This window comes from Neopsephotus bourkii, unplaced genomic scaffold, assembly GCF_033783945.1.
Source record: "Neopsephotus bourkii isolate Nb327-2 ecotype Australia unplaced genomic scaffold, CSIRO-AGI_Nbou_v1 NB_1663, whole genome shotgun sequence".
In the NCBI taxonomy this organism is placed as follows: Eukaryota; Metazoa; Chordata; class Aves; order Psittaciformes; family Psittacidae; genus Neopsephotus; species Neopsephotus bourkii.
Genome location: NW_026902137.1, coordinates 1669939 through 2677341, shown reverse-complemented (window position 1 = coordinate 2677341; position 1007403 = coordinate 1669939). Strand labels below are relative to the sequence as shown.

The 1007403-nt window shown below is 40.0% G+C and overlaps 7 protein-coding genes and 2 long non-coding RNA genes across 16 annotated transcripts; 7 read left to right on the top strand and 2 right to left on the bottom strand.

The window, feature by feature from the left end:
• The first annotated feature begins 248709 nt into the window (after nucleotides 1–248709).
• Nucleotides 248710–270175, top strand: LOC133224188 (uncharacterized). Its single transcript, XR_009728787.1, has 3 exons — nucleotides 248710–248755; nucleotides 267678–267756; nucleotides 268717–270175. It is a non-coding gene; the product is annotated as an uncharacterized LOC133224188 (long non-coding RNA).
• Nucleotides 270176–411510: 141335 nt separating this feature from the next.
• On the top strand, nucleotides 411511–866419 carry LOC133224180 (cadherin-4). Of its 5 annotated transcripts, none has more exons than XM_061375491.1 (16): nucleotides 411511–411699; nucleotides 413761–413872; nucleotides 688236–688459; nucleotides 703570–703746; nucleotides 765018–765173; nucleotides 772640–772784; nucleotides 786373–786545; nucleotides 821136–821273; nucleotides 841217–841402; nucleotides 846486–846739; nucleotides 850179–850321; nucleotides 853656–853889; nucleotides 854957–855190; nucleotides 859242–859381; nucleotides 861200–861364; nucleotides 863551–866419. In XM_061375491.1, exons 1-16 carry the CDS (start codon nucleotides 411628–411630, stop codon nucleotides 863755–863757), a joined length of 2760 nt encoding a protein of 919 aa, XP_061231475.1. In that variant the 5' UTR covers nucleotides 411511–411627; the 3' UTR covers nucleotides 863758–866419. The 5 variants fall into 5 exon arrangements, with proteins under 5 accessions (XP_061231475.1, XP_061231474.1, XP_061231478.1 ...); XM_061375490.1 differs by lacking the exon at nucleotides 411511–411699 and adding an exon at nucleotides 412524–412643; XM_061375494.1 differs by lacking the exons at nucleotides 411511–411699; nucleotides 413761–413872 and adding an exon at nucleotides 570906–570923.
• A 13038-nt stretch (nucleotides 866420–879457) lies between these two features.
• On the top strand, nucleotides 879458–884635 carry LOC133224165 (CMP-N-acetylneuraminate-beta-galactosamide-alpha-2,3-sialyltransferase 2-like). 3 transcript variants are annotated; one of them, XM_061375455.1, is made up of 7 exons: nucleotides 879458–879589; nucleotides 881198–881463; nucleotides 881730–881920; nucleotides 882120–882299; nucleotides 882563–882608; nucleotides 882779–882898; nucleotides 883008–884635. In XM_061375455.1, the coding sequence occupies exons 2-7, from the start codon at nucleotides 881209–881211 to the stop codon at nucleotides 883173–883175; spliced, it is 960 nt and encodes a 319-aa protein (XP_061231439.1). In that variant the 5' UTR covers nucleotides 879458–879589; nucleotides 881198–881208; the 3' UTR covers nucleotides 883176–884635. The 3 variants fall into 3 exon arrangements, with proteins under 3 accessions (XP_061231439.1, XP_061231441.1, XP_061231440.1); XM_061375457.1 differs by having other exon boundaries at nucleotides 879479–879589; nucleotides 881092–881463; XM_061375456.1 differs by lacking the exon at nucleotides 879458–879589 and having other exon boundaries at nucleotides 879805–881463.
• A 99-nt stretch (nucleotides 884636–884734) lies between these two features.
• On the bottom strand, nucleotides 884735–900143 carry ERGIC3 (ERGIC and golgi 3). 2 transcript variants are annotated; one of them, XM_061375453.1, is made up of 14 exons: nucleotides 900006–900143; nucleotides 899828–899898; nucleotides 899242–899329; nucleotides 898408–898527; nucleotides 897546–897639; nucleotides 896595–896760; nucleotides 895851–895908; nucleotides 892957–892971; nucleotides 890141–890172; nucleotides 889435–889531; nucleotides 888069–888133; nucleotides 887073–887209; nucleotides 886118–886173; nucleotides 884735–885518 (listed from the first exon to the last, which is right to left on the bottom strand). In XM_061375453.1, the coding sequence occupies exons 1-14, from the start codon at nucleotides 900091–900093 to the stop codon at nucleotides 885439–885441; spliced, it is 1167 nt and encodes a 388-aa protein (XP_061231437.1). In that variant the 5' UTR covers nucleotides 900094–900143; the 3' UTR covers nucleotides 884735–885438. The 2 variants fall into 2 exon arrangements, with proteins under 2 accessions (XP_061231437.1, XP_061231438.1); XM_061375454.1 differs by lacking the exon at nucleotides 892957–892971.
• A 1740-nt stretch (nucleotides 900144–901883) lies between these two features.
• On the bottom strand, nucleotides 901884–903702 carry LOC133224125 (uncharacterized). Its single transcript, XR_009728770.1, has 3 exons — nucleotides 903270–903702; nucleotides 902779–902892; nucleotides 901884–902608 (listed from the first exon to the last, which is right to left on the bottom strand). It is a non-coding gene; the product is annotated as an uncharacterized LOC133224125 (long non-coding RNA).
• Nucleotides 903703–910369: 6667 nt separating this feature from the next.
• GDF5 (growth differentiation factor 5) lies at nucleotides 910370–915117 on the top strand. The gene is made up of 2 exons (XM_061375413.1): nucleotides 910370–911902; nucleotides 913468–915117. Exons 1-2 carry the CDS (start codon nucleotides 911269–911271, stop codon nucleotides 914334–914336), a joined length of 1503 nt encoding a protein of 500 aa, XP_061231397.1. The 5' UTR covers nucleotides 910370–911268; the 3' UTR covers nucleotides 914337–915117.
• Nucleotides 915118–930645: 15528 nt separating this feature from the next.
• Nucleotides 930646–969308, top strand: LOC133224184 (ubiquinol-cytochrome-c reductase complex assembly factor 1). Its single transcript, XM_061375503.1, has 10 exons — nucleotides 930646–930729; nucleotides 933635–933739; nucleotides 935464–935568; nucleotides 936988–937095; nucleotides 940341–940413; nucleotides 944411–944468; nucleotides 948308–948416; nucleotides 964734–964811; nucleotides 966190–966303; nucleotides 968962–969308. The coding sequence occupies exons 1-10, from the start codon at nucleotides 930652–930654 to the stop codon at nucleotides 969094–969096; spliced, it is 963 nt and encodes a 320-aa protein (XP_061231487.1). The 5' UTR covers nucleotides 930646–930651; the 3' UTR covers nucleotides 969097–969308.
• Nucleotides 969309–976665: 7357 nt separating this feature from the next.
• FAM83C (family with sequence similarity 83 member C) lies at nucleotides 976666–999840 on the top strand. The gene is made up of 4 exons (XM_061375354.1): nucleotides 976666–978519; nucleotides 985195–985362; nucleotides 988791–988915; nucleotides 998876–999840. The coding sequence occupies exons 1-4, from the start codon at nucleotides 977902–977904 to the stop codon at nucleotides 999816–999818; spliced, it is 1854 nt and encodes a 617-aa protein (XP_061231338.1). The 5' UTR covers nucleotides 976666–977901; the 3' UTR covers nucleotides 999819–999840.
• A 1629-nt stretch (nucleotides 999841–1001469) lies between these two features.
• On the top strand, nucleotides 1001470–1006885 carry EIF6 (eukaryotic translation initiation factor 6). Its single transcript, XM_061375504.1, has 6 exons — nucleotides 1001470–1001607; nucleotides 1001675–1001760; nucleotides 1002766–1002941; nucleotides 1004503–1004679; nucleotides 1005278–1005459; nucleotides 1006674–1006885. The coding sequence occupies exons 1-6, from the start codon at nucleotides 1001501–1001503 to the stop codon at nucleotides 1006681–1006683; spliced, it is 738 nt and encodes a 245-aa protein (XP_061231488.1). The 5' UTR covers nucleotides 1001470–1001500; the 3' UTR covers nucleotides 1006684–1006885.
• The last annotated feature ends 518 nt before the right edge of the window (nucleotides 1006886–1007403 follow it).

The window sequence follows — 1007403 nt, the reverse complement described above, 5'->3', positions numbered from 1 at the left end:
TATATAGAGCTCTACTTACAAACAGAACTCTGCTTTAGGTTTCCTTCATTTTGTATTGATAGACATTATCTTTAGAAGCACTTCTGAATATAGCAGAAAAGTTTATTCCATCAAATACATTCAGCTTGGAGTTAAAGTACTTCCACAGGACAGTATTTGTGTGGCTATTTATATTTATACTGTGATGTGAGATATTTAAAGAATGGTTTATTTTTTTTTCTAGATAATTTAAAGGTTTAATGTTCTGCAGTACTATACAGAACAAATATGCTCAGGTTGCATTTTAAATAAATAGCCAAATTCTATGTCAGTTATATTAGTATAAATTACCCGGTTAAAAAGATACAAGAAGCAGAATTTTACTCCAATATGTACAAACTGTTTTCCTTAGTAAAGTTGAACTGTACTTTTAACGTGTAAGTTGAAATTTAAAACAACATTGTTTCTCTGTTGACATGGTTCTTTTTCTCCATTACTTGCATTTCTGCAGTGAAATAATGTGATCAGTTAATGTTCTATCTCCCTGGCACCCCCTGAGACGTTGTAGGTTTCAGTTATTTACAGTGGTTCTGAAGTTTCTGCACAATGTCTCCAGGTCCTTGCTCTGTTACCAGTACGGGTATCAAGCTTCTGCAGTGACTGAGAATTTATGCACCCAAGGGGGTTATCGCTGTGTGAGCAATGCCTACAATTCTTGGAAGAGGGGCTTCACATCTTCCTCAAGTGGAAGAGCCTTGCAAGGGAAACTCAAGTCAATCCATGCTGCTGGTTCAGTATTGATCAAGAGGTGGCCCCTTGTTAAAGCTGATAAGGTGGACCATGTTTTTCTTCCCAAATGAGAGATTTACTGGTACAAATTCATGGGTGATAGTGCTTCTCACAGAGGTGAAAAGGCTCAGCAGTGTTCGTTCTGAGAAGTCTGAGTTCAGAGCAGATGGGCTGCCACAAGCAGGGAGCTCATCTCCCATGGATGCCCCTCTCTCAGGATGCTGTGGCCATAGCTCTCAGCCATGCCCCGAGTGCTGCCATGCCCCTGGTGACCCTCAGAAGAGGGGTGTGATACTGCACGGGGTGGTTGCACTTACTTAATTGGACTAAACTGCCTTGTTTGACTCCAGACTGCTCAATTCTGCTGTAATCCCACTACTGCTTGTGTGCTTTCTGTTTCATTTATTGTTGAGGTAACTTTTATCTTGTATTCGCTGTTTAAAGGATCTTGTTAGAAGTTTGAGAATGTTTTGACAGTTTATTCAGTCAGTATGTGATACCTTTTTTTGGAGTTGATATAGCTGAAACTGCTACAGTATGAAATTTCCCTTAATGTACTATTTTTTGCCTTATTTTAAAGGTATTGAGCCTTTGTTGCTCCCATTGGCATTAATGGGTTTTCTTCTGAAAAATAAACAGAATGCTCTGTCTAGAAAGACGAACTCAACTGAGAACTTGCAGCCCAGCTTTTGATATTGGTGATCATGTGTTCTTATTTCTTTCAACTTTTTGTGGGTATTTTTGCCAGTAATTTTGTTGGAAAGTGATCTTGTCATTCAAAGTTACTCTATATTTACTATATTAAAAATGCAGTACTATTTGTTACTTGTATTTTTTTCATCACCCACAAGATGGCATCTCTGAATTTTTCTTTTAGAAAATCTCTGCCTTACGTTGTAGGATAGAGCTTGTGGCTCAGCACCTCTCAGCTATATTGCTGCTGATGGCCAAGCTGGGCAATTTAAACTGTGTGATTATTTCTTCTCCATGTGGCAGCCACTTCTGTAATGGCTGTGTTAAGGCATCATAATAGATGAAAATAACAGGAAAAACTTACTTTTTCATATTTATACCTTCTCTTTTAAATGCACTAATCAATGAGTTTCACATTCTGTATTGTAATCTCCAGGACACTTAGAACATGATCCAAAGAACAAGACGTGCTTGCAGAGAGCCACATATCCATGCTGCCAGTATACGTGGATAAGTATGTTTAACTTAATTTCACACACAGTGTGTTCATATACTCAGATGAGACTAATTGAGGAAAATTAATGGAGAGAGGAAAAAAAAAAGGCATTTCCTGTTGCTGAAAATCCCTTTGCTTTCCTATTCTTGTAATCCTAATATCAAGCATTAAAAACCCTTCTGTGAGTTTATTGCACATGTATTTTACGATCAGAATATTCTGGCTTCCCACAGGGACGAGGGCTCTGGCTGCATGGAGGACACCGTTGGTCTCCCTAAGGTGCCTCTGGGAATGGTGGCTCCTTTGTCCCGCAGTAGTAGGCTCAGGTCTCCTGGAAGCAGGTTTCCAGGGCCTCTCACTAGGGATACCAGGGCGTTCATGCCTAATGTATCACACTGGTTCATAGTGTTGACCGTGCTAATTTAATGAGCCCCCACAGTAACTCAGTCTATTTCCATGAGTATTTATGTGGGTTTCATGGTCCTGAACTGGGTTGTTCCAGGGATAGATAGAATTTAATACAACGCTGTCAAAAATATCAATATGCTTCCGTGAAGCCAAATTTCCCCTAGACAACGTATCAGTATTTTCTAGTTAGCCACAGTTCTCACAATGACCTTTTTTGTTTGGGTTTCTTTCCACAAGATTCCTACTGGCAACAGATTTTCTCATTAAAGTGAAAACTGCAGTTTAAGACAAGGCCTCCAGAAGGGTTTTGAGCTCTATTCTCTACAGAATGTCTGTGTTTATTGTAAAGAATGCCTGGAGGAAATTTTGGTCCACATCAGTAGGTGACTGCCGTGTGTCCTGTTCATAAGTACATCGTGACCACTAGGAAACTCTCAACCTCTGTGTTACAGCAGGCAACGAAAATGTAAACTAGCATGTAGGAACCCAATTCCACAATCCTTAAGACAATAGGAGCTAGGATTACCTGTATGAGTAGACATTATAAAGTTCTGTTGTCATGTTTGGTGCAATTAATGAAAAGAAATGCAACAAATTTAGAGGAAGAAACGTATTTAACTACTGGAAATTATAAAGAATGCCTACAGTTGGTAACTCCATGTATACTGAGAGTATGTACTCAGAAAAAGAAACAGTCCCTGAATCGAATAAGCTGGAATGTAACTGGAGAGGGCAGCATAAGATAAATTGATGTAACAGAAAGATAATTGGATTTACTTGTATCTGAAAGAAATGCTAGTAGGTAACTTTATGCTGGTCAAACCTGAGGTACTGTGTCTGGCTTCTGGAGTGAACTGTACACTAATGAGACATTCTGAGTAAGACACCTTCATTACATCATCCGAACAGTGGACAAAATACTGGGTCAGGTAAGAAATGAATGTTGAATCCCTCCTTTGTCAAGCTGGCTTTTAAGAATAGGAAAGAAGAGTTGCAAAACTAGGAAGCTGTTAAGACTTAAACTACTCTCTCAGACCACATCAAAGAAGCGTTACAATTGTCAGCCAAGAGTGTGACATGCCTGGAAGGTCCACTTTACTCTGCAGAGATGATGAAGTGATTTTGGCATATTCTGAGCAGACTTAAACGTAAGTTCTGATATTAAGGATCCTTTATTTAGTATGCAACAGAAAAAAACAGGTCTACTAGGCTAGAAATTCCGAAGTTCTGTATGGAAATAAGACAGCTGCGCCAGTGAAACGCTCCTTTCTCCAGTGGTCTCTTTAAATCCAAGATTAATAATAGTACAGCGCTGTGTGGATCAGACTTGATAATCAGATCTTTAATTTCTATAGGGCACTGAAAGAGAAAGTGGACTTCTACTCTTAGTGTGACTGTAACCACATAAAGACTGGGGATGTCTGCACCATCCTTGCCTTCTAGCATAAAACCAGTCATTTATTTAGTGCTTGCAAGCTTGTGCTGGCATCTGGTGGCAGTTCGTATTATCACACTATTTAGATTATTATAAATAATAATCTAAAATATTATTATAAATAGATTTAGATTTATTATAAATAGATTTAGATTATTATAAATAATAATCTAAAAGCTAAGAAATTGTTGATAGAGGACAAGATATGGTTATTCCTTTCATTCAAATAAATTTGAACTTGAATAATTTTGCATTCTCTAAATTTGTTACAAGTGACCATGATGAGAAAATTCTCCTGTTTCCTCAAGCACCATTCATAAAACAGATGAAGTGGTAAAGGATGGCACCAGATTTCCCCATATGGAAACCACAGATCTGTTACTTTTAAATTCTGTGGTCTGTACATGTCTGAATGTGTGCAGTTGACCTATGCTCAGTTATAGCATGATTGCTATCGGGGTTACAGGACGTGAACGAGGAAAGAATAGCTCAGAAGAGTATTCAGCCATTAGGTAAGTTATACATGCAATACAAGATGGAATTAGTCACAAATCTTACTTCCATTACAATTCTGTGCTAAAAAAAGAATGCTTTGCCTAAGGCAAGCACTAAGCCTGGTATCTAAGGTACTGGTTTTCTGTTTCAGAATTTACCTAATAAATTACACTTTTGCTCAGATATTATTAACTAGTAATTCAAGGCTGGAAACTTAAACCAAGTGTGATAAAAGAAGTTGGCTGAGTGGCAGGCAGAGAACTTTTCCTAAATGCCAGCAACAAGATCTGTTACACAACAAATCACTACTCTGATAAACTGTCCTTAACTCCTAATTCCAGATGGAAGGCTTCAAGTCAGGCCAGGGATGTAGCAGCACTGCTAATAACCATTTTATTGCAGACTATAACCATATTTTGTGAGGTTCGAACTGTGCCATGTCCTGCTATTCCTTCTGAAAATTAGGGAAGATTAAAAATAAAAGTATTTTATGTGCTTATTTTTTTGTCTAAGCTTGCATCGGGCCTATAGCACACCACACTTATAAACACCAAAACAGTTTATATGACCAGACCCACAGCTGCTAAGGCCAGAGAAAGCTGTCTTTCTCTTGCTCAGGGGAAAAAAAACACAACTGTTTTAAGGAAAAGCTATTGTAGAGCAAATGAGGATGTTCATTGGAGGTTCCTACAATCATCTACAATGTGCCCATACAGATAGCAGCAGTCATTATCTCAGTGTTCAAGAAAACCTATACACACTGAGCTAATACAGCTTCCCAGCATCACTGCAAGGTTCAGACTGTGGGAGCTCCTGGGTTGACCAGTCACACACGGAGCTTGCAGCAAAAGAATGGCACTTAGCAGTTGTGCTCTGTGTATATCTTACCTCTCACAACATTGTTATGTTGACCTTTGCAGCAGCTTTTTACAGCGTTTCTTCTGGCCATACATGAAGAGTACACACTCTGCTATGGTCATATCAAACCAGTACAAAATCTGTAATATATACAGTCTCAGAGCAGACAGTGATGGAAGTAACAAACCCTTCATTTTACAGATATGGGACTGATTGCACAGACATCGTAAGTCAGCTCCCATCATCAAAAAGAGGCTTGCAGAATGGATCTAGATTTTCAGAATCCCCTTTTGGCATTGCAATAATTATATTCATATTTCCTGTCAAGACCTGTCATTTATGCAATTACCTGGACAAAAAATATTCCTCCTTTTTCTCACTAAGCATTTGCAGTCGCAAATCTGGTGATGTGGCACTTGAACTCCTGTTAATGATCACATTTTTCATTGATCTTTTAGCTAACTATGGTAGCTGTGTATACCATGGAAGTGCATAATGATGTGTTCAGTTCATTTAAATGATTGCTCTAATATTTTATGTGCCTTTTAATAGATATGAGTACTTTTATGTAGGAATGACAAAGCATGCTATAAACACCTAAAAACCCACTCAAGCTGTTGAAATGCCAAAACATGGACAGTTAATCTGCCATGCATCTACTGGGAGTGTCTGGACAACAGCAAAACTCAGCAGAAGACCCAGAAAGTCTAGTGTTGTAGGTATGCATCTCCATATGACACTTCTTTCACCATCTGGGCATAAGCTCTGAGTTGACAGTTCTTCTCAAATGGGACTGAAGGAAACCTAAACTAGTTTCTTAATCTCCCATTGTCTTAAAAACTAGAAACATCTGCTTGAGGCACCAGTAACTTTTAAGTGGAGTTTGGCAGAATGGAGGCTCAGGCTGATGAGGTACACCTCCACTACTAAATTGCTACAGTCACAAAGGTTTCTTTAAAGGCTTTCATGGGACACAATGATTGCTAAGTAGTGAAAATGAGGTGTAAATCAGCATTTCTCACATCATACATTTGCATCTATCACACTTTTAAATACACTGTTGCAGGGAACTAGTCAGTAAAGGGCTCTTTACGCATCTACGTGTCTGCATGCATCAGGAGACAGACAAAAGTGCCTGGTGGCAGCATGTTTACTTGTGCTGTACAGCACACTGGATTTTATGATGATACCCCGTTCAGACTTTTGAGTCTCAAACCGCTGTTAACCCTGTCCCCAGTGAGGGCGCCAGTGAACCACCCACTGAGGGAGCTTTCGAACGTTCACATGAAGGTTGATGTGAGGTCTCTGCCTTACACATACCCCTTCTCGACCGGTGCTTTGCAGCAAACCTAGGCTGACGGACAGGACATTTGGTCAAGGCGACTTGCCACATCTCTTCCCAAGGCCCCTCTAACTGGTGCAGACTACCTGTGCATGCCCCACAGACCACCCGTGAACAGCCATGGCTCAGGAGACAGTACCAGCACTGGTGTCAGAGGAGTGCTCTCTACACAAACAGACATGTATGTTATTTGTATCCTCAGCTTATGCTTTGCTCATGCATGACAGAGGGAGAGTGTAAAGCCCCTGGTTTTTTTCAAGGTCTGCTTTAAACTGAGTACCTCCATGGCTTGCTCTTTTGTAAATGATGATGATAGGCTATAGTCTTTCAATTACCTGTTCACAGTGAGAGGTCTAATCATGATGCCTGTGAATCCCCATTACTGCTGGCCCCTGCTGTGCCCAAGTCAGTGGGAGACCCAGCAGCACAAATGTTTATCTCCACACAATCTTCATCTCTGTCTTTGTTTTGCTTCATTTATAAAAATCTTACTTAAAAGTAAATGACACAAAATCAGTAAAGGGGGTATTAATCACACTGGAACCAAACTTCTGACACTGAGGTTTAAAGGAAACAAGAGATACTTATCATAGGGTAGTCTTACAGAGAGTGGATGTCAGCACGTTAGCAATAAAATCTGTCTCAGACAGAAAGCATTTTCCCTGTGTGCTCTCTCCTCTACTCTGCCTGTGCAATGGCAGATCCCCCGGGATCTTTGGGCTGCCACAGAAGGAGTATAAATTTTAATTAAATCTTTCTGTGCCAGTTTGGGGTCATTTTCTCCCTTCTGGAAGATCCATTTGTCTTGATAAGGGTATTACAAGAAGTCATTTAAAGGACAAATAAATGACAAGAGATTTTATAAGTGAAGGGTAAACCACGTGCTGAGTGGGCTATAATTAGTTCCTTCTATGAATGCCTTGGGTGTTCTTGTATTTCACAATCCTAATAATTAAATGCTTAGTAACAGAGTGTTGGATTAGGGTTTTAAAAAATCCCACAGCCCAAGCTGGAGACTTTCCTTAAGGTTTTTGGAGAGCAAGCAGGGAACAGGTATTGTAGCATTTGTGGTAGTTGCAAGTTTTGTAACTCAGAAGCTGCTATCACCTTCAAAGAAACTGAAAGTGAGCTTTTTCTGTCTTAGCTTGTGCAGATGCTGAAGACTAAGTTCACATCTATGCCATTCCAATGTGGCTTTCCATTTTAGCCCATAATTGCACCTGTATGGGAAAGCTGGTGACTGGGGAAAAGTGAGCGAAGACACATGGAAAGCCCAGGCAAGCAGATGCTGTAGCATGGCTTCCTTGGGCTGTTCTTATTTTTCACACTGCTGTTATTTCACACATTTCAAAAGTGATGGGAAGTATTCAGAATGGAAAGATCCACTGTCCTCTGCTCACCCTGCTGGTGAGACATAGAGCATTGGCCTAGATCTAGCAGGATACTTTCTGATGTCGAGAATAGCATAATTTACAATGTCTTCTATAATGACTTAATTGTATCCTGAGTGCACATTTCTTAGGGACCATTACATTTCTCAAAAACAGAAGGCATTTGAAAACCGTGAATATTTAATATTTTAGATGTCTGCTTTGTTTTGCTTAATGCTTATGCTAGGAGTCCACTATTTCCAGTTACCCTGTGAGGTGTGAACTGAAACTCAAACTCACGAAATGTGCTTTATTCTGAAGGATAAACTTTCACATTCCTTCTGCTCTGCCTGTGTCTGCTCTCTCCTGCTGAGGATGCTGCAGTAACCCCTAGTTTGCAAGATAACCATTCTGTACTCTAGCAAATAAAGCAAGCAGATGCTACAGAAGACAGTGGAGGCACTTCAGCCCTTTTCCCTGTCCCCTAGACAGATGTAATTACCCAATGTGAGATTTAGCAAGAAGGATTAAACGAGTAAATAGAACAGCAAAGATCTCCAGAAAGCTCATACAACATCATCTGCTATTTGCAGGCTCTTCTACCACTGGCATCAGAACAGTAGGAGTGTCAAACAGCACAGTTATCTCCAGCAACATATTATGCAACATGATTAACATCTGTTCCTTCTTTCTGGTTATTCCCAAGAGATGAAAACCCAGTCTTTTGATGAGAAAATGGGGCTCTCATTAGTAAGATATCTGTATAAAAATTTACTCTTTTATAAAACAAAACTTCAATAAATATCTCAGTATTGTTGAGACCACATTTACAAAGAGCTTTTTTGTACAATCTACTGATTATTCGTAGTAGCTGAATATGATACATGGTTAATAATTCAGTAGGCTTTGGGTTCTAAATTCTATAAAATAAGAAAATTACTTCAGGGATTCAATTAGCAAATTATTTCAAGGCACTGATAATTATTAATGCTTCTTGATAGAGGCTTTTGCTGCATCAAGACAGTTCTGTAATTATCCAGAAGATGGCATAAGTAGGCCAGTTATCGGTCTTCCAGTACGGCGAAGTAAAACTACGGGAGGTTTATTAACACCCTATTAAAAAACAAATAGAAAAATCTGTATTTCAGTATGGTCAGTGGAGAGGAGTTTTATTTCTTAAGACATAACCCTTTCCTCATCAGCATCGTGCAAGGAAAGTACCACTTGATATCTGTATAACTGCACTGAGAAGAAAGAATGTGAGGAGGCTAATATGAAAATCTTGAGCAGATGTCTATGATTTCTTTTTCTTTTTCCATTAGGCTATTTAGAAATCTTTCTATTTGTCCACTGCTTCCTCCCATGAAGAGGCAGCAACAATGGCTGCTAAGACAGATATCTCTGTATTTTTGCATCTGTATCGTACTCTGTGTAGCTCATTTCAATGCTTGCTTTTCCAATGGGTTTTATTCAAATAATTTCTAAAAGTACAGGGCACATGGGAGAATCCATTCACACCAGCAAATGAACACTTCTGAGCACAAACTGGGGGTTTATGTTTGCAACTGGTCTTCAATATCTAACTTTCCATATGAGCAATTTACATATTCTGATATATATTTTAAATATTCAAACCTATAAGTCCCATAAACAGAAGAGATGCTCTGCTCACTGTGGTAATTGATACTTCAAAGATGGAAAAAATTAGGGGAGATCAGTTTCTTTCTTTTAATTCAGTGTTATTAAATGACTTAATCATGGCTCAGGGAGACATCTGATAGTGTCAAAGTGCAGCTCTTGACAATATAAGTGTACTTGGGATGGGTATGACATTTGCTAACTTGAAATCTGCTGTCTGTCACACTAAGGTTATTGCCCAGAAGTGAAACCATGGAGAAATGCAATTAAACAAGCAACACTTCTTGGACCTTTGGTCAAATCTTCATTATTCAGATGCTGAAAGTGACCTTGATAGACTCTGAGTTCACATCTTTTTTCCTAGGCATTTGCAAAGTGACACAGATGTCATAGTTGAAGCCTCCCCTTATGAAAGGCCAAGAGCTGAGTTAGTAGAGTTGTTACAAATGAGCCCTGAGATGCAACAGCTCAGTTATGTAGGGAGACTTGTAAACAGCAGGCAAGGCAAGCGTCACATTCCTAAGTTCTGAATTCATTCCAAGGAAATGATAAGGGTAAAATGTCCAGGATTAGAAGAGATGAGCATATTAATACAAAAGAGAAGAAAAAATACTAAACTTACTTTTTTCTTTCGGAACTGTAGAGCATCACTTCACCATCTTTCCTGATCTCCACCAAAAGTAACCAGAAATCTCACATTTTTTAAAAAATATCCATGTTTTTTTTTTTTTTTCAAATATTTAGTTTAAGAACATCAGCTATGGCCAGGACTATCATAAAACCACAAAAACACAGGCCAGTTCAGCTTGTCGTATTGCCAAGAACACTGCTTAGGTTAATGCAAATACCAACAACCTATTTAACTGAGTTGTATTTAGAAGAGGTATGGAGAAGAAGAGGATATGATTGTGGAAGCTCTACCAAGTCTTCCAAATAACATGTTATAGATTTTTATATGAAAAACAGTAATTACAAATGCATCAGAAGGCACTAGCACTCACAGTTGTTCCTAGCAGAAAGTCAACATAAAGAAATGGCTTTTAGTTTAGAAATTTGAGTGTATTCTGGATCCTGAAAAGCTGCTGACACCAGCTGTAACCGATGAAAATCCAAGAGAACCTGTCATCTCCATGTTACAGTACTGACAGCATAAAAAGTATTTTCATTTAGAAATTCATTTGAAAGCAGTAGTGACAAGCGAATTCCTAATTCCATCTACAGTGGAATGAATTTCTCACTCCAGTGCTTGATCCTTCTTTCTGTTATGTTAGGGAAAATCAAGAATGATTCTAGTAAAGCCAGTGTGATCAAATGGAGCAAATTGAGAGGATAGGGCCCCATATAGTTCTTGGTCAGAGTATCCATGTCAGTGACCAGGACATTCTACTTACAGATGCTAGCATTACACAGGAGGAACCATATCTCTTGTTGGAGAGAAGACATTTTGGAAAGTATATAGTCAAGAGGAGTCAAACTTATGGAAACTGGAAAAGGAAGCTAAAAAACTTTCCTTGTGATGCCAGAAGTTGGGAAAGCCTGGACTGCAGAATCTGGGCAACTTCTTATTCAGATACTCTTAAAAGTCGTAGTTTAAAACAGTACCTCTTCAGGTCCAAACTGGAATGAACAAGAATAAAGAATTCTGGAGTGACTGAACACGTAAAGGTTTAATATTGTTTGTTAGCAGAGCACTGTACTGGGAAGGGTACAATGCAAACCTAGATGTAACTGCACTAGAGAGGTGCTCTGTTCCCAGAGCAATTCCATACATGAATGAGTACTCAAACTGCAAAATCCCTCTCCAGACACAGCAGTGTCTTTTTGCGAGCAAACCAGGGCCTCATGTGGAACAGACAGTTCATGTTTGCATCTCATAACTGGAGCATGCATCCATCATAGGAGCTGGGAAGCACTGCCAAGGCCAGTAATTAGGACATAAGTTTTTTTTGCTTGAACATCCAGGTGGCTTACTCCAAAACAGAGTCAGAGAGCAAGCTACCACTATGGCAGGATGGATAATGGGGAAGTTCTGGCTCAAGTCTGAGCTGAAAACCTAAGCTAATACTGCTGTGTACCCTTAGTCCTGGTACTCAAAAGAAAGTACCCTCAGCATGAGAGAAAAACCAGGAAGTTAGGTGTGTCAATGAGTTGACTGCTGATCAGCAACTCTGAAAATCATGAGATTCCTCTGTGACTCTGGGTAGGTTATTTGCAGCCAGATTTTAACAAACTATATCAGCACCGACGTCCACTGGACTTAATGAAAATTAGAAGTCATAAGTCTGTCTGCTACTTCTCTCCATCTGTGAAATGGGGATAGTCCTTCCTGTCTTAAATAAATACTTCCAGAGATCATGAAGTGCTTTGACAGGACCATAATAGCAAATGTGTAAGTATCCTAAACAGAAATATGATTTTTTCCCTTAAGTGATGATACGCTGATGTGCTGAACAAATATTGTCTTTAGCTTTTTCACAATATTCAGGTTTATGAGCCAAATGAAAGCCAGGCATGGATGATATTTTTAATGTGCTGAATAAATATTCATCAGGACATACATTTTTTAAGCTAAAAATCCAATATTGTTTAGAGTCTGTGCTTTCATGTAGAGGAGCTAGTTAGATCAGGAATAAGGAGGAAAACACACTGCTATGATGTTGCTGGATATTTGGTAACAATACCATTACCAGGGTGAAAAAAACATGTGCTTGACTTGAATTGAGTGTGGGGGAGTTCAACACCTCTGAAAAATTGAGATTTATTTCAGTATTTTGTTGAATATCAATGGTTAACTTCAGGCATTCAAACAGTTCATGTAAGATACTTGGCAAACATCACAGTGATACGTTGACAGAAACAGGCAAACCCCAGACACGTCTACTGATTTAAAATCCCAAGATCTTTCAATGTAGGTGGTTTTAACATGGCAAAGAGACATCATTATAGGAAATCTTGTCTAACACTCAAAACGTAGACTACATTCTTCCTGGATTACTGCAGGAGGTGGAAGGTGTGTTTGAAAAGGAGTTAGTTTTCTCTGTTTTAACAGAAGGCAATCCCTATATCGGCAAGTGGCAATTCAGAACAAATGGAACAGCAAAGTTCCCAGTTTTCCTTTTTGGCTCTCATTTGGTTCATGGAAAATTTTTAGAACCATATTCTGGGAATTAAGTATATAGAACTTAAATTTGTGTACCTGGAAAGTCCTCAGAAAATGTACTTCCAGGTTTTGATTTCAGTTTATCAGGAAGACTTATGTAAAGCCAATAGCAGTAGTGTTTCTTCCCCCATGACTATTCAGTTTATGCTAGTGCAAACATTCCATCATCATATGCCTCTAAAAATGAAAAATAGGTCAAGAAATTGCAAGGTGAATGAGTTAATATATAAACCATTATCACATTCAAGTGCTATACAACTGAATATCTTCTATTTAATTATGAGGCGGTAGAGGCAGTACAGTGTGCTGACATTAATCACTACAATACTGAAATTCTGCTACTATGCTGTGGGTTTTTTAAGAGGTAACTCTTTTAAGATGTAAATTAACTTTGTCTTAGAATTTCCTTCCTCACACCTTCAGTCAAGCAGTAATCACTGTTTATAGGCATCGTGTCAAAAGGATATGTTGAGTTTCTAGAGCAACTCAGAGACCTTATTAAGTATTCCCATAATAGTTACCACTACCCTTATTTTGGCCCTGTTTTAAAGGCGTGCAGTTTCCTTGCTGTCTCTTTGCACTTTCCAACAGACATTTTAATAGTCAAGGAATGTTATGCAATGACAGCTATAGAACTTAATATCCTTTATCTAACACAAAGAACTGCAGAACAGGTATTTGTCCCTGCTGTGGGCCGGCCCAACTATCAGAACAGCAGAATGTACCTCTAAGCTCTGTTTGCCCCTTTCTCCAGGTCACACACCAAGTTTAGCTCTGCAGCAGAGGGAGAATCGCTTTTGTGCACATATAGATATTTATCAGAATTTATTCTCACAAAATCTACCTACAAAGACCACAGGACAAACTGGATCTTCACCCAACACTCCAGACTCATCTCCATCACGACTAACTCTTGGTTTTGTGTTCTAACAATTTAGATTCTTAGACCTGGACAGAGATGATGGAGTGGGGTGTTTTCTGGAACCAGACCAATTCCTGAGGAAAGGGAGCTGGGAAAAAAGTTTGTGAGGCTTGGATCAGACCCAGGTTAGAGATGCTGAGGAAGTAATTCTGGGCTGGGATGAAGGTCTGCTGGATAATTGTGGTCAGGGAGTAGACAAGAGGGAAAAGTTGGAGAAGGCAATGACATCTTTTAAGTAGGAGCTTGTTACTTTAAATTTATAGTAAAGCCAGCATTCCCACATACACAAAGCTGAATTTTCCATTGAGGTAAACTGTGCCAATTATCCTGATTTTGGCCACAAAATAGTCTCTGAAAGACAGACTAAATTATTCTTATGGCTAGAAAACAAATACTCTGTTGTTGTAAAGGTAATAATTTTGTGCTTTCTGACTGAAAGACTATTGTCAGTAAGTTACAGTTTTAACTCATTATAGAGCCTAAGGGAGTCAGACACTGAAATGCCATTGAATTTCATAAACAGCTGAGTGCTTCCATCCTTTAGGCTCCTCTTGTAAATCCTTCATTAAATTACAAATCTGGCCTATAAACACAAAAATCTATTAGATTGAAAGAAAGGTTTGCAATAAAGTATGGATCCATCCTAAATCCTTTGTTCATGAGATGCTGATCAATATGTATTAAACATACATAGCACTGTTGTGTTGGCTCACCACTTGTAAAATCTTTTGACCTTGAACTGTTTTCATTGCTTAATTTCTTTTTTTTCATTTTTTATTGCCAATTATCTGAACCAAAACTCTCTAAAATAAAAAAAGCCCATTATTAATTCTATGGTCATTGGCTCAGACTCTAAGCAAGATACATAAACCAATTTCTTTTTGCTTACAAATCCTTCTTGTAGAACAGTTGCAAAGTTTTCTGTGTAGTCATTTGAAGTACATTTTCAGCTTCTAATCTCCCGCTGGAGTGAAATTCAAAGGACAATGGGCTGCCTAGGATTCCTTTCTTGAATTTGTTTTGATTTTAGTCAAACTTCAGCATTTCTGCCTTTTGATTGGAATCACTTTGTCCTGACCTCATCGGAGAAGCCATGCCTATCTCCTTTTGGCATGGAGATACCATTTTGCCATGAAAAAATGGACTGCATGCAAAACACTATGAATTTGTATAACCTCTTTGGTAGCAGTTTGTCAAGAAACCCTCTCAGTATTCTGTGGCAACAGAGCTTTTGCTAATGATAGCTCTGTCTGGTATATTACAATATCTTAAATACATTATTAAATCCAGCTTCTCCTAACCGTATTCTTCTAGTATTTGTCTTCACACAGTCACTTAAGGGCTTGTTGAACCCCCACAAAGCACATTTTCTGAGAATTACCCACGAAGTTTCTCTCGGTAAGGAATTTTTGACAGATGCCTTATCATCTCTTGTTCTTGCTTGGGTTCACGGAGATGGTTATCAGAAACATAACTATGTTTTATTAAATATCAACACTGTCAACTGCTTCAGTACTCTTACTTTCTGACATTAACCAAGGTTTGACCAGAGCATAACTATGGAGACTTCAGCAAAAAAATCCACCCCAGTGCCTTGGTAGTGGGAAGTGTCATGGTCACAGCTTTTTGATCCCTTGAGGCTCTCCTCCTCCTGTTATTAAAACACTTGCATAGCCATGTTGGATCACTGATGGAAGAACCATTACTTGCCAAATTTCCATACACTCGAATGGAGATTTCAGTCTATTTTCTATCTATTCTATGAGATGATTTACATACTGTAGATCAGAATTAAGACATTGGCTCTGATGAAGAAGTACTTTTTTGTATTACTGCACGGTATTCTCTTTGTTCAGATGTATTCACGTTACGAGTTCCTGGAGTTCCAAGGCAGTGAGTGTACAGTAGGTGGCACTCACTGTCTAGAAGAGATAGACAGGATCAGCACCTCTTTAATTAGAAAAGAGAAGGCAGCTTATCTTCTCACTTGCAAAATTAACAGCTCAGAATAGGTAATCACTAACTGTGGATCAATTTAATTAGTGTCCTGTCAACATCTGCCGCCACCCTTTTGATCTATATCCATATGCATATACCTGACGCATCTCTCTTACGGTTTACAAACTGGGCATTAAGAAAAATCGGATTATCTGACAGAAGCCCTGACTGTGCTTGGAATAGGGGTCATCATTCATGTTAAACTTATTAAACACATATATATGCTATCGATGTTGTATTATCGCCCAGACATTAAAGTCATTCTCTGTTATGTCTCCCCTGTCTGAGATACTTGCAATAAATGTAGACAACACTAGAACATAAAAGGATAAAAGCCCCTAGTTCAATATAAAGTGGGTGCTGTTAAGCAATCATTATTTAACAACACACTGTTGGAAACCTGTAGACAACATTTAGCAGCACATAAGTCACTTCCCAGTTTGAGCTGCTTTTGATTTAAGATACAACTGCTTCTGTATCTCAGTGATCTTTGCCTGACAACTCATAGAACTGTTGGCAAAACATGTTAGAGACCAGTAATGAACTCCATTTGCTCACCCTTAACTTGACTTTCAGGAACCTAATGGAAAAATGAAACTGTATTATGTTTTATAGATTTTGTATTTTATTTGCCAGATTAACTGATAAGCCTGGTATGAAAATGAGTGCATGCAGTTGTTCTGTAAAAAGTTGTGACAAAAACTGGTTTTATAAATGTTGCATACAGGGTTAGTCAGAATGGGAGTTGATAGTGATATTGAAAAGGTAGTATCACTAAAGATTAAATCAGTAGGCATAGTTTGATTTGAGAGCAATGTACATGAAGATAATATGATCCCTCACACCTGGAATGATTTAATGAATATTTGGATTTTCAGAAGGATTCAATCACTTTTGTCTCAAACTTAGTTAGAGCTGAATTCTATCCACTCTAGCTGTGTTTAAGAATGCCACTAGAGCAACTGGACATGCTGATGAGAATGTTTTTCATGCACTGCAAATACAAAGCCTGGTAACAGTGCAACAAGCATTCTTTAAAATCCATACTAAAACCAGGAAACAATTACTTGCCATATTATTTGTCCACAGAACTTAATCCAACTTTCATCTACTGAGGAGTAAACTAGCAGTGCAAAATGAGTTCTCAACAAACTCTTAAGGAATTTACCCTTGGGCTTCTGGGTACTCATGTGCAACCTATGACAGCTGAAGAAGAAGGAATATGGGTTCCCTAAGCTCTGTCTTCTCCTAAAGAAAGGCTTCTGTAGTATTGGAAGACCCATTCCTCTCATTATTTACTATGTGGTTTTTGAAAGGGAAAGGTGCACCAAAGGTACAGTATGGAAGATGGGATGAGATGAAGGAGCTGCAACCTGGCTACCATACAGCACATACATCTTCTCCACAGGCATTTGGGAGCATCTTTTTCTGACTGAAAGAAGCACCCAGCTGAATTGTTAGGCGGGAGAGCAATCTCCTCTGGAGAATATCCAAGTTCTGATGTTTTATACAAACCTGATTATACTGTCTGACATTATTGATGTTGACAGCAACTGTAAAGTGAATTTGGAGAGATGAAGTGTACAGAGGTATTGTCTATAATTTTTAATAATCCTCTTTTTAGATTCTGAAGAAAAGGAACATGATTGTTGTGGATGCATTACTGGAATCTGCCTGTCAAAATAATGAAATTGATAAAGCTTTTATTGGGTATGTATATCATAGAAATGTTAGCATCATATATGTCCCTTGAGCCAAATGTTTTACCACAGCAATAAGTGGAGAAACATCAACAGGAATAGAGTATATAACAATGCTTAAAAATCCCACATATGTTGACACTGATATAAAAGTAACCAGGTGAATGAGCCACATTCCACCAAATAATTCTTAACACTTTCTATTAGCAATGAACATTTTTTTTCTTCATTTCAGTACTATTCTAATAGGAAATTATTAAGAAGTCTGGAATACAAATAAGTCTTTTATGTCAGGTGCAGCATTACAGAACCCATTTCCTCCCCTTAGCAAACTTGCTCATGTGAGATATTATATATCATACAGCTCTTCAGCCTGAGGCTGAAATTTTCCATGAATGAATGGCCAAAGACAAATATAAGATGAAATCTAATCAAATAATTTCAAAGTACTGTAGTCATAAAAGTATGTAACAGGCATCATAATGCAGGTTTGTGTGAGTTAAAGTGGAGGTCAATAAGGCCATGTTGCTACAAAAAAATAATAAACAAAAAATCCTGGTAACGATTTGTTTCCAGCAAGCACTAATGTTTCAGGTCAAGTATATTACTTCTGGATCTGGAATTCATACTTTGGGAAAGCTGTTTATAAAATGCAGAGAAGCCAGCGGAGAGGGACAAAAATGGCAGTAGATGTGAACAAAACACCTGGACTGGTTTGCTGAAGCAAAGAGAAGACTGAAGGATATGTTGCTGCTGAACTGCTCTTCCTGTCTATGGAGACTAGAACAAGAAGTGTGTCATTTCACTTTCAGTAAGGGAAAACGGAAAGGGTCAGTTTTCAGACTGCTCAAGGAAACAGTGGAATCATCATCTTCGAATAATTTAAAGCACATCGGTAAGAACTGTCAAAATGTACCTGATTATCAGAAGAGAAGGATGGACTAGATAACAGGTACCCGAACTGCCAGTTGCCTGCAGTTTGCAAGGCTTAAAGGAAATCTGGAATCCCAGAGCAAAAATGACTTTTTCACGTCCTTTAGTGCAAAGATATTTTTCATTAATAGTGGACACAGATCAAATAGATGCTAGAAATCAGAAATTGTTGCTAGGACAGGGAACTGACAAGGGCATTCTTTTTTTTTTTTCATTAACTTCTTGAATGAATTTTTGTGAGCAGTGACTCAACTATTTTCTGAGGTTTTAGTGTGGACACACATAAACCAGATCGTGTATCTGCAGGAAATTTGCATGCCTGAAGACAAAAGATTTAATACCAGTGTTACACAGCATGCAGTGTATGACACCGCCACCCTACCTGCAGAATTTATGTTCCAGTTAAGGAGTCTATGATCAGGAAATTCTAAACCATGTAGGAAGAAATGAATGTGTCAGCCCTTAAATATCGGGTTAGTGACTCAAAGTCAGCCTTGGAGAGGGAGGAGACACTTTTTTCTTATCAGACACTCCTACGAAAACAAAATCAAAAGTTTGTGCTGCAGCTGTAAATGGACAAGTTAAACAGTGCAGTAGGGCTGGGGAAACACAGGAATGGAGACGTAACATCTCCTTCATGGCATATCATGTAGCCCAGAGGCAGCTTGGAAGAAGAATGGTGTGAAACCCTTCATAGTGTTTGCGGGTGGGTTTTATTACAGAGTAATTTATTTTTCTTTCCTTCAAAAAAATGATTAATTTCTGTCTCTTAAATGTACAACATCTGTTGCTCCTCTTGTTTCATGACATGATGGCAAAGATCTGGGCCTGCGGTCTCTGTGGGCCAGGCTGGCACTGTGATGACTCCTGGTACACATACCTCCTCTTCCTGCTGAACCTGAAGAGCTGGGAAAATCAGTGCAATGCAATTGTGCTTGGCTGGCTTTGGCTACCAAGGACAAGAGGATGCACAGGCAAATTCTGAAGCTTTCCATTCAATTAGTGAACATCCCTGCCGCTGGCAACAGGAATGAACTACAGCTAGTACCAAAGAAATGCCTAAAATACTTGAAACAGTTATTCTGCCTCAGCCTCACTTCAGCTGCTGGCAACCATTAGACTGTTTGTCTCTTCTTTGTTGAACTGGCATTGCTGGGAGCAACACCAGTGGCATGACAATGATTGACAGGAGATGCTGCATTGGGAGGCACAAATTGGGTGAAATAGGAGCAGCTGACCACAGCTCACAGGGCATTCTTCAGAAAAAGTGAAGGGACTTGTAAAGTGAGCTGGACTCACCGCCCTTGGGAAAAGGGCAAGGCATGAAGGCTGAACAAGAGAGGACGAAAACGCCTATGTGAATTTGTTAAAAGCTTGTATGATCAAGTCAGCTCTTTGCCATGGCAGGAAATGACGTGACTGACTATTCTGTTTGGATTAAAAAATGAGAATTACTGTGGTGCCTAAAAGTATGAGAGACTTATTTGCATGCCCTGTCATCTGGAACGTGTTACCTTCCTTCCCATCCTGGGTGCTGTCACATTTTTTAACCTATGGCTCAGTTCTTTCTACCTTTTGATGGACCACTTATTTCATTATATATCCCTCCATGGACTACATTTTCTCTTCCTCTTGGGAAAACGCTATTCAGACCCCTCTGGCAATTAGAACAGCTTATTAAAAGCAGCCAAGAAAACACCTCTTAAAATCCAGTTGTTTCAATTAAAAAAGTGGACTCTCCATTGCCATGACAAATATGAATGCACAGAAACAAACTAAAATGATGCCTTCATCAAGTACAAGGCTTTGAGAACATCTGTACCCCCTCATTTCGAACACAAATCTAAATGCTAGGCTTGGTCCCTGTTATTCTTTCTCAGTCATTGCAGAAACGTGAGCAGGCAGTTCACCCTCAGTGTGGGAAGAGAGATGTATGACACAGCAAAAACACTGCTGTTCTCCAGTACTCAAACCCGATTTTCCTTCTGTGAGGACAAGCTTTCCTTCCACAGTACCACCATCATTTCTTTATTCACTTCAGATGGTAAATGTTTTTGCAGCACATAGTGCATCTTTGTATCTGCTAACAAGGTAGCAGGACAGATGGCACACCTAAAGCATACCGTGAGACATATGCTTTTATGCAAGTACTTAAAGATTTCCAGTACACAGGAATGTATATTTAGTTTTATTAGTGAGAACTTTGTATGAACGATGGTCAGCTGGTGATCTGGCACAGCAGCTGTAACAATTCACGAGACAAAATTTCTAAGGTGCACATTGATAACTAATTTTTTAAGGCTTAAATTGAAACCAGCAACGCTGCTCAGTGACAGGAGGTTGATGAGATATTTGTGGTCTCATGTTAATATTCAGAGCCCTGTGGTATGACTTGAAGAATGAAAGAATTCTGTAGATAACTGGTGTACAGACAATGAAAGATGATATTTAGCCTTGCCAGATTTCAAATACCTCTTGGTAGCTGAAAAACACGAATGGCAGAAATGCTGTAAAATGGATTTGTGGCTGAGGACGAGATAGAAAGAGAAGGGGGAAAAAATGATAAAACAAAACAAAACCACAACAGGCTTTTGGTTGAGGAAAAGATCAAAGGTAAAGGCAGTGCTATTGCTTTTGGAAATCTCTTCAGGAGCAGGATTTCATGCAGACACCTGCTGGGTGCCGTCTGCTGCTCTCTGCGTTTCTGTGGTCTCTGCCAAGGAGACTTTTGGGGAATGCTTACAGAAATGTGCAACTTGTTGATATAACATACCACAAAGTGAAAAGTTTTGTTGCTTTATTTACATCAGCCTTTTCTTTGCCTGGATCATGTTTTCCTATGGATTCACAGCACCTCTGGCATATTGGAGTCTGAGCACTAGCAGAACCTCGGGGTGTTGCTGCAGCACAAGTAATGACCAACGACAGGTTTTCTTCATTGATTCTTAAAACAAAACTAATGCCTTTCAAAATATCCTCAATGATCTCTAGACTCTTAATGGTTTACAAGTGGGAGATACTACAAACACCAGCTAGAGCTGCTGGGTTTTCACATAGCATGAATCTAGGCTGGTTTTAGGTACCTCTCTTCCAAGCAGAAAGCAGAAGCTTCTGCAGAAAATGTTAAGAACTTCTGACATCATGTGAAATATTTGACCTGGATTGTGTGTAATCAAAGTGGCAAAATTAATTTGTCTTAGATTTTCCATATGCCTAGTTTATCCTATTACTAAAACACCCAATTTCAAACTACAAATGGTTAATAAGAAATAACATATTTATAAACAAGTTCTTTATCAGTGTCTTGATTGTGATTATTATGCAGTATTTTAAAGACAATGTGAGATCTGGGAGCCATAAATTTTTTCAGCTCCTGCATGAAATGGAGACCCTGTGCAACAGGGATGCAATGCATGAATACAAAAACTCTTTTAAATTATAAAACAAAAGCTGGCCAAGCAACCAAGCCTCCTTTTCATCTTCTTGTCAGTCCAGCTCAAGATGTAAATACCCTGAGTGAGTAATACATCCTCAGAGTGACAGCACTGGGCCATCACTCACTTGTAAAAGCCACACAAACTGTAGCTCTGATGGGCTGTAAGAGGAGAATGAAGCACTGCAGTTCTGCTGAAGGGACTGCAGCAAAATGTCGTCTGAAGTACAGAGGAATGGATCGTCAAAGCAGTGTAGGAGTTTTGAGTTTTCATGCAGAATGGCAGCAGAAGTCGTGAGAGAGATTCAAATGCTCCAAAAGGACACGAGATGCTACTGGTCTCTTTGGCTGCTAGGCTGAGTAACAGGAGGACTACACTACTGCAAAATGGTATACAGGGTGGAAAAAAAGGCCTTAAATATGAATGGCCTTTAGTGGAATGTATTAAGGTTCAGGAGAAGAAGTTAAATTTATTTTCTTTTTTTAATACAACTCATTGTAAAATTGCACTGAAAGACCCAATGAACCTATTCATAGCTATAGAACCTATCTGATCACAGAACAGAACATTGAGCACCTGCCTGTCACTGAAGGAACCTCTCAGAGCAGTGATGGAAGTTTCTTTAAGCTGGCTTCTGTTGAAGGATGCATCTCACCACAACTGAAATATCACGGTCCGCTGTGTAGTTTATGCTAGCCCTTTCAAAGCAGCAGAATACTCATAATATCAGGAAAGATTGCCCATTAATGACTTAGATGAGCACAAGTTAGTCAGGGGCTAAAGGATCTTCAAAACAGATCAGAGCTGAGATTGGTCTTCTGCAGGATCTGGCTGCAGTTGCTCAACTACAAACAGCGATCAGGTTCAGATTAACCAGCTGATGCAGACATCAGAGATTGAAAGGTATTTGCAGCTAGACAGACTTCTTGTATCAGTTTTGGCATCTTAGACATTTTGCTATTTTTTTCCTCTATGAAAAGAGCATTATAGCTCTTCCAACAATCACAGAGCATTATCTAAACCACCACCTACAAACCTGCTAGGCCTCTGACATTCCTTTGCACAGAACCAGCATGGCCCTTATGTCTCTTACAGTTTTAGGCTCCTTTCTGCTTCACTGAATGCTCTCACCATGCTCCTTTGCTAGCCTTGTGCTCCCATTTATCTTGCAGAGTTCGGACTTCTTACCAGAGCAGACAGCAGAACAGCTGCCTCTACAGAAATCAGATTGATGCACATGATTACATGGACTGTTAACTTTGGTTTAAAAAAAATATTTAGCTGCCAATACTCAGACACCTTCACAAACCACTTGGTGATGACACTTCTGTTCACCTTGGAAAGGACACGAAAGGAAGAACACAGTGTGACATTCCTAATAGATTGCCTAGACTTTGCTGCAGCGCTCATGCTGTATGACGAATGTCATGTCCAAGAAACACAATATTTCTAAGAAACGGAAAAGATTTACTAAGGAAATAGTCTGTATGTCTGTATTATTAAAAATATTCCACCACAAAACACAAAAATTTTAAAGAAGGTGGCAAATCAGCTAGTCTGCAGTGCAACACAGCTTATGATTCAATTTTTCCACGCTTTGTACAATAGTTTTAAAAGGACAATTTTGGCAACTAGTAGGAAACAGTACATTATTATTTTATTAGGATCTGTCAGTGCACACTTGTGTAATTGGACAACAACTCTCAGAAAATTCAGCAGAGAAAAGAGCCTAGCGGAAAGCAGAAAACTATGCATTTGCACTGGGGAAAACATCCAGAAGTCTCCAAATCTGATGAATTACTCTTAATCAAATAGCATCCACTGGAAATTCTACCTGGCTTTGGTAGCGTTTCCTGACAGAACACATATCTGACAGCTTCCCTATGCTCTCAGACCTCCTGCCTAGTGTTAGGGGATTTCTGTGGGCTTCATTACTATTGCCTATCACACGTGGTACAAATTCCACAGGGAAAAAAAATAGTGAGCTTTAAAAAATGAACTTCAGCTTCTCAGTTTTTGACATAGGGACCATAGGCTCAAGATTCTGGAACTCTGAAGACTAACATTCTTTTCTTTTGGTGAAAGCTGATACCCCCCCATTGACTCACAGGATGAGGGAGAAACACCCTCCCCCCCCCAAAAAAGAGATGAGTCTCAGTCATAGTGAGTGTTGATAACCCTGGCTATTCTTTTGAAGTGGAAGAATAATTACTCACATGGAACTAATTTTGCATACATAAATAAATACATGTAAGTGAATAGATATTCTGTCAGCTAACAGAGGGGAACACATCAATGACAACCTCATAAACTTTGTTCTAGTAAGTGACTTAACAGAAGCTCAGAGATATTGCAGCATAAAGTGGGAGCTTCTGCAAAGAATAGCTTCTACAACGCTGGAGTCAAACATCCTAAAAAGATGGAATTGATGCTTTCCAATCCTGTTTTTTAGCACTATCTTATTTCAAACTTGTAAGAAACAGTTCTATTTATGGAAACTTACTGATCTTCTAAAAACAGGATGCATTCATTCTCTAGCTCAGATAAAACGTGCCCTGTTGGAAGATAAACGTCTAGGATCTAAGAGAAAACAAACAATTGTTTTGCTGTTTGAAAACACTGTTTCTTTGTCACAGAGAGATTGAGCTCTGTGGATCTTTTTAATCCCCATGAGGAATTTTGCAAATATTTGCAAGATGTCAAAAATAATTAGACAAAAGCAGTTTCCCCATCGCTGGTATAAATAGTACGTACATTGCAGAGATCAAAGGAATTCAGTTTCTCTCTTGCAAATCTAAAAAAAGTTTCTTTGAGGAAAAAATAGGAATCAATAGTGAAGAAAAAAGAATGCAATACATTCGTCTATTAGAGTAACTGATTCTATTAAAACTGTGTCAGAAATAGGTCTGGATTAAAGGCAGTTGATCTCATATATGAACATTATAAAATGCTGAGCTCCTGAGGTGTTATTGTGTGCAGTGAGGATTGCTGATTCTTAGCAAATACCTAGAATCACTCAAGATTTGTCCACTGATTCATTTGTTCAGGGTTAATATCAGGTGATAGTCTTTGAAATGATGCTTGCTGCTGTGAAATATTTCAACACAAACAGAAATGATTAAAATTGCACTTCTTTCAAAAAAATATTTCTGTTATGGTTACAAACAGTATCTACCCGAAATGAAACTGAAAAAGGGGAACCTATCTACTGTGTCTGTCAGCTGACTCTGTACCTTTGGCAGCACTCTGTGTCTAGCCTCATGCTTGTGCTGTACAGCCAGTCAGATCCCCTCTGCTTGTGTGGGTGCACTGCATACCCTCACATGATATGACTCCATTTTAACCAAACAGCATCCCAGTGTTTATCATTGCTCAACTGGATACATACCAGTAAAAAAGACAAAAAAAAGTCCAAGGCTAGGTACAGTATCTAAAGTCCCTTTTATACTCTTGCTTTTACTCCTTCAGCTCACTATCTCCTCCCTGGTCTGTCAGTTTGACAAAACATGGTTTCTCCCCACCAAGACATGGCTGTTGCAAAACCTGGCAGTACATCTGCAGTCCTCTTTTAATAAATCAAGAAACTGAGACCACACAAAGAAATGATTAAAAAATACATGCTTCACACAAACAAATACAAAGATAATTAATATGAGAAGGGAAAAAAAATAACATACTATCTGCCTCTGTTAGGGCATAGTGCTTACTTACATGTGTTGTATTCAGGGCACATATTCAGGAAAAACATTTCTTTCTTTCCCTGATCCATGTTCATATTTGCGGAAATCAAACGGAAGTAGTCCTCTGCTTAAAGTTAAGCTGGGTACATATCTAAAGTCCTCAAACTTTCTAGTCCTCAAACTAGAAAGAATAAGCAGCTCTTCCTACAATATATTCAAGTTCTCAGCCAGGCACCTCTTGTGTAACAACATTCACCATCAAAAAAATCTTGTTATAAAATATTGAATTGCAATGTATTTCTAGCAACACTGCTACTAATACTATGATGTTCATGGTCAGCATCATTGGGTATTTTCTTTGTCTCCCATGTATAGACAATCTATCAGTTTTTAATGGAACATAATCTCTCATGTTCGGAGCACTTAGATGATGTAGGGTGGCATTTAATTTCTAAGTATTCTTACAAAATATAGAAGCTTCCAAGTGCCTACAGCACAGTATGCTAATTCAGATACTACCCATTTAAGCAACGTTAATCATACACACATCTCTCAACTCATCTTCACTACAGGGGTGGAGATATGTCAAATCTGTCAGCATAGTAATTTATTACTACATCTGTTCTACTTATTTTCTATTAACTCACCTATCACAGCAACCTTATCAAGACAGAACAGAATCAAAATATCCATGACTTCACTTTTTCTTGTCAATAGCAAGTGAAAGACCCTTCAAAAGCTGTAGTTATTTGAGTAACATGGGTCTAATGTTTCTGCTTTTAAAGTACAAGAAAAGATAGCAGAAGTGAAGGGCAGAAGAGCAATAGCAAACAAAATTTGCATAAAACTCTAAAGCTTTAATAAAAGATGACAAGAAAGACACTTCATTTTATAGAAGAAATAACAAGGTGGTCTGTTGGCGGAGCTACATGACAAACTAGTACATTCTCAAGGCTCTAACTCTTCTAGATGTTCTCTTACCTGAAACCTTCAAATACATTTTATTGCACTTTGATCATCATGCTTGCATGCACAACTGGGATATAAGGCTGTGTTTTAACCCAAGCTAGAAAATACCCAATTTATAGAATAAATCATAGAATGGATTGGTTGGATGGGACCTTAAAGCTCATCCAGTTCCAACCCATCTGCCATGGGCAGAGATACCTTCCACTAGACCAGGTTGCTCCAAGATCCATCCAGCCTGGAGCTGAACACTGCAGGGACAGCTGCACAGCTGTCCCTGCAGTGTTCAGAACAGTGTTCAGAACACAGGCAGCCACAGCTTCTCTGGGCAACTTAATAATCCCTCATTCACAATGAAGAGATGGGCAAAAGTGGATGAGTAAAAATTGCTGTAAGTATTCCAAAGCTCTGCAAACAAGTGCTCACAGCCTGACAAACCCAATTGCAAATGATTCTTCAGTACAAACTCTACCAGTCCAACCCAAAGCCCAGTTAGCTCTTCATTCTGTTTCTCACAGTGAACAAGAACAGGCAACTGAGGAAGAGGGTAAGAACAAGGCAAGACAAAGCTGCTCCCCCAGTGCATTATCTCCACTTCCAACAAGTGATACTGTTAACTTTTATTCCTCTGTTGCAATCTGCTGAAATTGGACAGCAGATGTATATGTTACTAGGGGTCATCAATTCATATTACACAGATACAATGTACTTGCATGAGCTGCATTTCCTTAGGAATTCCTCACTGAACATGCAACTTTAGTTAATGAGAAGAAATAATCACTTCTTTGTGCTTGCTCTGTAAGAAGGGGAGAAAAAAGGGATGTTTAGGCAGAAATGGTTACAAAGGATCTGCCCAGATCTGCTGTAATCATATAGGTCAAGTTCTACCTTTAATTCAAAGAAATGTCAGCTTGACATAACAGTATCTTAAGAACACATCGGCATTAAACAAAAGCTGGCATACTTGGCAACTCCATGCAACTACTTAGCAACATTTACAAACATTTACGGAAAAGTCTCACTAGGTGCACGTATGCTCATTTCAAGTCTATTTATTTATCCAAGCCAGGTTATGCCTCATGCTGCTCTACTGAATATGAGCTTGGCTCAGGCACGACAGAGAAGTAGCACAATAACAGTAATAAGCATGAAGCTCACTACTGCCCTTAGCTCTGGCATCTTAATTTATCTCTACTTGGTGAATTTTTAAATAGTCTTGTAGACACCCTGGCACACAATTAAAGCTATAGTAGTTGGTATTCCCGTCTCCATTTTCCTCTTGTTTTTCACTACTACTTCCTTTCTCCTCACATCCTACTCCCATTTAAGTGAAATCCCTTTTACATTTATGAATGACACTTAAATTTGGACAGAAGATGCAGCCCTGCACTTACAAAGTCACAGTCTACCTCCTGTGGCATAAATACGGAAGTTTGAAGCGCAGGTCAGCAGCTAGCAGGTAGCTGCTACTATCCAGAAGAACAGGGAGAATATTGTGATTGCGTCATAACTTGCCATAGCTTTTCTTTCTCCTGAGGAAAAGGTGAACTCTCAGTTCTTCAGCTCATAAAGACTCCTGCTGTGTTCTACCCTTTGGACACAAAGCAGGATCAGAGAAGGTTTATTTACAGCTGGCCTCGCAGTAATGGTGAGGAAAAACTTCTGGAATTTCTTTCCTCTGTAATTTTCTTTAAACAATTATGAATTTGTTTTATTTGAAACATTATATTTAAAAATGACATTAAAATTGTTGATTCCGAAGCCTTGCTTACCCATTTTCTCAGCGGAAAGTGAACAAGGTCAAGTGACATTTCCACTTCTGACCAAAAAAAAGTAAAATATTTCTGCAAAATACATTTTTGTTACAAGCAGCATTTTTTTTTCCTGAAATAAATTGACCAACTCTGTTTATGCTTCTTGTATTAATGAGAAATGTTTCTAGGTGTTCATCCTGCTGGCACTATTTTGCATATTAGGCAGAGACAGCCTGAGACTTGTGTCTCGCAGTGGAAGATCTAGATCCCTTATTCCTTTTGCTTATTCACAGTACCCCAGGCCTATAATGATGAATCACTTCTTAAAACAATCCAGTTGAAAACTATGCACATTTTCCCACTATAGTTTCTGTGCAGTCAGGCATGGCTGTACAGAGCCATATGGCAGGACATTTGTCGTGGTTTAACCCAGCAGGCAGCTAAACACCAAACAACACTTTCCTCACTCCCTGCCACAGTGGGGTGGAGGAAAGACAGTTTAATAGGATAGAAAGGGAAGGGATAATAATAATAATGATAAAAGAATTAGACTAAAGAATTAGAATATACAAAGTAAGTGATGCACAATGCAGTTGCTCACCACCCACTGATCGATGCCTACCTAGTTTCCAAGCAGTGGCCCCAGCCATATTTCCCCCTACTTTATATACTGGACATGACACTCTATGGTCTGCAATATCCTTTTGGACGGTTGGAGTCAGCTATCCCGACTGTGACTCCTGCCAGCTTCTTATGCCCACCAGCCTCCTCGCTGTTAGGGCACTATGAGCAGCTGAAGAGCTGACCAGCAACAGTTAAAACATCAGTGTGTGATCAGCATTATTCTCATCCTAAATCCAAATCACAGCACTATACCAGCTACTGGAAAGAAAACTAACTCTGCCCCAGCTGAAACCAGGACAACATCTGAAAAAAATAAGTTGCTGTTTTTAAACTTTTGCAGTACATTTCTTTTAATTAAAACAATGAGAACATGAGTAGATGAACAGATGCTTTATCAAGCACTTACCAACTACCTGTAGCCTGGGTAGATATCAGCAAAAACCACTAGAGGTTTAGCAAGTGCTTTCTGGAGTCACTTTAAATTCATAAGTAACAGCTTGCTTTTTTTTTTTCCTTTTCTCTGCTTCACTGATTTCTAATCACTTGTCACCAAATTGTGTGTCTTTATTTTTTTCTGAATAGCTGAACTCCCTACTTCAACCAAAATATTTACAGGTACTTGTGTGAGAATTCAGGGCAACAGCATCACCTCATCTACTCTGAGTACTGGTGATGCGCAGCTGCATTCCTGGGAGCATATAAGATAAAAAGAGGTGCAGTTTCACCACAAAGAAAACTGCTTGCTATTCATACAGATCAGTCTCAAATGACTTTCCTGTCTAAATGAATTTGCTATTGCTGGGCTTTTTACATAGGTGTCCTGTCTAGAATTTACCTCCAATGGTAAGTTAAATGACATGATAACTCAGTTCTAGCTCCTTATTTGGTTCCCCTCAAAACACATGCCTAAGCCTAAGTGTTTTCAACTTGCATTTGTTTACCTAAGACAGGTTATGAACAAAAGGCTCATTCAGAGCAACAGGTCTCGAGGAACCAAGCAGACTAGACTTGGCCTTGCTGCATTTGAATGCAGCTCATCTTCAGTACCTTTTACACAAATCTCATTTGAGGAAGAACAGGCACACTGCATCATGCAAACAGACTAGAAAAATAAAAGAGCACAGCAGAACTAACATCCTTACCTATCCCTAACATATCTAAATAGAATTAGAATCTGTGAGCTTTATATTCCACAATATTTTATTGTACATTATCATTGTTTTATAAATTCAAAGACAAAAATTTTTAAAAGTGGCTACATGTTAGTACGTTTTTTCACTGATGTTTTATTTCTTGAGCTTGCCCTGCTCTGTATGGTTATGACAGTCCTGAATCCTGTATTTTTCACTGACACTGCAGAGAATTTCCAGCCAAGACTTGTAAATCCTGACTTCATGAGGGAAGTTTGTGCTCTGTCAAAGTAGCAGTCTCTAGCCTTTAAAAGATTCTGTTTCCATAGTGACATTTCTGATGTACTCTGTAAAACCTTTTAAAGGTGTTCTTTGGCTACTTGGGTAAGCAAAGAGAAAACTGGAAGTGTGTCATGGTCACAATCTGTTCTGAGTGGGGATATTCAGCTCTGCTGAATTATCTGTGATATAATTTTAGAGCTTTAATCAGAACTCCTAAAGGGGTGGCTATGTAAATATTATGCAGCGTCAAAACTAATCACAGAATCAGATATGAACTCACACCATGGTGTTTGATCCTCCACGGCACACTGCCCTTGCAGTATGATTTCACAGACTATAAATGATCTTTGGTGTGAAAACAAGCTCCCTGGATTCTTTCCAGTCCTCCCTTACATATTACACTTGCTGTAGGACAACTGTAATTTAGCCAAGTCTCCATAGACTTTAAATGTCTTCAGAAACCATCTTGATTTTTGATAATGAAAGAAAAAAAGAAACCCAACAACCTGAAATTGCTTAACCATCTACTGATTGCAGCATTTGGAGCTTGGTTTAGTTCTCACCCTTTATTCAGTCAATATCTTAGCTACGGCAAACACAAGATATAATTGTGCTGTGTTAGAATTGCTGGCACAGGACTTGTCTCTGAGCAATGGTCTCTAGCAGCATGTGATTAACTCATAACAGCTGTAAAGTTAACCTGTCACCATGGTACATTTAAACTGTACATCAAGGCAAAGTGGGATGGTACAGAACTCGTCTGCATGAGAACACGGTGCAATCAAGTTTGCACTATAATTAATACAGTTCATTTAATTGTTAGGCCTTATCACTAAAATTTCTAATAGGGACATCAGTGACACAAATCAGCTATGCTATCTGCAATATCTTCTACCTACAAGTATCATTCACTGTAGAGTTAATTCATTAATTAAACCTCACATGAACGTCAATGAGAGTAGGGAAATGTGTTCAAGACCATTACTGAAACCAGGGGAGCTTAAATGGTTGACATGATTATCTGAGATCTTTGTGGCAGAAGTGAGAGCAGAAGCCAAAAACCATGGCTCCCAGTTCAGGTTAGCACTCCAATGAGCAAAGACCATTTTATTCTAAATAGAGCATTCAGTTTTAAGAACCATCAGTATAACACTGCTGAATATCATCTAAGAGATGAAATACCAAATCAGGTACATCTGTTAGCACTGTAGTTTAGTCCTGAGGTTGAAGGATCATTGTGTTAAGTAAGCCTTGCAGGTCTTCAGGGAAACAGAGGTCTTCCCATTTCCACCACAGATCATGGGAAAATATTCTAAATAACTCCATGGCTCTGCAGCAGTAATCCAAATTTTACCACAGTTTACATAAACAATATCCTCTGAATACTTCTAATGCTAGGTAAAGTCTCACAAGGAACTAATACACAGAAGTTTATATTAAAAAATCACCAGCTTCCTAATTTGATTGTTTTAAAGGAACATTTAGTGATATCTCTATTTGCTGTTCTCCCATGAATAGTTACCATATGTCGGAGTTAATAGAAACATTGCATCATCTTTTATGAGTACATCAACTTATCTGCAATTAACTTTAGATTGTCTAATAAAATTCTGTGACATTGTAGCCTACAATTTATTTTCCAGTGAAAGGCTCCTCTGAATGTTATTGCCTCAAGAATTCTTGTAATGAGTAAAGATAAACCATTTTATTTCAGGCTGGACAGACGAACATGTCAGCAGAAAACAAAACAGGTAATAAATGAATACACAGTCAGTGAGGGAACTGAGACAGGAAACTCTCTGAAGTTCAGCCAAAACTGCATGATCTAAGAAACTCCAGAAGAGTTTAACAATAAAGAAAATAAATTGATGGAGTTAGCAGTTTTAGCTGTGTGTTCCTTCCAGTCTCTGTAGAAGTGCTTACTGTATATGAGAGAGAAAGACGATGAAGGGCAAAGAATCTGGTGAAGAAAGATTCAGATTCTCCTGGCAATTTAATTGTGCCCACACATTTAGTTGCAAGAAATGACAGACTGAGACACTTAATTTAGAGCTCAATCTGAATTCCTATGCATTTGGAAGTTTGTTGTTACCCAGTTTTTTCTTGGAAAGCCTCACCACATCCTACCAGGTCCAACCTACTTTGAATTCGAGATTCAGTGAGGACTGTAATATTTTTTGGTTCCTCCCCAACTCAGTAAAAAGTATGCACATAGCATTTTATTTCCCCAAACAGAACACTGATTGGGTATGGATATATTCAGTGTTCCAGTCAGACCTTGGCCTTGCTGAAAGCATTCCCAAAATCACTAACTAATGCTTGTGCAGACAAAACTGTATTTCTGGATATGGATATGGCACGACTCCTAATTTCCCTAAGGATATTTAGACTCTGAAAGCACAGACTGTTCTAACAGACCATTCCTCAGCACTGTTCACTGTCCAATTTAAAATTCTCCCTTTTGCTGTAAAATTCACATTAGTCTGCCTTTTCCTGAATGTTACACATTATTTATTTAATTTTAAACCCTTGTCTTCAAAAAGAAAAGGATAAGAGAGGAGGAAAATGGAGTTCTGGAAAGGTTGATAGACAAGGATGGATTGCAGCCAAAACCTAACTGAAGAAAATCTGTCAATTCTCCATTTAAAACTAAAAGCAACTTTCCAGCTGAGGATTCATCTTCAAACAGGAGCCTAGTTCTTTAATGAAAAAGAGAGCAAAACACACTTTAAAGAACAGTCCTGAGAGACTTTTCAAACACTTTGAATTTGTCACACCAACCTGGATTAACAAATGTCATGGATGAACCTTTTGTTACAAGACAGAACATGTGCAAACTCCTCCATGATTTGGGGTTTTTGAAAATCACCTCTGCCACTGTTTATGAAGCAAGTTCATACATAGAATATCTTCCTGATCCTCAGCCAGTAGCACTTTTATTTTTACTTTAAACACCAATGTCTAACTTGGAGGCAAGAGAAAGAAAGGACAAAGGCTCAGTGTTGCTGTGATGAATTCATGTAGCTCTCAAAGTGAAAACAAAATCTCAACATTACGCTGAAAGTCTGCATGTAAAAAAACCCCTAAAACAGATACACGTGTGAACCTTCTGACCACGTCATTGCATGGCCATTACTACTTTGGTTCTAGAAATTGAAAAGAGATGATCCAGACAAAAATGGCTGGCATTAACTTTCCAAATCCCCTCTTTGTGCTTTGCCAGAGCATGACATGAAGAAAACTTCACTGGAAACTGCTCACTGATACCTTCATGTGTCTTCAAGAATGAAATTATCACCAAAATTTTGAGGAAAGTTACATCCCAAGCAGTCTTTAAATGGAAAGTAAATGTAATCTTAAAATAACTATTACTTGAATGAAATGATGTATTATTATGTATCCTTGTAGGTAATTTAATATATTTACTTTAATAAGGCATAATAGGTTTCTGAATCAGATATGTGCTTTAATAATATTTGTTAACAAAAATGTTTACAAAGTGTAGCTATTTAGAGGGAAGATAACAAAAATGTTTAAAAAGTGCAGCTATTTAGAGGGAAGATATATTAGCCATAAAATTAATAGACAGTCCCTTTCCTTTGCTTTATTCAATACAAAATGACAAAGAGAATCTACGTTTAGTTCTTTATTGAAATACTCTATTATTCAACTTAGAATAATGTATCCAAATGATTTTTATACAACAATGAGCTGCATAAGCTTAGCACTAATATTTAAAAGTGATGGATGTAAACAACCTGTCCATATTTCATCCTCTTGCAATATTTATTCAGCAGAAAAAGATGCAGGGTGGGAAGTGAACTTTACAAAGTAATTACTTTTGATCTTGACAAAATCTATTCAAAGGCCTTCAGGTAAATATCGGCTTGATGGGTGCACTGTGGTTCGCAACAGTGATGTGCCGTGCTTAATGGAACTGTGATGTATGTTGAAACTAACAGCTGGTCCAGGCAACTACAGAAAATATTTAGAAAAAACAACATGAGCCACTCATAAGCTATCCACTGGCAAAGCTGTGGGAGCTGCTTTCTATTTGCCTTCATTTCTGTGAAAGTAAAGAGAATGACTTAAAGCAACAGAGAAAAAAAAACACAATCCAAACCCCAGCAATTCTGCTTCTAAATGCAACTTATAATAGATGAAGAATATATGAACTAAAAAGACAATCAATTATCATAGAATCATAGAATAGTTAAGGTTGGAAAGGACCTTAAGATCATCAAGTTCCAACCCCCCCGCCACGGGCAGGGACACCTTGCTCTAGGTTCCACAATAAAGCAGTTACTACATCTAACACATGCCTGTATCTATCCCCATTGTTTTCAAAAGGACTATTTATATGCCTGTATATGACATATGTTCAAATGTTTTGAAAGATGACTTAAGAAGTCCTCTAAAGTTACAGATACAATCATTTTATAAACAGTAAAGACACATTATTGGTTTTCACATCTACTGAGCCCTTTCCCAATACAGAAAAATAAATGCTGTTGATGTTCAGAATATGATCAGGTCTCAGCCTTTTGGGGCTGAGAAAAGTCCTTTTGACCACTAGTCCTATTAATATTTCCATTGACTTCCATGGCTGTCTGCTTATGTGAGTATCTGATCTTGTATTAGGAAGAGTTTGCAAAACTTGTCAGCTAGATACGGCTATTAGAAAACCATTAATTTTATACAATAGCTTCAGAATAACTTGATTTTTGCAAAGATAAATGATAAATCTACATCAGAGTAACAGTTTTCTTCCTCAAAATAGCTATCTTCATTTTACAAGAGAAACCAAAATAGGATAAATATTACTTTTTCATAAACTCACAAAGCATATTCCTTTTCATCTGCTGGTCCCTAGGCACACTGGTACTGGAATGCCGCACTAGCATTCTTGGAGTAGAATATCTGGATTGCTGTAGTTATGGCTAGTGGACTGAAACCCCAGGTTGTGTGGTTCCATTGCAGCTGTGGCTCAGCATTCACTGTGCACTTAGAGAAGATCTTGCCACCAAAGGAGAGTAAAATTGATCTGTCTACCTGAGGCTCATGAGAAAAAGACAAGTGTGCTGTAGGAAGCAGAGTCTGATGATTTTCAGATAGGAATGGGACTGTCCAATTTTTGAAGCAGGTGCTAAAAAGCAGACCTTGCTGCAGGTACTGTTCCAGAAAGACTGACAAAAAAACCAGGACAATCTAGCAGTTCTCTGCTCCTGACATGTAGAAGGTGCTGCTTCCCCTCCCCTGGCTCCCAGCCACACAATCAGGCTCATGTTGACCTGGCTATGGTCCTTCAGTGACCTTTAACAAGTTAACCCACTTTGCTTAACCACCAGAAAATTATACTACTGTTTTTTTTCCTTTTGGATTGGTTTTCTGGATTAACTCAAGTGAACATGGTTGACTCACCAAAGTGTTAGATGGGCATCTAAGCCAATATAAAGGTAGCACTGCTAAAGTCTGTGATTAGGAACAAAAACTATGATTAGTGAGGTTTGTGCTTTTCTTGTGAGTGAGCTGTGGGAGTTCGGTCCTTGCTGTGAAGTCACACCTTCAGTGCCATCACCAGTACAGACTTATTAGTACCTCCATTAGAAAGGTATTACCTTGGAAATTATGAGCTGCCATATCCATCCAACAAACATACAATGACATTGCTACTGGATACTCCCAGTTTGAAATCACGTGTAACACTGCTGAATGCTATCAAATAGTACAACAATCCACATGAAGTTGGCTGCATTCTACATTTATTTATATAAAAGCCTGAAAAGCACATCTGGATCAGAATGCAAGGCATTCTGTAAATGTGACTGATTACAAATTGAGGCTGTTGAGTCTGAATAAAATTTACCGTGAACAACAGACTTTACATCTCTCTCACACATGCAAGCACATATACATGCAAAGAAAACTGAACATAATGGAGCATTCTAAGGGGAATAATTACTGTCAAATAGGACCACAAGAAATTGAAAGCTGCATATTACAGTAAGCAACACTGGAGAAGCTAGTAGGAAATGTTTTATATGCATATTTTCCTTATTATAGTTTAAGCACACAAAAAAAGTAAATTTTGTTGCAGCAGTATACTTTGTACGGTAGCTGTTTTACTACTGTAATGATTTTATCTTCTCATTTCTTCATAGATAAACAGCAATAAAGAAAAACTGGTCAATAAAACATTACTCCTTCATTTTTTTGCATATGTTGCCTACTCTAGGCTACATTTTCAGTGTTCCTAAATAAAAATCTTCTGATTTAATGATCTCTGTTATTTGTTGTTATATGAGGAAACAAGAGCTGAGAATTCAAGAATGAAGAGTCTTCCAGATGGAGCTTGCACATTAACATTTAATATTTATGACACGGAAAGGCCACCATACAAAAATTTATACCAGCTGAATGAAAAATAAATCCAGAAATTAGGAGTAGCTGATGCTCAGTTCCTGCTGCGGATGTTGGAGTCTGGGAAGTGAAAAGGAAAATTTGGGCTTCAAGGGAACAGAAAAGAGATTTACACCTCGGGTAAGAATGTTGATGAAAATGTTGTTTAACAACCTGCGCTGCGCCGCGCCGGGGTAAGGACCTTTTAATGAACTAGAACATTATCACACTGGCTGCTGTACAACTGTAGAAAAAACACCCATGTCCACTAGAATAGTGGATCTAAACAGTGGATAAAATAAATAGAAACAGACAAATGACAAAGTTCAAGGAAACAGTAAAACTGCTGTTCAATAGGAAAAGTAGAAGCCTATGCTTATTAGCTATCTGCATGTTATCTCGTATTTTGAATTCTTATTATATCTACAGGTGAGATAACAAGCATTTTACTGTGATTGTACTGAGTTCCAAGCAAGGCAGACTTGTCCTGGGCCAATGCTTTATGACTTGCAAGAGATGACAGGTGGGAGTATAGACCTCAAATGCCGTATCACAGAGATACACTCATACAGAACTGAGACCTGGAGTGGATGCCTGTGGAGAAAAGGCATGGCCTTTGGAAAGAATGGCCAAAAAATCCTGAAGGCATTTCAGACTTATTTATTCTAAAATCTTATTGTTTCAAAGCACAATATATTATCAATGAATTCTACTAAAAACACAAACCCAAAGTTATTAGAAGAATCTCACTTAGGGTTACTGAGGAAATGGAAGTAGGTTAAAAAGTAATGATACCCAAAGAGTGCTCTGTGGTGGTACAAATGCAACCTGGGAGAGGATCCTGTGGCAGAAGTCCCTGAAAGCCTTTTTTTGCCTTTGTCTCTCTCTTTCCTCCACTCTCACTTGACATTTACTTTTCTTAGGCAGCCATGTGAATGCTATAACATTTACTTCGAGCTAGCTGGAAAAAAAAAAAGAATGGCAGTTTACAGGATTACACTCTGCTCTAAATTTTCTGTTTCTATTTCCATTTCCTCCAGTTTATTTGCTTTTCTATCTCACATATAATTCCAGTTTGCCCAAGTTAAGCCTTATAAAAGAAGAAAAAGTGGTGGTTTTATATACAACTTCTAAGAAGTTCTTTCCTTTGTGCAAGGGACCTGAAATAAGCCAACAAGTACAATGATTCGTCTCAGCCGTTTCTCTGTACAAAAGAGAAAGGTGAAAGTGAGCGGGGAAGCGAGGAAGAACATCAGAAAATAGCAGTGTTTTGTCTAGGAAAATCTTTAAGTAATACTCAGAGTTAATGAAAAGCAACGATATGCAATATTCATGTAAGTGATCACTGTGACTTACTACCTGGACAAGTGAAAATTCCCCTTTAACACCACAGATGAGTCCTCAGGAAAGCTTTATCTGCTATGTAAAACAGCAGACTGCAAATAACCCTAAAAAGGAATTTTAGAGTGGATATAGACATATCTGTAATGAAACAATTGCTGATCTTGTGGTTTGTTTTGCTCTTACAGCTTGAGAAGTCTTCTCTCCCTGCCAAAATAAATAAGTATTGGTAAGATTTTTCATCTTCTCTGTATCAAACTCGCAAATATTGAGCACTGTGCATGAAACTTCCCACCTTCGTGCTTTCTGCCCACGGCAGAAACAGAGAGGCACAGTGCCTGCAAAGCACTGCAGGTGAAGCAGTGACAAGCCCTGCAGGACACACTGCGCAGAGAGGTGCGAGAATGAATGTCACAGCATGAAAAGAGCCTTTCCGTAGTGATAAGAGCATTCTGGCTTCACATGTTTTTGGGATGCTGTTAAAAGGTGAAAAACACTGTGGTGATGTTTCCCAGCATGCAGTAAATATGCATATTATCAAGGGCATACAATCATGCAGATGACATATAATAACTTTGGATAGGAATCATCTAGGCACACAATAGCAAACCTCTGTGATGTTTGGGAAGAATGCTGGGGATCCACTTTTGATCTAGACGGAGAAGGAGTGTCACAGAAGTTATAGGGATCGCAAGAGAGCCAGCAGTGGGAGGTATGAAGACTGGGAGGGAGAGACGGAGTGAGAGAAGAAGGCAGATGGAAACACTGAACTGTAAAATCACATAATAAGATTGATATTAATTCATAATTCCAAAAATATGTCAATATCCTTAGGTAAACACTACAAGACAATAATCAGGAAGTCATTCTCAGCTGTCATTTTTATGACTCAGATCAAACCAGGCCAGGTTGATAATCTGGCTTTCTCTGCTGGCTCACAAGTTTGCCTTTTTCCATTTAGTATTCTCTTAAACCTTGTGCTAAAAAGGAGGGACATATATGTTTCGCCTTTAAGCTAGATTCTGAACTCCTCAAACAAGAAGGTAGAGTTTTCCCTACAGAGTCACTTTTTCAGAAGGGTAACACTTTGAAGGATAAAAAGGTTTTCTCTCTACTGGGGACATAAGAGCTTGCGGTTAGAAGCCACAATGTGTATGTGATCAATCAAAGCATCCCATGCTGGCCCCCAAACCAATGCTACCTTAACCTCCCTCTGGTGGACTTTCTGTCTTGAGTGCTGCTTTGTTCCAGTACCATCAAAATGAGAATATGGCCTCGTGGACATGTAATCCCCTGAAAGAGGTGGTTACAGTTATTGCCATTTTCACAATCTACACCAAAGACCACAAATTTCTGATCATTTTTCTGTCTCTTTTAAGAGACAGATCAAATTTTTTGTCAAGAAGCAAATGCAGTAAGTGAAGATACCCTGCTAATGCCATCCTTTCTGCTATTTAGGCACCCTTAGAAAACAACTTGCCATTGCGTTGGGTTACCTGGGATGACTGTACAGGATTTGGGGAAAATCAATCACATCTGAACCTATTTAATACCCCTTCTCCTAGTTTGTACCTAGGATAATGAGCTGAGTAAACTCTATTCAGAATTGGCTTCAAAATTATATAGCAAATCAGTCCATAATGTAATTGCAGTCCTCTTTTCCACTCCAATGTTGCTGTGACATCTCCAGTTTACAATGAAGTGTGTATAGGTCTGCGCACACAAAGAACATTACTTCTGGCAACTACAATAGCCTCATGGCTGGAATGTTAGAGCACACTGTTAGCTCAGGTCCAGGATCAATACAGAAGCATTAGTAAGTTAATACAGATAACAAACTGCTATGATGTCCAAATATAAAGCAACCTCATTTTAAGGTAACTGACACTTTTCAAAAGATGAAAATAATAACCAATTACAGAAGATAATAGTAAAACATTAAGCTGCAGTGCTGCTCCTCTGTGCAGCTCACTCTAAATCTATAGGTTATCTCACAGGTCACCTCCTCTCATTTACCTGCCTAGACCCACACTTCACCATTTCAACACTCTGTTGACATGGTGCTTATCACCTTTTTTGCCCACTTGTCAGTAACTTGGCACATGGTCAGCTCTGGAGTCAGAGTGTAGACACTGAAAATCTGAACCCAAGTAGTGTTAAACAAACACTCATGGGTGGAAATAAAACTTTTTTATTTCAATATTCAAAAAAAGTTTTACTGAGGGTCAATCCAGGCAGAATCTCTTGTTCCCTCTGTTTGGCAGCTGAACCAAAGAAAAAAATTAATTATTCACAGAGCCCTAAGAGCCTTGCTTAGCCCCCAGGGAACAGTGCTCCACTAATGATTTTTTTCAGTTATTTTGGTTTTATAGCAAAAAGGCTGCATCTGAGTTGAGCCAAGAGCATTTTGTAAGGTTTGTGTGTCAGCATTACACTGCTTTTATTTTCTCTGCTCCGAAGTAAGATTGTTTGAAGCCTAATACTGTGATCATTTATTTACACATAGCCCAGAAGGAGGCAGTTCTGGTTGTTTAATATGCAATACAGATTTCTGCAAGTGATTGTCTGTGGGTTGCGTTTTCCACATTAGACATATGCTCTAAGTTTATTGTGCAGAAAAGGATGTTGTTTTCACCATGACTTTATAATTTTGTAATGAACTAATTTTCATCTTAACCTACTCATGGGTGATCTATTGGTAGTGAACATAACTGTCAGGCCCTTCTGGGTTTTCCTGGAGCTATCACTTTACAAGTACTAAGACTTGTTTTCTTGCAAGCCCTGCTAGCAGAAGAATGAATATTGGAAGAGGAATAATTCACATGCTACTTCCTAAGGAAAAAAAAACAAAACCTTTTTAAGAAACAGAATAATTTGAAGATAAGAAACTGTAATGAAACACTTTCAAAGGGTATATGGCCAATATTTCATCCTCTATATACTGAAACTAAAGGAGATGTCTTGGTTAATTTTACATGCAGAACTGAACCCCAAAGCTGCTAGTTTGGATAAGTAACACAGGCCATGAGATTCTCCTGCCACTGACAAATCCTACCATTGTACAAACTACTGAATACAATTAAGTTTAGATGCAGAAGATACTCCATTGATAACACAGAAGAACTCTTTGCAAGGACACATTCACCTATATTTAATGTTTGGATTAATTAAGAGAAACAAAATCAGTGAAATCTTCAATAGTTCATTAGCTGCTAAGTCACTATTATGCAGCAGCACGATTTCTAATGGATTTCATGGTTGAGGAATTTTGGGATTTCTCTTCTTCTTTTCTGCAAATGCAAAAATCAAGTTTCTAGCCCTGGTGAGAGTCACAGTTCAAGAGGAAGAGCAGAGGGATAGGTTACCAGGCAAGAAATAAAAAGCTGAGTTCAGAACATTACCTCTTTGCCTGCACACTGTTCTGGGCAGGAGAAAACCATGGGTGATACATGGATTATGTATCTCTGAGAATGCACACCCATCTCTCCCCCCCAGTTTGCAAGGATAACAAAAATAATCTGCAGCAAAGCGAGAATTCAAACTATGTTACCTTCTTTGCTCTCTATATGTCAACTCTAGAAAACAAGAATTTGGCTAGTAACTTAAGAGTCTAATTTGAGCGTAGCTGAAAAAATGGCTTTACACTTTTGTACTGCATACAGGCTAGTGACATAATGCAGGTTTTATTGCTGTATCATTGGTAAGATGTTCTAATTTATCTTGAATCTTTTATTCAGTGTACTTGTCTTGTGGTATTTCCAAATGCAAAAATTGTCATAGCTGATGTTGGCTAAATGCAAATTATATGCAAGCTGTTAAAACAGAGCCTTAAGGCACGCATCAGGCTGTTGAGGTTTGTACATGTTTCGTTTGGTTTGAAAGAAGGGAGCAATTATGTATGGGATTGATTCAATTTATATACTACACTTAATACAACTGATATTTTATCAGCTATTTCAAGAGAGCATCTCACTAGTGAAAAAAATGTGAATTCTAATTCCAACTCTTTCCTGCTTTCAATAGAGTCCTGAGTAAATCCTTTGAAGATTATTGTAAACTCTTTTTTTTTTGGTGGAGTTCAGCAGCCTTATGCAAACTGACATGCAGATAATGTGTCTAAATATCCTCTTACCATTGAGTTCACTGAGAGAGACTGGAATACTATACATTAAAATTATAACCTTTGCATGCCATGAGGATTATGGTTTAAGCCAGGAATAAGTCAACTCCTTGCCAGCCATAACCAACTACTGTGCTTCCTGGAACTGCAATGCTGGACGAATCCAAAACACAGTGTCACCAGGGATCTAACAAGAAGAGAAGATCAAGGTCACAAAACAGAAATCAAGTATTTGGGCCATATTTTAAAATCTGCAAGCATTTTTGGAAAATGTTATAATTCTGAGGTGAAGATTTAGGTTAGTTTATAATCATTCTGATGTTATGAAAGGCCATCTCTTGAGTAATCTTTTGCTAGTTCTGGTACACATTTATTATTTAGCTTCTGTTTAACCTTTTAAATTCCATTTCATTTTCATTAAAAATAATGTTTTCTTTAATTTATAACCCAGTCATATCATCCCCTCCATCTCTTTCCCACTCATGTCACGTCAGACAATTATTCTGACATATATCTGTCGAGGATCTGGTTCATTATCTCCTGAAGAACATCTTTTTCTCAAATGTCAAAACAAAAGTTAGTATGCTCAGCTGTTCTGCAGAAATTTGCAAACTAATGGACCTTTCATTCTAGAAATAAAGGCCTGTAATTGACTATTGTAATGTAGTTGGGAGGATGTGGAAGATGGATGAATGAAAGTATCTTTTACCAACAAAAAGTAATGTTGAAACAACGTGGGGGAAGTGTATAATTAGTTTCTGTTTTCATCAGACAAGATACTTTGCTTCCAGAAGGTCTGAATTAAAATAATTTGGGTATGTAACATTTTCAGAAGAAATTTTTAATGCTCACCTACAGCACAAGTGTGGTGAAAGAGGGTTTCCCCAACACATATCAAAAGTACAACAACTGGATGTATTTTTGCCAGACTTTTCTTTATCTAAAATACTTCCATTTTCTTGTAAGAGTAAATTATTTTAAATTATATTCAAGTGCATTCTTTTATGGCTTTCAGGAACAGCATCTTTCTAATTTCCTGCTCTGCTAAGCCTTTGTCATGGGATCTCCTGCCCATGAAATGAATCATGTTGTATGCTGCTACCAGCGGGCTTGATGTATCATAGCAACAACCACTAATGTGGAAAATTCAAACAGAAAAAAGACACTTGACAAACACTGAGGTGATATTCTAGAGACCTCATACGAAGTTCTTCAACTGTTTAAGTTACCGGGAGCTTCTCCTCAGTGCGGAACAAGGATGTGAGCGAAAGAGGCTTCCCATAGTTGGAGAGCAGGCTGTCTGTTGAATCCTGTATATGCATGCACTGAATATCTCAATGTTCAAAGTAATTTTGGGGAACAGATAGCTAGTTAAAATTGTCTGTCCTTTTCACTGTTCTGAAACTGCCCAAGCTCTATGAAGTTCAGTTTTTAAGTTTTAAAAACTTAATCCATGTTTTTCTCTTACTGTTTTGCATGTTTTTGTACTTCATTCTGAAATAAATTTGAGCACAGGCGTGCTGACGTACAGACAAAAGGAGGAGTTTTCTAAGTTGCTTCTTATCTGTGAGGCTGAAAAAAATTCCTTTAAAATTAAAATGACATTTCTCCTGCATATTTCAGAACCTCTACCTGCCTCCCCCCCAACCCCCCCCCCAAATCCCCCAAAACTAAAACCCACCACTAGCACACAAATTACTTAACTAGTGGTAGGAAACTGGCAGAGGCAGAAATGGCAATCTTGTCTCCTGTAGTGCAAAATTCCAACCACCAAACCTAATTCGTATCTATTTGTTTTTCTCACTAATTCTGTAGACTTTATATTTCTGATAACTTTGCAGTGATTCAGAATCCATCCACCCATAAGAATGGTAGAAATGATGGGAATTTGTGACTGATGCTATCAACTAAGACAGCAAATGCAGAGAGAAAAACAGCCTTTCTTTCAAAATTCTTGCAACCATGTCCCGTGTCATAAATGCTTCCATGCCCGATTCACAGCAGCCCAGCAATAACTAGTCAGACTATGGACCACTGCTGCAAAATCCAAGAGAACGTAATGAGAGACCCTTCACACCAGTGCACCATCTGTTCTTTCTGTGCAAGGCTATAAAATTGCTTTTTTATTTACATTAAAAAAAAACAAAATCCAGCAAGGATCCAAATGATGGTGATTTGTGTCTATTAAGAGCTGATGTATCATCAAGGGGATTTTCAACACAGCTAGAATACAGATGTTCAAAATGCACTCTAGAAGAAGAGAGCCCTATATGGGTCAAGAACATACTACACAGAGCAGAAAGAGTCATTAATACATTTGGCTTGTATTTCATTACAACATTCTGGTTAAATAAGCTTGCTTATGCTTCATTCCTTTTTAATTTAGTGGGGCTTCTTTCCCCATCTTACAAATGCCTTTCAGAGGATCTACTAGAGGTCAAGACTGTCAAGTGGCCTAAGGTATAATATGGGTATACTGGGACTCCTGTATTCCTTGAACTATTTTATCTGATTTTCACTCTAAGATTTCAAGTCCTAAAAATGCCCTGAATACTAATGAAAAGAGATGCAGTTCTATTTTTTGGCTTAAGAATTCTTCATCAAAGAGCCAAATGAGTTGGTCCCTTATCCTGTAGCAAATTAATTTCTCATGCTACCAATATTTTGATAAAGCAGAACAAATGTAGAATTTGACTGTTTAAATCTGAAGTCTCAGGAACATTGTGGTAAACTGAAAGTGAACATAATTTGTTCGTCAACACCTAATGTTTTGAAATAATTTATCATATAAACATTTCCTGGGAAACAAAAGCAACTTATGTGCAGGCAACTTATAAAATGTTGCTTGTTTATCTAATAAACTACCCTGGGGCCAACAAGTACATTAGCATTGCATAAACTTTCTGACTTATTCATCATCACTATTTATTATTAAAACTTTATCTGTTTCAACTTAGTGAATAGCTGCCTTGGGATACGCTGCTCAGAGCAGAAGCAACAAAATAAAGTTTATGTAATTTGCATAATACTGTACAACGGATATTAGCTTAGAACAATATGAATCCCCTGGATCATTTGCACAGCCCCTTTGGTGTTTAATGTTGGTAAATATTTAAATAACAGCAAGCCTATATAATTATGGAGATCCCTCTTCCTAATCTGCACAGATTGTACAAAATGTTGTAAATCATGTCTGTTACACAGCTATAGCTAGACTAAGAATAGACAGATGACTGAGATATGTTTGTTACCTTTTCTGAGAATTTTATGACCCCTCATTCAACAAGATGTTGGCTTACAAGCAGAACAGACACACAACAGAGCACTGTATAGTATGTACACCACATATGACTTCAGAGGGATGATTACAGCAGGCGTTAAAAGATGAGGAGCATTTTTTCATTGTTCTGGTTTTTCATTACTACAAATTGTATGTAAATCAGTACTATTCAGGTGTATGAAAACTGTACATTTCCTCTGTATTCATTTTGTACTGTTGTAAAAAGTGCTAGATAGAATGGGATAGGATGAGTTGTTTTTTTTTTCACAGAATTGGGTTCTTTCTTGGAAGTGAATGTCCCTTGGTCCAGCCACTGCGAATGTTCCAGGAAAAATAATACACCAATACATCCACCAAATACTTATAAAGACCCCTATACCCAGAGAAGGTAGGAAATTCATTTAGCTATGGTCCAGTTTATGGTTTCACACAGATTGCCAGACAGGCAAACTTGACACTTCAGTGGGCCTCCAGGCAAGGAGAAAGGGCAGACTGGGCAGAGCTCACTGCCTGAATCCCTCTGCCTAGTCACAGACCCTGTTATTTCATTAGCTCCTAACCTGTAATCTTATGTGACTTCATTACCCTGAACAGCTCCACTGATGTCAACTGACAGGAAAAATAAAATTCTCATGGCAATTAAGCATGCATGTAAGTATTTGGAGAGCTGTCCAAGGAACATTTTGCTGTCAATAACACATACAAATGTTTTCTTCAGATACAACTTGACTGCTCATGCTCTTGTATGCATCACTAATCATCGTGATGAATATGAAAATACAGTATGTAACCAAGTGACAAATGAGCACTTAGAGTGGAGTAAAAGGTGGAGGAAAAATAAGGGGACAGATGTGCAGAAACATTTTAAATGAATAGACAAAGTATCACAATAGACACAGGAATGTCAGCTTAGAAAGATACTAGACTGTAGGCAGAGATCAACCATGAGACTACCAAAGACAGACATGAGTCAGCATCATAAAAAGACATAAATGAGTGGTGAAATCTGGAAAGAATCCTTCAGACAGAGGAAATCAGCACTGTCCTTCTCTAACGCCCGTAAGCCCCCCAAGTTCTCTATGTCCACAATAAACCATAGGGCCTGTATTAAGGTTTGGCTAAAGGTATAAGACAGAATGTGTCTGGGTAGTCTCACACTGTTGCACAGAGTTGTGGTCAGCATATCAGAAACCAGAAAATCTGTACAACAAAATAATACCAAATTCAAAGGAGAATCAGGGGGAAGGAATAAAAGTTGAGAACCCTCATTGGATTCTACCAGTGTTATTCAGAAAGGGAAGAAGGCTGCACCTCCTTCAGATCAGGCAGAAGAAAAAAGATTAAATATTGTGTTCTTCTGCCTTTTCTTTCATTTATGGCATTTTAAAACAAGAGGTGAGTCTGTGAAGGGCATCACTTGGTGGTGAGATAGGGAAGAACTAGATGGAACATGAGTGATGGCACAGAGATGAATTAACTTTATGATCCAATATCCTGACGTGGGCATTGACCAGGAGCAAATTGTATTTCTTTTGTATTGAATGGCAAAGAAATAAATTAAAAAGTAAGGAGAAGGGACTGTGACCCCAAGGCTCCACATAAAAGATAGTAAATGAAGACTAAAGTGGTCTTCTTTGGTCCCACTTTATGGGAGAAAATAGAAGGCTTTTTCTCTGACGGGAATGATAACAAAAGGAAGAAGAAGAAATGGAGGATTTGATGAGAAAACAATATGATTTAGTTTTCTGAGGGCTGGAGAAAGTTAGATGAAGCAGAACCAAACCCTTCTTTTCTTATTTCCAAGAAAAGAAAGGCTCCAAGAATAAGCCACAGTCCTTGCAGAGTGCTCTGTTTAACTGGGAAATGACTATGGGGCCTGATGAGCTGAGACGATCAAGATCCTTTCTTTTTTAAAATAAAAAGTGTTTAAAAAGAAGGCAGGCAGGCTATGGTAGCATTTGCTTTTAAATAGGAAGGCTTTTGGCTCTCAAATTTTCCAGGTTTTGTGGGAAAGCTCAACATACCATGTATTATATAGAAAATTTATTTAACTTTTTGGAATATTTACTCCTCAAACAAATTAGCAGAGTTTTCTGTAAACAGGAAAAGCAGCAAATGTTGCTTTGGCAAGATTTGAAAGGAAAATGGTAGTGATCCAGAAGCATCTTTTTGTATACATGAAGACTATGGCAAGATGTTGCATACAACACTTCTTGTTCACTGTCTCTTAAAGACATTTTGCAGCTTAAGAGAATGTATGAAATAGTTGTTTGGCCTCATCTTCTGACTCCTGTTCTATTGACTTACTGTATCCTCTTTCTATACAATAACCGAGGCAACACTAATTTCATTAACCTTCCTCTCATGAACTTCCTTGAAATAAAACCAACAGTATTATGCCCTGTAAGGAATACATACTATTCATGGATGTAGATTAGAGCAGGTAAAAGAAGAGGAATTCCAGAAGAGGAGTTCATTTGGCACAACATTCTTTCTGCAAATCTACCAGGAGCAACTTCTTCACACAGAGAGACAAAAGAAATTACCTTCCTCAAATATAATTTGCTCAAAGTTCGTTTCTTCCCAAATACATTAAATAGAGGTTAAACATATTATTTACCTTCTCTTGGGGAAAAGCTCCTAAATGCAAATTCTTCTTATTTTAGCATGCACATAACATTTGCATTTTCAAGTGAGTGAGTCTTTTTAATGTGCAATGCAGGTGATACTTCGCACAGGACGAACAGATGAAGGATAACCATCCTTCATTCTTGTAGCATCCACAGCAAATGTGCTCTTTAGTACCATGATAATTGAATTTAAAGAGAGTGTCCACCTAGAACCAGAAATCTGCACTATTTCTAAACGAAGCGTATTGTGGGACATTTCAAGAGTGTACTTGAGAACATAAATGGATAATTAGCAACAGAATGTTATAAATCTGCGTCAGAAGTTCTGAAATAAAGCGCACACTGTAGAAAACAGAAAATGTGAACCTAACAGAGAATTAGTGCAGATATTTCTATCCACAGAATGCTAAAGAAATGTAGAATTATAAGGTGTTTTTTTTTCTGTAATAAATTTTGTTTCATATATTAATTTCCAAATTGCATGTTTTTTGCAATACTCTTAATTATCCTAACTGAATTTTATTTTGGAAAATTCAATTTATTTTTGATGACAGTTTATCAAATACCAAGGAACATTAAAAATATACTAGAAGAAAATGAACTAAAAGATTTCAAACAGAATTGATCAAGTGCTTTGGTGTTGTAATGCAAACATTTTGATTTGCTAATTAAACAAACAAAAATGCTGGTGTGGGAAATTCGAAGAAACCATTGAAGAATAAAGCTGGGATGTGAAGGATGTGTAATAATGTCAGTCCAACAATATTGGCAGTGGTTTAGCTGTATCTGATTGTGAAAAAATAAGCCTGGGCTTCTGGTTCACTGTCATCCATGGCTGCATTCTGAAACACTTGGAAGGATTTGCACCGAAAGCTGCAGGTCTGTTCTTACTGATTGAAAACACCCAGGGAATCCAAAGGGCTTACAAGACTAAGAGGTCTGGGAAGCTAAGCTCAGATGAAACTTCGAACACTTTCATCAGACTTCAGAACAAGTGGAGAAAAAAAAAAAACCCAAACACATGAGCCTTTTTTTTTGGAATCATCTTACTTTCTGTAAAAGTCTCAGGGTGAATTCCCATGCATCCCCTGTCGTCTTTTACTGAACTTGACATACCCTTTAATGAAGGGGATACGGACTCTGTCCTAGAGATGGCACTGTTGCATTTCTGTGGTTACTGGTAGTTTGGTAACGGAAAAGTCCTAACCTGGGAGGGGAAGAGGGGAGGGAGGAAGAGAAAATTCAGCACGCATCAACGGTCATGTTACAGGAGTTTTACTGTTGTTTCTATGGATCAAAATCCCCTCACCTTTTTCCCTGTCACACTCAGATAACTTTACTGGTCTATCTAGACTAAGAAAAGAGGAAATTATTATATTTGATTTGATAAAAAATTACAGTATTTTGCTCTTTGAAAAACGAATTTCTTGAAGTAAGTACCTTAACTTTTATTTTTATATCAAAAAAGTAACTTTAAAAAGATTGATTTAAATACCAAAACTCTAGTAACATTTGTTCTTAGATATTACATTTTATTTTTATGCATGTGTGGGAGTGGGCATGTAGCTATCAGATTCTGGGAGCAGTACTGACTGAGCACAGTAAACACGAGACAATGCAGAACACCAGGAGCTACGCTTCTCACCTTGGTGGTGTCATTGTGTGGCTGACAGAACAAGCAATGCAGCATCAAAACTTAAAACTCTTAAATCCCAAACTTAAGTTTACATTCTTGTTCTGTGAGCTGCCCAGTTTTCCAAGGTGGGAAACCCTCCTTTCAGAAGTAGGTACCTACTTAGCTGGCTGCAAAGCAAAGTCCTCTCTCTGAAAGAGGTGATATCAGAGTATTCCCATAAAAACGTCCCAGCTCACACTCTGAAGTGTTTCATAGGTAGGAATAGGCTGAATGGTAAATTAGGCTAAGGAAACATGCCAGAGTTAGAAACTAGTAGCTAATAGAAACAGTGGGAGAAGTCCCCAATTCCAAGCTGTTTTCTCAGAAAGAGGAAGGATCAAAACCAGAACTCTGCCTCTTGGCTTGCATGAATAAATGTGACACAGCAGAAAATCAAAGCAGATTATGTGAGACCTTGTTTTTGCCTGCTTGCCTGAAAAGCAACATCTGACCTTGTGGCTTGTCTATTAGTTACTTTGATAAAACGGAGTTCAATTGCCAGGTAGAAGAGATGTACTGTGAGCATGAATTGATCAGCTCAACTGTCTCAACTCAGTCAAGGTATCTGCACAGGTATAGTTATTTCAGTAAGTTTCTTTAAATAAAATGTACCATTGTAGGCTTATATTTAAAAAGGAATTCAGTCATGAGGTGACCTTGTACAACCAAGTCAAGCATCTGAATCAGTTAAGAGTATTTAAATCCTTGGAGGACACACTTTTTCTGGCTCACATTTGCTTACTTTTTTGCTAAATATGATTTAATGGGGCACGTACAGACTGATAGCAGCTCTCTGTCACAACTCTGTGTACAAAAATGAAATACTCGATTAACTGCTCTGCAGGACCAGATCCTCAGTTATATACTATTTAAAAGAAATAGCTCCCGTGGAGCAAAGAGATTAATTCAAAGATTTATCAAATTAAAGTTATGAAAAATTTATTTACAAAATTACTATGCTAGAATCATACATTTTTGGATTGTAGATTTTTTAACATATACCTAACACATTATACCCATACAGTGTTTTAAAGAGTGATGGCTTTGTCAATCAAGCAATAGGGGGTTTTGCCAAAAGAACTTAGAAAAACGACTTCATAAAAGACTTACAATTTTTTTTAATATGACAATAGGGTACTGTCATTAAAGCCAAAATGTATCATGGAGTAGGCAAGTATAGAAAAGCAATCTGTGTTGTCTGACAGACAGAAATCTGTGTCCTTTATCTTGTGCTCATGTTGGAAAGCAGCTGCGTTGCTGTATCAAATGTGGACTCTGAAGCCTCTGAAACAGATTGTTGGGCTCTAAAATGTAACCCTAACATTATTAAATATGTTCTGAATATCAAGAAGATACACTGCTATTATAACAAAGTTTGTAATAATATGTTTGCAAGATCTTGAACAGTGTGTCCTCTCAGAAGTACATAGAAGAGCATGGTCCTGTATGAACAGCAATTCTACATGCCATGAAAAGTGGTGCCTACATACTCTCCTTGTAGGTGGAAGAGGGAACATATGCAAACATATATTACGAAGTTCTGTGCTCTTTCCTTCCTATGTATCAGATCAACGAGTGCAATGCTTGCATTTCAGGAGAGCTTGTAGCTGAAATTTCATATTGAATTGTGTAAGACACTGCAGCTGAAAAGACACTGTCTTTAAAGAAAAAGCAGATGAATAGCTTCAAGGCACTCTGTCCCCTCTAACCTGTATGTCCCCTATTCCCCTTAATGCTGTAGGCTATTTTGTCCATAACAGATAAATGCAACCAACTTGTTAGTTCGAGGAAGCAAGCCCAATTCAATATAGCACCTGTAAACAGTTATGCATTTCTATAGCAACTAATGTTTGCTGGTGTGACCAAAGAATTCCCTCTATTATAAAAAACCTGAACAGTAGGAGGGAAATACATTACTGAAGAAATAGCCAGTTCCAGGTAGAAAGGTCAAAATTGCTCCTGGGTTCTCAACGCTGGGTGCACATGTTTTGGCTGCTTCTGCAATCCACTTAAGAGCTCACACTGCATTTTTTTTATACCACCACAGGCTGCTACTTCAAGAACATAATTTTTCATAGTCCTACAAAGAATGACATTAGAGTAAAATCCAATAGCCATAGCCATGTGTTTTTTCTCCACTTCTTAATGTTTCAGGGATTTTTGAAAGTGGTAAATCCAAAACCTTCATTATAATGGGATAAGGCAATCTGTGATTGTCCCTCCTTGCTTTGTTTGGACACAGTACAAACCATCCTAGTTTAGTAGCACAGGTTACAAATTATGAGCCCCAGTACATTAGCTGTTACCAATAAGGTTTCCATGGAGTTTAACACAGTGCATAGTAAAGTCCACAGAGAATACCAGGGGTGTTTGGGGGAAGAAGTGCAGTAGAAAAATAATAGGGGAGGTTTTCTATTTGAGTTCAGAATTGGTACAAGTCCGGTAAGAAAATCATGATGCCGTAACAGGTTACTCAGTATCTTCTTGCCTCATCTGTAGCCAAGAAAATATTGCAAAGAACAGGTCCTGCCAGTTCACACTAATGAACTGTATTGCTGCTTCTTGTAGGTTAGGAAACAGCAATTCCGTTATTCATAATTATGCCTTACCTATTTCCCGTTCCTGCTTTACTTGGAAATAGTTTTAATTAATCTGGTTTCCTTCTTGCACTGTATCTTTTAGCAGAATTGCTAGGCAGAGTAAAAATCACATTACAAGTCTCTCTCTAGAGACTGCTTATTTAGAAGGTACTGCATATAATGGATGTGAATAATTTTGAGCACTTTTTGTATTCAGGATTCAGGTGAAAACGGTATTTGTTAGGAAAAAGAAAAACAGACTAAAGTGTCTGCATTGTCACAATCTGGCAAAGAACTGTTGATAAATTAGCTGGGCAGCACTCATCAGGATAGGCTGACCCTTGCAGATTTGGTCACAGCTTGTGTCATTCAGTCCCAGCGATCTTGGAAAATGGAGGCAGAGGTCAGGACTGGTGCTGTACATTTGAACTGACAGTAGATCCATTGCTGAACTAATGGTGGTTTGTCATAGCATGCAGTATGCTGTTAAAAACACTATTTTGTGCAAGACCCTGGGAAGTCTTACCTCATTTCAATAGGACTATGAATATACCTATGCCTTGCAGAAGATCCTGGAGTAGGTACAAAAGTAGCACAGTTAAGTCAGCATGGTGTCGCTAGCAGGCTAATCTGTTTTATCAAAGATGCCATCAAGCACCATGATTTTGATATTTGAGCTAGTTTGGAGAACTGTAAGAAAGAAATGCTATGCACAGCATAGACAAATACTACACTTCACAGTTCCGAGTAATTTTGGAGCTAGGAATCCAGAGAATATGAGCCTTTGCTTTGGTTTTCATGTCATGAACTAGTTCAGCAACCTAAATAGTGTTGACTATTTAGTTCTGCCACACTACAGTGGCATAACACCCCTACAGTCATGCTGAACCCTCAGTGAAAGCAGGTAAAATGTGGACTAGGAATTTCTATGGTAACTAACTATAGAATAGGAATGTAAATCCAATGTACTTCATGCACCCAACTCTCTTTGTATCTAAAAACTGGTAATAAAGACAAAATTCTCCATGTGGCCAATGGTGCACAAAGTATTCTTGGTGAGCTAAGGTGAATATTGGACAACAGACTGGAAATAGTTTATAGTGGGCTGTGTCATAAACACAATTTGCAAGTGTTTCAGTATCAAATACTTTGGCCCAAATTTTCAACAGTGCTCAACTCTTTAAAAATCCAGTGATACCGAGTATACTTTGCTAAAATTGGTATTGTTACCAATTTGGTTTATCATATTTCCTTCTCTAATAAATTAGGTTTCAAATCTAGAAACCTGAAATGATTCCAATCTAAGATCAAGATTCCCTAACTTTATGATAAGAAACCACATTACAAATAGGGAACAGACAGAAAAAACCCAAACCAAATCCTTCAGTGATACAATATAGTAGTCATATTCTTACAAGGTATTTCTACAAAGAACTACTTTGTCCCTTATAAATTGCCATGAAGATTCATCATGCTCTCCTGAAATGCCCCTGTAAGAAAATGCAGTTGTACGAGTTGTCCGGTATAAGATACTGCTACAAATAAATCTGACACGCAAAGAGCTACAGCAAAATGGATTGCATCTGATAGAAAGTCAGCCTGGTCTGTAATTTGAGGCCTTTTATGGCTGAGAAGAACAAAAGAACAATTTTTTGTGAAAGAGTAAGATAGCTCACACAGCCAGTACTTAGGTACAGCTACTTTAAAACACCCCCAGGTATTCAGTATTTTCTTAACTGCCTGGTCACAAAGTAAGTTCAGTGAAACCTAGATACTGAGATCTAAAGCTTAAGAGCAAATCTGATAGGTCTCGGTCTTAGTCTGTGTATCCTGACCTCTATTTGACAGAATGCTCTAGAGATACCAGAGCACCCCATTTCATCATGCAAAGTGATACCTAGGGGCTTATTTGTAATACCTTCCCACGAATTTTAACAAGTACTTTAAAATATTTATTAAAGTGATAAATGATCTCTGACACTTGGATATTTTTTGTTTTAGAAAGATGAAAAAAAAGTGATATATGTATATACCACTATATATTATATTATATTATATTAATTGTATTTATATCCCTTTTTTCTGGTAAAAAAGAAGACTACTGGTTGATTGGTTTCTTCAATGAAATATGCCAAACCAGAAGAGATGTTGCTATACTGGACTGAGCACATCCACTCTGAAGTGTCCAATCAGTTTAGTATGACTGCTGTAAAACCACATCTCGCCTTCTTCTGGGATAAGCTTCCTGTATGCCCCAGGAATCTTCACATTTATCTTGTGATATTAAAATAGATCGCAAACCCCTATTAAAGCATATCAACTTTAAAGAATAATCTTAAAGATACTTTTTAGGCTGAATATGGTAATTGCTTCATTTTCTGTCTCTTTATTTTGCAGGCACAATGGGGAAATCTCTTCTGGTTTGGAGCTATTGCCCTGTTCATATGAGTAGCAAAATGCTGAGCTGCATTTCACAAATGATCAATGCTTCCTGAACTGCTCCTGTTCAAGGAGCCAGGCAACAATGCCCTGTGAAACTCTGGCTCCTCATGACATTTCCAGTGCTGGTTACAGCTGGGCAGAAAGGAGCAATGTTGTGACTTCAAGGCTTTCATTTGTAGTTAAGAGAGACAACACAGAAATTAAAAAAGAGAAAATTAAGAGGCAGCATGAAACAGTAAAGAAAGCTCCAGCCTTAGCTTCATGAGAGCTTAAATTTGCTGTGGGCTCAGCTATTACTGGCCTTCACACATGACTGAAGAAAGCTGCCCTCTATTTCTTTTGACTATTTAGTCCTACAGTCTGTGATCCTGATGTGTTTCTCATTATACCTTGACCTTAGCACAGCAAGGCAATAATCTTGGATTAATGATACAACACTATAAATAAATAATATTTAAATATTGACTCTAATTAATGAATTTAAATTAACTAATTTGGGCTCAAAAGTCCATTCCACTATTAGAGAAATGAGCAAATATTCAAACTGGTGATTTTCAAAGCAGTCTTAAGTAAAAGTTCAAGGTCTAGCACCAAGGAAAATAGTGCATATTAAAATGTCTTACAACACATTAGATAACAGATGTTGCACATAGTCATTTAAGTGAAGAAAATTTATTCAAAAAATAAGTAATATTTTAATATTTTATAACTGATATATATTATTCCAAAAATTAAGTAATAGTCAGGCTGTTGGAATATATTAGATCTTTATGCGAAACTTCTTACATCATGACTGTGCATTTGTTCCTGTGATGACAGGAAATTATTGAAATATGTTAGATCAATATAAAATGTTTAAAGAGAGATCAAGGAAATTCAAACCAGCACCATTCTTAAAAAAAAAGAACCCCGGAAAACCACGTATCCTCACAGAAGATTAAGCATCTAAAAATATAGTATATAAAACCAGTATAAGTTCTTGGCATAAGTTTAGAGATTTGAGTTTACTTAATTCAAGCTAGATCATACTTTAAATATTCTTTCATTGTGTTCTAGCAGCCAAAAATTAATTCAGTGTGTGCACATCTGCAAGACTATTTATTCAACAAGAAGAAGCAGAGAAATAATTCAGATGAGAGTGTGTTTTACTGGTTATTTGTATGTACAGCAAAACTGTGTACGAAATGAACAAGCATTTCTGCTTTTGGGAAAACAGAGGTTCAGATTTCTAGTTTCTGAAATTAAATCCACATACACAATAATCTGGCCTTTTCTGGCTTTGCTTCATAAGCAGAAGATCATCCAGTTCCAACTCCCCTGCCATAGGCAGGGGTGCCTCAAACTAGGCCCTATTGCCCAAGGCTCTGTCCAGCCTGGCCTTGAACACTGCCAGGGATGGAGCAGCCCCAGATTCTCTGGGCACCCTGTGCCAGTGCTTCACCACCCTCGCAGTTAAGAACTTCTTCCTTATATCTAACCTGATATATGAAGAATATACAAGATGAAAGGAATGTCTTCATGATAAAATTCTCATTTCTCTGGCAATAAATAGGAGATACTTGGTGTTTGAACAGTATTATGCTGTGCGCTCAAGATAAACATCTGGAAGCAGGTAAGGAGAAATACTTCAAAATAACATGAAGAACATCTGGGAAAGCATTCCTGAAAGATGTTACATATAAATATTATAGTACAGTACTCCTCAGAAGCATGTTCTGCTTTTATCTAAGAAATTACGTCTATGAATGCCTTTTTCTGTCTTTTTAAATTATTATTAATAATTTCTGTTTGCTGGATTCCATAGGCATACCACACATGTGCCAATATTAGGGTTAACTTTTTGTCTTTGGTTCTTATGCAACAGGTTTTCCATTTACAAGGTTAAATTTCCCTCTGTACAACAGAGCAGGAATATAAAAATCTCTGGAAACATTATGATTGCACTGAACTCTGACAGCTGCTCTTGCTAACTTCGCTGCTTACCAGTGCTGAAGCTTTCTACTGAGCAGAGAATTAACATTTGCTGTCACAAGCTGATTCCAGAAGTGACAGTAAGTTGCAACTGAAAAATGTTGGCACAATTTCTCTGTATCCTTTTCACTGAAGACAGTTTATGGAATTCACTGACTATGTGCAAGGGAGGCAGTGTTCAGTAATTAATGGCATATTTAAAGTCTGTGGCCCACATTTGCATTTGTTTCTAGAGAAGATGACAGCATCTAGGTAAAAACTAAGCAGAAATTCACACGGAATTCTTCTGTCTCAGTTATCTCTAAGCTTGCTGTAACCGAATGAAGAATGTATTTGCCCCACTGGATTACTGAATTCCTAGAAATTAAAAAGTTTTCTGACTTTTGTGCTATCCTATTTATTTTTTTCCCCTTTAATCAATTTTCAATTCAGAAAAAGAATCTAAAAAAGATTAGAACCTCAACTTCAACTTCCAGAGGTTGGCATGAGGCGGAGAAGTGGATAGCTCATCCTCTGCCACTTTCACTTCCTATTTTGAAATCTGCTGGTGGTGAATAAATACTATTAGTTCCCTGTGAAACTGTCAGGTTTTCAGCAGTCAATAAAGCCTTCACTTCTTTCCATGTGAATAACTGATACAGAATGAGAAGTGAAGAAGTGACTTAAGTGATCAATGCCTAGAAGTAAGAGCCAAATTTGAAGAGTGACATGTTTGTCTTATTGTGCTTGGCTCATTGAAGCAGCACGATTGGATCTCTAGGTAACATTAATAACTAAGTGACGAGAGCCATCTGTTCATCTGCCTATAGGAAATGGATCAGTAGTTTTGAGCCCAGCTATAACTGCTCAAAATAGCTACACAAAGCTTCTATTAAAGAAATGAGGCAGTTGTAACCCCAAAAGGCTTCATGACTGTCAGAAATGCACAGGTATCTTATACCAGTTATTCAGCCAACTTGGACCACACTGCAAGAAACATCAGTGAAAAACCTGACTAAGACTAAATCACATCTCCTCTGCCAGTGCAGCATTTCTCTTTGCTGCAGTTATTTTAAGAATATGGAGAAACATCCTAATCATTCACATGGAAAGAAGAGGGAAGTCCAGCTTCATCTGTTTGCTCTCAGAAGACATGGTAAAGCTGTCATTTCAAATCATATTTTAGCTAAGTGTGTGGGAGTATGTGTGAGACAGGGGAAAGATAAGAGAACTTAGGTAAGACAAAGACAAGCTTTTCTTATGCAAAACCTATTCTTTTGTTGTTCCTACTAGTTCTGCCTCCTTCCTTCTGAAGCTTCCACTTCCTTTCACTTGATAACACTTCTTACAGCCTCAGGTAATGCACTCTGGCAAAACGCTATGCCAACCGAGATCTAAACTTTAAGACACACAGAACACATCAGTAATTTCACACAGGGAAAACATACTCAACAGGCATCCTTCAACAATAAGTAGCATTAAGTAACAGCTTCAGAAACCTTCCTGGTACTAGGAAATAAAAACCTAACCCTAACTGACAATTCATTCCTCATAACATGGCAAGATTGATTGCCGTAGCCTATGAAATCATACTCACAGTGATATTATTTAAAGGCTCTGTGTAATTCATGGACCACCCTGTCATGCATTGTGCATGTGATATTTTGGACTCACTGCAGAGTTTTAGACATAAAATTACATTGTATGATGCAGTGCAAATGTAAAAAAGTGCATTGCTTGGGACTACATGATCCAGTGAGAAAATATAAATGGGGAATTACTGGATTTTATTTTTTTGCAAAGTTTTTAATTTTATTGCAAAGTTATTTGTCTTCGTTATTACTTTCTGAATCCTTTTGTGTTTATTGGTCGCTACAGCAGATAAAGCAACTCTTACCTATGCTTTAAGATGAGGGTTATGAAGGCAGAAGTAGTCACTGAATACCAAAAAAAGAGATTAACATGTGGTCCAAGCTGGTGTTTATTCTCCTAATGCCTGAAATTGATTTCTTCATGTGGATGTACATATATGCTTATGCATATGCACATGCACACTATCTCACACATAAATATCCATTCAGTCTGACAAAACAGATCCAGAATTACACTGAACATCAATACTGATGTATTATTTTAAGAGATAAAGATGTGACAACTACCTGATTTTAAACAAAAGAAAAGAAAAAAATTATACACACATACAGATGCCCTGGCTCTCCATAGATTTCTTACACATAGGGAGAGCTTCTCGTTCTGTAAAACACAGAGCAGGCTTTCAGTTTTTATCATTATAATGGAAGCCTGTCTTAGGACTTCAGTCAAGGTGCTTCCCATGTACAGTTCAGTCTATCCAGCTAATTTCATGTTCATGTATATAGTTAGAGCACTGATCATCAAAAATTGCAAGAATGGGCTTTTATTTGCATTCTGAATGTGACCACTGAGTCATGACTCTACTTGTAAATCAGTCCTGTCATGGCACTACATGACCAAGTGTAGTAGATTTTAACTTTGGCCTGTGCCAATTTTAGTTTCAGACCATTTAAACTTCTGAACTGTCTTTTCATAAGACTGTGACAAATTACATGCAATAAGTTTGAAGAGCGCAATTCCTGAGACAAATAACACAAAGTTTGCAGTAAGAAAACAATGAGGCATCAGCAGACTGCACTATGCTCCCATAAAACATCTTTGCATCACTAATTCCTTATTTCTCTTTTATAAAGGTTCCCAGTATGTGATCCATCCCTCTGGAAGAAGACAGAAAAGTAAAGGACATTCACATTTAAATATCATAATCTCCAACTGGATTTCACTATTGCTATGTGTAAAGGGAATTAGAGACATACAAAGGAGGCTTCAGCATGATATAAATCTCCAAAGTCTTGCCCTTTGCTCCAGCTACTTCCCTGGTCGAAGCTGAGCAGACTATAACTAATGCTGGTCTAAAAGCATCTTCAACAAATATGAGAAAATGAATTAAAAACAGGACACAGATTCCCATGTGATGTAGACAGCTGAGCTCTTTGCATTTTTTCTTATTCTTTCTAGTCTGAAAGGATTACAATAATGCTAATTTTTGTGAATGCTCATCATGGCAAGATGAGAAGGAAGCATATACCACAGTGGTTTATGTGGCTATAACAGAACTTTCTGCAGCTCATAAAAACAACCTAAAGATCCCGTGAACAGCACAGTTGTTCGTATACAGGAAACCAGCAGAAACCCTAAAATACATAGGGAACCAGATTTACTAGGAAGTGGTAAATATCCTGGGCAGCGCAGGATCTGGTAAGCACATAAAACATGAATAAAATGAAACAAGAAATCACAGCTCTATGTTTTAAACATGATACTTGCAAAACTGTGCATGCTTACAGTTTAACAAATCAGAAACTTCCAGCTGGCAACTTTACTCTGTATTAACCTTTGCTCAATATATTGCTCTTAATTGTGTAATATGACAATAATGTTAATTAAGTGATCATGTAATTTATCTCACATAGGTATTTTTAAGGATCTACATACTAGCATGGAAGTGCAATTGCATTCCTGATAGGGATATCTTGGAAATAAATCTAAAAGCAGTATTAAATCCTTACGGAGGAATACCTCTGCTGTAGGGAGAAGAAACCTGAGATGCTCAGAAATATGAAGTTCGGGGTTTTTTTCCAGTAAAAAGCTCCAATATGCTGATTCAGAGTGGTTAATGAACAACTAAACAGATTCAGCTTGTAATTGGGGAATATATATTTGGTGTGAGAGGGTATTTTGAAGCTAAAGTGTAGAGGAGAGAACTTTTGCTTTGAAGAAAGTAACATCATGTACTGCTTAGGAAAAAAAAAAAACAAAAGAAAAAGGTTTTTCTAGCTTTTCTCCTTCCTCTCATATTCCTGTGCATGTCAAGTTGTGTGCAAGCCTACATGTATCAGCTATAATAAAATCCAGCTCTCAGAAATGACATCAAGTTATTTAAGCATGCCTAGAAAGAAGATACAGGAATGACAAATACTGCTTTTAACAAGGTAACATATTCATATTGGCCATTAGTTGGTGCAAGTAATTCATATTTTTATTAAAAAAGACATATTTACATCTGCATTTCCATTGTCTCAAATTCAAGTGGCATATAAAAAGACAGAGAAATGCCTATGCTTGGTTAAGACACATAGTTTGCTCAGCTCTTTAACCAAGTATTAAACCAGAATTTCTTACAGTTCATTGCCATACTACTTTTTGCTCAAAAACTCATCTCAGAAGTTTTACTCCCCCATATATCTGCTGGAAAAAATGCATTAGTTTAATAAAAGGAAACTACTTGAACCTTTTGTAAAGTTAAACCCATTTTCCAAAGGTTAATATTTAACATGGAATAAGTACTGAACAAACTAAGATTTTACCCCAGCCACTGTTAGCCACGTGTTTAAACTTCACCTTTTCTGCATGAAGGGATGATTCTGAGTGACTGGACCGCAGGTATTCACTAGTTATTTAAGCAAATTCTATCTTTACTGAGCAAAGAACTGAAACACACACATGAAGTCATTTTAACAGCAGACTGTTCACAGTGGTGAATTGCTGAATTGGAGCTTTTCCCACTTATCCCAAACTACACCTTTATGCTCAGGCTGATACAATTTTTATTTGAACTGAAAGAAAATACATCTCCAGAACATCTTAACTGTTTATTTTGTTACAGCAAACTATGCTTCAGTGTCCACAGGAAACAAAAGCTGGACTCTACATGGAATTTCCAATACTGTAAATATTCATTGCTATGTAAGATTAATTTCTTTTCTTTGCCCGTGCACACAGAGCCTTCAAAGTACATTCAAGCACCATGTAGCTAAAGAAATTAATTTCTCCTTACTCTTCCTCTTTAGACTTGGATTTATTCCCCCCCCGCCCCAAAATGACAATTTTAATTGGACTATCTCAGCATGGATTTTTTTCTCTATCACTGCAGCCATGCAAGTGGTTGCCTTGTGAAAAATTGTCCTACATTAATCCAACCTGAGTTTGTGCTGACTTCTTTTGTATCACGAGCTAGACTGGCATCTTAACCTGAAGAGACATGTCCTCTAAATGTGTTCTTGCTGTTGATTGTATTAAACACTACCCTGTACCAAGAACTCAGTAACATGCTCCCAAATCCCATCGAGCTCAGACAGCCACACTCATAAACTTTGATAGCTTTATGAAAGAGCCTTAACTTTTCATTATCTATCTACATCATCTGTCTTCATAAAAAGGAAACTCTTTATCTGTAATTCCTGTATTTTACAAAATGTTTTTTGGGTCCATACTAACTTGTAATGCTATTTTAAAGTAAGCAGTATTTGGAAAACACAACTAAAATATTTATGTTAAAAAATGTCTCTTTGCAGCATTAGAGAGTTTCTGAAGTTTGTGATTGCCCGTAACTGAAGGATCAAGAAATTGGGCTGTAATCTGTATCCCTGGAGTTCACAGCCCTGTCTGTGGCTCTGCCCCTGATGTAGCAGCTGACCAGTAAACAATTTCATTTCTCTAGAACTGTACTTTCTCATTTCTGAAATCCCATGCCAGCAAAAAGCCCTAATTAAAGCTTCAGGGAAACTACCTGCACATCTCACACTAGACAGCCTGTGACTCACGTTTGAGATGTTATGATTTTGTGCAATGAAAAGCAATGGTTGCTCTAATTATGCTCTAATTGGTTCATTATTGACTGCAAAGGAAAGTGCATATGTCTGTGCATGTGCTCCTCTGACAGGTACAGGAAACACAAAAAGAGAAGAATAGAAGCACAATATTTTCAGATATTCCCAGGCATACTAACCAATATATCATTCTAATAAATTTCAGTTTTGAGATGAATATAAAAGCTGAACACATTCTATAGAACAGCTCCAGACAAACTGTCAGAAATAAAAAGATCTTGAATTCATAGTGCTTAATATATGATCACATCTCCAAGTACAGTAACTCAGAAGTGGGAGGGTACTAAGGGAATGTTAAATGTAGAGCATTATATATTACTATAATTTCTTTGTTTCCCCAAGAAAAAGAATGTTTTTCCTCACACAGCCTTAATTTAGCTGGCCTGTCAAGGCCTGCTTTCTGCAGCATCATGATGAAAAGACACTGATGGGGGCCAGCAGAGGCAGTTTCAACTATTACTGTATAAATGCTAATGAATCTCCTCTAATAAATGACCTCAGCAAGCTCCCTCATCTAGACCCTCTATTATAACATCATAAATCATCTGTTTGTTTGCTTGTGCTGAATCTCAGAACATTTTGGGATCTGCTGAAGTCACTGTAAGGACTCACACTGATTGCACATGGTGCTGTAGCAGTCCTTAATGACCAGATCCTGCTATGAATCCATGCTTGTAAGCTGGATCTGCATTAAGCTCCACGGACTCTACATGAGCTCAGCAGTTTGTGCAGAGCCTAAGCACTGATAGTGGATCTATGGTGAAATGGAGATGTGAGTTCAGCTTGGACTGTGCATATCCACTCTAGCTAACACACTTACAGGTCACCCCTAGGCCTGGAGCAGGAGCCAGATGTTGGGAGGCAACAAAATTCCCATGATGCTGCTACCTGTTTGTGTCAAAACACCTAGAAGCAAGGCAAACCCAAACAGCTTTAGGCATAATCCATATGGGAGTGTGCTATAGTGGCAACCACTGTCACTGTGTGGGGACTAAGACTAAGCATCATCAGTGAATGCCATCAGCAATCTTTCCATTTCCACAGAAACCAATAATCCAGCTCTCCATGGGTCTCTGTCGCATTTTCCGTGTTACTCCTATTAGGTGAAAATCCATGTCTCAACCTGCCACATGATAAGCATGTTAGGGCCTTAGCTCCTCTGAGGTTCTTAATCCAATTTTGCCTATGCTGCTGAGAAAACCTGAGCCTGCTTGGTGCGGTTTGCAGTTCTAATACACTGAAAACTCTGCCTTTGTCTTCAGTTGTCATTACATAAATGTATTATCAGATTATGCTACAATCACACCTTTCTTTTTCAGAGGAGACACATCTCGATGTTTTTCCTGTCATATTACAGGAGACATTTTGACCACCCTAATTAAGCAGCTCCTTTATAGTAGTCACACACTGCTACAGTGCAAAGCAGTTTTAAGCTCTTCTACAAATAAAACAGTTTATCATAATTAACTGCACGATGGGATAGAGCTCCCTAAAGACAACTATAAATATTGCTTCCCTGCTACTGACAGGCTGGCAATGAGGATTTGCCACTAGGCAAATGAAACATCTATTTTTTACTACCTCAAGTAGCGAAGTGGGCTAACCAGAGTAGTAATTGCAATGATCGTACTCTTCACCTATTGATTCAATTGTGCAGAGAAATATGCAGTGACATCACTTGAGAGTGGTCTCTGCTGAGCGGGATCAGTGGTGATGCAGGAAGGACTGGAATGTTAATAACTTGCAGTGAAAACAGCCTATTTATGCCTCATCAATCACCATCTCCACAGATACCAGAAATGTGCTAAAAGAATTTCCATTGAAAGGCCAGGTTTAATTAACTCTCGCTCTCACTCAACACAGTAAAAAAACGTGCCTGATTAAAACTGCTCTAAATGTGCTTTCTTATGCCTGCAAAATGGTTTGATTTAGCAGTGTGCACGTCTCAGGTGGCTCACGCAGACCGGTGTTTCTCAGCTGAGAGAGCCACAAGAAGGAATCAGAAGGGTCAGAAAGCTTTGAAAATTTTACTGTAATCTAAATCAAAGGAAATCATGTTCATCCACTCCCTTTACATCTTTATACTTCAAGGTCAAGTATTTTCTGTAAACTTTTTCCGACGCACATAGAAAAAAAGATGCAGGATTATTCTTGCCACAGAACCACTTTAGGTCTCCCATGGTAAATGTAAAGAGTGCAATGAAAAATGCAAGGAGGAAAATGGACAGACCATGAGATCAGGGGTGTTCCATCAATGTGTAGCATAACAGCTATTTTCAGCGCAAACGATTTCAAACTAGATCTCTCTGACTGTTGACACCTTCCTTTTCAGATGAAACTCTAAACTCCTACAGGATCTGGATGCAATGAGTACCTCTGAAAACAAGGTCCAGCGTGCTCAGACCTAGAGTGAACTGCATTAAAAGGTAACTTTGAAAGAATAAGAAATTTTGTGATGCAGAATAGTAAACTGAGACAATCAGGAAAATGGACTGACAGACAGTGAAAGAGGCAGGAGACTGATCCTGGTCACAAACCATAGTGATGTTTTACCTCCAAGAAGGAAAGCACTAAAAACCAAATAAAATCTTAAGAATAGGAAAGCCATCGGCTCAACATAAATCATGTGTTCACTGATTCAGATCCTTTTCTTATTTTCATGCCACAACCCTTAATCCCTGGTGTCAAGAATCTCATCTAATTCTTTCATTTACATCCTGATGCTTCTTGAATATATTCTCTGATGTTGTTACGCAGGGGTGCAGGCTCATTACTTGCTACATGAACCTGCTCTATATAGTTTGTATTTGACTCCTGATTTTGTAAGCCTTCAGATTAAGCCCTCTTATTGTTAGGCTCTTTTGGATCACCTTTATCAAGACTTTTATTTCTTCCTTGAGTTATTACTTTATTAAATTTATATCTTTAATAAAGACTTCTTTCCTCATGACAATAAACTTATCATGAATAAACTTTTCTCACAACTTTTGCAATTTTCCAAGCCCATATTTTCTTGCTGAAATCTGACAGATTTCTACGTCAGATGCGTTATTTCTTTAGTGTACAAAGGAAACTAAAAATTCTAAACTGAAAGTATGAGTTGTGGGTGAAAATGTTACCTTTAGCATATTGTGCTCTAGGATTTATGCATGATATCTGGCCTGTTACTGGAATGCCTGCGCTAGATTAGGGACAACTACATCTATGACAATGTGATTCCAATTGTCATTGATTATAACACTTGCATAAGCAAAAGCCAGCTCCTCGGTTATGATTTGCTTATGTATGCTTACCGCAGAGTCCTTGTAACAGACTCTAGTATTTGTGCTGACAATGGCTTCATTTAGGTTGTGATAGAATAGAGCAAAGCAACATCCTGAAATCTTCCTTACCTCCCCTACTAAATAATGAATTAGGGCTTTGTTTTGATTTATTCCTACTCTTTAGCAGCATCTAGTCACACAATACAGCTTGGCTGCTGTGTTGGGAAGGGGGGGGTGTTCCTGATCAACCCAGGGGAGCAGGCAAAGACATCTTTCTTTAAATTGCAAGCTTTCGTTCTTCAGAGCATAAAATCCATCTAAGGTCATAGAAGCAACACTTGCAGTGCTTGAGACTCCATTATCTTTTGGCTAGTTTCCCATCAGACTTGCAAGTTAACCTCTCAAGTATAAGCTAATTGGAAATCGCCCATGAAATCATCCAGACTAGTACCTCACATCTCTGTATTACTCCTTCAAGTACTCTTGAGAGTGTGTTGTCCAGACCTAGACTTAGTGTCTTTAATTAGATCTGTGCCAAAGTATCTGTGTTCAATGGAGATGCTTAGCAGACAGCACTCTCTCCATTCCACTTCTATTTTAATGGATGTCCACAGTGATAGTCTGGATACACATTACAGAACAGCTGATCTACTGAAGCACTGCTGGGTTTGATTTGTGTCCCTGTTGTGCTGCACCACGTTACAACACTTAAAAATCCCTGTTATGCTGGGCCACACAGAGAGTTGATGTGATATAATATGGCATGACACTGTATAAGCAAATTAATAGCTTAATAACATGACACCTGGTGTCCACAATTACAGTGGCCACTGCTCATAAGTTTGGCTCCTGGAAAAGGCAGGGATAATGAATTATTCATCAACTGCTCTGATCATCAGATAATTCAGAACTCACACCTCCTTTGGCCTTCAATGAGCCTTTTCACTGTTATTTATAATCAACCTTTTGCTTTGTAAAATAGATGCTAAGTAATTGATAAATATCTCTGTCATTTCCTGAATAAACTGAAGATACCGAAAAATAATACCTACTAACATATTTGCAATGTATTCATTTTTTCATGTTTGAACTAAGCTACAAGAAAGAAAAAGGAGTGAGTATCACTAAACAAGAAACCATGAGGCCCTGATCAGTGTAAAAGTAATGCCTTGACAAAGCAAAATACTGATTTGTTGACATCAGTATTTCTTATATGTCAGTAATGGTATTATTGCATTCTAAATATTAATAAAAATTGCAGTGGCTCTTAGTCACAAATGGGATGAAATGTTAATGCCATCTGCTTTAAATTTCTGTAGCTATTACTTGGTTGTTTAAACTAACATACAAGATTGAGATAAGACTGCTACCTGCTAGACACCCAGTTCCCACAGTGATTTCTCAGGACCAGTTTTGCTATGCATATTAGACCAAAATACACTAATAAAAAAAAAAAAAACTGAGTCAAGGAGTACTGCATGGGGAGTCTCCTAAAAGGTAGAGACAATTTTATTCCAGCTCACTGTAGCTGTTTCTATGCTAATCTTTGATGCTATTGTGCCTCCTACTGTATATCGTAAGCACATGTACAGCTCAATGGAGATCTTGGGTAACAACAGGGATTGAAACACTACCTGCTGTGCTGAAAACATGTCTTTGCCTTTTGCAAATCATATTCCTTTTGCCCTTAGTCTACACAGAATACATATAAGCCAGCTACAGTGCATTAAAAATGCAGTTTTCCAGCTTTCTTTCCCTCTTTAAATTCCAAATTTAAGCAGCTATTTAAGTCCTACTGTTTTCAAAGTCACTGACCACCTAGAGCCTCCTTTATTTTCCTGTGAATATGTAATTCTTTGACATTGTTTTTGACTGAAGAGTCAAATTTTTAGCACTCGAGTTTCTAAATAATTGTCCAATTCTACTGGTTATGACCTGTCCTCAGTCTAATTTGCAATATAAACCTTCATTCAAAGTCCATGGAAGCATAAGATAATATTTTCATTGAGTTCTGCAAGCTCTGGATTAAGGTTATTGTGTAACATGATTTAAGTCATTTAACAATTCATAAGTTTCAGCCCATAAGAACTTTGATCAATGCAGGTCTGACTATAAGAAGTTCAGAGCAATTCTTCCTTGCTTCAAAATCAATAGGTGGTACAGCAGCTCTCAATCTCTGTTAATTTGATCCACAAGCAAGAGCTTAAGAATTTGACCCTATAGGCAGAACTTTTCCTACATAATCAATATGCAAGACAACAGCCATATCCAAGATAGCTCTGCTGCCCTAAACCTGCTTAAAAATTGTATCGGTGTCTGTGCTGTAGGTAACCTCAGGGTTTGTGGAATTTCAGGAAAACAGGTGGAATTATTAAGTGTAAGAAATGGTTTTCAGAAATGATACAATGGAGGCTTACATAAATAGGAACTTTCTGCAGTAGTGACCTACAAATTACTGTATAATCATATCTTCCTAAAGACAATACCACTCATTACTGTATGTCTGTGGCTTGTTTATTCTGGTACCAGAATCAATAATGTCTTATCAAGCCTCATAGAAAAAGGAAGGAATTTCCAGGACCCATAGCTGAGCTCCTTTCAGGGTGACAGCACTTGTTCTTTGATATGGCAGAGTAATAAGGTTCTCTACATTGATGCAAATGCATTCCTAAAGGTCACCTTAAGTTTAAAGAAAGCATCATGAGGAAAATCTGATTTCTCAGTGCTGATTCAATAGCACAATGTGTTAGCACTTTCACAATGTGCTAGCACTTTTTGGGAGACTTTGCCACTGGCACTTGCTATTTTTATCTACCCACCAGGCAGCTCAGCAAACCCAAGAAACAATTTAACTTTGTTCGTTCTTCTCCCTTGTGTATATAATAATATAGGAAGAAGAAATAAGGGTAAAACATAAAATGATCATTAAAAATGTATGAGAAGAGTAAGGATAGAAGAATTATGGGTAAATGGACTGTATCCTCATTGGCACATGACATGTTTTTTTTTTACTTTGCTGTAGGTTAAACAGAATATTAACTATTTGCTCTGATTAAAGTGCATTATGTTGTTGCACTGGAGGAACAACAGAGGAATAAATTCTGAATAGGAGATCAATACTGTGGCTGCTGCTTCTCCCTTGCTCCAGGGGAAAGGGAATTCTGTATCTTTTGTTCTGCAACCTACCTTCATTCTGTGCTAACTCAGCTGTTACCTGGCACATTAGGGGGAGCTATGACTCTCCACTTAACTGCCTGCCTGCTCTTTACTTGCCCATGAAATAGTACAAACAGGAGTAGAGCATGGTGTTTGGGATCTTTTTCCACGTATGCAAGTGTTTGGTAGTTTACTGAGCTGATCTTGAAAAGATCACCATGGTTTGCCACTGACTTCTATATTATTTTACAGAAAATTACTATTCTAATTCTAATATTACCACTGAAGTTTTTAGCTAGAAAAGTACATAGGTACAAAGCATGCAACTTCAACTGCACAACAGTTCTGCTGTCATCTATATGATTACCAGTGTCTTTTAATTGGTTTGTTGCATTACATGCTAAGGTTATAATCACCAATCAAAAAAGGGATTTGAAATAGCCATCCCAGACTACACTACTCAATCCTTCTGGAACTGGACATCCACATCAAGCCTTAGTATGCAATATTTTGTTCAAGTTCACATCTGAGCTCATTTAATGACTGTTTTCTCATATAGATAAGCAGAATTCACAAAGGAATTGAGGCAATGCTCTAATAGAATTAGGATATATGGAACTTAACAGCCTTTACATACCGTTATGGGAAAGAGGAAATTAAGGTTGCCTTTAATATGATACCATTGAAAATTCAAGTACCTACATCTATCTTAGCATAGGAAACTTGACAAAATTTAGAAAGATCAATTTGCATCTCGAGTATCTCTTTGAAAGGCATGGTCACCAAATGGCAATTATTTTGCTTTCTTTGCTTGTTTGCTGTGGGACTCTTGAGTACAGCTACTACCGTTCCCCTAATCTGATGTATAGCAGTTCAGACACAAACTCTAAGCCAGGGAACATTTCTAGTTCAATCTGTGCTACAACCCCATGAACATATTTAACACTTACCCAGCATTTAGTTCTACAAAGTGAACTTGCCAATGCTGTTTCAGTGGTGTTCAGACAGCACCAATATTACAAAGTAAAATTATAGTTCATGGAATACACCAGTAGCTTCTGAAGCCATTCACAAGAGCACTGAAACAATAGAGCATCGCCATAGAGAGCAACCACAAAAAAAACCCAAACAACCACATTTAAGGCTTCTGAACTGTAGAGCTGTAATTCCAGAATTATACTGAAACAACGGATGGTTTGACAAACATTTTCCAGAAGTGGAGTTAGCTGACAAAGCACATTTCTTCCCTCTCTCCTCCCCACTACTTTACTGTCTTCTGATCAGCGTGAAAATAGCTAATAGCAATACTCCACAGGAGAGCCCCTAAACAATACACCACATGCCAACACATGTATAAGATGTGTTCATGAATAAAACTGCCACAAGCCTCCTTTTCTGAAAGTGAAGTAAGGGTCCACCTTCCTGTACTTCAGACCACACAGTATTAGGGCACCCCAAAGCATTCCAAACAGTACATGGCCACCAGTACACACAGACTGCAAAAATGTTCTGTGTGGAGGAGCTTATGCCCAAGCAGAGATCTCAGGAAAAGTTTCCAGGCTTGCAGCAGTAGGATACAGACCATTTCTGCTTTAGGTAGTAACCAGATGGCAGCAGCAGTTTGTCTCAGAAATAAATGACCAGAAATGCTCAGTGCTAAGCCTCTCCATGGAGTATTCTACAAAGAGGAAAGCACCCCACTCTTTACACATTTGTTATACTTCTTTTTCAAGGAACAACAAGAAGGCACATAGGAGGGAAGAATAGATGTTGCTTAGCAATGAGATGCTCATAGCATGGTTGATTTTTAATAGCTTTTGCTAAACATACACATACAGAACACCTCAAGTACAATGGAAAAGTAAAATTGTGTTCCTAAGAATGGAATTAGGCCAAAAATGCCATTTCTTTCCATATCAGTATCCAACAAAGTAAATACCCAGGGAAAAAGTGTAAGAAAAGCAGCAAGTATGAAAAAGGGTCATTTCCATGGTATTCTCTCCTACTTGTGACAGCAATTTCAGGATTTGCTGAGCCACGAAGTACATTCATACCATTACTGTATCCTCATGCAAGTATCCTCCATTAATTCGTAGTGCAGTTATAGTAAGTGCTATAGATGATGCTTCCTTTCTTTGTGTTAAAAATGCTTTCTGGTGATCTTGTCCCCTGGCTCCTTCATTATTGCTTATTCACCTTTTCCTAACTGGTAGTCCAGATACTGTCCTCTGACAAACTCTTTCATCTGAATCCCTCTGGGGCTCAGGATTTGGGAATAACCACACACTGGGCATGCAGAGAGGAAGGAGGTATGCCAGAGAATCTCCAGGGCAGATGCTTGGCTGCGATCTCCAGCTGCAAGACTGCTGTGCTGCAGCAACACTGGTAAATGGGAATTCCAAAGCTAAGATCCATCCCCCAGATCTCCCAGAAGAATAACATGCAAAGATTTCCTGTCCAGCTCTTCAGTTGCAAGTATATATTTAAATACTTAAGAAATACATAGATGTGACCCCTAGAATTTGCTAAAAGACTGGAAGATCCTACCAGAAGATCCTGTCAGTTGCAAAGTATTTAGGAATGTCAGGTTTGGCAACCTGACAAAAGCATCTATATACCTGAAAAATTTTCTCTTTTCTATAAAATTAAACAAAGTACTTATTTTTTACTTAAATGCATGAAAAATTAATTTATATTGAAAGATTAGTGAAGATTTGGTTCTAGGTTGCAAACTTATTTTCTGAAACAAGGTGGGGTTTTTTTTGTTTTGATTTTTTTAAATCTTAAAGTCAATAGAACTTACAAAAATCGAAGTTCCTTATTTGTAATATGTTCCATAATATTCTTTTCTGCTAAGATTCACTAATATTCACGCTGATGAAAGAAAATCTTATCTACTTTTTCTGCCTAATTAAAATGTGCAGAATGCACAAAAAATGAAGAAATAATCAAGCATATTTTTCTAGTTCTTTTTTGCTGGAATAACATTTTGAGAAGAGGTCCTTCTTGTTTTTATGCTATTAATAATTCTCCATTTTCAAAATCATCAATGTCTGCACAATTATAAGACTGTAATTTCAATTACTGGAGTATGAACAAGTGGGATGAAAGCATGAGTTATGAGGGAGAAACACTGCTTTTTCTTCAACATTTCACTATTAAACCACGAAACTAACAATCTGTGAGCAGTAAATGGACTTATTTCTAAACAGAACATTGGGTAAAATTAGATTACACAGGCAAGTAATTTCTGAAGGTAAGCAGATTTGAAGTACTATCAGATGGGTGGTCAAGTTGCACAGCTGGTGTTCTTATCAGAGATTCTAAGCACTAGCAAAGAAGAGATGCTCCAGTGAACACAGTATTTTGGCTTCAGTATTTTGGCTACTACTCTACTGTGATTTTCAGCACATCTTTTGGGCTCTACAATGGAAAGATGGGAGGTGAAATCCTTTCTTAGATTAGCAAAAGGCACTGTTAGAAGTTAAGTCTTATTGAAAATAGCCTTCTAGACACTTAAACATCTTTTCTGCAAACAACAAATAGTTGCCACCATCTAAAACACAATTGTACACCAGCCGTTGTAGCTGGCTTGCCATGCAAGTTGAGGATTTTCCAAAAGCTTGAAGTAGGAAACACAAAGGGCCTGTGCAGAGATTAAAGATGACGAAAGTGTCTGCCTAATGGGAGAAAGAGGAGAAAAGCAAAAGAAACAGTTAAAACAAAACACACCGCTCAGATCCACCTTGGTTGGAGTTATTTATGGACAGAGAGTGGGACTATGAGAAACTGACTCTAAGTCAGTCCTGAACTGCTGTGGGAAAATGGGTTTTCACTGCATTTTGGAAGGACAAAGCACAGCATCTGTGAGACTCCTGTTCCACTGCTCTCTTTCTCTCAGTCGACAGAAAATGTTTTGTCTGAGGTCTGCTAAGGAAGAGAATCACAGATCTCCGGAACTGTAGGAGCCCAGGACAATATAAGAAGTGATAAAAATATTTTATTTTCTTTGTGTAACCCAATTTAGTTTCATAAAGATCTAAAATACAGCCAAGCTACAGCACACGGTTTGCCAGTACTGGTTTACCTGCATTTGCTGCTGCAGCTTCTGAAAAAGAGACGTTTTATTTTGGAGTGCAATGAGCTATACACTCTCATAATCAAGCTCTTTCAAAGGCAAACATCTTCAGTGGGCAATTTATGAACAGTAATTTGAACAGCAGCTACATCTCAGACTTATATTCTCTAACTACTACAGATCTTAAGCAAAAACCCCACCAACCTAAAAGGTAATGACAATCACTCCGGGCTGTAAGAGTCTGCCATCAGCAACTAGAAATATTTACTGGAACACATGTGATTTATAGTATCAAATCTTAAAGACTGAGCTATACTGGAGTAGCTCAAGTATTCCAGGAATGGGAAAAGATTTGACTGTTTCTGGAACTGCTACTTTTGACACCAGAGGAGTACTAATTTCAACAGAAAAATGCTCTGAATATGATTTTTCAAAACAGGTAAGTCACCAGGACAACTATATTTCAGTCAAGCACAAAATGACAACATACAGTGCACAGAAACTGATGACACCAATCATCTCACAGCTTATTTTACTGAAGAAAGCATGACAAAACACATCGGCCATGAAGTGGTAATGCAAAAAACTTTTAACAGGTCTTTCAAAGACCTCTGAGACAAGTTTCCCAGCATAGCAGTTAGATTGATTATGGCATCAGTACTCATAACCTGCTCAAAAAAGAGGATCTCTCTTCTTACAAATAGGGCAAAAAGGTAAAAAAATATATTGGGTAGTTTCTATAGATATATGTCATGGTTTAATCCCAGCTGGCAGCAAAGTACCACACAGCCACTTGCTCACTCATTTCCCCTGCACATACATTACAAGAAATATTGTCTTGCACCCAAAGGACAGTATGCATCTGGTATTTGACACTGAATTAAGTGGATGATATTCCTGGTTTTGAAGGTGTGTATTGTCATCTATTCCCAGTATGGTTAAAAAAAATCTAGTTCTAAATAGCCTGAGTGATTTTAGCACCAGCTTCCATTTCTACAATATCAAGAACCCAATAAGAAAAGTTATGAGGGGGAAACTACTGTGAATTTGTTTTAAGAGGAAACATCACTATTTTTAATCCCTCGTCCTAACAACAAAACTTTGCATGTATTAAAATGAAAACTGCAGCTTTGCAAAACTGAGCTTACAACTTCCAGCCTTCTAAATTCTGCTTCTTCTTGCGCAGTGTTGTCATATAGGAGACAGATAATTAAGCCATAGAAATCACTGCATTTCCACCTCCCATCCCCTTTTGGTTAAAAATGTAAGAAAAACATAGCAAATGAGATTTTGTCTCAAGTGTTTTCCCCCTGCTATTAAAGATGCTTCTCTAAAAGGAGCACTTGCTGGCTTTTTGCTATTAATAATCCTCTATTTGTGACATCAGCCCATCCTCACAGCAACACACAGTGTTTCAGCTACTGGCTTAGATCCTCTGGCTGGTTTTAATAAGAAGATGGACTAAAATCATGGAAAGCTGCATCCCTCTTATACGTGAGGTTGGAAATTTGGCTAGTCTGGGTTTTTCATGAGTAGGTTAGTGTTTCTTTAGTAAGAGGAGTGTTCACCTATTTAATGGAGCAAATCTACATAAAAGTTTATTGATATAGTAGCCATTTGCACTCACATGAGTAGAGATTAGTTGGATCAGCCCTATCATTTGCTAGCTCATGCTAAATATAGTCTGGTAGTAGCAATGGGGAGAGGATTGATGTGCCTAAGTGGAAATTCAGAGAGCCTGTCATGTGCAAACCTATTACGTTCTGGACAAACCTATCTCTCAGACAAAAAAGAAAAAGGAGGAATAAAAAAGAACAAACCCCTGTGTGATATTTAGACTATTTTCATGATGCCACTGTTAAAATCTCTGAAATACTGTGTTCAGGAGTTCTCATTAACATGGATTTTAATGGAAGATATTTGTCTGAGCAGCTAAGTCATTTACGCTTACATAAGGCTGCCATTTACAACAAGAAGTATAATGGCAACTTTGAGCTTTTTAATTAAAAATTAATTAGGAGATTTAAGAACAAACTCATTGGGGGTTACTGTACAATAACATGTTTACAAAATTAGGTCTGGGCTTTTTGTTAAGTGTTTCAATCAATTCTGTGTCTATTAAATATAATTACGTATGACGCTTCCTCAAAATTATAATGTAGCATTTAAAGAGCAGCTGGGAAAAGTCTATAATTTTAACTCCAGAACTAGGGTAACCATTAAAATGCAAATAGGTGGAAACAGCAGTTTGTTGATGAAGAGAACCCTCAGCATAAACATTTTATCCATTAATCTTGTGATTACAAAGATTCCTTCTGTTTTATTACTACTTATTACTTTTGCCAGTTAGGTTTCCTAGAAGATGTCAGATCCTCTCACAAATAATTCACTGTTCAGAATAGAAGCCTGTTCTTACTACACGTGATACCACAGATATAAACATTCACCTCTGTACATATACATATACTAAGAACATATTATATGGAAATGTCTGTAGTGAATTGAACAGGAAAAAATTTTTTTTTCAATTTTCATAATAGATTTACCACTTTGAAAAAGAATCCAGGTATTCCACTTCTACAGTAGCTTAAACAAGTAGCTTAAATGGATCAGACTTCAGTCTTCTGCCCTGATTTAGGAAGGTATTCAACCATTTGCTTAATTTTATTTTAAACAAGGAAAAGAAAGAACGAGCTCTGGTTTCAGAGATGTATTTCTGGCCTGGGGATTTATTTATGCTAAATTTATTTATTCCAAAGCTTTAAATGGAGTTATTCTGATTTGTCACTGCTTCTGTGGGAAGTGAATATTATCCACTGCATTCTTGGATGGAACTACATGTATGAGCAAGTAAGTAAAGTATACTTGTTTGAAATAACTTATTTCACAAATTTAGGTAAATTGAGTTTAACGTCAGTTTATCCAACAGAACTAAATTAGCATAGAAGCTTGAGTAAGTTTACAATTTTGAATGCCAACATTGTATTGCTATCTACAGAGAGAGATTTTTCTCAAAGGTGAAGTGTAGGAGTTGTGCATAGGTAAACAACAAGCCTGGCCATATGGCAACACAGTTGAAGGTACAAGCAGAAAGCAGGAAGTAACTTAAACATGCCACTTCTGTGAATGATACCAATGCAAGTGAAGTATCATTCGCTGTCATACTAGTGTGGGCAAGCAGAGCTTGGCCCACACTGTGGCTTCAAAGCTTTCCCTCCCAGGATACAGCAGGAGAATACGTTATTCTGTGGTTCTAGTCAGCCAGTTCCTACATTGGGATTCCACTGCCAGGCACAGAAACATACAACCAGTCCCCCCATACATACACCCCCTTGCCATTTGATAACAGAGGAACATATACTTAGTGTTGAGAGTGTCTGCCAAGGCTGTTTGGTCTCTGTTTTCATTGTCAGCATCACAGTCTTTTCCACCATTCAGCCCATTTCTGGGAATTCTTCTCCTAAAGCCAAGACAAAGTATTCTACCTTCATTGTTACCTAAAAGAAAACAAAACCCCCTATTCCTACAGTTGATAAAAAAAAAAAGGCCCTAAACAGTCTACTGAAAATCAGATGATATCATAACTTCAGATCGCTTAAGGCTGCCTGTAGCATATATCACACAGTGTCTTAAAGCAGTGGATTAATAGGCTACTCTCTTCATCCACATATGCTCTGCTTCAAGTTAATGAATTAATCCTAACAGTAACCTTTCTGCTTTCTTTTTATGTAACTATTTCGTGTAACTACTTGGGGTTTTTTAATGTAAATATTAGACATGGTTTGACAACTACTCCATCCCACTGCCATACCTTGGCAGGCTGTTCATTCTTTGAGAGGTTGTTTCCTTGAAGGCATTGCTTAGATTTCTGATGTGTACAAGCTAAGTGAGGGCTTTGCAGTGAACAAAGAACTTAATTACTCAACTAAACCACAAAAGGATTCATATCTCGTCTGATAAGTTTGCGACCCAGCCAAACAATTCATTAACAGACAGATGTTTCTATTAGAGGTTTCTGGGGGACCATGAATCATTATTACGCTTATAATGACAATGCTTGGCTTAAGGCAACCAGCCTTAAAACTTTAGGAGTTCTAGATTCAGAAATATTTCACCCAAAAGGAAGAAAACAGATTTTGCTGATAGAAATCTAAATTTAGACTGACACTATGGCAGACAAACTTGTTCAGGGAGAAAATAGAACCATAAAAAATAATTATTAATTTCACTGAAGTCAGTTGGAGTTTTTCCAGATTTGGCAGCATGAAAACAGAAGAATAATATTCTGGGATTGATTCCTCCACCCCTTTTTGCCCCTAAAACCATGAAATTTCCTGAAATCCATGATTTCAAAGTGAAGATCAAGAGGCAGCATGATGGACTGGGTATTCAGTGGATGAATACCCAACGTACTAGAAGGGCTTTTAATCTATAAAGAGAAATTCTCACAAGCAGAAGTTGGCTGCTGAATTTAAGGAGAAAACACGGGACTGTGGAGGTCAGGGGAGATACCTGAGGACCGGAAGAAAGCAAGAAGGATGAGGAGGATCTAAGTAACTACAGACCAGTCAGTCTCACCTCAAGGACAAGAGCACAAACTGAAATGCACAGAATTCCGTTGTTAAACTGTGAGCTTAGTCAAACATCAGAATAGTTGCTTAGAGAGGTTATGAAGTCCCCACCCTTGGAAATATTCAACTCCTGGATGCACACAGTCCTGAACAGTCTGCTCTTGTTGACCTTGCTTTGAGCAGGGTGGTTGGACTAGGTGCATTCTAAAGAGAGATAAAAATCGAGATGTGAGGTATTCTGTCCCTGTCTTTTAGACTTCCTTATTTATGAGCTCTGTTACATACTTATGAAGAGATGACTTTATCCTCTCTGAATTTAGCACGAGATAGTTCCATATAATCAGCATTTTCAATAAAGTAACAATACTGAATAACATAGTGTTGTCCAAGTATGAGCCTCTGCTTGTCTTCAGCTGAAGAATCAAATTACTTCAACAGATTCATTGAACTTTAAATGGGGCAGAAATAACAGAACCACTTAAAAAAAAATGTTCTTTAAAACAGAGCACTTTTTTCATTCTTCCTTCAGTTTAAACTCTTATTGCAGACACTTGGAGAACAGAAATAAAATGAGAATCTTTACTCAAGCCAAGAAAAATCCTCTAAAAAAGGTAAAGAAAACCCAACCAATTTTATTGATGGAGAATGGAGTCAAAGAGATTCAAAGCCATACTTGGAACCTCAAAGGATAACAGAACTGGAACACAAAATTGAGTTTTTGGAAGAGTCTTGGTCCAGTGCCTTTCCAGAAGTGACTCGAGAGTCGAGGTTGAATCTACTGCAAAGAATGCGATAAAACTAAGGTGATAAGTGCCAATTGGCAGAAGAAGTGGAGTGTGGGCTCCTAGCAAGTAGCATTTTAAACATTCTCCTTACTTTAAAATTCTGTGGAGTTTGTTTATCAGGCTTGGGACACTTTAAGTAACACAAGATTTGCAGGAAATATCTTTGCTGCAAAATAAATTCTTTGTCTGGCAATACTGAAGCTATAAACTCCTTTAAAGGTATGAAGAAACCTACACCATAATTTCTACTGGCAGTGAGATTGTACATTACTAAAAAATATCTGTTCCTATTTTTGGTAACAACTGTATTTTTTTGTTGTTATTTTAAAAGCAAAGCCATTGTCTCCTTAACATTCAAGGAAAACAAAAACTAATAAGAAAAATAAAGATAAAATTTTATTTTTTAAATTTTCATTCATTTAAAAGCAAATATTTTTACATTTGCCATTTTTACCAATTTCATTATTGGTATAAAAGGCTTGCCTAAATTTTTTGAAAGTTGGTAAAGAAAACAAATATGAAAATCTGGAATTGCCCGTGTATGAAAATGATTTCTTTTTCTTCTAGCTTGTTTCCATGCCACAGCGTTGATTTTCATCTGGCTGTCACTTCCCTGTATACTGACCTTCACATTAGGATTCTTAGTTATGCCTTTAAAATAGCTGTAAGATGACATTAGTGTGAATAGTTTAAAAAACTTGATCAAGATGCAAAATAAGGTAGGTGAGAAGAATAAAGGAAGAGGCTATGTATAGGCCCTGTGCTGTGTGAAGCAAGGGGTTTTTAATTGCAGTTTCACCAGGGGATGGAGCTTGTTGTTAAACATTCCATTTTCAGTGCAGTATCTTTAAACCAAGGCTGCACTTCTCAAGGGTACTGAGTGACTTTGCCATATAGTCAACTTAATTTGTCACACTTAAATAGCTACCATAATTAATAGTTTAATTATAATTTGTAGAACCAGGGAACAACAAGGAAAAATGCAAAGTTTAATGGTTTTGCTACCAAAAGGTGATGAGCTTTGGTAAGTATTCAGCTGATACAACCTGTCATGGGAAAGTACTCTTCTAGAACAAATCACTGCACACAAAATATTCTATACTCTTCTTTGCTGCAATCCTGATAGTATGTGAGAGTAAGTGAAATAAATCACAAGACATCACTAATGAGGGTAAAGACTGATAATGCAACATTTACTAAACTAAATCAGACTGCAGTGGTTAAGTGGCAGACAGTAGTTTGCGCTCCTAAATAACCACAAGTGCTATCACACCCTGGGCATGAAACAGATGTGGTCTCCAAGTCTAATTAGACTTATATCAAACTGAGATTCTCTCAGACAATCCAAAAACACATGCACCTACCCAGATTTGGAAATTCTAAAACAGAAGGTGTACAATATATATGAAATACTAAAAAAAAAAAAAAAAAAAAAAAAAGAAAAAAAGCAAAAAAAGCTCCACAAAATAAAATAAACCTTGTATCTTATTTCCCATAAGAGTTTCTGGGTCCCACCATATATTAGCACTGTAGCATCTCTAATAAACTGTTTGGAGTCAAGTTGTGAGAAAGATCTTGTACGCCTTGCATTTACGTTTTGGGGGCACAGAAAGAGAGAATAAATATTAGTCAGCCTCGTTAATCTTCCGAAGAAAGTGTCAGTCCCAATGAAACTTAAGACTGCCACCTAATTTTCAGGAAAGAAACTATGCAAGAAAAGTCGTGTTCTTATCTTTTTCTTTTCAACAGTCTTCCATAATTAAGAAGAGTTATATCCTCTTATCAAAAGCTCAGTTTTCAGAAGTAGAAGATGGATCCACAGAAATGTTTGCAGCAGCCAAAAGCTATTCATTTACTGTTATTCACAGAAGTCAAAGGCATGCTTTTATTTAATATTGTGAAGATAAAGCTGGTTGAGAGAAAGTTATTCTTCACCTTGAATTACCACAAAACTTTAGTGAGGGGGAAAAAGAAAAAAAAAAAAAAAAAGCCTACCTAGAACAATTTTTTATCATTTGTTGAAAAAAAACCCTAAAACAACCAAACCCAAAGTTTTGCTATAAAAGTCTACAGCAAGTTTCCCTCTCCCCCTGCAAATAATTTTGGTTTAAAATGTATACTTTATTTGGTGAGGAAACACTTTCTGCAAAATATAGTTATTCCATATTCTAGAATTTCCACAGGAGCAATGGAGGTGAAGCAGCCTTCAGTATGACCTAGCTTTATACGGAGCCAAGCAGTTGCAGTCTTTTGAAATGAATATAAATAGCAGCAGAAGGCATTGACCACCTTTGAATAGCAGACTTACAGAAAAATTGATATACCTGCTGAGTTGTCAACACCCATCCCATTTACCTATTTGATTCCCCAAACATGACTTCGAGGTATGTCACCATTAACAGTTTTAACAACAAGGCTATTGATGCAACGTGACCTAAGTACTAAAAATGCATTCTACTTGAACATTATTTGATAGACATTTTACTTCATACAGTTCTGCTATGCACAAAAACATTGTGGGGTTAGAGGAAGATAGGACTGAAGATTGAAGCTTCATACGCACAATTCATATTTTTGTGAGTGCTTAGTAAATGGTGGTGCCACTGATGTCAATATGAGGTCAGAGCACTCGAGGCTTGTAGAACTGAACTGCCAAAACACCATCCAGCAAAGTGTATTTCCTTGAGGTTCAGATCTGAAGTGTTCAGAATTTGTTATTGGTTCTATTCCTCTGCTAAATTCCCATTGGAAGCATTTATAAGAATACAGCAGAAAACCCAACCAACAAAGCTTTAAAACCTTAATAAGCAACGAGGTCTCAAGCTACATTCACACCATAATAGCAGTGCAGTTACCAAGTCATTCCATTTAGCAAATACACTGCTCAGTTCTTTCCCCTGCCATTTTGAGACTGTCATCTCCTAGTTCCCATTTCTGCATACAGTAGGTGAAAAATTTCAGGATGCTGTGTGAATTTCTGCCTTATGTACTTCAAAGTAGCAGAATTAATATCTGCCTCTAGATACTGACACATTGCTGACCTGCTAATATAGCCTTTTAAACACTATCTTAGTAAGAATGACTAGGACAGGTAGTTTCAAGACAGACATACCTGGTGCTGAATGTATCTGTATTGCAGCAAAACAATGAAGGATGAAGTTGGTCACCCAAAGTTCAAAGCAAGCATCCTGTGATTTAAGCTTAAAGGACTTGCTGAGTACAGATGTCAGGAATGATTTATGCTTCATCTGGATTCAATTTCTCAACTCCTGCAAAGAAGAACAATAAGGATGTATGCTAGTTATAAAAATATGAGTTATACAAAACCATCTAATTCTATTATTTAGACCCATTGAGATTGTTAACAAGTAACTGCAAGGGAATGGCATATCTTGTAACAAATGGTAGTCCTTGGTATGAAATTTGCAATAAAAAGGATTATGATGAAGCCATACGCTGCAACCCAGTAAACTATTCAAAATCATGGTAAGTTATTAGGAGGAAGAACCACACAGGGCAGGCACATTTACTTGTTGCACTTTGTCTCTGCTAGATGATGTAACATAGTTTAATCAGTGTTCTTAATATATGCTTGTACCCTCTGTTAAACAAACAATTTTAATAAGATTGGAGTTTTATCTCTTGGAATCATTCCAATATTCCACTTTCAAACCTGATGCAGCGTGTCTGGAAAAACTAGTTTTTAGGAGGCAAAATATTGCTTATGCTGATTTTTTTTTTTTATTTCCCCCCATAATAAAAAAGATACATACAGCACTGAAATGCACAATTTATGGGAGCACATAAAAAGAAAACATTTTCCTAGGAAGTCACTGCACTTTAATTTAGTGATGGAGGACTAGATCAAGGAATATATTTTAAAGCCATATTTCTTTTTCTCAAGATTTACACATTATTTTCTGCCTGGAAGCAGCTATGGTCAGTGCAAAGCTGTTTTTTAGCATACTACACAGAGCTGGAGAGAATTCACATGACTGCTTATATTGTAATCAGGATAACTTTATGTAGTGAACTTGACTTATGGATGCAGAGTTTCCGTAATGTTCAGTGGTTAGAAGTCACCTATTAAGACTTCTTTTCAGAAATATTAGACTGATGGCATTTAACAGAACTAAAGAAGACTTAAAAGAGTCTGGATGAACCTTCTTTATACCCTCCCACTGGGCAGCTGCAGAGAGCAATAAAATCTAATTCTCCCTATTTTATGATTTTTATTTAATACTTTTTTAGAGCCACTCCATATATATGTATGAGATGAATACATGCATAATATGTAACCGTTTAGGAGTCTCATTAGAGACTGGAATAAAGATGTAAACAGATCTGAAACCTCAAACTTGGGCTGCAACTAACTTCTGAAACTCTGTAGAAACACTTCTGGAAACTAAAATCAGTGAAGAGAAAAACAGGAACTTCACTCAGGAACAGTAAACAGACAAAAGCTTTCAATGACTATTCAGAGACTGATTCTACAATCAGTGTGCTAGGTGTGCACAGAGCATTTACTCCAGCAAATGGCTGTAAGAATGCCATGAAGTATGAGCCGTCAGGAAAATGTGATTATGCCTTGAAGATTTTGATTTGTTCTCAAAAATACCAGGCAAGGTACAGTAGCTTCCAAGTCCAGGTTATCTTTCCTAAAGCTTCACTATTTGATTCATTGCCTTTTCTTTGCCACTACATTAACAGAGAAATAATTATATTTTCAGCATGCCCAAAGTGACATGCAGTGCCATCTGCTTTAGTGAGGTCAGATGTTATGTCAACAGAACCAAATTAAGATGCGATGTGGAGTGGCTTACACACCTAGTCAAACTTGCTTAGATGAGTCTTGATTTTTGATTAAACCTATAAAAATGAGGTGAGGGATTAATGGAAGGAAATAATTCGGATGAAGCACAGGTATCATATTAGTGAAATCTGTAGGGGGGTTTAAAACTCCTTCTGCTGTTTGAGCCCTGCAAATATTTTTTTTATATGACTCAGGCTGGAGATGAGCATGCAAGGACCTCATGTAAACAGAATTCTCATGATTTCAAAGAATCAAGAATTCCAGATCTGTAGTAATACAGAAGTTTTGACAGGTGCTAATCTTAACTGTTTTCCTGAGCTGAGGATAGAACTTTGATGAAAACTGTAATGAATTAAGGTGGCTAGAGTAATTTGCAAGAAATAGGAAAATAAGAACCACTTTCATGATTTCCTGGTGCTTGATGGCTTTTATTAATTTCATATCACTTTTCTGCCAAGACGTAGGCTGATACAAATTAAAGCAGTCTCATAACTATGCTAAAATGTGCTCAGTTGTAGAAAGCCACAGAAGGTTTATAGGAGGGAGATATTCCAACCAAATGGCTCTTTCAGCACACTCTCCACTTAGACTGTTCTTATGCAGAGAGTTAAGAAAGATACTCGGGTGGGCTGTAACACCAAATCTCAGGGGATTCAGAGAAGCATATGCTGTTTTATAGCTCTCATGCTTATTATTGTCCAAGATAAATGAAGAATGCAGAAGTTTCTCTTTCCACCTCTTCTCTGCAAGCACATTCCTGTCAATTGTCAGGCCAGCTACTTCTCTGAATTTTCCAAATAGATGTTTTACTGCATCAAAGGACATCATGGCTCAGCTTGCTCCGATGTACCCTTGGAATGCCGCTTCACACATTCTTGGCACAATACATTTTGTGAGCTCAGTGTATAGTATAAATAAGCTATTAAATAGATCATCCCCAGGACATACTACAACACCTTCCAAGTAGCCATTAGGGTATATTGCATCAATCTGCCCTGTGGAGACATTTATAAAAGGCTCTTTCACAGGGTATAATGTAATGGCTCCTTCAGGGAGTGTAAAAGTGAATAAGATTAGTCACAGTATGGAGTCTTAATAGTATGAAAAGGTGATATATATTAATACATTATGATGAATTGCCATGGAGGAAAAGCAGAGAATATCTAAACACAATTTAGTTTATGTTGTATTTTGGTAAAATGATTCCACAAGCATTAATAAAGTCACCCATTTCCTTACAGTGGACTAAATCCGGGGGTTTGGGGTTGAATTTGTGTGTTTGGTGCCTTTTTGAATGATTTTTTTTTTAATAATTTTTTAAAGCACTATCATTTTCCTCTTTTTTTTTTTTGTCCCAGTCAGAGATTAACTAAGAAACCTAGGGGAAAAAAACCCATCATTTGTTATGTCAACCACTATTAGACTGGTTTATTCAAAGCAACTGAGTCAGGAATCACACTGAAAGTACAAAGGAAAACCATCACTTGTTTGCTGGAAAATCTTCTGGCAGTGGTCTACTTGGAATTGAAGGATTAAGGAGGGGGAGAACTGCAGTTATCGGTCTAGTAATTTCAAATTAGAGTTCTTGCATGCAATTTGCAGAGAAAAATGTTTATTTTAGCTTAAAACTTGTTGTCACTGGGATGGAAACTTTTCCTAGGGAGATTTATGCATGAAATTCAAATATCATGAAAAATTTCCTTTCACAGTTTATGCAAGCCATGTACAGAAACCTACATTTTCAGGTGTTAACTTATTCACAGATATTTTTAGCTTTTTATTGGATGTAGGGGAATGTTTTCAAAGCTGCAAGCAAGGTTTGTTATAAAATCCACCCAAAAAGTATCAGTTCGTACTTTTGGGGGGTTGATGCAATAGCAACATAAGTTTGAAATACTGCACAGAATTTCCAAAACCCAGGAAGGTTGTACTTCTCTGTATGTGACAGAGAATCTACCCTTGAAGATGCAGTAAGGGAGGCAGGGGGAGAAGAAACTTTCTATATAGTATATGAGGTTAAAACAAGTTGCTAGATGCTACCTAAAAATACTACAGACATAAGACAGATGGCAAAGGTGAAGCATCTTCCCTTTCCTTCTCAGACCCATCCTGTAACACTAAAATTCACAGTACACATTTTCATGAAGCTGAGAGATCCTACACATACTGCTAAAATAAAAGCCCTAAAAGAAGAAATGGGGATTCTCAGCAGGCAGAGTAGGTTTTGCTTGAGTAGGTTTCCTTTTAGGGTACTCCTTACTCAAGCTCACATCTGGAAAGTACATCTGTTCAGAACAGGTCTTATATAGGGGTTTCCTTAAGGAGGGAGCCTAGCTTGACAGAACTAGTTTCTCTATACTTACTTCCCCGTCTATAAAAGTGCAGAAAAATGACAAGATGGAATGTGAAGTAACTGCAAAACATTAACAGACATTGTCCTTTCTTATACATCAGAGGAAGTACATACAGCATTTCCAAGAGACATCAGTACAGTGTGTTTTAGAAAAAAAAAATATCCAGGGACAGAATTTGTAACCTCCCTACTGAGGCCATTGCTCATCTATCCTTACCATTGAAGTTTTTCTGAATGTCTGTTCCTTGCTACAATTTAAGCCCATTATTTCTTGCCATTTCCATCATGCCTGTGGAAAGCGGTTTATTTCTCTCATTTTTGCAACATGTAAAGGCTAAACGCATCACTTTTCAGATTAAATAATCCCCAAAACCTTTCAATCTTTCCTGTACATTTTTGGTCATTCTTGTTCCTCTCTGGCCATAGGGGAGCATACAGACTTTTTTCCTTTCTGAAAACAGAGACCTAGAATGCAGTTGATAAGGGTGAAAAATGCATTTCTCCATAGCAAAATGAGAGCCCTCTCCATCAGAAACACAAAGGTAGAGTATGCTCCATGGAAACCAGCAGGTTCTGCTGATCCACATCTCCTCGTAACCCACACGCTGTATTTCAACCTCCCCACCCTTTTGCTTCCTTGGACATGAACTGCTGCCCTAGCATTTTAGACCTGACCCCCAGCCTGCTTCTGAAGGCTCCCCCTCTGCTTCATCTTTCTGCTGTGAAGCTCCTACATGGCAGAGGTGTGCCATCAGAATATAAAGCATACTTTATACTCCTCTACAGAAATCTAGGCTGTGCCTCCATCTGATATAAAACCCCAAATGAGTTGCAACAGAACCAGCAGAACCCAGTTCATATCCCTGTTCTAGTTTCCCTGCTTTGCTGGAGTGTGCAAATGCGCACAAAACGAACACACTGACTGGTCAGCTAGCCTGCTCCTGTTAATTGCTAGAGCAACTTCTGTCTATACAGTTTTTCTTACAGAAGCAGCAAAACAGCAAAAAGCAACCTTCATGTACATGTACCTGTAAATGGCTTCACGCTAATGGTTTCTAATGACTGAGTTCCAGGTGGCAAGTTAGCAATTAGGAAAAAGGACTACAGGCAAAATAGTCTTCCTCTAGCTAAACATTAATTCCTATTAAATGAAGCATTTATGTGGGACAAAGTCACATGAACTTAGAAACCAGTTTAGCTGCTGTGCCATACAAAAAAATGGAAAACCAAATAATACCCCATTATTTTTCTCTCAGTAATAAAACCAGTCAGATAGCCTTTACATTTCCTATAGCTACAATTAAGTTGATGGTAGTCAGGGTGAGAGATATCTCTTCCTATATTGCTACAAATTAAACAAAAATCACTTACAGAAAATTGTGAGCAGAGCCCTGGAGAGCTAAAAAGCAGCTTAGCACATTTGAGAAAGTAATTTTCTGCAAGAATATTGCATAGGATAATAAAACAGCAGATAAGAACCCCATTTTAGTGCATATCTTTTGCCTCTGCTGTGTTGTTACCTCAGGATTATGGTAGTGTTTTGGGAAGATAGGAGACAAAAAAGTAACCCCAAAGAAGATGTGCATCCTCATTACTCAGACATTGTGAGGAGGGATGACATAAAAATGCCTCTACACAATGAATGAGATACTCAGTGAAACCCTTCTTGCAGGTGTTGTCAGGTTCAATTACCTGGAGGCTCCAGCTGGAAAAATTAAAGAACTCTGGCATGAACCCCCACCCAGGAAACCTGAGAAAACCAAATCACCTCCCCCAGGTGCCCTTGACAAGTAACACTGGTGAAAGCTCTGGCTCTACTGATTGAAAACAAGGTGTGCTGTATTGAGAACAAAAGAAGTTTCAGATAAACTACAGATAAAAATTAGGAGTTTCCCCTAGGTAAGACCCCAGGTCCCCACAGTTGTGCCCACAATTCTTACTTCCCTCCTTTTCTTACACTCTAGGGTAAATAACGAATTAACACTTAGTCCTTCTCTTGTCACACCTTCTCATGCAGCTTGTCTGCCAATACTTCCTGAACTCATCACATGTCTAGGTTAGAGACAACATGCCAGCTAGATGTTACCTGCTCTGACGAAACTGTGTTGCCTGAGTAAGGCCAGTGATCATATAGGTCTAGGCCAGCTCTGTAAATCAGGCCTGAAATACAGGCAAATCCATATCTCACCTTTAAGACATAGGCTGCTTATGAGAGAGGAGGAAACCTTGATCTGTTTCTGCTTACAGCTGTAGAGTTTAGTGCTTGATTCCAATTATTGAAAGCAAAGGCTTCAATTGTTTCAGGTGTGTAGAATCAGACTCATAACTTCTCTACTCAAGAGACACTGGCTCCAAGAATCAGGTACACACATAAGGACATTTAGAACAGGATTGGGAGAAAAGACATGATGTTTGTCTCAAAGCCATAATATAGAAAAGGATTAAGAAAGACAAGCTTCCCCTCTTCTTTCTCCATCTGACCTTTTATTTCTGCGATCTCTGCTGTGCCACATACTGATGCAGGTGATGCAGAAGTGACATGAGCCTCAGCTGTACTGGAACATTGTTTGCCTCTGTGCAGAACATTTCTTCCTCACTCTTCAATCCTTTTCTTTTTCCTTTTCCATCTCAAGGAATCAAAGCATCAGTTTTGCATAGCAGGACTGGTGAATAAGTCCTTTGAGCTTGGAGAGTGCTTAGTGTCTCGGGACAATACTATTTTGTTCTTCAAGAGGTACCCTCTTACTATGCATTTCCATAATGGCAATGGGCAAATTGGCAGCAGTAAAGGCTTACTAGCAGAATGCTTCTCACCTGAAAAGCGTACAAGGATAAATCTCACAAAAAACATCTGCTTTTTATTCTGATGGTTTGAGTCTTGATTCAGTTGTTGTAGTTAGTAAATGGTATAAATTTTAGTGAAATACAGTGTAGAGATAAAGCATATGTATCCCAAATTCTATAGACAAGTGGGACTGTTTAAGTTCCTGTCTAGAGTACTGTATCTTTAAGTTGTTTTTCTTCTTTTCAGCCTTCTTGTTGCTGTGTCCTTGCATCTTACAAGATGATACATAAACCACACTAAAGTTTCCACGTTTGGGCTTGGAAACTAGTTTTTGCCTGTTGCTAGTTTATAAAATCTGTGTAAATCTTGAGTATCTAAACAGTGCCTCTGAAATATAAATCTCAAAGTACTGACAAATAACATAACTGTCCCCAAGTTTCACAGAACTGAGTAGCTATACCTTCTGAAACATCTAACATACCTCACTGTGCATGCTTTTACAACTGCAATACAAAATGCTAAGGGAGGGATATGACAATAAGAAGGGCAAATACGTTTTAGCAACAGTGAAGGTTCAAAAGAGAAACTGTCTCACACTGGTACCAAATAAAGTAATTTTACTGAAAGTAGTTTGATTTTTAAAGCAAACCCATCAATTCAATGAAAATCTAAGCTTCTATTAAATGGTATTCCTAGTTCTTGTTGCTAAGAAAGGCTTAAAAATAGGATAATAAAACCAGAATAATCATAAAGCAAATGAACGGTATGCAGACAAAAGAGAACATATATATTAATTTAAAGTAAAGCTCAGGATCTAAGGGAAATCTGGCTGGGATCATTAGCGCATTCTAGCCATGCTGTGACTGCATGTAACCGTAGTGTCTGCAAAGGAAACTACAAAAGTGTATGTGAAGCAAAGCTCCAATATGGCAAGAAATAATCTTGCTGGAATTGGCACGGATTTACAACTGTATAGCACAGGGGCCTGGAAACTGAGCAAATCTTCACTATCGCAGTAATCAAAAAAATGAACAATGAGCTAGGCTACTAGTTTCCTAGTCTGAAACACCAATACTGGAGACTTTATGCAAGTGCCATAAAGCTCCTGCACAGAGGGGCAGGAAAGTCATGCTTTGACTAAATCATGCACAATATTTAAGGGGTGAATAAAAATTTGGACCTGAACAAGAACTCAGGGTTTCATTTTAAGTAATGAAAATAATTCTAATTGAATGAGCAGTAAGGTAGTATAAATAAAGGGTTATGTTACAGATGGATTACTTTTCAGAAAAAGCCTAAATATAATTTCCCATGCATTAGTATACATCTGTTTTAATTTTTGTTAAATTAAATACATGCTAAATTCAACTGACTTGATCTCCTGTTTGCTTTGAGAACTGCTTGACTGATAAGAAGAATAGTCACTTTTTGCATGTCTTCTGTTTTTTTCATGGGAGTAATTTATTATGTCAGGTTACATTGTAACACATCTATTGTGTGATTCTGTGCAACAGATTGTAACTTAATAATGTAAGTCAGGAAATTCAAGATATATGTAAGGTCTTTTGTGATTTAGCAATGTCTTATCTGTCAAGCTATGGGATATCTGAGCTGAAATAGAATGACAGGGAAAAGAAGACTGTAGGACAAAGATATGGTTTCCATAATGCTCATCTAGTAGATACTATCCTGCAGATTGCTCAGGTGAAGTCATTAGTGTTCCCAGGAGTGTAGGTTAAGTCTGCCAAAAACAACAGAAAACCTGTGTTGTTCCTGTTGCTGCCCACATCTGACAGACAGCATGAGGGACTGTGTCTGGAACCAAGGTATAAAGATGTAGGATGCTGGATTGTGGCATTTGCACCATTGCCTTTAGCAGGGAACAGAAAAGATATCTGACCAGCCATTTCTTCCCCTTTTCTACCAATACTACTTAGGTATCCAATTCCTTCAATAGAGCACTGAATGATGTTCCTTGTAGAACAGGAGTAATAGGAATTTGATGTCCTTCTATATCCATGCAGTAGGAGGTCCACAGTCTGCCCAGAGGAAGCAGAAACCTTTCCAGAACTGGTATTTTGTTCTGTGACTGAGATGGAAACTAATAATCCACAGTCCTCTTTCTGCCTGAAATACTGGCAAGCTGTCCTAACAGAGAAACGGTAGACAGGGCAGATGTATCAGCCAAGCTATTTATTTTCATTTATAGCTCAGAAATAGAACAGTAATAAACAACGTGCCAGCCTTAATAGAAGAAGTGTCTGAACTTCTGCTTTCTACAGCTTCACCTCCAGGCTATGTCAGTACTGCTAGCTGCCTATATAGAGAGATGTTGCCAAAGGTACATGAGGTTTTCTTGTTGGGTCAGCATCCTCCTAATGTAGAGGTCTGGCTCAATTTTATCACCTGGCTCAGAATAGAAGAATAGATGAAAGGAAGGAAGGTGGTGGATAAACTGACTGATGGATCAGCATAACTATAAAAAAAAACCCCTTAAAACTATGCTTTAAGATGCTGAGAGGGAAAATATATCATAAACTATTTCTTCTGTTGTTAATACAGAACTTCAGGATTATACACTAGAAATTTACCAATTAAGCCCATAGTTTATCACTGAATGAATGCCGCTTGTTGATTTAGCAAATTGTAGGTAGTCAAAACTATGAATGACACACTTGCTCTTCCAATCCTGACCAGGCACTGGAAGTAATATACTTATTGCAAATGAGACTCAGAAGTTCATGTGGGAATCTATTATGGAAGGTCAAATGATTGCTGAAGAAATGTTTTCTAACTGATCCAATGAGTATCTGTAGAATACCTATTTAAGGAAAGCTGCATCACTAACACCAGAGATAAATCTTAAGTGAAAGATGTGTTTATAGTTACGAAACTAATGATACAGTTCTAAACAAAAGGCTTTCAAGAAAACTACATGAGAGGACCTTCTAAGAAGAGGAAATTTGTATTGTATTCCCTGGTGGACTTTTAAAAATCAGACCTGACAACTACAGATTAACTGAACTAATAGTACAGATGAATGCTGCCTATTAAAATCCTCATCATTATGTGTCAATTGATAGATACCAAAAGGAAGGATACATACACTGAACCAAAAGGAAGGATACATGCACTGAACAACTTTCCAATACTATGTGCGCTTGATTTCACGTTTCCTAAACTTCCTTATGCTACATTGGTCTCACAGCATTATACAGATGACAAAATTTCTGTGTCTTTCATGATTTAGAGACATTTTTCCTAGCAGGCACTAATTCTTTATTTATTAAAAATGATATTTTCTTTGTGTGACATATCATTATAGTTAAATCAGTCAGCTCTAGCACATGTACCAGTCTTAATGGAAAACGTGGTTATTATGCATGAGAAAATACTTTCAGAATATGATTTCATGATACCCTAAATAGCATTTTACTTACAATTTGAGAAACAGTTATTTTTGGTAGAAATTCAAATTAAGATTAGTGACCAGCATTGTCAATAAAATAAATGAATAGTTGGGGAATATCTAGATCTATCAGTGGAGTGCATGCTGTACTGAAACAGTATTATGTCCTTGCAGGTATAGAATTTTAAATCAAAGTAACATTATTATCAGTGTCTAGCTTCATGCACTTTGCTTCACAGACACTATTATGCATTGAGCAGCAATTAGTGAGTCACCAGGGATACCTTACTAGACTCTTCAGGTCAGAAAAGCTAATTAACCTTCCTCCTGTATTCTGAACAGACTAACAATAATCAGTGCCAACTCTAATCCTGCTTTTTTTAAAAACAAAAAAAAAAAAACACCCAAACCAACACAACACTTTTAAAATATTGGTGGCACATTAAGAAAAATGTAAAGAAGCTCTCCTGGTAAAAACAGAAAATCCACTAAAGAGGTCAAAGGGCTGAAACCGTGACCCTGGTTCATTTGTTTATACCAGTGATTCTTTGTTTAATAGATCTTTTACAAAGCTCTATGAAGGCAATTTAATTAACTATCCATTTACACTACAGATAACAGCAGAAACACAGTGCTGAATGACATGTGAAGACGACTGTATTTGCTTTGACACAGTGTGCAAATGCAATGACATTTACAATAGCTGCCCTTGGAAAGAAGCAGCATCTAACCACCCCTGCTGGTAACACAAAGGGATGAAGGAATTGCATTCTGCCAGTATGCAGGATGTTATGACAGGTCAGGCAGGATGATGCCACTGGAAATGATGTAACTCCACACAGTGCTGTCATTCTGTATCTGCTAGCTTAAAGGAGATAGTATTTTGGAGGGATTTACCAATAGGTCACCTGAATTTGCCACTGTCCCCAAACAAGTGGCCAGAATGTGACTTCTAAACTGACAGGAACTACTGGTTACGTTTATTGGAGTCAAGTGGAACATACATCCTTTTTGAGTAGTTAAATTCTATGTTTAATACCTCATGTAAAGAAATACAGTGCAAAAGTATATGCTTGCACAGAAGCACCTACTCCAGAGAAGCAAACCTACAGCCTGAGCCTTCTTCCATACAATGCCTGTATGAAAGTCTTCATGGCCTCTTCCCCAGAACTTCTTACTGAAAATGATGACACACATATATTTTCTTCTATAGCTGCTGTTCAAGCCACTTTGTAGATCTTTCATTTAACTTATGACCATAATATACAATGGTCTTCCTGATGCAAGCGGAAAACCTCCCAGCATTTCAAAAGCAATGCTGTGCCACCATGAAAAAAGACTAGCAAATGAATCTCATTCTGACCATAATTTCAGTTTTTCAAATACCATGTATTTTACTTATCTTTAAAAAACAGAGACACAAGTCAAAGCAAACCTGGCAAAACTTGTCTTGGCAAGTAACTTTCTAACAATGGGCTACTGGATGAATCTGTGAATGACAGAAAGGAGTTGCAATTTTTCTCTGTTTCCCAAAACGTGAAACAGGATAGGAAACCATTACATGTCACTGCAATTTCATTAACCAGATCACAGCCATGGGGTGGATTTACAAGGGTAAAGTACATAGCACATCCCTTGAGCAGGTCAGAGGATATCGTCAACAGTTTGACAGAAAAAGGAAGGAAGAAGTAGTGTACATGTGGGTAATAGGTTAGAACAGGTTTTCTGCTGCATTTAAATACACGTAAAAAGTGTTCAGATCACAGGGAAATGTGCCAGGTGAACTTCAGTAAGAGAATCAATTTAATGTTTCCAGTGTTCCCAGTTTTGTTATGCATCAAATAGTGTCTCAGGACTTGAATTATATTAGAACAGCCTGGCATATCTGTAAGACTAATATTTCAAACTCCTGTGTGATAAATTAAAACAATTCCACTCATCATAACACAAACAACTAGCTGTTCAGAAGCCTTTGAAAAAGTACTTTAAAGATAAAATATCTGCTTGTTGTTTCTGTGTCCTTTAAAATAATACTGTAACTTCTTCACAGCTTCAGTGGTAGAAAAACATTTCATGTAAAATGTGTTTTTCTCTGACATTTCAATGCCTTGCAAAGTGGTTTATTATAGATCTTGTGGACATTTGGATATTTAATGAAATGTCAGAAACATATTCTCTGTCCTCATATGAATGAATATGAAGAGTTTGTTTATTCATAGTCTATTTGTTATTCTTTTTCTGTTTCTCACACAAAATTATCTGTTGGAGAGTAAGTCATCAGAGACACTTAAAATTTTTAGGGGTCAGAAATCTAATTAACCTCAGCAACTGTGCTTAAAATGCTGAATAATATTAGACAAGTTCTTACAGGAATCTACCGAACCATTCAGATTTAGAGGCACACTTGCAGCTGGTTTTTCAACTGACCTTTAATTTAATTTTTAAAACATCCATGGAAGGCATGATGTAATAAGCTGAGAATACAGGAAATAGGCTAGCATTAATTTCAGTTCCTAGCCAACACCACAGACCTCAGTGAGAATTTGGTATACTTCCAGGAATAGCTCTGTTATTCTGCTGTGGGCCAATGCTGTAAGCCCTGCTAAGAGCAGAGTGTGATACACCTGAGAGCTCTCAATAAGCTGCCGTAAAATGAGGTATTTGCTGGGTTTTGTATTTAATGAACGAATGAAGAGAGAAGAAGCAATGAACTCTAGAAAACTGAAGAGAAAATTAATAATCATAGTATCACAGACTGGTGTAGGTTGGAAAGGACCTTAAGATCATCCAGTTCCAGCCCCCTGCCATGGGCAGGAATGCCTCACCCTCAACCATGTCACCTAAGGCTCTGTTCAACCTGGCCTTGAACACTGCAAGAGATGGAGAATTTGCCACTCTTTTGGCAGCCTGTTCCAGTGCCTCACCAACCTCACAGTAAAGAACTTCTTATGGAAGGATTTAATTTTATCTAGGTTAGGTAGATATGAAATAAATTTTCTGTTTTCTCTTTAACTGTGAAAATTTTGACCAATCTGGATAAATCCTAAATTCTGTTGCACTGCACAATGTACAGTGGGAAAGCATTCCTTTTATTTTCTGTTTTCATCATAACTGATCGCTCTGTAATGATGACATGGGAGAATATCTATATTTTTTACTTAGCAGCATAAAAAGTGGCCTCTGGTTATTGCTGCCTGGTACCAGCCTGTAGGGAAGAACATCTCAGACCCGATAAGCTGACAAACATTAAATATTGATCAAAGTGGACTGTAAGAGACCATGTGATTGTAAATTTCCCAGTAGAATAGTGAAAGAATGTTTCTTAGAATTTAAGGGGAAAATGTGCAGACAGAAAACTGAGCAAAGTAGATAAATGCTTTTGATTCAGGAGAAAGGGATAATACTACTGATGACTGCTTGGCTTTTCTAAATACCTGACATTAGATTGAGATAACACATGCTCATGCATTAAAATGAATTATATTCCATGTTAACATAGCTCATGGCTTGGGCTCAGAAATGTGTATGAACCCCAGTGTACTCAGGCAAAATGCTCAGATATTTGCTGAACTGTTATGTGGCCACTTAAGGACATCTGGTGTAACGACCAGTCCAGATCACACATGGCACTAACTTCAAAGACAATCAATTCTTGACAGTTTATCTAAGGGACCTTTTCTGTTTTACAGATCTTTTGCCTCATTATATGGTGTGAAGCAGAATCAACCCTAAGGAGAGGAAATAGATATGCTTCCAGGCTGAAAGGCTATTCTGATGAAACTGTCCATGGGTAAAGGTTTACACAATTTACACCAAGTAGGATAACAATGCCAACAGGTATCCCTGGCATTGCAAAACAGAGATGATCACTGTCTGATCAAACAGATCACTGATCACTGATCAAACAGAAGAAAACTATTACAAATAATATATAAAAATTGTGTCAGATATCCTGAAAAGAAAGAGCACAGTTTTCCTACTAACACCCAAAGCCAAGAGGTCCTTCAGATAGTCTGTTTTCTATATTCTTGAAACTCCTACTGAAAATGATTCCACATTAATCCTTCCTTTTTCGTGTCTGTAATGAATCAAAATTCATTCTAATTTATGCAGCTACACCCAGAAAAAGCTGGGAATACTTCCCAAAGTCTCCTGGGAATACTTGACTAGTTTTTGTATTATTTTCACCATCATGTTCAGTAAAATTTACGGCACAGCAGAAGACTTAATTCTATTGAACATCAAAATCTTGTATATGGTATACGATAATCTGCATTGTAGTTTAAGAGAAGATGATCCTTTGCTATTTGTTTGTGTATGGGTTTTTTTGTTCTCAATGGTGCAGTAATTGTCTTAGATTGATGATTTTTAGGACTTGCTATTTTTATTATGAAAGTACTGAACAAAACCCAACAGAGCTAGACATACAGTTAGGTATAATTTCATTAATTCTTTTTCTATAGCAGCAGATGAAACTGTGAAAAGTAAAATTCTAACCGAGCATCTAATTGACGAGGCACTGGAATGTGTATTTCTGAGGACATTCAGCTGCAAAAGATAGGAATATATTGCCTAAACTCTGTTCAGATGTATGCTTTGAGCTTGCTTTATCTTTTCAGGGGTAGTTAAACCTAGGATGTTGCAGGCATGTTGGACCTATGATCCGAGTATAGCTGAGGATCAAAGGTTCAATCAAAAGAAGCTTTCTGTAAATTTTCCTTCAAGTCTTCCACCATCACAAGCTACATTTGTTACAGTTTTGCACCTACTATCAGTGTGGACATCACACTGATACCATTACATTGCCTCTCCCTGCAGACAATTTCAGATAATAATGTTCATTATTGAATAATTAGCAAAAGCTTTTAATTGGATGTTACTAAGGAATCCTGTTCACTGTTCCCTGCTAATTCCAGGTATGGAAAAAAATGTCCATAGTTTTATGAAATAAGGAAAATAGAAGTAAATAATATTGGTATGAGTGTTTAAAATAATCAAACCTAATGCACACATTTATGTCATTTTGTCTGTTTGGAAAGCAGTAGCTGATCTTTGCCACTGTATGAGTGCCTAAGTTGCTCTGGTAACAGGATGCTCAGGCAACAAGATTCCACTCAAGGCAAAAGTTTAACAGGGAAATTTTACCGGTGATATTTATAGCTAAAATTCTGAGCACACACTTAAATTTAAGCATCTAAGTAGTGACCATCGATTTTAGCTCTCTCTTCTCACAACACTGGTCATTTACCTTGCCTACAACAGAATAAAAACTGCCCATAAGAAAAATTTATTCCTCTGATTTCAGCAGAGTTACTCATCTGCTCACGTTAAATGCCTAGTTAGGGAAGAACATTGCTGGTGGAATTCTTTAATGGATTAGTGTTAGGGACCATTTTATTTTACATTTTAATTACTAAGTCAACACAAAATCTTGGGACAATGCTTGTGATATTTGGTGTTGAAACCTGATTGGGAGACATCATCAATGTAAAGGAAAAGTGGAATATCCTACAGGACAATCTGGATGACATTCAGAAATGGAGTAATGGAAACAGGATGAAATGTAACAGCACAACCATTCACTTAGGGATGAATAACAAGAATTTCTGGTACTTGTCTGTATTACCTGATAACAGAGTGACTAAGAACCATCAATATGGCTGTGGCAAATTCATTTCAGTGGCAAATGTTAGATCAAGACATATCAGGAAAAAAATCCCTGTAGGAGTATGAACATTGGACTTATTATGAGGAAGATATTAATCATAGTGATTAAGTCTGCCAGAACCTGGTATTTTGCCCATTCTCTTTTAAATGATTTTTGTTATTTTTCATTGAAAAAGGCATTTATTAATACCTTTTGTTTGACATGGACAGATATTTATACAATCATTAGACCAGAATAAAGCAACAAAAAAGCTAGCAAATAAGTTTCACACATGGGTCTCACCAAGACTAATGGGAAAAACTAAAATGAATTCTAGTTAACATTGCCCACTCTCGGGTTGTCAAGCCCACTGACAACTGAAAGGGCATCGTAGCAGTCTTCCCTTATAACATATAAGCTGTATCCAAGCTTAGTTTGAGGAATACAGGTTGATACATGTCAAGTTAAACATTAAATACCTTCACCAGAAGAAGCAATCATGATACTAATGCATGGCTGAGCCTTCAGTTCTTTATTTCAATCTCTTTATCAGAGCACATATGCACCCCCTGCATACACAACATTCCACACTTCCACTAGGAAATGCATTTTGAGGACACAAATTTCGAGGCAGATTTCATCACTGTAGGAAAAATGATACTGGAATTGATCCAATTTGGCCAGAAAAAACTGTATTACCACATGTTGTTTCCCAGTGACATAGTGCTGTGTACATGAAGGAAAATTATTGTGTACTAAGGAAATTATTACACTTCTGCAAATGAAAATTGCCTCCAATAACTGCTTTTTCCAGCCATGGACTTTGAATTCTTGACTATTTAGTCTCTTATTAATACAGAACAACGACGAAGATAGAGATCAAGTTACAAGCTTGTTCATACATGTTGAAACATTCCAAGGTAATGATAGAATCCTCCTGATGAGGATTCATTTTCAGTTTTGATTCAGAGTGTTTATTTTTTTAACCACTATTATCTGAGTGATGAACTAAGTAAAAAGCAACCTTAAGTAGCTGAAATCTGCATACTTTAAGGTATGGTCTGGGAAAATAAGGCTGCAATCAAAATAATGGTGGGAAACATAAAGTTTAATGATACAGATTATGGCCTTGGGTGATACGGTTTAGAGCGAGGTGTCCCTGCCCATGGCAGGGGGATTGGAACTTGATGATCTTAAGGTCCTTTCCAACCCTAACCATTCTATGATTCTATGGGCTAGACTCTTGGACTAAGATTTCACTGCGTATGAACGCATGTAGTGCTTCATGAAAGAAAGGCCAGTAGATGGCACTCATCAGTACGCAGCATGCTCCAGTTCTGTCTTATCACTAAACCCTGCTATTGGTGTTCATGACCAATGCTTTTCTTTATTAATTTCTTAGCATTAGTGTTAACGAAACCTTTAATTTTTAGGTTCATTATATATACACAGAAAACAAGCAGTCAGAAAGAACACTGCTCTATATAATGGCATTACAGTTCATATCAGAAAAAGCTAGGACTACAAAAAAATTATCTGTACAGTCGTTTTTACTATGCTCTCTCATTTTGAAAAATCTACTCATGACATTCTAACCTTGTGGCCTAACAAGGTAATGGGCTATAACACAACCTGGATTACCAAAGTCTTTGGATTTGTTTCAGTGACTCAGCTTTCTACAAGAGACATTTTTATCCTCTTTTTGAACGCCATATTTTTCAAATTATTTTTATATATACATAACATTAACAACATAGCAAAAGTTGCCTTTGATCACTAAATTGCATTACATACTCATTCCTGTGTATTAAGCAACAAGATTCAAGATTAGATCATGGCTAGGGCTAGACAATTTTTTTTGTTTCTAACCATGCAAATTAGTTAGAGTTAAGAAGAGAAATACAGGTAACTGGAGTCCGTGCTGTAGAAACCTACATGCCACTTCAATAACATTGGTACTGTATTCAGTGAAGAGACGTTGCAGAAAGTGGACCCCCAAGGTTATATGGTTATGGGTACTACTGCACTGGAAGGTGAGTAATGATGCAATGAAAAAAACAGATCATGTAGAAGACCAAATTAAATGTAGTCTTTGGGGGGAAAAAAACCCAAACCCAAACCCAAAAGCCACACACCCCAAAACCCAAAACTAACCAACCAAAAAACCCGCAAACCCCAACCAAACAAAAAACCCAACCAACCAAAAACCCCTCAAACCCCCAAAGGAAGCAAACCAAAACCAAACAAACCCCACCCCAGCAGAAAAACCCCACCACAGAATTTAAAGATAAATGTTGAAGAAAAGTTAAAGAGAGTTCATTGATAGATAAGTTGAGAATGCCTACATGCAAAGTTGAAGAAAGATGTAAAGCTTACATATTGTTCTCCTAAAGGCTGCTTGGAATGATAGCTAAATACTTTTTCCTAGTGATACCTATTAAAATGTTTTACCCCTTAAAAAACAAAGGACGAATATAATTTTGCTTTCTTTCCACACACAGGAGTGGTACACAATAGCCAAAAGAAAGTCACAACATGCTCTGAATTTTATTGAGGAGGATCTGGATTTTCAAAAGCTGGATTCAGTGTTCTGTGTGTAATGTGATACTCTGCTTCCTGGGGCTTAATCTTGTCCCAGAGTTGCAAAGGTTATAGCAACACTAAGATCATAGTGTAGATTCCTGGCAAAATTCAGTAGATCTAGCTTTACTGAGGTCAGCAAGAGAACAGCAATTTGTGCAGTAAATAAATACATATCCAAGATGTGGAATATATATTTTTGCTGAAGTTCATATCACCATCATCACTGAAGAAGAACAAACATGAACCTTTCTTATTTCTACAGGAAAACACGCACTGCCCCGCTGCAGGGTTGTGCCTATACTGCCAAAGCTAAGAGACTCTGACTCAGATTAGTGAACAAAAGCCATTTTCATGAGTGACTGAAGCATCCCATCCAGTAACTGCTGGTTTCACATTGAATACAGACATATAAACCATGCAGAACACAGCTGAAATGGAGGTTTAAGTTCTTAACAAAATCACAGACATTACGTGTTAAGTAGGCATTCCAATTTGGAGGTATCAGTTATAACTTTTGCTTTCATGTTAATTTCATTTTGAGATATCTTTGTTCATTTCAGTGATCAATCCACGAACTGAACTGTCCTCCCAGCACAGAAGGGAATCTAAAGGACAGGGTAGCAGAAATGTAAGACATTTGTGACTATGCTGATGCAGTCACTAGCTAAGCACCATGTCAGACTGAGAAGCAGCAGGTATGGGAATTACAATAGTAACGCAAGCCATCTTCCTGAGGGGACAGCTCCACCCACCTAATCATATTTGCTTGACTGCCTCCAAAAGAACTGTATTCTGCACAGGGCTGTGTGTTTCAATTTCATTTGTCCTTCAATAGGTAACATACCTTAGCTCTCAGAATTTTTGGGATTGTGCTGTCAGGTGAACTATATTAAAAAAAGTCTGACAATTGTACTTTCCTTAGTCGAATTCTTGCATAAAAGTCAAAGCAATTTTACACACTTTTGTTCTGCTATGGTTTCATTCCTGCAGGTTATAGTCAGGTAAAATAGGTGGATACTCCCCCCTCATTAACAAATGAGTAAAGGCACTAGAATGACTTTTATTCCACAACTGAATAAAGCAATTGATCTGACAGAAATCAGGTAATTTAATCACTGGAAATGCACTGCATGCAATGCATGCACATAGGGTATAAAGAAGAGAGCACAATCAGTAAATCATTGTACTCAATAAACAACAAAAAATCTTAATTGTCCAGTTAGTCCTGATGGGACTATAAAAGGAAGCTGCAAACAGTGTTTGATTCCTCCAGAGTGCTTTCAGTGCACCATAATTTCTTTGAGAACTGTTTAAATGGTAAATTGCTGAGATATATTTTCTTGTTTGTAATGTCATGTAGGATGTGTAAAAGGTGGCAGCTAGCCATGATGTTGAAAGAATTGCAAATTTCAATGCAAAATTTTGAGAGAAGTAACCCAGATACCCAAACCCAGTGTGTGATTTGGCTGCCACACATCAAAATATCACATCTTTTCCTAATATCAATTCACTTCATCCATTATTTTTTTCCTTCTGGAGATTTTACTTTGCCCTATGCTGTTTTGCAAAAATATTCAGAAGGGCAAGAATGTCATCTCTTTTCTCTTTAGTTCTTAATGTAAGTTTCAAGATCATCAGTATTACATTGAGGTAGCATGTTTCCTGGTCTTGAATTAGGACCTCCCTTTGGTACAGTGTGCAGGCACTACAGGAAGGACTGTTTTTACCCCAAATCACAGCAGCATGATTTAAATTTCAAAAAAGCTCTTTTTCTATGATTTTATGAACTTTAGCATTGCTTAGTCTCTGAAGAACAATCATCTCAGGGTGTCTACAGTGGGGAAATTACAGCAAAAAATCAGCTACTGTTTTGGAAGAATGTTTGCATAGACAGGCTATAGTGAGGTGCAGAATATAACAGAACAGGTGTGACAGAGAGAAATACCTTTGCATCTTAGAGACCAGAATTGCTAGTCTTTGTATACATATTGGAATAAATGTGAGTGAATGTCTTATGTACTCCATCCTAGTCATTTTAACTCAGAGAAATTGACTGGAAAATCAACTTGTGTAGTAAATTGGGTTAGCAGATAATAGCAATGCAGATTTTAAACATGTTTCATCATTCTGAACATGTCTAGATTACAGCAACCAGGGTTTCACTCTAATTATAAATCTGCATCTTTATTGTGGATCTTTATTGGTTGTGCATTGTATTGTGGATCCTGCATTCGGAATTTAATTGTCCTGTGAACCCTGTCCGAGGGAGTTAACGTGCAAATCTGTTCTTTCCTCTCTTCCTGCTTATTGCTGATAGTGCTAATGTGGGTTACAGCTCTACCTTCCGTACAGTTTAGGAGGTATTGTAGGAACATTCAGATAGCATCAGACCTAGCAAGGCAAAACACTAACTATTCCTATTAACTGAGACTATATATTCAAGTCTTGGAACACAAAATTAGGCACCTATGCTGATATCCACTGGGTATTGTTGGCACAGTTTAACCTCAATGGGCCCTGGGAGAGCTCTGCGCTTTTAAAACCCAAGTCAAGCTTCCTATATATACATTAGGCCTCTAAATCTCAGAACAAAGCAGTCCCACCCCATTAGAAACTGAGGTCTGCTAACAATCACCTAGATGCTGATCGCTAAATAAATAGTTAGGGTTTTGCCTCTCCTGTTGATAGACTCTACAGATCAACCTCTTCCATTGACACCAAGAGAAAATCAAGCAGTCACTTACACGTGAGCAGTGAGACGTTTACTAAAATTCTCTTCATAACTGTTTTAGTGGGACCAATCAGTAACAAGTACATATAAAAACTTCTATACAATTTTTTTAAAAGCAAGATATTAACAACGCTGAGCAGCAGCTGAATCGTTAGCAATTTACTCAACTTTAATAAGTGGCTGTTGTTTTTCTTTTTATTAATACAAAATTTAATCCTAGACACATGTGTTACTAGCAAGTCATGGACTAAGTTTTAATAGGCAGGTTTTAAGCCCCTGGAAGCTGCAATTTATAATAGAAATGCAGACTAACTGACATGAATAAAGCCATATAATAGAAAAGAACTATTACTGAACGACATTTTTTTATGACTAGCTCCTTATTTCAGCAACTTTTTCTTTCAAGTATCCCTTCTATAGTGGAATAATTTCATATTCAGCAGTAATCTTCATGAATTCACTTGGTATTCATGTAGATGTCACATGTATTTCCACTGATTTTCCACTGCTGTTTAGGATTAGTTAATGGGCACTTAAAATAGAGTGTTACCCCTGTGGGAATAAAATAACTTCAATCTTGGTGCACGTTTCCAAGTTGAAGTATAAATGATGACATTATATTGAGCACAGCTCAGTCAGTTGTTGGCTTTTCAAATAATATGCCAACAGCCTCTTTAAAAAAAATAGGGGCAGAGCAAGTGAAAAGATAGCCTTTTAACTGGGACAAAAACCCACTTATGAATAAAATAGTTGCTTAGTCTGTAAGTATACAGGGACAGATGCTGCTGTATATCAGTCTGGCTGCACTGTGATCAATGAGGCTATGTTAATTTACAACTATTTGTGAGGATATGTTTTGTTCAGTTTCAGATTGGGATGGCTAGTCTACAAGCAATTATCTTTTATAGTGGGTTCAGTCATTTTACTTGTTTTCTACCTTTCTTATTAGTGTGTATTGCAGTGGCAGCAAATATACTTTACAGCCAAGGAAAATGCAATCACTCATGATTCATTGATTAGCTATTATAATTTGAATTCAAGTATGATGAAGAATTCTTTTCAGGCAACTCAAAATAACTAAGAAGCATAAATTTATCTCCTACCACATTTTTTAATAAATAATATGTGACCAATAATTGCTAGTTTGTCACCAGCTTTTTGCTCTTCTATTGAATGGTACAGCAGAAAATTTATACAAGAAATGAAGCAATTCTAATATTCCTTTCATAAAAGATTTTAAGGCTAGTTGCTTTAAGCACTGCAGATGCAGTCTTTAAATAGGTCATCATTAAACACCAGAACGTTCCAACAGTTTTGTAAAGTGCTATTTGAGACATCAGTCTGAATTCTGAAATAGCCTTTTAGTTTACAGTTCAAATTCCCTGACGAGTCCAGCACTAATGCAGGCTTATACAAGGAGAAGTATGCTGTAACGATAGATATCCTAGGCACTGTGGCTATACGTGTTCTTGCGTGCTGTGGGCTCAGTGCAGGCGGGTGTCTTGCCAGGCCAGAGGAAGGCAGACACTGCACAGGGTATATGGAAGATGCACAGCTTTGTTTCCAGGGGCAGTGGCTTTTCAGAGCAGGCAGGCACAGACAGGTAGATTTCTGATTTGGCTTTTCAACATGTACTGCAAGCCAGCTCCTCCCTTAGGTTCCTATGTCTTTGAACAGAGGCATGTGTACTGTAAACTGAACGTATCTACTTTAGGTCTCTGTGACTTCCCACACTGCCAATCTTTGCTTATAAGGACCTGCCTCAGAACTGCCTTAGATGCTCATTAGCATAACAGGGACTATGGTAGTGCTCCAGCAAAAGGGATCACCTCTTACTCAATTCCTATTCTGAGTACAAGGAAAGCAATGAAACTACTACTAAAGTACCCCAAATTGCCCATGGCCTGAAAAAGTATCACCATGTCTCCACTACACTCTGACTACCTTCCCTTTGGCTAGATTCTGCTTTTAGTTTCCACATTAAGAGCCACTGCTGACGTGAATAAGGCGAACAGGAGGTAATACAAGGATTTATTAATATTTTGTGCTGAATTTCAAACAATCCTAAGGAGTCTGGATGCTAGATGCCCATTAAAATCAATAGGAATTGGCATCCACCAAGTCTCTGTGGTTTTGATATCTCAGCTCTAACATTCTGTTTGTTTGTTAGCTTGTTTGAAGTTCGTGTACCCTGGGCTGCATACTGCTGCAAGATCTAACATTGTCTTCACTGAGATGTAATAACTGCTTCTGTATTTGCACTGATCTTTTCTTTTCCATCACACTGCATACCTTGGGTCAATTCTACCCCAAGAGTTCATTTCAGACCACAAGTCTTTTAAACGGACTCTTTTTTCTCTTAATAGAGCAGCCTAAGGGAAGTCATTGTCCCAGCATTTTGTTACTAGAACCCTGTCATCAGTTTACACGTTTGATAGATGAAGTTATGGAGAACTATAAGATTATTCATATTCGCACCCCTGAGAGATACAAATTATGAATTGAGACAGGAAACTTCAAAAGCTCTCCCAAGAGGCAAAATCACTTATTTTTGCTGCTGATTATAAAGAAGATTGGCTGGCAGATGTTAATATTGGCAGTTACTCTCTGACAAATTTTCTCTAGGTACAGCTAATCAATTTTTTCTGCATGGAATGAGAAATGGTGCTTGAATATTCAGATGTCTAGACATGTAAATACATTACCTTTATAAATAGATTTAAATGATTAATATCTATGAAAAAATAAACATGAAAAATGGATAAACTAGTAGTGCTGGATAAAGATTCATGGACAATTTAGATGATGGATATCAAAATTTGACTATACATTAGGAAGATGAAATGACCTGTGCAGTTAGCATATATGTATTTATAGACAACAGAGGTCTTTCTAAAAATACTCTCTTAAAATCTTTCTAGCCCTAAAGACAGGTTAAGGGCCATTATTTGAAACACTCCTGTTCAAAGGTCTCAAACAGGCAGAAGTATTACCTATGCAATAAGAATAATGCAACTTGACCCATTAAAAGTGTAGAAATAGATTCTTTCTCTGAAGAGGGTCCTGCAAATACTTTACTAATTCAACATACCCAAACGGGATGCTCTGAGGGCTAATGTTTTGGAGAGTGACAGAAGTGATCCTGTAATTGCAACATGATTATTTCATTCATAAATGCTCTTACTTCATGGCAATTGAGTACAATTCTCTGAAGGAAAAAAGATGAAATTTTCTTCTCCCTAGTGATTAGCTGTATCATCAGAATGACCATTCTCTGATGTGTTATTAACTGGTTTGATCTGCCCATGGGAGAAGCTTCTAACACTATCATGCATCCCCAACCAAGCTACCCTGATAGTTTTACACACCAAATCTCATCTGATTCCCATAGGTGACTCTGACAATCCCTGGCGGACTGCTACAGAGCAATTGTATTATCTCCAGGTAACACAGAAGATACTACCTGCTTTACCAGCATATCTGCTCACTTAGCTATGGTAATATGATTAACCTTATTATTTCTGAATCAGTCCACTGTGGCAAATGATGAGGCACCATATGGCTTTCTGAGAATGAAAGCAACATGTCTGTGTGGTGCAAGAAATTTTTCTGGATGGGTGGGTGAATTATGTATTATGATTCATAGTTAAATACCCACCTAAAAGAAAATTCTTTCTATGGAGACTATTTAGACTGTTTTATATTTTATAAAAGGCAATGGATCAAAGAATTCTGAAGCAGCAATGCGTACTTAATGACCTATTCCTAGGAGTAAATTATGGTAGAAATTGTCAGGGTATTAAACTTAGTAGAGCAGAGCTGAAGGAACAGGGATGGAAATCGTCAAAATACAGTTCATTCTTTCACAGTGACACAATAGTAAAATAAAGGAACCTCTGACAATATGATTTATTGAAGAAACTAAACAAAATATGTTGGAGCTGCTGTGTACCAAAGTTATTTAGCTGTTCTATTACTTTTAATGAATAGCCGAGATCAGTGAATATGTTCAGCAAGATAAGGCTCAGTGCATTTCTGATAAGGAGAAAAAGGTAAAAAAAAGAAACCCTGCATCAATTTTTCATTCGGAGTTTTATTTATTGGGGGTTTATATATATAAAATCTCAAACAAGCAACAAAATGAAACATCCTGTTCTCTCTCTGGTCCTTTTATCCATTTAGAACCAAGGTCTGTCTGGAAAAATATATTTGTGTGATAATGTTTCAGGAAAAGGTCAGATAAAAATGAGAGTTTCAGAAATTCACAGGTGTTTGTGATATGTTTTGCTGTCCACAAATGAGACATAAGGCTAAGACAAATCACGGCCTTTACTTGAAGCAAGTGGTTAATAAAGGCATTTTACAGCTGTTTTACCTGAGCAATAACCTATGGGTTAATCAATAAAGGATTATCATTTTTATTAGGGCTAAGCCTTCAGGGACTGATCAGCCCAAGTAAGTGCTCTTGCTGTCCTCAAACTGTGCTGTATAAAAAGACCACGATGGCATTCATGATCTGGCTTATTTTGCCAATTTAAACTCTTGTAGCTTCCCCACTGTATGAGGACGAGGACATGACCTGCCTCTTTCCCAAAGAGGGCAGGACTATATACATTTTTTTGTATGGACCTACTTGAAAGTTGAACATCCATTTCCTTATACTGTATTTCCTTCTTTTCCTGCATCCCAGGGAATTACTTGTTGCAGATGCTAGGCATAGTACTAGAAATGAAGCATTCTCATTGCTCTTAGATGCACAGCTGCATAGGATGTTCCAAGAGCTGACTCCAAAATTATTAACAATGAGGTTTTTAGTGACAGCTGAAAAAATACATCTGTTAGAACTCATTTGGGCCTCCTAAAAATATATGTGTTTATAAACATAGTACACTAATAACAGTTTTAAAACTGCTACGAGATAGTGAATAGCACATTGATGATAAATGATAAATTTAATAAACTATGACATACTATTAATTTGATGACTAAAATCAGCAATGATCACAATTTTAGTCATATATAATGGCTCTCTTTTCAGACTGAAACCACACAGTTCTTCAGCTACTGTACACTTATATAATGAAATATGGTCTTTGTACAATGTAGAAGTGACGGTTTTAGTAAAAGCAACAGGAATGACAGCACTGTCAAGCTCCTTACACAGAATCATAGCAGATGCAAGTTACAAGGAAGAGTTAGAGGAGGGCACTGTAGAAACTTCATATACTTTCACAGAAATCACATTCCAGGCATACAAGGAACTAAAAAGATGCTTGTGGGAAATTCTACTAAAAACCCCTTCAAGCTGACATTGTTGGTGAAACAGAGGGAGAATATGATGACAGCATGTAAGATCTGAATAGACTTTATTAATAATCCATTAAAGAGCTTCATAAATATATAAATAGCTATGCAAGACCTAGATTAATATAGTCCTTCCTCCAAAGAGATCATTCAAGTACCTCAATTCTTCTCTCAAATGCAGTAAATGGCAAAGCTCTTATGACTTCATGACCAGATACATAAAAGACAAAGCCTGATACTGTGTTTTAGAAGAGGGAAAAAAAACCCAAACCCAAACCAACAACCAAGGCAAAAAAAGAACCCTTGAGAGCCAGAACACTCCAAAAAATACCTGCAACAGGAAAAAAAGAGCATGAGGTAGGCTTTCTGAGTCACATCGTCTGCATGAAGACAGATCCGAAGGATAATCTGAAAGACAGTTCAAGAAGTTACACAGTTTAGAAAATCCAAGCTCTGTGGTGCCTGTAAAGTTCAGTGTTAAAATCTTCTTTTCTGTCACTGAGACCTGAGGTCAGATGTTGACCAGCCTGATACATACTGTGTACTTAATAGCAGTCCTCCTCCTTTAGGACTCCAACCAACATGAAGGAGTCACTGTTACTATTACAGAATGAATGACCTATAACTTTATAATTAATCTTAACTCTGCATTAAGAATTGACTCTGTCAGTTCTTTAGTTAAATGGCAGATCGGAGTATTTTGTCTCCTTAGGAAAAAAGAGACTGGTAAAACCAGTGAGGAAGAAACACTGTGTAACGTGAAAGATGTGTAATGGAGAGCAATTAGCTGTAGTAAAGTCCTTGAAACTCTTCAATGCAGGAACTTGAAGGGTTCTACATTCTTTAGTGACTTAAAGTTCAATGCCTGTCCACGGAAGCCAGTGGTTTTAGAGATGACAATGTTAGGAAGCTCAGCATCAAGATACTTGTCTGAGCCTGTTCTGCTTAAGTGCACCTCTGTGACACTGAACATGGGACTCCACTATCAGTAAAGAGACTCCCTAGCTTGGGGCCAGCTAGGAAGCAGAGAGAGAACTCAGTGAACAAGAGAACATGCAGTTTCTTGTCTTGTCATCTTCCTTTTAGAAAGGCTGACTTGACTCAAACTATTTTGTGGTTTATTTTGTTTCTTTAAGGAGATGGATTATTTCAGGTGCTCTGCAATAGCTGTGGCAGTGCTTATTGAATGCAAAATATACAGAATATATCAGTTGGAGGTGCTTATTACTGGGACACTATTTGCTTAACTAGTTCATGAGGTCTCCTTAACATGGCCCAAGTGCAACATAGAGATGCAGTGCAGCTGGCAATGTCATACAGCACTCATTTAGTGTCAGTAATACATCCCTCCTCTGCAATCAGATCTGTAACAAGCGGTAGTGTGTTTGGGAGAATTTGGGGTATGTTTGCAATTTACCAGAGTATGCCCATTGCTCTGATGCTGTGATTCTTCAACTTTTTGAACCTGCTATGTCCTTTCAGTTCACGTCTTTGTACAACTGCCTGAACTGCTGCCACCAATTAATGACAGCTAATAGGTCCCCGACTACTGAGAACACTTGATGCCAGTAATTACAGCCTGTTCACACACCTCTGCCTTGTAGGAGCAGAGCTGCTGAGGACTCTGCTGAGTAACATTTTATGACCCCTTTTAGAGACTTGGGAAGGCTGTGATTGAGTATTTGAGAAAACATTGATCTGGAATTTATAAAAAGGTATTTAGGAGTGTGTAAAAGTTTTGTGTCCATTTATACTCCTACTCCTGCATAGTATGTGGTCTGCATCACATCTTAGTTTTATATTTATGAAAAGGTTTGGCATATCTAACCTATGCCTCTTTTTCCTCTTTTCTTTTCTGAGTGCATCAAAAATAAGCAGTAGTGTCAAATTACATCATGTCCTGTCAATGAAAAGGGAGAGGAGAGAAAACTCTAATTTACATTTTTTCACTGCTTTAAAGCCAGATCATGAACCTTCTGGTACTACTTTGTGGTTAGCAGAAAGTTTTCTTCCTACGCTGTATTTAGTTCTCTCATGATGGGATGATGCTTAAGGAAGGGAGTAGATTATAGTTTTAGTAGCCATCCTTCCCAAAATGGTAAGCAGTCTTGGAGTAGTAAGCAGCACTGAACGGGTTACTGGCAGAGCTTATTTCTCCTGCTATGGCAATCAGATATCACATAATAGTTGAGATTGGAAGAGATCTCTGGAAGTCACTTTGTCCCACTCCGCCTGCTCAAGCAAGGCCACCTAGACCCAGTTTCCCAAGATTGTGTCCACGTGGGTTTTGAATATTTCCAGGGATGGAGACGTTCACAGCCTCCCTGGGCAACCTCTTCCAGTGGTCAGTCACTTTCACAGTAACAAATTATTTCAGGATGTTAAAACAAAACCACCTGTGTTTCAGTTTGTGCCCACTGCCTCTGGTCCTATCACTGGGCACCACTCTGTCCCTGCTTTCAAGTATTTAGGTGCATTAATAAGATCCCAAAACAATGATAGACATAGTTTTCTGTAGCTTCCTCTCTATAAACAAAGGTGAGTCCAATGAAGAGACGTCAGGACATACTGTCATTACCCACTGCTGCTTTTCTCCCCTTTTCCCTGCTGTCACTTATCCTCTTCTGAACTACAAAGAAGTGCTCTCCACATATATCCTCTGAATAGTACGCACTGCTTTCATTCTCAGTTGCACCATTATTATATCAATATTTTAATAACGTTGTACAGATCATAAAATATTGCCTCTGTTTTCCCTTTCTCTGGAGATATGAACTTGCTGGGCATCAGGAAAATACTACCAATATACATTTCATTAACAGAGGTACAGGCAGGGTAATGAAAGCAGTAGGTATCTCATTTCCAATTACCCAAACATGTTCTGCCACAAAGGGCTTTACTTCCCCACAGCAGACAGAGAGATTGGGAGTCCTGAGGCTTTTGACAAACTTTCATTGCATGCTCTTTTTCCTTCCTTGTAATTACATGCTCCAGCAGCCACAATTGCAGTGACTGTGAAGGGAAGCAGTTTCCTTCAGCGTTATATTATCCTGCCTCTGGGTTCTAATGAGAAGAAGCAAAAGAACAAAACACCTTCTCTCTTACAATACATCTCTGGTGTCCACCTCCATGTTGCTCATAAACTCTGGTGTCCAACAGTACAACTGTTCACAGAGAAAACAAATTCTTTCTCACCCTGTGCACAGGGAATTTTTTAAACCCTGGATGCAATATCTTCAGGAGACTACGGGCACTAGTTAAAACTCAGAAAGTACTCTTTGTAGAACGAGAAAGACTACAAAAGTCACTTTCAGTTAACCAGAAGAACTAACAAGTGACTCAAAGGTATTCACTATAAAAAAAGTGATCTACACTGAGGATACATTTCTTACTGCCTCAGTGCACATAATTCATCTTCATGATTTGCAAATATGGAACTCTGGGTAATTCAAAGTACAGACTGCGCTGATTTAAACAATTTTGGCAGATTTATGAATTGTATAGATGTAAATTTTGGAAACTGGTTCATAGGTGAAAAGGCTTTTAGGAAGTCAGGATGTTCTTGGAGAGGTCTAGTGAAATAGATTAAAATTGGAAATAATTTTCCAGCAAGGCTGCATGAAAAGTTGCCTCAGGGTGAGCAGGCTGAGCATACCTCTCCAGCAGTCTGTCAGGAGGGATAAGCTATCTTCTTTACATGGCCCTATTTTTAACAAAGAGAGAACTCTATTAAGAAATCAGTAACAAGTAAATTGACACTTGGTCGTTTCTGCTTTGCACTCATGGTAACAATGATCAAAACTTCCTGTAGTTTGAATTATACAAGCTCTTTAAATCAACTGTTTATGCAGAAGCTCTCTTGTTTCAGTGGGATTGCTCTTGGGACTGGGTACCATTCAGGAAGCAGTTGGTACGATCTACCAAAGCAAAAAATGCACCTCTTTTACTCCAGAAAAACAACCTCACAGGGCTGTCTGATAAAGATGTACACAATTAAAAAATTCTAATTCCGTCCAGGGGAGGGCAGAGGAATACACATATACATCAGAGGTATGAATAAACATACACAACATCAACAAGGAAAAGACTGAGAATCCAGCCTGGAGTCTCCCCTGAAACTCAGTTCCCACAACAGCTATCACAGGCCAGACAAGAACAATGTTCACAAGACACAGCAATGTTCACAGTGTACACAGCTGTTGTACACTGTTTAAGCATTTGATGTGTTAAGCTCCCAGAAGTATATTTCTGGAACAAGGAAGAAAAAAAAAAAAACACTCAAAACCACCTTCTGGATTTATTAACATATTTCTGCTTCTTAAAAAAAGCTCAATGAGTGCCCCCAAATCTCCACCAATGTGGTATAATGAAGCATGAAATGGTGTTCATGTGTTCAGAGATGAAATCTATCTCATGAAAAGCTTTTGATGGACATGAATTAGCTGTTTAAGCTAAAAAGGATCAGCCTTCAGAATTAGTTTGTACAAGTTGATTGCTCAGTAGGTTTGCCATTAAGTGCCTATTTTTAAATTCCCTGAGGATCTGTGTCACCACAGAGCAAGAATAAAATGCTTCATTATTAATTTCTTTCCTTCAAATAACAGAAAAAAGTAGTCAAATAGTTTGTTTTGTTCTCTAAAAGACTACTAATAAATAGGAAACACATATTTTCAAATCACCAGAAGCTGAGCTTTCCCTGGCAAATTCCTGTTTTGCATTTGGATGTTATTTCTAAATCATATATACCAAAGTGAGATTATCAACCTGTCTGTCCTTCACTCGTTTACATACCACTTCTGTTCCTGAATAGATGCAACAGAAATCATTAGCACTTTAAGTGTTAGGATTTTTACCTCACATAACACATTTATCCATATCCTTGTTTTTTCTAACATACTTCTACACATGATGCCTATACTGGGGAAACTGTTTCTTTACTACTACTATTAATAATAACCTTCCTATGATATTTATAAATACCTGTGCTATTATAAATATGATGTAAAAAAATACTCCCTGAACATGTCAGTTTACAGCTTGTCTGTTTTAAACTGTCTCCACCATTCTCTAAAACTGTGGGTAAAACTGGTTGATGCTGTGCAGCAGCGAGAGGCAGGCAGCCACAACAGAGCTGCAGGAAAAGGCTCTTTCATTTGCAGGAGCTAAATTAACTTTTCGTGGGGCCATGTAACTTGACTGTGACATCTTCTTAATCCCTAGATATAGTTTACCTGTGACTGCTGCTTAATATCAGAACCAGAACCACCTTATTGTTGCTTTGTGTGCTCACTGCACAGGTTGCTATCCAGGACCTGCTAGGAGCTTGTAAATAGGCTGTATGGTATTCTGATGTTCTGTTCCATATTCATAGCAGTGCTTTCTACACTGAGACAGTGTAACTAGCTGTTACTCACTGTAAGAAGATATTTTTTAGCTCTAAATCACTCAGAATAAATGAGCACTATCATCTATGGGGAAGTGACTTGTGGACAGAGCTGCACAGGGGCTCAGCTGCTGCAGAGGGAAGACTGTAGAAAAGTTCTACCTATAGCAAGGGAAGATGGCAGACAGTGTTTTTCACAGGGACATTTATTTTCAGTGCCTCAGCAGGCTAGTACTATCTACTGCTCTGTTCAGGTTAGCAACTGAAATCACCTTTCTATTCAATTTATTTGAGCCAAAAAATACCAAAGTCTGTTTTACAATGCATTTTCTTTTACTTTAACAAGCCTTTTGATGAATATTTTGCAATGAATTTCAACCATAAAATAAAACCTAAAGGAGTGCTACTTTCACATCATTTAGCTCACAGAGAAGGTGCTATGCAAATATTTTACACAGCTCTCCTCCCAGTCTTCAGTAATAGATTTTCATGAACACAACTTGCAGGGTTTTTCCTATGGAATCTGTGAGAAGAGACACTGGAGATGAATCACAAGTATCTTCCTGGGATATCAAAATGTGGGTATTTTTCTGAAACACATTCAATAAATTTTGTGAAGAACAAGAGCTTGACTCGCTAAATGCAAATGAAAGTGAGTCGCAAGTTGTCTCTCATCTCTCATCTAACAGTCACTTATTTCAATGATGCACAAATGTGTATTTCCCACTATACAAAATTATGGATTGACAGAAAAGCTTAATAAAACAGCCTACTCTATTAAGATGTCTAGGTAGTGTCATCTGTAATAAAGCTGTTGATTTGATTTCCCCTTTTTGGAAAAGATTTTATGATAACAAAATGGCAGCCAAACTTGAGACATTTAGATCCTTAGAATAAACAGATCCCATACCTTCTTGGTTGGAATCAAATTCATCCACTCAATGATTCCTAATATAAAGTAGCTAGAGAATCAATTCTATAAATATACTTCAAAATATCTTCCCAGTTTATTTCCATATATCAAAGCCTATGCCCTACTTCAAGGGGAGATATTTTCAGAGAGAAGTCTACTTAGCGTTTATATAATTACTTAGTTTTTGGGCACAAATTCTTCCTAGGGAAGGAAGTAGCTCAGGCCATTCTGTTTTAGCAGCAGGTTTCCTTACACTGTCTCCAAATTAGGTTGTCACTGAAGGTCATTATGTTCTGCAACAGGACCAATGTTCTACCCATTCCTCATTCATACAGACCAGGGGTTGATGGTCTTTAAGTAAAATGAAATATGTTCACAACAGGAACACAATGTAGGCTACATAGGTCAAGCTGCAATGAGATTTCTTTTCAGTACAAAATTGGGTAAGATTGAAACATTTTGTTTTATTTTGCTTGAAAAATAAAACATTAGCACTTTCAAATAGGGAAGTCTTCTATGTGTACATTTGGTATTTCAGTCTAGTAGGAACAGAAAATCCTTGAGTTCATGCACTGCAATATAATCTTGCCTACAGTAAAACCTTCATTAGGACAGTCTTGGTCCATAGAAGATACAGAAATACAGCTTCTCAGTCAGGATGTTTGCCACAGGATTAACCATTACATGGTGAGAGATGTTTGACAGAGGATCATCAAGAATCTTTAATTTCTACACAGCATTTCATCCACAGGGTTGATTGTGATGTCTTACTTTGTTTTAGAAAGAAAATCCCCCTCTGAAATATTGCTTGCTGCTGGAGCACATGTCATCTTGTCAATGTATTCATCACCATTATCATATTCTACTAAAAGATTGGCAAATTTGTTCAGCTGTGTAAGATAGATATTATGGCATTTGACAGATGATTTCAGTACTGAAATGGATTTTTTGGGTGTGCTGTATACTTTGGCACTCCATTATGCAGCACAAGAGTGAATTTTCTCATTGTTATCAGACAAACAAGCCTTAAGAACTGCGAGTCTTCAGGGAAGAATTATTCCTAAAGCCTGAAAATGGATTTTCTGAACACTGTGGTTTCAGTTCTAATTCCCTTATTATAATATGGCTTTGGTCACTAATTGTTCATATTCCTATTCCAATTGGCTGGAAATAGGTTTAAGATTATGTGTTCCCCTCTTAACTCTCTAGAGAAGATGCTGTTTAGGGAGGATGTCTCCTAGCTCATCAACTCATTTCCATAATGGGATTATGGTGCCTAATGCAGCTAATGAGGAGAAAGAAGCAAGGAGAACAGCAAAACGGTAGAGAAAAGCTTCTAGAGGATTAGTGCTCACAAAGAAATATCATTTCACTATTTCTCCTGTTTGAAACCTGAGAAAGAAACCCAGCCTCCTATTAACTAAAATAGTTTTTATGATTAAAATCTCACATAGCAGCTACATAGCCTTCTCAGAGCCTCAGCATCTGCAGATTATGGTTCATACAGTGGCTGGGGTGACAGCTTTCAAAAACCAGAATTCAATCTTAGTCCTATTTCAGATTTCCTAGACCTGTTACCTCCTCTGTACTGGGTTTAACACTGCTTCCCTACCTCCCTAGGGATTTATGATGGTAAATACATTAAAAATTAAGTGGTGCACAGCACTGTGATGAACTGCACCGACAAAAGATGACATAAAGATAGAAAATATCCAAGCAATCCTGTGGGGTAAACTGACTTGATGGTTACTGTAGATTTGCTATTCGCTACTTGTGCAAAAACTGGAATATATGACTGTAGGAATGACTGTCAGAATGACTGTCAGTTTCAGAAACTTGAAATTTGGCATTCATAAACTTTTCATGGCACCACAATAACTGCTGGAGTACAGGGAGGCAACTCTCCTCTCTGTGTTTTGGCTTTTGTTGAGGCAAATGGAAATAGTCTCATTTGAGGTTGGAAGATAAAGACTGGAGTCACCAAGAGCATTACATTGACAGCTTTGGGGTAAATTTTAAATATGTGGAAGAAAGGCCCATAGATCTGATGCCTCTCTCTGAGCCATCTCTTCACAAAAACTGTATCTTTTGACAATAAAGTCACGAATACAAACCTCATGAATATTTACTGAGAAGTAGCCTTTTTCAGAAGCAGGATGTAAGGTGGGCAGCAGCATTAACATCTTCATTTTGACATGTTCTATGACAGAAGAAGGAAGTTATACAGATAGCAGATGTTCAACCTGTTAGTACCTTACATTTTCCAGTGCAGGGTGCTCTAGCTCAAGTGATTCTTCAATTAGTTTCAAGACAGAGTGCTCTGCTTTGTTTGGTGTTTTCAGTGTTCCAGTAATTAACGATTGTGGCAGAACATTTGTCTTAATTGCACAATGAAAGCCCCTCACAATAGTATTTGTTCTATAAAAGCGCCATAAAACAAATCTACTTGGCTTGTGCAAAAGCATCCTCCAATAAAAAATTGATGAAAAAAAATGTAAAAAGCCCATGTTTTTACTAGGAAGCTTCTGTGTGTAAACAACTGACCTTTTCAAAGATGACAAAGAAAAACCAATCATAACAAAAAGTGGGTAGTAGGTGAGAATGTGAATCATAATTGGGATTTGTTTAAAAATGCTTTATGGGATGTCCCCAAATCACAGTTTTGTACTCATGAAAGTAGAAATGAAGGCAACAATGAAAAAAGACCCAACCCTACAATACGTAGATGTAGAAAATAAGAAAACCAATCCCAAAATATATTTCAAAAATGGTTACAATAAATTTCAAAAATTACCTTAGACATATCTGGAACTCAGGAATGGTGCCAGTAATTTTTAGCTGCTTTAAGGAATGATGCATATCACAGAAACACTCACTGAGGCTCCAACGAATGTGCAGAGACTGTCTAGTCCAATATCTCTCATCAAAGACAGAATACATTGAGCAAGTTACTCAGGACTATATCCAGTTTGGTTGCAAATACATCCCAGCACGGCCACTCTACAACCTCTTTGGGAAACCTGTTTAACTGTTTGACCAACTGTATTAAAACAAATTATTTTTTGTTTTTTAATAGTTGACTGAAATTTTGCCTGTTTCAGGTTTTGTCCATGTGCCTTGTCCTTTGGGCATCACTGAGAAAAGTCTGGCTCCATGTCCTTTTCTATTTTTGCTTGCCCACCTAGTCCTTTCGAAAGAGTCTATATATATCCATCATAGCCTTCTGGTTATCTGAGCTATCCTATCACATAAAACTTTTTGACCCCGCTTTGAATATAGCACAGCCTTCCTGAGCTAATCTTGAAATTGCAGCTTCCTTTATTTTTCCCTTTAAAATTACAAGTTCTTTTTACATATCTCCTGAGTTGATTGCATCTAATTTTTCACGAAAGATCTATTGGCCTAGCTTTCTCTAACCTTTCCTTCTACTCAAAGATAGGAACATTAAGAGAGACAGCTGGAAGCATAGATAAATCTCGGAAAATTTCTGTTAAGAAAAAAGTATTTGGTGGAAAGAAAGGTGGTAATCTTAGAAATTACCTCCTTTTATTCTGAGATGCTAAGCTGCCAGGATAAATCAGCAGAACTGCTCTGCACTTTTGTGCGATACTCCTGAGGAAGACATCCTTTTACAAGTTTCAGAACTTAAATGACTGCACATTTCCCACCTTCCAAATCATCACTACAACTTCCATCTGTAAACTAGGGAGAAGAACAATACTGAAGAGGAAAGATTCACTTAATTCTTTATAGCAACTGGAATTTAAGAAATTGTCTTGAGCACACACACTCTTACACTTCCCCTCAGTTGTGATGTTATACTCATAGTTGGTTCCATTAATTAATTGCAGTGGCAACAGCAACAACGTGCAATATTGGTTATTTTGTTTGTAATATCAACTTTTAAAATAAAATATTAAATACCCAAAATGCATTTTAAAACCCTTCTTACTAGCGTGATGAAACTCATCAGCACTGAGAGGAAAAGCCACTATAACTGGACATTAACCAAACTTCTATATTCTTTCCTCTTAACGACCACTCCTTGCATGACTAAATTTCTCATTTAAGACAGTGGAAATAAACAAGTGGAATTGCCAGCTGAAAACTGGACTACATGCAGCCAAGGCCCTGTACCTGTTTCCGAGGGAGTCAGTGCCAAACAAGAAAAGACAGAAAATACCTGAAATGTATAATTATGGAAACACCTGGCTCTGTAAAATGTTTGTATTTGAACCTTCATTGAGATTTTCTTTACAGTGCGAAATAAGTGAGAATCCATTTCCACATATTACACATACTCCTGTTCATTTTCCTAGGATATATGGAACTGAAACTTAAAATCTTATTTACAAAAGGCAAGAGATTCTCTCTACTTAATTCCAGATTTTCCAATGGAACTTCACAGTCGATCAAAGGGCCTTTTCTATGGGTTGGGTACATAACCATGGCTTTTTGCACTAGAAACTCAACATCAGGTGTTAACATTATAGTAACAGAATACAAAGACTTCGTCTCATTAAGCAATTCAGGTTCACTAGTCCAGTGGTTCAGTTAGCATGACTTGCAATGTTGAAGAAAGAGAATCACTGACAGCTTAAATACTATTGTCCAAACGTAATAAAAATGTATTTATTGATTACGAAATTTTAGGAAGGAATTGACACTGTGCTGATCATTCTAGAAAGCTGAACTTGGTAACATACAACCAGTAACTAGATTGTGATGATATTTTTCTTCTAAGAAGTCAGATATTCTTACATTGGATTTAATGGAAAATTCCCTTTGAAATAGAGGTTGAAGTAATCAGACCTTGCTGGCAAAGATGTTCCCAGCTGAAAAGCAAGGAAGATCTGAATTTTTCATTTTGTAATCTACAAGCCTACAGTGAAAATTCTGTTGTCTAATTTCTCATATATATTTGCTTTTGGGGGTTGTTGTTTATATTATATATTGTGGCATCTGTGTAAAAAATATTTTCATGGTTCATTTTTGCACCCAAATTGTACATGGAATTTTCATCTACTTTTACATTTTGTTTACCTTTACACACTAACATATATTTTCTTCCTGAGCTGTTTTAAGAGATTTATATATGCATTATAAATACATTTATAAACCACATAAAATAGCTACCTAATATGCTCAAGTTGGAGTATCTTATTTGCCAAATTAGCAACTATTACCATAAACTTACAAAGTTGTCAGATGTTAAGAATCCCATAGGTAACTTTGAAAATACAACTGATACACAAGGAAACAATGCTAATAAAAAATACAGAAGTCAAGACCAATGTGTTAATGCTGTATATTAACTCTGGTATGCAGTTCTAACAGTTCTAAGTGGCTTATTACTTTACTAATAAAGAGAATGTAATCTTCCCTATCCCATGTTGAATGCCTGTGGTTATTTTGTTCTTAAATTCCACATCCAAGTGACCTCTAATCTCTTTTGCAAACTACTGATTCTTTTTAGTTAGATCTCTTAATAGATCAACTTTGTAGTAATTTCATTATAAACACAGTGAAAAGTGTGATGTTTCAACCGATAGAATTGGGCGAGATTGAGGATTTCCAAAAGCTACCCTTAGGGTGAAGTTTCAGAGTTGCAGAATTAAAGTGTATATCATGCTATGGAATGGTATATGATTTTGCAACACTCATTTGAGAAGGAAAATCAAAAGATGGAAAGACACCTGAAGAGCCCGTGCAGAAAAGACAGACATGGTTCTTTTAAGAGATGTGAGCTATCTGAATACGCACAGCAGGTCTACTTGAGCACTCATCCAAACCAGTACAAACATAATATCACTCAATGGAAAAGTTACCTTAAAGAACAAACAGTGATCAATCTAAGGGGAGCATTTACTTATGAATAACAGAGAAACATGAAGAAAATAGGGTTCCCTTTGATACCATTCTGAATGCAGACAAAAAAAAGGTTAAATTTTTCTAAATTATTCATTCAGAAATACTGACTCATTCAAAAGCACTGGGGTATTTGCATGTTAGGACCTTTTGCTTATTTCTGTTGACTTGTTCTGAGCTTATGTACTGTCATTTTTTAACACAGGCCCCAGCCCAGCAGTCTGATCTGTAGTGCAGAGCCACTGTGCTTCCCTTGATCTTGGTGACTCCTTCATCAAGAAAAATGCTACAGCTGAAAAGATAAAATAAAACAAGATGCAAGTATGGCCTTCGTGTTTTCACATGAAAGAATTTCTTTAGATGCAGGGAAAACAGTTATCCATTAGGTAGCTGCAAGGACTGTAACCTAAACTGCATTTGAAATATTTTCCATGATGCTGTTGCTCACGATTAGATGTGATTTCAAAACAATTAACATAATTTGTACTTAGATCTATAGTAAAATCGTACCTGATTATGATAATACCTAACTATAGGTTATCAAGTGTCAGGAATCATGATTAAAACGTTTAACACACAAAATCGGAGGCACAAAACAGACTTCAGCTGTGATACACCTATTTATCAAGTCAATTTTCCACTTTTAAAAAGCACTATACGTTACATACTAAGATTGTATACAGAGGGTAGAGATGGAATGAACAAGCTGTATTTGGAGCACGAATTATATATGTGGGTAATTTATTCAGAGTCTTTCACTCCTATAATTTTAGCTGAAAGCCTCAGAAAGCTTCTGCCAAAGTTTCTTCTGTTGGCTTAAAGGAGTTACCTAAAAATATTCACTTGGTGGGGAAGAGGTACATTTGCAGTTGTTATACACCCATGCATGCAGCTTCCAGCACACTGAAAAAATGTAGCTCTGAATTGTTGATTACTGACTGTACAATACACAGATAGAACTCAACTGAGGTGCCATCAAAATTCATGAAACCACTGCATTAAATTAGGTGCATTTAAGATCAGACTGACATTCTATTTAAAACCCAGCTGAAATTCTCAGGGCAAACAGCCACAATTTTGCATTTCTTAAAATACTTTTGAAAAATTTAAATGTTGACCTGCTTCCTATGATTTTATATTTATGGCTGGTTATAGCAATATGCTAATAACTACTTTTTCTCTTTCTTTTGGATACTAAATTATTTCTATTAAATAGTCCAAACTAACAGATTATTCCTGCATTAACTATCCAAGCCTCAGTTCTTTTGAATGTCATTAAAACAACATAATTAACAAATCCAATAGCCAAAACCTACTGAATACCAAAATTGTACTTAATGTTTATTAACCCTATGATATTCTGAATGCATGTTCTTCCAGCCACTAAGTACACACTCACAAAATTCACAAAGGTTAATTCATACACGTGGAGATTAACTGGTTACAAAAAAAAAATAAATAACTATAGCTATAGGTAAGATTATTTTTGCCTGGAACACACAGGTACTTGGTTTCGGGAGCTTTCTAGCCTAGTGTTAACTAGGACACAGAACACTAAGCAAAAGCTGGGGACCCTGAAGGACTAAAATGGAGGAGATAACAGTTAATAACCCCCATACTGATTAGAAAAGAAGTGTATAGCCTGTATTAGGAAAAGTCCAGATAACAGTAGCATCAGAGATGTTGGAAAGCCAGTAACAAAGTTGAAAATGGCCAAGAAATTGAAAGGATGCTAGATACTGGCAACATAGCAACATCTTGCCAACATCTTGCCAACATCTACATTAAAAACACAAATTTCATAGCAAATCCTTCTTAACTTCCTTACAGCAAGATGTATCCCAGAGTGTCATGGTCTATAAATCACAAGAAGATGAAGTTTGCAATCATGTTGATACATTCGTGACTTGCAGTGAAATGGGAAATTGTATCAGATACTGCCATGTTACTGGTTTTTTCCTCTACATAATGAGGTACTATAATTTGTCTCTTAAATAAACTTACTCTTATCAAGTGAGCACATCTGTGTTGGCTTGCAGTCAGCTGCTGGCCATTTAATAGTTCTTTCAATCTATAGTTCTGTTCTTCACAAACTAATCCCCAGTACGATGATATTCCAGGAGCAATCCTATTCAGTGAGTGTGAGAGTCAACTTGTGCTCTCCTCATGAACCCTACTTTGAGCATTTGTTGGCCTTAGTGATCCATATGGTGCTGTAAAGTCGTAGGCAGTGGGATTAAAATACCCTGTTTTTACCAATAACTTTACTAAAAAGCTGATTTCCAAGGAAGACAGGTGAAGAAAATAGGTAAATGATTTAAAAAGCATTTATCACATTGTCTAGAAACAACAGCTATCGCAAAAACAGTTTTGGGTCACATAACTGTAGTTAAAATTTGTTTGTGCACCTGACAGACCTCAAATCTAGCTGCAAGAAACAACCTATTTCAGTGTTCAGAAATCACAAGAACAGCACAGTTTAGCAATAAAGGCAGCTCTTCTGCCTTTCTGTTTCGAAACTCACACGTAGTCACAGCTTTAGCCAAACTTCAGACCAAGATCTGTTCACACATTAAGTCTTGCATTACTTTAAAGGCATAAGTCACAGTTCTGAAGGACAGAGAAGTATCAGCAACTGAAGCCTTTCAAGTATTAGGAGAAAAATATCCCCACAACATCTGTCTATTCCAAATCAAAATGCATACTATGTGGTGGAAACTAACACCTGCCCACAATACATACCCAGACATTTGTTCCATTTTGTAACATTATCATCTAAACCCTATGTCTTTGCAAGGAAATTCTGCAAAATTTCTATCATTGCTTCCATACCACTATATTTATAACATAAATGTAAATACTGCTATATATTAGCAGCCTGGAAGGATCACAATCTGCTGCTAACAATGATAATACCTGCATCAGTATCAGTGGGGCAGGCTTTCACACAAAAATCAAAAATGTTCAGTGTTAGATTAGAAGTCTACACTCTTCCATAATAAGTGGAGAAACAGAGGCACATACAGGGCAGTAGTTAGACCTCCAACAAATTCAGTACTTCAGCTGAAATGAAGCATTGGATAACAGTCTAGGGTTATGTAAACCTTTCAATGGGATGTCAGAAAGCAAATGAAGTCTGGCTGATTTCTGAAGATTCAAATTAAAGTAGGCTAGATTGATTTAAATATCTTGGCATGACGGCTCTTCTGAAATATCAATTTACTGAAAGTTGACAGAGGACAGGAATAAAACACAATTTTGTAGCTATTTTAGCTGTTGTAAGCATGTCCTGAAGTACAGTTTTGCTGAAAAGAATCTGTTTTAATATTTATAGAGATGTGTATTCAGCACTGTAATCCCTTCCTAGACCATCAACAAATTTTTCATACTTACAAGCCTTGCAGCTTTTTCATGGCTTATTTTCACTTTTTTTCCCTGTGACAGAAGGAGTTAATCATAGCTCTAATGGCTCTTTGGCAACTGCCGTTTAAAAAAAAACATATGCATTTGAAAAATCATTTGTCTGTCCAGTTTAGAGTTAAAAAGAAAAAAAAAAAAAGTAAAAAGCTATTGTCCCCTAAAGTGTTTAGGAACTGAAAAAGAAAAATAGGGAAAAAGGGACAAAGCTGTTGCTTACAAAAAATGCCTAGCAATTAGTGCATTCTCTATAGAAGTAACCTGTGTTAGTACAGTGAGAGCAAAGTAGACTCAACGGGAACAGCCTGGCACTGAGATCTCAACGCAGCATTGCAATTGCCTCTGTCTAAACACAAGCAACTATCTTGACTTTTTAGTGCTTCAGCTTCCTGATCTGTAAAATGGGAGTGATATTTTCTGTAAAAAACACCCCTGAGATTTGCTGATGAAAATCTCTGTGTAAAGGGCAAACATTAGTGACTTTGCTTGTGTTTAATGTTGATTTGTTTGGATGGCACAAAATATCAATGCCCATGTTTATGTGCTCCCACTTGATCTCCTTGCAAAATCACAGTAACTGTGTATCTAGACTTCTTCACTATCCACTAACATTAATACCGGCAACAGTCCTTGAATAAAACTTTTTTTTTCAAGTCTGTTTCTAAATAATTCTATTCAAATGAATGTGAGCTAATATATTGCATTTGATTAATAGGGTTTATTGAAGCCTTTACACTAACATGCCACATGAGGGAAGTGCAGGTACTCCAGACTTCTCCCTTGGAAAATAAGCACCCAATTTTATCTAGTTAATGGATTATGAATGACATGTAATTATTTTCCCTCTGAAAATCATGTTAATTTTCAAGAGAAAAGGCACAGCAATAGAATTAGCTATTGAAATGTGATAATGTAACACTGTTTATTGGTAAAACACAACAAGATCTCCTAATCTCCTGTAAATCATTCCTATCAATCCAATCAAAGGTGACACTGTTATATTAAATGAGAATGTGCCCTGTCCTCCAGGCACAATGAGCACAGACGAGCATTTAAATTTTTGTGTTAGCAACTTGAATCCAAGCAGTTCACAAATGAATCATGCTTTTGGATGAGGATTTTAACTTGAGGTGGACATCAGAATGTGGTCTGGACCTCCTGCTGAAAGACTGAAAGACGCAGGAGGTATCAGTTAAGCACACTGAAAACGTATCTATAGCAAATGAAATCCTGAGTCCTTATTAATTATTAATTCCTCTGGTATAGCAGAGTAGACAGCTGATGTTAAATGTTCTAAAGATAAGTTTCTGCTGACATTTCTTCTAAACATCCCCAAATCAACATGCAATTCTTTACCGAGCTGTATACGGTCCTTGATAAACCAAATCATCATGTCACGCATTCACTGGTGCCCATTTTCAAAAAGCCCACTGCTGCAAACTATCTTAAGATGATAGATTAAAGGCAGGTCTGGCCATTTCTGTTACATTATTTTAATTATCTTCTAATATTATGATCTTTAGTTCTTAAATTTTATACCATAGACTGGAAACATAATCAGACTTGATATGCTGCATTTATTGACAAAACAAGTACCTCAGGTTGTTCTGCTGAAAATGGTTATTGAACAGGTAATTTTTACCGTATAACGGTATAGGTGCAATCAAATGAAATAACAATGATCCAGTTTCTAGTTGAGTCCTGCTGCAAGCAATGACTGGGGATACATTGATTACCATGGTATAATGCATGTTTTCTAATTTTCTCTGTCCAATATTCATTGACTTAAAAAAAAAAACCCAAACTCTATTTATTTGTACTAATCGATCTTCATTATTTGATTTAAACTTTTCAGTACCATTGTTTTGTATTAATTGATTACATTTCAGTGTTAAAGTTCAAGTTTGTGGATCCACCTTTCCATACAAGGAGCAGAACTCTTGACAGAAGCAAACTTATGAATGAAACCAAATTACGTGGACTTCACACATTTGTGGCCTATCAGTTTTTTTCAGTGCTCTCCAAAAACCCACTAAACTTCAACTTTTATAAGGAGCATGTTTTACAGCCTACCTCATTGCAAATCTAGATGTAAAGAGGTACAGTATTGTCTTACAGAGTTTTCACCCAGAAAGACTGAAACTATACATGACCTGAGCTGTGAACTTTCACATTCATTTCCCTTGGAATCAACTTTCTAATACTACCTCTTAGTGTCAATTACAAAGCAAACTGGCAGGCTTTGCAAAGACTATGAAATGGGAAGGGAGCTCAACTCTGGTGGTGTTAAAACTAGAAAGCTTATGGAAGAATGACTGCTCAAATTTGGAAAACACTCCAGAAAAAGCATTAAACAGCTGCTTCTCACCAACAATTACAGAAGAGAGGAACTGGAAAATTTGCTTCACTGATGACCAGGATGCTGGTATAAAGCAGCCTTGCACTACTGCTTAAGCCATAGCCTTAGTTCTCTTAGACACTTTTCTTCTGCTTTCATTTTTCCTACTCTGCTCTTTCTACATTTTCTTTTATTTTTTAAGTAAAAATATTTTTTTCATTGCTGAACTAGGACCCTGTTTTTAAGTTCTGGAAGAAATCCACCTACTACTTTATGGAAAGAATCAATTTCACCACCTGAAGTTACATTGCAATTGACATTATATTGAAATAAAGTTGCATTTCTTAAAGTCAAAGAGAGAGATACCAAATTCTAGACTTTAATCTGGAAACATGGAACAGAGAAATGGAATAAAAGGAAAGGAAGGTAGAAAGATGAAAGTAAAATATGCAGGAAAAGAGAAGAGAAGAGTAAATTTGGTAGAGGGAGAATAAACAGATTCTCTGTCTACTCTCCTTTCAAAATCATCCATGCCATAAGCTGATTCTACATGTTATCATTGCCTTTCATATCTCTCTCCTTCCTTCTTTCAACACTGCAAATCCACACACAATAAGGAATAACAATAACAATCTGAGTGTAAAACACAGTATATTTCTGCAGGATGCTCAAATTTCTTGTGTATGAGCACAATGAACTGTTCAGCCCCTCACCAGAAGCTGATTATGATAGAAAGGTTTTAAAGTTCTATCTTCAGTTTCCCTTATTCACTGCCATCATGATGCTATGGAAATCTCCACTAATCTTCATTTAGTGTTTTGGATAATGCACTGAAGATAAATTTTGGAAACTATTCCTTACAAATGATCACATGCAGTAACATTTCACAACAGCACAGTTAGAAAACTAATTTCCTGTGAAGTACAGTACGTTTTCTTTATTAATAATGGTGCTCCAAGTTGTATATATTACAATTCTTAGGTCATAATTCAGAATAGCATTCTGTTTCTTTATTTTTAGATTTCAATAAACTTGCCATTATTGAAGAGTATTCATGAATTTTGCTGAAATTCAATTACTATAGCAATTGGTTCTTACACAGTGTCCTGACTGAGCCACTGGTAAAAATATGAGGATTATATACCCTCACCTCATTTCACAGGCAATAATGAAAGAGGATGAGATTAAGTTCCTTCTATCTAGGTCTTTATTTAAAAAAATAACTAGGGATTTTGAAGATTTTCTTTCCAGTCATAGTTGTTTCTCTGCTTTCAGGACAATGAAAACAAAATTACTGAATGTTTAACTAGGGAAAAAAATCTCAAAGGCAATTTCTTCCTATACGAATTTTAAATGTTTATTTTAAGCACACCAATTGAAATTAGAACGAGATGGTTCCACATGTGATCATCTGCTTTTCAGAAGTAGGAAACATCTTTCAAAAAACCCCTATTGCTCTATGTGAAAACCTTAAAGGTAACTTCCTCCAGCCTTCCCTTCCCTGTTACTATAAGGTCCAACTGCACAAGGTAGGCAGGATGAGCATCAGCACTATGCAATGGGATTCACTTCCCCATGCCTTTGGAAAGGAGCAGTTTATGCCTCTGGCTAGCATACAGGGAAGCTGCTCTATGACTGCAGGCAACTTCAATAGCTCCTTTGTGTTCCCTGAGCTTCTTGGGCCTACCCTAGAGGTTGGAATAACATTATTCAGGGCTTGGAAAGTATTTTTACCTACTAGATAATCTATGTCAGAAAATGCTTGCATTTTTTACCATTTACTTCTTTGGTAGGCATAATAAAAATCCTTACTATTGTCCTACATTTTTAAAGAGCTTGCAGAAAATGTGTTTGAGGTATTACAGGTTATCTGAAAATATAGAAGACAATCATGTAGATATGTTCAGGTTAGAAAGCTGTCCTGGGTTCAGCTGTAGCAGTCATTTTTCTCCTTCTTAGTATCACAGTATCACAGTAGGTTAGAGATAGGAAGGGACCTCAAAAGATCATCTAGTCCAATCCCCCTGCCGGAGCAGGAACACCTAGATAAGGTTACACAGGAACGTGTCCAGGCGGGTCTTGAATGTCTCCAAAGAAGGAGATTCCACAACCTCCCTGGGCAGCCTGTTCCAGTGTTCCGTCACCCTCACTGAGAAGAAGTTTCTTCTCAGGTTTAAGTGGAACCTCTTGTGCTCCAATTTGTATCCATTACCCCTTGTCCTTTCATTGTTTGCCACTGAGAAGAGCCTGGCTCCATCCTCGTGACACTCCCCCTTTATATATTTATATACACTAATAAGGTCACCCCTCAATCTCCTCTTCTCCAAACTGTAGAGACCCAGCTCCCTCAGTCTTTCCTCATAAGGGAGATGCTCCACTCCCTTAATCATCTTAGTTGCCCTGCGCTGGACTCTCTCCAGCAGGTCCCTGTCCTTTTTAAACTGAGGGCCCCAGAACTGGACACAATATTCCAGATGAGGTCTCACCAGGGCAGAGTAGAGGGGAAGGAGGACCTCTCTCGACCTACTAACCACCCCCCTTCTAATACACCCCAGGATGCCATTGGCCTTCTTGGCCACAAGGGCACAGTGTCGGCTCATGGTCACCCTGTCGTCCACCAGGACCCCCAGGTCCCTCTCCCCTACACTGCTCTCTAACAGGTCGTTCCCCAGCCTATACTGGAACCTGGGGTTGTTCCTGCCCAGTAGGAACAGGTAGTAGCTGGTGCAGTGCTGTGTTATTTACTTTAGTCTGAGAACAAAGCTGATAACACCAATGCTTTTAGTTGTTGCTAAGTAATGTTTACCCTGATCAGGACTTTTCAGACTCATGCTCTGCCAGTGAGGAGGGCAAGGGAAGTCAGGAGGAAGCAGAGACAGGACACCTGACCCAAACTAACCAAAGGAGTATTCCATACCACAGCATGTCATGCCCAGTATAGCAAGTGGGGGAGTTACCCAGAAAGCGAATCACTGCTCGAGTTGGGCTGGGTATCGGTCAGCAGGGGATGAGCAATTGTATTGTGCATCAGTTGTGTTTATTGTTTTCTTTTCCCCTTTTATTTTTCTATTCTCTCTCCTTGTTATTTCCCTTATCGTTATTATCATTGGTGATAGCTGTAGTGGTTTGTGTTATAATTCATTACTGAACTGTTCTTATCTCAATGTGGGAGTTACATTCTTTCAATTCTCCTCCCAATCACTTTGGTTCATTAGTGTGTGCTAAATTAGGGTGAACTCTGAACCTTGGAAGTGAAAGTTAGTAGTGCCCTATGTAACACTTAAACTGTAAGCAGTAGGGGCCTGAAGATACCAGTGTTAGAAGAGGGCACCATCTGAGTTTACCGCTTAGTTTTTATTACTTATCCTCTTGATAACTCTTCCCCTATTTTTTTTAAAGCAGATGCATGTAAACACAAGTACATTAGTTCATTCTAGGAAGGATGATTTCAAAGAAAATTGCTACTCAGTATATACAAAAATATGCCCTAAGAGCTTTAGGAACAAGGTAACATGATAAATTCTTTATAGTTTATTACTGGGTACAGAAAATTCAGGCCATTTTAAGGTAACCCTATAAAGAACACAAGCTAAATTTGCTGAATATTATGACCCATTTTGGCAAGGAAGAGTGACAGTTTCAGCTTTTTATCAGTGGACACCCTTGAGAAAATCCTAAACCAAAAATCTTCTGGGGAATCTTACACTGAAGCTCATGTTTACTTACATACATACTAAATAAAGTCAAAAAACCACTCTAACATCACAAAGCAAGTGACAGAAGATTGCCTGTTCTGAGATATTGAAATAAATATTATTTTTTTCTTATTTTTGACATTAGATTTCATTTTTCAGTACATGCAGGTCACAGGAGGACTGTATTAATCTGGCTGCCTCTGAATGATAACTTTACTATTAAGAGTCACAGGAAACGATCCCTTTTTTTTTTTAAATCTTATTTATTATTAGTATACTCTGTAATATTTTGTCAGAACAACTTAAAAAATATAGGAGATACTATATGGTACCAAAACTCTAAGGGAAGTTCATCTTTAACAACACATATATGTGAAACATCATTTTCTGTTTTATTAAATAATGTCTATTAACTTAGATTTATTTTACTTTAAATGGTAAAGAATGTCTGACCTTTCAAAGCCTTTCATTTGCTGCAGTTTAAGAGAACATTATAAATGCCATAAGACACTGCAGAATGGGAAACACAAAGGATTCAAAGAAATTAAACTTTTATATGAATACAAAAGACAACTTGAGCTGGCATATGTACACACTCCTTGCTATTGTATTAGTTTTCTATCAAAAAGCTGACATTCAGGACATTCAAGAAATATGACTGCCCTTTCAGTCTTAAATTTGGATTTATTTCCTTCCCATGTGATGTTTATTTGACCTTGTATTAATGTCAGACAGCAAAATCATGTTGTGATGAAAATGAAATATTATTTGACTTTTTATTCACATATACAACACAAATGTCATTAGAAGAGAATGATATTCTAGATTTGCCGATATCCTACAGATATTCTGAATATTCCAAGCTATTTGGGAATTAAAGTTTCACACCCATGACAGTTCAAAGTGGATGTTTAGGTCTTTAAATGCCAATAAACTATAATCAAATAACAAACTTCCTTGAAAGATCTCCAAATGTTTTAAAAGAACAGGATGCGCTATTAAACCATTCCATAAAGGACACCGGGAAAAATCTCACAGATATATACGTAGGGGTTAAAGTGTGGCCCACTCTGTAGGCTTTACTTGAAATTGCTGGAGATTTTTCATCCATTTTTAGAATTCCAGCTTCACTTTTTCCATGCTCTAAGTGCTCTGCTGTTCTACAGCCAGGTTTTTGACATCCTACTATCCAGGGGGATGTGTTTCAATAAAAACATTTATTACAATCGTTGCTTTGACTCAGAAGACTTAGTCATTGTGTTTCATTTATCATTGCTTAATAAAGTCATTTATGATGCTTGATAAAACATTCCATTGGCATTTTTCTCTATATTAATGTAGTCATCCCAAATACATGTACTGAAGTTTCTGTTAATGCCACTATGTTGTCACAAAACTGATATCCACCAGCATGAAGTTCAGACAAAATAAATAAAAACCCCAATTTTTCCAATTACCATAGAAAAATAATCCACGGGCTATTTTCAGTATTGAGTTTACCAATTTCATCACTTAGGGAAATGAAATGCCATTCCCATATTCTGCTGGTATAGGAACTTGATGGCTGGAGGAAAATAAACCTGTTTGGAATTCATAATTTCTCTATGAATAGCAACATATTCATCTTTCTCTGCATTTATCCTGAACTTTGTACAGTTTCAAATGCAAGGCGTGACACTTTAAATTCTCGCTGCTGCATCACCTGGCTTGGCAACTGTTTCTTCATTTCCATCTCAGTTTGCCAGGTATTTAAGCTGAGCAAATGATAATAACCTCAACAGAATGTGTTTGAGATGGATAGCGCAGGAGGTATTAATTGGAGTTTCTTAATTTGGTATTATTTAAAGGATAATATGCAAATGTAAGCTGACATAAATTGCACGTTTTGTACAGGAACTACTGGAAAGATGTATTTCAAAACATGTTATTTCTTACACTCTGCAGTGCATCCAGTGCTCAGATGGTATTCTGTGAGCCATTCCTTCCTTACCAGAAGTAACAATTCCAATAATTCATTAAATTATAATTTTTATATTTTTGTAATTGTAATTAATAATTGTGATTGTAGTTTGTAATTATATAAAATTTTACTTTTATATAATTTTTGTATTATAATGTTTATAATTTATAAAAATTATAAACATAATACAAACTAAAGAAAAAAACCTTAGTAGAAAAAAACCTTGTAGTGTCACAGTTTGCATAAAAATTAAGAGCGAATGACATCAGCAATTTTTTCTGTTGCTGAAAACTCTAGGTCTACTTTAATCACTTGATACTCCGCTATGAACCACATCAGGGGCTTTGCTAAAGAAATGCAGTGCTTGACATTCTGTGCTCTGCTGATCATTCACAGTTCCTCACAGCATGCATATTATTTATAGGCGAGCATGAATACAACATATCAGTAAATTCCTGCATGACATCTGACAACCCAGCGCAGCAGAGGAGATACCTGTCAGCTAGCTCGTGCGTAGTGCATAGCTCTCAATATTGTGTGTGGCATAGCTTCTTAAAGTTTCTCTGCAACTCATTGCTTATTCCAACATGATGTTAATTGACACACATTTCAGAGGCTCAGATTTTTGAAGTTAAATAGGCTACTTCTGGTCTTTTGTCTTTGCAACAAAACAAACACTGTAATGTACAAAAAACAAGAATAAAAGGCCACAAGAGCCACAGAACTATGACCTGCTTTTGCCTATACGTTTGAGAAAACCAGCAGATCCATTCTGTCCATTTGTTTTAGCTAAGTTCCACTTTCTCAATGCTCCTGAGAAAGGTTATAAAAATTGTCCACCTACATCAAATCTCTGAAGGCAGTCACGGCTGGACAGCTACTGAGCTTCACATATATTAACAAACACCCTCTGCAATTTTGCACAGTAGTCTGTTAACACAGCTGGTTTGTTATATGTTGATTAGGTAATTCCATGATGGACAAATAAGGACTGAAGAAAAACCTGCTCTTCAGACTAAGTTTTCTGGTCCAGCTTTATTTGCAGAGAAAAGAAAAAAAAGAGTATCAGTCTGTTCCTGGTCTTATCATCTCTGTTAACTCTTGAACACATGTGCTGTCTTGTGCACAAGTCTAACAGAGAGACTGGGTTGTATTTTATTCGCATTTCTCCTTGTTCAAAACTGTGGTGCACAACTGGAAATTCTCAGGAATGTTGCAGGGAAGTGATAAACCCTTGGGTTTACACTGCAGTCCTGAGAAGTGTGAGTGCTGGTCTCTTCATCTTCAGGCATACTAATTTACAGTTAATTATTCACTCATTAATTTTGAATAGAGAGAATAAAGAAAGGTAATTAAAAAAAATCGCTGAAGAAGAAATTAAGAGACAGAGATGTTAACAGAGTGCTGAGCTACAGCAAACTAATATATCCTGAGCAACTGCCTGATCTACCAGTATATAGTTAATATTCCATTGTTCATTTTCTTTCTACAATGAATGACACCATTTATGACAATTTCTCTAGCCAGCCTTTAAAAATTTCCTTTTACTAAATAATTCAATAACTCCATCCTCACTGATTTTTTCTTCTCGCACTCTTAGTTAAAACACCACTGAAGGGTGCACCAGTGCTCCCACAATGGCAGGAGACCTTCCAAGCTGCTTCAGAAAATATCTAGTTATAGAACAGACCCACATGGAAACATGAGCTACACATCTTTAGTATGGCTATCTAATATCATGCTGACAAATTTCAGCTAAAGTGTACCCAAGATGACAAATTCTTCAGGCTTTGCCAAAAGGATGGATCAAATAAAAAGTGTTTTGGAAAAAATAGGCAAAGGAGCCTGAGACTGCAAATATATTTTTCTTATTGTTCACTGCCTTTTCCACTGAAGGACAGGAAAAGTTCAAAAAGAAATGTATATTAGTGAAGTAACAGATAAATTATTAAAACGGGTTTCTCTGAAAGAAGGGAACTTTTACCCTTAAGAGCTTCAGGATCAATTAGAATGGCTTGAGGACCTTAAAACAGTGATATCAATGTAATTATAAACATGAAAAGAAAGCCCTTTACTTACAGAGTTACTTACAGAGTTAATAACCTTGAATAATTAAGTGCATGGTAGTACAATATTTATTTAAGAAACAGGACAATGATCATGTAATAAGAGAAGTAGTGTGATATACCAAGAACTAACTTATATGATACTATAATTGACCACAGCATTCTAGCTTAGTTCTTAAAACTGGAGTCAAATAAGATACTGCCTCCAAGTGAATAGGATGTGCTGATGGAAGCAATATAATGGCTGGGGGCATCCTTGACTTCACTGTTTGAGAGAGCAGAGCCAAAGGTACTGTACAGAGAGAAACTAGAAAGAGCAAATGGAAAAAAGCACACGACATTAAGGTTCTAGAAGGGGTAATTCTTGCGCAAAACAGGGCTTTTATGGCATAACTGAGTTGATCTATCCAAGCTAATCTTTGGTTGGCACTTCTGCCATATTAGAAATGGCATATCACCTTATGAGCAGGAACTATGCCGTGGTAACAGATGGGAACAGTACAGCCAGCCACAAGCCTATGGCTGAGCATCAACTGTGCTTGTTGAAGACAAGATCCCCAGCCAGCAATGTCAAATTCTGCAGTTCAGGATGTGTCTGTGATGGAGGAATAATAGCCTCTAGCCACAAACCTAGCTAAGTTTAACTCTAGTGAGTCAGTTTAAATCATGCAGAGGTATTACTAATGAAGGGACTGCCTGTAACTCTCATGCAGAAAACTTCCGCATATGAGTGAAGAAATGCACTGCATGGAGCAAAAACAAATAGGAATTTTCTTGCTTTTGGAAAAAGCAGTAAGAATTTCAATAGGACAGAAACATAAAAAACAAACAAACAAACAAACAAAACACCCAAATTATTCCTTCCTCTTTGCCCCCTCCCCAGTAACCCAAACAAGAAAAATAGATGAAGGGACACAGAAATGGGACATATCCTTCTAGACTGACAGAATAAGGAAACCAAGGGAAAAAAAGACCAAATATAAAAAGCACTGAGCCTTCTATACTCATTGCAGATAGTACACTCTCTGTTTTTCTGCAGGAAGTGTTAGGAATAGTTTTAAAGAAGAAACTGAGGCACAGTGAGCTGTAGTCACTAAGGTCAACCAGAAAATACTTGTAGGTTTGGACAGAAAACCTGTTCCTTTGAACTCCAAGGGAATGCAGACTACCACACTGTGTCCTCCCATCTCTTTAATGGATAAAAATATGGATCTTAGGATCAGCAGTAATTAAGACATACAGAGAGCTTTTGTGGGAGCAAATTTTACTACACCATCTTACAGGAAAGCAGCTAGGAAGCATAGTTTACCTCCAGTGTATCCCCATGAAAGATACTGCTGCTAGTTTTGCGTATAAACTTGAGAATGTGATATCTTTACAGAATTAGAGCCTTAGTTTGCATGTGTTATCCTCCAAAATGCCAGTGGGAATCATGCACTCCTTGACAAAGTGATGACTAATTCCTACTCTACTTAGGCAACACATTTCAAGATAACCTTATTGGACAACCTGACAACATGTTTGTGTCATAAAATGCAAAATCAAGTTTAGGCAAAACTCCGATTCATTTTTAACCAAAACCTGCAGCAACCTTTCAGCTTTCCATCAAGAGTTATTTTGAACAAAAGAACCTCTTCCCTCCCCAAAAAACATAATAAGAAAATATTTTTATTCCATATCTTTAAATATCAGTTTTAATTCACCATTCACAAAACATTTTTTGATGTCATTTATATTACTTATATTTTAAAGTAATAACTTAGGAAACCCATCTTTCATTTGATCTGGAAATGAATTTGAGTTTTTCACATTGGGTTCAGAACAAAAAAATACAATTATTTTGCCCAGAAACTTGAAACAGACTTTCTACAAAAAGTATGAGAAAAAGATAGAAAGGGAGTGAAAAATATCTGACCACTAGAAAAGTCATGAAAAATTTAAACAGCTGCATGCTTTAAAAAGCTCATCACTTTACAAAATTGTAAAGCTCATCACTTTACAAAACACCTATGAAGGAATACCTAACAGAACAAATAGGTATATTTTAAAAAGCAGTAGTGGTGCTCATAATGATATCCCCGGCATTAACCCTTCAAATACAAGATTATCTATTCCTTAACCATCTATTTTTCCAAGCTTGACAGTTTAGAGGTAAAATGTTATCTCTGGGAAACAAGCACACACACAAAAATCCCCACTAAAAAAAAAAGCCAACTCTCACAAATAAGTGTACTTGACACCAGGGGGCATTAGATGACCCACGAAAGAGTCTATTCCTCATGTAATCCACCTCACGAGTCACTGAGCTTGCCTTTTGTGTATGTTTCTACATAAAAACATAGCTGAAGCTGAATCCAAACTGGACAAAGGCTATGGGTTAGACAGAAGGTAGGACTTTGAAAAGTTTCTAGCCACAAGGAAGAGTTTTCTGACTGATGGAACAATTCAACTCACAGCTAATATGGGCTCTTGGATTTCTGAAGCATCCTAAGTTTTCATTCCTTATATCCATGCATAATCAGTAACTGGTGTGGAGTACTCCAAGAATGGAAACAAAACTATATCTGAACTGCTGAGAACTGTGCATTTCCAGGGGTGTTTGAAAAGCTGTACCAATTGAAAGCATATTTAATTTACCCTTTCCTGGCAGATCATCCTGAAAACGGTTTAAAGAAAGATAATGCATTCACAAGACAGAAGTTCTCACCATTGTTTGATAAGGAGACACCATCTTACTCTGTCTGGTATGAAATTTGTCAAGTGACAGCACTGCAGTGTAAGTGGTAATGAAACCATCTGTCCTTCAGAAACACAGATCTCAGGTTTACCAAACCCTGAAGGTAAAAGCAAATGCAGAACTTCCCTAACTCAAACATTCTGCTTTATCTCTTTTCATTCTATTTACAGAAACATAGCTAATCTAGCGAAACCCAAATGGCTTCCAACTATATAACTTTGGTTCATCTTTATCCCTATTCTGCTCAATTCCCTTGACTGTTTCAGTTCAGTACTACTCCACTTACCATTTTAAAAATGGTGCAGCAAAGCAGTCAGAGCCAAAAGTTTTAGTTAAAATTCTGTGCTGATCCAGCTTTAAAAGCCCATGTTTTAACTATCAAGGCATAGATTACAACAAAGTACTCCATACCCCTATTCACCTTCCTGTTCCCTAAATTATCTTCAGTAGCCTACAATCAGTCAAAAGCATAACTGCAACTCACACTGACATACCCAAATGAGCTTCCAGCTAGCTTTGATTTGCCCATGTGGGATGCAGTCACACATTTGGACAGCTAATCTTTATGCCTGGGAAGGAAAGTGTTAAATCTGAAATTCTGTTGGCATAAAAGGGATATTGAGATGAAAGAATAATCAATCTTTCATAAATAATATACATGGGTGGGTACATTATATATTCAAAGCTACAGTCAAATGGTTGGGGAGAATGATAATTTATTCTGATGAATTTCTTCAGAATGAATCCTGAAACAGATCAAACAAAAAAGTTATAAAATAGGAATTACAGGTAATGAAGGGCTCCCTGTTGCACAGGAGATTCGCTAGCTCTTATACATAATTAAAATATATGAGGTCAGGAGTAAGCTTAAAGGTGATTATGTCAGGAATCATTTTGCTATTCTTTTATTAAACAACACTAGACCTATATTTATTTTACCAATACATATATACACACAATATGAAATGTCTGGGATTGAAACACATATTTTAAATTACTATGTTTTGATTAAACACAGAAGCAGCAGAGTACTTCAATATTTGTTCCCTGTATCTGTAGCAGACTTGTTATAGGTATCTTAATTATCTGCCTTATTGCCATTTATTCCAGGAAGCAGCATTTTGTAATCTTTTGGGCAATGTTGTGACAGATACAACCAATTTCTGTCCCCACCCCAACCCCCAAAAGATTTTAGCCATTGTAACTTGTTCTGCTGGAACCTGATTAGACAACAGTTGCTTGGCTGAGCAGCACTCAACACTTAAAGCATCTAATCTATCTAACTTTTGCTATAAGCACTCTTATTATTTCACTACCCATTTATCATAGAATGGTTTGGGTCAGCAAGTACGTTAAGATCATCTAGTTCCAACCCCCCTGCCATGGACAGGGATGCCTCATACTTGACCATGTCACCCAAGGCTCTGCCCAGCCTGGCCTTGAACACCACCAGGGATGGAGCATTTATGATGTCTTTGGGCAGCCTGTTCCAGTGCCTCACCACCCTCACAGGGAAGAGCTTCTTCCTTATATCTAACCTGAACTTCCCCTGTTTAAGTTTGAACCCATCACCCCTTGTCCTATCACTGCAGCCCCTGATGAAGAGTCCCCAGCATCCTTGCAGGCTACCTTCGGATACTGGAAGGCTGCTCTGAGATCATACAGCTTCTCTTCTCAAGGCTGAACAGCATACTCAGTGTGCTACGTGCCTGTACCACAAAGACTATATAAACCAATATACATATATTTACATTTATACATATAATATTGCATGTACAGTTCTGGCCTACAGGCATGCTCACGGGCTCATGAATATGTGCATATTACTTGACAAAATGAAAACAGGAACACTTGTTTATTTTTATAATACCTCTTGTAGTAAACAGCTGAAGTTTGACAGGGAAATCAGACATAGATGGGTAACTGGACAACTACTGCTAACATGTAAGTTTAGTTTCCTCCTAAAAGCAAAAAGAGAATACAAAAAAATACAGGTAACATTGAAATAAACGTATATATATCTATCTGGGGAATTCCCCTTTTGTGGAAGGTCTTGAAAAAGTTCTTCAAAAAACAGAATTAGGAAAGAAGCCAGGAAGGCTGGATAATGGGAGGTGGACAACAGAGAAAGAGGGGAACCTGAAGTAACATCCTGTTATGAATAGCAACTGTCAGGCAAAAGCAGAGTTACTGTGTGAAAGTTCCACAGACACAGGCATAAAGCCTGACAATCCTTATCCTGTGGAAAATGTTCAGATGTGTTTGAGAGAACAGTACTGTGATGATTTGTTCCATTCAGTTTCTCAGAGAAAACAAAAGGAAGGAAAAAGTTTCTAATATGCCTCCCCTTATGGCTTTCAACTTAGATTACAGTCTCTTCAAAGACTAGCTCACACTCAGTTTTTCAAATAGTTTTAAAGAAAATATATAAACTGAATTTTCAGGATTTGTGCGCTTCTGTTTGACAGGCTGTCAGAAAATTAACACAGCAAATTCAAGAAAGGTTTTGTCTTTGTTTTCTGTTTCTTCTTTCCTTGGCATTCACTCAGAAAAGCATAAACAATTCTGTTTGTACCGGCCACATAAGGGTATTTTTTCTGGGGGAGAAAAAAGCAACTTCCAGGAGATAAGTAACTCTTGGATCCATTTCCAGCATGGGGAAAAAAAAAAAGTGATTTGAGAAAGAGCATCTGTGAGCTACTAACTGCCTTTTCCAGGTTCACCTTTGCATTGAATTACATTTCATTTGGAAACATATTTAAATGCAAGTTAGGGGAAGGACCTGTCTCTATTTCAGATCTCTGGGTCATGCTCTTCTTAGAGTCAACTATTTCTGCCTGAACAAAGAGAAGAAAAAGGAACACAAGGCTGCTGCACCTTTGGAGGTCTTTAAATTATTCCTGAAGTTTTGGGGGTTTCTTGAGTTTTGATAGGAACGTATTGACTTCCAGCACAGTGCTGAGTGTCAGCATGAGTTCAGAGAACAAACCAGGAGCAAGTGAAGGACACATATAATAATTGAGCAAAAGTATAAGGTAATGAATGTAAGGAAATGACAGGTAAATTAGACCAGTTATTCATGACTACAACTCTACAGTATTAGACATATTTTTATATTAAAAATATATGGCAGGGGGGTTGGAACTAAATGATCTTAAGGTCCTTTCCAACCCTAACTATTCTATTATTCTATGATTCTAAATTACAAGGAAGCTGCAAGTTTTTGACTGTGTTTAAACATTTGAGGAACTTGCATTTTCCTTGTTTTTTCAATATAGACAAAACCCTGTAGATCTAATTAAAATGGGAAAATTAATTTATTGTGGAATTAATTTATTTGTGGGAAAAATAGTTTACTTTTACTTCACAACTGAAAATCAACAAAAAGGTTCAAAGAAAATTCTGATTTGCAATAGAACTGGTTTATATATCACGTTTTTGAATCCTGATAAACTACATTTCTTGAAAGCAAGTTCCATCTTAACATGCATCCTCTCGTGCCCTATCAGAGGGCAGATTTAACAGATCATAAACTGCCCCATTGTAAATAAAAATCCAAAATATTTGCTAATACTTCTATTTTGCTTACATTCATGGATTCACATTCCAACCTTTGAAATACAAAGATAAAAAAGTGATCTTCAGCTTTTTTTTTTTTGAATGTCTGTATTTAAGAATTGTCAGTGAACAATATAGTATCTCATTGCTTTTGTTATTAATACTCTCATTAGGGAAAGAGGCATTTTGAAAAGCCATCAGAAATTCTGGGTCTGATTTTAACACTTTTATGACATATCCATAATGGGACCACTTGCACTATAAGAGTATTTCATGGTTCAAGTTAAAAACTGAACAGAACATAGCATATTTCATGGGGTAAATAATAACACTAGGGAAAGAAACCCACACTCTTCCATATCAGATGTTGGTTAGTAAAGATGTCATTGCAATCTCAGTCCATGTCCTGTTACACAGCCTGCAAAACACTAGAGCTACAGGGATTTCATAGTACAAATCCAAATGCCATGGTGGCAGATAAATAGCAATATAGAATGAGGAGAACAACTACAGAAAGTATGTTTTTGACATATACTTTAAGTAGAAATGTTTCAGAAGATTTTCATGAGCTGCTCTTTAAAGGTCACATTATATCGCTGCTATTTTCTCATCAGTTAATCAGGTACTGTTTCTTTTTTCTTTTTTTTGAGGTCGCCAAATCCTAGTAATTGAGTCCCAGGGTTTTTATGTTATTAGCCAAACCAGAGAATGATTGTTTCTTTTTTGAAATCACAGCGCACTAAGTAGCAGAAGTAGCTACTGTGCTAACCTAACTGTGCTTATGAGCTCTCATACTGAAAATTCCTAAGCATGTAATTCACATATTTGAGTAAAATTGTGCTTCATGCAAGACATTCAAACCCTTACTAATGCAAGCAAATGCAACAAGACTTTACATGGAAGGTGTCTGGGAGACAACTCAAAGCACCTCCTAAATGCTCCTGAGGGTCTCTAAAAAGAGATCTCTCTCAGAATGAAAAGGAGTAAACACTGCTAAAACTGAAAACTGCTGTATTTTGGTGCTTTTCAGGCATGATTTTGCACAGGAGCAAGATCTCCAAAGCCACCAGTCTTGACATCCTTTGTACCCTTGTAAAGTGATATCCACTCTAAGTCACTAAGTCTGCTTACTTGCTTCTTTCTGAACCAAAACTCACTACCCCTAAGCTTAGAAGCTAAAGAACAAAAAAAAAGAGCAAAAATCCACAGCAAACACCTGTGCCAGGCTGGCTGCTGGCACCTAAATACAGCAAACAGGTAGAACATCCCCACGCATGGTCCTGTCTCAAGCACAATCTCTGAGCGCTCAGTGCCTGTTCCCTGGGCTGTGCCAGGCAGACAGCATGTTGAATGCAAAGGGCAATGAAAGTATTCGTTTGCACATGCTTTTTCTTCATCTATTGCATTCTAGCAAGCCAGTGATTCTCAAGCAGGCTGCATCTGCAAGCAACATGAATGTTTTCCTTGTGAGTACTAGAAGTGAAGCACACATGATTTCAAAGGCAGCTTTTCTGCTGCTTCCTATGTAGAGCAAGAATTCTGACCCCTCTCCTCCCCCCCACCTTTATTCTTACATCTCTTGAAACTGAGAGGAAAACCACTCAATACAGGCTTTCAGAAACTGACAGTCTGAAGCAGGATTTGGAGAACTATAAAAAACAAAAAACAAAACACAACACCCCCCCCCCCCAAAGAGCCAAAGGTAAGTTTGCTCGTCATTTACCATAAATCCCTTTAGGTTTGAAAATCCAAGAGGCCCCTCATGCTGCAGCGATTCTTCTTGCACCACAATTCACTTTGACAAGTTTTGTCTTTCAGACATAGGACTACTGGCACCAAACACCTCTGTTTTTTCAGGATTCATTTCAGAATTTACTACCATGGTTTTACATATTATTTCTGATTTTCTCACTTTTATATTCCAAATTGATTTTTATTAAATTCTAGCATGCTAGGGATTTTTGCATGAGTTCCACATCTTCTTTCTAAATAGTCTCCAGAGATGGAAAAAGATATTTTACACTGCCCTTGCTTCCTCTTACAAGCTGTTCCAGTTCTTGTGTCTTTCAGGTTTGTAAGAATTTTAGGGCCCAATCCAGTTTTCAATAACACATCTGACCCCTGGATTCCAATAACAAGTGTGGCCAGTGTCACTCTATGATGCAGCCATTATTTCTGGCTATCACAGTGTTACTCCCAATTTATTCCTAATTTACATCACAAAAGAATCAAATTCCACAAGCTTGAAAGTCAGTTAAAAAAGACAGTTTATTTTGTAATTAAATAGCTAGGTCCTGATATCAGGTTAGAGTAGAACACTCATATTCTGGGACTTCCTTAGCTCTGCTGCTACTTTTCCCCATTGACTTCTACCATGTCTCCAAACACTTACCAAATTATTTTCACTCACCAACTATCAGGTAAAACTACAGCAGTTCATAAAAAGTACAGCAATGAAAGACTTCACATATTTTCCTTCCCCTAGGCTCACTTACAAAGGCACTGGAATGGTCCCAAAACGCTACAAGCTTTCAAACTCCAGACTGTCATACTTCCAATGGATGCTTGGCTGTAAATGCTACCCAAGAGGAATTTAAAGATGATGTTGCATCACTGACAGTTATAATAACCGTTTTAATTAAAGAAATACATCTTTGAAGTAAATTGATGACATTGGAGAATAAATTAAACACATGAACTCTTGCAAGCATGAAAGGGTACATTAAAAAGTAGGGATTAAATTAGGGTTTTTTTTAATTTTCAGAACATCTGTTCAATGCTAAATTCATGCACCTTTGCTAAAGCTTTTTAAAATTCTCAAGTCCTTAGTGATGTCTTTATCAGTTCTTAGTTTATACTCTTGCTGGTCTTAGGGGCAAAGGAACAATAGTGATAACCCGGTTTGATGTTCAGAATCAGGAAGAAATGCTTCTATTCTACAAGGTGAGTGCAAGTGCTCAGATATTTACAGAATCCAAGAATTCAAGAAATCTGATGTCTATGTACAAAATAGCTGAGAAGGGGTTCAGTATTCATTAAATGAAAATACTCATTTTCTGAATAGTATTTTCCTGCTAACATTTAAGAATTATTCGGAAGAACTAATACAGGTTTTTCAATAGAATGGTGATGCAATGTGCCTCAGTGAAGTAATACAGACTAATTTCTTCAGAAATATTTACAAGATGGCTTCTCTTAGAGCTCCTGTCCTACAGTTTTTGAAGTTACTGAAATGTAAAAGCTTTGTTTCTCCATTTTCTAGCCCTTGTTTTTAAGGGATATGGGTATAAGCAATATTCCATGTACAAGAGTGTGAAGCCAGGAAATCTTTACTGGCACAGAGTTCACAGAGAGAGCTTTTCCCTAGAAAAAGATTCTGGCACTCAAAGGTGTTCAAGTATTACTCTGAAACTCAATACAGACTAGTCTGTAAGTCTGATATATCTTTATCAGTTGGCAACACTACTATAGCTGGGGTGCTTGTTACAATCACGACAAAGAGGTATTAAACTCAAGCCATGTTTCCTTCTGTGGGTTCAATCTAAAGCTTTCATAATTTTTTTCACCTCCTTAAATCCACCAAAGTATTGAACAGAGATCTAAGCTCCAATGCACTGCCCCTTATAAACTCCTTACTATCATTTGCTCAGTTTTATATTTAATTAAGTTCCTCTCAACATAATCTGTGCACACTTAGACGCATAAAACTGTTTAAAAGTAGCATTTACAAAATTTTATGGCAATTCTTAGCAGGCTAATGAATTCAGCCATCTTTGGGCAGGAAGCACTGCCAGCCACAAAGTTTTTATGTGACAATCTTTGCTGCTTCAAGATAACTAGAAGGCATTTTTTTAGCTAAATGATTCTGTGGTGCTCTCATTGATGATGTATAACTCCATTTACAGTTGTAATCTGGGTAACAAAATGAATAATCCATCATTGTAATATGAATAGTAAATTAGCCCAGATAAAAGTGTTGAACATCCAATCAGAATCATTAAGTAACCAGAAGACTAAGATTGGTGAGGACACATTGGAGGCAATTATAACTAATGAATACATTAACTTCAGACTTGAGAACAGCATGGCTGATATTCTAGTCCATCAAAATAAAATTAGATTGGGGGTGAGCAGACACAATATGGAGCAGTCTCTGAAAATAAACAGTTATCCATGAATATAATAATTTTGAAGAGAAAGCTTCCTAGCAGTGACATGCACTGCATCACAGAAGACCTGGTGGATTCACTAAAAGTGCTGTGTAAATAACAGAAGACAAGTGCTAAAGAATATGCTGCAGCAAGCAAACCCATCAGTATCACAAGGAATGGGGGAGAATAAAAGACAAAATAAGTTATAAGCACATATCTATATAATCCCAAAGTTGTTAATTTGTTGCTGCGAAGATCACAGGCTATGTAATTATGCTAATTGCATTAGTTAACATACAATGTAATAATATAGTAGCATCCTGATTGAAAAGTCTTAGCAGAGCCAAACCGGTTGCCCAAACCCAAAATATTTAAATGCTTCTGTCTGCACACCTAAATAGAAGAAGATCACTGAGCTCATTAAAACAATTAATTCCTCTCAAGCACAAACCTTTCACATGTACATTATTGCTTTGTTGGCCTACAAAAAGTGCTTCATATTATATCAATATATCAATATCACCAAGTCTGCTACTACAGTCTAGAGTCCACCAGTGTAACTACTTACTTTCCATGGGAAAATAAAATCATTTTTAAGTTTGTCAATGTAGCTCTTCTACTTATTCTAAGAAGTTGTGAAATCTCTGCCTACCAGAGTGGGTAATGTTTTTTGCATCCGTGACACTGCAATATTCATTGACAAACTGAAGTAAGCTCCAAATTTGGCACAATGGTTGTGCCACGTTTCCCTAGCAGACCTCCCTTCCTCTGACTATTCTGCAGGCTGCCTAGTGTTGAAAAAGTTACCCAAGCATTGCATTAAATAATTCAACCTTCCATCCAACTAAATGTCTGGCCCTTTCCACACAAGTGCAGGCAACAGTTTGTTTACATAAAAATTACCAGATTAGGATTTGAAGTAATTTTAAAACAATAATATTCAGTTTTCCATCATTTAAGAAACGAGATGCTGTTTACTTGTATATTATTCTATAAAACTATAAAACATATCTCAAAGATTGAGCAAACCCAGGGCGAGAATTAAAGCATAAGCTTCCACTTAGAAGAGACATAGTGTATCTTCATACTTACATCTTAACTATGAATTAATTTAGCTCCATGAAGTTACATTTGTGGTAGGTGCCAAAAATTAGACATTAAAACATGACTAATTTTGAATGCCCAAGGCATTCACTGTTAATACTGGAGTCATTATTTTCACAACAAAAGTAGATGCCCAGCAGTATGAAAGCTGGAAATTTAACCACTGACTACTGCAAATATTGGCTGAGGTCACCAAAGCTGTGTTATGCATTAGTGGTAGATCATTTCCAGTCTCTAGTTCTTTCAGAATAAAAGAAACCAACACTCAAACATCAGTTTTTTGAAAGTTTTAGAATTTGGCAGCTCCCAATCATGAGTCTACTCATGCAGGCAAATCTCCTAAAATCTAGCTCATATATTGCACCTAAATAAAATGGGAAGATTTTCAAAAACATTTGCCATCTGATGCTTTACATTTTCCTATGGACAGCCATTAACTAGGAAGTATTCAGTCACAAAGTGCTGTGCCCTACAGCAGTATTGGGTTTTTTTCCAAGACTTATTGTTTCTGCATTCTAAATGAGCTTTACATAAGAACCAAGCTAGAACTACCTTAATTAAAAATAACAGTGAAAGATGGATTTTACTTAGCTGAAATAACGTGACAATGTCTTTCTTGTAACTGGTTACCTGTCAGCTTTTAATGGGCTGGTAGTTACTCATCTTATCCTTAGGCAAACAGTACTAATAAAGTTTTAAAAAACATTGTAACTGTGGAGCTATTATTTTTGTTGTTGGCCTAATACACAAGTAATTATGTCATAAAACTGGAAAAAACACTCAACTTGATACATTAGCTTATTCTGGTTTTGACAATATGATTAAAATAGCTATGAATCTTTCTCCCCCAACAATTTACTCCAAAATAAAAGTGCTGAGTATTGCTATTTATAATCTGAGATTTCTGTGAACAAAAATGAACAGTTTATAATATGTGAGGTGGTAAAAATTTCTAGAACAAGACAGAGGGAAAAGGCATTACTAATTTGAAGATGATTACAACGTAGCTGGGGACTTTCAGGCTTCAGATCTCCCATAGAAACAGACATCAAAATCCTTAGAAGTTGACAAGTCTCCAATCTCCTAACACTTGAATCTTTTGATTTTTCATTTTAATATTTTATAGATGAACTCCCAAACCAAAAAAAAAAAGAAAACAGAGCCTTAGCAGATAGAATCAGACAGAGATGTAAACAAAACTGGTTACATCAGCTGGACATTGGTTAATGTTTTGCTTCTGTGAGGCAATTAAAATACATGTTCTGGTCCCTTCTACCTTGTTATTAAGACTCTACATTTTGACTTTCAGTTTTAGCAATTACAAAAACCCGTTAGGTTCCATAGCCTTTTCTTCCACAGCAAACTGGAAAACTGATGCAAAGCACTTTTCACTTTGGCCCGTCAATGCAAATACAATGTTAGTTTTTAGATATACAATCTGTATACAGATGTACAATCTGTACAACTGTCACAAAAGTCTTGACTTGCAAATGTTATAGATGCAATATGGCAGTCACTGACAGGGACTGAATACCAGACACTAAGCTTTCATTTTTATAGTCAGTTTTCATCGTTATAATGCTTTAAAACTGGTGACACATTGGTTTGGGTTTTTGGTTGTTTTTTTATGCTCAAGCTATTACAGTAATGTTTTTTTTACGCCTAGCCTACACACATTTCCATTGATTTTGGATAAGCCTCTTCTTCCTCTCATTACTGATTAATAACTTAAAATTCCTTAGTTTTGGTAGGTTATTCTTATAGTATTTTTAGCTTTCCTAAAGTATGATGAACTCAGTACGACAAACCCAGTACTAAAGTGCAGCTACTTGAGCCTTTTATTTTCAAATATCTCCCCATCCAAAATGAGAAAAATCAAATATATTTTATAGCAGAGATCATATCAAATTAAGAAACCCACATTATCTCAGAAAAGGGTAAGAAAGATGGCTGAGCCCATCCGTCACTCATGAACAACTGTCTTATAGCTACTAAGGAATACATTTTCTTTTCAGAACCAGAATTATTTCTGATGTGTAAGAAGGAAGCCTTACATCATGAAGCAAGCAGAATAGCATGACTCTCCTAACATTTCCAATGCTCTGAGCCATCTTTCTTATGCTAACATCTCATTTAGAGAAAGGCACTCTCCTTCCATTGTCTGCCTTCACAGTAGCTGACATTCTACCCTTTAAATGCCATTATTTCAAGTATACCATACATTCACTGCTTACTGTAGGAAAGAGTCATTCAGGTGAAGGTCTTAGCATACCAAGGTGTGTTTGTATTTTTTACACAGTGACGAGTACAGCAGATTGCTGTAGCGAAAGAAAATATAGCCACTTCAGTTCCACACTTGTATAAGCTCTACTGATGTTTGACAAACTGTTCAAGGCTGAGTTTGACTGTTAGAGTGAAGGACATAATAGATTGGAGCTATCCATAGACACATTATTACAGCATTGAATTTGTGAAAAAAAAAAAAAACACACCAAAAAACAAACAAAAAAAAAAAAAACCCTAAAAATTAGAAAAACACCCTTTTTCTTGTGAAGTGAAAACGAGAAGAAGCAAGCAATGAATTTATGTCTTTAAAATATAAGGTATCAGGCACCTTATTTTCAGCAGTGATTAAGCCATTGACATCAGACTTACAGAGGGAGAGTAAATGCAATGAAAAAAACAAATGCTTATCTAAATTCTCATTAAGGAGACATTTCTTCTATTTAAAATAATAAACTATTTTTTATTTTTCTTCCTGCAAATTATATAAACACTAAAATACCATTGGATTAGCTCTGCTGAGTTGTAACTGCTCATTTCCTTACATACTTACTTTGAAAACAGATGAAACATCTATGTGGTTAATACATACCACTAAGCACAACAGAGCCATATTAAAGATCAAGGTGAGTCCAACGGATACTACTATTTCCTGATATAACTCCTAAATTCAGCAACAAGTTTGGTCCCACTATGGCTGTTAAAAAAAAAAAAAAAAGAAAAATATATATATAAACTTTCCCACCTGCCACCATTGGCTGAACTAGATGCTTTCTCTGAACAGAAACCTAACTGATGCACTGGAATATGTGAGAAATGCTTCATTTAGCCTTGTGTGCCTTCCACAGGTCTCTGTGGAAAGAGTTAATCACTAGTGTTTTCCTAGTCTGTAGTCCTAGGACTAGCAGTTCTTTGTATTTTCCTAATAGTGCTCATTAGCTTCACATGTAGATTCAACACTTGCCAGTAGTGGGTCTACTAAACCTATTCTATATGGAAAAAGGCATCGCATCACCTTAATTTAAGGACAAGCAACTTATTTTTTATTCCTTTCAGTGCGACAGTGGTGATATTTTCAGACTCAAGATTGATATTCTTACAAAAAAAAAAAAATCAGTTATCTAGTACACCACACAAATCTGCCCTGGGGAATTACAGACCATCATTATCCTTTGCATAAGTAACAGGCCAAAGCTTTTCACTATGTAGAAAAGACAGTAGCACCACTTAACATTTATCTTCAAACCATTGCAGGAAAAGTTACTATTTATCATTTCAGATTTCTTGTAACCTCAGGATAATGTAAACATGGAAGGTTTTGCAGCTGGAATTTACTTATCTCTTCCCACTGTAAAGAAAAACATTTGATGGCAATCTTATGGAGAGTTTAAGAAAACCTGAGATAATTTGCTTTTAAAATCCCAAATCTTAACAGTTTTAACTACTTTAAACTCATACCTATCCCTTTCATATATGTAATTGTGATGAGGTTTTCCTACACTTTCTTCTGTAGAATATATATTTTGATTCAAGTTTATTACTTCTTCAAAAGCACATACAACTTTACAGTTTCACTTCCCATGTAGTTCTACAAACAAATAATGTTAGGGCTTCTCAAAGGCTCCTCTCACACATGAACTAGGCATAGAAAACCTTCACAAAAGACACACGCAACTGAAGCTGCTTGCAAAGATCTGTGTGAAAAATATTTACTTCAGCATCCTTGAGATCCGTGATTACACACTTCAGGACAAGACAAGAAACCAAATCCTTTTGAAGTCAATTACAAGACTTTCATAGGTTTTAATGAAATAGAGTTCATCTAGCCTTAAGTACCATGTCCACAGTGTTTTGGACTACTGAATCAGGAACACTTAGGTTGAAGCTGCACTGATGTCAATGACAGCTCTTAATTTTTCACAGTTTGAAATGATGCATTTTCAATTGCAAGGGATTCATTCAGACAAATCACTGCATGAACTGCATAGCCCTATTCATGAATCATTTTAAGATTTCCATTTAAAATATTGCCACTTGCTGAACATCATGTAGATGTTCTACATAGAAGGGTAATTTAAAGTACACTTGATTGTTGCTGTAGAAAAGAAAATGAAAATATCTAAATAGAAATAGCTCTGTGTCTACATTTTATTTCAATCAGCCAGAAACAAACTAGAGAAAACCATATTTGTCTTTTCTATACTCCTAATCAAAAAAACTGCCTTCATTTGTGGCCTCTACTTAACCTTTTGTATTACTGCAATTTGCTGAAAATCAGAAACATCGAAACACAAAATTGAGCTTATATGTTCTTGCTTATCTCAAAGGAAATGCAACATGCAGCATCAGACATTTCATAGTAGTAATATTTTTCTTCTTTCTTTTTAGATTTTTGCCCTTCTGTAATTATACAACATTAATTTATCCTCAAACAAAAAGCCAGATGGTTGCAGGCTCTGCTTTCAATCTGATATTCTGCTAAAAGCATTAAGTGCAGCACTAGCTATTAATGGGTTTCTTCCTCCCATTAACCCTGATACAGGTATCCCTCCCAGAAGAAATTGTCAGCATCCAGTTTTGAATTATATTTTCTAAGATGACATGAACCATTAGGCTCAGGGTGTAGACTCATGCTCAAATAAACACTAAAGACACATACAGATATCTGGTGGGGTTTTTTACTGTTGTGATTTGTTGGGTTTGTTGTTGTTTGGCTTGATTTGTGTTTATTTGGGGGGCAGAGGGTTATGCTTTTGTTTTGGTGTATTTGTTTTGTTACAAGCCAGTTCCTGAACAGGTAAAAGGCTACTTCTGTGAACTGGTTATCTTCTTACTATACAATCTCTAGTGGTGTGGAGGGTTCAGTCAGAACCTTTTGGATTTGGAATGACTCTCTACTGCTATGTTTTGTGACCTACATTTGTGTATGCATCTCACCACTAGGATTTGAAGTGCATTTCATTGTCTCTTCTGCTGAAATTTTTTCTTACTTTATAACAACCTGAGGTTTTAGTCTGGGACAGACCTACAGGATACTTATACGAGACACAGATTCAAATCCTGTCTGAATCTATGCCTTGAACTCAGATTTCTCATACACATTTCATAAAAGTTCTTTCTCCATATAGCCACAAAATTTTATAGACCCTTTTCTTTGCCCTAAAAATGGGGCACAAGATTTCACACAATGAAGGAAAAGATGATTTCTGCTGAAACATACCAGTGCTCTTCTCAGCACTTCTGCTTCCCATAACAACAGTCCATATATTACTATATTGCCTGCTACCAAGATTACTCCAGGCATGTTAAGGGAGCTCATATGAATATGTTATTGAGACCTCACCATACAATTCTGCAGGGAAACTATACAGTTGCTATAATTTCAATTAATTTTTATGTAAGCTCCATTTTATAGAAAAGATTGCCTTGACACTGAATTAGTGTATAGTATTTTAAATCTATACAATGTAAGTAAACCCAAGAGTGACTGACATATGCACAGGAAGTCTGCTGTCATTAGTACTAAACTGGCTAGCAACTAAACATTACCACTGTCATGGTTTAACCCCAACCAAGACAGCTTGTGCACTTACTCCCAGTGAGTGGTGCCACGCTGGAAGCAATCGAGGCCCACGTTAGTCCGCCCCCCCTCCTTCCCCAGGGGCTGCCCCCCCCCCCCCCCCCCTTCCCCACTCCCGGAGGGATGGGGAGGAGAATCGAAGGAATGCAACTCCCACGGGCTGAGATAAGAACAGTCTAGCAACTAAGGTACAGTACAAATCACCACCAACGACAACAATGATAAGAGAAAATAGCAAGGGAAAGGAGTACAATACCACGCGCCAAACCACCAGTCTGACCCGGCCAACCCCCTGTCCTTCCAGGTACCTCCCAGTTCCCCCCTAGGCATGACGTGCTGTGGTATGGGATACCTCTTTGGTCAGTTTGGCTGAGGTGTCCTGTCTCTGCTTCCTCCCGGCTTCCCCTCCTCCCTGGCAGAGCATGAGACTCACAAAGTCCTTGGCCAAACCAAAACATCATTTTTATCAGCTTTGTTCCCAGCCCAAAAGTCAAAACACAGCACTGCACCAGCTACCAAGAAGGAGAAAAAATGACTGCTGCTGCTAAACCCAGGACAACTGCTAACTGTAATTTTAGTGATCTTGAAATTCCTGACTAAACTGTTATCAAAATCCGAAGAGAATAGATTTATATATACTCACTTAGGGGACAACTTCAGCAATCTGCCTGAGTGACTAAATGAATCTGAAATTCTTGTAAAAATCCAAATATAATATATCAATCGAGACTTACTGCCTAAAAATACTGACCTTGTTCAGACCTGCTTATTTAACAATGCTTGTTATGTTAACTAGGATTATGTTGTTCCTACAAATACATGAGGACACTCATCAAAAGATTAAAGAGATGCCTGGGGCCAAGCCTATATACCAGTTTATATATACCAGAATATCAACTGACCAAGCAGGCATGGCATGAAGGTAGCTGAAAAATATCACATAAGAACTAGACTTCTCTACCAAACCTGAACAAGAACTTCAGTTTACTTTTGTCCTGGGTTCAGCAGTAGCAGTCATTTTTCTCCTTCTTAGTAGCTGGTGCAGTGCTGTGTTTTTGACTTTCAGCCTGGGAACAGCGATGATAACACTGATGGTTTTCGTTGGTGATTGGTAATGTTTACTCTGACCAAGGACTTTCTGAGTTTCATCCTATGCCAGGGAGGAGAGGAAGCCAGGAGGAAGCAGAAACAGGACACCTGACCCAAACTAGACAAAGAGATATTCCATACCACAGCGTGTCATGCCCAGTATATGAACTGGGGGCAGTTCCCCAGAAGGGCTAGATCACTGCTTGGGTCAGGCTGGGTATCTGTTGGTGAGTGGTGAGTGGTTGTATTCTCTTCCCTTGTTATTTCCCTTATCATTATTATTATTGGTGGTAGCAGCAGTGGTTTGTGTTATACCTTAGCTACTGGGCTGTTCTTATCTTAACCCGTGGGAGTTACATTTTTTTGATTCTCCTCCCCATCCGTCTGGGAGCAAGATGGGGAAGAAGGGGTTGGGGGGTGAGCGAGCGGCTGCGTGGTTCTGAGTTACTAGCTGGGCTTAAACCACAACAACTTCTAGATCTCTTTTCTGCACATATTAAAAAACAGATTTGTGTTTAGAAAGTGGCATTTCCACCACCCACTTTCTAGAGCTTTCTTATTTGACTATTAAAAATTAAAGAAATTAAACAATCACATTTAATCCTACCTACTGATCTATTTCTGAAAGATGTGAGGCACAACTTTGTTAATGGCAGTTTTTTAATGATACTGCAAGAAGTTGTTTCTGCTGTACTGGCATGTACAAAAACAAAGGAATGCAGCAGCAATAATAGAAATCTAAAGAAACACTTAAATTGTGGCGAATCAAGAGCAGACTAGTGCTTCTATTCCCTTTGGATACATTTGTAATATTTAATCTAATCATCATTCAGCAGTAGATACAATTCCAGTCTACATCAAAGCAACAGAAATACTGCTTTGATGGTTTAATATTAGCTGGCAGTGTAATGACAGGTGGCCACAACCACAAGATAATTTGAAACAAGCCTCAGTGTTGAAGACACTCTGAATTCTGTGAAGCATGTTTCTTTGAATGAAGTGAGAAATTCAATTGAGACCAGACTACAGTAATTTTGAGTATAGGTGCTTGATACACCTTCCCTATCGACACTGGTGTAGCCGCTGCTTCAGTGAGGATATTAAACAGCAACAAAAATATTGCTGCTTGTTTAGCATTCATTTCCTGTTAATTTAAGAGGATGAATAAAAACTGTCCTTGTAAGAATTCTACAAGACATCATAAAATTGCATTAACCTTAAACATGGGATCTTGAGAAACTGGACTAGGATAAACATCATGTCATAGGCTGCAATGGTGTGGCCTTCACTGCCATGCCCTCACTACTGGACACATTGAATTTTCCTTACTGGATAAGAAAAATCACCAACATCCTCTTGAATGAGAGAAAAAAAGGAAATACTTTTTCTGCAGTTAAATTTTCTAAGTGATCTGCTTTGGAAATTTTTCAGCAAAGTCTGTTACCATAACTGTAAGTTTGCCAAAACAGGAAAAGATTAATTACATGCACTAGAAGCTAAAATTAAAAGGTGCAACAAAAATTGTTCATCTACCTCAAAGTTTCACAGTAGATGAGGCTTTCAAAATATTATGGGTTTGTTATGTAAAGAAATACCCCCTTTTTAATGCAGCTATACACTTTAGAAATAGTACACACTGTTTCTGAGCTTAATTGCAATTAAGATGAGAATCATTCCGTAGTAAAAGCATTACTGAAATATTCAGAAAGCCAAAATTTAGCAGTCTGCTATGAAAAAGAGGCTCTGAAGTCATGAGAGGTCCTTCATGTTTCTTTGCCTCAGCTCTGTAATACGGATATAAGCCTTCTCTGAACCTCGGGTTGCACAACAGCAGCAGCCACAACAGAATGAGCATGTACAGGAGGTTAGGGGCAATGAAAAAAGGCGTAATTTTACAGGGCTATTTCATCTATCCACCTTTACTGTGCAATCCAGCAGGCTACACAAAAATCTCTCCTGAATATGGCTGGAACAGAGAGGTGGGTGAAGGCAGGTTCCCCTGCAATCCAGCCCTTCTCATTTTATTTGTACAAGGCCAGAGTTTCACATTATTTTCCACAACCTGTCTGTAAAACCTTAGTGCAACATTAAGAGCAGCATTTTTATTGGGAAGAGATATTCCCCCATTGCTTATAGTAGCAAAATATATTTACTCTTCAAAATATTATTTGTGTGGTATTAAAACATAACTGCTTTGAAATTCAGTAGGTTTCTCCAGGGAAATAGTGTAAAAACATAATGGATTAACAGGCCCTTTCATGAAGGAATAAATCAGAGCTACTCATTATCAAAATTCTGTGAGCATTCATGTAGCAGAAAAAGAAATTGCCAAGATTAATTGATAGAAACAAAACTTGCTCTTAAAAAAATCCTATAAACTGAAGTGAACCCATTTCCTACATATGTTTTATCCGAACAACATGGTCATATTTGTAGAAATAAGTCTTAAAGAATATATGATCTTGGAGGGTTATGCTACTTACTGGGTGTAATAATCAACTCTGAATGATATTTAAGAAAAAATAACTGCCTAGCAACACATTAATAATTTCTACAGCAGAAAATGTAGAGAGTATTTAAATTGGAATAAAGATTAAACTTCAGTTAAATGAGTTGTCTCTAAAGTTTTTAGAACAAGTAATGAGTGAAGATTCTCTGCCTTTCTGAAGTTCTTCCTTTTGTGCAAATCATGACAGACCACTTAAAAAATGAAGGATCTTCAGATTTTTACTGTATACCACACTTGATAAAGCCCTCCTCTTAATCAGATACTTTGCATTGTAATAATTAAGTTTTGCCAGGGAGGCCAGAAAGAGCACTAGGTATTTTTCCTTTAGTTTGATTTTGAAGCTGTGTGGTTTAACATTTAGAGAAAAAAAAAAAAAAAGAAGTATGAGCTGGTTAATATAATTACATACACCAGAAACAGTTCAAAGCATTCTACTTTAAAACATACTGGTTTGAAACATACATTATCCTTTGCAATGCTGCAAAACACAAATCTACCTTGTAGCATTTTAAATGAGTTTATTGCACTGTGCTCATATAATACTAAGAAGGGTAATAATGGAATCTAAATTTGTTTAAAACTAAAATCCCAATAAATTATGAAGTGCCACAACAGAGTGTGCTTTGGCGTTGTTACGCTGTGAATTACATTGCTTTCAAGCTCAGGAGTTTGTGACTAATTAAGAGAGCTTTAGAAATGTAGAAAGGCCAATAACATTGCACAGGATGTTGAGGGATCACTTTTGGGTTTTTCTGCATAGTTTCAAATTGTGGGCAATTAATGATCTTTCTTTTCCAAGGAGATTTACAGATCACTTGGAAATGCTATTATACAGCTGCTGTTTTAGAGAAAGCCTGCACCTCTCTAACCCACAGCTGGAAGGCTGGACAATACTTTGGTTAACCCTCAACTAGAAATCCTTCCCACGGGCTCCTAATAGCTATTTTTCATTTTAGTTCTGACAAATTGGAGGACAGTAATAAACTGACTTATCCAGATAATGAAAAAGTAGAACGCCAATCTTATGTGAACCATAGTTAAGTAGGTACCACACTTGGGAAAGTTTTAAATTTGCAACAAGTTGTACTGTATAGAGTCTTCAGGTGGAGAGTGTACTATAGATCTACATAATGTTTTAGAGTGTCTCCCTCACTCACTACAAACACTTACTGTATTTGCTCATCAGCAAAGGAAACAAGGAAGTACTTGCCAGGAGAATTTCTAGCAGCACTGCTTTCTCCCAAATGACAAATGCCCCTATGTCGGTAACTTAATGGGGCTAGGCTGTCCCACCACACACAGGCATGTGGAACAGTGTTCTGACATTTTTGTTATACTACGGCACACGGAAACAGACTTTGATAATCATTTATAATCCAGTCCCACTAATGCACAAGTGATACCATCCTTACATAGCTGGTCATCCCAACATACAAAGTTACCATGAAATTAGAATGAAAGCTCTGCACACAAACCAACAAGTTTGCAATTCCAGCCATCTAAAGAAATTCATCACATGCAACAGATCTTGAAGCACATCGTAATTTTTCATTCTGTTTTATGTTGCTTATGCTAAGCTTAAAAGACTGCCATCATAGACCTTCAGAAACCTCTGGCTTCAGTTAAATTCTGTAGTACAGCATGAAGGTTCAAGCCACATTTTTGTGCCTTTTAAACTGCTTTACTGAAGAACATTTACAACTGAAGGTGAACCACAGGGGTTCTAAAAAGAATTGGAAAACTTTAATTGTTACTTAAAATGACCAATTAAAATAAAGCAGTTTCCTAAAGCTTCTCTCTTCTACTATACTGATATAATTAACTATAACCCTGTCATGTGCCTTAATTTTCAACCTGGGAACCATAACCCAGATCCCAAGCCATTATCATCTTAGAGAGCTTGTAACAGGGAACTTGTTCTTAAGTGAAGCCATATATTTAATTCCTTACATACAAGTCAGGAAATTATGATGTAAAATGTACATCCCCATGTTACTGGCAGGTACTCAATACAAATCTTACACTCCACAGAAAAGCCCCTCAAAACAAAACCTAAGAAACTTGAACATTAGTTGTATATTCTTCACTTAATTTTTATGAGCACTTACCAAGTTACCCTTTGTTTTGATTTCCTTCTTGAAGTCTAATTATTCCATATGTCCTTTCACATTTTGTCTGATTTGCAATTGTATTTCTCATTATCATTTTGTGAGGATGTGCTACTATTTCCTCTCGTTTCATTCTCTTTTATGTTTCACTTGTACAAAATTAATTACATTGTACCTTCAAGCATAATTTTAACAGTGTCTCCATTGCAGTGTCTGCCTTTAATTAATGCTCTTCTAATGTAGGTTTTAGAGCCAAATGGTGCAATATTCTGAGCATCAAAGAAACAAAAGATCTAACAAAGCTGAAATGACAGAACCAGACAATATATTCTCATTTGAAAAATATTACTTCAAATTTATTTTAGGTATCAGAACCAAAGAAGATAGTTTCTACTTTTTCCTCATTCATCACCACACTTTTTGGTAAGGCTCACTCTAATCTGGGAATATATCTGTAAATTATGAAATGAGATTAGTTTCTCAATTGCCTACCTATTTATTCCAACTCCTAATCCACATTTCTCTGGTATGATTTTATTTTTTGTTTTAAAGACCCAGCAATTCATGGACCTCCCCCAGCAAACACAATATTCACCCACAAAAAAACTGAGGCAAATAACACTTGAGTTCTCTCATCTGTCTATTCAAGGGGGCAATAGGAAAGTAATTTTCCATGGATTGGCCCATTTACACGTTTTAAAATGCACAGTGATCTCTAACCATTGATCTAATACATATTCAGCCAGGAACTTAAGCCTGCCACAGACACTGAGGTATATAGCTGTAGTTATATAGGACTTCAGATATTTTAAACTCATTGAGATACTTGGGCTTCAGGGACATCAAAGCAAAGCCTCGGGTGTTTCTGTTAGGCAGAAAATAGTTTTTACTGAGGTCAGGAATTTTTTTTATCACATTAAGTTTCCAAAATTCATTTTCATGTTCAATTATGAACAAAATTAATCTTTTACAACTTTATGAACAGTAAAAACCAATCTGTCAGCTGTACACAGCTGTTTACTTAGGTGAACTCAGGTAAGCATCAAAATCTAAACTGCATTTTCAGCTCAATGTTTAGACAAAAGATGTCGGTAGGATTGGTTAAAAACAGGGATCTTTCACAGTTGCAAAACCTTTTGAGCAACAGTGTTCGTATATATGATATTGACTTTGTTATTCACAAAGGTGGTACATGGTTTTCAATAAGACCACTTTTTGGGTTTTAATAAACAGAATATCTATGAAAGAGATCATTATAGGTAATTAAAACATTAGGGATTTAGTTTTGCTGGATGGAGGCACTCAGTTTTAAAACAAAAGTATGCATTTCAATTTTTGTTTCATGATTTGCATTTGTGATTGAAAGGGTTCAAATTAGAATTATTTTCACTGAAAAAGGAGGGGGATGGTTGTCTGATAATTATTGTAATGGAATATATTTTTAATGGGGACAAAGCCTGTCCTGGGATTCACATGAACAGCTATCACAAACTTTGATCAGCACTGTATCCACACATCAAAAGACATAACTCATTCTAAAACACTTTCATTGTTTGATAAGCACTAGTCAGTTGAAATGAAGTTTGCACACTGCAGTCACCTGCCTACATTGATCTGAATTATGCAGAAGTCACTTGAAATACATGTTTCTGGATTTCCATTTGTTTTATGTTATGAAGAAAAGCAAGCTCTGAAGCACTGTATGTAGAAAAGAATCAAATGAGATTTGTAATACAGTATGAGGTAAAGGCAACAAAACTAGGTGGGTCATATTTAGAGCCTAGCAAACTCAACAATGTCCCTTTAAGATGAAGGAATAATACAGCTAGTCAAAGTTCTACTTTTCATGGTCTTCTAATGTCAAGAGAACAGTATTTCAAAGCATGACATTACACAGGCTCAGCCTTTTCATGAACACAAAACCTTTGATTTCAGAAACAAATGAAAGGAAAAATGTGACTCTCTGAAACAAAGCACTCCATACATGTATATTTTTAGTGCCATGTGTTCAGATTAAAGGGCCATATGCCCTCACATTACTTAATACAGGAAAAAAAAAAAGGCATTCCGAAATCACCTTTGAAATTTCAGTTCTTAGACAGTAAATCTGAAACCGGCCAGTAGGCAGGGGCAAGAACCACATTTTGATACATTAAATACCTTAAAACACCTTTTGTATCCCAATTTTTATTTCATCCTTGAATCTTTTTCTTTGAAGTTTTAACAATGTAACTTTTTTTTTCTCCTGCAGCTTCCTTCTAAACCCAAAAGAGGAACTTGCCATACAGTCAAAAAGATGATAGCTACTTTTCATAAGCCAAAAGAAGAAAATTTTCAGAAAAAAAAATCAATTCAATTTAAATACCTTGCATACATTGTACATGTGAATTATACCCACTTCCCTCTGACCTCCACTAATACTTGTTCTTCTAACAAAGGCAATAGTTATAATAGCATTATGTCATTGTAACTACAGAATATATTCTTTTTGCCTCAATATCATAGCAATGAGCACTTTCATGCAAACATATTTTGTGCTCTAAATTTCATTGTTTATGGGACAAGCAGTAATAAATTAAACATCCCACAGAATAATATTCTTCAGGTAGTATTACATTCCAGCTTCAGAGCGTCCACAGAACTTGTCAAAGTGAAGATAAGGCTAAAAGCCTCGCGATACATTATCAGTACCCTCTGCTACAATCTGACAAAGTAGCCAGGTCCTCTCGACATCTGTAGTCATAGTGTAGTAAGCACTATAACGCTGCAGAATAGATCAAAGACAGTAGAGCACCTGGTTCCAGTACATTCTCACTGGTTTAAGATCATAGATTCATGTGTCATTATTGGAAGAACAAAGTGTCATTTCAGAGGCATTCCTGTGTCAGATCGTCATGAAGGAGGCACAGATAAGTAGATACTTAAATAGATATTTCAATATTTCAATATTTAGAAAGTATTAAATTCATATCAGTTTTTAGATTGGAAGGCAAATATGCGGAATTCCTATACCATGAATACAGAGCATGGGAGAGATTTTAAGCAACAAAGAAAACAGAAATATAGGTAAGATCTTGCTTGGAAATTATTAAAACATTGGTGGAGGGCATTTTGGGGTAATTATGCTATTTAATTTCAATTTATTTTAACTTAGAGTAAAAATCTTTTACCAGTTGTAGCATCCCCTTTGGCAAGTGCTCAGAACTAAACATACACTATATGTAATTTGCATTGATACCTTAGGTTTAGTTCCCACATGGACAAGCTTGGACTACCAAAATTTTCTTCATATGGCTGTTCAGACATATGGACACATTTAAATTTAGGAGCTGTATACTTAAATGGCAAGACCTGGATCTTAATATTTAATGTATTTTATACAATCAAACATCGACCCACATTCTCCAACACCGGTGGGTTTTTTGTTTGGGTTTTTTTTTTTTTTTTAGCAAAGGTTTCAGTTAAATATAATCTGAGGTAAATTTGCTCTAAACCAAGCATTAAATGATCTAGATTGAGTGGCCTGGCTCTTTGAAGATTTTGTTAGATAGGATCATTTGGCAAGGTATTTATCTTTTTTCTGATTAGGCTAACAGATACTGCTTCCACTTCAAACAGGACTTCATCTTCCACAACAAAATATCTTCCTGCTTTCTCTTCTCCATGGTGCTAACCTTTATGACTCCTTCAGTACCTGTTTCCCTGTGTCTAAAAGATTATTTTGTTTGCTTAGGCTAATTGCACTAGTCAGCTTAACTTTCTAGGTCTCGCCTCAAGCAGGGCAATACTATTAACTGTTTTTCAAGACCAACTATTTTTCAAGTATTGCTGGTATTTAAACTTCAACTATTTCAAGTACTGTTGACGTTCAAGCTTCAAAGTTCTTCCTGTGCTACAAAAATTCACAGCTCTCAAACTCTGCAGTGCCCATAAGAGACCAGATGTTCTTGATCTGAGCTTGATAGAACCTGTAGCATGTCATTGGACAAAACATCCAGTTGTCATCCAGCATAAAATAAGGGGCTTAAGGTTCCAAAGCACAGTAATTCTGGCAAGTATTCTGATTCAGTCCTTGTGATTAAAAATGTCACAGTACTCTTCACAACAAAACTAAATACATAGTGATTTATCAGTAGTGTGGAATACGAATTTGTCACCTTTAGTGCTACTAATTTAAACGACTTAAACTCCTGAAAAGCCCTTGTGTCTAGCTTAAAGTACATGTTTGCAACTTAAGCCTTTAGTGAATTATTTAAATTTGGCGAATGTTCACTTATTCCAAAGCAGAGAAGGAAATTCAAAGTCTATGAGCTGTGTTAATCATGTATGGATAAGCTACTTACGTTTGCCAAAACACTAATGATTCATGTATTGATTGATGATTGATGAAACACTAATGATTGATGTGTTGCATTAATCTTATTTCTACCTGTAGAAGAGGCTGAATTGATACTTCACTGGTTCTCAGTTTCTCAAACTGAGAATGAATTTTGTGCCACCACTAATAATGTAGCACTATAGGCAATCTATGCCCTCCTCACTGAAGCCATGTTCTTCATATAGGCGTCTAATACCAGATTCTTATTTTCAGCATAGAAGAACTTCCTAACGTACCAAAACTACTATAGATATGAAACAAAATTGCCAAAACATTTCCAGAGAGAAATTAAACCTTTATTTAATCACAGACTTCTGTGTGAATTTAATTGGCAGACACCTATATCCCAGACAGGTCCAAACTAAGAAAAATCAGGTAGAGACCTTATAGCTTCATTTTGAGGTTGTTTTCTTTTTTTAAAAAAAAAAACAACACAACATTTTTACCTGTATTATAACCTATAGCTGTAGCTTTAATTTTGTGTCTGTTTCTAAAGTGTTTTGTCTGTTGCAGAAACACTTCAATTTTACTGCTCATTTCCTTTAGTCAAGCATGCTACGAAAAGATCTTCTTAGCCATACCAGTAGCGGTGTGAACTCTTCCCTGCACCAACTCTTTGAACAACTCCAGACTACACTGGATTGTCTCAGACTTGCTTAACTATTGTAGCTAAAATACAACCACAGAAAGAAGCTCTCTGTCATTTCATGTTGCAGCCGCAATGCAGTGCAAGTGGCTTTGTTCATACTGAGTAGTGACATTATGTCAGTAAATAAAAGCCAGAGGATATAGATAGCTCAGGTCATGTTGAAACACAGAGAAAGAAAAGCTAGGACAGTCACTACTTAAGCATACCTGTATGCGTACCTGTCTACACTATCTACTCTTACTTCCATTTCAATCTGTGGAATAGGCTACCAAACAAAAAGTTGAAGAACTTCATAGATATATCACTGCAAAACAACAAAGCTTCAAAATAACTGCATTAGCAAACTCAATAGAACTGAACAACTTCGGCACAACCCAAAATGCTGTGGAAGGTTTATTGAGTCTGTCTTGCTGCAGTGAACAACAATTGTGCCCGTGCTCTGTGTCCACTAAAAGGGCATCTTCAAAAAAAACCCTCAGCACTAATTACTTTTGCATAGTTCAGAAAACTTACAGCACTGGGGAGTTAATACCTAACTTTCTCACATTTAGTACATACACATAAGCTCTGCTACGCTTTCATCTTTTCCTTTACATGATAGGGGCTGATATTCTACCTCACAATTTCTAAAAGAAAAATTAAAGGAATTTAAAAGCACCACAAAAACATGAATTTTTTTTTCTTTCACTAAAAGCTCAACTGAGATAAAACATCTCTTTGGCTCAAAATGGAGCTGATCGATTGTTCAACAGTTGGAATTCATGCAGTCTTATTTAATGATGTGCTCTAATGGCAGCTTTTTTATGCTTCATTTCCCAATGGCAATATATGATGACCCAGAGGAAAAGCCATGTAATGTACAATATCATGGATTGATGCTAAGATTTAAAGGAAAGAAAGTAGTGCCAAAATGTTAACACTTCTAAGGAATCAGACTGATGGATGGGTGGTCTGTGCAAACTAACCCCTAGTGCATACAGCACACATTCTTCTGTAGCGGCACAAACACTTGCAGTTGAAAGCAAATTAATTTCAGACACTGGGGGCTTGCTCTTCAAGACTGATACTGAGCAGTTTTAGAGGAACGTCTGTTCACATGTGATCATCTTTACACATCAGTAAAATGCTGTTTCCACATTTGGGTGTTCATCTGAAATATTCTTACTTGCTAACTACTACAAAGATTGCAATGCAAGCAAAATATCGAAGACCAGTTCATTAGAAAAAAGACAAGCTTCTGATACTTCTGGAGGATTTCCAGGAGTCAGCTGAATTAACCAACATTACATAAAATAAAGAATGTTTCTCTTAAACTCAAGACGTACGAACTCTCAAAATAAGAAGGATAAAGATACATGTATTTCCAAATAAAGATTGTTTACTTTCCAAACCTATATATAAAATCAAAACCCAAACTTTTGATGCTGATATCTTAAGCTAAAAAAAAAAAAAAAAAAAACAAGACCAAAAATGATCTAAGGTATAATTCTTTTAAGTGGTGCAATATATATACTCAGAAATACTAGTTAGCTTACTACACAGATACAGTAAGACTTGCTCATATTGCAGCAGGTTTACATATTGAGAACTACCAAAGAACTTTAAGTTTTATTACAATGGCCAATAGCAGTATCACATGAATGATCTTCATTTTTTCTTGTATCTTGCACTGTTATTCAATTACCATTCCTCTTTGAAATGGTATGCACCAACCATTCTTGCATCTTACATGATGCTTTGGTCTCTTGATAGAAGCCAAACATTTACTGCTGTTTGCTTATAAGGGCACAGTTATTTTAACTATGCAAAATAGCTTTCTGCCATTAGTGAAGTGCCCTCACTTTCCTCTGCAGCAGTACAAAAGGTATTACAGCCTTTTTAGCATTTGCTTTTCCTTCAGGCTTTCTCCTTTTTGCCCCTGCCAGCTGAAGAACATAGTATGCATTTTCATATCCTTGAATAAAGTAAAACTGCAACTTCCTAAATACACGTGTAATGTATTTAGTAATGAAAGATGGACACCTTCCTGAGTCCCTATGTCATAAATGCAAACATTATATGCACTGACTTTAATGCACATCAATATATTCATATAAATGAATAGCCCCCACAAGGAATGAGTTTGCACCATGAAAGTGCAAAATTAATTATTAATTATCCCCTTGATAAGTCAACTATACCGCATAACTGAAGTCTCACGTCTCGACTAAAAGAGGGTATTTTTTTACTTTTTTTCTTTTTAAGTTGACTTCTAATTGGCTATTAAGAGAAAGATACAAATCTCCTTTGTCAGTCTTAGATTTATATAACATGCTCCCATTCTAAATCCCTCTAAAGGTATCCTCACTCAAAGTCACAGTACATTTAACTAACAGTTTCGTTCCAGCCTAAGATCTAAAGGAACTAACATATTTATTAAAGCATTTTGATCCTTCAGAGACAGATTAATAAGAAGCTTGTGACAGTTCAGCATGATAAAATGAGTCAATAAACAGAAATGTGTGCTGACGTTAGATATACTGATCCACAAATAATACAATACATTTGGTTTGTCACAAAGAAAAATCACTTGAAAAAGCCATTGCCATGATTAAATACTTTCTGCTATCTCACAACTTCTATATTCTATAGTTTTCCTTAGAAATTCCCTTGACAAATAACCCAGCAAGTTTTTTATACATAAAGAAATCACAGCTTTGTATGATATCAATATGGAATAATGAGTCATCAAAGTGAAGCATGAAAAGGGTTTAAATATTGTATGGATTTTTTTTGTTGTTAAAAATAGAGCACTAGATGCCAGAAGTGCTCGATGTTCATTCACATGAGCAGATGTTCAGGCTTGCCTGACTAGCTGTCATTTACCTATGAATTATATTTGTATTATGCATTTGTTTTTCAGTAACAATTCAAAAATTCAACTTATTTAATGTGGTTGTCAGTAACAATAGAGGCTCTAGATTCAGACTTCAAATACCCTTTCCTGTTCAACATCTGTCTCTATTAGAATTAGAGCCTAAAAGTCTAAGTATCAATTTAGTTCTCTAATAATCTGCATAAGCAATAGTTTATCATGCTCTGCTATGATAGCAGCCAGAAGTGACCTTGCAACACAGCTCACTGATTTCTTTATCAGTATAGGCATTACCTTAGCTATCTGTACACTTTATAGTGAAAACCAAAATATGTGCATGCATAGGTCATTAGAGTCATTATGCCTAATTTTTATATATAGGACAAATGCAAGAACCAGAAAAACAAAGATTTTAGACTAAAGGGTCAGACAGTGGTGAATGTTGTCCTCTTTTTGTGAAGAAAAATTCCTTTTCCTCTCTCCCTGTTCTCATATATGTCTTGTATGTATCTTCTATATACACATACACACTTCACACATTTCTGCTACTAAACATTGAATAATGGAGTCAATTGTCTTCTTATTCTCACTGTTTATACACCAGTGCTGCCAAATGACTTTCCTGATGTCCATTATGATTTATGATGCGAGAGAACACTAAAGCAAAGTTACACTAATAAATGTGAATGGCTCCATTAGCATCAATACATATTCTAGTTTATACTACTAAAGAAGCCATACTGGTATAATTAGAAATATTTCAGAGTATTGCCTAATGAAGATAAAAGTCACTGTGAAAACTAGCAGCGATGAAATGTTTACAGTATTTATCCTGAGGTTCCAACTACTGTACATAAAACTTAATGTAGTGTACTGCATTATACACTAATGCTTAAAATAATGTCTGCTGAGATTCTGGTTATAATGTTCCTGATCTAAACGTTAAAAACCATTTTTTCCTCCAGCCATTACTTCCTACTTAGACCAAAGTCTCTCTCTTCAGCCAATTCATGAGACTGTTGGGAATTTATAGATAAGAGGAACTGGAATGCACCCTGCAAGTGGATGCTTCACACTAGATTCATGCTTGCTTACTCTAGCATGGATATAACACTACCAGTTAATCATGCTACACTGAAATACTTACGTAACAAAAAGATACACCATAAACAGAAGCATCGGCAAATTAAGGAGTAAAAGCATAAATACTCAAGGTAATTAAAATCCCATTAAAAAAATCAGTTTTGTTCATTAATCAGTGTTTTTGAACTCTGAAGCAAATACCAAATTCACAGTCTAGAACTTCACCTTTTTTGCCCATCAGAGTGTTTGAGAGAGCAGATAACCTAGAAGGTGCTGACCTGATGTTGGCATACAAATGAAGCTGCCTTTCTTAACTGACTAAAGGTGTCACAAACCAGAGCCTTTTGATTCAGAAAGCTCATCACTGTAGTCTCATTCTAGGTGAGGGTAAGAAAAGGCTGAGTACTGTTCAGACCTGACAAAGAATGTGTATTCCACACACACGTATTACCAGCTCTTATAAACACCTTTGCTACTTAAGTTTCAGTTTAGATGCATATCAACATATTCTTAGGAAAATGTGCAGCTTGAAAATATAAAACTCACACATTTTCAACAGAAAAGTTGTAGTATCAAATAATTTTTTTCTTCAGTTACAACCTGACGACAGTAGTTTACAAAGTTTAAACTTTAGAAAATTTTTTATCCAATCATTCCATAACAAGAATCATAGAATCATAGAATAGTTAGGTCTGGAAAGGACCTTAAGATCATCAAGTTCCAACCCCCCTGCCATGGGCAGGGACACCTTGATCTAAACCATATCACCCAAGGCCTCATCCAACCTGGCCTTGAACAGTTAGCATAAAAAAAAAAAAAGTCAATAGCAATTAAGTGACTTCTACCTTTCAGAAGGTGGCAAAAATTTAACTTGTGGAATTTCTTGAAACCTCCATAACCTGGGAATGGGTATAATTTGCTGTCTACATTCCCTCCTCTTGCAGTAGTCAGGCAATGAGTTTCTTCATTTATAGATGTCCTATTAGACATCCTGTTTAGAAAGGAAAAGCTGCAAACCATGGAAACTCTGAAGTGTCTTTTTGCGTAACAGAAACTAGATCCTGTTCCTACATAAGCTTTCTTCAAATCCTTAATTCCAATAACTAGAAATACTTGGATGTATTTTATTGTTTTCTCATAATGACATAGAAAGTTAGAGATTTTAAGTTGAGATGGTGTCTCATACTTTAAAGACAACGTTAGAAAAATGCAAAATTGTTACCTTAGGAAATTAGGAAAACAGAACACCAGTACTAATAGTATGATAATTTATGATAATGTATTTCTTTACTTATACTATTCCCTTCTCTATAATATCGCAGCAGTGCACAGTGCTAATTAATACACAGTTCCAACATCCATGTTTAGCAGAGAGCCTGGCTCCCCGTACATATACATTTAGGAAACAGACAGATAAAAGGGTCTCACCAAAGTCAACTGCAGCTAATGCAAAAAGTCCTACTAGTCCCATTGGCAATTTCTCAGCTGTGCTGTACTCATAATTAAAAGCAGATGGGTGCTGAAAAGCTAGCCCTGGTAACTACCACATAACCCAGGGTCACATAATGAGTCTGAAAATCGAACTCAAATCTACTCAATTTCTACCCCAGGATTTAATCACAAAACTACTATTCTTAATTTAAAATCAAGGAGGTTTGAAGGAAATATTAGTAAGGTGCTAATTTTTCACCTCAGGGGAATATATCATTACTCAGCTGACCATCTTTTATTGTTTTATCACACCAAATAAGAACCCAAAGTTCACTGCTATTGTGTTAATTAAGGATTTTTTACTCGTACCTCTAAGCAATGCACTAACCTTTAAATGATATCCAACTGTAGCCTGAACAGAAATAAAACTAAAGTACAATTAGGTTCACAGGTCTGCATATATTGTAGCTTTCTAACTGTAACCTTTCCACCCTGTTCTGTAATTAGTGAACCAGCTCATGCATTCTCCAGACACAGGTACTTGTGGAGAGCTCAAAGCTTCTCCACAGCTCTGGAACAACCATCCCAAGGAAGTAAAGCAATTCTGAACCAGAGGAACAGCAATACTACATACAGCAGCTATCTACCTGTACCCTCTTTGTGGTACTTTTTCCCCCTCACTCTTCCTTATCAGACCACAGCTTTTAAGAAAACAAACACAGGCCTTTTTACCTTTCAAATTTCTTACACAGGCCAATTTTCTTATATTTCTTTTTATTTCATGCTCCATACTCAGTAGACTAAATCAGATAAGCATTCCTTCTGAACACAAAGCAACTTCTCTCACACCTCAGCTCCTTTAGAAGTGAACTGAAACAAGGATCAATACCTCCTCAAAAGAAAATGTGAGAGTCAGACTTACCTGAAAAAAGTTAGAAATCACACATAGGACTGGACATTCAACCACCATCTACATTGTTTCTCTGGCAGTCTAAAACTAGGGTTTTTAGGTCCAAATCCAAACTCCTTTATTTTTCCAGACTCTGGAGCCTGTAGCCAGGCATTCCCAAACCAGTTCTCGCAGTGCAGAAGGTCACCAGAAGCCAAAGACCTGATCTCTCAAGGGCTCTGGCTGCCTTCCTCTCCCCACAGCAGCGTGCATCCAAGCCGCACCCGCCCTGAGACGGCACACCTCACCCAGCACAGGGCGGCCATGTGCCAGCTAGGAGCCGAAAACTTAGGGACTGCTAGGATTAAGTACAGTCGCCTGGATCCAGGGTTACTGCCACTCACAGGCAGAACTGAAAGCTGAACCATCAAGACACAGCCAGGAGACCGTGGCTCTACAAGGACTGGCTTACTTGAGGTAACCTACAATGAGAAGAAAACCCTACCAGCCCAGAAACACAGCCAGAGGAAGCACCTTAGCTTTATTATCTCCTCACAGCTCATTAAGTAGTGGGTAAACAACATCAGCCGGTCTGACAAAGAAAGCAATGGAGCTTTCCCTCAAACTGGAGCTTGTTGGTGCTTAGTCACCACACCTGAGGGAATGCAGTTAGCCTGTCCTCACCACCGGAAACAACACTTCTCTCTTTCCAGTTGAGTGAAGGCTGCTACTATTTTTACTACTAAACACTATCAGTAATCTCGACTCTTGCTAAAGCTTGTTGGGGTGTGACCTCCTGCCTTTTTATGTCCTGTTTAATCCCCAATCACTGCGCTATAAATCCTGGAAGGGGAGGCAAGCCTAATTTTTGCCTAGAAAGCAGTCAGCTAAGGTAAGCCTGAGTGGGTCTTCTTTCAGGGGATAGGGAGGTTGATGGCCAGTTGCAATTTTAGTCCATGTTCTGCAAAAACTTTTATTGGAAAAAATAAAAGTAAACCTATAGGTGTATTTAGTAGTACTATGCTGTGCTAAAGGCAGCACAGACAAATAAGTTTGCAGCAGCTAGCAGCAGAGTGGATGCTGCCCTTGCAATTATTTTCCTGTGATGGGAAACGTATGAGAGAGTTTTAGCTGGAGTGTTTTTTGTTTGTTTGTTGTTGTTCTGAGGGACAAGGGCATGTTAAATTCCTCCAGGACAGAATGAAAACTCAGAGGTGATTTTAGGGGTGCACATGTAAATACCTTTGCTAGGCTGCAAAATTTGTGTGAGCAAATGGACTGTCACTAGAGCAAAACCGTGGTTTGTCGCCTTTTATATGTCACTGGCATGAGATAATCATGCAATTGAGATGGTTTCGCTGGCCATGTAGCGTTAGTTCTGTGCTCATTCTCATAGTGCTTCTCGGTAATACTTGGCTTGTTACGCACTGCACCAAGTTGTGACACTTGCATAAAATGTACATTTGTGATCAGAAGTGCAGGGCTTACACATAATTGCTTTCTGAAACCTAGCAATTAAAAAGATCTCCAACAAACAATTCTGAGAATACGTCAAGAATGTATTCTCTGGTTTTTGTTTTGTTCAGAATAAACCTTTTCACATAGGGATTTTAGAGTACACTTGAGCCATACTTTCATACTGTTCTCCATAACCCAAGAGCTAGCAATATGAGGATTTTTAAATTGAAGTTGGGATTCTGAAATAATCTTAAGAGCTGAAAATGGGGGCTGTAAGAGAAATAATCATCACCAATCTAAATCTCATGAATATGATAACACTGAAGAGGGGTAAGCCAGTGATTTCTATGTGTATGGGGTAAAAGAAGAAAGTGCAAGATGAAAATAAAAATATAACTTTCTAGTTATTCTTTTTTTAAACTTACTGATTAGCTAAAAAGCAGAACTAGGAAGAGATAGTATAAAGGAAGAATTGAAGCACATGTTTTTATTTTGGGACTTTTATGATTATCAGAATGGGTGAGAAGTGGGTTGTTGTAATCAAAAGATAGCTGGCTGCAGCAGACTATCTGGCTGCTTGCTACTGTAGTGTGTCTGCTGACACTTATTGTTACCACTTTTGATATGTGCTTGTATCTCTGAGAAAACAACTTCCTTAAATAGCCCTTTCTTTGCTGTCTCCAACTGCAAATACAGTATAATAGAAATCAGATCAAAGTGTATCATGTTGTTGATATGCCTGTAACATTAACAAAGGAATAAAAATTCTACCAAGAACTAGGAGAAAGTTGTTAAAAACGCATGTGCTGTTACTTGTTTTGGTTTTGTTTTGTTGGGTTTTTGGTAAACGAAGATGTTTACTGAATGGGTGGCTTTATGCAAGCTGTTCTTTCAAACCTGTCAATATGCTGTTTGGATTTATGGTAACAACTGGAAAAGCAGAAGCACGCATTCCCCAAGTGCAGGCAAAGCAGATCTCTAGCAGGCTGCTTTATTCTGTGTGGCATCTACAGTGAAGATTTTATCATCAATCAGAGCTGGTTGAAATAAGCTCTGGATAAATGAGAAAACTTTTAAAATATTAATACAGCCATCATTGCATAAGCCTTTGATTTTACAAAACTGGCTCTTGATAATACTGCTTTCTGAGGAAACCACTACAGATCCAGGCCAGTTATCATAACCGAAGATAATAATTATTATATGGCTGAAAGTACTGCCCAAATAGCACTTAGACAAGACAATTTTATTGATTTTTTTTTTTTTTTTTAGAAATCATCCACTTTTGTCCATCTGTGAACTAACAGCAGTTGTGCAAAATGTGAGGTCGTTTTGAAATATTGAAGGTTTTTTAAATAATCAAAACCCAGATGTTTCATTCTATGTGCTTCCAGATCAGCTATTGGAAAATAACTTGAATCTTGATAGGGTGTCCTGGGGCAGATTCCTGCCAAGGTTGAGGGCAGTAAATGAGAACTGTCTGAGCAGCCTGGAGACAGGTCTTCCAAAACAGTTTGCTGCTTTTTGTTTGATTTTCTCTAATTGCCTAAACAAATTATGAGGTTGTTGGCTCACATGAATATAAAACTGGAATATTAAGGGGCATCAGATATTTTTTGTGTGAATTTTAATCATTTAATGCTTTCAAGATACTCTAAGAGGCTTTGGTATTTCTATTGCAGTATTTTAAAAACTGAATTATTTTACTTATACTAACCATGTAACTGTGTATAGGAGTGATATATTGAGGCAAACACTGAAGCATAACATGATTTGAATTTTACTTGGCACAGTAGACATCTTTTTTGAGCTCAGTGTTTTTGTTATTAATTTGATAATTTTCCATACTTGAACAATGTGATTTGCTATAAGTCAAAATAAGACTAAATTTTCTTGGTATGGGAATAAAAAGTAAATAATACTTCAGGTGGTGGCTGTAGTGCTACACTAATGGCACTAGTTGATTTTGTGTTATTTCACTGTTAAAAGCGGATTGAAGAAGAAAAGTCTTGATGTTTTGCCAAGGCAACTTCATTTCTCCTGCCTTTTACACCTTTTCAGAGTGATTTCTAGTAAGAGAACTACACCACACAAGATGTTTCACACTTAGGAACTAGCATACATCATAATAGTCTTTGCCTGTGTAAACTTGCATCTGATAAATGCAAATAACCCTCCTTTTCAAACACTAACACGATCCAAAAGTCAATTTAGTGATCTGATGAGGTACTGACAAATTCGCATCCTAACCTAACTGACATTTGTCACATTGAAGTAGAAACAATTATTAATAATTTTCCTTTCATTAGGAGCACTACAATGAAATGTCAACAACTTTAAAAGTGTAGCAGAAGTGTACAAATTAATTTTGATTTTCTGAAGTGTAATTATTTTTGTAAGTGCCACACTATGTAATCACTTTGGGCGCTATTACTTGTGCAATCAATAATACTTAAATGTACTTGGCTGTTTTCAAACATTGTTTCCTAAGGTCACCCCTTACTGTTATGGATGTTTTAGTGGAAAAATATAAGGAATCATTTTCCAACTGGTCAAAGATGTTGGGAAATTTTAAAGATTCATTTATGCATATTTCTGTTTTTCATTTGTTCACCAAAATGGGGCGTTTGATATACATACAGTTCTGAGATTAAGAAAGGCTGTGATGATTTACGTGGCAAGTCCATTTTTGTGCACTGGATGGCAGCATGAGCTCTTTCTCATTCCTATGCACCTCCTGGGCCTCATCCTACTTTGCAAGCAACCTGAGTGCAAACTTACTTATATTCCCTTGAGTCGGACAGTCAGGCCAGATTTGGCCTCACATAATCCAGATGAATGGCTGATAATCATCTAGAGAAGTACATCGTTCCCACAAGCTTAGTCAGTTCTCAAATGCCAGCATTTGCAATAATTCACAAGCTTGTAATGCTTGAATAAAGAAAGACCACAAGAAGATATATCTTGATAGAAAGTTACTTTTCTACTTTGTGGCTTAAGACCAATGCAGTTTTAGCTGACGTTCTGATAGGTACACACACCCATGATTGCCAGTTCAGAACATTAATAGCAGCTACCCATACAGACAGTATTCAGGTTGGTTTCTGGCCCTTAAATGATCCATTTTATAATGTAGCTTGAATGGCTCCTGGAGTCTTTTGCTGTAACCCAGCTTTCAACCCTAATTTAACTTCATCTGAAGAATTATATCAATCACCTATCTGTACTGGAAGATACCACTTAGAAGCAGAGCTGGTGTAAACAGACCTAGGGATGGAAGAATGTACTTAAACTTTTTAAATTGCAGATCTCCCTATTAAAATAGAAAAAACAATCAAAATATGAATTTCCTCTCTGATTATGAAAATATTCATTAATATTAAGGAGGAAAAGGAGGAAAACTGACTTTATGGCATGAGGAAAACAAAGCCAAAAAATGTACAAAGTCACAGTCAACAGTAACATACCTTGACATTTGTTGCTAAATGTCATTAATAATAGTAGTTTAGCCATTTATAGTAACAATTCAAGAATGCAGGCTAACTTCTTTAGAGACTGAATATGCTAAAATCCAGAATAACATTAACATAAAAGAAACAGTACACACTTACTTAGTGTTTCTAGTTTTCTTTCAGAAGATATCTGCATTTGTAATCTGTATTGAAGAAAAGCTCCCTCAGTACATTGTGGGCAAGTTTTTATGCTCTTTAGAAGTGTAGTTTTAACATACATTGTAGGGGGAATGTAGTTAGAAATTGAGGAACTGCATGTGAGAATGTACCTACTTAGTAACTGTGCTTGAAAATTCCTGTTTGAATAATTCGCTCTGGCTAACTTTGTGTTTGTTCTATCCATCTATCCATCTATCCATCTATCCACCTATCCATCCATCCATATCCCTGCCTCAGATTTCAGTATCCTGAAATTTTGCTTGATTCTTGGGACAAATGAAACATTAAATTCTTTGCAAATACTCTACAATCCACAATTTCTAGGCAATTATACTGAAACTGTGTAACTGGACTAGCTGCCAGGAAGCCATGTGAGTTTTGTTCTGCTTGAAACAGAGCTACTCTGCAAGAATGCCTGAATTTTGATAACACAGCAGATTATTTGTTACTTATTTTGTTGCAATTCTCAACTAATTGCAAAGTACATACATTAGTCTGCTTACACCTCTATTTGACGTCATTACCAAAGAAAGCTGCTGATGCTAATAGACAAGTATGTTTAAGGTCTCAGTATCAGCATATTACACTGTTGGTATTCAGGTTCTGTGTATATTACTGTCATTCAAGTTATCAGTACTATATACCAGTGACTCAGATGTAAAAGAAATATCAAATTGAAAATCCCTACCAGACTTGACCAACTACACTCCACAGTCTTTGTTCATCATCAGTTCCATTGGAGCCTCTGACATACACAGCAGTGCTTTCCATGCCTGTTCTTGCTTCTCTGGAAGAAAATCTCCTGTGAGATAAACAGGCATAGGCTCAGCTGTTCTGGAACATACATGCAGCTATAAGCTCTTTTGTTTCTCTTCCAGTTAAGAGGCAAACACAGAATTTGCTTTAAGTAGACAATTTTTATTAAATAAAAACAAACCCCCCAGAACTAAACATCTTGCTGTTTTGAAATTGCTGGGTAATAATTGCATTCAGTTGTGTGCATCTTTAGTTGAGTTACTGTAAATGTGTTGGAAATACTGAAGTAGATAAAAATCTTGTGTTATTTCCATTTTGCCAGAAAGACTGTTCTAATGAATTACAGCTTAATTTTCACAGCTCATCAGGTCTGGTTAGCTATAATGAATGTACAGGATTGTGAGTAATTATCTCAGCTTAACTAGGTGGCGTCTGGAAGTTGCACTATAATTTCGATTGGATTTTTCATTTTCTTTGGATTTTGGTTTTTATTGCATGAGCCAAAGCACTCAAGATTAAAGAAAAAGGGTGATGTGCTCCTTCTTCTAGGAAGCAACAATATAATTGTCTCTTCTTGCATGGATTTCATCTGTTTGTTTACTTGCTGACAAGTGACTGTGTGAACCAAAATGTTTCATGTACTGAAATGTAGTTTCAGGATAATAGCACTAATTAGTGAGTAAAATCAGAAACAGTTAACATTGTTCTGTCTACAATTCACCAGACCACTCTGGAGAAGATGTCTGAACCACAGCCTGTAGATTAAACATAAACATTTTGTGACCTGCTAGAATACATCCTAAATCCTGTGAAATACCGATAGGATTGGGGGGGGGGCCCCCCCCCCCGAATATTGTATTTCAAAGGTAGGATCACTAAGTCAAAATTGGAAAAGAAGAAAAAAGATAAGCAGACCTTGTCAGCTGCAATTACGTCTTCCAGTCACTGAAATGTAATATAATTCAATGTCTGTGTTAGCATTCAGCATCGTTAATTCATGGGTGAGTAATTTAGTTGATTCTCTATGAGAAATTGAATTTGATGTGACTCAGCAGGAAAATCAGTGTATTCTATAACTGAATGGAAAATAGCTGAGTTATTATTTGCAGTGGGCTTGATGTAACAAGCCCTTATTGCATGTGTCATGTAATAGCAGTTTGACAAGTATTACTTTTATTTCAGATAATGAAGCACAATAAAATGTACTTCTTTGCTTTAGGAGCGGCATCATAGTACCTTGCTTGTCTTACACTGGACTAGCATGCATCTTGCTCACAGCAGAAAATGTCTTCTACATGGTATGACTGCAACACTTTACAACAGGCAGCTCATTTCTGATGCAAGCATCCTTCTGAGAAAAAGGTGAGGTGCAGCTTTGTCTCATCCAAGTACAAGACAAAGAAACCAGGCTTCCAACAGAATAGGCTTTTGGGGCACTTAATGAATAAATAAGGGTCTATAGTCAACATCAAAGCTTAAATATGAGGACTTTTGAAAAAGATTTTATTTTACCATTCTAGACCTTTTTTTAAATTTATTTATTTTTATTTTTTGTGGGTTTTTTGTCAGGCCAAAGATAGCTCCTCTAAAATCAATGGTATCAGATAATACTTAAATTCCTTTATCTAGGATCTCTTTTAGAATAAGTCCACAGAAGGTCTCTGAGCCTCCGGTGGTTTGGAAGTGATGTGGCTGCAAGAGTGTTTTACATATGTATGTCTCTTCATGAGCAGGTGTTAAAATCCCAAATTTAATCCAAAACAATTTCCTACTCAGGTCACCCTATCAGAAGATAGCTTGCTGGCCTTTGTAGAAGCAATTCTATGGTTGGAGCAACCACTGCTTTTGAATTACAATGCTTAGAAATGTGTGAGAACTTGCACAAACTTAGGAAGGCAATGGCTGAGAAAGCAATGGAAAGGATTGTATGAGTTCAAAGTCTGGATGTACATATGCTTTTAAGCTGATGTCTTTTTCCTCTTTAACTACATTTGTAGGATTGTGGACATATGTATTAAGGAAAGTCATGTTTATCTAAGTAGACTTGTCCATTTAACCCTAACCATTCCATGATTTATGATTTGTCTTTTCAAAGGATTTTGTACTCCAAATGAAGCTTTCATAGGCTGGCTAGTTAGGCAGTTCTCTAAACAAAACAAACTTGTAGTACATTCCCATAAATTTAGTTTTTTCCCTAATATCCAAGTGTGTGTTACTGATTGGAATGCCAGTCTGTCCCCTGTGAAATGCATGATTGTAAACCCTAGTGAAAAATATACTTAACTCCAGGGCAAATATCATAGCAAACAGATAATGTGTGACAGCTCTGCGGCTTTCGCAAAGGTGTGCAAGTAGCAGATGATTATCAATAACATTACAAGAATTCTTTTGAATGTACAGATGTCTGCCTTTTTAATTTGTCAAATGCTTTAAAAAGGATGCTAAAACCTGATTCAGACATAAAAGCAGCTGCATTCTTTTGAACAGGGATTAGAAAGCAAATAATTAATCATACGTACCTGGGGATTTATGTAAGCAGCTGCTTAAATAAGAATCATAAACCTAAAAATGCAATCTCTCCACCTACTTTGCATTCTCTTACATAAAAAAAAAAAAAAAAGGTGTGGATTTGTTTTGTAGATAGTACTTGACATCAAAAGAAAAATGCTAAAATATTCTCCTGGTGCCTCATAAAAATAAAAATATTCTTAACAAACATGCTACACTGTTTTTAACTAGGTGGTAAAAGCTTTACAAATGCTGGGGCTTGTAAAGCTGTAGTGCTGATTAGATAATAAGACTGGGAGTAACTAAACCTTCTACAGCAGTGAGGTTTATTTTCCATTCAGCAGCAAGCTGGAAATTTGCATGAGTGTCACAAAGAAAAGATTTGCTGGTTTGAACAGGGTTCAATGTATGGGAAGTGTAGGAAACAGACTGGTTTTGACTTCAAGCCAGGTGAAACCAAGTTGATTTCACAGTTATGTTTTCAAATCTGCACATCAAACCAAAATCAAAAGGTCTGGATGTGAGGGAAGTGAAAGAGAAAAACAATTTTTTGCATGAACAGCTCCCGGATGAGATCACAAGGAGTCACATACCTTTAGTGTTCAGTGGCAGTTCCTACCACATACTGGAAGAATGGTCTATACTTTTTGTTCAGCTGAGTGAGTTTCTAGAAGTTCATGGCTTGAAGCAAATTCCATGGGATAACAGTGGTTTTATGAATAAGGATATGTCGTTCTGCCAAGATTTCTAGGATTTGAGGGACCAGTGCTTTACATACCAGTTTATTGAACTCAGACTGAGGTCCCAGAGCTATAATAAGTTTAAGATTACAGCAATAATGCTACCTGTAGTAATACATTTGAGCATGAGTGTTCAAACTCCTGAAAAGAAAAACTCACTTTTGTTGAAAGTTTAGCTCATTGAATGCCTGTTACTTCTCCTGTCACATACATGTTTCATAAAGCTTTTACTTTCTTTGTACTTCTCTGCCAGTTAAACAATGGAGACATAAGCAGGAAGATGGGGTGCCTTGCCATCTACTCTGAGGGCTCCCAGCACATTCATGCTCTTCTGTGCTCTTTCTTCTGTCAGCAACTTAAAATTATTATTTGCCTTTCGTGAGCAACATTATAATCTTGTTGCTACCTTGTCACTTTTTCATGTATTGCAGCCTTGCTTATTTTTTGTGCTGAGCTTGTTTTCATAGGTTCCTTTTTCAGCATCTCTGCTGATGAAATTGAACACATGGGTTTTTACATTCAACAGCTAGAAGAAGAGAGCTGATCCCAGCCTCCAGAGAATTCCCTCAGTGCCCCCTACATTGAAAGTCTTTAAATGTTTCTCTCCTTTGAACGTCTCATGCTGCTGACAGTAATGCTTTTGTAATGTCTGTAGCTGACTTGTTCTAAGAACTGACAGTGCCCCTAGAATACTTGAATACTTTTAAAAGGAGAACTTTTTGGATAAATTCTTCCACTGTTTTGTTCCCCCCCCCCCCTCTTGCAACTTCTGAATATTTTCCTTGAATAGCTGATTGCAAAGAATGTTACTTTATAAACTTTTAATCCTGTACCTTGATAAAATAGCCTCTTTCAGGTAAACAGGCCTGTATAGGGTAGACACTCTGCAATGTCTACTTTAGTAAGTAGACATTAGTGCTTTAACTAAAATTTAAAAATGGGCTATGACAGGTCTTTTTAATGCCTCTATGTGAATCTCAGCTTACAAAATCAATGGAGTTAAAGTGCCACAGGATTCTGTCCTGTGGATCCACACAAATTTTAAGGTGACTTGTAATCTTCTCTTTCTCCTCTAAAGTTGTGAATTTTCATGTCATCTCATCAGATGCTAAGCAAGTGAAGGGTTCATCCTACCATCAGAGATGAAAGATTCAGTGGAAAGATTTGCATTGAAACCTTTGTAGTGATTGCTTGTGACTCACTGCAGCTCACTGAGCCACTTCTTAAACTTCACAATTGTAAAACTATTTTTAAGCTTGTCACTTGGAAACAAGTCTACATGAGAAGGAAAAGGGAGCATTTTCTACAGCAGTCTGGTATATAACAGCTATTGAGAGGAGCAGAATGCTGCAACTGCTGTGAAAGACTCCAGTAAGTAACTGTTTTCCAGCAGTCATTAAGTCTTGCATCTCAAGAGCTGCCATATAAAGTAGTAACTACCACTACTGCTCTGAACTTCGTTGATGAACAGCAGTTTGCCTTGCAGCCATTTAAGCTTTTACACACACTGGTGCATGTACCTGTGCTGCTCTGATCTATATTGTTTTCTCAACCTGGAAAATCCATTAGGAATTGTAGCACTTCGCAATCAAGCATATGAAGAGCAAATAAATGGGGCACATGTTGATTCTGTCAGTACTAGAGGGTATTCATAAACCAACTGCGTACTGAAAGGATGAAAAAGAATATTTGAGAATTGAATACTGCACTGAAACGTAAATTCTGGTATTTTATAGAGGAGCTAACAGGTGGTGCTTTTAATCCAACTCAAATTAACCCATGTTCAATAATTTATGTACTCAAATTGACTCTAACAAATGCTGCTTAATTATGCATTCTTGGAAAGATGCTTTATGTTGGGCCTCAAATTGGAATTTGGCTTCAACTATAGTTATCTTTCTGCAGCAGTTTTAGTACATAATGAAGTAAGGAATTCAGCATATAAAGAATATCTGAAGTAACTTTGAGTCCAGCTGTAGCTGTCTACATAGTGACAACAGTGTAATTGTCACATTTCCCAACAATGGAAATTAAACCCCCTATCTTTATAAAAAAGCTGTTCATGCCAAAGAATGTTCTCACAAAAAGGAAATAAAAATAGAGGCATTCATTAAATCTGTAGCTTGTCTCAGGAAAAAATGAATACAGGAGTCAGTCTGTCTTTGAAGTAGAAAAAAGAAGGGCAAATACACAGGCCATCAGTAATCTTTAATACCTTTCGTCTGTCTCATTCTGAAGTGAAAACAACCAAAACAGTTGAAAGAAAGGTTCACCCAATTCATGTTAATGACTATCTCTTTCCTTCCCCTGATTAGTACTTGGAATACTTTTTCCTATTGATGTGCTATACGCTTTTGTTTGTGCATATCTTGTTATTCTGTTCTGAAGCAAAAGTGTTCCTGCAGGATGATCAAATATAACTTTGCTGTGCAGTTTGAAGGAACTTTGAAACTTATTTTCTGCTCAGACTGTTGTTATAAAGAACTATTTCTATACTTCACAATTAGAAAAATGCTAGATGGTGTATTTTTCTTACACCAGGATCTGAAATAATACTGCAGGAGTGAATTAGCGTTAGTTCTCATCTTGCTTGGAAAAAAAATAATCACTGATGTGAGACATCATTGAGATTCTTCACATGAATAATGAAAAATTAAGGAGTTTAATATTTGCAAGGCTGATCAGTAGCGCAGAGTTAGGGCCCCAGTCCCTGCAGCCTGTGCTGAAAATCCCAGTCTCTACTCAGGAGTTTTGGAGCAGTTCAGACTTGTGAATGTTCTATCTCTCACGTTGAAGTGGGCTTCTGCTGAAAGCAGAAATTTGAGCTTGAGGAGCAAGCAAGGTTTCCTCTGAGAGAATTTCAGCCGAGTCATCCTTGGAACCAGCTGAATGCTCATATCACTGCCACCGCAGCTCTGGGACTCAGGAAAAGGCATTGCTTTCTCTTGAGCAGCCACTGTTGTCTCCTGAAGTATGTAACCTCTGGTGCTCAAGTATACAGAATTTTGGGGTTTCAGTTCTTAAAGTGGGGAAGCTGTCTGCCATTTAAACGAGCTTGTTAGACACATCTTGCTTTACAAGAAAGTTCTTCAGTGCGAGAACCTGAAGGACGTTTGGGAAACTGAGGACAAGAATGAACTGAAACCTAAGAGTTCCAACTTCCTCCTGATACTTAGCATATATGAGATTTGTATTCTGATTTAAATATTGAAACACAGTGAAACGTTACTGTTTTAAAGAAGCACTCACTGAAGACCTCTCATGAAAGGTCATGAATTGTTAGCTTGAAGAAGAGCACCAAAACAGAAGCCTGGATTTGCTTGTCATATCTTCTTACATTTTCTTAGCATATTTCTATACAGAATGGTAGGCAAAACCTTCCTTCTGTTAAGGCATGTTGGTAGGCAATGAAAAAATAAGATCCGGGGTGATATTTAGGGGATGTGGTAAGTAGATAACTAGATTGTGAAAAAGTAGGGAATGCAGATCACAAATCTGTAGGAACCCATGCTTCCTCATATTTGCAGCTCTTGCATTTTTATATGCTTATTTATGAATATAAAATAATGATGTCGTGGTTTAAACCCAGACAGACAGCTTGTTACCCACTCCCCCCCCTTCTTGCCCTCCCCCTACTCCTGGGGGAGCGGAGAGGAGAATCAAAAAGAAATGCAACTCCCATGGGTTGAGATAAGAACAGTTTAGTAACTAAGGTATAACACAAATCACTACTGCTACCACCAATAATAGTAATGATAAAGGAAATAACAAGGGAAGAGAATATAACACCCCATCATCAGCCAACCGATAACTCGCCCCCCCAGCCCGACCAAGCACCGACCGATACCTCCTCCAACCCTGCAGTCCCTTCTAGCCCCTTCCGGGCCACTCCCAGTTATCTCCTGGGCATGACGTGCTGTGGTATGGAATACCTCTTTGGTCAGTTTGGGTCAGGTGTCCTGTCTCTGCTTCCTCCCGGCTTCCCCTCCTCCCTGGCAGAGCATGAAGCCCACAAAGTCCTTGCCCAAACCAAAACATCATTGTTTTTCAGCTCTGTTCCCAGCTGAAAGTCAAAACACAGCACTGCACCAGCTACCAAGAAAGAGAAAAATGACTGCTACTGCTGAACCCAGGACAATGAAGAATATATACATGAAGAAAACTGAAGTGACAATTTAGTTTACTGTCATAGGAAAACTGAGGTAGAAGGGAGTATAGAAAGCAGTCACAGTGTGTGTGCATCAGTCTGCAGCCTTCCAGTACCTAAAGGGGTAACAAGAAAGCTGGAGAGGGACTTTTTACAGGGACATGTTGACATAGGAAAAGGGGGGATGGCTTTAAACTGACAGAGGAGAGACTGAGATTAGATAGGAAGAAAAAATTCTTCTCTGTGAGGGTGGTGGGACACTAGCATGGGTTGCCCAGAGAAGCTGTGGCAGTGTTCAAGGCCAGGTTGGATGTGACTTGAAGCAACCTGGTCGTGGAAGGTGTCCCTACCTATGGCAGGGGGTTGAAACTGGATGAGCTTTAAGATGCCTTCCAACACAAAACCTTTCTATGATTCTTCTAGTAACTGTGTAAAAAAGAGTACTTAAGGAAAACAAACCTTTCTGGGAAATGAGACTGACCACAGCTTTCTCCTGTTGTTCCTGTGAACAGCTAATAGTAAATACTACCCAAACCACCTTGGCTCCGTAATATGCTATAGTTTACAGTGCAGAAGTTTGGTTTTTAGAGCTCATTAATTGTTCAGTACATGCTGTTAATTACCAGCCAGTATGAGTCACTGAAGTCATAACCTGACTCCTAAATGAGTTTTCCAAAAATCTGTTCTGTTCATTGGAGGTCAAAATGATAGCTGCTGAGAAGGAATATCAATTCTGCATATCATTCTATAAGGGCATAATTATAACTAAATAAAAAAACCCCAACCATCCTCTCTCCCTCTGCTCTAGATATTTTAAATGTGGAATTGAAAACTCTCAAGTAACTGCTGTTTCTTAACAAGATGTCATAACAGCCGGAGAAGAAATGAAGAAACCCTGCAAAATCAGGATGTTTCTCAGTATCTTGTGCATCTGTGAATAGAGATATAATGGTCTAAGCATATGCTTTGAAAAGCTTAAAAATTTATGACCAAACTTTTTTCTAAGTACATTATCTATTATAGCAGATAGGTATGGACAAACTTCATCTTTGGAAGGGAGCAATAGAAGGAATTGGTATCCACATTTAGATGCTCTATGAAGATGTATTCTTGCATCTTCATAATTCTAAGAAAACCAACTTTTCTTTGAATTTGCAATGCTTGAATGCTTAGGAAAAGCCAGCAGTAATTCCTGAGTACTTTTTGCTGCTGGATATCTGGCAAAAATCACACATTCTTTGAAACTAATAGTCTAGAAAAAATTATACTGAAATGGTGTCATCATTTTTACAAATAACAGATGCTATGAGGAGTTAAGGTATGCTCATATTCAATTTGGCCATGAGTATAAAGTTGAAACCTATTTAGAACATTTAAAATTAGAACATTTTTCTGTGTATACCATAAGGTCACATAAATTTGAGTAAAGCTGCTGGTAAAATCAAATTATGAGCTAGAAATGTAATATAAACATAGTCTGATACTAAATCATATACCTCATATATACCATAATTTTTTGAAAGTTCTATTTGTGAGCTTTCAATAAGAAATAGAATATAGTGGAACTTTTAGGAGCAGTTTTATTTTATCACTTGCAATATATATTTAGCATAAACATGTGAGCTGTCTTTGGAAAAGGTATTGACTTAGACAGGTTTAAACTTTTACTTCTGAGCCTTTCTTCCAAGGCTGTTCTCTTTAATATGTGTATATACTTATTGCTTCTCAGATACAATATCCACGTTGCATCTATTTCTCAAGCTCTGGAATTACACGGTCCTTAGTAAAAGAATGGAAGCATATCATGTCTCATCAGTCAGAAAAAAATGCATGCAGAAATAGTACTTCTGTCATTTAGACCTCCACTGGACAGCCTCATTGAGGACAGATTTAAAACAATTCTGTGAATTTTGGGGGGGGTGGGGGGTGGGGGAGCGTCAAAACCAGCATGCAAATAACCAAAACTGACTTTTGAGGTAAAAGGCATGTCATTTTCAGGTACTTAATTCTCATGTGATGTGAAGTGCCACACTTCTGAAGTTAAATAATAAAAGCAAAAAATAACCCAGAAATTTTTCCTTTGGATTGCAATTATTTAATTTTTAATTGACTAAGGGGCAGGTTTGTACCAAAGGGAGGTTTTTTAAACATTTATGGACAACTACTGGCTAATTTCTATATATCTGGTGGTTTTGCTGCTGATATGAAATGAAAGGCAAAACAGACATATGTAGACATTTCATAACATCTGAAATTTAGAAGACATTGCTACTACATAACAAGATGTCTAGAAAATCACTGCTTGTAGCTATTGTTAAGCTTTCATACATCTTGAGTCCCAATGGAATCATCGAATCCCAGTCTGGAAGGGATCTAGTACAACCTTTCTAGGCAAAGTATGACTTAGACTACATGTCCCAGCTCCCTCTCCAGCTGAATCTTAATGTCCAGTGTTGGGGAGTCCACAACTTCCCTGGGAAGATTATTCCAGTGGCTGATGATTCTCATTGTGAATAACTAATAGTTTGGTTACATTTTTTTAGATTTGTATTTTGATCTGAGACTAAAAGATATGAGACTCTTGCTCTGGTTCTCTTGCACTTTAAAACATTTACATATTAGGCGTTCAGGACTGTGAGCTTTCTCCTTTAAAACATAGAGAAAATATTGGCCAAAAAAAAACCCCTGTACTTCATTTTAGAGTAACTGAAGATGTACTTTCTTTTGAAGTTTTTAATCTTAATTTCTGAACAGGTTTACAGTAACTGTAAAATGTTTCTTGTATTATATGTTCATGTGTCCTACTCTGAAATGCATCAGAATAACTTGAAAGTCATTGGTTGACTTCAAGCAGGCTTTTAAATAATGCCCACAGTTTGTATCCTAGCTCTTCTCAATTTTGAATTTTAATCTTTAACTGCTGTGATGGGCTGAATGTGCAGTTCTGAGATTTCAGAGATTCTTCACCAGGCACTTCTTTTGGATATTTTAAACTATTTTGATCCTCCAGTACCAAGGGATCAGAATCTTTCAAATTTGAGCTGTGTTCTTTGGGAGAAGAAAAACTCATACAGTGGGAGAAGAACTAGGTGTTTTGAAATCCTGGCTCTGTCTCTAAAGAAGAAAGAGTTGAGAGGGCTATGGAACGTGATTGTTAACCTTAATGAAGTAACTGAGTACTGTTAAGGAGACAACAAAATTCTGTATGTTCTTAACCAGGTACAATCCATTATTTCAGGTCAATTGCTCCTAACCAATACCTGATTTATATATTTTTTTCTCAGTGTTATTTATAAGTTCTTATTCTTACTGTTGTCTTTAGTAACTGTTTGACCATATAGAAAATAATGGTAGGTTTAGCAAAATACAAGTTCCAGGAAATTTATTTACATAACTAGATCTTGCTCACTTAAATTTTATGGCCCTTTGTACTTAGATTAAGCGGCTTAGTCAAATCTATCTCCTACCTTCAGAAAATTAAAACGCATGTTTAATAATTATTTATGTTTCTCTTTCTAAAGATGAGTTCCTTGAAAAAAATGTGTGTTGCATTTTAATGGTCATCCGATAGCCATGGTGCTGATCATCCAGACTTTATTTGTTAAGAATAAGCTGAAAAAATCCTGAGTGTTTCTTGGGAAGTATGGTGAGTGGCACTGATTCTGCACTGCTGCAATAGATTTGCCAGAACTGTAGCGAATCCTGCAAACACATGGGGTGCTCAGCCCAATAAACTTGTGCAGTCGGTAATGGCAGCCTTGAACTGACACAGATGTTTCAAAAGTCAAGAATTCCCTGTGAAACTGCCATATGGTAACATCAAGGTTTTAGAAATACATGGTTTCTCCAATCTGTTTTTAAGCATTTTATTGCTTTCAGAGGGCTGCAGGAAAAATAGTAAGAGAGTGTGAGACCTGATGTTAATTTCCTTCCAAGGTGGCAAACAAAAACCACCGACTTACGCAGTACACCAACATACACAAGGTGACAAGTATTTGTATGCTTTGTAATTTGTATGTGTATTTTAACACTGATGAGGTTTGCCCATATCTTCTTTACCTGTGGTGAGTTGTAGGACAATATTTTACTCTTCTACCACAATTCGCTTCAAATTTATCCTGAGTTTCTGTTGAAGATTATAAATGTCCAGCTCAAATTTCAGAAAACCCTTTTCAGCTGAATTCTTGCACTGAGGAAAGTATCTCTATATTTTGCTTCAGGTTTTTTTTTAGCCATCTATTATTATAGCTCTTTTACAAAAGATGCTCCAAGGCCATCTTTAACCTCTTTCTTCTTTCACACTCTAGCTCCTGCACAGCAGGTAAGGGCTTTTTAAATGCATTCCAGTATCTGTGGAAAAGTAATTCCTCACAAGGCTTTATGCATTCCAGTTCTGTTCACATAAATGGCTTCCGGTATTTTCGTACATTTCAGTATCAACAGTTACTGGTTTATGATGCTTTTTTGAAAGTGAGCTGGGAATATTTGACTGGATTGGTCACTTACGTTGCATGTTGTGGTTTTATTCCAATTAGAACTAGGATGACTGTGAAATTTCCACAGAAAAGCAGCTCCATGTTTACAGTTTGAATGCTTTCTAGCCCATCCAAAACTATTCCTCCTATATCTGTTCACTGGAGTTGTTCTGAGAAATGATCACTGGAGGTGGGAGAGCAAATGAAACAAATGTTTAAAGTTCTACAAGTATTTTGTTATCCATTCCAGTCTAGCTGTGTAGCAGCACAAAGTACCTGTTCTGTACCACAAAGCAAACAGCATTTCTCAGAGGAAAATGAAACTAAGGAATTTGGTATAAGAGATCTGTTTAATGAGTTACTAAGTATAGACATACATGCTTACTACTATAGGCTCCTACCTCTTATCTTGCAATAACTGGTGGTGGTGTTCCTAAAGGTTTATGTTCAGGAGTCATTAAATGACTATGAATCATACCCCTGTTTCCAAGGAAATATCTGGCTGTGATGGCTGCAGAGGAAAATATGAATCTACGCATACCCTGAAGTTAAAGTAACAACCAAACAGACCCTTAAAAAGCAGGTGAAGAAAGATTAAAAGCACAAACTTTGAATTTTGATAGTTTTAAAAATATAAAATGGCTTTTCCGTTCTAACTGTTTTCTGAGCATGGAGTTTATTAATACTGCTTGTATTTGTATGCTGACAACCATAGTGGTTTTGAACTCTTTGAAAATGAGTGATCTGAATTCCTATGGGATGCTGCTCTATTCCCACTACTAGCATGGGATCTTGTGTTGGGAGGTATTATAGATTGGGCATTGAAAAGGATTAAAGGGCTTAGAATTCTTGGTGTTCATATAATCTGAGTAAATGCAGTTGCTCTATATTTATTGCACATCTTCCTTTCTTTAATTTTAAAACACATTTTCCAGCAGTAAATATGCTGTCCTTCAGAGGCATTATTCTATCTTTTGTCAGCATCTTGTTTGTTGTGTACTTGAAAAATTTCTTTAAAACTCGGTCCTTTTTATTCTTTTTGCCTTATTGTGTTTAAAATTCCCGTGAACCTCAGCCTGTCTCTTGTCTGTTCCTCAAGGACTGTTATTTTCGTACCTTCAGCTTTTCCTGTTTTTCCTTCACCTTTGCATCATCACTTTCCTAAAGTGCTTGCTCTGGGCAAGCATATAGTTTGGGAACGCACATAACTCTTGAGAGTATGTTGTGTAGAAATACTTTCCTGGGACTAACACAATTCAAACCAGCATGATAAACATTGAAAGAGCACTGTCTTCACATAATGCCTAACGAAAAAAGGTGAAAGTGAAGGCTAAAATGAACAATATCCCCCCAACCGTCTCCTGTAACCTACATGAAGAGATTGGAGATTGAGTACGGGTGCACTGTGATGAACTGAGTCATTCCAGTGGTATTTAGCTTTAGAGATTGTCATCTAAAGGTCATTGACTGACTGGACAAGAGGAAACAGCTTTTCTGGGAACATCTGAAATAGTTTGAAAAATCAGATGTACTTCTGGGAGCAGAGACCCTGGTTCAGGTCATCTTAGAGGATTTTTATATTTTTAAAGGCATCCTTTGTCTGCTTTGTAAATAATCAGTGTCTAATTTGGGGGATACAGGAAGGATGTGGAGTGTGCATGGCTCTTTGAAGACTTTCCTTCAGTATTAGGATCCCAAACTGCTAGTGTTTACTTTGACTGCTCCCTGGGTTTTTCAAAACTGTATTATATGAATGCACCTAGGCTGTAAATTTGACTCTTCATTTTGCTCCCAGGCCCTAGTCTAGTGCTAACTTACTTCTAGACTTTCCAATCAACTAATTCTTTCTCAGTTGAACCTAGGCATGGCATAGTGGATAAGAAGCCTCCCAAACTGGTAAACTGCAAGCATTCTGAACTGAAACCCATGCAAAAAATAGCATGTCTCAAGGCCTCAGGAGCAACATCTGGGTTTGAGAGAGCACCTAGCCAAATCCCATGTGATATGAATGTGGCCAGGCTATCCAGAATGTACTAGCCCTGGCCTAGACATTTGTGAGATTATGTATGCAGATTCATAGGTCAGTTTGTCCCCATAGAAAAACCAAAGGACTGAAGTTATTGCTGAGAATATAAAGGATGCTGATTTGCTGCACGCTAGCAAAACAATACAAATTGGACACAAAGAAGTCTATGAAATGCCACATGCTGAACAAATAGCCACAATCCGTATTTTATGATGTGTTTAAATTGAAAGATTAATTTAGGTTTACATTAAGTTGCTTTAATGTGAAAATAAAATAAGCCTTTATCGCTGTTTTACAGGCTACAATGCTATATTGGGTTTTGTATAGCTAGATCAGTAGAGTATGTATAGAGAAAAATAAAATATGGTCTTTAGATCTGTACGTGCAGAAATGAGGGCTGGACACCCCGTGATTTGCTTCATAAAAGACAGCTATTTTCAGACCTCAGCTCAGAGCACTAGTACTTGTGGAAACCTTAAAGAAGAAGGAAACTGATTAATGGCAGGGCAGTTCTGAAGCCTGTGGCCTTAAATGACAATTTGGGTAGTACTGTTCATATAGTAGTGACCAATGCATTGCAAAGAGATGAATTTGAGCTGCATATTATCTTATGAAGAGGATAAGATATAACTTATACATAATCCAGGTGATGTTACAGTTCCTTTTTTTCCCCGAAGTAAATAAAAGCAGAAACCCAAATGAAACCAAATGTACTTCCCAGTGGATGACAAATAAACTGGAAGCTGGAATTAATATTGTAGACAGTTTAGGATTTCATGGTAGAATAATTTCAGTTTGTGGAGGGATGTGTGTATATGTAAGACACATACCTGTTTATTTTCTAAAAAACCAAAATCACCTCAGTTTAGTAACATTGGCAGCATCTTAGAATGTGAAAGTAATTGTTTAACAATTCAGAAAATCCCCAATTGTACATAACAGAGGTGATTTTAGTAATATGGGAATTGAATTTCATGTTTGTGTGTGTCTACATTTTTTGAAACTAGCACTTCAAGTAAATAAATTTCATAGTCTAAATAAACTTTGAAGTGCGTGTTTGTTAATTATACAATTAAACAATGCTAATACTCTGTAATGGAAGGTAAATGAAACACTGCCCTAGGTAAAAAATTTCCTAGTTTTTTTTTACTGTAAACATGATTTTGGGGAGTATTGCCCCCTAAAATTAGGTTTTGTTAGGTTTTATTGACTCATCAGGCACTCCAGAGTGGAGATTTAATCCTGCAAAATATGGCTCTATAGTATTGCTGTTGCTGTAAATTAACATATATTAAAAGAGGTCTTCTGTTTTCTGTAGCTGAAGATTTCTGATGCTTTGTGATTATGCATATTTTAATAACCAGGCTGGGTTGGTGGCCACCTTTGGGTGAAGCTTAAGTGTCAGGAGTCATTCAAGTGTCAGCAGAAGTCTTTATCTTGGCTGCTTATGTTAGTTCTGCTATATTGACAAAAAAGGTGATGGCCTGGGGTAGAGGAACGTGTGATATTTGTCTCCTTGTCTAAGAGTGCTTCATAAAGAGGATATTCTTTGCTTACTCTAGCTCTGTCTTATGGAAATCTAGCCAACCGTTACTGATATTCCTGTCACTTAAAGTTTCAAAAGTCCAAAAATGTAGGTTACATTATCTTATTCTGAAAACGCATTGCATTTCGCATGAATGAATTTGATTAATTCAGTGTAAATGTTAACAATGGCCAAACCCAAACTCTGCTATTTAAAGATTTGTCAGAGAAATCCACTAGCAGATTTGGAAGGAGGAGGCTGAACAAACAGTGTCTGTGGTGTATTTTAACGCAACTGAAAACTACTGATGATTTGCATTATGGTTTTCTAAAGTAATTTTAACAAACTTCTAAATACATCAGGTTGTTCTAATGATCAGCATTGCAAATGTGTGTGAAATCTTTTGAAATCTAATAATGTTAAAATATGCTAAGAATGTAGTGTACTATAGAAAACTATATCTGAAGATCTGTTCTATCATGATAGAGCAGACCACAAGTCAATCAGAGCTTTTAGAACCTTCCAACAAACAAATATTTTCTGATGGGCACCTTTTAATGCAATTATGCAACAAGGAAGTGCATGTGGTAGTAAATAGAAGTGAATAGAAAATACTAGACTTCATTCTTCCTGTATGAGCATTCAGGCATAAAGACAAATGTTACATGCAATACTCAGGTTAGCCAGACTTTTAGCAATATGTTCAGGTTTTGAATCGTCTGGAAGGTAGATTTGGGAAAAACTGGTTTTTACACTATGAACATCTGAAGTGTCTGAAGAACAGCTTTGAAGCTGATGAGATTGTAGCTAGCACAGGGTTATTCATATGGTGAGGACTCCTTAAAAAAAGATAATCAATAAAATAGCTCCTTCCTGTAACCTAAAGGAAAATGAAAAGATGAGCGTGATTCTGTGATGCTGCTTTAAAGAATGTCACCCTCCAGCACTTACTGCATTTTATTAGGTCTGATGAAGTGGTCAGAATTGAAAGAACATAAATATAGTTTTTTAATCTAAGGTTTACATACATAATTTTGAATTAGTATGATACTGAGGTTTGAACAATTTTAGGTTAGAAATGTTACTATACTGCCTCATGGGATTTGAAAATTATGTTAAAAATAAACCCCACTGAATTCTGTGAAAGGGCAGTAAACCTGATAAAACCATAATAAACCCCAGCCCTCTTCAGTGTTTTGTCTGTCACACTTAAGAAAACTATGGATACAAGATCCAAATTCAGTAGTAGGTTTGAAAAGAAGCAGCTCTACATCTCCACTCCCTAACCATGTGGAAAGATGCCCAAGTCTGGGTTGTTACCAGGGGGCCAGAAGCTGTAACTTAGCCTACCTTATACACTTACATCTGTAGTTTCGTTAGATGTATCTGTGAGTAGCTTTGTCCTGTTATTAGCTTCCCAATAGCTACTTGTTCCTGTTTTGCTTTGTGTTATTAAAAAAATATTCTACATACATTCAGGATACTGTTTTCAAATGTGACTTGTAAAAAATGTAGGAACACATTCAGATCCTAGAAGTTGAATATTTTATATGAACTGTCTCTGGACATCTTTTTAATAGGATGGCACAGTGCTAGCAAAAAGATGCTAGTCCCTCATGCATTGCAGTCTTTGAGGATGACAAGCATATCTTTAGTGTATTCCCAGCTCTCTTAAAGGATTGTTGCATCATGAAGGATATTTTTTCACTGAAACAATAGCGAATGACTTTCAGCACTGAAATGAAGAGAGATGCTTCTAAAGTAGATCTGCTCAAAGGCAAAAAAGCCCAAAGCAATTTCCCTGCTCATAGAGAGTTCTGTTAGCATTTTGCATTCTTTAGAACATACAAAAGCTAAATTGCCATCAAAGATAATTGATGGCATCACAGGAGTGTTGAAGGCCAAAAGATGGTTGAAAAATTTGACAGGCTTTTTGTTAGTACCTTTAAGTTTACAGTGTTTGAAAGGAAAGCAGACATTGTCATCCTGCACAAGGAACATGTTCTTCATTGGAGTGTGGTAGCGGTGAAATCAGGTTTATATTCACCAGGAGAGATGAGATATATGTGTGCGTGTGTGTATATGCTTGATAATTGGGGCTGTAACTACAAAGTTGGCAAATTTGAGACTGGAAAAAAAAATGTAAAAAGAAAAAAAAGGCATAAAGGCTTAGCCTAACAACTAAAAACAAACCTAAAACTCTACCTTGTGTGTTCGTAGCACTGCTGCATGCACAAGCCATACAGCCTGAGAATTATTACCGGTTTACTGCCTTCACATGCGAACAGCTTTTTGCGATCATTATCATCCAAGCTTGTAGGATGCAGCCAGCTGTCCAATAAAAACAGGATAAGAAAACCCACACCTTTCACTAGATAATTTCACTGTATGCTTTAAATACTCTGTAGGAGAAAGGTTCAATGTACAGAGGCTTTGGACAGCTGGTGGCTTATCTGAAACTTTTCTAAAGAGTTGGTAAGAGCGCAGAATGGGAGTGTAAAAATATGTGAATATTCCAAGGAGTGTACTTTGCAATGGAATTTAACAGAAAATTGTTCAATTATGGACCTATATTTGTATGGCATGAGTTTTCTGTGTATCAGTTTTCCTCTATTCAGAAATAGTGGAATAGCTAAACCAGCCAAATCCTCAACTTACAAAAGTGAGTGTTCCTTCTTAAATTCTACAGTGAATAAAGTGAATTCCAAATTTCATGTGAAGTTGTTACTTATTCATTTTGATTCTTTTTTTATTATTGAATATTATACTCTTATTCAGCAAACATTTTTGTTCCTAAGCTATTCTGTTGTGCATAACATCTGAAGTATTTCAGTATAGCATATAAAAGTTTTCTGAATAGTGGTATTCTAAATGTTCTCATGCTACAGTGCATCATGCTGAGTGCTCTCTTCAGATAAAGGTTAGAGACCTAAGATTTCTATACACTGTTATTCAGCAGAAACTTCTCAGGGCATGAAAAAGTTTTTGCTAACTTTTCTTTACTCCTGTGGAGATGCAGAGAGCTGAAACAGCCTTGAAATACAGACTTTTCCATTCTCTTTCTCAAATGCGCAGCTCAGTTTACATGCATTGGAACACCTTGAACTGTTTTCAGTTTGTTGAAATGGACATACCATTATTCTAAAGCCCCAGTTGTAAAAAGTGTGATTCAATAAATTGCCTTTACTGAAAACTTGTTTGCTCTTCTCCTGATGTTTAAGCCATGTAGTAATTTTGTCTGGAGAGCAAGAACTGATGACAAGCTGATCACAAGGGTATGAAAACTGGGGGCTCGATGTGAACATTCAGGACAGTTTGAAAACTATTTACTATTAAAATGCCGTTTTCAGAATGGCATAATTCCAAAGCTTAAGATTGAGATACAAAAGTGATGATTACATCATGCATGACAGGCTATAACAGAAACCCCTACAAGTTCACTAGACCACTGAGCTCTGTTTGGCAATACAATCTTGATTTAAATACTGGTTAAAGTACTGAAACCAGTGGGTTGAACACTAACAGATATTTAAGCCCAGTCAAGCATGTTTTTTGCCAGTTCTAGAAGTCTGCTTATTGTGTTAATTTCCATCTCTAAATACAGGGAGATGCTCTACAGTTAAGTGAATTTTATCTGCATTATGTGCCTCAGTGAGCTGGGTGGTTCTATGTTAGAAAACAAAAGAAGTGAAGATGGTGGGTGTGAACTTTATTTCAGATGACTCCCTGTAAAGACTTCCATCTGTCTGTTAGAGCTGTCAGCCTGTTTTTTTTTTTCTGACAGTTGACTACATGAGTTTCCTTTGTTTCAGGCAGATCCGGAATCTCTTCCCAGCTCACAAAGTACCAACAAACTATAAAAATAGATAGATTTGCATGGTTTTGTTGTGCTAGAACATTGTCCAGAGCTGAACAGAGAAAGTTTCTCCTGCAGGAGAAGTGATAGTCTGCTCATATCAAGAATGAACAAGTAGCATTGCAGGCTGTTCTGCAAATGAATATATGATGTCAAAGATGGAATATAATCTTAGGTACTTCCTTTCTGAATCCCTCCATATTCTGAGGTAGGATTGTTCTTTGGAAACATTTTTGTTTCCAATCTTTGCAGAGCTCTGCCTTCATTGGCTTGATCTAACTATTGTCTGAAATCAGATGGGAGCTAACTTCATAGCAGTTGGGCACATGAAGTATCTGGGTGCTGAACCTAATAGATGCTGAGATATGAACACAGGTTGAGCTGAGTACTGTGCTAATGTGAATTCCATAGCTTCTGGGTCAGAGCTGACTCCTATCCAGGCAGCGTTAGTCATGCCCAAAGGCATGTATGCAGAATACACCTTGAAGACATCCTAAAAGATATTAGGGCAAGCAAAGTACTTATTCCCTTTATTTGTTTTCTGGACCAAATAAATCATTTGCATGGATTTGCCTGTTTATACTGATTGATAAAAATTTACTTGACCAACCAATATCATATAGATTGGGGTACCAAAAATTAAAGAGCTTGTACCTTTCATCACATGGTAGAGATGTAGTTTTGCATTACCCTGCGTAGATAAATAGAATGAACATGAATGAACATTTGCTTTATATTGAAAGATGAAGCTTCTTGGTTTATTTACAAAATAGTATATCTGCAAAATATTAAGAGCTTCAAGGATCCAGTTAGGTCAATGAAATGTCAGTTTGTGTTTCATGAAGTAGTCACAGAAAGGAAGGTAAAAGTTATGTTTAGCAAGGCTGAATTGGTAAAGTCTTGCAGAGTCACAGCTTCAAAACTGGGTGATGTAGATCTCATTAACATCAGCAACTTAAAGCCGTTCGTGATGATGAATAAAATTGATGCGAACTTCAGACCAACAGGAGATCCTAGCCTTTTTCCTAAATGAACTATGAAGAGATGTTATACCATGTAAGGTGGATTTCCCATGTATGCAACACTGTCTTAAACAAGTATTTTACAGCAGGGAGATCTTATCCAACACCGGTGAAGATTTCCCTGGTGGAATGGCTGATAAAGTGAAAGCCATTGCACTTGCTCACTGTTTCCAGTGTGCTGAAAGTCTTTACTGCACATAGGCATTGATTTTTTTTTCTATTTTTTTTTAAAGAAAGAAATCAATAACTGTCAGCTGCTAAAAACTTCAGATATTTGCTGAAGAACTGAATAGTTTGTGTTGGTGGAGATACTGCTCAGAGCTCAAAATTACCTGGCTAAATAACATCTAGTAAAGTATTTATTGATAGCTGACAGGTCAGTGTGAAAAGTTGTTTTGTCTGATTAATATAAACAAGACTAACCCATAATGACTTTTTCTTTTGTCACTCCTTTGAATGACAAGTTATTTTCACTTACAATTTGAGGAATAATTCCTTAACCCTGCTGACCTCTACAGGCATTCTTCTACATAAGGAATATTCCGCAGTGCTCCCCATTTTCTTCCATTCCCCACACCCAAATATGGTCTGTCATGTTATCAGCATTGCTGAGAAAATACAGCAATTGTTCTCAGCTACGCTCTACACATTTCTGAATGGAAAGGCAAATAATACAGTGCAGGAAAGTACTAAAACCTACCTGTTATCACCTGCCTCTGTTAGAACAGAGTATCTGGAGTACTAAAGGGTATGATTGTAAAACAAATCAGTCATGGTGATATAGGCAGAATGAAACAGAGTAAAATAAATCAATAACATGGTTCAGCCACAAGGGCTGTCATTTGGGTTTTGGATGCGTTGAAGGAATCTTTAAAATAAAACCCAAAACAAAAACTCTAACCCACCAACTACTGCTGCTTGAAGAGCTGCCTCTTCCCCTGCCATACAGTGGCAGCTGCATTCAGGAGGTTAAAACTCAAAGAGTTTTGAGAGGCAGATCTGAGTAGCATTTTCCATACTAATGGCTGGCAGCAACATTCTACATAGCCTGAAAATCCAGTCATAAGCTGAAAGATTCCTTATCAGTGGTCACTTTGGAGAGAGGAACTTTGTTTGTTTACTTGATTCCTGTGACTTTGGGTTGACTTTGTGCAGGACTGTAAACCTTGTCTGCACAAAGAAAACACCGGATTTCCAAAATCAAAAGCTTCTTATTGTCCTTCTTGTTTCTGAAACTTTAGGTATAGCACTTAATACTTCCAAGTGGTTTTCTTGGTTTGTTTTTATTTTATTTTATTTTTTTTAACAACTAGGAGTACATCAATTAGGAAAAAAAAAAAAAAAGAAAAGGCAGAAAATTTACATAGTAGCCTCATTTCTTTATCTGTTACTGTAGGAAGGATAATGAATACCTTGGAGGGAGGGGAGGCAAATTAAATATTCTGGCAGCAGGAGGTGGCAGGGTTGTAATCTTTGGTATGTATTTTTTTACATATTTTACACTTTACAGCTTGTCAGTGCCAGTAAAAATTTGCAGTGTATGCTGTAGGAGACAAAAATTATGGCATTAATATGTTTAAGATACTGAATTTACATAGTTACCCAATTTGTGTGCCTAAGGCATCATGCTAACTGCAAACAACACAGCAGTTACATGGAAGTTTGCTTATGTAGTTGCATATCTATTTATATTTAAAAGTGAAGTGTGTTTTTCAGAATGTTTAATGCAGGTTAATTGCTTACTGCATGTGAAAACGGGCTTCAAGTCAAAGGAAATAAATGACCAGAGAAGCAGAGGGAAAGGATTCTAAAGAAAGGCAGCAGAAGCAAGACATCTGTCCCTGTTCTGAAAAGCTGTGTGGGGTTATCAGCACCGAAGTAAGAACAGAAGTTAGGAGCTCATTACATCTGAATGGGTAATGTGGAGTCATTGGGGTTGGAAGCAATGCATAAAAGTGGTCTCCCATGACCTGTCATTGATTCTGATCTCTAGAAAACAAATTTGGGAAAAAGGAATTAAGTGGGGTTTTTTTTTGAGGCAAGAAGTAATTAGTAGAGGAAAATAAAATACAGCTTTAAATCAAAGGAAGAGGAAAAGAGAAATTGTAGCAATTTTCTAGGAGTGATGGGCATATTTATAAATACAAAGGTGGGAGTGGTGGAGACAGATTAAACTAAAGATCGTCCTTCAACAAAACATGTTTTTGCAGTATTTTACTCCTTCATAAAGAAAGAAGAAATACCATTTTTTTCCCAAACGTTTAAGCCTTTGTCTTGTGCCACTGTTCATGGAATAAACCACCCCATTAAACAACTCCCTCAGCCTTTCCTTATAAGGGAGATATTCCACTCCATCATCTTTGTGGCTCTGCGCTGGACTCTTTCAAGCAATTCCCTGTCCTTCTTGAACTGAGGCGCCCAGAACTGGACACAATATTCCAGATGCAGCCTCACCAAGGCAGAGTAGAGGGGAGGATAACCCCTCTTGATCTACTAACCACACTCTTTCTAATACACCCTAGGATGCCATTGGCCTTCTTGGCTACAAAGGCACATTGCTGGGTCATGGTCATCCTCCTATCCACCAGGACCACTAAAAACAACAAAACTAAGCTCTGTTTCAGTTTATACCATTTAAAACTCCACCTAGAATGACCACTCTGTTTAGAAACCTTGAGTTATTAAAATCCCAGGATTTTTGACCCATAATATTGTGTGTTAAAAGATTTCTCCAAGGACAGTAAAATATAGTGTATAATTTGGCTGATATTTCATAGTCCTTGTTGTGAAGCATCTGTTACTGGTCCATTTAAAACAACATCTAGGAGTGAATGTGAAAATTAGTCTACCTTGTTAGGATGTTGCTCTGAAATTCAAAGTAGTTGTCTACTATTTTGTGTTATGGAGATCTATTCTTTGCCTAAGTACAAGACTGACCTCTTTGCATTATGACATCCTTTTCTCAATTGTCTAAAGCCTGGGCAAGTCATCCCACTTTGCCTTGAAGCTGCAATGTATTGCAGCCTGTTTACAAACATGTCAGGTATAACTGGTGTAAATCCCAGAACATTTTTCCCTACTTAACTGGTTAAAGGCAAGTTGCACTAGAGATACAGAAACTTCATTCTAAATGGCAAAAATATTCTATTTGATTTCCAGCACAATGCAAAAAGCAATGCCTGTGCATTTTGAACAGAAAATGGGACTTGACAATGCAATTTATATGTATATATATATCTCAAAAATACTTCATCAGTAGGTATGATTTCAGAATCAACTGATTTTAATGGGACATGTTTTGTTGTTTTTTTTTTTTAATATAGTTGCTATAGTTGAGTAGATATATCAGGTCTAATGGAGACCAGAGTGCAACAGATCCTACTAGCAGTAAGATGTGGCTTTCATCGATACTCAAAAAATCATAAAAATGAAACTTTATAATAAGAACTTTTAAAGTTAGATGGAAATGATGATGTTTTTAATACTGAATTTAATTCCTCTTGAAAGTGGGAAACATTATATTGAATACTGTACAAGGACGGTACTTCTGAAAAGTATTCAAATATCTTCCTGGCTAAACCTTTCTGGTTGGCCAGGTTGGACGGGACTTTGAGCAACCTGGTTTGGTGGAAGATGTCCCTGCCCGTTGCAGGGGGTTGGAACTAGATGAACTTTAAGGTCACTTTCAACCCTAACCTTTCTAGGATTCTTGTAGTAACAATGTAAAAGGAGTATTTAAAGCAACCCTTCCTGGAAATTTCCTTTAAAATATACTAAAAATCTTCGGAAAAGGAAGGTAAAAAGCAACATTGAATTTAAAAGACTAATAATTTATAATTCCAGTTCACAGAACAGAATAGCAAACAAGTAATCAATTGGCAATTTCCCTCAGCAGTTGTTTATTTTGTGTTATCTAAGATAGGGCTGCATACATTTACTTGTTTTTTCAAGACAGGCAAAATCAAATATTTTTGTTGTTTCCCTCTGTTGCTGAATCTTAATCATTCAGGCTTAACTTTTATTTGATCAGGCCTTTGTTACATTCTAAATTCAATTTCAAACATAATTTTGATTTTTTTTTTCATTTCAACAATAATATTACTCAGGTGTTTTTATTTCAAGTGAAGTCCTCTCACTTCATCTCTTCACTGTGAGTCTTTGACCTACCATGAGAACTCTCCATGGTCATGACAGCAGCGAGGTTGTTTTTTGTCTTCCTGCACAAAATGAATCTTAAAAGTCATCAGCCATTTTTCAACAGAACCTCAGCTTTTATTCATAAATAACCAAGTTAACAAAATACAAAGCTTAAACTGAAACACAGAAGGTGCAATTATTCTAAGAGTCCTTTTCCTTTCTGCCTGCCTTTCATATTTCTTTCATATAAGCCTATCAGGTGCTTGAGTCAGAGTTGTGAACTCAGCAGGAAATGGAGACCAAAATATAAAATAAGTGATTGGAAGCAAGTTACTGGACATGAAAGTTCATTTGGACATTTGCAGGAACATAAATTTCAAACAGATAACAGCTGGTGTTTCAATAAATCTTTGAACTCCTGCTTAAAGATAACAGTTACAGTTAAAACCAATGTTGCTCTTGACTAGTAGAATTACACACTACTCCATACTGCCTCATGAGTGCACACAGTGGGTGCAATAAGCTGCTTGTAAAACTTTACTAGGGCTTTTTATTCAGGTATCTGTTAGGGCCTGTGGTGTTTTACTGTTCTTTAAATTGTCAATATTTATCTTCTCAAGCTTGGTCTGCATAGCAGGGAAATGAGCTAATGTTCATAATAGACCAGAGTTGTGGTTAGGGCTTTTAATAAGTGCAAAAAAAATAATGGCTTTCACCCTGAAGTAAACCTATCCAGCAGGGCACTCTAAAGAAGCCATTGATGGGTCTGTTAAACTCTTATCCCTATTTTGCTTGGAATAGACTGCTACTTTCACAAGGGTGCTCCCTCTCAAGCAGCAGAATTAATTTAGTTCTAATGAGCAGCAGATGAAAAGCTACATATATCATTGACTGTCTCAAGCCATCCAATTCTCACCCCAACTCTGCACATGTTAACATGTGGATAATGACATTTTCTCTGGGTTCATGTCTTTCATTATCAAGATTAACCTTCATTTTATTCTTCATTCTAATATTGTATCTTCAATGATAAGTCTTCTTCAGGGATCTGGTGTAATTTCCTTAACCCTCAATTTAGTAAATGCTGCTTATTCATGCCCTCTTACTCTATTCATTTCTTTTAAGGGTATCTATTCTTACCTAGAATTACCAAGGAAACTGCCACCTTTGGCTTAAGAGACATCCCCAGAGCTTGGAAGAGCACTGTTACTAGATGGAAGAGTGAAAATTATATTTTAATTCCCTTCATCAATTACATTAATTTATGTGAACTCTTTTGCTTAATGCATCCTTTAAATTAGAAAATTTAAATAGAACTGGTTTTCATTACTAATTTCCTAATAAGTAAGTGTATACTGACCTCTTTTAAAAAATGATTAAAGGTTGGAAGTGGAGTCCCTGGATCCCCAGATCTTGTAACAAAGCTCAAGAATACATCCCACCCTGTATCAATTATTATTTTAGTTATTTTACCATGAAATACAGGTCCAGTGCTGCTTCTCTTCTCACTTTATAGGCAGGACAATGATAGCACTTAACAAGAGAATAAGAAGTAATTATCTGGGAATTCCTTCTCCGTTTGCTATATAAAGGAACATTGCTGCTTCCTGAACCCCAGCTGGAAAAATCAACAAAGAATCATTAGTTAATGCCATTTAAAATCCAGATGATAAATCAAATATATTAAATATGATTAATTAAAAATCGTAGGTGAGTAGAAATAGAGTGTATAAACTATTATAATGTTATTAAGTTTTTCAGACATTTCATCTTCCTTATTAACATAGTTGTTTAAAATGTGGTAACATGGTGAGACCAGTCAGGTGTCAGGCCCTCATTTCACTGAACTCTGTCCTTGTGTTTAAGGAACAAAGAGATTATAATGTAATGAACAGTGAAAGATGACTAATGGACACAAAGACCCAGGGGAAAGCAAAGAAGGTTAAAGAGATCAAGGTATTGTAGGAACTTGATGGCAAGTTGTTCATTGGAGCATGTTTGTAGTATTTTGTAAAGGGGAAATCTTTCTTCTCATGGCTTGATTGTAAATCATAATCTTTTATGCAAAGCAAAAGCAGAAACCAGTGTATTTAGGAATATTACCACTTAATTCCTTTCTTCTAATCCAGGCCCTGGCTATGTCCTTGGGTTTATTGCTTCATCTGTCTTATACAATTCTCATGCTGTTTCTAGAGAACACTCTGGCAAAGCTTAGGGAACATCATTTGAAAATAGTATCAGAAGTGACTTTTAAATTACTTTCTTTATGAAGAGTATAGAAAGATGTTTTAACACCCCCTTGAACCCAGTTTTCTCTTTTTTTCACTCATTTTTCTTGGTTCTGTTAAACTCTCTTGGTTTTACTAAACTAAAATTTATTTGGTCTTTAGCAAATCTCGATGCTCCAAATGTTTTGTGGAGGGGGGAAATGCATTTACATCTTTGTAATAACATTAAAAGAAGCAAGAGAAGGCTGCGTGGAGACCTCATAGCAGCCTTCTAGTATCTGAAGGGGCCTATAAGGATGCTGGAGAGGGACTCTTTATTAGGGACTGTAGCAACAGGACAAGGGGGACTGGGATCAAACTTAAACAGGGGAAGTTTAGGTTAGTTATAAAGAAGTTCTTTATTGTGAGAGTGGTGCTTCACTGGAATGGGTTGCCCAAGGATGTCGTGAATGTTCCATCCTTGGCAGTGTTCAAGGCCCAGTTGGACAGAGTCTTGAGTGACATGGTTTAGTGCGAGGTGTCCCTGCCCATGGCAGGGGGGTTGGAACTGGATGATGTTACGATCCTAAGAGAAGTGACAAACCTCCCATTAGGTGTTATATTTAATACCTATCACTTCTGCAACTGCACTTAGCTATTAATTTTTCTATTGTACTTTTGCCAGTCCTCCACTGGAGTGAGATCATCTACACCTGCACCCACAGAGGGAGCATAATGAAGTTATAGACATTCTCTTTTCAATTAAATAAGGAGTAACAGGTGTGTTATACAGATGGAACTTGGATTTTGTTACCTATAAGCATAAGAACTGTCTTAAGTTTAAGACAAGATTATTTTTCACAGCCTGATCTAAGCTACATCCCACTTGAATGAATCATGGAACTACTTACTAGCGTTGAGAAATGGCAGGAGTGACAAGTAATTGTAGCAATTTATTTTCTTTGCCTGATAATGCAGTAGCTAAGGACTAGGTGAAAATACTGTAGCCCTCCAGGAACAAAAAATAAAACTTAAGTATGTGGTTAGAGAAGGTCTTAGGCAGTTACATTTTGCCATTCACTTTCTTTCATTGCTCATGAGGCACCTTGCTCCTAAAATGTTTCCTTTTCCATTGGCTTTGTAGTGTTAAACTGTACAAGTGGGGGGGGGGGCAAAGATGAGGTTCAGAGTACCAAACAAAGGGGATTACTTGCATATATGTCTTTAATACTAGCCCTGAGAGGATTAAAAATGAAACTGCTTCTGCACAGCTATTGTGAACTACATTAATTTAAAAACAAAGCTTTCTTTAATCACAAGTAAAAGCCTTGTGTTAAGGTTTACTTGAAAATGACATTCTAATAGTACGGTGGATACTAAAATCCTGATAGGACCTTAGTTCCAGATTTATTCAGTGGGCTGTCACTAACCTGTAGCTCCATGTGGAATTTATGATGTAACAAAGTTTTCACAAAAGATCTTAAAGTTGATTCTCTGGTTCAAAACATACAGAAAAGGGAGTGGAGAAACATCGTCCCCCACCTCTCCAACCTCTCTTTTATATATATATATATATGTATATATATATATCTGTGGATGGTACCTTAGGGAGTTTACAGTTTAAAGCCCAGGATTCTTCTTTCTGCTGATCAGATTGTCCATGAGCTCTCTCTTGGTTTGTTTCCTATCAGAAATATTCTAGAAACTGTCTGGGTTAGTCTATAAAAATAAATTCTCCAAGAACTCAGCTTTAAAGTTTGTAGCTCTGTGTCTTCTACTGTGCCACCGAAGTACTATTAACAGCATCAGAACCTTCACAGCTGCATTTGTTCCTCTCAGACACCAGGAGAAAGTGCCCTGAAGCTTTATATTAGATACTCTGTACTGTAGAACCTGGAAGGGAAAGACACAGTGTGATCTGATGGAAGATGGATCAGAACACATGAGAAGAATATACTGTCAATATGTATTAGGGATGAAGAAACCAGATTATTTTGTCTAATTTTATCTCCATCAAATGATTTTTTTATTTAATGAGAAGCAAGAGCCTGAAATACATATTTACAGCTACAACCCCATTAACTTCCCTAGGAACAAGCTTAAACCTTAATCTTGAATAAATGGAATTAAAGCACCTGGGTCATGCTCATCAGCTTAGAAAGGCCATCAATCAAATGCTTGAGTTTGGTTTCAGCAAAATAATCACCTGGTACTTGAATTTCCTGAAACGTGGCAAGTGAAATCTGACAGAAATTAAACTGTGATCTGGTAAAGAATTGTGTTAAATACTTTACTGATTGTAACAGCTGAGCTTCTTGTAAAGTCCTTCAGTTCACAGATGTCCCATTTAAGTTAAGTGGTGAGTGCTTCTCATCTCTGGGGCTGTTTGCTCTGATTCCATCAGGTGGGTTGGGAGGCTGCTGTGGGTACTCAGTACTTGGCTGGCAGCCTTGTGGCAGCAGTTGAGTGAGCCTATGTCTTGATGCAAGCAGATCGCAAATTCTTTAAGGTAATGAAGCTATCCACTTTTGTAGGGTTTTTCTAAATCCTATAATGCTAGTAGGACTAAGCAATTACGTGTACTGTTGTCTTAGAAACCTTTTTTTCCCCCTTACAAATTTGTCTGTCATTCAAAGATACTAGCAATGACCTCCACTTTCTGTGTGTATATTAGAAGATCTTACTGTTTTATGTCTGCCCCTCAGCTTTCCCAGCATTCAGGTTAACCTATTAAATAGTCTTCTGAATATAACAAATATTTGCCGTATCAGTATCTCAACTTGGTATTCCTTATATCAGATATCCTCAAAAGCAATATCCCATCCTTTCGGATCACAATTCTCCCCTTATACTTCCATTTCCTTTATTGGTGCTATCTTCAGGATCTTTTTTTTGCACCTCCTGCTTAAATTTTTCCTATTTTTTTATCAGATGCTTTTTGTTCCACCAAGAAGGGGATTTTTTTTTTAAATTTTATGATTTGATGGGTTTTATTTGTACTTCTCATGCTGTCTTAATTTTAAAGATGACGATTAATTCAAGAATGAGGACTTTTACTGGGTCTATATTATTCCATGGCATTTCTGATTTAATCTATAGTTTATAGTAATTTCAGAGAACAGAGTCTTTGTTTTGCTTTAGTGCTGCCTTCTAGAATTTTGTGTGCAAATTTTTCAAAATAAAGGATATTTCTCTAAAACTCTTAGGAATAAGAAGTTTACTCTGATTTTCATGGGGGGGGGGGGTGTTGGTGTTTGGGGTTTGCAAAATCAAGTAAGGGTAAAGTCAGCAAGAACATCCTGAATAATGAATGTAATATCTATTTTTCAAGGGCATAGACAGGATATTTTTCTTTACTGAAGGCAGACAAAAAACTTGCTATCTGAGCCAGTGGGTGGAGGTCAGAACAACATCTGCTTTATCCAAGAGCCTTTTACAGCTTGCTGCTGTTCAGTGAATCAATTGAGCATGTAATAAGAGGAGCTCCAATATAGACAAGATGCATAGAACATATTGATTAGAGCCTGAGTAAATCTGGCCATGGAGCATGTGCAGAGGCTGACTGTACCTTGGGCAATTTAATGCCTGTGGAACATGTATTAGCAGCAGCTTTCCTAACATGTATAGGTATTAAGACCAGGTTGTAAAGTCTCGAGTTAACAAATGATGTTGTTTATCTCAGATTATTGTAAATCTGCTGGTGTAGAACATCTGTATTTCCCTAACTAGTTGAATATGTAATTCTTGCAGTCTTATTAGATACTTCTATTTTACAGCATGTCAGATATGGGGAAATGTTCATTCTCTGGTATGTTAAATAATGTGAATTGCAGTAGAACTTGGATTTATCATGGCAAAAGTAATTCATAAATGCTCTTTTTTGCACCCAAACTGAATATGTGTACAGTATATAATTTATTTTTGTTTCTGTACTTGTTCTCTGTCTAGGTGTTTTTGGAAGGAATGATGAATTGCAAGTTATGGAAAATATTTTGGGTGGCTGGCATTAAACTGACCAGAGTGCTCAGAGATTCTGATCATAATTAACTGCCTCATAGTTTTGCATTGCTATTTGAGCATTACAAGCCTTTGTAGAGAAAATTACTTCTTTAAAGAAAATAAACAAATTTGGTAATCCATGTTTTTTTTTTCTGTAAAATCTTTATTTTATTTCTTTAATAATTTATTTTAGAAACCCTTTTACTTTTTGAGGCCAGTTACGGCACCTTTTCCCTATACTGAAATACCCTGTGTGTTTGTACAGAACTGACTAGCTAAACGTATCTCATTTGGCATCAATATGGAGTACATGTGTCAAATTGTATTATAAGCAATAGTTAACAATAACAAAATCAGTATTTGAGCTAGTTGAAAAAAACCTCACTTGATTCTTTCAGTGAAGTTTTGTCTTTGACCCTGTTTCTGCACAACTTTTCATTTTAAATTCCTTTGTGGTTACAATAGTGCTGCTAGGTAAACCTTACAGCTGAATTTAGTAAAAAATGTGACAGAGCTGCAGGCCAGCCTGTTTTAAGGCAACTGGATGCATTTGATTTGCTATTTTAGAAGTTCAACTCTAGCTGGCAGTATCTCTACAGTCTTAGATATTAATCTGGGTTTTACTGGTTAAGTCTTGTAAGTGTCCCTTTGAGAAAATCACACAACTAGTATGGGGTTTAGTGTGCTCCCCCTTGATATTAGTACTCCTTCTAAGTCCCAGGCAAGAAGTTAGAACCAACTTGGCTTATTTTATTGCATTGTATATTCTGTTGAAACTACAGGGGCTTGGGGTGGACTGGAGGAAGGCATGTTACTACCTTAAGGTTGCACTAAGAAAAGTGAGATGTAAATTTTAAATCTGATTACATGCACAGCTAGCTTCAGAAGTTATTTATCTCCCAAAATTGTTTCTCTTTTGCAGCTTCAGAAAACCAGTTTTAGCAAGGATCCTATTAATTTTAGTTACAGAAGTGTAAGGAAAGGTGCACACAGACTAAAGTTATTAAAATATAACTATATATGAGTGCATGGTGCAGAAGCGCTGGCAAATAGAACATGAAAATTTCTGATTTTTTTTTTTTTTAAGTAACTTTTTGCAAAATTGCCTAGGAAACAAACCTTGTAAACTGAAGCACTTAGGGAACCAATATCAAGTAGCTAACACTTCAGAACTGGCTGGGTCTGGCAGAAATGTCTGGATCTTGAAAGAGATTTCCTAGTGTGACTTTAACAAATACTAAAATATCAGAAACTTTGAATGAATGCTGATTATTTTTCCAGAATATTGCTTTTGGCATAAATCCTCTAAAATATTTTGAACCTGTACCTTGTGCTGCTGTTTTTTAAAACAGATTTTTATGTTACCTTTTTCTGAGGGGTCTGCCTTGTACCCTATATTAACTTATCCAGCTTAAGGGGCACAGATGTTATAGGTACAATTTTAAAGCCTCATGTAGTCTTTGCAAGGCAGCACAGAGAAGCCTTTTCTTGTTACTGTCAGTGGAGCCAGAAAAAGAGAAGTCAGTCTGAGGTTTTTTCTTCTCGGGGGAAGAAACCAGCTTCCACACCATGCACTGGATGCTCTTCAGCTTCCTGCTGCCAACATGGCAAAGCATGTTAGCTTTGACTGTAAAGATTAATTTATGGGAAATTAATTATGAAGCAGTTGTTCTGGGCAAGCAGTGTCTAATTCAAAGCCCACTTAATTAGTAGCAGGTTTTCTTTCATCTTTGAACCTGATGACTACAGATGGAAATGGGAGAAGGTAAATGCACCACTGATCCCCTCCTGTGTTCCTCTGGAGAGATAAATGAAAGCAACTGATAGAGGCAGTGCACAGTGCACCTAATTTGTACAATGAGTTTGTGCAGAGCATGGCCAGTCTAGAATTTTTAGTCAATACCAGTTGCAGGTCTCTTGGGATCATCTCTGCAGCACCATGACTTAAGGTAAAGCTGCCTCATCACAGCCTCCTAGGTGCCAGTTCTGGAATGATTTTTTGATCTTGTAATTTTCTTTGTGACTGCAACAGGTTCGTGTTACTTAGAATTAAACGATCAGTTGCCAAATGCATGTATCTCTAGCTAAACCCAAACAGTGTAGAACTGAAAAATTAATTTTCCCTAATGACCACAATAAATGCTGTATGTTTTTCTATTGAGGTATCTATAAATTAGAAGTTGCATAATACTCTTCTTTTCCTGAACACACACTTGTATGAATATCTTTCTCAGAATTACTTGCTCTCTACCATGAGAAGTGCTTTTTTTTGCTAAAAGGAAACAAGATTAAGTTTTAAATATTGAAATTTTTACCAAATTTTAAATATTGAAACATGATTTAATTAGCCTATTTTAGCGGCTGTTATAATGGAATGATTTTTTTTCCTCTGTATCAGTGCTTAATTTGGGTAAAGGGTTTTGAATGAAATCGGAAATCAGTACCAGATATTTTATTGGAAATCAAAGAAAGCTTCACCAGTGTCTAGTATGTATTGTAGGCTTTTATTCTGAATGACTATTTAGGTTCTTTTAAGACTGACCCTGACTGTAGATACCTAATTCCATGAAAAAAGTTTTACCCATACAAAAAGCAAGGAGACAAAGCATGAGAGGAACTAGTTCCTCTCTCTGGTGCAGCAGAGGTGAAGCAAGGGCTCAATCCAGGGTCTCTCACAAATTCGATCTGTTCAAAGGCTATCGCTGCTGCATATTTCAGGTCTTTGAGTGCACCATAGCATTTATCTCTGCAATTGCAGTGTTACTCATTATCCCCTCTTTGATGTATGATTTCTGCATAATCTCAAGTTTGAGAACAGTCATTGCTGTCAGTAATTGTTCTATAAGGGCCACTTCAAGCTGGATAGAAATGGGATTTCTGCATTCTGAAATTACTCTAGGTTTGTGTTTCTGGATGTTTCATATCTGATGTCATTATCTCAGTGCCATACTGTGATATTTTCCCATCTTGTCCCTTTTATTGCCCCTCCTTCTCAGGTTAAAAAAGCCCAAGGTTCTGGCTTTCTTTGTGTACCATTTTTTTTTTTATTTGTATTAATTTAAGCAAGTTGAAGTTGGAATGTCACATACATGCTAGAAATTTATATGTTTAATACAGCAGTTGCAAACGGAAAATCTCAGGGCACTAGAACATAACCAGGTGTGATGTATACTTCACATCTATATCTAAGTAGAAAAACAAAAATTTAAGCTATAGCATATAATCAAGTTGTCAGGCTGTTGCCTTCTACTTCACATTTTTAGGATATGATGCAAATGAGCTTTTAAAATTGATTTGAATTTGTCAACACTGTTAATGAAAATGTTAATGCCTTGTTAGCTGTCGACTAATGATAGTGGAGGGTTTCATTCCTTACTTAATGGAGGTACTGAATGTAAGAACTCATGATTTATGGCCTGCAAATAAAATAACAGAGTAAGCTTTTCTGATCAGAGAACTCTCCGAGCTTACCTCATAACTGTGCTATACTGCAAAGGTGTGATATTGATGAATAGTTTTATGACTCATTTGGTAAGATCTATGGAGGCAGTTACTTCATAAGGTGGCATTTTATCACAGTTGCTTTTGACCTGCTGCAGTTGACTCATTGATTGGAGCTAGTCAGGGGAAGCAAAAGCCAGACACTTAGTGAATACTAGTGGAAGTGATGGTATTTGTGTCTTTCTTATTTTTTCTAAAGACTATTTCTGATGCTGTGCCAATGACTGCTTTATGTATGCCTAATTATTCTGTTATTAGATGAGGTTTTGTCATTCTGTTTGGAGTGGCAGAGTCAGTTTATTATTAGCAGATGCTGTTTTTCCTTCATTTTGGTTGTGGTTTTTTTTTTTTCTCCTTTTTTTTTTCTCCTCCAGGCCTGCTTTAGCAGTGCCTTCTGGATTTTTGATTGAAGAAATTGAACTTTGAATCTGTACGCATTCATGCATCATTTACTTAGTTTGCAGAACTCTGCTTGCTCAATTCAAATTCAGAGTTGAGAGGTAGACAGATTTGTATGAGGACTTCTTTCACAAATAACACAGGTTTTAAATGCTGTTCTGTGAATGTAATTTGTGACTATTGCAAGATAAGCAATTTATACTACATGTTCTGTTTGCTTTCAGAACTGCACCATACAAACTAATACTGAAGCATTTTTTGACTTTCATACACTGAGGAATTCTTTTGTTCAGTGTTTGACTTTGTTTTTAACAGTCAGTGATTGATAGTTAATATCATGTATGTGTGTGTAGCTAAGACCCACTTCTCAGCTCTGCATAGGTCCTAAGTCTATTTTTGCCTCTGAGTTGGAAGATGACTTTTTCGTTTTGACATGAGGCTTTGGAATTGAGAGTTTGGTGTGTATAGTGTTTTGAGGTTTTGTTTGGTTTGGTGGTGCTTTGGGTTTGTTTGATTTATTTTTTAAATGGATATCACTGTTCTAGGCTGTCTCTGGGGTATTACAGACACAATAGAGTGTAGTCACACCAAGTTCATTGCTATTAGGGTTTTGAAAAAGAAGCTGTCTGTTTTCAAGGACTGAATGAAAATTTGCTGGATGTTTCTTATTTCTTGATTCCTGAAAATGTGCCCATGGCTTGCAAATGTCTGAACTAAATCTGAAGCTTGTTTCTCAGTTCTTAAAACTACTATTTGGCATAAGGGAGACCTGACTCCAGAAGTTCCTTCTGTGTGGACATGTCCCAGTAGACTGGCATTCCCTTCAGGAGTGGTGTTTGTCAGGAGAAATAAGTATAGATATCCAATGTGTATGGCCAGAACTTTTCACTGGAATCTTTATACAAAAACAAGACCTTTCCTATTTGCACTCAGAAATAACAGTTTTAAAGATGTATTAGTAAAAAGCTGAATTCTTTTCTTCACTTATCTTTCCTTTAAGCTCCTGAGGTACTGGAGCTGTGAAATAAACAAAGCAAAGAACATACCTGTTCATAGTAAATTGATACAGAAAACATTTGATAAAAGAACTGATTTGTCCTTTTCCCTGCTGGGTTTAGATTTCAGTTAACAAAAAGCTGTGCTGAAGTAACTGGTCATGTATCAAAGAGTTTCGATCTAATAGGTCTTTGAACAGCTAGAGTAAACATATGGGAATAGAGGTTGAAAGCAGAGATGTTCTGTAACAAGAGCTGCCTTTTAAATCTTGGTCAGTGTCGTGAAATACCTGTTGATAAGCAAAAACTTGCTGTAGCTGATGACTTTATTAAGCAGAGTCTTTACCACACACTTTATATTATTATGTTAAATTATCTTGAAATACATTTCTAAATAGTCATGGATTCCTAAATAGGCAATATAAAGCCCTGAATATTTTGGTTAAAACTGTGTTTTACTAATAGTCCAGACTGGGTACACAAGAGTCCCTGCGTACAGGGTTTTTTATTGTTTGCTATTGTCTGTTCGGGTTCTCAGTGGGATCTGGAAGCAGCAAAACTGTCACTGAATTCACTAGAAGGATAAAGCTCTTACCATTTGAACATTGTGTTAAATTATGCAGTTATTTTGCATTTGCATTGGTTTTCCTGTGAATATAAGTTTTATTTTGTAGGGTTTTTTTCTAGGTCCTTTTTGCTGTTATGTCTAAGACAGTATTTCTGTGAGTAGTCCAATTTGTAGCTTGTAGAAACTTAAGTTTAGTTTTGGTCTGGAGAATTTATTAACTGCTGAGTATTTACTTCCCTTTCACTTTTGTCAGTGGCATTGTGTGTGTCCACTATACTTTGAAAAGTGGTTGTTACATGATTTTTATGCAGTTTGTCACAAAAATAGTTAGTTATGGTGTGGGATGCAAAATAATTGAATGAGATAAATGATAATGAAAAAAAGGAAGTTACTATTATAGTTATTCTAAAAAATAATAAAATAATTAAGGACAAAGCCTGAAATATTTGAATGCTCTAGAATATCAGCCTCAAATTCTTACTGTTTGAGATTTAAAAAAATTTAAGGCTTCTGAGGGCAGAGTTTTACCAGTGGAGTTTATCATTAAGACAGAAGTTTTGGTTGTGAGCTCACAGATAAGGTTTAACCAGCCTGTCCCAGCACAACACACGAAAACAAAGATAGCAAATACCTAAAAGCAAACTTTTTATAGGTTTTTTTTTTCTGATTTTTTTACTTGGTATTAGATTAGCAGATTTCATAACCCCAGTGAACCCATAATTGCCGCTGGTTATTGGATTGCTTTAGAGAAAATTAGGACAGCTAAGCTTGTGCGTATTTTACTCTGTATTACTCAAGGTAAAGTCTACTAGGATTGAAAAGACTTGTTTTTATGAGGAAATGTTATGGCTGCTTAATGCTTAGAGGAGAGTTTTACTGAACATGAGCTTCTGAAGAGAGGGTAAGTGAATTCATGAAGAAAACTAAAAGCAGCAGATTAGTGTAACAGCAAATCGTATTTCTTAAAGGGAAAAGCACATTCCTAGTATTGCCTCAAATACCTTCTCTGTACTTTGTTTTATTATGAAACCATTTTCTTAGTACTGTGGCCAAATCTTTTTCATTATTCTTTTAAGAATTCAGTTTAACCTGACCACAGTTTTAACATAATATTTTGATCAAGGACATAAACACTTTATTAAATTAAATGCCTTAGCATTTTATCCAATTGCAGCAGTTACCTGTTCTTGCTTGTCTGATGAGACTTGTTTAAAAGAACTGATGCTACAGGTAACCTAAGACTGCAGAGTTATTTGTGACTTCTTGTCTTCTGCACATTCTGGTCTCAAACATGGTTTGAGTCAGACCTAGTGCTGGCTTGAAGAATGCTGTTCAGATTCTCAGCTACCTCTAAAAACTGATTCTGGATCAGGTAGGTGTTTGTTTGGTTTTGGTTTTTATGTGGACAAAATATATTTTAAAACAATACCATATTTAGAAAAGTTTGTCATTGTCTGCTCATGCTATATTGGCTAGTAACTGATTTTTATGCAACAGAATGGAACAAGCTCTGTATTTGCCTTCAGGTGTTATATGTGACAGAATGGTTAGAATAATGGGTAAGTCCTTCCCTGAATGCTTCTATGGTTACTGCTGGAAAAGCAGGGGAGGAGTGGAGCTGTGTTCCAGCTAATGCTGAATATACATGCAGTAGGGTAGGGGAAGGGAAAGGGGCAGTGGGAAGAAGGGGTTTGAGCTGCACTGTCCCTAGATCATAAAATCATAGAATAGTTAGTGTTGGAAAGAACCTTAAGATCATCTAGTTGCAACCTCCTGTCACGGGCAGGGATGCCTCACACTAGACCATGTCACCTAAGGCTCTGTCCAACCTGGCCTTGAATACTGCCAGGGATGTGGCACCCACACCTTCTCTGGACAACCCATTCTAGTGCCTCAGCACTCTCACAGGGAAGAAGTTCTTCCTTATATTTAACCTGAACTTCCCCTGCTTAAGTCTGAACCCATTCCCCCTTGTCCTATCACTACAGTCATTGCTGGAGTCCCTCTCCTGCATCCTTGTAGGCCCCCTTCAGATATTGGAAGACTGCTATAGAAGACTGACCTCTACTGCAGTGATTCTCAACTATTTTAAAGCTGCCCTGATGTCTCTTATTTTCTGTAATGGTGGCTTTCTGGCTACTTTCGTGTTTTTGGCTTCTCACATCTTTGCTCCTATTTGCCTCTGTTTCCCAGGCTCAGTTACTCTGCGTAGTTGTAAGCCTAGGAAAGTTGAAAAGAGAAAGAGAGGCAGATGAAATTTGCTTTAGATGCATGATACACCACCCCTTGTTTGAGAGAGCCACTGTCTGAGTATGAAAATAATCTCAAGAGAGGGCAGCTGAGCCATTTGTAAGAAGAACCTAATTTTGATGCAATCCAAGTGATAATTGGACTACTCAGGAACAGCAAAGCACCAGGTGTTTGACAGTGTTCCTGCTGAATCACTGAAAGCAGAAGGGGCTAAGGAAGGCAAAGACTTCACAAATTAGTTGTTAGTTTAGAAGAGAGATGTACTGGGGCGGGGGGGATAACCCAAACTAAGGAACGAAGGCAGGCAGATGTATACTGAAATACTTTTCTGTTACCTTGCCAAGTACTTCCCTTATAAAGGCCTGTATTTGTAAAACATACTTTTATTATTATTATTTATAGGAGATAAAGTCAAGGATTCCAACATCCTAGATTTATGTGAGACAAAGGCTTTCAGTTAATCTAGACAGGATGGAGACTGAATACACACTTTTCCCTTAAATTCTAATAAAAGACTTAATGTAGAGATGCTAAAGCCTACCCATGAAGAAAGAACAAAGTATTTAATTAAATAAAAAGAGAAAACAACCAAACACCACACACAGAGCTCTGAAGTACAGTTATAGCTTTTATTTCATAGGTTTTCTTAACTAAAAGTATAAAGTTACAGTTTGTCATCTACAGGTAGCAGATTTTTCTGGTTAGAGGAGAATTTCTTTACATCTGTGAGTGTTAGTTATTCCAGGTCCAAATCATTAATGGCAGGTGGGCTCAACTTCATTATTTGGGGGTATCTGCAGCGCACATTAACTATTTCAGTGAGAAGAACAAAACCCAGCTATTAGATATTGTTCTTTCCCATTTGAAAACATGACTTTTACCTCTTTAGTAACTTAAGAACATGTTGTCAGCCACTCACAGGACACTGCTAAACAGTAAGATGTCTAGCAGTTGATATGACAGTTGTTACCATACAAAATCAATTATTCTGGTTGTTGAAGCAAAATCATTCAAGTTATGATAGTGGCAGACTGTGAAAAGAATTTTATTTGTCATTTACTGGAAAGCAGAATTGCAGTTAGGGTTTTGCAGTACTATTTGGAATCACAGGATGAGCAAAAGCAGAGTTTGGGGGAATAGTGGAATGTGCTGGAGACTCTCTCCTTATTAGATCTTAGGAGTGCAGTTAGATGGACATGGTCAGATGTGAAGATCAGTGGACTGCTGTTGTTTAGTTGTAGCTGAGCATCTGGACCTCTATGTAAGGCCATTGCATTACCAAGTTTTGCAGCAATGGAACAAAGTCCATGCCTGTTCCAGCAGAGTGTACCGCAGAGAGTTTAACTTTGGGGTGTTTCTCCAAGTTGGGAAACACAAGATTCTGCATTACAGAAGAATCTGCATTTCTTAGAGTCATAAAATCATTTAATTTGGAAAAGGCCTTTCTGTTATCGTTTGCCAAATGTTAACTGAGCACTGCCCAGTCCAACACTAAACCATGTCACCAGGTGCCACATATACACATCTTCTAAATGCCTTCAGGGATGGTAACTCCACTGCTTGCCTGGACAGCCTGTTCCAGCACCTTAATGTTTGCCTTGTAGTGAGGGCTCCAAAACTGAAGACAGTATTCTTCCTTCCTCTCCTCTGCTTGACTGACTGGTATATTATGCATTAAAAATATACACATACACAGCTAATATTTTGAAAATAGGCTTTTATGAAATCAAAGACTCTGTCAGCTGGTATCTTCTAAGTACAGCATGTTCTGAGCTGCCTGTGTTGGGTATCATCAGATTTAAAATGTATGGCAAGTAAATAGGAATATAAAACTGATGAACCAGAAAATAAAAAAGGTCACATGCTGTATTTTGTTAGTCAGCACAGCAGTAAAGTACCAAAGGATGTTGAGATGTTGTCTCCTGATATAAAAATGCATCAGTCATAATGATATCACAGGAAGGCAGAGAGAAGGTTAGTCCTCTGCACTGTATTTATATTTCACTTTTGACTTGACAACATGAGATTATTTCAATTTTGGTAGGGGAACAGTATTAAGATCTCTTCCTTTCTTCAGAGATTTGAACACTTAACCTATTCTCACTATGCACCAGTTGCTCAAAAATACACTGCGCCTAAAGTAATGTGGCTCACCAGATCTGACACATTGAATGCGTAGATTTGAATGCAAAGGCTTGATCAGGTGGCATAGTACAAATCTCAACCAATTTTTGTGAAGTCTTTAAAACACTTTTATATTCCTTGGTTTATTATTATTATTATTATCATTTTTCTTTTCAAATCTTGGCCTTGACTGTGGTTGGTGTTGGCGTGTAGATAAAAGTATAAAGGTTTCACTTGGCCTGCTCAAAGATTTAATTGGCAGTTTAGGTAGGTGATCCATTACAAACACATTTATGTTTCACCCCTGAAATTCTATCTGCACAAGCCGATTGCTTTCTCTAGTAGCCATACAAAGGCATCTTTTTATTCTGCTACTTAGGGGGAAATTTAAGCCTGTGCAATTGTACTTCTGACCATTTAAAACAATGAAATTGTGGTGCCAATAAATTAACTGGTGCTGAACTCACAGAATCCTGGACTGTCCTTGTACCCTGAGATCAAGGACAGTGGGAGGAGAGTAAACAGCATCAGATGTCAGGACAGCAACTTTAGAGTGCCCATGGATATATGATGCACTCTTAGTGTAGGTGAATATCTATGAAGTCACTGTGATGGATGGATGGCTAAATACAGTCTACCTGATATCATATGTAGACATAGTGACTTGAAGCAGAAGAAGTTTTCTGTCATAAAGTACAGTTTCTAGCCAAAAAATGTATTTAAATGTTTGTAAGTGGGTGTTAAGAATTCTTCTGGCCTTAAACACTGTCAAGTTATTGCTGTGTGCAAACATCCTTAGTAGAGGCAATGTTTGCTTTAAAATAAAGCCTCCCACTCTGTCTTGTGAGCAGTCCAAGACTCTCTTATGCAGTAAGAGTGGTGATCTGAGGAATCAATGTATAGTGATGTTTTGAATGGTTGGTATTGAAAATTGTGTTGATGCAAAGCCTGTAATTATTTTCTGATTGGATCATCTCAGTGGTGCTATCCTGATACCATAGATTAGTAATCAGAAGAATCCATACCCTTCACATGTCCAGTAAATATTACATTTTTTACAGGCTTTGAGATTGTACGCTTAAAAAGGAAGTGTATTTGGGAGGGTGTGGGGGGGGAGGCTCTAAATGTCTCTCCTTGATTAAGTAGAAGAGCAAGAGCAAGAGCAAAGACAATTCTGCACTAGGAAAATCTTAATCTTTTTCTAGGAATAAAGGGTATTTCATATTTGTTCAGGAATGGTACTGTAGGTTTGGGGAAGGTTTTGAAAAGGCTACTGGAATCTAACCTAAGCTGTGTTAAACCCTGCTTGCCATTCATTCCAATAGCAACTTGTCCACACCTCTTAGCCACTCATTCTCTGCTTAGCCATGGTGCTGGGTTGGAACTAGATGATTTTTAAGGTCCAGCCCCAATACCCTCTTAAGCTATCCAGGAAATGACTAAGATTTCCATACTGCACATTCTTGTGTGTTTTCCTGAAATTGGGCCAAATTTGGTCCTCTTTACTGTTCTCCCTTCTTTCATGTTCCCAGTCACCCACTTACACCTACATTTCTTGTTTAGGAGAGCTTCCTAGGTCTCTTAAATGTCTTCTGATACCATATTCTTCTCTGAAAGAACTTTGATGAAGAGAGTTGTTACTAGAAGAATAGCACCAGCTGGGACTGGTGTTTGTTTCCTTCAAATAATATTTAACAGGAATTTAAATCACCAGGTGGATAAGTGCAGAGATTATGGCATTTTGCCCAATTGCAGGAATAGCTTTAGGTTTAGATCCAAAATTTATTCTGGCATCATTCCTAATTCATTTACCAGCTGGTCAGCCAAACCCTTGATTGCTATTTTTGCAGGTGCCAACTTCATCCCTGCTGCTGGTATCTCTATTTATTTACCTATTTAAAGGTTCAGTTGCTTTAAGCGTTTTCCTCTTGGGATGTGTTACTCATTTTGCAAGAGTGGTTACTTACGATTATAGAGAGCAACAGAGCCTGATACAAAGCCTATGGAAACCTTAGGAAGGATTGTGTTATTTCAAAATAGCAGTTGGATCAGGCCCAGAGAGTGATCAGGTGAAGGTTTTGCTCTAAATATAGATCTCATATGATTCTTCTGATCTTCTTGGTTAGACTAATGCGAGTTTCTCGGGAAAGCTTTCAGGGCTGGGTTTTTTATCTGACTTGCTTTTGCTGCCTTCTTTTAAAAGAAGAGTTAAAAATAAACCCAAATGATTTTATCAACTTTATTCAAACTTTAACGATTTTATACAGTGAAACTGCAGAGTATCTGAAGCTGCTTATATTTGAAATGCAAACCCTTGCAATTTGTAAACTGTCAAACTTAATACAAGATCTTAGTGTTAATAGGATTTTATTGACTTCTACCATCAGCAGAGGAAGAGGTTGATAAAGTGCCACAAAGGAAATGAAGATACAATACTCATTTTACTTGCATCTCCAGAGCTCTGTAAATTTGATTGCTGAATTTATGATAATCCAGCTCTTCTGGGGAAGTGGGGAGGAGAGGATTGCTGGAAGTGACTCTGCAGAGCTGGAAAAATCAGACTTTGTGGAGAAATGAAGTATTGGTGTCCACTTACTGTGAGAGCACACAAGAATGCACTGTTAGCTATTTCATATGGGTTTGTTGCTACGCTGCCAGTTTTCCTTTCTTTTGCTCCCATAGTCAGCTTCATCTGCACATCCATTGTTGAGTGTTGTTGATATAATTAGTGCAGTAGAATGAACAAGTACAAGACTAAGAATGTTAAGAAAGTGAACTTCATGACTTTTCTTTTTTGCATGTTCACTAAAGGCAAAACCAAATATTCATAGGCTCAGAGACGTGTGGCTCTTGGGATGTGGGGATAGCTTGTAAACTGAGTTAAGTACAACATCAAGGTCCTTGGAGATTAGGAAGAAAAATGAGGTGGCTGCTACTTACCATAACACCAATCAATTCTGTTTTCCAGAGAAAAACATGATCCCTTGCATCTTCAAACAAGGTGGTGTGTATTTAAAGTGACTGTTACAAGTCTTTAGTGTTTTAACTGTTCTATAAATGTGAATTTAGATAAAATAGGTAGTTCTAATGGCTTTGAGAAAATAAAAACACCACATCTCTAATGGTTACCAGCTACTGACACAGTCTTATCCTGGGATCACTGAAGTCTTCAAAACAACAGTAAGAAGCAAAAGAAACAATCACCCAGTTTCAGCTGCTACAGCGTTTCCCTTTTTCTTCCCTGTCTTGAATGTTTTCATTCCTTATTTGCAACCCTTGAAACCTAATTGGTGGTATTTTCAAAATCTACTTTCTTCACATCTGTGATGAATTTCTTATGGAGAAAAATCTGAAAATGCTGAATTTCTCCAGCTGAAATGGTTTTTTAATAGTAATTTGTTTACTACTTTTTGTCAGTCTTTTGGACTAATTTCTAGATCATTTAGGTATCAGATTATAAAATTATAGAAGCAAAATTATCTCAGGTTAAAGGCAATCCTTACTCAATGTTCTCTGTTCTTGTGAGATAGTGTGAAAAAATTATCCTCATCGTTTGTTGTGGATAGAACTGCATTAAAAATCTGCTCTTTCACTGGAAATCAAAACCAAAAGTTTCAGAAAAAATCTGAAACGTTCTGGTGGTACAACACTGTAAAGGTGTAAATGGAAGTTGTAGTTTGGGCTGTTGAAGTAAGTGTTGAAGTATTGTCAGATGCCTGTGACTGTGCATCCCTTTACAGGATATGTTCCGTACCCTGGGAAGAATGAAGTTGGGATATCATTGATCGGAAAAAGAATGTGAGACGTTTGAAATTAACTCTGTTCTGATGGTAGTCAGCTGTATTTACAGGAATTCTTGTTTTCATAGGAAGTCCAGAAAATTGTATAATCTCTGCTGGTAACAGTAGCGTTTAATGATCCACTTTTATATAGAGATGCAAGGCTTTTTGTTTCCTGTAATTTTGTCCATAGTTCTCTCAAAGTCTCTGGCTCTTAAAATTTAATGTAAATGCAGAACCATAAGCTCTCCTTTCAAATAAAGCATCCAGATGCAGAGTTTGTGAAGGAACTGTACTCTTCTGAGGTTCTTGGAGGTATGTTTACGAAGGGACTGAATAGAAAGGTGGGGGTGGCTGGCATTTGCTTTGCTTATGTCTTCAGATTTATTCTTCCCCTAGATGTGCATCTCAGAATCTCACTGATAGTTCAGCTCTCAAGTTTGCAGGAAGTGTAGCATGATCCTCAACAATATGTGGATATATTGAGGTGTTATTACAGATGTGTATTCTTCTCCCCAGTGTGATCTAAAAGCCAGAGTGGATTTGCTGTACCAGTTTTGTTTTGTGGGATAGGTTTACTTAACAAGGCTGAGAAATTAAAAAGGCAGCAGAGCAGGCACTTGACTAACCTGACTTCCGCAAGTTCTTACAGTAATTTCCCATATTTATGAAATTTCCACAAGTGATCTCCAGTATTAGTGAAGGAAAATGTATGTTACAGAATTAGTGAAGCCCCAAAAGCTTTTTACACTTATTCCCATTTGGAAAAAAACCTAAATCTTTTAATGCTTATATCAAGTTATGGCAGCAAAACTGCAAGACTTGAAGAACTAAACTACAATGACCTCTTCCCTGCTTATTCATCTTGTTTAAATACAAAATACAAGTGGCCTAGGCAGGAACTCCAGCATTTCTTGACTTTTTTTTTTTTTTTCCACCTGTCACATATGCATTTTGTGACAGTTTTGCCACTTGAACTAAAATTACTGTTTGTAAATATTGGTACAAAAACCCTCTCATACTCTTCTAGAGCAGATGAAAATTTCTAAGCGGTATCATGGCATGAAGGACTTAGATCTGCTCATACAAAATATTCCTTCAGACCCCTGAGAGGAAGGAGTGAGCTCAGCACTAAACAGAAATGCATTTTCATAACAATGAACCAAATACAGGAGATGCTGAGGGATGAACTTGAAGATTATCTCCATCATTCTAACTATAAAGGTCTCCAAATGGAGCTTTTTAGGTCTACACAAGGAACTCTACATGTTGCTGTCTTCTTGCTGTTCAAATGATATAAAACTCACATGGTAATAGAAGTGAGTATCTTAGTTTTGAAGAACTTTGTGCAAATGGTTTTAACTACTTTTGGGTCAAACACATAGGTCACCAATGAAAATATTTGCATAGAACTGAACTATGTTGACAGCAGTAACTTAGAGCATAGCTTCAAAAAGAGAAATTAGCAAAACAACTTCTGAATATGTGTTTTTTGGCAAAAGGAAAATTTCATTCAGCAACTACCCCACACTACAAGAAAAAAATATCAAGTCATTACTTTTTAAACATTGAGACATTAGAGTGTTAACTCAACGGAGCATCTAGTAACCAGTAAATGGAGTGCTTTCATCTTCATTGATCTTTTCTTGACAAACATCAGTTTCATCTCTCCAGCTAATGTTTACTGTTTGATAAAAATGGAATTAGTCATATAATGTGGAAGACTGATAGACTAGATTTATTAACATTGAAGATCATGTTATTGCTTATCTCTTTAGAAGCTAAAGACCACTATCATGCTCTCCTGTACTTGCTGGACTCTGACAAAGACAAACAGTCCTTTTGTCAACATTGATACAGAATATGGAAGTGTGAATGGCTGGGACTTAACGGATGACGGACTGCATTTAAGAGATACTCTTGAAGAACAATGGTATAAATAACTCACCTACATCTAATCAATAACTTGCTTGCTGTGTATGAATGTGAATTCCATGGGACATAAGAGGTACATCTTTCTGAACTTATTGTAGTCCTAGTGCCCTGGCTAATATGGTGTTTATATTTCTGTTACATTGTGTTTTAAATGTCTTTGAACATTATGATCTAGAGGAGGGATTAGTGGATTGCTTTTGAAAGCCCTTTTCCCATTCATCTCAATTTTTAAAACAATTGAATATTGTGATGTTTTAAAATAACAGAATTCTTAACAAAGGCTACATTTTGTAATTTGACAATACATCTTACTTTGAAGCCAACCAGTCCTTCAACCCACACATGCCTTAACATGATGCATTGTATGTTAGATTTATTCAGGGCAGTATTTATCTTGTTATAAGCATGGTTCATAACCCTGAACTTGTCTCTGAGATTTGTTTTGAGAGATATGACAATATCTGCAGGTGATACACTGTCAGATCAAACAAAAGCATGGTAATGTTTCTGTAGGCATTTAAACAATATGAACAATGACTGTTTAATGGTTATTGTGGAGAGTGCATGGTGCTGTAGCACTGCTGTCAGTTGAACAGTAAGTGACTTCTCTGTCTGACTGCAAAGGTTAAAGTTCTTCTATTTTTGTTGTGTACAGTGTTTATAGGTCCTAAACAGAACAATCTTAAGTGATAAAATCCAAATTATCTGAGGGATTTTTATGATCTCCTTTCTCCAAAGTACAATCCATAAGAATTTCACATTTTATAACTGCATTTATAATTAAAATATATATCATAAGCTTACAAGGTGCATCAGTGTTTATCTTGAAATATACTGTGGAGTATTGTGGGAAGCTGAGAGACTTGGTAATGAATCAGTAGTTTTCCTCATATTGTTTTTTCCAAAACTGTATACAGGAAAAACTGCTGGCATCTTCTCCAGATTTTGCAAACACCGAGTTAATGTTTTTGATACTAGAAGTCATAGATTGATACTGTGCATTTTCACAGATATTCAGCGTATGTTCTTATTTATCAGTAATTTTTGATACACAGTTAGGGGTTGAAAGCCTTTGTGCTCTGCTGTGTACAGACCCATAAGAAAAGCAGTATGAATTGGGAAAAAACTTTGCTATCAAATATGAAGTAAATTAAATTCTTGAAAGGCAAGATTTGCTAGCCACCTATTGGGAAGTGTGGGCTGTGAACTTTGTGAAACAATGACCTGTGCCAGGAGGGACTACTCCAGTCCTTGTTGTTTGAGTTTTGCTAAACTCTATTGTCACGGACATTTGTCTCAACTTAAAGAACATCTGAGAGGGAAGGCTGTGATATTTTTATGTCAGACGCCAAGCCTAGAGCGAGTATCTGCCAAGTTACTCAAGTGCACATGTATCCAGTGACTCCCACTTCTGTCACTTCCATGCAGAAAAGGCAAGAAATCTAGTAATGCTTAAGTTGTGTTATATTTGGGTTAGTGTTTCAATTTGTTTCATTTTCCTGAGCAAGATTTTAAAACAGAATATACATATCTATATGTATATAGATATGCATACATTGACATTTCTCTTTTTAAATAACCAATATATTGCTCTAAAATTGAAAAATAGAATGAATCACTGTTTGGAACACACAGCTTGAATGTGATGTAATCTGTGGGTGACTGGGTTTCCTTTATGCATTCCACAGTGTTTCCATCTGAAATTGCTTGTCTGAGAAGGGAGTGCTTCTGTGTCTGTTTAATCTGTTGCCAGTAAAGATTTTGAAAGTGTTGCAATAATGTCTGCTTATGTCTTTGCTCTGTTCAGGTAGTCCTGTAGTCTACATAACCAGCTTAGGAAATTTCATTACAAATAATACTTCCTATGTGTAAAGTACTTACTGATTTGTAACACCAAATTACTTGTTATTCTTGTACTCAGCAGAGCAATTGATAGGTCATACTTAGTCACTGCTGTAACATTGAGTACTGATGTGTTCGATAGGCCTTGTGGTTCATTTTTTGTTTTCTGGTTATTGGATGTAAAGCTGGTAGCAGTGGAATTTTAGCTAGAGACAGGGTGTTATAGACTAACCTCCTTCTCTTGTCCCCCATTCTCCCTTGGGAAAATCATGGTATTGCCAAAGTCCCAGTATTTGTTTCCTTGACTTCAAGAAGCAAAGCTGCTAAAGTAGTTTGGAGTAAGTAGTTCAATGTGAGCTGCTAAATATTTGAGTGCTTGCTTGTTAGACAGAACTCATCCAAACGAAGGTCTAAGTACATCAAGTAAATGCAATAAAAGACTGTTATGGAAAAGACATTTTCTTGGTGTTTTAGATTCCCATCTTACATTCTTCCTTTTCTGATAAAAACAACTCAGCAATTGTTTCCCGATCTATTCATTGTCATCTCTGTGCAATCCCCTAAAATAAGCTCAGGTATATTTTTTAAATAACCTTTTTTTTTCTTTCTTTATTTTTTTTTTCTCCCATTGCATTCTGGTTGAAGTTCAGAGCTGAACTTTGTACTAAAATTGTAGTTTCATTGAATCAATAAGCTTCTGTCTGCTTTTCATCTCCAGTTCTAAAGGAAGCTTGTTTGCACTGTTTGGTTTACTTTGAATGTTAAATATCAAATCAGCTTGACATACAAGGTAAATGTGGGTGACACCTGCATGTTTCTCAAAATGAGTTTTGCATTGTTTTCTTCAAGTGGAGACACATATATGAATTATTTTAGGATCATTGTTCTTTATATATATTTGCACTTTTTTCCTGGTTCAAATCTGAGAGAATGGATTACAAAGGCTACAAAAGAAATCAGAAAGTTTAAAAAAGACGCAGTGAATTATGTCTTGGGATGTGTTTCACAAAGCATGAGCTCATTTTCACGAACACATGTATATAACAAATTTCTTCTGATTATTTATTAACGTTTGATTAAAATGATAAAATTTCCTTAGTGTTTCAATTGAATGAGAACACCGCTATTTTTGGCTGGCTTTTAGATACAGTCCATATGCATGCATCTATACATCCACCTAATTGTTCTGAATTTTCTTAATATACTCTGCAATTACAAGCTTTTGCCAAGTCTGTTAGAACTATTTGGCTCGCAGCTTGTTCACGAACTTCACTATTGGCCAGGTTGCTTTCAGAACATGAGCTTTGAAGACTAAGTCATATGACTCTTTGTTTTGGGCTTTTTTTTCCTGTGTTTTTAAGTTTCAATTGCACATGACAGAACAAAACACAGCACAACATACTGTGTAACATTCAGGACACAATGTCTTCTAATAGCAACTCCTAGAAAAATGTTCATCAAGGTTATTTTTTGCAAGCATGGGAAGCATTTTCCTTTAATATGAAATATTGTTGTTCTAATGTTCAGAAATAAGGATTAAACAGAGTCCTAAGTGGTATTAAATCAAATACAGGAGTTCCATGATAATAGAAACAAATGCTGTACTGTTTCACCAGTTATAATTGGATGGGCCCTTTCAGGTCATGCTGTTAGCATGAAAAAACTTTTCCCAAGATGTTCAGGAGACTGACATTCACTGCCTTATTTCCACTGAGGTGCCTGATTTTTGGCAATATAAAAATTAAATCAGGTAATTTAGGAGTATAATCCTTAGAACTCATGGAGCAAATCCTCTGTGTCCTAGTGGAACAAATTATGCTGCCTGATTAGGATATCACTTTCTGCTCATTGAGGATAGATGAAAAATAAATGGTTCACATAGATAGGGGAGTATCCCTCAAGGCAAGGAAGAGAACCCAGCTCTGCAGTCAGATACCCATATGTAGCTGTTTCCTTAGCTGTCTATTGGTAGCAAGGTTAGAGTTACTGCTGAAGAGGGGCCTTTCTCATCTCTCTGGTATTCCATTTGATGCATATTTTAGAAACTCATGTAATTTACAGTACTGAAGATAGCTTTCTGGCTCTCTTCATCTCTCCCCAAAATGGTACACAGCACCAGCCCTGCTTTAGGCATTTCCCTGCCCTCCATAATCTTCAGTAGATGTTCCAATCCCAGCTTGTTCTGTCTCATATAGTAATGTTATTTATTGGATTATTTATTGTAGCATCCTAGCACTAAATTTCCTATCCATACCATACCTTGCAAAATAATATATGAACTCTATGCATGTGTTTTTCTTTCCATTTCTCCTATTTGTTCTGTGTTAGATAGGTATATGTCACTTTGGCTTATCGCTATACTTAAAAAATGTAAGAGAAACAAAGGAACACTATTACATCTGTGTTTTTCTTTTACTTTTTAATTATATATCCTTCCAGATTTGTTGTTCTTGTTCTAACACCTTCACTCTCTGTTTTAGCCAGATCCTGATTCACCATTCTCTTTGTCCATTTCTTACAGTGACTCCCTAAATAATCTTTTTCTATCCTTATCTCCTAATCTCTTTCTTCATCCTTTCACTGAATTGAGATTTCCTTCCTTGCCTTTAGTGTGAAGAGGGTCTAGCCTTAGCTTGGCTTGTTGCAGGCATGCTCTTGGGAACTAGAATACTAGACCAGCAAAACTTGGGTTTGGCAAGTCAGTCAGCAGATCTGATGGAATGCACACAGAGAAGGGGTCTGTTGAGTGAGCAGTTGCCATGCTGACTATTACTTTTCAGAAATGTCTGATAAGCGTTTTAAAGAGTAGATAAATCAACCAGCGTGAATTTACAGAACATATTTCCAGCTAATTTCATAAGATCTGGTCTTAAACTGACTGTGTGTAGGAAACCTGATTTCACATCAGTAAAACCCAATGCCAAATGTCACTATTGGGAATCTTTACCAGACCATTTCATGCTCACTAAGTTTACCAATGTAATATTAAGGGAGGAAGGCAACACCTAATGTAATGGACTAAACGTCTACTATGATCCCTGTGCTCAATAGGGGAAAGTACTGAAGAGGAATCTGAAAAACAGTAATAATTTTAACCCCTAATTTTGCTCTGATGTATGTAACATTGAGAACTTTGACCATCTCTAATTAGCAGGTGAACGTATTCAGTCAAATAGTGACATCAATTTTCCATAGAAGAGAGAAGAATTCTTACTGTTTGGAACAGTACATTGATACAGAAAAGCGTGTTTACATGAAAATTACTTGATATGGAAAATATTCTGTCTGAAAATATTGGAAAAGAAGGTGAGTTCCTGACTGTAATTGATGGAGTTCATTAGTATTTCATGGATATTAAGTAACCTAGACCTTGGATATATTTTTGGATCTCCTTTTTTGCTCTGCGTTTTATCATACCTGCTTTGGACAGCAGCAGATGCAGTCCAGAAGCCAATGCCATTGCTTATGGCAGCAGAGAATTTGGCTGTCAACTGTGATTATAATTAGTGCTAGTATACTGCTTAAACATTAAAATTATGTGAGAATATCTTATTGCACAATTTTGGATTGCACCAAAGAAAATGTTTACTTTTTCCCTCAAATTTGGCAGACTTTTTAGTTAGAAATAATCTTGTCAAAGAGAAGACAGCACACTGAGTCCTTTTACACAATTTACCTAGAAATACAACTGTAAAATGGTGAGTGGTACAATAAAGATCCTATTTAATATACCTGGTTCTTGATATACCTCTGCAGAAAGTGGAGATAAGAAAGCTTGTACAGGCTCCCAAACTAGAAAATGTCTTGGATGTGTTGCATCTATTTAAATAATGCTCCGCAGTCTCAGGGGCTTCCCATGAGTGAATAAGTCTCTTTCACAAGGTTGGAGCCTCAAAGCATGCTATGAAAACTGAGAGATTATCTCAAGCTTTTTGTAGTGCATCAATCCCATTTGAATGAAAGCAGAAGCATTTTCAACAGTAATTAACCAAGGAATTCTCACTCCTTCAGTGCTTTTGAAAAAACTACCGCAAGAAATGTACAAGGGAACTGGGCAATCTTGGTGGTTCAGAAGTGAGCAGCAGGTGACCTGAATGCACGATGCACAATTTCTTCCCCTGTAGTAAACAACCCAATCAATTTCCAGGAAATGTTGAATTTGAACATGGGATTTTAATGAGAGTCATTTATACCTACAAGAAAACTGTGGGACTCAACATGTCTGTCCATCTTTGATTATGTATTTTTGCATGTACAATACTTGTAGCCTACTAGTAGTTTGAACACTGAACTAGTAGTCAAGGAAGCTGAAGCTGATTTCTTTTGACTCCTTACTAAGATGTCACCAAGAGGTGATTTACTAGGCTGTCAGTTCTGTAACTTTTGGCAGGCATTTGAAAATCTCCTACAAGGCTCTGATTTAATTTAGTAATAATGAGGTCACATCAAATTAGAAAGCTGAGTATTTTGGACAATGCAGCCCAAACACTTCTGGTCCCACAGTTGACTTCACCTGGACAGTGTTGCTTCATGAAATTAGGAACACACTGTTGTTGAAATAACTTTAGGATGGATGGGTTATTGGGCTTGACTTTTATTCCAAAAGAGCAGGAAAATTGCAAGCTATTTTGCTGAATTTTTTTATCTCCTCTTCCTTCTGGAAAATCTGATTAAAACTCTTTCTAACCATTCCTCCCTAGAGGTCTCATTTACTACTAAGAAATTTTAACATTACTTTTTGAACTGCAAAAAAAATTAGCAAAACAAGCAACATTTTAACTATTACCTGCATATATTTAACATCCACAAGAATCCTTTTTTTTTTTTTTATTAGGAAGGTCAAAATAATTGAAAATATATTGGTTTTAAATTATGTATGGACTGTTGAAGTGCAGTACAGTCAGGGAAAAATCTTTTTGTAAACCAGCTGCAGCTGAAATAGGCCTCCTGTATTACACCATTTATCACATGCAATTTTGAACAGTACATCTGACCCATACCTTGTTGCACACAAAAAGGCTTTCGTTCAATTGCAGTAGATCCTCTGTATTTGGAGATAGGTTTCTGGATATCCAAAATCCAGCCACAAAAGGAACTAACAGCATTCGTGTGAGCAGCAAAGTGGAGAGGGCAATTTTGGCTGCTAACATCTCCAAACAGAACAGTCGCATTAAGTGAGCGGCTCCCAGTGGTAGATGTGCAGGGTGAGCAGCTGGGGGTGTTCTTCCCAACCCTATTACTCATGTGCATGCACAATTCATTTTAAATTTCTTCATGTGTTAGACATGTAATGCAATCCAGATCAGTGAAATTGATCCTGATGAGATTATACCCTATATATATATATGAGACTATACCCTTATACTAGATTTTGCTAGCACCATAAAATTTGGTGTGTGTCTTTGCATGGTGGGCTGTTATCATATAATCTTCAGTATGTCTCTTAAATGTATTCTGTTTCAAGAGTTGAAGTGTGTAGATTAAGAGGCTGTAAGGTTTAAATTTGTGGTGCAATTTGTTGGGACTTGGAGGACATATCGCTGTGTTCTGGCACAGGGACCAGTGGAAGGTTACATGGTTCATGTCGGTGTCTTTGTGGCCTTGCTTGTAGCTGCCATATTTTGCTAACTGCCAGGACGATGATGCATCTGTCACAGCAGATGGAATGACATAAGTGTTTTTACAGAGAAACTTAAGCTTTTGTACTGGGTTTGAACTCTGTTTTGCTGGGGGGTGGAGAAGATGAGAAGGAGAAACAGCAAAAGAAATACTCTAGTGTGTGGAACACTGACCAGGGCTGTAAGCACCTGCCATCAAAGTTTATTCCATCATATCCATAGCAGAAATTAACGTAGGTCTTCTGCTTCGGAAACGTGTGCTAACATTTTCAGGGATGGGTTCTGGCTCTGTCTTTCAGGTTCTGTCTCAATGAATGCTTAAGTGAAGTGAAGAAGCTGCAAGTATTTGGTTTGTCTTTTCCCTCAAAGTTCTTTTTGGAATATATTCATGTAAATAATGCATTTTGTTATCTCTTTGCTCATAGAGGTACATACAGTTTGAAATATTTTTGGCTGATGCAGTGTTATTTTAAGGAGGCAATATAGTCATCATTGCATATCTGTAACTACTTCGATTTGATAAAAGGTTATTTCTTACTTAAAAAAATTGCTAGTCATAAATCTCTTCTCTCTCTTTCAGTTGGAATGGGAAAATGGAATGATGTTCCTACTTTTCATGCAACCAGGATTTCATAGCATAGACCTTGGGAACGTTGCAGTTGAGACAGCTTTCCTTCTGTTTTGCCAGCTAAGTTGGGCACTGCTGTTACTATGATTTAAACTGAACAGCTTCTGTTTCTGATGAAGAGAACTCTTCAGGCAGGCTAATGCACAGATAAAGTCAAGACAAAGTGACAGAGACAGCTTGCTCCTGAGGAAAGTTAAATATTTTTTTCTGGCTAATTTATGTGACACCTAAAGGAAAGCTGTAGCATGAAGCATTCTGTAACATTAGGTCTTCCTGCAACTACCACTAATAGAAAGGGACAGTGACTTGTACACTGTCTGATGCAATTTATTATTTTATTCTGCACTATGCAGATAGAAATATGTTTTTCCTCTGTGTTTTGTTTTCCTGTTTCATTGGAACAGCAACGTAGGAGAACTGTCCCAGTGGCATCTTTAAATTAGCTATTTTTTTGTCTTTTTAATGAGAAGTATCAGTAGCCAAGCTTGTGAGCATGTATTGAAAAAATTAGTCTCAATTCATACTTAGAAGGGAAATTTTCATGTGCTTTATCAACTTTACCAGTTACGCTGTCTGTACACGTGTTGACTTCTTGCTGAGCAGAGCTGGCATTACTTGGATTCAGAGCAGACACTGTCTGTGCTTTTGCTGCCCCCGAAAAAGGTACAAGGGTAACTCGAACCAAGAGGAGTGGTAGGGAGGAAAGAGAGGTTAAAATACTCCTGGTCCTTCCCAAGGGATATGGTCACTTAAAATACTAGTAAGCACCCTACTCCTATGTGGCCAGTCAACTTTATTTTTCCATTAATAAGGACTGTGTTCCATGAGGAGCTCCCTTTTAGAAATAATTTGGCTGCTAGTATGCTGTGAATAAATGGAAGGCTTGTAGAGCCACTGCAAAGCTGCCCTGGAGATTTGGCTACTGCCTGACATAATGGGAACACAGCTGAGTGACAGGAGACCTCAAATATGGTTTCAGCCTCTGAGTATAGCTGTTAAATTCATCAGCAAGAGGAGGTTTAGGCAGTATGGGCAGGCCCCGTGCTGTTGGGGAAAGGAACTGCTCTATTCTGCTCCCTCTTTCCCTCCCCTTTTGGTGAGACTTCAGCAGGAATGTGGAAGAGAAAAGCCATCAAACTTGTCCGAAATAGCACTTACGCTGATAGCCCTTAGTGCTCCCATTTTACTCCTAAAACGCTGCCTGCATTCATTGAAATCTGAAAATCAGAACTTGCTTCTTAACTAATTGCCCTAAAATGTCTTTAAGGGTTGTTGAATTGGGAGAAAATACCTTCCAACAACTAGGTAATGGCTGCATTTTGTACATATTTTTCACATTTAAATAGAGTGAATTGTGATACTGTGCTGTATATTTAGGTACAGAATGCTTATTACTGACAAGAAGCTTGTGGAAGGAGATTTTATGCTTTAATGTATTTCTGGAAGTGGGATAGCAGAACGATTTTTCATTTGTATTGCTTTAAGGTAGCAAAATAAGCAATTGAACTTTTTCTTACTCGATTACTCTGATCATCTGTAATTGCGCGTGTGTTGGCATTCTCTCAGTGCGCTTTTGCTGAACTTGAGAGTAAGAACTGGAACTTGAGAGTAAGAACTGGAACTTGAGAGTAAGAACTGGAACTTGAGAGTAAGAACTGGAACTTGAGAGTAAGAACTGGAACTTGAGAGTAAGAACTGGAACTTGAGAGTAAGAACTGGAACTTGAGAGTAAGAACTGGAACTTGAGAGTAAGAACTGGAACTTGCTAGGAGCCAGACCCTATGACAAAGCTCTCCCAAAATGATTTTCCTCAAGAGCAACCACTGAAACCTGCATTTATTCATCTAAATGCAGATTTTAACAATATCAGCCTGGTTTTAATAATGTTGTAATTGAAGACAAAATACAGGAGCTGTTGACAATGAGATTCTAGGAGCTGTGTGCAAATACAGCATTGGTTTGTGGGATTAATACCTATTAAAGCATTTAACTGCCCTTCTGGTGTTTGAGCTCACATAGATTTTTATAGCCCACTCACTAAACCAACTGTTTGTATAGCTTATGCAGGTACATACTCCTAACCACAAAGGTGCTCAGCTGGAGATATTTGAGGCAAACAAGTTTTGTTTTGCATCCCAAATGTCTAGCAGATCAATCAGCCACCTCATGTTATTTTAGTTGCTGAAAAAACCTTCAAGGAGGGAGCAGACCCTGAACAACTGAATTATTCAACCCAATTGATAAGAGCATATTTGACTATGCACACGTATGTGCCCTTGCAGCCACATGACTAGGAGAGCACAAGAAGAATGTCACAGGCTTTTGTATAGTTTTGCAATTTATAACCATGTAAAAATGTGCCTCAGACTTCCATGTGCTAACTGAAATAAGATAACCAACCTTTCAAGCTGTGAAGGTCAATTTATTAGCATTGGTGAGCTGCTTGCACTTGCACCAGCCTGGTGCAAAATGCCACCACTCTCTGCTTGTTATGTTCTGACTGATGTAAAATGTTTACAGGACCTCCTGAGTTGTGTCCTGTCCTGAGGGCAGGAGAGCCATGGTGGGGCTTTAGCTGGGGAACATGATGGAAGTAAATAGACGGAACAGGATGCTTGTGATGAAGCACAAAACTGTTCCATGTGATTCTCCACTAATATAAATCACCTGGTTTTTGCTTATATTTTCTTTTGGTAGGCTTGGGGTTTTTTTTGGTGCTTTTTCTTGGTGATGGGTTGGTTTTTGTTTTTGTCTTTTTGGTTTTAGTAAAGTAAATCTGTTCTTGTGTAAATCTGTTTCTTATGCTCTGGCAAATTGGGGAATCCAATCTTGGAGTCCAAATGCCTCATTCATTTAGATACTGGCCATTATGTTGTTAAGTCTCATTTTTAGAAAAGTTGTCTATTACTGACATCTTATTTTGACAGAAAAAAAACCTTTTTTACAAGCTTTTGCAGTCAAAACATTTCAGGTTCTGGCTTTGCTCTTTATTTCTCCAGCATTCCCTCACACAAATCATGTTAGGACAGCAAACACAGGGATGTGATTTATACCTTTATTTTTTTATGTTCTCTTAAATTAAATCTAAGCTGATGACAAGGGGCAAACGTCTTCTTTAGAGAATCTGAATTAGGGTCATTTCCATTACAGGACCCGAAATGAAAATTGAATTCATATCACAAGACACAATCATGTTCAGAGGCCTTTCTGAACCTGGTATTGTGAGTGAGTAGGAAGCAGTACTTAAGTGGCTTGAAAGTAATTTTTAAGGTGGGAGGTTTTTTTTGAGGTGCGGGGTTTGTTTCCATCTCTCCTGTTCCCTTTCAGTTTCAACATTAGTCTCAACCTTCCCCAACACTCAGACCGGTTTGGGGTTGCATTTCAGGGGGTTGTTTGCTGCTTTGTTTCCAAATCCATCCAAGGAGAGAAATTAAGGGGTTGAAACTGTGCAGATGTTAGAAAAGCATTCAAATGAAATGTTCCCATCTAAGACTTTCAAGCTGGAAGTTGGAAGAGCTCAGCAGAAAGGAGGTATTTGGCTCAGATTATTACCTGTCATTGACTGAATTGTTAAATAAAGGCTGTTATAGAATATTCGTAATAGAAACCTGTATGAGGAAATTGGTGAAAACACCATTTGCTATACTTATTTGTTACCAAATGCAGACATTCCCCCTTGGGTACCTCAGCTGGAGAAAAGGAAACATGTAAAATTGTTTGGGGAATCCATATAGTAATTTATCTGAATGTATCACCACTGTTGCTTTTAGAAACTCTTTTCCCAGATGGCATGCTCGGCCCAGGAATCACTCGGATCTATCAGGGGATTTTCCCTGGGTACAGCCAGAAACATTTTGCTTTGTTGTTGTTCACAGAAGAACAAGGAATGGAAAATTAGACTAGAACAAGCCAAAGCGCATTCCCTCCTTAGCTTAGAGACTATGATAGAGTAAAAAGATTGCTGTGGACTGTCAAGACCCCATTCGGAATTTATAGATCTGGCAAAACAGGAAGAAGCACAAACACAGACAGATATTTTCCTTTCTTTCTCCCCTGTATGTTGTCAGTAGTGTTTTGGGCTTTTTGTTCTTTAAAATGTTTATTTCCCAAGACTAACTCCTCATTTTCGTGGCATTTTCTGTTTAGTGAAGATTCTGCTTTCAGAGACTAGAAATAGCAGCTTGCTTTTTCCCCTCTAAAACAGGAACAGCAAAGGCCAGGACTAATGCTATATTCACTGCACTGGGTTTGCACTTAGCAAGGCAGGGGTGTGCTGTAGAACGTCTAAATGTTGCATTTGCCAGCAGATGGGAGCATGTGTGGGGGGAAAAAGTGTTTACAGCTCCAGTGGTTTTTAATGCTCCGGTTCCTGAAGTCACAGAATTGTGTGGGAAGTTAGATTCTAATTACTAAATAATAGTATATTGGTGACAGAGGAATGCTTGAAGTATGTAGTGGCACTTCATCTTTTCTGTAATCCCAACTCTTTAAAATGGTCCCTTCCTTTTATCCCGGCTGTTATTCTTTTCTGTTTGGTTGTCTTGATTTTGTTTTAATTCTTGTTCTCTTTCTTTGCTTTTTAAGCAGACCTTATTGGTTTTGTTTATCCTGGCTTAGCATTCCTAGAAGAGTAAATTTCACTCTCACCAAAGTCCTCTCAAGATACTGTGACAAAGCACTGCAGTTTGCATTTGAAGGTGGAGCTCTGGGGACTGCAGTGGGAATAGGACAAGCTAGAAATGAGCTTATTGAATGCATATTTCTGTCATTTTTATACTTGTGAAGCAACAACCAGGGCTATAGTTTTATTGCTGCAATTTTAAAACTGAAATTGTGGGTATTCACATTTCCATGAATGGTTGAGTTCTTCCAGAAACACTACTTCCCTGTTCAATCGGGAGCTGCACTGTGCAGTTATAACAGACAGATGTGAATGCAGTATCTCACAGAAGCATCAACTTTAGCAAATCCACTCTAATTCCACAGAGAAAAGAATCCTGTAACTTGTTACCTTTGCACTGCTGAATACTGTTACAGTATACATAACAGGTGATGTAAAAAGATAGTAAAAAGATAGTAAGCACATGAATGAATAAGTAATATCTGTCTAACCATCTCCGGCTTGAAGGATGATTTGGAAATGTCTTGTTTTGTTGTTCTGGGGGTTTTGTTCTAATTATTCACTTTTATTTTGTCTTAAGGAAAATTTCCAAGAGTAGATTCTTGGCCCAGTTGATGTCTGTGAGAATTGGGCTCAGGTGCAGAAGGGTGTTTTTGGAAATCACTTCCTTCAGCAGGATATTTATATCTTTTATGCAAGGATGAAGAAGTGAAGAAATTAAACTAATTCATAAGAGAAGTTTTTATACTTTTTTTGAACCTTCAAAGGCAATTGTATTTGGCTCCTATCAGGTTTTGGAGGCAAATTAACTCATCCCTAAAGAGATACAGATAGGAGGATTGTTGAGTTATAGTAAAAATTTAGTTGAAAATGGTCTTACTACTGCTGCTCTGAAGTATAAATATTCAATTAAAGGAAAAATAATAATACTTTTATTAAACAAAAGAGCACCAGGAAAGGATATTGCTGAAGCCCAAGGACAAGTATAATTCTTGTACCAACAGTAATGCACACTATATTATGGATTATATTCTTTTCAATGTACATGCATTAACATTAATAGGCAAGCAGAAAATGGTAGATCCATTTGCACTGCTGCCCAGTATCAGCCCCAAAATTCATTACATTCACACACTCTGACTCTTCTGATTCCTTCTGAAATAAATCCAAATGCTCATCACCAAAGAATGTCATGGAATGAATTATTTTCCATTTCTAGAATGTCCACAAAAAGATCAAAATTATTTCATTTGGTAGTATAATTTACTCAACTGTTTGCAGCTTATTTTGTTCTAATTCTGTTGATTATTTGCTGCAAAGTCAGTGTTGCAAATGCTGTTTGGTAAAGATTGATCATGTAATATTGTTCTTCTCTCCATTTCCTTATCCAGTACAAGTAAGAGGAATGATTTTATGATTTGACGCACTTCTCTCAGTGAGGCATCTGGCCAAAGTGGGGTTTTTTTAGGGGGAATCACCTCTCTGCAGCCAGAACAAGGGAAGTTCCATCTGTTCAAAACCCCTCTAAGGTTATGATTGTGAACCTCTGCAATTTGGTGACCTTCATAGTTAAAAGTAAAAAATATCTTAATGTGCTGTTTCCTTCATGTGAAAAATCCAGTTTTTATTAATGTTGATAAATTCGCAGGTCACTCACTGATGTTTTCACAAAAAGATGGATTGTAAGATTTCACTGCTGCGCTGGAGCAGCAGGCTGTTCCATGTGAAGTTAGCCCCGTTTCTCTGAATGTGAGATTGAAAGTTGTTTCCAACAAAGCTCTTAAAGTCTGTTGAGCCTCTTTGCTGGCCCAGATCTGGCTTGAAACTAAACTTCTTCCTAATTATGAAGAAAGAATAGAGTTTTTGTACTTAACTACTTGCAAAAAATGCTAAGAGGTTAATAGGTAGGAGACTGTAATCATGAAGTAAAATTTTGACTTGACTGAAGCATGAGTTAACTCGAGAATTAACTAAAGAAATAATAATTATTATATAGCATAACATTGTTTAAAATGTAAGAGATAATGAATAAAAATATTTGGCTTGAGAAAATACCGCACATTAGCTTTGCTAATAATTTGGGTCATTGTTACATTCTCTTCGGTAGAGCTGAAGTGTATTACCCCAGGTCTTTGTTTAGACTGCACAGCACAGATGGAGAGGGGTGGACAGGAAGGTGTTCTGAGGAAGGAAAGCCAAGGCTGGATGGCCTTTGTGCAGGCAGATTATCCTTACAGAATGCACCTCTGCAGGGGATTGTCCAAAATGGATCGGAAGGATTCAGGTGAGATGCAGGCAGAATTGAGTCTGACACTTTAGATCTGTTAGCGCTTTGCTGCCAAGGCTGCCACAGGGATATCGAGATTACTTCAGTATATCAAGCTTTTGCTACAAATCCTCATCTTACAGGTATTAATTATGTGGGACAGTCTGGCGAAGGCAGAAACTTTGTTAGCATTGAAATGACTGCAGAGTTGAAAGGGTTAATCCACATTGTTTCCACCTCCAGGAATGCTTCACATGCGTACATCTCCGTCAGGACAGCAATTCAGATGTTAGAATTGTTTGATAAAGCACTCAGACCAAAGGAATCTATTCCATACAAACCGTAGCTTAGAAAGAAATGTTTCCATGGGTTCTGTCAGCTTGGCTTTGCCTTTTTGTCTCCTAGGACTCATGATGGTGCTGCCTTCATGTGGGGAGCATTTGTTTAAAATGTACAGGTTTAGGAAAGAACAGGTCAATGTGCAGAGATTGTAAAGTGTTTTCATTACTAGAATAAGAATTTTTGAAGTTGCTTCTGGGATACAATATGTATTTATGTTTTTGACAAGCTAAGAAATTATTTGCAGTGAATTGGTAAAAGCCAGATAACCCGTGCTGTATTTTTTCTTGTAAATGCCATGTTATAATACTTGAGGGGGAGATGTATCTTTATGCATAAATTCTCTGCTCAATTACAGCTTTTAAGTATGAGATGCTATCTTAACCATGCTGAATGTTTCCTTTTAAGCACTATGGTAAGAATACAAAACCCAATGTTAATCAAGTTTTCCAAACATTTCTGTGGTGCTGTTATAGAGAAAGCGGAAAAAGGAAGTGAATGTTGTTATTTTAAACACAGATAGAACATGCCTTAGAGGTTTGTATTATGTCTTTCTGTTGTCATAAGAATTAAGAACAAAAGTGAAGCTTGATTTGGGTTGTTCTCAGGGGAGTAAGCCCCCATGCTTTGAAAATTCAAAAACTAGCTTAGAAACACCATATGCTGCATACATAGATGTAATATGGAAGGGTAGTGTAACGTACTGTCCCAATATGGGATGAGTTTGTGGTCACATGCCTATACCTATAGGAGACTTAAAATGCCGGTGTGATTAATGGGTAGAGATCCGTAGAACTGTTGCTGAAATAACCCCTGAATTCACTGGGTATTTCCTCTCCAAAGGTCTCTCCAAATAAGCTTCCCAGTCAGCCTAGAAACAGATGCAGAGGGTTTTTTTTTTCTGGTTTTCTTTTTTCTTCTCTCCACGTGGTATCCAGATAGAGAGCATCAATGAATTGCTTTTCTGTTCTAGACTTTTTTGGCTCTTCCGAAGATTGTTGGAGCCATTTCGATTTTTCTCTCACACTGTTCTCCACTCATCGATTCATGTTATCCTGCAATCTATGGAAGTTATTTGGCACTGATCCCTGCATTAAACTGCCATCTACATCAAAAAGTTAAAAATACTGAGAAATTTCTGTCTCACTCAGAATGTGGCTGACTCACGTCCATACACAGATCACCTTATACCAGAGACGCTTGACATAATTTTTTCAGGTGTAGAATGCAAAATTTCATTCAAAGAAAATCTTTATCTGCCTCTGCTCTCAGTAATGACTTCTTTCTTTCAATGCAGGGAAGTCAGCAGTGTCATGCAATTTATGGAAATACAGTTGCTTGGTATTTGTTTATTTCAGTTCTTGCCAAGCCTGTGGCAGTAGCACAAAACTAATTAGTTGACATTCTTGATCAGACAAGAGGCAAAGTTCAGTCCATTTATATCTAGTATAATATTTTGAAGAGCTTTTAAAAACCATAATTATTTCTTTGTGAAGTTAAAAATAAATAGTGCCTCCTGTGAGTAGCATAGGCCAAGATACAAATGTTTTGAAGCAGAAATGTTTGCTAGTGAAAGGAATGCTCAGCTTTAATATAATACCAGAATAGTTTACTTCTGTTTTCCTACAGAGCTGAGACAGGTACCCCCAGTTCAGAACTGAAAGATACTCTGGTACAATAGACTATTTTGCCCCCTCACTGAACTGAAACCAAACTCCTTGTATCTTCATTCCTTGTTCCATCAGCTTAATCTTGGTGGATATGTGACCATTTTATTTAACATGCCTGGAAGAAATACTGTGAGGACTACTGATTAGAATAGAGTGCAAGTAAGTCATGGAAGAGAATGTCAGTCAGTTGGAGCACAGGTCATCAAAAATTCCAACTTTAGTCCTTTAAAATTAAGTCAGGAAGAGGCAAGAATGTACCCTAGGTGATCTTCATGTACTTTATTGTAATAACTAGTTCTTAGCCTTGCAGTATCATTTAGCTTATTAGTATAATTCGAATTGAAACAGGACTGCACTAGGTTATTAATACAAAAATGTACAGGAGAATCCAATTTTTTGCAGAACTCAGAGCTGCAATAGAGCAGAATTTGAAAAACTCTACTTGCATGTGTGAGCAATATGATAATTCTAAATCATATTAAGTAATAGAGCTGCCATCACCCAGTGGTATGTAATAACAGCAGTGAGAAATGGGAAGGCATGTTGTGTGTCTCTTCCTAGTTGTCAATGACTATAGCAAATTCCTCAGTTCCTTAATTGCTGAAACAAATGTTGCACCAGGCTTTCCACATATGCATAACTTTTATCTGGTCTCTGTATAATGAAAGCTGCATTGAATCTGTTCCAGTTACAGTATTCTATTTCTTAGTCTGTTCAGAAGAACAAAAATGTACCAAATCTCCTATTCAGTAGAATTTCTTTAAAGATATGAAAATGTGTTTTTCTCTTGCACTATTTCACAATGCTCTGGGGGACATCTCAAGTCCAAAGAACAAAAAGGCCAATTTGATGAGTGACTTTGAGGATACTTCTTGAGCTTCAAACAATAGTTTCTGTCCTTAAAATGAAACAAATTAAACAGCATCCTTTGGAAAAAAACTATGTAGGTATTCTCTAAGTTGAAGAGAAAGCCACATAGCCTGTTACTTCTGCATTGCAAGGTGAAGAAAATCTTAGTAATAAGACTGATGGTGGAATGGAGGAGAGTTCCATGTTCCTCTTGCCACAAAACTACTTGAGACTGTTCCTCTGGTGTTTATCACAGAGTAAACCTCATCCTGCAGTTATGAAAATGCAGAATGCATGCCAAAAATGTTGGTAATCCTCTGCTATTGTCAGTGTTGTTGGATGAGTCAGTGTCTGAAACACCCATAAAAAGAATTGCTGGTAAATGAATGCAGGACTTAAGAGGCACTTCCCAGTTTTTGAGCATATAAACCACAATTTTAATCCACTGGTATTTTAAAGCTTTTCATTTATTCATATTCAAACATCAGATAAGGATTCCTTTCCCAAAATCACATGAAATTGCTCTTTTGAGCAGTTATAGGAATTTGTGTGTACCACTGTGGGTTTTCTCATGGTGCCAGATGCTGATGGAGAAGCAAATCGGGAAGGAGAATATGAGATCTTTAATGGGGCAGTTTCTTGTGTCAGTTAGGAATAGTGCAGTAGAGGCGCAATACCACCAGGTCAGGGTTGCACTTGCACAATATCTTATTTATTACTGCAATTGGCAGCTGGAAAACTGGCAACATGCAGGTCTCACTTTAGGGAAAAAACACTACAGCTGAAAGGGAGATTTTTCAGGCTACTTCTATCAGGATGCTCACATCTTCTGCTTTATAATTTTCCGTAGGAATGTGGAAGGCAGTGTGGGGATTGGCACATTACAGATGCACTTTAAAACTTTACAGGTTTGAAGTCAGTGGGTGTCTTTCTACAGTTTGGGATCCATCTGTTACTATATCAAAAAATTAGGGAAAGAACTTACTGGTATGATTTTGGTTTATAAGAAAAGGTGTTGAGGTTGAAACATTGTAACAGCGGATATGAAAATATTTGCAACAAAAGCAAATAATAAAAGTTTATCTTTTGGGCTACTTAATGTTGGGGAATAGAAAAATGCTAAAAACCGAGTCTTTGAAGATAATACATCAGATGTTCTTACAGTGAGAGACTGGACTGGAAAGACATATAAAGAGGAAGTGGGAAGGCAGAAGTTAATTCCATGTGTTTTTTTACATAAATAACAGATTTCTTTGTTTAAAATACCCACTGGTGAACAAGGGAGAGCTCCAGAACTGGAGATGGTATAAAAAAAAAATAAAAAAATCCAAAAGCAGCAAGTGGAAAAGATGTAAATATTCTATAAAATTTTGTGTTTTTTTCAAAGTTTCTATCTCTTTCTTAGCAAAAATGTGTAATTTTTAAGTGATACAAGCCTCAGGCAACAAATATTTGGTGTCAACAAATTATGCAGGTTTTATACATAATTTTTTTATTTTTCTGCCATTCAATACAAATCTTTTGTGTTACTATGGCAACCTTGATACAATCTGAAATGTATACAGTATTAGATACAAAGGGGCAAATCAGACCTGGTATCTCTCAGGGCATGAAAGTGCTTTCTTATGCATCAAGATTATTCCAAAGCAAAGGGACTGACCAGTGAAATAAAGTCAACCCATCAGCCTTTTTGTCACCTTCTTCACAGCTATATGTGGATTGTGGTGAGGCAAAAAATCACATGCACCTAGGTTTAACATTTTTGTGTCCTCAGTGTAAGGGCCAGCCGTATCTTAGTCATGTGTTAGAGATGAGAGCACCCTTAAAGCCATGAAGTTACTCTGTCTTCAGACCTGTATAGACATTGCATGCCACTATATGTAGGCTGTGTTCCTCCATGGCTAGTCAAAAATGTAAAACTAGTAAGTGACTTGTCCAAATCTGCCTTAGTCAGTGGCAAGCCCAAGACAGGGATTTCCTGGCATCCTGTCTCATTCTTAACCAACTAATCAGTCCCTTTCATTATATCCCAGGTTTTTAATGACTGTGAATCTATTTATCACATCTAAATAAGAATGCTTTCTGTTGCAAAGCATGAATAAGGGAAGAGCAAGGTTTAGTACTGACCGTGTGCCTTCCCTGTAACACAGAACGATCCATGTTAAAATTTTGCTATTAGGAAAGGAAACATCATAAGCTCCTTTCGTTCTTATTATCTGATTTTACTTTCTTTAAATGTGTTTTGTTAAGCAAGCAAAACATAAAAACTTCCCATACTGTGATTGATGACCTTTCTCGTAGACTCTGTGAACAGGAACAACAGAAGAATATGGGAGCAATTAAAGGTTTCTGCACAGGCTGTACACATCAAAATGACTGGGACAGGCATTCAACTGGATCATTGCCCCTTATACCTTAACTACTGTCAAACCAACTCTAACAGCACCCATGAAGACTATTTTAGGCACATCAGCAAAATGCCACAGTGAACTTTGAGCAGCAATTAAAAGTATAAAATATATTGGCCTTGCAGTAGCTTAAGTTGAGCTCCTCAGTAACATCTGTCCAGACACTAATGTCTTACCATTTACTATTTTGCTTGCCTTACAGATATTAGCTGTGAAGATAACATTCAAATTTTTTCACACAAGCCCCAGACTTTTTAATCTGTAAAAGTTAAACTAACCATAATGACAGAGCATTTGTGTGGACACTCCCTTTGAAATGCTAGTTAATAATGCAAGTAATTCAATGGAATGGAAAGAAATTTAGGCCAGATGGCAATGAAATGAATGTCAGTCGCATATTAATATCTGCCATTCTGGAATTGTTTTAACATCTTTTTTAGGAATGCAAGATTGGAAGATACCTTCTTGGCCATTGAGACTTGCTCTTTGTTGTGATGGCACTGTCATCTACAGCCTCTTTCCTGTACTTACCATACTGTTCTGATGCAGTGAAGTTCTTGTCCTCATTGCTTCCATTAGAGGGCTATTCTAAAAAACGTTGGCTTTAACAATTAGAATCTTTTTAATAGAACCCTAGAATAGCTGACTGGGAGGAACCTCTGGAGGTTATCTGCTTGAGACCCCACTTGGAGCAGGGCCAGCATGGAACAGGCTGCTCAGGGCCCTGTCCATCAAGTTTTAATATCTCCAGGGATGAATATTCGTTCAATTGAAATCTGAAAACGTAAGTGCGAAAACTGTGCTCTAGCTTGAATAGGTCATCTTGTTGTCCAGAGCTTGTACCTTCATTTAATTTTTAAAATAAAACCATGTTACTTCTCAGATTTCATTTTTGTAAGGGGAGGATTCCTTCTTTCCAACTCGTCTCTATATTTGTTTTCATTTTTTCAGTCACTGACAACCAGCTCACTTCCAGATAATACCTGAAGAGCTTTAAAGTTAACTTCTTTGTATTTTGTGTTCTTGTGTCTTGTCTCTGACCTTATGGTGACATCTCGTACATCACTGGTAATTCATGAATTCAGCCCAGTTACAGTTTGGGTAGTTCTGCCATGAACAATGCAGAACTTTGATTTTTCTCATTCTGAATGTAGTCTCTGGACAAATGCTTCTGTGATGTCCTGAGGATGCAAGGTGAATCAGTGATATTTTTCCAGGTAGCAACCCCTGCAGCTACTCCAGTATAAAGCAGTATATAACACCTTAAGCCAAAAAGTTTTAGTTGTTTTCTTGTTTGTGGATTGAGGTGTGGTTTGTTTTCGTAAAAAAAGATATTTATTTGGACTGACAAGGTAAGAAACTTTCCAGGATCTTCTCGTATTCTTTGGTGCTGACATATTCTGTAAACTGAGATTTGAAGATAATTTTTTCAAGGGGATGGAGTATTTCAGCCTTAAAAGGAATCAGTGATATATATTATGCATAAAAGGTTTTAAAAAAAAGTTAAATATCATCAAATGGATACTGGTAATGTATTTTAAAATCAGTTTGTTTTTTCTTGTCTTATTTTTGTCCCCCTATGACATTCCTACTTTCCTTTTAAATTTTATGGTTTCTCCTATAACTACAAAAATTAATTCACTATATTTGAGTGGTTTCTAAAGCAGGCAAAATGACCAATGCCCATTTAATGGAGAGAAACATGAATGTCAGTTTATTTGTGCTCTTTAAATCCTCTTCATCTCAAGCTAAAATCTAATTGCAATTTGTGGAAGAATGTTCTCTGAGTGTAGACAGAAGCCTGAAGTGGCTGGAAAGAAAAATAAACTCTGGGCTATAGAAAGCACAGTCTAGAAACATCTTTGCTAGCTAAGTTAGTAGCGAATTGAGGCAATCATGAGTGTCCTTGTTTTTCCAGCCACATAAAAGCCACAATAAGGACAAAGGACAGTTTTTCTTGAGGGAATGGTAAATGCAGAATTTGAATCAATGCTCACTGATGTCAAGGGGCAGAGAAGTGAGATGCAAATAGAACTGGCTGTTGACTGGGTGACAGTACTGCTGCTGTCATTATGCATGTGATAACTATACCATGATACTAGCAACATTGCACATTTCTGTGCAGTCCATACTGTTTTCAACTTAAGTTTTTGTGATAGACCTGTTCTTTCTCTAAAGGGCTTTTTTTTTGGCTGTCGATGCAGGTACCTCTCAGTAAATGTCTAGGTTGCATGTGAAACATTTTTATCTGCTAAATGAGGGAGCTTTCTTTCCAAGAGATAGCCTGTTTCTTTGCTGAATGCATACAATATAAATCAAAGTGTGTGCCATTATTAATAAACAAGGCATTGGGTAGGCTTTGTCTGGAAGTCTTGTTGAAAGTAGCAATTACTATCCAGTAACTTGAAAAATGCATAATTGCCTTTGGGATATTGAAGCATGGAATAATTAGAGTTCAAGTTTGAGAAAACAGCATTGTAACTCCAGAGAAGTACGATTTGCCACAACTGACTAATTTCTAGGCTTATTTTTTTTCCCTGATTTATCCATGAATATTGCACAATTGTTTCAGAATACAAATGAGTTATCAATTGTTTTCTGTAGAGAGATTTCAAAACCATGCTAATGCCAGTTATCTAAAATCAATGGTGGTTGACTCTGCCCTTCAGTTTTCTGATATTGCTATTTAGGATTTTAAGATTATTGTGGGCAAACTAGTCAGTAAATGAATTGACTGCTATTGAAAAGAAATCTTGTGTGGCAATGCTAAGTTCAGATGCAGCATCCATTGTCTTACTAGAATTGAGCATCTCTCTATTCTGTCAAGCTTTAATCTTTGCACAGAAAGTGTAATTGGGCTATAGCTAGTTACAAACAGGAAAGTTTATCTCTCTGGCCGCTTAGTCTGGCTACTACTAGGGAAGACTGGAGCAAATGAGCTTTTGTGATTATGAAACTTTCAGTGCCTGCTTGTATGCTTCCTTTTTCAATAGAGAAAGGGAGAGCTGGTCTTAGTTTTGCCCTTAGTTCTGTTTCCTTCCATCTCCAGGTCTATTTGCTGTAGGGTCAGTTGTTTACAGCTGTGGAAAGTATGGGAAGAAGAGTCTCTTTTTTTTTCCATACTGTTTTTCAATCACATCTGTATATTTATCTGTATATGCAAAACATATATTTACTAGGAAATGTGTGGACTGAAGATAAGGGTTTCTAAAGGTGTCATTAAAGCAATCTGCAAAAGCTACAGTGAGAACTTCTACGCAGGCCCTTCAGTATTATCTGTTTCATAATCTAAGTCCATCTTAATCTGTCACAACTTTAAGAGTAAATCTGTTATCTTGCCTGGAAAACAGATAATAGAGTTATAGGACAAGAGAGGATTTAACACTTAACAATAGTGATAAGAGGGGAAACAGCATCTGAGTGCAGAAGAAAATTGTTTTCTGTCAGAGTATTAAGCTGAAAGTGCATTATGGTCTTGAAGTTTAACAGAAATCTTTAATTAAGGACATCACTGGCACTATAATCTTTCAGTTTGATAGCTTCAGACTGACTTGTACAATATGTTGCACTTTTTTTTTTTAGTTTGCAGATTTTCAAACTGAAAATCTTTCAGCAACGTGTACTTGCTCTTCAAATCTCATCTTGTCTCACAAGTATGAATGTTACAATTAGCAATTCAGACTCTTTATATGTTAGGAACTGTGCATAAAAATTAATTCAAGCAAAATGTAATTTATAAGAATAATAACATACTTTCAAAATGTTTCGTGTGTTAATCATGGTGAAGGTAGTTGCTATAGTACCACTGCTGGATTTTATTGTAAATAAAGTAATTCAGTGGTACATGTTCTCTTCAGACTGTTACTGTTTGTTTAGAAGAAGTGAAGGATGCCAGTAGGAAACAGTGAGATAACCTTCTGTTTTTGGTTGAGAGAACTCTATGCTTAGTAACATTTTGATACAAAAGCAATAGAGCAGTGTTTATTTTCAGGAAAAGGTTCTGAACTTTGCTATTTGTCAATGGATATTTCTAGAATTTACGTACATATAAGAAGCAAAAAGAGTAAAGCATATGTACCAAATTTTCTACCAAAATAAATATTAGACCCAGTGCAAATAATTCACCTAAGTTATTAACTGTGTGGTAAATAAACGCATTGAAGTTTGCTTACTGCTGTTTACTCAAGACATTTTGCTGGCATGAGGCTAGATGTACCACCGAGACTTCCAATTAAATGTCACTGAGGAGCCTGTGAAAAGGTTTGACTCCAAAACCACACACAGGAGTGGTTGGGCAGTTCCACTGGGAAATGTGGTTGCAACATGATTACAAATTTCCAAAACCAAATTCTTGATGTATTAAAAAGGGTTCAGAATAGTTTGTACATATCGGTCTTGAAGGATGTGTTAAGGCCTTTGAAGCACCTTTATAGCAACAAACACACCCTCCTTACTAAACAGGTACATCCATAGGTGAAAACTTTACTCACTGAGTTGCTTGAGATGAGAATAACATTCATGATGTAGCTGCCATGCCCTAGATTCTTATAATCCAGAGGGATTCTACTTCAGTTAGGTTTTGCTCTTTTTCTGTTCGCCCATCTCCATCCTTCTGTGTTAATTGCCTTCATTCTGTTTTCCTGCTGGACGTTGCATTGATATATCTGCTTTCACGCTTTGGACCATCACTTAATTCAGCCTGTCATTTACATTACTACTGAGTGAAGTTGAACCTTTTATTCAATGTCTACTATCAGCTCTTTCTTATAGTTGAATTGTTAATGTCACTGTCAATAAACTAGATTCAGAGTTATTTGTCGGTGTATTAAAGGAATTTTTACATGACTGAAGAAACTCCAATTAATTTCGTACCAATCTCTGACCTGGCACACACTGAAACTTGCCATCAAATTGAGCCGAAACACTTTGACCTGGCTCTTCATACTCCTGGAAGAACTCGGAAGCAGATGGGAGCTGACATAAGAGGATAGGTGGGGAGTCTCCCTATGGAGAGGAAGGGTTGAAGAAGTGTGCAAAACCAGCTTTCAGCCAGTGGATGAGACAGAGCTTCTGGCAGGATATAGCATCCAGCATAAGTATAGGTGTGTTAGTTTTTAGCGCAAGCCCAGCTAGGTAGAAGATTTTTCTCCATCCAGTGTGTTACCTTCTGCACATGCTGGGTTTTTTTTTTTTTGTACTTTTTATATAAATGTTGATAAAATTTACAGATTTGAAATGGAGGCAAAAGGTGAAGTTGACCTTATTTCCAGGTTAATAAAGCTGTCTACCGGAGGTTTTGGTCCAGACTCTTGAAATGTTAAAATTCACCTTATTTGTTAATGAGTAGCATCACAGCCTTTGTTTTCTTTCCCATTGTGTGTAGTGTTCATTAGAGCAAAGTAGGAGAAAGCAATAAAAACACAAGTGGCCTTTTTGGCACCTGGGTTACATGTGAAAAAGAACTGCTAAATCATTTCAACTCCAAGTGTTAATTACTTTGCTGCACATTAGCACATTAAATGTGTAGCAAAAATATGTTTCTTTTTATCTGCTGTGTGTGTATGATGTAGTTTGCCAAGTGTTTCTTGTTGAATTATGTGAGTTTTCTTTTTGTAGTCAAATTTTATTTAATCTTATGTACCAGGTGTCTCCAGTGGAAATGTGTGTCTTGAACTGAGCCCTTAATGCTTACTTAATTTCAATATGTGAAGAAGAGCTTTCACAAAATCCAACTGGAACAATTCTTTAGGGTCAGGTGAAGTCTTTTAATTCATAGGAAAAGTATCTCTTGGTGTGGAAATTCCTGAAAGCCATTTTAGAAGGATTCAGGGGCAATTCTGCTTCATACTGAAGTGGGAACTTAGAACTGATTGTCAGATTGAAGTTCGTGTGACTGCAGCATCTCATTATATGTATGTGTGTGTGTATATATATATATATATATATATATATATAAAATTCCTAACAGTGATCCTATATAAGGTCCTGTCTTGTATCTTAGTTATTGTCTAGCATTTGTAGAGACTTAATTTTCCTTCTGGATAAAATCAAAGCTGGATATTTCATTCCTGTAATAATGCAATTCACATCTGTATGAAATATCTCTTAAGGCTCATGTGACATAAGAGGCAATCGCAGAAAAAAGAAAATGGATAGATGACATAAGAGGCAATTGCAGATAAAAGAAAATGGATAGACTGTAAAATGGCTTCTAGAAGAAAAGTAATTTTCTGAGATTCATAAATTGCTCTCTAATTCACAAATAATGCAGTATGCATTTAGGTTGCTTTAAAGAGTAATTACTGAATACAGAGTTCAGAATTCATAATAAAGCAAAAGCATATCTGGAATTGTTGAGTAAAGATGAGCTATAAAAATAGATACTTCTAATATTTAACTACTTTTGTTCATAAATCACTTGCTAATAAATGAAAAACAAGCGGGGCATCAGAAGAAAAATTGCTTTTTTAAGGAAAATAACTTTCAAAACCACTTTTGTCCATCATAAATTCTTCTGCAAATAGTGGACACAAAGTCTGTTTTATATATTGAAAAAAAAACCCTCTAACTGCCTTTCCTTCTTTCGTCTGTTGTCAATTAGAAACAAGAATCAACAAAACTGAATAGATTGAAGATAGACTGTTAGTCCAATCTTGATATAACTTAATATTGAAACCTTCATTAGATTCCTTAAATATGAAGGCACCTGCAGAACTGTTAACAGACGTATTGCAACAAGGTTAAGATGGAACAAGGGCTCTTGGAAAGCTAGTGTGTTATAAGATCCAGCTAGTACAGCTCTTCAGAAGTGAGATTATGTGTTTACCAAAACCCTGTCATTGTTGTGGTTTAAGCCCAGCTGGTAACTAAGAACCATGAAGCTGTTCACTCACTTCCCCCTTTTGTTCCACTCTGGGTGGGATGGAAGTGTGTAAACACCATGGGTTGAGATAAGAACAGTCCAGGAGAGCATAATATAAAACTATGACTAATACTAATAATGATAAAGGAAATAACAAGGTGAGATATATAAAGCTAAAAAGGGAAAGGAGAGAAAACCAAACCAATAAACACAAGTGATACAGAATATAGTTGCTCTACACCCACTGACTAATGCCCGACCTTAGCAGTGGTCTGGCTCCTCCGGGTGACTGCCTCCAGTTTATGTACTGGGCATGACGTACTGTGGTATGGAATACCTCTTTGGTTAGTTTCGGTCTGATGTCCTGTCTCTGCTGCATCCTGGCTTCTTGTGCCCCTCCTCACTAGCAGAACATGAGACTGAAAAGTCCCTGATCAGAGTAAGTGCTACTCAGCAACAGCTAAAACATCAGTGTGTTATCAGTATTTTTCTCAGATAAAGCTGAAACACAGCACTGCACCAGCTACTAGGAAGGAGAAAAATAACTTCTACAGCTGAACCCAGGACAGTCATGAAAATTGTTTTATTTAGGCAGAAAGCACATGGAAACTCAGTCTCAAGTGTTTGAAGAGAACTTCTAAACTAAGCTTTGATCATTGATTTTACTGGCATCGAGGTTAATACAAGCTTCACTGAAAGCTGAAGCACCTGTGCTTTCATCCACAAAATACAGCACAGAAGAGGAAACGGTGCTAGTGTTAAGCATCACTGGAAAATGCAGAGGAGCAGAAACATTGTTCAGACGTAAAATGCTAAGGCAAAATATTTACATTTTATCAAAACCAGGTTTTAAAATTAAGCTGTTCTGATAATTAAATATTTAGCTACCCACAAGAATATTTTGACTACTCAAAGTTGCTTAGTTGTCAGTAATTATTTACTAACCTTATCCTTCAGGGTTGATAGACATATTTGTGTCCTAGTGTCCAAAACACTCTGCCTCTACCAGAGCAATCTACTTCCAGATATAGCTAAGACAAAATGCCTTTGAAAAGTCTCAGAGAGATAGGATGTTTCGCTGGGACATGGGGAGCATGAAAAGATCAAGTATTCTCTGCTGTATTTTGATGAATCAGCTCATTTAGCAGCTGATGATTCTTGGTACAATTGGGTTTTTTCATGCTAACCTACTGATGGTCTCAATGGTGGTCTTATTCCAATGAGGACTAGAGGACTGAGCCCCTATCAACAGCCTCTATTACTGTTGACTCTCAGTTTGCTTAATCTACACAGGTGTTATCAAAGCATATTTTCCCAATTTTTTATTTTCAGTATCCTTGATAGGACCTTCTGTGTCTGATGTAAGAATGCGTATGTTTTTGTCACTGGGAGGCAGGAATTTTTGAAACTCAGTCTTGTTATTACTGCTCCAACAGCTTTTGCGATGGTCAGTATTGCATGGGTGGAGTAACACAGCCATTTTCCAGACCCCATCAAGTGTACAAGGACACACGGAGTGGAAATAATAGCAGTGACCATCTGTGTTCTTTGTTGTTGTCGGTGTAGAGTCAGTGAACCTGTTCACTCTTGTGAGCCTGATATGCATCATGGCAACAGAATAATGATTATAAGCAAGGCAAGTCAAACAATATCAATGATGTATAGAAATGAAAGGAATTCTCTGTTTCTGAACCCCAAAGATAACCTTTAAATAGCTGTTGGTAGCTGTATTTTCAGGACTCTAAATTCTTCATGTTTCCCTGTCTATTCTGTCTCTAGGGATGAAGCCAGGAGAAGAACTCTATCTATGGAAGCTCAGTGCAGGCAGTATTAGCAAAGTTCTAGAGAGGTAAGTGGCTTTGAATTCCTTATTAAACTTGCTAGATTGTAGTGAGACTAAAGCTTAATGTTAAGGCCACAACGACAGGGTTAGGAAAAGTAGAGGCTATTTGTCAGAACAACTGCAGTATTCAACAAAGTATGCTTAAAAATATGTAAGCATAAGTCTGGCTTTCTTTTGGCTGCTTCCTATATTTCAGAAAAATTTAGGTTAGAAACCAACTCTGTAGCTTCTGATCCTGAATGAATCATGGTATTCAGGAAGTTACAGACGGGTGAATTGAGAGTTGGCATCTTTTGAATTCTGTAAGTCTTGATTTCTGGTTGACAGTAGCATCTCAAGTCCATGTTAAAGCTAGAGTAACATTTAGGATTAGGAGCAGTAGAACTAACAGACTGGATGACTGCTAGAAGAGAGAATGTTTGGAAAGCAAAGTAACATCTAGCACCAGGAATTTTAAATTTCTTGATCTTAGGTTTTGGGTTATGATAGGGCCTTAAATTGGTAATACACAGAGTCAGGAATAGCAAGAACAACATAAAGTGAATGTTTACAATATTTGTCGTATTCCAAAGAGGTTAACTGAGGATTGGTAATGGATGGTTTCCAATTGCTTATTCTTATGAGTTAGTTGTAGTAGACTCTTATAACTTCATTGGAGTTTCTGAGTATCTTTGAAAGTTCTCAGTTGGAAAACAAATGTATACAGTGTTGATAGTTATCAGGTACAAATTCAACTGGCTGAAGCCTTTTTCTCTTTAGACAATTGCTGATTTTTAAGCTTGTATTTGTTACAAAGGGACACTTCGAGTTATGAGCTCTTTCCTGTATGAATTGTTTGTTTTCTAAACCAGTAACAAAGTTGCATATCCAGAGGTTGCCATTTCTTGTATGCTCTTAGAGCCAAATTTTATGTCAAAAGTTTTATATATTGACTTTCAGTCTTATTTGTAGATTCCCAGTAGCATCCTCTAGCCATTTTCATTGGTTTCACTTAGAACCTTCCTCAAAGGCATGGCTTTTTGCAGGACATATTTTCAAGATAGAGTTTCTAAGAAGTAGTAGTAGACAGTATAAAATTCAAATCAACTGACTGCTGACTATATGGCCATATAGTAAAGAACTGTTCAGAGTTTATGTGAATCTTGTGGTGTTGTCAATCGGATTATTATTTATCGTGATGCCACCTGAATCCTATGATGTTGAGGTACCCCCACATCACAGATTGTTCTTATTTATTGACTGTTTAATTGGCACATCTTAGATTATGTTATACAGATGTGACAACTTGAAATGTTTTGTACAAGAACGGATGCCCTGCTGCACAAAAACATGGTACAGTTTTTCCATTTAAGGAGACATTTAAGAGCTTAAATGGTGTTATTCTGTTAGGTTTTCCTTTTCCAAAGGAAGTGGCACCCGTGGATGTCTCCAAATGTTTCTGAAATACAATATGAGTATGTGTTTTCCTGTCAAAATACCAAATATTGGAAAACAACCGTGACAATTTCTGCTTCCTAGTAACTGGAATAATAATTGGATGTGAAATTTCCTTAAGATATACAGAGCTGGTTTTAACGGAAAAAGCTTATTCGCAAATAAACTGTTTACAGTATGTAATGAAATGAATAATATAATTCTTGTGGAAGATGGACTTTTTAGCTGCCTCTTTCACAGAAGGTAAAGAGAAACATTAAAAATACATTTGCCACTGATAGGTTGAATTCATTTTAGCTGGCATAAATAGGACAGATGAGCTATTCAAATGTCTGATGAGCACTATATTATGAAATATTTATCACCTTCTCACGGTCATTGCATGAGAGGCCAATAATTTGTTTTCTCTCAGCACTGGTATTTTGTGGCGCTTATAATAAATTATACATTGCAAGCTTACATCCTTCACCCTTTTTCTGTTTACCTATCTAGTCTGAGATCTCATTCATCAAAATGTAGCTGCCTCTGGGACAAAAGTGAAGCTACAAATTCATGTATTCTAGAAAATCATGGAATTTATAAAGCATAATGATACTGGGGGCAAAATGGATAGAGAGTATCACACCAAACAGCTGACCTTTAAAGGGAGGAAATAGAAAGAGCAGAATATTTAGAGAAGTATAAATATATGTATAGGCAGATGTTCACCGTGGTCATGCTGTCTGCTGATTTTGATTTAGGATAACACCTCTGGACAATCAAAGCTGTTCAGATTTTTGCTTATTACCAAGCTTAAGCCAATGTCATGGATTTAGTTCATATTATGACCCCTGAATTCCCTAAAGTGTTCTATTTATTTGCTTTGCATTGGTGCAGAGGATTTAATGAAGGAAATATTAGGATGAAATGAAAAATAGCATTCCCAAATGATAGTTTTTAGCATTAAAGACCCTATATCTAAATATTGTAAAGACAAGAAGTTGTGTTTCAAAAACTAAACACTTGGATCTGGGATTGTTTTAAAATATTAAGAGAATTGTCACTCTTTAAATCTCAAACATCATTCTTTTTCAATGTGGGGGAGAAATAATCCTCTTATTTGTATTGCCAAATTTTAATCAGGGTCCCCTGGTTTTCATTCTCAAGAATTCCTGCTTAGGACATTAAAACAGAGCTGTGCTCCTGCACAAGAAACGGTTGCACTGTCCTGTGTTAGAAAGTGAGTGTTTCGGCTTTGTTGCTGCTTCCAACGAGAAATCATTCGACCTCAGTGCAGAGATAAGACCACCCCTTGCCTTTGTCAGCTTTATCAACACTCTGATTTAATTTCCTGAACAAGTTCATTATTCACTGCTCAAAAAGTCTTTAGAGATTTGTCATTTCTGCAAAGTGCGTAAGCCTGTAAATCAATTTCTCATAACAAAATCATTCAAAATGATCACTCTACAGGATTTTTAAATGACCTTCTACTTGGATAATATAGGGAAAATAAACCTAGAATCTTTCTCAATCAATCCAATTGAAATATTGTATACATTTTGACCATAGAGTCCCCTGGTAAGGTACAGTTTTGGAGTTTGTGCTGCCCAGAGATGTGTGAAATTTATTAATTTTTTTTAAATGAGAAACTTAAGCATCTTGATTCTTGTGTGTATGGAACATAGCATTTCACCTTAACAGTGGAAGGATCAAGATTGTAGGTCTTTGAAAGCTGCATTTGTATTTTAGAAATCCCAGACCTTTTAAAGGTACAGTAGACTTGATTTGCTGATTCCATATTTTAACACTTTAACAGGGCCAAATTTTAGTTCCATAATTTCAAGTGCTCTTAAGGGGGCTGAAGCACCTGCCATATGAAGATAGGCTAAGAAAGTTGGGGCTGTTCAGCCTGGAGAAGAGAAGGCTGTGTGGAGACCTCATAGCAGCCTTCCAGTATCTGAACAGAACCTATAAGGATGCTGGAGAAGGGTCTCTACTGACAGGACAATGGGTAAGGTTTTAAACTTCAACAGGGGAAGTTCAGATTAGATATAAGGAAGAAGCTCTTTACTGTGAGGGTGCTGAGGCACTGAACAGGTTGCCCAAAGAAGTGGTAAATGCTCCATCCCTGGCAGTGTTCAAGGCCAGGTTGGACAGAGCCTTGGGTGACAGTCTAGTGTGAGGTGTTCCTGCCCATGGCAGAGGGGGTTAGAGCTGGATGATCTTAAGGTCCTTTCCAACCCTAACTGTTCTATGATTTTGAGCATGTGCTGATAAATCAGTGTGTGTTAGGTCTGGCAGCAGCAGTGTAGCTCTGTCTTGCTCTTGTGACATCCATAGAAATTCCAGGTACCACATAGTCTCTATAGCTCTAGTGTAGTCACAAGCTGACAATTAGATGCCCAGATGATACCTGTTAAGTCAGAGAACCTTGAAATATTAACTATGTAGTTAAAGTAAACAGAGATCATTGGTATCTGGAATTTGATTTTAAGAAGGTGTGTTTATACGGATATTAAAAACAATTTGCTTGATGCAGGATTTTCCCATTTCCAGGGGAAGAAGGCTTTCAGGTTTGCCGTACCTGATCTACTGGTGTTGTCTTCAACTTACCATTTGTCCATTATAACCCTGTGGTCCCACTGGTATAATTTGCCATTGTATAGATTTTTATTATTCTTTTCTTGGAATCATTCCCAGCATTTCCACTGAACAAAGGTTTGGTTCCTTTCGTGAAAATTATGCTGGAAACATATTATGCCAAGAAATATTCCTTCTGACTGTACAGAAAGATTTTCTTAATGCTAATTCCAGAGTGTAGTGACAGTTGCATTAAGATTTTTAGAAGTAAGTCTATTCTTAAGAAGAGAGCAAAGGAAAAAAATGACAAAAGTAAAAGTTGTTAGTCCTGCTTTGGTAAAAGCTGTTAGTCCTGCATCGGGATCCCTGCATACTGAGTACTGTGTAAACACAGGGAAAGCATGTGTGTGCATTGAATATTTTATCAGTACATAATTTAGAATCGATTTAATAACTTTCAAAGAGTTAGTGAGATCATTTATTGCAAACAAATTATCCAGTAAACCAGTCTTTTCCCTTTAATTGCTTTTGTTTGCATATACACATGCAGATAAATACATATAGACATAACTGCTAAATGTGTTTGCTATTTCTGTAGGCAAATTATGCTATCAGCTGTTTTTAGAAGTGCTCTATTTGCAGTTGATGGTGTAAGGATAGGATTAGATACAAAAGAGGAGCTCCACTGTCACTGACTTTCAACACTGAGTTGCCCTTTGTGCTCTCAAAAGCTTTCCCTTTCTCTGTTCTAGTGTTGTTTCTATAGTCCATTACTTCTGCCTGAATTACAATTTGGGTTGTTTTTTTGTTTGGAGCTTTTTTTTTTGGTTGTGTTTTTGCTTGTGATTTGCTTGGTTTTGTCAGGTGAATAATAAATTATGAGTAATGGGTAATCACTTCTTCGTAAGGAAAATTTATGGAGTTAATGGTGAAAACTTTTGGACTTCATGAGGAAACCTGAGGTAATGTTGGCCTCATCTAAAATAGCAGGACTATTTGGTACAAGAATGTGCTCATGGACAACTTTAGCAATCATGCAATGCCATTTTATTATTTCTGTTGTTATAATTGGAATAATATTTTGATTAATGTTATGATAGTAATCTGTATAAATGAAAATAATTTAATCATACTCTAGAAGAACAGTTATGTTCTCATACTTCAGTCTTTCCACACTGCACAAGGATGACATGAAAAGGCATACTTTTAGTCTTATAGCCATTTTTTCCTCATTATAGATAAGATAGCTTAGTCGCATAAAACAGTTTTCAGCTTTGTCATAGGAATGACATCAAAAGTTATAATAATGCTTCCAAGAAACAAATGTGAACTAAAGCATCCTCTCAACCAATTTAAAAACTTGACAAAAGGAAGAGAATACAAGTTGACAAATAAAGCCAGATGTTTGTGTATCAAAAGGTACCAATATACAACAAGGGTATTTACACCTTCAGTTATTCTAGGAGTAAGCGTGGAAAGATCGTTAAATTATTTTCAGTAAAATGTTTTGTTAAAAATCAAGGCCAATAATTTATAAGACTTCTTTTAAACTTGTGAGCAACATGTTTAGATAAAAAATACCCTAGTTTCTCAATCAAATTTTGACTTCAAGTTCTTTATTTCACAATTGTCCACTCTCTTCTTGGTCTTACATGCTACTTTAAATATATATTTCACTATAAAATTATACAGTCACTTTCTGACTCTCTTTTTAGGAGTTGATTTGCTGGGAGAGGGAGGGCTATAGGGGAATTCCAATCTGGGGTTCGAATTATTCTATGCAGCTGATGGCTTGATTTGAGTGACAACTAGCTTGCTATCTCCACTATAAAGCATATCTTCAGGATTATGCGGTCTTGACAGACTCCAGTGAGGAACTGCCACAATGCTCACTACTTCACAGGCACCTACCTAGGCTGGTCCTTAAATTTGTATTCATAACATAGTCACTCTGTCTGAAGGGTTAACCACTACTTAATACAGCCTAGTATGCTTTCCCTTTTTACTCAGGTTACAGTGATGAAAGAGCCTTAGAGTTTGTTGTCTTTTTGGTCTGATAAAACAGTTGGAAGGGGCATGGCTACTTGAACTTTCTTATTAATCTAAGATGAAATACCAAACTGGCTGAATTTGTATGTAAGGCCATATAAACTGAACTATATATCTTACGTACAAACCCCTGTTTTACCTAATTCTTGTTACCGAACTATGGACTCTCTGATATCCAGCAAATATTTATGCTTGTTTCTGCTGGTATAGAAGTTCCAAGATCTGTTTGTTCTGCAAATCCATAGGCCTTGTGGGGCTGGTGGTAAAGTTGTTAACTCAGCAGATGTGAGATTATACAGAATACTGCTCCATAGCAGAGATATTAGAGGACATGATGATGCTTTGATCAATAAAGACTGAATGTGGACGTGAGCAAAGAATCCTAAAGGACAGACTGTTTTAAAAGTGTATTTCTAATTTTGCATATTTCATATATGAGTAGGAAGGCCCTTTTGATAATGGAATTGATTGTCATTGTGTGGATAGTGCTTACTCCTACTTTAAGGAGAAGGTACTGCAACAGTGAAGCAGAGCAAAAGATGCTCTTCTACAACACAATGTAGGCTGTCTGTTAGTGAATTCAGTCTTTCATTTTGTTAATATAAATGTTTAAATACCAACCCCTACCCCGCCACCTTAAGTGATCATAAACCTCAAAAAAGAGCAACAGAAAGCCAAAATACTCAAGAGAAAGCCAAACATCTTCTTTTCAGAAGTACGTATGAGAGAGTATAATAAAATGAGTTCTGTGAGATGCTACCTATATGCTAGCTTAACATTTTTATACAAAAAGTGGTTTTAATTGAAAACTCTTCCTGATTTCCTTGAAAGGACTATAGTTATAGTAGAATTAATATTAAATTGTTCTAGTTATAATCGATTACTCCTGTTCTGAAGCTTAAAATTTGCCAGATTGTTTTTTGTCTATTTTATTTAATGTCCTTTACTAACAGGTGTATGTGATGGATGCTAAGGTTTAGCTTGGGATGAACCTATCTAACCAGTCATTTCCAAGAACAGTTAATTATTATCATGTTGTTTGTATTGAAAACATATTAAAACTCAAATAGTTCAAAAGCATAAGCAGGCACAAAGCAAAGCCTGTTGTGGTACTGTTTACCAATAGATTTATAATTACAAAATAAATTAAGCATGAAATGGAACACTTTTCATTTTCTGCCTTAATAGTATGAAATATTTGATGTTTCTTTACAGATTAGTCTGGAAAAGCTTTGAAAGTGAATAATTCTGAAGGTTGTCATGGTATTTTAGCAGAATCCAAACATATCGCCTTTAAAACACCCATGTCCTTTTTCCTACAGATAATCTGAATGCCCAAGGAAAGGAGAGAGGCTATTCCAGAACTCAGTCTTCCAATCACAGTAATTATAATACACAAAATAATTTCATGAGGAATACATAATGCCAGTGTTTCTCTCTCATAAATGCCTTTATTTAAAGCTGTAATACAAAACTATGGAATACCTTAAACAGTGTATGAGTTACACACTGTTTGAATTTGAAGGCTATGTCTAAATGCCTCTAGTCCCATGTATCTACAGTTCTAATAAAGAAATTCAGATTGTTCTCAGTTCCTCCCCCTGTCTTTACATAAACAATGCTGTCTGTGAAGAATATATCAGGAAATTATTGTTTCATTCATTAGTGCTCCTAAATGAAATTTGTTAGTATGTATGAGAAATATCAACTTTTAGGACCTAGATATTCCCTTGAAAAGCAGTAACTGTTTTCCTTTTTTGTCTTTTATACCTTTGCATTTGAAGAGGAGATTTAATAAACATCCTTTCCAAAGCTTATCCTTGGCAGCTGATCCTTGGGAATTGGTTTGTAGAATAGTTTTAAAAACCCCACAACGGTTGTTTGAGCCTTCTGTTGAGGGGACCATATAGCCTTTCTAGTCTCTCAGGGCATAGAACACCTTCTGGAAGCTGCCTCTTCAGGTATAGCAAACCATTTTCTTGTGTTCATGCCTATTGTCTGTGTTGTTCATCCCCACGAAGAGCAGATTATCTTCATGGACCACTTATGCAGTGTAAGTGACTGCTGTATACATGCGACAGTAACCAGTATCAATAGCTGATTGCAGTCAGAAGCCTCCTGGAGGCCAAATCCTTGTCTTCCTAAATGGAGGAGGATCTCTGCACTCTGTGTTCTGCACATGGCTGTTATAGCAGGAGGGTCATTTATGTAATTAATGTCTGAGCTGATATCAAGGAATCGACTGCAGGGAAGGTGGTGATCTCAGTGGAAGTTTTGCATTTGTAAATAGCTTACCTATATGCTGTAAAGAACTTCTTTCTCCTTAGTTTTAGACAAACCAAGCACATATGTTTCGCACTGGAGAAGTCTGGCTGTTTTCCCTGTTTCTGACATCTCCTGATTTTTCATTTTTCAACATGCATTCCAAATTCAGGAAAATTATGAATATTCAAGAATTAATCCCCTGCTAAACAGTAAGATTTTAAGAGCCTAAAATGCAGTTGTTTTGTTTGGTTGTTTGGTTTGGATTTTTTTCCCAAGAGAGCCGTATTTGCAGTAAGTGTCCCCAGACTCCTTACAAAGGAATCTTTTCTCAAATTTAGGCTATACTACCTGAGGATCTTGTTCAGCCTTTACACAGTCTGTGCTCTGGTAAACACTTTGTTTTTTCAGTGGTGTTTTCGCCTGTGTAGGAGTCTATACATTTGCGCTCAGAACTGGTGGAAATTTTAAAATGCGGGGTTTGGAGCAGTGGCCGGTGACAGCATGTCCTGGGTTCAGCAGTAGCAGTCATTTTTTCTCCTTCTTGGTAGCTGGTGCAGTGCTGTGTTTTGACTTTCGGGCTGGGAACAAAGCTGATAAAAATGATGTTTTGGTTTGGCCAAGGACTTTGTGAGTCTCATGCTCTGCCAGGGAGGAGGGAAGCCGGGAGGAAGCAGAGACAGGACACCTGACCCAAACTGACCAAAGAGGTATTCCATACCACAGCACGTCATGCCCAGGGGGGAACTGGGAGGTACCTGGAAGGACAGGGGGTCGGCAGGGTCAGACTGGTGGTTCGGTGCGTGGTATTGTACTCCTTTCCCTTGCTATTTTCTCTTATCATTGTTGTCGTTGGTGGTAGCGGTGGTGATTCGTATTGTACATTAGTTGCTAGACTGTTCTTATCTCAGCCCCTGGGAGTTGCATTCCTTCAATTCTCCTCCCCATCCCTCTGGCAGCGGGGAAGGGGGGGGCAGCCCCTGGGGAAGGGGGGGGACTAACGTGGGCCTCGATTGCTTCCAGCCTGGCACCACTCACTGGGAGTAGGTGCACAAGCTGTCTTGGTTGGGGTTAAACCACGACACAGCAGCATTCATGAGCTCAGTGTAAAGTCTTTGTGATTTCTTCTGTGCTGCTCTTGTGCTTGACAAAGGCTCCTTGTAAACAATTAGAAAGATGCATTCCTCTCCTCTGTGTGCCTTCAATCTCTCCTTTGCTACAGGAAACTCAACAATAGCAAGGCTTGCTGCAGTGTGGTCTTCTGCCCTTGCTAATGCTGGGGTTTTGTTTCCTTGGACTCTAGCGTTCATCTCTATCTATCTTTTTTTTTTAGTTTTGTACTTTGATTGCAAGATCCTTGGCCTGAGAGTCAATTTGTTCTGTGTTTGCACAGCACCTGACACCATGGGGACCAGATCCATTATGGCATTGTCATAGTTTAGATAGTAAAGCCAGTTGGTAGCTATTGTAAGAACTTTGTCTTTGTTTTATTTCTTGGAGTCTTTAGGATTTACGTGTCTCATTATCAGGGTTAAGTTGGCCTAGTCAGTCTTTGGAGCTTAGTAACTTTTTGTTTTGTTGAAAGTAGATTTCCTGTGAGGATTCATTCCTGTACTCTGTCTACCACAGTGATAGAACAGAAGGCTGTAAATCAGGCTGATTTGAGTGTAAATTATTCAGAGTTTTTCTCTTCATTGTATAAGATTCCCAGCAGAATATGACTACTCCATGAGCTACTCCTGATTGTTTCTTGAGTTCCAAAACTATATGTGATTTCTTTACAAACCAAATTAAAAAGAATATATTTGATTTGGTCCTTGCTCTCAAGAAAGGAAGGTGCATTGAATGATTAGCATGCAGTGGGAACCTTATTGTTGAGCTGATGAATTCAAAAGATTTTGAACCATAACTTATAATACATACAGTTAGATGGTTCTCTATCATTGTAATCTTTTTAGTGGGTTCAGTACAGTAGAACTTTACATGTGAGTCGTGCTGGCTTCGTAATTGAAATACTGACTTTATTAAGAAGATTTGCCTGAATAAAGGTTACTCATACATAAAAGTCTGTAGAATCTGTCTTGGTTTTTCTGGAGGTGAGGCTTGACTGGGGGAGAAATAAGGGCCTGGTGCTTTGTTTACTTCTAATTATCTGAAGTGAGGCTGCCTGTAATTAGTGGATAGACAGACAAGAATTAGCTTAATAGTCATTGCTTCCTAGGTAGGAAAGTGTTTGTGTTGCTTTCTTCTCATGTACTTTAGAAACTAAATACATTAGCTCAATGATTTGACTGGATGATTTCAAGAAGATCATAAAATAAACAAAAAGCATTTGCTAAACAAGAATGGAATTTGCTGGAATATTCTGGATTCAAAGGTATAAAAATTTCAAGTTATATTTTAAAATACTTTTTTCATAAAGAAAAAAAGCATTTCATAATATTTTAGAATTTCCGTATTTAAAAAAAAAACAACATTAATCCTATATAGCTTATTCCAGTTTGTCCTTCAGACAGTTAGATTTGAAATTGGATGCTCAGAGATAATTCAGGAATACAATTGAAAATGAATGTAGCAAAGTTTTCCATAATAACTGTGAATTTCCTTTGCGGGATTTTTGATTACTGAATCTCAAACATCTGTACGCCAAGCTGCTACGTGTGAGTTAGAGTAAGCAACTTCATGCTAACAGTTTTAATGAACAAGATCTGAACAATATGGAATCTGGCAACAAGACATTCTGAAAATTAGATTTATCTGTAGTGGTATATTCTCCTTCTGTAGTAACTCAGGGACTTTTTCAACATCTAAAATTCAAGAATGAAACCACAAGTGTGCGTGAGCTGAAAACCAGCAATTTAGGTATTATTGTTAGCGGTGTGCAAAATCTCTACAAGGGCTGTTGCTAATGCCTTGAATTAAAGGTGATTTCATAACTTCAACCCAAAGGATAATAGAGATGATTTTGTCTGCTCATTTTGTGCTGAACCTAGGCTTTTATTTTGTGAAGTTGACTGTGTCTAAGCAGTCTCAATGCCTTTCATAGGAGTTGGACTGTCTACAGTCAAATCCTAACAAAAGTAAATCCTCTGTCACCAGACTAGATTTTGTTTGACACTTTAGGCAAGCATAGATTTGTATATCCCATGGTCTGAGTCAGTAGTTTTCAACTAGTTTAGGTATAAATGTGTCTTAGGCAAACTCTGTTTCCCCAGAAATACTGACTTTTTATCTGCAAAGGGAAAGGGTTAAAATCACAAAAAAATGCAATGAGGTAGTGAGAAGGTTTCTTGTGCTCTTTTCCTTCTGTGTATTCTGCTCAAGTGCCTGCAGTTGTGGTGAGCAGCACTGAATATGTCCATCCTCAGACATGTCTCTAGGAAAAGAGTAAATCTGAGGTGTAAAGATCTATACTTCCTGTGCAAAAAAAAAAGTGATTGTTAAAAGAAGTATTTCAGCACATGGCAGAAATCTAGCTGGAAGCTGCAGTGACAAAAAATATAATTCCAGATGGGAGAGGCAGGAAAAAGGACCATCAGACCTCACTTGCTTGAAAAGTATAAACAAGGTTTATTGGCCAAGGTGGTCTGCAGTGTTACGTCTGATATGAAGTTATTTTTTACTAGGGCAGCCTTTCATTCATTGTCCTGCTGCCACAGCCTTCCCTTTCTCCCATTCCTCTTTTCACTGCTGCGCTCTACATTCAGTTCTCTCTTTCCCTCTTTCCTTTCCAGCTTCAGCACTACTGAAAGGTTCTTCTCCCTCAATATTCTTACTCCCCACAACCTTGTATGTGTATTTAATATTAATTCAACTGAAAGATTTAAAACATTTAATTTTACACATAGTTAGCTCCGTAACTTATTTTGGAGGCTCCTCTTTTCCTCCTTTTCCTTACTAAATAGCTTTTGTTAAGCACATTTATTATAGCTTTTCTTTGACTGGACATTCAACAAATTAGTCTAAATGAAAATAGGTAGGCTGAAAGGATGGGTGGGATTGTAGTTAAGGTATTGAAGTAGGATTCAGGAAATGAATTTCAGTTCCCAGCCTTGCCACTCACTCTGTGTGTGTGCATGTGTCCTTGAATGTAGTAATTTAATCACTTTCTGCCTTCTTATTCACGAGGCAGAATTAATTGTAGTGTTGTTTTCCCATTTACTAGCTCCTTTCTCTATTTTTTTCCTATAAATATTTAGATTGGAAAAAATGTGCAGCATTTAACACAGTACATTCATGATAGTGGATTATGGTTCAAGTAAAGGAAATTAATCAAAACAATTTTAGTCTATACACCTTAGTATATAGAGTAAATTTTAGTATGTATATTTGCACATTGTCTAGCAAAATGGGTTCTAGTCTTGAGATATATTCCTAATAAAAATAGAAACTAATAACTGTGATAGCTGATAACTGGTTTGGTCACATGGCTTTCTGTGGCATATTGCAGTGGCATTTTTAGAGCTCCGTATGATACATTGAAAGAAACCATGCTGTAGGAAAGAAAAAGATAATTTCTTCTGGTAACTTGGTAAACCATTGCAAGTTAATGCTGAAGGTGTTGTGGTATATGTGATCTGACACAGTGTGGAACCTCAATGCACTTATCTGTTTTGCCTTAGGTGGAATCTCAGTGTTCAGGAAATAAACAGAAGATCGAGTTGATAGACTAAGTAACTAGTCCACTAAGGAAATACGAATTGTGCAGTCCATTGGTAACTTAAACAATTAGGAAAAGGTCAAAGTAGAAACTGTACTTGGGAATGCAGTCCCTGGACTTAGAGGTGATGGGGATTGTTGATTCTGTTGCTGCCTCCATGTCTGCCCCCTCCATGGGAAACTTGCTCTGAATGTGTTTTTTGTTGCTCACTTACCAAATAATGCTGGATGGGAGCAGCCTAGCTGTCTTTGGAACAAGTTATCTAGTTGCTTGGGTAGTAGTTTCTTGGGATCTTGAAGGAGTTAAGGCTTTCTCAGTACCTTAATACAAGGTTTCTAAGCAGATTGGAGTGGCAATTCATTTTCTGCTACTCAGAAATACTCAGAAAAGTATTACACTTTGAGTGTTGAGTGATAACAAGAGATGATGCAAGACAGAAACAAGCAGAGATTAGGGATGCTCTTGCCAACTTCTTTATATGAAGAAAGATTGGATTGTGTTAGCTCTGAGAGGTCCCTGATTCAAAGTGACTTACTGTGACCCAAACATGTTGCTGAAATCTGTTTCAGTCTGATGCAGATTTGTCTGGCCTCCATGATAGTAGGCACCGTCTCTGTTGGAATTGCAAAGGCAATTCCATTCAGATGTCATATAAATTGTATTACCGCTCTTTGATTTTAGGATTTAATATAAGATCTGTCCAAACCTATGCATGTACTTACAATTCCTGTTTCCAATAGGAAACTCCAAGTCATCTTCTAGCAACTAGATTGGGACTATCTGCCAGACGATGGGAGGAACAGGAAAGTACTCTGTTTGAAAAATGGAACCTAAATTTCTCATTTAAAAAACTAAGCAACAACATGGAAGTAAAATAATCATACTGAAAAGTATACAACTAAACACTTGATTGAGTCAGATGCAAATGTTTTCAATAAACATTTATACCTCTAAATTATTTATTTCTTATTTTAGTACAGATGTATGCTTTTGGGGATAGGGTGTTGAGCTAAATCATTTTAAATGTGATTCCAAGAGGGTAACTGAATGTTTCCTTAATGAATACATGCATGGTGCTATTGCTATGATTATAAGCATGGTGTGACAAGAATTTAAGTTACTTCTCCTCCCCAGACTTATGTCTTCAATTTATTTTCCATTATGTTGAAGGCACCTGTTTTTTCCTGTTGAGAACGTAAAAGTGTTCACTGAAATCATAAGAGGAACTACAGGAATATGTGAAAAGTAGTCACCTCTTATGATTTTAATAATTCTGTAGCATTTATTAGATTCTTTGTTGAATCACTTTATGATATTGATGGCATAATTTAAAGTGACAGGAATAAAGGAACGTGATTTTTAATGTCATGACATGAGTTGTCACAAAAAAGGAAGATTGAGCTTAATTCAGCCAAATGGCTTACTAAGAAGTCCTGGTACTTAAAAAACTGAGGTTTACCTTTTGCTGAGATCAGATAGCTCAAGCTTTGATTTTTCTTTTAGATGAGACAAACTGACTGAATAGAAGATGAAAATATTGTTTTAATTTTGATCTTCATATTACGTTGTAGCACATAAATACCAGTTTTTAAGAGGGAACATGTAAAAAATGGTAGCTTGCAGCAGAAGAGTGCTAGGTGCAGATGTTTGCCTGTCATGTTCTATTTTGAGTTAAATATCTGCTAAAAAAGAGTTACATTCTCTTTTTAACTAAAAAAATAGTGGGAATTTATTTCCATATCTTCTTTTTTAATTGTTGCACATAAAGTCAGCAAAACAGGTTTGGAAGAAAACATTTATATTTTTCCAGAAGAGATCATATGGAAGCATTACTTGTTTTCAAAATAAGCGTGCATTGATTCAACTTTAAAATGTTGTCCCACTTTACCTTCTATTTTTTTGGCTCAGTTTAATACAGACTGCTTCAGTACTATGTCTATATGTAATACAGATAACAACAGGGAAAGTTATCAGCTAACCATGACACCCCTCTTTTGTCTCTTCTGTTACCGAATATTGGCCTGGGAGGGTATAATCTGTGTCCTAGTCTGGGCGAGTCAAACCTGAGGATTTTCGTTTGCTTTCTAGATCTAGAAAGCACTGTGTTCTGTGGTGAAATAAACCACTAAATCAGAGTAGGGAACCACTAAATCAGTTGTTGTATCTCCTTTGTTCAATTATTTGTTTTTTTTCATGTTATTGACACTTCTGGTTTTAGCGAAGTATCAAGGATTTTTGGAATTATTTGGTCAGCAGGATTTTTATTGCAGTCTAGGAGTCCAGTTTTTATTATCAGGCTATCTCGACTGAAGTAGAATGAGAACTGCATGTTCGCTAATGTCAGTAAAAGGCACAAACATGATATTAGGGGTGGTACACACCATGTGGGCACTATGGCCACATGCATACTGTTCACCTGACATTTAAAGAGAATTTATTAACCAGCATTTTCCCCAGCCCAGTTTTATAATAAATGGAGTTCATTTCTATTTGACAAACTCTGAACAGACCTAGAATGTTAGTAGTGTATCAAACTAACAAATCCAATAGCAGAGTGACTGTTTATGAAAGCAGTAGTTATTCTAGTACAGTTACTGGCAAAAAAAACATATACACGGGGGACATCCCTTATCTGGAATGAAAGAATGTGAAACAGGCCAAAGTTTAATTTTCTGTGGAAACTCATTTAGAAAACAGCAGTATCTATTTTACCATACACTGTTCCCTAAAGAACAGTAACACAGGGAATACAGAGCAGCCATCTAAGTAGAACTCTTTTTACTAATTACTAGTTTTCTTTTAATGGAAAAATCCATTAAGAATGAAATGTAAAATATCTTCATGGATGCACGGTTACCAAAAGAAAGTACTGTTTAAAAATAAAATACCCTGTGTGCTTAAACCGAGGAAAAGTGATTGTTTGGGGATTTTAACAGCATATGTAATTCATACATTGCAGGGTATGAACAATAATTTTTTCCAATAGATAAAATACTAAATAATGGTATTATAAATTAAAATGGGGAAAGTAACTACTATGTAAAAATAATAATTAGAAATACATTTAAAAATTGAAAAAAATAGCTTGAGGCAGGGAGAAGTGTTTCTAAATGACTATGTAAAGTTTCTGGATCACAAAGAGTCTGAACTCGTTTGGAAAGTATTTTTGCTGTGACTCTGTCTATATGACTATCATGGTTTCAAAAGGCACTGTTGGCTGAAAATAGCAAATTCTAAATTGCTGATTTTGTTTCAGAAGTTTGTTACCTGCCATAGAAAATCACTTGTCACACAGGGTTACAGGTCTTGATATTGTCTCAGAGTCAATTCATGCACCAGTAGAATTACACCACAGCCCCTGATTTTAAAATGATCCATCATTTTCTTAAGCAGACTATTGTTTTTAGAGGAGTTTATCCTATCAGATGGGGATTTTTTTTCTAATTATACCAGTACATTGATGAGAAGTAAATTACCGTCTAAGATACTGGCTGGTGTGTGTGATACTGGACTATGGCTGGATGTTCTTCGGATTTCTATATCATCTTTTTAAGAGCAGTGTCAAGAGCTAATGACTGTGATTTGATCCCACATTATCAGAGCTCTTGTTATTGAAAGGATTCATCATGCATAGAAATTATTTGTGCTTCAGCTAGAGGCCATATTCTATGCTCTCAGTATTCGGCATGGAACATGCTGTCTTCATTTCTACTCACCCATGAAACAAATGACAGAAGGGAAGGGACAAATGCAGCCTATTTGTCATTTTCCCTCTGTGCCTCCTCTCCACCCAGATCAATAGAAGAATGGAAGGAGCGATGAACACTCCTACTAAATGTAAAACTAAAGTAAAACAGAAAAGCATGAAGTGACCTTTTCGGTTTTCTGCTTTTCAAAAAGGCACACACACACAAAAAGAGAGAAAAACAAAACAAAGCCGCAGACCCAAAGCCCAGGAATAATAAGCTCCAAGTGGCTTAACATCACCCTGCTTTCCAGGACCACTGTATTTGGTAGAGCATATTATTAACAAGGGAATTGTTGCTTCCTGACAGTTGAAGAAATCCTGGTAAAGTTCTAATAACCACTTTCTGTTTGAGGAGTGAAGTTTCCCATGAGAGAACAACTTCCATTGCTATGTCCCTCACTATTCCCACTGCTAAAGGGAAGTTTCACCTGGTGAAGACAGTGAGCAAGAGCATTTCTTCTGTAGGAGCAGGATAAATAGGTCATGCCACAAAAAAGCATCAGCACCCCCCAGGCATAGGTCCTTAACAGCTAAAGGATCCAATATGTGACTGTAAGGTTGGTATTGATTGAAGCTGCCTTAAGCACCATCAGTAACCTAGAGTCTGCCTCTGGAACTCTGTACTATAGGTTGCGTTAGATACAATATAGTTTTTGTGTTTTCTGTGGAGCTTAGGAATTGTAAGAAATGAAATGTTAATATTTGTTTCCTTCAGAGGAGCTTAAAAAGGTGGTTTGATACAACTTCAAGACCAAATTCATCAGGAAATATTGTACTCAGTTTATATATATGAACATTTGTACCTTACTTTATTTTTAGCAGTGTGGTATAAGCTCGGAGTCAGCCTGAAACTAAGAAGATGTATATTTAAATGGAGCAAAGTTCATTTTTAAGTAAGTTGAGATGTTGGCAAAGCTGTGCTACACTGAATGAAATGCAGTTTGAGTCAATAAATTGCTAAAGAATTGCCAGGTTTTAAGTGTAGATGCAAAGTCCTATTGCCTTATCAAGTCACCCTCTAATTTACGACAGCCCTGCATACACCCATGGTGCTGCTATTGTAATGTTTGCTGCTAGAAGCAAAAAAAAAAAAGAGCCCTTGGACCTTTGAAAGTGCAGTCATTCTTTTCCTTCTTTAAATTAACCTGCAATGGGGTATTAGAGACTACATGGTTTACATTAATCCAGTAACAGAACATATTCTATTCCTGTGTAAGAATAGTTTTAAGTATAGTTAGTTGCCTCTGGTAATAACTGGTGATTTTTAGAGTTTTCACTGAGTATCAAGAGAGTTTCTATCTTCGTTCAGTTGACAGGTGGGCTTATATTTTAATTGAATCCAGTCATTCATGACTCAAAAATAAATGCCTTTGTGATAAAGAAAGACTGATCAGAAAGCAGGAGGTTTAGTCCACTGTGTGTGTCATGGATAAGGAAAACTTACTTTTTTTTTTTTTTTGTGCCATTTTTCCTATAATCTAATAACTTCCATTCATTGAATTCTGATTTCTTTTTCCCCTAAGCAAGTACATATTTGAACTTATTACTCTTGCTTATTTTTTATTATTATTACTTCTTGCTTTCAGTAATTGCACTTAACTGCCAAAGCAAGCCCTTGCTCACATGAATATTCAGTTCTATCCAACTAAATCTTGTTACCATGTTATCACCATTAATTTTTTCCCTTAGAAATGTTTAGGTTAATGTTTTCCCTTTGCTCTGGAAGCCATACTTCTCTGGAGAGCTCCCTATTACATTGCCATACATTAAACATCCTCTGGACCCTGCAACTTCCGACATGAGCCTCAAAATAATACCCAGGAGATCCTTAATAACAGATTCTGCTGAAAGGAAGTGTTTTTGAACATTGCCATTTGGTACCCATTGTAGACTATGGGTATTGTTAGGGTTGTCCTCTATATGCAGGAGTGAAACTCATTATGATTTCTCAGATATGACAGTGCAGTAAGAAATGAGAGACTTTGAGGTGTTGCTGCTGTTGTGCTCATGTTTTGCGTGCTTTGTACCTAAGAACTGTAGTAAAAAAAAAAAAAAAATCTGGTCTTTTCTCCTTAAATCTTGCTTTCTCAGGAGAAGAAAAAGACCACAGATGCTTGTGGGAGAGCTTGAATAACCCAGGAGACACTATTTCTTAAGATGCAGTACAGCAGTGTTGATATTCAGCTGTCTAATTCAAGCTGTCCTTGTTTTTGTAGATCCATTACTGGATATTTTAAGGAGGACTGTAAAGGGAAAGAAGTGCCTTTCCAGCTGTTTACTGATCATCCTGATTAGGTGAGCAGCATGGGAATGAACAATGGGTCTTTTGAAACTTTACTGTTGGAGTCCTGAAGGTTTGCTTCATTAGCACTGTACTCATGGTGTCAGCCAAGGCTTCTCACTCCAGCCTACTTTTTCACGGAAAATCATGTCTCTTTTTTTTTCATTCTAATGAAAAATCACTTTATGTACATATACCCAAGTATTTTTATGATATTTAGATTGTTACGAGAGCCTCCTGCTATTCAGGTACTGGGATTCCTTCCCTGCTGCTTTATTCCCTTCACTTCCATTTCTTTTTCTGTTTTCCGTTCTGTACATTTGCAAGAATTGAAGAATGGCTGAAATGCATGATCCATCATCTCAGTGGAGAGAAAAGAAAATAAAAAGGAAATCTGGATATTATTCACTTTATGTATATACTCTCTTAAAAAGCATAGGGACATAGAAAAAAAAATATCTGAAATTTGGAGACTTCCTACCCCCCCCCCCAAACTCTATCTTTTCAGCTAAGTTTATTTCCTTTATTATGTGTAGAGCTGAACTTCAGGAGAAAAGAATTATTTCTAAGTTGGCACCCATGATATCTTCAGCTTTGTTGAACAGAATTACTTGCTTGCCCCATTAAGCAAAGCCCCATGGAGTTTGCATTTATTCAGTCACTTGTTAAATAGGGACATATTTTGCTGGAGGGGCTTGAGAGTTTCCTTTTCTAGAAGAGCAAAAAGGACATTATCATCAGTAGGTTCTTTTTGCACCTTGTGAAAAATGAAACATGCTGCACAGTAGGGAAGGAAAGGGACTGATGTTTAAAGGATAATTTCTATTTATGGAGATATTTTTCACAAGACATTTCTGTAAGCATTAGCACACAAGCTCATCCTGGGTACAGTCTAGCAACATTTCAGGGATGTAAAAGCACAGGGCCAGAAATATTGTCAGATATTTGTTAAAACATACCTATTTCTATTACAGGTCCTTGTCTTCTCATGATAATTGCGATCAGAAATTGAAGATGAGTGGATGCTTCAGTATTGTCCTTCTGTTCACAAAGATTTAGTCAGAGGCTGTCTGCCAATCTGATAAGACAATGAGATGCAGAAGTGTGAGGGAGGAAGAAAAAAGAAAGCAGAAGCTGAAACACCACAGGACCCCTCAAAGGCAACAAAACAGAAGTTAACCCACCGTCTCCCTTCTGATCTGTCCTTCTGTTCTCGTACAGCTCTCCAGAACAAGGGTGCCTCACACTGTGTATTTGTATAGCACTGGGGTACAGTGGGGCTTCAATTTCTGGTAGGAATTTTAGGTGCTCTTATGTAAATGATAGCAAATAATGTATTATTTAATATTGATATTTTCTATTATATCTTACCGCCAAATTCCAGGACATTTGAGAATAATGTCATGAGGTTTCTCACTGTAAAAAAGAAACACAAAACACAGGGTAAGTTAGAGAGCAGAACCCAGCTACTATTTAAACTTTTGGTCTGGGCACCTTCTAGAAAGGCAGACTGTATGGAACTATTTCCATGCTACAGGATTATGGCTGAGAACATGCCATAAATCATGATGTTGCAGATGTGAGTCTGGTAGGTAGTAAAGTTAGCCAAATGAAAGTCCACCTCCTCCTCATGTAAAGCAGCGTCCTTTTGGAAGTCATTAAAAGGTTTGTGATTTACAGTCAGTTTATATAACATTTATTGGGTCTTTCAAATAGAATTATAATAGTGATGCTTGGAACAGATTGACTTGCATGGGACCACAAGTCTTACACTGCCACAAGCTGTTGTTCACCTCTGTGTTATAATTCTTTGGAGACAGTTTACTTAAAGTTCTTGAAGCCAACTGTCATGAGTCTGAGCCCTAGAAGCGAGAGGAATGCAAATCCTAGCACATGAAACTGTGAAAATAAGGTCACTGTAGGTTTACTAACAGCCACAATCTATGAGATGTCCCAGACTTTTCAGAACCATATGTACTGATTATTTTTATATATGGAATTTCTTCCAAGATCTACCTGGGGCCAGATTCACTTTGCACCTACCATTTTTAGGTAATATGAAGGACAGCTACAAGAAAGATGTACATGTAAATTAAACACCTGTTATTTAAACTGAAGGCTGAGTACCTTGAGACAGTGTTGCAAGTACTCTCTGTATTACAAATACTGGTTCATTCTGTAGTACCTAATTTGAGAGTATGCCCATGTTGTAGTGAGAGGTGTGATGCCTCACAAGCAGGGATACCTGCCTAGCTTTTATCTAGCAACTGTGGAGTTGCTGTGACAGCCTGGATTTCAGAGTGGACTGTTCAAGGGTGACAGTGATGCATCCTGTACAGAAACTGAAAGAACAAGCCATCAGTGAAGTCTATACTGTTGCAGCTTCATTGATTTCTGGTACTCTAGGTATACTGAAGATAATTCAGGTATGAACTATCTGTGTGGCACTCTGCTTTTACAGGAGCGCACTATATACTAAATAGAATGGTAGCTTGTCATATGGAAATAATGGTTATTATTCAGCATATCTCTTCTATGAAGATATTCAAGGCAGTGTCTCTACCCTTATGAGCTATTCATCTAATTCTTTCCTGAGGCTGTGAGTCATGGCACATCAGATTTCGGTTTAAAATTCAGAACCAACTGTGCTAATATCATATAGTGTCTTTCTGGCAAACACTGCAAATTCTCAGAACACACATCTGCAATTCTAAACATGCTAGAGACTTGGGTTACAAAGTTTAGTTTAGAAGCAAGCTGCCAATATACACAAAAAAGTTACTGCATCACAAAAACTATCAGCCAGTTACTGAGATGATTGCTGCCTGAATATAAGCTAAAAGCCCTGATGCTTACAGGTCCATCTGCCTTTTCAGGTAACTGTTTTTTTGCTTATGTTCCAACAACTCTTTCAAAATAAGCCTTTTCCCGCACCCTGTGATCTCACCAGGGCATCACAAAGACTTTGCATTGCATATTCTACTATATATAGTCTCTATGGTAAAAAAATAATCCTCATGGATTTAAATGTTCTGCTCCAGAGCTGCTCAGAGGAAAGACATAGCGAAGGTTTCCTGTTGAAAATTGCACGTATTCAGCACACATAAGGTACATCCAAATAGGAGGGAGAAGGTGTTTGTGTCCTGCTGCTGGATGGCAAGATCACAATAAGCATGTGGATATGGAAGAGATGTAGCAGGTTTCTGAACCTCTGCCCCTGAAGTACTTGGGGAGGTAACTGTTTAGCGTCTCCATTACCTGGGCTGTTGCACTTTGTGGAAACAATTAATATTCATCAAAGGATGTGAAGGTGGGATCAATAATATTTGAGGGAAACCACTGAAAGTTTAGACAACTTGGCAAACGTTCACCATGTTTGGCACTATTGTGAAAACAATTCAAAGTGTTAAAACAATTCCGAATCAGGACCCTAATAATCGGGAATTCAAATAAACCCATGATGCCATATTCTGAAAGGTAGCTTCTTCCTGAACTGAATATAATGTCAAGTCCATGACCTGCTGCTGGAAACATTTAACAGTTTGGCTGATGCAGTAACCCTCGGCCTCCAGTGACCTATTGCTTCCTTATATCTGAAGCAGGGTAGAGTTATTTAAGATGTAATATTGTCAAGCTTATGTATGTATGCTTGCACATTATGTGTATGATGTGTTTAAGTTAGTGCTTTTTCCATGTTCCAATTTAAAGGACTGCTTTTTTCAAGTTCTAATTTTATTGATGCAAAGCAAGATACACACGGTAAGTCATAACAGGATAACCATATGCCACTCAATCATTTGATTTACATTAAGGAAACAGCATCAGGGTTTTCTGAAAGCTGTCATTTTGAAATGCCTAAGCTAACAGCTAAGGCATTCTTATCACGTAGTGAAGTTCCTGAGGCTGGAGTATTTCATCAATGACACTTCAACTGAGGAATTTTTAAAATATGCTGATTTGTTTGAAGGGGAAAAAAAATGGTTTAAAAATATCTGCAAAGAAAGGTTTGAAGAAATGTCAAAATTGGTATTTTGGCTTTTCTGAACACAGAAGTTTAGGTACATTTCCTGAGAATGTACTGGGGGCAGGTAATGGGGAGGGGTGTTTAGAGGAAAAAAAAAGTACACAATTATAGATGTTACACTAGTGTACATGTCCAAAATGGGGTTAGTTTTGGACAGGGGTCAAGGTCTACTGATGCATCTCTTCTGTTTCATATCCAAACCAGCAGCATAAGTGGAATGGATGCAATCATTTTGTAGCTCCATTCCAATGTGACTGCCTTTATTGCCACTTCTGGCTTTGAGATGCAATGAGTATTTTTTTTAGCCAGTGAAACATCAGCTACTTAGCTGCTGCCTTCCGAGCAATGGTGGCGAGTTACTTCCTATCCAACTAATACGGAAAAGAAAGTATCCCACTCTTACCTCCAATGAATACAATCAGGTAGCAAATATCTGAGTTGTTTATACTGAATTCTCTTAAACCTTTCATATCACACAAATCCTGATTTCCCTCCTGGATTTCTCTCTGTCATCCCTGGCTTCCTTATCCTCGGTCTGGGTAACACCGGGCTACAGAGCATTGTAGGAAGGGATTTCAGTTAACAAAATCAAGGTATGTAGGATGTGCTTCTGCTCTTTTCCTAGTCCTTAAAGACCGTAAGTGTTGGTTTGGCCCATTATTCAATGTTACAACAAGACTTAGGTTTGTTGTTGCAGTTTTTGCTAATGAAGTTCTGCCCCTAGGCCCCTCAAGCAGCGTATTTTGCTTATGGTTGAGTGTACAGGGGTTGGAATCCTTTAGCCAGAGGAAAGTCTTTCAGAAACAATGCTGTAGGGGATGTAGAAATATTGGTGAGTCAGTTAACTATATAATAAGATAGGAATAAGCATAATAACCTTTTTTATATGGAACACTCACCTGGGAATCAGGAGACCTAAATTTAAATCCCAGGTCTGTGTCTGCACCCTTATGTAATGTTATGTAGTCACTTAAATTTTGTGTGTCTTAGTTCTGCATCAATAAAATGGAGGTAATGTGCAATTACAAGGAGGTTTAAAATAGATAAAGATGGAGAGACAGTCAGAAACCACGGGAGAAGGGTCCTGTACATGGCGCACAAACAGACATATATATTATCATTATGGATTTTTCCCTCACAGCCCAGCAAGGTGGCTCTTTACATGTATAATCCTCATGGTAAAAATCATCCTAGTGAATTAGATGTTTGTGTGCTGTACTGAGAAATGTTCCTTATGCAAGAAATCTCTACCTAAATAAGAATGCTCTGGAGACACTTAAAGTACAAATAAAAAATGGTGATGTCAACTACTGTGTGTCTTTTAAGCAAGAGAAATGTTACTTTTTTCACATTGCCTCAGTCTTTCTCCTGATTTAACTGCCAAAAAGTCCTCTGATCACAACAGTGCTCTTGTATAGCTTGACCTGCTGTACCGATCCTAAGTACTGCAATATATTTTAAGGTGGAATGAGATGTGAGCATTTTAAATTAGGTTATGTACCTTAAGGTGGCAGTTGCTGCTCCCAGGCACAATTAGAGTAATGAAATGAAAGCTGATTTAATGGTTACAATAAAAGAAAGAAAATAGCAAGGTCTGGCCAGACCAGTTTTTATTCAAGTTTCTATTAGGAAAGAATGGAGCTCATAAAAGTAATACCAGGCTGGAAATCATAATGTTATATCATGGTAAAGACTGGGTATGTTTTTGCTGAGAATTTTGTAAAAATAAATTGTTTTTTATATTTATAATCAGCACCAGAAATATATTTCAGAGTGTGTTCTCACATAGTGAAGCTGGCTAACATTTATCTGAGCTGTATTTGGTCAATTTAGCAGTAACAGTATATAGACATACACACTTGAAAATATTTTGATGGACTATTTGCCTATCCTGTCATCTTTGATCTGTGGCAAGAGGGATTTACTTTTCTTTCTTAATACACATGCCCCACATAGCTTGTGGTATTTTGGTGCCTTTTCCACGTTGCCCTTGATGCTCCCTGTAGCCCTCAACAAACCAAAAACATTCTCTTCTTTAGAGCTCTCCTGTCAGGAGTTAGGCTGCCAGTGTGCTGAGACCACTGACTAAATCGCTGACCAAAGCTGTGTCATGGTTTCCTTGAACTGTCCCTGGACTTGTCTGTTGTTTGACATCTTCAGTTATAAACCTTTTGGTCAAGGACTCTGATTTATTTTCTTTGCACAGTGTGTTAGGGCCATAGACTGCAAGTTAGAAAACTGGGTGGTTTTTTTTCTCACAGTAGTGCAAATAATAAATGTCTGAGGCAGGACAAAGCCATGCAGAACAATACTTTCAAATCAGTGTTTATGACCATAAGTAAAACTCCATAAATAAATTAGCTTTAACTCAAGAAATGGGTTCTTGTATGTACTAGAATGCATCTTGCACCCTGCGTGCGCTCAAAAAATATAACCATGTCACTTCATGCCCAGATACTGCCTCTACTGAACCATGCAGTTTGAAATCTAAATGGGCACTTGAACTTTAGTCCTGATTTCGTTCAAGTCAAACAGCATAATTCCAAATGCTTTTTGATAATTATTTTTATTACCACGCTATTTTTTCTCTGATCAAAGAATGAATTTTGCCAGTGGTCCACTGGGACAATAATTAAAAAGAAACCAAATGGATTTGTAATTATTTTATTCCTGGTTAATAGAATTTCTCTAGCCCTAATAGTTATGTAACTTGCAGTTACTGTGATCTCAACTCTATTGAGTTTAATGTCTCTTTGAGTTTTGGACCAGGTCCTCAGCAGAGTTTTGTCTGGTTTTGGCAATTAAGACATGATCTGAGTTAATTTGTGTCTCCAGGAGGCATGGTTTGGAACTGATCCTTATCTGTCTGCTTTCAAGTTTCTTCCTGAACTTTGAACAACCGGTATTGAAAATGCAAGTCATGATAGCGTATTAAATATTAAAACCAGTTTAAGATTTAATCCCAATTTATAGTGCAGCTTTGTCTAATTTACTGCATATTACACAATTTCCTTTACAGATAACTTTTAGTATGCTATATAAATAATAAATCAACCTCTCATGATTCTCAATTGTTCCAATATGGTTTTATATTAAACTTACATTTGCCATCATTTAAATGTTGCTAGACCAATTTATTTTTTTTATTTTTTTTTCTCTTTTACCTATTCAGCCCACATGTTAGTTCTTTTATAAGGTTCTTTTTTGTTGCAGGTTCTAGCTAGAAAATTATAGGCATTTAAAGTTCTCTGTTGTTGTATCTTTACAGCAAAATAGAAACAACCTTAGCATGTATTAATGACAAAGCAAAAACATAGGTTCAGTAGGTTACAGTTCATCCCTAATCAGTGACAGTATCTCTGGTGTCATGTTCTGTACTCCATCTATACAATCAACTGACAGCCTGAGATCCTCATCTTGTTAATACTTCTGCAGGTGTTTGTGTTTAGTATTAAGCATCTGCAGCTAGCAAGGTTACTTTGCCTTAGTTTCAAGACTTCAGGGTTTTATAACTGCTCAGCTTTCAGTTGAAAGTTAAACATGTTTAACTAATTCACTTAGGCACTTAAAAATCTGATGTAGTAGCTATGACCTGTGAAATATTACCAGCAATGTCTTTTTCCCTGATCTCTGTTCTTTGCCCTTCATGACGTGAAATGATCTTCTGAGGTACCTGCCCTTTCGTCCCACAGCTGGAAGGTGGGCTCACTGTTGGTAAGCATGAGTAGGAGAGCAAAGAGGAAGGTTGAGAAATATAGGGAATACCACTCCTATCCTCCCCCTCAAAAAAAAAAAAAAGGTAGGGGGGAGTGGAAACATAAGCATTAAAGAAGCATTATCAGGTTCTATGATGCGGATGCAATCGATAGGGCTGAGCGCAGGTGAGAATGGCTCTATCTGTTTGCCCTCTTCCTCCTTCTCATTCTCTCTGAAATTTTTTTCCTGTTCACCAAGAAGAGTCACGTCTGCTGTGAGTGATGTATGGTGGGTTAAATTGCAGCCTCAGGCCAACTCTGTCTTTGGTGTTTTTTCATCATACATGAAGACTGTTGATATTTATTTCATATTGTATATGACAAGTGAGGCTTTTCTAATGTTTTCACTGTAACCATTAATGGCAAGATTTCATTAGGTGGGTACTGCCAAATGCTTTTTTTCTAAAGACATGAAGGAATCTGGTTTAAAGGCTTTTTTACAAAGGGTAAGGAAAAGATTTGTTTTTTGTTGGTTTTTTTCCCCCAAACTCCTATGGGTTAATAGATGAGCAAATCAGGAATCATTTAACTCATAATTTCCACACGATGTGAACAAAATGGTAAATAGGGAAATAAGCACAATAAAGACAGAGTTTGGGTTTTAAGAATGTTTGATTGAGGATAAAGACATTGTCTTTAGGGCAAAAGAAAAAAAATTAAAACTTGCTTTTCTTCCAAATCAATTTAAAAAAATCTGAAAGCAGTAGTGGTAGTGTATTAGTGTAAAGGGGTTACAGCGTACGGGTAACCTAGAGACCAAAACTTGAGACATAAAGGAAGTTGACAAGAAATAATGATGTGTTTAAGGCTCAACATCTCAATATTTTCGGTTTTATTCCCTTCCACTGACATTATATACATAATTTTTTAATTTAAAGCACTCCTGCAACCTTACTTTAAATTTGGAGGAGGGAAGATCTTTAGTATTGAATACCAACTATTCTGATAAACTCCTGCCTTAGAAAATGACTATCTATAAACTTTTACTCTGATCTGCAGGAATTCGTAAGTAGAATCTACATGAGGAATGTGACCTGCTCATAGTATCGAGGCCTTGTGCCTTACTTCTGCAGTGTTTCTGCCTGACATCCAAATGGAATTAGGATTCAGAATCATGAGGTTTAGCAATCTTCTCCATTGAACAAAAGCCATGTAGTCAGGGAAAGCACCTGCTTCTCACCTTAAAGTAAGGACAGTATTTAATTAATGGAAGAATCTGCACTTCTGAGATGTGTTGTGGGGATTGTAAAGGGCTTAATGATTCAGAAAACCTGGCCTAAATCATGTCTATTTGTTTAAAAGAATAAAAATAGGAAATCTTAGTCTTTCATACCTCATCATCACCTAGGAAATGTGACAAGCTTGTTTTCTGTGTGCAGGAACATGGTGGAGCTCAAAGCATTCCAAAGGTCCTACTTTTGCCTATTTTGTCCTAGAACCGTGAAATTGTTGCAGAACAATTTTCTCTTTTGTGAGAAAGAGGTTCAGATGAGACTGCCATTGATTTTGGCTGTCTGACCATCATGAGGTGAGCCCACATTCAAAATCAGTTCAAGGTGAAAAGCTCTTTAGAGGTGAAAAAGCAAGTGGCAAGAGTTGAGATAGTTTTAGACAGTGCCGGGTGCTGAGGAATGGTCCAAGAAAGCTGTATTAGCAGCGGGCTTTGGCACACTAAACCAGAGCAGAAATCACAGGTCAAGAAACTGGAGGGAGGGCAATATAAAAGCTGTGTTCTAGAGGGCAGTAGCAAGAAAGATAGAGATAATTCATACCTCCAAAGATAAAAGAAATGAGGGGCCACAGAATTAGGAGGATTGAAGTCGTACTAATGAAACTATCTTTTGTGTTTGCTAAAATTTACATAGTAAGGTGTCTGCCTCCTATGGGGAGCTATGGATTGAAACACTTTAAAAACCAAAAAAGGCATGTGGTTGTCACTGAGGTCCTTCTCTCCTGTTATCTGGATTATAACAAAAGTGCTTAGTTCTAGGGTGGGACCTGTGAAGAAGAAAAGTTGTCTTATTCCAAAAATGTCATGGAGAGCTTGGGAGGAAAAATAAGCAGGCAGCATTCTCTTACAGTGGCTTTTGGAGGTGCTGTTGTACCCAGTGCCTAGGAGAGGTCTGGTTTAGGCCATTTATCATTTACAGCACGGAGTGCATCATGGGCACACTGAGAGCAACCACAGAGGGATGATACATGAGCTATAACTTCTTCTGTAAGCCTTCACTTTGAGCTCTTGTTTTATCACTGTTCATTTTATATTCTATTAAAATGGGAAAGGAGTCTTTTCTTGCTCTTCTCCATTACTCTGAGCATAGCTTGTACATAAAAGAGAACCGAGTACTTTCAGGTACTTTGCCATCCTTTTCCATCATGCCCTGTTCTCTGCTGAACTGCCAAAGGGAATGGGGAGCAGTGGCACTTCACCCTACCTGATACCATTTGGTAGAAGGAAGGTGTAGGAGAGGGATAGTGAGGAAGAGGGTCAAGAAACCTGGTGTTTTAGAGGAAGCTCTCAAGGCAGAGCCAACAGTAGGGGAAGAAATAAATTTCCTGATTTGGAGATGGGGGAGGCAGGGGTCTGTCATCTTTGATGGCTGTCTTCATTTCAAAACACATTCCTGAAGCTTATAAGCAAATGACTAGTGCATTTGACTGTTGGTTTACAGTAACTGGAAGACTAATGTGTCTGCAACAGTTTGTGGCACTTTTAATTTTCTCTCTTTCAGAAGAGTCAATGTATAAAACCCAATGAGAATATTACAGACAAAAAAGAAGAGATTTTAATCAATTCTACTGACTGGAAAAAAAAAAAAAGTTGATAGGTTTCGTGCTGGAAAGTTGATTATTTAACCAGTAAATACAGCTTAGTGAATTTAAGGGTTTTAGACCTAAAGAAGTTTATTCAAGCAAGCACTGAGTTATCAGCATTGCTTCCAGTACAATTCCAAAACAGAGCCCCATAGCAACTACTGTGAAGAAAAATAATTCTATCCCAGCCAAAATCAGCACAAGCAATTGATGGGTAGCTGGAGCAGCTTTTTCTATGTATTAGGCAATGCAGTAGTAAAAAGATCACCCATACTGTTTTCAGTGCTGATTATGATCTTGTCAAAGAAAGTAATTTTAACTAGTCTTTGCTGTGGTTTGGCTTTTCAATAGTTAAATACAGTTCTGATGTTTCAAGAAGAAGCCTAGCCTTCTAAGTAATATCTGCAATTAATGCCAACAGAAGATACAAAAGGGTGTAAGAATGCCCTTGGGAACTAGTGGCTGTGTTTAACAAGGAGCTGTAACTACAACCTTTGTTAGATGTCTTTTAGTAGGATATAAAGTTCACTCTCCTGCTAGTGCTTCAGAGAGTCATAATGTCATTACAGAAGGCACCAAGTGGCTGGCAGTGCCAGCTTTAAGAGAAGTATAAAACCAAGGCCCTGACCGCCTCTGGTCATTATAATTCTGATGGAAGCTTGTTTTTGTTGGAGAAGCAGTTATGAGCTTGTGTGCTGGCAGATTTCCAGCGTGGGTCAGTTACATTCAGCAAAAGTTTCCCTGTGTAGAAAAGTCAGTAATTGCTTTATAATGTGAGCAGTTGCTCTGTTGTGGAGGTGACCGTTGCTTCTGTGATGAGTGAAGTTTTGCAGTAACTGATGTTATATAAGTCAGTTTTAGATGGAATGAATAAAATGTATCATCTCTCTGTATAACTCTACTTTTCAATTATGGACTCTGTAATCACCCTATAGCTTCTGGTTATTATGAATAAAACAGCAAGGCCAAACTAGTTCCTGGGAAGTAGGAAGTGTTGCTCCCATTTATGGTCTAGATTTTGGTCTTGCCATTTTAAGTTTATGAATATTCTTCCTCCTTTTTAATAGTATTTCTATAACTATTACCCTTAAAAGTGAAAAGATTTTTATAGCTGAATTAATAGCAATTTTGGGGACAGCTCTCTTCCAGGAGCGTATCCTCCCCTTACAAAGATGTTTCTCTGTATCATAGAGTTCTATCTTTATTTTGTAAATCTAAATATTTTCTAAATATGTATTTTCTAAATCATTGGCTAGTATTACACAGAGTTTATTTATCTTTCTTTTAAAATATCTGTGGAATTGTGGTTTTTGTGAGTATTTCATGCTCAGTTGTTCAGGCTGCCTTTCCAATTGATCTGCAAATTGATCAATAACTTTGATGCACTAGAGTAGGAGCCAACTGCAGCAAAATCACAGAGCTAAATTCTGCTTTTGTATCAGCATAAACTGGGTGAGTGCTGATCATGCTTATTTGAAGTCAGCTTAGTTTGGCAATTCTTAATAGCAGGGTGCAGGATGAGTGGCCAGATTTTATAATAAATGCAGGCTTGGACTATGCATTCTTCAAAAGATAGCACTTTTGGTCTCTGGAGAGGGTTTTTTGAAGGAATATTTTCTTTCTGTCTTGAATCAGGGATATTTTAGGGTTAGATACAAAGCTAGCTGTAGAAGCGCTACATTGGCGTTTGTATTTGCATATATAGCCCCCTCTGCAATGTAAAAAGAATCAAGATTCAGTGTGTAACAAAAGAAATTAAACTTATTTGTCATAAAAATTTGATCTTGTCTGGGAGCTCACTAAATGTCTCTATAATGTGTATAGCAACATCAGATGATCTGCATAATCAGAGGCTTGAATGTCTGCAGATTTTGTTGCAGTGTCAGCTTAATACTTGGATCTGTATTTTTTGGAATCTAGAAATCTAGATCTCCAGATTTCTGTTACTAGGTGTTGGCTTTTCTTTCATACTTGCTTAGCCTAGGCCTGCTGTTTAATTCCTACAAAAAATTTGCTTGCTAAGTGGCATTCTAGCATCAGCTGGCAAGGCTGACCTGTTCTCTGTGGATTACCAGCCTCAGAGTTACCAATGCGTTTGTGGGACTTACCCAGCAACATCACTGAATCTCTGCAGTAACCATAGGAGGTATTCAAGCCACAGGAAAGCTAGCATGAACACACTTGTAAAAGCTTTCAAGCAGCAACCCACAGTGTGATTGCCTCTGATCATTCTGAAAGAAACTTTGTTCAAGATTTTTCAAAGGCTGAACATTGATCGAATATATTATTTGTGATGCAGAGCAAGTGTTTACATCATGATGCCCAGAGGAAATCTGAACTGCAGTTAGATTTCCTTTAATGTCTTTGCTATATTTTCAGCCTTAAAAATACATATGGGCATAGACTTTTTTATATGGGTAAGCTGTGGTCTCATTTAAAACCTGTTGGTTTACACTGGCTTTGTTTGTATCCCTTTATAAGTAAATTAAGCATTAAAAATTGGGAATAGTATTGTAGTATTCCGGGATAATTCCAGTCATGCAGAAAACCAGTGGACACAAATATTATATAAGAGCAGTGTTATGGTTTCCCATCAGCTTTATGCAAATTATTGTTTCTTATATGTTATAGTGGATGTACTAATCAAGCCCACTCTTTCAGTTTCCTATCTTCCTTCTCTCGTGTCTCTTGCTCAATGACTATAATTAAGGTGTTCTGCCTGAAAGGAAATGAATAGAGCTGAATAATAGCCAACAAAGCATTTATAATGTGTCCCAGACTTTTGAACCACATACATTTTTGGAGATGCTTGCACCTAGCATTTTGGTTTTTATTAATGCTCTTATTTAAGCTGTTTATTATATTAGCTATAACTGTACAAATGACCTATAACGTACATTATACACTGACCATTAAATACAAAAATATTTGCCTTTAAAACAAAAACAACACTGGGAAAATTATTTATGATAGAAAAGTTTTTCAGTTGTGATAGGGAAATAACACAATCTAACAAATGAGAGCTGCTTCCAGAAAAATTCCAGTTAGAAGGTTTTGTTGGGTTTTTTTAAGCAATGAAATACAGTTCTAAAAAGCATGGTATCATACATGTTTATTGGTTGCAATTAAAAGTGATGACCCAGATGACTTGATGATGCAGCTTCCAAAGTATCTAGAGATGCCACAGATTCTTCACTATGTTGCAAAGAGGAAGCATGTGCAAATTAAATTGAGGTATCAAAATGCTGTGGGAATAATTCTTGACTGTGGATATGGAGCATGGATAACCAAAATGGTCCCTCTTAGCTGTAACCCTACATCTGGTATTTTGTAGCTATTTCTACAGCTGGTAGCCTGTTTATCCAAATGGCGTAACTTAATACAGCCTTAAGGGTGCTCTCATGTGCAACAGCTATATTTGGGATAGTCAGAGTTTAGCAGTATGCCAGAGGATTCCTTGGAAGGTCCTTCTGAGCTGTAGACCAAGAGGCATTTGGCATAGACCTGATGTGGTTGACTCCCAGCTGCTCAGATTTCCTGATCAGACACTGGAACAGGTTGCCCAGAGAGGTCATGGAGCCTCCAAGCTTGGATATACTCAGACTCTGATTAGACATAATCCTGAACATCCTACCCTAGTTCCTCTGTTTGAGTAGGGAGTGGGATTAGATCATCTCCAAAAACGTCTTTCAACTTCAGCCACTGTGTGTGTGATTCTTTCTGATACTCATCTGTTTTTCTGCCTGTTAACAGTAAACAAGGCTTGGTTGGTTTGTTTATTTTAAATGCAAGGTCATGGTTCAGGATTCTGCCCATCTGGAGGTGGAACATCATATATAAAGATTCTTCTGTAGGTTTTTCGTTGTGCCAATACTATCCGGAGACTGGGTTTTGGAAGTAGACTCTGCCTCTATGCAAATGTACGTTCAAATATGCCCTTTGTTTTAAGATTCTTCAGGTAGGGATAATGTTAAGGGTTTCTTGTTAACTTATAGGCACATTTGCTACTCATGGAGGCAATAATGAAGTGTAGCTCCTGGTAGCTATTGTCTGAGGCAGGATATATGCAGAAAATGCTGGGCCAGCAAGGTACAGGGCTGGAAACCAGGTTTGTTTTTCTTACTCTGCCTTCAAGAATTCTCTAGAGATTTCTCTTGAAACGTTTCTGGTTTTATATTGAGCTAATAATTTGTAGAGCATTGCTTCACAGTGAGCAAGAGGACAAAAAGCAAAGCAAAATTGTTGTACATTAATCTTATGTTTTCAACTTTACACATTTTTCTTATCAAGCATTCACACTTTGCTTCAAGTGAAGAACAGTATGATGAATTCAGTTTTGTTTTGTTTCTGTATAACATAGCAGTTACCCTGCAGTGAGAATCAGTATCTCTGGATAACTTGTTAGCTGTAAGTGCATTCATTTGAATTTTACCATCGATCTGTTCTACCCTCTGACTCAATCTTGTAGTGCTTAATTTCGAACATACTGCTTATACTCCAAAGAATGTTGGTTTTGTTCCCGCTGCCCACCTTAATCCTTTTCTGATGAATAAGTTCAGAGCAAAACACTGCTTGTATGGATCAATATTCTAAGTAGTAATTTTGCAAGCAGACAAAATGGTATGTTTCTGAAGGGTAAACTGATGAAACGTTAGTTAGCAGAGATGGAATAGAATCCCTTTTACTGTGAATTTGAGGACATGTGCCAATATACCTGTATTGCTTGAATAAAATATGGATCATTGTGAATAGATAAAAGCCTGAAGTATTTTAAACAGTCTTGTCTTATTGTGCAGCTAGACATGGAATTGAGGTCCTTAACTCTATCCAAATATTAAAATTATTCATGTCTTGCCATACTTTTCTTCAAAATAGTCTCTCAGCTATAGTTCAAAGCCTGCACAGAGGCAGTGCAGACACTGTCCCAGGCACCCCAACACTGGGAGAGGATGCGACCAACTTACAGTGTACGTGCACACAAGGGAAGGTGTTTGAGATGCAGTGGTGAGTGCAGCCCTCGACTGCACAGCCTCACCGTCTTAGTTTGTGGTGGAGCTCTCCAGACCAGTCTGTCTTGTTGCTGTGAGAGTAGATTCACCTATGATAACTCAGCAGCTTGGCACAGGAAGGTACCTGTAATACTTCACAGTCAGTAAGTATTCAGCCTGATGCTGTGCTAAAAGAAGACCTGCTTCCCTCTACAAGATGTGCCTATTTGTCTGTGCAGGAGATGGGAGAGATTGATGGTGAGGTCATCTTCACCTCCTCACTATCAGCCAGCTGCTGGGACAGGAGCAGGTCCCAAGACTGACAGAGAATGTGCAATTCTCTTCTCCCTAGGGAAAATTCCCTTTTCACTGCACTTCACGAATAGTAATTCCATGTGCCAAGGAGGCTGAGGGGTAATGTTGTCAGCTGTATGATGTTAAGACTCTGCTATGGTGAAATACTCAATGACTAGTTTGTAGTGGTTACAGAAATGCCTCATGTGAACCTCCAGTAGTTTTGCATGAATGTTTTGCATGATGGATGTCAGGGTCATTTGCAGGTTCTGGTGTCATCGGGCACCTTTAAGATGACATCCCTGTGCTTGCTTGAGGTGGGGGAAGCAGCCAAGGTCTTCTCAGGTTTTCTTCCTGACAGCATGAACTTTCTTTATCTCACCCATGTATGACATGCATAGGATTTGGAGCAAAGAATCTGTTTTGAGGAAGCTGCATGGGTGAACTGTTAGCCCTAAAATCAAACCAATTATCTAGCCAGCTGGGATAAAATGTGGCTCATGTTTGACCTAACTTCATTTTAGACAATATGCTAATTCTCCTCTATAGCTGGCAGTCACACTTGTCTGTGTGCTAGCGTTTAATAGAGTTGTGGCCTTTGTGCTGTGAGCTCTCCTTAGATTGAGTGCCGGCATTTATAGGATTCCCTTGGGCAATTGGATACAGTCACAGGGTAGAACACTTACTATTTGACTTAATCAAAGGAGCTTGCAGAAAACCTTTGCTTTTCTTTTGTTGTGTAAGTAGAATTTGAAAATCCAACAGTGCTCAGGCTACTTCTCAAAGAGAAAAATAAGGAAAAAAAGAAAAAGTGGTCTGACCTCTCATTATTCTGCAACACTTCGTTCTTTTGCAGGGCACAGGTTCTGTTGTTTTTCTCTTCTCATGCTTAGAGGCAAAACTGAGATGTGGAGGGGGCCTGAGAGCTGTTCTGAAACTGAGTCATAAATGCAAATGAATAAGAACACAGTTAATCTTAGTGAGAAACAAATGTAAATATTGTGCAAAGAGATCTGTGGCATTGGAGTGTATACATCAGGCTATCAAGGCATCATGTAGTTGTTTCATTTATTCCAACTTCTTTTCATCCTGCAAACAGCTGTCCCTTTATTTTTAAAAGCTATTTTAGTGTGGCAAGGGTGTTTTTAGATTAATCTGCTACAATACTCCTTTTGTCTCCTTGTCACACTTCCAGCTTTAAAATATTAATCCAAGCTAACAAAGAGAATTTTTGATGTATTCTAAAATCCTGAATGCAATGTATAATTTAAAAATAAAAACACTTTATTAGGTTATGTTCATATTCAGATTCAGAGATGTTTGGCTTGGGTTAAGCTCCTACTTGGAGATATTTTTGCAGAAATAAATATTTATTGGGCATTAATAGTATCCCTAAATGCAGCTGCTTTCTACAGTGTGTTAAGTGCAGCTCCTATGCCTAGTCTATAGAGGTGCTGAATCTTTGCATTCCCATACTAATAGTTTAAACTCTTACCCCAGTCAATAGAGGTTCATATTCTAAGCTGAAGATTTCACAGTCAATTCCCATCCTGATGGAATTCCTCAGGTTATGTTCTCCTCCCTACCCAGGGTCTACATAACTTAAACACTCTTCAGACCCAAATTCAGAAACTTTAGTACCAACAATATTTGTATAAAGATGCCAAGTGGATAGAAAAACACTGATTAGTGATTATTATTTTTTATGTTTGTATTTTATTTTTATATTAGTGAATATTTCATTAACTGAAAGTCACTGAGTCCTACTAAGGCTATTCATTACTCTGGTTAAATGTTAGAAAGGGGTGGAATAATTTCTGAATCTCAAAGTTTTAGAAACTTCGTATATATATGTGTGTGTGTGTATATATACTTATAAAAAAGGATATGAGGAAGAAGTTCTTTACTGTGTGGGTGGTGAGGCACTGGCACAGAATGCCCAAAGAAGCGGTAAACGCTCCATCCCTGGCAGTGTTCAAGGACAGGTTGAACAGAGCCTTGGGCAATATGGTTTAGTATGAGGCGTCCCTGCCTATGCAGGGGGGTTTGAACTAGATGATCTTAAGGTCCTTTCTGACCCCAAAAATTCCACGATTTTATGATTCAGGATATCCCAGTTCTGGTAAGCAAGTGTTATGTACTTATGTGGTTTCATAAGGCGTGTTATAAATAAATAAATAATTAAAAAAAACATATAATATGCATCAAAATTTAGGGTTTTTTTTAGGTATACAAAAAAGCTTTTCTACTATTTGTCAATTCATCTCTTGGTATTTAAAGAATAGTATTTTACAGTCAAAGGATTTCAGAAACAATTTGTGCTGCCATTTTCATGTTTTCAAAATGACAGCAATAAAAAACTTAAGGAAAGAAGTACTATAGAATTTCTCTGTGTTACCAGTCTTGACTCCACTGGTCTGGTATTTTTGGGGAGGAAAAGAAACAAAAAGGAAACTGTGTGCTGGGATTAGCTATTTGTAGCATTTACCATTGTAATTGTTCTTCAAATGGCTAATGTAGGGTAGGTCACAGGAGACTTGTTACAGGGGATGGTTTCCAGTGGTAGAGCTGCATTCTGTGATTAGTAGAGGAACTCTTACAGGATTTGCAGAATAATCCAAATCCTAGCCATGGGGTAAAGCTAGCCAGTATGAGCTTTTCTTGCCTGCACTGCTAGGAACTGGATTTCCAGTTACAGTAGTGCAATGTGATGATGGCTGGGGTCGCTTCTTTAGGTTGTAGTGTGAACAAGCTCCTCTTCCCACACTTCTGTGTGTTTTTTGTGTCTTCTGCTCTACATATGGTCTATTAAGCCTGTTGCTTTGGGGCTAATAAGGAACCAAAACACATTGTCTAGAAAAGTAAACCGGAAAGACACGGAAAGAAATGTGACAAAATAAAACTCCATGGTGGAGATCTGATTTCTCACTTGAGATACTAGACTGATAACTCTGTGAGATTAGTGTTTTGTTGAACTGTATTCATTCTGGAAGTTGGGGACCATAACACAGTCAGAAGATACAGTTATGGTATAAATGACTTTTCTGCTTATGTACAAACACACAGTTGAAAGAGTTTTAATTCTACTGTGGCCAAAGCGGCTCAAGAAAACATCATTCCAGTTTTCAGCATTTATATCTGATATAGTTTGTGCCAGACTGTCTCTGCCTCAAAGGTTCCTCTGACTTATTTGGCCTTTAAGCCGGAATGGTTTGTATCAGGCAATGTTTGATCTCTCTTGTTTTCCATTGCTGTAATATTCGTCATGGAAAGCCTATCTGAGCTATCTACATTTTTCTTACAGAACAATAATCAGGAGCTGCAGGAACAGACAGACTCAATGCCCTTCTGGTCCCTGTAAAGGTATTATGATAGAGGCCAGCTAACTGGATTAGGTTTTGTACTTTTCTGGCCCTGATGAATATAGCTCAGAAGAATCCACTGCAGTTCACACTCAGTTAAAAACACTCTCATGTTCACACTTGGTATCCCAACTTCTGTGAGGCTGATTAAATTAGAATCTTGACTCTGTTTGAATAACTGCTTGGCTACTTTGCCATGGCTTCATGCTACCTGGCTGCTGTCAGTTTGGGGAAGTTTGGGGAACTAGCCAGCTCATCCCAAGCTGAGTGAGAATGAGCTGAACTGAGTTGTCAGTTTGCAGAGCCTCTGTTACTGCTTTCTGTGTGATGTTTGTATCCTTCCCTCAGAAGGTGCTTGCCTTTGAACTGAAATGTTTTGAATAGGCTGGAGATAGCACGTGCATTTAAGCCACTTCTCCCAACAAAAATTTCTGTGCAACTGTAGTGGACAGAGATGTGAAGTGATGTGGAAGGAGGAGCAGGAGGTGAGCACTCTGTAAAGCATCACCTAAAGCAGGCCTTTCCAGCTCATTGGAGCTCTATTTGCTGCATGCTCAAGAGAGTACTGGAACAACAGAAAGCTCTGCTTGAGTGTGTAGGAAAGAAAAAGACAGCTGTTGTGCTATCTTCAAATAAATGAAACCTGATTGCTAGGTTGGTTGTCCTTCTCCAGTTATTAGAATGACCATCTGGGAAGTCAGTAACAATTAGTCATTGTTTGGCCAAATTGTGCCAGGAATCAGCTGCCTAAAAGGACTTGCAAATAAGCTGGGGCCTGGAACTGATTTCCAGGTCAGAGTGTGCATCTCTGAACAGGAGTGAATAATTTTATCCTCTAAGATGAGAATATGTAAAGAATCATAGCTTTTAATTATGAGCCCTGACCCTTCCTCCTGTAATTTATTTTCCTTTGCTATTTTTGCTTGTCAAAATAACCATTCTCATCCTATACCCTCTTGTAAAGCCAAAGGCCCCAACTTCTACTGGACTCAAGTGTGTTGCTGCTACATGGTAGAGGGGGGGCAGAACGGTGTTATTGTCCTGTAGACTTCTTGTTTTATACATTTCTCTTACACACCAGTACACGTCAGGGTTTGGAACCAGTAACCAGAGAAGCTGGAAGAGCAGCAATGAGGAAAATATGACCTATCTGGCTACATGGACCTACTGCTTTTAGATCTTTCCCTGCTTTGCAAGGAAAGACAGTTGCATTTGCAAGAATAAATTAATTTGTAGGTATGAGTAGTGTATTAGGATAAGAATTCCAGGGCCTCTTCCCCAGCAGACATGACTGTTCTGACTTCCTGCAGGAAGGGAGTTTGGTGGGTCTACACACAGTATACTGATTATCTCCTAACAAACACACCAACTCTGCTTGTGAACTGCAAATCTGCTCACTGGCTACCGAACACCAGTGCATTCTACACGGGTTCAGAATGTCAAAGGCTTTTGTGCTCATGTCTGATAAAACTGTTTGCTTTCTAATGAAGTAAATTATTGAAATCATTCCTTACAGTTGCTGTGCATCAATCTGCAGCGCTGTGACCTGTGTTGCTTGCTCTAGATGTTGAAGTCAAAAAACAAAAGGGAAATGTATATAGACATGGCCTATTTTTTTTAATCCTTTTAATAGTATTGATTTTTATTTTATTTCATTTCTGTTTGGACTTAAAATGAGTTTACATTGATTTTGCTTGTTATCTTGTTTCAATTGCCCTTTTTTTGTCGATACGATTTTGGTTGCTTACACTTGTATGTGTACACAAAGGTGTGTGTCTATTTTCAGTTCTGTTACAGTTCTTTCCTCCTTTCTTTTCTTGTATCACTGTGTTGTATGTTATGTCCATTTTATCTTCACTTTAATCTCTCCCCTGTGCCCTGTAAATTATAAGCTTTTGGTAATATCTTGTTGCAAGTAGTTACCTGGTTTGATGGGTTTTTTTCCCCTTTCCCCATACTAGGAAACTTAATAGAGAAAAGTTTGTTAGAAGTTTTTCATTCTAGACTGTAATCACAATTCACACTATACTGTAGTTACTAAGCACAGTATTCTATACCTTCACTGAAACACTATAAATTATTCAGTTTTAAACTTAGAGGTCAGCATTAAAATTGGGGTTAGGTAAATGAGTAGTAAATTTATTTAGATAAAACTTCAAAATGTGCCACCTAGATAAATTTCTCAATATCTACGTTAGTATGAACATTTAGCATGTTCACTAGTAAAGGTTTGAGAACCTCCATGCAAGTACCAGCTGATGACTTCAAAGTAGGAGAATGCAGTGATCAGGTGTACTTTCAGTGCCTGTTTGAATACAATCAAGTGTATGAGGGGAAAGTAAGAAATACAATTCAGATATGAAGAGTATAAAGAAAGTGAGGTGACTGAAGTGTTCACGGCAAAACATTTTTAATCTATACAGCAGGTTTCAAGGTTAGTCAAGTGTGCCAGTTCATTTATTCCAAGGTGCCTATTGCTTAGATTTTAATAGTGATTGTGCACTATGATAGATTATTGTTAATATGAAATGTTTTAGATAAAATGAATAGTTAATGGTATCACTTTTTAAGTGCTGTTGAACGCAGTCCTGAAAAATGGAATTAAACAATTTGAACCTCATAAATCTTTTCTGAGTAGGCTTAGTGGCAACTGGGAAAACAAGAGTAGAAATTGAAATGTTTGTTGGCACCCCCTAAAACCCAAGTACTGCACTATTACAGCCTTATTAGTTAAACCCAGAAATGTGAAGTTGAGCCTCATTTTCATCTGTAGAAAAAGGGTAAGGTTGAGTGATATTCACAGATACATGCTTTAGTACAAAGAGAATACATGGACTGTGGACAGGCATCATTTCATTGTTGGTAACTCATCACATTTACTCTCCCTTTGTGTTACAAGTAGAAGTTGTGTATTGCCAAAATCAGCACACTGAGGGTTAGTAAAGACAGTTCTTAGATGTTATTGCAGTTCCGTTCTCCCACAGTACTTTATTTTCCAGAAAAAGCAGTATGAGGAACTGTAAAAGTAACACATAATATATCAAAATAGCTGATCCTTCAAAAGCAGTCTCTCTGGTATCTCAACTGGTCTAGTGACTTCAAGAAAGTACATTTAATTTCCAGTTCAGTTTTTAAAAATCCTCTTTTTTTTTTTTTCCTTCCCATGGGAGATGGAATATTCTTATAGTGCCTTAAACCCCTTAGGAAATGCCATTTCCTCCTGTAAATGAGACTCTGCATTACATACCTGTCACAACCTCATCTCCTCCATATCCCGTGAGCCTCTCAATACTGCATTGTCACAAAGGAACTGGCCTGGGATCTTGGTTCCTGGCTGGCAAAAGCTCTGAGGTCTTTTAGGTGCAGAGACACCAAACAAGTGGAGGACAGAAGGGGAAGAAGTGTGAGGGAATGACCAGTAAGAGAAGGGATCTCCCAGAGAGAAAGGCATTGCCATAGTTTTGTGTTCAGTTTCCTTGCAGATACATATTCTGGTCATACCAAGCAGTGTTTAAAAAGATGGTGATTTTTTGTGCAAGAGTGCTCTGATGAACCCCAACACCCTGCAGCAGCTGGTTGCTGTCCCTTTCCTCACCTTCTGCCTCCCTGATGGAGGAGGAAGTGATGAGCAAAAGGTGGCTCTGTGGGATCTGGCTGTAGGGAGAGGAGGTGAAACATGTGAGCAGCAGAGAATGCAGCCCTTCAAGTTTGGTATCAGGATATTGTCTCAGCAGTTCACAACTTGGGCAACTTATTTTGCTGCTGTCCCAGTACAGTGCCTAATTTTTCTTGGAAAAGAAATGATTGAGGGAGTGAAACTCCTGAAGATATGTTGGGGTTTTTTTGTCTGTTAAAATGCTGGTTTTAAGCAAATTTAGCTATGCAAAAGCTTATTTAAACCACTGACAATATTCTGTGTTATAAAGTGTGATAATTATTTCAAAACCAAACCCCAGCATCGGAGGTGGTTCACTTCTTAGTGAAAGGTGTTACATGATGTGTGCTGTGTCATTGCAAGTACCTACAAAAGGCTCCTTTATCTTTCCTCTGGCTCAGCAATCCCCTTGGGTTGCAGAATAACAGCAATCAAGTCACCTGTCTGTGGCAGTCCTCTCTTTGTTGGCTTTCTGAAATTCTTTTAGTGTATGAACCATTCAGTGGTACTTGATGCCATCAGAAGTCTGGTTTAGGAGTGTGTCAAAGTAAATAATTGCGTTGAAGCATCGAAGCTGCTGCCGGTTTCCTCTTAAAACCTGCATGCTGGCCACATCTGCTCCTCCTGGATGAGCACAGGAATCGTAATGAAGAAGTGCAGTGGGAGGCAGAGCGCTGCCTCTTGGTGGCACAGCAAAATAGGAGTCTGCTTTTCAAGTTCAGATTCAGCTCTGGCTATTAATGTGCTCACAGGCCAAGATGTATAAATGGCACAGAGCAAACTGCTGGCAACAGGGTTCTTTTTTTAAAACAACCTTTCTAATATTTAGTCATGCTGAAATGAGTAAGTTTTGAAAAGCATTGAACTTATGGTCTTTCGACCAAGTTAAAAAAAATCCGGAAAAATGGCCAGCTTGCTCTCCTGGCCACTAATTCAGCTGCCAGAACAGAAAGCAGTGGGTGTTAAACAATTTGAAAGCCTAGCCCAGACTTTTGAAGAGTAATTTAATGTCAAGGTGGTTCTTAGGAGCAGATTTTTCTTGGACAACTTAGATGTCTCTGTGAATCAAATTTTAGTGATTTAAGAAGAAGGAGCTCTCCGATGCAGTGTTCCTGTAAGAATAATAAAAACATGCCATTTTGGGGACAAAATGGCAAGGAAAACTATGTTAGTTTGGGTTAGTTGTTTTGTTTGGTTTTTTTTAGTCCCTATTATTCCTGTCTTTTATTTGCCAGCATGTTCCTGATGTTTCTTTCTTTGGTCTTGTCTCTTTTTTGTGATGTCCCTGGGGCAAAGAAAATAAGGTGCACAGCACCTAAAATCATACTGTGAAATAGAAGTTAGCCTCATTTGTCTGTGAACCTTTTCCCCTTAAATTTAACTCAGGGGATCCAGAGAAGTAGCTTTTGTAAAAACAAGCTGCATGAACATTTTCCATGAGAGAAGATGCAGTGCCATATTGCAGTTTAGCCTGACCCTCTTGGCTTGAGATCTCCATTCTCCCTAAATGCTTCTTTTTGCCATCCATCTTCAAAGAGCCAAGGGAAACCTTGTCTCGTTTGAATTCAGTGGCAAAACCCCTATTGCCTCATATAACATCAAGATTTCACCCTAGGAACATTTCAGCTGTTAGAGTTTGAAGCAGCTGTAGACAGAGAGATGCAGCTTCCTGAAATTACAGAACAAGAAGCCATCCAGCAATTAGTCTGAGCTGGAAAGATTCTTACAGCTTCTTCTTATGTTTATCTAAAAATTATACCATGCCTGCTGTAAGGTTCAATTCTTTTGCATTTGTGATATTGCTTTGCATGAAGTGGTTCTCAGGTACCATGGCAACCATGTTTTCTAATCTGATTTTAAATTTTTATTCTGCAATGCATTAAATATTGGTACATTTTCTAGTTTTTGATTTACAGGTGGGAGTAAAGTTAGGGATCGCAATTTAAAAGACATATGATGCTTTAGAATTCACTGCTTGCTTTTTTAGATGATATATGGAAAATGGTTTCTTATCTGTTATGAAAAGTAAGTGTTGATTGGTTAATTACAGATCTGTAGATTATGGGTGGCATTTGAGGTCCTAATAGCAAGTAGCATTTCTAAATGCAATGTAGGACATTTTCCACTGAGCCCATGTAGATACTAGAAAATACAATTGCTTCCTGTATATCCACAGGTAGAGTACCTATCTGTAAATATCTGGCAAATTCTAACTCTTACCGAACACACTTAGTGTCTTAGCAGTGTGCAGGTAACTGTATTGTGTTAAGAATGATTCTGAAAGATCTATTAAAATTCATAAAAATTGCTCTTTTTCCAAGAAAGCTAAAGATAACACTTAGGTTTTAACCTTATATTGTATCATACTCCTAATATAATCTCTAAATCATTAGGTTTCCAGAAATGTTCTATGAAAAAATCCCATTGTGCTTAAATGATTGTACATGTGAAAGGTGTCGTGGTCAGTAGGAAGCCTTTATTATCAATTGAATTAAGTTGCATGGAGCACATTCTGCAATTCAGATATGCAAGAATGTCTCTGAAAGATGTCAAGCACAATTCATCTCAACATTTGACCTGATGCCTATTACACCTATCTGCAAAGGAATCACACTCTGCGCTACTATACAAACTTTGAATTTTGCTTTACTTGAGTTTTATAATTGGAAAAATTGTGGGTTTAGGTGGAGGGAGGACACAAAGAAACCCTTTGCATGAGAAGAAATAAAAGAACAGAAATAATACATCCATTAACTTTTAACTAGGTATGCATGACTTGCTGTTTTGACCGAAGAGCCCTCCTGTGAACCTTATTTTTATCTCTGCATTATGCCTGATACCTTAATAAAAGTAGAGTGAGTATCACAAAGAGATAGAGGAAAGTAAGCTTCCTGTTTCGAAAATCAGTGAGCAAGAAACCTGGTGTAGGAAGAGAAATCAGAGCAAACTACACTGTTGAAATTCCAAATAGCCTTTGTGTGTGAGGTATGTAGCAACTCCATTAATAAGGGAATGATTTGAGGTGGTATTTGATCTCAGTCGTATCTGGAGAGCATTTGATGGATGTAAGAAAGTAGGGGTGCATGTGTGAATTGGCAGTGATCACTTGTGTTTCTACTGGATTAAATTTTCATTGGCTTCATGCATACAAAGGCAGTTGGCGGATGACAGATGTGTGTGATTTGCACTAGTGTGTAGATGACATGGAGAAGTAATAAAATCCCTAGCAGTCTCTGGTCTGTATATAGTTACTATATGGTATATATAAACATTTTTGCCATAAGCTGTATCTCTTTTTTTCTTTTTCCTTTTTTTTTTGGCTTTTGATGGTAGTGGATTTTATTTCTCAGAAGTACATTTGCCTAAGCTATTATGTTCATCAAAGTTATTTGTTTCAGCTTTTTAGCTGGCACGTTGTATTGTGCAGTCACTTTGGATTCTGTCACTCCTGGTGAATTGTATCATGCTGTAAAGCAAGACTGATGCAACCTGACATCACATGCCACAATGTGATTTTTCAGCTAAAATTCTGAGCTAATTTGTTTTTCTCAAAGCTGTAAATTCCTAAACTTCAGACTTTTGGTGAAGAGGGAAGCAACTTTGAATAAATTGCATCCATTAGAAGTCAGTATTACTAAGGGAGAAAACAAAGCTGGGTTTTTGTCACTGGTTTCCTTAGTCTGAAACTGTCTTCTGAATTTCACATTAGTTACTTCAACTTCATGTTAGTTACACATCTGCAAGCCCAGGAGTAAATAAGCTGAAACTAATGGTTTATGACTGTTAAAGGAGGGCAACTGATATGAAATGCAAGTCCAAAGAACGAAGCAGTAAAATCCACATTTTGCAAGCAAGAATTACTGCAATTCAATTTTGCAGAAATCTTATTTAAAGTAAACAGAAGCTTAAGTTGTTCAGAGAATGCGGAGAAAGTAGGTGCATACTGATTTTCTTTGTATTTAAATAGCTCTTAACATGAATATCAGAAAAAGTGGATGTCTATTTCTAAATTCTGAAATACTGTAGCAAATTGAAATTACTTGTCAAGCTAAATTGTCATCCATTCTAAAAATTTACCATGAATATTACTGAAAATCTTAGTTCAAAGAGCAGTGACAGTAAAAGACTGGGTGCACTTATCAGAGGTTTTTATTTATAACTGTTGCATCAACTTAATACTTACATGTTTGTCCAAAAATTAGATTATACAGCAACAGAAAATCATGGAATAGAATATGGTGGTATTTTGGGGGTAAAAAAAAATTGAGCTAATTGATATACAATCAGCTAAAGAGCTAGGTCCCAAGTAGGGCATTGTGGGATAACAGAGCTCCCATTAAAGTAACAAGAAATTAGAAAAGTTCTGCGCCTATTTGCATTAAGTTATATTTTTGGTTAGTGTTAAAAAAGGATTAATGACTTCGGCTTTCTATTTTATTCTTTTTCATACTGCTATAACTGGGCAAAGTTGCCTCTGAAATCATGACATTTTAGATGATTGAATAAATAAATTCAAATCATTTTCCACATTATCTAATTTGTGTTGGATATAGAAACAGATGTGTTTCCTCTTAGTCATGGCAGCTTTCCTCCACATTAATATATGGGATCCACAGTGCTTAGTTTTCTGGAATCTTTCTCTGTGTGTGAGAGAAACTTCTGTAAAACTTTGAAACCTGAAACAATAACAAAGCATTATCAAGTACTAGGAGGCAAGTAATTTTAATACCAGCCAAATGTAAGCATTGCGATTATTGAGTGCTGGTAGATGTAAATAGCATCAACATTCTTCAGTATTTCCCATTCTGCTGGAGAAGGATTAAACTCCATAGCAGGATGTGCTTTAAAAGTTACTTTCATGGATTTTAATCAAATGAACTAGGTTATCACATTAGAAATGGGCTGACACAAGTTTACAGGGGACAAACGTATAGTGTCTCCTACGTGTTCCCTTGGCAGTGACTTCTGGAGATGCCATGAGCAAAGGGAGAAGTAAGGAAAAGGAAATTCTCTGAAGATGATTTGTTAGCTGGTTTGCACATTTGTTCTAGGATTGCTCTTTTTTTTATTTCATATGGCTCCAAAATAAGCATTATTATGCATCAAATGTGTTTGGTTTAATGATTATAAAAGTACAGGAAGTTTAGAATGCCTGCCATCTAAAATTCTCCAGACGGTATGAATTTAGGGGGTTACAGTGTAGATGTAGCTTTCCTTTAAAAAAACCCAAACAAAACAGGAAAACCCCACCTTTGCCTGTATACAGACTTTTGTATATGTGAAATAATCACATTTGATACTGCTACACATTACACTTTAGATTTAATTATCAAAAATGTTGATGTTGGTCTATAAAAACCACTGGTATATATAAGCAACCTAATAACGAAGAATTGAATTGTGGTAGAAAAGTCGGGGTGTAAGGGATTTCTTAGGGAAAGTCCTTGATTTTAGTGAATTTTATAGTGCTTGTTGGAGTATATGTATTTATAGGTCATTATAGAGACATCACATTTTTCATTAATATATTAATGTTTAAAATGTTTGCAGTCATAATAAGTATTATGAGTTTACACATATAAAAGACTGGGGGTGAAGCCTTTAAAAGAACAGATATTTCATTTTGTGGTAAAGGATCCTTTTTCTTGTATCTTTCTCTGCCTCTCACCCATTAACAGTTTCTGCTGTAACCATGTGTTTTTCTTATATGCAAAATTTTGATTATGTACTATGGTTTATGTTCTTCTGAAGTCAGATTAAAAAACTATGCTCAATCTTAAAACACAGTGCTTAAGATACTCCACAAGTGTGAGTATACTGAAGGGAAAAATTCAAGTTATTTGAATGTTAACAGTTTTATTCTCCTTCTGAAGATGTCATAATGCCATAATACCAATTAACAACTGAATGTGGAATTTGCTTTATGGCTTATGTAGAAAGGATCTGCTTGCAGTTTGATATAGGATTATTAGCTGGGGCTATATCAGCCCTCATTTTGTTTTGCTTCAGCAGCTCCACAGTTTAGTCTCTGGTATGTCAGCAAATATGACAGCTTTCCCAAATATGCTAGGTTTAAGATAAGATACCTGGTTTCAGATCTGTTAATAGTCGGGTGTTGGAATTTGAAATAGTTAAATTTCTAGTAAAGCAGATCATGTTTTTTTTGAAACTATTTGCATTTACTCCAAAACGACAGATTTCCTGCAAAGATATTCTTGCCTCAGAAAAAAATCCCCACAATTCAGTTTATTAGAGTCCCACTTTACAAGCAAAGGTTTGTTTTTTTTGCTTTGTATTTCCACTCGGAAGTTCTATCACTAAAATTGCTACTTCAAATATACCCTCTGAGAAATCAATAACAAATCAAGCAAGATTCAGTGAGATTTGTTGATGTAACCAAGTGAAGCTGCCAAAATCTCCATGAATAAGTTGTTGGCTATCAGGATGGCAGCAGAGATCTATCTAGCTGTAGTGGTATTCAGGCTAACTTGAGACCTCCACCTATATAATTTGGTAATATGAATGCTACCTCAGTAGCTAGTTCCCTGGGATCTGTATCTACACATCTTTAATGAGATTCAGGTCAACCATGTGAAGTACCACATAACAATATTTTCATCTTGTGCTATATATAGCTTGGTATTTTGTGGAATTATTTCATGCTTGGATTGGGTGATATGGATCAGATGAAAAAAAGATCCACTTTCTACTGGATCATCCTCATGGATTTGGTGGCCTGCACTGAAATGAATTGCTAGAAGTTGGGGAAGTAATAAGTGCAAGAAAATCATGGTGGCATAATTCAGAATATTTGCTCACTGAGTTCATATCCGCAGTAGAGAAACCAAAAATGAAACTGGCAGAAAAAAAAGATGTTTTTTGTAGTCAATTCAGAGCAATGAACTAATCTGCCAGTCTATGGCAGAGTCTCTAAGATCAATGAAGTACTTCAGCAGCAGTTGGGTGGGAGAAGGCTTATCTTGGCATGTTACTGCTATGCCTGTCCGCTGTGACTGGTGAATTTTGTAGGCAGTAGTTAGTTAGTGCTGTAGTTCATTTAATAGAGGTTTACTATTCTTGTAACTTTGTAGCTGTCAGTTGTCAGTGTAAATCTGCATATTTTCTTAATGTGAGGAAATATGTGCATTTATCTTATTGAGATTTCAGTCTTCAGTATCTCAATGTACTTGTTCAGATAAAGGATAAATGCAAGAATGAACACTTTCCTGTAATGAGGTAACCTATACCCTAAACATACCAAAATATCTGAGAGATAACTAGTATGTATTTTTCAAAAATTGTTCTTTTCAGAACTTGAAATAATATCAGTTCTGATAAATGGAACATGATAACTCATCTTTGCATTTAGCTAATATGTTTGTTGATCTCCTGTGAAAATAGCCAATACTCCACAGAGGGCAAGTGCTTTGAAGTGCACTATCTCTGTGATCCTTTCACTAACATCACAAATCATCTCAGAAATGCAAACACCCCTAAGAAGATAAAACTCTTAACTGGGGCACAGTCATAGTACATGACTGTTAGCTTTGTATGAGTGAAGTCTGTCTGACAGCATCACCTGATTCAGCCTCATCAAGTGTCAGACCTCTTCAGGCATGAAAAAAAAGATGCATTTAGAGTCTTCTGAACATAAATACCTTTTTTTTTTTCCTACAGTGTTCACTCACACCAAATAGAAGATCTTATGATAGCTTTTATGCTTTAAAATGTTTGACATCACAGACAAAATATAAAGTTTGTGGATGAAGTACAACACCTGCATACTATAGTTTGGGTTCACTTCCTGCAATAGTATTTCTTTGCTGTCTCCAGCAAATTACTTGGTCTTTCTGCATATACATGTTTTTAATACAGATGGTGTGTATTAAAAAGAAGTAAACTTTCCAATATCCTTATATTCCATTTTTTCCATTAATGTCTGGTTAAATAAGAAATTCTATGTGAAACATGGAATGTAAAAGGATTATTAATTTAATGTGTGGCTACCTAACTATCTGATTCACTTGTATTTCCCAGTATATTGGTGCATGAGAACTTCCAATTTCTTATTGATCACTGAAAGGCATTTATTCTTTTCCTTATCATTTTGGTACCAGTGCCAGAATGAAGAGTACACTCTTTTACCCTCTGTGTATCTCAAAAAAACCCTGCAAAACCTCAACATGTCAAGGTGCAGGAGCATGAGTTTAAGTGCCTCAGCATGATGCTTTGCAAATTTTCAGTACTCACAGATGAAGAATGCATGGTAATTAGTAAGTCTCTTTTGAAAATCCTCTTAATTCTGCATAAAATGTAAATAAAGTACATGCAGCATTCTTAAAAGACAATACAACTGAAGACACAGGTGAGGGAAGGATGAGAAAAACATACGTAATCTACTAATACCTAGATTAAATCTGAAAGGCATCTCTCCCTGTATCTAGCTGCTGATGTGCACCTCATTAGAGAGTCTGTCTTCCTGCATCCCTGTACATATCAGAGCAAAGCCACTGTCAATGGTCCAGTCAGACTTAATGTCTTCTCCCTCCAATGTATGCAGGAGATAACTTGCCACTCCCCTACGTAAGAGAAACAATTTCTCACGTATTTGAGGACCGCATGACATTTTGTTAGATCAAAGTGTTCTCACATACTTAAGTGGTGAAGCAAGGCTTCAACTGGAGGGAAGTTTCTCCTTTGTTTCCCTTGGTGATTCAGTGAGCGTGTTTCAGCATTAGGTGTCTTTATTCATGGAGTTGTATATTTATATTTAAATTACATCCATGTAATTTTACATTACAATTATTTATAGATCTGTCTGTGTATGAGCAAGATGGTGATTGTTCACTTTAAAATTACATTGGGCTGGGGTGAATATAGAGATTCCAAGCTTCCTAAGGTCTAATAATAATATATATCAGCTCTTAAAAATCTGAACAGATGAAAACTGGAAATGATCATTACTCTTTACAAAAGTGCAATGAAATGGTGTTGTCTTTGAGCCTTTGTGTTTTTTATACCCTGCCAAGGTTAAAAGGAAAAAGAAGCTCCAAAATACACTGGGAATATCAAACCATAGAAAAGAAATAGTCATCCTTTTTATTTTTTTTTTCTGAGTCGGGACAGATTGACTGTTTAATAATAATCTTTATTTTCTTAGAAAAAGTGTTCAGGAACTATGGAAACTATTTCTCATAATCTTGTTTTTCTTTTCCCTTTGCTTGGTTTTATTAGCAGGCTTCTAATTTCTTAACTGGAAAATGGTCAACATTTCTTAACGTAATATTTGAAACAAGCATATAATCTTATTTTTAGAAATGGGCTTAATCATTATTTTTTCTTTGGAAGACTAATTAGAAAGGGGTTTATAGAAGAGTTTATGCTGACCATGTGCCTGTGATAGTCAAAGTCTGAATACGGTTTATATTCTCCCCATTGCATTCATGGCAATGCTGTGGTATCCTTACACTTGTTCTTTCAGGTATCGGGATACCAGGGAAAGCTATCCTGATCTCTCCCTGTTACCACTCTTTTGAGGGAGGTTGCTACCCTGTCCTGAGGACTACTGGAAGTTACACATTTTCCTTTGCCCCCTTGAATCAAAGCTATAAAGTGAGTCTTGTTGGGTAGCAGCCCTTAGAGTTGTGTTGTGATACTTAGTTTTGCCAGTTATCAGGGTATTCATGTTAGCACGAAAGATGATAATTCTGTGTGGGCATCCCCAGCTGACTGCAAGAACACTTTTGACTGAAAACTGAAACACAACCTAAATCATCACAGATCCGTTTTTTACTGTTATGTCTCAGACACTTCATGATCTGTTGATACATGAATGTGCTTTCTTGCATTTCTCTCTTCAGAGAGACATACTCTTCCTTATCTCACTGCCACTGTGCAGCTGGTTTAATTTTTCTACAGGCTTAATGTCCTATTTTGTCCTTTTTATTGCATTTCAGTAGACTCTTACCCTGACTCAGTGACTTCAGGAGAGTTAGCAAAAGTTTTCTATCTTTAATAAATGGCACAACTTAGGTGTCATTGCCTCAGCTCCAAAGTGTGTGACTATAGAAGGTGGGGTTGTAAATGTCAGATTAAAACCAAAGACAAGTCAGTTGCAATTGAACTATATTACAATAAGAGGGCAGTCTGTGTGCTCTTTCTAGAATGGAGAATGCCTGTATTTCTGAAACTGCTTTTTAAATCTAATTTGCCTCCTTTCTGGAATTAAAAAAGTTAAGGCCAGTGCCACAATATTGCTTATAACAAACCTCTGCACCAAGCTTCCATTATATCTACTTTAGAATAAGCCATCTCTAGCCTTCTGGAATTGCACCTCCTCATCAATGGTTACAGATATTTAAGGAACACATTTGCTGGCTAAGGTAGTTTCATTGAATTTGCCTACCCTTGGAACTGAGGAAGTGGATTCAGCGCTTGCATAGCTAGCAACCTACCACATACTCATAATCAGGTCATTTTCCATTCAGATGTTAATATTTGAACCAGCAATTCGTGTGCAGATGGAGTTTTAATTTGTACCCCCAAAATAAAGGCTATCATTTGAAAATGTGCATTTTAAATGCAAGCAGTTATTCTTTACCATATCTCATCTATCACTGGTCATATACAGGGAAAAGGAGATAAAAAAATGGGAAGGGCGCTGAAAATTTTTAGATCATTTCTGAATACTGCAGCAAACAGGTTTAGGTGAAGAATATAAAAACCTGTAATTCTGCAGAGTATTAATATGGGTAGATGCTGTTCATACTCAAATTCTGGGTGAAGTTTGAGTGTTTTCTTACAAAATGATCTTTTTTTGGCTTCTAGAATTGTGTATTCTGGACTATATAATTAGTCCATCTTGGTAGCTGCTTTGTTCAGCTTTTGGGAACTTATCCAGCACTGATTTAGACATCTGTGTGATTTGATACAGTGAATATTTCCAGTGGAGCCAAAGGGAAATACTAGCGTTTTATAAAATAAAGCACATGCACAGACCTTTGCAAGTTTGTGATTGTAGTCCCTGAGATGATTTCCAGCTTCAGCTGGATCTTTGTTTTCAGTCTAGTGTATTTCTATATTGTATCTCCCAAATTATTTGCGATGAATGTATTAGGCGTGTTATTTGTGTTATAAACAACTGCTGGCTGTTCTCTATCATTGCATTTGTAATATAATAGCAGTTATTCCTGGGCTCCTTATAAACATCAGGAATCATGTGCTATCACATCAGAAAGGTGAGAGATTGTCAGAGGTTTTGCACTGTCATCTTAACCCTGCCGCAGATAATGGCTGTGGAACTGTACTCATTTCCACAGCTGAATCTGCAGTTATAGTGTACCCCTGGAGAGCTTCAGCATCTGGGTTTGAAATGGACACTACTACAGAATGGTAATAACCTTGTGTGGGGTCACACAATCACACGTACTTTTATATCTGTGTGCACGCAAGCTTCATTAGTTTGTGTGAAGCTTCACAGAAACTTGTATTGATAAACTTGATAAAGAAAGGGTGGTTGTTTGTTTAGTTTATGCTGCACTAATTGCATTTAATGATTCCTTTACTGGGAGAAAGATTTTGCCACCTTCTTGGAAATTACTTGTATTTAAAACATGGAGACCTGAAGGTACCAGTAGCACCTTTCAAACATAATGAGAGCAGCAGGGTTATAGTTACAGCTGGAAAATGCATAAAAGCTGTTTGAATTCTCTGGGACTATTATGTTTCCATGAATAACAGTTGAAGGCCTGTGTTTCTCAAACATTAAAACCCAGAGGACCTGCTATACTTTAAAAAGTATATTGCAGAAAGGGTCAAAGAGCTGCAGGTGATGTTAGCGTGCTGGCACTGTACTTTCTATTTGTAAGCTGAAATTCAAATGTCTGTTTATTGCTTGAATTTTCTCCCATGATTTTAACTTGTTTGTGGGATTTATTAGAATAAATAAATAAAAAAGGCTTTGCAGATTGATTTTCTTAGAAGATGTCATTGGGCTCCAGACAAGTGATACTGGCAAAATTTGCTTTTTCTCTGTGGTTTTACAGTTCTGTAGAAAATCATTACTTGCTGTTTTTTGCTTAAAATACAGACTGAAGCCATACCAACCAGGCACGGGATTTCTTTCCACCTCTTCTGGGATAAGCAGTAATGTGTTTATTGTCTGGGCTGCATTAGGAACCAGATTCTCTGTTACACCAAGTGTCCTAAAATTCTGTTGACACCAAAGAGTTTAGATCTCCCTGCACCTTCCTGTATCCAACCCTGGATTTTTAAGACTCTTTGGAGACCCCAGTATATCCCTCTGTTTGATGACTGCTCCTAATAACTTGCTAAAAACTTGTAGCAGATACTGAGTGAAAGCACTAGAGACAGAAAAAGGATGCTTAAAATCCACCTGTCTTACAGGAAGCGTACCCTTTCAGTTGTGAGATAAATGGCAGTTGCACAAAAGCTGCAGCTTAATGAGAATCCATCAGGTAGACCTGCTTACTAATGTACAGCTCAAGCCTTTCAAGGAGAAAGGTGGGAATAGACTGAGTAACAACCATGGCATAAGCCTGTGCCTGGTAGAAGATAAAAAAGAAAGCCTGAGTGTAAGCTTTCTTAGACTCCACAAGTAAGAAGGCCAACATGCTGGCAGGAAAAATACAACTTGTTATACTGATTTTGTTCACAAAGGCCATTCAGTTAATTTAACACTGCAAAAAAGTTGTAGCAGGAAGAAAAACAACCACAGAACACTATGAGAGTTCTTATTTTGTTGAGGCAAAAGCATTAAGGTTGGATCCTAGTCTTGCTATTAAAAATAGGCCAATGCGGTGTATCTGTTTGATATTATCCATGTACTTCAAAAGAATTAAATGTTATTTTTTTAACAGGAAAATAATGTAGCAGAAAAAAAAGACAATTTAGTGACAGTAGCAAAAGACTTAAGGTCACCAGTTGATAGGTAAATTTCTGCTTTGAATCAGCCTTTGTGAAAATGTTTAACACTGGTATGTGGAAAGTTCCTCAATGAAGGCTTTTACTGCATGGTTCCTCCATCTACTAAGTGATAATCATGAGATGCACAATATTGGAAGGTTATAATTGAAAATGTCTTTGGATCATCACTGGTGACAAAATTTGTTTGGGAGTTATCAGATTAATCTAATAATGCATATAAGGAAAGCATGGAACTGCTTTAGAGACAATGCTGTGATTACCTCTCTTCTCTTCCTTTCCCTACAAAAAAAAAAAAAAAAAAAACCAACAAAAAAAGAAGATAAATATAAATGTATTCTGAGTTTGTTTCATGGTAGATTAGGAAATAAGTCACCATGCATGCTAAACATTTAAGAATGAGACTCAAATTTCTGAAACAGAGGAGGCAAAATGCTGTATGTTAGCAGATATTTAAAACATCGCATTGCTTGAAACAAGATTAATGCATAAACAAGTATGTTTCTTAAGGTTATTAAGCATCTTACTACATTTCCCCTCTGGTATTCTTGGGGTATGATTTATGAGAATCAGTCGTAATTTGGGCTGTGTCCACTGTTGGTATTTTCAAGCTGAGACATCTCAAGAAACTAATTTTCAAAAGATCGGTCCATGTGTGATCACTATGGGTTTGTCCTCAGCTGTTTTTCTGTTCTACTTTTATCTTTCTAGAGAATCCGTTCAAAACATATTCATTCCTATGTCAGAGCAGATCTGTTGAGAAGTTTATTGCCTGATCCTGCCTGTGGGAACTCTTTCTTTTGCCCCTCCTCACTGTCTTGCTCCCTCTTCTAATTTTACTGTTTTTTCTGTCTCACATTCACTAAAAAAAAAATAAAACATTTCTGAAATGTCACAAACCAGGCCTCAGAGCTATATAGTAGTCTGGAATTTACCTCAAAATAACAGACTGGAACACAAAGCCTTCATAAGCATACGAATTCCAGTGCAAAACTTTTTGGCTTTATGTATAGTTGAAATCCAGTCAAAGATGGTATTCAGCATGGATATTTCCTCACAGGTTTAAGTAACAGATGGTTTGTTTCCCTTTGTTTTATTCTTGTTCTTCTTAATGCCTTGAATTATCAGCTGTAAGTTGCCTACTTTGCTGTAATCTCTTCCAGTTTATAGTTAGGTCACCCAGCTGTACCTCTGCATTCCCGAAGTCTGTACATTTGAATGTTCCTTATTAGCTAGGATTTGTTTAGGGTTTTTTAATTAAAAATTAGTTATTTCTATCTTTTCTGAGAACCAAGGACCTCAGTAGAGCACTATTCTGAAATGTCTACAGAAGCCCTATAACCATTTGTGTCCTCAGATCATATCCTTCAGTCAGCATGAGCTTTTCCAGCAGTTTTTCCCAGGATATACGTTTGGCTATCTAGCACTGTTTGATGATGATAGGGCAAAAAGACACGCCAATTGGTCAGATTCAGGAAGGATTTTATCTTAGGTTTCATGCATGTCTGTGATCCCTGTTAGGCAATCACCTGGATCTTACAAATGTCAGCTATTTAGGGGTCCAGCTGTCCTATCATAATTCTCCTGGCTGCTGTTCCATTGCTGAAAATTAATACAGCACAAAAGGCAACTGTGGGTATTGTTCAGTGGGTATCAACAACCTTTTCTAGCTAATCCTTCTTCTGAGCTGAGCCATAAAAACTCAATCTCCAGTTTGACCTTTTCTTTTGCAAGAATACAGTAGGCTAAATTGTACTGTTTTGTCCCTGTCCAGTACAGTGCTGGTACCTTTTGTCAAAGGGCGCCCACAAAAATGTTCCCCTTTAGCTTGTAATAAATCCTCTGTCCCTAGGATGCATGTATTTGCAGACAAGGCAGCAGGAGAGGAAAGACTTTAGTATATCTATCCTGTCCTTTCCATTCACCTTTAAACAGAAATTTTCCCTGATGTTAAGATGCAGCCCTGGAGACAAAAAAATCTATAAATGTGCTTGGAGAGAGGGATTTGTGCGTGTTTTTGAAAAGTATGCAGAAAGAAACTTAATAGTGTTGACCTAAAACTGCTCCCTCTAAGACTAGGATTTTTATTGTTGAATTCAGTAGGTATTGATTTAAATTGAAGCCAAATCTGGCTTAGAATTTCATTTCATCGTGTAGATTTAGCTGGACTATTGACTGTGAGAGCTGTGTTGTGGATGCTTTGTCTCTCCAGAATACATGCTTCAAGTGACTTACATTCCAAAGACAAACAAAAAGTATTTAATAAAAGCCCTGGTGTTATCTGTAAAAACTAGTGGGTTTCCCCTTATGCAGCTATCATTCCAGCAGAGCTAAAGACAGCTAAAAGCTGCCCAGAGTGCCAGAGTCATTCACATACAGGGTTGTACTCTCTGGGGTACAACAGCGTTTGTCCCATGCACAACACAGAGCACGCTTCAAAAGACAAGAGTGGATCAGTGTGGCCACTTTCGCCTGGAGGATCTTCAGAGTCAATTTTACTCAGCAGTGTAGATGGTCCGAGAAAATGTGCCTCCTATTTGAGTTCTGATTGATGGCAGGAAGATTCGAGGACTATTTGCTGGCCACTTTTTCAGGAGCACACAGAGATTTAAAGCCTTCCTTGACACTTCTATTTTGAAATATCATTGTCCTCAGAGTGGGGTGGGTTTTTTTGGTTTCTTCTTTCATAGATTCACATCACAGAACAAAGAATAGAACCCATGTCTGTTGAACCATAGAATAAAATTTATATCCATTTGAGGAGCTAATATAACAAGGTCATGAGAGTCCCATGAGATATCTGGAGTGTATCCTTCAATCACACTGAAATTAATAGATGACTTTTGAACAACTTGGACAAAGTGACTGGGCTTGATAGAGTCAGAGACATGACTTGAGGGATGGGGAAATTCGCAGTTAGTATGAGTAAGCTTTTCTAGCCAAGGAGGAAAGATGACAGTTGAAAGATTTGTCTTTATGAGCATGTCATATCATCTCAATAAAAATGCTGGTGTCTCAGTTGGGTGAGATGAAAAGATCAAAATAATTCAACTAATGCCCTTCCTCTGTGTCCTGGGTAAGGTGTAGCAGTTATTTTTCTTAGTAGCTGGTGCAGTACTCTATTTTGGCTTTAGTCTGAGAATAATGCTGATAACACACCAATGTGAACCTAAGATTGTAATGTTTATTCGTAAGTAGTCACATTTGCCACTGATGCTTTAATATAAAATCAAGACAAGCATTCCTGTCCAGTAGAACTTACAGTGCAAATTAATTATATTTTTCCATAACAGATGAAGGGAATCATAGTGGAAAGGTTAGCACAGTATAGAGAAATGGAGGTCTGATATGCAGGCAGATGTCCTGGATGCTAGAGAGCAGAAAAGTTATTGATGGGAGTGATGAAAGAATGCCCAGTTTTAGAATATTATCAGACTGGAATGAATCAGATAAAATTTCTTATGAAACATCTGTGTATTTAACTGAATTTCTTAGATATGGCATTTTTGGAAGGGACCAAGGTTCCCTCTCAGATTGCGAAGGAGCGTATTAAGGAGCCATCACTTTATTTGAAAAGATACACACTAGAAATACCAAAATATTGGAGAAATATTGCTTCTTGAGCTAATTTTGCAGCCTGCTTAACTGTACTCTGCCTTAGCATAGTCCTGTATGAAGTGCAGCTCTGCTTCCAAATATGTCTTGCTTCTGTCCTGCTTCTCTGTAGATAGTGGAAACACTTCTCTAAGCAAGAGACATTGATGGAGCTAATCCTGCTTTTCTCCTGAACTGAAATGTGTGGTTAAGGTGTAAAGACTATTGCATGAAGATTAAATAATCAATTTTGCATATGAATTGTGTTGTACCATTTTTGCAATGGTTGCGCTAATCTTTTTCATATTTATATGGAATACATTTGTTTTGGCTTTAATCTGCATTTTCTGTGGACTTTGGCTTGTTTAATATTTAAACATCTGAAGAAGAAATAGTCCATTCAAACTATTTGATAATTTAAGCAGTTTGGGCCTGAAAAATAAACTGAAGCTAGCGAGCATTTTTCAGCTTTTTCATACCGACTATTTCATCTCAAATCTTAATTACAGAAGACCTCATCACAGAACACCCTTAGAGTAAGTCAATTAATTTTATACAGTAGCCTAAAAACTATGCAGCATATTGAATGAGGGTGTTTGCTACTGCTAAAAACTTGCACATAAATCTGCCATCTCGGCCTTGATAAATCTAAGGCCTCCAGTATTTCCATTGTCTTACAATGCCACAAGTAAATGACTTGTCACTCAATAAGGAAGCAAATTTACAGAATAAAAAAAATAAAATTTAATTATCTCAATATACTTGTACTTCAAGTAACAATTTTTACAAAGATCTGTACTTCTCTGGTGCAATAACTACATCAGTTGAACAGGAATTTGTCACTGAATGAATAAGAAGAATAGAGATGATACCTGAAATCTTAAGGAAAACTCTTGAAAGTTATAGGGTGGTAATAATGCAAGTGGAGAAGTGTTTCCGATATGAAAATTAGGGGACTGAAAAACAACAGCCAAATTAACTTTATGCTATGATGATAATCCAGGAAAGTTCAGCTTGGGGTCTTGACACAAATTTAACAGCTTTGACCCCTTCTAATTAAAATGTCATGTCACGTAACTGGGGCTGACAATAGAGTATGTCTGGTTTGAACTCTCTGAGCTCTGGCCCCTTCTCACGCTGAATGCTCTGAGTGGATTCCACCTTATTGTTCAGAAAATATCTCTGAACTATATATACTGTGTAACCCTTCTTGTGGCTCGTTTGTAGGAGGGAGCAAGGGAATCTACAAAGACAAGCTCCAAGCCCTCTAAATATTGCAGAGCTGTTCCTTCATAAGAAGCTAGAGATTTTTGCAGAACCTAGAGATTTTTGGGGTAGGTGGGAGCAGATGGTGGATCAATGTTCAAAATGAACCATTGAGTGTGGAATGAGACCATGAAAGTTGTTCAGCATTGCTGCTGACTCAGTCACAGCCGAAAATTATACCCCCTTGCCCCCAGTATCTTTGTCTAGTCACTACTATGAATCATTTGTCTTCTGGCTTTGTGATAACTGTGGTAGCAAATACTGTTGATATGGAAGAAGCTAATTTCACCCATATCTGTGCGTGCAGATATTTTTTACTGTTTCTATAATAAACACAACTATATGTCTACACACTCTCATATATGCATATTTTAATTAATTCCTGCTCCTGAGTTTAATTACTATCTGCTATTCTATCTGCAGATAGCAGCTTATAATGCGGAGATAAATTGATACTTTGTCAGGGTATTCAAACGTCCTTAGGAAATTGTAAATCAATTGGCACACAATGTGAGTTTTATGACTCAGCCATTCCTACCAGATTATGAAGTGAACGTTATGTATACCTCTCTCTAGCCTTGAGTATTTTAATGATTAATTGAGAATATTTTCTGAGTGATTTGTTACATTAAAAAGCACTAAAATTACTTATGCCAATAAGTATATTATAGTTAAAATCTATGTATTATTTAAGCAGTTTGGTTACTGCTAGTGTGATTTATAAATGCAATATAAAAATGCTCAGATTTTTCACTGGTTATATTATTACTCTCTTGATAAAAATTTCTTGCTTTTCTTCCATCTCAAGGGAACTTAATTTAAATATGAAGAATGGAAAAAAGCCCACTTCTAGAAATGTCTTTAAGGCAGCAAAACCTTAGACTGAATGTTGGAGTTAGTAAAAAAGAATGAAATGGTAACAAACTGTCTTATAACTGATGTGTGATAAAATGTTTTACATGTTTGATGCAGCATTTATGTTTTGAAGGTTGAATGCGTATCTCAGTAAAATATATATATGAAGATGGTAGTAGTTGATAATTAGTAAAAAAGGTATAATTTGGTAAACCTGAGGGAGAAAGAGTCTCAAAGTTATTTGCAGTATTTTCCAGTCACAGATTCCAGTAATGATGAATTGAAAGTTCAAATACATGACGATGGGAAAGTAGAATTATGATGGTTTTAAACAACCAAAGATTTGAGGATACTTTATAGTAGGGAAATTGTTCAAACCCATTGTTGTAAAGGAAAGGGAGGCATTAGGTTAACTTACTTATGTACTATCTTACTGGAAATAGTGCACCTAAAATTCAGGCTAGTGCATGTCCTCGTTTCTTTTGATCTTTAGCATCTCAATTTCCACATATTTTACATAGTAAATTGAATTACTGAGATTATCAGTAGGTCAACTTGAGATACATCTTTCCCAAGAGGTAAAAATGTTTTGCTGAAAGCAGACTTATATGGTTATTTTGCTGTTCCTTAAATCTGGCATGCCATACGAAAAAAAGAACAGTCTGATTGGTGCTCCCATGTGTGGATGTACTAAAGCAAATGTCAATAGTACTTTAAAGAAAGCGCAAGAAAATACCCAATGGGTTAATTATAAAAGTTCTATAGCAGGATTCAAATAAGGCTCAATGTGTCATGGAGAAATAGTTTTTATTTATCCAAAGCCATAAGTGGGATTCAAATCTTGATTGTGAGATTCAACTAAGTTTTCAGGCTGCAAAGAAATGACATATTGTGAATAATTTAGGAAGGTCATTGACTGTTCTGACCGTTACCTTGAATTTCCTCTGCAGTCCTGCTGTCTGATACACTGGCTTTAGTTTGCAAACATTATTGGCACTTTGGCAGCCTAAGATTCCTTCTTTCCTCCTTCTCCCTTTCCAAGATGTCTTATGCTTTTGTGAAGGTTTGGCACATGTCCACTGTCCAACAATCACAGATGTTACCCATGTATTTCCACTGCTGGGTAATAAAATAGCTCAGTACAATAACCTGGGTGTTTATAAAGGTTTAGCAGCTCCTGCAGAGGTTGTATTGTCCATTGGTCAGAGCTGGAAATGTGATATCCTGCCCCTCCTTTATTTTGCCTTCATTTCCTTATTTCCAAAAGACATAGAATTTGTTAGGCAAATGCTTGATAAATGAAAATTAGTAATCATTATTAATAAGCCTTCTGTATATGCAAATTCTAAAATGACAGCATATCTTCTAATATAATTAACTAGTGTTATTTATGCTAACGTGGAGAAGGTTGTGTCAGCCCTCTTATCCAGTAAACATCTTTGTGGAGCTTAAACCCCAGGAAACAGATGAATTTATGGTGAAGCTCTGGATCTATATAGTTAGATAATGACTGAATATTTCTTTAAATGTTTAAAAGATGTTTCTATTTTTCATTAGAAGAGGTTAAAAGAATATTTTGCTTAATAATTTATCAAGATGATCTTTCTCTAACAGAAAAATATCTGTGCCTATTAAAAATAAACTTTTTGACCATTATTTTTTAGCAGCTATTAGTATATTGCAAAAGGCTGAAGTAGTAAATGATTGTTACACTGGAAGTCATACAGTTATTTTATATACAGAGAAAATATTCTGTAACCTATTCACAGTTTTTCCTTAAACATTTATCCTCACTGAATGCAAAATCCAAACATCAGTCTCTTGCTGTTGCTTCATTCCAGCAGCCTCAGGATCTGTAACCTCTCTCTGCATTTTCCAATTGTAAATCATGTCATTTAATCTTGAATAACTGAACAGTGAAGTCAGTGTTCTTCATCAGCATACCAGAGACCTTGTGATGATGATGATTTGTGCAGCATCGGTTTCAGATGAGCTATTGAGGATCCCTAGTGAGATCCCGTCAGGGGGAATTACTCTTATTGAAGAGCCTAATTCAATACCTACTCCACTCACCTAAGATTTGTCTGTTCGAAAAAGTGAAAATGTGCTCTGGTGGTCCAGAAGCATGAGGTTTCCCAGCAGAGGGTCAGGTTCCTGTCCTCCCATCTTTAATTACACAGTTGTCTTAGGAAAACTGTACCATAAAATGTGCTGAATTACTTGAGGTTTGCCTTCAGGAGTTACTGGAATATCTGACAAAAAGCATCTCTCATTTCTCTCAGCATGTGTGTTACCCTCCTTTGATACAGTTATGCCAGGATCAAGCAGGGCATTTTGGAAGCAGGAGAAACTCTGGGAGTCACAGATAATGTGCAGGGATGGGAGGCTCCATCCTGAGGGAAGTGGAGGAAGAGGAGGTTTGGCATAAGTCAGCACTGCTCAAGGAAGTTCCAGCACCAATATTCATGGTGGTGGATGGAGAAGCTTTCTAAAGACTGGATGGGACCAAGCACAGTTTTCTGAACCCAGGTCTTGAACTGAGTTTCTCTACAAGGATAGATCTGATGAAGAGATTACTGGTTATGAATTCCTTTTATCTCACTTCTGGTTTTCTTTTTAATTTTCTCTATTTAAGAAGTCTAATCATCACAGTTTGCATTCTAAAAACAAGCAGGCTTTAGTTTGCTAGCAATAAGGAAACAATCTAGATGGATCCAGCTGAAAGCTCTGGCTGACTCTGGGAAGTAGCAGTGGCAGCATTGCTTTGGGAGCTGTAGCCAAAACCTTTGTGATTTGGATAATCAGGAAGAACCATGCTCAGTTTTTAAAAAACGTTTTCTGCTGATGTAATTTTCATTCAAAAATAATTATTTTGTTTGGCTTCAAACATTCCGTGGGCCAGTACGGATTTCTTTTATGGCTCTTGGCAAAGGGTAAAGAATCTAAGTTTGTGGACAGAGAAGAAGGAAATACATTTTTAAGTGAATTTATTTCTTGCTAAAATGAATCTACCCAGTTCTTGTCACTTACATGGAATTCACTCCCTCGCCTTTTCTTTTCACAGAAAGATACCTCTTACAGCCTTTATAAAAATACACAGATCGGTGCTATTTTCAGAACAGTTAATTTTTTTCAGCTGATGTGCCACTCTGAAAGATGCCATCTTGGATGTGATTAAGCAAAGGAGACAAACATGCTACAGTACATTAAGCTTGAGCCAGTCTTTGGGGATTTGTTGAGTGACAGTGAAAAAAAATTCAGCAAATCGCGTTGGGATTTGGGATGCTGGTAATTCTACATGTTGCTTTGGGTTGTTTTCATCAGTTGTTTTGTGCACTTGTGTTCCTTTTTGTTTTTGAAGCTTGTTATATTTATAAAGTAATGTAGCAAACAGGCTGTATTAGTGCCTGATTAGTGCAAATAAATAACCATATGTTTGTGATGAGTCCTCTGGCTACTTGCCATGTCCAAATTATAGTGAACAACCAGTGCTATGCAAGCTACCGCATGGTCCCTGCTCTAAATGCCTCAGATTAGTTTGATCCCTTAGTGTATGGCTTTTGATAAATAGAGTATGGGAAATAAAACATACAGTAATGGTAAATTTTTCTTGATTTAATTATTGACTTCACATCCCTCAGTATTAATGTGGTTCAGGAGAATTCCTGGTTTGACTTTTGTTTTAAGTTGCTAGACATTTTTCCATTCATTTCAAACAGTAAAAATATTGACTATAATGTTAAATGTAAACATTTAAAGTTAGGTAAAGTTAAATGTTAGTAAAGTTAAATGTTAGTGGGAGTAGCCATCAGAAGAGAGAGGGATGGGGTGGGGAGAAACCAATAAATGATTGCCATTTTTGCTCTTAAATCCATCAAAGCTTTGTAAGTGACCATAAAATTAATAGACAATAAAAAGAAGAAACCTTGGTCCAGTGTAATTTCATTATGCTCAAGATTTGCTATGGGTGTATTTTCCTAGTTAATCCAAATCTCATAAGAAGTAGTCTGTTTTAGTGATGGAGGAATAATGTTGTCTTTAATTGGAAGCCAAATTGAATTTCAGAGCTTTAATTTTTGGTTAGACATGGGGATAGGAATCATCCCATAACAGTTCAACAAGTTCAGTAGCTGAAAACAGAGTAAGCCAACTTGTAAACTGTGTATATGCAATTATAACTTAGTTTCTGGTTGGTAAAACAACCTGAAATCAAATAGATCTGTGGTTTATCACTGTGGAAGAAAATAGCCAGACCATGAATGCACACAAAGAAGCATAGATCTGGTTTTGAGGATTCCAAGTTCAAAAACATATACAGATGACTCCATGGCATCAGCAACAAGATTTTATGCGGATGCTACCTGAATTGTTGGTAGTTCAATTTTCTTCTTGATGAAGGAAGTCTAGGCTTTAAATGTGCAAACCCTCATATCTGTCATAACCCTTCAAGTACAATGGACTGTAAATATGAAAATTTAGAAAAAAAAATGTACATCCCCTGCATTTACAGTATTTCCAGGCATATACAATTTGTTTCATCCTATCTTCTAACGTCATTAATGCATAAAGCTTAGAAACAGCTGTAACAGCAGCAGGTTCTGCTGTATTCACCTTGAACTTCTTTTAGTCTGATTCTCATACCTAATTTACACAAGCAGTGTTATTGTCAGCACCTATTTATGCCTGTGATCTTCAGCTTAGGTATGCCTGTGACAGAGTAAATGATAGCTTCCATTTGCATATTTTGCCAAACTTTGTGAAGGAAAGAAAAACTCTGTTATACAAATGGACAAAAACGTGCAACCTATTATGTTGCTAAGGCCATGTGTTGGCAGATCTAAGAACCAAATCCAGATCTTCAGAGCACTCTTTTTTCACCAAGTGGCCATCTTTTCTTTCCGATAACATTCTGCAAACATGGACTATTTTGAGCATCTAGATCTGGCAGCACTTTACATCCTCTGCATTTTAGATTGTTCTACCCTTAGTACTTATCAGCTACGTGTCTTAGCTCCCTAAATCGTCATTCCCGAGGGTGTGTTACATTAGCTGCCTCAGGCGGTAATTGCACAAATTATGATACCATGATGTCTCAGGGCAACAGGCAATAGCTGTAATCAGTGTGTAATACAATACTGATGCTTTCTTTCTGTTGAGTGAGGATCAGTCTTCAGAGTGAATAGGATAGAGTTTTCTGTCTAGATTTCGTGGATCGCATTTACCTAATCTCAAGTGAGAGGCAACAGTTACACCTGTGTTTCAAACCCACAGCTTCAGTCCCTATAAATAACTGGTGGAAAGTCAGCAGTCCAAATTTTCCTGTTTTTCTTTGAAACTGTTTGTTTGGTGAAGCAGCTTTAATATTTTTAGCTGAATTACAGATGAAATCTGCTATAGAAGAGTAGCAGGTTTTTGTGTGCTCTTCTGATTAATACCCAAGATGCTGTTCTGCTAGCAAGTGTTACTCCTTTCTTCCTTCTTTGAAAGACCTGGAAGAGAGCATTGTGTGTCTCTGTTCTCTCTCCACACTGGACGCTATCCTAATTTATATCTCTGCTGATGCCAGTTCTGTGCTGAGTCTCAAGGACACAGCATATTGAACCAAGCATTTTGTTGTACATGCTGGCTTCAGTGCTGTGAGTAGGAATGTTTGATTTGCAGTGGAAAATAATTTAAGACAGGTCATTCAAAATGCATGGTTGTACAAATTCTAGTAATTCTGCAGCCCCTACAAACCCAGATGCAGGTATTTTGCTGCTGGCTGGTTTACTGAGATCCCTCAGATTTTTCACATCCTGCAAAACAAATAGTTTCTCAGCTCAAGCACATGATTCTCTAGAAGCAGGTTATCAGTTCAACTCTGCTAAAAACCAGTAGGAGATGTCTCCATGCTTTGGTGATGTTGAAGAAGCCTGAGTTAGAAGATTTCTGTCCAGAAAATCTTCGCAAGATGGCATGATTAATTTTTAGGTTGTTCTACAAATAATTTCTTGTATGTGGGCTTTCTTTGGCATGATGCTTTAAAAAACGTCCAGTACAATGGTGTTTATGGATGTATATCACCCCTTGAAATACTGTGCCTGAAACACTGGTGGGGTTAAACCTTTAGTAATTGCAGGTTTCAACATGGCTGTAACTGTTTCCTGAGCATGGAAAATTATATAAAAACGAGACCTCTAGAATGATGCCTGGCTTCGTTCCACTGTTATTAAGTGAAGGTTCATTTCTACAGGAATGGTTTGTTCAATTTTACTCCATATTAGAGAAGATCAATGAAATAATATGATATTTGACTAAAAGTGACATCTGGAGTTGTACAGTAATGTTTGCTTTTCTTAACAAACTGACTTTTGCAAAAAGACTTTGATCCTTTTACACAGACTTTGAGGAGTCCGTGCCTCTGAGGTACTTCAAAGTATAGCCTGGTGACATTATGGTTTAATAAATATATAGCTTTCCTCTTTCACTTCCACTGACAAAACGCTCTTTTCATATTTCCTTTACCAAACTTTTAGTATGCCTTTCAGCACTGAACTGGCCTGTAGCTGCTCCTGTAACAGGAAAATTTGTTCTCTTAATTCTAGCCACACTGTCTCGCAGGCATCAATTCATCACTTAAATTTGTCCTAAGTGCATTAAATAGAACACTGAAATTGTTCTTGTCAAATAATCTTTAAGAAGTATAGTATGACTCTGCTACATCCTTGGATTCTGCTCTAACATTCTATACTGTCAAAATAAAGAAGACATTACCCTCCTCCCCAGTAAAAATTCTTTAAACCATTAAATTACATTATCATTTATACATATTTTTATCTGCTATATTTGCATGGCTATAGTTATGGATCTGTCAGTATTTTCACTATAAACCCCTATTTCCAGGGATTTAGGCAGTAACTCTGCCTTAATAATTTGCTCCAGGCTAAAGCTTAAAATGCAAAGTCTCAGGCTGAGAATAGTACTTTTTTTTTTTCTCCATTTTGAAAAGCAAATCATTTTGCCTGGTCTTCAGTATGGGAACTGCAGTTGTGCCTGCAGGGAAGAGCTCCTGGGAGGGGGCCGAGGGTGTTCTCCCAGGCAGAGGATGAGCCTGCTTGGCTGTACTCTAAACAGCAGGGATGGTTCAAGAGAAATCTTTCCTAACCCTTATCAAAAATAAAGGGGTGTCTATGCAACAGTTCAAAGATTGACTGCATCTTATACAGATGAATGCCAACTAGATTTAAATTAGGTAGTAGCAGCAGCTCTGGCAATGCACAACTCAGCACAGGGGTTTTGGGTGTTGGGTTTTTTTAAAGCAGTGTTCCCAGATTGCTTTTGCTGCAACTGCTAAACCTTGGCTGTGCTTTGGTATTGAAGTGGAAGCTACCCCCATCGCTTGCCAGCTGCCATGGTAACAGAGTCTTGCCCTAGTATTGGAAAATCAGTGCTATCACCCCAAAATTATGACAGTGCCTTTGAAATGATGAGCTTTGGGGTCTCTCTTTAAAGATTTTGGGGGCTGGCTTTATTTGGCACCAGCTTTTAGGCCTTTCAGTCATTTCAGGCTTATTTTGAAAACATGCTTTCAATCTTTTTGATGTGTAAGAAGCTGGTTTTATTTATTGTTGTAATTAATAAATGAACTCTGGACTAATCAGGTGGTTCTAGAGCTGTGTGTTAACAAAAATGCAGGACAAAAAGGTATTGCAGGGCTTGAAAAGAAATTGTAAGTTGTAAATTGGCGGAGATTATTTCAGTGCTTTCTGACACTTTACACATACTTGCTGTTTAATTTCTCTCCATCTCCTTCACCACATTTTCCTCTCTTACAAAGTGCCATAGACACAAGAGCCTGAATTTCAGTTCATCACCAAAGAAATCAAATGGAGGGGGGGATAAATTGATCATAAAAAGAGAAAGCAGCCATTATTTGCCTGATAATTTCTGGTAATCAGCAATAATGAGAACAGAAATAGGGAAAGTTCTTGCTAATTACATCATTTTTTTGTATGCAAAATGTTAATGTTTTCATGAGAGGCAGCAACCATTCAGGGGAAGAAAAGGATGCATTTCCTTAGAATATTTGCTGCAGGTGGCTGTTGTTTAAAGAGGTTTCTTTCTTTGTATAGCTCATGTTAATGAATTAAAATGAGCTGCTGTGATATCTAACTGATCCGGAATTGCAAAGATTTTTGGAAAAAAAGACAATTTGCTGTGAAGTTTAAAAAATGGGAGCAAAGGTAATGAAACAACTGTGAGAAATAAGGAAATAAGATTAGAATTGACCTTGCTGCTATGAAGATTCCTCTCATCCCTTGTGGAGTGGGAGGGGAAAAATCAAAGATGTTAACCTTATTCTCTTTTTTCCCTTGCCTGCAGAAGGCCTCTTGGCACATACATCACTTCTAATCTTATTTCTCTTTCCTGTATATATTGCATTAACCTCAGTTTGTGTTTGGCTTGTTTTCTGCCTTTAAAAAATGATGTGTGGGGAGCTGTACCTTCCATTTGGCAGTCTCCAGTGATTTGGATCTTAATTTTCACCAACAAATAATTTGCTTGGAGGGCAGGTCAAGTGGCCTCCTGGCTAACATAAAATTGGTTTTGAAAATGCACCATATGCATCTGTTGACAAAAAAGCGTCTTGTTGGTACCTGCCTAAGCAGCAGGGAAGTCAGGCATCAGACTTCTCCAGATACAAAGATGGTACCTGTGGCCGCTGGTATGAATTTGTTTCCAGGTTAGCTTGAGCTCTAGCACCATACATTGTGTCTTGCCGTGTTTTATGACTCCTTGGAGCATAAAAGCATTGTTTTAGAGAGATACATTCCAGTTTTAGAACTGTGCTGTGGCTGGCGAAGACTTTGCATTTTGCAAGTAGGTGCAACAGCAGTTGTTTGGGAAGTGGCTCATTGTGCAGGCCTTTTAGAAACATTTGTCTTGTCTCTGTAGTCACTGCTGCTGTTGAATAATCTACTGGTTATCCAGGGTTTTGTTGGTAATTCTGTCTAAAGATTAAGTCCTGAGGAACTAAAGAACCCAAACTAGGATTCTGTGGTTCTATTTTCTGGGAGACATCAAAACTCTCTTTAGTTAAAGGTGGCAGTGTACATACCTGCTTACATCTTTTTGTGGTTTAGCCAGTCCTTTTCTTTAAAAGCTATGTGAGAAAAATGTGGTCTTCTCCTGCAAAGCCTTCACAGAGAGGTAAAGCACTTGTTTTGTAGTAGAGATACAGTAACATCTGCAGATGTCTTAAAGGGCAGGATGGGTAGCTTATTTGCAATTTTTCAAGAAGGGCAAAATGCATTATGAATTAAATTCAGTAGCTGTAAATTTCTGCGTTCATGTGCATGCATGCTTACACAGTGGCTTCATTAGCCAGCCATCAAAGAAAGATGTGACTCATGCTCTGGTAGTGTTTAGCTGCATTGCAGATACACATATTAAATATGGCTTAATTTATATTTAATTGGCAATTAGGAAGGGAAGTTTTAAAGTAGCTGATTTCCACTTTTTTTACCTTCTATGCAATACTGGACTGTAGTGATGGTTATTGTAAAGTAGATTGAAGTAGCAGAACAGGAAATGCATAGAGAAAGAACTTTGACTTTATCAAACAACCTATTTCTTCTCCCCTCCATCACACGCACACATACTCTTTAAAAAATATCAGAAAAATACACATATATTGTTTACTACCATAAAAGTAAAGACTGAAGTTTGATCATAAAATGCACTTCTGTATCAAGAAACCTGGCAGGAGAAATCAATAAAAAAGAATTGCTTGTCTTTTTTTTTTTTTTCCAAAATAATACTCAGAGAAAATATGATAACACATCTTGAAGGCAGGTCAGGAAGGGCAAGTTTAACTGAAGAAAGGCATTGCATGAACAAAGTGTGTGACTAATCCATATATTCCTTTATTGTCTGGGCACTCTCTTCCCTTCTCTGTTGGAGCAAATTCAAGCAAAATACCTTTTAAAACTTTGTTAAATGTTAAAGACTTCTCTGCATCCAATTCTTCTTGAATTAGCAAGATTTCAGTGGCATGCAAAAATGTGGCAAGTTTAAGAAAGTGTATTTCTACTGTCTCATGCTTGAACTCCTATCCATGCACTAGGTAAGATTTACTCTAATGTTCAGAGCCTCATATGTCAGTGATGATAGCATATGATGTGCTGTTCCACTGGTACTGGCTATGGATGTTCAAGAAGAGGAGAGGTCACTGAATTTCAGTGATTCTTGTCATTATTCATAGGAGTACAGGTAAAGTGGTTGGTGCTGTTGTCTCTTACAACCATATTACATCAGTGCTTTACCAACCAGCTGGTGCATTGTCAGTTCTACACTGTATCCCCTGGGTTCTCACCTCCAGGGCTGCCAGCTTGCTAGTATCAGTTTGAAGACAGTCATTACAGATGAATCCAAGCCAGCTATCTGAACATCCTGTGCAGGCAATTAGAGGCAATGATGTATGCTGTTAATGAATGTCCTCTATTGGAACATGGTAGCTTCTGATAACAGTGAGTCAGCTGTAGCTTGGTTTGCAAGTGTTCATAGAAAGGATAGTTTTGACTGCTGTGGGAGAAATGACTGCAAATGACAAAATACCCAAAGGTAGACTTGCATTAAATTTTGTTCAACGGTAGATTTAGGTTTTGTTAAGACCAACTGTATGCAAGAGATATTTTTCTTCTTTTGTAGTTGCATATTTTTGGCATTTATGTGACACAAGAATGCAAACTGGGATAGAGCATGCAAACATGGCTGAGTTCCGCTTTTGCTATGCTCACCAAATTCATCACCACTTTCTTTCTGCTGGCTTCACAACCATTTCTTGAGAAACAATTGCTTCCTCCTTTGGAAACAGGTATATTAGTAGAAGCTCCAGGCTCTATGCAGTGTATGATGTTGGAAGTTTAATTTAGACTTGGAGAAATGAAAAACTGTGAAAGAAAATTTGTGGGGTTTTTATATATTGCAAGGCACTAAACTATATTAACTTTATGCGATGACTTTTGCTCAGTCTACAGATTCATTCTGTGGAATTGGCAACACTGAAGCTATATGAAGTTATAAAAAGGCATAAAATATTCTTTATAATAAATGTGGTCACCTTATCACATCAAATTTCCCAGGAAAATGATTAACTATTTGTGTTCTTTAGCATTTTTTTATTTTAACAGACTAGGACTCTGTTCCTCTAGGTGCTAACTCCTTTTAATAACTATGCAGCTATTTTGCATATACCATAAATATACTAAACCCATGGTGGTTTGGCTTTTTTTTTTTCTTTTCAGGGCAATATGCCTTTGGCATTCTGTAACTCTTGTCCCTCAACGATATATTATGATTCTCATCTAGACAACTAGGAGCTAGGATATAGAGAAAGGAAAGGTCAACCACAATGTGTGTGACTGCCCCTTAAAGCCAAAGTATTATCCCCTGAATGCTGGGGCAGCACGCTGACTACAAGACCATTTTTCCCCCAGTGTATAGCAGTAGGCAGATTTCTAATGGCTTCTGGGCAATAGAGTCAAGAATACAAAGGTAATGAAGACTTTCTGTAATGGTGGTAAACAGATATTTATTTTACTTTTAAATTTTGGTGAGGATTAAGCACTATAAGAACCATGGAAGCCTGCAGAGATTTAATTACTCAGCACTGGAAAAAGCGTAGTTTTGCTGAATAGAGTCTTTCATGATTTAGTATGTTTTTGATACGCCCTTGGAACACCACTCACAGAAAACAACTAGACAAAAACAAAACTACAAAGTTTTAATACACCTGCAGTGAGTTTTAATGAAATTCCATAAAAGCATTGTGAACATGTCCTAAAATTAGCTAAAATATTCTGTATGTGATCCTGATATTTTAATTAAAACGACACTGAAAGGAGTCTGTTTGGGATTTTATAAGACTACTGAAAAGTAACTGCAGACACAAATTCTTAAAGGAATGAGAAAAACACGGAGAGAATTGCTTGTCAATATGTTAGCAAAAATGTGTGATTTTAACACATTTCTGTAGTCTGCATTAGCTGTTTTGAATGAGGTAGGTTCAGCTCTGCATTGCATTTGTGACTCTTTTCCCAAGTATTATTCAGTCTGTTGTGCCACTTCACAGAACAGGCCATCGGGATTGGTTATTAACTCCTTAACGATTAATCTCTCTGTTAGCTAAGAGAACAGAAACAGAAATATAATAAAAGCACAACACACTTTTGAACTGAATAATAGGCTTAAGATTTATTTGGCTCTTGATTGTCAGTTTCATATTTTTAAAGGTTGATTTCAGCTGTTCCTTGGAATTTGAATTTCATCACGTATCATTGTATGATCAGTTGATGAAATCATTGAGGAAAAAAATTAATGAACCAGCCTTTCAGAATTGTGCGTCTGCAAATCTGAAAAGCTTAAAGTGCAGTTCTAAGCAGCAAAACAATAGCTAAACGGAAAGGGAGGGCCCTTCTTGAAAGAAAATTAAATGACATTATAGATACCATTATTTTTTAAGAAATAATCTTTTATACTGAAAAGGAAGTCTTGTCAGAGGTATAGGACATGCTACTTATGACAAAAGATTGGAAGGCAATTTAACATTTCCCCAAAGGGCATATACCAGTATGTTCCAGACCTCTGAAAACTGGGGTTACACTGTGGGGCGTTTAATTATAGAGCAAAGTTTTATCAAACTAAAAGGAATAGAAAGTGCCAGACTAAGTATAAAGCTGCAAAGAAAGTTCAGTGTTTTAATTCCCAAAGAGAAGTCTTTTTTTTTTTTTTTTTTTTTATTTTATTTTTTTTTTCTCAAGACCAGCTGCAGGACCACTGATAAGAAGTACAGGGGAAAGGCAGTCTTTAGGCTACTTGCTCCATTACCTCTGGATGAAGATGCCCTCGATTGTGGATGGGTGTTATATCCACCTCTATCTGAACATAAGGAAACTGCTTTTCAGAATTATTTTAGACTGTATAATGACTGAACATGCATTTTCAAAGGAGGGTTTTTTTCCCCTGTTCTGCTAGCAAGTAGTTACAAAGAAGTAATGTCTTTGAAGGAGGACTGATATTTTACCTCTATAACAAAGTGTAGGAACACCTATCTCAAAAACCTCTTCCAACTTCTCCAACCACAAAACTCACCTACAGCATATAAAAATGCTACAAGTCATTGTCCACAGCCTGTAAGTGGATATTGCCTTATCTCTGCAATTCACCATGGCTACACTACCAGAAACCATGCCAGGATTCCTTGCTAGGGTGAGCAAGGCAATCAGCACAGATGGAACCTGTGCCCCAGTGCCCTCTGGTGTGAGACACCACCTTGTCATGAGGTAGTGTTTTTTACACACTGGCCCTTGCCACATTCAACACGTTATACGTTTCAACATCATTTACTTGTTCTTGCTTCCCTTCTAGTGGTCATTAAATGCAAGCAAGAACAAGGTCATGATATAATAAAGAGGATTTGTGCTTTAACTGAACTTTCATCTCTGTGCTCAGACCATTTTCTTTCTGGTCAGCAATTAATTCATGATTAAGCCATCTGACTGGAGAAACATCCAGAAACCAGATTTTTCATAAACTTGGTACCAAGGTTCTACAGATGAAACCAGACCTAAAGTTTCTTTATGTTACTGTTATTATGCATGTTAATAAACCCAGAACACCTATGTGTGTTGATTTTTAAGGTTTTATTCACCTTGAGATGTGTGTTCTTTGGGGTCAAAAGAGATAATGTCTCTCATTCAAGAGTTGTCGCCTGCTGAAACTCTGCTCTTCTCTTTGAATAGCCTTCCACAGATTCAGCTTTGCACCCTTGAGAGCCACATGGGTGAAAGCCACAGATGATAACATCAGGTGGAGTCCATCATGCATGCCTTGATGTCATTACTCTGGAGGGAGTGGTGGTGTCTTTTCAGAGTGACATGGCAGCCTGCCGAGAGCCATCCAGATTTACCTTAAATGAACCTGCACACTGAGGATGTTTAAAAATAAATGTGTATCAGCTTCCTCATCTCTCCAAAAAGCAAATATCCCTAAGGGACATCCAGTGGCTTTTTTGGTTTTTCTCCTCTTGTTCCCTTTCCATTCCATGTGCAGGGTTTTATTTTCTGCCTGTCCTACCGTCTCTTAACACTTTTCTCATTTCTAATTTGCTTGTCCCTTTCTCCCCATTCCCTCCTCCCTACTCAGCTAACTCCTGGCATCCTCCTTTCCCTCGGGTTGCTGCTGCTGAGTCCTTGCTAACATGCTCATAGACCCCCTCCATCCCTCTGCTACAAACTTGAAGATGAAGGAAGTGACAGTCAGAGCAGACAGCTGGAGTTTGTCTAACATGACAGTTTTCCCCTGTGCCAAAGATTAGTACTGCCGCTATAGTAGTGCAGCCACATATAAAATACAGCCATAGTGTTTTCTTGAAATATGCCCTATATAAATTCCAGTCCTTGGGTAAGAGAAAAGTTGACTGTGTTTGATATCATCTTTTTTTCATGAAAGTACACAATCTATATATATACTTTTTATATCTACGCTTCCTTCTAGCCTTCACAGTCTAAGCAGCAGTTTATAAGCTCAAAGAGAATTACACATATTCATCTTTTAAAACCTGGTTGATACTCTATGTTAATTGAGAAAGGATGACAGGAATACCTGTATCACTATTTAGCACAACCAGACAGTAGCTATCAGTGTTTAATCAGTAAAATGAGCTAAATTTCATAGAATCAGAATCATTTAGGTTGGGAAAAATCTTGAAATTCGTCAATTCCGACGTTAAATTTATCTTTACAGGAAAAATGTTTCATTTATCACTCTCTAAAAGCGCTGAGTGAGCCACAGTATTAAAAAGTCAAGATAACCTGGATTTTATTTGTCACTGACTTATTTTGGGAATCTTATTTAACCCTTAGGTTGCTTAGTTTGCACATACGCAAAGGGTTTAATAGCTTATTTCTCACTCAAGTTGGAAATATTAACAGTTGGCTGCTGCATGGAGACTACCAAATAAAAAATACCATAGAGATATAATTGCAACTGACTGGTTTCCAAAAAAAAAAAAGATAGCTATATGTATAATAATATCCAGTTCCACTAGATCATTTTATAAATACAAGGCATATAAACGCTCCCGTTTAAAACAACTAGTTTTCTTTGCCTTTCACAAAGGAGAATTTGGAATTCCTAAATATGAATACAGGCGAAACTACATTTTTTCATTCCTAAATATGAAAAAAACTTCAACACTTTCTATTGCAGCACCTACTATTGCCCACTGCTTACAGCAGTCTAGCCTATGTTTGCCAGTATTATGTTATTTGGTACGACTTCTCATGTTCCAGTTCCAGGAAGCAAGATTTGGTTATACCCTCAATGACTATAATATAAAGCAGCACATTAGTGGTTTTATTTTACTTCTTTTGCAGAATTCAATCACATGATCAAACTGCAATCTGCCCCCGTTAACAGGGGTTGAAAATCTGGACCTAAATCTCAAAGCCACATAATAGGTGGAAGTTTTCACTTGAGATCATAAAAGTTTTTCACAATTATTTTGGGCAAATATGTGGTTTTCCAGTATCAATCTGAAATTTCCTGGGTCTGTCATGGCTGATCTAAATTGATAACTAAAATACTAAATCTTCATTGCCATAGAAGGTTTTCTTGTTTCCCAAATGATAAGAATGTTATGACATGTATTGATATACCAAGGTGGTTCTAGTCACCGAAATATGGATCTCACCATTTATTTTTTGTTCTTTTGCTAATATTGTATTTATTGAGAACATGTCAGAACAATTGGAACAGAACCTTGAGATGTTGATAAACTGATAAACTGCATATATTTGAAGTGGTAGTTGATCAATGTATATTAACTAAGGTTATTTGGACAGGGAAATGTAATACTTTCTACATCTCCTCATGGAAATAAATTTAATAGTCTATCTCACCTCCCATGTGTTGCTCAGTAATCGCCTTCAGATTCCCCCCCTCCCCCCCAATTAATTACAGCCTTTTAGATGATGAACGCAGTCCCTGTCATGGGGACATGCAGTCAGAGTACTGCTTAGATAAATTCTTCTTTGAAAAATGCAGCCTTACATGCAGATTATTTCTAAGCAGATTTTTTCCCCTATGTCACACTCATTTTGATGTGTATTTGGAGAATCTAGAATTTATTCCAAGCTAGTTTACAAGTACATTAAATGAGAGGAAGAAAGCACCAGAAGGAAGATTTCATCCAGTGTGTCTGTGTAAGCTCACAGCTATTCAGGATTATTCCCTTGTTTTTGTCAGATTTTTATGGTCTTCATTGTGGTTTAAGGAGGAAAGTGTGCAGGATTTCTTCTGTGTTATTTTCTCTTTTGTATGTGTGTGCTTCCTTCCTCATTGTTCATTTACAATGCTTGTTTAGTGAACACACAACAGTGGCAACGTTCAGTAGCAATGAAAGACGTTAATTGTCGTCATGCAAGACAACAACAAACATAAACCATTCTATGTGAATTATGTTACAGCAGAGAATATAACTGAAGAATAATGAGGAAGCAAACAGAAAATACGTGCTGGAGGGGAAAACTGGAGACAGGCCAGATTGCAGATTTCTGTAGTACCTCTTTCCTGAAGCCTTTTACCAGCCATGCTACAAATATATCCAAGAGCTGGAATTAACTGCTTAAGAAGGTCACGTTAATGGGGATAATTTTAAAGCATCAGAAGCTATGCTGTTTATATTTCAACACCAGTAAAAGAGGTATCATTTGGAGGGATACTGCAGTATATCCACGAAAGTAAATCTTCATGCAGACATCTCCTGACAGGCATGAATATATGGTATGCATAAATAAATAAATACTGTGTAACAGTATTCTTATGGAAATTACCATATTGCAGAGAATACTTTTTTAAAAAAATATTCAAGATATCAAAAGCACATAGAATCATAGAATAGTTAGGGTTGGAAAGGACCTTAACATCATCCAGTTCCAACCCCCCTGCCATGGGCAGGGACACCTCGCACTAAACCATGTCACCCAAGGCCTCGTCACCCACTGTTCTGCTTAGTTTCTTCTTGGATATTTAGGGACACACTTAAAGATTTAATTCTGTCAGGGAGCCAAAGTCCTGGTATCAAAGTGACTGAGTTCATCTATCGGGTTTTGACCATCAAAGGTAATTTTTCACTTTATTATCAAGTTACAAGCCTGAATTTAATTTAGACTTCTTGTGTGATCAAGTTTATTCAGTGTGGGCTTCAGTTAATGAATGGACCAGGATTATGGAATTGATTCACATAGAAATTAGATTTGATCAAACCTAAATTATTATTTCAAGTTGAAAAACATTTTCTTCAACCTTGCATTCTCACAGAGCAGCTCCTAACTGATTAGCTTTTATTGTTATATAAATGATAACATAATAAATGTGGGCAGGTAGGGAGGAACCTGCTGATTGTTTCAAACATTGCAGAATGGATGGTGGGTTTGAATCAGAAGAACTCTCCTTTAAAAACTATGAAGACCTTATGATGAATTCCACTATCATTTCCAACTTTATTTGAAAAGTAATAATGTTTGATTTTCTGTTTCATATTAAAAATGTAATCTGGTTTTCCATTTAAATATAGAATTAAACTTGGTCCCCCCTCTTCATATTTGGGGGAGGGGTTTGGTTTTATTTTGGTATGGTCAGATTAATTTATTTATTAAAGTTCCATTATAGTACTTTTTTCAATAAATTGCATTGAGTTTTGCTCCTGCTAACAGTTTAATGATAAAATACTCCTCTTCCCTTGCCTTCTCTTTCTCCCTGTTAAATGCCTTTTATTTAAAGAACTCACGAACAATTTCATTTATTTGAGAGCTATGAGAACAAAGTTTAATTCTCAGCTGTACTATGTGATCCCTTTATGACACTGAACAAGTTACTCAGGTTCTCTGTGTACTGCTCTCTATCTAAAAAAAGCAGATAATAGCACTTTCTTAACTGGCAAATCTTAACAATGAAGGTATTAAAGGTTATGTGTACTTGTGTTGAGGTATAGCCAGAACTTTTAAATAGATACAATTTCTGAGGTAGGTTGAGAGCCATTTCCTTCCTTTTATCTTATTGCTAACCTCTGAAAGTTTTTTTCTTGTTCCCTTTCAAATATGTGTGTTTTCAGAATCTGCTGCAAGTGTCACAGCTGATCACAGGTATCAGAGACCCAATTATGAAATTGTCTGCTTTTTAGATACTTCAGAAGTAAGATTCCAGGGTCACTTTTTAGCTATTTAGTCTCCAACTGAGGGAAGTCTGTGCAGATGGCATTTTGTTGGAATTCAGTAACCTGATACTTTGATTCTCTTTCAGTAACTCTTTTGATACCTCTTTTGAAGATAGAGAGGAGATGCTAAGTTCATTAGTATTTACCTTCCTACAAACCTCTCTTGCAATGACTTTCCTTTGGTTCTTAAGGTAGGTAATTTTTTTTGCCTTTTGAGCTACATTCAGGTCATCTGGCTTGCTAGTAATTTGAATACCAATGAAGTGGGTCTGTCTCACAGGTAGAGCTTGACAGGCTGCTCTAAGTCCTTCCACATGGTTGTTGGCCTGTTATGTTATTTCCCCTAGTAATGGTGTAAGAGCTGGTAACAACCTGCATGCCTAAAAATAGAAGAAGTGAACAGGCCTTAGAATCTGTAGCTGATATTTTATCATTGTGGCTTCCTCTACCATCACATGGGGCAATGCAATAGATTAAAATAACTAAGAGCCATTTTTATGCAAAGAAGTATAAAATGTCATTCAGTATTACAGTATCCATTTCTGCTGTGGACAGCCCTAACGCTTCCTACGGCAGCTTTCCTAGCACAGCTAATTCCAAAGACTGTCAGAAATAAAACTCTCGCAGGTGACCAAATTTATCTAGTAGGGAGACACAAATTTATTAAATGGGGAGAGATGTGGCTCTCCATGTGTATTCATGTGTTCAGTTCTAAGCTGAGCGTGTGGCGTCTGATCTTTTGTTCCTTACAACACCTACTTCAGCTTTCACCCCAAGTCAGCTAGTGAGTAAAAGGATAAAATCTGCCTTGCCATCTTATACTTTCTTCATAGCCATGGGCTAGTTTTTGTTGTTACGAGCAGTATTCATGCATATAATGAATAGACGGTAGATTTGATGAGCTGGAGCCTTCTGTTTCGTTTGGTGTTTCAGTGAGTTGTTCTACTGCAAGCAAAATGTTTCCTTGTTTTGACAGAACGTGTGTTGCTACCACCGATTTAACATGCCTCTCCCCAAAAATATATCATGTGATAGAATTACTTCATGGAAAGCCAAGCAGCAGTGTTTAACAAGCTAAAAGGTATGGAACTGTGCTGTAATTCATTGACCAGTTTGCCTGAGCTGTGTTGTTGTTAATCTCTGGATAAAACCCAATGAGTGCTTCTCATCAGCTTTATCATTGTGATAATGATCAGATAGGAGAACTAGAGGTGTAAAACTAAATAGCTGTATTACAGACCTCAACTTAAATCAGATAGAAGGACTGGTTTAGTTGTTAAAATATCTCACATCCTGATTCCCCTTTATTCTTCCTGTAATGCCATGAGAGCATTTCAGGCTGCTTAGGTCACCGCCATCACTCTGGTCAGATGGGAAGCACACTTGCTGATGTCTCCAGTACAGTCTCTGAAGCAGAGGATGTAGCCAGTGACATGGAAAGGAAGAGTTGGATTTTAGCTGCTGTGGTGGAACGGGTTTTTCAAACACTTTTATACACTTCTCAGGCATTGGAAAGGCTTCACCGAGCTCTTGATAGGCTGAGTTTATAGGTGCTTGCTAGTTGCAAAGGCTTTGTACTTTCTTTAAACTGCCTTTTTTTTCATCTTGGAAATGCATTGATATCTCTGGTAACTGTCAGACATTTTAGTTTTAGTGTAGTGATCATGGGAGGGGGAGAACTAAAAGTGTGCAACGTGTATTTTATCATGAGAAATAATTAGTGGGTAAGAGAGTTGGGCTGTCATAATTTTTTATGCCTGTGTTGAAGCAAAATGAATTGCTAGAGAATGAAGAAAAAATAATATATAGAGGGCCTTGTAGTTTGTGTATTTTCGGTACCTTTGCCTCAGATAGTTTCACTAGGCCCAAGTGCCTCACTTCATCTTTTCTCCTCTCATTTCAATTGTTTTGGAAGTGCCAAGAGCATCTTGTTTGATTTAATAAATGTTTTGTCAATCACAGGCAGATTGTTTGCACAGTTCCAGTTCACTTAGGTATGTGTTTATGAAGTATAAGTCTGATAGTTATGATTTTTCTTCATATTCTCTTGTGTTTTGTATTTTTGTAGAGCAAAAAGAAACATTATATTGTGATAGAGCTGGGGTGGTGGCTGACTCACTTCCCTTTTCATCTCCTGAGCTGCAATTTTCTGGTGTTTCAGTTTTGTTCAAGTTTGGCAAAGATAGTGTGGTTATGCACTTCACACTTTGTACTCCTGAGGTAATATTATGGATCCTGGCTCTGCCAGGAATTTGGATTCAGCACTACCCTGGCCTGAATATTTGGGGTGTCAGAATTGTTTGAAGGGTGGCAGGATGGTCATTTCATCTCATAAAAGTCTATGTGAAAACTAATGGCATAAAACAGAGGACAGAGGCAAGTAGTGCTTCATTAAGGGTGGACAAATTTGCTTTCAAAAGACTAACTGCTCTCCAGAGGGATAAAACAGCAAGTTGCTGAGCAGTGTGGCTAGAATCCAGAAAGCATTTAATTGTGTACTTAGTTTTAAATATTCAAACACTGCTTTAGTTTTACAGGGAAAATCATGTGTGTAAAGTAAAACAGATTAAATTCATCACAGAATTAAGCTGTAAAGCTTGCTCTATTTCACTGATTTTTGCCCCATGGCTTCCAAGTCATGCTTCCATGGAGTGACGCTGTATTTTATAGCACGCATCTTCACAGCTGTGTACAACCCTCAGTTTCAGATGGCTCTTGTAGAGGAGGCTTCAGGACAGTTACATAAAGCATCCCCAGAATTAAGTTTACAAACACTAATATAGTAATAGAATACTGTTTTCTCTGACAACAAATCAGTTCTCTGTCCTTCTCAGGGTAGCAGGTTTCAACTTCTCATTGCAGGGAACACGGGCAGCAGGAGAAAGATTTTGTTGTAAGTGAATATATGCGTTAGCAGTTAGCTAGTATATGATGGCTAGGAAAATGCACAGAAAAGTTTTGGATAGTTTTAAAACAGAAAGGTTTTAAGATGAGTTCAGGAAAATGTTTCTGAAAGACCTTAAGGCCAGATCCTAATTAGCGAATGACAAAAATTGCTTGGAAAATATGACTAGTACTGTAAGAATCTTGCCACAGTCAAAGACTACCATCAGCAAAGATGCTTAATTATCCACTGAACTCCCTTGTGGAGTCATATGATAAGTATAAAGGGCATTGAAATGGGAAGTATCCTGAAAGCCTTTGGCCTGAAAAGCAGGAGCAGTGAAAGATGGTTTAACAATGAAAACAGTTTGAAACAAGTTGCGTCTTTTCAGTAACTTCTTTTTTAAGCACTTAATAAATAACAAAAATTATAATGAAAAAATATGAGGGCCAGAGTCTCTTCTCTTCTCTTTTACATGAACTTAATTATGTTTCACTGTTCCATCCCTGATTTTCATTAATGCTAGCAAGGCTGAAATCAAGGTTTACTGTTTCTTAAGCTGCCCAGTACAGATCCATGTGATTCTTTCAAAACAACAGCAGCAAAGAAATCTATGGGTGACATAATACAGCCCCTGAACTTTGACCTCAATCAAGGCAATCTATAAAGAAACAGTAATGTCATAACTCTTTCAAAGCTTGCAACACTGGAAAATAAAACTGCTATCAGAAACCTATTCACAGAACATTGAGAAATCTCTACAGTACTGTGCCATATGTTGTGTATACTAAAGAGAAAAACTGATTTTTACTTGTACCTGCAGCTCTCACCAATTATAGCAAGAGTTGTTGGCTCCCTGTGTGTTGTCATTGACACAGACGGATAAAAACAGATACAGAGCGTAAGAATATTATAACTCTGAGCTGTCATGCTGCACCATAGACATGGCTTGAATTCTCTTATTCCTTTTTAGCTTGGAAAGTTCTCTGAGAAAGAGCCTTACTGATTAGGGTCTGTGTAAACTAGAGCTTCAAGCCTTTGTGTTGGGTTCAGGCTTGAAGGCACAGCAGAAAGAAGTTAAGTGATCCCTTGGGGCTACAAGATACTTAGCACAGGTCATAAGCTATCCCTGCAGATGCATACCCTGTTCATTATGGGGAAATGGATCAAGCAATTTTGTTTCATTGAGATGACCAATTAGTGACAATGGTTCTGGTGTGCCCACCATGAAGAGGTCTTGCTTGTGCTGGAGTTGCACTGGTTGAAGTACCAAAACAATATCTTTGTCCCTACTCCTCCACAATCCCCATATCCCACATTGGCATACATGAAGCCAGCCTGACGAAGAACAAACGCTTGGCCTGAGTGCTGCCAGGTCGCAGCCAGCAGAGCCAGAGTTGTTAAGTGCTGGTATGCACATTCAGAGCACTCCCTCGCTGAGAAGTGATAGCACACGCTCCTCACCAGTGGGGTATCGCTGTGCATGTTTGTGTCAGCAGTGATGGCAGCAGGCTCCAGCTGGAAAGTCCTCATGTCAATCATGGGCAAATTCAATGCTGTTGCTTGGTTACAGTTTGTATTCCCAGCTGCATTGGAAAGTGCTCTGAAAGAAGGATAGCTTCAGCCTGACGAGAATTACAGGAGAGGCAGGACACAGGTTCCTTTTTAGAAACCAAATACACAAATAGTCCTTCCTTTGCAGTTGGCATTGTGATTTAAATGGGCTTCTTGCAGTATAAGAGCTGAGTTGTAACAGAAATGAGCTGCTGAGGTTTTGTGTCAACAGCAATCCCCTCCACCTCCAAACTGGGAGCTAGCTTTAAATAAAAATAAAACAACAAAACCAACCTTCTGGAAGCAGCTAAGGAATAGGTTTAGATTTGAGTGACCCGTGGCTCTTCTAGCAGCAGGTTTTAGTCAATCCAGCTGCTGTCGTGTATTTCTAAAAGTTCTGTGAATGAGAACCTTGTGACTTGGATCTTATTTGTCCCCTTTTTTTTGATAGGTTTTCACATGGTAATTATCTTAAGCAAACAGCTCAGGAAAGCAAAACAGAATTCACATCAGTACTTGCAGTGCCAAAAAATCACATTCCTGATAGATTAACCTACAAAAATGAGTGATTTTGAAATTACAAGAATTATCACCATGTACCCCAAGCCATAGGAGATTTTTCTAATTTTACAGCCAGCTTTAAGGTTTTTGTTAGTTTCAGCCTCTCTTACGTTTTCTATTAATCACAATTGAAAAATGATGTTTAATGGCCTTTTTGAATCTTGTTAATGAAGTCTTTAAACTGTGTTAATAACCATCCTAAATAGAAATGAAATTATTACCTTAAATTTGCAAACACAATGATCCTGATAGGTATGAAGGCAGGTAATATTACATGCATGTGGTACAAGTCTTTGTTACTAAGAAAAGTTGTACCTTTGAATCGCAGGCTGTGGGAGATGAAGGGTGTAATGCTTTGAGAAGCAATTTTCCAAAGCACATGCTTTCAGTTTAAAAACATTAAGTGCTATCTGGAGTCAGTGATCAGAAGAGCATGAAAGAGTCTGTGCGGGTGAAATGCTTGCAAAAAGTAGGCAAGATTGTGGTGAGTGATTGCTCCACTCAGAAGTCCTAAAGTTTCTGTTCCATGCAAATGTGCAGGTCAGTCCACAGATCTAGAAAGCAGACATAGAAACAGCACATGCAGTATAAACTAAGAAATGGCAATCAGAGAGATACTGTGCTTTGAGGGTGAGCTCAGATAACACCCAAAACCTTTTGCCACCCTTGTAAAGATAATGTGAGTACTGTTGTAGTATTAGTAAAATTGTAGCTATCTAAAGCAATTAGCTCATAAACAAAATGGAAATTATATGCCAGTGTTTCAATTTAAAAATCCATTCTTGGAGATCAGAACTCGTTCTTAATGATTTAGAAAACAGGACTAAAACCACCCAAAATTCATGATGCATGTAATTTGCCATGCATACTTTGACAGGCTCCCACTAATTGCTACATGTTCTCTGCAGAACAAATACCAGCTTTAGTGGTGCTGAAGATGTTCGAATGCTTCTGTTTGGAAGGGACCTTCTAGGTGTCATTCATAAATTGCTGCTCAGCCGCTAGGAACTGGCTCGGGGTGATACTGCTGGGTTCTCTCTGCTTCCATTAGCTTCAGCTGAAGTAGAGGTGATTCAGACTGTACTAGATCAGGCTTTTTTGTGTGCAGTGCAGGAGGGCTGCTTCTCACTGAGAGTCCACCTATGTTTCTTCTCCAGGCAAATGTCACATCCGTGGAGGAAAACTTCATTTCCTACGCATATTTACATATACCGGCTATACTTGAAGTTACAAACCCAAAGTAATCTCTATAATGGGACGCACCTACATGTTTTATTTCTTTATTTATACTGCACTAGGCAAAACAGAAAAATCAGTGCTTCCCATGAGACATTTTTAACATAATCAAGGACGCTGGGATCTTTATCAAATTAGCTTAGACATTCTGCCAATTCCTCTCCCCTCCACGTAGTTTTGAGTGATTATAACACATCTATGCCATTGGCAGCTGTCTCATTATCTTTAAATGGCAGTCCCTGGACTTATTTACTGAAATAGTTAGGTTAAAAATGATTTTTGAGGCTTAACTGTTCCTTGGTTGAAACTAATGTTTATCAGTGCTCTTTGCATTTGAGCTGACCAAGGGAAGATTGCAAGAGGCAGTAACTGTGCTGATCCTGCCCAATGCGGCATAATTGCAGGGTCAGACTTAACATGTTTTATATCAGTTTGTTCATAAAGCTGAAAATGCTTTTAGGAGTCCACAGTAGTGCTTCAGTGTGGCCGTTGACCTGCCAACCAGTAGAGATGAAAAGGCCATCCCAGCCCATACGCTTCAAGAGCACTTAACAAAAAATCCCTTTTTTCTATGTGCATGCATGTGTGGATATTTTCATGCACTGAAAAATCAGTTTCCATGAAGAGTACTCAGAAAATACTGTATGTAATAAAGTTTCAAGCATTAAAACATACATAGAGACACCAACCTTCCAATGATCTGAGTTCTCTGAAGTTCTCTCTTTCATTCTGTCCACCGACAATGCCATAATGTTATTAGATAAAAAGAAAAAGGGGGGGTGAGGGGTGGTGGGTTACCCAAGGGCATTTAATGATGAATTCTAAAATACATTTCTTCCCTGCCCTCCCCCCCCTATCAGACAATTGTTTAATAAAAAGATCTGTGGGCAGATGAAACACGTTAGAAAGGAAGAGATCTGCTGAAGTCTGTTACCCGTCTTTTTTATGAAAAGACTGAAATCCAAACTAGCCATATGATTTGTCAGAGATCATGGAAGCAGAAATTTGCAGGGGCAGAAAAAGCAGTCTTTGTAATGAAAAATTAACTTTCTTTGGAGTTTTTGAACTGCAGATGTGGGGAAGGTGGCAGTACAACATGAGAAAGTGGGCTTGCAAGTGTATTCTAAAGGAATGGCAAAGGTAGAGCTTTCTTACGTCTTCTGTGATACACACATGTATAGGTATGTATTTGCTTATGGCAATATATAGATATGCAGATATAAATTCATGTTGCTTGTGCACATATTCTCATTACTAGCAAGTTTTGCTTTTGCAGCACAGTCCATGATTCCTATTCGTAGGAGTTTTACTTTCCATGCCTACGTGTTTCAATAAGCTGAGCCTCTGGGAGTGATGCTGTTGACCTCTCCTCTGAGAACTATGCAAACTGTTGTACTTAGGTTTCTTGGTGGTTAAGTAAAACCAGACAGGACTACTGGGCATTAGCAATAATGTATCTGGGAAAGAAGGTCCAGTTGCTGTGCCAGAATCTGATTTAGACAATGTCTTTTGTGGTGAAGACTGCAGACTTGTAGATCTCTTCAGTGAGCATGGAGAATGCTCTGTGTGTTGCTCTGTTGTAGTTTCTGTGATGGTGTCTATCAGTGCAAGTAAGCTGGGAAGTCAAGGATTTGGGCCTCTCTGAATTGTTTACTTTAGAAAAATCATTTAGTTATTGATTATCAGTGATGTTCATATATTGATTATTAATTATTAATAGATCAGGTATTGCTTTGACACAGTTTTTTCTTTCTGACAAATAAGCAGTATCCTTTTCCACACTCATTGCTAATGTCTCTATGTAGCAAAACAACAAGCTTGCGTTTTCCTGTGGTGCACAATATTTCAGCTGTACATCTTTCTATCTAGAATCACTTTCTCTGTTTTAGAGAAGTAATTATTATTTGAGGTTGCCAGAAATAACCACAAAGCGAACAGTATCTACCCCTTCCATTAGATTGAAAGTTACTGCAGTCACTTTATCCTGAATTATTGAGATAAGATGTCACAAGTAGCAAATGCAACAAAACCTCATTTGCTTTAGGGCTATTAACACATTTTGGAGATAATTATATAATTTTTCACATATTCCTGGTGATTTACTTCAGTTGCACAATCACCAATTTGAACTTCAGCAATGGAATATTATAGTGATTTCTGCTTGTTTTCCTTGTTTCTATAGTAATAATGGTAATTATTAATAAACAAAGCACTTTGTTCTGATAAATCACGTTAGGAGAGCCTCTGAAATAAAAAGCAGTTCTAAAAGAGTACAGTCACTCTACGCATTACCCAATTCAGTGTCTAAATGGTACCATATCCTCTAGTTTGTTAGCAGACAGAGTTATAACAGCCCTCATCTCCCTTTAGAACCAGCGCCATCAGTGGAGCTACACTGGTTTGCATCACTTAAAAATATCACTAGCATGTTTTAAATGCATTGGAAAAATTACTTGACCTATATAATTCTATGTGCTTTCAGTGTGTATTCATATTAGAGGTCTATTATTCAAAGTCTCGGGGTACTAGAGCTCCAGGTAAAACCCATTTAGTGGAAATAGAGAATTAAAAGCGGACATGATTTTTTTCAGTGTTTGTTTTATTTAACATCATTTGTTCTCCATATTCCTGTTACTGAGAAAGTAGAAACCTGCTAGTTAACTGTCTCTAAAAGTCAGTAAAATTTATTAGAAGCCGGTGACTGTGTAAGTTAGGTATTGGCACACATCTTGCTTATGAGCTAGATTAGGTGCTAGATTGGCTCAACGGTGTGGTCAAAGCTACAGCTTCTTCAGCTATCTTGAGCTGGCTCTTAATCTCCATCAGGTTACTCATTTTGGTGACCAGACTGCTTTATCCACTTGTCCAACAGATCTAAACAAGGACTTCATTTCCTTCTCAACTATATCCCACAGCGTAGCCTCTGATCTTTTACTGTCAGCTTTAGCTCTGCTGTTTTGTGTTGTCATGGCTGCTCACTAGAATAGCTGTGTTTTTCTTGCTGTCTTTCCTGGAGGACAACCATATTGTGGGAGGTCTGCAGGACTGCTTCTTTAAGTCCATAGAAATTAGGGGTTAAAACTCAAGAGGCACAGTTATGCTCTGGAGTCAAGTCCATAACATAACTGATAAATTTCCTGGGGTACCAGTGTAAATTGGTGCCTGAATTCAGTGTTTAATTTGCATGGTTTATTGGACTAAACAAGGTCCTGCAAACGCAGGAGGCAGATTTAGCTGCATCAGTAACAGAATTGTGTATTGTTTTGATTACAGAATCATTTATAGTTGCTTGTACAACACCAAGGACACTGATACTAAATTACAAAGTTTGTTAATAAGGCTGGTAAGCAGGAAAGCTTTTTCCCTAGAAACTCTTGTAGGTTTAAGTGAATTCATTGGTATAAAGCTTCTCTGCCAAATTCTCAGCTGTAGAATCTAATTCTGCTGAAGAGAATGAATCTGTGCCAGTTTACAGTGTCTTGAGTGCCCACGAGTCCGTTTCCAGATTCATGGTTTGACTATAATTGTATTTTAACAAGTAAGACAGAATAAGGAAGGATGTGTTATGTGGCATTTTCTTCTACTTCATTAACATGATCCCAGAATAATGGAAATAGGGGGAAAAAATCTCACTTAGGCAGCTTCCAAAATTGCAGTTCTGCAAAAAGAAGGGAAGTGAATATTTTAAAACATTGGTAAATTGTCAGGCAAAGTAGCATACATGGAAGAAGAAATGCAAATGGGCATATCTGCACATCTTCACCAATTAATCTGTGTTTGTGGGCAATATTCATGCATAACTGCTTTGGTAATATGTGCAAAGGCTTCTGCTAGCATAGTCAGTTGTGTGGTCTGGCAAAAATCGTGTGGGGTTTGGGTAAGTTTTGCTTTGCATTATGCTCACTTGACTGTACTTAACTGTGCACATATCAGAAACCTTTCTCTTCTATCTAATAGAAAAATGACTTTGAAAGATACATAGTCATCTTTCTTGGATTTATATGAAGATGAAGATAATGTCAAGCAGTTTGGTATATTCACTTATGAATAATTCATCCAGCTGCACAGACTTATTTTTTATTATTATTATTAATTATGTGTGTATAGCTGGAAAAGACAGGAAGGCTGTAACCACTGCCTCATGAGAGATGCTTAAAGTTAAGGATTTGGTTAGACCAAGATGTGTGATATGAGAAAAGGAAGATAGACAGTGATAAATAGATCAGAGGACACAAAGGCTTTAATAATGTTGATGGGGAGAAATATCATTTGTTTGAGATGATAGCCTTGGGAGCACAGGCTACTACTAACTCCTTTGCTTTCTGTGAGCTAAAGATATTCAGAGCAGGCACCTGGGCACAACCGGCTTTCATATGCAAAACAATCTTGGTATGGATATTGGATCTGAGTTACACAAGCATGTTAGGAAAAAGGGTAAGAAATGGTGTCCAGTTTAGATGAGACACCCAGAAAAATGTGCATGGGTCCAGAAGCTGCCCTATATGAAAACCTGGGCTGCAGCATTCTTGATATCATGTTATTTTATATTCTGAAAAAAAACCCAGATGTTTAGAAGCAGAAAGCAAAGATGCAAAGAGAAGCTTCACAGCAATAAGCTACTCTGACAATATTTCGCCTTTATATTCCCCATGTAGTTCAGAGGTGTCACAAAAACCTGATCAAAACTACATCAAATGTAATGTTTGTAATTTATTTCTAGTTCAGCTCAAAGAAAATCTTTACATTTCATGACAGAATTGAGTAAAGCCTTAATAACAATTAATCTCCACAGAGATAGTTATAATACCTGTTTGCTGGGTTTAGACTTTAAGGAAAATGTAAGGAAATAAGCTGAACTTAGTGCTGGTGAAAAGTTATTAACATGGAATTCTTCACTGTGTGTTAAAAAGGTAATATAGGAGTTGCCCTTGGGAATCTTAATTTAGGGTGTTTTTTTATTATAATGTGTAAGAAAAATTGAAAACCTTTGCAAATGGAACTAAAACTCAACAAAATATTTCAATATGGTTTTGTCACTTTTCACCTACCTTTAATACTACCCTAGGCATGAGAAGGCCCGTGTTCCCTAGGTACGATACTGTTACCATAGTACTAATTGTATGGAATAACGTGGATCCTGCTTCAACCTCACTTGAGTGCATACTGGTGATCTAGAGAGCATGAAAGATACAGCCAGATAGCACAGGCTGCTGCTCAGGAAAGGCTCTTATGGTTGGTCACTTGTGACCACAAGTTAGACTTAAACATTGAAAAGTTAATTCACTCACTGACTTTCTTCCGCTTCAGTTCAGTGAGACTGGCAACCACTTATTCAGTTACTCCAACACTCGCAAGTGTAGTGACACCAGCACAATTTACACATGACCCACTTCTGTGCTGCATTGTTCTCTCCTCTGCAAGGACACATGACTCTGCTTTGGACAGAGGGAGCTCTCCTTCTACATACAGATGGGAAAAATATCTGTGCCTGGGTTAAATAAGTTTTTAGACAAGTGAATTTGAGTTGTTATTGACTAGACCCTATACTATGGTTTTCAGGCTTATAGAAAAAAATATTTAATGCTGTCTATCCCAGTCATTATAAGGACGGGCTAAAATCAATTGTAGTTCTCTAGGTTCTGTATTTAAATATCATTGTGCATTCCAAATTCAGTAACTCTGTGCTCTGAAGAGGTTGTAGCTTTTCTTTACCACCACCCTTTCTTTTTAGTCATATTTGTGAAATCAAGATTTAGCACACAGTGTCCAAAAAATGTCTTTGATTTTCGCTTTTTATAAGGAACATTTAATATTTAGCCTTGTGACAGAAAATGTTCCGACTACTAAATGTGTGAAAGCTTACAAGTTGCCTCAATCTATCAATAGGAAAAATAATAGTTTTGTTTCTCAGCAATCTAGGTGTTGCAACCATCTCCAGATTCATTAAAGCATACTGTGGAAATAATTTTCCAGCGGGAGATATAATGAATGAGCCAGGCATTTTCACAACATGTGGGAAGCTATAAATTTTTAGAGAGCTTTTATTATTATTTCTATGCTGTAAGTCATATTTTGCTGTATGTCATAAAGGTCTGAAGAGTTAGAATGCTTTGTAATTACTCAGAAAAAAAATTGACTCATTACACCTTAAATCCAGACAACAAAAGAAATGCAGTGTTTGTGCAGGATGTTTACTAGTTGTGCTTATTCCAACGGGCCTTGGCCAAGGGCAAACAGGTTTAAAACTGGAGCTGTGTAAAACATCCTTTGCTGTTTGAGTGCACACAAACAATAACAGGATTCATCTGAAAGTGATGGCTGACGGGATTCAAGGTGAAAATGTCCTTAGTAAGGATGTATTTTACATAATAAGAGATCCATCTTTTGTTCTGTTATAAACTCTGAAGTTTTTTCTCTGGATACATGGTCAGAAATATTTACATATATGTGGAGTAGAACACTGAATATAAAGTGTATCCTCCTAAAAAGTTATAAAGCATTAATTTCAGTACTGTTCCATAATTAATTTTCTAGCCAATAAAATACCATAGAGTTACTCCTGTGCAAAATATACAGAATAAGAAGGGTTTGTGAGGATAGTCATGAGGAACTGCAGCCTCCTTGGTCACCACTGGTTGGTATGGTGTATACCACTGGGTTGTGTGATACAGGTCTTGGTCCAACCTTGATGAAGTAAGTATGAAATAGAGAGGAACGTACCTCATAGCAGTAACAGAAGATAGCCATCATAAAGTGCAACAGATGTTAATTCAGTGCTACTGGTGAAAGGCTCTGAGGTTGGGTAGTCCCTTTAATTGCCCCCTCCTGCTGACTGTGGCCACATGAAACTCTCTTCTGTCTTCTTGTATTGTGGGGTAGGTTCCTGCATCTGCTTGGGTGTGTTCTGGATCCCTTTTGGTTCTAGATCGTTACATGTAAACCAGAGAAGGTTTAGTGTTCTTCATTGAGATTAATCTATTCAGTGCACTAAATTTAAGAGCTGTACTATCAAAAAGTCTGCTTGCAGTTGTTGTGTGGGTGAGGAAGAGCAGTACATGCAGATAATAGGCAGAGCTGTGGCATTTCTGAGGATGTACTAGTTTGAGACTGAATGGGATAGCAGACACGTTGTACTTCTCCTAAATGTCATTTTCCTTGGAACACATTTGTATGAATTACGTGTACTGCTTTTGTGCAGCCTCTAAGGTGTTTGTTTAAATCTGCACGAATGTCTGAATGTGTTGACTTTTGTTTTCAAGGTGCTGTTATCTTTTTTGGAAGCTTTAGTCTTGCTGAGAAGTATTACTTTAAAAATCAAAATGAAATTTCAGAGCCAGAGTGAAACCTTCCTTATAAGCATGTTTGGAAAACAGGAGGCAAATCAGTTGTTTGTTAAAGGTGGTCCATTACATCTTGTTCATAACCCCTTATAATTCCCCACCTCCACTAAACATAATTTTTAAGCTCTCATTTCTTAAAAAAAAGACGTGAAATAATTATAACAATATCATCAAACACATCACAGAAATTTTAAGTCCAGCTGAAGAAGAGTGTGGGATGCTGCCATGCTTTACATGTCAGGGTAACTGTTGTAAACACCTAATGAGCTGATCTGCTCTTCAGTTTTTTTCAGGGTTTGAGAACAGCAGGAAGCTTCTTCTCTTTGAGAAATTACAGCTTTAAGGCCTTGGAGTGTAGCAAAATGGAAATGAGCCCATCTTTAAACACTTTGTTAATGTATGTTGGTACAAATGAGCCACAGAGCACCTTATTCCACCTTCACGTCTGAAGCTTGAAAAGTTATTTCCCCTACTTTACAACCAAAAGAAAGAAAGATCTTTGTGCTGCAATGTGTAATTTCTGCCAGTCAAGGATGAGACAGTCTGATCAGCCAAGATGTTTCCCCAGATGTCTGGATTTTGCTTCATCTGCTGAAGAATAAAGCAGTGGTGGCATAGGAAGAAGCAGCAAGGATATTTAAAGCACATTTTTAAAAAATATTGTAGTGAAAAATCCTTACCTAAAACTGTTCTATCTCCTTATCTGATGAAAAAATCATGTCATGCCATTGAAGTACAGTTGTTCCCGGGAATGAGGGAGAGTTGCAGGATCAGCAAGTTTGCATGGTAGGTCCTAGAATGCTGTAGGATATTGCTATCCTCATCCAGCATTTCTCATTCTATATTTCAAATGAACTCTTTCTGTCACTTTAGTAATTTCTTTTTTCCTTTGGAAACTGCCGCATTCTTAAAATTGCGAGGTTAGAATGATGGGTTTGTCTAATGGCCCTGCTGAGGATTTTTTTGGCAATAATAATGTAGCTGCGCACATCTGTATAGCTGTCTACTTATGGCACGAAAAGCTATCATTATATGTGATGGAACATCAAACAACTATTTCATTAATGGTCCTATTATGAGAAAGTACAGTGACATTAGAATACCAGCATCTCGTTACTATAGATACCTGGTTTCTCTGTAACACTCATGTTTTTATAAACTTACATATATCTCTGTGTTTTATATATAAGTATGTAGAAATGTATATGTATATACATTTCTCTCTCCTTCAAGAAGGAAGATCTTCCTTTTTCAATTGTTTAGAATACTTTGGTAGGCAACATTATTCAAAGGACACTAGAAAAGCTGTATTTGAATGCCTTGAATGAAATGAGAGAGTTGTAATTGCAAATGCTCAAGAAAATAATTTTGTTATTCACCTTATCTAACAGCCAACAAATTCACAAAAGACTTTCTGACTGGTCTGGTCTGTCGTACACATTTGCACTATAATGTGCACGTTGAGAGCAGGGGTTTGAGGGTGATCGGGTTTGGGTGCGATTGCTTTAGCTGAGGCACAGAAAATTGTTTGAAATGTGCTGGAAAATAAAAGCTGTGAGTAATTACCATTCTTTTCCTTAGTTGTGCTCAGATAATATGTATTCAAAGCATTTCACAAGCGGTAATTGGCTCTCACAATCTGTATTAGCTACAGAAACACGGGAATAATACTTTCCTGACCATGTGGCAAAAAAAAAGTGACAGGAGCTACATAATTTGCCTGAAGGGGGGGAAGTGGGGTGTCACACGGTAAATGACTGGTGAGATGAGGTTTTTAGCCCTGCTTATGTGCTTTAATCACTGGACCTTCTGCCTCAGCGAAGACAAGACTACTGATGGGTTCAGACATGCATTACTACAACACTAGTTTGGATTTTTCTTGTGGGTTGATTGGTTTGTTGGTTTATGAATATTTTGAAGATGCCATTATCTTTAAAGATAAAAGCACATTGCCAAGTACCAGCATGATACACATTGATATAAAGAAATGCTGGCTTCAGTAAGTCAGTTGGATCGGACTTTATTCCTTAGCTTTGTAACAGCTCAATTGGCATAAAAGAGGAGGATTTGTCATCCATCTAGTGAGAAAGATGTATAGTCCAATTTGTCTTTGATTTCATATGTATTTACTGGAATCCTGAGTCTTTGAAGCTTATTTGCTTTGTATTTTTAATTCTGTGTTTTCCAAAACTTGTTACAAAAGTGATGCATCAACTCCTAAGATGAAATACAGGCATTTTGCACAGCTGATGTCTGAACCAAGCAGGGATTTAAGTTCCTCTGACCTTGAAGTCATTTTGTTTTTGCGCTGTCAGTTGAAGTATAGTCTGTGAGACACTGAGCATCTCTGGCAACCTCTCTCCACTTCACTAGAGGTAGTGCTTGGCAGGATTAGCCCTCTCACTGAATTCTTCTTGTGAAAAATTCTGTCACTGTCTGAACGCACAAATGTAAAATCTCAGAAAACTTCTACTTTTTCTACACTTCAGCCATGGAAAGGAAGCAACAGCAGAAGCTCTGTGGACATTATCAAAGCAGCTCATTTCCTTTTGAGCACAGCATGGTTGTGATGAGTTGCGTAGTATTTTTGTGATGAAAGCAAAAATGTTTTAGTAGTACAACTGTTACTAAGTTCCTTGGGGAGTATTGCTGCATAGTAGTGCAGGACACAATTGCAAGTCTGTTTTTGATTCAAGTGGGTATGGGACAGAAGAGAGAGAAAATCGTGGCATATCCTTAAATTCAAACCTTTATTCTTACTACTTAAAATTTGTGGCTTTAATGCAACCATGTCATCTCACTCTGATTTAAAACCATTTCCTTTCGGAAGAAATACAAGACATCAAAAATTATAAGTAACTGCTATTCTTCATAGCCTATACTTTATCCCAAAGTAAGACAAGAAAAGGGCTGTGTGTCAAATATTCTATCATACATTTACAAAAAGTGTAACTAATTTGTTTATGATTAATTATGCCTTCATGTTCTGTGTCACTGCTGAAATTTGGAGACCTGGAAAATGAGAGACAGAGCATCACTTTAGTTAAATTTTGGATGCTAAGATTAAAGTCAAGGGGTTTTCTTACTGAGGTTTTCTTCTACTCCCTTCTAAATGCTACCATTTCACACAAAACTGGGTTCTCCTTGGATTAATATATTTTAAAATTAAGTTGATTTATAACCAATTTTCTCCTCATTTAAACAGCGACCTGCAAGTGTGTCTCCAGGGATCAAGCAGGATTAGAGAAATTATGTGTTGTTTGAGTTGTTCACTGAAGCAGAATCACTCACAAACATGTGCATATGGTGCTTGGCGCTCTAGGGATCAACTTAATGCATTTACCTTGTTGTATAGTTTTCTTCTCATCTTGAACTTGTGTGTTGTCCTGACTAGGAATTAAGAACCCCAGCAAGACATTACTAAGTTGATGGCTACAGGAATAATATATTCCTTCTTATTCTCTTATTCAAGTCACAGCACTGAAAGCACATAACATGCTAATGCTGAATGCATCTGTTTGTATCCCCTGGTCAGCTGCTTAAGGACAGTTGGCAATTTCCCACCTCAGAATCAGAGGAAACTGGGCAGCAAAAATATCCTCCCTAAAGCTTTGAATTAATGGGATTGTTTTCCCTTACAGTCAGTGTTTAAGTGTAGGCTAAATATGGAAACCATGGCCATACGTCATCTGAGAATGAGACAAAAAGAAGAAATGAAAACCCGACTTTGCTCTCTAGCAGAAGAATTGATGGGACATTATTTCCTATAGTTTGGTCCCTTGTAGTAGACTTAAGTAATTTCTGTCTATCTAGTATTTTAAGTCTGTTGATTACCATTGGGCAAACCCATGTGTAAATGTAACATCTGTCATTTGCTCTGCAGAAGCTTCCTGTGCAGATGCACTTACCTTTAGCAACATCTTGCTCTGTGGTACATTACCCACAAGCCAGATCTTAGATTTGTTGGGAAATCATAGCAGTGATATTACAAGATTTAAAAAACATGTCAATATGATTTCTCAAATGATCTAATCAGTTTTAGTGCTATTGCTGTTTCTGCTGCTAGATAATTCCCCAGTCATCACTTGTTCAATATGTTTCTCCATGCCACCTTTAAGAAGGGGTTGCCTTGATGCAGTTGGGTTTGCATAATTGCTGCATGTATTCTGAACACATTGGATGGCTTGCTGTGTATAATCACAGTGGGAAGTTCACTTGCTGCTTGGCTACCTGAAGTGATAATGCATGCCCAAAAAAATGAGCTTAATGAAAATGTTTAGGATATCAAACTCAACATCAGAGATGCTTAGAAAAGCACATACCCATGGAGTAAGGGCAGCATAATGCACTAAGCTGTTATAGAAAAGGTCAAGGTTTAGAATTTCTCTCCTAAGTTTTCTAAAGAACAAATTAAAAATAACTAGAAAAAAAAGTCATAAGATATCAGCTCTATTTTTTTTGCTTATTCCAAAGCTGTAAAAAGCTTGTTTTAAATATTGAATGTTGTCTAATTAATATAATGAAAAGGTTTAAAACATTGCTGAGTACACTTATTTAATACTAAGTATGAATTATCAGAACCTACTGCAGAATGATTATTTCCCCTCTATTTTGAATACTTCCACTGTAATCACAGGACAGAATATCTCATTTCGCAAAATTCCCTGAAGACACAGGGTGAGATCTCTCAGACAATTCCCTAGGCTTATTTCCCTGTTTGAAAACTAAAATAAGTAGGCATAGAAATATCAGGTCTGTGGACCATGTGGAAACATTTCATTCCAAGGTGCGTGGTGGGTTTATGCATTAGCAGGTTACATTTAGTAATAATACACACAAAATCTGTCTGTGAAGCAAATTGAGTTTTATTATTTCACAGCTGATTGTGAATGGTTGCATGGAGCCATTGATGAGACAAGTTGAGAAGTTAAGGTGTCCATAGATCTCAAACTGCTATGCAGAGCAACAGTGAGACTTGATTCCCAGCTCTGTGCTACCCATAAGGATCTGATGGCTCTGCCAAGCCTGGATCAAGATGCTGTATGAACCCTCTTCAGGTTAAAATAAGGAGATTTACAGTCTCCACCAAAAAAGCTAACACAGACATGCTCTGCCATGGATGACTTACTGCAGTCAAGTGACTCACCAGTGCCTTCTGCTGTTTCTAATGTGCTTTGCTAATTATTTCAAGATGCAAGAAGATAAGAGGAAATAGGGAATGACACACTTTGTAGTTGGACTGAATTTCTGAATGAAGCTAGGAAAGGAGATAAGAGCCAGAGTTAAATGAGAGGAAAATTTGAAAATTAGAACTGGCTGCATAGGGTTAAGTTTCGCATCAAAGCTGAAGATTGAAACCTGAATGAGGAAACTCATTAGGCTTTGAATAGGTCATGTCCTGCTCTCTGCAGAAAGAACAGTAATATTCCCTGATGCTCCTGTGGAAGAATGGGAATGGAAAGAAATGCATAGACAATGAAATAATAGGAAGAAAGCAGACATTGTAATGTTTCTAAATTTCGGAAGCTACTGTTACTCAGGACAAGAGCCAGGGAAGAGGAGAAAAGGACTCAAAACCCAAGAAATTTGAAGGTTTTATTTCAGGCCTCAAACTGTGATTTCACAATTTTTTTTATAGCCAAATTTTAAATGGTTGGTTTCTAAGATCTGGTGCATCTCATGCATTTCGCTCTTACCAGTGTGTTGTATTGCAGATGTGCAGGCAAAATGCATGCACACCCAAAGAAACATACGCTGAAGAGACAGGGACTTCTGAAGGAAATGCCAGAAGATTGAGCTGGGCCAACATCAAGGCACGTGGCAGCAGGAGACAGAACTCCCTGAAGGGGTGAGCTCCACACTGGCTTTTGATGCATCTTCACAGAGACAGAGCTAAAGCTCTGGTCAGGGTGGGCACAGTTTGGGGTTCCTGAGTCATGGCCCTGTTCTCCAAGCTCATCCAACCCTGTTTGGCATAAAATAGAAAACATTTCTTTAGAGATTCCCAGGAGCAGGCAGGTAGGTATGTAGTAGTGCTCTTAGCTCCACATCCCTGTTTGCTGCATCATCATCATCATCATCATCATCATCATCATCATCATGGCTTGACTTCGCGAACGAAGATTTGGGAAGGGCATTTACCCACGCTTACTACAAGCGCGCTGATGACTAAGAAGGCCAATGTGGGATAGGCAAATCCGGCTACAAAAAGCACAGCAGAAGGTCTCCTTGGGTGGAACAGGTGGGACACGATTCTTCCTGCGTAGTCTTTTCTCCTCGAGACTAGTTCTTCGTGAACTCTCAAAGGAGTCAGCGGCATTATGTATGGTGTGCCTCCAAGTCTCCCGATTGGAGGCCAAGGTGGACCACTGATGGTAGTCAATATGGCCAAGGCTAAGGTACTGTTTCAGGGAGTCCTTGTATCTCTTCTTTGGGGCACCTCTCTTGCAGCTACCGGTGGCAAGTTCACCGTAAAACACGATCTTGGGGAGGCGGTGATCCTTCATCCTAGAGACGTGCCCTGCCCAGCGCAGTTGCAGTTTCACCAATGTGGCCTCGATGCTGGTGACCCCTGCCTGTTCGAGGACAGTGACATTAGACACATAGTCAGTCCAATGGTTGTTTAGAATTGTACGAAGGCAGCGCTGATGAAAGCGTTCCAGGAGTCGCAGGTGATGACGATAGATGACCCATGATTCAGACCCATATAAAAGAGTAGACAATACAATGGCTCTGTAGACACTGATCTTTGTACTTTTCTTCAGGTGTTTATTACACCAGACTCTTTTATGGAGTTTTCCAAAGGCACTATATGCCTTTGCTATTCTGTTGTCTATCTCTCTGTCGATCGTGGCATCCGAGGAAATGATGCTTCCCAGATAGCTGAACTGCTGAACTGTCTTAAGCTCTGACTCGCCGATGGTAATATGGGGATGGCGATAATCTTCTTGGGGTGCAGGCTGGTAGAGGACTACTGTCTTATTCAAGCTGACTTCCAGCCCAAAAACCTCAGCCGCCTCCGCAAAGCAAGATGTTAAACGCTGCAGAGCTGCTTCTGTGTGGGCAACAAGGGCGGCATCATCAGCAAAGAGCAGTTCACGGACAAGATGGTTTAGGGTCTTAGTGTGGGCCTTCAGTTGCCTTAGATTGAATAGGCTACCATCGGTACGATATCGAATATAAATGCCGTCTTGTTCGTCGAGGTCTGCTGTAGCCCTTTGGAGCATCATGCTGAAGAAGATTGTGAATAAGGTCGGTGCGAGAACGCAACCTTGTTTCACACCATTGGTTATTGGGAAAGGCTCAGAGAGTGCATCACCATACCTGACTTGGCCTTGCTGATCCTCATGTAACAGAATAATCATTTTCAGGAACTTGGGGGGACAACCTAATCGTTCTAAGATCAGCCACAAGCCTTTCCTGCTCACAGTGTCAAAAGCTTTGGTGAGGTCAACGAAAGTTACGTATAACCCCTTATTCTGTTCTCTACACTTTTCTTGCAATTGTCTGAGAACAAATACCATGTCTGTGGTACTTCTATTAGCCCTGAAACCACACTGACTTTCAGGTAGAAGTTCTTCTGCGATGGCAGGTACTAGTCTGTTCAATAGTATTCTTGCAAGAATTTTACCAGCAATGGAGAGCAGAGTTATACCACGGTAGTTTGAGCAGTCTGACTTGACACCTTCTTTCTTATACAGAGTGACGATGATTGCGTCACGAAAGTCTGACAGTATTTTGCCTTGTTCCCAACAGCACACAACTAGCTCATGAAATTTAGCGTGGAGTGCTTGGCCTCCATGCTTCCATATTTCAGGTGGGACTCCGTCAACCCCAGCTGCCTTGCCAGTTTTTACCTGCTGTATGGCCTTAAGAGTCTCTCCCATGGTAGGGGCTAAATCCAATTCGTTTTTCAACGGATGTTGCAGAATGTGCTGGATTCCTTCGCCTTGAACTACACGATTAGCACTAAAGAGGGTTTGAAAATGTTCAGACCAGCGATTCAGGATGGAGATTTTATCTGTAAGAAGCGTTTGGCCATCTGCACCAAGTAAGGGGCTTTGAACCTGGAATGTGGGTCCATACACTGCCTTCAGAGCCTCATAGAATCCTCTGTGGTCACCCAAATCTGCACATAGTTGAGTCTTTTCTGCTAGGTTGACCCACCACTTGTTCTGGATGTCTCTAAGTTTCTGTTGGAGTTTGCTACATGCAAGACGAAAGGCTGCTTTTCTTACATGGCAGAGTGGCTGAGCGAGGTGTGCTTGATGAGCAGATCTCTTTTTTGTCAGCAATTCCTGGACCTCCTGGTTGCTATCGTCAAACCAGTCTTTGTTTTTCTTTGAGGAGAACCCAATGGATTCTACGGAGGACTGAAGGATGCTGTTTTTGATATGTTGCCAAAGCGCTTCAGGAGAAGAATCTGTAAGTTGGTCTTCAAGCCTAGTTTGAAGGTTAGCCTGAAAGCTGTCCCTCACTGCAGCTATTTGAAGATTATCAACATTGAGCCTCTTCCTTGGAATGCCGCCCCTCTTAGGTTTGGGCTTGAAGTGGAAATTAAGTTTGCAACGCACAAGGCGGTGGTCTGTTTGGCATTCTGCACTAGGCATCACTCTTGTCTGGCAGACATCACGAATATTTCTCTGGCGCACTGAAACATAATCAATAAGGTGCCAATGTTTAGATCGTGGATGCATCCAGGTTGTCTTCCAGCTGTCTTTCTGCTGGAAGATAGTGTTGGTGATGGTAAGCTGTTGCTCTGCACAGAACTCTAGTAAGAGACGACCGTTATCATTGCAGTTGCCAACACCGTGCTTGCCTAGTACTCCTTTCCAGGCTTCAAAGTTCTTTCCTACTTGGGCGTTGAAGTCACCAAGGATTATGATCTTATCTTCTATAGGAACTTTCTGAGTGAGGTGACGCAGGTCGGAGTAGAATTTTTCTTTTTCTGCAGGGTCAGCTTGCAGAGTTGGAGCATATATGCTGAAAAGAACAACGTGTTGCTTATTGTGCAGTGGAAGACGTAAGGAGATAATACGGTCGGAATGACCTATCAGCAAATTTTCAAGTTTGGAGGCTATGGAGTTCTTAATCATGAAGCCGACTCCAGAAAGATGACTTTCAGTTTTGGGTTTGCCTGACCAGTAGAGTGTATAGCCAGCACCATGTTCTTTGAGGCTACCTTCCTCATGAAGGCGAACTTCACTGAGTGCAGCGATATCGATGTTAAGACGTGACAATTCATGGGCAATTAGCGCAGAACGGCGCTCAGGACGCCCACTGTTCACTGTATCAAGCATGGTTCTGATGTTCCAACATGCGAGTGTCAATCTGGACACACCTTTGGAGGCAGGTGTATGCCTTTGTCTCTTTGTTTTTAATTGACCGCAATAGAAGATGCCCGTTGGCCGCGGCTAGACAACCAGGTGGAGGGGGAGATGAGCTTTGGTTAGGCCACCTTTTCTAGGCCTCTCTCCATATGGAGCAAGCAGTGCTGTCCTTGAAAAAGGCTGCTTGGTCATTCAGGATGCTGCCGAACAAGACTGTCATCTCCTGGGTCAGACTTGAGCGACCAATGTCCTGAACCGCCTGCATGCAGGGTTGGGTCTGCGACTTCCAGTGCACCTTATCACCTGCCGTTTCGTCCCTCACCTGTCGCTGCAGAGCTTTGCAAGTGTGGGTAAACCCTTCGGGCCTGCGCAGTGGATTTATTTTAGGTGAGGCACAGCGTGCGCAGAACTGGCCTCACCCTTTACACCTGAGGTTTATCTGCCAGGGCCTAGCAAGCTTGGACGGTGACAGCAAAGTCCTCAGGTCGTAGGTTTAATTAGAGTATCCTTCTCTTAGATGGATGGCCTTACAGGGCTACACGAGCTCCATCTGCCCGGGTTTGAAGTTGGAGTTGTCCTTCTCCTAGGATGGTTGCCTGAAGGCTAGTGAGCCCATCCTGCCCATGGACACACTTTGTCTGACCCTTCATTTGAGAGCTGACTGGCATGGGAGACCCTACCGGAAGCATAAGCCACCACCAGCATAACTCCCAACTTCACAAGGGCACGCAAGCTCTTTCCCCACGACAAGGGGGTGTCTGTGAAAGAGCTGCATACAAAGAATTGTAAAGGAAATGGTTACATGTGCTCTTTATATTTTCTTTAATTAAAGTCAAGTTATACTATTTAAAAAAAAAAGATTGTTAAAGGACATAACATCAGTGTTTTCTTGTCAATCCTATGGTTTGCAGTGCATTCTTGAGGGGGCAGAAGAAGTTAAAGCCAGTAAAAAGTGAGCTAGTTTGCACCAGATGGGAACTCAGTTCTAAGAAATGAGGTTTAAAATGCTATTACTTCTGTAAGTTTCAGTGGAGCTTGGAGTCTGCTCATTTTTATTCCTTATCTTAACCACTGCAAAAAGGGGAGAATTAAGGGGAACACTCCCAACCTGAAATGCTTCCATTTTTCATTCAGTATCGTGGTCTGCATTTGTCTGATGACAGATGTTAGTTTCACTGTAGTTCAATCCTTTTTTTTTTCCCTGTACAGATGTGATTTACTAGATCATAAATCAGTCACCACTTTTGGAACTTCAACTAACAGATGTCTTCTTTACAGATTTCAATATAAACACTGTTAACCCACAGATTCCTTTTGACAAAATGCCAGTTGCATATAGGAATGCCAGTTGGCATGAATGTAACTTGAACATTTGACATATTAATAGATTTTTTTCTGAGTGAAATTGATTTATTTTTTATAGAGAAGGCATGGCTGCTTTAGTTCTCCATTAGAGCCCCAGCTTGCAATATCTGTTTGCTTGCAGTGATGTCATTAACTAGAAAACAGATGCACTCATGAGCATCAGAAATCAATCATAGCTGTTGGCACTTTAATAAACAGCTGCCTTCTTAAATGGTTTGGAATAAACACTGATCATCACCAGCTCTCTTTGAAGGAAGAGCAGTAGGTTATAAAACTGCTGATTAGAGGAGGGGAAAACCTTGAAATTATAAACTCAGTGGTTGAAAACCTCTGATTGAGTTATTTTAGACTGTCAAAAGATTTACAGTAGAAAATACTTGCAAGATACTAGCTGCACTGTGGAATATCTGTCATATGGCCACTGAAATGGTGCCTGATATATTCACATGAACTTTCTTCTTCAGAAATGGATTTTATACAGGGGAGTCAATTGTGCTAATAAGTCATTTCTCCAACTTGAGCACAGCAGAATCTTATTGCTTCGTTGAGCAGTGCAGAAGAAATTTGTTTAAAGATACCAAATTCCTTCCCTTGCTCTCAAATGCAAACCAAGAGAAAATGCGTTAAACTTCCTCTTTTCAGGAGGTGCTTCTACATTCAGGGCCTTTTTCTGACCTGGGCCAAAGGATTTAGCTTTGAGATAGCAGCTGCAGTTCACAAAAACTGCTTGGAAAGAGGAGACCAAATACCAAACAGTGGCCCAGTGAAATAGCACATCACATTTCTCATACGGTACTCAGATTAGCTTCAACTCTACCTTGCTAAGTAGCTTATCAACAGAAGAGATGTAAGAATAATGCTACAGCAAATGCTTCATATGGCTTAGTGACAAAAAAAAGGAGAGATATGTTACAATATATACTGCTGTGGCTGGTAATCTGCTTGTTCTGGCTTCTGCTGCTGATGGTTGTGCTAGGTAAAACCTGCCCCGTCTATAGCTTCTGGGAATTTTATGTATACTGTATTGTTCAATCGGGTCATAATCTGAACCTTTCACAGTGTCAGCGAACCATGCTTGGTGTAACTCCTGGTATTGTTGAAGGAAGTTGCTTGTATGTCTTTGTCATGGTACTGTGAAAATGTCTGCAAAACAGATTACAGCTTAAAAAAGGAGCTTGTCTGCAACCCAGGTTGTAAACTGTGTGAGGCATAGACACAGGTTTGTCATGGCCCTTTTGTGCAGTGCTTTGCACTTTGGGGTTGTGATCTATGGCTACAGCTTTTGGGAAGTAATACAGATGAGGATAAAGATAAAATGCCATTCATGAAAGTCTTACTGTATCCTTCAGAGATGTTACTTATCTCACTCAGAGCACCCATATGTAGTGGGTGCATGCTTCACTTTATTATGAAAAATACCAACTCCAGTGCAGTTACAAACACTATTTGAAATCATATTCTTCCGTTCCAGGCTGCCATATTATTTATATTAGGTCCAGTTTCCAAATGGCTTGCAGAGGTCTATTGAAAAAATATTCAGTGGAATCAATGTCAGAACCTGTCCTTTTCCCCTGGGGCCATATTCTCTCTCTGCTTCCTGTCCCTGAGAATTTCACTGTCTCTTTCTTCATTCTGTCACTCAGGCTCTGCTACAGGGACTTTTTCTCTCAGATCTAATGTTTCATACTGCTGTAGTCCATGACAGCCAGGAAAGGGAGAGACTGAAAGTCCTTAGCATCTTGCTGCATTGAGCAGAGCCAGTGCAGAATGAGTTACCAGAGATTTTAGGTACAAACCTTAACAAGTTTTTTATTGGTCATGTGCAAACTGAGATTTTAGGGAATGGCATTTGGCAGAATATGAGCAGATTTGGAAAATATATTACTGCTTTTTTTCTGGAGTGCTAATAACTTATTCAACCAGTATCCAGGAAAACAAAACCCAAAAAATTAGAACAAACCAAACCAGATATTAAGGCCTATTAATCTAACGTGAAGAAGGAATATTCCAGAAAAGCTCTCCTCTCACTCCCCACTTCTTACATTTAGTGTAATAAAGGAGCATTATTTCTGGCAGTAAGACTTGTCTAACTACAGTGCTAGTGGTGATGTTCTTCTTCTGGGAGGATATTTACACTTTGATTTCTGCATAGGAAGACCCCTGGGACCTATAACTGCTTGACCGAGTGCACAAATCTCATAGTTATGTATATGCACACTGTGATGTTTTTTGCCTGTAGTTAAATTTGTGGACAACATCCAGCAAACATGAACAAACCAGGGAGAACTTTTCCTATTGCAAACTTTTCCCACAGCGAGAGTAATGCCTCACTGCCTTACTCTGGGAATTTCTGGCAAAGCTTACTAATGTCCAAGACAGCAGCTGACATGCGGTGGATGACAAATAAATGCTTTGCCTCTTTACCAAATACTTAACTATTTTAAATCCCACTCCACCTTCCTTACAAAAATGTCATGTGAATGCTTTGTTTTTCAAGTTTTGCCTCTGTAAGTGTTTAATGGCTGGCTATCTGTTCTGGTGGGTATTGTCATCATGGCTGAGTGGTGTACGCCTCATTTACTCTCCAAGAACTTTTCAATATATCTTAGAAATCCACTTAAGATCATGGTACATAGTTTCTAGGTTTCATTAGCTGCAATACAAAAGAAGCTTATGCTCCTTTTTTGTTGCTGCTCGGACCTTTATATTCACTAAAAGAAACTCTCCAGGAAATGAGCAGTGTAGGGAGCTTACATTGAATTCCGTTATTAACTTGGCTGTGTGGTGTCATAAAAGATATAATTCACTGCTGCTTCAGATGAAAAATAATTTCAAAGGGAAGTTCCTCTTGCTGACTTCTTTGGGTCTGCTCGTGGAAATCGGGACTCTGAATTTCACCTAGCTCAGAAGAACAGAAAATAAATGACCTAGCTTTTACCTTGGCCTTGCACCCGGATTATCAGAATAATAAGCTTGCTTTACTGGTTGTGACTATAGATGTAATTTCTCCATAATTTAATTTTTTCATTGTTAAACTGAATGACATACTTAGAGAATTGTATCTCTATGGTATATTTTTAATAGCTCTAGATTTATGTTGTCTTTTATGACATGACTCTCTAAACTTGAAGGTGTCCACAAGGTAGTTCTTAAATTCAGGATGAGGTGCAGACATACCTGTATACTGAAGCATTCATGGGAGGCAGAATGTATTTTATGCTTGGTGTTGCTTTTGTGTCACCAACCTGGTTTTAAACCTATCAACTTGCAAGGAAGAGCATGTTTCCAAAAACCGTTCCTTATCCCTAGTCCTAGAACTAGGACTTTTTTTTTTTAGAACCCATATTAATATCCCAGTGTTAACATAGGAATAATTAACTGTCATTTTGGTCTGAATAAGGCAGTATTCTTCCCTAGATTTCATGCACAATGGGGTTAAGACTGTGATGTGGAAGACTGAGGAAAAAATCTCCTTTTAATGTAGTGAATTTCAGAAGAGTTTGATTTCACAGAAACTTCTATGCATGAGTAGTCCAGTGCACTCTGTCAAGTGAGAAGTGAAATTCCAGTACTTCATTGGCACTTGCACTTGAAATTGCCACTATGCCCTTTGCCACTGCTCACATGCAGCCTTGGATATTAAGGAGCTTCAAGAGAAAAAGCAAAGTAAGATAGAGAAGGATTGGCATAATACAGTAGCTTCTCTTTCACCCACTGCCCGCTATTCCATAACCTCCCTCCATGCCTTTGAAAATGTTTTTACTAAAGATTGGCCTGAAACCTAACATCTTTTTAACCTTGGAAAGTCCATTCAGATTTCATTACTTTAGCCTGTGTAATAAACTAGGATGAATCCTTGTGCTTGAAGAAGCTTTGGATCTGAACTCTCACTTTGGGTCTCAGTTCTCCTTTCTTTTTAATTTATTTATTTATTTATAATTTGATTGGTAAGCAGGGAAAGCACAGAATATAACAACCTGTAGTAGATGATTGCCCCACATTTAACTCTGGTACATGTGAGTGTGAAATTTTCATTCATGACTGAAACAGGAAAGCTTATCTTTCTATCCTAATCAGACCCAGAAGTAGGCGTTCTTCTTTATTAAGTCTCCCTTCTAACACTGAACCTATAGTAATTCCTGATGGGTATATAACAGAATCTGGGGATTTGCAAAAGATTTAATTACCCATTACAACCTAAAGTTATTTCTCATCTTTTCTAACATGTTATATTACCTGCATCACTCCTGGTTTTTAAGCCATCAACTTGAGGCAGAGAAGTGGTTGAAGAAGCATGTATGAATTAAAAATCAGTTCTGTTGTTACACAAAGTGCAGCACTTTAATCAGACTGTATAGACTGCTGCAAGATGCTGCATAGCTAATTCATAGTGGGAAGCTGATGGGTGTCAAGTAGCAGTACATCATGGGTACCTCTTTCATTGACTCACCAGCTGTGCATGAAATTTTACTTTTGTTTAGTGAAAATTTATCTTACCAGAATCATTTTGTTATGATACACACATCAGTAGGTAAATGTTCTGCATGGCTAATTAATTTCTCTAAGGAGCATGTATTGCATGGTATGTAAATGACAGGGAGACCATACTGCATTTTTCACACCCTTTTCTTTGAAATGAAAGAGCTTGAGGTTGTTTTTCAAATCAGATTTTCATAACATTGGTTTAAAATGTGCACAATAACTATATTTCCTTGTTAGTCTTGATTTTTACCTCCAGCCTTTTGCTTCTCACTGGATGTGCATGTGCATAAAAGAGGGTGAGTACCTGTTATGTGTGTTCATCACTTAGAAGGCCAGCAACTTGCTGCTCTCTTTACAAACTGAGTGTCGTTGTGATCCACATTAAGAAGGAAGCATATTGCATGTGACTGAAAAGAGAATCTCAAAAATCAGGCCAAGAGCTTCACATTGTGAATATTACAATTTCACAAGCCAAATCCAGGTCCAAATGGTCAATAAGAACAGAAATATAAGTACTCATCTACAGCGTTCTACATCATCTATTCTAACAGCAGGCATAACATTTTAGATGAATTACTAAAAAGCCTAGGTAGTTCTTATGGACTGTGTTGACCTGGATGAAAGCAGCCAAACTCCCTGATTCATGATCGTGACTGAGAACAGTTTGATGTGCTGTAACTTACGAAGAAAAATAAGGCTAATGATAATTAAGCTGCCATCCTTCTAAATCAATGAGAAATCATCAGAGCTGTGTCTTTTCTCATTCTTCCCACAGGAGAAAGTGGCATACTTGATATCAAAAGAGCACTTTAAACTTAGCAGGGTGGCTTTGTTCACTCTTTGCTCTTTTTCACAATCCTATCCCTCCAAAAGGAGCAGTGTTGTGGGGTTGTTTTACACCCATTTCTTTTTCTTTTTTACTACCCTTCTCTCTAACTTTGACTTTTCTGGCACTCCAGTGCATGTGATCCCGTCCCAGCACTCTCCGATGTGCAAACTGTGGACAGCGAGGCATCCGCCATCAAAGCAAACAGGTTCCCTCACTTCACACTATGATACTGTGTTTTCTGGCTACAAAGCTCCCCTTAGTCTGGTAGACAGGAGCACACATCCTGCACTCCGTGACTCGTCTTCAAAGTCATGTCTGTTGTTCCAAGAGCCTTTTAAGATGGTTCCTCAAAATATTTTTTTTTTTTAAACCTTGATACCTAATGATCATGAGGTGATTGTACACAGCAAATATACTTATAAAAGTACAATCTGGAGAAAGAGAGAAGGCTGGGTTTGTGTCCTTTGTACTTAGGCCCAAATCCTGGCCCAGGAAAGGGATTTTGGTGGGGAAACTGACTATTTCCCAGCAACTCAGATCATCTGAAGCAGCTACTCCTCTTTAAAATATACAGTTCTGGGCTTAATTATACCTTATTTTAGCCTCCTCTTCACCTTTTGGCATTGATGTAAAGTGGGAGGCAGAATTTACTACTGTTAGAGCTTATTATTAACATCACTGCTTTTTCTCACAAAGGATAACGATGCAAATTATGTGATGAGATTCTCCTGTGATGTAAACTAGTATAAGATTAGTGAAGTCAGTAAAGGTGTGACAATTTGCACCTGCAGAAGGACTACTACCTTAGTCCATTTATGGTTGCAAGTTAATGAGCTTCAGAATCATAAACATAACGGCATCTGTAATGTGAGCATCAGTGACAACCATCCACAGCCAAGTGATGCAGACCCTGGTATAGAAGACATGCAGTCTTGTTAGGGACTTATCTCTTTGGTATAACTGAAACTTTCACTGCCAGCCCTGAAATTTGGTAAATTTAATTACACTTGGGGCTTGGGGGTTGCTTCCCCCCCCGAATATTTCAGCTTATACTGAAATTTTGAATAGTGGAGTTTTTTGGCTGGTAACTAACCTAACTGAGCAGTGCTGCAGCATTACAGAGTTCATTTTCATAAATGAATTTTTTGTTTGAAAACAGTGGCTTGAAATATACACCGACTGGGAAAACATTGCTCAACCTTATTAATTGCAAGCCTGTCTTTGGCAGACATTCACATGGCTTAGGTTCATTTTAAGAAATCTTGGTCTGCACTGGCAACTTACTGTGATTTTACACAGTTCTGAGCAGAATAACTTGGGGTGTTTTATTTCTCCTCCTCTCTCCCCCAGATAATGCAATTTCCATAGATCCCTCATGGATTTAGGCACCCAGTTTGCCCAGCCTCAGTTCAAAGTTCTTTCCAGGTGGAATATTCTAAACAAGTGAAATCAATACTGGCAATTCTTAGACACCTGCAGCTCATTTTCTCCTAGGAACTGCTCGCCACAATAGCACAGAGAATGTAATTACATGTAACTTTTTTCTATTATTTTTCTATTAAGGGATTTCTTAATGAAAAAAAAATCCCACTTTTTTTAATAACGAATGAACAGAGAGATGTCTAAGCATCAAGAGGGTTCTAATTAGAAATGCTACCTGTAAGTACATCTAAACAGTCGGTAGCAGCCATGGAACACTTCTAATTATAATCATCATTTTGTTTTTCTCTCAGGTAGCTTAGCTTATTAATTACTTTTAAAAAATCAAGTCTAGCATTCAATACTACTGTGCAATATAAAATTCAAATTAGACTGATACCACTACCAAAATATTATGAGCTGATTTATATTAGTGGTATTCCAGACACACCAATATCGATAAGCTATTGTCTATAAGTAAATCGGATGTTATAGTCCAAATCTTTCAGTTCCCCAAGTTTATCTGTGCATACCAAGTTTGTATTTGTCTTTTGCAGATACATGTCTCAATTGCCCTGTCTGGATTTCCATATCTATGTATCAACTGCATGAAAAGCCTTTTAGTATATGTGTGTGTCACTGTAAATATACAGAGGTTGAGTAACCATGTTTCTCACTGAGTGCACAACAGTGATTCTTCATGCACCAGTCTGTCTGACCCTGATGATTTACAGATTCAAGGAGTGTAGGACTGTTGGCTATAGGCTGTTTCAGGATATGTGAATAGAAAACAGCCTTGACAAACAAATCAGCTGTCAGAAAGCAGTCTGACCTTTGAGAGAGTATGTGGAACAAAAATCAAAGTAATGAGAGCAAATGAAGAGGCTGTGAAAGTTCATTTTCTGAAAGAGGATGCTTTCTCTAATTTCCTCTTTACTGCGCAAACCCAGTAAAGATGGAAGAACTGAGAAGTATGGTTGTCTTAAGGAATGGCCAGCTCATCATCAGCTGGGACATGGTCCTTGAGTAGGCAGGGGCTGAAGCAGAAGGAGCATCTCAGTATCTTCCTGTTGCCAATAGAATCCATTGTAAATGAGGATTATTATTTCTAGTTGGCAAGAGGAGCAAAATATTCTACGACCTTGGATTAGTCCCTGCATTTTGCTGTGTATTGGTAGTATACCTTCTCTGCTGAAAAGGGAGCTCTGACATGACCATATTCATTTTTCTGATGGTAGTGAGAAAGTGTCTGCTCTGGGATGCTTGATTGAGTCCATGCAAGTAGCTTGAAGTTCATTTTTTTTCTGTATTTGATCTGTACAGAACAAAATACTTTCATGTATGTGAGCTTTCCATGCCACACTTAGGAGAAATTGTGCACTAGGGTATCAATAACGCTAAAGTGCTGTTCATGGTAGGAAGCACAGTACAGCACTATCAGACTTTGCTTTTCAAAACTGTGATGGGATGTTTGTTAAAGTCAGTCAATAGCGAAAGCAACTTCAGGTCAGGAATAAGATTGGCACTGAATTTAATTCAATTTTAGTGATATGGAGGGGGTGAATGGCGTGTTTTGCAATTGTTCCATGAAGCTTTATATTAAGTATGTATATTTCTGGATTTTCACCTGTTTTACAATTCTGTTTGCAGAGGGAGTCTGCAGCAGGACACATTTTGTCAGGGCAGTGATCTCAGGACATGACAAGCAGTAAAGGATTCTTCTCCTTCCTAGAAATTATATCCTTACGTGGACATTCTCTCATGGGGATGAACTTGAATTCCAAAATTGTGTTGGCTGAAGGAAGTCTCAGTTCAGCCTGCTAACAATAAGGCCCCTACATATTAGTTTTACTTTGCTCCTTTATCTCCCATTGACTTAAATGAGGTCGCAATAGAAAACTGCTCTGTATAAGACCTTGACAAAACCACTGCTTTGAGAAAGATGCAAGCTGCTTACAAATATGTGCTGAAAAATGGGACTGAACAAAGCTTTCCACCACTTTGCTCACTATTATCTCCATCCTAGTCACCACACTCATGGAGGAGCCTTACAGCCCCTTTGCATCTGGTTGTTTTGGGTGGTTTGATACGTGTTGGGAATGTGACGTGAGGCTGTCCTTTCTTGGTGGTATCACAGAGAACCATTATTGAGGATTTGATGTGTGAGAGAGCAGAGATGTTAAGGAGCCAAACCTCCCTTCCAAGGGTAACTATGTGCCGTGTCTTTTTGCTGTGCTATCTTGAGTCCAGTCTTCATGTAAATGTGTTATCTGGATGTCTGTTCAATGAGCCCATTATCTGTACAGAAAGCATCTTTGCTTTCAAGTTAAATATTTTCAGAAAGCAGTGCTCCTTCTGGCGCTTTACTCTTGTTCATTTAGTTCCATGAAGAAAACTAACCCTGAAAAGTCACTCTCCTTCAAGTGAGTGCATTGGAATAATTCTGTACTAGTTTTTCTTACAGGGGGAAGGAATGCAGCACCTTCACCCCAGCTTTAGCTCTGCCATCTTTCTCCAGCTTTGTAAATGTTTATCTATCTACTTGTTTGTTCAACAACATCTTATTTTCACACTGTAAACAAAGACCTGTGTTTTACAGTGTTAATTTGCCAGTGTACAGTGTTGGCAACATTGCAGTAATATGTGGTGGTAATTGTTAAAAGGTATATTGAGCAGCAAATCTATATTAAGCTTAGTAAGAATGATGCAGCAATAACAACATCCATTGACTCACTGGCTAGATGCAGGTCAGAATTGCTTGACTTGGAGTCCTCCGACTCTGCAAGCCTCAGTAAATCATATACAGGTGATATGCTGCGTAGATTTGAAGTGTCTAAAAGGAGAATTTGTCTCTTTGGAATTTCTGTTCTGATTTATATGCAATGGGAGAACTGGACAAATCTGTTCTCGTAAGTACAAAAAATCAAAGTACCATTTGGTTAGGTTCACACAAACAAATTCTTCAGAAATGCCTGTATTTAGTAAGTTTAGCTTATTGTTCTGCAATTTATGTCTAAAACGAAGTCATTGTGGTAACAGACCTCTCAGAAGTAAACCCATGGTTTACTTGTTAATGACAAATTCAGCTGGCATCTACATTTATTGAAAACCCAGCAGAATTTATGTGGCGGATGGAGTGCTAGCTCTTGAATAAACCAGGATAAAAATTACGAGTAAGGCTGAATCTTACAGAGAAATGAGGACTCTTACTTGGAGTAAGAATGTTCTAAGCTTTCTGTTTTCAAGTGCTTGAAATAAGTATCCTATTACAGAGGGGAAATTATTATTGTAAACTTCCTCCAATACAGGGTATATAATAGGTATGTCATGGAGGAGATAAACTCTGTATAGTTTTATTTTTTAGTTCTGGTTGTGTGTTGCTATCTTGTGGAAGGGAGGGTGGAAAGGGTTGTTTCTCAAATCCCTTAGTCTTTAAAAACGTCAGAATGTGTTACAGTGCTGTATAGTATGTACAACTTTTTCTCTCTGATCCAGAAATGATTGCATTGTGAAATGCTAAAAGCTTCAGAATAACCAGAGGTATTTTAAGAAATATGAAGAAGTACTGAAATATGTTATGCCTTAGAGGATTTTTATATTGGGGTTTATTTGCAACAATGAGGTTGATAAATTCTGTCATTCATTTGCAAGTGATGTACCTAGTAAGTAGCTGGATTGCACCTGAAGAAGTGAAACATTGCTCACTTTCTCCTCTTCTGCTCAGGACTGTGCATCACATAGTAGTGGTTAAAAAGCCAGCTGCTAAAGTTGGCATTTTCTGCCAGCAAGAAGCAGCTTCTCTGCACTAGTGTCTGGTGTGTTTACACATCGCTGCCTTCTACTGCAAGGCATCAGAGCATCACAGCTGTTTCAGAACTGCTGCCAAAATCTAAGGGGTCTTTTTCAAGTGTTTAGATGTCTGTAGTTTTAGTAATTAGAAGAACCAAGATCTATATGTGGTTTTACAGCCACACAAAGTTCAGCAGTTCAGAGTTCATCAAGATATGAAATATCTTTTCATGTTAATAAAAGTTTTGTGATAAATGCTAGTGTGTTAAGGTTTTTACCTCAAAATATCTTGACAACTCAGAAGTCTGAAAGACTATGGGGTTTCATTATAAATATTAATTTGGTTATCTGCCACTGGGACTTAGCACAGACCCAGCATATGTCATTCTTCATGGGTTTTACGTTCAGCAAGAATATGTGCTGTCAGAAGACATTTATACAGTGCATACTGTGTTCTGGTAATGGCCACCTCACTTTAATAGTATATGAGTTGTGCTTGACAAAAACTGCAGGATTGACTTGACTTTGAATTGTCATTTCCCCTCAATTGCTCAAACCCTCCCACCCCACCCCCAAAATATACTTAAATGATTAAAATGACTGCCTAGACACAGCTGTTAATAAAATATTAATGAAATCAGATTAAATCAGACCTGTTATAGTTTAAACATTAATATTCCCTTATTGAAACTCTGGTACAAAGTTGTGGGTTTCAGATGTCCTCCAGGGAGGGGTTATGGTAGAACTGAAACCTACACATTGATGGAAACCAACCTATGAAAGGATGTGTAAGATCTGTTAAGGTTTATCTGTAGTTTGCTCTGCACTGATGTCTTCATGCAGGAAGCAGTTTATAAATGGTAAAGACTCCAAACATCAGGGGATATTCTGAACGAGAAAGTTCAATCATTGTATTAACTGTTGGTTATGTGTGGTTTGTAACTCAAGCTTGTCTAGCAGGACTTCATCAGATATTTGGGACATTAGCCATGAACGAGGACATGCATCTGAATTATTAGCACTGCTCATGGTACACATAACATCTCTGCAGTCCTCCTGCTCCGTCATTTCTACCACTTGCTCTTTTCTGTCCCTGGACAGGGAAATTTGCATAAAGTTGTTTTCCTGTTACTGTACTGACATTTTTGCTTTTCTAGCTTAAAACTGAGCTCAAACTGTGACTATAATTTCTGACCTGCCTGAAGGGAACATTGCTGCCTGCATGTACCTGTGACATCACTCGGCATTTTAGGCACGTGGCAGCAGATCCAGAACTGCCCTGAGAATGTGTCTCCATCATTGCCTCTGCTTTCTCTCCAGGTGGGAAGACACATGGGAAGTAACACCACTGGGGTATCTATGGATTACCTTTGGGGATTTTTGTGGGATGGTCTTAGCACCTTTACAGACTGCTACTACTGAATCACAGCCTTCTGCAATTTGCATTTCAACTCCTTAAAATGCACTAAACTCTCACTGGAGTTTCAGTTACTAACCTTCAATTATTTGTATGTTGGTAACTTGTCCCCTTTTTGTTACTGCTTTTCCATACGGCACATATCCATTTCATTCAACGTGACTGCCTAGGATAAGCAATGTGTCCACTTCATCATTTTTATTGCTCTCTTCAGTAGTGTGTCTAGCTTATCAATGTACCTTCCATAGAGGAAAGCCCTAAAATATATATATACATCAACCTTGAGCTGAGTTTGTGTAACTGGGAATTAATCACCTCCATGGTCTAATTCACTCCTTTCAGGTGCTGAATACCTTCTTATAGTTACTAATGCTCTCAGTTTCTACCAAGTGAGTAAAAAGTTCACAACTCACAAAATTTAGTTTTCTGTGTCTAGAATTAAAATATCTTGTACTTTCTGCATGGAAGGATTGTGCTTTTCACTCATTTTCAATCTTTCTGTTAGTGTCCTCCTATTACAGTGCTTCCCTTCCCTCTGATTTTTTTATCTGACTGACATTCTTTATTTCATTTTTGTTTGTAGAATTTTGTTTTCTCTCGCCCCCCCCCCCCCCCCCCAGTACATGGAAAAAAGCCTGAGTAATATAGAAATTGCCCTTGATTTCTGCCCATCATTTAAAAATGTATTTACTGTAAGTTTACTATCTATTGTAAGAGTGGCAGTTTCCAGAGCCTACCCAGTTATTCTCTGTAGATAAACCCTAATTTGACTGGGACAATAGTGAATAAGATATCATATCATGAATATAGTTATTGCCTTCATCAGCTGTGTTATCTAACAAAGCAGACAGAAACATGTCAGACAACTTTACGTACTAAGGACTCAGAAAGATAAGTAGAGTGTGATTCACCATCACCCAATGACAAAGGTCAGATTAGCAAAAACCCTTAATCTCCTTCTGCAAGACATCAGCAAAAAACCAGTGTGACCAGAGAAGGAGTTTGTGTGTTACTTACCTACATTATGTGTATTTATTGCTGTAATGCTCTTATGGGTGTTCTCCTATTTCATGAAAGAGATGTACTCTGTCTTCCAAACTTACAGCAGTAATTCAATATAGATCTAATTCTTTTAAAGAAAGAAGAGGCTTAAAATTCTGTCCCATAGATCCACATGAAAAAAATGTGCATGTGTCCTGGGTTCAGCAGTAGCAGTCATTTTTCTCTTTCTTGGTAGCTGGTGCAGTGCTGTGTTTTGACTTTCAGCTGGGAACAGAGCTGAAAAACAATGATGTTTTGGTTTGGCCAAGGACTTTGTGCGCCTCATGCTCTGCCAGGGAGGAGGGGAAGCCGGGAGGAAGCAGAGACAGGACACCTGACCCAAACTGACCAAAGAGGTATTCCATACCACAGCACGTCATGCCCAGGAGGTAACTGGGAGAGGGACCCGGAAGGGGGCTAGAGTGGACTGCAGGGTCGGAGGAGGTATCGGTCGGTGCTTGGTCGGGCTGGGGGGGCGAGTTATCGGTCGCCTGGTGATGGGGTGTTGTATTCTCTTCCCTTGTTATTTCCTTTATCATTACTATTGTTGGTGGCAGCAGTTATTTGTGTTATACCTTAGTTACTAAACTGTTCTTATCTCAACCCATGGGAGTTGCATTTCTTTTTGATTCTCCTCTCCGTCCCTCCAGGAGTAAGGGGAGGGCAAGAAGAGGGGGGGAGTGGGTAAAAAGCTCTCTGGCATTGGTTAAACCACGACAGCATGTTGCATATGTATAGTACAAAGCACTCCTTCACCTATGCAAGATGTGCACATACTGAGTAGATGCACGGTGAGGCTGAATGACAGTAACTCCAGCTTTCATGTTCAGGAATACACAACTGGCAACCAAAATTCCACACATACCATTTCTACAACTTGCATTTCCCCCACCAAAAAGAATTTGTTGCAGTGACCCAGAAATCAAAGGAGAGGAGAAAAGGAGGCATGGCATCAAGTGAACAAAAGAGCTTTGAAAAAAGCTTAGAGCTGTAGTACTTTTGTTAGAGCATTGCATCAATATATTATTTCATCTAAGGTACCACCATGATCTATAATATCACAACAACAACATAGAGTGATGAGTCTGGTAATCTTTGCCACTGACTTTCATCGTGAAGTTCTGGCTGCCTGGAAAAGCTGAGGCTCACTGAATTGATTAATTTATTTGTAGGAAGGTTATGGTTGGATTTCTTTAATCTTTTCTAACTTCTAGTTTGTAGAAGAAATATTAGTTCAGGTTCTAATCCGATCATGAGGATACTCCTTTTAGGTTGGACCCTTATTAGGCTTAATGTCACTGAATAAGACCATTGGGAAACGAAGTAATATGCCGTAAATTGCCTCTGCTTCTTTGACAATACATGTTGTATTTGTCTGTGCTTAAACACAGTTCTGAAACATTACTTTATCTGTGAGACATGGGAATATTATCAGGGAATGATTCACAGCATTAGATATTGCCATCCTCTTGCAAAACATCATCTCTGTTACACTGTTTTGTTCTGTTTTTTTTCATTTGTCCCATTACTGTGACTTGTGAGCAGAGTTCCAGAGGCAATGTATTGCATACAGGAGTTGTTATAGAACATTAAGTCCATCTCATAATTAAATGCTCTATCTATTTTCTTGTAAACAATAAGGCCATAAAAGAGGTAATAGAAAAAAATTATGTCCCAAGCATAATGACTTATACAAAATATGGCCAAAAGAACACAGTATTATAGCATGCTGGAAGTGCCAAGTCCTTTGGCTTTGTCCTTAACCCAGTGGAGTAAAGTCAGTATCATCCATGGGCTTTTGAACACAACAGATCATCTCTTCATGGGTTTTGAGCATCACTTGGCAAGGATTCCCCAGCTAATGAAAGAAAAAATGCATTTCTCCAGATACAAAAATACTTTAAAAAGGGAGTTTTGTAATCAATTTAAAAGCTAGACCTGAATTAGTATTAGATTTTCCTTATGTTTAATTAAGTCTAATTAAACAATGCAGATATCTTCCTGTCACCTGTGGTGTGATTATGTTAAATATTTAATGCTTGTGAAGGATTAGGCTGCACATCTAATCTATATCTAGCAATCTGTTCTCTCTCTGGAGTATTTTTTATTTAGTTCTACTTTTGTATAATGAGTTGCATTTCAAAGGAAATTGTTAAATACTTTGGTGGGAAGGGGGACATGTCATGCTGCACTGTTTGGAGAGGGGAATATTGCTAACTAGGCTTGCAATGTGTAGGCTGTAGTGCACTGCCAAGAAGATGTAGCAGGGATAGTATACTCTGCCTTTCTGCAAAGAGAAGGAAGCATCAAACCTTTCTGTTTCTTTTAGGAGCTTCACTATACCTTTCTTCCACAGCAGAGCCAAATGATTCAGGACTTTGAAAATCAGAACACAGGGTTCACATTGAAAATATCCCTTGCAGCAGGCACACATTTCAAGGTTGCACACTTCTTAGACTTGCTTTCCCAAGGGGCTGTCAACTGTCTAATAGAAATATATATTTGTACACCTCTCCCCTTTGGAGTCCCCTCCTCCTTCTTAATCTTTGCACTGCTTCTGAAACACAAGAATGCATTTATAGGTATATGGTCACCTCTCAGAAGAACCCCTTTAAATGTGAGGCCAAGATGTTTTTCTGGGAGCAACTGCTGTAAAAGTTGGGCGTGTGCATCTAGTCCTAATAACCATCTTCTGTAACTAAAACAATGGAAAAAATATATACTCAGCTATTCGATCAAAATGGGTTAAATATATCCTTATTCATGCTATAATAAGCACATAAAATACTTCTCTGGCAGATTATTTGCATTACCCATTATTTGCATCTAAGGACAAAAGACAAATTCACATAATTATTTTTCAATTGGTTGGGTCTGTGTCTGTGTAATCATTTTTTCACAGTGTATGAAGCCCTTTCTCAATAGACCATAACAGTAATAGCTATTTCTTATTTACAACTCCAGGAGAAGGTCCAGCAACCAGATGTTATTATGCAGAGTGAACTTTTCAAAATTAAATTAGCAGAGCTAATGTGGTGGCCCATAGTAAACTAATTAGTTGTTAGACTGTTGGCAGAGATAGGATCAACTCTTTAAGACCTCCTCACAAACTTCCTTAAAACTACAAGCAAAGGTTTTCTACTGCATTTTGGTTAAGCATGAAAATCTACATCCTCTTTAGTCAAAATGAGAAGGTAATGTTATATGAAGCAGCTAAGGGGCAGAGAAAATAGCCTCCCAAAACATGCTGATCAAAAGCAAAGCTCAGTCAGATGGATAAGAGGTTTTCGTTACGAACATTTAAGTAGCTTGAACATTGGTAACTTTATGATCTCTAGATAAGCCCACGTGCTTTTATCTACGAAAACATTTAACATTCAAGGGGGCTTTAGGAAATGGAGCTCAGTGGGGTAACCCGAATCATACAATAATGCTCAAACAGATGAACACACCCACTGATGTGGTGCTGGGGGGGAGCTATGACTTGAATAATGTCTTCCTGGCACCTATTGGGAGGCTGATCATGTATATTCAACAGCATAACTGGCTTTTCAGAAGTAACTTTGCACTTATGTAAAATTAATAGGGTATTCATTATGAAATCCATGCAGCGTCTTATTAAAAGTGCTCTGTCATTGAAAGAAGGTGGAGGCTTTTTAAACTGGGGTTTTGTTGCCCTCTAGTGAAGGAGGTCAGCATTATGCATCTGAAATTATTTTGATCACTGCATAATTAATGTGTTCTGAATTGGTACAAAAGTGCAGCCAAATTGCATCCTGTTCCCACTTGAATTAGTTAACCTGTGGATTCTGTTTCTTACAGTGTGTTGCTTCCTTGCCGGAGCTTTTTTTTCTTATTCTTGCAATAAGAATGCATGATTGTGTGGGTATCATGATAAGGCAAGGAAGCCAGAGACAAGGAATAAATCAAGTAAATGGATCTGCAGCACGGTAGCTTTAATACATTGGTATATACTTAATATGTCTCCTGAAAAGAATGTCTAATTATACTGTCATGGCACAAAATGCATTTTCAATAGTGATAAATTATGCCATCATTTACTTTCTGAGAACATGCTGAGATTTATGAAAGATTACTACAAAATTATCATGCCGGGATAAAAAAAACTGAATGCAGTTATCATTGGGATCAGAAAAGAAAGAAGGGGGGGGGGAGGGGGAAGCCCAACACCCTTCAGTATCAAGAAGGCTAGTAGAATTTATAAAATGTTCTGCAGCATGAAAATATGCCACTGTGCAATGAAATTCTGCTTTATATTGTGCTCTTTTTCTGACTTTGTAGCTCACTAGAGTATATTTTGGGGGCTTACATGAGGAGGTTGTTCCCATCCTGTGTATAGTTGGAAGCCGCAAAGCTTAATTCTTCAGTGACTAGAACTGACATTTTTGCTTATCTGGTATAAAACCAGTGGGACGTGGTATCAGGTCCTAGAACAGGACATTCTAACATATGAATGAACTTAGTGGCCTTTACAGAAACCAGCTGCCAGCTCAACATGAACTGATCAAGAGTGCACATCTAGGGGCCTCTGTTACCGTGTATTCTTTACCTTTGACTCGAAATCTGTATTCTAAAAGTTTTCCATTTTTTTAATCTTTATTGCTCACTTATTTTTTAAAGAAAATGCATTCTGCACTCCCACCAGTGCATGTGGAATCACCCCTACCTGCAGGGTCAGCAAGTGGGTGATCAAGATCCTCATCTCCATCAGCTCCTTCATTTTCAGAGAGAGCAACTCTTCCATACAGCGGGTGCTCTTCCTCATGCTTTTTTCTACACCACCTACAATCCAAAAATAAGGAAATTCTTTTCTTCCTTCCATACATTCTTCTACCACTTCCTTTCTGAGCTCATGTTTCCCTCACCCAAACGTGTCTATTATGGACTTGATTCTGAACCTTTTTTTTTTTTTTTGAGATTTTTCTTCTGTTTGTTCTAATGGGATTGGGAACAAGATCTGTATTTCCCTGGTAAAGGCAGCACAGTCCTGTATATGGTTAGAGAATACAGAGTTGAAACAACAGCTATTAAGGATGAAGGTAGCCCACAATGCTATGGGACTGGCTAACCTGGAGAGGTCAATTAGGTGTTCAGATAAGGTTCAGAGAACAACCACCAAGTCCTTTATTGACTACTCTGGGAGAAAACCACAACTTAGAACCAAAAAGATACCTAAAACGTTATGGTCTTTGCTGCAGTCTGTGAAAAACAGAGAGCAGTTAAAGATGAATATTCTTCAAAATAGAAGATAGGAGATAAAGTTAAGGGGAAAAGTATTGCTTTCCAGGGAACTGAGGTATATACAAAAAAGGGCATCGTTTTTGAATTTTCCACGTAGACCAAGCTTTGCTGTCAGCCTGCTAAAAGCAGCGTGGACTCCCCAGGCTACTCCCAGTTTCCTGTGCAAGGTAATGGTGATCTGCCTGGAACCTGTCATGAGAATTTTCCTTGAGCAGATAATTCAGGGTAATGTCAAGACATCTATAAAAACATCCTATCAGATTTTTTGAGAGTGCGTGAAAGGGATCCTAGTTTTAATGTAGATTATTGTGATTTTTAGTTAGTGAGTGCTTAGACTGCTCCTGACAGACTGGATGGGGATGGTATAGTTGGGAGAAATGGGGCATATTCAGAACAACTCAAATATACTTAGTACTACACAGCACTGCCCAAGCAATCTCACTGAATTAAAAAAGCCTTCCCAATAAAAGAGGATATCACTGAGTATAATGATATTAGGTAGCATAAGTAATCCATTTACAAACCTAAATACTTAAACAAAATACAACTAGAGCTCCTAAGTGTATGAGATGCTTGTTAAATGTCCCAAAGCTAATGCAAGCAGCAAGGCAACCTGTCTTTCAGTATTTTCATTGTCTGCTGCTGTATGAGAGATTTCCAGCAAATCCTCTGTGGTCCCATTCTAATTTCCCACCTATTGGCTGTTTTTATTTGCTCAGCTATTCCCTGGAACAGCATTTTCAGTGCTGTCACATGATAACAGGAGTTACAGAATATTTGGTATACAGTTCATAGCCAATAATGTCACTATCTCTCTTTGTTCTGCAGCATATGTGATCTAAAACCAGCAATGTGAAATAAAAATGCATGTATTATTGGCTGAGATGTTAGAACATGGGAACAGATTCTGATCTTCGCTGTGCTGCTGTAGGTGTGAGGTGACAGTGTTGACTTTGGTGCAATTCAGTGACATTTTGTTAAGCATAACTGAGTTTAGTTCAGGCACATTTTATCAGCTTGCCTTGATTTATGCAGCATATTCTCATAACCTGTAGCACCTAGCACTGAATTGCCTTTCAACATTTTAGCTCTATTTAACTGCTACATTTCCTTACAAATGTGATTGGCAGTTGTTCTCATTAGTCTAAGTTAGCAAACACAAATCAATCGCTTGTCCCAAGCAAACTCTTGTTTAGGAAGTTTTCCCCTGTAGTTATTAGCAAGTACTTTTGCCCATAATAAAATTAACAGCTTTAGTGTATTTTATGAAGGTATTTACATTCATCTTCTTCATGCTTTACACTTGTTCCCTAACTATATTTTTTACATGGTGAAACTTTGGTAAGTATTGCTGGCTTCTTGTCTAAGGCTACACCCTCTCTGGAAAATGCTCTAAGTAAGGGAGGATGCCATTGGAAAGTCCTAGTTGCTGTTTGTGACATTTTATTTTATGCTTATGCTTAAATTAAAAATAAATAAAAAAAAAGATATTGCAAGTATTCCAGTGAAGGTTGAAAGTTTCCTAAATATGTGGCAACTACTTCAAGGGATTTTTGCTGTCAAGAAAATGGCAGGAAGAACAGATCCACAATGATATTTCTTTCTTTCCTTTCTCTGTTTATTAAATACAGAGGAGATAATTGCTTTGGTTTGTTCAAAGCTGGCACTAGATAATCAAGTTTTCTTTTCATTAGACATGTAGACCACTGACATACTTGCTCAGCTTCTCCACTTTCATCAGATATAGTCTCAGCTGCTTTTGAATGTTTAAAATGAAGCCTCCTTTTAGTCCCAGTAAACACATTCAGTATTTTTGTAATTGAAGGCCATGAATAAAATTTTGTCTTGGTGGAAAGAAGTATTTTAAGAGCTGGGTATTTTGCCCCTCTATTCATTAATGAAAGTACAAGTGGACTGAATTTCGGAGCCCAAGATCCATGGGGACAGGAGAAGTGATCTGATTCACTGGCCACTGTGGGAAACTGTATGTCATGAGATGAGAGTATATCTATGACTACAAAATGAGGTAAGATCTAAAAATCTATGGGGCTTTTTAACATTTCTGGACAATCCTAGCTTTAAAAGATAAAGTGATCCTGAATGCTTCTGCATTTGCTAATCTTCACTTTCAGCTTCTTCAAAAATTAATATTTATTTTCTTTATATTAATGAATCATATTTATAAAATTGAATGCAATTTATGCAGAACAAATATTAGCTGTAGCACAAAATGACCTACTGAGCTCAAAGTCTGCAAGAAAAAAGGAAAACAGCTGTGATAATAAGATCTGGCTCCACTTACAACACATGTGCAACATGAATCACTAGAAAGATTGCTTGCTTCTATTACTAAATGGACTCAAAAGAGAACATTGCCAACCATATATACATGTGCGTTTGCAAATGGCTTTCAATACAATGAATAATTAAGAAAGTTGTATCTCACTGTGTTGTTTCCACCACCCATGTAGCACTTATTTTCAACCATAGCTCAAAAATATCATCTCATCATCAATGACCTACAATTTATTCTCCATCTTTGGCTGGTGGGAATAATGGAGTAAGAATTTGGGGTTGCTTAATCTATTCAGACATTATGGTCCCGATTAATGTTGTGTATTCTTATCATGCACCTATAGAGCCTGTTGAAATCTTGTCATTGTAATCCTGGAGTAAACAGATCTAATCTGATGTTTCAGAGTAAAATTTAGTTTTGATTCATTGCCTAGGAAGCTGCATGGAGAAATTGTAAAAGTTGATGTGAAATGGTTTTAAACAGATGAAGACTCAAGATTAACTACACAGAGATGAAAAGTGTTTAATTTCAACTATAGCTATGGATTTGATAGAAAGAACAACATTTGTTTTTTCCTAGGTCAGTAGGATTGTTCTGGTCTGAGCCAGTGCAACTTGGAAGCAAAATTTTGCCTAAAAATGAATTATCTTGGCTGAAAATAGACAATATTCAGATTTTCACACCCCAGCCCTATCAAGAACGTTTTATCTGGGAGACAGTGGGCAAGATTATCATTGTTAAAAAAGAGTAACAGTCGAGGACTTCACTTATTTAAGAATGGATACAAATTTGAGGGGGGGAATTGGTTACTTTTTGTACAGTAATATTTAAACATTTTCTCAGGAGGTTCTGATACTTAGTTAGATTCTTTAGAAGCTGTAGTACACAAATGAAGAAAATGGATGTTTGTCATCTCTTTAAATCTCTAATGCTTCCTTCATTAAACTCCATGCAAAATCTGGACTGTTGATTCATGTAGAAGTCCTTACATTTTTGCAGTCCTTTTTTCTATTTTATTAGTGATTCTGGGGATATTTTATACCTTGTGTGCAATTTTTCTTATTAAAAATACAGAAGTAAACATTGTTCTTCACTGGTTTGGAGTAAATCCAAAATTAATGCTGTCATAGAGCTTCCTTCATTTTTGTAATGCTATATATCAGTGTTCTGAGCCATTAGTCCCTGCATAACATAAAATTTAACTTCTAGACAACCAAAATATCTCAGTGAAATGTTTTTCCATTTTTTTCTCATTAATCAAAACAACACATTTCACAGAAACACAAGATCTGATCGCTCTCTTTGTGAAAAATTGAAAATGGATTGTTACAAAATGTAAATCTCTGGAACCTGAATGACATGTTTCAACTACCCACAAATCAGATTCTTGTTCCCAATAAACTTATTTTCTGGTTTTGTTTTGTTTAATTATAAAAACCTAAAGCTTGTCAAAATCTCAGATTGACACACACACAACAGAAAATCAGATTGCTGCCCACTTCTGTTAGTTTCTATAATAGTCTTCAACTACAAGAAGGAAAAATGAGGCATTAGGAACAAAACTGTTTTGATGACAAGATGCATCGGAACTTCTTATTTTCTGACAAATAAGAATATCTTTACTTTTTCCTTTGCTGCTTTCCAGTTTTCTGACAGTTATTTCTCTGCCTTCTCCAGCACCAACAGAAATGAAAATATAAACCTTGATTTAAAAACAGCAAATACTTTTCTGTGGCTACGTCATGCACACACATGCTGGGCATATTTTTTCTATGGTGTCAATTAAGAAACGCATGTATCAAGGCTTAGGTTTTTATCTGATCATGGCTTGATGGATATTTATAATAAGAAGGTGAGCATTTTTCAGAAGCACTTTTTTCTCCCTCATAGTAGCAGGTTGTCGAGTTTCTTACTTGACAGCTAAGGGTGGCACTCACTCCAACAGGATCATCAAAACCAACTTTGACAGAACAGACTTCAAAAATAATGTGCGTCTGTTTTTACTCTGTCAGTGTAAATGCATATCCTCCAGTACTGGTTTCCATTTGTTTTATCTGGAATGTCTAAGACTAATGAATAAATCATAGTCCTGTATACATGCATGTATGCATATGTATGTGTGTATATGTATAATTCATGCCATAAATATCCATTTTGGTCTGGCACATATATAAAAGTGGAGGTGCACTATGCAGACACTGGTCTTTGCTTGACCTAGATGATTAATCAAGATTCAGATGCAGCAGATTATTTCACTTAGCAAGAAAAATAGATGAATGCAGGTTATGTTGATGCGTTCTTTTTGGTTTACCCACAAAGAACTTGCCGTGTTCATGGTCACCACTGGAAAGTTCTTTTGCTTATCACTCCTGGCTGTTTCCAGGCATTAATTGGCCCCAAATTGCTCATTAAGATTTCTTAATCTGCCAGTTCTTTTGAGCTGTATGTGATGTTTCCTTCTGCCTTTTCTCTTTGGTTCTCTTGTCACATAAATCTTCATAAACAAGAGTCATTGCTTTTCCTTCCATGTGTCTTTGTTTAGAAGAGTAGCACTAGCCAGGGTCTTGATTTTATTTCAAGTTTCCGGCTCCATACAGGGGCACATATTGTTGACATATTCCCTTTTATTTATAAAATACATTTGAAGAACAAAACAAGACATATTTTGCTTGGAGCTCCATTTATTGGGCAGATTTTACACCACCTTACTTCAGTAATATTTAACCTGCTTATGACTGAACATAAAATTGATAACTTCAGCATATGATTTAGCTTCTCTAGCTGCAATATCCTCATATGGCCTTCAGCCTTCCCTCTCTCTTCTATCTTTCTTCTCTCCACAGGTCTTTGTTTTATAAATCACTGTTCAAATCCCATTGTTAATTTGCAAACTATAACTTACATAGTGCTGCAATACTTCAGTATTGAAGCAACTGGAGAAAATCTGCAATATTGTTTGGAAATCGGCCCACAGAATTATGGGGTGTAAAGTCTGGTTTTCTGTGTCATTTCCAGAAAAAGAAGATGATTTAGATCTCATTAATGTATAACTAGTACCCAACAAGTACTATCTTCATTGGACAAGAAGAAAGGGATGGAAAACGGTCCTCGAGAGAAAGGTCTCTAACTAGAGCTGTTGGCATCAGCATGAGTTGCTATTGGGTTCTAGTAGATATGATACACTACTAGGGGACAGTTATCCCAGAATATACCAATGTCGGTATGCTAGGGTTCCCAATACACTAATTACTCTATTTAACACAAAGAGATTTGTGAAATAGTATTGGAGAGTAAAATCAAGCTGTGTAAACTCTAGGCTGTAGTATTCCTACAAATGCTGAGTCCTGGATAAAGTGCTCTCCACATGAGAATAAATGACAAATTACTTTCCTATTTTCTTCTTTCTTCATTATATTTGAAATGCAGGATGTCTGTCAAACATTTTCAGTCTGCTTGTTCTCCCCTAAACATAGCTAATTTATGACAATCAGAAAGGGCCAAGTCTAACATGACTTTAGTGTATTCTAGGACACTTTTGCTTTTCAAATTAAATCTGACTATTTCCAGGGGTTGTACACTGCTGGTGACTGCATTATGGGAGATTTTTTGCTTAAATGCACTCAAGTACATTTCAAGGGAGGACAGAGGAAATGCATTTATTGAAGATGGCTTTTATATTTCTGCTCAGGAACCAAAGAAGAACTTGAATTTTCAGGAGGGTTGAATAGCTGCTGAGTTTTTGACAACTGGGCTATACCTGGTCAAGCAGGTCTCTACAGAAACATGTCCCGTCTGCCAGGTTCTGACTGGAAGCTGATTCTTTTAAACAAGAAGCCAGTTGTGGTTGCTAGGAATTTTGTCTGAATCCTGGGAATTCAAGGTTTTTTCTCCCATGCCTGCAGAGGCACAGTAGATCACTGTAGAGTCTGCATACCCTGCAGCCATAGCATGTGAACTTCTGGTCAGTTCACCTGCATTGAGCTACATACTGCCACCTCCAAGCTGCCCCAGGTCTCTAAGGTAGAAGTTCATGTACCTTTACATTAGTCAGCGATTGCATAAATCTGACTTATGTTTAGGCTGCCTGTGGTTTGCAAAATAATGCATGGAAAGTTCTGTAGATGGACATGAAGACAAATTGCTTTCAGATGATTCCTAACCTCACATTTTCCTAAAGATACTTTGTGTTGTTACCGACTACTAATGTCACTGTCTGGCCTTCTTCAATGATATTTGCTATTAGTCAGTGCTGTTAAGCCTCACTATGTCTTTGTAACTTTGTTGGCCCTGGCTGGCTATAAATATCACTGTTGTATATTGCCACTGAAAGCTGTGTAAATCATTCTCCAGGTCAGTCAGTTGTGAGAGCTGTTTGCTCTGAAATCCAGCACTCACCGTGGCTTTCAAAGGGCATGTGCAAGTTAAAGCAGGGTAAATAGAAAAGATCTGCACCATGACGAGCCGTGAGCTTCTGTGGTGAATTGCTCTATGAAGAAAAGGATCCCCTGCTGGATCCAGATTTCACAACAGTCATCTGATGTTTTCCTATATACTGTGACTTTTAGACCATGTTCCTAGAGATGTTTCCGCCTCAGGCAATTGCCATATTGTCCCTCTAACACAGGGATCGAAGGAAGGCATGCTCAAGTCCAAAGTGATTTCATTACCACCACACCTAGCCTCTATCTGAGTCAGAAGTATGATTAATTCAAATTATGTCATTGATTAACAAGGTGTGTGTTTATATGAAAGATATTAGATTGAAAATACAGACGGGGCTTAATTTGTGATTTGAAGATCTGAGTTCATCCAGCTCAACAGGAAGGATGTTCCACCCAGTGTGGGGTGTGGAAGGGTGGTTAATATGGGAGCAGTCACTGTAGAATAGGGCAGTGGCTTTGTTTGCTGTTTGGACTGCTGATAGAGGCACTTAGAGGTTCTAAAGGAACATTTGCATTTCCCAGTCAGCTGTGGGCAAACAGTGGTTGGGTCAGGAAAAGGCAAAACTCATTTCTATTGGCATTGGGGGGGGGGGGGGGTAAGAAACAAGAGGAAGAGATCAATACTCACGTAACACTAAACCCTCCCTCTGCTTTCTTTTGCACAAACCACCCCAGTTTCAAGTATCAGCGTGTGAATGTAGTGCGAGCTAAGTGCTGTGCACTGGCTCTGCGCCTGCTGTGTAGTGTGAGCAACTCCACTGTCAGCCTGTGTCCAAGATGTCCACTGGAGAGCTGGCAGGGACTGCCGAGCGTGCAGTGAATTCATCCCAGGCTACACGTGCTTAGACAAGCTGCCCAGAGGTTACTGGTAGCATTTCAGAGATGAGACTGGGTTTCAGTCTGTTTTTTCTGTTTGCTTGGATTTTTGCATTTGAGGGAGGAAAAGTAAGTTTACGTTAGGGTCACAGACTGGGTGAGTTTAGAGTTGTTTGACAAATCTAATATATTGCTTGCAAAGTTTGTGAAACACCAAACTGCAAGAGACTGGAGTATCTGCAGTAACAAAAGCAAAACAAGACAGACTGAGCGACTAGGGTGTTAAATAAAGTCACAACAAACCTGTCACAGGTTTTCTGATAAGCTTTGGAAGAACACCTGACAAGTCAGATTAATAGCAGCAATTATTGTTGGATTAAATTAGTGCTTTGAATGCAAAGGCACTATTACTTTGCCTTGCTGTCTTGCTAAGAAACAATGTTTTGGTCACTGTATCCTACTTTGTGAAAGCTGCTGAGCAATTTTATTTTCATATTAATTTATGATGGTCCTTTTCTATGGGGAGATGATTTTATTTTGACAAAGTACAGTAGCACTCAAGAGCTAATATTTAATATATACAGAAGGTCATGAATTCATATCCATGCTGGGGCAAATATTAGAGTATATATGCCAAAGATGAATGGCAGTTGTGTTATGCTACACTGCTAAGGAAGACAGTAAATCATAAGAAGTTACTTCTCACCTTGCTGAAGTTCTAAAATGGATATAACATTTCTTTATATTGAAAGATCCAATTAGGAATGGGGAAGGCCAGGTCATACAGAGCAGGGCTTCCCAAAGGTTGAAATTACCTCTCCAGGGTAATTGAGACCTTTTGGGACATGGAGAACAAAGTGAAAATCAGTAAATACCTGGATGTCCATCACCGTTTCTCTGCACTGTCATCATGAACTTTCCTCTTGGCATCTGATTAAGAAAAATGAGAGATTGCATTGGCACCCCTGTTAATGCAGGGGTTTGTGCTGCTCTTGTTCCAGCTCCAGCCCATGGTGCAGAACCGCTGAGGCAGTCCATGGGAAATGCTGTGAAATTACTCCTGGGGAGTACGTCAGGGTTTGTGGGATCTTTTTTCCCTTTGTTTTTCCTTTGTTCCTATGTTCTTCTCTGTTACCTCATATTGCTGTAAGATCTTAGGCAGCAGCACTTCCAAGGAGGCTGCCCAGCACGTTTCAGTAAGTGTGAAGGGGAATATTTGGGTATGGTGTGGCTTGGCCTCTTTGCTTCCCAGTCTAGGAAAAAGCAACCTTTGCTGTCAGTTGCTTCTAAATGAAACTGCTTTGCTCCAGGGGAACTCAGCACTCCCTGAAGTCCTGAGAACTGGCAAATAGCAAAGCTATATTTATTATATTTGGAAAAACTGGAGTGGGCTTAAGTGTAAAGGCCAATTAAGTGTACAGAGGAGAGAGGAACAAAATGTTCGGGACAAACAAGCTGGAGAAACTGTCACACGTGAAAAGGAAGTGATGGACAGGTTTTTATTAGGAGGTGAGTTTTTGGATGGGGTTGGCTGGCTCTCCAGCCAAAGTCTTCAATTTTTATCTTTTGACCAATAAACGTATCACACAATGACCTTAAACAGGTATTTAAAGAAACACAGTGATTTTATATGCTTTCCTTCTTTCTTTTTTTACTGACTCCTTCCTTCATTTGGAGTTCTTTATGTCTTTGCCACCTTCTCTTTTCTGTCTGCTCTTTTTCACCATATCTTTTGGATATTTCATGCATAAAAGCAGCTAGAGGGTTAAGGAGACCTTGATCCTGCAAGGTTACCTTTTCTATGAATACTGATAGAGTGATCACTCCTTGCACCTTACTTCCACTGCCTGGAAGAGGGGGATACAAATATTTAACCCATTCTTATTAAACATGTTTAAGTCTTCTGCTGGGAAAAGCATTACATCATAGACCTGCCCTGTCTTAATGTTGTTAAGGAAGTTAGGGAAGCATTTTACCATTACTTGCTTTTGAGGGACATCAGACATTTAACGTTAGCGTAAGAGAATTACGTGGCTTTGTGATAAGAATATTTCAGATTAGACAAACCATCTAGCATACATGGACTAATGACTAGTTGGCACACCTCCATTTTGCCACCACTTTGGCCAAGTTGAGGAAAACACCCTGAAGCTTGTTCTAGCTATGTATGATTGTATTAATTTCTTTTGGTTTATGTCATAAACTTGATTTTTTTTGTTTCATTTTTTATTTAGTTTGCAGAGTATTCACTTGTATTTAAAATGTGTGGACTGTTCAATCCCTCTCACACCTTTAGCACCAATCCTCCTTTTAGAACATTCAAAATACTGTAGTGACCTTAACACAAAATGGTTTCCACAGGCTTGGAGAACAACATCCAAGCTCTCATTTGCATATTACCATCTTTATTTGCTGAAACAAGTGGGAATTAAAGGAAGCTACCTCTACAGGCAGTCTGTGTCCCCAGCTGCAATGCACCTCTTCATGGATAGTTTATAAGCAAATTCTTCAGTATCGTTTTAGGGCTTTTATCCTGCATTGGGATCCATGCTTGATAATGTATGAAAAAATAACAGACTCCCTGATAATATATCTATCTTTAGCAAATTATTTAAATTCATTTTGTTGTGGTATAGAATAACATAGAGGTGTAGAGAATACTAACCAGTGAGGAGGATTGGTCTCTGGGAGAGTCAGTTTGCCTTTTATGTTTGGTGCAAGTATGTATCATTCAGGAGTGAAATGCGTAGTAGTTACAACATTAACTGATTGGAGAGTTAATAACTTTGATGCAGAGAAATTAACAAAAGAAAATAGATGGCATTTCTAATAGCAGTTAAGGGGCATAATTGTTCTATCTAACAACTGATTGAATAATATGTCAAGCAATATCAACATCAAAAAGAAGGTAAATGGCAAACAAGTAAATGAAACAATAATAGCTTTTAAGGTTGTAATATTTGATTGGGAAATAAACGAGCCTGGCATTATGTAAGGACTTGTCTACATGGAGAAATTCATCAATGTAACTACATTTGTATAATTATACCTTTCAAAGCACATAAGCCGAACAAAGAAAATATAGTCAGTGCAGAGTAAGATTCTCCACATGGGGAGTTATACGGCTCTAACTTCAGTGTCATATCATACTGGTACAGTTGTGGCAGTAAATTTGCACATGAAGACAAGCCCTAAATCATTTGAGGGTCCGCTGCCACATGCCTGTTCAACTCCCCTTGCAGCAGGCCATGGCATTTTGCTCTGCACAGCAACGTATTGATGCTCCGAAGGATGCAAAGCCACATGGTGAAACATGTTGCTGTTCAGGCTGTAACATATAACGCAGTAAAGTGGTAAATACCTTTTAAATGCATTCAGTTGAAACACCCCCCACACCACCACATTTTACTATGGCATATTTTACAATTGTGATAATATATTTTTTAACACTTTCACCTGCCTGCTGGTGAAAGGAAAAAAAATAAGGGTCTGTTGTTCCCTACACCTGAATTAACTGGATAAATAATATCTTGGTGACATTTGAATAAAAAGTTAGCTCAAAGCTTTGTGTTTGCAAAGAATCAGTAATTTCCACGACTCAAGTTTTGATAAGCCAAATTTGAAACCCAGTTGACTGAGAAGGAAACATTCATTTCCCATCCAAGGGTTTGAGGTGATTTGATGTGCAGCAGTGAGTCAAGAGAAATAGCCAGCCTCGTGTTCACCTGCCTGGTTCTCAGCTTCTGAGAAAACCACTGACACACACTACAGCAACAACAAATGCAAACAGGTCCACTTTCCAGCTATACATCTGTGTGTTTCTCTATGTTCTGGACCTCTTGGAGAAATTGTGTTAACAGTTTTCACTGAGTACCCAGGAATGCCTCTAGAAAGTCTGCATCCAGCATGCCCCTGGAAGCAGTTTCCGTGGATGCTGGCAGGCAGCTGTACGTATAAGCCTGCATTTTGTTTTTGCATCTGCATATATTACAGCCTCAACTTAAAGGAGCCTGAAGACAGTATGGTGTGTAGAATATTTTATCATTTTAACATGTTTATCTACTCTGTGGCCTTTTTAAAAATCACAGTAAATGTATAAAGATTATAGGTGTTCATGTACGCTGTACTTTACAAGAAGAAAATCAATTTTTCATTCCTCTGTGGCAGCTTGCAATACAACTGGAATATTACCTGAACCAAGTAAACAGAATTATCTTCTAACCTGAATAAGAAAAATGTAGCAGAAAGTCTTTACCTCTCTATTTTCAACTTTTATTATCTAAGTTTTATTGTGATTTAAAAGAAAGAAGTGAGGGAAAGATGAGCCAAATGCAGAATTGCTATGAGAGAAGCTCTAAAATGAGCACCATGAAGGCCTGTGAAAGGTTCAGAATGGAAATTATTTTCAGTTTAAATTACTTTTGCAGGACTAGAATGTGGCACTCAGGAAGCTTCTGTGTAAAGTCCATTCTTTCTTCTTCTACCTTTTTCCCTTTGTTAGTTTGCATGTATATGAATTGTCTGTGGCCCAGGCTGGAAAATACCTGTCTTACAACTTCACCCCAATGTGTTTGTTCCTAGAGTATCTGAGCATTTGACATATTAAGGATTTATCTTTTATAAAAACTCTTAAATTATTATATTATTATTATCCTTATATTACAGATATAAATTCTTCAAGGTCACATTAAAAGAAGTGGGAATCAGATGTTTGTCACAGGCCATTCTTTTCCTTGTATGCTTATAATAAATGTCTATTTATGGATTGATAGATACCTATTTGTAGATATATATTAGCTCTTGTTTTAAATAGTCAACAGTATATAATGCCCCCTACTTCCTACACCTACGTGCTTCTTAAAGGTGTTGCATCTTGACTTGGTGCGTTGTTTCAAATGTCAGCCACATCTTACTGACAGCTACAAAGAGAAGCATAACTCTCCTTGTGACATGTCAATACGTTCTGGTGTTCAGAAGTAAGAATTCAGATTCTTTTTCTATTAGATATACTGTAAATACTGTATCAGAATTAATGGAACAGTTAATGTCAGTGTAATGGAACAACGTATGTCAGTGGAGTGTTTTACTCCAGAGATTTTCTATATTATGTCCATAACTCACATTTCTGAGGAATATTCATCTCCTGCAATAACACAACTGGTCAATTATCCAGTGCTGCATATGGAAACAAATAAAAATGCATTCCTGCTGTGATCAGATGACTTGAACCATTACAGTTTCTCTCTTCTGAATGTATAAGTAGAAATGTCTTTACTGTCTTCAAAATTTATATTATATAGTCTTTTGTACCTTATTCTCCCTTATAATATCCAATTATAGAACTTGACTTTATGAGCTTTTTCCTGCCTTAGTGAAGTCCAAGGACTAATTTATTCCTAACGAGAAAAAATGTGGGTTTAATTTTTCAGGATATATTACAGGAAAAAAAAAAAAAGAGATGACATACTGAATCTATACATACAATTAAACAGCAGTTCATGTTGCTTTCTGTGTGGAGTGGTACATGGCATTTTACAAACAGGATAAGCGATTGTCATGCGTAGTGACCATCAGCTACCCTGGAAACTGCTCTGTGCTCTTACATTACAGACTTAGAAGTAACTGATGTCTGGTTTATTTATCCAAAATTGCACCCTTTAACACTTCTTTTGTCTTTTAACTTCCAGATTTGACTTTAAGAATGTTAGAACAACATTATTTTCCTATATTTCTAGATTATGTTTTCACCTCCTAGAGCTTTTATTGTTTCATCTTTTTCTTGGATATAGGTCTGGATTGAGGTGAAGATGATAATAGTTGTGAAAAAATGAAATTACTTTAAAGAAGCTCAGGTTATTTCTCTTTTGAAATAGTCCAGATAATTTACTTTATTCTAAACTCTTTAATATGTTTCTCGAATCAGCAGAAGTTTATTGTGTGAACTTGTTAGTTGCCAGTGATCTTTCCTGGAAAATGGATAGCATCTGGTTTTGGTGAGACTGATCTTGTCATGTTTTTTAAAGATGCCATCTGCTTTCCACTGCTCCAAAGGGGACTGTGGTGTCCAGCGGGATTTTTATCATATGCTTGCTTCATTTTCTGAACATCTGAATATTTTAGAGGGCAACTAAAGGCATAATTCTTTCTCCTAAACAGTATACTTCTTTATTCATTAAAATCACCTGGAAGTATTGTTCAGCAAATGGAGGTTAAAGGTATAAATTCTTAATTTCTGTATGTAATAACAGATATTTAGTGTCTACCCATCAAAAGCAATTTTTGGTACAGTCATTGTAAATATATTAAATTAGGCAAACAGAGGACCCATTTTCTGAAAATGGGAGCTTTGTATTTAGTCTCCTAAAAATTGCTCACCAAAATGCTCTCAGAAATGCCTTTTAATATCACCAATCACATCTACATTTTAAAAAGAACAAACAAAATCTAGCTTTATTCAACTGTGAATTCTATTGACCTGATTGAGCAACTTCTGTTCCTGTGAAAATCCGTTACTTGCATGCTAATTACAATGAAACCCTTTCGTTAGGATCACAACAGGGTATGGGTGAGGATTCTACTGACGTTTTATTTCCTTTCAGTCTAACTAACATCATTTCAGACACAAGCAGTAAAGCACATGCTCAAGTTTAAGCATGAGCTTTAGTATTTTGTTGAATTAGAAATTTGGCAGCTAGAGGGAATACTAATGTGAGTGAAATCACATAGGCGCTTATGGCTAGAAAGAGCTGAACCATAGAAATAATAGAACAGTAAAATATACTGATTTCCCTCATCTGAGGTCACATTCTGTGTTTCAGAACCAAAACAAGAGGACTGTTTCCAATAGCAAAAAAAATATTAATTTCCACACTGCGTAGAGGCCTTTGCTGTGATTACTGCTTTAATGCAGTATTTTATTGTGGAAGATCTGAGGCAGTGGCTGAAGTACCTGAGTGGACTGTTAGCAGGGCTATTTCCTTAACAAGGCTCGTAAAATTACTAGACCTTTCTCATGTCATATTTCTTTGTTTTTCTCTACGTTCAACATGTGACAGATGTCATTCCCAGACTGATTTTTTTGGTGCATGTGAAAGATGCACACCATGAGGGACAGCCAAGCAAATGCAGTAACAAATGCAACTTTATTAATGAGTAGCAGCATCTGGTGTTCAAAGGCATCGGGCTGCACTCCCCATGGATAATCATAGGAAATGCCACCCCAGCTCATGCTGAAGAACTTTTATGAAAACAAGTAACTCACATACCTGCCTATTTTTAGGAAGCTCACCTATACTACATCATATGTAAGTATATTCACAGTATATTCAATGTTTTAACTTCTTCATCCATATGCGCCTCCCATGTCTTTGTAGATTTCCACATTTTATGCATGTAGATGCACACTCTTGTACAGAAGGTGTTAAATATGGTTACCTTCATGCTTTGTTAAAAAGCCAGTATTTTGCTGCATACCTTAGCGTACAAGATATTGTGTAATACTTAATTCTTTTCTTGTTGAAGAGAATGGAGTTATATCAGGACACTTGGTTCAAGCTTAACTGCAATACAGTGTATTTCAAGCTTTATTTCAGCCATTATGAATAAAGGGCATTATTCTTATTAAGGTTTGACTTTATCACATAATGCCAATAAATGTTGTTTGGGCCTTATTTTTTACTACAGGTGTTAAGCAGGTGATTAAGAAGTTAAGCAAGATATATACCTGTTTAGTGACATTCTGTCAACAAGTGCTACAGAACATAGAGATCCTGGCAAAATACAGTTCCTTTTAACTTTTCAGGTCATGCCACTCCTGTCTGTCAGACAAACACAATAGGAATTACTCAATTTAACACCATTTCAGTTCTAATTGAATTCCATTTGCTAAATCCTGAATAAATACATTACAACTGCTGCTTTGGTCAAACAGAGAGAAATAGCCATCTTTTAATGACTCCCCTGTGGATTTAATGCCTATTCTATCTGTTAGAATAATGAGTCCTACATCACTGGAATATATTTAAAGGATAATAGTTACTTAAACATGCCAAGACTTTATGGAGCAGATAAGTATTTTTAATTTGCATTTATGAAATCAAAAGGAGGGCTAGAATAACTAGTTACCAATTTGTCTGTTTTCTAAAATAACTTGGTATTAGAGAAAAGCTACAGGATTAGGAAAGGGTTTTATGTTTGCTTTTAATATCAACCTTACGAGGGGAGCAAGGACCCTATCAAGGATGAGGATACATGTCACTAAGTACAGATAACTACCATTCAAACACACACACTGCTTATCACTCCTGATGGTCTACTGGGAAAGTACATCACCTACGTGATTCACTTTTGTGGGCAGCAGATATATGGAAAAGCTTAAATGAATAACTGCTCTCAGGAGGATCATAGATTCAAAGATATTTGGTCCCTTAGAGGGACCTGAATTTAGGTGAGATGAATCCCCCTTAAGACCATGAATGAGAAGTTCAGTTGTTGAAATTAGGAGGCTCTGTGGAAAGAACCTAAATGCCTTATGACATATAAGCTGAAGGGAAAGGAGGGAGTGAAATTATCTCACTTGAAAGAAGAAAAAACAAAACAAAAAATTGGAATCTTCCATTTGCTTCAGACCAGTTGAAATTTCAATTTGAAATATTACCAGGTTTTTTCTTTCTTTTCGTAAGTTATCTGTCTTTGCTGCTGCTGCTGCTGTTGCTCACAGACCAGTGGTTAGGCATTCTGGAGACTGTGCTTCCCAAAAGCCTGCTCTGAACAAAGCAGAAGACTTGAACCCACATGTCACTGTATGGAGATAAATGCCATTGTTGTTGGGACATAGTAGGTTTGTGAATGGTCACCTAAGTCCCACTTTTTTCCTTGTTTTTTAATCAGCCCAAGTTATTTGACAAATCTGACTCCAAATGCTGAATAACTTCAGTTCTAATTGACTTTTTTTGAGTAAGCTATTCATAGCCTCCCACTCGCTCTGCCTCCAAAATTCCATCTTTAGTGCAGATCTTGTGCAACAATGTAGATCATGAGAAAGGGAGAATCTGATATAAATCATGTACTTTGCAGAACTTCTTTCAAATGCAATGTTGAGCATAGTGGTCTCAAAATAATGGTTGTAAAAACATACAAATGCTAGTTTATTTTTAAAGGCTGTGTTCCAGTTAAATACACTGAAGCTTGAGTTAGAGGTTGCAGGTTGAAGATTCATAGAGGACTTGAATGACTCTCAGTACAGAAATGTAGTTCATCTCTTTGAATGAACGTGGTCTAATCTGTGGTTTAAGTACCACACACAAGAAATGCCAGTTCGTGCTGTGCAGCAGGGTTTCTGTGTGAGCCCTGCTCCCGTAACCTCTCCCACCCAATTAGCCAACGATGATAGATATTTGGGTCTTGGTAGCAACATTTTTATGAGGAAGCTCTTTGCCCTTTCTGCTGAGGTAGAGACGAACTCTCAACAATGAAGAGTTCAAAGGCTCATGTTATGTTTTGTCTCAGAAAGTTGCCTCAAACATAAAATAAGTAGAATGAACACTGAAATTGAGTGTTCCTTTATTAACCAGGAGAGAAGAGCTACCTCTCCTGCTGCCTCCAGGCATGTTTCTTTTTCTTCTTCACCACTTCCTCTTTTCTCTATATCGTCTTCCAAACATTCAAAAATTCCTTTGATTTTTATTTTACCCTGAAGAATTTTTAATGTTTTACTGAAGTTCTGAATGCAGATCACTAAGAGACTATAATTCACATAGAAATTAGTTAATAGGAAGCTATGGCAAAAGTATCATGTACCACAAAATAGATTTTATGTCTTTAAGATTGTTTGATCTGTTGTGATTCATTCTGTTTTGGAGTTTCTGGTCAGTCCTTTCAAGATAAAAGTTTAAAGGTGTGCAGGTGGCAGAGTGGCTCCTGCTTCCTTTTCCTGTGGACAGTTTGCTCACAAGTCCTTCTCCACTACCAAAGGAGAGTTGTTTTAAAATATAGTCACAATAGCGTTACAGGAAGTTGTATTCTTTATACCCTAGCTTTCAGTAAATATGCACCCTGTGGAGCATTGTCACTAAGGTAACCCACTATGGATGATGAAAACATACTGAGTTCAGGATTTTTAACAAGTAAAGGAATTCAGCAAGTTTGAGTTGGATGAAAGGATGATGTATTGAGCCACTGATGACTGCCAAGACACCAGAATGCTTATTCATTACTCTAACTTTTGCTGACTTTACGATCTCTGGGGACTGTCTGCATGCTTCCCACCTACAACCTTGGCCTTCTTAGTATGTTTGTAGCCCCTTCTCTCTGACCTGATTCAGAGGCCCATGACTGCTCTCAAGACTGTACCAGAAATGGTACACTAAATATCCCCATTTAGGATGGTGTCATTCAGGAATTCACAGGGGTCACCTTACTTATTGCCATCCTTAAGATGATACTTCTTGCCTTCAGGTTTAATATTAACTGAGATGATGACACTAAGTGATTCTCTCTCCCCCCAGCCTTATCCCCCCGTCCCCTTTAGTTATTTTGATATACTTACGAATCACCTTACCAAATATGACAAATAACCTACTCCAAGATAAAGGATCAAAACCTACAAGCTCTGTGTTTGTTGCATTTCCACACCTGATGGTGTTTCCACACCCGATGGTATTTCCACTGTGTTCCATAAGGGAATAAAAGAAAAAAACATGCAGTGATTTTGCTTCTTCAAGAGTTCAACACTGAATGAGGTATCCAGGATCATCTGGCCACACCACTGGACTTTTTGAATATTATGTCTGAATGATGACAATGTATTTTTGAAGAACTGTCAAGAGATAGTATATGGGCAAGTGGTCAGAGAACCCCCTTTAATGTTGTCTAGTTTTGTTTCTTGTATTCCTAGACTTTAAAAATCAGTAAGAATTATTTCCAGGTGTGGCTAATTGTGATGATAGGTTGTTTTATTCCTTTTCTTTACCCTTTTTTTTTCTTTATCCTTCTCTCATCTTCAGTTTTCCTTTTCCCTTTCCCTTTCCTTCTCTCTTTTCCTTTTTCTTTTCTTTCTCTTTTTTTTTCCTCTTCTTTTTCTGTTTTCTTTTGTCCTCTCTGCTTTTCTTTTCTCTTCTCTTTTCTTTTCTTTTCCCAGGGTGACCTTAAACTAATCTAATCTACGTAGATAAAAAAACCCCATCTTCTACCTAATGAAAAGATAAACCTGCACAGATTTGAGGTGTATGATACACTGTTATGTGCTTACAAACCAAAATGTATTGGCAGCAGCCCAGAAGTGTCTTAGAAGATACACAGAAATAAGATAGACAGGTAGAAACAATTATTGATCAAGACCTTTTGTACTATGAGCTAAAGCTAATAACATTTTATATCAAAATCAAGTGTGGATCCTTGGGGTGAGAGATGTATTCTGAATATGTTTACTCATACTTTGCTATGTGCAGACTTGTAGGGAAGCAGTTCAAACTCAGTAGCATGGGAACAGAGACATGGAAGATCACAAGAACTTTGGAAACATAAGTGCTAATCAGTCATTATTTGTTCAAGTTAATGTGGCTACATGTTGCCAAACACAACTAGATTGGATTTATTCCTTTTTGGTTTTAGTTACAATTCCTTTGTACACAGAACAACCATTTCAGGTAAGAGCAGCCAGACCACTATATTTGCAATATACATTTTAATTAGCTGTTTAATTTGCAAGAACAAATGCAGTGTGTACTCACAGTGTAAAATGAAGAGCCTCAGTTAAGTATGGGCTAGGAAAACTATGTGTAAAGCTAGTATTTTGCAGAACAAAGCTGTGTTTCAGTTGTTTACACAATTATAGCTGCCATATTTGCAAATCTGGAGAGTTGCAGGTATAAGTCTACTTAGACACTGTGTATTTTGTTACCCATTTTGTGTATGCAGTCAGAATAAGTGAACGTGAAAGATTAGGAGTATGAGTATCTGGCTGACTTGAAAAACCACATCCAGTCTTATGCTACTGGTGGGCAGAGGAAGCTTGAGATTTTATTCTGGATTTGGTCATTAGTTAATGGGACAAATATTCTGTCTCTTCTGCTGTCAGGCATGACAGAAGAGGCAGAAACTGTCCTTAGGTCCTTAGTGATTATCTCAAATGGGGTACAAACACTTACAAGTATGGACCCAGGCTAGCCAGCATGCCAGCTTTCCTTCCCATGGCTTGTAGTGGTGAAGACCATCAGTGTTAAGAACAGGAAGATCAGACAAGAACAGAAAGGAGGGCATGGGGGACACTGTGATGCTGGTAGTGGTGAAGACCATCAGTGTTAAGAACAGGAAGATCAGACAAGAACAGAAAGGAGGGCATGGGGGACACTGTGATGCTCGTACTAAAATACAGCATTAGCTTGTGGCTAGACAACAAGGACACGAACTGGAGAGATTCCAAAGTTTCCCTCTTTTTGCTGAGTGCAGCATAATCTTGATGTAGAAGAAAATCTAGTTCACTGAAGATACCGTACTGCAAGACTGGTCTAAAGAAAGGTTTTCCCTGAATATTTTGGGTCTAGTCTCTGCCAACTAAAATAACTTCTCTCCAGACTGAGACAACTGTGAAGAAGGGGAAAAAGCCCCAAATATTCTGGCTACATTTATACATTGCCACTTTGGACCAAGCTAGCAATACTCCTGGTTTAGGTGTTAGGAATTGTCTGTAACTCTGAACTTACATATTCATGGTGGGAGGTTTGAAAACAAATTCCAAAGTTGCCATCAGTCACTCACTGCTTGAAGGTATCTTTGTGCTTTTGCAGGTGTCATCTCTCTAGCTTCAAATTAACGACAGTGTATCTCTTGGTTTGACCAACTGTAGTCATGTTGTTCCTGTGCAGAAAGGTACACGACTCTGTTTCTTTAATATGTAATTACAGCTGGGATGGGTTTCTTTTCAACCAGAATTATTTTCTTCTTTCCATTTCCTACCCTGCAAAAACATGTTGTATAATATTTTGTTTCTTTTCTTCTTGCAAGCTTTGCTGATTATACTGCAAGTACAGGCGTTACTCTTTTCTTTCTGTTCCATTTGAAAAAGAGTGCTTAAAGATGGTATTACCTTTAGGAAAGATATCTGACAGAAGAAATTTCTATTCTCCCAACAGCACTCAAGGCTAAGTTTGTTTTGATTGAACGATCTTCAGATTTTTTTCCCCTTATATAATATAAAAGAATAGCTTTCCTTCGAAGGAAAAATGATGTCTGAAGTCTCTCTCATACTTTGGAGGTTCCCTCAGACACTGTAGAGAATATTTCTTGTTTCAGAACACAAAAGGAAATGAAGACGTTCTCGGTTTCCCAGGTGTCTGATCTGCATAACTGAAAACTCTGAGACAAATGGCCATTGGTAAAGAATGCAAAAGTATCTAAGTAAAATAGGATTCAACTCTTGTAGCAAATTGCAAGAAAGTGGATTACTAAGACATATACATTTGAAAAATGTGCTTTTTCTTTTTTCCTCTGTAATCCTCCTCAGAATTGGTGAAGGCACCAGCCGTCATTTCCTAAAAGGCATTTTAGAAATAGACTAACATCAGGTATTACATGAGCTTCAAAAGACCAAAAAACTGCCATGAATCTCCCCAGGTAGGGCAGCTTTCAGTCTTCCAAAAGGTTCCAAAACACTGTGGTGAACTATAGTTAACATTCATGTTGACATAACCTCATTTTTTATATTAGAGATGCAGCTTTCAGGTTTTGGAATTTTGAAGCATCTTCCTGGCATTTCAGCTCTCCTGCATCATTTCTGAGCCTGAATTCTTCCCCACCTCATCAGACAAGAGAAATCAGATACAGCACCTTTCATCACCCTGAGCTGCTCCCACAGTTATTGACTGAGGCATTTGGCAGTCTGATTCTAGATCATTACTGTAAGAACATATCTTCCTTCATTTACAGGTGGGAATGTACATCTACTCTCCCAGTGTTCTGGGCTGAACAAAGTCCTCTGGGCTAAGCAAGACCAGAAAGTACAAAAGTAGCAGACAGACTCCAGAAGGAAGCCCTCTTCTGCTTTGCAATTGCCAAAGAAGGATTTACTGCTGTTACTACAGTTTGATGAGGCAGAGCTAATTGCAGTAGGGATCCTACTACGACATCTTGCAGGAACAGAGGTGATAAACTCCATATGAGAAGATGGCTTCTTGTAGGAGATCTTAGGAGTAGCATGTTCAGGTTCTCATATATGGTTTTACCAAGTTAATGGGCACTGCTGCCTTTTATGTAGGTAAGTAAAGTGAAATTCTCAGACTTCAGCTTCTTTTTCCACTATAAAGTTTTTACAGAGACAATCTGACTTATGACCTTGGATATTAAAAAAAGATTACATGCATACATACTTGCTTAATTTGCATGTGTCTCTGAACATTTGAGCTTACATACACTGAAGATGCATAGCGCCTCTTCTCCTGAGCATCTTTGTAATATGGGATGCTGACATTGCCTAGCCATAAGATTCTAGTAAGCATTTGTCATGAAGTTGTGGCAATTACTGAAATGACTGTGCATTTGTTCTATCGATTGTTGACCCACCAAAATAAAATTACATTTGGCTTCAGAGAGTGCATTTACTGTACCTGAATATCACTTTGCTCTCTGCTGAGACTTATCAGCAAAAAAATGCCGTTAGTGCGCTGTTAATGTTTTTCTTCTTAGTCTAAAAACATCTCATTAGAGAGACAAAAAAAAAAAATCACATTGAGATACAGATATGTAAATGCCATTTCACATTTGTATCTTTGGAGTTTTATTTCTAAGAGTTAAGATACATACAGACACCACTGAAGTAACAAGAGGACTGGTCTTTTTAGCATAGTCCTGGCGTGTCCACAAGCCAGAAAGGCACAGAAGGAAAAGGGATTGGCAGTAGCTGCAGATGGGCTAAAAGGATGTGTGGAAATTTGGATGGAGTAGTCTCTAGAATGTTGGACTGAAGTCACTGACTCTGTCTTATCTGTGTCATTGCTGACTAGTAATGTAGCGCTGACAATTTATACGGCTGGGAAACTTGAGGGGCATAATTTTGTTCAAGATAATAATCATTGGTGCCTTCATTTTTTCTGTGTTATCTGTAGTTAGTCCTGCAGGCACCTATTTCTTGAAAGCAGATCTGAATCTTCAGCATTAATAATTGTATGTATGCAGTGAGGTTCTCTGCTGAAAATCTGGCTCTGTGTTCCTAAATTGGTAGCACAAAGGAAGCACCATTTAACTTGAGTTGTGACTTAAGAAGCCACTTTAGGAACACAAAAGGCAAGAAATCAAGGGAAAAAATTGTGTTTCTGTTGTCATTGACTTCAGAGCTCTTTTTGCCCATGAAGTAAATGCTGATTACTGCTGATTACTAATGCTGATTATTTAGTGGGAGGTGTCCCTGCCCATAGCAGGGGGTTTGGAACTAGATGATCTCAAGGTCCTTTCCAACCCTAACTATTCTATGTAGAGAAGTTGTAAATATTCCTCATACAGAGAAGATCCCATGGGTTGGTAAATGCAGACTGCCTTGTACCAGTCGTTATAAAAGGAAATTGTATACAGAGTCAATAAGCTTGGCAAATGTGCTGATATCTTGAATGCTTGTAATACAGTAGAATTTTTAAAATGTGACAATTCTGAATCCAATAGAATTCAGGAGTTAGTCATAACCCCCCACACACACACATTGTTATCGCCTGATACACAGCACCAGTGATCACAAAATGCTGTACATGAACATAGGAAGCATTCACATTTGAGTCAGTTTGAAACAGAGGGTTTGATTCTTCTTTATCTTGTGACTATTTAATACCAGTCCAACCATCTTAGAATGAGGAGGAAAGCTCAAATTCCTCTTTGCATATCCTCTCTGGCATAATGCTGAATGCTTCCTTGATTATTTACAGATGGCTATAGTATAACCATTTCATCATATTGTGAGAGATGCACATAGCTTGTCATATAGAACTGTAGACACTTAGCAGCTTCAAATCATTTTCTCTTGTGGTTAATATAATGATTCCTGTTGATTTCAATGAGCACTGGGCAGGGCCACTAGCACAGTTTTTCCCCATATGTGTTCAAATGAATGTTTATTGCCAATATTTTCAGGTTTATTGTAGCTTCCTTCTGCCTCAGGCAAGGAAAAACAACAGGACACAATGACAGCACATTATTGGAAGTAGCATGATAAATTCTAAATAGATATAATTAGCATGTGACCCAAAAGAGACCTGCATATAATTAATACTGAAATATGGTGCATGCATTATATAGGAAAACATATTGTGTATTCAGAGCGGATCGTTTGGAGAATGGAGGTTGTCTCTAAGTGGCTTGTCATTTTTCCATTTTAATCGGAATTGAAATTTCTGCACTTGAAGAAATAGAGAACAATCATTAAAAACACTTGGACTTTAGAAATGACACCACCTGCTTCCTTTCCCTCTTTTTTTTGTTGTGACAGTGGGCAAAAATCCTTAAATCTACAACTGGGGAAATGTGCACTAATGGGGAAACAGACCTCTGAGGAGCTAGCAGATTGACAGGCTGTTCAGGAGCATGAGGCTTTTCAGCAAATAACTTTCACATACCTAGTAGTTTTTGGTAGATTATGTCATATCTAGAAGTCCATATTTATTTGAACCAAACAAAGTGAATGAATAACACATAACATAATGAGCATCCATGAAAAAGGGAAGAAACATCTCTGATATGAGGTGAAGATGAAGAGGGGTAAAGCCACCAGTGAGCTGTGAATGTGTTGCCTTCTGAGTGACATTCAGTTCAGATCACACAGCAGCTCATTATGCAGTCTGTTTATACCAGAGGGAAACAAATATAAAAGTTAGTCCTTTATATTTAACATTGAATGCAAAGACTTAAAGGGAACTGAAAGACTTCATTATGGAATGTGATATCACCCTTTTTGTTTTGCCGGGTCTTATTTTGAGTAAACTGGGTAATTTTAGTGAGGTTTTAAAAGACTTTATATCAAATATTTAATTAACATTTATTCTGTAACTTTGGAAGCTGAAGCTGTGGGTCCAGAGTATATTTTTTTATCAGAGTGAATAAATATAAACCAGATGTTAAGCAGAGGCAATAAATTTCTTAATTGTAACTCTAGATATGCCCTTCTCACCAAAACACATTTATTTTTCTCTGTAGCTTTAATTTTCAGCTCTGTAACTGACAGAGTCCACTGTGAAGCTGTATTTTTGGTTTTATTAGTTCTTCCAATTACATTTTTGCACCAAGATAAATGCAAGCTCATAGTCACATTTCCCAGTAGTACTCTTCACAAACAGACTATGTCGTGGCTTAGAAGTTGCAAATTCAATATTTTGGATTTTGTGGCAATCCTGTCTGCTGAGGTTGTTATGACAGAAGGTATCTGGCATTTTTGTTCTTAAAATCTCATATGTGTGATTGTATAATAGACTACAGGATGGCTGGTGTCTGCAGGCAGACTATCTTGCTTTGTGACCTTGCTAGAAAACTTCATTAGTTAAATGAAGTTTGATTTGAAGCAGAGCTGAATAAAAGCTCTTTAAGATAAACCCAGATTGCAGTGGGAAGTGCTGTCAGTCAGCCACAGTCTAGCACTTTTCTGTGAGTTAGTGCTTGGAAGTGATGTGTCTCTGGGTTTTGAACCATTGCCCAACATAAAATGGAGCTTTCAAAATGTGAGTTCATTAAAGATAGCATAACAATGTTCACAGAAGTGGCATAATTGGACCTAATAGTTTGTTTCACCGTGTTTCATGTGTTCTAAATGTTTGCATCAATTAATAATTATTCTGCATTATTTCTTTTTTCTTTGCTAAATAGTTGTTTAATATTACGGTTGAAAACTGAAACTCTTCCCTTATCTGTGATTTCCAAGCAATTAGTTCTGGGCAATGGGTTGCCCATGAAAACTCCTGACATGTCTCATGGCCAGAAGAAATAAAAGGATGAAGCAAACTGAAGTTATTATAGAACAAATTATAGACTTCTGCACAATATTGCTCAGTATTGTCGCCTCTTGGCAAACAAAGCTTTGGATGGCTATTCTAGAAAAAAGCCAAACTGCCTCATGTTTGCTTTATTTACATTAAGTGCTTTTAGAATGAATCTGGTTCAGATTTAGGAGACTGCAGAAGAGGTTAAAGAGAGATCTAAGAGGAAAGAAAAAAAGAGAGAAAAATGTTCATTGTGCTGATCATAATGATATTTGAATTTATCTTGAAATGTGTATTAATTGAGTATTCAAGCTGCTTGAATCTCCACATGTTCATGCTTTTCATTATATGAAAATTATATGACAAAGTGCAAAATTTTTTATAATTGCTGCAGAATGTCTTATTAGCTTTATTTCCAGCACTGTCCCGTTACATTATTCAGTGCTAGTAGCAAACTGTTCGTCTTTGGTAGACAATGCACAACATGAATCTTCAGCCCTCTGTGAAGACAGGCCTGTTAATACATGAAGGGAAATGTTTCCTAGACCAGAGTATCATCCACAGCAGAATTGCTGAGCAGTTTTTCATGCTGCTTTGATAAGCAATTAAGCAAAGACAATTACAAGTTAATCCAATCGTATTGAGATCAATAGAACCACTAAACTGGACTACTGAGTTGCATGACTGGAGAAGACTACTCCTGAAGACCATCAAACTTCTAGCAATACTATGCTCTTAATTCCAAAAACTGTGTGGCTGCTGCAAATCACTTACAAAATATACTGTTAAACTAAAGGCACAGCGGCCTCTAGTTTCCCTGAGTTCTCAAGCCATTTAAATAGTCCACTCACTTTTCTTTTGCTGTTAAATTGTAAGCTCCAAATAAGGATCTCTGTCAGTCATACTGCAAGTGTTTTTATTTTACCCTTTTCAAACAGTGAATACCATTTTTAAGCTGTTATGAGGTACTAGTTGTATAGAAAATAATGCTTCTGATGGTAAAATTGCCAGTCACACATAGTAATACCTTCATTGACTGTCAGACCTTTCATGCTGCAGAAAAGTAGGTCATTTGAACTGGTTATTAAAGAATCTATTAAAAAATAAGCATTTAGTGTTTGTTTCCACAAAATAAAAAATAGGAATGGCTGCATCATTTATCTGTGGGAAGTGAATAATGTCCTTACCCTTTCTAGCCGATTAATAAACTGTGATCCCTAGAACAGTAATTTCAGGATCATGCCATTATTTGCTAATTCTTCATTTCTTCATTTCCTAAGAAAATATTAAAATTGTAGTTGGCCACAGCAGGACAGGCCCATGCATCACTGGAGCAACCAGTAATTGATGATGCATTTGGAACTCTATATTAACATTTCAGACTGTAATGAAGTTTCCTATTGAACAAGGTCAGGCCTGATTGTATGATTAAATAATTTGAAATTGTTATTAGAAGTTTGCATTTCTCCAGCTTTTCAGCATGACTGTTTTACTTTGGGGCACTCCATTAATCAAACCCACACAAGCTTTGCTGGGTCATGTTTGTTCCATCACCTATTTATGTAGCCGTAAGTCATCAGGTTAAACAAGCTGCAGAGGGGTTATAAAGTTTTTGCAAGTTGGTGTTTTTTGCTTTCCCTTCAAACCTGGAAATCTGATATATATCAGTTGCTGTGGCCAGGTCTTTTTCATGCTTGGGCCATCACACTGTGAAAGCGAATGACTTAGACCTCAATCAGGTATGTGTATCTTTTGAATAGTTATTCTTCTGTTATACTTCCAATTAATCATCCCTTTTTACCAAGTTTTCAAGGTACAAAGCTGTGTGCCTGGTGTACATTGGTAGCTCCAGTCCTCGTTGATCCTCTTTATGGCACATCCAGTGCTTCAGAATGGTGGATCTATCCTAATGGCACCTTGCAGCGCTGCAACCCCTGTTTGTGCATGGAGAGAAGAAAACTACTGAGCTGAGAGGATGGATCTGAGATTTCTCTGGGCTTCTGAAACAGAGTGACTGGTTAAACTCAGGTCTCCTAAATCTCTTGCTTGAACCTAATCAGTATTTGGGAAGAAAGTGTAGGAATATTTTGCATGTTAATGAAGTGCTGTTTGTACTGGATGACACAAATATGGGGTTGGAGCACATGTTTTCTTTTCCTGTGATTGAGACATTAGTCTCTACAGCCCCTTAAACATAAACTGGGGTACAATATATTAATACTTCATGTATTTTTAATTGAATAAGATCATCATGGAGTTTGCTGCTTGCAAACCCTCACTAATATCCACATTTCTCCTGTAGAAATCTGAAACTGAATCTCTCCTGCAAAATTACACTAAGCCATCTTTCATCCTGCTACTTAGCAAGGACCTTTGGTCCTTGTTTCTCGCCTCTTTTCCTCAGCTACAGCACTTGTCAGTTTGTATTATGCATACTTGTAAGTAACAGAAAATGAAAAAAGGTATTATCCAGGTAGAAGGGCATGGAAGTTTTACAAAGTGAGCTTTGAATAATACCTAATGATAATTAAAGTGTTAGATATATTGTGCATGTGTATAAATGTATATATGCATTATTTTATATATATATATATAAAGTATTTATTGCATAAATATATATATAATATTGTTATCATTTCCTTTTCCAGTAACAGCTAAGCTCCAATACTGGAATATATAACAGAAGTTTTACTGTTGATCTCAACAACGTTGGATCATGCCAAGAGGCTAAAATAAAGATCAACTGGCATGTGTGTTTTGCTCCCTGAATTTACTTTCTTTTGCCTTGGTGGTAGAGCTAGCCATCCTCTTTGGGAAGCCCAAGCATCTAATGAGCAGAGATACTTAAGTGAACACTATTGTTCAAGTCAGTCCTGAAGCTGAGAAGAAGGATGGGAAGGCTGCATGCAAAAAATAGAGCAGCTCTGATTTTTCCCAGAAAGCTTGTCAAAGAAAAAAAGATGTTCAGAGCTGGTATTTTTGCACTACATATTCAACATTCACAACAAACTCAGAATGCCAAAAAACATGGATTTTAATTGGAATGAAATGAAATGTGGAGCTTTGCATGCTGAATGGCTGGTTCTGTGCCCTGTTCTCCCTTCTTTTGTAAAGGAAATGAAGGTTAACCTGAGCAATCAGATAGGGATTCCTTTTGTGTAATTGGATTTTTGATGGCTTTAATCCACCTCCCAATGGTTTATTACATAAAAGCATGTCAGGGAGCAGAAAGGGAATGTCTGGAGGGTTCAGCAATACAGAGCCAGCAGAATGGTTCCAGGTGCCGTGAAGAGGAGCAGGCTTCCAGCTCTTGTAACTGTCATTGCAGACCAAATACTCTGTCCCCAGGTCCCAAGGAAAATACCAGTGCTGTGACACACCAGTCGCAGCTAAGGTGCATTTGCTGTAGTTCTGGATCTACAAGTTTTGTTCTGCTTTTAACACTGAACTGTGAAATAATAAATGTGCATTTGCAGACTTTTATCTGTGGGCCTTGCCAGAGATATGTCATCTGATTGTGCATGTAGGTAGCATTTAACATAATCTGCCCTGGCACATTCATAAGATAAGACAAAAATAATATTTTATCACCATGCAGCAACAGCCTCTTATCAAACTCCAAAGTCTTAATTAGGGATTTCTCTCCAGGTCCCCACTTGTCTGATGACCATATAAATATCTCAATTAGATAATTAACATAGTCTATACTGCATGATAGTATAAAGCAATTTAAAGCAGCGAGCTCAACAGAAACATTTCCGTTTTATATTGGTAGGAATTCAGCTAAATATGGGAATCTACAAGTTCCTCTTCTGATATTGATCCTATTTTTTAACTTCTTAGAATGCTATTGTCTCCATTCTTTATACACTCTTGAGAGATGACAGGATATTGGGTTGTTTATGATGCTTGGCCTGAATGTTATTTTATATTTTATTTCAAGTTTTAATTGATTTTTGGTCTGTAGTGTGCAGATCAATATGCATACAAGATGTACACATTCTAGAGTGGGAAGACCTACCTAGTGCTTCATTTATATTCCAAATCTATTATCCCTATTTTTCTTAGCTAGAAGCTTCTTGCAGATTTAAACAGGAGCTTTCAAGTTCTTATCCATTTCTACCACTCTAGGAATTCTGCCTAATATTTAATCAAGTCTTTAGTGAATGAGACTAACACTGAGAGGTAATATCTTAGTCTGTAAGTCATACAAAGCCATTGAGTTTTCAGAATTTTCCCTTGATTGTTCTTTAAATATAAGGTGTTGTATTTGTGTTTTTTTTTTTCCCAAGTAATGACCAAATATAAAATGGCCCATTCACAGTCTGAGGCACTTGTGTGAGGAGATTCATACTTGAACCTCCTTGCAGATCCAGTCTGGAACAAGGTGGATCAGCCATGTGGAAAAGAATCTTACATTAATTTCCCAGTAAAAGACAGCTGGATAGATGGGGGTATTGTTTTGGAGCATCTCCATGTTTCCTCTTGGGTAGTGGCAGCAGTCTGACCCAGGCTGTGCATAGCCAGGACAAAGCTCTAGAGGCATACACTGAACATTGCCACCCTTTGAACTTAGCATACTCAGAGATGTTGATGTCAGAAACCAGAGTTAATTATATGTAGCAAGATCCGAGGCCAAATTTACAGGTAATCTAATATAAAGAAAATTAATACCAGAAAGCCAATAAAAATTGAAAACTCATCTGAAGAACTGAGGTTGCTGCCTACTGAGTTTGTCGTACCTGCTTAGAGATACAACGGTAAGACTTCATCAGCTTAGAAAGTCTTCTTGTGGTTGGAGTTACCCTGGTCAAAAAGCCTACTAAAGAAAAAGAAGGAAGTAGAGGAACAGTAGGAAAAGCACAGAGACAAGCAAGCTGGCCTGATGGCACAACGCAGTGCTGGCCTCGGGAATATGAATTCTAACACTTGGAAAATACAGTAATGGCCTGCATCACAAAAATGGCATTACTGATGAAACATATTGGTTAAATCTTGGGAAACCTGAAGCTGACTGCAGAGGGGCCGATGATCTGCTCTATGTTTATGATGGTGAAGTCATTGATAAACAAAAACTTGCCAGAGGAATTTTGGACTGCTATGAATTTATTTGTAAATGTGTAACAGGCTGCCTAAAAATGTAAGTGAAACATTTCAAAAATTCTGAAATAATATTTTAAGTAATTCAGAAATTTGACTCAGAAAATGATTTTTGAGTTTTCATGGCTTCCTTGTTTGGGGTAGCTTATTATTTTAATATGTCAAAAGCTTAGTATGGATGGAGAATAATTTCTACGATCACCTAACATTTATGTGTTCTATTGTTGCTTTATGCAGATTCCTGATTGCCAGTGCTTTTGGTGGTGCATGAGAGAGAAGGAAGTTTCAGAGGAATCACTCTGGTTTTGGATCTGGGGCTGACCCTGTTTGTGACACTTAAATTTTGCATTTCTGCTGCGCTCTCCAGAGCTCACTTTGGACAGCTACTGTTTCTTATTATGTGTTTGCATCTAGCTATTGTTTGGGGCTCAGAACTTATGCTACAATGCACATAAAGTTACTTTGGGTGTTGCATTTTCTCTAAAATTGAAAAGGGTTCCTTCTGTTAAGAATTTACTTGCTTTTTTCACCTGCTATACTCCTTTCTATCAGATTTTCTGGTATAAAACTGATTTACCTATGATACTTCTTTCTCTCCTGAGAAATTCACATCTGTCTCTAGCATCTGTCTCTAGCTTCATTCAAAAACAGTGGTGGGGAGAACATTAATTTTATGGATATATTTGTATCATTGAGTCTCCGTCAATAAATCATTTCTGATTTTCAAGAACCTGCAGCCTCTACCTACAACAACTTTCAGAAGCAGAGCTAATGCAGAGCAGCTAAAAATAATCATGTGGAACAAAAATGAAAAAATACAGGGAAGTCAATGTTGTGAGTTAAACACTGACATATTTTTACCAGAAAAGGACCAAAGAATCAGCAAAGCATCAGCTTGTTTCAGCAAAATTTATAGTAGTAATCAGTTCCTGTACAGCTTTGATACCCTTTCAGCTTTTGACTCTTGATTTAAATCACTTCTCTGGGAATATTGTGAATAAAGCAGCACCCTGCACGCAAGTACAGTTCACAAAAGGCACTAATCCTCTCCCCAGAAGTTCCACCTCTTTTTTTGTAAAGGCATTTTGCTCAGCACAGCAACTCACATAGGCAGATATTCACTGGGTTTCAGTGTGAGGTAATGTGTTAAGGTCCTTAGATTGGATAAATAATGCTGACTCCTAGATTGTGTCTGGGCCTGGCTGTAGACACACCATCTAGATGGGTGTCCAAAGTACTGAATTCATTCCATGATGAGCTGAGAAATGCACCAACAGACCAGATAGGAACCTGAAATGTGATTTATATTTATATTCATATTCACTGCTCTATCCCTTCTTCTCATTCTTTGTTTTCTAGGACAGACAAGTGGCAGAACAAAGGAATAAGCTTCTTCAGAGACTGTGGTTAAACAAATTCCTCCTCCTTCAATAAAACAGGAGAAAAGCTTTGTGATTCCTGAACTCGGTGTCTCCATTCCTGGGACAGTGCAGTTGTGTCCTCTAATCCCTCCCCAGGATGTATTGCTGCAGCCTCAACTGAGAGGCAACATGTACAGTTGCTTGGGGCAAGAACTCGCATGGGTGTCAAAATGTCAAAACAGTTCCTCTGCTGCCTGCATTTACACTTCTCCTGGGACTGAGGAGAGCAGAAGTTGCAAGCTTGCATTCTCCTTCCAAATTTCCATCCTATTTTTAAATTGCATCTTTTTGGAGGGTGGGAGGGAGTAAATCAAGATGTAGATATATACTCCAGAAAGAACATGTTCTACTTTTTTTTTTTTTTTTGTCAGTTGATATAAAATAAGACATTTCTTTTAAAAACAAGATCACTATTTCTGGAATAATCGCAAGTATTTATTTAAACCAAGGCTTTTTTTCCTTCATTGTCATTTGGTAAGTATTTCAGGTTCTAACACCCAGAAACTTGGAGAAAACAATGCTAGTTAATTAAAAAGGAACAAAAGTAAGCTAGACAAAGCTTTTAAAAAATTAGAATTGTTTTCTGTAACCCTCCACTTCAGATCCTGTATGCCGGGGCTCAATCTTTGGATTTCTTTAATCATTTGGATTGGCCTGTTCTTCTTTCTGATTTATCCAGTGGTGCAGAAGGATTACATCAGCATAATGGACACTTGTTAAGTGTCTACATCAGTATAATCAGCTTGACAGTGTTCTGATTTATTCCTTCTTGAAAAGTGTGGCATCATAAAGATGCTGTACTGTATATAGCACCACTTAGTGGCAGAAGGCTATTTCAAATTCCCCCTTCTGAAATCTAATCTGAGGAACTTCATTCCAAGTGAGACCAAACCAATACATCCCTTTTCCCTCCTCCCTGACTTTGCACATTCAGAGTCCCCCAGTGCTTCTACGAGTCTGTCTCTCCAGCACAATAGCACTCTGGCTCTGAGCAGAACAATCGCAGCATATCCCTTCTCTGTCCCTTTTCTCCACTCCGCTCATGCGTGTTCCTCGTTTAGCTGTGCCCACGGAGATGGACAAGTATCTTTTGCCTGTGTTAGTGGCTGACCTCAAGTAGTGTGTTGTGTGTAAATCAAAAGGTGCTACCCTAATTGCTGTTACACTTGGTTATCACACAATGAACAGAAAACAAAATAGGAAAAAATCACAAAGCAGGCTGAAGGTGAATCCCTGCTTTCAGTAGCCAGGGCATTACCAAAACGACTCAGGTATTTTTCTTTGCACAACACTAATGTCAGAGATGTTCATCATGTAATAGTGAAAGTAGTGGAAGTAGTTAATTGTAGTGAATTTTACCGGTGTTAGCAGAAGTTTCTAACTTTGGGGATATAAAGAGAACTACTCTGTTTAGGGATAAAGGAACATATAATAACATCAGTGCTTGGAAAAATGAAAACAGATGGATACTTCCTTCCTCACCAAAACTCACTGAATCTTCCAAAGGGATATTGTGCTGTCATACTACAGCCCCTGCCTGCATGGGAAGAAAGGGTGCTTCATCAAGAAACATAAAGTAAAATCTGCTGTTTATAACACATACTGGACAAGCAACAGCAGGCTGCAAACTTCAGGTTTAATTTTAATGACACTATCTCATGTGCCATTGCAGTAATTTTACTTTTTCTGAGTGTTTCTTTACAGTACTTCTAGAAATGGCTCTTTTCAAGCCATAGATTAGCACATTATGGCTATAACTGAATGGGAAAACAGTAATGGTAGAGACGGTAAATTCCATTCTTATTGTAAAGTTCCTCACAAGCATTTGCTGTTTCTTTCCAATGCCCTATCAGCTGTATTCTGATCGTGTGCTCTGCATCAGTTATTCCAACACAGTACTGCGAACCAAATTTTCCAATCAGTTGTGTCCAAAATGCATATGCAATCTCACATCTGAGTTGTGTGTACAATTACTGAGATTCCATGCGTGCATTGGGTAATTTCTCACATAAATGCACTTAATTAGTCATCTGTGCATGAGCTTTCCTATTTGCATACATACTTAGGGCAATTTTGCATGCAAATTAAGCACTTTATATATATATATGTAAAAGTTTGACTCTCATCATGTTTACTAAACAGAAGCTTATGTTAGATATGGAAGAAAATAATTAAGTTGTCTGACAGCATACAATACAATGTGGTAGCTTGCATATGGGTTATTATAGTGTCCACATCCTGCTGAGGTTTTCACAGAAAGGTTATTAGATTTGTCTCTCATAAAATACTTGAGGATCAGCTGTGTAAATGACCAATATGTTGAAATATCCAGGTAGGTGAAGTGGAGGTTATGCAATTCTGCCCATAACTTGCACCAGATAGAATTTGTATTTGTTGTTGAAACCTTATAATAAAAATGTCCTATCTCAACCCTGTGCTTCTTCTGAGGCTACAATAAAACCTACTAGGTGATTTTGACATTTCGTATTGATGGATTAGGACAATCATTGTACAGTCATGTACAATATGCTTTATTAAACCACAAGTCTGCCTGTAACTCATAATGGAAGATGGTGTATGAATATCTCCCTTAGTATTTCTCTGTGAGAGAGATCAAAACCACACATTATCCATTGTCTGTAAGAGTTACTTTTTTAGCTGGGGGTTACCCAGTCTTGTATGTAACAATATTTTTAGTGCCTACACACATGTCCTAGACACAGTTAGAGACAGCTTGACTTAAGAGCATCTGTGTGGTTTGGACCAGACTAGATGATGTGAGACCACGGGATCTATTGGTCAGAGTTAACAGGATAACTACAGATAATCTTGTTAGATGAATGCATGAACTTGAAAAATAAATCTTTGGAGTTCAGTTATTTCTAGACACCTCCAAAAGGCAGCAGTTACTCTGTACACAGAACGCTTGGGGCTTGCGCAAGAACCCCACCAACACCAAAAAATAGCACATATCAGTTGAACAATAGAGTCAGGTCACAACTACCAGTGGCAGTTAGCAAAACTTTTTACCTTGTGACTCTTTCTCTTTCTCTCTGTTTATGTGTGTGTGGAGGACTTTGGGTTTTATTATTTTTAGCCTGCAATCACTCTGTATTATTCAGCTTACCATGTATACAACATTCCTAAATAGTTCCCTGTCTTTTATCTCTAGGCTTTATTTCACTTAGGCATGTAATATTAGTAGTAAAACTCCTCCACACCATATTATTATCCTTATTTATAGCTAAATCATAGTTATTCAGATATTCAGATAAATTTCATATACATCTGTAACTTGGCTGAAGTTTCATGGAGACGAACACTAAATTTCTCACTACCTTTTTAAACTGGAAATGTACCGAATTTCTTCAAGTGCGTGATATTTTGTCATACAGTAATCTCTTACAAAAGCCCGTCTCTTCCTCTCTCTCCAAGTTTTCTTTTCTCATCTTTTCAGCTCTCCTATTCAAATCCATAAGCTGTCAAATCTGTCACTTGTAAAGTGTTTTGTCTTCCAGGTGGGTTTTGACCAGAGATGCTGACAGCTCCAGAAAATGACTTCATACTAAATAGGTAACTGGGGCTTTCTCTGAGGAGTTCTGCCTCAGCATTTAGCATGCACACACACACCTTTAGAGTATCTGCTGTGGTGCTAAAACCGTTGGATATATGCAGGAGGAAAGAATATTTGGGAAGCATACAAAAAAGCTGGATGCCACAAAAGGCAGAGAGAGCTCAGAATAAAACTTCTATTTATGCTTTACCAATCTGTGCAGAAGAAAACATGTACTTGTTTTTTTTCTGATGAAGAAAAAAAAGAACATGTATCATCAGTAATATAAGAAAGCCAGATCAGGACCTCACATTTTTGATAGATAGAAGAGTGATCATTTACTAATATTTCTGCTTGTACCAGTGTAACTTATTTTGAAATGTGGGCTGGAATAAGTTATATTAATATGAATATTTTAGTGTCGGTAGAGACCATGTTCACCAAAAGGGGAAAGGCAGGCAATGGTGAAGTGATGAGGAGACATTAAAACCAGCAAAAGTTTCAAGTCTGAAAAATCCCCATTTTCCTTTGGCAGTCCCTATAAAAGCCTGTTAATTATGTTGGTGTGCATTTGGAGTGTTCTGATGTGTGATGAGTGGTACGGGAGATCACAGGGACAGGACTTGTCAGAAAAACCTCCTCAGCTCCTGAGGAGGGTGCTTGGAGAGGGTGGGGAGGAAATCACTTGGTTTATATCACTTCAATAAGGTTCTTCTCAGATTGCTGTTACAGCGTAAAGCCTAGTGTGAATGCTACCATTTTTAGATGATGACTACTTTAGGTAACTCTGTTTCTGAGGTGATGACACAATCATGCTTAAACACACGCTTGTATGAAGAGTGCCTTAAAATCAGTGAGTTTGTGGAGGCTTTGGGGAAACTGGGAATGTGTGGCCTTCCTCTCACTTGTAAGAGGGCACGATGGCTGTTAAATATTGGTTTTGCTAAACCTGGTGGGGTTTCATTGTTCCCGTGATCTGAAGCATTGCGTCACAGAGTGGCCTGGGAAGCTGGCTGCCTGCTGTGTCTGGCATCTCTTGGAGTATATTCTCATGGTGACTTTTTGTCTGAGGCACCCACATTTACCCATCAACCAGAGAGGTCATATTCTGAAGCTGTTACAAGGGGAATATTGACATAAATAGGCACATAAAATAGGTATCTTCTGAGAACAAACCTAATTCTGCTTTAGTGTTTTTTTTTAATACCAACTGCAGTCCGCTGCAATGACACAGACCTATGAAACCTCTCAGTCAACATTTGCCTTTTTTCTCCATTTTTGCAGGAATAGAATATTTTAATAATAAAAAAGTAGAAAATCTTACTGTTTTGCACAGTTCAATTTTGTTTTACAATATTTTAATAAGACTTACATTAATATAAGGTGTGTTATATCACCTAAGGTGAGAGACAAAGAATTGGGATTTTAAAATTGATTTTAATATAGCCATTGCTGGCATGCTGCCATAAATGCTTGCATAGTTCAGGGAGGACACCACAGTGTGTCTCATAATTGGAGGTCAGACTACACTAAATTTTGCCTCCCTTGGTCAGTGTAATTAACTGAGCATGAAGGTTTTGTATAGGGCCTCTGAAGCTGTATTTTCCTCATTGCCATTCACATTACGGACTCAGAAAGAGAATCAATAGGATCCACAATGTACTTGATCAGTAGATAGTGTAAAAGAGAGAAAGTTCAAATTCCTTGGCACTGCAGAAAGCAGGCACTGTCTGACAGGACTGAAAATGTGACTTCAAAAATCCTGTTTAACCAGGAAGGTAGATGTATCATTCTCACCATTCCCGCACACAGGTAGCACATGCAGGGTAGTACAGAATCAGCTTAGATTAAAGCATATTCTGTTCCCATTCAGTGCCACTTTTTCCTGTGGATTTGTTCTTCAAGTCACTTTCTCCTCTGCAACTCATCATTTTGTCTTTAGATTTTGTACTGGAGCCAGGTCATAGGTAATCCAGAATTTTGAGCTGTGCCCAACCATTTGTGTAGTTGCAGAAATTTGCTGCTGCTTAAAAAAATTACATAAATGTACCAAAGTCTGGCTCTTACTGTTATTATTTTCCCTCTATGGTTGTGACCTTCCTACACACGAGCATCCTTTGTTTCCTCTGTTGGTTTCTGCCTGGGTCTGGTAGATGCTTAAGTCTTTCCCTGATCATTAATTTATCTTAAACTTTGATTTATCTTCCACTTTGGTTCCATCTTGTCCCATCTTCCCTACACATCATAAAAAGATCCCAAGCATGAATGAAATCTGAAAGCATTTCTCATTCATTTCAGTTCTGAACTACTGACATAAATGTATTATTTGCCATTATCTATCACTCCAGAACCATCATTTGTCTGGATCTGTCCTTTGTTACTACTTTTGATGCAAATCAAAACTAGTAATAATGACTCTTGAAATCACCAACCAGCTTGCGATCTCCTATTTAAGAAGCAAGAACTATCAGGTCATACAGAAGAAACCTGAAATGTGTTCTGCGCACTGTATTAATTTAATTTCTCCTTACTTATCCGAGATTTCAGTAAAACAACTTTTTATCCTTAGCATCTAGGCCATAACTATTTACTTGAGTTCAGAGACACATTTAGTTATCAGAGGATTAAACAGGTTAAGCCAGTGGGCATATTTCCCAAATAAGGAATTCAGATATCAGCCCTAAGCTAGGAAGGCAAAGCCTCTTGAGACTTTGTTTTCTCACCTCCTGTCCATTTAATTTGTTATTCCCATGCTTTCACATATTTGATGGCTGCTTGACAATTCTATTGTATGTTGTACTGTCCCTCAGTGATTACACCTCCCTCTCTCTCATTTCCTATCTGCGGTCACACAGCTCACATCTGATACTCATCTCCACCACTAAGGGTTCTATTGTCCCCTTGATATGTACGCACAACTCCCACTGCTGTCAACAGGAATTACATGTGTGCCTCAAGGAGAGAAAAATCCCCTGTGTACTCTACGCTCCTCATTATCTTGGCACAGTCAGTTCTGTAGATGTCTTGTCTATGAGCCTTTTATTCTCTTGAGTGTTGTGCAGTATAGCAAGTTGGCTCTTAGGATCAGCAGTTTTGCTCTTGAGGTGTTTAGCAAGTTGATTTACTGTGCATGTGTATGCTCTTCAATGTCTTCATCCAGCCAAATCCACATCTTGCAGCATTCATATGTTAGACAGTAGAGCTTCCTATTTTCTTTTTATGCAGGAATACCAATTCATAGTCTCCCAGCAGACTCAAGGCAAAGCGAGAGTCTGAAGCTAATCCTCCCAAATAACATATGTTCAGGCCCAGCCCAGACCTGTATGCTTAAATGCAACGGTTTGTGAAAAATTCAATAGGTACAAAAATGTAAATGGCATATTTTCATTTTTCTTAAAGATCCAAAGGAAGATATTTTATAAGCACTTCATGTCAAGTGCTTCCAAACAAGGAAGTAGTTGAAATAGTAGCTGATCAGTTAGCAGAACTTTAATTCCTTCCAAAATTAATCGGAGTGTCAAGAGTTGAAGGAAAATAGTAGGGTGAAAGCAAGCACATATGTAAAACACTGATTTCCACTGTGTCAACATTGGATCTGTGCTCTCTTCTGGTCCTTCTGGAAACACGTCAGTTTGTAAAAGTACCCGGTGTTATTAGAAATGTATCTGGGAAGCGTACTCACAGATACCGCAGCTTAGAAAAGAGGGATGGCAAACTAATTTGGGGAAAAAATCAATTTCCCATCAGATTAGAAATCAACTGTAAACATGTTGAAGAATTCTGGTGTTTTTTTTTTTCACTACTGCTCTGCCTTTTCTTCACAATCTGTTGTGGTGTCAGACTTATTTTGACAATACTTGTAGAACTTGTCATATTAGCAAAGTCATCAAACAGAGCCAGCACACGCACAGAAACAGCTGTAGTTCAGCAAGAGTCAAAAGAAATAGCCATAGGTATTCACAAGGAAACAGCCACACTGTACTTTCACAAATCCAAAATATCCCCAGAAGTCTCCAGAGTACTTGTAGTTTCATTTAAATAGCAACAACTGCAGCTGCCCTTCAACCTGGCACGATTTACTCCAAACTTTGAAATTTAGGATGAAAATAAAAGGAACAAATTTAGATTTTATATATACAGATAAGGATTTATTTTTGCTATGATGGTGTCACTTGATTATTTCTGCCTTTGTGAAAGTGCTTCACAAGAAAGGGTATATACTAAATTCAGTGCAATGATGGGATTTATTTAACGTTATGTAACAAACTCAGAAATACTTGTTTAAAAACAGAATAAACCCCATAATCCAGTAAGACTGTAAATTGGTGGAGTAGGAACAATCTTTTCATTATCCGTGTCTACAGAGCTTAACACAATGAGGTCTCAGTTCTTCGCTAACATCTCTAGGTGTTAGCACAATGCTATTAAATCTACTCAATAGCAAAAGATGCCGTCAGTGGATTTATGTGTCTCATTCCTTTGGAAATGTGTGAATATAACAGAATAGTTTAATGGCCAGATTTTTCAGCTGCAATGTCTGATTTTGCACGTACATCAGATAGAATGCATCTATTTATGCAAATTGCTGTTGGATTTATATGCACAAAATATACATGCCTGAGAACTCCTATTTGTGGCATTGAGCTGCATTCAGAAAGGAAAAAAAATCATGTTTGGATGCCAGGGCCACGCTGTAGGAAAATAGCAGGAGCCATACTTAGCACTCAGAACCACTGCTTTCCATTTTCAGTTGTCTGTGAAAATGAAACTGACTTTAAGTTTCACTTTCCAGCCCTGTTTTGATCTGCCTTTATCTTTACACCAGAAAACCTCTAGTTTAGTGCAATTAGCTTTATCTGCTACTCATGTGAACACGGACTAGGCCTGACATGCCTGTTTTCCTCTAAATAAAGAAGGCCCAGGCACACACACTGGCTCATGTACACAGCTGAGGACCTAGTTCAGGCACTACCCATTTTTCTACCTGATCCCAAAACTGACATTCATCCAAATCATTCTCTTCTCAGGACACCACCTGCTGTACCATCCACTGCTTCTGCCCAGGGTTTAGCTAACCCATGGGCACAGTTAGCCCCCAGAACGGTCTGGGGAACAGTTCTTCCCTGCCAACCCCCAAGTCCTTGTGGCATCCTAGGGGTTTTCCCAGGACCATGTTTTCCCAGGTACCCCATGGCTGCCCTGCCAGGCCTCACCCTCCCAACAAGGTGATGATACCCAGAGAAGGTCTCTGCAGGCCGGGGTGATGAGGGTGTGATTCACTCTGGTGTCATTTTTTTCCTCTCTCCAGATATCTTGGTTTTTCTACTAAAATAGATTATTTTTGCTCCCCAGCACATTATTTTTTCCCCTGTAGATGTGGTGTTCCCCACATGCCACATTCCCCTCAGCCCAGGCTACCCTCTTCTCACTGGACATGTCCATCATCTGCCATAGATGTCTCTCCTGTGAACATGCCAGCTTTTCCTCACTGCATACACTTGTTTCCCACCCGGACACGTTACATTTGTCACTCATGGGTACATCTTTCCCTGGATATATTAGTTTTCCCCGGATACATTACTTTCTCCTCAGTGGATACACCTCTCACACGGATATTCTGTTTCGTTCCCCTGACTATTTCACTCTGCTGCCTGCACAGGTACCTCCGCTGTGTGCGCATTCCCTTCCCTGCCGCCCCGCGCTCTCATGTGCGCGCCGAGGGAGACACCGCCATCCGCGCCCCGCCATCCTCTCCGCACCGGCCGCGGCGGGGCGGTGCCTGTCGCTTTAAGGCGGCGCGTGCCCGCGCGGGCGGTGGGCGGGGCGTGGCGGCGGCGCGCGGCGGGCGCTTCACCTGCAGCCCAGAGCGGGCAGCGAGCGGCGGCGGGAGCGGGGCGGCAGCGACTCCAGGGCCCCGGCTCTGCGCAGCGCAGCGCGGCTCAGCCGCACCGCCACAGCCCGCGGGGGCTGGGCCGGCTGGGGCCGCCGCTGCCGGGGCCATGAGGACCGGCTCGTGGGTGCTGCTGGTGCTGCTCGCACTGCTCCTTCCCGTTTGGGGCTCGGTGGCAGCGGTAAGTGGGGCTGCACCGCGGGGATGGGGTATGGGGGGGAAGCAGCGCTCAGCGGCTCCGTGCCCAGCGGAGCTTCCGCTGCCTCTCCGCGCCCTCCGCCTATACCCGCTGCAACTTCGGGGTCCGTGCGGCCGGAGTGCGGGAGCGTGAGAGTGGGTGAGCGGGAGCGGTGCGCCCGCAGCTTCCCGCCGCCCTCGCCGCTTCTCCCTTGTTTTTATCTTCTTTGCGGTTCTAAAGCACTGTTTTTTAGCGCCGTCGGTCGCGTTGCATCTGGTGCCTCCGCCGCGCCGGTAGAAACTTGCCCTCCACGGTGCGCGGCTCCAGGTAAACTTCGCGGTAGCGGTGCGTCCCGGTGCCGCCGCTCCCGCGGAGCCTCCGCGCCCCAGCTCCGCCGCGCAGCGATGCCCGATCGCTGCCAGTTGCTCCTCCGCTGCCGCCGCACCGGCAACTTTTGACTTTATGAGCCCGTAAACACCGAGCGGGCCTGATCCGCGCTGGCGGCAGCGGTCTGAAAAGTTTGGGGTTTTCAGGGTGTCCCCCCAGAAATTAAGGGGTCTCCGCGGAACATCAGCAGGTGACGGAAAGCGTGGCTGTAGCGGTACTGGGTGAGGGGGGCTGCTGCCGTGTTCGATGCTGGGCTGGCAGCGGGAACAAGAGCAGCTTATTTTCGTCCCTGAATCCCCCTGTGTCAAGTTGAATCCGTGGTGTCCCGAGTGCAAGCCCTCGGGAGGCTGAAACAGCCCCGGTGCTCTCTCAACTAGCGAGCACCGTTTAAGTAATCGGGCGATTTCAGATCCAGAGCTTGTTACCTTCAGTCAGACCTTTTGAAATATTTCTCAATGGCAACATCTTGCCAGCGACGGTTAGAGTCCACAGAGCCGCCGCTTCCCTGCGCTTCCCATGCAGTAGCTGGCATCCGTCTCCCGAGCGTGATTTCTAGCAGAGTACGTTGGCTTGCTTTCTGCTTACTAAGCTGTTCCGAAAGGACCCTCCGCTCCTCTTCCCTTCTGCCTCTCTCCCTAATGCAGCATCGTCTGTGTCCAGGAATGTTTCGGGGACCCCGGCGGAGCCGTTCTTTTCTCCCCGGGAAGGCAGGAGCACGCCTGGAGTTGCACTTTCTTGGGGAAGTGACTCTCCCGTTCCCCTGGCTTCGGCTCCGGGGACTGGAGGAGTCGGAGGTGCAGCCTGCATCTCTAAGCGATGCTCTGGCTGAGCCCTGCCGGCAGCCCGGGAGTGTTAGAAATCCTTGCCACCGGCACTTGCTTGTGCATAAGGCACCTGGCACTTCTTGGGCATAAATCATTGCCTTATATGCCTTCAGTGAGTTGGGGGTCTGCATCCTTCCTTGTAGGGGAATGAGTGCCTTGTCCCAAGGAGCCTGGAATGCCATGACAGGACTAACCTCTCTGTGTGGCAGGAGCTGGTTCCCTGCTACGCAGTCCAAAGTTACAGCAGATTGTTTAGCTGGGTGCTTCCCCTGGGTGCTGGCAGGTTGTGTGTGGGGCTGTGCCATTCAGTAACGATGTTGTACTTTTCATTGGGCATCCCCTCCCCAGTGCTGGGCAGGCGCAGAGCCTGGAGGGTCGCAGAGTCAGCAGCTGGCAGAAGGGGAAGGAAAGGGGCTTTAGGTGGTCATAAGTTCCTGAGGCCACTGGGAGCTGGGATTTTATTCCTCCCGTGGTTTGCCCAGATTCTTAATAGCAAAACTCAGTGATTTGGACGTTGCAACATCAGGCTTTTTGCGTGGCTTCTGTATGAGTGCTAGCCTTGATGAATTGCTGCTCTTTGTTTCATCCCCTCTTCTGACAGTGCCCAGTATCCCAGCCTTCCTACAAACAATGCTCTCTTGTAGTCAGGCAACTATGTGCTGGCCCGTTTTATTTTTGCAGTTACAGTATGGATCTGCTCCAAGAGATAGGCCCTTCAGCACAAGCAGTTTCTACTTGTACACTACTTTACTGTTCAGGTTTGCCTGTGCCTAAACACCTAGTCATCAGGTGCAAAATGTTTTCCCAAATGACAGAAGTCATGGTGTGCGTCTTCCTCATTTTGTTTTTGCAGGCACACAATGGGGATCTTACAGTTAGACCCACATGCAAGCCTGGCTTTTCAGAAGAAGACTACACAGCATTCGTCTCCCAAAGCATCATGGAAGGGCAGAAGTTACTCAGAGGTAAGTGGAATAAAAAGCTTAATAGGTTCTGCAATAACTGTATTTTCAGGAGGTGAAAGGAGGTTTAAAGATGCTGGTTTTGATGGTGAAATTGTCTGCAGAATTATGTTTGTAGGAGGATGAAACACTAAGTGGTTTACCTCAGTGCGGTTTTGAATACAGATGGATCGTTCGAAGTCTGTGTGCTGTCTGCTTCAGGTAGACTGTTTGCCTATGAGAGGTCATCATTTCACTTCTAAGTCTCCCACTCCCACCCTGTCTGAAGGAACTCTACTTTTGATATTTTAGAAAGTATTTTATGTATGAAATTCAAAGATCCTTAAATTATCTCTGCTTTGAAATGCATGATAAAGCAGACGTTGTTGTTGGAGATGTGGTAAACAAGCCTACAGACATTCTGTTCACAAATGTGGCATTCATTTTCATTACTGCCCCACTGACAACATGAAAACACAGGCAAAAAGAAGCTACCAATTAGCTTTATAGTAATTGTGGGATTATAACCACTTCTGTGATTGTAAACTCTTAAGACATCTTCATAATCCAAGTAGCAATAGATTATCCTGTGTATTGATGTCTCTCCCTTTCAAGTTAAAAATAATTAAACTTTATATTTGCATCATATGGAAAATCGTTGTTTTACTCCAAGGCAATTTGTGAAGATCAAAATCCTTCCCCCAGCCAAAGCACCCCTCTCGAGTTAAATCACTAACCATTGGTGGATGCCACAGCAGTTCGCTTGGTGTATTGTTGAAGCTGAGGAGCACATCAGGACTTGATGGTCTACACAAGGGTTTATAACCCTTTGCTACTTTCTTCTGAGTACATTCACTCACATGCATATGTCTCTGCCAGAAAGCTGGGATTTCTGTCTTCCTCCAGAGCAAACACCTGCTCAGTCACTTAGATTTTTCTTGAAAGAAAGAAAGATTTGACAGTGTTCTTTCTGGCTTCAACAGAATCCAGGACTGGACATTTTTTCTCCACATGAGTTGGCAGTCAGTTTTGCTTCTGAGCCCAGTTGTCTTAGTTTTGCTGTTCAGGAATTCTCTTGACTGGCCTGGCATCAATTAGTAAACATTGGGGAGTTTCTATTTAAAGATAACCAAACAGGGATTTTAAATAGACAAGACCAAGAATATAGCAACACTTGAAGAGAACCAAGCACCACTTGTTTACATGTTTAGTATCAGTTTTTTTCCAAACTTATACACTGTAAGGCTATATAGGTCAGTCTGTAAACAGTAAATTTCATAGTGAATTTCATGCTTTTTAGCTTTGGAAGTTGTTTGATAGACATTGTCCTCCAAATACTGTAGGAAGTCTTGTCATTAATGTGTTTGCTCAGAGGAGTATTTTTTGCAGTCTAGTGCTTGACAAACTGTGCTGCGTGTTTATGTAGGTGGACAATAGGGATGGAGCAGAAGGTCTGTTCAGGGGAGTTAGCTGGCAGTGACTTCGAAGACAGCACAGTGGCTGTCATTTCATTTCAGTTTTAACTGATAATTTTTTAAATATGAAATTATATTTAGATAGGCTGTCAAGTTGATTTGAATGAAAATATATTTCTATTTAATTTTATGCTTTAGGGGCCAGCTGTAGTTTTACATTAGTCATGCCAAACCTGCCTCTGATTTAGGGCTGCACTGGCCCTCGGGATATTGTGTATGCATGCGCCACTTGTGAGATTCATGTCCTGATAACGCTGTCACGAGTTATGCCATTTGTAAGCTTTTTGTCAACTGGAGAAGGGGGGGGACGGGGGGGACAGGACGAATGCTGTTTTTGATAATAAACACCTTTTAATCTAGAGTTAAATACATGCTGTGGTGTATCATAGGAAAAAAAGATATGTAATTAATTTGTACAGTAATGGAGGATAAAATTCTTCATGCTTGTGTTCTTTATATATACTCTAGCATGTATAATTGGTAGTTTTCCAGTTGAGGTTTAATTTTACTTCCTCACACTTGATGTGTCTGAAGCATAAAATGTTTATCTCTTTCTTCCATCTGGGTGAAGTATTGTACAATAGTTCAGACCAAAAATGGGTTCAGATTGCTTAGTATATCATATTTGATAGATTGACATATGTACTGTTTCACACCATCTTACCACGCAAAGCTCTGCTGCCAGCTACCACCATCTTACTCATCAGCATTCAGTAATTCATTTTCAGGCCAAATGGGACTGTTTGCCTAAAAAAAAGTAGGAATTCACCTGTTGGTGCTTTCATGGAACTGGGGAGGATAAAGTATGTGTGTGTGTGTGTGTGCATAGTTCAGATGGCTCTCAGGAGATCCCAGTGATGCTGTGTAGTCCTCACTTGGTCTTCAGCATGACTGCTTAAAGGTTTGTTCATCGGAAATTGGGTGGTATGTGAACCTTGGCATAGTGATCTTCAGCCAGCATTGGGAAGTTTAGATGTTACATGGTTCGGGGATAAGCTGTGTGGCAATAAACCTAGCGTTTCCCTTTTAAGCTTTGTATCCAGTTCTCAAGCGTATTCAAGGTTATGAATGTATCAAAATGAAAGTGCTTGTAGTATTCTAGGTTTGAATCAAGTTAAACAGATAATGACTACTTATAATTGACTCATTCCAATGGAAATAGCTTAGCTTTAATTTGACAACAAAAGCTTTTACAGAGTCATTGTTTTATTATAAGTATGCCATAAGCTATTAACTACTACTTTGTGGTTCATCTTATTTGCCTGAGTCAGCTCTCTAACATCCTCAAAACACAGATTCTACCAGGAGCTATTTGTTACACAGTAATTAACTTGTTTATGATAAATGGATGGGAGAAATGTCACGGCATTTTGTTTTATGTATAAATGAAAAGCATCTGCATTCTAAAAATTTCATGTTAATTAGACTTAAAATAGTTTTCTCCAGTAGTGCCACAAATACCACATATTACCCATTGCTGCCAACACTATAGCGTTCTGATGGGGTATTAACTGAGTTGATTTGTGGAGCCAGTGCCCACTTTCGAATTTGGTCTTTGTTTTTGTTTGCAGGATAATAAACTTAGTCTTGATCACTGATGCATACTGATGGTTAAAATGGGATTGTTAACTGTTTTCTTCAGCCTGAGGAAAAATCTCAAAGCCTGCAGTATGTTGGAGGACACTTATGGCATGGGTATCTTTCTCTTTGCTAATCATTAATGTTAACATTGGTCCTGAGGGGTGGGAAGCAATGACATGCAGTACTGCACTGAAGGCAGTTCAGCAGTGCCTCAGGGGATCTGATCCCTGAGTATTAGCTCAGGTGTATGGGAATGATGTTGAGTATTGGCCTCTTGGGGAAGGAGATAAATACGGAATAGGGTGCTGAAAGTGACATGTAATATTGTATAAGAGCAGCTGACATGCTTGATCCTGGCTTTATGCCCTTTTCATTTTTTTGTGAGGTTTTTGAAGATTGTAACTTAAAAAAGCAAACAAAACACCATTTTTCAAAATTAGAAATTCCAGTTTTATTGCTGTGCTGTGCGACCGTGGCAACTGGTAGTGGGTGGAATGACATCATGGTGTTAAACATGTTCTTTTCCCAGCATTGTACCATCCCGGTTGTAGCAGGTCACCTCTCAAAAATACAGCTATACAAAACAAATTGGATCTTCCCCTGTGATCAGCAGACAACGTAAGCAGTTGGGATGTACAGCCCCTTCTTTGTTTTAATGTGCATCTCTTCATCTGCAGTGATTCATGTTTCTGCTGCCCATCCTAAATAGTGCCTGTATGTAGCAGGAGAACTTCACTTGTGTGGGCAGTTACGTTTGGGTAGAAGCATGTGGAAGCAGAGCTTATTTTCATAGGGGAAGATGAATAAACGGTGCCAGCATGTTCTGCTTTAAGCAAGTGTATGAAACCAGAGGTAGCCAAGCTTCATGCAAATGCATAAAAATGTAGTTGCTTCATAGTAAAATTTTTACTAGCGTTGGTTTTGGTTTAAAAAAACGTGTGTGTATATATATATATATATATATATATATATAAAACCTCATGGAGATATCTGGGGTTTCATTCATAAGAATTCAGTGTGGAGGTCATCTCTTACAAGTTTATTAGAGGTAGGATGTTCCTGATGGTGAGAGCTTTTTATTCTTCCCACCTGAGGTTTCAAAGCCTTCATCTTTTTCAGCCCTCATCATCTCCAATAGGAGGGCTGCAAATGCTGTTTCGAAAATATAGAACATATAGATAAAAAAAAAACCCACACCAAACCCCAGATTCCCAGTTCTTCGTGGGGTGGTGTAGAAGCAAACAGTAAATAAAAATGCCAAAAGGGTAAGGGGAGAACATGACCAGGCTCTTGTGAACTAGGTTTGAGTCTGGTTGCTAGTAACTCATGTAATAGTAAATGTAGGGTTATACTCTGCCTCCTTTTGCAGGTAGATGCACTGCATTCTTGTGGTTAAGATAATCTAGGAAACTGAATGTGGAGTGTTGGAGTGAAATGTACAAACAGCCTCCACTTGAAAAAAATAGTACAGCTCCAAAATACTATTGCATCCGTGAAAACTGGCCTCTGAAAGCATGAGACAAAAGCTTTCAGGAGGAATGCCAATAGCTTTGCAAAGCGTGCAGGGGGAAACGGCATGTCTCTGCTGTGACAAACCTGGCAATCAAGTGTGTATCTGAAGTGTTGAGTGGCCCCCATATGTGAAGTGGTTGATGGGGATGCTCTGCCTGTTTCTACATCTGGCTTTCCGCTTCTCCTGGATTTAGAGTTCAAAAAAGGCATAGGTACCCAGCTGCTGCTAACTTTGTTTCAGAGATTGGTGCAGGTCAAGGTCTACCTCTGAAGCATGCTCAGGGGGATGCTCCATCCTGGTGGCATCCTGTGTGCGGCAGTAGGGAGTGCAGGGTATCTGCAGTGCTGCCTGTGCAACTGGTCATGCCTCTGTTGTCTGAGTGACCCTTGGGGTGTTATACAGATGATTTTTCAGAAGCAAAGACAGTGAGGGATGTTGGGGTTTGTTCTGGTGTTTGGTGGGCCTTTTGAGCACCTCTTGAGTGTTGCATGGTCCTCATAGCAGTACAGAAGTTCTGCTGCAGCCTGCTGAAATATCCCGTGCCTTCTCTGAGCTGCTCCAAGTTTAAAAGGCAGAGAGACTTTTCTGTTCATGCTTTCATTATTTTCTGGTCTGTGATTCTGCATGAAAAGCAGTAACTGAAGTTATCATACACATAATTAGCTTCACAGTTCCCTAATAAAGTCTGAAAGTAGGCAGAACTCCACTGGGAACCCAGAACTCTTTCCGTAACCTTTCTTCATTCCTTTCTTAGAGGAAAAGAGTCAGACAGACGTCAGCTTTCTGTGTTAAACTTGTACATGCTCCAGTGAAGTTGCCTCTCAGAAAACACATCTCGCATTCCACAGGACAACTTCTTTTAAAAGCAGTTTCTCTTGATGGGCACACTGTAAATCAAAACCCTAATTTCAATCGAGAGTTCCAGGGGAGACCCCAGAAGGAGCTCATGCAGATTGCGGCACTGCTGATGCATATTTATTTTTTAATGTTATTCTTCAGATCTAACTTCTGACACAAAAACGATGTTTAAGATGACATTTTTATCTAAATAAAAGTGCAGTTAATGAGACTGGAGTAGTCAATAATGCTCTATAGAGTTAATCCCCTTACACTGTTTAATAACTGTATATATTGCTTTCTAGATCAGAGCTTTGAACCAAATTCCTCAAGCCCCAGTAAAATTACGCTTTTCTGCATTCTGGGAGCTAACTGATTTTTATCTGAATAAATCTGCTTCTCCAACAACAGTCTTGAAGTTTCTCTCTTTTTTCAGGGATTTGTCAAAGAATTGTGCTGCTTCAGATTAGGCACTCCAAATAAATAGGTATTAAGGAAGAAAATGAAATAACAATTTCTAATTTATTAATTTCTTTATGGTTAGGCTTTTAGGAAATAAGCCATGTAAGGAATGGTAGCAATTTGTTGTTTATTGTGAAATACCTGTTATTTTGAACTCCAGACCAATGTTAGGTCTGCGAGGTTACAAAATGTCAATTTTAAAGTCACTTCTTCCTTCCGAAACTGTCTGTTGCTGACAGAGCTCCTAAGCTCTGATTTCGCAGAGCAGATGCTGAAAGCATTCTGGACATTATGGGTTTTTTTGCATGTGGCAATTGAAACTTATTTATTCTAGCAGTGAAATATTTTCTTGCTCTATTTTCATTTACCTAATGCCAGTTCTCATTGTCTGATTTCATTGATACTTATGTGCAAGCCTCCTTCTGCCTTAGTTTCTACCCTGGAAATGAGCATGAAGCTTTTCTAGAGGTCACTTATTTCATTGCAGACTAAAGCTGGTGAATACTTGGTTCACCATGTGCATAGCATATAATATTTTAGTAATATAGATAATACTTAAGTTTTATTTGAAGGGCAAGAAGAGATTAAAACTACAGAGGATAGGATTTCGTTGGAAATCTGCTTCTTAATATTTTTTTTTGTATAATGAATTTGAGTAACACAGGGAAAGAAGTGTCTTCCTGTTTGATTTGAGGTCACTGGTGTATTCAGAGTTAGTGCCATTCCTGTATAAAACTTAATTTTATTTTTAAGCAAATGGAAATATTAAGAACTAAGACCAGAGAGTGGTGTTTGAAAATAAAGACCAGTATTTGCTTTGGGAAACTCTAGTTTTGAATGGTTTGACAAGAGCCAGACTCTTCAGTGGTGCGCAGAGAAAGGGAAAAATGAAATGGGCATAAACTGAAATGCAGGACATTGCACTTAAATGTGAGAAGACGTGTTCAGTGTGAGGGTTGTCAGACACTGGAGGAGGTTGCCCAGAGATGCTGTGGAGTTTCCATCCTTGGTGATGCTCAGAACCCAACAGGGCACAGTCCTGAGCATGCTCTGACTGACCCTGTGCTGAGTAGGGACTTGGATGAGATGATCTGCAGAGGCACTGTCCAGCCCCTGCTGCGCTCTGATTCTGTGAAAAGCTTTACAGGTGAATGTATGAAAAGGCAAAGGGATGAACTGAGCTTTTCTGCAAATACAGATCAAATAGCTTTAAATAAAAACATTGCAGTGGCCAGCAAAAAAACCCAGAAATAATGATCCTTACAGGGAAATTGTATTTCTTTAACTTCTTGGAAGCATAACCTCCAAAGAGAGAATAATTGAAACACCAGGGACCAGCGTTCTGCTGTTTGCTTCCATTAATGTCCAGACTTAACTTGGGCATAGTTTGTCTCCTGGCATATGGAAGTGTTACACTTTAAATTCAAAAAGCTCTTGGTTTCCTCTTTATTTTCAATAGAATAAAAGGAGAACATATGGACTTTCTGTTTTCCCAAAATATTTGTCATTAGAACTGGCTACTTCGTTTCATTCAGCAGAATTTCCCCTGGAGAGTTTTCTGTAATACAAAAAAAGAGTTGAGTTGAACAAGATTTTATTTATTTATTTTTTTTTGCCACAGGCTTCCTGTTGTTTTTTTTTCTTGCTTTTATTCGTTGTCCCTAATTTATTTATTAATTTTGAATTGCAGTTGCACAGAGGGAGAGAAGTGGCAAATGTTCTGGCATATGGGCTGCTCTGTCATTGCAAGCAGCGGCATAGCTGCTCTTACTGCCCCATGCCTCATGACCCCAGGCTTCGGCATCCCTCTTTGCCAGCCTGTTCAGATTCCTGCCTTCTGCTCCCTTCCAATATGAAATTGTAATTATTTTGTGCTTTGCCCTCGCTACTTTCCTGCCACTGTTCCTCAGCACTTGCCAGCATTTTTTAATAGAGAGCCAGTGGCAGTAATTCAGCACTCGGCTACTTATACTGTGCAATAGCTTCTGCTCGGAGGGGTCACATAAACTACAACCTATTAACATTAGCATGGTAATAGCAGCCACTATGTGGAACACACAGTGGGGATGTTGGAAGCTCCTCCAAGGGCCTTGGAGATATGTATGGGCCACCCATGAAGGAGAAAAGAAAAAATAAATGGCCTTTCCGCTTTGAAATGATCCAGTCTGTGCGTTTCCTTGATACCCAGAAGCACTCCAATCATTAAGGCTATTACCATGCCTATTATAAATCACGGTTTTGTAGCAGTTCATAGGTTAGTCACAAAAATTACTTTCAGTCTAAAATCTTGTTACATGGAGCTTGTCTAGTATAATTCCAATCCTTATTAAACAGAATTGTCTTTAAAATAATTATGAATATAGCAATTATACAAAGATAAATAGTGTTTCAAAAATTGTTCTGTGCAAAGCTATATATGAGCTTGCTCTGTCAATTCATGTCTAAAGAATCGTCAGAGGCAGGTCAGTGAAACAAACATTTGTTACTTCACCATGTATCAGGAAAAGCATATTGGGTTTATTGGCATATGAAATAAAAGCATCAAGAAACAAGCTTGTGAAGATGTTACAATCAGAAAGGTTGCACTTGAAAAACTGCAAATCGAGATTAGTTTACAACGTAAAATTTAATAACCTGTTTGCTCCTGATACAATCAGTGGTGATTAATAGGTAACTGTTTATATCAACCCTGAGTGTTTGATCAGTCTGCTCCTTAGGTGCTTCTGGCCATAGATTCTTCTTTCTTTTTTTTTTTTTTTTTTTCCCCTGAAGTCTTGCTGATATCCCTGAGAGCTCTTTGTGGAATTATCTGGACCACCCCCTACAGTCTGTTTACTGGTTCTTTGTGAACTCATATTAAAATGGGGCTGGAGGAAGTCAAGGATGCCTCCTCAAGGCACGAGCAGCTCCTTTGTATCAGGCTTTTTCCCAGTTGTGGTTCTGAAGATTCAGTTGTAGGGACCACAGCTAATATATTATGTTGTTTCCCTGTCCTTCCTTCATGTTTAAGCTGAAGAGCTCCTGATGTAATCTAAACCTGCTGCTATTTGTGTTATTTGTCATAGACACAGAGAGCAGTTGTTGCCTTTTCTTTATTTTTTTTTTTGGTGTGTGTCTGTAGGCTGAACTGCTCATCTGTTCCCTTTCATGTGTTGTGCCTGGGCTCCCTTCTTTGAGCCCTTACGTTTGCTACTAGCTTGATGCCCCAAGTTGATGCGACTATACCAGCCAAGTCTCGCAGCGCTGAACAGACAAGGATTACTTTGCCTGTTTCGCAGGCAGTACTTCAGTTGATTTATCTAATGTGATGTCTGCTTTTTTTTTCCCCTTCTTAACAGTATGACACTGTTGACTCATGTTCAGCTTGGGATCCAGTATAACCTCCCACTGAGGAACTGCCAGCTACCCAGTCATTTTCCATATGTGGAGTTGGGTAATCCTGCTGAATCAGGTTACCTTGCTCCTCTTCTATTGAGTTACATATATAATATACATGTGAATTTAAATATATATGTAAAAATACATATTTTATCAGCCTGATCTGACTTACTAAGATTGTTTTGAATTAAAATCTTGACTTCCAACAGAGTTTCAGTTGCATCCTGCTTTTGTATCATTTGCAGATGTAAGAAGCATATGCTACATTCCTGTATCTGTTCTGTTAGTAAAAGCATTGAACAAAACCAGTTCAGAACAGACTGTCACAGAGCCCCTATGACAGAGCCTTCTGTTTTGACCATGAACCATTAAAACTTATTCTCTGGATAAAGTTATTGAAGTAACTAAAATTTAAATAGTGGTTTGTAATCTGAGCCTTCTGTATCTTGATGCTGTGGATCTGCGATATGTAGGAACACAAATCCAGACGTCTCCAGTTGTCAGTAATTTTCTTGGCTTTTAGGGGAGTTACATATATTGGGATCCTTGAATTTTCACCATCTGGAAACATTCCAGATTAAAAACTTAAGATAGGTTTGTGCTGTTGCTGTTGAAGTGGAAGGACTGCTTCTGTTCTCTGACCAGCGTTGGATGCGCTGAATTTGGAGGGGGATTTAAATGCCCAACTCATCTCCTGGCCAGCACCAGAGGTCTGTTTCCAGGCTACAGGACTTGCTTCTCAGGCTGGCCTCCCCCAGGACTCGAGTGAGGTCTGCTCAGTAAAAGACATTTTTATTGAAGGAGCTGTTACTAATCCCAACATGAGCTGAAAGAACAGGATTAATTTAAGGCTAAGTAGCAGATGGCAGAGTTGTACCTGTATGTGAAGTGTGGACTCTTTGGTGTAGTCTGTTTTCACTGCACTCATTGTTGGGGATTTTGACCTTTGCTGTATCCCATTTCCCATCCTGTGATCTGTCTAATCTTGTAGTGTGTTGAGAGCAAATTGTTCACTCTATGCAATACACTTAGGTCTTGCACTGCCTGTTTTTATCATATCTGTGTTATTCATAAAGCTTTTTAGATGGCCTAGCTCACACTTAAATATTTTACTGTTTAGTATCTCTGTTCAATTTTCCTGATCACGCTGGCATGTTTTTGCTAACTGAAGACATCCAGATGCAAGCTGATCCCTATGTTAGAGGAAGAGACTCCCTCTGCTGATAAGACCTGATTCTGGAGCATCTCAGTTCAGGCAGTGGAAGAGAGCAGGGCTGGTGGAATTCCAGTATTTTCCCCTCAGTGAAAGTGCTTCTCTGGAAAATAAGAAAAAGTCATCCTTTCAGGACCTGTATTCCTTGCTACATGTCTTTCAGAAGCCTAATTATTGCTGGCTGGTTGCTTAGCTCCCCTGAGAACAGAAGATTTACACAATTACACATGAAAGGCAACTGTTTTGCTCATCTCCAGAAACTTTAAATGTTTTTATTTTGTGCCTGAATTATTTGGGTGAATTATATTTTCATTTATTTATCTTTTCATGGGCTTTTGAACACCTTTCAGTTGACTCAATGCCCTCTTTTACCTTTGATCCTCTGAGGAGGATAAGGAAATGTGGGCAAACAGCATTTAAAAAAGAAAAGAAAGAGATTTTTATGTTGCTTGGGTTTTTCTTTTCCTGGGAGAGAAGGGACTGGTTGAGGATGAAGAAAAATGTGTGTCTGGTTGCTTGGACAAAGGAAAAACTATAGGTCATGGTAAGATTTGGTATGATAAAATCTTCAAGAGTGGCAGCTATCAAAAATATTTGGATTGCAGCCAAAGATTTCCCTATACTGTGTTCAGGCTACAAGAAGAGACCCTCAGACCCTCACCAGGAGAAGCTCAGTGATCTCTAGGTCACTAAACTCGTGATGCTTGTTCAAGTAGCTGAATAGAAAATTGGTTAGTCCTGTGCAAAGTTTACTGAAAGACATTTTCTGACTCTTTTGTTTTTGCCTAGAGTTTGGGATAAAAAATTCCTCACCAAAAGTGTTGTCAAACACTGGAACAGGCTGCCCAGGGAAATGGTGGAGCCCTCATCTCTGGAGGTGTTTAAAAGACGTGCAGATGTGGTGCTCAGGGACGGTGGTGCACTTGGCAGTGCTGGGTTAATGATTTCAGTCTTAAAGGTCTTTTCCAACCTAAACAATACTATGATTTTGTGAAATCCATGTGGAAGGGTTGTGTGGCACAGTGGTCAGTTAAGAAATACTGGGAGACATCTTGTATTAGACATAAAATGGAGGTTTAATCCCATGTTGATCACTGAATACCTGTTGCATGAGGTGTTCCTTCTTTGCAGGAATTTCCGAGAGTTATGAGTTAACTGTGGAGTTTTGCCAAAGCTCAGAGCAAGATGATGCACTTTACTGGAGTGAATTTTCCTAGTATTTTCAATAAAACAAAGTTTTATTTTCCCTTTCTGCTGTGAATTGAAGTATAATGTTTGCTGTATCCTGTTAAATAGCAGCAGAACTTAGCAATAGTGGCACAGCTGGTTTTACTTTTAGAATAATATAGCAGGTTTCATTGCCTGGGAAGACGTGATGATGAAGCAAAGTTCTGTTAATGCAGCAGTAGTATCCTTTGGCAATGCGACTGTAAGACAGAGAGTTTCATGTCTGTGGAGTGGGGCTCCTTCTAGAAAAAATCCAGATAATTGAAATAGGGGTGGGTGGGAACAAGAGATGAACATGGGAGAGTGGAATGCTGAGTGCCTGCAGGGTCGTGTACTCCACAAAACTGGCCGGGCCACGGTTCATGTTGGGTTTGGACAACTCCAGAAGTGGTGTGTATTGTGGAGACCTAAAGAGGAGACAGCATTTCTGCAACAGCTTATTAATATAGAAGTGATTTTTCAACCTTTCATCTGTATTGGGGTCCCTTGTGAACAGTCTGTCATTGCAATATATCTGTCCTCCCCTCCATTTGGAAATATTTGTAGGGAATTGCACACTGAGAAGCCTACTGGTCTTGGGAGAGCTGTCCTGAAAAAGAAGAAAGGGGTGGGGGGGGAAAGGCGAAAAGCTCAAGGTTATATACCAAAATCAGTAACATATGCTCAGAAGAAGATAATACCTGGTGAATGTTAATTAAGTACTTTCCCAGCTAATAAATAGCTTAGCAGGTATAAAATTTAATACTCCTAAAATTGCAGAAGCCTTTGAAGAACACTTAAATTGGACTCGCTGGAAGCAGGAGATTTAATACTGACCTGTTTGGAGGTGATTACTGAAAAAAATATGATGGAATGACGCTACTTGAGTACAGAGTCTTTTGGGCTTCAGCTTTTCTTTTTCTTTAGGTAGCTTGTGAAACAGTTTATTTTTAAGTTCTTGTGAAACACATTAGTCAAATTGCACTAGTAGCCAGTGTCTTATTTATAAGGCTAATTCTAAGTGTTTCTGAAGGCTCAGCTGGCTTGGGAGTGGGTTACTCCACCACAGGAATAGCATGAGTATCAAATCCATGTAGTTTTTCACATAGCTATGCCTGCAGGTTCTGCTTACTTTCAGTCTTAAAAACATGTATCTGTTGCCCATTTAAGGACCTCAAGCACTAGACTAATTTTCAATTTCTTGCTTCTATAAGGAAGAAGCTCTTTACTGTGAGGGTGATGAGGCACTGGCACAGATTGCCCAAAGAAATGGTAAATGCTCCATCCCTGGCAATGTTCAAGGCCAGGCTGATTTGGAAATCAGAGCAATCCACTCTTTGCCCCACTTGGTTTCCTTCCTGTTGAGCAGTGCCCCCTGTTTTTTTCCAGATTTGTGGTTTTTCCTAATCCCAGTGGCAGCCGTTTTTTTTGGCACTTACAGTTAGGAGGAAAAAAAAAAAAGTTAAGTAATACATGGCATTTGTTTTGGCCCTAGTCATGACTCATAAATAGGAGCAACATCTGTGCTGATAGCTTTTCATGATATATAACCAGATCGAGTGAACAAAGTTTTCATTTATTGCTCTTTTTTTGCCATTGTTATATTTATGGAGCTCCAGTGTTGAGTGAAATTATATGCTTATGTATATTACTCATGTATAGATGAGGATTTATATACATCTTGTGAATTTTAATTTAGCCACCATATCTTTTTAAACTAAAAATGGCTTGTTGCCTTTCCCTGAGCCTTACAAAACTTTTTCAAGATCCTTCTCCAATCTCACTCTGTTGAAGACTCTTGCTGCTGCCAAGTCTACACCAGTCTTTTAACTAACAATAAAAAGAGGAGTGAAACTTCCAGTGGCTGTAAATCCTTATAATCCTGAAATGATGTAAATCAGTGCAACTCCTGAAGTCACTGGGACTATTCTGACTTACATCTACTGAAAATCTGGCACATAATATTCCTGCTGGTCTTTTATTTTGCCCAGTAGTTGCTCTACATGGAGTTGGCACTGCAGACAAAGTGCTCTCTTACTAGCTATCAGAGGGTGGCACGGCTTCCAGCACTGCTGATTCAGCACAGCAAAGGCCATTTTCCTGATTTCTTTGTGCACTAGATTAAATTACTCTGCAGGCTGGACCTGAGCCACAGGCCATAGTTTTACAGCCTTATAACATGGTATCCTAGCCCATGGCATCTGAGAGAGTGTGGCTGTGCATGAAGCTCTTCTGCTTTGCTATAAAGGATTTTTAGATTTGGCGATCTGTCTCTTTATAAGCTAATGCCAGCAGCACTGAAAATATTTTGATTGTCTAGTTGAGACATAATAAAATGGGATTCTGTTAATTGCAGGAAGGGATATCACGGGGATCAGGGTAGTATGAAAACTCCACTGTGTGTGTTTGTCATGGCAACGTTTCTTTAGATTTGCCTTACGGAATTGCAGGATAACAAATAATGAATGTAAGTTTTTAATGAATATAACACAACAGTAGCACCAGGGAGACGTCCTGTCTGAGTTCTGGGGGTTGTGCCATGAGAGCTGTGTGAGTGACTTACCAAAATGCTGGGAAATCCATTTCATTTTGTGTCTCAGTGTATGGACATTTCTTGTCTAGTCTGAGTGGGTTTGGAATTGAACCAAGGGGGTGAAGCAGTGGGATGCACTTTGTGGTGAGCTTTGTCTTGCTCACATCCTACAGAGCTGAGAAGTGGGATGTCTGTGACTACTATAATAGGCACATGGGTAAAGGCAAAAACATGTTTTCTGTTCACTGACATCTACTGGCTTTGTGTATTAAAAAAGCATAGCTCTTCAGTTGGGCTTCACTATTGCAGCTCATAGCTTTCTTTGGACATGTGCAGTTGATGTTCTGATTTACCCTTTCCCCTCCTATGCTCATGAATGGAGACAGTGACACTGTTAATGAGGGGAGAAAAGGTCAAATAGATCGAAGAGTAAAAGCCATCTTCATGCTTCCAGCATGAAGAACGATCCTGTGTAAACCAGGGGTTCCAGTGAAGTTAAGACCATGCTTAAAGTGTAAGGGCTTTTATTATATCAGGAGAGGCAGCCCATACATGTGGTTATCGTTGAGTCGCCTTATTGCTTTTCAGCTTTATCTCACTGGTTTAAAAATAAGTAGATAAATAAATGAGTGCCACCAGCCAAAACCTCCTGGTTTTAATACAAAGAAGGATGTATTTTTACAATTAAAAAGTATTATGGAATCAGAACATTTTTCTGACAGTAATTCCCAGAGTGTGATGCGAAGGTGAAGTTGATGTTGCTAGTTTCAATGCCAACACGGAAATTGGCAAATCAGGGAAGTTCTTTCAGAGCAGTTTATTCTAGTTTGAGCCCTAGTTCAGTCTCCTGGTAGCAGGTAGTGCTGCCAAGCAGAGGGTTTATCTATTGATTTCTGAATGTATTGTGCTGTTAATCTAAAACTTAATTCCCCAGTGGAATTTCTATTCAGAAAGCTCTAGCCAAGCTTAAGAAAGTTATTTGATTTGGGAAGTTTGAAAGAAAAATAAAAGAAGGATTGATGCCATTGGATATTCATGATCTCAGTCTTCTAGTAAAACAGACAGGCATCTGTGATGGTTTGGTTCATTATTTGGGAGCAAAGCAGAACATGGAGATAACTTAAGTTTTACTGGCTGAGAATTTGCAATTATGAAACTGCTCAGAAGAAAGTTATGAGAAGAATTTTGGTGCTACAACAAAATATAAAAACTTTTCATAAATTTATTGCTTTAATTCCTGGCTATTTGGCCTTTTCTGCATTTTTTTAAACGGTAAAATTTAGTGCTAGAAATGAATGAATGTAGTTTCCCAATAAGAGAAATGTGGCAAGGGAATTGCAATATATATACTGAGGGACTTTGGCCCTCAGATGTTTCCAACATCCTTCAAATACTAAAGGAAACTAAACCTTTTAAAAGAGCTACAGCAGGAGAGTAGGTGGTGCTTTATGGACATTCTACTTATTAAAATGGTCATTACTTTTTCTAAGAACTTAATACAGGAATAAACAATATGTATTACAACAAAAAATGCCAAAAGGCACTTTTTTGCTTTTGAGTGGACTGTTATTTTTTCAGCTGTTGTCTGTAGTGCAGGAGTTAAGGAAGGAAGAGGATGAGATTCAACTGGTAGTGAAATGAAAAAAAAGACCCCTGAGATTTTTTTGCCTTTTCAAGACTACAGTCCTGACTTGCGAAAGTCAGTTGCCTTTAACTTCACAGTGCCCATGACTGATCCAATAATAGGTTTATACTGTTTCATTAGGATGTTGTCCAATTAAATCAAGGAAAGTGGACTTGTGTCTAAGAAGAGATTCCTTGTCAATGTTCCTTGTCTTGGGAGCGCTGTAGTTTGTTAGCGATTATGGTTATTACTTCCTTGGGTTTAGAGGTATGCTTGTTGCTCTTACTTATGCAAAAAATGCAGCTCTCTGGAGGTATGTAATTAACCTGAGGCATTATTTTATTGCATACCCATGTGGGAAGCTGGAAATTAGAACTGTGCATGAAGAATTATCTGGGTATGGGGCAAAATGTTATAACAACTATTCAGTTAGTCTTCGTCAGCAGCATTTAGTTTCTTCAGTCCTTGTGGTGAGTAACCTAGCAAAATTTATTGGTGAATAGTTAATTTACTGAGATAGGCTTTTTTCCTTGAGTAGGCAGAAATTACATCTTATTCAATGTCTCAGATTTACTTTAAATGAAAGGCCAAATCCAGATTTGACTTCCTTGTCTTCCCAAACTCCAGTTTAAGCACTGGGTGAATAGGACGTGTAGGATTTGGCAGAGTGAAATGTTTGGAGTAATGTAATTTACTGGACCTGGGGTAAAGGCCTACTTGCCTTTAAGACTGTGCTAAAGATCCAAGTTTTTGAACCAGATAGGAAACAAGTGGGTTTTTTTTCTACTTTTTTTTCTTTTTAATCCCCCATGTAGAAATAAATGCTTCAGAATATCTGAAACATCCACCAGTATCACTTCACTGCTGAGAATTGGGTAGCTGTGTAAAATTATATTGACCTGAGGGGATCAAAATATAGAAGTGGCCGTGCGCTTAACTGTGCAGGAATCAAACTGTTTTACTGATAACATTTTATTGATTCATCCTCTCTCGGTGTTACAAGTAGCCTGAAGCTTTGCAAAATGAGCTGGCAATGTTTTTGTGTTGTGGACGTTGCAGCATTGCAGCACTTCATAGGTATTGAAATTTTATATGTAGGCTGAGAGCTCACGTAATTATTGTGATTTGTAATGACTGCGACTGCAGATGGGGCTTCCCAGAGGTTTCATTTCAAGCCAGATAACTAGTAATTCCTCTTTTCTGTTTAACAATCTGTTGTCCGTCCTTTTCTCTGCAGCTGTTGAGGTTTCTTTCTGAAAAGCTGAAATATATCTCTGCCTTAATGAAGATGCGTAAAATGATTGAAATTGCCTTTACAAGGCAGCACTCTTCTACAGTAGCAATGAAAACGTGTCTTGCTGTTCACAAGGGATACTTTGTCCTTTTCATAAAGGAACCATGTTTTTTTTTAATGATATTATAAAAATAATAATAAAAAAAATCCTTTTTATGATAAAAGCTGTGAGAAAATTAATGGCTTAAAAAAACACAATGGCAGATTGTGAGTTTAACCTGCATGTGTTGACTAATTAAATTCTTTTGAAGGAGCTAATTTCATGTATTTTATTTAATTAAGGCTTACTTAAGATTTTAATGATGTGGGTCTTTTCTCTCCAGTAGAATGCCATATTGACTCATGACATATTTTTACACAGGCTTCATTCTGTCATGAACAACAGTAGTTGCAAATAGGAGCACTTGATAAAGTATCATTAAATTAGCTTATTGTAGTTGCAGATTTTTATTATGCTACTTCACTGGGATATGAATTGATTGCATTGTGCTTGCTGTTTTTTAAAGGTGCAGCATTGTTATTGATTATGCTACTTTATCTCAAGTGTTTCATCAGCCTGCTGGCAGGCTCATTCCCTCTACAATTTTAGAAAGTACTAGCCTTTGTATTTTCTTTCTGTGTATTTCATCTGTGTGCATGTCTTTTTTCCTATTGTAAAGACACGGACAGATACCGTGTTTCGTGTTTGCACCATGCCCTTTTGCACAGCTGCTCTCCTCCATCCTGGGGCTTTGGTTGCTAACATAGGAAGATGAAATGGTTGGGGTCCCTCTCAGGAGTGCTGTTGAATGGTCTGTTGTCCTGGGCTGATTTCCAAGGAATCGGATTTACCAATGCTGAGGGAAAGATCAGTTCTGCTCAAATTTTATGGCATATGCTTTGGAACAGGGGTGTGATTGTTTGTGAGGCAATGTGTGTCACAAATGAAGTTGGAAAAAGAAGAGCCTACATCTTGGGTAGTTCAAGCTTTCATATATTTTTCCATGTTAACTTGAATAGTGGATTTCTTCTATAAATCTTAGAATATGCAGACCTACTTCAATACTAAGTGTATTGGAAACGGATTGCTGTCAAGGCTTGTCCATCTAATTAAATTCCCTTATTAGCACTGAAGCTGCAGTCTTCCAGAGAAGACATTAGATGAATAATCTTTCCAATTTATCTAGGTTAAAAATAGGTGGCCTTTCATCAAATGCTAAGCTGAAAGTCCAACAACAACATATGTAAGTGTTGCTCTAGTCTCCCTTTTTGTGTGATCTGTGGTAATTCAATATATTCCCTAAATATAAATTGGTATTCCAGCTGTCTATGAAATATTTTCAGACTTCAATTATCACAAGTGTTTGGTGCTGTGAGGGCTCCGTCACCTTAAGCTTCAGGCTGACGGCATTCCAGCAGTGATGTCTTTTGTACGTTAATAAAGTTTACCACGATTCACTTGGACAGGTGCTCAGCCAGTGTAAGGAACTTCTTGTCATAAAGTCCCACTGATCCACAGGGGTTGTTTGTGTTCTGTCTTAGTGATTGTTGTCCCCTTAACAGAAAAGGGAATAACAAGAGTTTGATGGGAGAACCAAAATACTCAAATTTGAGTGAGAGCACTGATGTATTTTCTAACAGGTGAGGGACTTGCCATTGGAAGGAGCCACCAAGTGAAATGAAATATGCTTTGACCCTTGAGCTTCGCAGATGAGGTTTGAGTGACTGCCAGCAGATGTACTTTAGCCACGTGTAGTCAATTGACCCCATGAAATGTGTGTTGCAGGTGAGAACATCCAGGGGTACTTCAGGCCTTTGACTCCAGGAGCACTAGGGGCATTTCTTGTGGGAGGTGAGGGATGTTGCAGGTGTGAATACCTTGTTTTCTTGTATAAAGGCAAGAGAAAACTGTCCTTATGGCAGAAAAAAAGGTCTGCACTAGTTCAGGGTTGGTAATGAAGAGTATCATCATAATACTGAGCAGGAGATGTTTAAAAATTGCCAGAAGTCTCAAGAAACAAGATATTTATGCTAATTAGACTATTTGCTTGTCATCTTTATTCACTACTTTAAACAACAAAAAACCCTCAAGTGAAATCAAAGCCTGGTAGAACATGTTTCTTCAATCTCCTTGATCAAAGCTTATGGAAGGAGGGGAATGCTGCTTGTAACTATTTCCGCAAGTAGAGATTCAAGATACATTCTCTATTGTAGCATGAGGACTTTTATGTAGCCTAGGTGGTGGAAAAGTGCTGATTAACATCTTTCAGGTATTAGGTAGACATCCTGCTCCTTTTCAGGTATACGTGTGATCACTTAGTATTTTCTTGGGGTTTGTTGTTTTTGTTTTTTTTTTAGGATGTGACAGAAATGAATGGTTTCACATAATTAAAAACCTCACATGTGTCTTGTTTATATTCTTACACATTGATTAATACTGGTTCAGAGTGTCCTGGTCCTCTTCTGTAATTACCTCTTAATTTTCTCTTTGAGAAATCTCTGAGATGGAGATTACAATCTTCCTGACCTGAGTTTATAAAGCATCCAGCATAGTGGGGTCCTGGCTGTGTGTGGTTCTCCTAGCTTACCTCCTGTAGGCAATAATTAATAAAACAAATAGGAGATGCCTTTGGGTAGCTGTTCAATCTCCTGCTCAGATACTGTTTTAGAGCAGGCTGGTAAATCTGCCCAGATTTGGTTTTTATTATTTTTATTTGTATTATTTATTTATATTTTTGGTGGTGATTGTCTTTAAGGTCATCTTTTTCTTTTTTTTTTTTTCCAGAAAGGGACGTGAAGGAGAAGACAGGCAGTTGCTAGATTTGAATAATTGAGAAAGGGGGCTCTTCAGTGTTGATCATCTGTGGATGGGAGAAAGTAATGGAAGAGAAATGGACCCAGGGAGGAGACAGTAATCATATGCATGGACCCTTAGATAGGGATAGACTACCTGAGTGACATTGCAGAATTAGGCTTGTCTGATGCTGTAGCACTGAAAGTTTTGTGTCTTATTGTGCAGTCTGGAAGGAGGACTAGAAAATGCCAAAGAAAACGGAAAGAAGCCTGCCATAATTGTGACACAAGATAATCAGGAAATAATATAGTACAGTGCAGGAGCTCATGTGCTGTCAGCCACTGATGTACATCTTACTCCATTCTCAGCTTAATAACTTGCACTGAAAATCTTTAGTCAGAAATCAGCTGATTTCTTTGTTTCTTTCCATTCTGCTCCTTCTAGATAAGGGAATGAAAGGATTACTCCATAGTTGTGTAATTCAAATGTCAATGATCTGGCTCGTTACAGAAACCAGCACAGCCTACGGGGAAGAACAAAGCATCAGCATGATACCCCATCTGATCACCTACCCAGGCATGCTCTTAAACTCAGGAACCCCACCAGCCTGAAGGATTGAATTCCTCACCTGTGCTTCTGTAGCTGACTTGTTTTGAATTCTCAAGTCACAGATTGTGTGTCGTTTCTGCACAGGTCACTTTGACAGATTTTTTTCCTTTAGTCCCTTTCTCTTGCTGTGTCCGTTGTCATGTTTATTTCTAGATAAACAGGTGAAGTCATTCGGAAGAAAAGTGGGCCCAGTAAGTAAGTAAGGTCCTAAGTAAGAATGTATTTACTAGTCCAGAAAGAATAAAGAGGAAGTTTCGAAGTTGGATGCTCTGAGTGGTACTGGGCTGACCAAAACTTCATTTTTTTAGCCCTGTCTGTTGAAACTTTTCTCCAGTGAAACTTTAGTTAAATGTCTTTAAATTCACTTCTACTCAAAGGCATGCCTAAAAGCATGAGAGAGACCAAGAAGGGATGAAGGGGGAAAACAGGAGAACTCAGTGAAGGGTCTACTGGGTTTCAGTAATATTTTAATTTATAATGTTAATTTTTTCAGCAGTTGACGTGCTGTGAACTTAAGGGAAGCTCTTACAGACTGAACATTCACTCTTCTGGGAGAAGAAGTTACTTGTTTTGTGCATGCCTGTTTCACTGCCATATATGGGTCCTGCTGAACTGGGAGGCCAAGGGCAGTGGCTAAAGGTCTGATTTAAGGATGAGAGTTACAAGATGGCACTTCTGCAGAGTAAGGTTCTAAAAACAAACACATCAGTGTCTAAAGCTTTTTAACAGCACCCTGAGAGGTTTGGTTCAGAAAATGTTTTAAAACTGTAAAATAAAAACGACAAACAAAAAAAGGGAAAAAGGATGTGTTTGGCTGCTTGCATGCAAGTAGCCCTGAATAGCTGATGGCTTCATTTTTACTTATTTATGGGCAGATTATAGAGGTGCATCTGTTCCTCCTCTGTGTACAGTCAGGCATCTCAAGCTTTTAAGATATTTTCTGACATTCTTTGAAGATTTAAAGCCAGGTGGAGGATCAGTTAGAATTCCAGATATCCTCAACTTTCAAAATAATGCTCCTGCCTGAAAATTCTTCTTGCTTTTGCTCCTAACTTTGATGAGGCACATCCTAAACATTGTAATAACTGAGGCAGGAAAAAGGGAAAAAATCCAACCCAACAAGTCACAAGAAGAAAATCTTTTCACATGTTTACAGTAAAGCCAAAATATTTGTGCTGTGTTTATTTAACTTAGATGCTACTTATTGGTTTATTCCAGTAATGTCATTTTTGTAAGATGACACATCCCTGAGCATTTAAGTCAGATCCCAGAACAGAAAACACTTAGCTGGTCTCAAGCTTTTATTATTATTATAAGTTGCTTATACTGCTGTCAGTAAAGAGGGCAAATAGCCGCAGATAAAGCTCTTTACCTGCCGTTAATTGTGAGAGTAAGTACCTGCCTTTAAATTGCAAACAGTCTGATTTACATGTGCAATCAGGCAGCTAGGTATCCTGTAGCTAGCCTTTCTACATCTTAATTGTGTCTGTAGGATGGTGTCTGCAGAATGGGAAGCTTTGCTTTAAAGATCACACCCCTAGAAGTGAAGAACAGGTAAGCTGTCTCGATGGGGGGTTTTGTTTCCTTTTTTTTCCTCTGAATTCAGTCACTCAATCAAGTAAATATACACATACCCTTTCAAAGTATGGCCTGAGGAATCTGACACTGGCCATCAGTTAGTGGATTTTGCTTAGTAATTGCTTCATCTATTCAATACTATTGAAAATACCCTTGAGCAGAATATAGCTGCAGGGAACAACACTCTAAAGCAGCAACCTAATTAATGAATCTCATTGCCACTTAGACGAGCATTATACACTTGGCCTTGTTGTCAGTATAGATCTGTTCCTACCACGTTACATATTTGTCCAGAAAACCGGTGTGATTATTAGAAAACTGAATAAAGTGGGTTTGGGAGGCTGGTGTGTCCAGGAGTGCAGCGGACTGTACTTGCAGTATGCAGTTGCATTCCTGACATTATATGTGTCACCAACATCTCATGGCTTTGTGGAACAGTAAATGAATTCTCTTCACTTTTATCTCAGTAGCCGTGGCCAAAATTATCCACTGCATTTAAATCAAGTGAAAAGAGAATAATCATAGTTGGAGTCTGAAAGTAGGTAAATTGTTTTCACATAATAAATGGGCGAGCAAAACAGAAGTAGTTTTTTTTTTTTTCTTTTTCTATTTAATATTTAAAAATCCACAAGCTTTTGTGTGTATCCAGTGAGCACCTGTGTTTTGTAATCTGGATGGTGGGATGGAGTGTTTGTCTCCAGTTGAATAAATCAGACAGTGATACCTGCTGGGGAGCACATTTATCCTTTGGAATTAGCCACAACACCTTTCGGTGCTGATCAGTCATTTTTAAGTCAGTGAGCATCTGGGTTGGTCATTAGGCAGCAGGGAAATCAAGTAGGGCTAGTGGCAGTGTGTTAGGCAGAGAGGATTGAAATGCATGAATTTTACTGATTTATTGTCCTGTACATCCAGCATCCGTACAGGCAGGTCTTAAAGCTGTGTGAGAACTCAGTGGAAGTTCTTTTCTGCTCTTGCATGTCTCCTGAATCAAGAATGAATCCTCATGTAAACAGAGATGACAATTTTCTGAGGTTCAGAATTCCAAACTTTGGTAAAGCAGCAAGCTAATTAGTAAAGCATAAATTGTTGGCATTATTATGTGGAGTGGTGCTGACGATCCATTATTTTATTTAGTGTATTTGTCTTAAAGTGATTATGTTACTAATTACAAGGCTCACTACTCTGTTTAACAGGAGTCCAAATAATTTGTTTGCAGTTCCCACCCTGCATATTTTCACGCAATAAGACAAATATTTTGTGGAGTGATTGATCTTGTGCATTCCTTTTTGAATGTTTAGGAAAACGGAAAGTTTAATTTTTGTTCTAAAGTAAATATTTCCAATTTTGCCACTCTTGGTCTGACAGAACCTTGGTAAAGTTTGAAGAAACTTGAGGATAAGGCCACAGGAGGGATAACTGACTCTCGGGGTTGGAACCAGTTATGTTCCAAATAAAGTCCATAACAAAATGCCTTTTTGCTTTTGCATAATTTATTTTGTTTTTTAAAGAAATAGATCTAAGTTCTCAATCCTGGATAATCTTCAAGCAAGAGAAACACTCCAGCCTTGGAAGCGATTTGGGAGCTTAGTTCTTTGCTCTCACAGGAGTAATTTGAAGGACAAAAGTCTTAGCAGGCTTTTCAATGAATGCTCAGTTTATGGCTCTTTGGAATCAACAGCAGGCATTTAAAAACCTACATGAACGTGGGACATCGAAAGAATGTGTTATTTAATGTTAGGAAAAAAGTTGTCAAGCTCTTATAAACAACTCAGCAAACTGAGGCTAAACTACCTGTCACTCTGATAACTAGAGCTGTACTTCAGAAAATGAGAAGTTAACATTGTGAAGTTAACTCCTTGTTTTATAGGGAATGTGGGGAAGGGGAGTTGTGCCTGTACATCTACTTGTAAGTTTGCTGAAGTTTAGGTAGCAAAAACGCATGCTTTGAAAAACTACCTAGCAAAAAAAAATGCACAATCTCAAACTTCGATAATAGTTTCTGAAAATAGCTGGGCTGCCAGAATGTCAGTATTTGAAATAAGAAGATTGCTAAGGGGAAATGGCAAGTAATAAGGGGCCTAAAGACACATGAAAAGCCTGCAGCTTCATTTTAGTTTGAGGGAGAGAAAATTGCTTAGCACTACTTACAGCATCTTTCATTCAAAGATCTCAAAGCTTGCTGAACCAAACATAATTCTTTGAAGAGAGGTGTAGACTAATGATCACTTTACTCATCACTGAAATGCAGCCGTCTCTGTTCTGGAGCATACTGACTACCTGGCAGCAGGCATCAATGCTACCTTGTAGTTCAGTGCATGAGGTAAAGAGCTAAAAAGCAGCTGGGAAGAGGCTGGGGCAATAGAATGCGCTGAGATGCCATCAGTTAAGTCATGACACTACCATGCTTTTAATTTATGAAAAAATAGTAATAAAAGATCAAGGAGTGCAGATGAGGTTATTTCCTCTCTCCTGACATTCATGTTTATTATTATGCCAAATGTTTCCTTTATTAGGAAGAAAATGGGGCAGCCAAGATTCTTAATATTAAAAGGCTTTAGTGGAACTGTTAAAATTCCATCCTGTTTAAAACTTTGATGCCAGTTGGCTGTATTATCTCTATAATTTTCTTCTTCAGTGCATATAGAACTGCATTAGTTGGTCACTTACCAACAGGCTTGAAAGACCACTACCGTTTAGCTGGAAAAATAACTGGAATTTTTTATGAGGGAGGAAAAACGGATTGAAGTGTTTTTTGCTTTTTGATGATGATAGTAGTAGTCTTTATCTCCCACCCCCACTTTTCCCCTGAAGACAGGAGCTCCCAATTTGATTTTCAGTAGTGTGAATACAAAAACTTCATCCTCAACTGAGATGCATAAATATAACCCCTTTTACTATGCAAGTAATAATTGAACTTGTAATTCTCTTAAGAGCTGTTAAATGCATGAACAAGTCATGAGAGAGCATTTGTCATGGTTATTTCAAATACGGACCTTGCTTCAGAGTTCATAATCTGCAGAAGGGACCTTTGTGTGCAGAGCTCTTCACAGCAGTGGGGTTTGGTGGAGGGGGAAGAACTGATGAACACCATTAACCTGAATACTTTCTCCGAGTCTTGGAAAGTCCTTGCAAGCAAAATATTATTTGATCAGTGCTGATAATACATTGCAGGCATTTAAGCAGCATGTTTATGCTGAGCTTTCTGAACCAGAAGGAGAAATTTAACTTCCTAATGAACCTCCTGGAGAGCCAACCCCGGCGCTGGGTCTAACACTGTTTTTTTATCTGATACCAGACTGCTCTAAATAGGTCCACAAGCAGCTCCGACAGTTTGTGCTATTTAATAAATCTAATCTGTAAAACAGGTCACGTAGAAAACCTAAAAACTTTTCTTCTAATTACAGTAAGATTTTATTGAATGCACATTATACATATAGATCATCATACTTATTAAAAAAAGACTATTAAGATTTAACAGTTCAAGATTTTTACAGGCAATGGGAACAGTGGAAGCCTAATGCTTTCGGAGAATCATATCTGCATTAGCAAGATAAAGGACAATTTAGGAAGATTACAAAAGCAATGATTTAGAGTACAACATAAAAATCTGCTGAGAACTAATTCGCAATGCCAGCTGCTGCTAAGCTTCTTAATCTTTATCTAGTTCAATTAAAATCTGAATGTTTGGGATTTCATTAACAACTGGGGACTTGGAAATTACATGCACTTTTACACTGTATTCAACTGCTTATGCACATTATTGGAAGTTGCCCGAAATGTCTTCAGGTAGACTTGAGATATAATTAAAACTTAAGTACTTAAAGGATAATGCAGAGGTAAAAGAGGATTATTTTAATTTTTCTGTCAGATCCAATTGACAAAAATATAAAAAGGAAAATTTTCACAAGTCGGAATGAGTTGCAAACCAGTAAGAATTTTAATGCAAGTGATATTTATGGATGATTGTGCAATCAGACGTGCAGATCAAACAGCTTCACTGGAGGGGGGGAGTGAATTGGGTTTTGTAATTGTGCCCTGCACTGGTTGTATTTTCTTTGTGGAAAAACCACTTCACATCTATCGTTCACTTCTGTACTGATGTAACCATGCTGCTATCAATTAATTATGCATTTCAAAGAATCTGCAAGTAGGCCTTTCTAAAATTAACCTAAGCAAAGTGATGAACAAGCTTTTAATTACTTAATACTGTGTATAAAAAATAGTTTCTTTCCATTAATTCCTCAAGAATAATTCTTCTAAAAGTTTTTCAGAAATAGAAAAGCACTTTCTTTTCCCTTCTTTATTGTTTTTCTTCTAGTTCTTATGAAACATTTCACCATCATTGGCTGCTGAATTAAAAACCAAAATAAAATGTGTCAGAGTTCAGCCTTATGTTTTGAGGCTGTTATTGAAAAGGTTGAAGATTTGCTCATTTGATGGTGTGCAAGAACACTGACTTTTTCTTTTCTATCTGATGGAATTGTTATGCTGGCTGTATATTTAGAGTGAGCAGGAGTGCTGGGAAAGTCCCATTGAGCAGGGTTACATGGGGCTGGGGCCTGCACAGTGGAATCTGCTAGTTAAGCTCTGGGTCAAATTCTGAGCTGGTTTAAATTTTCAATGTTTCAAACTGGAATAGGTTTCTTTCTCTTTAATTATTCAGTTCTAACGATCTTAGGTGCCACTACAGGATGTGGAGGTAAGGCTATTTTGGGCACCAATGAGGGTACTCAAGGTGGTGATGTTTCTTTTGGAAATGTTGAAAAGGTGTAGTACTGTGGGATAATTGGTACAAGACTTAGAGACAGACCGGCTGTGTTTAAATGGTGTGTTTTGATCAGGTTAGCTTTAAAAATTATACAGTGATAAAATGAAATTGCTCAGTAGTGAAATTTCTTAACATGCTTCCTTTTGTCATAGGGAATTAAGGTGCTATTCTTAGCCAAAGAAAACAGTGAGGTTTTGTCTGCCTGGCTACTTGATCTTTGTTTTTCTTTTCCCCTTATTTAAAAACATCGTGTTAGCAAAGCCAACCAGTGCTACCCAGTGTGTAGGGTTACTGCCAGATAGAATTTTCAAAACCAAAATACCATGTATTTTTTTCCCTGCTCCCTACCTCCATCATGATTTTTTGTGTGTGCCTGGGTTGCTCCAGGCAAGTGGAGAATGCAAGAAAAAAATGTGAATTTTGACTTCAGTGTACTTTGGCCAAGAGGATAGCTAATGCATAATAAAGGGAAACCTATTTACAGAAATAAGTATATGATGGTTTTCTTCCTCCTGCATGTTTGGATTTTGGTTTTTGACTAGTGATGTCTTATATATTATTTAATAAGATCAATTGTAATTTCAGAATTAAAAGTAGGCCTTTTGCATTCCCATTTAAAAACTGAAGTAAAAGTGTCTAGATTGCAAGAGTTAGTCTTGAAAAATCAATTACATTATTGTACGTATAGTACAATTACAATTGTACAAGATGTACAATTGCATATTGTATGTAGCCTATCCAGCGCTATCTTACACTGCAAAGGGAATCTCACAAATGATTTTCCATACTGGATTGCTAGGAGTAGAGCTACGGGAGGCAGGGGAGAGCAGAGTAACCAAGCAGTGATGCCTGAAGGTGCTATCAGTGCATACAGGAGATTTTTAGTTCTGATAAACCATTCCTGCTGCTCAGCCCTGCTCCCACTTAGAGCAGTCGTTGGGAGCAGGATGGAGCCGTCATTTTGTGTGGAGCTGATCCTAGGACTTCAATAAATTGAAATCTAGCTATAACTTTCCTCATGTGTGGATGCTAAACCCAGTGAGGTGTATAGTATTTCAGCTTCAGAGATACTAATTTTCCATGCTGTGTGCTGGGATAGGTGTCCTCAAAAGATCAGAAAATCTGCTCTTTCCTCTGCCTGTAGAATACACTGAGTATTTGGAGGTATTTCTGTAGGGTTTTATTCTCAGATCTTAAAATGGATCAGCCATTTTGTAGGTAGCCCAGAATGACAACTGGGACATAGGCGTTTGCTTCTTGGATTTAGATCTTTTCAGAAACGTGGGGGCTGTTACCAAAGATTAAAATAAGCTTCCTTCTTTTTTCTTGCAAAGTGAAAACTGAAATAAATAAAATGAAGAATATTGATATTTCACAAATGGAAACAGTAAATGTGTCGCTAGGGAGATGAGTGGGAGTTGAGAGCAAAGATAACTACAGATATGATAAGTATCTGTACGTTTGGCTTCAGATATGAAAATCTGTGCCACAGATTATCCTTCAGGAGTAATAAATACACATTATCTGTAATTATTCTTGAACTTCATAAACCTTACTTTAATAACATACTTTGCATCATTATTTTTCTGAGATCTTTTATTTTTATGGCACTGTCAGGCTTTTTAATTTTAATTCCAAGAAAATTGCTCCAGCTGTTATGGGTATTGTTTTAGCTTCCATTTCTGTCATGCTCTTGAAAGCTGATGAACTGTCCCCCTCTGTTCTCTTCCTTTGGAGAGGTCTGGTAGCAGGTTGCAGTGTTCTTGTGTCTGGGCTACCCCTAGATGATTGGTTTTAAATGATTTTTTTTCTTTTTAACGAAGATCACAGGTAATGAATTTGCAAATTCTATGATGCTACAGCTGGAACCCATTTTCTTTTGGGTATATCCCCTTTAGCAGAGTGAAAGTTGTGGAGAGCTGACTTAGTACACCTTGTTTCTCCTTGTGGTGATGTGGTGACAGTCACAATTTGACTTCACAAAGAAACTGAAACCTTCTTTGAGTTAATAGAAGAGCCCATCAGACCTGGTGGTGAATAAGGGTGTGCTCCCAAGAGCTGTATTAGTGTTGCATTAAGCTTGATTTGGATCTCACCTGTGTGAATATAAAAGAGAAGTAGTGTTCCTGAACAAGAGTGGAATTCCATGTCTGGATAAAATGGGGCTGCCTCAGGTAGGAGAGGAAATCTGGAAATAAAAAAACCTCATTGGGCTTGAGTGAGTAGAAGAAGTACTTTTATATGTGAATGTGGGAGACTTGTCTTGGTATAAATCTCATGCAAGAGTTTGCCTGTAAATTTGGCAATGTAAGCAATATTTAATATTTTTAACTTGAATCTTACAAATATTTTTGATTTTAAAATGCGATGTTAAACAGGCAAAATATTAGTGTTAAAATAAAAACATTAGTGTTAAATAAAATGTGTTTATCAATCGACACAGTAGAGTGGCATGCATGTTACCAGCATTCCCATGGTTGAGCTAGGATCAGCATGGATATTAAAACTATTATTGGGTTTTTTCTGCTGTTGTAAGTATGATCACATTTCATGATGTCCTGAGGTCTTAAAAAAATAAGAACCAGTAGTAAGCAGAATTTCAAGTGCAGCTTTTCTGAAGAACAGAAATGAAATATAGATCAGTGCAGTCCTGCACACCTGATGACACGTTAACTATGTTATAAAGCTGAAGTTGAATTTTAGACCAGTTAATCTGAGTACGCAGTTTTATTTCCTAATGGCAATTAAGTATTCAAACTTCTCCCATTTCCATCGGTGTAGTCCCTTCCCAGCTCCTAATAATGTGAGGTACACAACTGTGGGCAGCAGGCCGCATCTGCTCAAGTAAAACTGGCCATGTGAGGGACTCTCAAGGGAACCAGGAACATGAATTTTAGTGGAAACATCAATTATTTCACTTGTTCAGGAAAAAGTCAGTTTTCAGGTTCATGTATGTCACCATGCTGCCCTTTTCTAAACATTGTTTAAAAAAATATATTAAAAAATGTAAATTTTAGGATGAAAAGTAAATCCAAGCCTGTTAAAGCCCATTCTCTATCCTCTTTTTCTCTTTAACAAAATGAAACTTGAATGATTCTGAATAACTTCTGATCAGTTCCTTGAATGGAATATTTATTTTTTTCTTCATGCAGTTTTAATTTCAAATTTTGCATTTACTAATGACATATCTTTACTATATCTGAAGATTGCCATCTGCTGGTATATAAGAGCTTTGGGGTCTGCTGTTGTTCGTAAATTTGAAATTGAATTGAATTGAAGTTGTTATTTTCTCACTTGATTTTTCTGGTGGCATTATGCTTCATAGGACAGGGAAAATAGTAGGGAAATAAGGAAGTAGGGAAAACATTAACAGTATTTACTTTATCATACCAAGCACTGTGCAATTTCTGCTTAATTAAAAGCCCATGCTAACAAGATACTGATGCTTCCGACTTGAATGAGCTTTCCAGTCCTCCAAATGAAGCCATGTTCATATATCTATTCTATAAGAACAGAAGAACACATTATTAAAAGGTTAAGATGCACATTTTCTCTAAGCATTTGAAGTGATCCTGATATGTAATGGCTAGGTAGTTAGGATAGAATTTAATAGTGTAAATTGCAAAAGCATGGGAGATGCCTCTCCCTCCTCAAGTAAATTTATAGTTAACACTAAAATTCGTTAGGTTTCTAGACTCTAATTCCTCCCAGCACAAGGATCACTGGAGGAACATAGTTTCTCCCCACCAGATGAGAAGGGGCTAATGTAACCTGCACCAAGCATTGAGCAGGCAAGGAGCAGTTAATCTTCTCTAAGCTTCAATATTGATATGTACCTGGAACCTCCACCATCTCAGAAATTTGGGGCAGCTGTGGGATGTGAAGGTGGCTGCTCTGCACTGATTGCAGGTTTTTAAGGAGGCCAGTGGGTGCTAGGAATCTATGCTTGCTGTGAAGAGCTGAGGAGCTAGTCTGCACATTTGGCCGGGGTTGTGGCTTTCAGGCAGGCAAGAACATCCATAAGACAGTCAAAACTGTGGTGTTTTTGTTTTTTACCTAGTTGTTATTTCTTAATGATGTGGTGCTGAGCTTGCTGTGTCTTCTGTATCTTACTTTTCGGTGTCAGTTTCCTGTCAGGAAGTACTCGAGTGCCTAGCATGGGGCTTTGTTTTCTTTCCCAGGGACCTAGTACCTAAAGCTTTAGCTTTAACTTACCCTGTCCTGCTGTGTGTGATCTATGTGGTGTATCACAGCGATGTTAACTAAGCTTTTGAAGTCATTTGCAAAGGGTTATGCTGTTCTCTTGGTCAAGAAAGAGTATTTTCAGCTGTGGCTGGTCTATTCTTGCTTGAAGCTGTGCTTACCACATAGGCACTAGTACCAAGCAGGTGATACTGTGAATGTGAACATACTGTTGTTTCTTCCACTGTTATGAAGCATGCAAAAAGTGGCATTGCTCTGGTAAAGTGGCTTGTATCTTAGGGGTAAGGCATAGGTAATGTGATGAACTAGTTGTTGCTGTACTATAACTATTCAAGCTTTTATTGAATTGGAAGCTAAGTATTTATGTAAAATTTCTGTTGACTTCCTGAGATGTCAACTAAAGCATGTTTGCACATATGTTATTGTTGTTGAGTTTCTATCCGCTATTCTGATTTTATTTAGGAGTTTGCTGTGTTTTGTGTATTAGCAGCTGTCTTGTCTGAATATCACAGAATCACAAGGGTTGGAAGGGACCTCAAAAGATCATCTAGTCCAACCCCCCTGCAAGAGCAGGGTAACCTAGAGTACATCACACAGGAACTTGTCCAGGCGGGCCTTGAATATCTCCAACGTAGGAGACCCTACAACCCCCATGGGCAACCTGTTCCAGTGCTCTGTCATTCTCACGGTAAAGAAGTTTTTCCTGAATGTTCGCATGGAACCTCCTATGCTCCAGTTTACACCCATTGCCCCTTGTCCTATCATTGGACATAACTGAAAAAAGCCTAGCTCCATCATCCTGACACTCACCCTTTACATATTTGTAAACATTGATGAGGTCACCCCTCAGTCTCCTCCAAGCTAAAGAGACCCAGCTCCCTCAGCCTCTGCTCATAAGGGAGATGTTTCACTCCCTTCATCATCTTTGTGGCTCTGTGCTGGACTCTTTCAAGCAATTCCCTGTCCTTCTTGAACTGAGGGGCCCAGAACTGGACACAATATTTCAGATATCCAATGTTTCTCTTAGATGTGAGAGCTCTTGTCTGCAGAAAAGAGTGAAAATAATGGTAACACAACACAATGCGTGTTTTCATGAAAAGGTGTGTTCTAAGGTTCTTTTGTATGAACTCTTCATAAAGTGTATTTATTTGAGATATTCAGCTGTTGGCACTGTGCTTTGATTTTTGGCTAACTACAGAGTTGTCAGTTACACTGTATGTGTTTACTGTTAATTATAAGTAGTCTTGTTGGCATTTTAAGGCAAGCAGGCTTTCCACCATTTGCTCACATAAGCCAGGTTTGTACTTTGCTGGTGCATAACTGTTTTGAATGTAGAAGAGTGGGGAGATTTATCAAGAGGCCATAAGGTATGAGCTTACAACCTGGAGCTAATATGACTGTAAAGATAGTTAGATACATAGAATAAAAAAAGAAAATCATCCCATCTTGGGTAGATTGAGGGCATTTTTGCTATGCACCAGCTTGTGCAAACACCAGATTTATGTGCTCGTGCTCCAGACTGGAGTTTTCAGGGCACAAGGGCAGTGTGAGCCAAGCCATCCAACCAGGTGCATGTTGTTTCTTTTCCCTACTAGAGAGAACATTTATGTCAGGTTGTTTCTTTTATCCCTCATTAGATAAATATTGACTTTTTCAGTTCTTTAAGGAGTGGCACCCTCTGGGACAGTACTGATTCCCACCTTCTGTAAGCATCTCTACAAAGTAAATACATGTTTACAATAAAAAAATGGAGTACCCCATTAATGTGGTGATTGATTGACATGAAAAAGCAGTTCTGTGATGGATGAGACAAATGGCTCACGATAGCTCTGAGGAAATGCAGTCTAAACTATCCTCATTATTACAGATTTTTCAGTGGTTCTTTTTTATTATAAGCAGTCAATTTACTTCCAATTATAATGTGAGCTGTAGTAAATCTTGCTGTGGTGGTTAATCAGAGATCAACAGGCATAAATCACAATAGACAAGACTTGGCTATTAAGAGATGGACCATTCATTAACAAAAGCAATTGCATCATTCTGGTCTCCTCCATGGCATGCAGAAGTCTCATTTCCTTTAAGATGTCACAGTACTCGTGTTGGCCTGTAATAGGTTTCAGTATCTTTAGATGTGGAGTGAAAATTCCCCTGCCTACATGAATCAGAGAAAGTAGCTTGAAGTTTCTCAGCTGCTGTGTCATGGTTTAAGTGCAATCAGTAACCCACACAGCCCATTTGCTCACTCTCCCTCCTTTCCCCCCCCTCCCTGAGAGACAGGGAGGAGAATTGAAAGAATGTAACTCCCACAGGTTGAGATAAGAACAGCCCAGTAACTAAGGTATAACACAAATCACTACTGCTATCACCAGTAATAATAATGATAAGGGAAATAACAAGGGAAGAGAATATGATACCACCTGTCAATACCCAGCCTGGCTGAGCAGTGAACTAGCCCTTCCGGGTAACTTTCAGTTGCATCGTGGGCATGACGTGCTGTGGTATGGAATACCTCTTTGGCTAGTTTGGGTCAGGTGTCCTGTCTCTGCTTCCTCACAGCTTCCCCTCCTCCCTGGAAGAACATGAGACTCAGAAAGTCCTTGGTTAGACCAAACATTTGAGCAGTAACTAAAAACATCGGTGTTATCAGTGCTGTTCCCAGGCTGAAAGTCAAAAACAGAGCTGCACCAGCTACTAAGAAGGAGATAAAAATGACTGCTACTGCTGAACCCAGGACATGCTGATTTGCCAAAAAATCCTTTCAAAATGCATATCACAAATTATTCAGGCATCCACCTGTGCATAAGTATATTAAAAGGCAGTGAGATGAGAGCCTTAAATTGTGAGAGATTTTACCTTTTTTTCTGTGTAGTGGTAATATCTGACCCTTGGAGTGGCCTGAGCCCAGATTTAACAAAAACTTCATGCAGATGATTTCAAACTTGTGAATTGCTGTTGCTCTTTTTAATTTAATTAATGTTTTTTTAATTTTTTTTTTTCTTCTAATGGTTGGGGTGATTTTGCATGCAATCAGCCCTGTTGTACTCCTGTCTGCTGGGTAGTTCTAAATAGTGGTGACAAAACACAGTTTTTACTTAAAGTGAGACTGAATAAATCTTTGGTGGGTGTATAAATAAATCTTTGGTGACTGAATAAATCTTTGATGGGTAGGAGGAAGGAAAGAGGAAAGAGAACTCATCAGCTCCTCAGCTTCTTTTTGCAAGTATTCCCTTTTGATTGAATATGCTGCATCTTTTGAAGAAATAAATCACTGTGTTTGCTAAGGGTAGAGCAGGTTGCTGTTGGCAATGATGATTAACTTGGTAGTCATGTCATTGATGGATTCCAATATTCGTTAGTAAATAAGCTTGTTAACAAATGAAACATGAGACTATAACTTCAGTATTTCCCTGATCTGTTCACCGGTGTGTGAAAAGGGATTGATGAAATGCCTATTCCAATCCATGAGAGTCTGTAGTTCTGGTGGACTTTGGAAGAGAATTAAAACTGTTTACAGCTTTTTGGTTGTGTTTACTTACAGGAAAGTGTGCTTAAAGCTAATTGTATGGTTTTCAAACCCTTCAGTTAGCTGAGTGATGACCATGCTTATAAACATGACCTTAGTTACAAACAAAAGAGGTGGGGAAGCGGGAGCTGCTTGTTCTCAAATGCTCTGGCTCTCTTGCTAAGACTTGAAAGAGCAGAAGCACTTCTCTCAAATGTAAGTTTTCTTGCTGTGTTTTGTTGCCTCAATAGCTCCTTATCTGTGAACCCGTGAAAAATGAGTCTGTGTCATGGATCATCTACCATTTGTGTTTTGATTTGCATTCCAGAATATGGCTTATATCTGATATAATGGGTTCCTCCTTTATTGTGGCATCTATCCTTGGCTACACACAATTACCTCCTTGCAGGCTCTTACTGTGTGGGGATCTGATGCTTGCCCTGAGCACCCCCTTTTTGTGGGTCTATAAATTACATGTGTGACCTCAGGAGGTTTTCGTGCAATTCTTCCATATGTGGCAGAAATAATAAATCTTCCATGTCTCACTGTGGCGTTTTGTGGATAAATTCATACATGGCTCTGTGGGGCAACCATCAAATAACCTGCTTGCTGGTGTTGCTGCTGGTAAATAAGCCTGGAAATGTCCATCTGTGGGTTTAATTCTATTTGGCATTTCTGTGTGTGAATGTCTGCTTGGTGAAAGCATTCAGAAGACTGCTCTTATGTATCTTCACCTGAACATCGTGGCTTAAACAAAGGAAACAAAAGTTCAAATGACTCCTTTTAAAATTTAGAACTGTATTGTATCTTTGTAGCAGGTTATCCAGCCTTGTTCCTTTTACTGGGGAGATAGAAAAGTTGATTAACTACAGTATTGATGAACCTTCCATCCCTGAATGTAGCATGTACCTACAAATGAGCATCCCAGGATGTGATTGGATAAGTCTATATTTATGCAATATATTGTTTTTATTTGAAAATAACTTGACCTCAGTGGCTGTGGTCCCCTTCGGTCTCTGTTGTTATCTGGAGTACATAATAATGAGAACATCATTTCAATCAGTGCAATCAGACAAAGAGATTCTGTTGCAAACTCAGGGATGATTGTGTCCCAGATGGGAACAGCGAATTTAATTACTGACAATGGAATGAGTACAGGATGTTTCTGCATGCACAGTTCTGGACAATGCACTGCTTTGAACCCCTTGCAACTTGATTTTTTGCAATGTTGTGCTGGGAAGAGTTAGTGGATGGTAATCCCCTAAACTGAGGATGAGTGTGTGTTACAGAAAAGCTGGTGAAATGCTAACGAATTCGTTGAGTGAAGTCTGCAAAATAGCTAAACATCTAAAGAGCAAATATCAAGCACTGATATTTATGTAGAGATAGTACAGAGGACAGAAAAACTGTTTGTCTTGGAGAGGCCCTGTGCTTCCAGTAAAGCATTTTTTTTTTTAATAGGGAGAGCTTTATTTTAGGCGGCTGCCTTACCCTGAGAACATTCCTCTGTGGTGGTGCTGCAGTTATTCCTCTGTAGGAAGAGGGCAAAGGTGTGTAAATTGGGAGTTGCTGAACAAATATTGCAGATAACAAAATAAACCAGAAGTTGATGACAAGCTCTAATTCTTCTTGGACTTGCTGAACAGCTGCCTGTTGCCATCCCAGTGTGCTAGAGGTAATGACCTGGATGCTTTCTAATAAAACAGTGAAGAGCTGACTTTATCATCCTTAAAGCAGATTACCTTTGAAAAAAAATATGCTTTACAAATACCAAGGGGTGCTCTTCAGATAGGCATGCCTTCTGTTATAAAGTCTTGAATATTTTTCTGCCATTAAGTGGGAGAGTTTTCCCAATCCAGTGTGGTATACGGGAGCAGTTCACATGGAGAAAGCAGGGCATTTTCTGTTTAGATCTGTCTACAAGACCTGTGTCATGAGATGGGTTTCTTTTAAGTTGTCTTAAAGAAGGTCTAGTAAATTAAGATTTTTGATTTGTTTTTTTTTGGGTTTTTCTTTTGGCGGGGGGAAGGGAAATCACCTTTTGCATCACGTTTCTCTACATAAAATAATCTTGGGTAAAGATGTTGTGGTAGGTCTAGCAGTGCCTTGCATGTTTGCATCTCAGGCTCTATGTGATGGCAAGATGACAGCAATAACACGGTGTGACCAGGGCTGTGGTTTTACAGGAGGGAAATATAGGTATTTCCCCATCAGTCAGAATACCCAGTGTCCAGACACATCTTGGGTTGCTGTCTTGTGGCTCAGCCCCATGATAGTGTGGATTCTGGTATGCAAACAGCTCTGTTCCCAGTACTTCTGTTCATCTGTTTATGTTAATACTGGGTAACAACGAAAACACTAGGCTTGGCCCCAGTATACTACCGTGGGCTTCCTGCTGACTTGTTTATGCCTTCTCATCCCACAGGTTTGTCTGTTGTCATAGTTCCCATTTTCTTTCCCTTTTTGAAAGCAGGACAGGAGGTCTCTATGGAGACAGGCATCAGTTCCACTCTGTGCACTAAACTGTAGGGGTTGCTGTAAGAGCAGAGCTGCAAACACATTCTGTCCTCTGTGGAAGCCAAAAACGCTGCCACGCTGACATCTCCAATCCCCAGTGTCTCTGGGAATTAACATTTCAAGGTAGCAACAGCTTTGCTGTAACAACACTGCGTGCTATTACCTTCATTGGATCAGTAATGTGGTAACAGGAACATCATCCCTGCACAGTACAACTTCAGCTTCCAGGGTTTTTTCATGAACTGCATAAAAGACACCAAACTGTGCCAATTTGTCTTTGGAAGTAGGACACATGAATTTCATCAGAAATGAAAGTTGATCATAGGTCCCAGTAAATCGTTGTGACATGGGCAAAAACCTTTTTAGAGCTGGTATTGTCACAGAGAAGGAAGTTCAAGAGTTGTCTTAGCTGGTGTGTGCATGTAGGTACTCAAACTTGTACCCAGAGGAGCTGTGTTGCTGAGCAGTGTTGTGTAAAAGATGTGACTTGAGTCTCCAAAACCCTCTGAGCAGCAAATGGCTGGAGGCAGGGAGGTATCCATCTCACCTGCTGTCTTTGGGGTTGAACGTTGTTGTTGTCATCAGCTGCATGATGGAGATGACGGGAAATGCTGTCAGGTTTGCCTCAAACAACTTTCATTTGTGTAATGACGAGGAATGTGTTATGAGTGTAATTTTCAGAAGTGTCCAAGCAACTCGGGAACCAAAATCCATCAACAGTGCAATCACTGAAGTTCAAGTTCCTATATCACTGTCTACTTAGAGTGGTACTCTATCATAGCTCTGGTTTGTGCCTAGCTGCATCTGAAATTGAACCAAGGACATGGAGAAGGGTGTGTGCATATGTATATGTATTTCTGCCCAGCTACCTTTTGTGTGTGCTTATCTGTAATCAGACAGCTGTATAGGATGAGCCTTTGCTTGCAAAGCAGATAAAAAAGGAAATCATAACTGAACCTGCTCTGAGAATTGAAGGGTTGAAATGGGTAGGATGAGTAGAATCTGAAAACTCCACCAGATGAGGAATGAGAGTTATGTGATGCTGTGTTTCATTTTTCTCTCCTGGAGGGGACAGTGCTGGTCTTGCATGAGGTTTATTTCAGGGTCCTGCATGGTTTGGTGGTCCTGACATGATGCTGAAAGAAGTATCATCCCTTGTTAGTTTATAGCATATGCTGTGAATAATAATTGCACTTCATAGCAAATTTCCTGGATAACACACGTAATTAGCTAAGTGTAATTTCAGTAGGACATTGACTAAGTGTGTTTAAAGGAGTGTTTATCTGTGATTGAAAGGTGACATGGTATTTTGTTCAGTGTTGTGATCCCAATTAAAAAAATATTGTAGGATCTGGTGTCACATGAAGCACACACAGCTTGTAAATGCAGATCAGCAGTTTGCCTGAAGGATAGCATCTGAATGTTGTCTGTCTGGACCGGTGGTCCTCATTCTGCCACTAGTACCACACAGCCATGTAGTGTCATGCCACATCTAGAGACAGAGCAGAGAGATTGCCGAATCAGCATTGGTTATGAAATAAAGGTCAAGTTCTGCTGTCTGATAAGTGTGCTTTCTGTTAACATCCTTGTATGCCATTATATTAATTCAGATAAAGCCATCAATTATTATATTGGTGGGGGTTGGTGTAATGGTTCCAAGCTGGCACATAGTTTACTAGAGGGAGTAGTCCCTTGGGCTGCTGGCAAGAGAGAAAATACCCCTTTTAGTACTGTAATTTCTTTTGTGCATTTGCCAGTTGGGTTCTGTCGGCTCCTTAGGGACAGGTGGTTGGGTCTGCCTCAGTTTAGGAGTTTTATCAGGTTAATGTGAGGTCTCTGGGAGCTCAGCTTCTTGGAATATTTTCACAACTAAGGACAATTAGGAGAATTAAAACCACCTTTATGTTATAATCTAACTTAGGTCTTCAAGGCTTTTTTAACCAGTACAGAGAGGGGGGGGATTTTCCAGAGGCATTTGTTTTATCTCAAGATAGGTGTTCAGTGTAGGACATCCTCTGGGACTGCCTATTGGAAGGGCTCATTGGCTGTGTCCACTGTGAATGGGTTTTATTGTATTTCTCTATACAGGATATCACTGTTCCTTCACCACTGATGAAATGTTACTCAGAACATAATGATTGCTTAAGGCAGTGACTTTGGCCTGCATATGGTATTGAAGAAGTGTCAGAAGACTGTACTTACCATGGGTGGAAAAAATGAATAATAAGACTTCTGATTTACTGACATACTTCCATTTCGTAGTAATTTATAGATATGAGCAAAAGTAGGAGCTGTAGATAGGAGGAAATAAGAATAGGCACCAAATCAAATAACAAAATTTTGAAAAGGTCAAATTAATATATTTTTACAGCTATCTTTCACACACTGCACGAGGCATTAAAATTCTGATTATAAGTTCTCGTGAGAACGGATAGTAATGAGAACAGGAACCAGCACAGTATAAATCCACTCTCCTGGTAATAATTTAACTAGAACAGTAACTGGTACAAATGTAATTCATTAATTCATTTTTATGAGAATTTAAAGATGAAATCTGGTTGTTATCATGTGGTCTTTGTATGCCACATCTAGGGCATTTTTTTGTAGTTACAGAGTCGGAAGAATTGAGACTAAGATACATTGGTAGATATAAACTTCTTTGGAGTCTACCTTATCACAATTGCTGCCTTCTATAAATTTCTTTCACTTTAGATTGTGTTGAAAGAGTATTTAAAAAGTAGTTTTGATTTGTGTCTATTTAGGACAGATGGCTAACTTAACTAGTCTGATCTCAGTTTCTTATTGGACCCCATCCAGTGGTCTTTGCTAGTCTGATATCTGAATGCAGCATTTCCCCAAACCTTCAGGTGCAATAACAAAGTAATTAAGACTGGTTTAAATTATAAATGTCCATTAAAATGTGTGAAGTTTTGGTAAAGACATTTGTGGAGCTTTCGTTATTTTGCATTTTCAGTCGCACTGACAGTGAAGACCGACACTGGTATCAGAATCATTGAATGGCTTGGGTTGGAAAGCATTTTAGGATTATCCAGTTCCAACTCTCTGCCATGGGCAGGGATGCCTCACACTAGACCATGTTAGCCCACGGCTCTGTCCAGTGTGGGCTTGAACACTGCCAGGGATGGGGCATTCTCAACTTCCTTGGGCAACCCATTCCAGCACCTCACCATCCTCACAGTAAAGAACTTCTTCCTTATATCCAACCTGAACTTCCCCTGTTTAAGTCTGAGCCTGTTACCCTTTGTCCTATTGCCACAGTCTCTGATGAAGAGTCCTTCTCCAGCATTGTTGTAGGTCCCCTTCAGATACTGGAAGGCTGCTATGAGGTCTCCACGCAGCTTCTCTTCTCCAGGCTGAACGGCCCCAACTTCCTCAGCCCATCTTCATGTGGGAGCCCCCTTATCCTCATGCCCTCCTCTGGACTTGCTCCAACAGTTCCATGTCCTTCTTATGTTGAGGATACCTGAACTGCGCACAGTGCTACAAGTGAGGTCTCACGAGAGCAGAGTAGAGGGGCAACTCGCTGGTGGCTTATGTTTAGTTTCTCTTCAGCCAACACGCCCAAGTCCTTCTCCGCAGGGCTGCTCTGAATCTCTTCTCTGCCCAACCTGTAGTTGTGCCTGGGATTGCCCTGACCCAGGTGTAAGAGTACTGCTTGTTCTTAATAAATGCTTGTGGCTGGGGAAAACCCTGGAACAATTTAAAAAAAGAATCTATATTTTAGTCTGTAGTGATTAGATATGGGTGAAGCTTGGCTCTGCTGCAGTCAGCAACAGAACTCCTTACTAATTGTAGCTGGATTGTTATTTATGCTAAAATAGATAGGTAGAAGAGATGACATTATAAGATCCATGTTAATTTTATCTCTCCGCTGCGCCTTCCCCCAGAAGTACCAAACATGTTTCCCTGTCCGCAGTTCATACTCTAGCCATTCTGCCTGTGTTGGGTATGCTGCCTCCTGTGCATCTGCTGCTACTTCACTATTAATGGGCTTTTGTGGCTTCTTCACCATGGGATGTGTGGCTTAATCTTAATGAAGATGTCCACATGAGCTCCCATCTGAAGAGCTGCCACTAGAGAGTTTCCCTTTAACACCTAACTTGTGTGTACCAGCTGATGGGTGCTTCCAGTGTCTTCATTAATATTAATCAATGTTTAGAGGCATTAATGATGATTGTAATCATGGGCTTAACAGAAGATTGTTTGGGTAGTAGAAAAGACCAGTGTACATTGCTGGTAGGGTGTTTTCTACAAGAATTGCTTTAAAAATTGATTTACTGGAGAATAATAGATGTAGTTTTAATTATTAAACTGTAGACACTAATAGATTTTTCTTGTAAACAACAGTGTGTTTTCATGAAATGTTGCTTTATTGTGCCCTTTGGAAATGTAGGTTCTTCACATTGTCTAGCCATATATTTACTGTTAATCTCATCAGTGAAAAGTCCATTTAGACCACAGACTTTAATGAATTTTATATCTAAACTCTCTTTTTTCCTTCCTGTTCTTTATCACAGTCTCCTTATTAAACTGCAGGTTTTCTATTTTAAAGATCTTTCTAAGTACCAGATTGCTGAGTTCCTAAAAAAAAATATAAATAAATAAAAAAATCAGAAAGGAAGCCTTGCAATAAGCAAAACCATGATCCTAACATGTCCTGTATGGTGGTATTAGAATTCTGAGTAGAAGCAATAGATTATTTCCTATAAGCCCTGAACTAATGGAACAGTAGCTGTAAATTCCACACAAATCTGTTGTATTTAGGAGATGCTTTGTGGAGTCTCAAAATGATGTATAGACTGGTTAAAATGAGGGAATAAATGTATTTATATAGAATAATAATTTTAAGCACAAACCTGTCCCTGTAGCTGTGTCCCAGCAGTGTACACTGCAGAAAGGCAGAGTAACTTGTGGTCTTGCTTGGGTCTCAGGTCAGTATTTTGGAGGAAATGTGGCAGAGAAAGAAGTTTATAGACCTGTGTGAACACAACTGAAGCTTCTGCTCTAGGCAGTCTGGGAAAATGCGGTGTGACAATATGATGTGTGGACTAAAATACTCTTAATTTATGCTGCTAGAAAGTGGAGGGGAGAGGGAGTATCTGTGGTTCCAACTATACACCTATTTATTAAGAGAAATGAATATAAAAGCAGCCTGCTGATGGACTTTAGATCAGCACACCGACTGCACACCTGCAGGGTTTTCTGGTGAGCAGCAGTAATTCAGTGTACATGTGGGTCTTTGATTTGCCTTGAAGAAACAACAGTAGCCCTTTTATCAAGCCTGATCCATGATCTATGTGCAGCTTTCCTGAGGATGATGTGTTTTGCCTTGGATTTTTGCTTCTACAGAGTAGTGCGAGTCTACAAGATGGTGGTATTTTTAATTTAGGTTTTACAGCCCAAAACTGGTTTAACTGCATGGGCATTACAGTATATCATGGTGCTTCCTAATGCTGTTCCCTTTCTACTATCAACATAACTCCATTGAAATTCAGCTTTTTAGATGGAAAAAGTGAGAAATGGCTTAGAATGGTTGTTTTTTGGCTTATTGAGACTCTGAGAATCCTTAGCTCCAAATACTAGGAAGGTCACTTAGTTCTTCTGAACTGGAGGTGGGTCAGATGTTGCAGATAGAGAAACTGCTGACAGTGGAACAGAGTGAACTGCCCAGTAAAATCTCTTGTTGTTGTTCTGCTATTTTAATTGCTATATGATCTTTAGACTATTTCTTGTGCCTCAGAAGAGGGATGCAAGTTTTATTTCTGTCAGACGCAGAAAAGAGATAGGAGACGCTTGAGTTTTCACTCAAGAGTTCAAAAGATCTTACAAGGCAGTGAGAATTTTTGCCATGGCAAATCTCCCATAGGTTTCAACAGGATAAACAAATAATCTGTATTTTAATATGATGACTGAGATTGTTGTTGAGTGAAACTAGAAAGGTGAAGTATGTTGACAAGTCATGGGTCTGTATTGTTCAGCCTGAATGTAACCTGAAAAGTCAGCAATGACAAGTACAACTTCTGAGAATTTGAATATATGACAGCATTTGAGAGGTAATGAAGCCAATTAGTTAATTGGCAACTTAGATGCTTGGGTTTATATACTGAATAAGAACCAGTAGGTCAATTGTAATGTAAAAATGCACGTTTTATTTTAGCTTTCTGGTTTTAGGATTAAGCCATATATTCAGCATAACAAGAAAAGAGCAATAACCTTTTGATTTGATGATATACACCTTTTATGTAAACCCATGAAAAGTGATTACTGGTATCTTGAGGAAACTGCACCTTAGGGAGATTACTAGGCAAGGCGAACAGCTGGAACCCATAATCTCCTGAAAGTCTGATTGTCTGTGGATCACCATGTCTACCCCAGGGAGCTGTAAGTGGTATTTTAATTCTTCTAAACAATAAATTCTTTGAAAATTTTGACTTTAAAATTGTTAGTAACCATGAAATTTGACCATGTGTGAAGCCGGATCTTTAAACAGAAAATCTTAGTTTAGGACTCTGTGGAACTTGTCTCATATTTACATACAAAAACATCTCTTACTTTCTTGACATCTAAGATTAATTATTCCATCAGTTTAACTGAAGTTTAATTTAACTGGAGGAATACATATATCTAATCTATTTGACAGTTGGTGGGGGTTTTTTCCAAGGTAATTTAAAAGAAATTTAACTGCATTTTTCACTGAAATAGGTCTAGCTTTGTGGGTATGTGCATTGATTTAATTAGATAAGCTTTAAGAAAAAAAAAGGGACAACTTCAGTGAAGATAGAGCTGTATTTTTCTCTTTTAGGGTACAGTTCTCTTGAGAAATGTTCCTGTCTCTCCACTGACATGGTAGTTTTGCCCTCGTCGTTACTGCTGTGCGTTAGTGTTTGAAAGGCTGCAGGCTGTGTGGCTTTCCTACCGGGTCTAGTCCATGCGTGTTCGCTTAAATGATGAAGCATGATCTATGCCTTAAAAGAGATGTTAGATAGCTCTTAGAATCCTACCTCAATCATCCTTTTCGTATTTTAGCTTCTTACTATTAAGGTAAGATATCCAGACCACTTTTAGCACATCCGGTGATCTGAAATAATACATCTTTTGAAAAGGATACAAAGCCTTAGTGCCCAAAGCTCTATCCTGTGATTGTTCCTAGCGATGCAGGAGGGTGTTGCTTATGTTGAGGGAGTGTTTCTCTTGGAGCTAATCAGGGTATCAAGCTCCTAGAGAGGTGACACAGTATAATGAAACTAAAATCATTATTTTCATCCAAGCATCCTGCTCCCTGTTGGCTTGGAAGCCCTGATGTCGTGTTGTGCAGTGCTGACTCCAGAAGTGTTTCAGAGAGGGTTTGTCATCTATTTGGATACCTGCTAGAGATGTCTGGATGATGTGTTTGTGTCTGTCAGCTCTTTCAGAGCACTGATATTTTTCCCAGCAGTTTGTATCACTTTCTGGCAAAATTCTAGTGCCTTTTGCTTGGTCTGGATCTCAGGTGGAACCATCTGGGGGGTACCTGGAGAAAAAGGTGTTTGAGCTTCTATTGTTAAAATGCCACTTTGAGAGCCTTGCAGGAGGGCATTCCATTATCTCTGCAGCTAGAGGTGCTACTGAAATCTGCAAAGCCAGCTGTTGGACTTAACAATATAATTTTCACCTGAAACTTTTTGTTCTAGCAGGTGATAATGATTAGGAATTGGATATTAAAAATCTGCTTTTTTCCCCAGGATGAGGTTTTAGCCAGGCATCAACATGGGCAGAATGACTGTAGCTCAGTGGTGCTTTCTCTCATTTAAATGCCCTGTTGCAAGGACCTGCATTATTCTTGAAATGTCATAATAAAACTTGTCAAACAGTTTCTGTCCCTCAAAGTCAGATTCCAGGTGATCTAAGTGTACAATTTGCATGTTAATTTAAATGTGTGAACTGGTTTGGGGTCACACCCACTGGTTTGGTGAAAGCTTTGAGAAAAGTTTTCAGACAATGAAGATGAGTGATTAACAGGCATTGTGGAAGGTAAGCATCCACACCTTCTTGTCAATCTTGGAAATTCCTTAGGAAGCCTCAGTACCAGGAGGGTGGTTAAGTCTTTGAGCATTTACATTATCAGCAGTAGAACTGTCATATCATAGAGTAGTTTGGGTTGGAAAGTACCCCAGGATCATCCAGTTCCACCCCCTGCCATGGGCAGGGACACCTCACACTAAACCATGTCACCCAAGGCTCTGTCCAACCGGGCCTTGAACACCGCCAGGGATGGAGCATTCACAGCCTCCGTGGGCAACCCATTCCAGTGCCTCACCACCCTCACAGTAAATAACTTGTATCTAAGCTAAATTTCCCCTGTTTAAGTTTGAACCCATTACTCCATGTTCTATCACTACAGTCCCTGATGAAGAGTCCCTCTCCAGCATCATTGTAGGTCCCCTTTCGATACTTCAAGGCTGCAATGAGGTCTCCATGCAATATCCTTTAAGGTAAGTATGTGTCTAAGCCCATTCTTCAGGAATAGCTCTTGGAGCTCTGTTGGAGGGCAGGGCAGACCAGCATTTCCAAGTAACCATCATGTTTATACGATCGGTAAGCTTAGGCTAGTCCATGTCGGAATTTAGTTGTTGAAAATGCGATTTTGTTGTGTGGGACTCAACTTTTTTCTGGCTGGTGGAATTATCAGTTACTTCAGAAAATGTTGAGCTTTCTTTGTATTTAAATTTTCTCTGATTACGTATCCCTGAGTAGAGGCAACAGTTGAGATTCATCACGTGTCTTTCTGTAAGTCTGTCTTGTATTAATTATGCCTAACCATACTGAGAAATTAAAATGGATTTGCAGGTGAGGATAAAGGGTATCACTTGTGTACCATTGTGTATCATTGTGTACCAGAATGCTTTTTCTTCTTAAACAGTTTATTTCCATCCTGTATTGGTGGGGATGGATTGTTTGGCCTGATTGTTCTTTATTACCTCTCATTTCTCTAGTTTTATCATAGCTCGATATTAAAAATCATAATGGGCAGAAACTTCACATGCCAGCTGCTAGACTGCATGTAAATTCTACTTTGGGACCAATACTTTTAGCTCATCTTAAATTTTATTACTGATTTTTTAAAAAATTCTTCATTATTCTTGTTTTTAAGTATTTCTCATTTCTTTTCCAAATTAATGTGCTGTGTGATGCTCCAGTGAGTCGTTACAGGATATTGGAGGTATTCTGAGGTAGGGAAGGACAGACATGTAACCTCAAAGGGAGGGATGGGTGGTAGTGATGGTTTAATGACAGTAACACGCGCAGAATTTTAATAGGTTTCCTCCAGGTTTAGTATCTCAAGCAACAATAATTCATATAGCATTGTGTTGAAATAGTGCCTCAGAGCCTCATTGCTGGGCACAAAACAAACCCCTAGAAAGATGTATATTCTCTGGACTAAAGAAGCATTAATCGAGCCTTTCAGATGTCACATGGAGACCAACAGATGGAAGACAGAAGAAAAGGAGCTGAAGCTGGAATGAGTGAATTGGTGTTGATAGGTTTTAATTTTTAAATATTGATAGATAATTGCTACACTAACTTTACAGGAGCATTCAGTCCTCCTTTTTGGTGATACCTGAGAAACTAGATTTGCAAGCTTGGCTTCTTTGATATTTTGATGCCAAGAGTCATGAGAGAACACTTAAAAGAATGGAATTGTCATGAGTTCCAGCTTTACGAACGTTCCAGTTCCTTTCATGCTGTGTCTTTCTTTGGAAGGTCTGTAAAATTAAAGGTGGGGGGATAAAAATGTCTCAGAGGAGCACTGAGCATCTGCACTCCTTTCACAAGGATCTCCAATACTACTGAGACCTGAGATTATAGAATAACTGAAGTTGTATGGGACCTCGAAGATAATGTCACAGCACCCCTGCTCAGCGATACAGGCAGTGGCTAAACTAAAACCGTGTCACAGGTTTGGCATGGTTGTGTTATAGAGCTTCTTAAGGATAAAGCGAGCAGGGTCTGCTCTCCTGTTCTTCCATGCACACCATTTCTGTGTTGCTTCTAGGTTGCCTGCATAGTTCAGATCTGTTGATGCACACAACAGTATGGATTGCAGATGTAGATTGTATGCATCTTTTATGTACACCCTTTCTAAAGCTGAGTAGGATAATGATGATAAATGTCTGTGCTGTTGTGAAAAGTGCCTGAAGTTTTATTTAAGTGTGGGAAGCTGGATGTTTTCTGTTTCATCCAAGAGTGTAAAATCTGGATAGGAGAAGGAGGGTCAGATTATGTCTCAGCTGGGGTAATAATATGAGTTCAGTTGTGGCTGAGTTGCAGTAGGATACCAATTTTCCAGTGTGTAATACTGTCCTTTCGTCATGCTTTGTAAAGATGTCCTTTTTGCTTAGTACTGACAGCATACCGATGTGCCTGTCTCCAAGTTTATCTGAATTCTGCCACAGCTCTCTAGAGCCTCTCGGTGCTGAATTATCCAAAGGCTTTGGGTAGACTCAGCACCAGTGTTTTTACAGGTGGTGGGTGTGCTTAGAGGGGTTGTACCCCTGCTCCAGGCACAGCAATGCCTGTGCATGGCAAGCTCTGCAGCCAAGGTGGCATGGCTCACATAAGTTATTGATGCTCTTTCTGCTTGCATTGGCCATCCCAATCTGAGTCATGACATTGCTTTCCCTTCAGCAGAGGTGCTTGAGGTGGTTTTGGAAGAAGTACTGATCTAATTCAGTCTCGCTCACTTGCTTAGTTCATGCAGTGAGATTTTAGTCTTGGCTAAAAGAAATACTAGGTTACGAAGATTGATAAAAAGAGGCATACGTTGTCAGTGCCCTACTTGGAAAAACTAGGGAATTAGTGTTAATATACATGTGTGTGCATGTGTGTATGTATGTATATACACACATATACATATGTGTATGTATATATTTAGTATCTACAGCCTTATTTAAGGAAAAACATTTATGGGATTTACCTGCAGAAATTGTCCTAGAGCAGAGTTTCTTGCGAAATGTTAAAGAAATACCAGCTGTGAGCAGCTTTGTATTTCTCCAGTCAGGATCACAGCAGTGATTTGCCTTAAAAACTAATGTTTGAATTCTTTATGACTGTGTTTGGGGAAGAGTAATCCTGGTCAGGCTGCTTCAGGCTTCTCCTCGTAGTTTCCTCTTTGCTTTACTGATGGAAAGGCAGTGAAGATGATTGCTGTGCATAAGAAGCTCCATGCTTCCATATTCTTTAAACAAAAATTCATGCCCTTATGCTAAATGGATCTGCATCAGCAGCTTTCTTGGTTAAATAACCAATAGGATGTTTTATGTTTTTATTTAGAGATGGGAATGAAGGAATTTTGGAATCAGGTTAGTAAACACTTGTGGTCTGGCAATTAGGAAATTGATTTGGGACTTAATTCAGTATAACATAGTCCATCTTTTGCCAGGACTGTAAATATCTCCTTACTGCTTAAATCTACAATATCGTTAACAGGAAGCCTGGTCATTTGTAAGAAATCAACAGTACATGTGGTAGACTCATCTGTTTGTCTTGCTGTCTTTTTTTGTAATGTTCATTTGGAGCTACAGTAACTTGTTGCAGATAAAAAAGAGCAAATGATAATGGGCTTGAAGCTGAGAGCTCTTAGCTTTTAACAGTCAAGCCCTGGAAGTGGAGGATTTGGAGATAAAGAGACTTTACTTGTGTGTTAGAGATCCTTTGTTCTGTGCCTGGCTGGTTTTTGTGTTTGGCTTGATTTTCCTACAGCAGTAGATGTCAGGTTGCTTGCAAAGTGAAGATACTTAATTCTAGGGTCTCCAGCTCATAAAACGTTTTTGCAAATGCAAAGCAGTACTCACTGGAGGCCCTTTGGCACCCATGGCTTGTCAGGATTTTGGATTAGTGCCAGTCCTTCATTTCAGTCTGAAAAATTGTTTTAGCTTTCAGAGAGCATGCTGATAGTGAGAACAGTCCATACTGCTTAAACTGCTTGTACCAGGCACCCTGGGCGTCCTGAATTCCCAGAACCTGTGTGCTTCACTTGAGGTTTGCAGCATAACTTTCCAGTGATTTCATGAGAAAAGGAATAAAACTGAATTACAATAAGAATTGAAATATGTATACCAAAAAGATCATATCTGTTGATTATGTACAGTAGATTTCCATCAGATTTGAATGTAGGCAAAGCTTATTGCTGGAGGCAAGCAGAATCTCAATCAATTACAAAATGAACTTTTAAACCCTTGTCTTTTGAAACCTATGGTAAGCAACAGAGGAAGAAGTATGAATTATATGAAAATGCAAGCACAATCTTTATTGTTTTGGGGCAGGACTGACATTTGTAGTACCTTCTTAGGCCTTTAAGGAGAATCAGTCTTGCTAGGGAAGGAAGGGCAGCCTCAAGCTCCTGGTGAAGTCAGCTTTGCTTGACCGAGGGAAGGGTCGCTCTTGGTCAAGCAGCAGTAAATGAAGTGATGGCTCCCTGTTCCTGTGAAGCCTCTCCACCCATCCTGACGGCACTGTGGGCAGCATTAAAACAGATATATGTTACAGCCTTAAAGACTGGCACCAGTGCCCTCCATGTGCTAGATGTGAGGAAGAATTGTTTTTACAAAAGAGTGCTGAGGTGCTGGCACAGGGCTCCCAGAGAAGCTGTGGCTACCCCATTCCTGGCAGTGTTCAAGGCCAGGTTGGACACAGGAACTTGGAGCAACCTGCTCTAGGGGAAGATGTCCCTATGACCTTTAAAGGTCCCTTCCAACCCAAACCATTTTATGATTCTGTGGTCTGCAGAAAGCACATCCTAACTCCCTAAATGCAAATATAGAGATACATGTATTTGGAGAGGAGTTAAGAGTAAGGGTTTTTTTATAACATTTGACACTTCTTTTCCTCACATGTAACAAAGACGAGGAACAACACAGGATGTGGACTCCCATGATCTGTCTGTGTGCTGCCTAAATATAAATATCTGTGACAAATCGCACAAGGATGCTTTAATGGCAGTTGTCAGAGACATTTAAAATGGATTGGACCTTTTAAGTTTTTCCTTCTAATAATGAATATTTAGTGAGACTTTAAAGCTGTTAGCTATTAATTATAGAACCTAAAAATACAGTTATGTTCAGTCAACTAGGTATTGGCACTTCATTGTATGCAAAGGTATGTTCTCTGTCTAGCTTTTGTGACATAGCTTGCTACTTTACATTTTCTTTATAGATACAAGAAGTAGGTTTTTAATGATGACAGCTGGTGATGAAGCAGACATGCCCTTGGAAGTTGTAAGCAGACTGAGAATATTAACACTTAACGAGTTAAAGGGATAGATTAATAGATAAATGTCCTGATACTCCAATAATGTATGATAAAATTAGATTACCATAAATTTAGTTTTGTTGTAGACATCAATATTGTTCTGAGGCTAGAAAATCAAGTGTGGAAACAGAGGGTTAGTGTTTGCATTAATAAAAATGCAGACCATTGTACTGTGCTAGTGTTGTTGCCGCTTTCTGCAGATAAGAAATCGCCTTTCTCTTTAAATTTGTTTATACTACCAAGGGTTACTTTTGCAGATTGGAAATAAATAGGGTTATATTTTTACAGCTAAAATAAATATTTCTGCTGTTGAAATAAATGACTTATTCCAACAATAGAAAGCTGATTATACTATTGATAAAGAGGCTGTCAGTCAAATAATTCTCATTTATGTATTCAGAAATCTTAACTAATAGTGCAATGAAAAAAGCTCTAGTGGCTTTATTAAATTTTTGCTTTTCAGGGTAGTTTTTTTTTCTTTGTAGTGAGAAATCATCTTCTGTTTGCAGCTTGTGGTCATTTCTCTAAGAAAAGTGTTAGAGTAGATTGAGGAGGCTTAGAGTCTTTGTTTTGGTTACTCTCTTTTGTTGGTAGTTTGGTTTGGTTTTTTCATCACCAAAGTTAGTCAGGTAGAGGGGATCTGTTTTGGGGGGCCTAGTTCCAATCTTTGTGGGTCTATTTCTTTGGGAGAAATCACATCTTCAGAAGACAGCTTGGCAGTACCCTTGTGCTCCAGTGAGACCTGGCCTGGTTACCAATCTTAGTAACCTGCCTGCAGACTCCACAGACCATCCAACTTGGTTCACTTGGCCTCCCGACACTGCTAGATAGCAGACATTGTTCTTGCTCTTCTCCTTCTGGCTGAAGGATTTCTCTCCTCTGGCGTTAGCCATCAGAAGTTAGACGCATAGGTGGTGTTAGTTTGATGAGCGTCCTCTTTGGTCAGCTGGGAGAGGGAGAAATGTCCTCAACATTGCCTGTCCTCTCCTGGTAGGGAAATCTAAACGCTTTTCTTGTTCACATGTGTCTTTGGTCATGGAGACTGTTTTAGGTAGGCTGTGCTAACCTAGGTTAAATGAGATGAGTCTCAAGACTTGCACGAAGTCACATGGGAAATGTCTGGTACACCAGTGTCCTGCACTTTATGTATCACTGTCTGATTTCCCAGCCAGTGGACCTTTGCTTTGCCATTGTCTGAGACAGGAGTATGACCACTGAGCAGCCCTGCCCCCAAATCTTTCCTGAAGGGCGGCATCAAAAATATTCAAGTTCTCCCTTTGTCTTTCCTGCTTTCTTCCTGGAAATTTCCTCATGCTCCAGATTTCTCATGGACACCCTTCCAAGCCTTTTAACCCAGCAGCCTTGCAAGTCCTGTGCAAAGTAGTGACGACATGGGGAGTGGGAAGGTGAACTAGACTGAGTTACTTTCCAGATATAAGGCCAAGTTTTCTGGATGTTGATGGGAATGGCACTGGAGCCTTTCCCAGCTCTTCAGCAGAGCACACTGTTAACCTCATGAGAGCTATCACAGCTCCAGGGAGGGCAGTGGGTGAGATTTAAAGCTTGTGTTGTATAGATTTGATTGCTTTTCCCAGCTAGCTTTTACTGTAAGAAGTGTGAGAAAGTAAGAGCAGAGAAATATAGAGGAGAAATTTGATAGGGAAGAGGATAAAGAGCTCAAGAATGAATTCCGAGTCCACCTGTGTGTGTGTACATGCATTTATTTCTAATAAAGCACTGACATTCCTCAAAGTACTCTGATTTGATAGCTCTGAGTGCCCTAATGATAATTATATTTACACTAAATGTGGAGCAGCATCAATACTGATATACAAATAATTTAAATCTGCCAGCCAGCTGTCTTAGCTAATCAAACGGAGATTGCCCCCTGTCTCAGGCAGTAAACACAGAAGAATTCATCTTCTTTAAGCAAGATCTTAAAGAAGGTGAATGTGGTGGCCATTCCATTAAAGGTGTCCTTCTAGAAAAGAGGATGTGAAGAGGAGCAAGCAGGCTTTGTCTGCAGCCTGAAGAAAGCTGTGCTGACTTGCACCAGCCTTGGGTTCCGGAGCATCGCTGTGTAACTGAGCACAAATGCTTTAAAATATATAAATTTTTATAGTGACTCAATTTTTTCAGCTCTTAAACAGGAACACCTCCAGTTCCATCCCATCAAAATTTACTTGCTATTGTTGTTGGAAGGAAAACCAGTTTTAACCTTGAGGTGCTGAAACAGCAAATCAGATACTGTGTTCAGGTAAGGATCTGTGACCTGTAACAGGTGTGGGGGGCTGCAGCAGTGACCTGCTTTTACTTCACAGCATAGAGTAGAGGGAACCTTGCTGAGTGCTAATTAATTGTTGCTTTCATGCAAAATAATTTTTACCTTCAAATAGCCTTGAAAAGAGTTCTCCCAGTTTTTTCACCTGGGAAAAGTAGGTGTTCAGTTACAGCCCAATAAAATGGGATCTAATTCTGAGGACTGAGCTCTAAAATTATGGATTTTGAACTCAAATAGCTTTTCTACTATTTAAGAAGCCATACTTATCATAAAATCATAGAATAGTTAGGGTTGGAAAGGACCTTAAGATCATCCAGTTCCAACCCCCCTGCCATGGGCAGGGACACCTCACACTAAACCATGTCACCCAAGGCTCTGTCCAGCCTGGCCTTGAGCACTGCCAGGGATGGAGCATTCACAGCTTCCCTGGGCAACCCATTCCAGTGCCTCACCACCCTTACAGTAAAGAATTTCTTCCTTATATCCAACCTGAATTTCCCTTAAGTCTGAACCTGTTACCCTTTGTCCTATTGCCGCAGTCTCTGATGAAGAGTCCTTCTTCAGCATTGTTGTAGGCCCCCTTCAGATCCTGGAAGCTGCTTTGAGCTCTCCACACAGCTTCTCTCCTCCAGGCTGAACAGCCCCAGCTTTCTCAGCCTGTCTTCATACCTAATTTAAAAATGATCCTGCCTGTTTCAGTGCATTATTGTGCCACCCTGCACACATGATGTTTGGGCAAGCTCATCTATAGTTGTGAAGGTGCCCAAGCACATGCTATATAGCCCTGGTAACACAATTCCACCGTGAGTATGGGATGCCCCACTTGTCTCAAAGCATGTGCTATAGGTAGTTATGTGGGAATACCTCCCCTGGCATTTGTTCATCTCATGGCACAGTGCACTTCATCCTGAGAAACCGAGGCAGTTTTGTACAAAAGCAACCACCTGCTCCAAATACATAAATGAGACTCTTTGATACATAGTGTAAAATACAGAGGAGCACTGGGGAGATTTCCAAGGAGTGTTTATTATGGTGACAGGTAGAACTGAATGAATAAAAGCCTCAGTTGGCTCTCGGTGCTGGAAGGTCCTCTTTTGTGATTACAGTCACGATGATAAAGCAATTAAAAGCTAGTGCACATATATTTTCCATGTCTGTGAGGCTTCTGGAATAATTATATAATTAAAAAAAGCCATTAAAGAACAATAATGTTATTAGTGCATCAATTGGAAGAAATATGCAACTTGGATGCTAAGTGTAAAAAACAACATAAGTCCAAAATATGCTGCAGTGTTCAGGACAGGACATGTGCGACCGGGTGGTGCTGCCAAGCTCTCTGCAGATTCCTAACGAGTAACAATTCCCTAATTGTGCATGGTACCTTGAGATGTGTTGCATAAATTAGAATAGAAAAGCATCAAAGTGCAGCTTTTGTGCTGTGTGTTTACAAGATCATTAATTTTTAGGACTATGTTAACGTGTGAGCCCTTCTCAGCGTAGATCCAGTCCAGTCTCTTGAAACAAGTTTGGGTCCTGTGAGCAAAAAAATGTCTCCCAGTACATCATCCAGACCATTCAGCCAGGCCATTCAGCTCTGGCACTGCTGGCACACAGAGGGGGATCGAGAGTTTTTCTTCCTGGACCAGTCAAGTATCTTTCACAGTAGAGCTTGAAGATCAGTTCATAGGAAAGCAAGTAGGGAGTTTTGAGTAAGGATTTAATTTCTGTTGTCAATACTGAGCATGATGTGCGCTAGCGTCAGCTATTCTGGCTGAACCATAGCCAGTTGGAGGTACACTGATTGATTCGGAGTTGTCTAACCTTGAAGCAATGAAGACCTTGATGCATAGAGTTCGCTAACTCCATCCTGAAAACATAGGGGAAGCTAGTGAGTCAAGTGAATGTGAAATAAAGTTGATGAATTCATGGATATTAGGGTCAAAAGGGTCAACTAGATTTCATTTGACTTTTCTGAGTACCTTTGTAGCACATCAGGGAACATGTCAGCTGTTTATTCCTCTATAAAGTCTAATAACTATTTAATGCATAAAGGTGTTACAGTAATGCCTGTGTCTGTCACTGATTGAAATACTCAGTTATGTTCCCACAAATATTTTTTGAGTGGAGCAATTTATTCTCTTTTACTTAACCTTATCCTGGAAAAACAGGCAGAAGAAAGGAAAACTGTCAGCAAATAAATGCTCAAATAAAAATGAAGTTGTTATTTAAATTAAATGTAAATAGGTAAATAGAGTGTTTTCCCATATCTAGTTTTCCATTAACAAAAGGGTAGCTGAAATCTGTTTGTGTAAAATATTTTGGTTTGTGAAGGTTGTATTTTGAGAGAGAAATTTAAATTATAACTGTACTGAGCTTAATAGAGTCAACCCCCGGGATATGGGTTAAAAAAAAGGTTATGATTTCCATGATTTTCAGAGAAAATTTATTTTCCATAGGAGCTCTCTTTTTCATACCCACACCTGGGTAGGAAAAGGTTTGAACTTGGATCCGTTGCTTTTCATTCATATACTGGTTTCTTTGGTTTGCCTTTGGTAGATCCATTCAATATCAGCTCCTTTAGAGATTTGTACCTTTTAAGTCTTTGTAACCGATTTATCTGAGAAGAGATGGCAAACAGCAACGTGTTACATCTTTACATTTAAATGGATTTGTATTCATTGTAAATAATGTAAAATACTGTTGGAAACAAACACTGATGTATCCCAGGTATGGAGCTAGAAACAGAGACATGTTCTGTGCCTGTTAATGTATGTGTAAGACACTCTGAGGCACCAAAATACTTGCATCTCCAACTAGCTAAATCCTTTCTGCTGTGAATCCTTTTAGTGTAGTTAAATGTAACCTCCATGTTTGGCACAGTCCATCAAAAAACACAAGACACCTGAAGTGATGATCCCTGTTTCCTGGCTGGCCTTGCTTCTTTTAGTAAAACCACCTGCAAGATTAAGCCTTGCAAAGATGTGAGGATACATTCCCAGAGTGCAAAGCCTATTTTATTCCAAATGCTATGTGGATATGTGTTTCTGTTTCTAGACCTTGTACATTCAGTCACTGGCGCAATCCCATCTTGCATCTACCAAGATGTGCTGTGTCAATGAATGACATAAAGGCTGCTTTAGTCCTGTCGGTCCATGGTCTAGCTCATCATTTTTGAGTACTTCAAGGTTTAGGTTAAGGTGGCAGACATAGGAGTCCTAATTCCATTTAATCATATAGATAGAAGAGTTCTTGTTAAATAACTTACATCATATTCCCTCCTTCTGGATAATTAATTTGCTCTGAAGGACAAGCAGTGTTGATGAAAGCATTGTAGAGGTAGAAGCATTTGAATAACAGCTGAAACTAGTAATTTAATAGATCTGCAAAGTATCAAATATATGTAAAGATCTATGAGAAGGAAACATGTTCAAAAAGTCCCTTTTCTGCTTTGATTCTTGAGACCATGGGTTGATGGTGGCCTGGGTCACTGCTTGCTCAATATCACCGTGCTTTTGTATGAGAGGAGGGCACACTGGATTGTGATGGCTGATAAATGAATCTGAACAGATGCACAGGAGGTCAGGCAGCAACTCCCAGCCTTAAATTCCAAATCACCTCTGGAAACTTAATAGTACCCTGCCTGAAAGGGGCAAAACACTTAGAAAGGAGGTCAGGTATGCACTTAAGCTGAAACATAATAGTTTTGCTTGTAATCTTTTTGAAGTGAGTTTAAAAATCTATTACAAGAAAAGGCAACAGATTACAGCTGTAGGTTTGTTGTATGTTTTGTTTTCGTGACTCAAAGTACCTTTTTAGAAGCACTTATTTTAAGAAGAAACAAACTGACATCTAACTGAGTGTATGTTTATTTCTTTGAAATTTATTTAGATGTCCAAGAGTAACATGAATAAAACCACGGTGCAGAAAGACCACATAGAGGTAGGACGATCTGCAGTTAATCAGGCTCAGCAGCACAGACCGTTTGGTCTGGGGGGGGAAGCAGCACTGAGCTGACTTTGCTTGGTTGATCACTGTATTGCCCTACCTTCTGCTGCATGTGGTTTGCCACTGATGATGGAGAGATGATGGAGATTGTGGTGTCCCAAATGCAGCAAATTTATTGTCTAAGGGTAAGTGTTACAGATGGGTTAGAGAAGCTCCAGCCCAGCCTCTGTGGGAGGACAATAAGCCATGTGTGGGTTGGGAGTAGGGGTGTATTCTCTAGCTTGGGTTTATAACAAGCAAGGCAACACCATCTTTATTTAGACAGTGCTTACTCTCACATGTAATGAGCCTTTTAATTAGGTTTTCACAATGTGACAAAAAGTCTCTCATCAAAATATTTATAGTTCGTTTTTGATTTCAGTCTTCATCACATGTATAAAACAAAATTTGTCATCTGAGGTTGCATCTGGCAGGTTGGTAAGTGTTAGCGCGTGAATCGAGTGTGACTATTTTGGGATTGGGAAGTTAGATGTAGTATCGATGTGTCCAAGGAAGGATGTGACTAAAGCAAGGATGGAGAATTTAGGCTGTGGTTTTTTTTTTTCTTAAGTCTTTACTCATGGCAACAAATTTAATCACAGCTTATCCAGCTGTTTTCCCAGAGTTTTATTAGAGTTGATAGATATGGGTGTCCATGGGAACCCACCACCCTGGTAATTCATAGATGACAGTTGTGGAAATTAGACATTTGAGATGGGCTCAGGTCTTAAGGCAATGAGAGCACAGGTACACAAAGTTTCTTCCATATTATTATCCTTGCAGTGCTCTGGCGACAGGGAAAATGTGGAAGCCATAGCTGTTTATGATTTGAAGTCTTGCTTGTTTTAATCTGGTGGTGACAGTCAGCAGAGGGAAGGGGCAAAGAAGTCTGCTATACACCTAAGCTTGGAGCAGCACACTGGGACCTGTTCTTGGGCTCCCCAGCTCCTGGGGTCCCACTTGAGCAACTGGACCCATACTAAGTAGCTGAAAAAAAACCTGTAAAACAGAAGCCTCTGAGAGTTCTGCTTTTGGGGAAGACCTGATTCACAGCTTCTTCCCTTTGGAATTCTCCCAGAGCCGTTTCACATCATGCAGTGGAGCAGTCGAAACTGCATAATTTGTTTTAGTTTTGATGGAGATGTTTGCCAGTGTTTCTGCTTTTAAATTTTTCTATCTTTATTTGTAAACCCTCACAGAAAGACTTTCTTTTTTTTTTTTTTCCCACTGCAACTCTTTTAAGAGGATTTGTTTGATCTGTTGTCTTATCTAAGATTATGGATAATTACTCAATAAAGAACTTTTTTCTGAGGCCTTTTCTCTCTCCACCCCCACTGCCTCCTCCCCCCCCCCCCTTAACTATCATCTCACGGGGTGAAATTTCTTCCTCTTTTGATTTTGCTCCATCACAACCGAGCTTTCATCAAGATATGTCTTGGAATCTGAAGGGAGCAGTTAGTGTATAATGAAGCCTTTAGATTTTTTTCCTTTCCTTTTTTATGCTAGTGATGGAGCATATGGGAAAGAAAATAGCATTAAATCTCCTTCTCCAAAAGGAAAAGCACTAAGGATCTGGCCACTGCAGGAGAGGTTTGAGCTGCATGCTTCATTTACTACTTTGTGTAGACATAACAAAGAATTTACTTTAGTCCCCTTGGTGCTTGCACAACCTAATGTGCTGTAGGCACAGAGAAAGCAATGAGCCCAGTGTTACCGTACAGCAGCAAGATGGGAATTAAGGTGGTTTAAAGACAAACGTTTCCTTAATAATCTCATTGTATAGACCCAGTTCCTTTCCGGTTTAGGTTTCCTTTTTCTGAAAAAGGGGCTTTTGTGCCATGTGCCATTAGCTTGATTTGAACAAAGCATAAAATGGGGCCCAGAGCAGAAATTTCACTTAATAATTCAGAAATTTAAAGAAAAAAATAAAGGGGGGGGGGGGGGGGGGGGAAACCCAAAAAGAGCAACAAAAAAGTCATGCACAGGAGATCTTTCAGGAGTATTTCTTTTAACAAGAAAAAGGAGAGGGGGAAATGTCAGAGAGCTGAAGTCGGATTTCACTTGGAATTAGTGAACTAGTTCTGTTAAGGAAGGACAAATACTGGAATGTTGCTTAGTCCAAACTAAATTTTGGATTTGAGACTGTACACTTTTCATACATGATTAGCTTCTTGGCAAAGTCTTAAACATTTAAAAGCCCCCAAAGGGGGTTTCCCCTATATCAGACTGGGGGAAAACCTTTAAGATTCGAATCTAAACCTGAAGTTAATGCCTCAGAATACTGAAATGCACAGTGTGGCTCGTGGCCATTTGTGTGGCACTGTGGTGGTGTGTCACAGAATGCAGTGCTGTCCCTAAAGTACTGGGACTAGATGAGAAGGCTGATTGAAAGGCAGAGGGTTCTGTGTGCATGCATCTTGTTATATTGACAAGCAGAATAATATTGAAAAGCACTGGAGCATTCAATTGAGTTTGCGGAAAAATATCTGGGTCTGTACAGTTGGACTGTCTGCAATTTAGGCCTTTGTGCTTGCAAATGAAGTGGGCACATCTATTCTTCAGGTTGTTTTTATGTTGGGTGGTTTGTTTTGGCATTAGAAATGCCAAGTAAACAACTTGCTGCTGTGCCACCCCTGCCCCAAGAACCAAACCAGCTGGTGTGGTTTTTATGAGGTGTCTATTCAGACTCGGAAAACAGCAAGCAGAGAAAAATGGATTTGTCTATATCCCGTTGAGAAGAAAGAATGGTGGAAATAGGGGAAATTTAATTAAAAAGAAAAGGTCAAGTGATTCAGCTCTCCTCCTGCCATGTTGCCCAGGCTGAAGTATTTTGGGTTAAGGTGTGTCTTGGGGGGAGGAAATTTGTTCCATTCACATATTGAACATAATAATAGAATTATTTTAGAACTTCTGTTCATTGTCTAGTCTAGAAATATTCTGTAAAATAGTAATCTAAGTCTTATTTTGTGTTCTGGCAGTTCTGAGTAGGCAGTGTTGCATCAAGAGCTTTCCAGCCTGTTTTAAGCAAACAAAGCTCGAGTGCCCCTTGACTCTCTCCTCTCTTATTGACTTCCTAGTAATTTTTCAGCCTGCTGCCCAATTTCACTATCCAGTCCAGATTTTGCTGCCAAGAAGTACAAGAGTCAAAGATAATAAAGTTCCTGCAAGGATTATAGGTGTGCATATGAGGAAAAAATCTTCTACTGGAGGGAGAAATCTGTGATGTACGTTATACCTGATTTGACACCAGAGCATTTAGGCAGCAGGCAAAACCTTATAAATGCTTCAACTGCGGGGAAGCTCTTCTCTAAGCTTATGGTTAACCATGGGGAAGCCAGGCTTTGTTAGTGCTGGTATCTCTGGATCTACTTGTTTCATTAGTGGTGAGGAAAATATGCTGCTAAGTGGATTGCCTGGGCTTTCATAGATGTGGTCCCCAGGCCCCCTGTGTGCCTTGTTCTCCGGTTGCATGAACAAAGTGCCTTATTTTTTTTGTCTTCAGCAAAGATGAAAGCATTTCCTTGACTTGAGAAAATGTGTTTTTTTTTTAACAGCTCTTAAAAATAATGTCTTGGCACTTCATATGTAGGTTCTGCAATGCAAAATATGGAAACGGTGAAGTTCAGTTTGGTCTTGGCACAGCAATGCTGGGATTTTTACTGTCAGCTGAACCTTCTCCCAGGGCTGCCCTCTAATCCTGTAATGACAATGCACTTAATTTATATGAAGTTTTGTCTCTGAAGTTTTCACACAGTTTAATCACCTAAATAGATGTCTTCTTGTGATGGGATATTGAGGTAGACTTTTGGTCTCGCTCAGTCCTTTCTTGTGATATTAGCGCTTAGTTAATTGTCATTGTATTTCAGTACAAAAATAAAGGTGATGAATGATATGAACAGAAAAAGCAGAGAGGTGTTTTGGTACTTAAATTGTAAAGGAGTTTTTCTGTAATAGGATAATGATTGCTGTCAGCTGACAATCAGTTCATTAGTCAGAGCACTTTGTCATTCCTGTCAGCCTGCCTTCCTTCAAATTTTCCCATTTCCTTACAATATATTAGGAGAAAGTCCTGTTTACTGAGGTCTCCAGCATTCCCTGAGGTCCTGGAGCTAATCCCAAAAGGAGTCCCAGCAGCAAATATTGAAAGTTGTGGATTTTTCCCATTTGAATGAAACAACAAGTTTGAGCATAAAGATTTGCAAACCTAAATATTTCTTAAATGTGTGTTTATAGAGTAGGACATAGTGAATAGAGGATCATGCATCATGAGAGTACCTTTATGGTAATGATGGGGGGAGAGGAGTTAGCAGATCTTGGGGCAGGATGGCTGGCAAATGCAGGCCAGTTGGCATGCAGTCTGTCCCTAATGCTGAACTTCCCCTGATCAGACATTCTGAAGCACATGTTGAGACTACTGAATGAAAAAATCTGCTTCAGATTTGAACTTAACCAAATTAAAGAGAGTGAAAATTTAAAGTTGGCTTCTGAGAGAAGATTGCCTCTTTAATTGTACCCGTTTTGGCAAGTAAAATCCGTGTTTGCCTGTTTAGCCTAGTTTGAGAGATCCTTTCACTCCCTTATGTGAAAATGAAATTACATCCCAAAAGTTCTGTGGACCATTGTATTGCAGTTTCCAAATTAGATGCTGAAATTGCTAACTCCATTTTGCATTTGGTAACCGATGGCTTTTTCTTGGCTAGATTGTAATTTAAATCTTCACATGTTCAGTCTTTGTGACCCTTTGCAATGGGAAGGTCCAGTGTCAGAGGCCTGGTTACTTGAAGTATTTGCAAAAATGTTTTATGAATTTCAAGCCTTGCACTTCATGAAGCTTCCTGAGGTCATCTTTGCCTCTGAGAATTTCTCACTTGTGACCACTGGAATCTTTTTCCTGTGCTGTAATTTCATTATTAGCTTGTGGTTTAGCTCTGCTAGAAGATAAAGAGTTGGGCTCTGAAGGCATCAAGACTGAGCATCAGATGTGACAAGCCACACCAGTAACCTGCCCAAACTCTATAAAGGCAGCATAATTTGCTTATTGTATTCTTGAAGAAAAACAAAGATATGATTATTTTTTCACCAAATGATAACTTGCATCTGACATAACAGCTTCTTCTGATTTGACTGTAAAATGTGTGGCCAAAGACAATACAGTCTGCGAGCCATTAAAGCAACAGCTTTCTTGTCTTGAAAACTGCTTAATAAAATGATTATGGAAAGGAAAGGCACTTTGTGTACTCCACCTGAATTCTGATGACACCCTGCAGTTTCTGTTGTGACGGCAGTGGTGGCAGCCGACGCAGACGCTGTTCCGCGTGATTGTTAGCGGCAGGAAGCTGGTATTTTCATTTATCTGCATGCCACAAACGTTCCACACCTGCACAAGCTTGTTCAGTAACTGAAAATTAGTTAAAGCCAGCTGTTGGGGTGAGGAAAGGCACTTCGTCAGGCTTCTGTTATTTTTGTTGTGTTATGGTGGGAGCTTTCTTCAGGGGTCTGAGGCAGCTGCTGGGAAGATACGTCAAACCCAAAAGATGTTCAGCGTGAATGCTTAGGAGATGGGGGTGGTTTTCAAGGAAGGGAAAATATGCTGCCTTTGTGGAGTTCTGTGCTCTGTATTTAAATACAGGTATCTTGATTACCTGTGCTTAGCCGTGGGAGTTACAATGGCACAGGTACTGCTGATTTGAAGTAAGATTTCCATTTATATTTGATGAGGGCACAAGGGATTTCTGTTACCCGAGAAAGTGGCCAAAGTGTTCTACCAGGTATCCGTGACCCGGGAGCTGTGCAGGTGACCTGGGTAAGCCAGCCCACTTCCAACACAACTGCTCTTTGTTTTCTTTTGCTCCCTATGGGAATTTGGCTGCTTAGGTCTAAGAAGAGAAGTGTTTCATTTGGATCAAAGTGAGCTAAAGGGAAGGATCTTCATGTGGTTTCTGTTAGGAGGGGGATCTGCAGATGTGTGTTTAGAGGGTTGCAGTTGCATTTGAGTGTAGAGGGATTGGGAACCCCTTTTCCCTGGGAAGCACAGTGCTTTCCTCCTCACTGTGTTTCTAGGGGTAAAAAAGGATTTCCATGGGCTTTCTTCAGGGATTTCCAAATTCCTTCCTGGATTTGCACAGGCCATGTCCATGATTTTGGTGGTTTGGTTTTTTTTTTTTTTTTTGTGTGGTGGGTTTTGTTTGGTTTTTTTCCCCTCCCATTTTCTTTTTTCCCCTACCTCTCCTTTCAGCTTTGTCTGGCTCTGGCACAGCAGGGCAATAAATCCTTCCATCTCTTGTTGGTAGTGGGATTGCTGATGTGTGTTGCCATTTTGAGTCTGGTGAGCACAACCAAGTGTGGCTCTTCGGGCTACTTTGTATGAAGAGTAGGAAGACGGTGTGGATTATCATGGCATTCCTTATTGACCTGACTTTGCTATCAGCAGATTGCTGCTTCACAGATAGTGCAGTTGGGCCCCTGACTAATCAACATTGTTTTTTGATGACCATTATTTTTTTTCCTCACATTTCAAGTGTGGTTGGAGGTTGAAGCAACTTCTATTGAATGGTGAAAGCAAGGCTACAGATAAGCTCCAGAACTGTTGATTGCATTGATTTTGAACCTTTTAATACTGGTTTACCACAAATACAATGAAAGTTTTCCTTTTTACTTAACATTAAGTCCTTTAATTAGAGGACAAAATTTATTTACATGTAACTTACTGCACAACAGGCTGTGCTGGAGTTAGTACTGTATTAAACTTGTAACTGTTTCATTAACCGTATTAACAGTCCCATAATCAGGGCATGGAAGTTTGATGCCTGTCTTAATATCATTGGGTTTCAGCTTTGTTTACAGCTGTATTGGCATTGCTGGAATAAACCACATTGCTGTTTGAGCAGGTATTCTTACTTCATAGTATGCAGACCTTTTAATTGCCTCATTGCTGAAAATTACTTTCTATTGAATTTTGGGAAGTGATAGCTGCTGAAGCGTATAATCGGATTGGGATGTGTTCTGCAAACATGAGTCCAAGGCCCCTGTTGTGGCAGCTGCTGTACCACCTTTGTGTTTTGCCATGTGTTGTAGAGATAGAGACAGAGGGAGTAGTGAGGAGAGAATATGATGTTTGACTGGGTCAGCAAGCTTTGCTTCTGCATTTGATGAATAATTAGGTGACGTTAATGCTATTGTAATAGCTGAGATGACTCTTCTGCTGTGAGTTCTGCCTTTGAATGAAGGTAAACACCTATTTATCCTGCAGCAGCATTGAACTCTGTTTTTATCTCCCCCAAAATTACTTCTTGGAATGAAATTTCTAGTGCTGAGTCATACTCCCTGAGGTTTTTTTTCATATACGAATTTGGACATTAAATTGTATTTGGCTTATTGGAGCATGCTGTGTAGACTTTAAAAGTAAATCCTCCCTCCCCACCTGCTGTTGGTCAGCAAGTGCTTTCCAGTTGAATCGGACTGTCAGCTGTTGTTTTCTGTTAAGCCTGGAAACTGGACTTTGCCAGGGTTCCTGATAGTACTCAAGTCTGGATTTACTTGGGTTTCTGCCCTCTCATAAGGAATGTAGGATGCTGGGGTACTTTGGTTCAGTCTCCTTGCACGGTAACAGAAGTGTTGGCTCCTTTCTGGATGTTTTGGCATCCTGAGAGTTCAAGCTCTGCCCTTGCAGAATCCTCTGGGCTACAAACCTCTTGAATTTGGTTGATGGCTGGTAGCAAGGCTGTTACAGCACCGTCACTGTGCAGCATAATGACATCCAATAAAACTGAAAGTTCCTGCAGAAATAGCCCATGATAAAAATAATTGTGTTAATCCTTTATAGGAAATAGCTTACAAAGGGATGTAAATAATTGTCCAGAAATACCTTATGAATCTGAGAGAATCAGGAGAATAAGCAATGGTAACTGGAAATGCACACTGATAACTTTTTTTCAGGCCACTTTGAATAGGTGCCATATGATAAAACTTGCTGGATTTTGAACTTGATAAAATACCAAGTTTTCTGGGACACTGTAGGGAATATACACTCAGTTAATCTTTATTTAGTTCCTTTTTTTTTCTCTTTGGCATTGAATATGCAGGAGTTCTGGGAGTTGGTGTTCAAAGAATCAGTTTTTCCTCATGGATTTCATGCAGGCTGACTGTGGATGTTGGCTGATGCCACTGTCACCATTTCCCACATGGTGTCCTGGCTGAGCACTTTCCTGGGTCACTTCCCTCTGATTCTGGTGCTTGTGGGGAGCAAGCAGAAGAGATTAGCAATTCACGTGCACTATTGAGAACAGCTTAGCAGGAAATCCCACTGTAGTATACTTATTGGGGCTGGGAAGGAAAAATGTGCCTTTCTCTTGCTTTCAACCAGAAGTCCAGTCTGTTTTCTCAGTCATCGCATCAGGATTTGGGCCTTTGGGAAGAGCAAGAAAAATCTGCTATCACTTGCTCACCCCAGCTGACCAAGGGGATATTCCAAGCCATATGACATCATGCTCAGCACATAAAGCTAGGGGAAGAAGGAGGAAAGGACATTTGGGGTGATGGTATCTATCTTCCCAACTCACCATTAGGTGTGATGGAGCCCAGCTTTCCTGGAGTTGGCTGAACACCTGCCTTCTTCCCATGGGAAGTGGTGAATGAATTCCTTGTTTTGCTTTGCTTGCATGTTTGGCTTTTGCTTCACCTATTAAACTGCCTTTTCCTTCACCCATGATTTTTCTCATTTTTCCTCCCATTTGCTGTCCCATCCCACTGTAGGGCACCAAGACTGTGGCTGTGTGGGGTTCAGCTGCTGGCCAGGGTTAAAGCACAAGGTGCTGTTAAGATTGTTAATTTATTTCCTTCGTTGATGCTTTTCCAACCTCTACCAGTTGTAAAAGTTCAGTTTAATACTAGATGCAGGAAAATAACCTCCAAAAAATGCTTTTACTATCTCTGGAGGAAATGGGGGCTTTATTTTATATATAAACATTGCATAAATGTGTGCATTGCCACTGCAAGTACCACCTGTAGTTAAATGGCTGCTGTTTCTGCAGAGAATCAGAAAAGCTCTATTTTCCAATTACAAATGGGAAAATCCACAGGGTGATATTGGATTAATTGACAGGCAGCCATGCATGAGTAATCCTGCACTTCCAAATGTAAATAACAAGTGCGTTGGAACTGTTAGAATAAAGATTTTTATATTTATTGAAATTAATCCAAAATTCAGAGCTGTATCTGTACACAGCAAAGAAGTGAGTGATCATTAAACAAAATCCACAGCCTTGTCTATGCTGCACAGAACTTGTGTACCAGCCTTTAAAAAAAAAAAATCATTGTTAGAGTAATTGCTTTTCTTTCTGCTTTAGCATATAATGGCTCCAACATCGCAGTTTCAAATGGAAAGAAAAATGTGCTATAAGTGACTTTACTTAAGTAATTACATGGTTAGGCGCGTAATTTAAATGAAATGGCTTGATTTGTTAATAAGCTATTTAAATTAATAGGGGGGGGACAAAGGTACTCCAGCAGTTCATCTTACACCCCTGCAGTTGAGCATGGTATATTACACATTCCTGCTGTTTAACAAAGAGTACAGTGTTTCATGTGGCAGTGGAATTTTGGGGAGTAATGTGCCACCAACAAAAACCCAAGAAGAAACATTAAACCCCCGGTAAGATGTATGTCTCTTCCTCACAGGCCATGGTAGGTGAATTTGTTGTGAACTCATACAGACTAATTCGATGTTGTCCTAGAAAGATGTACACTTGAATATTTAACAAAAGCAACAACGCAAGTGAATAGATGACACTGAAAGTATTACTTTTGCATAATTTATGTTCAGTAGTGCTGATACCAGGCTTCACTTCATCACTCACTTGCACAGAGTGCTAGATGTTTCAAATCTCATTAAGCTATTTATTCATTGTAATGAATGATTTTAATGTACTGTATTAAGGTTATGCCACACTGCACTGTTCAAAAATCTGTCTTACTGTACTTATTTTAATGTTTGCAGCCAAATTAATACCTTCATTATTGCCTCAATGGTTGAGTGGACACTATTCATACATTAATTATTGTTGTCTTTGCTTTATCCGACTCCTTTGCTTAAGTTTATAGTGCCATATTCCCTGATAGAGATGTAATAATCTTGCCATCTCCATTTTTGCATGCAAAGCCTAACGTTAGAGGCTGGTAATCGTGTTACTTGGTTGTCCTTAGATCCACAAAATGTGTGGTATTTCCCTGCATGCTGTCAGAGATACATCAGATTTTAAGGTAATAGGTATATACCCTGCAGCCCCTGCCAACTTCCCTTCCAAAATCCTTTGTACTTTTTTTCTGTGCCCGGCAAAGACAGGCAGTAATACTCCATTGCACCAACAACAAGCAACTTTAAGTTCCTCTATAATAAATCTGATTGGATTTGCCTATTAATTGAATTTTTAAAACATACTAATTGCCAAGTGCCGATATTATAGGTGACTGATGTGGGTTTCAGACCTTACTGTTAACATAGCAAAGGGCAGATGTCAGCTGTTACAATTGTACTTGCAAATTATATATGTTCACTTAATATGGTTTAATAAATAGTGTCTTTTGAAATTATTTTCTTTTCCCTGGAGTTTTTTGATTCCTGGTTCTTTATTATCCACTCAGTGCTTGTGGATAGAAAGGGGGGAAGAAATTTAAAAGCTGCATTTTACTGAAAAATGATTGTGGAAAGTTTAGTATTTAACTTCAGATAATGAAAGACTGATTCTGGTCCTAAGACACTGAATGATTTTGATGGCAAAGACTTCTTAAGAAGTCCAGCAAAATCAGGAAACAAAAACCAAAGCAGCAGCTTGGATGGTAGCTAATTTGACTGCCCAAAATGCTCATTACCCAAAATCCTGGTTTCTCTCATGGTATTTACAATTAGTAGTGGTAGCTTTTAGCCTTAAATGAATGCTTCATATAATACCTGTGTATTATAACAATATAAGATTAATGAAGGTTTTTCTTCAGAAGTTTTATTTCCCATTACTGGAAAGCAGAACAGCCTTTCAGTGTGAGCGGAGAAGGTGTGATGTGTTATTCAATAGCTGTACAAGAAGTAAACATTTCTTTTGTTTGAAGGCCAAAATCTCCAGTGGTTTCCAGCACCCTTATTTAAGTGCTTTATATTTAATTTTATTTTTAGCTGTCAATGCTGAGAAATGCTACAACACTCGTTGTGCTTTGTAAGGGGGAGTTGAGAGGGTTTCAAGTAGGGACAGATCTATGAGAAGTGGGACTTGAGGCTCCTGGATGTTGCTAAGCTTGAGCATAGGGGCCTTCAAGGCACCAACACTGTCAAATGCAATATTTCTGAGGGCCACGATGGAGGATCTCAAACTGACCAAATGTCTTCCTGTGCCTATGCTCAGTCATTGATGCAGTTAGTGTTTGAGCAGGCAGACTCTGTCAATGGCTCGTCTTCAGCACCTATTTCCAAGGTCGTAATCTGACATTCAGATATAGGTACTTTGCTTTCGTATAAAGTAACTGGAGGGAGTTACAGGACAGAGTAAAAAGAGAGATATAATTTGTTTAGAATTACAACTGCTATAAATTACCAGAAAGCATTCCTGAAGAGTACAAGGAAAACCTTAAAAGTTCACAGGCTCCTTAGCTTAAGTTTAAATTCTTAAGAGTATATGAGAGTGTAGGTGGTGCTTAACACTGTTGGCTTGAAATCAGGTCCATCTTCCATCTCTGTGGGTGGAACCTCCTGTTCTGGTCAAGGAGGCCCTTGCAAGTCCCTCCAACTAGGAAAGGATGGTGGAATTTCTGTCCCTAAAAGTATGTCAAAAGTTGGGGCCAGAGATGTAGATGGGCTGAGGTCAGTGTTTTCTAATATGGTGGTACCTATGTGTCTAAAAGATAAAATACAATTAAACACTTTCTGCCCCCAGATTTCTACTGGCTTGTGAGCACTGTGCTGCTTAAAGGCATTACTGAAGTTCTCAGACTCCTGACAGGTTACAGGATTGGGCTCTGTGGGAGTTTACCCTGTGCACAGCAGTGGCATGCTGCTGAGCAAGCTGAAAGAATTCCTAGTGATCCCAAGGTTTTCTCCTAGTTGACAGAATGTCAGTGAGCCAGGGAAGAAATTTAAAGGGGTTATCTTCTCAAGATATTAAGCTCTTCCCAGCTGACAGCTTTGTTGCAAAGGTCAGCTAGGAGGAACAAGAAAGAGGCCCTGTGATCCAAAGATGGACTGACAGATATGATTTCTTTTCCCTTTACTGAATAATAATGTCAGTGGTTGTGTCCCATTACTCCTACGAGACTGGAAACTTCCATCTGAAATTGGAAGAAATGGAATTTACTTGGTAAAGACATAGATTTTTTTTTTTTTAATTGTTTTGTTGTTATTCACAACTGCTCTTTAAGGTAGCTCAAGTGCAAGCCAGCATGGGGGTTTGGCCTGAGTAATGAAATCTAAATTAGCTCAGGATATGGCATGGAAGCAATGTGAATGGAAGCACTGAACTTAATTGTTTTCTCCAGTGATGAATCTGCTGGGTTGCCAACCTCACAGTCCACAAACAAAGGGGTTTGTTTAGCTCAACTCAGGAGATGCAAAGTGCTACAGGTGTTATCTGTTTGATTCACTCTGTGTTTGAAGGGAAATCACAAGTACAGTTTTCCTGTGTAAATTTTCTCCCTAGTTGCATGGTTGTAATAACAGTGGGTTCCTTTTTTTTAATGTCGTTTTCTATCTAACTCGTTTCACTTTGGTCTGTTGCTACATACACAGCAGAAAGGTCATCTTGCCTATTGTGCTCTACTTTTGGTGGCACTGACTCCATTTTGACAAAGCTATATCACCAGCTACAATCAGCAGCTTTCTAATGTAATTAAAGAGAAGAAAATCCTTAGGAAAACTGCACTGAATGTGCGCAATTATTTCAGTAGTGTTATGCTCAGTGACGATAATTGGCAAGTTGGAAATAGCATTTTTTTCAGCTATATGTGAAATGTCTAGTACAGTATGGCTATTACAGCAAATACATTAAGTATTAAAGCTTTCATATCAACAGCTCTGTCTGCTGAGTAATGGCATCAGGAAAGAGGGAATAGGCTGGGTCAGAGACTGTTGGCCCTATGGCTTAGGGGAAACCTCCCAGTTTCTCTTTTCCAGTCCTGAGATCACTTCATAAAACCTGGAAAGCAATTCGACACATCAGAAGATAACATATGAATTAGGTATATGTAAGACCCATATTTATTTATTTTAAACTTCATTTGTCCCTATTTCCTAGTGCTCTGAGCAGCAAGGGCTGCAGAACCTGACTAATACTGAACATGAATGAGGCTTATGGGTTATGTCTGGTGGCGATAATTCATCTGGTGACTGGAGCAGCTGAGCTGAAGACAAACTCATGCTATAGAGAATGCTTGTAAGAGAATAATTGATTAAAAATGCTATTAAATACGGTGCGTCGCTGTTCTTGAAAGACCCTATATAGACATTGGAATTGTTGATCTAGTGGAAATAACAGAGAAATGTTAATTAGAAGAATGGATCTTGTAATAAATTCTGAGACCAAGGAACTATGGATACGTGAAAAACTCTTGACTTTTTGTACTTCTTCCTTCCCTAAGAACTTTTTGCTAACTGTGTACATATATGAGATCCCAGCCTTTGAGAACTCTGTACTCTCTTTATCTGGAGGAAACCCCAAGTATTTTTGTGCAATTTTAATTGATTTTATCTAGCTATTACACCCCAAGCACTGATCCCCATTTCCTTGACACCAGTGATCTAATTGAAACACGAGTGCAGAAGAAGGACAAGACTAATCCATTGCTGTGCTTAAGTAATTAAATGATCTCATCTGTACCTTTCTTTCCCTGAGCAGGACAAGCCCAGCCTGTACAGCTTTGATGGCTCCAAATTGTTTCCTCATACATCTACCCCTAAAAATGAAGTGGTGAAGGAGAGAGAGCTGATGGCTGTGAGGACCTCTGTAGTAGGTCCTGAAGTGGGTAAAAGTTGGGAAGCTCACATGCAGCTGGGTTTCTGAAAGAGCTGTTGTTGGGACACGCATAGTGCAGACTGGAAAGACTAGGAGGTGAAGACACCTCACATTTTGACACCCTCACATGCAGCTTTGATCAGCATCATTTAAAAAGCTGTTGGCAAAACCTGTTTTAAAGCCCTTCAGAATGACTCCTGCTGAAGCTTTCCCTGGTGGTGAGGAGTTCTACCTCCTCTTGCCAAAGCAGGTATGGATCAGGGGATTGCCAAATGAATGGGCTCTCCTGATCTAAGAGATCGTCCAGGAGACTGGTTGAGTATTGAGCTAGGTTCATGTTGGTGAACATTTTACATTTATCTGGTTTTATATCTAAAAAGCTAATTGCAGTTGTGTTACCTCATAGAACAGTAAACATCCCAAAAGAGCTGTAGTGATGTTAGCTGTACCTTGGCCAGTCTTGGCAGTTTGCAAGCGAAGTGTTTCTGATGGAGCAGCCCATGCAAACAGACAAGAACCACCGTCATTTAAAGAGGGAGAAGGTGCAGAGAAGGTTTATTGAAGGGAAAATTGAAAGTCTTAAGTGCTTTGCTTTGGTACCTGCAGAACATACTAAATCTGACAAGAGCAGCTGATGAAGGTGTGGGTGCGTGGCCCCTCAGGCTTGTTGACAGAGCACTGCTGGAAATAACAACAGTTTTTTGGTGGTGACTGATGAGGCACAGCACTTCTGTCACTCCCTGTAGTGGGCCAGAATGACAACCTCCTGTATCCCATAGACTAAGGAGAAATTTAGGAAGCAGTGAAATGAGTTCTCTGTAACCCTGAGTGCTTTTCATAAATGCTTTCAGTACCGATGTTGCGGATGGCTTGAGAGATGCCATGCATCGCCTTTCCAGTGCAGGGCAGTGTATTTATGTAGTTAAGTCTCATTCAGATATTCTGTATGAGAAAAATTCATGTTGGCTTTAAACTTTTTTCCCTTCATTTTTTTGGGGGGTGAGCCTAGTAAGTTGGACTATAGTGGAAGGTGAAATATGATGTTTCTTACAGACACAGAGCTAAAGCAAGCAGAATGTTATTTGGTACCCATCGAGTTAGATACTCCTCATGAGAAGGATCCTCGCATAACTCTCATAGTACATCTGTGCTGCTGTTTGAAGCTATTAGGGATGTTTTACTAAGGCATGCTTCTGGGAATGGAAAGAAATGTGGCATGAAAGAGGTTAAATCAATATACAGATTTTCAGAAATGTATTTCAAAGAGAATTGCAGCAGTTGATTTTCTCCATTTTTCAGGGAGGTAATGAAAAATAAATGGGAAGACTACTTAGTACTTCATGTCTGATAACTCGGGGAGCATATATACAAAAATGTAGTCAATTCTGATAGCATTTAAGGAACTGTGTATTTATGAAGGCAACGTGGATGGTGTCCTTGGATGTGCTGCCTAAAACAGGGTGTGTGTGTGACAGCGTGGTAACCTGTATATATAGAGTTCTGTTTCTATGATATTCTCATGCCACTCACCAAAACCCCCTCATGCTTTGAGGCTGTTCTCTCTGATATGCCATCTTGATCCCAGGAGATGGTGTAGACAGAGGTGGGTGCTGTTCGTAAACAACTGCAGGTGGATACTCTTTATAGTGCTAACTAAAAATGCTGTTAAAGTAGAGGTAATTGACAGCCCAATTTCGTAATACGGTTTATTGCCTCCTACCTTTTGACTACTTGACTTTGCAATTTTTGCATTCTCTTGATGCATTTGTTCTGGATGAATGCTAACAGAAATAATTAGACTTATAGGTCTTATTTGTGAGTGATAGTACTGTGAGAGTGGCTCTGCCTGTATAAATGGTGTCAGAAAGGGATGTGGGCCCACTGAAGACAGTGACAAATTCCTGTTGATTGCACTGTAACAGTGATTTTGCCCAGCTGCTGGAGGCTTCAGTCCATCCAAAGCCATGAAATAATTGAGTGTATTCAGTGTACATGTGCCAGGATCTTGCAGAAATGTGGAACCAGTTCAGCTGCTTGATTATTTTTTTAGTGCATTCAAAATATGAATGCTATGTATTTTTGAATGTAACTTTAGTGTTCCTGTAGATGCTGCACCTATTTGTTTATTCTAGCTATGTTATTTTATATGCATAATGCATTAATACACAGTAATTAGATAGGTCTTCACTTTGAGGTCCGTCACAAATTCTTTAGTGATGTGAAAATTCAATTCATTAAGTAATTTCCTGAAATCTTAACCTCCATAGTGACTAAAAGAAACCTTGCTGAGAGCTGGAATGTTTTATAGATAGCGCTATTTATCCAAAGTTCTATTATTAGCCTAGAAAGAAGGGCTTACCATGTATTTTTATTAAAAATGACAATGTAGTTAACATCTTTAATGAAAGCTAACCATTGTGGTATGAATTTAGAAACCCTGACACCTTATTTTATAGAAATGAAGTCCCCTAGTATATTAAAATTAACATTTTTAAATAACAAAAAGTGATATAGTCTGCTGGAGTAGGGCTAAATTTATCTTATGATTGTACTTGTCATGGCCTTGAGTATTTATTGAGTAGTTTTAAAAGTTCATTAAACTCAAGAGATTAAATATTGCCCTGAGCAGTGCTCCATAAAAGAAAAAATATAGTGCTATTACTTGGTAAAATGTTGTGCTATGTTGTTAATTTAAGTCTCCTGAGTTCTCATCTTCTGATTCAAAAAGACATTTCCTCATGCTGTTGAATTTGACATTTTCAAAGGATCTTGGATGTGGTTGTCCTATGCTGCTGTTCTGCCTGAGTAAAAGAGCCATGAGTGGAGTTCTCTGCTGCAGCACCTCTTGGTAGAGCTCACCGTGAGGTACCATTGGCAGTGTCAGCCACCAAAGGATTGCTGCTACCTTTAGTCCTTTATCCAAGAATACACCTTTGAGACCTTCAGACAGCATTGTATTTCAGATTCTCAAACTGAAGATGTGTGGGGCACCTGTGTAATGTGGTTTTAAATAACGTAGGTAGTGTTGCATGTGGTCACAGGGCAATCTAGTAAGAGCATCTTGTGGCAAAATCGATGTGCCTCCTATGATGGCTTTCAAATAGATTTCAGTGGAGTCATAAACTGAATAATTTTTAAACAATTTAACATCTCTTGCAAGAGAGAACTCTTAGCAGAAATTTTGTTATACTTCCTGTAACTTATGTGAAGTGACTCATTTTTTAACATATACCATTGGATACCTAGGTGGCTTTATGGGTAGTCTAGAAATCAGCCTTACAACTGAGATTTGCTTATTTACTGGTGTGTGTTTGCTGTGGCAGGTGCTTCGTGTTTTCTGTGCTCTTGAATTTTCAGCACTGCTTTCTCCTTATGCAGGTGGCTGAGGGCTTTCTGTAATTATTATTTTTAAACCTCAAGATCTGTGTGTGTAGAAGTGAGCTAGGTAGATGTTTTTCCAATTATGTATGTTTGTATAACAGGCATGCCTGGGGACCTACCGTTTACACATTACACACACGTCAGTCAGGGAGTGTGTGTAAATCAAGGATTGATTTGAAAATGAAACTCGCTGGCCCTGTAGCAAAATCTAAGTTTACAGTGACAAAATTGTAACAGGGAATTAGAGAGAACCTCTCCTAAAATCAAATCAAGCTCTTGTTTTGCAGCGAAGAATTAGATTGCAGTTTGTTTCATCACAAAACTCACTAGACCAGTGAATTAAACGATCACTTGTCTTGCAAAAATAGTTGCCTTTGGACTGTTTTAAAGTGGCCGTTCTTTGCCCACATTTTCCCTTTTGTTACCAAATCAAAGTTTTGCTTTAGCATCAGTAGCAGCTGCTGCTGTTAAATTTGTAGTCTCAGATTTGTTAACTTAATTTACTGCTGGGCTTAATTATGACATTTAACCTATTACTGATCTGTCTAATAATGGTATGTATCTTGGGACAACCTGACTGCATCAGAGCAAGTCCTGAGTGAGTTTCCTTATGCAGGAGTTACAAAGTATACTGGAGTTGTATAACTGAGACTTTTGGTCAGACACTGCACATCTCTTCACTATTATTGCTTCAATCTAAAAGGATTCCTTATCCTAATGAGCTATTCTCTTAGGCTGTGGTAAACTTCTGTGACCATGTTTCAGCAGTAAAGTAAGAGCTATGAAGTCCTGTAAAAACTGAAAATACATTGGAAGTACAGTGATGTGTTTCCACTAAAGATTTTCTTCTGTATGTTTGCTGTACAGTAACGCTTCCTATGGGCCTAAGTTTGATTTTGTTGAACTGAAGATCCTTGATGGAAGTAAACTTTTGTTATACATTTGAGTGCAAATCTCACACCTAAGAGGCATGTTAAATTTGAGTTTAGTATTGTTGATATGTAAACAGCCACACAGTATCGTTTATGTATACCCAAGGCTGATGGGAGAGAGACCAGGACTTCTGGAAATGCTGGTGTGATTTTGGAAGGTGTGTTCCTTGTGTTGCGTTTGTAGTGGTGCAGGTAAAGCTGGATACTGAACTTCTTAGGGGTGTTTACAGGGGAAAGCTGCACACCTGACTTCAGTGAGGGTAGAATCAAGTCAGTGATGTGGTGACCATGGGCCTCTGTTGGCATTTGCATTTAAGTCTATATGCCCTTCTTAGCAGACACTGGTCAAGCCTGTGTGGCTGTTTTCTCGTGGTTCAGATGGATTTCTTTGTCTTGCTCCCTTACACAGCTCCTGTGAGAGTGCCCTGAAATCTTTTTCTGTTTTTGAGGAATGTTTCTGAGGTAGAAAGGCCATTTCTTGTTACTGCTTTTGTTGTTTCTTAGTTTTGTTTGTAGGGCAGTAAAGCTGCTTCTCACATCCTTTTTATTGGTCTTGGTCACGGATGGCTGTGATGGATGGGACGGAATGGACAGGAGAAGAGGATGTGGGGTTTGGAGAGGGGCATTGCATTGCTATAGCTAGAGTGTCTGTCTTCTTGGGGTCATCTTAAAAACAAACCAACCCCCTCAAAACACAAACGCATTAAAAAAATCCCGAAACAACAAATCACAAGATCCCCAAAACAAAACAAATAAAGAAACACAAATAAATAAACAAACCCAAACACCAAATTTAAGTCGTTAGGCCTAAACACTGACCTTCACCCATGTGCTGGTTTAGACCTGATGATTTTAAAGGAAATTTGACCAGAATCTAGTTTATCATGTAATTAGGATGCTGAAGGAACTTGATCTGTGCACTCAGTGTAATGCTCCGTAGCATCGCAGAAGCCACACGGAATTAGATTTACAGCCCTTTCTGTTTGCCAAAACAGTGATTGAAATTTTCTTTAGAATCATGAGCTTTGCCACTGTGCAGGACAGAAAAAATAACATACAGTTCATCTTTTGCCATTATAGCCATTTAATGCCTCCTTCTCTGATCAAAACATATTTAGTAATTAAAGGAGTTATGTGGAATATTCCATTTATCAGCCAATTGCTTTTTTCTTGTTACTAATGCATTTGTTTGAACCATAAACATGTTTTTCAGTTGTGGGGAGATGTATCTCCTGTATGTACAAATAAACATGAGCTTTAGCCTTTAGCAAGCTATTTCAAAAGGGAGATATATACATGTTAAACTTACTGAGTTTTGCAGAAAAATGACAAAACAAAATTGGATGATGTTGCATCGCCATTAATATGCAAGGAGTGTGTATGTGAGAGATGTAGCTCTTCCATGGCCAGCTAATAAAAGATGATGCTTGACCATTTGAGTTTTGACTTTCTGTGCAGCTCACAGGCCTTAAATGGCTCTCAGAGAATCTGGGAGATGTGCAAGAAGTATGCAACTTGTTGAAAGTGAAGCATTTCGCAGATGCTTGCTGCTGTTGCTGAAGCTTTAACCTTAGTGAAAGCATATTTAGAGGCTTATCCAGCTTCCCAGCAGAGTATCCAGGATGTTCTCTCTTATGCTCGCATCTGTAAGGCAATGGGACTGTTGGTGCTACAAGAGTGCTTATCGATATCAACAGGGAGTGTTAGCTGTTGATCATGACTGTCTTGTATCCCATGGGTGTGCTGCCAGTCGTTAACACTGTATTTTGTACAACTCTGGATAACAAATTGCTGCTTTTTTAGATTTTGACTATGTGTTGGTCAGCATTTGAGTATGCTGTGCCAGAATCAAGGTCAGTCATATCTGACAATCACTTTCAGTGTGCAGTGCAGTTTTATGTTGTAGCAGCGTTTGTCCTTGGAAATGGTTAAGAGAGAATTTAAACTTTGAAGCACAGGGGAACTGAGGCTTTTATCAAGGTAGAAGAGTTGTTTGTGTTTCGCTGCTGGCTTTTATTAGCTTATACTACAGCCAGGTGGCTTTATAGAAATGGTCAAAAATCAGTTATATTCAGTGATAAATTTTGTTGTGGTGAAATGCAAGTTTGGAATGGTAGTTACGATTTGATGGTGTGCTCATTGCAAAATACTGAGGTGTGTGTTTCAACCTGACAAGGTATAAGATTGGAACCCTATTGAAACAACTAGTTTACGCTGTTGTTCTGTGATTTACATGACTTTTCAGGTGATAATTTATTTTCACAAGTAACTCCTCATAAGGTGTGGTGAGTTCTGAAACACCAATCTCTGTACGGGTTTAAATCTTCAACTTCTCATCTGGTTTTGATGCGTTAAGCAAATTATTTTTGCTAGCATTTTTAATTAATCAAGTTCATGTCAATTCAAGCATTAAGGAGCTGTGGTTGCACCATGTCATGGTTTAAGCCCAGCCGGCAACAAGAATCACGCAGCCTCTCGCTTACTCCACCCCCTTTCTCCCCCTGCTCCTGGAGGGTTGGGGAGGAGAATCGAAAGAATGTAACTCCCAGGGGTTGAGATAAGAACAGCCCAGTAACTAAGGTATAACACAGATCACTACTGCTACCACCAATAATAATAATGATAAGGGAAATAACAAGGGAAGAGAATACAACCGCTCAACAACAGCTGATCGATACCCAGCCCGACACAAGCAATGATCTAGTCCTTCCGGGTAGCTGCCCCCAGTTTCTATACTGGACATGTGATGTATGGAATACCCCTTTGGCTAGTTTGGGTCAGGTATCCTGTCTCTGCTTCCTCCCGGCTTCCCTTCCTCCCTGACAGATCATGAGACTCAGAAAGTCCTTGGTCAGAGTAAACATTACTGAGCAAGAACTAAAACCATTGGTGTTATCAGACTGAGAGTCAAAAACACAGCATTGCACCAGCTACTAAGAAGGAGAAAAATGATTGCTGCTGCTGAACCCAGGACACAGTACTGGCAGTTTTAAGTTCAGATAGACAGAGCTCCAGTATTTGAAGCTGAAAGACTGGTTTAAAATTGGATACAAGACTATAGGTTCACACATCTATAATATTAGTTTTTTCAGGCTCTGATTTGTTTTCCTCTAATGTTTTTTTTTTGCCTCAAATATGTTAACATGGACAAATGTGATTTAATCAGCTCTCATATTAATGTAATAAATAAGTCCCGTTACCAGGAAGTGACTTTTCATAAAGTTTTCAGATTATTTCCCCCCATTGTACAGCACTTCTCTTAAGTCATGCTTACATGACCTTGGCTATTGGTTTTGCTTTTTAAGTAAAATCTGAAAACTACAGTAGGTAACCTTTCAAAAATATGAAGATCTTCATGCATTGTTTCAATAATTTCTTGAAATATGTAAATGACAACTGTGGTAGATTAAAATGATAAGTATATATACTAGTATCACTTACTATTGACCATAAAGCTTATGGAGTTGTGACAAATACCAAGCTGTTTAAAATTGTCAGCCTGAAAATGCAAAAATACTTGCTGGTTTCCCTTTTTCCTGTTACCATTCATTTGACTCAATTTACTGTGTAGAAGTAAGAAAATTCCATTTTACTTTGAAAAGTGAGTTTTGTTTTCCTTCCCTTCCTCCCCCCCAACAATAACATTGCAGTTGCTGAGCATCCTTAACAATGCCATCTTTGAAGATGAAGGTAATTCACTTAATTTTCACAGTCAGCACGCTCTGTCACAATGGTGGGTTGCTGTCACATTTCAACATCAGAAAAATGCTGCTTAGCATTTCAGAAATGACCAGTGACATTAAAACTCTGTATAGCACCTGGCATGGAGGTAATTCTTTGAAACTTAATTGTAATTATGATAGTTGTGAAAAAGCTACATGATGATTCTTGATGATGATTGCACAGGGAAATGGTAATGCTGTCAGGTGTGGGATGACTTGAAGGATTTGCTGGTTTATGTTTTTCCTCCAGATTTGTAGTTTCACTGTTAACGTATAATATCTCTAGTGCCTCATGTGTATATAGTACATTTGAGAGAGCTACACATGTAGTCAGACTGAAATGTTTCAGAACATAGTGTGTAATGTATTGTGGATGCATGAGTTTTTTTTTTTGAGTAGGGAACTTGTGTATTGGGCTTATGAGTTGAAGTCAATAGACCCAGTTCAGCTCAAGTGTGTGCATAGCTCTCTGCATTGATATATACATATTTATCATAGAATCCCAGACTGGTTGGAGTTGGAAGGGATCTTAAGGATCGTATAGTTCCAACCCCCTGCCGACGGCAGGCACACCTTCCAGGAGACCAGGTTGCTCAAAGCTCCATTTGACCTGGCCTCTAGGTGTGTATATATATGGTATTAAGGGAATGGTTACCTTAGGGAAGGACATGGTATCTTGAATTTTATTATAAAATCATTTTACTGGAGAGAAGTCTTCGAAGCCCAAGTACGTTGACTGAGCAGTTAGGCTGATGAAGCAACCCTGGTGTAAACTCAATGGACCAGAGTAGAAGCAGTTGTGTTTGGAAAACTGGTTGAAAGAAGGGAGTTTTGTGAGGCATTTGGAGGGTAAAAAGCACCAAGCATCAGGGATGGCTTTCCCTGAAATGCTGCCTGCTCTGAAGCAGGCATCAAATGAAGACATACAGCAAGCTCTGGGGGAGCAACATACCCTGAACACACAGCGTGTGGGAGAGGGGAGGGAGGTAAAGAGCATGCTGTGGGAAGGATGGGCCAGATTGGAGAATCCAAAACTTGCTATGGGTGAAGCTCACGTGTAGCCGATGTGGGAAGCAGCAGGTGGATGGATGCACAAAGAGATAAGAGGTGCAAGAGGGTTGCTGAAGGCAGGGAGGGATGTGGGCTTGAGGAATTGCTCCTTGGCATTGCCTGTGGGTAAGATGAACCACCTGTATAAACACTTTACACCATCCAGGCCCACACTTTATTTATTTTTTCTTTTAAAGGATGTGTTCTAGCAACATTATGTAGGAAGAAGCAGCATGAGCTGGCAGCACCGTTTCCACTGCAAAGCTGTTAAACAAATAAGTGTTACAGAAGTAAACCTGTGAGAAATGGAACATCTTTGTACTTTACTGAGCCAATTAAAAAAAAAAATCAGGGAACCCTTCCTACATGTATTAGAAATCTGTTTTAAAATCTGTTAAGTGGATATTTTCAGTTGAAGGAAGTTATGTTGCTGTAATGTTTTCTCATTCGTTTCATCTCAAATATGTGAAACCTGCTGTTTCCTAAATAAGTAAAAGCAGATGGAGCAGCCTCGGTGATAGGTTTTGCTGAACACTTCAGCTCTGTTAGTTCAATTCTCACTTACTTAATGCTATTACATTGAGATCTACTTGAAGGTCGCAGTGTGGAATGTTTCACAAATATAACATTGACTGGAAAAGTCAGTGAAATACATAAAAATAGCATTTATCTAATCTGGTTTATTCTCTTCAGTATCTTTTACGCCAAAGGATTAATTTGTCCAAATCATAACATACTACATCAGAGTTGTGCCAACCTCAAAATAAAAAACAAACAAACAAACTAAAACTCATGAGTCAGTCTCCAGATGTTTGTGAGATTGGCTGGGAGGGAGTTCTGTTTTCAAGTTCTTTATTTGTTCCTTGGTTTCGAGAACTTCAGATATACAGTAATTTAATGTTTTAAAGCTTTTGTAGTGCACATCACAAAGGTCTAAAGGTCTAAAGGAAGACTTTGTCAGTAACCTCATTTTCAGGACCTAGAAGTAAAAATAAATGTTGCAGGGCTTGTGATGTCACTGGTAAGCGATTCTCGTAACCATGAAGTGAATTCTGTGTGATTTTGGTTTTGACAGCTTTCAAAGTGAGGTTGGGTAATCATTTATTGGCATGTCAAGGTTAAGCAGTACATTTCTAGTCATGCACATTATGATTTGTACAAATTAAGGTTTTGACCTTTGGATTTTCTTTGCCTTCAGAGAGGGATTGCCAATAAAAGTGTTGAAAAGAGTGTTGTAGAGGAAATAGGTAAGAAGGGAAGGTTTCCAAATAGAATTCAGTCTGGAACTCGTGTTCATCAATCTTTGTAAGCATATCAAATCCATTTGCTGTAATCCTGGCTATGCATTCCCATTGCTTCCAGTAGGTAAGGATTTTATTCTGGGGTGCTGCTAGAGTATTTTGAGCTTTGATAGAAATAGCAAGTACTGCCTAATATTCATGATATGGTGAATGAAATTAACGTGTAGGGTAAAGAATTTTCTTTAGTATGTCTTCTTTTCAGGTACAGAAATGAAATTAATCCTGAATTTGTGTGCTGAGAAAATCTCCTTTGAGTTACATAAATTTCTTCACATTATTAACAACATTGAACATGAGTAGTAAAAATATCAACCCTAAAATTTGTCTTCCTCATGGAATTTGTTTTGCCATCTGGTAGTCGTGAATGAGAGAGAAACTTTTCATTCCTGCTGAGAGAACTGTGAAGGCTCCCCCCATCCTCCTTTCCACATTTTGATTAAATCCAGTATTTTCCATGAAAATAAAATAGCAAATGGTCAAGATGGGACCTGGCTTCCATTAGCAGGACATGACTTTATCTCCAGATGCAGGAGAGCAGCAGGAGTGGAGGGCGTGATGCTGTTCTTGGTCGTGTTTGTTGTAAGAGCTCCATCTCATTTCTGTACACAATGCCCATGGAACTAATATATTTAAGAATAGTGGAGCAACTTGCATTTTCTTAATGAGACTCATGATAGTCAGCGTTGCTGGTCTTTTGGAAATGTTAGTGTAATAGAAGCTTTCTGTGATGTGTATTGCATCTTCTTGTCTGCCTTAAAGGCTCTCTGGCAGATGGACTACAAGGAAAATAGTTTAAATGGGGACATGGGTTCAAAATAACTAGCCATTTAATTGCTCTCTTTCAAAATCATCATGTATCCTGAAGGTTTTACCACTAGTTAATGTTGCATTTACAGTTCTTAAGTTGTTCATTACAGAAACACATTCAAGAGCCTTTTCTGAAGGGAACTGGCTTGAGCATTCCCAAGATACTGTAAGCTGCGAGGCACAACTTTTTGGTTGGTTTGAAGCAAGGCACTAAGTGGTTTGCAAAGAATTTTAATTGATTCCAGTTGCAGTTAGTTTTCAGCTTGCCAGTGTTGAGGTGAAGCTTGTTTAGCATGGGGCAAAATATCTCTGTAATTTTTATCCTGACATACAGGATTTTTATCCTCTGTTGGTGTAAATTAGCCTGAAGCCACTGACTGCAGTGGAACTGTGGCGATTTATGCCACTTGACCTCCTCTTTTTGCTGCCTTACACACAGAACACAAAGGGATTACTGACTATTGAGTGCCTGCAGAATCAGGCCCTTCAAAACAAATTAGTCACATCTCTGTCCAAGCAAATTGCAATAAAACAAGAAATAGGAGCAGTGCTTTTAGAATAATTTTGAACATAAATTTTTTTACTGTGGTTCTTTTCAAAGGAACTAAAATGTGGTCTCTTACAGATAAATATAAATGAGCAGACCATGAATTTGGATGAAATCATACCTTTTTAAAGATGCAAATTGAAAATTAAGCCTCAAAACAATAGAATCCTCCTGGGCCTTTCAGGAAGGATTGTATATTGCTCATCAGACTCTGCTGCCAGGTTGCAGATTTTCTTTTGCAGTGAATTCCATGGGAGGGCTGCTTGGGCTCGTTTTTATGATGAAAAGAGAAAGAGCTATCGAACATTATGTGTACCATTTCTCACAATCTGGATCATCTTTTTTAGGAAGGATATTCTTTTATGGAGAGTGTTAGATTTCCAATGGTTTGCCTGGGCCTCTGCATTAAAACGAGTACTTTTGTGTGAATGCTCATACTGGTAAGGGAGAATCTCCTCTTTTGGGCCCACAACTATGGCAGATCATTTTTTCCCATGCCATTTTAAAGCAGTTTTCTTTCCATTTTTCTCTTATCTCCCTTCTTATTTTCTTTCTCATTTTCTTCCAAGGCAGATTTTTCCCAGCTACTCTGTGATGTCTTCTGACCACAGTCATTCAACTTGGAATTATGTCTCCAGACTGAAAATATAGAAGGGGAAGAATCTGTTGAGGAATTATTCCAAAGTATAGCCATAATGAAAGATGTTAAAATTAAACAGTTTACCCAACTGGTAAACTGCAAATGCAAGAAGGACTGGTTAAAACATGTGAGAAATTTCCTCTTTACTAAGTTATGGCCTTCCAAGTTAGGAGGAAAATGCTGCAGTCTGGTTCACTCTGATGGGGACAGAGTAGGGCTTTTAAGAGGTATTTTGCAGTGCTGTCATCCTGTTTCTGCTATTGAATGCTGCTTTTTATGGGATATGAATACTGGAGAAATATGGGAAGGATGATAACAGTTGGTTTACAAACATAATTCCTAAGGGTAAGCTGGAAATGTCTCACAAGTTTAATGTTTTCAGTGATTGGTCTTTACAGCATATTGCTGTTAAAACAAGGTGTGTAGAAACAGCATATTTTGGGTTTGTATAGTATAAAAAGAAATCAAGGTTATTAGTACAAAGCAGCTGCTGATCACAGGAAAAGAAGTTTCAAGAGAAAAGTATAATTCTAATTATGGAGGAAATATTTCTGTTACTTCTACTGCTGTATTCAGAAAATTCTCCTGCTTGTGGATAGTTCCAGTTGATGCAGATTAGGGTGAACATGCAGTTTTACTGGACAGCTCTGGAACAAAGTCAATAGTTAATAATGCAGAGACTTGTTGTGGCAGAAAAGCATTCAGGACATCTCTAATTCAGCTGTTATAGATGTTGTTCATTGGTATTTTGACAGACTGAGCCTCTTATTTCTAGCTTCAGTTTAGGCACTGGTTATAGTAATTCTTGTTGTGTAGCTACAATATTAATAAGCCCATGACTGTAAGTACAGCAGTAAGCTGACACAGAGGAAATAGGGGAAGAAATGGTTTGTGAGTGTGACTTTGCATATGTTTTCAGTTCACTAGGAATTTATTTTAACTTGCAAATTTCCAAGCGAGTGGTGTTACTCACTGAGAAGGAGACTGGACCCTGCATTATAAATCAGCTTTTTCTTCAACAGTTGCATGCTTCAGACCGTCTTCAAAACATGTTTTGAGCTTTTTTGCTTTCTTCCTTTCCCCTGTAACTCACTTTTCACTTCACTGCCAACCCCAGCCTGTGTTTGCATCTGTGCTGTATCTGAGTGGAAGGAAAGCTCATTTGTGTGAAACTGTGCTGTAGCCTTTTGTGTTAGCCCTGCTTGTGAGAATGAGGTCAGAGGGTTGATTGACTCGTGGGTGTACCCAGTCAGTCACAGCAAGTTCCCTTGGCCTAGCGAGGCTGAGATGAATGAAAGCAGGGTCCAGTCATACTTCAGGTGGATTCATTTCCACAAGACTGTTTAGTTGCTTAAATATTCCAGTTTAAATTTTCAGTGCAGATAATACACTGTGATTAGAATTTAATTTCAAAGACATACTAGAGAGCGTACCTTGGCATGCCTCCTGTATAGAAAGTTTAATTCATATTGTTGGGAAAGTGAAGCACTAGGTAAATGAGATGTGGGTAATAACTTGTAGATTGCCAGAGAAGTGTATACCTAGGCATTTTAAAAGTAATGGTAATGTTCCACCAGCTCCTGAGACATATATCAAAGATACATAGATTTTAAGGCCAGAAGGCACCGTTAGATCATCAATTCTGACAGCCTGCATAACAAGCTAAAAACTTTTCCAGTAATAGCATCAAACATACACAAAAATATAAAAGAAAACAATTTTGATTAAACGGCAAGAAATGTGTGCATTGAAGGTATTGCCATTTCTCCAGGCTTCAGTTTGCAGAAGTTTTGTTTGCTTGGCGTGATACAAATTGGATCTGCTGCCTGGCTCATCCAGCGATACCTGAATTTTGATTCCTTGTTTCATCATTTATAGCCTTTAGGTGGATTAGATATTTTTATATATGAAAAAGTTGTTTCACATGCAGTTGATTGAATCCTGAAGGGGAGAAGCATGAACCAAGCAGCTGAATCAATCTAACATTGCCAGGTCTGCAGACTTCTGAACTTTGCCTGGTTCACTGTGTGGTTTCTGCTAAGCATCACAAAGCACCCAAAGCTTTTTGCAAGTAACAACAATTAAAAAATAATCCTAAATAAGAAGCTCATCACATTTTGAGTATCAGTGGTCTGCTTGGTTTTGAAGCCAGTTCCATTATTTCTTGCAGTTTAGATTCAGTTTGAGCTCTTTGTATGAATTATAACTTGTGCCAACCTTGCCATTTTTGCCTGTTGCCACACCCTGAGTGATTTGATTTGATTTTGTTTGTTACTGAATTATGCCTTTATACAGACTCTGGGAATGGTATGCATATGGATCACTTAAAATAGATCTGTATATAGAAAATATAGATTGCCAAGTAGGCAAAACATAAAGATGTCTGTGTACTCATAATTTCTTAGTGTTGCTGTGCACCACACTTGCACAGGATTAAGAGCTGTGTATCTTCCCTGCAAAACATACGTTCTGACAGGAAAACCACCTGCATTAATTTCATTTTCAGCTGTCACTGCAATGTATCTTCACTGCCTGTCAGGGTTCATATAAATGGCTGATCTTGCATCTGAAGATAACACATTGTACTGGGAGGAAATATACTGTATGAACTTGATGCTGTAAATAGTGTTATTTAGCTTCTCTGAACTCCATCTGCTCAGCTATTCTCAGTGAAGGTATCTAAGGCTACTTGAGTACTCACATGGCTTTAACCATAGTTAAAAGGTGAGTTTAATACCTGACAGCTGTCAGGTAGAAGGCATATCAAATTTCCAATTTCACACAGGGCATTTTACAAAGTGCTTTATGTTGCTAGTAGTGGTATGATGATGGTTGTGATGAGTTGGTGTAATGATAAAATCGTTCAGTGATGTGTTTGTCAACTGTGTCAAAGTAATAGAAATGACTCGAGCATCATCTCTTGCAGTTTATGCTTTGAAGGAGCTGAACTATTCCATAAACATGCTTGAATTTCAAATTATTGTATCTGAGAAACATAATTTTCTTTTGCAAAACCTTTAGTAGTTAGTTTCTGTGGTTTAATATAGGTACCGTTTCCATTACTCTGTCCCGTTTGGTCGGTAGCATGCAGTCTCCTTCCTCCTTCCTCTCTCCTGCCAGCTTTGTTTCTGTATGTTTGACATAATTGTTCAGGCAAGATATACTGCAGATGGGTTGTAGAAAGCTCACATTAGAATAAAGTGAACAAAGATACTCATTAAAATCACTTACTGATGCGGATGTGGTGATTCACTTGAAAATGCTCATCGTTTCTTGGTTAAGTGATCGTGGTGAAGTTTTCCTCAGCAATATTTAATAGTCCATTAAAGACTTTGAAATATGGCTTTTCTGAGAAACTGTAGATGGAAATATGCTCTTGCTCTTTGTGCTGATTGATGCCAACTTGACCAGCGTCCACAGCTGAAAAAAGTTACAGCAGCAATTGGGAGATGTGTTTCTGCCAACCACATTTTTAACTATGGTGGGACAGGGGTTATTCACAGATGATCTAAATTTACTAGAGGCCACTTAAATTCTGACCAGGGCTTGTTTACACTTCTCTTCATAAGGAGACTTTAAGGGCTTGTTTCCGTAATCACCAAAGCTTACCTGTGTGAGGACATGGAAGCAGCCATTGACATCTTCATTGCAAGGTTGGACCTTGGAGAAATTCAAGGTGATGTGGTTCTGACTGGGTCTGGTTTGGTTTTGATGCTGGTTAGAGGAGTACTGTTTTATGAGAGTTTTTTAAACAAGTAATTTAATGCAGTAAGTCCTGATTGCCTTCATTTCAAATGGATTTTATGCATTAATGGCTTCTATTATATATGAAATTTGTTGGACTTTCTCCTTTTCTTGGTAGCATCATGGTCTTTATTTTGGATTGGTGTCCTCTGTCTGCACCTGCCTTCTCACATCATTTCTCATTCTCTTCTTTGTAGCTCTGAATGGAAGCTAGCAAACATCTCCAGATTTTAAAACAAAACAAAATTAAACAAAAAAAAAAATCCCACCCAGACATACATTAGTAGTTGCTTATTTTTGAAATTTGGAAGAGGTTTCCTATCCTATTCCTGATGAATCTGGAGCAGCACTTGAGAATTACAACAAGGGTTGTAACAATCCCACCAGAGAGAAGATATCATAAAAGAAGGAAACAGTCATTTTATTACAAACGGCAGGTGGTTAACTTAGAGTAGCAAGCAATGCCAAATGTCTGAGTTTGCAGTAAGTACAAGGGTTGGAAAACATCTTATCATGGGGTAGCAGAGGTAGAATCAAAGATGCAGGTAACAACGATGATAAATATTCAGGGCAGATGCAGCTCTTGCTGAGACATAGATCACAATCAAAGAGGTAGATATAAATCTTTTCTGTTTACTTAAATTCCCTGCTAGGCCAGCAGTTTCTCTCCCATTCAGGAGTGCTAGTGACATGTTTCATGGTCCTGTTTTTTTCTTATTTCTCACTAACAGACTAATGTTCAAAGCTTTATTAAGGTATCAGATACCCTCTTCTAGTTTCCTTGCTGGCACCTCTCTGCTTCCTGGTGGTGGGGTCAGTTGGATTCACAATGCTGATAGCTTTGCAGCCCTGTGTGTTATGCTCTCTGTGCATAAATGTGGACAACTCGGAGTCCTGTGTCAGATCATCTCAGTAATCATTCTGTTCCTTTGAATGTGCTGCCTGGAGCTGCTGACACCCTCCTGAAAGGTTCTGGCTGCTCAGGAAGTTAAAACATGGTTTAAAATGGACACAGTGCAGTCCTGGGTGGGAGGGCTGGCATACATGCATATGCTTTGATAATTGATTTAATCAGAAAATTAGGTGTGTGTTAAGCATAATTAGTTCAGGATATTTATATTTTATTTTATTTTTTAAAGAAAAAGAAGAACACAAAGCCTATTTTAAGCAGCAATAACAGCTGTGCCTTCCGAAGTTTGAGAATGAATTCTAACACACCCTGAGGCATATTAAAAAAGGTCCATGTTCTTCATGGATGGGGTCATTGGAGAAGCATGGGAACAAGCTGTCAGTTACGGCATACAAGGTGCTGTTTGCTCCTGTTCATTTTCAGTGGCTGAATGCTGCTGCTTCATGTTTTCTCTGACAGTGCCTTTGTCATGCTGCCTCTCAGAGGTGGAGGGCACACAAACCATCTTAGTACTTCAGACCCATTCAAAGACTCCTGTCTCATTGCTGTTGCCATCATTTCGCAAAGGTTATACTTCAGGCATCTTGGATCCCTGCTGTGTGACTGTGAGAGGGGATGGGTTGAGGAGAACCATCTGTGCTGTGGCAATGGTGGTGTCTTCTCTTAGTCCCAACATCTTCTGAATGGATCTACAGGAGATTTATGCATTTTTGTTGCTCTAGATAATCTGTGCAAGTGACCAAATGCATCACGGGAGCTGCAGATGCTGTAACAGCTCTTGTGGTGATAAGCTTGACAGAGTCCTCGTGAGGGCTCTGAAGGTCAGACATGGGTGGAGGTTTTGGTCATGGCCAATCATGAGTTGGTGGGGATTATGGCTTTTGTCATATCTCATCACTAAGTGAAAGCTGTAATTGCTGGGTGAGATTTGTTCTCTGCTTGGGTACACAGATGACACTGCAGTTGTGTTTGGCTCACCCTGGGATTCATTATTTTTATGTGAAGTTTTATACCTGCATTTGAGCAGACCATGTTGCTTGTATGCTTGAGAGAAATTACTTTAACTTTGCTTTGTTTCCATCTTAGCATCAGTTCCAGCCTTCAGTTGCATGTTGGAAATTCAGATGCTACATAATTTTGCCAGTTATAAAGATCTCAGCTGATCAGGAAGGCAAGAGCTTCATTTATAGTCTCAAAGTGTTAGCACACTTTGGGAGTAAGTATGAAATCAGAGGATAGCTTTCTGGCACTGTCAGGGTAATCTGGTTGGTACTGCTACTCATCTTCTCGGGTCAGTATGCTGAAGAGATGCAACTGGTGAGAAGAGGAAAAAAAAAGCAGTTACTTGCAGCTGTGACCAGGTATGCAGCATCCTGTCTGTAAGGATGCTCTGGCTTAGTTCAGGGTAGGTGAGGAGCTGCCTTCCCTCCTTTGCGAACGAAGCACAGGCATGCAGAAAGTGGGGAAAGGGTGTTACATCTGTGAAATTAAACTGTTCCAAGTATCTATAATGTAATGCATGAATTGGTTTAAATGGAGTAACAGGAGAAAGATAAGAGTTTTGACAGCATTGCTGTAGTATGAGGCAAGGTTTTGAGCATCTGAAAACCAGACTCTTCTGCCTATTGTCAGTCTAGAGTTCCAGGTAGCCTTGTAGGGGAAAAAAGGGGGGGAGGAAGCAAAAATAAAAGCCCAGTATGTAAAGATGTAATGTTATAAACAGGCTTCTTACACAGATGGTGGCTTGCTCTTAGTGTATGCATGGCTTTCATCTCCTCTTAGAGGCATCTCCAGTTAATGTTGATATAAAACTGCCTGTTAATTGGAGTGCATGGAGATAATGGTAGGAATAATCTCTAAGTAAACTCTTAAAAGCTCTGGAAAAAGGGTATTTAAAAAAAAAAAAATCTCTCCCCAAAACCTGAGTTTGCACTCTGCTTTGAAGATAGACTCATCAGTGTGCAAAGCAGACTTCTGCCTCCAGGCCATTTATAGTGCCGAAGCTTGTGAAGCTAAAACAGTTTGATGTGTAATTGCAGGAGGAAATGGAAAACCTGCTGAGCATGGCAGGATATAGTGCCTTATCACCCTTTATGTGCATCCAGTGCTTGCTGAAATTGCCAGCGGATCCGCAACATCGACAGAACGGTGACATTTTTCATGGGCCGCCGTGTTCTGAATCAACACTGCAACAGTGCGATTAGAGTAGGTAAAGTAGGGGGAACAATCAAAGAGTTGCATGTGACAGATCAGGTTTTAGTCATTCGGTACTCCTTATTGCCTGCTGTCTTGTGTGATATGCAAAACAGCTTCTCCAGACGCATTACACCTTCACATTACCTGAAAATTGAATTTTATTTGGTGGCTTGCATATAATTTATAGCACTCTTCGAATGCACTTCAGTTCTCATTTAGTAAAAGTGTGTTCTTTATTTCCTACTGGCAGGGAAACAGAGAAATAAAACTGAATATTCAGCACCACTTACAGTATATAAGAATCCAGGCTATTGAAGTTTAAAGCTGCTTGGGTACGTTATTGACAAGAACTGTCTATTCTGGAGTTAAGCACACGATGTATTTGATTCCCAGAGGTGGTATCTCTCCATAGTAATTAATCAGGGAAAATGCACTGACTCTGAATAGCAGTACTTGAAGTCATAGGCCAATATTAGCACTCAAAATGTAAATGGAAATTGAACGTACCGTGTGAGGAAAAATAGGGGTCCAGGAACCTGGGATCCAGCCTTGCAGGGCAGGGAGGAGAAAGTTTTGTTTTTGTTTTTTTTTTTTTAATTATTCAAATAGAGTACTCCTCCCACTGAGCATTCCACGGTGGGGAAGAATGTGCTGTAAAATAATTTTCTGCTTGTATTTTTTTCTGTGTAGTATCTGCTGTTGGAATCTACACTCGGACCAACACACGCCCATCTGTACACCCTAAAACATGTAATGCTTATAACGCAATATCCCTGCATCAACAAGCTACTTAAGTATGGAAGAAATGGCAGTGAAAATTCTTTTGGAATATAAAATAAATATTTATAACTAAGAGTTAGGTTTTACATTTATTGCTCTTCCACTTTAAAGCACAATGCAATGGGCTGCAAAAGATCCTGGGAAGTTTAATCAGGGAGCAGAATCTTAACTGAGTATCGGGATCCATGGAAAAGCTGGCCAAAAGGCAAAAGAAGTTGTTGGAAACAAAGGTGGATAGCAAACTGTGCTAGAGAAGTAGCAAAATTTGTGACTGGCACAAAGGCAAATCATGGATGAAAAAAATAAATAGCCCTGCATCTCTTCTGCACCAACCATCTCTGTGCACCACCATTGTAACATCTTTTGTATGGAGGTACAGGTTTCCAGTTCATGGTGATGGGTGACACAGCTCATGTTGATTTATGCAGCCCTCAGAGAACATCGAAGACAAAGATGCATCAAATATTTTCTCATGTCTTTAGGTCCAATTTAAATTGCTTCATGACAAATATAGCAATATTGATGTTACTGTGTTTTGCAACCAATGGTCACAGCAGAGATATCCCTCGTTTGCAGCGCTGTCTCGTCCAAATTTTGACTAAGGGAACCTGTGTTTTATCTGATGCTTTCTCAGTTCTCTTGCAGCTATTTTTCTTTTAATCATGTGGGTTTCTTCTTACAGTTCTCGTTTTTGTAAGTTGAATCTACAGAACTGTTGTTTGGTTTTGTGCATGTTGTTTTTATGTGTTCTGAGCATGATTTATGTAGCAGGTCATTTGCTGCAACCAACCATTTATTTCAGTCTTGTCCTTACAGTCTGATCTTTCAAATAAACTCAATTTAGTTTTATTTTTCAAGAAAAGTTCATCTTATCTAATAAGCTTTCAAATTTGATAGTTTGAGAAAAAGGAAACTGCTTAAATGCTGTTTTCTGGCAAAACTTGTGCTGTGTAGGACAACTACTAACACCAGTGTGAATTTCCAAATCTGATTGCAGATGTTATTATCAGCTGTGAAGTTCATGTTGCTTGTGGGGGATTTAAATATACAAATGTATGTTTTAAACTGAAGCAAACCCCCAAACCCAGCAAAACAATATTGAAAAGCATGGAGTGGAATTCATTCCCACTTCTGTGATTTTATTTTATTGCAAGGGTCAGTTGCAAAGGTGTATCTTGGAGATGATTTCTACTGGCCATACCTACTTATAGATTGGCCTTATCTACTTCTAAACATTTATCTTGTAGTACGGAAAGAAATAGTTAAATGTAGCATGTTCTGGGCTCACCCTGGATTTTGAATTTTCCTTCACTTGTTTTCTGTATCTTTCTGGTCCCTACTAGGGCTGTCCTCCTTCAGAAAAACGCAACTTTCAGTAGAGAGCAATCTTGCCAGTGTAAGCTGAGAATCTTAGCTGAGGGCTTGAAGGGTGAGGAATTGCCAGACCTCTTAAAGATTGTGAATCGTAGGAGAGGAATCCTGCTTCCAGTGAGGCATTCAATTATTTTTTCTTTCCTCTTAAAGGATGCAGATGAAGCAGCTTTCCTTTCATCTGATAGACTCAAAGGCTTCTAATTTTTGGCAACACTTTCTACTGATACTTATTTAGCAAAACTACTGCTCCAGCAGTACCAGATAATGTTCTTTGCATTCTTAATCTGAGCTATTGAGCAGTTTGCTGGATTGATGTGTTTTTTGACTTGTAACTCTTTAAAAAAGTCCTCTATAAGCATGTATTGCTGTGCATAGCAAAGGCTGTATGCTTTGTGAAGGAAAGCAGGGTAACCTGAACAACAGCTGTTCCAGAATTCTCTTCTGGGATATATACCATCATAAATCAAAAATAAAAGAACTGATAATATAGCATATATTAATATCATGTTTTAATAGCACTCTCAATCAGGTCTGTACGTACCAAGATATCTGCAAATGCAGGAGTTAGACCTTTCACCTCTCAAACAATACCAGCTAAAAAACTTCTTGCAAAAAGTCTTCAATGTAAGACTTATATATACAGCAATAACAGAGCGAGACACTACAGGTGATGTGTTTTTAATGTCTTTGAGCCATAATGTGTGACTGTCTTTCCCTTGTAATTATTTTTTAGGTCTTTACACCATAGTTGTAACCTTAAGTGAGCTTTTCTTAGCAAATGAATAACAGAGCTCTTTAGGTGTAGACTTTCTTTCTCATTACTCTGGGATGTTTTACTACAAAACCCTTTTCTGGTGAATTGATTTGATAAATATGGTGGTGGATTTTTTTATCTTATCATGAGAACAAATGCAGTTACTAGGTAGGCTTGAATGGCATCAACAGAGATCTCATCTTCGCAGGGTAGAGTTGATTTTTGTGGCTTTGTGGAAACATAACCTTTGCTTTGGTGGGATAACAAGACTCAGAGTTTTTTCCCATTTCCAGCTGTGAGTGACTCCTTGCACTTTATCTTGATAAAACAGTTTGTGAACAAAAAATATTGAAATAGAAGTTAATGTTAAGAGAGGAAAAACAGCAGCAACACCCTCCTGAACATGCTCAAATCTTGATTACAGTGCTGTGAAAAGTTGGTAAATTATTAATGAATTTCAGTCTTCACTGAAGAGCAAGCAGCTTTCCTCATGCCTATTTAAGGCTCAGATCTAGCACTTTTAATAAATGCACTTTAGCAGCTCTCAATTTCTTAAATAACACACTTTAAATTATGCGTTTAATTAGAAATACTGATTTTTTTTACATTTATAGTTGCATTTTTTGTCATCTCTTTGCTATATATGTGAAGTAAACAATAGTAAACCACAATCAGTCCATCAGAAGCGATGAGAATATATGTCCCCTGTGCTGATGGTATGGAGTTTCCTTTACAACAGAGAGTCATGCTTTCTCCTAAATTTTAGTTTTATAGACTAGGTTTTGTTCTCCTTGAAAGTACATTCTAAATCAATAAGATACATTTTACAGTAAAAGGAAAACGTGTAAAGTACTCTTTGCAACATTTCAAGTGTTTAATAAAATATAGAAGTCTTCCAAAATGGCATGCTTGGAGTAAGAGTCACTTGGCTTTCCAGTGATGCTGTCTTCTGATTACTGCATATCATCTCCTATGCAAAATTTATTGCAGATCTGGGTATCTTTATTTCAGTAGCATCCTGAGAATGTTTGTAAGAGTGAGCAGTAAGCAAAGGCCATACTTGCCTGAGGATTGATTGATATATGTAGAAAACCAGATATAAAATCAGTTGCTGCAAAAATATTCTGGGTGAAATCATAACTCATTGGAGTGAGTGGGAATTTTGCTGTTGAGCTCAAATGAACTGGTGATGCTTTTATTGTTCATGAGCATAGTAGAATCCTCAGATGCTCATACAATGGAAGTATATTGGCCAAAGGGCTCTTCCAAGATCATGCAACACTGCAGACTCCATCTTTAGAAAGAAGCCTTGATCATGTAGCGGACTGTAAGGGAGGGATGTTTCTGCTTTTGTAATTACCTTCTTCTACACAGAAAAGACGAGAAAAATTGTTAGCAGGCTTTGAAGGAGCTTGGGGCTCCTCAGGGATCCCTTTTGGCATTATGGGTGATCAGCATGTTTGACCTTGGTACTGGTTTTAAGGATCTTATCCAAGGTTTGTGGTTACCCCACCAGGAAGGAATCCTTCTCAGGCAGAGCTGCTGACCTTAGCGGCATTCACTCAGACTGCAGTGTTTGGTACCTGGTGGTGAGCTCTCTGCTTTGAAGACATGCACTGATTAATGAGTCTCATGCAGATGTTTCTTGCTCATATATGTACCTCCTCTTCCATGTGGTTAACAGCTCTGTCCCTCATACTTGATTACAATCTCCAAGGCTATACAAGGTCTGACTCTGGTTCTTATTTAGCTGAATAAGAAATAAAATAGATTTTCCTGTTCTTACTGTATTTGAAATATGATGTGCATGCCCTCAATAGGAGAAGAAATAAAATCAGGCACTAGAAAGATTAAAACAGCTAAATGAAGTCAAAATCCCAAATCACAGGAAAATACTTTGGTATTTCTTACTTTGCTGTAATGGATTTATTTTAATTATCAATAAATCTGTCACATCAAAAAGTGTTTATTTAAAGGAAATATTTACAGCAGTGTTTTCTTTTAGGAATCATATAATCCAAAATGAAAAGAAAAATCTCTTTTAGCTGTGTGGTTAGAGGCAGTTTAGCAACATTAGAATGTTATATTTAGTTTCAGCCAGGTGATGCATTGCCTTGCTGTCTGGAGGCTCAATCTTTCTCTGAATGCTTGACCTTTTTCTAATAAACATCTGCTCTATAAAAAGCCTGTGTTGTTCTGTTTTCTTTTGCATTATCATAAAAGGATGCAAGTGGAGGAGATGAGGAAGCAGGACCTGGAAGCATTTGGAGCCACAACTCTTCCAGTGACATTAATGACATTGGGAAGCAATTAAACTATCTCCCATGTTACTTTTTCAGTCTTTCTTATGGGGCAGTGTGGTCTATGAGGATATGCCTCCAGGTGGGTGCCTATCCTGTGCATGTTGACTTCTGTCTGGTAGTTAGGTGGAGGACACTCTGGACATCCACATGCTTTTATTTTGTGATGGGGACTTGGAGTTTCTGTTTTAATGCAAATAATTGCTATTTTACTACAGCTTCATTATATCTTTCTCAAAAGAGAAAGAGAGAAAGTGCAGAATCCCTTAATCTGAAGCACATTCCTACTGGTGTGGTTCTGAAGCCACTAGCTTCAGTGGGAGGATGATCTTACCTCCAGAGTGGGGAGACCATGGAGGAATGCTGCATTGTGCGTGAAGTACTTCACTGGAAAGGGAACCCCTTTTCCTGGAGCTGTTTGGTGAAAAAGAAAGTTCTTTTCATAAAGTTTTCAGGCATCATCTTCTAGGGGAAGAGAGAAGTTACTTTCTGTGGAAAAACCCTAAACTTTGAGAAGCTTTTAATGATTCTTGAGTGAAGCCTTGTATTTCAATAAAACCCACTTGTCTAGCTGTAGTTGAATATTATTTTCTTATGCGCACCTGACTTCATGGTGAATACAGACGCGTTCCTGTGCCTTCCCTGTTGCCTCAGAAGGCTGTATGTGTCCTGAGATTACCTTTACAATGGAAAACAAGAGATCAGCATCAGTGGAAGAAGCTGGGTGTTTGTACATACGTGCACAGATGCTGTGTCGGTGGCAGGACACAGCATACTTAGAGTTTTGCTGTGTAGCAACACAAAGTAACTGCATATGGAAAGCAAGTTAAAGACACTGCATGTCTCTCATTAGCTTTATTTCCAAAGATGCTTCGTTAATTGGAATAATCTTCAGATGATAGCCAAGCTCTGTCTCTGATGATCTCTTGGAAGCATTGGTGCAGTTTTAAGGGTAGGACAAGGGATAATGGATTAAAACTTAAACACAGGAAGCTTAGATTGGATATAAGGAGGAAGTTCTTTCCTGTAGGGGTGGTGAGGCACTGGAATGGGTTGTCCAGGGAAGTGTGAATGCTCCATCCCTGGTGGTGCTCAAGGCCAGGTTGGATAGAGACTTGGGTGAGATGGTTTAGTGTGAGGTGTCCCTGCCCATGGCAAGGGTGTAGGAACTGAATGATGTTAAGGTCCTTTCCAACCCTAACTATTCTATGATTCTATGATCATCAGGTGTAATGTGCTGCTTGGTGCTTGGACCTGCACAACTGTTACTGAACACTGGTTCAGAAGTGACAGGCTTCAGAAGTACTGGTTGCGAAGAAGCTTCAAGGAGCCATTGTTCTTTCAAGTTAAAACATTTAAACATTTAAATCCTAAAGCTAGGACTGCAGGCTCACTTTAATTATACCTTTAGTCTTTTGGAAATACTTTCCTGCTGATGATCACACAGCTGTCACATATACATTACCTTTAGTCAGAATACATGACAGTGCTTTCCTATTAGCTGTCATTGTTTTACAAGGAAAACTGAACACTACTAGAGCAGACATTAATTTCAAAAGATGACACTGCTGGCAAAGTTATTAAAATAAAAATATCTGAAGACTCAAGTTCATTTGATTCATAGGAAAAATCTGCTCTAACGTCTCCTGGTAGTTGAGGTGACTGGCTTTTTTTGATTGTCTTAGGGAAGTGCCTGCAGTCCTGTCTGTCTGATCCGTCTCCATCAGGCTGAAAAACAATACATGAAGTAGTTGTTGATGTGTTATTCCTCCTTTGCAAATCATATTTGTCAGCAAGATAAATAATATTACTGCTCTATTACCTGTAGTACCAGTTGTGAAATCTCAAATATCTCAGCTATCTTTACTTGATTCTCTGCCATTAGTTACCAAACTCAAGGTTAAATATGAAATACTGAAGAAATCCTCAAAAACATTAACTGGATTGGTTAAAATGTATGGAAGGACTGTGTTTCCAGCATTGGGCTCCTAGCTGAGGAATAATTATCAATAATGGTAGGAAAATAATGAGTTACATCATAGAAAACTCATGATGCTTTACTCCCCCTTTTAGGTCACTGGTATGCATCAAAAAGCTGAAGGGCAAGTCCAGATCTTCCTAGCTTTACTTTTCCCCTCCCTTTCTGCCTTCCCTATTCCTCTGCAGTGCAGTGACTCTCACCATAGGGGTGTCTGTGCTGTCCTTCCCTGCCTGGTCTTGAGCATGCAGACCTGCACCCTGCTTTTGTTGTCACAGGTGTTGAGGCGGCTCTGAAATCCTCTGTCTATGCCAGTGCAGCTGAGTCCCATGGGTAGATGAGTGTGCTTTGTGTTGTGGGTTAAAATAGTGGTTCTGAAAATGGATTCCTTTGGGAGAATTCCTGGTAGGATGGTTTTGGTTTAGTGTCTAACTTGTTCACTGGCTTCTAAGCTGCAGCAACAGAGTTGACTTTTAAGACTGAAACACCTACTTGTTGTTACAGGTAACTGTGATTCCAGTTATATCGACTACTTTGGATGCTTTTTGAATTTTTTCCCTGGGAGAGACTGCAGGAGGCAGTGCTGTGTTCTGGCGTAGCAGTGGTGTTATTTGTTTTTCAAAGATATTCTCTTATTTCTTATGAGAGATAACACCAAATAGAAAATCAAGAGTCTTACACACAAAGGCAAGATGGAGTTATTTGCCATTTACTGTCCAGCTAGGTACAGTTCCTTATGTGTGCCTCTTTCATGTCTCATCACCTAAAATATATAATGTAATTTTATTTTTCATTTTTATTTGCTACATTGGCTTGGAAATAAATGCATGCAGTGTGTTTTCTGAGAGCTCCAGAAGTATTTCAAAAAGGGCAAAGTAAATTGATTTAATCACAGATATTGTTAAAGGCTCTTTTTTAATGGAATGTGCTGTGATTGCTGCTACTAACAGCAGATTTTTGTTGAAGTTGTTATTCAAAGAGAATATGCACGTCCTGAAAATGTACTGCAGAATAAAACATAATAAACCCAACAACAAACAAGTCATAGGAGGAAAAGCTTTTCTGTATGAAAATAGTTTGTGTAAGACCACTGGAGCATCTGAAACGGTTTTCCTGCCCCTGTCTGACAAGTTTATTAGGAAACAAACTTTCAGAGTCCTAGTAGTTTACTTTAAGTGCAGTGGAGAGAGAAGAGAATGACTTTTCCTAAAAGCCAGTAAGTTCAACTAGAAATGTCCAGGTACCTGATATTTTGCTGTGAACGTGATACATGGAGTCACTGTCACTAATAGCTTATTAAGACTGGAAAAGTTGGGGCTGGGAGTTGTGGGTGGTGATGGATTACTTTATGACAGTGCTGTGTTTATGGCTTACAATCCTGTGTGAGTAAAAGGTGTTAATGTTGGCAGTGCTCTTCAGGGAGTTTCCACACAAAAGCAGACTTGTGCCAAGAAGGAGAAAGAGTGGATTTAGCAGAGGTTGTGTTTGATGACAACAGGTAAATGCTATCACACTGGAAGAAAAGGAAATAATTAAATCTTTTAATATTCTATTGTACAAGTTTCCAATTTAGCTTCATTAAGGCAACAATGTGAAAAGACAAGATAGCGTGGGCTGAGGTGGTTTTTCTGGGATGCCACAGGAAGAAGAATGTATACACAAATTTGAGGGATCCTTTTCTTAAAAGTTAACACTGGGTGGTTTGTGGGCACAAAGTCAAAGTGAGTCAGGAAAGACGTTTGGAGGATAGCCAGTGTTTAAACATTTTTAGCCAACTGCCTGAAGTGAAGGTGCAGCACAGGTGGCTAACAGAAACCCATGGTCTAATCCCTGCTGGAGACTAGCCTTTATTCAGCATAGACAATCAAGGGGGTGATTTGAGCATGAAATGATGGAGTAGCAGTTAATAAATAGAGTGGATACTGTAGATTCATACACTGTAAGTGTTTCTGCGGATCCTTATTCTCAGTTCAAGTAGATTCTGATCTCTTTTCAGATCTTTGTATACAAATAAAAATGTTTAAAGAATGGTGCTCTTGGAGGGATAGCATATGTGGCTGTGAGCAGCTTCTGATGATGTTTAAATGCTAGCGTGAACTTGAGGAGCATTCTGAACTGTAGGAGTCGTTTATAAGGGCTCTTCATTGGTAGAATCATTATTCTTTTCATGGTCTTCAATTAAAAAAAACAAACAAACCAAACACCTACATTGTAAAATTAAGGAATTTTCTATTCAAGTGAAGGTATGGAAATCAGTGGTTATTTCTCTGCGCTTAATTTTCGTAACTGCTGAGATGGGGGCATTAGCAGGTGTTACAGGGCAGAGCAAGTACAGTGCATTTTCATTTTATGTTCTTACAAAGCACGTGTATCAAAATTGACATCCGCTTCTTGCATACAGATGCGTTTTTCTGGTGGAAACACTTGCATACAAAAATGAAGACTTCTGTCAAGGTGCATACTCTGAATTGTCTAATAGCCATAAACCTGCAAGCACTGGACCTTGTCCGGGCAGTGCTGGTGCAAATTTTAATATGGTGATTTTCATCTGACTTTTGTTTTGGTTTTGTTTTCCTGCTGTGATGCTAGTTCTTGTGTTAGTACACTGAAATCTGTCTTGGATGTTCAGGTTCTGTCTTCTGTATTACATAAATGTCCATATATGTGCAAATGTCCATCAAATTCTGAGTCTGTATTAAGCAAGGAAATTAAGATAATGTAAATGAAACTTTGAGAATTAACCATGTCAATTTATAATAAATGACTAAATGCCACAAAGAAATCAAGTACAGTCTATTTAGCAAAAACCTATATTGAGTGTATTAAAATATGCAGTGCAATTAAAATACCACTTTAACATGAGAGAACAATAGTGATTTATATCTTATACATCTAGGGCAAGATTCTGACTTGGGTAGTAATCCAGGAAGCTCACTCAGATACCTAACCTTCCACTGAAATAGTTCTCATGTTTTGATCTGATAGGGATACTTTGATGTAAAAGAGGGTGGAATGATAGATTCGTGTTCTGGTGTTTTCATGTTATGTATTGGTGCAATTCCTGGATGCCCATGTAATGCATCAGGTTGTTACAATCTGACTACACGCAGATGCAGATGAGGAAGAATCTTCCTTAATGTAGCTGAGTTGAAGCATCTCACTTCTGAATTATGATCCCTCTGGCATTCCAGAATTGAAGACTTCTGCTCTGGCTGCTAGTTTTGCTGAGTCGTGCAATGGCTTTGTGATGTACACGAGTGGTTGTGAGGGACTGAGGTAGATCTTTTGACCTAAGGCAAATAGAATTTAATCTCTGGTCCTTGGAGATCTCCTTTATAGTTTGAGTGGCTTCTGTGTTCCCAGTCACTGTGCTTAATGATTGTTGGAAAATTGGCTTACCTTATTAATGTGTGCCAAGTGACTTGGATGTAGTATGTCTGCAAATACCCAGGGGTGGTTTTCTCTGATGTATAAAGCGGGTCTTTCACAGCCTGGAAAAGAAAAGGGAAAAAAAAGTACTTTGCTTCACCTATTCCTGTCTTTTCAAAATTTCTTGACATTAATTATGGTAGCTGCTTTTGCAACTGTTGATGAAGTCCTGACTGACTAAGGGTTCAGCTTTTTGCACTGACAGTGATCATGTTAACTTGAATAGGTAAAATAGCGGTATAGAAAGTTAGTACTGGTACCAGTTTTGAAGTCATTTGATGCTTGCATTTGAACTTCCTTATTGCAATGTAGCCTGGGGATGCAGATCCAATTGTTTTTGCAGCAAATTTTAGTGAGTGGGTCCACAGGAGAGAGATTATGTGCTTGGAGAATATGTTCCTTTTCAATTGGGATGGAATAATAGGAACTTTTTATGTGCATCTATAATTTTGCAGAGCCTCCAAGCTTAGGGTAGTTAAACTTGTAATACACAGTGAGTTGTTGCTTTTATGTGCATGTATTGAGCTAAAATCTGATCACCAAAATATGAGACTAATTGCTTTCAGTTGCCAATAAAATGGCTGGGAAGACATTGTATGACTGATCATTGTGTTTTAATGCAGAACGCCTTCCTTCAAATTGTGTAGAGGGTCAGTTCTCTGTTATCCCACTGGAGACTCTGAAAACGCCTTAAATGAGTTTACTGAAGGCAGAGTTTATAGGTTGGTAACCGTGATGAATTCTGCACTAAACAATTAGTCAGTGCCACCATTCACTGTTCTGTCTTCATCCAAGACTCTCTTATATCTTTCCAGAGGTTAACAACATCTCAGATAATTTCTTTTGTCCCCAACAAGGTGTGAGCCACGGGAGCTGTCTTCATGGGAAACAGGGCATTTTTATTCAAATAATCATGCAGCCTTACTCTACATGAAAGCAAAGGCTTATGCAAGGCTGGGATTTCTTTGGTAATGACTGCTACATAATAGAGCCACCTGGTGATTTGTGTGTTGCATTACTCGGTAGGAAACTTGAGCTCAGAAGCTACTTTAGGGCTCCGTCTGACAGGGACCACACTGGGCAGGTATGTTCGGCTCATTTGCTTTGTCTCTGAGTGAGGTCATGCTGACCAAGCAGCTCTTTGATTTTTTCTCACCTGCTGGCAGATGTAAGCAGCAGCAAGGAAGAAGCATTCCCCAAGAAACTGTTTGCAGTAGGTGCATACTGAAAGCTGGCAAATTATGGAAATGAACAGCCAGAGCAATAGCAGGATGTGTATTTTCCATGTATTGCCTGGCAGGAAGGTTATTACATCTAATACTGTTTATTAAACTGCTGTATGGGTTCTGTTGTCTATCTGTTGTATTTCTTCATACAGTGAAAGGGTACAGTAATGAACACAGCTGCCTATGAATAAATGCATTCAAATTGTATTATCTGGTTCTCATTAGAGGCTGGATTTTGGTACTTGCTGATCTGCGTGCATTTCTTTCCAGAGTTCATATCTCTAAATATGAGACTTAATTATTCTGCTTATCTTATGTCATCAGTCAGATGCTCACTCTTCATGTAGAAGGCATCACAATCACTATGCCTTATGCTGAGAACATTCTGCAGAGAGCACAGTGGACATAAAAAGAACAAGAGCAACTTTACCAATTTATACCAGCTAGAATCAGACTTGAAAAGCAAACCTGAGAGGAGAGTGGCTTTTTAGTATTGTGAACATGCTCTTAGGACCAAACTAGCTTTGCTTTGTTAAAACCCCACACCTTTCTGCTAGTACACCTGGTCAAATTATGCTAAATATGCAAAGTTGTGTAAACATAGTAAGAATATTTTTGCACTCTTTTTGATAAGTGAATCTTTTTCTTCTTCTTTCCTTCTTTGATGTCTTGAAAATCTTGAAAGAGGAAAAGTCTCTTGGGCACTATGGGACTATGTCTCTTTGGGAGTTTGGGAACAGGATACCAAAGTGCTTGCTTCCTGCAAGGGGATGAGGTGAGTTTAGGTCCTGTACTTATTCACATGTCCTGTGCCAGCCTGGACAAATAGCTTGGTCTCATGATCATCCAGTAAATGGAAGGTAACTTTTGTTTTTACAAGAGGGTACCTAGCAATAAAATGAGAAGTATTTGTAAGCATTCAGCTATTAGTCATGGGACCTGTGGATGCTCTTAGAATAAACACCTGTGGTGCTTCCCAAAGTTGTGCTTTCTGATCTCTATGGGAATAATCCCCAGAGAAGTGAAACCATCAGGGTTTACCCAACTTGCAGGAACTTTTAAATAGAGTATTTTCCAGCATTCCTTTATGCCATAACCAGGGGATAAAATAGAGCATGCGAAATTCACCACAGCTGAATTAACTGGAAAGGAGGTTGTTATATTTAACTATGCATTTTTCTGTAATTAAATGGGTTTCATAGAGAGAATGTTCCTTCTCAAGAAGAAAATCTCTTAATTGGCAGTTATGTGGGGTTAATAAACTACTTGCAGTAGAGAAGGAAAAGTAGTGTGTGTATGTGTGTGTGTATACAAGAAACCCCAAACCTATACTGAGTGCCAGAACTCAGCAAATCCATTATTGAAAAGAGCTTTAACCAAAAACTGATGAGATCAGACTGGTTGTGAGAGCAGGCACTTCCCAACAGGAATGCTTGGAAAGAGGGGGGATGCTGCAGATGAGAATAGTTGACTGCGAAATGCACACTGAAGGGGAGCCAGTCATATTAAGGAGGACATAAATGCCAAAATCTTAAATAAATAAAAGGCAAGGGGTGTGGATTGGGAAGGAGATGGTCGACCTGATTATTTTCTTTTTTTTTTTTTAAAGTGCTACTGTGGGGAAATTGGAACAATCTCAGTTTGTGTTATTTCTGCATTTGTGAGGTTGTTCACTTAACCTGTGCGGTGACCTGGAATACTCAATGCCACCGAGACAGGAAGAGTAACTGAGAGACCTGTGATTTCAAGGAGGAATTTTATTGAACAGCAGCAGATTTACTTTCCACTTCAATAGTAAGCGATAAGAGAGGAATTATTCAACATGCTTTCTTATTCTGGCCCAGGGAGGTGATGTAAGTTTTGAGGGCACAGAACACAGTACCTTATATCATGAAAGTAGAATCTATTTCAAAATTAACATAAGTGCTGTGTTTCGTATACCTGTTTGTTTCTCTAGCGTTCCTCTGAAGTTTTTAAGTCATGGTAATGCCTTTTGATGAGACATTTGGACAGGAGAAAAATGCTGAAGTGATCAAGAGGTGAAATGTGAAATTTACTTAGAAATTTCAGAGGGCAATGGTTTTGGCAGTAAACATAAACACTGGTTATGATGTGTCAGTCTGTATCAGACCCTGCTCTTCCTATCTTTCCATAGGCAGATGCTGCTTTTTTCACTTTATGGATTTGTTAAGGGTTTTGATCTGCCTTTCTGGAACCCTCAGGCTTCCCATTCACCTGACCAAAAAAATGCATGTCAGACTGAGTTCACCTTTTCCTGTTAGATTAGATACTCCTGGGTGGTCAGCTGGAAGCTTTTTTTCCCCCCTCCTTTTTTGGGGGGTTGTGGGGCAGGTGGGAAGGAGGGGCCAGAGGCTGAATAGACTTGATGCTTGGAATTTGACTTCATAGCTGGTAAGCACCAAGGAAAGAAGTAGAACAGACTGTTACAACAAGATGACCCATTTGACAAAATAAAAAGGCTGATTTGAACAAAACGTACAAACCTAAAACTGCTGCTTATGCACCGGGTAGTCTCCACTGGATATTCTGTGTCCGTATGACTGATAGTTTATGTTCTGTCTAGCTCTGTGCATGCAGGAGAGAGTTTGGATCAAATTTTAAAATTCAAATCAGCTTTCTGCAATTCAGCATTGAATTCATACATACAGTGCTTCTGATTGTGAGCTCAGAGATGCAGCATGATGAAAACCTTTTCTTATAGAACAGTGAAGTGGTTAATAGACCTTTAGAAAGACACTCAGATATCGCTGTGATTTAGCCAATTTGCTGGTTAAAAGGAGGAAATCAGGTTTGGCAGATCTGTTCTAGGTTGTGTGCTGACATCACTGGTGAAATTTGTGAGGGTACACTTTAGATTGTTTTAATGAACTCTTGGCTCAAATTCCTACTTGGTTCATCAGGCTCCAGTCTGCATTCTGCATGCATGCACGTAGCTTCTGTAGGAGGGATGACATCAGTTACACCAGATACACACCTTCTGATTGTCAGGAGTTGTTAGCCTGTGTTTGAAGATGTGTGAGCAGCCTTAATATATGTCAGTATTTTCTAAAAGGATGTTTTCAGATTTTCAGAAAGAGAAAATCCTAAAGGTTGATAGTTTTTGTCTTTTGGCTGTTAAGTAGGTTGAACCTTTTTCTGTTCCTACAGTGTTCTCGTACCAGTACTAATAAGACATTTTATCTGGTATTGCTAGGTACATCTTTCTTATGTATAGAACCCCCTGAATGCTGTCTTGCCTGGGGCATCTTTTCCTTTGCATGCAAACTCGGAGATTGGCAATAGTATATGTTAAACATGCGTCTTATCTGTCGATCTACCCACCCTTCTTTCCAGTTTCTGAAACGCTAAAGATACACATTCTTTGTTAACTCAAAAATGCATAACATTTTGAATATGTGTGTCGATATATATATATATGAAAATATATCAGGATATTCATATCCTCAGCATAGAAGTGAACTGTTTTATAAGACATAGATATTTTGTTTCGAAGCTCTGTGAGTCCTGAGTACTGCTTTACCAACTTCATCTGTAGAAGAATTAGCTGACCTAGGAAAAACAAGTGCCAGGGTTTGGGTATAGGGAGTCAAATTTGAGCCTTATAGAGCAAAGCAGAACAATATAGTCACAGGCTGTGATTCAGTGCATGCCAGTTTGTAAATACCTCTGAGAAACCACATTTATATGAGTTTAACAATACTTTAAAAATGTCTTATTATATTTAGTTCTGTAGTGCATAATGCTTCCAAAGGTTAATTGGTTTGTGTAATACTAGAAGCTGTAGTGTTTGATTTATCTACTACTCTAAGTTAGCACAAGAGCTGCAAGACGTTCATAGCAACCTTGTGAACAACCTGATGGCTAATTTGAATGCCTCAACCATCAAAAGTAGTACAGAATAACTGGGTTGAATCAGGAATCTCTCTATAGCGGAACTGTATAGTGAAACTAAACTAGGCTGAGTAGTTTAACAATGAAAATTTTCATCCAACAGAGTTCTTACCAAACAAGTTTTATTAAAAAACAAAGTCCTCAACTTCAGAAACTTGGGAACGCAGCAGAGAAGAATGATACTTTCATCCAGGTCATGCATTTTTACATTTTTTTCTCTATTTAATGTGCTGAAGCCTGGAGATGTAGAATTTGATGCATGTATCGGGCAAGTCTTTGGAGTTATTGTAGGTCTTCAAAACACAAGGGGTTTGGTTTCAGTGTTAGGTTTTTCTTCTTTAACACTCCTTTACATCTAAAGGCTGGAATGCAAATCCCCACTGAAAGCCAAGAGAAACTTTGATCATAGGTACTGAATGTTGGCAGGGGTATTTGCTGTGGGCGTTCTCTTGCTGAGCATGGAAATGAATGCCCAAGAAGAATATTCAGGGGACAGGCTTTTTTCAATCTTACTTAAATGGGAAAATCCAGCATACTAGCCTCCACTTAATACCTGAAGTTAAAAGTTAATGTATATGTATGGAATACACTGGGGTGCTCTCCTATCCACTTACTAATACAGCCGAGAACAGAGTGCTGGCAGGAACCTCTGCTGGATTGAGGATCTTCCTAAATTGGGGCAAAAGGTCTCCTTTTTCTTCAAAAGGCATTCTCAGCTTCTCATTACTCATTGCGCTACTTTAGGTTAGGGCAGTGCTTTTGACCTGCTTCCTTTCACCATAATGCTTAAAGCTCACACTACAACACAACTTTATGATGCAGCAATAGCTGGTTGACTTGCTCCCAGTTTAAAACCTGACTCTTCTTGGCCAATTCCAGTGGGATTTCTGAGCTAGGACAACATTGGGAATAGGCCTGTGGGCAGTTCAGTGGTAGGTGAATTTTTACAAAAGGCTTTGTAAATAGTGTATATGTCTGGATTCTTTTTTCCCAAATGTAAATTGCAAGAAGTCTTGGGTTTGCCCATGTATTATAAAGGAATAGGTGATTTTCACTGAGTTACGTGTACTTCTCTACCAACAGAAGCATTATTCAAAGATGAATGAAGGTATGAAGCCAAAGACAGTAAGTACAGCATGCAATACTCATTCAGGTATGAGACAGGATGAGAACAAAGCTAAAGGTTTCCAGCGCTGGCCAGGCATGAATGCTGCTATCAAAGTGTCCAGGTATGACTGCCTTTGAGCTAACACTGGTGCAGATCTGGTGGAACTGACAGCCATTTAATAGGAAGCAGTCTTGTTTGATTCTGCATAGCTATTTTTTTTCTTAAAGTAATTTAGAAAAGAATTATGTGAGTAACAAGTATGCACTTAACAGGGGTTAACACGACCTCAAAGACATGGGTCGGTGCTTCTATCTACAAGCTCAAAAGAAACTTGAACTGACACTGTGCATGTGAGTAACATATAAAAATTCCTAATATAACCCAAGAATTAAAAATTGCTGTTTTTTAGGCCTTGGTCTATTTTGGAGTTGTTTGTTTGTTTGTTTGCTTGCTCTAAAGAATCAAGAAGGGCCATGAGCACTGAACTGATATTCTGCTCTGAATGGGGCATCTATTCCTAGTATCTTCTAGGCAGAAAGTCACCTGCTGCAGTTGATGCAATACACATGCCTAGTTCTACACTCTCTGCAAATCTATACTTAAAGGTACCTTTAGGCAGCACTTTTTATAGTGAAAAGGACTTAACTGGGCAAAATGTGCTAATCTTGCCTGAACCAGGGGAATGACTTTATTATTTCCACCATTCTCATGCCATCATTATGATCTAGTGTTTTCCCTTCACAGATGAGAACAGTAGCCTTGCCTCTGACCTCCATTAATGTGTATCATAAAAGCTGCCTCTATAATACGCTTCTCAGGAAGACCACATTCCCTTGCAGCCTGTTCTTTGAATGGTCATTCAGGGGAATGTTATAGGTTCCCATGAAACTTACCAAATGGATGTGATAACCCCACTGTCAAAGGCAGGCTGCATGAGCCATTATGGAGCATATATTGAACAGTCTTTTTGTTATTATATAAATTCTTTAAGATAATATTAATAAGAAAATAGTTGGATGAAGTCAAACACTGCTGGGCCCTGTTGTAATAGGCAAAACATGCTGGTGTCTGGGAAAAAGGAAGCTTTGATTGTAAGAGGTAAAGGATCGAGATGTTCAAATGTCCTGAGTATCTTGCGGTGTAGGTACTGGTCCATCCCCAAGTACGCTAAAGAAGGAAATCAGAACAGAAATGCTGTTTGCATGGAGCAACATCTCTTCATAACTGCACGTATTTAAAGTGATTTACACAGCTTGTTTCTACTTCCAACTGCATGATTTTGTAGCTGTTTGCATATACTTTAATATTGCGGAACTTTATGGAGCAGTGAAACAAGTAGCAAGTAGGTACTGAGCAGCACCTGATGGGATATGCAGATAAGGGGTCCAGGCTGTACAGACATTCAAAAATAAGAATCTGAATTTTCCCATCAGCTGTGAGTAAATTGATGGAAGTGTGGCCAAGCTGCTTTGTGTGCTGTGTAGAAGATTTCCTATTGTCGCTCTTTTAGTATTTTTCACCAATGTGATGTCAATTAATCCTAGCTATATATAGCCTTTAGAAATCACTTTATAAGCTGTCCCTGAGTTTCTCCTGGGTTTTGTAATATGAGAAATACAGTCTGTCTTTCAGAGAAATGTTATGAAACAACTTTTAATTTTATTTTTTTAATACAACAGTTAAAAATGTATAAAACACTTCTGTGTTACTTTGGCGTGATTTATTTTGTGAGAACAGAAAATGCAATATGAGTAATGAATCAGGGATTGTATTGACCAGACTGTCACTGTGATGACCTATTAAAATCTACGATGTTTTATCATTCTCCTAAATTGGATTCAAAATCTATACATGGCTAAGGATATGGTTACTAAGTGTTGTGCAAGTAATACTCATATACATGAACAGCAGATGTGTTGGAGTTCACAGAACTGTGGAGTAGTTGAGGCTGGAAGTCACCTAAAACACCCCTGTGTTATCAGCACTGTTTTCAGCACAAATCCTGACTGGAGCTCAATACTATCTACTGTGAAGAAAAATGAACTCTATCTCAGCCAAAACCAGCACAGTGCCCATCACCCCCTGTCACTGGGCAGCCTCGGCTGGCGGACAGTCTTGATGCAGCTTGCAATGCTGAGAATCCACGGGAATTCTGAGAACAGCACTGGCATCTTTTAGCTGTACTTTGCTGGTTCCACTTCCTTAATCCATTATTTCCTCCACACAGTTCTAGTCATAGACTAGTTACATTTAATGGCCTGGGCTGTCAATATTGAGTATCCAAACACTAGTAACTTTTTCACTAAGCTCTGCATTTCTTGGAGAAGATTTTCTATTGTGGCAGAAGTGCCGGGCATGGAAAATCCTGCTTTGGTAAGTCAGAATGAAGTTACTGTGGAGTAAATCTCATTTAATGCTTTGAAACGTAAGAGCACATTCCTATTTTGATACATACAGACAATAAATCTGGTCTTATGAAGCTGTTATCTGTCTAAGAATAGCGAAGTATAAAGAGAAAGAAAATTAATTCATACTGCATATATATTTAAGTGGTAGCCCTTTCTGATATCCAGGATCTTTTTTCCTTTACAGTGTAATGACTTCTCACAATTTAACAATAATGATTTATTATTCCACAAGGCCAGTAATATTTCTCATAGCTCATGAAGTACTGATTTGTTATGTTCGTTTTTCCTTTCATATGCTTGCTTTACACTTTGACCCAGAAAATGTGGGGCAAGAGCACTGTCCCCTTTGGTATCTTGAATGCACTGGCACATTTTTTAGTTGTTATTGTTAATGTAAGCAGCACCTTCTGCTTAGCTATGCCCTAATGTTTGTTATTCATCTGAATATGAAATTTCTTCTTTATTAAAGCTCTTGATAGCTCTTGTCTTGGTTGTGTCCAAGCTCACTAACAAGCATGGTGGACTGCATGGCATGTGTTGGCCCAGAACACAGGAGAGCTCAAACCTGGTATTAGGGTCAAGTGCTGAGCTTGATTTTGGCACCATATGGAATTTGCATTGGGCTTGTGATAGCCTTCAGCTAAGGCAGTATTTTCATCCTTGAAACCAAGAATCAAGCTAGCTGCTGATTTTTCAAAAGGACTTGAAAAACTTACTTGTCCCATGTTTAAATGGCCATTATCGGAGTGAGTTGACTGCCTTACTTGGTATTTAAAAGTCCTGCAAAAAAAGGTGTTAGGTAGTTTAAAGTTACAAACACTTGCATGCTGATATTTTAGAATCGTAAATTCATAGAATAGTTTGGATTGGAAGGGACCCTAAAGATCATCTAGTTCCAACTCCCTGCCTGTTTTGATATTCTGCTTGCTGAGATCTTTGTAGGTCTTTTCTCTTGGGCTCTGCTTTATATAGTTAATGCAGAAAGAACACAAAAGAAAAGATTTCACAAAATTAACATCTCATATTAACAGTAGGGTAGGGATGTGTTGTCCTCCATGGCATCATCTGCTGCTGACAGTCAAGCAGTTCTAATTACTTTAATGACTCCCATAGGTTCCCTCTGTAACTGCTGGATGATGCCTGAGGACAGTCTTCATAGGTGGGAGAATAAAGCCGGGGAGCAACCAGAGAATGAACTGCTCTTTTTGCAGGCAAAAAAATGTTTTACTGAAGGTCTGTGGAGTTATTAGGACAGACACTTTCTGCATGGAGACCTCACAGTAGCTTTCCAATATTTAAAGGGAGCTTACAAGGATGCCAGAGGGGGACTCTTCACTGGGGACTGTAATCATAGGACAAGGGGTAATAGGTTTAAATTTAAACAGGGGAAGTTCAGGTTGGATATAAGGCAGAAGTTCTTCACTTTAAGGGTGGTGAGGCACTGGAACAGGTTGCCAAGAGAAGTGATAAATGCCCCATCCCTGGCAGTGTTCAAGGCCAGGCTGGACAGAGGCTTGGGTGGCATGGTCTAGTGTGAGGTGTCTCTGCCCATTGCAGGGGGGTTGGAACTAGATGATCTTAAGGTCCTTTCCAACCCAAACCATTCTATGATTCTAGGGAATGCTTCTATCTCCAAATTACTTTGGATCTCAGAATCTCTGCTGTTTTCTGTTCATTTTTTATGTGTATATATATATATAAATATATATTTTAATTTCTCAGAGTATTTTTTTTGGTGGAGTTAGGCTGTAAATTTGCCTGTCTAACTATATGAAACATCTGTGTAGTTACTAGTTTTAATTTTTCATCCCATATTTATGTGGTGAACTTCAAACACCTGAGATTATTTGATCATTCTATTTGGTGGGGGGAAGATTGGCAGGTTTTCTTGGAATCGCAAGTACTGAGTTTTGACTTTCTCCTTTTTTGTAATCTTTTGCAGTGCTCACTTTCTTGAGATGCACTTCCATAATGGAATTGTACATTATTATTGGTGCTCTTAGATACAAAAGAAATTCGATACCTTCAGGGCTATAAATATCATTGATTCACTCCAAACAGAAAAAGATACTGCAATATTCTTTAGATTATTAAGACTTTTCAATTTACTCTCTGGTGGGGAAGAGTTATGAATTTGGTAATCATCATGCCCTAGGTAACTTAGGTTAAGCAATCAAAACCTCTCTTTAAAGCATAATTATGATTGTTTGCAACATCTAATGCCGCCTTTTTTATTTTTCAAATATTATTTTTTAATGCCCTGAGCACTTTCTGTTTTCTGTTTCAAAGAACTGCTCCTGTAGCCTTTACAATAGAGGAAAGTCTTAGTAGCTGCACAGCAGAATGCGTTTCTCACCTGCAGAGCTTTCATGGAATTATTGAGCACTTCAAGACGTTGTAGTAGGTATCCAACCTTGCAGTAAATGTATGGATTTCTTTTTCCCTCCTGATTGACTAGTATGAGAAAAAAATCTCAGTCTTGTCCATATGGATTTCAGTTTCTTCACCAGCTTGTTTTAAGTGCTAGGTTGAATCTTACACAATTGTTGTTTTAATAAGTGATAAAAAAGCATGTGAGGCAGAAATCTAACAAAAGTCATGTGGGTGTTTATACATCAGTCAATAATATATTTGGAGATACAATAAGGGAAGAGTTTTATCTGTGCGTGCACATAAATTCTGTGTAAAATCTAAGTTGTCAATATTAAAAGAGTTTCATTTTTAAATTCACCTACACTTCTACAAGTTGTAATGGAAATGGGTGGCCTGAAGAATGTTCAGAGTCAAGAGCTGCACTGGTGACATGCTGGTACCTTTGAAGTCAGTGGTAAGATTCTTTTTGAATCTCATGGGGACAAAAGCGCAGATATGAAGAAGCCTGGTCAGTTTGTGACTCCAGGTGTGCTGCTGTCCACCACTCTTGTATCCAAGTCAGGTAAACCACTAAAGTCCTGCTGTATTTTATTAAATTTCTTAAACTGATGCTCGTGAAGGCTGAGCAGCAGAGAGCTCTCTAGCTAGAATTGGTGGGGTCGACTGCTTTCCATCACATCTGCTGTATGACCAGCAATGCCCTTAAAATTAAATAATCTTCCATGAGAAGAAACTGAAAAACAACAGTTGTGAGATGTGCGCTATAAAACCACCAGCCTTGTTTGCTTTAAGAAGTTCCAGAAAGCTTTTCTGTAATGAGTGTGAAGCACAAGTTAAAGCACAATAAATGGTGTGTGGATGTTGACAGGAGAGAAACAGCTTAAAAGTTAAAATCCAGGAGGAGGATGACTCTGCTCTCATGGGAGCATTCGTACTGGGGTTTAATGTACTGCGACTCCTGCACATTGACTGCACACCATTAGGTGATTTCCTTCAACTTTCATGAATGTCCTTAAGTTGATGTGTCTTTAGTCCTGCTCTTGTTGCTGCCTGCAGACGTACAGCCATGTCTATTCATGGACGGACCTTACTCTACAGGCAATGCACCATGTCCCCCTTACATGTCAGTCATTTAATCAACCTTTCAAATCGTCTCTTCAGCCCCAGTTAGAAAGGGCAAAGTCCTGTGGCCTGTTTTAATTTTTAAAATGAGAAAATGATGTTCATCACTGACACTTCTTTTCCTGTAGCATGATGTGCCTCAGAGCCCTTTTATGTGCTGGACATGATGCACATGGTGATGCCTTTACTACATTAACACACACTTTTCAGCAGCACTGTTCCTAGTTTAGGCTGATTAGGTTAGAAGAAGATCATCCAGAATGTGGTGATGACGATTCAGTGTTTATGGATTTTATCCACTGTGGGCTAAATACATTCTCTGCAGGATATCTGGGGTTTGAGAGGGACAGTGAAAATGTTCTGCTTTATTTTCAGTGGATTTAGTAATGCTTGGTAGAAACAGTATCTTTAGTTTTCTTGGTACAGGCATTTATAGCAGAATATTCTGTGCTATAAAGGCATTTGATTGCCTGTCTGATGTGCTTACTGTACATCAAAATCTGCTCTTAATTGCGAGTATGAAATTGTGACTGCACAAAGGATCAATTTTTGATTTCCTAAGGTATTTAATGTGTTACAAATAGGAAAATAAGCCTGCAGTCAAGAATTTTATTTCCTATTTTAAAGTAGTTGTCAAAGTTATGAAAATATTTATGCAGGAACTGGTGCTTCAGTTGTGTGAGTATATAGAAAATTGCCGAACCTGTGGACTTTAATGGTAGAGAATGAAGGTTTCCCCCCTGTGCCCCAGGAGATCTACCAGCTTTAGACACATTTTTCAATTAACCCAATAGAAAGCATGAGACATTAACACCATCTCAAAACAAGCATCTAATTCAGGTGTCTATTGGAAACCCAAGTTCTTTAGATAGTCTATTAAGTTTCCAGAGGACTCCTACTTGTCATTCAGGGGCTGCAATAGTTAAGTGTGAGCTTGGTCTCCACCTCTAAACTCACATCCTGTAGGAAGGTGTGAATAGTCCTATGTGTGATTAAAGCTACCTTTTCAAGCTTTGTATCCACGTGGAAACATAAATTAATGTTAGCATTTTAGCTGATGGTTGCTGTTGCCAAACCCAGTTGCAGATAAAATAAATGTTGTTCTAGAGCACGATAGCGAAATCTGAAAACCGTATTTCATATGTGACAGTCTGTTTTATTAAACTGAGGACTACATTATAATGGGATTTTGCAGGAAATTTGCAAGTGGTACACTAAGAATTAATTTGCTGCTAGGTTTGGGGACAGAGCAATTTCATAATTATTAATAAACATTAAGGGGAAAAAATTGATTAGTAAGTGCTTTATGATCTAATTTTGAAGGAGGGTGAAATCCTTTACTCTTTTTAGTTGTACTGTTTCTGTTGATAGGAATCTGTGGATGATTATCAGCCAGCATAGAGCTAGAACAGGATAGAATTGGTTTGACCTGGAGCAGCAGGAGTCAACTGCAGAGTGAACTGTCAGAAGGTACTAGAAAGTGCTCAGCAACATTTCTGACTATCCAGAAAAGAAAGTGTATATATTTATACAGTTAAAACTACAGAAATAAACAAACACTTTAGACACAATCTAATTATCCGGTTGGAATTTCTCCAGGATGCTAGGTGTTGAGAGCCCTTGAGTTAAAGGTATCCACAGGGAATTAATAGCAGAGCGTGGGAAGTTCAAGTCTGCATGGCCAGTGTGGGGTGCTGGGCAGCACTGACAGCACCCACTGCAACGAACTTTAGCTTTATCCCTGGCCTCCATCAGGGTACCCTGAAATAGCGTGAAACATAATTAAAATAATCTTGAATTACTATTATTTTAAGTGTTGCTAATGGCACCATTTGAGACAATGAGATGGAATAGTATCTAATTTTTCTGATTAATATTGCCCTTTTAATTCCTCTTGTATCCAAGCCTGTTCCTACATAAAATAACTCTTGAGGAGGATGGTGCTGCAATACAAGGTGTCACAGCTTTGGATGCTTCATACTCAGATCTTTAAGGAGGAAGGATTCTTTCTTTAAATTTTCTTTTTGAGCTTCTCTGTGGGGGCAATCTCTGCAGTAGAAAGTCCTGTTTTTAAGAAATAATAGTAGATACTTACAGTAATACTACCGTGTTTGTAAATGTTTTTTTCACAGGCTGGTTCTTTGCAGTTATAACTGTCTCCCAAAGAGCAGCTCAATTATAGAGTATAAACTGGCAAGATTAATTTTTAATGTGATAACTCTGGCAAGGGTTTTACTCTTTAGCAGTGAAGTGAGCACCTGTGGACTCAGGGGATGTCACAGCAACACAGTTTTAAAATGCGGTTCTTCCCCTCCTCCCTGAAAAACAAGGGGAATGAGTTTAATTCTAAGAATCAGAGGTTTGGGGGGATTTTGTGTTTAATGATTTTGAGGCATGTTCTTTTTTTCCCCTCTCATGCTGTTTGGTTTGGCTCACATGCACAAGTGTGCTTCTTGGGTCTACTGAATTAGAGCATTGATAGCAATCCCAGATGCTTGCAGGTGAGTTTATGTGGTGTGGTCACCAAACATAATTCTGACTTCTCTGAATAGTGGTGTGGTTTCCAAATGAATTGGCGTATCCTTCCCAAGTGGTTTTACTTCACAGCTGATGACGACTTGAAGTTTCAGATGCAAAACCTAATTGCATTTTTTTTCGGTTTAGCAAATGAGACACACGCTGCCTTCCTTCCTGCTCCAGCCCTGTTTTGTGCCCTGTGGCTTGGTCATCAGTGCGAACATTGAGTTGCTTACCTTGATCTTCTTGATGCCATGTTTCTATCTGATACTGGTTGGACTAGGAAGAACCCTGAATGCATTCCTATGTATATGCCTCATAATAAAAGCACATATGCTCCAGGAACCAAGGTTCAGAAAGTCCCAGTGAGGCACTAGTAAACCTAGATGTTGCAATCCCAATCAACCCAGGCTCTTACCACTTTAAACACAAAGGTGTGTGGCTTGGGTATATGCTGCAGAGCTTAACTTGGCATTAATATCTGATAGATGTGAACAAAGTGTGTAGTATTGTCTATAGTATTGTCAAAACCAGGCTTCTATATATCTATGCATGTAATGAAGCTACGTGGTATACAGCAGAGACTCTATGATGGCTGTCTAGGCAGGATGATCTTTATCCATAGGGATAAATTCCTTTTTACCAATTATAAAGAAAAGAGATAAACACTGTGTTTTGCTTTAACAATTCCTAAGAGTAATGTCATTCTTTTGGTTGGTTGCTCAACTGTTAAAGTGATACTGGGGATATTGAACAAGACTGAAGGAAGTGCTAACAGAGGGTTAGCCAGGTGAGCTTAATAACTGAGCATTTCATATTTGGGTGGGAATGGGAATTCACAGCTCTTTAGATTTAGATTTTATTGAGAGATTAATCTGTGTCAGTGCTTATATCCTGCAAGATTTCCTGTCATCACAGAGACCAGTTCTTAGCAGACCTGGTTCTGGGAGCTGTGCCTGGTCATTCAGCCATCTGGGTGGCTGTGGTTTCCCTTAATGTTAGGAAATGCTCTTTCTCTCTGCCAGAGATAGGAAGAGCCGAATGCCATCCATTTTGTCATGCCTCAGGCACAGGGTGTTTCTGGGTGTGCTGCAAAGCATGGATGTGATTAACAAGGAGACACCATGGGGATGGTGTCAGGGATAGCTTGAGATCCTCGCTGTGGTCCTTAGGGAGCTGAATTCTGCAGACCATGCAGTTACTCCAAAACAGAGAATGGTTGTTTGGTGGCCTAAGGGAGCAACTCCTTTCCACTATTTATCTGCCTCTTTCATTTACTAACAAGCTGCTGCAATACTGCACTTTACTGCTTTACACTCATAAGAGAAGGAAACTAGTGCATGCATCCAGTGTCTGCCCTACAAGCCTGTCCTTCATGAAGGGGATCCATCATTCAGTTTCCCTCTGTCTGATTAAAACAGCCCAACGCTGCTGGGGTTGGAAGGGGAAAAAAAGCGAGCCTTGTCTTTTTCTCCTCTTAAAAAAAAAACCCTGTTAAATACTTAAATGCAGGCTATATTTTTTTTCATCTCTCTGAGAAATGCCTGAGGGCAAGGTTACAGTAATTGTATGTTATGTTGCCCTGCTATACAAAGTCCCATTATAATTTGGCTCGGTTTTGTAGCATTTATCTCAGGAGGATCAGTTGGAGTAGCTATTGCAAAATGTCAGCGTGGGATTACAAAGGGATCTGCTATGTGTGCACATTTGTTGGGAGGATGTCTTCAAGGTGTAGTGGTAAAGATTGCTGTGGGTTTTTTGACTGACAGGCAGAGGTTTTTTTCACTTTTTGCTCCCATTTTTAATAGACATTGAAAAATTAATAATTCTTTAGGCAAAAAGGTTTTTTGTTTTTTTTTTTTTTTTAGGTTAGGTAGAAAATTGTGGTCTTTTAACTGTCGCATATTATTTTCTGGAGGAGCACACAGTGCACGGCACTGATACCAAATGATGCTGCACCTCTTTCCTCATTGCTCTTATCCCTATTTTTCTTTGTACCTGCTAATTCTGGTCCACCTGACCTATTTCTGACCAGAAGTCTTTATCCGATTCAGGGACAAGTTAGTCAGGCTTTATGTGTAAAATGTCAGTTCTTACAATGTAGTGAAATGATCCTGAGCTCATTTGTTATGTTCCTCAGAAGATGAAAGTGCATCATGGCTCAAATGGGGCCCTTTTTTTAGACTTTACCCTGTCTTGGTGTATAGGTTTTCCTTTGGGGACTGCAGATCTTTCATGACAGGCACAAATCCCAAGTACTTTGTTTCTTAATGCTTGCTAAGCCTTTACCATTACAGAATGGGAATTTAAGGAGTTGGAATTGGTTTAAGATATATTTGTTTTCCCTTAAGTCACTGCAGGTGTGGAGAATGGGTTAGCTTATGCTTTGTTCCCTGCCAGGAGCATATTTTCAATACAATCCACACATCTCTGTATGTCATCATTTCAGTTGTGCTCCACAACCCTTGAGACATGGGAGCAGAATCACAGACTGGTTTGGGTTGGAAGGGCCCTTAAAGCTCATCCAGTTCCAACCTCTACCACGGGCAGGGACACCTTCTAGTAGAGCAGGTTGCTCCAAGCCCCTGTGTCCAGCCTGGCCTTGAGCACTGTCAGGGATGGGGCAGCCACAGCTTCTCTGGGCACCAAGTGCTAGTGCCTCACCACCTTTATAGTAAAGAATTTCCTTTTAATAGATAACCTAAATCTCCCCTCTGTCAATTTAAAGCCATTCCCCCTTGTCGTATCACTACACACCTTTGTAAGAAGTCGATCATTCCCTGTGACCCTGACCGCATTTGTCGCCATCAATTCATTTCATTTCAGAGAATGATTCCCTGTTGTCCTAGAATGAGGTGCCTGAAAGTTTTGCTTTCCCCTGGTGCTTCTATCACCTATTTCAGATGCCAGAACATCTTTATAGTTGCATCACATACTGTTCTGTACTTCTCATCTGAGCTGGGCCCTTTAATGGAAGGACAGCTTGAAAAATGTGGGGTACAAACGCTGGTTTTAGATGTTATTCCAACTGGTGGGAGTTGCTCTTCTTATATTCTTCTCTCCTGCCCTATTTTATCCCAGCAGCTGGAAGCAGTCAAACTTTCTTAACATGCATCATCCAAGTCATTGCAGTTGTTAAAAAAGAGATTGTGTGTCTCAAGGTGTACAGGCAGCAGTGTTGCCTAGAAGCTCCCTTTTAGCAAAAATAAGAAATTCTGTGAATATGGGATGCATAAAAAATTGAAAATGCAACTAGCATATTTCATATTGTACATACATCAAGGAGTAACCTAAGCCTTTGCTGGGGGATTGTTTTTATCCTACACAGCTGATGTGCTGTGTGTGCCCGGAGTCCAAACGCTTTCCTATCCCTGCCTGTTAAACTTCACTCTGCTGCTTTAGTAATCAACCCCAAACTGCCTGCTCCTGTCGTCCCATGGGTAATCTTGCACACAAATCCTTATGCAAGTTTTCAGTCTGACAAGCTTGAGTTTCAAAGAGGTGTTCAGCACCATTTGTATTGCTGTTGGACTGTAAATTCTGCTCAGATGTTTATCGCTGGAGTTTTCAGACCAAGTCCACTCTGTTCCACACAACTTATTTTCCTGCTGGGGCTTGTCTCAATCTAACTTCATGCGTAGCAGCTTCTCTGCTGGACAAGGATGTGTTTGCTTTTTTTGCTTATGAGTCTGTGGTCAAGCTCTGTTGGAGAAGAAAGAGCTGAGTCCTCTTTATAAAACTGGGAAGATCAGGCAAAATATCAAGAACAGGTTTTTTTCTCTACAAAACACACCTGCTTGCACTTGCTTTTGACACTGCTACGTTTTGACCATTACTTTGGTGTCTTGTCTCACTTCTAACAGCCTTAGTGACGTTTGCAGAAAGTTAAGTCTGATGACCATATTGGCCATCATTTGGTGGATGGGTTGAAGCCATTCAGAGAAAAGACCGAGTCTGCACTTTCATTGTAAGAGAGTGTTGTGTGGTTTGGCTTTATGCGTTAGGGAGGCACAGATGTTGGAGCACAACAGCAATGCCAGGAGAGGGGTCCAGAAAAAATTGACCTGGTGATCCAGAGGGAACCAAAGGGCTGGGCAAAGGAGGTTGTGGCTGGTGTGGAAGAAGTGAAGGTGGGCTGGGGATAAAACAAGCATGGAGCAAGAAGGGCTGGACTGTTGAGGAGATAAGCCTAGGGCCAATTTCTGAGCGAAGTACAAGGGAGGAGACAACTACAAAAGTCAACTGAAATGTGAAAATGAATTAAACAATGGAACTGGTCTTTGGATTTACAATTTTTTAGCTGATTCCAGTCTCTGTTTTCTCTAACTACACATTTCGTAGCTCTACAGAGTTCTAGGTTGCTCTTGAGGGACCTGCGGGCTGCTCCTAATGAGTTACGGGCCTGCTAGATCTCCTGATTTGTTTAATTTGATTTTCTTTTATAAGGTGAATTTCCTTTGGCTTTGTACAGTGGGTGGAATGTATTTTCTTTTTCACCGTGCACAGAGCATTATTTTATAAACTCCAAGAGGACTGGAGTATGGATTATCGAAGCTCTGCATAAGTCTTGCATTTGAATTCTTGTGACTTCTTCACAAATGTATCGTTTTTCGTTTCCACCTTTACGGGTGTTGTTTTCTGTATGAAATGCAGAATAACCAGCTGCTAAGTGAGTTTCAAATGGAGCTTTTAATTTTCTTCTGAGGAAATAGCATGAGCTGTGGTGGCAATAGATCATCTGTATAGAAGGTAAATGTATTTTTTATGAGTGTGGCGTTTTGATGGTAAGTGCCAAAATGATGTAAAAATAAATATACATATTGCAGACAATTAGTTCTGAGACTCTTTTTTTAATTGGGATTTTTTTGTTTGTTTTTTTTTATTGTATTAAGCTCTTAACTTCTTTGTGGGGAGAGATGAAGAGATGTTTGCTGTGTTGTTGTCTACTGGAGTTTCACCCAGATGACAAACTACATGTCAAAGTTCACAGGATTTACAATGAGGGTGGATATAGAGCACACAAAATCAGAGCCCATTGCTGAAAGCAAATCTTCCCAACTGCCTTCAGCATCAAGGTGGATTGTATTGGGTGTCCAAGAACGGTTGTAGCCAGCATGAGAGCAGGTTTTGCAAGTATTTATTTCACTGATCCGGCTGTAAACCCAACCTGTCACTTCAACCTCTTCCTAAGCCCAGTCAGTCATCCCCAGTGTGCTCTGCAGTCCTTTTTTTGGTGTTTTTTCTGGTTTTTTTTCTTTTGTTTTCACTGAAGGATACAGTGGTTGTGGATCCTGAATCATTTGTAGTGTGGCATGAAAACCAGTAAATGCGTAGCTGGGTCTAGATGCAGCTGTACAGGCTGTGGTCCCTGGCGCTAAATAGAGAACCATCACGTTAAAAGAATAAAGGCTGAAATACACTTGTAACAACCTCTGCAAAATTTTAAACATTGCTTGGATGCAAAACTGAAGCAAAGCTTCTCTAGGTGATGCCGTTTCACGCAAGTGTCCCTCTCTGATTTGTTCTTTGTAATGTTTTTATTTGCCAAATAATGAGAAATATTATTGCCTAGGTTGAAAATTAAATTTCTGATAGGATGTACTGGGGTAATAAAAGGAAAGAGAATGTAAGGATTCTTCCATGATAATTAAAAATTATAAACTCATTACTTAAACTTGCTTTCTGAATTACAAAGAGAATTAAAGTGCTTGTTTCAGAGCAGAATCCTTGTAGCATTCCTTCATTAAAATTCTGTATTGTCAAAATGGATAAAAATGCATATGCAATGACTAATTTTGTTCAAGCCTTGCCTGTGCTTTGGGCCTTATCTCTCTTCACAACAAAGCTCACCTTGAAGGGACTGAAGTAATGATATATATTTGCTGAGCTGGAAAAAGAAAGAAGAATCTACTTTTTTGCAATCTCTGTTCTTTCCCCTCAAGATACTGAGAAGGAAAAGACCTGTGGGGTACTAAAGCTCTCATGTACCATAAAGTGGTATTATAATGAAAAGTATTACTTTTTATGGCATCTCTACAGTATTGGGAAAAGGCATTTTTCTATAAATGTTAATCTTTAATCTTTATAAATTGCACTCTGTGAGACTGGAAGGTCTGTAAAGCATTTGTCCCAAAGGCTTAGAAGGATAAAAATAGTATTGCAGACTTTCTCTTTTTCCTTTCTTTTTCCTTTAACTTAGAAATATTAGCCTGTTTGGAAGAGAAAATGCATGGGAGTGATGTAAGCCATTTGAATTCCCTTCCAGGTAGCCTGTAAGCTGATGTTCAACTTTCGTGTCTGCTTAAGTCCAGTTTTGTCACTGGGACTTAAATCTGTGCTAAAATTCTGTCTGGAATAGGAGGATTAATGAATGCAAGCCACAAATGCTGAGCTGCTCTCCCAGATTTCTACCAGCTCTGATTACAAAATACTGCAGGCATTTGAAACAAATTCAGCAGTAAATTAAAACTGTTTTATTTATTTTCTGCCTATGAGATTCTTCCCTATTCTTCATACCAGTGGATGTCATGTTTTCTGCTTTACCTCATTACGCTCAGCCTTTGCTCTGGGAGGGGGAGCTGGTGTTTTACAATGACTGAGTTGGGTTACACCCTGAATTTGAGCCTTAATACTTAGGTTTTACTTTGATATCAGCTTGCCTAGTGTTGTATGCATTTGTAAAAGTCTGGACTTGGAGCTTGCCTTACCAGCTGGTGTACAAGAAGTTGATTAAACCTAAATTGGGAGTATTAACAAATCCCTGCTGAAAGTTGTGATAAGCATCAGCAATTTCCAGTTTTGTTGAACTTTTTAAACTTACTTAGTCATTCTGAAAAATGTGCTTTAATGGTGTATTAATGCTTGCTATCTGTTTATCAATGAAACCTTCCTGCAATGAAGTATTTATGATATGTAATTTTAATCTATAATGAAATTCTGTCTGCCACGATCTCATAATTTGAAAAGCAAAACTTTCCCAGAAGTTTTAGCTCTGCCTCATGTGTCCTGTATTGTACTTTTTTCTTTTTCTTGTTTTTCTCTAGGTAAGTGTCTTCATTCTGAAACTGCAGGAAAGTTCTGTGAATGCTGGGAAGTTGGATGCCTGGTGAACAAGTGCAGCTCCTGTGTCCTTAATTTTTGGTAAAATCTGTCAAAAAAGATCTTCAGTGCTTTCTAAGTTTATAAGAACGTTTTTATCTCCATGTAATTTTGTGTGTCATCAATGGGTGTCGGTGGGCTCCAGAAGGAGGAAGTAAACTCATGTGCAAAATAGGATTTTAATTTATATTGAGGTTTGAAGCTGACTATAGGTGAAGGCTTTATGGAGTAAAACCAAGAATCAACTCCAGCAGGAAGTCCAGTGCTGAACCGTGTGGGGTTTTACCTGTTGCGATGGTGGTGTTGACTTCAAGTCACAGTAATTGTTAAATTGTGTGTGAGTGTGCGGGCAGGCTGAAACAATCCGGTGCTTGTTCATCTCATTGGATCCTTGATGATGCCACAAAAGTATTACTGGGTTAATACCTATAATTTTAACCTTCACAGTGTTTTGAGCCATGGGGGGAGGCTTCAGGGCTGTTGTGCTATTTCTCTTTTACACAGTTGGTTTGCAAAGCACTGTATTTAGGTGTTGGTAGCAGCAGAGATCAGTGTTTGAACAGTGCACTAGAGGAGCACATCTTGTATCCTGTAAAATTCAACCTTTCCAAAAAGCTGGCAGTTGGTGGTTTAGCAAGGGCAGGGGAAAGGTATCCAGGTGTAGTGTTCTTTGACTTATTTATTTATTTTTTTTAAGTGGGAATTGCTCCAGATCTGGGAATTCTTCTCTTTCTCCTGAGATGAAGGTTTCTACTTGCATCCAGGTCTCAAAAGCTTAAAGTCCTGGTGCTCTGGTTTCACTTCTGAACCCAAGTATCTGATGTTTCAGAGCAAATCTGGTTGCACTTTGTTAGTTTCTGACTTGAGTGGATGAACTGCATCTTGCTTCAACATTGAAATAACGGGGTGGGGGTAAAAGGGTTTTGTTTTGTTTTTTCATGTAAGGTTAAGAGGTAAATGCACTGTTCAGTGCAGATGTAAATTGTAATTGTGGCTTTACGATGTATGTATTAGACTAATGACCTGAATTGATACTACAAATATAATTACATTGATTCTTTACTGATGGCTATAAACAGTGACATTTCCCTTGATCTTTGAATAGAGCTAGTTACAAAACACATGCTCCACTTTTATATTCATACACTGCATTCTCATCACTTTTGTCTCTTACTCCCCAAGGGCTTGATTTAGAAGAAGTGTCTGATTTAATGGAAAAAATGATGAAACAACACAGACAGCAGTTCAGAGCGTTTCTAATGCAAAAGAAGGTGTTTCTTTTTGATTACATTCCTCAGATTTCATTGCTTATGTTTTAACATTTTGCTTAAGAAAAATATGAAGCCAGGCTACTTTTTAAATTATTTTGAAGCATGTATCTGCTTTCACTGATCTCAGAAATGAGTATTACTGAAGTAAGTGCTACTGCGCTGATCTGATTTAACAAATCATGATCCAAACTTCCCATCAGGTTACCGGACTGGAAAGAGCTTTTATTTGAATGGGCAGAAATTAGACACGGGAACCTCAGATGCTGCAGTTTTTACTAGTGGCAAATATATATGTCATAAAAATAAGAACTAAACATTAGGAAAATTGGTTGGTATTACTGTGTGTAATGTAGTCTCGTGGCTTCATTTCACAAATTCTGCAGAAGCACCTCCAAGTGCTGCCTGATGTTCTTCCAGGTAGATACTGAGAAAAAATGCTCACAAATAAGCGTTTAAAAATGTGTAGGTTTGTTCAAAAATAACACTCCTTTAAATTTACTTTCTTTGTCTTCTCTTATTCCTTAGTCTGCGCTGCCGAGCTGCGGTTGTATCTCTGGAAATGGTTCCCAATTTCTCTCTCACATCCTCAGACTCATCATCCTGAGGATATTGTGAAATGAGACCAAAGTAATTGTAACTGAGATTGCTAAATACCCTGTCAGTGCTAAGATTATAAGTGTGATTGTTCTGGCAGTATGCTGTGATCAAGTCACCATGTTGTTTACCCTTACTTAGAGAGGCGTTTTTTTGGAATCTTATTTTAGTAAGCTACAAAAGGAACGATCATAATGTCTTGTTTAAGGAGACAAATGCTTCTGACTGCTTAAACACAGAACAGCTTTGTGTATGGCTCTTGAAGCACTCGTCAAGGCGGTTTTCAATCTCACAAGAAAAATGCCAGTAATAACATAATATTAAAATCCTTTTAACATCTCCTCTGTGCAGGAGTTGCCCATGTGACCTTTAAGAGGCACAGCCGATGAAGCTGGTGTTTTTGTGTAATCTGGTTTATGCGTAAAGAAGCAAAAAATAATGAAAGTGTTTTCCAAAAAAAATCTGGAATATCATTTGCCAGCGTCTCTCGTTAGAAGATTGCAGAGTAAGCCAGACCTGTCTTGATTGCAATAACTGTCTTTCAGATAATACAGCATTACATTAGCACTTTACAGTTGTTTTATAAGTAGCTTTGCTATGGTTTTGATTCCTAGCAGAAGCCAAGCAAAAGTGGCTTAAACTTCTGACCATAACAAAGGAATTCTTCCCAGTCTTTCTTTGTTTCAGCTGCTGCTTTTAGAGTGTTAGGTAGTTGTGAGGCAGATGTCTTGATCCTGTGTCAGGGAAAAGGGAGCCAGGGAAGACATCTGGAAAGATGGACATCTCTGGTTTTAGCAGGCTGGGTGCAGTGAGCTGAGATGTTTACTAGCATTTGTCCTCCTGTGTATTAGTCCAGAGGAGCACTGTGTGCTCTCCAGGCACAAATACACTCTGAAATGTTTCATGGCTGTTTACTTGGGACACACGTCCAGTGATACTCACTATTCCTGTGATTTTGTAACTGGCTGAGGAGCGCTTTGGCATTTCTGCAGTTTTGAGTGTACTGGCAGAACTGTTCAAAGCAGTGATTGCTTGGACATTTGGGAATGTTACACATTTGTGTTCCTTGACTCTGCTTGCTTTTGTTTCAGATGCTCCTGCTGGTAATGGTGCTTATGATTTCAGGCATTACCAGGGCTTGGCTCGATGTGGTTTGACTGCGTAGATTCTGTAACCTCCCCCACCCTGCATTGTGTGAACACTGCATGTTTCTCACTGGTCCACGTACAGCACGTTATGGCCCCTAGAAACAGACCTGTGTCTCTTCAGATCATGCTCAAGTGGCCCATTTTTGTAGTTCCGGAGATGCTCCATTCAAGTGTTGCATGTGCACCATGAGGGCAGGCTGGAGTGATACAGAAGGTCTTGTAACTACATTTCTGGTTTAAATGTAGCATAAGTCGGCCACAGCACAACACTGCTCAGTCCAGGCTAAAGAGACAAGTGTAGTAAGATTCATGTGGTAGGATGAAAAAAATCTGTGTAGGTGGGCCCACTGCGTGTTGATGTGTGTTGGTTTGGGGTGTAGGGCTTGAGGTAGACAAACTGCTGTTACATGAGTAAACACAGCACTTTCGTCCTCAAAGACCTTGCAGGCACCATCTTGCTTTAGTCTTTACCCTGTCTGATACCTGTTCTCCTGGTTTTGCTTGGTTATTATAGAATCATAGAATAGTTAGGGTTGGAAAGGACCTTACGATCATCCAGTTCCAACCCCCCTGCCATGGACAGGGACACCTCACACTAAACCAGATCACCCAAGGCACTGTCCAACCTGGCCTTGAACACCACCAGGGATGGAGCATACACAGCTTCCCTGGGCAACCCATTCCAGTGCCTCACCACCCTTACAGTAAAGAACTTCTTCCTTATATCCAATCTAAACTTCCCCTGTTTAAGTTTTAACCCATTACGCCTTGTCCATTATACCACGTTAGCTGAAGAGAGATAGGCATATTTCAGTATAAAGGCCTTAAATCAGGGGGAAATGCACAGTCTCCTTTCTGTTTCAGGTGTAACACTGGCTTGTCTTGCTTTGATTGCATTATAGAAAATACTGCTGTTGCTTTAAATACCTGGGGCAATTATCACTGGGGGTTTAATATTGCTTATGATATTAGTGTGATTAGTGCAGTGATATATTCCATAATCTCTGGGCTCTTTCTTTGAAATGCATTTCCATTTTAAAAGTATAATAATATGACCATACTAAAAGGAAAATTTTGAAGTTTAAAAGTCACAGATGCTAAATATCTCTAATGGCACATATAACACTATGCTGTCACAGTGCAAAATGTGCTTTAAACATGCATCTCTCCCTAATTGAATAGAAGCTGTTGTTTTCCATATTGTGTAAAAATACTACCCTTATGCATGTGTCAGTTCAAAGGAGCTTTCATAGAGGTAGTTATTTGAATTAGCTGATCAGAAAGCACTAGGAGTGTACCTGGATGTTTAAAGCATCTGTATAAATCATGTGTCAAATACATTTTTCAGTCACACCAGTATGTGTGATGTTGGGCAATTGATTAATTTGGTGGAAATATTCAGCCCTTTCAGCATTCACAAAATACTTTTCCTCAGTGAATTACACACAGGAATACCTGCGTTAAAGGATGCTAGGAAGGCTGTTAAGAGTGCACAGACCTTAAGAAATCCTCAAATTAAGATTGTTTGTGCAACCTTTATTTGCATCTTGTGGTCATCTGTGTTACAATAAGGCCTTTATATGGTCTAATGCTATTTTTGCACAGCATCCTAGCCTCATTCAGTCTGCAGAAAGTAGGATGCTTTGTAAATGAGTGGCTATTCAATATTTTGCTTTCATTAATCAATGAATGCCTTATGCTTTATTTTTTTTATGCCTATGCCTTATTTCTGATCATAATTCAAACTATGTTCTGAAGAGAGAATTATTAATTTCCTTTTGAGCTCCTCTGTAGTGCTCATCCTTTTAGTGTTTGACTGATTCTTAAGCACTTGGGAGTTTCTTTTCTTGAATTAAAACTCCTTGTGAGGTAAGGGAGTTCAAGTTATGCCTCACATTGTAGGACTGAATTGGCCAACAAGATTAAGGTCAAACCTACCCGTTAATTTCAGGTGTCCAATCTAAGATGACTTGGACCTGTTTTTTTCAGCATACTTAGCAATGTACAGTGCTTTACACAACTAAATTGCAGCTCCCACTGAGTCCATTTGCAGCTGTGAATATTTAGTTCCTGCACTTAAGATAATGAAATCATAGACAGCAGTGGAAAGATTGTGTTCCTTCATACAAGCAAACACTGATGAAGGTGAGGAAGGACTCCACTGGCAGGGGCTTCTTAGTTAGGCATTTCCTGGAGACCACTTGATTGGACTCTGCAGTCTTTAGCCACCAGCTCCCTCCCCATTTCATCCTCTCCACCTCTCCCCCATGTACCTGTGAACATCCTTTCCCTTCTCTAGCCTCTGCTCTGTCACAATCTTGTCCTCCCCACATCTGACACCTCTTTAGTCTTTCTTTGCCTGATTTCTTGCCTTGCCTTGACCCATTCTATCTTTCATGTCAGCCATTCTTGTTTTCCCCTGGAGACCTGACCTGCTATCTATGTAATACCGAACAGCTATATACAGAGAAGCTTTTTGCTGATTGTGTGGGAACTGAGATTCCAGTTTTCACAGTACTAGAAAAAGGTTCTATCTCATGTTCAAAGCCCACTGTGTTAAACCCCGAGTCATTACTCAAAACTATGCCGATACTACATCTTTTAAATAAAGATCGCCAGACTGTTTTAGTGCATACAGACATTTTATCCATGTTTATTGATCTCGAAACCAGATGACCTGTTTCAGTTGGAGCTTTCAACCTGGGACAGGCAGTTGGAAAGAATATCCTGGTGAGCCAGCTAATACTTTGGTTAAAAACAGTTGCGAAATAGGATTTTACAAAAGAAAGACTTAGTAGTAGTCAAGTTGAAATGCATCTGAAAGATACCACATGCATGAGACATGAAGTAAAGCTTTGGATCATAGGAGCGTTTTTTTTAATGATTTATATTGCACAAAACCCCCACTCTGATAACCTAATGTGAGATAATGATGACAGCAGATACTCAGTACACAGTAGTTGAGACGAAAATTGAATATAATCATTGTCTTTTCTTTCTTATGTGTGATAAGGGCTATGATGTTTGCTGTCAGAATGACAATACTGATTGGGTTTCGTGAGAGTTTCACCTGATGGAGTGTTGTGTCTAACTCAAAACACAGCCCAGCATAAAATGCCAGTTTCTATTTCCCATCCTAATGGAAAACATACTTGCTTTCTCGATCCTATCTTGCTTTTATTCAACAAATGAGACAGTCACATCTTAATAGATTAGAATTGATCATATGTGGTTCATACACCACTGTTAGCCCTTGTGGCATCATTATTTTGTCATGTTCTGCATTGTGTGATGCATTGTTCCTAGTTTTTCAGGAACACCTGTAGCATTCGTTATTCTTCTATGATTGGCAATTCAACACCACTAAGAATGTGAAAGGTAAGCGAGGTGGGAAGCCATTATAAAAGGTAGTTTTGTTAATTGGCGATTGCTGCAGTGGGAATGGTTATCTTTGTTTTGCCACAGAAAAACTGTACATTTTTATTCTGTAAATGGGTTGATACAAGTGAAGCAGAGTGATAAAGTTCTGGACTGGAATTCTTTTTGCCTACCTACTGTATATATATAAAAATAAACTAATATGCACATGTATGTATAGTGTATAGATATAAAAATAAAAGAACAAAAGACCCTCTCACTGAGTCTCTCTGGGGTTTTAAGTCTTGAGATACATCGCTGTAGTGAATGGAAAATCTTTTTCCATTCACTTCATTTTTTTCCCTGTTCACTTCAACTGGGTTCTAGGCAGGGGCTTGTGAAGCGGTTTCATAAATTAGAGATAAAATGAGGACGTGCAGTATTTCCATGTTCTCAGAATATCTTCTGTGACTGTAGCTATTCCATGCTACTTGGGGACCTGTTCCAGTTTTAACGGTTTCCAGAAGTACCATGGGCAGAGAAGGTATTAGAAAGAATTACACACTTTTGCAAAGATTGACAAAATAAAGCTGATGGGATTTTCTCTTTCCTTGAAGACTGGGTTAAGTAATAATACCTCTGTGTGGTGTTCGGAGCTAACATTAATTTTAATCAAGCAGGGATAAGTACTTTTCCCTTTCTGCTTGGGATGCGATAGAGCTGAGAAGCAGTGTCAGAAAGACATTGTTCTTGAATTCAGGGAAGAGGCTGTGCAGGTCCCTACAGGCTGTTGTGGGGGCGGTGGGGTGGGGTGGGTGGGTGTTGCACTGCAGCCTTAGTGTACTGAGCAGAGATTGTGGGGATGGAAAGGGGTGCATTAAAATCGCTTCTGGTGGTGTTTCTAGGAGAGGAGGAGGAGAGGTGGGGAATCTCATAAATACAAACCCCATCTTGTCCATCCAGGGCAGTGCTGGAGCCTCTGGTAGTCAGGTGCTGAGAAAACTATTTCTCAGTATGTATGTTTAACAAGACTTCCTTGGGTTTCTGGTCTGTAGAGCAAGAGGAGACAGAGTAGTGGTTACTGTAAAAGTTCTGTATTTCTCTCTCAAAGTGAGCTGTAAGGTCTGAAGAAGAAAGGAATCTTATTTTCAATTCCATGATTTTCCATTATGATCACTGCATAAAGTTAAATGCCAAATGCACTGGTACAGCAGCAGCAACTGAACATTTAATTCATGTAAACTGGGAAAGTATATTAATTCTTACATTAACTTTCAAATATTGCCCTTTAAATTCTTATTAAGGGATGAATGGATTTATAAATATTTTAAAAGCACAAGAAACACACATGGGAAGATGCTGGAGAATGGTGGTCTCCTAGTGAAGCATCAAGTTGGATTCAAAACTTAAACTTTACTTAAAGGTCTTATTGTGCAAGTATGCCAAAGTCCTGTGAATGCTTTCTTATTAGCCCTATGAAGTGGGTGAATTCACCCATGGTGATGAATTTCCACTTGAAATGAAATTCAAGCAACTTCTGAATAGCAGCTCATATACTTCATCTCCTCTGTACTCACTGGGTTAATTGAGGTGGATCTCACCTGGTAAAAAAGGTCTTCAGAGGAACCATGTGCCGATGTTCTTAATAGTGTTCACAGAGACAAAATCTATCACCTTAAGGACATTGATACTACAATAAATTGGAAAGAACTATTTCCACATCTCTCATGTATATTGTATATAATGAGTCTGGGATGTCTCCACGCTGCTGATATGCAGCCTGCAGCAAAGTAGATACAGCTCGTTTCATCTTGATTTCAGACTGCAGCAGTTGACTTCTGGGGCTCAGAAGCTTAGCAGCAAACCAAATAATGCCCTTCACAGGCACTGACTTTTCTGGGGTTCATCGGCAGTCCAGAGCTGGATGATCGCAAGCTGTTTTCATGACTCAGAGGTTTGCAAGGGTGCTTGGCTCTGTTGAACTGTTCAACAGTAGTTGAATCAGTTCCTTGGACTTCCAGATAAAATTAAAGTCTGACTTTAGTGCTCCTGCATCAGTGTGGTTTCTGCTCAGAAAGTATTTCAGAGAGTGAATTCTGACCATTCCCCAGTGTGACTGCAGGTGACATTTTGTCCTCTCATTTTCTCCATGTGTCTTCCAGAATCTCCTACCACCCTACTGTGGTTGCCGTGGTAGTGTTTGCCTTCGTGCAGAGGCACTGCATGAGGAATCCCTTGGTGGGATTGGTTTTGGTTCACTGAATGTCAGAATTAAGACTGTAAAAATTAGGGTGAGTCAGTTCAATTGATCGAGCTTTATCCAAGCTATACAAGTCCAATTGCTGTAATAGGCTTCATTCTGAACAGAGCAGAGAGGAATGAGAGGTTTCATAACAGGGTTCACTAAAATGTACATTACTACTGTATTACTTACATTATGACCCAGTTCTGCTATTGTGAGCCTTATGAAAGATAAAATAGGCCATCAGATGGAGATAAATCAATGGAAGTAAAATTGAATGTGTTCATAATCATTTTAAGATTTTTATATGAGGAGAAAATTAATTAAATAGACAAAAGTAATTTTCAAAAGAGCCCTTTAATACTAATTTTCAGATAAAAGGGTAAATGGAGGAATATATTATGAAGCTTGTAAGTGCAGCCTAAAATTGCTTGTTAGTAGTTGCTTGTATGAGCAGCAGAACAACAGCAAAAGGTCAGGGCAGTTCTGGGACCTGTGTTCTTGGCTTTGCTCACTGTTTGGCCCCAAACTACATTACTTCTCTGTGCCCTGCTTAACCCAGGTGGGCAGGAAAAATGCTTACCCTTGCAGCTGCTCTGAAGCTCGGTTGGTTGATGTTACAGAATCTTAAAATGATAGAATCATAGAGCTATTGGGTTGGAAGAGACCTTAAAGCTCATCCAGTTCCAACCACCTGCCAAAGGCAGGGACACTTTCCACTAAACCAGCTTGCTTCAAGCCCCATCCAACCTGGGCTTGACAGGCTTTGTCCTGACAGTGCTGTGTTGATTACAAGTACAAATTTATCATGAAAGGGGAGAATACTACAGGACAAAAATCTGTTTGGTGGCTATTCTCAAAATTGCACCATATGCATTACCATCCTTGTATTGCTTTGTGTGCTTCTCCCCTGTGTGAGCATGTCAGGAGAGCAGCGAGCATTCACTAACCTACCGGCGCATGGCCCTGAGAGCATTTTTGTGCAGGATATTCTCACCTTGAAGTAATGAATGGTTTGGCCTGCATGAAAACGCTGGCAGAGGTTTTTAAAGCAGCAGGTGGCAAATTCTTCAAGCAAAACCCCGAAGAGCATCACCCTCTCTCCGTGGGCCACGTCAAAAAGCACATCTGTAATACAGACCCTGTTCTCCATGCTCTTGTGATGGGATTGTGCTGTCTCACATTGTTTCTTACTATGTTAAACCATTTATTATGTCACTAAGTAAAGAGGTGGCATAAATATATTTCACCCCTTACTTTATAAGTCCCTTTGCTTACATAAAGTTAATGATTCTGTACAGTCAGAAGCAAAATTTCGGCCTCTGTTTCACTTCAGGGGATGCAGCAGTGGTCACACACAAATGCTACACAGTGAGGTTTGACATGCAGTGATAGTGTAGAACAGTGCAGGGAGATGGCAATGATTTCTTCTTTATGCTGCCAGCCTTTCCCTCTGTTTGCTCCTCTCTTACTGCTTCCACTCTACCCACACACATCATTTCACAAAAAAATTCTCATGAATAAAAAGACTTCCATTGAAGTCAGTGTGGTTTTGCAGGTAAATCTTCAGGCAAAGTCTTGCCATCAGACTCTATATTGCAGTAACAAAGCAAAGCATTGGAAACATGATGATTCATAACAATAGAACATCATTATCTCGATGTGCAATAATACCTGTATATTCTAGTTCTTTCTCAGCTTCAAGGTGTTTTTTTGAAATTGAAGTCCTGATCAGTTCACTCACATTGCAATTTTTGTGTCAGCCAGAATCCCCCAAACTTAAACAAATGTACCACGTACCAATGCATAGGGATTGCTGTTATTTCTGCCTTCCTAGTCCATTTGTCTACCAGTGCCAATTGTTGGTTGCATTTTCTTGAGCTTTAGATATTTGTCATGCAGGTATAATTGAGCTGCGTGCTTCAGGTAGAGATGTCACGAGCACTGAAATTTCATGGACACATCTGCAGTGATTCAGCTGCTTCAGAGCCAAGTAAGACTGCCTGGCTGCTACACATCACTGATTTTCATATTGCTGCTACCAGTAAAAAAAAATGAAAACTCCACCATCATTCACAATTACAAATAAATGGACTATAATTGCATTTAACCTTCCCACACCCCTCCCCTCTTGAAAGGAAAGCAAGCAGGGGGCCTTTTCTCTTTCTTTTTTCCTACTAAGCAGTTAGGAATGGATATATGCTATTTGCAAGTTTGCAGATTGTGCTTCACTTAGGAGATGTGAAGTGTGCTGCAATGGAAGCTCACCATCCAACATGGCAGCGGGTTATGGGGTTCTGAAGATCATGTAAGAACAACAGGTGGAAAAAATTCTGTAGTCCAGAGAAGATGGGGTTTGGAGCATGATGTGAACTTGTATGGGCAACAGCATTGTTGCTGTTATTTTGCATGACATTTGCATACAGACCTTGTTTTGTCCTTGTTTATTGTCTGTTTTATATATATAGTTTTCTTGTTACAAAAGAAAAAAGTGATGTAATTCCACGGTTAAATGTAGCAATGCTGACAATTTTCCATATACTGTTCATGAAGTCATTTGAACATTTGTATGTTAAAGTATCTGATGTGCCAAAGGACTGTTTGTCCTCAGCTTGTTATCTTGAACATCTTTCCTTGGAAAATTAAACAGTCCTACTACTGTGATTAAGGATAAATAGATAATCTCCATAATTCTCCATGATTTGATGATATAAAATAGAGTATGTTGTACACATAACTAGAAGCATGAAATAGTGGATTTCCTGATTATTTAAAATGGTGCTGCTTTCTGGTGGGAGGAAAGCTAAAGTGAATAGTGTTAAGAAACAGCTTTACAAGTATTCATTTAAAATTTAGATGAATTCACCTTGGCCATGATTGTATCACTTTGCTCTTTGCTTTCTGCATGCATTTGGGCAGTCAGCTTTTACTGCTAAAATTCAAAACCAAGCTGCATTTGTCACAGTATGAAATCAGCTGCAGAGGCTGTAGAAGAAGAGAGAAAGCATAACTAATTGAATTTTAGGCATTTTACAGAATGGAGGTGGGGACAGGAAGCAGGGGGCATTGATGCTCAGGCACTGCCCCTGTAGTAAACACTGGGGGAAGTCAGTGGGTGCCTGTGTAGGCACTTGCTATAGGAGCTGGTATTAAGGTACAACTGATGGTGACTCTTAAGAGTAGGAGATGCTAAAAGTTCGGAAGCTTCTACATTCGGGAGTTGGTTGTCTGCACTCCATAGGTTTTTCAGAGTCCCAGGTCTGCAGCTTTTGAGTGGTTGTCCCTGTCTTATCCTTGAAGACTATGCTTGTGCTGTGGCACAGAGTGGAAAACATCTCTTCCAGGGAGTGGGAGAAAAGTGTTTCCTGCACAGTGCTAACAAGAATATGATGCATTCAGCTGTGTGTATTGTGTGTGTGTGTAAATAAGATTGAAATAATAATAACTTTGTAGAATGATAAGAAAAACACCCTTTCATGCAAGCAGCTAAATTTGCAGTGCCTGCTGTTTAGACATTAAGCTGTTTGTCCCCAGTTAGCATTGACATAATATGTGATCTTACTGTTTTCTACATCTTTATGACTTTTTCTAATAAAAGAATTCTGCTATTGTGCTGGCTATGATGAAAGATGTCAAACTGTTCATAGAGTCTAAACAAAAGGCTTCTTACATGGCTTTGTGTTTTCATTATATACATGTTATTGCAGTGCAACTTCTGCTGTGGCAACATGGGACTTTGCCAAAACAAAATCTTTCCATTATTTAGAAACTGTAGCTCTGGATTCCGGTCATGGAGAAGAGCAGGAAAGAGTATTTAGTTTTCCCAAGAAGGGCTGGTTGAAAAGTTGATTCATGCAGAAAGAAAGTAATATGCTTCATATTTGAAAGGTGTAAGGGAAAGCGCTGCTCTGTCACTTGCTGCTGCAATCACTGAATTTTAATTTCCTTTTTTTAATATCATACCCAGGTGTGTCTATCTTGCAATGAAATGGTTAGCATAAATCTGCCATGTGCATTGGTATTTCTTTTTTATTAGCTTTTATTTAATTGGGTAAAAGGTAATCTGTTTTTATTAATTGAATTGCTCTCCCTCCTCCCTCTGTCAGGGGTAAAGCTTCCCTTGGAATTTGTCTTGGAGGGCAGAAAATAAGCAAACAAAACTCAGAAAACACTGGTATGCCTGAAAGCTGAGAGCTTTCTGTGTCTTTCCACTGTTTTCCTTGCTGCTGTCCTTAGTAGCTGCTTTAATTGACTCTGGGAGACTGCTGCCTCTGTAATCTGCTTCAGCACTCCCTTTCTCTCCAGTAAAAAAAACAGGTAACCCCTAACCTCCTGTGTGTTTAGTCTCCAGAATATGAACATTGCTTTGAGTATTGAGTGACTCTTGAAGAGCCACCATCTGGAAGGATGTTCTGGCCATTCCTCATGGATTGTGGCCACACGAGCTCTCGTGGGTTGTACTCAGGTGCCTCTGAGTGTGTTATGTCTGGATATATCCCTGAGCCTCGCTAAATACACTGAACAGGAACTGATGCCTGTTCAAAATTGCTGCTGATAAACTTTAGAAGAATTTGTAGTACCAGCTATATTCATAAGGAACTAGCTTTGGGATGATAATCTTCAAGTTTGCCCATTGCCTGCACTAAGCTATTATAAACCATTCAGGAGTGACTGCTACCGCTGATGGAATTTTCAGGGTAGCCAACACTTCTGAGAGGGAGTGAAGAAGATTTGAATTCTAGCAATGGTTTATTGCCTTCTGTAGAGGGAAGTAAATATTGATACAGAATGCTTATTTACTGATCAGGGGTAGTGTTAGCAAAATTAAAGTGTGTACTTTTCATTTTACAGAAGAAATAGAAGCAATTGATAGAGTTCAGAGTGATGTATGAGACAGTGTAATTCAACCCTTCATGGGGTTTTTTATTTTCTTTTCTTCTCCTCTTGATAGGTGTGACTGGGCAGTGATATGTAATAAATCTCCCTAAAATCTGTTGATTCTCAATACCTAAAGGGGACCAACAAGAAATCTGGAGAGGCACATTTTACAACTGCATATAGTGACAGCACGAGAGGGGATGGCTTTAAACTGACAGAGGGGAGATTTAGATTAGCTATTAAGAGTATTGTAAGAATAATAAGGCCCTGGCACAGAGAAGCTGTGCCTGCCCCATCCCTGTCAGTGTTCAAGGCCATATTGGACGGGGCTTGGAGCAACCTGCGCTAGTGGAAGGTGTCCCTGCCCATGCCACAGGGGTGGAACTGGATGAGCTTTAAGGTCCCTTCCAACCCCAAACCATTCTAGGATTCTGACTCTATGATGTTTAACAAATGCCAAGTGCTGTGTCAGGGGAGAGTCCTCTTCTGCAGCATCATGTTGATAATGTTTCTCTAATGTATGGACCCCTAAAGGGACGTGGTTGTGGTAATCCTCCTTCACTTGGGCAGCATCACCTCTTCAGTGGGCTTTAAGGGCCACTGACCTGACCAAAATGCCCTTCTGCCTTGGATTACATGTAGATATGGCCTTTTCCCTAAGCCAGGGTCACAGATAATATTGGGCAGAACCGGGAGCAGAGCCTGGATCCTCCTGCTCGCCGCAGTGTTCCCCTGCCCAGGCAGTGAGGTTTCACATTGGTTTTTGGGAGCGCTTCAGTGTTAGCAGGGGGTGCTGCACATATATGGCAGGCTGAGGAACAGACACCCTGCAGCACAGGGAAAAAAATAAAGAGAAGGAATTAGTGTAACTTTACTACTACCCTGCTAGTAATTGCTGCTGGATCAATGCCTTGTATTAGCAGGACTCTGCTACGAGGGGAGTTTCAGCAGCATTGCAGTGTAGGCGCTTCCACTGGGGATTAGCACAGTCATAAATGTAGGAGAGCTTAAAAAAGGAGTAGCAGGGGAAAAGTCTTCTATATCTGTTAATTATAAACCACAGATTGTACTCGCAGAAACAGTGTGGGGAATGAATAGCTGCTATTGTCCTATTTCCAGCAGCACTTCAGACTATGAAAACTGATTTTATTTTAAAAGACTATTTTATTTTCAGTATTACTTCACTCAGCTTGATCTGGGGAAGGTTCACCTTCTAGAAATCAGGTGTAAAACAATGCTTCTGACTCAGTGCTCTTAGTGGTAATAGTGTTATTTCTATGGTGATAGCCAGTAATTAAGATCAGGGTTTTATTGTGCTGAGTACAGAGAAAACACATGCAAAACCAGACTGATAACCTCAAATTTCTTGCATTCTTAAGAGCTGAACAGTGCAATTGTCCATTTAAAGACTACTATCAGGGGTTGCTCAGACTTTTACTTTCTCCATGTAACAACAAGAATATAAATAAGTAGAAGTCAATACCTATGGATGGGGGTGGAAGGAACACCAGTGAAGATGATGCTTGCACTAAAAAGCTTTTAATTCTGTTTAAAATAACACAGCACTCTTTCCCTTCCCCTCTGCCTTTCACCAGCAAACTTCTGTTTCCAGTCAGAATTTCAAAGACACTTCCTTTTCCAACAACCCAGCCTCCAAAACTGGGCTGGCAATTAATTGTATTTGTACATTTTGAGGCTTAAAAGCTGATATTAAGCATCTGCTCTGTTACTATTTAGCTACCAAAACAGCTACATTGTAGTGCTGAACACTTTATTAGTGTTTGCTCCGAGTACGTGAAGAGGAGGTTTGATAGCCTAGAAATTTTAAATGCTAATTTGTCATCACAGACTGTTTACCTATTTATTATTATTATTGATGTTTTAAGAGTATTTTATGTAGGCATAAAAGAGAGAGATTTATCACACATGCTCCTGCTTGGCCCTAGCCCATAGTCACTCTAGTAGTTGAATATCAAGAGCTGGGTGATTCACTAATTGAGATATTGACAGAATTTTGTGCAACATTTTTCAGTTACACCTTTGACATGGTTTTAAATAGTGTAGCCTTTCCAAATTTCCTAAAAATAAGTTTCTACCAAATCATCCACCTGGATGACTCGTTTTCTGCAAAATTGAAATCACTTACATGCTTATGTTGGTGACTAACTGCAAAATTATCAAATGATGTGTCTTAATCCAATTACATTCTTACTAGAGTGAAACTTGCCTAACATTTCACATGCATTCAGCCAGGGCTATTGGTTTCTGGCACGAATTTTATGTTAGAAGCTCAACAGCATTTAAAGGCTTGTCAAGTTATGTGTTAATGCTTTTTTGAGGTCTCAAAGACAACCCCAACTAAAAACACGGTGTGATTGACTTAATATGTACAGTAAAGGAAATAGCAGTACCAACGTATTACAAAATTATTGTAATACAACTCCTGTGATATCTGTGTGAAAATACTTGGAAGGGATGTGTGGCTCGAGAGAGAAAATTCATAGTAGTGGCAAGATTTAGTAGGTTTAAATAAAGTTTTATAATAGAGGAATGTAAGAGTGAAGCACTGTGTTTTACAGCCTTGTTTAAGAGATGTGCAGCTGTACAGGGTGTATGAACATTAAAAATTGTAGGATGCTCTGTAAGGGCTTCTGGTTATACATCTGTGTGATCAAAAACCCTTTCCAGAAATGTAAAATCTAATTATGTCACATTACTTTTTAAGCAGCTCAGTGTATGCACATGCTATGCCCTTATTTTCAGTTAAGGATTCTTGATGTCTTCCACTGTAAGACTTTTTCAGTTGCCTGTAGCTTTGACAAGTGAAAAGAAATGATTCACGTATTTTGCATGGTGTGTGCCTGTGTGTCCCAGGTAGTTTTGGAAAGCTTCAGTCATGGTGGTCTAGACATGTCAACAGCAAGCTTTGGTGCAAAGCCATCCTGATTTTCCAATCTTGTGTGATGTATGGGCAGTTTTTAAGGTCTAACATAACTCTGGTGTGGGAACTTGACATTTGGCACAAGCTTGGAGGCTGCAAAGGGTGGTTTATTTCTTACAGAAGTTGTAACCAGATTTTCTTGGTCTTTGAAAAAAGATTTGCATGAACATGATCAGTAGAGCTGGGTTAAACCATGGATTTACTTATAAACACCAGATGGCAGAGGTCTTGCTTTTCTTGGATTTTGCTGTTATTTCTTTGGTGTCGACACAAGTGCATGTGTAGCTGTGGTATTGAAAAATAACCCAGCAAAAACCCCCAAACCCAGACCATGTTAGTTTTGAACTGAGTCCTTAGACCTCACTGATGGGAAGGGAAGGAATGAGGGACTACAGGAGCAAGAGAGAGGAGACAGAGCCTGCCCTTCCGGTAAAAGCCAAAATTTAGATAAAAAGGATAGCTCACCCCTCCTGCCCTCTGCTGCATGGGCTGCATCGAGAGGACACCATCCTTTCTCCATCATCTGTGTGATGAGATAGCTCTAGGGAGCTCCCCCTTGAGGGCAGCCATAAACTCTATAAATATCAAAACATAGTGGATACTCTGCAGAGGATTCCTTAGCACAAATACATATCTGCTCCAGATTCTTCTGTATGTGCCCTTTACATTATGAGCTTGAAATATCTGAAAGAATTATAATGAAGAAGAGCTAATTATAAAGCAGGTAATAAAATAGCTTATTCAGGTGATGCTGTTTTATTACCATCTCATTATGATTAAATAATTCCTATTAAGCTCTGGATCAAAGAGAAATATCTCACACGAGAGTTTACAGAGTAGTTTAATGGAGTCTATTTATTGTATAATCCCAGGGCGAGTATTGGCTTTTATACTGTCATATTAACCTATTGTGACAGTTCTATGCAGTGCTCCTTTATGAACACTGGAGAGTATAAAGGGGGAATTTTCTCCTTCCTTCCTTTCTTTCTTTTTTTTTTTTACATTGCTGTCCAACAGGCTGCAGAAGGGTTACTTTGCTGGAATATTTTGATCCTGAGCTTCTCTGGCTTTAAACTAACCAAACTGACATGAGGCTGTCCTAAGGCTCAGATTAAGAAAAAGCTCTGGGTAGCTTTTCGTGTTGTTTGTGCTGGTATTTGGAAGGATATGAGGCACAGCTTCTGTCCGTATAGGAGAGAAGGAGCATTGACTTTACAAATAAAATCCCTGCAGGTGTGCATGATGAGCTCTTGGCACTTTAATTTTATTTGGAGGGTTAGTGGGGTTTTTGGTGCGGGTTGGCTTTTGTTTGTTTTTTTTTGGGGGGGGGTTATGTGTGTGTGTGTTATTTTGTTGGTTTTTTTTAAGTGGTGTGTTTTGGGGCTGGTGGCTGCTAAGAAAAAGCCATAAACAAAAGTAACAAGTTAGAATCCTAAACAGAGAAATCACTGCAAAGGTATAACCCAGATTAAGCAGAAACAGGATCTTTCCCAGGTACATTTACACCCTGATGTGCCACATGCCAGGGATCCATTTCCTCTGCCAGGGGCATTATTTATTTGACAGTTTGATAACTTAAGGTGAAGAGTGTCCGTGCAGTGCCACAGCCAGTGTCATCCTGGGGTGATGCTGATGGCTGCTGTGGTTCACCCCCTGCAATCAAGTAACTTGAGTGTACTTAAGGGATTCAGGAAGATTTCAGCTCACTTTCACAGTCATGGAGCAGCAAGTTGACCTTCAGGATTCTCTTGTGATAAATGGTGTTTTAACCTTGCAGTTCTTGGAACAACATGACTGTAAGAAAATGGCCTTTATCTCATTTAAGGTATTAAATTCTGTAGTAAATGTCTTAACTTAGTGTTAGAAAAAGGGAGCCTGAAAAGAGTGATATAGAAATGTATAAGATAATAGGCAGTTTACAAAGAACCCAGGAGTTGGGTGTGTTGTGTTTCACTTGAATTCACTGAAATGGTTTTGAGTGGAGCTGACTCATGATGTTTGACTACTTCAGGCTGAAATGCTGGCCCGGAACCAATATCATGTGATGGATATGAACCATCTTCAAATGAAGGAGATCTATTGAAATACTTGGCGCAAGCATTTTGCAGTCATCTTGATTATTGTAAATGTTTGTACACATTTTTAATGCAGAATTTCAAATGTGTGTGCAGTTTGCTCTGTTTGGTTCATAAGCTGAGAAACAAATATGTTTTAATGGAAAAAAAACTTTTAATGTATTTGCTCTGTAGATGAATTTGTTTGGGAATAGATCTTGCCTTAATGTTTATACTTCCTGTTTCTGAAGATCTGGTTTCTCTTATTCCTGAGGGAGGAAAGGAATTATTCACTCATTTCCTTTCTTTTTTTTTAATTTAAGATTGCAGCAAGGAGATTGTTTAACTGCACTCAATTTATTCAGAGTACAAATTACTGTCTTTCATCCTGTGTATGACAGTTACAGCTTACTGCTTTGGAGTAACCCAAACCTGGTAGCAAAAATAGCTAGGCAAAGGTTTGCAGGTGTAACCCTTGTTGCAGTGCTGTTCTCTTCATACTATATGTGCCAGCCATGTTTGTGCGCACGGTGGCTTGACCTGCATGTGCACCTCCTTTGATGAGGTTGCACTAATTAGGGACAGGGCTCTGTGAGCTATGGGGAAGTACAGCATGCCACAAGGAGATCCTGGTTTGAGCAGAAGTCCTATGTTGCTGTTGGATGGGCTTCTTCAGAGCAGAGCCAGCTGGAATACAGTACTGTGGTTCACGGTTAATCTTATAAACAGGGCACAAAATTAAAAATGAAGCCAGGCAGAGTTTCCACACTGAAATGTTTCCAAGCTGTGATTGTACAACTCACATTTGAAGCACTGCATTATAACTGCAGCTACACAGTGAAGGCTACTGAAGGTCTACAGGCTCCATCTTCAAGACCAACCCTAGCTCCTCCTGTTAGAAGGAATGCATCACTTTGACTCAGGGTTTAATTATGGAGTGATACAGGTTTGGTGTGAGTATGTTCAAGTCACACGTCGTTTCCTTGAGATCTTGTCATGGCGCAAGCCTCTTGGAAGGCGTGTAGATAAGGGGAAAAAAAAAAGACCTTTTCTTCTGTGTTTCCACGTCCTTGTTTTGGTGCAATACTTGCTGGAGGGTTGTTTGGGAAGTGTTTGGCATTCAAGAAAAGGTTTGGAACATGGTGATTAATTAATTGTCCTATTTTGGATGAAGCTTTGCTTCATTCAAGAATTCTCATCATTCTTACCTGGAGCAAGTGTGTTTGCCCCGGACACTGTGTGAGAAGGAAGCTTTTCTCTTTCAATGAAAAGAGAGACTGGGATCACTGAATATTGCAGGTTCTGCTTTTTGTACCCAAAGGTGGAAGTTGTTCAGTCAGTGCTGAGGGCCCCAAAATATAAGTGCCTTTGTAAATTCATCCCTTCACCTTTCTTTGTTGCAGCTTCAGAGCCATGAAAGCATAATTGCACTTCTTTACCTCCCAAGGGTGTTGAGGGAATGTTTCTCAATGCTGCAGAGCAGTACTGTGAGGAGTGAACATTAGGGTGACCAGTGGGAGTGGGATACCTGGCACCATGGAGGACGGAGCCTGTAGAGAGCTAAACCACAAACTGCTGGGAGAAAGGATGAAGGTGAAACTCCTGCCAAATGAGATGAGGAGGACCAGAGAGTCCCCATGACTTGGCAGGGGCTGAGGTTAATACTTGCTGAATAGAGCTGGAAATTGGACGTGGTAACTTACTTCCCCTAGCATCACTCAGGGAAGCACTTTTTTTTTAAAGGAGGATTTAGATAAAATTGCTTATTAGTAAAGTGAGGATTATCCAGGATTTTAAAGTTTGTTCTTATCTCTAGTGTTATTCAAGTGTGCAAACTCGAGGATGTTTCAGTCCTTCATCATGGATCTTCAGCTGTAAAAAGCCACAGACAGTCTTACTGGACTGAAACCTGTCTGTAGCTTGAGGGCTTTTACAGCTCTGGAAGATTCATGATAGACCAGGAAGAAAAAGGGCGACAGAGTTTGTAAAGAAAAGTGTAAAATTGTAAGCCACAGCATCTTTCTTTGATTCTCTTTTCTTTTTCCTTTTTTCTTTTTCTTTTCTTTTCTTTTCTTTTCTTTTCTTTTCTTTTCTTTTCTTTTCTTTTCTTTTCTTTTCTTTTCTTTTCTTTTCTTTTCTTTTCTTTCTACTCTTCTTTCTCCTCTTTCTCTTCTCTTCTCTTCTCTTCTCTTCTCTTCTCTTCTCTTCTCTTCTCTTCTCTCTTCTCTCTTCTCTCTTCTCTCTTCTCTCTTCTCTCTTCTCTCTTCTCTCTTCTCTCTTCTCTCTTCTCTCTTCTCTCTTCTCTCTTCTCTCTTCTCTCTTCTCTCTTCTCTCTTCTCTCTTTTCTCTCAGCATGAAATGGATTATTGCTATTTCAAAGTGCATGATAGAAATAGGCTTTTTTATAATTTGAACATTTTCATCTCCCTTGAAGTGTCTTCTTCCCACACCCTCTTTTGCCATCATCTGTCACTGTGTGTACTTGACATCAAAAAGACCTGCACTGAAAAGTCTTGCTGCTGCTGCTGTTTTGCCTTACAGTTGCTTGGAGCTTTGCCCCACACTGAAATAAAGGTTGGGATGAAGTGGATGGGCCCTTGTTTCCCTCCTGAGTGATTTCATGGTTGCTTGTATCATGTGGCAGCACTTCAGAGGTGTGAGTCCATCAGGCAGTTTCTAGTGCCCATCTGTAGAGGTGTTAGTCTTGGACGTGGCTATAAGTCACCTGTGATGGAACTTAGAATGGGGTCCAGTAAATGGTGCAGCAGTCTTTGCTATTGGGTTTATGGGCCAGTGCTGCATTTGTGTTGTGCGCCTAGCAAATTCAGCTGGTGATCCCTTTCTGCCTACAAATTTGGCTGCATGAATAATCCATTTTCCAAGTAAAACCAAAAGCAGAAATATGTATCTGTTTGGATTGATATGCTTTGAAAGATTATTTTTCTACCACTCCATCTCTCTTTCTCTTCATTTGAAACCATGGAATCTTAGAATGGTTTGGATTGGAAGAGACCATCCAGTTCCAACCCTTGGCACCACCCTTACAACAAAAGGGGAGAGGGACAAAAATGAAGCTTCCTCAGACAAAGCTTCCATCTGCTCTTGTACAGGATAGTGCATTTCAGGCAGTTATGGGAGAAGCCGTGAAACATTGAACTCAAGAGGCAGAGCTATGGAAGCATGTTGTGCTAAAATGATCTCTTTATTCTCACCTGCGAGTCGAATTCAAGATATGCAAGCTGCCACCTCACCTTCTTCCTGTAAGACATGAGCTCAACTCTCTCATGTCCTTGAAGATCATCCTGATTTCCACATCACTGAGGATTTGTTAGGAGGAGGTGGTGCTCGCAGCTCCTCCTGCTGCCACTGTTCTGCTTAGATCAAATAATCACATACTCGCTGGAGAGGCTCTGGTGCCTGGGTGTGCCAGCTGCTGGGTGTGTTTCATTTGGGCACACATTTTGATGGGTTGAGCCTCTTCCTGGACCTGTTCCACTCTACCCTGAATACTGAGATGTGAATTCAGCTATGTTTAAGGGGCAGAGTTCCCATTTGCTCAAATGTTTTCACTTGTACCAGTGACATATTCGGGCTCATATCCCCTGTCTGGTGGGAGAGTGCAGGAGTTAACAGTTCTCTGTAAAATGATGTGATGTGCAGAGTGATGCTATTTTAGCCTTGGCAGCAAAGCAAGCTGGAAAGTTAGGAAAGGAAATCCTAGGAAAAGGGAAAATGGGAGTGTGGTCTAAGGCTGTAGCTCTTACTGCTACATCTGCTGTCGCAGTAAAAGCTGTTATTGCTACTCACTGCCCGTCTTTCTCCTAGGGGAAGAGTGTGTTGTATGACTGTCCTGTAATGCATCCTCCTTGCGGAAAACCTCTTTCTCACTCCCACCCACTTACCTCACACTTCTGCTTCTTGTCTCTCCCTCTTTCCTTAAGAACAACATAGTTGGTGGCAAAACCATTTCTGTCTTGCCTGTGTTGTTAGTGCCCTTCCACACACGGGTAATTTCTGCTTCATTCTATTCCATTTTTGAGTAGGCATCTTGCAGGGTAGGAAAGAAATCTCCATTTTTCAAGGTAGAAAAATAAGGGCGAATTTCTTTCTTTCATATGGCATAACCCAACAAGTGAATATTACACTGCCACTGTCAGCTGTTCAGATAGCTCTGCTCCATACATGACACTTTTAAAAGGAGAATTTTTTAGAAGGATGTTTTGAATTCTCTTTCTGTGCTTCGAAAAGACAGAGCAAGGTTTTCAAAACCTCAGCATAGACTTAGCTTGATTTAAATCCAGTGTGTTTCAGATAAAAAATACACAAAGGAGTGGAGGTTGTTGGTTTTCTGTTTGTTTGTGGTGGTTTTAATTATTGTTTTATTTTGTGTTTCAGCATTATCATCCTGTTTCTACTTCCAGCTGGTAATGCTGATTTAATTTTTTTGTTAGGAAAAGTTTATATTTCATATTACATGCAAGTGTATTTGCACTGTGCTAATGTAATGTCTCTCTGTGGATTAGAAACATTATTTAGATTGTTATTCAAGGAAATGGTAGGTAGTGGGAATGAGCATCCTGTCATCTCTTATGGCTGAATGAGCAGCGCATCCCCAAAGAAAACTACAGCAAGAATAAAGATAAAAGTATAAGCTGAATAGGAGACAAAATACAGTAAAAAATGGAAAAGGGATTAGGCTGCTGATGTCAGTGACAAAACAGCCTCAGCGAAGGTGAGAAATGAGTTTATGGCTTTGTGAACATAATCTAGGTCTGTAGAGGCAACTACGTCGGATTGAGATTAGCTTTTTTTTTAGTATTACTACTTCTACTACTTGTACTACTATTAAATCTTGCATTTTACTCTCAAATTCACTCCCTTTCCCATGTGCTTGTTCATGAGGAAAGAGTATCTATAAAATGCCGTGTTCTCTGAAGATGACCTCCAGTATTTTATTATATTAATGAAGCTCGTATGTGAACTGTGTATTTATTTCTTTCTGGCACACCTTCCTGTGTCCTGGAAACTGATCAGGATCTTGAAATAGTAATATTGTTTCGCTTGCTTCAAATCTGAATTCTTCAGCTCTCTGCAGCAGTAATGATGTTACATGCTCATGTGCCTAAATTTGACAGTGTAAGGCTACAATTCCTCAAAGCTTAAGCTTATACTTAACTTTAATCATGTACTTGGCCCCACTTCTATACAGCTAAGCATTTTGACATGTGCTTTTGTTCCATTAATACTGATGAGGTTTAGGCATATGCCTCAAAATACTTCTAATGCCTGGAAGTTCAGCTATCAATGAAATAGTGATTTAAGGCAAAAGCAGTGCCTTTAAGGCAAAGAGGGCACAAACAAGTAGGAAACCCCATGGGTCCTTATATACTTATCATTGCAAAGATTGAAATTAATTCATTTGTCTTTCTACTTTTAATTGGCATCTTAGATGCTTTATAAATTGGGAGCATGTTGTAATTCAGCAGGGGAAGTGCTGACCATCAGCAGGCACTTGGATTATGAGCAGATGTTACCGTGCTGATAGGAGAGTTTGCCTTTTAGTCTGGCTTCTTAGCACTGGAAATTAGGGTCCCCTTTCGAGGCAGCACTAGCCAACAAAATGCAAGTGCTACGAAGTGAAGGTCACCAGCACACACAGCAGTGTCCAGCAGCATAACTTCGCTGATCATTCAAAATATGAAACAATAAATAAAACGTTCTCTTGGCAAGGGTGGTCCCATGTCTTTTGTATTCCTAGGAGGTAGCAGTTGCTATGGCAACTCCTCATTTACTTGCTTTTTTCCCTTCTCTCCCCCCCCCCCCCATTGATAATTATATTAAGCAGCATGTAAAGGCTGCTAGCTGGTGCAGGGCTCTGCTGCTGTCCTGGAGCTGCAGTAAACTCTATACCCTTCATTCTGAAAACACTTCCTGTGTTTGTGTGCTGTCCTCTCATCACTATGAACTGCCTGGTCCTGTAGTCCAAAGCACTACTGAACTGTACAGTGATCCTGTGTATGTGATTGTATTTATGTAGCGCTTCCCAGAGGCAGCCACAGCACATGCTTGTTTCTTTTGTGTGCTTGGTCCAAGACTAAGAGCGTTGCTGTTGGAGGTGGACCTTCTATACCCCTGCTAGCTGATCACTGTCTGTGGGGCTGGTGGATCTTGCACAGCCCTGCTGGGAATTGATTCTGGGAGGAGAATCTGAGGTTCTAATAGGAGTCTAAGAAAGGTGGAGCTCAGCTGGAAAATTTGTAAGCTGAGCGTACATTTCTACATCACGAGATTTGTTAAGGCTATGCCTCAGCATTGTAGCTTAGTACCTGCTCCCTCTAGGGACTTCCCATTTGAATACATTAAAGAAAACAGGCAAACCAGCCAAAATCCTCTGCTCCTGCTCTGGTCCAGAAAGTAAGCCTTCTGACTTAAGGATGTTGCATTTGTTCAGCAGCATGTCTCAGTACTGCTTATGAATGCTGGACTGTAAGTAGAAGTGTAGGTCTATAAGAGAAGAGCGTGTCTTTGACTGCAACTTCTAGGAGGCTGCATGTCATAGAGCTGACATCTTTTCAGTGTATCATTTACGTGATACATTTACATTTGATGATCATTTACATTGGTCTGTCTATTTGGAGTTTTTTTCAAGTAGGGCCATACCCTAGATTTTACAGTGCAAGTGATGTGCAGTGTTCTGCAGCCAGGGCTCTCCGTCACATCTCCTATTCATAAACTGAGGTTGGTCCCATTCTTGGGGTCCTGCCTCTGTGCTCAGGGGGAGGAAGTTCAGGCAAGAACCTGCCCAGTGCTGGAGTCCATGGAAGGAGTCTCTTCTCCATGAGATGCCATTAGTGAATCGTCCGACAGGACCCAAACTCCTTCCCAGTTTTGGGGGTGGACTGGTGGCAGGGGCTTTACTTCTCGTTTGGAAGGTGTTTGCTCTTGGTAAATATTCTACAAGTTGATATAATCTGAGCTGTACAGTTGATTCTCCCTCATCTATGGGTGCAAGTACCGATTGCCACAGTATGATGGGTGTAAAATAATTTTATATATTCTCCATTTCACGGCCAAGTCAGCAACCTTAATTGCTTTGGCAGTATTCCAGTAACACTGGAATTGAATGGCATCAGTGTTATCAAACTGACTTCCAGTTGCATGTAGCTGTAGTCAGACAAACAGGATATTCACTTTAAAGCTTTTTGCTCATCTCGTGAAAGCCATTTTGTCACTGTGCATCACCTGCCATGAGTAACTTCTCTTTCAAAAAGAAAGTATAAGTGCAGTGTACAAAGGGGGATTTGACCATTTTATTTGCATCAAATATCTTCTTAATTGTATATACCCAAATACCTTTATAGTTTAAAAAGTAGTTTCAGACTGAAAGCCGTCAAGGGAGATAAAAAAACCGGCTTGCGAATTTTTACCTGCTCATCAGAGTCTGCAAATTATTAGAGAACTATTTATAATCTGCTTGGGGTTTTATTTAGTATCAAGTTGACTGATATAAAAATGGGTATTTCTGATTGTAAAGTTTCTCACAGCAAGTTTTAACAGGCAAAGATGATGCTAATTTCATCAGTGTCAGGTTCTTCCGTTACTTTCACAGCCGTGATACATTACCCTTATGACAGTGGAAACACAGCACTATTCTCTTTAATTTTAGTGATAAAAATAAATTGTAAAACGTTTGATTTGTTGTTGGTAAGAAAAATAGCTCAGATATTTCAGTGAATGGCCTACTTACAGCTATATGGTAGAATAATGCTAGGCTGAAATAATTCTAAAACACTCTGTCATTACAAGTAATCTTGGAAGTGTAAATTGGCCTTTTGTAATGTTTATTTCAGCTGAACTACAGAAATGGTACTTTCTTTTACCCTAATCCTGTTACATTAGAGGCACAAACATAAACTCATTTGTCGTAGCATGCAGTGCTAATTTTTTACAACTGCTTGAATTATGCTAAGCGATCCCGTGCAGTCTGAGGAACACCAGCAGAGGTTTTGACCTTGCTTCTTTTTGCAATCAGCAAAGTTGAAATTAAAATATCAAGAGAAACAATTTCTGTAGCAAAATCGTAAAAGTTAATAGAGTTGAATCTACTTTTGCATTCATGTTCCTGTTGAGTCAGTTCTAGCCGTGTTGTATTTCTGAAGCATATAAAAAAAAAGGAAGCCACTTTTTTGATATCTTTGATGTAACAGATAAAACAGAAAAGCTTTAAATTGAATTTCCTAAGTGAATATTTAATTTGCATTTAATGCAGCAGATACTGTATGTTAATCAAATTGAAGATTACTATTAAAAATATTTGTTAAGGATGAATTCTCTTTGCGACAGTTGTTGCTAGATGTATTTAGAAGTGCCATATAGTACAAGCAGGGGACAAATTCTGTGCTAGTTTCTCCCCCAGCCAGCTTTGTTTGACTTAGTAGCAGCATGGTTGAATTTTGCTTTGGTTGACATTGTTTCACAGTTTCTATTAAATGACATGGGTGGGTTGCTTACAGGCTGATACTTCTCAAAACGGGCATGGGCGTGAGCAGTTTGTCTAGGCAATGAAAGTGCTTCTTTCTCTATAGTCATGCCCCTTTACTCTGCTCTTGTGAGACCTCACTTGGAGTATTGTGTGCAGTTCTGGTGTCCTCAACATAGAAAGGACATGGAAATGTTGGAACAAGTCCAGAGGAGGGCCACGAGGATGATCAGGGGACTGGAGCACCTCCCATATGAAGACAGGCTGAGAAAGTTGGGGCTGTTCAGCCTGGAGAAGAGAAGGCTGCGTGGAGACCTCATAGCAGCCTTCCAGTATCTGAAGGAGGCCTATAGGGATGCTGGGGAGGGACTCTTCATTAGGGACTGTAGTGATAGAGCAAGGGGTAATGGGTTCAAACTTAAACAGGGGAAGTTTAGATTGGATATAAGGAGGAAATTCTTTCCTGTTAGGGTGGTGAGGCACTGGAATGGGTTGCCCAGGGAGGTTGAGAATGCTCCATTCCTGGCAGTGTTCAAGGCCAGGTTGGACGAGGCCTTGGGTGATATGGTTTAGAGTGAGGTGTCCCTGCCAATGGCAGGGGGGCTGGAACTTGATGATCTTAAGGTCCTTTCCAACCCTAACTATTCTGTGATTCTATATGGGGAATTTAGGTGCACTGAGCTGGTTGGGTATTAGGCTGAATACCTGCCTGTCTGCCTGACCCACATGTGGGAATCTTCAGGGCTGCAAATCACTGAGCAGTGCAATCAGCCCATGGTGGAACTCACCCCTTCAAATACTTCCATATGTGGGATGATTTATTTGTTTTTACAGTGTTAGTTCTGCCAATGAAGCACAGGGAATGGCTATTTGATACTCTTCTCCATCCCATAGTCTAGTGTGTGACCAGATGCAAAACACGTGCAGTGTTGTCAGCATTGAGTAGTAAAGGAGAATAAATTTTAGATTATAGATAACAATCTCTCTTTGTCTCGTGCCATTGAGGTGAAATAATACTGGGCTAAAACATGCCAAGCTGCCAATGATAGTTGCAACAGAATATTCAAAGGAAAATATTTTAAGAAGAATGGGTAATCTGATAATATGTATTTTTAAGGATATATGCAGAAAAGGAAATTGTACTTGTCACCATTTGGATCAATACTTTAAAGAAATCATAATAAATGCTACTTATTGCTACTTAGTAGAGCATAATTAGTATTAAGTAAACCAATATTAAAATGTATGCTATGCTTTAAATTGTTTGGCTGTATTAGCATTTAAATACCCTATTGTGTATTTGCTATTTCTTCCCTTCTTATAAAACTGTATTCTCCAGAGTTCAAAATGATTAATTTCCTTTAGAATACGTACAATGCAAGGATTTAACAATTCCTTGTATTTAATAATTGCTCGGTAGCCAGGCTTATTATTTAGCATAAGCACTTGGGTACAGAGTCATCCAATATTAGGTCAATCATGTTAATAGCAGGATCTGCATAGCACTTCCCTTCTCCTGGCCCGTGGCTGCAGCACGCCTGGCTGGGGAGGATGAGAGCAGCTTCCACTGCGCAAGCATGGTATGAATTTATTTCACATGTCATCCTTCATTTTCTGCCTACGAGAACAATTGACAGCTGGATCAGGGGCTTGACATGTCTTCAGAGAGTTTCGCCCTCCTTGACATTTGCAGACAATTGCACAGCTCTGTCGGACAAACAAAACCTTTTTTTTCTTTTTTTTTCTTTTCCCTAGCAAACTGACTTCCCCTTCTCTTGCTCTTGCTTACAAGCAGTTATTCTCTCCCGTGCACAAGGAGCATCAACCACCAACATTCATTTTTACTCAGGCTCCAGCTTTAGCCCTTGCAGTGTGATGAAGGGGTGTCCCAGATTCAGCTTAAACCATGACAAGGGGGTTCCCTCCACCATGATAATTAATCAAAGTATTTATGGAAAGTCCTGTATAACTCTTGGAAATTATATTCCCTCTTTGTTTCCCCCTCATATAATCTAACCTTTTTTTTCCTCCTGCAACTATGAATAAGTTATTAAATACGTGGCAGCTGAGCTGGTAGTGATTTACATCCTGCTTGCAGGGCTAGCCATGAATATGATAAGTGTGCTTGTCTGAAAGATGGAGCTAAAAAGGAAAATTCTCCAAAAAAAAAAGGTGGTGAGGCAACTTTTCTTTTAGCAGAGGGTGTTGAGAAGACCTGGTAATAAAAATGAATGTTGAGTTTGGTGGCTCGAGGGCAGTATATTGTAGCTACAGGCTGTTTTAGCAAGCAGCTTTGTCATCTCCATATCATTTTCCCCGAGGTGAAGATGGAGCGGTTGGAGCTGCCCTGGCTGCTGAGACCTGGCACCTCTTGGTACTACACAGGTCTGAGTGTCCTCTCTGCCTCAGAGCAGGGACTGCCTTTATCCATGTTGTAGCTCTGTGCAATGAGAAAGAGCTTTTAAACTCATTTGACAGGAAGGAAACTGTGGCCTTGTTGTGGTTTCAGCTGGGATAGATTTAATTGTCTTTTTAGTAGCTGGTACAGTACTGTGTTTTGGATTTAGGATGAGAATAATGTTGATGATGCAGAGATGTTTTAGTTGTTGCTGAGCAATGCTTACACAGAGTCAAAGACTCTTCTACTCCTCACACCACTCACCAGCAAGGCAGCTGGGGGTGCACAAGGAGCTGAGAGGGGACACAGCTGGAACAGCAAACCCCAGCTGACCCAAGGGATATTCCAGCCCATATGGTGGCATGCTGAACAAAAAGCATGGGGAGGATTGGCCAAGGGGTGACCCAGTGCTTGGAGACAATCAGTGCATGGTGAGCAATTGCATTGTGCATCACTTGCTTTGTATATTCTTCTATTATTATTACTATTACTTTCCATTCCTTTTCCATTTTATTAAACTGTCTTCTGTCAACTGATTCTCTTCCCTATCCCACTGAGGGGGAATGAGCAAATGGCTGGGTGGTGTTCACTGCCTGCCAGGTTAAACCGTAATGGGCCTGTTAAGGGATCAGCATGAAAAACCTGAAATATCACAGACTGGTTTGTGTTGGAAGGGACCTTAAAGCTCATCCAGTTCCAACCCCTGCCATGGGCAGGGACCCCTTCCACTAGAGCAGTTTGCTCCAAGCCCCTGTGTCCAGCCTGGCCTTGAACACTGCCAGGGATGGGGCAGCCACAGCTTCTCTGGACACCCTGTGCCAGTGCCTCACTACCTTTACAGGGAATATGGCTCCACTGTCACAGTTCTTGGACCACAAGGCCAGTTTAGTACATCTTCTATGGCTCAGTTCGTCAGCTTCTGGGGGAGAAAAAAATCCTGTGTTGGTTCCATTGTAAAAGCTTCCCTGCACTCACGTCCTTTATGGAAGTTCTCCTCAGTTGCACCTCTCCTCAAGGTGCCTCCTGAGGTGGCAGTATCCGCTGTCAGCACTGACCTCAAGGTTCCTGCTTTGGCAGGCGGCTCTGTTATTGCTGTGAGGCAAGAATGGGAAAGGGGTCCTTTGGCTTGAAATAGAGGCAGATATATCAGTGGAGGCATGCAGGGGTGTTCTGGCAGGAGGCAGAGGGTCAGCTGTGCCCCTTCCCAAATGCCTGCTGAAGAGTGGGAGCCAGGCCTGCCATCTGAGCTAGAACACTGGGATTTTGTTTTGACAAACCTGCCAGTGGACATGGAGAAGAAATTAACCATAACAGCCTCTGTTTGCTGTGTAGGCTTTGCTCTGGTTGAAGTTTGAAGAGGGAAATATTTCCTCATCCCTGCTGTTTCTAGGGGCAGGAAGAGTTGTTTTCCCACCTAAATAAAAGTGTGATTCAGGTTTTTAGCTAAACACAATTAGTAATATTTTTTAGGAGCAGCTTTAGAGCTCAGCATTTTTAAAAATACACTAAATCCAACTTTTCTTTGATGCAGACACATGAGCACTTAAAAAGACAATTAGGGATGGGATTTTAAAAGAAGACATGAGCTTAATAAAGCTACAAATTTATTAAGGTATCCAAGCAATTTTTTAAAGGATGGCAGGTGTGAGTTAGGGTGCTTCTGCTTCATGATGACACAGGTGAGCCTCTTCTTGTGCACTGGGCAATTCATTTGTGCCCTGGAATTCTTTGCCTCTTCTGAGGTGAGAGGCAGAAGACACCGCAAGGGAAATCACTGCTCCCCTTCTCAGAGTTTTTTTTCTTTGACCTGTTATCTCCACAGGCCTCCAGGCATAAGTGATTTTATATTAATGTTCCCCTGAACGACTGAATAATGAAGTTGTGAGTCTGCACCTTTTAAGGCGATATCATTCCTGTGCAGCTGTCTGGAAAACGGGACTTCTGCCTCACCCCCATGGGATTGTCGGGGACCACTCAGACCTGTGGTATCCTGAAGATGCTGCCCAGAAGGGACATCAGAGAGTCAGGGTCTCAAAACACCCTGGTAAACAGCAATGTTATTGAGGGTTGTAAATGAGTGTGAAAATGTTTTGCTCATGTTTCCTGAGAGGTTTTCTTCCTCACCTGCAACTTGATCAAATCTCCTGCCCTGCTTTAGGGTATTCGCTGCTGTTATGGATCTCTGTGGCAGGTATATGAGACTCCCTGCTCCGATAAGCCTCTGAGTTTGACTCTCTGGACTGAACTTGTAGCTAAAAGCCACCCATGGCCTTGCAGTACTGTTTTATTTTTAATAAATATAGGATTTCTAGCCCCTGTCAGTCTGTGCTGCTCAGAGATGGATAGCCTTGAACAAGAATGCTGTTTGCTGTGGGTGTAGTATTGATAGGTGCTTAAAGAAGCACTGTGCATCCTTCTTTATCAAGAGGATTGCATCTCTGATAAGGGAAGGAACAATAGGAGTTGGCTTGATATTTGATTTGAATGAGAGAGATTTCTTAGATCCCTCAGTCTAGGGAGGAGATGAGAGATAAGCCTTACAGAATTGCATATGGTTTCTGAAATACCCAACAACCCTCCCTGTAGGCTCCTCAGCCCTATATCTTGTGTGGATAAAATTACCATCATCTGTCTGCACTCCTTCTGCTTTCAGAAAACATGTCACCAAGGTGAAGATTTAAATCAGGCTTTTAAATTCTAGTGGTAGTGGTAAAAATACATTTCACTACATCACATTAATTGGTGAATTACAATTAATTTCCTGTAGAAGCACATATTATGTTCTCAGTAATACCACATGACACACCGTAATCAGTATTGTTACGGTGAATTCTGAATTAATTATTAATGTCTTGCTGCTTATTTTAATGCCTCTGCTTGGGTCATTTGCATCTCTGGCAGGAAACTGATGTTACAGCCCATGCCATTGTGCATTTACTTTTGCTGTGATCACAACTGTTAGCTGAGGATTTGTTTAAATAGAATCCGACATTGTCCTTTATGGAAGAACAGGTTTTCCACAGCCCATGGCCCTTTATACCCTGTTGAGCATGCCAGTGGATGCCTACTTGTGGTGAAGGACTCTCCTAAACACAGTGAGACCGCCAGAATACTGTGTGCTTCCCCGGTTCACCGCTGACCTGGGGTTTGTGTGAGCTGTTGGGTGTGATGCGGAAGGGTGGTGACCCCTTTTGACTGTGTGCAGTGTACAGTGCCCTTATTGAACTGTTCATAAAACAGGTTTACTTGTTTTTGCAATGAATAGTAAGGGGAGGAGAACAAAATAGCTAGAAAACACAAAGAAAGCTAGAAGTAGGTGAGTAGTGGCTTTGATAATCCACCCTGATTTACAGCAGCTGAAGATCATACCCAGTCTCTTGTAGGCAGTGGATAAAGATGGAGGCAAGAAATTATTATCATCCAAAAGAAATACTCACAGTTTTTGTGGTTTAACAGGACACGTGCATATTTTCTGTATATCAGGTAGTTGATATGAGGGTTGCTTTACCCGTCTTTCCTTCTTGAAATGTTTTCTTCATTCAAATTGGGTTCCTCTTCCTCTCCACCTTATTTACCCTAACAAGTGAAATACTAACAAAGTATTCCTTATTATAACATAAAGTTGTTTTTCACTCCCCTTTTTTCTTATGTATTTTCTGCGCATGGTGTTCTGGTTAAATACAAGAAGTGAGAGAAAGCTTAACAAATGCAGTGGCTTCCTTCAAAGTGACCTGGATTGTGGGAGCCTTTAAAGTGGAAAATATACAGAGTATTCACTCAAGTATATAACAACTTAGGAAATATTTTAAAGACCATAAGGCTTGGTACCATATAAATAAAAATACTGGGGGGATCATGTTCACCAAGCAAGCTGATACTTGTAATAATGAATAAATACAAATACGAAGTTGAGGTGGTAGAGTGGTTAAGATTTGTGTATAACTTACAAATGGAGCTGGCTTTTTGAAGGAAGAGGAGGTCATATTGTATCAGTTTAATAGCAAGGAAGGTACAAGGTTTATTCAAGAATGTTATGTCCAAGTGAGTCTTGAGGAATACTAAATCAGGCTGAGCTCCGATAAGCTAACTTTAAATGTGAGAAGTTTAATTATGTGTGATATGGCTTTGATTCTAACTGTTAGAACAACATAGCATTTGAATAAGGAAAGAAAATACATGCCTTATGAAACAACAGGTAGGATCATTTCATAAATTAGCCATTGATTTTATGACATACACGCTATAAACTTATGATGTTAATCATTGTTAAGCATAATGAATAAAGGCAGTGGTCTCTAGCACATGCTTAGGGAGCACTAGAAGTTGGTTCTTCCTGATAAATGCTTTCTGTGATCAATAGAAGACCATGTGCGCTTTCTTCAAATACTTTGTATTGATGATGATCCTTTGTAATAAACCACTGTAAAATCCCAGTATCTGAGTTCATTTGTAACTGCTAATTCTGGTAGCTTTTCAAAGATATTTTGAAGGTAGTAAATGGATAAAAGTATAAATAGATAAAATATAAATTGGATATAAATAGGTAAAAATATGTATTGGACTATTAAGGACACATTACTAAAAAAAAGGCAGAAAATACCCTGTTGTTAAGTAATCAAAAATCTATTTTGATATCAAGATAGAAATCCATCTTTGTGCCAGAATTCTCAAACTAGTAATAGCTTTTGTATTTTGCTGCTGCTGCACCAACCCAATTTATTGATACAGAATCAGGTGCAACTCCTGCACAGAGTTAGTCCCCATTGTTCTTCAACTCGGGGTCTAGAGACTCAAAGTTCTCATACCTTTCTGACCTTTGGTAGCAGCATCAGCATATGAGGCAAACCCAGTATATTTTAATTATGTATGCTTCAGCATGGCAATGTTCTCACCTCTCCTGTGGTCTGACATGACATGAAGCAGTGCTATGTTGTGTGACACGCCCATGAACTGTTAAACCTGAGCAGGATCTCAAATTATAGGCAGGAATTAGTATGAGGATTTTTATAAATCTTTTAAGCATATCTGTATGTATGAGAAATTAGGAATATAATGTTGATCCAGAATACATGGATGTTTCAAAAGAAATATACCTCAGCCTTCATAGTTTACCACATTGACAGAATTTCAGCCACAACAACTAGTTTGGGCTTGAGGTGAATTCATGTTCACATATTTTAAGGGCAAAACCAAGCAAGCAATCCAGACCAAGCTCCCAAACACAGCCTTTTCCAGCCAATTTCTGTCTTTTCCCAATCTCAGGTGAGCTACAGAGACTTGTTGACATTTGAATCTCCACCTTCTGATTAGCAGGCTTTGCTCTCCAGCCCATCTTGCGAGCAGGAAGAGATGTCTGTGGTGAGGCCAAATTCCTGGAGAAAGGCTTGTTCTGAGGCAAAGCCAATGTGCATGGGAGACAGAGGAATGCTGTGGAACCACTGAACTCTGAACCTTTCAGCTTGGGCTTCCAAGAGGTGACACTGCTATAGCTATTAATCCATGGCTTTAAGATTACTGCTTGTAATAGGGAAACCAGTTCCATGTTCTCAACAGATGGCAAATGTTTTCATCTCCTTTTTTTGTTAAGTAGGTTTTATCTGTAACAGGTTTTTTTATATTATTTCTACCAAGTTTTCTTGGATGCAAATACTGTGTTTTTATTTCGCTGTGGTTCTCACTTGGCTATAAAATTCATCTTAAATAATGTGGGTTATGCTTGTTTTAATTTTCCACTATAATTTTAACACTGGCAGCTTAAAGTATATTTATGATGCAATCCAGTGTTGGAAAACGAGCTGTAATATACATTATACTCAGTTTCCTACAATGTAAAAGTATCTTTGCAGTTATATTCTAAGCAATAACTGTCCTTAGGGGCTAAAAAAACAAGCAGTTTACTTTGCTTCTTAAAGTTAATCATCACAATTCAAATGTAAACTTAAAAAGCATTAACTGCTACGATAAAATGTAAGGAGTATTTTGTGGTTTAAAACCACAAAAGATAATACAAAACATTTTATTGCAACGGGAACTTTGTATTACCTTTTGGAGAAATGTGCTGTAATAATTGATGATCACGCTCTTGTGTTGGCCACGTATAAAGTGGCAGAATATAGGCTTAGATGCAGTGAACTGCACGATTCTGTCTGAGTAGCCAACCTAGGAGGAAACTGCTGAATTCCTAATTCTCATCCAAGTGACTTGCTACTTTTTGTGCTCTTTGTCCTATGTCTTATCTCCAATCTATTGAGAACACAAATTTCACTGTTATGTTTTGGGGTTTCTTTTATTTATTTATGTCAGCTTAATTTGAAAGTAGAAAGAAAAAAAAACAAACAGAGATTTCACTTACCTTCATGTTTGCAACCCATGTATGAATTTCTAGAGCCACTAGTAGAAATCAGCTGGCCAAACGCCCATACAGCACTTACAGTGTTAGGCAGCCTCCTCTGACTTGTTTCCTGCATGATTCATGCCTCTTTCCTTGGTATAAATAATTTGAATTCTCCTTCTTTCTGAGAGAGGTTGTGTCTTCAGAATGGACTCAATCTTTAAGTGGGGAAATACCAGTATTAAGAGAAATTGCTTTTAGAGGGGGTCCAGTAAGTTATGTGTCACAAAATACTTTATTCTGGGAAAGTTCTGCACAGATCAAGTGTGACAAGAGTAAAATGGGATCTGCAGGTTGGCTAAAATATATTTAAAATAGTGTATGAGACAAGGAAGGAAATAATCTTTCTCATTAAATGTTCCCAGCAAGTAGGGTGGCATTGTTAGTGTGGTAAAAGGGATATTTCCCATTATTAAGTATATTCATATGACATGAAATGTCTGAGGCTAAAAGCAATTTATATGTAACTTAAGGAATAATCAATATTGATTTGGAATGAAGAATGCTATAATCTTGTTTTTGAAAGATTCATACAACCTGCAATTGTATGCAAACTTGATTCTATTACACCTTCCCTGCAGCAACAGACTATAAAGATTGATTATACATTAAAAGCAATATTTGAGTGTAAAAAAATACATCACACAGGTTTTCAGCTATCTCTTCTCTAGCTGTTTTTGCTTTCTCCTCTTGATGTGCAAGAATGAATGTTTCCAAGAGGGGCCACAAGCATGTTCAGACTCTGGTAGTGTAATAATACCTAACACTTAGATAGCAGTTTATACAATTGCAGCACTATACAACTGAATGAATTCATTTTCAAAACACCTTTGAAAGAAGGACTCCTTTGAATATTGCATATGAAAAGGGATTAATGAACAATCATATTTGTAACTTATTTTCCAGGAATACTTGTTCAAACAGGTTCCTGCTTACAAGGTGGCTCATGAATAACAGAAACATTTGTAAACACTCAAGCAAAATACACTGTATGCTCAAGCGGTTGCATCAGTAGAATTTGATTGCTTTGAAATCTCTTTCAGAGATTAGGGAACAAAAGCAAATCCTACTTCAAAAGGTTACCAATACATAGTTCAAGGTGTAAATGGTATATACTCTAAGTAGTAATTCTGGCAAGTAGCATATATTGGCAGCTTTGGCTGGTATTTGGTAGTGCGTGGACATATCTACTTTATATGCTGTAGCTTGTGCTTTATAATTTCCGCTGTTGTTTACTGCACTAAAAAACCTGCCCCCAACACACAAATAATGCTGTGATTTTGCTTGAAAACTTACCTTCAGAATATGAAAGAGAAACGTAACAGCTGTTTTCATTTCTGCAGCAAACTAGAGGTAACAGTTCTGGGAGAGGCGTACTCTGTATCTTGCTGTTTCATGGGTTCTTCTTCAGCAGCCTGACAGTGGAACTGAGCCATCATCGGTGCTTCTTGCCGTGCCAGTGCTGTGTAAAACAGCAAGAAAATGCAGCACAGTAACATTCTGGAAAGCTGCAGAGTCTGGTAAGAGTAGCTGTTGTCCACTCTGGTTGAAGTAAGTGTTGATGGTTGTTTCAGGAAGTTTTCTGGATGTGTAGGCAAGCACTGTTTGAGGCTTCTCCTGCAAAGAAAAGTCCCTGCTTACGGCTGTCTGTTAGAAGAAACAAAGAAAAATGATTCCTTTAATGTTCTGCAAACTTCAAGAAAGAAGCACAGCACTACTCCAATTAGCACACCATATAGGGCTTTCATCTCCATTTTGGTGCACATACCTTCTTTTACTACCTCAATGTATTTGTCCATAAAGGATTTTGATTTATCTTTTGGAGTTTTTTTCAATCACTTCCCAATTTTCCGTACATCTGGAACTTGGTAGGAGTTCCTGTCCAATAGGTGTGAGTAGACCTAAAGTCATAAATCCATCTAGCCATCTCCCATGCTTGATCCATTAATTATAGGAAAAGTCATCATTAGGGGCTCATGTGTTAAACAGTTCGTTTGAATGTGTGTAGTAGGGTTGCTTCTTGTGCAGAGCTTGTGTACATATTTATCTGTGGGGAAACCTACACAGAAATGTGGCAGCTTTACTCCACAGCAATCCTCTGGCTGGAGCTGGATTTTTGGTGGTTTGTTGTTGTTGCTGTGGTAGTGCAAGTTTCTGGGTAATTATTGGATAAAACATGACATTAGCTATTGCCATGGAGTGTGACAGCTGCTTTGGGACACCTATACAAACAGTGGGTGGAAACAGACTTGGTGTGCAGGAGGCATTGCCCATGTGTTGAGGAGGATGAGGGTTATTTAATAACTGACGCAAAAAGAAGTCAAAGCCCAAAGTAAATATGGAAGGTTTCCAGTATCTCCAAGATTGCAAGGAAGAAGAAATTTGTTAGAAAGCCTAAATTGAGAATGTGCTCAGGAGTTGTGCTTTTCTCAAGGCTTCAAACCATGTGTGTGCTTCTCCTGCTATTGCAACATGTTGTCTATTAAATCCCATTAATAGTTTTCCAAAGAAATCCTGCTGACCAGTTGTTGTAATTGTACTGTAACAATTACTTGAAGCTACAGTACCAAATACTTAAAGACACATTGAGTCCTAAGTGTAGTTAAGAAGCTGTTTGTCAACGAATGCTCTGTTTTCCTAGTTTAGGACTCAAAGCAGTGAGTTTTATCATGGTCAATATATTCTGGTGATATCGTAGGGTATAATATTAAAATATAGTTTGTCTATGATGTATAATTTTTTTTTCTAGTTTTCTGAACATTCCTGAATTTTTTTCCTTAGTGGAGATGATGAAGGGTATCCATGCTGAAGTGACTAAGTGGGCTAGGTTTAGAATCTGAGCCTCAGAGATCTATTAGCCACACAGAAACAATGCTGTAATCAGAGGAGCAATTTTGCCATCATGGTAATTCCAAACAGATTTCAAGATGCAACCACAAAATAGTTCTCAAGACAGGTTAGATGGTTTTTATTGGTTTTTTTCAAATGTGCTTCTGTCACGTGAGGATACATTCCTGATTTTCCTTTTTTAGAATTCTCAAGCTTTCATTTTTCATTGTGTTAAATTCCTGAAGAGTTTTGTCTTTTAAATTCAGTGTATTGGCTTGGAAATAAATGCATGAGTGTCAAAATAATCAATGAAATAATATTGAAGAATAATAGGAATAAGGCTAACGTTACTATAAACGGGAAGCAGTGAAACCTTGATCATTCCAATTCTACATCTGTAAATTCACAGTGAGGCAGTATGTACATTAACACTTACGTGCATGTAAGTGTTTGCAGGGTTGAGATCTGACTTAATATGGTCACACAAGTGCATAATTAAATGCATATAGAAATTAAAACACATATGAGAAAGTAGACTAAAATGGAATTGAGTAAACAAGACTTAAAAGTGTTCCCAAACTAATGCTATTGTATAATGCTTTACTGAAAACTGTTAGGAACCTATTTTTGTATATGTAATACTGTATCTAAGCAACATGTACCCATTCTTTATAGGATATTGTAATCAGAGGGAATAAGATTGTTTTATTTGAAAGTCTGAAATAGCTTGATACATTATCCTTTCTTTTTCAACTCCCTGAAACAAGGTGACTGCAAACAGTTCCTTGTTATTATGGCGTAGGTGGTTTTGAAGACATTAAGTCAGGAGTTGAGACCATAGTTCTCATTCTGAGACTTTCCACATTACCTTCAGCTAATTACTTCCATCTACTTTTTAATTCTTCTTTTCCTCTGCTGTACAGACCCAGGGTTGGAAGGCATGGCTTCCAATGGTTTGTTTATTTGGTATGTGCTGTATGCATGGCTCTAGTCCTTAGAGTACTTCTTGCTGTATTGTACTAGTATAAAAAATAGTGTTTGAAATTACTGTTGTACTAGAATAAATCTTATCTTTGTTCCTTCATCGCATTTAGCAGCAAAAAGTGGGTTTGGCTTAGGATAGAAGTGTTTCCTTCTATGGCAGCAAAACCCTACTGAAATTGGGAAAACCTCAGGTCAAAAGCAATACAGACATGTTGCTTAGAAAGACTTGGTCCTCATGTTTTAGTAAAAATATGTACTATTCAGAGAGTTCAGACCTGTGATGATACAGGGATCATGTCTTGTTTGTGTGCGTGTAAAATCCGTGATAGTTGGGTCAGTGCAAAAACTCACCTTCAAACCACATCAGGAGAAAGAAAAAAAGACAGTGCCATGCACAGCAGTAGCCCCAATACCCTGCTTCTGAAATGCCTGTGTTTCTACAAGCCCACCAGCTTTTTGACAGTTTAATCTTGCCATTCTCTTTTCTTTGTTTCTTTTTTGTAGTTGTTGTTGAAACAGCAATAAACCTATGGAAAGTGATGGCTGTTGTTGTGCTGCTCTGAGGTTTGAAAAATGTGAGTTGGCTTAAATGCAGTTGTGGGGACTCCATTCTTGCAGAGCTGGGATGGTCTCGGTTTTAGTAATTCTCTTCCACCACCTCTGTGTGCCCTCCATTTTCTTCACGAGTCTATACTGAGTGACCCAAAGCCAAAAGTGATATTGTAGCACCAGTCAGTGAATTCTCAGGGACATAAATTTTGCATCAGGCAAGCTCTGGCTACACTATAGAGAGGTACCGTGCACGGTAACCTTCTATGCGAGTCACCCGTCTACAGTGGTCAGCAAACTGCTGTCCCAGGAGTGACTGTAAGGCAGCCTTTGGATGAGTTTGTTTGGCAGCCTGCTGACCTCAGGCTCCAGTACTCATCTCTGATCAGTAACCATCTGCTCAATGCAACCCAAACGCCTAAGCACTTTTCTAACTGTCAGGGATGACCTGGAGAAACTCATGGGGGAAATAAAACTATAAGCCACTGATTGGAATACTGATAGCAATCATTTAGTGTGGTGCTGCAGGAAACCAAATTATGCCTGCACTCCCTGCCTCACTGCCCAGCAATATTGTCAATTTGAAGTTAAATCTTCTTGATCAATCTGGGCTCAATTTTGCCACCTTTTATTGTATTGAATTGTGCTTCCTAATAGGAATAGTCTCATGTAATCCAGTGGAATGCATCACTCTATCAGAAAGTGAAGTTAAAGGATGTGATGTTTTACAAGCAGTTTGTGTGTTTTCATTACTTGGACTAGGCTCTGATCTGTGTTTTTATGCAAGTCTGGAGTCATTCTTCAGAGTGAAAGGTATTGTGGTATTTTCACTGTGGTACAAACATGCAAAGAAGTTGGGTCATTGGAAATCTATATGGAGAGATTTGGTTTGACTTGTCAAACTCTTCAGTTTGCCATGGAAGCAAAGCACAGAGTTACTCATCTTCAGGCAGGAAACACACTTTTTGGTTGTGGCATGCTTAAACCTGTAGAAGTCAAACACCTATGATAGGAATCTTTTGTCAGTCAGCATCAGCTAGTCTACAAAAGTTCCTCAACATCTGTTCAGTCATTACCATATTAAATCTGAAGTACTACTAATGCCTGCATCTCAAAAGAAAGACCTGTATTTTAGATGCCCTAATTGAGCCTTAAATGTTGTTTCATTAGCTAGGTCACAGGACACATAGAGAAATAAAGTTGTTTGTGAAAACTCAGAGCCAAATACTGCAGTCCTCTCTTGGTGTTTGCTCTGGGAAAACTGGGTGGCTCCTGCTGCATATGAAGTCAGCAACAAAGTGGTTGGCCTCATGTGGGAAGGGTTGGTGATAATCTCTTGACACCCATAATGCAGTATCATGGTGATGCCAGCCAGAACAAGAACCAACACATCATGGTTTTCTGTACCTATAGGTAGAGATAGGTCTTCCTGTCCCTCTTTCTGATGGCCTGTTTGGGTTGTTCTGCCAGTGCTCTGCACTGTCTGCAGAAGTCAGGTAGCATATGTGACAGGCTTAATAAGATATTAAAAGGCTTAAAAATAAAAGCAATATGACAGATTTGCATGCAGGAGCTTCTTTTGCTCGGAGTGCCATGTCTGGGAATTTTCCTCCCAGTGAGCGAAGGCTGTGCAGGAGTAGACTTTAATATTGGTGATGTGAAAGATACCGAAGTGTATTCCTAGGCTGAATGTGTTGGCAAGTAGTGATCAAGAGCTCTGTAGCCTATCTTGAATCAAAGCACTCTGTTTCTTACAGATGAGTCTTGCGTAGGAGTGCATTTCTGTCCATGTTCAGTTTTTGGAAAATTCAGATGGATTCGTCATGCTAAAAAGGTCACAGGAGGGAATTGACATGCTGGAAAGAAGGTTTAAAAATAAAGTTTATAGATATAACGGAATTTCTTTTCTGGTGCCTTATTTTAGGCATGGATCTTTGACATGAAGTTGGCTTATGGGTTTATAGAGATTTACTTATAACCATATCATTTTACTGTGTCATCTTATTTTCTTGTATTGATGCACTGATTACTGATCACATGGGGAATAGTTTCTCTTTCCTACTAAAGAGTCTCCTTGCAACTTGAGCAATCACTCGTACCTTGACATTTATTCCAAGATGCACTTAATGCCTATTTTTGTGCATACATGTGGGTCCTCTTTAGTCTGACTAGTCCTATTAATACTGAAAAGGGCATGAACACCTTGTTCAAATGGAGTGTGTCAGAAGTAAGGCTGAAGGATGGCCTGTGTTTTTTCTGGATATTTGGTGATGACTAAAAATTTACTGTAAACTGCTTGGCAAGCGAGTGAATGTGTGAGAAGGTGCATTAGACAGAATCAAAATGAAGAGGACAGATGCAGTGAGCAGAAGCAGGGAGACTTTTGTGAGGGAGGTCAGGCACTGAGCTCAGTTCTAAAGGGAATATGTGGTGGGATTAGCAACAACTGAATTGGACCTGGCAGGCGTTTTCATGCAGGACCGCTCAGTTTCTCCATTCTGGTGCTGTCTGGTGGCCCCACTCCATGATTCAGCTCCTGAGTGGGACTGACTGAGCCAGCTCCCTTAGCAAGCCTCAGGTAACCTGAGCTGAGGCTGTGCTCAGATCCTGCCTGGGCTTGTGGCCAGGGGTGTTTGGATGTCAGTCGGCAGTGCTTCAGAAGGGCAGATGGAGCACAAGTCTCATGCCTTTGTGTTTCCATTGCCGCTTGTAGCACACAGTCAGAGCATGGTGTACCTGGCTCCAGTTTCCCACGTGCAGAGGGGCAGTCCACTCATATCTCGTTGGGGCTTTGCCTGGAGACACGACCTGGCTCTGCTCCCAGCTCTGTCTGGCTTTCTCTGGTGCGCATCAGCCAAGGACTTGGCAGAGGGTGATGCCAAGTCAGCACCCTTACTGCTGGGATTGGAAGATGCTGACCCGCATATTGTGTTGCAGCAGTGCCTTCCTCCCTGCCCTGCTCTGAGGTCACTGTGCCTGGCTTGAGTTCCATAGTGCTTGGACTTGACACTGAGCAGTGAGTCTCTGCAGCCACAAACTGAGCAGCTGGAACTTAATCACTCCAGCTATCCTTGATTAAGCCTCTGAATAGCCCTATCCGCTAGCCAAGCTACTGTTAGCCCAGTCCTACAGATGATGAAACTGAGACACAAGGAGGTTAAGTAACTTGCCCAAGGCTGTGCAGTGAGTAGTGACAGATCCAGGATTGGAGCCTGTGAGTTCTTGGCTCGCAGTGGCTCCCGCGGTTTGCTGGACCATGCTGCCCAGCAGCTCGCTCTGGTCATGCATGCTGCTTGCATCAGAGCTCTCCCAGCCAGAAAATCTTGTCTCCCATCTCCAGGGGAAAGTCTGTCATCCTCTCAGCACAATCAAATCATTGAAGGTTTGGTTGCTTTTGGCTTCTTTTTCATTTATTGATTTTCTTTTAAGTGTTACATCAGCCCCTCAGATGATTCCCCTGATCCTCCCAGGGTCACCTAGCTGATCATACTTTATAATCTATGCATTACCTGAAGAGTCAGTGGGTGTGGAATATCTGTCATTGTTCACACAGTGTTCGAAAGCCTGCTCTGCATCATGCCCTTAATGTGAAATCACAGGCCAGCAGAAGAGCAGCTCTTTTTAAGTACTTTATGCTTGTATAAGATATATATATATATATAAGCTCAGTAAACAGGTGCTTTGCAAATGGTGCGTGGTGCATCAGTATCATCATAGGAGATACTGACACAAATATTGGTCTTATACAAGAAGCTGCTATTTTTCAAAGATACTTTGTGCTGAAAAGGTCACCTCTTCCTGTTACAGGCAGTCGCGTTTTTCACCAGTTAAATTCCTGACTCACTCCAGAGATGTTCTTCCTTTGCCATTCCAGAGGAGGCTCCATCAGCTTCCTAATGCTTTCCCCAACCTCATCATACCACATCTCTCTACAGCACAAGACCCCAGAGTGTAGTATCTTCTGCTTTGCGTGGACACACTGGTGGTTCCCCCAGCCAGCTCCACACCCTGTCTCACTACACAGTTGATGAGGATGCCAAGGGAACCTGTGCCATCTGCGGTGTGCAGCTTCTACAGTGCCACTCCGCCCGTGTTTTCTGCAAGGTCTCAGCTAGTGAAATTCTGTAACTCAGCTAGATTAGGGTCTGCCCCACACTTGTATCGGATGCCTGGGGCAGTGCAGTTTGAGGATGTTGAGGTGCACCCCTCAAACACTGGCATGCGAGAGGCACCATTTGTCCCTCAGATTTCACATTGGGAAGCTGCTTGTTCATGTGATAATCTCCTAAGGGCTAAAAAAAAAAGGATAATAAAATTGGCTGTGTGATTGTAATGCCATGGGTGGATGACAGAGAGCAGAACACAGCTCCTGGCTCCAGGCTTTCACTGGAAACTCTGTGTTGGATTGTTTAAATATTTTTTCTCTTTCATGCTGCATGTTGCGCATCTCCACACTTCCAGCTTCCTGCCACTATGGCAATATGAAATGTCAAAAGAGAAAGATTATTCCTGCAGTGTCTCTACCCCAACTGGAAGCAGTCAGTGCCAGAAGTGTTAAGGCAAATGCCTGTTGTGACTAGGCTGCCAGCTTTGTTTTGCTGGCCCGAAAGGTCCAGGTAGGTTGAGTAAGCTTTGGATGAGAACCCATGCTTCTGGCGCTTATCTGAACTGAACAGCCAAACTGTTCGAGATCTGCCCATTGCTTCTTGAGACCAGATGCAAACCCATATTGTGCTTTCAGCAACGGAGGGAAAACTGGCATGCTTGTTTATGAATACTTAACAGCTATGGGGATATTAATTACTATTATTTAGCAGTATTCTACTATTAGAACACAACTTTAAAATAATTATTTCTGATTATTTTCATCTACTTCATTCTGTATTCACTTGATCAGGGCTAAGTAAATAATTCAAATATTTTCCTTTGAGAAATTCTTTAATAAAGACTTAGATCACAAAATCCTTAGAGTTCATTCTATATCTGAAATTCTTTGTAGAAGTCTTTCATGCATCATTGTGGGGTTTTGCTTTCTTCTAGGACTGTAATTATCACCAAATCTTGTGCTGTTGGATTTCTGTATTATCCTGTGCTTTGGTTTCCTTTTCTGTGCTTGACTGTTACACGATTAGCCAGCACAGTATAAACTGAAACTTAGAATTGAATACACAGTTGGAAATTATTTACAAGCTCAAAATCTGTTGCTGTCTTATTCCTCAATGTTAGTTACAAAACTGGAATGATTGAGTGTTTCCAGGAAGTGATAAAAGCTTTGTAAATATCGTTGAGCTGAACCTGAATCTTGGCTTTCAAATCCAAGAAACCTATTTCCCCTCCATCTCTAATTCTACTGAAGTCCAGATTTACAGAGGCCTTGAGTTTATCTGTAAATCTGATTGGATTTACCCTGCTGTTGTTTCTTGTGATAGCAATCCACAAATATATTTTTGTGCCAGCAATATGTGGATACCCATCACTTGGTTGATGGGGAGCACGACAACAGTTCAGAGCACAGAGGGGGAAGGAGAAGGTGAGAGATGGGGAGAATTCCACCCTTCAGGAGGTGGAAGTGCAGGTCCGTTTCCTGCTTTCAATCTATGGAAGTTCCTTTGCTGTATAATCTCAGTGTGTAATAACACAGCCATGACAAGGGGACCAATCATATTTTCTATCTTAAAAATAAATACATAAACAAATAAAAATCCCTGTCTAAAAGCTTGAGATGGAAGGAAATAGAATATTGAAGAGAATTAAATTCAAGCCTCCAGTATGCTTCAGGCATTTTAGAACAAAGAATTGCTTTGTTCTGGGTGGGACTTAGGGAAGCAGTGGCCATCATTTGTCCTTGTCAACACTTGGACTGAAGTTTAGAGGGTCTGAAAGTGTTTCGAGAAGGAAAGTGGTACCATTGCTGGTTTGGCAGAGCAATAAAAGGAATACTCAAATGCACCAATTAAAGGTGTGAATAGCATTTTTATAGCTCCATTCTCATGCAGAATTTAAGAAACAAATGCATCTGGTATTGTAAGCCTGCTTTGGTCTGAAATTATTCACTCTGATTTATATTCTTTAATTAAAGGCTTTTAAGATTTAATTATATTGGGAAAATATCATTGGTGCTTAGGTCAGTTTATGGCACAGGAAATGGTCTTATTTTTATTTTCTAAGCTGCGATTGCAAAACAGAGCTTCAGAATCTCCCTGAGTGGGCAAACTTCCCAAAACATTAGGTGTGCACAATTGTGCATGCGCTTCCACAGCTTGCACAGCAACCCAGTTACTGCACTTACCTGCTTTGCATGCATAATGACATTAATTACTTGGGCAAGCTAGCTGTGCATTATGCATATTTTTACAATCATTGGTTGTACTGTACGCTTGTAAATATAACTAAGGTTTTTCTAACTGTACTATATAATGTAATGAGAAAATTATCTGTGGGGTGGTAAAGTGGTGCCTTCTATATTGCCAGGAAGGATTTCCAGCATGCAGCAGTTCTAGCTGTGAACATATCTGATTAAATTACATGAATTTAGAATGAAAGTTGAATCAGTAAAAAGTGTTTTCATCATCTTACTGAAGGCCAGAATTTTCAAGCTGGGTGTTCAGCATTCTGGACCAGTTTTTCAGTTCATCATAGTCTCCCCAAATAATATAAATGAAAGACTGCATAAAATTGATACATGCTTAACAATTAAAAGTCCAACTGATGACACGCAGATTATACAGTACATATTTAGCTTCCAGAAGATAGATTTATTCTGCAAGTCCACTTAGCTTTTTATCTTAGATTCTTGGATATAAGCCTACCTTTCCAGAACTCTCAACACAAAACTATCTCACAGGTTGTCTCTATCTGCCTGCCAAAAACTGTTGAAGCAGAAAGGGGAAAAGATGAAGACTGCAAAGAATCCACACTTCTGTCACTCAGATATACCAGAGTGACTATATTTTCTCTTCCTGGCACTGTTATTTTTCATACCTTTGGTACCAGTGTTCCTTGCTGGTCTCCAGTTTTTGTCTTGATTAAGTATGTGGTTTGGATATTGGTGCAGGACTTTTTCATCTGTTAGATGATGTCACAATTTCCGGGCACTGCATATATTGCCTTCCTAGGTAGCACTTAGCAATGTTTGGATTCCCATCTGTTACCTCAATTTGGCACATTGTGCCTGCACTTTAAACTCTAAAATGTTATGACACTGTTTCCTATGTCTCTGGGTGCCAGGTGGATTGGAGCCATTCCTCGAAGGATGTGTATGTGTGGTGCAAAGGAGTAAATGATTTGGAATAGGCATTTGTCCTTGCTGTGAAGGACTGAGAGTGTCATTGTTCAATACCCAGCACAACCCAAGCCAGCTACTTCCCAGAGTAATACTTTGTCTTCATGTTAATTATTTACTGAGAAGATGACAGCTACTTGGACACTGTGATTGTGTTTATTCCAGTAAACTGAACATGTCTCTTAGCAGAGGTACTTTCCCATTACTGCATCTTAGGGGAAGTACACGGCCATGTTAAACAGGTAAACTACCCACAGTTTATCTGCTTGTTTGATACTCTGTTCCCCAGCTGGCTTGTTGTATATGTCAATTCTCCATGTAAAGGTAGTGAGAATGACATCCCTCTTTGTCTTTGCATCCTGTCTGTTAGCTCATTACTTACCTGGCAAAGCTTTGAAACAGTTCTCCTCTCTGTCTCTCAAGCCATCTTTGCCATCTCCCTTTCTGTATGTGTCTTCTGAGCTTTTTAAAACATACAAGCTATCATTCTCCTTTTCTCTTCACCCTTTATCCCCGGTTTAGGTGGAGGGTCGTGCCAGATCATGTGCCAAAGTCCCTTCCAACCTAAATTATTCAATAGTGGTCTTTGCTTGTGCTCTTCCTGCCTCCCAATATGGGTACCTAGTGGGCAACTTAGCAGCTTGTATGAAACCATAATGCTGGAGGGGTGAATTCAAAAGCACATATTTTAATTGTTTTACACAAAAATTATGAAATTCCCTCAAAATAACTTCACTAACAGGGATCTAAATACTCAGTTCTGTCTGTATTCCCTCGGAATGTAACTCCCTGATGTGTTGGTATACATGAGAATTGGGTTAAAAGAGCTTGAAAATGGAGGAAATTATAAACTGGTTCGTAGACAGTGCAAATATTACAGTACTAACCCGTGTCCAACACATTATTTTTAGTGTAAGACATTTTGCATCACTTTGCATTGAGATCTGATGTGACAGTGTTAGTAAACTTAAGAAAAAGAAAAAACCATTTTTGGGGGAAAATACTGCTTGAAATCCTGTGGTCTAAAAGCCAAGGTTAGGGACTGGGAGAGTGGCACCTGCAGGGGCTGGCATTTCCCATATGATCCCTATAAAAAGATACTAGGTAGCAAGATGGTACATCTAACCAAACCCCTCAAAATCATCTTAAAATTTAGCAGTCACCGCCTGAGGAGCCCAAGGGATTTAAGCACAAAGAACAGTAGAATAAAACAGAATCCTATTAATGGAAAGGGCAGCAGGGTTGGCAAAACAGAGCGTTGTTATGTTTGCCCTAGTCTTTCACGCATCTCCTGATGGCAGGCTGGTGACTGCAACCTGAAGGGCCTGGCAATTAAAAAACCAGGCCTATCTGCACCAAGCAGGGAGAAACAGCAAGAAACAGAACAAGACACATGCTATCAGGCATCACGGTGTAATAGCAAATACGCTGGCATTGTATGCTACTGCAGTGCCAGGTCCTGGTCCAGAGACAGGAGGCATATACTTAGAAATTAATCTCTTATCTTTGCTTTGTTGCAGTGCATGAATTTCATAAAAGGCAGGTTCTAGTGATGATCTTTTCACGTGTTTTGTCTGAATTTTCTTACTTTTAAATACCATTGGTGAATAAGCTGCTGAACAGACCTTGATACTGACAATAAGGTTAAGTATTTACGGGACAGATTCAGGGGCAGGCCAAGAAGGCAGAGCCTGTTACAGACCACTCAACCAGGATGAAGAAGCAGATGAAATGCTATATAAGCAGCTGGGAGAAGTGTAACAATTGCTAGCTTTGTTCTCACTGAGGGACTTCAACTTACCAGATATCCACTGGAAAGAATATCAGGGAAGAGGAAACAGTCTAGGAGCGTGTGGAAGAGAACTTTCTGATGCATCTGGGGAGTGACCCAGCTAGAGATGGCACTCCCTGGACCCGCTGTTTGTTAACAGAGAAGGACTGGTGGGTGATGTGACGGTTGGAGGTTGTCTTGTGCAAAGCTATCACAAAATAATAGAATTTCTGATTCTCAGAGAAATCAACAGAACCACTGCCTTGGTCTTCTGGAGGGCAGACTTTGGCCTGTTTAGTAGCCTCGTTAATGAGTTCCTTGAGAGACAGTCCTGAATGGCAGAGGAATCCAGGAAGACTGGACACTCTGCAAGAAGGAAATCTTCATGTCACAGAAGCAGACCATACCCATGTGCCCAAAGATGACAGGCCTGGCTGAACAGAGAGCTTTGGCTGGAACTCAGGGGAAGAAGAGTTTATGACCTGTGAAGGAAGGGACAGGCAACTCAGGAGGACTGCGAGGGTGCCGCAAGGTAATGCGGGGAGAAAGTCAGAAGAGCCAAAGCCCAACGAGAGCTTAATCCCTACTGCTGTAAAAGACAACACGGAATGTTTCTATATAAACACAGTTGTAACAGAAGTAGGGCCAAGGAGAACCTCCATTCTTCACTGGATGCAGGGGAAACATTGTGAGAAAGGATGAGAAAAAGCCTGAAGTACTTAATGCCTTCTTTGCTTCATTCTTTCATAGTAAGACCAGTTGTTCTCAGACTACCCAGCCCCCTGAGCTGGAAGACATGGATGGGAAGCAGAATAAGGACACCCCCCCCCCAATAATCCAAGGGGAAATGTTCACTGGCCTGCTACACCACTGAGACACAAGCCTGAGGGGCTGGATGGGATCCACCCAGGGGTAACTAGGGAGCTGGTGGAAGTGCTCACTAAGCCACTTTCCATCCTTTATCAGTGGTCCTGGCTAACGGGGGAGGTCCCAGTTAACTGGAGGTTAGCAAATGTGGTGCCCATCTACAAGACGGGCCAGAAGGATGATTGAGGAAACTGCAGACCTGTCAGTCTGACCTTTCAGGTATTTGCTTGGAGTCTAAATGATTACTTCCTGCATTCCAGATCATAAGTGAAATACAGCATTGAGAAATTGAAATGATTTGGTTTTCGGCATTTGGTGGGTTTCATTTTTCTAGGATTTGCACTGCACATCTTCACTCTGCAGAGGGAGCAGAGCTCTCTCCCAGCAGTAGCTGTCACCAAAACCAGGGAATAAATGCTTGATTGAATTGAAAAACTTACAATTCAGACAACAATTGAATTGTTGTCATCCTGTCTTGTTTTATCTAAATGGTAATTACTTTCTTCAAGTAACTTTGTGAGTAGGAAACGCTATATGTTTCTAAAACAGATCTATGAAATGGGCATGCACACGATACTGAAAAAAACCTGTTACAGTTTACAAGAAGCAATCTTTCCCTAAACAGTTACAAAGGAGAATGGGCTTCGGTGCTGAGAAAGTCCATGTTATTAGCTAGAGAAGAGGCCAGTTTATCCACTGGTTTGGCATCTCTTACTTTGCCCATGAAATACCAATTGCTGTTCTCCTAAATTGTTTTGAGTGTTTTTCATGATCAGCTTTTTAAGTCAAAGAAATGTGTTAAGCATAGTCATCTAAAGCTAATTCCTGCTGTTTCAGAGAAGAACTTTCCCATTTATTCTTGACTGGTTAGTTGTTTTCTTTAGCCTGACCAGGCATGTGCTTCTTGCTGTATGTGAAGAAAAGGTTTCCAACAAGAAGACACAAAGAGATTTGAAGCTGGCCAAAAATGTGACGAGCTTGAAATATGACTTGCTTGTCCCTTAGCTGATTTCTTGGGGGGAAAAGCACTATTCTCTGAATGATAAAACTGCAGTTTGAAAAATTAATCAGAGGATATGATATTTTGGGGTTACCTGACTGAATATATGGAGGACAAAGTTTTGAAATTCAGCATCCACTGAAAATCAGTATTTTTTTTTTAAATTAGGCTTCTGAAGATACAGAATTAGTAACTACGAGCTAGCCCGAGATTTTTGTTTTTCTGGTGGTATTCTTTTCTGTGTAACTGCTTTTGACTTCCCCATGACCTGCTCTTGTAGGTACAGCTCTTGCCTAGAAGCAGGTCAGGTTCTTTCTCAGGTATGTGCTGTACATTTAGAAACACTGAGCAAAATTTAACCCTACTGTAAATTCCTAAAAGTGAAATTGCCCCATATGAGCTGAGTGAGGTTTAGAATGTGTCTTAGTGAGACAAACAAATGCCAAGAAGAGAATGAGATGCAAGACCAGGAAGTGTGCTTGTGCCTAGGTTTCCAAGGATGTGCATGGCCTACTTCTAAATGTGTTGCAACCCGTGGCTTATTCCAAGAGGTTTTTTTTTCTTGTGGATTGCTTTTCTGTAACACATAGGCAAATAAATTGTCAAATGCCCAGAGAAGTGCTGTGCATGCAGTCACATAATTAGTTTAAGAGCACTCATTAAAGCAAGTCAGTGAGTTCCTTAGGAACCATGGGCCTAATCCTCAGAATCCAGAGCTGCTGTAGCATCCTGTCGTAGCTACCCTGCATCTGGGAGAGGAACCGCCTGAAAAAATGGTGTCTGAGCTTTCGTAAAGGTTGTAGCCAATAAAAAGCATCACTTAAAAGTAAAAGGGTTGTCTAAAGTGATAGAATGTCTTAGGGACTGCAAGTGGTTCCAAGCCCTCTCTCTCTTACTTAGATCATGTTAAATTCACTTTCTACCTTTAAGTAAGTAGAAACTGAGTTTTAATTGTGGCTGCCTACGGGTCAGCTGCAGCTGGGGGTATTGATTGATTGGGTCCTCCAGAGCAAGCTGAAATAAACACAGGACAGTCAGCAGGAGTAAATTCAGGCCAATTAGTTCCCAGGGCTATCGGCAATGCTATGGGAAATCCATTTTTTTATCAGTAAGACTGCAGCTTGCATCAGCAGTCTCCATTCCTCATAAGCAGATCATTGACTTATAAATTCTTCTGGTATCTTTGGGATGTTTTTATCCTCTAGCCTATTGCATGTACTAAATTCGAGGGGACATATCACTAGCTGTAGCAGTGGCAAGGCTAATATTTTCTTTTGGAATATTGTGTTATATGTCAGCTGAAACAGCAAATGCATTTTTACGGTGTGTTTTGCTGTCACAGAATTGCACATAAGAAAGAGAACATGTTCCTACTAGCAGCCTGTGTTTCTCCTGTTTTAATGGGGTAAATAATCAAGGTTTCTGAAGCTGGGCTGAAAATCATGTTACGTATTGCAATTCATTTAGAAAGCAATAAAGCTTAGTAAATCAAGGCAATTGATTAAGCATCTATCCTAAATTATAACAGAACAGATCTTCATGTGGTGTCACTGGTAATGTGTTTTTAGGATTGAGTATGCACTGTTGTGTCCTTCAATTTAATTACGTACTGGTGCATAAGGAATATGTCTGGGGCTCACTGCTGAAAATTGTCCTTAACAAATATGGGGCACGAGTCCAACTAATTGCTGGGATTGGTATCGGCCAGAACTGACTGTTGAACTTCTGGCACGTTATCCCATGCCATTCATTGCATGCTTAATGTCCTGTCTCTGCTGGGAAGCTGGCCCTGTTCTGCAGGTATTCTGCGGCAGTCAGTCATGCCAAGTATATGAGGTAACTCGCCACCACTTAGAGTGCCTATCTGAAGACCATAATGATTTCAGTAAAAGTTTCACTGGCCATATAACCCTTCTGATCTTCACTCAAAATGTTTTTGTTTATTCAGTACTTTAGGTATTCTTGATCTCTTCAAAAATGCTTGTTTGCATTGTCTGTCTGAAAGTTTTGTCAAGAAGAAAATCAGCTAGAAAGGGAGCAAAGGAAGTATGGATTGATGGTTACCCTTGTAAAGCATGAGAAATCTGTGGGATTTAATGGCATAGGAAAATCAAAGCCTCCTTGGTCTAGAGAACTTTTAGGGCAGAGTAAATAATGGAGTGAAAACCATTTTAGCACATCCATGCATTTTGTAATACGTGCAGAGAAACTAGGTGCATGGCATGTGCGCTCCAATATATCAGCATTCACATGCTGTTATGTATTTTTGAGTTACTGCTGCATAAATGGTTAATATCTAAGTGATGAGAGGTGTATTTAATGTTTGGTCAGAGAAGGTGCTTAATGAATGTGCATTTGTGTTTTCTAGGGAAGCTGAGACTTGGGGGCCAGCACAATGATGTGACTTTGGGCAAGAGTCTTGTAACAGCTGCTCAAATTATAGGAAAAGATCTGATCCCTTTCCTCATCTGCCTGTTCAAGTGCATAGGCTTTTATTTGTTCTGACAGCTCCATCATTTATTATCTATGTCATATTTTTTTTTTTTTTTTACCATAAAATGGTGCTATTTCCCCATGATCAGCCAAGTGTTTTGTTAGGACTGTCTTTCATCAAATACATGTACACTGTCAAACACAGTGGGCCTGATCCAAGCTGGAATACAATCATTTTGCTGCAAACAATAAGATACACAGTAAGATTTATCCTTTTAATGAAAAGAAATCAACATTTTAAGAGAAGTAAATGCACCTTCTTGCATCATCAAGGGACATTTATATTCCAAACAGTGATAGGTGGGTATTTGAAGTAAAAAGGTATTTTATCCTTACTGTCAGTCACTGTCAGTTGGAGGTAGGTGACATTTCCTGTAGGTTGGATTAAAGCAAGGACTAGCAGAAAGGGGTTGAGGTTTTCTTCCAGAGTGTATAGGTTAGACATGTTTGCATTCACAAATCCTTTAAACAAGGTGCTTCTTGCTCCGGTGTTTTCAAGATGTTCTGTAGTGTAATGATTTGCCTTAGGTTACTCCAATTACAGTTTCAATGCAACAAAGTGATAGCAGTAAGTGCTAGTTATTCTGTGTCCCTGGTGGGGTTCCACAGGATACCTGACGTGTTTGTTGCCAGGGTATTTGGTTTTGAATGAACTGTGAAGGTTCACCCCTTCCCTATTACCTTTTATCCCATCATGATGAATCTAGAGCTTCAGATCATATGGAAGAACCCTGGGAGTTAAATTCAAGTAGAGAGGATGTTTTAAGTATGCAGCTGTTCTGGAACTAATTTATGCTTTAATACTTAGCTCTTATCACAAATGGTCATGTGAAAACAGTGAATAAGATGTTAACAAGAGACTTTGTCGTGTTTCCCAGATCTGGTGATATCAAGTCAGGCATTTTAATTTGGGTGGGTTTCCTTTGTGATACAAATGTAAGGCAGAGGAGGAAGGGCAGATTTTTGTTCACTGCCTGGGAAAAATGTTTTTCTTGGAAGAGTGTTGATGTGGGAGCAGCATTCATCTTAGGTCCTGCTTAAGTGCTGTTTTGGGTCAAGTAGTGCGTAGGGCTGTGTCAGCTCTGTAAGCACAGGTAGATATTTTATCTCAATGCTTTTAAAAAGTGGCTGGTTGACATTTGGCTCTGGAGATACGTTCTTATTTATCCAGATGTCCTGGATATTTTAATGGCCAGGGTGGCTCCCCTGTGGTGTCTGTGCTGCTGAATAACTACAGATACAAGAACCTAATTGCTGTATTTTCTCTGGCATAACCCACACCTTGGATAACCTATTTAACAGTGCTGGTGCTTGTAGGTTCTCAGGTAACCAGATCAAATGAGAGACAGAGGAACTACTACAGGAAATGGCAAGCAGTGTGTGATGAGGAAGTAGAAGGCTATTGGAAGCAAGGAGGCTCTGTGATAAAGTCCCTGTTGTCACCTATCCTGCTGCTGGGTCGCAGTGGGGATGTGGTGTCAGCAGGGCAGATAACCCAGGGTATATGCATGAACACATGGTGCTTTTTGTGCCTCTTGTTTTCTTAGCCTTTTTATTAAGATTGAATAATACTTAAGTGCTTCTGCTAGGCATTGTCACTATTTTTTCTTAGCTAAGTTTAAGTGAAAGTACAGTACATAAAAGCTTCAGATCACTAAAGTAATCTCCATGCAAGTATAGCTTAGCTGTGCTTCCCATCACAGTGTCTCTGAAATGGAAGCATAATGCTTATTTTCCGTGCACTCGTCTGCTTCCCTCATAGGCACACCCCTTGCATTTTAGTCATCCCAAGTCCAACAATGCCAACGTGTATTTTTTTGTGAAATAAAATGGCTAATTAGATCACAAAAACTTTCAGAATGTAAGAAATAAAACTGCAAAACAAGCAGCTGTGCAGCTGAGGTTCATCCAGCCCCTTCTGCCCAAGTTGTGTTTTGATCAACATGATGACAGGCAGCTCATGGAGGTCACCCACTCTAGGATCCAGCCTCAGTGACATTCTTGAGGAACTGCCTTCTCTAAGCAAATTGAGCATTTAACTTTGTTGGGCAGTTCCCAGCTGTAGGAGTTTTTCTGTAGCACCTTCTTGTAGCCATCAGTACGAATTCACCTCTCTGTACTAAGCCAAATAATGTCCCATTAGGAAACTGTATAACAGTCACGTGTCTCTGAAGGAACATACCACGCAAAAGGAGAATTTGGAGCTTATTTCTCCTTAAAATGGGAGGGAAAAATGCTGCCACCTCTCCTTGTGCAAGTTTCCCGTTGAGAACTGATTTGCAAGGAAGAGAATGAATGTCTTCCGTTGACTGAGGAAGGGAAGTCTGTATCCCTTACTGCTATATTCTGATTAAATAATTCTGTATTAAATAACTCTTTGCCTAACAAACAGTGAGTTTTCATCATTATTCCTGCATTCACACTAATGCTGAATAGTGCCTTGACCTCCAAAAATGTCTGTATAATCCAAAGCCAAAGGGGATAAAGCCCATACGAGGAAGATTTCTCCATGCTGCCTGTTGGCATTGAAAGAACTATGGACCACAGTCAGTGTTACATGCTCTGTTGGCCCAGACCATTGAGCCGGGAGGGATTTCTCATGAATAGGTGTGCTGGCAAGAAAGCTTAGAGCTAAGCAGCTCCCATATTCAACTGGCCTAGGATTAGACACAGACGTGCAGCAGCATGGTGCTTGGCTGGCCTCAAGCGTCAGTGGGAGCGTCTTTGCACAACCCCACCACCACAAATACATGGGAAGTTTCTTAAAATGGTCTCAGCATATGCTGTCTGAGCCCAGCATTTCTGTCTTCCTTTCCAGATGTTTATGTCCTTTGCTGGAAAATGATTTCTGTTCTTAGAGTTTGCACCGTTAGTATTTGCATTTGTTTTAAAGCTATAAAAAAAACAAGTAGGAAAGGAATATTAACACACACAAGCAGTTACTTTACTGAGAGGGATAAAATAACTTGAAAGATCCAATTATTAGTCTCAGGATTTGACTTAATCTTTTAAAACAACTTGGCTTCTGAAATTGAGTGGATAGCAGCAATAATTAGAGAATTCTTAGATTCACAGTGCAATCAACAAGTCATTTGTGCAGACTTCCTTACCATTTTGAAAGGTTTTAGAAGAACAGAAAAGTATGTGTTTAAGGAGATACATGTATAATATTATGTATTTGTGATTAATGTTTGTTGATCTCCAGACTTCATAGAAAAAAAACAAGTTTCTCTGATCTGTTTCTTCTTTTGAGGCTGCATACTTTTGTTTCTGACGTAGAATATCCCCCTGTGTTTTGCAGCTGTTATTTTTTATGGTGTATTTATTTCTATTCACTGATGATGCGGTACTCTGAGACTTATGCATGTGAACTGTTCCTGAAAGCACTCTGTGCTCAGAAGTCCTACTGAAATCAATGTGAGAATAAAGAACAAATACTTGCCAATTTGAGCTCTGGGTGCTTACAGATACAGCTGTAGTGCAGAGAAGATTATAAAAGCTCAAACATAGCTGCTTTGGTAGTTCTACAGAAATATGCCATACTGTGGGGATAAAATCTAAATCTCAGCGTAACTGTCTCAGGTAGGTAATTAATATTATCATCATCGTATTGCAGATGGCAAAAAAAATGGCACCAGAGGAGCTTTAGTTTTCCCAAGGCAAAAAGGCACATTCAGAGCCGATGCTGAAATTCAGGTTGGCTTGATCTCTGCTCTTCTTTGCTGAGCTCTCTAGAGCCAGTGCCGGAGCAGATGCTGTACTTAATTTTCATGTTCTCTTTCACTTGAGTGAGGAGCGCAGTTGCTTCTCATCTTTCTACCTTGTTAGTGAGAAGTGAGAGATATTTCCACTGGGCAGTGCAATTTGTTCGAAATCTGAACTGCCATTTTTCTCTTCCTTGACTTCACAAGCAACCTGTGTGTCCTTCTGCTCTTTTAAAAGGGGTTTGGCCTGAAGTGCATGGAAATTTTAGACATGGGGGGAGAAAAACTTCAGTTTGACTCATTATCACAGGTACTTTGGAGATATGAAGTTTTCTTCAGAAATTACAACCTTTCCTGAGCCTTTCATTTAAAGTAAAATGAGAGGAACGTGCAGTGTTAGTGTAATACTCGTCATCCTGGCTACCCTACTGGCCACAGGTATGTGAGCATCCTGGGGCTGTGGCAAGGTCTTTGCAATTCATGATGGTTTGTCCTGGGAGCATCTGTAGTCTATGGGAATAGTGGCATCAATGCTCCTGGCACTGCTGGTTGTTCTGCTGGTGTCTGCCCCAGGCCAGTGGAGCCTGCAGGACTGGTTGTCTGTGCTGATAGACGCACGCTGTTGAAATAAATACAAAGCCTAGATAGTCTGATCATAAAACAGAAAATTGCTGTCCCAGTAAGAGCATGGTCCTTCCCCATTCTTGCTGTCTGGAGGGGTGCTGCTGTTGGAACAGCAGGTAAGAAAAAACTAGAGGCAAATATTAAACTCATGTTGGAAAAATAAGGGCAAGAGGCAGAAGTTGATTTTCCATAGATTTCACGCTGAGACAGTCTCGAACAGAATGTATTTCTCAGTATGTTAGGACTAATAAGTGCATTTAGTTATTTATACAGAAGAACTGAGAGTGGTTCACAAAGAAGAATAAACATTAAATTACCATAATTCTTCCTTCTTTCTTTACAATAAAATGCGTAAAGGAGCTCTAAGAGCCTAGGATAAAAAGAAAAACAAAACACAAAACAACAACTAGAAATTTTTTAGCTCAAATGAGAGCAGGGAATTTTTTTCCTAAGCAAAGCTTTCAGAGAAAATGGTATTTAATATTTAAGCCTTGAAAAGCAAATGCATTCCTTTGTCATGGTCAATTCAGCATACAAATAATACTCAGCTTTTGCTGTGAAAATGTCCACTCTAAGTTACGTTAGGGTTTTTGGTTAGGGGTACAGTGTCATAAGGCCACAGTTTAACTGTAGTTTTGTCTAAGGCAAGGGACTGCCGTGCTGGAATTTATCTTCAGCCTGAGAGATGGTTGTTTCATATAGTCAGTATTCCAACATTTATTTCAATCTTAGCCTTCATTTCTGTTATTGACCCAGGGAAAGGGTATCTGCAGGCACTGAGCACTTTTGCTTGTCCAGTGACATACTTGTTCATGTATCCAGATCAATAGAAAGGCTCTCCTGAATGTTAAAGACAGCAGGCTGGAACTTTAGGTTCTATTCCACGATAGAAGAGGGCAAGGAATAGAGATTATTGGTGATGGATTGGAGAGCTCCCTAATGAGCACTTTTGTGGAAGGGATGCTTTGAAGCCAGAAGTAGAATAGTACAGTCCACATCAACTTATGCAACCTGTACTGTTCAAGAGAACACAAATGGACCTACTTTGAAAGGTAGCCAAGATTTTCTTTTCTGTTTTTGAATAATCCCTTGGTGTGTTGGAGGAAAGGAAACAAGCGAGTAATTTGTTTTAATTCAGTGAATGTTGCACAGGAAGAGCAGGCTGTGATCTGATTCTCCTTAAAGAAATATGCAGAAATATCCACCACTGCCCTCATTAAGCATTAGTACAACCATTAAGCAATATTTTGAGTTGAGGGTGGGAGAATATATGTATGAATGCAGTTAAATAAGTATGATGCGCTATCATTATTTTTTGTTGTTTGTACAGCTCCTTTCACAGTGGGGATATGAGTTGGCCTCATTAGTGGTGTTGCGATAGAAATAATAAGTCATGCTAATCAAAGAGTTTTAAAGTAGAAGCAATGAAGAAACAACAAACTTGCAGAATGCTGATTTATTCTTTGTTTTCATTATATTTTTAAATGCACAATAAGCTGAAGGTATTTGAGTCTTTTATCATAAAGCATTGTCAAGACAACCAGGGTAATGTGTATCATCTCTGATGACTGCTTTTAATTGTGGAGTCGGGGGGAGAAATCAAGAACACCCTCTCCTTCAGGAGAACGGGCAGTAGTACTAGCAGAATAGTTAAAAATATTTTAAATTGATTTTTTTCACTGTTTAGGAGACATTAGATAGGCTTCTTCAGCACTGTGCAGGCTTCAAGAGAACGAGAATAACAGGAACTCATTTAAATTCCAAATGCATCCCTGTCTGTGTAACCAGCTTGTTGTTGTACTCTGCAGAATTGTTCGATGTGGATTAATACTGTTGACTAAATTTACAGAGTGCAGGGGGGAAAGACTGAACTTTGCTTTGGGGTCTGGATTTCCTCTGTTTCCTGAAAGGAGGGCAATAGATGCAGCTTATTTGTGCATAGAAGGAAAAACTAAAAAAATAAATAAATTAAAAACCACTGCCTATTTGCTAAGGGCAGAGAGGGCACAGTTTTGCTACTGCCACATTTAGCTACTGGAGGAGCAAGTGCTTGGGAAAAACCACATGGTGCTCAAAGCTTGCTCTTCCTATTAGAAAAAAAATAAATCTGTCCATGCTCAGCAGTCAAGATGGAACATTAATTAATGCAATGCCTAAATCACTAGGAACAAAACTGAAATTAATCCCTTAAATATGCTATTTTTATTCCAAGTCTCTCTTCCCAACTTGCATTTATGTGTTTCTCTGTCTGATAAAAGTGGAGCAAATGTATAAATGTTGGCAGCATGAAGACCTCCTCATAATCCTCTGTCTCTCAGGGGACAGGAAAGCAGTGAGCCTCAGTTTCTTTTCAAATGAGCTTCAGAAAGAGTTTTTTCACAAGAGCTCCACTGCTGGTGATGGAGTGTTTGCCGCATGCAACAGTTACAGCTGAGCTTTGCGTATTAGTTGGGAAACTTCTGCAGACTTGGCCAGTCAGATGATGTGGTGAGCCAGAACGGTGCAGCATTACCAGCAAAGTGATGGACACAGCTGATCCTAGAGTAAATAGACTACAAAGACTAGGTGGGACTTTATGAACCCTGGCTATATCTGCTAATTATTTTAATTTCTTATTGCTCACTGGCTCCAGATCAATTAAGAGGAGGTGATGGTAATTACTGTCTGGGATGGAGACTATATAATTCCTTCTGGGTTGCAAGGAAAGGGGAAATAGTGAAACTGAAGGCACCCCGAAGGAAAAGCTTTTCTGCAGTGTCTAATTAGTCTGCGGAGCTCACTGACACAAAGTATCATTGGGAAGTTTCCAAAACCTATTTGGCTGGGGCAGTGGCAACAGGGAAGATTAGCAAAGAGTTCTAAGCAGGTGAATTGTTGAAGCCTGGTTTTCTGCTGGGTCATCTCTTGGAGCTGCCTGCTCCAGAGCCCATACTGCGAGAGCAGCTCTGGATGTGGCTGAGTCTTCCTGAGGACCCTGTCCTGGGGGATTGCTGGGAATATGGTAGGAGCTGAACTCACATTGCGGCTTTCCCCAGTGGAGTTACTAATGCAGTTTCTCCCCAGCTGCCTGTTATTTTCCTTTTCTGAAACTTCTGGAAAATGAAGTTCTACAGATCCCTGTCTTTCTGGTAAATTGAGCTGAAATGGGATAAAAGTGTCTGAAGTTACTTGAAGGGGAGTGAGCAAGGGTGGTACACTGACATAGAGATTCTTAAATAGTGTTTCCTAGAGAGATGAGGCTACAGCACCAAATAGTCATAGCTCGAGGGAAAGACATGATTTCCTGCTCTGGTAAATCTGTGAATTGTACTTGGTGGTCAGCAGACAGTTGCTGGATTACTCTATGACTGCCAACCACTGACTAGTTTGAACCTAGATCTGAATTAGATGTTTTGAAAGAATGCCACAGACATGATAACAAGAGATATTACTGTAGTGCCGTGATCCTGTATGACAGTTTCTATTGCCTATTAATAATATTCCTGGTAAATAAAAAATTGAAAAGGGTAAGAGAAATAGAGGGAGAACCCATGAAGCAATGATGTTTACACAAGCCATAATAACAGTGCCCTGATGCACTCTTTCCACCCGAAAAGCCTTTCATAAAACAGAAATCCCCAAATACAATTTTAGTCCTCAACTTGTTTTATTTTTTGGAGTGCAAGGCTCTTCCCATCTTTACAGTTCTCCTGTTGCAATATTACTTTCATGACTGTTAACTCCAGCTCTCATGCTTTGTGATCTGCCGGTAGGAGTGAGAAGTAATTTGTTTTGAAAAGAAAAGCAATGTAAATGTGTCATCTCTAGGTTGTCTCAGAGCTGATCTGTAGTGTGGAAGCCATGAGAACTTGAGAATTGCCTTGCGTTTTGGTGCTTCCCATGTCAAATCTGATTCTTGCTCATTCTCTCCTCAACTTAATTGTTTCAACAACTTTTTCTCCTCCTGTAGTAGAGTGCAAGCTTTGCCCATCAGTTCCACAGCCACTTCCAGTTTGCTGCAGATGTAGTTCTGGTTACACAAGCATCTGGGAAAGCTCTGCGACTGCACAATTCTTCTTCTAGCACCTTTGCTCTAAGGGCCATTTCAACACTAGGTTATCTTTTGACTTGCTGATGGACCAGATCTCTATGAATGTGGGAATAGTCTCTACAGATCAGTGGCTAAGGTTGCCCTGTTTGTTTTCATTCTGGGTGACAGCAGTCATTCCTCAATGATTGTGTGCCACTGCTTCCTAAGCTTGCTATTCAGCAACCTTTTTTTTCCTGCACTTTTTTTGCTTCTAACTAAAAACTTTCTCTGTCATCTTTCTTGCCAAAATGAAGTTCTGTCTTGTTGCATTTACATGTTTAATGCCATGAAGGAAAGACAGACTTTCAGCTTCTGCACTGCCTTGGAAGGAAAGGAGACCAGCCTAATGGTCATTTAATGAGCTCTTCCCAGCAGATGGTAATATGCCTAGAAATAACGTGGCAGAAACACAGTTTTAATGAATAAAGGATGTGGAACAGGTTTTATTATAATTTTCAATTTGCTTTTGAGTTGAGCAAGCTGCATGAATATCCAAAGACATTTCTCTCCATTTGTCAACAGATGAATGCCCTCTGAATTGTTAAGGGCAACATTTTGTGAGCAGAGAGATGTTAGCCCCAGGCGTCTTGTCTAAATTGCAATTTGGGTAATTGTTTCACCTGCCTAAATTCCCCCTGTAGTTTATGTTGGATGCAGAGCTCTTCTCTGCTTCTGCCCTGCACTGCTGTACAGTCGTACTGTCTGCTATTAAACAGCTGCTGCCCATAAGTAGCTGAAACATTTTGGGATCCTCTGGGATGAATAGCACTGTAGAAATATAAAGTGATACCATTATCATGTTTGAAGTAAGATTTAATATAAACAAACGATTGTTTCGGTAGATGGTGCTCAGCTGAGTTATAGCAGCTCAGAGGCTCTGGGGAAGCAGTGGAATACTAGCAATCCTTCCCACATATTACTGTGTATATGAGTTTTCAAAGAGGGGAGTAAGGAGAGAAAGCTTTTTCACCCTTCCAGCTGATGAAGGGAATAATGCCTCCGAGGTACTGGAACCAGTGAGCCAGATGCTGCTACCAAAAGCAGAGCATACAGAGGTGGTCTCAGGCTAGTACATATCCATCTCCAGCTCACCAACAGGAGGCGAGTTGTAAAGACGTATATTTTTTCTATCTCTGGAGAGAGGTTCATTACTGCCTTCTCTGTTTTCAATGTGATAGAAAAGCATGCTATAAAGGGAGCGTATCAGGTTACGTTTTCTGTATAGCAAGTTACCTGGTGCATTTTTCAGTTTGTGGTGTAAGTGGTGGGAAGGAACTATTCCCGGGGTCCTCTCGTAGGTCAGTTTTCATAGGTGCTATTGAGTCATTGCACAGCTCTGCTGCAGTAACAACCTAGCAAGTTGGCTTCCAGACACCAGCTTCTCTTATTTCTTGAAATATGTCTGCACACACAAGTTCAAAATGTCACTTACTTTTCACTAATGAGGGGAAAGTGTGTTGTAATCTATGGGCAGGAATTTGCTTAATGCGTACAGCCAGTCATGCTGGACAACACCCAAGCTTTACTAATTAAACATTCTTTTCAATAAATATCCATTTTACTCACAGCATACTTGGTTTAATACAGTAGGTGCCATTAAAAACGTTCCATTTAGTGACAGAATCCTTAATGTTTTTAATGGTATTTTTGATAATTCCCCATTCCAAGCATTAGTGAGGATGCATATTCCATCAGTAATGGCAAAGAGAAAGTTATTGCAGCTTTGAGCTGCACATTGAATAAATAAGTCATTTCTAGGTATTACAGGAAAAAGAGAAAGCACTAAATATATAGCCAGGACAGTGGAGATGGAGGTAGCTATTTTGCCATGGCACAGCCACATATGCCCCCTGCCCCAGAGATGTGACCTGCTGGAGTCAAACCTCCTGCACCTTCTGTCCGAGGATCAGATGTAGCATGCTCCTAGAGATCCTGGCTGTAACTGTGACTGTGGATTCATTACCAAAAGGATTTGAGAGGATCCCGTGCAAGAATGTAGCCTATTCAACTTCACTAAAATATTTTTATTGAATAAATGCAGTATTTAAAAGATTACCCTCTGTGTTTCCGATGGAAACCTCTACTTCAAACAGCTCCTTTTTTTGTTGCTTACAGGAACACCAGGAGAATCGCTAGATTTACCATCTCATTATCGCCTTCGTGGGGATGCTTCTTTTCTATTAGTGTTTTTATGTTGCTTGGCTGAAAAATGAGAAATAAGTATATAGAGGCCCCTGAACAAAAGAAACCATGAGATGGATTCTCAGCTCAAGTCTGGTATTTAGCTGTGATTGTAATCAGTGGAGCTGTGTTGATTGACATCACCAGAGAATCTGGGCAGGACTCTGGGTGGCTGCTGTGGCTTATCATCAACTCTGGAAAGCTTCTATTTCTGAATGTCTCTGATTTGTAGTATTAAATGCTCTGCAAGGTGCACACCACTTCCTGATGTGTCATCTTTTGAGTCACTAAGAAACCGCTCTAATAATGCCGAGTTATCTCATCATAACAGAAGTAAGTTCAGAGCAAAACATTACAGGTTTAGTGTCCTAAAGCACCCCTTTCTACATGAAACTTGTGTTATGCAGTCCATGCCCCATTTATCACAGGGGAGTGCTTAAATTCCTTAGTATCAGCCTCCAAATGAGGTGACAAAGTCAGAAGCCTGTTCTCTCCAGGCATCCTGTGTAGTTGGTGCAGACAAAGATGCTGCTTCTGTGGATGACTCACCAACTTTCAGGTGAGCCTGTCTTTTTCCTTTATAGAGGAGCACAGCCAGATGTCTGCAGTGGATGGAGTCACTCCTGGGGTGCATTACAGTGTCTTCTTTTCTTGTCTCTTATCCAGCACGGCTTCTGCTGGTGCTGATGCTTTTAAGAATCCTTAATGTTTAATCCAGTGGTGTTCTATCGTGATTTGTCACTGGGAGGTCACAGCTTTGTTCATCTAATTGTTTTCTGCTGATAATTACTACTTATATTTTATGCTTGTTGTTTTATGCAACCACAAAGGGATAGAGTCCTACGATGCTAAGCAAAATGCAAACCATAATAAGAAAATGGTGCCTACATGAAAAATTTGTAGCCATAGTATGAGGTATGATCCATCGTTGTGTAACAGACAGGAGGAGTAGGTGACCTTATGGTGATGATTACATATGATGGGCAGGATTCAGCCTCCAACTCTCGATTCTGAAACCAGAGCAAAAGTTTACACCCATTATAAGGATGTGTGGACAGCAGTGAGCACTGAAACAATGCCATTTCAACTGAAAATGGGACATTAGGTGTTAGTTTGATGTCTCAGGGAGGTAAAAACTTTGCTGTGAAAAATGAAAAAGAAAGGTTGATTAGAGTTCATTTTTAAGCTGATTTCTTTTTTTGATCAGTCAGTAAAAGAAGGGTGTGTATGTCAGATTTATCTGCAAAGGAAGGCTCACAGTATGCTTCTACACTATTTATTGTTCATACAGAAAAATGGAACTTAGTGATTGTAGTGAAATAGCAAATTAAAGGTGAAATTTGTGAGGTATCTTTAAAAACACAAGAAAGATTAAGAATGCTTATTAACCTGTTTGTCACAGATTTGCAGAAAACGTAAGCCTGCCTGCAGTTTGCCATCTCACCCAAACACCACGTTTAATTCCCTCACCCAAACACCACGTTTAATTCCTGCTTCAGGAAGTGCCATTTATTTATAAACCAAGAACAGGTTGGCAGGGTGTTCCTTGCTTTGGAAGTGTTGGGGGTAAATATATGAAGTATTCTGAATCGAATCAACATTTTATAGGAGTTACAACTGTCATTTTTGTAGTGAACAAAGAACCAGGAGAATGAGGGGGAAATGCCAGTTAATTAGTAGTTGAAATCACCAGAAACATCTTGCAGACTCAAGGCAGTACAGTGATTTGTGAAGGCTTACAGCTGCAAATATTCTGGTGTGTATATGTTTGTGTATATATATATATCTGTAGATAGCTTCCTTTTTCAAATAATGCCGCCTTCTCCTCCTCTTTTCATCACTTCAAAACATCATAAAATACATCCAAAACTTGTCCTCATTCAAGGTTAGTCCCATTACTTACTTGAGATGGGGCTGTGATTCTCCACCATTGCTCTTTTATGTTGGCAGTACCTCACCAGTCCTTCCAGCTTTATTTGCCTCCTATGTGATGGAGCTCATTTTCTCTGCACTCTGATGCACCCCATGCTGCAGGAAATACCAGTCATGTGACAGTCGCCAGGTCTTTTATCTTCAGTGTGATACGAATAAAATGGAGGGAGAAATAGGAAAGCTTTTCAAACAGAAAAAGCAGCCACTGACTTATTGTCTTTTGAGGGTGTGAGTGGGGCCTTCCTGAGGATTTCTGTGGGCTTCGGGAAATCCAGCACTGCCTTTAATCTGGCTGTTTGATTACAGTTACCAAGGCAAGCCTTTTAACTCCACTTTCCTGCAAACAGGACTTTTCTTGGCCTTTCACTACAGCGTTTGTTTCAGCAGTGTCTTTCCGTTGCCTACTATCAGAACAGATCGTTTTAAAGAGCTGGAAACCTCATTCTCAAGTTAAAAGGGAATTTCAGATGGTTTTACTGGTGCTAAAATTTGGCAGAGTTTCATGGGCCAGGATAACAAAAGGAATTGATGTCTGTAGTCAATAGGTCGTCTGCCTATTTCTCCCTGTTGGACAACGAAACCGTCACAGACAAAGTGGCTCTGGTGAGCTTCAGCATAACATCATGCTCTCAGGCCTGTGTGATAGAGAATATAAAACATAGTTGAGACAGAAGTACTGTACTGGTCTCAGCGTGATGTGTCAGTGTGACAGAGATCCCGTTTCAGTGCTCTTCAGAGCTTTTTGCTCTAATACCACCTTTAAGCAAAGAGATTCCCCATTATTTTTTGCCTCCTCACAAGGCTCGGCTGACCTCCAACTTGCCGCTAACAAGGCTGCTGTTTCTCTCAAGGGGCTCAGCCTACCTTGACTGTTCTGGCTGGAATAATTCTTCAGTCTCTTTCCCAAACCCTGTTTGCTTTGAATTGTCCCCCGTAGCTCAGGGGAAGTTTAGATTGGATATAAGGAGGAAATTGTTTCCTGTTAGGGTGGTGAGGCACTGGAATGGGTTCCCCAGGGAGGTTGTGAATGCTCCATCTCTGATGGTGTTCAAGGCCAGGTTGGACGAGGCCTTGGGTAATATGGTTTAGAGCGAGGTGTCCCTGCCCATGGCGGGGGGGGCTGGAACTTGATGATCTTAAGGTCCTTTCCAACCCTAACTGTTCTGTGATTCTATGATTTGATCCAGCAGCATCAGGGCAAGTGTTTTAGGTGAGGAATGTGTTGGTGAATACCGTGTATAACTGCCTAAAGATGCTTAAATAGATGTTTGCCTTCTGGCTGCCTCAGGTTTTTTATGATATCTCAAGAGGTTATGAAATGCTCCTAAGTTGATATTGGGAAATTTTGTGAAACAGGGAATGTTGAGAGGAAGCTGCTGTGAGATGGTGGGTAGAAAACATTCCGTGCTCAACAAAAATAGCCTGTTTTCTGTGATTCTGTCCATAACAAGAACACTGGAAACATGTATTCTCATTTGTCCTTGCTGTACAGCTTGATGTGGTGGTTAAATATAAGGAATAGGCATGTCCTGCGCAGTAATAGTTTGCATAATTAATTTTGCTACTTACGGCTCTGAGCATAATTTCAAGAGGAATAGAGGTAGGCCCCATATAGCAGTTTTTGAGATAGGAATCAAGTGTTTTATCCAGTGCTTCATATTGACAAAGGGTTGGGCTTTGCTCTGCCATCGCAAAGCTTGAGCATGAGTGCGTGGCAACTTGCCCTTGATGTACCTGGAAAGTGAAGTGGAGACACAGGTCAGGGCTGTTTGCCCATCTTACCTGGCTTATTAATTTGCCAGCTCAAAGAACCACCATGAGATGGCAGCTGTCAAAGGTACAAGCTAATGTGTAGAAATTGAAACCAGTGGGAATATTGCAGTTAGTTTAAGTAGGAGAAGCAATTTTCTTGTTGTTGGATTAAATATAGAAGCAGTGCAGTGTTTTCATGTTATTTTATTTATTGACAACTTCTTAAAAAGCCCACTTTGAATTTTAATGGTCATTTTAGAGCTATTAGGTCATCAAGTAGTTAATGGTTTAAAGACTTTTAAAAACTGTTTAGAGGTTTTTAGACTAAATATTGCAGTATGTGAGTTAACAAGTTCCCTTGCTTTAAAAATGTAGCATTTCCAATTCATTTTTGACGTGCTTGGGGCTACTCCAAGTCTTGATACTGAGAAGGAACCAACTACAATATTAGGCTTTAATATTTTATGATGAGAGTCAAGCTGTTTAGAAGGTATGTAGGAAAAGTGGATTACATTTTGTCACAGTGCAGGTTTTCACTCAGGGTTAGGCACAGGACTATAACAGGGCAGGTTTAGCTCCTCCCCACCAGAAAAAATATAATGTGGCTGTCAAAAATGAAAGAATTTATTGCCAGTGTTGAATAAATTGGATTGAAGACTGTTCCCAGGATAACAAGCTGATTTTTGGTTCTGATCCAGCAAAATGCCACTTTCTGGCCTGCCCTGCTTGTTCCTAGTCCTGCTAACGTGTAAACCTGGAGTGGGGTGAAGGCTGAACTCATGCACCAGGGAGAAGCTCTTTGATGGGTGGTAAATCCTTGCAGCAGGTGATTTGGCTGTCATGGCTGTTTTGTGCAGAGCAAATGCAACTTGACCATAGAGTATGCTTATTCACAGTCATTGAAACATGCCAATAAGGTTGTGATTTGTCCAGTATTAATTGCTTTAAGGGTGCTAGATGCACTCTTCAAGCTGGATCCCAGAAATGTCAATTCAGTTTATCATACACATGGTTTTAAGTAATTTCTGTATGTTTTCTTCAGGCTATCCCAGAGCCTTATATTCATTCCTCCCCAAACAAATTAATCCTTTCAATATTTACCTATATATACTAATTACGCATAGTTCTTTTTTTAACCTTAGTGTTTCTTATGATTTGGTTTCTCTTTAATTGTTTCTTAGATGAATTTTTAGCTGGATTTTAATATCTTCATGAAATAGAAGAATGATGGCTTAATATTTTTTCCCCTTTCTAATAAAAGGTGACCATTCAAAACTGAACTGCCTTAGCAACTGCACAACTGTTATTACACAGAGTGTGAATTACAGCAAAAGGACTGTAAAACACAGTAGAATTTCAAGCTTTGATAATAAGGATTCATCTCAGATCTCCGAGATTATAAAGGTGTTAAATGACTTTCTTTCTGTGCCTTTCTAATATTTCAGATTTCGTAGTAACATCGCTGTCGAGATCTATTTGACATTCTGTAACACTTTCTCAAACAACAGACTGTCTCTTCTCCTGACAGAGAGCATGCTTTGAATGAAAGTTCATTAGTCTATTGAAACATCTCAGTTAATTGCTAAGCTAGTACCCAGAATTGTCAAGTTCATATTTCCATCTGTGCCTCATGCATAGCAATAAAGAATTTTTTTTTGGACAGGTTAATTTGCCTAAAATACTATGTAGTCAATCAGAGTAACAAAGTTGTTGATGGGAGCATCTGTCAAACTGGAGCTTTCATCCGAGCTGTCCCTCTTTGCTAGACGAACATCTCTGGCTTCCATGAGTTGGCAGAAATACAGCAAACAATAACAGCAGCTGCACTAGAATAATGTTATTCCGATGCTAAACACCAAACAGCTGGGTGTTGCATTGGTAAGAATGGTTTATAGCTCAGCTTCTTATGAAAATAAAATCCAGTCATTCAGATATAGCATTGTTTTAATATTTAATTTGGATTGTTTATATTATTTGCATTTTGTTAATTTTGCATTTCATATAATTTGCTTGAAAATAGCACTTTCTTGGAGATTGTTATGTACATGGGCGTGCATAAAGATTCCCAGTACATGGTGCTTTTCTTTAAAAAACAAAACAAAACCAAATTAAATGTCTGTGTTAAAAGCAAATTAGATGTATAAACTGAAATTATTGAAATGAGTTAGGAACTTGCATTGAGATTTCCAAGGCATGCACTACATGGCCCACAGTGTGCCTTTAATTTTCTGACAGTCAGAAAGATCATTTAACAATTATGTTCCAATCTTCTACTGCATTTCTCTCATTATTGGTAGTGCATAACAGTGACTACGTCCACTGTTAAATACATGGAACACATCGATGTTAATGGAGAGAAAAATACAGTAACTCGCTTTCCTACAAATGTCATTTTTCATGCTCTAGGAGACGAGCTCAAAACTCAAGTAATTCCAGTCAGATCAGTGGATTTAGCCCAGATTTGCTTAAGTGTGAAGAAAGGTAAAATCTGACCAGTGACATCCAGAGGTGCAGAGCATAAAAGAAATGAGATTAGAGTCACAGTATCCAAAAATAAGTTTTTGTCTGTACCTTTTCACTAGTTCTGAGAGAACAGAGGTTCCTTGAAAGGTTTCTTTGCAGATGCCTCTTTTATTGTCGATGACTATAAATATGTGTGCGAACTGTGTGACTGATGAAGGTACTTTGGTGCGTGAGTGCTTGTTTATGGGCACACCTGCATTCTGTCACAAAATTTAGGATCTTGGAGAACTGAATTATGACTGAAGTGATAAAATTTCTAAATTCAGTACTGATGATTTGACTTTATGTGCAGCACGCCACTGTCGTCTGTGCAGTAAGAGTTTTTAAGTGGAGTTAGGTCTTTGTAGGTACTTGTCCATTTTTAGTAAGCACATGGAATATTCTCTGCAGATGAAAAATGGTAGATCTAATAAAATTTATAATGTGTCTTAAAAGCGTACATGCCTTTCGGGTACAGGTAAACAAAGTAGGAATCAGTTGCCTTCATTTAAGGCAGAAGAAATTTCACTTAAATAGGACCAATCTTTCACCCAATATCTAAATAGATTTTTATATCATAGAACCACTTTGGAAGGATACAGGAGACTATGAGGTCTTTGTTGCAGGGCGGTACAGTGCCAGCACATTAAGGCCAAATTACTGCAATGGTAAATATGTGGAGTGTGCGATTAGAGGCAAGACAGCGTTTGTAGAGGAGGGAAGGCTGATTTCTTTTCTGGGTTGGGTTTTTCTTTTTTCTCTCTGAAAATAAAAGTTACTATTTGCAATTGCTCTCCTGCTCCTCCCCGCCATACTGAGGCAGCAGCTCCCTTCTGCAGCTGCACAGCCAAGCTCCCTATCCCATGTCTGTCTATTTTAGCAGCACGATAGGATGACAGCCAGCTGGCGTGCAGGTTGGAGAGCGCTATTTGACAGAGAAGGGTTGTCACACAGTACCAGATAATGGATACCGAAGCTTTCCACAGGATTTATGTAACTTTTGAGGACACTTTTATAAGTAAAAGTCTCAAATGTGGGGGGGTTTCTGTTGTTGAAAAGCACCAGCTACCTGTGCTGGGTATTCACCAGGCATGTGAGAGAGTAGCAGGGAAGGGCCGTGAGTCTGTATGTCCTATCCCTCACACCTAAGCATGGACTATTAGACTGTTGAAAGCACGATGTGTTTTTTTAATGCAAGTATGTGAAATGTTTGAGGCTCACCCCAAGGCAGAAAGAAAAAAAATCACAATTCTCTGCGTGGAGAGTTTCCTGAGCATTTGTGGGTTTTAATCTCTGTGACACAGTGCAGGGCTTGACACTGCAAATTAACAATACTTATCCAACTAAGATGTTGCAGAATGTTTATTTGCAAAGCACTTTTAACATCCTCTTCTAAAAGATGGTGGAAGTGTACCCAGCATTAATACTATTTTGGTCCTTCCTTGAAAAAGCATAATTCCTCCTCCTGAATACATTTACTTCTCAATCATGGCTGGGTTCCCTGGCAACTTCCTCAGTGAAGTCAAACATATGTGTGTTAGAGAGAGAGTCTGCTGAAGGGGAGAGTGTTACAAAGCTCTTCCATGGGATACAGAGTCCCTTGTCATTGCCTCATCCTGATGTTTGGCAGTGGGTGGAAGCAAAGAGAGGACAAGGTGGGTGAAGATAAATTAGTGGAACATTTGATTGCATTCCCCCCATCCACACTGTTCTGTTTCTCTCTAGGCCTTTTAGGTGAGGAGAGGCAGCACTTGGCAAGGGGAGATTTGAGCAGTAAGTAAAGTCCATCAATTTTGGATGAACATCCAAAGCCTATCAGCTGCTCTGTATTCTGTCAGGCTGTGGCAGAGACCTTGCCTTGTCTTATTAATGTCATATCAATATGTCTTATTAATAATGATAGAACCACTCGATACCATCCAAAAAGAATATAATAAGATCAGCTCTGATAAGGGGTCAGGGCACAGAGAATTTTTTTCTGAATACAGACACCCATGCAAATGTAGAGATAGGTTTATCTCTCTCCTTTTTTTCTTCTTCAGAGTTTGTGTCCTTAGCAAAGTCAAAAGAGGTTGTGCAGGAAGCCTCTCCTATTTTCATTGACCTGAAACTGTGACTTTTGCCCTTGGAATTGATCTGAGTATCTGTGAATCCACAGATGTTTTCAGGCAGGTAGTCAATGTGTATAGTTCTGAAAGTTTGCCCTCATTTGCCCCAATTAGTGTATCTTGTCATTGGAATCAATCTTGTTCTGAGAACCATGTCCTTATTGAAAATCTTGCCAATAAAACCGCGGCTTCATTATCTGGCAGATTGGTTGGGTTTGGGGTGTTGGTGGTAGTGTTGTGCTTGGGGGATTTTGTTGTTATTTTTATTTCTTCAAATTTACAGCTTCAGAGTAGAGCTTTGTAGGTGCAGTGGGTTTCTGCAAAGCTTTGCAGAGGTCACTCTAGTGCCTGGCTAGAAATCTGGATGCTAGGTATCAGGACGTGCCCCAGCTAAAAAGTAAGCAATGCTGAAGTAAATTTGTAGCCAGAGAATTCATCCCAGCAGTGTTTTCTGCTCACTGTATCACCCATCTTCATAAATCCAGAGTTGGAAGTGGTTACTTTCAGTGTACTGTGTGAAAAAGGGTGGCTTCAGATTGTACCTTTTTTTTTTTCTTGCTTAGCTCATTGGAAGTTGCTGGTTTAGATGAAGGATGAACTTCTGTGTAACTTGCATAAGTTGAGTCCAGTCATGATTACTTATTTAAAAATAGAATAACTGACCAGCTGTTAATGGCCAACTTTTGAAAGGAAGGCTTGATCCTGTGTTAACTTTACATTCCTGGAGGACAATTTGTCATGAAACCAACATAATGTGTTGCTAATGATTACTTTATTGAGCCCATCAGCTCCCTGGGAACCATTAAGCTGGAGGACCATCTGCTGCTATTAGTCCATGCTTGCTAGTCCTGTGGTTTGACCTGTGGGTTATGTGCAGGGGGTTTGGGCAGGCGTGGGCTTGTGCTGTTTGCCCTAGTAAACTCTCAGCCACAACTGCTGAAGCAACACTAAAGATCATCAAGTCAGACCAGTTCTGAATTTGCAGGAATCCAGAAACAGCCATTTATGGAGGCTTAGTGGGATTGTTAAGTCTATGATCAGCACCAGCAGCTAAAGAATGCTGAAGAATGCAATTTCCCAGACAACAGGAATAACAGGAGATTTATTAGAAGTTGCTGCAGTATCCTCACTGAACCAGCCATGCTGTCTTAATTATCTCCTTTTAGCAGATGAACTGCAGCATAGTCTGGATGTGCAGAGCCCTTGGTGCCTCACAGGACATGCAGAGGTTAACACAGCCTGAGGCCCCAAGGGACTGGTAGGGCACTGAGTGACTTTCAACAGATCAGAAGCTGTAGGGTTTTACCCAGTGACTCTCCTGCTCCCGTAATGTCTATGCAGTTAAAATGCTCCTTCCAGACAGGCAGCTAGTCATGATTTGAAAGCAGTGAGATGTGGAGCATGCCCCTCCTTTTGACCCTTTGTTCCATCTCGTAAGTGCCTTTGCTGTAAAGAAAGTTGAACCCTACAGCTTATTTTCTGCCTTTACTCTGTGGCCATTAATTCTTGCTATTTCATTGGTGGGTGGAGTTCCTCTGTATTTTTGCCTTTTGGTTGTACAGAAACCTTGAAGTGTTTTTGTTCCAAGCCCAAAGATCTCACAAATACATATCAGAAAGCTTGCCTGCTTTTATTCTGCATGTCAGTTGGTCTAATGAAACACATTACCTCTTCCTATAATTCATGACAACCTAACCTAAAAACCATTAGGGCTGTGAGAACACACTACCATGTAGAGTTCTTATGTTGTGTCTTACACCTTCACTGTTCTGGGTATGCGTATAGTTTGGCTTCACTTATTTCTGCCTGTGAGCTCATGTACTTTGTGGCATTATAGATTATGTCATATAAGAACGACAGCTTTATTGGCTTTCATTGTCCACTGTGGAAGCATTGAAGATTTGATTCTAAATTAATCTTTATTGTGTTTTTAAATTTCTTCGTATTCCTTGACGTAACCCGCTATCTGTCAGACTTAGCTTTGCTGGCTACAATCAATTTATTATTCATAAATTCTCTGTTTTGACAGCAGTAGACTGGATTCAATTACTGCCAAAAGGCCCAGTCATACTAGGCTGCAGTGTTAGAAAATGAATTGCTCACCGATGTGATCTGTCTTAGTGAACGTTAAGTGATGCTTTGATAATTATATAGACATACGTATGCTGGAAAAGGGAAAAAAATACAAAAGCTTTGGGAACTTTTTTTGCTAGCCCCTGTGGAAAGCAGCAGAGAACAGTGGAGGAAGATAAATTGACAGATTGTTATTAGCTGAGGCATCGTGTAAAGTCAGCAAAGGCCCTATTGCTCCAGCCCCGCTGTGTGTGCTGCTGGAGGGTGGACCGCAGCAGAAGACTGAAGACTGCAGCAATACATGGAGCAGCAGACAAAATTAACACCATCATTTAGTTTTATTTGTTACAGTTTTAAGTGAGCTGGAAGATAAAAATGTTTAAAATAAGCCCTCCGAGAGAGACTGTGCTGGAGAATCCCAGAATCTTCATATTTCCAAATGACAGCACCATACCTCCTCTATTACTTTCATGGAGAAAAAGGAAGAAGGGAAGACCAGTCCAGGTTATTTTTCAGGCTGACAGGTGAGGGGATTAACTGTAGGAGTTTTGAAGGCTGCGCAGGGTGTCTGTCAGAAGACAGCAAGTTTTGCTGAGAGCATCAGTTTTCCACACATGGGCACGCACGTATCCTGTACACTGAGGCAGTGGCTGAAAGCTGGCTTCCTTCTTCAGACTACATTTCCCTTCCAGGATAAAAACACTTTCTTACTGAAATAAGACCCTGCAGACACTGTGGGTAAAAAAATCTATTTTGCCCTAAGGTTTTCATTGTGTTCTTTTGTGAGAATGGATTTTTGTCATTGCTGCTTTCCCTGTTCAGAGCTGCCTGTGGGATTAAAGCAGATACACGAGGAGGACAGAGGAAATCTCCTTGCTCTGTCACATGGTCAGGCTTTTTTCTAGAGCAAGAAAGCTCTCAGCACCGTGCTGTCTTTTCACCGTGTGAAAATACATGGGTTCAGAACCTGAAACGTGCCCAGTGGTAATAAAAAAGGATGGAGGGATCCTTAGGGGAAGCCAAGTTCCAGTTCTGAGCGGGAGTTGGGGGATTTTAGAAGAGCCCTTTTACAAATGGTGGGATCTGTTGTGGGAGAAGCTCTCTTGGAAGTGCAGTTATTCCTGAGTGTTAAAAACAGTGACAGGAATTAGAACTCCAGGGAGCTGAATTCTTTTGAAGGTCAAGTCCTAAGTCTTTCAGATAACAATTTCATGTAATACCTTGAGGAAAAAAAACTGAGTTTTCATTACAGCCAGCTAATTCACCTCACCAACTTACAGCAGTTGGCTCAGAAAATGATACTAACTGTGCTCAGCTCTTGTAATAGTATTTTTCATGAGTAGATGTGAGGCAATGAGGCATTTCAGGAAGTCAATATCATTGCAGTTATTTTATGCTCAGAGAAACTGAGGCAGAAAGGTCATTCAGTAACCCACTGGTAGAACTGTGGATACAGCCCAGCCCTGCACCCTTTGAGCTCTTTTAACTGTTCACTCCTTGTAATTGTGAGAGAGATTCTTTTAAGAAGTGTTTTTATCTTCCGTGAATGGCAGCAAAATCAAAGCAAGAGAGTCCAGTGACAATTCTTCTCTTCCGTGCTGTCTCTCACATGCATTCCTTTTCATTTCTATTTCACTGTTTTGCTTTTCTTCAGCAGTGATTAAGGAAAACATTCAAAGAAATGAGGAAAAGGTGAAGGAGAGAAAATGAAAAATCCCTGCATGAGCAAAGGAATTCTAGTGCAGGAATTGGAGGGAAATATATTGATGCTGTAGCTAATAAATGTATTATTTTTGTCAGGATATGAATCTGAAGGGGGGGGGGGTGTTCGGTTTTGATGCCTGTTCTCAGAGCAGTGGCTAACCTATTTAATTCAGAATAGGACATTACAGTGTATCCACAACCTTCTGAACTTCCTGTAGCAGTTACTGATATAGGTATAATAATGGATTTCACACCACCACATATACTTCCTTCTGTATTTACTTCTGCTTGCTCATGTGGACATGCATAAGCATAACTAAGTTAACGTCATCTTTAATTTCTCTGTTGTTGTGGTTTAAGCCCACTTAGAAACCACGCAGCAGCTCGCTCACTTCCCACCCTTCCTCCCCTGGCTCCTGGAGGGATTGGGAGGAGAACTGAAAGAATGTAACTGCCACAGGATGAGATAAGAACAGCCCAGTAACTAAGGTATAACAAACCACTGCTGCTACCACCAATAACAATGATAAGGGAAATAACAAGCGAAGAGAATACAACCGCTCACCACCCGCCGACCGATACCCAGCCCAACCCAAATAGTGATCTAGCCCTTCTGGGTAACTGCCCTCAGTTTATATAGTGGGCATGACATGCTGTGGTATGGAATACCTCTTTGGTCAGTTTGGGTCAGGTGTCCTGTCTCTGCTTCCTCACAGCTTCCCCTCCTCCCTTGAAGAGCATGAGACTCAGAAAGTCCTTGGTGAGACTAAACATTACTGAGCAACAACTAAAACCATCGGTGTTATCAGCGCTGTTCCCAGGCTGAAAGTCAAAAACACAGCACTGCACCAGCTGCTAAGAAGGAGAAAAATGACTGCTACTGCTGAACCCAGGACATCTGTGTTTTAAGTGGTCATTTTTTACCTGTTCACCTATTGCAGCTGCATTTTCCTCCCCACCTGTGATCAGCCCCTCTCTAGGACTTTCCTCTGGCATCCCCATTGATGGTATTATAGCTCCTTGCAACATCGCTGGGGCATGTTGCGTGACCATGAGCAGCTTTTTGGTTGGGCTTTTATGCCTTCCTGGAATCAGTGAAGGGTTTTTTATGATACCTTTCTGTTACCTGTGATACAGCTTGCCAAATTATTAAATGTCCAATCAGCTGGTTTTATTCAGTAATGTATTCTGCCCACTGGGGGGGGGGGGTGGCAAAAAATATACTATTTAATTAATATCAATTGCCAGCTCTTCTTAGAATTGTGTCATAAAATTCTGCTACAGCTACCTTACCTTGAGGCAAAAAACAGATGTCTTCCATACAAATGTTTCTTATAATGGAAGAGGAAATGGTGGAAAGTGGTGAAGGAGAAAAGCAGAAACAAATCACCCTGCTACATATTTCCTTTATTAACTACCATTCTGTAAGGTAGCAGTGGGTGTTTAAACACCCATTGTTCTCCTTGTTACTGATTAACATTAGTCTCTAATACAGCTGGAATTGAATTAATTGCCACTAGACTGACTTTTTTCCCCATTCCTAACCTAGCTTGACTCCAGTATAAATAGGATGTTTCAGTACTTCATTTTTTAGTTACCTGGTCTAATATACATTTCAAATTTTCCACGCATAGTTTGGTCTCTACCTGCATCCCTTCCTTTTAAAGTGATTATCCTCTTATTTCAAACGATGAGTTCTCCAAATAATAAAATGGTTCTAGGAGAAACTAAAGTAGAATGTGAGTGGAATTGAAAACAGAAAATAACTTCCTTCTCGAGTCATACCATCATTTGTAAAACTCAAGAAAAGGAAGGGCCAGGCATACTATTGGGGCTGTAGGGGAAAAAACCGTGTCTGCTTGGCTAGAAAAAATGGCATTTACAGTGGACCAAATGGGGGTGAAATATACTAAATAATCATGCTGAGACAATGCGACATAGGCAATAGAACTTCTTTCCCCAGAAATGGTCTGGAAATATATTAGTAGACTACTTTTTGCTCCTTTTCCTTACTTTTCTTCCCTTTCTTATTTCTTTCTGTCTCCATCAAAGTGAAATCTTCCACTAGAGAAGAGGAAAATCTAAAGAATATCTTCTTCTGATTTTGTTCAGGAAAAAAAAAAAGACATGGGCTTATTGACTATTTCTTAAAATAGTGGACATACAGAAACTACGTTTGAACACATGGGAGAACCCATCCTAACAATAAGCTCATGACAGCTCTGACCAGGCTCTTACTCCTGGTTGGTGGTTAAAAGAAACAGTGGTTTGAGATTTCTGCTATGAGGACAGTGTGCATTTCATAGCAGGAATGTGTGCTACATGTGTGTATTTCATAGCAGGAATGTCAAAAGGCATGACTTTGGTGGTTAGTTGTCTGCTTCACCAGTCCTTAGAAGCCTCAGCTCAACATACCCATCACAACAGAAAAGAATAATAGCTGAGGAGAAGCTGTTGTTGCTCTAGGAGGGGGTCAGGTGTCAGAGAATCTGGAGAACAGTACGGATTGAGGGCACAGTGAGCACTGAGGGGCTGCAGATGAGCTTTGGATGCTCAGTAATGATACTGATTTTTCAGTACCCTGGCTCCCTAGGTACCTCTGCGATCACTGGTGGCTTTTCCTGAATGACCTGCGTGCTTGAGCATCGCAGACAGTGAACATGTCTTCTTCCTTTTGCTGAAACAATACATTGCTTCCTGAGACTGGGAAGAAAGCAGCAACCCAAAGCTTAGCTCTGTAAGGGTTGAATATTCCAGAAGGATCTTTACATTGCACTAGATACATCTTCAGTATCCCAGTAGGAGAACCACTTTTGCAAGCTCAACTTTTCCCTCTCACATTGTCCAGCTAACTGAAATGCTACTGCAGCTTCCCCTTCCTTTTGTATATTCAGTTGTAATCCAAATTTCATGCTGTCTTTGGTCATCCACTTTACTACCTACCAAAGCAGTTTGTCAGACTTTATGATAAGGAAATCATCATCAGTGCAACATCTGCACTCCCCTCTTTCCCCCTCTCCCCATCGATGACACCATCAAGTCTGGCTCCGCTGATAGTGAAGAAAAAAAAAAAAAAAGGAGAAACCAGCAAGAATGGATATTGCTGTCAAAAAAAACAAAAAACAACCAACAAAAAACATATATATATATGTACATACAGCACGCACCCAAGTAAAAATATTGGAGTCTGTGAGATTTGGACACTGTTTGTGGGGTTCATCAAAAGCAATGAACTAAATATGCTAGAACAATAATGATTTATTATCTGCCTACCTGACCCCTAGCTAACATAATCAATACATTTATGACCCAGACTCTGTAGAGTCTCTAAATTATGTGTTCTGTGGCATCCTACTCTAGCAGTAGCAAAGGCAATTACTCAACAGGCTGTTGATAATACCCACTGGTAATTTAACATCTTATGTCTCATTGAATTAATTGATTTCCTTTATTGGCTGTTTGTATAATTTGTGGTGTTTCATTATTTTTTCTCTCTCTCTGTTAGTGAATACTTCATGCCTTTCCAGTGTGCTATAATTAAAAAAAAAAAAAAAAAAGTTTATTGAAGTGTTCAGGTCCTGGAGGGCAAGGAATGGGATATTATTTTATAACATATCATGATGAATTTATAAATAATAATCCTAATTGTGTCTCACGCATGAAGTAGCCGTTGAGATCAGAGCAAACGCAAGTACTCTGGCTTCCACCTTAGCGATGCTGCAGATTGAGAACTGCAAAATATCTGCATGTCAAAGGGGTGCTGTGCCTCCCATGCAATGGAGAAGTGCCCATCTATAGCATTTTTCTCTATGAGGTGGTTAGTGGGACTTTGCCAGCTAAAGAGATGGTGGAGCATGTGCACCAGGCTGTATCTGCTAATTGCTGTGAACTTGTTTGCAGATTGTTGCCAACCTGCCATGGGTAAGGAGCAGTTCTTGCCAATTGTTGTTTGCTAACTCTACCTCATTCCCTTCATCAGCTACACCTCCACCCCCAAAGCTCCTCCTCGCCAGGCTTTTTATGTAGATTTCATTTGAGAAAATGATGTTTTCAGAATGCATCTTTCTAATTGTGTTCAAAACCACACAAACCTGCTTTGTGTGGTTTTTCATCTTCAAAGAAATTTGTAGCACTAGCTGATAAATATTATGCTACAGTTAATATATCAAAGCATAATGTGGTCTGAAACAGAATTGCTAGGTCATCCATCTGTGTCACATGAAAAGAACTGTTTTCCTGGTTTAGCTTGCTATTTGCCTCTTTACCAAACTAAAGGAAATAACTAGTGCATCTTCAAAGAGATGTTAGATTGTTTCTCCTTATTTTCTTCTCCTCATAAGGATTTGGAATAGTTTTAAAGCATCAGAAACCTGTTGTATTTGGAGAAGGTTTCATAAGCTGACCATAATCTTTACTCTGTTGACAGCTGTTAGGTCAGTTGTTTTACCAAAGCTAATGTCAATCCCTTTGGAAGCAAGTGGCTTTCTGGAAAAAATGATGGTATGTTATCAGGTTGACCACATTAAGGGGAGGTGCTGGATGAAGAGGCCTCTGTTTCACATGAACTCAGTCTTGTCCCTTTAGACATTTGCTGAACATTGCTAAAAGAATATTACCTTATATATGAAAATTAGGAAATGGCAAGGTCACAAAATAATCAGAGGGAGCAGTGCATCTGAAAGACCAGCATTTCTGATTCATGCTTTTGCAGCCCATTAGATGTCTGACTCTAATCAGACACATGAGAAAACTCTAAAGGCACCTGGTGATTAAAGCCACCTTTTCAAAGATAGGCTCAAAAAAGAAAATACACACAGCAATTAGCTTAGTAAATTGGCTTGCTTCCTGAAACATATTAATTCTTTCTTAATTATTTAAAGTGACTTCTTTTTAGTTTATAAAGATAAAGATTTTTGGTGATCTTACACTCTGTGTCCTCAGACTCTGAATGAAGGGCAGATTTAAAGCCATGAAACCCGTGATGACATGTGAACAACTGCCAGATACGGCTCTGTACAGCTTTTAGAAATGGAGATAATCTAGTGCCCTCACCCACTATGTCAGCCTGGTGGAGTTTACAGTGACCCATACTCATATCTCTATTTAAATCCATAATCTGATATTCTTGAAATATGGTCCAGGAGTTTTGAAAAAAAAAAAAAAAACAACAAACCCACTAGCTGCCATTTTTAGTTATTATACTTAAGGAATTTCAGCTATCATAGTCTTCTATTGAACTATCATGATTGTTAAGGATCATTACAAGCAATTCCATAATCCATCTTGAAGCCTTTAGTTTGAAGGATAAATATATAAACATGGAGGTTTGGGTACAGACACAGCAAATACGAGAAGGGAGAGTTTGAAAACAGAGGGAGATAGAGTTTGAACTGTTTTGAACTGAATAGAGTTTTGGAAGGCAGATAGAGTTTGAACTGTTTCTCTTTCTTCTAAAACCTCAGCTCTCAGCAAATCATCTTTTGGTCTGATAATTCCCAAAAATCTGAAGGGCAAATAGTTCTTGGCCCTTCAGAAAGCACAATCACAGCTGGTGAAGGACTTGCCATTAGAACAGGTACTACCTTATCACAAGCTAAGTGATTTGTGTCTGTGGTAACAGATAACAAAATGGATTTGGTAGCCAGGAATCTTGTCTTGGACTCATTCCAGTTATTGTCTTACATATGTTTCTTTTTGTCCTGGGTTCAGCTGTAACAGTCATTTTTATCCTCTTAGTAGCAGGTGCAGTGCTGTGTTTTTGACTTTAGCCTGAGAACAATGCTGATAACACCGATGTTTTTAGTTATTGCTAAGTAATGCTTACTCTGATCAAGGACTTTTCAGTCTCATGCTCTGCCAATGAGGAGGGGCACAGACAGCTGGGAGGAAGCAGAGGCAGGACACCTGACCCAAACTAACCAAAAGGGGTATTCCATACCACAGCACATCATGCCCAGTATAGAAACTGGGGGGAGTTACCTGGAAGGCTCAGACTGCTGCTTGGGTCAGACTGAGTATCGGTTAGCAGGTGGTGAGCAATTGTATTGTGCATCACTTGTGTTTATTGTATTCTTTTTCTTTTCCCCTTTTAGTTTTATGTTCTTTCCCCTTGTTATTTCCCGTATCATTGATATTAGCGGTGGCAGCAGCAGTGGTTTGTGTTATACCTTAGTTACTGGACTGTTCTTATCTAAACTGCTGGGATTTACATTCTTTCTAGTCTCCTCCCCATCCCTCTGGGAGAGGCTGGGAAGAAGGAGGGAGAGTGAGCAAGTGGCCACATTGTTCTGAGTTACTGGCTGGGCTTAAACCACGACACTCTTCTATCTGATGAAAAGTGTTGTATTCGTTTTTATTTCCTTATTATGCCAAGGATTAAACTTTGAGAGCGGTGGCTGGTTGCATTCACCAGGAATTCTTTAACTATAAAATTATGTTCATGAAAATGGATCAATTAAAGTCAAGGGGACTACTTACATGAGTAAATGCTAATTAACAAAACTGAGGCTCTAATGAAGAGGACATGATAACATTGCAGATTGATCCTGAATATTAAACATACTTTGCTCAGCAGCAGTAGAGGTGTTTACTCTACAGTATACCAGCACTTTATTGAATTTCTGGTTGTAAATAAATGCTTTGGGTTGGCTTTCTAATTGGTAAATGTTCTGTACTTTTAGACTCAAGTGCTATCTTGAGAAGTTAGAATGCATATGTGCTCAACGTGCTCTTAAGGCAGTGCTGGTATGTAGCTTGGTGATTGCTGATACTGTCTAACTATATCAACCTGTGATGTTGCCGTTACAGGTAGGTGGCTTTTCTGCAATAAAAGTTTAAGATATTTCTTGCCCAAAATATAAAATAAAAAAGCGCCTAATCATATAAAGATGGGACATCCATTATCACGTGGGAGAGAGTCTTTAGAACAGCTTGGTAGCTGGATTTTCACATTAATTTCTTTTCCTATTCATGGAAATTTTACTTTCATCACCAAGTGAACTTGGTGCTGATTAATTAAATATGAACTATTGATTAATGTGTGAAGAACAGTGAAAGCTGTGGCTACAGGACTGGTCTATTTTCAGAGACTTTTCTGTATTTTAACTAATGTCGTCTAAAATATTTCATAGTTCAGGTCTGAATTAGCAGAAATAAACAACCCCTTTAAGGGAGATGTGAGGTGGTCCCAGCAATGTCTTTGCAACAGGGCTGTGTACAAATAAGAGCTTAAATGGGGATGGAGCCTGACTGCCCTGTGGTACAATACCCTGGCTGTGATTCCCATCCTGACTTAGAGATGGACAAAGTGTTGCAGTACGGCTTTCCTCAGCTCAATAGGCAGGGATTTCCTGCTGGCACTAAGAAAAGCTGGGTATTCAGGGAATAACACCTTTGACCTGAGCAGGAGTTGGATACGTTACATCTTTGGCCTAGCATCCTCTCTTAGGTTTGTTGGGGCAGAATTGAGATAGATGAAGGTAGGATTGGCAGCAGAAACAAGAAGCGCTCAGGAGGGGAGATGAACACTAATATGTCTCTGTCACCAGCTGGTGAGTGTCTCCTCTGGTCTTACTCCTTTGCAGTCCTCTGATCCTCTTCCATCCTTTACATTTCATTTCCATGTTTTTTCTCAAATGTGGGTAGGGGTGGTACACCTAGCAGGTCTTTGTTGACTGAACCTTCTTTCTGTATGCTGCTGACACCACCTGAATCTGGGCTTGTCCTTCTGACCTAAAGCTTAGTTGAAAAGGCAAGCATGAAACCGGGTGATCGAAGTGTCTGGGCATGCCCCTGGCATAGAATTCTTTGACATGCATCTAGTGGGAGAGAGTAGAAATGTTAGATGAGTAGAAATATTAGATGCAAGCCCATTTCAAGATGCTCAAACCAGTAAACATACAATTCCATTGATGTTTGATGAAGGTCACCACAAAAAGGCTTTTCCTAAGGAAGGTCTTTAAAATTGAAGTGACGGACAGATGTCAAGATGATTTGCTAAGTGTGAGATGAAAAATTGATAGCAAAGAAATTATTTAAATCATGTATGGGATGTGATTTTTCCCAACCACGTAGAATCCTGTCTTTTATAGATGTGTTGGAGTGTTATCAATCATCTGTGGCATACGTTATTTGTGCATAACTGCATGGCTTTCACCCAATATTCAGTAATAAAGGTTCTGCACATGTTTATCATGTCATTTGATCCCAGCCTCATCTGTCATTAAGACATAATATATTAAATGTAACAAGTTTCCGCTGTCCATGTAGTTATAACTTACTAGTATCTCCATTATAATCTCTAATTGCCCTAATACCAAACCACAGAAAGCTGAACTTCTCTCTCCAAGATAATCCTATTCCAGCACTCTCAGGGAACGACAGCTTTCGATCAAAAAGGAAATATCTAGATTTGAGAAGGGATTTCCAAGGTAATAAATGCACTATGATGTTTTGTTGGTTTGCGTGGTACAGTGCCTTTGATGCATGGCCTGTCATGTAGCTTCCTATATTCAGTCTTTCAGATCTTCATAAACCTGATGGGTAATTCCGGGGATGTGATGAATAGTGGAACATTGGCTGGTTAGCTTGCAGGGCTCTGCAGTGCTAATTAGGATCTCAGACGTGTCTTAGTGACCTTCAGTCTGCTTGTATGTGTTGTGTGGGGTCAGGATAGACAGGTTGTACTCTGACATACTAAATATCAGTTCATTAAAACAAAATGGCATTGGAAGAACTTGGGGGATTTAAAAAAAGGATTTGTAAGTTGTGGTACTGAATGAACTAAGGATAGGGGGTCTAAGCCATGATCTACTGAAGTCAAGAATATCTGGACATTTTAATTATGCTTAAAGAAAGAAAAATTCAGTCGTTAATCACTGCAGACAGTGGTAGAGGTGCCTGTTTTTCTGATGATGTTGTGTTTCACAGTAAAGCACCTATCACTTTTGTTCAAGGAAATCTCAGTAGTAGCAGAACTTACGTACTTTAGATTGTATATAAGGAAGAAGTTCTTTACTGTAAGGGTGGTGAGGCACTGAAATGGGTTGCCCAGGGAAGCTGTGAATGCTCCATCCCTGGCAGTGTTCAAGGCCAGGTTGGAGAGAGCCTTGGGTGAGATAGTTTAGTGTGAGGTGTCCCTGCCCATGGCAGGAGGATTGGAACTAGATGACCTTAAGGTCCTTTCCAACCCTGACTGTTCTATGATTCTATGAATTTACAGCATTTTGGGGAATTAAAATACAAACTTTTTTCACTTTCTGGGAAAGCACTGTCTAACAAGTATCCTTTTCCATTTTCCATTATTTTTGCAATAGCATTTATAAAAAAAGTAAATTAAGATATTTAAACACAACACACTGAAAACATTTGTTCATGACTGCTGGCTGGATTCCAATTTGTGTAATTAAATCTTGCAGTCTGTTACCTAAATACTTCCCACAGTTTCTACCCAGTGCAGTCTCTTTCCTTAGTTTCTAGCCTCAACTAGTTTTACTATTGCTTTGCACTGCAGTACAGCTGCCACATTGCATCACAAGGATGGCTGCATTTCTTTGGGAAAAAAAGTGACTTTCATATATAAATAATTGTTAAAGTGCTTTGGAAACCTCCCTGGGGTGAAGAGCACTGCTGAAAAATAATAAGCCTTACAAATACATTATTAATATTGATCTCATTGGCCGTGTTCAAACCAAGGGACAGGGAGGTTAGTCTTACAGTCTGTGTCACACCCTGGGACTCAGTAAAGTTGGGGGTGAGACCAAGCTCTGTCCAAACCTCCTCTATGGGATTGGGTATCCCTTTGTGCTCTTTGGACTTCTTTGCTCTGTGGCTTATTCAGTATGTATTTTCAGGCTTTTCAGAACAAGGGCTTTTTGTGAGTGGGGGTGGTAGATTTTCTATTTCTGCTGTTGAGGTGGAAACCATGAAGAAAGGCTGGAAGGAGCAACCACAAAGTCCTGATACGTGGATTCCAGTTTACACTACCCCTTTTTGTCACTACCCTTTACAAATGAAGTTAGATATACTGCATAGTTTCTAATTTAGAAAAAGTTCTTACTGTTGCACAAAGGATCACCCAGCAGAGTAGTTTGTTCTGTGTTGATTTTCTGTTCCAGAATGTAGGCATTTAAGCTCTGTCCACCACCAGCTTTTTTATCCTTCTTCACCCCTTACCTGGTCCCTTGCAACCTTGGAAAGCAAGTTGCAATGCATGGGAATGTGCAGAAAATAGTGCTAATTCCCATACAGTAGAGCAGTTACTTACAGCTGTCCTTTAGTTTGAGTGAAGTCCTTCACTTTATGCTCAGATTAACCACTGTTCCAAATGGATTTGATGTTATCTCTCTTTTATTGATGTGAATTATTTATAGCAGAACTGTTGAATCATCAAAATGTGATGCCTGAGACTATTATTTATGCGAAGATATTAATCCCATGTTCCTATTAAGATTTATCCCTCTGTTCTTTCTGGATTCCTGAATTAAATTTAGTTATTCCATCTTCCTGTTTTGCAATTTAAGTGCTGCTGGGTTTGCATAGTACAAGTATTATATTGTGGGTGACTGTGCTGAGGTCAACCACAAAATCTGTCTTTCCTGCTTTTACCAGAAGGTGTGGATTTGAATTTGTAACAGAACCAAAAGTAGCTCATGGTTAGTGCCAGGGTTAAAGATAAACCTCCCCTATACGTGGTGTATTTCTGCATGTGTGGACGCAATATTTGGATTGATCCAGATAGAGACATTCACATTCACTGCTCCCCAAAGGGTGAGAGAGCCCAACTGGTAACACAAGTGCCCTGCAGTTTTGCTGCTTACCAGGATGCTTATTCCTGAACCCTCTATTTGTGGCTCTTTTCTCTTCCAGTCCTCCTGCAGGATAAAGCCTCAGGAGGTAGATGGAGGTGGCAGGTTTTCCTCTCCATCTCACACTTCCATGTTTATTTTATGAGTAGCTTCTTGGAACAAGTGTTTCCTTTCTTCCTTCTGTTTTTCTTTTGCTCGGCAAGGAAAAATATGCCTTTGGGTCTCGTGTGCAGAAATCCATGTGCAGCCTAGAGGTAGCGTCCACAGCCTACACTGTATCAGCTGAGGGGAAGGGTACTTGGAGATGTGCCTGGGGCAGAAACATGGGCTGAGCATGTTTCAGGAAATCCCAGCAGGATGTTTGATGAATGAGTGTAGGCCTTATGGGACCATGGCAAAGGCAAGTGCCAAAATGGTTCTCTCGGGTAGCCTGGAGGATCTTGCAACTCCAGGGTAAAATGTGGGTGCTTTTATTTTCCTGCATTGTCTTCCCATTATCAGAGGCCAGCAGGAGTGAGGACATGGGTCTGTGATGTCTCTCCCTCACTTTGGGAAGGAAGAGTAATAAAACACAAGCAGTCCCTGTGCTGATCCCCTCACATCTGCACTATCCTCCTGCCTTTGTCCAGCTCCATCTAAGTCACAGTGTTCCTGCAGTCAGAGGGTCTGCAGGTTGTGGCACTGCATTTCATTTTGTGCAGCTACAGTTGTTTGCCACAAGCACTTTTGCAGATGATTTTAGGACCTTTGGTAATAATTATTGTTTTCTTCCAGGCATTTCTGCATCTTTGTATTCCAGTCAAAACCCCCATCTCTTGCGCTCTTGGGAAAGATGCTCTGGGAGAGAGATTCCCCCTGGCTTTATTAGACTCAGATTTATACAGTGCCTCTGTCTTGAATAATTCAAGACAGGACCCAAACCAGGGCTGTGGATAATAGCCACCCATAAATGTAGGGCAACCGAGGTGTACAAGTTTGCAGCCATGGTTCTAGTTCATCTCTGGCCTTTATCTACATATCTGATAAAAATAAAACCCCCAAACATTTGGATTTAAACACAAAACAACTCTCAAGAATCCTTCCTCTGGATTCCACAAGTATTCACATACAAGGATGTGGAAAACCTTTTGGCTTTAGGTACCTTCAGGTGGTTTCTCGGGAAGCACACATCCAAAACAGGAGTAGGGCCTTTTGTTTCTGAGTGCTGTCTAACCTCTGATGTATGATTGCCTTTCATTTGTTCTGAGAACAGAACTTAAATCGTCTCCCTCCAGGGTGGCAGGGTTAAACAGCTTCTGATACCACATGATGGGATATAACAATACTGCCAGCCAATAAAGTGCAGCCCACTTTAAATCATTCCTAATGATTTAAAGAAGGAAGAATGTCACCCAGAAGAACCATTTCTGCATTTCAAAAGATATGTTATGATATTTTCCTGTGAATGATGTGCTGGATGCAAGCCCTTGATCTTCAAATCATTGTTGTCTTTTCAGTGATAAATGGCAAAGTTCTGCTATGTTTGAGTGTAAGCACAAGTATTCCTGTGTGGTGCTTGGCATTGCTGGAGTGATGATGGATTCCCTGCACTCCCAGAAAACACGTAACTCTTCATTTAAATAATTATGCAGAATATGCAGGTAGTCCTATCTATTCTTCTTTAAGACATTGACCATTTGAAGCGTGGTGCAGCACTGTTAGATTAGCATTACTGTTGCCAGTGGGGCTTCCTTCATTTACAGTCATGGCAGTTAGATTTGGGTTTTTATTTGCCTTTTTTTCTTTGATTCAGATCCAGGATGCAGCTTGTTTGCATTGTCATATGCAAATAAAAATAATATTTAAAACATATAGTACTTTACATATCCAAAACACTGTGGAAACATTTGCAGTCGTTCTCACAACACCCTGGTGAAGTAGGTAAATATTGTACTTATTACTTTAATGCAGTTTTGCGTGGGAGATAACATATTGCAGCATTGCCAATGCAAAACAAGCATTAGACCTCCAAAACCGGGAGTGATGTGAAGGGACTTGACACATTCAATGTTATTTGTATCTTAGTTTTAGAGCTTTCAGAAATTACTTTTTTAAGTTTTCTTGACAGTGAGGACTGCTGAAAACCCCTTTGCTTTTAATGAGCCATGAAATGATGTCACATGTTTCCTGAGGCTGGAGCCCCTCATAAAGCCAGCAATATTTCACAAGACTTCCAGGCAGAGACTATATCTTGTGCCACTGAAGTTGATACAGATATTGTCATTGAATTCAGTAGGATTTGTATAACTCCTGGGTAGAGTTGACAAAATTTCAGGGGCTTGTCATGATAAAAATACCAGGTTTCATGGTTTGCCGTAGATGGATAAAAGAATTCCATTTAAACTATGTGTGGAGATTACAATTCCTGGACAAAATGAGAAGAACAAGTGGTATCATTCTGCCTGACTCAGTGGTATTTGTGGGACTTTGGCTGGCCCCAGGCAATTACCTGTGTGTAACTAGGTGTTTGGGAGCAGTGAGTGAGGAGGCTGCAGCCATACCTCCAGTGGTCCATTATGTTTCTGTTGCTGACAAACCTGTTGCTGTAAACTTCTATTCAGGCGGAGAGGACAAATAGTGTTAGAATTAATGTGCTGATTGAGTGGGAATTAACCTTACAGATGTGCAATACACAGTATGATGTGCCCTATGAAAGGGCATCTGGTGGCTGGAGAGGTGGCTCTTGAGCTCTCTGCAACTGCTTGTCAGCCTGAGCTGCTCTGTGCCAGGTTTCCTCATTTTTACTGAAGGAAGGATAACCTCATCGTAGGAAATTACACTGAGTTTCCTAGCAAAAGTTGAGGAATTTGACAGTGCTACCCTTGCATTCATCTAACTGGATTTCCATTTCTACAAGGAAAGAATAAATGAAGTAACAGTCGATCCATTTGTGCACTGTTGTCAGGGAGTGACCACAGAAGGAAGCAAGACATCCTGTAATCCATGGCCCGTAGGGACCCTTTATTAAAAAGAAAGATATTTATCCATGATGTTACCCTCCTGTATTTATAGGGATTTGAATGCATATATCTAGTTATTGGTACTAATGAGCTTAACAGAGTCTTGAAGTGTTTTCTAAATCAAGTAGACAGAGCTCACCCTGGCTGTCCTTGCAGCTTTTTTCTTCCTTTTTAAAATAGATGATTATATTTCTGTCTCGAAAGTATTTACGTGATCTCCAATACTGAGTACTGATCTTCACTACATCTCCTGGAATATAGATGGCACAGGGAGGAAATGACTGATTGGAGGAGTGGGGAATTGAGACCTACTCTGATATCCTGAAATATCTAAGCAAGGATCCATCCTACTGCAGTTATTACTGTCTTGTAACATTCATGTGGCTTTATTCAGAGGCAGATGGGCCTTCCCTCCTGTGCAACACTCTAAAAGTAATTTAAGCTTATGAAACAAAACCAATATTCCACAATTATTAAGAGTTTATCGTTTGCTTTTTGTAATTCCACTCATCACAGAGAAGGATTTCAGCAGCTATGCAAAATTGCGGCGATTCGAATGATGCCACGCTCATATTATCAGTTTTAGCAGACTTAATCTTTTGCTTCTCTAATACTTATCTGATGCTGTAAACGTGAAGTGCGCCTTTCTACAGATTTTGTTCATCACTAGGATAAGTAAATGCAAAAAAGAATTGTCTTACGGTGCAAGGTCTTTCAGCTCCATCTACAGCAGAGAATGTAATTATGTTCATATCCTTGATCAGGGGACCTCTCCCATTGCTGCAGTCCATGTAACATTGGGATTTAGCATTTAAAACTATAAGTAACTGATATATTAGACAAAGGAAATCATGCAGTAACTGGATTGCCATTCTACTTTTAGCTCAGCATGCTTGTTGAATAAGGGCCAAACTTACTCGTTTCCTGGCGTTTCCTTTATTGTAGCCTGAGGAGCAGTGAATATCTGTGTGCAGTTGGAGGTTTCTAGCATTTCACTTCACTGAATTCTCTGTTCCCTGTTGGTTCGTACAGACTGTCAACCATTTGTATTTCTGGGTTGGAACTAATCAGACCCATCTGGTCTTGCTGACAGTGTGAGCCAGGAGAATAGCTCTGCATCATGATACAAGATCCTGGAACTTGGGACACGGAGAAATTTACTGCCTCGCCTAGTCCTGTTTTTTAATAAATAATAAACCAAATAGTGCACAGTGCAGCTCATTTTCTCCTTTGCTGGGTTTTTTTTAATCAAAGAAGGTAATTATCTGTCAGCACACAAATATATAAATGCTAAGCAATCTGTAGATTAAAACATTTCCTTCTTGCTTAACCTGTAAGTGGTTCTTTGCATTCGTACGGGATGGAGAATTTTGTGCTGGAATGAGTCTGTCAGCCAAAGAATAAATTAGAAACCAGGCAAAGCATAATGATTGTCTTTTCAGTGCTTCTTAACATCAGCTCGTAAATGAAGGCTAGTAGTGTAAGAGCTCCTGTCGTCCCACCTCTGTTGGAAGGAGCACCCAGGCAGCTCCTATGTTAGCCAGAGAATGCCAAATCAAAGGCAGTGTGAGGCACTAATGCTTCATATTGTATGAAACGTGCATACCTGTGAGTATTTGAATTCTGTGTTAATTGTACAGTAGGGAGGAAAATCAAAGTTTGTATTGATTTTGGGACTGGGGGAGGGATTGGGGAGGATTATCTGAATAATTGTATTATTCACCTTTCTGCTGGAAAATTAAAGTGGATAGTGCAAAGAGCACTACTGAGAGAGATAAATGAGCTGCTTCATTCCAGAATGAACCCTCGCCTCAGAGAAGTGTTGATATTGAGTGCCTAAATTCCTTATGTACTTAGTAGAGTTTTCTGCATAAAATATCCTTTAAATTCAAGAATGACTTCCATCAGCCCTGTAATGATAACAGAGGATGATTGTGCTCCCATTTTACTTCAGTGGGTGTACACATATACTCCTATTGTATAAGATTAATAAATCACAAAGGGTGTGTTTTGTGATTATTTAGGATGGATTCCACTTCAGCAGCTCCAAACCTTGCAACCTTGTTCAGAGCAGCAAAATAAAGCTGTATGATCAAGAGAGGCATTGCTGTGCTTTGACTGAACATGCTGAACAAGAAAGAAATCTGTAATTGAACTTTTACCAGGACCTTTGCCAATGCAGTATTAAAGGTACATAATTTTATATAGTCAGTTATATGCCTTCTCACATATCGTGAGGCAGAAATGCTGTGCTAGAGGACATAGAGGCTGTGCTAGAGGACTTAGACTCTGTACCTAAAAACATGGAAGCCAAAACATGGCTTTGCAGGATCTAGAGGTGCATTTGTGCCCCTACTCCATCATGGCCTTGCAGTGCAGTTTGAGGCAGTTTTGGCATTGGTGGATTTGGTTCGGTGATGTTAGTGCTTTTTACTAATAAGCTGGAAAAAGAGAAAGTTAAAAAGTCCAAAATCTGAGTCACCAGCAGACAGAAAAACTAACCTGACAGCAGAGGGGAAGGAAAAGACAAGGGAGGAGGGAAGGAAACTGAACAAAAACCTCAAGGTATCATGATAATCTGCCATGGAAATAAGAAACAAGAGCACCAGTGGCAGCTATAAAAGTACCTTACAAGGAATTTCTTCAACCCCCAAATCTGTTATGAAATGTGAAGAATATTTCTTCGTGCTGTAGGAAGGGGTGAAAAGAAGGTGTTATATGGGTAAACAACAGCACTGGTGGAAACAGGGTGCTGAAGGAAGAGCTAAGGCTTTTGCAAAAGCTTTTTGGCAAGAATGCAGCTCTGAAAATTTCCTGTGGTTAGCATATCCCATTTTCCTCATCCCAGAGAGGAAAAGGTCCTGGGGCTAAGCCCTCAAACTACTTCTAAACATCTTGCAAGGTTTTCACTTTGTTTTCTGAGTCCTGTCTCAAATAAGCTTCTACTCGAGTCAATAGAAATTTGCTTTAGTCCTAACACTATAAAAACTGAGTAAGCACTTTGAGATTTGCCCCATTGATTTTGCCAAGTTTTGGTTGAGTGAGAACTTAATAAAGATTTTGGATTGTGAAGATAAAGAACTGACTTTTGACACCTCGAGTCAATTTCTCGCCCATCATTTTACAGATTACCTCCCACTGAGTTCAGCAGGAGCATGTCAGTGCAAGGGCTGAGTCAGGATCCAGTTCCCGGTCCAGTGCCAAGAGTCGATGTCTGCTTCTTTTAATCTGCCCATTGAGTGAGGATTTCAAAACTTCAGGGAAGAAACAACCACTGTTTCTGTGACGAGTTCAATCATGTCCAGTTCTGGGCCCCTCAGTTCAAGAAGGACAGGGACCTGCTGGAGAGAGTCCAGCGCAGGGCAACTAAGATGATTAAGGGAGTGGAGCATCTCCCTTATGAGGAAAGACTGAGGGAGCTGGGTCTCTATAGTTTGGAGAAGAGGAGATTGAGGGGTGACTTTATTAGTGTATATAAATATATAAAGGGGGAGTGTCACGAGGATGGAGCCAGACTCTTCTCAGTGGCAAACAATGATAGGACAAGGGGCAATGGGTACAAACTGGAACACAAGAGGTTCCACTTAAACTTGAGAAGAAACTTCTTCTCAGTGAGGGTGACAGAACACTGGAACAGCCTGCCCAGGGAGGTTGTGGAGTCTCCTTCTCTGGAGACATTCAAAACCCGCCTGGACACGTTCCTGTGTAACCTTATCTAGGTGTTCCTGCTCTGGCAGGGGGATTGGACTAGGTGATCTTCTGAGGTCCCTTCCAATCTCTAGCATACTGTGATACTGTGATAGGGCAGGGGTTGTTCTGGCTCCAGGCCACGGAAAGTTAAAAGGAGTCAAAGCAGAAGAAGGGATGGGGAGGGCATTTGGTCCCTGGAGGAGAAAGGGTATTGTATGGCCTTGGATCAACCCATGTGTATCAGCAGAGGAGAGTGGCAAAGTAGTTGCTGTAGTTAGAGGTGTGTGCTTAGATTAAATCCCGGCGTGGTTTTATCTGTGTTGATGATGACCAGAAGGTAACAGGAAGGTGAGTTGAGTGCCTTGCCATGGCGAGGGGTGTTCACCACACTGATTTGCATCATCAGCTGCAAAAATGGATCCACGTTTGGAGACCAGTGGTCTGAGAACGTTTAATTTCTCTATAGCCCAAGCTAAGGATTGCAACCTTGAAGGGATTCAGGAGCTCAGTGGGGTTTTTTTCTGTATTATTGGAGGTTATCTGTCTGAGTGGGGTCCCTGCGGTGGGTTACATACTATCTGTGGGGCATTTGTGGCTCTCCTGCTTCAAAGGTGTCACTTTCCCCAGCAATGCATCGCTCTCCATATCTCTGTATAGCACAATATAGACCCTTCAAAACTCCCAGGCAACTTCCTCCAAACCAGAGGAGCAGCAAGGAAGCAGTCACTCATGCTGTAACTATCTCTCCTTCATTCAATGGCAGAAATCAGACTGTTTTCATATGGCTTCCAGAGTTGCTGTCATTATTATTCTTACTTTTCTATTATTTTCTTTCATACCTTTTTAAAATCACTTATACCTACCCATTTGAGCACATTCTTGATGTACCCAGGATATTTGCTGGAAGACACCCATCTCAGTTTGGCAGGACATTATGCAGCATTTTTAGAGGTTCTCATACATAGAAAATACATTTGGGAAGTGTGGAAGATCTTTAATTTTGATGGGGGGTGCATTTCTTTGTAAAGCTTCTGGTAAAGACTAATAAATGAACAAGAGTTTGTTTAGAAACATGAATTTTGTTTCTTGAGTTATATAAGCATGACACAGTCTCTTAAACATTTTAAATCAATTTTCTTTGCACTCTTAGAATTCAAAAACCACAAAATGGATTCCTTTCAAGTTTCCTGTATGCTAGCGTTCAGCCCAGAGGGATTTTGTGTGTGTGTGTGTGTGTGGTTTAAAATAGGGTTTTATAATGAAAAGCCTAGCAGATCCTTTACTATACTGTCACTAGGTACAATAATATACAGTATGAGATTAACTTGGATGTTAATAAAGCATCTTGAACAGAATAAAGGGAGCATTTAAAATGTATTAGTTGAAATCTCTGTTAATTTGGTTTGACCCAATGTTAAAAGAGGTGTTATGTGAATAAACAACAGCACTGATGGAAACAGGGGCTGAAGGAAGAACTTTCCATGGTTCACTCAGGTAACAAGCTCTGATATAGGGAAGTTTGGCTTTTCAAATGGTTAAATATTTCACTGCTCTGTTCCTTACAAAAGTTGATTCCTTTTGAAGATGTAGCTCCTCTGTCAGCTTCTCGGAATAATAAAAATGTGCTGCGGTTCTTGATGTAACATATCCCTTCTTCCCAGTTTCCTCCTTTAAAAGAAAAAAGTTTGCTCAACTTTGGCTTTCCCTTGTTTCCACCTGCATATGTGTGTGGTTGCTGCTGTTGTGCACGTTGGATTACTGAAGGATTTAAAATTGTTCATGATTAGAAAGTTTATATATGTGTGTTATATGCATTCTAGTTGCATGCATTGGCACACATGTATGAATGTATAAATCTACCTCGATGTAGATGTTTGTTGATGTACCTTTGTATTATATGTCTAATGTATCTAGCACTGGCCGTTGGCAAGCATAAGATGCAATTCACAGCAGGACCTTCGATCTGATCCAGCGTATTAAATCTTACGGGACATAAAGCTTGATAGGCTTTGTGAGAGCCCTGATTACTTAGGTGAGAAAGATGGCCAGAGCTGGATTAGTAAAGAGTATAAACCTTCATTCTTTTGGAGCAAGCTCTAATTAAGGAAGTAATGAACAACATCTTTGTGCTGATAATATCTTCTGTAGCTCACTGCTGGGAGGTTGTTAGATGGGCTCTGCAACTGGGGAGGAGGTTCTAGACCATTGGGCTCATCTCAAATGGCATTTTCTATCTTACAGCTCACATGAGGCACTCAGATATAAACTGCATTAACATTACTACGGAACAACTTCATACAGAGTTCTTTCAGCTTTATCAAAACCAGAATCTAGTCCATACTTGGTGGAACAGGAGTGCATGTGTGAAATACTGTACACCATAACCTTTGTGTTGCAGATATGTTACAGCCATTGGGCACTGAAGTGATTAAATGTGCACTGAATTGATCTTTATTCTTTTATGGTTGCTGTAAAACGCAGAGCCCTTTTTCCATGTTTCAGTTAGGATAGTTGTATAGCATGGATGTCTGATCTCTGTTGCATATCCACATTGACTTTGAAAGTGGAAGCTATAACATTATGTAATCTTGTCTTGAAGGCAAATATTAGTTAATTTAGCCAGATATAATCTACCCCTAGATGTCTGCCCTACTCACCACTGAAGCAGTGCCTTTAAAAGGCTTCTTAAAGTAAGCACAAATTTTAAATTGCATGTTTAGCTCACAGTGAAATAACTAGTCTTTAACTTGAGTGTTGGTTTCCCTGTGCCATGCACTGCTGATTTACTGAACCTGGACAAAGTAATTCCCATCAGCATTGATTGAGAATGTCCAGTTTTTGCCTTTCAATTAATTATGAAACAATCTGTTGTCAGCATTCCCAGCAGATAGTGAGACTTTGCCATTCAGAGCTAATGTGGATGAATGTGGATGTACTTAGACACCAGGAAGAAAGGTTGTAATGAAATTCAGGCTGAACTGAACTGGAGAAAAAGGGCAGAGAAGAGGGAAAAAAAGAACGATCACATTTTGATTCTGGATAAATAAGAGAGGGGCTGATGAATCATCCAATTTGAGCAAGCAGCATGGCTGCTGGGCTCGGAGGGACTCGGCATGAGGAGTGAATAGCTCAACATCTCTGTGAGCAAAGTCCATCTGAGCCCCATAAATGAGCTGGGCTGGGGGAAGGGGAGTAGCGGAAGGGGAGAGCTAAGAGCTGCTTTCCTGAGCTGTCACCAGGATGCTGGCACATTCGCACCTTCATCAGCTTCCAGGTGCTCATCTGTGATAAGGACATAGCAGCAGCAGCAAAAGCTTCCAAACCAGATAATGTTCACTTAGCTCCATCATCATCATATCTCTTACGTTAATGTTTGTTTCTAACTGCTCCTCCCTCAGAGTGCATCAAAAGGTGTTGTAGGAATGCAGATCAGTGAAAAGATCCTTTGGTGTTGATTGCTGATGTGCTGAAATGTGTAAGACCCAGTAAGGTGCTGTGTTTGATGCAGGCAGTATGTGTGCGTGTATGTTCCTCCCTGTCTGTCGTTAGGCAGACGTGTGGACACGTTTAGCACTCATCCAGCTGTCTAAAGGGATTCAGTTCCCCAAGGACACCAGCAGGTGCCTGGTGGGATTTGCAAAATGCCAAAACCAGGTGGCTCCCTAAACCTGGTGAAGTGAGTTTGATTGAGTACATAATTCACTCATTATAAGGCACTGAGCTGAGTCTTTGGGGCAGCAAAATGCCCTTTGAAAATCTGACCCCCCAAAATAATCTAAAATATGACTTAATTGCACATAGGAAATGGCTAAGATTTAGCCCTAGAGACATTCAAGGCCAGGCTGGTTATGGTTCTGGGCAGCCTGATCTAGTTCAAGATGTTGCTGCTCATTGCAGGGGGTTGGACTTTGATGACCTTTGAAGGTCCCTTCCAACCTAAACCATTCTATGAGTCAGTGTTTCTATGTGCACTGCATGATGCACATATTGCACAAGTTTGCTTTGTGGTATTTTTCCCCTTAGTAACTTTAGAAGTCATTTTCCTTGTGTATTTTTAATGCCACAGGGCTTGTGCCAGCTAAGAAATTAGCAGAAAGCCATGCAGTCCATCCATCATTGTTGGGGGTTTTGTTGGGTTCTTTTCTTCTCACATTGTATATTGAATCCCATAATTAAGACTAATCTTTTAAATGCCTTTGTGGAAGAGGAGCACAGCAGGCACAGAATGGACTTTTTATTAAAATTAAGAAAAGAAATAAAATTTGTACATAACATATAATTGCTGAACATAGGCTTAATAATTAAAATTACTTCTGTAAGCCTGTTCTTATGGGTATTGAGTAAATAAAATTGCAATTTGCTGGTAGATCAATATTTCTATTCACAACAAAAATCTGTAATTTAGGAGAAACAGTTCTTCCATCATAGGCTGTGAAGTTCAGTGGGTTATGTCCAGCATGTTAACGGCAACAAAAATAATGAAGAATCACCAGCAGTTGTCGAGAACGGTATATTTATAGTTATATTTGGGCAGAAGAAACTGCCAAGTAGAGGATACTATTCAAATACTAAGGTGTATTAGCAGTGTTACTGTTTGTAGAGGACAGTTTTGGGGACTTAGATACAACTTTTATTTTAAGCACTTGCTTATCTGCTGTCCTGGCTCTAACTAGCAACCTGTGCTGAATGAATTGGAGCACGTGCCAGTGTTTTTTATAACCATGAAATGATGCTATTTAGAGCTATCAAGGGAATGGTGCTATAAATAAGCATTAATTTGGGTTTTTCTAGCCTCCCCAGTTTAGCATTTAATAGCCCAGTTTTAATAACCAATAAAACTGCTTTGGCTTTTTATTGATACTGATCACTCCAGATTGTGTTTTAATATTATGGAAGAATTTAAAAAAATATTTTTATCTCTCTTTTGTCTGTAGCTTTACTTTAAAATCAAGTCCAGATATTAATCTCCTTAAGAAGACATGAATTTTAAGAGAGAGATTGGGTGATTTCTCTCTTGGGTGGTACAAGTTGATTATCCTGCTGATTGCCATTTCTTCCTGTTAAATGGTTTTAGTGACTACCTAGGAGCGGGAATGTCCCAGATGTAGCTTCTTAGCAGATGATGAATGCCTTTTATAACATGCCCTTCGTAGGGGCTTAGACAGTCTGGAAGGATTCACAGTAATACCTCAAGATTACTCTGAGTACACGTACACAATAGCATACCAGCTTATGTTTATTCATCTTTCATGAAGCATGTGTAGCCAAGAAGAGCAAGGTTGGTTTATAATTCACTGGGGTCATTTAACATCAAACATGTCTGAGACCTTTGAGTGCATGATGTCAAGGCCGTGCTGCTACTATGAGCAAACATTATATTGTTAACTGGCACAGTCTGCTGGCATGTGTCATTTTCCCTTTTTCCCCTTGACTTGTGTTTTTTTCCTTTTTATTTTTAATTCCCTCTGAATCTTCCAAGATTATACAAGTTTACAATGAGCTTTATTTTAGTATGCAAAAGCTAATATCAACAGCAGGGCAACTTGATAAAGAACGATTGTGCTAAGCAATCACAGAATCACGGAAAGATTTGGGTTGGAAAGGATACTGAAATTCATCCAGCTCCAACCCCCTGCCATAACCCCCATGCCCAGCTTCTTTAGGCAACCTGTGCCAGTGCCTCACCACCCTCACAGGGAAGAGCTTCTACCTAAAATCTCGATCTCCCCTCTGTCAGGTTAAAGCCATTCCCCCTTGTCCTATCCCAGCATGTCCTTGTAAAAAGTCTGTTTCCGTCTTTCTTGTTGGCTCCTTTAGGCACTGTAAGGCTGCTATAAATTCTCTTTTTGCTCAGTGACATGGCTTTGGAAAATGCAGGGATCTGCAGGATGCCCAGGGTAACTTTTGACACTGGGGGTTACATTCAGAAAAGCTTGGTCAGACCTTTATGATATGATCAAGTCCTGTTGCCAGCTTGGTTCTGGACTTAAGGGCTGGCACAGATGTCTTCTATAGGGATGAGCCTGCCCATGTTTCACAGTTTCCCTGAAAGGATGAGGAGGAGGAGAAGAAAGAAAGAATATGGCCAATAATTGCGGTTACATTAACTAGATTACTAAAATTAAGCACATTGTTAATATCGCATCTGGATTGGGCCATTGGCACTGTGCTTTGCAGTTCAAACTTCAAGAATGATACTGGAGCTCTGTGGAGACCCTAAGGGCTAATTGTTGCTGTCTGGTTAAAGATTAGGAAAAGATCCAGTTGTGAGGCTATCTCACCATGTTTCTCTACCATGTTTACAGTAGGGTGCCCTTGGTTTTGCTGGGATAAGGCCCCAAAGTTAGTGAAGTTACAATTACCACTTTACATCTCTTAATGATTAAATGTGTGAAATGGAACTTCACCAGAGGAAGATAAAAGAGTGTGTCTCTATCTTCCTGCGGTGAATGTCTGCCATGGCATTTATGTGTTCTGCAGTATTGCCTGGGAAGCTTTCCCTTTCTTCTGTATGCTTGATATTTTCTCTTTTCTTCAAAAAACCTCCAGCAATAGGCAAGCAAATGACGAAGGCTTCTCAGCCCTGATCCCCTTCCCCTACCAACACACTGAAAGACTTTAATGAAAATAACTTTTGGCAGCTGTGTTTGAGTGACCAATGTGGAATGGGATGTGACATCGGAGCATAAACAAAATGCATAAATGTATGCAGGATGCAATACTACAGCTGGAATAAAAGATTCAGATGCCTCTTTTGGTTTTTGACACATTGCATTATAAGGTCACAAACCCGGCTGGATATGCAACCTGAGGAATGAAAATGTCTCAGTTGATGTAAACTGGTTTTATCCCCCTCAGTATTTCAAGATAAATAGCATTAACTTGAAGAAAGCCAATTTTTTGGTTTTACATTCAGCCTCCCTGCTTCCTGTAGAGCATTTTAAATCTTAGGGGCCTGAGCCAGCCACAAATTAGGGAATAATGGTGGTATCAGCAAGGTTGTTTCATGGTGTTGATCTCTTAAAATTAGAAGAACTCTTGGTGAGGCACCAGGAGCTTGCTTTTTTTTTTTTTTTTTTTCTTCTTCCTTGCCAGCTTTTCATTGTATTCATTTTAGAATTCTTCAATGAGAACGGGCATGGTAAGATCAAAATCAGTGCTGTGAAAAAAGCGAGCTTTTACAATTCAGTCCTTTTTTTCTCTTGTACCAGGTAAGAAAAGATATCCTTGCAATTTTCACCTCAAATGAAATGTCAGATCTAATATTTCATATAAATCTCTATGTCTTTGTTAAGGTCTCATTATCTCGTGAACATGTGGACCAAGTCCAAAAGAATTATATCTTTAATATTTGTCTATCAGTCTTATGTCCTTTCTGCTTCTAACAGAGTTGAGACAGGGAGGGTTTGTTAGTGCAGGGGTTACTTCATTAGTTTGATTCGACATGTCTTGGATTCACAGTGCTTTCAAGAGACATCATGAAATAAATTCAGAATGTGTTATGAGGATGCCCACAGAGCAAATAACATGGGCAAATTACCTCACAGCTAAAGGGAAAATAAAAATCACATATCTGTTACAGACAATATGACAAAATAGAGCAGAATGCAGGGAGGGAAATCTCCTGTAAATACTGCAGATTCATATTCATGTGTTTTACATTAAGGCAGTGGAACCCATATAAAACTGCACTCATTAAAATAAAACGGTTCTAAGAAAACAAGTAGCTAAGTGCTGTGGAAGCAAACGGAAGCCTGAAAAGCAATGTTCCCTCAAAGAATAATCTTCTTGTATAACTTAGAGTGGGTTTTAATTATTTGCACCACTCCAGCAAGCAGAGCAGTGATGAAGCGGGTAATATATGGCACTGTTTAAGGTTTAAGTGTTACGCATGTGGCAGCAACAGTGTTTTAAGTGAGAGAGGGCACCTTTGTCAATCTTACTATGTGTAGTTAATTTGGAAATTCTCCCATATGTAGGTAGCTGTTTTGAAAAGGTATCCATCTGGATTAGTGTGATAAGCAGTGAGTTATTGATTGGAGGAAGCAGCTCCCAAAATCAGTTGTTTTTAATAATATACATCTGTTGCTTTTAATGTGTATGTGTGCATGTGTGTGTATTTCGAAAGGAATTTGTGGAATTGTTGTTTCTGGAAGGGTGGATGTAGGTTTCCGTAGCGTAGAGAAACTGACAGTGAGCTTGACGTTTGAGAAATGCTATCCTGTAATGGTAAGACTGTAATATTTTATTACAGGTCTGACAAATTGGAAGTGTAATGAGGTTTATAAAGATGTTACTGTTGACTTCAACAGCAGCAAGATTGGGTCTTCAGAAGATTATGTGGGAATAATCTCTATGGATAGCTCATTTACAAACATAAGTAGATCATTTAGACTCATGGGACATGTTTATTATTCACATATATGTGATTAATATTCAAGCATAAGGGAATTTATTCCTCTTAGTTGTTTGCTTTATAGGAACTGACCTTCTTCTCCCATCTGAAAGCCCCCTTCCCACATGTCCTGGCAGAAGTTACACCTGCAGTACAGTAGGATACAGAGGCTTCATTTGACAAAGGGAAGGTTTTTTTGACAGGAGGCAACTTGTCCATTTAGACATATTAGATACGTTATTTCCTGCCTAAACAGATGCATTTGAGGAGTTTGGAATGCAAGTTAGATATGGACCTTATTAATTATATATGAGTAAACATACAGTTCTAGCTGAAATTGTGTTCCCATTCCTTTCATTTATTTTGTGATTAAAAAAACTCCAAACCAAAGTCAGAAATAATTATCTAGAGCAAGGTTGCCTCTTCCTATTGCAAACACTAAGCATTCATGTATTAGAAAGCATGTATTTAAATATTCAGTTAAAACTAGGCATCATTGTACTGTAAATAATGTTAAAATTGACAGCAAATGAATAGTGTTTAACTACATGCAAATTATGAAGCATGGCTTTCGGGGCAAAAATTGCATTTGGGGCCTCACTTTGGAAAGCAGTGTTTTTAGATATATCTTCTAAATGATGGAATCTCTGGAGAAAGAACATCAGGCACCCCAACTGCTGGTGTTTTTAAAAAGCTCTCCAAAGACTTCGTTCCTTAGAATTCAAATGTTAAAATACTGCACTCATTAGTATAGGGATTAGTTATGTGTATGCTACCATGTATACATATTCTGTAATTAGGGGGTTTATTTGATCTTTTATGTATTTGATGAAAGTAGTATGAGGAAAAGAGTCATCTCAAAAAATATTCCAGTTCTGCTGTGATTGCTCCTCTGATAGTGCTCACAGGGATTTTCCGAACCTCCTGTTAGAGCTGAGGCAGCAGTGGCCCTTGGTGAGATCTTGCAGGCATGCCGAGCTACTTCTGCAAGTGTGTGCGATGGGGCTGGCAACAATATTCTCCTCAGTTCCCAGTGGGGCTCTTGTTTCTTCCTCTTTCTCACCAGGGAGAAAGGAAGAACCAGTTATTCCTTTGCAGCAGAACCCCTAGCATATATCTGATGGGGCGGGTGCCACCCACCAGGGGATAGAATGTCTCCCATTTGCTTTTGTAGACGGACTATTCCTGGGAGAAAATTTGCTGAAATGACTTAGGGTTTTGCTGTCAACACTAGGAAGGGCTTTTCCACTGAATGCAAGAGACTGTTCTGCATTTTTACTTCTGTCTTCCATGCTTTGAGTTTTGATAACATCCTTCTGATTAGGCTGCCATTCTGCTTTTTCCTTCTTTATATAAGGACGGAAACAGAAAGTCAGTGTTGATCTAGGCTCAAAATGTTTACCTGTGCCTCGACCCTGCCTCCACCTGTTCTGAAAACAGATTATTTGCAAACCCTCACTTTGTAGGTGCAAGAAAAAAAAACCCAAGAAATCTGCTCACATTCTGAAGTCCTTTAAATAACCTCACACCTACATGCCCCAGAATTCTCTCCTGGGTTCGTATGACACGTACTTTCTGCTGCTGTTTATGCCTATTTTGGGATCCCTGCGTGTGCAAACATGGGTGAGGGTATGTGCATGCTGATGCTGAAAAGTAGGAATCCATCCCTTCTTCGGAGTAAACTTTGTCGTTCCAGTATATTCTGTGGTTTTATATTCTGTGCAATTGGGAGATGAGTTTATCTTTTGTCCTATTTCACGGCAATGTCCCATTGACATAAGTGGTATCAAACTGTGGCCCTTGATTTAGGTCATCCGCATTTCCACTAGTTGTATGTGGGAAGAATGTGCCTTCCTGTATAATAATCACAGATTCTCTGTGCAGGTGTTACATTGTCATTCTTGCAGGCATATCTTTTGTTCTGTAATACACACTGGAAGGGGGGGATATAATTTAATGTGAATTACCTACAAATTGTATACAGTGCCAGCAAGTAGCTCTTTGCAGTACCTAGTATGAGTTTCCTCTCATTGACAAACTGAACAATGGGTCTTCTCTGAAATTTCAGAATAAGGTATTAAATCCGATGCAGTAGAATACAGGTAAATTGTGAGGTGGCGAAATATATTAGACAATTTCTCTATCTTCCTCCCTCCCTGCACATTTATATATATATATGCATATGCTTCTGATGTTAATTGAACATAATCAATAAATTGACACCTGAGTATCACTTAAAATTTTGGTACAAGTGCCCTTAAATGGAGAAGACCCATCTGCAACATTACTGAGTTGCTGTTTGTCTTATGCCAGGCATAATGTGCAAGGCCTTGGCAAAAGGATTGTTTGCCCATGAATATACAGCAGCTGAATTCTCAGTATACATGACAATGCATGCATGAAAGGATTTAAAGCTGTTAAAACTGAAACAATAGTTACCTAAAAAGAGGCAGGTTATTCTTCCATTAAAGCATGCAGTGAACTTGTAAATTTTGGAAAGCCGGTGAAAGAATGGACTTTAATATAATCAGATTTGTCATCCTGTCCCTACTGCGGTATAAAGGAATTACTGGAGCTGAAAGTGTTCTTGTCATAGGTACACACCGGCTGCGAAATGGCTTTCAGTGCTCCTGCTTCCCCCCCAGGCTGCCTCCTGTAAGTGGCTGATGTGCTTGTAGCTGCAGCTTGATCTTGACTTGATCTTGGATAGAGTTGAAAGCAAGAGCTGTGTCTGCTGTCCTGGTAGTAGAACATGGTTTTGGGACTTGTGAGCACAAGAAAGGGGTTGGAGCAACCTGGTCTAGTGGAAGGTGTCCCTGCGCATAGCAGGGGCTTGGAACTAGGTGAGCTTTAAGATCCTTTCCAGCCCAAACTATTCAAGGACACAGCTAAATTGCTGTTCATGCTTTTTCTGCTGCACAAATGGGCAAGAGGTTAATGCTGGTCCCCTGGGATCTCTGTTATGTGTGTTATGTGAAGTCATACATAATGCACAGACATGGCACTGGAAAGTCAAGAGTTTGAAGGGTTGATTCTGAAGACCAGGCACTGTGTGACCAGTGGGCATGTTGAAGAAACCCTTTTGGATAGGCTAAAATCAGTGTCGCAGAACATGGGTTCACAAGCCATGGCCCTGGCTAGGGCAAGAGTGCAGTTCAAAACTCAGCTCTTGCAGGTGAGTTAAATCTGCTGCTGCCCCTGCATTTAGTGCTGCTGCCTTGGGTCAGCACTTCCATGCATCCAGATGTTTGCTATCTGGAGACTACCAAAAAGTTGCTGAGGGGGGAGAGAACAAAATGGAGATTTTCGAATCATTACCTGTCAAATCTGAAATGAATTTCATGGACCATGGAAAAGCCTTTAGGGCTTTTTCTGAATTTCCAAGGCTAGCTGAAAACAATGACAGTGTTAAGAACTCAAAAAAGGTCACAATCATATTTTATATTAGCAAGTGTTAGGTAGCATAAATGCAGTGGTTGGAGCCAGCTTTCCCCATAAATAATATATACAAACAGAAAACTGGGGGAGACAAGAGGTCTGTGTTATGCCTGCTAACATGCAGCAGTATCATTTTAATGGAAAAAAATACATACAGAAAGCACAGAAAATGCTGAATACTTTTTCAGGCTGCTCTTGAGAAACCCAGTGTCTTTATACAAAGACGGGAATGACAGCTCAGAGTACATTAAAGTGAATAGAGTTCCCAAGTCATTCAGCAGTGGCAGAAATTCACTTAATCTCAGTTTGATACGAGGCAATTTTTTTTTCTTCCCACCAGGGTGATTGTCTGGGTCTGTACGTGTGCTCTTGCTCTCTCTGCTTCCCTCCCCTGCTTGGGTGGGGTGTTTGTGTGTGCACACACATCACTTCTGACATTTGGGATCCTAAGAAACATTACCATTGATTTCATTTGCACTATTCAAAGCTACAAATTTAAAATAGCTTTCAAAAATAATACAAATAGACTGTTATAAAGAGCTTGTATTTATCATTCCCCAAACGACAAAAAAAAAAAGAAAGAGGATGAAGACAGTCTCATCTCCTTAATTTTATTTTATTAAGTCCCTGATAGAATCATAGAATGATTTGAGTTAGAACAGACTTCTAAAGCTCCTCTAGTTCCAAGCCCCTGCCATGGGCAGGGACACCTTCTACTAGACCAGATTGCTCCAAGCCCTGTCTAACCTAGCCTTGAACACAAATTGCTGATAAAAGTAGCTGATAGAAGCATAGCATGGATAATACATGCTTAGTGGTTGAAGTAGGAGCTCAAAATGATTGTGAAGCCTGCCAGTTAGGATGAGCCCTAAAAATCTTTTCCTTCTAGCTATAGGACCTGGAAAGCTACTGAAAAGAATGGACATTGTAGCTTCATAATTTTTTCAACCCCACTAAGAGATGTGGAACCTCATGAGATGCCATTGCAGGCAGACATGATAATGCCTTTAAAATTCTGCTTATTCTTGAATGTAAAATCTTCGGCTGTCCTATCTGCATTTGCAGAAAGCCAGCTGGAATAAATTCAACCCTGTTACCATAAAAATATGTAGGCACAGCTTCTCTCCAATAGTTTTCTTGCCCCACTTCTCTAAATCAAACCTTGGTGATCCATAAAATTGGAGAGAGGCAAAAACTGAATTTAGGAGTTAGCTGTAGAACAAGGGAGCTTGTGGCTGATGTTTTAAACGGCTTTGGGTAGCAATCTGACCTCTGTAATTGCGCCTGCACCAGGTTGTCCACTCTGGTGTATATATTTTGGGTATCCAGGTGTGGTTTTGCCTGCTGGACCCATACAGGCAAATAGCAGTTACAGATACTGAAGCAGGTGCAAGTACAAAACATGCAATGATTAATTTGTAGGATGCCCCTATAATTTCATGCACATTAAGCCAGTTATGCAAAGCAGTTTCAGTACAGCCTTTACATTTGGAAGCACAGATTTTGCAAATTCGAGTCACTCGGTGAAAATAAAGCTCATAGCTGTTTGTGCAGATTAGCATTTGAATATCAACCTACCCAGTTTGGGGGGCAGAAAGGGAAATATCCCATATGGTTAGTCACAAAAGTAATTCTGGGTGGCTATTTTTAAAACCCCAGTGTCAGTAAGTTATTTTTGAAACAAAGTATTTCTATTTTAGTGGGTAACTAAACTGCACTTATGTTCTGTTGAACAATATTCAGTATCCTGCAGAATTCATTTGCCAACTACTTTTAAACATCAGCAATTCCGTAAGCCATTCCAACATCAGAGGAATTTGAAAGAGGGCTCCATGCAGAAACAATCTGATCCAGCAACATCAGTGTTATGGTTGGGGGGGGGAGGGGAGGAGGATTGCTCCCAGGTGGAAATAAGACCATTATGTTCTCAAATTGTCATTTATAATTTTTTTTTTTTTTTTTTTTGCCAAGATGCAGAAGAGCTGTTCCAGTTTTTACTGAAGGAATAAGAATTTTCACAAAACTCCTGTAGACCTACAAACTGTTCATAAATTTATTGACAGTTGGCAGCCCTGCTGTGTGTGCTGTACTGTTACATATCTGCATTCTTCACATCTGCTTTGTCGGGGTATGAGACAGAGAGTCAAAAGTAGCTTAAGGAGGCTTAGCAGTGTCTGCAAATAAAATGGGGGAAAAGCTTTATTTTTCCCTTCCTCCAAGATTTTCCTTTTTTTTTTTTTTTTTTAACGTGAAAGGATTTTAATGAAATTCTTGAGTCTTAAGAACAGCAAGTGCAAAACAAAGAGCTATAGCTCCTGTGTTTCCTGTGATTAATTCCCTCAGACATGAAGTGAAGGAGTGGAATAGAGCATCTTCCAAATGCTGAAAGCAAAGTCTTCATTACCAGGAATATCATTCTCCTGCTACTGCTTTTACTGTTGATTGAAATAGGTAATATCAGTGCTAGGATCCTTCTGTTAACAGGGGATATCTCGATTATAGTAGTATTCTGGCAGGTTTTTGTCATCTTCCATAAAAAGGCTACCAGTCACGTAGAGCAGGAAAGCTCAGAATATCAATGTATTTCCAAATCTTTCATTTTACAAGAAAAACAGGCTGCTTTGATTCTCTGCGAAGTTATCTTGCACAGAGCCAAGCCCAGGGCTGCTCCTGCAGTTGCTGGGCTGTGATGCATTGCACTGTGGATTCTGCTGACCACACTGTATAAATCGCACCCCTCCTGCCCAGTCTTGCAAAGTCAAATTTAACTGGTAAAATTGAAGTACAGTGTCTGGGGCTTAGTGAAGCAAGGCAAATCCTTTCTATAAGCTATAGAGGTGACCTTTTAAACCACCTCCCACACCAAGCCTCCTACTTTTATTTTTGACACTAAATATAAACCATAGGAAGGGCTAGCAAGAGGGCTGTAATACTTGTGCTCTGCTTGTGGCTTTTACAAGAATTTTAAGCAAAACTAGGCATCTCTCCTGTTTGTGGTTTGACACAGTTAGAGGGACTTTGGTGCCATGACAAATGACAGTATTAACTCAACACCCTAATTCAGGTGAACAGAGCCATTGGCCAGATTTGATCCTTCCATAGGCAATGGGTAAGCACAGTGACAGAGCTGCTGAATCAGATGGTAGTTTAAACATCTACTTCATTTTAATTGAGCCTAAGAAGTATTTTTAGGGAATGTTTAAAGTACAAAGAAAAACTTTGTTTAAAAATAGATTTTTGACAATGCAAAATAGGTTAGTGCTTCCTTTGAGGCAAACAAACAACCTACTTAAGAATTAAAAATTTCCAAGCAAATGATTTGGAAATCCTTCCTTCTTGAAGGATGATCAAAGTAAAGTCTTGACAGGTAGCATTTATCACAGGTAGTACCTTCTGCTCAGTAAGTACTTGACGAAGCAAAAAGGAAAATGAAAATGGTGGTTCATAGTTACATGAGTACCTATTGTACTTCGAGCATAAAAAGACTTCCTTTAGGAAGAGCTTCAGTTTGTACAGAAGCTGCAACTCTGCTTTGAAACTATGGCTTTGTCATTGCATAACTGGATTTCTGTTTAGAAGAAACAGAAATGGAGAAGAGGTGTTGAATTGCTCTTTCAGCGTACCCTGCAGAACAAGATTGGTTGGCCACTCTTATGCATTTATCAGGATGCTGGTCCTTTGAAATGTTCCACATGGTGGGACTGCAGCCTTGCTTCTGCAACATCATCCCATAATCTTATGCAAAGTACTTGAGTGCTTAATTTTCAGCCTGGAAATGGACCAAGTGAAGTGAATAAGGATTAGTTAGGGTCTGAGGAGAAAAATTCCAAAGGCGTAGAGGACAGTGAGGGCATCTAATTATTTTCAAAGCCATAGGAAGTCAAGCACCGAGTACACACATTTGGAGGTTGTAAATCTTTCCATAAAGCAAAAATCAGGCATTGGAGTGTTGGCCTGCATTAAGAGAAAGCAGTCTCTCTATGAAGAATTTCTCCTCTGTCTTAATATTCAGCCTTAATTTCTCTTCCTCAATTTAATTCTTCCTCTCCTGGGTGTAGCAGCTGACACACTTCTAACTCAATATTCACTTTATTCTTTCTTACTTTTCTTGAGGTCAGGCTTTGAAACCAGTATTCTGTGCTGTAGGCAGTGAAATTATTTTCTTTTCCTCTGACCCCCCCCAAGAAAACCAACCAACCAAACAAAAAAACCACAATGATTTTTAACAGAAAAAAATTGTTTCCTTCTTCTTTAACGTGATTTAGATGTCAGGACATTCCTTGTTCACAGAATAATGCTTCTTCATTTTAATTGCTTAGAAGCAGAAAATTTGACAGTGAACATGGAGATAACGTGGTAGCTGAGGTCCTGTTGAGAATGCAAAGAAGGGGCCTAGGTTGTGCTTTTAAATAGTTCAGAATTGTCATCGTGCTTAGAACTTTAAACAACTTTTCAAGAAGACTTACGGTGCAGTCGCAACAGATTTCAGATCTTGCTCATAATGTAGTCAGTCTAATACTTCTTGAGTGGGTAGAAGGTGTACAGTTAATTACCCCCCACATGAAAAGCGTGTGTTTTCAAGAACAGCCATGTCAAAATTTAGTGAGCATTGTAAGTGGTTATGAAATGTACCTGCAGCATGTGGAACGCATCCAAATAAAACCTATTTCAGCTTTTCAGATCCACAATTCTAGATTTATGGGCATCCTTTCCTGGGCATGAAGGACAGGATCTCAGAGTAAGGAATGCTGATTCTCTTTTCCTGCTGAGGAGTGGTCCTTCTTTGTGTTTTACTGAGCAGATGATTTTTAAAATAGATGGACTAAATGGGGGAAAGGTTTATTAAGCATCTAACCAGTCACAGCCCCACCCCAAATACAGGGAGAATATACAACCTAAGGGAGCTCCAGCCTAATGGATCCAACTTAATTTATTTAAAGACATTTTTAGTTGCTTTTCCATCCTTCACAGCAAAATGCCCTCAGTCAGCAGTATTCCCTTCAGTGTAAGTACAGAGCTGCCTGCTGCTGGGATCCCATGGGAACCTACGATGCAGAAGGCACACATTTCTTGGGTACCTATGCCTACAGCTGATGTCAAGCCTTTAAAATATTTAGGAAGGTACAAGTTCAGATTGTGAATAGGAGCATTACCCATGCAATGCTTTTAGTAGTTTTTGTTGGAGGTTGCAAGACTTTGCAGGGAAGGCATTCAGGCTGTTGTCTGCACTCAAATACCCCAGCTTGCACTTGCAGTAAAATGAAGCCTTTGTGACAGCTTTTTTCTTTTGCAGATGTAGACAATACAAGCCACCTGATTGTCAGCAGTGGTGAGCAATCACAGCTTCCATTCATCTTTTTGAGAACCTCAATGGTTGCTGCTGTTGGAAATAAGGCCACTTGTGCTGGGGTGCCTAAATTTCTGAAAGTGAGGTTGAAATTGTATTGCCTTGAAATTACAGTGATTTGCCTTCTTGAAGATGACTGAGCCAATGTAAGACACTCATTGACTGTGGAGTGTTGAGCTGTTCCTGGAAGGCTTTGCAGGTGACTTTAGGGGATTCAGCAGTCTTCAGGAGATGGCACTGCTTTTCTCTGCATTAGAGGTGTGCTTCATGTTTGTATTTGATGTTGATGTACTGGTCAAATCTTGACTATTTTCTTTGAGCAAATGAAATGCCATCCTTGCTGTGTCCCTCTTGATCAAAACGAGTACGAAAGGAAGAGTTAATGCATTTCTAGTGTTCTCCCAGCAGGAGAACAGGTTCCTTGCTCTAGCACATTTGTGGAGTTGCTCCAGTTCATGCTGTTTGCAGACAACCTAGCTTCTTTCTTATGTTCTGTGCATACTGATGTTACAAAATGTGTTTCCATTGGTGACAGATACCAATAGCCAATCTTGTTTCAGTGATGCTGGCTTCTACAAATACAGTGGGATGTCACTCAGCTGTGGAGGTATATGGCTTTTACATTTAGTGCTGTATTATTTAAGAATGAATACATGCAAACCAGACATAATCTGTCATGGAGATGAACTCAGTTCTTAGTGACAGATATCTACAGACTTTTGGCTTTTTGAAGGCTTGAGACTTGTAGATTTCTTTTACGAGTATTTAATCTTCAGCCTATCATGAACTAGGAACCCTTCAGGGGACAAAGGACATTCCTTCATATTTGCTGGTAAGTACAGATCAGACACTTCCCTCAGTACTTGGAAACCCTTCTTTATCTGGTTCCTCATAGGAAAAGTTCCATTCTTAAGGTTTTCTTCAACAAGAGTCCTTACTAAAGCCACGTTTTACAACTGCATGTTGTAGCCTTCTTTGAGTCATTTGAAGGGCTGAGTGTTACACAAATGCTGCAGGGAAGTTCTGGATCAGGTTATGGCCATATATATATGTATATGTGCGTGTGTGTGTTTTTAAAAAGATGCTATCCCTGTTTATGACATAAATCATGTGTCATGTGTCTTTAAATCAAGTCCATAGACTAATCTTGGCTAAAACCATGTATGGAAGCAAAGCCCCAGGTCAGAAACCATTCTGCTGACAGGGCCTTGAGCAACCTGGTCTAGTGGAAGGTGTTCCTGCCTATGGCAGGGGGTTGGAACCGGGTGATCTTAAGGTCCCTTTCAACCGAAACCAGTCTGTAATTCTGTAAGGTTGTGTTTTTTGCAACAAGGTGCTTGCATGGGGGCACAGATTCAAATGGCTTCAGGCTTTTCAGCTCCTGATTCCTGGTTGCTGGGTCTGCAGAGACACCTCGCTAATTGGAAACATGAGGTGCAAGAACTCAAGTGGAATTTAGACTGTCTAAATCCAGGCTCAAGTGCTTTCATTTTGCATTTTTTTCAGATATGTAGTGGAAAAGTAAATTGATGGTAACGTGTGAAATAGCACAATTGCTTTTTAATTACTTGTCTAAATGGGAAACGATTATGGGAGTGTATGCAGGAGCCTGAACAAATGTTTAAATAGCAACTGACAAACAATTTTGGTTTTGTCCAGTATTTTTTCCAGAACATTCAGTCTGCTTTGAGAGACAACTGCAGTGAGAAATGAAGATCTTTAAACGTCTTGCTGTAGCATATAGGAGGGATTTTCAGTGCCTGGAATCTGTGTTAGGCACTGAGCAGATGATTCAGACAATTTTCCAAATGAAAGATAGTGAGAGGCACTTGAAATTACCTAATGCTGTGCCGTTTGCCTGTTGAGATCTCTGCCTTGGTACACATTTTCTCCTCAGGCTGTAAAAGGTTGGATGTTGTCTCTCTTTTGTACTTCACAATACGAGACTCTGCATTCAGTAAGACAAAAACGCCTACATATTTCAGATACATGTCATCTATTGTGACCTTTAGCAGTCTGAATGCACCTAATTACCTAGTTCTAGTTTGCCATGTTTGCCTTGCTTCTCTTCTTCCAGGGCCCTCTTTCCCTCAACTTTTAGAATCCCATGCAAGTAACCTGTATGGAAGTTAGCTTAATAACATTATTGAGATAGAGAATCCCCACTGAAAGCAAGTGCTGATATGTACAAACATGTGTAAATAAGCTGAATGTTGTGTTTGAGAAACAACCATAATGCAAAAATACCCTTCTTTTTAAGGCTATCAAAGGGCTCGACTTCAGGTTTGCTGGGAGTAAAGACAATTTCCACTTGCTTAAGCAGGTTGTGTATCAAGGCATAGACTTCTTGGTGCTTTTTTATATACTCACTAGACCAACAACACAAAGTGACTGAAGAAAGTCTAAAAAAGAAAGTATTAGAGCAGAGGGAAATGAAATGCCGCTAAAGAAAATTGATTTTGTTTCATCAAATACTTTTTGAAGTTATGAAGTTGCGGTATTTATCTTAGAAGTACTTATTTTCTGCATGGATTTCGGAGCTATAAAAATATACATTCTTCTTTGTCAACGTTTTTTCCTAAAAGAGCTCAGTTTAGATAGCTGGACATGCACTAATCCCTTTTTATTCTACAAAAAGGAAACACAATTATTGGAGTTCTTATGAATTCAAACAATTTGTTTAAATGTATTTTATGCCGAATCTGCATACTGAGCTGGGAAGCTGTTTGGATGTTTCATACGGACTTCAGAAGCCCAAGCATTCGAGTGGTACAAAGGACAAGAAGTATGAAAAAATCACACATAATTTCTAGGTTTGGTATAAGCCTATAGATTTTTACTTTGATATTGCTTTGTGTTTGGGTGGTAGCCTGAAAAGGCTTATAAATTCAGCCTGTCCCTGAGCTATCTGTCTGTCCTGTCATGCTGACCTTTGCCATATGCTGTAGCAAAGAGTTCATTGCCACAAGATGTCACTGACACTAAGAGTTTAGTGAGGATCTTCAACAGGAAATATGGCGTTTAAATGGCTGAGAAGCTTTCACAGTTTCAAAGCATCATACTTGATAAATAAGAGACAATGCTTGGACCTGAGCTGATCCTGGGGTCAGGATAAATTGCTCAATTTTCCCACCCCCTGGTTTTCCTCTGACCAGGTAGGGTGCAGCATGCTGGGAGAGATGGCTTTCAGGTTTGATCCTGTGCAGTGACTCCTCTAACATCCTATTTCCAGTTTGTTTTAGTCAGCAACTGGTGTTTGCCAGATCCTCAGCCTGTCAGATGGAAGTGACAATAATTATTTGTTTCCCAGGGATGGTGAAATGCTTAATTGCCTTAAATTGTAGTCTTGAGATAAAAATACTTGGAAGCAAAGCATCATTGGGACACTCTATTGCTGTTAAACCAGCAGCTTTCCCCACCATTAATATATCCACCACAATCTGTAAAGAAGTTAATATGAAAGAGAACTGAATTCATAATGGCAAGCATTCTAAATAGTGGGTCTGTACTATGTTCCCTGCGAGCTTTGTGGTTAGTCATATCAAAAGACAAGACAGTAGCTGGTCTAGCTGTGGTGTGGCAGAGTTTAGAGAGGGATAAATACCCAAGCCTCTGTGCTGAATATCCACACTGCCTCTGGTGTCCAGACTAGAGCTGGAGTGGAGACGTTTTCAAGATTTCTCTGTCTCACAACCACAGGAATACATGGATTGTAGATGGGATCACCCCTCAACCCCAGATCTCCTAACATTTGCTAAGGAGAGCATCAATATCCTTAGGGTGGGAGGCTGAGAGAAGTCATTCACCTGGTGCCATGGATCAAATCAGTGGCAGAGCTGGAAAAGGTGGTCCTTGCTCAGTGTCAAGTGTGTCAGGTCCAGCTGCCTTTGTGTGTGCTGACTGACTTTGGCATGGGGAGGCTGCAAATAATGATTAACTTCAGGAGAGGTTTTTTTGTCTCCTCCAAGATACTGATTTTTCCTTATGGAAACTGTCCTTTGTCAGTAGGTGTGTACCGAGCTGGAAATTGCCATACACATTTTCTAATATATATACAGATTTATTAATGTGGATATACTGCCTTTCAGTATTCTCACTGAATTGAGGGCAGACTGAGCCTCAGGCAGGAGCACAGTAAGAATGGAAATATCTGTTCTGGAAGAAATTTTGAGATTTCACCCTCAAAAAAGGAATGAAAATTTCTCATGTGACTTTGTGCTTAGAAAAATTACAACTGGAAATATTTCAATATGGCTCTGGCAAGATTTTGTTTCAATGAATCCATGGCAACTTTATCACAGGGCATTTATACTTCAGGGTCTTTTCTGAATTTTTCAAGCCGGCTTTACCTACTGTGGTAGTGTGAGTACTTCTTCAGGGAAATAATGGAACTGAATCTCCTATGTAACATACTGTGATGGTAGCCACTGGAAGGTTAATAGGAAACTGCACAGCAGTTCCAGCACTTCCAGCAAGTTATAACTTTTTGATTGAAATTTGTAATGTGTCAGAAGAGAGCCTTCTCTGAGAGTTAAATTTTGCAGAGGAAACTCTAGCGCTTCTAAGCATGTCCACTAAGCAAAAGAGCAGTGAATCAAAAACATAACACAGTATCAAGTACAGCTTTGTGAAACATTCCCCAGCATCCCGAGGTCTGTCTGACATCCTTGCCTGTGGGGCTCTCCATTTCGAAGGCACTGCCAGGAGTCTCCTGTGGTCTTTACAGAGAAGAGTTTACCTCTAGAAGTAAACCTTTGATATGCTGTGTTTATCCGGATGGGTAGCGGGTCAGGGCAAGATGTGCAAAATCACATTCGAGATGAAGCCAGGTCTCCCTGTGATTGCCAGCTGGCCCTCTGTTGAGAAATGTCCCTAATTCCCATAATAGTGTGCCTATTTCATGGTACTTTAAAGTGAGAGCTCTCAAGTGGCTGGCCACATAAGCAGCTTTCACATAAACACTTCAGTTCTGCTTCACCGAAAATGGCTTAGGTGCTGATACATGAAGCTACACGCTTTGACATGCCAGAGAGAGCTGTTTAGTTTGTGTGTTACAATTGAATGGTCTCAGGCAAGACTCACAAGGTACACATGTACCATATAGGTTCCTTTCTAATAGTACTCCTCAATGATCTCCTGTTTTGTCCTCTAAGGGTAAGATCTGCTTTTGTTGCCCCCCCTCCCTATTTACCCTACTGTTTGGGTGGAACAAGAGCTAGACTCATAGAATCATAGAATCACAGCATGGCTTGGGTTGGAAAGGACATTAAGATCATCCAGTTCCAACCCCCTGCCATGGTCAGGGACACCTCACATTAGACCATATCACTCAAAGGCTCCGTCCAACTTGGCCTTTAGCACTGCCAGGGGTGGAGCATTTACCACTTGTTTGGACAACCTGTTCCAGGGCCTCACCACCCTCACAGTAAAGAGGGTGGTGAATATAATATTTTTCCTCATATCTGACCTGAACTTTCCCTGTTTTAGTTTGAACACATTACCCCTCGTCCTGTCAGTACAGTCCCTGGTGAAGAGTCCTTCTCCAGCATCTTTGTAGGCCCCCTTCAGATGCTGGAAGCTGCTATGAGATCTCTACACAGCTTCTCTTCTTCAGGCTGAACAGCCCCAACTTTCTCAGCTTGTCTTCATAAGGGATGTGCTCCAGCCCCTGATCATCCTCATGGTACTCTTCTGGACTTGCTCCATGTCCTTATGTTGAGGACACCCCACACGATGTCTGCACACAGTACTCCAAGTGGGGTCTCGAGAGCAGAATAGAAGGGCAGGATCACCATGGGCATGAGCATTATCTGCTGAGCACATTCATTTAAGCTCTGCTTTGTGATAAGGTATGTGTGCAAATGTGGAGGTAGAAATCCCTGCACAGCTGTGCATCCATAGGCTGTGCTCATTTAGGGCGGCTCTTTGTGCGAATGGCAGTTAGATGCACAGAACAGTTGTTCTGGCACGCACACACTGAGTGTATGCGAGCATCTGCCATTGTGTTTGTACATCAGTCAAATTCTTGTTTGGATGCTTGATCTTTATAAGGTGGAGTATTTGAACACTTAATATGGAGCTCTAAAGCTTACAGAGGTTTTACTTGCAAGACATTTTGTACACTGTTCTTTCTACCTTCTCTAGGACTAAGTCAAGCCTTATTTGTTCAAAACTCCAATTCCAGACATCTATGGACTTAATAAGTCAGAGGGATGTGTATAGAGAGGTCTCATTCTTCGCTTCCCATGTACCATACATGGGTTGGTCTGAGCCTCTTGTATCCTGGGCATGGCAGAAAATGTAAGTATTGTCATTTAGGTGATAATTAGACATTGACTTATCAAGTGCTTTCAATCACTTAAAGTGTTCTTTCTAACTGGTGTGGTCTTGTCTGGTTGGTATCCCTGCAATGCCGTTCTTCTTTCCTCGTGATCCCAGCCAGCTGTAAGTATGGCAAAGCTCTATCCTGAAGAGCTTCGCTGAGCAGGTGGTTGTATTCAGACTTATGTGCCTTCTTTTTCAAGCTAGTGGTGAGCAATAGACTCAGGGTCCCTATGGCTCATTTCCAGATTCCTGGCAGTAGAATTCCCAGGGGAGGCTTGTTTCTGGCATGCATGCCTCCCCTTTGACTAATGCACATTTGACACTGTTAGCCCACTGATTATTCTTGTCCTGGGACCTGAAAATTGTGAAGGGAAGATAGGAATGAAGACAGGGTGGTTTTCAGCAAAGACTTGGAGATCATTTTTCTCCTGGTACAGCCACAGCACAGCTACAAAGCTTGAGCTGTCAGTCAGCTTGCACAGTGGGACAGGACATATTTGTTGGAGAACCTGCTGTCCATGGTTTATTCCCTGTATCTTCCACGTGCTGTAGGGCACAGCTCATAGACACTGCCAGAACTTCTCCTCTGCCAGATTTTTCCAAAGCAGATGGGTTGTGAAGAGTGTATATGTTAAGATATTGGCAGTGGGTAGTTAACACTAAGCTGTTAGAATTTGTGGCTGAATGTTATTACTGAGAGAGGTCCCCTAGTAAAGTGTATGTGGTTTAGGATTTTACATGCATATGAAATCATGGTGCAGATATTTTTACATGTTAATAAATGTGGACAGTCAGATTGTTTTACCATGGGAAAGAAAGGCATGGACATTAGTGAGAGTGGGATGCTGAGCCTGTGCTTCTGTTTCACAAGCAGGAATGGAGTCTGAGGAACATTTTTGGGTAAGTTTGATTCATTCATGCTTGCATGTTAATGAATCAAAGAACATCTTTCTACATCTCTCCTGCATGACCTCAGGTAGACATAGAGTTGGTGCATCCACTTTCCTACCAGCTTGATTTGAAATTAGGAGGGTTTGAGGCTTCAGCAGGCTCTATTATTGTAGCAGATCATTGCAGGCTCTTGTCACCATCTAGTGCGGTGCTTGGTAAGTGGTCAGGATTTAACCAGCATATCTACATAGTGCAGGAATATTTGCAGACTGCAAAGATCAATAAAGCTAAAATGGCATTCAAGTATTTTATTATGGGTACCGCTTACAGTATACATCTTGAAAGAGGGTGGTTGGGCTCTTCAAGATTTTTTCTTCTTTGGCTTTTTATTCCTCATAGAATTACACCAGAAGACCCCATCCAGAGCATGGGTTTGACTTTATTATGAAATGTGGTATTTCAGCTATTAGTGGAGTATTTAGTATGTTCTGCTATGAAGCAAAGTTTTCTTATATGAATGCCGATAGAAGCATACAATAGTTTTACAGTAATAACAGATTGGAGGATCATTACTAGAAGTGATTGATCGTCCCTTGTCAAAATGAATTTCATGTCATGCACTTTCTGCCAGGGAGTTTTAGGTGTTTGTGAGGGGTAAAAAATATTATTCTGTTTCATTTTATTATTTTCTTGTTGCTGTTGGCAAATGCCTAACCTGCTGTCTGTTTCTGCTGTATTAGGTTGCAGAGGGAGAAAAATAAATAGTGAATCTTAAGAAAAAAACCCAATCTTTTATTAATAGGGAAGGGATTAAAAGCAAGCAAAAATCCATATTTTCATTAAGTGTTTCATGAAGTGTCCTTCTTTTGTAGAAACATTATTAAAATACTTGTCAGAGACCCAGGTTCTTGCAGACTGAGCTATTCCTGCTAAATACCAAAGTATTTGAGCATGAGGAGAAGAGCAGTTGTAAAAATCACCCACTGAGTTTGTTTCTTGAGGCAACTGGGGCTTTTGCCTTGCAGCATCACTCATGCCACCACGGTGGCTGTGCCAGCTGGTGAGGAAGGAGATTTTCTGTAAGGAAAACCAGCATACCTAAAGCAAACAAACAGAGCTGAACTAACTTCACAGACAGCTTTTTGAAGACTTCTTTTGTTGGCTGGGAAATACAGTGGGAACATCCATTCCATGCTGGAGCTGAGCGCATTCACTAAAGTATTTTACCACCCAACTTCTCAGTACTTTAAAGGCAAGATTAATGAGCACTTTATCCAGCGCATATGAGCTGCCTATCAAGAATATTTTCAACAGTGCACCAGTGATACACTGCAGATAGTGCTGACAGAAGCTAAAGTGAAATGTCATACTTTCAGATCTGACGCTGTGTGCAGTTGGAAGAGGGCCTGTACTGCCTTCAGAGACTGACAGCTAAATCCTTCATTCTTTCAGCTTCCAGCATATGGCATGAAGTAGGGTGTGAAAGAAAAATTTCTTTGGATAGGTGCAGAAAATATGTGCAACATTTTTACTGGTTGGCTGCATAAAAAAGATCAAAACAGACGTGTTTTCCGAGAGAAGGAATTTAAGGCTTTGAAACTTGAACATCCAGATTGCCCGTGTTAATGATGGATACCTGCTTGGAGGAATTAATAGAATTCTCCATAAGTCTAGCAATGATGCTTGAGAGGAAATGGGTCAGTGGGGCCACCAGAGTTCCCTGTCTGCCCTCAGTTGCCTTGTGGTATAGTTGTTGCTAAAATAGAGTTGGAGAGCTCCAAATATGACTCATCTTCTCTTTACATAAGCAGGAGGTGTCCATGATGCCATGCTGGTCTCTCTGTGTAAGCATAACACTATATGGCTATGTGTATGTATAGCATATACTCCTCAATTATTTCAGGATGGGACAGACTATGAAGCAAAACAGTCACTTTTAATCATTTATTACCCTGATAGAACCCTGTCAAAACTTTGATATGTGCTTAGTAGTATGTTGCTTAAAAGATTTCATCTTTGCAGCTGAAGCCAAATGCTTCACATAGGTGGGTGTTTTAGCCAGACAGAAGATAAAATATCAAGCTTGATTAACGCAAAGTAAACAGATGTTCTCTGATGCCAATATTGCTAAAAACGATATTCATAACTGTATATATTAGAATCAGTGAAATTTATTCTCTCAGGAGATCTGAGCTATCATGTGTTTACAGGCAAAGTAACCAGGCAGACAAGGAAACCAGTACAGTATGTGATAACATAGAGAACATGAAAATGTGGAATTCGGGAATGAAAAAAAAAAAGCACTTTTATATTGTCCTTCTATAAGAATTAAGAAAAAAAAGAAAACGTACTCATCAAATATGTCCCCTTTTTCAAGCCTCCAGCCTTATCCATCTCTCCCTGCCCATCTGCAGTCTGTTCTCATAATTTTGTATTCAGTAGGACAGGACTGACTCTTAGTTCTGCCTTTGCACTGTCCCCCAGATAACAGTTCCCTTGCCCTGTGGTATGGGATGTGATAATGGTACGAAAGATTTTGCTTGTTTCTGGTATGCAATTTTAGTAAAAATTCTCTGACACACATTTTCAAGTATTTATTTAAATTGCCTCAAATGTTACCCAGAACAAGTTCAATATGTAACATTTCCTTTTCACCTGCAAGTTGGTAACAGAAGCACCCAGTGGGAATATTCCCAATGAAACATGCAAATATAAGAGGTCTCATTTTGGTGAGTGTGGAAATCAGATGCGTCTTGGAAGTAGGACTGCTATTTAAAATGTCATATTCTGAAAGCATGGCTAGAAGATTTCACAGAATATTGGAAAGTGATTATATTTATACCTTTGCCACAAAAACACTGTTCTGTGCTGTTGCATATTCTTATTACAATACAAGATAACAGTGATGTATTTGAATTTTAATGTGAAATGTGGGCATCTAGGGCACACGTTGACCTTCTCCGTATTTTATGTTAACTGCCTGCCCATTCCACACTTCCACAAAGGTTATTCAGGCTGCAAACAGATGCACATGGCCCAGGCAAACAAGAGAATACTGATAAGCTCAGCGCAGGGCATCCTATTGCCATGCTTCAGAAAATGTGTAGAATACCTGAAGTCTTACATCTTCATGCAGTAATACATATTGCAGTGCAAACAGATCTAGGCCCCCAAGTTATATAGTTGTGCCATGGATAGCAATAAGAATGGGAACAGGCATAAAGTTAACTTGCTTTCATTACAGCTCTGAGATTTATTTGGCTTTTCTCCTGGACTCCTACCTTTCCAGCAATGGAAGAAGTTTGAATGCTGAATATTCCAACAAACTGTTTGCATTTTAAAACCATCTTCAGATTTATTAAGGTGGCATCTCTGCAGGATGAAACCTACTTTAGAGGCTAATAATAATAGCAATAATTTATATAAAGAGCTGCTTTCTAACACAGGCAATTCTACAGCATTCCATAAATGTGTTTCACCTTGGTCTTGTAGCACTGCTTGTACAAGAAGATAGACCATCTATCAATAGAGACGCTGCTTTAAATTGCCAGCTTTAGGGACAAATATGTGTTTTTTTCTCTCCTCCCCTCTGCAAAAGTAGCTCTTCCCGGGGGCCAGGATATATACAGATCATAGACTGTGCTTTAGGCAAGCATCCATTTTCCCAGTAGAGAGAGGATTGACCAAGAAATGCAGCTTCTGTAGGGATTTCTGGAGCCCTGGCCCTGTGGGAACTCTACTCCCGGAGAGAGGCAGGGAATGGAGGTGGTGCAATTTACTGCAATGTAAATTGGGAATAATGCCAGTGAAATCCACGAATGTGCTACTATTTAAGATAAGACTGAAATTAGGTTCAAATGCATTTATAGGTATGTACCCTATTAGCTTTAATAACCCCAAGGAGCAGACACCTTTGAGTGTATTCTTTTTGTTTCTCCTTTTTTGGTTACAAACCACCTAATTTATGTATAGGTGATTCATATTATTTCTCTACTTAGCACTTTATGAGCAAATGAAACTGCCTGCAAAGTTGCCAGTTAGCTCCAGCCGAGCTTGGAAGCCAGCGTGCCAGAGCCAGCTGTAATTCCACATTGGCAGCCACCACCACAGGGGGCTAACCCAGCACCAGCTTTCAGTCCCTGCTGATCCTGGCTGGCTTTCTCACTGAGTAAATCAAGTAGGAAAATATTCTATCCCAGTATCATTTTTTTGCAAACTGATCCTTATGCTAATGTTTAGTTTAACAATTCAGGGATGCAGAGGAAGAGGCAAGTATCAATCCGGTGTAGATTCAATGAAAGTACTTTAGTGACAGTGGAAGAGAGACCTGACTGTAAAGCTTTCTTTTCCATCCTTACTGGCACTGGAGGGGACTGGAGCTCTCCGAGAGACATGCCACAATGACAAACTGCCCTTTCATAGAATCATAGCATGGTTTGGGTTAGAAGGGACCTTAAAGCTCACCCAGTTCCAGCCCCTGCTATGGGCAGGGACACCTTCCACTAGACCAGGTTGCTCCAAGCCTCTGTGACCAACCTGGCCTTGAACACTGCCAGGGAAGGGGCAGCCACAGCTTCTCTGGGCACCCTGTGCCAGTGCCTCAGCACCCTCACAGGGAAGTATTTACTTCTCTGTTCCTCCAAGTATCTTAATATTAAGAGCTTTAGGGAGGATGGATGCGGAGCCCTGATGGAAACCAAGGAAGATGTAAAAGCACCATAAGTACAGTATGGTGCAGTTCACTGAGTTTTGCAGTTTGTGCATTTGCCAGTGTGCAGCAGTGAGAAGTTAGTGGCACATACTGCTTTTATTCTTAAAAAAAAATAATAATTAATCTTTTCAGTGTTAAAGGAACTACAGAAACAACAAAAAGACCATGAAGGAGGTTGGTGAGCAGTTCTGAGAAAAGCCCAGGAAGTGACTACTGCTGGCCATAGTCTTCATAGTACTCTAGGCATTAATTACATGATTGCCTTGTACTTCTTGTTTTCCTTTTGAGGGACTGGGTCACGGTCTATCTGCATGCACAGATACTGTGATTTGGATACCAGTTCTGCCATCTATAGTTCCAGTTCCATGCAAAGCATCATTAGAACATGAAGATTTCTTAGAAGGACACCCAGAGTCTCAGAAAATGGAATAATATATGGACCACAGGATTAAGTTACTTTACCAAGTATTCAAGCATCCTTTGTCATGCCTCTCAATAGGTTGGGACTAATATTACACCTCTAAACAAGTAATGCAGGGAAGTATTACTGCAGTCTAACTACAGAATTAGTTTTGCCTATTAAGCAGGTTGCTTACAAAATATCTCCATGTTACAGAATTTAGTAGATGCCCCAATTTGCCAGTTACTCAAGCTGAGCTCATGGGGTATAGGTTAACATTACTGCTTCTGTTCTTCAGTTTGCTAGGTTTCAAGATGCTCCAAGCAATTTGGCTTCCTGAAAACTGGAGAGACCAAAATGCTTCTCTAAAAGAGATTCAGCTGATGTGCTTGCAAGGTTGTAACCCTGCCTAGAAAGCAGGAAAAGCAGCTTTTTATTCACTTTTCTCACTTAGCTGTAACTTTAAGAACTAGTGTAACAAATAATTAAAGCTAAAATTTTCAAAAGATGCTAAGCCAATTAGACTCAAAATACAATAGAAAGTCAAGGTAAGTTAGGCTTCTAATTCCCTTAGGGTCTAATTTCCAACAAAGTCCAAGAGATTGTATTAAGCCTATTAATGCAATATGAAATTATAAGTGTTTTATAAAAAGTCATCTTGTGTAGCTATCAGTTTACTTCAACTTGGCAATGCTGATTCTTTTCAATAAGGGGAAAAGACAAGCAAAGGAAAGTAGTAGAAAGGGTCTGGCAGTTAAATCTGTTTGGCAATAGAGAGGACGTTTAGTCATAGTCCTTTGGAAGTGATCATATGAATGTAGTTTATTATGGCCTTAATGGCTAAAAGTAATTTGTAGTTTTTCATAGTCTTGGGTTGCTCTGAGATCTGGAGAACCTCTCAACCTGCTTTACATGGCTCTGGGACCTCTTTGTTGTTCTGTCATGGAGTGGGGGCAAAGATCTTGTCCTTGACACCATACAGTTGTGGTCTTTTGAATCCCAATGCCAGCAAGCACCAAGTGGATTGTAAAATTTAAGGCACTTCTCTGGAGTTTTGGAGTCTCAGAAACAAGATGCATGGCATAATGGAGTAACATGTTGTTAGGTGTCAGCTGATCTTTGATCACTGTTTATTTCTATCTCCTTACCTCATGGCATAAGCAGAGCAATTTGGACGAGCTGAGACCATGGTTCTTGACCCATGTCACACACATTGTGAGGGACAGCCAGGCAGCATGTCCAAGGTGGCTGTGTTGGATCTAGTATTGGGTGATCTGCCCATGTGCTGCAGCTCTCATGTGCCCTGAGCATTGCCCGCATGGAGGTCTGCTGCTGCATGTGCTGATGTGCTCCAGAACCCACAGGCTTTAGGGAGTGTATCTGCGTTTCATGTGTGTGTCAGTCACCAAAGAGCTTAGCTAAGGTGTTTAGTTTGTTAATCTGATGAAAGCCTTACTGAAAGCCAAAGTACTTAACCCCATCATACGAAGATGATGCCCATTGGTTTAGTCCAGTGCACTTGGAGAAAAAGGATGTTTAATACAGTATTCTTAAGTGTTTCTAAAATATGTCCTTTTTTTTTTCTTGTAACCACAGAAATATGAAACCCTCCATATTTTCTCATAGCATGGAGAGCCGCATTCGAATGTAATCACTCTTATGTCAGAGCTTTAATTATATGATTTACACTTCTAAAATTAAACATGGAAGTACCAATAATAATAAAAAGTGATCTGGGTAACTCTAAAATTACTTGTGCTGGCAAACAGATTAGTGTATTCTTTGTTCAAGTTTGGGAAATGTTTGCCATAGAACAGTTAAGGCTGAAGAATGTCATCTGTAATTTTGTTCCTAAAGTTGGGGGTGTGCCTGTATTTAAATATCCTGTGATTTTAGTCTCAAAATGGTATGTAATTGTGCATGTGCTAAGAGTGCTAATGTTTTTATTCCAACATACTGATACAGACATGGATTGCATATGAGAGTTAGTCTTGCATCGTTTTAGCTCTGAATATAGAATCATCATGTGTTTCTAAGGGAAAAATGCTGACAACTTGAATTCCTTTCTGGTAGGAAAGCACAAACGCAGTGGAGCACTGGGTATGATCCGCACTGCAATATTCCTGTGGTCTCCTTGTCATTTAGGCAACTTGTGTGTGGTAATATGAGAAACTGAATTTGTGTATGTGATGCATATGGGAAACTGAATTTGCTTTCCAAAATCTTCTTTAAAACTCCTCCTCCAAATAGGGGATTGGGGATCTGGGGAAAATTGATGACAATTTCCAAAGATCCTGTGACTGCAGATGACCTGTTTTGGTTCTGCAGATATCAGGGAGCCTTTGCAGGGACAGTCTAGCTAAATCCAGAAGGGCTTCATGCAAACTGTTCTCTTCACCCAGGTGAAGTTGCAGGATGAAGAGTTTTTGTTTGTATTTCTCTGTAATGAGAGAAGTAAAGATGAGAATTTAATGAAGCTGGATATAAATTGCATGAGAGGTGTGGACATCACAATCCCTGAGTTTGCTGGCAAAACAGCTTTATCAAGTGCTTATGACTGTTTTCTGGTTTTGAATTTTACTTTTAACTTGGTAAGCATTCAGATTTTGCAGTTAATTATTCCAGTGTACATGAAACTCTTGCACTGAGTGGATTTTTGCTGTTGAAATTAAACAGGGAAACAAAACAACTGTTGGTAATTAGACATATTTCATGTATCTGTGTATGCATCTTGAAACAACAAAAACTGTCTATGTTTGCACTGGAGCCTCGGATTTGATAGCATTCAGTAAATCTAATTACAGGCTGCAGGAGATTGCAAAAGTCCCTGAATGTTTACGTACAGTTTTACCATTTTTCCTCAAAGTACTTTGATGGATTTTGCAATTAATCTTCAGATTCATTTGATTGAAATTTAGAATTCTTGGGTTGCATCTGTCAGTTGTTGTGTGGAGCAGGTTTAGCCTACAGCAGTTACTACTGTGTGGCCTTTGCATACATACGGTTTTTCTTACGTACCAATAATATTTCACGTATAAGTTTCAAATGAGAATGGAATCAAAGAAATGGAGCTTTCTTAAGTCCTAGAAGGTTTTGAGTACTGCAGGCATTGTTGAGGTGCTGAAGATAACACGAGAACAAAGAAATCCAATTAAAATAACATTTCTTTTCAACATCCTTTCTTACCTTTTTCCTGTGAAATACACAATCCAGTTAATTTCCTACTTCAGCAGCAGCATCCAGAAAATCTGAGGCACTTTGGTGCCTGAGCCCTCGAAGTCTTGTGGCTTCTCCTCTGCTGGTCTGGAGATCCAGAACGCAAGTCAATAGAGGAGCTGGACTTCTCTCTGTCTGGATTTCTTAAACATATGGCATCTCTTTTTTTGGTACAGTTTGGCCAAAAAAAAGTTCTCCAGCAACTTGTTTTTTAAGAACCTTATTAAATCTGGATGCTTGTACTTTACCTGCTCATTTCACATCAGGACTTGCAGCATTCTCCCACATGAATACTTGAAACCCTGTTAAACAGCACGGCTGGGATTTCATTGCCTGATATTCCTGCTTGCAACCAGAAGAGCACAGTTGCTGCTTAGCACCCTGGCAGTGCCAGTCTGCTCATTTCTTCCTAAATTGCAGCACATCCCACGGGCCCATGCTGCTGCTCAGAGCTGGAGGGCTCTTTGCTTGAGTCGGGTACCACTGAGCCCCAGGGGCAGCTCTTCTTCCAGACTCTGCCTTCCCACACATATGATTTTCTTGTTCCAGTTTGTTCCTGGTCCTGTCACCATCTCTTTACTGAATTGTTCACAAAAGCCTTGCCCTGTTGGCTCCTGGCAGATAAAGCTTTTTTCCCTTCTCCTTTGCCTGACTTCAGCTGCGTCCCCCAGTGCCCAGGGGAGCAGGGAACAGTCAAGGGGGTCATGGCATGCTCTGATAGCAAACTTCTGATGATCACATCACCACCACAGCTGCCCGACAGACTGGCACAGCGGGTGAACCAGATTTGTTCCTGAGGATTACCTTTGCTTCTTGCACAGGTAATTCCTGGAGTGACCTTCTGCATTTGAACACATTGTAGAAAGGCACTCGCAAGGTGATCCCAGCAGTGTCTTTATGAATCTTAGCAGTACATGACAGACAGCAGTTAGCAGAAACAGCAAGCAGCTAGTGGCCTTTGAGACACTGCAAAAGGGATACTTTGACACGTTATCAGTCAGTGAGGGGAAGTCGCTTGGGAGTTGCTTTTGTATCACTGCAGGGGAGTACAAGGAGCTGCTGAATAAAAAGTGGATTTAATCAGACTTACTTGGTGAGATCCTTTCACCTCACCCTTCTGATTGTATCTTCGAAGTGAGGAGCTAGTTAATTTTGAAGATAAAAACAGAGAATCTCCTTACTGAGATTTAAATTAGGTTAATGACTAGTGATATGGCTAAAGGGTGTAATTTACAAAACACAAATCCCTTATGAAAAAGTGTGTGTGTGGTGTTCAGTATCACACATGGAAATCCCTTAAGTTTGATTTGACTCATTTAAAGCCAAAAATCAAACAGAAAATTCTTAATAGCATTTCCAGAACTGAAAAACATGCCACTTGAGTCTATATTTTCCTCTTTGAAAGGGGATTCTGCCTTTGAGCAGGTGGAACTCCTGCCTGGATGTTTTCTCCTTCCTTTCCTCCCCAGGTTAATACCCGGATTGTGAGAAGGGCTCAGCCTGTTTCCGAAGAAGGCTGGGGTCAGAGGCTCAGATGTCCCCTTCTCATAGCTGAAACCTTATTTTTAAGGATGGAGCCTTCTTTGAATCATCTAATGAAGTTACCAGGTTTACTGCAAGGTTTGAGTCACTGGGGGCTGGCCATCAGTCTGCATGTGTTGTAATGGGAATGGAGCATCTCTGATATGATGCCCTTAGTTATTTTTTACCTGTGTTTCAGCAGAAACTGCTGAGATGCTGGTCTCTCTTGGCAGTCTGGCCTCGTGTGTTTGCACTGGGCTTTTACAGTATTGCTTGGTACCAGAAGATACTGAAAGAAGTGATGCAAATATAGATCCCTCGTTATGATAGCAATATCCAGCTTAAACCATAATGCAGGATAATAGTATTCAGCCAAGCTCATCTTCATGCAGTTGGTACACCCCAAAATAATAATATATTCCAAAACATTAGGAAAGAGAGGAGCAGCAAAGGAGTGATATGCTGAATCACCAGGCTCAGCACTTTTTTCTCTTCTGTGTGCCAGTCACCCAATTGCATGTTTCCTCAGCTCTCTTGCCTCCTGTCCATGCCCTCCAAATCACACTTTTGTTGAGTAAATGGGAATGAAGTGCGTGGAAGTGAGGGAAAGAAGATGGGGGACTTTGAGCTGTATGTGGTAATACAGTGAGTAGGGTTTTGCTTGACTACTGGTGGAGTGGCAACATCAGCTGCTCTTGTGTTCAGCAGTGAGGGCAGAAAAGAGATCACAGAAAAAGGAAAGCGCGGGAACACCCAGAGCATGTTTCCTTAAACCTTCCGTGCCTCTGCTCATCCCAAATAAACTTGTCACCTTTAATCTGCACAAGCAGAGGTGAGCTGTCACACAGAAGGGTAGAAAAGGGAGTACGGTGCAGAAACATTTGAGGTACCATTGAATTAAAAGGAGAATTTCTTAAGTTTGCCCATGTGAAGGGAAACAAAACTTTAAACATTTTTGGGGGGAGGGTAGTATGTGAATTGCTCATCTCTTTGGCACTTAAAACAATGTAGAAACTAAATCATGTTTCTGTGCTCTCGTGGCCAGCTGCAGTGACTGCCTGCTCAGACTTGCAGGAGAGCATCGCTCAGATGGGTTCTGATGGGCAGCACAGTGCTGAAATGAACATCAGTTTCCCATTAGAACCAAATGCTTCCTGGTGTCTCTACAAGCTGTGGTGTATGTGAAATAAAAACCTCTGACATTTATGAGGTTCTTTACAGTATAGGAGCAAACATTTACTCTTAGTGTCTTAATTTCATATGGCCATTTTACTTGCTGGGTGCATTCAGTGACATCCTTAAAGAACAGGAGAGACATTAAAGCACTACACTGAATTGCTGGTAATTTGTATAACAGAACTCATTCTTTTCTTATCATTTACCATTTTATGAACATGACATTGTGAACAGATTTGACTTCAAAGTGCACTTAGGAAATAGCAGTGCATGCAGGCTTTTCCAAGTCATCTCAGAGTGAAGTTAGGCTACTTCCTATCCAGTGAAAGTCTGGAATAAAACATTTTAAAATAAAATAATTAGGAGATGCTGCAGCTTAAATGAGCACAGCAGTAATAATAAAGGTGGGTACTCTCAAACATTTAACACAGTGGGCTGTACATTTGCACCATGCAAATGCAATCAGAGGAAGGAATATAGAAAGTATTTCAGGAATAGAAATGAAAATGAGTCCGTTGAAAGAAACAAGGTTTATAGAAGAAATGATAGCAAGTCATTAGACTGACAGGAAAGACTGACTAACCTCACCTGTGTCCCTAAGAAAGTTAGGAAATGGATGAGGAAGAGTTGTTGTTGTAAGCTGGGCCTCCCCTGTTCACACTTGTAATCTTAACCATCTGTAATAGATAAATCACTGAATGTTTTCTAAAGACAGTAGGTGAGCCAGTATAAGAGTAGCTCAAATCAGAAACTACAAATGAAAATGACCAGAAGTGCAGGATGGATTTTAAATCAGTGCAACCACTAAATTGTGTCGGGAGTGGGGACTACTCAATTAAAAAATGCTTTCAGTGTCTGCTGCCTGTTCCCTTGTTCAGTTTTCCTGGTTTCAAGTCAAATGTGAATAGAGATAAGCCTTTGCTGGTATTAAAACATGTAACAGACAAGTGAGTAAGGACTGTGTATCTTTATATTTGCAGCTACGGGAGTTCGTGCTAGGATTGCAAGGTGATTACAGGATATGTTACCAATTTTAATCTTCTCCAGGTAGCAGGCTGCTTGGGACATGACAGTTGTGGTCAGGATCTTGCACTGTACACCTGGGGTCTTTGTGTTCACTCCCCATTTTTTTTGGAGGCTGAGGAATATGAGTTCTGCACTTTCAGTGTGTTTGAATGTCTTCAGGGGATGTTATACAGAAATCCTGTCCTGGATGATGATCGTTCTTACTGTTTTCCCTCTAAGGCACTTAGATACTAGCTGTTCCTCATCAGATGCTAAGGGCGTCCCTTCCCTTCCTGCCAGAAGACCCCAGGCATGCAGCACTGCATGTGCAAGAACAGAATACAGCTAACCACTAAACTTGGATTGAAAAGATCTGGAAAGTCTTATCCTGTCATCAAACCATGTAACATTTCAGGGTGCAGTTCCTACTGCCGTTATGTGTAGATGAGCTGTGAGACTTGATCATGCACCAACGCTTGTTAGTGGAAATGAGAACTGGATAAAATTGATGTTTCAGCCTGGTATGTTCCTATGTGCTTTAAAATCTTCAGAATTAATCAGTGAATTGTCAGAGAGCTTCAGACTTGCTATTTTTTTAATAGCATTTTTTATTACTTACTAATTATAAGGTAGAAACGTGTGAGGCACCTCTAGTATTATAGTTCCCTAAGTCAATTGGAGCAGAAGGTCACAATAAATTGCAAAGTTATTAAGTGTGTAGTTTGCTGGAGACATAATGCTTATCATTATAAAGCATGGGAATACAGATACTCTGGTTTTTTTAATGTCCACAGATGGCACAAGCTAATTATTCTCATTTGTATAGCACCTTACACCTCTGTAGGTTTTTTTTCAGAATGTTGAAAAACAGATGATCACGTCTGTTTTTGTAGCTGTGTGAGAGTTTTTCATTAACAAGATCAGGCAGGACCATCTGTGTGTTCTAGTAAAAAGTTTACCACCAACAGTGAATTCAAAACTTTCAAACAATGGATGAATTCATAATTTGTCATGTGTAGATACAGTGCGTTGGCTAACAGCCCATGCAGCTTAGTCACAAGTCCCTGAATGCATTTCTTATGTCTTGCAAGGAAAAAATGCCGATCACATTCTGCATTGGATTATTGACCGAGCAAGGTGTTTAGGTTTGTGCCTTTTATGTAGGTACATGTGTTCACCTGGACCACCTGCAGGTACCTCATTCAGTATTGTCAGGGGAGAGGAATGACCCTAAAGGATGCTTGGCTTCAGAGAAGCAGCTTTCTCTCCCTCTGTCTGTGGAGATGTAGGAGGTAGCCAGGAAGCTACAAAGGGAATCTGCAAAGCTAGTTTTACATCATAGCTTATGTGATTTCTCCTCTCCTGCATTGAACCCAGCAGAAGGACAGGCAGCTCCAGGTAAACCTTGCTGAAAAAATGCTGCACAGTGTAACTTCAACCTAAAGCAAAATCTGACTGGGACATGGTAATGTTGAATACAGCTGATGATGGAATCAAAGTGTATGGGAGTTAATTGTCTGCTCACTGTGATTCTTCAAGAGTGTTGTCCCTGTCCTTTCACACTTCCTATGCAGTTTCACACTGCCCCAGCATTTTCACACTCACCAGCTGCCTCTCCCACTTCCCTTTGCTTGGGTTCAGCACAAAGAAGCAAAGTGCTTGGCGGCAGGCAACCTTATAACTGCTTCATGCAGTCCCTTGTGCAGTACAGATCCATTCTGTGCCACTATAACTGTCCCCAAAGTGTGGCAAATGCCCCACAAAGCAAGCAGCCAGTGAGGCAAGCCCCTTGCATCCCCAGTCCAGAGTTATTCTGCAAAAGGGATGGGTCATAGTGTGGACAGCCAGCTGGGTAGATAGTGCTCAGCATGGGAAGTTGTTTGGAATAGACAATAAACAGGGAAAACAGACGGAGGCAGAGATGTCTATGTATTTTAATTGTATTTCATCACTTGTAATTTCAGTGTGTTGGGCACAGCCTGGAGTGTTGGATGGGTGCTTGACAAATACTTAGGAAATCAGTGATTTGTAACCCTGATCATACCAACTTTTCCAGTGTAATCTCTGGCTTGTGCGTCTCCCTTGTGAAGTTGTCAGCAGTTGCTCAGAGGCTGTATGGCTTGTTAGCTATAGATGTGTATGGCTTGTTAGAGGTAGAAATGTATCTTGTCTTTCCAAGGGAAGCATTAATAATTCCACGTTGCAAATTAAGGAGTTCATTTAAGTCTCTCCCAGCATTCCCATGAAAAATTGTGGCTTATACGCATGCATCCTCAGCCAGTCTTGTTTTCACTAGAACACACCAGTTTGAGAGAAGATTTCATTTCAGAGTGTGGCTCTTTAATGCGAAGATACCTTTCTGTCCTGCATAATTAGTATACTTTGGAGTCAGCTCAGGTGGGGTTGTCAATAGCTCAGTGCTTGGGCTGCTCTCAGGTTTAGTTTTATTGAGAAACTTAAAACTTACCCCACTCTAAAATGGGTAGTTTCCAACATCCCAGTAGCCAGTGGGAAAACAAGGGTCCAATGCTGCTTGGAGTGTTTCATGGTTTGGCAACTGTCAGCTGGGTTTTCTTGGATGAACCATGTAACTTTTCTCCTTCTGAGGTCCCTGGTTTTGAAGAGGGTGAATGGTGATGGTTTTGTACCACAAAGAAGCTTTTTTGGATTTTATTTAATGACTGGCATGTTTTGATATCCAGGGATGAAGTCTTACTTGAATTATTGTTTTGTGAGATTATTTGGTTTAGAATGGCGTGTGAAGAATTTCTTCACATATATTTCATCTTCTCTTGGTGTCCTTCATCTTCCTTGTTCCTATGTCCCAATGTAATTATAAAATGTTCCCTTAGAGAATAAAAATTGTAAGCAGACTCTTTTAAGCCTTGCTTAAAATTTGGAGAAGAGGGGGCTCCTTTTGTCACTTCTTTTGTTACTTTATTTGTACCGTAATGGTATTTGGCAGCTGCAGTTGTCAACACCATTGTAGTAAGAGCTGTACAAAATACATACAAAAAAACTTGATCCTTGCCCTTGTGGGTTTGCCATTCCAGTGTAAGATGGGACACGTTTGATGAATTAGGACGGACAGATGGGGTGAGTCCTCAGAAACAGAGACCGCAGTTTCTGCACAAGAGGCAGCCATCCAGCACGCCAGCTGCCTAGCCACTATCAGGACTTCTTTTATCTGCTCTGACAAAGGAGGATGTTTGAAGGAGGAAAATGTGAAGGTACCATTGCTGCTGGCTCACCAGGAGCTCTTCCAAAATGATAGAGCATCAAGGGAGAAATGAAAAAGCTACTTGGTTGAGAAAAAGAGGAGCAAATGCCAAGGCTGCGGTGGCATAGGAGAGGGGAGAAGCATTTGAGGGGTCAGACACTGACCTGCTACTTTGTGTGATGGAGAAAGGGGACCCGGGGATGGGCAACGAAACGAAGCAGCATGGTGGAAGGGACAGCCAGGAGATGTGATCCTTACTGGGGGCTTGGAGCTGGGCTTGAACAGATTGAGATTGCATTTATGAAAATGAGAGGGGCAAGGGAAGCGGGGGGTGAAGCTCTACAAGCAGTGTTAATGAATGTATTTTTATTATTACAGTCCTATTTTTGTTGTAAATATAGCTGGTTGTAATCCATTTTGCTAATCCAACACCCAACCCACACCCCAATGGTGGAATGATTCATTTCTTGGCTGGCAGATAGTTTTGTTATAAGAAGATAACCTTCTAAAAATAATAACTAGAACAGTTAGGTAAAATATTCTCCAGCCATGGAGTTCATTTTCAGATTCTGCCATATTTGCAAAAAAAAAGTTAAACCTTCAGGGTATAATAATTTCTCCTACGATTCAGGGATTTCACATCCATATACAAAATGTTCTTTGCTGCATGCTTTTGTTACTTACCCTCTGTGTATGTGGTTTTAATGATAGGCATGCTTCCAACTAGTACCCAGCTTCCTGCTTTCTCATTAAAAGCAAGGGCTAAAGACAGATCAAATGTTATGGTGAGAAGATGTGTCACAGGTAGGAAAGAAATCCAGAGAAAACCTATCCTGGTTTGATACTTACTCTTTCTGTTACAACCTGAAAGGTGTTATTAACTAAAGCATCATTCCTGTAGTTATCCAAAGGTATAATTGAGAATAATTTTGCAGACTGTGTTCTTTTGTATTTAAAATTAATCAAATAGAAGGTATTTATTCATGCCTTTACCCTCACTAAAAGAAAGACCTCTGGTTACTTTTAACCAAGGTTCCCAGCCTTAATAGTTATGCTATAAGATGATCAATAGCCTGGTAATGAGCGAACTCTCTTCACCATAGGAGGTGAGAATATTGCTATGGGTGTGCTCACTTTAACTCAGTACTGTGGGATGATAAACTACCTTTTAATAGAATATTAACATTAATCTAAACAAGATGAGTGGAGCAAAGCATTGTACCAATAAGCTTGCTCAATTAAAACAGATGGTCTTCCATGCTGCATTCCATTATGTTAATAAACCCTCCCTTGCATACCCACACACTTGTATGTGCTCGCGTGAGCTCTTCTCTTCTGGTTACAAGCACTGTGATACATATAAATCTGCTTAGCTTTGTGCTGTAGTGCTTATTTTGTCATCTTTTACTCTGAGAGCTCTTCAGAATTTCATATTTTTCAAATTATTTCTGAATGATTAACACAAGATCTTTACATTTTCTTCTAATTACGCGTCTGTCATTAATCTTCACTATTTCTTTTGCCCCAGGCATATTAGAGAAGGTGGAGAGTGATACGATTCAGCAATTAGAATCGGCTGTAAGCATGATTAAGGCTGTCTAGAATCAGGGGAGAAGAAAAAATCCAGGACTGCAGCAACACTGATGTGTAGTGTTAGGCAAAATTAATGATCAAACCTTGCATCCTAGCATCTTAATGTTGTCTCAGGCAAAATGGCTTTACATTTGGAAGTAAAGCACAGTCACAATCTAATCACTATTTTTTTCCCCCAGACAAGCTTTTACTGTTCATTACTAGAAGAAACAGTTTTGTTTCTTCAATAATGATTTTTTTTTTTCCAGGGCTGAAACACTGCAAGAGTCACGTGTATTAGGAGGCTCTAAGCTTTATAGAATTTTTTTTTTATTCCTTGCTTTAAAGAAACATCTTAAGGAGCAATTCATCTCTAATGCAATCCTTTCAGCTCAAATCAGCTAAATTAAAAGGTGGCGTAAACAGACATGAATTCACCTCATGTCCCCACACCCTGCCTTGCTGCTAAAATGGAAGAGAATAAGTCAGTATTCTATCCATCTAGAGCTAAGTAGAATAAATCACTAAATAATGTTTAGCTTAAGTTTGAAGGCTCAGAGCTTCCAGGATGTAGCAATAGAATAACAGTTTCTGCTTTCTCTTTCATTTATCCCTAGCATACTCTTTGCAGACTTGATCAACTTTTGGTCATCATTCGCCATTCAAAAAGTGTCAGAAAACTGCCTAAATTCACAACTAATGGAGATAAACCCTGCTCAGGAGGCTGCAGTGTAGCTGCCTACCAGCCCTTTGGATGCTGGTTATTTAGAGCAGCCTTAGCCTGCTATGTGTTGGTTTGGTTTTCTCTGTTCCCTTGTAGACTAGGTAGAGTTTCAAAAGATAAAGTGATGGTGTTTGTTTGCCAAGCTGACTTCCTCAGTATCATTGAGTGCAGCTGAGGACCTTTATCCTTCAGTCTTCCCTTTAGATATAAAAGTGAAAACCATACAATGGCACATAATGCTAAATGGAACCAAGATTTTCAAGACTGGCACAACCAAGCTTTGGGGCAAGAGGTTACAGAGGGCACAAGCACTTTCTGTGGCTCTTCGGTGGGATGTTGAGTAATAGGTGAATAAAGTTCATTAATCCCTTAGTTGTTTTCCTGCTTTCTTTGAAATATTTGGCACTGCTTTATTTTAAGCTCCCTTTTAAATCAAAATGCCCCAAGTGCTTTTCCTGTACCCAGAAACAGAAAGGTGACTATGGAAAGGAAACAGTCACTGAAAGAATGGCCATGTGTCTGCTCTGTGTTTCAGGTATGAATAATTTTTGGGGAAATACTCTCTTGAAAGCCAATCTGCCTGGTAGATTTCAATTTGGATTTGGGAAACAAGATTATAGGGTGAACAGAGGTTACTAAGTATGGATGGTGACTGGAAACTGATTGATGGATATGTACACCACTGCTCAGTCCACTGTGACTTAAATGTAAATGAAGTTTAATGTAAAATTATGTGTGATTGACAATTCATTAACTATGGTATAAAGCCAGCTAATATGCTGATAAGAGTGTTGGCTTTTCATTTCTCAGGTTCCATGGCTAGCTTTTCCATAAACTAGAGGCTGAGGTGTAGTTTCTAACTCAGAAATACCAGCTTTGCACTAAAGAAAAATGAGCAGTAAATCACAGGAGAAAGGAGGAGGTGTTTTAGGAGTGAAAGGCTGTTTCAGAGGATAAGCTTTCTACCCTTAAAGCTCATAGAGTTTGCAAGATAAGGGTTAGCTCATGAAGAAATATCTATTTGGTTCCTAGTAATAGGGAATGCAGAGGCTTGGTGTGAGTCGTCAATCATTGTCAAAAACAAGCAGTGCCACACAAGGACAAGAGCTGTGTGAAGTGAGCTGCAGAGCAGCATCTCACTGATTTCCCTAGCACCAACAGAGCATAGCTGAACGGGATATTGGTCCTTTGCTGCTTAAGCAGCCAGAAATAACAGGGTAGGGAACTAACATATAATATCAGTGCTCCACAGGGGCGTTCTGTAGCACAAATACCCAAGGAGAAGGGCTGTGGAAACATATGACAGTGGTTTTAAGCAAGATAGTCTGTATTTTTCTTTAAGAAACTACTGGTTGGGGGATCTTCTTCAGATGGTGGCATTGTTTTCTGCTACCTTCTCATTTTATAGCGTCAAACCCTTTGGTGCTGAAGGAAATAAGCAGCTGTCAGGCCAAGCATGCTGCAGATAGGTGTCACGAAGGTATCCTGGCTGCCTTCACGTGCCTAGCCTTGAACACAAAAATAATCAAGGCCACATATTCCAGTAGTGAAATACAGGATATTTTTAAAATCCCAGGACCCTGATATTTCATACAGACAAGATAAAGTTGTCCATATATCATGGAGCATGAATCCTCACTGAAGGGCTCATTGAAGTTTATATCCACTTTTGAACAATTTTCAGTAATAAATTCAGATGACAGAGTGTGGACTTTTGCTAGTATTTACATGCAAGAAAAAGAAAATACTTGGTTGGTTATTTTGGCAGCCACATTCCAAACAGTGATATGTCCTTAGCACCAGACTACTTATCAGAAACTTTTGGGGATTAGAGTAATCAAAGGAACAACTGGGTAAGCAGTAAGACCTCTCTTCAGACAAATTGAGGGGAGTGACTGGTGAAATTTAAAAGGCATTTTATTTTTACAGAGCAGAAATGGTTTCATATTGAAGCTGTAAAGGATTCCTCATGGTTAGTTCCGCTTTTCTTTCCTGGTTTTTCTTGTTGCTTCTTCTGTTTGCCCAGTGGACTGAGTTGTTCATATTTCTTGTAAAGGCCAGAATGCCATTAAAACTGTATCAGTTATGGACTGAATGATAGTTTTCTTGTTTCTTATTTCAACTTTTTCCAAGTTTTTTATTAAAAAAAAAAAAAAAAAGAAAAAAGTAGAAGATGGTTAATTTTAGTAGACATTTGGGGGAATGTTTTGGTTGATTGATTCAGGTGTAGTCCCTGGTAATAGATATGAAATTCCTGGTTGTTGTACTTCATATTGTCACTGCAGGCATAGAACAGGAGGGAAATTTAGGACGGGCAAAATTCTTCATATATCCTGTGCCAAAATCCAACATATAATCTGTTGCTGGGTCAATTCACTCCAGATATTGTAGACACTAAGGGCAAAAAAGAAGCAAAATTTCCCTTGTAGGCTAAGCCAATAGTATGAGCCATCCCTATGCATAAATATTTTATTGGTTTAATGAAGTCTGTTCATGCAAGCAGATTTTATAGAATATCCTGCTTTTCCTATAAAGGGAGTCTGATTTTTTTGTTGTTTTGTTATTGGATGGTTGCTGGGGCTTTTTTTTGTCTTATCAGATAGTGGAAAAGTAATGTGATTAATGAACAACTTGAATTATTTGGTAAAAACTGAGATAAACAAGTGCCCATTCTTCCTCTCTTTGCATATTAGCTTAAATTGAGACTTGATGAATAATTAAATGGTAAGAATTAAAACTTGTGATCATAGCACTGCAGTATAAATCAATGCGTACAAGTTCTGTGAAAAGATTTATTTTAGGAGTTGGAATAAACCTGAAGGTGGAATTTCATCATGTTACTAAGGAAGTGTTTACACTGAGCTAGACATTACTGACAGCAGTAGCTGACAGTCCTTACTGAGTCCTGGTCTTGGAAGAAACTGCAAATGTGTGTTTAAAAGTTTTGAGATGGTGCTACCCCTGTTAGTAACACTGAGCCAACTCGGCATCCTCCTATGGTCAGTGCCAACTGCTCCCCTCATATCTGTAAGGAGAGGATGAGTCTCCAGCCAAGGTGTCTTCATCACTCTGTGGTACCTATTCGTAAGTTGGGATTGATATATCTGGAGGCTGTTTTACACAGTGTGTAGTTTGTAAAAGAAATGGAAATCAAGGTTTGGTAGGGCTTTCTTTGCTGCCATTCATCACGCTCATTTAACCTTTAAAATACATGAGCCAGTCGATGTTTCTTTTTCAACCGATCAATATATAAATAAACAAATAATTAAATGACAACCTCATAGCTGACTTTTATGTCTTCAAATGGCCTGACTTTCTGATGTCAGCTTGAAACTCTCACAATTGAGCTGATGTGAAAGGAGAGCAGACAGCATGATGATGGGCAGTACTGAGAAAACCTGGGATATGTTATATTTTAATCATGTTTCCTCTAGGAATCACTTCAGAATGACAAGTAGTGAATGTCAGTGTGGATTTGGAAGAAGAGAAGGTATTTGTTTACATGCAAAACTTTTTAATTACAAAATAGTTATAGAGACAAGGAATATCTTACATTCATATTACTCCAGCCAGAGGGTTTATTGGTAAGCAGAGGAGGGTTCAGCACACAAGTCTTGCTGTGTGCTGACATTGGGGTGAGGGAATATCAGCTATCAGCTTGTTCTGCTTTCCAATTTCAGCAATTCAGACATCTGTAGCAACTTCTGTTTTCCATCATACTCCCAGAAATTCTGTGTCGTGAGTAGGACAGGATTTCTACATAAGTGCTTGGATCTAAGCTGCCCAGTCAGTGCACTGGGCTTAGGGAGAGAGCTGCTGCTCCTTGTGGAGGGTGTTTGTGTGGGACCACTAAACATTTTCAGAAGACTCAATCATTTATAGAAACATTATGACATTTCCAGAATGGAGTTTAGTCTTTTTGTAAGATGGGAAAAAGGTTGGTTGGGTTTGCCACGTCCTTGTTTTTTACAGAATTAGCTTCGATGGATGAAGTGGTGGCAGAGAGTTTTGAGGTTTGCAAGTGGTATTTGTTTATTGCATTGTATGTTATTTTATGGTGGTAACTGTTCAACCATACAGATTAAAGTCACTTCTAAGTCAACTTTTAAAGATCAAGAGCTTCATCAGAAAAAAATGTAGGCAAGAAACATCTCAGTATGAAAGATTCCAACTATTGCATTCCTGATTGTGTTTGTCTTACCCAGGGGACAAAGAGTGTTTCATTCTTCAGCCACAGCCTAGATCCGTTAAGTCTGCTGAGGACATGCCACCTCAGAGAGGTTCTTTAGGATATCAACACCTGACCATTGAAACTGGCTCAGCATGCCCCAGACAGCCCCCAGAGACAGGCAGAACGGTACAGTAATGATTGAGTTTTATTTGTAACCAGACTGGTTAACATGAGGCTTGCTTGCTAATCAGTGGTTTCAGTACTGCTTTTTCTTCCTAAAAATTCAGCAGACAGATTTCCTTAATAAAGGCCATATGCGTATTTTTAAGTATATTTTTGTACTATTTTTAGAGAGGGCTTTTGGTCTGCAGTTAGTAGCATAGAAAAACATCTACATGGGTAAAACAAATACAAATGTAATGGTTACAAGATCTATTCATAATTAAAATCGAAGGGGAAAGAAGACATGCAATAAATCAGAGCTGGTATGAACCAGATATTGTATATTTTGGCCAGTGGTAGAACTCCATGTGGCTCTTGATCAGGCTGATGCTTTGTGGACAATAAAATACACTTTTCTAACAGCATCTGCTTGCCTGCATGTCTTGTGCCAGAGCTCACACACCTCTGTCATTTGCCGCTGCTCAGCTTAAAGGTGGCTTCCTTTTAGCCTTCTGCAGTTGGGTAGTTTATGCAGCTTGGGAGTTTCAAAAAGCTTTAAAATGGAGGAAGAAAGGATTTGTTTTCTGTGAGTGACTGCAGAGGTAGTGGGATGCTGCTGAGAAGTATCACATCCTGCTTCAAAGGGATGTGCCATTGTTGCAAGCGTTTCTTAAAAACAGTTCTGTTTTAAAAGCAAAGTAAAAAAAGAACACGTGGTATATCAAGGCTGATGCTATCTGCGCTCAGGAGCAATTTGATCATAACCCTCTTTGTATCTGTCTCTTCCTCTGCCTGAAGTTCCTTGCCTTAAAATGAATTTGTTCCTGAGACTACTCACTGGGGTAATCTAAACTGGTCTTCGCTATCAGCGACACGTGTATAATGACATTTTACTGCTTGTCTTATCCAGCATGTCTGAGGAATCCTACTGCTAATTGTTGTCTTATCAGCTGCCCACGCAGCCCTGGGGGAAGATGTGGATCCGGGGCTCATACAGTGAGCGTGGGAGACGTATCCCTCCCGTGGGAGCTTCTGCTTCCCAGTCCCCTCTCAATATGTGTGGGGAAACAGAGGCCAAGGTGGGCTCTGAGTGACCAACAGCTCTGCACACAGGATGCTATCGATAGGTGGTAAATTGTAAATTATACTGCAGCAAGTCAGTGTTTTCCTTTTGGATTCTGGGTTTTGTGTGCTTTTGGAAAGCATTTGGCAGCCACAGCAAGTATGTTTACAAAAAGAGCAGAACTGGTAAAGTTCAGGTTCGTGTTTGGATTCAGCCCCAGCAAACTGAAGCTGAAGCTGTGCCAGACGTTTGAAGCTGCCAGACGACAGTTCATCTCAAACAGAAAGCTGAAGAGGGGGAAAGAAATTTGTCAAATGTATTCCATGTGGAATTTCAGGCAATTTAATTTGATTCACTACACTCTGAAATGTCTTGGACTTCCCTATTGTTTCTTTGCTTTAACACTAAATTTGATACCTTCTGGGATCGTCGGTGCTTTGTGCTGCATTTGTCACGTTCTCTAATTTACTAGCTTTAGTCTCTCTCCCTGTTTTAATTGACGGTGCTGAGCCCTGCCAAAAGCACTATGTTAAATTTAAGGTTGCTAGTTGAATCCTGAGTTAATTCTTCAGGCAAGGAGAGTGCTGCCTTTCTGTTGGAGACCACTGTAGTAAGGGGCAGAGGGGGATGAGCATGAAAGAGGACAGGGAATATTACAGTAAGCTTCATTCCTGTGTGTGTTGGAAGCATCAGCAGCTGTGCCATGGCTGCAGGGATGCAGTTGTCAGGACATGGCCCATTCAAGAATGGCTGCAGGGGCAAGTAGCTTCATTTTTATTCAGTGATGACCAACATCAGAGAGCAAGGAGATGGGTTTTATTGTGGGTTTGCTTTTCCAGTTAATTTCCTGCTCTGTGGCTGAATTTCATGTGAGTTCAGTGGACACTGGGGCCCAGCCCTGGGGCAGGATGCTATGACTCTACAACAATGCAGCTCTGCCATCTCTCAACTTGCCTAGTATTTGTTACCCACTCAAGTACAGCTTGGGCATTGAGGCCACTTTTTCTTCTGCTCCCTCTGACCAAGTGCCAGAAACAGAACCCAGAGCCTTCATCTGGAAATAAAATTCTCTGGATTTGTCTAAATATCAGAGCAATTGTGGCCACCAGGTACCAAGCTGGTTTATTCTACCTGATTTTAATTTCTCTCGAAGCTTCAAGACTTGTGAGGTTCTAGCTGAAGGTAAGGGCTGCAGCTGCTTTTTGTGCAGGCAGATGAGCAGAGGTGCACAGAAGCTTCAAGTTAAATATAGCTACGCTGCCTTGATTCCTATAGGTAACAGAATTTTCCATTTCTAATGTTCTTGCTTGAAACACCTTTCTATTTACTGCACTGTGATTTCACTTTCTGGACCAATGCACGTTAGCTCCTGAGCCAGGCTAAGGAGGACGAGAACAGTCAAGCCCAAAGTTGTCAGTGTTTACACGCAAGTCAAGTCCATGAAGAGTTCCGTGCCTTTACTGGTGTGTCTTGATTTTTTTTCCCCATGACATGTGCAGTCTCTGTTTCAAGGTGTTGAGAGTTTGTTTGTTTTGAAGAGTGTGAGGAGAGAGGAGCCTGAGGCTATCTGACACTGCTGCGGTTGGAGCATCTCTTTCAACTTCTTTTCCTAGGCTGAAAATGGCCTGTGCTCACTTCCCCCCCCCTACAATTTTCCTGCAGCTCCCCGTGTCTTTCAAATGCAGTTCTGGCAAGTTGAAAAGAGATCTGTCACAGAGAGGAAGAAGCCCCAGGGCTGGCAGGTCACCACTGGTGGGGCAGTGGAGCTAGCAGAGTGGCTATGGTTGTGCAGGAGCTGTGTGTGCTTGCCCGCTTCCCACCTCTGCTCTGGATGTTCCCAGTACCTACAGGGCCAGGCTCTCTGCTCTGCCCAGGAGTGCTGGGGAGAAGGTGCTTGATACAGCACACCCAGGGTTTCCCTCAAATACAGCCCCAGCCTCCCGATAGCTTCTCCCAGGGATGCTCCAGCCAACAGATAAGATGGGAGCAGCTGTTGTAATCTAGAGATTGCCCTGCAATTACATAAACTCCTCCCTTTATCCCATTAAGCTACCCTACAATCTTCAGTTTCTCCTCAAGAAATACATAGCAGTGTTTAAAATCTTCTCCAGTGTGGGTAGGTTGGCAAACATGAGAGTGTTGTGGAAATCATTAGTGCTAAGGCTAAAACTTCCAAAAGAAGTGCCCTGGGATTTATTTAATATGTGCTGTAGCAATAATAATTAATACACATCCTACTGCAGGTAACTGCCACAGCTTGCACTTTCCTCTGAAGCTGAGAAACTCATTGATTAATCTATGGGGTCAATCAGTCCATCTTGTTTAGAGAGTTAATCATAGAAAGCCTGTGCATCAGACCAAGAGCGAAACAGGTTTATTTACTGCTGCTTAATCAGAGAACCCAAACTCTCCTGTAGAGTGGTGAGAGGTTTGTTGCTACTTACCCTTTAATTGCAAAATGATCTCATTAGTGCCATGGTGAATGTCAGTACTGTCCTACAGATGCATGGAATTTAAAGAACAAAGGACAAAAATGGTTGCCTGTGAAATCTGAGCATTGGCCAGAAAGTGTGGTGCAATTGGTATCTGAAAGATTGCCCAAACCAAGCTTCTCTTTATTAGCCTTTTAATCAAAAGCTAAGTTAAAACATGAGGTCCACATCCCAGTAGCTTTTGGTTAACCTTACTGTTAAGAACAGAGAAGGACTGTCATAGTGAAACTATTGTGAAAGGATTTTTATCCAAGGATAAAGATGTCTATTGAAAACAAGAATGGAAGCCAACAGCATAATTACCGTGCCATTCACTGAAGAAGAGGGTAGTCCTCTGGGTTATCCCAGCTCAGAGTGCTTCATTGCAGGGGACTTCAGATCGTATTCTTGTCCTTCTTACTGGCCTCTGGCATCAGTCCCTGGCTCATTGTAGTTAATTTCTTAAATGTCTCAGTAGGGTAGAGGGATCCCAAATGGGCAACGAAACCACGATTAAAGCACTTGTTACCAATGAAGATGCTGGAAACCCAGAGGTGAGGTTGCAGACCCATGGAAAAGCCCTTAGGATAAAAATGTGGAAAACAGTGAAAAAGACCTCAAACATGGGGTGCTAATAGATGCAAGTTCATGCTCCTGTGCTGAAGAAAATGCTTGAATGTGAGTTCCACATCATGCAAATCCAATTCAGACTCACTGCCCTTTCAAATCTGGGTCGTATCTTTGTCATAGGAAGCTTCTGGCTTGGGATTTAGAAAATTGGGAATGAAAGGACTACTCTTATCCCAGTGCTAAATACCAGGAAGAGAACAGAGGAGAATATTCCCTTTACTAATACTTGTTTCTAATCAGATAAAAATAAGTGACAGTGTAGGAAGAAGCCCTCTTATAACTGCCAGAACATGTCGATTTATCAAATTTTTCCACTGTTGCTCTTTTTTGAGCTAGCCTCAGAGCTGACAGTGTATGTTTTACGGTGCAGCAAGGTAGATTGATTGATCCTAAATAGAAAAGCCTTTGGGGTCTCAAGCTGATGTTTTAGCTTTGGAAAAAAAACAAGCAAAGCATGTTAATGTGGAGAAAGGAGCCTGGTTTAATTGGACCAACTCCTGGCTTGCTGAAAATTAATGGCTGGCTGGCTGTTGCCAGAGTGATTCATCTTTTCTATCATGTTCTACAGTCCTTCTCTCCAGGGGTCTGTACTCCCCTCCAATTCCAATACCAAAAGTGAAATACACTTCCTTATTTTTACTTACTTAAAAACATGTATTTTAGTTGGATTGCCTTCCAGTAAATGAAAAATAGCACTGGTGGGAATATGAAGGAGGCAAGGCAGTGTCTGAGAATTGGGTTTTGTTTACTGTAGGGCTGGGTTTTGTTTCGTTTGAATGGGATTTTGATCTTTTTTTAATGTACTCTTAACTCCTCATTGTTACTGGCTGACTGTACAGATGACAGAATGACTTTCTAAAGGATCCTGATTTCACTGTGTTGAACTGTATTGTTCCTTTTCTTTTCATCTGGCCACAGAAACAGAAACCCTGTGTAAGCAAGAGCTGTTACAAGTGAATATAAAGCTGGAGAAGATGTTGAAAGCATTTAGGTGACTCTGGAAATGAAAAGATGAATTTTCCACGTAGCTTTATCAAGTCCACAAAATATTTTATTTATTTTGAATAAGTGCCTTGTGCATGACAAGGCTTGCCATTTTCCCCATGAAACCTATTGGAAGCAGTCCTGGCTTTGTGAAAGCAAAAGAGCCGATGAATGAACATGAGGCAGTTAGGAGTTCAGTAGTGTGTGCTCAAACCCTACATGGGTAATCTGATCATGGAGGGGGATGAGCCTTAGAATTTAAAGTGGGGAAATCCAAAATGTATTTTTAAATGTAAAATACTTTTATATGCCCTTTGACGTCTACTTTAATTCCCACTGGAGATGGATTGCTGCTCGTTTTGCTGATTCAGAGCAATCTCCAGTTGACTAGCACATGGAGTCCTTCTTAACAAGCATATATTAGGTTACGAATGCCTTGAATGTTGTGTTATTGCATATTCTATATAGGAGGATTCACTGTAACTCCAGATTACAAGAAGATAAAGAAAGATTTTGTTTAACATGGTTACGTATGGTAACTTGTCATGGTAATTTATTATTATTCCAGTAAGACAAATATTAGCAGTCATAGCTCAGAGATCATAAATAACGCACTGGGAAATTTGATGTAATTTTTCACATTGACCTGGGATATGGAAAATTGGGAAAATTGCAGCAGATTTCTGTACCATTGATTGCAAGAAAATAACATTAAGAACATGCTGAACCATGCTAACTATTTTCAGCAGATGACAGACTGGGGTGCAGTTCATTAATTCTCCTAATTCATTCATTCTTTTGGGGTTTTACTCCGAGAACACTTAACGGATAATCAATGCTTTGTGAAGCTGAGGGTGTAGGCATGCCTGCTTTCATGCGCATCCATATACCAACCCAAGTACATCCATTCATGTCCAACACTTTTTTGTATCAAAGCATTTTCTTAAACTGTATACTCTTAAACTTGATCACTAGGGATGTGTTTATTAGACCCTGAAGGAGCCGCTTGAATTGCTATTTTTTGCCTTTTAGCAGTAGAGTTTGGTTCTCCCTTGGTGTTATAAATAATAAATAAAGACACCGGGAGTTTATTAGTGTAATATTTTTTTTATGGGGACATGCTTGAAAATGTAAACTGTAAAATTAGTAACAGGAGGATGAAAATTGTGCGTTGTTTCTACCAGGTTTTACAGGCATCATCTTTACCTATTCATGTGGGGTTTGGTGGGTTTTTTTTTGTTGCACAGCAAGAGAAGGGCTCTGAGTGTTTTATTACCTGCAAGAAACAAATCTGGTTGTGTATTGTACCACATTGTGGGATTTACTGTAAGGAGGGATGGGACAGAAATGGGATTTTGGACTTATATGTAGCATAGTGTGTATGGCTCAAGTCAGTTTTTGTTTCCACTAAACACTGGCAGAGCAACATTTCTGGACTCTTTCAGAGTGGTCAGTAGCCTGTAGTAGCTGGATACATTCATCCTTTTAGCACAAGTGAAAATCTTTCAGCATTGGCCTTTTGTAGACAAGATATTTTAGTCACAGAACTCCACCATGTGTTAACATTTGCTCGTAGGACTCCCATTTTACAGAATGATTGCAATAATAAGTTGTGTTAATCTTTTAACCCAGTGCTAATTTGGAAATGCACCAGCAGTTTGTAGGGATAAGAATCTGCCTCTATTTGCTTTTTGAAGTGCCTGTAACAGTCTATTTTCCCCATTTAATATTTTTTTTCTTGTTAACTTGCGTGTGGGTGGTGGAGACAGCATCACCTGGCAGTTTAAATAAGAAACAGGGAGGCTGAATTTCAGGATTCAGATCCCAGATTTGCTGGGGATTTCCAGTGTGGCCATGGGGAATTCACTCACTGCAGGTCATTCCCACTAGTGTGAAACAGTTTTCTCATGGAATCGCAGAGGAATTTCATGAACATAAAGAAAGATGCTTGATAATGTGTCTATGTATAATTTTGTACTGCATACTTACTTAATGAAGCTTCCCAATGAGGCAAGCTCTTCCTGGTTCACATTATCACTTAATGGAGGAATTGGTTTGAGACAATCCAATGCAGTCGCAGGGTGCCCGGGTACACATACCTTCCCTTGGCTATCTGAGTGGTTTCATGCCTCTGCTTAGGCAACAGGTTCTTATCCACTAAGGAGCTGGGGTTTTTTATTTCTGATGTGGTGCATGCAGGAGAATGCTGGCCAGGACTGCCACCCCCCTGCAGAAGCCAGTGAAGATGGATGAGTGCAGGCATAAGGAGCGTCGGGGCAGAAGTGCCAGGGCAGGAATACAAGTGATTTGCTAAAGGTCACACAAAAGGGATATTTCCATACATGCTCAGGACTCTGCAGGTTACCCAAACATCTGAAATTTCCAGAGCTTGCAGTTAAGCTGTCCTCATCCTGACAGCGTTCGCAGAAGTGGTGCAAGGGGTGGATTTGGCAGCTTAGGTTTATCACAGCCGCGCCAGAGTGAAGGGAGCTGTTCAAGAGACACAACTTGAAAAGCAGATAGGATCCCGCTGTAAATAGTGGTGAATGTTTGCTGCTTTGAAGTTCATTGGGAAAGAAACATCTTTGCAGCTTTAATCCCCAAAACCACAGTGAAAAACTGAGTCCTGAAGGGACCCGTATCCTGAACCGAGGGATGATGTCCCGCCAGGAGGTATATCCTAATAAATAAGTATTATCCCTCCTGCTTTTCTGGCCCTGTGCAGCTTGCCAGAGGGAGCACTTTTTAATGGACTAGGAGAAGTTAAAGAAGAATCCAGAAGGGTAAAGCTTAAAGCGAATTCTGTGGTTTATACCATTTATAGTCCTATTAAATTCAATATATTTCTCAGACATTTGGGGGGCAAGGAAGTTCAGTGTATTCACACGTCTTTCAAGATCCTTGCTTGATCATTTGACTCTGTCCAGCTGGCTTAACAAGCTAAATAATAAAAGGGAACAATGCAAAACTTGTTGGATTTTTTTCCACCCTGTGTCTTTTTTGAAGAATGAAGAAAAATACCATTTTTTCCCCTCAGATGCCCAGCAGTTTGCTGCAGACTCCTGCAGCTTTTCCGCCCATCACTCAATACCTGTTTCAACATATCATTTTGTCTTACTTCCTGCTTTCATAGCGAAGCAATTAAAAATGATGAGGGTAAAGGGTTAAACCTATAAGCCTGCTAATGAGGGTGCCTTCTTGGTTTTCTTTTCATCAGGCATTTGATGCTGTTTCCAGCATAAGCTTTCGATAAGCATCACTGAACATTTTTCCAGCACATATTAAAAAAAAAGTGGGGTTTTTACCATCCTGCAGAAATGATAGATGTGTGGCTCCACTGTTTATCTGAAACCCTAATTACTGATGCTGCAGCTTTTGAATGTTAAATTCATGCAGTGTTCTTTAGACTTCAGGCTGGTCAAAGATGGATTTGTGTCCACAGAGAGTTCTAAGTCTAGTAAACAGAGCCAATATTTGTTTGCTTATTTATTAAATTATTTTAAAGTCAGGAGTTGTATCAGCTGCAAATTACGCAGACTTGGAGCTTTCCAAAGGAGAAAAAGGAAAAGGGAAAGTTTTCTGCCACTCAATGAAATTTTAATTTCTGTTTCCATGAGAGCAAAGAGTAGAGGTAAGAGGTGGAATTTGAAAGTACAGAGATCTCTTTTCCTTGAGCTATGTTATTTATTATAGAACAATAGCTTGATCTTTTTTTTTTCCCCAAACCTGTACTCATATCTTTGGAAAAATATCACGTATATATATTTATTATGTACATATATGTGATGTGTGTGTGTACATATAGACATATATATACAGCAGTGCATCTCAGTAGTTACACAACATCCCAAGGACTCATTTTCAGAGTGCAGCAAGGAGGATGATCAGCGACTGGTTTCCTAATGAGAGTCCTTGCAGGCATGTGATGAGTGTGAACAGTTCACCTATACTGTGTTGCAGATTGTGTTTTCTATGCTGTGTATAAACAGTGCCTACCGCACCAGCTCCACCTGACAGCCGTGAGCATGGTGATCCTTAAACTTCAGCCCTGATGAGTTTCTGGATCATTTCCCCTGTGTGGTTGACATCTTTTGCAAAGCCACTCTGGTGACCCATGCCCTGTTGCTGCTGTTCAGGAAGGAAATGCTATGGACTCCCTGTGTCCTTGAAGCTTTTTTGTGCCTGCAGCTCCTAAGGACTCTTCAAAGAGGAGCTGGCTGTGTTAATTCATTGCTGAGCATCCTTCCACCTGTGCTACCTGCGCAGAGCAGTGTGCAGCAGAGACGGTGCTTGTTTAAAAACTCAGACAATTCCTCTCAGGATTTTCTCTGTCTCCAGTCAAGTTTGTTTTAAACTAATGGAAGTAATTAGCGAGTCACAGAGGGACTTTGTCTGAGAGGTAGCCATTTTTAGATAATGGAGCATAAAAGTCGACACAGTGACATATGACACCATAGCAGCATATTGGAGCCACGTGCTGTGTCTTAAGCAGATGTTTAAGTACTTTGAATACTGGAATCGCTACATACACGTATAGGAAGGGATTTATTCTTTTTTTTTTTTTCCCTCTCAGACTACTAGTACACTGTAGGGCTTTCTTTTAATCTCGGTAAAATCAAAGTAAGCTCTGAATTGTTTTTAATGTGCAATCATTATCACGCCTTTCTCTCCAGATATCTCTTTGTATATGATCTTTGGATACTTCTGGAGATATAAATGGAACTTGCTTTTTACATTGCCATTACACAGCAGAGGAGTGCAATAACACACCATACAATGTTCTTTCTGACATCTCTGGCAGTGTTCAAGGCTGGGTTGGATGGGGACTTGGACAACATGGTCTAGAGTGAGGCATCCCTGCCCATGGCAGGGAGGTGGAACTGGATGATCTTAAGATCCCTTCCACCCCAAACCTTTCTGTGATTCTATGGTGTGGAGCTGAAAATAAATAATGTATTAGCAGCAAAGCACTTGATGTGCTCACAAACATTTATTGTAGCTGTGAATGCAGGGGAGACTCGCAGAAGTTCCTGAGAGATGAAGATCTCGCAGTAGGTGGTGTCTGGGGGCATGGGGTTTCTCCGTTAGGAGCACCAGCTGCCCCGTGGGTTTCTGAGACAATCCTGGTTTCTCTGGGTGTGCAGCATTGGTTCTTGTAGGTGCCACCAAACCATGTGTGTGTTTAACCTCATTCAGTGCTTTCATGAATCTTTATTTTTTGGGCTAGCCTAAAAACTGTGTCCTCAATGTTAAAGCAAGCAGGGCCTGGCTTGGGTCTGAGAACTGGCTTGGGATTGCCCACGTGGTTGGATTGATGGTGGCACCACAGAGTTTCGGAGTTAGCATTGACCATGCATTGTCCTCAGCAACCCACTGGCAAGTGAAAGCTCATTTGGGGAAATAAGAAATTTTGGCTGTCAGGTGATGAGCTTGTGCTGGTTGACCTCAAGGCCAGAGCCTTGGCTGGTAGTCCTCAGCACCAGCTGGATTTGGGTGGGATGGCTCACATGCAGCATAGCACCTGGCACCTTGAGAATGGCCTGAGCCCTAAATAAATATGTAGCATAGAAAGCCTTATTAAGATGTATGCTTATGATATGATCATAGTTATTGAGAGGTGCAGTTTAGTGAAGGGAATGGATTTTCCCTTCCTCCACTGCAGCATGCACCTCATTTCTCCATATTGTGATGGCACTGGAAGATATAGCAGGAGGACTGGTGGAGCAGTTTTCTGGCTGCTTTTTCCTTTTGCCTGTGCCATCCCTTCGGTATTTTTACTCAAATCCAGATTATTCCCTGATTGGGCTCAAAGCAGCGCTGCAGAAGCAGTCAGCTGTGGTATGGGAAAGGGGGACGGTTGGGGTTAAGCTGCCTCAGGAGCGACACTCTCCTGGATTGCCACTGCATCCCTTCTCCTCCCACCACAGCCAGTGTAGGTAGGATTCATCTGACTTAGTTTGTCTTGTGCAAAAATTAAGCATCAGCCCTGGGCCAGCAGGTTTTCCTTGTCTTGGAGCAGGCTCTGAGGCATCACTGCTGAGCACTCAGAAGCCACAGCATGAGAGAGCCCCAGTAGCAATCCAAGCTGGAAAGCTATATATCCATTCTCACTCACTTGAGATGTTTTTACGGGTACAATATGTTTTCCTTCACCACATGTGTGTTCCACCCCGTGGATTAGTCCAATGGCAGAAAGTGTTTTGTTTCCTGTGTGATTAGCTGCAGGTTCCATTTCCATCAGATTTGTCAATTCTGTCATATAATAGCGTTTTTCAGCCTAATGTATGTGACATGTTTCATAATGCCAATAAAAACAGTTTTCAAACCAGGCTGTGAAAGAATTTGACCAAAAAATCACCAAAAATACCATCAACTGGGGAGCTTTGATCTGAGAACTGAAGGCTTTTAAATGACACGTTGTGGTTTGTGAAGCAAAGTTTATGGTTCCTCTTTGCCGTAGCTGTAACATGGGGAGGGGTTGCCTAAGATGGGATTGTATCTGTGGCCGGGGTGGGGGGGACGGGACACACTGGTTCCAGCAGCAGGTGTATTCTGCAAAACAATTTAATTTTTTTCTTTATTTAATTTTCCTTTTGGTTTTATATTTCTGATAATGGAATTGTTATGGGCTTTTGAATTTCAGTTAAGAATGTGCAAATAGGCTATCTGGTAAGTAGGTTATTGAAGGGTTAGGGAAATGGAGAACATTCCGTGCAAAAAAATACCCACAGTGTGGGTAATAGACTTCAGTCGAATTTAAAAGATAATGGCAGCAAGGGAGAAATCCACTTGTAGAAATGGGGAACAGCTGTGTTTGAGACCTAATGAAACTGTATCAAATACTTTAAAAATGGCTTACAACTTCTTCCCTGGGGAACGGAGATAAAGCACAAGAGCGCTTCTGAAAGGTCGAAGAAACAGTTAAATCATTTCCTTGATGGTTATTAGAGATATAGAAGACATCAGTGAAAATTAAATGTCTGAAACTTGTATTTGATTGCTTTCCTTATCACGCCAATCTCACACGTTTCTTCCATCTCTTACTCTCTGTTCTAGTAAAATTTAATAACTGTGCCGGTAACAAGGGAGTTCGGTATGAAACCAACAGCCTGGACTTCAAGGTGAGGGCAGATGGGACCGTGTATGCTGCCCACCAGGTGCAAATGCCCTTGAAGCAGCGGATCCTGATGGTGACCGCATGGGATCCACAGACCCTGGGCAGATGGGATGCGATTGTCAGGCTTCTGGTGGCAGAGAAGTCGCAGCACAATGGACACAAGGTAAGAAGCTTTCAAAGCTTTCTTTCACTTTTCCTTTGCCTGTGTTCCTCAAACCTTTAGAAGTTATATGAGGCGTTGGATTGTGCTCCCTGGCCTGTGCTTGCCAAAGAAGTATCCAGGTCAAAGATACCATGAGCATAAAATTTCTTCCAAATGACCCTTGAATCTCTCTGACAGATATTATTTAAAGTCACCAGTGAGAAAAGTGGTTTTTAAGTTCATACTTTAGTATTTTTAAGTGACTGCTTGGCTCTCTTATGTACTACAGGTTGTATACCTTGTGTTTGCATCTCATTCTTTTGGCTTGAAATAAAACCTGCAAAAGAAGGGCACCTGCCTCTCTCCGGTGTCAAAGTCAGCCATCTTCTTGATGGTTAAGATTTCTTTTGTGACAGCTCATTCCTGGAGTCACACAGAGGCTCCTGCTGCTGTGCTGAGCATCTCCCTGGTTTTTGCCATCGTTGCTTTCTCTCTGCGAGCCATCTGCATGGCCCTGCAGCTCCGGGGGGGGCTTCCAGAGGGGAGGTTTGGGGTTGTTCTGTTCCAGTGTAGCAAGGACAGGAAGCATTGCTGCTGCCTGATAAGGGACATATGCTCAACGTGGAGCACGGGCCAGCCGGGCAGTGAAGCAGAACATGGCACCGCAGTGCCAAACATTCCCTCCATTCAGTGCCAGCATCTTCCCTTTCCCACAGCTGATGAGTGAAAAGCCAGGACCCTTCAGTATTTCAGACACAGGGCTACAGGTGCTCTCTTTTGTTCTTAGTTTCATATATGTAGCTGAAGAGCAGGAAAGATCTGCCCCTGCCTGGCAATCTGAGAGCAGTATTGCTTCAGTTAAGCACAGTGGTGGGCTGCATGTGCCATTGTAAATGGGAAGTGCTCCAGGAAGACACATTTCTTCTGGTTTGCTCCTTGAGTAGCTATCTCTGTCCCACCTCTTCCATATCATCTTAGGCAGCAGCAGTTCACCTTTTCATTTTCTCCTCCTTCCTTTTCAGTGTTAGTCTGGGCTGAAGATTCTGTACTACACTGAGTAAATGCAGTTATATTGTCTGGTGCTTACTCAGAAAAAAAGACCCTTTCTGTGATGGTTGGGCAGTTACATTTAAGCAGGATTTGGCAGGAAATTGATTTGGAAGAGCCTGATTTATTGCTGGATCTTGAAGACCTTGAAAGCAACAATGAAGGTGTGTGTCCTGGCTAACAGCCATGGCTAGTTCAGGGACAGGCAAGGTCACTTGGCCATGACTGTAGTTGGGATTAATAAGCCACAGTGAGTGTCAAAACAGCAAGACTCGATTCTCCTTTCTGCTTTTCTGCAGTGCTTGGGCAGAGAGGGCAGGGCAAGAAAGGATGGGGAAAGAGGGAGAGACTTTCTGTGCTGTATTATCAGAATGCGGCCATGTGTGTCTGTGCCATTTGAAGGACTTTTGCCACGTGTGAGAAAAGAAGGAAAAGACTTAGAGAAACTTAAATGTACCAGTAGCTCAGTGGGCTGACCTCTGAGGTTTTGAATAGCTTAGAGTCATATAAACACACTTCTGCTGCTCTTCAGTAAGGCTCTGGCTTTTGCAAGATATAATTAAGCCCTGTATGTTAACTGAATTTATCATTTGCTAACCAAAGAAATACTGCTTTCTTCTAAAAGTAATTAAATATTGCAGGAACAAAGTAAGATCTCTTATCTGCCCCTTTAAATTCCTCCTCAGCGTAGGAAAAAGAAAACTGAATAATCACACAGTTCTGTTTCAGTAAAATATTTGGTTGGAAATTGATCTAATGTTAACGTAAGCTGAACTCTTCTTCTGTTGAAAATAGGAAGAACTAAGATTTTAAAATACATATCCTTCCTTTCTAAAAGCCTTATTAGTGTATAGTTTCAGGCTGGAAAAATATGGAAAACAAGACTAATGACAAGGTCATAAGCAGTCATAGTTTTGGGTCCCTATGGCAGGCATGTGGCTTGTATTTTATTTAAATGCTTCTGCTTTCCATAGGCAAAATAATCCTTTGTTTACTAAAGAAATAAATATGGTTATGAGATGACTTTAAAAAATTATAGTGTTTATGCTAAAAACAAAGCATCAAAACCTAACAGTATCCAGTTCAGAATGTTTCAGACCATGACCCTTATATAGTCATGGCTTTTACTAGAAATGGATTTCACATTTAGTTTTGTATAATGTAATATGATTCAATACATAGTTTTTTAAAAGACATTTTAGAGTGTTGTGTTATATTCAGGATGTGTAGACAACGAATACAGGAGAGAAGGGAGGAGGTAATGTGGGAGAGGGAGAGAGACCATCTCTCTGTTTTGGCACATATCTCCATTTCCATTTCACTTTGTAAATTTGTGACTGATTTTGTGAAAATGCCCAACAGTTCCCAGCCGTTAAAAATAATTGGCATGAAATTTGCCTTAGTGCACCTGCTGATCCCTGTCAGCACAAGCAAGTCCTTTGCCTTGCTCACCATCCTCTGTTCCTGTAGGCTTCTCCATGACTGATGGCCCTCAGGTAGAGCATCACCACTGTGTGCTACCCCTCTAAATCCCCTCTAAAAGGATAAATCGGAATCTAGTTCATTATTATCCATGGATTAAAGCTTCATGAGAAAATTATTAGCTCTCCTGGAATAGCAATTATTAGACATTTGTTTATTATGAAGGTTAATACAGAATAAATGTTATAGAAGTCAACATTGTTGGGATACTGGCTGAGGTCCTGGGGGACCAGAGGTGAGGTCCCTGCTCTGCTGCAAATTCCTGGTGCATTCTGGGGGGATCAAACCCAGTTTCCTGTAGCCTGCCTGCAAAGTGGAGTCAGTAGTCTATTTCCCAGGAGGGCACAGAGGACAAATCCCTCAATACACGAGCCTCTGGATTTGTGGTCCTTTATCACCGCATTGTGTAAGACTGGAAATGTCCATAATTGGCTGGGAGAGTTTTGGTGGTGGCCAGCATGCTTTCAGGGTGGCAGATGAGTTCAGGGTGGTTCCTGTGGGGATAATCATCATTGCTGTCATTGCAAAATCAGAGGGTTTGGTGTCAATACCTGCACATGAGCTCCCACAACTGTGCTGTTACTCCCATGCAAGCTGACATTTTAATGGTGAGTGACCCAGTAGGACAACAGCTTCCTGTCCTTCATAGTGTTGGCCTTATAAATGTGCTAACTGCTAAAGGTGACCGCATAACCTGGGCAGACCTGCACATTTTCAGTGGTAAACTCTGTAATGAAAGAAGTCTAACTACTATGTTAAAGTTTCATGCTAGTAGGAGGAAATGATAGCAAAGTAAGTAAATATTCTTTGAATGTATTTTATGATACATGAAGCATACAGTTTTCCCTCCTCCCCAGCAAGCACTTGAACATAAACTTTTTTTTCTGGTTAATACAAGTGATGTTAGTAACTCTGGGAACTTTTTTTGTTCAGTCTTGCAGGAAACCTGATAGCAATTCAATTAGAAAATGCAAATGAGGTCACATATTTCCCACAGGAGTGCTGAATTACCCCAGAGGAAACTGAGTGATATTCTGGCATAACAATAAATACTTAAGATAAAGTTTCTTGTACTGTTCTTCTCTGGCTGCCTGTTGTTGCTATTGAAAGTATCAGTTGGACCTGTGGGTATAATTTGGAAAGAAGATGAGAAAGAAAAGAAAAAAGTTTTTTTTTTATGAAATAACATAAAGCCCCTGTAGCTTGTGTCAGCATTTATGAAAGATAATCTTGAGTGGGATAATGTTCCAGACAAAAATAAAGTAAAGCCATGCTTTACTTATCTGGAATTAGCAGTGCAATGTCTTCTTTTCAAAGAGTGCTTGCTGTTATTTTGAACAACTGGATACTGATTCAACCAAAAGTCTAAAAATGAAGATTATGTTTGTGAACAGTGACATTGAGGAAGGTTTTGGTCTTCAGAATGTCCTCTGCCTCTTAGTTGGAGAAACTCAAGTCTTCCTAAGTACTTGGATAGGTATATATACCCATTTGTGCTACAGTCTGAGCTCCTCCACATCACTCCTCACTAACAAATGTCCTCCACTCCCTGGGTTGACTCTTCCCATCTGGCCCACTCTTTCGTATCAATCGTTTCTTTATTCTTCAGTGCTTGTATGTGTCTAAGTGGGTTAAGGCATATCTGACAAATTTTCTTATTTATTTATCTATTTTCTGTAGTTCCCGTCTTGTGAGTTAAAACCAGGATCATAGCAATACAGCATAGAAAGGAATTCACGGCAGAAGAGCTTGGAGATGCAGGGTATATTCAGCACATGTAGGATGTAACTCATCTGCTTCCAGTGACTTATTTTAGAAAAAAAAACACATTCTTTTCTTTGAATCGTGTTTATGTCAACTGAAGTTTCTCATTGTCTTAGTTTCTGAAATCCTGAGCATTGAAGTATGTAAATTCTTGCAATGTTAAATCACTGGGAATTGTGCAATTAACATCTTGCAAATATGTGGGTATGCAGTTACTGTTTAAAACACTCACAGCTACTGTCAGAAATCAATCCTTGCTTAAGCTCAGCTTGTATTTTATTACATCTCATTTTATTTTGGGCTTCTTTCATAACCCAGGTATGAGTCCACAGCCATACAATATGAATGTGAAAAAGCTGATTCTTACAGCCAGAGTTGGTTTTTTTTTAAATTTAAAGCCTTTAAATAATCATCTCTGACATTTTACCTGGCTGAGATTTTAAATTCCAGTACAGCCTTTTATTGCTGATCACAAATACAAAGGTCTCTGGGCAAGGAAAGGCTTATTCAGCACTGATCTTGTTTATGACCTCAGTTATTGTGCTGGCTAGGATGCTCTCTCCACACAAGGCCTGGGAGCAATGAAGATGTAGCCTTCCATTGATGGAAGAAAATGACAGCTGAAGTGAGAGCTGTGCTTCCAGGGCTCTTGGTCCTCCTGATGCTCTCAGGTGGGTGCACCTAGAAGAAATACGAAAAAGAGCCACTGTGTTTGTTCCCTTTCCTTCATTCCCCTGCATTGGGATGAGATATTACGTATGTTATCAGGGGGATGGAGTTCACCCCATCAACCTTTGTTATCCCTGGAGAGGAGCTGAAGAATTGAGACTGTATTTGTCATCCTGACTTTTTTTGCCCATATTTATACACATGAGTACTGGGTCATTATTCTGGGGCTGGCCTGTTTGACTACCTCTGCGGGGGATCCAAGGCAGTAGCTAAGCCCAGTAAAACAGGAGCTGGCATCAGTTTTATTTCTGTGTCCTCATCTGTGAAACAAGGCCTGAACTGATCACAGTTAGTGAGAGTAGATACAGAGCTTTCTGTTTCCTTTAGGTAGCTTGTGAGACATTGTTTTGGGGTTTAACAAATCAGATCAGTGGAAAAGATCAGAAAGCTGATGACTAATAAATTAATATCATATAATTACCAGTGAGACTGCTGATGTTAATTGTGGGAGTCTAATGAAGATGTTTCAGGTGAACTTGTCTGACCTCATGCTTAAGTGAATTTGAGCATCTAGCATTTAATCATCACATGAGATGAAAGTGATGTTTGTGAAAACACATGAAATACTTGGCCTGATTTTCAGGTGTGTTGATTCACATTGCCTTGCAATGAAGCCAAGATAAGATCTGACATACAGGTGCTCACTGCCTTGGAAAATCAGCCCACTATAGGAAGTTTCCAAGCACTGCACTTGCTGCATTTAGTTCTTTAATAGTCAGCATCTTACCAAGGGTCAGGCTCAAAGCTGTACTAGAAAGATCATCTGTAAGTGAAATTCACTCCGGATCTGTCTTCCTTCACACAAAAGGAAGTCCTGAGGATTGAACTGCCAATGTGGAAATATGCTTTTTTTCTGATAAAACAAAACCGTTGGACTGCTGCGTACTGCCTGCCTGTGATGTGTGCCTTGCCCTTGTGAGATCAAAGCCTTTGACCTCTGGTTTCACGTTCTTTGTTGTTAACTCCTGAAGTCTGACTGCCACTTCCAAAAAATATTTTGGACTGAATTTCCTAGAGAAACCTCACTTACTGTGGTTATCCACTGACAGTTGTGTCTAAACATGAGTTTGAGTGAAGACAAAAATTGCTTCATGCAGGCACATCCATTAAAATAAACCTTTTTATTAGGGGCTGTGAGTGTCCACCTATCTTTTTCTGTAGCCCAGCAAGCTGATACAGCTTCGTAGTTAGAAGCCCGGGGTGAAGAAGGGCTTTGGTTCCTCTCAGCTTCTGAAGGCCATGTCCTTGCTTGCTGGGCGTGGTTTGAATGAAGAGGGCCAGGCAGAGGTGGATGGCCTCAGCTGTCTGTCATTGCCACCAGTGAAGAGCAGGTATTTCAAACACTGTCTCCATCCAGTGACACATTTAAACACACGCTTAAATGTCATCATGCAAATGGAGATAAATTGAATGTGTTCACATGTTCAAGTTTAAGCATTTGCTTAGGTGCACTCTGGAATTGGGGAATTAAAAGAAGAACAGCCTTTTCTCAAGAGCCTCTTGAAATAACCAAAGGATAACTTGAAAGGGCAAACTCGCACACAAGCACTGGGGAGAGAAGTACTAGAATGAATTACTTTGCTTTGTGCTAAAGTAGCAATGGTGCTTGTGATCTCTTAAATCTCTTATGATCTTTTTCCTTGCAAACATTATGAAGAGAGGGAATATTTTTACATTTGATTCATTATGATTATTTTAATTCATCTATCTTCTGAACCTCATGGCTTTAGAAAAATAAAATGAGATTAGAATTTTTCACAGGCTTGTTAACGGGTGGATTTGCTCCCACTCCTTTCCGTGATGAAGAACAGTTGTAGTAGCAGAGTTCTAGAAGCAAAAGAAATGTGTTTTGGAACAATTTTTTGCATCACTTCTAAGAAGTTTTATCTAGGAGGAAGAACTCAGCTGGCTAGCCCAGATACTGCACACATTTCTCTCAAAAAGATACATGAAGTATGAGAGAAGTAATATCAAGCTGTGGTAGTGTACAGTACTGTACAGTATATGACAAGATCTATTACCTTTATTGCTGTCCTATAGATATTGGAAAAGGTAATAACTATGTAGTATTCTGTAATTTAATAGCCATGCTCTTGAGAAGTACTTGTAGTTCTGAAGCCATTGTGTTTCTTCTTCCAATTATGAGAATGACATTAACTTGATGATAGAAGTGTCTTCTTGTAAACACTAGAAGGTAGAGTACAACAGTAATTTAGATGTTTCTTAAACAATCCTACCTAAGAAGCACTGTGAGATTAGATCTTACAAAGGGAATGTGAAAAGGTCAAGTTGATGTTCGGAGCTATACAAGCAAACAGATTCATCAGAACTTTTCGTGTTGGGATAAAATGTTCAAGCCTTAAAATGAGAAAGTGCATCGAGAGCTGTGCTTTGCGGATGGTGTCATCTTCTCCTGTTCATTGAAGGCTCTTGTGATAATTAGAGCCTGACAATGACAAGAAAGGTATAACAGGTGCTTGAAACCTGTGGGAACCATGAAAGATTCCACCAAAGGCCAATGGATTTCTTATGTACCTGCTTTGGTATGTGATTCTTCTACAGAATGGAAGAGGGAGAGCATCATTTGAAATCTTGAAAGCGCTGTGTGGTCCAGCAGAGACCTCTGATCATTACTGCAGCATGCATACCACAGAATGAGTTTCAACACAGCTCTGCCTCTCCATCCCAGCCGAAACTTCCCTTGCCTTAGAGGCGTCTTTCACATTTAATGTCTGCTCAGTAATGAATGTGAGCGTGCTGGTCTGCTAGTAATAAAGCAAAGCGTATTGAGGTGTGCTTGTGCCTTAGCAGATTTCAACTTAAAACAGTGATAATTCACCAAACGTTTAAGCAAAAAGAAGGTGTGGGTGAGTTCAGGTGATTTCTGAATTTCAGTTAAATTGTACTGGGAAATCAGTTTCTTCTGTCCCAGTGGGTCTCATGGTCAGCAGCCACCTGAAAAGCCATGTTCTAGCTCAAGGGGCAAGTTGCAGTCATGGCTTATTTGGGCCATGAACCTTGTTAGTTTTTCTGATCTAAGTGAATAAATTATATTTGGGGTTTTTTTAATAATAGTTTTCTATGGCAACTTTAGCAGACATCTCTTTAATCTGTAGTCCAGTCTTTAGTTACAGTTGCCCACTAAGGGTCTTGCTGCATCTTTTGCAAAGAAAGGATGTTCTTCTGCCTGAGCTACAAGCCAGAGTGTTGTGTTCTCCCTATTTAAAAATCGCCTGGTTTTACTCGTTATTCTTCTTCAGCTTTTTCCTTGCTTTGCATCCTTATATCACGAAGGAACATTTTTATTCCTCAGTCACACTGATCACATTGTATTAGTTGTATCAGATAGAATTGTCCAAAGCCTGCAAAGCCAGCCAGGTACCCAACAACCTCAGATTTGCATGCCTGCCTCATTTTTCAGCTCTCGAGGAAGAGAGCACATAAAGGCAGTTGCTCGGCTTTGACACAGACTCCTTGGGAGCAACAGGCCCTTGGCATGGCTGATGCATGTGTGTGCATTTTACGTGGCTTATTCTCCTCCTCTGGGGGCAGTAACTCTGTGAGATTTTAGGCAAACTTTTTCTTCCCTGTCAGCTAATGTGTTCTGGAAGCTCATGCACTTGCCAAATCTGACAATTTTTCTTACTAATTGACTCTAATGTGAACTGCTCTATGCAGCCCCACTGCTAGCTGATAAAAAAAAAGTAATGAATTTTTGCTTAACTAGCTGATTTAATTAAAATGTTTTATACTGTACTTGTATGGTTTCTATAAATGGAGAGGTAATTTTGTTTAATGAGTTCTTAACCAAACATACCATTCCTGGCTGTACACAGCTAGATTTGATAAAGGTCACAAACAATGAGATTCCACTGTTTGCTTTTGTAAGTCGTGATGATCAAACAGCTTGTTTTGGCACCTGAAATATTCTGTCAGGATTGGTTCCCTCTCTTCTGTTTATACGAGAAATTATTAGTATAGTTTTAGAAGCAGTGGGGTCTCTTCTTTGTATCTGAACACTGTTCATTATCTTTAAAGTGGAAATCTACTGCCAGAAACACGTCTCATTGTCGATTAGCGGCTTCTCTGCAAACACATTAATTTAATGCCCCTGCTGAAGATCAGTGCACATTGGAACATCTTGCTGCTAAAACACTAGTTTTCAGAGCACTTTGACACAAATCACTCATGAACAGCAATTTGTGCCATGATGGTAATGGGACATGACATGAAGCTATCTTTGATTAAATTTACCACAGCTTACAACTATTAGTAAATAGAGCTAATACAGCTAGTCATAACAGATTTCTAGAAGGTGGATAAGGAGAAAAACAGATTATGGATTCCTTACCTGTGCAGTTCCTAAAGAATACCTTCACATAGAACGGCTGTAATAAATGAAAGTCTAAAACAAAAAGTCTGATCTTAAAACTACTTGCTTCCTGTCTACAACTTTGTCAAACTCAGCAATGACCTAAATAAAAAAGAATCAATTACCCTAACGTAAATACATTTGCTGTTTGTTCTCCAACCCTTTTATTCTACTGTTCAAGAACACAAAATGAAATATCTCTCTCTGCTAAAAGATCAAAAACAGGGAAAATAGTGCATTTTGGGAAAAAAAGGGTTCATTCGTCCTCCACTGCCATCCCTGATATCAGCAAAATGTTGTCCCCTTAGAACAGAATTCATGCAAATGTTTATTTTGCAGCGTTATGTTCCTTTTGTTAAAGAACTAAGCTATATTTTCATTGTCTTATTTTCTGTTTGGTAAATACCATTTTCTCCTGTCTTTTCCACAGCTACCATGGAAACAAGCAAAAATGTTTCAGATTAAATATTTTTAAATAGATTTTTTTTCCTTTGTAGAAAATGGTACCGGTTTTCAAAATGGGTATTGATATAGGTGATGAAGGGAAGATTGTTTGAGCAACGGGATAAAGGTGGCTTTGTATCCCCTTGTATCAATGAAAATAGATTAAAAACAAGTTTTCTCAGTTAAACCTTAGGTGTGACACTAGAAACAAAGCAAGCCAAGTATTATTTCTTTTCTGAAAAATGTCTAGTGGGAGGTGTTAAAGAGACTATGAAAATAATAAGATGGGCTTATAAATAAGACACTTGTTAAATTGTAAATAATTTTGATACTTTGGAAATAAAAGCCTTATTACCTCTCCTCTGGTTGCAAGTGCTTTTTACCCCAAGTGCAAGTATAATATATTTTAGTGCTAAATCTAGACCATTTTGTTTTGCAGGTTGAGCCCTATAAAATTAATAATCTCTAACAAACGTACCCTAAGATGCACTGTTATTTATATGCAGAGAATGGTGGTTTATTTACCCAAACATTAGAGTGATCCAAAATGTTCAGCTAAGCAGGAACACAAAGTATGATATTATATTATGTAAATGGGTTTGTGATACGCTCTGCTGGATAATAACTTCCAGATGTCTCTGTAGCCAGAGGCTGACGGATATCAAAGGCAGGTTGGCTGGGAAGGGAGACATGCCAGCTGGCGAGACTGGCTACTGCTAAGTGTAGCGGAAGGTGAAAGCTGGTATTTCTCCACACTCACTGGTTTTATTTGTGGACTAGTGAAAATTCAGTGACTTGCATGAGCAGGATAGGGCTTGAGGGGCTATAGAGGTCCCGGGTGTCCTGTTCTTTCAGTGAATTATTTTTTGACCTCTTCTGTGAGTAAGGATTGAGTTTGGTCCAAGTCTCCCAACAAATGAAAGGCTGGCAAGCCATGGACTAACACTGGCTAGCTGGATAGTTACTCTGACTTACCTTTTATCGCAAGTGCTAAATGCAGACAAGGAATCTTCCTGAGGTCTCAGTGCCATGGCATAAATACAGTTAGTTGGAGAACCATACAACCTCACCAGTTTGGAGTAAGAACCCTCAATCTGTTTGACAGTCCCTAAGGGTTTAGCTACGTACCCCCTTCCAAATGCAGCAGGTTGCATTCACTGTCATTAAATGCAATGCTGGACTGAAAAGGAACTGGAAATTACTCCTGTAAGATGCTATTGAAGTTACTGATATGGACTTTGGGAAAGCCCTACATCTTCTATGGAGCAACCTTTAAAAGTAGAATCTTTGCATAATCCTTACAGATGAGACTATGCCTCCTTCAACCTCGCATTGCTATCTGAAAGCTTGACCTGTCATCTCAGTGAAAGGTTTCTGGTTGACTTTAGTATGGTTTTTAATTGACTCTAACTGATATTCCCAGAAACCCTAAAAGAATGGCAGGGCAATTGTAGGGTAGATTCTACCCCACTGTACTGCTGTTAATCCTCAGCTCATCAGTCTTCATCAAACTTGAGGAGGATGGTTTCTGAGAGGCTTTCCTTGTCCTACAGCTGCCTGATATTGCACAGATATTGTAGTTTCACTTTTCAGAGAAAGGAGCATTTTGTTAGTAGAAGATCCAATGACCACATTATAATTTGCCCATATTGGCATCGTGCAGACATAAATTGCAGTTACGGGATTACAAGCCCATTGGAGGGGACACTGGACAAGGCAAGTTTCCAGAATGAAGGCTTTAAATAATACAGCTAGCATGTTAAGCCATAAAAAAATTCTGCCCTAATATGAATACTAAGGTATCAGATTATACTGAATCCAAATTTTCATAACAAATTTACATCCCAGCATGGTGTTTTCTCCTGTTGTTTCAATTCATCACATGCTTTGTAATCACTTTTTCTCCTTGAACTTGAAGGTTTTTATCTGTTCCTGTTTTCTTTTCTGGCTTATCAACGTCCTAAACTAATAGACAGGCATAATTACTGAATTACCTGATATTTCATATCCCCATTTAATTGTCTGTGAATTGCCAAACACCATACTCACATGTTCCATGTTTGGTGTTTGGTCCTTTTGCAGTGAATTACAAATGTCACTGTAATTTTCAGAATGGAGAGTGGGTTTAATGTATTTATTATCTCCATTATTAATAATGAAGTGTAATTTAACACACTGGGCATGTGATTCATAGACTAGGTTCTCTTTTGCTGCAAATGTCCATCATCCTTTGACCATATGTAAGAGGTGATGGCACCTCAGAAGAGCAATTGGATAGAAACCGCCCTAAAGCAGTAGCACTAGAGGTGCTTGATTTGATTGTGAGAAGAACTTTGGACAGATTGTGTTCCGATGACACTACAAAAGGTAGAGGAATATTTAATCTTTTGAAAATGTCTCTTTGATTCTGGAAAGCATATGGCCAGTAAGGCCATGAAAGAAGGAGCAGTTGTTCTCTCAGTGAAAACTGTTATTCAGCAAAAACAGAACTGGAAGTTGTATTTTGTAATTAATTTAATTTGGTGTCGCATTCTGCTTTTGAGTTGAACTTGAGATCCTTGCAAAGTCAGAAGTACAGGAGTGTTTTCTCGGGCTCACGGTCAGTCATTGCTGTTATTCCAGAGATGTTCTTGGATGTTTCAGTCAGAGATCTGAATCGTGCTGGCATTTATACTCACCAGACTTTGTTACTGCATTTGTCTCACAGCTTTTAAACAGCAGAAAACATGTACAGCGTATTTAAACAACAGCAGAGAAATTAAGGTCATGAGAATGCATTGTCAACAAATGAAGATAAAAAAGAGCTGTTGTTTCAAAGAAAAAATTGTTGTTGCAAGACGCTTTTGAAATTCTACATACCAAATTCAGAGTCATGTTGATGATTTATTCTAATGTAGGAAAACATCATCAAGAGTGACAAGCAAGCTAGTCACTGTCTAGTCACCTGCCAGCAAGTATTTCAGAAAGACTAAAAAGGCTGGTACTGCCTTGCTGAGCTGACACTAATTATTTCAGTATACATGGAGCTTTGGGATTTGTGTTAATTCTCAAGTCTGTCTTTAGTTCAGACTCATTCCACTGTGTAAACTCAGCAGAGCACAAATTATTTGACCATCCTTTCATAATCTGTCCCCACGCTCACTTCCCAATTATACAAACTGATCCAAATACCTGCTCCCAAAGGATCCCCATTTGGGAATCACAAGCCAATTAAAAAAAAAAAAAAGGGGGGTGGGGGGGAGAGAGCCACTTTTTTGTGTCGCTCATGTCTGGTATTCCTATTCCATGTTGACGTTCATTTCTGGGTCTCTTCTTTAGATAACATTGTTTTCATCAGTGTTCAGAAAAGATATCTTTCTGGTGATAGAACCCTTTTTAGATGAAAACTGTATCGGATATAGCATATTGCATCCCGTAGGAAGGCTGAAGTCAACAGTGCCTACCAGCATCATGATGCTGTTTCCTTGTTCATTATACATTTAAGTTAGCATGTTTTAGGAAAAACATCTAAATATTGAATACTGGTGTACTGATCCTGCAGGGGCTTAGTGACAATGGCTGTTGAAGGTGTTTATACGGCAAATCACAAAACAGAAATCAACTTGCTGGTGAGAGTGCGAGAGGGTTTGAAAAACATGCTTCTGTGTGTGACTGAAAAAGACCGTTGTTGTGTGTTCTGTGTAAATTCAGTACTGGACCTGGCTCGCCTTTAAGGTCTGCAGGAAAAAAAAATAGCTGCATTTTTGCACAAATGCTTCCAGCAATTGCAGCCAGTGGATGTCTGCCCTCCACAGCTAACAAGGATCGGAGTCATGATCAAGCTGTGAGAATGGCCTCCTGACTGTGATGCCTATCTCTCAGCATCCAGAAGGTCCATGCAGCTTTGAGGCCCTCACTCAGTTTCATATAGTGTTTAATTTTCATATACTGTATAGTTTTGAGGTAACTGCCTACATCATTGCACTTCCAGTTCAAGAACTGAAATGCACTAATGGATGGATTTGCATCAAACCATAAACAGCAGTGATTCCCACTGAAATCAGTGTGCACAGATAACTGCTTGCAAGTGTGTGTAGGGTGTTTGAGTTTCTACATTTGAAGTAAGAGAAAAATTGATTGTTGTTTAAAATTACAGGAGCCTCAGAAAATACTTTGATGTTTTTTCCTACGGTGTTCTGGTTTTCTGGGGACATTGGCTTTTGGGTTGTTGGGGGGGGCAAGAAAAAAGCTGAAAGTTGTAAATTTCAGAGAATAGTTATTCCCACTGGATCTTGCCTCAAATTAAGAGAATGTGACTTGCACTCTTTCTGATTTATGAAAGTTTAAACATTTTCTGGTGGGAGTGCAGGTCACCATATGGCAAAAATAAAGCTTGTCTTTGTTAGTTATCTTTTCTGCAGACTTAACAGAAGTAATGCCTGGAATCCTAGAAGCCACAGAATATTTAAGTTTTAAGACTGGTTAACCTCTGAAGAGCCTCTGCAAATCCACAGTTCATTGATTCATCATTTTGTAAGGCTGAAGTCTTCTAATAAGGAAGCAGACTCCTTCAATCCAAACCCTGGCCCCACAACAAACGTTTTAATGTGCAACAATGGAATATTCCATGGGCAGAATCTGTAGTTTAAAAAAAACTTAGCGCAGAGGGACTCAAAGGTGCCCCAACTAATGTAAGTTGTTACTGAATGAGACATGTTACTTTCCAGCTTGTGTGGGAAGATGTGTAATTGGGATTTGCGTTCAAAACCCAGCTTTTACAAGATGATTTGTCATGAAGCACTAAGTTACATTGATTCACCTTTGCAGCCATAGAGCTGACTTTCTGGTTGTGGTTCGGCAGGATATATCTGCAGAACCACAAACAGGGTTACTATGTCCCTCCTAATGCCAAGTTGCTGAGTAGCTCTGTACTATGAAACTGGACCCATGACATAGGCTGTAAAGGAATTCTCTTTCTTTGCATTCTGGTAGGCTTCATTTATTAGAAATTTGGAAACCTCTTTAGTCCAGTGTGTTGCTGAATCTCCCTGAGGCTCGTGTAATGAAGACAATATATTCTGGGAGGCATCTTGATTTGAGGGTGACAGCTCCATATATTTGTGAAAATGAAGTGGCAGCAGAGTTGCCGGTAGAGCATGTTTTGTCTTTGTGATGCAGAAATACATCATGTTTATAACAATAACTTTCACAGTTACATGTGACCATTTGTAAGCAGGAAAGCGCCACTGTTGGGAACGGGGTCTTAAGGAGCGAGAAAGACACTAACTGGCCTTGCTGTCTTGTTTCCAAACAGCCAAAAGGAAGGAAGACCATGCCTGGAGAACCAGCGCAGCAGCAAAGCGACACTCTGCTCCCCTGGCGCCAGCATCAGAGCTCAAATGGCCTGCGGCGGCAGAAGCGAGACTGGGTCATCCCACCCATCAATGTGCCGGAGAACTCCAGGGGACCCTTCCCGCAGCAGCTGGTTCGGGTAAGCTGAAAGCAGAAACAGACATAATGGTAGTGGTAATCTTGCAGTGGGTCTAGTGATGTAGTAGGTGCAGTGCAAGCTCCAAGTCCATGCCATGGGAGGTCTGGCTCGAAGCGCAGTCTCTCTGCTGTTCATCCCTCGTGCAGGAAAAGTTGGCTTTTGCAGACTGCTGAAACGCTTCTTTTCCAAAGCAGTGTGTCCCAGTTTTCCCTCCCGCAGCTGAACAGCAGCCTAATCGCCTCCTTCCAGCCAGTCCCTCAAGAGACGCTGGCATTGCTGCCAAGATGGCACTTTGCCCACGCTCTCATCCAAAAAACGGCTGCAGGTGGAAAGCTGGGTTTGGTGGCACCCAGCGAGGAGGGGGTGCTGTATTCCATCCCTTCCATCTCAGAGCCGGGGTACAGATATGTGGCGGGGCTGGAGGAGGTTGGCTGCCTGCCGCTGCTGCAGATGGATCCCTCATTCTCTGTATGTTACTAGTTTCTTTCTTTAAAAGCATGATCTCCAAGATCAAGTTTACCCATGTGGTTTTCTGTAATGATTATTGGATGACAGGAAAAGAAGAAGGGAAAAGGGGCCGCTGACAGACACTTTTGGTTGATACATTATTGCTGTTGAAAAGTGTTAGCAAAATACAAATACACGCTGCTATTCCTCTTGTGAGTGCTGGTTTCAGGTTTTGGAGCAGTAGAAAGATTAGTTATCCCTGGCAGACTTTTTCAGCTTCCCTTGGAAGAAAATGGCAAGTTATAAAATTGCAGAACTTATTTTGAGCAACAGTAGTGTGCCATTGGCATCCCTTCTCAGGAGTTCACCTAGTCATCTTGAAACAGTGCCTGGATTCAGATGAGTTGTCCTCATTACCTGCTTCACACTGATTATCTGATACTCTTCTGCACAACCTATGTGTGGGAGGAAGAAAGGAGCTTTCTGAGTCCTTTGGAAGTTCAGGTGAAGCTTGCAGTTACTCATGCAATGACTGAAATTGGCTGTTCCCAATTCACCAGGTTCTGGGCAAACCAGTTGTTGGCATCATTTCTTTGTGCAATTAGGGAATTAGGACGAGGAATAAAAAGGTAGCAGGTAGTAAATGTTTTTATGCCTGTCCTGAAAAACCAGGGAGGGAAGCCAAGGAGTCTTTGTGTGGTCAGCAGAGCTGGCTATGGAGTGACCCATTAGTGTGTTGTCCTGTGAAGTTGAAGAAATATCTGAAGAAAAGACTAACCCTATGTGTCAAAAATATCTTACTAAATCAGATTAATAATTTAGATTAATTCCTGAATTCCTGTGAAAAATAAGCAGAGCACTTGTAAATGAACCCATGCCCTCTCCCACTCTCTGCTGATTTCTTTTGAGCTTTGACTATGCAGTGAGAGGACAACTTGGCAGAAGCTTACCATGACCGATTTGTTGATTTATAAGGACTGAAATCTCTGTGACACTTTTTTCCCCTGCAGCCTGGAGATGAAACAGAAGGACTCAAGAATACAAAAATCCAGTATTAATGAAGGTGACAAATAATAAATTTTATATAGGTACAGAAGAATTTATATTCATCACTTAAACTACAAGTAACCTTGGAAAGATAACCTAGCTGACAGAAGCACAGAGCTCCCACACTTTCAGTGATTGATTCCATTGCAGTTTTTAAATACAGATGCTAAAGGAAACACTAAAAATTAAGTAAAATATGGGGTGCTAAAGAAAGAAATTACTTACAAAGGGCTGCTTTCCTCTTCACCTGACATACAGCAGGGAAGATCCTACAAAGAGGGCAACTTCATTAAGCGTGAGACCCCTGATGTTTCAGGCTTGGCTTGAGTTTCTGCTCATCTGCAGCATCTGGTCCATGTGCTGGCCCCTGAATGTGAAGCTTGATCCTAGCAGGAGTTACAGCTTCCCCTGTTAGACTTTTCTCTTTAATTATCCAGAATAGGATAAATCAACGTCTTCAAAGACGAGCACTGTCTGACTATTTCCATCCACATAATCTTCAGATTGCCCTGCAGCATTCTGCTGTCTCCTAGGTCTAGGTAACAGTTTTGATCTGATTTCCCATGCTTTTGCTCACTGGGTGCTGAGTATTTTTGCGTCCATCTGCTCACAAACTGGAGCTAGAAGTGCACAAGTGAAGTTACAGTTCAGATCCATTTGTACAGAATGAAGTCTGTCAGTTTCCTCTGCTACTTTATATAAAGCATTCAAACCCAGTGCTAGTTCCTGGACACAGAGCTTTTCTTTGTCCAGCGAGCCATGCTTTAGCTTACATTTTATAGGTGTAGCTAATGGAAACCAGTCCCTCCATTATGTTATCTTTGGTTCTGGTTAACCCCAAGGGCAGGGAGGGATGGCATGAAAAATCTGAATGCTGAAAACCCCAGAGCCCTACCAGAAGTACATTTTCTTAGTACCACTTGCTGTTTGCTTTTTTATAGGTTAGACTACTTTGAAATGCATAGGCAAATCTTTCACTTTCCCTCCTACTCCTGCTTCCTATTGTGAAGGTAAAAATTCCATTTTATGGAATTTGATTAGTTACTTGTCAGTATTTTTAGCAAAGCTGTACCTGAGTGAAGTTTAAATCACAGCAAAGGTGAATGCAGCTTGATGGCAGCTGCATACCTCAAAAGCTGAACCTGTCTGGTTCAGCTAGGATCAACTGTAATTCTCTGCTGATTAAACCATTTCATTCTGATAAAGTACATTAAATGAAAAAGTGTTTAGAAAGAAAAAGAAAAAAGGAAGATGTCAAAACATTATCCCTGCCAAAAAAAAAAATCCTCTGTTAATTACAGGTTTTTTTCTTTCAAAGGAACATCCATGTCTGTTCATATGCATCAACCCTCACTAACTAGGAAATGTATTTTGGTAAGATAATATGTAAAAAATGATAATAGGAATTTCTGATTAGTTTTGGCTGTTGAAATTTTTTTTATTCGTCAAAGAGTTTAAATAAACATCTGACGTGTATAAGCTAAAAATAATTTTTATTGGTATGAAAATGTTTTGCAAATATTCTTTTGTCTTTGAGCTGAGAAAACAGTTATCAAATTTTATTGATATATGCTTACTTATTTTGTAAACATTTATGAAAATCTCGGGTTTAATTTCATTGTGCTTCACTTCTACCTTTGTATTAGGAATAATATTTTACATGCTGTGAAATATTTTACTGTAGTGAGGATAATTTCATTACTAATTGTCAGCTAGTCTCATTATTACAACTATGAGGTCCATAAAAATTCCCATTAAAAATACAAAACCAATATGAAATCCCCCTCCTCCTCCAAGCAAATGACTCACGCAGGCACACTTATCAACTAAGATAATATATTAAATAGTTGTGCCCTTGCTGAGTACCTTCTATTTTCTGACTCATCCATTTTAGCTACACGTGTAGCTAATTCTTAATTATCTATCTTCTAATTATCTGTTAGATAATCTTGTATTTAATCTTCTTTTGCACGTCAGAAAGTATCTGCATGAAAAGCATTAGTTTAAAAGACCACCGGTCTTGTGCAGGACCCATCTATGGTTGGATAACTGTATATGAACCACTGCAACTGTATTCACCTTTACGAATGCTCCAAACTTCCAACTTTATCTCCAGGACTTTTCCACAGCTCTTACGAATTGCATGTATCTGACTCGATCCGCATAGACCCTAATTTTTCTATCTTGCTTTTATTAAACTTTAAACTGAAAAATGTGATATTTGCTCATTAGACCTCTTATGATAAACAGCTTGTTCATTATCATTACACCAGCAGTGAAAATCCACTGAGGGTGACCAAGACAGGATCTCAGTGCTCTTACAAACGGCCTTGATTGCATGCTACAGGCACAGCATGCTCTCTCATATCCAAGCACTGGTAATCTCAGGCACAAGAATGCTAGAAGTTATCTAATGTGTATAACAGGGAATAAGAAGAAAGGATGCATTTTATGTAAATTTAATCAGAAAGACCTGAAGTGGTTTGGAAAGTTGGTAGAATATAATATACCTGAAGACTCTTGCATTTCTTCTTAGCAGAGGTGTTGATTCGTTGGGTTTCATACTGCACGATGCATGTTGATGGAGCAGCCAGATCTTAGTGCACTAGAAAGCCCTACGATGTACTCCTGGGTGAGTTTAGCACATGTAAAGCTCTATAGTGAAATTGGGTACTTAATATGGAAAAGGTTGATAAGGCACTCTAAACCTCCACAGCCTATTTGTGTGCTGTAGGACCCAGATCCTTCCTTCCTGGCACAGGAAGTAAAAGTAGTGAAACAGTTCTCCAAAAGACTAAAATCCCAGAGTTACACTGAGCTGTGAAATCCCCACTGACTTGGACCATCAGCCCTCAATATTGCTATCTCAGCTCATCAGGGCTATTTCAGCATGTGCCTTTGCACTGTTTTACATAGTTTTCTTGTAGGAAATCCCTCATGCCTCCTTGATCAACCACATTGCTTACTGCTGTGAAATTGGCAGTTCAGAATCCTTTCACTCCCAGCTGCAAGACAGATGGCATCTGTCTGTGGTGAGAGAAGCTTGAGAAAAGGCCTTGTAAATGCTTCCCAGAGGACATCAAACCTTACTTTTCCTGAGAGACATGGACAGGCTTGATTACAAATAGGCATAGATCTTCCTTGTTCTTCCTAGATCTTGCTAGTTCTGGCTCTCAGTAGGTCTTGTCTTTGGTACCCCTGTGAGCATCACAAGCTGAAATTGAGAAATTAGGTGATTTGGTCATTATTGTGACAGACAGGGACAGGAAAGAGCAAGCCAAGAGATTGGAGAGGAAACAGGACAGCATGCAAGTTGTGTTGCTCTGTAGAGACACAGCCTTTCTTTGAAAGCTGGGTAAAGGGTGTAAATTATAGCAGCTCTTGGCTCTTGATTGTGTTTTCACGCCACAAACCAACCTGACACCAAAGAAAGATTAGCAGGAAAATGATTCATTAAGCATTTGTGTTGCCATGGTCTTGGCTCTGGTATTCTGGTATATCTGTCCTCTGTGTGTGTGTTACCAAACAAGGGCTTGGCACATTTGGAATGAATGAAGAAAAGGAAATACAACACATGGCTACTTTCTTGACACATCCATTGAAATTTCTTATAAACGCATAGTTTAAAGCAGGTTCCTAAACATATACCACACTATATATATTCCTCGAACAACATTCATTCCCCCTGGTGTGTGAAGATGTCATTCTTTATCTCCAGCATTTCACAGAAATAGAAGTCTAGATCCTGAAGTAAAGTCTCGTCTCTGCCAAAGTTGGTGGGGCTACACCAGTGAATACCATTTGGAAATCTAGGTCAAAGAAAGCAGATGCCCAGTGCTTTATGGGCTTTACAGGCATGCACACATCCAGCATTATGGATTGAAAAGTGCAGCTACAGCATAAATGCTCCATTTAAAATTCTCTTACAACAGCATTTGAGCCTATACTGTAATTATACATATTGTATTTCCTTGTATTCAGATCCATGGGGAATTTATATTGTCCTTGCTAAAGCCAGAGGGACTGAAGGAAAGCAGTCATTTAATGATTCAGCTGTCTTGGGCTCTATGATTTAATCAATCATATGAAAGAAATTTTTAGATTCTTTGTGTTTAGAGTTCTCTTGTCTGAGCAGAAAATGTTCCCTTTTTGAATTGCTTTAATAGCTGTATTTATGCAGCTGAAAGTTCCTTAAGAAATGAAAGTAAAATCAAATTGCTGAGAATGCCTAGATAATTTATCGGAGAATATTCAATTAGAATATATTAATATTTTAGATTTCCATCATTAATTTAATATTCAGAGATTTAATTTAGTCGTTGAATTGCTGTAGTGCCATGCGTGGGTAGGTTGTTAGGCTGAGTGCTTAAAACACCTGCCACAAATGGGTGAATCTCACTTTGATTCCCAAGAGCACAAATGCCTTTCTACTGACATAAGTCTTGCAGCAAAAAACTCAGACACTAAATCTTGCCTGTGCTCTGCATTTTTCCATAATTGCAGAATGGAATAATACAGTCTTCCAACAGAAATAAACGCAAGAGCCTTATTTACTTATGCATTCAAATCCAGACTGAAGGGGAATTTGGTGCTTTGTGGGTCTGAGTTTGTCAGTGTGTTACTGAAGAATTTCATTTTGCCAGCCAAGCCTTGTTACTTGCTCAAGGAGAACCACCGTAAGTGAAGTTGGGATTTTAAGGTGATTGACACTTTGCAGACAAATATCAAGGACTCCCATTGCACAGATCAGCTAAAAATACTGCCCTTGAGATTCTGCCATTTTCCAGGATGCTTTGGGAATAGTAACATGAATGGAAAAAAGCCCCGCTAAATAATAAAGAAACACTAAATCATAAAATGCCATTTGATTTGGAAGTGATACATTTCCATCAAACACCATGTCCCAGCTGCATGAAAGAAATAGAACCAATTTTTAATTTTCCACTCAACATAAAACCTGAGATTCTCAGAAGCCATTGGCAGCAATGAGAATGCTTCCACTCTGATGGAGAAGTATCCACATGATATTTCAGAAGCCTCAAAATTCATTGGTAGTATTTCTGATTTTCTCCATGGTTAAGCAGAATCTCATGATGTTGCTTTTTTAGTAGATTATAGTATGGGTTAAAGTTGGGTTGGGGTCCAGGTGCATCATTACAGGATCAGTGCTTGTGCTTGACACTTGGTGTCTTAAAACTTACACCCATGTACGTGGATGATTAGTTATTGTTGGTACAAATCCTGGTCAGATTTGTGCTAATAGATTCCTGAAAAGGAAAGCTAACATATAGCTACCAATTTTGCAAGCATGAAAAATGGAGAAGTTTTCAAGAATGAAGGACAGCAAAAATCTGGGGTGCAGTGAGTCAAGCCAAGAGGGTACAGGGATAACAGACCTTTGGTCTGACCTTATGTCAGATGTTTTAAACTGTTTTTCAGTCATTCAGCATCCCTGCAAGGCTGTGGGGTAGGATATACTAGCAGGTATTTGTGACCCTGCCACCAACTGCTACTTGTTAGGTACATATTGGAAGTTAGAATCATAGAATTGTTTAGGTTGGAAAAAACCTTTAAGGTCATCGAGTCCAAACATGATCGGTACATACGTCTTTGCTTAGGTATTTTGTCATACAGGATCTGATCTTTTCAGCCTGTTTCCCTAGCTGGAGATTGTCTTTTGTTCACAAATAAGAAACCGAGGCAGGAAAGATGAGTGGCTTTGTTCAAGACCACAGAGCTGTTGCCATGGCCATGAACAGCACTCTCCAGTATCAGCATCTAGGCCTGTCTTTGGCTTATTTGAAGAATCTCATAATGGACTTGAGTTTTATGGAGTATTCACAAATCTTTTGTTGATGGCTGTATTCAGTCACTTCATTTCCTGTCTGGGTTCAGCTGCTACATCTGTACATTGAGTCTGGTAATGTACAGGCTTGTTTTCACAATGATGCAAAGGTGCTTGTCTGCCGTGACCCAGGGACTAAGCAACAGCTCCTTTTCTCTGCTGGGTCTCAGTCTGTTCCTCCACCATCACCCCCATCCAGCCCTTACGTTTTAGCTCCTGCTCCAAGTTCACCTCTGGAGCAGGAAATGTGGGAAGCACAGAAGGATGAGTACCCCCCGCCTTGAACTGTCGTACCAAGCATACTGCAAAATAGTTCATCAATCACTCCAGAGAGTATTTAGCTGTAATACCCCATTGCACATATTGCAACATATCATTACATCCCCATCCTCTCCAGAAAGTGAGATAACTGTAATAGCCGTTCAGTATGGCTGTCATTATGTATAGAGGCAAAGACAGGAAGGCATAGTCAGAGCTAATGTACACAGCTCATGAAAGCTATTGAAAATCTGTAAAGACAAGAGTGTACATGAAAACAGTAGGTTAATTTGCTAGGAAAAAAACACTTTGGTTTTGCTCATGCCTTTTCCAAAGAAAAACAGTAATAATGAAAAAAAGCTGAAACAGGAGCAAAGAACTTGCAACCTGCGTCTTTGCTGCAGTAGCTCATTATTTAACATTCATCACCCACATTAGTAATAGGTTACTGTGGGACTTGCCTTCATGATGAGTTGAAATGGAGTCCCGAAGACATAGTGGCACTGTGTGGGTGTGAGTTTGGATTTGCAGAATGATGGTGCAGATATAACCTTGACAGCTAGGCTGCTGCTGAAATTCACTGTCTCAGGTTGGAGTGAGATAGGAAGCAAAAAATCCATCCACGCTTTTTAATTCCTTACTATCGCGTATGTTCTTGCTAGTCTGCACCACTGAAGAATCAAATTCAGCACCTTGGAATTTCAGATGTCACCTTTTAAAATTTTAGACAATTTACTCTTGGGATAATTTTAAGCTTTCACTGCTGCAGTTAATTGTTTTATTTATAGCTGCTGAGATTTTCACTGATAAAGGTGTCACCATCTAAATCCTGTCTCAGCTGTCTCTAACTCAGACTGATGAGAGTGGTAAGCCTTAGATGATGGGGCAGCAAAGAAAGGAAGTGCAGTAGTTCACCACAGCTTTGTAAAGGGCCCATTTCTTTGCAATTTCTTCTTTTCCATAGCTCTTACCCTATTTTTAATAACATTCATATTTGTTAATTTCCATAATTTTCCTCCTATTTGAACAGTAAGACAACTTAAAAACAAACAAACAAAACCTTGGATTCTATTAAGGAAAACATTTTGCCCAAGGCAGTTTGGGTATCTGCAGATGGTACTGAACATTTTGGCCCTTGTTCAGCCAAACAGAGATTTAAATACGTGCCTAAATTTCAGCCTTTAAGTAGCTCCAGTGGCACTTCTGAGTCTGTTTAGTGCCTGGAAACTAAGGACACAAATAGTGCCATGCTGAATATAGACCGAGCATTCAGCATTGTGCAGTACCAAAATCTTTGGCCATGCTTACAGTTTTTCTTCTTAGATTCTCTATTTTACTTACATTTCTTTCCATGTTCTGGAAGCAGACAGAGACCACACTTCCAGATGTGCATACACATCCAAGCTTTTGCATACAAGTATATTCCTTTTTTTCCTAACCAAGCCAGCCAAACAGAGCTTGGTTTCAGGACCAGGCTGGACAGGACTTGGAGTCAACCTGCTCTAGTTGAAGGTGCCCTTGTCCCTGGCAGGGTGTTGGAACTGGATGAGTTTGAAGATCCCTTCAACACAAACCAGTGTAGGATTCTATGAATATCTTTTCCCTTCACAAACTAACAGAAACTCAGGCATCCCCTAAAAGCCCCTGCAGCAGCTGGGCAGGGTGAGCTCACCCTTTAAGAGGGAGAGGTATTTGACTGCAGGTGCAGGTGGCTTTAACATCTTCTCCATAGGAAAGTGAGATGTGTTTGACTGCAGGAGACCCTGGGTGTAGGTATTCTGTGGAAAAAGCCCCTAGGAGTAGGGGTTGTTCATGCTTCATGAAGGATGAGAGAGACATGCTGGCAAAGGACTTCAAGGTGAGTGACTTTTTGGAGCATGGTTGAGGGCTCAGCTAGAAGCAGCTGGAAAGGAAAGCAAAGGAAACTGCTCTTACTCAAGTGTCCTGTGTAGAAGAGAACAAGCTATCAAAAGCTTGAAAATGAGGATTTGGTGTGGATTGTGGTGTCATTTCATATCAGTGGAGGGCTGCTGGGCATGCACCCAGCCTCACACAGCCCTGGTGAGTCTGTGCAGTGTGTGTGGCTGGGCTTCATCACTAGTTCATTCCTGGATGCTGACGGGCAAGTGAGAAGAGAGCAGCTGAGGGTGAGGACTCAGCAAAGGCTGTTGTGCCAGTAAGGTGATGGCTTAGAAAACTTTTATATCATACATGTAAGGGGTTTCTTCCCTGTCTCAGGTCTGTGCATGGTTTCTGGGTTATATATATGTGTGTGTGTGTATATGTACGCATGCATATGCATATGTATGGGGTACAGCTGAAAAGAAGTCATGCAGAGTATTCAGCCTTGTCATAATCAACCATCTGGGTGTAACCTCCCTTGCAAAGCTTGACCTGATTAATTCCACTTTGAAGACTGGGTTTTGGAGGCTAAGCCTCAGTCTCTGACTCAAGATACAGCCCCTAAACTAAAAGTTTCTAGTGGAAATATTAGACCCTTAAATGCCGTAGTGCTGGGACAGTTTATCTTCCTGACTCCTTCTTTCACTCGTGATATCCACTCATTTTAAACAAAACATTACATGAACTCGATGAGGTTTTTGCATCTGTGCTTGGTTTTATAGACCTTTCAGGCTGTTTTGTCGTTGATGTCTTCTTCCTTTGTGCTTCGAGGCTTTGTGAGCTATAACATTTGTTTAAGCAAATAAACTAATTTTACTGTTGTAAAAAGTGGGGCAGTTTAAGGAAGGAGAAAGGCCATGTGGGCTTGTTGTTTCTGTCCAAAATGTCCAGAAAATGAAAGGCACACACTGTGTTGTGAAAAGATTGAACATAAGGTCTGTGGTTTGCCCTCTTAGAGAGCTGGCAACCTGTGGTCCTTCAGCAGCCCCCTCTTGGCTAATGAAACTGCTCTGGAGAAAGATCCAGAGCTGCAGTGCTCCTGTTACTATGGGACTTAGAAGAATTCAGTGGAAATGGCCAATTTGCTGTATTTCCAAGTCACTGTGAAAAGTGTGGCAGCTAAAAGGCACTGCTCCTGACCACATTAAGCTGCTCGGAGTTATTTCTGAAGTAGTATCACTGGAAGCGTGATAGTAGAGAGAGGGAAAGAAGTTAAGATTAAGAGTCTGCTCTACAAAGTGTTACTAGTTAATCTACAGCTCTCTGAAGGGATTTCTGTGAGTTGGAAAAACAAAACTGAATGTTTGGCCATCTTACATTTTCAGTGGTGTGGCTTGCAGTGAAGTGATGATACAATTTACTTACCAGTAAGTGGCATTCAACTGCATCTAATGAAAAGAAATTAGAGTTGAAGAATCAGACATCATCAGAGTGTAAATCTTTTATGGAAGATTATAGCAGTTATTATTTGAAAGCAAAGAATTGAGAAGCAAGGTGGCAGTTTTCTTTCAGTGATGGGGAATGTACCCTCTAATGTCTCCATGGAAAAAAAGAAAAAGCTGCACCAAAGCATTCCCATTCAGCTTGATGGCAGAAGCACTGTTTGTTAGCATCTGTTTTTGCAGGGAAACTCCTGTTAAGAGAGGAATTAAAGTATTGGTGGAAGCATTTCTAACAACTGTCTGGGTTTACCAAATATTTTTCAGACAGTGTTATGTTTATGGCACAGATTTTTGTATGCTAAAGGAAAAGGCAATTCAAAATGTATGAAACACCTGCTGCCTTTTGAGCACCTAAGGGAGAGAATGACACAATGTATATGGATTTCTGAAGTCATTAAAAGAAAAATAACTCTCTGTTATTCCTTTTGAACCGTAACGCATGATTTCCGCAAATATTAAAACATTTTCTTATCATTTTTTAATTAGACATGAATACAAAATTCAACATTTGGTTGAATACAACATGGCATTAGGAAATTGGCTCTTTTCCTTCTCTTTCTGTATCTATCCAGTTGTTAAATGTCCCCCTCCCTTACTTTTTTTTTTAACCTCTTGTTCTTAATGAGACTTCCTCCTTCTCTCTATGACTCTTTATGTAAGCAACCTTGGCTCTTGATTAATCAGTAATTAGGGAAGGAGTTGTACTGATTTCAAGTCTCTAGTATCATACTCTTCAGCTGGAATTCAGAACTAAAATCTAAAGGAAACTCATAATGTCAACATTATGCTATGTCTAACCATATGACAAAATCACATCAGAGGCAGACCAGGCAATACCTGTTTATGCAGACACAAATCTGTCCTGCTTGATATTGAGTGTAATATAATCATAATTCATTCCCACAGCTGCTTTCCACACACATTCCCCATTATTGCCTGCCTTTTTCATGATCAGCATTCAATATTTCACCTTAAACTTTACTATGCCTTCTGTCATCTTATCTGACTCATACTGTTTCACTTCATGTTTGCTGAGCAGTTAGGGCCTAATTCAAAGTTTAATGAGCCCTCATTAACCTCTGTGAGCTTTGGATCAATCCCTTGTAGTCTAATATGGTAATAATGCCAGGATATTATGGAGTTAAAAGCTCCCATACAGTGGTCTGAGGATAAAGTCTCTGCGGGCGTGCTGCTTAATGGGGTATTAATTGGATAGAGGTATTCATAAGTACTGAGCACTGAGTGTGTATATTGTTGGAAGAAGAGAATAAACACTGGATGGCATGATCTTAAAGGAAGGAAAACTTGAGTTTCCTTTTGCATCAGTCTTTACTATGTGTTATACTGATGCTACACAATGCATCAGACATTTGAGGAGTTAATGCAGACCGGGGTGAGTTTTGTGGCCCAGGTCAATGGCTGCTGTTGGTCACAATTCATACTCCCTCTTCTAATACTTTTCTGAAGTTCTGCCTACTTCGGCTCCATCAAAATTGTTCTTCAAGAAACAAATTATTTGCAAAAAGGTGGTAGCATTGGAAAGGATTCATCAAAGGGAGCTGCTAATTACACACAACAGCTTCTTTATTTCCTTTTTTCTTGTCTGAGATAGTGTGCTTTCAACACATCATTTAGAGGAACCTAAAATGCCTACTCTGAGCTCTTGATGCCAGTAAATCTGCCGTAAGCAAGCCATTGAGGCTGGCTTGTGTTTAGGTGAACTACTTAGAAGATTCCCTTGAGGCTGTGCTGACAGAAGACCTACCCCAAGGCATGTCAAAGCAGCCCATATTAAATATTTTATAATGTTTTCTTTTTGCCCTATCCAGATTTTAAAGAAATCTTAATTCTTGGAGGTGTTGTGTTTATTAAGAGCCACAAACGGGAGTTGTTGAGGCCAGGGGTAGAGGAGGCTGCTCACAGCAGGGCTGTGCCTGGCCCTGCTCTCCAGACCCCTTCTGCCTTTGTTTCCTTTCCATCTCCTCTTTACAGCCCTGACCCATTCAACATGCCAGTGACCCGACCAGAGGCAGAGCTGGACTCTGCCTGCAGACACTGTGTAGGCTCAGCCTGCCTGACTCCAATCCTCAACACTTACCTGTGTTGCCCAGATTTCCTGTCTCAAAGATAAGAGCCCTGCTGTGCCTTGCAGGGGATTTGTGAAGACAAACACGTTTCTGTAGTTCTTTGTGTCAGGAGCAGTGCAGTGATAGAAGCTACATCTCTACCTCAGGCAGTGTGCAGGGAAGGATCAGGCATAGCAAAGGATTAAACCCTGTTGATTTAGATTCCCATATGGCCCAATGGGAGTTAGATACCTGGGTGCCTTAGCAAATCCTGCCTCATACCCAGACGCCTTTAAAGTGCGGATCTTCATAGCTTAGGACCATTTTCCGTTTCTTCTCTGCTCTGTCAGGAGATAGGCCCTTATAAAAAAGAAAGACAGAAAATGTGCGTGGCCCTCCTTGACTTTTTATCCTGTTTCAGATCTTTAAAGGTAAAAACACATGAAGTAAATGAAGGAAAGAGCATAGCAGTGTGGGAGCATCCACAGGGCAGGTGTGAACCTCAGCCTGATGCTGTGGAGCTATCCTAATGCCCTCCCAGTTCCTACCCATAATGCAGAATAAGACTATGGGCTCAGATACCGACCTCTGAGTTGTAACAATACATGTGGACAGGGATAATCCACTGCTGGTCCTCAAACCTGCTTGGGCCTGAGGGAGAGAACAACACCTCATTCAAAGCTGGTGGAAATGGCCAAACTACCCCATGAAAGAGGGCGAGAGCTGTTAGTTCTGCCTGTCCCCGTAACATGGGTCCCACCTTCTCACTGGTCTGACTCTAGCAGACATTGCTGGCTTTCATCAGGAAAGGACTGGTTCCTTTCATTTATTTATCCTAGATATTCCCTGCACTTCTTGCTTTTTCCTTTCCTTCTGTGAAGCCACAGATGTACCAAGTTCTGTGTTCCTCCACGCAGCCAAGTGCTTTTCCCTTTGGGCTGGTGCTAAGTCACTTTTTCTCCACATAGCAAATTAAAAAAGAACAGTCACATATGTAGCAATTATAGAAATATTTTTCTGGAAACTCCCAATACATGTTAACTCCAGAAGATGTCCCAGTTCTGTCTTGCTCTTAAACAAAAGGCTGCATAGTAGTTGTCTCTGTAGTGCTTGTGCCAGCCTGCAGTTCTCAGCACCAATTCTTGCCTATCCTAATCCCATATGTGTGAACATGTATGCTACAAAGAACTAGGAAATTCTGCTTGATTTGGTGCTGTCCTTTTTATTCGTTGCTTGATGAATCAGCTGCTAAAATAAGCCTTCCCTTTGAGTTCCATAATGCCCTTCTCGCGCCTCCAGAACCTCCTTTCTGTGTGTCTTGATGTTCCCAGTGCTCCCTTTAGACTTGTCTCCTCTCCCTCCATTTTGGGTCTTATCTACTTGTGCCTTCACATTTTAATTTTGCTGTTGTGTGTTCCTGGGAAGATTTCCCAATGTGTTTTCCCATCTCGGATGGTACCCACACTGCTGCTCTGCTGGTCATAAACCCTAGAAATTGTGAGGCCAGCTCCAGTTCTTGCACCTTCAGTCTCCAATCCTACATCATTCCCAACCTTTCTCCTCAGGAAAAAGAATAAGGAATATTTAAAAACACAACTAAAAAATTAATTAAAGAAAAGGTAGATTTGCAGTGACTCCAGGAATTAAGAATGTACATACAAAGCAATTGGTGATGAAACCCAGAGCACTCCACTCTTGTCTCTCCTTGGACTTAGCTACCAGTTAAATGTCACCACTCCAGCTGTCTCGAAAGGCTGCTGTGTTTTCTTACAGCACAGTGTGGATGCAAGTGTGGATATCTTACAACTGACGATATTGCTTTAAGGGTTGAATTAAAGTGTGGGAGATTTAATGAATCTTTTTCATTCAGTCTCTGTGGCTGGGCTTTTTTTATTTATAATTATAGATCTGTATGATTGAGAAAGATGTTTATCCATTCAATTTGATGATGAATGATCAAGAAGAAAGTATGGACAGGATGCTTTTAGAGGCTTTCAGCCCTGTAGTTTTAGCCACTTATGCTGATAGCTCACACTGGAAGATGGAATGTGAATCAGAGAAAACATGGGAAATAATAGGAGGAAAATGCAGACTCCATTTCTGATGAGTTATATTAAACCCAAAGATCTTCCACTTCATAGAGATATTATTGAAGTTTTATGCAGCTTTTGAGATTATGACAAGCTGAACAACTTGTTCTGGCTTGATGCTCAAGCTCCATATGGTACTACTTCAGCAATTTGATGTGATATTATGAATAAGAGTGCCTGAGTAGTGAAATGTTTGGGGTTTTTTGTATCATATTGGCCTTCTACAGTAGATGTTAAAATGAATTCTGTTTAGAGTAAGGAAAGGGGGGAAAGAAACCAGACCTGTGGGTTTCAGTAGCATAATGACAGCAACCAAATGGAAATGAATTTGTGGTGATTAAGAGATTAGTTGCTGACAGAATACCTTGGACACGTGGGCACAACCCGTGTTCTACAGGCCCTGCTCTCCTTTTAAGTTTTCCCTTGTACGACATAATACTGCCTTTGAGGAAAAATATCTTTGTATGTTAGTTTCTATGTTCAGGACTAGTGGCTTGCAAATAATAATTGTTATGCAAGTGGAAATTAACTTGTGTGTGCAAAAATAGAATTTTAGGGTAAATATGTAATCTCAGGCAAGTATATTAAAGTAATAGCAAAAGATAATAATAATACCTCAATCTACTTCTGTAGAAGGGCCATCACCATTCCTTATGTTACTTTTCTGCTAGTTATAGGAAGTTCCTTCCTTGCATTGTGTTGCTAAAAGCAGTTCATGGATAGCAGAATGCGATTGCTGAAATTTGGAGGATGAAATAATATGAAGTCTGGTACAATTCACAGGTAATGATCTCTGTTAGTGTGTTAAATTCTGTAGATGCTGCAAAGTGCTCTTCTAAATACATGCATTAAACAAGAATGGATTTAAAATAATCCCTTGTGTAAATCATATATCTGGAGATAGCCATGGTGAATGGAGAAGAAATGTTGGCACATAGCTGTGCAAGGTCCTTGTGAGCTGTAACTGTCAGTGCTGGTGTGCCAAGAGGGGACATGACTTGTCCACCAGTCCAGAATTGCTGTGAGAAGAGGTGGTGCCCAGGCTGTCTGAGGATACATAGTTTTATTCTCTTTCCTATAGCTGAAAGCCTTGAGCTGCTGTGAGAGACTGAGGCTTTGACCCAGCAGCTTAGAGGATATCAGTATTGGGTAATTTTATCACTTCTCTGTTAAATGTACTGTAAAATGGACAAAAAAGATCATTTCCCAGCCTGCCCAGAGCAGAGACCCTAGAGATGTATCAGGCACTGGCTAAAGACAGATGAGCCCAGGGCTGTTGCTGTTGCTCTTGAAGTACTTGCTCCAAAGCAAGAGAAAAGTCTCCTGACCATTGGGGTGTAAAAGAGGACTTTTTACACATACACCAACATTGTGGTCTCTGTGCCAGCTCCAAGGGAAGGAAGGTCAGGCCTGTGGACAGCAGGACTGGTACTCCTCCAAGGTGGAGGTTGGCAGCTAGAACCAACTTTACCTGCAGCAGAAGGTGGCTGCTGGGGCCCAAACCTATGGATCTCTGTAGCTGTAGCTTCATGGAGCCTGCCCTTAATGTAGGTGCCATTCTTTGTAGTGTGTTTTAGTTTCCTCAATATGCAGTTAATAAATAATAAATGTCCTTTTGGGGGGATGGGGGGAGAGGTGGGGAAGGGGTTTAAAAGGAATAAAGATAGCTGAGACCAAAGTTTCCAATTTTTGCCTATGAAACTCACTTGGGTGTGAACTTTGCACAAAGGCTGCATGAGGAGGAGGGAAACGTGGCCAGGGAACATGAAGATGATGGGTTAGATTGATGCAGAGCTGATCACCTGAGTGTGATGCTGGAATAACAGGTTATACTGAATGCATGCCTTGAAAATTTGACCCCATTTCTTAGTCTGAATTAGAGCTCTATTAGGAGAGTTTTAAGGGACAAATGCTGCTTTGAACACAACCTGTTAATAGGGAAAAATGTCTGGGTTTTTTCACTTTTAATAATTTTGAGATAGTAATTTTGGGATTTGTCATGTCTGGATGTTTTCCTGAATTTCTTTTTTCAAACGACATTTGGTTCAAAATAGAGCTTTAGTTGATAACATCTTGGTTTTCTGCTCTTGAGGATTTATTTTTTTCTTGTTCTTAATATATTCCCAGTTGGAGTTTAGTTTCTGAAAAAAAATATTCTGTGTTCCTGCAGTGATTTTTAGCAGTTGCACCCTTTTATGCACCATTCTGCCACAGTGTGAACATTTTAACCTTTTCTTAATTATTAGCATTTCCATTCCTGCTGTTCATTAATCTACACTGGGCACAGGCCATGATGTGTCACCCAAGGATGCTGCTGCAGCAGCCACTCAGCTCTTGCTCTGTGGAAACCCATGGGGCAGCTACCACTTCCCTTTTGAAGTCTGAACTTAAAACTGATTTATTTCAGAATGGGTAGGGTGGCCGCTTGTCCTGGTGAGTTATTTCCTTTTGTTAAGCTATTTGAAGTGCTAGATAGGCTAAAGTGTAAAATCCAAGTTGCTGTTACCGCTTTTCAGTAGTAAACAATGCATAGCATATTTGTAATACAAATACACAAAAACCAATTGCAGCTGAATTATGGCTGACACGTGGTAGAATGTAAAACAGCAAACTGATAGAAATTAAGCAGTAAATTCTCCAGCAAGGTTGTGGTCCAGCCCGCCTTCCTGTGGCTCCAGTTCTAACCTGTAAATTGAATGTGACTGAGTCTGTAGCTTTAGCTCCTTGGGTTTTGTTCTCAGATATTTAGTAGTACATGCTCTCAGACTTCTATTCACAATTGAATTGCGAGCAGAAATGTTGATGCTGAGAGAGACTAAATGACTTGGCAAAAATCAGAAAGAGTATATTTGAGAACTGAACAGAGTCTCTCAAATGCCTCAGTGTAATTCCCATGTCCCTTTTTTTTGCATTTGCTCTGGAGTTGTTAAGATACTGCTGGTGGTAACTGGAAATCAGAGCCAATAGATGTTTCTACAAAGCTGAGTTTTAAAAGTAAAATTCAGCCAAACTGAGATTTATTTTGATTATTCACATTCTATATTATCATCAGCAGTATTATGCGTTTAGTAATGAACAAAGGCACTGGTTCTCAAAATATGACTGTATATGAACTGAAATTAAGGTTCCAATTTTTATGTAGGTTTAGTTCTTTATTAATTTTCTGCAGATAAAGAAAAAGCCCACTTTCTGAATAGCTTTTATTTAGAATACACCTGGGTTGTGTTCCTGAATTGTAGTTCTCACAATTATTCAGCGCTAGGTTTCTAAACTGTTTGTACTGAAAAAGTATTGGTGAGAGTAGAATATTACTATTTTTTCAAATCTACTACTGGGCAAACTGTGCTGGTTTTGATGTTAATGGTAAAGCTTCATTTTCATTTCTTCAATCTGCATCACGTCTAAAATAGTACTGCAAAGCTAACCAGGAACATCATTGCATAAAAACTGGGCAAACTGGAGTATGCCTTAGAGACAGTGATTTTTTTTTCCCCCCTTCCAACCAGCATAGTTTCAGTTTTCATACTTTGCTTTTTAATGCTTTACCAGTTGCACAGAAGCATGTATTCCCTACCACCGTCCAAAGATTTTCATCCAATCTCATCACGTTGTCCCACTCCCTCCTGCATGGAAACAGTGAAAACTGTATTTGAATCCAAACAGTCTTTAATTTCCCTAAGCTAAGATCTATCTGCAGCCAAGCCGTATTTGAACAGCTTGCTGCGTTCACGGCTTCACTATGTTTTGAACATGTTGCCTTGTTTGGATGGCAGGAGGTTAGGAGAAGATGGCACCGCTCGAATACGTGCCCTCTTCCCAGAGGTGCTGGTTGACCCTTGACTCCTTGTTTTCATGCCTGATGAGGAGTGCTGTTGTACATACACAATTATATTGGCTGTGTGGTAGGAAAGAAAAATTATGTTCAAAATTCTTAGTAATTGGGAAAAAAAGGAAGAAAAAAAAAGAATATTGCAAAAACAATCTGCTTACTTCGGTGTGTGCTGATGCTGCACCTGCCAGCAAGCACTAGCAGGGCTTAGTTCACTTGATTAGACATTACTCAGGGGAGATTTTGGGCCAAGTTTCCAGTCCTGCCAGTAGTTTCTTTCTCCAGTTCATTAATTAGCAGCTCTACCTGTTTACATAATGATGTGCTGGGAGAGCCTTTTTCAATGTGTTGCCATATTAAATGTCACGATGTTCTCTTGATCACATTAGAAATGTCTGACCAGAAAGTCTCCAGCATTTCAGGACACTGCGTGTGACCCATGGAAGTGGGTAGTTGGTGGTGGTGCTATTGAAAAGTCAGTCCAGGTGTATTCTCTGTGGTATAATTTGTCAAAGCTCAACTATTTGAAAGTCAAAAGATTTAATGCTTTTATGCATGCAGTGATTAAATGTAAACTTGTGTTCTCAAATGAGATGTTTTAATTCAGTTTTGCTTAGAAATAGATAACTGTAATTTGATTACAAGTCAGGGTAGCTGAGAATAAGCAATACTGGTATTAGCCTATCTGATGACAGGGACTGGTCCTGTGCAGGATTATACAAAGTTGGTATGAAGTTGGCATCAACGTATGTAACATTTTGGCAGCTCCCTGCCAGAATAGTGCAGGTGATCTGGTGTATGACAGCATGCCAGACAGGCAACTCAAGCACGAGCATAGGTGTTTTTCAGGCAGGAGCTGCACAACAAGCAAGCTTCATTGCAGGATACACACCTTTCTACTTAAGCCACTGCCAGCTGTGTATATAAACTAGTGCAAATCCCAGTGTGAAGTCTCTCCAAACTGTTTAGCCTCATTAGGTCTCTAAGCAGTTTACAATAAATGTGGAGATGCCAGGTTTACCTTCATTTTAAGAGTGGCCATGATGGGGTTTGTATCTGCTTGGCTTTTTCTGACAGCTGAGTATTGACATCCACAGAAGTAAGCACATCTGATGGTACGTACGAAGTGAAATCACAGCTTTCACTAGGGTTCTAGTAACAAGTTCGTATAGGTACATGTAGATTTCTGTAACATTGGTTGGAGAAAGATATAGGGATGCCAGCAGGAAATATATTTAGGTGTGTCTTTTTCTTTCTTTTTATCAGGGACCTGTCTCTATTGCAATGTGATTGGCCATTAATTTCTGTGGATACTAGTATTTAAAAGGATTTTCCCTCATCTTTCCTTTAATCCTTTTTTGCTGAATGTATGCTTCAGTTGGTTCTGTTCTAGACTGAGGTTTGTTGAAAAGGATGGGGAAGAAGGTTTGTATTTCCCTTTCTGGCAGCCTGAGCTATATGTGGTTTGTGTAAATTTGTCTTTCAGCATAGAACATTTAAAGGCAAAAACTCCTTTTTGTGTCTGTAGAAGGGTAAAATCAAGCTTCTCCTCCAGAGCATTTCAAAGCAATTCATTAGAAATGAGCATTTTACATTCACATGCCTTAACCAGAATTCGTTTTGAAGAGTCTTGAAGGCAGTGACAAATAGAAGGGTTTTATAATGTGTAACTTGGTTGAACTGCTAGCATTCGGCAGAGAGACATCTTTTGTGCAAAGCTAAAAATGTCATAGGCTAGAATGAAGCAATGGTAAAAAGTAAAATTCTGAGATTTCCCTTTAAAAATATGCTTCAAGCATTCACAATAGAGCTGTGCTTTTAAAGCAGTCAGACCTATCCCCTACAGATTAATTAGCAGTACAATGCTTGATTTTGAAAAGGAGAAGATGGTAAAGGTGGCTGTATTGAAAAACTTGCCAGATGTCTTGAAAATACACAGAGAGATGAACCAGCAAGAGCACTCTGCAAGGAGGCAGAAGGGTGGTCCAGAGCTGCACAAATCCTTCTGAAGTGGAAGATTTGTGCAGCTCTGGACCATCCTTCTGCTGCTTACCTGCTCTGGAAAAGGTGGCATCAACTCTTTTGGGTTCAGCACATTGTTCCCTCTAGCATGCAGCCACTGCTCAGCTCCTCCTTATCCACTCAGGACTCTAAATAAATGAATGATTCCTTACGTTGGGTCAGGGGATTGTAATATCCCTTGGCCATCACAGCAGATCTGTATGGGCGAGAGATCAAAACCCAGCCTGTACTCCACCCTCTGCCATCCTGAGAAAACAGGTCACGTTTGATCCTGGAACACATTACTATTAAACTTTTCTGTTACTCTAGAGGGAAGGAACATTGTCAAACCAGATAGCTCAGCTTTGTGGAGGATTTAACGTGCTCTTACAGTGACCTCATGTGGAACAAAACAGACACCTTGGTGCCCTACTGCAGGAGGGAAGGCTTCTCATCAATACCTCTCCTCAGGCATAGCTCTGCCTGGTAGTCCAGCACTTTTCCCTACTCAGGGAAGGAGAGGTGGATTTCTTTCCATCTGGATGAACTCTCACCTGTAGAAAAAAAGCCTCCATTTATTGTTTCAGAGCCACAAGCTGCTTGGTGAGTGCATGTCTGAGAGGCCAGAACTAGCGCTTGCTTTCAGCAGCTCAAGTACCTAACCTGTTCTTTGCATAACGGTTTTAATAAATGTTATATCAGTTTTAATATCATGGGTATTTCATTTACAAGGTGATGATGTGTTTTGTAGAGCATGCAGTGCGTTTCATTTAGCAGTTACATGCACTGAGGGATGCATTGAATAAAATATTACTTTAAAATGAAATTATTTTTTTAATTCCATATACAGGCTCTCCAGGTTGATGCATATTACATCTGATTCAAATGGTGATGTAACTTCTGTAACCTAGTTCTTCATGCAGTGTAATTTTTTCCATTGTGTTGTCCAGTGAATTTTATGAGTATTATTTGTTAATATGTTCATTTTTATGCTATTCAAATAAGAAAGCAAGTGATTCCAACATAGTAACTGATCATGCTGTGAAATTAGATTTTGAGAGCAGGCTTTAAAGGGAAATAGTCTGCTTAGCCTTTGTGAGAGTGTCTGTAGCTCCGGTGTGGTTCCCTGGGAGATGGTGCGGCAGCAGCTCCTCAAAGGCAATACCCAGTCAAGGGTGGGAACATGTGATCTGAGGAGGCACTCTAATGAGTGTCTCTAATGTGCAAGGGCCCCTTTGTTCAGCAGAGCCACCACTTGGAAGAGCCAGGTAGGGGGACAAGGCATTGGGGAGATCTTGGGTCAGGTAAGACAGATGAGTGCTTTGAGCAGTGCTGGATGGAGGCACGACAGGAGCAGGCACAGATTTCCTCTTCACATGAATGGAGCTGAGGACATCCTCCTGCTGGCTGAGGCTATGAGGACTCTTGTATAGGGGCTCCAGCCTTCCCACAGTAATGCATACATCACACCAGTAGCCTTACGTATCTGGGATGCACTAAGTAGTATTGTCAGCTAGCTGAGGGCTTTCCTTTTGTCTTCTATCTTCTGCCTTGTTTGAGATTGTGTAGAAAGAGAAATCAAGGCATTCAGCCTGTGTGCTTTGTGAGTCAGTCATGTTGAGTCGCTTTGAAGACATAGAAAGGGGGGAAAAGCCCTTTCTGGGCTTCCTTTGGCTGTGCTGCAGCACTCCGGCAGTGTGCTGCTGAAGGAGTCCACAAGACCTCTCAAGTAGCTCCAGGCACAGTTTCTAAGCCCTTGAAAGTTTCATTGCTGTGTTGTTTGATATGTTATCCAACAGAATAAAATATTTCCGGTTAATGTTTTAAACATGTGCAACACTAACTAGCTAGCGCACAGGGGGCAGCAAGTAGCACGGGTGAGGCAGCCAGCATCCCAACCTGCTCCCGATTCTCGTCAACCAGTCATGAACCACTGGAATCTGCAGTCCCGTTGCTCACTGCTTTCATGTGGGATGGGGAAGGAAAGCAGAGGGAAGGGAAGGCTTTTGGGGAGCTGAAGCCACCAACCTGTGCTTCCCACTTGCCCCTGTACAAAAGGAAGAGAGGATTTTGCTGCTGTGGAGTAAAGGTTTTACTGGCCTGAAGTCAAGATGATCAGAAGAGTGAACTCATCCTGTAGGTTCTAGTTCATCAGTTTCCTGTCCAGAACATGGTCCTTCCCTCCTTAGAATCCTGATCATTGTTCAGACGGAGTAGAAATGGGCCCAATTGGCATACTGGGAGACAAAAGACTGTGTTTGGGGTAGGGCAGCAGATCTGAAGGCAAGATCTGAGTTCCATTCACATCCATGGCTGGGTCTGTGCAAGAGCCAAAACCGAAGGTGGGTGGAAGCTCTCAGGGCTTCGATCTAGGTGAGTGTAAAGTCCAGATAAGCCTCACAGATCTTCACAATTTTTATATAATTCAGTGGGAGAGGCCAGCAGGACTCCACAAGCTGAAGTCATCCCCACTGTGTCCTGAAATTACCGCTGGGACCCAGGAGGTGCCAAAAGGCTCCTCTTGGCAAAGAGACAGCATCTCTGATTTCAAACACAAAACTGTTATCTGAATAGTAGTAGATTGCCTTAAGCAGATGATATTTCATGTCCGTGCAGTGTGATTTCTGTTGCCGTGTGAATGAGCGTGTGACACAGCAGCAGGTGTTCAGCAAGTTTTAAGCAGATCATTAGTTGCTTTGTAAATCGGCCTCATCTGATGAAGTGAAGGGATGGAGGAGGGCGTTTAACCTGGTGGCTGGAAAGCTGATCTCAGTGAAGCTGTGTAGGAGTTGCATCTTCTGATAATTGCATTAAATATATTCTGAAGGATTTCTTTTTTTCTTTGTATTTAAATCAGGTAGAACTTTACTTTCTTCCCCCCATTCCATTTTCACCCTTTTTGCAAGCAGGAGCGCTTATCTAATCAGCCACTAGTGTTTTCTCCGACAGTCTCACAGCTGTAGTGACGCTCAGTCTCAGTCACATCAAACAAGTAAATTACTTTCATTCACAGCACCTTTTGTCTGATCAAATAGGTAATTACTATGTGAAATTAAAAGCTTCTTTAACAAAAAAGTTCTATATTGTTCCTGACTGACAGAAGTGATACAAAGAGAAACTGCTGTGATTCAAACACGGCGGTGACACCAGCCCCATCTTGGAAGCAATCAAAGGCATTATTTATACACACTCCACTCACTGAGTGAAAATACAAACCAGGCAGAGTCAGACTGTCAGCCTGCCTTTCATCTTTGCTACCCCCCAGAATTCTCTCTCCCCTTTTTTTTAAAGGAGAATATCAGTTTATGCAAATAGTAAATATGACGGAAAGATCCAGATATTTGAAATGTATTAGTATGATCAGTGAAGTTCCCACTACCAGTGAGCAGGGTGCTGTCTCTGATTGCTGAATGCTAACAGGCTAATTCATGCTGTGGCTTTTGGGACTTGCAGTGTTGATTTTCTTGAAGCAGAAAGCAAAACAAAAACACCTCTTTGAAAATGAATTTCAGTATTTATCCCCAGCATCTCTTCTTCAAGGCAACATTTCATCCTCTGTTCCCTCTCTTTCTTTTAATCACGTCCTCTCTCCGCTGGTGAGCATCATTCTCTGTTCTTTGCATTTTACCTCTGGGAGAAGTAGATTTATCACCAAGGTGCTTTCAATCCAACTTTCACAAAGGACTGATGATAAAAAATGGAATGGATACAGTTTTTTTGAAAGCTTTTCCTTAGTGAGGGCCACAGGGTTACTGCAGCCAGCAGAACTAATCACGGGGCCTGGTTCTGCAGCATTATCCTGTGCGACGAAGGGAAAGGGAAAAGTAAACATAAAGTAAATATGCCTGTTTGTCTATCAGTTATTAGTGGTACACAGCTGCCAGGGACTGAGTCAAGGTCGTGTTTGAGGAGGTATCTGTGACAAGAGATGGAGTTCTGAATTATGCCAACAGGGAGATACAGTATATTTGCACTTGCCTTGCCCGTGTCGTAGGCCAAGTGGGTAAACTTTCAGTGTAATCTGCTTGCTTTTCCCCTCCGTGCTTTCCAGGGAAACCTGAATTTATGGACCTGGTTTTGAGCTAGGGGATGTGATGTGCTGAGATTAGTTCTGTGCATGGATGCTCCTGCAAGGGCATCTCACAGGTTCAGGCTGGGGCTGCACATACCTGCACTGAGTAAGACTGTAATCATGGAGCTGCTCCTCTTGACTCCAGTGATATCAGTCACAGAGCTGTGTTTTAACCGAACACACTCTCTGAACACAGATGTGTCGTGGTTTAAACCCAGCCAGACAGCTTATTCACTCACTCCCAGTGAGTGGTGCCGGGCTGGAAGCAGTCGAGGCTCGCAACCCCCCTCCCCGGGGGCTCTCCCCATCGCCGCTCCCGAAGGGATGGGGAGGAGAATCGAAAGAATGCAACTCCCACCGGTTGAGACAAGAGCAGTCCAACAAACAATGTACAACACAAATCATCACTGCTACCACCAACGAGAACAGTGATAAGAGAAAATAACAAGGGAAGGGAATATGATACCACCCGCCGAAAAACGAGTCCGACCTAGAAGACCCTGGGTCCTCCCAGGTAACTCCCAGTTACCCCCCCCCCCCCCCCCCCCCCCGAGCCTGACATGCTGTAGTATGGAATACCTCTTTGGCTAGTTTGGGTCAGGTGTCCTGTCTCTGCTTCCTCCTGGCTTCCCCTCCTCCCTGGCAGAGCATGAGCATCACAAAGACCTTGGTCAAGGTAAATATTACTTAGCAACAACTGAAAACATCGGTGTTATTAGCACTGTTTCCAGGCTGAAAGTCAAAACACAATGCTGCACCAGCTACCAAGAAAGAGAAAAATTGACTGCTACTGCTAAACTCAGGACATTTACAAATATGTAGGGAATACTAACAGCAGTGTGCTGCAATGCTCTATGTGCTTAAGAAGACGATATGCTTTGTACCCATGCTGGATACACCTGATCAAGTTCTAGAGGTGAGATGAAAGCACAAAGTTTCTCGGCAGCAGTCATAGATCTGGGAAATAATAGATTCCTCTCATCTGCTGAAGTAGCACAGAGCAACCTAAAAGCCAGTACTGTACAGAACTGGCAGGAAATACTGGCCACAGACCACACTGGATCAAACTATGCATCATAAATCCAGCTGGTTCACAGACTCATTTGCCATTCTCCAAGCCTGTGTCTTCCATGCCCTCCACTCTTCACTGTGGTGTCCCCACTGAGCACAGTTGAGTGCGTAGTTCTATTAGAAGTAGGGTTGCTTGTGGAAGATCAAATGGCAATTCTAGCTAAAAATAGGTTTTTTCCTCATCTGCCTCTAGCTAGGAATAGGAGACAAATCCTTTCTCTGTGGCCCATGCTGTACATGAGGTTATTCATTAGAATTGGTTGGGAGCTCAAATTAGAACACAGCTGCCAGTCGTTGGGTAGTCCATCATGCAGAAAGCAGACCATTTCATGGCTACCGTGACTGTGTGGGATTCAAATGAACCTCAAGAGGCTATTTTTAGCCTACGCATCCCCAAATGGCTTGAGTGGAGGAGTGTGAGCTCCTTGCTCTAGGGAGTCCTTCTGCCTGCTCCCACCATACCTGGCAGAACTAACCTCCGGGGATCTTGCAGACCATGCCTTCTCACCAGCCCTGAGCGGGAGCAGGATTTGGAAGGGAAGGCAAGGTGGGATTATGTTATCCAGTTATATAGGGTTTCTTAAGCTTTTGAGAGGCAATTCAATCAGCTAGATAGAATGTATGCAAAAATATGTGCTTGATGTTGAAATGCCTCTAAAGCCTGGGAAGAATCGCAGTGTGTGGATGTGAGCTTTCTCTATTCTTGTATGGAGTTTATTGTAGCCAAGATTTAGCAGCATGGGATATTGCTACCTGTAAATGGAAGATACTGCTTTTGCTCGTTGACAAAGGCGCCTGTGGTGTTTGCAGGTTTGTAGGAAATGCAGGCTAAAAAGCTTAAGGGAAAGATGTCCAGCAGACTGCTGAATGGGTATTAGAAAAAATTTGTGAGAAATACACAAAACAGAAAACTACATAAAATTACTTTATAATGTCCATTTAATGACAGTTTAATAGCTAAAAAGGCCATAGGAAATGAAGACAGCAATACACTTCACTTAACGTAGCAGCGGAGATCCCATTTGCATAGCTTCTGGTGTCAGAGCTTAGCCCGTTACCAGGAAGTGTGCACTCCAGCAATGGAAAGTTTGATTTCTAACCTTAAAGATACAATCTGTTTTCTTGGATTTGTTTCAAACTCTGCATTGCCAGCTGCATAAAATACCACTAAGCTTTTGCACAAAGAGACATTTATAATCACTTTACCCTGTAGCAGAAAAAAATGTCTCTATTTAGACACTCATTTTGAGTTCATACGCACATTAAGGACAAACTTTAGATCTTAATGAGGTGTAGGAGGGCTTTTTCTCCTTTAGTTCTGTTTTCTGTTCTCTCATAGATCATACTGTATTTCAGAGCATTAGGAAAAGAGATGCTGAATCTTTAATGTGATGTAAAACAAAAGAAAAATTCTGAAATGCAAGAGATGAACTTCAGAATTGTAATCTCTTTAAATCCTGATCCAACTCTCACTGAAGTCAGCGGAAAGTCTTTGATTGATTTCAGCTTCTAAAGCTCAGTGGGTTATGTTGGTTTTTGTCTTGTTAGTATAACAGCTTGCACTGCCTTCTTTGGAATTTTCTCTCAGTAAGTTTATAAATATAAAAGCCTTCCAAAAGCCACTTTAATAATGTGGTAAAAATGCAGTAGTTGTGCTTAGTGCTAGCTGGAGGTAGCAGTTTACAAAGAAAGGGTTAAATGGAGACCTACTCTGCCTTTCCTAGTCCCTCCTGAATCATTTCATCCCACTACACCATTTTCTGTTCACCTCTGGCAGTACTTGCCTGTCCAAAGTGCACACCTGATCCCAGCACAAATGGTTCAGACATGCTATGCTCTGTGTGCCCAGCCCCTCGGAGTGCTGTACCAGCTCCCCATGTTCTGCACATGGAACAGGTATTCTTATGAGAATGTCCCTGCATCTCTATGTCCTTGGTTCCACCACAGCAAGATTTTCCCAAGCTTCTGAATTTGCTTCATAACAGGAAGAAAATAAAACAGCTTCACCATCTTTACTTTGGGGAAGCCCAGTTGGATGAAAGCATCATTTTTTTGTACTTGAAAAGGACATGCTGTTGGGGGATTTTTCTTTTTTTAGTTTGAATTTCCTTCTCTCTCTGGTGAGAAGTGACCAATGAGCTGTCATGGTTTAAGCCCAGCCAGTAACTCAGAACCACACAGCTGCTTGCTCACTCCTCAATCCTTTCTTCCCCCTCCTGCTTCCAGAGCGATTGGGAGGAGAATCGAAAGAATGTAACTCCCACGGGTTGAGATAAGAACAGCCCAGTAACTAAGGTATAACACAAATCACTGCTGCTACCAATAATAATGATAAGGGAAATAACAAGGGAAAAGAATACACCACCTCACCATCCGCTGAACGATACCCAGCCCGACCCAAGCAGCCATTTAGTCCTTCCAGGTAACTGCCCCAGTTTATATACTGAGCATGACGTGCTGTGGTATGGAATACCTCTTTGGCTAGTTTGGGTCAGGTGTCCTGTCTCTGCTTCCTCCTGACTTTTTCTCTTCCCTGGCAGAGCACGAGACTCAGAAAGTTCTTAGAATAAACATTACTGTTACTACTGTGGACACTTTCCTGTTAGGAAAATGCTGTAACTGTGGCATATTTTCATTTCACAAAAGCTCACCTTTCAGCAGAGATACCAATCGTGAAAAGCATGTACATAATTTTGTGTTAAAGTGCAGATCTGATCAATTATATTAGACTATCTAGAGCATGAACATAAATATTAACCAAGGGCTCTGTATAATTCAATATTTACTTGTCAGCCTGTGTTCCCTTGGCCAGTGTTTATAGCTGGATACTAAAGGTTTAGGTTTTTTCTAGAATTCTGTACTTCAGACCTGATTACTAAAAAATACATATCTCAACTCTTTATTTTCATCTGAGCAATTTGGCTGTGGTTTTTGTGTGGCTGGTTGGCTTTGATTCTTGTCAAGTGTTTGCAAGTAAGAAGAGAATAAAGAATGTGAACAAAAGGCTTTTAAGGATATATCCTGCTGGAAAGCAACCTAGAAGTCATGGCCATGAAGGAAGAAACTAGTACAGGAGCATTTATGTATGGCACTTTTTACTTCTGCAGATCTTCTTATCTTAAATACGATGTGTTACTGTGTTTCACAACAGATTTCACTACTGATGGTAGAAATAGAAAACTTACACACCTGACACTTGTGTGCAGAAGTTAATATCTGAATAGGAAGAGTGGTCACCTCTCACACTGTGCTATATCGAGCTTACTAGATATGTTAGGAAAATCAGTCAAATCCTATTCTAGCTGGTTTCTTTAGTAATGAGCCTTTTCAAATAAAAATAGGCCTTTCTGGTAACCATGAGACAATTCATATTAAATTAGTACCCAGTTAGGATCTACTATGACTCTGGTCCATTTGAGAAATGCCACTGATTTCCCTGGCCTTAGAGCAGTTGTAGAACTGGAAAATGTTGGAATTTGCCATGTAAAAACTATGTTCTTATTGAACATAAGGGAACATTTGGTAAAATAAATAAATTATTAAGATGTGTTACTGTGCTGTGCAATGCTGAATAGAAGACATTAACTTCTCAGCTAACGTGCAGACTTGTACTTTTTGTTCTTGTATGTCCCCAGATGCAGGGGCTGTTTTAAGTATGTGACTGGCAGATGAGCTTGGTTGCTAGAGCATGAAATTAAGTATTGTTGTTTGTGATACGTACTGGGCAGCTGATGGTAGATGTTGATTTGATGAGAGCTGAGTACCGAGATATGCTACAGCATGCAAAGTGCACAGCAGAAAACAACATGCAGAGAGTAACGTGGAAGGATTTGTTTACACCGGGGAGGCTCCCAGGTGATGTTCCCCAAAGGAGCTCTTCATGAAAGAGCCACTAGCCAGCTCACCTGGCCTGGATCTTAGGGAACTGGGGAGCATGGAAAACAACATGGCCACTTTTTATTCATGCATAGGTTCAAGTGGACAAAGCACAAGCCTATAAAAGATGTTTAATCTTTGTCTCAAATCTTTTTAGTCTTGACTCTGACACTGATTTGCCTTTAAATTTTAGGAAGATGACTTCAACCTCTTGGTCAGTTTTGCCTATAGAAGGGCAATTCATCCTCTTTTGAAAAGAATTTGAGGTTTGGTTAAAGAATAAATCTCTTAAGGGTTTTGGGGGTGTCTACAAGTATCTGCTACCTGCTGTAAGGAGACAGCAGCTACCTGCTGTATCCTTACTGCTGTATGGATACCAAGTCAGAGCCAGCTCAAAGCTTCCCAACATTGTGGGAAGGAGGGAACGGAGCTGGGATGACGGTGGAGAGCCCAGGAGGTGCTGAGTTGTGTTCCTGCAGGGAAAGATGGATGCGGATGGAATGGGTTGCCCTTGGCTTTGGCACTGCCATTTTCCAATGTTATGAAGTTTGTTTTTTTATTTTGTGATAACAGTGGCAGCAGCCAGACTGATTTTCCATAGAAATAGCTAAATGAGGCTAAAGGGAGCAGAGTTGATTTTGTCACAGCTTCACAAACTGGCTTCCCCACACAGCAGCCTTCTGCTCAGAGCCAGCCCTGTATAAAACTGTCACAGGAATTTCATCTCCTTTCGTATAATGTAAATGCAGAGCAGTTCAACTGCCCAAACTGAATCTTTTTTAGATGGCCCAGAGGTTACGGAGAGGAAACCGTGGCCCATAACATGCACTTGATATTTCCATTGTTTCCAGCATGCAAGCAAACATGGTTGCTGTGGGATCTGTAACAAGCTTTGTGTTTTGCAATATTTCAGGTTGTGCTCAGATGTCCAGCTTTGAGCAGAGTATTGCACAATCCCAGTGCCACGAAGAAGGATTGAGCTAAATAGTTGCTGTCGGGAAGGGACCCAAGAGCCCCAAGGTCAGCACAGATCTGAGCACTGCCTGAGAACACCGAGAGCTCAGTGGTGCTCTGAGGGGATGTTCTTGGTTTAGATCTGGGCAGAGAAGTAGTTTCCTTATCAAAAAAAGAAAAGTGAGGGGAAAAAAAGTGTTCTCTCCTGAGAGAGAGGAAAGCTTGCTGGGGTTATGCTGTGTCTACCACGTCCCCTGCAGTACTGGTCTGTAGAAGCTCAGGTCGCGCTTACGGATAATCAGTCCTTGCATCCTGGCAAGTGATCTCTTGCCTGACTGATTATTCAAAGGTGAAATGCCTGAATCAAATAAGGATTTGAACATTCTACCCTTCTGATTTCATGAGAAAGGAGGAGTGTTCCTCCGTGTCTGCTCACTGGGGTAAGAGGCAGTGGTAGTTTTGGGGTGACCTCTTGTCTACAGAACATTTCTCTCCAAGCGGAAAACTTGGGGAGAAGGGAATGGTCTGCTGCCTGCAAGGCACATGAAAAGAAAACTAACTCTGTGTGCCGTAGTCACTCAAATCTTGTTTAGAAAGGGCATAATATCTTTGCCAAACACATTTGCACTGTTGAAGCTGCTCATAATTAAGACCTTCATGAATTTATAACACTGTATGCTCCAGCAATGCAAAAGGCTCCTACACTTGAGTGATGAGATTTTGATAAAATAGGATTTAAATATTCTATTACCAGAAATGTTACATTAAATGATGAGGAGGCATTCAAATACTGCCTGACTTTCACCATGTGACTGTGAACTACATTATGCTTGGGTCAATTAGGCTATTTTAAACCCAAGGCTTGCTTGCATTAATCCTTTTCATAAAAAGCCAGTGTTCCCTCTGAATTTCACCGTTTCTCTCCTATGGCCTTCCCCTAATACACAGCAATGTGCTAGCAAATCCTGCAGGCTCTGCTTTTTTCCTTTCTTTTGTACTATGGCATGAGTTAGAGTGCATGAGCATTGGGAATGGGGTTAGCCTTGATCCAACTTGAAATAAGTTCCTCCAGATAGACTCTCAGATTCTACATGAATCTCTCTCCTATCTCCAGCTGCCCCAAGATAAACTTGTCTTACATTTTCCATTCCCAGTTCATGCTTGGCACTGCAGGGTTCCAGCATCCTTGGAGGCGGAGGATGGTGCTTTTAAGGGGTGTACAGAGGCTAAACATTTAGAAAGGTTGCAGACGAAGCAGCTTTGTCCATGTCTGGTTGGCCATTTCTCAAAGGGGAGGGAATGGCTATTCTGAGTATTTATTTCCTATATTGTGGCTAAAAGCTTAATAAAGATCAAATGGGATTGTGTGGTAAGATAGAGTGGGAATTTACTGCACCCTTATCATTTGCACACACACTCTACAGGGAGTATTTCACTGTGAAAGTGGAATAAGATGTTGCCCACTGTGACATTTCCAATGCTAATACCACCCTTGGGAGAGATAGGGGGAAATAGCCACAAAGCGGAAGGGAGAGTAGGAGGGAATTGGGACATGGTGGTGTTCTGGATGAAGCTGGAGGAAAGGCTTGCCCCAGAATTTATGGTTGTGGTCAAGGTGATCAGTTTGAGTTGACTAATCTCGTATGTCTGTGTGCTAAGTATTTTTAGCAGTTGATGGGCTTTTTCTTTTCTTTTTATACTCTAGTGGTCTCTAGAGCAAAGCCAGCCCACCTATAAGTCTCTGGCATGCTATAATAATGATTGTCAATCTTACTGCTTTGTCATGACCAGGAGTTGACCTGGTCCCTCTCATAAACCAGGTGATTTCAATGATTCAGTATTAAACCACAATCACTTTAGTGGAGCCAAGAAGGGATAAATCCTGTAATATTAAACTCTACTCAAATATTCTAAAATGAACTGAGGCCACATAATTCCTAATCTTTTTTTATTTTTCAACATGAAAAACCCTACAGGACCTTAAAGATCACTTGGCTATCCTCCACTCAGTGATGTTTTATGGCACAGTTGGTGTACAAAGGCATTGGATCAGCATCAAGCCAGAAGAAATTTAAGCTCAAGAAACTTTGTTCTCAGTTTTGATTCTCAAAGCTGCTAATCCTAAATTATCATGAGAAAATATGTAAAAAAGAGATATAAAGACATCAGAGTAGCTGAGCTTTCAAATGGAAAGTCGTCAGACCTGCAGTCTGCACCGTCTTTGCTTGCTAGAAATGGGACCTTATAATTGCATTGAGATCAGGCGTAATTCTGTTTACCTAAACCTGCCATTAATTTTTTCATTTATCGAAGTCTTAAGAAAGCTATTTCTGTGAGCCATTGCAAGAAAACAAACAGAAAATAGTATAAATCATCTACAAACCCCACACAAAAATCAGTTCTTGGGACAACCAGTATCGTTTCTCAATGTTTTCTCACATCTGGTTGTTGCAAGTGGTCTGCATAGCATGAATACCAAAGTCTATAATGATCCCACAAGTTCTGATACCAAAGTTGAAAAGCAGAAACGTGTGGCTCACCAATGAAATCCAGACAAGCAAGCAGCAAGGGGGAAGGTGCAAATAACATAAAGAGGGGGAGCAAAAGAGTGGAAAAAAATGGGCAACATTTTTATATTCTTTTTCACCTTTCACATTGACATCTCAAGTAATTGTCTGGGATGGACTTTTGCTGGCTCCTATTTAAGGAGCACTTAAAGGTCATGCAATTTGGCCAGGCAAGATTAGCCATCTTTACAGGCTAAAAAAAAAAAATAAATCAATTTTCAGACAACATCATGGCTTGCATTTAGACACAACTTATTCCAATTACATGTTTTAAAAGAGTGATAACGCATAGAGTGCAAATTGATAATGAAAACTTGTTAAAGTTTGTTCCGTTCTTACAGGAATGAAAAGAACATTGAGTCCCCCAGTTCGCAGAATTGAGTCTGCTCATGTGCATTCATTCAAGAAGCCTGCTTCATTGTCTGTCACTGCTTCTCATGTAAACTTTAAAAGCATCCCATACAGGCAAAATAAACATCCCCAAACCAAACAAACTCTTAAATCACTAATCCTGGATTCTCTATATGTGTGTGCGTGGTCATGAACAGGCAGCAGCAGTAAATACAAGTTTTCATCCCCATTAGCATCTAGATGTGTAATTATTATTGTTTGTATTATAGCTAACAACAAATGTCATCCCGATTGCTAAAAATAAGAAGGTTACCAGTAGGTCTCCTGAAAGTTCAAACATTTCATTAAATGGTTTTATGTTAGGTATGTAACTATGCTGGTGATAATATAGTGTAATGGTAATATAATAGAAGCTACAAATAACATTTTATGAGTGTTTTGTTCTCTGTACTACCAGTCTAAATGGTTTCCCTTACAAGCCAAGCAGAAGGTGTTTTATAACAGTGTCTTAAAACCTTCTAATTAGCAGCAGTTTTAAGATACACACTTCTTGGCAATCTTTTGGGGATCGATTGAGAATAACTGTAGCAGACTTTAAATCTTCTTCCTGGAAAGATTATCCTAATTCTTTTTCTAATTCCCTTTTCCCAAGGCACCATGACTGGAGATTTTCTAACAAAACATTGCCTTGCTGGCTGCCCTGGCTTGTAGGTCATGCACTCTAGAACCACCACGTCCCATGTGCTCTTTGCATAGGTTTCAACAAACCATTTTCTTACCCCACCCCAGGAGCTGTTGAACCACCATGTTTAAGCACCCAATTAAAGAAATCTGTGCAGTAAGCGGTACTCCAGTTCATTTGCAATACTTCTTTTTTTTCATCCAGAAGAGAATTTCCACATGTATTCACATTCCATGTGAGGTCTTTTAACTCCGTGATTTATCATGTCTCCTCCAAATCCATCACTGAGATCATCATATGCATTTACAGAGGCAGCAAAGTTGTAGATGGAACTCATTTTAGGATGACATTTTAGTCCCTGTTTTCTAAGGCAGTGTTTTGCCATGATTTAGTACTTACGTGCATAAGATATAGTGAAGTGTCATATTTGATGTCCTCAGTGTTTCTTTTCCTCCTTCCTATGCTGATTGGTATAATTTATATGGACGCTTTAAAACCCCAACTGTGTGTAGTCTACTTGGAATGCACATATAATTACCAGCCCATCTTCCAGCTTTGTTTGGCTATGTGGAAGTGGTTTTAAATGTATTTTAGTTTTGCCAGTGGATATGCACCTACACACTTACACACACATTTTGGGTGCATGGTTGCTCAGTCTTTATAACATATTGTGCATCATTGATAAGGCCTTCTGAAGGAGTGAACAAAATGTCTTAAAAGTAACAGTATTCTGAAGCACAATGTATGGAAGGGAAAATTGTTTTCTATTCTTGCTAGGCTAGCAGTATGTTTCATAGGAGACAGGCTAATCTGAATGGGATTCAGGTTTCTGTTGCTTAAGGGTTTTTTTTCTCTGGTTTGTTAGAGGAAAAAGTGTCTTAGAAATTATATTCTTAAGCTCACTAGCATCTACGTGTTCTCATCCTGATGAGCTGCTGAGACATCCTAAGAACAAATACTCTGTTTGGTCAGGATTCAGGCAACTTCATCACCCATTACATCTTTTGGGGTGCAGAATTGGAGGAATAACTGCAAGTGCCTCACATTGTGCAATGAATCATTCCTCTAAAGCAAGCATCAAAATGTAAATAAAATACAACAGGGTTGATTATTGACAGGGTCTCAAATGTATCCATTGGCTTTGGAGCTTTGGTATCAGTACATATTAATAATGTAATCTGGAGCTTGTATGCTACAGGCTGTGCTTCTAAAACTCAGGGTCTGCTTGTGAAAATGGGGTTCATGGCATGTAAACAGTCAAATCTCTTCAGCTTCCTCCTACCCAAAAAAAAAAAGAAAAAGCTTAAAAGCTAAGGAGTTGGTGTCCTTCAGAATCTACTTGCAGTACTGGTTTATTGAGGATCAATATACAAATGTTGGAGCTCTAGTTCTGTCTTTCAGGGTTACTCATTTTCTCAGCTGATAGTACATCAGCCTTTAATCCCCCCAAGTGGCTTTCCCTGTTGCATAAACTGCCAAATTTGCATTTGTTTTGAAGAGGTTGTTTGCGCACAGAGGTTTCAAAAGCTGGAGAATCAAAATGTAGCCACTGGTCTCTAGATATTATGAATTCTGTAAGTTTGTTATGCCACTGTGGAGACTAATAAGCAAACTGATTTCATTTGCAAAGTAGTGTACAGTTCCCATGAAGACCCTGTGCTCCAAGGAGCTACTGCTGCAGCCAGTGTATCTGCATTGCCCATAGGGTTTCTCTGGGATAAAGAGCAGCCCAAAGCTCTGAGTAGTCTCTCTCCCTCCCTCCTGTTATTTTCCTTCCTATAACAGGAATTTGATAGCAACATCTGCCCTACTAGCATGGGAGGGAAGTGTGCACCTGTATGGAAACACAAGACAGATGAATGATCATGTCTTAGTTCCTTTTCATAAAGATGCAAAAACAAATGTTAGTCATCAAGACCATCAAGTTGCTGCGGACGCTCCCTGGAGTACGTGTTCTCTAAAGCCGCACAAAATCTGCTTTGGCAGTTTGTGAAACATGTCATCTGGTTTCCATATGTTTCCTTTCCAAATTCACAGCAATGTCAGAAAATTTACAGTTGCTTCCCAGCGCAGAGGGCCCAGGTCCCCCGGTGAAATTCCTTTTCCAACATGGCTTAAATTTACACTTTTTCTCCAAGAAGCTGAGGGCTTTTCGTGGCTTTCTGTGGCATGTGGGTCTGTGAATTGTTTTACTCCACGTTGTAATGTTGCTTACTGCAGAGAGGACATGTTGTACATCACTGCATTGCATGCAGGTAAACATCATTTTAGTCTGATTTTCATCCAATGTTTGATTTATTTTTTTTTATGACAAGAACAGAACACATTAGGAAGGGAACACTGTGTTTTCCCTGTTGAAGCTTTCCTTGCTTTGCTTCATCTTCCTCTGTTGTGTTTGTTGCATTCTGGTGTTAAACTGGTGTCCTTAGACGTCTCAAACATGCATTTTTATGTTGTTTTGACCTTTCCATTCATTGCCAGCAGACACTGACTGTCAGCCATTTGAGCGCGTAAAATCTGAGGTCTGTTTGCCAGTCAGATATATCAGGTTGTATTACCTGATTTAGGATTACCTTTTAAAAGCACTTACAGGATGTGTGTGTGTATATATATATATATGTGTGTGTGTATATATATATGTGTGTGTATATATATATATATATAACCTTGATAATGTTTTCCAGCAGCAGCCTGACATAGCTCTGACCTGTGCAGATGGGTTTGTGCTCCTGGTTGCAGATGTGGCCGGGGAGGTGCCTTGGATAACCAAACGATGCTTATAATAGTTCCCATTAGATAAAATGCTCTACATGTGCTTTATGAGGTGGGCAGTGGCTGGGGATGTGATAATGTAACATTATTTTCCTCCTTTTTAATAGGGGAGTAGTCAGCATTACTTTAAATCCTCATCAGAATTCAAAGAGCCCGAACATCACCAACACTGTTTTAGGATTAGAATTTGTTAATTAATTTAATCCTCTCCCCTTCTTCATCCTCTCAGATTCTGTGGCAGCAGATGGTAAATCCTTAAGACTTCAGTAGGAATAAAGGGTTAAAATCCCAAAGCCTGGATCAGGTGGGATTGCAAAAAGTGCATGAACAATTCTCAGTGTCTGTCTTATGGTTTGCCAGCTTCTTGGGAGCAAGCTGCTGAAGTGCAAAGCAGAAGAGTCCCTGGCTATTAGCAGTATTCAGTTACAGTAGATAAGATTTGGGGCTATGTTTCCTGAGCATGTCACTGTCATAATTTACTTGTTTGTTACAACTGTTTTCTAAAATCACAGGATTGTTCCCTAATGTGCTGGTGAATGCTGTGGTTACTATTCTAGTCTGCAGTAAAGGGCATCTCAGTGCCTGGAAAATCACTCATGTAATAAAACCACTGCCATTTTATCATTTTAATAGAATAACAATTTTGTGTAACACTGCAAATATTACTCTCCAATAGATGGTGGTGGCAGTAACAACGGAAGACAGCCCCTCTTACAGCAAAAAATTATTACCTTGTTTAGATTATAAGATGAAATTTTTACTGTCACATTAAAATGAAAACGAAGTGAAGACCAATAAAACAAAGAAGGGCCCTGTCCAAGCAGAAGTTCTAGAGGACTGCCAGCCATCATGGGAGGCACTCATCCAAGGAAGCCATGCTAAGAGGTCTCAAACTGTTTTTACATGGAGAAATTGTTGCCCAGTATGCTATGCCAATCGAGGATCATTTCTTGAAATGTTTTTAGGGTATAGCAGTAAGAGGGAGGAATGCAGAGGAAGCCTCAAGCTCTCTGGTATTGCATCGTTGGGAATAAGTGTGAAAAATAGGAAGGATCAGGTCCTTTGAAATGCTCTTCCTGTGTAACAGTCAAACCCTTTGGGGGATCAATACACCTCTCACTGATTTGAATCAATACTAGAACAACCTGCTAAAACAGGAATATGGCATGAAACAACTGGGTTGTAGGAGAACAACTCAGCCATAACACATATCTGGCTCCTGCAATGCTGTGGGGTTTATCACTCATCTCTGGCTCTGCCAGGAACGGCTGTAAAATTCAAGAGGGGGCTACCCCCTCAGACCCTTGTCCTTAACCGCCACTAAGAGGAGATGGGCAGGATTCTGCTCAGTGAATGAGCACTGACACTGCAGCCTGCTTATTTAAAATCAAATCTGTGACTGCTTCCTGAAGGTCAGTGCAAATTAAATTGTTTCTTGTGGTCCAAGAGATATAAACCACCGTTTTTAGAATCATTATTCTCTTGCTGCACATGTTTCTCTCTTTCATTATTTGCACCCTGTTTGGTATCTGCTGTTGATATATCCTATTTGTCTGATTCTCATTAATCTTTCCTATACTGGCACATAGAGATTTTACACCACAGTCTGCAGATACAGTGAGATCTTTCTGACTCATCATATAGTTGTGACTGATCTCTTTCTCATCTCTTCTTCCTAATATTTCACTGCCACAGTATCAGACAAATGTATAGTATGGATCAGTATTAGACTGACATTATAGTTTTGCTCCACGAACCCAACTTAATGTTATATCAGCCTTACAAATGGGGGCAGATCAACACAGCACGGTTAGTAACGTGGGGTTTTGGAGAGTTGCTCACAAGTTCACTGTCAGCTCAGGGAGGCTGGTCATTGTGAGGCATGTGAACATCTGGAAATCAGAGGAATGATCTTTGGTGTGATTTGAGTTTAGCCCTGTTTCTTGAGGAAGTCTACCCAATTGTTTTTAACCTTTCAGTTGATAGAAGCAAATTGTGCAGAAGGGTAACATTTGTTCTTGGGGATATCATAAATATGGGCTGATGGATGCAGGACTCTCTCTGGGGTAAAGAGAACCATGTGAGCTCAGAGCTCTGACCATAGCTCTGTGATGGCTTCAGTCTGAGGATAACATCATTTCTTACCCTTGATGAACATCATGCAATGGTCAGTCCCCAGGAGCAAAGCAGGTTTGATTTTGAAATGCTGGCATCTACAGTGCAGTTCTTAATGTGTTGCCTAGATGGACAGAGTCTAAAAAGCACTATTTATGTCTTCGGGCTGATATCCTCCAGTGTTTAGGATATCACAGTTAGCTCACCAGTCTGTAGAGAATTGTATTTGTGTCTATAACCTATGTTAGGATCAGTGGTATAAGCGTAAAGTCCCAAACTGAGGCTTTATTAATAGTTCTTAAAAGAGCAGGACAGGTTAGTATTCTTGCTGAAAGGCCTTGGTAAGTTCAAGGTAAGTGCTTCAGAGTGCAACACAATACTCTCTTCTAACTACATTTGGTGTATCTCCCAGCACATCCCAATCAATGCAGAATGAGGTCTACCAAGCATTGGTAAGAGCTGCATATGTAATGTATATGCATATATACTCTGAATAAATCACTGTAAACAGTGCTGAAGCAGATAGACAATTCAGTACCAGAAAGCAATTGGCAGGGACCTGCTGCAGAATTTCCAGCTCTCCCAGGATCAGACAGCAGTGCCCCGTTTCCTCCACTGGGAAACTGCAAAAGGCCAAGCAAGCTGGTAGCTCTGGGATGTAGTCGGTGAATGGAGCTTCAGAATAACAGAGCTCCTTTATCTGCTCAGAGTTTGTTCTATCACCAGTGCTTGTGGGAGCCAGAGTTCCGGTGGCACAGTCACGGAGTGCATCAACAGAGCACAGGGCAGCAGCAGGCGGGGATGGCCATGGTGGCTGTGAGCAGCCTGGAAAGCCTGCACAGCACAGGGCAGTGCCCTACAGAGCTCCCAGCCCCAGTCCAGAAGCACTACAGCTTCATTAGTGTGGCACTCTGCCCTGGCTAATAGACCCAAAATCTCAGCAGGACCAATTAGCGAGGGCAGCCTTAGATACACAGCTTCTGGTTCTGGCGCTAGCTCACTGTGCCCTGTGGACATGGCATCTAGTGTTACACACTGAGTGGCCAGGCTGCGCCACCACAGGTACCTGACCCCTTGGTGTTTCCCTGAATAAGGCCTTTCCTGAAGACTGGCTCCCTTTTTCCCATTGCACTCCTCATGCCCAGTGATCCCGTAAGGGCAGGGAGCAGTACACCACGTGCCATGGCCCAGCAGTAATTCCTGATCCTCAAGTGTGTCCCAGCTGGTGGAATAAGACACACCTATCCCAGCATAAAGGGAACAATATAGTCTCTTATTTATAGCCTCTTTTTTAATGGCTTTGTCTGCTAATTCCCTAAATGCAGTATTTTTCACATGAAAGGTTTCTTTCTGACTTCCATTGGCATTTGTCAGGTTCTTGGGGCAGAGGGCAAAATTCAGAACCTGTGATGGGGAGTGCAGTTCCATTGATGTCAGCAGAAATTTGCCTACTGGCATCAGTCCTGTATTTAGCCCATAGTGGTTCTTTTGTAGCATCCGAAAGCTTTGTGTGTGTCTGAACTGAATGTCCATGCTGGACGATCAGAGTGTGTCTGGAACAATTGGCATGTGGGTAATTGGTATATTTCTGTGAGAGAAAATGGTTCATGATCCTTATAAAGGAAAATAAAATAATGTTATTCCCCACTGATATATTAAGTGAATTGATAGTGTTTGAAAAGGCAGGTATTAAATCTGGAAGCAGCATGAGTGTTATGAAGTAGCTAGCAGTTTTATCCTAGCCATTTAAAATTCCTATCATTCAGCTCTCACTGATTTGAAAGTCACACATTTATTTTAGATTGTAGCCATGAATTTCTTGGGAATTGCCTGACATGAAAGCATAGAAGAGTCACTTGATATGAACTGACAAGACAATATCAAAGAAAACATCCTGATGCACTTAATCCAGTTGCAAGTGACTTAGTGAAAGTGTTTTCATCCAGCCATATTTTTCATTAGGAGCATTTTGCTATTAGGAAAACTATTAAGTTAGATAAAAACTCCAGGTGTCCTGTAGGGCAATAATCTAAAGCATCCTTGGACTGATTTCAGAATTCAAATGGATTAGGTCTCTTGCTCTCTTTTATATGTATATATATTTATATATGTGTGTATATATATATATATATGCAGTTTACTCATGAACATGAACTGCCTGGCTCTTCATTTCCTTGCTGTGCTGTTAACGTGAAAAATGTGACATAAACATCCGACATGTCAGGGAAAGAAACTATCACTGAGAGCACCTGGGACCACACCAGTAGGTGGATTAGGAGATAGGACTGATTGTTTTTACCTTTGGACCCTACCTGTCCTGTTCTGCCTGGGCTTAATGGTCCCAGCTTTCATGATCACTAGAAATTCACCATCTGATCCAAGCTTTGAATTACTACAGAATGAAAGTGCGGAAGATGAATCAAACAAGAAGGAAGCCAGGTGCACTTGGCATTATCTGACAGCACCACTGCTCCAATGCAGATGACCAGATGTTTCAGGGCACGGGGGATCTCTGGTTTTCTTTTGACTGTCCTGGTGTCCTGACACGATGTCAGGTTGCAGAGATGTTCTGGCTCTTGCTGCTAGGAGCTGCATCCTCCCATTACTCCACCAGATAACTTGGAAACTGTGACCCTCTTCCCATGTGAGTGATACCCAACACCATCACACAGGCTGTCAAAGCCAGCTGTTGCCCTGAGGAAAGGACTGTGCAGTGCAAAGGGAGGGGGAGGCACATGCTGTTCAAGCCACAGATTCTTCTTCTGAGGATGCAAGATGTTCTTGTGGGCCTGGGAGTTGATGGCGCAGCAGATTTGGTCCAGCTAAGACAGTGCTTAATAGCTGTGAAGAGCTCACATGTGCTTAGTTAAAGCAAGCTGGAGACCTCAGTGCTGGCTCCGTGTTGCTCTCCAGTAGGAAGCAGGGAGAAGCAGGACAGAAGGATGGATGTGTTTGTCTTCCCTCGGCTGAGAGAAGGAAAAATAGTTCTGGGTTGGGGCTTTTTTTGTGTTGGCTTTAACTTTATGGTCAGCATCTGTTGTTGATGAGCAGTGGGAGCTCTGAAGTGCTGACCAGCTCTTTTCGTAATGCCTTAAATAACCAGAAAGGCACACAAAGTAATAAAAAGAGGAGATGTGAATCCATATTAAAGGCATTAATAACTCGAACAGAAGTCTCTATTTAAATAATGTTTTGAAACACACTGTCAAATGTTGTTTATTGTGTGGGGTTTGTAACCCAGCCTTGTTTTTCCCTGAAGACCTAGGGACTGGAATGTGCCAAGTCACATGAAGTGCAGTTCTACATCCAAGAAATTTTCATTAAAATTCCCAGGAGATAATGGTTCTCTTCTGTCATGACTGTCAGCGGAAACCTTAAGACCCTTGTGCAAGTAAGGGTTTAATTGCTAGGGCAATGGATGCTTATTCTCTTACAGAACTTCTTATGGATGTGTTTCTGTGTCAGGACTAAATGGGAATAGGATTGAACAGTCTGCATACTTTGCATCAGAGATCCTGGGTGTTTGTGTACCTTATAGCCTTTCTAAAAACTATTCTGTATTTGCAAAAAGGTTCAGTTTAAAGAATGAGCAAACGCTTCCAAAGCATCTGCTAACTCCTTTCTTACAAACAGAATTCTTTATTAAGTTAATCTTTTTTTTATTTAATAGCATTTTCCAGAAAAACAAATTTGAATGCCTCTGTGCTGTGAGTATTTTGCATCACCCAGATCTCCCTGCATAAATAGGTGTTTTGAAAAAATCTGCTCTGACAAAGGAGTTTATGACTTCATAAGTGATAATTGTATATTCTAGGTGTCATTTCAGTTCTGTCACTAAAACAGTCTTTGTCTGTGTGCCTTCACATCACTCCTGTCTCTGCAGTACCCAGGAACCTCATGAGAAGACAACGTGGAAGTAGACTTTTCTTAATCAAACCAATCTACCAGTTTCCAAGGGAAACATACCATTTCCCCCATGCTTATTTTTGTACTTTCACACATCATACACACAAAAACACTTTTGCTAATTTAAGAATTATGACAATTCACCCCTTCTTTCCTTCACACTACAGCAGCAATACAGTTTGAGTCACATCAGTAGCATTCCCGCTGACCAAGATTATAGCTCAGCAGGAAAACAAGTCATTCCAAATTGTCTCCTGGCATAAACATTTTGGATCGTTTTTGTATTACAAGTGAAAGGGGAAAAATTTGGGGTCTCAGACTTTTTTGAGCTTGTCATGTGGAAAAAGACAGGGCTTTTATTTTTTACAGTGAACATTCCTTTTGCTCCTTTTTTACTGCTTTAGAAGTAGCAACTTTTAAGGGGGAAAAAAGATACTGTGTTTTAGTATGCTGTTATTACACATGCATCTGCGGATTAAAGGCTCCCTAGGCACCTATTGATACAATAGACCGTAACAGCTCCTTTGGAGTCATGTCAAACTGTTACAATCAACCCTGTCAGTGATCCACACTTAATAGAACATTAAGAGATGCTTGAACCATATCTTTCGGTCCCAGTCATGGTTATCTGAAGCAACATGGAGGTGAAGGCTCTTTGGCGAGTGCTCCAGTTGCATGCCCTGAGATGACCGCTGAGGTGACACTTAGATGGAAGCAGTGTGAAGGAAAGTGATAAACAACATCTCCCTTGGTTGAACATTGCACTTTAAAATGGCAGCATAGCTGCAGAAAGAGCTGCCAAGAGCTCCTGCTGTGCTCTGCATTTGTACTTCTGAAAGGGTTTTTATAAAGGGTTTGTCTAGAAAGCCTGGGCTTTTCGTGGACAGTGTTCTGAATCGTTTTCTACCAAAAGACCTAGTGATCAGGGCTCTGGTAGCTAGATGTTTGACAGATGTTTGCATTCTTCTCCTGTTGCTAATGGTGGTGTTGGGGTCTTCACCCATCCATCAAAATAAAACAAACTAAATAGGCAGATTCTCATACTTATTCTGATATATTTGTGATCTGCAGGGATGCTGGAGAGGGACTCTTCTCAGGGATTGTAGTGGTAGGACAAGGAATAATAGGTTCAAACTTAAACAGGGGAAGTTTAAGTTGGATATAAGGAAGAAGTTCTTTGCTGTGAGGATGGTGAGGCACTGGAACAGGGTGCCCAAGGAAATTGTGAATGCTCCATCCCTGGCATTCAAGGCCAGGTTGGACAGAGCCTTGAGTGACATGGTCTAGTGTGAGGCGTCCCTGCCCATGGCAGGAGGGATAGAACTTGATGAACTTAAGGTTCTTTCCAACGCGAACCATTCTATGATTATATACTTCTAAAATGTCCCATTGAATGTTGACAGAAGAAGGAAATGGACAGGATGGAGCATTTAAATCCAGAATTTTTATTCTTATAATTACTGGGGCCCCTCAGTTTAAGAAGGACAGGGTCCTGCTGGAGAGAGTCCAGCGCAGGGCAACTAAGATGATTAAGGGAGTGGAGCATCTCCCTTATGAGGAAAGACTGAGGGAGCTGGGTCTCTATAGTTTGAAGAAGAGGAGATTGAGGGGTGACCTTATTAGTGTATATAAATATATAAAGGGGGAGTGTCACGAGGATGGAGCCAGGCTCTTCTCAGTGGCAAACAATGGTAGGACAAGGGGCAATGGGTGCAAACTGGAACACAAGAGGTTCCACTTAAACTTGAGAAGAAACTTCTTCTCAGTGAGGGTGACGGAACACTGGAACAGGCTGCCCAGGGAGGTTGTGGAATCTCCTTCTTTGGAGACATTCAAAACCCGCCTGGACATGTTCCTGTGTAACCTTATCTAGGTGTTCCTGCTCCGGCAGGGGGATTGGACTAGATGACCTTTTGAGGTCCCTTCCAATCTCTAACATACTGTGATACTGTGATACTGCCTGAAATTTTCTCAACTATTGTGTGATCAAGAAAACCAGTACAGCCTCCACTGCCAGTCAAGCACAGCACAAGTGACTTCAAGTGGGATTTATCTGTTTGCTGGCTAAACCTCTTGAATGCACGAAAACTGGGGAAGTGTAATGCTGGAGTTGACAAAAATACGGTGCTGCTGGTTCCTACAAGCTATTTGAAGTGCTCTTTCAGTTTAGCTTCTTTAATAGGAAAAAAAGTAATTTCTTCCACAGACTCAACACTTAATTTCACCAGCTCTGGGAAGAACCTAATATTGTGAAGGTCAGTGAAGTCATGAGCCCCAGTATTCAGGCCTAATTTTTCCTTTATAAAATTTAAAAGAAGAAATCCTTTTTATGCCTCTTAGGTCTTAAGATTTGTGGGTTTAATGGATAGCTTCCATAGCTGTTGGTAGAGCTAATATATCTGTTTGTAGGTCTCTGGTACCTGTGGCTGGCCACACTTGCTCTTATCAGACTCTGTTTTGCTGGTAGCTTTGCTGGATTTTGACTATTTGAGATGTTTGTTGTTTGTCTCAGGCAGATTAGTTTCAGAAAGCTTCAGCTAAAACAGTTCTTTCATCTCATGCAATTAGGGTTAGACTAAAATACATTTTCTCATTTTGATGGTTGTTTTCTGTGCTACAGGCTGTTCTACAGCTCTTTGAAGTCGATGGAAATCTGTCCATTAACTTCAGTAGGCTCTAGTTTGTCCCTAATCGATAGTAATTTGATTAAAATAGCTCTAAGTGTTCCGGATCCCAGTGGACATTGCAATTGTCCCTTAGGTTGTAATAGCCCCCAGCTTTTCTGTGTGCGGTCAATCCTGTTTGCCAGCATAAGGGAGAGTGTAAGGAGACATGTGAGTCTCACAGTTATAGCTGTTCTTGCTAAATCACAGCGGACAGGTTTGTGATAAATTAAACCCACACTGTGGGATGTGGATTCTGGTGACTGAATCATTCCGCAGCCTGCTTTCTGCAAGCAGCTGGGTTATCCTGATGCAGAATGGGGAGGGGGTGGTATCTTCTTTGTTTTCCCTTTTCTCTTTCTCCTCCCAGCCAGCAGGCAGACAGGGTTTGTAACGCTTCTTGCAACTACAAGACACAGGCCAGGAAAAAAATCATAATGTTTCATTGTATGAGTTTTCTTGGTGCTCTGGAGCATTCTTTGTGTTTAGACCATAATCCTTTAAAAATTGGTGTGTCTTTCCTTGTCTCTATCCACCTTGAAAGAGCTTCTTCCCTGGAAAGTGGTGTTGATCTTCAGTGGCACAGAAAGGGCACCTGGGATGATTCATCCATCCTCCCCTCTGAAGCTGAATTGCCAGCATTGTTTTCCCAGCTTGGTCTGGCCACATCCTGGATATCTGTGTGGTCTTTCTGCTGCCTGCTCAAGTATAGCCAGTGAAACCTTTCCATACCAACCTTCTGAGCCTTTCAGGGAATTCGGATCAGGTGGTCAAAAATGCTTTTGGTCTGATCTCTTGTTTATTGACCATCACCCTGAAGTTTGGAGCTGAAATGCTGGCATTTCTTAGTAAGGGCTACCTTACTAAGGCTCACAACCTCCCATTACTGCTTACCCCATGCCAGTGCACCAGTTTATTTTCTCAACTCCTGTGTCTTTTAAACTCAATATAGAAGTGAAAGAGAGGAAAAAACAGCAATGAAGCTCTGCATTGAAATTGAAGTTCACAGTCTCACACAGATGCACAAAGTCTTCCAAATCAAAGAGAATTGATGAGCCTTGCACAGGCAGGTGCCCCAGCTCAATCACAACCTAAATAATCCTGAAATTAAGATCAGAGCTTATCACTGCAGTTGCTGCCATATGTAGCCACTCTCTGGCTCTGCCTCCAATGCTAAGGAAGGGAGTTGGGTGCATGAAAGCACCACCCCGCAGAGGGATGGGAGCCCTGGCACAGAAGCAGCCGGGCAGCAGGAGCACTGCTCCACTGCAGGGAAGGCAAATTCTGGAGTCCTGGAGACTTGAGATCAAAAAGGCATGGAGATGACAAGTGTGGCATGTCACAGCGCACCTCCTGCTAGGGTGATTGAGGGCACAGTGTGGACAACCGCACATGCCACCTCCTAATTAAAGGGAAAATGCTGTCCCCCAGTAGTGGCCTCGAACCAAAAGGGATGAGCTACAGCAGTTAGTCATCCTTGGAATAAAGAGATGGGCAAGAGCACAAATGCCTGGGAATGGGGCCATGGAGGTAATGAATAAGATGCCCTTCCAAAGCTACTCTTTCTTTGTTAGTCTTATTAAAAAATACATAAAAATGAGCTGCAACTGTTATGCTCAACACAGCATTTTGAAAGTCCTCATGGTTTTCAAGCATACCCCACTAAGCACAAACTATGATTCATTTGGAATTTGCTAATTAATACTGGCATGATATTGTCTCCTGCTGTTGCCCAACTTCTTGCTTGAGAAAACTTTTTCTTTTTAAAGAAGAAAGAAAATATTTTCTCTTGGAACAGTAAGGTGCCTCTTCAGATGTGAAGTCTGCCAAGACAGAACAGGAAGGGGGTGTAATAGGGGGGATTTTGCCTTTGCTTTCATTGAGTTCCTTTATCATCAGTAGCACAACCTGACTCTTTAGTAAGGTGGTGACCAGAAATAACTTTGCAAGAAATGCTAGCTCTTTTCTCATCCCTATCTTTAAGTATGAAAAAGCTGAGAAAGAATAAATCGTTATTTAAACTCTGGCTATTGCAGCAGGCAAAATGATTTGGCTTTTTTTTATTTCTCTCTATAAACTAATGGATGTGGAATCTTTCAAAAAGTAAACTGACTCCTCTTAATAAAGCTCTGCATGTAGATATTTAGCAGCTAAGCACTAAATCCATGGAATAGGGGAAAAGTGCAGAAGTAGTGGATTAATATAAAAAGGGTGCTTTTTCCCCTTCAAAGCCTTCTTAAGTGCTGACTGATGGAATAAACCCTGGAAACTTTCTCTCTGCTAATTGTCATGTTCCTTGGCTTGCATCCCATTTGATGTCCGTCATCCTCTGCAGTTGAAGAAGTTTCACATAAGAGCTCTCCTCTTCTGTTTACAGGCATACCATGTAGTTTATTCAAACCCGGGGATAGTTCAGCGGGTCAGGAAATCTTCCTTCTGCTTCATATTAAGAAGAAAAAAGAAAAGCCCTGAAGATTTAGGGTTTGAAGAAACATCATTCCCCTGCATACATCCAGCTTCTCAAAGGCACAAGAGCCAACTTTCAGCTTTTCTAGAAATAAACATGAAGCCATACCCCACTCTAATCACCACAAAAATCCTGGGTCAGCTTGTCAGGCAGTGGAAATCAGTGTAAAGCCACTGAACTTAAAGAAGCCATGCTGATTGACGCTAGCTTGGAGACCAAGGCATGGCTTATAAAGCATCACATGATTTTGGTATGTGACAGACTGTTTTCATTTCCTCTGATTAGGAAAGGATACTGTGTGAAATAATAATAATCTGTTCCTTTTTAGCATCATCTTTTGAGTGTGTGAGATTGATAGAGGAAGATGACCTGTAATTCCATCTCAATTAAATGCTGAAAGTCAGCAGTTCATAATTCTTTCACTGGTGGATTATTTTCAACCCTCCCAGTTCCCACAGGACCTATTCCCTGCGTTATTATCAACTTTTTTAAATTGAAAGTATTATGAAGCCAATTTCCTGCCACCAGTGACTTTCACAGCACTTTCTCAGGGCCCTGCAGCCTGAGAACAACTGCTACAACTAAACCCATCAGCAACAGAGGATCGTGTGGAGTGCCCTGAATTACAAAAAAAAAAAACAAACCACCAAACCCACCAAAATGCTCCAAAAAATGCTCAGTAAGAAATGGTTTTCATTGACTCCCTGCTGATGGTTGTTGGGGACCACCACATTTCAGGTCTGCTCCTGCTGTCACCAGTCTCCAGCAAGGCTTTAAGATGATGTGGGTAGTGGATGGGATGGCTCTGTGAGATCTGGAGGGCATATTTCTGACTTACAGTTGAACTATAAAATCTGATATGGCAGTGGATACAGTGAACAGATAAAGAGCATGAGAAAACACAGAAATGTTGTAAGAGCTCGGTTTTGATTTGTGTGGCAAAAGAGCAAACTGGGACAGGGTTTCCCAGCTTTGTTCCTGGGGGTTGCTCACAGGAGTGAGGGCCAGGGTGGGTGCTGCACAGTGAAGCTATCTGCAATGCAACACCTTTGCTTTCAGTTTCTGTTAAGTAAAAATCTTGTCCAAGGCTCATAGAGAGGCTACAAACAACCTGTGGCTGCGCTGTGGGAAGCCAGGGCCAGATTTTCTGCATATTCATAGTAAGATGTGCAGCAAGCCTAGAAATAATTTGACTTGGGTTTCAGGTGCTTTGGCAGGAAAACAATTGCACTGATGATCTGGCCCCAATTTGCAAGTGTTGAGTATCTTGAAATGTGTTATTGATGCTGTAAAATGCACAAAGGAAATAACATTTCCTTCTAGTCTCTTTTACTTACTGTAATCGTGTGTTAGTTGTAGCTGTACTTGACTGAGAGTAAAAGTGGCAGCAGAAGTGTGATTTGGGGTTGGTAATACCCCTTTAAATAAGGCCCAGCATGCAGATTTCTGTACTTCCTACCTTATTTGGCTGTTCTCAGAGATTGCTGCTGGTCCTTATTCTCAGTATTGCCAGAGATATCTCTATTACACTGTGGAAAACAAGCAGAGGGTCGGACAGGTTCTCTGTGCTTGCAGTCTCTCTCTATTTTACTCCTCCAGCAGCAATTGATAGAGCCAGCGGTGTGAAACAAACATTGCTCCCATAATTAACTGCTGTTTATTAGATCTGCAGGTAACATGAAGCTCAGGGGTTGCAGAGGAGCTTTGGTGGCAAACTAGAGGTGCATGTAATGGAGAAATAGGTGATGGACAGACACATGCTATTTCGTCTCATGGGTCACCTTGCAAAAGCAGTGATACGGGTATTGGGCAGGTCTGGTTAAGAAATGGAGTTAGTCTCCTCCAGTTGCATTTACAGTGCTTCGCTAATCTATTCTTTCAGACACCACAAATAGTGTATTTCATTGTGCTGCCTTATTGATCGGAGGAAAGATTCAATTTGACAGCAGCTTCAGAAAAGCCTTCAAGTTGTCCAAGATGTGGTGGAATTATTAACTACCCTAAGCTGCCATATGGTAATTTAGTGTTTAATGTTTGCCCTGACACATTGAGGAGTCATCACGCCAAGCTACCAGCTGATGCCCAGAAGTTTATGGGTACATAAATAATAACTGCAATAGTTTTCTGGAGCCATGTTTAGATTTAAACAGCCTTTTATATGTTGTGTGTTATAGTTAAACTTTAGCATGGTGGCAGGATCCGGAACCCCACCGCACTACCCACTACAGTTGGAATAAATGAATAGGATTCTGCAGCTTTTTGCAGCTGTATTTGTACAACTTCATCTTGAAATAATTCTAATTTCTGTGCCTAGGCTTATAATTTTTTCAAGCGTGTTACACAGTTGGCTGTACATAATTATGTCTTACAGCCATAAGCACTGACAATCTGCTTACCTAAACTATTCTGCTCTCAACTTATCATTTCACTCATGGTGAAGGAATTGTATGTAATTCACCAGATCAGAAATTAAATTATCAATTAATAATACTGCAGAAGAATTAAACAAGAAATTCAGTGTGTCTGTCAGAGTATCTGCAATTAAAAAGGCAGTTGAGCATTAGCATCCATGATGAGACTGGACTCTTCCACCCTTGTTCACCAAGTCCACCAAGCTGCAGGTTTGCTCCTCAGCTGCTTTTTCAGGCATCTGTGCTTTGCTCCTTCTGAAAGCAGAAGTGCCACCATGCACACAATTCTTACTGGGGCTTTTGGAGGCTCATGGTTGTGTCCATGCTTGTGACTCTTGAGGTCTGCTGCTGGCTTTGGGGGTTTAAATTCAGAAACTGAATGTGCTGTAAATAGAAGCGAGATGTAAAACTGCTCTAAAAACTGTCAGAAAATACTTTTTTTTAATGTATGGTGCCATGTGCTCAAGCAGGGCTGTCTGGGTCTTGTGTTAAAAGCATGTGGACAGGAAGCACATCAGTAACTCATGTGAGTAAGTTTAATGTGGATTCAAGTCAAAGTAAGCAGGGTCTTGGATCTAACGTGCATACAAGTTTAGTTAATGAAAGAGAAAACATGCCAAAAAAAAATCAGCCCTGTGAATTCATTCCAAATGAGCAGATTCAGCCAGGTTTGATGTTTCCTAGAAGGTGATCTCCCATCCCTAGTGCTCAAAGCAGAATTGCTGGGTGTTTGAGTCTGAGAACACTCATGCCAGAGGGAAAAATATCTCTGCAAAGTGGAACTGCAGCTGCTGGGAGGACCCTTAGCAAAGCCACTGAGCTGCAGGAAAAAGAGACAGGATGCTGGGGCAGAGGGGAGCTGGCTGGGAGAGGAATGCGGGAGGCTCAGCACTTGGAAGTGGTGGGACAGAGTTTGGACACCACAGAAAAGCTATAGACGATCCCGTGTTTTGTCTGCATAACATATGAGGATGAGTCCTAGGACCAAAGTCATCTTACTGGCATTGTTCTGTGGACAATAAATCATAGAATCATAGAATAGTTAGGGTTGGAAAGGACCATAAGATCATCAAGTTCCAACCCCCCTGCCATGGGCAGGGACACCTCGCTCTAAACCATATCACCCAAGGCCTTGTCCAACCTGGCCTTCATAGGATATCTTAGGTTTAAAGGGACCCATAAGGATCATCAAGTCTAGACCTACACTGATGCCCATTAGCAGCATAAGTGCATAGGGGGAACTTCATTTTCTGCTTCCTCACACTTGGTGTTTCCCTTTTCTGACCATTGAAATAACTTTTATATATTCTTTGCCATGTAATCTACCCTTCAGAACAAACGAATGGGTTTGCTTTTCCTGTAATTAAAATTAGAGAGACTTTGAGAACTGCAGAGCTTTTAAATCCTGCTCTGCAAGCATCCCAAAGTAGCATCTCAAACAGGAGCCTCAGCATTTTTTGTTCTCCAAATATACACATTAGAGGGGTTTATTATTTTTCCTATTGTTAGCTATTTGCAAACAGGTCCAAAAGCCTAATTTTATGCTGAGACTGGCATTCACAATCATGCCACAGCACCACCACTCCAGTAATGTATGTGTTCTGCAAAATGTGAATTCAGTGCATGGCTGTACATGATTGGGAAAGCCAGAGCTCATTACAAAGCAAAGGTCATACTAAGACCAATTATATCCCTGAAGTCTGGGGGAAACACAAGTGTGTTTGTCCCTACTGAATGCTTTTTCCCTGTGTCTGAGCTCACTGTCCTACCAAGAAGATCGCTGCTTGTGTTGAATTGCTGTGTGGTGTTGTACGAAGATTGTTATTCACTTGTTCTTCTGCTGTGCAGCTTAATTTTTAAATGCCATGGACCAGGTTTTCAGCTGAAATAAATCAGCGTGCCTCTGCTTGAAACCAGTGAGTCTACACTGATTTGTACCCGCTGAGCGCTTCAATCATTAGTTACAGTGATCAGGTTACTCCTGTGTAGGTCAGTATTTGCTACCCCTTGTTTATCCTCTGCACTGAGCATTCAGGTTTCCTGCTCAGTTTTATCCAGAAAGGTGCTGGATTCTCTTTGCCAGGCTGGCTTTGTGGCAGATGTGGTGTAAGGCTTTAGGGCAGACACACTTCAAACAGAAACGAGGACAAAGTCCTGCTACCATGATGTATTTTTCTTGACTTCATCTTTGTTTATGCATAACTATAGCAGACAGCAGTAGGGTCAGCTTTAAGAAGGTGCTGCAAGATCGTGCCCTATGTGAGGATAACAGCATGTAGCCCTTCATAAATTATGATCTTCTCTTACCTGTCATGACTTCTCTAACACAGGAATAAGAACAGTGTGGTTTGAACTCTCAGAGGCATTTGCTTTGACTTTGTCATGGAACATCCTTGATAGAGGAAGGCTCGTGCATTTGCTTCAAATTCTAGTTAGTCAATATCAGCCCCTTGCATCTTGCACAGGGTGAACCAGTATCACTTCTTCAGGGCCAAAATTCACCTGATAGCAGCACATGCAACTCCACTGGGATGCCTTCAGTCACTACACTGAAGAATCTGCTCTCTTGTAAGAGAGATAAGAGGAAGAGTAGTAAAAATTAGTTTTGTTGCTTCTGTTATCAGTGTGCTGACAGTGATAAGACATTGGCAGTCATGTGGCAGTATTCTGTTGGTCCATAATAATCTTCTCTTTCCATCAGAGCTGCTCTCCCTTTCACTCACCTTGCTGCAGTCTGATGCATTTCCACAGTGGAGTACTTAAAAACTGAACCAGCTGCAAAAGGCCTAAAGAAAGGCACATGTTGCTTTAGAAATCAGTCTGCCATATCAATTACCATTAAATGTGGAAGGTCCATGAGCACTGGCCGGTTCTGATACAGGCACATTAGCTTCTTGACCTTCATAATAGTAAGTAATGAAAAATAATTATTTAAACATGAAGAGCATGCCACAAATTGCAGTTTAGTTTGTTTTCACTGTAAAGGCAGAGACCTGGCAGGGCTGCTCTTGTCTTAACTGCTGGTCCCAAGTCACCACTTGGAAATTTTAGCCTGGCTGGAGAATACACAGCCATCAGACTGGCCCTATGAATCCTGCAGACCTCAGTCTTGGTGTGTCCAGACAACTCATGCTACAACAAAAATCCTTTGCTGTTTCAGCAGGTAGGAAAGCAAAGCTGAACTGCAGCAGATCCCGAACCTGCTTTCACTGCTGAGCACCAGGTATCCTGTGCTTGTAAGCATTTCATCTGATCATGTGTGAAATATGGTTCCCTTAGGCAATTGTTATTTTGCTTTTATTCCAAGCACAATAACGGTAGTTTTGAATTGGACCATGAATCTGTCGAGTTCATTTTCATTCTGTACTTCTGCATGGAGGCACACATGGTTACTGGCCAGAATCGCAGGCAGAAGTTCTATCCCACTGCATTAGGGTCTCCGTATTGAACCCGATTTACATGCTCCTGTTCTCCATCTGTTTGATGTTACGTTTTTGTCCAGGTGGAGCAGAAAAACACTGGTAGACAATTGAGGAAAAGCCTGTAAGGGAGAGAGGAAGTGAGGACTATCAAAGCTACCGACAGGCATAGGCGGAAAGCTCCAAAGAGATGTACCCATGTGGACGTAATTGGCCTGAAGGGAGCTGCTGCATTGGAGAACAGCCCTTGGACAGAGGGAGATGCATGAAAGCCAAAGGACCTGTGAAACACTGGAAGCTTTCAGCAACTGAACATTTGGTGAAATGCCTTAGCCAAGCTCTCACAGGGTCAGTGCAGGGAAAGCAAACTCATCCTCATAAGAAGCAGGAGAGCTGGATGGGCAACCTTCTCCTCTGCAGGCAGCAGAATGTGAGCTGAGCATGAGAGAAAGGTTCTTCTCTTCGGGGTTCAGACATTTTGCTCATTTCTTTTTTGTTCAGACATCAGTTTCATTTCTTTCTCTAATGCAGGCTGTACAGTTAATTACATCAAGAACTTAAATGACTGCTTAAATCCCTCTGACATACTAGATTTACTCTAGTTTATCGTCAAAATAAATGCATTATAAATCACTTTGCACAGATTACAGCTGGAGCAGAGGAAGATTTAACTTGAGAGACATCCAGCTATTGGGACAAAGAGAACATTTTTGCAGTTTTGATTTGGATTTTAAAGAAGAGGAAGAAATTTAAGCCCTTGCATAGTAGTAATGATAGTAGCTAAATGCTGTTTGTAATTGCAGGACGAATGGCATTCATTGCAGTGACTCTCATCTACGTAAAAATTAGACACTAGTCTAAGTGTAATCCTTGGTTGTTTCTCTACAGTATGTGGAAAGAGAAAAACACTTGTTCCAGGAAATTTAATGTGTGCTTAAGCATTCAAGACAGGAGGATGGATTTTAATCTGGAAAGGCTTCCTTGTCTTCTGTTTATCTGGCTATCTTAGACCAGATACAAAGTTATTAGAAAGTTATGTATGAGATGAAATTAGTCTGTTTTGAGGGAAGAAAGAAATCCACAATTACAAATATGCATTTCTATCTGTTCTTTCTTTGCCAATAGAGACCTTTTCCTAACCTAACCTTGTTTGCAAATACCACTGCCATGGGAAATTTGGCTCAACTGATAGTCGTTTTGTCCAGTAGAGGATAAAGACTTGCAGGCTGCTACTAAGACCAGTGTTGTAGTTAGTGGAAATAGCTACATACTCAAAATAATAGCTGCCTTGACAAGTCAAAGCATCTTATTTGCAAGGTGCAGAATAGATGGTTTTCTCTGAAGACAGCTGACTTGTTTTAGAGGATCATCTGTTTTCTTTTTCCTTTTCTTTCTGGGAAGTAGCTTGAGATCATTGGCAAGTTTGATAAAATGGGACAGAAGTTAATAAATACCACCCTAACCTGGTTGGGTCTACAAATGGGTCTTAATTTTTCACTGTCCATTTGACTTTTGCATTTATTTGTTGAAACCATATGTGATTCTTTTAGCAGCATGCAGTGACTTGTTTGGAAATACAGGGCTAGAGATGTGTCTCTTTACTGGCTTCTAAAACAATTGTGAAATAAGAGTTAGGAACTCTTATACAAATGAGTCTTAAACATATTGCAGAATCAGTTAAAAATAAATGAGGAAGTCCTTAGCAAGGATTTCAATAAGCAGTAAGAGAAGCTGAATTAAAGTATTTCCACTAAAATTAATGAGCCAATCCTGGAATGCTTAGACTGACTCTTAAGTGTGCTCTTTTAAAGACTTTGAATATGTTTGCCTGTCTGGATTTCTATGGAGCGTTTTGAATGCATGACAGATTATAGTCTTCAATTATTTTAATTTGGTTTTCTTAATGGGCAAAATAGCTAAGAGCTTAATAATAAAAGTTACTTACTGCTTATCATTTACATTATTTTATGTGTTCATTAATAATTGTAATGGGTTTTATAAAACAAAAAAAAATCAAGTCTAAGTCTCCTCAGGTCACGTTAGTTCAAATGTTGCATAGTATTTTATGGGAGATCTGGAAAACTAAGTGTTCTTTGAAGGGCATTCTTAACTCCATATGTTATACAGCAATCTGGAGAACTTCAAAGGAAATTTATTTTCTAGTTTGTTCTGTGGATAAGAAATGCAACAGTGTGTAAATGTCTTGCAATGCTTGCTCTAGATACATTCCTAGGCACTTACATACACCATCACACTGTGATGGGCAGAACCCAGACCATGTGAAATCCTCTCTGTATAGTTTGTTAGGTAAAGGAATACTGTTGTTACAGTCCCATCTTCTCTTCTGTAGGCTGAGATGTCCTTGTCTGTTCAACCTGTTATTACACACTCAGTCTCCCTAGGCTTCCAGGCATTTCCTTCACTGATATCTAAACAATCTCCATTGGGCCACTTTACCTGTGTAATTTATGGACTTGCTGGTGGCCTCCAATCTGCTGACTGTATGGCTTTCCATAGTCTGCATTGCCTCTGCTCCTGGCACAGGAGAGTTGGAGATCTTTGGTGGTTCTTATTTGCTAGGATAAGAGGGCTTGTAAATTCAAAGCCCAGCAGTGGGAAATGGAAGTGCTATGAGCACGTGAAAGGTATGGATCAACAGGAGCAAAACAGAATGATAAAATCTGGTTCCTCAGAGGAACTCATAAATTGAAACTTTACTTACCAGTAAAACTTGTGCAAACAGCTTAGCTACCCAGTAAATCCTGTGGAGGCACAAGAACCATAAGGTTTTACCTGTAAAAGTGGGATGCAGTCCTGTGTCAGAAGCACGGACTGATTTTCAAGTCCATCTAAATGTGGCATTGCTACAAAGGAGAAAGCCAGCTCTGAAGGGCTTAGCCGTGTATTACTTCAAGAGTTGCAGTGTTCATCTTCACACATTTTAGTTATTATATCAGAATCTGCAGTGGAAAATACCCATCTGTGAAATCACACCGATTTCTCCTGCTCCTGGGATTACGCTAAAGAACTGAAAGCTTGAGTCAGACTCCTGGTGTTCTGGTTCCGAACTTCAAATGTTGACTGCAGCCTTTGTGCTCTGTTGTGGATGGTGCATTGATGCTTTGAGCTCAGGCTTCTCTATAGCCCCCCACTTCACTGTTGGGCTGCAAGGCTGCTGTGTCCCTGCTTGCCACAGCCAAGGGGAGATCTGGTAATTCAAGTTCAGTGCCCAGCTCTGCTGCAGGTTCCCTCTGTGTCTTTGGTGGCCAGTCCTGCAGTTCCCAGATGGTCCATTTGCATGTTGTCAGCATATGTGAGAATACTTAGCATCCCTCCTGCCTGGAAAATTTCACCTGTGTTCAGGAGATAGGATCAGGGGGTCACACCTTCCACCATAAATTGTCTTTTGATCTGGGACACTTTCCCTCACCAGTGTAAAATCCACTCAAAGCTCTGTCCCAGAGGTGTTTTTAAGAGAATAAAAGCTGCTCTACGAGCAAATTCCTCTTACAACAGTCATCAGCCATCATCATTTATCCTGCACACCATACACAGTGTTGTACCATGCTTGGCTCAAGGGTCCAAGGGCTCTTCAAGTAAAAAATGTATGAATGCAGCTAAGGAAAACTGTTCTTCTGCCATCTGTTCTGAAACCCAGAACCCTGCATACCTCTTGTCTGCTTTCTAAAAGGAAAGATAAATGAATTTTAAAAAGCATGTCTATTTTGCCCGTATAATATGGGTACGATACCATCTTCTCACTTCCCAGACATAAAGGAAGGAAAAACAACTCTGCTGAACCAGAAAATTCTCCAACCAGTAATTCTTTTCTCCTGATCTAGTGAGCTCCTGGGGAATTGCGAGGAGGGGGTTATTCTTAATATTACTATTATTATGGTAAACTGCTCCAGGAATGGTTTCAACAAAAGAAGTAAACCTTACATTGTATTCAGATAATGTTCTTAACTTCTCAACAAGATTTACTAAATTGCACGCTGGGAATTATGCAAATGAAATTTTTGGTCAAAATGTTGCAGGATTACCGGGAAAAAAAAAAAATAAAACAACACCTTTTTTTTTAAAATCTCATTAGAGTGCTAAAATTGCATGTTCTAATATCAAAAGCATGTGCCTTTGTGTGATGAATATCTCACTGGTAGTAAAGTTCTATTACGTTCTGTGCTTCATTGTCAGTGGTCTTTGCAACTTTCGATGACAAGTGCTACTCCTTATATGTTTTTTTCTGAACACTTCACATCGTTGTATTCTTACTGGAAGCAGAATTAAGTACAGGCAAGGGGCAAACCATTGTAGTATGATGGCAATTAACAACAAATAATGAGCCATTGCTGAATATTTGCAACGTATTTCTGCCTGTCTTTGTTTTGCTCAATGCAGTATAATTAGCTCATGTATTTTTCTTAGTATGACTTGTGTGGGTCTTATGATATAATTCATTTCCTAGATCTGTAATGATTTACATACAGACAGCTTAGACCCTATTAATGCTAATAAAAGTGCTGCAAGGACATCCTGTAGCATACACTTTATTAAACTGTACACAGCTTTCTTAGAGAGCTTCTGTTTATTTGCATTTCCTGAAAATAAAATATAGTGCCGTTAGCACTGAATATTTAAATCCAGCCTCCTTTTCCCTGTTCCTGTCCCTCTCTATGCATTTCTAATGCTTCTATCACAATGGGATCTGAGTACTATATGCAACAGGAAATAGAGCAGAAAAATGTCCATGAAGTAAGAGGCTCTCTCCTTCTGTGATTCAGGTTAAAACTGCTTCCATTTTAGTTCCTTAAAGAGAAACGGGTGTGCTGTTTCGTGCTTGTGCTCATTACCGCCACAGTTAAGCCCGGCTGGGGCTTGGGGCTGATGAGACCCTCCCAGCTCCTGTGCTTCAGTGACCAGAGACCTTGGGTTTGCTTTCTTTCTCCTTTTCTTCCACCTTTGTTAAGGAAAAACTTTGTTAAGGATGGAGGACTGGTTTTATCCTGACATATTATAGGTCCTTTGGAGCTGTGCAGACACACAGTGATAGAGACAGACCCACAACTGTGTGTCCCATGTTACGCTTTCTAAGATGGGAACCCCAGACCGGTTCAAACCTGGAGGTCCAGCAGTGGCTTCCTACATTTTCACTTAACCTTAGGCCTAGCTACAAGTGTGTTCAGGGTGGGTTAGAACTTGAGCTCCCTGACTTGATCTGTGCATTTGCCACAGACATTCACTGAATTCAACTTTCAGCGCTTTCCGCCTGGCAGGGTGAAAGCTGACTTTCTGAAATGGGGACTGTGGACTTCAGTTATTGAGCTGGTGAGTCAGTTGCCATCATTAAAGCACAGTTGTACAAGCAAAGCTTGATTTTAATATACTGTTATTCACCCACAGATTTGCTAATGAAAATTGGATTCATTCGTGTCTACTTGGGTCCCTATTACAAATATCCCCTGGGCCCCACAAAAACCTGTATAAACCATTGTGTGCATCATGAGGGCACTTTCACAGTGTCCCCAGTACCTCTTTTAAGTGATTATACCAGTGTAAGTCCAATCTGTTTTTCTTGGTACTAACAGCCTAACAAGCAGTGAATCCTGTAGAGAAAAGACAGATGAAACTGTCTCTATTCCCTGACCTTCAGCTCCAGAAGTGTAGGTGCAGCACGAATCAATCCCGGCAGTGTCTAGTAATAACTGACATTATTAGCTGTTAACAGGAACAGACTATTTGGTGGAGGCAGTACAAAGAACACAGTGGACAAACTTGGTAATGATCAGGACAAAGGCATCAAAGGAGATTCACAAAGCCAGGGGATCTGATATTATTCTGCACCAACACATTCAGTATCTTGTCAGCCTCCCGCGTCAGGAGAGGAAGAAATAGCTGTAGGTCACGTACAGGAGGAGTGCGAGAGCAGCCCACAGTCCCATCCCAATTCCTTTGCCCAACAAAGCAAAGCCTCCTCTTCTCTTGGGAAATGACCTTCACTCCCCAAATTGGGGCTGTCTGGGGATTGCAGGAGCCTCCTGCATCCCACTGAGGCCACTCGGACTCCTCCAAGCTGTTGTAGCAGAGATGCTAACATGCAAGGTTTCTATTATCTTCCCACTACTTTGTTGTATTCATAGACCCATTGGGGAAAAATTTATGCACGTCGCTTTTACACTGCCAAGACAGTTTGTGATGGTGCGGGGGGTGGTAATTTATTTGTACCTTGCACTTTCAGGAATAGTCATGCTGTTGCAAGAACTTCTTTCAGCATTTGATCGGAAAATTAAATTTGGGTTTAAAGAGATAGTCAGGGTTGCTAGGACAACGTATTAACCTCCCTGTTTTATTTTCTGCACTCTGTATCCAAGGTTCATGTAACTCATCGTGCTGTATTCCGTTTGTGGTGGTGTTCTCAAAATATGGGAGGGAAGGGGTTTCAAAAGCAATGTGCCAAGAACGCTTTTCCTCAACAAATAGCCACAGGAAGTGGTACCATCCCACCCTGACATTCCTGGCCTTGTCAAGCCAGCAGATTTGGACAAAGAGGGAGCAAACAGCCCCAGTTCTCCAAATTTAATGGGAGTATTTGTGTGCAGTCACAGGGACTGAGAAAGAGGATGTGGGATCTTGCAGACAGCATTTTCAGAAGTGATTAATGCCTGGGAGACTCCGGGTATGGCTGAACAGTTTGGACACTATAAGGAGCCTAGGGTTTCAAGAACATCTGAACAGGATTTCTTTGTGCATATAGGTTCTTCCCCATCCTAAGACAAAGAGTCAGAATTTCAGTGGTTCCTAGAAAATTGTCATGAATAAAAGAAGAGAAAAAATAGTTTAAAATATGTGGAATATACTTTTCCTGGCTTTTCACCAATTCTTTGCCATACAGCTCACTTGTCAAAGTTGACAGCAGCATTACATTTATGCAGCTTTCAGGCTCAGATCTTTAAAGCTGTTTAAACATCCATATGGCTTTTGTCCCAAAGTTATCGATTGCTGTCTTTGTTATTTCATCCAGATTCGTTCTGATAAGGACAAAGAGATCCATATCAGATACAGCATCACTGGAGTGGGAGCCGACCAGCCGCCAATGGAAGTCTTCAGCATTGACCCTGTGTCTGGCAGGATGTATGTGACTCGCCCAATGGACAGAGAAGAAAGAGCTTCCTACCATGTAAGCATAAAACTGGGTTCACAAGCTCACAGCGAAACTGTGGCAGCATTGCTGGGTTCAAGGAGGGACACGCAGCTCTGAGAAGACTAGGGTTTTTGTTAAACGTCAGAGCCCAGATCGCAGTTTGGACGGGCTCCCTGTGTCAGCAGACCTGAGGAGCTGACTGCACAGGGGTGCTTGGGCTTAACTGACAGTGCGAGTCTCTGTCTCACTCTGCTGGAGCAATTGGGTGTGTTTATGGAGATGCTGGCTTTGTTTCTGCTTTCCGTTAATGTAACCTGCTAAATCAGCCAAACCAGTGCAAATTGGCATTAAACTGATGTCCTTTTCAGACACAAAGGCGGAGTCATTTCTTTAAAGTGGTACAACTTCACACTGCTTTTTAAATCCATGCAAGTTTATGTGCAGACCAAACCCCCCAAAACTATGAGAAGCCAATCTCTGTGTTAGCATGCCTTGAGAAAATACTGATTTAAGAATCATTTACTGCAGTTAAACAGGCAATAATTGGTATAGCCATTTTTCATTTTAAATCACTCGGAGATGTTCAGGCAGTATGATGGGGGTGTGTCAGATAGGTTTTTAAGTATGCAGATAGGCTAATATTAAATATGAGGAAATTAATTAAGATTAATTACACTCAAAAGCAGCACCTCATGCTAGTTCATAAAATGCTCTACCTGCAGAATATTTAGAGTGTAATTGGCCATTATGTTTTGATATAAATCCTAGCCCCTATATTGCACAGCCTAATTGCACAGCAGGTACAGTCCTGCAGATTGCTAAAAAAATATGTTGTACTTTGCATGCTAGCCCTGCAAAATCTCAAACATTTCCTGCATCTATGCTTTAGCTCTCTCCTGGAGTAGTTGTGAAAGGTTGTTTCATGAATTGCTTTGTATCAGCATTAGCCACATCTATGGACATCGTAATAACCGTTCCCAGGGATGCTCTAATGTCAATGAAGAGGTACGGGTCACTTCCAGTGACACCATGTTCCTAACTGCACTGTCAGAGATGCACATTCTGACAGCTTTATCAGGTATCCAGTTACCCATGTTGACACTGCTCCTGGACTGTGGTGGAAGGATAAAGAAAATAGATTACCTCTTTAGTTGGGTGGAAAAAGAGATTTCCCCTGGGTAAAAGAAGATCTGAAGGAAAATTATTTTATCTTCTGTGAGGAAGAACAATTATTTTGCTTGTTGTGCCTAGGAAAATATGAAGAGAAGTTGTTTTGAAAAAGGAATGTTTGAGACACAGCGCGTGTCATCTCACCACTGTTGATATTATTTCAGCAGTGCCAGGTTATTATAACAGTGTAGTCAGTAATACAATACTCAACACTTCTGATGGAGCCACTGTGATTTCTACTATGAGACACTCTCAGTCAAAAACGTAAGATGAAAAAGATACTGTCCTCCATAATAACAAATCGTGTGTTCCCTAATAACAAACTTAACCTTGTGGTTACAGTGAATTCAGTAAACTTAATTCTTGTCTTGGCAGGGGTGGCTGGATAAGTGTGCCTCATATGCACTGCAGGACTTCCAGTCTTTTCTGTTCTTTACAGAAACCTTGAACCAGTGACATCCATATGTAAATAAGCATACTCACTCTCTGAAGGTTACAGGAAAACATAGCTTATAGAGTAACTGATAAGTATGTTGTGAGACCTTATAGACAGGACTATAGTGAGTGATAGAGCATTTTATTAGCAGAACAGTAGAAGGTGATGGGGAACATTTAAAACAACCTTTAGATCCTTCAGCCTCAGTAGCAATGGACTGATGATTTATTGAACCAGCAACTGTTTATTTGAAAACCCTTCATAAAACATTTATAAATATACCATTCACAAAAATAAAGTGACTCACTGGTGCAGAAACTTACAGTAGCAATGAACCATCCTAGGGATTGGAAAAATTAGGCCAGCTTCCAGAAAGAAGAGTGTCCAAAGTGTTGGTTGTTGCAAGTTTTGGAAAGGTAAGGAAATTATGCCACTTCATAGCTGAGTATCTAACTGAAAGGAAAGACAAACTTGGAACCAGACTTATACAGAGTAATGGAAGACAAGTGACTGAGGTGTAGGCTTGGATCTGAACTGTAGAGCTTGGCCATTCATAAATTGGTTTGACATCCACTGTGGGAGATTTCTTTACCTTGGATTAGTAGCCTAACTCTTCAGCTGGGGTAGAGGATGTCAGTGGAACTGTCCTTTTACCCAGTAAGACATGAGCTTCTTTTCTGATATGGGCCTGCTGTTTTGGCTGAAGATAGATGCGTCTATTGAACTTCAGATTTTCTGCAGTCCTAACCAGAATGAAGTCTTCCCAGCATCTATGTCACTGTGTTGTCCTTGCTGTTTTCATTCCCAGGTAATCTAAAAACTAATTATATAAAAAAAGGAAAAAAAGAAAAGAAGAATTTGCAAGTGTTTGTGAGGCTACATACAAAGAGTTCTGTTTCATTAACTCCCACATCTTCAACACATATTTTCTTATGCATAATTATCTGTATTGCTTCAGGACTACCATTCTTAAAATGCTAGTGTTTTAACTCCCCCTGCCTTTAGCAAGCCATTTGTCTGATGAAATTTACCTTTTTCCCTAAGGTGAAGCAGATTTATTCTAATTGGATCAGGAGTTCTGTAGCAGAACTTCCCCTGTTTTCAAGATCATTCTTGAACTTTTAGGGGGGATCATTCCAAGCACGATATATGCAGAGATGTATATGCCTCTGGGACTTGCAGTGCCTGCCCAGGTGCAGTGTGTGCTGGCATTCCTGCATTAACCTCCCAGCACAATTGGCAGTAGGAGCAATCACAAGTTCAGCTGTATTTTAGCCTCATCTGTTTTCTCGGCTGCACTACAGACTGAGTACAAACTCCCCAGGGACCTTGCAGACATCCCAGATGCAGAGTCAGCTGCAAGTACGAGCAAAGAGAAATGAGAAGGGCTTTGCAGCCACTTACCCAACACCATGTTGTGGTGCAGAACTGCACGTGTTGCATTGACTGATGCTGTGGGAGCTGCTCCAGCATCTTTAGTGTCTGGGGATGCAGCCTTGGAGCATGCTTCCAGCACAAGCATGAGCTTGCTCGCCCCCATCCTGCTACCGTCTCAGTGCAGCAGGCATGTGTTGTTGCATTTCCCATTGTAGCCAGCCCTTAATGTTTCTTGAATGCCAAATAAGTTTCAGCAGGTAGTAATATTTAATATGCATGAGTTCTCTTAGCCTTACTTAGCTGTGTTCCCAAAATCCCGTTTGTGCTGCTGACGGAATTAGTGACTCTGAATGTCTTTTCTGATCTAGACACCAGCTTCATATTAAGCTGCAGTTAGTCCTGGCAAGTAAAAGGCATAGTAAACTGGCAGGTTTTCCAAGACTTTCTTCAAGCTTCATTTTCAAAAGACATCAATATAAGTAAGTAGTTGTTGCTTATGGTACTCATGTAATGTCCATTATGGGGCAAGTTTGAAGGAAGTCCTAACCCAGACACGTGTATACCTTCAGCATCAGACTGATGAAATACCATCTCAGTAATGGCTGCAGAAGGAGGGTAATAGGCTGTTTGAAGTGCAAGAAGACAAAAACATTTACTAGAAATTAAGAGATACAAGAGTTAATTCCAGAATTTTGAACTCAGTTCTAGTGAGTAATGCCAGCCATTTGTGTCACAATACTCTAATTTGAACTTTTAATCACAATTAAGAGCACACAAATTAGGCATGACATTGTATGCTTATTGCTTAGAGGCTCTGTCACTGATTGATAGTGTATATTTGTATTAGTAGTATTAGTGCTGAAGTAATACTCATATTTAACACAATTCACTGTGTTGACTTTGACTAACTACCTTCAGATACCACCAGCCTCCAGTGTAATCAATAATCATGATACTGAATCATTTCTATGCCAACAGCTATGTTTATACTGGAAATTTCAGTAAAAAAACCTCAGAGTCCTGTGGTAGCTGCTGCTGAATATGATAGCATTGATTGTCATACTTTTAAGCAATATTTGTTGAATCAGGTCAAGCAGCTCCTTGGCTGGTGTAAGCTCAGCAATGCACCAGCTAGAGATTAACCAGCTACTTGTATTTTTCCAAATCCTCTGCAAGGTATTTAATTTCATTTTGTGTATTCCTTCTCTACTCCTGTCATGTTCTCCCTCCTTCTCTACTCCCGTCATGTTTTTCCTCTTGGGGACAATGTAAATATTTCAAACCAACTTTATAAATGCTTCCTAACTATGTCTCCAGCTAGGCACCAGCTTCCATTTAAATACTTGTGCATGACCTGTGTCTGGCATGTGTCCTGTGGCCCAACTTGTGCTCACCAGCCTTTACACTCGTGGTTTTTCCAACTCTAAATGTTGCGTGTGTCTGACGGAGCAGAGCCATCACTTTTTGTGCCTTCATATGCATCTGCTTTTCATCCCATCCATCATTACCACCCAAACACCCTCTTGGTCACAGGCCTGGGCCATGAAGCACCACAAACTCAGACTGTCCCTTGCACAAATGAGCCCTGTCTCGACATCTGAAGAATGACTCCAGAACAAAGTATGTTGTCCAGTTTGAGGATGCCTCATTAATTTAAAGAATACGGCAGGAGAACAGGGGAGAAGGTGAATTAAGGAAGGGAAATCATAGAATCACAGAATGGCTTGGGTTGGAAGGGATCTTAATAATCATCTAGTTCCAACCACCTTGCCATGGGCAGGGACACCAAATGTAACATCTGATCTGCCTTGGAGATAGAACTAGTTATCTAGTGGACAGATTGCTCCGCTGGAGTCCCTTCTTCCTTTCTCTCTCTGCTGGGAATGGTCTCTAATGAGGAATTGTCTCTAACAAGGAAGAGCTCCCATTGAGCCGAGTTGAGATTCGACCATCTGGCTCAAGCCTCTTTTCCCTCTGGTGCGGTTGGCACTGCCCACAGAGGAGCAACGTGTTGTGGAAGGGTAGGGAGGCATTGGCACATGAGAGTTGCTAAAATACCAATAGAGAAAATTCATGCCAGGAAGCACAAGAGATAAAAAGAAGAAAAGTTCATTGATACCAATCAGAAAAGGAGCAGCAGGAGAGGGAAGAGGGGTGTGAAGAAAGAACGGCAAAAACACCTGCGTTGGAGGGCAGAGAAGTGCAGCTATGTACACCCAGCTACCAGCGCGGTGCAGGAAGTAAAGGCACAGGGTCTGCTGGCTGGGCCTGGGGAGTGGGCACCATCCTCCTCGCTGCCCAAAAGCCTTTAGCCAGGACACCAGTGCCTGTGTGCCCAGGCACTGTCCTCCCGTAGAGCTCAGCCTACGTGCTGTGTTGGGGGCAGAGGTGACGCTTTTGCATGTCACCGCAGGTTTGATGAGATTCTTCATTTTGCTTATTGAATCTTCTTTTTCCTTGACTGAAGGCAGCAATGTGTTTGTGGGTACATGTGTTTGGGTGAGTGCAACAAGCAGATAGATCTGCATTGCTGAGAAATCCCTTACTCCTGGAGCTTTCAAACAAAAGCTTTCAAATGTAATTAAAAATTTGCAGGGGGAGAGTCAGATCTGAGGGGGGAGATACCAGCTTTGCTCTCTTCTTTATCTCTGAATAGAACCATTCCTGCTGCTGGAAATGCAGCAAGAGAGAGCCCTGTGCTGCCTCAGTTTGAAGATAATAACTTTAATTTTAGCTCCGAATTCCTTTTTTTTTTTTTCCAAAGGCAGTCTGACCTCTGACTGGTAAAGTTACTGAATTGCTCCATCTGACGTGATGAGAGGTAGCTCAACAGGTGAGAGCTGAAGCAGTTTGTATGCAGGCAAGAAATGCAGGTATTAAGAGCATTACAGGTCGTGAAATACAAATTATGCATCAAGTATGGAAAACAAAGCCAGACTTCTTCAGTCTTTAAAGAGAAAGTGGTGCTTAACTTCCTTTTAAAAAGCAGTGTTTTTCTTCTGATCATTTAACATAGAGGTTTGTTCCCTTTGCTTGATTAAATGTTAATCCAGCCCACCCTAAGAGTGTGCAGTTTCTTTTGTTAAGCTCTGGACTTCTGAACACCGTAGATGAAGGAGAGAGTGGCATCAATCACGGGCACAGTGAGAGCGGAAGACGGAAACCAGTGCTAATGCAATTAGCACATTTATTTGTCATGCATCAGAGGAGCTGGAGCCCTCCTTGGCACAGGAGCTCCGACTCCTGGCAGCAGCCCGATGGACCAGATTGCTGCTGGGAGGGACCAGAGGCCTTGATCCCTCTGGAGGCTGGAGCTGGTGTGTCCTCTGTGCCTCAGCCCCGCTCATCCAGCCAGCCTTTGCACCAAGCTAACATCCTCTGAAGTCTTCACCTTTCCTCCCGCCAGCCTTGCAGGATGTCACCCTACTGTCCCCGATTGAGGTGGCAGTGCGGAGGCTCAGCAACACTCACAGGTGCTGAAATGACAAGGAATGACAAATGAAATCTGCAGTGCTCACATCGGGCGATGCCTCTCGGCTGCCCAGCCATAGCCAGAGGCCATGCAGCCCTTTCCTCGCTTGTCTGAGTTGTTCTCTGAAGCCGACATCCTCAGCTCCATTCAGTGCACTCCATTTACAGTCGCCATCTGTTCCCTTTAATGAGAGAGCTATCAATTTTTTTCACCTGATTACTGATTGTTCCAGACTATTGTTGATTGCTTTGTTTTATTAATTACTCATTTTGACATGCTGTATCTGTCCCTTTTGTTCCGAAAACAGATGCTCTTGTTTTCGAGCATCATTACTGATGGTTATTGCTAATAAGATAAAGCCGCAGCTCCAGTTTAACTGAGGGGCTTAACACTGTGGCTCCAGTTATTCTAATGTTTCATCACTGGATATTTTAGTCAAGCCTGAGAAAAATATTTCAGGGGCTCACATCATTTGAAGGAAAGGGACTTTTCTGTGTTCTTTGACGCATAGAGCAGTGGGGTCCATAGCTGTTGCTGTTCCTAGAGACTGTGATTAAGCAATCAACAATACTAATGTCTGTGAAATCTCTTCATTTACTCATCCCTGTTATTGTGGTTATGGAAGGCTGCAGGTTCCCGTAAGAAACTTCTTCAAGTCAAATTCATTTCCTCAGTGTGTTTGGAACTAAGCAAAAGTTGTTTTTCAGATTGTCAGACAAGGTTCACCACATCTTAAAAATGAAAATGTAGTGGTCTATTAGCAGTGGGGGGGAGGGGGGGGTTAACAGCACTGCACCAGTTTGAAAGCATTTCCACTAACAGTTGCTATTGTAAAATACTATCTCAGTATTGTGTTAATCCTTGGAAAAACTGTGTGTGGAGTCAAAAATGGAAGCCATGTCATTGCTTTCTGCTGGAATTAGATACTCACTCAGTTCAATTTTGAGGAAGTATTTATGAGGTGAAGTCAATTCTTACAAAACACAGTCTCTCATTCTGCAACAAATCCGATTGCTGATACTGTGCTTTCACTGTGCTTATTCCCAGCTCCGGGCTCATGCGGTGGATATGAATGGAAACAAGGTGGAGAATCCTATTGACCTGTACATCTATGTGATTGATATGAATGACAACAGACCAGAGTTTATAAACCAAGTCTATAATGGATCTGTTGATGAAGGCTCTAAACCAGGTACAGTTGAAAAAAAGTCTTAAAAGTTTCACAAGCATTCCAACATTAATCTGGTATGGTGGCTTCACCTCCTCTTGTGACAGAGGGAATGCAGGAGAGGTTTGCTGTTGCTAGCTCTTTGTTGAAGGCTGATGGAGGTGAGAACAATCTAGCTAGTATCTTTCTCTAGATGCAGAGAAAGTGTGGACTGGGGTTAGAGTGAACCTGGATCCTGCTGGTACCTTCCTAGATGTGGAATTTGCAAAAGCAGCAGTTTTGTAGAGTAATGCTCTGTGTTGCCATTCTCATGTGTACAGGGTTGTTAGTTTAACTAGAAAGTGCTGACAGCCAACCTGGCAGTGGCCGTTCCCTGACCTTGTGCCCGAAATGCTGAATATCTGCCTCTATGATACTTAATCTCATCATTTGCAGACTTAGTATCCAAATAGGTCTCTGTGAAGGTGTGAAGATAATCCTTTCTTATCTGGGGCCAGATGCAAACCTGTTGAAGTGGGAATGTTCCTGCTGAAATAGTTGATTCACCCTCCACCCCATGGACTTTCTTATGGAGAGAGAAATGGGGGAAAACAATTTGTGGGTAAAAAATTAGTGAGGGAGTAAGCTATACGCAGAATACAAGTGATGATTTTTACATGACCGTGTTTATATTCTTGGAAAAATACAGTTATAAGGGTCTTTCATGTTTTCTTTTCAACTATATTGTTGATTTATTATTTAAGTGCAGTGTAACCCTGCAGTTTCCAATATTGGTAGCAGGGTTGTTTTAGCTTATTGCTGAGCATAACTAATCTGAGCGTATTCATTCTCGGAACATAAATTATACTGTGAAAACTGTCAGCAGTACAATTGGATACCTCCTGAAATCAGAGGCAGATTTTTCCAAGGCAGATTTTATCCTCAGTTGTTTGTTGGCTGAGGGGGTTGAACCCCGTGTGACTTTATTTGGCGTCAGCAAACATTTATCACGGCTTCTCCCCTGCCTGAAGTGTCATAGGAAAGTCTCTGGGGGCCACTGGTTGTAATCAGGTGATTCACAGGCATGATTGATTGTCTTTCAGCACTGTGAGGAATGGGCTGCTGTGGTGGCATGCAGTGGGAACAGAACGTGATCTTATTTTTGAGGAAATAATAGGTACAGCTCCGTTCCTGATGTACTTTGGGTGGTGATGTACTGTCTGGCTTCGAAGTGCTGATCCTGGTCCTGCTCAGCAGAGGGGATGTGAGAAGTCCCTGAGCTAATGCTTCTATTGACATCTACCTAGAGGATTTTTTGGCTTTTGTTTGAAGGCCACTTAGCGGCATATCAAGGTTTGAAGACCGATACAACATTTCCATAACAAATCATATTTCTTACATCTTATTCTAGGACAGAGCAATATTCAAAGTGTTCCCAAATGTTCTAACTATCTCTGCTCATCTGTGGGAAAGAAGCAGTAAATTGCATCCTCTTCTTGTCTGAAATCCAGATAAGCCTTTGTGCTATTAATTCAAAATAGGATAACTTTGCCTACAAAATACTTCTGCCTCTTGCTTCTATCAGTGATTTTTGGTGTTTTGTATCTCAGGCTGGAGTGCCTGCCTTTAAGGCAGGCAGGTAGAAAGCAATCTGGTTTTATTCAAAAGCAATTACATTTGTCTTTGATGTGTTTGTTGGGTCTTGGGGTTTTTTTCATCTTTCCTGCTTAATCGCTGTTCTTTTAGAGGTTTATATTAGTATTGAATTGCTGTTCTTAGCTTTTGTAGAACCTCATGGGAATTTGGGTATCTGAGTCCCTCATTCCATGTACTTGGCAATAAACTTGATGCTGTGTCTTTGAGAAAGTGATGGAGAGGTCACAGAGTTTCTGTGGATGTCTGCGTGCTCCTCCTTTGCCTCAAAGTTCCGTATCCCTGTTCCATATAGAGACCAGTCTAGACAATGTATTTAGCTAAGCATAGATCTTGCAGAGATTTGGAAACGTTTTTATAGTTCACAATGCTTCAGAAGATTATAGTAACAAAGGAGGTGCCACACCAGCCATTGCAAGCATAAAAATATGCAGCCAGAATTCATGATTATTTGTGGCACTGGTCGACAAATGAAAGACATTGCATATTCCTGGAGGTAACAGCAAAATGTGTTCAATATTGATTCAACAGTATGTTATATATGTCTATGCATCTATAAATATGTATATGCATATGTGTGTATATCCATGTATAAAGTACAGATTTGCTTCAAGCAAACTAAAAAAAAATCTTATTTATGTTAGAGAAGTTCAGCATTCATTTTCTACTGTTCATTGCTACTCAACTGTGCCTGAGGACTAAAAATGCTTCCCTGGATATCCTGTACAATTGTTATTTCTCACATCTTCCATATGCCCATTTATAATGGCTGTGATTAAAAATGCAGTGTTACTCGATTACCACAGTATCTGCAAGGTTCTTCATAATTTCGCACACCTCTGATGAGAAAAGCAGCGTGTTAGAGTATCCCAGATAAATGCTGACTCTGAGGGTAGCTAATGTGAGCAGCCAGTGATTGGGTGAAGTCTGTAGGAATTTTGCCCAGATTTAAAAACAAAAAAAAAGAAAAAGAAAACCAGGACATATGGAGCTGAAGCTCTACCTATGGAAATTTTGCAGAACAAGACCATCAGAAATATGCTGTTGAGCACAGACTGAGCAGGGCACAGTGACCTTGAGCTGCAGGGAAAGCCCTGTAAAGCTTTAGCAGGATCAATAGAGCAGATCCCATTCAAAGTGAACAGGAAGGGCTCAGTGGTGCTGTCAGAGCACACCCCGGGGTAGAGGGCAAAGCCAAGCACCTGGAGTGCAGGCAGGGCTGTGTCTCTGAGGATGCTGCAGCACCAGAGTCAGCGTGGTCCCCTCATAGCAGCCAGGATGCTGTGAGCTGACAGCACTGTGCCTCACCTCTGACCCTTGTTGGACAGCTGCAAATTGTGCCTGGCCGTGGCAGGGGATGTAGGGTGGCCAAGGAAAATGTGACCTACTGACTCGAAACTGAATAAGCCAAAAGGAGGTAGAGTGAACCAAGAAAATGTGGACGCAGGAAGGGTGTGTACTCCAACTTGTGGCACAGTGTGATCCTGCTGGGCATTTAGCCTCCCACAGAAGAAGCAAGTTTGCTTTAGCCTAAAATACAAATATCCTCCAAAAGGGATTGTCCAAGAGCTGTAAGAATTGGCAGCAAGGTGAAGAGACTCATTTGAGACAGTTTGATGGAGTTTAAGTGAAGGGGTTCCCAGGCTGCAAAGTACTCAGGCTGCCTGGGTTTCCAAAGAGTGTGCTCTTTGCAGTGTGCAAGTCACCTTGAAGCAACCCTTGACAGGAATAGAAAAGAAATCATCAAGTATTATTAATTAAAATAGGTTGTTGTTGCTGGTTAAGATTATAATAACTTAATCGAAATAGTGTCTTACACCATGGCCTAGTGTTCTTGAAATCAGAAGCTCATTCTTCGTGGAGTAAAGTCCTCTCTAGTGCAAACACTTCTGTCAAAGCCTGGCCCCTGTACATCTTCAAATGTATGCTGGCTCTTAAACTGAATTGCGTTTCTTTCTCCTTTTCTGACGCCCTCTGGAAAACATTTTAATGCACTTCTAGCTTATCTAGGCTAAGGTCATGCAGCTGGACAATTTAAATGTGCAAAGGCAGACCCTTCCAAAAAATGCAGAACAGGAATAGTGATGCAGGGTTTTCTTTTCCAAAAGACCATCTTTCTTCCTTTATTCTCTCCCTCCACAAGCTGTTTTGATTTAACACGACACTGTTTGAAAGTGTATCTTAAAAGACTGTGTTTTACTCATATTGAATAATGTTCTGCCTCTTTGAACTTTGCCTCTATATGAAGAACACAGCCAAGTTTTAAAAATGCAGCTGCAAGCTCGAGCTGAAATCCCCCTGGTCCCTCTGGCAGTCTTAATCAGCAAAGTTCTCCTGGAGCTGCAGAACTTGCCTTTCAAGCACTGATAAAGCGGGATGGGTTGCACGGCTTCGCTGCCCAGCACTGCCTGCCCTGTGAGGATTCTGCTGCCTTTTCAAAGCCCACATCTCTGAGCTGCAATGTGCAAGCTCCACCACCTCACAGCAGAAAGGAGCCGGGGCTTGGGGTCTACAACACCAATTACTGCCTGCTGTAAGCCCAGCCCTGCACTTGTATGTCTGAGCTTGCAGCATCCCAGGGGTGTCTGTGGGGAGTGCTGTTTCAGAAGAAATTCTACAGGTTTTGCTCAATAAGATAGAATGAAAATGCTTAGATGTAAAAGAAAAAAGGGGAATTTAATCAGAAAACAAAAACATGATGGAGAGAAGTTGTTTTGTTCACTGCAGAAGCTTAGTTTTGATATAACCACCACAAAATGTACCTTATGGTAGAATGTGGATGTCTCACTTAACTGAAGCGTTCAGTTCTGAAAAGGTCAATGTGAAATGCACTGCAGCGACTCGGGTGCTTTGCTCTGAGTTGTATCTATTTTGTTTTAACAGAAAGATTGTCAGAAATTAACACATCTCTCCAAAACAATTTGTTCTTGTCAGACTGGCCTTTTCCATTCCCATTCATCCTTTCCACTTCACTAACTTTCTGAATACATCTTTCAAGTCAAAAGCAGAAGTCCAAGTAGCTTCTTTTAAAGCAGAGTTTCATCCAGCTTTCTTTCCCTGCTGGATGTTGCTGTGTAGGATAGTTTCCTCCTGCCACCCTCCCTGGGAGCGGTGTGAATGATGCTAAGTATGGACAGTCCTCCAAAACAAAGGAATATTAGTATTTCTTACATGAGGGATGTTGTCATTTAAAATCTCCCAATCTCCTCCTGATTTCATGGAACTCTGATACAATAATTGTTGATGGCATGCCATGTGAAAAATGGAATAGCTGGGAGCCAAATCTATATGTGGCAAATTAAGTTAAAGAAATCTCATAAAAATAAGCACTATATAAAACCCAAGGATTTTAAAAGCCGATTATTCTACTAGTGTCCCAGTTTGTTTATTTTATTTCTGTGCCAGCAGAGATTCCCTCAGAGATTAGCACCATGGACTAATGCACAGATGGGGCCAGAAACTTGAAAGTCATCTGAATATTAAGAATTTAAATCTTTAGCCTCAGTGATTTGAATGGAAAGCCAATTATGAGGCTGAATTAGTTTTCAAATTAAACTGCAATTTAAGGCTTGCGAAATTAATCTTTTAAGGCATATAGTTGTGTTCGTATATATATTCATGTGGAGAATTTGTATTCTGCTGTTCTGGCTTGTTCCTCTTCTCCAACCTGACAGTACAACTCAGAAAGAGATGACTCGTGTCCTACAGGTTGCTCTTTCAGTGAAGGAACAGAGCGAGTGTTGCTGGGTGGCAGGGGAGGAAATGAAAGCAGCAGTGCTGGAGATCTGAAGAGAAGATGCTTTGTCTTTAAAAATTAATAGGACACTGAGTGAAAACCCCTTTTTTCCAGTAAAAACCATTCCAAAACCACCATAGTGCTACTCATAATTAAAACATTAAATATTCTTATACCAGCTGGAGGCAAATTAATTTCATCAGTTAGGGAGGACCTAATTCAACAGAGCACCTGAACAGGCTGGTGGACCTCAGCTGACTTGTCTGCTGGCACAGGGCATCCAGGGTGCTGATAGCACTAGAACCTAGAAATAATCCCAATGCCCTATGCTTCAGAGAGATCATGTAAAGTAAAATCTTCAAGAGACAGAGTAGTTTTCAACAGATTCTGCCAATCATCCCACATCATCTTCGTATGTTGAGTGCATTGCTTCTGGGTTCATCACAAGCCCAAATACACCCACCAATGCGGTGCCATCTTCTGCAGCTTGGGTAGGTGCTACTCTTATCCTTGTAGTTTATCTACCATTAGAAATGGCTTTGTCCAACCCATTTATTCTCTCGCGTATTACACACAGACTTTAGATGCACAGTATTGTTTTTTAAGTTGTTTTGCTCAGCCAAGAACAATTTCAAGATAAGGAATCATTTTTCTGCAGCCACATGTGGTAGTGCTTTCCATTTCGTTTCAAGGTGAGTGGTTATGAAAGCTGTGCTCTTAATTTTCTTTTCAGAAGCATCTGGTCCCAAGAGCAAGGAAGTGAATTATAGGGCTGTAGGTGAGGAAAAAATGCAAATCCCCAGGCTGATGGGTTTTTCCTCCAGAAGAAACGGCCAAGTTGGTATAAAGAAAAAAACGTGGAAACACTAGAAGGGAGTTGCAATAGTCCACTCTCTGCCGCCTTTTAACCAGCAGTTACAAACGCCATAGTATGATATCTATTACAGTATTTACATTACTTTACATTACATTATAATATATTTTTTATATTACGTTGTATTGTTAAAATACAAGGATTAGATTCAGGCCTTGTGGACTATGCATTAAGTCTAAGGTTTTGTAGCTGGGTCTGTATGAGTTCACTAGTTCCATACACCTTCAGTTAAGCATGAAACCCAGCCACACTTTCAAGCACAGTTCTGTGGTGGTTTTCTGGATATCTTATCCTGAGTTACACTTTCCCTGTATTCTGAATTCGACTCTGGGAATCAAGAGGATTCATCTGCCAGGAGCTCAGCTGAGCTAAGGCTCATTGATTTATGCAGTCAAAACTACTTGCTCAGAGGCTGAATGTTTTACCTCTGTTATTTCTCTGCAACATGTGAGGTCTCAGTAGGCTGCAGACTGCTCTACAGGAGCTATCTCCAAATCTAGCCGTGCCTGCGTGCACACTGCATTCAGTGCATCCATTCATTTCCTCTCCAGAGGTATTTATTTAATTTCTAACAATAAGAGGGTATTATTTCAGTTTGGGGTGACAGCAACCTCTTCAACTTTCTCAGTCATCTCTCCAGACTGCTTGCTGTCTTTATTCTCATTAGGATGGCTCTTGCCTTGTTGAAGGCTGAGAATCTGATGTCTCCACTAATTAGGAAGTGGCATCCTTTATGAATTAGGTTAGCTGCTTGAAAGGTCAAAATTTGCCAATGATTACAAAATAATGGTGGAAGAGAATGACAGTAGATCTCTGTTAGGACTGAAGGAATACCGTTCAGAAGGAAAGTGCTGTTTCTGTTTTCTATCTACAGCATGTGGGGTGCCATTTAGGTATATGATACAGTTTCCCACAGCCTCCTCTTAGAGAAACTGATTTGTTATGGTCTAGACGAGTGGTCTGTGCAGTGGGTGGGGAGCTGTCTGATAGGACACACGCTGCAGGTGGTGGTGAATAGCTCTTTCTCCAGCTGGGAACCTGAAACGAGTGGGGTCCCCCAGGGATCGATACTGAGCTCAGTGCTGTTCAACATCATCTTAAGTGATCTACATGATGGCATCAAGTCTACCCTGACCAACTTTGCTGCTAATACCATTTTTCATTTGAAACCCTCAACAAGGAGTACATGAAAGTGCTTCAAATCACCCACTAAGTTTTATTTTTTTTTAACTTGAGGATACAGTTTAGTTTGCTGAGATGTTTTAGTCTTTACAGCAGTTCTCCAAACACCGTTCTCAAAATCATACTTACTGGCAAGATAAATTCACCCATAAGGAGCTTTGTGCTGTGCCATCCACTGCTACTGGTACCCCAGATAGGACAAGTAAAACCAACTTGGGATGGCTCATCAGCATTGCAATCTGCATACCGGAAGACAGCCCCCTCCTGTCCCTCACCTCAAATCCCACATTGTAATGGAAGAATCTTCTTAGTTTTATTGATCAATTTAAAAAAAATCGTAGCACAAGCACACTTCAGCATGTTTATGGGTAAGAAGGATCATATTTTGCATAGGGAAGCTGTATACAAGTAGTCATGTGTATAGTTGTACTCTGAAGACTCATTTAGGATTCCGTCATGCTTCTCATTGCACCTTAGTTTTGACGCCTTTGCTTTTCTAGCATTCTGCCTTTCTGTCCCTGAGACTTACTGCAATGAATGAAATCACTTAAAGGGTGAAGTGTTCCTATTGTGAGTAGAGGCATGGGATTCCCATCCTCTGTGGGGAGAAAAACTAATATCAGGACACTTCTGAGTGGAAAAAAATATTTTCAGGAAATGTTGTGAATTTTACACCACTTTTCAGTATTTAATCTTCCCATCAGCAGTTACCGTCTTCTCTCTATCTGGCATCAGATGCAGAGTCTTCACTAAGTGAGCTTTCCAATTTGGGGTGAAAAAAAATTAGGAGTTAGGGGAGGTTTCCATTAGTACTAAGACATTATTAACTTGGGTTAATGAAGATCTAATGTAATATGGGCATCACCACATGTCTGCACATAATGATTCAATCCTTTTCTGTGGGGAAATGATTAAATTAAGTAGCTTGTAGGTCAAAATTAGACTGAGAAGGTTAACCAACCTTTAATGATTCTGCAACCATTTACCAGCCATTAAAAAACAAAAACTGTATGATAAAGCTCAGTAGAGAATTAGTATTATCAGTAAAAACTGGATGAAGTTTTAGGTTTTTCTGTTTCTATCACATGAGTAAACTGAGGATTGTGCATTTTTATAATGATATGTGGTATAAAGGGCAAAGTGAAAGGTTTTCTTGTCTCTTTTTTTTATTGTTATTTTGACTCCTGACAAGTGCCCATTAGCTCTTTTTTTTAAGCATGCATTAAATGTTACTAATGGATATCAAACCAGCTTAGAAAAATTGTAATTATAAAGCAGTTGAAACACGGACTTTGGGGGCAAAACTAAGGTACTGTTTGTATGCCTTAAAACCATAAAAGCTCAGTCTTTTCAGAGAAGTGAAGTTGCATAGATGAGAGAGCAGAGCTTGCAGGCAACGTGATGTGAATTAGCACTCCCCAGCATGCTTGGAGACTATCAGAGCTGATTCTCCGATTCCAGAGTGACTGGGGGGGGAACATTTGTTTACAAATGTGTGCTTATCTGCTTACACATACACAGGACAACTATCTTGTTTTGCTTATTTTTACTCAACATGTACAGTTGGCATGAGAAATAGCAAACCTAACAAAACTTTCTTGCAGCTTTTTCCAAATAGATGCAATCAATTTTAAAATTGATAAACAAAACTGAATATAGAGGTAAAAATTATCTCCCTTTGCTTCCATCCCCCCAGGTTCTGTAAGGAGTTATTTTGCCTATCATGTAGAAAGCTTAATTAATCTAAAGGGAATATTTTCCATAAGGGGTGCTTTCAAGCATCTCTCTCATGTGTCTTGTCGTTTGTTAGATTGAAACAAAAACACCTCATTTGATAAAATAACGTCTAGGAGATGGCAGTCGCTGGGAAATCAAAGGGAACACGTGAAGTTGCAAATTCTTGGGGTCTTGCCTTTTATTGATAGATCTCCTTCATCATGCCTTACATTAATTTTAACTCAGGTGATATATGAACTTGGTGCATTAGTTAATGAAAGCTAATGCACAGTAATCTTGTCATCACTAGCTGTGCATGATAATTCAATCTGTTTCTCGGAAGAGCTGTTCAACATGCAACAAATTTGATTTAATATTGATGTGATGTACTAGGTTAGGTATTTTATTTAAAAGACTGTGTGCCTTATTTAATGAGAAATGGTTTCTTTCAACAGGTTATCTACCTGACTTAGTAGGCCAGGTGTTGTAGTTTAATACAGTTATATCAAACACTGTCTGGACTGGGTATTCATTATGTGAATACACTGCACAGACTGGGGCATATTCCTGAGTTTTGGCTCTTGGTGCATTCACTTAATGCTATCAGTGTGCTTGAGAGTTAGCCCTTCAGAGCGGAAGAGTAAAGCTAATGCTTCTCTCAGGCACTGAAAGCATAAAGCTCCTCCTGCACCATTTGTGCACTTCTCTTGTGACTTCATCACCACTGACAAAGTCTGGCCCAAAAATCGTAACATCAAAGAACAGCTTGGGTTGGGAGGGATCTTAAAAATCATCTAGTTCCAACTCCCCTGCTATGGGCAGGGTCAACTTGGCAAAGTACGGTGTGGGGGTCTTGAATGTGAGGAATTTGCCTAGTGTTTCTGGTCTGTAGTGGCTGTCCAGTTCTCTGTTTGGGTAGGATATAGCAATTAAAGGTGGTGTGGTTAATACTTTGATTTTCACAAAACACATACACACATTCTGTGGGCCAGGTTGGGCAGTTTGTGCTTTTTCATTGAAACCCTAACAATGCCATCTTCAGTCCTCAAGCGTGTAAGAACTGTTCTGTCTGCCACTGTGTATTTGCCTAATTTGTGTAGTAATAGGGGCTGGGTATGGGAATGTATTTCCTTTATTTTAATATAAAGTATATGAAGATATACTTAAAAAGTATACTTATATACTATAAAGTATATGAAGATGCATAGAACACAAAAAAATAACGTTATTTACTTTTATAGCTGGTAAATCATCACCAAACATCTTAGTGTAGTGGGAGACTTTATATAGCACCCAGAAGATGTTTGAGACTGTAGCAGTATATATCCACATTGCTCTACTGAATACTCTTGTGCATAGATATATGTTTATGTCATTCGCTGCAGCACACAGGTACCTAGAGGTTGTCTGTTGCTTAAAGACAGCCTAAAGGTACAGAAAACTGAGTGGAATGTAGATGGTGATGTAGGTTGCACCAGCACCACGGAGCAGAGCTGAGGAGTGGTACCCTTGGCGTGGGTAACAGGAGATGCCATCATGCTCTTATCCTTGGGTCAGCATTACCAGGTGGGAAATGTGTATGCATAGGAATGGGAAGGGATATATGAGCCACCACTCAGAATGCACAGAGGAAGAAACAATTTGAGATGATTTACAGCAGACTGTGGTGAAGACAAGCAGCCCGAGGGAGAGCCAGGGAAGGAAGAGGCTGCTGCAGTTCCATCATGTGCTGCAGAGTGCTGCAGCCACACAGGATCCTTTGCAAAAGCCATTTTATTAAGTTATGAGTTAGTAATTAATGCCAAATTCCTCTGTATTTCCTCTGTGGTTGGGTTTCATAATCAAAATTAAAGGTATGAGTTAGGGAGCAGATTGCTTCTTGAAGTACAGCTCCCTGGTGCTTAGTTCATGACCTTAGAGACATTTGTCCAGTCCCATCTCCCTTTATGGGGATGTAGGTCAAATGCTGTTGAAATAGTTCTCTTTTTCTAGAGCAGATGTGCTCAGTCCAATGCTACACTGCAGGGAAGAAGCAAAAAGGTTAGGGAAAGGGTGAAGGAGACCAAGTGTGCACTCCATCTACAGGGTAGCTGCTGTCAGCTCACCCTATGCCCACCAGAGCCGCAGCCTGTTGGGCTCCCCAGCTAAGTTGGGAACATACCATCTTGCACTTTCCTGGTGTATTTTGGAAGCTTCAGTGCAGTCTGAGAGATCCCAGATGAAGAAGAACCATAACTGTGGGATACCCTTGTCTGAACCTAGTAGCCCAAATAACTTTCCTTTTTGAGGTGTTTCTTGCACAAGGAGTGAATCATGAAATACCACCCCTTTCTTGGAATATGTCCAAAGGCTGCAGATGTCCTAAAATAGATTCTGTTTTCCTCTTCCGCTTCTGTTTTCATTAGCCCCAGGTTTTGACATTCTGTTCAGAGATATTTTCTCAGTATAGAATGCATTATGATAACAGAAATTCTGAATCAAACATCTCATTCAGTGTATTTCCTATTTAAATTTCTCCTGTACATTTCCCCTGTAGTTATCTAAGGGCTGGCTTCTTTATTTGTATCACTTGTCTCATGATAACTGGTTTTGCAAAAAAAAAAAAAAAAAGGCGGAAAAAGAATGTTTTAAGAGAGAGGAGAAAATTCATTGCTTCTACAGGCTTCTTTCAAGTTAGTGTGCCTTCCCTCTCCTGAAGTTTATTGATCGGAAAAATGTTCAAGTTGTTGAATAGTTTGTTTTCATTTCACAAATGTGAATCCAGATTATTGCAGAAAGATAGGAATGTATTCATCATTAGAATTTGCTTTACACATTCATTTATTTTTTAATCTATAATTCTTATTGAACTAGGAAAACTTACAGGAACACATATCACCACAGAGAACAAAAAGAGCCTGATTGAGCCAGAAGGAAGAAGATTAGCAAAGCACTTTGCACAGTGCAAAATACAAATGTATGAGGCCACTTCTTGCCAATACTGAGAAATGTTGTTTTCCTGAAGTTGGGGAAGATACTGGGGGAATTTTCTACATACCACATGGCTTAAAAACACTCAGCTGGGGTACAGAATTTGGGCATGTCAGAGCCATTGGTAGATCTGCCTGTGTAGAGCATAGAGTATGTTTTTAAGCTCTTTGCAAACAGATGCAATGTCTCCATCTCTCTGCTTTCTCTGAACTGGAAACTCAGGAGCTTTGTGACAAGTTGGGGATCTGGGCTAATTAGATGAGACACGATGCAGTGTTGATGTAGCCATGTCCTCAAGTTTGCCAGTGGCTCACATCTAACCAAGTAAGCAGAACAGACTTAGCTCTTTCTTCAGAACAGCATGTGGCTCTGCCTTGAATCTGCTCGGATTCTTGTTGGGACCACTTTGCATCCCTCCAGCACAGCACGCTCCTAAGTTGTTTCATCTGCTCAGAGCTCCCGAATGTGCAGTGTTCAGGCAGTTCCTTCCATCTCTCCATTGCTGCTGTTGGGTTTGGTGGTTATTAAGCGAGGTTGTGTCTGGTTTCACTGTCTCTCTGTGCCTCCCATTCCTCCTTTCAGGTCTCATATCATTAGGTTCAGCCACTGTTGCAGATTGCTTTTTGTAAGCAGTATGTGTCTGCCCTTTTAGTCATTCTCTCCTACCAGTATAGCAAGCGTAAAGCTGGGCCCTATGAGCTCTGGGGGGGTCACAGGACCAGGCAGCTGCAGGAGTCTATCCAATCAAGTAAGATTTTTACCCTCATAATGATAATTTCCCACTCTAACACAACACCCTGCTGCCAAACTCCAGTAATAATGAGCCTGTCAGTGCATCAGTGCACTCCCAACAGTATCTAGAAAGTAGGGATTTTTTTTTTGCAAGCAAATGGAGACATTGGTGATTAGCAAGAAACAAACCAATGATTCAATGCATCGCTGGCCACACACACCAAACCATTGATTTTCTGTCCTGCTGGGCAGCAGCTGTTCCATTTGCTCTGCAGAAATACTTTTTTCCTCCTCCAGAAAGGGCTAGAAGGGTGGATGTTTCTCCAAGAACTGCAGGCAGCAGGCAGTTGCTTCCTGCGCTGGGCATGATGGGGTCCTTCTGAAGCTGCTAAGAAATCTGATGGGTATTAAACTCTATGTCTGAATGCATGTGAATGCAGTGATTTGATGGAAAGAAATCTCCTGTTAAAAACTATGAAATTGCAGGACAAAAAATGCTGCCCTAAAACTTACAATCACTGAAAGAATTAGAAGTTTAACTTGATATGACTTCTCACTATATACCGGTTGTGTGTAATCAGTATCCTTACAGATCATCTAGTCTCAGCAGTGTTGCTATTTTCATAATCCTAGCCTTGCCTAGCTGGCTGCATTGAAATGGGATGTCTACTCCATAGTATTTCGGAGTGAAATGCATGACCGTGAGTGAATGGACCGCAATCTGCTCTACAATGAGATAGTCCTGATGTTTCATCTTCTCTTGTTGCAAGGTACCTACGTGATGACGGTGACAGCAAATGATGCAGATGACAGTACTACAGCAAATGGGATGGTGAGGTACCGCATCGTGACGCAGACCCCACAGAGCCCATCCCAAAATATGTTTACGATTAACAGCGAGACAGGAGACATTGTCACTGTGGCTGCTGGGCTTGACAGAGAGGTGAGTTTAAAAGCCATCCTACTGGATTTCCCATTGTTGAGGGTTACTGACTTGCAAAGCCCAAATCCTGTTTTGAGTACTAAGCCTCTAAAAGTTTGAGTTGTGACATGGAGATTGCGGTCTTTGCTTCTGCAGCAGCTGTGGGGCATCCTGGCTTTGATGTGGTATTTTTGTCTGAATCCGTATCTAGTCGCTGAAACCCTGGGAGAATCTTCAAACTCATGAAGCTGATATTTTTCTTGCGTAAATTTGTACAACTCAAAGATGTAGAAAATATTGCAGAAGGAGCAGGGGGATGAGTAAATTGGCATTTGTTCTTCTATTGTGAGACAAAGTGCCAGACATCGATAGCTCTTTCTAGACCTGTCTTGCTTAGTTCTTACATGTTACCTTGGAAGGAGTTACACAGCCTGTACTCAACACATTTTGCATGTGTCATGATCTTTGTGTCATTTCCAAACTAGGAAAATGTCTTCCAGTGATTTTGGTTTTGGATGAAGCTCTGCCTTTAATGCCTCTTCTTCCCGGTGTTTTTGAATGTACAGCTTTTCCAAATGCAGGAGAAATTTCATTTTTACTGATAAAAACATGCTCTGTCAGCAGATGATTCTCAGAGCTCTGCCTTCTCTAATTGTGAGTATAGCTCAGGGACAAAGCAGTTATACCTCACACGTTAAATAAAAATCAACGTAGCATCAGTGGTGGGTTGGAGTGTCTGGGGAAGAAGGGGATGGAGGTCAATGGGTGTGAAGGGAGAGAATCCCAGAACTGAAATTCTTCTCCACTGGCCTGTGTGGTTCATGGAGTGTTGCCTGACCAATGCAATTAGTAGATCTTGTTCAACTAAATGATGGGAATGACCATTTGTTCATTAAGCAAACAGCCACAGACAGTATGGCCATACAGCAGATACAAAAGTGACAACTTACATAGGTTTAGATATTTTAAGTTTGGGTGGTCCCCAGAGGTAAGAAATCAGTGAAATCCATTCTGAGAGAGAACAGTGTGCGGCATTCCTGGGAGGAGGCACCAGAAACTGGGTTTGTTCTCCTTTCTCTCCCTTCCTCCCCCATGACTGATGGCAGGGACAATATAAGCAGGATGCCCAACATGCAGGCTAGTGCATGGGTTTCCTGCCTGGGATGCCCAATTCAGAGGGGTGGAAACTTCCAGCACCTCAGAGGGGCTTTCTTTGGCTTCAGAGCTACTCAGCGGCTTTGGGATGAATCCCAAATGCTGTGGCAGAGCCACTGCTGAGAGGGGATAAAAGCTCTGGCAGCAGCTCAGCAGCAAGCAGAGTGCCCCCAGGCAGCCAGTGGGACCAGCATGGGATAGGGCTGCTGGTTGGGAGTGATGTGGATCTGGGTTTTGCCCAAGGCACAGTTTCAGGGCAAGCCAACCCAGGGGCAGACACTGTGTGAAACAGCTTTCCAAGGAGAAGGTCGTGTGAGTGAAGAGCATTCCAGATGTGAAGGCAAGAAGGAGAGCTGGAGGAGCAGGAGGAGCACCAGCGCCTGTTCCTTCCCACCTGATGTGGCAGGCTTTGCAAGCACAACCTGGGGCGGATTTGACCTTTCTCTGCTCTTTTTATGTAGTGAACCAGAAAGTCAGCTGAATCTTAAGCAGGTGGATTATCCTAGGCAGGGCTGAAGCCTGCAGCGTGCTTGTAGTCAAAGAGGAGAAGCAAGTGCTGTAGAGATTGCTGGTAGCCCTCAGAGGAATGGACAGTGGCAGGGTACTCAGAGGAAAGATCTGGGTTCTGCAGGGAAGTGCTGATTTTATGGAAATGACAGAAGTATTATTGCCCCCTTGACATCAGTGGGGGGCAGCATTTTGAGGTAGGGCTTTATGGGCAGAGAAAGGTTGTTGGTTTGTATTTATTTCAGAGACATAGATTGAGATAGCTTAGTGGGAGAGAGGTTTCAATCTTAGTAAATCAGCTGAAAAAAAAAAGAGGAAGGGATAATTAAGGGGGAAAGGATAAGCAAAACATCATCTTTTCCCAGTTTTGTCTTACTGCATCTGAAGTATTCTAAAAACTTGCAGGGGAGCCATATGCTTCATGTTAGTTCCCCTCTTGCATTGGGTCTGGGAAATCAAGGCAAGCTGGCACATCGTATATGGAAATAGAGCGTTGAGTGTCCCAAGCTGGTGCCAGGTTGGGCAAGAGACACTTGGATGAAGGCAGAAGAACCAGCTCTGGGAACAGTCCTGGAGCTGCCCTGAAGCTACAAGACATGCTTATTCCCAGCACTCTGTGCTGCCTTGCAGGATTACATCTGGAATTGGCAAAAGTTCCTGGTTTATGAACATAAAATTGTGTTAAGTCTAAATTGAAAAATGTGTTTAAGCACTCCCGTAACTGTAGCACAGATTGGGACTTTTTGTTTTTGTTTGTTTTTCCTGGAATCTGGAGAAGGCTATTAGAGGAGTAAATTTGGTTTTGCTGCTGACATTTTCTTGTTGTTAGGAAAAGGAGCCGAAGAGCAGTACTTGGAATGCAGATTTGTGTAAATTAAAATGTTAACAAATCTGACCTATTCAGCTGAAACTGCTTACAACCGAGATGAATTCCCTGGATACCAGTTATTTCTCCAAATGCTTATTGACACATTTATCAGTGCCTATGACACTATTATGTTAAGCTGTGTTGAAACAGAACCAGGTTTTCAGTCTCCATTGGACCCTTCTGCCTTGCCTCCTGCAATGCAAAGGTGCCTCAAAGCAGGCATGAAAATAACTGTCAAAGCTGTTCTGTATCTGAGACAGGTCCGTGTTCCAGATCCAACATTTGTCTTTCAGAGGGGAGAAAAGTCACTTCAGAACTGGTATTTCTAGCTCAACCTTTCTTTTGCATGCCTGATACTCTCAGCATCTCCACTTAAATATTTATAGAATCACAGAACATTTAGTGTTGGAAAGGATTTTAAGATCATCCAGTTCCAACCCCCCTGCCATGGGCTGTGACACCTCACACTAGACCATGTTGCCCAAGGCTCTGTTACTGGTTTCTTGTGTTACTTTCAATTCATGAAATGTCCAAGAAACTGAATATGCTCCAGCTTACTTTGTGTCATGAGCAGTGTTTTGGTTAACCTACGAGGAACATATTTTAAGAGAAATTCATGTAGTTTGCTGCTGTTTCTAAACCCTCATTTCCACCAGCCAAGAAGGAAATTAAAAACTCAGCCTCTCAAATTGTGCTGGTCTCTCTAAATGCCTCTGATGCTGAAAATAACAAAATCAAAAGCCAAGGTGTTATAACAGTGATGGCTTTAAAGTTACCTTATCTGGTTCCCATTAATCTGGATGTAAATATGGTTACAATGCATGGTATCTATTCACTCATTATGACTCTGCTTAATTGAATGGATCCCCAAGGAAGATAGAGATAATTGGACTGCACTTCATGAAAATTATTAAAGGAGGACAGTTTAGCAACAGCCTAATTTAAGCTCCTGGATGCCTAAGGGTGAGAAATGCCAAAGGCGGAACAAAGGAACATGTATCCCTTGAACTAATAGAGCAAAGGATAGGGATTTAGAGTATGCCAGAGGTTCAAAGGTGAATTCAGACAGCCAGGCTTAGCTGCAAATGTTAAAAGCAGATACTTGCTCTAATACAGGGAAATGTAGGAAATCTGTAGCTGATTTAATGAAGCTAGGAGGGAAAGATCAAATAGTGCTAAGAGCACAGAATGTGTGGATTAGTAGGGAAGGCTGTGAACACACGAGATGAACAAGTTGTAACAAAGTTCAGGGGATAGGAGAGGACCATACTAGCTTATTGAATTTGTGTCAGGCTGCTGCAGAAATGGGTGGTACTACTAGGAGATGCTGCCTAACTCATAGCTTAATTTAGCAGTGCACCTGAATTCCATGTCATAGCTTGCTTTTTTCCAGTGGGAAGAAGATCATAACAGGTAACAAAGGGTCAGCTGTCCCCAACTGGGGCTCGGAAGCAGGCAGAACATTCATATTTCTGTTTCTATACTCATTCTATGTATTTCTATATATATTTCATTCTATTTCTATGTATTTCATTCTATTCATTTCTATATTCAATTATTTATTTATCCACTCTAAGTAACATTTCTCCTTACACCCATACAGAAGGGACCACATCTGTTCTGTGTGTTAGCTCATTTTGTCCGCTACTGCTTACACTGGAGTCCCAGGCAGGGTTCGAGCCCAGACTGTCAGTCTGACAGTAAGGTCCTGGGGCAGAAATTCAACCCCATCAGCTCTTTTGATTTTTCTGGTGGCAGAATATCTGTCTCAGTAGTACAGTAAACCTGCACTGGGGCTATAGTATTGACAATATCAGCCTCTGAAGAGCTTCCCCTAAATATTTTATGAACACGGACTTTGAGCAAGCAGGAGGAAGAAAAAAGCAGTGAGAGAAAGGGAGCTGGTTGATCCCACACTCTGCTGCCAGGCCAGTAAATGTTGAGACGGCTCAAATGTTGTGCAAGCTTATTTAAAATAATAAGTGGTGCTTGTAGTGTAATGTTGCTAACTTTTTGAAATCTCATTGGGAAAGGAGTCCCTTCCCAGCACATTCATCTCCTGTTGAAGGAATGAAGAAAGTCAGGAGCTCGGAGTTGCTTCTTCCGAATTTCTCTGTTTATATTTCCTTTAAAAGTGATTGGCTCTCAGCTGCTGCAAATGCTTTTAAAAATACATGAAATCCGATTCTATGATTACTGCGCTTGGCTTTCCAAAAACATGATGTTACTAGTCTTTCTCAAGTGAGTGAAGGATAAAAGGGAGAGCCTGCCAACAACTGAGTTAGTGGCTTATTTTATTTATGAATGAAATGGCAGGATTTTTGGGGAAAAGGAAAAGTTCTTCTTATTAGCAGAGACAGTTGATTTCTTCTCCAACACTGGTTTTGGCGCAACTCGACTTTTCTCATAGAGCATACTTTTGAAATGTTACATTAAAAAAAATCAAAACCAAACAGTATTCTGCTCCTCCAAAAACTGAGCAAGGATTGGGTTTTACCATCAGGAGTAACTATTTTGGGTACTTTTATCTCCAGGTAATTGCAACAGCTTTCCAAAGCCTTGTTCCTTCATTTCAAATGTTGTCTGGGAGTAAACAAGGTATTGTACTGGTGATAGGAATTAGTTTAGCCATTAAGAGTGCTATAATTTATCCTTTGTGAAACAGTTCTATAGACAGCAGTCCACTGGCTTGAGATCACCCAAATACAATGGGTTTAGTCTGGGCTTGTCTCTTCCATCCAGTTGATACTCTAAGAATACATACTCTGAAGTGTAGCCAACAGGTAATGCAGGCTGAGCCTTGTTTATATACTTGCTTATATACTTATAATACCTTCTTATACCTTTCTTATGTACTCTATACATACTCTACTAAGTGTGGCCAACAGGTAGTACAGGCTGAGATTTGCTTTCTGTACCAGGAAACTTTCCTCTGACAGAGCAGTCCAACAGCTTTCAATCCTTTTTCCAGCCCTGGAATATAACAGAATGTATTATGTCCTAAATTATCATTGCCTATGTTAATTATTTCCCTTCACTGAATATCAGTGTGATGTTCTGCAGACCTGTGCCACCTCCTCTGAGCAGGGCTGGAGGAACGTCTGCTGCAGCATGAGGCTGAAGAATCTTGACACAATGTGAGTAATAGATGAGTGAATCTGTGCAGGTTATCAGTCCTGCATGTGTACAGACAAAACACAAAAAATGAGAGAAAGTGACATCTAAATGGCTTAACTGTATCCCAAAAGTTTCCCATTTTCCTCACTCAAATTAGCCATCTCCAAAGAGCAGTGAGGACTAATGCAAAAAATTGGTAAGAGGATGTCACCTTGTGACAGGCATAATCTAGTGTGCACTGTGTTTGTTATTTGTATCTGTTACAGGAGTTCTTCAAAGTGAGAGGAATTCTGGTTTTCATGTTTTCTCCATTATTTTTTCCAGAAAAGAACTAAACTGAGGTAGTTAGATTCTGCTGAGCCACAAATATCTTGCTTTTAAAGATGAAGTTCCCACATCACTGCATTAAAACATGAAGAAGAATGCATCCATAGCTGAACTCACAGGAGAATGAGAACGAGAAATTAGTGATTTTTTTGCCAGTGAGGCACATCCATTTCTATGAATTTGGACCCAAAGCTACTGTATTTAGCCTCCAAACTCACAGGCTTTCAAAGTGTTTTCCAGTGACTGAAATGATGGACTGTAACAGAGTTCTAAGGATAAGTGGCTTTTCCAGTTCTCACAGCATTCAAATAATGGTTGTAAGTCTGTGGAGCTTGTCTTCAAGCCAGACATAAACTACCAGAGCCTTAACAGGAATGTGCAGGTAAAATGCTATAGAATTCTCTGAACAGCAGGTCAGGCTCTGATCTACTTGTCCCTCCTAGCCTTTGGCTTAATGTATTGGACAGTTTCCCTTTGCTACTGAGAAGCAGCTTGTGCTGTCACACAGCAGGCTCTGCCTTCGTTGGCTGCCACGTGCCATCCCAGAGATTTGTGGAACACAGAGTCACTCTAGGGGATGAAAGCCACTCTATGAATGTCATTTATCACTGAATACTGTGTTATTCCTGATACCTTATAATTCTTCAGGTCCATGTAACAAAAATATAAATACTGAAGCTTCATATATTAATATGCCTGAAATCGTTACTTAAAGATAAAACTACTTAAATTATTCAGTTATAAAATTATCCCATTTCCACAGCAGCATATCCTGTCAAAGGAAGAGCTGATTAGCCATAAACTGAATTTAGCCAGTAGATTTATGGTTGATTCTCATTTACATTTCCACATTGTATGTAGGACTGATTTGAGCTCGCTCCATCATTCCAGTATGCATTTAATTTTCTTATTACAGGCAAAAATGACCTTTTTTAGCAAATTATGGTGAGGAGCACTGCCACTCATCAGTGAAGAAGGTTCATTTTATTAAGCTCATTTAGTGCCTGTGGAAATGCATCATGCACACAATGGAGGGCCACTTGTAGTACTTTGAGATACCAGAAGCTCGTAGATGGGAAGGGCTTGAATCTGCTCTGAGTGCTCTTGGTCCAGCATTGCTTAATGGATTCCTCAGTAGCCCCTGTTGCAGGATGAGAAAGATGTGAATGAAGGCTCACCATAGAAATGCTGTTGTTTTAATTAAGAGGGGAATTTCGTCAGTGTTTCTGAAGCCTTGTTACAGTACCTGAAAAGAATATGTCTTCCCATTTGTGTTTCTCAAACAGCAGTGGCTGTGTGTCTTACTGCTGGGTGTTTCCAGAATCCTCTGTACCTTCCAGTCTTCTGCATGATTGCTGCAACTTTCTAAATATGATGCTGCCAATCAGGTTTTGGAGCCTGTGTGTATGGAAAGGGTTTTGGTTTTTTCATTATTTTTCCTTGATAAAAACCTGCTAGCTAGGTAGACCAGTGAAATCGATAGAGCAAGGGCTCCGAGGCACGGGCCTTGGAAGAGGATAGCTTTAGTATCTGCTTCACTGAAACAGATGATTTGGAGATGATAGGAGAAACTTCTAAAGAATCATAGAGTGGTTCAGATTGAGAGGGAGCATAAAGCTCATACAGTTCTAAGCCTCTCCTGCGAACAGGGACACTGTCCACTAGACCAGGTTGTTCAAAACCCCATCCAAACTGGCCTTGAAAAGAACAAATGACCTTTCCAAAAAAAAAGAGGCTGGTAAATAGCTTGGAATGTGTGGAAGTCCAGGGAGTAGATAGAAAATAACCATAGTCTTTTCCTCCAAAAAATAATTCACCAGCGAGATAATCAGGACACAAATATAATGGGCTGGAGACCAACTGGTTATACAAATTGCCATGATTTGTTGGCACCATTTGAATGTGAGTTTGTGTAAGCTCAGTCTCAGATTTCATCCACACATATTCACTCATTATTGTCCCTGTGCTTAGACACTAATGTCCCTGTCATCACTGTGGGGTTTAGAAAGTTAATAGCATTGACAAGCAAAGATAAACACTAATGAAGGACATAAGCACAGCAAACACTTACTTAATCATATCGCCTGGACAGGCAGAGCACACTGTATGTTTGCCCATACTGTTAATCCTTGACCAGTAGATACGTGGCATTTAATCCTTGACACCTCTGCTTTTGGCAAAGGAACAATTTGCATGCCCTGAAAAATCATGGTAGAGCAGACCCAGTTTGGTTAAGCAAGCTGCTCAGTCTGATAGTTTCTATGAAACCTTATCAGGCTCTTCCATTTATTTTAATCTATGCAACACAAACTTTGGGATTCAGAAATTCATGGTAAACATGTCACCAAGATAAGTGGTCCTACCCATATTGTTAATGCTAATTTTGGACCTGTCTTCAGTAATTCTTTGCCTTGTTGCTGGCATTGCCAAAGTGCCTTGATTGTGACCAGGACATGTTATGTCTTCTTTGCTACTCTTGCCCTTTGAAGGAGGAGAGTGCCATAGTTGTTTGTGAAGGGTGAGGAACAACTCGTGATTTTGTGGCCATGCTGATCCTCTTGAGAAGTTGGTTTCACATTTGGAGACCAGTTTCTGAAGAGGCTTCATCTTTCCTGATGAGGATGATAATCCCTGTGCTCCAGTGAAATGTAGCTGTTAGAGGAGCTGACAGGGAGCCCACCTCAGCACCAGACCACTTCCCTCCAGTAGGTATCTGACAAGGTGATCTGCCACAGACAGCTTGCATTTGTCTTGGCACTGCTCCTGTTCTGCCATTCCCCATCAAATTGTTTTTAATAACAAGGATCAGCCAGAGTGCTACTTTTATCATTCTGGTTGCTCTATGAAGTTTTTCAGCTTGAGTCCCTATGTGTGTCCTTTCTGAAGACTCAGACAGAAGGGTGCTGTAACCGTAGAACAGAGAGAACCAGTGCATAGAAGTAAACCTACAGCCAGCTTACGTCTCCCATGGAGCTGATTCCACCAAGAATGAGTCCTGCCCTTTGGCTGAAACGAAGAGTTTCCTCCTGTTCAGACAGTGCATATGATGCTATTTACTGCCCTGCCAGAGTAGCTCCCAATTTGTTTTTTTTAATTCTTTTTCCATTTGATTTTGAGATTGAACTGATTCAGATGTTAATCTGTAATAACTTCTTAGTCATATTCAGGCACGCTATTGAAGAGATGGTACCAAGTTGAAAAGCTGCATGATTTGGGGTTGACCTACTCAACCCCAAACTGGATAAAACTGACCTTTGAGTGTAATTGGATCCAGTTATAGAGTCTGAGAGAGAATAAGACTGATATCCAACCTAATCAGTCCTGTTTTTTGAAATCTGGAAATCTTCAGAGCCTCTCCTAAAAGAAAATCCCACCTGTACTAATAGTCTATAGACCCTTTACTTTCTTCACAAACATTTTAGTATGTTCAGAGAGTTCTGGTACAGACTGGTTGCATTTGTTTCAGGTTGCTCCTGAAATCCCACCTCTGACTACAGTAGGTTGGTTTATACATTATTCAATAGTAAAATCCCAGCTGAATAGGGTGGAGGAAAAGAAAGTTAAGTATCGGAGTGGAAAGCGCACCAGGTCCTTAGCATAATCTCTCTGGTTGAGACCTGCATTTCTTTTTCCATTTGAGCTTGTCTTACAGTGGAGAAGAGTGTATCATTCCAATTTCAGATAGAAGACTACCTGCTCAGCTCAGGCAGATTTGAAGTTTTATTTCTGGTACATCACATACTTTACAACAGCACCTTCCCCTCTCTAAAGGGATTATTGTCTAAATCTGTACCAGGTCAAGTGAAATAATTAAGCAGAAGCTGTCTACACTAATTAACTTATCCACAGACCATTGTCTGTTATTAGCGTTTTATAGAGAGCCTCTCTTAACTCCCTCTTCCTACACTACTACTATCTTTTTAATAACACAACTAATTTCTATAAGCATCTTGGACTACATTTCTTAATAAAATCTTACCAGCAACGCATCTGCCAAAGCACGAATGAGTTTACAGGATGTTTCAGTCTGCAGCAGTGACTTTGCTTAACAGAGCCTAAGAAAAAGGCATCTTAAATGCGAAGTAATTCAGCTGTCAGGAGACCAGGTATAGAGGCTTGTATTCTGAAAGTATTCTTAAAATGGAAAGTTATCAGTAGAAACAACGGAGTGACTATTACGTGCTTTGTAAAATACAGTTAAAATGTACATCTCATCCAAGCACTTGAACAGTGCCAGAATCATGGAGTATATAGATGCTGGGGATGTACCACTTCCAAAAAGGCATAAATTTGTGCACAGGGACAAAAATGTGCGCGTTTGCTGTTCAGCGCCACAAATGCTGTCTTATTCCTTGAGTTTTGTACTAATTAGTATCCAAAAATATGGCAGAAGGTGCTCTGAAGGGGTGGGCGCTTCTTGTTAGACACTTCCAAGCACCACTAGACGGGCTGTAAGTAATCACAACATCAGGTGCTGAGGTCTGGGATATTCTCCATTCACTACAGTTTGAGGGAGGGTGTCTTGGATAAGGCCAGCATGGTGTCATGTGCTGGAAGGAAGGAGCTATGTGTTCTTTTTCCCAGCATTGCACATTAAAGCATCTAGGAGTTTGTAGTAGCAGAACAGTGAGGCAGTTTGTTCTTTTGTCATGGTAACCTCACTGGGTTTTCTCCCAGTTTTTAGGCTAAATATTTTCCTTTCATTGCTGTTCTGTTATTCCATTTAAAAAAGAAAAAAAAAAAAAAAGTGGAGATTTAGTGGAAGAAATCCTCATTAACTAGAGTATGTGTCAGAACAATCATGTTTTATTCAAGCTATTCATTTTTTTGCACTTACAATGCTTTCTGTTCCAAATGCCTTTCCAGAAAAGTAAATGTAGCTTTCAGTTAAAGTAAACAGGTCACATACTGAGTGACCTCAAATCTGATGGCTAAAATTTAGAAGGGAAGCTAATTGAATAAAAATGCAGTGACTCATATTATCCAGGCATTCAATCAGTTGGCCCTTCCAGTCTTCATTTCTACAGATCTCTGAAAAACAGGTTGCAGTTTTGCTTCATACCAACATGGAATCTATCTCAGTTTATGAGGAAGGATCTTGTTTAAATGCTTAAAAGTTTGGGCAGATGCTCGGAGGCAATTCCTGTTGCCTGAGGATAGGAAGCAGGGTTTGTAAGTTAACAGCGAGTGACTCTTGTAGAGTTGGTAAAGCTTTTCTGGTAAATAGTTGCTTTTCTAAAGGGAACTGATACCACCGAAGCAAGAATATGCCAAACAAAATGCCTACTTCGGAAGTGTGGTTTCACCTTCTGAAGGTGAATTTCAGAGAGATAAGGGCAGCAGCATCCTTCTCTCTGCAAATCCCTTTGCTTTGCTTGAAGCAGAGTGGAGCTGGTCCAGCTGTAGAGATCTGTAGTGTCTGAAATACCATACAATATATTGTATGTGTTTTGCTCAGAGGGGAACTTGTACTGAGGTGAACTGAAGTAGTAGATGAGAGGATACTCCAAGTATTATATATTCTGGAAGTAGTTTGTTTTGAAGATGTGTATGTTTCTGCAATTATTTTAGCCATTAAACTTCAGCCCTGAAAATGCTTTCATCTTGGCTGATTTGCGGCCATGGCAATGCAGAGGAGTGTGATGGGAAATGTGTTATTAGTTTTGTGAATTATGTGCATTTTTCCCTGTTTAATGTTTGGTATTGGAAGACATGATATTTGACAGAAAACATAATGAACAGTATTTGTAAATCAGCAGCTAGATGTGGTTTGAATGATTGCATATTTGAGCATAAAGAGAAAATCTGGAGAGGTTACCAGTACTCCTTACTACTGGAAAATCTGCCCTACAGATGGGAAGAGAGGCAGCTTCCAGTGGCTTATTCTGGAGATGCACTGAATGACTGGGTGACCTTCAACAGATCCCCCGTTTGCAAAGCAGTCACTCTCACATATAGACAAACTGATTTTCCATGAGCAACCTTCACTAAGTGTTAAGAAAACAGCTCAAAGACCAGGGCAACCTGGAGGAGGCTGGATGGATCTTTGGGTTGATGGTAGCTCCTTTGGCCATGGTAACATTGCTGTGAACCCCCAAACTGGGGAGCTGGAGAATCTCTTGGCTATAGGCATTGGAGTAGAAATTGAAGCATCAGCAATCACTTATGTAGATGACCCTGATTAGGCAGGAAATGCCCCACAAAAGTTTCCCATCCCCAGATTGGGACAAAATAATGAATTTTTTAAATTGTAATTACCTACCAGAAAATTAAAAAAAAATGGAGAGCATCAACATTTTTATTTTAATAGCTGCAAAAATGTCACATTGATATTGGTCTGCTAAAATGATGTTTGACATTTTAAAAGATCAATTTTTCTCAAAGTTATTTCAAACCATTAAAAAGGTTGTAAAAGGGACTGTTTTGCTATGTAAAAATTAATTCCAAGCAAGGGAGACTTTTTGAATGTCCTTCCTTGGGAGCAGTTTCACTCTTGGCATCTTCTGATGAAAAACCACTTTGTCATAATTCTCCACCAGTTTTCATCCTCAGGCCTCTTCAGCTCTCTGTATGGTTTCTGCCACTACTGTCATCCTACCATATCAAAATGGGTATTTAGGGATGCTCTTCTGAAAGCTAATTCCACTGTTTGCAGTAAGAGCCTATTAATGTAACTCAGAGTGACCATTGCCTGCAGTATTAGCATCTTCAAAGGCTGACTGACAGATTTGAGAAATGGATTTTGCATTATTGTGCTGACCCCAGATGCTGTATCACAACAGGTTTAGAGAGGAGCACAGGCATGGTGCTTTTCTTACAACATCCATAGGAAATAAGATAAGCTAAATGACATACTTAATAAGCAGATGTGGAGGGGAGCATTGAGGGAAAACACATCAAAACATCTTGGAAAAACTCATTTAAAGTTACATAAATTATTGTTTGCGTTTTCACATGCAGTTATTTTCAAGTCTAACCAGCTGTATATGTTTGGAGTGGCCCTAAATAAATACATCATTACATAAACACAGAATTTGTTTGGGGATTTTTTTCCAGTGAGGTCCAGGCCCTGCTGGTTTTGCAGTATTGCACAGACTGTGAGAAGGAGGTGTCTGAATTTCGATGGGACATTTTGACACTGAAGTTCCCATACTTACTATGTTTGGTATTTCTAAATCATATGGTGACAGCTACCTTAAAAGAAGATGCAGAAAATAGTATGGTGTATTTTTTGTTAGAAGGATTTGAATGCAGGTAGAAAGCCCAAGCAGGTAACTGCATTTCATTTAACATTTTTCACCCCATTTTGGTACACCAAGCCAACATCTGGAGCATGCTAATGCACTGTGCTGGTGTTTTCCTGCCGCAGTTCCCAGCAGCATCTTGGTTCGCTGCTTATTTGGGAAGCGGGATGATTGCTGTTCAAGGAGAGGGCTGTGTCATGATCCACGGTGATAACGCTGCAAGCCCCCCATCACCGCGTTATCATTTTGCAGGATGCAATTACCTGATAAACAGTGAGGCTCTCCATTGTTCTGCATTGGTTTTACACTGCTGCAAGTCCAGACCACAAAGTTCAATCCAGCATTCAAAAGTCCTTAAGTACCATTGAAGTGTTCTCCAGTGGGTCCCTGGGTTTTATAAATGAGAAAATAGGCAAAGTAACTCAAGGCGCAGAGAAGCTCATCTGTGCCTTCTCTGATCCAAACCAGAGTAAAATATGAAAGAATTATCTGAAAGACATGGTGGTTTTTATTGAAGAAGTAATCACAGAGTCACTTATCGGAATCAGGAAACCTGCTTTATCCTTTGTTGCATTATAAATAAGAATTTTATTTGTTCTTGGGAAACAAGCCTGAAGTACACAGAAACACGTTATTGCGAGTGATGCACAGGGAGAGACTGAATAAATGCTGCCTGCCTGTTCCATTAGGTGATTTTGTTTCTTACATTTCTCTACCTTCCTTACCAGGAATGAGTTCTTTTATCATTTCAGAGGTGCAGTCTGACCAACTACAGGGTCACCCATTGCAGGGTCTCAGTTCAAAGCTGACTGAAGGAAGGATGCTGACTGCTAGGTGAGGAGCGTGGTGGTGGGGTGGAGGCAGGGGCTGGGGTCTCCAGCTGTGTCCTGACCTGCTCACAGCCAAGGTGGGCTCTCTCGCTGCTGGGGGAGCCTGTAATGATGTGGAAGAAGGGAGAAGGGGAAACATCTGTCCTGAAGCCTTCCGCTTCTCCATGAACGTGGAGATACAAGGGAGAACAAGAGAGGATAAAAACAAAAGGGAAGGAAGAGACATTTGCAGGGATGAAAGATTAAGGAGATTGGTACAAAGGGTTGTCTGCAGTTACTATTTTTTATCCTTTTTCCACTCTTCTTGGCAAAGGCTATAAGCTCTGAATTCAAAGGGATAAGGAAAATGCTATCCTAGATGGTACAACCTGCATAGTTCAGCATTTTCTCATGCTACAGGCATCTGTCAGAGCTTCAGGCATGGGCTCCTGGAGCTGTGTGTTTGGTGGTTATGTCTTGTGTTAGGTGATTAGATGTAAAATTACACAGCATCCTCCTGACTTGGAACATAAAACCCACTTCCGTGCTCTGTCTTGACTGTTCATACATTTCTTGGCAGAAGCTGTTGCAGACACCAGCTTTCAAACCTTTCAAATTAAATGTTGGTGCCGGAGTCATTGTCAGCACGAGCATCCTGCTCTTGTGCTTTCCTGGTGCTGGGGAGCGGTTCTGCACCCCCAGAGCTCGCTGATGAGCAGCTCATCTGGGAGCAGTTTTGAAGGAGATCTTTGACTTTCTTTGGCTTCCCAGAGGAATTCATAATTATTTCCTCCTTTATCATAGAGTGCAGCTGGAGGCTTCAGCTCCATTAGAATTGCCCTGGTAATTTCACAGTGTGAAATTTACAGCAAACTGGGGACATTAACGTTAAATAAATTTATGCAACAGCAACCCTCACCCAAGTCATTAAAAGTGTGTGCAATTTTTAATGGATGCTTCAGCATGGCATTTGATAAGTTGGTTCATTTCTTTTCCCAGTCTGTTAAGTATACGTATACACACACACATAAATTTTCCTGCCAGAGGTATTGGTAAAAGCTGGCGATGGCCTCGAATGTCACCTCCTTGCAAGCATTTTAAACATGGCTTTAATCCCAACCACAGTGGAATGAAGAGAGGCTGCTGCTGAAGAGTGGCTTTGTGTGTGTGTATGTGCACGAGTGGGGGTCTGTGCAACTAAAATAATCCAATTGAACTATGTAGTGATTCTGAATTATGTCTATTTGAAAAGACAGGATATCATAAAGACTGTTAATATGGTGGAAAATTGTATTAAGCTGAGACAAGGCAAAGTTGATTATGTGCTAGACTAGTGCAGATGTGCCTGTCGCTAGTCATTTATGCATATTGATTGATCTTAAATATAACCAAGCAGAAGATGGGAGTGGTGTTTGTATGGTTATTGATTTCGTTTCAACTCCTTGGGCTGTCATCATAAGCTTTCAGATCCAACTACCTGGACTGATATAACTCCTGATCAGAAAGCTTGATAAGGAAACAAGCATGAGGCTGATGTCCTAGCCAAAGAAAACATGCCAGTTATGTCTTTTTAGAAGCAGGCTGTTGCGGTTATTTCATGCAGATATTCAGAAACGTGCCAGCTCTTTGTAACTCAGTGGAGCCTGAGTGTAAAATTCATCGGAAGGCTGCAGCTGGGCTTCAGGAGGCTTTGGGTTTCAGCTGGCTTTGAGTTGACCGAAGACTTGGTGGATGTTACTGCTCTGGGCACTGCATTAAACAGTCTCAGAGCGCTCACATGAGTCAATTTGCTGCATGATCTGCTTTTGTTCAGTTTGCTAAAAGGAGAATTCTTGGTTTCTTAATTGATTGAGTCTGGCTTTTACAAACCTGTACAAGCAGAACTGTTGTTTCACCACCTCTCCCACGTTCCAAGCAGTGGAGCTGTAAACAGGAGGTTTTTTGTTTGCTTGCTCTCTCATCCCTCCCAAGTCCTTATTATTAAGAAGGTATCTTTAGTACCACAGTGCCCAGAGCTAGTGATCCTTGCCACCAGGAAGCCTGGCTTCCAAGGACTCTCTAACTCTGCTGGCACCATTCGCCTGAAGCTTGAAATGTGACATGGGAGTCAGATAAGATTCTGGTTTTCTAATAAACAAAATATTTAGGAGTAGAGAGAATTAGACCATAAGCAGTTAATAAATTGGATGTGTTGCAGTTTGCTCTGGGAATTTCCCAATACACCAATCCCAAGGGTTTATACAAATGTTTGGCCATCTCCACCTACCTTGACTGCAGCCTGAGCTCTGTGCAGGTGAAGTCTGCCGACCCTGGTGAGTTGTCATGATTATCATTTAGTTCTGAAGCAGAAATATATAAGCATGTTGAATTGAGTGCATATCATTTACTTTGATTAATGTTTGAGCAAATGTGAAAGAACTCTGTCTGTGATTATAGACATCAAAGACAATATATTGAAATGCAGTTATAATGTACACATCATTTATCAAATTCCTGCCCAGTAATGCCAGCATTTGCTGCACAGAAAATACAGTTTGATAGATTACCTGCTTCTCACCATCTTTCCGAAGGCCAAGGAAGGCAAACACAGAATTACTGCAGAAATGTCAGACTCGGGCTCTTTCAGGCTGGGAAGAGGGACTGAAACAAAAACCCACAGGGCCTTCAGCAGAAAACTAAGCAGGATGAGAATTTTAGGGGGCTTACAGTCCTCAAAGGAAACAAGTTTCTTTGTTTCCTGCTCTTATCAAGAGCAGGAGCAACCCACCTACTACAGGCAGAGCACGTGTCACCTTTTGCACAATTTGGCCTGTTTCAGTGCCTGCTCTTGAGATGCTCCTGATCTATAAAAAGCATGTTTTTACATCCTAAAGCAGCAGTGATCTGGACTTGGATCCGTAACAGCCCGTTCTTGCCTGGGATCTAAAAAAAAAAAAAAATTGCTTTGAAATACGAATTTCAAATTAAAACCAGCAAGAAATAAATAGCAGAAAATACTTTTATTTCTTGCTGAGCTTCTATTGAGTTCCTGCTTCCTGTTTTGACAGTGTAAGTTATACTTGGGCAGGAAAAAAAGGAAGCCCACAAATGTAATTGCAACCATGTCTAATTAGGCAGAGCTATGTAAATTTAGTGTTTCTACATGATTATAAATGTCAGGAGAGCCTTAGATAAGACATGAGAGTTTTGAGTATCTCTTGTGTACCTAGTCTAAAATGTCCTTATTGCTAATCCTATTCATCTGGAGTTGCTTCCTAATTAGAATATTTATGGGCTAATAAGGAGGTGAACAAGACACTCGAGTTCTGTTCCAAAGGTGAGAGCAGGAATTCATTAGACTCAGCGTCTCTGTTTTGATTGCTGTACAATGTAATTAACATTGTGCTAGACAATCATTTTAGATTTACCTTAACAACAAATATTTAAGCAGGTTCCTGTTGTTCTGGCTTTGATCGGGGTCTGCTGAAACCAGCAGCAGTTACACCATCAGCTGTGAGAGATGTTGAGCTTCCTGGATGGTTTATTTCTATTTTATTTTGCAAACAGGCTTGACCTGTGTGTGAGAGTTACTGACGTGTCTGAGGTTTGTGCATGCTAGCTAAAAGGGACTGGTTTGCATATTTTATGGATTCATATTTTTAAAATTTTATATCACTAAGACCTATTTTATAGGAAATGCTTATTTTGGTGGGTTTTTTCCCCAGAATTTTCAGTTGCATGTCTATGTCCAGCGACTGGTGTAAAAAAAGCATTTTTTAAGTTAGGTATGGTTTAGCTGGTTTTAGTTTATACTGCCATGAAAGCATAGTGACTGGCTGACGTCCAGTGTCTGGCTCTGATTTTAATTCTTGAAGGCACTGTCCCTGCAGGAGCTTGCTGAGCTCAGGACAGCAGCAGCAGGGGAAATGCTTCCTGCACCCAGACTGGGGTAGCACCAGCACAATCCCATGAATTCCACCCCACTGGGTTATAGACCTTTGTGATCCTCCACTGTGTGAGGACTCGGGTGCTTCCCTTGCAGGATCTAGTCATCCCTTTTTCCCCTTGAGGGAAAGTCCAGTCCTTGCCCAACCTTCCAGCCCAAGAGGTGGGTCATGGAAGACATCTTCCAGCCTTCTTCCTGCTGCATCCTCTGTGGCTTTTGCAAGATGTTTCTTACTTCTTGCTGCCAAATTTCCCATTTTGAACAGCCGCTGAGCATAGCCTAAGGGAAGCTGAGGTACAGTTCCCCATGCCTCAGAGCTATTTCCTCTTGGATTTTAGAGAGGACCAAGGCACAGAGTTTCTGTTCTCCCTCTCCCCATCTCCCTTTACGTGAAGCCCTACTTCTGTCAGCAAACCATGTCAAAGTTCTGAAAAGCAATGTCCATAATAAATACAAATGCTAAATTATTCTCCAATTTTTGCCTGTGTGGATCCAGTCTCTTACCCCTTTTCAAGGGTAAGCTGCTTAAAGCAAAACCTGAGGGTCTTGGTTTCCTCTGCTTTCCTTCACATACTGAGAAATGGACCTGTCAGCTGAAAAAAACAATGTTCTGTGTCTTTAAAGGTGTTATCAGAAAAGTTGTTAAGATGGCAAGTCACGTTGCTTCAAGCCTTCTCTGTGTAAATTACAGTTAGGTACGAGAATCTCATAGATAATGATAAATATAGCAACATTCTACTGCTGATGGAAATCATTATCAGCCATTATCAACTTTAATTAATATATTCACATTATTCAAATCCAGGTAGAAAATGTTCTTTGGCATCAAGTCTAGAGCAGTACAGTTCATGGTTTTTCTGCAGCTTGAAAAGCAGCTGGCAACAGGGAAGCAACTCAGAGGAAACATTTTGTTTAGCCTCAGGGTCCAGCACGTTGTGTGTCCTGCAGATCTCACCTATTTTCCATGCCTGTGTACAAGGGCTGGAAGATCTCATGTTTCCAAGGGACGTTTCTCTCCTCGGTGCACTGCTTCCACACCAGAACAGCTTTCTGCTGTTTGTGGCATCTCTGTTGTCTCCGTAGCAACCAGGGCAGTGCTGGGGAATACACAGTTGAAGATGCTGTAGGAATGAGCACTGCTAGCAAATGTTCTTTGCTATGAAAAATGACTGAAAACAAACAGAAAATATGGGCTAAATAAACCTCTGCTAGTTCTAAATGGAATGCTTCTTGAAAATTTCCATTAGACCTTAGCAGCTCTTTAAATAAATAACCATTATGTCCCCTTCCATCTGAGGAGTTCCATCTGTTGATTTGGTTTGTTTGCTTTCTCTGCTTTTATAAAAATACCGAGTCCCAGTTCTGCACACACAGACCCAGGGAGCAGCACCAGGCACATGGGGTTGAGCACCCCCTTCCCCTTGCAAAAGAACCTTAATGATAGCATCAGGCAAATATACAGACCCTCCCAAACCTCACCTGTCACTCCAAAAGCATAAAACCCTGAATCCTCACCTGCTGTGTGCCTCTGGGGCATAGCAAGTGGCCTGTTTATCTACCACAGCATTCCAAGAGAGAAGGGAAGACTTTTACAACAGACATTCCTTGTTGATCCACTGTGCTAAACCCGGCCCCCACGCTCCTGAGGACAAGAGTGTCCATTTTATGTGCACAATAAAACAAACAGAAAACTGCCTGAAGAGATGCTCCTGCATCCATCTCACCCACTTGGTGCCCACTTCAGCCTGTTCACAGCATGCCAGACCCCTGGCACAAGCTCACGCTGTCTCACAATAATACCTAGATAATAAATAACTCCCACAGATATGCACCTTCCAGTGTTCAGACCAGAGAAATGTGCCCACCCAGGGTGGTCTTTTCTGTTTCAAGTGGAGCGGTGAAATTCTGTGAAGCGTATTCTGTTTTCCATTTCTACCCCTTCAAAGTGACAGGGCTGAATGCATGGGGAGTAAGGTCTGTCCTCTAATTCAATGACTCCACGGACTAATGGTTTAGTTAAAGACCTTAAAGACTCAAAGTAAGTACCTGCTGCAGCTGGTTTGAGTTAACACTTTGTTTCTGCTGTCAGATAATACATTTCTAAACTTGGATTATTCTGATATTTGCTATGAGAATAGAGAAATAAAACATCCATACAGCTCCCATTAACCAAGAGTGAGGTAAACACTGCAGTTAGTGGGATGAGATAAAACCTTTTCACCTCTGGGACACAAACGTGAGTGCAGTTTAGGATAAAATTAAGTACATTTCATGATCTCACCTTATTCCCCACAGGGAGTTAATCCATCTCACAAAAATCTCAATACATACTTATCACAGCCTCCAGCTTCTTAGAAGAAACCAAGGATTAGAGTTCTAAATGCCTTCACATCCTGCCTGAAGAGGATGGTCACACGAAGTCCACACAGAGCCTGGTCTTACAGCCTTGCTTCTTGTTTGCAAAGTGCATCACCTTCTAGTCCTTTTACTTTCACAGCACAGTTTTCTGAGAAGTGGAGGAATAAAGCAACACACGTAACATTTACTCAGTGTAAGTTTGGACACCACCTCCAGAACCTGAGATAAGGTCTACAGAAGCTTAACATTATATACTGCTGTAGGAGTAGGATAAATACTTTCTTATCCAAAAGTTCACGTCTCACCAGCATTTAGGAGAGCATTAAGCTTATGATCACATCAGCCTCTTCTAAATCTGCTACAAGGGTAAGATGTTAAACTGGATTCTGACTAAAATGCTGGTGCAGTTTTGGGGTTGTTTCCCTTGTGTCACACGGGAAGCTGAGATTACTCAGGCTTACTGCAGGTGAAGGGGAGCACGGAAACAGATCCTGTGGAGGGAATAAGGTGCTCAAGGCGCTGCAAATCCATACCCCAGCTTGTCTCTGAATAACTTTGTCTTAATTCCTCTGCCTGCTCTCCATTTGAGAAACAGGAGTAATTCCCAGCCCACAGAAGTTTAATGAATATGAATTTGTCAATATTTATGCCTACAAAGAAAATAAAATATGCTGGCATTATTTATAGCATTTCAGTAAGTTCATCAGAGCAGCATCATGTATGATCAGGCCATGGGTTAACAAGGATTAATTATCTTGGCAGAATTATGCTTTGCGATTTTTCATTTCAGTCTGTTACTTTTAAGTATTTTGTAATGCAGGATACTAAATTCAGGGTCATTTTCCTTCTTATGTGAAATTCAGTCCTTCTGTACACAAATGTTTTCTAAGAGGAAATAGCCAGAACTGGAGAGAACTGAAATACTGAAACTCCCTCTTGCAGCTAATAGCCAAGAAACTGCTACATTCCTCCAGTTTTATAACCACGAGAACTGCATTTCATCACATAAAGGTGGTTGAGAAGTTCTTCTTTCATGCCTTGTGGCAATTTGAAGTTAATTCCGTGTTACAGGAACCTGGGAGATTGTCAAGGGGGTTTCAGTGGTGCTCACTCCTTTATAAAGTTTCCCCTGATAAGGTAGAACCTGCTCCTGGTCACTTAAAGGCCTTTGACACTTGCAAAGATCCCTTAGATGACAAAGAGCATAGAAATTAAATGCTGCTTGATTAAGGCTCTGATCTAAGAAAATTAAATTCTGCCTTCAATTATTGAAATGGCTCGTAGCTACTGCTCGAGCCTCATTTTACAGACGGTCCCAAGGAAGGGCCCAAGTTGCCCTGACAAAGGTCACCCTATACAGTTGGGAAATTTTAGGATTATCAGAAATTCTTCTTGGTTGACTCCCTCCTCTTTGAAATTAATAAACATGGCATTTACATTTCCCACTTTGAATATTAATATGCTTCTTCTGGAGCACTTTCTACAAAACTCCTCTGACCAGACCTTCTCCTCCTGCTGCTGACATGAGCAATTTGTTTCCTGGATGATGATTGCTCTCTTTGTATTCTCACCTGGACATACAGTGATTCTGCTAACGGAGATCTGATTAAAGCTGACAGGCCCAGTATGGCAAGGAAAACATCCCTGCTCATCACAGTGAATTCTCACAGTGGCACTCTGCCAGGCTGGCTTCTCAGTCATTTACTTTATCAGCAGTTTTTCAGTTTATCATAAAGTCATTCATTCCTGTTCCTCACTTCCCCACTGTTATCTCTTGTCTGAAGCCTTCCGAGCAGGCACTATATTGAGTTGTACAGGTCTTTACTCTCCAAAGCAGAAGACACATATGCTGGAGGGTGGTGAAGTCACACTGAAGCTGGGCTTCTGTCAAGCTGGCATCACATCCTTCAAAAGGCATTTGCAGTGCTTCTGAGTGACCAGAAGTTGTGTTTCAGGCCTCACTGCAGTGTCTCTTAGCTGAGTCTTTGAGTGCAATTGAACCCAAAAGATGCAGACATCATCACCAAAACTAAGTTTGAGGGTCAAAGTTCGGAGAGGAAGACAATGGAGGAGGCAGGCAGAACTTTTTGCTGTATGTCCCACGTTGCTTGATGCCTGATGCTGGTCTCGCAGACCAAACATTAGTGGTGCATACAAGGCATAGTACCCATGATGGCTTTTGAATGAGGGGTTGGTCTTCCAGCCAAGTCTACGCTGACTTAACCTGGCCAGTGTATCATGTCTGTAGTATTTGTGTACAGCACCTGGAAGAGCATAGCCAGGGAAACAAAGCAATTTGCTGGTTTTGACACAAGCCCCCATTAGTATTTCTACCTTCACAACCAAATTGAGTTTCTTTTCCAGTAACTCTGTCAATCACACTCTCAGCAGATCGACACAACATGACCCTATCCATACTGGGTAACACAGCTTTTAAGTGAAATACAATAGGGAGATTCTTGCATTACTCTCTTCTCAGTTATTTGACTGTTCTCCACTAACCTTTCCTTCTGCTAAATCTAAATTAGTGTCTTTTCTGACTATACCCTGCTCCTTCATTGTTTGGATGTTTCCTTCAGTTCATAATGGTGAAGGCATAGATGATATGCAGGTAGCAAGGACTTTGCCAAGCTATTTTCTTAACATAATTCCTATCAATGGATAACAAATGACACCAAATTAGTTTATTTCATCTAGACCATTCAGTCAACACAGTACAGATTCCCAGGACTTGTATTGTGCTCCTGACCGCCATTAATTTTAAAATCCAGGATCTTTGTGCTGTGCTCACCATGTCTATATGCATAGGATTAGAGAAATGGTTTGCATATATTATGTTGAATATATTACATTGATTGATTTTTTTTAATTGCTGCATTGGTAGGATTTAGAAAACCTCATGCTCCTAAGAATAAAAAGGTCTGACTGTAGCAACGGTGTCGTGAGTGTGGAATTTCAAGCTTATCTGAAAAAATGAGTCCAAGTATAAATAATGAGCAATATTATGAATATTTATTCACCTACACTGATCTTCTTGATGATCTTTTTCAAGCTTCCAGCTCAACAGAGCTTAAAGAAGAAGGCACTTTTACCTGAACTGTGAAAGGTTTTTCTTCCTTTTTAATCAAGCGAGATATACCAGAAAACAAATCAGGCTGATGAAAACAGAAGCCAGACTTACAAGAAAAAGAGCTGCAACAGCTAAATGGCTTAAAGCAGAGAAAGTAGGAAAACAGCATGTGGGGCTAATGATGGGTGGTTTTCAGGTTTCAGAATATATTAAGGCATTCTCCCTGTTTATTAAATTGCTCTGGCAGCATTTGACAGCAGAGGTTTTGTGGATTATAAGAGTGCAATGGACATAACTAGGATTTTTTTTTTTTTCTCCTAAAGCCTGGCCTTTGGGTAATCACCAAGAAGTTACACACTCTAGGAAGAATTTAGTTTGCACAAATCCAAAGAAGGTCATTTTTTCACTTGAAGAATTGTTTCTCAGATTGCTATTTACTTTCCCTTCTCTGTGGTCTGCCTGGGGTTTTTGGACTTTTTCTGTCTCTCAACACTCATTCCTTTTGTCAGAGAGTGGCAGACACAGCCTGGAAGCAGCATCAATTTAGTGCTGGCATATTTACCAAAGGGCACCTCTCAGCAGCAATGGCTGCTGTGTGACCACCTAGGCATTGAACTATTGCTCATCTCTTCCTGCCCAAGGAAAGCAAATGTAATTTCATGGTTTTACAAAAATTGCCTCAGCCAAACGTTAGAAGGCTTATTCCTCAGGCCCCCTTTTAAGTGCTTTGCTAGATGACCTGGCATCTTTGGGGCATAAAGTCTGCAAAGTCTTGATGGGAATTGAGAGCAGCATCTGCTGGGTCAGAGTTGCTTCTTGATTTCGCAAAGATGCCGAAGAATGACAACTTCTGCACCAGTACCCAGTGCGGATGCCACCAGAGGGGAGGGTGCTGGAGATGGGTGCTTCTGCAGCCCTCCTCATCAGAGTGGCTGAATGCTTCAGCAAGCTAATGGATTTTTATTCTCCCGATATCACTGTGAGATAAGAAAGTGGTTTAATTTCATCTTGAAGTGTTATTTTCAATTTCTTAGAGGCATGGAAAAAATTAAATGACCTACCAAAGGTCACTTGAGGAGTGTTTGGGAAAATGCAGAAGAAATCCAGGTCTTCTGAACTGCAGCCCGCAGCCTTAATCACAACCCTTCTCTATTTTGGCACCCACTCAGTGGCTGTAGTCAGAATGAAAATACATTGTACAAGATATTTGTTATATCTCTTTTTTTTTAATGAAATTTATTTGTAGCTCATACCAGCTCACTGCCACCCCCTTGCATGTCTAGAAGTGGGGACAATCAGAAGCATGTAATTCATTTCCCTCCTGCTTCCGTGTGGACTTAGTCTAATCTGCAGTTTGTATCACTGAAGAGTGGGGTGTAACCCATTTCTAATGATTTTGTGGTTCTAATTTTGGCATTAAATGAGAGAACCTATGAGAGGCTTATTAACTGTCAGTCTTTCTAAACAGCAAAGTTGGTACTATCCAAGGACAGAGACACTGTTACAGCAGAGTTCGACAATAATTTTGATAGTAATTCTGTTAATAATTTTGAAGTCAGTCCATAGCACCTGGAGAACCTCAGTAGGCTGGGCATGGAAGCCTATAAGGTTCCTCAGTGGCAGCATCAGAATATGAAACATTTTAAGACTAGAAAAGAAATGCTTCAAAACATTGGCCTCTTTTTGATGGTGTTTTTCTTTTAATATGTATCTTCTGAAGACAGCCCAGTCCTTTTTTTCTGTTTGCTCCAGGCTTGGTGTTCTCTTTGTCAAAAAAAAAACCCCAACCCAAAATATCCCAACAAATGTTATGTTCATGTTATAAAACTTCCTGAAACTGGAAAATACTGTGACAGCCTGAAGTATTGAGGTCCTATTTATGTTTTGGGTGAGCTGTAGGGAATGAGGACAATTTTAAAGCACTATTTCAGATACGAAAACAATTATTTGGGCTTAACATTTCTTTAAGCAACTACATTCAGGTTTTGACAAGTGTCTGTACTCAAACATAAGCTAAAATATTTTGTGACCTCTAATCCCCACCCTCTGCAACTTGAAATCTAGAACACGTATCAGGTTAAACAGACCCAACTTTGCTATTAACCTTGTATACAGCATACTTCAAACCATGTTGCTGCTGTATGTGCTGGCCAGCTGGGGTTCAGAGCATGGTAAACTCTCTGCATGGTGCGTTTGGGTCAGTTGACTATTTTAGTGGATGTTTTTTCCAGTAGGTCCCTTTCCTCAGGCAGAAGTGGCTGCATTGGCATTCTTTGTGTGTTCCACCACAGTGGGGTTTCAGCTTGGGTGTTTCTTCAAAATCTTGGTAGCTCAGTGTCTGATCCCTCAGGAATAAAACTCACTATAAAAAATATACAATACAGATATCTATATATATATGTATGCCATATGAATGTGGTCGCTGCATATCACACTCAAAAGCGTCTCTGTTCTTGTTGAATACAGCCCTTTCTATTCACACCATTGCTAGAACTAGCATTAAGAAACTCATGAAAGTGATCCACCAGGATCCTTGGTCGTTGTTACCATTTTTTCTGCTGGGGGGGGGCGAGTCTGGTTTTGCTTCTGGGCTTTTTAGTGTTTGGAGTATTTACTTCTAAGCTTCCCTTTGTATCCCTGACAACCAGCAGATCGCTTTCTCAGATGAGAGTCTCAGTCAGTAACACAGCTCCTGGAGCTGGCTGTTCACAGCCCCCAGCTCTCACAATGAAATTAGGGAGATGAGTTTGGTTCACTTTTCTGTCCTGTATGTCCAGGGGCACACAGCCAGGGTGCTGGAAGGCTTTCAGTGTGACTGCTAGGGTCTGCTCTGTACCCAGCATGGCCTTTGGAAAGGTTTCCGCTTCCACCACTTTCTCTGTCTGAATAACAGAAAAAAAGGCAACCAGGGGCAACAGCCACTGAACTGTTTGGTCTCACACTACTGAAAGGCCAAACAGAGTGACTCCTGAAAGGCTTTCCAGCATTCTTTGATGTTATAACCTCTCTGTGATAAAAAGATCATATTCGCTTTCTTCCTGGTAACTTCTAGAGCATGTCCTCATGCTTTCATACAAAAGCTCACTTCACTATTGCTGGGTGTTCTACCCACCACCAGAACCTATTTTGCTTTCAGAAGCTGCTACAGAGAAGAGAAAATAGCTGCTGAGCTGGAGCAGGTCCCATTTACACCTACATGGGAGATTAAACACCCACCCTTGGAGAGGCTGGAAGAGTTGATGATGTGTCTGCTGGTCCTGAATGGGTTAAAATGTGTAAATTGTAACACATTAAAATACTATCTGAAAGTGGAGTAGCTTTAAGGAGAAATAGATTACTTATATATAAGGTGGGTTACAGGTCTCAGGTGCTCTGGGAAAGTGTTAGAGTTCAGTTGCTGGTCATTAATCAGGCTGCCAGGTGAAAAGCTATTAAAGGCTGATTGTCAATATAGATGCAGTGCCAAATGCCAATCCTGGGGTTGGCTTGTGGCCACTGAACCTTTATTTGTTTCAGAGAGAGTTGGCATATGTTAAGCTGGTTTCTGAAGGTTTGTGGAGCAGCCCTTTCAGCCTGGTGCTGTGGGTGAAGACACCCAGTGAGTCAGAGCAAGCCCTAGAAGTGCTCTTCAGACTCCTTGGTAAATATTTTCCCCCTTTCTGACTCATGCACACAGTGATGATGGCAGAGGGTTAGCACGCGATGTCATCCTCTCCTGCCTCCTCTGTAGGCTCCGGTTAAGTACAGCACGCATGGGAGTGGAGTGTGTGTGAGCTGGGGATGGTCTTCAGCATGCTTCAGCCCTTGAGAACAGCAGAGAAACATCTCCCATGGGTGTTTGGTTGGTGTGTGCTGGCTTCCCTGGCCTCCAGCTCTCTGTGCAAAGCTGAAATGCTTTGGTGTGAGCTGCTGGGCTTAGCTTTAATGGCATGGGAGAGCTGGGAATGTGCTTTGAGGTGTGGTTTGGGGAGCTGTGGGTGGTGAAGTGAGGCTTTTCCTGAGCTGAAGGCATTCATCAATATCTGGATGAAAGGCAGGTTTGCTCAGATGGTAGCAGGAATTCAGGGGGTCTGACCTACATGTCAAAGCCTGAGGTGTTTCACATTGACACCTTTGCTAAGGAAGAAAGCCAGCTTAACTAACACACTGCTGTTTGCAGGAGGTGAGCTGTCCTTTGCTAGAGTCAGACCAAGGCACTGCCACAGGAGCAATGCAATCAGAGGTGCCTCATAAAATCTAATATGCCAGATCACCACAGATGGGAAACACTGCGCAATGCTGAAAGAAAAGTCAATATAACCCTAGCCAGATGGAGAAGATAAACCTGACTGTTTGCTTCACTGTTCATGACTGTGCAGCACTAAGCACAGTTTAAAAATTGGGGTCCCCTCCCTTGTTCCAACCCTTCCCTAGCAGAAGCACGAATGCCTCTGATAGTAGCTGGTCCTGTATAGAGAGGTTGAGATGGAGCAAAGCTGTGTCTTTTTAACTCAGGCAGCAGCAGCTTGTGCATTAAGATTCACAGACCCAGAGTTTGATGTCTGCCGAGGATGCTGCATACATGACATAATGCTGCGCTGTGTGTAAGAAATGAAAAGGTCAAGTTATATCAAAGGCTCTGCTTGACTCTGGCACATGGCTGAAGCTCACTCACCACCACCCCTGTCTCTGCCGGGGGGAGCTGGGAAAGGTGTCGGGTGCTCTGGTTGCTCTGTGAAAGCTGCCTTCTCCACTGAGCATTCCTCTGGAAATCTGTGTAGTTAGCTGTGGCTAAGTAGGGAGTATTAAGGCATAAATGCTTTAAAAGATCTGCTTGTGAGCTTTGTTTAAGTGACGGCTAGCTAGATCTTCTTGGGAAAAGTATTTCTGCCAAAGTCTAGTGAATGTTTGGGGGGAGTTTGTTTGCTTTCAGATCAACTTTCCTGGCTCTAATACAATATTTATTACTTCTGTGTTCACCGTCAACAGTCTCGTACCGAAGAAAGTAAGCATCAAAACCTCAGTAGCATGTAAAGAAATGATTTAGAATACACCCAGAACACCCTATATTCTTCCCATTGGCATTGCAAGAGTAAGGGGAGATGAGAAACATAAATACAAAGAAGATGGGAGGATAACCATGGGAGGAAATAGGATTTAGATTTTCTATCTATCTCCTTCGCCAATAGATTCCTACTCAGTACATCCTACAGCAAAATCCTGGTAATCCTATTTGCTTTACCAGACACGATGTTAGAATTAGCTAGTCAGACATTTTTCAGGAAGTGGTAATTAATTGGACAATATTTGTACAGAGCTTTGAAAATGTAGGTCCTAATTTTGCAAACCTTTTGTCCGTAATGCAGATTAATTTAATCACATAATTACTGCGTTTCTGGACTTCAGTATGCACAGTTACCCAGCTCCTGTGTGATTTATAATAATTGCATGTGTAAACCAGGAACAGCCACATTCCTAAAAACACTGTGTTTGCACATTTGAAAATTGGGATCACAGCACTTCATTACTAGAACTTCATTTTGAAATACTTTGTTCTTTTTAGACTCTCTCTTTGGATATGATTTACTTTTGTTTACTACCTCTCTTGGCAAGACCATGCTCAGCTCAGCCAGGGATTTGTCCTTCGTGCCAGCCTGTCTCTTGATGGGAAGAGCCTCTTGCAATAACTGTAATTTTGTTTGAGGCACCTTTTCCTTTGTGTGGATGGAATGGGCTGGTTCACTGGTATCAATCAGTGTTAAGTCTTAACCCATTTTCACACAGACGTGTTGTTGTGTTTGGACTGAAAGCAGTTTTATTTTTTTTCTTCCTAAATGTTTTTTGTATGCAGTGAATGCTGAGAGATCCAAGTTCTGATTTAGCTCAATTTGTTGTAATTTCTACCAAGACCAAAAGGATTTTATCCCTAATTTAATGTATTCTTTTGAACTTTTTTGCTCCTCAGACCCTGTATTAGATTGCTCCAGCATCTCACTCCTTTAGTGGTGAAGGACCTACTAATTTCTAGCCTAATTTTATTCATGGCCAGTTTAGACCCATTTGTTCTTGTGTCAACATTGTCCTTTAGTTTAAATTGCTCCTTTGACTTCCTAGTGTTTATCCTCCTGATGTATTTATAGTCAGCAATTATATCTGCTATCAGCCTTCATTTGGCTAGACTAAACAAGCCAAGCTCTTCCAGACTCTTCTGTGATGGGCTCTTCACTGCCGGCATCTGGTCAGATCTGGGTTGCTTAGCAGCGAATACAGGGGACCTGGATTGTGCACAGCATCCTGATGAGGCCTCAGTCTTGACACAGGGAATTAATATTGCCTTATCTTCAAAGCTGATACTGCAGACTATGGATTCACCAGAAGTACATGTGAGCTGCTCAGCAACAGGGAGCTGGTGGGACATGATGACAGTCCTCCTTGCTTGTGTCTGATAAACCAGCTTCCAGAAGAGTTTTGTTGCTAGTCCCTTCCTGCGTGTTCTTGTATTTTGTACACATCTGGTTTCTATTATTTGTCAGGTTACTTTTCTTCCAAGTTGCTACTTCTTCCTGTACAAGGCACTTCTATCTTTTTCAACCAAGCCTTTGATCAACTTCCTATTAATCAGCTTAATTAATTTCTTCAACTCATTCCCATCTTCTGGAATTTAGCTGATGTATTTCTTTGCGGCAGTGTATCAGATGATTGACAGAAGAGCAGACAGATTAGATCTGCCACGCTTTCTTTAATTATTCTGTCCTTCCTAATATTTTCCTTCAAGGGCCCTTCTTAGTTTTTAGGTCAGACTAAAAGCTCTGCACTTAGTCAAGATGAGGATTTTTTCTTCTACTTAAGCAGCGCATTTGCATTCTTCTAGTGTGACAATTGGTTAGATTTATTAAAAATACTGTCCACCGGGCCTCCCAGGGACTTCACTGAGGCTGGGTTTTTAGCTTGGACCCCTTGGGGCAGAGGCTTATTTCTTTAGTTCCACAGCATCGCCATCAGAGCAAACATACAGTAACCATTTCATTTCTCTGGGTAAGGACCATTTTATGTTACTGCAGTGCTGTTGTTTCTGCCCTGTGCTATCTAAAATGTCATCTTTGTAAAGAAAGAGAATATTAGAATTATTCTGTATGATTAAAATGCCATCAAGAAAATATCTCTTGTGCTTGGGGGCATGTGGCTGCCTATTTTGTTTTTTAATAGTTGTAACAATACTAATAATATTAGGACAACAAACTAAGATGCCCCTGGAGATGTTGTGACAAATTGGAAGGACATGTTGAAATTGATTGAATAGTTCAATAAAATGAGCTTAATGCACAAGAGCAAAAAGGTTAGCTACAGGGAAAAAAAAAAAAAAAACAAAAGAAATCAGTAAGTTTTTATCTGGTGAGGCCAATCTCACTGGAGATCAAATTAGTTATAAACTAAAACTAGATACTTAAAAGCACCACCCTTGCATGCCTGCACAGGAGCCTTTCAGAACTGGACATGGATGCCAATTGAGTGCCTAAAGGTTTGAAGAATCTCGGACTATTTTATTTGGTGGACTTGGCAGTCTTAGGTTTACAGTTGAACTTGATGGTCTTAAGTCTTTTCAACCTAAATGTTTCTGTGGTTTACATGTCTATGATTTACATGTCTGTGTTTTGTACAACTTTATGTATAACCAAGGCCATTCTCCATGACAGGTTACACTTTTGCTCTAAACACAAGCTATGTCTTCAGCAGATGGAAATCAATGCAGCTTTGGTGATGTCTCTTAAGTTTGCACCACCAGCTCACCTCTCATATGTCCCTGATTGCTGAAGCTGCCTCCAGTATCCTGAGAGATACAGCACCCATCTGAGATGTGTGCATTCCCCTAAAAATCCTACCTCATCACTTCATCCATTTGAGATCTTCTATAATCCCTTGTATTTTCACACTAGGTTTCAGCTTGAATGCATGCAATGCTCCTTTGCCATTCTTCCTTTCATCCCATCCTTATGCTCTTTGTGGCTGGTATATTCGTACATCACTAAATACTGGACATTTTCTTTTTTGGCATTGTATTATGTGATTGATAAAATCTTTCTTTTAACTTTAATTTATCATTCTGAATTTGTGTGGGGTTTTATTAACACTGCTGTGATGCTTAGGGAAAGGTGTTTTATTAAATAAAAGAACCTTATTGTAAACCTGAGATTAATAAGACAGTGTCTGTGAGTATGCGCACACACAGATGTGTGTGTCATCGGAGTATTTATCATTTAATAAGCAGTAAAATTGTGGAGTTAACAAAGCTTTTAAATTAGACTTTCTAGTACCTTACCCCCTCTTGTATGAGAGAATTCATTTTTCCAGGGGATGCTTTGGTTGAGAAGTGAATAAAGGAGCTGAAGGCAGTGGGAGTTCAGAGGCCGGGTCATGGTATGAAAAAGTGCAGTGCAGACAGAGTATGACCTTACCCACAGTATGCAGCTTCTTGTCAGAGTTCAGATAACGCTGTCATGAGCTGTGGAATCACTTCTGGCACAGAAGCAGAGCTGCCTTTGCCATCCCCTTTCCGGAGGCGCAATGCCATGATGGTCCCAGCTCACTCCGGTGGACACATTCGTGAGCTGTGAAATAGATAACCACCAAAAAGTAGGGAAAAAACCCTATGTTGTGGGTTTCTTCATATGTACCACAGGAACTTTGTCCCCCTCTACAATTTGTAGAAGTTCTGATTGGGCTGGGCCAGCCCTGTTGGCAGATCCTCTGGTGTTGACCAACCAGGTGGCCTTTGGTAAGTGTGTATCCCAATGCTTGAAAGTTCCCCCACCCATTGCTCTCAGTGTCGTTTTTAACAGCCCATTGTACCTTTTGATTTTCCCAGAGGCTGGTGTATGGTAGGGGATGTGATATACCCACTCAATGCCATCCTCTTTGGTCTATAAGGTTATTCCGGAAATGAGTCCCATTGTCTGACTCAGTTCTCTCTGGGGTGCCGTGTCACCACAAGATCTGTTTCTCAGGGCCCAGGATAGTGTTCCGGGCAGTGGCATGGGGCACAGCATATGTTTTCAGCCATCCGGTGGTTGCTTCCACCATGGTAAGCACATGGCGCTTGCCTTGGCGGGTTGGTGGCAGTGTGATACCGAACAGAAGCACCTCTGTCAATGGAAGCTGTTTTATTGCTCTCTCCGCTGATGGGAAGGAAGGAACATATTTTTTTCCTGCAGTTGCTGCTGAAGCACTGAAGCTTTTACAATAACGAATGTGTTACAGCTATGCCATCACATTGGAAACACTGGGAATTACGTGTTTCCATCTCACTGCGGTGAGCAACGTTAGAGGTGGCTTTGCCATTTAAATGCACTGTTGAAATGGAATCTCTCATGTGGGCCTCTGATCTGATTTTCTCATTTATGTGGGATCTGATTGCTCCTGGTTTTGTTGGGGGTTTTTTAACATTTCCCCCCCCTTCTAGGATTTAAACCTAATTTGGCTCACAAGGATTTGGCCTGTTACAGAATACTTCTGTCAGCCTCCCATGTTGACTGTAAGAGAAAATACGAAAGGAAAAGCTAAATATGAAACAGAAATTACATTCACTAATAAGGACATTTCTGTTTTTCAATTACCCAGTGCTTTATGAATGTAGTAATGAGCAGCAACCCTTTGTGTGAGGAAAACTAAAGGCTAACAATAGTTTCTCCCTCATGTTCTATTATACAAGGTGGCAAGAGATAATGGAAGTGCATTTCCATAATATATTCCAGTTGCAAGTTGCTGATGGATCCCTGTATGTGATGGGTTGTCAATTTAGCAGGTTAATATCTGTCAGTTAAGTCCTGGAATCAAGGTAAAGTTGAAATTCAGATCTCTGTTATTCTAGCAACTCAGAAGAATTATAGTATTAAACCAATTACAGCACCTCAAGAATGTTTATATGAGAGACCTAGTAGACCTGATTCTTGCTTTTGGAGATTTCAAAGGATGTTTGACATTTTACACAGGCTTGTAACATCAGCACAGGAAAGGAGCAGCCCTTGAGAGCCTAAGCTGTGTTCTGAGAGCAGGAACAATCCAGCGTCCAGTCGGTCTGTCCTCACAGCAAAGTCCCTCCACTTGGCTTTGCAAAAAACTTTTCCTGCATAACATTGTGCCTCGGTTTGTTTCTTCACACCCTTCAGGCTCTCTGACGTGCCCTCAGATCTGCTTGCTCCTTGCACCCCAGCTCACGTCTGTAATTACACCTTAAACCCTAAGGAAGAGAGTGTAATGTGTAGTTTTGCCCTGAGTCACACTGATTTTGTTGTATCCCTCCCTGGTTCTTGGCACATCACTCTGTCCATATTTCAGGAGAGGATCTTTGCTTTCATACCACCTGGGAAGTGCTCTGCATACCCTGAGCACGACACAAGTAGGCATCAATAGTAAATTCTGCTGATCCAAATAAAATGGTTATCGTTGAGGCCAGTTTTAAAGATGAGCAGGTTTTTTGTGGAGTGGGCAGATATTCCAAAGTAAAGAGACATCCTAGGGAGATGTACACACATGCAAGCTCAGATGCCCTCCTCTGTTTTATTCAGGTTTGTTTTCCAGTCACATTGACATACAGTGTCTTTTGGAAGATCTTTAATGGGTGATTTTTATGGCTGGCTCTGTAAGGGTTTTTCTTTAAGAGCCAGGTTGCTTGGGGTGCTCAGGAATTTGGATCAGTTCTGCTGAACTTCTCTTTATTGCACTGAATATTTTATTTTAATTTTTTCATACTGGACTAAAATTCTCCTTATTTACCAAGACTGTGTTAAGGATTGAAACATGGGGAGTATTTTAAGTATCAAAATGCTTCGTGGGCATCGAACTGTGTGAGCAGAACGAGCTGGAGAGCTGCCACGTAATGTTGCTGTCAATTTTGGGAGTATAATGTTCTTAGTGATGTTTTCAATGAAAACACATTAGCAAAATTTCCACTGGTTTTCAGAAGGCAGAAGCTAATGTTCCTGAAAATGCTTAAAAACTGACAGAAATGTCTGTTTTAACCAAGGAATCTTGCCCGTAAGATTATTATTTTCCCATAAAATGGGTGCTATCCACCAATCTCTGTAAAAATACCTTCAAAAATGTGATAGACAATAATATCTGGGGTTTTTTTACTAACATTTGTAATCTGATTAACTTCTTAGTGTGTGTAAAGATTGCACTTGTATGTGGAAAATAAACCAAAGCATCTTACAAGATGCATTTTTATTTGTACTCTTTTTCTTTTCATTTTCCAGAAAGTTCAGCAGTATATAGTCATTGTTCAAGCCACAGATATGGAAGGAAATCTCAACTACGGTCTCTCAAACACGGCAACAGCAATCATTACAGTGACAGATGTGAATGACAACCCACCCGAATTCACTACAAGCACTGTAAGTATTGATACATCAGTACCATGATGCATGGACACATATGCTTGTAATTCATGGACGTTTATATCCTTCATCTCTCTTAGCTGGTTTGGCAGATAGGAAGAATGTGATAGATAACCATGGAACGAAGACTTTCAGGCAGAAAAAGGGGAGAAAAAAGATAAGAATGATTCATGAACTAGCAAAACAATTTGGTGACCAGTTTTGCTAAGGTACTAAAGAAGCTGAAGTAACGTGGTAAACAGGGGATGTCTGAATACACCAAAGAGGATACAGTTGTTACACAACAACTGGCTATAGGCATATCAGAGTTATTATTACTTGTAGTGAAATCCTGAGCAGTAAGAGATATTTTAGGTTTACTATCTTGAATATGATTTCAAGGAAGCAGTAAATATTCTATATGGTAACAGGTATCCAGTAAAATCTGTACTTCATTGACAGCTCTAACAGATGTATTTGTGTGTGCTGGCAGTAAATGCATAAGCATTCTTCAGTACATCTGGTTTTAATCAGTTAAAGGTCTTTCTTATATTAGCACAGTATTTCCTTATTATGTCCTCATCTGCTCCCAGTTGCTATTACTGGGGGACAGTGGGGAAAAAATAGATTGCAAATGACAGCTTTTTAAAGCTGGTTGAGGTAAAAATGAAGAGTTGGAAGTTGAAATGATGGGCTCTGGTTCTTTCCAGCCTTCTGATAAGACACAGAACATCTGAAATGTGCATAGCATGTAGACCTCTACTGCTCTCAGGTTTCTAAAGTTTCTAATAAATGAGAAATCCACTGTCTATATTCATATGAGGGTCTACAAGGAGCAGTAAATGATGTATCTTAAACTGATACAAAATCTTTAAAAATACAGAAAGTCTGACTGCGTTGTGCTCAAGTCACTGAGCATCCTTTGAGGAATCCTTTTATTATTTGTATTATTCTGAATTTTCATTCCACCTTAGAGGGTCTGCAAATATTTATTAACGAAGTACTGAAGTCTCCCCTTAGCCATACCCTTACAAAGTATAAATACGTAGCGGAACTCAAGGCAGTCATGCAGAGCCCAGTTTATGCCACTGTGGACTCAGGTGTGCTCCGTGCCAGCTGTGGAATCTGGGTCCTTCCCTCCCATCGCTATCGGGTCCTGTGCTCATGGATGCGATGTGCTCAGCTCCTGAGCAGTGCCAGAATTTTCTAAGTGACTAGATTCCACTAAATTCTTCCTGAACCAGAGAAAAACAGGGACCCGGCTGTTTTTCAGATCTAGGTATCAATCTGCAGCCTGTGTATAGGGTGAGTTGGAACAGCAGCACATGTACTTTATACCTGTCATAGTGAACACACTGAGCTTTGTGTTGCAAAGTTATTGAATAGCTTCTTAAGTATGATGCATACCGTTGTGAAGAGCCATAAAAATCTGATAGAAGTCTTGGGGCGTGTGGTCATTTCTCCTTCCAGCATGGGATTGTTCTCTGGAAAGTTTTGTAGCTTCCAGTGTTAGAGTTTTGTGTCTCTCAGGCCATGGGACTCTTCACCACAGCAATAAGCATACTCCAGATCCCTCGTGTTTGCAGGGGGACCTTATTCTGCCAGGTAAATAGTACTTTAACTTCCATTTGAGTGAAAAAGGAATGACATCTAGTGGCCGTATCATTCAAGCACAGGTTGTTCCAGATGACCCAGGTTGCCTGATCCTTTCCAAGCACAAGCTGAGGCTTTGGGTAGCAGGATGAGCTGTGTCAGGGGTAGTCACACCTGCACATCAGTACCTTCTGGTAGGCAGTGTCCCTTCCGATGTGGTGAATTATAATGCCTTTCCAAAACACTTTCCAAAGCTGAATCTGATGCAGGTGAGATAATGGAAATTTGCTTTCAGGTGAATCCCGAGTATTTAATGTCTCTGAGTGTTACATGTGGAAGGAATAAAAAATATTAAGAGAATTACCCATAGGATTGTGTTAAATGGATTAGAAAATGCTACTTTTCCTCTAAGCAGGGTTGATGTGTAGCATTATTTATCTAATTTCAATCACTGAGGATTTTTCGAGAACCAAAGGGCTTTATACAGTAGAACATGAGACTTTATAAAGATTTGAAAACCAGTGGTGTTTTACAGTTATATTTTCTGATTCTGCAGAAACAAATATCTTTGATATATTCCCGGGTATAGGCAGGATGAATTTCACACAAGTATGAAAGTATAATATGGTTTTCCCCTGACTGACAGAGAGAACAGCATCAGGCTGTCTCTATAAACCTGAGCTGGATCTCCTCACTGTCCTCAAATAGGCTGATCTGCATTTTAACACCTCTAAAAACCAGCAGAAATCTCTTTGCAGGAAATCCACAGCTCCTCGGAGGGTAAGAAAGCCCATGGTCTCTTTTAAGACTGGGGACTGTTTGGAGAGATATGGGATATTTATATTTTGAATACTTTTGTATTGAGATGGTGTTGTAAAAACAAAATAGGCTGAATAACTGAAACTGCAGTTTGTTCTTGGAAAGCTGCCAGACGAAAGGAACTCAAGGAACTGTATTCAGCATAGTAGACACATACAAAGGCCCACCCTGTAGAGCTCCTAAATTACCTGTCATTCACTCAGGGTGGTTTTAGACTTAATCATTTCTGGGTAAGAATGTAGCTCAGGCGGACACTGCATCATGCTGGTGTCACAGCTCATGTATTCAGCAGCAGGAATTAATGTTGTTGCATAAAATTTAACAACAGGATGGGAGAGAAGAAAACAGCCACTGGGATGGTCAAGGAAGTCAGGTCACGTCTGCAGCTGAGCACACTGTGCAGGGGGAGAAGAGATCTGCATGCACAGACCATGTGAAAGTTTAGACACAGGCATGCAAGTGCCAGGATGCCACATTCACAGGGTAACCAGTGGAGGTGTGTTAGCTAAAGGACATCCAAAATACTAGATGGGCTGTGATCAAGTGTAGTGCTAGATAACAAGTGGAAAAAGAGCAATAAAGTGACACAGAAGATCCTTAAGTGTACAAATAGAAGATACTCCAGTAAAACTCCAGAAAGATTGCTTGCTTACGTGAAAATAGATTGATGTGGATTTCACACCCTCTAGAACATCACTGGAAAGGCTGGAGGAAGATCCTGCACAACAGCAGGGGAAGAAGCAGCCCCAACTGAAATTATACTGGGAGGTGGGAGGAATCACAGTCTCAAAGTGAAAGCAATTTTAAACTAAAGCCAGCTGTTAACTTGAGTGCAGTCTTCATCAGCAAGAGGCATTGACCAGTCCAGGAAGTCACAACCAGGACTACCTGCATTGAACTGTGAGGTGCTGGGGCACGGTGAGGGTGATCTCCTGTAGTCCTTTCCAGCTCTGTTTATTGTGATGGTGAATGTTTTCTTACCTGTGATGCTTTCTGGCCATGCTGAGAAGCATTAGAGAGCTAACAGTGAGGAAATCTCTCATGAAAGACAATCCCAGATCAGGAAGCAATCAAATCTGCACCAGGAGAGTGGAGCATCCCGTGAAACACTGTTAGCATCATAGGCTGCTATTCTGGGCAATTGCAATGATTTAGTGCAGGCCCATGACCCAGGGAACACTGTTCTGGATACCTAAGGGATTTCAAGGTGCTCTTTGTGTTGTGTTCTTCATGTGACGTTGTTGCTTACTGGTGTAACATAGTGACATTTTGACAGGGCTGTGTTACAACAGCTTTGTAGGAAGCTTTACTGGGGAAACCGGCTCCATTCCCGTTACAAGATAATGGAACAGGTATCAGTGTGTCCTCCCTTATACAGAGCCCTTGTTCCTCGTAACAGGGTCATGCCCTCTGATGTGTTTTAATTGTGTAGAAATTCCTCAGCCTCCCTTCAAGTATTTATCTCTCATGTGCAGGCGAGTTGCATTCTCTCCGTTTAATACAGATCCGTAGCTGAGCCTCTGGCCAGATGCTCATCTCAGATACAGGGGGGTGCAGTGAAATTAGTATTTCAGAGATTAAAAATCAGCTGAGACAATGCTGGATAGTGTTGAGTGAGATTTTGTGTAATGTGGGAGCCTCTGCTCACAGAAGGAATGCCTTTAATTCTAGTGAACTCGTATCAGGTAGGATGCTTTTTCCAGGCTGACCCATGATACTGTTAATGGCCATCCAGGGGTTTCCACTTTACCTGAGGAAATTCATAATCAGAGGGGAGGAGAAGTGAAAGAAATCCATGCCTACACTTGACTCATACAAAGTCTATTTTTATCGTATTCAATCAGGAACAATCAGGCGCCGAGAGGAGACGCAGATGAATTTGCATGATCAGACTTCTGTGTCTTAAATGTTAATTAAAAGTTATTTTAAATTTGCCTACTGTGCAGAACTTGTTTTTATAGTAGCCTGTGTAAGGGAAATATTATTTCACAGGGCTAAAGTGCTTGTGATTAGTTGAGGTTGTGGGTTCTTGGGAAACCTGCCTGGCAATCAACATCTCCTTTAAAAAAAAACAGAAAAGGAAAGAAAGGAAGGGGAAAAAAGAATCTGGGCTATTGAAGTTCTTTAAGCTCCTGAGCCTTAGGAGGTCTTATTTAAAGCTACTTTAAAATTTGCCCTTTGGCACTGCTTTGAGAATCTCCTCTTCCAAGGCTGAATCCAGTGGAGTATGTTTTAAAGAGGCAGCTCTAGGACTGCATCCCCTTCTCCACCACGCTGCTTTGCGGGCTAATCTGGGCCCTGAATTACATTAGGAACAGCTCAAAAGGTTTAGGAATGGACTATTGGGCAGGACTGGATGCTTCCCAGCTCACAGTGCCCAGGCAGCATTGACTCTTGCTGGCCTGGCAAAAGCAGTCTGATCAAAGGCTGGCTGTGAGCTCAAAGCAGAGCACCTGGTACAGAATAGCACCCTGTGTATATAGAGGCTCATATTCTATCAGAAGAGCATGTATAGCTGGGTACGGTTAATCTAGTTACAGTGGATTTCACTAGTCATTGGAGGAGCAAGTACTTGTTGCAGGTACATTAGAAAAATCAGTTCTTGCCACTTTTTAACTGGTCTGTTTAATTGTGTCAGATCAGACTCGTCTCTGGCTCCTACAGTAACTCTATGAGTTAATAACCAGGCTTGTACTAGGCTGAATCAGTCAGCAGTAAAATCTGCAGTTGAAGAGCTTGTTGCTTCATGGGCAAAATGCCATGGAGACCCAGGTTAAATGGGCTTTTTGGTTTTGGTGTTGCACTGCCAAAAATGCCTGACCTTTGTCTGGCAGGTATTCTGACTGCACTGAGTACTATTGAAAATGCTGGTGAGCCCATGCTGAGAAATGCTTTGAAATTTGAAAGTGAAGCAGGCTCTCAGTGCAGTACTGCCATGCTAGCTCTGGCCCTTACCATAGGTCTTTTTTCTCTCGTTTTGATGTTTCTTTCCCATCTCCAGCCTGATATGCTAGTGTGTATTGTTTGGTGAAGCTGAACAAGCCAAGCTCCTCCAGCCCCTTGTTACATTACAGCTTTCTGTTCCCCTCCTCATCTTGCTGACCCTGCTGTGCTCCAGGCTCTGCTCAGATATCTTTCTTCTGACCCAATTTGTATATAGTAATTCAGATGAGATTTTTTCAGTGTCTTGAACAAGAACACTAATATTTCCTAGAATCAAATGTGCCTTTTTCACAGCTGTGACATAATGCTGGCTGAGTCCTCCTGCTCTGTGAATTCGCCAAGATTCTGGAAGAGCAAACAAGCATAAATCAAAATTGTACTCCTTGTTCTGTGTGCATTTCTTATGATGTCAATTGTTTGAGGACAAAAATATAGCTGTGCATTACCTAATGCAAGAGCAAAGCTATCCAGGGCTGCAGAAATAGCTGGTGTGAGCTGTAAGAATGTGACTTTGCAAGTGGCAAGCTTGGCCTGAAGCTTCACCTCATCTTCGGCCCCAGAGCTGAATCCTGCTGAGCTCTGGTTTTAATGGAGAGTTCAAAAATAGCAAAGTAGCAGAGAAAACCCTCAGCTTTTCCTTCACGCTGCAAGATACCGACTTCCAAATGAGTGCGATGCAAAGATGTAAATAGGTCTAGTTTGGAGAAAGGATGTTTAATGGAGGTAGGAAACCAAAACTGGAAACCACGTCAGCCTGCCAGCAGTTTGGGGTTTCCTAAGCACATTTATAGTCAGATGTATCCAGAAGTATTCAGTACATGTGAGCATTATGAGAAATCCCTTTTACATGCATGCTCATGTTTTGCAAATTAATCTTAACGCTGTGAAAGGGAGAATCCAGCAGGAACAGGATTTCAGTGGGATTTCCTGCAGACAGCAAAAAAGGACCACAGCCTAGAAAGGGCTTCCTGAAAAGTGGTCTTACCACGCTGACCCAGGAAAAAAACAGTAGGAGTGGGTAGCTAACCATCTCCCAAAACCAGGACACATGTCCAGACCTGGAAAAATCAAGGTCTTAAATTTTGAGCCCAATTTCTGTATGTAGTTGCCCATTCAGATCTCACAGTCCCCATCATTACATCTGTGCCATTCAGAAAGTCTACAGTGGCATTTGAACATAGATTAGCCTGGATGCTGCGATATTATAAAATCATCAAAATTATGCCCTTTGCATAATTTAGAGGCATTTGTCATAAGAGGCAGAAATCGAGTTGAACAGCGCAGGTCAGAGCTGGCAAGGGGAAAGACCTAATATTGTGGTGAGCAAATGTACAGGACTGGGCTCCTCTACAGATGCAAACAAACTCGGGAGCTCTGAACAGTCCTGAAGACAGGCTTTATCGTTAGAAATCAATTGTGCTTTCATGGGAAATCCCAGGTGACTGTGTCCACTTGCAATTTTCCAAGCTCAGGCAAACTACACAGAGAAGCTTGGGTTGTTACAGAGCTGTCATCGTGTAACTGAAATAAATTGTTATATTCGAGTGAATCACATCTCCCCAGTAGCATTTGGGTACATGAGCATCTACTTTATAATGTGTGTATTTCAATTAAATGTATAGTTGGTGAAGTCTTAAAAACTACAAATCAGTTTAGTGTTTCTAAATAAGAACTGGATGTTTATAAATTGAAGTGGGCTTTCTGCCTCTCACTGCAGCTCCTGATGAAAAGCTTTGTCATGAGCAATGAATTAGACGAAGGATGTTAGGTCAAGAGGTAGCATTAACAAACAGAGGGAGCACAAGCAGAAACTATTCTTTCTTCTCATCCTGTTGCAGCTTTGCCCAGAACTTGCCATGCAAATGCCAGGAGCTTTACTGCCCCAGACATAGCCATGGTTAGGGAAGTATTTATGTCTTGATAGAGGTTACTTACATCTTGTCGACCTTCTGAATCAAACTGACCTTTGGAAATGGATCTCTACCTAAGTGCAAAGCCTGCCCAGCAGAGCTTAAGAACTGTGCTGCCCACACAGTTTTGATTCTGGTAAGGAATGAGTGAGATCCCAGTTTGGGGAGCAGATCTTCTGTGAGCAGTTTGGCTCTTCCCAAGCACAGCATCTTTAAGTGCCTGGAGGCCCTTTCAATGCAGTGCTATGGAAAACAAGACACGCTGCATGCTCTCCTGTGGATACTCAACTTTTGCTCTTTATTTTGTCACCTCTTTCATCTGAAATGAAAGATATTTCTCAGTTTATGGGAAAACAAAAATTCCTCATGTCTTAATAAAAAGAGCATCAGCCCCTTCTGTGATCTCTGTTAAGTCTTTACACCAGTGTAGCACACGACAGAAAGGATGAAACGCCTTTGAGACTACTTAGTGTAGTCTGCAAGATGGATAGAGAGATATAAAGATGTATACCTACAACTACACAAATATAGATAAGCATATAGCTAGATTCAAAGCATAGATAGATACTGATATAAGGCAGGCAGTCATCAATAATATCCAAGTCTCTACTCCCACATAAATTGTGGCTTATATGAATTATTCCATTACATAGTGTGGGTATATATGCATTCATATAATAAAATGTGGTCTCCTTGATATAAGTCTCTTACTAATAGACCCCATTAATCAAAACCTACATTTACAGTGGCTTTTGTTTTCTTTATTTCCTTTCAGAGCATTCATTTTCAAATTATCGCCAAGTTGATCATGTACAGTGCTTTAAACCTCCTGCCATTCGGTGGAACAGTTCTGGTTCCTCACCATCACACTGAGCATTAGTTATTAAGGCACAGTTCAAGGCTCTGCTTAGCCTGATTCTGTCCTGAACCTAATTGGAATCAGCTAGATTCTTCCTTGTAAATGGGTCAGTCACACAGAAAAGACATCAGATGTAATCTTGAGATTGGGAAAAAATAAAAAATAAAAATAAAAAGAGAGAAAAGGGGGGAAAAAAAAGGATAATTTTGTTTCTCTTCATTGCTACCTGCCTGGTGGTTAAAAGAAGGATTAAAATGAGGTCATTAAACTTTCCTTGGAGACAAAACCCAGACCTCAGTGGTAAGATGATTAATCAAATATAAAAGTGAAGCTACTCTGAATGAATAACTCATTTTTATAAAATATCTAATTACTGAAATGTCGTCTGCAGCAGAAAAAGAAGGGGGGGAAATTAATTGCAATAACAATTCAAGAAGATAAAGTTTTTCTGAATTAGGTCTACACAAGAAGCTAAATTGAGTTGATTAAGTAATTTTGGTTTCAGGAACACCCTTGATGGAAGTTAGAAGTAATGAATTTTTCAGACTTTAGAGTTTAAAATTGCCAAAGACCGGTGATTTACAAAATGGGACTGATAGTTTCATTACAGTTTTCAGTTTTCTGTCACAAAAAAAAAAAAGAAAGGGAATAGGAAAAAATACTCTATTGGTGTCTCTCAGATTGGACACGTGTACTGATCAATGTAAAATCAAGAGTAATATAATCTCTTCTCTCCATGCTAGAGAGCACAATCTCGGCCTGTTAGAGCTACAGCATCACAAAAGAGGTAGAGCCCACACCGCTGCTGATGCCCAGCTTCTCAGTACCTAAGTAGCTGAAATCCAGGAGTTAAGAGCACAACCTCTGCCTGTGTACCTTATAAATTATAAGCCCACCATAATGTACAGCAGGATGCTTTCCTTTCTTTACAGCGCTTTCAGGTAGCTGTTGTTGATGGCACTGAGAGGCATGTGTCTATCCATCATCAGCATCATAGTGATAGGTGATGATTTGTTATGACATTTGATTGTCCAGCCTGCTGTTTTGCTAATTTATGCAGTCAGGTTCGTATTACCAAAACACAGATGATACCTGTACAATGCTGAGGCCACCCCTGTCCCATGTGGTATGACGACACCTATCAGCTATCACTTGCTATAACCCATTAGTCATCAGATGTTTCATTTGCAACATCTGGCAGTGCTGTATCTCCTGGTGCGATGTCTCATTTAGCAGGGACTTCTCTCCTTCTTCTACTTCCCTGTTTAATATGTATGAGATCTGGAGGGAGAAGCTGTAGACCACATCATCAGACTGTGCCTTCAGTAGTGCTGTGGCGGAATTGTCTAGAGAGAGGGAGGTGCCAGGGCATGTGAGATACATGTGTGCAATGAGGTGTGACACAGCCAGGTGTCGCTGATAAAATCTGTGTAGTCAAAAGAAGTAAACATCTACAGAGAAATATCCTTCCTACTCTGGGATGTGCTGTGATGGAGACCACTATGGTCTCTGCCACCTGATACATGTGTGTGGTTAGACACCATTCCCATAATCCCTGGTGTGTCAGTCAAGATAAAATTTCAAGGAGAAATCAGACACTAAAGCGCCTGTATCTCATGTATCTACCCATGCCATCATTTCTTATCTAGCATTTATCCACCTGTAGCATTTCTCTCAATTTTTAATGATTTTTTATAGATTGTGGGCCTCTTCCTACTTTGGGATATCTATTAAATATCCTAATTATCCTCTTGAGGCCAGACCTGGCCTTGGAGGGCCCTGTTCCGTTGCTTGACTGTGGGCATCTAGCACCATCTAGGACATCCACACAACGCTGGCAGGTACATCTCCACATCTGCCAGGCAAATACACATTTGTAGTGGATTATTTCTTTATCTTAAAATTACACAGCATCTTGGGCACTGATGTGGGGCTGAGACATTTAAATGCATTTTGTAACTCCACTATAGGAAGGCACTGAAATAAATCCCCTTCTGCAGTTGGCTAACTTCCTTGGGTCGGCAGGTTTTTAATTCTTCAATATTCTGTTGCCTTAAAAGTTGCTTCCAGGGGATGTCATTTTAAGAGGATATATATCTGGAATTTCATTAAGCACATTTCACTTATGAAATCTTCAGTGACATGCTGGGGGGGAGGGAGGGAAGAGATTTAGCAAAGGATTTGGTAGTGCTGTGAGTTTTCTCTTATCAAGTATTTCAAACTGTCCAGGATGTCTTAGCACTTCCCAGTTGTAGAAGAAAGGGTCAGAACACAGAAAACAGCCAGAGCTAAAATCATAGAGAATGGTTAAAAGGTTTCTGAAAGGGGTTTTGAGTATGGTAGAGTTTTTCAAACCATTCAGCTTAATGCAGTAGTATGTTTTAATTGCCAAAAAAATAACAGAGAAGAAATAAGAATGTTTCCCTTCCTAAACTTACAAGTATATAGGGGCTCCTTCACTTTAACCTGGTCTTCTCCCATTTCTCACTGCATTTCTCTTCTCTGCTACATGCGCTTTGACTTTCTTGCTGTAAACAGAATTTCAGCGAAAAGCCTCTTTCTCATGGCAAGTCTGATGAATTGCACAGCATTTAATTTAGTCTTCATTCTGTGCTATGAATTAGTCTTCATTCTGTGCCCTGCAGGCAGGGATGCATTTTTCTGTAGTACCAGAGTTTGGTCTGGTTGAAGATGTCCCTGCTCATGACTAGATGACCTTTAAAGGTCCCTTCCAACCCAAAGTATTCTACAATTCTGTGATTCTGGGGAGTACATCAGAAGGTGGGATTGGAAGGGCAGGTTTCCTCTCTGCTTACTTTGGAGCAGTGCTGCAGCTGAATCATCTGGGTTTATCTTTTCAGCAATCCCTGCAATGTGGAGACATGTCCCGCACTTCTTATTCCCTTCCCATAGAAACCACAGCACAGGGGTGCAGGTGGGAACACACAGATCTTCCTTTGGTCTCACCCCACCAATGAACATTGCCATTACATTTTATATTGCAGTAAGGAGATGAAAATTGACCATCAAGGCACCAGCTCAGAAAATATCATCTTTAAACCATGGTAGCAGCACTTTTAGAATAAAACATGCTTCATGACTTTCTCCTACAAAGATGCTCTGTCTAGTCAATATAAACAATAACACTGTTTATGATCAGACCCTGAGGGTTTTTCAGCACCTGATTATTGTGTTCAAATCTAGTCATAAAGAAAAAAATCCCCTTGTGTGCTAATTCTGAGACTAATCTGGAAACAACAGAGATTTCAGTTGCAGGGCAGAGGTTTGAGCAGGAGTCAGTGAGCAGACTGGCTGAGCTGTGCTTCATGGGAAGCTTGTTAAAATTCTTAATACCAGGATTATAGCATACAAAAAAAAAATCAGTTTCAGTGCTCTTAAAATTCCCCCTTTCCCAAATATGTGTTTTCAGATCCCAAAGGCACATGAACAGCTTTTCTATGCCTTAAAATCGGGGGGGGGGAGGGTGGGGGGGGGAGGAATTAAATTAAAAACTCATTATGAGGAATGGGCAGTTAATAAGAAAATCCTAAACCAGAATTATCAGCTTAAGGCCCTTCTTTATGAAATGTTATTACAGGTGCCTGAATTAAAACGTCCTCTTCTATGCACATTTCACCAAGAAATACAAGAGTCAGAGCTGTGAAGTGTGTTTTGCTCGCTTAGGAGCTGAATTCTGTGTAACGGTTTTTGTCAGTCTGGTTTACACGTAAATGAGGAAAACTGTTTTCAGAGTTTTGTTCAAAACAGGGGCGTTATTTGCTACTTTGTAGTGTGAAGATGGAGAAAGCATTGTGAGGCTTGACATGCCATCAAATAAATTTCATCCACCTCTAAGGAAGGTGGTTATTTTGGAGTGCGAACAAGGCAGTCTGCATGTTGGAAAGCTCTCCTCCTGCCACGCTGAGTGATGCACGAGATGCTAGCTCTGCTTTGGCAATTTAAAGTCAACATACCTAAACCACAGTTGGCCTTTGAGATGGTGGGAGCTTCACAACCGGTTATTTTGGCCTGTTTTTCTCCAGCTGTATAAACCTGTTCGTATTCCCCAGTTGAAGCCAACGTGGTGCAGAGCTTGGGGAGGAGCTGATGATCAAGCTCATCATCTCCAGTGCATGGATCTCTGCCAAGATTCCTGTCTGGAAGCTTTTCCATCTCAGTAGCTCATCAGGGATCATAGGTCTACATGGCAATGCACTAGGGAGATCAGTAGACTAATCTAGGCTGACCTAATGGATTTATCAAGTAGCACATGAATTAATGATGTTTTCAGGATCCTGCCACAAAACAGGCAGCAAAGGGCAGGACATGGTTCCAACCCCAGTTCTACAACTACATGGGCAAGTCCCTTAGCTCTGCATAGGGAAGCATAGGGCTGTCAGCCACTGTAAAGTGATAATGTATCTGTGCAAAACTGGTATGTTGTATAAATATATGTATATTATTAAGAATGAGGCTTTGTTAGTTAGCTCCAGCTGTTTTAAAATCTATGCCTCTATTTAAAAGATAGCATTACTAATTACACATGACAATCCAGTAGTCTGCAGAAAGTTATCAACTACCTTTTCCTGCTGTTCATTCTGAAGGCAAGAAACAAAGGTGTGTTAGACCAGAGAGCAAATGAAATGTTCAAAGGATTCTTGTCTAAAACTGCAAAATAAAAGGCTTTGCTATCAGATCAGAATTTTAACATAGACTGTTTCCACTGGCTCCTGACATAAAATCTTTTATTGTTGAGTATAACCATTGTTAAAGGTCACTGTTGCAAAGGCCATATTATTTAGACGAGATGAGATCCCATTTTGGATAAATTCACAATTTTAGTTCCTAACAAGGAGATAGTATCAGGATTTGAATGTACAAGAGTGCCAGGTTACAGATTAAAGGCTTTTGTGTTCTGGAAACCACACTATGCCAGATTTCATGAGTTTCAGCGAGACGTGCAAGTCCCCAAAGTCAAGTAGGTTGATTAAAGCTGTTCTTTATAGCCTTTTGAAATGAAGATAAAGTACTACTTTCCTACATGGGGTTAATGTAGAGTATTTTTTTTCTTGACAAGGCTATATGCCTTTCCAAGGGCATAATTTTAATCTCTTCTTAAACCTTTCGTATGAACATTGTAAAAAGCTCCTTTGTGTTGTAATGCATTTTTATAAAATATCTAAATTCTATGCAAAGTTCAAACCTCATTTCATAAGGTATATTTATCTGGCAATGATTATCTTGCAGCAGAATAGTGTCCTGTGTCATCAGTTCTGTGGCATCTTTTCATGCTGTCACAAGAATGTAACATCTGATAATGGAAAAAAAATAGTGCTCATTGTCAGACATGCAAACTTCTTTTTTTACCTTTAATATCCTTTTACTATTATGTGCTCTTGTCTCTGAACTCCTGGCAAGTACTCGAAGCGTCTTTGAGCCAAGGCAAAACCTGCACGTTCCTTCCTCACACCAGGGAGTTTGAAATCAGACTGTTTTCTTCTGCTGCTTCTGAAAAAAAAAAAAAAAAGGTCTTGCTTTCTTGTCCTCTGTTCCTGTTTTGTCTTCGTATTCAAAGAGTACATCTGGTAATTTAATCAAGTCTAGTCATTATTTGAGGTCTTGAAATAGCAACACAAGTCAAAACAAAGCATGAAGCCCATGGCTATGATCAGCTGCAGGAACATGATGGAGATTTTCTACACCCTGTCATAAGATCAGATTCAGAAGTGAAAAACTCCAGGTCCTGCTGTTATTTTTCAAACTCATCCAGCAGAAGTGGAATCACCACACTGAGACCATGCTGAGCATCACCCAGAGTTCCTGTAGACACTTCCAATAAACAAGTGGGTGCACCGGCTCCACCGCACTATGGAGCTGTGAGAACTGCTTTGCAGGCAGGTGACGCATTTTAGTGGCACAAACCACTGACGATGAAGGCAGAACTTCCAAAGCATCCTTTAAAAGTTGGTGAGCTAATTGCCATGTGCTTTTCTCGACTCAGCTGGGCAAGGCTGACTCCTGCCTGTCAGCAACGAGCTGGTGCCTGCAGCCCAAGCAATTCATTTCTGAATGAGCATCATGACAGCTGGGCCTCCTATCAGTGGAGCAAAACTGTGAGCTGGCACAAGTGCAGTGGCCACTTAGTAGAGAACATTTTGGGAAGCATTTGCCACATGTGATATAACTAGTCTGAAGTATAAGCATACACGGATGCGCTGTGGAGTAGATCCAAGTGAACGTGAAGTTGAAGCAGGGACACTGCAGTGCAGGGCATGTTGTGGGCATGAGATAAAAAACCCCGAGAGCTAAAAGGTTTACAGAGGGGTTGCTGCAGGTGTAATGCCATAGGCTGCCTCAGAAAAAATGAGTACTTAGTTCCTGTTGGTACTTAGAAGGTGGTACTTAGAAGGTAAAGGTCATCTACTATGAAGACAGGCTGAGAGAGCTGGGCTTGTTCAGCCTGGAGAGGATAAGACTCTGAGGAGATCTTAGAGCAGCTTCTAGTGATTAAAGGGGCTGACAAGAAACCTGGAGAGGGGCTTTTGACAAGGGCACATAGGGACGGGGCAAGGGGAAATGGCTATAATCTGAAAGATGGTAGTCTTAAATTAAATGTAAGCATCTTACCTAAGGACTGTGAGGGTGCTGAGACTCTGGCACAGAGTGCCCAGAGAAGCTGTGGCTGCCCCATCCCTGGCAGTGTTCAAGGCCAGGTTGGACACAGGGGCTTGGATCAAGCTGCTCTAGTGGAAGGTGTCCCTGCCCATGGCAGGGGTTGGGACTAGATGAGCTTTAAGGTCCCTTCCATCCAGACCATTCTATGATTCTATGATCATTTAATGAGTGAGTATTTCTTTAATAAAATGTGATAAACAAGTGAGCATCTCAAATCTGATTTGCAAAATAGATTGACTTTATACAGATCTTGGGGAGATTCAAGTGAGCTTGTGGTCTCTACTGCACAATGACAATGGTGAAGAGAGAACCTGGACGTCACTGTTTGTCACAGAAGCTGATGGCCAGGTCTGACCCATACAGTGTTGAGGGGTAGGATAACTTGCATCCTAGTACAGTCATCCGTGCAGCAAATGATATTGGAAATTAAAGGTCAGAGAATTGATAGTAAGGCTTAAGAAAACAGCAATTAGGCTGCTAGCAAGAAAAGCTAAATTATCAGTAGTAGGAGTAGGGGGGATTTGGGGGGAGGAGGATTATTGATCTAAATATCAACTTGGCAGATACACAGAGTACAATCTAGAGGTTTTTTACACCTCTGGGCTTATTCAGCCCTCACAATAAAAAATGCAGGCCTATAAAGATGGAATAAGAAGCAATCAATTAGGATGGCATTTGCTTGTTTCTGCGCTGCGGCTGGGCAAGCCCATCACAATTAATGATTTATTAGGAGATTTTAAACTTTTTTCCCCATTTTACACAGATTGCAGCAACCAGACTGCAATTGTTTATTAATTTCCCTGCTATTCAAGTGTCTTTGTTAAATATCATGCAGAAAAGGTAAGCAGTTGGCTCACATGCCAGTACTTAGATAGCAGGAGTATGCCCTTAAGCATACTTGTGCCTGCTCCCACTGTTTGCTGGTTTCCCCAGCTGCACCTCACCTCATATCCAGAGCTTGCTGCTTAACAGGGTGGCCTGGCTGCAGAAAGTAGTTGGAGATGGGACACCTCATGCCACGTGCTCATGTGTGCTCTCATTTCAGTTTCTTTCAACTTGGGGGACCTAGAGAGGATGCAACACTTTGCAGCAGTCATAGCTGTCAGGGTAAGGGCTCAGAGTCTAATAAGAGGACTGAGATGCCCTTATTCTTCTGCATTAATCCATAGCTATAGGTCATAAAACACTATTTCTCTAGGCAATTCAGCCTTCATAAACCACTTCTGCCTGTAACAAATGTTGGGTCATCATTAGCAAATCTTGGAGACAACAGAAAAGTCTTTCCTGCAGATGTTCATGTGATGAAGTCTGTGCTTTCACAGCTTTTTAGCAAAACCAGCTAGAAAAAATCAAGAACATTGGAAAAAAAAGAAATTCCCTTTAGAAGAAAGCCTGGATAATTAACTTTATATTCATCCATTTCCATGCCATACCTCCCTAGGAGTGGGTGCAGTGAGCTAATTGGTTTTACTCTGCTGTGCATGGCTTCATCGCCCAGACTTCAGATTTATTGCACAAAGTCAAGCCATTGTGTCAATTCATCATTTGTCCCCTACATCAATCCCTTTCTCCTCCGAGTGATATTTGTCTGCATGTTTATATGCTGTCAGGTACCAAGTGAGATGAAAGAAAACTCTGGGCTTAACCAATTTTAGTATAATCTGATTCAACCCAAAAGTCAGAATGAATTATTACCTTTCCAGCAAGACATGACTTCAGAAAGGCCAGCTGCAGAGGAATGAGAGAAGGACATATGCCAGCACAGGCTTTTATGGGAGGGTGTCCTGGGTTCAGCTGTAGCAGTCATTTTTATCTTCTTAGTAGCTGGTGCAGTGCTCTGGTTTCAACTTTAATATGAAAACGTTGATAACACACCAGTGGTTTTAGTTGTTGCTAAATAATGCTTACTGTGATCAAGGACTTTTCAGTCTCATGCTCTGCCAGTGAGGAGGGGCATGAAAAGCTGGGAGGGAGCAGAGAAAGGACACCTGACCCAAATTAACCAAAGGGGTATTCCATACCGCAGCATGTCGTGCCCAGTATAGAAACTGGAGGGAGGTACCCAGAAGGCTCAGATCATTGCTCAGGTCAGGCTGGGGATCGGTCAGTGGGTGGTGAGCAATTTTATTGTGCATCACTTGGTTTTATTGTTTTCCTTTTCCCCTTTTTGTTTTATATTCTCTCTGCTTATTTCCCTTATCATTATTATTATTGGTTTCAGCATTAGTGGTTTGTGTTATACCTTAGTTACTGGACTGTTCCTATCTTAACCCATGGGATTTACATTCTTTTGATTCTCCTCCCCATCTCTGCTGGAGCCAGAGGAAAGAAAGGGGAAATGAGTGAGCGGCTGCATGGTTCTGAGTTACCAGCTGGGTTTAAGCCATGACAGAGGGGAAAGAAAAAGACCCTATGGAATTTAAGGATTTAGGAACATGCCAGGTTTAGAATAAATCCTTGTCTGAGAAGGGAGGTGAAGTGTGTAATGATCAGCCATAGAAATCCCTGTGAATCGTCTTTAAAAAGGCACTCTGGAAATTAAAGTCTTCAAATGCAACAACTGAAAGTGAAGCTAAGTGAAATACAGGGGAATATGAGTAAATGCTACAGGTGTAGGCCAAGCACTGCTTTAGCAATCTTATGTTTACTCCAGCAGCTCCTCTGTTGCCCATTGTTTTACCTTGTTTAGATAGGTATGCTTCTCTTTATTTCAAAATCAATTGTAATCCTATGAAAGAGAACTTACAGCACAGGGAGTGCTGGAAAGCAGCATAGTGAAAGATGCCACTGTTCATTATGCTAAGTTACTCCTGGGTAGGGAGGGAATGACATTAAAGAAGTGTGGGTAGCTTTGAGCTGCCATCCTTCCTTTAGTAGATGTAATTTAATGTCATTAGTTAATTTTTATTAAAGGTAAAGACAATTGTGGACAACACACATTACAGCATTTACTTATAATAATGATATTGGGGGAATGTCAGAGGGGGAAAAGGCAGGTTCCAGTCTGGATTCCCAGTAGCTGATGAAAATTGTTCTTCATGGTGTATCTCAACCAAGATCTTTTTAACCCAAAGAGTTTTGGATAGCTCCTTTGATTCCAGTGAAGGTAATCTGTTCTCATCAGAAAAATATTTGTGTATATAAGTGTAATTAATAGACAATATCCACCCTCAGTGCTGCATAGGACTGACCATTCCCTAACTGTACCTAATAGGTGTCCTGGATTGCTCAGTATATGCCAAGCACTATGGGTTTCACACTGATAAAAAAGCTTTATATGCTGTTGGGATCTTTCTCCAGGTTTTATATTGAGATGTGCTTCTGTATTATAATTTTTTATATACCTTATATTTTAAAAATGTCTTGTAAACTGTCTTGGGTTATGACCTGCTGATGGTGTTCAGCAGCCTGTAGTGTTCAGTGTCTTAAATACAACTGATAGCTTTCTCTTGATGAGTTAATTCTGTTTGCTTCTGCAAGGCATAAGCTTAGTAGTAACAGACAAATAAGTGTGGTCCTAGGCCAAAGATTTCAGACGGTGGCACATAGCACTTAACACCTTTGAAATTACAGTACAATAGCTTGATGTTAGTAGTGCAGCCACCTCCTAAAAGAGACAGGGGCTCATAAGCTTGTCAATCCTGGCATGCCATATGACATTAATTTAATGTAATGGCAATAACTAGTGGGGATTTAGTAAGAGACAATCCTGCTTAACTAATCTCCTTCAGTTCTTTGTAGCAGGTTTCAGACAAGATTGGTAATAGGAGTGTACATATGACATAATCTAATGGATTTTTCAAGAGGCTTTTGATGAATTTCCATATGATATTTCCCCTGCTTTAGCTGTGTGCCACAGAGATTCCAAATTGAGCAAGAAAATGGGTAAAAAACAAGTGAAATCAAGGGAAATAAAGAGAAAAGAAGAGCTGTAGTGTGTACTGGAATTAGAATTATCCTGCAGCTTCCCACTGTTCTTGCCTACCACTCAGCATGGCTGGAAAAAGATACCATCTGCATTCACTAATGAAAACTTGTTTAGGACAGGTGCATAACAGAAGAGAGGGCAAAATGCCACTCATGATACCACTAAAGGGCAAATTTAAATTTCGATTAACATGAGGCAGATTGAATATTTTTGTTGTCAGTGGTAGAATAATATATAATAAATATAAGCACAAATAACTGAAAGACTCCAGTGGATGGGTATGGGGTACGAGTGGAAAGGGAGGCTTGTGCTAACAAAGGAATGATTTATTATCATTTACATAACCTGGCATTTGTGCACACCAAAGGCCAGGTTTCCAGTAGTGCTCTGCTCCTGCAGTTTGGGGCCAGGATTTCAGCTGCAGACTCAGAGCCAGCCGCTCCCATCATTTACCCAGTGTTTAATTTGCCATATGTCAATCAGAGTGTTCATTTACAAGTGCTGCTAATAGGCGATGCTGAGAGATGAGGACAGTTGAAAATCTGGGAATGTGTCTTACTGGCAGCCCCAAACACTGGAATTATTCACAGGCCAGGACCCCTGATCAGCCGTATGATAAATCAAAGGCTGGAAAGCATGAGAATGCAGCTAATGCATCAGGATACGCCTGAGCGGGACATGCTCCATGAAAATCAGTGCTAAATGACAGAATTAAGCACCAGGAAAGGCTGTGGCAAAATCCTAAGAAACACTTCAAATAATGAGACAAAATCAAATCAAGGGCAAGAAAGAAAGAAAATTAACTAAAATCACTGAAAAGTAATAAAATGCCATCAATGAAATCTGAGTGAGGCAAAATACCTCAGGTTAAAGGGACATAGTCATCCTTCAAAATGCACATTTTAGTCTGCCATTTTTATGTGCTGTTGACAATTAACTGTCTGATTGCTGGAACTGAACAACAAAAGCAATTTTTGTTCATTTATTTCAAGCATTTACCCAATCTTGGGCAATGGTTTGGTGATAGAGGTTTTTCCTCCTTGGGGTGGAGAGGTGAAACTAGGCTTTGAATGGTTTGGAAAAAATAGGAAAACCTGATGTGAGAAAGGGGTGTGTGGAGCCCATTGGTCCTCTTCATGAGACTGATTTCCCAGTCAGTGTGCTGATGTAGAGGAGAGGAGAGGTAGCTGTGAGAAAAGCTCCCATCATAACAGCTCCTGTCTTTTGTTTGCAGTATTCGGGAGAAGTTCCTGAGAACAGAGTGGAGGTGGTGGTGGCAAATCTGACAGTGATGGACCGGGACCAGCCTCACTCCCCCAACTGGAATGCCATCTACCGCATCATCAGCGGAGACCCCTCAGGCCATTTCACTATCCGGACAGACCCGGTCACCAATGAAGGCATGGTAACTGTTGTGAAGGTAAGGGGGACAAAGGAAATCCAGATTTGTCTGGATTTCTCTAGGCTAGCTAAAGCTACAAGAATTGCCAAAAGCCTGCAGTTATTGCATGGCTTCTCTATCCTGGAAATGCAAGCACTCAAATCTGTTGTTTCCCATCTCTGCCCATGCAGGAGTCCTGAATACTTTTGATTCAAGCATATGCTGCTGGTTCTGGGTTTCCCAACTCAGCCCAGCTCTCACCCTAAGATTTCATGAAGCTGAAGGCTCTTCCCAGCCTCTAAGCTCGACCTCCGTGTCCTGCTCCTCCTTAGCTTTTTGAGCACTGCAAGAGGGAATGGCTCCTGGTCTGTGCCGCCCTGCCCTGCCTGGTGAGGTTAGGGCAGAGGCTGCATCTTCTCCTTCTTGAGCCAGAAAACTCCCCATTAGCTGTGAATCAGGGGGTAGTGTTTCACAGCAGGGGATCAGTCAAGTGATCCTCTGTGAAAGCAGGGAGTGCAGGAGAGATTGCCGGAGGAATGCATTTCCTGGCAACAGAAAGAGAGATTTTCCTCCAATTGAGTTGCTTGGCAGAAAAAACTTGGAGAAATCTTCCTAGTATCAAGCGATAAACACACAGTGTAGGGCACATCCTCAGCTCGGAATAGCTCCTCACAAGTGAAATCCATTCCCTAGATCAGCAGAGGATCTTGTTGAAAGACTGTGAAATAAGACTGTTAAATATCCATCATCCCGTCTTTCCTCCATCTATTGCTTTCAGCATTAGGAGAGCTTGAGCCCTCAAGATACCTGCAGCAAGTATCAAATTCTGCTTCCCTACTTGCTTCCAAGGAACATGACTTTATCCTTACCTGAGCATTCTCTTCCCTTTCAGTTACTGAGGCCAGCAACCCAGGCAGTGAATGTTTTTGCAGTCACTACACACACCCAGGACATAACCAGATCCATTCAGAGTTCGCTGAATCTCTTCCCAGATAAGATAGCTGTGAATGCTCCCTCTGACTACCAGAAAAGCAGAGGTACCACGAATAGGCTGCTGGGGTCTGTAAGAGCTCGCACGACACTCACTGTGCACTGCATCTGGAAAACATAATACACGTTGCGGTGCATAAAGCCTGCATCTTGTGATAAGTCTGGCCTTCTCTAACAGAAAGTTTTAATCAACAACATAGGATGAAACACTAACATTTAAAGAGCAATGTGATTTAAAAACAGCTCTGTGATGCAAAAAAAAGAGACCCACTCCCTTGCAGCTAATAACTGGCAGTCATTCTTAATATACATAGCTTGGGTATTAGGAAAAATGACATCAGTGAAATGCCAGTGTGGTTACGCTGGTAGGAATGTGTGAGCTTGTGAGCTTGTCCTCTTCTCTGACCCCCAAGCTATGTGTGTGTGTCTGCAGATGCCACTTTGCTGAAACTTTAAGGGAGACATCATCTTACCTGCTAGATGGTATTTCATCAGGGTCCTTTTATTTGCCACTCTTCATTGCTTTGTAATGATAGTTGACAGCTTTACCTGGTGCAAGGTTACAAAACTTCTTCAAGCTTAGCAGTGGTCCTGGACACCAATGTATATGGATGCATATATGCATGTAAGTGTACACATATCCATATATATATGTATATATATTCTGCTTAAACAGAAAACATTCAACAAAGTAAAATGCAAGAATCTAACTTCCACAAACATCAGCAGCCAGTCTGAAATTGAAGTGCAATGTTTTCACTGGGAGCAAGGGAGGGCCCCTTAATCTAGTAAAGTGTCAGGACTGTAGTTTAAAGGCAGATCAGAATGAACAACAGCGGATTTACATGTTCATCACTACTACACAAGGACTTCTGCATAATGAGCCATCCCTTATTCAGAACTTGCAGGGAAAAAGAACACCACTGATGCTGGTGTTGCCTTTCCACTGCTGTATAACCCGCTGTGACCACAATGTGGAGAACCACAGGAAAATCCACCATTGTCAAGCTGAACTCAAAGCTTGAAATGGCATTAAATGTCTTCACTATATATCCTCACCTGATCCTCCTGGGCACCGCAAGTTTCCTACCCTTATCAACCTAGGAGGCTTTTTGGTGTATTTTCAGCAAGGTGAATGAGTGAAATTGCTTGTGATTAAATTTTCATGGTGAAGAAGGGAAGGCTCTTAGAATTCCACCTTCTTTGAAATATTTTGTTATCTGTTAATAAGTGAATATGCTTCAAGATTTGGGGAATGTCTGCACATCAGACTGGGTGGCCCATCAGAGCTTGTTCTTCGTGGTGTTGGAGCAGTCTCTTGCTGGTTTGATCACTGATACAGGTTGAAAACCCAGGTAAAAAATTAAGTCAGGTAATGAACCTTTTATTTACGGACCTTACGTGGGTGGATTTTCATGTGGCTCTTTGAAGCTGCTCATATGTAACTCCCCACTCCTACAAGCAAAGGGGTTTGCATCTGGGCTACGGCAGTTGCAGAAACACTGCAGAGAAGGTTGTTTTGTGAAGAATCCCACCCCTTCACAAGTATTTTGGGGGTCAGAAATGGAGGGCCAAAAATGCTTCCAAACCAAGAAGCCTCTTGGAGTTCAGATGATGCCCTTGGCAGGCAGGGCATTTTTGTAGCCACCCTTGGCAAAACCCCAGCTCCAGTCCAATCACCAAAAGTGTAACATTTCCTTTTTCTGTTCATGCCTTTCCAAACCATTTTCATAACTGTGCAAGAACCTGATCTTCAAAGAAAGCCTCGATCAAGGGGAGAGAGAAACTTCCCACTCAGATGAGACACCACAGAGTCCGAAGACAATCTCCCAGAGCAGCAGTAGCTGCCCTGTGGCAGCCAGCTAAGTAAAATGGTATTATAAACCCTGCATGGATCAGAGCTCTGAATTTCTCATGGAGATGCTTCCAAGGCTTCAGTTATTATTTGCCTCAACAATAACATGAGAAAAATTTGTTCAGTTTAGTTAAAAATACCTTGAAAAACAGGAGGACACACGGCTTCACTCTGCTGCAACCAGGTCAGAGTCACTATTGAAGGAGGAGGATGTGCAGCATCTCCAAGGGGATGTTTCAGAGCAGTTGGGGCAGATCAGATGCTGAACATCCATCAAGGGGTATCTGCAAAGGTGCTACTTTTTAATTTCATGTTACGTGGTTCTTGAACATACAATTAAAAAGCAGGCAACAGCCCATCACCTCCTTGTCCCAGATGTGGAGGCTATGTGGGTTTTTTTAGGATCCTGCTGTCATAGAATCGTAGAGTTGTTTAGGTTAGAAGATCATCAAGTCTAACTGTTAACCCCCCACTGCCAAGTCCACCAGTAAACCATGTCCCTAAACCCATGGACTGATGAATATGTAGCATTTTCAGTGAGATGCATTAAAATGGAAGGGTTAGTGCAGTGTGAAGAGCAGAGAGTGCTCTGTGCGCCATTAGGGAGGCAGTTTTAGGGAGCAGAAGTATGAACGGTTGTGGTAGAAATTGCTTGTAATGGTGCAAAAGAAGTTCTGCTTAGGGCTGGACTGTGTCTGGCTGCAAGGGGCTTCTGTCCCACTAGGAACAATAGCACAAACACTGCCGTGAAGGCACAAACTCTTGATTTTACCTTGTATTTTTGACAACAAAGTATGTGAAAGGGGACTCAGACATGGAAGAGGAGGCAGATGGTCTCTCTCTTGCAGACTGAAGTGCTGTGGGCACCGCTACCACGTGCCAGCAAGGTTAGCAAACAGGCCAGCACAAAAAGAAATAGATAAATAAGACTAGAGAAATATAAATTACAGGGTGTGAAAAGAAATTGAGGAAATGCATTAGTCAAGTGGTTTCAAAGCCTTGAATAAGGTTTAAATGGGATCCTTTACCATGTGTCTTGTTTGAATGCAGGACAAGTCTGTGAGTCAGTGCTGGTGGGTGTACTGGGAATCTTTGTGCTTCCTTTTATTTATTAAAAGTTGGCCCTGCCTGTCAGGAAACCATTTAGCAATAGGAACATTTGCACTTCAATCGAATATAGAGGTTCCAGTGTTTTACCTTTTGCCCCTGAAATTTGTTTCTCTCATGTAGCCTCCTATGATTTGATTTCTCTCCTGACAATACTGGGGTTTAAACAGAACACAGAAGCCAGATCTTGCTGATGTAAATCAGTACAGCTCTACTGGAATCAATGTGACTGTGGTATTTTACACCAGGAAGAGTCCACTTTGCAGACTCAGCACTGGAGAAAGAATAAGGAGAATGGTTACACTTCTACATTTATAAATCACTGCAAAGCATTTTTTAACAAGCAGAGGTGTGATCCTGCATAACTCAAGCCTCCCTGGCAGATGATTAGTGACTTCCCTCATAGTAATTAGTGGGATGGTTTAGAAATTATACTGTGGTTCAGTCAGTTGTGCCAGCAAAGGCTTTGCACTCCTTCTGTCCTGAGACACATCATCTTTATGTTTCTGTTGAGAAGAGACCTGTGGCCACCCAACAGCAAATCACATCTGTAGGAGTGTGCAGGCCGCCTCAGGAGATCACAAGGTGTCTTGCAAGAGGACAAGAGGTCTCAGTGGAAGGATGGCCTGATTAAACCAGACCAGGCCTTCTTCACTGCAGCTCCACCTTTGTTTATAAACTCACTTAAGAGGAAGAATGAAGAGCACTTCAAGCTCATGAGTCCTCATAGACTGTCACAGTTACTTAGCAGCTTTAAATGCTAATAGCATTGTTAAGTACCTGTCCAGTCCCTCTTAACAGGCTCCGCCTGTTGCAATTAGAGCAGCACTTGGTGGATTTGTTCATTCACAGCTCAGCTAACGCAGTTCTTTTTTGGAAGCCACTTAGCACTGGAACTAAACAGAGGGCAAATCCCCCCTGCTGTTTGCAACTTTTAGTTTGTGGGGATTTTTAACTTTTTGACTCAAATACTGGAAGGCCAAATCCTCCACTGGATTGAAGCTGGTATGGATTTACACCTTCAAACAAACTGAGCTCACAGGAGGACAGGAGTTGGGGCAGTGACTTTGATATCATCTGCCTTCTAAATCGTGCAGCTTTCAGCCAGAAAGTAGAATTTATTCTGTGCTTGGCTCTATGCTTGCTTGCTTGTTTGTTTGTTTGTTTTAGGCAGTCGATTACGAGATGAACAGAGCTTTCATGCTGACAGTGATGGTATCAAACCAAGCTCCCCTGGCCAGTGGCATCCAGATGTCCTTCCAGTCGACAGCAGGAGTCACCATTTCAGTCACAGATGTCAACGAAGCACCGTATTTCCCAACAAACCACAAGCTAATCAGGCTGGAGGAGGGGGTGCCTACCGGGACGGTCCTGACAACGTTTTCAGCAGTGGATCCTGACCGCTTCATGCAGCAGGCAGTAAGGTGGGAGACCAGGCAGCCAATGAGCTCATGTACAGGTGGGGGATTGCAGCTGCAGACTTTTGGAGAGCAAAGCAGCTGAAAGTTAATTCACAAACTAACTGATGTGAGATGAGTAAAATGTTTGGCAAGGATTGGCACCCTCAGTCGAATGCCTGCAGAGTATCCTGCAGGCTTGGGAACTCGCCATCCTCCCTGCTCCAGGTCAGCCAGAGTGGCTGGGTGCAGGAGGGCAGGCATAGTTGGACCCCACATTACTAGCCTGCAGAGAGGCAGTTGGCAGCTTCAAGTGCAAGCAGTCAATAGCAAAGGGTCTCTGTGTGGTTACAGAGTCACAGAGGTCAGGTCTGCATTCTACTTAATGTTTTGATTCTGCCGTGTCGAAAATGCTTTGACCTGTGTTGTTTATGCACTTTATAAACACAGAGGCATAGAAAAAGACAGCTTTGTTGGTTTCTGTTTTATTGGGGGGGGGGGGAGGAAACTGAGGCACAGAAGGGGCTAAGAGCTAGATTTCCGAGGGAATTACTGGGATTTTTAGTCGTGTCTTGTGTTGCTTCCGGAGAATTTAGGTTCTGCCTGGCTAAAAAAGCATAGTACAGAGGAGCTGTCAGCCCATTCAGAGCAAGGCTGGCTCAGTTGCAAATAGCTGCTGAACAGGCTTTTAAGATGTCATACAGTTAAATATTGCCTGAGCAGTCAAACACGTATTCACACACCATTGGCACTTGGTCTTTATCCGACTAATGCCAGTCCAAATAAAGCACCCCAGCATCCCTAGCCTGCTCTGTAGTGAATGAGATTTGTTCTCACCTTGCCTTTCCCTTCAGACCAGCTGCCAAATGTATCCTCCTCAGCAGTTGCTTTCCCTATGAACGGGATGCAGCTGGAATTTTAGCCTTGTAAAAGTTAGATGTTTGATCGAAGCAGTTCAAGACCGGATTTAGTCTGTGCCACAACCAGGAAGCTGTCACTCATTGGGGTTTTTTGTCCCTCCTGGCAAACTGGGGTCTGAATCCATTGTTCAGGACCCCAGCTCATACACCTTCCCACCAGGAACTGCATTGGGTAAAAGTGTGTGTGTGAATGAGAGTCCTTGTGGCACCCTTTCCAGATACTTCAGCCTCCATCTGCACAGATGGGAAACGCATTTCCTGCTCTTGGCTACTTCTGCACGCGCAGAAGTTTGTTTCTTTTTTACTCTGTCTGTAAGGACCGCAGTACATTTGGCAGAACCGGAGTATACAACATGAGCGCATCCAAGGCCACTTAAACTTACATCAGTTGTGACATTTCGTGTCAGGAAGAGTTTGAAATATTTCACCTGGCACAGAGCTGTCTGGTCTAGAATATGATAGTTTACTCACTGCCTTCTCTTGTTGTCTTTAGACAGGTATTGTGACTTCTGAGGAGAGAGACCATCCTCACTAACAAGCCAGTTCTTCTTACATTCTTTTTGAAATATTGGCCTTTGAAGGGTCTTTATTTCCCCCATGTCTGTACCAAGGCTGGTTTTCAGAGGAGAGGACAGCTCATTTCTGACTGAATACTCCCTCTAACCCAGAGATGGATGATCTGTAATCCAAACGAGCATCTGCCATTTCTGGGAGAAGGACCGGCTCTGCTAAACTGTTCCTGTCATCACACAGAGCAAGTGCAGGGTTCTGTAAGACTTTCTGTGAACATGAGCAGCCAATTACTTGAGTTGTTTTTCCCTAAGGCTTCCAGAACACACATTTTGAGTATCCACCAGCACTTTGTTTCCAAACCCAAGTACAATCCCTCTTACCCCCATTTCATCGGGGACAGCCCAGTGCCGAGGCTTGGGGAAAAGCAGTGGGGCATTGTTGGGGTCCTGTCTTTGTGAGCTATGCAAAGGATATATTGTTTTTTCTTCACAGCTGACATTGGTGAGTTAGGGGAAGAAGATACTGAAACAGCTAAGCCTACAGATCCACGATAAGCACTTCTCAGAGCTGATCCAGCTGCTAGAGCCTTGCATACAGTTTTCAGTCTCTAAACAGTCTTTGATGAAATAGAGATTTTAGAAACAGAAGAAAAGGAAGCAGAAGCATCTCCAGTAAGCAACAGCTTGTCATGACCAACATCACACCTCAAATTATCCTCATTAGCCACAGACACATTAACAAAGTCAGCTTTGAGGCTGGATGCCTGGTCATGTAGCAGAGAAAGGGCAGGGGACTCACAGCAATAATATTAAAAAGAAATGAAAACATCCCAAAGAGTCTAGCTCCATGAAATGTAATTCTTCCCTTTGGCAGGGGCTCGTGCAGCTGTATGTTGCTCTCCTGCTCCCATGGATTGATGCAGCTCAAGTTTCACTTTTGAGTTTCAGCTTCAAACAGCCCATTTCTGGAAATGGGTATTCACCAGAAGCCTTCCCTCCTGCCTGCATATCCAACTACAAACATTTATAGAAAACGATCAGCAGATCTGAGTTACCCATGGAATAAGCTCAGTTTTGGTTTATTTCAGTAATCTGGCCATTTACTAGCTTCCAGTTTAGGTAATAAGGGTCCAGCTCAACTCAAGCTGTTGTTCTAGTAAGTAAGGAATAAAATAAAACCAAGAAAACAAGCAAGTGAGAAAGGTAAACAGAATATGGAAAAAGTTTGCCCAAAACAAACCATGTTCATATCTGGCTGTGCAGGACATGAACAGATTTGGTCTACGAGTTGACTGAGTCGTTGGGATATGAATCTACCCTTGGGTTCTTCCAGCCCCAGAGCATGCTGGGGACTGCCAAGGGGACCCCTTTGCTGCAGCTCTCTCCCACCCTCACACATGCATAGGATCACCTTACCTGCTATTTCAGGAGCATATAAAAATGCTTCAGGAAAGCAGACCTGGGTCCATGCCTCAATACAGCTGTGAGTTCCCATTATAGTGACCCCAAGGCAGATGCTGCTAAAGATAGGATTCTGATAGAAAAGAGTAGCCTGGAAACTGCCCTTTTTCCAGTGTGGTATTTCCCAAACTGTTATTTATTCGCGAAGGGCAGAAAACAAGAATAGAAAACAAAAGGCTTTAGAGCAAGAGCTATTTTAGGAAAGGCAGCATTGAGAGAACGAGAGAGCAGGAATCCATCCTCTAATTCAGGCATACAAGTGCAGTGGTCATCACAGACCCTATTTCTCCCTGGCTGTAGAGACCTCAGGCTATGTCCACTCCCAGCAGCAGGAAGCTGCCGTGTAAGTGGCACTTAGTAAAAAGCAAGGCCTTTAAAATGGAATAAATAAAAAAATTGAGTAATTGTAGAGGTCAAAACTCAGATACTCAATTAGCATTTTGTTTGTCAACAAAACCAGTTATCAAAGGTCCTTTGAATCATGGGTCAGGGGTCTAGAAAAACCTTATTTCAAGCAATATTAAGGATATGTCAGTGAAAAGACTGCCGTGTATTTATTTCCTTTCTCTGTAGATACTCTAAGCTGTCAGATCCTGCAAACTGGCTGAACATTAATGCCACAAATGGTCAGATCACTACTGCTGCTGTCCTTGATCGAGAGTCAGACTACATTAAGAATAATGTCTACGAGGCCACATTCTTGGCGGCTGACAACGGTGAGCCCAGGCTTCACATTCTTCATGCTTCAATAAGACTCTAATGTGATGCATTAAGAGAAATGATGCCCTGACAGAGTTGTCAGTATAAGTTATCTTTTTCCCAGGTTTTTATGGTCAAAAATGTGAAAGTGGGACGGGAAATTGCTGGAGTAAATTAAATGTGCACAGTATACAGAGAGTGTTATTAAGGGAAGGGGAGGACAAATGGAAAATCGATTTGGGGAGTTCAGTATAGCCTGAACTTAAAAAAATGTCAAAGGGATGTGCTGTCCAAGGGCTGCTGAACACACTGGTCCTGGTGATCATCCCAAAGGCACTGATCAGAGCATTCCAGAAACCTTCCTTCAGGAAATAAATAATAATTGTAGGGGATGGCAGGAGGGTATTAAAAATAAGCCAACAATCCATTGGACTGCTGTGGCTTTCATGAGAGGTGTCTGTTTGTGGATCTGTCATCGAGGCCGATTTCTCTCTGTCCACCACCATTTCTGAAATGTCCCACCCCCATCAGAGCATCTGGATGCAGGTGGACCAAAGCCACTGAGGCCAGTACAGATCTCATGGAGAAGTCCCACTAAGGTTTGCTCTTCATTGCTCATTTAAGGTCACACAGTGCTTTTGGTCAAATTAGCACTGTGAACCTCAGCACTGGCCTCACTTAAGGACACACAGTCCATTGCTGCTGCCCTGGATTTTTCTTCCTAATTCTGATTAGGAGGAGTTGATGATTCTTTGCTAATGATACCAGAATGTGGCTATGCTGTTATTTCGTTCATCAGTTCCCCCACTTGGAAAAAGCTTTGTGGAGGGCTCAGTAGTTTCCCTGGGCAAGAATAGGGTCTTCCTCCCCTTCTGCCACCCTCACCTTCCCCCTGCAAGGTGCTGAGCACTCACATAAAACCAGGGCCATGCTTCAGCAGCAAAATTAAGTCTAGGCTTGGCTGTGAGCACCTAAGTATATTGCTCATACTCTGTAGGTTCTTTCAGGGCAGTGTGTGTTAGCTCTTGACATCCCTCAGGCTGAAGGGTGCCATTATGAGCAGTTATGGTGGTGCTTGCAGGGCTAATGAAAACTTGCTCCCTCTGGGGTTTCAGGCTTCACTTCAGTCGTTGCATCCAGGGTCACAGGGGCAAAGCAAACTCATGGAAGAGTTTCAATGCTCAGTAGCAGCACCAAAAAGCAAGTTTTGCACCTTCTTTGTTCCATCAGTGGTACGACTTAGCCCCATCCTAAGTTTCCACTTTGCAGCCAGGGCAGCAAAATCCAAAATAGTCTCAAGGGGATCCAGCAGCGTTCATCTGCAAGACCCACAAAACAGATCAAATAAGTTGGTCAAGGCTATTCACAAAAGCAGTGGTAGAACTTGAACCCATTAAACTAATCCTTACCATCTGACCTTGCAAATCCCAGGCACTTAGTACAATGTGATTAGGAGTTAACCCCTTTCCTTGGCTTCAGTGCTGACACTGCAATGCATCAGCACTTCCACATCCATCATTCAGCAGCTCAGAAAGTAAGGACATACATAAATCTCTGTATTTTGAAAAATTAATCCATCACTCATATATTGCAGCCATTAAAATGCACATAAAGCAATACCTTATTTAAAATTCTGTCTAGAGTGCTTCGGATAACAGCTAAAGTTTCATCGAGGCTAATAGACTCTTTCCACATTTCTCCAAAGTTCCAGGCTCTCCAGCATCATGTACTCATTAAGGAAAGGCTTTGCTTTTTGTTCCTTTCTTGAAGAAGCAGCAGCATCTTGTTTTCTGGAAGTTCTTTTTGCTGTTTTCAGTGTATGATAAAGAAGTTCAGCAAAGTACTTCTTGGACATGCTTTCTTTCTCTCCCTGGGCTACAGTGCAGAGATATCACTTTAAGAAAAGTCTTTTCTGCAGTGAAAAGGGAGGGAGGAAAAGGGGAGTCAGTTCTTTTAATTTATCCTAAGACTGCTGCAGAACTGCACTCAGGAGCACCAAGAACCAAACTACCAGGACCCAGAGCCCAGTGATACCGAATAACCCTACAAAACTGCATTTCTATGTGCAGCAATTGCAGGTTATTTCAGCCACATGCTAGTTAGCGCCTCTCAGGGCTGCTAGTTCCTGTTCGGTCTATCTCAGAGGTTAGAATGTGAGCCTTGCGTTCATCCCAGAAGATACTCTGGTCAATGTGAAAACAGCGAAACCACTTTCCTTGGTCCCAAAAGTCAGTTTTCACATTCAGCCCCAACATCCCGTCTGTCTCTCCAGAAACTTTCAAGGCTGATCAAAGACATTGTTTTAGAGGGAGACTTACCCCGTGCTTACTAGATGAAAGGATGAGATCAGTGATTGAAGAGCTTATGTTGGAACCATGAAAGAAGGATTTTCAGGGCTCCTTCAGAGTTTTCAAGGCTCCTTTGAAAAATGGAGCAGAAATGAGAAAGGAATGTAGGAGGGAAAGTCTGTAGCAGCAGAAGTAACACTCGGAAGCCTAGTGGGGAAGTAGTTTGTGTAGCATTATATCCAGCACTGGGAGGAAGAGCTAAAATTGAAAATACAAAGTCAATTAAGAATACTTTGGCATTTTGGGGAAGGCTGATCTCTCTAGCCAGGGCAGGTATCACTTTGTGTAAGTGGTCATTAGTCAGACAGATGTGGCTTTCCATCAGGAAGGGACTGGAGGACTGAGACTGCTGTGCTGCAGCATCCCTGCTGTTTGTGACAAATGTAGGGAGGATGAAGAACTGTATGTTGGGACATGCTGCTGCTGCCATGAGCTAACGATGATGGTTAGCTCATAGCTTAGAGCAGGGACCTTTCACCACTGATGCTAGGGCTAACTGTGCGATGGGCTTTCTTTGCAGCAGTGTAATAGTCTGCAAATCTAAATACTGGCTAGCAAGTGCTACAGTAAATGCTGACCAACAAGTTACACTACTTACTTTTTTTTCCCCTCCAAGCCTTCTTCCTTTTGTTAGCTGTCTTTCTAACAGTTATTCATCTCCAAAACAGCCAGTACCAAAATTTGCACTAGCAACTTGATGTCACCTCCTTGTATTTTTAGAATTTGACTAAGGACATTGCTGTAGGCTACAAATCTGCAGAACTCAACCTCAGTGTTCTGCAGGAGTGAAAAACAGCACCATTAGGAGGCTTGGGGAACTTTTAATAATACCTCTTAAAGCAAGGGACCATGAAAGTGCAGTATGTCCCTAATAAGGTCCAAGGAGGGAGGGTGAAAATCCTGGTTTATTGAAATTGGATGGCAGAGAGGGGGCTGTTGTCAATCCCACTGCTTCTCAGGTGATGGTCATTGGTCCATACTTGGCTCTGCCTCTCGCACTCAGGTATACCCCCCGCAAGCGGCACTGGCACTCTGCAGATCTACCTTATCGACATCAATGATAATGCTCCTGAGCTCCTGCCAAAAGAGGCACAGATCTGTGAAAAGCCAAACCTGAATGTCATCAACATAACAGCCGCGGATGCTGACATCGATCCAAACGTCGGGCCCTTTGTCTTCGAGCTGCCAAGTGTGCCATCTGCGGTGAGGAAGAACTGGACCATAACACGGCTGAATGGTAAATGGGGCAGGCAATCCTGAGGACATTTGGACTCTGATTCACTAATGAGGCCACATGTGGTTTTAAACTTCCAAACTTTCCTACTTTTTTATCTGATTTTTATTTTTTAAAGCACATTATGGCTGACATTATAGACAAGATAGTTAATCAGAAATGATTTGTATCAGACCTGCAGCATAACTCTAAAAGCCTTGGCACTTGGCTTTTTTTTTAATGCAGTTCATAATTATGAACAGTTATCAGTAGTGAACAGAGTATAAATCATCCATAATGGCCAAGGGGAAAAAAGCTATTATCAGTCTTCCTTATGTTCCTCCAGTGTAATTGTCATAAGCCACAATCAGGATCAATGTTCATTTCTCTGACCATAATTGCATAAAGGCAGCCTTTTAATTTACCATGGAACCAGGAGGGCCAGGTAAGTGTGAAGATTACCAGCATGTGAAGGATTTTTATATTGCAGTGTGTAACCATAATTGTTCCTCTTACTGGCAGTTTCAGCAAAGGATGGAAAATATCAGGGAGCCGCGGGCTGGTTTTGGCTTCAAAGCTGGTCCCTCTCGCTGAGACCTTGCACCTTCTGCCAGGCCAGGGGCAATGGCTTGTTCTCTCACAGCCCGGGGCTGTGTTCCATGGGAGGGAACACAAGAGGGATTGCTTGATTGAGCATGTCATCAACAGGCAATGGGCTTCCCAGAAAAACTGATGAGGGAGGGTGGATGAGCAGAAACCCTCCACAGTGGCAGCCCAGACCCAGGGAGTGTCATCCATGCCTTACTATTTGCATTTCATGCTGTTTTAAACACTTGCAACCAGATTTGCAAATGGCATCGAGGTAGGTTAGTGCAGCAGTGCAAGCACAGTATTTTACAAAGCACAGGCTGATTGTTGACCCAACTGTTAGGGCAGAAGTCTGAAACTGTCCTCCCCAGGTGTGCTGTTGATAGCCTCTTCTTCAGGACTCAGAAGACTGCTGTAGCAGAGGAGCCCTGCATCTACAAGTGCGGCTGCAAGGCTCTACCAGTGTCTGTCATCTGTCTGTCTGTCTGTCTTGGTCTCTCCAGGCGATTACGCCCAGCTCAGTTTACGAATCACATACCTGGAAGCGGGTGTGTATGATGTGCCAATCATTGTGACGGACTCGGGAAACCCCCCCTTGTACAACACATCCATCATCAAAGTGAAGGTGTGCCCGTGTGACGAGAACGGTGACTGCACCACCATCGGGGCGGTGGCTGCGGCAGGGCTGGGCACAGGTGCCATCATTGCCATCTTGATCTGCATCATCATTTTACTCAGTAAGTATCACAAGGCTCGCGCTGCTGGGAAACTTGATGTTTCCCATCCCATTCCCTTTTGTCCCACTTCTATACATAGTGTTTTTCCAGAGCCTTGAGAGCTCCGTGCAAGCGACAGTGCCGTGAGCTTTGGGCTGCAGGGATTGGTTCACACATCTGCTTTTGAAGCTCCTTCAATGCAGTATCAGTAGAATGAGCTAGTGCACTCTGTGCATACATCAGGCTTTTCTTTCTAGGACTTCCAGTAGCTTTACAAACATAATTACACCTGACAACATCTTGTAGGTAGTGAGTGCAGGACCAGGTTGAAGGACTTGTCCAAAATCCTGGGGCGGACAGCCCCATACCTCTCAGTTTCCTGGCTGGCTTTGGATATACTGGTTTCCAGTACCTGATGCACTGGTTGTGAGAGTCTGGTTGGTCCCTAGCCAAGCCAGTGCATAGCTGTAGTTTTTTGGTTGTTGAGAGCAAAAGATCATGGTGGATGATGAGTGCTTTAAGAGGAAGGAACCCAGTTTGTTGGGAGCGTTGGAGAGCTGGCAGTGCATCACGGAGAAGGGCTGGCCATCCCTTCGCTTGAGGCAAAGCCATCCCTTTAGCCCAGCAATGCTGTTAGTCCTGAGCTTCCATGAGCATTACCAATAACCATGTGTGCACACACTTAAAAATAAAAATGATATCATTATAACTTCAAGCAGGAGTTGGCACAGTAGGAATAAATAAAAATGAGCATTGAAATGAACAATGAGGTAAATATTCATCAAGGAACACAAGATGAAACCATAGGACTCCCATTAAAGCTAATGGGAGTTATGGTGTTAAATCACATTTAATATTTACCCCCAATGTGTTTAAACAGAGAGCAGACAGAGCGACGTATGCTACAAATGTCTTCTAATGTGGATATGATGTGGTACATTAAGAGAATGGGTCATCTTTGGGCAAACATCCACCCTCCTGGGCCAGCGATAGGAATAGATTGTTGTATAATTGATTTACTGTATTGGTCTGGAGAACAAGCCAGAAAACCGTGTTTGTGGCCGTGCAGTCCCGTTCCTCCTCCAGCTCATCTGAGCCAGGGGAAGCATCCCTGTGCCTAGCCACAATGCACAATTCCTGTCCTTTGCTGAGTGAGGGATCCCAGTGCCAAAGTGTTCCAGGCTGCTCCCTTCAGCAAGGGTATTTGTTGCAAACACACCACAGTTGCACACCCGGAAGAAAAGGTGGTATTCCTCAGTCCCACCACGTTTGGTACTCTGGGATATGCAGGAGTGCTGTACTGGAAGCCACAAAGGTGATTCAAACACAGGGCTTTCCTTTTTCTGGTCTTGCATGAATCTGCTGCTAAAATACTATTTAAAAAGTTGAAAATCCCATGGACTGAAATTAACTTTATCTGAAGGACATTTGATTTAAGAGATTCCTTTTTTCATTTTCAGATACATTATCCCATTTTAAATTATGGGTTTTATTACAAAAGCTTATTTTTACATTCATTGTCATTCTAATTGACTTCTTTTTATCTTTAAGAGCTGCAAAAGCACTGTATCAGTGATGAAAAATGTAATATGTGATGAACAGTTTTCCATTTACATCCTTCCATGTTTTGCCTCCTTTCTATTTGTTTTATATCGTGACCTCTGAACAATAGCCTGGAAAAAGGCAGATGCAGGGTTTTTTGTGCTATTTGTCCATTTTTTGAGTCAGCAGGTCAAAGTTTGATGGCTTTAAAAGAAAGAAGCATCAAGAGAACAGATCTAAGGTTGCTCAGGTGAGGGAAGTTTCTGCCTTTACCTTTGCTCAAAGGTCTTTTTTCTTCCCAATACCTGATGTATTAGCTGCACAAATAATACATTTAGGAAAGCAATGCAATAAAAAATTGTGAAGGGTGAAGACAATAGATTTCAAGGAAAGCTACATGCAGAGTGAAAATGGGTCTAACAGCAGTAATAGCACTTCCCATTCTGCAGAGTGAATAAAAGGAAGGAGAGTGCACTACATCCACTATTGACACTTTGAAGGTCCCTTTTTTTTCCAAGGTAGCTGTAAAGGCATTAATGGCACAGAAAAAAAACTACAACTGCATGAAAAAGTAGCATTAAAAAAAAAAAAGGGGGGGGGGAGAAGGAGATAAATCCTAGTAACTATTATAATATTGTCTTTGTGGACTAGGCAGGTATCTTGTTGTGAGAGACTTGAAAAGGATCAAGGAGAAAAGGACTTCAATAGTCTGCTAAATAGCTGAGGTTTTATATTGCAGATAAGAGTTACATTTTCTTCCCTTTTCTTTTTTCTCCCTTGAATAGATCCAGGATAAGCATTAAAGAAATGCTGAACTATCTGAAAACAATTCTGTTAGCTGGCAGGCGGGGATGGCAGCCAGTTGGTGCACAAGGGCAGTAATTAGCTGTCCAGTCCTCTTCCACTCACTTCACTGAATTCCTGTTGGGTATGAACACTTTGGTGCTGGGAGGAAGAACTCAGATCCTCCTCAATACCTCCTCACAAAGTGGGGCTTCAGGCTGAGCTGCTTGCCCATGTCCCCAGGGTCTGGTCTCTTCTCTATCCTTGCCCTCTGTGAAGCAACACCTGGGCTCAGCAGACAGGTAAAGGAAAGAAAACGTGGTTGCTTGTGCTGCTAAAAAAATACAAAGAACATTTGGGATCTTATGTCCTGGCTGGGTTCATTTGTGTTGGATGCGTTAGTTTGGCATGGTCAAGAGCTGACCTAGATGAAACAAACCTGGGCCACGTGTTCTCACCTCCACTGTCCATCCATCTCTCCCTTCTCCAGCCGATTGCCTCTGTCACAGCTTGGTGCGACTTGCATGGAGAACGGAGGGGGAAGCAGACACTAGGAGGTGTGACTGCATCAGCTGCTCAGGCTTAATTTCTATTCTGATGGCATTATTTGCAGCTACTGAGTATGAGAACGAAAACAGGCATATTAACAGGTTCTTGAAGAAGACAAGGTCTGGTTTCCTTATGTTAGTGGAGACTTAGGTTCCCAGAGCAACTTCCACACAGTAAATCACAAGGAGCACACAACCTCTGAGATGTGAGTGGACTTGTGAAGTATTAGGTTGTGGAGCAGGGAGTCAGCATTCCCTTTGGGTAAAGTTGTTTGAGTTGGGAAAAACTTCTCATGATTGAAGAACTCTCTCACTGTTATTGTGCTGAAAGAGATTTGCCAGGTCCTGGCATGTAAATGCTGATGCCTGAGGAGGTTGGCTGTGTGCTAACAGATCTGCTCTCCCTTGTTCTACAAAGCTAGCCCTGCTCTCTGAAAGGATTTCAAATGATCTTAGAGTTGCTTTGCAAGTCAATGGCCAAACGTGTATGCTAATGTCCTGGCTAATATGATCTTGGAAGTCTGGAAAGCCTTTCTCATGTATCAAAGAAAAGTATGGAGGAGTCCAAATCCAATTACAGGACCCAGTGTTACACAGCCTCCACAAATCAGTCTTTCTTGGGCAACTGCAGACAACAATAAAATGAGTCCCATGATCAGGGCTTGTGACCTGAATGGGCATTGCTGTATCACACTGAGGGAAGAGCTGCTTGTGCACAAGATGTGGGCCATCTGTACACTTTTGCTTCTCAGCACCTCTGCAGCTGTCTTCCCCCCACCTTTTTTTTCTTTGTGCCCCTGAATGAAATAAAGGTGGAAATCTAATCCTGAAAATTCAGGATTTATATCAAATCTTTTCAGAAAGCTGCAGGTTTCACACTTGCTGTTTGCTTTCAGTTTGATGGTGTTTTTTACATCTGATAAAAATTGGCCGCATCAGCACTGGAAAAGGAAAAAAACATTAAGGAAATGTTTGTGGTCGAGGGCTGTCACAGCATTCACAGCATTCACCGAGCTCTCCCTTATGAAGCAGAATATGCAATAAGACAAAATTTCATTCCTCTTACTAGCAGCCAGTGAGGTTCTCCATAGTGGAAGAGGGTAGGTGAGGCTCTGGGGCACACCACCACACTCTGGCCCATGCGGCCTGGACTTGTGCCATGTGAGGTTGCAGCTCACCCAGCTTCTTCCCTGTTACAGCCATGGTTCTGCTGTTCGTGGTGTGGATGAAGCGCCGGGAGAAGGAGCGCCACACCAAGCAGCTCCTGATTGACCCCGAGGACGATGTCAGGGACAATATCCTGAAGTATGATGAAGAGGGAGGTGGAGAAGAAGACCAGGTGAGAAGAGCCTGTGGGTCGTGGCCAAGGAGCAGCTGTACTCTCAGAAAGGCAGAAACCACAGTATTTTCACTAAAGTACTTGCAAAGGGTTGTGTTCCCCTTCTTTATTCCCAGGCAGCTTTATTGGCTTCCCTGGTGTGGCATGGATGTCAGTGAGAGCCAGTGGAGTTCCAAGGGATTCCACATGTCACTGGGACACTGGCATTGGAGCAGGACTGTGCCAGGAGTCCGATGCCAAGTGGATTTGTCTACTCCCTGGGCAACTTCCTGGGGATGGACAAAAAATCAACCCACTCCACTCATATTCAAACAGTATCTATGTTATTTCAGTCATTACATTTGTGTGTTTTACCATTCCCTGTTAGAGATTTTATAAAACCCAGCCAGCAGCTACCACTCTCCCCAGAACCGTGGCTGCAGGCACTTGCCTTGGCTTGCTTGAACCTAGAGCTTCTGTGGGATTTCCCTGCATTTACTTAATCGTCTCTAATGCTTCTTTAATTCCTTTTAATTTCTGAATGTAGTTTGTGAGAAGTGTCTGAATACATTTGGGGATTTTCTTTTCCACTGTGAAGCGTATGGTGGCAAAGCTTTGCTTGGTGATGGAGCCCTAAGCCACAGTCTGCCTGAATGCATCAGCTTTTTTGTGGTGGCTTCTTCTTACAGACACCGATGCTGATGTTGCATGAAAACTTCCCTCGCCTGCACTCCTGGGATGTGATTTCCCTCTGCTAGGGATGTATTTCCTCAACTAAAATAGCAAAGTTTGGTTGTTCATGTTCAAGACACTGGGTTTTTATTCCTACCTAGGTAAAGAGCCTGTGACACTCTCAAATATCATGTTCACACAAATTGTGTGGCTCTGCATCATATAATGGCTGTATTCTTGCTTGCTTCAGTCCTAAGGTCATGGTTGGGGGTAGTCCTGGTGGCATCCGAAGGCAAGCAGATGAGCCTGGTGAGAGCCACCTCGGGGAGCCGACGCAGGGACTTTGTCCAAAACTTGAGAAGTTCCAATTGCACAGAAAAATCCTTGCAATTGGCATTTCTTTTTTCTTGTCACTGACAAGTTATTTATAAATATTGCTCCTGGAGATTCAATCATCCCCATCCGAGCACAAGAATAGTTTCACCGGTAGAACAAAGTGCTGCTATAAGCATTCAAACCAGCTGAAGTATCTGGTTTCAGGCAACTACATTGTAGGCTTAAATATTTTAGAAAGGATTCGTTAAAAATAACAGCAAAGGAAGAGCAGCAAAACACCATTACCTACATGAATACATTTTTAATGAAATATTACCTGGTTCTCATTCCTTGGTACAAACGTATTCTGTTGGGAGTTTTCATGAGCAGAAAGAACATAATTACTTTGAAAGGCCTACATGCATAAATGCAATGTACATTTTAATGTTTTTACTTCTGTAGAAATGTAATTGCAATAATATGTCTACCAGCAATGTCTTTACATTACATATTTCATCAAAAGCTATGTGCATCCCTGTGCACGTGCAAACAAAAGCCAATTTTTTATCCTGAAGATTTAGACGACACGTGAAATATTCACGAAGTATTTAAATATTTGATTTTACTCATGTTTTAAGATACACTCTTAGGAGGTCAATTTTATGAGCTACTCAGAGGTCAGGTTCATCTGTAATTTAGATAGTTAGAGGGGCTGCATACTTATTGATCAGATTTGCCATTGAACTTCAGCTGGAATAGGGTTAGACCTCTCACCTTGTTTGTACATTGGGTGAGCAGATGATCGGAACGAAAAGCTCTTCGTTTCACTCTGTGCCTTTCCATTTTTCACAGGATTATGATTTAAGCCAGCTCCAGCAGCCAGAGACCATGGATCATGTTCTGAACAAGACACCTGGAGTCAGAAGGGTGGATGAAAGACCTATTGGTGCTGAACCGCAGTATCCTATAAGACCAGTAATCCCACATCCAGGGGATATTGGTGACTTTATTAATGAGGTATGTTCTGTAGGGTGTCTTGTGTCACATATTAAAAGCTTGAGCAGCCGGCTAAGATCAGCTATACAACATTCTCCTGGCTGGATAGACCAAGTGATGCAATTACATGAGAAGTCAGATGCAAACTAGGGGAATAAGCAGTATGAGCAAGGACACAGGACTTGGCCTAATAAAGGCGTTGAGCCTGTAAAAAGCCAAAGTGCAAGGAAAAAGCGAAAGATTCCTGATCTGTGGATCTCACAAACACCATGCTTTTCAGCATCCAAGCAGTAGAACCTGATCGCAGTCACCTCCCATATGAAGATCGGCAGAGAAAGTTGGGGCTGTTCAGCCTGGAGAAGAATAGGCTGCATGGAGACCTCATAGCAGCCTTCCAGTATCTGAAGGGGGCATATAGGGATGCTGGAGATGGACTCTTCATTAGGGACTGTAGTGGTAGGACAAGGGGTAATGGGTTAAAACTTAAACAGGGGAAGTTTAGATTGGATATAAGGAAGAAATTCTTTCCTGTTAGGGTGGTGAGGCACTGGAATGGGTTGCCCAGGGAGGTTGTGAATGCTCCATCCCTGGAAGTGTTCAAGGCCAGGTTGGACGAGGCCTTGGGTAATATGGTTTAGAGCGAGGTGTCCCTGCCCGTGGCAGGGGGATTGGAACTTGATGATCTTAAGGTCCTTTCCAACCCTAACTATTCTATGATTCTATGATTACTGGGAGTATTGCAGCTGCTGAAGTAAAAGCTTTATCTGGATGTGGACAAAGGAGAGTCATCATCATAGGGAGGTGGTGGCAAGGCAGCTGCGTGGTTTCCCAGAGACAAAGGACCCATTTGGGACTCCTGGACTTGTAATTATTTCACCAGTCTGTGCCTTCCTAGTAAATTCTATTTGGTCTAAAGCCTCAAAGAGTTTACAGAACAGAGAGGTTCATCCCAGATGAGAGAGGGTTTCTTTATTTTATGTTAAATTACTGCTCCTTTATCTGCTTGTACAAATATGTATCCATTTAGTGTTTCTTATCTTGTTTTTAGTTTTGAGTGATTGAGTGGTTACAAACCAATCAATGCATTATTTCCTCTGAGACAAAACACACCATTCATTTCCTAAGTTAGAAAAACAAATGTTATAGCAATTTAATTCTATTATTATATCCACTTCCTGCTGTGCTTTTTTTATTTTCATCATTAAAATTTCTTCTTCCTTTGTTCCTGCCCATCCTTCACACACATATTTACATACATCTCTGTGCATAAAGAGTGGCTCTTACACATGCTCCAGCTGCTGTTTGCTGCGATAAAACCTGCTCAATCTCCCCATGCTGAGACTGGGGTTTTGGAAGGTATGAATGCAGAATGTTTTGCTTTATTGCAGGTCTATTCCACCAGGCTTTTCCTGATGCTGGGCTGCAGCAAAGCAATTCTTGTCCTTCATATCCCAAGGCCATTTCCATGTCCTGCCTACACTGCTGCCCACAACACACAGGACCAGCAATGCTTTCCAACCCTCTGCCCAGAATTCCATACCCCAAGTCTCTCTTAATTGCAGAATTTTGCTAGGATTGATGTTTGGAGTTTTTTCCTAAAGGAATCCAAATCATCAAAATTAAAATAATGGTTATTGGTTGGGTGCTGGTCATTCTTTCACTGGCCAAGCTGTAAATCTTAACAGGCAACCCCAGAAACTACATGCTGTCCAGGACTGAAAGCTTTCCAGTTCCAAACTTGGATCCTTGGAAATAACTCCCCTCCTGCTCCATCCAGCTCTTTTACAGTGGTACTGGGCGTTAGTGGGTTTCTGCTGGGGGCATCCAGGAGGGCAACCAGGGGGGGTATCCAAACATGGGGAAGCTGCAGAACCCTCTTTTTCATACCATCGTCATTTGTCTTTTCCCCATCATCTTTTAGCTTTGCTATAGGGATCCCAAACATCCCACCAGCCCAGATCCTTACCCAAACACCCTTCCTTAGAATCATGGAATGATTTGGGTTGGAAAGGACCTTAAGATCATCCAGTTCCAACCCCCTGCCATGGGCAGGGACACCTCCCACTAAACCACGTCACCCAAGGCTCTGTCCAGCCTGGCCTTGGACACTGCTGGGGATGCAGCATTTACCACTTCTTTGGGCACTTCTTAGCACCATCACCCTAACACCTATGGTGGGTATTGACAGCCTGTGTTTGCTCCCCCAGGGCCTGCGTGCGGCTGACAATGACCCCACAGCCCCTCCCTATGATTCCCTGCTGGTGTTTGACTACGAGGGCAGTGGCTCCACTGCAGGCTCCGTCAGCTCCCTGAACTCCTCTAGCTCTGGGGACCAGGACTACGACTACCTAAACGACTGGGGGCCCAGGTTCAAGAAACTGGCAGACATGTACGGGGGAGGCGAGGAAGATTAAACTGACCTCACGTTATTTAAAAACAAATATAAGAAGAAGACAGAAAAGAATATTAAGAACAAAAGAAGAAAAAAACATAGAAAAAACAAACCCACAGACGACATTAACAAAAAGAGCCGATGCAGAAGCAAGAACTGTACAGATGTGGCAGCTTTTTTAATTAATATCCCCTGCTGACTGTGTTGTTATTTTTAGTGGTGACATAGGAAGTTTCTTTTTTTTTCCCCTTTTTTTTTTTCCTTTCCAATGTTATTTTTTAGAATATTGAGCTGTCTCGCATGAACACTTGTCTCTGCTGCAGGTTTTTTTTGTTCTTTTGGTTTGGTTTTTTAATGTCAGCTGGGATATTGCTCGTTTACCTGCTTTATGACTAAAGAGAGTGAAAGGCACTCTGTCTTAACTTGAATTTCTTAGAACAGAAGCACTGTTTTTAAAATATATATATATATATATATATTTGAAAGTGCCTTTTGGTGCATGTATCAGATTCCCTTCAATCTCAGGAGTGACGAAAACAAACATACAACCATCCTGGGCAGCACTCCCTGTGACCTTAAGCGAGTTCTAGCTGGGAAGGATTTAACAAAAAGGAACTCTGGAGATTGGTTCTTTTTTTTTTTTTTTTTTCCCTTTTTTTTTCTTTTTTTTCTTTTTTTGCCTCTTTTTTGGAGGGGGTGACTCGTTCTGGGTGGAAGCAGATGGGGGAGGTCGGGGAGGGGGAAGATGTTTTGAGTCAAAATCTGAACAGCCATCTTTAAGCCTCAGCAGGTGGTGAACTAGTCATCATGTTGTATATAATTCAGTGTTACCAGATGCAAAACACCGACTGGGGGCTCTGCCGTCACCTGGTCACACTCAATGTAGCTGCATAGAACTATAGCGTTGATAAAGCCTTTGGTTATTGCAACAGAAAATTCCGACAGCCCTTGCCTAAACCCTACAAAGTAAATCGTGACATGACCAAAGGCCCAGTTGTTTGTTTTTATGCTATCGGTGTGTGTTGGCTCCCATGACCTCTGGAGTGATGTAAATACCAGCTGGGTTAGGTGGTGGTGTCCTGCATCCCCAGGGATTCCTGCTAGCAGGAAAGCCAACGCTGTTTTCCTGGTGGAAGCAGGGGTTTGTGCAGTGGCTCTGCTCGAGGCTGAGGCAGCGCGAAGGGCAGGAGCAGTTTATCAGCACTTTTGCCATCCGTAAGTATGAAGTTAGTCTAGTACAATGTTAATGCCTTGGAGCATTAGTAGCCAAAGCTCAAGAATATCGTGTAACTCAGCTAATGTGTGTCCTTTCTATTTGATGGGTAGGCGCTGCTATCTGTAGTAAATGTGTTTTTTTGGAGGAGAAGTGCAACGAGGGCCTATTAAGTATCTTGTGGTTAATATGCTCAAGCATTGCCAAGTAAGCAAGAGGTTTTGCAGCATCCAGGCATAATTCAACATCAGTATTATAAATGGTAGCATACTACCTAGTTTATATGTAGGGTCAGTTTAACCAATAACGAATAGTTATTAGCTTTTTTATTACATTTTTCCTTTACTGATTTGGACTAGTGGGTTTATGTCTAATGTTTGTAAAATGATTTAGACTGCATGGATGTGTAATATAAACCACATTTAATGGATTATGAGCCACTTAATTAATGTGCTATGAAATCTTGGATTACCTGTGTTTTATATTCTGCAGACGATTTTGCAGTGGGTTCGCTAAAACTTGTAAAAGTGCTTAGATATATTTTCATTTAAATCCAAGAATGTGCACAATATTGGAAGGTGATTATCCAGGGGATAATCATGCTTTTTTTGATATCTCTATTAATTCTCAAGTTGAATGCTAAGAGTTTAAAGGGGGGTGGGAGGGAAATGAGAATGAGAGGATGAGAGCTTGCGGTGATGAGTGGACGTCGTTTCAGAGGGTATACTAGGCTGCAAGATCGTCTCTATAGATTTTTGAAATGCTCCTGGTGCATTTTATATTTCATTGTATCATATTTTCTATAAAATGCAATTTCTGTAAATTAATGAGCATTTGAAATGTGTCTTGTATGAAGTGGAATGTGGTAAAAGTCTGCCCGAGGGGACTCCAACGTTACCGGTATGTAAATACCAAGGATGCGATCCTTCTTTTTGTCCTGGTCAGTCAGTCGATGGGACAGTTTATCCTTTCAAAACTCTCTAACCCAAGTTCTTGAGGAAGCAGGAGGTGATGGCTTGGGCCTCAGGAGAGGGACGGCACTGATGGCAGCAGCAAGGCAAGGACACTGTGCCACATAGCACATGCCTCAGCCAGGATGAAGTGCAGTGCCTGGTAAACTGCCGGCACCTGATGCCTTCCCAAATTCCTGTTCCATAGTTGAGAACTCAGTTGCTTGTGTGACCATTATGAAAGTCTTAGTTTGCTTCTGCCACGTTCTGTCCACCTCCTCCTGGCCACCCTCAGCAAATGTCACAGCCCTTGTCCTCAGCCTGCTGGCGCGGTTGGGCTGCATTGCCTTGAGCCACTGCTCTCTACCTACGGGCAGGCTTGATTCTTCCCCTTTCTTTCCGAAAAGCCACAGGCTGCAGTATTTCACCATCTGGGCTTTGCAACCCCACAGAAACTGCCCGGTCACAGCAGAAGTAGTGAATAATAAAAATGCACTTAGTGTTTCTTGCTGATGACTACCCGCCAGTGTTTTGTGTCCATCACCATAACCTCATCTCCAACTCAAGAGAACGACTCGGACCGAGGGCTGGGGCGATGCTGATGGTTCTCCATCCATTGGGTTGCTGCTGCTGCCTGCCAGCTCCACATGGCTCCTGGGATGCTCATGTGGATCCCATGATGCCAGCTGGGTCTCTGCTGCAAGCCAAGCTGTGCTATCTACCTGATACCATTTACCCAAGAGCAGTAGCAAAGTCCCTGCTCCAGAGCGTTTGGTGCCTGCTGTCTGCTGAGGCTTTGGCTGAGGTGATGGATTTCAGGTGGGGAAAGGAATGGCAGTAGTATGGGATGGCTGCTGTGGGGCTGGAGGCTGGAGGGGCTGGTCAGCATCGCCCCACTGTCACCCACGGGGATATGCCATGAACTGACAGGAACGACGTGGCCATGAAGGAGACATTGTCAGACATCAGCTTGTCTAAACATTTTGGGCTTTTAAGAACATTTCTGCAACTTAAGTCAAACAAAATGGATTGAGTGACTAAAAATAAATCAACCTATTTCCTTTTTTTTTTTTTTAATCAGCAGATATTTTTTCTGCAGCATTTGCAATCCAGCCATTCCAACTCCACAAGCCCATAAATCAAACCAACTAGTTTATTGTCTTTTGAGCCAGTTCTGCTCAGTCTCCCTCTGCAGGACCTCCTCCTCCTCTTCCTCTCCCTCTTCCTTCTCCTCCTCCTCCTCCCTCCGTCACTTAGCTTTACAACCCCACAAGTAAACAGCAGCATCAGACCCCTCTCTTCACAGTGGGAACAGCAGAAGGTAAGCGAGGAGCACATCAAGCAATGACAATAGATCACTGCTTGCAAACATTTTTGCTTGTTAATACTACTTACAGATTATAATCCAGCTAAGAAAATTTACATTAATCCAAGGGACCCCATTGAAAAGGTGGCTGTGTCAGTGCTCTGTCCCCCCACTCTGATCCTCATTCACCACTGCCATTCACCGCTGGAGGTGACAGTGGCTTACAAGGAGCCAGGCTGGGGAAACGGCAACTCTGAAGGTACAATTCAGGCCACAGAAGTGGTTAATGCATTGAGACCAGAATGCTTGCTCTCCAACTAATCTAAACTAAAGCATTAAACTTAAACTAATTAAAAAAGCTGTGCCCAGACATGCAGGTCCCCACTCTGCACACCATGCAGTGGTGGGGAAGGACTTGATTTCAGGCAGATGGAAAGGAGACCATTCCCAAAATGCCACTGTCACCGCCATAGCCCATAGCAGTGCCAGGGGACACCACAAGAGCTCTCCATGCTAAGGGATGGGGACAGTGAACTGCCAGGGCGTTGAGGCACACTGGACACCTCCTAGGCGTGAAAACTGCACATCACCAAGCCAAGGACCACGCAGGTCCAGTGCTGGCAAAGCATGGCCCACACCTTGGTGCAGCTGATTTATTCTGTAGCCTGTAAACAGGGGAAAGCATCAGTGACAGAAATGCTTTGCAAGGCAAAGAGGAGACTCAGCAGGTAATTAATGACAGTGAATAGGCAAGTCTGTCGTATATGCTAGTCATAGTTTGGCTTCTGGGTCTGCATTTTTCCATATTTTATATTTCTTTCCTTTCTTGTTGGACCAGGCAATGCCATTGGTGGATGTAAGGTGCTGGTCGGGAGTTCACTCACCTGCAGCTGAGCCACTCTCTCATATTGGTTTTAGGGGTAGTTGTGTCCAAATCCAGCCTCCAGGAATAATTGGGACTCTAGGAAATGGCTGTATCATCTGCAACTGCTTCGCATAGGGTAGATGGTCAGGCACTGGAGAACAGCATTGGTCAGTGCAGGGTCTGTACAACACAATATGCCAAGATTGCAACTTCGTTTAGTCTCAGAAAAAAACAGAGGTAAAATATGGGACTTTTATTGTGATGTCTTGGAGCTCCTCATTGTAAGTGTGGAAAAAAAAAGGGGGGAGGGGGGGAAGAGGGGGGGAATGCGGTATAACAAGGAATGCATATGTTTAAAACAGCAGCTAGACAACGTAGGTGTCTCCCACACAAAGTTAACTCTGTTCCACAGGGAAAATAAAAGTTCTTTCCAGTACACACTGACCCCGTGAGCAGTTGCTCACACCCTGTGTATATAATGTAGTTAGTGCTTGAAGCTACAAATCAAATAGAGGCAAAAAGCAACAAGAACATATAGATGTGTAACTGGAGCACTTTCTCTTCTTTCAATTCTGATTTTGCATGTTTCCTTTTCCGATGGAGAAGCTGTGTAGCAGCCCGCATGACTGTGGTTGTTCTCAAGGAAGACTTCTGCTGTTCCGCTGTATTCACGCTGAAGCGCAAAAGCAGTTTGCATCCGTTAACCCAGTTCAAAAACCTTTTTTTGTAACCGTCAACAGCACAAATCTTTTGTATTGTCGTTTGTACCATTTTTGTACCAAAAACAAAAGAGGAAAAAAAGAAAAAAAAACAAAAAAAGGAAGAAAGTCAATGTTTTCAGTGTGTTTTTAGTGCCACTGCAATCTTGGTTTCCAAACTGAGTGACGGGTTTGCTGATTTATTGTGTATCAAAGCTGAACTGGTGCACTGACGTCTGGCTTCAGTGTAATAAAAATAAAGTCCCCCTTTTGAATAGTCTCACTTGCTTTTTTAGTTTGTTTATTATTTTCATGTTTCTTATTTCCTTTTCCTTCCCCACATGCCCTCCCAGCTCATTCATCACTGATGGCACACTTACATACCCTTACAGTGACTAGTAAATGGTAGCCTGGTGGCAGGTGTGAGTCTTACATGTGCAGACACCAGAGGGAGTTTGAGAGGTCTTGGGTGCTTCTGTGTGTGTCTTTAATTCCTTGCAGCAAGAAATACGTCTTACCCCCAGCCCTTGTCGTTTCAAGCAGCAATTCCTCCCACACCCCCATGCAGACACGTTTGTGCTGCACTGAACTGCTGGTGCGCATCAGTTGGGTGGTGATTTTGCTCCTGCAACACAAGATCTTAGTGTGTTAGTGCAATTCAGGCGCATTCTAGGGTCTTTACTAGCACATTGGTAGTCCTCATGGCTGCTGCACCAGGACATTCAGCCCCTTCCCCTGCCCACTGCCCTGCAGCTCTGCATGTGAGCTACAGCACCCCCAAGAGCAGCCAGCCCCTTTACTGCCAGGAATGGTTCAAAAACGTTTAGGGAATGACCCAGCACTCTGGGCCAGCTGATGCCCAGAGGAGGAAGCCCGAGCTGGCTGCTCCCAGTTGTATTTCTCCATCTTCTCTGTGCATGCAGGAGCAAAGCCATGCAATTAGCACTGGCAGCAGCACTCACATCGTCCTGCATGGGCTGAGTGGCTGGTTGGGTTCCTATCACCCTCACCCCAACAACAACCCACATGAGTAGTGAGAAATTTCAGCAGGTCCTGGAGCTGAGCAGGGGCCAGGGAGGACACACAGTTCCAGCAGGGCATGGAGCTATTCCAGCTGAGCGTGAGGAAAAGCAATGCTGTCTCATTTTTAATAAACATTAAGATGAATGCAAATCCTGTACACGGCAATTTCCTTCCCCCCGGAGTCAGCTAAGAATATTTTATTGCTAGTTTTGCTAATTCTCCAGCTGTTCTCTTTCTTAGAATCATCTTTAACTACTGAATAATGCAAGACTCTTGCATCACAAATATTAGTTTCTGCTATCTACCTGTGGAAGTCTGGGCCCTCATCATCACATTCTTAGGCTCTTACCTGCCTGCAGAAATTCTTGTTCCTCATATGATTTAGCTGTGTGCTTAACTTTGACCATTGTGACCAGTTTTACTAAGCTGATGGAAACAGCCACCGTCCCCTAAATCCATGGACTTCTGTACCAAAATTAAAAATAATAACAATTATTATTACAGTTATTATTATAGCCGCTTGGGTTGGCTAGGTTTTCTTCTCTCAAGTCAAAGGCAGATGCCATAATTTGCAGTAGAATTTGGCTCAGATCAAACCAATGCACACGGGGATTATGTTTTTTTCCTTCATTAACTAAATAACTGAACTTTTCTTCGTTGTTCAGACTAAAGCCTTTGCATTACTGACACCATTTCCCACACATATACACATATTTTTAAAGACAGCAGGTTTTTTTAACCAAAACCCGAGTTAAAAGGCACATCAAGCAGTTTTAGGTAACACAAAAAAGACCAAACAAAACTTTCTATGCAATACTATACTATTGTCAAAACAGAGGAAACATTAGGTTTTTATTAACCACTGACGAAGCTGTCTCATTTGCAAATTTCATTCCATCTCTAAAGAGCAATTTGCACAGCTGTAACTACTGATGCCCAGAAGTCCTGTGTGTGAGCAGGAGAGAGCTTCAGCTGAGAGCATGCCCACCTTCCCTTCTGCCCAGTGCTAGTGTGTACTGGTGCTAACAGGAGCCTTGAGACTGAGCTTTGGCTTCTTTTGTTGTTGTTGTAATAGTAATAGCATTAATAGTATTAATAGTACTATTAGTAATATTAAAAATATTAATCATGAAGAAGACCTCATGGACAGCTGTACTGTGCAGCAATCACTCTCCTTCTTCCAAGCAGGGTCAAAAGTGCTCCAAAGGACCAAGATGTGTGTGGGACAGACAGGGGACACTGGAACACATAGACAACTGTGGGAACTGCGTGTTGCGTTCTTTGACCAGTTACCTTGAAAATACTCCCAGCACTTCTCCTTCCAGCTACAGCAGCACCATGCCATAAACACTCATGATCCAGAGCAGCAGCATCCCTCATAATTCCAGTGTAGATGGAAAGGCACCTAGGACAAGGGTACCCAAAGACCCCCAAAGGGACCACCACTCACATGGGTGCTGCACGCTGCTCAGATGAAAGCAGCGATGTTTGGGGTGTTATTTAAGATGTTCTCCTTTCCCACCTGGGCAGACCCTGGGCACGAGAGGACAGAATTAATGAGACATTAAAGATGTGCAGGTCACTGCAGAGCAGGGAGGGCACTGCATGTCAAGGGGAGGGTGGTCAGATGCTCCTATCCTGAAAAATGGAGCCTGAGAACTGGGACCAGACCAGTTCCCAACAGTGACTGAGCCACAGGCACACCAGGGCCTTTGCAGCATCCTTTCACACCAACAAATGCTTTCTCCTGAGAGAGCTGTGGTATTTTCCCCCCTCCCCTCTCAATGATTAAGGTACAGCTTCTCCACACTCGTCTCAGCACCACAGCACAATCCATCTCCCTGCTCGTCGCCTGACCCCCCCGCCCCCCTTCCCCACCTTCTTCCTCTAATGAGAATATTCTTTTTTAGGCTCTTTTTTTGCTGCAATGCTCTTCTGCAAGTGGGAAGACAGCAGCAGGGGGTGGCTGTGGGAGTGGCAGTGTCCCTGCAGCAGGCATACGAGGGCTGGGCTGCAACCTAGCACACCTCCAACCCAGCGACAAGGGCCCCGTGCCATAGCGAGGGCTGAAAAGTAAGTCCAATGCAACCTCCTGGATACTCCTGGGTTCTTTCTGCAAGGCCATGGCTTGCTGGTAGGTTTGCCTTCCCTGCCGTTGCCCACTCAGCCCCCTCTTGATGGAGATAAGCGGAGTGGGAAAAAGGATGCCTCGGTCAACATCTTTCATCCACCTTTTTAATCCAGCCCAACCCAAATGACCCCAAAGCGTTTCTGAAATGCCTGGGGACTTTGGTGAGCTGTGCTCAGTTGGCTGGGTTAGAAGGGAAAACTTTGCTTCAAGTAACACCATGGGTTTGCATTAATTAGTGGCCCAGTTGCTTTAGGAAGGGTCTTTTCCACCTGCAGCAAAAGGAACCTGCCCCTCTCCAGCTAAGAGGGAGAAGCAGGATCTACCTTTAAATCTGGTAATAAAGATATCGAAGAATCATCACCTAACACCCAGTGGCTGTTAAGCTGAGCTGGGCAGCAGGGCACGATGCTCAGGCTGGGAGATTAGAGGGCAAGGATGAAGAGCTGGGCTGGCCAGGCTGGCCACCATCAGTTCAAAGCACTTCAAACTTCTCTTGGTTTGAAGAATTAGCGCAGCCCCTCTGGTTTATGCTTATCCTGGCTCTGTTTTAGCCTCCAAACACTTGCAAATGTTTGCAAACATAAATCAATGGGTTAACGCTTGCCCCAGAATAGCAGTTTTCCTCTGAGAGATTAAAGTCTCTCTATCTGTGCTGGAGGCTGCCAGAAGTGGATTGTCAAAAATCCCTGGGAGGCTGCAGAAGGAATAAGGCAGAATCGGGTCTCTGTCAATATTTCCATTCTTAATAAACCAGATTTATAATATCTGAGGCTGCATGGAAGCTTTATCACTGAGCACATAATGGCCATGCCATTAACCTGTGCTATCTATAGCTGAACTCATTACTTTATGAAGTACTTTGAGTTACCTTGGAGGACAAAAGGTAACATAACTAATCCTGGTCTGTGAAAACTATATTGATTGGAATGTAACCACCAGGTAATGCGAGAGCATTTACAGTCCTCTGCAAAAATGCAGTTTGAGCACTTGTTGCTTTGCACACAATACCCAGCCCTTTGCATCAGGGGTTTAACATCCCACCACCAGCCTCTGTGGCACAAGCAAGGTGGGGATGAGGTGTTCGGCCATATCCCACACAGCTTTCCCCAGGTGAATGTATGGGGTGGGATAAAATCCAGCGCCAGGCACTGCTGACGATGTCTTGTGCTGGTGAGACCATGACATCGGTGCTGTGTGAGCACTTCAGGTTTGGTCAAAGGCAAAGGCTATGCTGATTAGTTACAGATGTTGGATACTTTCCATATACTTGGTTTACAGCGTGAGCTTTCCAGAGTGCACACTGTCTTGCAAATGCCTATGCTGAAGTTGCTAAGGCAGTCACTCATCACCCAGTTTTTACAGCTGGGGTACAGTAAATGCAAAGCAGACATACATGTCTATATATCTCTGTGAAGACTCACTGGCCTGTGCTGTCTAGCTGTTTCTCAGCTGAGGTCCCTGCCAAACATTTATCATCATGAATCTTCTTTCACATCACACCTCGAGAAGGAGCAAATATGTTGCTTTAATATAGTACTATTGATCCCAAGAGCTTAAAACAATAACCACTGTATAATCAGAATTCACTTTTTTTCTGGGAACTGAGCTGCTTTTAGCACTTTGTAGGGACAGAAAGAAATTTTGCATCTTCAGAAGAAGGCACACAAGACTCTGGGGAGGAGAGGATGTAAGAATCCAGCTCTACAAACAGCCCTGAATCCCAGACCTCCGGCAAAAAACAAAGTATGTCAAGGAGGAAATACATCACATTACTACAGTACTGCATAAAATATTTAACTTTTGAGTACATTACCAAAGTGGTTTCTTTTGACATTACATTTGTGCCCTTGTAAAAGACATGCAGCCGACAGCAAACACCCATCCCAGAACAAGCACACATCGCTGCAGAGCAGTGGCCGTGCTGGCTCGGGGGACCCCGGGCAAGGCTGACATGAAATCTCCATTACCTCAGCTCCCCAGGAGGGTCTGCCCAAGCGAGATGCCACCACGACCATGTGCTGTGCATCACCCCAGCTGCCAGCCCCAGCTGAAATACGCTCCTAAGTACATCAGAGCAGGAAAACATGCATGTATGGGAGACTTCTGTTACCTAAATGCCTCTGATCAGAAGTATTGTTCTCATCTTCCCTTGTCTTAATGCAAGGAAGTGTACAAATAGAAAGCATGGCTTTACCAAAGGTATTTCGCCATCTGCAATTAGGCAGTGCCTCGCTTCCAAACTTTATAATAAATAGAAAAGGAACGACCTTTTCCTTGCTCAAAATGGTTCACTAAATATATCACTGAGCATCTTAGGTTTCTATTTGTCCTTCTTCAGCTTGCTGCTTGTCACCCCTCTTTGTCCTTACACTTTGCAGAAGGACCTTGGTGGCACTGAGGCAATTGCATGTGCAGCAGAAGGGGGGACCCCCTCAATTTCCTATTTTTCAAAGAAAGCACCCTTTCAGTTCAGCAACCTTTTCACAAACAAATACATTAGAATACAAGCCCACAACAGCCCTAATAAAACCTTTGCAACCATACTTAACAAATAAACAATAAAGTGAGACTACAGATAAATGGAAGTTCTGTCCAGTCACTGCGGGAGCCGTGGCCATGTCACCCCCCTGCAGATGAAAGTTCAGTCCCCTTCATCTGGGCTCCCTCCTTCTTGGGAGAGGCTGCAGTAAACCTACAGACTTCAGCCAAGGCAGAAGAAGGCTTTTTTTTTAAGAGAAACTCTCATTTCATTACCTCAGGACAACACAGATGAGCAGCCAAAGGGCCAAGGCCAAGCTCAGCCTGCCTTCTGCAGGAGTGTATCAGGGCAGGATCCTCAAGGATCACTTTTCTCAAAGCGTCCTAATAAGCACGGCTGAATAATGCTGAGGCTCCTTTTGGGGCTAAGCATGGAACAGAGGGCAACACTGGGTCTTCTCCAGAAAGGAGTTGTTTTTTAACAGGGTTTCTAAGAAAAACCACCCCTATGATGCTGGCATCCCCTTTCCTGCTTCCCTTCTGCTCCACACGTATCCCTGAACTCATTGATCAGGAGCAGCTAAATTAAACACAGACAGAAAGAGAATTAAGTCCCTGTACTTTTTGTGACAAATAAGGGACCAAAGAAGAGCTTTGTCAGCTCAGACACTTCATTCAAGGAGCAGATAAACAAGAATTTATATAGGCAAAAAGGTGTCTCCATGGCAGAGACCTTAAACAGGCCCTGAGCAAGGATAGAACCTCCAAGAGGATTTACAGTCAGCTACAAGGAGCTACGAGGAACCCGATGTCTCTTTGCATTGGCACTTGTGACACAACCTGTCTCCTATGAGGTTACCATCCAGCATCCCACCAGAGCCTGGAGCCACTTATGGAGAAATAACCCGTTTTCCCTGCAAACGAGACATGGTGGTATGGGGTGAATGGAGGAGCAGTGTTGGACCCCAGGGTGAAGGGCTCAGCAGGACAGGGAGCAGGGCAGGACCCAGCCCTGTCCCCAGGCTGTGAGAGGGCTGCAAGGCTGTGGTCCAGGGTGTTTCAAACGCCTGAAAATCATCCCTTGGGCTGTGTCCTAGTTATTAATAGGAGCTTATTCTTGAAGGTCTCAATGGGGATTGGAGCCCTGCTATGCTAAACCCTATACTAACACACATTAACAGCCCCCAGACAGGGCTTGCTTCTCAAGTTGTGATTTAAAGTCCACACAGAGATGGCAAGTTGGAAGCAATCCCGCACCAGAAATGTGCTGTAGACCTTAAAATATGCATTGCCATCTCTCTCTTATTTTGTTATGGGTTTATGTAGCTTTTCCTAGAGCGAGTTCTGGCCGAGGCAGGGCGATGCCAAGGCACCCGTTGAACACACTTGGCAGCTGATAAAGTAATCTCTCTGCCCAAGAAATGCAGTTTCATGATGAAGACAAAGTGTCCAGCCTGGCTGGGCAATCCTGCAGAGGCTGCCCACTCCTGGAACAGCCGAATGCTGCTGATTGCAGACAGAGGGTCTTTCACACTGATTGCATTATAATTTAATCCATCCTTCAGCAATTTTAGTGCTCAATATTGTTGTTATTTTACACCTCAGCAGAAGTTCATGAGGAACAAAATGAGGTTGCAATACTCTAGGGGGAAGCTGGCAAGAGTCACAAATCCATCTTTGTGGAATCAGATTTAAGCTTAGGTCCAAATAATTAGTTCTTACCTAGGCCTTAAGCTAAGTAGAAGGTGAGTTCATCTGCAGAGGCTGCAGAATAACTTTCTGGGAAGCTGTGTTAGGCTCACAGGTTTTTTGCACACTCATGTGTATAGCAGAGGCTCAGCTCATGGTCAGGAGCTGGAGCATGGGGCGATGGTGTGGGCAGGATGACACAGTGCGCCTGCCTGCACTGCCAGGAGGAGCTTTTGCACGGGCACCAGGAGACTCCAGGCTCTACATTGAAACTTATCTGGATAAAAATGGGGTTTTCCCACCTTGGTGTGGTGCCGCCAGCTTCCTGCTGCTGAAGCACAGGGGATGCTTGCTGCAGAAAGTGCAGCGGGATGGGAGGAGGGAAGATGCACACACGGGGAGCTGGTTTAGACCCAGCCAGTAACTCAGTGCCACAGAACCGCTCACTCACCTTGAGCTGCTAACTATTAACTTTAGTTAATAACTAAAATGATATATTATCACTACAGTGATAATAGAAAGAATACTAACAATAACAATAGGAAGAAGCAAGAGAAGAAATGAAAGCTCAGGAAACACAACTGGTGCACAACACAACTGATCACCACCTGTCAACCGACACCCAGCCCAACCTGAGCAGCAATAGGCTCCTCCCAGCCAGCTCCCCCCGGTTTTTATACTGGGCATGCCAAGCTGTGGTACGGAATACCCCTTTGGCTAGTTTGGGTCTTGTCTCTGCTCCCTCCTGCCTTCTTGTGCCCCTCCTCACTGGCAAAGCATGAGACTGAAAAGTCCTTGATCAGAATAAGCATTACATAGCAACAACTAAAAACATCAGTGTGTTATCAATCAGTATTGTTCTCAGATAAAGCTGAAACAACAGGACTGCAGCAGCTACTAGGAAGAAAAATGTCTGTTATAGCTGAAACCAGGACAGGAGGCCCAACTGCATTCCCAGCAACAGATCCCCGACTTTGGAAACCCAGTGATGAATTAACAATGTCTTAAACACCTCTAAGCAGAGCCTCTTGTTGGTGCAAACAGCATGAAAGAATTGAGAGATAGTGAGTGAAGTGATCCCTGTTCTCCCATGGGTTGCTCCCTGCTCTCCCCTGGCACCTGGATAATATCTTTGTGGAAGAGTCCGCAATGCAGAGCTGCTATAGACCAGTGAAATGCTGGGCTTTAACTGGGCTTTAGCTTATTGCCATAGCATCCCCCTTCCACACATAACCAAAGCAGAAGTAGGGCTGAAGGATCCTCCATGCATCAGCCTTAGTAACAGGTATGTGCTCAGAAAAGATCAATTTTCATCATTGCTCTCCTCTGTGACAACAGCGACTGAAGCTCTGCAGGGCAGGAGAACATAGTGAAATGGTGCCAGGGAAGGAAAAGATGAAGGAAAACACCCCATGAAGGCACCCAAAGGAGAGGAAATCAGCCCGAAGAACACAAAGATAGCTACATAAATTTCTCAAGCTCACAAGGCAGGATAAAGCTCAACCCTCCCCTAGGCAAAGAGTAAAAGGATAAAACCAGTCCCATTACACTGAGCCACTTAAAGCCTTTTGAAAGATACCGGCGGTTCCTATCAATCCGGTGGCTGCTGTACGGGTAGGAATTCCCCCCCTGCATCTACTGAACTTTATTCCAGGAGCATGTGCTGCGGGATTTCAGCTTATGGGGCTTTTTCCCACATTTTCCCCTCTGCCCAGGAGTCCTGCTGTTTTGTGGGTAGTTCCTGCACAAAGGGAAGAGCTGAAGCTGTGCAGAGCTCCTGCTGTCCTGCACACACCTCAGAGATTGCCCTGTGTTGGCCAAACTTTAAGACCAGCCCTTTGGTCTTGAGCATCGAGCCCCGCATCACCGTGCTGGAGACATGGGCTGAATCTGTCTCTCCCCACTCCAAATCCCAAGGAAGACTCCAGCTCCCCTGTAGCCAAAAAATCAAGAGACCCCAGAAGTTCCTGTTTGCTTCCCACCGTTCCTCACTTCCAGGAGGGACATAAACCACCAGCACCCACCACCCTGCTCCCTCCACAAGCCTCCTCTTGGAGGCATTCTGAAAGGCTGGAAGATAAATCCTTCAAGCCACACACAAGCTTTCATTCCCCCTTTGCCCGCAGGGAGCTCAAAACCACCCTGCTCACCATGCAGTGTCAGGGAGGAGCCACAGAGACCTGGCAAACTTGGCTCAGGCATCATCTCAAGCAGAGCAGGATGGGGAGCTGGGGGCAGAGGCTCTGGAGCTGGCATGCAAACCCCTGGGAAAGGGGCCTCTGCTGAGGGCTGAGCACACTCAGTGTATATATGCTACTGCAATATAAGTAGTTGTTAAATACAGTTTTCTTTCACATGACGTTACTGACTCAGTAAGGTCTGATAAATTAATGCCAGTCTGCGGCTATGAGTTCAAGCAGTTGCAAGTGAATTTGGGGTTTGGACATGCACCACCAACTGCTATTGTTCCCAATGCAGCAGCTAGGTGGGAAACAGAAATAAAGCGAGACGCGAGCAAGTGCTGTGGAGCCAGCACCACCCTGTGGCGCCTGAGCCGTCCCTAATTCCTCCCTCCCGGGTTTCTGTGCTCCAGAAAATGTGCTTTGTGGCAGCTCAGGGCATTGCTCCTCTGGTGCCTGTTCACCCCCAGCAATGACGGACAGGCCCTTTGAGCCCGCTACCACTAAACACCGTCTCTTTGGTGCTGTGTATTTCATGGGGCTGCTCTGGTTTGAGATGTTACACCTTCCCCTTCACCACTCTCTCTCAGGCACCAAACCCCCTCTCAGGCATGACAGCGGACTGACCTCCCCTTGGATAGCATTACTCACAACTCAGCTCACATGGCTTTTCTCCACAGGCTGTGTTTTCTCCATTGCTGGGGCATATTTGACAGCTTTTCTGTCCTCTCTGAGCCCAAATCCCGTTCAGGTGAGGAAAAGAAACCAGCTGAATGAGATCTTCATACTGCTGGTGTCAGTGTCTGCAGGAGATGCTCCATCCCTGGCACTGTTCAAGGCCAGGCTGGACAGAGTCTTGGGTGACATGGTCTAGTGCCTGGTGTCCCTGTTCTGCATGGCAGGGGGCTGGAACTGGGTGATCTTAAGGGCTTTTCCAACCCTAAGTGTTCTATGATTCTATGACCCTCAGGCCCAGGAGGGCAGTTCCACTCCATGCAGCTTCTCCTAGCCTCAGACAAACACTGAAATGATGAATTTCCGTATTCAGCCCTGGGAACATGGCCAGGGCATCCAAATCCAGCAGGACCAGTAGGTGCCATGGTGTGCTGGGGCACCAGGGGGACGGGTACCATGCAGGAGGGACAGCAGCTCTCACCTCACTGTGCCACTCGCCCCAAAGCTCTGTTTTCTGCCACGTAATGGTGCAACACTTCCTCTTCCCGTGGTGAATTTTGCAGCTTGCAACAAGCGCTGGCGAGGCCACGGAGCTCAGGAGCATCCCCTTCACCCGGCCCTGCTCAGCAGTGCTTCCTCCAGGAAGGTGAGGGGCCCTGGGGACACTTGGCTGGGGTCTCTTTCCTGGCTGCAGGGCTTGGGGAGCTCCTGGCGATGTCCTTTGGGGAAGAGGCAGCGGCAGTGGCTTGTGGTTGATGGCACTGGGCCGGGGGACCCCAAGGTGAGGGCATTTGTGGGCGCGGGGCAGGGGGAAGGAGGTGTTTCAGCGGTCATGGGGGTGTGGGTCCCATCCGTGGCTGCACACGGGCACAGACGGGGGCATGGGCTGCTCAGCCCTGCCTGGCAGATCTCTGCCCTCCCAAAGGATGGTGACTGCAAAGAGCTTCATGAAATATTCACTGTGCTGCCTGAGTCCCCTGGCTCAGGGCTTAATGGAGCTGCTGGCACCGGCCATGCAGCCTCCAGCAGAGAGGGCACTGGGGGCCTTCAAGGTTCCCCCAGGCATGCGGGTGAGGAGATGACATTTCATAGCTGCTTCCTGCTCGGGAGCGCCCGTGTCTGTGTTTCTGGTGCAGTGTTGATAACTTGTCTGTGCTTCTCTTCAAGAAGAGCTGGTGGTTCGGTTGTGTTTTGGAAGGGCAGGCTTGCAGCACGACCTGCTGTGGTGACCCAGGATCATCCAACCGCTCCTCACCATCTCCTGCTTCTGCTCCTTGCTTGAGCACCCGGAGCAGCAGCTTTGCTGTCAGGTGTGTGTCCTGTGGCTCCTGTTTGAGTGCAGTTGGTTGGACACCACGGCAAGCAGGTACCTCTGTGCTGCAGGACCCACAGAACCCAGGCGAGTGGAGGGAGCAGAGGGCAAAGGCAGGAGTGGGTTTCTCTCCTTCAGCTTCCCCAGTGGAGAGGGGACACCCTTCCTGCTTCTTCATCCCTCCCCAGAATGGAGGCTGTTCTCACATCCCTTCTCCTCAAGCTTTCCTTAGCCCACAGCAGGCAGGTCCTGAGAGGCTGAGTACTTTGTGTACTCCCCGAGGACAAGAACACCTTTTTCAGTCTGACTTTAGGTTTACTTAAGTGTTTTTAGACGGAGAACAGAAATGTCCCATAATTACAGTATTTAAGACAGGTTCATGCATACAGTCGGCACTTCCTGCTCCTGCCTCCTGGCAATGGTTCAGTGCCCTTGAAGCTGCAAATCCCCAGGCTGAGGAGGGGGTGATTTGCCACCAGCACAGTCACAGTGGGGAGGCCAAGAGGCTTCTGTGTGCAGAGGCTGCCCGCTGGTGCTGGTGTGCATGGGAGAAGGTGGCAGGGCTTTACAGCAGAGGAGCTGCTCCATGGGCAGAGGGCTGCTGCTCTGGAGGGGTTTGGCTGGTCATAGTGGTGATGATGCTTTGCTGCTTGTCCAGGGGTCAATCTGCAGACCCTAAAAGTGTCACAGGTGAAGAGCAGCTCCTTGTACAGCATGTGCCGCCAGCCAGCCCTGCTCAAACTAGGTAACTATGGCAGTGCCAGAAGCAGAGCACAGCAATAAAGCTGTTTGTTTGAAAAGGAAATGAGAACCAGACTAATTCAGGTCTCCTGCAGTACTGGTGAGCAGCCAATGGATGTCCCGGGAGGCTGGGCAGGGAGGATGGGTGGGAAGGGGTCCAGTGATGCTGCTGCCACTGGTCCCTGTGACATCTCACTGCAGATGGTGTGAGGATGCTGTGCCAGAGGCACATGCAGGTGGTGCTGGCCCTGTGCTTGCTGCTGGTCCTGTGGCAATGCTTCCAAGCCCCCAGGGGTGGCATCAGACCCGTCCCTCAGGCTCCTTCCCACCTTGACGCCCCTGCTGCCTACTGCACCACCAGCACCAACAGCTCCACATGGTTCAATGCCCGCTACAACATGACCATGGAGCCTCTGCTGACAGGCACAGCCCACGAGCTCTCCTCCGACGTGCTTCAGTGGTGGCTGGTAAGTAGGGGCACAGGTGGGAGATTGGGGCTCTTCCTGGGTTTGCCTGTGATGGGCAGGACCAAGATTAAAGGCAGGGACAAAGCGGGTGCAAGGATTCACTATGCCCCCATGCCATCTCAGAGCTGTCCTGCACCCTTTTCCTAACATCCCATTGGGTCTTTCTGTGCCTTTCCCAGGGCTCTGCTGGGAGGAGCAGGGCTCCCCCCACTTTCAGGGCACTGGCCAGGGGTGTTGCTGCTTGTCTCTGCCTTTTCCCCCCATAGACACTGCAGGGTCCCTCGAGGGGTGTTCAGCTCCAGGCCATACTTTGGCAGCTCTTCACTGTGCTCCCGGCTCCAACCGGCAGCATGTGGGACCCAAACCACTGCAGGACTTGTGCAGTGGTAGGGAACTCTGGATGGCTGAAGGGCTCCGGCCATGGGCTGCGGATTGATGCGCACGACTGGGTGCTGAGGTGGGTGACCTGAAGGGTTTGGGCTCTCCCTGTCTTCCCAGGACCCTGGCATGCCCCAGCCTCCAGCCATCCTGCATCACCCACATCCCCTATTTGCTGCTGGCCAGGGTGACTTGGTGTCCTTGCCTGGTGGGACTGGCAGCCTGGGACCAGTGGCATGCACCTTTGCTTTAGGATGTGCCTTCCTGTTGTCCTCCAGGATGAACAGGGCAAAGACTGCTGGCTTTGAGCTGGATGTTGGCCTGAGAACAACCCATCACTTCATGTACCCAGAGAGTGCAGTGGACCTTGAGCCTGGCGTCCACCTTGTCCTCGTCCCCTTCAAGCCACTGGACCTGCAGTGGGTGGTCAGCGCCTTCTCCACTGGAGAGCTCACACAGTGCGTTTGCCCTGGGGGACAGCACGTACTGTGCTGGAGCCTCTGGGGATGGTGTGGGGTGGTCCTGGAGACCCTGGTGCTTCAGTGGGGCACCATGGTCCTGGTGATACCAAAAGGCCCCTGAGTGAGAATCCTTGCATCCCTCTGTACTGCAGTTTGTGGGCATGGGTGGGATGGTGGCTGTCCCCGCAGGAGGACTGCCTCCAAAACAGGCCCCAGCAGCAGGAGTGCCCCTGCTCACTGCTGTCCTCTGGCTCTTGCAGCACATACATGAGAGTGAAACGGTTCATCAAAGCGGACAGAAACAAGGTAAGGGCTCCAGCTCCTATGGGGCACTCAGAGCTGCCTGGGCAGAGCCCAGGCTTGGTTTTCAGCTGGATGTGGGCAGAGCCAGTGAGCAGGAGCTGCACTGGTGGCAGGGGCTGGCTGTCCTGTCACAGCATGGTGAGCACCTGATGGCTCCTCCACTCCCCACTCAGGTGCTGATCCTGAGCCCAGCTTTCCTCAAATACATCCATGACAACTGGATGCAGCACCATGGGCGATACCCCTCCACCGGCTTTACAGCCCTGCTCTTTGCGCTGCATGCCTGCCAGCAGGTGAGTGAGTGCACCTGTGGGGCCGGGTGCTGCTGCAGGGCCACCATTGCCTGGGTGTGCGTGCTCCAGACCAGTGCCCTGCAGCAATGGCTCTTGCTGCCATGTGCAGGTCTCCGTGTTTGGCTTCGGAGCAGACACCAAAGGGAACTGGCACCACTACTGGGAGAAAAACCGCGGGTCCGGAGCCTTCCGCAGGACAAGGGTCCACGATGCTGACATCGAATTCAGCCTTATCAAGAGACTGGCAGCTGAAGGCAGGATTATATTCCACAGATGATGCATTTCCAAGAGGCTGAAGCCAGGCTGTTAGTGCAGGAACTGGCAGCTCCCCCCGGCTCTATAGCTTGCTTGTGCTGGTCCCACCAGCTGGACAGTGTGGGTGCCACGCTCCCATGTCATGAGATGTTGCACACAGCTGGACACGTGGTGGACACGGCTCTGCCCATTCTGGTTAGAAAAGGAGAGACATGAAGCTGGAAGTGCAGGTGGAGCCTATGAGCTGCTGTGCACACCCCTGCAGTGGCTACAAAGCCAGTGGGTGACAGCAGTGGTGGTGGCTGTCTGCATGATGAAGCTTCTGGCGGGCGTTCGTAGTTCTTTAGGCAGTCTTTTTATAACTAAGGAAAAAACTCTGAAGCTCTGTCGAAGAATAAGAAAGGAAGAGAAGTCAAGCAAGCTGTCTGAAGACAGCAGAATCAAGTGCAGTTTAACTGATCTTTGAATAAACTTTGAAAACACAGGTGAATCTATTATTATTTGCTCTATTACTGAACTATTACTGCTTTGGGAAAACAGCACAGTCTGCCTCAGCTTCATCTGCAGAACAAGACTGCAGACCCTGAAGACAGCTCCCCAATGGAGGTTTTCTTCTCCAGAGCAGGGTTAGCAGGATGTATTTTCCCTTCATTCAATCACAAACATGAACATCCTTGACTCAAACAGCTTTTCCACAGCTATGAGTCACTTGGTCTTTCAGTCTATTAAAATCACCACATTTTAATAGAATCTCACCTACTCATAAGCTCTTTAATACCAGAAGCCTGTATTACTTATTAGCTTCAATGATTTTTTAATCTCCATTTCTGTGTCTTCTGTTCCTCTTCTCTGTCATACCCAGTTTCCCACACTGAGTCCAAGTCTTGCACTTAACCTACTCCTCACCTTCCCTGTTTTCTCTCAGTCCTAAGCCATGCTCTGTGCTATGTGCTCAGTGTTTTCCTGAGCTTTACAAGTAGTTTTCTTATGAAAGGCAAATGATAGGTGGTAACTGTTTAACTGTGGGTTAAACTCTTACTGCATTATTTCCATTCATCTTCCTCATCCTGATTAAAAGGTTTAGGTACCAAGCTGTGTGCTCTGCTGTGGGACTGAAGCTGTTCAGGTCACTTTTTGTTCCTCATGTGCCTTTCCTCACACTGTAATAATATAATCCTGACCCCATGGATTTATTAAACATCCTTGTTTCAAATGTAGAACAAAAACTACTTTCAAATTAATTACAGAATAGCTTTTACCTTGCATTATCTGATCCTGGGCCCACCACAGTGTGCACTGTGGCACCAACCGCTTGGATCAGGTTAATACCAAAGCTGGGATTTAAGAGCAATGATTCTGGTTTGCTTCAAAGTGAGGCAGGAATCCACAATATTTCATTTCTCCACATTACTTTCAAATTTATCCCACTATAACCAAGCACTTTACTCACTTGTGTAAGTCATTAAGAAGACAAAAACCCCAACCTCCATGATAGCTACAACTTTGCCACAACACAAACGTGTTTTTAAATGAGAATTTCAAATAGTACCAGCATTAGTTCAAATCAATTACTCTTCCAAATGCTTTACCAAAACACACAGAGAATGGGCTTTATTTCAAAATATGAACAGAGGGGAAGTGAAAAACACAATCAGAGTTAAAATCAGATAAATCAATTAAAACCCCAGCTGGTTTTTTGCTGAAACATCAACTTGCCTCTTTCCTAAGAGCAACCTGGAGCAACTGCAATGCCCCACAGTACAGTAAGGACATTCCAAGTGCTATGTCTCACCATGTTGCCCCAGGACATCTAGAAAGAATACAGCACGTTGGCACAGAGGGCTGGCATACAGCATCAGCACTCAAGTCACATTTCTAAGAAAGCTTAAAAGCTAGATGGTGTTGCTAGAAAGCTTATTTGGTGGCAACTTGAATCCATTCCAGGTCTCATGACAATACAGTACATTATTCCCGGAGGCAAACAGAATGCAGTATCTCCAGCATCTCTTTCAGGAAGGGGGGTGGAACTGGATGAACATGGACTGACACAAAATTGGTTTTACAGTAGGGTCTGCACAGCCAGACAAGGCGGCTAATCTTTATAGCAGCAAGGTTCAAGCAGTTCCGTCTACCTATTAATGCCAAAGAATGATGGGACAGGAACATAAGTGTGGTCAGGGCCACCTGGAAATTCAAAGCCTCTTCTCCTGTGCACTCAGATCACTCGTGTTTCAAAAAATCTGTTTAGTTCTCCTTAGAGGTTTTTCTGTGGGGTCATTGCTTATTTAGGTTGTCTTCCCAAGTTCAATTTTCTTCTGGATGGCACGTGCTGAGTGATAGATCAAGGAGTCAATGAGTCCTGCAACTAAAAGGAAAAAACAAATGGATCAAGCCAGACAACTCTCAAAGAGAGAACTACCACAGAAATCAAACAAAAACCCTTCTGTCAGTGGAAAGGAATTCCAGCTCCTCCAGACAGAAAACTGCTGCTGCTGCTCAGAATAAGGTGCTCATCTCATGAGGACAGACAAGATCCAGATGGCAGGACAGAGGTGATTATGCTTCTCCAAAAACAGATCTCTCTCACAGAGGTAAGGATGAGACAGGCCGAGTCATGTGCTTTATGCAATGTCATTGCCCTGACCCTCCTTGTCAAGGGCATGGTTCCCATTTCTCATTTCACAGTAACCTGAACAGTAAGCTGCTCTACCTGACGCAGCCCTTGATGGATGCCCTTTACCAGAAACCACAGTGTTTACTCACCAAGGACACAAAGCAAAATAAATTGATGCCTTTAGTTCTTTCTGCAGTATTTTCCCCAAATCTCTCCAGCACTGAAGGAGATTAATTCAATGCTTATTTCGGACCACAGAAAAGCTCAGAATGGGTCTCCTGCACCGCAAACTCCAGACTACCCTGCATCCATTGAGGTGGCTTTCACAGAACAGGAACCTGATCTCTTACCTGTAAATATGCCTCCAACGATGGCACAAACTCCCGTGAGAAAGTGTGTAAAGGACCTAGAATAAGGAAAACAATTTGAACAACCAGCAGGAGCTCAGACACTGCCAAATAAGTAACAATTAGCTTATAAAAACTAATTCATAATTATAATGTTCATCATAGCACATAAGTATGCATTATATACATATTACTAGATAACAATTAACAGATTTAACAAATAACCCCATGGCCTACAGAATGGAGTTTATCACCGATACTTTTACTGAGTGGCACTGGGCAGCATTAGACCACTGTACCCTAATGAACTCAACAGTAACACTTGGAGGCAAGTACTGAATTTATAAACCTTTTAATCCCGAATCTTTTATCCATTCCTATCCAGACAGAATGCACAGCAGACTTCTGTAACTCAAACTAAATCCCTAAGCATCTCTTAATACACTTTAAGGTACAGTCATTGGCTGTCTCTTATTCTTCCATTCCCCTGCAACTACATGCCTGCAATTAATGGAGGACCTGAAGAAAAGAAAGGTTTCACACTGACTACAAAACGTAGAAAAGCTATAGCAAACGCATGCTAAGTAACCAGGTTGGAGTTGTTGGTGCTCGTAAAATGGGTATGCTATATAAATCTAGTCTTCACACTGAAAAAAAGACTTTGAGGAAATCAGTTTGATCCAAGAACCACTGTATCAGACTTCTGCTCACTGCTCCAATTTCCTTCTTCATCTAGATACTGGATTAAAACACTTCAGATATTATCAGAAAACCCCCTACCCCTTCCAGCTGCTCACATGGAGAAGAAGGACATTTGAGAGTGCCTCTCCCTCTCCACTGACTGGGAACGGGCTCGGATGGCTTTCAGGCATTTGCACGGTCACGTCTAAGCAAGGATGGAGCTTTAAGCTATGCAAAAAGATGAAATCAATGGAGAATGAATGAAATAGATGTTTACCTGTGTTTTTCCGTCAGCTTCACCATCATGGGTGAAAGTTCATAGAGCACAAATACACCAGGGAGGCCCTGGTCTCCTAGCAGTCCATTGGCTATTTTCTCATGCCGTGTAACTGAAAACTGGTTAGTCCTTACCACCTAGCAGGAAGCAAACACAGCAAACATTGCTTAGTTAACAGGGGACAGGAAAAGCTATTATTAGGCTACTAAACCATGTGATAGGTGAACCATATCAAAGTAGCCCTGCCCACTCATTTGTGGGGCTTTGACAAGTGGTTACAAAGGGTCTTAAACAGAACCATCAGGATCAGGTCTATTACTACAGGCTAGTCATTAAAAGTCGCAGCTAGCCAAAGGACAAGTGATACATTTGTCCCCAGACTGGACTGGCAGGTAATGGCATAAGCTGTCCCTCTTGACCTCAACCCAAGAGCAAATCATCCTATACCAAGACATAGTCCACCTAAGCATGTTTCAAGAGACTGCACTGAGGTGAGAAAGCCGTTATGTATTCAAGAGTAAGGAAATAGTACAGAAAGTCAGGAGAGTGCCAGAGCTGCAGAAGGACACAGTTTCTGTTCTTGGGATCTTCACCTCACCCTGGTATCTCCTCAGTAATGATTTTATCCTACCTGTTCCAAAAGGAGGACATATTCTGAAAGCAGGGCTGGAAAATCTACCCACCCTCTTTTGAAGGTTAAAGGAGTTTTTAAACTGGAGATATGCTGATCTTGGGTTATTCCCCAAAGAACATTTTTAGGATTTCCTTATTGCTTTGACTTCTCTCAAGTATACATTATGGGATTCATAATGGAATATGATGAAAACACATGATCATTTTGAACTAGGTGGGATTGAGAAGGCTGAAATATGCTTCATCAGTGCTATTACAGGTAATATTACACCACAGACACTGTTATTCTTGCAAGGGTGGTGGTATGAAGCAAGTCAAGCAGATTGTGTTGCTTGCCAAAACAATAGGGAAAAAGGTACTTACTTCACCATCTACTTTCATATACACAGTGGGAACCACTTTGACAAAATACTGAAACATCATGGAAGCTATAAGCAAAGACAGAGAGGCACAGTTAATAACCATGCAAGAGCCGGAAAGCTTAACTGACAGCTTATGTAGACACAACCTGGGTTTGTTCAACTTGTCACAGAACATCCTTCTGCACAAGAGCTCCTGGGGGTTTTCAAGGACATTAACGTTACTCGCTGACATGAGTTTTTCTTTTGCCAAAGTGAATCTCATTTGTGTTCCAACCAAAAGCAAACCTACAAGCATTTTGACCTTGACTAAATGGAAAACTTTCTACAAACCAGTTACCTTGCTATTGTTTTACCACTACAACTTCTTGAAAATTTTTATCCTGGCACACAAAAATCTTTATATTTATTGTCATAACATCATCAAGGAATTATTCCTGATTAGGCCTAATTCCTCAAGGATTTGCCAACAGGTTCTCCGAGGCCCAGCCTGGAAAGCTTCAGCCTACAGGGAGAATTCTACCAGCCAGCTACAGGTCCTCTCAGAGAGTTCGTTACTCCACAAAAAACCTGTGGCACCACAACAGTATCAAGGATTATGACACCTTTTCATTTTTCTGTATTGTAAGTACTATCCTTTGATTTAAGAATTAAAATTAATGGTGAAAAACTTAAAGGAATGGATTCAGGGAGGATTAACAATCATACCACTGCTTTAAAGCAAACAACTTCTTTCGCCAATTTGAGTATATACCAGCACCCCAAGTAACTGCAAACACAGACTTGGCAGACTTCAGTGGATCTAAACAAATAACTGATGTCTGCAGTGGTTTATGAAGTGGAAAAGGCACATGAACAGGCTTCTGTGAAAAAAAGAAGGTAACAGTTTGAGCTGCAGCAGCATGAGGAGAGAACTGCCTGTCCTTCTCCAGCCAGCAAACTGGGGCCATCTAGAAAGATCAGCAATATTTCAACCTCACTGCTGCTGTTCAGCCATTACTGCTGGGTAGATGAAGGTCAGGGCAGATACCACAGCTCTCCAGCAGCTACCAAATAGGCCTTTTTTCTCTATGCTGCATCTTCTGGTTATCTCCTACTGTCCACAGCTAGACAGGACTGATGCAGGCATCTAATAATGATGTTCTGTACCTGCTGTTGGGCATCCATGAACACTGAAAAGAGAGATCTTTCAGAAAGCTCACAGAATCAAAACACATTGGCAGATTTGTTTCAGATGAGTGGAGGCAGAAAGAGCACAACGTGGAGTTCACATTTTGTACAATACTGTCAAGGTTCTTGTTAAGGACTGGCAACTTTGCTCCTTATGAATACAACCATTTAAAAGGAGATTTCTCTCAGCTGGCTTTTACCTTGCTGTGCAGTGACGTCTGTCCCATCCAGGGGGTTCACAATGCCTGGATAATCCCTTCCAAAGGAGAGATGTTTGATATAGTGCGTCATATTGATCTGAAATGGAAATGCCAATAACTCAACTGCACAGCATCCAAGGTGCAAGGTAAGGCACCTAAAATCAATTATTTGTGTATTTTTCTGAGCACGGTGTGTCCAGACAGTAAATTCCAAAGCACTTGCTAATCTTTTTTATTCATGGGAGACTCCAAGATTGGAATTTCTCCTTTTCCTGCTGGAAACCACCAGATGCAGATGCCCTTCCTACCCATCTATAGAGCAGGCTCTCCCACCCACTCTTCTGCCTGCCCCTGCCATAGTTGCAGCATGCTGTCAGCTGTCTTGTGGCACCTGCTTTCCTCCCAGCACAAGATAAACTCCAACAGATCCAGAAGCAGTTGTGAAACTGTCAATCATAGAAAGCCAGGAAGCACAAATTAAGGAGCAAGGCAGTCTCAGGTAGAGGGGAACAGACTTGCCAGGCAACATGCAGATGTCCCAGAACGTACTTCAAAGCCCTGTGTGAAACCTTCCCAGGTACTGCTGACACTCACAAAGCCAAAGCCGGACGGAATCAGAACACTATGATCTCAACGGAGCAAAGGGGGGGGAAACCAGAAGGAAAACACACAAAGAAAACTAGAACACTATCTTGGCAACACTTACATTATCAAGTCCGAAGCTCTGCAGATCATGAACTGTAATAGAAAAATAGTGTAACAATATAGTTCACACTGTGGTAACAAGCAGATGTATTTACCTTATTCTAGCTTATAAGGGAGCTCCTCTCATGTCCATCGCGATCTAAAACAGCAAGAAAATCGCCTGGGTTTTTCTCTTGCTTGCAGCAGGGCATGTGACAGATGAAACCACTTCAATTCCCCTCCTGACAGAGATGAGCCACTGCTACAGTGAGGGCATGGAACTTTAATCTGGGGTTACTTCAAATTAGGTATTTGGGTCCTCACCTGAATGTATTCTTAGTCTAGGGCAAAAACAAGATCTCAGGGGCAAGCCAAGAAAACTGCACTGTTACCTCAGTCACCACCTAATACATAGCTCTTGTCACTACTGTAAACCACAGAGGCGCAACAGATCTGAACTAACATCTGAGCAGAGCATGAGCCTTGACATCAGATGCAAGTGCCCTAAAGAAATCATCATTATCTTGGGGACTCCCAGCACTCTGCCTATCAGCCTTGTTACTGCTGCCTGGAGAACACACTAGGAAAGGAAAAGTCTTTGTGGGGATGGCCTGAACCTGAAATTTGTCAAGCACTGGTGGGGCCAAGGGGACTGTCACCGATGCTAGGGCTTGGGGAATTTGGCCTGCTCTGAATACAGCAGTATGACAACACCAGCAGCGGCACGCATCCCTGGAAGGGATCTAGCAAAGATACAGGCAATGGAAGGCAACAGATATCTTTTGGTTGGCTACTTATATTTGACTTCATGCAATGCCAGAAGCATCAATCTCAGGGTGAAAAATATAACTTACAACTTGATTTCAGTATTGCTCCTACCAGGTTTAGCCAAAGTCACACAATGACCTTAAAGTAGCCAGAGGCCATACCACATTTTACCAGGTAAATTCACACTCAGGAAGTGAGACCTCACCTTGCACCTTAGAAAAGAAAAACACACTTCAAAATCATAGGCTATTATTCTGGGAGCTGATGGAGTCAGATCACCAAGTGCTGCTCCTTTGAAGGGCTTCCGATATACAGCCTAGTACAAGACAGGCTACAAAGCTAAAGAACTGACTAGAACTCGCCTCTCCTTCAAAACATTCACTTAACATAAGTATGCTGTCAACTCAATCTTTTTTCCATTAACATCTTTCCATAAAACACCAGAAGCTTTACTTCTATTCCTATAAAACCCCTACTAAACCCAAAGAGATATGCATGCAAAACTGAGAATACATAGTTACAAAAGGAAATGCAAAACAGAAATACACAGTTAGGAAAGGTCCTAACGATTTGGGAGAGGCCCTTGCATGTCACAGTTAAAATATTCAATGCTCAGAAACTAAGGCTGCAATCACCTGAATTAAGGCAATGGTTCTGCATTACAAACAGCTCAGATCTGCGGTGGCTTCAGTCCTGTTGCTGTCTCTGGCAAGCAGGCAAATCACTACCAGTAGAGCACAGTGGTTTCTGTGCCTGAGCTGCAGCTGGAGCAAAGAACTCATTTGGCTTTAAAAAAGAAACTCCGACAAAAACTACAGAAACAGGTGTGAAATGGTGGGCAGGGAAAGGGAAGAAGGAAGAAGTGGCCTTGGGATTATGCTGTGCTGGTTTCCTTAATGGTTACCTGCAACACCCTGCTTCACGCAGCAGTACTGTTTGCACTTAAGAGTGCAGTGGCTTAGCCTGTTTAGAGAACAAACAGAAAACCTTAAGAGACTTGTAGGCTAGGACTGGAGACTGTTATTCCTGAAGAAACATCAAAACACACTTCTTCCTTCCTGTAACTGCAGGTAAGTGCCTAGCTAGACAAAATAAAGAGACCTGTAAAACACCTCAGGTTTGTCAAGAAGTCTGTTTGGCTTTGTATAAATTAGTTTTCTTTTAAGAACAAAGTTTTAAGAATTGCTGTCTGAAGAGTTCTCCCCCATTTCTGAGCTGAAAAACCACAAAGCCTCCTCAGACTCCAAAATGCAGTCCTTTAACTGTAAAACAGGTTAACAGCACTTAAGGCCACTCAGAACTCCGTCAATAAACACACAAAGACTGCAAGAAACCCAAGACACAGCTACTCAAACACAGTGCCCAAGGTGAGCTGAGAAACCAATTTGCAAACTGGGAATGAATTTTCTACAGGAAATACCTCACAGGAAGAGGATGCATGGCATTAGGATGCATTGTGAAGAGGGAACTGGGGCAACCAGCAACACAGAAAATGTTGCAGCTAGGGGAGGGAGCAAGCAGATTCAAAAGCCTGAGCCTTTTACCAGATGTTCCTGAGTTGAAATGCCACATCTCAACCTGGGACAATTACCCTTAAAAAAATCCACTGGCTAACAAACACATGGAAAACATCTTACCAAGTATTCTGAGATTAGCATGAACTCCCAGGAGAAATTATCTAGTCTGCTGTACAAATGAGATTCAATGAGATCATTACCCCATCTGACTTCAAAAGACAGAAGTCTCTCCCACTTGCCACCATGTCCCCCTCAATTACATTATCTGCACAGAGCAACTATTAATCTGCCAACACTTAATCTCCAATACTCATATATTCAAATTGATTAAGACAAAGATTCTCAACCTTTTCAACCTGCTGCCCTCATTTACCACAGAAGATGACCCAGGATGCCTCTCCTATTAGCTTGAAGGAAATCTTCTCAACTCCCAGCCTAGAGCAATAGCTCCTCTCAAAGGAGATTCATGGGCACAGCAAATAACTGAAATTACATTAGCTCTGTAGTAAAAGTTTTGGAGGGGACAAAAAACAAAGGATACAGCAACACTTACTCTCAACAGCGTGCACTGCAAAAATGAGCAGAGTAGGAGAGAAAAGAGAAACATTCAGATCCTTTCAATAAAATGATACAGAGATTCAAACAGAGCAGCATTTGAAAGGTGTACCAAAACGGAGAAGAGTAACAGCTTTGCTGTTGTGCTTTCTAGGCAAACGACTTCCTAGCTAGCCAAAGGACTGACACAGGGACAAGCAACCATTTATAGTGTGACAAAGAAACAAAACTGCAGGAATTAACCACCAAAAGGAAAAAATACAGTGGGATGCCCACATACGTTAAGTGAGCACCAAAGCAGCATGCCAGGGGACAATGGTGGTTATAGTTAAGATCCTTTTTCAGTCTTAAGATAACAGAAAGGTCATTTTAGGAGCAATCAAAGCTATCCAGAAGTGTACTCCAGATTCACAACATCAAAGTTCAAAGCTGGGTAAGAAGTTTTTGTCCTCAATCAGTCCTGTGCTTCTTTCATCACACCTGACACACAGACAAGGCAGCAAACCATGAGGTTGCTGTTGCTCATTCCATTGCGATATCCCAACAAAGGCAAATACCTGGAAGGAAGGAGGGCAGGAGAAGTGCATGTTTGGATGGCATAGCTCAAAGGAGGTGAAGTAACCTTCATTTTTGTTTGTTTAGGACGACCATTCGTGTGTATTCAATACCGTGCATGACAAACCAATAACTGTCATAGACTTACACCTCCTCACATTTGGGCCTTTGAATTCTTCACACAGCAATTTCAACCCCCTTTGCCACATGTTATACCCCGGTGGTGCTTCTACAACAGCATGGGTTTTGGTTTGGAGAAGTATAAAAATACAGAGAGCCTCCAAATGGCTGCCTGAAAAAGGCCAGGCATTACAAACAACTGCTATGACTTGAGTTCTGGTGGATTATAGTGAAGTGACAAATGGAAACATCACATTTGTGGTCTCCAAAACAGGCTTGATGTAACTTGAAAACAGTTTGTCTACCTGCACAGCAATGGGTGAGATTTTGCATCTTTCAGCACCAAGACAATGAAACGCCTAAAGGAGCTTACCAGTGTAAAAAGAAAAGTCCTGAGCAATGCTGAGGATGAAGTAAGAATCTCATCCTCCAGTATCCAGTTTGGGGATGAAAATGATTTATTCCCTGGCAGACACCACGTTGGGTCAGAAGTTAGAATGAGCTCACACAAACATCCTCTGTGGAAGGAAGGTGATCTACCAAGGTGATCTGGATCTCCTCCACACCAAAATAGTGCCTCTGACTGATGGGGATTGAGTATCACACTATTTGATGGGCAGAAGAGTTCAGATGAGGGTAGAAGGCCCGTGCAATGGTAGCAGCCCCGCAACAAGTAGGGCTCCAGGAAAGGAACAGAGAAAGAGGCTGCAGTGTCTGCAGAAAAAAAAGAATTTATGTCACTTGCTCTTGATTACCAGTGAAAAGATACCAGGGGACCTAAAAAATGACACCCAGTCTTCAGCCAAAGATTGTATGTCCTTTTGACATTCAGCATTCAAAACATTAAATGTAATGTCACACTTCAAAAACCTGACCAAGGTAACTGAAAACATTCTATTAAACCACAAATATTTTCTGTCAAGCTCCTGCTAAAGATATAAGGGAGCTAAGTCCCTCTCACTATAAGAGAAGATCATGTTCATGACCACCTGAGGAACCTGAACATTGCATTTTGTCTATGGGACCTGACAAAATGCATCCCAGTATCCTGAGGGAATTGGCTTGTATAGTTGCTTCACCACTGTGCTTGGGAAAGTCATGGATCAGATCTTCGTAAAAGCTATGTTAAGGCACATGAAGGACAGAGAAGTGATTTGCGACAGCCGGCATAGCTTCACCAAGGGCAAGTCCTGCCTGACCACCCTAATTACCTTCTACAATGGAGTGAAAAGGGGAGAGCTACTGATGTTGCCTATTTGGACTACTGTAAAGCCTTTGACACAGTCCCCACAACATCCGTCTCTCTAACTTGGAGAGAGATATGAATTTGGAGTGTGGACTATTCAGTGGATGAGGAACTGGTTAGATGGTCTCATCCAGAGGGTGTGACCTTTAATAGGGCCTGAAGCTACAGCACAAGAGGTAATGGTTTTTAAACTAGAAGAGGGTAGATTCAGACTAGATACAAGGAATCAGGGCAGTGAAACACTAGTATAAGTTGCCCAGAACAGTGATAAATGCCCCATACCTGGAAACATTCAAGGCCAGGCTGTACAGGGCTGCAAGCAACCTGACCTACTTGAAGATGTCCCAGCTCCTTTCAAGGGGGGCTGGACTAGATGACCTTTAAAGGACTCTTCCAGTCCAAGTCATTTTATGATTATATAAGCTACTGCTATTCTGGACACTGTGCGTGTATGTACATGTATACTTGAAGAGTCCTTTGTAACTTAAATTTTACTCTAAAAGTTCTGAATTGCTTTAAAATTCTCCTGAGGCATTCTCCAAAATATCCCTTCCAGAGATACTGATACTCAGGTCCTGGACTGAACACCTTCTTTGAGACTGGTTTACAGCAGAGCAGCAAAGTTTTATGGAACAAATGAGACTGTTTCAGAGCAGTCTCTCATTCTCCTCCAAGTTCTTCCCCACACATGTGGCAGCACCTCCAAAAACCACTTTTCTATTTGTCCACGCTGGTTCTAAACCTCTCTTACAACAATTTAGCAACATCCTCCCCACTGAAGCAGGCCTTTACTATTATGGAGAGCAATGCAAAGATACTGTGACCCCATGGCAGGGGGGTTGGAATTAGATGATCTTTAAGGTCCTTTCCAACCCAACCAGTTTATGATTCTGCTTTCAAAGAAATTCAGAGAAAAAGGTCAGGTACATGTGGAGCTAAAGGCCAATAAACAGGGAAAGAAAATACTTTACCATGTACATGAGACTGTTGGAAACTCTTTCCTGGTGCAAAGTGAAAATTTCCAGCTACCTGCAAGAAAGAATAATCTTTCATTAAAAGGTCTGAATTTATATAAATACATACTGATGCTGAAAATAACTGGTTTATGCAAGTTACATTGATGAACATGAGAAGGAGGAGGAATTTACTGGGAGGGAACTGACTGTTGCTGCAGGAAAAACAAAATGGTATCACAAAACAGGGGTTGAGAGAGTAACTGTGAGGAGAGTGAGCAGTTAATACAATAAGCAGCAGTGATCCAATGTACACAGCCACAATAAGAAGCTTAATGCAAAAATAAAGCACTAAACTAAAACCTCTGCTGGCAGGTTGTTGGTTTCTGTTATCTCCAGCATCCACCAGTGACCTCTGTTTTAAGACTAGTAGGGCAGTTGGGAACATCCAACCTCAGAGAAGCTGTCTCTCCTCCCCAGAAACCTCAGCAACATGACCCACTAGCCAGAGAGTAGGAAAAGCGAAGCTTCTCCAGCCAGCATGCTTCCCACTACCCCACACAACCAACCACAGGATTAGCCCCTTCCCATCACTTTTCCTGACTCTCCTACTGAACCCATTCACAGGCACAAGCACCTGCTGAGCCTGGGATTATTATACTCCAGGCCTGGGAACACCTGCAGCTGGAGAAGGAGAGGAACTTCGCCTGTTCACAGTCTTCACCATCATGAAGCAGGTTCACAGCAAAACCCATGTCTCACCTTGTTGACCTCTAGGAAACCATACACTTGGCAGCCCTCGTTCTTCTGCTCTTGCATTTTCTGGCTAAACCCTTCCCTCTTGCACTGCTCTATGCTATCCGGGTTCTTGAAGGCCCAGCCTCGCCGCCTGTAGGCTTCTCTGACATCATCACAAGTGTTACAACACCTGCAAAAGCACAAACACCATCTTCCCATCTTTATCACTTTGAATCCTTGGCAGATTCTTCTTCAACGAAGCAATAAAGGAAACATCAAGGACCAGATCTTGAAATGTGCCCAGTGTTCCTAAAGGATCTCGAGCTTCTTGATGTACTGAGATGTTGGCATGAGGATGCAAGCTGGTTTAATGCAGTGCTTGAGTCTGAAGAGGGCTTTGCCTGTCCAGTGAGACAGCCAAGTCACTCCTTGACAAAGAAATGTGCTAAAAAACCAACATCAGTGTCCCACGGCTCTCAGCAGTTTGCACTTCCCCGTGTGAAAAAAGCATCTGTCTGCTTCTACTCCTCCTTTGCTCTCTTTTTTAGGCTAACACTGTCAAAATGGGCAGAAAGGTTAATGGCAAACTTTCTTCATTACCTTTCTACCACTGGATAACACCGCAGTCACAGTAAAAAACAGGTTTCTTACTTGGTTCTACCGTCTGGAGACAAAATAACTCCAGAAGATACAGTTTGCTGAGATATAAGCCTTATGCTACTGCAAAACCTGCGCAGCTTGCATTGCCCTTAAACAGGCATGTAGAAGAATTAGACAACATAACTCTGCATGCTCTTCACAAGGAGGAGTGCATCTTCCAAAGGCATAACAAAAGCCACAACAATTCTCACCATTCTCTGAACACATGCCCAAGACGATTTAATTCCATAGACTTTCACAGACATTTAGAAAAGAAAACAAATGCAACATAATAGCATGAAGGGCTAGGAGGATACAAAAAGGTGTAGACCCTACCGAATGTCCTCTGACTCTGCCCCGTAACAGCTCTCGCAGCGATCAGCATCCAAAGAATTTGGATCAAACACTTTTTCTTCTTCTTTCCCCAGCTCTAAGACAAAAGAGGATTCAGAGTGATGACACGGGTCTAGAAAGGGTATCTTGTACTCTTGTCCTGCTCAACTGAGTGACATAAATCAACAAATTTACCTTATGCTGTTACACAGAACCACACTAGCTCCCACAAAAGGAGCTCATGTTTGCAAAGGAAACGCTTGGACAGTATTACTGTTAGACGGCAACACCTGGCCACTGTTGTGTCTGGTTTGTATTGAAGGACAAAGATGAGTCCTAATATGCAAATAACACAGACGACAGTTTTCTGTAACCAGGGACCACATATTACAACTTCTAACTGATAAACCAACTAAAATACATTTATCACGTGTGCACTAACATGAACAATGCAATAAGGTGCAAGTGTAGGCTCAAGTGTCCAGTCACAGGAGCCTTCCCTGGAGACAGGATCCGTCCTCCAACCAGGTCATCCCATTTGTCAGCCCACTGCGACTTAAAAGACACAACCACAGCCCCAGTTTGCCAGAACAGCTGCTGGACTTCTCATTGTAAAAGAGCTGAAATGTATTCACGAGTCCTTGTCGTAATTTCAGTGGGACCAGGCACAGATTTGCCTCGCACAAGCAGCAAGTACAACTAGAGTTTGTCTGATCGGCCACTTTCATAGACTGGTATGCTACAAACTCTGCAAGACTCTGAGGTATTCAAATGCTCTTCAGCTGTCAGCTGTTCTCCAAACAGGCACACAGTGATGGGAAGACTACGAGAGCACCCATCCAAGCAAGGCAGAACAGCATCTCACCGTGTCTCTCGGCCTCTGGAGTCACACGCTTGCCAGCTTTATCCAAACGTTGCTTAAACAGATTGTGCTCTACATCCAGCTGCTGCTCTCCTGCTACGTCCATGGCATCGATGCTCAGGTCTGAAACCAACGAGCAAGGAAAGCAGTTGATGACCACACATTTGTTATGGCCTGCACCAGGCTGAGGAACCATTCAACCAGTGAAAAGATAGTATTTCACCAAGGGGGACAAGAATGTGCCAGACTGACAGCTTCACTGCACAAAGAGCAGAGCCTTCCAGCCTCTCTTGCCTTCTAACAGCCTCCCAGATGTGAGGAAGGCAAAACCAGTAATATATCTTGGCTGGTCAGAAGGAAGTCAGACTCACTACATCAAGACCAGTGCATTGCCCAAAGGAATTACTACAGGAGAACAAGCAGCAGGGCATTACAGCCAGAAGTATAAAAATCACATAAAAGTTTTGCCCTCTTAAGTAAGTTGCAAAGGAGGTCCTTGAGGTTTCCAATACCACTGCAGCCACATCCCGAGTCCCAAGTGAACTCTGTCACAGCTTTTTCAGTATTACTGATCTCTGTGACCAATTGCAACACCATACACAAGTGTAAAGGGCATTTATGCATGTTATCCTCATTTATAATCCAGAAAAATAGCACTGCCTCACTGGAAGCACTGCTTTAAGTGTCCTGCCTGGCTGGTATCACAGTGCAACCACAGGGATCACCAGTTCCTCCCTGCCCGTGCCCCAAGCAGCAGCGCAGTGCTCTGAAGCACCAGGCATATTGGGCCTCCCAGCAAGGAGCAAAATCATCCCACTACTCAGAAGTCTGACTCACAAGCACAGGGCATATGTGGAAAAATAACATCGAGATTGATCTTCAGTTTATCTCCCCTCGATTTGTCCACGTACAATTCTGGATGAACCTAGGAGCAAAGGAAAAATACACCTGTTCCACTTGGCAGCAAATCAAAGGGCCTCCTTCCCTCCACCACTCTCGCCCATGAGCTGATGTTTAAGAGGTGGGATTTGAGAGACACACGAGCTGCTGCCTCCTGCACCAACCAAGTGCTTGCCACTGCAGAGACTCTTACAACAGCTCCTGCTTTGGGAACCTCAGCGCTGGAGGGCACGGTGGGTCCTGCTCGCTCTCTTTGCCCTGCCTGTGGCCGGCGCAAGCAGCGGGAGAGGCTTTGAGACACTTATCAGAGGAGGCCACAAGGCAACCTCTGCGACAGCAGCTCTCAGGGAGGGAGGGAGGGAGGACGCGAAACCCCAGGCAGAGCCGCGGTGGGTGAAGGTGCTGCCAGGCAGGCCCGGAGGAGGCGGCGGGGAACGGCAGCCAAAGGGCCGCCTCTCCGCCGGGACACCGCGGACAAGGGGCAGCCCCGCCGGGAGGCCCGCACCCAATCGCCGCTACTCACCTCCTTCGTGAGGTAGTACTGCAGCTCCGAGAAGAAGAGCACCACCATGATGAGCCCGCTGACCACCGTCACTGCCGGCGAGACGAGAAGCGCCGTCAGCCCCGACACTGCCCGCACGCACCCTACGGGCCGCCCGCCTCGGCCCGGGCCCGCCGCTCACCGGCCCCCCACTGCTCACCCAGCGCGCCGCCACAGGTCTTCACCCGAAAGTCTTCCAGGGTCTTCGGGAAAGCATCGAACCGCTTCAGCCGCCACAGCGACTCCATGGCAGGGCCCGGAAACAAACCCGCCTTCCGGGCCGGGACCGCCCCGGCTCCGCCCCGACGGGAAGCGCGGCCTGGAGAAGGCGGGGACGGGCAGGGTCTCCACGGCTGCTCCGGGGCGGGAAGGGAACGACTGGGTTGCGCTGCCGCTTCGTCCCCTCCTGCCCTGCTGCCAACGGGCCCGATCCTCTGAGAGGCAGCCGAGAGACACCGGGTCCCGGCGGTGGGCCAGGGCCAGGGGCCGAGGCCCAGCGGCTTTCACGCTACACCCTCCCGCCCATCACCCCTTCATCGCCGCCGCCTCTGGAGGCTGCGGGGCTCGTTCCTAACGCTCCTTGGAGAACACCCGAGCAGCCACGGAGCTGAAGCACATCCCCTCGGGAGAGCATCAGTGCGCCATGTGCTGGATCTGGCAGGGACGGAGGGAGGGAAGGAAGAACCCCACTTTCTTGCTGCACTTTGCATCGCTGCCGGGTGCGCATTCCCCGCGTCATTTTGATAACGCCTCCGTTTCCCTCCTTCCTCGCAGGGAATGGCTGGGAACTCCAGAGGCTAAAGCGTGCAGCAGATCGCAGTGGCTTTCTTGTGCAAGCAAAAAACTAGCATAGCCTTTCCCCAAGCCACGTATTTCCCTACTGCTTGCTTCTGCCAGCTGAGCAAGTGCAGAACGTCTCCTATTAAAAACAAGGAGAAAATTCCAAACACCTTACACTCCCAGAGGGATGACCTTGGCCTGTTCAGGGCGCTGGCTGGCAGAATACCTTGGGAAACATTACTGAAGGACAAAGGGTCCAGGAAGGTAGGATGCTCTTCAAGACTGAAAGCCTCAAGGAGCAGGCGGTCCCTATGTGCCACAAATCAACCGGTGGGAAAGAGACCAGCCTGGCTCAACAGGGAGATGTTGCTGGAACTCAGGGAAGAAGAGACTCTCTCCCCTGTGGAAGAAGGGACTGTCACCCCAGGAGAAGCACAGGGATGTTGTTAGGTTCTATAGGGAGAAAAGTAGGAAGGCACAGATGTGTGAAATTTTACGTTGAAATGATTATATAAAATAATAGAAATGATTATATCTGAGAAGTTTTCGAATCAAAAGTAGACTTCTGTATATTAAAAAAATGTTGTAACTTTGCTGTTCTGTATTTTTGTTACTCTATAACCAAAAATATCACAATGGTAGTCTTAGCAGTAGAAACTAACATAACCACAAAAGAACACAGGATGTCTGGCCTAAAACTTTGTGGTTTAAAACAAGGAACTGTGCGTCTTGATAATACAGATGCTCATAATCTTTGTATTGCTTAAAAGGAAGCTCTGTCTAGAAACAGAGACTATGTATCTTAAGCAGCAGACAAATTTGTAATCTCTGCAATATTGATAGCTTTGTGAAGTCATTGCAACATAGAAACAGCCAAGTGAGGAAGTTAGAATGCTGGCATCCACATAATGGTTGGGGCTTGTCCAAGTAACGGACAGGTGAAAAGCATAAGGTGAGGAAGACTTCTTACTTCATCTGAGGAAGACTCCTTACTTCATCAGGACCACCACCAGAGGGGGCTGAGCAAGCGCAGAGGAGGCTGATGTCCTAATGAAGTAATCCCTGATGCATATGTATTAGTTAACATAGCAACCCATGTTCGATATGCATTAATTGCGAAACTTTTATGCATAAATTGCGAACACGATGTGACAGGGTCGGAACTAGATTTGGGTGCGTACCCCTGGTTCCCGGTGCCTCACTAAAAGCACCTCGTAACCATTCTGGTGGTCATGTGTCGGTTCTTACGCTAACACAGATGGAACAAAATCTGGCCACTGCCATAAAAGCTAATGAAAAGTACCTTTACAGATACATTAGCAATGAAAGGAGGGCCAAGGAGAACCTCCATTCTCTGTTGCATACTAGGAGAAACCTAGTGACTGAGGATGGGAGAAGGGCTGTGGTGGTTAATGCTGCCTTTGCCTCAGGCTTTAATAGTCACACCAGCCATCCTCGGGGTACTCGCTTCCCTGAGCCAGATGACAGTGAAGAGCTGACTGAAGTCCCCATAACACAGGAAGAAATGGTTAGCGATCTCCTGCTCCTCTTAGACGTACACAAATCTGTGGGTCAGGAGTGCCCACAGGAGCTGGCAGAGGAGCTTGCCAAGCCACTCTCCATCATCTGTCAGCAGTCCTGGTCCAGTGGACAGGTCCCAGAGGATTGGAGGTTGGCCAGCGAGACACCCCTCTATAAAAAGGGCAGGAAGGAAGACCACTTGCTTCCCCATACTGAACAACTGCAGAATGTCTTTTATTAAGAAACAAAAAAGGAAAGTCAGGAGTCCCTGCCCATACTTCTGAATGGCAAGAGAACAAACCCACCCCTCTGTCCCACAGCAGTAAAAGAAGACAGTTCTGGGAAGGGTACAGGACAGGAACTGTGCAGCGCTACAGCTGCTCAGGAAGTGAGAACTTTCTGGCTCATCCCCTGGTTCTGCAAGTCAGGTCATTGGTGCCTGCAGTGTGCATAGGACTCCTCCTGTAAAGAAAACGCAAGGATTTCTTTTTGGTCTCCAGTATGGCCAGGACCATGGTCTATATTTGACTTATACTAGGTCTGTATTCAACTTCTAGTAGGCCTATACTGGGGGGCTGCTGCCCCTGGGATGTGTCAGAGCCTCCTCCCACCAACTAAGCCTCTGTTCTCACCCATCTAGAAGCAGGCATCTTGTGCTGGTGAGACTTGGAGAGGGAAGATTCACTTGCACCTGGCAGCGACTGATCACGGTGGAGCCTCATCAGTTTCCTCCATTGACATTCCACCTGCACACTGGGGAGGAGAATGGGTCACAGAAACCTGCCACCAAACAAGGAGCAAAAGGGCCTCTCGGGCGAAAATGCTGAGGGCAAAAAGCCCTCAGTAGTGTAGGCTACGGACAAGAAAGAGCAAGAGGAAACACTTCCTGACACATGAGAGTCCAGTGTGTGTGTGTATGGGGACAGCAGGGCAAGAAGGGTGGTACTGGAGTGAATGTGCATTTGTGAAGGCAAATGAGGAAAGGAAAACACAAAAAGGTGTGTCCAAGGGGAGAGCGGGAGAGGGAAGGGAACAAGCAGAGGACCCCAAAGTGCTGTCTGTGGAGACGTGTGTGCTCCAGAAGACTGTGAGGCATAGCATGGGCAGTGAAAGCCTGTCTCACCTCCTCAAGAGTCTTCTTGAGTTCAGCATTGAATTCCTTCAGCTCAGTGTTGGCAAGTTTCAGCCTTGTGACTTCTTGCTGCACTTTCCAGCTGCTGCGACAGGAGTTGCTTCTCCAAGAGCCACGACTGCTGCAATCCTTCTGCAGTAGCCTGCTGGGTATTCAGAGAGGAGGTTAAGTGAGCTGGTGCCACACAAAGGTTACAAGGTGCTAGGTCCCTTCTTCCCCTCCTGGTCCATAGCCCGACGCAACAAACTCTCTTGCCAGGGGCCTCCTCCACATCACCTTGGAGAAATCCACACACATTTTCTTTCAACCATTTTTGGCACCTGCCAAGTCCTAACCACAACCTGTTGGCTAAGGTTGCTTAGACAGGAGAGGGCCAAGTACCCACCCCCAACTTCTGGACTTGAGTTCATTTGAACAGCAAGATCCGTAGTTCTTTCAGTAGTTGTAGGCTTGACAGAAACCATTCTAGCAAGTGAATGGGCTCTGGGCAGAGCTATGCAGACAGGCAAGCCTGCTAGCTGCAGTCATGGCCTCTTTTGGCCAAGCAGGTCATGGTTTGATGGGACGACCCAACCTTTTGTTGAACTGAATCTATGGCTGCATTTACTGTCCGAGCATAGTCCTGTGACTTTTCATGTGCCTTCAAGCTTTTTGATGGGAAACTTCATTAGAATCCTTTATAGATGTTTTACTTCACTGATGAACAGTCACAGTGCCTACCTGGTGGTGAAACCTCTCTGTGTCTCTCCACTACTTTCTCAAGCAGATCACCATGCAGCAATGACATATTACTTTCCTCTGTCTGCTTGAGGAACTCTGTCCTGGGTTTAGCAGTGGCAGTCATTTTTCTCTTTCTTGGTAGCTGGTGCAGTGCTGTGTTTTGACTTTCAGCTGGGAACAGAGCTGAAAAACACTGATGTTTTGGTTTGGCCAAGGACTTTGTGGGCCTCATGCTCTGCCAGGGAGGAGGGGAGCCGGGAGGAAGCAGAGACAGGACACCTGACCCAAACTGACCAAAGAGGTATTCCATACCACAGCACGTCATGCACAGGAGGTAACTGGGAGTTAGCCGGAAGGACTAGGTGGACGGCAGGGTTGGAGGAGGTATCGGTTGGTGCTTGGTCAGGCTGGGGGGGGCGAGTTATCGGTCGGCTGGTGATGAGCTGTTGTATTCTCTTCCCTTGTTATTTCCTTTATCATTACTATTATTGGTGGTAGCAGTAGTGATTTGTGTTATACCTTAGTTACTAAACTGTTCTTATCTCAACCCGTGGGAGTTGCATTTCTTTTTGATTCTCCTCTCCGCTCCCCCAGGAGTAGGGGGAGGGCAAGAAGGGGGGGGGAGTGGGTAACAAGCTGTCTGGCTGTGGGTTAAACCACGACAAACTCCAAATTGTTCTCCTTCAGTCTTTGTCTCATTTTCTCAAGATCCTGCTCTAGAGTCCTGGCCTGTTTGCCTGCTAACTCCTTCTGCTTTTGAAGGTCCTGTACATGTCCTTGTAAAGACATTATCTCTTTCTCTCAGGCACCTAGAGAAGACTCCATGTATTGTAGTTTTTGCTGTATGGCTTTAGTCATCACCGCTGCCTCCTCCTTTTGCTGTTGAAGCTTCTAGACAGCCTCCTCCAGAGCCCTTATCTTATTTTCTCTCTCTTTCAGAGTCTGTTCTGTTGTTTGCAGATTTTTTTGCTCAGCTCCATGCTGCTTCTCCTTTTCCCTGCATGCCTCGCATTGCTTTCTAAGGGATACAATTTCTTGATCTTTTTCCTTTAGTGCCACTTCAAGTTGTTGCAGAATTTTCTTCTGCTGTTCAGAGTCTTGTTCTTGGTTTTGGAAGGTCTCAATCACTTCCTTCTGAGATTGGATCACAAAATCCTTTTCTTTCAGTACTGCCTTAGCGTATTCTACATCTTTGTGCAAGACATTCCTCTGTTCTTCTGTTTTCTCCTCATAGCTCCTTGTTTGTTACCTGTGGATGGCTAGGAGTCTGTCCTTTCCTTTTAAGGTTTCTAAGGTCTGTTCAACATGCTCACGGACAGCCCTTAACAGCATTTCCGTGGCCTCTCCAGCTTCCTGGTTTTGCTTTTGTAGTGACTCCGGGTTTTAATCTGTTAGGTTGTTAATAACCTGGTTGGGAGCAGTTTCATGCATTTCACTCTGCTTTTCCAGCGTTCTCATCTGTTCCTGGCATGACATTTCTCCCTCCCTCTCTGACAGGATGGTGATCATGTAAGTGAGTCTCCTGCAAAGCTTTTGCCTTTGCTGCTTGCAGCCTGTCCTGTTCATGCTGTAAAACAGGGAGAAAAAGGTGCAATAATTCCATCTGTATGTGTTTGGTTTTCGTACGAGATTTGAACTCCTGCTCCAGTGGCAGTCAGTGCCTCTTGGGATCCTGCAGACCTTCCTGTGCCACCCTTCTTGTTCTCTTTCCCAGCTTATTCAGCCAAGCCCAGCGTCTTTTCTTTCCTTCTCTGAACCTCTTCTAGCTCTTTTTTGTTCTTTTGGGGATGAGCTACCAAGGACTACAGCCAGGACTTAAAGCGCAGACTAACCACGATTTAGGCATGGCATGATGATGTTCTCTCTATTAGGGAGGAAGGGAAGAGAGAAAAAGCCTGACATTTCATTTCACTACTTGGTTTTTGCCCTTTTTTTTTTTTTTTCCCAATATCTCTACTATGTAGGGTTGTCATGGTTCCAGCCTCTAGAACCCCACTGTGCCCTCTTGGAGGAATAATGCTCACATCAGACTGTCATTTTGTGTTTGAAGTCAGGACTAGTTTTCGCCTTGCAATGCTGACATAAGACATGGCCACAAACAAAGTACCAGGAAGAAGGGGACTGTACCATATACTTCAAGCCCAAGGATACTTCCTCTGTCAGCCGTGAAAGAATGAAAGGAAGGAACAAAGTTTACTTGACTGCAGTCCCCAGCACTGTTAGGAGTCTTCTTCACGGTAGGCAGGAGTCTGGTAAGATCCCACCTCTTTGGTACCATGCCTTGGGGACCACCCAACCTTTTGTTGAACTGAATCTGTGGCTGCATTTACTGTCCCAGCATAGTCCTGTGGCTTTTCATGTGCCTTCAAGTACAAGCCATTGGCTCTGCTGCCCGGCCTAGCAAGATGTGGCCTATGAGAGAGGCCTGCTGCCAGTTCTCACACTATGGTTATTACTCTTCTAAAGCCAACCCACAAAGCTTGCTTGAAGAAGTCAGATCCATGCTGTTTCCTACCAGGGCTTGCAGGAGCTTGTTTACTTCCACTTCATGATCGGTTTCCCAAAGCTTGAGAGTCTTGTTATGCTGCTGTTCTGCCTGCAAGAGCTGTACTGCCATGGTCTTCCTTTCCTCCTGCACGAGAGATCTCTCAGCTTCCAGCTTCCATCTAAGGCACTTCACTTCCCCTGCAAACACAACAAATGGCAGGATTCAGAGTCTACACAAAGGGGTTCTGGCCTTACTAACCTAAAGCCATTTGAAGGTCAGTGGAGGAGGGAACTCTTTCCAGCTCCTTCACTCAGAAGCACTGCAGAAAGCCCCCTGTCCATGGAGGCCACAGGAAGCAAAGCACATGAGGCTCTTGCCTTTTGTCAATTCATTGGCCTGTGTGACTGTTTGAAGTTGGATTTCCAGCTGGCTCCTGGTGATCTCCAACTGCAATATGTGCTGCTGAGCCTCAGATAGGCTGTACTCCAGGGTCTCGTTCACTGACCTTCAAGTTGTGAATACAGAGAGAAATGAGTTTCTTGCTCCTGACACCCACAGGAAGTTACTCCAGTAAGAATTGCCCTCCAGATTTTCAGCATGAGCCTCTAGACCTGAATTCTGAACATCCTCTGTCGAACAACTTACTAAGGAAAGGTCTATGTTCAAACACACAGACCAAGAAACCAAAAGCAGAAAGAAGCTTCAGGTTTCAGTAAAGATCTGTATAGATGAGTTATTCCTCAATGCAGAGCCAAGGTACCAGATACTGAAGAATTACATTGGCTTGCTTTGGACTTCACACAGGAATGTGCAAGGGGGCATAAACATGAGCCGAAGGCTCAGCAGACTTTTGTTAGCTTTAGCTGTCAGAAAAATAACATTCAAATCACAGTGTTCTCCTTGCTTGGGGTTGGTTTTTTGTTTGTTTTTTTTTCTCAAGATTCTTCCATTTTCTGTCCATGGAAGGTGAAAACATCTGAAAAGCACACAGGATGCAATAAATCCTCAAGTAACGATTCCCACCTCTGTAATTACAGACCTCCAATACCATCCTGCCTAGGGTCTCCTTCCTGCCTTTACCTGGCCTGTGTCAGCTGCTCTGAAAGGACTTGTCTGTCCTTCTCCAAGGCTGCCAATTGCAGCTCTAGGGCAGCCACCTTGTGCACCAGCAATTCATTCTTGCTGGACATCCCAGCCAGAGCGTGCACTTGGCCAGAGGACTCTTGCAGCAGCTGGTCCAGATCAAGCCTGGCCGAACCTTGCTGGTGGTAAACCTGAAAACAGAGGAAAATACGGTTGTGTGCAGAGGCAGGGGTGCCACTTCTGAAGCAGCGGGCTGAGAAAGAACTCCTGTACTGGGGGCTGAAAGATTCAGGGCCTCTGCTGAGTACTGCTCTAATACTCTGAGCTGGCAAAAGGCACTGGCACCGTTAATGTGAAAGTGATGGGTAAAGCCATACTGGGTTGCCTGGGACCAGACAGCTCCTTCAGGACAAAAACATAGTAATGTTAAGCAAAAGCAACTTTGCTCGCTAAAGAAAGTGCAATGACACACAAATTCTGCTTCTAGAAAAGAAAACAACATCTGTAGAACAAGCAATAAGGAGCAAGGAAGATGGCTCCGTGTAGGTGCAAGAAGAAGCAAGCAGAGAGAGGGCAAAAGGTGTGATGAGGTGGTGGAGATCAAGGAGAGAAAGCAGCACAGCACAGAGCTGGTGAGATGGCAAGGCAGTGAACAGGAATGGCAAGGCTGGACAGAAAGCAGCTCAACTGGCTAAGTAAAGGTCAAGTTCTAAGCTAACTGAGGCATTAGCAGCTGAGCCTGTGGCCTGACAAGCAGAAAATCTTACCTGTGTCATCTCTGCCTCAGTGGAGCTCATAGAAGAGGGGGTGAAGATAGACTCAGGATGTTGGGTACTGGCAGTAGGGGCAATGTTGACTGTGTTCTCATTGCCATCTAACACCACCTGAAAGCCAACATCAAGCTGTTACTCATCACTCATTCTACTTGGTCTTCTTAAGTGCTCCTTTTCCCCGTACTGCACCTAGAGTTATTAAAGCCTCAGTTCTCTCATTTGCTCAGTCCATAAAGCACTTTTGTCCCTGTAGCCACAACTACACCAGGCATTTCTGAATACAGCTACTCTAAACAAGAAGAAAAAAGTGTGAAGTGTATGGAAGCTTCCTAAACACCCAATTTCTTCCAGCTGTGAGGCACAGTTTTGGTCTCCTTCAGCTTCTTAGAGCCACGGGCATGAGCACCAGTTGAACACTGGAAATGGCAAGGAAAGGAAACATTAACTCTCCCCAGAGAAAAAGAAAGCTGATGGACACTGGAAAACAGGAACCTCATTCCCTATCCCCTGTTTTGCAATCACTGCTTCACAAGACGCTATCCCCAGTCCGCAGTATGTTGGTTTTTGCCTAGATTTTTAATGATCCTTCAGCTATATTAAAATACATGGAGCTGAATGCATCTCAATTTAGGCTTCCACTGTATTTGGGATGATTACCTAGACAGTTTTCATAAGAGAGAAACACAAGATACAAACTAGAACTGTAGAAAGTCACACTTAACAATGATCTGGCAAATCCTTCATCACCTTGCATCAACTTGCAGCTACGTGCAAGGGAAAATGTTTTCCACACAAACCAGGGTTCAGGACTCCCTGCAATTGTCTGTTTGGAAAGTGCCACAGCTCCTGTAGGCATAATCTTAGGATCTGGAGAACAGAGTGCAATGCACTCCCAAGGAGCAAGGACCCGGGTAGTCCTTCCCTTTCAAATCCCTACGCACACTGTGTGAGGAGCTGCATTTACAGAATGGGCCAAGCAGGACAAGTGGGCTGTGTGAACCAAGTTTGATAGAGTGACAGAGCTTTCAAAGATATTGAATTCTTACAAGTGTTGTGAAAACTGGAAGCTGGGTGGATGAAAAGTGGGAACTTAACATTTACCATTTTGTGGCCTACTACCAAGTTAGTCAATACCCCCATAGGGCAGAACCAGACATGGCACACTGCCTTTCACCCAGCAGGAAGGTGGGCAATATGCAAGGATAAAAGGATGGCATGTTTGGGAAGGACACAGCATGGAGTCATTGTAACTAGGTGAAAAGATGGTTTATTTTGATGGGAATATCAAATCTACAACTGACATGAGAGGAAGGACCATTAGATCAAAATCAGGAGGACTGGCTTTTGGATCTACCTTATTTGTGAAATATGTGAAATCACCAAACTCTTCTATCCTTCAGTTTCCCCATCATAACAAGGTAAAGCATTCAGAGCTCCTCATGTAGAAAGGGCTGCAGGTTGTTATTTAGGAAAGTAATTTGGTGTTTCTGATACTAGTCAGGGTGGGCAATGCTTCAGCATGCACAAATCAAGCTAGAAAGTCTTGTGTCTTTTCCCTTTCTTCTTGTCTCAGAAATAAAAACATCAGTGCAGGATGAGAGAAGGGTCCCATTAATCCCTGTTCAATCCAGCCCAATGCCTTATTTCCCAAAGGCTCATCAAGAACAACAGATCAAATTTGCAGCTTGCAAAAGACCTGCTTGCTCCACACTCTTCTATGGCAAAAGCAGCAGGACAGCCTTGACACCTCAGTACCACCAGCTCCAACCACCAGCCCCCTTGTGCTGCAGGGTAGGCGGCTCTTGACAATTTTACACCTAGTTTTAAAACAAAGGCCAGTGTTCAGCAGCCTCTGGAGGAAAGGCTGTGTTGGGGTGCTGGAGGCAGAGGCTGTTGCCTGCAGGGTGCACTGCCGTCCCATGCTCGCTGCCCATCCTGCCGGGCATCCCCAACCTTCTCCTCCAGCTGGGCTTACATGGATTTTCTCTTAAAGCATAGCAATAAATATGCCAAAATACACGGACTGCGGGCATGGCCGTGTGCTGTTTGTGACAAATTAAACTTCACTGAGCGCCGCGTTACCAGCTCAGCCCTTCAGTCACCAGAGGACAAAGTGAAGCCACTGTTACAGCTCTCTGCAAAAAGAACAAGCTGAATTATACTGGGATATTTTAATGTATGTGTCCAGGGGACTGCGTGACAGATCTCAGCTGTTGCTCTTGCAGCTTGTACTGTTTAAACGTGAAGTTCATCGAAGGCTAAGGTAGAGGTCGTATTGCCACTTGGAAAGGCATCCTCTGGAGTGTTGAGCCTGTGGAGCTGTTTCACATGAGGCAAAGTATGACTCATGCTAATGAAAAGGGTAAAGAAGATTTTTTTAAAGAAATATATCGCAGTTAAATTAGTTCAGACAGCATGACATCAGAGAGTAATTAAATAGGTTTGTTGGAATTCCGTTTCCAATTCCTGAGTTTAGGTTTGTAAAAGATTTCTGAGCACCTGCAGGTCTCTGTGTGTGAAATATTTTCACTGGAAAGGATTCAAAACGTTAAAAAAACCTTTTAACAGAGAGGCAGCATTACGCCATTCTTCCTTCTTGGAAAAAAAAGCCCTTGGATTTAAACAGGACTCCTTCAAGTTTTCAGTCAGTTTTACAGAAGAAAACGAGGTGGTAAACTTTCTCTTTTCAAGAACAAGTTCTTTATAGCTGTTCACTGAAATCAGGGAAGACCGTGTCTGAATACATGAGCACTTCCACTATGGGACTGGATACAAGTATTGAACAACAAGATTTGAAATGTTTTCATCTCAAACGAAAACCATTTTTGCTGACTTTGGTTTTTAATTTTTTTCATGTTTTCTTCTGCCAAACTGGAGGAACCTTTTCTGATTTTTTCTTTAGTGGCATTCAGAGGAAGACCAGAGGATGAAAATCCTGCATTTTCTCACTTTACTGCTTTGGCATTTGACTTGGCTGTCTCTGGATCTAGTTCCTGGAGCGCTGAGTAATTCTGAAATAGGCCAGAGTAATCCAGGATCTAAACTAGGTTTTTTAAAAGCAGAAGGAAAAGAGAGGAATCCCTCAGCACGGGCAGGTTCACTGAGGACTGCAAGCCATGGATATAGTACTGGGACCTCAAAGGCTAGGACTAAAAGCAGTGCTGTTCAGGCTGGAGCTCTGCTGGCCAAGAATGATGAATCAAAGAAGGTTCTCTCAAGAGCACCAGCCATGGAGGGCAAGGCAGGACATCTCCCCAGCAGACCTGCTGGGGTAAGGACTGTGACTCCAAAGGTTCAAAATCTTAGCAGCAAGGTGGCTTTGAAAAAACCTGGCACAAGCAGTACTGACAGTGATGCTTTCAAAACCAAAAAGACTAAAGAGCCTGTAACACAGAGGGAAGCCAAGGAAACTTTCCGACATCCCCCTATAACGCCACATGAATACATGCTGTCTTTGTACAGGACTCTCTCAGATGCAGAAAGAAAAGGTGTTAACGGAAGTGTAAAACTGCAGGCTGGACTTGCCAATACAATAACCAGCTTTATTGACAAAGGACAAGGTAAGAAAGGGGTTCGTGTGTGTGTGTTTATACAGAGAGAGGAATATGAGTGTGTTTATACATGTGGAGAGTTTTAGAAAATAATCATCCTTCTTTGAAGTCAGATAGCTCTTTCTAATGGAAATCGTACAACTTTGCTGCAGGTTTTGTCCTCCTGCCTTATCTTGGAAAATGCGGTTAGAGGCAGAGCTCGATGGCTGTGTGGCAGCCAAACAAAACAGTTAGAAAATATTTTTTTTGTTGTTGAAAATCAATCCATCTTTGCATGCTTAGGTGTTTAAAAACCTTTTACATTTATGTCCTATTTACTCTGCATAACTAACTCCTGGAAGCTGCTAACATTAGATTTATTGTAAGTATGTCTAAAAACATGGGTCATACTAAGAACAGGACTACTCTGTGAAGAAAACCCACAAATTCCAGTATTGATGGGTCAGCCTGATTTATTCAAGGTAGAACTGTGAGGCACTACACAGGAGTCATTATAGCATAGGGTGGGTGTATCTGTACTAGCTTGAAGCTGGTGCCACCAGCCTTCTCTCCACCAAAGCCCACAGCCCAGCACAGACTAACAGGAGTTGTAACTTCTGGGACTCCACAATTGGGGTTCAACATTCAAACTTCTTTTCAAACTTGGACTAGTGTCTGCTTTCACACCAGAAATAACCAGGCTCCCAAAGAATTATGTTCACTTCACCACTGTGGTTGGGGAGCCCCATGTTGCTTCCAGTGATGTTAGTAAGAGTTTTGTCGTGTATTTAAGGAAGCAACACAGGCTATAGCTGATAAGGTGGATGGTGATGGAAACTCAGCCAGGAATGGATTTGTTTGCCATTCAATTATGAATAGCTTGTTTTCTGGGAAGGGATGATACACTGCTCACAGGTACTACATTCAGGTTCTTGGCTTGCCAGTGGAAGGCATTGTTAATGTGCTGTCACTGAAACGTTGGCTCAGCCATCTTCCTTGTTACTGCTCCAGACCTTGAGCAAGCAAATGTACCATCAGATTAAAGGGAGGTGTGTTTTTCTGCCCAGTTTGAAGGAGTTGTGAATCATGTGGAGTTAAGTTAATATAGCAGTTATCCTTGTGTCTGGCAGTTCCTAGGGGATTTTGGGTTTAAAGGACTAATTCACTATTGCATCGTCTAAGGGTAGATTTGCTCATGTTTGGAACCAGCATGAGGCCTAGGCACCATTGAAGCTCTGTTCTAGTAATTTAAGTGGGATGGTAGTGGTGAATAGGCCCAGTGAGTGCTCAGCCCTGGAAAAGGACTATTTATCAATTGGTCAGTTGCTACTTTGAAGCTAGAAAAGATGGTGAGAGAAATGAGATTTCTAGTAAAAAACCTCAGAAACTCATTTCCCTCTTGAGTCACTGAATTATTCTGGGTCCCTGAACAAAGCTGGTTCCTTAGACCAAAACTGCTCTTTCTGTTTGGTGGGCTAATAATGGAAACTTCTAGGCTTATGAGCAAGCTTTAGGAAAACCATTAAGAAATGAATAACTGATGCTGATCTATGCTTGATATGCATTTAAACATGTGTGTGCTTTGCTTTTTTTAGATGAGCGAGCGCCAACTGTAAGAAAACAAAAATACATTTTTGACATCAGTGCGTTAGAAAAAGATGGCTTGCTGGGAGCAGAGCTTCGAATATTGAGGAAAAAGCCCTCTGAAACATGGAAGCCTCATTCTCCTGGAAAAACTTCCCAAGTGAAATTATTCAGTTGCTCTACAAACAGACAAGCAGCAACCCTCCTGGACTCTCGGACTGTCAGTATCACAGATACACCAAAGTGGGAAGTGTTTGACATCTGGAAACTTTTCAGGAACTTTAAAAACTTGGTTAACTTGTGTTTTGAACTGGAAACTTTTGACAGGGGGAGAGCTGTTGATCTCAGGAGTGTGGGATTTAACAGAACAGGGAGACAGGTCAATGAAAAGGCTCTCTTCTTGGTATTTGGGAGGACAAAAAAAAGAGACTTATTTTTCAATGAAATCAAAGCTAGATCTGGCCAAGATGACAAAACTGTTTATGAGTACTTGTTCAATCAGAGGCGGAAGAGAAGAGCTCCTCTAGCAACACGCCAAGGGAAGAGGCCCACTAAGAATCTGAAGGCGAGGTGTAGCAGAAAAGCCCTCCATGTGAATTTTAAGGATATGGGCTGGGATGACTGGATAATAGCCCCGCTAGAGTATGAGGCATATCACTGCGAAGGGCTTTGTGAATTCCCCCTTCGATCCCATCTGGAGCCCACCAATCATGCAGTGATCCAAACATTAATGAACTCAATGGACCCAGAATCAACTCCCCCGACTTGCTGTGTCCCAACCAGGCTGAGTCCTATTAGCATTCTTTTCATTGACTCTGCAAACAACGTGGTCTACAAGCAGTATGAGGACATGGTGGTGGAGTCGTGTGGTTGTAGGTAGCAGAACAGTTGCTCACATGGATATGTCATGAAAGACAATATGACACGTTGAACATACACTCTCCTCAAGCAAGGTTAACTAGATTTCATACCTTCAGGGGAAGTATGTTTACAAGGATGTAGCAATAAATCCGGTGCTTCTATATGTCTCTCCACCATGGACATATTTCAGTAGCGTTTGGATGCTGGCATGTAGCTTGACATAAGGCTTGTGTTGGCAACATGAGACTGGCTCTAACTGAAGTCCATGATAGAGAAGATTATACCTCCACACCTCTAGACTGCCTGCTTTTAGTGTCAAGGCACTAAAAGCAGTACATATGGTATCAGTGAGCTGTGGATATGACCTGTTTGATTCCTTGAACAATGTTTTTGAGATTGAATTTATGTCTGAGTCCCACATGCTTTGTCCATTAAGAAATGTAAGAGAAGAGTCTTGATGTCTGCAATAAAAGGTTGTGTTCTGGTGTGCTCCCATCTTGGTGTAAATAGTTACACTGTAATATTATTTCTTTCTGATTAGCTCTTGAAACTACACATATATAAAAAAGGAGTTGTTAGATATGTTTAGTTTTAAGTTTTACATGGAGATAGGTGATGCCAGAGGTATTTGATTCCATGTGTATTTTCCTCCAAGCTATCTTAAGTATCCACCTTTCCATTGTTATGTTATATATGACTATGTATAAGGTCCAAGTTGTTCTCAAGTGCTCATAGTAAAAATGTTCCATTATGGCATAAGATGTAATAAATTATTGACACAGTGCTACATTGTATCTAGCTGTTCATAATTATAATGCTATTAAGAAATTGGTTTTAATGTTTTTGTACAATAAATACAGGTGAAAGGGACTTTTCAGCGCAGCAGGAGACCAGTGGTATGCAAAACATGTCCATGTATTTTGCTGCCACTGACAGAAAGAAACTGTGGAAACGTTGGAAGAAAGGTCTGAAAGTATGGCATGGTTGACCTGGTGGGGAATTATACTATCACTGGATATATCTGGGGCAAAAATGAGATATGCAGATGATTACAAATAGGCTCTGGTATCCTTTTATTCAACCCTCCTAGGGCTGTGTGTTTGCCTATCCCCTTTATCTATTCTACAGATGGATTATTAATTTATTAATTTTGGATTGCTCTGTGTATGGTTCCACCTACAAAATGAGGTTAAACTGTGGACAGGCCATAAAACCATCAGAAATTATTGATGTAGCTTCTCAATAGTATAAAATATAAATCTAAGGTTTCATATTGTTTCATCAGAGCTTAAACCATCAAGTAACACAAACTCCTGCCTGCAAAGCACCACTGGTGGGGATAATGGCAGGGAGGGATATGGCCCAGGGGTCCTCCTGGTCATTACCCCAGACTGGACCTGCTCTGGCTCACACTAGCAGCAAACAATCCTAAATTCATGGTCAATAGCCATAAACAGTGATAAAAAGTTCTGCCCTTCCTCCTGCACTCTCTAGGTGGCTGAGCATTTAACCAGCTTGAAATACCTGCTTAAGCAGCCTTGTTGCCAGACACATGGGGCTCCCCTGTGTGGGCAGACCTTGTCAGGTACCACATGGTGACACTGAACGAGCACTGCAGGGAGCTTTCTGTAACCTCTCTGTAACCTTTCTGTAATAGGTTAGCACAGTGACTTCTACCTGCAGGAACTGATGTTCCTTGGTTCAGGCCATGTGGTAAGACAAAACAATGTGGGTCGGAATGCTGTACCTGACAGGAGGGTGAACCACTAACTAGCATGTTAACAGGCATGTAGAATGCACTTGAAGCTATTTTGTAACATGTGCACGAGAAGTTACGGTATCTTATGGATGTATTTTGTGGCTCGAGGCTATCCTCATGGCCCCTCTATCTCACTTCAGGACTGTCAGCATGTCCTGCTCTTCCTTGTCCTGATTGAGTCTTAGTTCAGGACCAAGAGTTACTGTCCTTGCACTAACTGCTTATCACCAGCCAGCCTCATATGACTTTCAAAACAAAAAGGAGTTTTTAATTCTAAGTTTCACCACAGGTTATTCAGATATGATTTACCATTGCTACAGGAGAGAAAACATTCTCCTGACAACTCCACAACCAGGAGAGCATCTCAGAGTCTTTTTTTTTGCCCATTCTGTTCAAGCATTTCTTTTCTTGCTCCTGCCTGTTTTCTAGGTGACTGGCTTGCAGCTGTTAAGGATCCTTTCTCTAGCACAGACCACAGCTACCTTCTAGAGAGGTTGGCTAGATGACCATGAGCAAGGGTTGTCTCCTTTCTTCCTTGCATGAAAGACTGCTGCTCCCCACACATGTGCCTGTTTGCACATTCCCAGCGAAGCCCTTGCTTTTGGGTATGATAGACACAGCCGTGCCAGGTCGTTTATTCAGCACACAGGCACATTCCTCAGTGGCTCAGGTATCAGTTTAAAATAGCACATACTACCTATTTATGTTCCCTTGAAGCAAATCTAAATAGTCTTAACAGACAAGTTAATTCCTGGGATTATAACTGCCTGCAAAGGGCAGTTTGCTTCAGTTCCAGCTGGATCCGTGAGATGCTGCGGCAGCTTTGGAGGAAGGTAGCATTGGTGTTACACGCAATGCATGATGGTTTGGAAACCCAAGGAGAAATGCTACACACTTCACATGCAGAGCTGTGGATCAGTCTGAGGATCCTGGTGAGGCTGGTCATGATAAACGGTTTTAAAAACCTAGCGAATATCTCTTGGAGGTTCTTGCTTCCTGTCCTAGTATTAATTTCTTAATACATGAATAAAGCAAGATAAAAATTCAGGTAAATGTTAATTAAATTGAGTATGTATCAGCATCTACATGGAAAATAATTCCCAAACTAAGATTTTGCAATTATCCCAAAGCAAATAATGTGAACCAAGGAAAAATTAGAAGAAATACTAACATACTGAAGTGTTAAAAATCATCCTTTGGTGATGTTTCAAAATGCAAAATTCTGCTAGGTGGTAGTTACATCTTGAAGGGAGAAGAAAAAAGAAAACGAACCCCACACTAGTTGGTCTTTAATATCAATTTAAACAAATTTGAAACTACAGACACTAAAATGGTAGAATTATAATAGATTATAACTACATCAGAGTTGCCAGATACTGTGTTTGGCCTAACCAGGAATAATTTCAACCCAAGTGGTGGGGTTAGGAGGTAACATGACATTCGCTTTGTTTAGTTGGTAGCTCAGGTGTGGTGACATTCAGACAGGATGGTCATGGCACTACTAAAGTTTGATCTAGCTCAAAGTGAGGAGTTTCTAATGGTGGGCATGGGATTAGGGAGTTTTTTTACTTTTGACTCTCAGTTGAATACCCTTGCTTTGTGACACTGTTTCTAAACCTGGGCTGTGATGTCCAGAGTATCCTTTGCATTTACGTTACTGAACTTGTGTGGTAACTCTGGCAATTCCAGCTCAATGCGATTTTATTCTGGAGTGGTCTACTGACTTTTGCCATGGTGTAAATGTATGAATGAAGCTTATAGGTGCTTCATTGATGTATTGTTTGAGACATTGGGATCCTCTGGCACAGATCTGTGTCTCCAGTTAATTTTAAGATACTTACTGAATGGTTATGATCATTTAAATTTACAGCATGGAAGACAGTGACCACTTACTGCTTTTCTCAAAGCAGTTTCTGTTCTTCTTAATTCACCTAAAATTTAAAATATCCATTCAACTTATACTCACAAACCATTCCAAATATTGTTAAGACTCTACATGGAAATCTGCAGTTTCAGTATCTGGTGTGAGAACAGAAACACATATCTTCCCAAGATGTGAGAGTGGTGACCATTACAAACATTCATTATCACTGATAAGCACAAAAGCACAATCCAGGTGGACTTCCTTCAACCCTCATTCCTCTCTGAGAACAGAGGTTTAGGGATAGGGCACAGTCTGGGGCTGACACACAGCAAAGAAACTGGAAAGAAACAGAGGACCTTGAAATTGCAGAAGTTTGGCACTATTTCTTTAGCCTGGTCATTATATAATGTGCAAAGATAGACACCCTAAATTATTGTTATGGCTTTCTTCCCATGGGTGAACTGGTGTTAGTAACTGGATGGTAGAAATGCAAAGAAACCTGAGCTGTAAAGCAATACAGGTTAAAAGTTCAGTTTTCCACCTTTATGATGGCAGGTTTCACTCTCTCACTGAGAATGCCTCATTTGTATTTACTTTTTAGGGTCATTATCTGTCCCACGAGAGTCTTTGTGAAGGTCCAAATTTCAAATAAACAGTACACTGTAAGACAGGTATGTGTGGATAATTTTTGTTGTATTTGGCTAAAATATGGGTACTAAGCTCAATAGGTAAACATAAAAGTATGCCATTGAAAACAATGCATTCCCATTAGTGTTTGAATATGTGCCTAAACTCCATGTACACTTTTACATGGTTATGTCATTTCCTGTGTAAAATGGGCTTGTTTATACAGCAGCCATATGAAAGATGCAGTAACCCGCTATGTGGGCTATTTGAAGCTTTCTTTAAGAAACATAAAAACCCCTTGACCCTTGTATAATAAAAGGTGTTAAAAGATACTGCTTTTATAACATCTTTGCCAAGACTAATAAGAATGTACAAAGCAAACAAGTTGGGGTTTTTTTTCACTCCATAGTCCTGTTCAATCACGTGTTATTTTATGAATTTACTGTTGCTGTTGGGTAGTAAAATGGTATTTAAAAATAAAATTGCCTGAGATTTCATTGCTTCTCGACAAATTTAATAAACAAGGAAATCTAAACGTTTTTGGAAAACCAGTAAAACCAGTGCAATAAGTGCACTTTGCTGAGTGCTCAGAAGACCCGTTTGTTCTGTCATTCCAAGTTCACTGATGCCCCTGCTTTGCTGGGGTTTCTTTTCAGAACTAGTTTCAACTTTCTGCAGTGATTTGGCTAGCTGAAGTCATGCAAATGGATTCGGTTTTCCCTGATGTCATTTTGAAAGGCACAGCTGTCAAGAAAAAATTACTCTGTTAATAATAACAGTGATTAATTGGCTAGAGGACAGAAAATGGTCTTTTCACTGTTTTTTCTCTGTTTGCTATAATATCTTATGCCAGGCTTTGCCATCCAGGAATCCAGGCTGAGCAGACTCTGCCCACTGTACTGCCAGAGAAATGCCATTAAAATGAGGATATTGCTTCTGCACGTTCAGTTACTGTCTGCCTGTTTTTTAAAGATCCCATTTACCATGGCATAAAGTCAGAAATAAGCGGTTTATTGATAAAACCAGACACATTTTAGTTTGCTCATGCAAATGGATTAAAAATATTAATCTTTCTCCAGAAATATTGAAAGAGAAACACAACTTGGCTCCTCCACAGGCTTAGAGAAGGGGTTGTATATCTTCATGGGAGCTCTCTTTTCTGCAAAGGTGCAATAAGACTCATAAAGTTTAGATGGCAAAGAAGTCATTAACTCATATGGTTAGTGATCAGATTACAGGAACCCAGCTAGGGAGGATAAAAAGCTAACGGTAGTGCATATGCAGCAGGAGGAGGTGCTCTAAAGAAACACTTGAGGGCATATGGCTTGGGAGAAAGGACACAGGAGAAGTGGCTTTCAGGAGGATGCAGACAGGCAACCCCACAGCAGTGGAGCACAGCAGGAGCTGAGGACGTGGTGAAAGATTGAATAGTAAGACACTCTACAGTTGCTCCTGCAACCAGGACAGAATGCAGGAGCAACTGTAGAATGAATGCACACCCAAATGAAACAAGGCATGGGTTAGGTGGCAATAGAAGTGTCTACATGCCTACCAGGAAAAAAACCTTTTCTGAGGGTTTTGTGTGAAGGAATTCTTCCTTCCACTTGCCTGTCCTCACGCTAATGGCTTTCAGAGCTTTACTCAGACCTTTGGCCTAGAAGATGCTGAAGGCTTAGAACAAAAGCAGGCTGCTGAAGCCCAGCAAAGGCAAGTAATTTCTGATAGTGGCATTGAACAGCCAGAAACAGTGGTAGCTTTAGCACAACACTGTGGCCATCTGTTCTCAGCAATAGAGCTGAGAAACCTGAATCTGGATGCTGAGGCACTATCATCTGTGAGATTTTCAGGTGGATGATGAATTTCACTGCTGGGCCACAGGCAGACAAGCAGTTTCTCTTCTCCAAGCCATGTGCAGCTTGAGGTTAAAAAGACTGATCATGCAGCTCTAGACAGTTACATCAAGTGCTGAACTTCAGCATTTTGGTGCTTTTTGCAACAGCCCTTGGCTTAGCAGGCTGATTCAGAGCGCTGAAGGGGCTTCCCAGAGAGTTGGAGGGAAGAGGCAAACTCTGGGAGAGCAAACTGAAGTGGCATCAGGCACAGTGTCTCTCACTGCACACTGCATTTGGGCTGCTACTTGAGAAAGCTCCATTCCTGCCTGCACACTCCAACATGAAGCCAGATAGCTCGTAAAGGAGGGCAAGCACACCTTGCAGAGAGTGCACCCTTCGGGGAATAGGTGACCTGACCTAGATTTCCAATCTAAATGACACAGAGGAAGGACCTGTGCTAAATGCTTCCCCATTCAACCTTTTACACCAGTTCCTTAGGCCATCAGCTGTATTGCAGGCAGCCTCATATTTTAGGTACATTGTGAGGACAGCTGCTAGATGAAATCTACAGGCAAGAAATACCAAGTACAAGGAGGGAAAGAGGAGGGAAAGAAAGGAGTTGAGCAATTGTAGGCTGCATATCTGATACTCGGGCTCAAGGCATGCATCCAAACACAAGTGTGTTTGCAAGATATCACTGACAGCAGTGATGATACATGTCAAAGTATTTTTACAGATCCCTGCGCTATAGCCTGGTGCTCAGGCTCGGTCAAGGCTGAGATGTTTGAACATCTAGTGCCTACAGTCCATGCACTTTCACCAAATAGCATCTATACTGGAATTTAAACCCACTTGGTGTGGGTTGGTGATGGAAAATGACTCTCAGATGTATGCTATTTCTACACTAGAGAAATGGGACAAGTTTATTGACGACTTAATTTTTTTCCCGATGGAATAATGTTGTGTGAATATTTGATCAATGAGTTTCAGAAAATGTAAGCTGGAATCTTTCTGAGGCATAGAAACTTTAAAAGCAGTTTGATTCTATGGAGTTCTAAGAAAAATTACCTGCTATTTATCTCAAAACACAGTGGAGCTATCTGTCTCCCAAAACATTCTAATGTTTTTGGTAAGAGAAAAAGCCGTAAGAAATAATTCACTTCTTGCAACAGTAATGAAATATTCCCCATGCCAGTAAGATAAGAAAGTGATGAGGAGCATTTGCTGGCATCAGAGTTTTAAAACATTTAACCTGCACCAATAAGCCTCCTGATTTTTAATAAATCTTGGAATTCTGGGGAAATTCCAGAGGTTTGAGAGACTCAGGAGAAAAGGAATTTAATTCAGTACTATAAAGGGTCACTCTGCTGACCTGGCAATTAGAAGCAAATTATGGGACTGTTGATACTGACTGAATCTTATACTATGATTGAAGGTTGGAGTTAAATTCATAGGCACTAAGGGCAAGAAGAACAATTAAGACCATTTAGCCTGATGATCCCTCCTTACCCTAGGTAAAAAATTATACCTTGGAGTTCCTGAAATGTCAGCTCGGTTTTTACAGCAATCAAGGCAGCAAACATGACTTTAGGAGTGACTGGGAGAGAAATGGAAAACAAATGAGAAAACAATATGCAGGCACTCCAGGGATTTACACCACTCTTGGACACTTTGTGGTACCTTTGGAGAAGGGCAATGAGAACAACTGGAAGTATGAAACAGCTTCTGTGAGAGGAGTAATTAGACTGGAGTCCTTCAGTGAAAGGTGACTGGGGCGAGAAGGAAAAGTGATGAGAGCTAAGAATGTGAATTGGGAGCAAGTTTTCTCCCTAACAAAGAACCACAACACACCAAATGGAACTAGTTCAAGGCAGGTTTGAAACAAGCAGAATGGTACTGATTCCCACAGTACAGCCCAGCTGCAGAACTCCTGACCACATCCTGCTTTGGATGCTGAAAGTCTACACGTTTAAAAAAAATAATAAGTTCATGGAAGAAAAATCCATGAAAAGCTGCTGCTCTTGACTCCATAGGACTTTCTGAGCCACTGGTAGCTGGAAGCTGAGAAGCCGTGCCAGGAAAACCTCACTGCACATTTGTCCTGTCGTTTTCTTTTTAGGGATCTGCTGTTGCCTATAGGAATTGGGCTAGATGGATCCATGGTCTGAATTGGCAAAACCATTCTCATGTTCTGTAGGAAGTCCAAAACTTGCAGGTTACAGAGGGACCTCCTGGCTTAACCCATTGAGCAGGACTTACCAGGGCTTTGGCCGCTATCCTGAAGAGAAGCATGGCTTTCTGATGTGGTCTCTCTTTTCCCACCTGTTTTTTTTTTTAAAGGAAACCTATTTTTAAAGTTCCTTGGAATTAAATGACACTATGTAATAGCTGGGTCTTATGTATTTGGAAAGAGAAATCCAGGATTGATTTAAAGGCCGAAAGTTTTAAAAGCTCACCACATTCAGCTCTAAGCTAATTCTGTGAATATTAACACTTCATTTTTTAATAAGCAGCTATTTCTACCTACTGTCCAGTTTCCACTTTGAATCAGTGAATTGGCTTCTTTGTCTGCTACATGAAATAACTTCTCCCATGGGCATTGTTCTACCTGTAGAGACTGATGAATTTTTTCCCTTTAGTTTCTATTGAAGAGGTAGATCTTTGGTTGTGCTTTTGCTGTACACCTTCCTTAACAGATTTTTTCTTCTTGTGTTTTTTTTTTTTTTTCTTTACACTCACTTCTCTGCATATTTTTTGTAGCATGAACATCAGAACTCACGTAATGTTGCAGTGACAGACTCATCAATGCCACAGAGACACCACTAACTCTGTACTTTTACTAGATTTTAACCTTCATTATAGTTCAGGGTTTGCTTTCCCTCTCAGCCACAGCATTAGGAGTTCAAACTCAGCCTTCTATTACGACCAACACTGCTTTTCCATAATCACTGCTTTCTAATGAAAACCTTTCAATTTTATAAGTTCTTGCCTCACAGTTGAAAATCCTTGTTTACAGCTGAGTTAAAAAGCAGCCCAGTCCACTAAAAGGATCCAGCTTGACAAGATTTAGATGAAGTAAGTTACTTTGCTTTTTAGGGCGAGGCATTGAGACAGGTAGAGGCGCAACCTCATGAGCCCTGTCAGACTGAGAGGCAGAGATGAGTGTCCCAGGCTGGAGGACTGACCACCTGGCTGTGCCTCCAGGAGGAGAGAGCTCGTCAAGAAGAAATAAAAGAAAGGCACTGACAGCAATCTGTACTTCTTGAATGTTGAAGTGCTGGGCTTTGAGATCTGGACAAAGGACTGACAGAGCCTCTGCTGCTCACACGTATTCACTAAAATCTTTTAGGACATTCTCCAGACACCAAGAGGATGTAAAGATCAAGATGTGCTCTCTTTGGCATGGATTTGAGGGTTACTTGAAAGCTGCTCTGGAGCAGATGCTTGACTCATGCAGATTTTGTTCTGCTGTCAGCCCCAAGAAGCACATCCTTTTTAATCACTGAAGCAGGTTTGCTCCTCTTACTGCGAGTCCATAGGGCACCTCTGTAACCTGGCTTATTCCTGGCCAGGGGTACATGGCATTCAGAAGTCTCCGTGGTGCCCTGCTCTCCCTGCACACTGCTGGCTGTCTTGAGAAAGTTTTAATTCTGGACATTGGGCTGATTTTTCCAGTGGTCTCCAGTGCAAATATATGGAAGCTCCACAGCAGTGCTCACTTCCCTGGCCCAGCATGAGTGGTGTGAGGCTCATTGAGGACTACAGGGCAGCTTCTGCTTCCCAGTCTCTGAGAAGCTGTTGGGAGTGCACAGCTGGACTCAGCTCCTTTAAATGAGGCTGGGCCTTTTACTTGTTATTTTCAGGATGTGGGCAATACATTGACACTGCTTGAGCCATCCTGTTGATCCCTCAAGGATTCTTCAGAGCAGCAGGAGCCTCTTGCTGCCACAGTAGAGGGCCACTACTCTGCCCTATCCCAGCATATGGCCAACTCCTGCGGCTCCTGTTGGGAGCCACGTGAAGGGAAAGAAAAGAGAATGACTGCTGGAAGGTGGTGGGATGAGGAATGATGGGGATGTTTCTTGGTGAAAATTGTTCAGTCCTTGCTAGGAGGGACTGACAGCACGCCACTGGTAGATTATCCCAATAGCCAAACCTTGCCCCATATTATATGGTTTTCATCACAAACATAAATACATTTGGTATAAAACAGAAGGTCAGGAAGGTTTAAGACATGGTATATGAGAAAACATTTTCCAGATTTCAGCTTCCTCCGAGGTAATATGCAAGTGTAATTAAAACAGAACCTGGAAATATAGAGTACAGTACCCTATTGAAAGTGTGTTGTATGAGCTGAACTCCCTTCATTGATAGTTTTCCAAAACACACAGCTGCAATAATCTTTATCCAGGAGAAGGGAATAAATTAAGTCTGAACACCTCTGCATATAGTACAGTACAGTGTATAGCACTGCACCCCATATAACCTCTTAGTGGTAATGGAAAGCTGAAGGAGGCACAAGTGGAAAACCTCTCTGACCAGCAAACACATTTTTCTTCAGACAGCATACAGATGGGAAGAAAAGCTCATGAAGCAGAGGTGGCTTAAGCACTGGGATGTCTTGTTTCTGAAGTGGTCTGCTCCAGGCGCTGGGACTCTGCAGTGGCAGGGTGCCAAAGCACACTCCAGGTTTGACAGGTGTGGAGGGAAACATCCTGGGCTTGCCCCAGCAAACACTGGGCTCTGATGGCAAGCTCAAGTGAACAAATAGGAGTTTATCGTAGTTAACAGTAGCAACAGCCACTAGGATATAGAAGCTCAGAAAAAGTAATCAGGTCCTATTTCTACTTCCCCTGCACGGTTCAGTCACGGAGTTCAGGCTTTGCTTGCTAGATTTCACCAAACTCAGTGAGGTGCGGCACTAAGGAGCCTGGTTCTGCTTCATGTCTGCTTTTACTCCTGCAGCACTGGTGCAGGAGAGGGGTACCTCCCTCCTGGAGATTAGAGAAAGGACCACTTTTCACCCCTAGCCAAGGAATTCCAGATCAGGAAATGGATCTCCATACTTGCCAAATCTGTCAAGGTCCATCATGCATTGTAAACTTGTACTGAAAAATTACCTTATTTTCATATTTTTAAATAGCAATTATCCTGGGGAACCACAGTAGCAAATGTATGCACACTGACACCTCAAACTGAGTATTCAGTTTTATGGAGAGGACTAAAAATCTGTAGGTTGCTAAAAATATAATTAGCTTCCATTAGAAGTCCTTTTCACAGTATCACAGTATGTTAGAGATTGGAAGGGACCTCAAAAGATCATCTAGTCCAATCCCCCTGCCAGAGCAGGAACACCTAGATAAGGTTACACAGGAACGTGTCCAGGCGGGTTTTGAATGTCTCCAGAGAAGGAGACTCCACAACCCCCCCGGGCAGCCTGTTCCAGTGTTCTGTCACCCTCACTGAGAAGAAGTTTCTTCTCAAGTTTAAGTGGAACCTCTTGTGTTCCAGTTTGTACCCATTGCCCCTTGTCCTATCATTGTTTGCCACTGAGAAGAGCCTGGCTCCATCCTTGTGACACTCCCCCTTTATATATTTATATACACTAATAAGGTCACCCCTCAGTCTCCTCTTCTCCAAACTATAGAGACCTAGCTCCCTCAGTCTTTCCTCATAAGGGAGATGCTCCACTCCCTTAATCATCTTAGTTGCCCTGCGCTGGACTCTCTCCAGCAGGTCCCTGTTCTTCTTGAACTGAGGGGCCAGCTTGTTACGTCACCCTAAGGCTGGACTTGATCTCAAAGTGTCCAAATTCACTCTGTATGCAAAGGAGAAAAATTCTTCAAAATTTAAGTATATATAAACTACCAGTTCAACCTCAGAAATGCCATTTGCCTTGAGCACCCAGCCAGAGCTAAAAATCCAGCGGAACTCGGGTTTCCCCATGCGCTCAGATGGCCCCTCACTTCATTTCTGGAACTCAAGAGTTCTGTTAAGAGCAGTGCAGGGACATCCTTCTGGAAGAAGACAACCACATGTACCAGGGCTCCAAGAGTCTGATATCACTGATCTATGCTTCAAGTCCTAAAACGGAGCATTAGATAGGATGTACTGCAAGACCTGCACTGGCTCTCTGGGTACATACAAGGCCCTTTCAGAACCTGGAGCACCAGGAAAGTCTGCTGCAAAGACACTCAAATAGCTGCAGAGGCCAGCTGGCAGTCTTGCAGTATTGGCACTGAACCAGAGTTAACAAGATCTGCTGGACCTGAGCTGAGCATTTCAATTGGGTTTCTCTTTATCATGATCTCCAGAGTGTCCTGGAATACCCACATGGACTATTTTTCCTCTTGTTACCTGGAGCACCCTGGCCCTGCTTGTCCCAAGTAACATGGAGACATCCTGTTTCCCCATACAATTATGAGATTTCTTTTGACTTTCTTTTGCAGAAGCAGAAGAGATGGTTAAGAAGGAAAATTGATATGATTTTCAATCTGAACTTAGACAGGAATTGTAGACTGAGCAGAGGAAAGGCTGAAGTTAAAAGATCTGTACTCTTGCCACAGGCTAAAGTATGTTTGTTTCTCAGAAGGAGGGAGCTCTCCCCAGCAGGTGTTGAGCTAACAACTGCCTTATCAAGTTGATTTTAATTCTTCATGAATGAAAAGACAAAAATATGAGAAGTTGTTATGGGGTTTTAGATATTTAGAGTATTTCAAAATGGTTGATTAACCTGCATAGGTACATTTAAAAATATAAACCCACAGGCCAACATAAAAGTGATCAGTGTGCTTTTCAGTGTGAAAATGGGAAAAGCATGTTCTGTGATAATTCTGAAATAAAACTGAGATAGAAAATTACAAGGACAGAAACATCAAATACTTGTAAATGCCTTTGTTTAAAAGGTAGCTACCATTCCTTGTTAATTAAGTCAAAAAAAGAACTAGAAGTGTAGTAATGATTACTGAGCCAGCTTGGGAGAGGTTAAATGCGTATGTAATCTCAGGAACACAACAGCCAAGGACCTCTGTGCAGTGGAAGGAAAGTCTTTTGAAAGTGGTCAAAAATACACAGGTTAAAAACACACACAGATAATGTGTTTCCTGGTGAGTTACACACAGAAAGTCTGACTGCAGAGTGGTCTGCACAGAACATCAGGAGGAAATGTGGCAAGTAAAAAATACCAGAGGAGGTCATAGAGGTGCCTGCCTCTGAAGTCTGAACAGTGGAAAATTCAAGACACATTTAACCTGGAGGTTCCAGCTTGACAGATCAGGCAGTTCTCACTGTGCTAAATTCTTGGGTGTAGCCCTTTGTCTTTTCAGTACTGTATTGCTCACTCTGAAAGATGTAAGTGTTCCTCAAGGCAGAGATAAGCAGAGGGGACACAGGACCTGGATTGCTGGCTCACCATACCGTGTCTCGTATTTTTGACAACATAGTCTCCATGTGCCCATTTGTGCTTCTTATTTCTGATGGCACTACAACAAGATACTTAAAAAAATCCAAAACAATAAAAACTGTTTAATTCTTTTTTATTCTGAGGAAATATGTGTATATCCATTAAACAGGTGAAAAAACAAGTAATATGATAAAAGTTATATACGAAAAATCTTGCAGAGCTGTGACAGGAAACCTCATCTCCAGAACACCCAGCCAAGTTTCTCCTCATCTCTACAATGCTTCTCACAGCAAACAGCCTGAGACTGATTTCTTAAAGTATTAGCTATACTCTGCTCTTTCCTAGTACCTTTAGGAACTTGACATTAAAGGGAGAAGAATGGGACTCACGCTTAGCATCTTTATGTCAAGAATGAGAAAACTTTCACAGTGAAAGACTGGAACAAGCTTCAGATGGAAGCTGGGAACCCCTTTACCAAAATTTTTAGGTGCAGGTCAGGGAAACATGCACCAGATGGATCTCAGTATGTTTAGCACTGGAAGTGGAGGATGGTCTAGATGATCTTTTTAGCTGCACACGTACAGGATTTGCAGATGTCTGTAATTAACTATGCCAATCAAGGAATAATGTAACAACCCAGAAGCAAGTTTCAGTCTCTACCATAGCCTAGAACACAGCAAATCATGTGTATGCGTCACAGCTCACCTGGAACATTTTGACACCACTTCTTCATGTAAAAATGACAGTTTCTCAAAACTGAAGTTTCCGGGTAGATAAATACACAGCTTTGACAAGGTACAATTCTGAGACCAGCATGTAATTGCTGGGAAAAATATGGAGCATTTGTCCCACTCTCCCCATGGAGAATAGCCAGTGACCTAGGCTGGGGTACTTTTGTGCAATACTATCAATCTTCAGGTTTTGTCCTGGTTAAGATTTAGGGATTTTAATCTGAATTTTTCATACTGAGGGTGGTCATTGCACTTATGATTGAGGGGTCTGTGCTTCTTTTCCTATCTTTCTTGTGGCACTTCATGAAGTTCAAGTCCTGTACCTGGGACAGGGCAATCCTAAGCACAACTAAAGGCTGGTCAGAGACTGGATGGAACAGCCCTGAGAAGAAGGACTTCCAGACGCTGATTGATAAGAAGTTCCCCATGACCCAGCTTCAGTGTGCACTTGAGCCCGGAGCCCCCCCGTGTGCTGGGCTGCACCCCCAGAGCGTAAGCAGCAGCTCAGGGAGGGGATCCTGCCTCTCTGCTGTGGTCCGGGGAGACCCCCCCCTGCAGCCCTGATCCAGCTCTGGGGCAGCAGCACAAGAGGGATGTGGAGCTGTTGCAGCGAGGCCAGAGGAGGCCATGATCAGAGGGATAAAACACCTCTCCTATGGAGGTGGAGGAGTCATAGGTAAGACAGTCATTTTCTCCAACTGAAAGGTGTCAAAATCCTCCTGTGGAGGATTAGGTGATGCAAACCCAGCTGAGTGTCAGAAACTGGCACTCAGCATACTTATACATGCAGCTCTGAGTTAGAAAGTGTCCACTATGGTGGACTGGCTATTGCACACCTCCGTGAGACTCCTGCTACTGACAGATTCTGTCTTTTCTCTGTGCAAATACACACTGTAGGGTTCTTGAGCTTCATCACTTTTAATGACTAACTCACTAATGGCAAAGAGAAGGCTTCAGAAAGGTGCAATCATTCCCCATCGCCTTCTCACAAAAGATTTGCTTTTAACGATGGCATTTAATATTGCTTTGACTCTAATACACAGAGGACAGCTAACCAAACAGAAAGAAGCAGTTAGCTTTAACTTTCATACCTAGAACCAGCTGCAGGCTCAGGAACAAAATGAAATGTAGCATGTCCCTGACAGAGAGAGATGTACAGTTCCCTGTGTTGGTTGGCTTCTAGCCCCACATCAGAACAAGTTCTTCACTTAAACACATCAGGTTTTCAGTTAAACCTATTTCAGCAGATAGCTGTGGTGAGTCGGAACATCTCGCAAAAGGCTGACTGCAAGCACAGGGCTCGGGTGCCTGTGGAAAAGAAGTCCAAGCAGATGATTCCATTGGCCCCCTGAGGCCTGATATTTAAGAACGTATGAAAGATTTCTAAGGACTACTGTTGGAGTTTCACGGCCATTAAAGCAGCTGCTACTGCCCTCTTGGGAAGCTGACATCCCAGTAAATATGCTGGGAAAGAGAGGAGTAGAATATTATAGTTCCCCAAGCCCTTTAAGCCAGCAGAGCAGTTCTGCTCTCTTCCCCAGCTGCTCTTGCTCACATCTGCACCAGCCTTCTGCGTACCAGGACTAACATTTGTGAGGTGATATGGATGTGATCCAGATTAAGACCAACGTGGCAAAACAAGCCAGCTCCTTATAACCTGCTGAGTTGCTGCTCAGGTTAATTCTGTGGCCTCATGAAAGCAGGTGCCAGCAGAAAGAAGGAAGGAGCAGGAACAGAGTAGCAGCAGCTGGGATTGCTCCTGGCAGCAAGACGCTGACTCCAGAGCCTGTGGGGCACCGGCACGAGGGGCTCTGCCATGTTCTCCTTATGCTGCTGCTGTGAAATCCGCACGGTGGCACCTGTGTTGACTCACACGGATGCCATCTGCTTGGGGCAACCAGAATGGCCAGGTCAAAGCCAGGGGAAACCACCGCTGCCCTCTCTGCTGCCACAGATTCTTATGGGTCTAGCCTTTGAGGAGAGGACAGACCATGGCGGGCAGCACAGGTTTGCCACCTTTCCCGGTCCCCAACCAACCTCCAGCCCATGCCCGAGCCCCATCGGGCTCTCCTCCTCGCAAACAGCCTCCCCTCAGCCGCGCGCCCCGCCCTGCCCGCGCATGCGCAGCCGGTCGGCGGAAGGGGCCGTGCCGACGGAAGCGGCAGGAGGCTCCATGGCGGCGCTGGTGCGGGCCGTGGTGAGTGCCGCCGGCCGGGGTCGCCTCTTCCGCCGCGAGGATGAGCGGCGGGCGCGTCCCTGCGCGAGGTCCCAGCGCCACCGCTCCTGCAGCGCCCGACGCTGCTCCGCGCGGTCCTGCCGTGCCTTGTCCCTGTCCCTGTCCCAAAACCCAGCCGGCGCGTTAAGGACGAGGCTGTCCGGCGGAGTGAGGGCACCCGCTCTGTGTTGGGGAGGGGGGGGCGGCGGGCGGTGGCACCAGCGGCTCTTCCCGCCCTTCGGCAGAGCTCTGTGGTGAAATGGGGCCACCTTGTTCTTCAGAGTTCGAGTTTATATAAGAATCGTGAAGTGCGTTAGTACTCCTCATAGGGGCTTGAGAATTTGGCTTTTTCTGAGGTCTGGTACTTCTCTTGTTGCCTGTGTGTCCTGTGGCTTGTGGATTGCCATTAAGAGATTCCCCTCTGACTTCAGAGGTGTTTGGTAACAAGGTTAATGTAAAGATTGTGATTTCTGTGCTAAATGCAAGCGATTGGGTTCCTTTGAATGAGAACGGATTACTAATCACACAACTCCTTTTTCATGCATTTGTGTGCATTTTGTCCTTTCTGTTAGCCCTTCAGGTCTTTGTAGCTGAGTACCACTTTTAAGTATATAGCCTAGAAAGAAGTTTCTGCCTGGGTTTGATATTCCATCACGACACAAATACAGGGCTGGCTTGGTGGGTACAGATCTGTCAGGAAGATGAAAGGCCTTTAGTCAGTGCCCACTTAGGAAATGAGTTCACTAAGTTCCTGGAACTGATGTCTGGGGGTGTGGGTTTTACAGGCATGCTGTGTCCTGTCCTTTGAGCACTCAACCTGAAGGCAGCTGAGAGCAAACCTGCCTGAGAGCAACCCAGATGCAGTGAGGTGGAATTCCTGCTTTCTTCTGTTCTGACTCTTTCTTCTTGCTCATGTCTTTGCACTGTTGCCTACCATTGTCTCCCCAAACATTTTTCTTGTCTACTATGCTCCAAATGCTGGAGCAATAGAGCTGTGGCAGCACAGATGGGTTCAGCTGTCTGCAGAGATGTACCCCCAGGGTGCAGTTTGCAATGAGAGCCTGCTTGCAGAAGGTGAAGGACTTGTCTCTTAGGCTTACCTGTCCCTGGGTGACTCCTCTCCCAGCCGCTTCTGGCATTCATCTGGCAAACTAAGTCCTCAGGAACTTGCAGCATATGATACAGTCATGATTATTGTCGAAACATTTCAGCTCTACTAGTTTTTACTGCCATTATCATTAAAGCTGTTCTTTACTTAAGAAGAGATCTTGATGAATAGCTTAATTGGTACCTAGGGCTTGCTTAATGGTTGCCAGAAGGATTTAGAACACCACAGTGATATCCTTTCATCTGTATCATGACAAGGCAGCTGGCTGCAGGAGGTGCTTGCACTCTGTGGGCTATTCCTGAGTAATCTTGTTCAGGTTATGCTCAGTACCTTCTGCTGTTGTCTTTTCTGTATTACTTTATTACCTTTTAAATGTGAATATGCTTATTTTATATTTTCATGTCTCTGTCCAGTTTTGTTGCAGTAGTGCTTTTCAACAGCTATAAACTCCACATATTCAAGCTCTAACACATACTGCAACCTAGGTGTGTTTTCCTTCATATTACAGAGAAAAAGCTTAAAAAAAATTGTCAGATGCCTTGGAATCTTGTAACAATTATTTATTAAAAATGCTGTCTTTCTCACTTAAGTGTTAGTTAAACTGGTTGTATCAGAGCACTGGATTACCTCAAGAGGTACTTTGTGGTACATAGCTGAAGTGTCTTTTTTTTGATAGAAATGTATCATTTTCCTAACTTCATTTGCTGGGTAGTGGTGTTAGGGAGAGAGAAAGAGCAGCAACTTAGTATTGCTACAGTAGAAGTGGAAAGGTAGTAGTAATGAACACTAATCACATTTGTTATGGCAGGGCATCTGTCCCCTCACAGTTATTAAAAGCCCAATTCAATTTGTTAAATGGATTACAAGTGCCCCTCTGCGAGGCGTTGAGGAGACAGTACTGAAGGACAGTAGTGACTTTGCAGGTACAGGAAGCAAAAAACAGGAACTCAAGTTGGCTTTGTATCTATTCCTCCTAATCTTTGGGCACATCTGCTAGTCTCACAGTCATCCTTTCACTGGGCACCAGTAAGAAGAGTTTGAGGTATTTATACAAATTAATGAGATTTTACTGGAGTCTTCTCAAAGCTAAGCTTTATGTGGATGCTTCAGTCTCTTTAATCATCCTTGTGGCTAATTGAAAATGAAGCTGTTTTTAGTAGAAAGAAGCATATCCATTCTGATAATGTATACATTATTTCTAGTGTTAATGTAGAATATGTATGATGGAGGCAAAATTGTACTAACTTGAATACTTCACAAAATGAAAGGTGCAAAGACAGTGCAGGCAAAGAAAACCCTGCCTCTTTTCCATATGATCTGACATTTTCATTACAGAAAACTTATTATCTTCACTGACATTTATTGGGACAATATATGCTTTTGATATATTGAAATTCTTAGCTGTGCCTGAGAAAAGTAAGAAAGATGCATAAAAGCTAAGAGTTGGATTAGAGTTTCTTATAGACCACTCAGACAATTGAAGAATTCTACTTAAGCATTTGAATTTATTCTATATAATAAAACTTGTGGTGTAGTGTTATGATGTAGACAGCCCACCTTTTCCTTTGACTGCTCTGGCTTTGCCATCAAATGTGGGTTGTGTGCTTGTACTGCAGACAAGATTCTTTTAAAACCAAAATTTATGCTGCTTTCAAGCACAAGTTGGGAGTTTCATCTGAGGGTTGTGGTATAAATGAATAAAACTTGTGGAAGCAGGAGGACAGTTCAATGTTTTCTGGGTATTAGGGTCCTTTTCTTCATTGCTGATCTCTGTTCCAGAGCTGCCAGACAGGAGTAACTCAATGGATAGCAGCATGCAGCGGATTACTACAGACAACCACAATCCAAGGCCAGTGTAGACAGATGCTCTACAGTACTTTCCAGGTAGGATATCAGAGTATGTTAAAGTGTGTAAAAAAATGGGATAAGTTTAAATTAGTAAAAAAACCTCATGGTTTTGTTGTTTGTTGGTGGTTTGTTTTTTTTAATAGGCTTCCAAAACTGATGTCTTCACTGTCTGTGTATTGCCAAAGTATCAAGGCAACTTAAAAGCTTTCTGGTGCTAAAAGTGTGAGCTTCCACTCTTCAATAAACAGTTGTTGTCATTCCAGTCTTTTAATGGATCTAAATGGTCTGTTGTGGGTAGATTAAAAGTGGAATTCCAAATGTAGGTCATTTTTCCAAAGCAGGTGTTACAAGCTAGTCATGATGGCATGTGATTTCCAGCACTTTATTTAATAGAACATCTCTACTGTACAGTAGTGTTGGACTTTATAGTACCGATGGTGTATTTACCTGGCACAGCGCAACATTAAGTAGTGCTGTCAGTGGGAAGTACAGCTTTGCAGTTTTGCTTCCAGTTCTGTAACGGGATGCATGGTGTTAGATTGTGTCTACCCACAGAACATTAACTAGAACGTCTTGTAAGAGCAGTTAATAATGAGGGGAGAACTGTGTAGGAAATGGGAGTAGATGAAGGCTCTCTGAGCAAATTATAGTGTACTGTTAGCGTTTCCTTCTTGCATACAATGAAATGAGAGATTAAGCCTTTTTTTATCTTCATGTGTATTACAACTTCTATCATAGAACCATGACTTACAGAATTAGAAGCTTGCCTGTGAGCTCTGTGGCTTGGATGTCTTTTCTCAGATAAGACTTCCAATCCTGGGAAAATTGGCTGTGATTTTGTGACACACCATACTGTTAAAACCACTTCTATATCAAGTAGCATAAGGTGTGGGGAGTAGAGAGGGAAATGAGCATTTGTGAAGTTCATTGATAAAGTTGGGCTCACTCTGAGCTACCAGTAGATTCAGTAGACTTCTGGGATGACTGCTCTGATGAAACCAGTATATTTACTTTGTCTGAGTTTATTGATAACAAGTTTTACTGTTAATGTGGCTGTGCTGGGAGGCTATAAGTGTCCTATTCAGTGTGCAGCTTCTTACCTAGAGATCCCATTCTCTCCTACTTGATAGTTTTGTGCAGTAGCTCTAAGATACAAAATTATACGAAGATCAGGTTTGAGACCCATCTAAGAAGGTGCACCAGTCCATAGGACCTGATGGGTTGCATCCACAGGTCCTGAGGGAACTGGCAGATGAAATGGCCAAGCCATTGTCCATCATACTTGAGAAGTTGTGTCAGTCTGGTGAAGTTTGTGCTGACTGGAAAAGGAGAAGTATAGCCCCCATTTTTAAAAGGGGGGGGAAAGGAAGACCCAGGGAACTACAAGACGGCCAGTGGTACCTCAGTGCCTGGCAAAATCATGGAGCAGTTCCTCCTGGAAATTATGCTAAGGCACACGGAAAATAAGGGGATGCCTTAAAGGGGCTGACAGGTGTTCTCTAGTCAATTCCATCAGTACATTTACAGACCTTACAAAATGTGTGTTGTGGAGTATTAATCATGGAGAACCATTTTGTTTGCAACAGTTATAATAAATTTGTGGATTTTTTTTAATGTCTTCAGAATTAGACTAAGCTGTAATTCACTTAGAAGCAAACCAAAGGAACTGAGGGTAATTGGTGTAAAGTTGTGTCAATGGTCTCTTCATCTTTTTTCTTTGGTTTGTTTTTTTTTCTGTTTTGATTGATCATTTTTGCTAGAGACACAAGCCTGGCCAGTTCCCACTATCTGAATCCCGTGATGGATTGATTCAAGCCAATGGAGCCATTACACAGCAAAGCAGATTATTCTCCAATACATATAAGGTTAGAAGAGTTTGAGGTTTTTGTTGTCTGTGCTATTGTCATTGTGCTAGGGATTTCACAGATACTGGTACAAAGCACTTTTCAAGTCATGTATGAGATGTTTCAACTTTTATATAAAATGTTTAATATAGTGTGAGCAATGGATCCAGTCATTTGAGAAGTGCTTTCTGCTCCTCTCCAGAAAATGAAGTGCTAGCACAGGGAGATGCAGTTACAGTTGGGTTATCTGGGGTGAAGATTCCAATGAATCTTCATTCATTCAAAGAAGCCTGAGGGCTTCTTTGCAATGAGAAAAAAAAGCTAGGTTAAGGAGAGGAGTTATTGAGTGGGGGCAGATGTGCCTTTCTTTAAAAAGGGAAACACAGAAGCTGCCCCATACATGAAGTGACAAAATGTTTCTTGCTTCTTTAGCTTGGGAATAGTATGTGATGCACAGTTTTGCTGTCTGCTAAACATTGAAAATCATCATATGATCTACTCCTACTACTAATTAATTATTATGTAATAATTTATTTATTGTTCATATATACAGTTTTGTTCATTTGTGGTCTCTGCATGTTTTATGTTTATTGTCTTTTGTCTTGGAGCAGAAGTTTTCTGGAGCATGAATCATCTCCTTATGGATCAGTTTAGTATTTAATCCAAGGGAGTCTGTGTCTTTCAACTAATAAATATCCTGATCCTGCTCTTGTTAACTCAGTGTGAGGGAAATGGCAAAATGGAATGTATACACAAGGAATGAGAGGACAGGAGGAAAAAGAAAGTTAGGGATGGATGGTTAAAGCTTGCATAGAAATCACACTCCCAGTATGCTGTCTGCCTGATTGGGTATTTTGCTGGTGTAGAATTAGGGGAAAATACTGAGAAATGGTTTTAAATGGTTATTTTGATATGGATAGACAAAATGAAGGAAAGCAAGGAGATGTATGGAAGGAAAGAACTCCTGCCTGCTTGTGCCCCCTTCTTGTACCTGCACAAGCATCATTTGCAAAGCAGATCTGGGAGAGTAATGGAGAGTAATGGATGACAAGGTGGTAGATCTAACAAGCCAGGAGTGACATGGAGGCTAGGCAGACTTGCAGAATAATGAAAAAAGAATCGTGGCATTTCTTGGAAAAGGGAATCTAGAATGGGAGCCATATTTTGGAAAGCAGGTTTCTGTACTATTTGAGTCTGAGCTTCCAATGGGATGCTTTTATCAAAAGAGTTCTGCAGTGTTTGCATTCATAAACAGAAGAACATCACATAGGAGAAACTGTAATATTCTGCAGAGAAGACCTAAATATCGGTTTGTTTTGTTGAACAAAGAAAGGAAGCAAAGCCCCTAAAATTCTCTATTGAACTTGTAACTTTTCTGACTAAACTGATTTCTCAGTTTTAATTGCTAAGACTGAAATATGTGATATTTTGGTTTTACAGCATCTTTCTGCAAAAGATTCCATGCAGCCATCTGAAGAGAAAGTGGGCACTTTCACCAGGATAATAGAAGCATTGGGTTTCACAGGACCACTGAAGTATAGCAGATGGGTAAAGCATTCAGTTAATAATTCTTTGGTTGGTTGATGCTTTCAGAGTTCTAAAAGGCAAACAAAAGTGCCCCCACTTTTTTCTTAATGATGGGAGCAATACTTAATAGAACAGTTCTAATTGTTACCCATGCAAATTCCTATTTTGTGATGTGAAGATTAATAATCCGTAGCTTGAACCTGCCTTGATGTATGCACTGCCATTGTTAACTTAGGAATATTGTATTTGGTTTCTAGTGTCTAACACCTTCTTGAATTTCTTCAGATATTTATCACTTCATTTTGTACCAGAGAACACAATCACAGCCTTGCTGTTGAAGTTAAACACTCACAGAGACCATCATCTTCTCTGTAATAGTGACCAACTGGAGTTACCTAGAAATAATTTCATTTCAGGAAAAGCATATTGTGATACTTGTCTCATGTGCTCCTCCAGCCCACAGCAGTTGTCTCTTTCAGGACTTTCTGCATTAAACTGGGCATTTTTCTTTAATATCTATTTATCTGTCTGTCTATCTGTCTATCTATCTGTCTGTCCGTCTGTCTGTCATCTATCTCTGTCTACCTATCTGCCTCTGTCTACCTCTATCTACCTATCTATCTAATCTATCTATCTACTTGTTCAGAGGCACTTCGAACTCTTGTACGTTTATAGCAGCCACAGTATTCAATGTTAGGGAGCTCCATAGCTTGAGTCTCCACCAAGCGAAGAGGTAAAGTTGCTTTTAATTGGTGCCTTTTAATTTTGTTCTTAAAAGATCATAGTGATTACTCTTTCCTTGGAGTGTATGTTCACATTCTCCCTTCCACTGATGATTTTATAGACTTGTATATTTCATAATGTCTTAGTCTTTCTCTGAACTAAGGAAACTTAGTCTAACTTGTTTCTGTTCCTGAGGTTCTTTCATGTTTTGGTTTTTGTTGCCCTTCTCAGATACTCTCTCAGTACCTGTATTTCTATGACAGGAGGGTCTCCCAAACAAACAGGAGTGAGCTATGTTCTCATTGCTGTTCAAGTCACTGGTCAGTAGTAGCTGACTGGGGCTGTCACACATAGGTCCTCCTCTTTCATGGTCTCTAAGTAGTCCTTTCATAAAGCAGTTCTTAACACTGACTAAACTTACGAGTTCTGTAAGAGACACCTTGAGTTCCTTATGCAAAAGGGAAAGACAGGAGTTGAAATTCATTATTTCTTGGCTCTGAACTAGGACACAGTATAAAGGACTGAGAGAAGACTGAAAGAAAGGCTGAGCCTAACTGCAGGAATTAAAACCTGTAAGGTACTTTCAGTATCTGCAAGGCAGAGTGGACCTCTGAGACTAATGCTGATTGCATCTCACTCCTTACAAAGAAAATACAAAGATAACTGACATTTAAGGGCTTTAGGGATTTGCTTTTAATCAGGTGATGCTAAACCTCATGAGAGAGCAGTTTCTCTCCCGTGTGCTTGCATACATACTGTTGTAATAAAGTTTCTTGTTAGCTCGAAGTGTTGATTCAGAGTTCTCCTTAATTGCTACTCTTTACTGCCTGCTTTTGGCTGGGGAGCTTGGATTTGGAAGGAGTTATTTTGTGGTTAGGGCCCAAGAGACGTGAGTTCATTTTTGGCCTTGCTAGTGCTCTCTATAAGATCTTAGGGAAGTTTCTTAATATTTCTCTGCTTTTTTCCATTTTCTTCTCCCCTCCCCCACACCTCTTCTACACCCTAAAGCTTCCATGATTAAATTTCACCAGTTTCCCTGGTATTACCCCCTTTACTTAAGGGCTGCACTGCAGGGACTGCTCTTTACAATATGTTTTTAATGTGTAGTAATGCCTGGTTTGGGGCAGTGGCTTTCACTGGGGAGATCTCTACTCCCAGGCCAGACAACATTTCCTTTATAAAGGAATCCTTCAGAACTCCAGCAAGCAGTGTGAATTATTTTACTGCAAAAAGTCTAGATGTTGACTTGATTTGTGACAGAAACCTGAGATTATTGAATAAGAAAAATAATGGGTCTTCTGTTGCCACAACAAGAGACCAGTAGAAACTTCCTTATTTTTCTTTTGGTTGACAGAGACTCAAGGAATTACCTTTGTAATTTGAACTGTCATTTGGTAGGCAGAGTGCTCATCTCTGTAGTACAGTGAGCACTGAGGTGAGCCCTCGTGGATATCATGCCCTAAGAAGAAAACAACCAACCCAGGAATGAGTGACTGCTATTCTCTTTAAGATCCTTGCTATCAGTTATTGTGCTCTTTGAAGCTTCAGCATATGTATCTTGGTTATAGATGATGCTCTGGAAGTGTTTGTGGTGCAGTGGTGGGCCAAGAACAAAATTAGAAGTGCCAGAGCACCTGAGTATACCTCATGTCATTCATTGCTTAGGACTCATTGGTCACTTGTGGAGCTTAGTTGGTTAATTTTCATTTTTGTAGGAAAAAAAAAAAAGATGTTTTTAGGACATGTCTGGTATGTTAACTTCTTTGAGATTTAAAACTTAAATTACACAAAACACTGAGTGTTATATGTCAGTTAAGGTTATTGGAGGAAACCAGGAATTGTGATTTGGAGTCTCTGTAAGGAAAGACATTGGATTTATTTTTCTGCAATGACAGAAGACAGGCTGAGAAAGTTGGGGCTGTTCAGCCTGGAACAGAGAAGCTGTGTGGAGACCTCAGAGCAGCTTCCAGTATCTAAAGGGGTTATAAGATTGCTGGAGAGGGACTCTTTATCAAGGACTGTAGTGACAGGACAAGGGGTGATGGGTTTAAACTGAAACAGGGAAGATTTAGGTTAGATATAAGGAAGAAGTTCTTTACTGTGAGGGGGATGAGGAACTGAAATAGGCTGCCCAGAGAAGTGATAAGTGCTCCATCAGTGGCATTGTTCAAGGCCAGGTTGGACAGAGCCTTGGCTGACATGGTCTAGTGTGAGGTGTTCCTGCCCATGGCAGGGGTTGGAACTAGGTGATCTTAAGGTCCTTTCCAACCCGAACCATTTGCTGATTCTGTTACATTATACTAGATTTGAAGGGTATTAAAGAAGCCTGTCAAGAATTTGGTTTTGCTTTAAGGCAAGTTTGATTCTGTTTGTGTCATTCCTGGCCGATACCATAGTTTAATATGCTTCTGAAAACCTCAAGTGACTGTGATTCTCAGGAGGAAGCTTTTCAGCAAGTGCTAGTTTATGTATTTAACAAACCCAGTAGTGTTCAGTACCTGTCATGATGAATACTTGAAGTATTGTCTTTTCTTTCTCTTTAGAAGGTTAAGGTGGCAGCTTTGCGCATGTACACGTGCTGTGTGGAGAAAACTGACTATGAGGAATTTTTTAACAGTAAGTAGTGGGCTTACTGGAATTTGGAGAACTTCTGATGAAAATTCATTACATACATTTATACCAATAAATACGACAGCAAAAAAAACTTGTCAGCCAATAACAGTGCATGGTCAAGTAGAAGCTAAGGGTACTACAGCATCACCTTGAGCTTTGAAGTGGCAAAGGTTCAAGGGTAGACTCTGGAGTCTGGGATTGTTACATTTTTGCCTGCTGCAATGGAGAGCAAGAGCAAGGGTGGGATAGGTAAAACCCAGAGTATCCTGGACCTTGAAGGGTATTGCATTTTTTCTTACTGGGGTGGGATAAACTACAAATCCAGGTATCTCTTTCCCTTTTACTGGGGTCATATGGTCTCTGTGTCCTACCCTGTCCCATGACCGATTGCGAGAAGGCCCAGTATAACCCAGGTGCAGGTGCGAAATCATTCCTATCTTGATGCACAACTTTATTTATGATAGATCACAGTGCCTTACCTGTCTCTCTTTATTATGGATGGGGCAGGTTTGGCTGGAACTTAAGAGACTTTCTATGTTTTACTGATCATGACAGCAATAAACCAAGACACATTTCTTGACTGGGTAGAGAGTATGACTGGAAGAGACACAAGTCCCTCCTTTAAGTATATAGGCATGGATTTGATGGATGGACCATTCGGTGAGTGCTTGCTGCTGCAAGATTTTCCAATGGTTTTTGGAAGGTTTTCCAAAACTGTGATGTGGTTTCAGTGGTTGCAGGAGTGAGAGAACTCTGTGAGCAGCAGGAGTCATCATTAGTGATCAAAAAAGGAGAATCTCATTTTCCCTGTGCACATACCTCTCCCCAGCTGTGTGCCCTCCCAGGCTTTCTCAGATAAGTTCTCTTCTGTTTGTCATATTTGCCTCTGAAATAGAGGCTTTGCTATTTTTAGCGGGTGTTTCACTATCTCTGCTTAATAGATAGTGCAAAGAGATACAAATGTTGCCCTAGATTAAAATATGAAGGAATTTAAAAAAATATCTGTGAAAACATCCTGGCACAGATTTTCAGGCTCAAGACTGGTGAAATAACTTCAGTTGTATTCTTATTATTGTCATACTGTTTTAAAGAAAAAATTCCCAGAGCTTCCCCTCGTTTTACATGTATCACAAACAGCAGGCAGCCTTTCCTTCAAGTTTCACTATTTTCTCCAGAACTACTTGTATTTTTGCTCTGTAGTACAAATTGTAGCCAGTCTGTCTCTGAATTTACACTGAGGAGAATGTAGGTTTGCATTGGCTTGAGGCTGTTGTTAGGAAAGGAACAGCATCACTTGTTTTGCTGAGATTGACAGTGTGTTGGTGTTCTAAGAACATACACAGTGTCTATGGTTGTGATTCCAAAGAAATCATTGCTTTCAGAGGAAAAGAGATATAAGAAGTTTCTGTTAGTTCTGTGTAGTTAGAGCTTCAGTTGTCTGGGAGGTGAGCTCTAAAATTCAACAGGCATGTGATCTGTGTTAAAAAAATAATTCCCCTAAAACTACAGATTATGTGATGAATTGATTTTGCCAATATAGAAGCTTTAGACTGTGGTTCCATGAGCAGCTGAGTCAAAGTCGTGGCCAGAGAGAAAATGTTCACCTCTCCATCTTCCTTTACCTATTTTCTGGACTGGACAATTATGTCCTCTGGTGAACTGAAAGAAAATGGCCCAGTTTTGTACTAAGTTATTCTTTTAGTGTGTTAGTGAATGTAAGTGGCACATGGAAGGATCTGGTGGACAACAGCTGTGACATAAAGTGGGTGGTGAGGGGAACATGGCCTTTCATATGGCTCCTAGTGGGTCCACCAAGCAGCTTGATAGGGCTGGAGTTTACCTCCAGGACTGTGGATTCCTCTGTCTTCCTTAGCCCATCAGGTGCCTTACAGGCACTTTGCTCTATGCTGTGCACAGGGGAACACTGACATAGTGCACCTGAGCTGTTCTTTTACAGGAAGTGGAGATATTATCCCGTTGCCTCCTTCCTAAAATTGTGGTAGTGGCAAAGATGATCTGTCATGAAAGAAAGTCCACATTCAAGTTTTGTATCCCTTACCTGATGAGTTTTAAGGTCAGAATATGTCTGGAGGAAGAGGTATGTCCTCATAATCCTGAGCATTCATGTCTCTTACCGTATGCAGACATGTGAGCAGGATGTGTTCTGTGCACAGATTTATTCCCCAGCTGATAATAGTCATAGTCATTTCATAGGTAGCTTTATCATCAGACTTTTTTTTTTCTGTATTTAACTGTATTTTGAAAGAAATAGTTTTCTGTTTCATTGTAGGGTGGCTCTTTTTCCCCAGTTAGTTTCCCAGAATAAGGTGTTCCAAGCCCCCAGATTTTATAATTACATTCCTTCTAAAAAGCTGATACCTGAGGGCAAGCTTCATGCTTTAAAAGAGCCATCCCACCTTTAAATTTACACTGTAGACAGTCCAAATATAGAAGCTAAAAAATGAATTATAAAAATAGAAGTTGGAAGAAAAAATTCTCCCCTCCTGGATACTGAATAGGGCTTTAAAAACTTTCAGTATTTCCAGTAGTAGAGGTGTGAGCTTTGCTTTCCACTGAAAAGTGATTTCTGTGGTGGGAGACTGATACATGGCAACTTCTACTTCAGAAACCTCTATTGAACTAAGTGCTTTACTCTGAATCTTGCCTCTGGAACCTTCATTTAATGAAATGGTTTGAATAATGAAAGTATTGTGTACTCTTGCCCTAGTTAGAGACGTCTTGGCATGCCTTTAGGCCAAAGTAGTCATTTCTAGGCACATGAATATTTCTAATAGGGATGAGAGAGCCAAAAGGGGAGAAGGGTGAGGGAAACCTGTGTTTCCAAACATAGACTGTCTTAGAGGTGGCATAGGTGATGTATGGACACTGATGCTGAAGCTTGGCACCTCCTAGACACTGATGGAGTCATCTCTCTGGGGAGGGATGAATAGTGATGGTTTGCTTGGTGGTTCTGGTGGTTGCCTGATGGTATAAAAAGAAAGAGGCTGTGAAAAGTTTTGCTTCATGATCCAGGTGAATCTCTTTGGTAAGACTTGGGAGACAAGAAGTACAGGAGTCAGGAAGGGAATATATTCAATGCAGAAAAGATCAGGTGGACTTCCTAGGGGCATATCTGACTGAAGGGTCTGTTTCTGAATACTCTGGCCTTCATACAGCTAAGTCCAGAAGACAAGAGCAGGTGCTGGGTAGGCCAAGGTGATCAAGATCCTTTGCATTAGGTACTCCTCTTAAAAACTTATTCAGGAAACAGATGTAGAGGTGATTTCCTAGGAGGTAGGTTTGAGATTGGCAGGAACAGAAGGACTTGATGTGCATGAGGAAGAGGAATATGATTTCTGTGCCACATAACTTAAATCTTTAGCCTCACATACTAATGGCAGATGTAGATCCATAGTGTGAATGTGCATGTGGACTAACCATCCCTGGAAAACCCAGTAGCTCTCAGAGTAGAAGTAAATCTGGTAACAGAAATGGTTACTATGGTTGGTTGGTGGTTTTAATCCTAATGTAGAACAGCTAGAGGCAAGGTATGCTTGGAGTGCTGTGGGTTGTCCAGCCATGTAGTAAATCAGAACAGAAGAGTAGGAGCAAAGACCCAGCCAGTACATGTTAGAGTGTAAGAATGGAGCAGAGCATCCATTGATAATTCCCTCTTATTCTCTACTGCTTTGGGACTTCTTGAGCTAGAAGCCACATGTTTGTTTAATTTTCCAGTCCTAAATATTGTCTAAGTGAGATCAAAAACACAAAAGCTTTGGAATCTACAGCATCCTGTGGCTGCGTGTTCTGGAGATTAAGCACAAGTCTGACAGTAAATGACGTTTGCTTCTGATATGTACATACTATGTAGTGTCAAAAATGAAATATTAAAAAGTATTTAGGTTTTGGGGTAGTGAAGTTCTCTTAGATGCAAAATGGGATGAAATTTATGTTAATATTTGGCTTTGTTTTTATGTTTTTTTCCCCCTCTCTCCTCAAGGGTGCCAAATGCCTGACACTTTGAATTCATGGTTTCTAGTAGCCCAGCTTCATGTCTGGTAAGTGAAAAATAATTTAGTAGTATAACTGTTGTCAGGAAAGAGAGTGATATGTACCTTAATGGGAGGAAAAGTAGGCTCCATGGTTCCTGATAATAGTGGTCATATTCAAATTACTCATTCCTGAATTTTAGCAGATCTCTACTAAAGAACAAAGTGAGCCATACAGAAGCTAACATCTCAAAATTCCTCAGGAGTGCAATGATTTCTGCCATAAGTTTTCTAAAAGCCTTCTCAGCCCATGTGGAAAAACCTTAGTCGGGTGTTTTAGGAAAAGTTTAAATTTAAATTTATGTAAAATTTGTGGTGATTGAAGTTGCTGCTCATCAGAAGCATTTAACAAATTATAGCACTGGCATTTATTCCTGCACCTCTGAAACGTACATGCAGGTTGGTGAATGCCAACTTGCCTACCTGTAAAAGTATTTAACACCTTAGACATTAAGGTTTTTCCTTTTTTTTATTTGTGAAAATAGTAGCCAAAAAAATCAGGTTTTCAGCTAACATTACATCCTTGTAAAGGTCAGAGGGATGCACAAGGGAGTTAGAGTAATTTTTGTGAAGTGCCAGATCTTTCAGGAGACTGAAGTCCATAGACTGGGGTTCAGGTATCCAAAGGCTGAAAGGAAGTTTGTACTGAAATAGCTGCACTTAAGCATAGGCTCCTTATTTCCTTGTCTCCTTTTTTCCCCTTTCCCTCCTTTTCATTTCCTTTCTCCTCTGTATATTGAAGGATGGGGCAGCTCATTTCACTAAAGAATGAAGAAATTAGCAGAACTGTTGACATTATAATCAGTTAGTGATGTGGAATGAAGCAAGGAAGGCCCTCAAAATTGGCAGATTGTGTACTTCTTGCTGATCCATGTGGGAAAAAGGCTTTAAAAAGTTAATAAATAAGGTAATTGTTCATAGTGATATTTGGAAAATTACTAAAATAAATATTCAAACCCGAACTCTTAAGTATCTGGGGGGAAAACAGGGAGGGATAACATGAATATGCAAAGAACACCCTGGGTTTTTATTCACATCATCATGATTTTGCATAGACAGGAAAATGTACCCTGTGATACACAGCATCAAGAAGTATAATACAGCAGCACACCTAAACTGCATGGCACTGAGCCACCTCACAGTAGTTGACAGGGTGGTGTCAGCTACCACTTCTGGTGTTAAATCAGTCTACTGGCACTATGGGAATACCAACAGGAGCAATTGTAGCAGAGGCTGTTGTGGGAAGCTGCTAGGTCTCATCTAAGATGGGTCAACTTAGAGTAGATTTCCAAAGATAGTTTGGAATAATTTTGCTTTCATGGTTTGATGAAGATGAGTCAGTATTTGACTAAGCTACAGAACAGATTCTGTAGTGAAACGATAAAATGTTTCACACTGCGGTGATCAAGCTGAAAGGTTTATAGTTTTTAGAGTCTGTGTCTTTTAAACCTCAGACAGCAGGTGTAGTAACAAACTACCAAATTCTCAAATAAACTGCAATATTCCATGATCTCACCCATGGTGCTGCAGAACAGCTCTGTGACAGCACTGTGCATCCAAACACAGCTGCCTTTTAGGCTTCACGAGTAGCAGGCATTACTCTGAACACCACTTCAGCCTTGCTCATCAGTGACCAATTGTTAGCTGTTGGTCTGTGCACTGCTCTCCTCCTGCTCCACCACCACTGAAGGCAGACTGGATAGGAACCAGTATTGGTGCTCGGAGGAGAGGAGCTTTTCTTGCTAAGCCACTCTTACTTTCCTCCCCCACATCCCTCCAAGCTTGCGTATTCAGCAAGTACAAAAATGCTTTTCTTAGCCCCAGATGAGTCTGTTAAACTTGAGTCGTTTTGACCTGTTAGGAGTGGATAAAAATTTGGAGCAGAGTAACTCATACTAATTAACTTTTTCATGCAGCTCAGTACGTAAATGCGTGAGAGGAGCAAAGGTTTTGAAATGGGTGGAAGTAAAACTAGTTTTACGCTCTTTGTCCATTTGTTTTGTGGACCGATAACTAGACAGCTGTTCTCTGAGTTCTGGAGCACTGTTTTAGGAGAAAGCATTGTCATCTTTCTAGGAGCAAGTTGAGGATTAGTTTCCTGATACCATCCTAATTGCACTGGATTCTGTGACAGTGGTGCTACTGGACAGGTACTGGGTCATCACCGCCACAATATAAACCTTGGGAATCTTTACACAGCTCTGTTTGCTGCAGTCTTCTCTAACTGCTGACCTTCCCCTTCTCTACCCAGAGTGTCTCAGTCATTCTACTGTTGGGTATCACTGGGTCTACTTATCATGTCCCGGTCCTATCTCCTGTCTTCTGACCTCATTCCCCCGGCTTGTGTTGGAGCCCTAGCTATCTCTTTTATGGCCAGTGTCATTTTCAGCAGTTCTCCATCTAGAAATCAGATTCTGGTCCATGGGCTTTTCTTCTTTCAATTCTGGTATTTCAGTTGAATGGCCTTTGTATAGGACTTCAATGTATGGTTCTAAAAGAAAAAATAATATAGGGCTAATGCAGTGTTTGTTACCTGCAGCTTTTTTTGTCTCTGACCCATAACTGGCAAGAAGTTTTGCTTTCTTTGCAGGTTAAAAAATATCTTCCCTTTACTAATCAGTACACAAGATAGAATCCATCATAAAGACTGGCATCTGTCCTTTTACAGGTCAGCTCAACAGACGAGCTTCAAGCATTTCATTCTCCCTCTTGAGCTGGCATTCGCAGATCACCAAATACTTCAAACGCCTGTAGGGAGGCCCAGATCTTATGTTCACTGAAGAAATGAACAGATTAGAAAAAAATCATCATTTTTACCTGCTAACTCTAGTGGCACATTCTCTATTGTTAGTATTCGACTCCTTCAAAGTGGCCCCTAGCAGTTTTGCTGTTATTTTCACATAAGCTGTGAGAAGAATTTCCTGTGAGCAGTTTCCCACCTCTAGCATGTCTCTGTGCAAAGCAGTGATTTCTTCCAGCTCCAGTGTTTGAGCATCACCTTGTCTGCAGTCAGTCCTGGACAGGCAGTTCTGACTCAAACCCCAGGAGTTAGTGAGGTGGAGAAGGTGGGCCTGTGGATGGAATGGGGCTGGTCTCCTGGCTCACGGAAGGATTAACTGCTATTTCAGTTCATGCTGTTTACAGATGTTGTAAAAGAAGCCAAATACAATTTCATATTTATTTTTTAAACAGAACAGCAGCAATGAAGTTCAAGTGGCTTTAATGCTTAAAAAAGGAAACCAACTCAACCTGGTATTCTCATTAGGGTCTTACAATGCACTTACTAACTTGTGAGTTCTTGTAGGATGCACTGTGTGTAGGGGTTTTGCCAAGTGGTTGGATGTGCATCCAAAGGCCCTTGTAGTTGAAATAATTTAGGACATTGCTAATGTGAATTTGGGTGAAGTCTGTAACTTCCTTAAGCTTTCACACCTTGGCTAGTTCAGGCGCTTACAGCACTTTAGTGTACCAAGCTGAATTACAGCTGGCTTGTAGCCTAGGATTAGACAAGGCGTTTGTTCCTGCTCCAAAGAGTGGTGTGTTCTTAAGGCTGAGGAATTTAGGTTGCAGTACTGTTAACTAGATTACAGTACTGTCAGCAAGAATAGTCTGCTGTCACTCTTCTGGCTGGATTGGCCAAAATCCAGCAGGTACAAGCAGATCTTAAGTGCAGAATAGGAAAGTTGGTGATAGTTTATTTAAATAAATGAATCTATATGTGTTTTTTTTCCTGATCACAGTACCACATACTGTAAGGAGAATCTTAAATGAGTTGAAATATATTTAATTTACTCTTTACATTTGAATTAAAACTAGAAAGTATGAACTTGGTGTTTGTGTTCTTGCAGGATGTGTCTGGTCCGAATGAAGCAGGAGGGTCGCACAGGAAAATACATGTGTCGCTATATAGTTCACTGCATGTGGGAGGACGTGGAGCAGCGTGGTAAGGTGATGGGGGTAAGTCATCTTTGGTGTTGATAATCTTGATGATTCACATCTTTCAGTGATTCTGTAACTTTACATGTTTTAGAATAATGCCAAAGAGTCAACCTGCTTGATTTCTGTATTAGCTTAAGCTGATACATGTAGCCCTTACTCCTGAGCATGCATTCTTGCAGCTGTACTGCCTGTTGTCTTGAGCCCTTGACCTTGTTTCTTAAACTGCACTGGCCTGGATGAAGTTACTGATTTCTCTGAAAGTAACTGATTTTCCATGTGGTTTGCCATATGATTGCAGAAATGAATGCTGCTATAACAGAATGGGCATTTGTGGACAGGAATAACGCATCAGCTGAGGTAGGGAGAAAAATGACTGATGCCAAACGTATAACTGCAAATTAAGTAATTCCAGCAGACCTTTGAGATTCCTCTGTGTATAGGATGATGAGTAAAAGGAAAGTTAAAGGACAGGGTTTTATTGTAACATTATTGTAACTAGTCATTAGTTTATTTTTCATTTTGAATTTGTAGTATCCCTGGTCTTTATCATGAAAGAAGCATCATGAGGAGAGCAGCTCCAAGGGTGGTTCGTTCGCAAGTTTGAAGGAAGTACAATGTTGGGTTTTTTTGGCCCAGTCTGAGAAGGGTTATGCTAGCAAGTTGTAATGGTCATTTCTGGCCTTAAAGTCTCTAAGTGTGTTTCTTCAGCCTTGTGCTGGTGATAGTATTCAGAGAAGACAGTGCAGAATCAGGAAGAGAATTAACTCTATGGCAGCCAAAGCCAGGACAAAGTAGGAGATAGTTGATAGTTTTCATAGCCCCAGTATCACAGTGGTGACAGTAGACCCGATACAGGTCTCTTGAGGATGCTTCAGTAAGCTTCAAGGGAAAAAAAGTGCTTTGCAGTCAGTTCTTTGTAAAGGGAAGCCAAGGGTTTTCATTTCTGCAAACTAAATCTTCCATTGCTCCCTAAAATTCCCCAAAGACTAAAAACAACCCCAAACACCAGTGTCCTTATGTTTTTATCCAGTCTGGCACCTCAAATATAAGTACATGCATATTATAATGACACAGTTGCTGTATGATGCAACTGCAAGGAGATCTTAAGTTGTTTGAATGCCATTCATTCTTTGCCTTGGCAGGTTAGACATGTTTACAGTTTATCCTTGAATTTCAATTTCACAATCTTTGTTTGTAATAACAAGCATGCTTAGTTTGCAATAATGCAATTCCTGTAATCTACTTTGGACAGTAACCTAGTGTTCACATAGCTTTTATGTGGCAATAGGTGGTGCTTAAAAGAAATATGTCCACGTTTAAAGGCTTGATCTCAAAAACAGTTACATCTGTGTGTATATTTAATATAGTTTAGCTGCACAGAGGCCCATTGATTACAATGAGACTCCTTGTGAGAGAATGTGAACTCCTGAGGTAACAGCAAACTAGACTGGGCACTAAGGGTGTGTATGAAAGCATAGTGACCTTTCTGAGACTGTAAACTTGGAAATGAGGACTGTTCCCATCGTGTTTGGCAGGCACGGGGCTTTCAGAATCTTTTAGTGATAATTTTTTCATCTTTTAATTATTCCTAATCTTTCAGTCATTATTTTTGTCAAGATGAATGAACTTTTTGTCTCTTTAGTAGTATTTATTGTATGTTAATGTACTGATGGTTTGAACAGATTAGCTGTTCCCTGGCTCCTTATCACTGCTTTATTTTTCCCTCCTTGGTATTAGTGATCCTGGCTTAATATACCACTTCACACATGCTCATGCATGGGCAGTTCCTGTTTCTTCCATGCTTATTCACTCTTCTTCGCTTACTTTCTTCCCTTCACATAGACGTGAGATAGAGTTCAGTCAGGGTACATCTCAGATTTAGCAGTTGCATGGAGTTTTAAGTGATAAGTAAAGGGCAGTTACCCTCGGTGTTAAGTTCTACTTACTAATCTTGATGTGTTCAAGGCCAGGTTGGACCTGGTGTAGTGGTAGGTGTTGGAACTGGATGACTTAGGGTTCTTTCCAACCTTGGCCTTTCTATGATTCTGTAATTCTATTTATCACTAATGTGGTTCTGTTAAAACAAAGCTGAACTAATGAGAAAGGGTTTGTGAGCTGATCGAGGTATATGTGTATTTATTTTCAGTAATTTAGTCCTGCAGTCAATATATATTCTACCTCCAAAAGAAGACATTTAAATATATCCAGATAAGAATAATAGATAAAAAGATGACATTAATATTCCTCTGTTAAAGCTTTCAAATTTCAGAATCTGAGCTTTTCTCAGAAGTAAGTTAAATGGAAAGAAACTTTACTGAATACTATTAGGGCACTAAGTTATCATCTGCATAGCACCTAGGAGGTTAGGAAATGCCACTCCCTGCTGTTTTCTCATGCAATGTATCAAAGGTCAGTATTTACCTCTGATTGGTACATTCCTGTATTGTAGGATAAGTGACAGAGCACCTGTATGAAACTCCTGGTTGGATGCAGTTAGTTTAACTTGTTGACAAACCTACAGTTCTTCAGCTCGTTTCCATATCTAGCAACAATTCCAATGCTTGATGCAGAAAATGGATACTATATTCCTGAATTGATACTGATGGTTTATTAAAATATACCATCTGCTCTTAAATGCACAAGTTCATTGGAGCCGAAAGTGACAGAATGTGAAGCATTTTAACTACTCATTTACATCAGCTCCAACTCCAAAGGGAGTTTGTATTATTTCAAAACCTGGTTGTTAAAAGTGCTGAGATCTAAATCTCAGCTACAAAGTTTTGGGACCTGTTAGCCTGAGCTCCTTCAGCACTCCTGAATGTCAGCAAGAGTCAGAAACCCAAACTTCACACAGCTGTAAAAACACAGCGAGAGCCTGTGGCCTCAGCAAATTCTACTGGTGCAGGCATATTTCAGATATAAATTTTACTCTGCTGTCCCTAGTACTAATGAAGTCAGTTTCTTTGGGTGGGTTTGCAGCCAGGTGTGTCCAGTTCTGTGGCTAACCAGTGCTCTTTACTTAATTTTTCCACTAGTGACATTTCTATCAAACTTTAAAAACAAACAGAAAAATTGGCTTGGTGCAATGGCTCAAAGTGTTAATAGTAACATTAGGCTGGGTAAAAGACTTCCTTTGGATCCTGCTTTGCCAGAGATCTCCACCTCGTGGCTTGCAGGGCATGGATTTGTACTGTGCAAGCTGGCAGCTGCCTCATCACTTTGTGAAGGGAATTCACTTAGAAATTGCTGCTATTTGTCTTCCTAACAGAGTTCTTCAGCAACTTGAGTATTAACCTCACTGACCTGAGTATCATGTTTTAGTAACTGTGTACGTAAAAGCACTTGCTACAAGTTTAAGTGTATTTTAATACCCTTAACTGAAGCTGCAGAGTTGAGCACAGAGACTTGTAGGTGCTGGACTATGCTGGAACATGATTCCAGCCGATAATTGGACAGTATAGATACAAGGTTAAAAAGGACAACCAACCCCAACCTAACCAAAAACCAAAAACCAGCACCCCTTCCCCACCCCCCTCCTCCTCCTCCAAGAACCCCATTCTTACACTCCTGGGTGCAAATCCAGTGCTGTCTTAGAAAGATCCATTGGACTTCATTCAAGTACTTGTAAATTGTTGTAGGCTCATTTTCACAGTGTTATTCTTGTTTTCTGGCATTCATGGTCTAGGGAGAGGCATCCCTGCCCGTGGCAGGGGGGTTGGAACTAGATTATCTTAAGGTCCTTTCCAACCCAAGCCAGTCTGTGATTCTGCTTCTGAAATGAGTATGGTTTTTTCAGTGCAAAAGAACAATATATTTTGCAACCATACATGTTCTAAAAGCTGCAAAGGAGATAAGAACTCTGTCAAGCCCAGAGTGCCAAACCTGGTTTAATTTATCTTAATCTCACTTCCCTGTGTTCCCACTGGACCACTTAGACCCCTGCCCCCTTTTTTTCCAGGAACACATCTAGGTGTCTTTTGAATTTGTTTATTGGCTCTGCTGTGTGTAGCACAATACAGTCTTTGTTATACTTTTAGCTAGAGCTATTTATATACAGTGACCAGTAATTTGCTCAGTTACATTGGTGAACATCTGAAGTAATGCCATCAGAACCAATAATGTGGTTCACATCAGTGTAATCAAGAGCAAAATTGAGCTCTGTGAACTTAGACACCATTTTCTTTCTTCACAATTGGAAGACTTCAGGTGATTAAAATATGCCATTTTACCTTACGGTAGCTACAGAACTTCCTAGCCTTGATATACTGCAGTTTAAGCTATTCTTATGTAGACACTTTTAACTAAAGACTCAGAAATCAGAGTGAGACAAGGGAGATTGTTTAATGGCTTTAGGAGAGGGCAGGACGTAATTTTTAAAATAGAACTTGACCTTTGAATGACTTGAACTACTGCAGTTGCTTCACCTGCAGTGGGAAGCTACTGTACTTGAATACTAGGGGGGAGGAGGTCCTTTTCAGGTCTGTATCTAAATTCTGATGGAAAGCACAGAGTCAATCAGGGGTGCACAGGACAGAAACTACATTATCATGGGAGAGTTGGCAGTCTTCAAGGCTAGGTTGGACAGAGCCTTGGGTAATGTGGTCTAGGCTAAGATGTCTCTACCCATGGCAGGGGGTTGGAACTAGATGATCTTAAAGTTTTTTGCAGCCCAAATCATTCCATGATTCTAAGGCTCTGAGCTGGGGCAAATGGAGAGTGTGTGCAGTGTTCTGGCAGTGCAGTGGAGGGGGAGTCGAGATGGACAGAGTATGCTGAAGCAAAACATGGAGAAGGTTTTAAAAACCCTATAAAACTTAAAGAGGAAAAGTTTTAGTTTCAAATTATTTATGTATCTTTGGAAATGTATAATTTGGACATTCTTAAGTAGAAAAATGATATGAATTTTTAAATGACTATTTAGAAAACATTTTATATAAAATCTCACCAGTTTCTAGTGTTCCATTTTTTAGAAAAGAAGCAAAACTTTCTGAAGTAGAGATACAAAAATGCTGCGTGTGGTTTTGTGCCTTTGTTTGTTTGATTACTGGGATACCAGATGTTGTATGATTTGTTTTAACTGAACTTAGTGTTTTATGAACAGCACAAAAGAAATAATTTGTCAACCCTTGATCCTTTCTCAAAGAGCTCAAAAGCTCCCAGCAAGTTTCCAGTATTTTGTCATTTCATAAATGAATAATGTCAGGTACTGATCCAGAGTAAATCGGGTACATTTGATTCTGGAAATCTTAATAACTTCAATATGCAGGAAAATACATGTTTATAGGATGTTACCTTGAAATACCCTGACTGTGATAATATCTGGAATAAACAGGATGCATGGTGATGCAAATTCAGCCTTCCCAGGGCATGGTTTGAAATAGGGGTCTCTGTCATGTTATTTTCATGTAGTTGTTCTAGAGCCAACACCCATGAAACTTACACCACCTGGCTGTATGAAATACAGGCATGTTTGGGATCTGCCAAGGATGCCTACTGTTGAAATCAAGATATAATATATGCTTGGGTTCTTTTCAGCTGGCCTGCCCCAGTTTTCTGTAGAGTCTGGCATTAAAAAATCCATTTAAATTTCCCAGATGTGTTGGATCCTGTTACTGTAAGGTCGTATCTTTGGTCTGCTTTGTGCCTGCAAGAAGTACACTGGAAGCTCCCTTATAGCACCTTGCCTAGAAATCTCTTTCTCATTAATCCCTACGTTCATGTGAGACCTGTGGGACTCACATGCCAAAGTCGATTTTACCATGCAGTGCCTGTAGGTGTTGAGAGCTGCCCTGTGTCCTTCAAACTCTCCAGAGCATAGTGTAGTTTCCAAAATTCAGATGTTAAACAATAAAATTACTGCATAATTTTTATGTTGACAGTGTAGAGGTGGTGTGGGAAACAGGGAAATGATCCTTAGGGAGCCCACTGCAGGCTCCAGGCTCAGTGAGAATGGGTAGCACTGATGTTGTCACATGTGTTGCTTTGGGTATCACTTACGATCCAGTTTCTGATTTGCCTGCAGACAGTATAGGGTTAAGTTACATGTTGTTATGCTACATATTTTCGACTTCTACATTATGAGCTTGCCATCCTTTTGGAGTTTGCCCCAGAATTCCTCAACCGAGCTCAGCTGGTCTGCTTGGCTAAGCCTTTTGAGACTCTTGGGAGCAAGGTATCTCAAGTTGTGGTTGTAGTTCTTTCTTGATCCAAGCTGCTGCAGCAAAAACGTGAATGCACTTTTAAACTCCTTTGTAAATACAGAAAAAAGACCAAGGCCAGATTCTTTTCTAAATCAGAGTAATCAAACAAACCATTGTGAGGTTCTGAGTTGTTCCCAATACATTTTAATCACACTGTTGCTTGTGCTTTTCACTGCTGGTAGAATGTCACTGATATCTTTTGCTTCCTCTTCAGGAGCGAATAATTCAACTCTTCTTTATGGCTTTGATGCCTGCCTGTCTTGGAAGTCAACAGCATGAACATCAGTTAAGGTTCTGATACAGTGCAGGGGTCCTGCAGGGGTTTGTTTGGTACTTGGGATCTCCTCTCTTATCTTTATTTCGAGGAAGGATGAATAAGTTTGTTTTCTTGCTTTGTTTCCAAGAACAAAATGTTGAGTGCAGCTTTACAAGCTAAATTGTGATTGTTTCCAGGAAAGAAGCATGGTGTGCAAGAAAAAATCATTTCTCTGTTTCCTCTGTGACAGCCAAGACTTTCAGGCTAATAGGATTAAAGCTATGGTATTTACTAATGAGTCTTGTTCTCTCTTAGTCCTGCTGCACGGTTAGAAGAGCATGAATAAATGATAGTGATCAGGAAGTGCAAATGCAATACATTCAGTGATTCCAGTGCTCACTTTCATGCTTGCCTGCTTTCATTTCTTTTACTAGTTCAGTATAAGCAGCAGCATGTGATCCTTTTGTACACATCAAGGCAAACTACTGTGTTCTTCTGTTTTCCATTGTGATTTAGGAATCTCAATGGATTCTTTCTATTCCCTTGTGTATTGTTGTGTCTTCCTCTTCTGTTTGTAGTCATACAGAGCACTTGCTGTATCTCTACCTGTATTAACTTGTTAATTATCATTTCACTTCTCTAGGAACTTGAATGTTGTTGTTTCTGTATTCAAAGGGCAGGAAATAATACAGAAGGTTAAAAGATTTGACCAAAATAGCAGCATACCTGGTCTTAGACATTTGTTATTTGTTGCTAGCAAACCATACATCATGTTGATTTGTAAGTTGCTCACATGGCCTTCACAAGTACATGAAAAGGGAGACTCAGCTACCAGTATAGATCTCATGAATGGAAGATGGGGTCAATACAGCCTTGATATATGTGAAATGAGCAACACTGGTCTGAATTGGTTTTCACATTACTTGGGTGTGGACTTCATAACAGCAAATACATGTGGTAGGTAACAGAAGGCTGGCAGGCATGTGAATCACCAGTGGTTTTAGGGGCTGTCACCTGAGCTATACAGTCATTTGTCTCCTTCATTCTGGAAGTGCTGGCAATTCCTTCTGGCTGTGGATGCTATTTGAAGACTCCATTTTTAAAAGCGAGGAAATGGCAGAGACCCTGTAATTGCTGGAATTCAGTGACTAAAGCCCCAGAGGACAGAGCCATGAGGAGCTTGAAAATAGTGTGTCTCATTGACAGCATCTTAAATTTGCCCTTTTGTATTTCCTGGTGTATTATGTACTTGCAAGGGGGAAGATGGCCCATATGTAGTCTTAGTCTATGCTATTTGGGAAACAGCGTGTAAGGAAACGTTGGGCTTCTTAAACTCCTTGCCCGTGCTTTTAGTATCTTCTGGAAGTTTATTTATTCACAGCAGCATCAAGTCTGAATGAAACACAGAAGTAAGGTGGAAAAGTCCCAGTATCTTACCATGCAGCTTTTTCATGCTTTGCTTTCCTCCTTTGCCTTTTACTTGAGGGCAGAACTAGGGTAGAGAAATAATTCTTGTTCGCTTCTGAAAGGTCACAGTAATAAAGAAACTCTTGTTAACATCAGAGTATATGGCAGGCAGGAGTTTTCACAGTCTGGCATTGTTTATTTTACCAGCAATTTGGAACCTTCTGCACTCTTAAAATATTGGCAAGAAAATATTTAACTGTTAACTATTCTGTGGCATGTGTGTTTGAAGCCCTGGGGAGAAGGAGTGCTTGGGGAAATCGGGGTTTTCTCAGCTTCTGATTGAAACCAGAAGGTGCAGAGTATTGGTAGAAGGTGAAAGCAATGTGGCTTCAAATTAGAATTCTACCCAAATGTGGAACTGATGGGAGAATGTCACACAGGTCACGTAGGAACAGGGCTGTACTAGGAAATAGTGGCAAGTCTGATGGAGCAAACGCAAATCAGCCAGTCTGCGAGGCACTGCAGGAATGAGCGTGAAAGTGAGGTAGTAAGAGTGAGGATTTGCATTTATCCTGGTCTTATTTAGTGGAGAAAAGTTGTAGCAGTGCTAGGTGTTAGCATCAGGGATTAGGCTGACTGATTGCAATGGAGTTGCTGATGGACTCTAGCAATTGTCACTTCATTTTGAAATGAAATAGCCTTTTTTTGTGGAGAATTTTTTTAGGAGAGGAGATGTGGCTTGCTTTTTTGGATGAGTGACTTGCTGTTCCTATCCAACAGAAACTTATTCTGGTCCCAGATTCTTGAAGAAGGAATTTTTAAATGATTTTTTTTTTCCCTAGGGGGAGGATGATCTGTTTGGTATGAGCAGGATCATTCTTTCTCTTATTTTTACATAATATGTAGCCTCTTCCCCTAAGGTTACTACAAGCTATGGTAAAGGTAGCAGTGTTCTTTATTTGCATTAGCATAGTTCAGGTGAAATTCCTATCAGGTCAGAGAAGTGACCTGATGACTGGTACCCAGGGTCATCTGAGGAGCTGTGGCTGTCCTGCTGTAAGTGAGGGCAGGAAGAAATACACAGGGAGAAGAGATACCAGTCAATATCTGCAAAGATCAGCAAGAATTGAACAAAACGGAACATTTTCTCATGTCAGATGAAGATCCAATGTCCTATATCTAGCAATGACCAGAGATATTTGGGAAAAAGTGTAAGAAGCAGGACTGTGGATCAGTATTGTTCATTTTCTTGCCATTCACTAACGAGTAACATGAGAATTGTATGGGGACCATCGTATTTAATATCTACTAACAGAATCCTCTTACGAATGTGCCTTTTTTTACCCATTTCATATTTTTTGCTCTTTAATGTCCTGTGGCAATGATTTCTGGCACTTCATTGTGTTGTATGAGAAAGTACTTTTATTTTTAAAGTATTATTTGGTCATTTCACCAGCTTGTTTTCTGTTTTTTATGAGAAACAGTGAGCAATAATTCATTACTTACCTGCTTGATGCCAGTCATGATTTTACCTCTCCATCATCTTCCTCCTAATTTTTTTTTGTGAATATAACTAGTGTTTCCTCATGTGTCTCATCACCTTTGCATCTTCTCTGTGTTTTCAATTTATTTTGGATGTGTTCTGAGGTTAAAAGTAATAAATATCTACAGCATTTTATATGTGAGGACTCACGGGATTTATGGCAGAATAGGGTTCCTCTTTTGTTCTGTATTCCTTTTATAATAATTCTGAAAACGTATTAGGCTTTGTTCACTGCTGCTTGTTGATCTGTATCTCTTTTAAGATCCATTTCTAGAACTGTAGCTGCCAAATGTGTGCACATTGTTCTAGTATACTGGTACCTTTGTCAGCACTGGGTATTACTGGCCACCATTACTGTGGTTGTTCTTTTCATTTATTGTATTTTCTACTGATCTGTACTTACCTGGTTCTGCTGAAATACTTTTCAAAGTGGATACCACCTTTTATGGCTTTGCAGTCCTATTAAATGTTATCTAATATGTTTTGTTTCATTTAATACCCAGGGATTTTGTTGCTCTTGACTTTTATTAAGTTATCTGAAGTCTTTTTCTATGGGCAGATCATATCACAGGACATATGATGCACTCAGAATCCTGAGGTGATGGAGCAGTGTGTATTCACTGCCTCAGCCAGTGAAAAAACCGAGCCCCCAGATGGAACTAGCAGGAGGCAGTTTCAGAAGAAACAAAGAGGAGGTGATGGTTCTCATCATGAGTAGCAGAAAAGGGTACTTGCTGAAGCATGTTGTCGATGCAGAAAGTTCACTGGACAAGTTGCTAGACATGGAAACCTTTTGAAGGTTACTATGGAAATAAATATCAAGTGTTGAGGATTGTCCTGAGCTGAATTTGGTTGGGAGAATACTTGGAGGAAGCATCTATCAGCTTGTAGTCTTTATACTTTTCAGTGTACCTGCCCGTTGTTGAAGGCAAGATGCCATGTTAGGTGGACCCTTGGTCTGATCCAGTGCAGTGTTTCTTGTGTGTGACTCTTCCTGACAGTTACTGAGGTTTCTTTCAGTAGAGAGACAGAGTTTTACAGGATTTGTCTAAGTGCTTATGGTGAGTATCTACCTTAATTGTTTATCTTCACTGCTGTCAAGTGCCTCTTTTAAATTTGGTTATCTGACTTCCTTTCAGTTTGTCAGCCTGAATTCTTGATTCTGGTGTGTTTAGAAACATGGCCATGATCAGTTTTAGGCTTTTAGCAAGTAGTATTTTAAAAGAGGCATTGCAGGAAAACCCTTCTACAACAGCTCGCTCTTACAGAGAGTCAGCAGGACTCGGTGGAGAGCTGAGAGGTTTGACGTCTTTTCCCTGATCTTTCTCTTGAGAGGTTGACGGTGGGCTCTGCCAGTCACATACTACAGAGAAAGATATATTTAATACAGTGAGGATTGTGCTGGGATCTACCCTGAATCCTGAATCTCTTACCTGTTACCATGGCAGAGTTTTCAAATTGACAGACTACAAGATAGAAAACCTGTCTCATTTCCTTGATACTAGCCAGCTAAGGGTGACCATCTGGTTTTGCTGGAATATGTAGCTAATGTTGTATAACTTGCTTTTCTTTTTCTGCTTCAAATAAACATGCTCTAAGGAGTGTTATTGATGATTATGCAGTTGTTATGAAGGCAACAGAGCTTGCAAAAATTTCGTGTTGCTTTTATGGATTGAAGATTACAGCAGGAACTGGTTCTGATGCAGTCTAACATGTAGCTTTTGTCTGCGTTAATACTATGTTGAAGCAGGTTGTCACTGAACATTGAAGAAGACTTTAAAGCCAATTCTCTGAATTTAATTCTCTACTGAGGGGCATTACAGAATTACTTACTTTGAATTAGAAAATTAGAGAATTTATCAGAAAAGTTAATATTCTAAGGTAGATGAGGACTCACCACAGTAGCCAGTTTGCAGACAAAGGAACAGAGTGATTAATAAGACTCAAAAATGAAGGTTGGAAAAATAATCTCTGCAGTATCTTTGTTTTTCCCAACTCTGAGGTTACCTGAAGGAACTCTCCTTTTTGGCACTGCTACAGAGATATTTTTAATCTGTTTTATTAATTTAATCTTTTTGATCCTAGCTACAGTAATAATTATGTTATTGGAGGAAATAAAAGGGCTCTATGCAGGTTTTCCCATTTAACGTCATGTGCATTTATTAAGAGGGCAGCGAACCCTTTAAAAGCCCATATATAGCCACATGTGGTTATATATTATTTATAACTAACGCAAACTATATATTATAAATCATTCTTTCCAAATGCAGCTTGAGAGAAGGTGGTTAAAGAAGCCTAAATATTTGAGGAGTGATATTTTTTATAATGAAAGATTTGTCCTGTATCTCCTTCGGGAAGTTCTGCTGATACTGAATTCTCCAGAAAGCAAAACCAGTGTCAGTAGGAGCCATTGATGGTTATGGCAGCATGGCTAACAGAAGTCCCCAGAGTAGACTCAGTCATAACAAGTGTATTCCTACCTGTGTAACTTCTTTTGCACATGAGATGGATTAATTTTTACTGTGTCAGCATAAAACATTACTTTGCTATTACAACTTCAACCACTCCAGGGGTGCGCTGATGATGTAGTACCAGTGCGCGTAATGCAAGCATAACCTTAAAGACTCTGATCTTAATGTGCAAAGATAATTGTGCTGACACATCTGCTGTGTACAGGTACAGGAGCAAATACATTGTACAAGAGGTTTTTTATTCTTGCAGGAATGGTATAATGAGAATGAGGGATGGAAACTTAAGCCAGAAAATTCAAATCCAAAATGAGAGACACATGTTCAACTGTGAGGGTGATATGCTTTAGCCAAACACAATTTACTGAGCGTAGTACAGAGGGAACTCAGTGAAATGTAATGGTCTGTGATATGCAGAGGGTCAGGTTCTATGATCTAATCATTTCTTCTGGTTGAAATCTCTTCATAAAAAAATCTAGTTCAACCATAACTTATGACCTAAAGAGAGGAATTGCTGCATGAAATTCAATGACTAGTGCTTGTACAAGGTGCAGTTAGAAGTGCCCCTTCTGCCTTTATAGTCTATGGATGGATTAATGTGTTAAAGTAGCTTAAGGGTGCAACACATGTTGGCAAAAGCTGTAACAGAAAGAAACTCCTGTTAAAAGTGCTTTCAAATAGTGTAGCCCGTGGACATCACAGCTATGTCTACACTAGCATTTAGTGTGGTCTGTCAGGAGCACATTTGTTGAGTGAAGCAGTTGATGACCAATGTCCCTACTCCACAGGGGTGATCTTTTACTCTGTGTTGGTTCTAAGTTGATCCCATGGGCTGGATGCCTCTTTGGAGGTAGAATGCATTAGGGCAGTGATTCCAGTGTGTGCATGCTGAGACTTCTCTGCAGTATAAGCGAAAGCACAGGACATGGGGATAAGGAGGAGATTCATTACAAAAGAATACTCTTGATGCGTCGAGAGGCATTAGTATAGATTAATCCTATAGCAGCTTTCACTTCAAAGGCTGTGCTAATAGATCAGGTATTTTCCAACATTTTTTCCAACATATTTTTCAGCAGTGTGCTCTTTCCTAGAAATTCCTAGAATAACCCATCCCTGGAGAAGGGCTTTGGACAAGGGCCTGTAGGGCCAGGCCAAGGGGAATGGCTTGAACCTGCCAGAGGGGAGATTGAGATGAGCTCTTAGGCAGAAGCTCTTCCCTGTGAGGGTGCTGAGGCGCTGGTACAGGGTGCCCAGAGAAGCTGTGGCTGCCCCATCCCTGGCAGTGTTCAAGGCCAGGTTGGACACAGGGGCTTGGAGCAAGCTGGTCTACTGGAAGGTGTCTCTGCCTGTGGCAAGGGGTTGGAACTGGATGAGCTTTAAGGTCCTTTCCAACCCAAACCAGTCTGGGATTTTATGATTTTGTTAGAATCAAACCCTTAACTGACACTTGATATTGTAAATTGTCTGATATAGCAGAAGTCTCACCAGTTGGCTGTCAAATGATGTGTATTGAACCCATTGAAGCTGAAGATGAGGTTTCTTAGTTTGGCATTATAATGCAAGTGCAGTAGTCATGTGCTGCAGTTGTCTTGCAGCAGAATGGGGCGTCATGGTGTCTTTCAGTGAAAAGTTGTGATATGTAGAAGGAAGCTAGGTTAGCTGTACATTCCCTTTTTAAAAAGGTCTTATAAATGTGAGATGTACCAAAAATGTATTCATTGTTCTGAGCTAAGATAGTTGTGTGTGTCATTTTAGGAGATGGTATATACATTTATTCTGGTGACAGCTCTACAATGGGTTGTTCCAAAGAAGGCAAAGGGGCTCAGTCCCTAGAAGAGTTCCAGATGTTACTGATTGTGGTGATGTTAGCAATTACTTACTTGGAATTGTCTAGCAGGTTTTTTTCTTAATAACAAATGGTTGAAGAGTCAGTAGGGTCAGAACCAGCCACATCCTGACCCTTGCCAGTGGTAAAAACATGAACAAGCTTAAAGAGAGGAATCATTTGCAATAAATACTGATTTAGATTTACTCATTTGCCCTGTTTTATAAACAATTTTTTCCTACAATGTTTGTGTTTAACCACTGCTGGTTGTATTCTTCAGAAATTGCAATATTCCTTTAAATGTAATTTTATTGCCTAAGATAGTGCTCCATCCCCAAAGTCATTTTCTATTTTAAACTGGTTGTCTTTTAAGATGTATTTATTGCCATGTTTGTTTAAGTTGGTTATCTCCTTCATCAGTCTATTTCTTGCTAACTTAAAGCTGCTCTTAGTTTTTAGTACAGAAAGCTGCTTCCCTGGGGATGTATAGTCCAGAACTTGTCTCTGTAATGGGACTATTTGTTTTCTTTGCCCCTTGCAGTTGCCTGCTGTAACATTTGTAGTATGTGTTAAGTAATCCTTGAGGTAACATTTTTATTATGTCATAAAAAGTGCGTGGCAAATATATAATAACTCATGGAATTTGTTTGTTTAAAATGGAAGGATAATTTATTGAGTGTGTTACATGAGACCTGCTCCCCCTTATTAGAGCTGTAGAAGTGCAGCTTATTTAGAAGTACGTTCTATTGAGAAAAACCACGATCTCTGACATGCAGAGAAAGTTTGAGCATGGTTGGGTAGAAATGACATCATAGTTTATGTACTCCATAAAAATTTAATTAAGTCATTACAGAAGTTGCAGTCATCATTTAACCCTCTGATTTCCTATGGTTAGTTCTTTTTTTTCAACAGGCCATAATAACGAGTCTCCAAATCTTGAGAGCCTGTAAAATAGCTGCATGTATTTTAATAGTTTATATTAATGGAAAAATATGAGTAACTGACATAAAAGGAATTTTCCTTGTGTTTGCACTATATGCATTTCTATAAAAATCAACAGATGAAAAAAGTCAGTGGTTTAATGGAAGACTATTTGAACGGGAGACTTGCTAGAGTGGCAAAAACTAACACATTTTGATCGAAAAGCTGTTGCATAGTTACTAAGGTGAGTACTGTTAAGGATACTAAGAAGCTGTTCAGGACATGTGGTTCATGCTGTTCTAAGTGACAAGCTGTGCACCAAAGACAGCAAGGATCATTCCACATAGAAGTGATGTCCTACCCTGTATTCCTGTTTGCAGTTTTCTTTTTTATAAAACCTGTCTCCAAGATGCAGTCCCATATGTGAGTGGTGTGCAGGTATGGAGATAATTACCCTTGCCTTTTGAAGAGCATAGAATCACAGTGGTTTCGGTTGGAAGGGACCTTAAAGCTCATCCAGTTCCAACCCCTGCCACGGGCAGGGACCCCTTCCGCTAGAGCAGCTTGCTCCAAGCCCCTGTGTCCAACTGGACTTGAACACTGCCAGGGATGGGGCAGCCACAGCTTCTCTGGGCAACCCATGCCAGTATTTCACCATGCTCACAGGGTGAGCTTCCTAATACCTAACCTGTAGCAAGATCTGTAGAAAAGAAACACTTAGTATATCTTAGATCTCTCCCAAGAGTCAATACAAAGAAGCAGCTTTACCTGTCAATGCCCTCAGGAGAGGAGCTGTTTATTAAATCATTTTGTGGGTCAAATTAAAAAGTACAGGCAAAAGGACTAAATAGTACATATGAGGGAGATGTATATGAGGTATTTCAGCTATCACTTTGGACCAAGCTGTTGATCTCTCTTGGTTCTGGCTTAAGCTCCCAGGGGGTCAGTTCTGCAAGCTAATGGGTGGCTTAGGCCAAACCAGCAAATATTTAAGCAGCTGTTAAACTGAGTTAAAAGTCAGTGTGGAACTTGACTGAGTCATACTTACAGCATAAGCAGAAGTACCTGGATCATCACACGCTCTGAAAGAAATTTAGTCATAGTGAAAAACTAGTACATCTGAGCTTCTAGTGAAATGCTGTAGAAACAGAATTCATGTCATTCCTGAATGAGGAAATCAGTACTGACAGGTGAGAAAGGAGTGGTGGTAGGGATGGTGCCTTCACCTTCAGTGTTACAGGACTTTGTGATAGCACAACCAGCTCTGGTGGCCATGCTTTAGAGAAAAAGTTGAAACCCCTCTGAGTTTCTAAGAATGAACCAGGGTCTGCAAGATCTGCTCAACAGTTGAAGTACAGAGGAGTCTTCATTGTCTTAGCCTTTGCTGCCACTGAAAGGACAGCCTTGCCTTTGCTCCTTCCCCAGCTGTAGTTTTTCTCTGCTCATGTAGCTACATGTCAGTGCTATTGGCTGAGGGGTTTTCTGCCATTTGTACATCCAGAGTAAAACTGACTTTCATGAAGTACTGAACTAACAGAGCTGTACTGTGTCTTGTTCTAAAATGTTTGACTGCACTAACATTATTCCTTACAGACAAATCCTAACCTATGTGGGCCAAGGCACTGTTTCTTGACTGCTCAGAATGAAACTGACACTCTTTTGTCATCACCTCCTCTTTAGAGCCTATATAGATGGTTTTCTGGTTTATTTTTCAGATTAACTCTGTTGTACTAAAGCAAGATATGAGAAGTATGGTAGAAAATTTCTATGCAGCTCTGTTTGGATATGATGAGGTAAGATGTTTTCAGGGAATGTGCAAGAACAAGTAGACCGTCTAATTCACAATTGAATTAGATTGGCAATACTCAGATGAAATACTGAATTACTGAATACTCAGATGGGCAAAACATTTGCCATACATATTTTTGGAGAAACGTTATGTTATGGCAGCAAACTTCAGAGTTACTGTGATCATCTTACACCTTGAATTAAAGTGCTTTTAAGAAGAAAGAAAGAAAGCACTTGACAAATTGATTTAAATTGTGGGACATGGAGAGAAGGATGTTCTTTATACTGCTTCACTGTCACTGCTTGGCCATCAGTAGATCATTTCCTCCCTCTGAATCCTGTTGATCTCAGCCGTGCTTTCGAAGCAAAGAGAGTATTTACAGGGAGTCTCTAAGAGGGTATTTTTAGGAAGCATTTCATAATATGGGGGCAAAAGCACCACTGTGACAAGTGTCTGCAGAGCTTTCAAGAAGATAATACATCATCTCTTTTAGTGGTTATTTTTTTCTCTTGTTGGTGTTGCTCTTCAGATGGTCTTATTCACATGTGAAATTATTTTTATTGCTTGCATTATTAATATCTTATGAATGTAAACTTTGTAGAGTTGTGGATAGTGTAATGGATGCAAGTCTTTGGTTTTAAGCATAGCCAAGATTTGCCTGCCTGTGTCTGTCATCTTTTCTCTTTTTGTTGACACTCTTTGGATAAAAAATGTCTAATTAAAGACAAATGCTGGCAATTTTTATTTTTAACTGAATGTTTAAAATCCTTTCTTGCTTTGGCAGATGTGTCAGCAAAAGACTGATAACCTAGAAAGACAATAAAAGTGGGAGGGAATTTAGACAAAAAGTGCTCATGAGTGTGATTCTTGTATAAGCCAAATTTAATACTAGATTTAGCTGGAAAAGTCTAGATAGTTCTTGACTTGGAGGACTTCTCTCTTTCTCATGTAGAAAAGCAAGGCAAAATAGCTAAGTCCTGAGTATATTTCTGCATCCTTCATTTTTTATTTTCCAAGTGCCATGAGCTTCACCCAGTTCTGTGAGGTGGTGCTGTCTGCTCTGTAAGCCCAAAATTGTTAAGATTTCATAACATAGAAATGTACATTAGAAAAATACACTAGGAGTACCCTGGCCCAGTTTGTTTTCCAAATTAACTTGCCAGAATATCTGTTACAGGCTGCTCTGTAAATTAATTTAAGGCTGGGATTGTTCTTCCATTCTGGGAACGAGTGATGTTGATGCCTTTTTATGTGTACAGCCTGTAGCAGCTGTGGGCTTCGGGACAGCTAATATTGTCAGTTGCCAAATAGAGTAATGGGGTTGTCTTGTGTTCAGACCCTCTTCACATGCAGTTTTTAATCTCCCTCCATGTTTTCTTTAGGGAATCTTGTCTGACGATCATGTTCTGGCAGCAGCTCTTTGGAGAAACCTCTTTAACAAGAACTGTGAGGACCCTCGGCATCTGGAGTTGCTTGTAGAGTACGTGCGCAAACAGGTACGCTGCAGTTCACAGTGCAACTTCTCTATATTCTCTTGGTTAGAATATTAACTATTTCTTTTTATTGCTTGCATACTATGTAGTTCAGTTCTCATAACTGGTCTTTATATTCAGTGATTAATTTTAAGGAGAAAAAATGTAAAAATACAAAACCAGGCTGATATTTATTGCATTTTGATGAAAAACGGCTGCAGAGAAATACAGGGAATATTAAAAGCAATCTTGCTTATATTTTTCTGGACTTGTGCTGTGGAGGGTTTGACAAAATATGTCAGAAATGGACTGCAACTTATAGAGTTATAATTGATGTTGCAGAGTTGGGATCCTTTTCATAATGAAATGGCATGTAGAGTTTGAAAGTCTCCTGATGATATTTGTGGGGAATAAGTAAAAGAGGTTTTGTTTTCCAGAGTTAATTATGTTTCAGTTATTACCTGGAAGAAGCGCTACCAAGTAGTGTTTGACCTCTTAACCTTTGGGAGGTTTGTGAACAAGGTTTCTAGGAAATGTGGTAGGAGTGGGTACCAAGTAGGTACCAAAGACAGAAAAGGGCTGAGAGAGGTTCTGGAGGAAGAGTGTAGGCTGTTGGACAGGGAAATGAAGACCAGAACCTTCACATGAACGTTCTCTTTAATGTTTCCAATGCTATATTCAGATAGAGATTTGAAGAGAAAATATTTTGGTGTGTGTCTGAGAAAATGGTATGGGAAGTAAAGGGTTGAACTTTGTAAGGGAATGCCAGAGGGCTTCTCAGGAGGGACAGACAACATAATGCTTAAGGTTGCTGACGCTTAACATCAGTGAGGTGAAGGAAAGTTTAAAAGTGAAGATTGGCAGAGAGCAAACATAAAATTATGTACTTAGGGACAGTTTGCTGCCAAATGGGGAATTTCTTGCACTTCTGTACAGGCAAACAAAGTATAGGACAGAAGCTGTCAGCAGTTCAATAGGAAACAGTGATCACGCAGGTGAATGTGGCACACTAGGGAAGAATCAGCACTGCTTCTTGTGAATACAGGTCTTTCCTGTAGACAACTCTAAAGTAGTGCACTTGAGAAAAACATTCCCAGCTTTACGTATATATTGATGAGCTGTGAACTGTCTGTTACCACACAGGAATGAGTCCTTGAGATTGCAATTTTCAAAATGTCAGCTCAGCACTCTGTAGTGTTTAAAAAAAGAAGTTAAACAAATGCTCAGAATTACTGAGAAAGGAATAGAGAGTAAAATAGTGTTTCGTGCCATTAAATGATCAGGTAGTACCCTTGTAATTTTGAATAGTGTGTATGGATTGAGTTCTGACCACAAAAACTGAAATGAGGAAAGCTCAGAGAAGAGCAGTAAGGAGGACATGAAATAGCTTCTCCATTAGCAATGAATAGGATTCTCTGCCTGAAAAAACAGCTGAGAAAGAATATGAGCCAGCTTTGGGAAATCTTGAGGGCATGTGAAAGGTGAGCAAGGAAAGGCTGTTTACTGATACAGGAATGTAGAGACATAACGTTGCCACGGGTTATTTGGAATACTGCAGTGGCATGTGGGTTCCAAAGCCACTGGCAAGGGCTATGGAAGATAAACCTGTACACAGCTATTAAATCCACAGCAACCTCTTCAGGCTCAAAATTCCTAAGCTAACAGATTTTGAGAGGAAGGAAAAATAAACAAGGAGAATAACATTGTATGCATGCATTGTACTTAACTGGGGAATCTGCTGTTGATGACTGTCAGTAACAGGATATAGTGCATAGGTGGCTCTTTGGTCTGACCCGCTGTGACCATCAGTGTATTCCTTCCTCTGTTGAGAAACTCCTTGTCAGATAATCTGTGGTTCCCAGTCAGCAATGTGTACCAGGTCTTTCCCATACCTTCTTGCTGAACCTGTCTTTAACAGTGGCTATTAGGGGTTACCAGAGAAGACTATAGTAACAGGGCAAGCATCTGTACTTGGAGGGTAAGCTCTCCTGGCAACCAGTGTTCACAGACTTCCTGAGCCAGAGATGGTGGTTTTATCTTTTACTATCTCTGGATGGACTTCCTCTCCTTTCCCGCTTTACAGTGTCCTGTGGCAGTAAGTTAACCCTGTGTTGTGTGACAAGAGGGGTCCCTTTATTTTGCTTACATTGCACCTTGAAATTTAATTTGATCCCAACTATTTCTTGTATTGCAAGAATGAGCCTTCATTCCATGTTCCTCCACCTCATGGGCTTTCATATTACAAATCTCCAGTGTTCCCTGCTGGTCAGGCTCCTTTTTTAATATCATGCGAAGCCTCGGTGTGTGTGAAACCACTTCTATAAGAGCACTCCAGGTAGATGATGGTACTATCAGTGTGTCACCTGAATTAAGTGCTCGGGAGATAAAATGACTCATGTTAGCTTTGCGTGGCTTCTCTTTGTCCTGTTGCCAGACTTTCAGAAGAAGCATTAGGTAAGGTATTAGTAGAAGACCTTATGCGGTTAACTCCAGTGGATCTGCAGATACTTATCTCAGCCTTTCCCTGACTCTTAAGACTGAAATATATTATCTTTTCAGGTCTCACACAAATGACAAAGTATGTTAAAATCTCATTTTTGTGCTTCATTTCTGGAAACCAGCCTGTTTGTGTAGCACTTAAGGGGTGATGGGACATCTTGCACTAACTCCTTGTCCTTGCAGGTGCAGCACCTGGATGCGCTGAGCGGGGAGGACCTGCTGCTGACGGGTGAGGTGAGCTGGCGGCCGCTTGTGGAGAGCAACGCCCGCAGCATCCTCAAGCCCCTTTCCCCTGTTTACAATGACGAAGGACTCTGAGTGCCTGACATCGCTATCAGATTGTCAGATCAGCTTGGGAAGCATGCTTGAAATGGGACTGGGCTGAGCCTGTGGAGTCAGGAAGAAAATCTGCTGTTGGAAAGGCAGTATTTAATTAGATATCCTACCCGTGGTGCCTCAGTACCAGACTGGACAGCCATGCTTTTCTGACTGTTCACCTGCAAATAAATGCTAGTTCATTTGAGAACCTCTGTCCGTTTTATGGCACTGAGTGATCCTTGCTGACAAATTGAATGACCTGCCTTCTGTCTTTAGGAAACCAGGTATTTTACCATGACTTAGAATTATCTTAAGAAGACATTTCTGTCTTCTTTAAGAAGACAGTTCTGTCCTTTGCCATGTTTGGAAGCTGCTACCTAGAGGCACAATAGTGTTCCTCTGCTCACTGAATGGTTGTGAATTCAAGTCTGAGCTTTGCATATTAGATGTTAATGTATTTTAAAAGCCTGATATCAAGATGGAATGTTCCATTTTTGCTTTAGTGGAGTTAGGAGTTGCTTTAAAAGATTCTGAGTGGTTTTCTGTGAAAACCTTTTTTAGGAACTCTCTGCTGTGTTGCACAAGGATAGGAGGATGCAAAGGATAATGCACAGTCCCAGTAATCCTCTGTGACTCCAGCCATCTTAATGAGAATAAAATCCAAACGGGGGCTGAGGTGTCACTAAAAGCTCCTTAGAGTAATTGGTATTTCAGTCTGCCTTGCTGATATTTCCATATTCTTTTTAGAGTTGTGGTCTACAAATTTAAGAAAAGAACATGCCTGGTTTTGTCCATGGTTCTCAATGGACAGGACTATGCAGTCTTCCATCCCAAGTCTGGTCCAGAGAGTTTCAGCAAGACCTATCAACCCCAGTTGATCTGGCTGTGCAGGCAGCTTATGCCAGCGTAGTAATTATAGGAGCAAGAGCTCCAATGGTGAAATGGGCAGGAGCTGAGGTGTTCTGAGTAGGTGGATGGTTCACCAGGCTACTTCTAGGTCAGGGACGAAAGTTTTTGTTTCTCTCCTCTCTAAACCCCTAGTCAATAATAAATTGTCAGTCTGGGTAAAACTGATGTGTGTGTGTTTTCTATGTGCACTTCTGATAAGCCCTATAATATCAGGACTTATCCCTAATAAAACTATTAAACAGAAGTCCAAGGTGATAATCCTCAATTTGTGAAATCAATCCTTAGTTTGTGATTCCATAATGTGGTGAAAGCGTGACAGTGCCTGGCTGTGACTGTTTTTCCTTCTGAAGCTGCTTGCTTCATATTGTGTGTTTTGGGGAATATTTGATAACCCTTCTCTGTGCAAAAAGCAGTGGGATGCAGAATATAGGCTCCCAAACACTGCCTTGCATTTTTTGGTTTTTTAAATCTTCTCTTAGGGAGCCTTCTGTGTATAAAAAAAGGCATTTTGTTCCCTTCTTTTTTTTTTTTTCCAAGGCGAACTTCCTCAGTTTAACTTGTTATAAAATGAGTCATGTAAAGAAACCCTCTCTGTGTGAGGTGTATCCCTTCTCTGTGAAAACATTACAGACCAAACAACTTGCTTGCAGTTTATTTAAGATGCTTTTGTTGAAAACTGAGCTAAGCAGAGAAACTTCTTATGTGTGAAGTATTATACAGTGTGTGTGAGATAATAACACCTTGTAATTCATTACAGCTGGGTTGTATTTACATAAAAGAAGGCTGAGCTGTGTAGGAATTTGCTGATTAATTTATTTTTAATGAGAGTGAAGTATACCAAGTACCAAAATAAACTTTACTTTGTGTATCTTACTGCTCCTGAAATAGGTGGAAAAATTAATGGTAGATATTTTGGCTCAAAGCTACATACATTAATTCATATACAAAACAGTTATTTAAACTTTAACCCCTTTCCTGCTATGTAATTTAAACCTGGACTTGTTATCCATGCCATGGGAATGCAGGGAGTCCACCACCGTCCAACTTGGTGCTGTGTGCAGGTCAGTGGTTGTGTCATGTCTGTGGTGCTGATGCTGTGCAGCCAGCAAGCTGGGAGAATTGGTGGCACCACTAGTCTGGATATGACAGTCCCTTTGTACTGTGAATATGGGAGAGCCACATGGTCAAAATGGAGCCCTTTCCTATGTTTAAGAGCAGGAGGCTCCAGAAATCATGGTGCCAGATTGGCATCTGCTTTTACACTTTTTATTAATATGAGAATAAAGACCTATAATCATGGCTCTGTTTGTTCCATGAAATGCCTTCAACCACCCCACAGTGACAGAGCTGAGCCAGCAGTCGGCGTGTGTTTTGGACAGAAATGTGTGGGGCCTGTTAAAAGAATAAGGCAGAAACTGTTTGTGAATTGAAACAGTAATCTGTTAGAGAGCAAAAATACACTGGAGATTACTTAGGGCCAGGGAGGACTTTGCTTCCCAGCCATTAGTTACCTGGAAGCAGGATTTGGATGTAGAATATTACCACCCTTACCCTTGAGAGGTGTATGCCAATAGGCTCAGAACATGCCATTACCAGTATCTTTATATAAGACATCTTTACAACCAGAATTTAGAGTCCTTGAGAGAGGATACATTTCCAGTAGCAAAATGCGCACCTTGCAAGCAGCAGTGATTTCCTGTTAAAAGTGATTGCTGCGTACAGCTCTGCTTCCACTGTGGCAGAGCACAGGAGTGTTTAACCAAACATTGCACAGCCCACCTTTATCTGTGTTCAAGGTTTTGCAGAAAGAGTGACTGAAGGTGTTTTTGTTATGGACAGTTTTGTGTTTATGCTCTTGACATTCCTGAAAACAGTCTCGGAACATCAGTTTGGGAACACTTACTATATTTTAAGTGAATATATGCAGTAAGGAGCCATGGCAAGCACTTTATCATGCAGCCTGGTCTCCTATCTCACATGTGGAATTTGGACATTGCTTTATGATTCCAAAGGACTTGCTCCCTCAACTTCCCCAGGTGTCTTAAAAACAAGAGACATGAGCCTCTGGGAAGCACCCATTATTTCAGTTAGATCTTTGCTTTCTCGTGCCTGTGAACAAAAAAGAAGGGTCAGTTCTCAATGTCTTCCCTTCCTTCTCTGCGGTCTTGCACCAGAGGGAGAGTAGGTGTTAGATTTTTCCCACAGGGTCAAACTTGGGAAAACTCTTGCTTCAGACTGATGTTCTGAGACATTTGGAGGCTGGGGGGAGTCATCTGATTGCCTTCAATGCCTATTGTATTTTAGGTGGTTAAATGTCTTTCTGTCATCTCTGCTTAGCTGTTCACGCTGCCTTTTAGTATTTATATCTAATGTGTTTCTCCTGCTTCTTCAAACAGCTGAAGTGCTAAGAGCATAGGCATTCACAATGAGCTTCACGTTTTCTGTACTGTCCAGGTGCGTAAGCCCTATTAAAGTGCAGTTACCACTTCCCACATTTCTGTCTCCCACCCTCACCTTCCACAAAGTGAAGTTTTTAGTCATGCTTCTGCCACACCAAGCCCTCAGGTCAGAACTGCTACTCCTGACATAGCAGTTGGACTTGACCACTGACCTGCCTCACTTGCCCTGCTGTTGGCTGGCAAATAAGGTAAGCAGAAACTGGAGGCTGAGGAAGAGCAATTTTCCAACCAAAGCTTTAAATGGAGTAGAGTGAATGAAGAATAGCAAATCTGTGGGAGGAGAAGCATCAGCTGGAAAGGAATGGTGACTGGTTCTGCAATCATTGTCCCTGTGATGTATGCCACTGCATGACACCCCTGAGGAGCAGTGGGAGCCATACCATGACTCGCTGTGACCTACTCATGTTTTTCCATTTGCCTGCTTCCAAAAGCCTGCAGAGCGGGTCTTCTTTCAGAAATTTAGATCAACATGGACCTGCTGCAGGCAACTTCTAGCTTTTCTGTTGTACCAGCTTAATCTTGCAGCAGTGGTCTCCATCCAGACATGTGCTGAAGTACTGCCTGGGCATTTGGAGGAGTTTGCTGATCCCTTCTACAGCTATGCTGAGCAATTGGTGGCCCATCTTGAGCTCCAGAATTGGACTGTGCGTGTTTCCTTCCAGGAAGATGAAAATATCAGTGTTGGGTGTCTTAAGTGTTTGTTAACACCTGGAAACTACTGAGTGTTTTTCTAACTCTTCTGCTTATAGAGTTGTGCAATGAATATATTTGTTGTGATGCTCTCCAGCTTTTCAGCCCCCAGTGCAAGTGTTTGTGGTTTTAACCTAGTACATGGGGAGGTAGGGTAGGGGTTTATGATGCTGGTGGCAGCTAATTTCTTAGTAGATATTCCCCTGTATAAGCTCCTGCCCTTCCCCTCTGCCTCTTCATATTTGCTCCCCTTTGTCTCACCTCTGTTGTCTTCTTGTATAATAAACTCTAATTGAGACTTTTTTGTTCTTTTCTCCACAAGACTCTGTACTAAACCTGTGCCCTGTGCTTCCTGCTGAACAGTGCTGCATCAGGCTTGACTCTGGTGTCTGAAGGCTTGGTTAACACCTCTCCCAGGAGTATGGGTGATGGTACTCCTACCACTCTGCAGGTGCCTTGGGGAGCAATATTATCATCTTTTGGGCATATTGTGTCTGCACAGCCTGGCCCGCAGCACCGCTTATCTTTTCCTGAAGGTCTGAGGAGTCAAGGAGAGGGCAGAAGCTTACACAGGAATCTGGGAAAGTTGGCAAGAACATAGCAAAGACCCTGAGGCTCCTCATGAGTGAATGGGAGGCTCTGCTGCTTAGGCAGCTGTGCTGTGCTTGTGAAGTATCTGTCTCTCCTCTGCCTGCAAAAGGAGAGTCACTCGCTGGTGCTGGGGGCTGCCTGGCCTCCTGCGCTGTGATGGGGCAGTTGCATATTAATATCTATATTGATTCTTCCCAGACACCTCTGGTGAGCTTTTTATAACTGCTGCCCTTTCTTCAGGTGTTTAGGGCTGTCCTGTGCATCCTCCATGTGTTCTTCCTGAAGTTGCTGAACATGTTAAGGGAGTACTTGTTTTGCTTACAGTCATTCAACCTGCCTAACAGCTTGCTCTGCTCATTTGTGGGACAGAAGAGATGTTTTGGCCTCTTAATTCCAGTGGGAATGCAGAGCAGGAGCTCACGCTAGCATGATTCCCCCTTCTGCTGTTACATTTCAGTGGCTGCTCCAGCTAGGATGTGCTGGGAGCCGACAGGGAGTTAGGACAAATTGCAGTGGATGTTCTTGAGGGATATGGGGCACACTAGTGTAAACAATTTCCCGCATGCAAGTGCAGGAACCAGGAATATTGACTGTCCTGTTCATATCTTGTGCAGGTATGTTCATGTAGGAGGACCCCACAACATGTTGCTGAGACTGGATCCTGGTGGTGGTGGTGTGCTGCCGCAGCTCTTCCAGGAGGTAAGAGCTCCTTCATACGTACTTAGGAAGCAAGGAGTCTTGCACATGCAAAGCCTTCATTAATGAGTACCTGACTGACAGAGAGTGAGCTGGGCTTCTTCATTCCTTGTCCCACCTCCAGCCTTCTGGGCTGCTCCACATCCTGTTAAAGCCAGGTATCATATTAGGATATTCTCATCCCACATCCCTCTCTTCACGCCCTCTTCCTCTGGTGACTAGACCCATTGATGTTACAATGCCCATTCTACTTCTGTATGTTTCCTTTGGAAGGAAAGAAGGAAGAGGTGTCAAAGTGGTTTTTTACATGTTCAGTACAGGGCAGCAGCTTAGGCAAGAGGCACGCTGTGGTCCTTCTCATGACATCTCTGAAGCAGCACCCTGAGCAGCTCAGAGCTGGACCTCAAAAGTGGCACTAGGGTGAGTCCATGGCCACATGTTGGCTTCCCTACATGACCTGTGTGGAAGGAAGAGCAGCAACTGGAAAGAACCGACATGCTGGGCACACCAATGAGCAGGGAGCTAGCGGTGGAGGTAGGGTTGTCTACTTTCCCTCTGCCAACACTGGCAGTTAGATCGTGTGGCCTGTAGCTGGCAACTGGTATCCAATGCCCCCCTTCAGCTGAGCGAGTGCAAAGCCCTCTCCTGATTTGGAAGTCTTAAACCATAACAAATTCGTATGCTGCTGCTGTGTTGAGAAGGATGATTCTGTAATGCTGTGGTCAGGAACCTTGAACAAAAATCTGAGAGACTTGACTGCACTGTTCTGTCTCGGAGTCCAGTGCTGACACAGACCTCTGGACAGTAACTAAAATTTGGACTTTTCTCCTCTAGCTGCACTGGCTGTTTATATCTGGCCAGTGAGTTCTGCACAGTGGAACACTGATATACAGATGCCTTCCAGAAATGCCTGTGAAATAAGAGTGTTTGAGCACCACAATGTTTTGTGGTGGAAGATGTGGATTTCAGTCTGCAATAAAGAGCAGGGGGAAGCAAATCTGGCTTCTCGTATTCCCAGGTGAGTGCTGTCAAAGAAATGTTCTATCATGAAGCAAGTTAGCACACTCCCTTCCCTTTCTGCTTGAAGAGGAAGCAGCAGGTACATTTATCTAAAGGCTAGGCAACGTGTTTGTGTTTGAGCTTTAAGAACATCTGTAGTGGGACAGAAGAATGAAGCATTGCCTAATGCTTGGATCCTGACAGAGCTATATCTCAGCTATACTCAGCCAGAGTATAGCAGCCTGGGGACATTGCCTTGAAAATGGGATTTGGTGTGTGTCTTTAGCCAGAGGGAATTTTCCCCTTGTGTTTCTCTGATGATTGCAGAAGGTGTGCAGGCAACACTTTCCAGATAAGATCCTTGCTTTTAGCTGGCAAAAACTGGCTGATGTGATTCCCACATCCTGTGGTGGCCAATCAGCCTGTGGAGTGCCAATTACAGACATTTATCTCTTTCCCAGACAGCAGGGGCAGGATACCTCTCATCTAATTTTAGATGTCTGCATGGTAAACCTCTGTCACTGAATGTCAGCCTTAGTGTTCCTACTCGGTGGAGGAGATCAGCACATTTCATCTGACCTGTTTCAGATGTCTGCTGCAGGGTGAGGTAATAACTGACTCCCCAGAAATCATTGCCTCTCCCCACCACCAACTGGAGAAGCCCAGCCTGACAAGCTGGGCTGGAGATGTTTACATCCTATGTGCTTTCATATGCTGAAGTCCATGAGAAATTACTGCAGGGAGAGTAGATCATTACCAAATACCAGCTGATGACAGTGGTAATCCCTTTACTTTATAGAATCAGCAGCACTTGTTCATCTGGCAGAAAACACATTTGGTGACTGTTTTAACATTCACATTCTTTTCAGTGGTGTAGGAAGGCAAAAAGTAGGGTGATGTCACCCTTCTTTTATGTTATCACCAAGGTGATGTTATCACCCTGGCAAAGCAGCTCCAGAAAAAGACCCATCATGTTATAGTTGCTTCTATTTGTTTTTTCCCCAAACTTCCTCCCATTGTGTTTGGCTGTTCACATCCCACTTTAAGTTAATGTTATTCTTTAGTTTCGTCCCATATCTGTTGTCACTGCTGGCTTTGTGCCTGACTGCTGCATTGCAGCAGAGTTCTTACATCTTCTGGCAAAAACTTGTATTCTTGCAGTTTGCACAGTCCTGGTAAGAGTTTGTTCTGACTTCATGGATCTAAAGGCTAGACAGATATCTAAACTAATCATCCCACTCCAGTTCATGGATAGTGATAATCCCTTGGGGACATGATTCATCCCAGTTGACTCGAAACTTGGTGTCTGAATGTGCTGGTTCACACAACGCAGGCTGTCTCTGCATTGACTGCAGCCCAGTCTGAGAGCAGACATTTAGCTTTTAGATGACTTAATTTAGGCTGTATGAATTTAATTCACAGGGGTTTTGTAACTTGTAGATAAAAGGCTGGCTGATTAGATCAACTATCCAGCCAGTTCTTCATTCTCTGGTTAGCCTCTATGGAGTTTAGTAGCTCGAGGTTAAGTGAGCTGTTTGGGGTAGGAGAGGTCCACACATTAGTCTGGGGACTCTAATGTGCCTCTTGTGCACAGGTTTTCATGTGCTGTATTCTGTTCTGGGTAGTGTGTTCCTAGCACAGCATTTTAAATCCTATATTAACATCTGCCTGTATTGTTTCTCAGAATAGCTTCATGATGCTTTTGGGAAGGTGAAGTTAACCATTCCCAGAATACACAGCATGTGGAAAGCATCATAATTCTCATAGCATCAGGTTCCTAAGTTTGAATGCTTCTTTCTTGAAGGATTTCCACAGAGATGCTAGAAAACCACATGAGCTATTGCTCTTGTCACCTGGGGTATCTAACAACATGAGCTTCACTTACTGTGATCCTGTGATATGAAAAAATATGTTGTTTTGGCTTCTCTGCCAGGTGCCAAGCAGAGCTTGGGCTAAGAAATGCTGAGGAGTGTTAGCTATGGCTTAGGGATGAGTAAGTTTCTTGGCCAAGTCTGATTACCCACTTGGGATATTTGTATTTCATTATAACTGACACTGAGAATCATGTTTGATTTGGAACAAATTTCAAGCAGGAACAAGTTTCAGCATCTGCATTTCCACTGTGAGCACAATGAGGGACAAAACAGGTTAGAGCCTGCTTGGCCAAGGGTGGGGACCTCTCAGTAGGGAAGGGGAGGGCAGCACATGAATCAGTTACAAGGAAAGGGAAGGAGTAGGTTGAGGAGCTGAACTTCCTCCCTTGCAAAAGGGATACTCTAAGTACCAAGTGTAAGGTGTGTGTCTGAGGAAGCCAAGGACTGAGCTGGGGAAAGCCAGCTCCTCCCACAGAGTGGGAGGCTGTACCTGGTAATTAACTCCCAAGCAGAGGAGCGGAGCTCATGCTGAGTCCTGAAGGAACCTGTTGGGAGGAGCTCAGGAGTGCAAGAGGGCCCGAAAGGACATGGAACCAGACAGGGGACTATTCCAGCTGGAGAGGCACTTCCTAGCAGCAACTGCTCCAGTCATGTTCAACTATCTAGCAGTAGAGGTGAGACCACAGTTCCACCGCAGCTATGGGGGGCAGCAAGGGGTGTCTGGGCCACTGAAGACCCGCCTGGAGCAGCTGAAGAAGCCATGGTGGAGGGAACCCACCCCACTGGTGCTCCAGCACAGTGAAACAGCCAGGCTTGCTATAGATGCTTTTCTTGAGCAGGGGGAACGTGGCTACCTGAATGCCATCACTGAGGAACAGGAGCTGCCTTTTCTTTCCACACTGGACATGGAATATATGAGCCATCAGAGAAATCAAAGCTTTCCAGATCCCAATGCAGTGAAAGACAAAGATGCTGACCCTGGTGATGTGGACAATGGAGACAGGTCCTCCCTCAACTCTGAACTAACATCTGGCACCTACTTTCCACTGATGTCTGATGTGCACCCTCCAGAGCTGGAGCTGGGCTGGCCAGGGATGCCCTTCCTCACAGTTTCTGGCCAGACTCAAGCCACTGTGATTTTCCAAAGAAACAAAGCCAACAGCATTAAGGATTTGCTCAGGTCTCTGATCAGCCGGGCACGGACGGTATGTATAGAGCTGTGTCCCTTGAGTGGGGTCTTGTGTCACAGCACCCATTTCCTGGTGGCTGGTCCCACAGCTGTACACCCCATGCTCCAAGCTGTTGCTGCTCTCTAGATGCCTGACATGATGTGACTACATTTTTCCTAGCAGATCTGTAACTGTTCCTGCTCCTTTCCTTTCTTGTAATTTTTTTATGCCTGGAATTTCATGCCGTACAGGCAGTGCCCTTTAAGGTACCTTGCACTGTATTTGTGGGCATGCAGAGCATGGTATCCAAGCCTGGAATGAATGAGTGTCAGGGTGTGCAGCATTAATGCTTAGCTGTCCTTAGCTGGCAAATGTGTACCAGCCAGCCCTTCTGCCCTCTGCCAAGGAGCTGGCATAGCCAGGGTTTTTCCTGACCCCTGGACAAGCAGGATAAGAGGATACCACAGGTGAGTTGTTGTGAGAGATCATAGGACCTGAGTTAATTTGTGGGACTGAAAGCCTGTGGTTTGAAGTAGAATACATCATCATATCTTCTAGACTTGATGTCTGTGCTCCTCTCTGAGGATGAGTAAGATCAGCCCGTTTTACCCCATTGCACAATTTCTGCTGGGTAGAGATTGCCAACCCTTGGATGCAATAAAAACTGGACAATTACAATATTTACCTACCAAGCACAATCGTGGGGTGAATTTACTCACTAAATTATGCTCCTTCTTTTTTCCTTTTACTTTGCCACTATACTCTGTACTAAAGCAGCATCTCAGAAAATTGTCTTTCGGACACATTTTCAGCTTTTATTGTCTTTGTCTTCTTGATGTTTCTTTTCATCTGTCCCATGTTAGTTTTCTTTTGTAGTATTTCATTTCAATAGCATGACGATACTGAGTAAGCTTTCAGTGCAAAGTTCACTTTTAACCAGTCAGCTTCTAGCCGATTTCTCTTATCAGTCCTGTAGCTTCTTATTTAGCTTTACAGTCACTCCTTACATTCATTGCTGCCTAGTGCAGAAAGAGGGAGATAAAGAATTGTTAAGCCTGGAGTTCAGGTGTGTCAAGAGCACAAGCAGTTTCCAGGCAGGCTGACCCAAAATGCTGTCGTCTTCTCTTCCATCACCATCTGCAGAGTTGAGCAAAGTTACACTGTCCCCAGCGAGTAAATGTGGGGCCATGCAGCAGCTCAAGTTGCTGTGCAGCATCGTAACATCATCAAAACCACAGAGCATTGAAATTTGGGTGTGAGATGAGGTAAAGGGGGATATCTTTTTTTGTTTGTCCCAAAGACTGTTTTGCCATGTAAGCAACTGCTCCATTGTAAGCAGCGATTTCTTAAAGCCTGAACTTCCATTGCACCTTATAGGCAAATACAGGAAGTTTTCTCCAGGAAGTAAGTGACAAAAATCTCTGTTTGTTCTTGCAGGCAGCTGAATTATGATACTTTAAATGATCTGGAAAGTCCTGTGACACTTACTGCATCCTTTTCAGCAATGAGGATTAAGACATAGTCATGGCAGAATGCACAAAGTAAATGGCTACTAAGACATGTCCCCTTGTCACTTAGCACGTGCCCCGGATCTCTGACAGTATTGTGATCCTTTAAACCACATGAAAAACATCTTGCTGCTTTCTCAGTCCACAGGAACTTCTCTATTGCTGCAGGGAGGTTGCCCAGGCAGTAGGTGCCTTAAAAGTATGTTTTGAGTTTTGCCTTTTTTTGCTTGGCTTGAAAAAGCACTAACAGCCCTTTGTGTTCAAGTTGGAGATTTTCACAGTGTTTTTCACTGTTGCATTATGTGTGAGAATGAGTTTTCACCCATCTTACTGGTTTATTACTGGTGTTTTACTGGTTTCTAGGTTACCAGCTCTGGCCAGTGCTTCCCATGATTAAGTTTATGATTGACAGCAGTTCCAGGTCATTCACAAGCCCAGTTACACATCTTTAAGTAGTTACTGAGTCATTTTGCCCATCAGACCATCCAAAAGGACGTTACCTATATGTCCTTTAATGACAAAAGTGCAACCAGAGGTTAAAACATCTTTTGCTTGAAGTTCCAGTAGCAGCTGTGCAGAGAACTCCTTGCTTTTTTGCTTTCCAACGTCAAGTATTTTCTCCACTAAACTTTTATGCTCTTGTTATATATCCCTCCGTTAGAACGTTTCTCCTGTGTGCTTACAGCTGACACGGAAGGGGGATATGGTGCTGGTGGGATGTAGGGAAGAAGTTGAGATCCCGGAATGTTTTACCTGGCTCCTGTAAACAGGAAGGTGTGCGTGTGTAAATGCTTGCTGTTTTCTCCTGTACAGTCATAGAGAACATCATCAGCTGACATATTTTGCAATACATATTTGTACTGACAAATCAGCAAAAAGGGCATTTGTTTTATTGGTGCCTTTTGCTGGTGCAATTTGTCTTTCTGCTTTGCTGTATTTAACCAGCTCTCTTTGAAGATGCATTTTGAGATTTGAGCTTTTCTCTTTGCAGACATTAAGAAGATGTAGCGCGGCCACACCTTAGCCTTCATTTGATAATACTATTACAATTTTAGTTTAGTTGCATGAGTTCCAGTCTGGTTCAAACTGTCCATGCTGCTTCTTTCACCCCTCTTGTACAACTCTGACACTGGCTGCACATCTCCATTTACATGCAGTGTTAGAAGGGTCCCTTTTGGCCCCCCAGAGAAGCAATGTATTGTTTCAAATGGCAATGCTAAAGTAATGACAAGCCACACTGCTATTGGCAAATACCAGTAAAACCAGCTGTGCTGGTTAGAAACCAGACAGGTGGCAGCCCCAGTGGGGTGCTGTAAGTGCTGTAATTCCCAAGGTGGTGACTGCAGTAATTGCTGAATTGTGAGTTTCCAGAAGTGGATTTAGAAATGCCATGGTTTAACCCTACAATGGCGAGGTGCGAATCTTCCAGAGCCTGTGGGGCAGCAGTGTCTTTGCCATGTCCTGACCCTCCATGGCTGTGCCGTGGGCTTGGAGGTCATGATTAGCATGGAGAGGAAGGAACTGGGATGCTCTGAGCCTTGCAGGTCCCACCACTGAAACTGAGGGGCTTGAGGCACTGGACATAAGTTGCTTAGATTTGTAAGGCCAGATTGACTTAAATGCCCAAGTCTTTTACATGTGAGACACAAGGTGACAGGAGCCTGAATTGTAGGTGGTATTTAGGTACCTCCTTCCACTGCTTTCCAAAGTTGTTGGAAATGATCTTCAAGGCTTTACACCTCGCTTTTATGACAGTATGTTATTAGGAGGCTTCATGGAGTAGACTTCCAAATTCTCCTTGCCCCAAAACTTCTTGGCTTGGGGGTTGAGCTGATGTGACTATAAAAACAGCCTGCTTTGTTTACCGAGAGGATGTGGTGATCTGAGTGGTCCTTATGCTTGTCTTGTTTAGAATGAGCAGCCCCATCATGGGTGTCAGCATCTCCACCATGTGAGGCTGAAGCAGGACGCAACCTCCCCTTTCTCCCTGCTGCAAACTGCAGTGCTCATGGGCTTGCCAGCCCACTTGCCTGGTGTTGGCTGTGGGTGCTTGCCAGCACCACCATGGGCAGCTCTACCCAAATCCCTCCTTGAGGAGGCCATGAATAGAGTGCAGCCTGCTGCCGAGTGAAGCCCTGCTCTGGCACACACGGGTCTATCTGCAGGGCTCCACCCAGCTTGCACAAGCTGGCGTCCTGCTGCCTGGGCGCGCGCTGATGCTGGAGCCACGCGGCTCCAGGAGGTGCAGATCTGCCTGCACCCAGCCCAGGGCACTGGGTGCCACCAGTGACTGTGCCACATGCTACCATGCACACCTACCGCCTACTCAGCCCTGTCCCTCACACAGCGTGTGCTGTAGACTGGCAGTGCTGGACTGGGGTAAGGAACAGCACTGAACCCTGCCAAAGCATCTGAGCACTGGCAGAGAAAAGCAGGGTGGTGTGGACCTTCTGTCTCTATTAGGTACAAGCAGTGCCTTGAGCACTGAGGACGAAGGAGCATCTTGACTCCATTATACTGACTTCCCAAGGCAAGTTTAAATTGTCTCCAGGCCAAGCCTGCCTCAGACCTAAGCCTGAGATGAACTGAAATATTGTGAGGCAAGCGTGGCCGAGAGGGACTTGCCCGAGGCCTTACACAAGGTTTGGGCTATAGTTTTTTCTTGGTGCTTCATCAAAGCACTACATCTTGGTGGCCCTTCAAAGTCATTTGGCTAAATTGCCTTTGGTCTTTGGTGGAAAGCCAGTGTGGAAAGATGTGGTGAAGTTCTGTTCTGCTTTCTGTTAGCTGTCAGCAGTACCTAATGCTGATAGCCCAGCAGCAACATTAATTTGGGAAGTTGGAGATACTTCTCAGTGCTTTTAGAGTTCTCCCAGAGCTGACACTCCTGTCCTTGCCAGATGGATGCATTTCAGGAGGGGAGAAGAGTTTGCGAGAGCCTCGTAAGACGTCCGGCAAGGAAACAGTAAGAGCTACATAAGAGGTGCCCTTTGGAGTCAGGCTCTGAAGCATGTGTCTCCCAGGGCCAGGGTGAGATGGTGGAGATGTGGTTTTGACCTGGACAGTAGGAGTGATTTTTAGTTCTTGATGACAGCTTTTGTCCCATGTGGATGCCTGGGATCACACCAGCCTCCAGGAAGGTTCTTGCCTCAACTCTCCTGCAGTGGGATGGGGCTGGAGATCTGCAAGATGCTGAGGACTAGTGACAGTGTGTAAGGCATCATTACAGAGATTGTCTCTGGGGACAAACTGGATAGAGCCAAGAAACCTTGTCCATCTGCAGAAAGGATAAGTCCCAAAGGGAGCAGGAAGCAACCTGTTGGCATGGCTGCCCTCCTCTGCCGTGGCTTGGTGCAGAGTCTCTCTATGTGTGTGCAGGCAGAGCAGGGCTGAGAGAAGCCAGCTTGCCAAGCGAGAGACTGGGCAGGAGAGCAAGGTGATCCCAATGGGGCCCTGCTCTGCCCATGGCAGTTGTCTCCTCTCAGCACTTAGGCTGTGGTTATGAGTCTGAAAAGAGGCAGTTCATTAATGAAAACAGAGTAGGAAAGCCATTGGGCAGTGGGTGATCTGGGGCCAGCATGCCGGTCTGGAGCAGAGACGTGAGCTTGTCCCCACACCCAAGGACAGAGACACTTGGAGTTCCTCTACTCTTCTGAAACTATTCCAGGTCAGACCCATTCACACATAAAAGTCAGCCTCACTGCTGTCCTCTGCAGTAGCTCTTTGAAGAGGAGCAGCTGAGCAGAAGTGGCAGAGGAAAGCTCATCTTACATGGCCTGTTCCATAGGGTGATTTGATCTATGGAGAATTGCATTCATGGCTGTGCTCTAACACAGGCAGAGGAAGTGTTTGAAAACAGGATTCCTACCTCCTCATGGGGTATGCGGTGAGCAGCAGAACAAACTCTGTCATGCATTTTGTGCTCCAGGTGCAGTGTAGGGCATGATCATTGAGTAGCAGGGCAAAAAGGCCATTGGATCTTCACTCCAAAACTGGGTGCTTTTTACACCATCTTTATTTGGGCATCCTCTATGAAACTCAAAACCAGTTATGTACACAACTTGCAAGTACTGAACAGTTACCTTATTAACTACCAAGCTATGGAAAAGACTGCGACTGAAGTACTTTGTCAGTAGTTCCATTACTTTTCGGCTTTTGAAATGCAGCTGACCTGTTGGTAAATCTTTCACTACTTTACCTTTCTCAGTCCCCCAGTGTGTTGCCTTTTTCCATGAGTTCTCAGTGTTAATTGTTAGTGGTTCAAGGTCTAAGTCACTGGATGGCTCTGCAAGTAACCTCAGGTGAAGTATGCCAGGTCTGGCAAATTGTCCAGCTCAGAAAGTGCCCTTCTGCCTGTGCCTTCCTTCTCCAAGATGTCCCCTGATTCCTGTCACTAATAGTAATGGCCAACATCTTTGAAGAAGGCCATGGCTTCCTTCAGTCTCATTCTTTAAAGGACTGGCACTTCTCTTTGATTTTTTTTCTTTCTTTTCAAAACCCCTCCCTTGGAGACCTTTTCTGGCAAATCTTCAGTTTCTGTGTTCTTTTAAATAACATTAGTGTTATTGTTTCTTCCTGCCGTTGAGTTTCATAACTATAGCTTGCATCCTGGGCTGTGTTAGTAGGAGTGCTGCCAGCGGGAGAGGGAAGGGATCTTTCCCACATGCATGATTCTACAGTTTTGTCTGTTTGCCCCTAGGACATAATCTTGGAACATGGACATGCACATACTTGATCAAAATACCTTCTCCCTTACCTGGCAGTGTGTCCTTCTTGAAGAAATACTTCTTTATGTGAATATGGTAGTCATCTGTGGAGTCACTCATACTGACTGAATAATGATTTTGGTCCGTCTCAGCTCTTCCATTCCTATGCTGTATTTCTGTGCTTAAGGCCATACATGCTTGTTGCATCAATGATACTCAGTCTGTGCACAGGCATTACCCTTTCAGCTATTTCTTTCTGTGAATGACAGATGAGACAAGAGGTAGCTGCATGAGGAATGTCTTCATAGTTATTAAGTGATTTTATCTGCCATGGTGGGGTGAGGGCTGTTAAACACAAAGATCCAGAAGCAGTCTCCAGTCATGTGGCCACAGATGCTCAGTAACTCGAGAGGTTCAAATACTTAATTCATAATTTAAAGCACAGTTCACTTGGGCATGAGATTTCAACAGCCTTTTACCTCTTTTCCCCTGGCTAGGTGATAGCAATTGTGATGGATCTGTTTACAGACATGGAAATACTGTGTGACCTGCTGGAGGCCTCAAGCAGACGGCATGTCCCTGTTTACCTGATCCTGGATGAAGAGTACTTGAAGCATTTTGTAGAAATGTGCAATAAGATGGCTCTTACTCAGGACAACTTCCCAGTAAGTTCTCATTTATCATACCCAGTGTGTGACTAAGTCTTGGAATCAATAAGACCCAGGTACCTTTCCTCAGCTGAAAAAAATCATGTTTTTAAAAACCTCATGTTAAGATGTGCTTTTAGGCTTTGCGTTTAGGCTCATGGGTTCATGAAGGATTTGTGAAGAGCCTGATTCCCCACTCAGTGGGGTGCCCATCATCAGTCATGGGTGGTGCCCAGAGCACACAAACAATAAAAATGAGTGTGTCAGTGCGACAAGCTCTCTTTGGGATCTTGCAGACTCAGAAATGCACCCCAGTGTCTTGCTGCTCCTCATACAGCCTTTCTGGCTACCACCTATCAAGGAAGTTGTTTTTTTGTTGTCACTTGTTAGTCATAGAATCCCAGACTGGTTTGGGTTGGAAGGGATCTGAAAGCTCACCCAGTTCTAACCCCTGCCACAGGCAGGGACACCTTCCACTAGAGCTGCTTGCTCCAAGCCCCTGTGTCCAACCTGGCCTTGAACACTGTCAGGGATGGGGCAGCCACAGCTTCTCTGGGCACCCTGTGCTAGTGCCTCTCCACGAGCTCATCTCGGTCTCCCCTCTGTCAGGTTAAAACCATTCCCCTTTGTCCTGTCTGTAAATGTTGTAAAATATTTTAGTTTTACAACATTCAAAATAGATGCAGACATTTAAAACATTTGTAAAATGTCTTAATTTGCCCTAATTTTTAACCTGTCTGCACAGAGATTAATTTAGAGATGCTTCCTTTTTCCCCCATGTTGGCAATGCTCTTTTCACCAGCCAGTCTCATTTTATCCTGCCTCTTCAAATGGCAGCTGTTAGGAAAAACTGGTTCATGTTGGTGCATGTATTCTTTCATAAACAGCTGCATCACTGAAGTCACCTGGTGGATCCAGAGAAATTCCAGTCTCTCCAAGATTTATTGTATTTGCTTCTCATCCAAGAGCCTGGCTGTTGTTTTTAATTAAAATTAGAGTGAGTTTACATCCATGGAGATGTCTCTTTGTTAGACCTGATGTCATGTCTTGTGCTTGAATGGCTAATGAGCACTTGCCTCCCCCATTGGGTGACTCAGGTCTCATTGTGAAGTGCCTCATAAGCTGATGCATCTCATATATGCTTGATACATACATACATTAACATACATGCTTGATATCCACATCTAAGTGGAATGAGTGTGTTTTATTCCTGGCCCTGACTTGTGACAGGATGTGATGGTAGATCTCCATTTGGAATAATTGGTGGCAATCTGTAGTTTAATGGGGAGTTTGGAGCAATGGCCCCTCCAGCATCTTACTTCTAAGAACATTCTGTGAGCCTGCTGGTGTCAAATCCTGGTGCTGAGCATCATCAAATCCCACAGTGGGAGCATTGTCAGCAGTCACAGCGGGAGACTTCACCGTCTTAACTGGGTTTGTTTTCAAGTGGCCATCTGCTGAACCTAAAACTACTGTCTGAATCAAGTGGGAGTGGTACCTGAGAGTCTGTCTTTCCTGCAAGACTGCCGGATTATCATATTGTTTGGACAATTCAGAGCCTGGATTGCCAAGAGGGCGAAAAGGATGGAATAAATAAGCCAGGTATCAGAAACTCACCCAGCCTTGGAAAGAACAGAGAAGAATAGAGGGAGGGAAGAAATACTGTGATGATAAATATGGATATAAATAATAGGGATTAAAAAAAAAGGATTAAAATCAAAACATAATATATAAGATATATTAAAATATTCATAAACTTTAAAAAAATTAAAGCATAAGAATTCTAATTTTAAAATACTTATACGTATAAAATAAGGATATCTCTTATTTGAAGTGGGTTTAACTACTTTGAGGAGGAGAGGAACGTCCTCCCAGTGAGTCTTCTCACTGGTCTCCCTGGAGTCTTCTCCAGGCTAAACAACTCTACTCTCTCAGCCTTTCCTCACAGGAGCTGTTTCCGGGAAGCCCACCTCCTGCCCACAGGGCCTCTTACGGGAAGAGGGAAGCCATCAGGAATGGAGTCACCTGCCACAGGGTGACTGCCTCCTGCTCCTCACCCCTGAGGCACAACTAGCACACCATGAGCCTCACGTGAGGCCAGACTGGGCGAGCCGGTCCCTGACCATGTACCTGCAGCCTGGGGAGCCCACACATGCTCAGCCTACCCTGGAGGGGGAGAAGGGGACACAGTGATGCCCAGGAGCAGCTCCTGGAGAGGTGGCAGGGAATGGGTCTGCACCCTGCAGGGAACATCTGTAGGCAAATCACAGTTATTCCTGCTTGTCTGTCTGCAGCACTGGCTGTTACAAGCTGCTGTGCCTGGCCCGACTGAAATCTGCTGCATGCTGGAGGGGACACTGTCACCTCCAGCAGGAGCACCCATGGGTAGCAACCACCTCTGCCAAGAGGCAAAACACCCCTATCAGCATGTGCTGCCTGTACCAACTGCCACAGGTCTGTCTTCTGCAGGGCTGATAACAGGCAGGGATGAGCTGCCCACAAAGAGATCTGCTGGGCCAAAGTGGTGACAGTTTGTGACAACCCCCGGTGTGCTGGAGCCACAATGGATGGCAGGGGAACTGGCAGGCCAGCTAGGTGCAGCCTTAAGGATGTCCATTTACATATGAGATGTATTGTTTGGCACTTCATCATAGAGATCAGGCTAGTAACTGTTTCCAGTGACTGTTCTCCTCTTTGCCTTCCCCAGCTGAGGTGCAAATAACTTCTATTATGGGCAAAAAACCTCACATTACAAAAAAGGCTCCTGATAGATACTGAGCCTTATTTCCCATTCTGCACTGGGCAGTTAGTTTTACAGGCAAAAGTCATGTCAGATAAGTTCTCTGCAGTCTTTAATGAGATGAATTTTGATTCACTTGAGTACAGCAGCTGAAAACTCTAATACCATTTTAAAATATATTGATGAAAGGCAGTTCTTAAAACATAGATGTACTGTGCTGTAAATCTTTTATTGAGTGATATTGTGCTGTCACCACATAAAATCAGAACAGTACATTCAGTTGGTTTGTTCATAGCACATAACATGTTCATAGCACGTAACAACTGGGTAGTTCTTATGGGTCAAACATTGGTTTAAATGCAGAGCTATCAGGGTGGTTAGTTGAATATTATCAGTAATCTGGAAGAAACTATACTCTTACATACTTCAGAAATTATCTGTAGGTTCATAGGATTCCCCAAATTGTTTTCAAATCAGCATTTGCACCTACATAGAACTTGTTAATACTTGCTGGTATTTTAATTTTATAGAAGCAGACAGTGTGACAAAATATTTGGTATGCAGAAGCCAAGAAATACAGCCTTGCTGCATTCTGCCTCTGGGAGCAGAGCTTCTGTTTGAGGGACTCCATCAATGATGCATAAGGGAACATTTCAGTTTGGTTCAATACATGTGCCTTGACCAACTCTGCTGTCTTTGGTTTCAGAACATGCGCATAAGATGTCTGAGTGGAGACACGTACTACAGCAAAGCAGGCAAGAAATTTGCAGGCCAGGTTCTGGAGAAGTTTATCCTGATTGATTGTGACCAAGTTCTTGCTGGTACATACAGGTAATTAAGTATAGCGACTACTGTGACAAAGACTGGTGACACTGAGATGTTGATTACCAAAATACTGAATAATGCAACTTTTATTTTCTCCATGGTAATGGTACACTGGTTTTCCTCTTCATTTTCCCTTATAAATGTAAGGTTTCGTTTTGATGCTTTACCTTCTTCTACTCCATCCTTACTTATATCTTACTTACATCTTACATCTTCTACTCTTACCTTGCAGTTTAGCTTTCATATAACATTAACTGCTTGTCTGCCAGCACTGACATCTCTCTCTGTGAGTATTGCTTCATTCCTTAAAGATGTAAAATATGCTCTGCCAGGTCAGATGATGCTCCACCAAGCCTAGATTCTGTCTCCTGCTGATGCTGTTTAGGAAGAGCAGCCCAAACTGCTATGTGTGGTCCATCCCTCTTGTCCTCCCACAGCACATGTAACCATTGCATACATCTCTACTTCCTTCAGTACCTCTTCTGTTCCTCTTGTCTGTGAATTTGTCCTAACTCGTTGTCTGTTCTAAACTAATCTCCTACTAATTTAATGAAGTGCCCTAGTTCTAGAGCCGCAGATTGGTTAAACAGCTGTCCTACATTCAGCTAAGTCATCACTTTCAAAATTTTCCAAGCCTCCATCTTACCCACTCTCATTGTCTTTTTCTTACCTAAAGTGAAGACCTCGGCCTTTTCGGTTCCTCCTCAGCAGCTGCATCCCTCGGCCTTTTAAATTGCCTTTCTCTGCAGCCTCTCTAAGCTCACTATGTCCTTCTTGAGATGCAGAGACCAGAGCTGCATGCAGCCCCCAGGATACAGCTGCACCAGGGCATTACAGAGCATCAAAATAGTGCTCTCTGCTTTGATAGTATCACCCTTGCTGACAGTGGACGACACCCATTGCATTTTTTAGCTACTATTGCACATTGAGGTGATGATTTCAGAGAATTGCTGATGATGATTCTGAGTTCCTTCCTTAGCTGAACCTTCCAAGTTCAGCATCTGTCCTGGTTTTGGCTGGGATAGAGTTAATTTCCTTCCTAGTAGCTGGTGTAGTGCTGTGTTTTGGCTTTAGTCTGAGAATGATGCTGGTAACACACCAGTGTTTTAATTGTTGCTCAGTAGCACACACCCTGATCAAGGACTTTTCAGTCTCGTGCTCTACCAGTGAGGAGTGGCACAAGAAGCCGGAAGGGAGCAGAGACAGGACACCTCACCCAAACTAGCTAAAGGGGTATTCCATACTATAGAACATTACTGCTGCTGCTGCTACTACTACTGCTACTACTACTACTACTACTATTATTATTATTATTATTATTATTAATTTATTTATTTCAATTCTTAAACTGTTCTTAACTCACAAGTTTTAGCTTTATTTTCCAATTCTCTTCCCCATCCCATCACGGGGGAAGGTGAGTGGAGGGAGGAAGTGAGCAGCTGCATGGTACTTAGTTTCTGGCTGGGGTTAAACCATGACAGCATCACACATTTTTCCCTATGGGTACACCACATTTTCCTACACTGAAGTTCAGTTGCCACATATTTGTCCACTTGCTCAGTTCTGTGAGGATTTCCTCTGCTGCACAGTGAGGTGCCGAATGACCTAAAGGAATTGAGATCTTCTGCAAACCCACTCCCCTCCATGCCTGGGCTCACTGACAGAATCAAAACCAGTCCCAGCACCAGTCTCTGGCTCCTCACTGCTGACTGTTACCCATGCTGAAAAATTACTATAAAGCCCTATGTACCCTTTGCATGCTGTGCTTTCACCAGCTCTCGGTCTGTAACATGACCTTTCTTCCATGTCCATGGCAATTTAGTTTCTTAAAACGCTGTGGTGTAGAACCTTGTCAAAGGCGGTTTGAACACCCCAAATCATGTATTTGGCTGATCCGTTTATCCATGTGCTCACTGGCTCTCTCTCCAAACTCCAGCAGGTCTGAGGCAGGGCTTGCCTTTACAGTAGCTCTGTTGACCTTTTCCAGAGGCTGTGCTGCTCCATGCCATCAGTAACCTTGTTCTCACAGCACTCTGTCATGGCCCAGGGTGGAGGTCAGCCTTCCCCAGTCAGCCCTTTTTGATGAATTGCTGCATTTTTACACAATTACCTTTCTTGAAATTGAATATCCACAAGCTGCATTTATTTAGATTGCTCTCTCTCACTAGAATGTTAAAATTGTGTTGTAATCATTATTACAAATGGGCTCTTCCACTTATACATCTGGAACAGAGTCTAATGCATCATTCCAGACCACATCCTGAATAACATCTTTTCTTGTGGTTCAAACAATTTAGGGTAGTTAATTCTGGCAAGTAATGATTTTATTGCTTCCAAAAAGTTTTTCTCCACAGCTCATCCCAGTGAAGCATTAACCTAGTATGCGTCTGAGTGGATGAAATCTCCCTCACTTTTCAGTCTGTAATCTCAGCGTTGTCTGACCAGCACCACTGATCAGAGGGTGGGGAGTACTGTTCTTGTACTATATTTGTATTAGTAGACTCTGAGTTTTCCACCTACAGATCTTCCCCACAGCATTTTCACACTGGTACATACCATGTTATCCTTCACAAACAGTGCAGCTCCCCAGGAGACAGCTCTGATATTTCTGGGAATTTGGTACCCTGGCAATACTTTATTCTCCTTCTACCAGGTCTCCTTGAACACTGTGCTCCCTCTCTCCCTATCTGTTTTCCATCTCCCAGCCAGCACATGCTGGACCCTTGATCTGCCAAAGTCTTCATCAGTGTTATAGCTCTAGCCTGCACCTTCTCCTCTGCTTCTGACTGCATCTCCAAGTGTGAAGTTTTTCACCTTATCAAACGCTGGCAATGAAAAATGGAAGTACCAAGTTGAAACTGGGTGTGTAGAGTCTCTATATAAGCAGTGTGGAGAGCAGTGAAGTGAATTACTGCCTGGAAACATCTGTCCATTTCCAATGACTGCAGGGGGGTGGGGATTAGATAACTGAGACCACCCATTTTTGAATGGCTAAAACGGAACTTGTGACAGCTGGATTGAAGCCTATTCAGTAATTTCTCATGCAGGAGAACTTCCAAACCTTTAAGCATAATGTCTATCTTTTGTGAGACAAATTGACCACAACTGCATGAAGTGGTAAAGATATCCCCACCCACTACACTGCAGCACTGTAGTGTAATAGTGACTTCTGCCTCTTCCTCTGTTCCTGTTCTGGCAGGTTCTGGTCTGCTTCTGCCCTTTAGACTCATGCTAAACATTCGAGTGACCTTTTTTGAACTGCCCATGGGAACCCTGACCTCTTTTCTAAATGTTAATATCTGAGAACTCATCAATATATGGAGACCATCAGGGGTTTTGCCCCCGTTTGAATTTACTGACATTGATTTTTGTCTATTATCTGTCATTTACCCTCCCCATACCATAAGATCCTCTTGCAGCTTCTGATTATCCGGTTTTCTTTTGACCACCCTTGATAATTTTGTCAAGAGCTCTGACATGGACTGTTTCTACCACTTTCCAGGATGTTTCTGAATATGCTGAACAGCAGCAACCCCAGCACAAAACTTGCAGGATTCCAGTGGGTAAATTAAAACTATTTCCAGCATTTGTATCCCATTTTTAGTCAACTGTTACTCCTCACAAAGGCATTCCTTTGTACTCCAGGATCACTTAATTTTTTCTAAGAGTCCTTGCTGAATGGCTGTGTCAAAGTCTCTTTAAAAACTCAAGCATCCAACATCAGGCAGATCACATGAATCTGTGTGCTTGCTGCCTCCTTCAGAGAACTGCGAGAGGCTTTTGAGGCATGGCTTCCTTCCACGAAAACATGCTGAGTCTTCAGCAGTATGATTATAGTTATTTAATGCATCTAATCATTTTCCTCTCCATTTGCTTCTACCAGTTTGTTCAGTATGGAAATACGCCTGGCTGGTTTGTAGTTTTCCAGGAGCTCTTTAAAAGGTTCACATTTACTACTTTCCATTCCTCTGGTACTATGTTCAATTTTAAATTATAGGTTATTCCCTGGTTAATAATTGGAAAATTGCTGACTTCCAGTTTTTGAGGGCTGTTTACTTTAATATTTCCCTTTAATGCAGCTTTTAACTACGGTGACTTTTTGGATGTTTTAAAATAATTTTATTTTGATAGGTACATTTTCTCAGAGCCTCTAATATAGCATCTTCAAACAACCTTCATGCTGCCTCAGGCATTTAACCTTTTTGGTTACTCTTTGAAATCTCCTTTTAATAGTATTCCTCACTTTCTCTTTTAAGTATTAATGTTGTGGATTATTTCAGTCCTGAAAGAATATTGGATATGGGTACGTCATGGTTATTTTTTTGCCAAGTGGCCTTTCCCTTCTGAACTTGTGATGTTATTTCGCCTTTTGCTGGTTTTCTGGTTAGTTTCTTCAAAAAGCAGTCATTTATAGTGTCTAAACTGCAGTTTCTTCAGCTCTTCTAGTAATGGCCCCTATTCAACATGGCTATAACTGAATGTCCCTTCAGTCCTCTGCTTTCTGCCTTAGCCACTTAGCACTTCCTTAGAATGGCATAGTTACCATCAGCACTCTGCTCAGAAAGATCACAGCCCTAATGCTATGCTTTTCCTATTTGGGAGTGGAATTTTAATCCAAGAGGAATATGTTTCATTTGTTTTGATATATATGTTGATATAATTGTGCCATTGCCCCAGCAACATATCCTCCATTTGTCCTTTCTGTATAGTTTCTGCCCTTGCAGTTACACTGTTCCTTGATTTCCTTCTACCCAGTAAGTTTCTGAGATGCCTCCTGTGTCAGAGTCGTCTTTCAGTTCAGGTATTTCACATCTGCCTGTTTCTTTAGCTCATAAATTTTGAGTTGCCTTAGAGGAGATGAAATTTCTCAGCTCTAAATGTAAGATAGTCAAAGTATGGGTGTGTGTCCTGCACTGACAGAGGGAAGGAGCTCATTGTTTGCTGTATTGTACTGAAAGAAACTCAATATTTGGGGTTGAAGCCGACACGGTTCTGAAACTGAGAAATGAGAGGAGAAAGTTGAGGGTTATAAAAGCTCTGCACCCAGCTTCAGTACAGAGGAAGAAAAACTAAATACATAAATGTTTGGCAATGGACAGGTAAAGCAGCATGGGTTTGAAGCTGGAGGAGGCTTGGAATTTCTTTAGATGAGAAGTGCTCATACTCTCAAGTGTCCATGTCCCAAGCAAGAAGAAAGAGTTTTTAAGAGTGAGTTCCAGATCTAACTCAAGTGGTCACCTCAAGAAAGAAATTATAACTAAGCAGAAAGTGAGTGCATAAGGAATGGAAAGCCTAAGTGTATCAGCAAGGAAACCCCAGGCAGGTGTGTGTAGCAATAAAGTGGGCATTGCCAGGAAAAAAGTTACACATAATCTTTAGAGTGCACCAAAGCAAAGAGGAGGAAGTCCTCAGGTGGATAGATGAAAAGTGAATCCAGAAGAAAGAGAGAAGGCATCCAGCTGTAAGGGTGAATAAGAAGTAGGAGATAATTAGATGGGATACCCAAATTAACTGAATATATTGCACTGTTTCTAATCAAAATGAGGAGTGGAAATGATTTCAAGTGCTATGGAAGCAAGCTTAAGCTTGTAAGTAAGCTCTTTAGAGAGCTTACTATAATAAAAGTCAGATTATTGTATTTTTATTCATGAAAAAGGCACTTGAAACTAAAGGTCTAGTAATGAGTGTTATGTATGATCTACATTTAGCAGTGAACAAAAATGATGCACAGAAGTTTGTATTGGCATACAGAAAGAATACCTTTGACAGCCGAAGTGAGAGAACAGCAATGAAAGTGAGCAAGAAAAACTACTGAAAGAATTAAAACCCTTTCTGCTGCAAAGGTTGGAAATAGCTGCAGCAGAGAGGCTGGGTGTGAAGAACTGGAGTCACCTGTACAGCACAGCATAGAAAGGCCACTGCAACCCTGGACCCTACTGTGGCTTTACAGAGGGCTCTGCAGAAGAACTAATCCTGCTGTTGAAGCCACTGCTGAGCCTGGTCTCCAACCGGGATACAGCAGCGTGCTCCTGCTATCGGTGCTAGACCCCAGGCAGAGCCCTGGGGCAGGGGTGCTGCGGCAGGACGGGCAGGGGGAGGTGATGTTGCACCTCCATCTCCTGGCCAAAGGCTGAGCTGCACGAGTTCCTCAGGGTTCCTGCTCCAGGAGTGGCTTGGAAGCAAGGCAGGAGCTTTGGCATAGGGATAGGGTTCCTATCCTTCAGCCATCCTTCCACAGACTCCTGTAATTTGTGCACCAGGGTGATTCAGAACTGGGTATGGGATCTCCTGTGTGCAGCAGTTTGTTATGGGAAAAGTACCACTTTTAGAAACTCACATGAACTTGTAGCATCCACAGTGGCCTGCAGCAAGGAGCTCCACAGCTTGCCTGTGTGTTGCGTTGTGCAGCGAAGTACCTCTTCTTGTCTGTATTGAATCTGTAACCTGTTAAATTCATTCAATGCTTCACTTTTATACGAGGAGAGGTAAAGAATGAACATTCCCTGGTATTTCCACCTTGCCATTCATGGAGGAAAAGACCTTTATCAGTTTGTAATGATGGGAATAGCCACAGCTGGCAAGGTCACATCGTCCTGTCACAGGTACCTGCACTATGGCAAGGAGGAGGGCTGTGCCAGTGAGGAGATTTGGATGACTGCTTCCAGGTCCTGCTGTGGCAGTGGGCAGGCCCCTTTTGGATGAGCATGGGAAACTGGAGCACAGTAATGCCTGGGCTGGGGAAGGAACCATAGGATAATCAGGGACAGTGACAGTCTGAAAGCCAGGGGAGTGTATTGCTGAATCTGAGGGTTCTCTCCTTACAGGGGAAGGGACTATTCGTACGGATGAGAGGATGTGGCTGGGCGTATTTGTCTCACGCGTTTCTGTAGGGAGGCAGTACTTGGGGCAGACGGTGCTGGGAGAAGACAGAAGATGGAAGTTACTTTGTCCAAGGAGTAAGGGGAAACCTGAGCAAGACCTGTTGTTTACCTCCTGCTAAGGTGAGGCCAGAGGCCTTGATGGGTAGCTGTTGTGATGTTCCTGCTGGACCATCTGTGTCTGAGACATGAGACCTCCTCTCCAGAACGAGGAGAACAAACATGACCCCTTGCACAGCTCCATTTCCAGGTTTGCTGGCAGCAGTGGTGCCCGGCTGGGTGAAGAGGGGTGGCTGGCATTATCTAACCAGGGTCCTTTCACAGTCCACAGCAGTGTGAGGGTTGCGCATCTGCCCCTCCAGAGGAGAGGTGCTCAGCCCCTGAGTACATCCGTGGGTTTGAGGAGTTCAAGAGAACACAAGTGTGTGTGTGAGTGGATAGGTGCTGACAAGGGATACATCTAAGCACTGTGAATTGCAGGTGCAGCATGCTTGTGTAGAAGGGTAATAGCTGTAAGCAATGTGGACAGGAACAACCAGTGCTCCTGGAAGCCAGGCAGTGCCCTGGGATAGGCGCCTTTGACAGTGTGAGTACAGGCTGCATGCAATCTCCCCTGTCTGGGCTCTTGGATTTCTTCAAAGAACTCTCACAGCTTGGAGAGAGATAACTTTCCTTTGCAAAAGTCACCTTTCCTATCTTACCATATTTACCTATATAGCCATAAATTGTGTTCTTTAGAAGAGTATCTACTAATTTGTGCTGTGCAGTTATGAGACTTAATGGTCTGGAACATTAAAACAATTATAGCACTTTAGCAACCTTCCACACTTCTGATAACCAATGCACTTTCAAGTGACAGCAGCACATGCTGGTTAGTAGCTGGGCTATTTCATCTTTGCATTCCTTTGGTGCTCTTGGGTTAATGTTAGTTACCTGGTCCTGCCAATTTGTTACTGTCTGCTTTGTTGATGTTTTCTAATCTCTTCTACAGAGATTTCAACATGAGACTGATCCTCCCTTAAGTTCTGTATAAAAGTGGGTTCAGAGCAGGGATAATCCCAAGCTCCTGTACAATAAACACTGGCGTAGAGGAATTGTTTGAGTGCTCCTATTACACATGTGCTAGCCCCACAAAGAACTGAGCATTATTTATTATGCCTTTTGCAATGTGTCACCCAACCTTTTTGAAAGATGGCCTTTCTGGTCTTAATAGCTCTTCTTCTGTCACTTAGCCATCCCAGCTATTTTCTATTTGGTTTTCTGTCATGTCTCTCTGTGAAGGTGTATTCATTTGCTTTGAGGCTCCAGTATGGTACCTCTGGACACTCTTCATGCCATCTGCAAAGGTTCTTCACTCTTTTACTACTTCATTCTTACTTAATTTACCTGGTTTGATATTAAGCAGAAGAGTATTGAGCTTTTCATTTTATGTTGCTCTTTGGGGGGTGTGTATGCTGAGTGTAAGTATACTGCGTTCTTCATAACAACATTATGAACTGTAGCACCTGCATACTATTTAGGAGCAAGCCAAGAGCTGGTTGTCCTACTAAAAGTTACCAAATAGCTGTCTTGTGAAGTAAACATTGATAAGGTCCCAAAACATAATGCCAGTATCTTGTCCTGAAATGACATTTACTTGAGAATGATGTAACCTCCATTACAATTGCTCTCCTGTAGTTTCTGTGATTTCACCCTGCTCTTGTCAAAGTCTGTATCTTGCTTTGGCAGCTGATAATGCAGCCCTACACTGGTACTTTCCTCTGTGAAGGTTCTGTTTTATTTAACACAATTAGTCTGCTAGTCTGGTTTAACTATAGCAAGAATAAAAGAAGCAGCTGGTGACCGGGGTGACCAGGAGCCTGGGGAGCCTACTCTGTAAGAGGAGCTTCCCTATTTGATCTAGGAAAATGAAGATTGGGAGGAGAAATGTGGTTATTATCTGTAGATACGGTGGGGTTGTTTAATTAAGTTACAGTTTTGGCACAAACAACAGGTAGGGTTAAACAGATAAAATATGCAGAGTGGCAATTAGTGAAAGTTCTTCCCCAGCTGGAACAAAACCCAATTTGTCTTAAGGTGGAATATAATAAGCTCCCAGAAAAGACCCCAAGGCATTGTACTGCAAGAGCAGGGACTGGACTTGCTGAGCAAGGGACTTGTGAACTTCTAACACCATGCACCTCTGAACTGGGTGCCATGGAAAAGGTGGAGTCTAGGGAATCTCACAGCAATATGTATGGAAAACATCATCAGCTTTCCTGTCCTGAGGTATTCCTGTGGGGCTCGAGAGACCTCTGCTCCCCTAAATCTCCATTCCTCACCCTCCTGCCTGCATAAGTGGCTCCTTCAACTCCATCACATGTTGCAGATGTTAAGGACATGAGAATATCGCTCCTGCCAAGGTAAGGGTGGAGAGCAGGAGACCAGGCATGCCTTGGTATCCACCTAACAGTCTCCTTGTCCTCTGTGGAAGGAATGGGCGCAGTGCAGTGTGCTAGCCAGATGCTGAGCTAGAAAGTCTGCAATACAGATCGGGCAGAAAGAGCCCTTAAGTGCCCTGTGCTTCGTACCTCATTTTCCCACCACCACGCTATCCTCCAGACAGTTGGAGCTTTCGTTGGCACAGCCTGCTTGGTACAGGCAGCACCCCCTGCCCACAGTTACGTGGTACTGAGTGGGGAATGGGAAACTGTGGATCCTTGCTTATGGGCAGAGAGAGCTGGCAAGAGGGAGCTGGAGAAGAAAAGGCTCAAAATGTGCTGCTCTGCTTTTTAGGCAGGGACCCGTTACTGCTCTGCATCTTTCATGAGGCTAAGGAAAACCAGCTGCTATTTCTTGATTGCTGTTAATGTTTTTATACAGTTCATGACATCAGTGAGCTGAAATTAAATGACCATTTTAGGGTTGTTCTTCAATAATTATGTAATGAGTACATTAATTTATACAAATAATCTCAGACTTGCACACTTCAGGGAACGTTTTAATGATAAAAATGGGGTAGCAATACATCACTCCAGTGTTAAAATCAGTGCTAGGTATCTTGACACTCTCTGAACTTAAGATTACACGTGTTTTTCTTTATTCACAGTTTCACCTGGCTTTGCAGTCAAGTCCACACTGGCCTGGTGACCCACTTCCGGGGTCAGATTGTTGCAGAGTTTGAGAAGGAATTCCGGTACTTGTATGCAGAGTCCAGAGCAGTGACCAGCTTCTGTGTGCCAGATCCCGAAACGTGCCCCTCTTCTCAGAACACCTCAAAAGTTGTGAGCTCCCTTTTAAAACCCCCACAGGTGAATGATGTTGAAGCCACAAGCCCCTCCAGCAGCCTTTCCAATGTAAGCATCAGAAGCATAAAAGTGTCTCCCTTTCTGAAAAACTCCAACTGCAATGTGCAGCTGGAAAAGCAAGATTCGAGCTCAGATTGTGGTAATAACAGGGGGAAGGAAGATGCATTTCTGAAGCCCACTTGCCCTAAGCAGCAGGGAGAACCACCAGATTCACCAAACAGTCCTCCAAATAAATCCACCCCTGCTTTGTATCACAAATCAAATCTCATGACAGCAAGGACATTCCTGCCACCAGAGCTTTCCCCTGCCCTGAGCTCCAATAAACCTTGTTATCAAGGGGACAGTACAGCTAACAGCAGCCACTGTTTCCCACCAACACAGGAGCAGTCCCTCCAGTCCCTTTCAGAGGGTGCCAGTAGCAATGGGACAAGCACGAAGCAGAAAGGGCCTGCTGCTGCCCCCGAGGAACCAACAGCAGAGAACGACAATACATTTTATGGGCTGGAAAGAAGACAGAGTCCTGGACAAGGAAATTTGGACCTGCTCTCCTCATACAACCAGCCAAAACGAGATAAAAAGCCAGGAGTTCCTTGCTATGATAAACTCACTGAGGACATGCTGATGGAAAAGAACAGTGCATATGGGGCCGAGAAAAGAATGACTCTTGGGCACAGTAAGCTGGATCTGATCACCAAGTACAATAAGTTAAAATCAAAACACATACACAGTCGGTTCGAACTCTGACCTGGGTCTTGAGGTGTCCTTTGGTCTTATTTTCAAGTGGTTGCTTTTCCCCACCAATCATCATGTCTGGAGCTTGAAATCAAAATATGGGTGGCAAACTAGTCTTGTTCCTATTCAAAGGGGTCTGTGGTGGTTTTGATTATATGCAGATGACTGATTTAGGTGAGATTAGCAAGTACAGTTCAAATTTTCAATTACAAGATCATGGCAGGAGAGAGAAAATGGCACAAACACAATCCACACTTCTGTGTTCTTTTTACTCATTTCAAAAAGAACTATTTCACCCAAAACTTGCCATGGCTGGAAATGGTTTGGCCACTGTGGTCTTCAGGGTGAACCCAGGTTCTCTTTGTACAGAGCAATTTCTCTTCCTGTATCCCTGTACTGCAAATGAGATGGCCAAAGGCAGGGGAACATTACAAATAAAGGAGCTGTTCTGCTGGAAAGAGCTGTGTTGGGTCCCTTAAGGGAGTTGATCACCCCAAGCATGTCCAGCACACTCTGTGCTGAGCCGTGCTGGGAGGATGGAGGTGGCGTGTCTGGGCACATGGCTGGCATCTGCATGTGGTTGACATTGGCACGTAAGTGCTATCTGCACACGGGTGGTGTCTGCACATGGATGGTGTCTGCTCTTGGTCATTTGTGAGCACAGGAAGCAGCTGACACAGGTTGTGCCTGGACACGGGTGGCCCTTAGACTCATAGGATCATGGAATCAACTTGGAATCAGCCTTTAAGCTCATCCAGTCCAACCGTTCCCCAGCACTGCCAAGGCCACCACTAACCCATGGTACTGAGGGCCTCATCTGCATGGTGTGTGAACACTTGCAAGGACAGTGACTCCAGCCCTGCCCTGGGCAGCCTGTTCCAATGCCTGAGCACCCTTTGGTGTTCCTCAGCTCCATCTAAACCTGCCCTGCTGCAGCTTGAGGCCGTTTCCTCTTGCCCCATCCCTTGTTCCCTGGGAGCAGAGCCCAGCCCCTCCTGGCTCCATCCTCCTGTCAGGCAGTTGCAGGGAGCGAATCAGTGCTGAGGCACTTGGGTGTCACCTGCACGTGGGTGGCAGAGCTGCAAGTGGGTGCTGTTGTGCACTGATGGTGTCAGCACAAAGGTGGTGCCTGGGCACAGGTCACGCGGGCACATGGATAGTGTGCACACGTGGGTGGTACCTGGACACGGCTGTCTCTGCACACAGGGGCTGGTGGCTCACAGTGGAGTGTCACAGAACCATTAGGGCTGGAAGGGCCCTCTGGAGATCAGGTCCAACCCACTGCCAAGGCAGGGGCACTGAGAGCAGGTCACACAGAGCAAACAGGCCCAGCTCCTGCAGTCCCTTCTCATCAGGGAGATGCTCCAGACCCCTGAGCATCCCTGTGGCCTCCACTGCCCTGTGCCTGTGGCGGCACCGCCAGGCACTCCGCAGCCCGCTGGGACCCGCCATGGCCCGCGGGGACAAGGCGCGGTGGCTCGGACCCGGGGATGACGCCGGGACAGACCCCCTCGCATCTGGGGCCGGCAGAGGGCACTGCGCGCTCCACTCGCGGCCGGGGCCGCTCTGCCCCACGCCTTCCGCCCGCCGCCGGCGGAAGCGGAAGTAGGGGCGCCGCGTGCGTGCGGCCCAGGGTGAGGCTCCTGTTCCGTTCCCCCTCCGCTCCCGCTCCCGTTCCTGATCCCGCTCCCGCCATGGCTGTCCGCGCCAGCTTCGAGAACAACAACGAGCTGGGTTGTTTCGCCAAGCTGACCAACGCGTACTGCCTCGTGGCCATCGGCGGCTCCGAGAACTTCTACAGGTGAGGGAGCGGCGCGGCGCGCCCGGCCCGGCTCCGCGCCCCCGCTGACGGCGCTTTCTCGTTGCAGCGTGTTCGAGGGGGAGCTGTTCGGGACCATCCCGGTGGTGCACGCCTCCATCGCCGGCTGCCGCATCATCGGCAGGATGTGTGTGGGTACGTGACGGGGCGGCCCTCGGCGCCAGAGGGGAGCGCTGGAATCGGGAGGACGAGCCCGTGCGGGGCGGTGCTGCGGGGAGGGGGGGGCTGCAGCGGGCCGCGCCCGTCAGACCTGGAGGTTCTTATTCACAAGTCGGAAGCTGTGGCTGCCCCATCCCTGGCAGTGCTCAGGGGCAGCTTGCACAGGGCTTGGAGCAAGCTGCGCTAGTGGAAGGTGTCCCCGCCCATGGCAGGGGTTGGAGCTGGGTGAGCTTTAAGGTCCCTTCCAGTCCAGGCCAGTTTGGGATTCTGTCTTCATGAGTGGAAAGGGGTGAAAATGGAAAAAAGAACTCCCGGTGACAAGGGACTTCGGGGGGCGTTTCACCTTTGGGGCGTTGAAGATGGGTGAAAACTACGTGTAAGCTTTGCAGTTCTGTTTCTCTCAAGGTTAATGCTGCAGTGCCAGTGCTGGGGGGGGAGACCCTGGGGACCGGGGTGGGGGCATTAACAGAAGGAAAAGTTGGAAAGAAGCCTTTTGTCTGTCTCTGGTGAGGAGGACCCCATTCAGTCAGACAAGCTTCCTTCTTGAGTTTTGTTTCTGTGAAAAGAATGTTTGTCCATCCCATCTTGCTGCTCTGCAACAGAGAAGGAATGCAGACAAGCAGCAGCCGTACATTTTGGGGGGCAGCTGGCATCTATAGGGGAAATTCACGTTAAAGTGTTTCCTTGAGAACCTCAGGCTTCCTTTACTTCTGTTGAAAAAGAGGAGTGATTAAAGGTGCTGTTCACACGTTTGTATGAGCTAAGTCTATGCTTCATCCTGGTTTGCTCTTACCAGTGATGCTGTTCTTTCTAAAGGGAAGTGTTATTTCTCTTGGGCTGAATTCTGGGCTTGGGAGGAGTGAATGGAGCAAGGGCAGTTCAAGCCATGGTGTGACTGCCAGGAAAGCAGGACCCTGGGGAACATTCTTTTTTTCTTCTTTTTTTCCCTTTCTTTTCTTTTTTTTTTTGGTGTCATTGTAGGAAACAGACATGGACTCTTGGTTCCAAGCAGCACAACAGACCAAGAGCTCCAGCACATCCGCAATAGCCTACCAGATTCTGTACGAATCCAACGAGTGGAGGAGCGTCTCTCAGCACTGGGCAATGTCACTACCTGCAATGACTATGTTGCTCTTGTTCACCCAGATCTTGACAGGGTAAATGGCTCTGTAATGCTTTTAAATTCATAGTGGGTACATGTGAAATGATTTCCAAGTTGCAGTTTGGGTTTGGAGCTGTTGAGGATTGCTGTGTGTAGCATGGGGACCAGAAGAACTGTGCTCACAGCTGAGCTGCTGTCATGGAGTGAGCTGCATTGTGTTTTCTTTCTTCTCAACAGAGAAGTCTCTAAGTTGGACTTTGGACTTCTGACTTGCTTTCAGTTGCTTCTTATATTTATCTTTATTGGAGCACTGTGTGCAGTGCTAGTTTCCTCAACGTAAGAAGGACATGGAGCTGTTGGAGAAAATCCAGAGGAGGCCACAAGAATAATCAGGGGCTGGAGCACCTCCCATATGAAGACAGGCTGAGAACATTGGGAGTGTTCAGCCTGGAGAAGAGAAGATGCTTGGAGACTTCAGAGCAGCTTCTGGTGTCTGAAGGGGCTAAAAGAATGCTGGAGAGGGACTCTTCATCATGGACTCTATTGACAGGACAAGGGGTGATGGGTTCAAACTGGAAGAGGGGAAGTTCAGGTTAGATATAAGGAAGAAGTTCTTTACTCTGAGGGTGGTGAGGCAGTGGCACAGGGTGCCCAAAGAAGTGATAAATGCTCCATCCCTGTCAGTGTTCCAGGTTGCAGCAACCTGGTCTACTGGGAGGTGTCCCTGCCTGTGGCAGGGGATTGTAAGTGAATGAGCTTCAAGTCTTTTCCAGCCCAAACCATTCTGTAATGATTTGTGGATGTGGACCCTGCCCCAGGCATAGTGTGTGCCGTCTTGTTCTTCATGCTGCAGGGAATGCACTTTGTAGAAGGGAAGAAGCAGAATGTGGAAGCATGTTGTCAGGTGCAGTTCACTTTGTGTATGTGAAATAGAATGGACAAAAGAGATTGTTCATGTGTGTGATGAAGAGAGCATGAAGAAGAGTTCAGTCAGGACTATAGCAGTAGTAGTTACAAGCTACTGCTGAGCTTGCTGAAATTGGTAATGATTGAAAGAGGCTGTGGATGTGGTAGTGTGCAGGTTCACAGAGGGGTGGAAGGAAAATGGAAGCTTCTTGTATGAAAGTTTAAGGACAGAGGAGACAAAGATGCTGCTACTTTATGTTTGAGAACTGATGTTTTCATAGCATTAGAGAGAATGGTATTGTGTTGCTGCAGGTAGTGCAGGTCCTTATGGTCCTTTCAGTTTGTACTAAAGAAATGGGACTTGGTGTTCAGATTGCAAAGTTAAAAAAAAGAAGGAGGAGGTGGTGGGAAAGTAATGGTCTTTGCAGTGTATTATGTTTTAACTAAGTGTAAAAAGTAAGGGAAGATAGCCAGAGAGGGATGGATCAAAATAATTCCCAGTGAAATACTGGAGTGGAAGGAAGTTCTCACACAGAAGGATAAGAGAACTTTGTCCCAGTGGTTGGGGAGGCTGAGTGTTTTGTAATGATTGGATTGGAAGGGGTTGTGGAAGCATCGGCAGGACCCCAGCTGTGGTTGTGGGAATAGCGTGACTTCAAATTCTACAATACCATTTTGCTGAAGACTTTATCCTGTCTTTCTGTTTGCAGGAGACAGAGGAGATCTTGGCAGATGTACTGAAGGTAGAGGTTTTCAGACAAACAGTAGCAGATCAGGTGCTGGTAGGAAGTTACTGTGTTTTTAGTAACCAAGGAGGAATTGTGCACCCCAGAACTTCAATTGATGATCAGGATGAGCTGTCTTCATTGCTCCAGGTCCCACTCGTGGTAAGACATTTTGGGTTTGTGTTTTCTCTTGCCATTACCTTCCAACCCAGTTCTCAGTTTTAATGTTTCTACATCTCATGGGCTCCCAGCTGCTGTTTGTCTGCAGAGCTGTTCCAGGTGGGAGATGAGGAGGGACAACTTAAACAGAGCAAGTCTTCAGAGACATTTTCTCTACGTTTTCTGAGTCTGAATAAGCTGCTTAACACCTTTAGTTTGCTTCTGAAACATTGCTCTGCTGGGATTATGCAGGTTGTTGCTGATGGATCTGTACAGAATGTATGTGGTTTGGCCAAAGGCAGTGTTTAAATAATTAAGTAATAAAGCCTTTTGCCTGCTGACTTTGATTTGTGAATTCCACAATTCCTGTGCCTTTATGCTTCCTTCTTGTTAGATTTTATTTCACTGAATTTTACACAATTTCCTCTCCAGAGATTAAAGGCTGTCCATTAACCTTTTTTATCTGAAATCTTTCTAATATTGTTTATGGCAGAAGCTTTAGTCTTTCCAGGAGCATGAGTTGAAGACTTGTAGCGAGGATGTGTAAGGGAACGTGCTGCTGTCAGCACACCCTGGTAAGTCTTGTGCTTTGTTTTGCCAGGCTGGAACAGTGAATCGTGGCAGCGAGGTCATTGCAGCAGGGATGGTTGTCAACGACTGGTGTGCCTTCTGTGGGCTGGATACAACCAGCACCGAGCTCTCGGTCATTGAGAGTATCTTCAGGCTGAATGAAGCTCAGCCAAGTACCATTGCTACCAACATGAGAGATTCCTTGATTGACAGGTGAGCAAGACCCAGGTCTGTATAGCCATGGTCAAAACAGGCAAGATTTTACTATAAAACTGGCTGGTTTCATAACTGATTTATCGTCTTTTTTGCAACCTTTTTGTTATTTTTATTTTATTGTTTTACTTCCTCTTCCCTTTCCTGGGGTTACTGACCACAGTTACCTTGCTGCAGAGGAGTTTCTTTCCTTGCAGCTGCTGAGACTTGCAGCTGCTGAGCCTGCTTAGTCCTGTTGGAAAGTGTAAGGAGTTTATCGCAGTCAGAATACTTCTTGTGTGAACAGTATCCATTCCGACTTCCAGATATCACCTGGTTTTTTGTAGCTCTTCAGTGTTTGGCTATGACATGAATGGACTTTTTTGTAAACAAATCTTGTTTTAGAAGTTAAAACGCCAGTGACTTTGCCTGACATCTTGGCTTTTGATTGTTGTAACCCATGTTTGCTACAGATGCCTGCTACAACTGCTTCTGGAGCCAAGAACACTCTAGAGTTTGCCTGCTGCTGCTTTGAATCGTTTTAATTTAATTTAATTACTGGTTTTTTTTAAGCCTTTTTGTGAAAGGCTTTACCCAAGTTACCTTTTAATAGGAGGCAGGTTTTCTTGTTTCCTTCCTGCAGTCCTGGCAACGTAGGACCTTCCCTGTTCATTGATGCATGCAGATTCTTTGACAGGATTTAGGCATGTGTATAGATGAATGTGCTCTGCACGCTTTATTTGGGCTTTCCTCTGATTACAACTCTTGGAATCATTGCTGTAGTGCTGGAGCATGTTGTTGAACTAATTGGGCCACTGTAACTTAGTACCTGAGTTCTCACTTACCATAGAAGTGTGTGGGAATGGTTTATGGCCTAAGGGAAGTCCAAGGAATTCCTCAAATGAAGAACCCCTTGGGAGAGTTCTTTGCTGCCCCTGTACAGTTGCTGTATGAAGGCTGGATGTCTCTGAGTGTAACAGAGCCATAATTAAGCTGCTGAGCTGATAACGATCCAGACCAGCCTGAATGTACATCTTGCCTTTGCCAGCTTGACTAGCTTGTTCTTGGGGCTGGCTGTGAGCAGCACCAGATGTGCTTCCCACTTTTGTGTTCTAGGAAGGGAAATTTGTACTGGGTTTTTGTAACTGGGGAACTGACTGTACTGGTGTTTTGAAATGCCTCTTGCACTCTCTAGCACTTACCTACTAAATCTTCTTTCTGTTTTCTCTTTCTAGCTTGACATGAGCAGTGTCAGTTCCTACTTTCCAGAAAGCTCCTAAGGAGTGGAGTGTCAAGCTGCACTTTGGATTACAGACATCCAGACCTTCTGATGTTGTTTCTGGAAGCCTGGCCCAAGGAAAAGGCTACAAACCCAATCTTTTGTAGTGTTTTGTAAACTGTTACCTGACAAATAACATGCATAAGTTATGAATAAGGAATGCTCTCTCTCCCTTTGCTGCCATTTTCCATTTCTTCAGCTGTGCTTTCTCGTGTTGTGATGCTGACTGCCCTTCACATGAGCCCACTGTATCTACTCCTGTGGCTCTTGGATATTGATCACTACAGATTGCTTTGCCTTTAAATAATCCCGTATCAGTGTTGTCCCACACAGCACTCTAGTTCAGCACACATATGGCACTTCCCTCTCTTTCCACACTCTTGCCAAAGAGCGGTGTTTTTGCTGTACATAGACTTAAAACCCCCTTGTATGCCCAGTGCCAAGAATACAGTAATTTATGTGCCACAAAATAGTCCAAAGTCCTGCTCTCTTGCTGTGACCTGCAGCTGTTCCCCCATGGGTAGTGCTGCTGAAAAGGTCAGCTGTCATTAAAACTGGACTTTCTCAGGGTCAGTCCAGGGACTTCTAACAGCAGTGGTGGTTGATCTGTTGTCTGGTGGTACATGTGCTGCTGCTGAGACACCTGCAGGAGAGCTCAGACAAGCATGGTAGCCAGTGGGCTTCAG

Excerpts from the sequence above, each read along its gene's own strand:
- FAM83C (XM_061375354.1), top strand. The coding sequence starts at position 977,902 with ATGGAACCAGACAGGGGACTATTCCAGCTGGAGAGGCACTTCCTAGCA. Across the intron at positions 978,520-985,194 it reads TGATCAGCCGGGCACGGACG|GTGATAGCAATTGTGATGGA; the intron begins GTATGTATAGAG and ends TCCCCTGGCTAG. Across the intron at positions 988,916-998,875 it reads GTTCTTGCTGGTACATACAG|TTTCACCTGGCTTTGCAGTC; the intron begins GTAATTAAGTAT and ends CTTTATTCACAG.
- LOC133224180 (XM_061375490.1), top strand. The coding sequence starts at position 412,539 with ATGGCAACATCTTGCCAGCGACGGTTAGAGTCCACAGAGCCGCCGCTT. Across the intron at positions 413,873-688,235 it reads AGGGCAGAAGTTACTCAGAG|TAAAATTTAATAACTGTGCC; the intron begins GTAAGTGGAATA and ends TCTCTGTTCTAG. Across the intron at positions 855,191-859,241 it reads CTGCATCATCATTTTACTCA|CCATGGTTCTGCTGTTCGTG; the intron begins GTAAGTATCACA and ends TCCCTGTTACAG.
- GDF5 (XM_061375413.1), top strand. The coding sequence starts at position 911,269 with ATGAAAATCCTGCATTTTCTCACTTTACTGCTTTGGCATTTGACTTGG. Across the intron at positions 911,903-913,467 it reads CTTTATTGACAAAGGACAAG|ATGAGCGAGCGCCAACTGTA; the intron begins GTAAGAAAGGGG and ends TGCTTTTTTTAG.
- ERGIC3 (XM_061375453.1), bottom strand. The coding sequence starts at position 900,093 with ATGGAGTCGCTGTGGCGGCTGAAGCGGTTCGATGCTTTCCCGAAGACC. Across the intron at positions 899,899-900,005 it reads GACCTGTGGCGGCGCGCTGG|TGACGGTGGTCAGCGGGCTC; the intron begins GTGAGCAGTGGG and ends TCTCGCCGGCAG. Across the intron at positions 897,640-898,407 it reads TCCAGAGGCCGAGAGACACG|AGCTGGGGAAAGAAGAAGAA; the intron begins GTGAGATGCTGT and ends CTTTTGTCTTAG.
- EIF6 (XM_061375504.1), top strand. The coding sequence starts at position 1,001,501 with ATGGCTGTCCGCGCCAGCTTCGAGAACAACAACGAGCTGGGTTGTTTC. Across the intron at positions 1,001,761-1,002,765 it reads CATCGGCAGGATGTGTGTGG|GAAACAGACATGGACTCTTG; the intron begins GTACGTGACGGG and ends GTGTCATTGTAG. Across the intron at positions 1,004,680-1,005,277 it reads TGCTCCAGGTCCCACTCGTG|GCTGGAACAGTGAATCGTGG; the intron begins GTAAGACATTTT and ends TTGTTTTGCCAG.
- LOC133224165 (XM_061375455.1), top strand. The coding sequence starts at position 881,209 with ATGCTGTGCCAGAGGCACATGCAGGTGGTGCTGGCCCTGTGCTTGCTG. Across the intron at positions 881,464-881,729 it reads ACGTGCTTCAGTGGTGGCTG|ACACTGCAGGGTCCCTCGAG; the intron begins GTAAGTAGGGGC and ends TTCCCCCCATAG. Across the intron at positions 881,921-882,119 it reads GCGCACGACTGGGTGCTGAG|GATGAACAGGGCAAAGACTG; the intron begins GTGGGTGACCTG and ends GTTGTCCTCCAG.
- LOC133224184 (XM_061375503.1), top strand. The coding sequence starts at position 930,652 with ATGCGCAGCCGGTCGGCGGAAGGGGCCGTGCCGACGGAAGCGGCAGGA. Across the intron at positions 930,730-933,634 it reads CGGCGCTGGTGCGGGCCGTG|AGCTGCCAGACAGGAGTAAC; the intron begins GTGAGTGCCGCC and ends TCTCTGTTCCAG. Across the intron at positions 944,469-948,307 it reads GTAGCCCAGCTTCATGTCTG|GATGTGTCTGGTCCGAATGA; the intron begins GTAAGTGAAAAA and ends GTGTTCTTGCAG.